This window comes from Heloderma suspectum, chromosome 4, assembly GCF_057233095.1.
Source record: "Heloderma suspectum isolate Gila_16-S chromosome 4, 16-S_ref, whole genome shotgun sequence".
NCBI classification, from domain to species: domain Eukaryota; kingdom Metazoa; phylum Chordata; class Lepidosauria; order Squamata; family Helodermatidae; genus Heloderma; species Heloderma suspectum.
This window is the reverse complement of record NC_139461.1, coordinates 107,741,032-108,894,464: the sequence shown is the minus strand read 5'-3', so window position 1 is coordinate 108,894,464 and position 1,153,433 is coordinate 107,741,032. Positions and strand designations below refer to the sequence as shown.

Sequence of the window (1,153,433 nt, the reverse complement as noted above, 5' to 3'; positions counted from 1 at the left end):
TCTGCAGTGCTTATTATTGATCCCAGATTGTAGAGTTAAATTTCTCAGATTATATTTCAGATTCAATCTTTTTTTTTTAAAGACGTATGGCAGAACATAGAATAAATTAACACGGAGAGACTATGCTATGAAGCATCGCAAGGGGCATGCAAAGACATAAACAATTAAGCTATCCATTATGCTGAAGAGATTACAGGAATCTAGTTGGCAGCCTTAGATCTTTTCTACACAAGGCATTTATCATGTGTTCATCATTCCCTACTCATGGTTCTTTACGGGTCCTTTATATGATGTTGTGACACTCCAGTTTCAGTCCTGTGTCTAACCAGCACTTTGGGTGAGTTTTTTAGAACAGGGGAAATGCAGCATTTAATGCAAAAGAAAGCGTGATTTCCCTTGTGTATTTGCACTATTCCGCTATACCACAGTGCTACCTAGAGGTTATGTAGCAGGAAAGAAAACGCTCCTCATGTAGTGCTCGGATCTCAATTCTGCAACACAACTGAGAGTAGATACAGCAGATTAACAGCCTCATGTAGAAAAGCTCTTAGACTGCATTTGTATTTCAGCAGTCTAAACAGTCTGTAGCAAAACCTCTGTGTACTTGAAAGGCTGCAAATTCACACATCATAGTAAGTTACTCCCCCACCCCTTAAATTTGGATGGCATTGGGTTCCCATCTTTCTATTCCCTCCCCATCCCTACCCCCCCGCAAATTGAAAGGAATTATCTAGTTATTTCCTGTAAAGTGGACTTTACATGGAGATTTGGTTGATAACCAAGTTGGCCTGAAAGGAGCATGATATCCCCATTGTGACAGCATACTCATAGTAACGAAGCAATGGGTCAGTTGCACCAGAGCTGAGGGAATAGCATCTGTTGCAGACTTGGCAAGCCTATCGGTACAAATCAGGACTAATCCACACCAGTCCTCACCAGGTCAGGCAAAGAGAACAGGGTGGGGCCAGGTACTCTAACGCTGTATATGTATTTTTCTCTCTCCTCTGTCTCCTTGAGTAATGGAAGTGTGTGCAGGCTACAGCCCTGCTGTGTGTGTGTGTGTGTGTGTGTGTATGCGTACTATTTATCACAAGGAAACACATTTTTTCTCAGTTTCTCTCCTCTCCTCCCTCTGCTCAGATAAACTCCAAACTACCTTCAGGTCCTATCACTTTCTTCCTTTCTCCCACATAAATGGTTAAATGAACTTAATAATAGTATGTGGGTTGGTTCCAAACATTGTGTGAGCAGAACACCTTTCCTACAACTGATCTTTTTCCTCCTCACCCCCCCCCCCCCGTAACCCCGAGAATGCTCTTCAGAGCAGCTCCTGAACAACCTGGGAGACAGTCATGGGAAGCTGCAGTAGGAGAGGGGATTTCCCCAAATTGTGCGGTCGAGACTTGCATGAGAGAGGTTCACTGATGCAACAAGCTTTGGATCCAAACGTCTCCTTCCTAACGTATAGTTTGTAGAATTCAACACACCTGAGAAACACTGTGTTGGTAATCCTTAAAACAACCCTATAAGGTAGACAGCGGTGTAGTGGTAGGCAAAGGTGTAGTGGTACATTTTGAAATGCAGGGATTCATCATGACAGTCCCCATAGCCTCACTCCTAAGGAGAGTCCAAAAATGCAGGCAGCTGTGTTGATCCATATCAACAAATCAGTTCCAGCAGCTTTCATCTCCACCAGGAGCAGGTCTTTTGTAAAGCTAATGGGGCTTATCGGCCCATTCAAGACCAAGCCACCCAAAATACTTTGCATTACAACACGGAACAATATATTGTTGCTGGGAAAATTAATTTCCCTCAGCTGCTGTGAGGATTGCAGCTGAACTCAATGGGAACGGGGAATTCCGAGGTGGGGCTGGCGGATGACACCAACATCCCTGCTAAATTTTAGGGATGGACAAAAGTCCCTTACCTGATCCCGAAGCTTGCTTCGCGGTGGGGGGGAGGCGCTCCGTCCCTCCCCCCAAAATTCTGGCCAGGGGAGGGAGGCGCCCCATCTCTCCCCCCTGAAATTCTGGCTGGGGGGGGAGGCGCCCCGTCCCTCCCCCCCGAAATTCTGGCCGGCGGGGAGGCGTCCCGTCCCTCCGGCTGCGAAACCTCCTCTCCTGCCGGGACACAAATGGCGGCGGCTGTAGCCGCCGCCGTCTGCGTCCCTGCAGTCAGCCGTGATAGGCTACGTAAATGTTTACGTAGCCTATCATGGCTGACTTAAAACAAAAACAAAAAAACATGTATACGCAAATGGCGGCGCCCATGGGCGCCGCCATTTGCATTCCTTATTTTGGCACGTGTAGTCTACATAAACATTTACGTAGACTACGGCGAAAATAAGGGGAACACTATTTGCGTTCCCCTTATTTTTGCTGTAGTCTACGTAAATGTTTACGTAGCCTACACGTGCCAAAATAAGGAACACAAATGGCGGCGCCCATGGGCGCTGCCATTTGTGTACGGCTTTTTTTTTTTTTTTTCAAAGTCAGCCGTGATAGGCTATGTAAACATTTACGTAGCCTATCACGGTGTTTTTTAAAAATCTAGCCATGATAGGCTACGTAAATCTTTACGTAGCCTATCACGTTTGTTTGTTTGTTTGTTTTACTTGGAAATGGCTGCGGCGGCAGCCGGTCAGAAGACCGGCCGCCGCCACCGCCGCCACCGAACCGCTGCTGAACCGCCGCCGGAGCCTCTGCCACCAGGGACATTTGAACAAGGTAAGTTCTGTCCCGGGGGGGCGGGGGGACAGACCATTTCTCCACCAATTTCGGGGGGCCGAATGCGCTGGCATTCGGCCTCCCCGAGATTCGTGGAGAAATTCTCTGACATCCCTACTGCTAATAAAGAAGTGCCGGTGCTGCGTCCCTGTGAGTCCAGGTTTCACTACAGCACTGAAGTACTAATAACCCCATTTTGCAGATGGGGGGACTGAGCTTGAGATAATAGTGGTTTGTTTAAGGCCGCCTAGTAAGCTCTGCCCTGTGCCCTCTAAACTAGCCTGAGGCCCACAGTGCAGCAGAAGACACATTCCTGTCCCCAGGGTTGACGTGAGATTCAACTGCCTGTCCAGTCGGCTCCTGTACCTCCACTGGAGGTGGGGTGCATCTTGTCTGCCTCGGGCAGCAAAGTGTCTTGGGCGGGCCCTCTAAACTGCATAATGGGAAATAAATGATGGCAGGCAGAAGGCAGGCAGAAGGCAGGCACAGGAGGAGCAGCAAAGGAGTAGGAGAACATATTTTGTTTCAAGTCATCAGTGATGATTTTGACTTCTTTTTGGTCCGTCAACAGTAGATTGTTTTGGACAGGCATGTTATTAAACATGTCTCCGGAAAGGGAAAGCAGCTGCCAGTCTTTTTCCTTGTTAGAGATGTTGCCACATCCTGCAGACAGCCAGAGTGCAGAGCATGACCTAAGAAATTCCACTCTTTGCCTCAGGAGTGCCGCTGCGCCCCACTATTGTTTATACATGGGAATGCAGTAATTGCGAGGCCTGCGGAAGGAGAAGCATTGAGGCAGGACAGGAGGACCCAGGGATGCTGAGCTCAGTAAGGTCCAACATAAGCCACACGTTTGTAAAACAGCCCCACACCCTCAAGACAAGGGGTGGGGGAGAAGTAGGGTGGCCGCTGATGAATCACCAAAAAAAGAGGAGACATAGCACAAAAGAGCACAGTGATTTGCATAACATTTGCATATGCTGATTTATATGCATAGATGCACATTTAGAAATAATGACAATAATTTAAACAGAAATACAATGCATCTCACTATAGCATGGAAGACTGTGCCCAGGTGACCTGCTTGTCTTGCTCCGTCTGCTGTCCAGGTGTTTCGATGTGCCCCTAACACACTGCCTTTTTTTTCTCTCTTTACAGTTAAATCATAGACTCATAGAACAGTACACTTGGAAGGGGCCTACAAGACCATTGAGTCCAACCCCCTGCTCAATGCAGGAATCCAAGTCACAGCATCCCCGATAGCTGGCTGTCCAGCTTCGTCTTGAATGCCTCCAGTGTGGGAGAGCCCACCACCTCCCTAGGTAACTGGTTCCATTGTCGTATTGCTCTAACAGTCAGGAAGTTTTTCCTGATGTTCAGCTGGAATCTGGCTTCCTGTCACTTGAGCCCATTATTCCGTGTCCTGCACCCTGGGATGATCGAGAAGAGATGCTGGCCTTCCTCTCTGTGACAACCTTTCAAGTACTCAAAGAGCGCTATCATATCTCTCCTCAGTCTTCTCTTCTCAACGCTAAACATGCCCAGTTCTTTCAGTCTCTCCTCAAACTAGATTTGCTTTTTTAAGGATCTGTAGAGGTTTGCCACCAAATTTCAGCAGTGAACGGTCAATGATTTTGCCAGCAGTGCAGCGGCAGCAGGAGTGTGGCCCATGGGAGGTTCAGGGGTGGAAAATGGCCCTTGCTTCCCCAGGGTTTCCCACCCCTGAATTACAGCATCCGTCCATTCCTGGATGGAATGGATGGATCCATTCCATCCATTCCCTAGTGGGCTCTCCCACACGGGAGGCATTCAAGACGAGACTGGACAGCCACTTGTCAGGGATGGTTTGACTTAGATTCCTGCATTGAGCAGGGGGTTGGACTAGATGGCCTTGCAGGCCCCTTCCAACCCTACTATTCTATGATTCTATGGTATGCATTCCCCTTATCTAGTTCGTCTTTCTGGAACTAGTTTTGGGATCGTTCTTCCTGCCACCAAACTATGCATTAAATCAGCTCGGGTAACAGAGAAGAGGTGAGATGATCGTGCATGAACAGTGCCAGTCCTAGTAGTATAACTTATATTTGGTTTAGCTTTCAGGACAAAAGTTTGCTATCTCATCATGCTAGATTCATAAACACTTGTGCATACATGGGACACTCACATACATTGCAGATATAACTGCCTATGTGCACTTATCTGTGTGCAAGCTCCGTGCACAACTGGGACTTACACCGGAGTAAACAAGCACTGTTCAACATGCATGGCACATACCAACTTTGTACATACAATGCACAGCAGCAATGCACACACACACACTCATGTGCACATTCCTGGCTACGAGTGGAACACACACACACACGGCCTCCGAGACTGAGTCATCAGTGTGAACAAGGAACAACAGAACTCCTGCAGTCTAGCTTTCTGTCCTATATATGGCTTAAAACAGCTGAGTATTTTTTTAGACTGTGGGCTTTATTATTATTACATTTATCTCCCACCTTTGTCCCTCTTGCAAGGAACCCAACATAGCTTACACGGCCCCCTTCCTCCTCCTCCTCCTCCCCATTTTATCGTCACAACAATCCTGCGAGGTAAGTTAGACTGAGAGTCGGTGAATGGCCTGAAGTCATTGAGTCAGCTTCATAGCTGAGTGGGGACTCAAAGCCAGATCTCCTGGCTCCCAGTCCAACACTCTAACCACTACACCACACTGGCTTTCTTAATGGTCTTACCTCTCTTTAGACTGTAATGTGTATTACTTCACTTACTTCAAAATGTGGTAAACCATCCTTGCTGTTTTGGGGGATCCTTCTGCTCATCCTGGTGAGCGGGGCCCCCGGACGTCTCCCCTGAAGTCCTGTCTGGCAGCACCACTGGCCTTCTTGCTCTGTGCTAAAATAGAAGAGATAATGATGAAGCAAGATTCATTTCCTGACTTTTGACTGGTAGATGATTTTAAAAAATCATGTTCAGATTTTCTCATCTTTAGGGTGCCTTGGACCACACGTATACCGGCTACTTAACCAGTAGGGAAGTACCCTGGTGGTTTACATATTCCCGCTGGTCAGTACGAAGTAACTGTCTCTATATAATGACATGGCATAAGCACCCATAAAGGTCTAGATGACATATACATGATGAGCGGGGCCTGCAACAAAATGTTGCAGTGTGGAGTTCTCCTGTTCAGGGTTTCAGCAGCTCAGTCAGGCCCCTTTCCAGGATTCTTCCTCCCCCCACCCCCACCGGTCAGCCAGCATTCCATGCAGCTCTGATTCCAGCATTCCATGCAGCTCTGATTCCCCCCTCTCAGTGAGTCTGCTTTCTCATCCTCATGGTCACCAGATGCTGTTCCTCTCATCATCGCTACCACTTGCTTGCTTAACAGGCAGAGAGCCAGGGAGCAAGGAGGCAGTGGCATCTCCTGCTCCTCCTTCTCATCACCACCGTTGCCTGAGCCAGAGCGAGACACAGGCGAACAAGCAGGTTGCAACGGTGAAGAAGAGGAGCAACTCCTCTTGTCGGTGGGCCCCTGCTGGGGTGTGGGATCTCAGCAGGGGCCTGACCATGCCTACCCTTGACGCTGGCCCTAATTCCATGCCCACTGAGCATGCTTAGTCCTCACTGTGCTGATCTGGATGTTCTCTACCCATCTCTCCCCACTCCCCCTTAGGTTTTTATTCCCACTAAACGCTTTTGTTATACTTCTGCAAACCTTGGAGTTCCCCCAAGCCTGCTGATACCTCCGTCTTCTGCATGGATGGTGCCTTTTTGGCTACAAATGGACCAGCACTCAGAAAACTGAGTCTGCTGTTAGTATATAGGCGGGTAGTAGTATGACAGGATATAATCTGCGCAGTCTGGGTCAATGGAATATAGTGTCATGTAGAACATTCCTTGCCTCTGTGCAAGAAGTCATGGTCCTTGAAGATATCTACAGCCATATGGCATACATCAACCTTCCTCAACATTGCGCCCTCCAGATGTATTGGATTACAACTCCCATCATCCCCAGCCAGCATGGCCAATACATGGAATTTTCCACAAGCATTAAAGTATTTCACATTTCCCAGTTATGCAATCCAAGCAACATTTTTCATTCCTCCTGTGTGGTCTCCCTGTGGTGCCTGCTGAAAGTCAGTCCCACCTTCTGTTTTCCTCACCCCGTGCTGGGGAGGAGAGTTTCCTTCGGGCTTATGAGGTCAGTTCGTACCAAAAAAAGGTCATCTGGTTTAGCTTATAGTTTTACTGTGTGAGAAAAAAGTGGTAATCGGGGCACACACATGCCTGCATTCAACTGTCCTTGGGGTGGAAAAATTCTCACTAGCTCTTCTGTCACATATTAATTTTATACTGCACAGGGAACAGTTGAAAGTTTATTTTCAATGAACAGAGATAAGTATTGACAAATATATAGCAGAACTATGAAGCTCTAACTACGAAGCTCTAATATTTTCTGACAGTAAGTGTGACTAGGAAAAGTCAATAAAACTGACTTTTTCATAAAGGAATCTTATGGGCCCTTAAAGACAAATAACATATCTATTTTCATGAAAATGAATATGACCTGAAAGTGTCATCATAATCATATATTATTTTCATGTTCTCTGTTTAAGCATCAGCCCTGTGGGGCAGGGCCAGCTGGCCTGAGACATTTTTGCTGCCTGAGACAAAGAACAAGATGGCACCCCCTCCTGTTCCAGTCCATGTACAAAAGCCAACTGGACCCACAGCTGAATTTTCCTTCAATGCTGAGGACAGGACAGCTAGCTTAAAGGGCTCAGAGCTGGCTACACGGCTCAGAGTTCTCTCCTCAAACACTTAGCTATTACCTTCCAGCATCTGGTACCTGAGGTGACTGCTTCACTTTGTCTAATGACAGGGCCAGCCAACGTAGAATGAATGCATATAAAGCTGCGAGGGTAGGGGGCATCACTGCAGTAGTAGGCCCTGCCCCATGACTTGCACACATTCATTCTACACATTTTTGCAGATGGTGCTCTCTGGATTTTCATAACACTGCAATGGATAGTTAAAGCGCCTTGTTCTTTATTTCAGCAGACTTAGAAAGCTGACTTTTCGATACACCCCGGCTTATCAGAGACACCTGAAAATGCAAAGCTTTGTGTCTAATGGTAGAAAATATCATGCAAAACAGGGCTGGCATAAGGAATGGGCATGGTTGGGCACCTGCCCGGAGAAGAGCGCCTGGACTTGTTCCTCCTCTTCACCATTGCAATCTACTTGTTCACCTGCCCCTCACTCCGATTCAGACAACAGTGGTGGTGAGAAGAAGGAGCAGAGATGCGACGGCCTACTTGCTCCCTGGCTCTCTGCCTGCCAAGCAAGCCAGTGGTAGCAACGATGAGGAAGCACATAAGGAGCAATAGCAGCCGGTGACCAGGATGGTGAAAAGGTAGGAGAGGAAGGGGCCCATTAAGGGTGACTTGCCCAAGGGCCCTCAAAAACCTGGAGCTGGCACTGATATGAAGCGTACCACTTAGAACAGCAGCATTCTTAACACAGAGAAGAAAGCCAAATTATACATGCAATGGAATGCCGCTATGAACAGTTTCCCCCTTCACACACTTGAACCTCTCTAACCTTGGGGTGAGGGAACTGGACCTGTGACTATCAGGAGAGAAGTTCCCCCTTCCACTCAAGGTAGCAATCCCAGGGGGGTGGGGGCAGGATTGGACTTCCAGCAGTACCCAGAAATGTATCTATGCTCACTGAATGCAAATGTGTGTGTGTGTGTGTGTGTGCGCATAGTTATATTTATACTTCTTTATGGCAATATAAGGAAGTAACTGATAGGGGCTTAGATGTTGAATGGTTAATATAATTTCAAAGGAAGATTAAAGTGTGAACATTTATTTGGTTGATGGGACAAGACGAAAGCTGTATTAGAGGCAGGACAGGGCACTTTCCGTCCATTTCTCTAATTAGTGTTTGACAGGCTGGCTTGTTTTATGTGGTAAGGATTTATCAGGGATGGAAATAGTACACAGAAGTATATGCCTGTTGACATAATGTCAGTTTTTCATCATGTCAGAACTAGAACAGGTGCTCTGTTGAGGTCATGGCAAAGTTTTCTTTGAAGGGAACAGTGATTGATGGAGCATGTTGTTCGCAGCAACGACATAATTCAGCGCATTTGATCCTGACGATTACATCGGTCTGCGGATGTTGTGCCTGCATCTGTTGGCTCTCTGCACTTGTTTACATGGAGCATTAAAGCCAGCATGTTTGAAGCTGCAAATTTTATACATTGTAGTCACTCCCATAAATAATTTCTCTTGACCTGATGAAGTGAACTTATGCCACACTAAGCAATGAGCATTGCATCAAAGCCTACGGCTGGGTTTGCTGTGATGCTACACCAGTGCAGAAAAAGTGCAGCATGTGGCACTGGGAGCAGGATTCAGATTCCTAAAACTCTTTGCTTTGTTTGTTTCTTAAAAACGCAGACCCATGCTTCTAGTCCCTATGCTCGTGGTAAAAAGTGTTTGAAAGTATGTGGACAATGCCTAGTGAAATTTCAGAAGCCAGAGAGCCTGAAAAATAACTACTGGCCTGAGGAAATGTACCCCATATCCACTCCATATGTTCCTCATCTGAACCTACCATTCACCCACCTTGTTCCATAAATGTTATGGTATGCTCGATTCAGCATAACATTTATGTAGGGAAGAAGAACTGCATAGCTGCAAGATACCTGCTAGTATAACTGAATGCAAACAGAAAGAAGAAAAGGCAGAATTAAGGCAAACAGAATGTACTGATTTCAGTTCTGAAAAAATACAGGAAAAGGCATCTGGATGAACGAGGCAAGGAACGTTGCCTGGTTCATAATTTCAAACCTATGTTAGAAACTATAAATAGCTGTCAGAGAAAGGGTCAGACTTACTTTGGTTGGTCATGACTAACTTAGGTAACAGTCATTTCAATGGGTCTACTCTAAGTAGGACTAAGTGGGTCTACTCTAAGTAGGACTGCTGCAGTCCCAATGTGAATCAACCCCCCCCCACACACACACACATCTGCTATTTGCATTGGAAGAAAAGCTTTCATGGACTCGAATGGAAGCTTTTCTTCTTATGGAAATAGCAGACATGGGCCCCACATCTGGATTGCACAAGAGGAAGCAAAGGCTTAAAACCTTCCCTCTCCCCACCAGAATCCCAATCCAGACCAGCCCCCTACACCTGATTTGAGGAGGGGGGAGCCACAAATACAATTGCTAATTGTGAAAATGGCATCAAATCTAGTTTGGCCCTTAGTTGATAAGTAGATGATGTTGAGGCACTTACATTCCAATGACTTGAGAAAGATCCCTAACTGTGTCTGTGATTCTAAGTGTATGTGTAAAGAAACAAATGTAAACATGCCAAAACACTGAAATATGATTGCCCTAGAATTCTTATCATGAGGTTTGTTTTCCAGTGCTCCTTTGGCAAACTAATGTGGAATTTGCAAAAGATGTCATATAGTTTACAGCATTCTTTGCCAACCTGGTGCCCTCCAGATGTGTTGGACTACAACTCCCAGCATCTCTAGCCAGCACTGCTTATGCTGAGTGGAACTGTAGTCCAACACATCTGGAGGTTGCCAGGTAGGAAAGGCTGGTTTATAGTCTCTTCTCTTTAGCCACACGTTGCAAACAAACATGAAATGTACTCAGATGCTTATAAAACCCATTTGTACTTTGAGTGACAGCCTAAAGGGTCAAACTACTATGATGAGGGATGTGTGATTGCCACCAAAAGCAGCAACCCAAGAAGGTCTACTTTAAAAAAAAAGATGTGTGAAATGACTTCCTTGCACTCAAATCATGTATCTTCTTCCCTTCAAGGTGGGACCATAGCTCTGTAGATCACCACAAGGTTCCATCCCGTCTCCCATGTATTTTAGTATCTATTCTACACAAAACTCATCTGGAGGGTTGGGCTGATTGTCACCAGTATGCTGATGAGAACACAGAGTTCTTCTCCTCATTCCCATCATCCAGTGCCAGGGAAGCAATGGAAATGATAAACCTGTATCTGCTAGATTGATTGATTGATTGATTGATTGATTTATATGCTGCTTTTCAGGTAGACCTCACAAAGTGGTTACATGTTTAAAAAACATTTTAAAAGAAACATCAGAAAGTATCATCAAACAGAAAAGTTGAACCACGGTTTGTCTTGAAGAAGCTCTTCCTGTTTTTTCTTTCTAACAGCCACATCTTTTCAATTTAGCTTTTCGAAATGTGTGGTTTTAATGTCTTTACTGTTTTTACTGCTTTGGGATTTTTTAAAAATCATTTTAAGGTTTTATTGTCTTAAATTGTTGTACACTGCCTTGATGGCTTTTTAGCAGGTACAGTGGTATATAAATGTTACTAATATGTAAATACCTCTCAGGGCAAGTTTTTTCTTCCTAAGCTCATGTGGTGGCAGCTGGGGGAGGAGGGACCACCACTGGAAGCAGCTTGGTAGCCAACCAAGCTGTTTCTGCTTCTTCGTTGCTACTAGAGGTACGATTTATCAGGAGCAGTGGCCATCTAAGTGAGTTGGTTCTACCTGTTCTGAATAGGGTTCCATTCCTTTATTTGTTTCTGCAGCCTAATTTTAGTGGGGTGGGGAAAGGTAGACGATGTTATTATTGTTAAACAATTGGGAACCAGTAATCCTTGTTTTTAACAGATGCTGCTGCATATGTCCCTGATTTCTATATGAAATAAAATCATGCAATACCATATACAAATCAGGTATTTTAACTTTGCCCTTAGCTAATTTTTCTGCCATGGTTATTTGCCACAGTTCCATGTACTAAGACTTCAGTGTTAAAAGTTCTGCAGTTTTCCAACTTCTAGCTATTACCCTGCGAGTTGCCATCAGCATGAACATAATTAATTCCTTAGATGTCACTTTTGCATTTTGTTCTTCCTATACTGTTAATAGAGCCAATGCTGAACTGATAGATTATGGAAAAGAGACTAAATATAATTTGCTATTATGAAGAACCACAAAGAAAATCTCCAAGCAGCCAATGGATTCTACCCATAGTTTTGCATGTACAGTACAGGGAGAAAAACCGGGGTTGGCAATTTGCGGCCTTCCAGATGTTTTGGCCTACAACTCCCATCAGCCAGCATAGCCAGTAGTGAAGGATTATGGGAGTTGTAGGCCAAAACATCTGGAGGGCCAAAAGTTGCCCACCTCTGCTCTAATAACTGAACTTAAACTTGATGTAATTTTGTTTTGTTTGTCTTTGTATTTGAAAAATTAATTAAAAATTAAAAAATCAAAATCAGAAATCCTTGGTGACCTACTGCAAGTCTCTGAGATCTACCAGTAGATTTGATCTACCTTCTGCCCTCCTCTGCTTTAACTCCATAGTGATACAGTATGCCACTGTATACTGGTTGCTGGGGAACACAAGCAGGATGGCACTGTTGCATACGTGTCCTACTTGTGGGTTACCTACAGGCAGGTGGTTGGCCACTATGTTAACAGAACACTGGGCTAGATAGATCCGTGGTCTGATCCAGCATGGCTTTTATGTTCTTTACATGTTACTGAATGGAGACAAGGAGGAGAACTCTTGCTGCCACTCTCAGTGGAAGCCATCCATCCCTCATATTGTTTATTTTGGCCCTCAACTTGTTAATTTTGAAATTATAGGCAAGATTCCCAATTACATCACTGAGAGCTGAATCAAACTTTGCATCTTTCACCATTATTGAAATCCAATATGCTACTGTATGCATGCACTATCTGCTGCAGCGAGACAAAGGCAGGACTTCAGGAAAAGAATCTGCAGGCCAAGGCTGTTCCATAAACACTTTTCTCTTTGATGGAGCTGGAACATAATCTGTCTGGTTACACCTGCCCAGTTCTTTGCTAGAAACCCAGGCTTTTTGCCAAGCTGCAGCTTTGTGATGTGTAATATGTAGCCTGGCTGTCTAGTTCAAGTCAGGGTGGCCAGAGGAAATGACTGCTCCTTGCTTAGTAGGACTTTACCATGTCTTTATCGAAGGGCCGATCCGATAACTCCTTTTTCAAGAGGCTGATGTGAATTATGGGGGCCAGTTGTTGGCATTAAAAAGCAAACCACTAACTTTATAAAATCCTGACAGTATACTTTGCAGCCTAAAAACCACCCTACCCCAGGCAGCTTTTCACATGGCCCATGAAGAGGACCAAAGCTGCTCAGCAAGCCATTCAGGTAAGGGAAGTGACTGAGAAGATGTGAAGTGTTTGACACAGGGTCAGTTTTCAGTATTCCAAAAACATGTCACGGGAGAAGAAAACAAAATTAAAAGGAAATCCCTGCTTGTTGAAAACAAGAGGATATTAATCCTCAGCCTCTGCATCTGGAATAAAACATGGTGATATTGATAAAGAGTGGGTTTTCAAAAACAAAGTGTCATCTTCAATTTTATTAATGCAAAGGTTTGGGTTTTGTTAACATGAAGTTGTGAATGTATAGACTCTCCTTCTATATAACCCTCAGACCCACACGGTATACAGAAAATTATTAAAACAATACAAGATAGTAACATTAGCCAGAGACATAACATCCTTAAGGCTAGCAAACAGAATCATCAGTCAATCTAAAATTGGTGTATTGGGGCACAAATCCAAACACTGGCATTCAAAGAGAACTGAAATAGGGCATGTGCCATCCCCACTTGGGATCATGAGACTTGTAGTCCAGCACATCTGGAGGGCACCAGAATGGGAAGAAGGCTGATGTGTGTGTATCAATGTTGGACACTGGTAAAAACCAGAATAAGGCATATTATCTCATTACCCTTCTTTTTATGTTAATTTTATGTGGCGCCTTTAGATATTACAGAAATACAAAACTTGGTATACCATTTACAGCTGGTGCCTTTTAATCAGACCCTCTCTTCTCCAGTCAGGTCAAGAAAATATCTGTTGGGAGATGTGAACAAAATCATTGTAGCTCAGTTAAAAAAAAAAAAAAAAGTTACAGCAGCTGCAGAGTATCATATGGATTGGTTGCTGAGTCTGACAGGATGAGGCACTGATGGTTTTCCACATCAAACAATCCCTCTCAAGAGAACACTGATGGGGAATAAACAGCCACCCATAGCAGACCAATCCATGTGTGCTACTTAAATTTGACTCCTAAAAAGCAGTGGCTACCTTTCATCTAACTTGTTACATTTTTCCAGCATCCTGCCTTTCCGCTAAATCTCACTGGGGGAAATCTATGGGCAAGCTTAAACACTGGGGTAGTTTCTTGGAACTGTAACATGCACTAGATGCCACTTGGACCACACCAGAAGCAATGCCAACTGTGGGAATTTTAGCTATAACTGAAGAGTGGTATTTTTTGTTTTGTTTTTAATGCATGTTCAGTTTTTTCTTCTTTTAATTTTTGTAAGTTTGTATTTATTATATTTTTTAAGTGCGTGAATATGTGCGTATGTATATGTAAATGTGTGGGGGACAGAGGGAGATGGGAAATGGGGATTTTTGTTCATATATAAAACAAAAAATAATTCAATAAAATGTTAACAACAGAAGTGGCTTCTTTTTCTGAGACTTGTTTTTCTCAAAGAAGAAAAATGGAAGTAAATGTATATGCAGTATTATTAGCATATTCTGAAAGAGAAATAAGAATTGCCAGATATTTGGCTTTAGTTTAGTTTTTCCTGCTATGGGGGACTCTCATATGCTGATGGTTGTGACGGTGACTGATAACCTGACATCTCCCCAACTGAGAGTGTAATCATTCTCTGCTCTTTCTGCTTAGGCAATAAAGATCACCCTTCATGAAGAGCGCAAGACCACCCTCTCTGTCTTAACACTTCACCCAATTAATGCCAATGCTCCTTTTCCAAAATAAATAGCAGCTTCTTTTGATCCGAGTTCATTGATGTCTGAACCATTATTCTGCTCTGTAATCAGGTTTTCAGGCCTTTTCACAAAGCTGAAAAGGAAACCGACTTAAAATTAAAAAATACCAATGCCACAGTCTTGTGATACCTTAAAGATTATTTGAGTCATCATAGCATGTAAGCTGTCATGGACCAGAACCTGAAGTAAGCTATTGCAGTCTTTAAGGTGTCCTAATAAGATGCTCATTTTTGTTTGCTGTAACAGACTGGACACGACTATCTCTCTATAACTTAAAAATGTAAATCTGATATTGTCAAGGTTTTGAACCAGTGATTTGCTTACTCCTCAGAATCTCTTTTTAATTCCAAGGCACAGCCCTGGGAGATATGGAAAAGAGGAGAGTTCTGCTTGGCCTATGTAGAGCCCATTCCCCCCACATGTTTAGGGCCAGTAAACAGAAGGTATTTTGCTCTGCCCATGAGCAGTCTCAACCATCCTTGAACACTCCTCTGGACAAAAAAAGACAGATACAGCTGGCATCCATTCCTGCAGTCACAATGGCACTTTATCCAAGCAACGTGATCACAGAAACTGATGTCCGTTGTACTTATGACTGCTCATTGCATGTAGTGTGTAAACAGAGACAGCCCACGCTACTTGGAACTGTGTTATATGAAGGACCACCTTCACCCATACAATCCTGCTGTCCACATACTAAGATCTACCTCAGGGGTCTTTCTCGAGTGCCCACTGTTAAGAAGAGTAAAGCTGGTGTGCACTAGAGACAGGGCCTTCTCAGGAGTGGCCCCTTTGGAATGCCCTTCCAACTGGCTTTCAGGCAGGCCTTGAAGACCTTCCTCTGCAAGGCTGCATTTGATTGATTCCATTTATCACTTGCTTAATCAGAAGTAATTTCCAGACATCTCTTCTGATGTGATCACCTTTAATTTGTACCTGATGTCTTGCTTCCTCTGTATGTTGCTTTGGGAGGGTGTAGCCCTAAAAAGCAGCTTTAAAAAATATTTCAAATGAAAAAACAAACAACATGAATATAAATGTGCTGGGCTAGGCAAGTGTATCCTGCTGACCTTATAAATGTTACTTGGGGTGCAAGCCTATGCATGTTTAGACAGAGAGAAGTCCTACAACTCCCAGCATGCCCCAGGCGTAGGACTGTGCCCTTATTATTATGCAGCCTTTGCTAACCCAGTGCCCTCCAGATGTGTCGGACTACAGGCAGCTCCTTATGATGGGAGTTGTAGTCTAACACATCTGGATGGCACCACGTTGTGAAAGGCTATAAAAATAGGGCTTGATCCACAAATATTTGTCCCAGCCATATTTGGTACAGTAGTGACACATGCTAATGTATTATGCTGAAAGACTGGGAAGCATAATAGGATCTCTGCATAAGCCTTTCCAAATAAGTTTCTAATATAGTATTGTAATGAGTGATTCTCATCATCCATAAAAACAAATCCCTATGAACACTGAGGAACCTCACAGCTTTTTAGAACTGGCCTCTGTCCAACAGTGAGGAGAATCGTTCCTTAAACTTTATTTAATGTTCACACACAGTGTTGGTTATGATGACAAACAGCTCCGTATTGGTATTCCGTCAACCAAGCTCAAAATATGCTTGAACCCGGACTTAAAAAGTCTGTTGCTTCTTGCAAAGATAATGTTCCTGTCACATAAAAAAAATCTAATCTCCTAAACCTGTCCAGCTGAGTCTGAAACTGACATCATGTCCGTGGGAATTTTAACAGATTCAGCTGGTGTAGCATGAGTAGTGCAATTGACAAGCGACTGCCCTGTTTGGAGAACAGCTTGTGAGAAAAGCTTCTGGAGAATGGCAATGCAGTCCTATACATGCCTACCCAGAAGTAGGTCTCATTAAGTTCAATGGGGTTTACTCCCAGTCTAAGAGAGTGAAGCACTGCACTGCTTTTCATGTTTACAAGCTCAGTAGAAGCAAACGCTGCACATGGAAATGTGTCATTTAAAGAAATACAATTGTTCTGGCTTCAACAAACTTGCCATGATAGGCAGTAAACTGAAGTCTTACAGGGTCCCTTTTCCTGGCAATTGCCCTGCTCCTTTTTCACCATCAGAATCTTGTGTGTGTGTGTGTGTGTGTGTGTGTGTGGAAAATTTTCTCAAAAATAATGAGGACACTGAACATGGAGACAGCATGAAGCAAGGAGTGAGCCTGATGGCAAACCCATCTCCATGGGACCCCCAGAAAGGTCCTAATCCCCTAATTGAAAATATAAGACACAGCCTTTTGAGTGGGCTCCAGGTGATCTTCTATGTGCATTTAATTTCCCCAAGCCCTCAGTCGAGCCTGTAACTTGTGTCAAGCCTATAAGTGACCTGGTTCACATGTAACGACCAACCATGGATTAATTAATTGACCCATGGTTGGCTGGGCCAGGAGCAAGTGAATGTGCTGCCTCCCAACCGCTCGCCACTTCCATTTCGCATCTGGTTTCCAAAACAACCCAGGAACAGCCCATTCCTGGATGGTTCACCATGACATATGGTGGCAAGAAAACAAGACGGAAGCAGCAGTGAGAAACCACGGGAGGCTTACAAATGGAAGATGAAGACATCTGGACTTCTGTAACCAGGCACTGTGCTTGCACAACAAAAGCCCATATGGAAGCGCCATTGGTGAGACTGAAGCATTTATTTTCAATGTGAATGGCAGAGTGAGGTTCAGTTCCCACACCCACCATATCTCCGTTTTGGAGGCAGTGAAATACTTCTGTGAAAAGAACAAATTTCATAATGTAAGAAAAACTTTCCACAAACACACTGCTTCCATGTGCTCCACCAATTTCCAAATTTTGCTCCTGTCCTTGGTAAAAATCACTGCCCATGTTTTGTCTCTTTTTTTGCCTTTGGGGGAAATGCCTTGTCAGAATTATGTGTGAGCTGCTAGCCTCATTTTTCAGGGTTCAGCTCCCCCCCACACATACAAGGTCTATAGAAGTAAAATCTCTGAGTAGGTCTGCATCTTGTTACAAATGCACATGTAGGCAAATGCATTCACATGGACCCTAAGGCACCATGCAGCGCACAGCCTGATATGTTCCACATTGCAGCTGCTAAGGTATATTCACAGAATCATAGACTAGCAGGGTTGGAAGGGGCCTACAAGACTCGAGTCCAACCTTGGGTCTGTGGGGGGGGGGGGAGGCGATTCCCCCCACCCCCCAGAATCCTCGCTGGCCCCGGCTGGCTCTGCTCTGCGGCAAGTCCGCGGAGCTGCCGACTGCCTCCAGCCGCTGGTGGACTTCCAGCCGCTGGGATGCAAATGGCATCTGCACAGCGGATGCCATTTGCGTCCCTGTTCTTCAAGTAATAGGCTACGTAAATCTTTATGTAGCCTATTACTGCAAAGAACAGGGACGCAAATGGCATCCGCTATGCGTCGCAGCGGCTGGAAGTCTGCCAGTGAAACCATCCCCCCCACCGGTCCGTGGAAAAATTGTCTTCCACGAGACTGGTCCCTGGTGCCAAAAAGGTTGGGGACCGCTGATCTAGCAGCTGTTCTAACAGTGTAACAATCCGAGTTTTTTTTGATACCTCATGTTTTCTGGATCTTTTTCAGATGGAATAACCGGGAAATACTTCTAGATGTGCCCTGGAGGTTGACGACATCATGAAAAGGACCTGCAAACTTCCGTGAGTGAGCAATCTCAATACCTGGATAAAAGCTCCATGTGAAGAAGCCCTTTATGTTCCAGATCTGTCAGGTTCTTTTTTTAGTCACTCGGCGAAAATAATAGTATTATACATCCCCCACAGACAGATAGGCTGATTGGTTATGTGACATCATTCCCAATTCCAGGCCTCCTCTGCCAAAGGTGAAGTATGGAGACATTTTTCCTTTGCAATCTGTTCAGGAAGTCCATGGTCATGTATGTGGGTCTGAAGGCCACGTGAAGAAAAGGCTGGGACAAGAGAGTCCCGTTATATAGTCACAAGGAAAGGGGTGACGGTTCTCTCATATTAGCGAGGTCTAGTATCAGACTTGAGTAAAGAAACTGCTTTTATTAGCAACTAATAGCAATAGATATATAACTGAAAATTTCCAGTGGGGTAGCTTTGGTAGTCTATTGTAGCAAAAACAACAAAGTGTCTTGTGGCACCTTTTAGACCAGGGATGTTGAACCTCAGGCCTATAGGCCAGATCCAGCCCACTTAAGAGTTCCCCAGATGGCCATGGCCCCTCCACCTGCCACCGCTTTCCCCAACCACCACTTTTGTGTGGGTTTTTCTCATTCTAAAAGGTAGAAATGCCTCTCTGTTATCTGTTATGTATCGGGGTGGGGGGGACTGACAGATGGATGGACTGTGGCCCACAAACCGTTAAGAGCACAGCTCGCTTTTGTTCAGCATTGGCTATCTTATTTGCTTCAAGATAGAATGAAAGCCGTTTTGCATAAGAATCCCAGGAAGCAGGTTGACTAACATCAAACTCTTTGCTATGTCCACGAACAGCAATTGCGATTTTAATTCACTTTTTAAAACACACACAGGAGTTGCTCAGGTTCTTAAGTGAGTCTAGCTGACTGCTTACCAGTTAGCTGTGTAAATGGATTCACAGTCCTTGCGGCCTGTATAGCTCTCAGGATCCCACCTTCGTCGCCACAAAATGTTGTACTGGTAGTAGGAATGGCTACAGGAATCAGCGGGCCTCAAACACTTCGGTTCGTTATTCAGCACGCACAGAAGTCACAACTTAGCAGAAGCTCCACCCACCGTTGCTGCTCCCAGCTCTCCAGGAGCAGCCAAGGTTCAAAACAGTAACTAAGCCACAGTAACACCCTCCCCCCCATATACATAACACTCTCATAAGACTTAGTTGCTGGTGGTAAGAGCCTTAAGCTAAAATATGCTGGTATCTTGGCCCACCTCATTTTGCCTTTAGCCCTGCCCATCACTGGAATGGGCCCCCACAAAGCTTTTCCCAAATTTTGTTCAGTCCTCAGGCTGAAAGAAGTTCAACACCCCTGGTCCACTTTGTCCTCAGTCGGCAGCAATACGTACACATGGGCTTTGGCTCTATCCTATGCACACTTACTTGGGAGTAAGCCCCATGAATATAATAGGGCTCACTTCTGAATAAGCATGCATAGGATTCTGTTGCACATCTGTCTTTGCAGAACAGCACATCAAGGGTGGGTGGTCAGTGCATGTGATGGACTGTTTTAATTATCAATAACTGTACAGAATTCAACATCATGCACTCTAAATCAAATAATTTTCTTATTACGTACTATCTGAATTATTAAGTTTTCCAACTTTATTTCCTGCTTCTTTAAATCAGAATATGTACAGGGTTTGGGATTTTTTTTTTCTGGTTAACTCAATGCTTCCATGTTATGTGGATGGAGGGGAAAACCCCCCAGCCACAGCTAAAAACATTTACCCTTGATCTATCGTTGCTAACTTTTCAATAGGCTGCTAATACTGTGGCTGTGCCTTTACCAGCAGCTTGGTCTGTCTGTAAATATCAGCACAAGAGTTGGCCTAGTTGAGTTTTTTTCTGATCGTTTGTCAATCTCGCCTTTATTAATTAGCTCAGCATTGAGTAATTTTATCAGTGTGAAGGCTGTTGCAGAATTAGAAAAATTTGGGTAGTCTTCATGTTTACCCTTAGTTAGCCAATTATACATAAAATTCACATTAATCAGGAATTTTATGATATTTTATATCATATAAATTCCCCAAGAGAGAAGGTAGATATCTCTACTGTGCTCCAAAGATGTGGAGAATGCCCAAAATAGAAGCAGTACATGACCAGCTGCTGGAACAACAGAGAAGAACAACAGAGTAAGTCTAGAAAGTAATTAAAAATGTCTAAATTGGAAAGGCTCTTGGAACAGATGGGCTCCCTGCTAAGTTCTATAAACATTGTAGTGATAAGTTTCTAGCACCTATGCTGGAAGTCTTCACTGGGATGCTTTCAACCAGGCAAATAGTGGATTCTTGGAGAATCACAAAAATTGTTATTATTCCAAAACAAGACAAGGGCTTAATTTTACCACAGTTATGCTGATCTATATCCCTGATTAACCAAGAAACATTTTTAAAAAACATGTATCAAAGTAAATTGGCTTGATTCTTTATTGGAAACTATAAAGAATCCAATAAAGGTGCAATCCTACAGGGCTGATGCCCACTAGATGGAGCATCAGCCATACATCTGACAAGATTCTTGATGGGACACCATATTTCAGATAATGTAAGGAGGCTAATGAATCTGGTAGTTGGCACTGTCTATGTATGCTGACAAAGCCTTTGACAGATTGGAATGGCTCTTTTTGAAACAGCTATTTAAAATTATGGAGTTTAGACCTAATTTCTGTTGAAACATGAATGCCTTGTACGTGAGCTATGTTAGCCTGCTTCCCACTAGGGATGTCAGAGAATTCCACCACGGATCTCGGTGAGGCCGAATGCCAGTGCATTCAGCCCCCCAAAATCTGTGGCGGAACAGCCTGCCCCCCCGCCCCCCCTGCGGATCCCCCCCGGGACGAGACTTACCTGGGGCAGATGTTCCGGGCGGCGGAGACGGCAGCGGCTGCGACGGCTGGTCTTCCGACCGGCTGCCACCGCCGCCATTTGCAGTCTTGTCGTTTTTTGTTTTTTGTTTTTTTTACAGAGACGTGATAGGCTACGAAAAGACTTACGTAGCCTATCACATCCCGGTTTTTTTTTAAAAAAAAAAACGCGTACGCAAATGGCGGCGGCTACGGCCACCGCCATTTGCGTTCCTTATTTTTCGCCATCTTAGTCTACTTAAATATTTACGTAGACTATTATGGCGAAAATAAAGGGGAACGCAAATAGCGTAGTGGGCGCTATTTGCATCCCTTTTTGATTCACCGTTTTAGCCTACGTAAATAAGGAACGCAAATTAGCCTACGTAAATAAGGAACGCAAATGGCGGTGGCCGTAGCTGCCACCATTTGCATACGCTTTTTTTTTTTACCCAGAGCCCTCCGCAGCTGGAAATCCGGCTGCGGACGGCTCTGGCCTGGGCCTGGCCGGCTGCTCCGTGGAGCCACCGCGGAGCACAGCCGGCCATCGAGGATTCCAGGGGGGAGGACCGGATCGCCTCCCCCCATTGAGGATTCGTCCATGGGAGTCTGCAGGGGGGGGAGGCGATCCGTTCCTCTCCCCCGGAATTTTTGCCGGCCCTGGCTGGCTCCGCTCCATGGTGAGTCTGTGGAGCTGCCGGCCAGCTCTGGCCACTGGGACGCAAATTTGCGCCCCTGCTCTTTGCCGTGATAGGCTACGTAAGTATTTATGTAGCCTATCATGGCTTAATGCAGGCACGCAAATGGCGGCCGCTACGATTGCTGCCATTTGTGGCTGCAGCAGCCTGGCAGCGGCCAGAAGACAAGCCGGAGCCGCCACCGCACCCAGCACCGTATCTGCTGCCGCCGCATCCACTGCCAGGTAAGTCCGTCCCGGGGAGGGATTTTGGGTGGGGGGGAGGCCGTTCTGCCACGGACTCCAGGGGGCCGGATTCCAAAGAATCCGGCCTCACTGTAGTCCATGGAGGATTTCTCCAACATCCCTAACGTTATCTGCAGATGACCTTCATGTTTTTGTGGCAGACCTACATGATTCATTCAATACCAGTGATTCGGTAGGTGTTTGACAAACCATGACAAGCCAGAAATTCTTAAGATGTATCTCTCTCAAGAGAATGTATCTGCAACAAAGCTTTTCCTTGAAATTGGTCATTTGGATGGATGATGACAGAAAGACTCTGTTTCCATCAGGGTGTGGCTGTTTCCATCTGCCAGCCCTAGGAGCCTTCAGAAAGGACCTGCTGCTACTTTTGGTGTGTGTGAAGGACAGTGTGAAGGGTTTGTGTTGTCTGTAGGACAGCTTCAGGGCATCTGTCTAGGGAAAGTTTTTTTTCATCTTGCTTCTCCCAGGCGCAATCTACATTTAGCATTTAATCGCAATGAAGCTGGTAGAATATTGCTGTTCATCTAATCGTATTAAAACGTGGTAATTCACACTCAGTCCATTTCCCTGTTTCAGAGCCAGTGTGGTGTAGTGGTTAGAGTGCTGGACTGGGAGTCGGGAGATCCGGGTTCTAGTCCCCACTTGGCCATGGAAGCTCACTGGGTGACTTTGGGCCAGTCACAGACTCAGCCCAACCTACCTCACAGGGTTGTTGTGAGGATAAAATGGAGGAAGGAGGAGTATTATGTATGCCGCCTTGAGTTCCTTGGAGGAAAAAAGGCAGGATATAAATGCAATAAATACTTCCTTGAAACCATAACCTTGATCCATACTGTTCAATAGGAGAGTCTTTAATGCGGTAGAAGTGGGCGGATAGTGGTAGAGGAGCAGTGTCTTCTTCCTGGTTCTCCCAATTTCCTGCCCTCTCTCCTTCCTTCCTTGTTCTAAGTACCTCAACATTAACTATTTCGGCACCTGGCCCCACTGATTTTTTTTCCTGTGAGCTTAACTTTTCGAAACTTCAATGCTTTGTAGAGACCGCTCCTTCCGAGTGCTGTATTTTTGGGCATGATACAAAGATCAGAATCTGTACATGGCTGTATTTTAAGCTGTCGTCTTCCGTTTTTCCAGTGTGTGTGTGTTTCTCTGTGTGTGCGTGTGCCTGTGCAAGTGGGACCAGTGCTGCCTGCCTAGAATGAAGTTGGATTGTCCTTGGACAGTCTCCGATTCTTTGAAGATCCAAAGAGAACTAGCTCGGAGAGGAGAGAGAACGATGAGTGAACACACAGGGAAGTGAGCCACCTATGCTAGAAGCTGCCCAAAGAGCAGGTTGAGAGCTGTGATTGGCCAGTAGGGAAATATGAGATCAACCATATAAGGACAGGTTTAGGAGCACACCACACCTATATACGGGACCTGAAGTGAAACATTGGACCACATGAATGGAAATCTACTTGTATATTACGGTATTTCAGGGAAATGAATACGATAACAGGTCAAAGAAAATTTGCAGCTCAGAAACGATACAGCGTGAACATCATGTGCGCCAAGGGGGGTGGAAACCCTTCGGAAGCATGACAAACCGTGAATGTAGATTGGGCCCCAGTGCTGTACTGCCAAGAGGCAGCCAGGGGGATGAGCCTTTCTTGGCTCAAGAGATGGACCATGGTGAGAGGAAGATCTCATTCTGTTGCTCGAGGGTGTCCAAAGTGCTTTCTGGGTTTGTTTTTTAATCTTTCACCTTTTTACTGTGAGTTTGATATAGGTGAGGTAACTTATTGTTAGGTCTCTTCATATGAACTGTTTTGTGAATTGTTTAATGTGAGTCTAATGTTGATATTATTGCTCTGGATATTAAGTAGAGCTGTGCGCAGATGGCCTCTCAAAATTCTCCACCTTATTTGTGGAAAGAGAAATGTGGGAGATAATTTCACTGAATTTCTCCAGGGGAAGGAGGAATTCTCAACAGTTTCTCACAGGTAGGGCTCCCCACTGGCAGGGCTTGTAGCACAGCTTCTTTAATTTTTTTAAGGTAAGGTTTTGGGGTTTTTCGTGCTGCAACAGCATCAACTGTGTTGGCTAGCTGGCCCCCATTCTGCATCCTCCACAATGGAGGGGTGTGTGTGTGGGAGGGGAGGGTTGTGTCAAGCTCCAGGGATGAGGTGGAGTTAGTGCTTTGCCAAAAACTGTCCTCCAATTTCTAGAAACTTTTATTCCCCCATGTAAGGGGCTTCCATTGTTCTGCCTCATTCTCAGGACACTCTATAATGTACGTTGAATTTCTTTTGGTGGTGTTTCTGAGCTTACCTAAATGCAGCTAGTTTCCCAGGCTGCCTGCACCTCCTGATCTGAAAAAGCCCTAAGGGAGGAATTACCTCATGATGCATTCCACTAGGCTTCAATTGAAGTGTAGGGAGCAGAGGAAGCTACAGGCTGCCAAAGAGATCATAACTGTATAATGAAAGACAGGACACTTGTGCTCACTCGCTGGCCACCTCCTAAGTAAGGTAAGCCCAAGAAACCCAAACCCAACCCTTGAGAATTTCTCTGACATTTCTTCACCACTGAATTTCTTCATGAAAGCAATTTCTATCCAACTGAATGAGAATGGTAAAAAAAAAATGTGGGATAAATTTTTGGCACAGCACTAATATTAAGTGACCTATTGGTAGTTCTTATGCTTATTTAATGTTTAGATGTTTTAAATGAATTGTAATTGAGTTGTTAATATTATAGCTTAATGTATTATAATTATGGCTAATTATTTGTTTGTTAACTGCTCTGAATTGTGGAAAATGCGGTATACAAATAAACTGCCTATGACCACCTCACTTAAATATTTAGGAGAAAATAATGCCTCTTCAATTGTTACAGTTGTATCAAACCTACTTTGCACTTTGTTGTTTATTCGGTCAGTCGCCTCCAACTCTTCGTGACTTCATGGACCAGCCCATGCCAGAGCTTCCTGTCGGCCGTCGCCACCCCCAGCTCCCCCAAGGTCAAGTCTGTCACCTCCAGAATATCATCCATCCATCTTGCCCTTGGTCGGCCCCTCTTCCTTTTGCCCTCCACTTTACTTAGCATCAGCTAGGAGTGCACGAAAGCCACTTACCTGGTCTCGCAGCTTGCTTCGCGGTGGGGGGGAGGCGCTTCGCTGCTCCCCCCGAAGTTCAGGCCGAGGGGGGAGGCTTCCCGCCTCGCCCGGCCGAAATTCAGGCCGGGGAGGAGGCGCCTCGCCTCGCCCAGCCGCGAAATAAAAAGTTAAAAAAAAAAACGCCCCCGTGATAGGCTACGTGACGATTAACGTAGCCTATCACGGCTAGATCTGCAAAGTCAGCCGTGATAGGCTACGTTAATCGTCATGTAGCCTATCACGGGTGACTTAAAAAAAAAAAAAGCGCGTACGCAAATGGCGGCCCCCATAGGGGGCCGCCATTCGCATTCCTTATTTGGTCGCTGTAGTCTATGTAAATCTTTATGTAGACTACGGCGAAAATAAGGGCAACGCAAATAGCGTTGCCCTTATTTTCGCCGTAGTCTATGTAATCTTTACGTAGACTACAGCGACCAAATAAGGAACGTGAATGGCAGCTCCCTATGGGGGCAGCCATTAGCTGTATGCGCTTTTTTTTTTAAAGTCACCCGTGATAGGCTACGTGACGATTTACGTAGCCTATCACGGCTGACTTTGCAAATCTAGCCGTGATAGGCTACGTTAATCATCATGTAGCCTATCATGGGGGCGTTTTGTTTTGTTTTTTACTTTTATTGGAATGGCGGCGGCGGCAGCCGGTCAAAAGACTGGCTGCCGCCTCTGCCCCTGTCGAAGACCTGACGAACCGCCGCCGGGACCCGCCGCCAGGAGGGACATTGGGAAATGTAAGTCTCATCCTGGGGGGGGGGGTGCGGGGGGCGGGGAGGTGCGGAGAATTTCTCCCCGAAACTACTTCGGGGGGCTGAACACGTTGGCACTCGGCCCCCCAAAGTTTCGGGGAGAAATTCTCCCCCATCCCTAGCATCAGCATCTTCTCCAGGGTATCCTGTCTTCTTATTATGTGGCCAAAGTACTTCAGTTTTGCCTTTAATATCCTTCCCTCAAGTGAGCAATCTGGCTTTATTTCCTGGAGTATGAACTGGTTTGATCTTCTTGCAGTCCAAGGCACTCTCAGCATTTTCCTCCAGCACCACAGTTCAAACTTTGCACTACTCTTGAAAAATGCTCTGATTTGGAACAATGGATAAAGAGGACCATCTCCTGTTGGGAGGATAGCATTTTTAAAAAAAAAAATTAGGGTTGCACCAAGTTTTGTATATTTGTTTCAAACACGCCCAGTATATATTCTAGAAAACAATTGGGAATATGGGAGAATTATTTTCTAGATGTTAACTGGAATGGCAACATGGAATGGAGATACCATCCTGGTATCCTGGTCCCCCAGATTTTGGAGGTTTGGTGCATCATGGCCTGGAAGAGGGCCTTTAGTGTTGTAGCATCTAGTCCCTACTACTACAAATCAGGCAGGTGTCAACCCTTCTAGCTTTTTGACATCTACTAAAAACATATCTTTCCCAAGCTCGTCCTCTGTCTGAAGACTTACATTTGTATATCGCTTATACATTTATTTAATATAAGTGATTCATAAATTCTGTTCAATAAAAACAAGCAAGCAAGCAAGCAAGCAAGCAAATAAATAAATAAATAAAATGGGACTAGCTACAAGCTCACACATAATACAGAAAACAAAAGCATGGAGGAACAGCAAAGCCAAAGTGTCCTTACCTTTATGTTTCCTCACAGCCGGCAAAAATTATAAAATGGGAATGGACCTCCCCTATCTGAAATTGAGCAACATTGGGCCTCCCTTCATTATCTGGAATTTATCTTATGAACTGCAAAGCAAGCAGACCTGTAGATCTGGTCTGGCTTTAGCCACTGCACTTACGGTATGGAATGCTGGTTGTAAGCACCTCGCCTCAGAAACATCACCACTAGCCTGGTCCTTATTGCACCCAATCTTTCAGCACAAACTTTCTTTCAAACATTCTACATCATGGATTAAGGTGGATCTTAATGTTTTATAAGCCTGTGCCATAACCTTAATTTGATACCAATGGACAGGCTAGAGCATTCATTACCACAATCCCTCTGCCATGACTAGAATTAGTGCCAGCTCCAGGTTTTGGAGGGGTCTTGGGCAAGACACCGTCAATGGGGCCCCTCCCGCAGTGAGTCTCCCTTCCCACCGCCATTGTCACTGGCTGCTATGGCTCCTCACCCTCTTTCTCATCATTGCTACCATTTGCTTGCTTGACAGGCAGAGGGCCAGGGAGCAAGTAGGCCGTCGCATCTACTGCTGCCTTTCTCACCACCACCATTGTCTGGGCCAGAGCGAGAGGGAGGTAAACAAGTAGGTTGCCATGACAGAGAGGAGGAGCAAGTGTAGAGGGCTTTGGCAATGGGCCCCTGCTGCGGTAGGGGCCCTTGGCAGGTGCCTGACCATGCCTACCCCTGATCCTACCCTGGCTAGAATACTTGTAATGCAACATATCATGAAGAAAGACTATTTATTACACGTTATTAACCTACTAATATCATTTGAATGCTTGTTTCAAGAGGCTATTTCAGTGAACAGAGGAGTGTTCTCACAGATATAGCAGATATTACTTCAGGAACAACAAAATAATACAACTTATATGACCAAATGCATGGAAGCAGGGGGGATTCTAGGAACAGAAATCGTAGAAGAGGGTTCAAGCATGGATGAGGAACCTCCCTCCTCTCCAGGGGCTGCATTCCCTCAAGAGTAACCTGGCTGGGGCCACATGCCAGTTGTGGTGGTGCTGTTGCCAAAAATGGGTGTGGTCAAACCTAAAAGTGGGCAGGGCCAACCAAAGCCACCCCACTCATCCATCCATAACCATGCATCCCATTCATCCATTCATTCTCACTCCCACTCTCTTTTTCACACATACACACTCACCCACCAGAAAATCATTTAATCTATCCCCCTTTCAGAAATTAACACCTTATCCAAAGATCACTCCAAATCTTTCTTCCCCTTCCCCTTCATTGCTACTCTTTTCCAGGTCATGTCCTTCTAAGAAATGTCCAAGGTGTTTCCTCCACCTTGGGAATCAGAGAAAGCAGCCCAAATGGGGTTGAAGGAGGAATGGTTGGAAGGTGGGAAAAGTTATCTGTAAGGACTGCTAGGACAAAGCAATAGGGGCAAAGGGCTTCTTCATATGGGGCTTTTATCCTGCGATCAAGATTGGTTACTTACAGAAATTTACGGATCCTTTACATGACAGCATCACCCTCCAGGGCCTCCCCGGTGCTTTGTGACCATTTCCAGGGCTTTATGTCCAACAGGGATAATGAGCTATTTAAAAATGAATCTAAGCATGTAATTACGGAGTTGTGCCATGACAGCAGCACCATCTAGTGGCTGCATAATGAAATACATAGAATTTGCAAATAAAGGCAATCCCTGGGGAAAAAACAGGAAGTGTGTGTGAAGGAGCCGATCTCAATCCCGCAAAGAATCCGGAAGCAGAAGCCCCAGTAATGTTGCAGAATAAAAAGCCTGGTGTGGAGAAGCCCAAAGGATCTCTGATGCAACTTCTCAACCAGCAGTACTTCCTGGAATGCAGGAAATCTAGCCAGCTTGGAGGCTGCATTGGGAGTCTTGTGCTGCCACTAGCAGATATTTGAGGCTTCTTAAAACAACCATAAGAAAGAAAAAGACAACCACCTCAGCCACCTCATAAGTAAAGAGGGGTGAGGAGGAGCCAGGGTGGATGAAAGAGATGCTACAGGTTGGACAAGGAAACTGTGGGCCTGATCTGGTCCATGGGATAAGAGTTCCCTACCCCTGGATTAGAAGTCAATATGATCTGGCACTCTTACCAGGTCACTTTGGGTAAATGTAAAGGAATGTTGTCAAGTGTTAAGTCTATGGTACTTGATTCCAAATAAGTTTAAAGGCACAATCTTATGCATGATTAGACAGAAAAAAGTCTTACAACTTCCAGCATTCTCCAGCCAGCCAGGAATGCTGGGAATTGTAAGACTTTTTTCTGTCTAAACGTGCATAGGATTGTGCCCTAAGTTAGATACCTGTCTCAATGTAGTGCAAATGTGGAAGACCACTGTATATCAAGGAGCTAGTGGCGCATCACAGTTGTTCTCTTCCACGCCCCAAATGCACATGAGACCCTGGCTTATGTCTGTGCCTGGATTTCTCATCCAGGCCTGGTAGGCTTGTCTACATTATTCTCCTTGTCAGTTGCATGCTATTAGCCCAGCTTCTAGCTTCAGCTGTCTGCCTGGGAAACAGCGTCATCTTCAATGTAAGAAACCCAAGGTCAGCTATAGCTAGGGATGTCAGAGAATTCCGTCACGGATCTCGGTGAGGCTGAATGCCAGTGCATTCGGCCCCCCGAAATCCGTGGCGTAACGAAGCCCCCCTGCTAGGAGTGAACGAAAGCCACTTACCTGGTCTCGCAGCTTTTCGCGGTGGGGGGGAGGCGCTTCGCTGCTCTCCCCCTGAAGTTCAGGCTGAAGTTCGGCTTCCCGCCTCGCCCAGCCGAAATTCAGGCTGGGGAGGAGGCGCCTCGCATCGCCCGGCCGCGAAATAAAAAGTTAAAAAAAAAAAACGCCCCCGTGATAGGCTACGTGACGATTAACGTAGCCTATCACGGCTAGATCTGCAAAGTCAGCCATGATAGGCTACGTGACGATTTACGTAGCCTATCATGGCTGACTTTGCAAATCTAGCTGTGATAGGCTACGTTAATCGTCACGTAGCCTATCATGGGGGCGTTTTTTGTTTTTGTTTTACTTTTATTGGAATGGCGGCAACGGCAGCCGGTCGAAAGACCGGCTGCTGCCCCTGCCTCTGACGAAGACCCAACGAACCGCCGCCGGGACCCGCCGCCGGGAGGGACATTCGGGAAAGGTAAGTCCCGTCCCGGGGCGGGGGCGGGGGGCGGGGGGGGCGGAGAATTTCTCCCCGAAACTTCTTCGGGGGGCCGAACACGTTGGCGCTCAGCCCCCTGAAGTTTCGGGGAGAAATTCTCCACCATCCCTACCCCCTGCCCCGCAAAAGGCGCGTGAAATGGGATACCTACCTGCTGCCATTCACACTGCGTTGTGAATGGTGGCCACATCCACGGCCGCCATTCGCTTCTTCACTATAGCCGTGATAGGCTACATAAATACTTACGTAGCCTATCACGGCTAACGCAGGGACGCCATTTGCGTCCCTGTGGAAGCCGTGATAGGCTGTGTAAGTATTTACGTAGCCTATCATGGCAAAAAAAAGGGAACGCAAGTGGCGGTGGCTACGGCGGCCGCCATTTGCGTTCCCTTTTTGGGGGGGCCATGATAGCCTACATAAATATTTACATAGGCTATTATAGCAAAAGAGCGGGGCGCAAATGGCGTAGTGGCTGCCATTTGCGCCCATCTCTTTTGCCGTAATAAGCCATGTAAATATTTACGTATCCTATCATAGCCACACACAAAAAGGGAACGCAAATGGCGGCCGCCGTAGCCGCTGCCATTTGCATTCGCTGTTGTTGTTTTTTGCCGTGATAGGCTACGTAAATATTTACGTAGCCTATCATGGCAAAATACAGGGACGCAAATGGCGGCAGCTACGGTAGCCGCCATTTGCGTCCCTGCAGGTTGCCCAGCGGCCAGATGTCCGGCTGCGGGCGGCCCCGGCCGGTGGCTCCGTGGAATCGCTGTGGAGTGGAACCGGCCAGAGAGAATTTTGGGGGGAGGGATGGAGCACTTCCCCCCCACCGCGAATGTCACCCTTCGAAAAGGTAAGTGACTTTCGTATATCCCTAGCTATAGCTCACTTCCGCCACCAGCCTTGGGTGCCTGACAATGATGGCTAATTCATTTTTCCCAATGGAAGGGGGGAAGGAAGAGCCCACTAAATGTATATAGAGGGAGATTTGAGACTCAGAACCACTCCATGGGCTGAGTCGACAGGTACCACGGGCCAGGCCTTTGGAGCCATTCATCACCGCTCTTATCTGATTTGCTGATCTTAAGATAAGAGTATGGAGTTCCTAGTGATTGAAGGAACATATGCTTTATGCTTTGAATATATCGTCTTGCTTTTTCTTGCTTTATTAGCCTATTTTAGCTAAATAAACTTCTTTCTTTCACCTATTGGTGTGTTCATTGCCTCCAAAAAGAACCATTGCCTATTGACCAAACAACTGGAAAAACGCTCTGGAAATGGGCTCCAGATGTGTTGGACTACAACTACCATACTGGCAGAAGCTGATGGGAATTGTAGTCTGACACATCTAGAAGGCATCAGATTGGGGACAGCTGGCTTAGAACAAGGGTCATATATACATCATTGATGGGCATGTATTAAGATACAGAAGTTTTGGGAATTGGTGGAAGTTAGTATTATGAAAATTATAAAATGAGAGTTAAATTGTAACCTCTTAGCTATGCTTTATTAATGATGTGGCTATTAAATTCTTCTATAAGAAATTAATTCATAATTTGTTGAAATGACTACAGAAGAAGACTGTGTAGAAAAGAAGATAGGAAGGAAGGATTTGGTAACTACTGACAAATTAATGCAGAAAATTAGAACTAAAAAAGGGAGACAGAAATCTGGTAATTAATGGAAGACTGGTGTTCAGGAATCACATATTTGGAAACTGAACCTGTGAACTGAGACAGATAATAAATACAAAACAATATGCTTAGACTAATTGCCTCAGAAGATACTTCTGTGTCTGTCTGCATTTGTTTCTAAGGCGAAATGGATCAAAATAAAAAGGAGCAACTGGAGGAAGGAAGGGTAATTGTAACTATTTCCCTGATTTGTAAGGCAGGTGTGTCTGTGGGCTCCTTCACACCGGGCTTTTATCCTGCGATTGAGATTGCTCCTTCACGGAACTTTGCGGGCTCTTTACATGATGCGGTGACCCTGCTGTGACCCTCCTGCACTAAATGCCCTTTGTTCTGTTTTTAAATAGATCGCAGATAATGAGCTATCAAATTACCCTGTGGTGTTCTGCTGCAGTTTCCTCCATGAAAAGAGTTAAAGCAGGAAGAAGAGGAGCGAGATCAATGAAAGATAATGGAAGACTCAGATATGGGGAGAAGATGGGGGAAGGGGAGGGGGGAAAGGGAGCGCATGTAAAGGGAGTCCGTTGTAATCCTGCATTTAAAACAGAAGCAGAAAGCCTCATTTTAAATGCAGGATTTTAGGCTGGTGTAGAAATGCCCTGTGTGTGTCTTTAAAAAGGTAAAGGTGTCCCCAACCAGTTGTGTCCGACTCTAGGGTGTGGTGCTCATCTCCATTTCTAAGCCGAAGAGCCAGCGCTGTCCGAAGATGCTTCCGTGGTCATGTGGCCGGCATGACTGAATACCAAGGTGCACGGAACGCTGTTACCTTCCCCAACAAAGCGGTACCTATTTATCTACTTGCAATTTCTTGCTTTTGAACTGCTAGGTTGGCAGGAGTGTGTGTCTTTACTTGTTAGGAAAATGCAATAAAGCAATACGTTGCAAAAAAAAAAGAAGAAGAAGAAGAAAGAAAAAGACTCTACAAGGGAATAAATTCCATCCAAGCAGCTTCAAACAAATGCCATTTGTCAGCATATTGTTCTGCTGGCATATCTGGAGCGACGTACTGGCGTATCTTTTGTATCTCAACTTCTGCTGGCCTAGCAGGGCTTCCACCAAATCCTATAAACCCTAAGCTGGCATATCTTGAGTAGAGGATTGTGTCCTAAATTACTTACTAAATGTAGATTTGCTGTGTAGCTACATAACTCTGTTGGTCATGCTATTTGACCCCCAGTGGGGGAATGATGATGGTGATGAAGATGATTTCAATTCATGAGTCACCCTATGACTGAAGCTCTCAGGATAACATATAATAGGGGACAAGTTAAAATCCTGTCCTCTGGTGGGGGTGGAGGCAATGAAAAGAGCCAGATAAGCACATTGGCTTCTCCTTCATTAGGGGAACTTGGGGAAATCAGTAATTTCCTCTTCAGCTTCTGGCAGAATTTGGTCCCAGGGCTTTGTCAATGGTTTAAATCAAGAACATAAACAAGACCTCTAACTAGGGCTTCCAAATAGTCATCTCCACAGTGTCCCCTTCAGTCATTTAGCAGGGAGAAAACAAAGGCTGAAAAGATTAGATCACACCTTCAAGAAGAAAAGAAATAAAAAGGAACGACTGGAATTCAAGAGCATGTTAAAGCTGCTTTAAAAATGCCAGGAATGCAAATTAAAACCATACAGCAGCCTGCAATCAATAAAATATGTTAAGTATAGCTCTGAAAGGTTTTGTCCTATCAGTAAATTAAAATCCAGGCATGAAAAACAGAGATTGTGTGGCATTTGGCAAAAAAAGAAAAAAAAGGGGGGGGGGAAAGGGGGGGGGAGATGGAGATGCAACAATGGCAGAGTTAGACTTAATACTTCCCAGATCAAGAAAAAGAAATAGCAGGAGAAAATGTTATCTGAAAAAGTGACAAACTACTGTTGAACTTTTTGTCCTCAGACTGAAAGCAATCAGAAAAGGGAGCTGCTATTCATCAAAAAGAAGTCTGCTAAATGGGCTATACGGTCGATCAATTTAAAATAAAAATAAAAGAAGAATGTTCCAGAGTCACTCTATGTCAGCCTTCCCCAACCTGGTGCCCTCCAGATATGTTGGAGCACATGCTGGCTGGGGATGGTGGCAGCTGTAGTCCAACACATCTGGAGGGCTGGGGAAGGCTGCTCTATGTGAATTCAATAGTAAGACATCAAGTGAGACCCAGTTGCTGGGTGCAATGCTATACATACTCACCTGGGAATAAGTCCCATTGAACTTCATAAGACTTATTTCTGAGTAACAAGCAAAGGTAGCTAGGTAAAAGCTGGATTTTAAACGTTTGAAACTGGAAGATTAACCATCGTTTGTTTGTCCATTTTTGCAGTCCAAGGACAGTCTTAGGGCCAATCTACACTACCGATTTAATGCAGTGAAGCAGTTTGGGGTTGTTTGTGACATGTGATGTAATCACCAATCCGCAGCAACCCTGCAGATTCACCACCACCCTGAAAAAACCAGCACCTAGCAGAGCCCAATTTGAATGGGCTTGTATGAGCAGAACTGCGACAGGACTTCCTTGACCTCTTCTCCCCACTACATCCCCCCACCCCCGATCTGTGCCTCTGATCTGCTACAGAGGGGGCTACAGGGAGGATGGGGCAAACAAGTTAATTTTGCAGTACTATTTGAAAACTATCCTTTTAGCATAATAATAGTCCTTATTAACATGTTTTTTTCTTCCAACATCTTTTAAACAATATTACATTAAAAAAAACCCACAAATAACTGAAAGCCTTAATACTGTCTACCTTGTACTATTTCACATTGATTCAAGGTTCTATTTGTTTGATGCTTGTTTTTGAAATATGCCAATGTGTTATTCCTTATTTTGATTTCCTGGGATATTTCACCACTGTCAAATAATAGACAGTTAACTAACAACATTTGACTTGTCAATTGATCATCATGCTAACCCTATAACTGGCAGCATGCAAAATATCACACTGTTTGGGCAAGGAAAGATGTTGACTTTTGACTAGCTAGCATATTGTGCTTCATATAATCATAGAATAGTAGGGTTGGAAGGAGCCTATAAGGCCATCGAGTCCAACCCCCTGCTCAATGCAGGAATCCAAGTCAGAGCATCCCTGACGGATGGCTGTCCAGCCTCATCTTGAATGCCTCCAGGGTGGGAGAGCCCACCACCTCCCTAGGGAATCGGTTCCATTGTCATATTGCTCTAACACTTAGGAAGTTTTTCCTGATGTTCAGCCAGAATCTGGCTTCCTGTAACTTGAGCCCATTATTCTGTGTCCTCCACTCTGGGATGATTGATAAGAGATCCTGGACTGGGTCTCTGTGACAACCTTTAAAGTACTTGAACAGAGCTAACATATCTCCCCTCAGTGTTCTCTTCTCAAGGCTAAACATGCCCAGTTGTTTCAGTCTCTCATCGGGCTTTGTTTCCAGTCCCCTGATCATCTTTGTTGCCCTCCTCTGAACCTTTTCCAGTTTGTTTGCATCCTTCTTGAAGTGTGGTGCCCAGAACTGGACACAGAGCTCCAGATGAGGCCTAACCAGTGCTGAGTAGGGGGGAACTAGTACTTCACATGATTTGGAAGCAATATTTCTATTAATGCAGTGCAAAATAGCATTTGCCTTTTTTGCAGCCACATCACATTGTTGGCTCATATTCAGCTCATGATCTATAATTCTAAGATCCTTCTCACTTGTAGTATTGTTGAGTCAAGTATCCCCAATCTTGTAACTGTGCATTTGGTTTCTTTTTCTTAGGTGCAGAACTTGGCATTTATCCCTATTAAATTCTATTCCTTGGCTAACAGCACAATCCTAAGTATGTTTACTCAGAATTGAGTTGCACTGAGTTCAGTGGGACTTACTCCCAGGTAAGTGTGCTTAGGATTGTAGTTTGAAGCAGTGGGGAACCTTCGGTCTGTGGGGATAATCCAACTCACCAAGATTCCCCATCAGGCCCATGAAGGCCTGGGCTGCCTCTGTGGGTCCCACCCACTCCTCTCCCCAAGCCCCTCCCCCTGGCCTGGAGGCTACTAGGGTCTTGGGGAAGAGGCAGGGAGAGGAATCCCCAATCTGTGATCAGAGGTAACAAGGGGATTCCTTTGCACCTCTCTCCTCCTTCCAACTGAGACTGAGGCCCCATCTACATGGCACCACTTTGGCCCACCCCACCCCGTCACAATTGCGCAGCAATGTGGCTTTGAGTCACCATGCCCTGCGATACACTCGCGATGTACTACACACTTCCCTAAGTAACTTGCTGTGGCCTCTTCTTTTTGCCATTATACTGAAAGGCGTAGCTGTGCCATCCCATGAGTGTGTGTGGGGGGTGACACTTCAGTGGCTGTTTTATATTTGAGGGGCTCTGCTGTGTCTTTCTGATCCTGTTTTAGGTAAAAATTGGGTATTTTGTGCTCCTTCATTTCCACAGCATCAGTTTGTCAGTTCCCCAGCCCAAGACTCTCACGATGGTTCTCACTCACAAGTGTGAGTGCTACGTGCCCAGTCATTGCTCCAAAATGGTGGCCAGAGTGATGTTGTTCCTCCCCCAAGGACCCCCCCAAGCCTTGGGTACTGAGTCCACAACCGTTGCGAAGATACGAAGCTACAAAAATGTGGGAAAGTGTGATTAAATAAATAATAATGTCCCTCTGTGCCTCTGCAACTGTGCAGCTGCAAAGGGATGCGGGAGCAAAGGGGCATCACAGAGTGACGCAGGCACTACGCACGCCTACAATATGCCCACTGTAAGATGCGAAGTCGGTTCGGGGAAAGAACAGTTGGCCCTCAACCATGGGGGAACCCACAGCAAACCCAAAAAATTGCAGTAAAACGACTCCTTGGAACTCCGCTTTTTCTGGGCGAAAACCACGGATGCTTGCGAAGTCACAAGGGACTTTGACTCACACCCGCCCCGGAGTAAAAGCCCGGTGTAGATGGGGCCTGAGTTGGAGACTGGAATCTTCACTGCCTGAATGGGAGAGTGGAGTATGTTTTCACAATTTGCAGATATTTGGATGCTCTGGTCTTCTGCAACCTTGAGGGGTGGGAAGATCACCTCACTTCACTATCCAGACTATACAGAACAGGACCTCCATAGCAGCAGAAATGGCAATGGAATTCCTTGGCAAACCGAGTAAAATTTGCTCCCCAACCCCCATGCTTTGACTCCTCACTCTGTCAAAACAGATTAGAAGTAGGCAAAGTCTGTTGTTGTTCTTCCAGTTCTTATGAGCTCAGTCTCATGATCCCTATTCTTGCTAAAGACAACAGAGTTCATAATGTACTCACACAGAGCTGGGGTTTACTATATTAATTTTAAAGTGATTAGCAAAATCATTACAAAAAATATCCTAATCTTTGGAACAAATCCTTGCCTGTGCTTTCTGTAAAGATGGAAAAAGTATTTAAAGCTGAGATTTTCCACATAATGCATTCCAGAAGAAGGATGCTATTTAAGGTTGAGAACGCGATGTGGATTATAAAAAGCAGCAGTGCAGCATAAACATTTAGTAATGGCTATAGAGTGTAAAACACTGCCATCTACCCACACAGTTTGTCAATGCTCATAAAACTATGCAACTGAAGCCCAATCCTACACGTGTTTACTCAGATGTCCCACTCATTCCTAAGTAAACATGCAGTTGGGCTTACTGGCAGCCTGACATAGACATTATATATAATTTGGGTACCAATTAATGTACAAACTGTGCTTCATAAACTCAGGCCAGTGATGCATGTGAAAGTTATTACTTGCTGGAGGGAGAAAGCTGTCCTTCAGAGCTAGACTTTGGGGTGGAAAGTTCTTAAAGAAGCTAGCCAATCAGCTGTTAAAATTCATCCAAACAACACTTAGAAAGCCAGGCAAACAAGCATAAATTATAAAGGAACTCTTTAGGTTATCCCACTGCTATCCACTAAGTTGTCAAGGAACACCCACATCTCTAAGGTGTCCCACCACAGTTTCTACCAAGTTGTGGAGGAATGTCAGGCTCCTGGATAACACAAACCCAGGGGAGGCCTCTTTGGAGGAGGTGGAGGATTGGGATTCCCACAGAAGACATGGGGAAATCTGAGCAGTCCTGTTGCAGGGATGCCTTGCCTCAGGTTCTAACAAACCCATTCAACCCAACCCCTGCCATGTTTCCTGACTGTCCTCCCTCATCCCATAACTCACCAGAGCAGCAATGGATCAGGTGGGATGTGAGTCATTACTGAAGTGACTGGCTGGCTACCAGAAGATCTTTTTTTGCCAAGGGTTTACTCAGGAGGAAGAGCCTTCTTGGGATTAAGGGTCTACTCATGAGGAGGAAGTCCCAGCTGCAGCTGGTTAATCAGGGCTAGCCAGTATATAAGCTCTCAGTCTTTCCCCAGATTTTTGCTGGGTTAACAGCTGTCCTTGAGCTCTTTGTGTGAGCTGTGTGCTCAGGACGTGGAAAAGTGATGAGGTTGCGAGTGTTCTCATCTCTAGACACCAGTTTGTGATGGTGAGCTCAGTGCTACTAACCAAACTGTGAATCACTCATAAACACTGAAGATATTACTGTGGCCTTAAGGAGCTGCTTATCTGTTAGGTCTAGTTCTTGTCCCACTGTAGGCCAATTTTCCTACTAGGCTCCACTTCAGTTAACTCACAGGCTGGACTGCAGCTTAGTTTGCTGTTTTGTTTTCTCTCTGGTAGAGGTTCTCTGCACTCAGATACCTTTAAGTCTTTCCCTGCAGTCTTCAATTTGGTCCAGCAGCCATAATTGCCTCTGATCCACCACAACCTGCTGTCACTTCAGCTCCTCAAGGATGTTCTTCAGTCTTCCTTCAGCACTTCTCCCGGCTGCTGCCACTCACTGGCCCTGTTCAGACATCATGCTAAGCCATGATGGTTAGGAGTTTTGTGCTAAACATGTTGGCTTAGCATGATGTCTGAACAGGCATCTGCCCAACCATGGTGGTTCATTAACCATGGACTAACCACGTGGACTAACCACGTTCACTAACCACTTGCTGCAAGATGGTTAGTGGGCTCTATTATAGCTTAGTATGATGTCCGAACAGCCTCTGTGGTTAATTGACAGCTGCCATAGAGCTCCATGGCAAGAGCAGCCAAACAAAGAGTAGTTGCTCATGCCTGAGTGGCAGATCTCTATGGTTGAGATCTGCCTGGCAGCAAATGACGTAGCTGCTGTGAGCCTGCCAATACACCGCCCCCAGCAACAGCGCACTGCACACCAGCAGAGAAGCAAGCATAGAACTGTGGCGCACAACCACTTGTGTCCCGGCCCGCTGCTGCTCTGGGCATGCTCTGGGCACTGCCAGGTGCCACCATGTGCAATGGCACCTGTTACAATGAGACTGCAGAGGCAGCATGGACTCTGGCACTGCACCTGCAGCAGTATAAATGGTCGGCGGAAGCGACAAAAGCTGATTCATGATGGCTGCCTGTGTCCATTTGTGCCGCAGGGGACACTTGAATGTGCTGTGCGTTAGGGTGGTGAATTACAGCAGTGAGCTGCAATTATAGGCCTCCGGAATGGGAAAGACAGATCTCAGACCATGTGCATCCGCATGGCTGCCCATCCGGAGGACTGTGGGTTCCTGTGGGAGGGAGGGTGGTTAGAGATTGGTTTGTCTAACCATGTTGTGGAACATGGTTACCTGCACTTGTAGCACTACCACTCGCAGTGGTTAGTGGTAACTTCCATGCAATGTAGCTAGCCTAACCACCCTTCCCCAGTGTGCATCTGAACAGGGCCGCTAAGTGACTCTGCCAGTGCTGGCCGTGTCCTTATATTCCGTCCAGCCAGGACCCTCTAGCCAATCAGTTCACTTTGGGGTAGAATTCTCCCCACCCCCACTGGACTCTAATAATGGACCAATTGATTTGAATAGAACGTCCACAAGTTAACCAGTTGTATCTGACCACAGTTTGATTCCACACTCCTGAATAGAAAGACAAGAACCTCACATAGCATAGCCATCACCTTGGTAACAGCAAGCAACAAATGGCAGCAGATTGCCAGCTTAATATTCAAACATTGTATCACTTCTCTGGCCTTAGCCAAAAAGTCACATTTTTTCTCTCTCTTTACAGTTAAATCATAGAATCATATCTCCCCTCAGTTTTCTCTTCTCAAGGCTAAACATGCCCAGTTCTTTCAGTCTCTTTTCATTAGGAGAGTCAGAGGGAGAACTGAGTTGGACAAAGCTCTCTGAGGACCTGATGCAAGATCAGTGGCTGTGGTGCCTGCTGCAGGCATACCTAGGTACTTCCAATATGCTTTGCTTGCCTATTTATAAACAAAACAAATAATTCAAAAAGATACCATGGGTCCTGAGTGCTCTCTCATCCAAAGGAAGCTTATTCACTGGGACCTCTCAATACCGGTGGTGTAGTGGTAAATGTTGATCACTCATCATGAGAGTCCTTATAGCCTCCCCCCCCCCCCCCGCTCCAATGCAGGCATCTGTGTTGTTCCATATCAACAAACCAGTTCTAGGACTTTTCAGTTCCACCTGAAATAAAGCTAATAGGTCTCAAATGCCCATTCAGGACCAAGTCACCCCCAAATACTTTGCATTACAGCAGGGATAGCTCACAACAATATATGAGCTATTGCAGCAGAGAACATCCATTCCGCCCCAGCTGCTGTGCAGACTGAAGCCAAGCTCAAAGACAGGAAGCCTGGGAGAGGTGACAGATGACGTCATTGTCCCTGCTAATCAAAATATCCCGGTGCTCTGGCCCTATGAGCCCTGGCTCCATGTACAACACTGCTCAGCACGCAGTGAAGGGGGGGTGTACTTAACATGCAAATCGGATGTCAAGATCAGTAGCACACCTGGTTAATTAATCCCCCTTGCTCCCTTATCCAACCATTCTTTGGCCCATGGTGGAGGGATGTCCTGTCACTGTGGCCCACCCAAACAAAGAGAGCCTGAAGCCTGGGCTGCTAGAGAGCATTCAGGAGACCTCTCCGGTTTGCAATCCGGAATGTGTATCAACAGGAACGTAGGCAAGTGTCTTACCCCAAGTCAGACCATTGGCCCATCTAGCTCAGTATTGTCTGTTCCGGCCTTCCCCACCAGGTGTGTTGGACTGCAACTCCCATCACCCCAATTGCTGAGGATGATAGGAATTATAGTCCACTACATCTGGTGGGCCCTAAATGGAGGGAATTGGTGACTGGCCACCCTGGAGAGCACCACATTGGGGAAGACTGACTTAGAAGGTGGGGGAGCCTTCACCATTCCCTCCTCCTAGAGAGCAGTCTCAGGATCAAACACCAGGCATGACAGCATGGGAGATTTAGGGCTGGATCTCCTTAAAAGCTCTTTCTTCCCTGAAAAGCAGCCACACACACAATCTAGATTGGGGCTATGGCAGTGGAAGGTGAGTGGCTTTAGCCCTTTCCCCTAAGTTGGTCCCCCAATTTAAATGGGAGTGTGGATTTGGATGAGGTCTATGGCACCTGCTATTAGGGTGGAGAGGGAAAATAGACTTATAATACAGGTACCCATTTATTTCTCCGTCATTGAACCAGTTTCCTTCCATGCCCATAGCAGCTGGGAGGGAGGGAGGGAGGGAGGGGAGGGGAGGGAGAAGATGCTAAGTTGGGGTAATGGCAGGGGGGAAAGGGTTCCATTCTCCCCCATCTCTCAGTGCCATAGGCCTGATCCAAATCCACTCTCCTCTGCTGCTTTTAGGTAAAGGAAGTGACATTAGGAGATGTGATTATGGATGTTACATCTCACATCTAGTTTTGCTGTTGTTGTTGTTCAGTCGTGTCCGACTCTTCGTGACCCCATGGACCATAGCACGCCAGGCCTTCCTGTCCTGCGCACTCTCCCGGAGTGTGCTCAGGTTCATATTCATTGCATCGGTGATGCTATCTAGCCATCTCATACTCTGCCGTCCCCTTCTCCTTTTGCCTTCAGTCTTTCCCAGCATCAGGGTCTTTTCCAGAGAGTTTTCTCTTCGCATTAGGTGGCCAAAATATTTGAGCTTCAGCTTCAGTATCTGTCCTTCCAATGAGCACTCAGGGTTGATTTCCTTTAGGATTGACTGATTTGACCTCCTTGCAGTCCAGGGGACTTGTAAGAGTCTTCTCCAGCACCACAGTTCGAAAGCATCGATTCTTCGGCGCTCAGCCTTCCTTATAGTCCAGCTCTCACAGCCATACATTACTACTGGGAAAACCATAGCTTTGATTAGACGGACCTTTGTTGGCAAGGTGATGTCTCTGCTTCTTACTATGCTGTCTAGGTTTGCCATAGCTTTCCTCCTAAGGAGCAAGCGTCTTTTAATTTCATGGCTACAGTCACCATCTGCGGTGATCTTGGAGCCCAAGAAAGTAAAATCTGTCACTGCTTCCATTTCTTCAGGAAGTGATAGGGCCAGATGCCATGATCTTAGTTTTTTTAATGTTGAGTGTCAAACCAGCTTTTGCACTCTGTAAATTCCTAAATTGCTCATTGGAAGGACAGATACTGAAGCTGAAGCTCAAATATTTTGGCCACCTAATGCGAAGAGAAAACTCACTGGAAAAGACCCTGATGCTGGGAAAGATTGAAGGCAAAAGGAGAAGGGGACGGCAGAGGATGAGATGGCTAGATAGCATCACCGATGCAATGAATATGTACTTGAGCACATTCCAGGAGAGAGCGGAGGACAGGAAGGCCTGGCGTGCTATGGTCCATGGGGTCATGAAGAGTCGGACACGACTTAACGACTGAACAACAACAACAACAAAATTCCTAATAAACACTGGATAATGACAGTAGATTACTTCTCTGAGATGGCCTATTGCATGGGGAGCTGGCAGCCTGACAGGGAGAGGATCTCAAACATCCTCTTATGAAGAAGGATGTTTTGTCACATACTTTGGTTCCAGACACTAGAAAGGAACGACCCTTCTCCATTGCTAATGCTTTGGAGGTGCCTGTTGGCTGCAGTCCTGGAAGGACCAAGGTTTCTGCAACTGCAACGAAATTATAAAACTGGGTCTTACCAAGCACTGGAAATGCTCACCATAAGGACTTTATAGAGCATCTGAATGCCTCTTTTCTCTTCCTCCCACACCCACCCACTGCACCCCAGTCATTGCAGAGGAGGCCTGTACTCTGTGGTGCTTGGAAGCTGTGATTTGACAGCTCAAGCGAGTGCATTTGTTCCATGTGGTGGCTGTGTGGGAAGTGGTTGCAGCAGTTCCAACTTTCCTTTGTATAAATATTTTCTAAACACATGTTCATGTTAGTCTTTTCAAATTCATATGATGTCACATCTGCAGTACACTGGAATAGTGAAAATACATAACATTAATCTCCCTCCTTACATTAGTGTAAGATTCTGCTCCTTGCAGCCATAGACAAAGCACTGGGTGAAACCCAGTATTCTGCTGATAAGAGTATACAGAATGTACATCATTGTGTGAATATTTTTAATATGTGCTCTTTCAGGAGAGAAAGCTTTTTTTTTTTAATGACTGTGCATGTGACATCTTTAAAGAGAACGAAACTGTCATCCAGTATAGTTTTCTTATAGCCAATATATTTTAAGAATCTATTCCCAGTTCAGATAATTAGTACAATTTACCTTCTCCCTGATTTTGTTTTGGGAGCTCTTTGTTTATTGTTTGTGTCTCAGTGGGGATCATTAACTGCATAATTCTGCCCTTCACAAACTTTTTCTGCATTTGCTTCTTTCAGATGTTTTCTTTTCTATCGAAAACATCCTAGATTAGAATATAGTGAAATGGACATAATTTCTTGTACTATTGCCTCCATCCTAGAACATTCTGGACATTGAACAGAAGAGGGCATTGCTGGAAAATCTTCATAGCCCTTGCAATGCTGGGAGTTCATGTTTCATGTTACATTTTAAAGACACAGAAAACATGTTCCTCTCTCTCCCTGTAGTTTCTAGTACAACCTAGTATCTTTTTTCATCAACCATGGCCTAACCTAATTGATCCCCCATGACATCTTCTCTATTCCATTTAAAAACTATAATGATCTGTAGACTTGAGGTTTTTCATTGGCCCTTTAATGTCCTTTTCTTTCCCCATTTTCCATTTTTATTTGTTTTTATGCTTAACATTCATCCTGATTAAGAATTTTGATCAACTCAAAGTTTGCTCACTTCTTTGTGACCTTTTAGTTAGTTCTAATAACAGCATTATGCTACTGTACCTTTTTGATTTTTTTAAAAAAATGTAAGCATCAAAATACACATAATACATCAAAAATACTAAACAAACACATTAACTGAAATACAAATGCATCAGTAATTAAAAACACTGTTATTCATCCAACAAATTCATCAGTCATCACATCAGATTACTCTGTCTACTAATTATCCTTTTAGGGAGCAATCCTATTGCCGTTTGACAGCGTCTGGTGGGGTGCAGGGGCAGAAGATATTTCAGATTCCCGGATCTTAGGTCAGAGTCAGTGCTCCAGCTTCAGAGTGCGGAATCTGTGCTCCAATCTCCCTCCCCACCCCCCACAGCTGACAAAGAAAGAACCATGCTGGCTGGCTCTCCGAGGTCGGGAATGTGACCTTGGAGAGGGGGTAAAAGGGGCGTTCCTGTGGGTGGAGAGGAGACTTGAGGGGCCGGGATATGAGTTATCCTGAGGCCTCTCCAGCCTCCTTCTCTCTCCCTCTGAAATGCCTCAACTAGATGGGTGAAAAAGCCCATCTAGCAAAAATGCAGAGTGAAAGAATGGGGAGGCGATCACCTCCGCTGCACCTCCCACTCTGCACTGGATGATCATAAGCCTCTGAGTCTGAAGTAATAGGATTGCACCCTAAATATCTCAAGGTTTCATTCTGTATTAATATCAGAACATTCTATCTCAATGAATCACTGAATCTACTTATTATCTAATTATTTAGTAAGTCAGTTTAATATTATGTTGAACAGACTAAAACTGAAAGCATTACAAATTCAGTTGCAGTTGCTGTAACAAAATACAGATACATTATAATATATGGTAATATCAGCAAGTCATGATAACCCACACAAGGGCGACATCCAGGACAGCAAAGGTCAACCCATCATTTCACCAGCTGCTTCCTGGTCTTCTCTGCAACTGCCAGGAATTTTTTGCCACCACCCAGGAAACTCTAGGAATGTTATCTACATTAAAACTCACTGATTGATGAGAAAAAGAGCCCCAAAGAGCTGTGTCTGTGTGTTCAGGGATTACTTGACTGTAAAGTCCAGAATTAAAATTACAGAAGTAGGTGGCATGGCCCACAGCATGGCCTCTACATAATTGTATAGTCAGACCAGTGGAACCAGTGGAGTGCCAGAATATCTCCCCACCAAAACCTGGGAAAGCAGAACATTAGGAGCTTTTCTACATGAGGCTGTTAAACTTTTGGTTTCATCACAGAACTGAGATCCAATTTGGAGGTAGGTGGGCACACTTCTGCCCCATCCCAGCTATATTCAATTATTTGATTTTTCTATTTATGTCTATGGGTCAGTCCCTAGGGTCATTTTAAAATAGCCTCTCAGTGTGAACCAGGAACTGACCTATCCAGACAATAAGTGGCTCTTCTAGACATTTTGGATATCTATGTAATTCTTCCTTTCTCCTCCCTTTCCAGCCATTTCATTCTATTGCTCCTCCCATTCTATTGTTGTCAGCCCCCCCCCCTCACTCATTCTGTCCCACTGAGTTATTACCCAGCTCTTTGGGGGATTCTCCCCTCCCTAAGTTTTTTCTCTAAAGATTTGTGTGTGTGTGTGTGTATCTGAAAACCTTAGGGTTACCCTAAGTCTGCTGATACCATTTGTGTATGTGGTGCAATTTTGGCTCCAGGTCCACAGTATATGGGAAGACTCAAATTAACATTGGAAGTAATGAATCCAAAGAAAGAAGGGCATGTGTTGTATTAGAATGAGCCAAAAGCTCTTGAAAGACTTAGGGCACAATCCTATGCATGCTGGGAGTTGTAGGACTTTTTCTGTCTTAACATGCATAGGATTGTGCCTTAAGTCTCTATTTGATTACATCTGTAGTACGATTGAACCAAGCTTGCAGGCGGAAAGACAGAGGAAGTCCAATGTTGCAGGCTTTCTGATAGTTTTTCATAAACTATTATAGTAGTTTATGGATGGAATTAGTTGACATTGGGAATTAGTTAATAGACCCGAGACATTGCTGTAAATATGGATTCATTATGATAATTACAGCCATTTCAGCAGTGGTGTCCTACTTGTGGAATGCACTCCTCAAACAGGTTCTCCTGACATCTACATTGTGGTCTTTTCAGCAACTTTTTATTTCCTCAAGTGTTTTCATTGTAGCACTTTTTGAAGTTCTTTGCACTATTGCTGTTTTTTTGTTGCTGGTCTTATTAACAGTTTAAGATTTTACGTCTAGGTTTTATTTTTATATCTCATGGTTTTAATTTTCATTTGTGAATCTGTCAGGTAACAGTGGGTGGTATAGAAATGTCATAAATAAATAAGCTGCAAAGTTTTGAAGCAGCTGGTTTCGCCCTAGCCTCTAGGGGGTATTTCCACACACCCCAAAATGAAGGAGGGGCAAAACCTAACCGACAAAAGTGGTTGAGCCAGTAAAGTTAGGGAGTAAGACTGTGCTGTAAAGGGCACAGGTGGGTTTGGACACATTTGTATTTGTACACAAAGATATGGAGGATTTTTAAATCTCACACCCTTCTGCCAGCAGTAGTGGAATAGAAAGTCTGTATTTTGTGGGGCCATGGTGCGGGCAGTGGCAAACACCTTATCATCTTGCCACAGCCCTATGAATTGCACCATATGCATTTGCTGAGATGACAAAAGCCATACATCAGCACTGGGTAAAACACTCATATGCTGTAGTAACTGGACTTATACAAGCCATCCTTCCCCTCTGCTGTCAAGTGACTACCTACCATCCCACTCCAAGCCACCTCTCATCTCGTAAGCTGTGGAACGTGCTATCCTGTATTTCTTTAGAACCTGCCTCCTTAAGGTTGCAGATGTCCTTTGTGCCGCTCTCTACCACATAAGAGGTGGCCTGGGTTGAGATGGCAGACAGTCACTTGACTGATAGGGGGAGGCGGCTCAGGCTTTGCCCTGCCCTGGCTCATCTGCATAGCACCTGGGAGACCAACGCACTCATCGGTAGGCTTGCCAAAGGCACCCTGCAAATGTTACTACTGCTGGCCACCTCTGGAAAGTTGCACGACGTTTGTGTGCACATTCGCAGCGCACATGTAGGTCCTGTACTACAAATGCTGAACCCATTTTGGGAACAGGGTTCAACACTTTGGATAGCTCCTTTAGAGTTCTGGCTGGTTCTGACCGAAGCCCAGAAGGGATTTACAACCCCACCGAAATCGGAGCCACCTGCCTCCACTGCCACACACGAGGGGAGACAAATACGAACCTGCCCGGGTCTCCCAACCCACTAACAAATTGCCCCGCCATGCTCCGCCCACCCTCAACGTCAGCTCGCCCTGGCAACCGCGCGCGCACGCGCGCCGCTCCCCCTCCCGGCGAGAGAGGGCGCTCGCGCGTGCGCCTTCCGCTAACGCGAGGCGGCCGCTGCCGGAGAGCGGCTTTCGTGCGCGCGCCCGCCCGCCCGCGTCTGGTCGGGAGAAGGCTGGTGGAGGTGGTGCCTCGCGCGCAAGCACGCGGAGGGAGTAACCGTTGGTCGGCCGGCCGGCCGGCCGGAAAAGGAGGCGGTTGCTTGCGGTCTGCGTCTCGCGCGCGCCTTGCTGCCCCCCCCCCCGAGGTTGGCGCTGAGGGGGCCATGGGAAGGCGGCTTCGGGAGGGGGCGGTGATGGCCGTTGCTGCCGCCGCCGCCTGGCGCCTACCCCCGTCTCCTTTCCCCTTCGCGGCCCCGGACCACGGGGCTCCCCGCGCCTGCCAGCCCTGAGGAGGGCCTCAGCACCCACCACCACAACCGGTGGGAGGTGGACAGCGAGCGCCGCCGCCGCCTCCTCGCTCGTCGCGCCGCCGTCCTCGATGTCTCCCCCGCCGCGGGGAGCCCACCCCATCCGCGCCGCTTCGGCCCACAGCAGCCCCCCGGGAGCCCGGCCTCGGCCTCGCCTTCCCAGAGACCGGCGGCAGAGCCAGCCGCGACTCCCCGGGCGGCGGCGCAGGACCGACAGCACTGGCCAGGCCGTCTCCGCCGCGGCGGCGATGAAGGCGGAGGCGGGAGACAGCAGCATGATCAACCTGTCGGTCCAGCAGGTGCTGAGTCTGTGGGCGCACGGCACCTCGCTCCGGCACCTCACCGGTAACGCTCGGGGAGGGGCGGCAGGCGCGGCGCGTGGGGCGGCTTTGGGGTGGGTGACCGCGGGGGGCGGCGCTGAAAGGCGAGCATTTCAGCGGGGCGCTCGCTGCCGTGATGGACAGCGCTGCCGATGTAGTAGCTCCTACTGATCCCAGTTCATCTCGGGTGGAATGGCTGGGAAACAGCCTGGATGGCCGCTGCCAGTCAGAGTAGACAGTATTAGGCTAGCTTGTTCAGTGGTCTGACGCTCTTACATTCATAGTTGTTGTATCCAGAAGCACGTGGTTGAGTAGGGGGAGGTTTACCGGTCGTAAGAACAGGCAAAGGTGTGCAACCATAAACGGAGAGTAGGATGTTGTAGGGTAATATTGGGTTGGAGGGTTCTAGGGTAAGAGTGCTGGTGGTTTCAGCACTCCTTCCTTGCAGCTTGCATCTGTGGGATGTTTTCAAGTGCCTTTTCTCTGTAGGGCCATGTAGGTGACAAGGGAGTTGACTGTGTACACCCTTGTGCTCTGTTGGCTTTTTCAGTTAACCAAAGATTTTGAAAATGTATTGAAACTGAGGAAGTATTGTATCCTAAATGTCCCATAAACTTAATGAAATTTATTTGGAAAGATCATATGGCTTAAAGAGTAGTGATTGTGAAAGGGTGAAATGGCAGCAACTTCTGTAAGCCAGCTCTGATTTACAGTGTCTGTTTATTACCTACCTATGTTAAAGAGAAACTAAGAATATTTTATATATAAAGATAGTTGTATTCAAGGACAATTAAAACTTTTCATGTAGATCTGTTCTAATGCTGTGTGGTTAAATCAAAACTAGTCTGTAAAAGTGTGAGGATCCAGCAAATGGCATCCTGCATCCAGGATTGTTTGCTGAGTCCACCTGGGTGATCTCATGCTCCTATTTTATGCTCTCCAACTACCTGAGCTCTGCAGTATGTTCAGTTTAAAAGTATGAATAGTTATGACTATAACAACATGGACATTTATCTCATGGAGAAGCATTATTTTCCCCAGTAACTACCAGCCCTTGCATCTTAAAGTTCAGGATACTTACAACTCAATCCTGTGTATTTTTACTCAGAAGTAAATTCCATTTTGTTGAGTGGATTTATTTCATAGTTGTAGGCTAAGACTGTAATCCTAACTGATTTTGCATAGTATGTTTGCATGTTTATAGAGAGAGGCAGACAGAATGTTGCTTTTTGTCCTGAAGTAGACATAGAATCATAGAATAGTAGGGTTGGAAGGGGCCTATTAAGACCATCGAGTCCAACCCCCTGCTTAATGCAGGAATCCAAGTCAGAGCATACCTGACAGATGGCTGTCCGGCCTCATCTTGAATGCCTCCAGCGTGGGAGAGCCCACCACCTCCCTAGGTAATTGGTTCCATTGTCGTATTGCTCGTCAGGAGGTTTTTCCTAGGGATGTACGAAAGTGACTTACCTTTTGTGGATTATGTTGATGGTGGGGGGGGAGGTGTTCCATCCCTCCCCCTTGAATCCTGTTCGGGGGGGGAGGCGCTCCATTCCTCCCCCCGGAATCCTCGAACGGCTGGCTGTGCTCTGCGGCAGCTCCGCGGAGCAGCCGGCCAGGCCAGGCCAGAGCCGTCCGCAGCCAGATTTCCGGCCACGGAGAGCTCTGGGTAAAAAAACAAACAAACAGCGTACGCAAATGGCGGCGGCTATGGCCGCCGCCATTTGCGTTCCTTCTTTTGGGCAGTCTTAATCTATGTAAATATTTACATAGACTATGACGGTGAAAATAAAGGGGAACGCAAATAGCGTAGCCGCCGCCATTTGCGTACGTGGTTTTTTTTTTTTTTTTAAACCCACCCAACCATGATAGGCTACGTAAAGATTTACGTAGCCTATCATGTCTTTTTTTTTTAACCTAGCCATGATAGGCTACGTAAATCTTTACGTAGCCTATCACGTCTTTTTTTTTTTCTTACACAAGCCTGGAAATGGCGGTGGCAGCCGGTCGGAAGACCGGCCGAAGCTGCCGCCGGAGCCGCTGCCGCCCGGAAGATCCGCCCCAGGTGAGTCTCGTCCCGGAGGGGGATCCGCGGGGGGACGGGGGGGTGGCAGGCCGTTCCGCCACGGATTTCGGGGGGCCGAATGCACTGGTATTCAGCCTCACCAAGATCCGTGGCAGAATTCTCTGACATCCCTAGTTTTTCCTGATGTTCATTCAGAATCTGGCTTCCTATAACTTGAGCCCATTATTCCATGTCCTTCATTCTTGGATGATCAAGAAGAGATCCTGGCCTTCCTCTCTGCAGCGCAGAAAGCACGTGGGCTGCATGGTAAAGGCTTTATTTGACTGTGTACAACAAAAGGAGAGATATGATAAAGATTTATAAAAGTATGAATGGTGCAGAGAAAGTGGGTAGAATGTTTTTCCCCTTAGGATCATCTAATGAAATATATTGATAGAGCATAATTAACTTATGAAATTGGCTGCCACAAGATGGCCACTGGTTGAGGGGATTGGACAGATTCATGGGAAGATAGGTCCATCAATGTCTGTTTTCAATGGTGTCTAAATGGAACCTCCAGGTTCTGGGTCAAGGTGTCACTGAATGCCAGATGGTACTATAACAAAAAAAAGGAGGAGAGCATGGAGCTTCTGTTCCTTGCTTCTGGACTTCTCAGAAGCATCTGGTTGACTACTATCAGCAACAGGGCACATGACTAGATAGACGTTTGCTCTGATCCAGCAGGGCTATTGTTATGTTCTTAGCCTGAGCTCCGCCTCTGTAATAATAGTACTGATAGCAGTTAGAACAACTGCTGATCTAATTTATGTGAAGCTCCTTGAGCATGAGCACTTAGTAAAAGTGCTGTATAAGTATTGTGCATCTAGCTATTCCAAAACTGACAGAGATAAAGATCTACTTGTATGATATCTGAAGATGTTCTAGGTTAGTATTAGGTAGAGAAGGTAGCATCAGTATTTTCTTACTTTAAAAAAGGAGGTTCAGGTTTTGGGCTAACCTAGGTTTAAAAAAATCAGTATAATATGCGGTCCCAATACTTTTTCACAGTATATAGTGACCCTAATCACTAACCAGTGCAGTATCTGATTTACTTTATTTTATTATTTATTGACAGTATTTGTATGCTGGCCCATAACATAAAGTTCTCTGGGAGGCAAACAAGAAATGGAATAAAAACAACTTAAAAATAAAATGGAGCATGGAACCATAAAATCAAAAGCCACACAAAATATGACAACAAAACAAAACTCACAGCACCCCAAAATTAAACACAACAGATTTCAAAACTGAGAGGCTGAGTCTATGTGAATTATCTAAAAGGCCTGGCTGAACAGGAAAGTCTTCACCTGGCACTGAAGAGACCACAGGGATCGTGCCAGGCAAAGGTTTTTGGGAAGACTGTTCCATAACTGGGGTGCCACTACCAAAAATGCTGTCTCCCTAGGGATGACGGAGAATTCCGCCACGGATTTCAGTGAGGCCGAATGCACTGGCATTCGGCACCCTGAAACCCGTGGCGGAACGGCCTCCCACCCCCCACCACCTCGCGGAATGCCCCCGGAACGAAACTTACCTGGGGCTCCGGTGGCGGAAGCCAGTCTTTTGGCCATGTGCTGCGGCCACCATTTGTGTCCGCAGCAGCCCGGCCACGGCCGGAACTCCGGCTGCGGATGGCCCTGGCCGGCCAGGGAGGATTCCGCCGCAGAGCGGAGCCGGCCAGGGAGGATTCTGGGGGGAGGGACGGAGCGCCTCCCCCCCCCCCCCCGAATCATATCTGCGAAAAGGTAAGTGACTTTCATACATCCCTATCTCTCCCTGGTAGTTACTCACCATTGAGATTGGTGTGGTGATGATCAGGTGAAAGTATATGTACAACCAGAATGGGTCATACTTTGCACAGGCTATATGGCACAACATTTTCTTACTGATCCATGAATGGTCCACCACAGATTTATAGTAATACATTGATATGTGCTGCTTTATTTTCAGTTTCTTTTCTAAGAATTTGTTGTTGAATTTTTCTTCTCTACTAGCTTAATACACTGACAATGAGCCAGTTTAGATCCTATCAACATATATGTAAAGTTAAGATGTGTTTTGTTCCAGTGCACACTGCTTTCCATGTACTTACCTGGGCTCGCATCTTCCATTCTGTCTGATGCAGTAGAATCTAAACTACAACGGCGTATGCCATAATCCATTAGCTAGCCTTTATGATGCATCTGTTGCAATAGGCCAACTTTCTACAACCTGGTGCCCTCCAGATATGTTGGACTGCATCTCCCATCATCTCCAGCCAGCAGGGCCAATGGTCATACTGTCTGGTCATGACGGGAGTTGTAATCCAACACATCTGGAGGGCACCAAGTTGGGGAAGGCTGCAATAGATTAACAGGGCTGCCCCTCTAGAAGTTGTCTTCAATTCTGATGCCTAGTCAACATGTTTGGAGATATAAAGGCTTCAGCAGGGCATGCTACAATCCAGGAAGTACCATCTGCAGCAGGATCAGGATTCTAAGGAATATAATGGGATTATATTTGTTGTAAGCTCTCTGAATGAAGGGATAGAAGGGATATATTTAAATTACTTATAAACAGACCAGGCAAAACTAAACAAGGCATAGCATGCTGTAAGGTGTAGTAATTAATACATGTAGCGTAACATAATACCAGAACTTAAAAGAATTGATGTCTACATGATATAAAATATGTTTTGTTAAAACAGTCTTTGTACTGATCTGAGTTTGTATGTAAGATGCAATTCATGGTTTTAAGGGTTGTTTCCTTTGGGGAAAGATGTTTGCCTCTGTGCAACTAATTCTGTCCCCCTTTGACCATTTGCTGCTTCAAAAACAGTCTCCCCTCATTAACTAGTTTTCACTTCTTTGGTTTCTCAGATGTAGTTGCATTTAGCACTTGAGAATGAAATATATTTTTTATCAAGCACATGTATAATATGTCCTAGAAACTTCATTTTGATTACTTAGGACAGCCTTCCCCAACCTGGCACTCTCCAGATGTTTTGGACTACAACTCCCAGCATTCCTGGCCATTGCCATGCTGGCTGGGTCTGAGGGGAGTTGAAATTTAAAATATCTGGAGGGCAACAGGTTGGGGAAGGCTGACTTAGGACTTTCACAAAGTGATGAAAAAAAGTTTTAATTTCCTGCATTTTAAATTGGTCGGCACCTATGTAACTCTCTTTCAGTCTTCAGATTTAAAAAATACTGTTGCTTTCACATTGACAATATTCAAAAGCAACACATCAATAACTAAAATGTTCTTAGGGGGCTGGTGGTGACTCACCTCAAAAAATGGCAGTTTAATCTGTGCCTCCATCCCCACCACAGACACTTTTAAGTCTACCAACATCAAAAGTGACTGAAATTGACAACACTGACTGAAATCTGACAGGGCATGCTCCAGAGCCCATAAACACAACAAAAGAGTAGAGTTAAAGTGCCATTAAAGACCAGAAAAAGCCATTCCATCAGCTCCTCTTCATGAAGATAGCGATCTCAGCATGGCACCTAATCAACCCAAGCTGGTGGGAAAAACCCTCAGACCTCTTAAGAGAAATCTCAGGACGACTGCAAGAGCTTAAGAGGGAACTCAAAGCTGACTGGTCTACTACTCTTAAACCATTAGAAGAAAAAATATTGGGCCTTACAGGCACAGTAATTGAAATCTCAAAAACAGCTAGTGAAGCACTTGACATGGGAATAAAGAACCAAATTGATATGGAGATTAAAAAAAAAACCCAAAACTTTCAATTGCAAGAACACCTCCAGGATCTAGAAAATCACAGCAGATGTTGTGGAGAAAACTGTGGGGAACCAGAAGGGAATGAGAACCACCCCCACCCAAAGGATGAGGCTGGTGGTCATTGTATCTGAAATCACACTTTATTACCGGAACGTGTATACATGGGTAGCTCACGAACTACAATTTGGGAACAGGTTACATGGGTTTTTAAAGGAAAACAAAGTACATAATAAAAATATGAAGAGAAAGCCAATTAAAAGCTTACATATGTTATCTATATCCAGTCACAAGGTTGGGGGTGCTCACATATGCATCAGAGCTCCCTAACCGTGAATATACCCCTAAACACAGCTGGGGCACAATGATCTGCAAATTCCTCCTGCCAGGCAGTACATTAACTCAGTAGGGAATGGGTTTTTGCCTACCCATTACCCATGAGATAGGAGTTGCAGCCTGCTTTATTCTGTGTGCAGGAGTATTTATTCTACCCCCTTACCCAGTTCTTTGTGTCTCGTTTTTCTCAGCTACTCCATTACAGTATTCTCTGTATTTTTCCCTCCTGGAGACTTTGGTTGAGGACTTATACAGGCTTTTTCTCCCACAACGTCAAAATCTGCATATTAGAGGACTGAAAGAATCTCTTGGTCAATGGGAACTAACAAGTACAATGATAAAGTTACTAAATACAATCTTCCCAGATATAGCAGTCACAGTATGTGATATTGAGGGGGCCCATAAAGTCCTCCGGCCTAAACCTCAAGAAGACAGCAGGCCAAGAGACATACTCATTAAGTTCATTAATGGAGCCATAAAAGATAAAATACTGAAAACACCTAGAATTCTGAAGAATGTGGAATATAAAGGCAATCTACAATGCTTTCAGGATTTATGCCCTGAAACCTTGCAAGGAGAACTCTGCAAAAAGCAGGCATAAACTACTGCTGGGGCTTCCCATTTAAGCTGATTTTTTTTTCTAAAGTTAACAACACCTTCATAATCACTTTGCACCAGGAGGCAAAAGCAACTTTAAACCAACTTAAGTTGATCCCCAAAGGCAGATAAAATATATCAATTGATGAAGAAGATGCAAATGGAGCAGACAATGGAAGCGGGAATTCTAAATGGTCAAGGCTGCCAAGGAGACTCCATCAGATTCATAAGAAGAATTTACCAGCAAACAAAAACTCATGAATACTTATCCAACATTAGAAGAAGGGACTTGACCCAGTGAGAGTGACTGCTGCAATATAAGATGTCCTAGAAAAGTATTGATATAGTTTACTATATATTCTGTGGTGGGGAAAAGGAGGAGGGGATGTCTTCACTGTCTAGCCTTCTTGCAGGGGCGAAGGAGTTAAGCTCCTTAGCATGGGTGTACTAAGAAAAGTACCCCATCCAACAAGACTAGCCCTGAGGTTAAGGGGAAGTTTGTGTTGTTTGTTGTTAATATGTTAAGGTTTATATTACAGGAGAGTCAATACTCAGAAAAAGGGGAAACTAATTTCTATGCAATAGATATTAAACGCACAGATAGCTTGAATAATCTGCAAGATAAGATGAATGATATAAAGATTATGTCATTTAATGTTAGAGGGCTGGGAACTCCTATAAAGCATAAGAGAATGCAGCATATCTGCAAAAGGGAAAAACCCAAGTGGTTTTATTACAGGAAGCTTACTTGCGGAAAAAAAATGAGAAATCTTTATTGTGTCCATGGCTTGGGGAATATTTTACAGAAGCAGGGACTTCCAAATCTAGAGGGGTGGCTATAATGTTTGCAAAAAACTTTAATATGAAAGTCAATGATGTTTTAAGAGATGAAAGGGATCACTTTATTTTTTTTTAATAAAAGGTACACTTGGAACAGAAAATATCAATAGGTTCAATCTATAGTCCAAACTCAGAACAACTACAATTTTTTAAATGTACTTTACAAAAGCTGAATGTGTTTAAGGAAGGGGAAGTAATTATAGGGGGATATTTAAATTTCATTGTGGATTATAAACTAGATAGAAAAGTCCAACACATCAAAAATGAAGAAAATAAGGAATCAGGTTTATTACAGACTCTTTTAGATTTTGAATTGGTGGGCTCATGGAGAGTACTTAACCCCAAGGAAAAAGACTATACAAGATATAGTCCACAATATAATACATATACAAGAATGGACTACATCTTGGGATCACATAGACTATCTCAATATTTGATACACTCTTCCATTGGTCCTATAACAATTTCAGATCCTGCTCCAATAACTACTACTCTCCAGCTTGGGGAGAAGGAAGATTACCCACCTTGCTGGAGGTTAAATCAGACATTACTATATAAACAATATGTCCTTAACCACTTTCAGGAAGCAGTGACACAATTTTTTGAAGAAAATGACATAGAAGGTATATCAATGGCTGTTGTTTGGACACCATGAAAGCAGTGGTAAGGGGAAAGGCTGTCAGTGAACTGTGCCATATTAAAAAAGAACACCGCCAAAGAAAGGAGACATTAATAGAAATAGACCAATTGGAAAAAATACACAGATAGGGGGGAAATGAATATATAGAAAACAAATGCAGAAAAGAGAGGAACTTGATACTTTAGATATTGATCAAATTACAGTAGCTATGCAGTATACCAAGCAAAGATATTATGAGTTTGACAACAAATCCAAAACTATTGGCAATTAAATTTAGGAATAGGAGAAGCCAAAATAGGAATTATAAAATTAAAGATGAAAAAAGAAATATAAAGTACAAAACAAAAGAAATTAGCAAAGAATTTGTACAGTTCTTTACAAAATTATACTCCGATTATCCAAACAAATCTAACAAGAGAGTATTTACATAAAGTGACTCTGCCCAAAATTAGTAATATACAATAAGAATTGCTTAGTAGGCAGATTACAAAGGAGGAAGTTCAAAATATCATTAAAAAACTAAAACTGCATAAGGCACCAGGGATGGATGGGCTACCTGGGGATTTTTATAAAAAAACTAAATTCAACACTCCCCACATCTAACAATCCTTTTCAATGACATATTACAAGGAGGGGAAATGCCACCATCCTGGAATATATCAAGAATAATAACTATACCCAAGCCAGGGAAAGAACTAGATAATGTGGATTCTTATAGACCCATAACACTAACAAATTAGAATGATAAAATATTCACAGGAATAATCTCAGATAAACTGGGTCAGTTGGCCCCACAATCTATCCTTACGGATCAAACAGGATTAATTAAAAATAGACGGATAGCAGACCCCATTCGAAAAATCCTTAATGCTATACAGTACAGTGGGGATAATTGCATGGAGTCTGCTATTATCTCACCTGATGCTACAAAAGCCTTTGACAAGGTAGAATGGCCCTTTCTAACTGAACTCATGATTCTGAGTTTACGATAATGAGATTATGAATTTTGGACGTAAATTTACTAAATCAGTTATACAAAGATAATCATGCAGTAATCAGAACTAATGAATTAGACTCCCAAAAGATTAAACTAAATAGAGGCACAAAACAGGGGTGCCCACTTTTGCCACTCCTATTTGCCTTTTTTATTGAGCCCCTGACATAATAAGAGAAAATGAGAATATTAAAGGCATTAGAATTAATGGAACTGAATACAAGGTTAACCTTTTTTTGCAGATGATATCACATTAATGCTAACTCACCCAGAGAAATCCATTATGGAAGCAAAGGATGAAATTAAGTATTTTGGTAAGGTGTCAGGTCTTCAAATTAAGTATAAAAAAATCTGAAATCCTATGTATTTACTTAAATAAAAATTCCAAAATGAATCTAAAACCAAATCAGGAAACATCAAACCTAAATTATCTAGGTATCCAAATAACAAAAAATCTCCCCAAACTAATAAAAATAAACTATCTTCCCCTAATTAACCAAATAAAGACATGAAAAACTGGACCAAAGTTAATCTGTCTTGGCTGGGTAAAGAGGAAGTGGTGAAAAAGACAGTTTTTCCCAAGCTCACACATCTTTTTCAAGTTTTGCAAATTGCAGTCCCAGGTAAATGATTAAAAACCTGGCAGAACATTATAAACAAATTTATTCATAATGATAATAAATACAGAATGAATTAAAAATCTTATATAGACAACCAAGAAATACTTCAAGGCATTCCAAATTAGGCAAGTGATAAATCTAATTCATATGAATGAAGAACACCAATGGAGTCTATAGGTATTAGAAAAAATAAAATCCAAGGTTTTCTCTTTACAATTTCTAAAGTAAAAGATTTAGAGGTGATTACTCGTCCCTTCTTACATTTAATATTTAAAATGTGGAGGAAATTGGTAACATACATTATCACCATATGTTTCCCTGCTATACCATTTTTACTGCACCAAGTTTTTATGATAAGGACAAATGGTCCCAATTTAGCACATGGAAGCAGGCTAGATTATTTAGGTTAAAGGATTTATTTGAGTGAGTTACCCCACAAACAGGCCTGCAACTAAAGGACCAACTAGAAGGCATTAAAGTAAACTTTAATGCCTTCTAGTACTGTGTCTAAGTACTAGATTAAATACTTTTAAATACTAGTATTTAAAAGTACTGTGTCCAGTTCTGGGCACCACACTTTAAGAAGGATGCAGACAAGCTGGAGAGGGTTCAAAGGAGGGCAACAAAGATGATCAGGGGACTGGAAACAAAGCCCTATGAAGAGAGACTGAAAGAACTGGGCATGTTTAGCCTTGAGAAGAGAAGACTGAGGGGAGATATGATAGCACTCTTCAAGTACTTGAAAGGTTGTCACAGAGAAGAAGGCCAGGATCTCTTCTTGATCATCCCAGAGTGCAGGACACGGAATAATGGGCTCAAGTTACAGGAAGCCAGATTCCGGCTGAACATCAGGAAAAACTTCCTGAGTGTCAGAGCAATACGGCAATGGAACCAATTACCTGGGGAGGTGGTGGGCTCTCCCACACTGGAGGCCTTTAAGACGAGGCTGGACAGCCATTTGTCAGGGATGCTCTGACTTGGATTCCTGCATTGAGCAGGGGGTTGGACTCGATGGCCTTGTAGGCCCCTTCCAACCCTACTATTCTATGATTCTATGATTCTAAACTGGTTTGAATTATACCAGGTACTCCATTTTAATACCAACCGTATAGTTTGGAAACAGGCCACAAGACCATAAACAGCATTTGAACAACTGATACTTATATCTGAATCCTCCATCAAAGGCCTCACATCCAACATATACAAGATATTAATTATGGAAACAATGGGAACAACCATAGGGCTGAAAGAGATATGGGAACGTGACATACAAGAAAAGATAGAGGGAAAGTAATGGAATGAAATATGGGTTAAAAAGCCTTCTCACACAGTGACAGCAAAAATATGGGAAAACTCCTTGAAGGTAGTACTGAGGTGGTTTTATTTATTTATTTAAAATATTTCTTGGCCGCCTTTCAGGGCAGAAGCCCTCCCAAGGCAGCTTACAACAATAAAATACATAAAAACAGTTAAAATATTAAAAGTGATAAAAAAATAAAAACAATAAAAATAACAATAAAAGCCAGCAATAAAACCAGCAACAGCGTTAACAGCAGTAACAGCAAAAATAGCAGCTGGGGTATTTAACCCCAATAACTTTAAGCCATATGTACAGAACAACGACGACCTGTTGGAGGGGATGTAATACATTAGGTACGTACCATCATATGTGGTGGGAATGTGGACAAATGCATAGCTTCTGGAGGGAAGTCTGTCAAGAATGCAGTAATATAACAGGAGTGGAGGTTCACATGGATCCTAAATTGGCGCTACTATCTATCTTTAGTGGCCCTAATGAACATTTACCAGACAAAGAAATGCTGACCTTTATGATGGTAATGTCTCATCAATTAATAGCAAAGAATTGGAAAGAGGCTACAGATCTATCAGTAACTGTGTGGTATAACTACTTTTGGAGTATTGTGTTGGCTGAAAAACTAACTAAACAGATAAGGGCACAAAGACAACAAAAAGAATCCAACACCTTCCATACAATTTGGTATAAATTCATAGACTTTATCAACAAACAAGGTTCCCAGAGAAAACCACCGTCATGTCATGATGGATAGATATGGAGAGATACATTTTGAGAATTACAACTGAATCTTAACCCCCTGAAGAACTACTGTGGATAAATAAAAGGTTATTAATACATTGAAACTCCTGTGATCCTGGTTGACTGTAATTGAACTTCGTATGTAATGTTTGTGTTTTGTTAGAATATTTTTATGTGCTCACTGATTACATTGAAAATATGTGATTAAAACTCAATAAAAACAAAACTAAAATGTTCTTAGCATTGGGGGTGGGGGGGAATTCCCTTAGTTTGGTATCTTGCTCATTTTAGAGAAGTTGAAGCTTCCACTTTTAAAACATGAATTACCAGTAAAACCTTGGAATTATTGGTCTAGTTCACATGCAACAGGAACCCAGGTTGTGGATGAGCCAGCATGCTGGTTCATGCGGGGTGATTACTCCCACTGCCAGCAGAGTGGCTCTACAAGCCAGACGTCTTGCCCGCTTCTGCAGGTAGGAGGTGCTGTGTGGGAGCAATTGAGCCACAGTGACTCTGCTGGCTTATTCATGACAACCCAAAGTTTAAAAAAAACCTGAATTATCTTTGAGTGCAAACTGGGTGAATATCTTGTATATTCCTCTACCTAAAATATTAGTTTTGGCTGTCTTTCAGAAATGGTTCATGAATAGTTGAATAAGTATAGCACAGATCAGAAAAGTGAAACATCTTTAATTCACACATGCAGTGTTTAAAATTGTTAATATTTACTTACTTACCTAATGTGTATACCATCTATTAACAAAGAGTCCTCTGGGTGGTTCACAATAAAAATTAGGAATATAAAATTGGTTGACACTGAAGTGTGCCTAGTATTTCAAGAAATGACCAGTGGATAGGAGAATAGAAAGTATAATAAAAATGATTGTTAAGTAAGAATTTTGTGCATGATTTTGTATATTTTTTTATAATTATTCATATGTTAGTATATTTTTCTTTGTTTTTACCAAGAAAAACTTCCTCAGAAATGTTAACCTGCTATTTGATTGCTTTTTTTCCAGAAATGTGGTACTGGGTTTTCCTATGGGCTCTCTTCTCCTCTCTCTTTGTCCACGGTGCTGCAGGAGTTTTAATGTTTGTGATGCTGCAAAGGCATAGGCAAGGGAGAGTAATCTCTGTCATTGTGGTCAGCGTTGGATTTCTGGGTTCTGTAACTGGAGCTATGATAACCAGTAAGTCTTAAAATGTTTAAGTACAGTTATGTCTCCTTTTGAAGACAATTATTAGCTATTTTGATAACTGTTCATATATTGTTTCATTGTTGGGAGGCTTACAGTTGCTTTGCTATTCAATGGTTGAGGGAAAAAACAATATAAAATTGACAGCCATGGTTTTTCTTACAGTGTCTCAACTTTAGAAAGAAGAGATTCTAGCACTGGAAAAGAGTTAATTCTTTTCTGTCTCCATCATTTGAAGGGCTTACACCCCAGTAACTATCACTAGAGATCTGTTGCAGAAATAGCCACTCATTTTGCTTACTATCTGTCTGTATAGAACCACTACAGTTGTATTTTCCAATAATTCCTTTGAAAAAGTAGGTTACCAGGCCCACTGCACAAGCAGTCATGTTTTCTAGGTATAAATAAGTAGACCAATTAAATATTTTTGTACTTCTCTGTATGGCTGCTCTGAAGACTAGATATGGTATTGCCACTTCAGTGAATTGGGGTAAAAGAACTACAAGGTAAATCTCAACCTCAAAAAGGAGGAATTGTGTGGCCAAAGAAGACTCCACATCACCACTGTATCTCTGATGCAAATATCAACAGCTATTAGTGTTGCTGCAGCAGTTCTTCTACCCTGCCTCTGGGCAGTATCCAACTGTATCATTCTGCAAATGATGTTTTGCTAGCAGAAACTAGGTTCCAAACTGCACAAGAGGAGCATCCAACTAAAGTTACATTTGTGCAAGTATGGTTGTGCACCCAGATTGCACAAGCACTTGTGCAGCAGAAGAATTCAGCAGAGCTCCGCTAGCACCATTTGAGTTCGTGGAATTACACTGTTGGATACTGCCCCTTGTGTAGGACAGCTTGTGCAACTCTGGCAACAGGTGGATAGAATTGACGTTCTGTGCAGCATGCTAACAGCCAGCACCTCTGTCTTAGATGTACAATGACAGCATAACCTTTAATCAGGATATTTCAATAGCAGGGCAGAGTGTTATGGTTTGGTGTCCTACACCAGTGTTAGATTCCAGTTGAACTTCAGGTAGTTCAAAGAAAGTTTACACTTCTACAGCTTAAAGCAGGTACCATAAGCCCGTTGAAATGTGAATAACTACCTTAAAATGCAGAGTAGTGTAACTGAAATATATTAAGACCACAATAGTAAGAGTCAATAAAGGCCCAGTCATTTTTATGTTTCATGCACATTTGTTATTAGTATTTAAGATAAAAACAACTTTTAAAGAAATTATTGTCAGTAGGAGACCTTGTTCAATAAAGACCTTTCTGTTTGGATTTTCCTTCTAAGAGAATTTATTTAAATCTGCTGCGCTTAGATCCTTTTTAGGATTGTGTTGGAGTCTAAGGTTTGTTGGCAGATAGTTGTTGAAACTAACAGTGCTTAGTCTTTTACAGCTAGTATAGCTTCTGAAAAAAATCATGTAATCTGCCTTTTTCCCAAGTAGATGAAATATTTTGTGATGGCAAACTAAGGGCAGCTTAGTGCATTTAACATACTAAATAGTACTAAGTGTGTGTATGTATAGTATATGCTGTATTCATCAACGTGCATGCAAGCATGTAGATAAAGTGTTTCTGGTTACTTATGGTAACACAGTTAATGAAATCATGCCACATATGGCTGCTTTTTATTGCTGTGGTCTTGTTAAGCATGAGCATCTTGCGTACAAAACCCAACAACATTTAGTGTGCTGAGAGAGCATATGGAAACCTTTGTTAACCTCTCTCATATTAAAAGGAAGGTCTGTCTCAATGACTGTTTATACAGAAATGGTCTCACTGAATTCAGTGATTCTATAGCACTTTGTCATTGAATTTCCTCCAAATATTGAATCTTATGAACCTTTTAAAAACTTCAGAGAATCTTTGTTTAACTTCAGGGTCATCTTTACACTGTGAAATATGATATAATAGGATAATATACAATAAATTATTCACAGCATCTGTGGTGGTGGACGAATATAAAGGAATGGAATTCTGCTCCTTTGAAAAACACAATTGTTGAATTGATGTAGAAAAGGATGCAGAGTGGCCCCTTCCCATGCAGAGCTGGGCAACACTAACATGGGAGCTAGCTGCATCATTGAATCCTTTCAAGTGACAACCAGTATGGCATGGGAAGGAACTACGTTGTAGTGGCTTTGACATCAAGAAGACACAGAACCAGCCCCCTCTGTACTTGTGTCATTTTATAAATTCATCAGTACCATGCCTATACATGCTTCCATTAACTTGTTAGTGTAACTGACTTTCTAGTGTTTCTGCTATTCTTCCCTACATCTTTATTTTGTAAAGTATTTTTGTAGTGTGGATATTAAGCATATTAAAGGCATTACAAGAATAAAAATTGATTTATTTGGTGGGCACATTTTCTTCAACTTTTTCAGATACTTTTCTGTGGTCTTTGGCTGATACATCCTTTGAGAGGGTCACATGGGCATGTAAAGAGGAATTCCTGACTTAAATTTAGACAAACCACTAGTATGCAGTGATTAAGTAATTGTCTAAACCTTTATAGTCTTCTACCTATTGGCTGTGTTTAGTCATATCTTGGCTTAATAAGCTGAGATAAGAACAAGCCTTGTGCCTGGGCATTCAGCTGCTTCCCTCCTCCCTTGGCAGTGCACCTGAGTGCAGTGCTGACATCTCCATTTTAACCACAGTTTCCCATTTTGTTTAAACTATGGTTACTAGCTTTGGAACAAGCCAGGAACTTAAAATAATTGTCTGAAGTTGGATTAAGGTTCAAGTTTGTTCCAAAGCTGGTTTGTTCCAAAGGTGTGTCACAAAGGGGGAGAGAAAGGGTTATGTGCATGGGCCAGGTCAAAGTCTTGTTTATGATCAAGCATATCTAGCAGCTTGAAAGTGTATGTACCATAGTATCTTAGTGGATGGTGTGTGGTAATGTTTGTTGCCTTGCCTATGTCTGCTTGGTAGAATACCTTCAGAAGAGTTAAATGTTATGAAGAACTGGAGGATGGAGGAAAAAGATCAGGGTTCAAGGGAATTTAGTTTAGTTAGATTGTGACCATGCAATCAAAGTAACATCATTATGTTTAGGGTATCACTAAATTTCTTGGTATCAGATTAGGAGTGATCATTGTAGAACTGAGTTCTCTTTTAGCAAAGTTCATGGAGAGCAAAATTAACATATCATCGAATAGCCTAAATGCTTTATTGTGTGTCAACCTTGAATAGGGCTTGTACATTACTAGTTTATTATATGGATTGGGAACAGTCTGGCCAGAGATAAGCATGTTAAGTCCTATTAACTTGAATGGGAGAATTAAGCAGGTGCTCATACATCTCCCATTCAAATAAATGGACTGAAGTACTTAACTTCAGGTGGATCATGTCCCAAAATTATGGAGATCACATACATCCAGAGAGTGTTCTCCTACATTTTAGAAAAGTGTAACTTCAAAATCATACTTTGTGCTTAATGTGATAGAAATGTAAAATTCAGTAGTGTTCAGTGTGGAATAATAGGACGTTAACATTTGGGAACTGGGACCCTGTAATGACTTCTGAATAAAAATATTTTGAACTACCTTGTGGTAATGTCACCCTTTTTCCCCTTGTACCTTTTAGGTGCAGCAGTAGCTGGAATTTACAGAGTAGCTGGGAAAAGCATGGCTCCTTTGGAAGCACTGGTGTTTGGAGTTGGGCAGACTGTACTGACAGTAATTATTTCATTTTCAAGGATTCTTGCTACACTTTGAATCTTCTGTGAAACTTTGTTTATAAAAGGAAACAGTCTGCAGTGGAGCTTTCCAGAAGCGGCTTCAGTAGCGGATGGATATGAATTGGCGAGGGAAATGTGTGGCATGTGGTCTGCAAAGCTAGAAGTCCCATCCATTCAGAAAGTACTTCCCTCTAGAGTCCAAAAATGACACACTACTGCACTGCACCTAACGTGCCTCTGTCACAGGCAAGGTGTGATCAGTTTAGGAGAACTGCAAGATAAAGCACCTTGTGAAGCTGCTAATCAGGCAAATGGTTGGTGATGTGATCATTGTTTGTAATAGTACTGAAGAAAATACAGGGGCATTTCTGAAGAATGGATAAATGTGCCAAATGTGAAGTTGATTTTTTTAATTGATAGTGTGACCATTTAAATGTGTAGTAACTCAGTGCTGCAAACATAGTTTAAAAATTCAGGTATGCCAACAAGGCACTTGCTTATTATTGCAATAGCAACTGAATTCCTCTCAATGCAGAATGTTACTGGGGGAGGTATTTAAGTATTGCATTTATATGTGAGCATTGCTGGGATTCAGTAGCTGAAGCAAAACTGGTAAGAACATGGATGTGATTGACTGTACATAGGAGCTCTTTATGAAGGGAGTGATTAAGATGTACCACCTTCACTGAAACCAGCTCTTCAGTAATTTTATTTCTGTGATTTTGGTACTTTATCAATTTATGGTATGTCCCAAAGTCATGTCACAGATTCAACAAAAGTTATGTGGGTCAGACGACTAAAAACCCCTTAAAAAATGAACCCTAAACTATTCTAAGCCCTATGTTTAAAAACTGTCAAATATGTACCATAATCTTCTAAATATAGCTGATGATTTTCTATAAGAAAACCAGTTGCATTATCTTCATTGTTACAATTAAACATCTAGTAATTTCATTTTAAGACTAGTAGAAGCCATGTCCTGAAAAGCACACATTTAACACATGGCCTATTCTAAACTGTGAAGAAGACACTCAGAAAACTAAAAAGGAGGCAGTTTTTGTATGTGATTCAGAAAGAAATGGTTATTTCAGAAAAATGTCAGTATCAAAAAGAGGTCAACTTAAAAACTTTGCATTTGCCAACAATTAGAAAATTCAGGGGCGATTGTATATGACTGTCATATGCTTAGCTTCCAGTAGACATATTATTCGTGTGTTATTTTAATGAGAGCAGTGGTGGTGTGATTGTAATGTCTTTACTGTAAAATATTATGAAGTGAATGGCAAGAAATGACAGGACACTGCCTAAATGGACAAATGTAAGTATAGGGAACGAGTGAATAAATCATACCTTTGGGCTGATTCACAAACTTTCATTTTAATGAGGGCACATGTGTAATCAAGCCCACCATTGCCTGTGTTAGCATCTGAAAGAAGGGAGCAGGCTTCCTACTTCTGGAAGCCAGTGCAGATGGCAGTGGCTGGAGAACCCACTTCAGCACTTCCCAGAGATCCATAGGTGCTGTCATTGCCCAACCCCTGCACCCCCTTCAGCAGCACCTCATCTCCTCTGGCTATAGTTATTCTTCCCTGGGTAAGGTGGCAGTCCTTTCTAGGAACTTGGAGGAAACTAGGCATATTCAGAAAGAGAGGAAGGCTCTAGCTGACACTGCCTTTACTATTACTTCAGCTCCATTGTTTCGGCTGTTAATACAGATGTTGGTAGGGCTTGATTTCATGATTCCTTTGCTAAGAGGGCAACATGTGAATTGGCCCTTAATGTTCTGTTTAAAATAGGAAGTCTGTCTATATATGCATCTGGAAGGAAGGTAGAAACATGGCTGTCATGATAGCTGGTTAATGCCTACAGAAATCATACCTGCAGCAATAATACTTTGACAGCACAGTGCTTTGTTCTACAGTCTTTCTAAATATTGTGGTAAAAATCACAATTTGTATTTGTATCAGCTAATAAATTAATGCTAGAGATTATTTTGCCTACTTTGGTCTAGAGATAACATTTTAAAAGGACATTCATTTTTATCCTTTCTTCATATATTTGTAGTGATAGGCTACTATCCTGCAAGGACCTGTATGTATAACTGGAGCTTTGTTGTTGTGTAACTGCAGAGCTGTGTCTGCCATAGCCACAAATGGAAACTTTGTGTTCACCCAAGGCTCTGAATCAAGGCAATAGGGGAATGGAAATAGCATTAATACTAGGTATTTAAAGAAACAACAGCATATTTCATTATTTTTGTTCCAGGTAACTTTAACTTAAATACCAAGGTACATTTTTAAACATAACAGTAGTATAAAATGCTTGAGTATATGTTAGTGCCTTGAGTATATGTTAGAAAGAATTTTCTAGCTCATCATCCACTTTACTGCTGTTCTGTCTCTGCCATTAGATTAACTGTTTGATAATGGAGCTTGATGTGGTAGTGGTGTTAACATTAAAAACAGAAAAAAAAAATGGAAATACTACCCCAATTCATGTCAATGCAGAATTTTTTTTGTTTAATTCTGAGTTTGCAGAGTATTAAACACTGTATATCTATCTTCAGGGCTTTGTAGTTAGAAAACTGTGTCTTGGTTTCCATATTTTATTGAGCATCAGAACATGCAGTATTTGATGTTGTTGTGAATGTTATGTGTGAAGTGGTTTGATGTCTAGTGTTATATGTAGTAATTTCATGATGCCACAAAACAAGCACTTCTCAGGCCCCAGTACTGAAGACAGTTAAGAAGAGTGTATATGTAAATTTCTAAGTCCATTGACTTTAGGGCTATATGCAGAAATGTATTTCCTGTGTTGTTTGTGGCTGCCTCATTCTGACAAAATTCCAATCATTTTCACTTGAAACAAATACCATCAGTATTAAGGCTAGGCTGGAATAATTTATAGGCTAGGTCAGCCTTCCCCAACCTGGTGGCCTCCAGATGTTTTGGAGGGCACCGGGTTGGGGGAAGCTGGGCTAGGTATTGACTTCATGTTAAAATATTGCAACATATTTATTTGGCACCAACAGTATAACTGGTTCAGAGTATGATCATCTAAAAATGGATCTGCTCAGAAGAACTAAGCAGAACTGTTTTGCAACAGGAAGTAATTCTTGATCATGCCTCGTAACACTCATATATGAGATGTTTTTAAGGATAAATCAATGTATATGATTAACTCTTTTTCTATAAAAGATGGTGACGAAAATCTTCTGTTATAGACACTGTTCAGTAATGGATATTAAAGCATTTATTAGAACAATGAGTTCCAGTAGTGAAAAAAATCTCTGGCCATGCCTTTGAACAGGCCACATCAAACTTGCATTTTGAAGTGACTGCAGAGTTGGTTATTCATTGCATTTTAAAACTGATTTCTATAATAAAACAGGAATGATGTAACCAAGGAAATGTGTTTGATAGCAATATTCTTCTATATTCAATTGAATGGAATGTATAAGGAAGGAGTAATGTTCCTAGGGCATTGTTTCATCTCCTAAAAAGGGTGAATTTCTCTGTACTAATTTTATTTCTTGCAAGTTTACAGTAGTGTGCTTTACTTCAGGGTGAAATGTCCTATGTATGAAAGGCATCACAATACCTTCAGCTGCTAAAAGAATTGAAGGAGATATCTACACTAATCTTGAAAAATTCATCTGAGGAAATGGTTGAACATGATACTTGAGAAGCATTCTTTTAAAAACCCAGTGTAAAGTTTATGCAGTACCAGTATTTGACTACTAACCGAATTACTAACAACTGTCTGAGAGCAGTTGAAAATTTCACATTATTCAAGATAAACTCTTCCAGATCTTCAGTTTTTTAAAAACAGCTTGTTTCTTGAAGTGATCTCTAAACCTAGCAATGACATTCTAGGCATCCTTTAGTTATTCAGAGCCACAGGAAACAATAACGGTGCAATCCTATGTATGTTTAGACAGAAAAATGTCCTACAACTCCCAGCATGCCCTAGCCAGCATGGCTGGCTAGCCATGCTGGGAGTTGTAGGATTTTTTCCTGTCTAAACATACATAGGATTGCACCCTAAGTTGGTTTAATTTATGAACACATGGACCAAAGAGATGGTTTAGTATTTATTGTATTTATCTGTAATATAGCATTTTAAATATATTTTTTCTTGATTAAATCTGAGGAAAGCAGTAGTATTTCCTCTTCAGTTTTGCACTTTGCTATATTTTGTTTCAGTATGATAAATTTATTTCTACCTGAAGCTTGCATATTTTTGTTGTATTGTAGTATAACAAAGCAATCAGCTTTTGGTATGATTAAACTGATTTTTAAAATTAGTTAGTTATGTTTCAAGTTTATTATCCATTTGCATGGATAACTCCATTTACATAGTCTCTGTCCCCCAAACATATTTAAGCTTAATATTTTAAGGCATTTGTTTTGTGCATGTCATCCACCTTCTTACATAATTGCACACAATGGTAAATAAGAAACGTGGGTCCTATCCAACAAACTTTTTTGTATGTGCACATTTTGGACTTTTTTACTTTAAAAAAAGGTCCTCCAAGCAACGTATTTTACTTTTGGGAGGTGTGGGGGGAGAGAAGGAATTGAAAAGCCTCACTACCACTTGATTCTTTCCTTTTGAGCTTGACCAGTTTGTAGCTTCAAATGCTTTTGTTCTGTAGGTTGCATTCTGGATTGAATGTGAGAACACAAATTGGTTCTGAAGAAACTGTTCTGTAGACAGATTTTCTAAACTAGCATTGTCATATAGAGTGGTGGTCTTCAGATGCAGCTGGAAGTACAGCCTCAGAGAATGATGGGCACAATTTTGAAAATTAGCTTTTTGTATGGCTCTTGGGACAAGTGTGCCTCTTCTTCCATTCAAGTTAATGGAGCTGAACAAGTGAAGATGTGAGAATAAAAATGTAAGAAGTTACTAGTTTGCCCATTAAAGCAAAGCCTGGAGGGTAACAGTATGGTTCAAGTTGGAAAAAGCCGTCAAACCTATTTCTACTTGAAATTACAGGCTTTCCTCCTTCTAAACAATTCAGATTAATACATTCACTTGAAGTGCCTCACTGGCAACATCAAAAGTCTCTCGCCCACCATTGAGACAGCCTGTGTGCATGAAATGGTCTTCTTGTGTGGAGGCTGCTTTAAATTCCTCCCTATAGTGTCTGCAGCAAGCTATTGTATGCAATTGCTCAACACAGATCTGGGGATTTTTTCTACACAAGTGCAATCACTTCAGAAAGTCTGTGATGGAAATATCACAATCTACATAAGCTGTTGAGTTAGTGATTCAGTCATGGAGGATTCACTGAATGAGCAAAGAATAGCGATGCACACTGACTTTTAAAACTCTGGAAGAGGTTTGAAAGCTTTCAATTCCAATAGTCTATATCATTTTCATTGCCCACTAGCTCTGAAATAAAAAAACAGAAAACAATTAGTACTACAGTATTACCTGCTTCCTCATGATAACGTTAAACCTATTCCTTTATGGATACATACTGTGGCTACTATTCTATAACAGGGTACAGGATTGCATCTTTATTTTGTTAAAAATTGATTTTACCCAATGGTATTCTGCCAGTGGAAGGGAGATTATTGGCAGAACTTCTCTCCCCTCCCCCCAATTTTTTCTCTGGAGGGTTGGAAGATCCTCCTGGGCAGATTTGCAGGGCTGTAGTGAGGGAAGGAGAGGATGGGAAGTCTTGTTACATGAGTGGAAAAATACATTCAGACATTGGCTCGAAGCCAATAAGTTGAAGTATCTCGTTTTTTAAATATCCACTGATTCTTGTTTATTTATTAGAGCCAGCGTGGTGTAGTGGCAAGAGTGTTGGACTGGGAGTCGGGAGATCCGGGTTCTAGTCTCCACTTGGCCATGGAAGCTCACTGGGTGACTTTGGGCCAGTCACAGACTCTCAGCCCAACTCACCTCACAGGGTTGTTGTTGTGAGGATAAAATGGAGAGGAGGAGGAGGATTATGTATGTCGCCTTGGGTTCCTTAAGGAGGAAAAATAGTGGGATATTAATGTAATAAGTACATTGTTCTGCTCCCAGAAATATATTTCATTTCCCACATCCTAACTTAAAATGGGCTACTTTGTGTATTTGGTTGGGGGCTGTTAGGCTGCAATCTAAGCACACTCACTGGAAATGAAGTCCCATTTGAGTTAAAATGGCATGTCCACAGTCCAAGATCTGAAGTGCACACCTGCAAGGGCCAGTCCCATTCAGAAGGAATGTGTACGTAGTTATGTTGCTTTCATTGGGGTATTTCCTTTTTGATATGGGAGCATCGTGTACATTGGATGTCCTGTGCCTGTTTACTCAATCGCTGAAGGGCATGTTCTAGATTATGGTCTAAACTCTTACACAAAAACATTCCATAATGTTAAAGCCTGAACTTACTCCTGCAGCTAAGCAGATCCATTCATTTCAGAAAACAGAATTTCCTAATTTATAATAGTCTAATACAGGGGTCCCCAACCCCTGGGCTGCGGACCAGTACCAGTCCGTGGCCTGTTAGGGACCGGGCCGCAGTAGGGGTGTGGGAACCCCCCTTACCTTGGGTCCACGGGGGGGAGGCGATCTGCTCCTCCTCCCCCCGCCCCGAAATCCTCGCCTGCCCTGGCCAGCTCTGTTCCACGGTGAGTCCGCAGAGCTGCCGGCTGGCTCCAGCCCTGTGCTTTGCAGTGATAGCCTATTACTGCAAAGAACAGGGACGTAAATGGCGTCCGCTATGCGGAAGCCATTTGCATCCCAGCGGCCGGAAGTCCACCCCCGGCTGGAGCCTGTCCTTTGCAGTAATAGCCTATTACTGCAAAGAACAGGGATGTAAATGGCGTCCGCTATGTGGACGCCATTTGTGTCCCAGCAGCCGGAAGTTCTCCCCCGGCTGGAGCTGGCTAGCAGCTCCATGGCGAGTCCAGGGCCGACGAGGATTCCAGGGGGAGAGGGAGGGACGGGTTGCCCCCCCGCTGACCCAAGTTAAGGGGGGTTCCCACACCCCTACTGCGGCCTGGTCCCTTTCCTCCCCCCCCTCCCGGTCCGTGGAAAAATTGTCTTCCATGGACCGGTCCCTGGTCCCAAAAAGGTTGGGGACCGCTGGTCTAATAGACAACACTTGCAGACACCTTGATTTATGATTGTACTCATCTTGTAAAGTGCATGTATTTAATTAAAATCTGTCCACTGTTGGTAAAAAAAAAAAAATCAACTGCGCCTTGTGACCCACACTGTGCCCTTAACAATGGAGACTTGGCCACCCAATGTCAAGGGTAGTGGACAGGTTTTTCCCTTAGTACAACATTGGTCTCAAGTACACCACTTTTATTTTTTCCGTATTGGAATGAATGGCAGCAATTCACTTGCACAGGAGAAACAAATTGAAGCATTCAGAGACACAACTGGAATGAGGCTTATAGCCATTCCATGCTCTTTGTGACTTCAAGCATAGTGAATTGAGCCTACGTTTTTCCCAGTTGAAGATTCCAAATTGTATTTAAAGGCAGCCCCATGTAGAACATATTACAGTTATCCAACCTGGATGTCACTAGAACAGCTTTGCCCAACCTGATGCCCTCCAGATTATTTGGACTACAACTCCCAGCATGCCCAACCATTGGCCATGCTGGCTGGGGCTGATGGGAGTTGAACCCCAAAACATCTGGAAGGCACCAAGGTCTGTTCCCTCCAGAGATACGGTCACAGTTGGCATACCAACCTAAGTTGGTAAAATCTTAGATTTGAAATCTGCACCCTAGTTTCATGCTGACTCTTGTTTATGAAGTTGTGCAATGTGTCTTCACAAAAAAACTGAGACCTGAGTTTGTTGTTCAGTCGTTCAGTCGTGTCCGACTCTTCGTGACCCCATGGACCATAGCACGCCAGGCCTTCCTGTCCTGCGCTCTCTCCCGGAGTGGAGACTTGAGTTACTATTATACAAATTGGGTTGAATCCAAATGTGCTCAGTAGAGGTCTGCTGATGCTGGAGGAAAGGGCAGGGATTTTCACTGATTCCCCCTGCAGCTCCCAGCCTTACCACCCCACGTGGTTCTGGAGGGTTGGGAGACTCTCTGGAAGAGCATGAAGGTGGTGCTGTAGGGGGAAGGGGGAATCTGAGAAAATCACTGCCCTGCTCCTTCCTCCAGTGGGAAGCGTCTGCTTGATCCCTGGAGGAGCTCTCCCATTCACAGAGGGGTAAGTCTGGATCAAACCCATTATCTCCTAAATAATGTATCTGAAGCTATTTAGAAGTTGTGTTGCTGGCTAAAATTGTCCATAAGTGTTCCTTCTGAAAGTGCTTAATTTCCAATGACCTCTAAAGTGGAATATTTTTGTGCTCAAAGAAAATCAATTGCAAGTATGTAGAACAATGTAAAAAGGATCTGTCACTTCAGTCCAAAAGAACTGACTAGATAAAATGTTTTTACATGACCTTGACAATTAGTATTTTTGGCAGAGGTGGATATTGTTTGGTACTGAGGACCATTAACAATATTTTATGTTAGGTACCAGGAATTCTTCAATTATGAAGTCTGGACATTTCTTTCTTTATGAAAGTTGGGGTTCTTTGCAGTGTTGTTGTACTGTTCAGGTAACTGTTTCCTACATATACATCACTTCAGTGTGGAAACACCTTGTATACAATGCCACGTATATGAGTGCATGTTTGCTTTGTTACATGTATATGTCACAGGATATTTGGGCATTTCTCACTTACGCCATACACATTTTCCTACAAATGATATTTCTGGAAGAAATCATTTGTAAAGCAGCCGTCTGTCCATTGGCTCTACAAAAAGCCTCAAAGGAGCATGGAAATTATGCTTTTTAATTTAAGGAGTTCCCAACAGCTAAATTAATTTGTGGTAATAAGCCTGCTTTTATACTATTGCTTCTATTAATCAACAAAGTGAATGCATAATAAAAAAGAAGCCTGTGACTTCTAAGCAATTTTTAAAAAGTCATTGTGGTTAGTAATAGTAAACTGAATGAGGATGTTACCTTTGTGTTTGCTCAATAGGCAGTTCATCAGATTGGAAAAATATACATGAATGGAACTTGCATTTGCAAAATGTAGATAAAACAATTTGGATTTGATCCAATGGAAAGAGTTGCTTTTTCCATTGAAAAGAATGGGGTCTGCCAGTGTATGCTCACAACTCTGTACAAGGACCAATCTACGTGTACAGAAGTGAATGCAGTGTGTGTTCTTATGCTGGCTTGATCCAATTGAGAATCTTACTGTCAGGCCTAAAGGTAAGAATGCTTTAAGGTGGGAAAGTAATATTGCTGTACATATTCATACTCCATAGAATAATATATTGTACAAAGATGATGTTTTCATTGACCTCTTAAGCTATATGTTACCTATTGATGTGCTGGTATATATTGCATGTTTTATATAATAGCTTAGATCTCAAGAAAGTAGGATAAAATGTTTTTGTGTATTTGTTGTTGTTCAGTCGTTCAGTCGTGTCCGACTCTTCGTGACCCCATGGACCGTAGCACGCCAGGCCTTCCTGTCCTGCGCACTCTCCCAGAGTGTGCTCAGGTTCATATTCATTGCATCGGTGATGCTATCTAGCCATCTCATCCTCTGCCGTCCCCTTCTTTTGCCTTCAGTCTTTCCCAGCATCAGGGTCTTTTCCAGAGAGTTTTCTCTTCGCATTAGGTGGCCAAAATATTTGAGCTTCAGCTTCAGTATCTGTCCTTCCAATGAGCACTCAGGGTTGATTTCCTTTAGGATTGACTGATTTGACCTCCTTGCAGTCCAGGGGACTCATAAGAGTCTTCTCCAGCACCACAGTTCGAAAGCATCAATTCTTCGGCGCTCAGCCTTCCTTATAGTCCAGCTCTCACAGCCATACATTACTACTGGGAAAACCATAGCTTTGATTAGACGGACCTTTGTTGGCAAGGTGATGTCTCTGCTTCTTACTATGCTGTCTAGGTTTGCCATAGCTTTCCTCCTAAGGAGCAAGCGTCTTTTAATTTCATGGCTACAGTCACCGTCTGCGGTGATCTTGGAGCCCAAGAAAGTAAAATCTGTCACTGCTTCCATTTCTTCCCCTTCTATATGCCACGAAGTGATAGGGCCAGATGCCATGATCTTAAGTTTTTTTAATGTTGAGTTTCAAACCAGCTTTTGCACTCTCCTCTTTCACCCTCAACAAGAGGCTCTTTAGATCCTCTTCACTTTCTGCCATTAGGGTGGTATCGTCTGCATATCGGAGGTTGTTGATAATTCTCCCGGCAATCTTAATTCCGACCTGTGATTCATCCAACCCGGCATTTCTCATGATGTACTCTGCATATAAGTTAAATAAGCAGGGTGACAATATGCAGCCTTGTCGTACTCCTTTCCCAATTTTGAACCACTCGGTTGTTCCATGTCCGGTTCTTACTGTTGCTTCTTGACCCTCATACAGGTTTCTCAGGAGACAGGTAAGGTGGTCTGGTACTCCCATCACTTTAAGAATTTGCCAGTTTGTTGTGATCCACACAATCAAAGGCTTTAGCGTAGTCAATGAAGCAGAAATAGACGTTTTTCTGGAATTCTCTCGCTTTCTCCATGGTGCAGCGAATGTTGGCGATTTGATCTCTAGTTCCTCTGCCTCTTCGAAACCCCACTTGTACTTCTCTTAGTTCTCTGTTCGCATACTGCTGAAGCCTAGCTTGTAGGATTTTGAGCATCACCTTGCTGGCATGTGAAATGAGCGCAATTGTGCGGTAGTTTGAACACTCTTTGGCGTTGCCCTTCTTTGGAATTGGAATGTAAACTGACCTTTTCCAGTCTTGCGGCCATTGCTGAGTGTTCCAAATTTGTTGGCATATTGAATGCAGCACTTTAACAGCATCATCTTTTAGGATTTTAAATAGCTCAGCTGGAATACTGTCATCTCCGCTAACTTTGTTTTTACTAATGCTTCCTAAGGCCCACTTGACTTCACTCTCGAGGATGTCCGGCTCAAGTTCAGTGACTGCACTATCATGGCTATCAAGGACATTACTATCATGGCTATCAAGGACATTAAGATCTTTCCTGTATAGTTCTTCTGTGTATTCTTTCCACCTCTTCTTAATCTCATCTGCTTCTGTGAGGTCCCTGCCTTCTTTGTCCTTTATCATGCCCGTCTTTGCAAAAACGTTCCCTTGAGATCTCCAATTTTCTTGAAGAGATCTCTAGTCTTTCCCATTCTGTTGTTTTCCTCGATTTCCTTGCATTGTTCATTTAAGAAGGCCTTCTTGTCTCTCCTTGCTATTCTCTGGAACTCTGCATTCAGTTGGATATATCTTCCCCTTTCTCCCTTGCTTTTTGCTTCCCTTCTTTCCTCAGCTACTTGTAAAGCCTCATCAGACAGCCACTTGGCTTTCTTGCATTTCTGTTTCTTTGGGATGGATTGAGTTGCTGCCTCCTGAACAATGTTACGGACCTCCGTCCATAGTTCCTCAGGCACTCTGTCTATCAGGTCAAATCCCTGAAATCTATTCCTCACCTCCACTGTATATTCATAAGGGATATGATTTAGGTCATACCTGAATGGTTTAGTGGTTTTCCCTACGTTCTTCAATTTCAGCCGAAATTTTGCAAGAAGCAGCTCATGATCTGAGCCACAGTCAGCTCCAGGTCTTGTTTTGACTGACTGTATGGAGCTTCTCCATCTTTGGCTGCAAAGTACATAATCAATCTGATTTCGATATTGACCATCTGGTGATGTCCATGTGTAGAGTCGTCTCTTGTGTTGTTGGAAAAGAGTGTTTGCTATGATCAGCGTGTTCTCTTGGCAAAACTCTATTAGCTTTTGTCCTGCTTCATTTTGTACACCAAGGCCATGCCTGCCTGTTATCCCAGTGATTTCTTGACTTCCTACTTTAGCATTCCAGTCCCCTATGATGAAGAGGAAATCTTTTTTTGGTGTTAGTTCTAGAAGGTGTTGGAGGTCTTCATAGAACCGATCAACCTCAGCTTCTTCGGCATCAGTGGTTGGGGCATAGACTTGAATTACTGTGATGTTGAATGGTTTGCCTTGGATTCGTACTGAGATCATTCTATCATTTTTAAGATTGTACCCCAGTACTGCTTTTCCCACCCTTTTGTTGACTATGAGTGCTACTCCATTTCTTCTAAGGGATCCTTGGCCACAATAGTAGATATGATGGTCACCTGAATTAAATTCGCCCATTCCTGTCCATTTTAGTTCGCTGATTCCCAAGATGTCGATGTTCAATCTTGCCATCTCCTGTTTGACCACCTGCAGCTTACCTTGATTCATTGATCTAACATTCCAGGTTCCTAAACAGTATTGTTCTTTACAGCATCGGATTTTCTTTTCACTACCAGACACATCCACAGCTGAGTGTCCTTTCGGCTTTGGCTCAGCCGCTTCAGTCTTTCTGGCGCTACTTGGAAATACCCTCTGCTCTTCCCCAGTAGTATATTGGACACCTTCCGACCTGAGGGGCTCATCTTCCGGCGTCATATCTTTTAGCCTTGTGATACGTTCCATGGGCTTTTCTTGGCAAGAATCCTGGAGTGGGTTGCCATTTCCTTCTCCAGTGGACCACATTTTGTCAGAACTCTCTGCCATGACCTGTCCGTCTTGGGTGGCCCTGCACGGCATAGCTTATGGCTTCACTAAGTTATGCAAGCCCCTTCGCCACAACAAGGCAGTGATCCATGAAGGGGATTTTGTGTATAATATGCTGTAAATATGTACACGATTTTAATTTTATAAAAGCTTTTTAAATTTCTCAAAATATGTATAAACCAGTGTAAATAACTTGAACAATAAAGGTTTTCCATTGAAATGCTTGACTTGGTTAATTTGGAAGAGTAGCCTTGGTATTTTCCATGATGATGTGTTTTAGGTTGGAATCCTATATACACTCACCTGGGACTTATTCTGAGTAGACGTGTAGGATTGCACTATTAAGCTGTTTTTGTTCGTTGTCTCTGTGCATCGCACATATGGGTTCTGCGCCTGCGTAGTCTCCATCGGAACTTTCTAGAGCTGAGATGTTTAGGCGGGGAGCCTGCCCTACCTCTATCCTATGCATGCCTAGAGGCACTCCTTCCTTTCCCCTCAGTTTTCTCTCCGATCACCACAACAGCAACATTGAGAGCTTTCCCTAACTAAATCACTGGTCTTTTCTGGTGATTCAGCTCAGCATTGTCTACTAAAGTATTGTTTTTCTTTACTTTTATCTTCTATCTTGTTCTGTTGTTGTTGGTTTTTTCTCTTTCTTTGAAACATTTAGTGTTTTTGTTTTCTGCTGTGTTTTCTTTAGCAGTCTATGGCTGTTTGGGCCTCATTCAGTAAATGTGAGGATTGTGGAAGCAAATTACTTCCAACTGACAGACACAATCTTTCTGCCTGGGTGAGGGCCATGTACATGGGCATTGTTAGAGAGGGGTCCACCTGGGCATGGGCCCTGGATCTTCTGATTTCCCCCCCCCCCAGATCTTTTGAGCTGTCCTAATCGCCATGTTTTTACATTTTCCCATTGAGTTGCATTGGAAAACAGAAACGGACATAACTTTTGTAGTTTGTATGATAAGAGAAAACTCCCTGGAAAAGACCCTGATGCTGGGAAAGATTGAAGGCAAAAGGAGAAGGGGACAGCAGAGGATGAGATGGCTAGATAGCATCACCGATGCAATGAATATGGACCTGAGCACACTCCGGGAGAAAGCACAGGACAGGAAGGCCTGACGTGCTATGGTCCATGGGGTCACAAAGAGTCGGACATGACTGAACGACTGAACAACAACAACAGTGATAAATGCATGAAAACTGGAGACCTGGTAGCACCCACTGAGGTGATTGAACCTTCCAAATTTCAGGCAGTTAGGTCCAGTGGCTTTTGTGCTACTCACAGGTAAAATTTGCTTTTTTCAAGAAAATCTGTCAAAGCAAAGAGCTCTAATTTTTTTGTGCTTCCTCATAAGTGCATAGAATTTGGGGACCAGGCAGCCCCTATAGAGCTGACTGAGACTGCCATAGTTCAGACAGATCCAGTGGCTTTTGTGCTAACCACGCATACAGTTTCCTTTTCTCAAAAACTATAACAAAAGGTAAAAACTGTCAAGCCACACGGGATTAGAGATCCTAATCAGCAGGTGTTTAAGGTGACCATTAGGAGGTCACTATCCCTAAACTCTGGTGTAAGTTTTTTTGAAGTCCAAATAGTACTTTCCTTTTGTCTGCCTGAATCTGCCGCTATTCCGCTTCACTGGATGACCTGAGGCTCCTCGTTAAGGGAAGAAAAAAGTTAAACATCTCTTTGGCTGCAATACACACAGCCTGGGGAAAAGTTATACTGAGCTCAGCTTCTGTATTGCACTGCTCTACTTTCACTACTACATATAATTTTATAACCCTCCCCCCTATTTGCCTTTCTTCTAAATTAAATAGCCCAAACATTGAAGACTTTTCTTATAGAGTCGTGGTTGCACCCCACTCTCAATCACCCCACTGTGATTGGAGACTGCTGGGTTAAAAGTTCAATCCTATTGGCAACTAGATGTCACTGGCCAAGGCTCAGTTCCCCCCTCCCAACTCCTCTCCCCCTCCCTAATCTGAAGAAAATTGTTACATTTCCCAAACAGGCTGTCTGGGCTTCAGAATCGTCCAAAGCGATCTGAAGAGATTCAGACCAATCCAACCTGCTTTGGACTGATCCAGACCTGCTTCAGATCCAGAACGATTTGGTCCGAATCACCTTGCTTCAGTTTGGAATTCAGAACCATATCCGAAGCAGTGCACAGCCCTACTTAATACAAGTTTGCTTCTTCCCTCTGAGTTCAGTAGCCTTTGCTGTTACTAGGAGGCCTTAGGAGTCACTCTGTTGGCAGACTAATAGGGACTTTAGTGTGAATGCACCAGCCTTTTAAACAGGAGGGGAGCCTGCCACCTTTCCTTGCACGGTCTGCTCATTGTTTTTTTCTCTCTCCCTCTACTTTTCTGCTCTTACATGCCCACTGTTGGGAGATTGCTTGCAATAAAATTTTGAAGCGGGAGAAGGAAAGGAAGAAAGAGCTCCATGTGAAATATTGCTATTTCACACATCATCTAATTTTACTGCCCCAAACTGGAAACTTTGGGTTCTGCAGAAATTTAGTAGCTTCAGTACAGCAAAGGATCCAGTCAGCCCCCACAAACCTCTTTCTCCCCCTCCACTTTAATTTCTCCTAAATAGCTGTAGGACTCAAATTATTCCAAAAGGAGAGTTAGGATTATAGGGCGTCATGATCGAGGAACTGCTGGGGCTTTTAAATAGGTTCTAAAGGGTTTTTTTTAAAAAAAAAAAACTAGAAAAAGCCCTCAACCACCTCACATCATAAAGTTAATTTACGTATGTGCAATCTTTCCAAACCCTCCACGCCCCTTAAATTCCTCTGAAGTACTGCCTCTCTGAAAGGAGCCACCTGGCTTAGAGAATCCTCCCTCCTGCGTTTCCGATCACCATTCTGCTTTTCTTCTTCCCTCCCCTATCTTGTTTTTTCTTTCTCTTATTCTACCCAAAGCATATCTTGGGGAATTCTTAAAGAGAGTTGTCTTCGGTGAGCAAGAGAAGTTCTGAACTGTATTTGACTTTATACAAACAGACGAGAGGATTGGTTTTTCTCCTCCTCCTCCTCCTCCTCCTCACTCAAGTCTTTGAGAAGAGTGGGTTCACATGGTTGCAGAGAAACAAATCTGGAGCTCTTTTGTTTGTCAGTTGCTGTTATCCAGCAATAGGAAGGGCTGTAGCTTAGTGGCAGAGTACCTGCTTTGCATGCAGATGGCCCTGGGTTCGATCCTCAGCATCTCCAGGTAGGGCTAGGAAATAATCCTGCCTGAAACCCTGGAGAGCCGCTGCTGCCAGTCAGTGTCGACCAAACTGGGCTAGATAGACCCATGGACTAACTCAGTATAGGGTAGCTGCCCATGTTCCTATAAACAACATTTTAATAAAAACAGGAGTTTTGGGTTTGTTTTTGAGGGGAGGGGAGATCAATACTGTTCATTTATGCAATCCTATGTATGCCTACTGAGAAGTCCCATTATGTTTAACGAGGCTTACCCTCAAGTAAGTGTGCATAGGATTCCAGCACAAGTTACTTTGCAGGGAAATTTGTACCCTGGTGTTCTGCATGTTTACTCAGAAATAAGTCCTGAGTTATGAGCATGGTACTGCAGGCTTAATACAGTGCCTACCCAATTCCAGTCTAATGAATTGACTACCCTTTCAGCTCAGTCCTATGCATGTTTTGTTGTGTGTGTGTGTGTGTGTGTGTGTGTGTGTGTGTGTGTGTTCATTTTGCATGAACCCTAGCTTCAGTGGTGAGGGAAAGGCACTTAGTACATGCTCAAAGTTTCTTCATAACTTAGCCCTAGTTTTGAAAACAGACTCATTGGCTGAATCCTGGTGAAGTCTTGGCACAAATGAAGTTATGGGGAGGAAGATACAATGAGAACTTGTGTCATGCCCTACCTGGAGGAAGATTCATCTGAGGAAGAAGAGGAGGGGAGAGCCAGCACAATGGGCTCCAGCCAGAGCTCAGCAAGGAACAGGAGGCCTTGGCTGACAGTCCTCTGGAAACATTACAGGAGCAACCGGGCCCCTCTCTAGTAGTTCCTGAACTTCTCAAATGCTGGCAGCAGACTCTGGGGGGATCCATCCCTCTGATGCAGACCTAATTAGCCAGCTGTGCTGATTAATGATCAGCTATAAATTCAGCCTCGCTGATGCCAGCTTTTTGCTGCAAACAACAGTGCCTTAACCTTGGCTTTGCTTTCAAGATACACGATCTAATAGGCTCCTAGACTTTGGCTACCCATCTGGAAAACACTTTCGGACACCCCCCTGACTGGCCTTGATGCTTGCTAAAACACGCTGGTGGACTGACCTCTGGACTGCCTTGACCTTGCGTCTGCCTGTGCCTGCAAACCCTCCTTGGAACTTCTGTGTATGATGTCGGACTGAACTGGTTGCTCTCTCACTGCTGCTCCTAGGACTATCCGCACCTTGCCCATGGCCCTTGCCACCATTGAAACAGGACAAGTTGTGCATAATGAGGAGGTAGAGGAGAGCTGACAAAACAAGACATCTGTTTTTATGAAGAGTTGCTGGAGGATGGTAGGATGAGGAAGGATGATTGCATGGAGGAGAATAGAATTGGTAGGGGGAGAATGTAAGTGCCCAGTAGTGAAAGGAAAGCATTCTGCATATGCTCAGAGGCACTCTATATTTAAGAACATAAGAAGACCAAGGTCCATCTGGTCCAGCATTCTGCTCACACAGTGACCAACCAGATGCCCACGGAAAACCCACAAGCAGGACATGAGTGCAATAACACCTCCTATCCATGTTCCCCTGCTGCTAACATTGGTGAAATGTAAATAAATTCTAGTAATTCTAAATATGCATGTATGTATATCCTTCAGAAACTTTGCAGGTTTCTTGACTGGGGACACCTCTAATGACCTGTGCATTTTCATACAAATTTATCCAAAAACTATTGGGGGGGGGGGTAAAGGGAAGGGAAAGCAAATGACTCCCTCCCCCAAATTGGACAACTCCCCTTCCACATACACCTATCTTTCTGAAATATTGCTGGTTTCTTACTTAGGGGCATCTCTAGGCTGTCCATAATTTTCAGAACAATGGTCCACGAGGAACATAGGGAGATATGTATATCCTCTTTTGGAGATCTCAAAATGTCAAGGCTACCCTTGCACAGAAACGCCTGTGGCTATCATTCTGAAATTTGGCAGACATGATCTCCTGAGGCAATTAATCCTGAAATTTTTATCCAATTCTTCTAAGGAATAAAAATGTTATTGGCAGTGCCCTTTAAAAGAAAATCAAAATATAAACCATGCACCTCTTTTTCTGACATTGGGCAGGTGTAATCCCCTTCTAGGGGGCTACTATGCCTGAAATTATCCAGTTCTGACCAAGAGAAAAAAGTTTTTCCCCCTAATTTCCCATGGTAGTCAACAGGAAGCATAAAGACTCATTTTTCCAAACCTTGACTCAGGTTTGGTGCTGAGCTGAAGTGGTCTGACTACATATTGCTCTGCGAAGAAGCGGGATGTTCTCCAAAATACTGAATTGGTGACTGAGTTCAAAGGGAGGGCAGTCAATGCACACTTCTTATGTATGTATGTATGTACGTATGTATGTAATCTATACACACACATACAAACATACCACGTGCACACCACACACACGTGTGTGTGTGTGTATTAGAGGTGTGCTTAGACTTGGATGGATGGACAGACACATGCGCGCGCGCGCACAGATGTGTGTTATGGGCCTGTGCCCTGGATCTTTTAAGAACCTAGCATAGCAATGTCCCTGGCCATGTGGTAGAATCATCTGCATGCTGCCAAGGTTTTCCCAAACAAGCACAGTGAAATCATTCCTCTCACCTTCATGCGGTACTTTGGAAATGTGCCCTGCAGGCAGCAGATTCAGTAAAGCAATCAGGGTGCGGCCCTCTCGATTTGCTCCAAGTCATCTCTTACAATAGCCTTGGCATAGCCGTCTTTTTCAGTACCATCTTCGTTGGGTTCATCTCAGCTGTCAGCACCAACAACACTTTTGAGTCCATTAGTGGTGCCTCCTCCAGTTCCTACTCATAAGGCATCAGACCCTCCATCGACACCAGGCCGTTCCATCATGAAGAAGACTAAGTTCAAGTGTTCTTCAGCTAACAATTTGGCTGACAAGCTGAAGAAGAAAAAAGAAGTCTAAGCAGTGGAGGGGGATTCGTATCTCACAACACCCATGCCATCTCCTGTTCCTCAGGATGATTCAGCTGTTCCTCAGCAGGTGCCACCACAGTTTCCACCACCTCTACCATTGTTACTCTCACTAATTCTGATGGTGCAGAACCCACCACGTGAATCCTCCATGGTTTCTGATGAAATCAGTATTATGGGCTCAGCATCAGAGGGTGAAATAAGAGACTCATCACCTCCATCCATTCCTCACCAGTAACACAGACTGTGCATTATTCCCTCAATATTGTTATTCCCTATACTTGAAAAGAGGCTCACCTGACCCATTCTATTCCAAGTATTTGATTCTGTTTGGACAAGAGAGGGTGGGGATCATCCTGGTGAGAGCCTCATACAAGTCAGTTCTCTTGCTCACCATCCCCACTCCTGGGACAGAGGGTCACCAAGGAGGGATCCCCTACAGAAGTGCTACCAGGAACAGTTCTGGTACTTCAAACCTTATCCCGCCTCGGGCCTGAAGAGTTTTGCCTGAGTGTTTTCCAGCAGTGGTGTAGCTCTCAAATCAGTCCCTTCACTGCCCGTGTGAACTCCCAGTGTGACCATTTCTGCAACAGAGCAGGGTTTGAATGCCACTCTTTGGGTGATGCTTTCCTGTGCTGTTGGAACACTACCCTTATATACTCATTCCCTCTGATTCTCCTCATTACAAGGGTGTTGGCAAAAATCAGATGGGATGGTGTGAACATTGTTCTTGTCACTCCATGGTGGCTCAGGCAACCATGATTTGCCACGCTGCTGCCCTGTCATTGGGAGTCAGCATAACACTACCCAATTCTCCTTCCCTCCTCACTTGGCAGAATGGCCATATACAGCATCAGCATCTCGCCTCCCTCTAACAGCTTGGCAGATTCATCCTCCTCGCCTATTCCTTTGGAAGTCAAAACAGTCTCACAGGTGGCACAGAAGTCCAGTACACACCAGGCCTATAAGGAAATTCCTAAAGGGACTAAAGAATTTATATCCACCAGTTTCCTGGCCAATTCCTACCTGGAGTCTTTCCGTGGTGTTTACTGCCTTAATGTCCAACCTTTCAAACCACTCGGTACAGATGATCTTTAACTACTTACCTTGAACTGCTATTCCTTGTCACCATAACTTCAGGATGTTGAGCAAGTGAATTAGTGGCTTTTCAGTCTAATTTGCTGTTTACAACCCTACATAGGGACAAGATGCAACTCAGATTGGATCTGACCCTTCTGCCCAAGGTCATGCCACCCTTTCATTTGAACCAGGATATCACTCTTCTTGTCTTCTTTCCAAACCCAGCCACACCTCTGGAATCTTCCCTTCACACTTCAGATGTACGAAGAGCTTTAGCCTTCTGTCTTCATAAAACCTCTTCATTCCAACAAGTTTTGAAACTTTTTTTTTCTGTTGTGGGGGCAAGCATAAAGGCATTTCTGTCTTGACCCAGCTACTCTCCATTTGAGTATTGGAAACAGTCAAATTCTGCTACACACTGGCTCAACTCCTGGTACCACAGTTGGTTCAAGCACATTCCATCCGGCGTATTGCCGCCTCATTTGCTTTTTCAAGAGGGATTCCTCTTTAAGACGTATGCAGGGTTGCGACCTGGTCACAGGCCACAATGTTTATTAAGCACTACTGCTTTGATGTTCATGCAAGAAAGGGTGCTTCCTTTGGACGGGCAGTGCTTTCGTCTATGCTGACTTGACCACCTGGTCCCTCTTTGGTAAGTCAACTTGGTTAATCACCCATATGTGTGATGCACAGAGGCCACGGAGAAGGAGGACAGGTTGCTTACCTGTATCTGTAGTTCTTTGGGTGGTCATCTGTGCAGTCACACAACCCAGCCCCTTATAGGTGTTCTAGAATGTTCTTCGCCGATCCTCTTGGTTCGGGGGTGCCCCTACAGGACTCTTAGAGGAACTGAGGGGAAAGGCAGGAGCACCATCCTCTGCATGCTTGGGAGAGGGTTAGGGCAGGCTTCTCACCTATGTGTTTCAGCTCTAGAAAGGTCTGACAGAGGCTCTGTGCAGGCACTTGAAGAACTACAGTTAAAGATAAGCAACCTGTCCTCCTTGAAACTTTATAGTGTTGTATACAGTAATACAAGTTGAATGCTTTCAAATTTAATTTCAAAACTTACTGCCTTTTCAAAGAACATAATACATTTAAGGGGGATACAAATTGACATCAACACTTTAAAATGCCTGGGCAAATAAGAACGTTTTACCCTGGCACTGAAATGATGGCATCTGTGCCCGTTGAGGTTCAGTGTGGTGCCACCTCATAGAAGGCCCTACTTCCTACACAATGAGCTTCTCCTGGCAAAGGAACTCAGAAATGAACCGCTTTAAGATATGGGCAGGTTAGTGTAGGGGGAGATGCTCCTTCAGGTACTTGGGCTCCAAGCTGTTTAGGGCTGTAAAAGTCAGCACCAGCACCTTGAATTGGGCTCAGAAGTGAATAGGCAGCCAATGTAACTTCAAGCTTCAGAGTAATATGCTCCCACCTGCCTGTACTAGTTAAAATTCTGACAGCTGCGCTGTGTGCTATTAGAAGCTTCTGCGTCATTTTTAAGGGCAGCCTTCCACACAACACGTTACAGTAATCCAGTTGGGAGGTTATGAGAGCACAGATCACTGGCCGGACTATCCCTGTTCAGCTGAGTCGTAGCTGGCAAATCAGTTGAAGTTGGCTAAAGGCACTCTGTGCCACCCGGGCCACCTGAGCCTCAAGTTGGAGGTGCTGGGTGCAGGAGTACCCCCAAGCCACACAACCTGCTCTTTCACAGGGAGTGCCACCCTGTCTAAAACAAGATATACACCTATTTCCTGGACATGAGAACCACATCGCCACAGAATTTCCACCTTGTCAGGATTCAGCATAAGTTTATTGGTCTTCATTCAATTCATTACCAACTCCAGGCACCAGTCCAGCACCTGCACAGCCCCATCTGATTCGGGAGTCATAGACAGAGCGTAGTTCAGAGTATCAAAAACTTGAAGACGTGTTTAGTGGCAGTGGGCCGATTAATGCGGTCTGTAGGGCAGGAGGCCTGTCACTAGATGGTGCACTTGACCTACTCATTTCACGCTGATAAATCACTCTGACCTCTTCAAGGATCATGTAGCTCAGTTTCTGAGTGTGCTTACAACCCAGTCTGTAGTGATAGCGCTCCCCCTGAAGTCAGACACAATTGAGGTCATCTTTTTTCATCAGGCTTTGCGTGTCGATGATGCACTGAATGCCATAGAGAAGCACTTGAGATGTTTGAGCCGGCAGGATTAGTTTTAAAATGTAGAACAGGGCTGGGCAACATGTAGCTGTCCAGATGTTTTGGCATACAACTCCCACGATCCCTCACCATTGACTATGCTGGCTAGGGCTGCTGGGGATTGTAGGCCAAAACATCTGGAGGGCCACAAGCTGCCCACCCCTGATGTAGAAGAACAAGAGTTATTCCACGTGCAGGGAATGTATGGCAGCCTTTGATCCTAGTATTTCTTAATAATTATTTCAATTATTGGCTTTTAATACAGTGAAAAAAGAGGGCTAAAGCCAGTTAGTGTGAGAAAATGATTTATTCATAGATTGGTTATAAAGTGTCCAAACTTCTGAACATGTTTTTAATGTTTGTGTTCTTCCTTAGGGCGCAGGGGTTGAACCTCTTTCAGCCCAAAGGTTGAATTCAATTTTGGAGACGTTCCTCAAGGGTCATGTTCCAGTGGTGGGTGGGGCTATGGATAAAATGGGGTGGGACCAAAGGCAAGGGAGTGGGGCCAAAAGTACCAGCGTATTTTAGCTTGAAGCTCTTACTTCCAGCAGCTAAACCTTTGGAGTGGCATTTCAACTTGACCTGTGCACAAAGGGCCTCTCAAAATTCTCCAGCTTTGTGGGTAGAGAAATGGGGGGGGGGAATTTCACCGGATTTCTCGTAGGGGAGGAGAAATTCTCCAGCAGTTTCTCACAGACAGAGCCCACTATTGGCAGGGGTTGTATCACAGGTCTTTTCTTTTTTCCTAACAGTTTTTGATTTATTGCAGTGCTCCTGCAGGGGGCAACAGCATCAACAGTGTTGAGGCTTCCAATTTTCTGAGGCAGAATTTTGAATTACTTTTGGTGGCATTTTCGAGCTTACCTAATCACTGCGAGGTAGGTGGCCGAGGGTGCTGAGTGTGTTTTCTCTCTCTATTAGAACCTTTCCATTGCTCTGCAGCCCCCCAGGCCACCTGCCGTTCCTGAACTGAAAAAGCCCCATAGGAGGAATTGCCTCATGATGTCTTCCTCATGATGGCTTTAACAGAAATGTGGGAAGCCAAGGAGGCTACAGGCTACCACAGAGATTACTGTACAATGAAATTCATGCACACCCCTCAGCCACCTTCACAAGAACCCCAAACCCAACCCATGAGAATTTCTCTGAAATTGTTCATCCTTTGATTTCTGTTTGAAAGCAATTTCTTTTCTATCAAATTGAATGAGAATGGTCGAAAAACATGGGAGAAATTTTCAGCATAGCACTAATTTCTGCCTTTTAAAGTGGGGGGGTGACACCATGCAGAAGCTGGAACATGATCAAATGATCAGCAGTTGAGGGAAATGGGTGGGGCCAGGGGAAGGGGACATGGTGACCTGAGGAACTCAAAAGGGCTGGATTGCTATCCCAAGAGAGCCAGACTTGGCCTACGGACCTGAGGTTCTGCACCCTGGCCTTAGGAGAAGCTCTTTCTCAATAGTACCAAACATATTTTGTAAGGATAGTCTGATGTGTAACTCATCTTCCTCACTTGTTGCAAAACAGGACTTAAATTCAAACCGCTGTTTGTTGACCCCAAGTATACAGTAGTCATAGGAAAGTATATTCTTTTCCACATCTGGTTGGCAAGTGTTATCTCATCCATCTTTACAACATCCCTGTGAGGTAGACTGCTGGACTGGATTGCACATGCTTGTACATCAGGCACCTTACAACACACTTGATCGGCAACTGAATGTAACTACCTTCATGCGTTATGTGTGTGAAGAGGCAAAGCTTCCCCTGGTCCCATCTGTGCATTAGTGTGGACGTCTGAGGTGGAGAAGCCTATGTGCATAGACCTCTTATGTGTGTTGGCATAACACACATAAGAGATGTGTGTTATGTGTGTTATGCCTGGGTTCTGGAGCCATGTGTGCTAAGGTTCCAGGAGCCAGGGAAGCCTATGCACATAGGCTTCCCTACCTCAGGTATCCTTGGAAATGTGTGGGTGGTGGGAGCAGAGCCAGGAGGAGTCACATGTTGGGGGGGGGCAGTGCTACAGGTACAGCCCCTCAGCTCCTTCCATTTCATTTCATGTATTACCTTTCTATACCAGCCCATAGCTGAAGCTCCCTGGGTGGTTCACAAATATTAAAAAGCATTAAAAATACATTATACGAAGTGCAAAACTATTTACATAAGAACATACGAACAAGCAGCACACACCCAGACAACATGTATCTAAAACCCAATTAAAAAAAAATCAACCAAAGCCAAGCCAAGCCCTGATTAAAAACTCCTTATATGCTGCCAAACGCCTGAGAGAAGAGGGCAGTTTTAACCTGGCACCAAAAAGATAACAATGTTGGCATCAACGTCAGGCGGGCCTCATCGGGGAGATCATTCCATAACTGGGAGGCCACCTCCAAGAAGGCCCTCTCCCTTGTTGCCGCCCTCCGAGCTTCCCTTAGAGGAGGCATGTGGAGGAGGGCCTTAGATGCTGAACATCGTGTTTTGCTCCTTCATGCTTTGTTCCTTCATGGGCAAACCAAAGATTTGAATTAACTTCTTATGATTTCATGTGTTTCTTCATACCAATACTAATATCTGGCAATGCCATTCTGTCTCCTCTTATCTAGTTTTGTCTAATTTCTCAGGAGGGGTGTAAAAGAAACAGTTCGATCTGTTTCCTCAAGGTTCTGTTAAGCACTTGTGTTAGCAAAGTCCCACTCTTAACTTTTTGAACAGGACAAGCTGTAAAATCTGTTAGGTAAACACCATTAATATTTCCTGTGGAAACTTCCAAGAGAAACCCAGAGTGAGATGGGGAGTTCTTGGTGCTGTAAAGTGACAAGAGAAGAGAATGGACCCCTCCCATCCAAATCAGAACAAAAAATTCTGGTGCTTGGGAAATGCAAGGTTTAGATGTACTTCACTGCCCATGTCTCTGAATGAGGCCTGGGGGTACACAGAGTGCAGCAAAAGGAAGCATGCAAAGGAGAGAGACTTCAAAACATCCGTGGGTTATTATTATTGTACTGATTATGGCAAGTGGAAGAAACATTGAAATGTAAGGAACATTTTGTATTCAAACAGGTAACTAGTTCCCCCAGCTTTGTCCTTCCATCAAAATATTAGTTTAGTACTGAGTGGCTTTATCCTGCAGCTCACCCAGTCTGCAGCCCATTTAAGCAGGTACATCTCCGCTGAAACCAGTTTCGGCCCATTTGAAGGCAATACTAACTTAGGATGCTTCCAGAGGGAAGTGCTTGTCAATAACAGACATGCTAAAATGCCACACTTTCCACCTGCAATCTCAATGGGCCATCCGGTCAGCCGGAATTCAGTTGAAGAGCCAGTGTACACAGTCAGAAATATCATGTACTACACAGTCCGACTGGGACTGTAACATTTCAGATGGCCCATGGGAATGTCAAGTTTGAAAGCTCCCCTGTGTAAAAAAAGAAAGAAAAATATTTCCCTGTGTGAAGAAAAACCATAACATCTAAGCACGTTCACTAAGCTAAAACCTTTTTCTCAATGTGCTAGTTTTCTAAGAGCAAGGATTTTTTTAAGAACATGAAAACTATGCTGGATCAGACCAAGGGTCCATCTAGTCCAGCATTCTGTTCACACAGTGGCCGACCAGCTGTCAACAGGAAATCCACAACAGGACATGAGTGCAACAGCACCGTCCTGCCTGTATTCCCCAGCAACTGGTGTACATAGGCATACTGCCTCTGATGCTGGAGGTAGCATATAGCCATCAGGACTAGTAGCTATTGATAGCCTTCTCCTCCAGGAATTTGTCTAGCCCCCTTTTAAAGCCATCCAAATTGGTGGCCATCACTACACTTTGTGGTAGCGAATTCCACAGTTTACCTCTGTGCTGTGTGAAGAAGTACTTCTTTATCTGTCCTGAATCTCCCACCAATCAGCTTCATAGGTTCTAGTATTATGAGAGGGAGAGAAATGTCTCCCTATCCACTTTCTCCACACTATGCATAATTTTGTGCACCTGTATCATGTCTCCCCTTCCCCTCCTGTTTTCCAAGCTAAATAATTCCAGCTGTTGTAACCTTCTCTCATAGGGGAGATGCTCCAGCCCCTTGATCATTTTAGTTGCCCTTTTCTGAACTTTTTCTAGCTCTGTATAGGTGCGGTGACCAGAAGTTCACACAGTATTCCAAGTGTGGTCGCACCATAGATTTGTATAAGGGCAGTATGATATTGGCGATTTTATTTTCAATTCCTTTCCTAATTATACCCAATACGGAATTTATCTTTTTTACAGCAGCCGCACGCTAGGTTGACATTGTGCACTACACAACCCCAAGGTCTCTCTCTTGGTCAGTCACTGCTAGCTCAGCTCCCATCAGGTTATACTTGAAGTTGGGATTTTTTGCCCCAACGTGCATCACTTTACACTTGCTTGCATTTCACCAAATTTGCCCTTTAAATGCCCATTCTCCCAGTTTGGAGATATCTTCAAATATAACCTGATGGGAGATTCTCTTCAAACTGATTTTTTAAAAAAACAAAACAAAATACAGAACAGAACAGCACTCAGACATGCAGTTCACCTCCCACAGTCTGAAATTATAGTAGGGGTACAGAACATAAAGCTGGTGGGGTGGGGGGCAAATTGCCCCCCACCAGGCCCAGATGATGTTAGTGGCCATGGCCACACCCACTGATATTAGCACTCCCACCCTTTTTGCCTTTCTCCATGCTGAGATGGGCACAGAGGCCAAGCCCCGCCCCCTGGCGGAACTGAAGAAAGCTCTGTAGGCCAGATATGGAAGCTTCATGGGCCAGACATTCTGCATCCCTGTTGTATCGCTTCACCAGCGTTGTACCATGTGAAGATCAGCTATTAGGACAATCCAGCTAAAGGTAGGTGCATTAAATTCCCACTGAAATCAGAGGAATTAATGTGCTTAGCTCAGACCTATGCGTGCGTGCATAGAAGTGAGTCCACAGAAGTAAATTCAATGGGGCACCATTTTTCACTGCATCTAGTGTACCTTAGGGGGTACTGATAAGGCCATGTGGCATGCACAGCTCTTAACACCTTGCCACTGCTAATCTTCACCTCCCACCATCATCCCACCCCACCCCTCATCACCTGCCACCTCACTCTGCCTAATGGTAGGGCTAGCCCAATAAATATGATGGTATATCAAAATGTTAAGTTCCCTACAGAACATGTTTTCTTTTTGGCTGTTTTCCCACTAAAAATGGCTCTCCTCCTCACTCCCATGAAGTTGCTTTTTACCCTATGGGGGAAAAGGTAGGGATATACCTGTATCTTTTCCCTGAAAAGAAAAAACAGCTGTGGGGATCATTTTGAGCAGAGCAACAGTTAAAGAGAAAGAGAAAGACAGGATATATAATACATCGTTGTGTGTACTGTGTAGTTTGTCCATGAAACTAATCCAAAGCTCTTGTCGCTGTCCTAGCTAGAAGGGAAAATATTATCCAGCTTTTTCTTATGCTTAACGACTTCTGTCTTGTGCCGAATAATTCCAGCTTCTATCGGCTGGCTCCTTGACAGATGGAGGGAACAGAAGCAGCTGGCTTAGCACCTGTGTGAAAGTTTTGCTGCCGGTAATACTATCTGCCCAATTACTTCCTGCAAACAGGAGATGGGTCATGACCGGGTTAAATCAATTGATCTTTTCCTGACAAGAGGAGCTGAAAACTAACCTTCCCTTCCCATCTTCAATCCTACAGATGTGTCACTTCATGGGCATGTGGTTGGATTTCACCATCTTGTTCCATCATGTGCCCAGGGATGGTTCAGAAGCATATCGGTCCCAAGAATGTGATGGCATGCAAAATTTTAGCAAAGCTCAATTGTTTACAGTCAGGTGGGAATAGGAAAAGAGCCTTGTCTAGGACAATCGGTCAGCCACCCACCCACACCAAACTGGAAGTACAAGAAATCCATCCCTATGCTAGGAAACTAGGAGCTGTAACAAATTCGCTTATTCCACTTCTATACCATGCAATAGACAAAGCTCTTTGCAATGATACAAGCAGTCATGCTGTATTGTCCCAATATAGAAAAACAACAACATGCAATGAATAATGCAAAAAAGAAAACATGGATCATGCAAATATCTCAGAATGTGCGTAGCCTATAATTAAATATGCCAAGGTTTCCAGGCCAACCTGGGTGTACAATCGCTCAAAAGTCTTTCAATCCAGATGTTCTGAACAAATCCCAGTGGAAGGCTGGCCCATTAATCTATTCTGAATAATCCTTTTGTCATGAAGGAACTGGCAGAAGAACTCTCAGAACCACTGTCTATTATCTGTGAGAAATCATGGAGGACAGGTAAAGTGCCAGATGACTGGAGGAGAGCTAATGTTGTCCCTATCTTTAAAAAGGGTAAAAAGGAGGAACCTGGGAACTACAGACCAGTCAGTCTGACATCAATCCCTGGGAAAATTCTGGAGCAGATTATAAAGCAATCCATCTGGAAGCACCTTGAAAACAATGCAGTGATTACTCGAAGCCAACATGGATTTGTCAAGAACAAATTCTGCCAGACGAATCTGATCTCATAAAGTAACCTCCCTTGTAGACCGTGGGAATGCTGTAGACATCATATACCTCGACTTCAGCAAAGCTTTCAACAAAGTGCCCCATATATCCTGATGAGCAAACTAGTTCAAAGTGGGCTAGATGAAACAATGATCTGGTGGATCCACAGTTGGCTACAGAATCGGACTCAAAGAGTGCTTATCTATGGGATATTCTCAAACTGGGGAGAGGTAATGAGCTGGATACCGCAGGGCTCAGTCCTGGGCCCAGTGCTCTTCAACATTTTTATTAATGACTTGGAGGAGGGGGTGCAGGGAATGCTGATCAGATTTGCAGATGACACAAAATTGGGTGGGATAGCTAATACTTTGGAAGACAGAAACAAAATTCAAAGTGATCTGGATAGACTGGAGTGCTGGGCTGAAAACAACAGAATGAAATTTAATAGAGATAAATGCCAAGTTCTGCACCTGGGAAAAAGAAACCAAATACACAGTTACAAGATGGGGGATACGTGGCTCAACAACACTACCAGCGAGAAGGATCTTGGAATTGTTGTAGATCACAAGCTGAATATGAGCCAACAATGTGATGTGGCTGCAAAAAAGGCAAATGCTATTTTGGGCTGCATTGTAGAAGCATAGCTTCCAAATCCCGGGAAGTACTAGTTCCCTTCTACTCAGCACTGGTTAGGCCTCATCTGGAGTACTGTGTCCAGTTCTGAGCACCACACTTTAAGAAGGATGCAGACAAACTGGACAGGATTCAGAGGAGGGCAACAAAGATGATCAGGGGACTGGAAACAAAGCCCTATGAAGAGAGACTGAAAGAACTGGGCATGTTTAGCCTTGAGAAGAGAAGACTGAGGGGAGATAGGATAGCGCTTTTCAAGTCCTTGAAAGGTTGTCACAAGAGAGGAAAGCCAGGATCTCTTCTTGATCATCCCAGAGTGCAGGACATGGAATAATGAGCTCAAGTTACAGGAAGCCAGATTCCAGCTGAACATCAGGAAAAACTTCCTGGCCGTTAGAGCAATACGACAATGGAACCAATTACCTAGGGAGGTAGTGGGCTCTCCCATGCTGGAGGCATTCAAGACGAGGCTGGACAGCCATCTGTCAGGGATGCTCTGACTTGGATTCCTGCATTGAGCAGGGGGTTGGACTCGATGGCCTTGTAGGCCCCTTCCAACCCTACTATTCTATGAATCTGTGAGAAATGTATCAACTGCACACACGCAGCACAGAATGACAGGAATTCGAATAGCTGTTAACATTGTTGCTGGTTTTATTGTTGGCTTTTATTGTTATTGTTATTGTTTTTATCACTTTTAACATTTTAACTGTTTTTATGTATTTTATTGCTGTGAGCTGCCTTGAGAGGGCTTCTGCCCTGAAAGGCAGCCAAGAACTAACTAGCTAGCTAGCTAGCTAGCTAGCTAACTAACTAAGCAAGCAAGCAAGCAAGCAAGCAAATAAATAAGCAAGCAAGCAAGCAAGCAAGCTTTCTTGGGGAATGCATGCCTAAATTTTAGATGTCATTTTCCTCATGATATTGCCATCCTAGACATAGTACATGTCCTGGATAATATTGGCATGGCTGTGTAACACCTTTACCTTTTGAACAGCCTTCCCCAACCTGGTGCCCTCCAGATGTTTGGACTGCAACTCTCAGCTTTCCTGATCATGGCCATGCTAGCTAGACATTTGGCGGGCACCAGGTTGGGAAAGGCTGCTTTAAAATGTAAGAGCCCTATTGGATCAGACCAAATGTCAGTCTAGCCAAGCATGTTGTTCCCTACAGTGCCCAACCAGATGTTTTGGGGAGGCCCACAATCAGGGCATGATAGCAACAGCCCTCACCTGCTGTTCCTCCCAGGCAAGTAGTATTCAGTGACTTACTGCCTCTGACTTAGTGGTTCCTTATAACCATCATGACTAAAACTAACCTATCCTCTATTAAATAGTCTGATCATAAGTCATTGGCCATCACTGAATCTTGTGTAGCAGTGAATTCCATACATTACTCCATGATGTAAAGCAGGGGTGGGCAGACATTAGGCTAGTGCGATTGGCTTTGTTTTTCATGAGAACCCTGATAGTCACCAGCTGGAGCCAGGTGCAAAATAGTGGCTCAGGAAGGTGGACCTAGAACCGTGGAACAAAGTGCCTCTGAGCACATGCTCAGGCCAGATTTATGTTCAGTACCAGAAATGGAGCTCACATACAAATCTTTTTGCGCACAAATTGATGCCTGCTTTCCTCTCAAGCTTTCTTTCCTAATTTAGTAGGAGAAAGGGGGCTTTAAAAAAAAAACATTGGGAGTTGGAAACCCTTGCTGATTTACTGCAAATCACCCAGTAGATCCCATTCTACCTTCTGCCCGCCCTTGATAAACACTGGAAAATATCTGAAGTGTCATGATAAAGCCATCAATGACCATGGTGTACACCATCATTCCTTTTGTCCCGCTATGATGTTACTCTGGTTAAACCATTTTAAGAAGATAGTGGGGTGGGTGTGCAGAGCGCAAGCCATCATGCATCTCATGTGGTCTCTTTCTAGGCTGAGGACTCTGATCTAACATCAAAGTGAGCTTCATCCTAGAAAAGCTTATTCCACAATATGCTTGCTACCCTTATAAGTTGCTAAAGGATACTTCATGCTGTTACAGACTAATGTGGCAACTCTTTTGCAATTCATGACTTAGTTCACATGTCACAACAATTCCTGGGTTATTTAACCCAGCAATTGTGTCAGGGCCGAATGGAAGCAAACAAGCTTGCTGCCTCCAGTGTGCTCGTCACATCCACTTTCAACCAACAACCCCAGGAACACTCCATTCCTGGGTTATTATTGTGACAGCCGAACCTGGAACTCTGGATTGTTTAGGGGTTAAACAACCCAGAGTTAACCCCAAAACAAACCATGGGTGATTGTTGAGTTAACTCTGGGTTCTTTAACTCCTAAACAACCCAGAGTTCTGAGTTCAAACATCACAATAGTGTTGATTGAAAGCAGAAGCAACGAATGCATGGGAGTCAGCGTGTTTAAACAACCCATGGGGTGTCGTTATGTGCAAACCAGGCCATTGAGAAAATGAAGCAGCCCTTGGCTCAGCAGGACATGGTGGTTGTCCTCTATCCCTGAGATTGCTGATGTCACATGCAAGAAGAAAGAAATGTAATTTTGTTTATTGGAAAAATTTGCCATTGACCTGCAGTTTGACTTTCATGTTCTGTTCTTCATTTCTACCTCTGACCACAATTGCTTCCTAGCATCTGGATGACCTATGCAATTGCAGCAGGAAATCACACTTGCTTTATCAGCTTCACATCTGCTTATAATGCTCAATGAATTTTTAAAACTCTTAAAGAAGGGTTGCTATGATTCCGAATGGATTTGATTATTCACAGAGTGCAGTAAATGGTGAACTTGGCCGCTTCAGCTTAGTAGAGGATTCTCATTGAATAAGAGTGATAGTACCCCCTTTGTGGAGGAAATGGCTAACAATAAAAATAAAGGGCAAAGTAGAGCTTATTCTTCTATTATTTTTCTTCTCCCAGTGGTGCAATAGAGGAATTCTTAATGCATGCTTTCTTCTGTGACCTGGAGAACAATAGAATTATGCTATTTGAATGCTTTTCAAGATGCCTTTGAATGTCTTATTATGAAGCTCTTTGTCAGATAGGATGGCCCAATAATTCTAACTCAAGATTGGTGTAATAATGAGAGTGATGCTGAACATTTCAGCATCTAAATATTTTAATCCATGTAGGTCCTCCAGAACAATCAAATTCTTCTGGATAGAGTGCATTTTAATGTTCAGAATGACCTCATAAATTACCTATTCTAGCCAAGTCCAGCCTTTCTGTCCCATAATATTCTTGGATAATGATTCAGCAACATGACATTGTAACCAAATCATGACGTGATCATCTTGGAGTAACTGGGTTGGGAAAGATCAGCACAACTACTTTATTTAGGTGCTGTCAATACAGTACATCCAACTATGCATATTCAAGGAAAACAGGGGCATTATACTCTCTTCATCCCAGTCATTTCCACAGGAATGAAAATGTGAAGAGTTTGGTTGGTCTTGGTCTTTTGTTTATGATAGGCAAATAAATAACTCCCGAAACGGAAACTGGCACCTGGATAAGGCTACATAAGTTATGGGTTAGTTCAGCCTTCCCCATCCTGGTGCCCTTCGGATGTGTTGGACTACATCATCGCCCATCAGCATGGGCAGTGCTGGCTGGAGATGATGGGAGCTGTAGTCCAACACATCTGGAGGGTACCAGGCTGTGTTAAAGGAAACACAGATGAGTACGTTAAAAAGGAAATATTACAGATTAGTTGTGTGGAATTTGTGAGGAATTTATTTGTGAGGAATTTGTTTACACTAATTAGCCTTAAGTGTTTGTGAGATCTTCCTTTCCTGGAAGATTGGCACTGACCCAAATGTCTTCTGTTTCCTTTTGGAGATTTATTACCAAATAGACATTACATACCAGATGGATTGCTATCTGTATAAAAGAAATACGAATGGTCCAAAGAATGGAAGATCCAAAAGGGGTGTAAAAAATGACAGGCACTGGTGGAAAATGACCAACCAAGCCTGTAGAACTTGTGCCTTCTCCCCAAACTGAACACAGTCTGCCAGTTACTTATTATGGCCTGCCAGGAAATTGATAGTCCCAGGCAGACAGCAAAGGCAGCTTGGCGTGTCAAAAGACATGCAGACCTATGGTGAGCTTTCCCCATCTTTGCAGTGCATGCTGGTGGGGAAAACTAGGAGGCTCTATTCCAATGCAGCTCTTGTGAGTTCAGAACAGGAGGGGTGCACACTAGGGATCTGTCTATTTCCACTCTGAGTCACTTTTGCATGTGTTCACCCATAAGTGCCACCATAACTGTGGTCACGGGCAGGGGGAGGTATGGCGTTGGGGGATTAACAGGCCAGCTGAGGAGAAGAGGGGCTAGACACCTTACAGTTATCCCCCCTTCTGGTTCTTCCCCCAACTTGTTGGTTCCTGGCAGCCTTACCAGTCTGCCCTCTGGTCTGGTGGTGCTGCTGCTGAATGCCAGGTCAGCCCAAAATAAAATCTCCCTCATCCATGATTTGATTGTGGATGAGGGGGCTGACCTGGCATGTAATACTGAGACCTGGGTGGAGGAACTGGGAGGGGTCACTCTCTCCCAGCTGTGCCCTCCTGGGTACTCGGTGCAGCACCAACACCGACTTGAGGGTCAGGGAGGGGGGGGGGTTGCCATGGTCTATAGGAATTCAATCTCCCTCTCCAGGCTTCCTGCTCATTCGAGTGCAGATCTTGAGTGTTTGTACCTTGTGTTGGGTACCTGGGACAGATTAGGGATTCTGTTGGTGTACCGCCCACCCCGCTGCCCATCAGACTCCCTGCCTGAGCTGACGGAGGTGGTCTCGGACTTGGTGTTGAGGACCCCTAGGATGATGGTCCTGGGGGATCTCAACTTCCATGCCGAGGCCGCTGTATCCGGGGCGGCTCAGGACTTCATGGCCGCCATGACAACCATGGGGCTGTCCCAACATGTTATCGGCCCAACGCATATAAAAGGACACACGCTTGATCTGGTTTTCTCGACTGGACAGGAGGATGGTGATCTGAAAGTGGAGGAATTAACATCTGTCCCTTTGTCATAGTCAGATCACTTCCTGCTGAGGTTTAGACTTCTGGCGGCCTTTCCCCTCTGCAAGGGTGGGGGACCTATTAAAATGGTCCGCCCCCGGAGATTAATGGATTCCGATGGATTCCAGAGGGCTCTGGGGGATTTTCCTGCTGGTATGGCTGGTGCTCCTGTCGAAGCCCAGGTCGCTTTGTGGAATGCAGAGATGACTCGGGCGGTTGACACGATCGCGCCCAAGCACCTTCTCCCTCTGAGCAGAGCCCGGCCAGCTCCTTGGTATACACCTGAGCTGAGGACAATGAAGCAAGAGGGGAGACGGCTAGAACGCAGGTGGAGGAAAACTCGTGCTGAGTCTGACCGAGCACAGGTAAGAGCCCACTATCGAGCCTACTCTGTGGCGGTGAGGGTGGCAAAGAGGCAGTTCTTTTCCACCAGCATTGCATCTTCTCAGTGTCATCCAGCGGAGCTTTTCCGAGTGGTTTGCAGCCTGCTACATTCTGGGCCAGGGAGAGAGACGGTGGAACCCTCGGTAGCACGCTGTGACGAGTTTGCATGGCACTTTGAGGATAAAGTCGCTCAGATTCGTCATGAATTGGACACCACCATTAATGCAGTTCCATTGGTAGAGGCGTTCAGAGCACCGTCTGGTCCAGTTCTATTGGATGAGTTTCAGTTACTGAGGCCTGAGGATGCGGACAAGGTGCTTGGCCAAGTCCGATCGACCACTTGTGTGCTTGACCCTTGCCCTTCATGGCTTATTAAATCAAACAAGGAGGGGTTGTCCGGCTGGGTCCAGGAGGTTGTAAATTCCTCCTTGAGAGAGGGAGTGGTGCCTGCCGCTTTAAAAGAGGCGGTAATTAGACCACTCCTGAAAAAGCCTAACCTGGACCCAGAGGATGTTAACAATTATAGGCCAGTGGCCAACATCCCCTTCCTGGGCAAGGTGCTTGAGCGGGTGGTTGTAGGACAGCTCCAGGCACTCTTGAATGAAACGGATTATCTAGATCCATTTCAATCGGGCTTCAGGCCTGGTTTTGGAACGGAAACTGCCTTGGTCGCCCTGTGGGATGACCTCTGCCGGGAGAGGGACAGGGGGAGTGTGACCCTGTTGATTCTCCTGGACCTCTCAGCGGCTTTCGATACCATCGACCATGGTATCCTTCTGGATAGGTTGTCTGGGTTGGGAGTTGGAGGCACTGCACTACAGTGGTTCTGCTCCTACCTGGATGGCCGATTCCAGAAGATGGTGCTGGGGAATTATTGCTCTGTGCCATGGCAATTGTGCCATGGGGTTCCACAGGGCTCTGTTTTATCCCTCATGCTGTTTAACATCTACATGAAACCGCTGGGGGAGGTTATCCAGAGGTGTGGGCTGAGGTGCCATCAATATGCAGATGACACCCAGCTCTACCTCTCTTTCTCATCAAAACCAGGAGAGGCAGTGGCTGTTCTGAATCAGTGCCTGGGCACGGTAATAGACTGGATGAGGGCCAATAAACTGAAACTCAATCCAGACAAGACGGAGGTACTGTTAGTGGGTGGTTCGTCTGCCCGGCTAGGTGATATTCAACCTGTTCTGGAGGGGGTTGCACTCCCCCTAAAGGATCAGGTTCGTAGTTTGGGGGTGCTCTTGGATCCAGAACTGTCACTTGAGGCACAGGTGAACTCAGTGGCACGGAGCACTTTTTATCAGGTTAGGCTGGTATACCAACTACGCCCTTATCTGGACAGAGATAGCCTAGCTACAGTTATCCATGCTCTGATAACTTCTCGTCTGGATTACTGCAATGCGTTATACGTGGGGCTGCCTTTGAAAATGGTCCGGAAACTTCAGCTGGTCCAAAATAGGGCAGCAAGATTGTTAACAGGGACTGGCCTGCGAGCTCATATTACGCCAGTAGGGGTGCACGAAAGTCACTTACCTGGTCTCGCAGCTTTTCGCAGTGGTGGGGAGGTGCTTCGCTGCTCTCCCCCCGAAGTTCAGGCCGGGGGGGGAGGCTTCCCGCCTCACCCGGCCGAAGTTCAGGCCGGGGGGGGAGGCTTCCCGCCTCGTCCGGCCAAAATTCAGGCCGGGGAGAAGGCTTCCCGCCTCGCCCGGCCATGAAATAAAAAGTAAAAAAAAAAAAAAATGTCCCCATGATAGGCTACGTGACGATTAACGTAGCCTATCACGGCTAGATCTGCAAGGTTAGCCGTGATAGGCTACGTAAATCATCACGTAGCCTATCACGGGTGACTTTAAAAAAAAAAGTGCGTACGCAAATGGCAGCCCCCATAGGGAGCCGCCATTCGCATTCCCTATTTGGTCGCTGTAGTCTACGTAAATCTTTACGTAGACTACGGCGAAAATAAGGGCAACGCAAATAGCGTTGCCCTTATTTTCGCCATAGTCTACGTAATCTTTACATAGACTACAGCGACCAAATAAGGAACGTGAATGGCGGTTCCCTATGGGGGCTGCCATTAGCCGTACGCGCTTTTTTTTTTTAAGTCACCCGTAATAGGCTACGTGACGATTTACGTAGCCTATCACGGCTGACTTTGCAAATCTAGCCGTGATAGGCTACGTTAATCGTCACGTATCCTATCACGGGGGCGTGGGGTTTTTTTTAGTTTTATTGGAATGGCGGCGGCGGCAGCCGGTCGAAAGATCGGCTGCCACTCCCGCCCCTGACGAAGACCCTACGAACCGCTGCCGGGACCCGCCGCTGGGAGGGACATTCGGGAAAGGTAAGTCCCGTCCCGGGGGGGGGTGCGGGGGGGTGCGGAGAATTTCTCCCCGAAACTTCTTCGGGGGGGCGAACACGTTGGCGCTCAGCCCCCCGAAATTTCGGGGAGAAATTCTCCGCCAACCCTATACGCCAGTACTTTTCCAGCTGCACTGGCTGCCAGTCCATTTCCGGGCCCGATTCAAAGTGCTGGTGTTAACATTCAAAGCCCTTAACAGCTTGGGGCCAGGTTACCTGAAGGATCACCTCCTCCCATATGTGCCTGCCCGGACCTTAAGATCATCATCAGCGGCCCTTCTCCGTGAGCCCCTGCCAAAGGAAATGAGGCGGGTGGCTACTAGGAGGAGGGCTTTTTCTGCTGTGGCACCCCGGCTCTAGAATGAGCTCCCTAGTGAGGTTCGCCTGGCGCCTACATTGTATTCCTTTCAGCGCCAGGTGAAGACCTTTTTATTTTCCCAGGCATTTTAGCTTTCTAAATTTTTATCTTTGCTGTTTTAAATCTGTATTTAAAACTCCTGCTGCTAGATTTTATTGTGGTTGTATTGTTATATTGTGGTTTTAATATTATATATATATTAAATTGTTTTATTGTGTGTTTGGTTTTAATTTTTGTGAACCGCCCAGAGAGCTTCGGCTATTGGGCGGTATAGAAATTAAATAAATAAATAAATAAGTCTGGTTCGTCCCATTTCCACATTAATCTGTGATTTTTAAAAAAACATCTGTATGAAATTTTACATTTAAATATGTATTTACATATGCATTAAAAAAATCTTTTTGATCAATGAACTCAGGTGTGAAAGCCGGTTGGTAACAAAAGTTCAGATCTGCACATTAGTCTGTGAGGTGCAGATCATGTCAGTTCACACAGAATACACAGAGATCCAATTCCTCAAGCATCCTTAGTGTGTGCTAGTTCTTCTGGGGGTGAGAGACAGTGTGGTGAAGTGGATAGAGTGTTGGACTGGGACTCGAGAGACCTGGGTTCTAGTCCCCACTCAGCTCTGAAACGGACTCAATGACTCTGGGCCAGTCATTGACTCTCAGACCCAGTTCGCACATCACAGCAGCAATTTGTGGGTTGTTTAACCCAGGAATTGCTGGGGACAAGCACCGAGCATGTGCTATTTCTGATTTGAATTAACATTGATTTCTGTTTTATGGGGTCTGTACATGGAAACTCTGGGCTTGTTAAATAAAATCAGAAACAGCTCTCATGCGACGCTTGTCCATGGCAATTCCTGGGTTAAGAAACCCAGGAATTGCTGCCATGACGGGCAAATCAGGTCTCAGCCTAGCCTACCTCACATGGTTGTATTGAGGATAAAATTACAAAAATAAATAAAGTAAGGTGTCATACATGCATATAGAGTCTGACATTGATCTGTCCACCATACCAACACAACTTAGTACCTCCCAAGCAAAATACAGCTCACCAGCCATATCTGACAGTCCACCAAGAGTTCAATAGAGATTCTGGTTTCTCTGCCTGCCTGGGATTGTGAAAATCGAGAGGTGTCAAATGCCTAGTAAGTCATAGGACAGCCTTCCCCAACCTGGTGCTCTCCAGATGTTTTGGACTACAACTTCCATTATCCTTGGCCATTGCAGACCTGGGGGGCACCAAGCTGGGAAAGCACGTGGCTGGATGTGGCTTGGTACATCACCAGGCGTGTTGGACTGATTTGATTTGTTTGTTTAGTTGTGCCAAGCACAGTCAGAGAAGAGAGGTCACAATCTGACTGTATACAGGAATTGAAATAGGTTATTGTTAACTGTTGTGTGTTTTTTATTTGCTTTTTGCTTGGCTTTCTGACCTACTTGATTAAAACAGCAAATAACAGTAATTTGCAGCACATACTTTCCACAGCCCATTTAGGGTGTTCAAAAGGCGGTAAACTGCCAACCTATTATTTTCATCTTGTGTACATCCGAAGAAGCACTGAACAGTTTAAAGGGTCTCTCTCTCTCTCTCTCTCTGCAGCATTTGTTTTTGGCTCTTCTGGAATGTGACCCATTGTTATTGCAGTTGCTTAAAGCAAAGCTTTGGTTTATCATATAGTCCAGCTTATGAATAATTTCCCTGGGGGATGGTGCTGCAGTCTTGATTTGTATGGCGTCTCTTGGCCAGCCAGCACCATTTCAGTTCTTGTCCTCTTGGCATCCTGTTGCAGAGAATGACCTTCTGTTCTCCCCTCTTAGATTCAGGCAGCTATTGAAGAAAAAAAAAATAAAGCCCTCTGCTCAGGAAAGCCCTGTGTGGCGCCTGGCACAAAAGAATAGCATTGGTTTCTTGGAAGTTTTAGTGACCCCCCCCCCCCACACACACACACACAGTCCAAATTGTGTAAGGAAAAGGAAAGCGGTTCCTGTTTTCTGGAGTGATTTGGGATGCAGAGAAGAATTTCACACACGTGCAGAACATGACAGGTGCAAGAAAAGAATCTGTGCTGTACTCACAGAGGGGAAGGGGTGGGGGAGAACGCTCCGTCTTCCAAACTCTGGCTGAAAGGGGCCAGTGCAGTCCCAAGGTTGAAATGGAAGAAAAACCAGAGTTGGTCTGCATTTAAATTGAGAGTATGACCATTCAGACTAAGAGTATATCCACACGGGTTAGTTATTGGGATTGGGAAGCAGTGATGATCATTGTATTTATATCCCACCTTTTTTCCTCTTGCAAGGAAACCAAGGAGGCTTACACGATTCTCGTCCTCTCCATTTTATCCTCACAACAGCCCTGTGAGGTAGGCTAGGCTGAGAGTCAGTGACTAGCCCAGAGTCACCCAGTCAGCTTCATGTCTGAGCGGGGACCAGAATCTGGATCTCCTGGGTCCCAATCCAACACTTTAATCACTACACCGTGCTGGCTCTCCAGTGTCGCTATATGGCTGCACAACAGGCAGAAGTTGCCAGGTGCAAAACTTTTCCCATTGCTGAATCTCCATCCTGGGAATATCTGTGTCTGTTGAATATCTTCCTGTGGCTGCCTGTTAACATTACAGACTCTCTGTCCATTAAAAAATAAAAGGCATCAACTCTACCTCCATGCCACCGGTCAACTGGGAAGGCCTTATACGCCTGGTCAGGGCTGTGAGCTTTCACAAGATGACTTCCAATGCAATTAAAATAGTATAAATAAATGCAGTGTTAAAACAATGTAAAAATCTTTGTTAAAACTATGGCATTTTAAAACAGGAGTCAAGGAAAAAACAGTCGGTTTTAAAAGCATTCTGAAACAGGAAGGTTTTCAGAGCACACCTAAAAACAGGAAGGGTGAGGGCTTTGCAAATCTCTCCGAACAGTGAGTTCCACAAATGTTGGGTCACCACTAAGAAAGCCCTTCCAATCAGGTACCATTTTGTATATGTACAGCGCAATCCAGAAAGGGAAGCTAGCATAAAGACCTGTTTCCGCGCATGATCATCCTTACTGGATTACAGCAAAACATTTGCCAGGTAGCTTCGCATTTATGTTGACATGAAAGTTATATTTATGATCAAATACAATCACCTCAGACATCAGCATGGAATATCTGTGGAAGATTCCATGTGTGCTTTTGGGCTTATTTTCTTTTAGTCCAGTAAGAGTAACATACACCCAAATCTGTAGAGTCACCAGCTCCATATGCCACTTCCCCTCCCAACTGGGAAGGTGACTGGCATGCTAAGCAGAATCCCTGCTGTTATCTCCAATCAGTGGTCGGAATATAACAACCAGGATTCCTCTGAGACCTGTTCAATGGCAGAGGGCAAGAGCTACACACTCTTTGTGAATTTAAGTTCTTCAAACTAAAAACCCTTGCCTTGATAGAATGGGCAAAAAGAAGCCACAATACAGTGTAATGTAGTGTGGTGTAGTGGTTAACGGACTGGGGAGACCTGAGTTCAAGTCCCCATTTGGCCATGAAGGTCACTGGGTGACTTTGGGACAGTCACTGACTCTTAGCCTAACCTACCTCACAGGGTCGTTGTGAGGATAAAATGGAGAGGAGGGGGATAATGTACACCGGCTTGGGCTCCTTCAACAGACACAGATAAGGAGAAGGTGGGATATAAATGTAACACACACACACACATACACACGTATATCCATTACTGAAATGGCCTTTTGCATACTGAGTCAAATTAATCTGTTGAAAAGGTAATTTCCACGCCAGTGGCAGTTGCAAGAAATTCTTCCAGTTTTACTGCAAGTGAGTGACAGCTTTTTGGTCTCACATTCTCACATTTGTGCTTCCAGGAAGAATGCCCGGTTGGTGTAGCCATCCTTGCTGAGTTCCCCTAAGGTAGCCTGTGCACTCTAACAAGGCGTGAAGGTGCCATAACCGTGTGTGAGAACACAGGTTGTACTGGACAGATATGAAGTGAAGGGGGAGGGGTGAACTGAGGAGGCGGCGGGAGGGAGTGGGTTCTGCTCAACCCTTCTCCCATGGATGCATCCCCTTTCTGAAATGGCCTCCTACAGCTGCTGCTGTAGGAGCAATGCTTACTTGTGGTCTTGGAGCTTGGTTGGGAAAAAGACTTGGGGTGGGGGGATCTTTGGGAGGAAAACATGGTTGGGCGTTCAGCTCTTCCTTCCTGTCTCCCCTCCTTTCCACGTGAATTCACCCAGCTAGGGTGGCCATATTTCCTCCTTTACAGAGGATAGTCCTGTATTTGAATGGCTGTCAGAGGACAGTATTTTATTTGAAGGCATCCCTTATTGGAAGGGCTGTCCAGTCCAAGTCTGGTATAAAGATATAGAACCCTCAGAAGGAAGAAATGAGCCTCGAAGTTGCCCATCGACAGCACCTGGACAGCAGACTGAGCAAGGCACGCAGGTGTGCTGGTCACCAACTTCCACACTATGGTGAGATGTACTGCATTTCTATTTAAATTATAATAATTATTTCTAAATTTGATCTATATATATATATCAGCAGGTGCACATTTTATGCAAATGTGTGCCTTCTTTTGTCTTCTTCTGCTTCTTTGATGCTGAACACTAAACCTGTTCAGCAGCAACCCAGATTAAACCATGTTGCCATCACATCAAGTTAGTCACATAATTGAATTCAATACTGGCTCTAATGCAAAGTAAAACTGCTTAGGTGAAGCGGGTGCTTTTTAAAGTTGGTATGTCAGGTTTAGGCTGCAATCCTATACATAGCTACCAGAGAGTAAATCTCACTGAAATCAGTGAGCCTTCCTTCTCAGTAAACATGTATAGGATTGTGCTGTTAGTGAGCTTTTACTCTTCTCTATTTAAGCAAGACATAAGATGATTAAGAACATAAGAAGGACCCTACTGGATCAGACCAAAAGCCTATCTAGATGTTTCCCACAGTGGCCAAATGTGAGTGCAATAGCACCCTCCCACTCATGTTCCCCAGTAAATTGTCAGTTGATTCATATTTATTGTATTGTATTTTATGTATGGCACTTGAAATGCTCCATAACGTAAAGTTCTCTAGGCAGCTTACAATAAACAAACACAAAAGCAATTTAGATATTTTTAAAAACAGAACATAAAACCATACAAACATAAGCAATATAAAATACAAAAAACAACCCCACAGCAACCCTCACAGCAACCCCAAAATTATTATAAACATTATTATATTTTTACCACTATGTTGGATTTTCTGCCTCAAGCCGCTAAATTTCTTGGGCCATTTTTGGCCTTTGCATTTCCTTATTAAGGATGCAATCCTATGCATGTTTAGACAGAAAAAAGTCCTGCCACTCCCAGCATTCCCCAGCCAAGATGGCTGTCTGGGGAATGCTGGGCCTTGTAGGACTTTTTTTCTGTCTAAACATGCATAGGATTGCACCCTAAGAGCGAAAGAGAGGCAGAGCTTCCCCCTTGGAGAGGATGGTCTCTGGGAATCATTCCATCTCTCCTGTCCTCCTGGAAGTTCTGGACAATCCCCCTCCCGACCCACCCCGCAATTTACAGTGCAACTTACTCTCTGTAGACAAAAATACACAGGTTTTGTGAACTTTGGCAAGAGCATTCAAAAGCAAAGTTGTATAGATACATGCACGTTGGTACAGGGTTTCCAACTGGCCCCTTGATTGGCACTTGCTCACCTTTACTCTTTCCCAGAATGCTTATCTTCATCATCACCAAATGGGCATAGACAAGCTTCGTGAGGAATCTGCCACTGTTGGCCTAGCAACCACAGGGATGGAGAAATGGCAGAGACCTGTGCCTGAGGCAAAAATTCAAATATAACCCCCACCGCACCCTCGGCCTCCATTTGAACATGGGCCTTTATCCATGAGGTTCTCTCACAATACAATCTGAAGTGGTACAGATGAGGAAAGACTGTACCATGTACCAGTTGGCATGTTTTTATAGAAGAAAGCAAACCCATCCTAGTTCAAGGGAAAACTTGCAGAAGATGAAACCACCTAATGAACATGTCATGAAACATAGCATTATCTCTTTCAGAAGAGTGTAGTGTTATCTCTTTCAGAAGTGTTGGTTCAAAAATCTACATAGCCAAAGTCCAATGGAATTTCTAAACAAAGGGACTGCTTTTCTTGATGCTCTTGTTGTATTTTGAGCCTCAGCCTAGCAACCAGAACCAGGAAGTTGAACTGAAGAAAGAAAGAGAAGGGGGAGAATCCTTTTGAGATCCAAGCCAAGCAAAATGAAAAGGGTCAACAGCCAGTCATCACACAGCACGAAATATACATTTTGAGATCAGTGAACAATTTCTCCATTTCCCAGGTTATTAGTAGCAGAGGGAACACATTTCAGAAAATGGGATGCTGCCATATGCTCTCTTGTTAGCCCCGCTGAAACCAATAAGGGAGCAGAGAGCAAAATCTGGCACTTAAAACAATGCCTCCATCTATATATAACATATTTTCTTGCCTGGTGGAAAGGATAATGAGGGTCAAGTCCTTTAGATTAACTCTCATTATTCCTTTGGTACAGGATGACTTCAATCAGATGTAAAATTCCCAAAGAATTTGAAGCACAACACAATGTATTTTAGTGAGAAACAATGCAGTTTGTCAGTCTCCAGGGTTCCTCCTCTCCATAACAGCCCTGACTCTGTTTGCCAGGACACACCCTTGTCAGAATGTCAGATTATATTGCTGCAGAAATAAAACTTTATTCAGCTGCCCAGATGGGACTGTCACAGCAGTTCAGCCATATGCACTGCCAAGCTAAATTGCCAATGGACTTTCTCTCTCTGTAGTATGTGGGATGAAGCTATTTCAATATGTTTGGTTCAACAATGAACTTTATGGTCAGAACTTTAATAACACAATGGATTCAGCCTGTGTATTTTGTAAACCGATAAAGGCAGGGCAAAGCCTGCTTGCCTATTTATGTCCAAGACTAATTAGTTCCGGGCAGAATATTCTCCATGTAGTTTTTCAGCTCTAAACTAGTGATTGCAATGGGGTGGACATTTCTCTCAAAACTCTTTTAGACTGTATGAATATTCACCTTTATTTCATCCTGCTTGGCCCGTTTTCTCTGGCAGCTGCTTATGCTTTGGCGACATTTGCCTCATCACCATCTTCTTTCCAGATTGGTCGCTTGGGTGATCCCACCCAATCAGGGCTTGTGCAGTGAATGAGATGACATCTCATTTCTTCCTGCTAATTAGATTTGGCTACATTGCATGAAGACAGTGTGGAGAGCAAGTGAAGCCAATTGCGAGTGATGGCTGGTTAAAGGAACAAGTGAGCATTTTGCTAAGGAATGCTGAAAAGATCATTGGAACAGGGAGACGTGTCTTGATGCTGCTGAAATGTTCATAAAAGACAATGAGTCGTTTCAGCTCACACCTATGCAGGAACTCATTTAAATTCAGTGCACAGGAAACAATCCCCTGTGGGCCTGCTGCTTCATATTTTCCATGCTGTCCTGGGGCATCTGTACCAGCAAGATCCCCATGTTTGCTATGGCCACGTTCAAGATGGAGCACCCCTTTGTTAGGATCTTTCTGCTGCTTCAGCCCATCTCCTCATTAGCATAGCATTCAGTATCCCCACCGGTTACACCGATGACAAGGTTTCAGTTCCCCAATGGGGAACCAACCTTTGGTTATTGGGGGGGGGGATCCCTCCTTTTTAGGCCTCATGGAGGTGTACAAAGGGCTTAGGGGCACAGTTTACAACAAGGGCCATGATCCAGTCACAGTTAGTCATAACATCCCATTGATTTTTATCAGAGAGTAGTTAAGCATGTGCTTAGCTTATCGCTATTGAAATTAGTGGGACTTGCAAGTGATTATCTTTGTCAGGATCGTGCTTGCAATGTTCCTAACTCCAAAGCTCACTGTATTTCCCACCAGGCACATCACAGCATGTGCATTGATTTGCACACTGAAATCAAGAACATGCCAGCTCCACTCTTTTCTTCTGGCCAGATGGCTGAGCTGTTGCTCTTCTGAAGAAAACCCTCCTCCCAGAAAAGCCCAACACAACTGCAGGTCTTGCTAAGAATATAGTGAGGTTTATTATTATTTATTATTATTTAATCCATTTATAGACTACTTCTTACCATATCCAAAAATATCACGAAGTGGCTTACGATACGAAACGAGAATCCAAGATACACAAATCCTCAACAATTAAAGTCTCAAAAATCCCAAAATTCCACAAGGGTATAGTCCTCCCTCCTCCGCACGCCCTGTGAGCCCATACGGTCACTATGGTCCTCCCTCCTCCACGTGCCCTGTGTGTCCATATGGTCACTATGGTCCTCCCTCCTCCGCACGCCCTGTGTGTCCCTGTGTGTCCACAGCAGGGAATATAGTGATCAGGGAAATATGTGTTAGCTGTTGAGCAAGAGGGTCAAATCCATTTAGATGGAATTCTAGTCTTGCTATAATAACAATAGCAGGAAACCTGGGAGAGAGGGGGAGCTCCTTGGGTTGGCTTCTGCCTGGAAGCCTCTTGCAAAGGATTGTTGAAAGAGTTGGCTGGCATTCGGCTGCCTTCTGTTTCTTTGCACTGGAATGCTGTGGTTCATCCAAACACAATGGAAGGCCTGGGCCCCCAAGGCAAGCAAAGCAAAATGACAGGAACCTCTGTTTTCATTATAAAAACGTCCGGCTAGATGCACTTTGCTTAGGCCCTGTGTTATTCACATTATCCTGAAAGGCTCACACAAACGTAGGCCTCTGGTTGCACATATGAGGAAATCTGTTCTCTCACCTGTGCAAATAAATGTCCAGGATCAATATCTCCTCATTGTGTCTCATCTAGACAGTGACTAGATAGTGAGTGTTCCAACTGACCTCCATGCTGCTTTCAGATGAAGCATTTATAATGCCACTGCCCTTCCAAATTCATAGAATGTGATGGAGGGCCAAATGACATCTAACGCAGGATGGAGTCTATAAGACAGGTCTGGCATGGGCAGATGTCAGGTTTGTGGTAGCTACTTTCTTTTTTACTAGAACCTCAAAGTTCATCAACCAGAGCCAGGTGCAAAATACTGACTTTTGGGGTGGAGGCGGAGGCAAAATGGTAGGCCAGGGATAGAGCTGCTTCTACGCCAGAGATGGGCAATTTGTGGTCCTCTGGATGTTTTAGCCTAGAGCACCCATGATCCCTCCCCATTGGCTATGCTGGCTAGGGCTGATAAGATCGGTAGGCCAAAACATCTGAAAAGCCACAAGTTGCCCACCCTGTCCACCCACTGGGATGACCTGCAAATGCAAATACAAATCTACTGTAGATCACAAAGTTCACCACGTCAAACAGAACACATTCTAACAGCTGTGTGCGTGTGTATGTGTGTGTGTGTGGAGAGAGAGAGAGAGAGAGAGGAAAGAAGCCTTTTTGTTGTTGCTATTGATTGGCATTTGGGGGTTGGAAACCTTTGTCAAACAACTGGTTGATCCTGATCTACTTTCTGGTTGGCTCTGCAGTATATAAGTAGGGCCAGTTGAATAATTATTGTATGTACTGCACTCTAAAATAAAAGTAAAAAGTGTAAATGGAGATTTCTCCACCTCCCATTCCAAGCACATGTTACACAGTCATTTTCAAGACCTTTTTTTAAAAAAATGCTTAAAATAAAAATAAAAATACTCTTAAAAAAAAAAAGGAAAGAAATTTGGGGTTCTCAAATTCCACAGGTTTCCTGCTTTCACACAGAACCGCAGCATACACATGGTATTGAATACTACCAACAGTAGCAACACGCTAATGAGAAGAAGCATTCCAATTAATCAGAAAAAAACTCCCAATTGATCCAAATGCCTTTTGGAATAAAAATGTCTTCACCTGACACCTAAAAACCAGTAAAGAAGGGGCAAAATAAGTCTCCATGGGGTTCTTAAGTGCCTTTTCTCTTAAAAGATGGCAGTAGGAGAGATTTTGTTTTGTTTTTAAGTGGGGAATACTCTTTAGATCTGTCACAGATGACAATGTGTTCGAGGAATGGTGTATGAAGTGTTTCCTCAAAAAGTATTTTCGTCTTTGCTGAGCTTTGCTGGCATCTAGTACTCTATGAACTCAGGTGGTCAGACTCGGAACAATGTGGAGGAAATGATTCTGAACAACAGCAGATGGCATTCGATTTAAACAGGAAGAAGCTGTTCAACATACACAATATATATATTTGTAGGACCATCCTCTGTGTCCCACTGGAAAAGAACCTTCAGGTTAAGATGAATGACTCAGGCAAGGCTTGTCTTCCAGCTCTGAAACGTCATTTGGGAAGCCACCTCTTCAATAATGTAGTAATATATTACTAAAGAGATCATGGCAATGTATTTATTTAATGAAAAAGTCTCAGACATGTTTTATTCCAGTCCACAACTAATTATAATGTATGTTAGAACGTGGGACTTACAGGTACACTCATATGGGGCCAGAATAAATAAAGTGATTTATTTTAATTATTTTTCCCCAGCATTTCTCATTAATTAAATGAATTTTTTGCATATACTTGAGCACAAGAGTGGAATGATTTGGGGCAGAAGAAGGCATTTCATTGCCCTTTATAAACATAATTTTCTCTGTTGGAATAATAGATTTATGTTTCACTTCCCACAGGTTTTTATTTTTTCATTCCTCCCTCTGCTTCCTTGAATATTTATAAGCAGGGTTTTTATTTTGTTTTGTTTTTAAACCGGCTTTGTATGTGGAATAAGATGCACAGTGGCCTTCATTAAAAGGACCACACAGCTCTAGAAGTCATTTGTTTTTGAGAGCTGTCACTGAGCCAGGAGTGGGAGCACACACAGTAGTACCAAATATTAGTTTTGGCAGTTGTCTGAAACATGCACAAGGGCCATTGTTTGCGTGCTGACAACAAAGAAGTGTTTAGAATATGTAGCTGTTCAGAATGTGGAGGATGTTGCTTATCAGGCCAGGACTGATTTTTGGTCTAAATTATGTAGCGGCCTCTCTTTACAAAAGACAAAAAAAGAAAAGAAAAAAGGAGAAGGCCCGGCCCACTTAAAACTAGGATGGCCACTTAAGTATTGCCAAAAGCACACACCACTGATTAGCATAATATTTGCACATGCTAATTTATATGTATAGAAGCGAATTTAGAAATAATTACTATGTTTTACATAGAAATACAATACTTCTCACCATCCTGGGGATTACTGGAGCTATCTGACCTGTGTCCAGGTGCTAAATGCGGATAGGCAACTTCAGGGTCTCCTGTGCTTTTCCTTCTTGTGGTTCTTTTTCTTTCTACCAATTTTGGACTGGACAGCCCTTCAAATGGATCAGGGATAGGCAACCTGGCGCCCTCCAGATGTTTTGGACTACCACAACCCCTAGCCAGCATGACCAATGGTCAGGGGTTACAGGAGCTGAAGTCCAAAACATGCCCTGAAATAGAGGATGCCTTCAACCGGAGGACTGTAACATAGGTCAGAAGGCCACCCTACGTAGAACCCTGGTCCTAAGCCAGCACTATGGCTCCTAAGGTATGCCCCCTGGGGTGTGAATAAACATGACAGCTGAGCCCTGTGGGATATTTTCAGCAAGAATATGCACTTAGTCTAAAATAAATGCCGCCACGTTTCTATAATGAGGCGTCTCTTTATTCTTTCTTCTTTTTTTAATGACCTGCAGGCTGGAAAATGTAGGGAGTGTGTCTCCCCTTATAAGCCTCTCTTAAGTCCAGAGGTGCATGGTTCCAGCAGCCTTGTCAGGAGATGCAAAGCAGCAAGGACAGCATGGTCTGGCATCTGGGAGAGGAAATGGGACCGAACCTTCCCTTCCTCCACTTCATAGTGGAGGAACAGCATTACAACTTCAGTGGCCATATCGCAGAGGTCTGAGTTGTCTGCAGATGGCACTGTCTCCATGCCACACTCCTCCCTGTTACCTCCTCCTCCCTTGGGGTTTGCAAAAAGGCTCCAGCAGCCTTCCCCAACCTGGTGCCCTCCAGGTGTATTGGGTCGGGACGACAACTCCCAGTATCCCCAGTCAGCTGGCTGGGGATGCTAGGAGCTGTAGTCCCCACACATCTGGAGGGCACCAGGTTTGGGAAGTCTGGGCTAGAAGAAGAAAGGGAGAGAAACCAGGAGGGAGAGAAAGAAGAAGAGAATAAGAGAGGAAGGAGAGATTAAGAATAAAACATAAACAGGGATCGGAGCAAAGGCTAGCACTATATGCTGGAGAATTATTAGAGGAGGCTGGCATGCATATGCTGCTGCTATAGTTTCTATATGGAATTTTTAAACTTAGAAGATGTTTTACTCTTTTTATTATGTGCACCCTCCCAGCGAACCTATGCAGTAGATCACTAATTCCAGTTGTTAGATGGAGGACCCCTGATTACACAAACTGACTCCCCGGCAACGGTAGAACTTGAACTCAGGTCTCTCAGATCCAAGCCACCACCACCCCCGCTCTTTCTGCTGTAACTTTTTGGTTTGGTTTGGTTTTAAATTGCAATGGCTTTGAAGGTGACTTATTTACTCTACATTTGTATACAGTTTTGAGCAGAAGGAACATCAACACTGGCTAAGGTTGCAATCCTATGTCCAGTTTTCTGGAAGTAAGCCATACTGAGTACAGTGGGACTTACTGTTGAGTAGACATTCTATGTATGTATGTAAATAAAATGGTAGTCCTACTTAGAGTAGACTCATTGAAATGAATGGCTAACTTACATCTCATTCATTTTAATGGGTCTGTAGGAATAACATTGGATACAGTCCTTAGAAGTATCACTTTTCTCAGCCAAGTTTGTCCAAGGCAGCAAACAAAATACACTAATATATTATAACAAACTTGCACAGGATTGCACTATAAAAGCATCTAGGCAAAAGTAGAATACAGCAAAGTACTTTAAGTATTTGGCTAGGCTAAAAATCAGTTTTCTGAACTGTTTTAAACTAGGAGACATGCAAGAAATTTAATTTTTTAGACTACCTCCCTGATTAAAATTTGCAGGGGATAGGGGGTGGGGTAGGAAGAGGCACAAAGGCCAGAGATAGGCAGAAAGTTGATCAGGAACTACTGGTAGAACTCCACATAATTTGCAGTAAATCAGTGAGGATTTATCCCCAGCAGCAACAACAAAATTACTCCCTTCCCTAAATAATACTGCTAAAATGAAGGAACCTTGGCAGGACAGAGGTGGGAGGCTACCTGAAGTAGATTTGTATGTAGAAGGACTGTGGCCTTGGCAGGGTCAGCCCACCCATGAAGCAGAGTGAGGTGCCCACATGAGGTGGCGGAGCAGGAGGACCAGCAAATTGCACCATGCCGCTCCCCTCGCCCCTGCCACCTCCAGCAGGTTCTCTGGAGAGCTCTGGCAGCCACACTCCCTCTGTGGCATTTGCAGCAGTGAGAAAGTGGCTGGTGGGGCTCTCTAGAGCAGCCACCTGTCTTCTCCTTCCCTCCTTGCGCATGGCTGGAAGAAATGGCTGGGCAGCTCTCACGAGTCCCATGCAAGCTTCCGAGAGGTGTCGTGAGACTTGAGTGAACTTCCAGCCACGTGGCTCTCCATACAGCTGACACGGCAGTGGCAAAGGTAAAGGTAACAGGGGTGCAGGTTGGGGGAAGGAGTGGGGGGTTTCCAGGGCGCAATGCTGTGGCAGCACATCTCTCTCACCTCTAGTGGCCTTGGTTCAGTTCTGGTAGTCAGAACAAATTCCTGGGCTCTGAATTATTTAATTAGAAGTGTATTCTTTTGCACTAGGCTCCAGGTGGTTGATCTCAGGGTTCTAGTAACAAAGTAGATCCCTCAAGCCTGAAGTCTGCCCACTCCACTTAAGCCATAACATCTGGTTAGAAATTAGATCCCAGTGCATCAGAAGCATCTCTGCAGTGGCACCAATGCCTCCTTTTTCTTAATATGGTGTAAGCAGTAACATTATACAGCTAGAGGAGGTGGAATTGCTGCTGGCTTTCAGTTGCTAAAGTGCAAGGAAATCTGGTATAACCTTATGCATTGTTCCCTCCTTCCTGCATTTGATAAACAATCATAGAGACATCTTAGGTCGCTTCCCCACCCCTCACACCCCTGCCAACCATCTACCTCAGGTGCAGAAAAACATGGCATGTCCACTCTCTAAGCTGAAATGATGGTGGGTCCAAAAGCGATATATTTTTACCACTGCCAGCTTTTTCACTGATCCCTGCAGCCTGATCTGCAGACATGTTTTAATTAGTGATGCCACCGAATTTCATAATTAGTCACCTCACTGGTCGAAACTCATCCATTCGTAATGCTCACCTTTGTATTATGAATTTGCTGTTAAATTATTTATTTATGATATTTCTAATCTGTCCAGTGACTAATGTTCCCTTCTATTACATTTGAAAGTGCTTGCAAGCTTCAGAGCATGCTCAGCCTGCATCTAATACCATTTCTGTGCATGTGCAGAGTTGGTTGGTTTAGGGCGCAATCCTATCCGGATGCCTATCCGCCTCCAAACTTGGAGGCGGACAGGCATCCAGTGCAGAGTGGGAAGGGTGGAGAGGCAGTCTTCGCCTCCGCGCTTCTCCTGCTCTGCATTTTTGCTGGTCGGGCGTTTTTGCCCATCTAGCTAAGGCTCTGCGGAGGGGGAGGGAAGGAGGCTGGGGAGGACTGGGGAGAGATGGTGCCCCCACTCCCCCAGTCTCCTCCCTCCCCCACCCACATAACTGCCCCCTTCCCTCCTCTCTGAGGTTGTTTTTGCAAACTTAGAGAGGCAGCCAGCACGGTTCTCTCCACACCGGCTGCAAGAGGGAGTAGGAGGGGACCTCAGGTTCCTGCGTCAGAGCACTGTCTCCGACCTCAGATCCAGAAATCTGAACTATCCTATGCTGTCCAGGGGCCATGGGATTGCTCTATTAACCCTTGAATGATCTTGTGCATTCACTGCTGCTTCCCTTGTCCTTGTTGCTGCTGCAGCTCTGGCCCTGCAGGATGCTGAGGGTCCATCTTCTGGCTTCCATATACCAGCAGTTGGCGACTAAACATCACATCGTGCAGGCAGGACACACGAAAACAGCCGCTCAGAAGGGGATACATAGCATGGTGATATACGATGTCAGGCGGCATTGTGCGATTCCAAACGACAGCTCCCAAGATGCACTTTGATATTGCATACATGCAAAAACTTGTATACACAGAACAAGATCGTGTATCGAGGAGACCTTGGAACACGGAAGAACTTGCATCCAACTCACATGGACTAATTTGTTGCTTTCTGAGTAAATAAGAAACTAACTCTGGGTATGTTCGCCTGTTCACTAGTTTTAATGTATAATTTTTCCTTCTATTTTGCCTCTGTTTATTATTTTGAGGTGTTAAATTGTTTTAAATTAGTATTAGCCACCCTGAGGGTATGTTACTAATAGGTGGTGTATAAAGTGTTGGGCAGACCAATTCTACTGGTACATGTGGGGATATCTGAAGGTGGAGGAACCACCTTATCGAAAGCCGGCCTGGACTCGCGCTGACGAGGCAGAAGAGAGGGAGGAATAGCTTGGGTTCTCCCCACCCTCCACTTCACGATTTTCTCCCATTAGTTGCAGTGGGAGGAAAAATAAGTATCCTCTCTCAGAAACCAAAGGAATGCAGCCTAAATAAATGCTAACATGTACTGTAGCCATCTGTATTTGAACAGACTTGAGAGGTGAATATATTTCTGCTTGAAAAGTAATGTGAACGTTTCACCAGAGGGTGGTGCTGAATGGTTTCATTTGAATCATTTTGCTTCCCAGAGTTCCTTCTATAATATTTTGCTTAAGACTCAGGACTATTGTGGTGACCTCAGGCAAAAGTGATGCAAATAAGATAAGAGGAGATTTTGATTTGACTAACGTCCATTGAAGGAAGTAAAGAGAAACTTTTCACTTAAACTGGATTCGTCACTGGTCTCTCTTGTTGCAGACGGTCACTGACTAAAAAGGCTATTGTTGAGCTGGAAAAGGTGCAGAAAAGGGCAACTATCAAAATGATCAGAGAGCTGGAGCAATGCCCTAAAGATAATAATGCTTAAGGCTTTGTAGTTTAGAAAATACGTGAGTATTGGGTAGAGATGTGAAGGCCTGGAAAAAAACAGGAACATTTGGGGGAAAAAACTGGTTGTTCCCCCAAGGACCGTTTTTTTTTTCTTTTAGAATTTAAGACAAAATATTTATATATTGTTACCCAGCCTTTACACAGTGATTTCTAAAAACTATGTAATAAGAACACTTTTATAGAAAGACTCAAGATGTAAAATGTCTGGAAATAATGAAGTCATGGGGGGATTTTTTTTTTTTTATCTTCTCTATAAGATTCCCAGCATAGTTATTTCTTTCATTCCTTATGAAAATTATTGATCTAAAATATATTTTACTGATAGACATTTATGCTCAATTTCCCAACATGTCAGTAGAGTCACCATGGTACATTCTTGACAGTAAATGTGCATTTTTGACAGTTTGGGTTTTGTTCTATAGAGTCCTGTGTTTCTGATGCTGTAGTAGTCATTTAATGTAAGTCTAATCTATTCAGACAATAATTACAAATTTACAACCTGAGTGTACTTTTAAAAGTTTTAAAATATAATGATAATTGTATAAGTGAACTAAATTATATGTCAAGGGCTCCTTGGCGGCCTCTCTCAGTCTAATCCATTAGCCAAGTCCAGACACAGACAAAGGGATTCTTTTCAAAGCTTTATTCCTCTTTTACAACTTAACAACTCTACTGTTAGCAACTAGATATGAGCAGCAGAGTACCTATGCCCTAAGTTGGAACAGTTGGTCCCCGTTTGAAGGAGAATCACTGGCAGACCCTGAACTTATGGGCTAGGGAGGGTCCCTCCCCTTTTCCCTTGGATCCTCTGGGCGCAACCGTTGTTTGCGCACCAACCGGGCACTACACCTCCTTTCCGCGCCCTCCATTTGGCGCCGCTCCCTGCGTCGGCGTCGCGCATCCAGCAAATCTGCTTCCCTCGCTCTCTCACTCCCTGGACTGCTATCTATGCCAGGAATGCTGGTGGGAAGAATCTCTGCCAGCTGTTGGCCCTGGGAAGGATGAGCGCGCTCCTCTCCCAGGAGCGGCTGCTCTTCCTCAGAATCAGAACTACTCTGGGATTCTATGGGCTCAGTGTCCACCCTGACATTATACATAAAATAACTTTAGGAACAGAAAGTCTGCTATGTGTCCTAAAGCAGGCCTCCCCGCCCTGGTGCCCCCCCCCCCGGATGTTTTGGAGTACAATGCCCAGAATTCCTGACCATTGGTCATGCTGCCTGAGGCTGATGCGAGCTGAGGTCCAAAATATCTGGAGGACACAGGCTGGGGAAGGCCGTTTTAAAGCAGCAAAGTGACTTTAGATCTGTAAAGAGCACTAAAAAAAGTAAGTATTGCTTATTTTTCCATTCCCCCCCCAATTGCCGTTTTTTTCCTGTGGGAAAATGGGGACCCCCCCCCCGTTTTTTCCCATAGTCTCAAAATTTCCAGAAATTCTACATCTCTAGAATTGGGGTAGGGGGATAGGATAGAGGTTTGCAAAATTATGCATGATGTGGGAAAAGTGAATAGAGAGACGATTTCCCTCCCTCATAGTACTAGAACCCAGGCTCATCCCATTAAGCTGATTGGTGGGAGATTAAGGCCAGACAACAAGAAGTACCTTCTCCTACAATGCATAGCTTAACTATGAAATTTGCTACCAGAAGATAGACAACTTAGAGATCAGAGCCCTGCATCTATCCAAAGTCCTGCTGGCAAGAGTCAGGCAGGGCAGGAGGTACAATGGGGGCAATTTTGTCTCCCATTCCTCCAAATAAAAATTAGCTAGACAGGCCTCAGAGCCCACTGTATAGCTGACTGGCCGATGGTGGGCTGGGGCAGCAACAGGGAGGCTGTAGGCTCCTGCAGGTCCTGTCCCTTCCCTGCCTACTGTCACACTGTTGTGACCAGGGCCCCATCTACACGAGCCATTTACTTCTGGGCTGCTATGATCCGAGGATCTTTGGGACATATAATGCAGTTACCACTTCGCAGCTTAACTGTGGTTTTCACAGGGAAAATGTGGATTTCCACAGAGGTGTTTTGCTGCATTTTTTTAGCTTGCTAGGGGTTTACCACAGTTGATGAGCTGTCTGTCCCTTCCTCAAACTGACTTCGCAGTTTGCGGTGTGTGTGTGTGGTAGGCATGGTTAGTGATAGCGTCACTGTGATGCCTTTCCACTCCTTCCCGTTCCGTTGAAGCTGCATAGTAACAGAGAGGTATCCATTTTGGAATGATGGCGAGGCACATACCTCTCACGTGGGCACATCCCTTCGCATGTGCAAACCATCACGAGAGTGTGGGGCTGGAGGACTGCTGCTGTGATTGCATACAAACAGTTGGCATGGTAATGAAGGAGCAGACTACCCACATCTTACCAAAGAGGAATGGACAGACACAAAAGAATCCACAAAATGCAAAAAAGCCACTAAAACCTGAAGTGTCGCGCTCCCACCCTCATGTAGCTGCGTAGCTGCGCATTTAAGAAGAATGGTAAAAAAAAAAAAAGAGCAGCATGAGTGCCGCAGTTTATTTCACTTTAACGGCCATGTGTCAGGGCACAGCAGATTTTTCCACTGGAGAAGTCTGCAGTAAATCGCGCGTGTACCGCAGCAGAAGCTAATTTGCAGCTGCAATGCTGCGCAGTTACAACGGAGTGAACGTTGAAAGCGGTGCCATGTAGATGGCCCCCTGAGAAGTGCATCCGCCATGGTTTTGTGGCAGCTGCAAGGGGGCAGATCCCACAGGAGTGCTCTCTTAGATGCTTTGAAAAAGGGGAATAGACAAATTGAAGGAGAATAGGTCTATCAATGGCAGCTATCAGGATGTCTTTATGCTACCTCCAGGATCAGAGGCTGCAATGCCTCTGAATACCAGTTGCTGGGAAATAACAGTAGGAGAGAGCCATTGCCCTCATGTCAAAAGAACCTAAGTAAGGAGAGCCATGCTGGATCAGACCAAAGGTCCATCTAGTCCATCATTCTGATCACTCAGTAGCCAACCAGCCACCTGTGGAAAACCCACAAGTAGGACAAGAGTGCAACAGCACCCTCTTGCTTGTGTTTCCCAGCGACTGATATACATAGACATATTGCCTCTGATACCCAAGATAGCATCTAGCCGTCATCCTTGTGGGCTTCCTATATAGTTGGCTATTGTGGAGATCAGGGTGCTAGACTAGGGAGGCTTTTGACCTGATCCAGCAACCCTCTTCGTTCTTCTTATGTTCTTAAACACTTGGCCCGTAGGGAAGCCAGCACAGCTCCCCACCTCCTCCAGTTCTTACTCGTAAACAGAATGGTTACCAGAAAATAAGCAAGATCTCTCCTTGGGAAGATATTTGCATGGCCCTTCACTTGGGCTGATGGTTTCAATTGATTTCGTCCCTTTATAGCTCTCTAAGCTTTACATGCAGCCCTAGCAACAGTTTCTTTTCTGTAGACTAGCTGAAAGTGATCCACCTCAGGATCTAAAGGCAAATAAATGTGAATGTAATATATAATCAGAAGTCGGTCCCAAGCTTTCTTTTTATTGATTTTTTTTGCACGTGCATCGATTTTACTTTGCTAAATAAAAGTGGTTTCAACTTTCTCCTGTTGATTTTCACCCCTACCCGATCTGAACGGTTCTATAAATTGTCAGGCTGTTTTGCAGGGTTTTGCTCCTGACAGGGCAAACACCAGTTCCTTAATGATTATTATATTTGCATACAGGCCTTCTTCGAAAGAGTCCAGGAAAGCAAGCGTGAGGCTCTCCCATTTATCCTTGCAACAACCCTGTGAGAGGGGTTAGGCTGAGAATGACAAGCCCAGCCTTGCCCAAACTTGTGCCCCCCAAATGTGTTGGACTGCATTTCCCATCATTCCCAGCCAGCCTGGCCAATAACATGTTCACCGTTAAATAATAAACATAAGGGCCAAAGCAGACATTACTTTAAAGACATAGCTAGCAACTACATCTTTTTCCCCCCTTCATTTTTCCTCTAGAGAAGATGCAGGGGACCCAATCTGGATTGGGACCCTACCATGGGGGGGGGGGTAAGGGGGCTTTAAGCCTCCCCTCCCAACATCTGCAATTTCTCATGCAAAATAGTGATCAAGCAAATGAATCAAAACACCCACACACTCACACAGCCTAGCTACGTCTTTAAAGTAATGTCTACTTTGGCTCTCAGATCTATCATTTAACGCTGAGCATTTTGTTGTTCTCAGATTTCATACTGTAGAAAGCCAAGTATCATAAAAGCATTCATGTACAGCTGGCTGTGTGAGCGTGTGGGTGTTTTTTACTCAGTAAATTCTTCTAATTTATACAGCACACACCAAAAAAAGAATACGACTATAAATACATCTAAATAAGTTTACAGCGACTGTTGATAAAAAAAAAAAATCAGAATCCTAATTTTAGTTCATTTTAAATGAGTTTGGATGGTAAGAGCACATTCGTTCTTTCAGTTTCTTTTGAGCAAGTATGTCCTAAATGGCAGTCTGAACTCCCAGAACAATGGTTAGAGCAGGGTTCCTAATCTGGTGCCTACCAGTGCCCATGGGACCTGTAACGGCACCCATGAAACTTTCCACTTGCTACCCCCTTCAAACAAAATGTAAAATAAAAATATTGGAAAATATTGGGCCAGTCTTTTTTTCCTCTCCCTTTCTAGCCTCTAGCCTTGCTTTCTCCCCCCTCTATCCCTTTGCCTTGCTATTTCCCCCTCCCTCCCAGCCTCTCGCCTCACTATGTCTCTCCCCACTCCAACTCACTTTTGACTAGCCAGGCCTCCATGGCAGCCATTATGTGACTAGCCACATCCTCCATGGAAGCCATTTTGTGGTGGTGCCCACAGCAGTTTCTCAAATTCCCAAATGTGTCCATGGGTCTAAAACATTTGGGGACCCCTGGGTTAGACTTTCTTGATACTTCTCCAAAGTGTGTTGTTGGTTTTGGGGGTGGGTGGGTTCTCCGTTGTTCTGGTTTGGCTGATGTTTTCCCTCTGGTGAAATCCCATGGAGGTGAAGAGAGATCTCTATATATATTGTTTAAAACATGACTGTCACAATTTTCATATCCATCTGCTTTTTGAAGCACTAAAGAAACTGAGTGCTTTTGGAATTGGGGAGCCTTCAGTGAATAGACGAGTCCCTATGCCAGTCTTCCCCAACCTGGTGCCCTTCAGATGTGTTGGACTACAACTACAATCATCCCCAACCAGCATGGCCAAGTTAGGGAAGGCTGCCCTATGCCCTTAGCAAATTGCTGGAATCAGCATGTGTGTGCATCTTGATATATTTGCAATGAGGCAGAAAATACACAACAAAGGAGTCGCAATCAGAATGGTTAAGCACTGTCCAATTACGTAAGAGGTCAGATGTCCTGAGCAGCACTACAGGGTTTTGTTTGGAAGAAAGACAATTGGATATTTGTGGTGTCTGTGTGAGGTGTGTTTTATTCCCAGTTATACAAGCAGCGCCTATTGAAAGCAAGCCGGTTCCTGAAAAGAGGCAGCAAGCCTCTTGACCCTCTGTCAGATTTTCCAGAGCAACAACGTGTTCCTCACAGTCTTCATCCCTCCAGCTAGAAACACTCTGCCGCCACAGCCTTTCAGTCCCTCTACCCCAAATTCTGATTGGTATCATAGGAACATAAGAAACTAGCTCAGAATGAGTCCGACTCTTGGTCCATCTAGCCCAGTACGGAGATGCCGGGGATCGAACCTGGACCTTCTGCATGCAAAGCGGGTGCTCAGCCACTGAACTCTACCACTGAGCTTGCCAATCATGGCAAGAGAGAAATTCCAGGCCTCTATGGACCCCCTTTTAACATCCCTAATCAGCGATGGAGTTTGTCAAGCACAACCACAGTGCCAGGCCTATTTGTGCTCATCAAGACAGCAAAAACCATGCCACCGTTAAAACAGTGACACCGCATTTAATGCTTGGGAATGCTGCCTTTTAAAGGACACATTGGGTCACGTCCATTTCTTTATTTACCTTTTCAAAATAATTGTGCCAGTACTCTAAGGCTTAATAAGACATTGAGGCTAATAACAGAACTAAAATAGTAAATGAGGTTAGTAAATGAATGTAAAATATGGCAGAGAGATTTACGTTAAACAGTGCAGTAAATTACATAGTTTGTCAGTTCATTCACGGAGCTAACGTAATTACATTATTTTGACTCAGGATTACCATATCTGAAACCTGAAAGAGGAAACCATGAGACTGTCAGGAATATCATTAACTCTTTAATTTTTTTAAATGTATATTAATATTTCAAGAGATTTCTTGCTGTAGCAACATTGATTGCAGCAAATACTTATCCCGTGGCATTGAGTTGGGAATGGGATACCGTGCATTACTTTCATTTATAACCATTACCTTTTTTCCTAATCATCTGAACTAATGCCATCATTCAGTTTTCTCCCACATTAGTCAACATGATCTAGTACACGGGACTCATTTAAAAATGGGCAAAGTACATCAGTCTGATTTAGAGAGTAGGTGTGAGCTTACCTATTGAACCAGGTGTCTGCTTTGTTACTCCAAAATTGATCTGGCTTAGGTCCTCTAGGCCCAGAGGCCTCTAGGATCTTGTTCACACCAAGGCAGTCATTTAATCTGAGCCAAACCCCCTCCAAGCCTGCAGAAATCCTCCTAGTGTAGGCCCTCCCTCATCTATCCATACCCCAGATTACTCTTCAAGAGAGGTGGGAAGGGCCTAACCTGCAGAAGGGCTGCAGTCGGCCCCTAGCTTTGCCAGGCATTGTGGGAACTTCAGTTTCCATAGCAATGTGACACTTGTGCATAAACATCCAAGGCCTCTGAGACTGCCGTGATTCTCCCAGTGCAAACTGGGGCCACTGACCTCCAAATCGCTGCACAGGGATGGCAGGGATGGTAGGGCAGGTGCAATCTATGCCAGAAGGTTTGCAGCAGCCTTGGAAGATACTATGCAGCAGTGATTGAACTGGCACACGTCAGGGACTAGAGGCATTTCAGAAGGTCTGGCATGTGGCTTGATGTACTTGGGGATCCATCCTAACTTTTGTGAAGTCCAGTGAATGCCTCCAGACTCCTGAAAAGGTTCTGCCCAGTCAGATCCCCAAATTCACTCCCCAAATCCAGGTTTGTTTGGATCTCTAGATTCATTGGAAGACACTAAATGTGGAACACAGATGAGAGAAGGTTTCGTATAGATGTTCCCCTGCTTCATTGTTTCATAATCCTTCTAGGTCTCACTGTGGCACCATTGAAATTTCAATTATTTTTCTTCTTGTAAACGTCAAGTATTACTATTGAGTCGCCTGTGCAAAGGCATACAAGAACATAATTGCTTACTCAAGGGATGTAAAAAAAAAAAAAAGAGTCAAACACAATGTGCATCTTATCTTCATCATACAAACAGGAACAGGTAGGGGGCAAGTTTGGTACTATGCACAAGGCTGCCCAGCCCCTGAAAATGACCATTACCAGAACCTACCCCTCATGTATGCACCTGTTTGGATGGTGACTACATGCAGGTTCACTAACCTCATTCACTAGTTCATATCTGGTTTTAGCCTCACTGTCCTATTAAGATTTGAGCACTGGAACAACAATTTTGAAAAAGTTAAAGACATGGACATCACCAACTAGGGGAAAAATGAAGACTTTGGCATAGTATATGAATGTACAAATTCAGAACCATCTGAAAAGGGGGTGGGGGGATGGACAAAATCAGGCATGCAAACAGCTACTTGCCTGATCCCTAGGAGGAGTAAGAACTGCCTCCAAGTGAACAGGGAGTAGGGATGTTGGAAGAATCCAGGTGGGGGTGGTGGAGCTCAACGAGCTTTTGCCAGCTCGGCCCTCCAGATGCTGTTCTGTCTTCTGCCAGCTGGCCTGACTCGGTGTGCAATGGGTCAGGCCAGCTGGTGGAATTTTCACCATTTTTTAATGTAAAAGAAAAACCACTTGTGCAGATTATGGCTGCAAATTGCATAAATGTGCATAACTTGTGCAAATTTCAGCTGTAAATTGTGCAAATTTGCATGCTTTGCACAAACTACAGCCACAATGTGTGTAAATTATGCAAACTTGCGCAATTTAAGAAACTTTGGTCCACAATTTGCACAAATGGCACCCATGGGCTCCATATTGGGGATCCTGGGGAAATGGCGATTTTAAAACAAACAAACAAACAAACAAACCTGATTAAGTTCCCAGATTTTGGGGGAAAGCCCATGGCTTGGCTCACCAATGCAAGTCGAGCTGGGGGCTCCAGCGAAATCCAAGAAGCCCCAAAAGGGCCAAATTCCCCTGTGATGGCCATCCCTACCCGGTAGGGTTGCTAAAAGGGTTTCATTTCTTTATCTGCTAATGTGCTACAAATAAGAACATGTAAGCTAATAAAAAATGCTTGTGGGCTAATAACGTTTGAGGATTTATTTGCAAGACTGCACTTACCCCAAATCATGTGGCAGAGAAATTCTCCTACGTTATAGATAAAGAGGAAGAAGCCAGAGCTCCCAAGGAAAAATGCTACTATACCAGGTGGACTTAGCGCCTCATAGACTGGGTAGGGCCACTTCCTGGTTACCATGTGAATGGAGCTGATAGACAGCAGGCACTGGGTATGGCTGCTGCTTAAGTGCCTTATTCATAGTGCACTTGTAATACCCACACAGTCTCATCTTCCCATTTGGCTTTAATACCGGCACAATGGGTGTAGCCCGCTGGGTCTGTGTAACTGATTCTAGCACACCTTGCTTGATGAGGTGCTCAAGCTCTTCTTCAATTTTTCCCGCAATGCAAAAGGCACATTCCTGGTTTTCATGAAATTGGTGCAATAGATGGATCCAGATGGAGTGACACTGGCTTCCCTTTGTATTCTCCCAAGTCTTCAGGAAATACCCTTAGAAATTTATTAACAATTGCTGCAAGCTGACCTATAGCAAGGGCATGAATTCCTTGAATGCTAATCCCTATTTATGAGAACCAGTTTCTCCCCAAGAGTTTTTTCCTCTGCCCCTCCACAATGATAAGTGAAAGCTTCCCTTGGAAGGAGCGACACTGTACATCTACAGTGCAGCATCCAACGATATATTGACCTTCTTTGCATTGTAATCACGCAGAACACATGACATGATGGACTTGACAACTTTGGGGCAAGGGTCCCAGAAAATATGTGTGTAAAGGCGTCTCTGTTAATTATGGATACCCCAGACCTGAATCCACTTCCATTTTGAACTTCCAGCCATGGATTAATACTGTTGCATACAACACAGAATCGTGAAATTCCTTGCCACAGACCTTCTGAATGTGATTGTCATTCCTCCCTCAGACTCCTCCAAGGACACAGGAGAATGGCAGGCTCCAGACCCGGGGCAAGGGACTAGCGCAGAAGTAGCCCAAGCCCCCTGTGGAGGAGCCACGCCCGCCTGCAGCTTCCCCAGAGGATTCAGAGGGCGAAGCTCCACTGGCCCCATCAGAGAGAAGGCGGCTTCATGTAAAACAGCAACGAAGGTGAGCCACTGTCCATTTGAGACAGAGAGGCTCCCAGAGGCCAGATTGCCAGCAGCTGCTCTAGGATGCCGCCATTAAAAGCGGGAAGCAGACCGAGACGAAGCTTCACCAGATCTCGTCTGCCTCACCTAGACCCCGAACCTCAACCTCAGCCTCGCTCATGAATCCCTGTATTTAGACTGAATTTAGACTGTATTTAGGACTGGAAAACAAACTTCTCTCTGCCACGCCATCTTGGATTTGTCAAACTGGTAAATCCCCCCGCTCTAGCCTCCTCCTCTCCTAGCCTTGGACAGGTTTACGACCCGGCTTATAGTCAGTGAGTGATTGCTGCTGCTTGCTGGGTAGCTGCAGTCAGCCAGCAAGAACTGACAGTGATAGAGTTGTTGAGTTTCATCACCCTGTGGATAATCAACCCCGTGAGACGCTAGGTGGAGTGACCTCTTATTACAGTTTCTTGACCTTGTGCTGACAGATTTTGAGCGGCAGACTCGCTCAAGGTGACCCTTCTTGCAAAACCTGCACTCAGCACCCTTGAATCTGCACGGAGAGCACCGATGTTGTCCCCCACAGCCTGAGCAGGAATAGGTAAGCCAGGGCCAGCTGCAGGTTTTATAGAGTACATTTCTTGTGTTTTGTTGACCTTGCTGCCCAGAATTCTTAGCCTGCTTGCTCTGGATGGCATTTACATCATCTGCATCTCTCCTGAGTTCTGTGATGTATAGTGATGCATTCTCACTGGCTAATGCCTTTTCGTGAGCCATTGCAAATGTCAAGTTTGGCTCCGACAGGAGCCGTTATTGTAGTGCTTCATCATAAACCCCACAGACAAGGTGATCCCGCAACATATCCTCTAGAAAATCCCCAAAGCTGCAGTGCTGAGAAAGACATCGCAGTTCTGCAATATAAGTGGCAGTGCCCTCTCCAGGTTGCTGCATTTGTTTGTGACATTTAAATCTCTGCACAACAACTGAAGGATATGGTGAGAAATGTATCTTCAATAATTCTAAAAGTTCATCAAATATCTTAGTTTTGAGTTCGACAGGAGCAGAGAGGTATCTTATTATGGCAAATGTCTGTGGCCCACAAACAGTTAAGAGCACAGCTCGCTTTTGTTCAGCATTAGCTATCTTACCTGCTTCAAGAGAGAATGAAAGCCATTCTGCAGAAGAATCCCAGGAAGCCGGATGACTAACATCAAACTCTTCGTTATGTCCATGAACAGCCATTTTGATTTTAATTCTCTTTAAAAAACAACAGGAGTTGCTCAGGTTCTTAATTGAGTCTAGCTGCCTGATTACCAGTTAGCTGTGTAAATGGATTCACAGTCTTTGCTGCCTGTATAGCTCTCAGGATCCCACCTTCACCACCAAAAAATGTTGTACTGGTAGTAGGAATGGCTACAGGAATCAGCGGGCCTCAAACACAATGGTTCTTTATTCAGCACACACAGAAGTCACAACTTAGCAGAAGCTCCACCCACCGTTGCTGCTCCCAATTCTACAGGAGCTGCCAAGGTTCAAAAACAATAACTGACTTACAGTCCCCCCTAGGATACACAACAGAAAGCCCCTAGAACAGGGGTCCCCAACCCCCGGTCCGCGGACCAGTACCGGTCCATGGCCTGCTAGCAACTGGGCCACAGGGATGTGCGAAACCCCCTCACCTTGGGGGTCTGCGGGGGGAGAGGTGATCTGTCCCCCCCCCCGGAATTCTCGCCGGCCCTGGCCGGCTCCGCTCCGTGGCGAGTCCGCGGAGCTGCCGGCCAACTCCAGCCGCTGGCGGACTTCCGGCTGCTGGGACGCAAATGGCTTCCCCAAGCAGACGCCATTTGCATCCCTGTTCTTCAAGTAATAGGCTACGTAAATCTCTACATAGCCGATTACTGCAAAGAACAGGGACGCCATTTGCGTCCCAGCCACCAGAAGTCCCCCCCTGCTGGTCTGTGGAAAAACTGGACTGGTCCCTGGCCTCAAAAAAGTTAGGGACCGCTGCCCTAGAGGACTTAGCCAGGACTTCGTCCCTTGGGGCTTCCCTGTGCTGCCGTCTGCTGAGCGCTGGAAAGCGGAGAGAGGCATTTTTGGTTTTGCGTTGTTGTTGTTAAAAGGACTTTTAACAACAACAAGAAGAAAAATAATAAGAAAAATAACAATAACTCCTCACTCAGCTTTGAGGCATTTACCAGGCAGCCGCACTGGAAAGCCCCAAAGGAGGAAGACCTGCCAAAGTTCTCTCGGAAGCTTTCAAAGAAGCTCCATGCAGGCTGCAGCTGGAATGGCTGCAAGGACAGAATGGGGGGAGATGGTAAAAGAAAAAAGCACATGCACACCCCCCTCAGCCACCTCCTTACAGTAAGGTAAGCGCTCAAGCCCTGCACCCTGAGAAATTTTTCCAAAATTCTCAGCAACCCAATGAAAGGGGCAGAAAAATGACTGCCTCTTTTGCAGGGAAACAAAGAGGCTGCAAAAGGACAGGTGGGGCACAGTACTAATAAATACTCCTGTCTGGGAACCACAAATATCTGCTAGTAGACTTCTCTTCCAAAACGGATACACTTTCCATTCAGATCAAAAGCCAGCATTCAACAATCTGCAATTCTCCCCTATCACACATCCTGCAATACTCCAGTGGGAGGAGCTACAGAAGCTCCTCCCCTTATTTTAAAATTTTATTTACAACATTTATATACTGCCCCACATCGAAATAGATTCCGGAGTGGTGAACAATAAAAGATAAAAATAATAAAACACCATATTCAAATTTTTGTTTTTTAAAAAAACAGAATATGGAATATGGAACCCTTTAGCCTTCCCCAACCTGGTGCCAACCAATGCTTTGGACTCCAACTCCCATCAGCCCCAGTCAGCATGGTCAATGGTCATAGGTTATGGGAAATGTAGTCCAGAGGGCACCAGACTGAATCTAACTGCTTTAAATGTTAAATGTTCAAAGCAAGAGTGCTGTGTGAAACTGAAAGAGGTCTGCTTGAAGGTCCCAACCGCAAAGCTTGTAGACAGCACAAATCACAGCACTTGAGTAATAAAGCAACCTGGTACATGCGAAAGGAATTTTGATAAGCAGCGTGCATAATCTCATTAAGTTTTGGATTTGATTAGGCTAAAAGGCCCCTCATACAGCCTAATGTATGGGTGGTATAATGCAGTTGTTCACGCAGTTCCAAAGCTTCTCGAGTCTAAAGTCAGATCAGGGAGGTGATTGTAGCTGAACAGTCAGGATTTCTTTCAGCGGGGTTCAGACGAGAAAGTCTTCTCAACTGGGGACGTCATGGCTGCATGTAATAACTAAGTGAGAAAAGGAATCCCCTCTTGGCTTTTTGCCAAAAGCAGCATGTGAAAGAGACTGTATTCATAAAAAAATATAGTAACAACAACTTACCAACAGATATAGGCAAAACCAGCAGCAGCTGCTAAGCTGAGCCCTTTACGCTTTGATGGATAACGGTGAGGTGTAATAAACATGTCAGACAGGGACAATGGAAATATAGTAGTGTGCTGGGAAGAAAATACACTGCGTCATATAACAATGTCCCATAGTGAATCTATGGAACTCATTACTTATTGACAGAGGGTAGCCATGTTAGTCTGTTGCAGCAAAAACAACAAAGGGTCTTGGCGTACCTTGAAGACGAATGAAGGTATTCTGGCATAAACTTTTGTGGACCATAGCCCACTTCAAAAGGCAATGCTCCATGCAAGTGGTCTGCGGTGCATGAAAGCTTACACCAGAATCAATTTGTTAGTCTTTAAGGTGACACAGGACTCTTTATCATTACTTATGAAAATGTGGGTGCTTCTCCGAGAAAAGGATATACTTCAACTATGGCCGCTTTGAACAAACACTAGAGACTAGGGAACTAGCTTATACAGATGATGCAACTTCTAATAACAACACTGTAGTTTCACAGCATGTCCTTTATATTTTTAGATTCACATTGATATGACAATTGTATTGTTTCTAGAACCTTCTATTTATTATTACATATATGTATGAGATTCAAAGGGGAGTGGAGTGGGCAGGAAAGGAGTCACAAAACAAAACACATACAGGTTTTTAAAAAAATATTAATGTTACCACAGGTCCTGGGATGATAAAAGATCATGGCCAGGCCAGTGGTGTCAGACATTTCATTTAAGCTTGCCTCCGTTTCTATTTTTTCCATTCTTAACAATTTACAGAGAAAGAATTATACATTTACAACTAGAGAAAGTGAGTTCATGGTGATTAATGTTGATAAAGCCAAATACCAAAGCACTGCATAATTGGCCACTTATTGTAAGGTTTTCTGTTTGCCAATGACTTTCAATTAGCTCTTTAAATGAATTCCTTTTGCTAGACAATGGGAAGCTGACTGTAGTGGTGACATTGGTAATGGACCATATACTGCAGCTTAAAACAAGTTGAAAACCCTTTACATGCATTTTGTTTTCTTCTCAGGAAAGTGGTCCCTTCTCATAGCAATTTTTAATATGGGTCTAGTCACACCGCGCACCATGAACCACTAAAGACAATTAAACTTTCTTTCCACTATAATGTATTGTTTAATCTAGCATTCATTCAAATAAATGCAAGCTTTGTTCTTTGAGCAAATTTAAAAAAAAAACTGTTTAAAAAGCAAATCTTAATAATTAGGCCTGGATTGACACTAGTCTCTGAGGGTTGGCAAAAATGGCTGGAAACAATGACGCATTCTTGGATTTTCAATTAACAGTTTTCTTTTCAGTTTCACGTGTAACAAGTAAAACTGACAAAGGAAAACAATTATCACAGAGCAGGGAGGAAATATTTTACTCTCAGCCCCCCACCACTAAAAAAACCCAACACTGATCTGAACAAGCGCAGTGATCTGGCTGTTAATGAATGGAATGCACGAAGACTTTTATTCTGACTGCCTATGAAAGCGTTGTTTCACGATGAGTTCTGTATTATTTTGTCTGGACTTATTTGCTGATACAGTTTAATTAATAGCTTTGTTTTCTAAGTAAAGCATAACAGTTTGCCACCTTTTGGGGCCACCACAATATGATACTTAGCATTTTCACATTCAGTGCGGTTAAAATACTGAAGGCTTAACTTTTTCTCCGGGAAGGGGGAATTCTATGTTTCTCCAACGCAGTTTTTTTCAGACTTTCCGTCCTTAGGAAACACGTTCCAGATGAGTTTGTCTGTACTGGTGATATCTCTGCATGTCTGTCATGGAACCCATGGATGCTGCTGAGGATTCTGGGAGAGGGGGTGCTTTAGGATGCACAGCCAGCCAACTGGGGCCGGCCCAAGGCATTTTGCCGGCTGAGGCAAAGGACAAGATGGTACCCACCCTCTGTTCCATGTACAGAAACCAACAGTTAAATCTTACTTCAATACTTGCAATACCATAGCGTCTTCCAGCACATCCAAGGGCAGCAGGCTTAACTTAGGAGGTGAAGGACAGGCCATGTGACCCGCACAGCTCTGTCCTCCAAGAAAGGGGAATGGCCAGGGGGCTGCTACTGCTGTTCCCCAGTTTCTGCTGCCTGAGGTGGTTGCTTCACTCTGCCTAATAGTAAGGCTAGCCCTGCAGCTGATGTGGGGTAGACCTGTTGGGCCTCACCATCACCCCCCACAAACAACGAGTGCATTCTACGGTACACTTAACACTCCCTAGCAGGACCAGCCCTACCATTAAGTAGAACAAGGTGGCCACCTCAGACCGCTGATTTTTTGTGCCATGACAGGGCAACAGATTGTTTTTATTTGTTATTTTATTATTCTTTATTATTCTTGCATCTTTATTATTATACTAATATATTATTATAAATAATACATTATACTAATTTATTATTCTTGTTTCTTTACTCCCAGGGAGGGTTAATGATGCTTGTAGGAATTTCTGCCTCAGGTGCTAAAATAAACTTAGCTGTCCTTGGATACTATGCAGCTTGGCTTGAGGGAGGGAGGGGAGCCATTTGCTACTCCAGCTCATGTAGCAAAATGCCTTGGGCTCTGCTGGGCTAGGCCTACCCTAGCTGCTCTGCACTCCAGAGGGAAACTGGTGGTGGCCATAGTCAAGCTCTCTTTCAGGAAACTTGTCCTCCATTGCTCTACATTCCCATCAAGGGACTGATGCAGCTCCATGGAGTTTCCTGTAATAGAGTTTGAAAATCATGGCTTTGTGACACACCGTGATATATGGACTCTGAGCAGTCTCACCACAGGTTAAAGTGAAGAACCTCTGAATTGTTTAACATACATTCTCCGTGGAAAACAGAAGCATTTATTATTTGCGGGGGAAGTAACGTGTAGTCAACATTATTACCTGAGAAAGATAAATAAGGCCTTGTATATCCTCTTCTCTGCCTCACAATTTATACTTTTATGAACAATTTATGAACATACTTTCATTATTTTTGAAAGCTTACTAGGAAGCTGGCGTCACGTTGCAACTAAGAGAATGTGAGTTGAGAAATCCCAGATTCCTTCAACCCTGAACTCACAAGGAGGCCTTAAGCAGCCCACTCTTGCTCAGTCTCTCCTGCCTGCCACCCCCTCCCATCACCTTTGAGGATAATGATGCTGACATACCGTACAGGATTGTTGAAATTATTACTGCAGAATCCCTGGGTCGGGGCTCCACAAAAGCAGGGGCTAAAGTGGCCAGCAGAGACCACAAATCTCCTTCGAGCAACCACTTGTCCCCCAGTTACCCAGCCCAAAGTGAGAGACCCCCGCTCCTTTGTCTTCCTTGCTCTCTGTGCATCACAGAGAACCTGGAATAACAGGGATCTGTCAGATCATGCTGGTTAGGAGAGACAGGCTCTGGCCCTCTCCCAAAAGAATTTGGAGGAAGGGAAGGGTCTGTCGGTCAGTTTACACCAGCGTCTAGAGACAATCAGAAGTGGGGAGAGACTAGCCCCTTCCTTTTCCCAAGCACTCCTCATGTGCTGTGAACTTGCTCAAAAGAGGGGTAGGGGGAGACAGAGGGAATCGCAAATAATGGCTGGCTACCAAGCTCTCCAAAAATTTAGAGGCCCCTGTCATGGACGATTTTTTTGAAATATTTGAAATATTTTTAGAGCAGAGTACATACAATCCTGTACACACCCTTCCATACACACTGGCTGCACACACTCGTTTATATATGCAATGTATCCTACATATACATACACTCACCCACACTCATCCCCCTTCAGGTGTACACTCTTAGCTACCTTCTGCCTGAACAGACTCTCCCAAAGATGTGATTCTCAGAACCAAACTAGGTGTGACAGCAGTAGATCCATGATCAGATCTCCTTTTGTTTAAGATAGAGCAGTAGCCCTAGGAGGTGTGGGGAGATAATCTGATCAGAACTGAAGGGCAGGGAAAGCAGGGGTTAACTGTTTCCCCTAGAGCAGGGGTCCCCAACCTTTTTGGACCTGTGGGCAGATTTCGGAATTTGACAAACTGCTATGGGCACCACCACAAAATGGATCCCATGGAGGATGTGGCTAGTCATTTAATGGCTGATGTGGCTAGTCAAGACATGGTGCAGAGAGAGAAATAGCGAGGCTAGAGGCTGGGAGGGAGGGGGAAATGGAAAGAGGTGCTTCTGGCCAGCTCAGTTTTCTTCTTGCTCTCTCCCTCTCTCTGCCCCCTCCCCACTCCCAGCCTTGCTATTTCTCTCCCCAAACTCTTTCTTCATTATTTCTCCCCCTTCCCCGTATCTAGCCGCCTTCTTTCCCTTTCTAGCCTTGCGTTTTCTCCCACTCACGCCTATATCTTTCTGTTTCTCCCCCCCTGCTAGCCCCAAGCCTCAGTAGCCACTAGCCTCACTAGCCTTTCTCCGCTCTCCCCCTTTGCCTTATTTTCTCTTCCTGCCCACTGAACAGTGGATCAATGCAGGTTCAGGAATAGGAAGGAGAACTCAGTGCCTTAACTTTTTTCAATTTTTCATGAACGATTGTTTTTGAAGGGGGCAGGGAGCGGAGAGCTTTGTGGGCACCATTAGAGGTGTCTGGGGATGCCATGATGCCTGCAGGCACCGCACTGGGGACCCCTGCCCTAGAACATTTCCCATGAAGTTGCTGTTTGCCTTATGGGGAGAACAGAAAACATACCATATGGATGTTTTTACCTCACAGGGCAAATAGCGGCCAGGGAGGAGATGATCACAACCACAGTGAGGGCAAAGGGTTAAAGCCCCCATAAACCCACCCCCACAAGGATCCGGATCTGGATTATTCCCCATACTACTTTTGCCCTAGTGAAGCACATGGAATATAAGTACCCTAACTGGGAATGGCCCCTTCATGGATCACTGCCTTGTTGTGGCGAAGGGGCTTGCGTAACTCAGTGAAGCCATAAGCTATGCCGTGCAGGGCCACCCAAGACGGACAGGTCATGGCAGAGAGTTCTGACAAAATGTGGTCCACTGGAGAAGGAAATGGCAACCCAATATTGTTTAGGAACCTGGACTGGGAAAGACTGAAGGCAAAAGGAGAAGGGGACGGCAGAGGATGAGATGGCTAGATAGCATCACCGATGCAATGAATATGAACTTGAGCACGCTCCGGGAGAGAGCGCAGGACAGGAAGGCCTGGCGTGCTATGGTCCATGGGGTCACGAAGAGTCGGACACGACTGAACGACTGAACAACAACAACAACTGGGAATGGCATCATAGCATTTGCCTTTCCACAGAAATGAGCCCCACTACACATTCTGGTAGGGTTTCACTCTGCCAATAACCCATAGCTTTGCGATTCTGCACACAGATTTCCTTCTTTAATTAAAAAAAAACAAAGGTTTTATGCCTCATGATTGTTGAAAAAGTGAGCCTGACCCCAAGCTCTGCATCCGCAAGACTCAGGACAAGGAACCTAAAAGGTTTACCATGGCAAAGTGTCCATTCCTGTATTGCACACTTCTGATACCCACCAAACACTTCTGAGTTGATTCCGTGCAGGTCCCTGCCTGTTTGCATGACAAAAGGAGGGCCACAGTTTGGCAAATGGCTGCCAAAATTTTAAATTGTACTTATTACATTTATATCTCACTTTTCCTCTGAGGAGCTCAAGGCAACATAGATGACCATCTCACAACAACCCTGTGAAGTAGTTTGGTTGAGAATAATTGGCCCAAAGTCAGCCAGTGAACTTCCTGACTTGGAGAGGATTAGAACTAGGGTCTCCCCAGTCCAACACTCTAGCCCAGTCTTCTCCAACCTGGTGCCCTCCAGATGTTTTGGACCACAACTCCCAGCATTCCTGCCCATTGGCCAAGCTGGCTGGAGCTGATGGCAGGTGAAGGGCACCAGGTTGGGGAAGGCAGCTGTAGCCACTATACCACACTGCCAGGTGAAACCTCTGATGCCACATGAGGTACCAGCAGGATTTCCAGAGGGAGAAGGGTGGATTTTCAGTATACTACATAACTCATTACCCCTCTTCCTCACAGATAGCATTCTAGAGGATTAAATGAAGCAAACTCATTTGTACAGGGCCAAAAATGCAGAAATTGGCCTGTCGCGGCACAGAATGCTGAACCTTTTGTTGCACTGCCCTGAGTTAGAGCCAGTAGCCTAACACGGCACAGAGCAGAGACAGTTCAGAGAATCAAGGCTGAGTCTTGGGTATGATTATTTCATTCATTTTGGCTCTTATGACTCAGTCTCATACGGAACCTTTCCTCCCACCTATCCCCGAGAGGACACGTCATGAATTTAGCACACACCCACAACTTCTATTTTACTGGCAGCATCTTTGCCCTTGACGAGCAAAGACTCTTTTAACACATCCTTCCCTTTTTGTTTTGCTTTAAGCTAAGGCAATTTAAAAATGAAATTTAAAACATAGAAGAAACCTGTTTGTGTCATTTAGCTCCTCCATTTGATGCTACCATTTGCTGCTTGGCCGGTGAGCTCCCACTATATACCTTTTGGGATCTTGCACTCCTTTCTAAAAATTACCAAGCATTCATTTGTATGCCCAGGCATCCTTCATTGTATAACACTCTTGTTTACGGCAACAGCAGTTTCATTATTTTGAATGCACTGAAGTAACCTCGGAAGTTTCTCTCCGCCCCCATTTAATGACTTCACATCTTCCATTGACTTAAACCTTGGCAAGCAATGATTCATTGACATTCCCTCCCACCCTGTTTTAAGGCTCCTTTTGGCAATTCACACACCCACCCATTGCATACAGTTCTATGAACGCTTAAAGAGACAGCATAGGATTCATAGGAAGCTGCCTTATACTGAGTCAGACCAGTCCATAGTATTGTTGATACCGACTGGCAGGGTTTTGGACAGGAGTTTTTCCAGCCTTACCTGGAGGCACTGGGGACTGAATCAGAGACCTTCAGCATGCAAAGCAGATGGCCCCAGCAAAGCTATGAGCTATGGCCCCAGCAAAGAAGCACCAAACAAAGATTTGCAAAATCTGGGCCTGATCCAGTCAGTGTTAAGCACCTCTCATTAATTGCAACAGGAGGTATTAAGAGTGTGTTTCACCCTCCCATTGAAATCAATGGAACTTAAAAGTGCATAATTGGCTGGATTGTGCCTGCGTTCTTTTGCAGAACATTCATAAGTCATGCAAGGGTGGAATGTTTATTGCAAGTTATCTTTGTTTCATTCAGGGTTTTTGGTTTGGTTTGTTACTCACAATAGCATGATTCATCCATTCAGAAACGTCCAAATCAAGGTGCTTGGGATAAACCAGTTCCCGATCATAACAGTATAATGTCCAGAAAGACGCAAGCACGAACTAAAATAAAGCATTTACATTTTTAGGTCATTTATTTATTTTAAAATGTGATGGCTTATCTAAGAATTGCACATAACAAGACAAAGTGCTAAAAAAGAGAGAGAGAAAGAGAGTGTGTGTCTGGGAACCGTCTTAAAATCACAGCATCTTGGAACAATGATTTTTGAAATGGGGGAGGACTTATGCAGGCGTTTCGGACGTTGTCATAACAGTATATACTTCATGATTTAAAAATCCATTATATGAAAACTAACTAGTGCAGCTATACAGAACATAGGTACCAGTCGTTAGTCCTGGAATGGGTAAAGCAGTAACTGGAGAGTCTATAGGGCAGGGATATGGAACCTTTTTTGTGCCAAGGGCCACATACCTTCAGAGGTAATCTGCTGGGGGCTGCATGCTTGCAGTAGGCATGGCCAAAGCCAGTGGTGGGCAGATCCAAAGCCTAAAGTGGGCGAGGTCACCCTTGTTCTCTCCCTGCCACCCCTCTGGAACCTTCTTTTCTCTCTCCCTCCCCAATCTCCCTCTTCTGCTGGGGGAAGGACAGATTGGTCTTGGCTGCCAGAGGTCTGAACTGATTGTTTGCTGAGGGCTTCTGAAATTAGGCTGAGGGCGAGGTGTTGCCCATCCTTGCTATATGGTAGGGGAGAACAGACCTCAGTCTTACAGGATCTATTTTTTGTTTTACTAGAATATTGAGATCCACCAACTGAAGCCAGGTGCAACAGAATTAAAGTAATGGCACCTCTGAACTACTGCTGAGCTTAGGAATTGGTTGGGAGCATCAAAAATGGGCTGAGCTCACAGTCCTCCCACACAAAAGGTTTCGGCATTTCATCAGCCAAAAATAGCAGGGGGTGGTGCCGGGCGGGGCGAGGGAGGAGTCATTGCATAGTTGTTGCTATGGCTAAAAAAAAATGGGATTCAGAACTCATTACTGATCTACTGTAAGTCACCCAGAGATCTACTAGAAGATACCAAACTACTTTCTGCACACCCCTGTTATAAGGGGACTTCATACCATCCTCCCCACACACGTTCAGTGAATGTGTGATGGTGGAGTGAGATCACACCTTCTGGCCCAGGTGTGGCCGCTGTAAAAAAGGCAAATTCCATGTTAGGCATAATTAGGAAAGGAATTGAGAATAAAACCTCCTATATCATACTGCCCTTGTACAAATCTATGGGGTGACCACACTTATAATTCTGGGTACAGTTCTGGTCACCGCACCTAAAAAAAGATATTGTAGAGTTTGAAAAAGGGCAGAAAAGGGCGACAAAAATGATCAAGGGGCTGCAGCATCTCCCCTATGAGGGAAAGTTACAACAGCTGGGACTGTTTAGCTTGGAAAAAAAGGAGGGTAAGGGGAGACATGATAGAGGCGTACAAAAGTATGCACTGTGTGAAGAAAGTGGACAGGGAGACATTTTTCTCCCTCTCTCATAATACTAGGTTCCATGAAGCTGATTGGTGGGAGATTCAGGACAGGTAAAAGGAAGTACTTCTTCACACAGTGCATAGTTAAACTATGGAATTCACTTCCAAAAGATGTAGTGTTGGCTGCCAGCTTGGATGGCTTTAAAAGGGGATTGGACAAATACATAGAGGATGAGGCTATCAAGGGCTACTAGTCCTGATGGCTACATGGCATGCTACCTCCAGTATCAGAAGCAATATGCCTATGTACAGCAGTTCCTGGGGAACATGGGAGGAAAGGTGCTGTTGCACTCATGGCCTGCTTGTGGGTTTCCCGTGGGCAGCTGATTGGTCACTATTTTAATAGAATGCTGGACTAGATGGACCTTGGCCTGATCCAGCATGGCTTTTCTTATGTTCAATGCCAACACACCCACTAGCCCCCCTCCCCCACCAGTGTACACATAGTTCATCCCTTGTTAATGCTGAAAGTTAATGTGGCCATTGGGGGCATGACGAGAGGATCTAATCCCACACTTGCCTCATGAACTTACTAAACATATGTGGGGAAGGGGGTGGAAAAGCTAATGCATTGGGGACTTTTTAATTTAGGGGCAGGGAGATGACAGCGGGGCATGACAGAGGCATACAAAATTATGGAAGGAGGGAATTTTTTTTCTCCCTCTCTTGTAACACAGCATGACATGGAGGGAGCAATCCTATGGATGCTAGTCAGCTGCTAGACAGCCATAGGATATGGTGGTTCTCTGGGAACTGACCCTCCCCCACTCCTGTGCTGCCTCATAGGCAGTTTGGAATGGCCCCATGCTCTGCGCTTGGAAGAGGCGCACGGAGCGGCGAAAACGGGGTGTTCCGGGGCGGGGAAGGTGGAAATGCCGATATGACACATCCTATGTGTCATCCGGCAGCCACCTCCCCCACTCCGCCTTCCCGTGGCTAGACAGCCAAAATAGGCTGTCTAGCCACAAATGCAGGGCAGCTGCAAATGTCCTGGGCACAGCAATAAAACGGCTGCCATGGGTGGGCACGGCTAGTCTCAAAGAATAAGTAACCTGCCCAGAGGCATTCATGGGAAATTAAGATGGCAGCAGCTAGAAGCTCCCACTTCACTTTGAAGAAATCCCAGCTGCCAGTAAGAAAATATAAAAATATTTTTAAAATAAAAATTGGGAGGAGCAGGATGTCTCACTGGGTACCGAGGAAAGTGTCTGGGGGGGGGGGGCGGTATTGGTTGCCTACTCCTGACTTAAAGCATCAGCATTATCTCAGAATAATCCTTTCATACTAAATATACTGTCTGCTAGGGCTATAAAAATGGTTTATTTGTAACTTACCACGGACAAAGGAAAATCCAGGCCACCAAAGATCAAGTCTCTGAAGGGAAATATGGACTTAGCAATTCGTTATTTCTTCATTAGTACAAATGCATCAGCCAGCAAGGAGACCCCATAGAAAACAGCCTGCAAAACCTACATTAATTACAGCCAGTGAGTGATCTTCACCCAGTTTTTATTGTACACACCTCAACAAACCCCATTCTTGCCCTTAAGGGAGCCATTTTCAGGGTGAACCATGAATCAGCATTGTGAAAGTTAGCGCTGGCTAATTCTATCTTATTTACTGAAAGTGTTTTAATAAATTAGTTTGGTGGTAAACTTTAACACTGTCTTGTTTAACGGACTCAAATAAGAAGATTTTATGTGACTAGGCAGCTTTGTTTAGCATGGATGTGCAAAGATCCATTAATGTAAGAGCTGGGGAAGGGGAGAATCACCTCAAGGGAGCAAAGAGGTTATATGCCATGTACTGGCTCAGCTCCCCTTCATGGATCACTGCCTTGTTGTGGCGAAGGGGCTTGTGTAACTCAGAGAAGCCATAAGCTATGCTGTGCAGGGCCACCCAAGACAGACAGGTCATGGTGGACAGTTCTGACAAAATGTGATCCACTGGAGAAAAAAATGGCAACCCACTCCAGTATTCCTGCCAAGAAAACCCCATAGAACGTATCACAAGGCTAAACGATATGATGCCAGAAGATGAGCCCCTAAGGTTGGAAGGTGTCCAATATACTACTGGGGAAGAGCAGAGGGAATTTCCAAGTAGCGCCAGAAAGAGTGAAGCGGCTGGGCCAAAGCCGAAAGGACACTCAGGTGTGGATGTGTCTGGTGGTGAAAAGAAAGTCCGATGCTGTAAAGAACAATATTGTTTAGGAACCTGGAATGTAAGATCAATGAATCAAGGTAAGCTGGAGGTGGTCAAACATGAGATGGCAAGATTGAACATCGACATCTTGGGAATCAGCAAACTAAAATGGACAGGCATGGGTGAATTTAATTCAGGTGACCATTATATCTACTATTGTGGGCAAGAATCCCATAGAAGAAATGGAGTAGCACTCATAGCCAACAAAAGGGTGGGAAAAGCAGTACTGGGGTACAATCTCAAAAATGATAGAATGATCTCAGTACGAATCCAAGGCAAACCATTCAACATCACAGTAATTCAAGTCTATGCCCCAACCACTGAGGCCGAAGAAGCTGAGGTTGATCGGTTCTATGAAGACCTACAACACCTTCTAGAACTAACACCAAAAAAAGATGTCCTTTTCATCATAGGGGATTGGAATGCTAAAGTAGGAAGTCAAGAAATAACCGGGTAACAGGCAAGCATGGCCTTGGTGTACAAAATGAAGCAGGACAAAGGCTAATAGAGTTTTGCCAAGAGAACACGCTGATCATAGCAAACACTCTTTTCCAACAGCACAAGAGGCGACTCTACACATGGACATCACCAGATGGTCAATATCGAAATCAGATTGATTATGTCCTTTGTAGCCAAAGATGGAGAAGCTCTATACAGTCAGTAAAAACAAGACCTGGAGCTGACTGTGGCTCAGATCATGACCTTCTTGTTGCAAAATTTCGGCTGAAATTGAAGAACGTAGGGAAAACCACTAAACCATTCAGGTATGACCTAAAACATATCCCTTATGAATATACAGTGGAGGTGAGGAATAGATTTAAGGGATTAGACCTGATAGACAGAGTGCCTGAGGAACTATGGACGGAGGTCCGTAACATTGTTCAGGAGGCAGCAACTCAATCCATCCCAAAGAAACAGAAATGCAAGAAAGCAAAGTGGCTGTCTGATGAGGCTTTACAAGTAGCTGAGGAAAGAAGGGAAGCGAAAAGCAAGGGAGAAAGGGGAAGATATACCCAACTGAATGCAGAGTTCCAGAGAATAGCAAGGAGAGACAAGAAGGCCTTCTTAAATGAACAATGCAAAGAAATCAAGGAAAACAACAGAATGGGAAAGACTAGAGATCTCTTCAAGAAAATCATAGATATCAAGGGAATGTTTTGTGCAAAGACGGGCATAATAAAGCACAAAGAAGGCAGGTATCTAACAGAAGCAGATGAGATTAAGAAGAGGTGGAAAGAATACCCAGAAGAACTATACAGGACAGATCTTAATGTCCCTGATAGCCATGAGAGTGCGGTCATTGAACTTGAGCCGGACATCCTCGAGAGTGAAGTCAAGTGGGCCTTAGGAAGCATTATTAACAACAAAGCTAGCGGAGATGACAGTATTCCAGCTGAGCTATTCAAAATCCTAAAAGATGATGCTGTTAAAGTGCTGCACTCAATATGCCAACAAATTTGGAACACTCAACAGTGGCCACAAGACTGGAAAAGGTCAGTTTACATTCCAATTCCAAAGAAGGGCAATGCCAAAGAGTGTTCAAACTACCGTACAACTGCGCCCATTTCACATGCCAGCAAGGTGATGCTCAAAATCCTACAAGCTAGGCTTCAGCAGTATGTGAACCGAGAACTACCGGAAGTACAAGCTGGGTTTCGAAGAGGTGGAGGAACTAGAAATCAGATCGCAAACATTCGCTGGATCATGGAGAAAGCAAGAGAATTCCAGAAAAACATCTATTTCTGCTTCATTGACTACGCTAAAGCCTTTGATTGTGTGGATCACAACAAACTCTGGCAAATTCTTAAAGAGATGGGAGTACCAGACCACCTTACCTGTCTCCTGAGAAACCTGTACGAGGGTCAATAAGCAACAGTAAGAACCAGACATGGAACAACCGATTGGTTCAAAATTGGGAAAGGAGTACAAGGCTGCATATTGTCGCCCTGCTTATTTAATTTATATGCAGAGTATATCATGAGAAACACTGGGTTGGATGAATCACAGGTCGGAATTAAGATTGCCGGGAGAATTATCAACAACCTCAGACGATACCACCCTAATGGCAGAAAGCGAAGAGGATCTCAAGAGCCTCTTGTTGAGGGTGAAAGTGGAGAGTGCAAAAGCTGGTTTGAAACTCAACATTAAAAAAACTAAGATCATGGCATCTGGCCCCATCACTTCCTGACATATAGGAGGGGAAGAAATGGCAGCAGTGACAGATTTTATTTTCTTGGGCTCCAAGATCACCGCAGACAGTGACTGTAGCCATGAAATTAAAAGACGCTTGCTCCTTGGGAGGAAAGCTATGGCAAACCTAGACAGCATAGTAACAAGCAGAGACATCACCTTGCCGACAATGTATGGCTGTGAGAGCTGGACTATAAGGAAGGCTGAGCGCCAAAGAATTGATGCTTTCGAACTGTGGTTCTGGAGAAGACTCTTACGAGTCCCCTGGACTGCAAGGAGGTCAAATCAGTCCATCCTAAAGGAAATCAACCCTGACTGCTCACTGGAAGGACAGATACTGAAGCTGAAGCTCAAATATTTTGGCCACCTAATATGAAGAGAAAAGTCACTGGAAAAGACCCTGATGCTGGGAAAGATTGAAGGCAAAAGGAGAAGAGGACGGCAGAGGATGAGATGGCTAGATAGCATCACCGATGCAATGAATATGAACTTGAGCACTCTCCGGGAGAGAGCGGAGGACAGGAAGGCAGGGCGTGCTATGGTCCATGGGGTCATGAAGAGTCAGACACGACTTAACGACTGAACAACAAGTGGCTCAGCTATAGACAGATCAGTATCATACTGTTAGCAGAGGACACAAAAGCCATGGAGTCCACTCTGTTGTCTTAAGGCAACATTGAAGAACAGTCAGAAAGGGGAAAACAGGTGATCTTGCAGCCAGAGAACCAAACCAAGAGAGTACATCACAAAAACACCGTAGCAAAGAAATCTTTATTAGCACACACAGAGTTTGTTGTAGAGAGAATACACCCTACATAAATAGATTAAGGGATACAACATATGTGAACCTCAGCCGACACTGGAGGAACAGAGGACAAGCCTTTACTGCAGTGGTGTTCCTGGGTGTATCCCCTTTACTTGTTTGACGTTGTCCCCATATAAAGGAAGTATTCCCAGTGGTGGGTATAAGGGCTCCACCAAGGACTCTGCTCTGCGACTGAAAACTTCTCTAAATCAATACAAGAATGGAGAGAGAAAGAGAGAATTATGTTTGGCTACTTTAAAGCAGGGGTGGGAAGAAAGGAGACATCCAGATGTTTGGGGATTCAACTCGGAGAAGCTCCTGCCAGCATGGCCAGTGCTTAGGAACGCTGGGAGTTGAAGTGCAAAACATCTGGAGATCTGCTTTCTGCCCACCCCTACTTTAAAGTAGCCAACATCTTTCTCTCTGTCTGTTTCTCTCCGTTCTTGTATCGATTCAGAGACGTGCCCAGCGAAGTCCCTCGTGGAGTTTGCCACACCAGCCGCCGAGATTTCAGCCGGCTAAGGATGGCTCCCGCGATTCTGTCGCCACCCCCGTGCTCTTTAGCCGCAGGAAGTAGAAGCCACCTGCTTCCTGAGGCACAGATGGCCGCGGATCGGCGTCTCCAGCTCCAGAGGAGCCTTTCGCTACAGGCGGCGGGAGCCCCGCTTACCAGATGGAGAAATGTCAGAAATGTCCACGGCCCGCCGTAGGCTGAGGCGCCGGGCGGCTTTGCTTCTTCTTGCCTCAGTGCCTGGGAGGTCGCACGGAGTAGAAACGCGTACCAGGCAAAAGCAAGGCAGTGGCCGAGGAAGAAGGAAGAGGGCTTCATGGTGCAGCCGGGAGCGACGGCGCAGCCTAAATCGGCAGCAGCTCCTTCTTCCTTCTGCCCGTGAAACGGCCAAGCGGCCGTGGAAGAGCGACAGGAAGCCTTGCGCGCACGGCGCGGGCGTTACTTTTGCAACAGCCTCGGGCGAACTTTGCCTCTGTTTCTCTTTCCTTCGCCCTCACAAAAGTAGGCGGACTCTTTGGATTTAAATGCCTTGCTCCCGATCACGGAAGATGAGTTGCCCGTTAACATAAGTTTCGGTGCTTTATGCAAAGTGTGTCGGAGGGAGGAGTTTGCATGATGAAATGACGGTCGTTACCCCTAAAGAAGAACCGGTTGTCCCTAGAAGTGGGCTGCTAACTTAGCCTGCCTCGACAGTGATACTGCAATCTCTGTTGCGCCATCATCTTCGTATAAAAGGGAGGATGAAGCAATGGCTTGCATCCAATCTTAGTCCCACTTACACTCACTGATGTAAGTGGGGTGTAAGTTCAACTGACATTGGATACAACCCATTATTCACTTCGTTTTTCTTTTAAGGAAATCATGTGTGTTCAGGGCTGAAGGAGAAGTAAAGTATGAACCTACACCTGTTGCAACTTTTGATTGTAACCAATACTGCAGGATTTGATATTTTGGGCTTGCAATACTATATGGACTTTCCTGGAAATAAGCTGCCGTAGCACTGTGCTGTTAATAATGTTTTTGGAAAGCATGGACAGCTAGTGCCTTGTTCTGCTTTCTCATATAACTCCATTCATGCTGACATGTTCTATTAACACTTTTTCTAGTGGGCTGAGCAGGTGTAAACATTAAAGGACAGACAGGTCGGACAAAGGCCACAGGTAATAAAGCTTAAGTTCTGTGTGCTTTTTCCTGTTGCTTGTTTGCAGTTGCAGGATTTGAGGGCAAATCCTGTGCATGCTGAGACAGCAAAAAGTCCCACAACTCTCTGCAATGTGAAATAACGATTTCAGGTTGTATTCAAAATAGGTAGAGTACATGTGAGAAATAGGTTAAGGGGCTTTCAGATGTGGGTCACAGTCAGTTGCAGGCCATGGCTTCCCCATTCAGGAGTGTTTTGCACTAGGGACAATTTTTCACTGCTTTTTGGCTTTGCCAAAGGACCTTACCATAAAATACAGTTCTTTTCACTGTTCTCCCTGTAAATCCATGTACACCCAATAGATGAAGGCTGCTGTTATGAAGGCAACTTCACAGTGTGAGATTTGACCTTTAAGTTATAAAAATGTCTTGCCCATGGGCCCTCCAAAACCTGGAGCTGGCACTGCCAAAGGGTATTTGCCTAGTGGGGGAAAAAGGAAATCTTTTCATTGCAGGGAGCTGGGACATCGAAATCGCAGTGTTCAAAAACTCTGAAAAACTAGCCAGCCAGTGAAAAACCAGTATATTGGGTTCTAGGGATGAATCTGAACCTGGTCCTCTTAAACCCTCTACTGTCTCTGTGGTATTGTTAATCCCATGTTGTTTGGCTGAGGCATTTCATGAAGTGGTGGGGCCTGAAGGATGAAATATTCTGGGGTGGAGGGATTCTGATAAAACATAACTTGTGTTCTACCCAGATTCTCCCCCCAAAGCAGTTTTTCATTAAAGGCCTGGGGGAACCTCTTCCTCCTTCTCCTCTAGGTAGGGTTCAGATGAGATACAAAGAATGGAAAGGTATTCAGGCAAGTAGGCATCTGTGATGAATTACCTGCTCCTATATTGCTTGGAAATGATTTGGAGGTGGAAGTGACCACGGTGGGAGTTCTAAGTAAGTGAAGAGTCTGGCTGAGACCTGCACTGTGCTCACTAGTGGGTAGAATGGGCAGGTGGATCAAAGCTGTTCAAAGGGTGCACCAGGGAATGTGGCTTGCAGTGATGGTGACCGGGAAGCAAGGGAAAATGGGCTGTTGCAGGAAGCCCATAATGTGTGGGTTTCAAGAAGGAGTTGGCTTGGTCAGGAGGAGTCAGTCCTAAGTAGGGTCCTGTATCCTCATTTTGCTGAGGCTTGTGCTAACCAAGTCTGGAATTCCCCTTCCACCATCGCTAACGGCAGCCCTGGACATAGGGAAGAGGGAAATTTTCATTGAGTATGGGTCTGTAACAGACTATGTTAGGAAAGATCCTGAGATGGAGGAAGTTGTGTTTGTTGCATTTTTACAAGAGTTTGCAGGGATCTTTGACCCTCATAATTCAGAGGCTGTGGAAAGTGATCTTGCTGTTTGGGAATAGAGGAAGGGTTTCCAAACTAAGAGTCTAACATTCCATCTGGCTGAGGGGGCTGCAAGCCCTGGAGAAGCAACTGTGGACTTGCAAATGACAAATTAATCCTATTGTGAGTCTGAATGACTGTGTGTAGAACAAAAATGCAAAATACTATGAAATTCCTGTCTATGGGTATGACAAAGAGACATGTTGTTATTTTGAAGTCAGCTACCCACCTGCCACAGTGCAGAGACAAATAGATGTGGATACTGAGGAACTATTTATATATGGAGACCCAATGATTATCAGTTGCAATGTGTCTTCTAAAGAGGAAAGTAGTTTCTGATGAAGACTGTGTTACCCTGAAGCTTGCTCGGCCAGACTTAATTGAACTTGCTGTTGGTGTGGAGAAATTTATAGACTGTGGGCTGTCCAGCAGTGCAGTATCCAGAATGTAAAATGTTCCTTTTGATCCGGGTGGAAGGTTGTGTAATGGAACCCTGCAACTTGAACTGTGTTCAGATTTGATGTAGTTATGTATATATTTTGCATTGGAACTGGCTTTAGCTTACCTCTCCTACTATTAAGACCTGTCTGAAGTTTCGGCTAGAAAAAGTATTACATATGAACAGGGGGACTAAAATTAGAAATTTCTCTTCACACATATTTAACAACACCTTAAACAACACCTATGAACAGCTTTGCTTGTGGACTTCTGCAGATCAAGCTGCCATTCAATGTACAGTAGCAGGATACTCTGACTTCACTAGAAAGGCTGAAAAGCCCACCTAGCAAAAATCACGAAAGATGGAGGATGGGGAGGTGAAGATGGCCTCTGCTGCTCGTCCCACCCTGCTGGTTTCTAGGAAACTCGGAAGACTCTGATAGGGTTGTGCCCTTAGTGTCTGGGAGCAGAGACAGCAATTCATTTAGAAGATAGGGAGTGGTGCTATTGAAAGCAGAGATGCTGTGTTAGCTTATTAGAACCACTAATATATTACTATTTATATTACTACTTAAGATGATTGCTTATTCCAGATGTTGATAGAGTTCGTAAATCACTATCTGTTTAATCCTTTAAGTACCTATGTTCTGGTCTGGGTGGATTCTAAAATTGCTTTATCTCAAACCTTCGTGCACAGCTACGGATCTAAAGAGGAGAGTCCTACTGCTCTTTGCAGATCAGTAGGTCATAGAATCATAGAATAGTAGGGTTGGAAGGAGCCTATAAGACCATCAAGTCCAACCCCCTGCTCAATGCAGGAATCCAAGTCAAAGCATCCCTGACAGATGACTGCTCAGCTTCATCTTGAATTCCTCTAGTGTGGGAGAGCCCACCACCTCCCTAGGTAATCGGTTCCATTGTTGTATTGTTCTAACAGTCAGGAAGTTTTTCCTGATGTTCAGCCAGCATCTGGCTTCCTGTAACTTGAGCCCGTTATTCCGTGTCCTGCATTCTGGGATGATCGAGAAGAGATCTTGGTCTTCCGCTCTGTGACAACCTTTCAAGTACTTGAAGAGCACTATCATATCTCCCCTGAGGCATATCTTCTCAAGGCTAAACATGCCCAGTTCTTTCAGTCTCCTCTCACAGGGATTTGTTTCCAGTCCCCTGATCACCTTTGTTGCCCTCCTCTGAACCCTCTCCAGTTTGTCTGCATCCTTCTTAAAGTGTCGTGACCAGAACTGGACACAGTGCTCCAGATGAGGCCTAACCAGTGCTGAGTAGAGGGGAACTAGTACTTTATGTGATTTGGAAGCTATGCTTCTATTAATGCAGCCCAAAATAGTGTTTGCCTTTTTTGCAGGCACATCACATTGTTGGCTCATAGCCAGCTTGTGATCGACAACAATTCCAAGATCTCTCCTCTGAACCCTCTCCAATTTGTCTGCATCCTTCTTAAGGTGTGGTGCCTAGAACTGGACACAGTACTCAAGATGAGTGATGGCAGCTGGGCCCCCTCTACACAGAGATGCTTTCTGACGCGATTCAGTTTGAAACCAGAATTTCATCATTTCAGATTTGCTTCCCCTGTGGCACACATTGCCAGCTAATGTGGCGTATACCTGGGGAAAATCCACTGTCACCAGGCAAACGTCAGCAGGAGAAACTGCATTATTTTGTGCATATGTAGGCCGAGTCCAGTGACAGGATGACATCATCATCTTCATCAAATATCCAGTAAAGGAGAGAATCAGGAAGGCAGGGGGAGGGGGAGTAGGTGAAATTGAAGACAATGTGATTTATGTCCGAGTAGATGTGTCTTATGGAGACTATCCACTCTGATTTTTTTTTTAAATCACCCCCAAAGCAATTTTCAATTCCACATCCTTCTCTCCCATGCATCTCCTCCTAGTGATATTGCAGCAGTCCCACGGTGAAAGCTGGAGACCTGCTCTGGTCCTGGCAGTGAATGACTGAGCAGCAGCAGCAGCAGTGCTAATAACAATAACAACAACAATAATAGTGAATGGTGCCACCACTCTTGCATCTCCGTTCTTCTCTTTGCTGTGGCCACGGCCCAGAGAGGCAAGGAGTCTGAGGGAGCGCAGCCCTGAGCATTCCTCTGGCTTGTGAGCAGGGAGATGTTTCTATATCTACCCCTCTCCTCCAAAGAGGCCTTTTCTTTTTCTTCCTCTGCTCCTCACATCAGCACCTACGTAGCTGCAAAGGGGTGGAACCTTTGCAATTACGGAAGTGTGTGTGTGGGGGGAATAAAAAGAAAAGGTTCATCTCCAGTGAAGCGTGGATCTTTCAGAAGAGAGAAGTCAACCCCTTTCTTGTTGAGTCTACCTTCTGCTGACCAGATAGTTTTCTCATCCATACTTCCAGTAGTTAGAAGAGGGATAGAAAGGGAAAGAAAAATACTCCGGGTGAATGACTGGCTACGAAGGTGGTGCCAACGAGAGAGATTTGGATTCTGGGAACACGGGCTATACTTCCTCGAAGTTGGACTGTTGGCAAGGGACGGGTTGCACCTCACAAAGGCTGGGAAGAATGTGTTTGGCCACAGCATGAAGAACTTCATCAGGAGGGCTTTAAACTGAATCCTACAGGGAAGAGAGACATAAAGTTGGGGGTAAGAATGGACGAATGCTCATGCACCGCAACGGAGAGAACAGCTGTAATAGCACCCAATAATAGTCTTCAGACACGTGTAGGAAGAAAGCCAGACTATGAAGCACATGGTTTTCGATGTCTATATGCTAATGCCCAGAGTATGGGAAACAAACAGAACGAACTTGAACTCTTAATACAGGAGGGAAATTATGACTTGATAGGTGTAACTGAGACTTGGTGGGAAGACTCTCATGACTGGAATACAGCAATTGGAGGATATAACTTGCTCAAAAAGAACAGGAGGAACAGAAAGGGAGGTGGGGTCTTACCATATGTGAAAAACACATATCTCTGCACAGAAATACAGGAGGATGAGCTTGGTAGCCCCATCGAGAGCATCAGGATCAAAATAAATGGAGCAAAGAATAAAAGGAACCTGGTGGTCGAAGTCTACTACCGGCCACCCAACCAAGGAGAAGACGAGGATGAAACTTTTGAAAAGCAAATAGCCAATGTTTCATGGAAGCATGATGTAGTGGGGACTTCAATTTCCCCGATATTTGTTAGGAGACAAATTCTGCAAAACATGGCCCCTCCAGGAAATTCCTGACTTGTGTGTTGGATAACTTCCTCCTACAGAAAGTAGAGGAAGGAACTAGAGGATCGGCTATCCTTGACTTGATCCTAACCAACAGAAATGACTTAGTGGATAAAGTAGCAGTTACAGGAACTCTGGGGGAAAGCGACCATGTTGTACTTGAGTTCTTGGTTCTAAGGGAAGCAAAAGCTGAGTGTAGTCAACCGCATACCCTGGATTTTTGGAAAGCTGATTTTAATAAACTCAGAACAATGAACAGTAAGGTCCCATGGCAAGCGACTCTAACGAGAAAAGGAGTCCAAGATGGGTGGGAGCTTTTAAAAAAGGAAATTCTCAAGGCACAATTACAAACAATTCCAACAAGAAAAAAGGTGGAAGACAACAGAAGAAGCCAAGGTGGCTTCACAAAAAGTTTAGAGATGACCTGAAAACAAAAAAGGACACATATAGGAAGTGGAAAGAAGGCCAAGTAACAAAGGAAGAGTACAGGCAGGTAGCACAGAATTGCAGGGATGGCGTCAGGAAGGCTAAAGCTGAGAATGAGCTGAGGTTAGCGAGGGATGCTAAAAACAACAAAAAGTCCTTCTTCAGCTATGTGCATAGTAAAAGACAGAGGAAAGAAATGGTTGTTCACCTATTAAATAAGGATGGCAAAACGATAACAGATGACAAAGAAAAGGCAGAAGTGCTCAATTCCTACTTTGGCTCAGTCTTCTCCCAAAAGAGGGTCTATGACCCCCCTGGCAAAGGCGAAGTACAGGCTGAAGGGGCAGGATTGCAGCTTGAGATCAATAGACATATGATCAAGGAACACCTAATGACTTTGAATGAGTTCAAATCTCCAGAGCCAGATGAACTGCATGCTAGAGTAATAAAGGAACTGGTAGAAGAACTCTCAGAACCACTGTCTGTTCTCTTTGAGAAATCATGGAGGACGGGGGAAGTGCCAGATGACTGGAGGAGGGCTAATGTTGTCCCTATCTTCAAAAAGGGTAAAAAGGAGAAACCTGGGAACAACAGACCAGTCAGTCTGACATCAATCCCAGGGAAAATTCTGGAGCAGATGATAAAGCAATCCATCTGGAAGCACCTTGAAAACAATGCCGTGATTCCTCGAAGCCAACATGGATTTGTCAGGAACAAATCCTGCCAGACGAATCTGATCTCATTTTTTGATCAAGTAACATCCCTTGTGGACCATGGGAATGCTGTAGGCATAATATACCTCGACTTCAGCAAAGCTTTGGACAAAGTGCCCCATGATATCCTGATGGGCAAACTAGCTCAAAGTGGGCTAGATGAAACAACAAACCGGTGGATCCACAGTTGGCTACAGAATCGGATTCAAAGAGTGCTTATCAATGGGACCTTCTCAAACTGGGGAGAGGTAACGAGTGGGGTACCGCAGGGCTCAGTCCTGGGGCCAGTGCTCTTCAACATTTTGATTAATGACTTGGAGGAGGAGGTGCAGGGAATGCTGATCAAATTTGCAGATGACACAAAATTGGGCGGGATAGCTAATACTTTGGAAGACAGAAACAAAATTCAAAGTGATCTGGATAGACTGGAGCGCTGTGCAGAAAACAACAGAATGACATTGAATAGGGATAAATGCCAAGTTCTGCACCTAGGAAAAAGAAACCAAATGCACAGTTACAAGATGGGGGATACGTGGCTCAACAACACTACAAGCGACATGGATCTTGGAATTGTTGTTGATCACAAGCTGAATATGAATCAACAATGCGATGTGGCTGCATTATAGAAATGCAAATGCTCTTTTGGGCTGCATTAATAGAAGCATAGCTTCCAAATTCCGGTAAGCACTAGTTCCCCTCTACTCAGCAGTAGAACATCAGGAAAAACTATGACAATGGAAACAATTACCTAGGGAGGTAGTGGGCTCTCCCACTCTGAGGCATTCAAGACAAGGCTGGACAGTCATCTGTCAGGGATGCTCTGGCTTGGATTCCTGCATTGAGCAAGGGGTTGGACTCAATGGCCTTGTAGGCCCCTTCCAACCCTACTATTCTATGATTGATTCTATGACCAGGATCAGGTTCTACGAAGCTTCTGTATCCACCCCTTTGCTGCTTCACTTAATGTGGCTGCAGATTCAGTGAGCAAGGGCTGTAGCATTTCTGGGAAAATACTTAATCTCAGTCTCCTTGACATGGGGGGCGGGGAGGTGTCACCTTAGATGGAGTCATAGGAACTCTTGGGAAATGATAAACTGCGGACCCAAGCTGCGAAGGGGTGGAGGAGCGGAGGTGCGCAGACTGAGACGGGGAAAAATCATTTTTAAAAAGGACAGCCCACGTATGGTGACACAACATTAAAACACCACAGTGGCAGGGCACAGACACACCCCTATCCATGCCCATTACTGCGAATTTGCTTCAGGGATACGGGGCACACTTGAACAGAACTGCAGAAGCTGCATTAAAGGGAAAATCCGTCACAAAACGTCTTTCTGAAAATGCGGCTTTTGTGGCAGGAGAACCTGGGGTTGCTGCGGAGACGGGGGAATGTCATGTGTCATGGTTGTGTGTGAGGTGCAGTAGCACCAGAGTAAATCCCCCATGTAGATCCAGCCCCGGTGTTGTGGGAGAATATTAGGAAGTCTGGACTCAATGTAAGTCTAGGGGCAAGGGCCCTATAGGGACCCCTAAATACATCACAAGTGTGTTTAGGACTACAACTTTACAGAGCAATCGTATGCATGCCTACTTAGAAGTAAGTCCCACTGAGTTTAATGAGAATTACTCCCAGGCAGGTATGTATAGGATTGCAGCCTTAGCCAGTCACTGAGGCCCAAGGACTTCTTTGGGCAAGTTCACAATTAAGTCACACAGCCAAAGATCCCCTTTATGAGGTGGGCGCATGTTCTCCTTTTCCTCAAGTTCAATGCAATGTGTGCCTGAGTGCTCTATATGTTAGGTTGTGTGAGGATAGGTCTGATTTTCACAGTTCTTCCTACTCACAAAAGTGGGGAATGATTGTGCAAGTAAAGGATGTGCATTTGTTCATACGCATGGAGTATTTCCATCTCATGTCATCTTATGTACATGATAGATGGTAGAAGGGCACCCACTCCTCTGTATGAAGAGGATCCTGAGTGATTTGAAGCAAAGTCAATGACTGCATTTGATTTATTCCATTGTTTAATTACTTAACACAGTGAATGAGAACTTTGACAGCATTCTGAACTTTTATAAATACTGATCAACACTGACTTTGCCTTCATTAATAAAAATTGAGCAAAACTGAACGTATGTCCCAAGAGTAAAGTGAATTCATAAGTAGTTTTTTTTTTAATGGATCTTGCAATTCAGTTTGTGAATAATAAACACAACCCTTTTTTCTATCAATTAAATGTTTTAGGTGTTGTTGTTTTAAATTTTGCACTGATAGTATCATGACCATTTCTATATCTTTCATATCAAGCTCAGCCTGAAAAGTTACGCCAGACCTAGCATTAGCTGGCTTCACTTGTGGTTGTACTCTTACACTAGTTAATTTTTTTTTCTTTGTGGACAACTGATGTACTTTGTGCAGTTGGGTCAGATTGCAGCAAACAAAGCTATTGCATGGATACTATTTCATTTAGCCTAGACCAGTAGCATTCACACTTTCCAATACCGGGACCCACTGTTAGCCCCATTGTGGAACATGTGACCCACTTCCAATTTAAGTTCACACTGCAGTTATCATGACTGCATCTATATAGTATATCCATCCATGTCGCATTTATCACTTAATAGAGGTATGACATTTGCATTACCAAACTGGATATCTTGGTTACAAGTTTCTAAAGGCAAGTATACAAAGCATGTGTGAAACTGTGGCAAACATTCACCACACCTTGATTTTTTTAAAAAAACGATTAAAACTTGAACACTGGTGAGACGGAACCCTGTGGATGAATGGTTTCCAAGTCCAGGAGACACACTCTTTGCCTGTTCTGGATGGGGTTGCACTCACTCTGAAAGATCAGGTATTAACAACAACAACAATGATAACATACTTGTGACATTTATATGCTGCCCCATAACATAATGCTTTAATTTCTCCCTTTAATCAAGGCTATAAAACCCCCCTCCCTATCCATTTGAAGTGCCTGTAAATAAAGGATTAAAAGATAATGCTTTAAACACTAATCATATGAGGCAATCTGCTTGACATGCATATTATGTTTTCCATTCTCAAATGAAATACAGTCGGGGCCTTCCAAATGAAGGGATCCTAGTGCTAACCATCAGAAGGCATTATGCAACTATTCGGGGGTGGGGGGTGTTTTGGTAAGAAAGACACTGGAGTGAATGGTGGGAAAGCACAGGAGGTCTACAAATTGAAGATGATGAAGACATCTGGACACCCTATAAAATTATGTGAATGGGGCAATGCAATTACGCAAGAAAAGCCTTGTTTGGAAGCACTCATTGTTTTCCAGCCTGTTCTCAAAATTATCTATCCAAAGTCTAATCTTGCCTGTGTGTTCCATTGTTAAGGGGATGCAGTCTATTCTGAAACTTATTAGTGCTATCACAATATGGTCCATGTCTGCGGCGAAGCCAAATATAGGGTTATTTTTACATGCGTCTTATATTGAAGCATCATGAGGTCTAAATGCGGCCAATTTCCATGATATGGAAAAATGCATTTCATGGTCTTCATTTCAGCAGGTGAGTCCATCAGGTTCCATATTGACTGAAGCACACGATTTTATTATTTTTCAGCACTTTGTTGTACTGCTGGTAAGGTTGCCAAACTCTTAGCAGCCTCTGATCCTGTTCCTTTAACAACACCTCCATGCTATGAACAACTTTGCCTGTGGATTTCCGCAGATCAAGCTGCCATTAAATGTACAGTAGTAGGACAGGCTGACTTTTCCTGGCTAGTTGGCAACCCTAGCAGATGGCCATGTAATCATTTGTAATTTGGGGATATTTGATGTGAACTGAGGCTGGTGGGGGGTTTTCAAAGAGTTTTTGCATTTTCTTTTCCTTTCCCATCAAAGCATTCCAAGTTCTGTGCAGCATTCGAGGATTCCTAGATTTTTTAGTCACATGCTTCAGATTCCTAGCAGCCAACAAACCCAAGCAGAGCTGTTCTTACAGATTTTTATTCACTGAATTAATCATCCAAAGAGAAAGCCTGTTCAAGGCCAGCAAATCAATACTTTGCTCAACCATTCTGAATTCTCCCATGTTCTTTCTGCTTAAAACAATCTGTCTCTTCATTGGTTCAAGCACTTCACTTAAGTGTCTTGCTGATCTCCATAAACAACCACTTGAGCTTAGCGGCAAACTTCCCATACAAACTTCTGTACTGGTGCTTCAGAGGGGAAAGGCTGTAGTTCAGTAGGAGAGCATATGGCTTTCATGCACAAGATTCCAGGTTCATAGAATCATAGACTAGTAGGGTTGGAAGGGGCCTATAAGACCATAGAGTCCAACCCCCTGCTCAGTGCAGGAATCCAAGTCAAAGCATCCATGTCACCCTTTTCCAAGGAGTATCCTCTACAGGTTCAACCTTTGGTATTTCCAATTAAACACAGGATCAGATAGCACAGGATTGGGAAAGACCCCTGGAGAGTACACAATACTGAGTACACAGAGCACACAATACTGGATTAAATGGACAAATACTTGATCTCATATAAGGTAGCTTCCTATCTTCCTCAGTGGTAGAGCATATGCCTTAGGTTACTTACTCCTCTTTCTTCATAGGGAATTGTTTGGAACTATTTAGCTTAAAAGAAGGGTGAGTGAGGAGAGATGTGATAGAGGTGTACAAAATGATGTATGGTATGGAGAAAGTGGGTAGGGAGACATTTCTCTCTCACAATGCTAGAACCTGAGATCACACCATGAAGTTGGTTGGTGGGAGATTCAGGACAGAGAAAAGGAAGTACTTCTTCACACAGCACACAGTTAAACTACGGAATTCGCTACCACAAGATGTAGTGATGGCCACCATCTTGGACCGTGTCTCCACAACAACAGGAGTGGTTTACCCACATTTTTCAAGAGGCCAGTTTTGGTCCAGACAGGGCTCTGCAAGCAAGTGCATCACTCCTTTCTAAATCACTTCACATAACATACATCCAGGGGTGGTGGAGGTGGGAGGGGCTGCTCAACCAATCAGAGAGGCTTCCCCCATCCAGGCTCCCCCCCCCACCGCTTTCTCCTTCGACAAAATCTTCCTCCTGTGTCAAAAATCACTCTACCCCCCTCCTCCCAAAACATACTTTCTTAAAACAGCGATCAGTGCAGGAACCCAGTCTTAGCTCTTTGAAGCTAGGAACAATCTATCTTTCTCTCCCCTGGCATTAGTTACTTTCTTAAAACAGCAGTAATAAGGGCAAAGCGTGCTCCCTGCTCTGTTGTGATTAATCGAAGCTTTGTAGTTTCACAGCTTTGACATTAAGGCTTCTAAGTAGGATATTTCAGTTCATGGGAATCTCAGTAATGCTGGGAGTGCATTTCGGAAACAAGCCTCATTGAGCACAATGGGAGTTACTTCTGAGTAGACACTAATTGGTTTGCACTGGGAAGGGACAGGAAACATAGGGGGATGGGGAAACCAGCTCCAATTTTAACCCAGTGGTGCGCAGGATCCCTGCAACGAAGGTGTGATTTAGTTACTTCCAAAGGCAATAAACCAAACACTGGAGAACTGCAGCTTCAGCAAAGCGCTTTACAGCCTTTAGGGAATTAGTGCTTTAAAATCTGCTATTTCCATTGAGGGGAAACTCTCCCCCTCAATCTCTATGAATTCTGATGTGTGCATTCAGGGGACAAGCCTCACTGAGCAAGATGGGAGTAGACACTAATTGGTTTGTGCTGGAAAACACAGAATAGGAAAAACCCCTTGATTGGGGTCATGGTGAAAGGCACACCCCTGAGCAGGGCTAGCATACAGGAGGTAAACGTGGGGGCTGGGGAGCACACAACTATATTGCGGAGAACCCAACTTAAGGAAAAGAGTCAGACTTTAAGCAGTCTCAGGAAATCCGGTTTTTCCCCGATAAGCTCTGGGGTGACTGCTGGATGGCCATGATGTTGTGTATCCCTAACCACTTCAATACTCAGCCAGCTTGGAGTAAATTGCTGGTGGAGATACCCCCCTGGATGGCTTTAACAGGGGATTAGGCAAATTCATGGAGAATAAGGCTATCAATGGCTACTAGTCCTGATGACTGTATGCTACCTCCAGTATTAAAGGCAGTGTGCCTATGTACACCAGTTTCTGGGGAGCATAAGGAGAAGGGTGCTGTTGAACTTACAGTATATCCTACTTGTGGTTTTCCAAAAGACAATGTTGGCCACTGTGTGAATGGAATGCTGGACTAGATGGACTTTGGGCTGATATTATGTTCCTATGCTCAAGCCCCCTTGCTCAGTTCCTCTCATCTACAGTTTAGAATCATAGGGCCTGAGTGGGGCTTGTAGGCCATCTAGGTGAACCCACTTGCTCAATGGAGGAATTCCACAGCTGTCCAGCCCCTGGTTGGATCTCCAGCCAGGAAAGTCTACCACCCATTTGTTCAATTGCCCTTACCATCAAGATGTTTCTCCTAACATTCAATCATAATATACCCTGCGGTACCCTGCTCGTTACCTCTCTCCAGTTTGAGAAGATCCCATTGATGAGCACTCTTTGAGTCTGATTCTGTGGCCAACTGTGGATCCACCGGATCGTTGTTTCATCTAGCTCACTTTGAGCTAATTTGCTCATCAGGATATCATGGGGCACTTTGTCCAAAGCTTTGCAGAAGCTGAAATATATTCTGTCCACAGCATTCCCACAGTCCATGAGGGAGGTTACCTGATCAAAAAATGAGATCAGATTAATCTGGCAGGAATTGTTCTTGACAAATCCATGTTGGCTTCGAGTAATCACGGCATTGTTTTCAAGGTGCTTACAGATCGATTGCTCCAGCATTTTCCCAGGGACTGATGTCAGACTGACTGGTCTGTAGTTCCCAATTTCCTCCTGTTTGCCCTTTTTGAAGATAGGGACAACATTAGCTCTCCTCCAGTCATCTGGCACTTCACATTTCCTCCATGATTTCTCAAAGAGAATAGACAGTGGTTCTGAGAGTTCTTCTGCCAGTTCCATTACTCTAGGATGCAGTTCATCTGGCCCTGGAGATTTGAACTCATTCAAAGTAAACTCCCATAAGGCCCAGTCAGCATGGCCAATGGTCAGGGGTTATGGGAGTTGCAGTCCAAAACATCTGGAAGGCAAAAGGTTACCTACCCCCTGCCTTATGGGAAGGGGCTATAATTCACCAGAGCTGTTTTTTTATTTGATTGTTATAACATTAACATCTAAAATCCCTTGTATGGCCAAAGATAGTTACACCTGTGGCAGATGACCATCACAAACAGGAAAAAGAAAGGGTAGTATGAACTAGGGATATACAGCTACCTTCATGTGTAGACCCTCCATGAGGTTTGTTTGGAACTTTAGGTTTGTTTGTTTGTTTGTTTAGTTTTAAATAGTTATTGTGATATTGCTGCTTTAAACTTGCATTTGATTGTATTGTTTGAATGGCTGTAGTTACATACGTTTGTGAGCTGCCTTGGGGTCCATTTTGGCTGAAAGATGGCCTAGACATAAACTATAACATGGCATAACATAATAAAATAAAATTCACATAGAAAACTAGATGTCAGGGAGAAGGCTAGGTTAGAACCCTTCCCTCTGGCATCTAGTTTTCTGTGTGGAGGGATTTATTTATTTATTTATTTACTTATTTATTGCCTTTGCTTGCTGTCGGAAGTGGTACAGTCCAGACACAGGCTGAATCTAGACATAGCAGTTATACCATTATCATAAGGGAACTGAGGGCCACTGGGGGGCTGCATCTCCTGCCTCCCAGGATGCACATCATCGCAGGGGGGAGAACAACCTGGTTCTATATATCAGTCATTGGTGTATTTGCTTTCTTTCCCCTCCTTCCTCCCAATCCCTTATCCTTTTGTGTCATGTCTTCTAGATTGTAAGCCCGAGGGCAGGGACTGTCTTAATATTCATCTTTGTAAACCACTCTGGGAGCCTTTTTCGGCTGAAGAGTGGGGTAAAAAACCCCTAAATAAATAAATAAATAAATATGGGTACATATGGCACCAATGGTGACCAACAGTTATGATAATGGTATGATAACAGTATAACTGCTATTTGTAGATTCAGACACAGATTTATCACCATTTTGAGAACTAAGCTGTTTTCTGCTTGCTTGCTTGCTTGCTTGCTCTGAACTAGGACACGCATACACACAGTGGAACCAGGGCCGACCCCAAAGGTTGGCATGGTAAGGTGCCTGCCAAAAGCTCACACCCCAGCAGGGGCCCACTGATCAGAACCCCATGGATTTGCTCCTCTTCTTCCCCACTGCAACCTGCTTCTTCACTTGCTCTGGCCCAGACAACGGTGGTGGTGGTGGTGAGGAGGAGGAGCAGATGCCACGCCCTACTTGCTCCCTGGCCCTCTGCCTGTCAAGCAAGCAAGTGGAAGCTGTGATGAGAAAGAGGGTGAGGAGCAATAGCAGCTGGTGGCAATGGTGGGGAGAAGGTGAGCTCACTGAGGGAGCGGGCCTACTGAGGGTGGCTTGCCCAAGGGCTCTCAAAAACATGGAGCCAGCACTGTGGGGACCCAATGTGGACCAGGACCACTATATGTGGATAAGAGAAGGTTTAAACCTTCCAGCTGCTTGTTTTTCCTAAATTTGACCCCTTGTGCAGGGTCTTTAAAAGCCCCCAAAGCCTCCATTGGAGCTGGTTGAGTCCCCACCCCCTTTAGTTCCTCTGTGTGTGTGGGGGGGGTGGTGGGTAGGAAAACAGGCAGCTGGGCGGAGAAGGTGTCCACCTTCCCTACCCATGCACAGTGGTCCCAATCTGGATTGTGGCCCCACATGCTTGCATGTAAGTAAACAAGCGAGGCTAAGCTGCATGATGTGTATTTCGCATATCATGTAGAATCAGTTTAAACGGACCATCCACAAGTCTATTTGCACACATAATGGCTCGTATGGGTGGTCTCTGTTAATCTAGGTTCAAATTTGGACCGTAGTCCCTGGGGGAATGGTACCAAATGGCCCCGCAATTTACTGTTGCCTTCCACTGTCAGGCAGGTCATGTAGAGACCTTCCATATCTGTATCTTTTCCAAATGACCCAAATATATTTTGGTTTCACCAAAAGCTGTGCTGCCTAACAATGGCCTCTTATGACTTATCAAGTGTGCTGTTCTCATCCTTATCAGTCCAGGTGCCAAGGTCTCCCACTGGTTGTCTCTTTGCTTCAGCCAAAGTTTCCAAGCAGCTTTCAGAAAGCTGGACATTCCTATTGTTGTCACTCAATCAGGCAGTCATGACTGCTCCACTATTTGCTGGATCTCCTTGGGCCTAGTGGGTCTGGACTACTAGTCTACCTCTGAGCAGTTATCTTCACGACAACGGAATGAGAAACACTTTGGAGTATTATCCAGATTTACATTAAATTGGTTTTGGTTCATTAGCAGCACACGAAGCAAGAAAACCAAGTATGCCCTACCTAAAGCCTGGCTTTTCTTGCTTCGTGTGCCGCTCATGGGTCAAAGCCAATTTCATCCCCCCACCGCCCCCTGGCCAGGTGAGCTTTGTGCCTGCATATTCAGCCTGCTGTTCAGGTGCTAACAGTTGAGGGGCAAAAGTCCTTATGGCTCTTTATCTTTAAAGTGGAATTGGACAGGACTGCCCTTCAAAGAGAGGACGCCTTCAAATATAGGACAGTCATCTGGCAGCCCTTCAAATAGAGGACGGTTCTCTGTAAAAGAGGACAACCGGCCACCCAGTCACTGGTATCAGATATACTTCATTTTACAATTCTTTAAAAAACCTTAATTTAAATCATCACCATCATCGTATTATATTAGTATTATTGTAATAATAATGATAATGACGACGACGACGATGATGATGATAATAATAATACTTTTCTTTAGAAGCTGAGCTGTCCCCACTTTACAGGTCAAGTACAGGAATATTCCTGTAGCTTTTAAAAGAGAAACGGGGTGGGGAGCGAATCAGCAATCACCAGCAAACTTACCTTTCCCCCTAACAGCAGTGTCATTCCATTTCATGAACTTTGCACCAAGCCCGATATCCCTTGAGGCAAGCAGCAGCATGAAATAGGGATGGAAGAGGAGGCTGCTTGTCCTGGATTAGATTTACGTGAACCTTGTCCTCAGGAGTGGAGGTGAATCCGGGCTCTTAATGGCCTAAGATTGTTCATAAAAGATCTTTGATCACCTCCGCACTTCTTGCAGCAAGAAAGAACTTCACTGCCACCTAATGAATCAGAAATGTTAGTTCTTTGGAATACCTATTCCGGGAGGAGAATGAAAGCACTTAAGCTAGATAGGGAAAGGCTTATGAGTGCTTTTTTTTAAAAAAAAACCTTCGTTATTATTGCACCTGTGCAAAACTACACAGAGCAGAATGCATTTCAGGCTTTGAATGAAGCCCAGTAAGATTACAAAAGGCCAAGCCAAAAGGTGCTCCCCAGCTTTGAATGCTCCATAAATCTGATTGTACTTTCATACCAGATGGTAAGATTTAAAACAAAAACCCCTTCAGTTTTAGGAGAAGAGTTTACATGTTGAACAACAAGCTGAAACTTAATCCAGACAAGACGGAGGTACTGTGGGTTGGGAAACCAACTACTTCAGATGGAGGATTACAACTGGTCTTAGGGGGGGTTGCACTCCCCTGAAAGACCAAGTGTGCAGTCTGGGAGTCCTCTAGACTCTGAGCTAAGTGGGGAAGCCTAGGTGGTTGCGGTGTCCAGGAATCCTTTTTACCAGCTTAGGCTGGTACGCCAGCTGCAGCCCTATCTGGAGAGGATGGGCCTTTCCTCAGTTCTCCACACACTAGTCACGTCCAGGCTGGACTACTATAATGTGCTATATGTGGGACTGCCTTTGAAGACGGTTCAGAAACTCCAGCTCGTGCAGAATGCGGCCGCCCAAGTATTGGTGGGGATGAGGCGATTCGATCACATAATGCCTATACTGTGCCAGCTGCACTGGTTACTGGTGCGTTTCTAAGCCCAATTCAAAGTGCTGGTTTTGCCCTTTAGAGCCTTAAATGGTTTGGGTTCAAGTTACTTGAAGGACCGCCTTCACCCATATCAGCCTGCCCGCACTTTAAGATCAGAAAGAGAGGCCCTTCTCATTTGCCCACCCATGAGAGCACATGCGGTCAAGTGGGTGACCAGATGTGAGAGGGCCTTCTCTGCAGTGGCATCTTTGGAACAAGCTGCCATTGGAGGTCCGCCATGCTCTGTCATTGCAGACTTTTAAGAAGGCCTTGAAAACATATTATTTTACCTTGGCCTTCTCATGATATGACTGCTACTGTTGCTGTTGCTGCTGTTAACATCATCGCTGTTTTTAATTGTTGTTTTTATTGTTTTTTTCACTTTTAATATTTTAACTGTCTTTATATATTTTATTGCTTTAAGCTGCCTTGGGAGGGCTTCTTCCCTGAAAGGTGGCCAAGAAATATCTAAATAAATAAATGAATGAATTAATGAATGGATGGATGTTTACAGATTCATGCCCCCCGAAGTATGGAAATTGTAAGCTGAAGTGCCCCTCTTAACTTCTGTGCCATGCAACAGTACTTACAGCCACCCACACACATGAACTCCCCTTCCATTGAAAGAACCTATATGGGAGGTTGTGAGACCCTGTGGGCTTACCCTCCCACTACCACCTGCCCTCCTCCTGTGTGCCACAGCCACATCCCAGCCACTGTCACGTGGAATGGAAAAGCTTGCTCTCGAGCGGCATGCCCAGAGATCCAGTCATCCCAACAAGTGCCTGCCCTGGGGGCTGGGCTGGGGGTGGGGAGTTCTGAGCGTGATGCCTCACCACATCCACCACTGCACAGTGATTGCAAAAGTCACTGGGCCGGTTTGCATGACCGCAGTGAGGGAAAGAAAACATGGTGGCTTATTTCCCCTGTTGTACGTGCTGGCTGGATTTCCCTGATTACCCTCGCCGACACAGCTTGCCATGTCATCCCAGCCCTGGGCGGCATGGCTCGTTTGGGGGAGTCAGCAACCCTCAAATAATCCAACAGCAGACACCTTATTAACCACGCTGTGATTGTGTGAACAGGTTCTGTGATGAGGAGGGAGAATTGGCCTATATTCCAAATAGCCCTGTCTATAAAGGACATGTCTGATTTTTCTCTGATAAAACACTGCCCATACTTCGTCCCTATTTTATTTTTTAGAGGGATGTGGAGGTGTCTTTAAAAAACAAGTTAAAATGCTAGTGCACTCATGTTCTTCAGGTGTCAGCCCCCTCTTTTGAGTCTCTAGAAATTAAATGTATCAGTGTGGAATAATTCTGCCCTCACTACAATCATAGCTAGGTGGCAGTATGTTCAGAACAGAAGGAGGGCTTACAGTGTTCTGGCAGGTTCCAGTCTTATCTGGAAATACAGAGAGGCCTCCAGTGCAAGAGGGCGGGAGGTGTTTTTGCTCCCTTCCTGCCTGCCTTTGGGCTTTTAGACGTGTTGAAGATTGTTATTGCTGTTCTTGATGATGATGATGATGATTCTCACAAGTCTACAGTAAAGTACCAATCCTCTGAGGAGAAAGCAAAAACCAGAAATACCATGCTTAATACTGATACTGTCAAACATATGTGGCAGGTCTCGCAGAGCCAGGGGATTGTACTGTCTTCTCCAAATTTGACAGTCTCAGATGTAGGGTGGGATGTTGGTTTTGCTTACCTTTTTACTTTCCCTTCATCAGAGTCCTTTTCTGCAGTTCTGCTCCAAAGAGGTGAAGTAACAAGAACAGCAAGAACAACAACCACACTCTGCCTGCGACTGAAATGATCAGGTGTGTATGTGTGGTGGGAGACGATGGATCACAGACAGTATGCTGGCAGCATTAGCCTCCTCCATCTTTGATGAGAGTTCTTTACCTCACTGGATCACTTCCAGTGCCAGCTCCAGGTTTTTGAGGGACCTTGGACAAGACATGCTCCATGGACTTCCTTCCTGCAGTGAGTCTCCCTTCTCACCAGCTGCTACGGCTCCTCCTCCTCTTTCTCATCATTGCTACCACTTGCTTGCTTGACAGGCAGAGAGCCAGGGAGCAAGTAGGCCGTGGCATCTCCTGCTCCTCCTCTTCACCACCACCGTTGCCTGGGCCAGAGCGAGAGGCAGGTGAACAAGCAGGTTGCAACGGTGAAGAGGAGCAGCAGCTCCAGGTGGCCCTTGTCAGTGGGCCCCTGTGGGGATGTGAGCCCTTAGCAGGTGCCCAAACATACCGACCACTGATGCTGGCCCTGATCCCCCCCCCTTGCTGCAGTCTAGATCTGAGACTGCCAGATGTGGGAAACAAACAATCTGACAATTTTAGAGTCAAAGTAGGTATGACTTTAAGCGCATGATTCAAATATATGCTTAGACTGGCCATGTCTCTTTGTTGACACAAGGTAGCTACCGGGGTGGGGGGAATCTGGATCAGGACTGTGTTGGAAAGGAGATGACGATGACGACGACTAGAGACGTCTGACCTGGCCACAATGACACATGCCTTAGTTACATCCCATTTGGACTACTGTAGCACACTCTACATGCGGCTGCCTTCAAAAACTCTTCAGAAACTTCAGCTGGTCCGGAATGCTGCAGTCAAACTGTTTATCAGGGCTGGTTAGAGGGAGCACGCGACTCCATAGAATCATAGAACAGTAGGGTTGGAAGGGGCCTATGAGGCCATCGAGTCCACCCCCCTACTCAATGCAAGAATCCAAGTCACAGCATCCCTGACAGATGGCTGTCCAGCCTCCCTTGCCACAGCAGCTTCACTGGCTACTGGTATGTTTCCAGGCGTAATTCAGAGTGCTGGTTATGACCTATAAAGCCCGATATGGCTTGGTACCAGGCTACCTGAAAGACTGCCTTCTCCCATATGAGCGTACCTGGTCCTTCAGCTCTTCTGGAGAGGCCCTTCTTTTGAGACCACTGCCTTTAGAGGCATGTTTGGTAGCAATGGGAAAAAGGGGCTTCTCGGTGGCCATTCCCTGGCTGTGGAACTCCCTGCCAAGGTTGGCAACCTCTCTGCTGTCCTTCCGCTGGCAGGCAAAGAACGCTGTATTCAAGTAGACCTGTGGTGTGTAAGCGGGTCTGTTGAATTTGATGCTGTTTTTACTCTGTTGTTGTGTTTTTAATTGTGTTTTAATATACTTGCTTATTGTTGTTTTATCTGTGATTGTAAGCTGCCTTGAGTGCCATTTTTGGTAGAAAGGTGGGATACAAGTCAAATAAATAAATAAATGAAAATTTCTGCCAGAGCCACAAAAGCAGTGCAGTGTACAACAGTTTAAAAAACCCATAAAAACAACATCATAAAAAGATTAAAAACAATAGGCTGTAATTAACCCCCCCCCCAAACACTACGAATGAAATGGTTTCAAAGGCCAAGTAAAAGAGCTGTGTCTTGACACCATATTTCAGAAGTTAAACCTTTCCCTCTGTGCCCTTTTCGTACTGAAAAATCACTTCCCCACAAGTGGCAATTTGCTCCCTATTGGAGCAAAGAATGGGGAAGTAGAATTTAAAATGGGAGAAAACAGGTGGGGAACGTGAAGTGGGGTGGTGGAAACTGATTCTTCTGCTGTATAGTCCCAATCTGAATTTGGGGAACTGCAGCTGATTTGTAAAGAGAGACATGGCCAGTCTAAGTTTCTTTCTTTTTTAACAGTGTGCTTAAAATCAAGCCTAGTGTGATCCTCAGGTACAGATCTGTTTATTTATTTAAGATATTTGTAACTGGCCTTTCAGGGCACATTGCCCTCACAAGGCAGCTCACAATATTACAAAAACATGAACATACAATTATGATCAAACATGTGTGCACAGACGCGTGCGCACACACACACACAGCAGCAGTAGCAGTAGCACCCCCTAATAATTTTTAAGCACCAAATGCAGATGGAATAACTGTGTCTTCCATTTTTTTAAAAAAAGATCCAGCAGTAATGAAGCCATACATATCTCTTTGGGGAGGGAGTTCCAAAGGTGTGGGGCCACCACTGAGAAACCCCTTGTCAGGGTGGAAACTGAGCCCATAGAGCCCCAAAGCAGTTCTGATTCTGAGGAGGAACAGCAATCCGTGGGAGAGGAGCTCGCTTATCTCTCACAAGCACAGCAGCAGGCAGAGATTCCTCCTGCCAGCATTCCTGGGATAGATAGTGACCCTGGCAGCAAGAAAGTGCGGGAGGGGGGCTTGCTGGATGCTCGACACCGACGCCGGGAGCAACGACAGCTGGAGGGCGCGGAAAGGAGGCATAGCGCTCGTTTGGCGTGCAAACAACAGTCGTGTCCCGAGGACCCAAGGGAAAAAGGGAGGATCTCTCCCTAGCCCATAAGTTCAGGGTCTTCCCGTGATTCTCCTTCAAACGGGGACCAACTGCCTTACCTGGAGCTTAGGCTATTCAGCTATCTTTCCCCAGTGCTGTTCCTTGCTTTGTCGCTAGCAACTAGTATTCTGAAAGAGTCATAAAGTAATAAAGGAATAAAGTCTCGGAAATAATTCCTCGTCATCTGTGTCCTGAGTTGGCTATTGGTGGGGACTGCAAGAGGCAGCTAGGGCGCTCCTGACACCCCTGTTCCTAGTACCCACCAGCCTAATGGCTTTTGCTGTTGGGCCAAAGAGAAGGGTCTCTGATGCTGATCTTAATGCTTGGACAGGCTCATAGAGCTGTAGGCAGCCCTTCAGATAACATGATCCCAACGCATTTAGGGCTTTAAAGGCCAAAACCAGTATCTTGAATTGGGTCCGGAAGTGATGAGGCAGCCAGTGCAAATGAAAAGAGTAATACTGTCATAGTGCTTAGCTCCCACAAGCGTACTACCTGCCACATTCTATACCAGTTGCAGTTTTGGAATCATCTTCAAGGGCAGCCCCATGTAGAACATATTACAGTAATCTAATCTGGAGGTAACCAAGCATGTGTCACTGTGGCTAAATCAGCTTTCTCTAGATAGGGTCACAGGTGCCAAACCAGCTTAAGATGGTAAAAAACACTGCTGGCAGCTGATGCCACCTGCGCCTCCCAGACTGCGTACCTGGTCCTTCAGGGGAAATGTGACCCCATCCAGAGTTACATCTGAACCATGATCCAGATTAGCAGATTTCCCATCCAACAGTGCTTCTGTCTTATCTGGATTAAGTTTCATCCGTTCCAATACTGCTCCCAGATGGTGGACAAGAGAGGTAGAGCTGATATGTCATCTACATATTGATGACACCTCAGCCCAAACCTGTGGATGACTTCTCATATGAAAAGCATGGGGGCAAGACAGAACCTGGAGGCACCCCAAATGTCAGTGGCCAAGGGGTGGAACAGAAGTCCCCCAGCACCACCTTCCAGGTCCGTCCTCCCAGGAAGGACTGGAGCTACTTCAACACCATGTCCCCATACTCCATCCAGAGAGATGGTCCAATAGGATACCGTGGTCAATGGCATCAAACACTGCTGAAAGGTCCAGCACACTCCCCCATCCATTCCCTGGCATAAGATGTGTGTGTGTGTGTGTGTGTGTGTGTGTGTGTAGCGGGGGGTGGGGATATTTTCCATTGATCAGAGTGCAACTGTAGCAGTGATCTGAAGGGAGGGACCCTCTTGCCTACATCTCAGACTGTCAGATGCAGGGGTGACGTCAAGATTAAGTGTGGCAGGGCACCTGCCAAGGTCCCTCACCCCTTCAGGGACCCACTGACAAGAGCCCCTAGGAATTGCTCTTGCTCTTTGAATTGCAGCCTACTTCTTCACCTGTCTCCAGCTCAGATAATGGTGGTGGTGGTGGTAGTAGTAAGGATGAAGAGTAGATGCAACTACCTACCTATTTTTCTAAATGGCACTATTGCAGGATCGTCCCTAATATTAGGTAGAGTGAGGCGGCTTTCTCAGGGGGCAGATGCTTGGTGGTGGGGAGCAGCAACAAGGTGTTGGAGGACAGAGCTGTGTGTGCCACATGGCCTCTCCTGCACCCGATAAGGTAGCTCACTGCCCTCCAGTGTTGAAGTAATAGTCAACGGCCAATCCAGTTAGCATCTGTGGAATGGGGAGGGGGCATCATCTCCTTTGCCTCAGGCAGCAAAATGTCTATATGGGTCAGCTCTGGTCCTATATAATGCTACAGCATAACTATGGGAGCCGTGTGAGGTTTTGTATAGGGCCAAAATTACTAAATTTGCGGCTTCCAAGAAATCCCTTTCTGCTGCAGTTGCTTCCTAAGAGACTAGTAAATCAGCTTCATAGCTATGTCACAATCACAATCTGTTCCCACCTCTCTTGACACTCTGAGTTCTTTTTTTCAAGGGGAAAACCACTGGGCATTTGCAACGCCTTCTTCTTCTTCTTCTTCTTCTTCTTCTTCTTCTTCTTCTTCTTCTTCTTCTTCTTTGTCTTCGTCTTCGTCTTCGTCTGATTTCACTTGAAAAAAATGGAATGTTGATCTCCATTGGCTGCTTATCTGCTGCTTCCAGAGAGCTGAATTCCTAAAAGTAGTTGCCCCAAGGAAGACACACAACTAGAATTGATTTTCCAGGAGCCAGAACCACAGTTGCATAGCACTTTCTTGGCTGCTGGGTTTAATCTTTTTTCTTCCTGACCATCTTAAACTGCCTCCTTTGTTTGTGTTGTGAAAGGGGCACTTTATTTCTGGGAAATATTTCAGAAGTTAATATAGAGGGGTAGAATATAGCAAAAGACAGCTGCTGTTCAACTAAATTACAAGTTTTTATAAGTACAGTTGGGAGAAAAGGTTTGTGCTTTTAATTGTCCCTTTATTAATTGCAAAGCAAAGTTGATGGAGCATTAGTGGAACTTGGATGGAAATTATTTTAAATTTAATTTCAGCTATGGGCTTACTGGATGGCGTTTGAAAAGTCATCCTTTCTCAGCAGGGCTGTGTTAATCATTACATTAGGTATGCTGTTGAGTAGGAATGCAAAAAGTGTGCCCCACAAGCCCTGTTTGGCAGCCCCCAGGCGCCAGCATAAGCCACTGCTGGGAAAGAAGGGGGGAGGGGGGAGAGAAAAGCTGCCGTATGATTCCGCTTTGATTCCTGCCATAGGATCATAGAATAGTAGGGTTGGAAGGGGCCTACAAGGCCATTGAGTGAGTCCAACCCCCTGCTCAGTGCAGGAATCCAAGTCAAAACATCCTCGACAGATGGCTGTCCAGCTTCGTCTTGAACGCCTCCAGTTGGGGGAGCCCACCACCTCCCCAGGTAATTGGTTCCATTGTCGTATTGCTCTAACAGTCAGGAAGTTTCTCCTGATATTCAGCTGGAATCTGGCTTCCTGTCACTTGAGCCCATTATTCCATGTCCTGCACCCTGGGATGAACGAGAAGAGATCCTGGCCTTCCTCTCTGTGACAAGCTTTCAAGTACTTGAAGAGCGCTATCATGTCTCCCCTCAGTCTTCTCTTCTCAAGGCTAAACATGCCCAGTTCTTTCAGTCTCTCTTCATAGGGCTTTGTTTCCAGTCCTCTGATCATCTTTGTTGCCCTCCTCTGAACCCTCTCCAGTTTGTCTGCATCCTTCTTAAAATGTATTGCCCAGAACTGGACACAGTACTCCAGATGAGGCCCAACCAGTGCTGAGTAGAGGGGAACTAGTACTTCCCAGGATTTGGAAGCTATGCTTCTATTAATGCAGCCCAAAAGAGCATTTGCCATTTTTGCAGCCACATCACATTGTTGGCTCATATTCAGCTTGTGATCGACAACAATTCCAAGATCCTTCTCACTGGTAGTGTTGTTGAGCCATGTATCCCCCATCTTGTAACTGTGCATTTGGATTCTTTTTCCTAGGTGCATTTTCCTTAATAGGCATTTATCCCTATTAAATGTCATTCTGTTGTTTTCTGCCCAGCGCTCCAGTCTATCAAGATCACTTTGAATTTTGTTTCTGTCTTCCAAAGTATTAGCTATCCCGCCCAATTTTGTGTCATCTGCAAATTTGATCAGCATTCCCTGCACCTCCTCCTCCAAGTCATTAATCAAAATGTTGAAGAGCACTGGGCCCAGGACTGAGCCCTGCAGTACCGCGCTCATTACCTCTCCCCAGTTTGAGAAGATCCCATTGATAAGCACTCTTTGAGTCCGATTCTGTAGCCAACTGTGGATCCACCGGATCGTTGCTTCATCTAACCCACTTTGAGCTAGTTCGCTCATCAGGAGATCATGGGGCACTTTGTCGAAAGCTTTGCTGAAGTCGAAGTATATGATGTCTACAGCATTTCCCACGGTCTACAAGGGAGGTTACTTGATCAAAAAATGAGATCAGATTTGTCTGGCAGGACTTGTTTTTGACAAATCCATGTTGGCTTTGAGTAATCACGGCATTGTTTTCAAGGTGCTTCCAGATGGATTGCTTTATCATCTGCTCCAGAATTTTCCCTGGGATTGATGTCAGACTGACTGGTCTGTAGTTCCCAGGTTCCTCCTTTTTACCCTTTTTGAAGATAGGGACAACATTAGCCCTCCTCCAGTCATCTGGCACTTCACCCGTCCTCCATGATTTCTCAAAGAGAATAGACAGTGGTTCTGAGAGTTCTTCTACCAGTTCCTTTATGACTCTAGGATGCAGTTTATCTGGCCCTGGAGATTTGAACTCATTCAAAGTAATTAGGTGTTCCTTAACCATATGCCTATCGATCTGAAGCTGCAATCCTGCCCCTTCAGCCTGTACTTCGCCTTTGCCAGGGGGGTCATAGACCCTCTTTTGGGAGAAGACTGAGCCAAAGTAGGAATTGAGTACTTCTGCCTTATCTTTGTCATCTGTTATCATTCTGAGATCCTTATTTAATAGCTGAACCACCATTTCTTTCCTCTGTCTTTTACTATGCACGTAGCTGAAGGAAGCCTTTTTGTTGCTTTTAGCATCCCTCGCTAACCTCAGCCCATTCTCACCTTTAGCCTTCCTGACGCCATCCCTGCAATTCTGTGCTAACTGCCTGTACTCTTCCGTTGTTGCTTGGCCTTCTTTCCACTTCCTATATGTGTCCTTTTTTGTTTTCAGGTCATCTCTAAGCTTTTTGTGAAGCCACCTTGGCTTCTTCTGTTGTCTTCCACCTTTTCTTCTTGTTGGAATTGTTTGTGATTGTGCCTTGAGAATTTCCTTTTTTAAAAGCTCCCACCCATCTTGGACTCCTTTTCTCGTTAGAGTCGCTTGCCATGGGACCTTACTGTTCATTGTTCTGAGTTTATTAAAATCAGCTTTCGTAAAATCCAGGGTACACATTTGACTACATTTGGCTTTTGCTTCCCTTAGAACCATGAACTCAAGTATAACATGGTTGCTTTCCCCCAGAGTTCCTGTAACTGCTACTTTATCCACTAAGTCATCTCTGTTGGTTAGGATCAAGTCAAGGATAGCCAATCCTCTAGTTCCTTCATCTACTTTCTGTAGGAGGAACTTATCCACCACACAAGTCAGGAATTTCCTGGAGGGGCCATGTTTTGCAGAATTTGTCTCCCAACAAATATTGGGGAAATTGAAGTCCCCCATTACTACTACATCATGCTTCCTTGACACATTGGCAGTTTGCTTTTCAAAAGTTTCATCCTTGTCTTCTCGTTGATTGGGTGGCTGGTAGTAGACTTCGACCACCAGATTCCTTTTATTCTTTGCTCCATTTATTTTGATCCAGATGCTCTCGATGGGGCTACCAAGCTCATCCTCCTGTATTTCTGTGCAGAGATATGTGTTTTTCACATATAGTGAGACCCCACCTCCCTTTCTGTTCCTCTTGTTCTTTTTGAGCAAGATATATCCTTCAATTGCTGTATTCCAGTCAGAAGAGTCTTCCCACCAAGTCTCAGTTACACCTATCAAGTCATAATTTCCCTCCTGTATTAAGAGTTCAAGTTCGTTCTGTTTGTTTCCCATACTCTGGGCATTAGCATATAGACATCGAAAACCATGTGCTTCATAGTCTGGCTTTCTTCCTACATGTTTCTGAAGACTATTATTGGGTGCTATTAGAGCTGTTCTCTCCGTTGCGGTGCATGAGCCTTCGTCCATTGTTACCCCCAATTTTACGTCTCTCTTCCCTGTAGGATTCAGTTTAAAACCCTCTTGATGAAGTTCTTCATGCTTGGCCAAACACATTCTTTCCAGCCTTTGTGAGGTGCAACCCGTCCCTTGCCAACAATCCATCTTCCAGGAAGTATAGCCTGTGGTCCCAGAATCCAAATCTCTCTCGTCGGCACCACCTTCGTAGCCAGTCATTCACCCGGAGTATTTTTCTTTCCCTTTCTAAATCCGTCTTCTAAATACTGGAAGGATGGATAGAAAACTATCTGGGCCTCAGAGTTCTTGAGTTTCCTTCCCAAAGCTTCAAAGTCTGACGTGATTTCTTCGTAGCTCTGCTTGGCGGTATCATTTGTTCCCACATGGATGAGAAGAAAGGAATACCTGTCAGTGGGCTTTATGAGTGCAGGCAACCTTTCAGTCACGTCTCTAATCCATCCTCCTGGGAGACAACATACCTGGCAAGTCCACGGGTCTTCGCAACTAGGGATGTAGGAAGCAGCCTTATCTTCAGTCTGCCGGGGGACCGCAGGTGGGGGAGGCGATCTGTCCCTCCCCGCCGGAATCCTCGCCGCCCAGCTCCACTCCACTGTGAGTCCGCAGAGCTGCCAGCCAGCTCCGGCCGCTGGTGGACGTCCGGCCACTGGGACGCAAATGGCATAAATGTTTACGTAACCTATTGCTGCAAAGAACAGGGACGCAAATGGCATAGCGGACGCCATTTGCATCCCTGCTCTTTGCCATGATAGGCTATGTAAATGTTTACGTAGCCTATTACTGTAAAGAACAGGGATGCAAATTGCGTCCGCTATGCTGGACACCATTTGCATCCCAGCGGCCGGAAGTCTGCCAGTGGCCGGAGTCAGCCAGCAGCTCTGCAGACTCGCCGCGGAGCGGATCCAGCCAGCAGGGATCCTGGGGGGAGGGACGGATCGCCTCCCCCCCCGTGGACCCCCAGCAGACTGAAGGCAGGTAGGTTCCGTCCTGGGGGGATTTTGGGGCAGTGGCGGGGGGATTAGTCTGTTCTGCCACGGACTCCGGGGGGTCGGATTCTAAAGAGTCTGGCCTCAATGGAGTCCGTGGCGGATTTCTCCGCCATCCCTATTTGCAACATACTTGGGTTTTGAATCGCAGCAAGGAGTCTCCCACTACTACTACTCTTCTTTTTGTTGTAGGCCTGAGTTTCATCGCCTCTGCTTGACTGACCCTCAGCCTCTTGCTCACTCTCATGCAGGTTCCCTGTAATTCTTCCTCTGAAGGCTGTCCTCCAGTCTCATCCTCAAGTGCCTGTAAATGGTTCCATAGCTCCAATGCTTCTACTGGTGCAGAGTGGCGTCTAGTTCTTCTTCCCCTGTCACCCTTTTCCAAAGGGTATCCTCTACGGCATTTTTCCTCACCTCAGCATTTCCCACTTCTGCCTGAGCTTGCTGTTGCTCTTCAAGCTTCTGGTCTTCCCTTTGCTGCTGTAGTTCCACCATTCTGTCCAAGAACTCTTCGTGTTCTCTTATTCCCCAGAGGGTTGATAGTCGCCACTCCAGTCCTCTTACTTTTTCTTCCAGCAGCGTGATCAACTTACACTTGTTGCAGGTGTAGGCCATGTTGTTCTCAGGCAAGAAAACAAACATCGCACACACTTTGCAGGTCACCACCACTGGAGAGTCTTGTCCTTCCATAGCCTCTTTTCCCTTTTTGTGTCTAGCTTTCTGATTGTTCTAGACTAGCCTGTCCTGGTCCTCTACTCACTGGAGGTTAGAAGCAGAGTCCCACTGGTAGGGAACTGTGTGTTACAAGAAAAATAATTTTTTAAAAAAATGTTAGGGGCCTCCCCCACACTGCTGCTGGGAGTACTTAGGCCACACACACCCAATTCAGTTGGAGCTGTCAGGAGCACCTGATGAGCTCACAGCCACTCAGAAGGATAAAGGACAGCCCATAGAAGCCTTATTCCTAGAGTGTCCCTGAAGCATCCTAGGAAGCAGTGAATCCTAACTGGGGATAGTCTAGGAATGAGGCCTCTGTGAAAGGACCAGTGGAGCCTGTTCCTAGAGCGCTCTTTCCTCTGTTTTTGCTATCCAGTTCGGGTGGCTGTGGAGGGGGCTTCAGCACCTTGGTGCTGTGACATGGAACAGATATTAGTCTTGCAAGACCAAAGCCTGCTGCTGTTGGTGTGAGGTGTGTGTGATGTGTGTATGTGTGAGTGGTGTGTGCATATGTGAGTTGAATATGAGTGTTTGTGCGTATGCACATGCAAACGTGTGCAGCACTTGACGCCTCAGCAGACACTAGATACAGCCCTTGGGGCCAAAAAGGTTGTGCACCCCTGCTGTAGAGTATGGTCCTCGCTTCTACACCAATGGTATTTCCCCCCCCCCAGTTTTATTACAGCCAGAATTACCCCCCCCCCACACACACACACACACATGCGTGTAGAATGCCTGATAATTAATTGCATTTGTGCCTCAGTCTTCCTCCAAGGAGCTTAGAGTAGCTAAGCATTCCAGCCTCACAATAATCCTGTGAGGTAGTTCACCCAATCAGTTTAATAGCTGAGCAGAGATTTTAACCTGGGTTTACTATATGCTTGCCAACTCACTCTTTCAGGTACCTTTTACCAATATGGATAGAATAAAATTGCTTTCAGACAGGTTGATTACCTCAGCCTCAGTGTCAAGTTTCACTGAAACTGACATAGCCAAACCTCCCCTGGCTCTTCCTTTCCGATGGCATTTCATCACTGGAAATAGAAAGGAACTAATCCCCTGCAGCGAAAGAGCTGACCAGAAACCATGTTTCCTAAAACAAAGAATGTCATGAGACAAAAATAACAACAACCCTAAACTCTTGGCCTACTAACTTATTCTGTCACCCAGTTTATTCCACAATAAAACAGAAAAGAGAAAATGAATCCATCCCATCTGGTCAGGGGAGCTGCTAAAAGCTGCTTACTATATGCAAACCAAAGATGTGAACCGCTGTACCAACCTGGCTCCAGAGAAGATGGGCAACATTGCAGTGAATGCATTTCTGTTGTCTGGGATATTCCATACAAACCAGGAAAGTAGAGTGTGAATCAGCAAGGGGACATGGGGTTCAATATGGACTCACAAATTATTGCAGGGTTTGTTTTTGCATAAATCAGGAAAATATTAGGTATTGGGAAGAAATTTGTTTAGTTGGTTTTTGAGCAGAATGTATCCAATTCGCACCTCTCAGAACTGAATGCAGATTCAAACGCAATTTGTGGTTGGAAGTCTGTACATTTCTGAGCTTGCAATGCGATTTGGGCAACAACAAAAATGTGTTTGAAAAATGCGTACTTTTGGAAAAGTACGCATGAATTTCCACATGGGGAAAAAAAACCCTCATAACTTGACACGGACCCAGGTCGGAACAAGCTTTGAGGTGGAAATCAGAGAACTTCAACAAGCACGAGCTTGCCAGATCCACACATCCCTAGCCAACATCAACTGGTGCAGACATACTTTATGTGCTACATTACAAACTTGTATCACTTTGTAACTATTAAGCTGTCATGGCTTCCCCCAAAGAATCATGGGAATTGTAGTTTGGTGAAGGGGCTAAATTTTCTATTAGAGGGTCCTAGCTACCTACACAGAACTACAATTCCCAGGGTTTCCTAGGAAGGGGGCATGACTATTATACCAGTTTAAGTCTAGTAGCATCAAAGGTGAGCTTCAAATCCCCAGCTCTTTATAGCCTATGCTCTACTCATACTCCAGCAAACATGAAATGCCTGTGCATGGGCCTCACCCACCCATCCCTGGCCAATTTTATTTTCATAGACAAAGGGAAACCTGAGAAGGCTGTACATTGGTGAGTTAAGCATGCGGGGCTGTTTGATTATTTTTCAGCATAAAGGTGCTATACAACAGTAAGAATGTTATTATTCCAGAGCACAAACTCCCATTTAAAGTCAGCAGGAGCAACATGATTTAAAGCTGTGAGAAACGATTTGATCATTTACTCCTAATTTGCAAATTTACAAAGCAAATCCCCCGTACCTGGTGATTAGTCCCTTCAGCAGCAAAATCCCATGCCACGAAAATAAAGGCCATAGCATACATATACTGTAGCTTTCTCTGTGTGAGTGGCTGAGGTCTCTGAGTCACGCAGGCCAAAAATAATGCACTGCATTTAAACAATGCTAGCTCTGTGATGCAAACTGACAAAAGCCAGTAAAATTTAAAGTGGTCCTGTCACAGACGCTCTAAAATTAAACTTGCTAGCCAGCTGTGTTTTGGCCAACGGGGGGCATGGTCATTTAATGCCTCAAGGCCTTCACACTTGTGTGCTTCTCTAGAAACCGGCAAGCTATCAGAAGTGTAAAAAGAAAAATTGTGATATTTTAACAGTCTCTGTGGCTACAGGAATGAAGCCAAAAGAGAAAAGCATTTGTGGGCCCGCAAACATCATTAATTTGTATCTTACCTGTGACCAAAACTGGCCACACCAATGAATCAATATGAGGTTGATTCAGGTACTGTTCCTTCTCCCTTGTAGTCCAAAGGTAGGGCTGTATGTATTCTGCAATACAGCTCAAATACAGAAAAAATCATAACATTGGGTAATGGTCACAGAATCCAGCATCTTGAGAATCTCAGCTTTCATTAAAAGAAACAAAGCAAGTTTCTAGACCTTGTGGCTGCAAATATTTCAGATGTGTGGACAACACTTGGTGAAATCTGTGAAACAAAAAAGGGAAATTCAGTAACATATACAGGGAGCAGGCTGTGGGTCTGCTAATCCTCTAATTTTGGCAAGTAGTATATTTGTACACATTGCTGAAAAATGCTCATTATTTCATCGATGCTCAGTGACTTTTGTTCCTCTGGCCACTGCTCCTTTTCCTTGTGGAGCCATTATCCTTCTTTCCCCTCACTTGTCCATACAAGTTCTTTCCACTTCTTTCCCTGCTGAAGGATACTGCCATTTCATCCAATTGTCTGTTATGACCCAAGTGATTTTTGTCCAGAGTATCTGTGGCCAGCGTGCCAGATGTTGTGGTATGACAATCCTCAACCTAATTGCATTTACAGCCAACAGAACTCAGCAACAGTCTGGGCAAATGAGGCTCTGGAAGCAAAGAAGAAGATGGGAAATGGCTCTGAGGAGAAGAGACCTGAAAGAACAGAGAGATGTTTGCAACAATGGCTGACAAATCATCAGAAGTGGGAGACGTGTTCCCATCTGGTCCCATCAGACAATCGACGAGCCACCATTGCCGCCCACCCAGGTGAGTTGCACTGCGCAAGCTATGGGGTGGCTTGGCAATTGCCTGGAAAGTGCTGCTGGGCTGTCCGTTGCCTTACCAAGTCACCACTGTGCGCAGAAATCCTGGCTTGGTTACTCCCACAAATCTAATGTTGCCTCTATGGCTGCCTTAAAGTGCAGTATGACTAACGATGACTAACATTACAGGGGTAAAGGGCCCTTTATGCTTGATGTTGAGTCATCACCTCTTTAAGGCAGTCATAGACACAACATTAGATTGGTGGAAGTAACCAAGCCATGTTTTCTGTGCACAATGGCAGCTTGACAGATGGCCTCGTGGTGCTTCCCACTGGTTGCTGAGTGGGCAAATGAGCCCCCTGCAGCCTGAAAAGGAGGGTCCGGGTTGTCAGGTGGGGGTGGGGGTTGTCCATCGGACTCCTCTCCGTCCTTGGCTCTTGCACCATCCCTAGCAGCAACCCATCTTGTCTCTTCATCCCTAGGATAGGAAACTTTCCCGGCCCTCTCCCCACTCCAATCGCTACCCCTTTTCGGAGCACTTACTTTATTTGCCACCTTGAAAAAAAAACTTTCCAGTGTTTCAGAAGTATGCAAATGGGGTCACCCCCCCCCCCATCTTTCATAAGTTCGCAAGAGCACCGATTCAGCTGTCTGCTATGTGTGGTCAAGCGTTGTCAATTTCCTTGTACATTACAGCTGTCACAGGAAGCACCAAAGTGGAGTAGGTAACAGACAAGGAAAGTGACAAGGTGACACTGCTCGTAGGCTAATCTGTGCACACTTGCAAAGGACTAGGGGGGAAAATAATACGAAGAGAAAGTATGAACCCATTTGAGCAATACAGAAGCACCAAAAAAAGGGGGGTGGGGAAATGTGAGCAGAGTTAGTATTCTGAAAAGGAACACTGGGGTGGGGGGGGGAATAACTCCCACTTGGCAATGTCATCCGCTCACTATTCAGCCCTGAACTGACCTTGTCTGTGTTCTCCCCCCTTTCAACACTTCCCTGAGTCCCAATGAATTTGACAAATGGGAGTTACTGACTCCCCCATCGTGGTTTCTTTTCGGAGCAATTACTGCTGCAGGTACTGGCCTTCAGCACATTTGCGCAAATCTCCCTCCCTGAAAGTTTTTTTTTTAACCCTTAGAAGGCAACTTTATGGAGCCCCCATTGGGGCAGGCAGGTGTAATAACCGCTGGTATGGGCACCCCATTCGCTTTGTCCTGATCAGCCACCTTCTAAGGTGTTTAATTTTTTTTAGCTGTTGGGAAGATTTGCACAAATTTAAAGGCTGGCCAGTAAAGGCAGGGGAGATTTGTGCAAATTCGCTGAAGTAACCCCAGCAGTAATTGCTCCAAAAAGCAATTACTTGTATGTTACCTATTCCACTTGGGTGCTTCCTTTGACATTTGTAACATAGAAGGAAATTGACAAGGTGAGACTATACACAGTGGACAGCCAAATCTGCTCTCTTGCACACTTGCGAAAGACAGGGAGAAAAATTATAAAAAAACAAATACAACCCTATTTGCATAGTTCCGAAGCAACAGATTTTTTTTTTTTTAAGGAGGCGACTGAGTTACGACCTTTCCAAAGTGCCATTTCATCACTGGTGAAAGGACAGTCACTGGCAAGGGAGACTGGAGGTGAGATCACGGGCTTTTGTTTGCCGTTCTTGCCAAATGGCTCAGTAGCTGCTTGGGACAAGACATGCTGCCAGGTTCAGATGCTAACAACAAGCCATCCTGACAGCCAGCTATCCTCAACAACCCTACTGCAAGCCCTGGGTTCTCAGGGTGGCTTGTTTGTGCAAAACTACCCACGCTGAATCATCCACGCTGGCTTTACATGTCACAGTAAGCCATGCTGACACTAACAAGGCTCACAACCCACTGTGGCTGATCGTGTCATGAGAACCCAGTCATAATATAATAACCATATGCTTAAACAATAAAACCAAAGTAGGAACCAAGATAAAAGCCATCAGCAGTGCAAAAATCTAAAAATAGACCAAGGGAGCAATCCTATGGCCACGAGACACTGTCTAAAGGGCCACAGGATTTTTTCAGTTTCTGGGAACAAGATTGGAGCCAGGGCTCCAAATGCAGTTCTCAGAAACTGTGCTCCCTGCTCCTCCCCCTGCCCCTTGTAGCCGGTGTGGTTCTCTTCGTGCTGACTACATCTCCATGCTCAGAAATGAAGCTTCCTATGCACTGTGTGGCCTCCTTCCCTCCCCCTTCCTGAAGCCACAGCTAGACAGCCAAAATCAGCCATCAAGCAAAAAATGCAGGGAGGCTGGAGCACAAAGGCAAGGATCACCTCAATAGGATTGCGCCCTAAGGCAATTTTTTAAACTGAAGGACTAAAAAGGCTGGGATTTTTTTTTTTTAAGTCTTCACTTGGTGCCAAAAAATCCACAATGAAGGCACCAGGCAAACGTCTCTGGGGAGGATATTCCACAACCAGGGTGCCACCACTGAAAAGCCCCTTTCCTTCGTAGCTATCTGTCTTACCTCATTAGGCAGGGGTACCCAGAGAAGCACCTCTGATGATGAGCTTATGGTCTGGGCAGGTATATATAGAGCAAGATGATCCTTCAGGTAACCTGGCCCCAAGCCATTTAGGGCTTTGTAGATTAATACCAGTAAGAAATTTTGGCTGAACCCTAGGTTTTCATGCCCTTCACAAATTAGTACAAACAGTGTTAAATAGTTTAAAGGTACTTCCACATGAATATGGTTTGTTTTATGTATATAAAATGCCCAATTTGGGTTTGGCATGAAATTGTCATGTTTTAAACAAACATTATACACCAGACTTCCCCAACCTGGTGTCCTCCAGATGGCTGGCTGGGGGATGCTGGGAGTTTAGCCTAACACATCTGGAGGGCACCAGGTTGGGGAAGGCAGCAATATACAGTCCAGGTTGTAAGGGAAGTTGGTTGGCAGTCAGAAAAAGATATATCTGGGGGTATCCATAAATACATCATCGTGGTCTCCCTGAACTTACTGTTGTGCTTTGCTTGCACTTCATTACTCTCCCAGGTATAGGAAGAGAAGGAGGATCCATTTTGTTTTGCCAATAACTTTCTGGATATGCTCACCATGAAAAAAAAAAAAAAAGGAATCTTCTGAATTTGATTGTTCACTCTTCATTTGCACATTGATGATGAAAATCCCCTATACCGGGTGCCAGGAATTGTCATGCCAGGAAAAAAGAGGAAATAACATACCCATGCTCCCCTCCCCCCTCCCCCACCATAAGAGTGTGTGAGTCCTGTGAGTCACAGCCCAAAATAATGCATATGATGAGAATGTATTCAAAGTGGTTAGAGAATGTGGCCAAAGTGCTTCCTTCCAGCTCCCCAGGAAATGATCACAGCCACACAAGTGAATGGCTGCGTGGGAGGAACATGAACAGCATGCTACCATTTAGCTCCTTGACTGGGAGAGATGCTGGACTTCTTCAGGTAGGGTGAAGGGGTGGGGTGCGGCAGCTCTAATCCAGGATACCAGACCGCAGTAGGAATGCCCAATTTAGAGTGCTGAACAGAATAATTAGATGCTTGTCTTGTGCAAATCAGCTGTATTTCCACCTGGCTGCATCAGAAGAAGAGGTGAGAAAGCAACACCTCCCTCCGTTGGCTCAGCTGCAATGAACTGTCAACTAGCTCCTCCCCTCCAAGGGTCACCTCCATCCTCAGCCATTCCACTTAGCAGCATCAGAGGAAGAGGTGAGATGGCATTGTCCCTTCTGTTGTCCCACCTGGAACCAATAGTCATTGGGCTCCTCCCCTACCAGGGGGGTTTCTCCACAACAACAGAAGTAGAAGCAAATGGAGGATTATCCGGATTTTTTCAAGGGATCGGCTTTGGTGCGCTTTGTTCTGTACAGGGCTCCAAGTGCGAGTGCACTGCACCAGTATAAGTCACTTCACAGAACATACTTCTGGGTGGGGGGGGTGAACATCATCTGACTGGCAGGGGCTGCTCAACCAATAACAGAGGCTTCCCTCCCATCCAGGCTCTCCCTCACTTTCTCCTTTGATAAAATCACTCTCCTTCTTTCTCCCTCCTCCTCCTCCGCGTTACTTACTCCCTTAAAACAACAATCATTACAGGAATACAGTGTTCTCTCTAACTTGAACCTGCTGAAGCTGCAAACAATCTCCTTCCCTCCCCCCCCCGCATTACTTACTCCCTTAAAGCAACAAAGAACACAAGAACACAGTGTTCTCCCTGCCGTGTTGATCAATCAAAGCTTTGAAGCTTTGTCATAAAGGCTCCTAAATGTGTTACTTAGATTCATTGGAATCTCAGTAACTTTGGGAGTGTGCATTTCAGGAACAAGCCTCATTGACCGCAATGGGAGTTACTTCTGAGTAAACACACATACATTTGTGCTGGGAAAGGCAGGGTCAGGAAGCACAGGGATAGCAAACCAGCCCCCTTTCTAACCCGATGCTGTGCAGGTTCGGATGATCTAAGGTGGAAGTTGTTACTATGGCAATAAACCAAACAATGGAGAATCGCAGCATCGAGATCACACTTCACAGTCTGTAGGGAATTAGTGCTTTAAAATGTGCTGTTCCAAGTGAGGGGGATCTCTATAAATTCTGATCTGGGTATTCAGGGGCAAGCCTCATTGACCACAATGGGAGTAACTTCTGAGTGGACACGAATTGGTTTGTGCTGGGAAACACAGGGACAGGAAAGGGGGGAAACACCCCTTGGCCCCTTGGTTATGGTGAAAGGCACACCCCTGGGCAGGGCTAGCATACCTGAGGTAAATGCGGGGGTTGGGGCACACAACAGCTATACCACAGAGAACCCAACTTAAGGAAAAGAATTGGACTTTAAGCTGTCTCAGGAAATTCGGTTTTCCTGTGATAAGCTCCGGGGTGGCTGCTGGATGGCCATGACGTCATGTATCCCTAACAACCTCCACACACTGCCAGCTTGGAGTAAGTTGCTTGTGGAAACACCCTCCCCCCCAGGACTATTTCCTGTAGTGACTATTCCACCTGGTCATTATGTAACTGTATGGAAGATCTGGTTCCTGAATTTGCTTATTTTCCACTTCCCTCCCCCCATTCTTTTTTTCTTTTGCATCATACAGTCATGGATTGTGAGCCCAGGGTGCAGAACCTCTTTTACCCAGACGGCCAAATTTTGTTTCAGAGGAGTTCTCGAGGGCCATATTCCAGTAGTGGGCAGGGCTGGGAGCAACAGGGTGGGGGCAAAGGCAAAAGGGGTGGGGCCCAACATACCATCGTATTTTAGCTTACAGCTCTTACTAATAGCCAATAAGCCTCTGGAGAGGCATTTCAACCTTCTGGTTGAAATGCCTCTCCTAAGATTGTTAATGGGGACTGGCCAACGAGATCCCATTATACCAGTACTTTCCCAGCTGCACTGGCTGTCAGTCCATGTCCGAACCCAGTTCAAAGTGCTGGTATTAACATTCAAAGCCCTAAACAGCTTGGGGGTAGGTTATCTGAAGGATCGCCTCCTCCCATATGTACCTGCACAGGCCCTAAGATCATAATAACATAGGAAGAGCCCTGCTGGATCGGACCAAGGGTCCACCTAGTCCAGCATTCTGTTCACACAGTGGTGAACCAGCTGTCGACTGGGAAACAACAATCAGGCCATGAGTGCAACAGCACGCTCCAAAACATGTTCCCCAGCAACTCACTGTACCAGAGGCTCACTACCTCTGGTACTGGAGGTAGCACATAGCCATCAAGACTAGTAGCCATTGATAGCTTTTCCTTCAGGAACGTGTCCAACCCCCTTTTAAAGCCATCCAAATTGGAGGCCATCATGACATCCTGTGGTAGTGAATCCATAGCTTAACATGCGTTTCAGGGGTCCTTCTCTGAGAGCCCCTGCCAAAGGATGTAAGGCGGGTGGTTACTAGGAAGAGGGCCTTCTCTGCTGTGGCACCCCGGCTGTGGAATGAGCTCCCTAGGAAGGTTTGCCTGGCACCTATGTTATACTCTCGCATGCACCAGGTAAAGACCTTTTTATTTTAACCAGCATTTTAACACTCTAGTCTTAGCTCTGCTGTTTTAAATCTGTATTTTACAACTCTGCATTGTTGCTAGGTTTTATTCTGGTTGTACTTTTATATTGTAGTTGTAAGCTTTCATATTTTATATTGTTTTGTGGTGTACTTTGTGGTTTTAATTTTTGTGAACTGCCTTTAGAGCATTGGCTATTGGGCAGTAGAGAGAGAGAGAGAGAGAGAGATAGTATGGGGCGGGGGAGAGGACTGCACAAAAGCCAGGAAACGACCAAACCATCAATGGTTGGGAAAAGAGTGTGTGGGACCACAGGAGGGCCAGATCGGGACCCCAGGCCTAAGGTTCTGCACTCCTGTGGTAAGCCATGGTTTTAAGCTGCATATTGCCCTGAGTGCTTTGGAAGAAAGATGGTCCATATAGAAATGTTCTAGATCAGGGAAAAAAACATGTAGGAAAGTCTCTCACAAGTGCAGTTGGTTTTGACTTGTTCCCAGCCCTGCCCCTCCTATTTTACCCATCTGAACCAGGAATGACCAGGGAACAGTCTGTGGGACAGTCCCAGCCCCTAAACAAATTTTAATCGTGGGGTGCTTCCAGATGAGGCTTTTATGGTGCCATCACCCTGCCTCATTCACAGAAGTGTAGAGGGGTGGGGTCCAGAAGTCATTGTCTTTTATTCGTAACATTTTCGTGTTTTCCCACCCTTTTCTCTGTCTTTTTCTTACCACAGAAATTCCGTTAAGAAAGAAAAGATGGAGTAGCTGCACCGTGCCTTCTAAACTTGTAGCGCCGAGACGTGTCCATCTGGAAAGCATCCTCAGTGTGGTAAAATATTTTCTCACAGATGCACTCTTGAGAAAAAGAAAAAAGAATATTCCATACTTCAGTGTTACACCTTTCTTTTGGATTGTGTATGCAACATATATGGCATTAGTATGAACATATATTTGTATTGGTGCTGTGCTGGACCCTGCAGAATTCTTCCCTCCCTGCAAAAGAGACAGAAAAAAACAATGCCTCATTTGCTGGGTGGGGGAGAATTTCCAAGAATGTTCTCACGGGGGCGGGGGGGCAGAAGTTCCATTTACCTGTAAGTGTAGGAGGTGACTGAGCGGTCGTCTTTCTGGGGGTATTGCTGCAAAAATGCCCCACACCCCATCACAGCGTCACAAGGCTCTTAGCACAGAGGCTTTCACCTGGCAATGCTTCCTGGCTTGCCCAGGAGACCATGTGACATTGCGCAAGCTCCTGCACGTTCAGGAACTGCTCTTGGGCTGAAATCCTCTTTGCTAAGAGCCCTGTGATGCTGTGAGCAAGAATGGGGCTTTTAGGTGTGGCGGGAAGCTTTTCTAACACGCACACACACAAAACAGAGAGAAGACCCTCTCGATCACCTGCTACACTCAAAAGGTAAATGGACCCCCTACCCCCGCCGGTGAGAAAATACTTCAAAATTCTCCCCCTCCCTGCCAGACTCTTTCACTGGGTGATTCATTCACCACCAATTGCCGAAAATCTGGCACAGCACCAATTTGCATGGAATGGAGATCGCTGAGCACCTGTGATTTATAATTGTGAAGTATTTACTTCTAAATGGCAGCGATTTTATTAGGAAATCAGTTTCTGCAGCAAAATACACCGCCAGACCCTGAGCCTCTCTTTGGAAATGAGAGTGGCCTATGAAAATACCAAAGTTGCCCATCCCTGATCTAAAGCATTGATCAAAGTTGCCTGGTTTGGGAGAAGTGGATGGAAAAAATGAAAAAGAAATATCAGGAGGCAATTAGTTTCCACCGGGGTGGGGAACCTCAGGCTCAGGGGCCAGTCTGGACCCCTGAGCTTCCTCAGATGGCCATCCTCCTTTTCCTGCCCTACCCGCATTTCCCCCAGCCACCGTTTGTTGGATGGTACCTCGGCTCTTGTACATTTCCCCCCATTCTAAAAGGGGGAAATGCCTCTCCCAAGCCTTCGTTACTGGCAGTAAGAGACCCAAGCTAAAACATTTTGGCATTTTCTTGCCCCATCCCTTTCCCCTTTGCCTTCAGCCCTGTCCTCTGCTGGAATGCAGCCCTCGAGAGCTCCTCTGAAATGGCATTCAGCCCTTAAGCTGAAAGAGGTTCCCCACCCCTGGTTTGCACTAACACATACTCACACACACACACACACACACACACACCATCCTGCTTCTTTCCAAAAAGCAAAATAGTTTTGCACCGGTTTGAATGGCATTGTGCTGAATTTTTCGACTTATTTATTTTTGACCATTTGTTGGGGGGTAGGGCCGACAACACTGCACCTGAAAATGGTGGGAAGGGGTGAGAATTTTTCTGGGATTTCTCAGGGCACAGGGCTAGAGTGCTTAACATACTGGAAGGAGGTGCTAGAGAGGTGTGGTGCACTTTCTTTTACTATTCCCCCCTCCCCGCGCACTGCTTTCATGGCCTCACCGGCTGCTGGAGCTTCTTGAAAGCCAAGGACAACTTAGCCAGGACTTGCTCCCTTGGGGTTTCCCTGTGCTGCTGCTTGCTGAGTGCCTAAAAGCTGAGAGGGGAGTTCTTGTTATTCCTCTTCTTGTTGTTGTTAAAATGACTTTTAACGACAATAAAGCCTGTTGGTTTTGACTTGTTCAGTCTGTTTCCCACCTCCCAGCTGAGCAGAGCAAAGCAGAGCAAGCTGCTCCCGCTGGTCCAGGGACTACAGAAGCAAGCAAGCTCCCAGAGAGCGAGTGACCAGAGCGAGCAAACAGGGGGAGCAAACAGGAGTCGGCCAGGGGAGTTGCAGTGGTTGAAGAGACAAAGGAGACAAAGGAGACAGAGGCTAAGAGGTAAGTGGGCTGCAGGAAGCCCAGGGAGTGCCCTTTATCCTTCTGATTGGCTGTGAGCTCACCAGGTGCTTCTGAGAGCTCCAACTGAATTGGAGTACTGAGTACTCCCAGCAGCTGAGTGGGCGGGAAGCTTCAGTCTGTCTCCCACCTCCCAGCTGAGCAGAGCAGAGCAGAGCAAGCTGCTCCAGCTGGTCCAGGGACTACAGAAGGAAGCAAGCAAGCTCCCAGAGAGCAAGCGACCAGAGCGGGTGAACAGGGGGAGTAAACAGGAGTTGGCCAGGGGAGTTCAGCAGGGGAGGTCAAGGGGGAGGCCCCTAACATTTTTTTTTCATTTTTAATTTAATTTAATTTTATTTTTTAACTAACTTTTTTCCATTTATTTGTCTTGTAACACACAATTCAACACCAGTGGGATTCTGCTTTTAACCTCTACTGAGTAGAGGAGCAGGCAGAGGCTAGTCTAGAACAATCACAAAGCTAGACACAAAAAGGGAAAAGAGGCAATGGAAGGACGGGACTCTCCAGTGGTGGTGACCTGCAAGGTGTGTGCAGTGTTTGTTTTCTTGCCTGAGAACAACATGGCCTACACCTGCAACAAGTGCAAGTTGATCACGCTGCTGGAAGAAAAAGTAAGTGGACTGGAGCGGCGACTGTCTAGGGATGTCAGAGAATTCTGCCACGGATCTCGGTGAGGCTGAATGCTAGTGCATTCGGCCCACCGAAATCTGTGGCGGAATGGCCTGCCACCCCCCCGCCACCCCACGGTTCCCCCCTGGGACGAGACTTACCTGGAGCGGATGTTCTTGGCGGCGGCGGCGGCGGCTGGTCTTCCGACTGGCTGCCGTCACCGCCATTTCAGTCTGGAGGTTGTTTTTTTTTTTTTTTTTTTTACAGAGACGTGATAGGCTACGTAGAGATTTACATAGCCTATCACAGCTGGGTTAAAAAAAAAAAAAACGTATGCAAATGGTGGCGGCTACGGCCGCCGCCATTTGTGTTCCTTATTTTTGGCCGTTTTAGTCTATGTAAATATTTACGTAGACTATTACAGCGAAAATAAAGGGGAACGCAAATAGCGTAGCGGGCGCTATTTGTGTTCCCCTTTATTTTCGCCGTAATAGTCTACGTAAATATTTACGTAGACTAAGACAGCCAAAAATAAGGAATGCAAATGGTGGTGGCCGTAGCCACTGCCATTTGCGTACGTGGGTGTGTGTTTTTTTCTTTTTTTACCCAGAGCCCTCCACGGCCGGAAATCCGGCTGCGGACGGCTGTGGCCTGGGCCTGGCCGGCTGCTCTGCGGAGCCGCCGCGGAGCACAGCCGGCCATCGAGGATTCCGGGGGGAGGAACGGATCGCCTCCCCTCCCGTCGAGGATTCCGGGGGGAGGGATGGAATGCCTCCCCCCCCATAAACATAATCCACAGAAAGGTAAGTACATTTTGTACACCCCTACGTTGACCCTCCGGGGAATAAGGGAACACGAAGAGTTCTTGGACAGAATGGGGGAACTACAGCAGCAAAGGGAAGACCAGAAGCTTGAAGAGCAACAGCAAGATGAGGCAGTGGGAAATGCTGAGGTGAAGAAAAATGGAATAGAGGATACTCCTTGGAAAACGGTGACAGTTAGGAGAAGAAGAACTAGACGCCACTTTGCACCAGTGGAAGCAGTGGAGCTGTGGAACCGATTCCAGGTACTTGTGGATGAGACTGGAGGACAGCCTGCAGAGGAAGAATCACAGGGGAACGTACATGAGAGTGAGCAAGAGGCTGAAGGTCAGCCAAACAGAGGCGATGAAACCCAGGCTTACAACAACAACAAGAGAAGAGTGGTAGTAGTGGGATACTCCTTGCTGCGCGGGATAGAGACCCAAGTATGTCGCGAAGACCCGTGGACTCGCCAGGTATGTTGTCTCCCGGGAGGACGAATTAGAGACGTGACTGAAAGGTTGCCTGCACTCATAAAGCCCACTGACAGATATCCCTTTCTTCTCATCCATGTGGGAACAAATGATACTGCTAAGCGGAGCTACGAAGAAATCACGTCAGACTTTGAAGCTTTGGGAAGGAAACTCAAGAACTTTGGGGCCTGGATAGTTTTCTCATCCATCCTTCCAGTAGTTAGAAGAGCGATAGAAAGGGAACGAAAAATACTCCGGGTGACTGACTGGCTACTAAGGTGGTGCCGACGAGAGAGATTTGGATTCTGGGACCATGGGCTATACTTCCTGGAAGATGGACTGTTGGCAAGGGATGGGTTGCACCTCACAAAGGATGGGAAGAATGTGTTTGGCCACAGCATGAAGAACTTCATTAGGAGGGCTTTAAACTGAATCCTACGGGGAAGGGAGATGTAATGTTGGGGGTAACAATGGACGTAGGCGCATGCACTGCAACGGAGAGCACAGCACTGATAGCGCCCAATAATAGTCTTCAGACACATGTAGGAAGAAAGCCAGACTATGAAGCACATGGTCTTCGATGTCTATATACTAATGCCCAGAGTATGGGAAACAAACAGAACGAACTTGAACTCTTAGCCCCATCGAGAGCATCTGGATCAAAATAAATGGAGCAAAGAATAAAAGGAACCTGGTGGTTGGAGTCTCCTACCGGCCACCCAACCAAGGAGAAGATGAGGATGAAACTTTTGAAAAGCAAATAGCCAATGTTTCAAGGAAGCATGATGTAGTAGTAATGGGGGACTTCAATCCCCGATATTTGTTGGGAGACAAATTCTGCAAAACATGGCATGGCCCCTCCAGGAAATTCCTGACTTGTGTGGAGGATAAGTTCCTCCTACAGAAAGTAGAGGAAGGAACTAGAGGATTGGCTATCCTTGACTTGATCCTAACCAATAGAGATGACTTAGTGGATAAAGTAGCAGTTACAGGAACTCTGGGGGAAAGCGACCATGTTGTACTTGAGTTCTTGGTTCTAAGGGAAGCAAAAGCTGAGTGTAGTCAAACGCGTACCCTGGATTTTAGGAAAGCTGATTTTAATAAACTCAGAACAATTATCAGAAAGGTCCCATGGCAAGCGACGCTAACGAGAAAAGGAGTCCAAGATGGGTGGGAGCTTTTAAAAAAGGAAATTCTCAAGGCACAATCACAAACAATTCCAACAAATGCTGTAGACATCATATACCTCGACTTCAGCAAAGCTTTGGACAAAGTGCCCCATGATATCCTGATGAGCAAACTAGCTCAAAGTGGGCTAAATGAAACAATGATCTGGTGGATCCACAGTTGGCTACAGAATTGGACTCAAAGAGTGCTTATCAATGGGACCTTCTCAAACTGAGGAAAGGAAAAGATGGTTGGACAGCCATCTGTCAGGGATGCTCTGACTTGGATTCCTGCATTGAGCAGGGGGTTGGGACTCGATGGCCTTGTAGGCCCCTTCCAACCCTACTATTCTATGATTCTATGATTCTATGATAAAGCAAAACCCCAAAATGCCTCTCTCAGCTTTCAGGCACTCAGCAGGCAGCAGCACAGGGAAGTCCCGAGGGAGGAAGTCCTGGCTAAGTGTTCCAGGGGGCTTTCCAAGACACTCCAGAGGCTGGAGAGGCTGCTAGGACAGAACAGGGGGAAATGGTAAAAGAAAGAGCACACAGGAGCCCCCCTGCCACCTCCTTCCCGGAAGGTAAGCACTCAAGCCCTGCGCCCTGAGATATTTCAGAGAAATGTTCAACATCCCAAAGAAAGAGGATAAAAAAAGACTGCCTCTTTTGCAGGGAAACGAATACATTGAGAAATGGCAGGTGGGGTTTTGACACAGCACTAGTTTTGAAGTTGCTGTGAATAGATGAGGCTGCCTTATAATGAGTTAGACAACTGATCCATCTCATCCAGTATTGTCTAGTCTGACTGACAGCAGTGTTCCTGAGTTTCGAGAGAGATCCTTTTAAATGGAGATCCTGGGTCATAAACCTGGGACCTCTGAATACCAGTCACTGGGGAACACAATGGGAGGTGGCTATTGTACTCATCAAGTCCTGCTTCTGGGCTTCCCATACACATCTAGTTGGCCACTGTGGGAATAGCCCAAGACCTGCCATAGAGCCCTGTAAAAAAAGATCACCATTGCGGCAATATGTACACCAGTTGCTGGGGAACATGGGCGGGAGGGTCCTGTTGCACTCATGTCTTGCTTGTGGCTTTCCCGTGGGCAGCTAGCTGGCCATTGTGTGAACAGAATGCTGGCCTAGATGGACCCTTGGTCTGATCCAGCACAGCTCTTCTTAGGTTCTTGTGCTCTTAAGATGTGCAGAGAATCTTAAAGCTTTTATGTGATTCAGACCTATATAGAAATGCATTTAACTTCCTTTGGGCCTTGTTTTGGAAGCACTTTAGGATGATGATGAAGATGATGATTTATTGTTGTTGTTCTTACATGCCATGCAAACAAACAAACAGGTTGCACACCATAAAACAATAGATTTTACACAGCTAAGTCAGCTATCCTGTGGTCCCTGAGAAGTCATCCCAGGGGCCATAGGACCTAACAGAACTCCTTCTCCACTTGCGGAGATGGAGGCCTATGGGTAGAGAAGGAGGTCTACCCTGGGAAGAATCCTCTGTGCATTGAAAGGAGGCAGAGCCGGCTCCAGGTACTTGAGGGCCCTTGGGCAAAGCCCCCTCCATGGGCCCCTCCCTCAGTGAGTCTCCTTTCTTACTGCCATTGTCACCGGCTGCTCTTGCTCCTTGTCTTCTGTCTCATCACAGGCAGCTACCACTTGCTTGCTTGACAGGCAGAGGGCCAGTGAGTAAGCAGGCAGTGGCATGGCATCTGCTCCTCCTCCTCCTCCTCCTTACCGCTGCCTGGACCAATGCAGGAGGCGGGTGAACAAACAGGTTGCCATGATGAAGAGGAGGAGCAAGTCCAGGGGGCCCTTCTCAGTGGGCTCCTGTGTGGGTGTGGCCATCAGCAGGTGCCCAACTATGCCTACCCTTGACTCCAGCCCGGACAGAAAGGTCTGCCACCATTGCTTCTCCACTGTCAGCAGAGAGAACAAAAAGGAGGTGTTCTAGGGCAGATCCAAAGCCCTCCCATTCCCATGACACACCTGGATCAGCTCAGGGGGAAGTGCAAAAACAGCCCCTGCCCAAAAAACCAGAAGGGACCCCCACACAGGCACCTTGCTGGCAAAAGCCTGGCAGGGCATAAAAAGTGACCATTCAGCCATCACAGATTCTTTCTGTCTCTCCCACCCATCTGATACTCTGTAAGAGACAGAGTTACTGTATAATTGCAGTGTGTGTGTGTGTGTGTGCTTTAATAAGCTTGATCTTGCTTTCAAGTAGGACTTCACAGAGCTTTCCCAATCATTCTGCTCTGTCTGAAATTATGTTCAGATGGTACGGGGATCTTGACAAGCACGCTTGCTCTTTCATTTTGGGACACCCCCCACCCTTGAAGATGTGATTAATTCTGCTAAAATACAACCATTTATATCTCTCCCCTCTGACTGTCTCTGTGGAGTTTGCTAAGCTGCGTGATCTGGATTTATGCACAGAATTCCCTCGCCTCCTCCAACTGGCAATGACGGGTTGAAATTCTCTTTGCACGGTGCAAGGCGGAGCTGATCTTCTCAGTTACATTGGGCATTCCTCTTTCTGACATGGCACTTCTAGAGTTTTCACGCCTCTTAGCATAGCGGGGATTTCTACTGGTGTAGTGTTTCCTCCTCATTAATGCACCTTGAGCAAAGTCCATGGTGACAACTTTCTGCAGGGCTGAGTTCAGCTCCTTGTCCTGTTGAAGCAGATATGGGCTTCACTTGTTTGTAATAAGAGATTTTTGCTGGCTCTCTGCCCCTACTCCACGTCCGCGTCTGTATCTGGTGCTTGGTTTTAGCAGCCGTATGACCTCAGTGCATGAATGATTCTCGGTCGTCAATATGATTACCTCCATGAGACGATACATGATAGCTCCATGTTACCTATGAGGTGTAGTCACTTAGCTACACAAAGGGGACTTAAGTCACCCAAATCCACATCAGAGCAGGGGGTTGAAATCTATTTGTTTATTTAAAGCATTTTGATTCTGCTTTTCAGCTGAAAAAGGCTCCAAGCACAGCTTATAAAGATCAATAATAAGACAGTTTCTGCCCTCAGGCTTACGATCTAAAAGACATGACACAAAAGGAAAAGGGAAGGTGCAGGGAGGAGGACGAAGCAAACTCAAGCACTAGTTCTTCGTTCTCCAGTTCTTATAATGAGCGGCTGGAATGGAAACAGTTCAGAGAGAGGTGCTGCCAGAAGTTGCTGGTGACTCAGCAGAGCTGATGGCGTGCCCCTGCTCCCCATCCCTCTCTGCTGCAGCCTGATGGAATGGCTACATCCAACTGAGGGAGGAGGCCCAATGGAGGTGGCTTCTCAGCAGAGCTGGCAGTGGCCCTGCTTCCCTTCTGTCCCTCTGCTGTAGCCTGGATTCCAACCAAAAAGTTCCTTAGAATTCCCTCCCCAGTTATCAACACCCTGGGTGTCGAAGGGAGGATGAGCCTTTCCACCCTCACCCCCCATAATGTGACTGTGGGGTGGAAGAAGAACACAAATGGCAAACATTTTCAAGAGGTCACACTTGCAACCTTCTACCATGAATCTCTGTACCACTGCAGGTGATTACTATGACCACAGGAAACATACTTATGTTACTCTATTTTAATCATCATCATCATCATCTGACACAGCACTCCAAAAACAAAACAAATGGCCAACAATGGCCCATCCAGTTTATACATTACAGATCTTAAAAAAAATTATAACCAGTTTTGAAAAATGTGAACCGTTGCGGCATAAAATGCCAGCCTCAGTCACAAGTAAGAGAATGCTCCAATACCACTGATAAGCCAAGCCAGAACCAATCAGAAGCAGGCCAAACCTCCGTGGGGAAGAAGAAAGACTAACATTCAGCACCTGTATTCAGCAGCCAATCAAGCTGCATTAGTAAACACCATGGCTTGTAATAATAATAATAATAATAATAATAATAATAATAATAATTAATAGCTGTAGTTTGCTGTCTACCAGAAATTAAATTTGCGGCTTATATGCATTTCGTAGTGCCATCTCATCCACTGGACAATCAGAATGCTTGCCTAGGCCAGCAGACTTGTTCCATGTATTATATTACAAACATCTGGCTAGCTCTGCTGCCTCCAGCATGTCTGTAGAACCACTGAGCAACATTTCCTTGGTGGAAAGATGGTATAAATCAAATAAATGAATCAAATACATAAATACATAAAATTTAAAAACTTATTTTTAATTTCACAACATATGACCTGCCACACAGCTCTGAGGAGCAGGAGGGGTTATCACGGCGTTGACAAGGGCCCGACATCACGGGTGTTGCTGCCTCCTCCCCACTGCTCTCTGTCTCCTTCCCGCGCTGCCTCTTTCCTGTGTTCCCTCCTCCATCCACGTCCCCTCTTCCAGCTACTCTTTTGGGGAAGGACCCATCCAGCCACCCAACCACCTAACTGGACTTTAATTGGACAGAGTATCTGCCCAGAGTACCGGTGGTGTTCTGTTGGCATATCTTGCATGCCAGCAGTGTACGCTGTGTTCTGTCGGTGTAGCGGGGCTTCCACCAAATGGAAGCTTCCACACCAAATGGGGCTGCCACCCTTCAGCCAGCCTAAGGAGTACAAGGTTGTTCTGTAAATCCAAGTCGGTTGTCTTAAAGCCCTAAACCTCTTGGACCTTTTTGCAGCCCCCAACTGCCGCTGCTGAATTTCATAGAATCATAGAATCATAGAATAGTAGGGCTGGAAGGGGCCTACAAGGCCATCGAGTCCAACCCCCTTCTCAATGCAGGAATCCAAGTCAGAGCATTCCTGACAGATGGCTGTCCAGCTTCGTCTTGAACGCCTCCAGTTGGGAGAGCCCACCACCTCCCTAGGGAATGGGTTCCATTGTCGTATTGCTCTAACAGTCAGGAAGTTTTTCCTGATGTTCAGCCGGAATCTGGCTTCCTGTCACTTGAGCCCATTATTCCGTGTCCTGCACTCTGGGATGATCAAGAAGAGATCCTGGCCTTCTTCCCTGTGACAACCTTTCAAGTACTTGAAGAGTGCTATCATATCTCCCCTCAATCTTCTCTTCTCAAGGCTAAACATGCCCAGTTCTTTCAGTCTTTCTTCATAGGGCTTTGTTTCCAGTCCTCTGATCATCTTTGTTGCCCTCCTCTGAACCCTCTCCAGTTTGTCTGCATCCTTCTTAAAATGTTGTGCCCAGAACTGGACACAGTACTCCAGATGAGGCCTAACCAGTGCTGAGTAGAGGGGAACTAGTACTTCCCAGGATTTGGAAGCTATGCTTCTATGAATGCAGCCCAAAAGAGCATTTGCCTTTTTTGCAGCCACATCACATTGTTGGCTCATATTCAGCTTGTGATCGACAACAATTCCAAGATCCTTCTTGCTGGTAGTGTGGTTCAGCCACATATCCCCCATCTTGTAACTGTGCATTTGGTTTCTTTTTCCTAGGTGCAGAACTTGGCATTTATCCCTATTCAATGTCATTCTATTGTTTTCTGCCCAGCGCTCCAGTCTATCCAGATCACTTTGAATTCTGTTTCTGTCTTCCAAAGTATTAGCTATCCCACCCAATTTTGTGTCATCTGCAAATTTGATCAGCATTCCCTGCACCTCCTCCTCCAAATCATTAATCAAAATGTTGAAGAGCACTGGGCCCAGGACTGAGCCCTGTGGTACCCCACTCATTACCTCTCCCCAGTTTGAGAAGGTCCCATTGATAAGCACTCTTTGAGTCCGATTCTGTAGCCAACTGTGGATCCACTGGATCATTGTTTCATCCAGCCCACTTTGAGCTAGTTTGCTCATCAGGATATCATGGGGCACTTTGTTGAAAGCTTTGCTGAAGTCGAGGTATATGATGTCTACAGCATTCCCACAGTCTACAAGGGAGGTTACTTGATCAAAAAATGAGATCAGATTTGTCTGGCAGGACTTGTTTTTGTCAAATCCATGTTGGCCTCGAGTAATCACGGCATTGTTTTCAAGGTGCTTCCAGATGGATTGCTTTATCATCTGCTCCAGAATTTTCCCTGGGATTGATGTCAGACTGACTGGTCTGTAGTTCCCAGGTTCCTCCTTTTTACCCTTTTTGAAGATAGGGACAACATTAGCCCTCCTCCAGTCATCTGGCACTTCACCTTTCCTCCATGATTTCTCAAAGAGAATAGACAGTGGTTCTGAGAGTTCTTCTGCCACTTCCTTTATTACTCTAGGATGCAGTTCATCTGGCCCTGGAGATTTGAACTCATTCAAAGTAATTAGGTGTTCCTTGACCATATGCCTATTGATCTCAAGCTGCAATCCTGCCCCTTCAGCCTGTACTTCGCCTTTGCCAGGGGGGTCATAGACCCTCTTTTGGGAGAAGACTGAGCCAAAGTAGGAATTGAGCACCTCTGCCTTTTCTTTGTCATCTGTTATTTCCTGCTGCTGCTGCAGCGGTAGCATAAAAGCAGCCATTTTTCTTTTAAGATGAGGCACTCAGGGAGTGCATGCCTTTTTTTGAAGCAGAATTGTGCTCCCGGAAACCTCCCAGGAGCACGATTTTTCTTCAAAACAGTCTTGCCCTCCCTGCACACCTTGTTTTAAAGAAAAATGGCTCTTTGTCACCTTCACCTTACCTCTGAATTTCAGTTGCAAATTCTGCAGCACAACAGGGGGCAGGGGTGTGGTCCCCTAGTGGGCTCCGTGGGTGGGGAGAATTGGTCGCTGGATCCCCAGAAGTTGTCCATCCCTGCTCTACGATTTGGGTCCAGGTTTTTGAAGAACTGCCTACACCCTTACAAACCTGCCAGTGCTTTAAGATCACCTTTGGAGGCCCTACTTACTAGCCTGCTGCTAAGATCAGTAAGGCCTCAGTCTTATTGATTGCACCCTCAGTGAGCATGCGCCCCCGAACCCAGAGGCTTATGGTCATCCTATGTAGGCCGGGAGAAGTGGCAGAGGCAATCTTCGCCTCTCGGTCCTCCCGCCCTGCATTTTTCGCTAGGCAGGCTTTTTTGCCCCTCTAGCTGGGGCACTTTGGAGGGGGAGGGAAGGAGGCCTCAGGATAGCTCATATCCTGGCCTCCCCAGTCTCCCCCCCCCCGCCCACTGAAACATCCCATTTCCCCCCTCTCCGAGGTTGCTTTTCCAACTTTGGAGAGCAGCTGGCATGGTTCTTTCTTTGCCAATGTGAGGAGGTGGGGGAGACGGGTCGGATCTCCGACTCCCGCTTCTGAGGTCAGAGCACTGTCTCCAACCTCAGAGGGGGACTCCAAACAATCTGACAGCCCTTCAGGTGCTGTCTAGGGACCATAGGATTGCACCGTAGGTTTCTCAGGCATTAGAGAGAGGGCCTTCTCAGTGGTGGCCCATACCCTATGGAATTCCCTCTCAAGAGAGATACAGCTGGCTCCATCAGTGGCTGCTTTTAAGAGTGCTTTAAAAACATAAAAATAAAAAGGAACAGCTGCACCAATTGAATTCCCAATGCCTTTTCAACACAGGTCTTTATCAAGGGAAAAACTCTTAGAGACTTTTATGGAGGATTCCCTCTCCCTTACTTCATCCAAAGAAGGTAAAGACCTGTGTTGACACGCATAGGGGATTCAATTGGTGCAGCTGTTCCCTTTTTGATTTTCGTTTCCATCCTTACAGCTGTTTTTTCTGATCCCTGTTGGTATTGTTGCTTTAAAAACATGCCTGTTCTCTCTGGGTTTTGATTTAAAGTGTTTTCTGGTATGTGCTGCTGTTAAATATTTGACATTGTATTTTATTTTGACTGCCTTATTTTAAAACTGTTTACATTTTAGGTGCTAAAAACAATTACATTGAATTTAACTGTTTTATAACATACACCATGGTCTTGACAGGAAGCTAAGAAACGTAATAAATAAAGCAAGCAAGCAAGCAAGCAAGCTATGAATCAGGCCACCCACCTTGCAAAATAACTGCTTTACACATACATATTCTGTTTTTTTCACACTGAGAGTAGAGTCAGCATATCAAAGGATGATGAATAAAAAATGCCAGATGGAAGGGCCTGCTGAGTCGTCATGACAAAACAATTTCTCTGCATTCTTGTTGCATAGGAGAATTCGTGAATTGACTGTAGTTGCTTTTCCTTTAGAACCAAGCACAACCGCGGTGACCGAACAATGGCTGCAGCAATACTAAAGAACTCAGGGCTGAAATTAACGAGCCATTCAAATTACATGTGGCTTGCACCCGAATATTATGGCCTGTGTTTGAAACATATACAACATTTATTATCTCAACAGTTCATTACATATTTGGAGTGAGCGGGGATTATTTGTTATGTTTCCTGCATAGCTCATTGTCATTTCAGCAACATATGCCAAATTTGAAGAAATCATGAACTTACACACAAGTGTAAGACAGAACACCTGATGTCAGATATACACCATCTTCTTAGGCTGCGATCCCGTAGTGCCTGGCCAGGGGGCTTATGATGCTGTGGACTTCCCTTTCTGTCGGTGGAGAGGGACGTCTTCAGGTGGAGGCCTCCTCTGCATGGCAGAATGCATTATGCTCCAAAGGCAATAGTGTGGAGGGAAGGAGTGCGCCACCACGAAGGCAGGCAGGGGCACAGAGGTGCGATAGAGCAAAGCAAGGGAGGCTGGATCCACCGGAGGGCTCCACGGTGGAGAAAGTGTCCTTGGGTGCTTCCTGTCAGGGGGCACCTAATGCTACTGATCAAAAGGCACTGTGCAGGTATTACGTCTTTTGTTCCTTAGGGTGAATGTTGGCTGGGGAATACTGGGCGCTGTAGATGGCTCTGATTTTGGTGGGGCTGTGAATCCATCCTGGGTTTCAGTCAGAACCAGCCAGAACTCTAAAGGAGCTATCCAAGGTGCTTGGATAGCTCCTTTAGAGTTCTGGCTGGTTCTGACTAAAACTCAGAATGGAGTCACAGCCCCACCAAACTTGGAGCCACCAGCCTCCACTGTGTAGGTCTCATTTCCATCTAAACTTGCATAGGATTGCAGCCTTAATGGATTCATCACTGGTAAGAAAAACAAAAGTGGTGAGAAAACACAGGAGGGCTATGAAGCAAAGATGACGATGTCTGGGCCACCCGTGACATTGCATGAAAGAAGCAGTAAGATTGCACAATAAAATGTGGACGCCCTCTTAGCCTTGCAATTTCAGTTAGGGTGCAATCCTGTGCATGTTTAGACAGGGGTTGTAGGACTCATTGCTGTCTAAACATGCATAGGATTGTGCCCTTAACGTGTACTATTTACCATACTCTGCTAATCTATTCCTTACATGTAGGCATTCTTAGTTTCCTCCCATGTTTTGCTATTACACTTGAATTTGTTCTTTTCTCCCCCTGTCTTTCTTTTTATTTGCAGACATTAGAAGGTTAGAGATTAAAGTCTAATGCAATTTTGCTACAGTTTGGTTCAAATGTTCAAAGTTGCACAACTTTAGGATTTAATAGTATATAATAATATGATTTCTTTATTTATGTCCAGAATGCTTATATATAAAGGGGGCAAGTCCATGAAATACATTTTTATAAAAATCCTTTTGTGGAGAAGCAAAGACGTTCCTTTTGGTAAAAAGGGCTGAGAGAGAAAGCAAGTCACAGCCAATACTAATATTACTGAACAGGAAGATGTGATGACAAATCAAGTGAAGTTTGACTCTGTTCGTGATTTGTCAAATATGCAATGGAATATTCCCATATTGTAACTCTGAGGGCAGAGACTTGTCTTGTTTTTATTAATCTGTAGGTTGCTCTGGGAACCTTTCTGGCCATAGAGCAGAGTATAAATGCTTTAAACAAATAAACAAATATCGTACTGTTCTCTGTAACTAGTTGTCATCCTGCCATATACATGAATGTAACCCAAAACATCTGTGACGCAGACAACAGTGTTTGCTCCGCATTGGGGAAAAAAATAGGGGGGGGGTGCACAGAAAGGCAAAGTTCATCTGGTGTGTGTTTATGTCAGTAGGTGGGGGAATTTTGTCCCACATCTTAGATTTCCAGAAGAGAAATAACGGTATAATTCGCACACCCATTCTAAACAAACACAACTGTGAAGGGTGCCCTATTGATTGGGAGTTAGCTTTCAACTAAACCATGCTCCAGATTGCAGTCTTATTTTAATTTCCAGTTTATGATTCAGTTATAATTTATATGTGAAAAGTGTCTTTTCTTCAAGTAACCATCAGGGCCCAGGCATGGCAGGGGTGGGTGGAGGGACAAGTATTTGTCTGGAGCGTGTGCTTGGCCCCCTCTCATCCACCCCTGGCATTGCCTGTGGTTCTGAATTCATTGGAGGGTAAGAAAGACCAACAGCAGTATTTGGGATCAAGTTGTTGGTTCTGGAGTTCGTGTGTGTGTGTATGTAGGGGAGAGAGGGGATTGCACAAGCAGCGCAGCAGAACCCAGTACAACTCTGGGAGAGGCCTGGTCTCTGATTCATTCCAGGATTCAATCCTCTTTCCCCAGTTTTAGTTGTGGGTTTGAGATCCCATGCCTACGGTCGCTCCACGTTGTGACGTTCTCAGTCTGTGTAATGCCAGTCAGCTGCTGGCTGAATAAAATTCAGTTCAGTGCTCCCTACGTTCAGTTCATACAACTGATCTGGCGTGTGAGCTTGCCTCCTCGCCAAAACGACTTCGTTCACTTCCATTGGGGGGCAGCTCAAAGTGTACAAGATGCTGTCCGCTCCACTGAAGTGAATGGAGTAGCTCAGTTGAGCATTAAAGCACACACTGGGTTTCAGTTGGAAGGCAAAGGGGGTGTCCAATTAACTCTTCCCGCTGATGGAATGGCATCTGTCAGCAGAGCGGGGAGGGGGGCAATTCCCCCCCCGCAGCTGCCTGGGTGCCCTCAAAATGTGTTCTAGAGGGTTAGAGACTCCCCCCCCCGAGCAGGTTGGGGGACTACATGGGGGAGGAGAAGAGAGGAAAAGACCCATTGCATGAGCACAAAGACACTCTTGCAATACTGGATTTTGCCAAAAGGCTGGATTATTGCATTCATGTTCAGCTTGCAGGTTTCCCACAGGCATCTGGCTGGCCACTGTGGGGACAGAATTCTGGACTAGATAGGCCAACTTTCCCGAAAAATGCATGCTCCAGATGTTTTGGACTACAACTTCCATCAGCCCAGCCAGCATGGCCAATTATCGGGGTGATGGGAGTTGTAGTCCAAAATGTTTGGTGGGCTCTAGGTTGGAGAAGGCTGTTTTAGGTCTTTGGTCTGATTCAGCTGGGCTCCTCTTATGTTATTGTTATTTATTTATTTCATTTCTATACCGCAATAACCGAAGCTCTCTGGGCAGTTCACAACAATGTTCTTATGAGTAGAGAAGACTCAGTTAATCCAAAGTAGAGCTGAGCAACCCTGGGGGCCTCCAAATCTTTTGGTCTATAACTCCCATTGGCTATGCTGGCTAGGGCTGGTGGGAGTTGTAGGTCAAAACATTTGAAAGGCCACAAGTTGCCTACCCTAGCCTGATCTAACAGCGAAAAAATGAAGTCTGCTAACTTGCTCCTAAAGACTGTCATTTTTGGCAGTGTCAAGATTCCCAGTAGTCTGACTTGAGAACATTTGGTTTGACCAATCAAATTAAACCCTTAGATTCCCCAACCACCCCCTCCCCAACATTTTTGCGTCTTGCCTGATACTTTTAAAACTACTTTTAATATATTTCCTGGCTATATATATATGCGCAGATGCCACTGCATTTTTGTAGTTTGATATCATAGTCTTCATTTTGTCACATTATTTGTGCGAAATGTGAGAGAATGAGATAGTTGTACATTTTGGAAAAATTAACTTTTTTCTCCCAAAATGTATCCTAAATAGACTTGTCCAGCCATGCAGAAAGGTTCATTTGCATATTTTTCCTTTGCTTCTCTGTGATTAGTTTGCTTTGTGTGAAGTGCTTGATATTTTACTCATTAAAAAGAAAGAAAAGCGGGGGGAGGGGGGAGCACTTTCTCATTTTTCCATAAATGGAAAGGCCATAATTTCCTCAGAGGTGTATGAAGGCAGATTGTTGGCACAGAGCCAACACTCGCATTTCAGATTACTGAAGGATTACTGATTTATAGTACTATTTTGTGGAAACTGTGGCAAGATTGTATTCCAATGTGGCTTCACAAAAAGCTTAGAGATGACCTGAAAACAAAAAAGGACACATATAGGAAGTGGAAAGAAGTCCAAGCAACAAAGGAAGAGTTCATAGAATCATAGAATCATAGAATAGTAGGGTTGGAAGGGGCCTACAAGGCCATTGAGTCCAACCCCCTGCTCAATGCAGGAATCCAAGTCAGAGCATCCCTGACAGATGGCTGTCCAGCCTCGTCTTGAACGCCTCCAGTGTGGGAGAGCCCACCACCTCCCTAGGGAATTGGTTCCATTGATGTATTGCTCTAACAGGACGTTTTTCCTGATGTTCAGCTGGAATCTGGCTTCCTGTAACTTGAGCCCATTATTCCGTGTCCTGCACTCTGGGATGATCAAGAAGAGATCCTGGCCTTTCTCTCTGTGACAACCTTTCAAGTACTTGAGGAGAACTATCGTATCTTCCCTCAGTCTTCTCTTCTCAAGGCTCAACATGCCCAGTTCTTTCAGTCTCTCTTCATAGGGCTTTGTTTCCAGAATCGGACTCAAAGAGTGCTTATCAATGGGGCCTTCTCAAACTGGGGAGAGGTAATGAATGCGGTACCACAGCACTCAGTCCTGGGCCCAGTGCTCTTCAACATTTTTATTAATGGCTTGGAGGAGAAGGTGCAGGGAATGCTGATCAAATTTGCAGATGACACAAAATTGGGCAGGATAGCTAATACTTTGGAAGACAGAAACAAAATTCAAAGTGATCTTGATAGACTGGAATGCTGGGCTGAAAACAACAGAATGAAATTTAATAGGGGTAAATGCCAAGTTCTGCACCTAGGAAAAAGAAACCAAATGCACAGTTACAAGATGGGGAATACATGGCTCAACAACACTACCAGCGAGAAGGATCTTGGAATTGTTGTAGATCACAAGCTGAATATGAGCCAACAATGTGATGTGGCTGCAAAAAAGGCAAATGCTCTTTTGGGCTGCATTCATAGAAGCATAGCTTCCAAATCCCGGGAAGTACCAGTTCCCCTCTACTCAGCACTGGTTAGGCCTCATCTGGAGTACTGTGTCCAGTTCTGGGCACCACATTTTAAGAGGGATGCAGACAAACTGGAGAGGGTTCAGAGGAGGGCAACAAAGATGATCAGGGGACTGGAAACAAAGCCCTATGAGGAGAGACTGAAAGAACTGGGCATGTTTAGCCTTGAGAAGAGAAGACTGAGAAGACAGCGCTCTTCAAGACCTTCAAAGGTTGTCACAGAGAGGAAGGCCAGGATCTCTTCTCGATCATCCCGGAGTGCGGGACATGGAATAATGGGCTCAAGTGACAGGAAGCCAGATTCTGGCTGAACATCAGGAAAAATGTCCTGACTGTTAGAGCAAAACAACAACGGAACCAATTACCTAGGGAGGTAGTGGGCTCTCCCACACTGGAGGCGTTCAAGACGAGGCTGGACAGCCATCTGTCAGGGATGCTCTGACTTGGATTCCTGCATTGAGCAGGGGGTTGGACTCAATGGCCTTGTAGGCCCCTTCTAACCCTACTATTCTATGATTCCCCATCATGACCCTCTTATAACTTTCATGGCAGCACTGCTTGCCACTTCTTTGTCTGGCAAGGCCCATGTTTCTTTAACGGCAGGAAGATACGGTGATGGAGAGACTTCACCTCTTGAATTTCCACCCATTTGATAGCTTCTCTTTGTAGGCCTTTTCTTGCCAGACCCAAAGTAGTAATCATAATCCTCACCTTTGGTGGACTTATTCCTTTGGAGAACTTGTGGGCAAGTGAAATAGCTGCAAGCTCATATATATAGCCCAGAAACCCTTTATAAACCTGGTGATGGAGCAGGAATGCTGAACATCAAAGAACAAGAAGGAGGTTGTAAGAACCTGAAGGATCAAAGCAAGTTGCAGTGTAACAATATGAAAGAGCTGCTGGATTTGGCCTGGATGTGGTGTGCTTTCTGGGAGGAGCCAGGAAGCTGTTGGGGGCAACATCCACTGCTTCTGGCCTGAGGAGAGAAGGCCACAGCCTGAGAGCTCTGTGAAAAAGGCTTTGTTTAAACAAAACAGGTTTGTTTGGACAGCAGAATCTGTGGAGTGCAGTTTGTCAACTTTTACTTCTCAAGTCACTCAACATTTTGTGCTACTGAGTTCTCATGGGGCTGCTTTGACTGTTTCCCCACCCCTGTATCGCCTTTTCCCATGAAGATTTCTTAGGTATCTGCAAACCTTGGGGTTACCTCAAAAGTCTGCTGATACCTGTCTCGTGCGTGTGTGTGTGCATGTGCGCGCGCAGAGGTGCCATTCTGGCTGCAGCTCCATCAACACGTAAAGACTGAATTGAAAGTAGAGGGATAGGTAGAAGATGATTTTGAGGTTTGATGCTTTAGATCAGCATTCCCCAACCTGATGCCCTCAGACGTGTTAGACTACAACTCCCAGCATCTCCAGCCAATGCATCTGGAGGACACTAGATTGGGGAGGGCTGCCTTAGATTCTCCTCATACTTCCATTAAACTTTCTGCAGGGTGACTCAAATACTTCCTTTTTGCAGACTGCATTCAATAGGAAAATGCACAGGGATCTGACTTGCTGATATTATAAATCTATAATTCCCTGATGGGAATAAATCTATATTATTCCCTGATTTTCCTAGGCATAGAAACTCCCACATTTGCAAACCCTCCCCCTGCTCTCCAAATTACATCTGAATAGACTTTCAGTTTATACCAGTGCAGTGTTGCCCCAGAAAGTCTTAGAAAAATGCTCTACCACAAGCAAACTATAATCAAATGGAACTTACGGATGTGGACTTAATAGCTATTATTTATACAGCACCATCCGTGTTCCCATTTTACTAATGAGTTTCTAAGAACATGAATGCCCAATCTAACTCCAGACACGAGTTTTACTCCATTATTTTTACTGTGACGCTCTGTCAAAAGTTGACCCTTGATACTAAACCATTGGATGTCAGATGCTGATGCTGAATAGCAGAGATCAATTCAATATTTAGAGAATATGTTGACATTCCCAGAAGATCCAGAGAATATTTGTCATCAGCATTTTTGGAGGAGAATCTGGGGTTGTATATCTGTATCAAATTCACTTTGGCTCCATTCCCAAGGTTCATAGGAAGGGAGAATGATTGTTACACCAGTTTGAGCAGTACTGTAGGTACACCTTTGGTGGTAACTAACCATGAGCTATAGAAAAAGTACGAGGGCCAGAATTGACAACTCTCAGTTCTAGAAATATTGGATGACATGTGCAGCAAAAATAAAATATGCAGCCAGATAAACTAATAATTTTCATTTTAAAAAACAACCTTTATTATTTTGGTTAGTTTGCATTAGGAATATAGTGGCGGATGGAGTCGCCAAGAACTCTCCCTTCACATTCTCACCACAGGGACTTCTGCAAGAGAAATATTCTGTCGACCATTCCCTCCGAGTTTATAGAATCATAGAAGAGTAGGGTTGGAAGGGGCCTACAAGACCGTCGAGCCCAACCCCCTGCTCAATGCAGGAATCCAAGTCAGAGCATCCCTGACAGATGGCTGTCCAGCCTCATCTTGAACACCTCCAGTGTGGGAGAGCCCACCACCTCCCTAGGTAATTGGTTCCATTGTCGTATTGTTCTAACAGTCAGGAAGTTTTTCCTGATGTTCAGCCGGAATCTGGCTTCCTGTAACTTGAGCCCATTACTCCATGTCCTGCATTTACTTAACATTAATAATCCATGGAATAACCTGGGACGTCCATGTCAGATAAAGCAATCCCTTTATCTCATATATCTAGTGAGCTTTTGATTTATTCCACAAGTTGATAAAAGTTCCTCATGTTGTATAAGAGCTGTAGGCATGAATATTTGATCACCAAACCTCCCGTAAGTGTAACAAATCTGATATGCTGCTGGAAGCCATTAGGCATTCTGTTTACTCCGTAAGCGTACATTTTTAGAAATCTATTGAGAGCCACTGCCTAAAGAGATTTGAGTCTGGATCTTTATTATGCAGCTACAGTTTTGAATGTAAATTATCTACTTCCCTGGGAGTTTAGAGAACTCTACTTGCATCCATTCTGTATATTTCTCAACTTAATTAATGCCTTTTGCATTGGCATAATTCTTGTAGATGGGTGTGTGTGTTTCTAATGGATTGCTACTGGGGGCCCTTCACGGGAGTGCATTTGTATGTTACGTGAATGCAGCTCTTCTGAGGGTGGAGTTACATAGCAGCAGCTCCTGCATCTTCTCCTCCCGCCCCCCAGTAAGATACAGCAACTGAAAACCTTTGATGTCGTCACACTCCAGGGTTTCCCAGCTTCACAAACAGCAGCCAATGAAGTTAAGTGGGGGCTGGGAAACTCTCAGTACAATGTTGTCACATCGTGAGCTTGGTTTTAGTAGACATTGCCAAGGGAAGAGGAGGAGGAGATACGGTGCTGTTGGTTTTGGTGGTCTCTGTGAACACCTCATTCTAGACTGAGATACCAATATTCAGTGAGGATGAAGACACTTTTTAACAGCTGTATTTTATGCAGAATTTGGTAGTGAAGCACATTAGTAGCTTAAAATGGAACTGCATTTGCTACTGCCTACTTGGTGATTTGCAACAACCTCCACCCCACCACCATTTTTTTGCCAGATTTCCAAATGAATCCAAATTATTTTTGAGGGGTTGGATCCAGGATCTGCCTTCTGTTGACATGGAAGGTGCCTCTGCCCAATTTTAGTGGATCCCCCCTTCCCCACTTGCAACACAGCTCACCCCATTCAGCCGGTCCTCCTGGCTTTCTGTGTAGCATTTTCAGGGGGCTGGAGGGATTGCTATGGGGAGGAGTATGTGTGTGTGGAGGTGGAGTCTGCTTCCACCAGCCCAGTTGCATGTACCTAAATCTGGATCCAGCCCCTGATCTGCCATGCTCTGGAAATCAGGCCTTTTTCATACCCAGGGGCTAAGAAGTATGATTAAACCATCCCAATGTAATTTCTCCAGCCAAATGTCTCATAACCAATTTAGAGCATCTCTACAACCGCCTAAAATCCCACATTTAAAATGGAGCTTTCTGGTTCTGTTTTAAATGCAGCATCATAACTAGGGATGTACGAAAGTCACTTACCTTTTCGCAGGGGTGATTCGCGGTGGAGGGGAAGCGCTCTGCACCTCCCCCCGAAATCCTAATCCAGCCAGCTCCGCTCTGCGGCAACTCCACGGAGCCACTGGCCAGATGCATTCGCAGGTGTCTGGAGCCTGTGGACGCAAATGGTGGCAGCTACGGTGGCCGCCATTTGCGTTCATGTTTTTGGCCGTGATAGGCTACGTAAATATTTACGTAGCCTATCACGGCGAAAGACAGGGGCGCAAATGGCAGCCGCTACGCCATATGGCAGCCACTATGCCATTTACGCCCCTGTTTTTTTTACCGTGATAGGCTACGTAAATATTTACGTAGCCTATCACGGCAAAAAAACAGGGGTGCAAATGGCAGCGGCTATGGTGGCCGCCATTTGCGTTCCCTTTTTTTGCCGTGATAGGCTATGTAAATATTTACGTAGCCTATCACGGCGAAAGACAGGGGTGCAAATGGTGGCCGCTACGCCATATGGCAGCCGCTACGCCATTTACGCCCCTGTTTTTTTACCGTGATAGGCTACGTCAATATTTACGTAGCCTATCACGGCAAAAAAACAGGGGTGTAAATGGTGGCGGCTACAGCGGCCGCCATTTGTGTTCCCTTTTTTTGCCGTGGTAGGCTACGTAAATATTTACGTAGCCTATCACGGCAAAAAAACAGGGGTGCAAATGGTGGCGGCTACAGCGGCCGCCATTTGCGTTCCCTTTTTTTGCCGTGATAGGCTACGTAAATACTTACGTAGCCTATCATGGCCTAAATGGGGAAGCAAATGGCAGCTGCAGACGCGGCCGCCATTCGCAAAGCAGCATGAACGGCACCAGGTAAGTGCTCCGTTTCGCGTGCCATTCGTGGGGTGGTGGGGCGGGGGGCTTCATTCCACCACAGATTTCGGGGGGCCGAATGCACTGGCATTTGGCTTCACTGAAATCCGTGGCAGAATTCTCTGACATCCCTAATCACAATGGTCTTCCTTTACACATCCTTTATTTCCCCCCTCCCCTTTCCCCCTCCTTCTCCCCCTTATCTGAGTCTACCATATGTTTCATTGATGTAGCTCCTCTTCTTGCGGCTTTTCCTTTTTCAAAAGTCTTTTCCTTTGAGGGGACTCAAGAAGAACACAAGCGGGGTAATTTGATACCTCATTATCTCTGAGTTATTTAAAAATGGAATAAAGGTCATATAGTGCGGGAGACACCTTGGAGGTTCATGATGTCATCTAAAGGGCTCACAAACTTCCATGAGTGAACAATCTCAATAGCAGGATAAAAGCTCCATGTGAAGGAGCCCATAAGCTGAGCAAAATGGAACAGAGCATCCTGTGAATAACATAATGGAATGTCAGCCTTCACTTTTCAGCTGTGTAGTTAAATCCCTTAATCAGCCTTGTAAATAAGCCCACAAAAGTTACTAGCCTGCAACCCCCCACTACAAATTACTAACCAGCTGAGAGACTAGTAGACCGTGGTGTTATGCTGGCTGTGCAGGATGGGAAGCCCTCTCCACCACCACCAGTATGGAAATGTAGGCTACTAGTCTCTTAACAAGTTAGTAAACAAAATTGCCTTCTTCCAAGCAGACTGGTGGAGGAGGGACAGAGTGATCTGCCCCCTCACTCTCTGTCAGCCTGCTATACTTCTGTATCGGTTGTGGAGGAAGAAATTTTCCTTCCTCAGCAGCAAGCACAAAAACCAGGTGGGCAGGCAGAGGAAGGGTAGAGTCATCCGTCTTTCCCCTGCCCACCTGCTCACTCATTTGCATGGAATTCCTGGTTGCCTTAGGCGATTTGTTAAATACAAGGGTGCCTTTAACTACTTGGCCACTTCTTAGAGTGACATAGTAATTGCTTAAAGTGAAAATATTTGACTACAATGTGCAATAAATAACATGTACCGCTGACCTTTAATCAGAGGTTTGGTATTTGTTTCAGATGTATGCTAATTTGCTGTCTGACTAGAACTCAATAGATATTAATTCTTATGCAATCCATTCATTATAACTTATTAGTGCAATCTACAAACCACTTGTACTAGAGTAGTCCCACAGATGTCAATAAGGGATCAGTGAGACATAATTAGAGCTTTATAAAAAACAACAACACAACTTTGCCTCCCCTACAAACTACACTCCTCCATTTTACACCTTCCCTGTTCAGCAATTGTTCTTGGGGGCCCTGGAATATCAGGCCCAAATGGTTGCCTATTCAGAGCAGTGGTAGAAAGCATTGCCCTCACTCTGATTTGGCTTCATAATGTCATTGTTTAGAGAAACCTGATTGGAAATGTAATATTGTCTGAAAGCCTATTCACTGAAGACAATGCTTCCTGCCCTTGTTCTGATGTGACTTTGTGACATCACACAGCCAAAATCAATTGGCTGTCTGATGACATGACATTACCATTCTGTCTGTATGATCCCTCATTGGGTTGAATCACCTCAGGAAGAAGCCCCACCTTTAAATGGCACCAATGCTGTTGATCAGGGAAAGCAACATCTGTTAACCGGTGGTAAACAGCTCATGAAACAAGCAAGCAAAAGGTGGGGTTCATTAAACATTTTCCCCTCCCAAAGCTTCCCTTTTACCCTGAAAATGTTCTTGGGCAAAAATTCAGCACAGCTCTAGAAATAACAAGTTCTGGGTGAACTTTCCCTAAGTGAATTTGTTATTTACTTGGAAAGTAACTAATGTGTCCATGTGAATATGGACAAGAGTTCTCCTTTAATACGTGATCTTGTTCTGTGTATGCGAGGTTTTGTTTTGCACATGCGCAATATCAAGGTGCATCTTGGGAACCATAGATTGGAATCACATAGTACAGCATGACATCATGTGTCACCGTATTATGTGCTCCCTTTATGATTGGTTATTTCAAATGGTCTGCCTGCGTGATTATGTCACGTGATGTTTACTCATCATTGCCAATCATCAGTATGAAAATCGACCTGCAGAGTCCCCCTCCTCACAGATCCAGAGATGTGGTGGTGATGGCAATGAGGGAAGTAGCTAAGGAGACTGCTTCAAGTAAGATGGAGGGGGAGAATGCTAGGTGGTAGGACAACTGAATATCTAGGGGGAGGGGGATTTGTGTACTACTTTACTAGGCATGCTCCAAAGCTCGAAATCAATTCTGAACTTAATGGCAAATTGGCAATACATCGATCCAGGCTTGCTACAAAGGAAAGTGTTTCTAATGGACGAGTTTCAACCAAGAAGCCAACTAATTATAACATCTGGTGGCATTACTAGAAGTAACTTGGCCTTTCACTGTCAAAGGCTGCATATTTTTAAGAGTTTACTGTGTAACTTCTATCCAGCAGTTCCCTCTGCTGCTCTTAATTAAGAGTTTGTTAATGTAAAACATTTTCACATGGTTATGAGCATAATCACACAGTTAAGGCAATCACATGAGGTCCAACATATTTAGTATTGTTATGGTATGAAACTAGCAGTTACTGGTGCACAATCAGGAAAATTGTGGTTACAAAATATGCAGCCGCTGCCTGAACCCGCCACACATGGCTTCGCCCACGGCTACTCCATTATGAATGTGGGCATTTTCAAGCATGGTAATAGTTGTTGTAACCTAATCCACATAACTGAACCAGGAAAAAGATGACAGTTTACATCAGTGGTGGGCAATCTTTTGGGGCTGTGCACACGTATGACAATTTGAGAAATTGTCCTGGGCACCATCACAAAAGGGAGGAATGGCAAAGGACAAGTAAACTGCCCCAAAGACTGAGTACAAGGCAGTGGTGCAGTCTCAGCCCCAACACACTAAACACATCCTTTGAACCCACAGTTTCCAACACCAACAAAAGCCTATTTAATAGCAATCCCAGCTGCTGGTAAGAAAATGTATTAATTACAAAAGCAAGAGGAGCACCTTGGTGGGTGCCACGAAAGGTGTCCAAAGGCACATTGGTGCCTGTGGGTATCCTGTTGCCTATCCCTTGTTTAGATCAGCCCTTACATCAACTCCTAAGATCTGCTCTACATGGGACAGTTCCTCCTATATCAGCCTTCCCCAACCTGGTGCCCTCCGCTCCAGATGTTTCAGATTGAAACTCCCAGAATTCCTGACCAGTGTCCATGCTGGCTGGGAGTTAAAGCCCAAAACATCTGGAGGGCACCAGGTTGGAGAAGGCTGTCCTATATGATTTGGCGGAAGGGAATAACGTATGTTGTGAAAATCGCATTAGTTCCTATTTTGTCACATCCACAGGCTGCAGGTTCTAAAAACGAATCTACATTCGACTAGGGATGGCAGAGAATTCTTGCACGGATCTCGATGAGGCAGTGCATTCGGCCCCCCGAAATCTGTGGCGGAACGGCCTGCCCCCCCGCCCCCCCACGGATCCCCCCTGGGACGAGACTTACCTGGGGTGGATCTTCCGGGCGGCAGCGGCTGCAGTGGCTGGTCTTCCGACCGGCTGCCGCCGCCGCCACTTGTCTTGTAAAACAAAAAACAAAAAAAACCCCGACGTGGTAGGCTATGTAAAGCTTTACGTACAAGGCGGTTTGTTCTGGTCACATAGTTTGCAGTAATCAATGAGAGTTTGGCAATGCAAAGTTTACTTAGAAGCAAGCTCCATGCATGGACTTTGACTTACTTCCAAGTAAATCCGTATAGGATTGCAGCATATGCTCAGTGAAAGTATGAGCTAAACATTAAGAGCACAATCCTATGCATGTTTAGACAGAAAAAATGTCCTACAACTCCCAGCATTCCCTCACCAGCTGAGGGAGCTGGAGCTGGATTGGGGTGCCACCAACTGCGTACCCCACTCCCCATGTTGGAGTCGACCGAGCATAGGCTGAAAGAGGTGTTGGATGATACTCTGCCTGCGTTCAAAGCTGGCATCGGCACACTAAGGCACATCAAAGGTTAAACAGTTACAAGAGAACGCCACACCCAGGTTTCACAAGGCCCGCCCAGTTCCATATGCCATACACAAAAAATGGAATCTGAGTTGTATTGCATGGAAGCTGAAGGAATTCTTTCAACAGTTGATTGGAGCCCATGGGCCACCCCTGTAGTTCCTGTAGCTAAGAAGACGGGAGCTATCAGAATTTGTGGTGATTTTAAAGTTACCATTAATTAGGGATGTACGAAAGTTCCACCACGGATCTCGGGGAGGCCAAATGCCAGTGCATTCGGCCCCCCGAAATCGGTGGCGGAATGGCCCGCCCCCCCCCTGGGATGGGACTTACCTTGGGCGGATCTTCCTGGCAGCGGCAGTTCAGTTCAGCGGCAGTTCAGTCCGACCGGCTGCCGCCGCCACCATTTCCAGGTTAAAAAAACACAACAAAAAAAGTGATAGGCTATGTAAAGATTTATGTAGCCTATCACGGCTGACTTAAACAAAAAACAAAAAACCGCACGTACGCAAATGGCGGCGGCCATGGCCGCCACCATTTGCGTTCCTTATTTTGGCACATCTTAGTCTACGTAAACATTTACGTAGACTAAGACGGCGAAAATAAGGGGAATGCAAATAGTGTAGACTTCTTTTTGGAGTGGCATCAGCACCAGCGCTTTGGCAAAGAGCCGTGGGTCAGGTGCTACAAGGCTGCCCAGGCACCCCGGGCTACTTAGATGACATCACTGTCACCGGAACGAATGATGAGATGCATCTACAAAATCTCAAGACAGTTCTGCAGAGATTGGCAGACTATAGACTCAGAACACGACGTGACAAATATGAGTTCTTTAAATATAGTATTACATACTGTGGTCACACTATTGATGCTCAAGATCTACACAAGTGTGCAGACAAAATCCAAGCAGTTGTAAACACTCCAAGGCCAAAAGATGTGTCACAGCTTCTTAGGATTCTTTAATTATTACAGCAGATTCCTGCCCAACGTAGCCTCCATGCTACATTCCTTGAATGCTTTGCTACAGTTGAGGAGGACATGGCAGTAGACAAAACAGTGTGAATTAGGGGTGTACAAAACCCCACTTACCTCGTTCTGCTGGGGTCTGTGGGGAGGGGAGGCGATCCAGTCGTGCCCCCAGAATCTTCCCAGGCTCGCTCCGCTCCGCGGCAGAGCCGCAGAGCTGCCAGCTGGGTCTGGCCACAGCCGGACTTCCGGCTGCTGCCGGGCTGCTGCGGCCGCCATTTGCGTCCTTGCATTAGTAAATACTTACGTAGCCTATCATGGCAAAAGGCCGGGACGCAAATGGCAGCCGCTACGCCATTTGCATCCCTGCCTTTTGCCATGATAGGGTACGTAAATACTTACGTAGCCTATCACGGCAAAAGAGCAGGGGTGCAAATGGCGTAGTGGCCGCCATTTGCATCCCTGCCCTTTGCCGTGATAGGCTACGTAGATACTTACGTGGCCTATCACGGCTTGGCAGGGATGCAAATGGCGGCCAGCGTGGTTGCTGGAGCCACCGCCGGAGCCAGGTAAGTCCGTTCCGGCAGGGATTCCGCGGGATGGCGGGGGGTAGTGCATTCCGCTATGGACTCCGGGAGCCGGATTCTAAAGAATCTGGCCTCACTGGAGTCCGTGGCGGAATTCTCCAACATCCCTAGAGTGAACACGCTTTTAAGGAAGCAAAGAAAATGGTATCATCAGACAATGTGTTCACACATTCTTACTTATATCTGCCAGTGAAACTAGCTTGTGATGCCTCGCCATATGGCATTGGTGCAGTTATGTCACACTTCATGAAAGATGGCAATGAATGCCCAAAAGCTTTTGCATCATGTTCCCTCACAGCTGCAGAGAAAAAATTATGCACAGATAGACAGGGAAGCCCTGAGTCTGGTTTAAATGCTTCAATCAGTACCTGCATGGGAGAGAGTTTATCTTAGTCTCTGACCATCAGCCGGTCCTGGCCATTTTCAATCCACAAAAGGTGTTTCTGCTTAGAGCAGCTGCCAGAGTGCAGCAATGGGCATTGTTTCTTGGAGGGCACCAATACAAAATAGAATTTAAGAGGACACACAGTCACACAAATGTGGATAGATTGTCCTGTTTACCCCTAGAAGGTAAAAAAATCTGAGACACACATATCAGATGGTGATTCCTTTGACATGTTTTCTCTCACAGAGATTGAGAGTCTTCCTGTCACAGTGGAGATGACACAAGAGAAAATAGGAGAGACCCAACACTGTCTCAGGTCTACGCAGCAACCCAAAATGGCTGGAATGCACAGCAGATATCTCAGTTCATGGAGTTCTATCAATGCCATGATGAACTTACACTTGACAGTGGTTGACTAATGTGGGGGCTATAAGAGTCATCATTCCATCCAAGCTGAGAGCTTGAGTGTTGGAGGAGCTACATGCTGGATATATAGGAATAGTAAAGATGAAGGCATTAGCTCATCGTTTTGCTTGGTGGCCAGGAATAGACCATCAAATCAAATAGTTTGTAATGAGTTGTTCAGGTTGTCAGCATATGCTGTAGACATCATATACCTCGACTTCAGCAAAGCTTTCGACAAAGTGCCCCATGATATCCTGATGAGCAAACTAGCTCGAAGTGGGCTAGATGAAACAACGATCCGGTGGATCCACAGTTGGCTACAGAATCGGACTCAAAGAGTGCTTATCAATGGGACCTTCTCAAGCTGGGGAGAGGTAACGAGTGGGGTACCGCAGGGCTCAGTCCTGGGCCCAGTGCTCTTCAATATTTTTATTAATGACTTGGAGGAGGAGGTGCAGGGAATGCTGATCAAATTTGCAGATGACACAAAATTGGGAGGGATAGCTAATACTTTGGAAGACAGAAACAAAATTCAAAGTGATCTGGATAGACTGGAGTGCTGGGCAGAAAACAACAGAATGGCATTTAATAGGGACAAATGCCAAGTTCTGCACCTAGGAAAAAGAAACCAAATGCACAGTTACAAGATGGGGGATACGTGGCTCAACCACACTACGAGCGAGAAGGATCTTGGAATTGTCGTCGATCACAAGCTGAATATGAGCCAACAATGTGATGTGGCTGCAAAAAAGGCAAATGCTATTTTGGGCTGCATTCATAGAAGCATCGCTTCCAAATCCCGGGAAGTACTAGTTCCCCTCTACTCAGCACTGGTTAGGCCTCATCTGGAGTACTGTGTCCAGTTCTGGGCACCACACTTTAAGAAGGATGCAGACAAACTGGAGAGGGTTCAAAGGAGGGCAACAAAGATGATCAGGGGACTGGAAACAAAGCCCTATGAAGAGAGACTGAAAGAACTGGGCATGTTTAGCCTTGAGAAGAGAAGACTGAGGGGAGATATGATAGCACTCTTCAAGTACTTGAAAGGTTGTCACAGAGAAGAAGGCCAGGATCTCTTCTCGATCATCCCAGAGTGCAGGACACGGAATAATGGGCTCAAGTTACAGGAAGCCAGATTCCGACTGAACATCAGGAAAAACTTCCTGAGTGTCAGAGCAATACGGCAATGGAACCAATTACCTGGGGAGGTGGTGGGCTCTCCCACACTGGAGGCCTTCAAGACGAGGCTGGACAGCCATTTGTCAGGGATGCTCTGACTTGGGTTCCTGCATTGAGCGGGGGGTTGGACTCGATGGCCTTGTAGGCCCCTTCCAACCCTACTATTCTATGATTCTATGATTCTATGATATCCAAAAGATGCCAAAAACAGCTCTATGTCACCCATGAAAATGGCCTGCTTTGCCCTGGCAAAGGATTCACATAGACTTTGCAGTACCATTTCTGGGCACAACCTTTTTAGTTGTGGTGGATACATGTTCCAAGTGGCCAGGGATGTTTCCAATGACTTCAACAACAGCCATGCATACCATAGATGTATTGAGGGAACTCTTTGCAAGAACTGGTGTTCCTGAACAATTAGTTAGTGACAAAGGACCACAATTTGTAGCTGAATAGTGTCACATATCCTGAGAAAGAATGGAATTAGGCATATAACATCAGCACCATATCATCCAGCCACAGATGCATTGGCTGAAAGGTTTGTTCGAAGCCCGAAGAATGCTTTGTGAACAATGTCTGGGGAAAACAACACCCTGAACCAAAACCTTGCACATTTTTAAACTGCATATCACAACGCAGTTCAAGAAACAACCAACTAAGCACCTGCAATGTTGTTCTTGGGTCGTACCTCATGTTCCAAGTTAGATCTTCTCAAGCCTAATTTGAGAAAAAATGTTCAGGACAAACAGCACAAACAAGCTGAGTAAACTTCTCATGAAGAAGCACAACACTTCTCCATTGGACAACCTGTACTAGCAAGAGACTACAGAGCAAAACAGAAGTGGGTAGCTAGAACAATCAAAGAAAGAACTGGGCCTCTCTCATACTGTAGAGATTGCTCCCAACAATATTTGGAGATGACACATTGACCAGCTGAAAAGATCAGAGGTACAGATCAAAGAAGTAGTACCAGATGTGGCTGAAGTTCCAACTGCAATTTCTGAGCTACCATCATCAACACCAGCCCCCAAAGTGGACACTCCACTGGTGATTGCTCCACAGTTGCCTGTATCGCCAGACACCGAGTGTTTCTGCCTGTGGTGACAGACGCTACCCCACTTGAATAAAAAAGCAATCAGAATGACTCAATTTGTAGATCTATTATGGCTTATATCTAAGGGAGAGGAGTGTAGCATATTGGGTCAGTGTTATTGTGACAGTGGTTGATTGAGTGTGCCTGTAATCTATTCTTCTTCTTTTGATTATTTGGGGCTGCCTACAAATCAATCCAGGCAAGCCCCATTTTGTGCTTCTCAGTTCTTCCAGAAGTTTCAATAAAGCAAGCAGCAGAAAAACCCCATTCCCATCCTGACTCTTTTGACTTTCTAGCCAAAGAAGGCAGAAAGGACACAACACTGGGAAACCCCCCAGAGCCAATTTTCAGGTGGCACAGAGGGCTGTAGGGGGGAGGAGGAAGCAAGAAAGTCCTATTGCACTAGTGGGTACAGCTTTAATTTCAAAAAAATCAATAAACAAGATGCAAGGAAACATAACATACTGCAAACAAAAATATGCGTAGAGATTATATAAAGACCACAGACAGCTTGTTCAGCCCTTTTTTTCTAACCTAGATGTTCCTACATTCATATTGGGAGAGTCATAAAGCCTCGACTATATAAGCAGTAGAATGAGGTGGTGGAATGGACTGCAGCGCTTCAGCCGCCAGGTAGGACTGCCACTTTTGAATGCTCTCCCATGTAATAAATGCTTGAAGACACAAGAATTCAAACTGAAACATTTAAGAGAAAATGAAGAAATGTGTGGATTTTGGTAAATTCTTACAAAAAATGAACTGAAATGAAATTCTTACCCCCCCACCCACCAGCATGGCCAATGGACATGTTGGCTGGCAGGGTGATGGGACTTGTAGTCTAACACATCTAGAAGGCACTAGGTTGGGAAAGGGTGGTTCCTTCTATCCCAATAGCTTCAGGACAGGAGTAATCTACCTGAGCAGTGAGAAGTTAAAATTTGGAAACTGTGTGACAATGATTCCAGGGTGGGGTGGCTGGGTTGTTGGTGTAGCATTATACAGTCAGGGCCAGAAATATTGGAACAAGGATAACTGTTTTGGCAGCTGGCCTCTGTACACCACCACATTGAAGATGAAAGGAAACACACCCAGATGGGAGCCAAGTCAGGACTTCCAGCTGTAATTCAAGGGGTTTGGCAAAAGTGGGGCACTAACCATTCAGGAAGGACAGCCAGTGGCATACACACACCCCCATTGTTGGTGGCTCAGAAGTAATGGAATGAATGGCTGACAAGCAGCTGCATAGCCAGGTGTGGCCTGTGTTCCATGGAAGCTCACTGGGTGACTTTGGGCCAGTCACAGACTCTCAGCCCAACCCACTTCACAGGGTTGTTGTTGTGAGGATAAAATGGAGAGGAGGAGGATAATGTAAGCCGCCTTGGGTTCCTTGCCAGAGGAAAAAAGGTGGGGTATAAATGCAATAAAAATAAATAAATAAATAAATAAATAAATACCCCATGACCAATCCATCAGATAAAAGGCCTGGTGGTGGTTCTGAGCATTACACTTGCATTTGGTAGCTGTTCACTGAAACTCCCAACATGAGGTCCAAAGAGGTGTCTCTGCAAGTGAAGGAGGCCATCATTAGGCTGAGGAAACAAAATAAACCCATCAGAGAGATAGCAGAAACATTGAGAGTGGCCAACACAACAGTCTGGAACATCCTGAAAAAGAAAGAATTAACTGGCAAGCTCAGCAACAGCAAAAGGCCTGGAAGACCACGGAAGACAACTAAAGTGGATGACCACAGAATTCTGCTCGTGGTGAAGAAGAACCCTTTCACAACATCTAGCCAGGTAAGAACACTCTTGCGGAGGTAGGCATGTCATTGTCAACATCTACAGTCAAGAGACGGCTTTATGGATGTAAATACAGAGGCTTCACGACAAGGTGCAAACCACTAGTAATGCTCAAGAACAGACAGGCCAGATTAGCCTTTGCCAGCAAACACCTTAAAAAGCCTGCCCAATTCTGGAATAAGATTATTTGGACTGATGAAACCAAGATTAACTTGTACCAGAATGATGGGAAGAGGAATGTATGGAGAAGGAAAGGAACAGCTCATGATCCAAAGCATACCACATCATCTGTCAAACATGATGGAGGTGGTGTTATGGCATGGGCATGTATGGCTGCCAATGGAGCCAGGTCACTGGTGTTTATTGATGACCCGACTGCTGATAAAAGCAGCAGGATGAATTCTGAAGTGTATAGGGCTATACTTTCTGCTCAGATTCAGCTGAATGCTGCCAAACTGATGGGATGCCGCTTATATTGCAGATGGATAATGACCCCAAACATACAGCAAAAGCTATCCAAGAGTTTCTCCAGGCAAAGAAGTGAGATGTTCTTCAAGGGCCAAGTCAGTCACCTGATCTCCACCCATTAGAGCATGCTTTTCACTTACTGAAGACAAGACTGAAGGCAGAAAGACCCACAAACAAGCAGCAGCTGAAGGCAGCTGCAGTGAAGGCCTTGCAAAGCATCTTGAGGGAGGAAACTCAGCATTTGGTCATGTCCATGGGTTCCAGACTTCAGGCAGTCATTGACTGCAAAGGATTTTCATCCAGGTATTAAAGGCGATCCTTAAGTTTGATATGATGTTGGTTTGTTCCATTACTTATGAGCCCCCAATGATGGGTGTGTGTATATGCCACTGGCTGTCCTTCCTGAATGGTTAGTGCCCCACTTTTGTCAAACCCCTTGAATTCAGGTGAAAGTCCTGACTTTGCTCCCATCTGGGTGTGTCTCCTTTCAACTTCAATATGGTGGTGTACAGAGGCCAACTGCCAAAACAGTTATCCTTGTTCCAATATTTCTGGCCCTGACTGTAGCTGATGGAGATTTGCTGTTCATCACAATATTCATTTCAAAATGGCCTGTATCCTTTTCTGCAGCATTAGGTACAGACATGCATTGGTGCAGTAACATTCCTTAGGCTAGTTTTATGCTATTAAAAGACTGCGAGTTGATTCCAAGTAGTCATTACCAGGCAGAGTTGAAAATGTCAGAAATTTTATTGGTCTGCTCATAAGACAATTTAAACATCATGGGCACCAGGAATTTCTCCCAAAGCCAAACCGGTCCCCTTTAAATGCTTGAACTTTGTAGGCATGCATACAAATATATACAAGAGAAGGCCAAACGCTGGCCTGAAGCCATAAATTAACAAGGAAATGTTTTTCTTCTTTGCAGAGGCTATACCGAATGAACAGTCACTCTCGGCCTCAAGTAAGTGTTGGACAAGGCTAATTTCTTGACAACATTTTTTAGAAAACGAAGTGTTGTCTGCTTTATTCCTATATTCCTTCCTCATATACGTCTGATCTCAGAATGCAGCTTTATTCCTGCCTTCATATTCCTCTCCGTTGGTAATTTTGATACCGGTGGAGTGGAATAGCTCTGTTTATGCTTAAAATGAGCTTCTTGATTCACGTCAGTGTGATTAGTTCAGATGTATGCCAGTAAAATTGCGTGGCAGGGTGGGAGGCAGGCAGATTTAACTCTCTTCTTAATTTAAGCATGTATATGTTGCTTTTCAGAGTTAAAAAATCTTCTGAAGGGTTTGATTTCATAAGCTTTCTACATGTTGTATTTCCATGATGAATTCTCAGGGTTTTTTTTACTGCCGCTGGTATGCCTGTTGCCGTTATAAAACGTGTTCTATTCGTTGATTTGTTTAGGAGCTGGGGGTAGGAATGCAGTTTCTCTTTTTCACTTCCCACACAGCTCCCAAACAAAACTTGTGAAGTAGGTTATCAGCCATTTTCTGTGATCTGACCTGATATCTTGGATTCAGTCTCCCATCACTCTCTAAAACAACCTTCCCCAACTGGTGCCACCTCACCCAGATGTGAGGCATTCTGGGTGAGGCGGCCCTGAAGATTGCCTGTGCCACAGCAGCACAGGCAGTCTTCATAGCCATTTCACCCAGAATGCCTTGCTTTAAGAAAGGATCCCCCAAAGTGTATCATTTAGGCCTGGTCAGTTCTGGCAAGCCACATTGGCTGCTTTGTGCAGCTGCCACAGCTCCCCAGAGGGCCCACCTGATCTCTTGCTCTGGAAGATTCCTCAGAATGAGAGACTGGTGGGCAGGCTTGTTCTCTGGGTGGCATGGATGGGTGGGTGGGTGATATAGAGGAGGAGCTGGCGTGCTGCCACCACCTTTGGGCACTTGTTTTGGCAACCCCAGAATTTGGTGTCCAAGGTGGCTGCCTTGTTCATCCTCCCTCCTGCCAAAGAAATGGCCCTGGTCAATGGGCCCCCACTGGGATGTGGGCCCTTGGCAGGTGTCCTACCATGCCTACCCTTGACACTGGCCCTACTTACGCTGTTTGGGGGAGTTTTTGGTCAGTTTAATATAGCATTGGCATTAGAAGGCTGTTCAGACAGTTCTTTGGATGTGGCAGAAAGCAACAGTGGTGCACAGTGAAGCACTGAATCAGGCGCATAAGCCCCAAAGGGCAGGGATTGTGGGGCTCTTCTGTGTCCAACATAACACTTAGTGTATTGTTGGTACTACATAAATGTTAGGTGTCATAAAACTGACTGGTGTTAGACCATTTGAATAAGTTACCAGTTGCACAGCAAGGGTTGCAAAGATGACCCGAAACAAAATCATATAGTTGTAAGGTAGTTTAATACTCCCTTCCTTCTGTTTAACTGAAGACCAACTAATGGGTTTACACTACAGTAAGAACTATGGGAAATAGCACAAACATTCAGTCCTTCTAAATGGCTTATTACCACTTTCTGACAGACCACAGCAAGACACCCATTTCATGACCTGCATTTCACTTCAGAGAGAGATATGCTGAAAACCTTTTCATTACTAACGTTTAATTTTGTAACAGGAAACTTGTATTTTCCCTGCATGTTTGACATTTTGTAAGGAGTGTTTTACTAAAATTGCCTTATGTTTCCCATTATCACAACTATGTTAAGTGCCCTGCTAATGAAAATTACAATTCTGGTAGAAAACCATAGCCATATCCCCACCCCTTGCCGCCCCTTTTAAACGATTGTCCCTGTTCATATACAGCAAAAATCATGGCAACAAAGGAACAGACTTTGATCCTTATGGTTTTGAGGGGCATAGTACCGAAGCCACTAAGTTTCCATAGAATTCACTGGGGTTCTTTTGTGAGTTGTTCAGTGATTTTATGTTCGAGCACTTAAAACAAGTTCTTCTGGCCCAGAGATGATTAAAACAGACTATATTATTAAAATACGATTTTAAGCTAATGCCACAGAATGAGTTGGTTTTGAAAAATAAATAAAAATACACATGGAAATACATCAGGCAGGGAAATCCTAACCCTTATCTCAGAGAGCTCTGACATCAGAGCCTCCGAGATATTGAGAAGTGTGGGAGCATTGGCATTTTTACTCCCAGGGATGGGTGAACAAGAGATGTTGATGTTAGCCCAGAATCTCTGAAAATCAGCTTGATGTTCTTCTTGTCTTGTTTACTTTGCGATCTCTGTTTGATTTGCACAAATGGGAACACTGTACAAATCAAATGTGATTGAACAGAAAATTGCACCAAAAAATATGTGTATTTTCCAAAGGTACGCAACTCCCCCCATAGACTAAAGTGTGAAATTGCGGATTTTAAAATTGTGAAATTGCAAAGTACTTGTTCAATCTTTTTGTTATTTTTGCATTTTTTAAATGTGATCGCATGCTTGACAGTTTGCAAGCATTTTTGGAGAACATGTTCTCCTGCTCATGTTCAGGATTGTGAATGGGTCTTGTTTTACTGTTTTATGAGCACAAACGAAATTCTTGTACATCCTGATTTACTCCTTTCCCCCCACTCCAGCTGGAAGTTTTCTGCCCTTTAACCAATTCCCTCCCACCGAAATCAATGGGAGGGAATTAATCTATGCCAGCTCTAGGGCTGGCCAGTTTGGGGGCATGGCTGGGACCAGGAAAGCTGTGGATCCAAATCTTTTGGATCCATAGCCTCTCCTGGATGTCTCCCCAGCATACCTCCTTTCTCCCCTCTCCAATGGCAAAGAGTGGTAAGGGGCACAGATTTTTCTGCAGGGACTAGGAGGAGGATCTGAAGGTTGTATTCAATGTTAGTTTAACTGAAGTTCCGTTCATTTCAATGGGTCTACTCTACATAGGACTGTCCTTGGAGTGGGAGGTCCGATATATCTCATGGACCATAGGATTGCACCCTAAATTGCATTATTAATCTGGTCTTTGACATTAAATTCACTAGTTTTAAGGTTGTTTTAATGTTTTAGTATGGTTTTATTTCTGATTTCTGTGTTTTTCTGTGTTTTTTACACTGCCTTGGTGACTTTGCTGGAAGGGCGGCATAGAAATATTATAAATAAATAAATCCTAGGTTTCTTCTGTCATAACAGTTCTTGGGTATGCCTGCTATGTTCTCGTGACATTTTCATCATCTTGACAGTATGGTTAACCTTTTACTCCAGTATGGACAGACAAGGACTGGACTGAATACTAGTTGGGAACATTGAAATGCTACAGGACCTGCTGCGGAACCTGCTAACTGAGAAACTTGAAAAGAAAAGGAAACACAAACAAACACCACTGCTATAAAGTACAGGGGGGAAAGAGAGAGAGAGAGAGAGGGCGTTAAATTCACAAATTGTCATACTTACTGAAATAGATATAAGGAAAGGGAGGGGTTTATTTTTATAGCTGGGAGAAGCTGAAGTTAAGAGAAATTGTAGCCTGGAGTACAGGCAATGGCAGTCTGAGATATAAAACATAAAACACTAAGAAATAAGAACCTGATTCCCGGACAACTGACTGAATATCTTCAAGGGAAAATGAGGCATTGTAAGATGCTGCTTAGGAATCCCAATGTTTATTTTGATGAAATCTTTTAGGACCGCTTTGTGAATGGGGGATCAGATTCTCCACATGCATACCCAGGGCACTGGGATCAAAGGTGGGCTGATGTGTTTTGTAAAGATCGCCACTTGCTCAGAGGCCTTCAGGCCCTTGTTATCTCTGAACTAGTTCACATGTGCATGTTTGTCACTTTCTGACTGCAGTACCAAATTGTGGCCTCCACATATGATGTGCTGTTGCAGATCTAACACTGCAGAGGAACGTTTCATTATCAGCAGATGCCACCTACAACGTGATGTCATCAGGAATCAAGTGATGATACACACATGTGTGAATCAGCCCTGAGATTCTACGGGCCTATGGCCCAACTTCATAATTAATTCAGAATCCAGCTTGACTTTCTGGATGGCTTGCAGACAGCAAGAAAATTAATGTGAGATGCCAAACTAATTATGAATCAACTCGCCCGTTGTACTCATCTCTATGTTGCTGGGGGGAAAGCGATGTTTCAGTGAGCTAGTGCACTCATTGCGATGGTGACTGTTGTATGGAATGTGGTTATGTGCTCTAGGACAGGAGTGGGCAGAAAGTAGATCTCCAGATGTTTTGGACTTCAACTCCCAGCATTCTTGACCCAGCATTGGCCATGCTGGAGAGGCTGCTGGGAGTTGAAATCCAAAGCATCTGGGAAGCTACCTTCTGCCCACCCTGCCATAGACCTCTCTTCAGTCATTCCTTTGACATCATTAATGATGGTAAGAAACTCAACTACTCTCCCTCCAAACTTTGTGTAAATTTTAACTTTTTTCCCCCCCAAAAGGTTCAGATGGTGAGTTGTTCTGATGCAGTACTACTTAAGGGCGGGAGCGCCTGTGAAGTGCCCTGCAGCAGTGCCTCGCTATTTTATTAACCTTTTTGCCTTCTTTTTATTTAGTTCTTTGGAGGGCTGGTCTCCGGCATTGGACTACACAGGGATTCTTTTTAATTCCTCTGCTTAAAAAAAAAAAAATCACAAAGAGCTACAGACGCAAGTATGTGTTATCACGGAACTGTTAATGATAGAACCAAATGAAGACCAAAGTACACATGGCATTTGTCATATAGTTTCCCCTTGAGTGCAAGATTTTCCTTCACAAGTAGCTGGTGAGTAGGGCAGGAAGCCCGACTGGGACCGTGATGTGGGGATAGGAGTGGCTTTACCAATTGCCATCTCTTTGTCCCAATTGAAATCCCTCCCTTTTATACCATACCTGCTGGCTGCTATTCACTATGGGAAGAAGGCTCCTACCAGCACCTACAGGAGCTTTCCTCCCACTGTGAATAGCAGCCATGGGGCAATTCTGATCAGAACTGCATCAGGGGCAAAGGCTTAAAGCCCCTTCCCCCATGGTCCTGCTCTAACTCACTCACCAGTTCATGGACAAACTACAAAACAAACATCAAGTCTAGTCTGGCTCTGAGAGAGAGGGCTAAACTATATGCTGTGTTACATACCTAGCGTGAAACTGATCTCACTCTGTTTATTAACTCTTCTATTGAGGTTTTTTCTTTTTTGCACCCAGGGGTGGGGTGGGGGGGCAGTATTTAGAGGGGGAAAAGTGGCTGGGTGAAAAGGTTTAAACCTCCCCTCCCTGCATGCAGTGGTCCCGATCTGGTTTGGTGGCCCACATACTTACACGGAAGTAAACGAAAGAAAGAGGATCAGTTGCATAATACGTATTTAACGTAGTGTGTCGTTTAGCCCTCATTTATTAAAATATCCAGCTACATAGTGCTACCGAAGTGAATTTATTGAGAATTCACTAAGATAGACCCTCTTCACACATCCTTCACACATCCAATCCCCTATGATGAAAAGGACATCTTTTTTTGGTGTTAGTTCTAGAAGGTGTTGTAGGTCTTCATAGAACCGATCAACCTCAGCTTCTTCGGCCTCAGTGGTTGGGGCATAGACTTGAATTACTGTGATGTTGAATGGTTTGCCTTGGATTCATATTGAGATCATTCTATCGTTTTTGAGATTGTACCCCAGTACTGCTTTTCCCACCCTTTTATTGACTATGAGTGCTACTCCATTTCTTCTAAGGGATTCTTGCCCACAGTAGTAGATATAAGGGTCACCTGAATTAAATTCGCCCATGCCTGTCCATTTTAGTTCGCTGATTCCCCAGATGTCGATGTTCAATTTTGCCATCTCATGTTTGACCACCTCCAGCTTACCTTGATTCATTGATCTTACATTCCAGGTTCCTAAACAATATTGTTCTTTACAGCATTGGACTTTCTTTTCACCACCAGACACATCCACAGCTGAGTGTCCTTTCGGCTTTGGCCCAGCCACTTCACTCTTTCTGGCACTACTTGGAAATTCCCTCTGCTCTTCCCCAGTAGTATATTGGAAACCTTCTGACCTGAGGGGCTCATCTTGTGGCATCATATCTTTTAGCCTTGTGATACGTTCCATGGGGTTTTCTTGGCAAGAATACTGGAGTGGGTTGCCATTTCCTTCTCCAGTGGACCACATTTTGTCAGAACTCTCTGCCATGACCTGTCCGTCTTGGGTGGCCCTGCACGGCATAGCTTATGGCTTCACTGAGTTATGCAAGCCCCTTGGCCACAACAAGGCAGTGATCCATGAAGGGGTAAATGCTTACTATTGTTGAATAAATATGATATACAGGGTCTTAAGCAGGAATGGAATAGGGGACTGGATTGTCTCATTTTGCCTAATCAATGGTTCACCACCTTGGTGTCTGTATCTGATGCGTCTATCGATCTCAGGTTGCATCTTATTCAGCAAAAGCTTTTGTTTCATGTCTATTGAACTTTGCAATGTCTCTTTAATAAGAATTTGTGTAAGTCACCCAGTTGTTGGAGGTGTAACACAGCTAATGCTTCTTTTAAGCAAATGTTTTGGCAATGCCCAGTAGTTACCCGTTTTGGGGAGGAGGTCATTATATGGATAAATTTTGTATTGGAACACTCCTTAGTATTTACTCATGAACATGTTCTTTTAAATTATCTACCTAAATTATCTACCTTCTTCCTGGAAGTTAATGCATGGTCAGTACAAATGGATTCTCCACGCCTTTCTGACAGCCAAAGACTGATATTACAGCAGTGGAAGGATAAACACTCACCTCCTATGCTGCACTGAAGACCTTATAACGCTTTCAACATTTGAATGGGAATTCTACCTGCGAATGGATGCTTATTTGTCTTTGGTCTGCTTTTGCTGAAGTTTATGTATACTTCTTAAAAACATGTATTTTCATACATATATACATTTCATATGTATTCATGGAAATCGATATATTCAAATTCATGGTAGCCACATTTTCTTTTTTTCCTTTTCTTTTGTTGAAAAAAATTGCCTCTCCCTCCCCTTCAGCATCAGCAATTCTCCATCAATCATAAGTCTGGATCCAACCCAGAATGCCCATGATTGTCCATGATGTGAGGAAATGTCTCTAGTAAGGTTCCAAAGTGGGTGCATATAGAGGAGGTACCTCCTGTGCATTGATAACATTATAACTGAAACTTACCTCAACGAGGAGACAGGTTATGAGAGCTTCTTGGCCTATAAGGACAAGAAAAAAGGTATAAAACATATTCTGCTGATTCTTTCTGTAACCATGTTTCAGTTGCACTGATTGAACATGGAAACAATGATTGAAGGCCAAGATTTAAGATATACTGCCCAATCCTTCTCCTGCTGGCCCTGTTACGGGTATCACACATCACATCATGGTGATGCTCGCCTTGAAAAGAAGAGTGGTAGAGTGAATAATTCCATATTTAAATATAGGATTGAAATAATAGGCACTAAATAAGGCAGCAGGAGTGGCCTGAAAACACTGAAAACAACACCCCCCGCCCATCACTTTATTCAGTATAAATAAAAAGCACGAAGGATGTAAACTCTTCCACATCATGGGCCACAAATTGAAAAATAATGGGGAATGGCTGGAGTTGGAGAGTGTGTATGAAGGATCACATCACTCAGAGAGCCACTGCAGTCCTTCTTGCAATTAGTCCTCTGAGTAAAAATGGAGTGTGTGCATGCGTGCGCACTTCCATAGAGATCTGTGAAGCTGTTCATCAAATTCCTCTTCATCGCACAAAAGCCTCTAAGCAGGGCAGGCTTTCAGGCAGTTTTAACCAGCGTTCCCCAAGCTGGTGCCCTCCAGATGTGTTGGACTACAACTCCCAGCATTCCCCCTGGGGGGTCCAATACATCTGGAGGGCACCAGCTTGGGGAAGGCTGGTTTAAAAGGCAGCAGGTAACAAAGACCAAATGATGAGTGGGATATGTTTAACGTGCAGGGACTTGGGGCTCTCCCCATACTCTTCAAGTTTCAAGCTACCATATTTCGCACCTGTGCTAATCTGGTATGGCCTCTGCTGCTCCTGGCTTCTGTTTACGAGCTATGCTTATCCCGTCCCTCTCTCAAAGTGTCTAGCACTAAAACGTTTACAGTGCTGTCATACTTTGAAAAATGTGAATGGGAGTATTTTAAATGAATATATCTAAATAAACCCGACTATTTTATTCATGCGAAGGCCTTGAGAATTTCCTCAAGCCTCTTGAATAAATGGAATCATATTGTAGGAATCCTCTGCATTTGAGATTATGACGATAATTATTAATGACGTGTTTTCAAGAAAAGGGAACAGAGTCTGACTAGGTCAAGAGGGAAAGAAAGCAGCAGCCCCCATATTAATAAAAACACTGAGCAGGTCTTGCAATAGGGTAAAAGTGCGGCTCTATCCAGTGGTGAAAAGTGTTTACAGGTGTGATTAGGCCCACTTAGTGATTGCAGCAGGGTGCCATCCTATACACACATATACTATACCCAGTAGATACTCATAGGATTGTACTATTAGTTGCACAATATTGGAAACAAAAAAGGGATGCTATCAAAATATCAGAGAATAAATGTTGGGGCATTTTAGGATGGTTGAAGCTGACATAATTTATCAGGTATAGAGAAGTTGGGATTAAGGGTATTAGAGATTTGAATATAAGAAGAGCCAAGCTGGGTCAGACCAAGGGTCCATCTCATCCAGCATTCTGTTCACACCGTGGCCAACCAGCCCCAAGTAGGACGTGAGTGCAACAGCACCGTCCTGCCCGTGTTTCCCAGCAACTGGTGTACATAGGCATACTGCCTCTGATACTGGAGGTAGCATATAGCCATCCGGATTAGTAGCCATTGATAGCCTTATCTTCCATGAACTTGTCTAATCCCCATTTATAGCCATCCAAATTGTTGGCCATCACTACATCTTGAGGTTGCAAATTCCATAGTTTAAATCTTCACTGTGTTTTATCTATCCTGACTCTCCCACCAATGAGCTTCATGGGATGACCCCAAGTTCCAGTTTTATAAGAGAGGGAGAAAAATGTCTCCCAATCCACTTTCTCCACACCATGCATAATTTTGTACACCTCTATCATGTCTCCCCTTACTCACCTTTCCTCTAAGATAAAGTCTCAGACATTATAACTTTTCCCCATAGAGGAGTTGCTCCAGCCCCTTGGTCATTTTAATTGCTCCAGCCCCTTGGTCATTTAACTGCACGTTTTTTTCCTCTGCAATATCCTTTTTTAGGTGCCATAACAAGAACTGTACATAGCATCCCAAGTGTGGTTGCACAATAGATTTGTATAAGGGCAGTATGATATTGGCAGTTTCATTTTATATTTCTTTCTTAAAGATGACTAACAGGGAATTAGTCTTTTTCATAGCAGTCACACACTGGGTTGACATTTTCATTGAGCCACAACCCTGAGATCTCTTTCCTGGTCAGTCACTGCTAGCTCAACCACTTCTCCTTAATGTTGGAGCCGATTTAGAAGGAATTTTGGCTATAGCTGGATTGATGAGCCTGTTACAACTGGTAATTAATATATTTTATGTTATTGGAGATGTATTTGTCACCTATGTAATATTGTATGTATTTCTCTGTATTCTAGTATTTTAATCACATCAACCTGTTTCTATGTATAATAATAATAATAATAATAATAATAATAATAATAATTCCTTTTAAAGAAAAAGAAAAAGGGAATAACCAACACACAGACAGACACAAAATTAAAAACATTAAAAATCTCTTGTGGTAGGCTGTGACTAAACATAGATCTCAGGTCTGAAAAGGTGAACGTCTGCTACCTTATGTTATTTATTTGATTTGTATACCACGGAACTGGCAAACGCCCTTGAGGTGATTTACAATCTTAAAACCAAACAACAGCATCAACAAAATAACCAAAAATAAATAAATAAAAATAATAATACAACAATACAAGCATCAAAATAATTATACATTTAAAATATTAACAAATATTTAAAGCATTGAGGAGCCTGCAGTAAAATTAATAAAGCAACAGATTAAAGATTAAATGCTTGCTTAAAGAGGAGGGTCTTAACCTGACTACACTACATACAGTGAACATGCCAGGTGGATCTCCCTGGGAAGGGCATTTCACAGAAAGGGGGCCACAACAGAGAAGGTTCTTCCCCTGGTAACCACCTGGCGCACCATCATGTGCCACAGAAGAACCCATGTTATGGGTTGCCTCGTTCCATGTATGTCCCATCATGATCAGCCGAAAATATCCTTTGTTAGTGCCTTTTGTGAAGACAAATTAGTGGTTATTGGGCATGTGGTGTCAGCACCTGAAATAGTTATGTGTGTAACTCCTGACCAATGGCCAAATGGTAGAGGAAGTTCAGCCATCACATATAGGAATAAGCTTTTTACATAGCACTGCAAATAAATTATCCGCCACCTTGAAAGCAGAAGGATGCAGGCTATAAACCGGCAAACAAATACTGTAAGTGTGCATTTGCTGAGGTGTATACAAAATAGTCCAGGTCTGCATATGGAGGATGTACATAATCAGTTGGCCATTGAATTGGATCCAGACTGAGTCATGCTTAGTGTAGATCCATTGAAATAAATGGGGCCAATTAGTCATGACTACAAGTCCCGTTGATTTCAGTGGATCTACCCTAAGCATGATTCAGTCTGGATCCAATCCATTGACAGAATACTGATGTATGCACCAATTTCAAGCTGCCACAATGCTGGACACAATAATCTAAAATATACTGAAGAAGTGATATTTCATGTTTTTTTTAACATGCAGAATGAAATAAACCAATTATATTCAGAATTCATGTGAAGTTCTACAATACTTTTACCAACCCAATTAATCTTTAATATACTGGAACAAGCTTTCAGATAACACATCACACTTAACCAACATTAAAGCAAATGTTGCAGATCTAAGTTGCGGGGATTGGTTTTCTGGCTAAGAGCTTCACGCAACCACTTTGCATACAGCCAGGAACTTTTGGCATTCATGCTACATAGTGAGTAAGTTGCTCACTGCAATGGCAAACTGCAGTTTTGCACAATTTGTAAAAAATTGCAATTTTACCCATTAAACCAGCCCAGATAAAAAAAAACAAAGGTTGCAATCATCATGAATAATTCAACTAATCCATTTGCTACAATATGCAAGATGGCCAAGAAAGAAAGAAAAAAGCACTTGGGACTATTGCAATTTTGCCCTGAGTCTATTGTTGCTTGGAACTAGGGCAGAAGTTAAATAATAAAAGCCTCAGGCACCTTACCTGGGAGTGATCCTCACTGAATGCAGTGGCATTTAAATTTGGGTAAATTTACATAGGATTGCACTGTTTTAAGATTTGCCAGAACCTGAACATACTTGGTCTCAGGAGGTAATACTTTATTTGTTACTTTAAAATATTTATTTATTTTATTTACTTGGTTCTCCCTGAGTCTAAAGGCAATGAGAGGCTTAAATGTAAGTGAAATCAACAACAACAACAACAGTTCATGGCCTGATCCTGAAAGCTTTCTGTGGCACAACTGAAGTGCTTTGAGAGCTGCATTGCTAATACCTATGCAAAGTATGTGTGTGTGTGTGTGTGTGTGGTGGGACAGAATCAATCTCGCAACGAGTTTACTTTTACAGTGCAATCCTACATATGTCTACTCAGCGGTAACCTCCCTTGAGTTTAATAGGGCTTACTCCCAGGTAAACAGCATAAGATAAAAGCCTCATTGGCTTTAGATGTTGTTAGATGTTGCCTTGGACATTTTATAGAAAGAGGCTTTTTTCGTGTAATTTTAAGATTTAATTTGGAAATCTACCTGCATTCATTTTTTGTACATTAAACAAATCCGATTATGATTTGCATTGCCTCTAAGAGTAGTCACAGCACACCATCGGCATCATGCAAACCCCAAGAAAGACTGCAGGTCCAGAAGAACCCGTTGTAGAAATACTGGGCTTGATCCAGGTTCAAATTTAAGAGTAGACCCATTGAAATCCATGGAGCGTAAGTTTGTCTAAAGTTTATTTCAGTGGGTCTACACCAAGTAGGGCTAAATCTGGATCCAACCCACTGTCGTCGTCATCAGCAGCAGCAATATTAATCTAACAACAACAACAACAACAACAACGCGTTCTGCTTAGCAAGGACTTCGTCCCTGCTCCCCTTCCTTTCCTACCCCGAAAGAACCCCGCAGCCCGCAACAACCCCCCGGAGGCCCTTCTACCCTCGCCCTATAGAGACAGCTGCTGGTGTAAACCAATCAAAGCCGCCCAGCCGAGCCCCCGGCAAGGGCCGAAGAAGGGGAGCCAGCGGGAGCCGGGGAGCGAGTGAGGGAGCGCGGCCGCCAGGCGCCTCCCCTTCGTATTTCCTCTCACGCCCACTTCCAGGAGCGAAGGGGGCTCCGCTCGTTTTCACGCTCAAACTTCGCCGGCAAAGCCCGGCGGCGCCGACTCGGGGTAAGTTTCCGCCCGGCTTTTCGGGGAGGGCCCGGCGGGGCCGAGGCGGGTAGCGCGCGGCGCAGCCACGAGGCGCCCGCTGGCCCGGTGGGGGGGGGCGTGTGCTTCTGGCCGCGGAGGCTTTCTCGGCATGTTGCAACCAGGAGGAGGAGGGGATTAAGCGTGGCTGCTGGCGGACGGGAAAACCCAGCGAGAGCGGGGCGGGGGGGGGGGGAGGCTGCCGCCGCCGCCGCCGCGACACAGCCTGCATGACCTGCCAGCGGCGGCAGCAGCAGCAAGGAGGAACCTCCGGGATCTCCGCGTCAGCAGCAGCCCCAGCGCTGTGCATGCATGGGAGGAGGAGGGCGCGCGTTCTGCCTGCGTTGGAGGGACGGGCCTCTGCAGGGGGGCGTGCGACAGGCATCTGGGCGGGCCGCCGCCGCGCTTGCCTCGGCAAGGGAACTTCTCCAACCAAGTTCAGCGTCTTTCTTTTCCCCTTCGCGGCTTCCAGGCGGCGACGCGGGTGGGGGAGGGAGACGCAGCCCGGAGAGCTTTAGGGGCGCTTTGTGGCGCCGTCGTCCCTCGCCTTTTAGCCCTTCTGTGACTCGATGGAAGTGGGCCACCCTCTCCCGGGGACCGTGCGGGGGTGGGGGGCGACACCGTCCCATTTCGGAAAGGCGGTCAGGGGGGCCCTTCTTGTGCAAGCCAGAGCGCGCGAGCCTGTGTCCACTTAGCTGAGAGTGAGACCCACTGCACGCTGTTGGGCTGACATAGGATTGTGCTGCGTGCGTCACCCGCCTGCGGCCTAAAAAGCCTTTAAAATAAAAATAAACAACAATTTTCAGAGGTTAGTGTTAGTCTATTGCGGCAAAAACAACAAAGTGTCTTGTGGCACCGATTTATTCTGGCATATGCTTTCGTGGACAATAGCCTACTTCATCAGATAACACTCCATGCATTTGATGCAGTGGGCTGTAGTCCACAAAAGCTCACTTGGAGTCAGTTAGTCTTTAAGGCGCCTAAGACTTTGTTGTTTTCACTGTGTGTGTGTGTGTGAGAGAGAGAGACAGACAAACAGTGACAGTCAGACAGACAATTACAATGGGTGCCACAAATTGCTACGATTACGAAGAGTACCCAATTGAACTTTTACTGTTTTGGCATTCTTTGAGGCAACAGAAAATGTCCTATTTGCAACAGAAAATGGCCTACGTGAAAGCAACCAGAAGGGGATGCAGTTGGTGTTAAATATTGAAAAATAATAATAGCAGAGCATCAAACTTCTGTGAAAGCCCCCCCCCCTTCCCCTTAACATAGTCTGAAAGGGAAGCCCTTTCTTTTACAGAATTGTTTCTTATTCATAACAGAATGTGCTGGGTGTCTCGTCTTTCAGAACATGACATTTCCTTAGAATAGATGCTACAGTTTTGACAGTACCTTTTATATCTGACCGGACCATTCCAGATCATAAGATAAAGGGGTTAACTCCATCATCATTCATCTAGTTTTTTTCTGACACTAGGTGCCCCTCTTTCTCTAGGTGGCCTGACACCTTTTACCTTGATTCCACATTTCTGTCTGCCATGGCCTTACACAACACAGTGTTGGCATCTGTCTCAGCTGGACTGATGCAATCTAGCTTCACAAATTTACCTTTTCCTGGTTTGTGTCTCTGGTACCAGCATTAATCCAGATACAAGCACCACACAGGATTGTGTGGTTGGCCTGCTATCTGTTCCTCTGTCCTTCTCTGTCTCTAGCAATGCCCTTTAACCTGATGGGTTGAATGACATAACACCTGAGATGCTTCCAGTGACATACACCTGAAGCTTTCACGGAATTTTACCGGAAATTCCATGAAATGTTGTAGTCTTCCATTTGTAACTGTCTTTTGTTTTCCCTCTGCTTCCATCTCTTTCTCTTTCCTCAAAAAATCCGTTAAGGAGGAAAAGATAGAATAGCTGCATAATGTCTTTTGATTAGTAGTGCTAGGAGCTGTCCATTTAGAGCAGGGGTAGGGAACATGTGGCCCTCCAGAGATTGTTGAACTGCAGCTCCCACCATCCCATACCATTGGCTATGTTGGCTAGGGCTGATGGGAGTTGCAGTCCAGACATCTGGAGGGTCCCATGTTCCCCACCCCTGGTTCAGAGCATCCCTGGTTTATTACTTACTTAGATTTCTATCCCACACTATCTTGGAGGTTCATGCTCAGTTACAATACTTTTAGGGCACAATCCTATGCATGTTTAGACAGAAAAACGTCCTACAGCTGGCTGGGGAATGCTGTTTTTGTTATAATCAAAATTAACAGTAGAAGCCACTCAACATTAGCCCTTTCCACCAGTGCTTCACCATTTCCTCATTTTCCAGTACCTTGCCGTTCCCCACAGTGCATCGTGGCACTGAAAAAAATCCAGCATATCTTATGCTTTTACCCAGAACTAGCAGAAGGAAGATTGGCTGGTAGGTTTCTTTTGAAGAACAGTGGACTTTGATCTGGTTTAGCAAGACACTACTTATGTTATTTTAAGCAGGACTGCTGCTTCAGACTAGTTATACCTCAATTGTCAAGAAATACCAAGTACAAACACTTCATAAACTTAAAAAGACACTGGCAGATGGGAATCCATGTGTGTGTGTATGTGTGTGTGTACACACACACACACACACAGGAGTAGACCATGCAAACTGGCCAGGCAAAAACTGGCTTAACCTGTACATGAAAAGAAACCAGTTATTAAGAACTTGTAGTAAAAATGGGACTGTAGCTTAACAACCGAAATGCACACCCCTGAACAGTTTTCTAAAGTGCAATTCTATACATGCCTACTCAGAAGTAAGCTCAGTCGCGTTCAGTGGGGCTTGCTCTCGGGTAAGTGATTATGGAATTGCAGCCTAAGGGAGCTCCAAAGTGATCAGTATTTACTGATCAGAGGATCCTGCAGCCTAAGAAAGGGCCCAGCAGCAACCCTTTTAACCTGCAATTCCCTGAAAGACTGGACGACGCTGGAAGCTGCTGGACTCTTTCTGTGGTGTGGAAATGGACAGATAGTGAGGGGATCCCCCCCCCCTTAAGTTTTTAGTTTCACTTCCCTTTCGCACCAGGCTGGTGAGGAAACAAGGAAACCCCCTCAGTGACCCCTCCCTCTGTCAAGCCCCTCCCCTTTTCTCCTAGGCAGACGGGGGAAGGGGGCGGGGCCCGGGAGACCCGATGACGTCACCCGGCCCGCTTCCTGCAATAGAAAGTGAGGGAAGGTAAAGCTACCCCCCGTTTCCAATTATCTGCTCGCCCTTCCTCCTGCCCTCTCCCCTAATGAGGCCTGGAGGGGCAGTCCGTCGCGCGCTCGGGTCCCCCCCCCGTCGCTACTGGGGAAGGGGCGCAGAGAGAGAGAGAGGAGGGTGGAGAGAGAGAAAGAAAAGGGGGAAGCAGCAGCAGCGGCTGCCTCAGGGAGACCTGCCCAGCCCCCCTTCGCCTTCTACCGCCCATTGACCCCTTCTTTGAACCACCTCACCCCATGGACCCCCTGCTTCCGATTCTTCCTCGCCTTTCTCCCCCCGTCCCATCTCTTAAACCAGACCCTACTCCTCTGTTCCTCGCACACTGTGTGCCTGTGGCACGCCCCACAGACGCAAACCCTCCTTCCCCCATCCAACTCAGTGGGTCCCTGCAGCCTGCGACTTTCTCTCTGTGTTCACCTGGTGCCCAGGTATCTTACGCTTACCTATACACACGCACAGCACACCTTCACCGGCCCTAAGTGCTTGGCTGGGTGGAGGGGTGTGTGTATCTGGATGGCTTGGTTGAATGCTGGACGGTGGTGGTGCTAATGCGGGCTTGTATCGAATTCGTTGAGTCTAACTTAAGGCCCAATCATTTCAGTGGGTCTTCTCTTAAGTAGGGCTGGCATTGTCTACAACCCACTGGGGTGTAAATGCGTATTGTCGGTGTGGTGCTAACATTGGCTTGTATCCAATGTGAGTCCAGCTTAACATTAATTTCAGTGGGTCTACTCTTCAGTAGGACTAGCATTGGCTACAACCCACTGGGGGTGTAAATGCGTGTTGTCGGAGCGGAGGGATGCGGGGCCATGTCTTGGTGCTAGCGCTGGGGGCCGAGGGGCGATAGGTTACCTGAGGGAGGTTGGAAGCAGGGAGGTGTACGTTGAAGGGTGACCCGTGAGAAACGTGTGGAATGGCGCGGTACTCTTCCGGGCGGGTGTGCGAAGGGGGGAAGCGGATGCTGGAATGCGGTGTGGGGTGCGCCGAGAGGGATGTGGCTGTGATGTGTCCGGGGTGGACTTCTCTCTTCTGACTTTCTTCAGAGGAAATGAGGTGCCTGCGTGCTGTTTGGGGGTGAGGGTGGGGAGGGAGGAAGTGTAGGCAGGAGCGGAGTGTTTATGTATCTGTGGGGGTGTTCCATCTTGAACGGGCTATGTGTATGAATGCTAAGGGAAGTTGAGCCACATGGCAGTAGTCATAGGACTGAAGGCGATGGGGGTGTGGTGCGCGGGCAGGGAATTCCTGGGTTGGGCCAAATGTGTGGGGATTGTTGACGATGGCCTTTGGCATGGAGGGGAGAGTGCTGAGCTTGGCATGCACTGGCCCCGGTGGGTCTTCTTGGCGTGATGCATGGGAGGGCCGAGTGCTTCTGTGGCGGTGTGGGGCGCCGGGGGGGGGGGCGGCGGCGGCGGCGAGGCTGGGGGAAAGAGTCGGAGTTGGCACCGTCGCTCTGCTGCAGCCACCGGAGACAGGATCAGAAATAGATACTGAGGATAAACAATGGACTGGAGGCTTGCTGGAGAGACGGGGACCGGGGTGGGGAGTGGGAAGACGTTCCTCCTTCCACCCCCACCCCCCATGCCCGGGATGGTCACCCCACGTGTTTTGGTAGCCTTTCTGGCACATCTTGACATGCCCAGGAAGTGACTGGGGTATGAGAGAGTTGCGCGGAGAGGCATCTAGAGTGTTCGCGTGCATGTGGGGGTGGGGGCGCTGCCGTGTTTGTGTGTCGGTGCAGAATCAGGTTGTGGTGGAGCGTGTATGTGGGGGAGGGGGAGGGGGAGGGGGAGGGGGAGGCCCTGCCGAGGAAGAGGATTCTGGGGAGGGGGGTTTAGCGCCGGGTCATGTTTGTGTTGGAGGTTGTCAAGTGGAGGAGGATCCCAGACGCCGCCGCGCAGGGGTCGCCGTGTTTCCCAGCTGCCGCCGCCGCCGCGACTGCTGCTGCTCCTTCACGCCAGCGCCGCCGCCGCCATCAGCAAGAGCAGCAGCTCCGGCTGCCTACTGAGCAGGTTTGCTGGGGGATCCGGGAAGGGTGGCGGAAGAGAGGAAGGGTGGGGAGGGAGAGCTAGGCGCGCACGCACGCTGTGCAAACCTCCCTGCTGGGCGGGAGAGCCGCCTCCTGGGCTTGGCTGCGCCCTTTCGGCGGCCAGCGGCGCGGGTAGACGCGAGCCACATCGCGAAGTCTCCTTGAATCAAGAATGCTGCTGGGCAGGAGAGAGTCGGGGGATGGGTGGCGAAGGCGAGGGCCGGGAAGAAGCCTGCCCAGCTCGGACTGCCTGCGCCGTAGGCTCTGGCTGGCGAGCAGTGCTGCGTTGGCTTGCATTGGCGCGCACGCTCCTGTTTACTCCGGTCCTTCCCGATTGTGTGCGTTTGTATTTCTCTGGCGCCTCCGGATCCGGCGAGGGAGGGGTGCAGGCTTTTGCGCCTGGGCTGGACCGTGGTTGTGGTGAGCAGGCATCCGGATGCCCCCTCCCTCGGGTCGGTCCCGGTTTGTACTCGTTCTCCTCCACCCCCTGGCATGTGTGCTGTGCTTTGTTCAGCTCTGCGTTGCAGAGGGGTTTTCCCAAGCTCCTCCCTCTTTATTCATTCATGTTTTTTCCCTGTGCAACAGCGCAGGGCTACCCGCCGTCATTGCGTCTCTCAGTTCATGTCCATCTTTCTGTTATTTTGTTAACCAGAACAGGATTTCCTCGCCACTCCTTCCGTCTGCCCTCCCCCAACTAAAGAAATAAAGGGAGAGAGTCCTTGATTGCTTCATATTTGAAAGGATTGTTTGTCTGGCGCCTCTTATGTGCTTTCCCGGAGTCTAAAAAGAAAGGGGAAATCCTACTGGTGGCCAGCGGAAGTACTACTTTAAAAGTGTAAATATTATGTAATGTGCTTTTTGTATGTTGTATCCAAACATCCCTAAATTATTAGAGTTAAGGAAGCATATGCCAGCTTTCACTCTTAACTGCTAACTACTTAGGCAGCCAGTATCTGGACTTGATCAGACAGTGGTGCTGCTAATCTGGAGACCATAATGTTTAGGTATTTATTTGCAGGAGTCCACCTAGTAACAAACCCTGTTGTTGGCCCTGTTTTAACCGGTAGAGCAATGAAACAGAGCACCCACAGACAAGGTAGGAGTTTCTGCATTCTTGGCGGATTTGTTAGGTGGGATAATGTGACTTTGAAAAAAGTGAGGGGGACAGAGATGAACCCTTACATCCCCGATGAGGGCTTTGTGTAGCTCTCTCCTAGGAAAAGGACATTGGAACAGTGATGAAAGCAACAAAGATAATGGGAGCAGGGCAGCAGTTGGACCCCCACTGGTATTTTCCATCCCTCCTTCAGTAAGAGGAGTAAAAAGGAGTTCTCTGACAGCATGTGGTGAAGGGGGGGAAGCCTCCCTGATTTACTGCTCAGACTGGGGGCTATGCAGCCAGCTGCAAAATCTCAGTGGCCCACAGCATTCTCTTTTCCAGTAGGTGTTTCAGGGGAGAAGGGTGGCTGAGTTCCTCCATGAGTTTTTGCAGGCCCCCAATTTATTCTTTCTGTGGGTTAGGGGGGTATAATCCAGTCTTTTAAAGAGAACACAAATATTTTGTCTTGTTATATGCCTTACATATTAATAAAAATGTCTCTTTAACTAAAAAGGAGAGCATTCAAGAAAAACTGGAGTCCGTTTTATATTATAGTCCTTTCCATATTTCTGAAGATGTGTTGCATAATGGGTAGAAGTTAGGTTCCAGGCATCAGTTATTCCTTTCCGGTTATTTTCAAAAAGTTGTTTATAGTTCCAGTGGAATGTTTATAGCACTGGTTCATAGTCTTTTAACCAAGGAAATCCCCTAGCAGTTGTCTTTCTGTCTCTGAAATCCTCCAGTTTCAATTTATTACCCATAAATAGAGCCCCCTTAACTTTTCGCTATGCATGGTCCCCAGAACCCAGTGAAGGCAGCAAATTTCCTGTGATCTACTGGTGGATCCTAATTACCTTTTTTGCATGTGGTATATGTAAGATATACTGATGTAGGAAAGGGAGTATGGTTGAGAATGTTTCTTTTTCTCTCTTTCAAACACTGAATACTTGGTTTAAGCATGAAAAGAGTGTGCTGGTAAGCAAGCCTTTGCCTATCCCAATGTGATAAAATGAATGAACTACACTTTGTTTCCGTAGTCTGCCTGCTCTTTCTGGAGCTCCTTCCTCTTTCTGATAGAAGCCTATCAGGCCATAGACAGAAGCTCTGCAGGTGCAACTTTCTCCATTATAAAGACGTGATGGGGAAAATTGCACCAGTTGGATTTCTGTCTCTTGTAGCAGCTGTTAAAGGTACAGGAACCCTGCCAGTGAAAAACAGCTAGAGCTGTCACCTATCTCATGTGCATTGTAATTAGTCATATTTATCAAGTTTTGAAGACCAAGACATGGTGAAAGGTAGAACAAAATGCTATTCAACTTACTGTGAAAATGGGCTGGCATATCCAGATAGTTTCCTTGGAAGTGGGCTGCAACATTACAACCACTTAAGTTATTACTAAAAGTGTTGACACAATTTGCAATTGTTCTAAATAATTGATTTCAGTAAGGCAGGACTAGTGTTCGTGTAATTGCTAAGTTGCAGTTGTGGTTTCTACATTGTGGTCTGTACTCAAGGAAGTGACTTCATAATGAATAAAGAAAGCATATTAAGTGGTAAGCCTGAAAGAATGCCATAGTTCCATTTTTTAATCTAGAGTGTGACTTTCTTAAGGACATTTATGCTACTAGGAGCAAATGGATTGATATTTGTCTCTATGTTTTTTTGTGTGGTGCTAATATTCTTTCTGAATGTTGGGAATATGGAGTAGTGACTACTTTGCATGTAAAAAGCCCAATCCAATTTGTGTGACTGAGTAATAGAGGCCTATATGGGCCACCACTGTGATAAACTTATTAAATTGACCTGATACTTATAGATCTGTTTCTTGTGATATTACTTCATCTAACTTTTTTTCTCCTTCCAGTATGTGGATTAACTGACTCCCTTGGCATGTTTATGGAGCTGCTTTTGGTCTGTTCTCCATTTTTGAGAAACTTCCTATGACTGGATGAGAATGCCTCGAACAAAACAAATAAATCCTAGAAATTTGAGAGGTAAGAAAGAAGCTCTGTTATGAGAGGATAAACATTCCTATAAATTGAGACAGCTTAAAACTAAGTCAAATGAACATAGACCTTAACCAATTTGATTACATCTCTTGTATTTAAACCAATGTCAAAGATTACTGTAACGGAAATAATTTAGAAGAAATACACATTATTTTGCAGTTGATGCTGGACTGGTTGCAGTGCCCATTTTCTTGCCAACACTCACATGTATACCCTCCTGCCTGTTGGGTTCCTCTGTTTTCACTTCCTGGTTAGTTTCAAACAGTTTACAGGTTTGAGGAAGGGGATAACTTTTACATGCAAGTTCATGAATATGTTCTTTTTAAGGAGTGACTGTATGGATGATATGGTCTAATTACTCACTACTGTGGTCTTGGTAATAAAAGATGTAACTTAAAAAAAGAACATGATTATTAGACTATAAAATTGTCACAGGTGTCTGCTAGAGATAAACTAGGTATGCTGTGTTATATATTGAACACAAACTTTCAAACAAATTTGAAATTGTCCTTGAAGCATCTGACATTTGAAGTAGCTTTTTATTATCTTTAAGAAACATCCAGTTTTAACTAAATTGTGTCATAAAGTGAACTAAAGAATAATCAGAGGCAGTATAACTAATGGCACCAAAATAATACTGGTTTTATAAGATTTCTAGGCTCAGCTATTATTCAGCAATAATAGCTACATGTCCTGTTCCTATTGCTGGCATTGTAACTGCATGCAGTTCTAGATAGTTGTCTGGTACTGTCAGCTTTGATAGTAGCTGTGTTCACATGCTATATTAAGTCATGAATTATGGCTTAATAAACCACAATGTGAAAAAGCTGCATGTTGGTGCATGCAGCCTATTCATTCCTGCTTCAAGTAAGCGGTTAAGCAAACCAGGAAAAGGAGAGCTTTGTGTGGAATACAAACCTGAGATTATGGTTTATTGTGCCCCAAAAGCCAGGAGAAGAAGACAGTTTCAAACCAAGGTTTGGTGCTGAATTGTGGCTTGGTTGGGTGCAGTAAACTACAATCATGGGTTCAGATATCAAACAAAACTCTCCCTTTTCTTGTCTGTTTACCCATACTTAAGAAGAGCCATGCTGGATCAGACCAAGCGTCTATCTAGTCCAGCATTCTGTTCACACAGTGGCCAACCAGCTGCCCATGGGAAACTCACAATGAATGCAACAGCACTCTCTTGCCCATGTTCCCCAGCAACTGATGTACATAGGCATACTGCCTCTGATACTGGAGATAGCATATAGTCATCAGGACTAGTAGCCATTGATCTTCCATGAATTACCCTACATGAATTTGTCTAATCCCCTTTTAAAGCTGCCCAAACTGGTAGCCATCACTACAACTTGTAGAAGTGAATTCCATAGTTTAACTATGGAACTAAACTTCTTCACTGTGCGAAGAAGTACCTCATTTTAACTGTCCTGAGTGTCCCACCAGTCAGCTTCATGGGATGACCCTGGGTTCTAGTATTATGAGAGAGGGAGAAAAGTGTTTCCCTATGCACTTTCTCCACACCGTGCATAATTTTGACACCTGTGGCATGTCTCCCCTCACTTGCCTTTTTTCTAAGCTAAGTTCATGCAAAGGGAGGGGCAAAGCAGGTATGAAGGGGCTGTGTGCACTAGTACACAGCTTGTTGATATTCTGGTTTATTAAGCCATGATTCAGTAGGGGAAGCGGCTGAGTCTTGCTTCCTTCTGAGCATTGTCCTGCAGAGGCTTGTCCTGCTTACTCCTGAGTAGTCATACAGACAAGCAGAGGCTTGCCCTGCTTCCTTGTAAGTAGACAAGATGCTCATGCTTGCTATATGTAGAAATGCTATTTTGAGATGCTGTTGAATGATGCTGCTTTCTTCTGAGCAGTGTTCTGTAAAAGCTTGTCTTGCTTACTCCTGAGTAGTCCTGCAGAGGCTTGCCCTGCTTCCTTGTAAGTAAATACAGTGCTTATGCTTACTTCTGAGTAAACATACTGCTATAAATTTGTAAGAACTGGGGGGAGGATATTTCAGCCCTATCCTCTTCTACCTGTGGCCCCATCCAATGTTGCTTGTGACAACTGGAATGCAGCCCCTGAGAGCTTCTACAAATGGAATTTGGCCCTCTGGCTGAAGAAGGTTCCCCTTTTATATTCTGATCCTAAACATTTTACCAGTTGTTTTCCGGGCCAAATTCAAGGTGTTGGTTTTGACCTTTAAAACCCTATATGGTTCTGGCCCAGCCTATCTTAAGGAGCGCCTCCAGCAGCACCAGACAGGCCGCTTAACAAGATCAGCCTCGGATGGCCTTCTCTCTATCCCATCAGCCAGGACAGCTAGACTGGTGGGGACGAGGGAGAGGGCCTTTTCTGTGGTGGCCCCCACTCTGTGGAACTCCCTCCCTAGGGAACTCCGCCATGCCCCCTCTTGAATGAGCTTCCGTCGTGCATTAAAAACGTGGTAATTCAGGCAGGCATTTGGGGTGGGTTAGGATATTTTAGAAAATGTTTTTATTGTAGAATTTTATTGTTTTAAATTGTTTTATTGTATGCTGTACATCGCCCAGAGTGGCTGGGTGACCAGCCAGATGGGCGATTAATAAATTTAATAATAATAATACTTGTGAATCTGTATGCCTATAATGCTACCATAACTATTTCAGCAAGGAGACCATACCAAAAGTTCATATTCAAGCTTTTCTGCCATTTTGGGGGTGAGCAAGACTTCTTTTTTTAAAAAATGAAGCTGGTATTCACAATACTCTGAGAAGATCCAGCATCTTGCATAAAACTCTAACAGCTGCAGGATTTCTAACCCTGGTTTACCAGCCTATGCTTTGAAATACAGGCTGGTACGTGCCTGGGTTTAAGCCTAAGCAACTTCTGGAAGCATTGCAATTGATCTATACAGAAATGGCATAATTTTAATTGGGTTTATGTAGCAACTAGGTATCTTATTTTTCTATTTTTACTGTGTTGTGCTTGTTCATATGCTGTAATTTGTTCCAAATCCCAAAGGATGGAGCAAATCAGAAAGATACTTACATTGTGAATTATGTCTTATGGGGTATACGTGGATATTACTTTCTGTTAGAGATTGAAGCAGTGCCTTGGTCTTTCAACCTGATTGTAGCTATGTGGCTATGAAGTTTTGATTTTCATACATATGTTAAAAGGAAATTGATCTTGGTGATCTGCATAAAACTGTTAACACTACAGTTTGCCTAGCCTTATCTTAGAAGCATTGTCAACCAGAGAGCAGGGATGTAGGGCATTGCCTGCTTTGTCAGTGGAACATCACAAACATGACTTTGTGTTTGGGGCTGGAAAAATACTTCCATTCCACAGGCAACAGGCATAAAGGTTTTCAGTGGAAGTTTTGCATAGGGAGGAATAAATATTTCTGAATTCCCAAGTGTCCAGCATATTGAGTATCTGGGATTTTTCAAGTCTTGATTATATTGGACTTGCTGGAATGTGACACTGGGGCAAATAATTGAGATTGGGGGACTTGCTAAGTAGCATCACCTTTTAGTATCTTGACTAACAGTTAAGGTTTTCTTTTGTTTTGGTTAATACGTATGTTTTACATTTAGGTTTCTCATGCAATAGTGCTTGTGTCTCAAATGCTTCACGATGCCAGTTGAAACATTAACCCGTTGTTTCTATGCATATTTACTTGGAAGCAAGTCCCTCTGTGTCCTGAGCCTTACTCTCTAATAGATGTGGTTATGATTGCAACCTTGGTCATTTAGTAGGTTCTCACTTAATGTGACTTCAGTGGAGCTATATGCTTGTATTGCTGTGTTTCTAAGTGGGAAGCCTTTTAATAAGATTTCTATAAAATAATTAAGTGTTAAGTTCATATCTTTCTGATCATGAGTTGTTAAATGAATCAAATGAGAATGGTAATATTTCATGATTTTTGATCCCTAGCAAGTGATTAGTTCTTAAACCCTCAGGTTAATTCAAATACCATCAATAAAAATTTTCAGGACTAGTATATAGGAAGTCGTCACAATTTTTAAAATTGTATCTATCCCACCTTTCCTTCAAGGAACTCAAGGCACCATACATGGTCCCCACCCCACATTTATCCTCACTACAGCCCTGTGAGGTAGGCTGGTTGACAGCTGGTGACTGGCCCAAGGTCACCCAATGAGCTTCACGGCTGAGTAGAGATTTGAACCTGGACCTCCCTAGTCCTAGTCTGATGCTAGTCTCACAATATTTTAAGGACATTATGTAAATGAACCAACTCACCTGTTACAACTATATTTGGGAAGGGAAAATCCAATCTACTGAGATTTCCAGAAAGAATTGAATCTTGTTTACTCAGTATTGGAACCAAGAGAGACAAAGAAAACCCATAATTCAACATGTGCTGTTTCATATGATTTAGCACAAGGGAATTTGAATGGACTGTGTATAAAAATTGGATTGTTTGGTCTTCAAGAAAATTTTACTTTTTTGCTTTTCCGTATATTACAATTGATAGGTTCATCACCTGAAGTCCATCAGTTAAAGTTTAGAATTTACTAAGTTGCTGGCAGAATAATTCTAACCCTCTTGGATGGTGGCAGTCTTGTATTCATTGGATCCAAAGCCCTTCTCTTTGCTGGAGAGACTCCAGGATTGGCAGGCACCCTCCTCTGCCATCCTGGGGCTGGTGAAACTAATTTACGTCACCATTGGAAGCAGTGGAGCAGGGAGGGGTGGAATTAAAAATTACAATTAACAACCATGCAGGATTTTAAAAAGTCAGTCCATTCCCCCCTCGCATGTCCTGCACTGGCTGGCATGAGCTGGCAGATGACCCCTCCCAACTCCACCTCGGATTGCACTGTAGCCTTCTACATCCCAGAGGCTTGCTTGCATGTGTGCCAGTTTTTCCCAGAGCAGTCATGTTTGCCAGGTAAAGTATGGAAGTGCCTATAATGTCTGGCTTATGAGTTATGTGCATAGCCCCAGGAAAATTGCTATCTCTCAACCTCCATTCCCCACTTACGAAATGAGAGTAAGAATGTCCTGTCTTTCACTAGTGTTGTGAAGGTTAACAAAGAGTAAAGCATACTACCTATTAAAGTTCTTGCATGAATTTCTCTTCTAGATTATATGCTGTGTGGCAGAGACCAAGTATGACCCTGATTATAACCCAAGCCTTTTCTCTTAAAAACACTTTATTTTTCTTCAATATGCTAAAGAAAATACATTTTGAAGAATAGCATTTGTAGTATGTAGCCAGTTGGACTGATGTATGTAAACATCCAATTACTCAAAGGATTAAACTGCCTTTTGAATGTTGTGTCAATATCAACTGGGGGAACTGTCTGTATAATTCTTATTTGAAAGAGGAGTTAAAGTTTTATGCTGTCGTTTTTTCCATTGAGTCTTTTTCCACTTAATTGGCAGTTTTTTCTTTTAATATGAAATACTGGCCCAGCTGAAAGAGAGAAAATTTACCACTAATATCTCTGATCCGTTCTCAGTTTTTCCATTTCTGCTTTGTAGGGTATTGCAAAGTGTTCTTGTTAGTTCTTGCCTAAGCCCAGTATTTGTTAGCTCTCTGATTATTGCAAATCTTGCACTATTTTTTGTTTTGATATTTCTCCGGTCTAAGGATAACCGCTGAGCTGAGGAAATGTAACTCCACAAATAGGTCTTAGTTCTTGAAGTTCAACACTTGTAAACCAGCCAAGCTCTTAGACTGAACAAATGACGACTTCATATTCGATAAATCACCACTTAATATACCATGAAACCAATAATATCCCTGTACAAGTAGTGGACTACCACTTTCATTGCATGATATATGCATCTGACAGTGAAGGTAGAAGTCAGATGTCTTGCTTCCCAGTCATATCAGGGACTTCTCTCATCAGTTAATACCACAACAGCCTGGGAGGCTAGATGCTCACAGGCCAAGCTGTTCAGGGTATCTGTGGGTGGGTTGCACCCTTGCTAGCCATGACAGCTCCTCTCCTCAGGGAAGGGGGCGGGAGGGTTGTCATGTTGGGTAGTATTCCTATCGGGTGACAAGTGGTGCATTGCATGCTCCGTTTGGCCTTGGTGGCCTCTGTTTGACATGGGCCCTGCACTAAGTGACAGTATGGCTTAGCAGACTCTGTGGAGGCTGAAAGGCATCTATCTGTGTTGTCCTTTCATTTCACCCAGTGGTACCTGGCAGACTAGCAGTGATGTGCAAAATTCTGCTGTGTGGGTTTTGCCTAAACAATGCTGCTTGCTTGGGTAGAGGTACTGCCCATGCTAAGAGCAGCATGAAGAAATGGCATGCCACTTTTAATTTGAGCAGTGCTGCTCTTTGGGCCAAATGAAAGGATACTTCTTGTGTGGGGAATCGCACTGCCTACTGAATACTACTTTTAGCCTGGGTTGTCTCTTGCTGTATGCTGTGGGGGCTATAGGATTGGCCACTGATGCTTTAAGTATTTAATCATTATTTGACCAGTATATTGACCACTTTTTCTGTGACTGATTACATGACCAAGCCTACCTTCTAGAAAATAACCCTTATTTAGCATAGCCAGCACTAAGCTAAAAAAAAAAAAAGCTTCCTCAATATTGCAAAGCAGAAAAAAAAGTCATGACATGGAGAAATTTATAAAGGCATCAGCCTTACTGTGTGTATTAGCAGCCTATGCATACAAGGTCTTAAAAATATTTTTAATCTAATATTAAAGCCAGAAAGGCTCTTCTGGCAATCTGATTCCAGTATAAGCATATTTCAGTTTTGGAGTGAACATAATGCAGAACATCTTGATGCAACCCCATCTGTGCCTGTAATGGATCAGGTCTAGGCTGTATTACAAAATCTGTGCCTCAGTCTGGAGAAAAATATTTAGCCCCATTAAGATCAATATTTTTCTTTCAGATATTGACATGTGCATACTGTTTATGGAGCTTTTTCAGGCCAGATCTCAGGACCCAGCGGAGCATGGATAGATAAGACAGTAGAAAGGCTAAAGAAAATAGGGTATCAGGATAATAGCATCCTGATAGGAAGGATAGAACTGAGTTCCAGGGCTGAAACACTATAATGCATAACATAATATGCAAATCCCTTGATGGGCTAGGTGTGGACACTCATGCGCATTGTATAACATATTTTCCAGAGCTCCCAAGTACTTCACATACATTACTGAGTTGTTTTACACATTCCTGAGTAGGTAGGCCAGTGTTGTCGTCTTCACGTTACTGGACAGGGGAGAAGGAAGAACAGCAGCAGAGAGGTAGTGGCTTTCCTAAAGTCAACAGTGCATGTTTGAATAGACTTTAAACTATGCATTTCAGATCCTTACTCATGCTCCTGAACCCTATTCTACATCAGCTTCTATGCAGGTGTCCTGGGGTAGGTACATTAAAAATAGGACTTCATGTGATTATTGTATGATGATTGAAGGCAGTTCCCAGACAAAGTTGCACTTCTTCATTCAGGTTCTTACAGTTGGAGGGCTTTGTTTCTCTCAAAAGGACAATGGCCAGTTGAACTGTGGCTCACTTAAGTGTACAAGTAAGTGGTCCAGATTTTAAGAGAGAGTGCTAGAATAATTGGTGTTTCTTAGATGGAAAATACTGTTACTTGAATCCAAACACTATCTTCAGATTGCTTGTAAAATGGCTGCAGCTCAAGGATAGCTGTATTAGTCTGTTGCAGCAAAAAAGTGTTGTGGCACCTGAAAGACTGATACCTATTTTGGCATAAGCTTTTGTGGCCTAGAGCAAGGATGGGCAGACTTCAGGATTGCAGGATCTGTGTTTTTTGTTTTTTTACTAGAACCCCGAGATCCACTAACTGGAGCCAGGTGCAAAGGGAACAAACTTTTAATTAAGGGATTCTAAGCCCAGGAGTTAGTTTTGAGTACCAGAACTGAACTGAGGTTACACTCCTTCCACACACAAATCCACTTCTGGTCACTCTCCAACTTCCTTCATTTTAGCAGTATAATTTTGGGGTGGGGTGGGGGTCACTTAGGGTGCAATCCTATGTGTGTTTAGACAGAAAGAAGCCCTACATCTCCCAGCATACCCCAGCAAGCCATGCTGGCTGGGGCATGCTAGTAGTTGTTGGACTTTTTTCTGTCTAAACATGCATAGGACAGTATCCTTAATAACTTTTTAAGCCATCTAAACCAGAAACTAGTGCCGTGTCTTACAGCACCATATTCAACAAGCTAACTCGATCTTGGGAAAAACGAAAAACTTTCCTGTGTCAGTTCAGCCCTCAGCCAATTTCATTGTGTAACTCCAAAAGTTGTATAACTTTGAGCATATCTCTCAGGGCTGCATATGATTTGGCTCAAAGACTTTTCCATTTTCCAGTGAAATTTTGTCATGAGACAAGGCATAATATTAAACAGTCAGTGGTTTTATTAATCAAGAACACCAGGAAAAGAGTTAAAATGCATTCACAAAACTTTAACAAGGTTGTTTCTCTTTGCGGTTCATGTCTCATGAGAATCATAAAGGCTTTGTTGGTAGTGAAGCAGGAGAAATAATGAGTAACACTTTCCCTCTGAATTGGAAAAGTACATTCTGAGAATAAATTTAAATTTCCTAAGTAACTTGCTGACCAATAAGTTTTAATGTTTTTTCTTTTTTTAAATACATGGAAAATTAGGAGTCCAAAAACTTCAGTGAGGTTCAGAGTCGTTCCTCATGTTCTTTTCTAGCAGTCACCTTGTTGGAATGAACCTGTAAACATATATATTTGAAGGAGAGTAGAGGAAGGCAGTAAAGAGAAGGCTCCAAAGCTGCATTTGGCAAATTAATTGCTTTTAACTTTAGTGAGAGAACTAGTATGGTGTAGTAGCTAACTTCTAATCTCCCATCCATGAAATCATTTAGTGGCCTTGGCCAAGCCACTTTTTTCATAATCCTCCATGTGTATTGTGTGGATAATACCTGCCATGTCTGTTTGTACAGATTGCTTATCAGGGATGGGCAGAAGGTAAATCTCTGGATGTTTTGGACTTCATCTCCCAGAAGCCCCGGCCAGCATAGCTACTGGTCAGGAATTAAATTATGTGTGTTGAGCACTTTGAACATTCAAGTAAAGCCCGGCATACATGCTAAGTGTTGATGGTATCTTTCTGTATCTTGTGGTTTGGAGAATTGTAACACAGTGTACCTGTTTGGGGAGAGAATATAAGAGAAGCAGGAAATTGATAGGGAGCTTGAACTAACTAGAATACCTTGCATTTCCATCCTTGACTTCATAGAGCGAAGGAACCCTGTGCTATCTAAAGCCATAATTCTAAATTTGCACTTCCCCCTAAGTGAAGGGAACAGAGTGGAAATTCTTGAAAGAACAGGGGAGCGAAGGGAACACAATGAAAATTCTTGAATGATCATGGCGGGGCAAGGGGGACCCGCAAGTTATTAGTAGCTGAGGGGAAGAATGTGTTTTTGCATTAAGGTCATGTTTGATCCAAAATGTAGAGTTGCAGTATCTTAACATATGTTATTCCAGCAGGTGTTAACTATGTGGAAAATTCTGAACAATGGTCTGGCAGTCTGCTCCAAAAGGTTGGCTTTAGTTGCAGCACCACAAACAGGTGTTGTCTCCACCACTGCTTAAGCAGCTTCTAACATATGGTAAGTGAGACAGGACTGTGGAGCCTAATTTGCCATTCAAGAAAAACTAAATAGCCTTTGCCACTCACCACTCACTAAGAGTGCAATCTCATGGACTGCACTCCTGATAGACGAGGCAGGATGGGCGGAGGTGATTTTGCCTCCCGTTCTCCCTAAACAAAAAAACAACAGCTGGACAGGCCTCTGAGCCCATCTAGCTTGCTTAAAGGCAGTGGGTGGGATAGGCACCAGGGAGGCTGCAGGATCATGGCAGCTCCCCACCCACTGGAATGCTCCTTTAGTGATCTCTTTGAGGTCATCCGAGGTTGCTCTTAGGAATCAGAAAGCTGCCGCCGTGGTTCTTTCCACAACTGCTGCAAGGGGCTGGGGGTGGGAAAGGCGGAAAGGATCTGCTGTCAGATATCCCCTCCTGAGGTCGTAGGAGTGCTTGTGGCCTCGGGAGAAGGAATCTGAAATCTACTGTGGTCCCTGGGATGCTGGGTTGGACACTAGATCTCATTGGTCTGGCCCTCCTGATCTATTTTTATTGGATCCAGGGAACCATCCATATTCTGGCTTTGGTCTGAAATGGTTCCAAATAAGTGTCTGGAATGCAAAATGGACATGTGTACAATGCTTGTATATGACTCTGTACTTGTCTTCTTCCAGTATACTCAGGTTAGGAAAATGGTGTTTGTGAAGTACTCCTTCATCCGTTAGTGCTTAGATCTTTGTTTGATCCTCTCCCTTTTTGTCAAATAGCTTACTCAAAAAGCTGTGTAGCATTGTACCTCTGATTATTGGCCAAGGAATGACACATGCTTCTCTCCCAACTCCTGGGCAAACCAAAGCAGTTCTTGGCCTCTAATTCAATGGGATTAGGGATTCAGGGTTGTTTTTCTGTCTTGTCTTACTTCAGCCGTTTTACTGTACACAGATCACAAACTGGTATTTGACTAGCGCTAAATTTGGGCTTAGGGGGCGGGCGGGGGAAAGAAAAATTCAGCTTGGCCTAGTTTAAATTATGCTGACAACTTCAATGTGAATTCCCTGTTACAGTGAGAATGGGGAAGGACTCACTGGGAAGGGACTAGAGCTCGAGGACATAGTTCACATGGAGAAAGTCCCGTGTTCACTCCCAGCATCTCCAGTTAAAAGGGTGTTGGTTAGCAGGTGGTGTGAAAGGCCTTTTCTTGAGACCCTGGACAGCTTCTGCCAATCAGAGTAGATGGTACTGGACAAGAAGAACAAATAATCTGACCTCATCTAAGGCAGCTTTCTATGCTCCTATTGGTCTTTAGCAGGGATTCTTTTCCTATCTTAATTTTTCAACTGTCCTTTAAAAAACAACACTCTGCTTCTTCCATTCTCTTCCTTTCTCTGCCTTATTCTCTGTCTTTGCTTAGCAACTACTTGTACCTCCTTGGGGAGGCTCTCCTCACACTTTTAAGAAACAGGCAGCTAGACACAGTCATGGACTTGTACCTGCATGTTAATTTGAATCCTTCGTTTCTAGTAAACACTGCTGTAAATGTGTCTCTTGAGTCAGTACTATAACGAATCAGTCTTCTTTCCCTCAGGCATTAGAAACACAGCTTTGGTAACAGTAATAAAGATAATTTGGGGCGGGGAGGAGGGACCCTTCTGAATGGAAAGCTCTCGGCATTTCTGAGAAATTATCTGAATTTTGTCTTTAAACATTTAATTCCTTTTGCATTGAACGGTTGATTTTGTTCCATTGTAAATGAAGTTTTAAAAAATGCTGATAAACAACAAGTACTAAACATCAAAGGATTATACAAAAGATCAGGGCATTTCCCCTCAACTGTCAAGGTTAAACAAAGTCAAAACACTGCACACAGGGCTGAAAGGGAGTGAGAGTGTATGCCTGTGTATCCTTGAGTTCTAGGCTTAGTTCACACCAACGTTGTAAACCTGTTTCTTTGCTGTATCATTGCAAACTGGAGGTGGGGGGGCTGGTCAGTTGATGAAATGCTCCTCCGTACAAAAAATTCTTCACAAAAAAATGTCAGGGAAAATAATTCTGTCCGAGCTTTCACCCTGACATTTGGTTTCTCTGTCTGTGTTTTGTATTGAAGAGCATTCAGTCCTGTGAGTCCCAACTTGCAGTCTGAAGTGATATGGCTCAGAAATGGGTTTACCACCTCAGTGAGAATTAGGTCCTTGTTTCATATTACCTTTGAGAATGTTACCTTTAATTGGAGGTGTCATTGAATTTGCTTTAAAGTCATGTGTTTAGAATTAAAGGATGTGTTGGGGAGATGAAAAGAGTTCTGAATCATGCTGATTTTCTCTGTACATATTTGTTTGATCCCACTTTTGCTTATTAAAAGTACTAATTGAAAAAATGGCAACATAAACATTTCTGTTTCACTTCACTGAAACTCTATAGAATAAAACCTAAAACACACTCCAAAACTAGTATGTTGGGATAGGTTCACATGGTAGACTTAGTAGTCATAATATATAATCCCTGAATCTCAATGAAAATGTAATTTATATATTGTTTTCCTGGTGCTCTGAATCTAAGCTGACTGGATGATAGGGAATTGAAAGCATATGTAGCACATCTTGCATGTCTGCACCCAAAATAAATTAAGCACGTGGAGAACGCAATCCAGTGGCGATAATCGGCCACCTCCGAACTTGGAGGCAACCGACTATCCAGTGCAGGGCGGGCAGAGCTAGGAGGGCTGCAGAGGGAAGTGGGAGGCAGGAAAGCTCTGTTGTATGCAGTGAACTCTGTCCACGGAAGGAAGGTAAGATCCAAGCCACTGTCTTTGCTTAAAACAAACACGTACGTTGGTAATATTGTTAGAGGTACAAGAACAATTTGGTTTGCTCCTTAATATGTTACTCATTTTTTTGTTTTGAGGCTGAAGGCATAGTTGTTTTTCTTAACCTCATTTAAGAGTTTCCTGTTAAATGTTGAGCTTGGCCTGCCATATAAGCATGGTCATTACAGTTTCTTTTTTAAATTTCTTTTAAGTATGCTTTGTGGCTCTAGTAGTGGAACTTACCTGACCTTTTCTTCAGAGGCTTATGCAACCCGAACTCTGTTGCAAGGCAAATTGGGGGATGGGAGAGAAGGAAATCTTATCTAACTTTCATAATTTATTTTGTTTAGTACTGAGGTCCTTTTCGTGTCAGTTCAAGGGTTTTCCAAATTGTCTTTTTTGCCCTGAGAACTGCTAGAAGATTGGATTTCAGTAGTTTGGCTCAGCACAGCAAGGTTTAGTTAGCATCTCTGCCTTCCATCAGTAGGACAGATCTGTGAAGAGAAAATCTTGAGATAGCTGGGGAATTTAGCCCTTTAGATGCTGGCTGTTACCTAGGGGAAAATATGACAGGTGTATTGAGTACATTATGGACAGATTACTTTCATGTTTGTTTGTTTTTATACTGTTGTATATGTGAACATTTTATTAGAAGCTACATTTATGATCTTTTTGAGATGCATTTTTGGTAGAATGGAACCACCAAAACACCACGTATCCACAATTCCCAACTGATATAGCTACTCTATACGATATAGAGTTAACACGGCCGATGGTATTGAAAGCTGCCAAAAGATCCAGGAGAACTGAGGGTTGCACTCCCTCTGCCCTTCTGACATAAGTGGCCCCAACATGGCAGTAGAGCGGGGATGAGCTTCTCACCTTTACTTTACTCTCCCTAAACTTTCAGTGGCAATGGAGATGGGGTATGTGTGCCAGAGCCAGTACTGTGCAAGCTTGTGGTTGCTGAGTAGATAGTCGTCCCGGTGTGGATAGAGTCTGCTGACGCAATCGGGGTGTCAAAATGCACTGTGGCCACTAATGGTTTCACCTAGCAAGCCACCTCATTCCCTGCCGTATGTATACCATGAGAGCAGCTATGGCAGTTTCTGTGCTGAAACTAGATTGAAATGGATGCAGATAATGCATGTGCTGCCTCCTATTTTATCTTTCCTTGCCACACTCAGATGGTGAAGACAGTATATTAAGCATTTGATGCCTTGAGCTTATAGGAGGGTTTGCACATTTTAATCAGCTTAATTTATCCTTTTGGTATATGCGTCTAATACTAGCCCACTGGGGACAGGGAAAGAGGGCCTACAGAGAGACAGAAGCCACCCTAAGAGGCCTTTCCGGTCTTGGTAATTGTTGCCTTTTTGTCTAGAGCAGGTGAATTGTTCAGTGGTGGTGTTAAATATGGAAGTAGTGTGAGAGAAGGGAAGGTTTTGGTCTACTCTACTGTCCACTGATGTGCTAAAGGCACTCACTCTTGCATACTTGGACTGCCATAAGATGTTTTCCCCCATTATAGCTTATTGGAAGATGGGACACTGCAGACTCTTTCCAGGTTATCCAGCCTCTGTTTATTATTTTCCCCATAATTTTCCAACAATGCCTCTCTGTCCCTTGGCAAAAAGGTGAAAATTGTATAGACACATACTTGATTTTGTTTAGAATGAATTATAGTGGCATTGTTATTCCTGGAAACCTCTGAAGTTTTTTTTAGGTAATCGTCATTGTTATGTTTTAAGTGTTGTTGTTGTTGCTGTTGTTGTAAATTGTTGCTGCTCCTCCATTTTGATGGCATGTCTGAAAATGCCCCCGTGTGGGCACCTTTTCATATGTGGGTGGCTTTAGACAAAATATGACTCCCCATATGAAAAATTGACACAGAATAAAACTGCAACTAAAGCACTTTCAGATGTGTGTGCATGTGCTCATGATATTGCAGAGCTGTTGCTTGTTTCTGTAGTTTTCTTTAATTGCTTAAAGGGTGAGAAGTGTGGAAGCTTGAAAAGATTCTGATTTCATTTGCATGCTTTCTTCATAACTGTCCTTGGAGTGCTATAGAAATTCTAACTTTGATGCTAACCTCATTCTTACTCTGGTTTTTCTTCTACTTAGGCAACTGGAAGGCCCAGCCAGTGCCCTTTTTAGTATAGCGGAGCTAAAATAGTCTTTTGTTTTAGTTCTTACTTTGTTGTTAAAGTTTGCTTTTAACTGTCCCCTCAAAATCTGGCCAAATGTTCAGAAGTTGGACAAATGAAGAAAGTGTGTAAAAGACCCCAGGAGGCTGTTAAAAAAAAAAGTTTCAGGGAACTCTGTAGGGTATTTTAGAAAATGTTTTTATTGTAGAATTTTATTGTTTTAAACTGTTTTATTGTATGTTGTATATTGCCCAGAGTGGCTGGGTGACCAGCTAGATGGGCGATTAATAAATTTAATAATAAATAAAATAAATAAAATAAATCTCTGAGCTAGGCCATGGGGAAACTACTGAGCCTTGGGAGCAAAGGAGTAGTGCAATTTGTGGACTTCTCTGACCAAGCTCTGACAAGTTCCTTGGCCTGAATGAACTAAAATTTAGGCAAAGACTACTTCCTTTATACATACTTTGCTTGTCCTTCCTCCAGTCCATGCAACTAAAAGCAGAACTGTTATAAGGCACGTGGTCTGGGAGGAAGAGTTACACGTGGTCTGGGAGGAAGAGTTACACAGAGGGACTCTGCCTAAGTTTTAGCTATGCCAGATCGAGAAGCTTCTCTGAACTTCCTGCTGCAGGAATGTTTAGTTCCCTGGAACCTTAAAATCACTTCTTGAGGGGAGGGGGAACTGTATCTTGCAGAACTCTCTTGAGTGCTGATTATTGTCCATGACTTCAGGATGTGGGGAAGCATAGTAACATGTTTAAAACATTATTTTGTGAGATTTGCTTAGCTGTTTTGACAAGTTTCTCTCACAAAAAAAGCATTTTTTTCAACATTTAAATCAAACTTCTCACCTCTGCTTCAGAACTTGAAGACCCTTCTGCCACTGTTTTCTTTTTCTTTCTAAGTAGCTTGGGAGCATCTGTAGTAAAAAAAAGATGGCCGCATTGAGCATGAATAAAGAGCATAATGATTCTTGGAATTTAAATCTAGGTTGCTTCTACATGTTTTCTTGATGGTACTCCTTTTCTCTTTCTCATTATATGTACAGGCTATGCTGCTATATTCTGAATTCGTACCTAACCTTGGGGATCACCTATCATCATTTTTATTTTGGGAAGCACAAAGACCGTCTTAGAATCTGGAGCCCTTTTTTCTCATATGTGCAGAAACGTGACATTCTGAAAATTGTAATAGTGTCAATTGAGATGTGCAGTTAAAATGTGCTAATGACATGAAATATTAAAATGTGTTTTCTTGGTGTAGGGAAACAGGTTTGGGGCTTAATTTGGGTCATCCCACAAGACTCCATTTTTGTTATCTGCCTTCCAAATTATGGTTTCTTGTTCACTTACAAAACACATGAGCCTATATTTTTTCTCTGTTGTAATATTGGAGGGCATGCTGATGACATGGCTTGTGTGTTCTTAATATGCCTTTATAGCCAGAGGACGTTATATGGAGTTCACTGAAAGTAGCAATACTTTCTACAGAATTGATGTATTAAAAAAAGATGTCTTAACAGTATAAACAAAGCTGTCTCTTGAAGCAGCTAAGCACCAACATTCTGGGAAGCTGTAGGCTAGGATCAGGATTTGTAGCAATCTAAAAAGAGTGGCAGTCTGTGGATGTAGTGAAGCTACCATCTTGTTTTTTTTAAGTGACCTTTAACTTAAATCCATTGTCACATCATAGCTGTATCAGAAGACTTCAGCTTGCCATCATCTGGTTCACCCCGCATATAACAGATATGAGTGGTGGTTTCAGCACATGAATGTAAACAGTCAGACTTGGAGCATGCATATGAATGGGGGCTATGTCACAAACATTCCAAGTGGCACCATATGACATAACATCAAGTGTTCAGTAAATTCACCCAAAGTGTCCTTGTTACTCTGTGTTGCATATAAGGTGCAGATAATGGGTTATATCCAATATTACGTTAGTGGAAAAATTAGAAGAGTTGGCATTGTTCCTCTAGTGGTTGTAGAACCACTAATAATTAGCTTAAGCAAAACCTACCTTAGTGAAGGCATAATGAGTTGTGTGATACTTTGCACAAATAGAATCAAAGAATTGCATTTGACATTTGCTCAAGGATGAAAACGGGGCTTTCACAAGAGGGAAAGGCTATGTGCTGTTGGAATGACAACATTGGATACAACCAAATTTTTGCAACATCTTAAGTGGATATGAAAGGAGGAATGTAAGTCCACCCCCAGTCGTTAATTCCTCACAAAGCATATCAAATTGGGTAGAGGGGAAAATGCATTGTTGAACTATTTTGATAAAAAGGAAGAATGTGGTTATCAACAGTAGTTATGAGTTGTGCAAACACAGCGCCAGCTTATGCAGTATATAGTCTGTGACTTTGGGGTAAGGGAACACATTCAGGAAGAGGAATCTAAATGGATTGGAAGTTGTAGACAGATGACAAAAGTCAGTCAACCAGTATGGGATATAGCCTGCAAACCGTCAAATAATCAACATTGCAATGCAACTGCAGAATGTGCTGGAGAATGAGAAACATAAGAAGCTGCCTTTTACCATGTCAAATAGCTCAGTGTTGTCTACTCTTCACTGATTGACATAGGCTCTCCAGGGTTTCAGACCAGATCTTTCTCAGGTCTACCTGGAGATATTGGGGACTGAACCTGAGACCTTTTGCATGCAGTTATAGCCTAAGTTATAGCCCTTCCTTATGTTTGGAGTCTGTATTTTAAGGATGAGCCTGTATTTTCCACCATCGTAGGAGTTTGGCATAGCAGAGTCTGTATTTCCATTTTCTGCTGCTTTTGTGAAACACTGCAGATAACTTTTCTCCTATACATCTGCCTGAGTATGGAAAGCATTTCCTTATTTTATTTATCACCTTGTGCAATTTGAGAGTGGTTTACTTTTATATTTCTTGTAACATAAATATATCCCAGGTCTTTCATAGCAGTGCTTGTTTTATTGAATTACCCTGTTCTGTCAGCCTGAGGGCATTTTATAGCGGCTACTCATACCAATTTCTGTTAGTGGGAACTCACTGAACTTTATTGGAATTTTAATTTAATAGACTTCTTGTCATAACTATTTCCCATTGCTTTGTTTCCAAGGAATCTGGGACAAAAACAATCTAGACTAGTGTTTACTACTAACCCAGATGAAGTGATGGGAGAACACTCATGAATACAGGACAGCACTTTCAGAGCATACTTGTCTGAACAAGTATGACAAGTCTGAACAAGTTCAGACAAGGAAAGGGAATGTTCCGAAGAGACTGGGTTGTCTGTTTAAGTGTCTCTTCAAACGCAAATGAGTTCATAGAAGATGGTAGGTGGTGTAAATGGAATGGAGCTCCACTAGCACTCCTTGAGTTTTTGGAATGACAATGTTGGATATTACCCTTGGAATATACTGGCATATGTGTAGTGATAGGGTGTCCATGCTGCTGTCCCTTCTTGTTCTCTCCTCTTCTCTGGATTTTCCAGAAAATATATGAACTGGTTTTCTGCTGCCCTAAATTGACTGAGATCTCATTTAGCATGTTTTTTGGCTTATATTCAGTAAACAAGACCTTCAAAGTATGTCATGGAAATTTTATGTCTTGTATACATATGTGAAAAGTTTTTCCAATAGTCAAAAGTAGTTGACCTGAAATGTTTGATTGGGAAAAATAATTCAGCAAAACATATTTAGCATTGTTTAAATGTTATATTCAAACACGTTTAATGTTTTACATGGAAATTATTTTTATTGGAGTATTTGTAAATATTTCAAGACAATAGCATACAATTTCCTTACATCCTTTTAGACGTTGAGAATTAAAATACACTGAAAACTGTTAAGATACTAATTTCAGCATGCCCGAAGGAAGAGCTGTACACATACGTGCATAATACCTGGACCTGATTGACTGGTATTTTATCCATTCATCATATTTAAAAATTTTATGAAACTGTGCATGGTTTCATAAAATTGAGAACCATTGAACTCTTCCCACAGAAAAATATAACAGCAGAAAATGTTCTACCCCACATCACTGGATATTGTCACTGTAATCCTTTCAGGGCTCCTGCACAGAAAGATGGCCTAGAAATATTTTTAATAGTAACCCATAATGATAAGAAGAAAGGAGTATCCTCCCTTTCTTCCTCTTTTCTCAGATATTGGCCTACTATGGGACCTACTATAAACCAGCATAGGTGCTGCCAGATAATATGCGGGAATGCTTTAAACCTTGTTTACATGTATTCATCTAGCAGAGTAAATCAGGTGAATCATAAACGTAATCTGAACACAGTAGTAAGATGGCTTGCAAAAAGTGGTCATATATTTGGGCCAGAGGTTTTTAGACTTCTCAGTTCTGAATTGACAGTTCTTTATAGCATAGGAACACAAAGGAAAACATAATGGGCCTGTTCGTGTGATTGAATAGCCCTCTGTGGCTTATTATTGAAAATGGCCACCCGCACATGCCAGCACACACCACAGCCCACGGTGGGCTGTGGTGCATGCTAGTGTGTGTGGGTGGCCATTTTGAATATTTATTGTCTGGCTGTGCCTTGTTGTGTTGTGCGAACGTGGGGACCATGGGTTGTTTAACCCTCACATAACCTTGCATAACCCATGTTGTTGGGTTATGTGAGGGGTCCCCCAGGTTCGCACAACACGGCAGCCCAGCATGGCTTAAATAAGGCATGGTAGGCTGTTCAGTCGTGTGAACTAGGTCAATATGTAATAGAAATAATAATTGCTAGGTCACATGTAGGAAATTTTCTTTCCGGTAGTCTCTTGGTTGCAGAAGCTGCAGCACTAGTTATAGCGGAAGGATACAAGTGTCTGTGATATAAATATTTCCCCCTTCTCTCTAGACACACGTGTCCTTTGTGACTTACAAAAGAACTATATGTTTGAATAGTTGTGTGAAACAAATGTGGTTTAAAAAAACAATTATTTTCCTCCATCAGTGAAAAGATTTTCCTAAATGTGTTAATCCCATCAAAATTAATCTAGGTCTTGGAATGGCATCTGGTTTGACATCAATAAAAACATATTCTTCCTGGTGTAACTTTTTATTTCAAAGAAACTGTGCTCTGTAATGCATTTTAATACTGACGTCACTGAATACTGAAAGCAAAGGCAAAATTGTAGACAATCTAGCTTTCCTGAGTACTGTGGGCATTGCTAAGGAAAACCGTTTTGTCACCAAATTTGCAAAGCAGCCTTAAACATTATGCCTCGAGAACTTAGTATTTTGCATCGCATATGGAAAACTTTGCTTTCTTAGTGTTCAGTGCTGTGTCAGTGTTAAAATTTATTACACAGAGCAGTCCTTTTTTTTCAAAGAAAAGGTTACACAAAAAGCTATGAAGAAAATAAACTATTGGCAAACCAGAGTTCCGAGAGCTAGGCTAGCTTTGATGAAATTAAAATACTTGGAAAATCTGTATATTGACTGAAGGAAAGATGGCAAGTATGTGCTTAAATATTTAAAATATTTAATCTTTAAAAGTCTCACTTTGTCCATAAAACATGCAGGTTCTGGTTATTCATTTTGGATTCACACTATGGGGACCAAATGTAAAAATCCAGATGCTTTCTCTTTGTTTATTTCTGATTGTGGATGTTTAATAGCTGAACATGTAGAATTTAAAAACACGAAGTATTTTGAGTCTGAATAAGCCAGATGTCTTACAGTTAGGTTGAAACTTTGATTTGGCTTCATGGTGGACACGTTTGTTTAATCACTGTTCTGCCCTGTTCAGATATATATAGCAGGGAGATGAGTGGGCAGGAGTCTGAATTTTAGCATCAAAATAGGGGTTTGTGGGTGTGGGAAACTGAATTCTCACCCACCTGAACTTCCTGTGGTTATTTCCCCTCAGCCAGGATGAATGAGAAGTGGCCAGGGTGATACACATGTAGGAAGTGAGGGGTGTGTGTGTGTGTGTGTGTGTGGTGGAATTCAACCTGCCCCCCACTCAAGTACCTCTTTTGATAAAACCAGACTCCTCATATTCCTTCCTTTGTCCACAAACAAGTTAGATGTGATTAAATGGGATGGCAGCAGCCACGCTTGCTTAATTTGGCCCCTTAAAGCTCAGCTCCTGATTTTACCTACACTAGTAGTTCTCAAACTGGAATACCTGGAGGGGAGAGGTGTGAAGTTCCAGGAAGAGTATGTTTTCTGGAGCAGGTGGTGCGTTATTCCTCTGTGGATTGAATGACCTTGGAAGAAAATCCTGAAGGATCCACATTGGAGGCGAGGGGTGCATGTGACTTCAACCTTACTTGCCCTATCATCCCAATGTTACTTGGGAAGATTAGAGCTTGGAGAGAGCTGCTGCTTGGTCCTGATGATATTTTGTTATGTGAGCAACTCAGTCCACAGATCCTTGCATGGAGCAGTGTGATGTATGCCCACAGTGGTCAAAGGTCTCTGCACACTCGCCTGTGAAACAACGTAGTTGGTGCTTTAATGAGGGAGGGGCCAAAATAAGAGTAGGCTGAGAGAAGTTGGCCCAGGTTCAGATAGTGTGGGAAATGCTGACCTGTGCAGAAAAGAATGGGTGTGCCATTCTTTTAGAGGCATTCCATTATTTCAGACACTAGTCATCCCTTCCTTTAAATCTGGCAATTTGTGCACGTGCCCTAACGTTGTTGGGGCTTCTGGCACAGAAGAAGGCCAGAGGCTGCCGAACAAGCTGTTGACTGACTCTGCAGATTAAACGGTTCTGTTTTCTGCCAGTTGTCGTTCTGTTTGTATTCGTGGATCCAGAGTCAGGCAGAGTTGGGTTCACTCAGTGCTGTGTGATTGTAAATCATTACACTAAACATCCCAATTGTTTGCAGTATTTAAGATGAGAATATTTGCCCCAAGTAAAAATAATGCTTCAGAATGCTTTCAGCTGTTAGTGTCATGCAAATCTCATGCTACATATGTCTCCTTTCTTTTTCTTTTTTACTTTTCCCATTTAGAAGGACTCAAGGAAGAGGCCTGTCTTGGATATTGACCCACAACTAGATCATGTCATGACGTAAGGTGGGCCAATGGAGCAGTGCTGGCTGTAGGTTTTTGAGGGCCCTTGGGCAAGATGTCCTAATTAGTCCCCCTCCTTCAGTGAGTCTGCCTTTCTCATCGCCATTGTCACTGGCTGCTATTGCTCCTCATCCTCTTTCTCATCACAGCTACCACTTGCTTGCTTGACAGGCAGAGAGCCAGGGAGCAAGTAGGCCGTGGCATCTCCTGCTCCTCCTCTTCACCACCACCGTTGCCTGGGCCAGAGCGAGAGGCAGGTGAACAAGTAGGTTGCAACGGTGAAGAGGAGCAGCAGCTCCAGGGGTCTCCTGGCTTTAAGGCTAAGAAGTTGCATTTTCTCTCCCAGCCTCTCTTTTCCAGTACTTTGCCACTTATATGACATATATTGGAGGTGTTGATCTAGGTGCCCCCAACCTTTTTTTGGGGTGCTGGGTGCATTTGGAATTTTGAGTATTATGGATGCTCTCACAAAATGTCTTATGGGGGCAGCATGCCCATCATAAAATGGCTGCCATAGCGGTTGTGCACCGTCACAAAACACTAATTGCCCAGAAGGCACACTGGTGAGACTGAAAGAACAGTAATTTGCCCAAGAACCTAGGTACAAGGCAGAGGTGGGTCTGAGCTCCAAAACACAAAGCCACTCTTTTGAACCCAAATAACAGTGGTGCTGGAGGGCAGCACTTTGTTTTGTAGCATGCCAGCCTCCAAGTTAAAGCCAAGTATAATTAATGTCTTAATTAAATAAAAATCAGGAGTGGAGAGCCTTTTTTTTTAATGAAGGGGCGTTGACCCACAGGAAAAGTCAATCGGGGCCATTGATGCGGGACTACCATTGATGGTAAGTGGAGCCAGAGCCAATGATGGACGAGGCGCCTCTCCCCTCCCCCTCTCTGCCAGTCCCTTTTCTTTCTCTCAGTCAGGGAAGGGGGTGTTGGTACAGAGACGCTGGACATGAGCAAGGATTTGGAGGATAGCGAAGGAATAGTGCATATTTCTGAGTTACCTGTTCATGCTCCAAATCAGGATGTTGGCAGCTTCTTGACTTTTTTTTTTTTTTAAGAATATTTCTGTACTGCTTAATATTTAAAAAGTCTCCAAGCAGTTCACATACAAATATTAAAAATCACATTTAAATACAATATGAAAGCGCTATGAAAACCAATTTCAACTACAACAAAACAAATACATTTAAAATACACTATTCAAAATAATTTAAACTACAATAACACAGAAACATACAAAAAGCAATAAAATGGAACGACATGTGATCAATTGCGATTATTTATAAGCCATAGAACGCCTGGGTGAACAATTGTGTCAGTCGGTGTTTGAAACATACCGCATTTTTTGCCTCCCAAACTTTGAACAGGGGAGGGTTTTCCAGAGGGTGGGTGTTGCCACCAAGAAGGCCCACCTTCGAGATATTACATGGTGACATTCTGTTGGTCGCAGCACAATCAGCAAGACCTCCTCCAACTATCTTACCTGTTAGCTGGGTATATATAGGGAAAGGCGGTCTGCTAGGTATCCTGGTCCCAAGTTGTTTAGGGCTTTGTATGTCTACAACATAACTGTGAAAATGGCTCAGTAGCTAATAGGCCACCAGTGCAGTTCTTTTAATACAGGTGTTATGTGAACAGTTTCTGTATCAGGTACAAGGGCAGCCCCATGTAGAGCACATTACAGTACTCTCATCATGTGTTGCTGTGGATGGAGCTGTGCTGGGTTGAAGCAGCCTCGTTGACATGTTCTTTTGGTTCCTGTGTGTACGGCTGATCCCCAGTGACTGGCTCACGTGCATGGCAGAAGGAAGCATTTAACCCCCTTCCGGTCTGTCCAGCCCTCCTTTTCCTGCTGCCACAGCACCATGACACCTGATCAAAGAGCAGGCCTGCAGTGTCAAGAGTGGGTTCAGAGGGACCTGTGGGCTGCATGGGATGGGATGGGACTGCACTGTATTCAATACTATCATTGTATTCTGTAGTATAGACCAGCATTATAGAATTTGCAAACTTATATGTCAAGTAGAAAATGCTTTTTTTCTTAATCCTTTTGACACTAATTTCTTTAGAAGTGTTCTGAGAATGTGTGTGGTTTTTTGGTAAAAGCCAAGAGGAACTGACCTCTTGTATCAAAATGAGTCCAGACATAGTGCATTAATACTTTCCAAATTAGTAAAGCATAAGATCTTGCATAGTTAAACACTGCACAGTGTATTACAGTTTCAGTAGCTCTTGCTTGCCCCAAGTGTGCATATATTAAATTGAAAAGCAGTCGCTGGATTTCCATACCAGGTTTTGGTAAGTTCCTACAACTGCTATGAATCTGGGCTAGCACTGGCAACAGGCAGCATTTAATTTGTTAAGGTTCCCAGAAAGTCCAGTCCTTCTGTTATGCCTTTCACTTCCCTGTTGTTTAAATGCTTCATGTTTGGTGTCAGTAGAGATGTAAAATTTCCGGAAATTTTGAGTCCATGGAAAAAGCTGTTTTTCCCCCAGGTTTTTTTTTTTTTTTTTTTGGGGGGGGGGAGACGACAGAAATTTGGAGAAAAAATTGAAAAATAAGCAATACTTATTTTTTGTGTGCTCTTTACAGATCTGAAGTCACTTTGTTGCTTTAAGACAGCCTTCCCCAACCTGCTGCCCTGCAGGTATTTTGGACTTCAGCTCCCATCAGCCTGAGGCAGCATGGGTAGTGGTCAGGAGTGCTGGGCACTGTAGTCCAAAACATCCAGAGGGTACCAGGTTGGTGAAGCCTGCTTTAGGAACACATAGCAGACTTTCTGTTCCGAAAGTTATTTTATGTATAACTTAATTCACTTATAAAATTATCATTATATTTTAAAACTTTTAAAAGTAAACTCAATTAGTACACTTATAATTGTCTGAATAGATTAGAACTACATTAAATGACTGCTACAGCATCAGAAACACAGGACTCCATAGAGCAAAACCCAAACTGTCAAGAATGCACAATGGTGACTCTACTCACATGTTGCGAAACTGAGAATGAATGTCTATCAGTAAAATATACTTTAGATTAATAATTTTCATAAGGAATGAAAGAAATAACTATGCTGGGAATCTTACAGAGAAGATGAAAAAAATTGTTCCCCATGACTTTGTTATTTCCAGACATTTTACATCTCTAGTTTTTCTATTAAAGTGTTCTTATTACGCACTGTTTAGAAACCTTTCTTGGGGGAGTACAGGCTGGGTAACAGTATATACATACTTTGTCTTACATTCTAAAATAAAATATTCCATAATGCAAAGCTGTTCAATTTTTCTGGTTTTTCAGAAAAAACAAAAATGGTCCTCAGAAAAAAAATGTGGAAAAATTGTTTTTTCCCCAAACTTTTTCCATTTTTTTTCCTGGGCCTACTCATCTCTAGGTGTCAGTGATAATACTTTTTTTTAATTGGCCAACCAGTGGTTTAAAGGGTTAAGACCTTTAGCAGTTGTAAGACCACTCTTGAAAAAAGGCTCCTTGGACCCAGATGATTATAATAACTACCAACCAGTCACAAATGCATGTTGAGCATGTTGCTGGAGCAAGTGGTTGCCAGCCAACCCCAAGCACTATTGGATGGAACTGATTATCTAGATCCATTTCAATCTGGATTCTGGCCCAGATTTGGAACTGAAACTGCCTTGGTCACCCTAATTAATGACCTGTACCAGAGAGAGACAGAGGGAATACCACCTTGCTGATTCGAGTGGATCTTTTGGTGGTGTTCAGTACCATCAACCATAATATCCTTCTAGACAGGCTCTTTTGGGAGGGAATGGGAGACACTGTTTTTGGTGGCTCCAGTTTGTATGGCCTATTCCAGAAGGTGGTATTGGGGGCTTTAACCTCATGGCATTTATGTAATAAGGTCAGCCAGATATCCATTCTGTCCCCTACGTTGATCAACATTTACATGAAACTGCTAAATAAGGTCATTAGAGAATATTGAGTTGGGTGTAACCAATCTGCTGGTGACATCCAGCTCGGTCTGTCTTTCTCAACTGAGTTGGGTGAAGCAGAATAAATGCTGTTCCAGTGTTTGGGAGCAGTCATGGACTGGAGAAAAGTTGGGTAGCCAGGGCAGGAGGGGAGTGAGTAGCCATTGCTGCATCTCTCCTGGGGGCCCCTCCAAACTGGCAGTGCCTAAAGGATCATGTGCATAGTTTGTGAGTGCTATTAGATTCATCATTATCACTTGAATCTCAGGTGGCATCCGTGGCACAAAGCACCATCTATTAGTTGACACTAGTATATACCGACTACTTTGGACAGAAGTAGTCTGGCCGCTGTTATCTATGCTGTGGGAACTTCTTAGTTGGGTTAGTGCAATGTATTTCACATGAGGCTGCCACTGAAAACAGTTTGGAAACTATAGCTAGCCCTGAACACTGCGGCTAGATCGCTAATATGGACTGGGCAAAGACATCACATCTCGCCTGTATTAAAGCAATTTCACTGGCTCCAGGGCCAAACTAAACATTCTCAGCTATATGTGATTGGTTTATTTGTTCTAGAGTAAGCATGTGCTTCCCTGATTGGGATTGGGACTATGGTGCACTGAGGGGGGTTATGCTTCCTCACCCACCCATTTTTGTCCTGTAATTCCACCCCTCTAGAGGGTGGGGGGAAGAGTTAAAAACAGAAAAAACTGAGTACATTGAGGGTTTTTTTAACCCGCCTCCATGGGGGGAGGGGTTGAATTACAGGATGGAAATAGGTGGGGAAGCTCTCCCTCCTAGAATGCCAGAGTCCTGATCCGAATCAGGGTAGCACATGCATAGTCTAGAGTAAATAAATCAGTCAACATATAGTTCACCTATATAAACATGAATGTTTAATTTGGTCTTTAGTATGCCTCTGAGCCGAATTCAAAGAGCTGCTCTTAAGCCTTGTAAAAGTTAGGACCCAAATACCTGTTGGACTATGTTCTCCTGCGTCAATCAGTCTGTCCACTGAGGTCTTTCTCCAGGTGTTCCTACCACCTGAAATGTGGGTGGTGGTTATCTGGAGAAGGGAACATTTTCAGTAATGGCTGCTTGCCTTTGGAATACCTTCCCCAGGGAGACCTGCCTGGCACCCTCATTGCTATCATTTAGAGGCTAGACAAAAACATTTCTGTACTGTTCTTCCCAGTTTTAATGAATTGTTAGTGTTTTTAACTTAGACTGTAAAATTTAAAATGTTCTATTTGAATGGACTGTTGCTGGTGTTCGTACGCTTAATTGTATTTACTATTTTTATTGTACTTTTATTGTTTTGTATTAGTTTGTTAGCTGCCCTGGAAACATAAACTTACAATGAAGGTGCAGGATATAAAATATGTAAATAAATAAAATAATGCATGAGCATGGCCTGGTGGTAGCTGCCTCTGCTGTGAAGGTTTTTCATGTGGTTCAGATCAGCAAAGCAGCACCTCTCATTTCACCCCCTGAATGATGCTCCTGTGGCCCCAGAAGTGTTTCCTGGAAGCCTCCTGACCACAGATATGCAGTTGGTGTAATGTGCATATCCATCCTGAAAAGTGGGCAAGAGAGAATACCTGTGGTCGGAATGAAGTAAAAGTAATAGGAAAGGAACTGAAGTAAGGGGGGAAAAAAGCTTGCAGCCCCTGTTGCTTTAACTTTTTTTTTTTTTTTGATACGTTGCCTATATTGGACCACCTTTGTACTCGGTCAGTTAATGGATCAAATGTGGATTTTCATTCTCCGTATTCCCTTGAGATAAATGAGGAAATAGGCATTTCTTTCAGTAGTCCAAGTACTTGATTGGATCCACACTTAGTCATGCTTAAGTCCCATTGATTTCAGTGAGCCTGCTCTAAGTATGACTAAGACTGGATCCAAGCTATTACGGTGCACGTGAGAACTTTCCAGAATTGGGGCCTTGGAAGTTTGCCAAGGGCTAGTGTCCCCTTAATGGTCGTTCTCTAATTTCTATTACAGCTCTTCATGCCTCTCTTATTTGTTTGGAAAAGTACAGAGCAGAAAAACTATTGGACTGATGATTGTACCTTGATGGTGGCTTAATAATATTTGAGGTTCCCATTCAAATGTGAATTGGGATTCCCCTCTTAAGCATGCCTCATCTTATTTGAGATAGATATTTTGAGATGATCTGACTTCTGAGCGTCTAGACTGTGTGTGTGTGTTCTAAACTTCATTTAGATAGGTCACAAAGGTATGTGAAAACAACCCAGTGGAATAATAATTGTTGGGTGTTCCATCAAGGAAAAATAGAAATGTAGTTTCTCCTTCTGTGAAATCTCTTAGACAGCCAGACATTATAGTCCTTTGGAATAAAATGATATCCACACACAAGGGCTGAAATATATTCTCCTTGAAATACTGATAGCCAAGAGGGAAAGGAGGTATGTTTCTGGAAGTGTTTTGAGGGGTAGGTTCTTCCTCTCTCTGTATGCGCTATATACTTTGAAAGAGTTTGCAGCTCTAATTTGCAAGTCTCTCTAGTATGCTGTCTCCTCCCATCTACTCAAATGCAGATTTTTGTCTGTGTTTCTGTATGTGCCCTTCCAATATGAAGAATTTGAAAAAAAATTGATTGCTGACTGTTCCTTTAAGGCAACAATTAAATAAGGAGGGGTGAGAGTGATGTTTTGACTGCTGGCATTTGTGGCCTCTTGGCAGCGTTTCATATTCCTTTCGCTTGCGTAAGAGGTGGACTGTCTTTACTGTAGCTACTGTTGCCATGGAGAGATAGCGGGGGAGGATTCCTAGGATCCCTAAGCCTGTGAGAGATTACGTCTTAGAATTGCTGTTTGAATATAGCATGATGTGGCAGGGCAATTCAGGTGTACTACGGCACTGATAATGGGGAATGACCTGTCAGCTGTAGGGTAATGTGACTGTTAAAATGTTCTCTAATTATGATAGTCTACAGGAAAAGAAATAAAGCTGTGCATATGAGTGAGCTGGAAGGAGGATTATGTATTATTCGTGTTGTGTCTTTTAGACAATGTTGCTTTCCCTTTTATATAGGGAAGAAGTTTGCAATATTATATGGCAGATATAATGAAAAAGGAGAATTCACATAGGATTCCTGTATCTAGCACCTGTTATAGGTTTGGCTGTTATGTGATCAAACTTCAAATATGCAGGTTTGATTATGGTAGTTTAAATGTTCTTGAACCTTGTAAGAGGCTACATTTGGCAGTTGCTTATAGCGAAAGTACTATGCTTGAATATAACTGCATGTAACCAGAAATACATCTGTATTTATGAGGCGACTGTTAGTAAATGGTTATCTCAGTGCAATAAGTGTTGTGCCAGCCCTAGAGCTTGTCACTGAGAGATTTTTAGCATGAATGGAAGAAATGACAGAAGAAGGCTTTGTCGGCTTTGGTAAGTTCTGGTCATTTTTTAAATTCTTCAGACATTTACTCCAGCCCTGACCCGGTATCAGACCAAGAATAGCTGTTGCTAATCAGGTCTTTTTAAAGCTCTGGGATCTGCAATTGTAAGTAATTTCCCTGACTTTGAAACGTTTTTCTGTCTTGAGGAATTAATTCTTTCCTTGTAATCTTTTTCCTCAGTACCTGTCTAAAACCACAAGATTTAAAACTAAAAACACTGTTATATGTCTAAAATTAGTTACAAGAATCTTAATTTTTGCTTTAATCAACATTCATAAGTTCTTCATATTTTGTAGCTGGTAAATATCATGTGGACAATACGGGAAAGTATACGTGAATGGAAACTATTAAAAATAAGTATGTAGCAGTTAGATGAGAAAAGATATGGGACTGGAGAAGGGGCATTAATGGGAAGCAAGCTTGAATTACACCTACAGAGCATTTTTACTGTACATTAGTTAGAACCCTGTTGTTCTTGTTGGCGGCTATTAATTGACTAATATTTTTCCTGTGTAGTTGAAACTGCAGGCTAAGCACAATGGCTTTGAAAGACAGAGTATTCTGAACGTAGGAAGTTATTGCTTTCCTTACTACAAATCCTGAGAGACAATGCATACACTGTGGGTATGAATTTGTGGCATGTATGGTGGAGATTAATTCACTATTATGTAAACAGTCACTAATAGGACTTGATTGTACTAAAATTGCTCTGTGAAATAGTTATTAGTTACCATGCTGCTTATTGAAGAAACCTTCCTATGCTACATATGAAAAGAAATATTTGAATTTCTATGGTGTGTGTTTAATACATAGGGTGAGAGTAACAAGTTGTGACATTTCCTCACTAAAATTGGTTGTACTTAAAACTAAAAATAAGAACTGATGAATAAAATCTAACAACTTCAGCATTTCAGATTTAAAAACAAAACAGTTTCAAAGTTTGTATTACTTTCTGTTCTGGTACTGTAGCCATGATGAAGACCTTATATATTGGCTTACAGGCTCTGATTCATTGCAGCCGTGTTATACAATACTTCATAATCTGGGTACTATAATAAAGAAGATAGGCTAAAATTATAGATTCCTGTGTCCTTAACAAGCACATTAGTAAGAGAATTGTGTATCCTTGCTGCAGAAAATTTTACCTTTGGAGGATTCATTTTCAAGTATCAACACTCACTATAAAATAGTTGCAGAGTTGGAGAAAGACATACCAGAGTGGTAACAAAAAGGTAGTCAATAAAAATAAAACAGCATTATGTTTAATGCATAATACTCCGTACCCTACCACACTGCTGAAGCAGAACCGCTGGATATGAACCAGTACCAAGCTAGAAAGAGTCATACAAATAAGCACCAAAACCCAACAGCATTTAAATAGTAATGCTTCTAAAGTGGTAGTAAAAGTACCTGCAAAAGCGATGTCCAGCATACACACACACACACACACACACACACACACTCTCACTCTAAATCTGATCAGGTATTATTTAAGAAAACTTGTAGAACAATTTTTATTACAAGCATTAGCATAAATTGGGCTATAAATACTATTATCTATTAATAGACTAAAGTTACCTTCCTATAGGATTCCATCATAGCTAAACTGTTTCTTTTCTTGGAATGCATTTCTCGTTAAGTGTTTTTAAAAACTGAATATTAGCTAGGGTAACGAGAGTTATTTGGCAAATGGATCAAAATCAAGATTGTGTTACTTGACCTTAAAATTATTTTTGGCTGCGTTAAGACTTATACAGCTGAAAGCGAAGAATGAATTGTTTCTTTGTCGGCAACCTTTGACAGTGTAAGGTTTCAGTAAATACTTCCTGTGGAAAGGAAGCGATGCATGACACATCTCCCGATTAAGTTCCAAAGTTTCTCTGAAGCTTAATGGATTTGTGAAAGGCCCTCGTCCATATTGTATTGTATATTTGAAGTGGGTAGTGCTACAGATCTGGTTGGGATTGCATAGTGAATTGTGAGAACATCTAGCAGAACATGTCAGAATCCCAGATTCTTTTAAATAATGCATCTACGGTACACTATTGACTATGAAAGGTAAAGACATAATTTCCTTGCTAAAGGCTTAAAAAAATAAAAAGCTGGATCATACTTCCATTGCTACAGGCTGTCTGCCACACCAATCTTATTCTTGCCCTCTGTGCCATTGTACTTGTCATTCTCTACTGATCCTTTGATCCCATGCATCTCAGCCCTCCAAAGAAGCCAGAAATTCAGATATTGTATCAGCTGCTTGTTCTTTCCCATGTGTTAAAACGTGAAGTCTATCTTCAGAATAAGTGATTTGTGGGTTTAGAGTATAAATGTAAGTAACAATATTCCTAATTTATGGACATGATGATATAATATTTCTGGGATGTTGGGATGGGATTCTGAAAAAATCAGAATCTTTTGCACAGTAGTCAGAATTTATACAAGGGTATGTGAAAATACAAGTGTGTTGGAGATCTTATGGCTTATTTGTAAGGTATTTGTAGGATGGAGCAAGTTGATGGAAAGGGTGTAGGGAGGTGATGACTCCTTTAACTTCCTTGACCTTCCACATAGTACAAAAATTTGCAAATTTGTTATGGTGAGCATCCCTAAATTAGACAGATAGGAGCGCACATATTTGCATTTGTGAGGGTACACACCCCTCTGTTCAAACTCTGTCTAAAACCTTATTAAGATTGATATTTTTATCTGTGTCAGCTGTTACGATGGCACAAAGTAAGCTAACTAAAATAAAAGGGGTTGGGAAGAAGCTACATGGATATATAGCATACTCTGACCTTTGAGGGGGCAAAAAAAGCCTGGAAAACGTGTTCCTGCTGCCTCCAACACTGGCAATCAAAATGATGAATGAGTGTCGCTGGCTGGATAATTAAGAAAACCCTCTATGTCCTAGTCCAATTACAGCACAGCCTATGCAGAGTTGAAGAGCATTTCACACTTTCCTTGGCATCTATTCATGTCCTCCTGCATCAGGTAATACATAAGGTCAAGGTGTTTCTCTAGAGAACCTTGTCACCTGGGGAAAACATTGACTTATTTGAAAAAACGTATACGAATAGATGAGTGATCAGTGTTATAAATGGGTTGCCTCTTCCAGGGATCTCATTTTCACCTATTATGAGAAAATTTTAATAACTTCCAAACTGTTAGCAAATGAATGATGTGGCGGATATTTCTTAGCTTGGTATTCAACTCAGCTCAATTTCATGACATCTCATATTCAACTCAGTTCAATTTCATGACATCTCGTGCCACTTCAGATTGTAGATAACCGGATAGCAGTTTTTTTCAGAACCTGCCCCCCACTACTTTTGGTAGTGCTATTCTTCCTCTTAGTGTATACTTGTATGCAATATCATTGGAAGCCAGAGACAGATGAATATGTCATTGACTTTGATTAGTTTTCTTTCTTTCCTGTTCTTAGCTTTAGGTTAGACAGTGTTGTAAAATGAGGGGGGGTCTCTTTAAAAAAAGTCAGACGTTTTCCTTTTTGTACTAAAATTATGAAGTGGTTGAACATCACTTCAAAGGTCACTTGGGCATAATAGATTATCAGACATTAATACAATGCATGGGCCTACTTTTTCATCTTTAGTAGAAGGCTTTGGCCTCCAGAGTGAATCTAGTCCACAGTGGTGTCTGAATTTTTTCTTGTGCAGATATGTTAATTGAGCAATATTGTCTTTAGGCTTCAGAATCAGACCCTGAGTATTGCTGGCTGGGAATTCTTAGATATTGCAATCAAATATAATGTACATACACTCTATTTTTTTCACACCTTACCTTCTGTTCTGTGACAAAGATCCCCAATATATTCCTTATACTGTTGTCATAGTTTGGTTTCCTGTTCTCTTCCTCCCATTTCTGACACCAGTCTAACTTCTTATACTCTTATGGGCACCAGGAATTAGGCTGTAAAGATGGGCAATTTAATTGTAAATTCAAGGGCATATTATCAACTGAAAGTTTACCCTTTTTCTGAAATAGACCAGTTTATAAAGTAAGGACTTCTTCACACAGAGCATTTATCCTGCTATTGAGATTGCTCACTCACGGAAGTTTGCGGGCCCTTTAGATGAACCTCCAGGGCATCTCCTGCACCTTTATTCCGTTTTTAAATAGATCAAAGATAATGCGGTATCAAATTGCCCCACTTGTGTTCCCTCTGTGAAAAAGGAAAAGCCACAAGAAGAGGTGTTAGATCAGTGAAACATATGGAAGGCTCAGATAAGGGGGAGAAGGGGAGGAGGGGGGAAAGGAAGGGCATGTTGTGATCTTGCATTTAAAAGGGAAGCACAAAGCCCTGTTTTAAATGCGGGATTTTAGGCTGGTGCAGAGATGCTCTTAATCAACCTTTAAGGCCTTTTTTCTTTTCTCCCTCCTTTCCCCCTTGTCACACTTTCCCCGATTTTACTGTGAAGTCCCTGTTTTGTCACAACTTTGCTACACCCTCCCTGTCCTTGATTTAGTGACATACTGTCTGGTTGATTTCAAATGAGCCAATTTATTGAACTAATCAGTTTTGAAGGAATTTAATGGGATATGGTCCATAGACTGGGGAAAACTAGGTTGACTTTGTGTGTGTATTCAAGTAATTGAATTAAGAGGCTGGAGGAGTATACATCAGGGTACTTCAGGGCACTGTTGTGCACAAAGGATATAACCCCCCCCCCCCCAATAGGCTGTCTTTATATTACATTTCCTTTATATTTCTTTCTTTCTTCAGATGCTTGGAGTTGTTGTAAACTGACATGATTTTTTTTTTTTTCAATAATGAGGACCTTTGGTGTACACAGTCAGTCTGAGATACTTTGTTAGTATGGGCATCTGTGTCTGTTTTTTTCATAGACTTTCTTTGCGGGGGCAGGGGGGAATTATGTATTCTCCTGCTTTAATACCATCATGATCGTTACAGAATAACAGATCTTCATTGTTTACCAGCAATTTACACACACTGTACCAGAGACAAGGAATTGTGAAGAATGGGAGATGGGTAGAAAAATGTGTTGTATGTTACAAAACCAGTGAAAATGTTTAAACAGCCACCTGTTGGAATGAACTGTTGTAGCTAAAGATGTACTATTGCAAATATATCGTCCTAAGATCAAGTTGGCATTCTCTGTGCTTGCAAGTTTGTTGATCATGTTTGTTGGCTTCTAATGAAATAACAGAGTACCCCACACTTAGCATATATTGTTGATTTAAAAACAAACATTCTATTATATTCGGCTTCACAATTTTGTTTGGGGCTTTGTGTCCTCCATATTTTTACTCCATTGCACTTTGTTTAGTTAAAGCAACCAGTATGTTGAACCTCTTTCAGCCTGAGGGCTGAATTCCATTTTAGAGACAGGCTACATTCCAGTAGTGGGTGGGGTTAAATGCAAAAGGGATGATGTCAAAGGCAAAAGGGGTGGGAGGCCCAAAATACCAAAAAAAATTCCTCAGATACCAGCATCTTTTAGCTTAAAGCCCCTATTGCCAGTAACTAAGCCTTAAAAGAAGCATTTCAGACTTTTAGAATGGGGAAAAAACTGCACAAAAGCCAGAAAACCACACAACAATCAGTGATTTGGGAAAAAGGGAGTGGGTCAGTGGAACGGGGCATGGCCATCTGGAGAACCCTAGAATGCCAGATTTCGCCTCTGGATCTGAGGTCTTGCACCCCTGAATTAAAGCTTAAATTTAAATTATAAAGGTAGTAAGTTACATAGAAATGTAATGTAATGAACTTCTTGAGTGATATGGAAATCAAACAAAATTACTTTCCATATGGTCTTCTGTTCTAGGTTTGGCCAGGCTCAAACTATGCGTTAAGAGATGGAAACCTATTGGCATCTAATTGGGTGGCCCCCCAATTTTGGAATGATCCCAATGAGGCCCGCCTGGTGCCAACATTGTTACCTTCTCGGTGCCAGGTTAAGATCTCTCTCTTCTCCCAGGCATTTGGCAGCATGTGATAAGTTTTAATTGATCCTGGATTGTCTTATGGTTATGGTTGTTACCTTGAGATTGCTTGTTTGAAGTTGTTTTAGATATATGTTCTCTTGTGTATTTGTGTACATGTGATTTTTTGTGCAAATGGCTTTTAATCTCTGTATATTTTATTTTTAATGTTTTTAATCTTTGTAAACTGCCCAGAGAGCTTTTGCTATTGGGTGGTATAGAAATCTAATAAATAAACAAATCTTTAGGCCATTCTCTTAGCTAGCTATTTACTACTTTATTGTCGCACTCCAACTACTAGGGTAGAGCAACCATTTATTTTTGACTCTTTTGTAGAATGAAATTGTTTGGTAATTTCTTTAGAATGACATTGTTTTTGACATTTCTTTAGAATGACATTGTTTGGTCATTCTGTTACATTTTTGTGTGTTTCAGCTCCCACCCTGATTAGTTACAGGACTCTGTCTGTCTGTCTGTCTCTCTCTTCCCTACACCCCCCAGCAAAAACAAAACAAAACAGAACACCCTTTAGGAGTTAGGATGCAGGAGTCAAGTTTGCCAACCTATTCCTGGGAAAGAGCTCCCAGTCACCGGATTATCAAAGTCCATAGGGCTGAGGCCACTACTTAACTTGGTCCTGAAGTTTGATGCTTTTTTCCTGTTTCTCCCAGGTACTGATGTTCATCTCATCCAGTGTTTGCCATTTGTTGTTTTATACAGATGAATCAAAGAGACTTAATGAATTTCCTTTGTAGAAATGAGACAGGATTTGTAGTCTTAATTTTATTTATTTATTTCATTTATATCCCCCCTTTTTTCCTCCTAAGGCACCCCAGGCGGTGTACATAATTCTCCTCCATTTTATCCTCACACCAACAACCCTGTGAGGTGGGTTGGCCTGAGAGTCTGTGACTGGCCCAAAGTCACCCAGTGAGCTTCCATGGCTCATTTTGTAGAGTATCTTCGTTCACCGGCCAGAGACAGATTTATTGGTTTTTGATCACAGTTAATAACTGTCTGTTCTAGATCAGTGATAATGCGAGCAGCGTGACCATCCTTTTAGTACTTCATATGATGAGAAAACTTACTTAGTGAAGGCCATCGACCAGGAGAAGCACAGGGTGGAAAAAGCTACTAACCAACATGGCAAAAAGAATTTCCAGAACCATATTGTCATTCTTCTATCACAACTGATTGCAATCTCACAGCTTTTACCTAAAAGCAGGTGAGCTGTCTTATCAGTGGTGTCAGTCCCATAGAAAACTCCATTTTGGGGGCTAGATAGCTGGTATTAGGGAGATGAGAACCTCCAGACAGCTAATAATGTGGGCAGAGTTGACTCTGAAAGCCTGTAATGTGCTTGCATAACCCTTGCTTCCCCAGTTCAGGTAGTGAGGTGTGAGTGCAGCCAGGACTACCCTCGGAAGCTTTAACAGAAGTGTTTGGTTGGGGTACAGAAAAGCCTGAGGATTCTGATAAAGTCATATGGCAGATTGGCAGTTTTAGCGAACAGCTCTTGCAGACTTGTACATTTTGAATTAAGGAAGGAAAAAAAGCATTCAGGATCATCAGTGATGTCACTGCTTGTGAGAACTTTGATTTTGTTTTTTGGTGCCAAGTGGTATAACATTACTGGCAGAACTTTTTATGCTTGCATCACTCAACTTTGTCCTCATGCTGTCTGTGATCAAGGGTAGAGGAGCTTAAGGAACTTTGGAAGGAAAACTCAGCATGCTCAGCCACCTGTATAAAAGTTTTCAGATTCCATTATAAAAACATGCCGATGCATTTGCTAATGCACATGAATTGTTGACTTTGTAACACAACTCATTGTGCAGTGAATCATACAGATCCAGAGGTGTACGAAGGCCAAACAGAACAATATCTGAGACTGTAGCAATATTAATGGAGATGTTTGGAACTACAGATGTAATGTGGTATATGGCAACACACTGTTCACCTGCAGATTTTCATCAACTGGTGGGGGATGCATGTTCCTGGATAATGTACTGGATCCATGGCTGTGCTAGAGCTGTTTAACTTTATAGCGTAGACATGCCTTGACGGTGTGCTTATGCAACTGTTCCTTCTCTTGCTGCTAAGCAACTTGTTGCTTCTTGCTGCTTCATTGAGATTCCCAAGGAACTGGGTCTTCCTAGAAATGAGGCATCATATTAAATCTCAGGTCCAATGTTTTGTTCAGCTTGCTGGCCATCGTGTCAATAGTAGCCACCAAAAACAAGACCTCCAACCTCTTTGACCACAGTGAGGGCCAAACTGCACATTGCACAGCAGCTGCATGTAACCATTAGTTTGACAGCCCTTTTTCTGTTGTATTGAGGGTACTTTGCTGCAGCAAAGGGTGCTAAAGCTTTTCCCTGCCACCCTTTCCCTCCTGAATGCCCTCAGCTGTTTTCTCCCTCTTCTCATGGCTCGGGGAAAGCCAAAGTAATCTTCGAACCAACCTCATTGATACTATTGAGTGTGCGTGTGCGTGCATGCTTGTTTTTAAAATTCTTTTGTAAACTGCTTTGGAATTTGTTAAAATGAGGAGAGATATATAATATTGCTAATAAAGATATATCCATGTTTGCGAGGTCAACACGGATCTGGAACACTGATACTTGGAATGGGGGAGCAGCTAGGGCGGGGCAGGGGGTAGAAATGTCAGTCAGTGGCAGAGCCTTCTCTGCAATAGAAGGGGCCAGTTTTGCCCCAAGCCTTAAAGTCAGAGGATAAGGTTCTTTTCCTAAGGGCAATTTTTGTGCATTCTCCCCACAAGACTCATGTGGCCTGCCCCTAAATTGACAAGTGAAGTCACCAACAAAGACTTCAAGAGGGATGGGTGGATATTCGGGAGTCTTTTGGCCAAGGGGAACTCACTCTGACTTGGGCTGAGAATCTCTTTACTAGGAAGAAAATTTTTATTTTTTTGCCATGCTTATACAGAAAGTGAGTGATACATTCTCAATACTGCTTGCTTCCCCCCCCCCCCCCCCAACAATCTATTGGACAATGTCTGGAGCTAGTCCTGACCTATACAAAGCTGACTCCTAGTGGTAAGACTAAGATGGTACAGGTGATTTTGTTTCTTTGGCCTGGGTCAGTTTTTTTAGTACAATCTTTAATCTTTATATTGTACAAAAATATAGCCTTTAAATCCTGGCTTTAAGTAAATGTGATTTATTGATTGCTTATATTTACTTATGTAAAACAATCACAAGTTCTTCAGATTGTTAAACAGTGGTGGAAGAAGTCTGATTTTGTATTTTTTTAAAAAAAATAATAGTTATAGTATTGTTGGATTTAGAACCAATGATGATACTCTGTTTAACATAAAAGCATCTCCTATTCTAGCCTGAGTGGAATAATTTTCATTGTGTTGTGTATGACTAGAGAAGACGTTAATATGTACACATTATTTTAAACAATAGCACAATGGAGTAGGTAATTCTAATTTGAGAAACAGAGTGAAAACAAACGTGAAGAATCTAAGCATTCAGATACAAATCTTAGTCATCATACTTTAAGTAGACAGTCAAGCTGGTATTTTTATTTCATTTCTATACTGCCCAGTAGCCGAAGAGCTCTGGGTGGTTCACAAAAATTCAAACCACAGAGTGCAGCATAAAGCAATATAAAATATGAAAGCTTAACACCACAATATAACATTACATTCAAAATAAAACCTAGCAGCGATGCAGAGATTTAAATACAGATTTAAAACACCAGAGCTAAAAGGTTAGGAATCTAAAATGCTAAAATACTGGGAGAATAAAATTTTCTTCACCTGGCTCCAGAAGGAGTACGTGTAGGTGCCAGGTGAACCTCTCTAGGTAACTCATTCCACAGCCAGGAAACTGGTACACTGAGTGCATTAATCTTAACAACTGGAGTACTGCAGTAGCTTATTAGCTTATTGTTAATTTGCTTAATCCTTTCAAGGTTCAAACATTTTGGATATTCAAAAATTTTGGATATGTTTGGAGTAAATTGCATGTGCCAGTTACGATGAAGGGGAGAATAGGAGAGGCTCACTGTGCAAGGATTGAGGAGAGGGGAAAGCATGTTGGTGGACTCTTGAATAGACAAGCTTTGAGGTTACACCTGGTCAGTCAGTCTGTTACTATGGTTATGTAGTCTCTTGGTCCTGAATGGGGGAAGCAGTTGCTGATAATAAGGAACCTGTGTGTCTTGACAGTCTGAGAGTTTCAAGATATTCTTAAAACACCATCTGCTTAGTCCCATCTGTTTGCTCACATCTTGTGACAAATCAAAAGAAATGCAATACTAAGTACACCATTTAGGTTGCACTGATCAAACAAGTTACACGTAAAAATATAAAATATGGCCAGTGAAGTGAAACACCTTCATGGTATTATAAATTTGGCCCAAGCATGTCCACACAGCTATTTTCCCTCCCACCCCCACCTCATGACCTATCAGTCTGTGCAGCTAACATTGATACCTGGCTGGGTCATTTCTGTAGTGCACATTGCTAGGAATAGAGAGAGAATCAGTGCAGTATCAACACCTGCATGTTTGCCTACTGCAAGATGAGGAAATGCATCCAGGGCACTTCCCCTCATTCAAAACTTAATTACTTAAAATGTGTATCCTGTCTTTCTACAGAAATGGTACTTGAGGTGGCTCACAATCTAACAACAACCTTATAAATACTTATGTGCTAATTTCTTCCATGTCCAGTGAGAACACTTTGAGATGGAAGATACCAATATAGAAGATGTCATTAACAGATCCCTCACCTTTGCTTCCTTGATCTACAGGCAACTGTTTGATTGAACTGATATACTTCACTGGAACCATATACAAATATTTACCGTTTTATACTTGAAAAAATGAATTGGAGGGGATAGCGCTTTCCTCTGAATAAGCTTCAAAGTGGCCAGTGCTCTTTGCAAGTAATGTAAATTTGTACAGAGTAGTGGGTAGATTTTTCACGGAATTCTTGCTTGGGAAATGTTGGGCCTTGGAATGGTTGGTGGATCATGGCTGCCAGACCTGGCCAGGTGGCCACTTTGATCATGATAGATAAGAAATTTCCATCTTAGAGATGGGTTCCCTCCTAAGAAATTTTATAAGTGAAAATTACAGAATTATAAGGTTAGAAGGGAACCATGTAGCCCATTCTAGGAGTAGCCAAAATAAATGCAACAACATTGGGGAATTAATTTATGAATCTCTTTATACCCCATGTCTCTGTAGTACTTTAAAGTGGCATACAAAACTTAAATTAATTTTTATATTGATGTAAATTAATAATACATCAGTATAATAAAACTCTGCTAAAACAACAAAAGCAACAGATGGACAGTAACAGCTGGGAGTCATAAGACCAGCCATTCATATATATTATTAAAAATTGAGCTGCAAATCAAGCCAAAACAAGGAGGCAAGATCTTATTCTCAATAGAACAGTCTTCATCCATCCATTAGAACAACAACCATGAATTGGGACGATGTGGCTACCTGGGTAGAGTTCCAAGGGTGAGAAGGTGCTGGGCTTGATTGTTCCCCGCCGTTCATGAAGTGGGGGGAATACATGCGTGAAGGCATTGATTCTGTTACCCCAGACCCAGGTCATTTAGTAGTAGTGAATTGTGCCCAGAACTGGTGACCAGAGCAGCTCCTTTGAGGACCAGTGTTCATATGCTACATCTAGCTAGTTTCTGTTAACAACCTATGTGCTGCATTGTGAAGCTGCTGAAGTGTTCAAACAGTCTTCAGAGGCAGTCCCATGTAGAACGCTTCGTAGCAATCTAATCTTGAAATTACCAGGACGTGTATGACAGAGGCAAGGTTATTTGTCATATAGAAGAAGGTTACAGTTGGCTCACCATCGTTATATCTGGACTGAGCTTCAGTGCTTATATAGCCTGATTTTATTTTAATTTTTGGAAAAAAGTTCAGTTCCACTGCCTCACTAGGATTTAAGGAGGAAGACAGAGAATTGGCTGTTGTCTGCATATTGATAATTATATATTTCAAAGCATCACATGGCTTCTCCCAGTAGCTTCATGTAAATACTGTTTGTCAAGAGACAAACTATAATAGCAGCAGGATCCAGTTCAGGTGTGAATGGTAAGGTCTGTTGTGCCCTATGGAGTAATGGAAAAGTAGCTGAGACATTTTCTTCAGGTAAATAGTTCCATAGTGTGCATTCCCCTTAGCAAACATAGTGCACACACTTGGAGAACTACAGTTACTGGTTTGGGAGCAAATGCCAGATCCTGGAGGCTAGAAAAGTGCCTCTGAGATTAAATAAAAAAAATACTATTAACCAGGAATGATGATGTGTGAATTAGATTATCATGTCTGCTCATGTGCTCAGGCACTACTGACACCTCTCATATAAGAAGTATCATTCTGAACAGGAAGATAGTCCTTCAACTTCGGGTATATTTGCTTAAGTCCCCGTCATCCTAGACTGGTTGGATTATCTTTGATCACTTTCCCAGCTGTAAAATAGACATTTAAGAGGTCGTTATTAGAATCAAAGCACAGTAAAGAAGTGTATAAATACTCAAGTGCAATATAACTAAGCGTAGCTCCTGTTAGCAAGAAAGTCCTTATGTAATCATTGTATCTACCGACAAGGATATCAGTTCCCTTCCCTTTTCTTCCCACAACTCTGGGTTCTTGGTGTCCTCAGTCCTGATTCTTGTCTGATTGGGAGTGCATGATTGAGTGGAGGCAGGGGCAGGATATGTGTTTTCTCTCTGGTTGAAGTCATAAGCACTTTGCTGGCAATGGCAGTGGGATCAGGGCTTAATTTTTAGAGAGGTGCTGGAACTCTAATTTTCTGTGGATATATGCCATCATGCTGTAAGCCCTCCTTCTTGACTCTAAAAGTAGGAATGGAGAGGCTGCAGTTTGCATCTTTGCATCTTCTCAGAGGCACTTTTAGTTTTTCCTCTTTTATTGATTGATTGATGGATTGCATTTGTAGCCCACCTTTTGTCCTCCTTAAGGAACCCGAGGCGGCGTACATAATCCTCCTCCTCTCCATTTTAGCCTCACAAGAGCAACATTGTGAGGTAGGTTAGGCTGAGAGTCTGCGACTGGCCCATAGTCACCCAGTGAGCTTTCATGGCTGAGTGGGGACTAGAACCCGGATCTCCCAACTCCTGGTTCAACACTCTAACCACTAAACCACACTGGCATGGACATCTTACAGTCACACCCGTGAAGTGGGACTAACATAATCTATATGAATGCATCATTGATGGCTGGTCATTATGGAGAGTGGTGGCAACCCAGTGTTGGAATACCCCCCCCCCCAAGAGGCTCACCTGGCACCTATGTCGGGAAGCCAGGTGAAGGCCTTCCTACACTCTCAGGCTTTTCAGTCCTTTTAAAAACTGTGTTTGTGTACTTTTAGATCTTTCCATTGCTACTGGCTTTTACTTTGGTTTTATTCTGTTTTAAAATTTTAGGGCTCTGCATTATTATTTTTTGTATCTTACGGGTTACATTTTATGAACGCCTAAAGAGCTTCAGCTATTGGGTGGCATAGAAATGTAATTAGTAATAAATTAGCATCATCATTAATATTTAATGATGTGAGGCTTTCCTCACTGCTTTTGTCATCTGGAGCTATCCACTTGTACAGTCAGGGCCAGAAATATTGGAACAAGGATAACTGTTTTGGCAATTGGCCTCTGTACACCACCACATTGAAGTTGAAAGGAAACACACCCAGATGGGAGCAAGTCAGAACTTTCACCTGAATTCACGGGGTTTGGCAAAAGTGGGGCACTAACCATTCAGGAAGGACAGCCAGTGGCATACACATACACCCATCGTTGGGGGCTCATAAGTAATGGAACAAACCAACATCATTTCAAACTGAAGGATCGCCTTTAATACCTGGATGAAAATCCTTTGCAGTCAATGACTGCCTGAAGTCTGGAACCCATGGACATGACCAAATGCTGAGTGTCCTCCCTCCAGATGCTTTGCCAGGCCTTTATTGCAGCTGCCTTCAGCTGCTGCTTGTTTGTGGGTCTTTCTGCCTTCAGTCTTGTTTTCAGTAAGTGAAAAGCATGCTCTCTTGGGTGGAGATCAGGTGACTGACTTGGCCATTGAGGAACATCCCACTTCTTTGCCTGGAGAAACTCTTGGGTAGCTTTTGCTGTATGTTTTGGGTCATTATCCATCTGCAATCTAAGTGGCGTTCTATCAGTTTGGCAGCATTTGGCTGAATCTGAGCAGAAAGTATAGCCCTGTAAACTTCAGAATTCATCCTGCTGCTTTTATCAGCAGTCAGGACATCAATAAACACCAGTGACCCGGCTCCATATATGCCCATGCCATGACACTGCCTCCACCGTGTTTGACAGATGATGTGGTATGCTTTGGATCATGAGCTGTTCCTTTCCTTCTCCATACGTTCCTCTTCCCATCATTCTGGTACAAGTTAATCTTGGTTTCATCAGTCCAAAGAATCTTATTCCAGAACTGGGCAGGCTTTTGTAGGTGTTTGCTGGCAAAGGCTAATCTGGCCTTTCGGTTCTTGAGCATTACCAGTGGTTTGCACCTTGTTGTGAAGCTTCTGTATTTACATTCATAAAGCCGTCTCTTGACTGTAGATGTTGACAATGACATGCCTAGCTCCACAAGAGTGTTCTTGACCTGGCTAGATGTTGTGAAAGGGTTCCTCTTCACACCAGCAGAATTCTGTTGTCATCCACTTTAGTTGTCTTCCGTGGTCTTCCAGGCCTTTTGCTGTTGCTGAGCTTGCCAGTTAATTCCTTCTTTTTCAGGATGTTCCAAACTGTTGTATTGGCCACTCCCACTGTTTTTGCGATCTCTCTGATGGGTTTATGTTGTTTCCTCAGCCTAATGATGGCCTCCTTCACTCGCATGGACACCTCTTTGGACCTCATCTTGGGAGACCCAGTGAACAGCTACCAAATGCAAATGTAACACTCAGAACCCCCTCCAGGCCTTTTATCTGCTTGATTGGTCATGGGGTACCCAAGAAACAGGCCACACCTGGCCATGCAGCTGCTTGTCAGCCATTCGTTCCATTACTTCTGAGCCACCAACAATGGGTGTGTGTGTATGCCACTGGCTGTGCTTCCTGAATGGTTAGTGCTCCACTTTTGTCAAACCCCTTGAATTACAGCTGAAAGTCCTGACTTCGCTCCCATCTGGGTGTGTTTCCTTTCAACTTCAATGTGGTGGTGTACAGAGGCCAACTGCCAAAACAGTTATCCTTGTTCCAATATTTCTGACCCTGACTGTATGCACTTTTTGTTCCCACTTTCTGCTTGTGACATGTTTGAGCCTTGATTGTGTATGGTATGCAGTTTTCCACCAGACTGCGCCACCTGGCTGCTGGACTCCACACCTAGTCCCACTCATTCATATATAGGAGTTCCCCTATTTTCATATGTGAAAGTTTGGAGGCTGCTTGGCTTTGTTTGCGGAACAGTATAAAATAGAGCTGGGTTAGGTTGAAGGCAATGTTTATATGCATTAATAGTAAGATATGCCCATGATTCCGTGTTAGATCCAGACTTAGTCATTTTTAGGGTAGACCCATTGAAATCAACGGGGCTTAAGTTCATTGCTTCTTCTGATGATGATGGTGATGATGTATATTATAATACAGTGGCGGCAAAAAGTTTGTGAACCCCTTAGGACTGTAACATATTTCCAGCCTAAAATGTTATTAAATCTTAATCTAACACCATAATCCTAGATAAAGAAAAATAGATAACCTAATTAAACAAATTACACTTATCCACAACTGATTCATCATCCATGTGTGAAAAAGTATGCAAACCTTTAGTTTCAGTACCTGGTAGCACCCCTTTTAATGATTGTGGCAATGATGGCAAGCTGTCCCAAGTCCTGAGGCAGCAAAGCAAGCCCAAACATCACATTCCCACCACTGTGCTTGATGTTTGGGATGAGGTTCTTCTGTTTGAACTCAGTGTTTGTTTTTCATCAAATAGAAATTTCTCACTGAGGCCAAAAAGTTCTATCTTTGACTCGTCTGTCCAGAGAACATTGTTCCAGAAGTCTTGGGGATCATCTTTGTGATCTTTAGTGAATTTCAGACAGGCAGCCATGTTCATTTTAGAGAGCAGTGGTTTCCTTCCAGCTATCCTCCCATGAACACCATTTTTGTTCAGTCTTTTTCTGATCGCTGAGTCATGAAAACTCACATTAGCCAAGGCGAGAGTGGCCTGCAAATCTTTGGATGCTGCTCTGGATTTCTTTTTGACTTCCTGAATAATGTGCCGGTTCGTTCTTGGAGAGACATGGGTAGTGTGACTGTGGTCTTGAACCTTCTCCATTTGTTGACTATCTGTTCGACAGAGGATTGGTGGAACCCCAAATCCTTAGAAATGGTTTTGTAACACTTTCTTGACTGATGAGCAGCAATAACTGCTTTTCTGAGGTCTTTAGAGATGTATTTTGAGATTTTTTTTTATCATGGCATGACATGTTTCCATACAACTGTACGGTGAAGACTAAACTCACAAAGTTTCAGATCTTTTTATAGGGTGAGGCCTCCCAAACTCTATCCTGAAGATCTACCTAATTACTTAAACACCTGATTGTAATTATTTCCTTTAATTGAGCTGATGCAACCATGGGTTCATCTCACTTTTGTACACACCCTGACTCTTAAGTACTCATTATTTTCCTAATTTATACATCATTTTATTTTACAAGACACAGAATTGGTTAATATAAACCCTATTGGATATTTAGAAAAGGACTGGTTTCAGTTCATGAAGGCTATCATGGTAAAACTTTGGAGCTTCCATAATTAACATTAGAATTCACAAACCTTTTCTCGCCACTATATATATATTCTTACTGTTTTCAGTGGGACTACTTTAAGCATAAATTATATCCGAAAGTCAGCCTAGTAGCTAAGGAGACTGACTTTGTATGTAAAACAAAGCAATAGGTCTAGGTATGTGATATTGCAAGTCCATGTAATTGTGGCCAGTTGTAACAGTTTCCCACAAGGTTGCATAGATACTAATTTATTTTCTTCCAGAGTCAAATAAGTAATTAAACCTGCAGATATGACATAAGAAGAACCTTGAATCCTCAAATTAGAAGTTAATGAGTTTACAAATCCACACTGGAGTTGATATAACCTGATACAAATAGGACAGAAAGTGAGTTTAAATCCAGAAATCAAGACTGCCTTCTGGTTAATCAAATACAAGGTCAAAATTAGTCTCTTAATTCTCATAAACATCTTAATCACAAAAGCTGCATACGTAGTCATACAATTCCTTAACAGAGTACATTAAAATGTCAGGATATATGTAGAAATAATTTTTTTGGTCAAAAATCTATATGGACATATGCCTGAATCTTGGTGCTGCATTTTGATATCTTCTCTGCAGGTGCTTTCTACCAAAAGACACACTCCTTGCTTTACAGGACACCTTTTACACTTTTACACATTTTACAGGTAGCTAACATGGCTATGGGAAGATACTAATGTCACCAGCAGTTGCATTACTGTGGTTTCACAAATAGGATTTAATTTAAAAAAAACTTGGCAGATGTTGCCAGATCTATGCAGCTGAGGCTGCATAGATCTTTAATTACTGTACATTATATTTACCTTTTCTGATCTCTCCTCTGTGGAAGATTCTATGCACTTATACATTCCTTTTCCCTTGAACTGTATCTTGAGGAGCAACTATGGGGAAGGCACAAACCAAGATGCTCAGTTAAATTTTTCAGTGCACTTTTACACACACAATGAAAATGTGTGCACAGACTGACATCTTCATACATCTCAGGTCCTAGGGCAAAATTGTTTTAAAGCAAACATGACCAAAGTTTTGTTCAGGCACATTGCACAAGTGCTTTGGATGGCACCAAATGATTAAGTCACTTAAGACAAAAAGGGGTTGTGAAGAGTTCCAAAAGGATCTATCCAAACTGGTAGAATGGGCATCAAAATGCAAATGCAGTTTGTTGTAAGCAAGTGTAAAGTGATGCATGTTGGGGCAAAAAATCCAAACTTCATGTATATGCTGGTGGGGTCTGAGCTAGCAGTGACTGACCAAGAAAGAGATCTTGGGGTTGTGGTGGACAGTTCACTGAAAATGTTGATCCAGTGTGCAGCTGCTGTGAAAAAGGCAAATTCCATGTTAGGCATAATAATTAGGAAAGGAATTGAAAATAATACTGCCAATATCATTCTGTCCTTATACAGATCTATGATGTGACCACAGTTGGAATACTGTGTACAGTTCTTGTAACTTCACCTTAAAAGGATATTGTTGAGCTGGTAAAGTACAGAAAAGGGCAACTAAAATGAGCAAGGGGCTGGAGCAACTCCTGAATAGGAAAGGTTACAACAACTGGGACTGTTAAGGGGAGACATGATAGAGGTGTACAAAATTACACATAGTGTAGAGAAACTAGATAGGTAAACATTTTTCTCCCTCTCCCATAATACTAGAACCTGGGCACATCAAATTAAGCTGATTGGTGGGAGATTCAGGACAATTAAAAGGAAATACTTTTTAACATAGTGCATAGTTAAACTATGGAATTTGCTACCACAAGATGTAGTGATGGCCACCAACTTGGATGGCTTTAAAAGGGGATTAGACAAATTTCTGGAGGATAAGGTTATCAATGGCTAGATGGTGCCTCCAGTATCAGAAGCAATATGCCTGTGTACACCAGTTGTACACCAGATTGTCTCCCTCATATACACCTGACCAGAGCCTAAGGTCGTTTTCAGTGACCCCCACCAAAGGAAATGAGGTGGGTGGCTACTAAGAAGAGGACCTTTTCTGTTGCAGCACCATGGTTGTAGAATGAGCTTTCTGGAGAGGCTTGCCTAATGGCTATCGTGTGCTGTCTCTGGAGCCATGTGAAGACCGTTCCCCCCCCCCCCAAGGCATTTTAGTTTGTCATTTTCCGTTTTAAATCTTTTACTGTACTGTTGCTAGGTTCTATTTGGTTATTTTTATATCATAGCTTTAAACTCATGTTGTATTTTATCGTGTTGTATTTTTTAATTGTTGTGAACTGCCGAGACTGCCTTGGCTATTGGGTGTTAAATAAATAAGAAATATAAATAAAATATGATCAGGAGGGTGCTACTGCACACATATCCTACTTGTGGGTTACCACAGGCAGCTGGATGGCTGCTGTGTGAATGGAATGCTAAACTAGATGGACCCTTGGTCTGATCCAGCATGGCTCTTCTTAGGGGTGAGTATCTTTGTGTTGAGAGTTCTAATAAAATAGGAACTGCCTTATGTCAGGTCAGAATATTTGTCCATCTGTCCCAGTATTGCCTACTCCAACTGGAGCATCTCAAGCAGGTCTTTTCCATCACCTCCTAACTGAGATCCTTTTAACTGCAGATGCTAGGGATTCAACCTGACGGTGTCTGCATGCAAAGTATATGACCCACCACTGAGCTACAACCCCTCTGCTTTAAAGTATGTAACTGCTTTTTGTTGCGTAGGATTTTAAATGTGGCAGAGAAAATCATGCTCAGTGTTGTTGGCATAAGACACCATTCACCGGAAGAGCACACTTCTTGATCTTCTTGTTTGTAGTGCTAAACATAATTGTAAATCATAATAGGGAGTGAATATGTATTGAATTGTACCAATGTTCACCTAGATGTTTTTATACATAAAAAGCATGTGTTCTGGCACTGAACTGTAGACCTTCCCAACTAATCCTAGTGGGGCTTGTACATTAAGTAGGATGAGGACTGAAGTACCAAGTGACTCCTTTTGAGAATGATTTAAGTGCGTAATAGGTGAATAGTATTTTCAGCAAGGCTTAAATTTCCTTAGTTATCTAAGTGCTGCTAAATTTGGTAGTGTCCTAAAAGAACATAAATAGGCTGTGTCTGAAAGTACCCTTGGTAACCAGATTCTTCTCCCACAATCTTGGCAATTTTGCCAACGCTTTATTTTCTCCCATACATCAATAACTTGGAGAACAAAGTAACAGGCCTGCAATTACAAAGGCCACTGAGGTTGGTGCAAAAACTGTTCTTCTCCTGACACTTAGGTTACCAGTTTCAGGGACATGGAGCTTGTCCTATCTGTACCACATCTGTATCCCCGAGTATTGCCTCTTTTATTTTCTCCCACAAAAGCCAATGGCTGCTCTTGACCTGTACTGCAAAAAATGCATGCTGCCATCCTGTCGGGTGATTCGTTAATAGGATGTATAGAATCTAGATATTGGAATGTAAAAGCACTCTCTCAGAGATCTTTGAATTTCTCTGGAATCCATATCTTCAATAAGTCTAGATTCTTTAAACACACCTACTTGTACAGAAATCAATGCCAGAATTCCCATTGACTCTAGTGGAATCGGGATTGTAGCCTGAGAATAGTACACATACTATAGTTCTTCGATGTTTTTCACTGGAAGATATATTAAAAAGTGATAGCCTTTCCTCATTTTTTTCCATTGAAGCTTTTGTGTGAACAGTCTTCAGTAGTTACATTATTGAAAGAAGCCATCAATAAATAACACTTCCTACAGAGAATATCTTATACAACTGAACATAATAACAGATCGTGTTCAAATGAGATAGTGTCTGTCAGTAACGAAAAGTAAAGCTGTTACGTAATGGTACTTGTGCACTGTAAATGGATGTCTTAATCTAATGATTCAGCTGGCAACCTTTCACCTGCTTTGCTGCTATGTGGCACACTTAATGGCAGATTGCCATTAGATTTTAACACACAGAGAGATTATTTGGGGAAGATGCCTTAGTCTGCATTTCTTAACCAATAAGAAGTAGCAGTGATCCTCCAAAGGCCTTTCTTCTTTATCCCAGAGCGTTTTAAACAACCTGATCATAAAAATCGAAAAACTTGCCAACTGCATCACTTTGCCATCCACAAACTGATGTAAACTTATTCACTGGGTTCGGACAAGCTGCAGCATCCACGGGTGCCAGGTTGCATATCCAACCCCTGTTCTGGGGTTGTTGTATCGTATGAACCCAGCAGGTGTGGGTTATGCAAGGTTAAACAACAAAGATATCCCTAAAACAGACCACAAGTTATGCGAGGGTTGCTTAACCCTCGCATAACTCATGCCCGCTGGGTTCGCACAATATGACAACCCCTGAGTGGGGGCTGCATATTCAAAATGGCGACCACATGCACTGCAGCCTCACTGTGGCTTAAATAACCCATGAGGGGCTGTCATGTCAGGTGAACAGCCCCATTGATTGTACTCCCACAAACCTTTGAGCAGCTGGGTAGCTCAAGGCCAGTTCGTTGCTCTTTCCAGTGGGTAAAGTATGTATGATGTAAAAATGACTGGGTGAGCATGTATTTGTCTGTGTTACTGATTTTATGAAGTTTGTATTTCGTAAGTTTATTATGTATTAATGATGTGTTTGTGGGTTTTGTGGGGGAGCTACCTTGATTGGGGGAGAATAAATCAAAAGGCATGCTATAAATGTGTTCAGTGAATAAACGTCCAGATACATTAATTAGAAAGGAGATAAATTTAGTTTTTGTTCATGGTATCTCAACAGTGAATGGATAAATTGATAATGAATTCATTTCCTCATTATGAGATCATGTCACCAATGGAATAACAGTAGTGGTAATTAAAACCTATTGGGTTGTGTATATGGGGTCATGGTCGTGCATCACTGTTATATTATTACTGCTGTTACTGACAGTGATTGACTATGCAAGTTTCGCCAGTCTTTAACAACGTTAGCACATGCATGCCCAATGTTTTAAGTACTATTGTTTTTGAATGTTGTATATATGAGACCAAGTTACTAGTTAAAGTTTTCTGCTTTTAAAGCTTTAGCAGAAATTCTAGTTTAATCTTCCATTGTTTAAATAAATAAGATTTTGCCAAAACATCTTACATTTCCAAATCAAAATTTTGTCAAATTATAGATCCATTTTTCTAATTTATTTTGCCCTGGGAATGATTTGCTTACTTATCAGCTGCAAATTGGCTGTGTGTAGACAGTCCACATGTTTCCTTGTACAGAATTCATTCAGGGGTCCAAAGGGATTCATTCAGGGTCACAAACAAATACCAAAATTGGAGGGACACATTTTCCCTTGGCTGCACCCTATATATGTCTCTGCTGGTTTTCTGTGTGCATGGAATTTGTATAGGGCACTATTCCAGCCTTCCCCATTGTGGTGCCCCCCAGATGTGTTGGACTACAACTCCCATCACCTGCAGCCAGCATACACAGTGTTCATGCTGGCTGCAAATGATGGAAGTTGTAGTCCAACATATTTGGAGGGCACCATGATGGGGAAGCCTGCACTATTTAATCATGTGATTTCCCCCCTCTTCCCTGCAATCTGAAGTGGGAGAGTCCAGAGACAGTTGTACCAGTTTTTAATGCATATAGGCTGAAAATTAACTGTGTTTGGGTAGGAGCAGGGGGTTGCATTGAGCAGGGGGTTGGTCTCAATGGTCTTGTAGGCCCCTTCCAACCCTACTATTCTATGATTCTATGATTCTATTCTACGAGCAGTACAAAACTTTAAAAGCTATGCTTCTATGGAATCAATTTCTGGTGTAGGTCCATGGCAGCTTATAAGTTACAACATACTCTTCAGTAGCCAGCATAATTAAAGGTTTTTTTAGTGCCAACTTTAATTTGTATGCTACTCTTCTACACATGTGTCCGAAGGGGTTCACAAAAGAAGAAATAGGAATACAGCTGCAACAAATGTTGTTGTTGTTGTTGTTCAGTCGTTCAGTCATGTCCGACTCTTCGTGACCCATTGGACCATAGCATGCCAGGCGTTCCTGTCCTGCGGTCTCTCCCGGAGCGTGCTCAAGTCCATATTCATTGCATCAGTGATGTTATCTTGCCATCTCATCCTCTGCCGTCCCCTTCTCCTTTTGCCGTGCAACAAATATCGACACATAATTACAGTAGGAAACCTATTGGCTGTTTATGTTACATCAATTCATAAAGACACTAATAAATATATATATCAATGCTGTAAGGAATATCTCTTTTCAATTAATTTCATAACAGCATTCTTTTTCTCTGGCCTTCCGCTCTCTAAAGAAAAATCCCCTATCCCACTGGCCATGTGTTACATAAGCACTAAAGTTAACCACAGATAACTGTAATGACGTTCTTTCTTAACTATGAAAACACTTTCATATCCTGGTTTGAGATCTTGGTTAAGAAGGAACCTGATTAAACCTGGTAGAAATCTGAGTTAGAGGAGGGAAGAGGCATGCAATCCCATGACTCCTAATCTTTTATTATGTGATCTGCTGCTTGTTTTTTAAGTGTTGTTGGTTTTGTTTGCTCATTTTGCTTTTAGGTTGGATTTTTTAAATCTTATTCATTGTAATTCAATTGACATTCAATCTTAATATAAATTTTAATATCAGTCTTTAGAGCTAGCAAAAAACAGTTGTCAATTCATTTTTCCTGCAGAATACCACAATACAGTTTTCCTGCAGAAACACAAAGAATAATAGTAATTGCATAACCAGCAAACACCAATCAATATCTAGAAGTACAGCCAGAAATTGATAGTATTAACCAACTGGGAGCTATGCAGATGTTCCCTTGTTGCTTATTTTATATGTGTGTGGGGTTTTGCTGAGACTGATAAAGTGAATACACAAGTGTAAGATGAGAAATTTGAAAGAAATACAGGGGCATAGAATGAAAAACCACAACATGCGTTGACAATGTGATGCTGAGATACAAATAGTCTATGCCATTGTAGAGCTACAATATAACAGGAGCATCGTTCTTAAGACTTGGGAAGTAACAGTACTGCTCTACATACTATTGCTAAGACCTTGCCTGGAATCTACAGGTTAAGGATGCTGACAAGTTGGAAATGATTCAGAAGTACAGTAGAAACTAGCCACGGGCTGATTCATATGTGTTGTGGTAATATCAAATTTCCTTCATGTGTGCACAAATGCAAGCAGCATCTGTCCACAGGTCCTGATCATATTGAGGAAGGATTACATGAACTAGTAGTACGTGTGATACAGATTCCAGCGATTATTTTGAGAATAGCATTTTTAAACATCAAAATGCCAGCATCAATGCAAATATGTCTGTTGATGTACACACAAGCTTAAGTACTTCTTCCATGGAACCACTAGCATGTGTAAAACTGATAGTATTGTCTGGAGAAAACTTGGCACCACATATATGAACAGACCATTGAAGACCAGCCACAGGAGAAAAACCTGAACGTGCACCTGGGAATGTTTAGCTGAATAATAGAAATGATGGGGACAAGAAATCTCACAAACTGCACTTTAGATTCTGGGACTTACTCAATCACTTTCCGTCATGCCGCTTGCTTTCACCAGTCTGTAAAACTATGAATGTTTTCCTTCTCATCTCTCTGGTTTTGAACATGTGGCAAATGCCAGCCTGTCTTAAGTCTTAACATGTCTGGGTAGTGAAAAGTATGAATATATGAGGGTGCGGCTTACACAGGGTTATATTGGCAAGGGTCTTTGCACCTACCTAAGATACTTGAGCTTGTTTGCTTTGGAGAGCTGGAGATAGATTAATAGAAGGTAATCTATTCAAACCACATGTACCTTGCTTATGAATTAAGCCACCAGCACATAGCAGCCCAGTAGGAAGAAGCTTATCAACCCTGGGATGCTTGCTAGCAAAGAAAAGTGGAGTATTGAAATCAGATGTGATATGTAAAATCCCCTAGGGTGTGCATGTTTTATTTTGGTTTGGTGTCTAAGTTTTTACTATTAACTGGCTAGGAACAAGCTATCATTCACCTTTTCACTGAGAACACTTGGGATGGGTTGTCCTCTCAACAGCCACTAAATGTCATTTATGATGTTTGGGGAACTTTGAACAGACATATAATGCTATCGTGTTGTGTCTGCTCTTCATGCCTGCAGTAATATTGAAACACGGTGGGCATCAATATTTGAGGCATTTCCCCCTTTGGTTAGAGACTTCAGATTGCAGCAGCTAGTGTGGGGGTGGATTTGATTATCCCATATTGCATTTTAAACATTTGGTCTGTAGGCAGCGTCTGTCTTCACTGTTCATAAAACTTTTTTGCAAATGCTCATTGTTAAAATCAAAACTTTCAGGAGTCTTCCCTTACCAAGCCATGATAATTAAATGCATAATCTAAATTAATACAAACTGCAGATTTTAACATAGGCAGGACATGAGAAGTATTGGGACACTACTCAGTGGTTATAGCATTCAAATATATAACACAAGTAATGATGCTGTGGAAAGAGCATTGGACCTTGGTCTTGAATCAAATCCCAGTTCAGACAGGGATTCGTTGGATGGCCTTGAGCAAGTCTCGGTAAGGTGATACGAAAATGATAGCAGCCTGTCTCCATGGTTGTCATGGGGACGAGATGAGTTAGAACAGGGACTGTAAAGCAACTGGTAAATCAAATGATAAGGAATAATGCAGTTCCAGTTTTCAAAAATGATTACTGAGCAATGTAAATACCTCAAACTTTATAAGATCAAATGAAGACACTTTGGGTAGCTTTAAGGTTTTCCGTAGGCTGCCGCTGTTGCTGTTAATCACAGAATATAGTGTAAATGTGCATGATGATCTACAGAGAGAGAGACTGAAACTTACCTCTAAGGCTTACACTCTAGAACTAAGATGCAAAGATGCAACATGTGCTTGCAGACGAAAACCATACATACAGATGAGTTTCACTTGCTCCTATGGGACTAACTGGAAGTCCTCACTATGTATTGGACAAACCACAGTTTATACTGACTTGCCTGCCTTATCAGCTGTGCATGTGCAAATCTCCCCTTTGGAGCCCAGCCTAAGAGCTAACAAAGGAAAAGAATTGTCAGATTTGCCTGATATTAATTGTGAACAAGAACATTTATATTCACTTTCATTCCAAGTTCAGACATGAGTTCCAGGCATTGGAGGTAGCAGAAAATGAGTAAGATCAGTGTGAAGAGCAGTGAAGAGGAGGCTGTTAAGTAGCTGAGGATTTTGGAGGCTTAAGAATTAAGGATTTAAGATAGTCATGTAGTGAGAAATTGACCGAACAGTAAAGCAGGACAAAACTAGGCCTGTGCAAGATATTTTCCACTTCTGCTCTGTAGGTCAAAATTAGCCATTCCTATGGGTAGGAACTTCTCTAAAAACAAAAAAGTTAGGTTTTTAAAAAAATATTCACCTTTTATTCCATTGTGTTTGGTGCCATTATTAGCCCCCACCCCGCCCCAGATCTCACCCAATTGGAGATTGTGTCATCAATGTTGTCCCTTTAGTACTACATTGCTGCTTTGGTTGTGTGGTCATGGCATCAAAAGAGCAATGGAGAGTGGGGGCAGTTTAAAGTTAAAACATTGTCACAAGGATTGCTGAAAAGTCATTGAGAAAGGAAGCCCCAGGAAGGGGGCGGGCACTGTAAAAGTACTTGCCAAAAATAATGGGCCAGTGTGAGACCTTAGATTGGTATGTCAGTTTAGCAAGGGTAGCCAGGGCACTGCCACACCAAAGGTAGTTGAGAATGGTAGTGGACAAAAATGATCAGATCAGGGCTTAGCTTAGAGATGGAGAGGCAAATAGTTATGGATTTATGAATCTCTCAAATTATATTACAATATTTTTCTGTGTTTTTTTTTAAATAATCTTAGTCACCAGATGCAGAATATATGTTGTTACACTGATACCTGAAAGAATAACTTACTATAATAAGTAGCTTAAGTAAGTGTACTACGTTGTGACTTACACTTGCAACTAGTCTTTTCCAAGTAAATTTGTAGGGATGTCCTAAGAGTTGTGTTTTCCTATTGTGTTTGGGAGGTGGGGGAAAGAGGCATTCATTTAAACCTTACGTTCATGTAGGTTTTCAAAGCTGTGCAAAGGAGAACTATTGAATTATGTTTCCCGCTGTTTATATCTTAGCAATTTTGACATTGGTGATATGTTTTCTGCAGGGGCCCAGATATGAGGACTCTAAATTCTGTCAGATCTTACCTTTAAGACAAAGACTTTGAAGATTTTTACTCCAGTAGTTTTAAGAATGTATAAGCCTAAGTGGCTTGAAATTTGCACATACTTTGAAACCAACTTCTTCCTTTTGTTACATCATGATCTTTGACATTATTTGAAAGTCATTAATCCCACTCATTTTAAATAGCATCAGTCTTGGTGGCTATCCCTTAACAAGGAACTCTTGCCTCCTGGAGTTTCATTATAGTCCAAGCATTTTTCTGGAGATATTGGCCCAGTTTGCACGTAATGAGAAGCCACTGTGGATGAATTTTCCTATGGGTTTTTTCGTTGCAGCCATCACCATTTTGAATATTCAGGGTGTGGCAGGGGTACACTGTAGTTTCTTGTTACATTGACAAGCCACCCAGAATCCATGGCCTGTTTTAGGGTTGTAGGTGGCTTGTTAACCACCCCAACAACCCACCCTCACCAGGTTTGCATGTAATGGGAAGCGACGGCATGCGCTCCTGCCGTGCCCTGAATATTGAAAATGGAGGCAGCCACCATGATAAGAAACCCCATGGAGAAATTCAACCACAGTGGCTTCTCGTTATGTGTGAAACAGGTCATTAAGTCCAATTGCTCTGGGCTGGCATTTCTAGTCAGAAGTAAAGTCAGTAATGGCTTTTGCTAACTTTGTTTCTATATCTTCTTAAACAGTACAATGTATACCTAGTTTGTATTGTATATGATGATGGGTAAACAATGTCAAAAGTATTTTATAAATTCAACAGTTGGTAGTGAAATAAAGGCAATAAAACACTTTATTTTTAAAGTAAATTTTGCTTTTTGGTTCTGATGTCTCTCTCTTTTTTCCTTAGACAAAATTGAAGAAGCACAAAAAGAACTTAAAGAAACTGAAAACCCACAGAAAGGTAAAACACACCGCTATTTATCTTCCTTCCTCTTCCCACCTCTGGGCAACACTATGAACTCAACATATTTAATCATCTATGCATGAGGTTGCCTGGTATTACAAGCCTATAAAAACAGTTCATTGCTTTTACTATAATGGTGTAGAGAACATTAATTTTAACTGGAAAGACCAAAGCTGTTCCACCACTCCACACTAATTAGGGCTGACTCTCACTTTACTTTTGTACTTGGGTGCTCAGATCGGAGTAGAAAATATATATGCATCCCATCAAATATAAAAGGTGCTTGCACATTGCTGTCATTCCTTATTTAGCCATAATAAGCCTCCTTTTTCACAAAGCTTTTATGTTCCTTTGAAATGCTATAGGTTAAGATAGTCTCCTATTGCAGAGTATCTTTCTCTGACTATCTGAATGATTTGGGGGAAATCAGCAGAGATAAATTTTTGTGGCAAGATCTTGCAGTTGTGAATAGGCAAAATAAACTAGAAGCTTAAGAATGGGCCATCAGAGGCAAACTGAGGAACTTACCAGGCACAGACGTAGATAAAAGGTGTATCAAGAACCAAATTGCAATAAATGTTGAGTTACTTGAATTTTTGCTGGGGCTCAAGTGTTGTTTAACAGAGTGGACTATAAAAGGCTTGTCCGAAAGGCAGATCAGCCTCTTTGTATCTTCGTATAAAGCTGGGGTAGGCAATTTGTGGTCCTCCACGTGTTTTGGCATACAACTCCATTAATCCCTCATCATTGACTATGCAGGCTGGGGCTGATGGGAGTTGTGGGTCAAAACATCTAGAGGGTCACAGGTTGTCTACCACTGTTCGAGTGAGTTAACATGCAATACATTTGGTAAGATTTTATTATAGCATCAGAGGCCTGCTGGATCAAACCAATGATCCATCTATTCCGAAAACCAGTTTCCTACAGTGGCTAACCAGATGCTTTTAGGAAGCCTTTAAGCTGGGTATGGGCAATAGCAGATGTTGTCCATAGGCATACTGCCTCTGAACATGGAAGTTCCATTTAGCTATAATGACTAATAGTTGTTGATAGGCAAATGCACAGAAGATAAACTTAATTGTCTTATTTCCAGTCTAGTCTAGGCAAATGAATTATAATAACAATCTACTTTCAGAATTAAGAAACTAACTTCTGTCTATATTAGGATTGTTTTAAAACATACTTGAAATGTTTTGATGTTGTGTTATCCATTATTTTATATTTCATACCATTTCTATGGACATCAAATACTCTTACAACGTTGGAATTTGATTCTGTATTTATTTTATCCTAAAGTCTGATCATTCTAAGTAGAAGTTTGTTAAAACCAGTTCCTGGTGTGTTTTGATAACTGGGGACACCTGGGAGAGCTTAGAAGGTGATCAGAGTAAAGGCCTCTATCCTAAAGTTTTTGTCAGGATCATAGCATGTCTATATATGCCTCTCTTAAAAATAACTTGAAGACAGAAGACAGGAAAAGGTCAAGCCTAGTGTTTCAGAGGTTTCTAAATTAAGCCACATACGTACATGTCTGATTTTAAACATCTGTATCTCTGCATCTGGTGGAGCCAACTTTTTGGGGAAATTGATAACATATACCAGAGCACAAAAAGTAAAGTGAGAATCAGCCCTGGAGGGAGCAATCCTATGGCCGCTAGACAGTGGCTAGATGGCCATAGGATATCCTGTGTTCTGGGAACCAACCTCGGAGCCCGCACTCGAAGGTCAATTCCTGGAAAACTGGCCTCCCCCCACTTCCGTACTGCCTCCGAGGCAGTGCAGAACAGCCCCGTCCTCCATGCTCACAAGAGGGGGTGCACAGCGGCCGAAAAGGGGCATGGCTGGGGGCATTCCAGGGCGGGGAGGGTGGAAATGCCTGTACGACACATCCAATGTGTCGTACAGCAGCCTCCTCCTCCACTCAGCCCTCCTGCGGCTAGACAGCCGCAATCGGTTGTCTAGCCGAAAATGCCAGGGAGGAGAAGCGCAGAGGAAACGATCCGTTCTGTGCTTCTCCTGCCCTTCTTTGGATAGGCGGTTGCCTCTGAGTTTGGAGGCAGCCGCCTGTCTGGATAGGATTGCACCCTTAGTCTCTTGTCTTTACTTTGCAAGTCATTACCAGGTTTAAAGACAAAACCTAACCTCTCTGACGCTGGGTTGCCCAGCCAACACTGACAGGTCTTGCACAGGAAGGTGCATTGTGTCTTGCACATGTACCCAGTGGTAATAGCAATATACAATCCCTGCTTCCACACACATGACTTGTAATGATGGACATTTTGTTAGTATTTTATAAAAAAAAAAAAAAACTGTTGCCACTTGCACTTTCTTTAGGGCACAATAAGGAATACAACATACATAAGCTCCCTCTAGCTTGATGCTTTAAGTACACTGATAACTTTTTATAATGTCACATTGACAGTGATAGGCCCAAAAAGATAACTAATCCTTTAATATGTATTTAAGTACTTAACTAAAGCCTTTCTTTTACACATTATTAGACTTAGCCAAGCATGAATAATAACCGTTGGCTGTCTCCACTAACCGGGATCATAGCCTAACTTTTACAGAAGAAATAAATGAAAGGCAGATAAGTCTCAGTTTTCCCACTGTAACTAGCCTGTGACAAGGTGGGTGCCATTTCAACCTCAGTCAGGCTTCATTCACCCCATGCCTTTTCCTGCTTGGTGGATCCTCATATTGTTCCCCCTACCCCACTTGTCCTTATTGCTCTGGCTGCTTGGCTTCTTTGTAAGGGTCTTGCACACATTGTCATGTGTTCTAGGCTGAAATATCTTGTATCTGAGGGCAGCTGGGACTCACATTTTTCCAGAAGTATCAGGTTGTCCACAGTTATATTCATTGTGGCCAAGCCCTCCTGCAATCTTACGGTTGTTTCTGCCTATAGGACACCCACACACACACACCTGCAGAGTTCCTGCAGCCTTTCCTTCATCTAGATCCTATGTCTTGATAAGTCCCCATGCCATGCAGCATAAGACCTTGGACTCTAATTCAAGATCTTGGCTCTTAACTTCTTATCTGCATGGAGATGCTCATTTCTGTTTGTGGTTCTTGAAGAAAATGTAGCATTTGTAAGTGCATATGCTTTAAATCTCTCATTGCCGAAATCTACTCAGTAAATCACTTTTGGGTGCCAGACCCAGCAGAGCTGGGATTGTTTTGACAATAGGAGAGAGAAAACACTGTGTGTGTTAATTTAGCACTTCCTGACAATTCTGTCTTAAATATGGAGAAGAAAACATGAGTGTACTAATTTTTGCTACATACAGCAAAGCCTTGACAAAAGAGACAATTTCTTTCATGAAGCACTGTAAAGATCTAGAGGCCAAAAAGATAAGCCCTGTTTCCCTCTTCCCAAATGAAAATCTGGTTGCAGTATAATGCTTTGTATCTTCTTAGTAGTTCTCATGGATGTGGATCTATTCCATTTGAACAGAACAGCATCCAGCTAGCTTAGAAAAAACCCTGTCAGCGGAAGATGGCTTCATAGAATCATACATCTGAGTGGGTCCAAACTCTGAACCATCACAGAACAACTTGTGTAATCATTATCCTGACCATAAGGAGTCCCAGACTCAAAAGTCCTTGTGGAGCTTGCAGCTCCAGCTGTGATATAGCCAAGTGAGCAAAGGATTAATCTGGTTCACAGTACCCTATATGAGCAACTTGCATAGGTCAGCCATTCCGGCAAAATGGTTTCATCACCCACTCAAAGTTCTCTAGTAGCCATTTCCTGGATGCAGATATTACAGAACTGAATTGACAACGGTATTTCATGCCTCCTGCTTCTAACTTTAAGAGGTGCTTTGCAGATAAATTGTGTAGGCAGCATTCCCCAACCTGGTGCCCTCCATCAGCCCCAGACTGCATGGTCAGTGATCAACAATGTTGGGAGTTGTAGTCCAAAATATCTGGAAGGCACCAGGTTTGGGAAGGCTGGTACAGCACTATTATTTCAGCTTCCTGTCAAATTTTGCCCTTGCAGAATAATAAAATATCCAAATTATTCACAGTTTAAGACTACATAAGGGAACATTGTTGGGCCAAACTGCATTTTAATTAATTGCTTTCATAATTAATTGTGTTAACCAGGCAAGTGGTTTATAGAGTAGTAGTGAATGAAAACATGGTGAAAATGAAATAATTGATATTGGTAAATTGCTTGTCCTTTGTTCAATGTCCATATGCTTAAAGGAAGCTTAAGTAATGTGCTCTAGAACTGAGACAAACTATGGGTAAGGGGGTGGATTCTGAAGCAAATTCTCCAAATTCAGCTGTATTTGGTTCCATAAAATGCTATGTCAGATTCAAATTCTGCTTAGCCTTGTTACTTCCTTCAGCTTCATTTCCTAAACTGCCAAAGTGAATTGTATTAAACTGTTACTGATCCCACAAAGTAGGGGTTAAAACTGTATAGTATTTTGTATGTTGAAAGTGCTATGTAAATGATACTGATGCACAATCACCATGTGACTTTATCTCTTTGCATTTGGGCAGACATCTCCGAGGCTGTTACAAGAGGGAGCACAGAGGCAGTTAAAGGTGTAAAGCGCAAAAAGATTGTAACAGAGAATCACCAGACTAAAATACCAAAATCGCCTTTGAGAACTCCAGCTCGGACAAAACCTAAAGAAAAAGTAGAAGACCTTTCTTCATCTTCTAACATCCTTCCTGACACTGCAGAGCTCCTAAAAGAAGTACACAGTTTGGCTACACAAAATGGGAGACAAAACAAACAAAACGAGGGGACCTTTGGCGGTGAGGTAGCTATTAAAGCATCCCAATCTGAGACTTCCATACACACCAGGTTGTCTCTGTTACCTCAGTCGTTGGACTTGAATAAATGGCCAGTAGAAGACTGTGGTTCAGCCCAACTGAATTTACCAGTGAAGAAGGGTTCCACTAGCTCTTCAAGTACAGCCAAGGTTGACAATAATGAATGTATTAATTTCGTTGATTGTAGTAATTCGTCCTCGTGTACAAATACTGCATTCGATGTCTTACTGAAAGCTATGGAACCTGAGCTGAACACCTTAGCACAAGAGTGCCCTTCTAGTGGGATGCAAATAGAAAAACTGAGACCAAATAGAACTGTAAGCGCCGCTTACCGTCTCGCATCCAATACACCAACTGTCCAAAATCATGCTGCTTTGCCACAGCAAGAATTCGTAGCTGGATCTCAACTTTATCCTTGCACTTCACAGACTGTGCATGTAGCAACATCAGGGAAGAGTGAACAAGCACAGATGCACTCAGTTGCTCACTCACAAGAACAAGTTCTTGCTAAAGCTGGGCAACAAAATCAGCAAACTACTGCGTGCCCCAGCTTCACGAATTCACTGGTACATCAACAGAATCAAGAAAAACTCAAACTCCAGCATATATACAGCATAGCAGTAACCTCTTCAATAATCAGCCCCCAATCTTCTGTTACTCAGGCTTTTTCTCAAAACCAGCTAGTAGCAAAATCATCTTCTCCTTTGTCAGTTCATCCGTCTAGCTCCACGACCCAGTTACCAATAGCCCCCTTGTACAATTCAGCTCAGATAGCATCAGTTGTCAGCCATGGTGTAGAACAAATATGTAACCTTCTGAAAGTCCAGAAGCCTAAAAAATTGGGAAAATATGTCTGTGAGTATTGTAACAGGGCTTGTGCCAAGCCCAGTGTTCTCCTAAAGCACATCCGCTCCCACACAGGAGAACGACCGTATCCTTGTGAGACATGTGGATTTTCATTTAAAACCAAAAGCAATCTGTACAAGCACAAAAAGTCCCATGCCCATGCTATCAAACTTGGACTTGTCCTCCAGCCAGATTCCAGTGGGCTGTTTCTCTCCCATGAATCAGACAAAGCACTTAGCATCCATTCAGATGTGGAAGAAAGTGGTGACAGTGACGATGAAGGCACTGCTGATGAAAGGCAAGATGACCAAGGATCATTAGAACTGGAACCTGCACACATAGTGAAAATCCCTTCTAATTCTGAATTATTGCACAAAGGTAGTCCCATCTCACTAAGCAATCCAGAACATATGTTGGGTGACTCCTCATTTCAGGAGTCCGCTGCACAAGCAAGGACAGCTTTACCTAAAGTGATAGTTTACCCTGCAAATGTTTCCCCTATAAGGTCCGACAGCCCCAAAGTAGCAGACCCCACCTCTACAACACAACAAGGGGAATTGAAAGTCACAAATGTGAAACCAAATTTAACACACGTAGACTTCATAAAGGAGTCTGATGCTAAGCAACACCAGAAACCGGAAACAAGCATTTCTGAGGAACAGCTTGGGACGTTTGTAGGGACAGCGATACATGCACAGCTACAAAGGCAGCAGGCAACAGACTGTTCTCAGGATCAACAAGGAAAATGTCTCCTGAGCCCTAGGAGTTTAGGGAGCACTGATTCAGGCTACTTTTCACGTTCAGAAAGTGCAGATCAGACCATGAGCTCTCCAGCTCCGTTTATGAAGGCACTGCCCACTTCTGAAAAAGACCCAAGTAAAAGTTGTGTGCCACGAATGAGCACCACTGTGGCATCTGTTGTGCAAACCATTTGTGCTGACAAGACTTTGCTTTCATCTGGCCAGATGAGACCACCCTTGGCCACAAAAACACTTGAAGAACGCATTTCAAAATTAATATCTGATAATGAGGCTGTAGTGGATGATAAGCAGTTGGATAGTGTCAAGCCACGGAGAACGTCCCTTTCAAGAAGAGGCAGCATTGACTCTCCGAAGTCCTATATTTTTAAAGACTCCTTTCAGTTTGATCTAAAACCAATGGGTAGAAGAACTAGCTCAAGCTCTGATATACCAAAGTCTCCTTTCACACCAACTGAAAAGTCAAAGCAAGTTTTTCTCCTGTCTGTACCAACCCTAGACTGTTTACCTATAACTAGAAGTAATTCTATGCCTACTACCAGTTACTCAGCTGTCCCTACAAATATAGTACCTCCCCCACACCCTCTACGCGGAAGTCAGTCTTTTGATGAAAAAATTGGATCCTTGTATGATGATGTCTTTGTGCCAGGACCTGCTACGCTACAGCTCCAAGGTGGTCACCCTCGCACCCTTGTTCGGCAAACAGCAATAGAAGATTCATCAGCCAGTGAAGGACACACTTTTGGACCAGCACGATCTGTAGATGAAAGCTATGGATGCAATGCATCAAATGAATTCCTAATGGCAAGAAGCAAGTCATTTGTACAAGGATCAAATGTGGATAAAATTAAAAAGCCACCTCAAGGCCGAGGGACAATGTTTGAGTGTGAGACGTGTAGAAACAGATACAGAAAACTGGAAAACTTTGAGAACCACAAAAAGTTTTATTGCTCAGAGTTGCATGGACCAAAAACCAAGGCAGCTATTCGAGACTCTGAACATAAGACAGTCTTGAACAGTACACAACCCCAAATCCTTCACTATCGAGTTGCCTCTTCAACTGGTGTGTGGGAACAGACATCTCAGATAAGAAAAAGGAGGAAAATGAAAAGTGTTGGTGATGATGACGATGAACCACAGACAAACGATGCTAGTTTGTCAAAGAGTGTAGCAGAGTCAGAGTGTCAAAATAAACTAGGAAGTATGGCTAGTGTCTCTAAACATTCTGCCACTATCCCAGGCGCTCACAGCATTTCACTTCAGAAACTGGCACAAGATGAGCTGGAGACTCATGGCAGCACAGAACAGACCATGGAGCCAAAGATGTTGCTGCATGGAGAGAAGCAGACTGTTACAGTTGCAAAAGAAAAAAATGAACTGAAAAGACAAGGGGCTGGGATTTCAGTCATACAACACACAAACTCCTTAAGCAGACCAAGTTCATTTGAAAAATCAGATTCTTTTGAAAATGTATCCCCAGTTTCCTTTCAGGATGTGAACAAGGCTGTGAAGCTCCATTCTTTGAATACCATTATAGTTCAGGAGGAGAAGCATTCCCTCCTGGGTGCCTCCCATGGTCTTCAAGTAGCAGAAGCAGCAAGAGTTCAGCTTCATGAATGTCAAGTCACTCCTAATGAAAGGAATGCCCCAGTGCAACCGCTAAGACTTGTTCGCCAACATAACATCCAGGTTCCTGAAATACTGGTCACGGAAGAGCCAGATCGAGACCAGGAATGCCAATGCAGCGATCAGGAGAAGACAGAAAAATTTAACTGGCCCCAGCGTAGCGAAACGCTATCAAAACTACCCACAGAAAAACTTCCACCCAAAAAGAAAAGAATTCGCTTGGCTGAAATTGAGCACTCATCTGCCGAGTCGAGCGTTGAATCGACACTTTCTAGAAGTCTCAGCCGGGAGAGTAGTTTATCACGCGCCTCTAGTTTCTCAGCTTCTTTTGATAAAGATGATGTCTCTAAGAATGAGAGTGCTTCCAAACCAGAACCTACTAATAAATCCCTGGAATTCCTTACAATTCCTACAAGTTCAAATACACTTAGCGTGCCTGGTCCTCATTACAGAGAAATGCGACGTGCAGCTTCTGAACAAACTAATTGCACCCAGCCATCCATGGAGGTTGCCGATTATAGAAGCAAGTCCTTTGATTATGGAAGTGTGGCTCCATCCAAGCCTGTCTCACTGGTAGAGATATCTACTTCCAAATTGGCTTCTGGTAGTGGTGGTGTTGGACATGTGCCTCTCTTAGAAAGGAGGAGGGGACCCCTTGTAAGGCAGATATCTTTAAATATTGCTCCTGAAAAGAACCAGCCTGACATGGCAAATACTTCCTTTCAGCCCACTCCTGTGACCAACATTTCTACAGTGTCCTTTCCAAGGTCGCAGAGTTCTGGGAAACCTTCTGAAGAATTTTCTTCAAGTTCTCAGCACCCACAAACTTACACCAGGCCTTTACGAGACTCAGTGAAAAGCAACAACCCTCTTAACCTGCCTTCCAGTGAACAGACTTTAGGCTCTAGTTTGAATCGTCATGGTCAGCAAGCTTCATTCATTCAGCATTCCCAAGCACCCCTTAAAGGACCAGCCCTTGGAACTCAGAAAAGCACGAGCATGGTTGCTGGTCAGTATAGTATGCAAGAGGATTGTTTTGCTCCCAAATATCAGCTTCATGTGAAAGCATTGCACATAGGACAGCAATACCCTCTAGGTCTTCCAGGCACAGCTGGCATAGAGCAGGCTGGGGCTTCGTTAGAAATACATCCTAAACTAAATGACAAAGTCTCCAAGCCATATGTGGCACAATCCTTGCAACAAACTGTTCCTGATAACTGCGGTAGTCAAATGTATCAGGTTGCACCCTTTATTGTCCCTGTGCGTATTCACAGTAATATCCCATCTTATGGCTTAGCTACTGTTGCACCCCTTCCTCAAATTGTAGTAACGCGGGATCAGGCAAACCAGTCCCTTTGTAAAACGCATCCTGCATCAGTGCCATCAGTCAAAGATCAAACTCAGCTGCCAAAATCCCACAAAGATCATCTGCGGAGTTTGCCAAGTTCACAGCCAGCATCTGTGTTTGAAAACTTGATTTATGAGACGGGTAGCAAAAATTCTCCTTCATTGGCATCCTTAAATATGATTCAGAAAGTGCCAGTTGGTGGACTCTTCCCTCAACAGGAAGCCACAGCCTCAAGTAAACGCATGCTCTCCCCAGCCAATAGTTTAGACATTGCCATGGAAAAACATCAGAAGCGTGTTAAGGATGAAAGTGGAGCTGCTTGCACAACAGGTGCTATATCACTGCATCCATTGAATGTAAACGCTAGTGAAGCTAATAAGCAAAAGAAACCACTCTTAGTGCGGCAGATCTGCACCACTGAGCCCCTTGAAAGTTTCCCATTGGATCAAGATGGCAAAAGCAGTGGACTCAGTCATTCACCAGACGTTCTGCTGCCTGGTTCAGCTGAATCTGCTCCATCTGGGGTTTCTTCTTTCATAAAGGAATCTTTAGAACATAACCAACCAGCTTCTGATACTGTAGGGTTTGCATCCAGAAAACCACTTGAACCTACTCTACTAAACATGCCAACTTCCTTTCTAAAGGTTCTAGATAACAGTCAAGAAAGGATGTCTCCAGAAGTTAATAATGACAATAAGCAATCCGGTATCCATAGCCAAGCAAAATCTGGAGCCATTTTGTCTGTCGTAAATGCTGGTGATATACAACGATTATCTTTTCCAAGCCTAAAGACAGCAACAAATTTTACATGGTGTTACCTGTTAAAAAGGAAGCCTGTACATCTGTTACAAAATGACCAAAAGTCTTCAGCTTATTCTTCTTGGTCTATTAGTTCCAACAATCCCAATCCACTTGGTTTGCCAACAAAGGTTGCTCTTTCCCTCCTGAATTCAAAACAGAAAGCTGGAAAACCATCTTATACTCAAGCAATAAGTACTAACTTTAGATCTGATATACTGGTCTACTCGAGCAAGTGGAAGAACAACTTAGTTAAGGTACTTGACATACGCATAAAATATATTGATTTTAAGGGGGCAAATTCTAGTGGTTTTATAGTCAAATACCTATATGTGCTTTTTAAAAAGAGGATAAAGTAGCTTTATAAACTTTTTTGTGCTCTATGTGTTGGTGTATTTCTAATATTGCTTGATTGTACTGCTGTATAAATGTTGGACAGTTGTACTAGGCAACACTGTAAAGGATTATCACATCTCATGAAGACAATATTCTAACTACTTGTACAGAAAACCAGGTGCTTCTGGAAAGAGCTTTTAGATATTCTTTGGACACTTGAGAGCAAATATTCCTTTGAATTCCCCTCTTGAATTTGCATCAAAAATTCAGTTGATGAGAAATGAAATGTTAAGGTGCCCTGTACTTTATGACTGCTCATTTTCTCTCAGGGTAAGGCCACCACATAATTCTACATAACTGACAACCTCTAAGTAGCAGAGAAGTCCAATTCAGTGGCAGACTTGGAATTGCAGCCCAAGTCTGCCATGTCAGAACTGCTGAGGAGCTTTTCACAATGTGTTTCTGTTTGAAGGCCTTGCCCTGTGTGAAAATGAGCTGCGAAGAAGTATGTGGCTTGATTAAATGAACGTCAGATGAGTAAAGGGAAGCTGACATTGTACTAATACGGAGTAGGCATTTAATGCATTTTCTGAACAAAAGTAGAACTCTGCTTTCCCGTGCATGTTTTCTTGTTGCACAGATGCCTCACCTGTTTTTCTTCAAGATATTTTTAAAAATATCATTAAAAAATTTATTCTAAGGGCTTACAGGAAGCTACATTTTATTATAATAGTCAAGTATGTTGTCTTGAAGGAGTCTCTCTCAGTTTTTTTTTAGAAGGCGGGAGATAATGTTTTTGGAGCACAAGTTGGCATTAAGTATATAATTTATTTTTTAAACGTAAAATGTAGACATAAAATTTGCAGTTAGTGGAATGGGTGAAGAAAAATCCCTTCTTAGTCCTAAACTACAGTTGATTTTCAAGCTTTGAAAGCTAGTGGGACAATGTGATCTCTCTCTGGATCCATCTGTTTGCAGTCATAGAGGGAATTCCTGTGCTCTAATATCTCACATTCTAATGACTGTGTTTTATATTAAAAAATACTTCCTATTAACATCATATCCTAAATGGATTCTAGAATAATAAAAAATACATGATAGATCAGATAAAAAACAAAGAGAGCAGAAATAGAAAAGTCCTTATATTCACAAAGCTGGAGATTTATTTTAGGTGGTGCATTAGGTAGAGAAGTCCATTGAAGCCAAATTCTATAGTATTATTGAGGTCTTGGAGGACTGTCAGAATATAAAGTCCCTCTTCAGGTGGTAAAATATCCTCTTCTGGTGGTAGATTCCACCCTGAATGGCTAAATATAGTATTTTCCAAGGCACATAAAAAGCAAAGATAGCTGCACTGGGCCATTATTTTGGTGCAGCTTCTAAAGATTTCTCCAGTATTATGCTCTTGTTTATCTGCTAGGAGTCTCCAGCAGTTTTAGGCTCATGGGCACATTTGTATTTTTGAGAATTGATGGGCACTGTCACAAATTAACTCCTGTGGGAAGGGTTGAGCAATTACAAAATTTACTACTGCAAAAAACTACTAACTACTCTAATATTGCAAACAACAACAACAACACACCAAACCCACCCTTCTTATCAATCTCCTCTAAACATAGAGGGGAGTCACAGGGTAGTACCCAATGTCTGTACTACTTAAAGTAGACCCACTGAAATGTATGGGACTTCAGTTTGTTGTGACTGAACCCCATTCATTTAAATGGGTCTATTTAACATTAGATACTACCCATAGAGTTGTAGGCCATCTAGTTGTCCTATTTAATACTGGAATGATTGTCCACCCTCTGCTTGAAGATCTCCAGTGAAGAAGAGACTACCCACTGGTAACTGGTTCCATGGTCAAAGTGCTCTTACACTATCTCCTCTGCTTGGTCAAGAAATCATCCCACTGCTCACATGTAGTGAGTGTGAAAGAAAGCCCAGCTGCCATGCTGAAGTTGAACCAGAAGAGGTTCTCCAAGAGGCAGTAGTTCCTCCCTTATTGAATTCTACCCATCATTCCTATCTCCCTGTAACTCTTACTGTACGAATGGAGCATTTCTTGATTTGGAAGAGAACTCTGTGCCCCCTGCATGCAGGGAGCTCTGGCAGCACAGCAGAGTTCCTTATCTGTATCAGAGCCAGTAAATCCTAGCAGTTCTATTAATATTTCATGAGATTAGTTCAGTTTGTAGTATGAGTTTGAAAATGGAAAAGATCATTTAAGCACTCATTCAAAGAAGTTGGTAAAGCAACCTTCTCCATCCTGGTACCTTCCAGATGTGTTGGACCACACCTTCCATCACCCCAGGTCAGCATGGCCATTGGCCATGCTGACTGGGGCGATGGAAGGTGTGGTCCAACACATCTGGAAGTTTTGGAATTACATGCCTGGAGGACACCAGGTTGGGGAAGGCTGGTATAAACACCACTTTCTCAGATTTAACTGGAGAGGACCTCCTTTCAAAAACTACTGGAAGTTTCTCTACTAGAGACATACATACATACATACATACATACATAGATATTTGAATGTGGGCCTTTGACACATTTCACTATTGGGTAAACAATATTTTCATGTTTGGGTGGAGCATGTCAAAGTTCTTATTAGCTGTATTTTCCAGATAGCTGAGCTAACTGTTCCGCTGATATTGCTAATCCCAATTGGTTGAAAGTATGAGCCATCAGTTACTGATGTGTGGGCTTAGAAATAAGGGCGTGTGAAACAATACACATAGGATCCTTTTGACTGCTCTTTCTGAATCTTCATATTTGCAAGATAGTTTTTTATCTACAACCATAAGGGCTAAAAAAAAACCCTTTCTCACTAAGGCCGTTATTCTTAAGATTCTGAAGAGAGAGAGATTTGTCAAGTGCATTTCCAGCTAGGCATGCTAGAGAAATTGGGAGTTAGATGAAAATGAGTTCAGATTTCTAAGAGTGACCTGTGGAATCCATGCAGGCTGGCCTCCTCAGGCTGCATGGAGTCCATGGACTTTTGGATCTTTTTTTTACTTTCCCAAAATGTATGTAAATTTATTTGTAGGAAAATATTCAAGTTTCTTCTGAGACATACATCGTCCTGGAAAATATACGGGGGGGGGAGTTAAATGGAATGGGGGACAATGTGCTAAATGTTATGTACTAATGTAAATTATGTAACTGGTTGTGAACCCTCTTACGGAATTATTTGTGTATTTTTCCGCATAATGGAAAAACAAAAATTTGAATCCGTCTGTGAATGGACGCGGGAAGGAATGACACCACACAATCCACGAAGCCCACACAGGATGGATTTCAAAGAATCTGGACATCCCTATTTCCAACATGTAATTTTTCCTACTAGTGTTGGGGATAAAAGTGTGTATTAAGCAGCAGGGAAGGCTTCCAGATCTTGCATTTGACCATTTGAAAAATTATAAAGACTGTACATTGTCTAGCTGCAACCCCTTAGGGTGCGGGGGGGCAACCTCCAGAGGTCGAAGGATCATTTTGCCCCTGGACCCTCACTGCAGGGTGCCATGCAGTCTGTAATTCACAGGGCGTCTTGCAGGACACCCTCCAAAAAAAGGAAAAAAGCTTGAAATCACTGGTTTGCCACTGAAATTTGGTGGCAACCCGCTTGTTTGCATGCTAAATGTCACCTTTTGGGTCTTCTGTAGCAGCTACAGAGAGCCCAAAGGGCCAAATTTAGCTTGTAAGTAGGCTAAATTTGGCTGTTTTGGTGCTCCATAGCCACTATGGATGCCATTTGGGGAGGTGGATTTTTTTTCCAAAAAATGGGGGGTTGCCACTAGGTGGCAGGGGCCACATGTTTCCCATCCCTGCTTTAGGATTTTTTTTCAGAATGTAAACAGGGAGTATTAACATTGGAAGCAGCCCTAAATAATCCATGCAGGTGGCTTAGGCAAGATCTTCATTTGGTAGATCGTCCTGCAAGACACAATAAGCCCCACGTAGGAGTGAGTGGATCACGACAAACATTTGAGTAACACTGATTTCTTCACATTCAGCAAATTATGTGCTAATAGAATCATAGAACAGTAGGGTTGGAAGGGGCCTACAAGGCCATCGAGTCCATGCTCAATGCAGGAATCCAAGTCAGAGCATCCCTGACAGATGGCTGTCCAGCCTTGTCTTGAATGCCTCCAGTGTGGGAGAGCCCACTACCTCCCTAGGTAATTGGTTCCATTGCCGTATTGCTCTAACAGTCAGGAAGTTTTTCCTGATGTTCAGCCGGAATCTGGCTTCCTGTAACTTCAGCCCATTATTCCGTGTCCTGCACTCTGGGATGATCAAGAAGAGATCCTGGCCTTCTTCTCTGTGACAACCTTTCAAGTACTTGAAGAGCGCTATCATATCTCCCCTAAGGCTTCTCTTCTCAAGGCTAAACATGCCCAGTTCTTTCAGTCTCTCTTCATAGGGCTTTGTTTCCAGTCCTCTGATCATATTTGTTGCCCTCCTCTGAACCCTCTCCAGTTTGTCTGCATCCTTAAAGCGTGGTGCCCAGAACTGGACACAGTACTCCAGATGAGGCCTAACCAGTGCAGAGTAGAGGGGAACTAGTACTTCCTGGGATTTGGAAGCTATGCTTCTATAATGCAGCCCAAAAGAGCATTTGCCTTTTTTGCAGCCACATCAAATTGTTGGCTCCTATTCAGTTTGTGATGGACAATTCCAAGATCTTTCTCGCTTGTAGTGTTGTTGAGCCACATATCCCCCATCTTGTAACTGTGCATTTGGTTTCTTTTTCCTAGGTGCAGAACTTGGCATTTATCCCTACTAAATGTCATTCTGTTGTTTTCTGCCCAGCACTCCAGATCACTTTGAATTTTGTTTCTGTCTTCCAAAGTATTAGCTATCCTGCCCAATTTTGTGTCATCTGCAAATTTGATCAGCATTCCCTGCACCCCCTCCTCCAAGTCATTAATAAAAATGTTGAAGAGCACTGGGCCCAGGACTGAGCCCTGCGGTACCCCACTCGTTACCTCTCCCCAGTTTGAGAAGGTCCCATTGATAAGCACTCTTTGAGTCCGATTCTGTAGCCAACTTTGGATCTGCCAGATCGTTGTTTCATCTAGCCCACTTTGAGCTAGTTTGCTCATCAGGATATCATGGGGCACTTTGTCGAAAGCTTTGCTGAAGTCGAGGTATATGATGTCTACAGGATTCCCACGGTCTACAAGGGAGGTTACTTGATCAAAAAATGAGTTCAGATTTGTCTGGCAGGACTTGTTTTTGACAAATCCATGTTGGCTTCGAGTAATCACGGCATTGTTTTCAAGGTGCTTCCAGATGGATTGCTTTATCATCTGCTCCAGAATTTTCCCTGGGATTGATGTCAGACTGACTGGTCTGTAGTTCCCAGGTTCCTCCTTTTTACCCTTTTTGAAGATAGGGACAACATTAGCCCTCCTCCAGTCATCTGGCACTTCCCCCGTCCTCCATGATTTCTCAAAGAGAACAGACAGCAGTTCTGAGAGTTCTTCTGCCAGTTCCTTTATTACTCTAGGATGCAGTTCATCTGGCCCTGGAGATTTGAACTCATTCAAAGTAATTAGGTGTTCCTTGACCATATGCCTATCGATCTCAAGCTGCAATCCTGCCCCTTCAGCCTGCACTTCGCCTTTGCCAGGGGGGTCATAGACCCTCTTTTGGGAGAAGACAGCCAAAGTAGGAATTGAGCACCTCTGCCTTTTCTTTGTCATCTGTTATCGTTTTGCCATCCTTATTTAATAGCTGAACCACCATTTCTTTCCTCTGCCTTTTACTATGCACATAGCTGAAGAAAGCCTTTTTGTTGTTTTTAGCATCCCTCGCTAACCTCAGCTCGTTCTCAGCTTTAGCCTTCCTGACGCCATCCCTGCAATTCTGTGCTACCTGCCTGTACTCTTCCTTTGTTACTTGGCCTTCTTTCCACTTCCTATATGTGTCCTTTTTTGTTTTCAGGTCATCTCTAAGCTTTTTGTGAAGCCACCTTGGCTTCTTCTGTTGTCTTCCACCTTTTCTCCTTGTTGGAATTGATTGTGATTGTGACTTGAGAATTTCCTTTTTTAAAAGCTCCCACCCATCTTGGACTCCTTTTCTCGTTAGCATTGCTTGCCATGGGACCTTTCTGATCATTGTTCTGAGTTTATTAAAATCAGCTTTCGTAAAATCCAGGGTGCGTGTTTGACTACACTCGGCTTTTGCTTCCCTTAGAACCAAGAACTCAAGTGCAACATGGTCGCTTTCCCCCAGAGTTCCTGTAACTGCTACTTTATCCACTAAGTCATGTCTGTTGGTTAGGATCAAGTCAAGGATAGCCGATCCTCTAGTTCCTTCCTCTACTTTCTGTAGGAGGAAGTTATCCACCACACAAGTCATGTGTGAATTTCCTGGAGGGGCCATGTTTTGCAGAATTTGTCTCCCAACAAATATCGGGGAAATTGAAGTCCCCCATTACTACTACATCATGCTTCCTTAAAACATTGGCTATTTGCTTTTCAAAAGTTTCATCCTCGTCTTCTCCTTGGTTGGGTGTCCGGTAGTAGACTCCGACCACCAGGTTCCTTTTATTGTTTGCGCCATTTATTTTGATCCAGATGCTCTCGATAGGGCTACCAAGCTCATCCTCCTGTATTTCTGTGCAGAGATATGTATTTTTCACATATAGTGCAACCCCACCTCCCTTTCTGTTCCTCCTGTTCTTTTTGAACAAGTTATATCCTCCAATTGCTGTATTCCAGTCAGGAGAGTCATCCCACCAAGTCTCAGTTATATCTATCAAGTCATAATTTCCCTCCTGTATTAAGAGTTCAAGTTCGTTCTGTTTGTTTCCCATACTCTGGGCATTAGTATATAGACATCGAAGACCATGTGCTTCATAGTCTGGCTTTCTTCCTACATGTGTCTGAAGACTATTATTGGGCGCTATCAGAGCTGTTCTCTCCGTTGCAGTGCTTGTGCCTACGTCCATTGTTAACCCCAACATTACATCTCCCTTCCCCGTAGGATTCAGTTGAAAGCCCTCCTGATGAAGTTCTTCATGCTGTGGCCAAACACATTCTTCCCATCCTTTGTGAGGTGCAACCCGTCCCTTGCCAACAGCCCATCTTCCAGGAAGTATAGCCCGTGGTCCCAGAAATCTCTCTCGTCGGCACCACCTTCGTAGCCAGTCATTCACCCAGAGTATTTTTCGTTCCCTTTCTATCGCTCTTCTAACTACTGGAAGGATGGATGAGAAAACTATCTGGGCCCCAAAGTTCTTGAGTTTCCTTCCCAGAGCTTCAAAGTCTGACGTGATTTCTTCGTAGCTCCGCTTGGCGGTATCATTTGTTCCCACATGGATGAGAAGAAAGGGATATCTGTCAGTGGGCTTTATGAGTGCAGGCAACCTTTCAGTCACATCTCTAATTCGTCCTCCCTGGAGACAACATACCTGGCGAGTCCACGGGTCTTCGCGACATACTTGGGTCTCTATCCCGCGCAGCAAGGAGTCTCCCACTACTACCACTCCTCTCCTCTTATTGTTGTAGTCCTGGGTTTCATCGCCTCTGTTTGACTGACCTTCAGCCTCTTGCTCACTCTCATGTAGGTTCCCCTGTGATTCTTCCTCTGCAGGCTGTCCTCCAGTCTCATCTGCAAGTCTCATCCTGGAAACGGTTCCACAGCTCCACTGCTTCCACTGGCGCAGAGTGGCATCTAGTTCTTCTTCTCCTAACTGTCACCCTTTTCCAAGGAGTATCCTCTACTCCATTTTTCTTCACCTCAGCATTTCCCACTGCCTCATCTTGCTGTTGCTCTTCAAGCTTCTGGTCTTCCCTTTGCTGCTGTAGTTCCCCCAGTCTGTCCAAGAACTCTTCGTGTTCTCTTATTCCCCGGAGGGTCGACAGTCGCCGCTCCAGTCCACTTACTTTTTCTTCCAGCAGCGTGATCAACTTGCACTTGTTGCAGGTGTAGGCCATGTTGTTCTCAGGCAAGAAAACAAACATTGCAGACACCTTGCAGGTCACCACCACTGGAGAGTCTTGTCCTTCCATTGCCTCTTTTCCCTTTTTGTGTCTAGCTTTGTGATTGTTCTAGACTAGCCTATGCCTGTTCCTCTACTCAGTAGAGGTTAAAAGCAGAGTCCCACTTGTGTGAAAGTGTGTGTTACAAGACAAATAAATGGAAAAAGTTAGTTAAAAATAAAATAAAATAAAAAATGAAAAAAATGTTAGGGGCCTCCCCCTTGACCTCCCCTGGCCAACTCCTGTTTGCTCCCCCTGTGCGCTCGCTCTGGTCGCTCGCTGTCTGGGAGCTTGCTTGCTTCCTTCTGTAGTCCCTGGACCAGCTGGAGCAGCTTGTTCTGCTCTGCTCTGCTCTGCTCTGCTCTGCTCAGCTCAGCTGGGAGGCAGGAAACAGACTGAAGCTTCCTGCGCACTCAGCTGCTGGGAGTATTCAGGCCACTCCAATTCAGTTGGAGCTCTCAGAAGCACCTGGTGAGCTCACAGCCAATCAGAAGGATAAAGGGCAGCCCCCTGGGCTTCCTGCAGCCCACTTACCTCTTAGCCTCTGTCTCCTTTGTCTCTTCTACCACTGCAACTCCCCTGGCCAACTCCTGTTTGCTCCCCCTGTGCACTCTCTCTGGTCACTCGCTGTCTGGGAGCTTGCTTGCTTCTGTAGTCCCTGGACCAGCTGGAACAGCTTGCTCTGCTCTGCTCAGCTGGGAGGCGGGAAACAGACTAAAGCTTCCTGCCCACTCAGCTGCTGGGAGTACTCAGCACTCAGTAATAGTCAATGATGGAGCTAATGCCACTTCTAGCTGCTGTAACCATGCCGTTGTTACATCCTTCTCTTAGTGGGAAGTTTATCAAATAAAATATCCAATTCTTAGTCTACTTTGAATGTTCCGGGTCTGCTTTTTTTAGCACATTCAAAACATTCATTTTGGGAAAGGCAGGTGTTTCATGGGGCTGGCAATATTTAGGGGATTTTTTTTGTAAGGAACAAAACATTATTTACTATTCTAAGTAGCTGTACTAAGGCAAGCTATGGGCTATATATGCAGAAGAGAATTTGGAAAATATTATTTTATACTCAAAGTTTGTGCAGACTTAACCAGGATTAAGAGAGGCCCTATGTTAAGAGATCAGGTGTAATGGGTGTGGGATCATGCAGTCACCTCCCTTGAACTACATAGTCCCTGCTTCTACCTTTACCACAGTTTTGGGATACATTGGAGCCAACATTAACTGAAGTAAAAACTAAGTTCCTCACTGAACCAGGATTCTTAACTAGCTTCAGTCCTTGTTAACTATCTAGATAATGAGGAAATACAGCTTGATTTGTTTGGTTAATATTGATCCCAATGTATCCTTAAACCAGAAATAATAGGAAGGGGGGATTCATTTCTGGGGAAAGAGTGGGTACACTTAACTTGGGGTTGAGATGGACACACTCACACACAGTATCATTGCTTCAGTACCAGCCTGCAAGTTCACTAAAAATGTCAGCATGCCATATTTAAATCCTGGGCATGTCATCTCATTTTTTTATATTTGCTCCGATTACCTGAATCTGAAGGAGGAGGTGTAAAAACATACTTTTGAGAGTAACAAAGGTGCATTGTTAATGATGTCGTAAATGAACACTTTTTTGTAAGCATGTGCTTCATCTTCTGCAATGATGTGTAGTCTCAGTAGTGTTCTTACACGTTTCTGTATTATTTCTTAAGTTTCCTGTATTATGTGGTATAAGCCAATCTAAACCATTAAAAGTGGTCCAAAATTTAGAAATATTCCACAAGTGTTTATAATTACGTTAAATCAGCCCTACTATAATATTTATAAAATATTATAGAACTTTTATGTCTTTATATTCAATTACATTTTAAAGCTTAACATTCAGTGAATGCAACCAATCATTGCTAATTTGCAGTCTCCATTCATTTTTACTTGGAGCTGACATGTGACATCCCACTTAATAGGACTTGAACACAGCTCGTGCATGGCAATACATTATATTCCTCGTCTTCCATTTGTCTTGTTAATCAGATTGCAGTATATCTTCAGTGGCTGTTAGTAAATGCCATAATTTATACTGTGAAAATATACAAGATCTATAGTATTACACCTCCTGGATATGTTTTACATGACAGGCAGTATAGATATTAAGAAATATTAATGCTTCATGCCTAATTTACTGCAAGACATTAAAAGTGTGTGCACTGGCAGGCACTATGAATCCTCTGGATTAGCTGTGCCTGCTTGAAAAACCAGTAGCCTGGCCTGGTCTGGTCAATACTAGCAGGCTATACTTCAGGCTTCAGTCATAGCCCCCAGATCCAGTTTCACCAGCTGACAGTGGGGGCCACTTATCAAAAAAGAGGAAATGCATCATCCAAAAGAACAGATTTGTATGTACCAATTTATATGCACGCATAGAAATACTTGTTATATTTTAACTAGAAATACAATGCATTTTACCATAATGGAGAAGACTGTGACCAAGAAACCTGTGTGCCTTGCTTAGTCTGCTGCTGTTGATGAGGAACTTCAGGCCCCCTGTTCTTCTGATGATTTTTTAATCTTTAAACTGGAGTCGGACTGGACGACCAGGAGGACTGTCCTCTGTAAAGGAGAGCACATGGCCACCCTACATGGGTTCTACCCTGGATTAAGATGTGACTGCACACCTCTCCTGCCTGGCTCTGCCGCTCAGTTTCCTGTTTCTAAAATGGAAATAAAGAGACAGAATTCAATGGTGCAAAGAGGAACAAATTACTGTATTTACAAAAGAGCAAAGGGCTAGTTGTATTTTGCCTTTTCTTGTATTTTATAGAATAGGTAAAATCAGAACTGTAAGTTACTGCTGTCTCTTGCTTTGAAAATATCAACACATTTTTATAGTCTATACACTTGCAGATTATAGTGGGCAGTTATTTCATTATCTGCTAGTTATATAACTAGGTAGCTATTTCCTCCTATCTTTATCCCCATCTCCTGACTGATTTCATAGGCATTCAGGCCATAGTTCTGTCTCCTGTTGTTTCCGCTAAGGAACACACTGACTGTTCATATTAGCATGCATGGGAGTTGCACAAGGGTGCTACTGCATGCTTGTACTGCTACCATTCGTTTCCATAGACTTGCGCAACACATGTTCTTGTGGATTGTGCTTGTCATAATTCACATAGTGTCAGGAGAGCCCCTTGACTATGGATATTAAGACCTGCACTGAATGTTGTAGTCACTAAGAACTTCAAAGTTTAGTGTTATGTAATCTCATGTTTGTTTTAATTGGAACGAGAAAGTTTGCTAAGTATGCTAGCCAAACAATTTATATGTATGGCTATAATACCCATCAATTAATTTGGAACATGGCCTATATTTTTTGCCCATTTTATAATCTTGGAAAGATTACAAGGATTAGCTTTCAGTTGGTAAATGAAGAGTTCAGCTTACACACAGGGAAATGATGGGAGAAAAAAAAATAAGCAAGGGGAAAGCGAAAACATATTTTGCCCTTTTAGACAACTGGTATGCTACTTTTCTCTCCAGTAGAGATACATTTGGAAAACAAACAGAAAAACTGCTTTGGGGATCTCTTTTCAGCTACTAAATCAGGTACCAACAGATAATTCTGGACAAAAATGCAATGCTATTAGGTTCTTTCAAGTATATAACCATTTGTAAATGTTTTGTAGTTGACATCTTTTTGTGCTGCCTCTCTCTTTCTCCCCCCAAAAGCTTTACTTGGCTGTTGTTGTCTTCTGATACATTGGCAGCAAACAAAGTACTTTAGGATGTGGGATATAAAAGCAAGGCATTTTGAAATAACATGCTTAACCTATAAGAGCAAAACATGCCAGGATGCTCCAGCGTTTAGTGATTCAAGCCTCTCATTGCAAAAGACAGTGATTGTTATTATTTTTAAACTGCCAACAACTGGGCCTGCTTGAAGTTGCAACTCTCTTCATTCCCCTAGCGTAAGATCTTCCATTCCTCCCTCACCCAGTGGCATCAAAGATAGCACAACTGCATATGGAATGTTTAGACTAGGTGGATGTTGACTAGAGGAAAAAGCAAACGCTCTGTTAAAGTTAGGCTGTGTGGATGGGGTTTGCCTCATGGATTCCAAATAACGGGGCAGGAAAGGGTTTTCACTGAAGTCACACTGGCCAGTAGACAGGGAGCTGGGCTTGTCTTGTAGCTGTACTCAGAAAGTAGGGGCAGTCTGTTCTAGGGGTAGGCAACCTGTGCCATCCAGATGTTTAGGACTATAACTCGCATAACCCTGACCATTGGCCATCCTGGGATTTGTAGTCCAAAACATCGGGAGGGTACCAGGTTACCTACCCCTAATCTGTGGCACTGGAGGCTGGTGGCTCTGCTGTCAGTGGGGTGGTAAATCCGCTACTTCACACCTTGGATATCTCCTTTAGAGTTCTGACTGACACCCGGAGCTGATTTACCACCCTACTGACAGCAGAGCCACCTGCCACCACTGGTCGATGGGATTGTTTATTTTGGTTAAAAAGAGAGACTTCCTATCCCATTCCTGCCTCTTACACAGTCAGAGCCACGTGTTTCCAGAAATCTTAGCAACCAAGGAGAATTCCTCACGAAAAACTGAATTCTTCTGTCTGTATGAATTTTGCAACTTGGTCAATTGCACAGATATTTATCACAGTTTATTCCACCTCCAATAGTTGTGGGAAGGGGCAAATTGTTTTTGGAATCTACCCTGTGATCTTTGGGAATCATGCTTCGTCTTCCCACCCCCTCCGCAGCATCTGAGCTTTCACTGGTCATTGTCCACACAAATGTTTGAGCCTATCTTCATGGCCATGAAGACTAGAAACATGCTTTTTATTTTCAATGGAAAGGAAAATTTCCAGTATGCTGAATTCTGTACCCAGTGCCTATTCCTGTCTTTGCGCAGTATGATTACAGAATATACACAGCCCCAGTTATTTTGACCAGCATATTGATATTGAGTGTCCATGTGTCTGTCCTTGTCTAGTGTTGGGGAGGTTAGGCCTCTTGGATGGCACGTTCCTCTGTGGTAACATTGACATTTGGCAACTAATATCTGGCATCTCTGAGACTTACAGAAACCACATAATGCAAATCCACCAGATCATTTTATCTTACTAGAGGCGTTTCTAACAGCACAGTCCTATAACTGATTATTTAGAAGTATTCCCAATGTGTTCAGTGGGGCTTACTCCCAGGAAAATGTGCATAGTCTTAGGTTGTAGTCCTATCGTTTTAATTTTAAAAAATAGTTTCCCGTATCTCATACATGTTGCTCATATCCATTTGAAGTTTTTTATAATTTGAGAAAAAAGTGCTGCGTTGCCTGTGGGAGCAGCCTGCCGCCTACTCCAAACAAGCATTTAAAGGGCTGGATGTGCCTGATGTCATCTGATCTCGGAAGATAAGCAGGGTCAGCCCTGGTTACTGCTTGGATGGGAGGCCGCCTGGGAATCAGGCTTCCTGCACTGAGCAGGGGGTTGGACGCGGTGGTCTTATAGGCCCCTTCCAACCCTATGATTCTGTGAAATAAAAGAGGCAGCAGCTTGATTGTGTGAGCAACTGTATTGGCATGCTTGCATTTTGAATCTGGTACAACATGTGCTGCACAAACGAAGCGTAGTGTTGCCCTACGCACAAGTAATTATGCGTGTAAACTGTAGGCTTTGACACTTACATTGCCAGATATTCTCTAGGAATAGTAGACTGGTAGATAAATACATATGTGTTTCTAATAAGAAAATTAAGAATTTACATTTCTTTCAGCGGGCATTAGTTAAACAAAAGGCAGCAAGGGAATTCAGCAATAAAGAAAACTCTGAAATAAGCACTGATCAAGATAATGAGAACTCGGCCAAAAGTGAGCCAAGAAGGGTTAAAATATTTGATGGAGGGTAAGTATTTTTTTTTCTAAACATACTATAATATTTTATTGATTGCTTTGTATCAAAGCCTGTTTATTCCCTCCACCCTCCACCTTTTAAAGCAGATCTACAAAGGAGTTAGTGTGAAATGTGAGAAACGTAATTAGATTGAAAGCCCATCAATAGTTGCACATTCAAAGAGCCAAAATTATTTGGCACATCCAGCACCCTGATGGTCCAAATTACGTGCCAACAGACTTTTTGCCCCTCCTGCATAGCTCAGTACCTGTGATCTCAAATCTCTTATCCTTCTAGCTATTTTCAGTCCTGGTATTTAACACTTAATTCTTCCAACTGAACTCAAGGTGAAACGTCCAAAGTTCCAGAAGCCTTAACTCCAAACAACCGTCTTCCTATAAATATTTATGATATGATATCAAATTATTCTATTTAGGAGAAGCTCTCAGGGGTCGTATTCTAGTGGTGAGCAGGGCAAAAGAGGCAGGCCCAAAAATACCCGCATATTTTAACTTAAGGAATTCAATCTTTTAGAATGGGGGGAAAACTGTGCAAAAGTTGGGAAACCACAAAACCAATAGCTTAGGCTATTGGGTAGTATAGAAGTGTAATTAATTAACTAACTAACTAACTAACCAAACCAGTGCAGCAGTAAAGGCAATGGGGATGGGGCATGGCCATTGGGAACCCCTGAGTGCTGGATTTGGCCCTCAGGTGGTCCATATTTCACCCCAGGCCAGAGGTTCTACATCCTTTATTTATTGCATGATAGAAACTTAACTTGTGGCTCAAACCACATGGATAACTGGTCATCTATAGTCTGAGCATTACCTGTATGCCACACTAAACAGAGCCCTAATCCTGCTTCCATGGATATTTGAGCAATTGTGAAAGGGTGATGTGACTTGAGGGACTCAAGAGTCCGTCGCAGAGCTAAGCAGGAAAAGTTAGGAGCAGGGCTGAGACACTCTGCCAGGTTGGCCACTCTTGATAGCCAACGTAGGAGGGAGCCACCCTAAGGGAAGGGCATCCCTACAAAGCTAGTTTGGCCATGAAGTTCTTGCCCAGACTGCTGGCAACTTTCCTAACTTCCACTTCGTCTCCTCCATTGATATTCTTAGATGTGTGGATTTGCTGATTCATTGCAGTCTGAGAGTTTCCTAGAATTTGCATTTTTAAAGAAGTTAGTCATTAACCAATAAAGTAGTGCTAGCCTAAAGCTTTGTTTCCTGGAGTGTGCTGATTGTGAAGGAAGAGGACGGAGGAATGTGACACTCAGGCCCACAGGCCAAATCAAGCCCTCCTGGGATCCCCAGAGGCCACATCCGCTTCCTCTGGCTCTACTCCCTTTCCAATGACCACCAATTGTTTGGTGGTTTCTCAGCTGAAAGAGGTTCCACATGCCTGCTTTAGAGAAAAGGGATACCTGTAGGGAAAAGAGATGTACCTACATTTAAAAAACCTTATTGAAGAATGTTTCATGGTTCTCTTTTTGTCTGTGAATTCCCTGTGAGGTCTACTGCAGATGTAATAGGGCTCTGGATAGGGTTGAATGCTCCTTCCTTGTTCTCCTCGACCTCTCAGCGGCTTTTGATACCATTGACCACGGTATCCTCCTGGACCGTCTGGAGGGGTTGGGCATTGGAGACACCGTATTGCGGTGGTTCCGGTCCTTCCTCTCCGGCAGGTACCAGAGGGTAGCACTGGGAGAGGAGGTTTCGGACCCGTGGACACTTACTTGTGGGGTGCCACAGGGTTCCATCCTCTCCCCGATGCTATTTAACATCTATGTGAAGCCGCTGGGGGCTATCATCAGGAGGTTTGGGGTGCAGTGTCATCAATATGCGGATGACACGCAGCTCTGCCTCTCATTCAAATCTTCACCAAGATTGGCTGTAGAATCCCTGTCCAAATGTCTGGAGACGGTGAGTGGCTGGATGGGAGGAATAAGCTGAAGCTGAACCCTGACAAGACCGAGGTACTTTTGGTGGGAGACAAGAGGAGGCTAGGGGATGTTGACCTGGTGTTGAATGGGGTACGGCTACCCTTGAAAGACCAGGTCCGCAGCCTGGGGGTCATTTTGGACTCCCAGCTGTCCATGGAGGCTCAGGTGTCAGCTGTGAGCCGGACAGCGCTGTATCAACTCCATCTGATACGGCGGCTGCGCCCCTTCCTTCCCGACCATCTGCTCCCATCGGTAGTACATGCCCTGGTCTCCTCTCGTTTAGACTACTGTAATGCACTCTACGTGGGGTTACCCTTGAAGATGGTTCGGAAGCTGCAGCTGGTACAGAATGCGGCGGCTCGCCTGATTAAAGGCAGCCGCCGGCGAGATCACATCACTCCAGTGCTGAGGGAGTTGCACTGGTTACCAGTTGTTTTCCAGGCCAAATTCAAGGTGTTGGTTTTGACCTTTAAAACCCTATATGGTTCCGGCCCAGCCTATCTTAAGGAGCGCCTCCAGCAGCACCAGACAGGCCGCTTAACAAGATCAGCCTCGGATGGCCTTCTCTCTGTCCCATCAGCCAGGACAGCTGGACTGGTGGGGACGAGGGAGAGGGCCTTTTCTGTGGTGGCCCCCACTCTGTGGAACTCCCTCCCTAGGGAACTCCATCATGCCCCCTCTTTAATGAGCTTCCGTTGTGCATTAAAAATGTGGTTGTTCAGGCAGGCATTTGGGGTGGGTTAGGGTATTTTAGAAAATGTTTTTATTGTAGAATTTTATTGTTTTAAACTGTTTTATTGTATGTTGTACATCGCCCAGAGTGGCTGGGTGACCAGCCAGATGGGCGATTAATAAATTTAATAATAAATAATAAATATAAATAAATAAATGTAATATTATCTTGATTACTGTTTTGTAGTTCCAAAAGGTGGTTTCAGAGCACCCTCAGGTTTTTTAACCATGGCTAACATTGGTCAGACATGTCATGCCTGGCTATGATAAAGAAGGGTGGGAAAATGTACATGAAAAGGGGCTTGGTGTGTGTGCGTGTGTGTGTGTGTGCGCGCACGCGGGGGGGTGTGTGTTACAGTAGCATGCAATCCTGCTGTCAGCTCCTGTTCCCATAGTCCTAGTTAACATCCATCTAACAGTACATCTGACCCAGCCCTAAGATACCTCAGTCTTAGAACAATCTCTGGCGAGTATGTTACACAGTTTTAAAGTACAGGTCTTATAAGATGTGCCGATGTGTTAATTTAGCATTGTGTAAAATAACTGAAAACTAACATATGAATTAACAATCTGTACTGATGTCCGTTTTCAACTGCTGCTTGAAGATCTAGCATAACATCTATTTCAGGAATTCTGTTGTTCACAATAGATTGTTTTGCTGTGTTTTGTTTAAATTAGGTACAAGTCAAATGAAGAATATGTCTATGTTCGTGGGAGAGGAAGGGGAAAATATATATGTGAAGAGTGCGGAATACGCTGTAAAAAGCCTAGTATGTTGAAGAAACATATTCGCACGCACACAGATGTCCGTCCTTATCACTGCACCTATTGCAATTTTTCCTTCAAGACTAAAGGTAAGTGAGCTGGTCATGATTCATTGCTTTTGTTTTCCCCAACCTGTTAGCAGCTGCTTTTCTGATAAGCATGTTGGAAAGAAGATGTAAAGCTATGGGAAACAGAAATGAATTGGTAATGTGCCTCTATGAGAATGACTAATAATGATCATTATCTATTCACCTAATAGCCTGCTTACCTGCCAGCTAGATAATTTTAAAATGGGTACAGAACATCATGCCAAGGGGTCAAATCCAGCCCTCCTGGACTCTCAGTCTGGCCCTCTGGGGTTGCCCGGACAGCCCCGGGCCTGGCTCCACCCCTGCCTCCACCCCCTTTCCCCCCAACTACTGATCATTTCATGGTTTCCTAGCTTTAAATGTAAAATGTAAAGAGGAGTGAAATGTAAAATGTCACATTGCATGAATTTTCATGTATTTATTGCAGGGTGAATGGGATCTATACCACATTTCAAAAATGTTTTCACAGCAGTGTATGACATAACTGTGTGTGTGTGTGTGTGTGTGTGTGAGAGAGAGAGGGGGGGGGAGGGAGAGAGAGAGAGAGAGAGAGAGAGAGAGAAAGAAATCAGTTAAGCAATGAAAATGGAAAGTTCCATAAACAACAGCAGGAGAAGAATCTGTAGTCAGAAACCCTTCTAAAAAGAAGAGAGATCGGGGTGGGGCATATGTTGGGTTGTATACAGTGTTATTCCTACTCAGAGATGGGGGTGAATTCCATCGACCCATCTCCCAGTGCTTGAGCCCATAATGGCTCCTTGTTCAAACACCCAGACAGCTATGATGCCAGCAGAGGCTATGCAGTTTGCATGGCCATTTGTAGGGACAAGACAAAGGTGTGTCCAAGCAGAAAAGAGACCTGCCTTTTTAAAAGATGCATTGTATTTACAGTTGGTGGTATAAGAAGCTGTCAGGCAGGCATACCATACGAAGGAGTTTTTGTATATTCTTCCTTTGCAGGTAGGCTAGGTCTGGATCAAATCTCAGATTTGTCATGTGTTTGTTTTGGCAGTCTTGGGCAAACCATTAAGTAGCTTCTGTTTCTAAGTTTTTATTCTAATAGGAAGCTACTTTACTAACTTGGTTGTAAGAAAAATGACAGGAAGGTTGTATTACACGTTGCATACTGGAAGAATTATATTAGAATATTCTCTCTCTCTCTCTCTGTTCAGGAATTGTTTGTTGATTAATATGTGAGCAGATTTAACAAGTACTGAAGTTAATAGCAGGCTAGAGTGTATATGTTCGATCACAAGCCCTAATATTAAAAAGACATTAAAATTATATAACTTTGTATAAAAGTTAGCGGAGGTGTCATTTATATCAACACCTCAGCCTAATTATGTTTTCCTCACAGCAACAGTAATATTTACGCATTGATTGCTTCTTTCAACATAAACACAACATAAATCTAATATATACATTTTATTTTGCTATAGATGAATATACATTATATATGACTATAAGATTTATTCTTGTATCTATGATACTGTTGGTTTTGAGACTCAGAACAATCCAATGAAACTATTTCATAGGTGATGAAATACCTAAAAAATGGATTGTGTGAGGTAGCAAATTTAAAAAATGAAGCAGCTTTGGCTGTTTTTCTTTACTAGCTTGTTAACTAAATCCAGGTCATGCAACGTCACTTTGCTTATGTCTGTAACAAAAAGGATGTTGGAACCCTTGGGAACAAAAGTCATTTATTGACTTCCTGGACAATACTTTAATAACTTAAATGTTAAGCCACCAGACAAGATATCAAATACATAAAGTCTTTTCGAGCAGCTGTTTGTTTCCATAACAGAATCAAGGAGCCCCTAGTACATCAGTTCTTTCCATAACCATCCCCTACCATCCTACTATGTGTTAATTAAAAAGCAGTATGTTGGAGAATGGGCATCTTAACTGCTCAGGCACAAAATTAAGTCCTGCTTATAATTGCCTGTGGTGACTGACATGCTTACTGTTATGGTCCTGTGCTGCTACACATGTATGTTTAATCATACAGCAGTGTATTTTTCGTTTGTTTTCTCAAGGAAACTTGACAAAACATATGAAGTCCAAGGCGCATAGCAAGAAATGCATGGATCTAGGAGTCTCAGTGGGATTAATAGATGATCAGGATGTAGAAGAATACGGTAAGTCTTTTCAAAATGCTGTTTTGTTTTGTACTTCTTTTATCTCTATTTTTCTATCCTAAATATTTCCCATCGTTTGCTCAAACCTTTCATGGAGCAGGCCTGTTCAGATACAATCTCATTAATTCACTAAATTGCTGTGTGCGATAAGACTGGAAAAGGGAATTGTGATCATGCTGTCCTCACTTCCCCTTACGTGCATAGTTCATAGCATCTAAACCAGGAGGTAGTATGTTCATTTGAATATGAGATCCATACACAAATCATAAGATAGGGGAGATCCCATGTTCAGTCTCTCTTACTTTAGGCATTATATTCTTCACCCAGTGAGGGGCATGGGATAGAGGAACACACAAGTGCAAGATTCACCCTGATCTCACCACTCATAGAGATTCCAAGAGGGGGTATGGAATTTCCATCTAAACAGACCATATAAGCAGGGACCCCCATTTACTGGCCGGTGGGTACATTTTGAATTTTGAGAGAGTGTCATGGGCAGTCTCATAAAATGGCTGCCATGGGGGGGGGGGGCTTGCTCATTCTTAAAATGGCTGCTATGGGGTGTGTGGCCAGTCACAGAGCACTCATTTCCCAGAAGCCAGACTAGTGAGACTAAAAGAAAAGTAACTTGCCCGAGAACCTAAGTACAAGGCAAAGGTTGGGTCTGAGCTCCAAAACACAAAACCACTCTTTTGAACCCAAATAAAGATGACACTGGAGGACAGCACTTTGCTTTGTAGGCCCCAGTTAAAAAAAGTTTAAATTTTAAAAAAACTTAGGAAATAAAATTAATATCACTAGAGGTATGGAGCCTGGTGGTCACGAAGAGAGGCGTCCGTGGGCATATTGTTGGCCATGGGGCACCATACTAGAGAGAGTGTGCTTCAATTTTCCCATTATGTTGGGCCCCAGCCCTTATAGCTAGTAGGTCTGATTACATTCATCTAAGATGCCTAAAGGAATAAGTAAGCCAAATCTGCAAATCATTTACCTGTTGTCCACAATCTACCAGAGAAGCAGGCTTGGTCTGGACATGCAGCAGAATGACATGGGAATAAAGTGATAGAATGCAGTGGGCTGTACTGCTTCAGGTTGCAGGTGGTCGGTGGGGTGGGAGTATCAATTTTGGATCCTCCCTTATATAAAAAACAAAAAACCCTTCCTACCAGTAGAGAACTAACATAGCAAGGAGAAGGCTAGCCAAAAACATGCCCTCTGAGATGCTAGATTTTTTTCCTCCTTGGTGGGGGAAGTGTTCAAAGCTTGCATTCTCCAGCTGCAGTCTGAAGTTGTACCACTCTGCCACTTCATGCTGTTTCATGTGTAGACCAGGCGCTTCAGATTTCCAGTTATTTCAATGGGATTTATGTGTACGCTTACTTGTAGCCATCATCAATGCCAGAGACAGATAAAGTATGTAAGATGGGAACATAATTGATTAAATTGCCTGTTTTTCACTGTATGCTGCATAGCATTTATTTTGGTAGTCAGATAAGCTACACAGCTCCCATCTGCGAAATACGCATTGTCAAATTTCCTACTCATAGAAAAACATTAATGAACATTTTCTGATTTTGTTTCAAACTTTTTAAATGAAAGAAGCAGATGTCAGAAAGAAATGACACTCAGCGTTTTGCTATATATAATTAAAGTCATCCTACTATAACGGGTTACTACTGTAAGGTTAGGATTAGGGGTTGGATCCAGAGCTATGCATGCATCATGAAGCTCGCAAAAGCAGACTTCCCTTCCCCATGGTAGTCCCCTGAAAATGCTGCATAGAGGAGATCCTGCTGCATGGGGTGGGCTGGGGCACAGGGGAATGAAGGAAGAGGGCCCCAAAATTCAAGCAGAGACATCTCCCCCAAGTGGAAGCTTTGCTTCCGGAAGGTGCATCACCCGACTTTCAGGGATCACCTCTGTGCCACAGTCCCCCCACCCCAGATCCCATTACTCTCTGTGTAGCCGTGGGGAAGAAGGAGTGGGGACGTCCACTTTTGCTAGCCCCATTATGCACACGTAACTCTTGATCCAACCCATTGTTCCTTGATAAGCACATTCGTTAGTATCTGTAGGGCCATGGCCAATTTGCGTCTGTATTTGAGGAGCGAATTTCCAGTCCATAAAAATTCACATAAACCATATTTTTCTTGTCATAATAGTGGGATGTGAACACCAAAACACCCATGACAGTAATGAAAGGTGCCCAGAACTACATTTCCTGTTGATCCTAACATCACATAAAGGCATTTTGGACATTGAAGTATTTGGAACAAAGACACAAGGATGATGCAGAACTTTAATAAATAAAATATGATAAAATTAGACTTACATTTTAGCCCAATAGTGATTTAAGAGATAGCCAGCGTGATGTATTTATTTTGTTAACTTTTGCTCTAGGGTGCCATTTTTTCTTACTTTTTAAAGTATTTTTCTGATTTATGTTAAATAGTTTATTGGATTGTGAAGGGGTTGGAAAGACAAAGTGGTGAATTTTATTGAAAGAGGCAGAAAGGGTAAAAGATTAATGTACTTTCTCCAACTTGGCAGCCAATAACAGAGTAAATGAATCAACCTGAATTCAATTCTTAAAGATGTGAGAGAAGTGACTTGGTTATCTCAGTTGGTATGAGTCCATAGCACACTCAGCTTTTTCTTTTTTCTTTTCTTTTCTTACCTTTTTACAGTGCAGATTGAATTATACTTTATTGATAGAAAGAACTGGGAACAGTAATGTTTTGTTACTTGACAACAGCACTCTTAATTTATGGGTCCTTCATTCATGATGTCCAACACAAATAAAGCAGCAGCAATAGCAGAACCAGGCAACTGGGGGGGGGGGGTGCAGAAGAAAGAAAAGAGAGGGTGCAGAGCTGTATTGGGCAGTGCAAGAACAGATACCCCATGTTAGACGCTCCTATTCCCAAGATCAGCACTAATATCATGTCATTCTCACTGCTCAATATATAGGTGTGTGTGTGTTTCCAATTCCCAATATGAATACAAAGTAATGAAGGATCATAAAATAATACATCCCAAATATTTTAAAGCCTTTGCTAGGCCAGTTGGATTTTTGCAGTATTGACTCAGTCTGCTCTTTAAGCTCACCCAAGTTCAGAAAACAGATTGGGGACTTAGCACCAAAACATTACTTTAAATCTGTATCTAGCAGTTATGTCTTTTTCCTGCCATTTTTACAGAGTAGGCACAGAGGCCCCAATCTGGATGGGGACCATAGCATGCAGGGGAGACAGGTAAGGGTTTTTTTTAAAGATCCATATTGGAGTCCCTGCACCTGCTCTAGATTAAAAAAAAAAAGATGTAGCTGCTAGATACGGATTTAAAGTATGTCTGTTTTGGCCCATGGTGTGAGATCTTTGGGGAAATGATTCAAGTATGTGCACACTGCTGTCTCCCAAGGTGTCAGAGGTAGGCAGTTGTTCCTCCTTGGCTGCACTGTTGCTGTGATACCTGAGGTTTAAAATAGCTGAACAAACTTTACTTTGGAAACAACAGAACCCAGAGATTCTTAATGGGATCCAAACAGCCATTTGTATAACATCTAAGGCGACCTCTAGTTTATGTAGATGTAAAGGAAAAAAAAATACAGGCTAACCTCTCATGTTTGCTCTCTCAGATATTGGAGATACCCTAAGTATGTCCAGCAATCTCTTATTATTATTTTAAATCTGTTCAGTTTAATGAGCTAAAATGTAGCATGTTTTGAGCAGGCTGTTAGCTTTCTGTTTAATTTAGTCTGACAAAGCTGCTAGACGTAGCATAGCTGAACACAACGGTCATGATCTGGCAAGAGGGAGTCTCAGCCATAGCTAGAGCTTTCCCATTGTGAGCCGTCGAATGGCGTTTTGCGCTCTTAGTTCTTTGTTCACAGCCAGCAGTCTGATGGTGCTGCACATGCAGTTCACTGGACTGCAGCCAGAATCTTTACTGAATACAATTGTTCTGGAAGCTTTGAGAATTCCTGCAATCCTTCAATGTCATAGATGTTGAATTTGTTAATAGTATTGCTCCATTAAAACATACTGATTCTTTTCCTAGTCCTAATCCACTATCAACATAACAGTGGGCAGGAAAATGCTGCAGTTACTGCCCGGATAGAAATTGAAGCAGCCATATTGACTCCTCTCCAGTGCATTCAGAAGTCTGTTGTCTGATTTTCATACATCTTAAAGCAGTGTAATAACTTTAATTCTAAACCTGATGGGTTACACAGTGCTTGAGTGTCAGTCTGGGAGGGAAATTTGTGGGAGGGGGCAAGCCGAGAGCGCTGTGCATTCATGGGAAGAGCGAAGTAATAATTTGTGGAGCTTCAACACTGCTACTGCACAGCCTCCATTTGTTTCTGCAGAGCTTGGGTTGGGTGGATTGTGGCACTGTTCTTTGTTTATGGATTTGCCATCATTTGGGTATTAGTAAATACCACTTAGTTTCACCTTTTATGTTCCAAATCACCCTTGCATCTGTCACCTCCTGATCCAAAGAATGCCACTCCCACCCCAAACACAGGACTACTATGTTTGGAATGCTGGCTTCTGAACTAAGCTGTCAGATCAGGTGAAGCGTTCAGTGTGACGCAGTACAGCTTGGGGATATCATTTTTCTCAGTGTGGCCCAGGTTTTCATTGCACATTCCTCTTAATTAGCTAACCAATGGCCCAATCCTGAGTACGTTTATTTCACAGAAAATCCTGTTGATTTCGAAGGAACTTATTTACAGAGAAGTACATTTAGCAGCATCGCTTCAGGCCACTCACCAGTGAAGCATATTTCCTAATAACTGTTCAGAGCAGCAAATTGGTGCCCTTCAGCTGTGCTGGACTGCACCTTCCACCATTCCCAGCCAACATGCATGGCTGGGGGTGATGGAAGTTGTAGTCCAATATATCTGGAGGACATCAGGTTGGGGAAGGCTAGTTTAGCCCAGAGCTGTTAATCATAAGGTGCAGCAGCCTTTTTCACATAGGTGCACAGCACTTTTACAGATTAAGGGCACAGTGCATGTTTAGACAGAGAAAGTCCTACAACTCCCAACATGCATGTTTAGACAGAGAAAAGTCCTACAACTCCCAGCATTCCCCAGCCGGCATGGCTGGCTGGGGAATGCTGGGAGTTGTGAGATTTTTTTTTCTGTCTAGACATGAATAGGATTCTACCCTCATGGATTTGTTTTTAGGACTAAGAAGCAATGGCCTTGGTAAGGGCTTGCCATTTCAAGAGCTGTTGCTGCATCATTCCTCAACATTAGCTTCTCTAGCATAAGTGACAAGGCATGAGGAACATGGGGAATTTGCAGCTTTTCAGCAGTTTGGCCAAGGGAAAGGGTGTGGGAACAACTGGTGGTGACCCGTGGCCAATGGAGAAGAGGACTTGAACAATAAGGGCATTTTGGCTGGCAAGATGCGAGATATCTGTCTTTGGCACATAGGGGTATTTGGGAAGGCAAGCTTTGGGATGTGAGACAGGAGTTCACCTTATGAGACCTGCCAATGGGTGCACAGTCTGAGAGAGAGCTACCGGCAAAAAGAGGCAAAACGGATTTTGGCTATTGCTTGTTTTTTAAAAGAAATTCTGACCAAGAGTACATTTTGATGAAAATGTACTCTTAAATCAGCTGTTCTGATCCTGAAATAATCTTATAACTCTGACTATTTTTCAAGGACGTTGTTTTACACAAATATACTCACGAACACCAATACTAGCTGTATTTCACCCTAAATATTTGTAACTTTGGCAGTAGTCTGTGATGCGGTGCATGCTGCAGCCCCCCACCAAGGTGGTTATATGGGAAGATCTGCATTTGCCAGCTGCTGCTCCCAATCAGGGGATGGGGGTTGGGGCGGGGGTTGGGCTGTTCAGTGCTGGACTTCACAGAGGCAGCTTGAGTAAGGAGGCAGTTGAACAGCTCATGAAACTCCTTTTATGAAAAGGAGTTTGACAGCTAGCAAGCCCTGTTATTTCAGGGCAAACATGAAAGCGTGTTTGTTTGTTTTTTGTCTCTGGGGCTTTTACATTCTTCTAGGCTGAGCTTTCCCAGTAGATGTCAGTATTAGGCTGTGATGCAATAAAGACTAAATTTATTTCCATTTTATTTCTGATCTAGTCAGTTGGCTCTGAAAGCAAGTGTATTCAGTTAAAATTGGTGTTACACCACCTCTAGTATTAAGTCCCATAAGAAATACTATTAGTGGTGGCAAGGTAGTAATCTTGTTGTTACCCCAATTAATTTCCCTGACTTGCTGTTGTGGATGTGTATCATCATTACCACCTATAAGTACATTTTGGTATCCTGTACATAAATAAAAATAAAATGCCCGCATTCTTACCCATAAGTTCATGATCGCTCTAAATCAGCCTTCCCCAGCCTGGTGCCCCGGATGTGTTGGACTGCAGCCATTGGCCATGCTGGCTGGGAATTATGGGAGTTGCAGTCCAACACATCTGGACAACGCCAAGTTAGGGAAGCCTGCTCTAAATAATATACATATGCCTAATAAAGAGAGGGGGCCGCGGTGGCTTAGTGCTTAAGACGCTGAACTGCAGACCGGAAGGTCGGCGGGACAGCAGTTCGAGACCCGAGTGCCGTGTGACGGAGTGAGCTCCTGTCTTCAGTCCCAGCTCCTGCCAACCTAGCAGTTCAAAAGCAAGAAATTGCAAGTAGATAAATTGGTACCGCATCGGCGGGAAAGGTAACAGCATTCCGTGCACCTCGGTGTTTAGTCATGCCGGCCACATGACCACGGAAGCGTCTTTGGACAGCGCTGGCTCTTCGGCTTAGAAACGGGGATGAGCACCACACCCTAGAGTTGGACATGACTGGTTGGGGACACCTTTACCTTTAATAAAGAGGGAGGCAGGGAGAATACCATCAACGATGTTGTATTTGGCTGGGTATATGGGGTAAAATCCAACACAAGTCCTATTTAGAGTAGACCCATTAAAGTGAATGGGACTTAAATTAGTCATGACTTAAGTCCCATTTTTTCTAATGGGTCTACTCTAAGTAGGAATTATGTTGGATTTTACCCATGGTGTCTATGTGGGATTGTTAATTTCTACAATTCCATTGTCCAGTCCTTTTTATCTTTTTCCTTCAAATGTTTTTTGAAGGAAATGTCCTGTTCTAAATCCCTTTAATATGGTGGCTACATTTTTTTTACCAAAACAGACTGAAATAGTCCTTGTAGTTGCAAATTTCCTTACTTCTTTTTCTGTTCAATATTCCATAAGCAATTTTAGATTTGAATGACTATATAAAATGAAGATAAATGCATCGTAAAGGTTTTGTTTCCACAATAGCATGGCACAATTACTTGGTGTATATGAAGAGCTTTATAAAGAACTTGGTAGAACAAACCTCATCAAACTCCATGAGAATAGTTGAAAAACATTTATACTATACTGAAATACCAGTTGCTTTATCCAATTGTTTCCCATTTCTTGAACACAAACACATTTGTCACTTTCTACCAACTCTAGCAGAAGCAGTTAATGTTTTGTTGATGGTGTTCGAGTGCTTTTAGTTCTGCTCCGAGGGATATTTTGGCAGCGAGAAAGGAAGAAAAGGCTTAGAATTCTTCCAGCACCATTATTAACAGCTTATTATAGACATTAGTGGAAATACCTGTAGGAAGATGAGAGCTTCACATCTTATTGCTGCCCCAATACTGGTGCATTTAGAGGATTACCTTATTTTCAGAATCAACTGTTTCTCAACAACTGATGCAAATACTTAGCAATATATGTAAAGGTCATTTCAAATCATTCACAGTTTAGTTTTGAGCGCAATAAATAGCAGTTTCTCAGTTGTGTAGAATCTGTACATCTTTCCCCCAACTTGATCGTGTAATTGCTATAAATAAATTTTCCTAGAACATTCAAATCTTACCATTGCTACGTGTTTGCCCCAAGACAGCATGTTTATTGTGATATATGTAGTAAAAGAGCCTGTGTCAAAAGACTTAATGTCATAAGGCACAAAAGGTTTGACAATCTGAAGTTCTTACAAAAGTTGTGGCACCTCCAAAACTGCCAGTCATAGTCATAGCTGCTGGGTCGTTTAGGGGGTGGCAGCTCCTGAAAACCCCTTTTGGGGCCAACAATTATTTCATAAGTTACATGGATGAAACAAGCAGCATCTGTTGGAGAATAGTGCATATAATTCCAGACTGTCCAATCTGACTGATTTGTTGGGGCATACTCTCTTTCTGACCCCTCCAAAAGGGGGGGGGGGCGTTAATTCCATCATAATAAACATGGCTGAAACTGCTACCATTCGGTAGAAATCACATTCCTATATCTTAAAATTTATTTAATTATTTGTTTCATTTCGTTTCATTTCTATACTGCCCAATAGCCAGAGCTCACTGGGCGGTTCACAGATATCCAATCTGACTGCTTTACATGGAGCCAATCCCCAATCATACATTTTAATATGATCCTGAGTTAAGTAAGGAATTTATATTGCAGCTCCAGAAAGCTATTGGTACTTCTGTTTTGGGGGCTTTCTGATGAAAGGAGCCTGCATAATCACCAGCAGCCACCAGACAGGGAGCCATGGAACCCCCTATCACCAAGATTGCTAGGAGTGTTATCATTAACAGTGTTATCATACTGAGGCTGGCGGCAGGCGCTGGCGGAGCGCTAGGGGCAGGCCATGCCAGGTAAAGGGAACAAGGGGGAGATGTGTAATACCTGTCCACTGTTCCGGGCGTGTCCAGAGCCAAAGGATGGCTGGGGGAGGCGTGACTCCATCTTCGGGCCTTCATTTGCTGCTCTGCAATGCCAGGTCTGTTACCCAGAAAACATCCCTCATCCACGACATGATCCTGGATGAGGATGCAGACCTGGCATGTATTACGGAGATCTGGCTGGCTGAGGCCGCTGCTCCAACTCTGGTTGCCATGTGTCCAGCTGGATTTTAGTATGCACAGCAGCTGAGGGCTGGGGATCGGGGAGGGAGAGTGGCTGTTATCTACCGAGAGTCCTTGGTCTCCACCAGACCCCCTCTCCAGGAGACCAAGGTTGCTGAGTGAATGTACTGGAGGTTGGGCCTGAAGGGCAGTCTGGGGATTCTGCTCGTGTACCATCTCCCCCGCTGCACAACTGACTCCCTGGCCGAGGTGCTTGAGGTGGTCTCTGATGTGCGTGTGCAGTCCCCTAACTTATTGGTGTTGGGGGACTTCAACGTACATTCAGAGGCCATCCTCACAGGAGCACCTCGGGACCTCATACAGACCATGGCTTCCTGGGAGCTGCACCATATTCTAACTGGGCCCACCCACGTAGCCGGTCATGCAGTAGAACCTTGTGTTTGTTTCTGGAGAAGCAGGGAATGATCTGGAAGTCGGGGGTACATCCACCACCCCCTTGTCATGGTCAGATCATTATCTGGTGACGTTAGACTTCTCGGTTTCACAACCCCTCCGCTGGGGTGGAGGACCCATTAAAATGGTCCGCCCCAGGCATCTTATGGATCCGAATGGATTCCTGAACGCTCTTGGGGATTCTCTGGAGCATGCCAACGGCCACTCGGTCGAGACCCTGGTGGGTGGCTGGAATGCCGCAATCACTGGGGCATTAGATCAGGTGGCTCCGAAACGCCCTCTCCCCCTGAACAGGGCTCGGACTGCACCATGGTTCAGTCCGCAGTTACGAGCTCTGAAACAGGAGGTGAGATGGCTAGAGCACCGGTGGCGGAAGTCTCACTCCAAAGACGATCAGACACGGGCTAGAGCTGTATCTTCAGCCTATCATGTGGCGGTGAAGGCAGCAAAAAAGGAATATTATGCAGCCTCTATCACGTCTGCAGAGTGCTGTCCCGGGAGGCTGTTCCAAGTGGTCCGGAGCATGGTTGGTCTAGTGGCTCCGGAACCACTGGAGCATTCTAAGGATGCTCCAATATGCGGATGACACGCAGCTCTACCTCTCGTTCAAATCTTCACCAAGGTTGGCTGTAGAATCACTGTCCAAATGTCTGGAGACGGTGAGTGGCTGGATGGGGAGGAAAAAGCTGAAGCTGAACCCTGACAAGACTGAGGTACTTTTGGTGGGAGACAAGAGGAGGTTGGGGGATGTTGACCTGGTGTTGAATGGGGTACAGCTACCCTTGAAAGACCAGGTCCGCAGCCTGGGGGTCATTTTGGACTCTCAGCTGTCCATGGAGGCTCAGGTGTCAGCTGTGAGCCGGACAGCGCTGTATCAACTCCATCTGATACGGCGGCAGCACCCCGTCCTTCTCAACCATCTGCTCCCATCGGTAGTACATGCCCTGGCCTCCTCTCATTTAGACAACTGTAATGCGCTCTACATGGGGTTACCCTTGAAGACGGTTCGGAAGCTGCAGCTGGTACAGAATGTGGCGGCTCGCCTGATTAAAGGCAGCTGCTGGCGAGATCACATCACTCCAGTGCTGAAGGAGTTGCACTGGTTACCAGTTGTTTTCCGGGCCAAATTCAAGGTGTTGGTTTTGACCTTTAAAACCCTATATGGTTCTGGCCCAGCCTATCTTAAGGAGCGCCTCCAGCAACACCAGACAGGCCGCTTAACAAGATCAGCCTCGGATGGCCTTCTCTCTGTCCCATCAGCCAGGACAGCTAGACTGGTGGGGACGAGGGAGAGGGCCTTTTCTGTGGTGGCCCCCACTCTGTGGAACTCCCTCCCTAGGGAACTCCGCCATGCCCCCTCTTCAATGAGCTTCCACTTTGCATTAAAAACGTGGTAATTCAGGCAGGCATTTGGGGTGGGTTAGGGTATTTTAGAAAATGTTTTTATTGTAGAATTTTATTGTTTTAAACTGTTTTATTATATGCTTTGTACATCGCCCAGAATGGCTGGGTGACCAGCCAGACAGGCGATTAATAAATTTAATCAATCAATCAATCAATCAAATCACACAACATGGTTTTACCATGATGTTGTGTATGTTGTAGCAAATGGGCATGGGAAGCCCTTAAAAAAGTTCCAGTTGGTGTTTCAATGAAAAGTAAAGTTGGCAATAGGAAGATCCTTAATAATCTTAAAATGTCCTGGGCACAGTGTCAGCTGTTTAAAAAAAAAATAGGGACTGAATTAACATTTATTTATTTTTTTATATGCTGCCTTATAACAAAATGCTCTGGATCAACATTGGTATACAGTTTAGGGTATTATTGTGTGCCATTTCTTTGAGTCCCATTAATGTCCTAGGGAAGGCAGGTAGCAAACTGAGACAGGGTCTTGTTGGTGGTGTGGCCCCATCCTGGGAATTTTCTACCCAGAGATCCTCACTTGGCACCAACTTTGGTAACTTTTAGGTGCTAGGTGAAGACCTTTTAATTTGCCCAGGTCTTCTAGATGTGTTGATATTTGCTTTATCTTACTAGCATGAGGTTTTTAAGTGGATTTAGTATTAGCAACTGTTGCCTATGCTCTATTTTATGTGTTAATATGATTGTTGTTTTAAATTGTATGATTGTTAGCCATTCTAGAAACCCCCTGACCAGAGAGTTCATACCTGATCTCGGCAATTGTGATCCACATTTAGTTCGCCACTGCATGTTTTATAAACCACTAGCCCAGCTGCATTGCAAAGGGGAATGCTTCTGTTTGCAGAACGGTGGCCAAGAAAAAATCGCTTGATGTTAGCAATTTTCAGACCGTAACATCACAAAGGTCAACTTTACCTTACAGCCTTAAGTCAGATGGACAGGACTGGAGAAGAGGTCAGAGATCAACAATTAGTAGTGGGGGAGGGGAAAGAAGAATCAGGGGTATTAGACGGAGCCTACAGTGGTTCAGAAAAAAACATTAAAGAAGTGAATCTTGAGGAGCATGGGAGAAAAGCAGCTTGACTACTAGAGAGGAAAGCTCTTCAGACCCAGGAGGTAGTATGCTAAAATGCACAAGATGGGAAGAGGAGAAGCAGCAGCGGGGTTCGATAATAGGTGAGCTTCTACAGAATGACGTGGCAAAGTCTGTAAGCGGAAACAAGGAAATCCACTCCGAGGTAGAGCAGTAAAGTGCTTCAAACCTTAAGGACGAAAAGTTCCTAAACCTTTTGTAGTAACTATTTTGATTTATTACCAGTACATTTTGCCCATGTATCATTAAAAGGCTAATCATCTGTGTATCCCTGTTTCTCCGTATGACATTACTAGAATCTTGGTGAACCTATAAATTATTGGTTGATAAACACCTCTAGAAATAGCGTGTGTCGCAGTCATTCAAGGAATGTACCATTTCGAACTTGGTTGGAAGGAGAATGTTCCATGTTTGAATGCTCTCCCCATGTTAAAAAACCAAAACCGAACACTACCTACACGTAGCTGCCATGTCACAAAGAAGGCTAGGCTAACGCGCTTCTTTTGTACATGCTAGCTTTCCACATGTGTGTGTGGGGTGGGGAGTTTGTTTGGAAGCACTATAATGTTCAGTCCCTGAGCAAGCACCTGCATGAAGTAAAGATTCTGAAGGGAAAGTGAAGTGTGATGCAGCGGGATCCCTTGTGGTCCCTGTGTACTGTGAAATGAAAAATTACTGCTCCCTCTCTTTTTAATTGCAACAACAGAGTTATAATAAAGAATCCTCTCTGAATTGCAATGTAGTTAGATATGCATTTACTTTTGCTCTCTCTCATAGGTGAAAAGCAGCGGCTGGGTTGCGATCGGTCTGGATTTGATGCAGAAGATTCCGATGGGCCGGATGATGATGAGAATGACAATGAAGATGACGACGACGACAGCCAAGCCGAGTCAGTTTTATCTGCCACTCCGTCCGTTTCAGCCAGTCCGCAACATCACCCTTCTAGAAACATTTCTCAGGAGATCTCAAGTGCCGACGAAGAAATCAAAATTGCAGATTGTTTTGCTGGGGTTCATACAGACTCTATGGATGGCCTGCCGAAAGCACTTCTGACAAAGATGACAGTACTTAGTACGCTGCAGTCAGACTGCAGAAGCTCAGGGCCACCAGTAGCAGTTATACCCAGAGAAGTAAATGAAGGAAACTTGCAAGACAGAGCAACAACCATAGAGCCTCCCGTCTCCTCTGAGACTGTTCCCAGGTCTCCATGCCATCAGATGTATGTGGACTACCCAGATACAGAAGAAGTATTGCAAGGTTCTGCTCCTACTATTACTACTACAGTAACTTCCAAGGTGAACAGATACGTCTTCTTTTTCTTCAGGATTCATTGCTGGGAGGCAAATAATGCTTAGTGTGTTCTTGGCAAAATGGTGCTTAGGTGTCCCTGGCTGTGATTCCTAAGCACACTGACCTCAAAGGATTTTAGTGAAACTTTCAGTACTTGAAAATGAGTCACACTAAAATGTAATGATTAGATTAGATTAGATTTCTTCATTGCATTAACCATGGGCCATTGACACAGTGAAGTTAATGGGATTTATTTTTCAAATAAATACATTTATGTGATTGGCATGTAATTTTTTGTAGGAGTGTGTGTGTGTGTATGTTACTTGTATATATACACTAACATACAGAGGCCACAATCCAGCCAGGCTGTCCCATGCATACAAACAGGGCTTCCCCATTGCCAGTAATTGGTGGAAAAGAGTCTCTGACAAACATTTGTCACTGCTGGCAATGGAAAGTACCATAAGAGTATAGAAATTTATACCATATGGAAATATTGTTAACACTACTACACATGATCTATGTGACTCTCTGGAGATCAGGTGTACTGAAATAGCACATATTGGTTGATTGGTTGTAACTTTTTCTACAAGAAGGTAAGATACTAACAACCTCCATTACTGAAGAGGCTCTTGAACTATGTTGGGGGTGCAGAAACAGAGAGGGTATTTTTGGCTTCTCGGGTTTAATTTGAAACAAAACTAAAGGTCAGAAGTTGAACCGGTGGCTCTTTTTCCACCCAGTAGAAGGAGCATTCTGAGCTGGTCATGGAATGCTTCTAAGGGCACAATGCTATGCATGCTTAGACAGGAGAAAAAGGCCAACAACTCCCAGCATGCCCCAGTCAGCCATGCTGGGAGTTGTAGGCGTTTTTTTCTGTCTAAGCATGCATAGGATTGCACCTTAAATGTTCAAAGCAGAAGTGCCACAGTAAAACTAAAACGCAGGACTCAGTTAAAAAGAAAAAGAAAAAAGGGAAAGCCTACAGGCCTGGGAGGGAAGTGCTCTTCTAGCAAGTGCTGCTTTGGTAGGCTTCTCACACATTTTAAGAAACATAACTTAAGAGAATGTTGAACTGGCCACCTTATTGCTGCTTTTTGTCTTTTCCTTTCTTATGCTAGAGCACAACTTCTACAAGACTTCCCTCTCCTCCCATAGACCGGAGTACCCAGACCACAAGAGCTGTTCCTTCAGGGGCCTCACCTTTCCCCGAGATCCAAGAACAGAAGCAAGAGGAGCATCAGCCACAGACCATGAAATTGGCCCCTCCCCAGACTCACCTCTTTAGCCACCTCCCTTTGCACTCGCAGCAACAAACCAAGACTCCTTACGGGATGATTCCAGTGGGGGGCATCCATGTGGTACCTGCTGGCTTGGCCACGTACTCTACTTTTCTACCCATTCAGGCTCGGCCAGTACAACTCACTATTCCTGCTGTTAGCGTGATCCACAGGACTACAGGTGCTCTTGGCGATCCTGCCTGTGCCGTCTCTGGCGCTGCAAATCACCTTGGTGTCGCTGAAGTGAACAGTGTTGTTCCTTGTATCCCCATAGGCCAGATTAATGTTCCAGGCATCCAGAGCCTGAGTGCACCAACCTTGCAGCCTCTTCCATCTCTCAACGTGGAGACGGTGAACATCTTAGGCCTGACCAACACCAACATCACTCCGCAGATCCACTCTTCAGGCTTAACTCTAAATGCCGTAGGGCTGCAAGTGTTGACTGCAAACCCTTCCCCTCAGAGCAATTCCAGCCCTCAGACGCACATTCCAGGCCTGCAAATATTGAACATAGCACTGCCGACATTAATCCCCTCAGCCAGCCCTGTGACTGTAGATGGGCAGGGCGCTCCAGAAACAGCAGCTTCCAGTAACAAGGCCTGCGAAACTCGCCCAGATCAGGGTTCTGTGAGTTTGGCTGATGGTGATCCCACTCAGATCACCAGTGGTCTGTCTCCTCAGGTGGCACTTGCTGGCCAGCGGTACAGCATTGAAAACCTGTCGGAACCTGCTCCTTCAAGCGAGTACCGACGGCATGATAGACCGGGTAAGCTGGACACTGAAAAGCCTGACTCCGAGAGTCATACGAAACCAAAGTGCAATATCAGTTCTGTTCAAGTCGAACAGGCTTGTGCATCAGAGCCTCCCATGAAGGTGAATTCTGACGTTTTATCCAATTCCCCTGGACATCGGACTGTCTCTTTAGATAGGCACATACACAGGCAAAAAGAGTTGCCCGAGAGGCAGAATACTGTGGAGTTTAGTGACGGTAGCAGTGACGATGAGGACAGACTTATAATAGCAACCTAGGGTTTTTGGTTTTACGTTGGGTTGTGTGTGCGTGTGTGTGTTTTGTTTTGTGTGTGTGTGTATTTTTTTAAGTATCACTTACCAGGTTTCTTTGTGAACCTTCCTTTTACTTAAAGCACATTTTTTTCTGACACAAACTCATTACTAATCCTTGTGCAATCATGAATTCTTGACCAATAATTGTTGTTTCTTGTCAGCTCCGGCCATTTTTTGTACATGTTGTATAGACAATTGTGCCTTTTGGGGGGGAGTTTTATGTTTAGAAAACTGTACAGATTGTCAAAATTATATATTATATGTATATTAAAACCAAGTAGTTACTTGTGTTTCGTAAGTAAAACGAAATTTAAAAAATCTTGCGTTAAATGAAATAAATGATTAAATTATATGTTGCACTGTTAAATGTAAATTTTTATGGCTGTGGGGCGAAGTTTGTGTGTACAGATTATGTACAACTCCATATTTATTGTATCCATATTAGTCTTGGGGGAAAGGGTCTGTCCATCTTTCTTGTGTATGACATTAGCTTTACACTTAAAAATGAAATCCCGTATCTGTGTTATTGAATTATTTCAGTAAAATTTTTGTTTACTGACTTTACCAGTACTCAGGTTGTGCCTTCTTTATGTAAAGTGAGCCAACAGGAAATAATAGCTTCCCCTTTAGTTGTCTCCTCCACCACCACCACCACCACCCAATCCCAATTTGTTTCTTAAGAAGCTTTAGAAAACCGATTGTCTGCCAATGGTGGTGTAAAGAAGACTTATAGTAATAGGATTTCCCCCCCTTCCTTCAATAGAAGACTTTTTAGAAATACTCACAAGGAACAAACTATCATTTTCTTGTAAGGGACACAAGTCTCTTAATTTACTTTATAGACGCTATCTGTTCTTTCTTATTTTAAGTAAAATTAAAACTATTTTTATTGAAGCCTGCCTGTCACAAGAAAGCACCTTTTACATTTGTGACAATGACAGAAAAAACATGCAATGTTTTATTGCATTATAATATGCTTAAGAAAGAAAAGAATAATGTTTGTGTCCCCATTTAAAAAAAAAAAAGATTGGTCTATAAGAGTAAATGAAAGCCATGTTGCAGGAGCTGTGTTTTCACTTGCTAGTTATCCCATGCTCACAATGTAGCTTCCAAAGAGCATTTCACATCGGGGGAATGATGTAGACTAGAAGAATATCTTTTCCTTTTAAATTGATTTTATTTCATTCGTTAGGGAACACGTGTGTCTCCCACCCACTTTTGTCCTAGAATGACCAGACAGTGTTGAATCACCACATAGCAGATATGCAGGCTGGGGAAAAGGCCTTGGCGTACTATACACTACAGAGCACTAGTAAGTTGGTAGAGATGGGAGGTAGGATAGATCAGTATTTAAGGACTATACTCTTGCTACTGGGTATGATATCCCAGACTAGGAGAGGCAGAGTAGATCCACTGAAATATGCCGGCCCTGCCTCATCTCTGCTTACCTTAGAAGGTGTAATCACAGCTCCATATCCTGGGAAAATAAAGTTCCAATTTCATGCAGTTAAAAAAAAATACTTTTTGGCAAAAATGCACCACAGTTAAGGCTACAAGATATGGGTCAACTGCATACACAAGCCATGAGAGTTGTGCAAGCATTGTTCAATGCTGTAAATTCTGGATTTTGTATAGCAGAATAAATTTGACTAGAGAAAAAGCAACAATATGGAAATGCTATAAAAGGAGTATTTTATTAAAGTGATATTGAATTTATAAGCAGTTAACTTTTTTCTAGCTGAAAACTCAAAGCCCAGTCCACAACTTAAGACTAGACTGGTGTCAACAGGAGTCAAGGGGGAAAGTAGGTTACCCATGCATTGCAAAGGCAGAATCCAACAGGGCACTTAACGCCTCCACAGATTCTCTTGCACCCAACTGATTCTGTTGCGCAAGCGGTGGGTCCCACTGATTCCGTTGCATGAGTTGGACCGACTGCTTGTGCAACAGTGATTTGGCTGTTAGAGGAAGCCCTGAAATGAGTAGAAACACTCATTTCTTGATTGGGGCAGGTTGGCAGAGCTCCCTTATACAAGCTCCCCCAACCTTCCTGTTCCAGAAACTAGCATTTTCGGTCATTTCTGGTTGCCCTGAAAGCACTAAATCTTCCTTCTACAAGCAGTGAGTCCCGCTTGCCGACAGGAATTGGCAGGGCATAAGGGAATCAGAGGCATAAGTGCCCCGTTGGATTCTGCCCCATGAGTAGTCTGCCTCCAAGGTAGTGTTGAATAGACCTATACATCTCATGCAAGGGGCTGTACAAAGGCATTTGAATTGCTTGCCACTGATCTTGTAGCACTGATGCAGGGCCGCTTGGCAGTGGGGTGGAGACCTGGAGTGGGTGGGGGTGTAGGAAAATAACCCTGGAGAGAGGAACATCCCAACCCTTGAGTGAAGCCTACAATTAACAGCATGAAATGAAGTTTGGATAGCAAGGAGTGGTAGATGACTGGTTCAGTTGGGTGTACAAATATTCTAACCCAGGGGTGGGCAACCTGTGGCCCCCCAGATGCTTTGGCCTACAATTCCCATCAGACCTAACCAGTATAGCCAATGGTGAGGGATCATGGGAGTTGTAGGCCAAAACATTGGAGGGTCACAAGTTGCTCACCCCTGTTCTAACTCACAGCAAGATACTTCTGAAAATCAAAAACGAGGAGACACTACATTCCTAACCTTCACTCGGAAGGAAAACATGGCCTTCAGATGAGTTTATTAGCCAGGCATGCTTAGCTTTATTTTGTAATACAACATTTGCTTTACCCAAGAAGGTAAATTGTTAAGGCTTGTTTGTCTGATTTATCACCACCATCACCAAGCTGTTAAGTAACATTAGTTTATGTGAAATCACCAGCATCACAGGAAGATGCTGGTTTTGTCGTCATGTTAAGGCTGACGTGCTATATATGAAGTACAAGGGTGCAGAACATCCAGCCCAGGAGCCAAATCCACCCCTCTGGGGGTCTGCAAAGGGCCACATCCCCCTTTCCCCAACCACCAATAATTTGATGAGTTCCTGGCATTTGTGCTCCCCCCCCCCAAATTTTAAAAGATTGAAATGGTTTTTCTAAGGCTTAGCTACTCGCAGTAAGAGCTTTAAGAAATATGCTAGTATTTGGGGGGTTGGCCCCGCCCCTTTTGCCCCACCCACCACTAGAATGCGGTCCCTGAGAGCTTCTCTGTAATGGAATCTGGCCCTCACACCGGAAGAAGTTCTGCAGCCCTGATGTAGTGGCTAGTGGGTTTTGAAAAATGGTAGTCAAGGTTGTACAAGGAAGTTTAGATATACAATTCCCACTGGAACCATTGCTATCCCTCCTGAATCCTGTAATGATCATTAGATTTAGTTTTAATAGCTGCAAGGTTATTTGTGCCATATGTTAGAAAATTCAAAATTCATTTTTTAGCATTACGTGGATGAGTCTCAGGCCTCCTGTGCGCTATTCTCTCCTCCCTCAGCACAGCCACAAGGATGAGATTGGAAAGTTCCGCTTCCTTTTCAACGAATTGTAGTCTAAGGCTGGAAGCAAGATGATTTAAAGTTCTCACTCGTGTGGTGTCATTAACCTTTTTTCTCTCTACCAGATTAGGAACGAACCATTCCCTAGCTGTACAAATGTGTGATATTTGAAAGCCATGGTGCAGCAAAATCCTATGTATGCTTACTCAGAAGTATGCCCCATTGTGTTCAGTGGCACAATGAGGTAAGTATACGTAGAATTGTAGGCTTAGGGTTCAATCCTAGGCATGTTTAGACAGAAAGAAGTCCTACAACTCCCAGCATTCCCCAGCCAGCATGGAGTTGTAAGCCTTTTTTCTGTCTAAACATGCACAGGATTGAGCCCTTATGTTGCTTAATCTGGCCTCCTAACACAAATCTGATTCTCTGAGACCACAACAGTGGAACAGAGGCATGAAGATACATTGCAAATAACATACACTTGCAATAGTCCTCTTTTCGACATTATTAGCTCCCTCCTTCTTCTCCATGAGCAGAGAACAGGCAATGCTATTTCTACCTCCCTGAACTTTAAGATTTCTGAAAAGTATACACTGATAAGAGAACAACAGAAATCCCCTGCCACTCATTCTTTTAGAGTGTTCTAATACTGTCTGATTTTTGTACTGTACCCTAAAGTACAAACTTTTATCCTAAGGTACAACTTTGACCTGTATGCTAAGATACAAGACTTAGGGCACTATCCAGTGCATGTTTAAACAGAAAAAAAAGTCCTACAAAGGACTTCCTTTCTGTCTAAACATGCATAGGATTGTACCCTTAAAGTTGTTAAAAAGTATTTGAAAATATTTGTGTTTTATTATTTTAGTCCCTGAAAATCTGGTTTGACCTTATACTTGATATTGTATTCTATGCTGTGCTGGCACGTTTATTAGTTTTATATTGTTGATTTTTTACTGTAATTTGATTCGTATTACTATGTTTTTGTAAGATGCCTAGAGAATATTTCTCCCATTAAAATTTAATAAATAAACAAACAAACAATAACGTGCTGCTCTGTAGCGTAGCACCTATGCCAGAACAACAAAAGTATTCATCCTCAATATCTAGCCTCCAAAACCACTGTTTCTATCTTTGGTAGGGCAAACCCGTTTTGCTTGTGTAGAAGGAGAATAAACAAACAGCAGCAAAACAAAAGCTGGACTACTTGGTAGGACTTAAAAAAAAGGATAATCCAAACTCTGGTGAGAGACATTTTTCTCCACATGGAATTTCAATACAAACATTCAATAAGTTTCCAGCAGCAGCAGCATGGAATACAGAAAAAAGAAACCAATCCAAGTGGAGTTCAGTGTGCTTTTAAAAATTATTTATTATTATTATTAGCAATATTTATATTCTGCTCCATATCTAGAACAGATTTCGGAGTGGTGAACACAAGAAATAAAACAGTAAGAGCATAAAAAAAATCAAAACACAACATTAAAATTACACTTGTTTAAAAAACATGATGTCAATAAAACCCATAACTGGTCAATTAAGGAATGCCTCCTGGAAGAGTGCTGTTTTCAGGAGGCGCCGGAAACAACACAGTGTTGGTGCCTGCCTGACATCCAGGTGCAGAGAATTGCAAATAAAGGGGGCCACCACGCTGAAGGCTCTTCTCCTGGTGGACTCCAATCAGGCCATAGGTCCATGTGGAACCACCAGGAGCAAGCCCGCCAATGACCTCAGTGAACAGGCGGATTGGTAAGGGCTTTCTTCTGAGTGTGCATAGATTTGCAGTCTACAGCAAGCACTGACATGTGGTGCCTAGTGCAGGAGAGGAATTTCAGGCCCAGGTTCCAATCTGGCCTGCTGGGGTTCCCCAGATAGCCCCACCCCCTTTTCCCCAATCACCACTCGTTTCATGGTTTCTTGGCTTTTGTGCAATCCCCCCCCCCCGCTTCTAAAAGGTTGAAATGCTTCTCCTAAGGCTTAGTTACTGGCAGTAGGGGCTTCAAGCCAAAAAATGCTGATTTTTTTTGTATTGTTGGCCCCACCCCCTTTCCCTCTGTGCCACCAACCACTGGAATGTGGCCACCGAGAGTTTCTCCAAAATTGAATTCTGCTCTCGGGCTGAGATTCCCCTCCTGTGCACTAGCATGTGACTTCATATATCTGCTGTACTATCCAAAAGGGATGGTGGGCACAGAAGACACAGCTCAGGACTGATGTAGAGAGCTTGCACGTATCCCCTGTGCAACTCTCCCCTGGGATGTTGCAGTGAAAATTCAAGTCTGGCGCATCTGCTTGTCAGCCCCTGCTCCTATATCCAAAGCCCCCTTTTCTGTCTTCTGACCTTGTTTCTCCTGGTGCTTCAGTGGAGTAGGACAAAGGCAATGCGTAGGCAGCCTTGGGGAAAACTGAGAGAACAACCCCTTCAAAATCTCCTTTGCCACTAGAAAAAACACTGAGTGTCATGGGGAGAAAAAGCAAAACATATGAATATGCATCGAACGATAAATAAATAATAGCCAGTTAATTTGAAGAGGAGAGAGAAAAAATCAACTGCTGTGCCACGTTGCATGAATCTCTCATTTGTCATTAAGGGTGCAATCCAATGCATGTTTAGATCGAAAAATGGCCTACAGCTCCCAGCATGCCCCAGCCAGCCACGCTGTGTAGGAATACTCGTAGTTGTAGGACATTTTTTGGTCTAAACACACACAGGATTGTGCTTTAAGTCTTTGAAATCAGTTCTTCAGGCCAGATCAGCTTTGGGAACAAGTAAACTTTGGGTTACTGTGCATAATTCTGAAGGCCAAACATAATTGACAGCCAATGGCGGGGCGGGGGGCATGGGAAAATGGGCAACAGTGAGATGTCATAACACGAGATAAGCTCATCTACAAGGCATGATGGTGGTAGGGAGAGATTCAGGGCAACCATATGTTTACCTGAAGGTCTAGTTCAGTGCATCAGCCTTGCATACCTGTCAAATATAAAAATGAAATAAGGATGTCTGGTACATTATGTTCATTTCTTGCCTGATTTAATTAAACCTCTTTATACTGTGGTCTTGACAGTTGCACTCCCAGTCCTAAATTTTTATGCAGGTATATCCATCTGTATGTTGCTATACAGATGTTTTGGGTCAGCCATCAATATACCCAGTTCTAAGTGCTTATTTGTGAGCTTGCTTATTATATATTCTTAATCTTTTGATTTGATTTCAGGAATTTAATTCCAGGAATTAAAATTCCAGATAAAATGCTCCTTGGGTTCTTGGCCAGAGATGGATCTAAGCACAACCAAGGGCTACCTGGCTGCTGTCTCTCCCTCTGATGAGCTTTGAATGGGTCATTTGACGATACTAAAAAGGGAAGAAAACAGATAAGAAAAAAACAGCCTGCAGTACTTAATGCTTAAGCACCCAAATATGGATTTCGTTACACTTCCAAATATGTATACTAGCCTTCTCCAACCTGGTTCCCCCCAGATGTTTTGGACTTCAACTTGCATCAGCCCCAGCCAGCATGGCCAATGGTTAGGAATGCTGGAAGTTGTAGTCCAAAACATTTGGAGGGCAGCAGGTTGGTGAAGGTTTATATATACTATAAAACATGTGGATGTTCATGTGGGTATGATATAATATTTTTTATACAGATACTGATCTGAGCTCTAGTCATGAACAAGTGATACCTAACAGCTAGTGGCCCAATAGATGGGTATGCTCACTCCCATCCATATCAAAAGATGCACCAGCTACTTTAATGAGGTACACACACAGGTGAGTTTCACAATCGAGAGGCCCGTCTGCATCTACAGGAGCCAGATGAGTGCAATCCTGCCTTTGCATGCATATCTCCCTTGCAGGATTGGGAAGGAGAGCCTTCTCCTGTAGCATGCACTGGTTGCTTCCCATCTGGAACCACCTGATCTGCAAGCAATTGACTTCCCCTTGGGTTGCTTCCACAGTAGGGCTGTTGAACATCACTCAGGCATTGCTTTTTGGTAAATAGCTGGAAGTGGCATTAAAACAGAGATTCCCCACAGCACCTAATTGTCCAACAATGCCCTCTTCATGGCCAAAATCCTCCTGTAATGTTCACTCAGAAGTAAGTCCAATTCAGAAAATAACCTTTCTGATGTTAATAATGTGATCCTGGGGTTGGTGCTTGCAGATTTTGCCACTTTTACTGTCTTTGGTATGTTTTTAATTTGTCTAGTTGAGTTTTAAAATTTTGTAAGTGTTCCTAGGAATTTTGATTGAAGGGTGGGGGATAGATAGATAGATGTATGTATGGATGGATGGATGGATGGATGGATGGAACATTTCCTGTGTGCAGGTCCTGGCCATTTTATTGCTTCCTGTGAAGTGCAGCTGGGGGATTAGTGATAAATTGTCTCTTAAATACTAGAATTGCCCTTCACTGCCAATTTCTGTTCCTTGTTTCAATTAAAAGTCTCCTGTTTGCAGTTTCTTTCCATCTGACTGCTTCTTGGGGCTGGGAGATTAATAATAAATTGCCCCTTATTGTCAGCTTATGTTTCATGGGTGGGGGTGGGGATTTTATTACTGATTTCTTCCCATTTTTTTTCCTTTTAGTTTTTATAGTGTAAGGAAGGGGTAGGTAACCTGGTGCCCTCCAGATGTTTTGAATAACTCCCATAAATCCCAGCATGGCCAACAGGGTATTATGGGAGTTGTAGTCCAAAACATCTGGAGGGCATGAAGTTGCCTACTCCTGGTGTGAGGCTATTTTATGTGAGGTATTTATGAGTAATTAAAGCCCTCCCACTCCACTCATGGAACAGAGACAGACAATAGAGGCCATTTAGGGCCCAATCCTATCCAGATAGGCGGCCGCCTCCGAACTTGGAGGTGACTGCCTATCTAAAGCAGGGTAGGAGAAGCATGGAGGGGATTGTTCCCTCCACACTTCTCCTGCCCTGCATTTTCAGCTAGGCAGGTGATTGCGGCTGTCTAGCCGCAGAAGGGCTGAGTGGGGGAGGAGGCTGCTGTATGATACACTGGATGTGTCGTACAGGCGTTTCCGCCCTCCCCACCCCAGAACGCTCCCCGGAACGTCCCTTTTCAGCCGCTTTGCGCTCCTCTTGCGAGCGTGGAGGACAGGATTGTTCCACGCTGCCTCCAAGGCAGTGCGGAAGGGTGGGGGAGGTCAGTTCTCCGGGAACCAAGGAGTGCAGGCTCCAAGGTTTGTTCCTGGAAAACAGGATATCCTATGGCCATCTAGCCGCTGTCTAGTGGCCATAGGATTGCTCCCTCCAACGTGTTATTCAAGGGGCAATTTATCACTAACCAAATCCACAGACAGAGGACTCTCAGGGTCAAATGAGATGTTGTTTCAAACTTGCATATCTTTATAGATGTAGACAGTGAAATACTATGGTGGTGTGTGGTGGCCACGTGTCCTCTTTTACAGAGGACAGTCCTCTATTTGAAGGGCTGTCTAGTCCAAGTCCAGTTTAAAGTTAAAGAACCATCAGAAGGAAGAGCTGGATCTTCAAGTTGTTCATCAACAGCAACAGAAAACAGACTAAGCAAGGCACACAGGTCACCTGGTCACAGTCTCCCATGCTATGGTGAGATGTACTGTATTTCTGTTTACATTATAATGATCATTTCTAAATTTGGATCTATACATAAAATTAGCATATACAAATTTTATGCATAAGTATCCCCTTTTGTCCTCTTTTTGGAGGATTCACACGTGGCCTTCCTCGCAGTGTGCGATTTAGGCGCCATACTCCTCACTTCTTCGTGGGAAGCTTATGGACATCTTATCCATTAATATATTGTCAACACCATTACATGTTGCTATGCCAATATGGCATTGCTGATTTGAGAAACACATAACCTGACCTAACCAGTGCGTGTGGGACAAAAACTCACTTTTCGCCTGCGTTTCCTACATTATCTGCTATCCCTGATCCCGTTAGATCACAAATATCAATAAGAAGAGAGATAAAGAGAGTTTCTAATATAAGGCATCGAACTTGTTGGAAATGATTGCTTTAAAATTCCCAGGTCTCCGAACTGTCTTAGTGTATCTGTCTTCCAAGTGGCTCAACATAACCTCCTCCCCAGCAAATATTCTCGAAAGTGATGCTGCAGCAGCAGCAATTACAAAAATTTATTATTTTTAATAAGATCCTCTTCAGCCCTCACAATCAAGCTAACAGCTGCTCTGAGATGAGGCGTTCCCTCTAAGTTTATTGAATTGCAGGGTGGTACGTGTGAATGTTTGGGATATAGTTATGACAAAAACTTCCCAAAACACACCACTTCAGAAGACCCTACAGCCAGAAACAATGGTGTGGTTTAGAGCTGGAAATTTAGTTTGGAAGGATCGTAGGTGCCAGTCTTCCCCCCGCCTAGAGACTGTAAAACTAATTGATATGAGGACATTACTGCTTCTGTCTCTGTTTCTTGTGGCACAGTTTAGAAATTAATCTTTTTTGTTGTTTATTGGGTCAGTCGCTTCCGACTCTCCGTGACTTCATGGACCAGCCCGCACCAGAGCTTCCTGTCGGCCGACGCCACCCCCAGCTCCCCCAAGGTTGAGTCCATCACCTCCAGAATATCCTCCATCCATCTTGCCCTTGGTCGGCCCCTCTTCCTTTTGCCTTCCACTTTCCCTAGCATCAGCATATTCTCCAGGGTATCCTGTCCTCTCATTATATGGCCAAAGTACTTCAGTTTTGCCTTTAATATCATTCCCTCAAGTGAGCAGTCTGGCTTTATTTCCTGGAGTATGGACTAATTTGATCTTCTTGCAGTCCAAGGTACTCTCAGAATTTTCCTCTAACACCACAGTTCAAAAGCATCTATCTTCCTTCGCTCAGCCTTCCTTATGGTCCAGCTCTCACAGTTATAGGTTACTATGGGGAATACCATTGCTTTAACTAGTAATAGGAGAAATCCCCTACATTACATTGGCCAAGGGCTAACACCTATGTTACTATTTCCAGGCAATACATTGTTCCTACAGACCAATGATGGGGACACTTCTGTCCCCTTTGTTTCCCTTCCTTAGTTACACCTCTGTCCTCCTTTCCAAATGCTATGTGAAACCTGCTAAATTGTATTTACAATTGTACAGATTATACCACTGTTCTGGAATTCATGAGCTGGTAGAAAGGTGATTCTGGGGCATAGCACATTCATATTTTACATCTCCATGAGAATTCAATCTGGGGATCCCTTTTCTGTGTGCGGTTCTGGTCACTGCACCTCAAAATGGATATTGTAGAGCAGGGATGGGGAACCTCTGGTCTACAGGCCAAATTTGGCTTGCCAGCCCTCTCCATCTGGCCTACAAGGTCATCTTGTGAGGTCCCTCCACCTCCCATCCCTGCTGAGAATGGAGAGTGGGTGGGAGAGAGGCTCCCGACCGAGGCACTTGATGAGCACTTGAGCATAGAATGGTGTGTGTGTGTGTGTGTGTGTGTGAGTGAGAGAGAGAGAAAGAGAGAGAGAGAGAGAGAGAGAGAGAGAATGTGCAGGACATCTTGGCCTGGGGCCAGTTCATCCCTCCAGCTGGAAAAGGAGCAGAATAAGCTCCAAAATGGCTAGGGGGCTGGAGCAACTCCACTATGAGGAAAGGTGACAATTTTTGGAGTTCCTTATGTTGGAAAAAAGACAAGCAAAGGGCGACATGATGAAGGTGTATACAATTATGCATGGTGTGAAGAATGTGGATAGGGGGCCCTTTGTTTCCCTTTCTCATTATACTAGAACTCACCGGGGTCATCCCATGAAGCTGGTCAGCTGGAGATTCAGGACAGCTAAAAGGAAGGATTTCTTCACACAGCACATCGTTAAACTATGGAATTCACTACCACAGGATGTAGTGATGGCCACCAATTTGGACTGCATCAGATCCATGCGCAGGGTTCCTAGATTGTTTGCCTGAGCAGTGATAGTGCTAATAATTAATCCCTTTAAAACCACATGCCGAACTTCAACTACATGCTGACTTTGTAACAGACAGTAGTGAACTTCTTCGCTTAATTTTATCAGACTCCATACAACCACCTGCGAATTGTCACTCCTTAGTGGGAGCCCAAACGAGTGCTGAAACACCGAGGGCTATTTTAGAAGCGGCTGCAAACGTCTTAAAATGCACCGAGGGAGAAAAACAAACAGACAGACATGGGGAAGGGCAGGGGTTATTTCAAAGGGATTAAAAGGTCAAAGGCCTTGTGCAGCAAAGCAAACCAAGATCCATGCAAAGCCCTTACCACAAGATCAACCGCAAACCCCCAGATCTGAGGGCTCATTCCAGACCCGCTTGAAAGGGAATGCGGAAGGTGTTTAGCTCCAGTACAGAACGTTCCTTGCCTGGTGAATACATATTTGAGGTCATTGCTACTCTCCCTGATATGTCTCTCCAGGACACAGTATCCCCTGGATGTTCTTGCAGGCTTGAACAACTTGTGACCCACCTAGCCACATGCAGGCTAACAACCACATAATGTGGCCAACCTTCCCCTCCTCCATTTTAGAATTTCTGGGCAAGAAGCAAAGACGGGAGACTTATCAGGCATGCCCATGGCTAACATCAAGGGTAGGCATGGTTAGACACCAACCAAGGGCCCACACCCTTGTGCAGTCCCCTGTGTGCAGGGGACCACGGACAAAAGCCACCTGGAGTTGCTCCTCCTATTCACCATTGCAACCTGTTTGTTCACCTGCCTCTCCTTCTGGCCCAGACAATGGTGGGGGTGAGAAGGAGGAGCAGGAGATGTCATTGCCTGTTTATTCACTGGCCCTCTGCCTGTCAAGCAAGCAAGTGGTAGCAGTGATGAGAAAGAAGATGAGGAATGAAGCTTGCTCCCAGGGAAGTGGGTGTAGGATTGCAACATTTAAAATAATGGAAATGCAACTTTCCCATCTTTGCAAATATAGATTCAAGGGAGCAATCTTATGGCCACTAGACACTGCCTAGGGGGCCACAGGATATGCTCATTTCCGGGAACCAAGCCCACGCTCCCGGAAAACCGACCTTGGAGCTCATTTCCCGGAAAACCGACTTCCCCCCTTGTCCGTGCTGCCTCGGAGGCAGCGCAGAGAAGCCCCATCCTCCACGCTCGCAAGAGGAGCACGGAGCGACTGAAAAGGGGCAGGGCTGGGGGCTTTCCAGGGTGGGGATTGCGGAGCTGCCTGTATGACACATCCTATGTATCGTATGGTAGCTTCCTCTCCCAGTTGCGCCCCCCCCCCCCGCCGCTAGACAGCCGAAAACAGCTGCCTAGCGAGAAATAGCAAGGCTGGAGAAGCGTGGAGGGAACGATCCCCCCCCATGCCTGTCCTGCCTTGTTTTGGATAGGCGGCCACCTCCGAGTTCGGAGGCAGCTGCCTAATCAGTTAGGATTGCACCCTAAAAGCAATAACAAGGGACTTCAGCCAAACACTTGAATTTGAATTTGATTGGGTTGACAGTGTGTATGTGACTGATTTGGGGGTTTCCATGCAGGAAAGTTGTTTGTTTCTAAGCAACAGATCATGTCCTTTTTAGCAAGGGATGTTCAGAAAGCACTTCCTTCCTTTTAAAGCACTCTCCAGAAGGACTTGTCCTGGTGCAGGACCCATTGAAATGAATGGTACAGTAGTGTTCTTGCACAGCACCCATTCATTCCAATGGGGCTTGCACGGAAAACCTTCCACTGGAATGTGCCCTTTGGGCAACATATAATGACCACTTTTCTGTGCTTTATATAACTGTGTTTGTATATTTACTGCCTAGTTACTTTTTAAATGTGAAAACTTTTAGCATTCTCTATGTAAAAGCCTCTACTTCTCTGTCCTTAACATTGGGAACTGTCCTTCCACAAAAACAAAGAAGGTACTGCAAGAAAGTATACCACAGAATAGAGTTGGGTGGCCAGTACAATTAGCTATGAGAGTAATAATAGTGCAATCCTATGCATGTCTATTCCGAAATAAGCCCTACTGGGTCTTGAAGCCTATTCCCAGGTAAGTGGGTATAGGATTGCAGGCTAAGGGTGCAATCCTATGCATGTTTCGACAGAAACAAGGCTTATAACTCCATGCTGGCTGGGGAATGCCGGGAGTTGTAGGATTTTTTTCTGTCTAAACATGCATAGGATTGCGCCCTAAATGGATTTTAAACTAGGGCAGTGAATGGACCCCTCGCTTTGCTTCATATGCCGCTTTGGATCCTCCTAATTAGCCCCACTTTGACTCAGACCAATTCGGACCCCCTTCGCTTCAACTTGGTTCCAGATCCAAAGTGAGATTCAGATAACCGGACCACTCGGTTTGGGCATTTTCCCATTGACTTGCATGGGAAAACATGAACAGCCACGACTTTTTCAGTTGTCATGATAAATACATGAAACTTGGGGGCCTCTCTGCCAACATGGAGGGACTCCCACCTGCCACATTTCAGACAGTTTGGCCCAGTAGTCTCTGTGCTAGGTGCAGCTGAACTTTTGAGTTTTCCCACAAAAACTCTCAAAGCAAAAAGCTATACCTCTCAGTGCCGTGCCGCCGCCGCCTCCTGCCTGCTCGGCTGTCTATGGCAGTGTTTCCACGACAACAGAAGGAGAAGCGAATGGAGGAGTACCAGATTTTTTTAAAGGAACCAGCTTTGCTGCACTTTGGTCCATGCAGGGCTCCACGAGCAGGTTCTCTGTACCAGTAAAGATTGCTTAACAGAACATACTTCCTGGGGGGGATGGGGGTTGGAGTGAACGTCATCTGACTGGCAGGGGCTGCTCAACCAATAAGAGAGGCTTCCCCCCCTCCTTCCCCTTTCTCCTTTCCCCTGAAAGTCCAGGTGCACCTGCATTTCAGGAGCAAGCCTCACTGAGCACAATGGGAGTTACTTCTGAGTAGACAGACATATGCTTGTGCTGGGAAAGAGAGCTGTAAACACAAAGGGGACTGGGTAAAATGAGGATCCAAAAAATCAAAAAGGGATCCTCCTGATTTCATATGATTTTTAAAGGGGAGACCCACAAGCGCACCATCCAGTCACAAAGCACATCTGCCTCCATGGAGTGAAGGAGAAAAATCATGGATGTGCCACTTGTGGGTGCAGCCATGGTGGGGGAAAAATTGGATTTTGAGGCATTTTTGCAAGAAAGATATCCCCAACACCATCATATCACAGAACACATCTATGCCCATGGATTGAGTGACAAAAAACATGGATTTGGGGGCTTCATAGCACCGTCATGTTATAAAGCCATGGAAAAGATACCTAATTCAATACGGATTCTCTGAATTTTTACATTGGGTCCCCTGCCCCCCTCCCCATCAAAGCACAGAACTCATCTTTGTCCAAGCATGCACACTAAGAATCCCAGATCTGCTGCTTCCCTGACTTGGATTCCTGCATTGAGTAGGGGATTGGACTCGATGGCCTTGTAGGCCCCTTCCAACCCTACTATTCTATGATTCTATGATCCCAGATCTTCCGCTTCACCTCAAATGGTGTGAAAAATCATATAAAATCAAGGCGATCCCTGCCTTGGATCCCTGTTTTTGCGCCATGGCTGTGCCCATGAATGTCGGATCCATGATTTTTCTGCTTCAGTCCGTTGAGGCAGATGTGCTCTGTGACTGGATGGTAGTTTTGGGAGTCTCCCCTTTAAAAATCATATGAAATCATGAGGATCCCTTTTTGATTTCATGGATCCTTGTTTTACTTTCCTTCAACAAAAAGATGGAAACCAGCCCCCATCTTAACCCTCAGGATCTCTATAACAAAGGGGTGCTGTGCTTTGTCAATTGAGGGGGTAAATCGCTGGTGGAAGCACCTCCCAAGGACTGCTAGCTGTCTCCTGCTCATGAGGAGGGGACAGCTAGTAAGCAGCAGGGGCGTGCACTTCACCTCCTCCTCCTCCTGCCTGGGTCATTCACAGTGCTTTTTACGTATAAGATTATGTGCACATAGACTTCCAATCACCATGTTTTTTAAGAACATGGCAATTGCAGTGGAGGGACCGGTGAGTGGACCAAGGGCTGGGGGGGGGAGCTTTCTCACTTCTCATATCCCTAAGTAACACCACCAGAATTATCTCTGTCTCTGAAATGCAGCCATTTTTCTCCAGTTATTCAATCTTCCCCCCTCCTCCACCACTGCCTCTGATTGGAGATTGCTGGGTTATGGTCAGCCCTGATTTGGCAAACTAGAGTTTCCATTCTCCTAAGCTCCCTCCCTCTTCCTCCTCCTACTCCACCATCCTTTGCGGAACTTTCTGAAGTTGATACTTTTGGCGCCACGCTGTCTGGGTTGATCAGAATGAATCACTGAGTCGGATGAGGGGCTTTGAATACAAGCAGCTTCACTCCGGGGTGCTTCGTTGCAATTCTGCTCTGCCTCGTACCACATGGAGGCACCTCTGAAACAACCTGTTTTGACTCATCCTTCAGGCTTTGGACCGAAGCGGTGCAGAGCACTATTTTAAACTAGATGTATTTCTGGAAAATGCATTTGGGGTTATAAGTTGGGTATCAACATTTTTAACACAGTTTGGGTATCCCGAAGCCAAAAATGTCAGGTCCCAAACTGAATTGGAGTTGTTGACCTCCAATTTCTACCACCAACTGCCCTGTCAGAAGGATCCTAATGACTTAGATTTTGACATTTTAACTGAGATTTCATTCAAGTATTTTCATTGTTGGTACTTGTAAGCCACTTTGGAAGGATTTATATCCCGAAAGGCAGAATCATCACAAATTATTATTTATCATTATTATTTTATAATCATAATAATTATTTCATGTTAAGGGAGAATAAAGCTGATAAAACTTACGGTTTTGTATTTCATATTTTTCCATCTGCAAATATTTGCTTCAAAATTGCTAAATTACTGGTGACTTGGTTACCTATATGGAAGTGTAAATAATATTTGATTACATAGTTCAAAGTTCAAGGTGATGACATTCATTTTGTAATTAATTGTCCCTTGGAAATTCTCTTTTATCTATGGACTACATTTCTATACTGTCCAATGGCCAGCATTTTCTGTGTGGTTTACAAAATAGGGATAAAAACCATCAAATACAAGAATAAGGAAACATAACATAAAATCTAAAACAGAGTAGCTTTAGAATATTGGGCTATATCTACCTCACATTCTCAAAACACTACTGTGGCACAAAATGTGCCAGGCACAATATTTAGACAAAATTAAAATCCAGCGAACGCAGAAGTCTATGGAGAAACAATTCACAGATGAGGTAGTAGTAGCAGAAGCACTGATCCGAGCAGAGCATCCTGTGCACTGAGAAAAGGTGCTGAGCCAGTTAACTGGAGAATGTGCATCTTCCACCAAAGTGTCAATCCCAAAGGGTACTTATTGTCATATGGAGAAGTCAGTGTCACACATCCCATTGATAAAAGCATTGCAAAGAAATCCTGCTAGGGGTGTACATTTATTCCATTTCCTCCGTTTTCTAATATGACATTTTAGAGTAAAGCGCCACCTTGTGGCCTGATGGTCCATCAGCCTGCAGCTGAGTCACTGGAACAACTTCTGTTTCTTCTTCTTTTAGGCAACTACTGGCCTAAAAGGGGCTCATATCGTGGAGCAGCCTTAGACAATGTAGTGCTTTGGTGGAATAGCCAAATGATTTGCATCCTCAGCTCCAAAATCCTGGAGCCCTTCCATTAGATTCCTGCATTGAGCAGGGGGTTGGACTCGATGGTCTTAAAGGCCTCTTCCAACCCTACTATGCTGTGATTCTATGTCATCTGCAAGCTGCTTTTAGGTTTGTACTAAGACAGTGTAGTGGATGGCAGTAGCTCCCAACCTTGGGTCCCCAGATGTCGTCGGACTACAACCTCCTTCACCACTTGTCCATGATGGCTATGGATGATGGGATTTGTGGTCCAACAACATCTGGGGACCTGGGGTTGTGACTCTTCAGCCTTTGGGCCCAATTTGGCCTGCCAGGCCATCCCACCTGCCAGGCCATCCCACCTTGGGAGAGGCCATGCCCCTTGAAGAATAGTGAGAAGAGGATCAGTGACTGGAGATAGCAGTGGGGGTGCCCAGCATGCTACTCACCCTCCCAAAGCTGGCACTTTAGCCAGGGACCAGGTGTTGACTTACCACCCAACATCATCCAGCCTGCAGAAGGCACTAAGACCAACAGTTTGACACCCCTGATAAATAGGGTTACCAGGGCTTACTTGGAGTGGGTGCTTCTCTCTTTGAAAGCTCCAGAGCATTGGGAAAAGATGCGGCAGCGTTACCTCCAGCCCTGCTGCTCTTCCACCAGTCTACAACTGTCATGGTTGCATTCCACACTGTACTTTCCTGGCTGTCGTGGGACAGAATGAGATCTTTGCTTCCCAAAGCAGGCAAGAGAGGAGGGTGGACAATGCAACTGTCGCATCTGCACTTGATATAGTAGAGACTGTGAAGGGCCTAGCAAAAGCATGGCAACTGGACAGGTTCTGAAGCACTTAATGCAACAATGATGCTGAAGCTAAGCAGGTCTGGGTTTGGTCAGTGTTTGGATACCACCTACGTATCCCCCTTTTGGCTCCATTATGGAAAAAAGGCAGGATATTAATGTAATAAATCAATAACATCTCCATCTCCATATGAAGACCCAGAAGTCCTACATGGCATTGCCACGTGGGTTTATAACCTGATCGCTGATCTGGAAGAATCGTGAGAGGAGTGCTGGCTGTGTCAGGTACAATCATGGAAATGTGGGGGGGGGCATCAGGCCTGGCACTGAACCTCGCACTAAACATTGTACATCATGAGATGCTCCAAGGGGTTGGCACCTTTGGTATCTCTGTGCCTTCCACAGGCAAACCTTCCCCAGGAGCAGCGGCTTTCTCTAGCATAGGGGGGAGACATGAAGGGGAAAGCTACACCAGTTGAGTTTCTACCTATCATGCACTTCTTAAAATGCCTAGAAAAAGTACTGGAGGGGGAGAGAAAAAAAAGAGGTTGTGACCTTTTATATATCCACAGGAAATGCCAGTAGTTTTTGCTTTGTACTTTCAAAAACAGGTGGGAATTATTCCTAATGCACATCACATTTTTCATCCTCCGCATTATGTTTGGGGGCAGGACAGAAGTACCAAGTGCGAGATCGAGATCTCTCTCTCTCTCTCTCTCTCTCTCTCTCTCTCTCTCATCTGTGGTCCTAAGGAATGCAGCATCACATATTTGGAGATATCATCCAGGAATGTATGTGTGGGAAGAAACATCCTCACTGGCAATCAAAAGCATGACTATATCTGGATTTTATTTGTTTTTGTTTTTTTAAAAGGCTGAGCAGCTATCACCACCACATGGTGCTTTCCTCAGCACATTTACAGGGAATAAACATGGGCGTCTGAAGGAAAGACAGCCCTGGAGAGTGACCCACTTAAAAAAACAAAAACAAAAACCCTTTCCCTAAACACATGAAGTGCCAGGAGGGCCACTGACACTTGGCCAAATGAAAGGAAATGAATGGCCAAACAAGAGGATGCCCATTTGCATAAAATCTGCTATTTTATATGCATAGATGCAAATGTAGAAATACTTACTATGATTTAAAAAGAAATGCAATACATCTCACCATAGACCAGGTGACGGTCATTCTGCCTGTCCAGGTATTCATTGTGGATGGGCAACTTCAAGGCCCCTTCTGCTCTCCCTTCTTGAGGTTCTCTTTCAACATCAAAAACAAATGCACAGCATTTGTTTATTTGCATTTTTATATCTCGCCTGCTTTAGCGTTAGGGTGACCAGATGTCAAAGGAGACAGGTCTTCTGCACCTTTAATAGTGGTAGAAAAGAAGCCATTTCAGCAGGAGTCATGCAGGCAACATGATGAAATGCCCTCTTCTGCACCACTATTAAAGGTACAGAAGCCTTGTCCTCTTTTTCTTCTGGCCACAAGACTTCAGGGTGAGCTGTTTTGACAATCAGTTACTGCAATGTACCCACTTAGGTTGTTTGTGTATTTGGGAAACAAATTACAGTGAAATGGGCCGTAAAATGGGCCAATGTGTTGTAATAGTTGGATTAGGACTGGGAAGATCCAGGTTCAATTCTCCACCTAGCTGTGAAGCTCAGTGGGTGGGTGACTGTGAAGATTTGAGGCCTACAGTAGCAAGGAAAAGAAAAAGGTCAGGCCTGGAGTTTTTTGTTGGGAGGAGGTATCCCTGAGAGGAGTAGTTCCATTTCCCCGCTTGAGTTTTCAGTTTCATTTCCCCAATTAAGTTTAATTTCTTCAGGACTGAAGCAGTACTGTTGGTTTTGAGGGAGAAGGATATATAAAGCAAGCAAGAGAGACAGTAAGAGCAGAGTCAGGAGAACAGAGCCTGAAGAGGGAATAGGAAGAAGCAGCCTGGAGAAGTTTACGTACAGCTAGGGTAAAGGAACTTGTGTTTTGCAACATTTATTTTCTCTCACTGCTTTTTCTAGTACTCAGCTTGGTTGTGTAAACGCCTTTAGTTGTGATTTGCTTGCTTTAATTTACTGGTAAACTGCTGTGGTTAAACCCAGTGTCTGAAGGGGATTAATAGAAGTATAGCTTCATTAATAGAAGTACAGCTTCCAAATCATGTGCTGAACACTGATCAGAAGCTGAATATGAGCCAACAATGTGATGTGGCTGCAAAAAAGGCAAATGCTCTTTTGGGCTGCATTAATAGAAGCATAGCTTCCAAATCCCGGGAAGTACTAGTTCCCCTCTACTCAGCACTGGTTAGGCCTCATCTTAAGCACTGTGTCCAGTTCTGAGCACCACACTTTAAGAAGGATGCAGACAAACTGGACAGGATTCAGAGGAAGGCAACAAAGATGATCAGGGGACTGGAAACAAAGCCCTATGAGGAGAGACTGAAAGAACTGGGCATGTTTAGCCTTGAGAAGAGAAGACTGCGGGGAGGTATGATAGCGCTCTTCAAGTACTTGAAAGGTTGTCACAGAGAGGAAGGCCAGGATCTCTTCTCGATTATCCTAGAGTGCAGGACACAGAATAATGGGCTCAAGTGACAGGAAGCCAGTTTCCAGCTGATCATCAGGAAAAACTTTGTGACTGTTAGAGCAATACAACAATGGAACCAATTACCCAGGGAGGTAGTGGGCTCTCCCACACTGGAGGCATTCAAGATGAGGCTGGACAGCCATCTGCCATGGATACTTTGACTTGGATTCCTGCATTGAGCAGGAGGTTGGACTCAATGGTCTTATAGGCCCCTTCCAAACCCTACTATTATATGATTCTACGTGCCAATCACCCATGTCTACAGCCTAAACCCCATGTTCAGGGAAGGGGACATTTAAAAGAAGGAAGGTGGGACTTTTAAGGAGGCAAGAGATCCTTAAGGATTTCCTCAGGGGATCCACATCATAAGGGAACCTTGACAGTGACCTTGGACCAGTCACCATCCCTTAGCCTAAGCTACCTCACAGGATTGTTGTGAAGATAAAATGGTAGAACCATGCACACCATCCTGAGCTCCTTGGAGCAAGAGCAGGAGGTAAGTGTAATAAATAAATGGGTACCGAGGTTGCAATGCTTTCATCATGTACTTTGAAGTAGAGCAGAAGTAAGAGTGGAGTAAGGTATTTCAACATCAGTTGTTAAATTATGTAATTAACATTGCATAGGATGCATGTGGAAAATGAAGATCTAAAATCTAAGCTCTCTGGTGTGGGCAAATGCCCAGATTTGGTGAACTGGACCCTCCCCCTTTTCAGCAGGAGTCCCCCAGGTCCCCAAATCCTTCAGTAATGTTGTCATTCCAAAGTGCCACAGTCTTCAGGTTGTCAGTTTAAATAACCTTTGAAAAGATGCCCACCTTTTGAAAGCTAGGCCAAAACAACCCCCACCCCCAAATGCAGGCTGTAGTGGTGCTTACCACTTAAAAAAGCTCATGCCCTTAAAAGCAACCTGCTGTAATTAGCTGTCAAACCCTGCAGATGTTTGATGTTTTAAGAATACCCATTTTGCAGCCTCCAACAAAGGAAGAACCGGGAGCCAGGGAGCCTACTTCAAAGCTCCGCTAATCCTCACGGAGGTGGCGCACAGGGACAATAGGTGTGTGAGGAGCTTCAGTGGAGGACTGAGTGATGTAGAGGCCTTTCCTCTTGACACCCTCTCTGAACAACGAGACTCCTAATTACGTGCGTATAAATGCCCACTGAGTCGAGGGGAAGGAAGAATGAGAGAGATTAAAAATTCATATGTACTATTTCAAGTCGTTTGAGACAAGATCACAAAAAGAGGCGGAGAGATGCGATAATTCAAATGAAGCTAAGACACGGAACCTCAAAAGCACGCTGTAGAAGAAGGCAGTTTGGACAGAGCCAGGCTATGTACCATGTTATATAAAGCTAACAAAATTCCCAATGTTTTGACAGGGATGAGGGGATGCGTGGAGGGAGATGCAATGACCCCGTGCATGTGTGTGCACGCCCAACATGGATCCCTATCATTTCTGTACTGGGGGGTGGCATGTTTTTCTTCACAACAGCATCCCCAAGTTAATTATGTTGTTTTTCCTTATGGGCTGAATGGCAGCCGCTGACTTATACTGGACAAAGCAAAAGCTTTTACATGCAAAAGGCCTGGGTTGCAGAGGAGGAGGAGATTCCAGTGGACCTGCTTTCTGCCTGTGGTGAAACCAGCCATTGGACGGGATCCTTGCTTCTATACACATACCACACCACACACCATTTATTATTATTATTATTATTATCATCATCATCATTTCTATGCCGCCCCATAGCTGAAGCTCTCTGGGCAGTTTACAGAAGTTAAAGAAAACCAATATGGTGCAGAATGTCAGAGAAAGACACATTTTCAAATGTCCACTAAGGTGGCCAGACACTCTGGTGGATGGGGCTCTTGCATGGTTATGCAGAAGGGGGCATTTCATCAGGTCTAGCTTGCTGCTCATCTTGCAAGCTACATCTGGCGAAATGCCCTCTTCTGCATAACTATTAAAGTTGCAGAAGCCCCCCTGTCCTCTTTTGTATCTGGCCACCCCAATCTTTACTTAGCCATGAAGCTCACTAGGTGGCCGAAAGCAATCTTTCTGCCTAACCTACCTCGTAGGACTGTTCTGAGGATAAAAAGGAGGGTAGCCCTGAACTCCTTGGAGGAAAGGTAGGATATGAATGAAATAAAAGAACAGAGTGTACTGGAACTTGAGAACTGGCATTCCTATAAGAGCAGGGATGTGGAACCTCTTTCAGTCTGAGGGCTGAATTTCATTTCAGAGAAGCTCTTGGGGGCCACATTCCAGTGATGGGTGTGGCTGAAGGCAAAAGGGGTGGGGTCAAACTTGGCATATTTTAGCTTAAAGCTCTTACTGCTGAGAATTTAAGTGTTGGGAGAGGCATTTCAACATTTTAGAATGGTGAAAAACCTGCTCAAAAGCCAGGGGAAAGGGGGAGGGGCAAGCCAGGGGAAAAGGGTGTGGCCCTCTGGGCAGGGGAAGCTGGTGGATCTGATTTCAGTGGGGCAGAGCTTCCATTTTGGGTTTTAGTTACAACCAGCCAGAACTCTAAAAGAGCTGACCAAGGTGCTGGACCCTATCCCCCAAATGGGTCCAGCTCCTTGGATAGCTCCTTTAGACTTTTGGCTGGATGTAACTCAAACCCAGACTGGAATCTATGCCCCACCAAAATTGGATCCACCCGTCTCCCCTGCCTCTGGGGTACCGCTGGTGGGCCAGAGTACATATTTCTGCTTCATTTCTACCAATCAGTCACGCTGCTGTTCAGAGCACAGGAGTGGGGCCAAGAAAAGAATGTGGCAACCCTAACCAATTAGCTTCAGACAGGTAGCCATATCTGGGTGGCCAGATAACTATTCTAAAATAAGGAACACATGGGGGAAATAAGGATTGTAACTGTTTATCAGCCTCTGTAGCTGTGCCTTTAACAGAAGCTTGCTGTGCAAGAATGAGCATGTGAGACCTTTCACAACATGGAGGTAAATGCTATCACCAGCTAAATGCCATATATCAGATTGTTAAGATCATAAGAAGAGCCATGTTGAATGGAATCAGACAGTGCCGGCCTACCATCAGGCAGAGTGAAGCAATCACCTCAGGCGGCAGATGCTGGGCCCTGCGACCCCCTAACCTAGCCTGCTGCCTTCAGGTGTGGTGTTGGATGCTGTGCCATTGCCACAGTTGAAGAAAGATTCAACCGCCAGTCCGGCTAGCTTTTGTACATGGAATGGGAGGGAAGCCATCTTGTTCTTCACCTCATGTCTTAGTCTGGTGCTGGAACTGGAGCAAAACTCCATTTGGTCTACTATGTGGCCAGTCAGATACCTCTGGACAGCCCACAAGTGAGGCAATCACCTTGTTAAGGTACAGGCTAAGGGCAACACAGAAAGTTGGCAACTCTAGTGGTAATATGGCCCCTGGGAAATAGTCGTATCATGAAGATTATCCTCTACTAGCAAATGGACCCGTCTTCGCACTGGTTGGGAGAGCCCTTAGTTTGATACAATAAAGCCTTACACACCTGACAGAGTTGGATATAGAAATGCCTTCAAGCAAAGTTACGCAGCTGCCAGAGCTGGACACATTATCCCTGCCCTGGCCCCTAGGCAGACCCCTGCCGTGGTGACCCCCAAGGCCCTTTGAGGGAGGGGCCTGTTTTGTTCTTCATCTCCTGAGGACTGTCCTGAGCTTCCCGCTCTGTCAGCCATGACTCCCTCCTCCTCTGATCTTCCTGCTCTCCCCCTCCCGCCATAACTACTTCCAACATTCTTCTTCCATTACTTGGGCAACTCACTCCCTTTCCCCCGGCCCCTGGGAATCTATGTGATATAATACAGGTTGAGTATCTGATGGTGGACAAAAATTTCACTATGCCTAAAACAATCCCAGACAGAGTTACAACAAATCCTGAAAGTTTCCTAATAATTGGATGGATTGTTTTCGAGTCCATCAAGCACATATTGACAAACACTTCTGTTTATATAGAGATTAAGTTATATGGTGCTGTAGTTTTCTGGAATAAAGGAACAACTCTGGAATAAAGGCTATTTGTCAAGCATAGCATATTCTCCAAGTGAATCTTATGTAACCAATACAAGAATTTTACTTTGTGCAGTGACTGTAATAGATGCTAATCATTACAGCATCCAGTTATTAGTGCTATGCCGAAAATTTCTCCCACCTTTTTTTTTTTTACCATTCTCATTCAGTTTGATAGAAGAGAAATTGCTTTAGAAAAAAAAAATCAATAACGAAGAAATTTCGGAGAAATTCTCAAAGGTTGGGTTTGGGCTTCTTGGGCTTACCTTACTTAGGAGGTGGCTGAGGAATGAGCACAAGTGGCCTGTTCTTCATTGTATAGTCATCTCTCTGACAGCCTGTAGCCGCCTCAGCTCCCTGTATTTCAACTGAAGCCTAGCAGAAGGCATCATGAGCTAATTCCTCCCACAGGGCCTTTTCAGATCAGGAAGTGCAGGCAGCCTGGGAGGCTAGCTGTGATTCGGAAAGCTCAAAAACACCACCAAAAGAAATTCAACTGAAATTATAGACTGTCCCGAGAATGAGGCAGAACAATGGAAGCCCTTTCATGGGGGAAGCAAACTTTCTGGAAATTGGAGGCCAGATTTTGGCAAAGCACTAACTCCACCTCATCCCTGGAGTTAGACACAACACTGCCCCTCCCTCACCTCACACCTCCACTGTAGTGGATGCAAAATGGGGGCCAGCCTGTGATGCTGTTTCAGCACCACCACCACCACCACCCAAACCCTTACCAAAAATGAAAGAAGCTGTGCTACAAGCCCTGCCACTGGGGAGCCCTACCTGTGAGAAACTGTTGAGAATTTCTCCTCCCCCTGGAGAAATTCGGTGAAATTATCTCCCAAATTTCCCTGCCCACAAATAAAGTGGAGAATTTTGAGAGGCCATCTGCAAACAGCTCTACCAATTATATCTACTTGACTAGCAGAATGCCTTCTTTTTTTATTTGGCCCTTTATCTGAAAGCTTCACTGCTGTGAACATTACTACGGTCTAGTTTTCTCACTCATCTACTAATGTGCATGCAAGGAGATCTTAATCTGGGAAAAGTACTTCCATGTGTGCACTTCAGTTAGACACATCTATTTAAGCAAGCCTTCTCTGGTAAGTTTGACCTACCATCTGATGGATACGTAGATATGACATATTCTGTGTATTGATTTTTTTTACATTTTTTTATTATTTGTGAGCACCACTTTGAAATCTGTAGATGTAAGTGGTTTATAAATACTAGTAAATAAATGAATAAATGCCCCTCGTACATCTGGATTAATGTTTGAATTGAAGATAAGGGACACATTATTTGTAAAGTGATTTGTAAAATATCTTCCAATGGATCACCTTCTCTTGTTACACTGGTGTATTTAAATAATTTGCCCATATAGCAGTTATTATCTGCCTTATATATAATTTATAAACAGGCCATTTTATGCCCCTAATCCACCCCCTTTTAGCCTGACTTTATTTATTTATTTATTTATTTCTATACCGCCCAATAGCCAAAGCGCTCTCTTCACATTGAACCTGAAATGCGGCATATATACTAGGGAAACCCTAGGGGTGTGTGCCACAGGGTTATTTTGCCTTTAAAATTGATTAATCAGTTTTAGGGAGCAATCCTATGGCTGCTAGACAGTGGCTAGATGGCCATAAGATATCTGGTTTTCCAGGAACTGACCTCGGAGCCGTGCTCTGAGGTCGGTTCCCGGAGAACTGACCTCTCCCCACTTCCACGCTGCCTTGGAGGCAGCGCGGGCGGAACAGCCCCGTCCTCTGTGCTTGCTGGGGGTGTTCCAGGGTGGGGAGGGCAGAAATGCCTGTACAACACATCCAATGTGTCGTACAGCAGCCTCCTCCCCCGCTCAGCCCTCCCACAGCTAGACAGCCGCAATCGGCTGTCTAGCCGAAAATGCAGGGCAGGAGGAGCGCAGAGGGAACAATCCCCTCCGTGCTTCTCCTGCCCTGCATTGGATAGGCGGTCCCCTCCGAGTTCGGAGGTGGCCACCTATCTGAATAGGATTGCGCCCTTAATTAATTGTAATGTGTCCATGTGGGTGAAGCTTGCAGCAACATCTTCAGTCACTAGAGGCAGACTTCTCGAACCAGTGCATAGCTTTGCAGTACATATAGTTTAAAGCAGGGATGGGCAACTTGCGGCCCTCCGGATATTTTGGCCTACAACTCCCATCAGCCCTAGCTAGCATTAGCCAGTGGTGAGGAATCATGGGAGAGCCACAAATTGCCCACCTTAGTTTAAAGCCAGGAGAGATTAGTAGGCCAAGAGACAGAGTCATATGTCTCCCTGCCTGGTGTTGAGTAGACCCTCCCTCAGGAAAATGGAGTGGACAGATGTCAGGGGGCTATGGGGGTTCACCATGACAGGGGCTGTGCCGAGGGGCTTCACTCACATGGGGTGGGCCAATATGTCCAACTCTGGCAGCTGTCTGCTTGAAGGCTTCAGTATATCAAAGTAAAGGCTATTCCAACATGTACAAAGTCAGCTCTGTTTGCTAGTCAAACATAAAGGCATTTTATCCCCCACTGCCTGATATTTGTGTGTTGCTGTGCAGGAGAGAGATGTTTGCATGTGCAGTCTTTCCTCTAGCAAGCTCAGTATAATCTAGCACAGAGTTTTTGATAGGCAAGAAGAAATGCATTGATACATCTACAATCCAAGTGACTCATTTCTTGAAAGGAGAAACCTTAGAAGCAATCCCCGCTTAAAAAGAAACACACACCCAACGATTGGCACAGATAACCATCATTAAACAACAGACTTGGCAAGTTCAAGCATGCTTATAACACAGAAAACTGATCATGCTAAGAGACACTGGTCACTTCATGCAGTAGCTGGTCCCATTTTGAAACAAAGTTGCCCCTTTTCCTGAACTCTTAAAAGTACGGACTGGTCTGCACAGCAGTAGCAAAATGAAGAAGCAGAGTGCTGCGACAGATTGACCTACTGTGGAAAGCATGGTGAGCATCACACTGTGGAATGCCCCCTACCGTACAATTCCCTGCAGTTAGAAAGCTAGCATAGCAGGGAGGGGGTGAAGCTAAAACCTTTCTCCCTGATGTACTAGGTGTATGTGTTTAATTGCAGGAGAGTTGTGTGTGTTTAATGTGTAGGGTGTATTGACAATGACAACAACAACAGCAACAAAATGGCAGCCCTCACTTGAGGTGGTACCATTCACATCATCACTGTGTATAATACTTAAGAGATTGCCTGATCCCCTCTTGGCCTGCTCGCTTGCTGAGCTCATCAGGAGATACTCTCCTGGTGGTACCCAAGATTTTGGAGGTTTGATCCATCATGGCTCAGAATGGGGCATTTAGTGCCTTAGCAGGACTCTCTGGAACTCCTTTCCACTATAAGTTAGGTAGGCTTCAGAAAACAGTCTGTGTTTTCAGCACCTACTAAAAAATACCTCTTCCAGCAGACATTCCCAGAATTGTGTCATCTGTACATCGCTTAGAACTGTCTTTAATAAAAGCAATCCATAAATATTGTTAAATAAGGGCACCATCCTATGCATGTTTAGACAGAAAAAAGTCCTACAACTCCCAGTATTTTCCAACTAGCCATGCTGGCTGGGGCATGTTGGGAGTTGTAGGATTTTTTCCTGTCTAAACATGCATAGGATTGTGCCCTAAAGATGTAGAACAGGCCTAATGGTTATGATTCAGGGAACTTTTGCACCCAGTTAATTTCTTTCTTCTTTCTTTTTCTTCATTACATTTCTATCCCACCTTTCTTCCATTGTGGAACTCAAAGTGGCTACATGCGGTTCCCAGGTGGTCTCCCCTCCAAGCACTGACCAGACCCAGACCTGCTTAGCTTCAGGAAGGTGGCTGCCTCAGGTGCCTTCAGACCGCGCCCTAGTTAATTTCAACAGGAGGTACTTAAGCATGTGCTTAATTCTCTCCCCCATTGAAATCACTCTACTTTGGCTGGATCACAGAATCAGATCCAGAGAAGTGCTTGACGCAATGCCACTAGTCCTGAAGGAAAGGAATGGGGAGGTGACATTTGTGATTCTGCCTTCCCCCTGCAGCTCGCTGTGCTTCCTGACAGTCTGCTCTGCAGGGCTGGAGGGCCCTCTGGAGCAGCCTGAGAGGCGATGAGGGGGCTGCGGACAGAAGGGGGAATCAGTAAAGATCGCCTCCCTGCTCCCTTCCTCCAGCAAGGAGCCTCCACTAGATCCCAGTGCCTTCCGTGAATGGAAGGAGCGCTTCTGCTGATGGAATGGCCAATCTGGATCTAGCTGAGAGAATTTTAGAGTTGGAAGGCTCCTTGGGGGCCTTCCCCAACTGGGGGCCTTCCAGAAGTTTGGTACTTCAACTCCCATCAGCCCCAGCCAATGGTTGGGGATGCTAGGAGTTGCTGTCCAAATCACCTGGAGGGCACTAGCTTGGGGAAGACTGATCTAGTCCAACCTGTTGTTCACTGCAGGAATCTTGGTGGGTTCTCTTTCATTGGGGGTATCCCTGAGAGACATCCAGCCTCTGCTTAAATACCTCCAGGGAAGGAGAGCCCACCGTCTTATGAGGCTGTACGTTCCATGGTCAAACAGCTCTTACTGTTAGAAAGTTTCTCCTAACACAGTTCCTCAAACCAATTACACCACACCTTACACAGATTGGGATCACGATACCTGATGACCTTTCCCACTCCGAACCTACCCAGACACTATGGTCAACATCAGAGGTCTTCCTCCGAGTGCCTCCTCCAAGGGAGGCTTGGAAGGTGGCAACAAGGGATGAGGGCCTTCTCAGTGGTGTTATAATAGTTGGAATAATATAATTCCAATTATTGGAAAAATCTCCCCACTGAGGCCCACCTGGCACCAACACTGTCATCTTTTGGTGCCAGGTTAAGACTGTCCTCTACTCCCAGGCATTTGATGGGGCATTTATGTCAGTTCTTTCTATCAGGTCCAGTATCTTATTGTAAATGTTTTAGCTGTTTAAGGGCGCAATCCTATGCATGTTTAGACAGAGAAAAGTCCTACAACTCCCAGCAACTACATGGAAGTTGTAGGACTTTTTTCTGTCTAAACATGCATAGGATTGCACCCTAAATTGTTTTAAATTTTGTATGTAACATCAATCCCTGGGAAAATTCTGAAGCAGATGATAAAGCAATCCATCTGTAAGCACCTTGAAAACAATGCAGTGATTACTTGAAGCCAACATGGATTTGTCAAAAACAAGTCCTGCCAGACAAATCTGATCTCATTTTTTGATCAAGTAACATCCCTTGTGGACCGTGGGAATGCTGTGGACATCATATACCTCGACTTCAGCAAAGCTTTCGACAAAGTGCCCCATGATATCCTGATGAGCAAACTAGCTCAAAGTGGGCTAGATGAAACAACGATCCGGTGGATCCAGAGTTGGCGACAGAATCGGACTCAAAGAGTGCTTATCAGTGGGACCTTCTCAAACTGGGGAGAGGTAACAAGCGGGGTACCGCAGGGCTCAGTCCTGGGCCCAGTGCTCTTCAACATTTTGATTAATGACTTGGAGGAGGAGGTGCAGGGAATGCTGATAAAATTTGCAGATGACACAATATTGGGCAGGATAGCTAATACTTTGGAAGACAGAAACAAAATTCAAAGTGATCTGGATAGACTGAAGCACTGGGTTGAAAACAACAGAATGACATTTAATAGGGATAAATGCCAAGTTCTGCACCTAGGAAAAAGAAACCAAATGCACAGTTACAAAATGGGGGATACGTGGCTCAACAACACTACAAGCGAGAAGGATCTTGGAATTGTCGATCAGAAGCTGAATATGAGCCAACAATGTGATTTGGCTGCAAAAAAGGCAAATGCTCTTTTGGGCTGCATTAATAGAAGCATAGCTTCCAAATCCCGGGAAGTACTAGTTCCCCTCTACTCAGCACTGGTTAGGCCTCATCTGGAGTACTGTGTCCAGTTCTGGGCACCACACTTTAAGAAGGATGCAGACAAACTGGAGAGGGTTCAGAGGAGGGCAACAAAGATGATCAGAGGACTGGAAACAAAGCCCTATGAAGACAGAACGAAAGAACTGGGCATGTTTAGCCTTGAGAAGAGAAGATGGAGGAGAGATATGATAGCACTCTTCAAGTACTTGAAAGGTTGTCACAGAGAAGAAAGCCAGGATTTCTTCTTGATCATCCCAGAGTGCAGGACACGGAATAATGGGCTCAAGTTACAGGAAGCCAGATTCCGGCTGAACATCAGGAAAAACTTCCTGACTGGAAGAGCAATACGACAATGGAACCAATAACCTGGGGAGGTGGTGGGCTCTCCCACACTGGAGGCATTCAAGACGAGGCTGGACAGCCATCTGTCAGGGATGCTCTGACTTGGATTCCTGCACTGAGCAGGGGTTTGGACTCGATGGCCTTGTAGGCCCCTTCCAATCCTACTATTCTATGATTCTATGTTAGAGATTTTATATTACTTTTTATTATCTTGTATTGTAATGTGCCTTTTGTGTGAGCTTTGGCTATTGGGTGGTATAGAAATGAAATAAATAATAATAATCTGTAAATCCACAGAACTGCAATGTGCATTATGCATCAAGCTGCTCACTTGCAGATGCAGCCCTTAATTTCTGCCCCACTGCAGCTGTCAATGAGAGCTGCCACATGCCCCATTGTTCTGCGATAACTAGAAAACAATGAACTAGCATTTAATGAAAGTGGAAGATGAACCAATTGTGATAGTAAAGATGTGACATTTTTCTTCTTTATTTATTATGAACACGTATATACCACCTTTTTTTTGCTCAAAAGCCATCAAGAGAGGGCAGTTCTGCCCAACAACCACGAAAAAACACAGGGACATATCCTTGCAGCCTGGGCGTGCCCACTGAGGAGTTGTTGTTCAGTCGTTAAGTCGTGTCCTACTCTTCGTGACCCCATGGACCACAGCACGCCAGGCCTTCCCCTCCTCCACTCTCTCCCGCAGTGTGCTCAAGTTCTACTGAGGAGTAAGACCCACTATATAAAGTGGGACTTATCCCCCCCCCTCCCCGCCAGGTGTTTTGTTTTGTTTTTGTGATGCATGGGACTGCAACCTTCAATTTGCTAAAATCAGTGCCGTGAATCAAATGGGTTATTGCACAGATCCACGACAAGGGTGTTCTTTTTAAACCTCCGTGTGCTGTCTGTGAATGTATGTGGGGGTGGTGTCCAATTAATGAGTGGTTTATGAGTCTGACAATGGAGAACTCTCTGTTCCTTTTGCCAGCACGGTTCAGTTGCAGCACAGACTGAGGCAATACATTATTTGTTTGTTACATTTATATCCCCCCTTTTCCTCCAAGGAGCCCAAGGCGACCCTTTCCCTCTCTGTTTCAGCCACGTAACAACCCCGTGAGTTAAGTTAGGCCGAGAGTCAGGGACTGGCTTCATGGCCGTGTAGGGCCTTGAACCTGAATCTTCCCAGTCCAGCGCTCTAACCACTGCACCACACTGGCTCTCACTGGTATTGACCACGGATGCCCCCCCCCCCGCTGTATTTCGCATAGCCTGGGGAAGTTCCCCATTGTCCGCCTAACCTCCGCGCAGAATTCTGCACGCCAAGGAATTCACCACACAGGGGACGCCGCTCTCGCCCCGCAAAGCACGCCGCCAAAGGCGGGCGCGGGGCAGCGGCGCGCCCCCTGCCGGCCGAGCGTGGAGGCGCCCTGCGCCCTCGCGACTCTTTCCTCCCCGAAGGTCCGCGCCGGGTATTTATTTTCCTGCGCAACCCTGCCCCTGCCTTGCCAGACGGCGTCTGCCTCTCCGAAGCTCGCAGCGATTTCCTTTCCAGCCTGCCCTTATCTCACTCTGCACGTTGCCTCTCGGTGACTAATATAACACAATAACATTGTCTCCGGATAAAATAAAGTCGGGGCTGTTTACGCCGCTCTCCGGGGGTGCGTATAAAAGGAGCCGCGGAGAGCCAAGCGAGCCAGAAGCGCTCAGGGAGCCTTGCTGGAGCAAGCAGCGCCGGCCCGCTCGCGCATCCGCCCAGCCCTCCGCGGCCATTCTGTCCTCAGCGGGCCTCACTGCTGCCTAGCGGATTGCGGAGTTCTCGCGCCCTTAGATCTCTGGTGTCCATCGCTCGCTCGCTCCGTGACTACCTGCAACCTGCCGAGGAGGGAGCGAAGGCTTTTTCAAAGGGATAATTGCACACAGCCTTGGGTTTTGCCGGAGGAATCGTCGGGATGGATTACACGCGACTGATCCTTCCCTTGCTCTTTGTGATCAGCCAGGGACCTCAGCACGCAGGTAAGTTGAGGAAGGCACTAACCTTCTTTTCTAGGAGATACCCGTGCGATTCCCTCCCCCCCCCTCCCTCCCACACACACACACACACACACACACCCCTCCACCTTCCCAACTTCTTATGGTAGACTGCGTCCAGCCCAAGAAGAGCGGTAAGACTCTGATGCCATTGACCTGAAACTGTCCCCAGGTAACCGCCCACGGGCCTCTCCACTTGGGCGCTTACTTAGGGTAGTATCCAGTGTTAGTCTTACTTAGAGTAGACCCACTGAAATGAATGGGACTTGTTAATCATAATTAACTTGTCCCATTCATTTCAGTGGGTTTGCTTTAAGCAGGACCAACATTGGAGACTACCCAAAGCCTTGCGTGCTAAGATGTTAGGGAGGTCCACGGCTGCGATCCACAAGGCAGTTAACCCGGAATGCTTGGTTTTTGGTTTAAATCAGATTCGCTTCAGTGAGCGCAGCGCGCCTTTAGACTAGAGGCACTAGATGTTCAGTTATTGCAGTAGTTACATATTTTGGCTCAACTCGTTTGTGGATCGGCCAGTCTTAATCAGTAGGATTTATTTTTTAATTGCCCAACCGTCTTAAAGCCCTCCGAGCAAAGATCTAGGAGGAGGAGTTCTGCCTAGTTCAATCTCTAGGAATAGTTCTGTGTGGACTCGGAGACGGTTACCTGGATTCGTCTTCGAACCAAATTGCGTCAGAATTTTAGTGCACTGGAGCGGCCTGCGAACCGCCCAAACCTATGCAAGGTTAAGTGCGCCTGTACCCATTGCTTTTAATGAGGCTTACTTCTGGGTCAGTGGGTATAGGGTAGACCTGCAATGCTACACATGTCTCCTCAGAAGTAAGCCCCTCCCAGGCAAGTGGGTATAGAGGACTGCAGCTTAAGCTGACGCCGGTACGCCTAACCTGCCCATTGCCTTCATATCCCAAGCGGCCCTCTTTCCCTCCCACGATCAGAGAGGAGTATGCAATGTTACTCCTACAGAGAGCAGACCCATTGAAATGAATGGGGCTTAAGTGAGTTGTGACTAATTTAAGTCTCATTCATTTCAATGAGGCTACTCTATATAGGACTAACGCTGGATAGCACCAAGGGGGATTTGGCCCATGTAAGGTTCGGGGGCGTAACGCCTACATCTAAAAGGCTGCCCTGCTACGGCGCACTTCATTCGAACGATGCCTCGGGAGGCCTTTTTCTGTGAGCGTGTTCAGGGCAATCGGAGCGATTCTTCGGTTCTCCTGTTTCAACAGCGCCGGGTTCGCTTGCTCGATGGTGCCCTTTATATAAGTCCATCTGCCAGTGCCATCCTAGGCATATCCGAGAATCAGCCCCAGCGAATAGAGGATTGCCGACTACAGGGCCCATCATCCCCTCCCCGGGAAGATGGGGAGTTGTGGGGAATGACAAGTACTGGGGCGGGGGGCGATGAACGCGGAGCCGCACAGGGCTGAGGCGCGCTGCTTCCGCGGATCGGAGGCGCTCCGCAGCGCGGGGGCAAGCGAGGCTCGCGGGGCCGCTCTCGGCTCTCCCCCTCGGGGCTCCTCGGCCCGTCCGTCCAACGCAGCAGCGGCTGCTCGAACGGCGCCCGTCCTCACCGCGGCGGCCCTTCCGGCCGAAGTCCCGGCTGGAGGCAGCTTGGATTTCCCGGCGCTTCTCTTTGCCCCGCTGGGAGCGAGGTTTGCAGCGCAAAGCTCTCGCCAGGCGCTTCGCACTGCCGTTCTCAGCTCTCCTGCCCATTGGCTATGCTGGCTGGGGCTGCTGGGAGTTGAAGTCCGACGCATCTGCAGGGCTCCGGACTGTAGCAGCCCGTTAAACACGTGCTGGAGAAAGTTGGTTCCGAGCGCGAGCGCTGTTCCGGGCCTGCGCCGCCGCGCCAGGCGAGGCTGCGCCGCGGAGTCTTTCCGAATAGCGCGCCTTCCCGCCGGGCTCGTCCCACGCGCGCTCCCCCTCGCCCTCGCGCCACTCAGCGCTCTCGCCTCTCCTCCCCCCGCAGATGCCGAGCCCCGCGCCGCCGAGGGCGCCGAGCAGCAGCCCGCCAGCGCCCCCTCGCCGCTGCGCCGCTCCAAGCGCTGCTCCTGCTCTTCTCTGATGGACAAGGAGTGCGTCTATTTCTGCCACCTGGACATCATCTGGATTAACACTCCAGAGTGAGTACTGCCTCCTCCTTGGAGCTAAGCCATTAATGTAGTTTTTATCGCCCTGCAGCTGCGGTTGTGGGCTTGAGTAGCTGCTCTGCCTCCTCCCTTGAGGCAACAGCAGGCCATCACTCTGTCTGGTGCTATCCGCCCTTGTAACCAGCACCAGCCAGCCCTAGAGGAATAGCAATCAGGGGTCTTATTGCACCTTAGATTTAGCATAACCTTAGGATGACTCTCCCCCCATCCCACGTTCTAGTAGCTTCATGCACGTAGAAGACAGCTAAAGCTTCCCATGACAGTGCTCTGAATGTACAAACCAAGGCGTTGTTATCTCAAAGTATCATTACTAAGAGCACAATCCTGTGGGGCTCCGGTGTAAATCGTATGGGGGTTATATCCAATATTATAGATAATATAATATAATATAACATATAGAGAGTAGACCCATTGAAATTAATGGGACTTAAGTTAGACTAACTTTGGATACAACTCATAGAGTCCAATAGGGCTAACTCCTAAGTAAGTGTCTGTAGGACTGCAGCCTTGATCATTGTGGCTATAACCCCTGAAAGCAATGGGATTTATGCAAGGTTGCAGCCTGGGAGAAAAGACTTCTTAACAAAAGCAAAAGACTAAAAGCTCTTCCCCAAACATATTTGGATATGGGTATTGCTTAGAACTTCAGTCTACTTCCAAACAAGTCTCACCAAATGTAATGAGGCTTACTGCTGAGTAAACATGGTTAGAATGTGTGTGTGTGTGTGTGTGTAAAAATACTTACTACAGCCTTATGCGAAGTGGACCTAAACAAATTTTAAATTCCTCTGGAAATCAGTGGGTCTTCAAAAATCAATCAACCTAGTGTTTTCTGTTAGGAATATTGCTGAACACAGCAATATTCAAGCTGGTCCATCTATTTGTTTTGGGCTGCATGGGTAACCTGATTTTAATTAATCCATAAATGAAAAATGTTGCAGTGTTCGATTGAAATTTGCTTGTGAATTGTAGCTATAGTACATTCTGTTATGACCAAATCTGGCCGCAGAAGCTTTTGCTGGCTCAGCATAATGTGAGCGAGGACTGTGGTTCATCATAATACTTTACAAATTAGCAAAGAAAACACAAGAATGTTTCCATCAAACAAACAGTGTTGTGCAATTGAAAACATCCTTGGTAAGTGCGCTGAAATGTGATTTGACAACCACCATCTGGCACTTGCATACACCAATGGTGTTCATTAGTTGGTTTCATAGTGTTCAATGCAAAGCTGGGAGCGGGGCTACTCTGCTAAGTAGATCCGATGCAAATGTACTTGCATTTTGAAGTGGGGCAGACCTCAGTTGGGTGTTGATGAACATGAGCATTGTGTTCTGCATATTGAGACATCTCCCACACTAGGTAGAAGCAGACCTGAACCAGCAAGTATACACTCCTGACAAGTGATAGCTATTTTTGCAAATTACAGATTGGATCCAGACTTAGTCATGCTTAGAGTCTCATTGATTTCAGTGGGTTTACTCTAAACATGACTAAGTCAGGATTCAACACCATGACCTGGTTCGCGTGACACAGCAGCCCACCATGGCTTAATTCACCCGTGGTGGCTGTCGCATCAAGCCAGATGCCTGTGAGTGCCATTTTTGCATGGTGCCCATGGGCACCTGGTTCGCCATGGCTGGCTGTGTCATGCAAACCCAGGTGACAGGGGTTTGAGGGTTAGACAACTCTCAAATAACCGTAAAACAAACCATGGGTTATTTGAGGGTTGTCTAACCATCAAGCAACCCTTGCTGCCTTGGTTCACATGACATGACAAGCAATGGCAATCTAGGCACTCATGGGCACCATATAAAAATGGCGCCCATGGGTGGCTGGCACAATGCAACAGCCCCCATTGGTAAATTAACCCATGCTGAGCTGTTGTGTTGTGTGAACCAGGTCCATGTGTTTGTCATATTTACCCGTGTGTGTGTGTGTATAGTAGGTGTACAGGTCTCTCATTTTTTAGTTGGAGTAGTTAGCATTTACAAAACTGCACTTCCTGCTGTTTTTTTTTTTTTTGCCTTTTCTAGCAGCCTATGAAAATATGTGTTTAAAATTATTGATCAAGAAAAGTAGTAGATGTGTGATCAGCTTGAGAAAGATGCAATCTTTGTTCTGGCAGGAAGTCTTTTTAACTTAGAACCCCTAAGTTCAATATCTGCGAGTGAAATTAACGGTTCTTCTTTTTTTCTCTTCCCATGATAGGCGAACGGTGCCATATGGGCTTGGGGGCCCTTCTCGAACCAGGCGGTCACTGAAAGACTTACCAATTGGAAACCTTCGAGGGTCTTCCAACAGATGCCAGTGTGCTAACCTCAAAGACAAGAAATGTATGGACTTCTGCCAGACTGGAAAAGAACACTGGTATGCTCTGTTCTATGCTCTTCCATCTGCTATGATGAATGGAGGGCTGGATTCTAGTATACTCACTCAGTGTCTTAAAATAGGGATGGGGGAGAATTTCTCCCCAAAACTTCGGGGGGCCGAGTGCCAACGCATTCGGTCCTCCAAAGGTTGTTCGGGGAGAAATTCTCCGTGCCCCCCCCCGCCCCCCCCCCGGGATGGGACTTACCTTTCACGAATGTCGCTCCCGGCGGCAGGTCCCGGAGTCGGTTCGGCAGGTCTTCGTTAGGGGCGGGGGCGGCAGCCGGTCTTTCGACCGGCTGCCGCCGCCGCCATTACAAGAAAAGTAAAAAAACAAACAAACGCCCCTGTGATAGGCTACGTAACGATTTACGTTATGCAAATAGTGTTGCCCTTGTTTTCGCCGTAGTCTACGTAAATCTTTACGTAGACTACAGGGACCAAATAAGGAACGCGAATGGCGGCTCCCTATGGGGGCCGCCATTTGCGTACGAGCTTTTTTTTTTTTTTAAAGTCACTCGTGATAGGCTACGTGACGATTAACGTAGCCTATCACGGCTGACTGCAGATCTAGCCGTGATAGGCTACGTAAATCGTTACGTAGCCTATCACGGGGCTTTTTTTTTTTTTAACTTTTGAAGTTCGCGGCCGGGGAGACGGGGCGCTTCTCCCCGGCCTGAATTTTGGCCAGGCAAGGCGGGAAGCCTCCCCCCCCGGCCTGAACTTCGGGGGGAGAAGCGAAGCGCCTCCCTCCCACCGCGAAGCAAGCTGAGAGACCAGGTAAGTGACTTTCGTACATCCCTATTAAAATATTATTGAAGGGATTTGAGCTACCATGGCCTGAACGTGTGAGGTGTAGGGGTGGACGAAAGTCACTTACCTGATCCCGAAGCTTGCTTCGCGGTGGGGGGGAGGCGCCCCGTCCCTTCCCGCCGAAATTCTGGCTGGGGGGGGAGGCGCCCTGTCCCTCCCCGCCGAAATTCTGGCTGGGGGGGAGGCGCCCCGTCCCTCTGGCCGTGAATCCTCTAGTCCTGCCGGGACGCAAACGGTGGCGGCCATAGCCGCCGCCGTTTGCGTTCCTGCAGTCAGCCGTGATAGGCTACGTAAATGTTTACGTAGCCTATCACGGCTGACTTTAAAAAAGAAAAGCGCGTACGCAAATGGCGGCGCCCATGGGCGCCGCCATTTGTGTTCCTTATTTTGGCACGTGTAGTCTACGTAAACATTTACGTAGACTACGGCGAAAATAAGGGCAACGCTATTTGCGTTCCCCTTATTTTCGCCGTAGTCTACGTAAATGTTTACGTAGACTACACGTGCCAAAATAAGGAACGCAAATGGCATCGCCCATGGGCGCCGCCATTTGCGTACGCGCTTTTCTTTTCTTTTTTTCAAAGTCAGCTGTGATAGGCTACATAAATGTTTACATAGCCTATCACGGTGTTTTTTGAAAATCTAGCCGTGATAGGCTACGTAAATCTTTACGTAGCCTATCACATTTTTTTTGTTTTTTTGTTTTTACTTGGAAATGGCGGCGGTGGCGGCAGCAGCCGGTCGGAAGACTGGTCGCCGCTGAACCACTGTCAGAGCCGCTGCCGCCAGGGACATTCGACCAAGGTAAGTCCCGTCCCGGGGGAGGCGGGGGGGCAGACTGTTTCTCCACCAATTTCGGGGGGCTGAATGCGCTGGCATTCGGCCTCCCCGAGAATCGTGGAGAAATTCTCTGACATCCCTAGGGTGAGGTGATGTTGGTGTTGAAGTCAAGGAATCGCCTGTGTGTTCAAAAAACCCTCCTGACGTTTTGGACCTCAGCTCCCATCAGCCCCAGTGAGCATCATCAGTGGTCAAGAATGCTTGGAGTTGTAGTCCAAAACATCTGGAGGGCACCAGGTTGGGAAAGGCTTGAGCCAAAGAATCAGAGTGCTGTAGTGCAAGGGTGGGCAAAAGGTAGATGTCCAGATGTTTTAGACTTCAACTCCCAGAAGTTCCTGCTAGCGTGACCAATGGTCAGGAATGCGAGGAGTTGGTCTGAAACATCTTGAGATCTTTCTCCCGCTCCTAGTCTGGGGGACAGAATGCTGGACTTACACCAGGGTTTGAATCTCTATTCAGCCATGAAACTCTCTAAGTGATCTTGAGTCTTTCTCTCAGCCTAATCTGTCTACTAGATTGTTTTGTGAAGATAAAATGAGGAGGGGGGCATGTATGGAGGAAGGGTAGGGTGCAAATAGAACAACATGTTAAGGAATTCAGGTGATCTCATAGCTGTACCTTGTTTTACTTTCTTGATATAAACAGGGCTCAGTCCACCACAGAGAAGGGATGGAGGCATCTTCATAAAGACAGAGACTGCAAAGGACTTGGACTGAAATGTGCATACAGGCAACTGGCTAACAGCAAGAAAATGAGAAGGTGAGTTGGTCCTTTGTGCCCTATGGGTATGGGTAAGTTGATTGGAAGAACTGTGTGTGCAACAGAGTATAAGATGTGTTCCAAGCTGGTGGAAATTTAGGTTTCAGTGATCACTTTGTGTAACTTCATTCTATTTCTGGAGACTGCAGGAGGCATCTGGAATTGCCACAACCTCTGGTGGTAGGCATGCAGTTGCGTGGCCTTTAGGCTGACTTGGCAGATGGCTTTTGCTCATGCACAGGATCCAATTAAGCACCAAATATGATGCTTAGCATGCATTTTCTTACAGAGCAGAATGGCAGTGACCCCAGAGGTGTTTTTTTTTTTTAACATTATCTTTCTCTGCACATTGATAGCTTAGTTGCATGCACCCTGTTGAGCATCATATGAGGGGTATAATTCATTTTATGATAGGTGATGCCCATTGTAGTACACTTATATAAATACTCTGCACTGAATGGCATTCTAGTGGGTTTGGCTCTACAAAGATGCTTAAGTTGCAATCATATGCATGTTTAGACGGTTTTAATATTGTAACGCTGCCTTGAGTCCCAGTATTGGGGAAAAAGGCGGGATACAAATATAATAATAATAATAATAATAATAATAATAATAATAGACAGGGGGGAAATCCTGCAACCCCAGCATTCTCCAGCTAGCATGACAGGCTGAGAGAAGTTGTAGGACTTTTTTCTGCCTAAACATGCACCCTAAGTCTTTTCAGGAGAGAAAGCAATCCTGACTGTGGGTGATACCGATGGAGTTTTGCTTCTGGACATAAAAATACACAGCACTAGTAGTAGCATAACTGTACTGCACTATTTAATATTCTTGGATGCAGACTGGCTTACTCACAAGGGAGATACAAAGTAGGCTGGTGAAAGGATTGCTGTCTTCTTTCTTTCTAGCTGCCCTTAAGGTACTGTTGTGCCTTTAACAGCAGCCTGGCACTCAGGAAGTTAGCAAGTGAAGCTTTCACCATGCCTGATCTACATGCCAGGAAAAGATGGCAATCCAGTAAGATCACATTGGACCAACTTGGATTGGTGTAGGTTCACATTGGTGAAGTTCACATGCTCCTGTATATGAACTTCTGTGTCTTGCATAATTACTCAAAACATAGAATAGAAAAGTAATCAAATTATAGGTGTCTATACATAACAGTCTGGATTATACTGAGTTAGTGTAGCCTTCCCACACCTGGTGCCCTCCAGACATTTTGGACTACAACTCCCATTATCCGTGACCATCTTGCTGGCTGGAGCTGATGGGAATTCTGGCCCAAAACATCTGGAGGGCATCACACTGGGGGAAGGCTGACTTTTAATGTTCTGCATTAATAAAAACTTAGATTAATTAAATAAACATATGACTAAGCAGACTAGAATGTATGGTGTCTCTCTCTCTAAAACATACACACACACACAAAATATCCGAACTTATTTGATGATTTTTTGTTTCTGCAGGTTAGATTCCATTGGTAACAGTATCAAAGCTTCTTTCAATATTGCCAAACTGAAGATCAGGCTGCACAAACCAAAACAGCTGAAGCATAACCGAACATATAAAAAGCAAAACATTTGGGAAAGCCTGAAGACGACATCTTAGTGGAAAGATCACCAAACCTAATCCTCAAGTCATCAAGAATTACTGACAAAGCGTTGCTGAAGCTCTGTTTTGACTTCTTAACATTCCGCTCCAGGAAAACATCAAGGAGTGTCGTTCTAAATATTAACTCTCTAAAGGTAGAGGAGGGCCCAAATAAATCTTCCATTCGGACAGATGACAAAGCAGTTTAGTGCTGCCATCCTCTCGGAATTTAGTTAGCTGGGCTGGGTCAAAGAACAGCCCTTCAGCTGACTTTTTTTGGTAGGCTGTCAGATGAAGATGTGACAAATTTGGGGCCCGGATCTGAAGAGAGGGTAAAATAGAAACAGTGAGCTCATTTGGCTTGGCAGGCTTCAGATAGAGTGGTCTCAAAATATAACATAAGCTGCACCCTGACCAAGAAGGTCAGAAATGGAGAAGTCAAGATTTGAAAGAGAAGACGTCTGTAGTCGGGACTCTAGTTAAATGCAAAATGACTGTGCTACTTAAATCAGGACACATCTCCTGTATAACAGGTCTACCTCTCACATGCTCTATGTTGCACTCTTGCCATAGTATTGTTATAATGTTTTTGTGACCTTCAAGTGTCGGCAGCAACCTCTTATTTTTAATAGTTCATAAACACATGTAGTTCACCATTTAGTTCCTTCTGATCCACAGCCCTGAAAATTCAGAATTGTCTACTCTCTAAATACTCACCAGTGGACGAAACTAATAGCCCCCATCCTAAATGCAGCACACACTTTTTGGAAAGTAGATATCACTGTTTTTCAGTGGATTATATTTTCAAGTAAATGTGTGCTTAGGATAGAAGTGTAATGGATTTTCAATAAAGGGAGTTTATCATATCTCAAGAAACTGCATTAACACCTAATGCAAGAGAAGATCTAATAGTGTTTAGTGTAATTGTGGACACTTGGATAACTGATGTTTTAATAAGAGGTTGTGTTGCCTGGGCCTGATCTTTATAAATGAAAATCTGGAAAGCAACACGTGGTTTAAAATTAAGACCAAAGGCTAATACTGAGTGAATGTTAACAGCAGTGAATTTATCCCTATGATTGAATTTGCTGAATAAGGTCTGGATTGTATTTTGTATGCTGTGCTTATTTTTTATCTCTCTATATACTGTATTTATATACATGAAACGTGTCATTATATTTACCATGTTGAATATACATTGAAACAGGCCATATTGGTCTATGCATGTCTTATGTATTTCTGTATGAAATTGGGGAAAATGCCTTATGCCTGTTAAGGTAAACATACTAGAAATAAATATTTTAAACTACTGCACTGGTCTCTTTCATGGTGTTGATTCTAGGAGGTTAGACTCACTTTGTGTGTGAGTGTGTGGGGGGAGCATTTTGTATATTGATCAATAGACTTCCCACCTTTAATAACAAAGCCCACTGAGTTCTGTGTCAGGAGAGTAAACAACTGACCAGAAAAAATTACCTGGACTGCTCTTATGCCTTTAACAGCTGCTTCTTGTACAGAAGGCAGAAGGTGAAACTTTTCGCAACATGGAGAAAAGCTGTGGAGTTTTCCCCATCACTTTGTCTGCATGTCAGTCTGCCATTAAAGGCACAGGGCACTGAAAAGGTGCCCATTGTATTATCCTACTGATCACAGTGTATTGTGTTTGCTGCTGTCCATGCCACTGTTAATCAGCTCTCTTCCAAATAAGTCTATAAGACCTGTATCCAAGCAAATACATTAACCATTTTGTCCAGTTAACGTTCACGAGCCTAAAATGTGAGACTGAACAAGAATGCATCTTTCACATTTAAACCTGATTGGCAAGATCAGCTGATAAAATGGATTCTACTAATATCTGACCCAACTGCAAACCAGTATAATGTCCACTAGTGATCATCTTTATTGGTTTACAGGGTGGAGGGGAGAGGGAACCCCAAGACAGACAGTCTCTCATTGTGTTTTCCTGACCTCAGACAAGCCAGGGTTGCTAACTTCTTTCCCCTGCTTTTAACATAAAACAGTGTTGCATGAAAAGAAGAAATTCAACAGCTGACACTTTCCCCAGGATGTATAAGAGCTCAGAAAACGGGTTGGAGCCTCTGCTTGAGTGGAAGGAAAGTGGCTCTTGAAGTGAGAGCTGATCTAAATTCCGGAAAAGGATTGAGCACTATAATGACAATGGCTAATTTTTCAGTTCCCTTGTCAACAATCAGCTGCCTAGGATATTGGATAAATGGAACAATAGCTGTCTCACACATCAACTACAAGTCACTCACTTGCAAGCTTACTTTCTCAGATGGCATTCAGAGTAACCTGAGTGGGTAATGGGAGTCCACCCCAAATGGGCTACAAAATGGTCATCAAAGGTCAGAAGATATATATGATGAATACATACACCTATATACATATTTATTCAGGCCTCACTGATACACAGTGATGTTATAATTGCTTGGGTACTTCCTAATGAGGTAGAGCCCTACAGTTTGATACTCATACAGTCCAACATGCCCCATTTTCTAGGAAAATCTGAAAATCAAACATCTGTACAGCTCTCCCTCAAAGTATACTCCCTAATAATTAACTCCCAGTCTATCCAGAAAACTGAAATGTGATACTTCATAGATCCTAATATGTTGGTTGCCAGGGAAAAATTGGAAGGAGACACTTGTAAGTCTCTCGCTAGATATGGGGCAGGGGGGGGACAAGAGCTGTATGCCCAAATGGTTACATCTAGGCTTATTTCCTATGTTGTCCAAGACTCCATCACTAGAAAACCTTCACAAATTCAACACTTTTGCACTTAACAGTCAATGTTTGCAGCATGACGTTTACTTCATAATAATTCCCAACACAAATAAAGCCAAGCTATGCTCTCAGGTCAGAATTTTGAGTGGTGGGAGCCCCATGGCCTCTTCAGGTTCTAGGAGGCATTCAGTAACTTAGATCTATACTTTCAGAATGCAAGCTTCATTTTCTAGTATAATATATAAACAGTTAAGCCTGAGCAATTGACTCATCTGTCATCACTGATGAAAGAGTTTTCATATCACCCCATACCCTTTGCTTATAAATGGAGTCAGTTTATGCATTCAGATGCAAATCATGTTCATACAGCCAGCTGCCTGTACATAGGGCCATTGGTGGGTTCGTGACCCATTTGAGATCATGTGGAGGAGAAGATTGCATGAACCAGTGACTTGGGGGAGGGGATTCCATGAAATGCCACAATAAAAAGTCCATGAAATGAAAGTCCAGGACATGCCACAATAAATTTGTTAGGCCTTTAAGGTGTCACAAGACTCTTGGCTGTTTTTCTTTTTTGCTAGTAACTGGCCTCAGTTGTAAAACATTTAAAAATACTTTGGTCCTCTTGTAATTCTTCAAGGCTAATGTGTAAAAATTGTCAGTATGTTTGCCATGCCTTGGTTGGCTAACCCTAGCATATTCATCATTTCATGACTTCAGGGGCAACTTGAATAAGCCACCACCATGGATAAAAATAACTCTCCCTGCACTTCAAAAACAATGGGTAGTATCCAAAGTTAGTCCTACATAGAGTAGACCCACTGAGAAGACTAACTTAGGGTGCAGTCCGATGCATGTTTACACAGAAAAAAAGTCCTACAACTCCAAGCAGGCCTCAGCCAGCCATACTGGCGGAGGCATGCTGGGAGTTGCAGGACGTTTTTCCTGTCTAAACATGCACAGGATTGTGCGCTTAAAGTTTTATTCATTTTAATGGGTCTACTAACTTAGCTAAGTTATAATGACTAACTTAAATCTCATTCATTTTAATGGGTCTACTCTAAGTAGGACTAACATTGGATAGTACCCAATGCTTTTTAATGGAACAAGTTTACACACATTCAGCGGCCTTCATCTATTCCTGAGCAATCAGTTGATTCAGAATCAAGAGAGAGGTGTGTGTGAACCCAGGTTTAGTCTTCAGTGGACTCATCAAAATGATTGTGTTCCAAACCTGGAGAAGAAGGAGTGGCCACTTCACAGGTTTCTGCCTACGCTGGAGCTGAGAGTAGCAATGCTGTGATCATCACTACTGTTTTAGAATAGTATTGCCTCTGTCCCTTTCTGGTAAGGCTTCTGTGTGTTTCAGAGGAATCAATTTGCCACAGAACATATGAAGAATAAAGAGTCAGATCTGTTCAGGCAATTGCCTGAATGCTGAGAGGACTTAACGTGGGTAGATGGGAAGGGCATGCACGACACCCTGCCCCCTGCATCTCTGAGCACACCAGCTCTCCCCACCTCCGTTCAGACCTTGCCAGCCAGGTTAAACCTGCAAGGTCTGAAAGAGAATTCTACTTGGGTTCCTGATCACATGGAGAGGTCTACTCACGTTCAAACTCCATTTCAGACATTGCCGATTCAACCTGGCTCCAACCCTCTACCCACCTTAAGCCTTGGCTTGGCTCCAACTTCTACCCACTTTAAGCTGTCAGGCATTCAGGCAAATGCCTGAACAGGGCTAGTTTTGCTCTATTTTATCACTGCCCCAACCAAGAATGTGTTTGAAACACGTTGGGCTGAATAAATTATATTTTAGTGCAGCCTTCCCCAACCTGGCACCCTCCAGATGTGCTGGCTGGCTGGTATATCCTGGGAATTGTAGTCCCACACATCTGGAAGAACCCAGTTTGGGGGAGGCTGCTGTTAATTTGGTCCTGTTTAACTTCCAAATGTATAACAATTGGTGTAGCTGCCTTAAAAGTTCTCTCTCCTCTCCCTTCTCCATTCTGGGTTTCCCTCCTTTTCTGCTTAAACAGCTGCTTGAGGTTCAGGATTTCAGCAGGTGAACTTTTTTGCATCATTGTGTCTGCTGGTTGGAAAAAGATTCACTTTAGCATAGCAGGGCATCCTTTTGAAGTACATTGCAGGAGTTGATTAGGAGCTCATTGTGGCCAGGGGCTTGTTTAGATGCCAAGCAGAGGAGGTATGGGTGGAATTGCCTGAGGGAATGGGAAAGTTTGAGAGGAAAACAGGTGAAGAATAGGTGTACTAAGGCCAGACCTTAAGAGAGCTTCTGTACCATTCTGCATTGTATAGAATGGCCCATTTCACTAGGTGTGGTTTTCCCACCATAGTGCTGCAGTAATGGGAGAAGCTGCACGTGACAGAATTTTCCTCACCATGTCTTCTCTTCTTCCATTTCCCTGAAGAATACAGAGGTGCTTTCCCATGGTATGGACCTGGCACCGCTCCTGAGAGCAATGCTTGAAATTCAGGTGAGGTTTTGGAAGTATTTTTCTGGCTGTGTTTAATTCACAATGTGATTGGAATTATTTATGTTGTTTTGACAGGATTCTGGCTTAATTTTCTCAAACACTGCTGGAATCTAAACTATGCTGCCTTATCATGAGCCACATGATAACACGAGGCATATTATGTTCTCCCAACACCCCTAATTTACAGTTGGTTCAGTCCAGCAAAGCCTTTGGTATTCCTTGTTTCCTCACAATGGGTAAGGAAAATATCTTACCGGTATGTTTATTTATTTACAAGTGTGGTGAATAACTGCCTCCTGAGCAAGCTCTTGTGTCATGTTTGGTAGCTACTGTGCATATATATCTACAACCATACTGGGCTCCTGATCTGACATCAATTAACGCTAGCAATGGTTTTCTCATAAAGTTAACCTGCTGTTTCTCCTTGTAGCTGATACCTTTGCTTAATTTAGCATCTTCCTCCTCCATGAACACATGGCTAGCATGAGACTGATAACACACAAAAATAATACAAGCAGGAGTTTCCTCAGATGAAAATGTGAAACAATTTCTGGTGTGGAAAAAACAAGATTAACATCAAGGATGGTTTTTATCTCCATCCTTGTTATTTTCAAAGACCACTTTAGTGTTACTCATGCAGCCATTGCTTTTGGAATGCTACTAGTGGGATTCTACAATTAGCTTCTTTCTTTGGCAAATTCTAGGGCTGTGAGGGGTAGGCAACCTGGTGCCCTCCAGATGTTTTGGACAACTCCCATCAGCCCCAGCCAGCATGATTAATGGTCAGGGATGATTGGTGTTGTAGTTCAACAACATCTGGAGAGGGCACCAGGTTGCCTGCTCTGAAGTTGTTCAGTTAGAAGTTCATTTGTTGATGGTATTTTGGTTGTGGTGTGTTGTTATAATTGAGAACTAAGAAAGAAAAGAGTCCAGTGGTAGCTATTGTTTATTAAATTGTAAATGATCTTTGTTGTTGTTGTTGTTGTTGTTCAGTCGTGTCCGACTCTTCGTGACCCCATGGACCATAGCACGCCAGGCCTTCCTGTCCTGCGCTCTCTCCCGGAGCATGCTCAAGTTCATATTCATTGCATCCGTGATGCTATCTAGCCATCTCATCCTCTGCTGTCCCCTTCTCCTTTTGCCTTCAGTCTTTCCCAGCATCAGGGTCTTTTCCAGGGAGTTTTCTCTTCGCATTAGGTGGCCAAAATATTGGAGCTTCAGCTTCATTATCTGTCCTTCCAATGAGCACTCAGGGTTGATTTCCTTTAGGATGGACTGATTTGACCTCCTTGAAGTCCAGGGGACTCGTAACAGTCTTCTCCAGCACCACAGTTCGAAAGCATCAATTCTTCGGCGCTCAGCCTTCCTTATAGTCCAGCTCTCACAGCCATACATTACTACTGGGAAAACCATAGCTTTGATTAGACGGACCGTCTTTTAATTTCATGGCTACAGTCACCGTCTGCGGTGATCTTGGAGCCCAAGAAAGTAAAATCTGTCACTGCTTCCATTTCTTCCCCTTCTATATGCCAGGAAGTGATAGGGCCAGATGACATGATCTTAGTTTTTTTAATGTTGAGTTTCAAACCAGCTTTTGCACTCTCCTCTTTCACCCTCAACAAGAGGCTCTTGAGATCCTCTTCGCTTTCTGCCATTAGGGTGGTATCGTCTGCATATCGGAGGTTGTTGATAATTCTCCCGGCAATCTTAATTCCGACCTCTGATTCATCCAACCCGGCATTTCTCATGATGTACTCTGCATATAAGTTAAATAAGCAGGGTGACAATATGCAGCCTTGTCGTACTCCTTTCCCAATTTTGAACCAATCGGTTGTTCCATGTCTGGTTCTTACTGTTGCTTCTTGACCCTCGTACAGGTTTCTCAGGAGACAGGTAAGGTGGTCTGGTACTCCCATCACTTTAAGAATTTGCCACAGTTTGTTGTGATCCACACAATCAAAGGCTTTAGCGTAGTCAATGAAGCAGAAATAGACGTTTTTCTGGAATTCTCTTGCTTTCTCCATGATGCAGCGAATGTTGGCGATTTGATCTCTAGTTCCTCTGCCTCTTTGAAACCCAGCTTGTACTTCCGGTAGTTCTCGGTTCGTATACTGCTGAAGCCTAGCTTGTAGGATTTTGAGCATCACCTTGCTGGCATGTGAAATGAGCGCAATTGTGCGGTAGTTTGAACACTCTTTGGCGTTGCCCTTCTTTGGAATTGGAATGTAAACTGACCTTTTCCAGTCTTGTGGCCACTGTTGAGTGTTCCAGATTTGTTGGCATATTGAATGCAGCACTATAACAGCATCATCTTTTAGGATTTTAAATAGCTCAGCTGGAATACTGTCATCTCCGCTAGCTTTGTTGTTACTAATGCTTCCTAAGGCCCAGTTGACTTCACTCTCGAGGATGTCCGGCTCAAGTTCAGTGACCGCACTATCATGGCTATCAGGGACATTCAGATCTTTCCTGTATAGTTCTTCTGTGTATTCTTGCCACCTCTTCTTAATCTCATCTGCTTCTGTTAGGTCCCTGCCTTCTTTGTCCTTTATCATGCCCGTCTTTGCACAAAACGTTCCCTTGAGATCTCCAATTTTCTTGAAGAGATCTCTAGTCTTTCCCATTCTGTTGTTTTCCTCGATTTCTTTGCACTGTTCATTTAAGAAGGCCTTCTTGTCTCTCCTTGCTATTCTCTGGAACTCTGCATTCAGTTGGGTATATCTTCCCCTTTCTCCCTTGCTTTTCGCTTCCCTTCTTTCCGCAGCTACTTGTAAAGCCTCATCAGACAGCCACTTGGCTTTCTTGCATTTCTTTTTCTTTGGGACGGATTTCGTTGCTGCCTCCTGAACAATGTTACGGACCTCCGTCCATAGTTCCTCAGGCACTCTGTCTATCAGGTCTAATCCCTGAAATCTATTCCTCACCTCCACTGTATATTCATCAGGGATATGATTTAGGTTATACCTGAACGGTTTAGTGGTTTTCCCGACGTTCTTCAATTTAAGCCGAAATTTTGCAAGAAGCAGCTCATGATCTGAGCCACAGTCAGCTCCAGGTCTTGTTTTTACTGACTGTATGGAGCTTCTCCATCTTTGGCTGCAAAGGACATAATCAATCTGATTTCGATATTGACCATCTGGTGACGTCCATGTGTAGAGTCGCCTCTTGTGCTGTTGGAAAAGAGTGTTTGCTATGATCAGCGTGTTCTCTTGGCAAAACTCTATTAGCTTTTGACCTGCTTCATTTTGTACACCAAGGCCATGCCTGCCTGTTATCCCGGTGATTTCTTGACTTCCTACTTTAGCATTCCAATCCCCTATGATGAAGAGGACATCTTTTTTTGGTGTTAGTTCTAGAAGGTGTTGTAGGTCTTCATAGAACCGATCAACCTCAGCTTCTTCGGCCTCAGTGGTTGGGGCATAGACTTGAATTACTGTGATGTTGAATGGTTTGCCTTGGATTCGTACTGAGATCATTCTATCATTTTTAAGATTGTACCCCAGTACTGCTTTTCCCACCCTTTTGTTGACTATGAGTGCTACTCCATTTCTTCTAAGGGATTCTTGCCCACAATAGTAGATATGATGGTCACCTGAATTAAATTCGCCCATGCCTGTCCATTTTAGTTCGCTGATTCCCAAGATGTCGATGTTCAATCTTGCCATCTCATGTTTGACCACCTCCAGCTTACCTTGATTCATTGATCTGACATTCCAGGTTCCTAAACAATATTGTTCTTTACAGCATCGGATTTTCTTTTCACCGCCAGACACATCCACAGCTGAGTGTCCTTTTGGGTTTGGCCCAGCCGCTTCACTCTTTCTGGCGCTACTTGGAAATACCCTCTGCTCTTCCCCAGTAGCATATTGGACACCTTCCGACCTGAGGGGCTCATCTTCCGGCGTCATATCTTTTAGCCTTGTGATACGTTCCATGGGGTTTTCTTGGCAAGAATACTGGAGTGGGTTGCCATTTCCTTCTCCAGTGGACCACATTTTGTCAGAACTCTCTGCCATGACCTGTCCGTCTTGGGTGGCCCTGCACGGCATAGCTTATGGCTTCACTGAGTTACGCAAGCCCCTTCGCCACAACAAGGCAGTGATCCATGAAGGGGAAATGATCTTACTCTTCTTTCAATATCTCAAAAGGAAGTTACATTGGGCTTGGGTAATATGTAAATACATTTAAATGTAATTAAATAAGGGCACAATTCTATGCATGGTTAGACAGAAAAAAAGCCCTACAAGTCCCAGCATGCCCCAGTCTAATCGTGCATAGGATTGCACCATAATTGGATTAAATTAGGCCAGATGATTAATCAACTAAAAAAGCCCCCTCCTCAGCCAAATAGTTTGCTCTCCCTGCTCTGATCAGTTGAAGGAAAAACATGTTTCACATACAAATTATAACTGAATCATAAATTGCAAGCCTATGCTTACTTGAAAGTTAACTCCATGAAAATCAACAGGACTGAATTCAGAGAAAATGGGCCATTCATGTGAAATATGCAGTTCTTTTTCAGAAATGTAAAGTGGCATAAAGTTCCCCTCCTACAAACACACGTTGTCGCTTTTTTGCGCTCACCCACACTTACACTTGCAGTATGTGAGTGTAACAACAAATATAGCATAATTGTATCAAAGACATTAGTACACCTTTGGGTTTCAATATTGTGGGAGCTTAAGGCCATAGACAGTGAAAAATATTTCACTTCTGGCTACCAGTTGCATATTATGGGCAGAAGGTGTATACTTATGAAAGCTTGGAAGTCATCTGGAAGATGCCCCCAATGTGGATTTCTCAAACTTGACTTACTACATATGTAGTATTTTCAGGGGCATTTATATGCAGAGAAAACGTTTTGATGTTGCCTAACACACTATAGAGCAAACTGTCTCTCTAACTCTGCCCCCGCCCCCAAATAACCATCAAATATCACTTTCTTATGTTTATCAGGCACATGGATCATATAGTTTTACAGAACATGGTGGAGGGATCAGTGAGGTTATTTATTGATTTGTAATAATTTTATGCCACTTAGGATGCAATCCTATGCACACGTAAACAGAAAGAAGTCCTACAACTCCCAGTGTTTGCTGGGAGTTGTGTAACTCTTTTCTGTCCAAACACGCATTGGATTGTGCCCTTAATATATTAAGAGCGCAATCCTATCCATTGCACCCCTGATGATTGGAAGCCCCTAAACTTGGAGGCATCTGATCATCCAATGGAGGACAGGAGGAGCAGCGGAGGTGATCATTGCCTCCTTGTCTCCTGCCCTGCATATTTTGCTGAACTGGCTTTTTACCCTGTCTAGCGACAGTGCTCCAGAGGGGAGGCTGGCAGAAGCTCAGGATAACTCACATCCTGGCCTCTCAGGCCTCCCCCTGTCCCCACCCACTGGAACACCCCTTCTCCCTCTATCCGAGATCGCTTTTCCAGTCTCGGAGGGCAGCTGGGACAATTCTCCCCATGCCAGTTTGCTCTGACCCCCTTCCCAACTCCCTCCTTCCAAGGTCTCCGACTCCCCCTTCCATGGTTGGAATGCTGTGTCCAACCTCAGAGAGGGGAATCCCCAGTATCCTATGGTCCCTCTGACAATGTCTAGGGGCCATAGGATTGCTCCCTAAGTGGTTCACATTGAAATGCAATGTAAAATAGAAACAAGATAAAAATAATAATTAAGATATTTAAAAAGATTACAATACTATAACAATAACAGGGTAGTAACAGTGTCCCTCACAGGTCAGGGAAAGCTTGTGTGAGCAGGTGAATTGTGAAGAGGCATTTAAAACTTGCTACCATTTCTGCCTCTTGAATGGCATGTGGGTGAATATTCCAAAGGGTGGGTTCCACCACTTAAAAAGCCCAGTTATGTACTACTACCTGGCGACATTCCATTGGCCCTGGAACAATTAGAAAGATTATATGAGCAATCATTTGTTATCTCTAATGCAATCATTTGTTATTTTTAATGCAATCATTTATTTCAGATGTACATTCAAATGAAATGCATGCCTTTTTAAGTGAGCAATGCTCCCCTTTTTGCCTTTTAAGTTATTACTTGTGGTTATACACTAAAAAAGAAAAGAATACATGTGTGTTGCCCGAGACAACAACAACAAAAGAAGTAAGCAAAGGGGTATAAAAAGAATAGATCTCATGGTACAACACAGATCATTATTTGAAGATCAGTACCTTTCGCAGGTGCAGACTGTCTGCAGAGCAGAGTAGTTAAAAGTAGGGTTGTGCACTGCTTCGGCCCGAGGCCCGAACCCCGAGTTGAAGCAGGCTGCTTCAGGTCACTCACTTTGTGCCCCTTCTGAGGCAAAGCGGAGGGAGCATGAAGCGACCCGGAGCGGGTCGTGGGCTCCATGGCACTCAGTGTGCTTCAGGGCTTTGGCACCCCTGGCCTGGCAGCACCAGGTCCTTACTTGAGCTGCACTGCCTCCTCCACTGCTGCTGCCATCACCGCTTCTGTCGCCGCCACCGCCCTTGCCGCCACCACTGTCACCGCTGCCGCCAACTGCTGAGGCCTGGACGCTGCAGCGACTCTTACTGCAGGGAGTTGCCATTTTTAAAATGGCAACCTCCTGGAACTTCCTGGAGGTTGCCATTTTGAAAATGGCGACTCCCTGCAGTAAGAATCACCGTGCGCGTCCAGGCCTCAGCAGTTGGTGGCGGTGGCGGCGAGGGCGGCGGCGGCAGCAGAGGCAGTGAGGACGGAGGAGGAGGAGGTGGTGGTGGCAGCAAGGTAAGAGGGTTTGCGCAGGAGAGTCAGGGCCCCCCAAAGCGGGGTTCAACATCCGAATCCCGGTTTGGGGCCGAGTCTGGTCGGCCCCCCCGAATCTGCCCAAGCTGAATTGTGCCTGCCTTGGAAGCCACGAAGCAGCTTCTGAGTTGGATCGGGGGGGGAGGGGGTCCCTGCACAGCCCTAGTTAAAAGTGTACTGCTTGCACATCAGTATTTTGCAGGGCCAGCCCAAGATATTTTGTAGACTGAGGTGAAGGATGAGATGCCCCCCGCCCAACCACCCCATTCCATGTACAGAAGCTGACTTGGGTTGGCAATAAGGCAGCACCCTCCACTGAACCCAAGAGAAGCAGAGTAGCTTGTGGTGTGCAGCCCACATGGCAACACACTGCTCTGTGCTGCAACACCTGGCCCATGTCCTCCCCCCAGGTTCTGCCACCTGAAGCCACTACCTTACTCTGCCTAACGGTAGAGGCAGCCCTAACATTTTGTGAATCCTTCTGTACATAGACCACTACTCCTTGACAGCATGTACTGTGACAGTGCCTCAAAGCCATACGTGGCCATCGAAGAAAGTAAAACCTATTGGAGAAAAGGCAAGAAATAAAACAAATTTAAGGTGTTTCAACATTTTAAACATTTTTGTTTGGGTTTTTTTTTGCCATATAAATGGCATTGGGAAAAAGTCTGTGTGGCAAGCCAAATTAGAAAAATCCATATCGGGATTGCAAATAAACAGGAGATCCCCAAACGTATTTATTTATGAATCATGTTTTGGCCAAATAGCCCCCGCCCCCCAGACTTACAATTAACATTTCAAAAACAATATAAACACATTAAGGGCGCAATCCTATGGCTGCTAGTCAGCAGCTAGAGGGCCATAGGATAGGTCGGTTCCTGAGAACCGACCTCAGAGCCCATGCTCTGAGGTCGATTCCCTGGAAACGGACCTTCACCCCCTCCCACGCTGCCTTGTAGGCAGCGCGGAATGGCCCTCCACTCCGCACTCGGAAAAGGAGCGTGGGGCGGTGAAAACAGGGTGTTCCTAGGGGTGGGCGGGGGGGGGGGGGGATGGACTCAGAAATGCCAGTACGACACATCCAATGTGTCATCTGGCCACCACTTTTCCCCCACTTGGACTTCCTGTGGCTAGACAGCCGAAATCAGCTGTCTAGCCACAAATGCGGGGCGGCTGAAGCACGGAGGGGACGATCCCTTCTGCGCTTCTCCTGCCCTGCGTTGGATAGGCGTCTGCCTCTGAGTTCGGAGGCGGCCACCTATCCTGGTAGGATTGCTCCCTCTGAAACAATTTTAAAACATCACCAACAGCAGAATTAAGAGCAGAAGAAAATCTTTAAAAGCAGAGTACAAAGCTGATATATTTAAAATACTAACAGGCCATGTAGAACAATTTTTTTTTAGCAGCCTGCCTAAAAATGGACAAAGAAGGGGCCAGTCTAACTGCCTTAGGGGAAAGAGTTCGACGGGGGTGGGGCCTCTCCTCCCACAGGGGAGGGCCTATCCTGTGTTCTCACCAATCTGGCCTCTCTCAGTGGTGGGACATACAGAAAGGCCTCTGAAAGAGATCTTAAACTATGGGCAGGTTCATTATGGAAGGAGGCAGCCTTTCAGATATCCTGGCCCCAAGCTGTTTAAGGCTTTATACATAAGCACAAGCGCCTCAAATTGGGCCAGAAACAAACTGGCAGCGAGTGTAATTGATACAAGACCGGTGTAATGTGGTCAACAAAGCGCACGCTGGAAAGCAATCTGGCCACTGCATTTTGCATTCATCGCAGTTTCCAAACAACCTTCAAGGGCAGCCCCATGTAGAGCATGTTGCAGTAATCTACGCTTCTGTTTACATACAACTTCTCCCTGCAGTCCAAAGACAGGGGAGAGAAATATTTTTCTACCAGTTACATTGCAGAGTAATTTGGCCTACACTTGTAGCCCTGTTTGGATGTTCGCAAAACCACTTACCTCTGCATGGGAACAGGAATTGGGGCCATGCTGGATAGCCACGCCTCTGATGTCACACACAGCATTTCGACCCCCATCCCTAGGTGTCCACGCATACAGTGCAAATGTCTGGAGTGGGGAAGCCTACTACGTGTGTACAGCTGTGCATAGGTAGAGCTGCACACGTGTAGAGCTCCCCTTTGCAGACGTCCACGTTCCATGTGTAGATACCAGTGGGGAGAGCCTGAGGTGTGAGACATCAGGGGGTTGTGCTATGTAGTAGTCAGGGAGTGGAACTGTACGTGTGGAGATAACACCTGAATAGGTCTAATGTGTCACTATGTGTTAGTATACACATAGCAAAAGATGGTGTTGCGTGCGAGTTTTTCATGACATTTTCTAGTTATTTGCAGAACTGGTTTCAGTTTGCAGGCTACGTTTCTTGTAATCTGAAGCTCTGAAGGAGGTGACCCAGTCTAATACAACAAACATGGTTTTTCTAGCTAAAATCTGTATTCTGTGAAAAGAAAAGAAAAAGAAAGCTAGACCCTTGGTTGACATATTTGGGAGGAACATAACAAATGTGTAAGCTTATCTGCCCCCCGCCCCCCGCTTTTGTCTTAGGGACTTCAATTCAGGCAGGTACTCAGGGCTTGTTCCTTGACTGCTAAACAGTAAAAGAACCGACTGGGCTAAAGACAGTTTGGGGATATCATCACACCAAATGTGTGATGTCGGGGCTGATGCATGCAACCCACTTTGCTTATTGTCAGTCACTTCTTTTCATTTTCTTGCCTTGTCTCCCCCGAACCATGCAATAGCTCTAGCACCTTCTCTTATAGTCTGAGCTCGTCAGAAGGCACGTATTAAGATAGCTAGTCAAGGATACATTTTGCCTTCATTGACATTTTTATACATTTGACCTGGATCATTCCAGAAAGTTTCTGTAGCTAAAATAATGAATTCCTGTTGAATTACAGGAGTGTCTAGATTGTTTGCTGTTTTATTGACACAACATGGAGCACAAAATCTTTTTCTCTTAACCTTGGGGTTTTTAGAGTTCCATGTGCAACATAAAATAAAGGTCTTGTGGTTTATTGTTTGTATTGATTGGTACATTTCGGGAACTAAACCTTTAATAAAAGTGAAGCATTCATTTTCACAACTGATACTCTGGCCATGAGGAAATGTTGGATTTGTTTCAGAAATTCAAATCCCTTTGAATCAATTATAAAGGACAAAATTTATGTTACATAAATCATGCTGGTTTATCTTGTAGTGAACAGAAGAGGCAGGATAAGTGAGGCGTGACCATCAGTCCATAAAAAAGGAGATGGGGTGGGGGAGGGACTGTCATATTTCAGTATTTCTTGGCACCAAAACATTAAAAGGTCAACAAAATAGCTAAGGGCAACTCTAAAGGCCAGAGAGCTCACACGTTGGCAGACTGAGCACCCCTTAAGGATCAAAGCTCTTCTTTTTTCCCCAGCCTGCCCTGAACTTGCTCACCTGCTGCTGCCCAAGGAAGGGCAGTGAAATAACATATTGCAGGGCTTCTCAACAAGAACTTTGACCCTGTCTGCAAAGACTCACCTTGGTGATGCCCTCTGGGAGTCTTCCCTGATAGCTGTGCCTCTCCACTGACAGCAAATGACATTTTTACCATCTAACAGCCTATTTTGAGCAGCGGTAGGCAGGGATAAAAGTTTGTGTACATTTATTATTGCTCCTGTATCATCATCATCATCATCAATAATATTTATTTATTTATTTATTTCTATACTGCCCAATAGCCAAAGCTTTCTGGGCAGTTCACAAAAATTAAAACCAAAAAGCACACAGTAAAACAATATAAAATATAAAAGCATTTAAAACAGCAAAACTAAAAGACTAGAAAGCTAAAATGCCTGGGAAAATAAAAAGATCTTCACCTGGCACTGGAAGGAATACAATAATAAATAAGTATTAATGTAATACATAAAAAGTGTTAAAAGTGCTTCACATACATTATCTCAGTAATTCACACAGCAGATGGAGCTGAGACTGAAAAAAAATGGCTTGTCTAAGGACACTTATTGGCTGTGTTCAGACAATGGTATCTCCGCTTAATAAGCCAAATTATACACAAGCCTTTTGCTATGCAAGTAGATAGACCCTTATTTATTTAATTAAGTTTGTGGATCACTTACGTTAATTATTTTTCTAAGCAATATATATAATGCATAATGAAACCATAATGAAATACCATACAAAAAAAGAGACAAATAGTGTAACAACAGGGCAAAAATAAAACGGTCTTTCTGGGAAAGGTTATTGAAACAAATAAGGATTCAATAGATGCCGAAACCCTGAAAGGGTTGACAGCTGTCTAATTTGTACTGGGAGGGGCTTCCAGAGAGTGGGTGTTATAGTGCTAAAAGCCCTGTGCTAAAAGCCCTGTACTATAGTGCTAAAAGCCCTGTTATAGTGCTTAAAGCCCTGTTATAGCCTTGCTTTAGTGCTATAGTGCTAAAAGCCCTGTTCTGAACTATCGTGGATCAGGCTTCCAATATCCTAAGCACCCCCAGGGAAATATCTCCTGATGAGTGCAGTGTCTGCACAAGCAGCTAGAGGGCCAGGTGGTCTCTTAGATATCCTGGTCTTCTTGAGAGACCCTTCTCTTCTCCCTTTACAGCATGCCTCAGTGAAATGTGGAAGTCTCCAATTAACCATGGTTTTCTATTTTGACTGAATGGGAAACTATGGTTAGCAACTTTGGGACAAGCCAAGATCTTAAGTGACGGTGGGTTGTTGTTGTTGTTGTTGTTGTATTTATTTATTTATTTGAAGTTGGTTTAAGATCTTGAGTTGTTTTGAAGCTGGTAACCATAGTTTTCCAGTTTGGACAGAATGGAAAACTATGGTTAATTTTTTATAGGCATCCACCACGAAGAGGAGAGAGGAGGGGTTGCACATATGGGAGAAATGCTTGTGCGTATCCTGGCTTATTAAGCTGAGATATGATTGTCTGAACACAGCAGTTCATGCTGTGTAAAATGGCTGCAGGTTTCCTAGCTCACAATCAAAAGGAAGCCCTTCTTCACACAGCACAAAGTTAAACTATGGAATTTGCTACCACAGGATGTAATGGCCACCAATTTGGATGGCTTTAAAAGGGGGGTTGGACAACTCCCTAGAGGAGAAGGCTATCAATGGCTACTAGTCCTGGTGGCTATGTGCTACTTCCAGTACCACAGGCAGTGAGCCTATGTACACCAGGTGCTGGGGAACATGGGCGGGACGGTGTTGATGCACTCATGCCCTGCTTGAGCATTTCCAGCTGTCAGCTCATTGGCCACTGTGTGAACAGAATGCTGGACTAGATGGACCCTTGGTCTGTTGTGCATATCTTACTGCCTTTTAAGGTGCTCTGGCACTAACTCTAGAAGGAGGAGAGAGAAAGAGAGAGAGAGAGAATGAGAGAGAGAGAGAGAGAGAGAGGCAACTAGAGAAAGACACAGCAAAATAACTTCCCTTTGAATGGGTGCATGAACATATAATGGTGGTAAAGGATCATGATTTTGACATAATGAGTTAAGAATCTGAACACACTGGATATGTCCAGATGCAAAGGAAGTCGCATCCCCTGTATGTTTAATACTTCGTGTAGAACAGGAAGTTTCAGCAGTTGCATCTTTGCTCACACTTGTATGAAAATCTATTTCTGCCAAAATTTCTTCTCCTTCACAGCTATTAAAAATATAGGAGCTCTGTCCACTGAAACTGAGCAAAACTCCCAATCTTGCTTTCTGCAACTGGCTGGACAGCATGATTAGCCAGAGGTGATTTAACCACATTCCCCAACATGCCGGGAATAGTTTCTTGAAAGTGAAATGACAAGAGTTAAATATGGGGGGAACTGTGAAGAAAAAAAAAAGTTTGTTTAGCAACAGCAAGAATTTCCTCTGTTATAATTCTACCAGATTTTGAATGGGTTAAAATACAAAACACTTGGTGAAAGGTGCTCATAAAAGCCCTCTCTTTTTGGCACCCTCACATGTTGTGAACGAATATTTCATTGCCAGGCTTTAGAGATGATTGATTAAGGTTGCTGACTGTTGATCCTTCCCCACCCCCAAAGATGCTAAGGGCATCTTTCCAGTTCTTCTAACCTGGAGGTGGCAGGAAAGCTGGTTGGGATGAAAAAGGATTGCCTAAGATAAGACACATGGAACACCCATCTTGAATTAGAATGGGAGTTCCAAGAAACCAGTTTCAGGCAGCTCCTTCCCAATGATCGGCAGGCAGTTAACAAGGCATGGTGGCTTGTTAACCATATTGCACGTGCTGGTGACATCCTGGGAGGAGGGGTTGCATAATTACCCTTACCAGCATTGCTTATCATGCGAACCTGGCCAGGATGGCTTGTTGCCAGGATAACAAGCCACCCAGAACCCATGGGCTGTTGTTACCTGCCTGCCGGTCATGCAAACCAGGCCAGTGTGAACCTGGTTCAGCATATTTAAGTACAAAAACCCTAGTAAAGATATATGTGCATTTATTTATACTGGGCTGTTTTTTTAAAGCTCTTAAGTTGGCAGCTGTGAGCTAAGGTTCCAGTACCAGTGCAAGCATGCATGCAGTAAAGCAGGTTCACTCCATGCCTGCCTTGGCAGATGGGATGTCAGTGTTGCACAAGTGCCTTCGCTTTGTACAAAGTGTAGCGGACGGGTGAGTCTGGTTCATTGGCGGCTCATGGCTGGCTTGTTGCGGATTGGGCAGCTGCTCCCCGCCCCCCAGTTGCAGGGACTTCGTTCTCCTGCTTCTCTAAGCTGGAGACAGGGAGTTAAGGGAACTGGTAGTTTTAATGCAGGACTGGGCTAAGTGGCCTGCATTGTTTCATTGACATGAGTGAGGAAAACAGGATTCCCCACCCCCCACACACACACTCCATGGTGGGAAAACAGAGGAGAACATTAATTGGAGAAAATGAGGTTCAAGGGAACAAACTGATGGGTAAATTATTTTGGACGTCTGGTGTCTGAGGTTCACCTTAAACCAACTTCTGCCTTGTATTCCAGGTACTTGCACTCTCATCCTCATTAGTTTGCCTTCTGTAAAATGGATGTTGCAGCACAAATGTGGGGAGTGGACAAATGAGTGATTCTGTGTTTGGGGCTCCGACCCCACCTCTGCCTTGTACTCAGTTTGTGGCCATGAGGAAGTCATTTATCTCCATGTCCAGCATCCTGTTTCTAAATAAAATGCCTTTGGGAAGCTTACTGGCCACATATGCATCACCAAAAAAGAGGACAAAAAACACAGATTTGTATAACGTTTGATATGCATAGATATGTGTGTACGCACATACTATGATTTAAATAGAAATGCAATCCATCTCACAGTATTAGGGAAGACTATTACCAGGTGACCTGAATGCCTGCTCAGTCTGTTGTCCAGGGGCGTGTTTCCATGATAATGGAGAGAGAAGTGAATGGAGGAGTACCAGATTTTTTTAAAAAGGAATCCGCTTTGCTGTGCTTTGGTCCATGCAGGGCTCCGTGAGTGAGTGCTCTGCACCAATAAAGATTGCTTCACAAAACATACTTCCTGGTGGGGGTTGGAGTGAACGTCATCTGACTGGCAGGGGCTGCTCAACCAATAAGAGAGGCTTCCCCCTCCCCTTCTCCTTTCCCCTGAAGCTCCAGATACACCTGCATTTCAGGAGCAAGCCTCACTGACCATAATGGGAGTTAATTCCAAGTAGAAACACATATGCTTGTACTGGGAAAGATGGGAGGGGGGACCACAGGGATAGGAAACCAGCCCCCTTTCTAACCTGATGCAGAGCAGGATCTCTATAACGAAGGTGTGAAGTAGTTACTTCTGAAGGCAATAAACCAAACAACAGAGAATTGGAACCTCGAGATCACACTTTAGAGCACTTAGGGAATTTGGGCTTTAAACTGTGCCATGTCAATTGAGGGGGATCTCTGTAAATTCTGATGTGGGCATTCAGGGACAAGGCTCATTGAGCACAATGGGTGTTACTTCTGAGTAGGCACTAATTGGTTTGTGCTGGGAAACACAGGGACAGGAAACACCCCTTGGCCCGGGTCACGGTGAAGGGCACACCCCTGGGCAGGGCTAGCATACCCGAGGTAAATGCAGGGGCTGGGGCACACACAACTACACCATGGAGAACCTGACTTAAGGAAAAGAATCGGACTTTAAGCAGTCTCAGGAAATCCAGTTTTTCCTGATAAGTTCCAGGGTGGCCGCTGGATGGCCACAATGTCATGTATCCCTTACGACCTCAGCACACAGCCAGCTGAGAATAAATCGCTGGTGGAGACACCCTCCAGGTGTTAACTGTTGATGGGCAAATTCAAGGCCCCTGATCCCCCTTCTTAGAGTTATCTTTCAGCCAAAAGGTGTTTTGTGATTAATAAGTTCCATTATATCTGTTGAGAGGCATCATCTCCTGCCTTGTAGCCTTTGTAAGACAAGGTTATTGCATTTCTTTTAAAAAATAAAACAGGATCTTTACCTATTGAAATTTGCCTTGATTTTATTTGCCTTAGTATAGCAACTCCAGTGACAACTCAGAGCATGGGTAAACCCAAACTTTACCCATTATTTGTCTGTCAGACAATTGCACAAAGTCCAGGTTGTTTTTTTAATTCCTGGGTTGTTTGATTCCCACATCCTTTGCCCACTCCCTCTAGATATCCCAAATTCTGTTGCAATGCTGTAGTACTGGCATGCAGAACCCCCCTCCTTTTTAACCACTCTTGTCTGCCACATCTGCAACCTGAAGAAACAACCCATGAACATCCCATGGTTCTGGGTTTGCATGTAATGACAACCCAGAGTTAAAACAACCCAGAGTTCACAATCCAAGAACAAACTAAGGGTCCTGGGTCCTGGGTCGGTCATGGCTAGCAACCCATAGTTAACCGATAGTCCCAGGTTTGCACATAACAACAACCCAGGATTCGACAATCCATACGCAACCCATACTCTGGGTTGTTGTTTTATGCAAACCAGGTCCAACTGTGCTAGCTGGAAGAAGTGAGTTAGGTATGGATTGCATTATTTATATAATTAAGAATGGTAAGAGCACTTATCAAACAGTGGAATCCTGTACATGTCTACTCAGATGAATTACGCCCTCACAAAGTCTAACTTAAGCATGCACAACTTGTGACCCTCCCCCTTCCTGCTGAACACAGACGCCACTGCCAGGCCCTGATAAACTTCCTGTTTTAGCTGCCTTCCTGGGGCTGCAAAAACAGGAGAGTAGCTGAGCACCTGGTAGACTCATCACCATGCATGGCTTCTGTCCTGTGTTTATCTTAGTGATTCACAGGTAGTTACAATGAAATGGCTTTCCCAGTTCAATGCCACCTTTTGGCTTCAGTGATTCCTGGGATCACTTCTGTATTTTGCCATTTTATTTGGTTGAACATGACGTATTTTGTCAGTTATATTATTTCAGTCATTCACTGTTTGCCTATATGATTCTGAAATGCACAAAGCAAATATAGTGACACTTCATGATTTTCATAGGGATGTACGAAACTCCCCTTACCTGGCTCCTCCGGGTTCCGCGGGGGTGGGGGGAGGCGCTCCGTCCCTCCCCCCGGAATCCTCGCCGGCCGGCTCCGCTCCGCAGGGATTCTGCGGAGCTGCCGGCCACCTCCGCCAGCAGCCGGACATCCAGCCGCTGGCTAGCAGGGACACAAATGGCAGCGGCCATAGCCGCTGCCGTTTGCATCCCTGTAGTCAGCCATGATAGGCTACATAAAGACTTACGTAGCCTATCACATCTGGCTTAAAACAAAAAACAAAAAAACGCTCATACGCAAATGGCGGCGGCTATGGCCGCCACCATTTGCGTTCCTTATTTTTGGCCGTCTTAGTCTACGTAAATATTTACGTAGACTAAGAGGGCCAAAAAGAACGCAAAGGTGGCAGCTGTAGCCGCCGCCATTTGCATACGTGTTTTTTTTTTTAAGCCAGACGTGATAGGCTACGTAAGCCTTTACGTAGCCTATCACGTCTTGTAAAAAAAAAAAACCTGACAAGATTGCAAATGGCGGCAGCAGCAGCTGGTTGGAAGACCAGGCGCCAGATCCACCGCTGCCTGGAAGATCCGCCCCAGGTAAGTCTCGTCCCGGGGGGGAACCGCGGGGGGGGGGGTGGCAGGCCGTTCCACCACAGATTTTGGGGGGCCGAATGCCCTGGCATTTGGCCTCACCGAGATCTGTGGCAGAATTCTCTGCCATCCCTAGATTTTCAAGCCTTCAGACAGTAGTAGTTAGACATTCAAGACTCTGGTATGCACATGGAAGTATTCCTAATAAATCAAGAGAAATCACCTACCAAAGTTCTTGCAACTTGCTGCAAATATCATTCAGGCTGTAGAATTCTAACTGCAAATGTCCTATCAGTTTTTTTTTTACTTAACAAAAGATGTCCTGTGTTTGCTCCTACTTTTCTTGGAATATCTTCTTGCAATTCCCATTTCCCACCCCACAATCTTAAGCTGTTGAAATTTTGTCTTGATATCATTAACTTCAACAGAGTTATCAGTTATGCAGCTTGAGTAATGAAAGCAGGAAGAAATGGTAAATTCTCCCAATGAAGAGATATTAACAGTGGGGTCCTACAGGAATCTGTATTGGACCAATGCTTTTCAACTTGTTCATAAATTATCTGGAATTAGGAGTGAGCAACAAGGTGGCCAAGTTTGTGGATGACACCAAATTATTTAGGGTACTTAAAACAAAAAGGAGAAGCAAAGAGCTCCAAAAGGATCTCTTCAAACTGGTGGGTGAATGGGCATCAAAATGGCAAATGTAGTTCAATGTAAGCAAGTGTAAAGTGATGCACACTGAGGCAAAAAATCCCAACTTCACATATAAGATGATGGGATCTGAGCTAGCAGTGACTGACCAGAGATCTTGGGGTTGTGGTGGACAGCTCTATGAAAATATTGATCCAGTGTATGGCTGCTGTGGGGGAAAAGGCAAATTCCATGTTAGGCATAATTAGGAAAGGAATCAAAAATAAAACTGCCAATATCGTACTGTCCTTATACAAATCTCTGATGCAACCATGTTTGGAATACTGTGTTCAGTTCTGGTCAGCGCACCTAAAGAAGGATATTTTGGAGTTGGAAAAAGAGCAGAAAAGGGCAGCTAAAATGATTAAGGGGCTGGAGCATCTCCCCTATTAGGTAAGATTACAACATCTGCAACTGTTTAGCTTAGAGAAGGTGAATGAGGGGAGACATGCTAGAGGTGTACAAAATTATGCATGGTGTGGAGAAAGTGGATAGGGAGATGTTTTCTTTCATAATACTAGAACCTGGGATCATCCCATGAAGCAGAATGATGGGAGATTCAGGGCAGATAAAAGCAAATATTTCTTCACACAGCACATAGTTAAACTGTGGAATTGGCTGCCGCAAGATGTAGTGATGGCCACCAATTTGGCTGGCTTTAAAAGGGGGTTGGACAAATTCTTGGAGGAAAAGCCTATCAAATGGTTATTAATCCTAATGGCTTTATGCTACCTCCAGTACCAGAGGCAGTATTTCTATGTACACCAGTTGCTGGGTTTCCTGTGGGCAGCTGATTGGCCACTGTGTGAACAGAATGCTAGACTAGATAGACCTTGGTCTGACCCAGCAGGGCTCTTCTCCTGTTCTTCTGTAATCAGCATGTGTGTTGCTTTTCTTAATGTCTTTCATCTTTTGCTCTCCTGTTATCTTATTATTAATTTGGTTAACCCTCCCTATATCTCTGAAATCAGGTGTGCACATACATTTATTCCCCCTTTTCATCCCACTTCAAACACTTGATAGAGTTTGCGATTGCCTAGAAAAATTCATGCCACAATAGAACTTCAATCCTGAAAACACTGCACCATTTTCTGCTGCAAACTACCAAATGCAATTAGGGCATTTTTGCTTTGTCATTTTCCAAGGTGGACCAATTTGAGGAGGTGAAGAGTACTGTGATTGCCCTAGATTTAAGTAACTTCTGGTTTTCTTATTCCCAGAGAATAAGAGAATGGTTATTTTGCTTATTTGTATATTTTAAAAATGCAAATCTATAACGAGATGCAACTGAGAATTACAGCTATGCCTGAGAATTGGGAACTTTGCAGAGCACTAGCAACACTGCATATAGGTTCCCACATTCTGCAGATGTGATGATGCATAGCATTGGTTGGATGTACATCAATGGTCATGGATGTATATAATGTCCATCTCTTTTGGCAAAATGTAAGCTTGAAAATTTAAAACAATTAGTTATTGGAATGCTATATTAACACATTTTACATTCTGATGTAGACATAGGTGGAAAGAAACTCATCAGGCTGAAATGCCATTCACATCTGTTGACAATACTGGATTTTCTATTTACACTGAATCTTGGCTTTGTGATAACAACAATTCCATATCTTACTCTGGTGAGATGCCATCCTTGGTTTTAGTGCAACCAGCAGAAATTGCGTGTTTGTGAAGGCAGAACAATAAGTTGATGCATAGCAGTTGAGGCTTCACTTTATAAGAACTATGCAAAGCAGAATAGTCACAGGGCAAAAATAATAAGCCAAACTTCCATTTAAAAAATGTGTTGGGTCTTGGTATTAAGTTGGCCATTCCATCGATTGGTGACAACCTACACGCATACCTACAAAATCTTTAGTTTAATTATTTTCAAAGTCCCATTTCTATGAGTCATGCTTGTACAGACTTTCCAAACTTTTTCCGAGGTTAATTACCAGCATCCATCTAAAATCAGAGGTTCTACATTATCTTTAGGATGGCCATATATCCTGATTTACAGTTCTCTGTTTGAATGGCTGCCCAGTCCAAGTCTGGTTTCACCCTAAAGAGGGAAAGCAGGGGCCTTGAAGTTGCCCATCAACAGGAAGCACTCGGACAGCAGACTGAGCAGGCACACAGCTCATCTGGCCACACAGTCTTCCCCGCTATGGTGAGATTGACTGTATTTCTATTTAAATTTTAGTGATAATTTGAAAAATTGTATCTGTGCATATAAATTTAAACATCCAAATTTTATGCAATTCCATGTTCTTTTTTTGTCCTAGAATAGTAGAATCATAGAATAGTAGGGTTGGAAGGGGCCTACAAGGCCATCGAGTCCAACTCCTTGTTCTTTATAATGCATTTCCTATTGAAAACAATGGATTTAAGGGTGCCTAACTAGCCCATGATTGGACTGTTAGAGTGAGTTGGGATATGCATGTTCATCACTTTTTGTGAAAAGCAACCATAACATACCAAACATCACAGCATACCTCAGGGCTTTCACATTGCTACATAAACACAACACTTTTCAATGGAAGTAGGCCATTCCCTCAGTTGTGGCACATCAAGTGGTGGGATATCAAGTGATGTATATGCATGTGTGAATTGGGCTTTATACAAGTCCTTGTGGAGGACATGAAGCTGTCCATAACACAGGATAAACATTAGGAACATTTCCTATAACCCCTGAATGTGACCTGAAACAGCCTTTAGTTCCCTTTGCCAAGGCAGGAAACTAGAGGTGGAGGGCCAATTTCAAGAACCTAAGCACAGTTTTATCTTTGGGGACTCTTGTTTAAAGCAGAAAAATTGGGTTCTTAATATACTATTTCAGAGAAGATTAGTGTTCATTTAATATATATGCTAGGATCCAAATTGCTGCTTAGCCTCATGTAAGAGGATTACCCAAGGGGATTTTTTGTTTACTTTTTTTCTTTGAATACCAGACTCTCGGTGTCTGCCATGTCACAAGCTGCTGTAGAAACTTCCTTCAATTTCAACATCAATAGGTCATGCGGTGTTGGTGGGACTTTTATTTGAGTAAAACTTGTCTGAAGCCTGCTTGTGCTCATAGAACTAGTTTTATGGTTCTCTGGATCTTGGACATTGTAGTAATAATAAAAATATACACCAATATGTTTTAAGAATGTTAATATAACATTCATACAAAAACTAGACCAAGGTTTAAGTGCAATGAGGCTGCAATCCTATTCATACTTACCTGGAAGTAAGTCCCATTGAAAATTAAAGGTTTTAGATTGGGTTTTGTAATGCCTAACAATTATTTTAAAGTTTTAATTGTAAGTCACCTTGGGTGCTTTATTTGGGCCCAAAGGTGACTAATATATTTATTAATAAATAAAATAAGCATGGGACTTCTGAGCTGAAATGTATAGGATTGTACTATATAAGTATTTGGTCACAACTGGATAATATACAAAAGGTTTAAGTAACAAGAAATGGGAAATGGATAATCTGTTTAATACACTATGAAAATGTCTTTCACCATAATGAGTATCATTTTTTCTTTTCTTTTTTGAGACCACAAAAGCAGTGAACTAAAATTCATAAGATTTTTTTTAGCTTCTTTATATTAAGATGTTACACCATTTTTGGAAATGTGTACCCTTGAAAACATGTGTCAGAAAAATGTTTTGTCACCATTACCTGGGACTGCTTCAGGACAAGATTAGCACAGCCTGACAAACCTGAAATTGACAGAATGTTTTGTTATAGGGATGAACGTCAGAATGTTTATAGAAGAACGTTTTGCGGTATGAAAATGTTCTTTAAAAAAAAGGGATAATTGCTTCACTGACTGAGAAAACATATTTTTGATAGATGAGCAGTCATACTGCCAGCAGATGTCTATGCCTGCAATTCTGCACAGGTAGATTGTTTAAATCCCACTGAAGTCAATGGGATTTAAGCAGCTGCTGAGTGCTGAAAATCATTTCATGTTATTATATTTTAGCTATACCTTCAGGGAAATTATTGAAAAGATGAGGTGTGGGTGTTTTTAAAAATGACAGCCATCTAAAAAGGAAGTTCAAAAATGAAGGAAGTTATGAAATCATAATTGAAGGCTAGGCTGAATATTATCACCCTCCAAGTCCTGTCGATGTGAATGATCCTTCACATGGATTAAGGCTGGGGAACTTCAGGGGTCCCAATCTAGACCTCTCGGGGACCCAGTCCAGCCCTCAGGGTTTCTCAGATGGCCACGGCCCCTTCCCACCTCCTTTCCCCTGACCACCAATTGTTTGGTGGATTCCTGGCTTTCGTGCAGTTTTTTCCCTATTCAAAAATGTTGAAATGCCTCTCCTAAAGTTTAGTTACTGGCAGTGAGAGCTTTGAGCTAAAATGTGCTGGTGTTTTTTGTGTTTTTGGCCCCACCCCTTTTGCCTTCAGCTCCACCCACCACCGGAATGCCGCCACCAAGAGCTTCTCTGAAATGGCATTTGGCCCCAGGGCTGAAAGAGGTTCCCAACCCCTGTCACAGATGGACAGTGCAAGAATCAGAGCCTAAAACCAGTGTAATATGTCAAGATGTCTGCCTTAAAAGTGGACAACGATTACTGGTAGCTCATTTTCCTTTCTCCAAAGATACAAGTAATAGGTTACATCCAGTGATGGTTGCTATGCTGACAGGAGACAACCGAATGGAGAAGGAGGTGATTTCCCCCCTCCCCAGTGCAGCCTGGCACACACATTCCAAATTGGCTCTGGAGGGTCTCCCAACCCTCCAGAGATTTAAGGGGTGTACAGTGGGATGCAAGCAGAAGTGGAAATAGCCAAAAATCACCTTTCTCCCTGTTCTCCTGCTAGATGTCAGTGGAGTAAACACCACTGAGTACAGCCCATTGATTGAACTTCAGTTTGGAAAGTGCATAGACCATGGGATGTCTCTAACAGTGGGAGCTCTTGCATGTTTGTGTCGAAATAACTGAGGGCCAAACTAGACATGATATTATTAATCACGTGATGGGTCTTTTTCTTTATGAAATAGCAGCTGCAGCAGACCCAATCTAGAGCTCATTTGCCCTTCATACCATGGTCCTGATTCAGATCACACACATCCCACCACCATTTAGTAAGGAAAAAGCAAGCACATGATGGGGAATCACAACGACTGTAGTCCAAGACATCTGGAGGGCACCAGCTTGGGGAAGTGTGCAGTAGGGGATGAGAGCACAGAAGAGCTTGAAGGGGGGGGGGGAGAAGTAGAGATTGAGCGCACCATATAGGTGTTCCAAGACAGAATTCTGGGCATATATGTGTGAAGGCCACATAATCTACGCCGCTGGTACAAAAATTCTACCGTGTAATGCATGATCAGTATATTCTTTGATGCTTAGTGTATGGCTAAATAGGCAGTATCCGATGGTGTCATTCCATTAATGCAAATTATGTTGTGCTAGCGTAAGGGACCTCCAGCGCGATGCCAATACCGTTAAGCTTGTGTGATGAGTTTTCAGGGAATCCTGTTGCACAAGCTAACACTACTACTGTTGCACTAGCGGTCCTTTACACTAGTGCAATGTAATTTGTGTTAGTGAAATGACACCACAATCTGCAAAAGTCAGTTTGTTTGATTAGAATCTCTGGTATACAGCATGTTAAAGAAATTCTGTATCATTGGGGAAAAAAAATAACTGAATTTTATTGCAGGAGAATAACACATATTTAAGGAGTATGTTGGAGAACTGAAATGAAGTGCGAGTACATTTAGTTTCTCTCACCGCAGCTTCACTCTTTCCCCGCAACTCCTTTCCTCAAACCCCAAATGTTATCAGCTAAAAATCCTGCCAGACAGGTGCAGATCCCTCCCAGAAGGGCTTGGACTTGGTGTGAAACTGTTGTGTGGCAGTATCACATTCTTGACTGCTGACTGAACCTTACATCAAAACACAGACAAGCCCATGCAGCGAAACAATTACTTTTTTATGAGTTTCACATCTAAATTGCCCATGGATGCATCATCATTATGATCACTTGACATTGGTGATGTTGTCCATCCAATTCAGATAAATTTCCATTGGGTCCTGGGACTGGTCAATCCATTAAAGAATTTGGAATCCCACACGCTCTCCCACCCCCAATGAAACACACATACAATCCCACTTTAATAGATTAATGTGGACTCACATGGCAGGGGAAGGAGCATAGCTCAGTGGTAGAGCATATGTCTTGCATGTAGAAGATCCCAAGTTCAATCACAGGCAAGATGGGCCAATGTAGTGCTTAAGAGTATTGGTCTATGACTGGGGAGACTCAGATTCAAATCTCTACTTGGTCATGAAGCTCACTGGGTAATCCTGGGCTTGTCTCTGTCTCTATCTCTCTGCCTAATCTACCTCACTTGTATGCTGCCCGGAGCCCCTTGGAAGAAGGGCAGTATTAAAATAAAATAAATAAGAAGTCAGATTTTATATAGGGCAGCCTAACATGTACCTATGTGACCTTGATATTTTAAAGATTTAGAGTTTTAACTCTACTTACAAATCGATCAGATAGAGCCAGGTGGATGTAGTAATAGATACACTACACACCTGGATAGATGAAGGACATGTAGGCTTAATTTTCTGCTCAGCTTTGGTACACATCTTGGAGTGGGCATTACTTGTCAGCCTAGCCAACCTCACAGGATTGTTGTAAGCCTAAGATCTGATTATCCAAACGGAGTGGGCAAGAACAAATGTAGTGAATAAAACCAATTATTCTTTGTATAGAGGAAATTAAAATTCATTGACAAAATATAACTGGTTCCATCCATTTCATTGATAGAATAAAGTGTGGGTGGGGGGAGGTGCTTCACATAAAAGAGCTCAGGGAAGAATTTTGCATGTTATTGTTGGCAATAAAACAGTTAACATTGGGCAGTGTTAACATTGTATAGAATGTCCACTCTCTTGTTAACTATAATGTCTCACTGTGGTGAGGACTTGGTATGAATCAAATTCAGACACCAAGAAACAAAAAATTCACATAAGAATTTCAGTGGTATTGAGTCTTTCAAAAGGAGTGATCAGTTTAATTAGGATCACATTATTTCCCCCCAACATGGTGTCTTTATAAATGGGTGTTTCAAATATGCATAGACTCTTCATGACGTTGTTGATAAAGACCTCTAGAGGAATTTATTTAGCTATAAAATGTTCATAAAAATTTATAAACCCTAGTGGAAACTTTCTTCCAGATACTTTGTGTGTGGGGATGTGTGTGGGGGAAAGGGAATTTGTGAAGCTGAACTCTTCCCCCCCCCCGAAATCTTTTTGCATTTGACTGCTCAACTAGTATATTTTCATCTGTATCGTGCTATGATTTCAGCATGTTTAGATGTTTCTGCACTGAATAGCAAGCTTATTAAATTCCAACTGTCAATGTTTTAAAGTATCAGCAGCACTTTAGAATAAATGAGGTTATCCTAAAGTGAGAACATCTTGTGCTGATACCTTGACTTGAAATGTACAATTAAGGTAGTAATAAAGCATTAATCTGTTTAGGCTGCAAATCCTAAATGCATTTACTTAGGTGGAGTAAGCCCCTTTGAGCACAGTTGGGCTTCTAAATAGACATTGGATTGGCCTGGCCTGTAAAGGTGCAATCGTATGAACTCTAATCCGGGAGTAAACCCCATTGAACTCAGAGTCAACATGCTTAGGATTGCACTGCACATTGTTTAGAAATGAACGTGCTCCTAATTCTCTCCTCCTCCTTTTAAGGGCCTGATGCAACAGCTCACTTCAGGAAGAATGTCAAAGCAGGGGTTGACAATCCTCCTGGGAGCTTTCTTTCTCCCACTCATCCTCCCTTCTCACACATGTTGCATCCTCTATTTCCTGGGTTTTGCTAACCATAGTTTGCTGTGATGTCCAAATGGTCAAATAGCAATTAGTGCCTTGCCTCCAAATCATGGTGTGAAGGAGGTTTGCCCACCATGGTTAGTGGTAATTATGAGTTGACAATATCACAGCAAAGTATGGTTAGGAAAAAGGAGAAGAGAACCCACGTGTGAGAGGGGGAGGAGAGCATGTGGACCTACAGAGGCATTCCAGTCACCCAACTGTGATTTGGCATCACATCTGAATTAAGCTACTCCCACTGAAATCAATAGCAATCTGGAAACTCACCTGATTTGGATTCTGGATAAAGTTCTGCATACAAAATAATGGGCTTAAATTCTGGGAAAATGATAATTTCAGCTTTCTTCTTGAAACCACTCCTGAGGTGATGGTGGTGGGGAAACAAGGGAACGCATTAGGGTGTCAGAGCCAGAGAAAGCGCACCGAGTGCATATCCAGATGATGATATGGGGGTGAAACCTCAAACCTCAAGACAGAGGTGACTTTACTCAGGCACTCCATACTTTGAATGAGAAGACACAGTCAGAAATGTTTAATAATAATTCATTTATAATAAATGAACCTTCCTGTACACTACGGTCAACATCTAAAGTCCTCCTCCAGCTGCCTATGCCGAGGTAAGCGTGACAGCAACAAGGGAAAGCAACAATTGGTGGTGCCCCCCCCCATTATATTGATCTCCCCAGTGAGGCCTGCCTGGCACCAACATTGTTATCTTTTTGGTGCCAGGTTAAGACCTTTCTCTTCTCCCAGGTATCTGGCAGCATACGATAAGTTTTAGTCTATCCTGGATTGTCTTATGGTTATGGTTGTTTGCTTGAGATTGCTTGTCTGAAGTTGTTTTAGATATATGTTCTCTTGTGTATATTGTCTGTTCATGGGTTTTTCTGTAATGGCTTTTAATCCCTGTATACTCTGTATACACAGAGAACTTTGTCTATTGGGGGGTACAGAAATGTAATGAATATTATAATATATATTATCTGCTGAGTTGCAGCTCTCCAAAAGGAAAAAAAAAAAAGGCTACATGGAAAAAAGGTGTCTCACTCCCATGAACACACCAAGCCATTCACAATGAATTCAGCCCCAGCTTCTATTATGCTCAAGGATGAAACTGGCCCAGGTTTCGATGGTTTGTGTCCCATGAATAGACAATGAGAAAACTGTGGATGACAGAGAGCGAGAGGAAGAGTTTGCTTTGTGTTCTCAGACTGATTCAGGTCTTTGGATTGAGTTAGTCACAGCTTGAAGGGGGATATATTCTAAATTAGGTGAAATGTGAGGGCAATATTGGGTTGGGTGCACACATATAAGAAAGGGAGTGAAGTAAAACATATTTCCATTGGGTGTGCTACGCTTAGGGAGATTAAGCTAGGTGAAAAAGGCCTGGAGTTATTCTCGCTGAGCGGAGAAGTATTTCATTTTGCATGTGGCTTACATCTGCCTTCCCCAGTGTGGTACCCTCCAGATGGTTTTGACTAGGACTCCCATCAGCCCCAGCCAGCATAGCTAATGGTCAGGGATGATGGGAGTTGTAGACAAAACAACAAGAGGGCACCAGTTTGGGCAAAGCTGGACTACACAATGGTACAATGTCCCTAAAAGCCTCCCTGGTCTTTTGACCTCTGTGTAAGAATCTGTTTCCCAACAGCCTTGATATCCATCCTTAAGTAGGGATGTATGAACCCACCCCAGCTCGGGTTCTCCGGGCTCCTGCTGAAGCACCTCCCACGAGCTCGGTGAGTCACCTGCACTTACCCCAGGCCTGTCTGGTAAGTGCCTGCCATTTTGCCGCCCCCCCCCCTTTTTAAAGGAAAATAGGAAGCTTTAAAAAATGCACATATTTAAATATGCACAGTTTGGGGCTGGGAAAATATGCCTCTAATGCAGCGCATATTAAGCTTTCCCACCCCAAACTGCACATATTTAAATATGCACATTTGTAAGCTCCCTTTTCTTCTGTTTTTTTTTTTTTTTTAAGTGGCAAAATGATGGGAGCTCGCCAGATGGGTTGGGGTGAGTCTGGGAGGGCGCAAGTGGGCATGAGCGAGGGCAGGATCTCAGCAGGAACAGTCCAGGGGTTGTGGGCACTGGGGGGCCTGATGGACTTCCTGACCCAGTCATGCATCCACAACATCCATACCCTTACGTCTCCTGTGCCACCCTAACGCTGGGTTCCAAACTCATCTAAAATTTTAGAAGACTAATTTTAGAAGTATAAGTACTAATTTTAGCAGTACTAATTTTATATTCACTACGAGATGATTGACAAAAAAGTCTTTTTTAAGTAGATTGTGGTACCAAAAGCTAAATTATATATACATTAAATTGTTCTCCTAGCACTTTAATGGAAATCAAAAATATACTTGAGAAATCAGCAGCCAAAGATTTGGCTGTTATTTTTTGAAATTAACACCATAGATTCATACACCATAGATTTCCATCAGTGACAGTAGGGACCAGAAAAACAGCTGTAAGCCTGGAAACCAAAGTCAAAAAGGAAAGAGCTGCACCCTCTGAATTCCCAACGCGTTTCGACACTTGGTCTTTATCAAGGGAAAAACTCTTGGAGATTCTTTTGGAGGATTCCCTCTCCCTTGCAAGTTTTTTTTTCTCAACAGTGAGCATTATATGAATAACTGTTACATGTACATTTTATAACACTGCTGTAATGGCATAAGATGGTGGTAAGCCTCCAGTTGGAGCCAAAATATACACCATCTCTAGAAAAATATACACCATCTCTAGATGCTTCCAGGTCTTCTTCTTCTTTTGTAATTTCATCTACTGCTATGAACACTCTCTTTTTCTTCACGACCAATTAAAATATCATGCTCAATGAGCCGTGCTCTGTTGTACTTACTCCATAAAGTCTCACCTCTAACAACCTTATTCTAACAATGTTTACATGGAAGTAAGACTGAGGCTGCAGCACTTTACACACTTAGAGTGCAATCCTATGCATGTTTAGACAGAGAAAAGGCTTACAACTCCCAGCATGCTCTTCGAGTGCGATCATATGCAAGTTTAGACAGAAAAAGGTTCTACAACTCCCAGCATGGCTGGCTAGGGAATGCTGGCAGTTGTGGGACCTTTTCTGTCTAAACCTGCATAGGATGCATGTTACCATTACTTGGTAATAAGTAGGGATGTACGAAAGTGACTTACCTTTCGCGGATTATGTTGATGGTGGGGGGGCAGGCGTTCTGTCCCTCCCCCCGGAATCCTGGCCGGGGGGGAGGCGCTCCGTACCTCCCCCGGAATCCTCGAATGGCCGGCTGTGCTCCGCGGCAGCTCCGCGGAGCAGCTGGCCAGGCCCAGCCCAGCCAGGCCAGAGCTGTCCGCAGCTGGATTTCCGGCTGCGGAGGGCTCTGGGTAAAACAAACAAACAAACAAAAACAACCAACCGTGTACGCAAATCTTTTTGGCCATCTTAATCTACGTAAATATTTACGTAGACTATGATGGCGAAAATAAAGGGGAACACAAATAGCGTAGCAGGCACTATTTGCGTCCCTTTTTCATTTACCGTTTTAGCCTACGTAAATCTTTATGTAGGCTAAAACGGCAAATCAAAAGGGGACGCAAATAGCGCCCGCTACGCTATTTGCGTTCCCCTTTATTTTCGCCATCATAGGCTACGTAAATATTTATGTAGATTAAGACGGTAAAAAGAAGGAACGCAAATGGCGGCGGCTGCAGCCGCCGCCATTTGCGTACGTGGTTTTGTTTTTTAAACCCACCCAACCATGATAGGCTACGTAAAGATTTATGTAGCCTATCACATCTTTTTTTTCTTTTTTTTTAAAACCTAGCCATGATAGGCTATGTAAATCTTTACGTAGCCTATCATGTCTTTTTTTTTTTTTTTACACACAAGCCTGGAAATGGCGGCGGTGGCAGCTGGTCGGAAGACCGGCCGCCACCGAAGCTGCCGGCAGAACCGCCAGCGGAGCTGCCGCTGCCCGGAAGATCCGCCCCCGGTGAGTCTCGTCCTGGGGGGGATCCACGGGGGGGCGGGGGGGTGGCAGGCCATTCCGCCACGGAGTTTGGGGGGCCGAATGCACTGGCATTTGGCCTCACTGAGATCCGTGGCGGAATTCTCTGACAACCCTAGTAATAAGTCCTATTGAACTCAGTAGGGGCCTATTTAACTTGATGTAGCTGTCCATTATATTAAACTCAGTGGGAAGAAAGCCCAGTTATATAGAGGTTTACGTGTGCATACATGGGTACCTGGAACTTGGAATTGGAATCTATGACATTTTTTCCCCAAAGGATCTGATAATTCCTTTCTGTTATGTCCTACTTTAAAAACTGACATGTGACCTGAATTGGAAGACTTCGGCCAGCAAATAAGTCTTTGGGATGAGAAGTGGGATTGGTGCCATGTTTAAACATTGTGATCCCAAGCCTGTTTGCTCAGAAGGAAGTCCCATTGAGATTAATGGGGTTATTCCCAGTTAAGTGTGCTTTGTATTGAAGTAATGTTTCCCAATATATGCATTTTTGTATGCAACCTTCCCTAATATACACATTTTTGTGCCAGTTTTTTTTAGCTGAGAACTGCATTGCAAAATTGGGAGAAGTGTGCACTCCGAAGGATAATTGTATTCCTAACCCATTTATTAATCCAGGAAGTACAAATTAGGTCACCTCACTTAACAATGCAGACCAAACAAAATTCTTCCCCGTCCCTAGTCGCAGGTAAGTTATGTCAATGTTGCAGGTAGATATGCTGGTTCCAATGGTTAAGACAGAGCCATAAAGTTGGATGTAAACCAGTTAAATCAGTCTAGATCCTTGCTTGAAGTCAATGAGACTATAGGTATGAATGCACCACCGCTTTCTGCCAATGTGGTTATTTGTCAACTTTATACTGATTTGCAAGGCCTGACATACTAAGATCTGGCTTCCTAAGCCTGAGTTTAGGGAGGTGATCACACAGCAGGCTGAGACAACTGCTATATCAGAGGTGTCCATCTGTCGCTTAGATACTCTTCAGTAACTAATGCAATTGAGCTACAACCATTTATGCAGGGGCTGGCGCAGGAGACAGCTTGCAGTTCCTTCTCACCTTTGCTTCATCATCCATGTGGCAGCAGGGAGAAGTGGGAATATAGCCAATTGCACCATTTGAGGGCTACTACACAGTGGTGTAGTGGAGCCAGGACTCACGGGAACGCAGCGCTGGCACTTTTTGATTAGCAGGGATGCTGATGTCATCTGCCACCCCAGAATTTTCCTGTTCCCTCTGAGCATAGCTGCAATCTTCACAGTAGCTTGGGGTAGGTGGGTGGGTGGGATGAATGGCAACAATATACTATTCCCTGTTGTAATACAAAGTATTTTGGGGTAGCTTGGCCTTGAATGGCCAATTAAGACCCGCTAGCTTTATGAAACACCTGATCCTGGGGGAAATGAAAACTGCTAGAACTGTTTTTTTAAAAAAAATGGATCCCCACCGCTGCCTGCATTGTTGGACTCTCCTTGGGGATGTGGCTATAGGGAATGTCCTGATGAGCACCTACACTGCAGTTAATATATAGACTAGCATTCCTTTCTAGCGACCCAGTAGTATAAATGGGCTTTGCACTAGTCTCTAACGGCAGAGAAGAGAAAGCATAATATTATAAGTTACACAGTGCAGGCCATGTTACTGTTGACACAGGCTACTTTTGTGTGACTCACCCTTTTAAGTTTTTTCCAGGTTACAAGTGTTTATTCAGTTTGATATCTGAGGGAGCTTTCACATGCCCTGTGTATCATCGCAACACTAATTTGGCATGTAAAGTAATATGCAGAGATTCAGCTAACCTGGGCTGTAAGTGAATAGGCCGAAGCAAATAATATTTCAAACCTTTAAATTAGAATTTAGTTGAATATTATCTAAGCCTATGAATGTTCACGCCATACTTTCTTGTCTTTCATTGATACTGTGGAACCCTGCACTCATGGTTATTTCTCATGATCATTTCAACTGGTGACAGCCATGATGATTAGCAGCCTATGCTGACTTCAGCTGCCTCAGTCTGTGCCAAGCTGGCCCTGGGATTGTCAGTCCAGCATTAATTTTTGTCATATTGCAGCTGGCATGTCAATAGACCAGTGCTTGAATTATGGGGAGGGGGCAGAAGGGGCTAACCCCCCCCCCAGTTGCCTTTTGTGATGGCCCTCTTAAGTATTGTTTTGAGAAGTCTACAGTGAGGAATGATTTGGCTGAAACTGGGTGGGGAGATCACAGGTTGGAACTCATGGATTTCATTATGGCCGATGTCCCATCACTTCTCCCATAATTCAAGACTCAAGCTCACCTGATGGTTATATTACATTACAAACTCGTCATGAGGTGCTGTGGCTGACATCGAGTAATTAAATTAATGCAAACACACACAGGCTGTATCCAGCTTGCACTTATGTAACCCTAATTGACACCTGTAACACACCAGGAGTATGGGAAGGGCTCTGGGGAAAGATGCCACATGTGCTTAGAGATGGGGGAGAAATTCGTTCACTTTCATGAAATTTTATCTACTTTCATACTGTTGAAGCACCGCGCAAACCAAATGTCAGTTGTTCTTAAAAATTCGCACTTATCCGAATTTTGCGGTTAAATTGGTTTTCCAATTTAAGAAATGCACAAAAATATATATATATTAGGCAAAAGAACATTTAAAATGCATTTTATCAGTAAAATTGCTTGCAAAAATCTGTATATTAGATGAACTTACATACCAAAAATGTCCACAAAAATGCTTACGAATTTTCATGTGAATGTTTACAAACAAAATTATCAAAGTTTGGCAGGAACCATACTTAAGACTAGAGAAATTCTCAAAACCTGAGATGAACCAAACTGAAAACTGGAAAAAAGAGAAACGAAGACAGCAATCCTATGGCCACAAAACACTGTCTTTCAGTTCCCGGAAACTGAGGTCGTCCTACCTCAGTTTCCAGAAACCACGCTCCTCTCCCCCTCCCCTCCCCTCCCCTGCCCCACCCTCTTGTAGCTGTGAGGTTCTTTTCACACCACCACTGTCTTCACACTTGTAAATGGAGCTCAGAGAGGGTGAAAAGGGGGCAGTCCCAGCGGCAGGGAGGGGAGCAGACCACAGAAGCCACTTTGGACAGCTTCGTACTGGGTCTCCAGGCCCCTCCATTGCCCCTCCCCGAAGCCACGGCTAAACTTGTGAAAACATGCATCTAGCCACCAATGCAGTGCGGCTGGAGAACTCTCCATGCTCCATCCAGCCTGCACAGGTAGTCAGTAGCTTCCAAGTTTGGAGGCTGCTGACTATTTCAATAGGATTGTGCCCTAAGAGAAAGCAAAATTGGCAGATTCATCCATCCCTATCTGTGCACTAGCACAGGAAGTCAAAGAGGTTCTTGAGCAGATCATTTTCAACCATGAAGATTGCCAGGAGAACTGCTTGGACTAAAGCATCCTAACTGAGGATTCAAAGTGCTCAAACAGTGTACCCATTTCCCCAAATTAGGGTTAATTCTGAATGCCATCAGGCACATAACCTTCATTCATTTCTGTTTACCCTTCTTTAATCCTGGCTTTTCTTATTTGGGTCTAAAACACAGAGATGATGAACCCTACTTTGGACCCTGCTAGCCATTAAAAAAAAGCACAACTATGCATAGCACTTCCGATAAGTGGTGCAGTCCAAGCATGGAATTTTTCTTTTTCTTTTTCTATTTCTATTTTAAAATGTGTTTTTTTTCTCAGAGTACTTGGAAAAACCTACCCTTATCAGTCAGAGATATAAAAATAGGGTTTTCTTTAGGGCTGTGCACCTCTTTGGCCTGAAGCCCAAGCTCCAAGTCAAAGCGGGCCACTTCGGGCTGCCTCTGAGGTGAAGCAGAGAGGGCCTGAAGCAAAGCAGGTCGCTCCAAAGGGCTTTGGTGCACTTTGGAGCAATTCTGAAGCCCAGCTGCCAGGTGGCTGCCACTGCCGCTGGCCAGCCCCCAGCTTCTTACCTGGGTCCTCTGGACGCACGCCAGCAGCTGTCTTGTTGTTCTGGAGGGGGGGAGCCATCTTTAAAATGGCTCCCCCTCCAGAAGAACAAGATGGCTGCTGGCACGTGTCAAGAAGGCCTAGGAGCTGGCGGCGGCAGTGGTGGCTTCCCCAGCACCCGGGCTGTCTTCCCCAGCAGTGGCGGCAGAGGCTTGCCTGATGGTGGGCCCCCCCCATAACAATAATATAAGATATTATTATATCTAAGATAAGGAGCTGGGGGCTGGGCAATGTTTGAGGGGGTTGAAACAGGATTCAGATGTCCGAATCCCACTTCACCTTCATAGGCTGAAGCAAGTTGCCCCCCCCCCCCCCGAATCAGCCCGAGCTGAATCCGCCCTGAAGCTTCCTCCTAGTTGGATCAGGGCTCCATGCACAGCCCTAGTTTTCTTCTTCCTTGGAGTCAGTAATACTTTTCAAATAGCTGACCGTTATTCTGAATGGGGAGATATAATCCCCCCCCCCCCGCACACACATTTTTACTTGCAAATGAGTTTCCTGTAAAAATGCATTACCACTTGAGATCTTTATAGTCAAGGACCTAGGAATTGGCAGTGTGGAGATGGTAAGGCAACATACCCCCTGTTCCTTCTCATAAGTTATTTTATTTGCTTCCTTTTTTGAAGAACAGTGTTATCTTTCTGTCCTCCCCTCCCCTCCTTGAATTTCCTCTGACCTTTTGTTTGGATAAATAAATGTTTTTGAATGACTATGACTTTAATTAGCAAACATGGTGTTCAGATAACAGCTGGAGAACAAATATGTGTGTTTGGTAACCAGCTTAAGTAGCTGCGGCAACAATTAACACCTACCCTTGCAACCAGACACCTCTTATTTGTTTATGTATTTAAAACATTTGTATCCCGCCCTATGTCATTAAGATCTCAGGGTGGCATACAGATAAAATCAATTTCAGCAGTATAAAACAATAAATAATAGTTTTGCATTGTTTCAGAACCATTTTGTGAAATACAGCAATCAGTTCAGACCTGTCTTTGTTATTGTGATGTTTGGCTGAGTGAATGAATCAATTGCTATCTGGTCTGGTTTATGTCATAAAACAACACCTTAAATCTATAAATATGCTTTTGATTTTACAGGTGTCTTAGGGCACAACCCTTTGTGCGTTTAGACAGAAAAAATGCCTACAACTCCCAGCATTCCACAGCCAGCATAGCTGACTGGGGTATGCTGGGAGTTGTAGGCATTTTTTTCTGTCTAAACATGCATACGATTGCACCCTTAATTTGCAAGCTCATATCTGTTATTTAGGGATCACCTACTACACCAGGTTTCCCCATCCTGGTTCCTTCCAATGTCTTGGCCTTCGACTACCATCAGCCCCAGCCAACATGGCCAATGGTCAGGGATTATGACACTCATAGTCCAAAACAACAGGAGGGCACCAGTTTGGGCAAGGCTGACCTACATGATGGTACCATCTCCCTGAAAACGTACCCATTCCTTTATGTTTTATGATCTGTTTCCTGACAGCCTCGATATCCACCCTTGAGTTGGCGAAGGCTGGTCTACTCTTAGTTGTAAAACAATTTTTAAAAGAAGATGAGGGAGATGGGTCTCTTTTATGCATTATTAATGCAGGGGTTTCTCAAAGGAAAGCCAGTGTGGGATGTGCACCAGGAAGACCTGGTTCTCTCCATGTAGCCAGGACATTCTCTGGATCTTGGTCTAGACAGTCCCTACAGCTCTGTTCAAATGTTGTACAAATGGGGGCATGGAGGAGGGAAGAAGGACTGTGTGCCCTTCCTCCTCAGAGTGTGGCATCCTATGCATTGCCACAAAAGAGGACAGAGATTTGCATAAAATCTGCATATGTTTAGGTGCAAATTTAGAAATGATTGCTATAATTTAAATAGAAATAAAAACTCACCATAGTGGGTGGAAAGTCTGCTTCCAGGTGAACTGTGTCAGTCTGCCATCTAGGTGCTAACTGTTGGAGAGCAAGTTGCTCTTCCTCTTTATCTTTAAACTGGATTTGGACTGGATGAACCCTTCAAATAGAGGACTGTCTTCTAACAGCTTTCATAGACAGGATCATCCCTTGTAAAGGAGGGCACATGCTCACCCTACCTCCACACATTCATGAAACGAGTCCCCTCACATAACTTGTTGCAGGGGTCTTGATGTGGGGGAATTTCCCAGAACTTATTATATGCACATGTAGAGGTTGAATGCATGCATCCCCCTCTCCAGTGCATTCATACAGGGATGTACAAATCCCCTACCTGCCAGTCTGGGGGTGGGGGGTCCTCAGCGGGGGGGGAGGCGATCCGTTCCTCCCCCCGGAATCCTCTTCAGCCGCCTCCCCTCCACGGTGATTCTGTGGAGCCACCAGCCAGCTCCGAAGTGCCAGCGATACGGCCACCATGCCATATCACTGGCTGAAGGGGACTGACTGCGGATGCAAATGGCATCCGGGACACCATCTGAGGCCATAAAGGCCTTAGTTTAAGGTAAATGCAGCCATTTACAGCTGTATTTACCTTAACCTAAGGCCTTTATGGCCGCAAAAGGCATCCCGGATGCCATTTGTGTCCACAGTCAGTCCCCTTCAGCCAGCGATACGGCATGGGGGTCGTATCACTGGCAATCCAGAGCTGGAGGATCTGGCCGAAGAGGATTCCGCGCAGAGGCAGGGGTAAGTCTTCCGTTCTGCCACGGACTCCGGACTCATTGGAGTCTGTGGTGGAATTCTCTGCCATCCCTACATTCATATAATGCCTGAAAGGGGCAGAACTTTCATCCTAACCTGCTTCATAGGATTGTTCTGAGGACAACAGTGCAATAATACTCCAATATACCATCCCAAGTTCCTAGGAGTAAGAGCAGGATACAAATATGAATAATGACTGGCTCAGCTTGTAGTGCAGTGCATAAGCATATGGATGCCTTGGGAACCTGATTGGGAGAGGGTAAGATAGGAGGGAGTCTCTACTGATGTTAGACGCCCTGTATATGTGCAGGAAAACGTTGGAGATCGGAATGACGCCATGACGCTTGCCTGGATTCTCAAAACTGGCAGAGGTTGTGCACACAGCTCTTCATTGTCTGGACTTGGAAGTTCAATATATAGAAAAGAAGCAAGTAGCTTGCCACTTCCTTCCTTTGAACTGGGGGGCTAAAGGTGGTAGGCAACTGGTATGCATCCTGCAAGCAAACTTTCTTCTCTCCCCACCCATGAGATTCTATCACCAGAGAGAGGACGAGGAGGTGGGAATTGGCACTCTCCAAGTCCAGTTCCCTCCTTGATCCCCTGGTGGCAAATGAGCAGGATGGGGGGGCTGCTTCCTCTCCTGCAAATTATTTGGGGATAGTTACTATAATAATAATAATAATAATAATGATGATGATGATGATAATAATAATGGAGGAGGAGTACCTGCTGTGTCTGTATAGATATACATGCACATTGCTATTTTATTGATGACAGCTATCAATGGAACTGTCATGTTCAGAAGCAGTATAATTTTGATTGCTAGTAGGTCTAGGTGCTGGGGAGAAGGAATAGTAGATGGCTCTCTGTATCACATGCTGCTTATGAGCTTCCTAGAAGGATCTGTCTGGCCAATGCTGGAAAGAGAAGCATGTGGGACGAGATGGACCAGTGTCTTGATCTAGCAAGGTAATTCGTCTGTTTATACAAGCTGTTTGCAAACCTGCCCCTTGTTTCCCATGTTTGACATTTCTCTCTCTGTCTAAAAAAAAGGGGAAGAAATAATTATAGCACACAAAGAAAACCGAAAACTGCCCAGCCTTGAATGGGCCTCCTTTGGCTAATCCATCTCTCTTTCATCTGTCAGTCTCTCGGTTTTACTGAGCCAAGCAATGACATTGTATGTAAGGAGCACGAGAAGACTTCAGTGGCGGATTTCTTTCCACAGAACTAATGCCACCACCTTTGCAGGTTTACTGAACCAGAACTACACTGTAAATAGCTAAAAGGTTTTAAAAACCCAAACAAACAAACAGGTGAGACAATTGGAAGACTGAAAGGGAGACTTGGTGGTTGGGAATCCTTCATGATGAATTGCAGAAAAATTTGGATCAAGCCTCAGCGACCTGAAGCTTCTCATTGACTTCGTCTCTGAAACAAACAAAAGGACTGAGGTCCCACCAACTGACCGCCAATAAGTGCAGAGCAGAAGCTCTGCTCCTGTGTAAATCTGAATTGGCTTCTGTGCCACTGTGCTGATTTATATCAGATAAGAAATCCATCCTCTATCCATGCAAAAGGAATCAGTATATTTTCTTTTTGTTTCATGAGCCATATAGCAAATCACTTGTATTCTGAGCATGTGAATGAACATAAAATGAACATGAAAAGCAGAACCAGCCATAACATTATTTTATATATCCGTGGTCAGCGACCAACAGGCAGGTCACTTGGATGAGAAGATAAACGTTGGCCTGTCAGGCCAGGCCCTGCCCCACAAGTTTCATAGATGTGTATACACTCCTCTTGCCTCCTGGTTGGCAACTGGGAGGAGTAGCTGGTGATATTCTGGGAACCAGATCAAGCTCTAGGGCCTCCTCCAATTGCTTGGTTTTATATGCAGCAGGCTTCCCCCCCCTCCATTGGGGTGCACACCCGCACATACACAGGTGTAGTGTTTGTGATAGATCCATTCCTTGGTCCCAGACAGGATCTCAGAAGGTCCTGATGGTAAGCTAACCCACTTCAGATCTTCTACAGCAGCCTTCCCCAACCTGGGGTCTTCCAGATGTATTGGACTCCAACTCCCACCATTCTCAGCTAGCATGGCACTGACTGGGACTCATGGGAGTTGCAGTCTAACACATCTGGAGTGTGCCAGATTGGGGAAGGCTATTCTACAGGATGAACAGTTTACAGGCCATTTGGGGAGGCTGGTGGCTCTGATTTCAGTGGGGCTGTGAATCCAGTCTGAGTTTTAGCCAGAGACAGCCAGAACTCTTAAAGGAGCTCTCCAAGCTGCTGAACCCCATCCCCAAAATAGGAGCCACCAACCTCCACTGCTTCAATTGTGTTAGCTCTTGAAAGCTTCAGGCCTAATATCTGTAGGGTCCCAGTGCACCAACAGAGTGTGCATGTGTAGTTTTCCTTTCATTCCAGACATTACTGTCAAGTAGGGCCTGCTTTGTAACTGGGAGGCACTAATAGCCCCAGGCCAATATAAAGATAAGAATTTCAAAACACTTTGTATCCAGAGGGGTTCTTAAATCAGTGAACATTAGAAATAACAGATTCACACATGAACTTTCATCACTTGATGACTGCACATTAACGGAGCAATCCAGTGGCCCCTAGACAGTGTCTGAGGGGGCATAGGCTACTGGGGATTGCTCCCTCCTAGGAATGTCACGGGCATTTGGCTGGGACTCGAGGCCCAGCTAGAAATCGCTGGCTTGGCCTCCCGGACCCTAGTCTGCAGATCCCCCCACTTGCCCAACTCAGGGACATTTCAGGGGGAGGGGAGGAGCCTGGAGAGGCCAAGAGATGAGGTATCCCGAAGCCTCTCCAACCTCCTTCCCTCCCCCTCCAAAGCACCATCACCATCGCCATCGCTGGAAAGCCGGACTAGCAAAACATGCAGGGCAGGAAGACCGCCTCTGCTGCTCGTCCCACCCTGCATTGGATGATCAGAAGCCTCCGAGTTTGGGGGCTTCCATTCATCGAGGGCCCATCAACAGTATTGTGCCCTAAGTGATTCATGTGTGTAAGACCTGTGTGCAAATCACAGACAGAATTTTCAAATCAAACTTTTAATTTGACTTGGTTCACACTTTCAGCTGACAAACATTAAATGCTGAGTAATCAAGTGATATAGATGCATGTATCAACCAGCCCAAAGAGCACTATACAAACACTTCTTCGTCTTCTTTGTCTTACTACTACTACTACTAAGCAACAAACCATGTGTTGCTGTCCCCACAGTTTCCAGGTACATTTAGAAGCTGCAGATGAAAATGCTGGTGATTGCTAGGCAACATTTTATGTGATTTCCCTCCCCCAAAAAGGTTTAAACCTCCCTGCCCAATACACCATGATGGGGATGAAAATGCCCCCTCCCCAGCTGATGTTTGCAGATCAGCTGAGGAGGGAAGATCTGGGAAGGGGGGGGGGTGTCTGTGAGACAGTGTGTGTGTGTGTGAGAGAGAGAGAGAGAGAGAGAGTGTATGGGAGTGAAAATGGTGGGGGGCTCATGCCAGCAGGAGCTCCACGCACTTTGGGTAGTAGCTCCGCCCACTGCTGGCATGTGGTCTCCGACATCATGGACCAGGGCCAGTGCAGTCCTTGGGCTAGAAATGGTTCTCCACCCCTGCCTTAGTTAGACAAGGTGGCCCAAGGGCGGTTAAATCCCCCCCTCCACACACACACCCATAAATTTTTTGTGACTGCACGCAGCTGCAGCCTGTAAGGCAATTTCCACACTGTGTTTCCTGGGGGCTGGGACAGAATTAGTATTGTTTCATGTTCCAACAGAGGTTAACCTGTGTTTTATGTGCTTAGAACAAACAGGAGATTGTGTTAATTGGATTACAAAAAGTCTGGCTTTGTTGGAGGAGCAATCAAGTAACACAAAACCTCAGATATAAAGGACTGGGGTGGGGGTGCGGGAAACAGCAACAAATTAAAATAGACTGCAATATATATTTCCATTTCTAGCATGTAGGTCTTGCATGACCTTTGTAAGGCAGAGAATAGAGGTAAGGCCAAACAAACTCTCATTGTCTCTGTGGTGACTGCCCCAGATACTGGGCCATTCACACAATCGCAGGGTGATTAATAAGCCAGAGTGGCTTGTTAACCACCCTACGTGTGCTGGTTGTGTGCCAGCCAGATTAACAGAATTACCCATAGCAGTGCAACTTGTTCTGGCGTCCCAGCGAGGGTGGTCGGTTGGGGTGGTTAACAAACCACCAGCAACCCTAAAACAGGTCATGGGTTCTGGGTAGTCTGTTACCCCCACACACACACTCTCGCCAGGTTCAGGCATCACAGCAAGCTGTGCAGGGGAGGGTAATTATGCAAGACTGGCTGGCACGCAACTGGCACGCGCAGGGTGGTTAACAAGCTGCTATGGTTTATCAGCCACCCTGCTATCATGCAAAACAGGTAACAACAGTAAAAGGTATAAGTGCAAATCATTCTACAAATCCCTGAGGACAATTTTGTGGTATCTACTTGAATCTAAATATAATTTATTTCCTTTCAACCTGCGTAAGTTGGCCCTCCTTAGATCAGCCTTCCCCAACCTGGTGCCCCCCAGATGTTTTGTATCCAGCAACCAGAATTCCTGACTATTGGCCATGCTGGTTGGGGCTGATGGGAGTTGATGTCCAAAACATCTGGAGGACACCAGGCTGGGGAAGGCTGCCTTAAATTATTTCTGTTCTTATAAGCAAAAATAGGAAGGTAAAATGTAACAACATTGTTCTTACCTGTCTTTGTGCTCAGCAGACAGATGCTAACCTAGGATCTTTCCTCTTTATACTACTAATTCTGTTTCTGCTCCCTCTCTACCTGAACTGTGCAGTTGTGGAACATTGTGAAGAATAGGTCCACCATTTACGTGGCAGGACTATTGATGCAGGGAGGGGGAATCACTCTGTCCCTGCATCTCTATGGGGCAATTTTTTATTGGTTACCAGCCAAATGACCACATTCAGTTAGAAACAAGAAGTGTTGATCAAAGTTCATTGGGACTGTGACCCTTTGAGCAAGTGAGACCAGATGGACTAAACCAGCAGTGAGCAATTTGTGGCCTTCCAGTTGTTTTGGCCTACAACTCCCATGATCCCTCACCACGGGCTATGTTCACTAGTTGTAGGCCAAAAATATCTAAGAACATAAGAAGAGCTATGCTGGATCAGACCAAGGGTCCATCTACTCCAACATTCTGTTCACTCAGTGGCCAGCCAGCTAGCTACCTGTGGGAAACCCACAAGCAGGACATGAGTGCAACAGCACCCTCCCACCCATGTTCTCCAGCAACTGGTGTACATAGGCACACTGCCTCTGATACTGGAGGTAGCATAGAGCCATCAGGACTAGTAGCCACTGATAGCCCTCTCCTCCAGGAATTTGTCCAATCCCCTTTTAAATCCATCCAAATTGGTGGCCATCACTACATCCTGTGGCCGCAAATTCCACAGTTTAACTATGCACTGTGTGAAGAAGGACTTCCTTTTGTCTGTCATGAATCTCCATTCATTCAGCTTCATGGGATAACCCCAGGCTCTAGTATTATGAGAGAGGGAGAAAAATATTTCCCTACCCACTTTCTCCACACCATGCATAATCTAGAAGGCCACACATTGCCCACCCCTGGACTAAACATTGCCATGGCTACTGAGCATATGTTGACTAACTACATGTCAGTCTTCAACCCTAAGCGCACTTGTAAGAGGCAAGCCCACATCAAGTCAGTGTGAACCATTTCCACGTAAAGAAGCACTGGGCCGGCTGTTGGAATGCCTTCAGATTGCTTAGAAAATTCTGAATGCTTTGCTTCATATAGACCCACGCCACCAGTGGGAATAGCACCAACCAATCAGGTGCTAGAGCTGTCACTTGGAGGGTTGGCCCTGCATATTCTAAAATCATGGTCTGGCTACAGAAGAACATCCAGCTGCTGCTTTTTGCTCCCTCGGGGTACTTAACTTGTGTTCCCTGTGACCTGCCTTCTGGCCAGAAGCACTTCCAAAATACATACTGGAGCTAAAATGTGACGTCAAGAACTGTTTGTGTTGCAGGGATAATAACAAGGTACATAAACCTGCAAGATACTTGAAATGCTGCTTCTATTAGGGCTGGATTTTTCCACTTTTTCCTTAAAACATACCCAAAGAAGCTAAAATAAAATGTTCTCCTGTAGCCATTTAGGCTATTATTAATAAATGCAGCTTCGTTGACCACTTCCATACGCTGGTATGGGAGCCAACTAAAATGGAATCAAATGTTGCTCTCTATGTGTTGATCATGGATTTGAGCTGAATTTCTAGAGTTGATTGAAAGCCAAAATAATTTAAAAGGTGGTAGGCATATGTCTGTATCTGGGCATATGAATGTGCAAATGACAGTTTGTAATAAAAAACCAAGAATGAGTTATGCGCATTGGTTATTTTAGGAATAACCTTTAGGGGCCCTAAGATATGGGGGCGAGGGGACTGAGGAAGCATCTCCTAAAGTGGTCTCAAGAGGAGTGCAGATTCTGGAAATTAAGAAAAAAGTAATTAGCTGACAGTTTAGCTAAAAACTGTCTTGCTTTCAACAGAGTTAATTTAGTAATGGCTCAGTTGTGCATGTTACTTGGAAGTAAATCCCACAGGAAAATCCATGAGCTGGCCAATCGATGCAGTTTGACTGCGGCCAGCTTGTGGGGAATCAAGCCAAAGTCTGGAAGGCCGAGCTGAGGAAAGTTGCCCTGGCAGCCAAGACATGCTTCTATATTACTGAAAGGCTTGTGAGTCTTCCCTCAGCATCTCTTCCCTGTCCCTGTCTCATTCCTGATGGAGTGTTCATGGGGATGTTGCATCAGTCCTGCAACATATTACTTCCACATCCTTCCCCCAAAGCACTGGGATTGGAGAGCCTTGGTGAAACCATTCACTGTGATTAGAAGCTAAAGCTGCCAGTTGCACAACTATGCTTCCTCTTCAACTTTTGGAGAATGCACTGTGTCCCTCTGAATCCGAAATCTTCAGGAATGTTCAGGTTTGGATTTCTCTGCTTCAAAAGAGTCCCACATGAATTTGGACATCTCCCAAATCTGTCCGAAGCAGCCCAATTCAGTTCGGGATTTGGCCAAACCTGAAGCACGCCCCCAGTATAGTGGTATGATGATAACATGACAAAGTAATTGTCATGCTAGAACACAAAAGCTGCATTAGATGAGAGAAAATACAAGCACTCCCTTCTGGAACAGTTTGAGAAATACAATCACAAAGACAGAGATTTAAAATACTTTGCAAATTAGAACAAACCAACACAATGTTGAGAACTTTTATTTTTAAGTAGAGTCAAGTCGTTGTGGAGCACAGTACCAAAAGAAAGAATTTCTTAACTATTTTGGTACACCATTCCCAAACTTGCCCACAATGCCACGCTTACACAGTCTGCAGCTAGTGCATAAAACAATTTCTAAAATTGACATTTATAAATATTCTACTTGTTGTAAGCAGAGGTTCTATCCCTACATGGCCTACTGACGGGAAAGCTTCAGAGTTAAAAGGCTCAGAGGTGAAATGGTCATTCTCCTAATAAAATATCCAATGTGTCACTAGCATCAGCATTCTTACTTGAAGAACTAGAAGGGAGACAATGTAACTCCAACTATTAAAAAGGGATGTAGAGGTGGTGAACCAGGAAATTACAAGCCTAACTTCTGTTCTGGGTAAACTGGTGGAAAACAGTAGTAAAATGAGACAGACAGAAGAACAGCCTTTCTGAGGATGAATCAGCATGGCTTCTGTGAAGAGTATTCAGTACTATGATCTAACTCAATATAAGGCAGCTTTATATGTTCTGTGTTCAGAAAATATGATTAAGTGGGTGCAGGAGGATCAAAAATTTTGGCTCTTTAATAAAAATTAAAGGGAAAACAGTTCCTTGCTGAAGATGGACAGTGAGGGTCTGGAAATGCATAACACAACTTACAAAAGGACACTACCTAGAGAGACAATAGGCAGGGAATAGGCTGTGTGTATGCTGCTCTAAAAAAAAAAAATGGGGCTAGAGCAATCCAAGTTTCCTGACAAGAATAGCTGAATTCTGTAACTTGTACAAAGTATGCAAATGTGAAAAACTGCATAACTTCTCTTATTTTGCATGATTTTTTTGTGTCTGCTAACCATGGGGATGTTGTTAGTATACTATACCTCTGGCTGTAGGATCAATCACAACCTAATGAATCAATGTTTTATCATTTTGGCTCTGCATAAATACTGTGATAGGTTTTTGCTATCAGATTTCTGTTAACACTGTGAGTTGCTTGTTTAAGGCAATATCTGGTCAAAGTCTTGGACTTGACAAAGGAGTGCCAATAGCCCAGGGTACTCAGGTGATGTGTCTTCTTGGGAGCTAATTGATACGTTAGCTGACGGCTCTTGAAGGCTGGATCTTTCTTAAATCTTCTGGATTAGGCAAGATCAGACCTCCCCCCACCCCCAAGCTAAGGATGATGCAATCTAGGTGTCTGTGAAAGGGAACAGACTGCAGTTTTTGAGCGGGACGCATAGGAAAAGAGAGCGAGAGCGCGCGCGTCTGTTTTACCACGCTGAGGCTCCTCCTGTCTCTCGCTCTCCCTTCTTAGGGTTCTTTACCTTTAAACTTGAGTTGGACAGGACGGGCCTTCAAACGGAGGACACCTTCAAATAGAGAACAGTCCTCTGGCAGCGCTTCAAACAGAGGGCTGCCCTCTGTGAAAGAGGACACATGGCCAGCCTCTGAAGATCTCTGGGCTGCTTATTAAGATTAAAACAAAGAAAATTACAGCAAAAGACAACCAATAAAACCAGAGATTACTTTAAACAGAGAACAGGGGAAAAGATAGAGAGAGAGAGATGGGTTTGAGGGAGTTGTAAATTAGTGTTTTGGGGTGCTGTATGCCCCTCTTTGTAGATCTGGGGTGCTTCCAGACAAGACATCTTTCGTGCAATCAGCCTGCCTCAAACACATAATTTTACAAGGGGTCCAAGGCATTGCTCTCTTCCATTTGTAACCCTCCCATTTTTTCCTGCTGGTGCTTCCATCTTTTTTTCTTACCACAAAACAGATACAAACAAACAAAAAACCGTTAAGGAGGCCCAGTGCCTTTTGACTGTTAGTGGTAGGAACTGTGCATCTGGAAGCATCCCTGATGTGGGACAGTGGATCTGGCTGTCTGTTGGAGTATTTAAACTGTGCCTGCGCTTCTACTCAACCTGTACATTTGTAAAGAAACTCAGATATTACAGAACACCCATACACTTTCAGTACTCCCTTCCAAGGGAAATCAAACCTTGGGAGGCGTCGCACACCTGGAACGTCTCACTGAGCAGGTGAGTACAATAGTGTGATAAAACCTGGCCAGTCACAGAAAACGACAAACCTAATATGTGCACAGATTAGAATGGGTGATGATAAGAAATGGATGTCTTTTCAGTGAGATGCACTGGTCTAATGCCCTTCCTACCCCCTACCCCATCTCTTTTAGCTGCTTTTAGTCAGCATTTAATGTTCAGTTTTGCAGTTCTTGCTGAACAGTCACTTTCTTTGTGAAAGAAAGAGCCGAGATCCCTATACTTTGCCAGAAATCAGTATTTCTTAGGTTTCAGTATGCTTTAAACTAACGGCTTGGGTTCATCGTTCATAGAATTTCTCTTGTTCTGTGCCTACTTCCAGTTGCATCAGTGGTTATGTATGAAGCTTTGGGAAAGACCTGGGTAATCCTCAACTAGGCTGATTCAGGTCCCTCCTCTTTCCTAGCAAATCCCCCACTGTTTCTTCCTCTGTGGTCATTGCCCCACACATTGCCCCACACAGACTGTGGGATCCCCTGAAAAGAGGTAGAGTGCAAATGGGCACCAGCAAATGATTGGCTATGCACAAGGGTTTGTTTGCTTGTTTGTTTAATCAGTTCATATACCATTTACCATATCTACAAAAGATATCTCTAATATTTTAGAAAGTCAGAATTCTAAATACATCATGATAAATACAAAAACTTACCTGTGGAAATGTTTAAAATATTTAAAACTCAAACTACAATATGAGTACTAAACAAACTAAATGGGCAACACAATAATTCGGGGAAGGCTTGAGTAAAGAGATGGGTCTTTAACAGGTGCCTAAAAAGTTGGAGCCTCCCGAATACCGGGGGAGAGGGCATTCCACCAGCAAGGCCTCCTCTTATGAACTTAGCGATTGCACAGGTCTATAGGGCTTGGCCATGGGACAGCCAGCCCTTCCCCTATTCAAGCCTGAATTTTAGGAGTTAGCAGGAACACAGTCACTTCTCTCTCTAATCTCCTTCTTGTCCTTGTCGCCCTCCTTTCCAGTGTACATCATCCTATTCTTAAAATGCCTCTTCAGTAAGAACTTGAAGGAATGCAACTAACTGGGGAGATCTCCCCACTCCAGAGAGCTATTATACTAAACCTTTCCCCATTTCCATTTCCTGGATAGTGCAAAAAAAGGAGTCAAATGGAGAGTGAGAATTTGTTCCCACATCCCTGCTGACCTGATGTTCATTCCGCTTCTGATGTCACAACTTCGCTGTCCTACCATATTTATGTACTGAGTTCTGCAATTTGCTTCACTCCCATTTGGTGTGGATGGCCACATGGTTTTGTCCAAAAGGACAGTAATCTTAGGTTTGGTTTAGCTGGAAATATTTGTGTTGGTTATGTATCACCTTGGGAACGAGCCTCAGGGTACAGAGGGAGGGAAGGAAACCACATAAGATGATCTTGCTGAGGCTTGTACCACAGAAGGGGTAAAGACCTGTTCAAAAAATAATCTGAAGTGTTTCATTTGAGACAGCAGTGGTGCAATTGCCTTGAAAAAGGGCTTACAAATTCTGTTCAAGAGAAAGGGCTTCCCCATTGACAGGCAGACCTCTTATTTCTAATCACATTTCTGTTTTCTAATGCTGAAATCAACTTGAGTTTATTCTCATTTCAATTAGATTAGTTGCCCACCCCCAACTTTTCTTTCATTGTAGATAGGGAGGGATAGCTATACCCATTTGCACTGTTTATGGGGATCTCTCCTTCCTCATGGATGAAAATGATGCTCTGATCAGCCTTAGGATGCAATCCTATGGCCACTAGACAACGGCTAGACAGCTATAGGATTGGTCGGTTCCTGGAGAACTGCCTCCCCGCCCCTGCCGCCTCATAGGCAGCGTGGATCATCCCCACACTCATAAGAGCAGCGCAGAGTGGGAGGAAAGTGGACGTTCCCGGGGGCGGGGTGGGGAGTTCGTAAGAGCCGGTATGACACTTCCTATGTGTCGTCTGGCCTCCCCACCCTGCACTCCGATGTCCCATGGCTAGACAGCGGAAATCAGCCATCTAGCCAGGAATGCAAGGTGGCTGGAGCACAGAGGAGACGATCCCCTCCGCCCTCCTCCTGCTGTGCATTGGATAGGTGGTCACCTCTGAGTTCGGAGGCAGCTGCCTATCCCGGTAGGATTTCTCCCTAGGAATATCAAAGTGATTTTATTCTCTCAGCGCAGTTCTTGTAAATTAAAGTCAGTCAAAAGCTTGTTGGCCTCTAGCCGTGCATTTTTTTTAATGAGGGGTCATCTAAGGGAACTATGGGAGCTCAACCTACGTAACTGTTTGGATTATGTCACAGACTGTTACTTAACAGATTGTTATGTCAGACAGACTGTGTGAAATAATGTGTTTGTTCGTTTGTTTCATGTATGAGCCGCCCTACAGCCAAAGTTGTCAGGACAGCACACATAATTTGTTGTCAGGACAATTGGCCTTAAACTTTATGGAACCTGAGACAAACATTTATTGTTTGTTTGTATTATGGTATAACATATATGCATGAGCCTACCGGTTCTTTGTTCTCATCCTCCCTGGCTCTGTGGAGAGGCTACCCTCTCCCTTTCCCATTGGCCAATGGCCATGCCAGCCAGCCACAGCCAATCATTTCCCTCCTTTTCCTGATCGTGCTACTTGTCAAGTATTGAAAGGCAGTGATTGCTTATGTATTCATGCTTCACACCTAACTCCAAAGTCATTTGTCATCTTGTCCACATGCTGTTGCTATATGTATTATTTAACCCTTGCTTGTTCCTGTAGCATCATGCCCTGTATCCTTTCATCATCTCATGAAGTTCTTGAGCTGCTGAAACAGATTAAATAAAGCAACACTGGGAAGAACCTTCTGTCTGTAGCTGCAACTAGAAAGTGCTGAAATGATTGGTGGTGGGGTAGGGGGTCTTAATGAAATCCCCAAAGCCTTACCATCTGATTTCCACCAGTTGTAGCCAAATTATGTCCCCTCACCAGTAGTTTTCTAAAGAAGTAGCTAAGGGGGACATCATAAATAATAAGAGGGCTGATCCCACTGTCCTTGCTATCATTCAAAAACAGCTTAGAAGAGCTTTCTCCTACATAATTCTATGGATGCCTCTGCTAGTAATGTCATAATAATATGGAAGCCCCAAAGGGAAATATGAATGAACCTGTTAATCACAATCTCCCCTAACATGGTGCCATCCAGTTTTTTTGGACTGCCGTTCCCATCATCCCTGACTACATGACTGCTAGGGCTGGTGGGAAATGTAGCCCAAAACATATTGGGGGACCACACTGCAGGAGGCTGCTAATTATATCGTTACTAGACTGTCATAAGAACCACATCAGGTATTGTAATAAACTTTAGTAATAAACTTTTCTAAAGGATCTGCAAATTTAACCAGCAGCATAGGACTCTAGCTAGATATAAATCCCCCCCCCCCAGATGTATCAACAAGAAGTCAAGACAAAACTTAGCTAAGCACTAAGAAAACAGCACCACCTATTGGTTGGAAGTGTTGCTTCTATAATCACTACAGCAGCAAACATGTGAACCTGGTCAGAATCTTGGAATTCTAATTTTTAAACTAGTCTGCAAATAAAGGCTTCACCAGAACTGATGGTAGCCATCCTGTGGTTTTAACTGAAACCGGCCCAGTTTAGTAGCCCATTGAGGAGGTCTTTTCCTTTTTATGGCTCCAGTCAGACTATGAATTCTTCTCTCCCTATTCCTTGATGACCTCAATAAAGGGCTGTAACCAGTAGTATCAGTGGCTGTCCCATTGTTAAGTGCTGGTAATTGAGAAAGAGTTGGGAAGGAGAACCTGCCAAAAAGTCTAGGACAGTGGGGAATTTCTACAATGGAGTCAATAGAAACATAGGAGACAATGACATCGATAAAAGACTTGCCATGAGGAATGCTGATTCAGATATTGTACATATTTGCTTTGCAAACAGCTGATGCTTTTCTGCGGATGAGTTTGATAAGGCGGCAACCAGAGTGGCTGATTTACGTCCTATTGCTAGCCTAACTGCCTAGACATGTGTCTTTATTATTGTTCTGCCTGTGCTTCAGTTGTCTCAATATGAATAAAAGAATGCTGGCACTTCTGTTGGTTTTCAGTCTCAGGGGATGCGTGAGGACGGAGCTTACGCTGAATAACCTTCCTACCGATGTTATCAGGGTATTCTATAGTGAAGTCTTTGGAGGAGCTTCCTGTTAAGAGCACAGCGCAGCTGACGGTTTCACAAGTGACGCTAAGAACATCCTTTTGATACTGTTGGGCCACTTTGGAATGTCACTAAATTGATATAGAAATTAGAAGAAAGACATTGGAGACTAATGGGGTTTGTTCATCGGAATCCCAAATGAGGCACACTAACATACTATTCTTAATGCCACTTGATGATAAATGACTGCTGCGCCGAAATTACTTAAGCAAAAAATATTTCACAGCACATGCTAGTAGGTTGCCAGTTAAACTGTATGGGAAGTACAGCATTTAATGTAAATGAATAATTAACTGGACTTAATAAATTAGGTAGTCTACTGTGAGCAAGTTACAATATGTTAATTATCTATCCCTAGAGGTGTAAAATTTCCATATATTTTGAAGCCATGAAAAAAAACACCCTATTTTCTCCCTGTTAGGGTGGGGGAGTGGGGATTTTGGGAAAAATGGAGAAATATGCTGTGTGTGTGTGTGTAGTACTCTTCTATAAAGAGTCTAAGTGACAATCTAAAGTCACTTTGTTACTTTAGAAATGTAAAATGTATTATTTATAACCTGGTTTGCTCATTAAATTATCATTAAATTCAAAACATTTAAAGTAAACTCAGTCAATTTGTTATTATTGTTTGAATAAACTATAATTTAATATGCCAAATTTTATGAGCAAACACTTTCCATGTTAGATTCTTATTTTATGTCTGACCAGAGGTAACTTAATAGTCCCTGAAATATCTGAATCATTCTAGAAATCAGAAGCAGCAGGAAGAGATGGAAGCAGAGAAAGACTGGTACGCAGCATCTATTTGTGTTTGTGAGGAATTGGTTGGGGTGGAGTTTAGGGAAATGTGGTCTCAAGGAAAAGCTATTGAGAGCTAATTTAGCTGGGGAAGACTGTTTTATCCACTAGGAATGGCAAACAAGCATATTTAATTTAAGAACCTTTACATGCCAAAGGAAGTGAGGTGAGTGGCTGCTAAGAAGAGGGCCTTTTCAGCTGTGACACCCAGGTTTTGGAATGAGCTTCCCAGAGAGGCTCGCCTGGTGCATACATTGTGCTCTTTCCAGCACCAGCTGAAGACCTTTTTGTTTTCCCAGGCATTTTAGTCTTGCAGTTTCTGTTTTAAATCTGTTACTGTATTTTAAATCTTTGTATTGCTGCTAGGTTTCATTTGGGTTTTTACTTTTATTTTCTACTGTTGTTTTAAACTTTTACATTTTATACTGTATCTTATGTTGTATTTTATGGTTTTAATTGTTGTGAACTGCCCAGAGAACTTCAGCTGTTGGGTGGTATAGAAATATAATAAATAAATAAATAAATAAATAAGCAAGCAAGCAATCTCAACCTATTATTTGAAGGGTGAAATTTTATTCTCTTTGGTAAATAATTCCACTTAATAAACATCTAAATTTTTATTTATTTAAATAGTTGCCTCTGTGGGTAGTGTCAATCCCATCACCATACCACAGAAGCTAGGCTACTGAGTTTCTTTTAGATATAGATGGTTAATTTTACTGGCAGCAGTTAAATCTTTTATAGCTGAGCAAGCATTCCATAGCAGAAAGGTCTAATTGAGCACTTTATTAAAACTGTGGGGGTGAGTTCCATAGGCCCAAGGCTCAAAGGCTTTTTTTAAAGAAACATAGATGGGATAACCCACATCACATGTGGTGGCACTGACAGGATAATCTAACAATGTTTCTCTCACATGTGCATTTTAGAAATACATTCATTGACTGCTACAGCATCTAACCCAAACAAGCACATCAACACAGGACTCTACAGAATATAACTCGGAACTGTCAAGAATGCACATTTTCTTCACATATTATGATATGGTGACTCTAGTCCAGCGGAGGGTAATGTGTTACCCATGGGTCACATATGGCCTCCACTGCTCCCTGCTGTGGCCCCTGCTCCCCCTCCCATTGTAATTAAAAAAAACAAAATAAAATGGTGTCTGGAGTGGCCATGTTGAAGCCTTTTTGACCCTCTGAGAGCTCCATCCTCCGGATTGCTCCAGATGCAATTTTTTTTTTTTTTAATTGAATGTAGAAGGCCATAGGAAACCAGAGCAGCCCAAAATTTTTAAACTGAGATGTTAAGCCTGCTTGGATGCCAGGCTCTTTGACCTGTGATGCCCAATCTACAATATCATTGAGTGCGAGCGAGCTGGTTTTAATTTTTTACTTACTAATGACTGAAAGCAACCAATATGTGCTCAGGGGATGCTCCCATGTTCAAGAGCTGAGCCCCGGAATTCAAAATCGGCTCCAAGGCTGAGCGCAGGTGACCTTTACATTAAGCCCTGGTTATGTTTTACTAGCTGGTGGAAATACAAAGAACAACAAGGATGCCTTGGAGCTGCAGACGGGTGCTTTTCAGAGTAACAAGATCAGAGCAAACAAAACATTCTATTGGACATACTTCAGTTATTTGTTGTTGTTTTGTTGTTTTTAAAGGAAACAGTGACCATGAATATTGCTCCAGAAGCAGGTGAAGGACAGGTTACTGCAAAGTAAATGATACTGCATGTTGTAGGCAGACAAGAGTCTTCAGCAGCATGCAACAGTTGTCATGGAAACTCTGGCAGCAATCCCTGGTGTGTCTGGAAGCCCAGAATCTTAATCAGGAACCACGGGCCTGGGAGCTAGCCTAGTAAGTGACTGCGGCCGCATCTGGATGTCACCCACGGTGACATAACCCACGGTGGCTTAATAAACTAGCTACTCACAGCAGCTTATTTTTGAAATAGTCCACGATGCCCCTCCACATGACCAGGCTAATAAGCTACACTGAGTAGCTTATTAAACTATTGTGTGTAATTTCACTCACCCCATCCACCTCTGTCCCACTGCAGTCCTCCCGCTTGAGCAGTGGTGCTGTTTCACCTCTAAAGCGCTGGACGTTTGCAGGATCCTGACAAAACTTCGTATACAGCCTCCCCCAGTCAGGAGGCACCTGATCCACCATCAAAATCTGGTGCAATCACTCACCAAGCAGCAAAAATCCTCACTGCAGTGAAAAGGGGGATGTGGTTATAAACCCTTGGGGTCTGCAGGATCCGGACCAAACTCCACACACAGCATCCCCTAGTTGGGAGGCAGGCGATCTATCATCAAAACCCTGCACAACTACCCTAGAGGAGTGAAAATCCCAAGTGCAGCAAAAAAAAGGGTGGTGGCTAGAAAACCTGGGGGAGGGGTTGCAGGATCGGGACCAAACGCCACACACAGCCTCTCCTAGTTGGGAGGCACCCGATGCATCCTCAAAACCCAGGACCCTGACAGCAGCAAAAAATCTAAGGTGGCTATAAATATTGCAACTGCAGCACTGGGAAGATATTAAAGCCTCTTTGCCAGCAATGGCTATGGGGAGAATTCCACTTTAGCACTTCAGTAAATGAGCGTTACATCTCTATGAAGCCTGGCCCTGATCCTACAAACCTCCAAGGTTTTATAGCCACCTTGGATTTTTGCTGCTGTCGGTATCAGGGTGCTGGGTTTTGATGATACATTGGGTGCCTCCTGAGTAGGGGAGGCTGGCTGTGAGGTTTGGTCTCAATCCTGCTTATTCCCCACATACACACCCATTTACACTGCTGGCTTGGTCACTTTAACATGTGCCTAAACACTAAGGCAGTGAAGAGCAGAGCAGCAGCGGTTTTGATCTCTCTTCCCACACAGCTCTGTAGCCAGCCAAAATAACCCATGGTGACCACCAGAGGACATGATAACCCACAATGGGTTAAATAACCCACTCTGCAGATGGTAGGTTTTGGTCAAATAAGCCATAATGGTTTTAAAAAGGTTCCACCAGACGACACAATAACCCACGATGGATTAAGTAAGCCAGTGTGGGTTATCCTGACATCTGAACCCAGTCCCAATCCTCAGAGCCTTCTGCAGGCCCACAAGGGAATAGTGCTATGCAACATCAGCCTCAAGTAAGGTGGCCAGGTGTCCTCTTTTACAGTTTTGATGATGCATTGGGTGCCTCCTGAGTAGGGGAGGCTGGCTGTGAGGTTTTGTCCTCTATTGGACAGCCCTCTATTTGAAATACCTCTTTTTGAATGGCTGTCCAGTCCAAGTCTGGTTGGAAGATGAAGAACCATCTGAGGAGAGAAGAATGAGTCTTGAGGTTGCCCATCAATAGTTGGCACTCGGACAGTGGTCTGAGCAGGCACACCTGGGCACAGTCTTCCCTATCGTGCTGATATGTCTTGTATTTCTATTTAAATTATAGTAATTGTTAGTAATTTGCATCGATACATATACATTAGCCAATTTTATGAAAATCTGTATCTCCATTTTGTCTCTCTTTTGGTGATGCATTCCCTCTTTTTTTGGAGATGTGCAAGAAGTCATCCTAGATAGCACTGCCAGTTCTAATTTTAGATGGAGCACCCAGGCAGATCAGTGGAGACGTTTACTTTCACTGGTGGAGTCCATTGAAATATAGAATGTGGGCAGGCGGGCTTTTACCTTAACAGTAAAAGGATCCTGCAGGGAAGGGTCACTCGACTTCACTTTATCTGCCCTCAATGAATTGTACCAATATAAATTAGCATACACACATTTTATGCAATTTTTTTTGTCTTCATTTTTGGTGATATGTGAGCAGCCACCCTATTGATTGGTATGCAACTTTTATGAAGTGTTTTGATTGGCCATGCCTGGTATAAATACAATTCTGCTTCTGCCTGATTGACATAGAGCGGTGCATTCTGTTAGTTGTTCTAGAGCAAGCTGTTGACCCTGGGATATCAAGGCCTGGAATCAGATGGGGCTGCCCACAGCCACTGCCTGGCCTTGGCACGGTGAGAGATTTGGAGGTGGTGGTATTATTATTATTATTATGCCTTTTCCCCCAATACTGGTACTCAAGGCGGCTTTACAACATTAAAAACTTGTACAGTTAAAACATATAAATAGAAATATACAAAAGTTAAAAATATAACTATATAATATATAATAAATATAATATATCAATAATATTAAAATGGTATAAAATAGCAAAATTTTAAAAGACAACAAACAATATAAACCATGGTATCAATTCATCATATTCTTACACGTCCAGACTAACTATCCCCAAAGGCCTGCTGGAACAAAAAAGTTTTTGCCTGCCTACGGAAACATGCCAATTAGGGTGCCACTCTCGCCTCCCTGGGAAGGGAGTTCTAGAGCCTTGGGGCAGCCACTGAGAAGGCCCTCTCCCGCATTCCCACCAGGACAGCCTGTGATGGTGGCGGGACCGTGAGAAGGGCCTCCCCTGAAGATCTCAGGGCACGAGCAGGCTCATAGGGAGAATACAGTCTTTCAGGCAACCTGGACCCAAGCCGTATAGGGCTTTATAGGTCATGACCAGCACTTTGAATTGTGCCCGGAAACAGAATGGGAGCCAGTGAAGCTGTTCTAGCAGGGGAGTTGTATGCTTCCTGTAGCCAGCCTCAGTCAACAGTCTGGCAGCAGCTCTTTGAGCTAGCTGAAGTTTCCGAGCACACTTCAGAGGCAGCATCACATACAGCATGTTACAGTAATCCAAACGGGATGTAACTAAGGCATGTGTCACTGTAGCCAAGTCAGACATCTCAAGGAATGGGCACAGCTGGTGCATTAGCTTTAACTGTGCAAATGCACTTCTAGCCACTGCTGAAACCTGGGCATCCAGGCTGAGGGCTGAATCCAGAAGTACACCCAAGCTGTGAACCTGTGTCTTCAGGTGAAGATTTATGTAGCCCATCACGGCAAAAGGGAAGGACGCAAATGGCATCCGCTACGCCATTTGCGTGCCTCCCTTTGGCCGTGATAGGCTACATAAAGATGTATGTAGCCTATCACGGCAAAAAGGGAGGCACGCAAATGGTGTAGTGGATGCCATTGTATCCTTCCCTTTGGCCGTGATAGACTACGTAAATCTTTGCCGGGCTATGCTGGATGCCATTTGCATCCGTAGGCCAGCCGCGGCTGGAAGTCCGGCAATGGCCGGCCCTGGCTGGCGGCTCCGCAGACTTGCCACGGAGCAGAGCCAGCCGGGGAGGATTCCGGGGAGGAGGACCGGATCGCCTCCCCCCCTGCAGACCCCCCCAATGGACCCAGGTAGGTGGGGTCCGTACCCCCCTAGGTTGCAATGGTGAAGAGGAGAGCAACTCCAGGGGGCTCATTTCCAGTGGGCCCTCAGAAAAGTGGCCAGTCATGCCTACCCTTGATGCCAGCCCTGCTAAAGACAGATATTTCTTGAAACAGAGATGGGCAGACTTCAGGCATCTGGGATCAACTTTGTTTTTTTTCCAGAACCTCAAGGTCCACCAACAGGAGACAGGGGCAAAATAATGGCTCAGGGCAGACATACACCTAGTAGAATTAAGTATTAATTTAGGGTGCCTGAGCATACGCCTCAGACCAAAAATTGTTTTCAGTATTGGAACCAAACGCACAGTCTCCCCCACCCCAAATCCACTCCCGGTGCTCTCTTCCCCCTCCCCACCCCCACTGGGTTTTCTTTATCTCAGCAGGTTAATTTAGAACAGAGGTGGGGGAACCTTTTTGTTGCTTCTGTTGTTCAATCATTGGGAGTCAGAAAACCTTGCAAATCACCCAGAAATGTACCAGTCGATCCTGATCTACCTTCTGTCCACACCGTGTTAAAAATGAGCCCATGGGCACATTTGGCAATTTGAATAACTGTTGTGGGCAACACCACAGAATGGCTGCCAGGAATCCCTCTTTCGTTTTTCCTTTCTTTTCTTGGTACTACAGAGGGAAGCATTGACCTCCAGCTGCCTACCATTTTCATTTCCTGAGAATGTCTCTGAGCTCCACATGTAGCCCAGAGGCATTCATGGGAAATAAAGATGGAAGCGGCTGCAGGCCCTCACTTTGCTCTGAAGCGATCTGAGCTGCTGGTAAGAAAATGTGTCCAAAAAAATTTAAGTGGGAAGAGTAGGGCATCTTGGTGGGCACCAGGAATCAAGGGTAGGCCCTTGATGTAGATCATGATGACGATAATGCTGACATTTCAGAAAAACTGTTCTAGATTGCAGTCACATCCTTCGATATTCTTATTGATTTAAATTAGCCAATGGTCTTCTATTACAGAGGACAATGCTGTTTGTCTTATGTTATGCCAAAGGAGAATCTGTTCTGTGTGATAAAATAAACCAGTAGCAGTTATTTTGCTTCACAGCAGCTGCAATTAGCTTTGGCTAGAAGGATTTATTAGACTTGTAAATGACTTTATTTGTGTACTTGAATGATTTAATTAACTTTGCATTTAAAAGCAGATTTTGTGCATATATCCAATTATAAGAGACCGCATGCTTCCTGAAGACAACACAGTGATGGCATTTTTATTTTAAGCTGGTTTTGATGTGTGTGTTTCAATTGGAATAATTTTTGTAATAAAATACAGTATTAGCCGTCCTTGGAGGAATATATATTTATGACTGACAACATCATTTGAAATATTTGGCAAATATTCTCAGAGTCTTTCTGTAAAATTAATTATACTCTTTTGAGGCTGCTTTTTAAAGAACAAATGGTCCTGATCCCTCCCCAGTTTGTATTTACATAGCTGATTTCTCTCCTTGAGGAGCTGTCTGTGTTCTTATTGCTACTTCTAAGATTCAAAGGGCTAATGTTCTCAAATATATTTTGGTTTCTGAAGCAGAAAATCCATCTGGTGGTAAAAGTTGTCATAGTAAACCACATAGCGGACAATTGTTGCCTTTTCATGGTACCTCAGAAACCACTTCCTAGGGTGGACCACCTCACCTTGTCTTATTTACCTTTAAGGACGCTTCCCTTTTTCAGGAAGGGAAATTTCAGATTTTAGATTTCAGGAAGCCAGGCTGAGGAACAGAGGACTAGAAGCCACATGCAGTAAGTCAGAGGACTAGGGAGAGAATAACTGTTGTTCCAAGCCCTGAATAAAGACCATAAAGTCCTTCATAAAGGCCATTTTGTTTAAAGCAGGGGTGGGCAGAAAAACAGATTAAAACACCGTATTACAATTTTTAATTTTAAAAACAGAATACTAATAAAAACCATGGCTGGTAACTCAGGGAAGGCTTCTTGAAATAACAATGTTTTTAGAGGGCACTGAAAACAACATAATGTGGGTGGCTGCCTGACCTCCAGAATCAGGGAGTTCCATAGAAAGGGGGCCACCACACTGAAGGCTGTTCTCCAGGTGGACTCCAACCAGGCTATAGGTCCATGCAGCAGAACCACCAGGAGCATGCCCTCTGATAACATCAATGACTGGGCAGGTTGGTAAGGGAGAAGGTGCTCTCTCAGGCACCCTGCTCCCAAGTTGTTTAGCGCTTTATACACTACTACCAAAACCTTAAACCTGGCCCAGTAGCGAATAGGCAGCCAGTGCAGTTCCCTCAGCAAACAGGTTGCATGCTGAAAAGCAGCAGCTCCTGACAACACCTGAGCTGCTGCGTTCTGCACCAGCTCCAGCTTCCAAAGCAGTCTTAAGGGCAACCCTAGATAGAGTGCATTGCAGTAATCCAGTCTTGAGATTATTAGCTCCTGTACCACTGTGGCCAACCTATCCCTGTCCAGGAGAGCCTGTAGCTGGTGAACCAGTCAAAGCTGGTAAAAGACAGTCTGAGCCACCATGGCCACTTAGGTCTCCAGCAGCAGTGATAGATCTAGGAGTACCCCCAGACTACAAACCTGATCTTTCCAAGAGGGTGCAACCCCATCCAGAACAGGCAATGAGCCTGTCTCCCAGACTCAGGAACCATTCACCCGTAGGGGTCTCCGTCTTGCCAGGATTCAGCCTCAGTTTATTAGCTATCATCCAATAGGACTTGCACAGCCTCTCCTGATGTAGGACTTGCACAGCTTCACCTGATTCAGATGTCACAGGGAGGCAAAGCTGTGTGTCATCAGCATACTTATGGCACTTGGCTCTAATTCCCCTGATGATTGCTCCCAGCAGCTTCATATAGATGTTGAACAACACTGGGGACAAGATGGTACCTTGCAGAACACATAGCTGAATTGCCAAGGTCCTGAGGAATAGTTACCCAATGTTACTCTCTGAAATCAACCATGTGGGTAAGACTAGAACCACTGTAACAGAGTGCCTCCAATGCCCAGCCCACAGAATTGATCCAGGAGGATACCATGGTTGATGGTATCAAAAGCCAATGAGATAAAGCAGAATTAACAGAGTCACACTCCCTCTGTTCCTCTCCTGATAAAGGTCATCCATCAGGGCAACCGAGGCTGATTCAGTCCCGTTACCAGGTCAAACCCCAGAATGGAATGGGTCTAGATAATCAATATCCCCCAAGAGTGCCTGCAGTTGCTCTGCCATGACTCTTTAAAGTACCTTCCCTAAGAAAGGGGTATTTGCGACCTATCGGTAGATGTCAAATTCCATTGGGCCCAGACTGGGTTTCTTCAGGAGTGGTTGCACTGCTACCTCCTTAAGGACAGCAGGAACCACCCCGTCACACAAAGATGCATTTACCACTCCCTCCCTGGGCCCACTCAGTCACACCCTCTCAGCTAGCTTTTAGGATCAAGACGTCAGTTGCATTGCTGCAAGCACCTTGTCCACATCATCAGGCCATATCAACTGAAACAGATCCCACAAAATTGGGCAGATGGTGGCGTCAGAGGCCTCGATTGGAGCTCTCCTGACCACTGCATCAAGCTTACTGCAGAGATAAGAAATTTTGTCCTCAAAATGTGATGCAAAAAGGTCACAGCAGGTCCTTGAGAGGATCAGGGCCCCTTGAGGGGATCAGGGCCGGGAAGAAGGTTAACAGCCCCTGGACCACAATCCGTGATCGAGAAATCAGATTGAGGATTGTGAAATTATGTTCCCTTTTAAGAAAGGTCTGGAGATTTTTTTTTTTTTTTAATTGAGTGATTGTATATTAGGAGAACATAATCTCGTTGCTGATAGGATAGTAGGTGAATTCATTCAAGGCACTGTTTATTTTCATAAATATAGTTGCTATATACAGCCTTTTTGCCATCTTCCTTGCTATAAGGGGGCACAGGGCTCATGTGTGTGTGCGCACGTGTGCGTTTGCTGTAACAGGCTAACACAACTGTTGCCCTCAGATTTCTAAATGGCTGATCATTTTTACAAAATGCCAATGATTCATTTCATGCTACCTCACTGACCTCATATCCACTCATTTATGGCTCTAGGTTTCCTCTCTCTTCCCTAAGGCTTGGTGGCAGCTGGGGAATCTCATTCTCCTCATGATGGGGGTTCCCTCATAGCTCATTCCTCTGTCCCTTTTCAAGATTCTGAATCATTTCCTCTCACCTTAAGATCTTCATTAGCATCTGCTTGACTCATGCAAGACTCAAATGAAGAGCGAGGCTTCCTCCTGGCTTTGTGATTAACTGGGCATGACCCTGCATTTCTCTGGGAATATGCAAGGAATGCTGTTCTATGGCTAGTTCCAGGGTTCATCTCTTCTGAATAACAGGAATAGGATATTTTATTCTACCACCTCCTCTTTGACATATGCAATGATTTGTAATAAATTATTGATACATGCTAAATATTTAGTATCTTAGATTTATTTATTTATTTATTACAGTTCTATACTGCCCAATAGGAGAGGCTCTCTGGGCCGTTCACCACAATTAAAACTATCAAATGCTACATGACAAAACAAAATATAAAATGTTGAAAGTTTAAAAGTACCATGTAAAACTGAACTAGAACCCAGCAGAAGTTGCAGCTCAGGGAAAGCCTGGGTGAAAAGGTGCACTATCAGGAGGAGTTTAAAAGATGTCACATTTCCCACCTCCCGAACTGCATGGAGAGGGTTTCCCAGAGGGTGGGGGTTGCTACAGAGAAGGCTCACCCTCGAGGTTCTTCATGGCAACATTCCATTCATTTTGGAATGACCAGCAGGACCTCCTCTGAAGATCTTAAATATTGTCTGGGTATATATAAGGGAAGGCAGGTATCTTGGTCCCATATAATAATGGGGGTTTTGTTGTTTTTTTTAAACCATGTATAAAGATGTTGATTTTTTTTTTTTTAAGGCACATATCACCATATGACGAGACCTATTTACCAGTATTTCCTTAATACTGGATAGTTTTGTTTTCATTGATCTATGAAAGGTATAGGCCCCATTTAGAGCTAAAGGAAACTTTTATGCAAATTTGAAATCTGAGAATTCAAATCCAGGTTTGTATAAACATTTTCAAGTTCACTGCTTTTGAAATTCATATTTCAGGGATACGTTAAAAATAATTCTAACTCCTACTGTTGAATGTTAAGGCAATAATAAGTTTACTAACTTACGAAATCCCGTACGCTTACACTTTTAAAAAAGTATTAAGTATTATCCATAATTAGGAATCTTGAGGTGTGTGTGTGTGTGTGTGGGGGGGGGTTGAATTAGGTGAATATAAGTGAATTTAAAGATATATCTTGTGTCCCAGTCATTTTAATGGGAGTAATTAAAGCATGTGCATAATTCTCCCACTGATGTCAATGGGACTTATGAATACTTAAATTTGGTTGGATCATGCTCCTACTTGTTTCTTGCAAGCAAATATGCGCTAGGAGATTTTCATGAGAAAAGACACACACATACACACTATTGCAATTCTTTCTTTTTTTAATTGCCAAGTTATACCTATATTATTTCATATCTATTTACAACAAAGCCAATATTTAACAATTATTTCAATATATTTGTATTATAATATTCTTTAACTATTAACCTTTTATAGATGTAAGCCTTATGTATCTTAATAACATTCCTAATAAGGCAAATGGCTGAGCTGTAATTTGTATGTTATTATTCGAATATATAGTAAATAAATTCCATCTTTCAATAAAATGATTTTTTATTTGATTTGATTTGTACTCCCACCTTTCTACCAAAAAAAAAATGGCACTCAAGGTGTCTATCTCATGACCTTCCTTCTCAGGACCTTTCTACTTTGCTGTCTGTGGGTCCTTCCTTCTCAGGACCTTCCTAATGATATTAGTTAATTTACAATTAATTTCCATTCTAGCTGAATTTTCTGTGATTCTCTTGTACAGTTCAGGTAGAAGTCCCCACAGACAGCAAAGTAGAAAGAGGGCAAGGAATAGAATGCAAAAAGATTTTTAAATGATGTGACTTCCTTGCCATTCTTGTTTGTTTGTTTTTGCTGCTTTGATTTTCTGTAATGGCAGATCTAGATACAGAGAGAGCGAGAGCGAGCGAGCGAGAGAGAGAGAGAGAGAGGTATATAATTTTCCCCATGTCTAGTGTTGTGATGGCAAAACAAATACAAATCATATGTGTGTGTTTTCTTTCAAAGTTATTGGGTTGGGGGAAGTATACTGTGTTCCATCACCAAGAGTTTATTTTACAAGGGATTCCTTGCAACCCCACTGCTAAAACCCAACAAATGAACCCCTTGTTAAATAATGTGCAGATCCTTGTTTAGAATTTTTATGCTCCTGCCTGCTGAAGCTCTGACCCAAGGTAGGAAATGTCAAAAGCAGCTTGTGTGCTGCAGGCTACTGCAAGATATACAGAGGGGATGATAACAGAAAGCCTAGATGATTATCTTTGCAGAGAAGATCAACTTGCCTTTTGTTTGTGATCAGGGCATCAGGCACAGTCTATGCAGAAAAACAATCAGTGGGTTTCACAACTGGGACAAAACAGAATTAATATTCTGTTAATATTTCATTTTCTTTTACATTTGTTCCTGAAGAATGGAGTTTATTTTTTCTTTCATTTTCCAGAGATACATATCACTTAAAATTCTAGGTGCTGAGATGAAAAACCCAGTATTTTTGCTTTGAACTGTAGGATTGTTTTAGAATAGTACCTTAATCTTTGCATTTTCTATGCACCTAGAGTGGCTCCTCAAACTCTTCTTGATCACAGGCTATCACATCCATATGATACCCACTGAGAGGTTAGAAATGTCTTGTTGTTGTTGTTTATTTGGTTAGTCGCTTCCGACTCTTCATGACTTCATGGACCAGCCCACGCCAGAGCTTCCTGTCGGCTATCGCCACCCCCAGCTCCCCCAAGGTCGAGTCCGTCACCTCCAGAATATCATCCATCCACCTTGCCCTTGGTCGGCCCCTCTTCCTTTTGCTTTCCACTTTCCCTAGCATCAGCATCTTCTCCAGGGTATCCTGTCCTCTCATTATGTGGCCAAAGTACTTCAGTTTTGCCTTTAGTATCATTCCCTCAAGTGAGCAGTCTGGCTTTATTTCCTGGAGTATGGACTGGTTTGATCTTCTTGCAGTCCAAGGCACTCTCGGAATTTTCCTCCAGCACCACAGTTCAAAAGCATCTATCTTCCTTCGCTCAGCCTTCCTTATGGTCCAGCTCTCGCAGCCATAGGTTACTATGGGGAATACCATTGCTTGAACTATGCGGACCTTGGTTGTCAGTGTGATGTCTCTGCTCTTAACTATTTTATCAAGATTTGTCATTGCTGTCCTCCCAAGAAGTAAACGTCTTCTGATTTCATGGCTGCAGTCAGCGTCTGCAGTAATCTTTGCGCCTAGAAAGACAAAGTCTGTCACTGCCTCCACGTTTTCTCCCTCTATTTGCTAGTTATCAATCAAGCTGGTTGCCATAATCTTGGTTTCTTTGAGGTTTAACTGCAACCCAGCTTTTGCACTTTCTTCTTTCACCTTCGTCATGAGGTTCCTCAGCCCCTCCTCGCTTTCAGCCGTCAAAGTGGTATCATCTGCATATCTGAGATTGGTAATGTTTCTTTCAGTGATTTTAACTCCAGCCTTGGCTTCATCAAGCCCAGCACGTCGCATGATGTGTTCTGCGTACAGGTTGAATAGGTAGGGTGAGAGTATACAACTCTGCCGTACTCCTTTCCCAATCTTAAACCAGTCCGTTGTTCCGTGGTCTGTTCTTACCGTTGCTACTTCATCATTATACAGATTCCTCAGGAGGCAGACAACATGCCATTCTCATGTTGCACTATCTTGAAGCCAACATTGTTGTAAGGCAATATTGTGCCTAAAGGTACTTGGGTGGGAGTCTTGGATCCCCACCTCCTCACACTTGGGTCTCCAACCCTGACAATAAATAATATCTCCTATTTAAACCTCCTGTCTGTAACTCTGCAACAAAGTATCAATGGACCCAGATAGGTTTATATGGTCTAAGGATGTGGTTGTTCCTTCTCTGATATCTTCTTTATACCTCTGTGCTTAAGAGCTCAGCTGAAGCAGTAATCTTGTTCTTTCGTGCTCAGTATAAAAGATCATCAACACAACCATTTTATATGCAACTTAGATGTTACAAATGTGACTTTATGCATTTATTTTAAAACTTTCTAAGCCACACATTCATCCAGAGAGGATGTATGTTAGAGGCAGCATTGCCCATAAGGGGCACATGCATTTCTCTATCATCTCTGCTCGCAGGTTCTGGAGGTTTTGTAGTACATTAAAAAGTAGCAAAGCCTGTTTGACCTGAAGTGACTGTGAGACAAAAGAAGTGAGTGAACCCCACAGGAATCTTTGTCTTGACCACCCTCACTTCTCATAAAAACGATTGAATGATGTCAACCTAACAGTAACTCTCTTGTCTGTATTGCATGTATTGCATAACCAGAGTCACTAAAAGAGGACTGGAGACTTTTTTTCCCTTAGGAATTTTAATACCTGAACAAGGCGATTATAGCTTAGAAAACTTTGGCCCTAATATTCAGCTTCATATGGTTCTGCTTGTCTTGTTGACCAATGAAATGATGCAGCAACATCAAGGTGTTTTCAAAGATCCAGAGGTGATCCTGAGTCCATCCAACACATGACTCCCCAAGGGCTAGTTTTTGTTGCCTATGTATTAATCAATTATATGGCATAAAAGAGAGCCAGTATGGTGTAGTGGTGAGAGAGTTGGACAGAGACTCGGGAGACCCGGCTTCTAGTCCCCACTCGGCCATAGAAGCTTACTGGGTGACTCTGGGCCAGTCACAGACCCTCAGCCCAGCCTACCTTACAGGGATTATGTATGCCACCTTGGGTTCCTTAAGGACAAAAAAAAGGCAGGATATAGATGTAATAAATAAAATAAAATAAAATAAAAAAAGTGGCAAGGTGGTAGCTGAGTGATGAATATGGACACTGGCTCAACTTGGGCTTAGCAGTCATCCCCACATGTCTATACAAAGCTGAATTGACCATGGAGCAGTGAGTACACCTGACCAATGTAGGTTGGTGGCTCTGATTTCGGTGGGGCTGTGAATCCATTCTGGGTTTCAGTCAGAACCAGCCAGAACTCTAAAGGAGCTATCCAAGATGCTGGACCATATCCCCAAAATAAGTTCAGCACCATATAGAGTTTGTATGCTACAGCCTGTACCTCCCTTATTCACCATGTTCCTCATACCATAATGCACCTCTCCCCACCCACCACCCACCCCCAAATACATTGTGGTGTTACACCACAAGAAGTCTGCTGCTACTTTGTGCAAGAGTTCAGATAACAGCAGGAATACATTTTCTCCTTCTGCTCATATTCCCTTTCAATTATATATGGGATTGGTATTGCTCGGTTGTCTGCCTCTAGACTTAGAAAAGTAAGGCTGAAATATGCGTCATATTTGGATCAACCCTTATTATAGGTAGCAGAAATTCTGCTCTCAAAACTACCTCTACTGACAACTGTTTGAATAAAATGGAGAATAAGGCTATCAATGGTGACTAGTCATGATGGCTATTATCTCCAATATCAGAGGTAGTGTGCTTCTGCACACCAGTTGCTGGGGGACCTGAGTGGAAGGGTGCTGTTGCACTCATGTCCTACTTGTGGGCTTCTCACAGGCAGCTGGTTGGCTACTGTGGGAACAGAGTGCTGGACTAGATGGACCTTTGGTCTAATTCAGCATGGGTCAACTTATGTTCTTAAAATACAGCCAGCTCCAAATACAGAGCTAAACTCTGCTCCTTGAGCAGACTGGACACTCTACTGTTTCCACCTTCCTCCTTTTGGCCATCATTTGACTCATGTGTTTCTTGTCACTATAGAATTCCTTTAACCCATGCCTCTGTAATCTAAATTGTTGGTTTAGCCAAATTCCTTTTGTATTTCCCATGTATCTTCAAAATTACATATTCCACATGCCAGAAATGCACCATTGTTTGCTGGGATGTAATCCATCAATTGATCACAGGAGCATCATTGGTTGGTTGACAAGCTGCTGCTGGCAGAAATAGATCGTCCTTCCCCCGTCGCAGTCAACGCCACAAGGAGACAAAGTTTCAGGCTAATACTACTATATTTTGCTAGAGACTAACCTCATTACAAATGCAGATTCCAGGAAACTCTCAGACTGCCCCAGGGCTCTAACATCTAATCAGTCATCCCTAATCAGAGGAGATGAAGGGGGGGGGGATAGTGAAATTGCTGACAGTTTGGGTGTGAACCTCACGGTTAGACTGACTTCGCAGTGACTCCCCTCCCTTAGGGTGGCTCCCTCCTATGTTGGCTTCCAAGAGTGTCTATCCTGGTAGTGCATCTCAGCCCTGCCCCTAACTTTTCCCTCTTTGCTTTGCGACATGCCCTAGTGTGTCTCCAGTCACGCCCCTCTTCCTCCTCCACCTCCTCCTCCTCCTCCTCCTCCTTGGAAACTTGAGTTCTAATGGTGGAGGAAGGGGGCAGGGGACTCAGCCTGGGCCATCTGTTTGTCAAAGTCTTTGGAGGAGGAATTTCTCCCAGAGTCTTGGCTTACTAGGGACGGCCCCTCTCCTGGCCTCTGATCTAGCTGCTCCAACTCTGATTCAGAATCGGAGCTGTCAGACATCTCTCATCCCTGATATCTGCTAACACTGGGTGTCTTGCAGAGTGCAACATGATAATAAGGAAAAAAGATAAGGATTTGTCATTGAATTTCCTTATTAAAATTGGCAAGAAGCACTCCTAGTCTAGATATGCGATCTAACCAGAACAGTTCATGCAGTGGCAGTATAATCCAGTGGAGGGCAAAATGAATAGGTCTGACTGAGCTGGCATTCAGTGTTTTCCTCATGAATCTACTGCATGTCCCCAAACTTGCTCAGGGTTGCATGCCTTCAGCCTCAATTTGCCATCTGTAAAAGCACTGCAAGTTTTGGGACTTTTTAAATATACAAAAATGATGATCAGCTGGAGAGCCAGTGTGGTGTAGTGGTTAGAGCACTGGATTAGGACAACCCTGATTAAAATTCTCACTCAGCCATAGAGGTCACCAGTTGTCCTTGGACCAATTGCTACCTCACAAGTTTGTTGTGAGACCGCCTTTTAGGGAGACCCATGTATGCTGCCCTGAGATCCTTGAAGGAATGTAAATAAATGCGCCCGGCCTTCATTGACACCTTTTAATGTGGAGCTTGCTTGTTCTAGCACATATTGGATGTAATTGTAGAACACACATGAAATTGAGCAAAACCGAAGTATCCTGGTCAATCCAGATTGCATAGTGGGTGTGATGAACAACATGAGTTTAATACATTAGTCTTGTTCATACCTCCTGCCATGCTAATTCATGCATAAACATTCCTATTGTTGTCAAATACAAAGCTCACCCATGCAGGTATGTTACACACAGTAACTGTGAGTTGGAGATTATCTTAGATAAATATCTGACCATTTTGTTTTATGTCATTATGCTGAAGCCCTTTTTATTTCAAGTGAAGCATACTTCTCTACTTAGGTATTTTTTCACTGCCATTTCCTATTGTGAGATCTCCCCAACTTGATATACCTTGATTCTTTTTCACATATACGTATATCATGTGCTTTAGTCAGCGATGACAGCTAAAGTTACCTGAAATAATTACTGATATTCCAGATGGCTGATATTCACCTAATGTAGAAGAAATATCAAACATTTCATGATTCTAATTGTGTGGGCTTAGGTTAAAGTCAGCAAAAGCAGAGATGGAAGTGGTGGAAAGTTGCATTCATATCGAGATTAGTAAATTCTAGATATTTTATTTCCTCAGTTATTTTGAAAAATAACAACGACAACCAGGAGGGAATAGGCTAAAAGAACCACAGCAAAACAAAACAAACACTGGCTCTGCTTCACCTGGAGATTTCTTCATGAACTGAAACCTTACTTCCAGCATTTTTGTACAATAATATCATTTTGACCAATGTCCAGGAGTCTGGGGAGTGTTCAGGTGCACTGATTCAGTGCAACTGTGATAATCCCCTAGTCTAAATAACAAACTGGGGGATTAGCAATGTCAGTGTGGGTGGTACAATCCAAATAAGAGATCATCCAGAATTGTTGTGCACACCCTCCATAACTTTGTATCCCCCCCCCCCCCGCCCCAGCTCCTGCTATTCTGGTCTAATACCAAGCTGTATAACCAGCTATGCAGGAAAGCTGTTCTCAGGGTGCAGCTTACATTTATTGTGGCCTATCAAAGAGAAATTGTGTATAGGAGAGACTTAATTTACTTTGCAGGACCACACACTCCAAAGCCTTCCCTACCTGGTGGTAGGCCATGCTGGCTGGGGATAATGGGAACTGTAAACCAACACATCAGGAGGGCAACGGGTTGGGGAACGCTGTTCTACCTCATGAATATGTTCATCACTGTTCATCATTGTTTAGGGTGAACCATAAACAATCTCTGTGGTATTAGCAACTTAATACTGAGCACAAAACCTTTCTTTGTTTTCTGGTCCTGTACACGTCAGGAAACTAGAAAGGCAGATCTGTCCAGAGAGAGGCACTATCTGCCAAATGGGAAGCAATGTTGGTGAGGACTGAGAGGTGCAAGAGACAAATAGCAGAAAAATCCCAAGTGCCCCTGTAGGAAATGGCTGGCTAACATTTAAAGGGTATTAACATTGGCCTCAGTGAAGGCCAACATAATACACGTGGCTTCTTCTGCATTACTGGAAACCTGTGAAATAAAATTTTGGTGTGCATTGTGTATTCCGATGCTAATTGTTTAGAAAGAAAACTTGCCCCCAAAAGAAACTGAGAACATTTCACCATCCTTAACATTGCTGCAAAAACAGGAAGCAAATTCCCATCTATGGACCTCACAAGATAAGAGCTGGATTCCAACTTGCTTTTGAGAGCAAATGACAGACACTACAAGAGCATGTTTTAATTGCTGGTCTTTCTAACCCTCTGTTCCTAACAACATTTGTTTGGAGGTACATCCGGTTGAACTAATGGGGATTCCAATTAATGCAAGCTAAATCTTTAACGTAAGTTTCTTGATGCACTTAGAGTTGTGGAGTGCATACCATAGAAGTGAGATATGCACTGTTTTGTTACTGTTGTCACAAACTAATAATTGACAGAGAATAATCATACAAAGATTACTAGTCCTCATTTATACTGGTTTGCTTGCCCACCTAAATTTATGTTAGGTCATTTTATGTATTCCAAGTTTTTTAGCCTGCTTTTCCAATGGAGCACTCAAGGCAGCTATTATCATTCAGGAATTAAAAAAATACATGACATAATAAAGCAAATCAAAATATCATAAACACAGAACAGATTTAAAGGTCAGACAAAGACAAAGGGGAAAAAAAATCAAACCAAGGCTAGGCCAGGCCAAACCAGCGAAAAAGGCTTCAGATGATAGGATGGCCACTTATACATCACCAAAAGAGGGAATGCATTACCAAAAGAAAACAAAAGAGGACACAGATTTGTATAAAATGTGCATATGCTAATTTATATATAAAGATGCACATTTAGAAATAATTGCTATGAGTTAAATACATTAACATATGCCAGTTTTATGCAATCCCGACCACTTTTGTTCTCTTCTTTTTGGTGATGCGTTTTCTCTTTTTTGGAATTGCATAACTGGCCACACTGCTCTGTTGCATTTTACAGAATTATACGTGAATCCTATCTGTAACAGTAGTCCACACATATCTTAAATATTTTAGCACATTTTCATTGTTTCCCTCTTTCTCTCCTAAGTGCAAACTCTTGCAATTCTTTAAACATGAAGTACATACTAGTCTGCTTCACACATAATGACAACCCAGAGTATGGGTTGAGTATGGGATGTTGTTGGATCGCGGGTTGTTGTTGAATCTCATGGAAGAGGACAGCATGGGTTGTTGTTGGGTTGTGAACTCTGAGTTTTCTGTGGTTAATAATCCATAGTTAAATCATAGTGCAGGGCTTGCATGTAACGACAACCTATGATTCAATGACAACCCACCCTCAACCCATACTCTGGGTTGTAATTTTGTGAACACCGGGTTATTGCCTTACATGAGATGGTGATTTTTAGAAACCTCATCTTGGGCATGCTACTGAAACAGATGCTCTATCACCCCTCCTATTAGTATAGTAGGTGTTCTGTGGACACCTGAATATGGAGAAGAAGACTGGAAGGGAATAGTTGGGGGATTCCCAAGGTTTGCAAAAAAAGCTTGATTTTTTACATTCAGACTGACAGCAAAATCTGGGGTGGAGTTGGAGGAATATTAAGAACAAATTCACACTTGCAAAAACAAAAGCAATTTAAGGCAGAGCACAGAAGTAAAATTAGAGACGTCAAATATAAGGAATGAGGTGGCTTGCTTTCTGCTTAGTCCCAAGACACTGAAGGCAGGGCAAAGGCATACCACAAGGGTTCTGCTCAGCCAACCCCCAGAAACCATATTCCACATGAGTCAGTGTGTCATTTAAGAACACTTTTTAAAGTGTTTTGCTGGGGGTGAGAGGTTTAAGGCTTATGATAAGAAACCCCCATTGGTGCCAGTAGAGGCTTCCTTCCAGATTCAAATAGCAGTGTGTGTGTTTGTGTGTGGGGAGGGTGATTTTTGTCAAGACCACAGTGAGGGAGGAAGGATTAAACTCTTCCTCCCCACCACTGGTAATCCCACTGCTGCTTGGGGAGGGGGGGTGGCTATTGTTAACATTTATTTTAAAAGCATGCACTTTAATTGTATTCATGCATACTTACATCAAGCTTGCTTCATTTTAGAAAGGAATTTAAATTAAAAAGAAAATATTTTTCACAGAGCAAATCCCATGGATGTTGGAAAAGGGAAATATATAAAAAGAGGCAAAAAAGAAGGGCAAGAATAAAGCTATCTATATAAGCCAACTATCTCAACATAAGAATAAATAGTAAAACAATTTAAAAGTAATATGTATTATTAAATATAGGCCATGTTGAACAAAGATGGCCAGAAATAAAGCAGGGAAAAATCAGGGGTGGGGAAAAACCCATTTCACAAAGACCAGGAAATTTAATCTATCATTTCGGGAGTATACAAAAATATCATTGGTAAGATTCCAAAACGAAATCTAACTATTTAATTACACTATTTTCCACTATTGTGGAAACATCCATATGGAAAAAAGGCTATACATTTGACTGGTAAGTAAATATGTGAATCTATATTTTTTCATTTCTATTGCCGTAGCAAAGGCTATCTTTTTGTTGCTTCAGTGTTTTTTTGAATACATTGTTACAGGGGTCCCCCGATGGAACATCTTTTTTCTTTGTTCAATAGGTACTAGGTGGAAATCATGAGCATCATGTCCTCTAGCGTATAAACTCTAACTACTTCAAAACTTAACTACTTCAAAACTTAACTACTTCAAAACTTTATTGTGGGTGTATCTTGTCCTGTATGGCCTTGTCCTGCCTAAAAAGGGATTGTTTTTAATCAAGCATATGATGGCATTTTTCTGGGCCTTCCTTACAAAATGGAACTCTTGGTACTACTATAATACTGTTGCTAATACTGTAATTAATGATACTGGACTGAGGTATTTGAGCTGGGCAAGATTTGTCAAGGTGTTCCATATCTTTAAATTTTAAGCAGAATCTTCCAAGGCCCACATCTAGCTATATACCTAAAAGATATATACCTAAAAGTGGAGCCTCATATTGCAGTCTATTCCCACCAATCATAATATTAAATCATATTTTATTAGTGAGTTTTTATCTGTCCTTTAGGGAATCTTTGTAGACACCAAAAGCGATATATTCAAAGGACAGCATTAATTTCCAGTGATGACAATCTAGGAGAAAGATTGTGTGTGTATTTAAAGCCTTTGAATTCATACACAGAGAAAAAATATTAAAGTTCCTCAAGAAATTGCATAATCCATTAGCCCTTGGGTGCTAAATCATTAGCTTAGCATCTGGTGTGCCATTAACGTAATCTTTGTTTTCTGCTAATTAAACAGGAAAAAAATCACTCTTGGGCCATAATGTATAACTCTATGAAATACTGTTCATTCTCTCTCAGTAATACATGAACAACATGTATCCTTGCCAGAAAAGACTCTGGAAAACTCTGAATAGCATTTTGTTTCAGGATATCAGCTTGAAATTACTGTATCAAAAGAGATTCCTCCTACAAAATTCTTTTAAATTACATGACTGTCAAGGGAGTGCCAAAACAAACAAACAGCACATTTTTTTCACTGCCAAAAGAAAGTGTTGTTGTAACAATGATGTAGTAGCTATGCAGAAAATCCTGGTGGGACGGAAGTGTACAGTGCTGGCCCATTAGCCTCAGACAACAACAAGTCCATGGGGATGTGAAAAATGAGTGCAAATGAGTTGTTTTGAAGGGAAGTATTTAAATTCCCTTCCTGCCTTTAAACACTGTGGAATGGTCTTACACATTTGCGTTAGATGAAAGGATATCAGAGGACAGAACATTCACACTGCAAGTACAGTTTTGATCAGTAAGATTTATGGGCCTCATACAGTAAGGGTTGCTTCCAATCAGCGATCAAGATGGCCAAACAGGAAGTGTCTCATGGAAGACATACTTCCTGTTGCAGGTGTTCAGAACTGCCGGAACTGTTTAGCATGACAGTAGTCTTGCCTCCATTAGCAGCAGATGGATCAGAGACTCCTTTAACCCCCAAATTATGGATCCTTGTTAGTGACTGAAGTATCATCCAGAGTACCAGCGCGCGCGCACACACCCCCCCCCGCCTCCAACCTGTTTGTTTGTATAGAAGTGCCATAAACACTGGAGTAAGCAATTTGGAAGCCAGGAGGAACAATTTTCTGTAAATTCCATCATTCCTAATTCCCAAGAGATGATGGAGTAAAGGCACCGATGAGTTCACAACAGTTGCTGTCTGAACTGTGTGGTCCTGATCTGTTCATACAGTCCTTCTTAATCTCCACCTTTCTTGGTGATTTTCCTCTATTGCTCTCATTGACTTTGCTGGCTGCATAGAAGGGAAAATAAGGGGTTGTGGAGTACATCTGACACTCGCAGAGTACCCACGAAGTACTACTTCTCTCACCTTGGAAGCAGTATTACAGCCTTGAGGACTTTGATGTCAGAGGAAACACCTGGAGGGATGTTGTGAGCTGCATCCATTTTGACTCACAGCATGAGCATCTGTGTCTAGCCTCTGGCTCATGGTTGGTTGGTTCCATATGCCTGTATTCTGAATATCAAAGTGTACAATGTCTAGGCTAGTAGTAGATGGATTCCACATGTGGTATATACTATACAAACATGAGCACAAATGATCAAATTTACTGTCCACACTTTTAATATGCAAATTTCTCATGAGTATTCACCATCCAAATCCTCTGCCCATGCCTTCATGTTGGCATTCCCTGCATAAGAATCAGATCAGCATGGAACATATAATGTATGTTCAAGTCCAAGTTCCACCAGCATAGAGGATGGCTGCGGGAACAGCTTACAGACAGTTAGCTCCATTGGGTTAGGAAGCTTCCCCAACCTTGTTCAGACAAACTCAGGGTTTACACAACTCCATTACTCCTGAGAGTTTCCTTGAGCTGTGCCCTGTGGACTAGCTCAGGGGCTCCATAGTTTCCCGGAAACACTATGCACATACAACTGTACATATGATCAGGGTTTCCAATTGCGTGTACGGATGTATGCACATGAAACCAATTTCCACCTTCAGACTAATGTTTAGTGGGTGAGGCCAGGCCAGCCTCCATCCTAGGTCTGTCAATTTTGGAAAATAAGGTGAAAATAAGACTAATGTAGAACAACCAGATAACAGCATTCAAACTAAAGGCTCAATTTTCAGAAGCCCTAAATAGCCAGGAGCATTCCTTTGATCATTATCAGGGAAGCTCCTTACTGTGGGCAAATGGGGCTTTCTACAGCATTGGGCTATGTTTATTTTCCCTCTTCATTCCTGTGAGCCCATGTGCAGGTTGCACGGTTGCCACCTGTAATTTCATTGAGAGTTAATAGCTACTTAATTGCAGCATGGTTTTCTATTGTTTTATTACCACATTTGCGATTATCTTGTCAGTAAAAAGTGCTGGCATAACTGATTTATGTAAGGTGAGCGTGCTTGTCTGTTTTATTGCAAATGGGGCACGGGAGGCTGAGAGAACTGCGGCTTGCCTGAGTTCATGGCAGAGGTGACAACTGCGCCAGGAATTTCCTGCTCAGTCTCTTAGCCATGACATTACACTGACTCAGCTCTCAATATACTCCCTGCTAAAATATACTTGGTCTCAGCAGATCAGTAGACATATTTCTCCCTTTCCTTCTGGCAGCAGGGTAGGTTAACAGCTGATGGGATGCTAGGCTGAGAGAAGTGTTTAGACCTGGCAAGCTGCTGAAAGATTTTTGATCCCATATTCCGCTCAACAATCTCAACGCATGTTGAGAACCATAATGAACTGACTGAGTCACTGTCACCCTGTCAAAGGCTGGGTCGGTCCAGAGTCCAAACTTCGGCTGGGAGGCAAACAATGACTTTTAATAAATGTTTTGTGAGAAGTTTCCAAGTAAGTGTGTGGGCCTCCCATCCAGATCAGGACAACCACACAAGGGGTAGGGGATGTTTAAAAATTCCACCTATCCATTTTCTCCCATTAAATTCTTTTCTCTGCACGCATGGGCTAAAAAAGAAAAGGGGGGGACTACCTATTGGCACCAATAGTGTTCCCCCCTTTTATCTCTCACATGGGGGGGGGGATTTAGGGAGGGCAAGCAGCGGGGTGGGAAAGGTTATACCACCCCTAACTACATGTGGTGGTCTGGATTCGGGTCAGTCAGAGGCCTGCACACTTACTTGCAGGTAAAAAAGAAAGAAAGTGAGACTCAGTTGCATGCTACCTATTTAAAGTAGAATGTACCTTAGCTCTTAGGGTGCTCCCAAATGGATGTCTCCTAGCATTACCAATTAACAGACATTCCATCTTTCCCTCCTTAATGGATTATTTTGTGGTTTTAAAAAAAGATGGAAGACGCTGTACTACAGGGATGAGAAACCTGTTTTAGCCCAAGGGCCAAATTCAGTTTTGGAGAAGCTCTCAGGGCCCAGAGGTAAAGGAGGTGGGGCCCGAAATACAAAAAAAAAGCCAGCATGTTGTTGCATCAGGCTCTCACTGCCAGTAACTCAGCCTTTGGAGAGGCATTTCAACCTTTTAGAATGGAGAAGAATGGCACAAAAGCCAGGAAACCAGCACACAGTTGATGGTTGGGGAAAAGCAGGTGGGGCCAGGGTAAGGGAGTGGGGCTACCTGGGAAGCCTCGGAAGGCTAGATTGGGACCTGAGGAAGGCAGGATTTCACCCCCAGGCCTGAGCTTTCCTACCCCCGCTGTATAAAATCAGAGTGGACTACAAATGGAAGACAATAACCTCTGTACCCCTGTAAAATTCTGTGAACGGAGGCAGTGCAATTTCATAATAAAATCCTTGTCTGGAAGCATCTTTAGACTGAAGATGCAAAGCTTGTTTAGATAAGCACAGATAAAACAAAGCCATTTCTTTGTTGTTTATTTTATTTTATTTATTTATTTCTATACCACTCAATAGCTGAAGCTGTCTGGGCAGTTCACAAAAATTAAAACCACAAAGCACAGCATAAAGCAATATAAAACATGAAAGCTTAAAACCACAATATAACAGTACAACCAGAATCAAACCTAGCAGCAAATGCAGAGATTTAAACTACAGATTTAAAACACCAAAGCTAAAAGACTAGGAAGCTAAAATGCTAAAATACTGGGAGAATAAAAAGGTCTTCACCTGGCACCAAAAGGAGTACAATGTATGTGCCTTGGTCAGTGCTTGTGCGGGCAGATTATCCCAGGACATGTTAATCAAGCCTGCATGCTTGGGGTGGGGTGGGGGTGTCATTTTTAGGCATCTTTGTTCTTACTCTGAATTCTGAACTTCATGGCAATGGCCATGGACTCAATTTATTATTTATTTTATTTTATTTATATGCCATCCTATAACAAAAAGTTCTCAGGACAGCTCACACAATAAAACAGGTTAAAAACAGATACAAGAATAAGAATCCAAAATGCCTGGGAGAAGAGGAATGTCTGCCTGGCGCCGAAAAGATAGCCGCTTGGGCGCCAGGCAAGCCTCCTTGGGTTATATGTATCAAACATATAACCCAAGGGTTATGCAACCTTGGGTTAGGTTATATGTATCAAGCAAAGCTAGGCACATTTAAGTCACAGTTATTTCAGTGAGAGATTTTGGAATGTACTTAACCCTAGCCCATTGAAAAGAAGCGTTTTTACTCAAAAGTAAGAGCCACTGACCTGGTTCTCACATAATACTAGCCCATGATTTATTTAACCCATGGTTTGTTGCCCTACTCAGGGTTTGTCTGGCAGATGATCAAACAAACCCTGGGTTTCCCTCCTCATTTGCCTGCTCCCTCCCTGTATCCCAAGTGCCTTTGTGGAGCTGTAGTACTGGAATTTAGAATAGCTGGGGGTGGGGGGGTTACCACTCTTGCCCGCCATGTCTGTAGCCTGGCAAAACAACCCATGGTTCTGCGTTCATACGTAATGCCAACCCATGGTTTAAACAACCCAGAGTTCACAACCCAATAACAAACTATGGGTTCTCTTTCTGGGTTGTTTATGATTAACCAACCATGGTTTGTTAGCATGGCTGGCTTTGCACAACATGATAACCCAGAATTCAACAACCCATATCATGGGGTAGCATTACATGTGAACCCAGCCACTGAGTTCAATGAGAATTATTTCCTAGCAATGCGCTTAGGATTTTCTGAAAAGTGCTTAATTTTTGCAAACTGGATTGAGTTGAGATGCTCTGATTGACTAGGGACAGTTTTGTTCATTATTCAGAAAATCTAGCAAATTAAGTTATCAGTCTGACAGACTGTGTAAAAAAAGAAAAAGTCTTTGGGCATTTTAAAATTTTGAACACACTGTCCTGTCTTTGAATCAAGGGCAGCATTTGCACAGGAGTAACAGACTATTACGTATTTGTTCTCAAAAGGCTCCTGTCCCATTTGTGAAGTTTGTGGCCAAATGCTACAGTGCCTCTCAGTGGAGCCAGGATGTCACCTTTATTACCAGGGACTATGTTTGTCTTTACAGTGTTTATTGTACAGCAGCCACCATCATGTTAACAAGAACTCCCTCCCTCAAACATTTACCAGAACCCCATTGTTCCTTTGTGTTGATCCTTTGTTGTTTATGATATTTTTAAAGTAGCCACATAATAGTTTTCCTGGTGTTTGGTATTTGGAATTAATTTGGTTTATATTAACAGCAGGAGCTGAATAAGGAATTTTAAGCATTTGTTATAAAAATAATGAAGTTCTAGTAGGTGAGTGTGTTTGGTGTTTTTAACGAACAGTCACACATGAGATAGGCAGATGCATGCTGTGCATATTCTAAAATGGCTCTTTAAACTCTGACATCATAGGATATTCCAGACTGGACCCATGACCTCACACCACAGTTGGTTCTAGAAAATGACCAAAATGATCAAGGGGCTGGAACAACTCCCCCATGAGGAAACGTTATAACATCTTGGGCTGTTTAGCCTAGAAGAAAGGCAAGTACAGAGAGAGATGATAGAGGTGCAAAAAACTGCATGGTATGGAGAAAAGGATAGGGAGATGTTTTTCTCCCTCTCCCTTAATACTAGAACCCAAAGGTATCCCATGAAGCTGAATCATGGGAGATGTATGGTAGATAAAAGGAAGTATTTCTTTACATGGCACATAGTTAGACTATGTAAGTTACTACCACAGGATGTGGTGATGGGCATTAACATGCATGGCTCTAAAAGGGGTTAGACGATGGCTCCAGTCATGATGGCTGCATATTGCCTCCGGCATACTGCCTCTGAATATCGGTCACTAGGGAACATGAGTAGGAGGGTGCTATTTCACTCATGTCCTACTTGTGGGCTTCCCATACGCAGGTGGTTGGCCAATGGGTGAACAGAATGCTGAGCTACATAGGCCTTTGGTCTGATTCAGCATGGCTCTTATGTTCTTAAACACTGGTAACTAGGCATGAGAAGAGGGTATAGTGCAAGTGCTGAGGTTTGGAACTAGAACCTCCATTTTCAAATCTTGGCTTAGCCACTGAGCTTAGGGACAAAGTAGTTGTGATGTTATTTGTGTCTATAAGCAATTAATGTTCACAGTTTTAAAAATTCAGATCAGTGCTGCAGGCCATCCCCCCCCCCCGCCCCCCAAAGCAGGATCTGGAGTTTAACACATGGGAAGGGGGGTGTTTACCCTTCCTCCCACTACAATCCCGACATCTCCAAAGCTGTTGTTAGTCCTTGGAGCAAAGTTCCTATCACTAATCAGTAATCTTCAGCAGGTGGCCAAGAGCATTTCTACACCAGGCTAAAATCCCACAACTTTACTGGGGCTTTCTGCTTCCATTTGCTTTGCAGAATTATGATGGGCTCCCTTAGACAGTGAGCACATGATGTGGAATTGAAAAGTTCCTTTCTCAGCAATGCTCTATATGTTCAATGAAACAACGCCATCTAGTGGCTGAATTACACTGCCAAAATGCCATGTTAATTTTTATTTCAGTGTATCTCTGATCTTTTTGAAAGCGGGATAACCAGGGAAAAGCACTGCAGATGTCTTGGAGGTTGACAATGTTGTGTAAAGGACACGCAAACTTCCGTGAGTGGTCAATCTCAAGCATGCAATAAATTGCTTGTGTACAGAAGCCCCAACCTATATCATCAGGTTGTAATGAGTATAAATGAAGTTCTACGTATCAACCAAGTAACACTGTACAGAACTCAAAAGTTAGTTGTGGAATCATTACCAGTGGATTATCAGATTGCTAGTAGGACCTGTCTCTTTTAACCTTTACACAGCTCCCTGTACTTAAAGTAAAGAAAATGTTAGCATTTATTTATGTATAAGGCTGCTACAATTGCCGTGCAAAGGTTAAAAGAGACGGGTCCTGTCTGCAGGCTTACCATCTGAAAGTCTCAGCACATGAGGAATGGGTATGGAGAGGGAATAAGGAGGATCCCATTGGAGAATGCTAGAGCAAACATAAATTTTTTAATAGGTGAGGACAGGGATGTAAGGACGTAACCATTATCAGAAACCAGGGTACACTAAGAACATGAAATAATGAGTGAGGGAAGGTGCAGTTGGGAACACTTCTAGGTTTTTGGAGGAAAAGGCAAAGAAGAGAGCTTGAAAGAGTATGAAGCAAGGGAAAGAGACGATAGATTTGGCAGGTGGGCAAGATAATTGATATGTTTGGATGTTATTACATTGTTGAAGATGACAAGACTGAAAAAGTGAGTAATATGTTTTTCTGCCTGAGGCAAAGGACAAAATGGTGCCCTTGAATCTTACTTCAGTGCTGGCTGCCTCTACCACATCTGAGAGATGCAGGCCAGCTACTTCAGCGGGCACAGGTCAGACTGTGTGGTGCACATACTGCTCTCTCCTCCAACACCTCACCTCCACTCCCCAACCCCCAATCTGCCATTTGAGGTGGCTGCCTCATTCTGAGAAGGGCTGGCCTTCTTGAATGATTATGATGGGTTGAATATGTGGCACTGGAGACAGCACAGCAGGATGCAAAAGATGCACTGCAAGCTAATTTTCAGAAGTGCCCACCTCTAGCTCCGGAATACTCTCCCAAGGGAAGCTTGCCTGCCACCCTTGCTGTTGTTGTTCAGTCGTTCAGTCGTGTCTGACTCTTTGTGACCCCATGGGCCATAGCATGCCAGGCCTTCCTGTCCTGCGCTCTCTCCCGGAGCGTGCTCAAGTCCATATTCATTGCATCAGTGATGCTATCTAGCCATCTCATCCTCTGCCGTCCTCTTCTCCTTTTGCCTTCAGTCTTTCCCAGCATCAGGGTCTTTTCCAGAGAGTTTTCTCTTCGCATTAGGTGGCCAAAATATTGGAGCTTCAGCTTCAGTATCTGTCCTTCCAATGAGCAGTCAGGGTTGATTTCCTTTAGGATTGACTGATTTGACCTCCTTGCAGTCCAGGGGACTCATAAGAGTCTTCTCCAGCACCACAGTTCGAAAGCATGGATTCTTCGGCGCTCAGCCTTCCTTATAGTCCAGCTCTCACAACCATACGTTACTACTGGGAAAACCATAGCTTTGATTAGACGGGCCTTTGTTGGCAAGGTGATGTCTCTGCTTCTTATTATGCTGTCTAGGTTTGCCATAGCTTTCCTCCCACGGAACAAGGGTCTTTTAATTTCATGGCTACAGTATGGCGCAGGTGAAGATTTTCTTCTCCCAGTTTTTAAAAACAAAATTCAGCCTTTTAAAATACTGTAGTGTTTTTGTGTTTTATTATATTAGCCCCTGTAATCTTGTCTATTATCCTAGTCCCTGCAATGTGACCTTGTATTTTATGCTGTATTGGCCCGACTATTAGTTTTACATTGCTGATTTTATTGTGATTTTATTTGTATTTTATCATCATTGTAAAACATCCAAAGAAATGTATTTTTGAGGCATTTAATAACTAAATAAATAGTTAAATAAATAAATTCTAGGTCAAGGTGGAATAGACTGAACCAAGGATCCCAAACAAAGATAAAATTCTATTGGTGGATCCTCTTCATAGAGAGTTTGAGAGCATTCTTTGCATTACTGCAGGCTCATGTATATTAAATGTGTGGTTTATCAGAGCAGTTACTGCTACCAGTGATGTGTATTGTGGTGCATCATCATATAAATCCTTCCTGTGTGTGCGTGTGCATATATGCATGTGTGTGTTTCTTTGTAGTTCACCCCATTTTCTTTATATTAGGGATCCCCTATGGGAAGTTGCATGGAAGGCTTCCAAACAAAAACTCAACTTCTTCTGCCCTCCAGAGAAGCTGTACTGATACAGGGCAGGAAGGGAAAACATTGCAGGTAACTGTCTGCATTGCTAAACATGTGCATATCACTAAAACATTTGTTGATCAGGACATACCGTAATGCTAGGCATGTCTCAGCCTGGTCATGCTTGCATGGGACTGCTGGGAAGCATCATGTAACCTGTTCTGAGTGCACTGGAGGAAGACTGGGAGGTAAGTGTAGTAAATGAATAATGTCCTGATTCACGGCTGCATCAAGGTGCCATTTGGGGAAGGCCCATGGCTCAGTAGTAATTAAAGCCCATATTTTGCATGCAGAAGGCCACAGGTTCAATCCATAGCATCAAGGTAAGGCTGAGAGTGTCTCCTTCCTGAAATGCTTGAGAGCTGCTGCCAGTCAGTGTCAACAATACTGAGCTAGATGGATGGATGGCCTGACTTAGTATAAGGCAGCTTCCTGGGCAATGTTGTTTTGCTTCAGTATGCACACAACTTCACACTCAGAAAACATCCTTCACCATTTCCCTCTGTAATTATCATTATTGTAGCCCACCCTAAGTTCACCATGGACCTCAAGAGATCTCTGGTTTTAAGGATCACAGAATTATGCTGTGATCTGTCAGAAATGTTGTTCATATTTTGTTGCCATACGGGGCCAGTGTCAAGGGTAAGCATGGCTGGGCACCTGCCAAGAGCCCACATCCCAGCAGGGCCCACTAACAAGAGCCCCCTGGTGTTGCTCCTCCTCTTCACCATTATAACCTGCTTCTTCACCTGCCTCTTGTTCTAGTCCAGACAACGATGGTGGTGGTGAGGAGGAGGAGGACAAGAAGGAGCAGATGCGAAGGCCTGCTTGCTCCCTGGCCCTCTGCCTGTCGAGCATGCAAGCAGTAGCAATGGTGAGAAAGAGGAGGAGGAGCCGTAGCAGCTAGTGACAAAGGCAGTGAGAAGGGAGACTCACTGCGGGAGGGGCCCCGTTGAGGGTGACTTGCCCAAGGGCCCTCAAAACCCTGGAGCCAGCCCTGAGGGAGAGACCACTTGGGCCAACATCATATAACCACAACACATTTATTACAACCGTTGATTCTGAGAACAGGGTTAAAAGTGCTTTGCTCAAACCTACACAGGATATCTCTAGCACAAAAAGGAAGAGAGTGTTCCTTGAATGACATTGGACCTTAACCACTGATCTACTCCATAGTTACATGTTCAGATACAAATTTATCCATACTTTACCATGCAGGTGCTATTGCTTGTGAGTTCCTGAAGGTCACTTGTCATGTGACAGTGAAGGACACAGAATTACGTGTGTGTGTGTGTGTGTGCGCGCGTGCGTGCGTGCGCGTGTGAAGAGATATGAAGTTATTTTGCCAGAACTGTAAAATATATCTAGTCTCTATCCAGACCATTGAACTGCTGAATGGTTTTTGAAGTTCAGAGGTCTCGCTAGGAGTTAGATTAATTGATTATGGTAGGGGAAAAAAACACCTCTGCACATCTCAACAGATAGAAAAATGACTCCCCTGAGTCTTTAAAATAGGACACAGAAAGCAGTCATAAGACATAATATGGACTTTTTAAACGTGATATAAACGTGTATTCTTCAAAAACAGAGATGAGGAACTTCCAGCCTCTGAACCTAATCCAGCCCTGAGGTTCCTTATCTGGCCTGCAGAGGCTTGGGCCCCCTCTATGGACCCCATCCAATCCCCTCCCCAAGCCCTGCCTCCTGGCCTGGGGGCAACTGCCAGTGGGGTAGGAGGCAGGGAGGGGAATACCCTTGTTATCTCTGATTTGTGATCAGAGATAACAAAGGCATTCCCCTGCATGAGGTTTCCTCCTCCCAATGGGAGGGGGGAGATAGGAGATAACAAGGGGATTCCACTTGGATGCACTAGGCCAGCACTTACAGGAACTCTTGCAAGAGTCATCCAAGTGCACTTTCTTCGTCCTTTGCCTTCCCCACATGGGGAACAAGAAGCAGGAGTGAAGCCAGCTACGCACTTCTCCTGCACTTGCAGGAGCTCCAGCTGAGTCTCTCCTCTTCTCACTTTGCTCACCACTCCAGTCGAGTTGGCAAGTGGCGCACGAAGGAAGTTCCTGGCCAGCTTGGCTTCACCTGCCCCACATCCTCGACCAATGGGAGAAGGTGTGGGGCAAATGAGGCCACCTTGGCTGGTGTGTCTTGGGTGGATGATCTACCTAGTGCATGGGCTGAGACTACTTTGCTGTGCACAGGTGTTCCCCCTTTGGGTAAACACATGCACAGTTAAGTCAAGTCCCTGCTGATGTGCGGGGTGGATCATCCACCTGGCACTTTGCCTGGGGCAGCTTCACTACATGCAAGCCTCCTCCCAATGGGGGAAGCCCTGACAACAGAGAAACCAGATCTCCCACGGATACACCAGGTAGATCATCCACCCAGGCTGAGGGTCAAATTAGATTATGATGATGATGATGAGAGTTTGTTGCTTTTAACTGAAATTATAATTATTTAGATGGTTTTATATGTTTATTGTGAGCAGTTTGATACATTCCTGAGAAAAATGAGTTTAAAAATGTAATATGAGAGGACAGTCCAAAGATACAGGCCCCCTGATTATTTTTCAGAGACGTGATAAGCTTTCGCAGAGGTAGCAGACTTAACATTATCTTCCCTATGCAATAAACAAAACAATATAGAAAGTTTACCTTTTTAAAAATCTTCTCAGAGCTGTGTGTAATTTTAAAACAACTTTATAGAAGGCTGTGTTGCTTTTCCCATCATGAATGTTATTTATTCCAGATAATTGGCTTAATTTGAGGTAACTGTTGTGAATAAAATATGCACCACCATGATAAGATAACATTGTCATTTTTTATGCTGTTTGCTGTGCATGTACAGAATGCTGATTCAGTTCCTGCACATGGCTTTCATGCGCCAGTCGGCTGTCTGTAAAAATGCGCTATCAAAACTTGTGGAATTTAAGTATGAAACTGTGTTATCTACACCAAGCAAAAGGTAACATTTTTATTCACATTTCTTATCTGCTCAAGGTCAAACTGGTCTAAATTAAAGACAGTGTGCCAGAAGCTATTTATATAAAAGGAAAAAATAATCAGAGGGTTTAAATAAAGTACTGCATTTGTTTCATAGACTTCAGTGAGAACACTGCCAAAAAAAATGTGAACTGGGCATTGCTAGTGAAACATTTTTAAAAAATCAGTTCCTGTACTAAAAATGCTACTACATTTACTGAGAAAAGGGGCAGAGAAAGAAAGAAGAGGGACAAGTGATAAAATGCCTAATTTTGCTACCCTTACTAGTACAACTGGAAAATCTACTATGAGTATGCTATTGGGAGAAGCAGGCCAGCTCTATGGTCTTTAAGGTTATTAATAAATAACGAAACATATGAGAAGATTCTCAATTTTGTATAAGAGCATGATAGCATACATGGGAACTTTTGAGGGCATTAAAATAAAGACCCATGGAATTCAACCAAGAGGAAAACATCCCAGCTAAATACTTCTTTCTCGAACACCAACATAGCCCCGACTAGTTCTAATTCAATCTATAGTGGGAGACTTATAGCACTTCAGAATTTGCTTGGACTTTGGAGATCACATTCCAATTTTCAGCCTGAAGTGAGAAGACCTGATCTGTAGAAAAATTACGAGGTACCACCCTTTGGGCACAGTACATCTTCAGAAATTAAATGAGGGGCTGCATGCTTGAATCCCCTTCATGGATCACTGCCTTGTTGTGGCGAAGGGGCTTGTGTAACTCAGTGAAGCCATAAGCTATGCCGTGCAGGGCCACCCAAGACGGACAGGTCATGGCAGAGAGTTCTGACAAAATGTGGTCCACTGGAGAAGGAAATGGCAACCCACTCCAGGATTCTTGCCAAGAAAACCCCATGGAACGTATCACAAAGCTAAAAGAGATGACGCCGGAAGATGAGCCCCTCAGGTCGGAAGGTGTCCAGTATGCTACTGGGGAAGAGCAGAGGGTATTTCCAAGTAGCGCCAGAAAGAGTGAAGCGGCTGGGCCAAACCCAAAAGGACACTCAGCTGTGGATGTGTCTGGTGGTGAAAAGAAAATCCGATGCTGTAAAGAACAATATTGTTTAGGAACCTGGAATGTCAGATCAATGAATCAAGGTAAGCTGGAGGTGGTCAAACAGGAGATGGCAAGATTGAACATCGACATCTTGGGAATCAGCGAACTCAAATGGACAGGCATGGGCGAATTTAATTCAGGTGACCATCATATCTACTATTGTGGGCAAGAATCCCTTAGAAGAAATGGAGTAGCAATCATAGTCAACAAAAGGGTGGGAAAAACAGTACTGGGGTACAATCTTAAAAATGATAGAATGATCTCAGTATGAATCCAAGGCAAACCATTCAACATCACAGTAATTCAAGTCTATGCCCCAACCACTGAGGCCGAAGAAGCTGAGGTTGATCGGTTCTATGAAGACCTACAACACCTTCTAGAACTAACACCAAAAAAAGATGTCCTCTTCATCATAGGGGATTGGAATGCTAAAGTAGGAAGTCAAGAAATCACCGGGATAACAGGCAGGCATGGCCTTGGTGTACAAAATGAAGCAGGACAAAAGCTAATAGAGTTTTGCCAAGAGAACATGCTGATCATAGCAAACACTCTTTTCCAACAGCACAAGAGGCGACTCTACACATGGACGTCACCAGATGGTCAATATCGAAATCAGATTGATTATGTCCTTTGCAACCAAAGATGGAGAAGCTCCATACAGTCAGTAAAAACAAGACTTGGAGCTGACTGTGGCTCAGATCATGAGCTGCTTCTTGCAAAATTTCGGCTTAAATTGAAGAACGTCGGGAAAACCACTAAACCGTTCAGGTATGACCTAAATCATATCCCTGATGAATATACAGTGGAGGTGAGGAATAGATTTCAGGGATTAGACCTGATAGACAGAGTGCCTGAGGAACTATGGACGGAGGTCCGTAACATTGTTCAGAAGGCAGCAACGAAATCCATCCCAAAGAAAAAGAAATGCAAGAAAGCCAAGTGGCTGTCTGATGAGGCTTTACAAGTAGCTGACGAAAGAAGGGAAGCGAAAAGCAAGGGAGAAAGGGGAAGATACACCCAACTGAATGCAGAGTTCCAGAGAATAGCAAGGAGAGACAAGAAGGCCTTCTTAAATGAACAATGCAAAGAAATCGAGGAAAACAACAGAATGGGAAAGACTAGAGATCTCTTCAAGAAAGTTGGAGATCTCAAGGGAACGTTTTGTGCAAAGACGGGCATGATAAAGGACAAAGAAGGCAGGGACCTAACAGAAGCAGATGAGATTAAGAAGAGGTGGCAAGAATACACAGAAGAACTATACAGGAAAGATCTGAATGTCCCTGATAGCCATGATAGTGCGGTCACTGAACTTGAGCCGGACATCCTCGAGAGTGAAGTCAAGTGGGCCTTAGGAAGCATTAGTAACAACAAAGCTAGCGGAGATGACAGTATTCCAGCCGAGCTATTTAAAATCCTAAAAGATGATGCTGTTAAAGTGCTGCATTCAATATGCCAACAAATCTGGAACACTCAACAGTGGCCACAAGACTGGAAAAGGTCAGTTTACATTCCAATTCCAAAGAAGGGCAACGCCAAAGAGTGTTCAAACTACCGCACCATTGCGCTCATTTCACATGCCAGCAAGGTGATGCTCAAAATCCTACAAGCTAGGCTTCAGCAGTATGCGAACCAAGAACTACCGGAAGTACAAGCTGGGTTTAGAAGAGGCAGAGGAACTAGAGATCAAATCGCCAACATTCGCTGCATCATGGAGAAAGCAAGAGAATTCCAGAAAAACGTCTATTTCTGCTTCATTGACTACGCTAAAGCCTTTGATTGCGTGGATCACAACAAACTGTGGCAAATTCTGAAAGTGATGGGAGTACCAGACCACCTTACCTGTCTCCTGAGAAACCTGTACGAGGGTCAAGAAGCAACAGTAAGAACCAGAGATGGAACAACCGATTGGTTCCAAATTGGGAAAGGAGTACGACAAGGCTGCATATTGTCACCCTGCTTATTTAACTTATATGCAGAGTACATCATGAGAAATGCCGGGTTGGATGAATCAGAGGTCGGAATTAAGATTGCTGGGAGAATTATCAACAACCTCCGATATGCAGACGATACCACCCTAATGGCAGAAAGCGAAGAGGATCTAAAGAGCCTCTTGTTGAGGGTGAAAGAGGAGAGTGCAAAAGCTGGTTTGAAACTCAACATTAAAAAAACTAAGATCATGGCATCTGGCCCCATCACTTCCTGGCATATAGAAGGGGAAGAAATGGAAGCAGTGACAGATTTTACTTTCTTGGGCTCCAAGATCACCGCAGACGGTGACTGTAGCCATGAAATTAAAAGACGCTTGCTCCTTGGGAGGAAAGCTATGGCCAACCTAGACAGCATAGTAAGAAGCAGAGACATCACCTTGCCGACAAAGGTCCGTCTAATCAAAGCTATGGTTTTCCCAGTAGTAATGTATGGCTGTGAGAGCTGGACTATAAGGAAGGCTGAGCGCCGAAGAATTGATGCTTTCGAACTGTGGTGCTGGAGAAGACTCTTACGAGTCCCCTGGACTGCAAGGAGGTCAAATCAGTCCATCCTAAAGGAAATCAACCCTGAGTGCTCATTGGAAGGACACATACTGAAGCTGAAGCTCCAATATTTTGGCCACCTAATGCGAAGAGAAAACTCCCTGGAAAAGACCCTGATGCTGGGAAAGACTGAAGGCAAAAGGAGAAGGGGACGGCAGAGGATGAGATGGCTAGATAGCATCACGGATGCAATGAATATGAACTTGAGCACGCTCCGGGAGAGAGCGCAGGACAGGAAGGCCTGGCGTGCTATGGTCCATGGGGTCACGAAGAGTCGGACACGACTGAACGACTGAACAACAAAATGCTTGAATGCGTAAAAAGAACATTTGAAGGCAGCCTCTGTTTCAGCTGTCCAGGGCCAGGGTTGGCCAAACTCACCGCCATCCGCACTGCATACTGCTCGCCAGACCCTTGCCGGCTGCCTGACTCTGTTCTCCACGCACGGCGGACCACCAGGCAGTCCGCAGGTGCCTGGCGAGCAGTGTGCAGCTGCCCGATCCCTCGCTGAGCTGCCATGTTGCATAAAAACGATGGCTTGGCCTTCTTTGTAAATCCCCACTTACATAAATGGTGGCCATAAAGAGGCCATTTACACAAAATTACAGGCGTAAATGGTCCCTTTATGGCTGTGATCTTGCATATATAGCCCCTTTATGGCAGCCATTTATGTAAATGGGGATTTACGAAAAAGGTCGAGCTGTTATTTTTACACAAAATGGTGGCTTGGCGGACCAGCGGGGACTGCCACACTTGCCTGGCTTGGCATGCACTGAGTCAGGCAAGTGCAGCAGTCCTGGAGGCCGAGTGGTGGGACTGGAACCCTGGAGGCCGAGCAGGGGGAGGTCCGCCAGACTCCAACCCCTTCCCGGACTCCCGCGACATCCCTATCCACAACCTTGTGCCCTCTGGAGGACGGCAGCTCTATTTGAAGGGCTGTCCAGTTCAAGACTGGTTTAAAGATAAAGGCCATAAGAAGGGAGAGCCAGCAGGGTCCTTACAGGCACATCGTACACCTCATCACAGCCCCTCCCCTGCCCCCCAGGTAAGATGTGCTGTATTGTTCTTATATTAAATTAATATTTTTAATCTGCCCAATAACTAATGTTCTCTGGGTGGATTACAAACAGTTAAAAGACTAAAATGCCATACAAAGAGTTAAAAATATGAAATATAACGCAAACATTTAAAAGAATATAATACAATATGATACAACAAACAGCACAGGAATAGATAAAATAGCCATGCAAATTTAGAACAACATCTCTAAAAAGCCTGGGAGAAAAGAAAGGTCTTTGCCTGGTGCTGAAAGATAACAATGTAGATGCTGCAAACCTCTTTGCGGAGGGTATTCCATAAGTGGGTGCTACGACTGAGGAGGTCCACTCTCTTGTAGCCACCCACCTAGCTTCCTTTGACAGGGGCACCCAGAGGATGGCCTCCAAAGATGACCTAAGGGTCCCAGCAAGTACATATGGGAGGAGATGTTCCTTTAGATACATTGGTCCCAAGCCGTGTTTCTATTAAAATGATAGTAATTATCTCTACATTTTCATCTCTATGTATCAATTAGCCCATGCAGATTTTATGCACTCATGGGTCCTCTTTTTTTTTGTGATGCCTTTCCTCTTTTTTGGCAGTGTGTAAGTGGCCACCCTACTGAACAACCCAAGGCACTCGGCCTTGAGTGCCATTTTTGGGTAGAAAGGCAGAGTACAAATCAAATAAATGAATAAATAGCGGCAGCATCAATCCAAGGTTACTGAGAAGGAATGAAAGAGATGTAGAGCATGTTCTGGAGCAGTTGTTGGGAGAGCCACCAAAAGCAGAGACAGTGTGGCTGGCTCTGTCCCTAGCAAACTGAGAATCAAACAAGGCATGAGGTTAACTGCATAAATGCAATTAATGTGCAAATTTGCGTTGCTGTTGTGGAAACAGCTGCTGCAAGGAGCTCAGGGGGTGATGGTGAGGGGACTTTTGTTAGGACCACTGCAGGGAGGAAGGGTTAAACTCCCTCCCCCTATGGTCACAATGCTGCTCAGACTCCCTCCACGGCTGCTGTTTTCATAACAACAAATGTGTACATTAATTGCATTTGTGCATGTAACCTCACGTCAAGTTTGGCCCTGAAGATTGCCATCATTGTAGTGGCTGAATGGAAGGGAGGAATAGAATTCTGTCTCTCCAGCCTTGCCGGCTCCCATCTTTTGATGAGCTTTTGACTAGCAGACACCTAAACATGTCTTGTGTCTAAAACAAGCAGCAACCGTATCCATTCACTCCTAAATTACCCCCCCTCCCGCCGCCCAATAAATCCATATGGTTGCTTCACTTGTATAAGGAAACACCGAAGGCAACAATTCCCCAGATCTCTTCCTCTGAGCTTGCATTATCAATAAATTCCTGCAGTATCAGCAAAACTTGAGACCACACATCCGGCTACTATCTTAATTGCAATAACTTCATGGGCAAAATAGTGAATGCAGTGATGTAGTCAAATCGGATTCCAGTAGTCCCCCTGCCCACCCCACTGCCTGCTTCCCTCACCTTCCAAACCTCCAAGAGTCCGGAAAGTCTTTCAGCATTCCTGGAGAATTACATAAGACACCAGAAGTAGATAACATTGTATGGTCAGAGCTGAAAGTGCTGAATATGTTGTGTTTCCATGTAGAAAGGCATGCAGGAATGTTCTCAGCGTATCAGAGGTAACAAGCGGGGACCCTCAGAAATAAAATGTCATGCAGGCCCATGACTATATATCGCAAGGAGATTTGGCTTTATTGTGTCTGTTCTCCTTTCAAAACACAAGACAAGACCGGGCCTATAATAGACAGATAAAAATGTATATGTGCAACCTTTGACAAAGCTATGCCTGCTTTGTTCATTTTGGATGATGTTTATTTCCTATCAATCCCTTTATGACAGTAATGACTGGGTCATTTGCTAGCGTCTTTCCTCTGCAGGCACGTAACTCTGTCATTTTGAAAGAAAGGTGAGTGCAATCTGTCCAGATGTCTAATTGTTCTTTTTCCTGACCTCAGCTCACCCAAGGGAGGTCTCCTATGTTAAAATGTGTGAGGTCTCTGAGTAGCTATGGGAGAAGGGGGTCCTTGTGTTTCTAGACCAGAGTTAGGCAGCTGGGTGTCTTCTAGATGGATTGGACTACAGCTCTCATAATCCCTGACTATTGGCCATGCCGGTTGAGGCTGATGGGAGTTGCAGTCCAAAACATCTGGTTGTCTTCTCCCTGTTCTAGATAATCTACCTCCAAAGCATAATATATAAATAAGGCCAAAGTGAGATAGTTTTGCCTATCAATGTCAAATGAAACAGAAATATCAAAAGGCTTATTTTTATAAAGGAGAGTTTAGAAACCCTTGCGGGGGGTTTTGTTTTTTGTTTTTTTTAACATTCACTTGAATATGCAAATAATAATATGGATGGAGCATTTCAAGGCAATTTATAGGGTTTGGATGTACCTTGATTCCAGTAATAGTATACGGTTTGGATGTACCTTGATTCCAGATTTCTCTTACATATATTCCCCAGATGCAATGAGATGGTGTTGAGAATAGAGAATTTTGCAAAACATTTGGGATACAAGGTGCATCTACCCTATGCAGGTGTTTGGCACCCATGATACAGAACTCATGAAGAGGCCAGCAGGAGCACATAGGTTCCTGCCTTGCACATGCGGCCCCAGCTCTGCAGCTACTAAAGTACTTGTGTGCAGCTAGAGCTCAGTCAAAACCAGGTGTTCACTGTATTCAAATATCCCTGGACAAAACTGAGCAATGTAGTGAAATGGAATAAATGAATTACCTATGTTGACAAGGCAAAAATTCTGTCGGCTTGTGTAATATCAGTTCATGCAACGTCAGAGAAACATGGTTCAAAGATATTGAGATTAAAGTGAATGAAGAGTATCTCAAAGGAGCCAAGTGCAAGCCCAAAGACTGGTCAAAGGAGTAAGCAATGCGACTTTTATTAGCTATTCTATTATTTTGCTCATGCTTTCAACTCTAGAGGTATACTAAACACCTTACTTTCTAGACATGCAAATCTCTGTGGCAGCAATCCTCAATGAACTGTGTCGATGCAAACCTCATTCATCTCAGTGGGGCATTCCTTAGCACATTGGGTTATTCTTGAAACATGTTTCCTACTAGCCCTCTCTTGCAGTGTACCAGATGTGTGTGGTCAATTGCTCTGACAACTTGAATTTGGCAGAACAATACAGCCGGGCAGTCATAGTCCATAAAGCCATGCTCATTATCTCTACACTGCCACTCTTCTCACTGACCCTTAACACTTTTCTGGCTATCAGCTTTAAGAAGTTCCATCTTAATCTATCATCAAAGAACCTAAAGCTGCTGTAGAATGTGGCCTTTCCCCCCCTCCTTTCTCTGGATGTTCAAAAGCTGTCTTTGCAAATGAACAACTACATTTTACTCTTTAGTAGGATGTTTAGATGGTTCTAGCTGGGTTAGAAAAACTACACCATAGACTAGCCTTCCCCAACCTGGTGCCCCCCAGATATGCTGGACTGCAACTCTCATTCTGTCTGTGGATAATGGGAGCTGTAGTCCAGCACATCTGGAAGGCACCAGGCTAGAGAAGGCTGATCTAAGGTATAAGCTGCCTTATACTGAGTAAAGGCACAATCCTATGCATGTTTAGATAGAGAAAACTCCTATAACTCCCAGTATTTGCCTGCCAGCATGGCTGGCTGGGGAATGCAAGGAACTGTAGGAATTTTTCCTGCATGCATAGGATTGCGCCTTATTGTATTGCAGCTTGGTCAGTCAGGGGGGAGCCATTCTTGGTTTCCTTCCAGAAATAACCAGTTGGTGAACTAACTGGCTAATCGGTGGCTTAGGGTTCTTCAAAGACTGGTGCCTAGTGATTTAGTATTGTTAACTGTCAACGGTAAGTCAGTTGATTGACTCATGTATGGCAATTCTGCCTTTTAGAACATGCACCATAGATGAGTGCATCTTTGGAGAATATAATTCCATAGCTTGAAAATAGCTATTTCCTCTAATACCTCTTTAATAAGCTTCTGCTGCGCATTAAAAACGTGGTTGTTCAGGCAGGCATTTGGGGTGGGTTAGGGTTTTTTTTTAGAAATATGATGTTTTTACTGTAGAATTTTATTGTTTTAAACTGTTCTATTATACACTCCTACATCGCCCAGAGAGGCTGGGTGACCAGCCAGATGGGCGATTAATAAAATAAATAGATAGATAGATAGATAGATAGATAGATAGATAGATAGATAGAAAGAAAGAAAGAAAATACTATAAGAATCATAGTCATTCAATAACTGCTTTTCAGGCAATCTAATTTTTAAAAAACGAAAAGAAAAAAGATAGCAAATAGCAAGTCACAGAAAAACATTTAACTCCAAGAAACTGGAATCCAGTTCTCATTTATTACCTACAGTTTCCTTCAAAGCTTTCTGTGAAAAATGAGAATCCCAAAGTGACAAACTTTCATACCATTCCAAATTAACAACATTGGTGGAATTAAAACTTGAATGTGATTCTTTAGGAGTCTTATCTCCCCCACTTCCCTTGCAACAAGGCAAGGATTTCAAATCAACATTTGTAATTGACCCTTCAGTTCTTACCCATTTCTTTAGCAGGGGACTCCTGCTGAACTGAAAGGAATATTTAAAGTAAAATTGCAGCTTGATAATAAATACAGAAGAGTAAGACTTACTTTCAATCTAGTTACCTGTAGAATCTTGAAACCAACCCTAGCTTTCAATTTTGTGTGTTTTTGTCCATTTGGGCTTAATAAATTCTACCATACTCTTAAAGCCTTTTAAGAGATCAAAACAGGGGAGAGAACTGGAGTATATAAATGTATGAATGCGTGCGTGTGTTAGAAAACAACATCATTTTAATTAAGGCAATTTTTCCTAATGAGGATATATATGTCGTTTCAGTCACCTCAAGTTCTCCTTTGATTTTATGAATTAGCAGTCTGTTATTTAATTGAACAGCAAACCCTATACATGTCTACTCAGCAATAAGTCCCATTGAGTTCAATGAAACTTATATGGGATTGCAGCCTAAAACTATTGTAAATCTTCAAACCAATAAATGCTCTCAAATTAACTAGACAAAAAAGGCACGTCATCTTAAGCACATTACCAACAGTCACTTTCTGTTCATTCACAAGAATACCAGTAAATTCCATGTTAACCTAATTCTTACCCTGGAGTCAGATTGATCTCCATAGTATTCCCAATGACATCTGGAGTGTGGTGAGGTCCATCCGTTCCCCAACTTCCCATGATCCTCAAAAGCCAGTGGTGGCTGGTGGCTCTGATTGCTATGGGGCTGTAAATCCATTTTGGGTTTCAGTCAGAACCAGCCAGAACTCTAGAGGAGCTAGAACTCCAAGTTGCAGAACCTATTTTGGAGATGGGGTCACCACCTTGGAGTTCTGGCTGGTTCAGACTGAAACTCAGAATGGATTCACAGCCCCACCAAAATTGCAGCTACCAGCCTCCGCTGTCAAAACCCCTCCCCCCACTTTCTCTGGCAGTAGGTGAGAGAGAAGGGAGGCCTCTCCTCCCCCACTTCCCCTTCTAATGCCTAGGCCTCTCCTACGGACATTGATAGCCATAGGTAACCTGCTGTCAAGGGCTCCTTGGAGGCCTCTCTCAGTCTAATCCAGTAGCCAAGTCCAGACACAGACAAAGGGATTCCTTTCAAAGCTTTATTCTTCTTTTACAACTGAACAACTATACCGTTTGCAACTAGATCTGAGCAGCACAGTACCTATGCCCTAAGTTGGAACAGTTGGTCCCCATTTGAAAGGGAATTACTGGCAGACCCCTGAACTTAAGGACTAGGAAGAGCCCCTCCCCTTTTCCCTTGGATCCTCTGGGCGCAGCCGTTGTTTGCGTGCCAGCCGGGCGCTACACCTCCTTTCCGCGCCCTCCATCTGGCGCCGCTCTCTGCATCTGCGTCACGCGTCCACCAAGTCTGCTACCCGCGCTCCGTTACTCCCTGGACTGCTATCTAAGCTAGGAATGCTGGTGGGAGGAATCTCCGTCAGCTGTTGGCCCTGGGAAAGAGGAGCGTGCTCCCCTCCCAGGAGCGACTGCTCTTCCTCAGAATCAGAACTACTCTGGGATTCTATGGGCTCAGTGTCCACCCTGACACCTGCATTTCCCAGGGCTACCAGTGCCTGGGTCACTGCCATAGCAATGCTCCATGTGCTGAAGGGGAATGAAACCAATCTCTTTCCTTCCTGTCCACCCACCGCTACTGCCGCAGCGGAAGTCAGGTAAGCAGGAGGGGAGGTTGAAAGCTAATGGGAGAAGGCAAGTTGAGTTCTTCTCTGGCTCAGAATAAAATCTGAGCCAGAGGAGAACTCAGGAGATCCTAACTGTACTGTATTTTTTAATGGTTTTTAATCTTTGTAAATCACACAGGGAGCTTTGGCTATGGGGTGGTATAGAAATGTAATTAATAACAAGAATAACAATGCTCATCCTCACATTGATGTTGAGTGTTATGAGCCACCAGAGTTCATAAGCTGAGCCTGGAAATCACAGCATTTGGTGATGTCTTTACTTGTCCATTTGTCTGGATTTACTGGTCGGTTAAAGTAGGGAAATATATCAACAGCTGGTTATGAAAATGTCTTTTGAGAATGCTGTTATAAATAATAGGTCACTGTATGTGAGAGTCCTAGGGTTTGAAAATGGTGTTGTGTGGACCACAGCAGTGTTACCACTGGTTAGTGCTCTAAGGTTTGATTGCATTTGATCCCTGGTAGTAGCTAATAGTATCTAATACCTTTCCCTCTCTCTTCCTTGCAGCTGTTGGAATAAAAAACAGCTGTTAGTTAAAACCCACTTCATGGAGGGAAAAATATGCACTACTGACAAAATTTAGATTATAAGGCTGAAATTCCATGTAGCATGCAGTTATATGCATGCTCCCTCCAAATATATATCTATTTTTAACCAAAAGCTGCCTTAAGTGGCTGTGGTTGAAAGTGCAGGAGAGGTGGGGAAGGGAATGCATAACTAACTGGCAAGTTTTATGCTCAGAATTGCCCCTTTCCCCCAGCTGCTTGCAAGGAAAAGATATGGGCACCTGTATCTCAAAGGGAGGTGGGGTCGGGATACAGGGATGCATATATTTTCCCCTCCAAGGTGGAAAACAGCTTGTGGTGATTCTGAGTAGGCAAGTGGCAGGAAGTACGGATTTCATTAAATCCTTTCTGACTGTGTTTTGTGGCCTCTTTCATTCCGTCTTCTGCTCATTGATGGAATTGGATTTTTTAGATGAGAATTTTGTTCCTTTGCAAATGCACACTTGTGCAAGTGTACATTCATGCTAATGTGCCAGTGTGCGTTAGTGGTAACGTGCACTTGTGCAAATCCACCCAAAATGTTTTTTAAAAAACACTTCCAGAAGTCTATGCAGCTTGGAAAAAGCTGGTCTGCTGGGGGATCCACAGGTAGAATTCATAGAAATCTGAACTCATTTGACTCTGTTGCAGATTTCTTCATCATCCCTAGCTGGAGGAGACAAGGATTAACCCAGCCTTCCCCAAGATGATGCTCTCCAGATGTTTTGGATGACAACTCCCAACATTCCTGAACATTGGCCATGCTGGCTGGGGTTGATGGGAGTTGAAGTCCAAATCATCTGGAGGCTGCCATGTTGAGGAAGGCTGCATTAAGGAGTTCCTCCATTTAACTCATAGGGCCAGTTCACATGTCATGATAAGCCACACTAAAAAGAAGCCACAGTGGGTGGGTTGTCCGCTCACAAATCCACGTTACTTTGGACATATGATAAGGCACTCTGCTTTGGCCTGCTTCTCCCATAGTCCTCCCCCCCACTCCCAGCACTTATCCCATGGGCCTTTGTGGCACAACCTCAGCAGCCTACTCCACTACTCTGCTAATGAGCACATTGATGGAGTATAGGGGGGGTTTGCAGATTTCCCCCCAATCTTCGGGAAGATTCACTAAAACACAGTCGTTACTGCGAATAAGCAGTGTATTTACTGCAAATTTGTGCAAATCTCCCCAAAAGTTATTTCTAAAAAATAACATGTTAAATTTGCACAAATGGTGGAAAAAAATAACATTAAATTTATGCAAATCTCCCTGAAAATAATTTTAAAAGCCGCTGTCTAGGGAGGCAACGAAGTCAAGGAGTAAATTGACAATGCCATTTCTCATCAATGTATCAGAGGAGGGAAGGATGGTGAAGGACGATGGAGGCAGGAGGCAGCACTAGTGAGATTATGAGGAGCGGCTGGTTTTTTTGCCACACTTGCCAGGCGGCTCTGTAGCCCTTTCTGACAAGCCATGCATAAGCCACTCTGCTGGATTTGCATGTCATGACAAGCCACTCTGAAAACAACTCAGCAACCCAGGGTGGCTTGTGCATGGTTAACTGTGCCGGGTTCAGATGTCATGACAAGCTGCCCTGAAACAAACAAGGGTGACAACACACCGTGGGTTGTTGTGCCACGCGAACCAGGTCATAGCCTTCTCCAGCTGCTTTTGGTTAAAAAAAAAAAGTTGTGGGAAAGAGAAATGCAAGTGTATGCCATGCTAGTTTCAATCTAAGCTCTTAGGGGCAATTAGTTGTCTTTTACTGCATACGCAACTTTGCTAAGTGCCATGTGCACTGATGGCATTATATGACTAACATACCCACCTTGAGAGGGTTCTACACTTAAAGATGGCCTAAAAATAATTTTAAATAAATAAATAATGCAGAAATAATAATACAGTGGTGTTACATACAGCCGACACTCAAAAGAAGTGTGCAACTGGTGCTGGAACAAGGCATTCAAGTGGTTCAGTGCCATTTGGGGAAAAATGTAGAACAGTGGCGACATGCTAATTGCTGTATCAGTGCATTAAAGGAAGCCTTGCCAAGGAAAGGAAAGGGATTATTTTGGTTATCAAAGTAGAATGTGACCAAACAAAGACTAAAGGGCTAAAATTAAGAATGGAAAGAATCTTGACTAGACATTGAGGTGGGGGGAGGGAAATTCCTTGACCTTAGAGTGATTAGGCATAAGCCATCAAAGTGGGTCGATGAGACAATGTCTTTCATGTACAGCACAGGAAAAGATAGAAGAAATAATGGAGGGAAATAGTCACCATGATGCAGAAGCCTGGAATAGGTGGCTTCAGTTCCATTTTTTCCAGCCCTTCCTATCTGTCAGTCTAGGACAAAACGTCTGTGCACATGAGTGGATAAGTACAAAGTCCGAACACAAAACTTACCATGTCACCTTTAGAGACTATGTCACACTGAAGAGGATAGCACCCCAAATCCAGTGGGAATGATTCAGTGGATGGAGGGAGCAGTTTTATTAAGCACAACACCATGACTAGTTGCCATGTAGTGAACTGAAGTTACTGCAGAAGCCAGTGGATTAGTAGTTGCTTCTGGACTGCTTCCTGCACCCATTGAATAAATCTCTTTATCTTTGGGGACTAGCATCTTTATTTCATGTGGGTTTTTATGAGTGGCAGTTACTTCTGGGAAGTTAACAGCAAAATGGCTGTGGAAATGTGGCCATGTGGCCTGTGGAAAATTATTTTCCAGGAAAATTCTTACATATGGGAGTACTCTTGACTTCGGAAAACTCTCAAGTTTTTCTGAATGACTTCCCAGTCTCAACACATATTTTATTAGTACTAAAGATAGCCTGGTATGCACTTCTACCACAATGTCATGGCCCCACAAAATAGATTGGGGAAGAGGTAACCTTGCTGGGGAGCAAACCATGCTGGGAGGATTGACTTTCTCCCATTTTTGAAAGGCTCACAGAATGATTGAGGAAAGGTTCAAGGGAGGGGATAGCCTCATGGCTGCTCTCCAGGTTTTTTGTTTCACATTTCAAAAGCTACAATAAGTGCTTTCAGTGGAGTGGTACAGTTTGGATGGCTCAGGCTCTGAAATAGAAACCATTAAAAATGTAAAAAAGAAAAAAGAAAAAATGCCCCCCAAAAAACTTTTACAGTTTTCAAAAGGATGGGGGGGGGGCGGTGGAGTGTGACGGCACTGGCATTAGCCAAAATGTGCTCATGATGCCACTCATGCAACGTACTACACATGGCAGTTTTTGGATTTTTGTTTTCTTTGATTTGTTTTATTATCTTCAGCCACTGTCCAATAGAGAGTTAAGCATGCTTAAACTTACCTACATCAATGAACTTAGGGCAGAAATACATTGAATTGTAATTGTTTTTATTATTGATATTGCCCTGAGAGTTTCAGCTATAAAGCAACTCATAAATTGAAATAATAATAATAATTATTATTATTATTTCACATACTTTTTTGTTTTATAAAATTGATATTATAATTTAAAGGGTGAGACAGTGTAAGGAAAGGGGGGGGCTTTTAAATGTTTCCCATCTGAGAATTGCTCCCTGCCCCAATCTGTTTTACTGTTGATGGGGGGAAAGATACAGGTATCTATATTTTCCCTTTGGAGATAAAAACACACACACACATACACACACAGAGAGCCAGGAGTGGGGGAAGGATTTGGTGGGGAAATGTTGGGTGGAGAAAGAATTAAGAAGACCCTCACACTCCCCCTTCACATTACAGCTTCAGTGGCTGCACTTTGTAAAAACAAAAGAAGTCTGTAAAGGGAGTCCTGGAACTACATGGAATGTGCCATTCAGCCCAAGTCGGGGTGGACAACTTACGGCTTCCACCTGTTGTAGTTTACAACACTCATGATCACCCACCATTGGCTATGCTGGTTTGGGCTGATAGGAATTGTAGGCCAAAACATCTGGAGCGCCACCAGTTGCCCACCCCTGCCTTCAACTCATGACAACATTGAATCATGGCCTTTCTTTTTAACTTGGGCAATTTCAAGAGCTGTAGATGTATCAGCAGGCTGGAAGGCCCTGGAAAGGTGTGTGTGGAGGAGTCCCCCAGCAACAAAATATTGTGGTTTATTGTAAGTAAGACGTCATTTTCTTACAATGTATATGATAGCAAGGAAGTGGGATCCCACCACACTTGATTAAGTATTTTGCAGTACTTTCACATTAGAGAGAATTTATTAGTGGAATGAAAACTCTTAGAAAAACACCTTCCACAGATCTTGAGAAATGGTCTTATATATTTGCTTTCACTTGTAGCATTCTAAAATTTTCATGAGTTTCTTAGTTTGCATTGGGTTGCTAATGACTCACTTAAGTCCCATTGATTTCAGTGGATCTACTCTAAGTATGACCTAAGTCTGGATCCAAACCATTGTGTTTCTTTATATTTTAAATTGGCATGTTTTTAAAAATTGAATCTACTTATATCTGGGCATTCCGGGGTCGCGTCTCAGCTATGATTAATTCCCTTAGGGTGCAATCCTATGCAAGTTTAGACAGAAAAAAGCCTACAACTCCCAGCATGCAGCAGCTAGCTGTAGGCTATTTTCCTTAGTGTCCTTAGACAAACCACGACTAGTTCTCACTATCAATCCCTATCCTCATTTGTAATATGGGATAATAATTATGGATGTCACCAAAACATTGCAGGAGTGTGAATATGGAGGCACTTCTTCAGGCTAAACACCAGAAGAATTTTGAAGGAACCCAAAAGAATGTCATGAGGGCCAGTGAAATTACTCTCGGTAGTTTTACATGTCCCTAAGTAATAATATTGGCCTGTCTTCCATAGTTGTTGGAAGGATTACTGGATAATGTATGTAAAGTGCTTTAGACTGCAGCCCTATGCCCACTTACCTGGAAGTATGTCCCATTGAACTCAATGAGACTTATCTCTGAGTAGAGATGTATAGGATTGTGCTGTTAGGTTGCAGTCCTATTACCCACTTTCCTTGGAGTAAGTCCCATTGAAGTTAATGATGTTTACTTTTGAATAGATTGCACTGTAAAGCACGAGTCAAAACGCAATGCACAAAAGATTGTATTATTATGTGTTTTTAAAATGTGGATCCTTTTTAAAATTAAGCCCCTACTTATTTTTGTTTTGTTTTTAATTAAAATTTCAATACAGGGGGTATCTTTGCTCTTGTCCCTAAACAGGCACACCTGACAAGCTAGCTTGTCAGTTGCAAGGGCAATGAGTCCTGTGTTCTGGACTCTTATGTAAAAGTGATGAAATAAACCCTGGACATTTAACCCAGAATGATAACCATTTGCCAGAACACTAAAGTCTTCCTGACTACCAAAAAAAGGAAATAGAAATGAATAGGCATAAAATTTATACAATGAACTTATTCCTCACTCTTTGTCTTTACAGAATGGCTCATCAGATAAATATGCATGGAATTCCTGGATTTTCCAGATCCCTTGTTTAGGTGCATGACAAACATAGCTGAATCTGATCGGTTTCTTGGGTATTTGAATCCCCAGTCATTGTCTTTCTATGGAAAGAGTGCTGGTTCACTGTGCAAATAAATGTTAGCCAGGAGGTTTCGGTCTCGGGCTTCAGACGGCAAAGAATGTGGGCATGACTTACAGTGTAAATTCCACGAGGGCCCCACGGGTATAATAAATGTTTCACCTGGTATCTGAAAGCAACATATCCTCATACGAGTGGGGGGGCGACACCCTCCCTTGACAAAAGGACTTTCAGCAGATTCTCAGAAATTAGACCTCTCTTTTCTGTAGGTATATACTTCCAATATCATGTTTCACATTGGTTAATTTGTCCATAAAAGAAAATCAGTAAGAAGGAGACCAGACAGTAAACCAGAGGAAAAATGAGAATTTTTGTGACGTATTTTTCATTCGAAGTTGTAATTCCTCACTTGGTCACTAAGTGGCACCAAGCTGAATTTTGAAGAAGTCAGATGCTTTCAGTATAAGCATTGAAGGGAAGTTTGCAGAGACCAAAGTGCAGCAATGGTTAGTATTGATTAGTTTGGCCAACCATTCTTCTTTACTTCTTAAGTTAAACATCATCATATATCATATTATGGTTCATTTGTTTTTGTTAGGATAGGTCTGAAACCTGTCCTTTTGTGAATGGATGCATATTACATTTTTTGGAAGCATTTTACACACTTTTTGATTCCATTTCTGAAGGAGAGGATATGGTGTATATGGCAGAAATGTTTCTTTATCTCTGTTGACCTCTGTGAACAGGGAAGGGGACTCTCCCCCACCCCGCCCTGTCTGAAGTGATGCACACTGGGGCAAAAAATCCTAACTTTACATATATGCTGATGGGAACTGAGCTAATGGCGACTAATCAAGAAAGAGATGCTGCGGTTTAGTGTAGCTGCTGTGAAAAGCAATTTTCATGTTAGGCATAATTAGAAAAGGAATAAAAATAAAATTGCCAATTCATTGGCAAACTACCAAAAACAGGACAACAAATAAAGAGTTGCAAGAAATATCTTCAAATTGGCTGCAAATTCACCAAACTATTTTTTAAAATATCAGATCCCTTAATAAAAGAACAGGCAATACGACCTTTAACAACCTTTCAGAAATCAACAGAGTATTTGAAATCAGAAACAAAACATTAAATTTCACAGTGATATTGTATTAAATGATCTGGAAACGGGTAGAACAGAGGGATGCAGACTGTCATGGGGAACGGATCTTAAAGTAACAATTCAGCAAGAAAAATGGGATACCTTCACCCCTAATGAAATCAATCCCTGCAAGAATAAGGGAAACGTTATTAACATTGTTAACAGATGGTATCTCACCGCTTCCCCCCCCCACCCCCAAAAGGGTGAATTACATATATAAAGAACTCAGATCCTCACTGTTGGAGGAAATGCATTAAAAAAAAAAAGAAAGTAACATTGATATACATGTTATGACATTTGGCACCTCTCTGTGGATGATATTGTCAAGGGCTCCTTGGAGGGCTCCCTCAGTCTAATCCAGTAGCCAAGTCCAGACACAGACAAAGGGATTCTTTTCAAAGCTTTATTCTTCTTTTACAACTTAACAGCTCTACAGGTAGCAACTAGATCTGAGCAGCAGCATCCCTATGCCCTAAGTTAGAACAGTTGGTCCCCGTTTGAAAGGCAGTTACTGGCAGACCCCTGAATATAAAGACTAGGGAGAATCCCTCCCCTTTTCCCTTGGCTCCTCTGGGCGCAACCGTTCTTTGAGCGCCAACCGGGCGCTACGCCTCCTTTCCACGCTCTCCATTTGGTGCTGCTCTCTGCGTCTGCGCTGCGCATCCACTAAGTCTGCTATCTCTGCTCGGTCACGACCTGGACTGCTTTCAAGTCTAGGAATGCTGGTGGGAGGAATCTCCGCCAGCTGTGGGCCCTGGGAAAGCGGAGCGCGCTCTTCCTCAGAATCAGAACTACTCTGGGATTCTATGGGCTCAGTGTCCACCCTGACAGATATAAGTGGAACTACAACTTAGGGTCAATCTACATTGCGCCCACCATCACAATGAATTCAGTGTCCTGTCGGGTTAAACGCTCTCGCATTAAAACGTGATTATTCACACTCACCCATTTTCCCCGTTGCAGTGCTTCATCGAACGTGCAAGCTCGGTTCACACTCGAGCACTGTGCTGTTTTCCTGCGCGCGCTTGTCTGATCTCTTGTGAAGCTTCACAACTTCGAATCTTCGAAGATCATGCCTGACTTAGAAAAAAAAACATCGCGGAGAAGCCCCAATTCTGCAAGGATAACACCTTAATTAAAAAAACAACAACATCCAGAGTGGGGGATAGGAGGGGGTAAAACTTAATCTCATTTGAAGGGATAGAATAACCCCCTGCTCAGTGCAGGAAGCCTGATTCCCAGGCGGTCTCCCATCCAAGCACTGACTGGGACCAGCCCTGCTTAGCTTCCAAGATCAGACAAGCCCGCACACATCCAGCCCTTTGCTTGATGCTGAGGAAACGGGCTGCTGAGGAAGCTATGCGATCAGTAGCCGGAAGAAGACATGGGGCCATCGAGAGCTGTGATTGGACAGGAGGAAAATACAAACACCGCCGTATATGGACAGGCGGGGGAGGGGACTACGACCGGATATGGTAGCGAAGGCAGAAAATCAGAGCACATTAAGGGGAAATACCGGGATATTAGGGTATTGAAAGCGGGAGCACGGAAGTAGGAAATTCCGGTTCCAGTTCAAGGCGGGTACTGCGTAGTGTGAAAGGCAGGCGGTGAAACCTCATTGGAAGCGGAAAAAGGCGGTAAGTGTAGATCCAGCCTTATAAAGGTCTCCCAACTTCACATAAGTCCTATGGAATGACCTATTGGGATAAATTAGTCTTTTTTCTTTCTTTTTTGATTATTTCCCTTTTGATATAACTGCAGTGTGTGTGTGTGTGTGTGTGTGTGTGTGTGTGTGTGTGTATTAGAGAGAGAAAGAGAGGAAGAGAGTGAGAGAGAGGTTGATGTAAAGTGGCACAACAGCAAAGCAGCAAGGAGGCTCTGGATCCACTATGGATGCAGGCAGTTTTAAAGTAAAATACATAAGGAAGATAGAAAGACTAACAACAGAGTATTTTAAAAAATATATTTTGAGCTAAACGTTTTGGCTTCCACCCTCATCAGTAGCTGTGCTGTTAAAGGACACACACACACACACACACACACATGTACAGTGTGTGTGTGTGTGTGTGTGTATGTGTGTGTGTGTATATATATATATATATATATATATATATATATATAATTAATATTTTATATAACCTCTACTGTTTTAGACCTTTATTGGTATTTAGTCTATGCAGAAAAGCCATATACCCATGTGTTTTTCTGTTTTTCTGTTTGTTGATTGTTATTGGAAAAATTTTACATTTTAAATAAATGGTTTTTAAGAGAATTGCCGGTATCATGCTATCCTTATATACATCCATGGTGTGAACATACGAGGAATACTGTGTATTTTGAGGTGCTCACCATACCTCAAAAAGGATATTGTAGAGCTGGAAAAGGTGCGGAAAAGGGCAACCAAAACGATAAATAACCCATTTATTTTGGCACAAGCTTTTGTGGACTGTAATCCACTTCATCAGATGCATGTTTTATTCATTTCAGGGTTTGATACGGTATATACGGTGGTGCAGGGGAGAGAACTGTAAACAGTGAGGTGACAATCACATTATTAACAGTGGTCATTTGCAGTGCAGCTGTAGCTGATAACAAACAGGATGGGAATTGTAGTCCAGAATATTTGGAGGGCCCCATATTGGAGAAGGCCACTCTCTTTAGTTGTCAACGTTTATATATCTCTGTAGTACAAATGTTCAATGTTTAGCGGCTCATGTTTTCTGGGGAAAGCACTTCTCTGTCTCGAAGTCCCCCCCTCTCTCCCTCTCTTCCCCTGAAACTGTTTTTTTTTTTGAAGCCTACAAACTGGCAAAGCAAAACATGGTCACAGACACAAACAGAGGGAGAGAGAGAGCTTCTGTTTTACCATTTTTCTTCTCCTCACTGCCTGAGGATATGCATATGTCTTGATTGCTGACTTTCTGAGGCATATCTCTGAATGCGTTTCTTGAGTGTTGCCCTCCTGGAATGAAGGGGACACCTTGCTGCAGGGAACACCCGCAGCTCTTGAATGACAGGTCTCCGTGCTATGATTAATCGGCCAGACGTCATTGGCAAGCCGAAGGAATGTGGAGCAAAAACATCAACATGCTTGTCTTCTCTGTGCCGGTGCTGGGTAAAGCCTCACCACTGGCCAAATTCCTTTTCAACTCCGCTGCAGTGCTAAGACTGGGGTTGCAGAGTTGATCCTTATCTGAAAAGGTAGGGGAGGGTTGCACGACAAGTCAGCCGAGGCAAGTTTAAGTTCCTACATACAGGCCAGGGGAGCCTCATTCTGAAAACCTTTCCAAAGGATCCTCATTTTGTTTATTCAGGTATTGTGCAAGCCAGAGGTGGGGGCAACGTTCAACTGACAGACTCTTATCTGATTCATGACAGTAATGGGTTTTGGTTTTTTTTAAGTAAGTTAAATTAGTTTAGTTAAAGTGGTGATCACGTTAAAGGCAGCTCAGGATCCCACCATACATTATGTATGCCTTCTTTGAGGTAGTAAATGGGGATAAGGAGTGGTGATATCTCTGCTATTTGCTATTTAGCATTCACTGAACACCAGCCATATGGTAGTTACTGATCGATCTATCTATCTATCTATCTATCTATCTATCTATCTATCTATCTATCTATCTATTTATTATATTTCTATACCACCCCATAGCCAAAGCTCTCTAGGTGGTTCACAAAAATTTTAAAAAAAACATTAAAGTGCATTATACAAAGTACAAAAACCATTTACATAAAATATTTTGCACATACAAACAGACAACGTATATCTAAAAACTATTTTAAAATCATCAGCCAAATACAATCCAGGACCTGATTAAAAGAGAGCTTCGGCTATTGGGCGGTATAGAAATGAAATAAATAAACAAACAAACAAACTCATTTATATGCTGCCAATTGCCTAAGAGAAGAGGGCAGTTTTAGCCTGGCGCCAAATAGTTTATTTATTTATTTAAAATATTTGTATATTGCTCCATATCTAAAACAGATTTTAGAGCGGTGAACACAAAAGATAAAAGAAAAGAAAAAGAATGCCAATAGAAACCGTGACTGGTCAATTAAGGAATGCCTCCTGGAACAGTGCTGTGAGACGCTGGAAACAACACAATGATGGTGCCTGCCTGACCTCCAGGGGCAGGGAGTTCCAAAGAAAGGGAGCCACCACACCGAAGACTCTTCTCCTGGTGAAATCCAGTCAGGCCATAGGCCTATGTGGAACCACCAGGAGCAGGCCCTCTGATGACTTCAGTGACCAGGCAGGTTGGTGAGGGAGAAGGTGCTCTCTCAGGTAGCCTGGTCCCAAGTTGTTAAAGGATTTGTACACTAGCACGAAAACCTTAAACCTGGCCCGGTAGCAGATAGGCAGCCAGTGCAGTTCCCTCAGCAAAGGAGTTACATGCTGAAAAGGGGCAGCTCCTGACAACAGGCAAGCTGATGCATTCTGCACTAGCTCCAGCTTCCGGAGCAGCCTTAAGGGCAGCCCCACATAGAGCACATTGTAGCAATCCAGTCTTGAGGTTACTAGCGCCTGTAGCACTGTGGCCAAGCTATCCCTGTCTAGCAGAGGTCATAGTTGGTGATCCAGCCGAAGCTGGTAAAAAGCACTTTGAGCTGCCATGGCCACTTGGGCCTCCAGCGACAGTGATGGATCTAGGAGTACCCCCAAACTACGGACCTGATCTTTCAGAGGGAGTGCAACCCCATCCAGAACAGGCAATGAGCCTATCTCCTGGACTCGCAAACCACTCACCCACAGGGCTTCCATCTTGCCAGGATTCAGCTTCAGTTTATCCAGCACATTACTGAGTTCAGGCACTGCTCCAGGACTTGCACAGCCTCTCCTGATTCAGATGTCAGAGGGAGATTGAGCTGTCTGTCATCTACACACTGATGGCACTTGGCTCCAAGGCCCCTAATGACGACTCCCAGCAGCTTCATATAGATGTTAAATGACATTGGGGACAAGATAGTACCCTGCGGAACCCCATAGCTCAATTGCCAAGGGGCCAAGGAATGGTAACCCAATGTTAATCTCTGAAATCGGCCCCACAGGTAGGACCAGAACCACTATAACACAGTGCCTCCAATACCCATCCCATGGAGTCGATCCAGGAGGATACCATGGTCAATGGTATTAAAAGCCGATGAGAGATAGAGCAGAATTAACAGGGTTGCCCTTCCCCTGTCCCTCTCTCAAAAAAGGTCATCCATCAGGGTGACCAAGGCTGATTCAGTCCCATAACCAGGATGAAAACCAGATTGAAATAGGTCTAGACAATCAGTATCCTCCAAGAGTGCCTGCAGTTGTTCCGCCAAGAAATCCATCAGATTCCATCAGTCTCCTGGGGTGGACCACCCGAATGGGTCCCCCACCCCTGCAGGAGGAAAGTAACGCCATGAGTTCAAATCTCACCAGGAAATGATCTGACTATGACAATGTCATACTTGGACCCCCACCCCACCCCCATTTTCAGACCACCCAACTCACAACTTGGAGCAAAAACCATATCAAGGGTATGCCCTGCTTCATGTGTAGGGTCAATGACAAGCTGAGATAGCCCCATGGTTGTCGTGGAGGCCATGAATTCCGGTGGTGGAGCTCCAGAGGCAGCCTCAGTGTGGAAGTTGAAGTCACCCAGAACTACCATCCTGGGTTCCTCCAACACCACACTTGAGTCCATCTCCACCAGCTTGGTCAGGGAGGCTGCTGGGCAGCAGGGTGGGTGGTACACCAGCAGCATCCCCAATCTGTCTCTATGGCCCAGCACCAGGTGCAGCTCCTCAAGCCCTGCTCCAAGGTGGAGTGGTTTCCTGGTGATAGAGATGGGGGTTCTATGAACCACGGCAACTCCCCCGCCCAGCCCTCCAACCTATATTTGTGCTGCACCAAGTACCCAGGTGGGCAGACCTGAGTCAGGTCAACCAACACAGCTCACCCACCCAGGTCTCAGTAATACACACCAGACTGGCCTTCTCATCCACAATTAGGTTATGGATGAGTGTGGTCTTGTTGCAAACCAACCTAGCATTAAATAGCAGCAGTGCAAGACAGGAGGGCATGGTGGATAAGCTACCAGGTACATGAGAGCTAGAGGAAGGGGTTAGAAGGGGAACAGTGTATAAACATCTGTGACTCATTCTACTCAGATGTCCCAACCCCCTCTTCCTCCTACCCTATCTCCTTCTGCCCCAAGTCACTGGGATAGAGCCATAATGTTGGCGCCAGGTGGGTATTTATTTATACAATGTATAGGCATCCTTAGAATAGGGTGGCCACTTATAAATCACCAAAAAAGAGGATGTGCATCATCCCAAAAGAAGACAGTGATTTGCGTAACATTTTCATATGCTGATTTATATGTATAGATGCAAATTTAGAAAGAATCATTATAATTTAAAGAGAGTAAATCTCACTATATTGTGGAAAACTGTGACTAGGTGACCTGTTCAATCTGTTGTCCAGGTGCTTACTGTGGATGGGCCACAGTTTTAATGGTTCTTATTTTTCTGATATCTACAAACTAGCAAAGCTACACACATTCACAGACACAAACACACAGAGACTGGGTTTGCACGACACGCTAACCCACACAGTGGTTGAGTGTGGATTGTTGTTGAATCATGGGCTAGCATGATGTCTGAACACAGTGCATTTTCCGCAGGGTGGCTTGTTAACCATGTAGTGTGGCTTATTTTTCTTCAACAAGCCACCTTGAGAACCCATAGTTAGTTGTTGGGTTGTTCAGCGTGGTTTACAAGCCACACTGCATAGTTAACAAATAACCCTGCGGAAAATGTCCTGGGTTGAGTCAACATGCTAATCCATGGTTCAACAGAAACCCACAGTTCAACAATAACCCACACTCATCTACTGAGTATGGGTTAGCATGTGGTGTGAACAGCCCCAGAGAGAGAAAGCACATCTGTTTTACCATGCCAAGGCTCCTCCTGGCTCTCCCTTCTTAGAGTTCTTTATCTTTAAACTTGAGTTGGACAGGACAGGCCTTCAAATAGAGGATACCTTCAAAATTTTCAAATAGAAGACAGTCCTCTGGCAGCGCTTCAAACAGAGGGCTGCCCTCTGTGAAAGAGGACACATGGCCAGCCTCTGAAGATCTCCGGGCTGCTTATTAAGATTAAAACAAAGAAAATTACAGCAAAAGACAACCAATAAAATCAGAGATTACTTTAAAACAGAGAACAGGGGGAAATAAATTTTGCTGCAAAAAGGATTAATTTAAAATTAAGGGCAGAGGAATACAACGCACAGAGCTAAAACTCCAAAAAGAAAAAAAAAGAAAAAGAAAAAAAGAACCCATAAGATAATTTAAACAGCTTGGGAAAACACACAGGCCTTTTTCTGGTGTTGGAAAGGTATTAAAGTAGGTGCCAGACACACCTGTCCAGGGAGAGCATTCTGCAGTCAAGGGGCCACTACTGAAAAGGCCTTATGGGAAAATAAAGCACACAGAGGAATTTGCCTGGAGGAATTACACAGCTTGTGTTTGATGGAAAGGGCAGGGCAATTAATATAGACTGTAAGTACTCTGGGCAAACCCCTATGCCCTTTATTTTCCTATAAAGACTTTTTCATTAGCGGCCCCTTGGCTGCAGAATGCTCTCCCCAGAGAGGTCTGCCTGACCAGAAGGACAGAAATGTGTAAGGAGTTGATGACAAGCAGTGAGTAGTGGAGAGTGGGTGGTAGTGAAGGAATAGGTAAGATGCAGCTAAGGAAAGGCTTTGCTTAGGAGAGTCATTTGGCACTGGCAGTGGAAGAAAAGGGGGAAAACACAGTAGCAGCAGCTGAGCATGGATGATAACTCCGCCATAAAGTAGCATAGTTAACCTCAGCCTCCCATGTGTATAACAATTTATGTCTCTTCACTCTACTTATATTTTGATCAGTGGTGGAATGGTATGGGGAGGAGGCAGATCAGAGCTGCATGATGGCTGCGCCTAGGTAGCAGTGCTTGGCAGTAGTGCAGGCCAGTGACATCATCAGCCCAGGTGGCTGCTGCTAGACACTTTAGGCATGTTGCCGGCACCATCCAGTCCTGGCTTTTCTCCTGCCTCTGCTAGCACCAACTGAAGTGACATACCCTCTTTAACGGAAGAGGCCTTCTCTGACTCCTACTATTTTAATGGAAGAGGGCTTCTCCCACTCCCACTATTTAATGGAAGAGGCCTTCTCCCACTCCTTAGTCACTCTTTAATGGAAGAGGCCTTTTCCCACTCCTCAGTCACTCTTAATGGAAGAGGCCTTTTCCCACTCCCACTATTTAATGGAAGAGGCCTTCTCCCACTCCTCAGTCACTCTTTAATGGAAGAGGCCTTTTCCCACTCCTCAGTCACTCTTTAATGGAAGAGGCCTTCTCCCACTCCCACTGTTTAACGGAAGAGGCCTCTCCCACTCCTCAGTCACTCTTTAATGGAAGAGGCCTTTTCCCACTCCTCAGTCACTATTCAGTGGCAATGGCTGAGTGGCCCATTCATTCCATGTGTGTGCACATTCACACTGCACACACCACAACTGATTTTGATCAAATTATGTTGCTGCCTTTCCCTTAATTAAGTTACCTATGCAAAAAAAGGTTCCAGCCAGGTAATGCTTAATGCCTCTGGTTGTGAATGGAGCTTTTCAGAATGTTATAGTAACACTGTGTATAAAGTATTATACACCAGCGTTCCCTAACCTGATGCTCTCTGGAGATTTTAGAGTATAACTCCCAGAACTCCCCACCATTGGCCATGCTGGCTGGGGATGATGGGAATTGAAGTCCAAAACAACTGGAGGGCACCAGGTTAGGGGAAGGCTTTTATACAGAGGCAGGAGAGTTGTGGATTTTTGCAGTGTGTATCAGTATTCTGTCAGTCTAAGAATGTTCACAAATAGTTTAAGGTACAACTCAAAACCATTTGCAGAGGGTTTACATGAGTCCATAACCGCCTTCTGGGATTGGTAGGAGTTGGGGTCCAACACATCTGGAGGACATCAGGTTCCCTACTTTAACTGACTACGTATAATGCATACATATAAATAATACATATCGTCCTTTCAAGTGTTCAAAGCACTTCACCTGAATTACCTAGCTGTAATCTTGTAATGTCCATATGTTATTGTCCCCCATTTTGAAGAAGGGGGGACTGAGGCTGAAAGACAGTGGCTTTCCTAAGGCCACCTAATGAGTTCATGGCAGAGCCAAAGTTCAAAAGAGATTCAAGTCATAACTCACAGTGCAATCCTAAGCATGAGTACTTGGAAGTTAGCCCCATTGAGTTAAGTTGGGTTTTCTCTCATGTAAGTGTGTACAGGATTCGAGATGAAGTCTCTTAAGCACTGTCCTACACCCGCACTCACAGGTGCAACTATAAATAACAAGAACTTGTTACAAAAATTTGTTCTATCAGCACCCATGCTCCTACTGTACGTTGCTGTAGACAAAGTCAGCACTGATACAGTTAGGATGTGAAATGAAATAATTAAACAGCTCGATCCACAGCTCTGCCCAGCCAAAGGCTGGGATTTTGGCTAGTTCAGTTCAACTGATGTCAATACCAAGAGCAACGATGTCAGTGAAATGTAATTGGCTTAAAAAAATTGTGTGTGCCAGCTTAGCTTCGTTTCCCTTTTTTTAAAATGGTACTACTACATGTGCCTGAGAGATCTAAGTGGGGGAAAGGAAATGTTTTAGGTTGTTTGTTTCTAACTGTCTTTCTTTTATGGGCCTTTTGTCCCTTTTCTGAAGAAATCTATGTACAATGGAGCACCAAGAGACAGAAACTTCAAAGATACAGACTAACAGATAAAAAAACAACACTGTCCACCCAGTCTCACTTACACCAGTGATGGAATTAATTTAGGTTCGGGGGGGGGGGGGGCTTCGCTCAGGATTTAGTATGCATGGTTTGCAATGATTTGGAGAGGAGTTGGAGATTCTCCGGATGTGCAGAATCATTGTCCCAACTCTCTTCTCTCCCTATCAACACCAGATGGTTGTAAGCCATTCATCCCAAATCTAAACTAATTGCCAATGTCATCCTAGAAAGGACAAACCTCAAGAAGGCTTCTCTGCACATTCCATCTGTCCATACCTCTCACTTCTGCCCATCATCTTTCCCTTCTTTTTTCCATCCTACAATATGTAGCGTTATCAACAATAGTAGGTGGGCTGCTGGTTGTCTTTTCCCTATACCAGCCTTCCCCAACTTGATGCCCTTCAAATGATGTGGGCTAACTCCCATCAGACACAGCCAGGATGACCATGCATTAGGAATGCTGGGCATTGTAGTCCAAAACATCAGGAGGGCACCGGGTTGGGGAAGGTTGCCCTATATACCCTTCCTACTTTTAAGAACATAAGAAGAGCCATGCTGGAGCAGACTAAGGGTCCATCTAGTCCAGCATTCTGTTCTCACAATGGCCAACCAGCTGCCCCCAGGAAACCCACAAGCAGGAAATGAGTGCAACATGTCCTGCTTTTGGAGCTATGTACCTCTATGTCCTCCTCCTGCTTCCTGCCATGTGGTCCTGAAGTTCTCAGTAGTGGAGACACAATCTAGGACTTACCAAGCTTCTATCACTCATACCCCCTCCATTGCTGATCCTTTTACAATCCTTGAATTTTATTAGGAAGCTGTTTTATAGCAGGTTGGACTATTTGTCCACATAACTCAATATTTACTCTAACAGGCAGTAACTCCCCAGAGCCTCAGACAGAGGCTGCTACTCATCACCTGCTACCTGATCCATGCACTAACCTGCTCACATGGAAAAATTGTCCCTGCTGTGTTGGGAGAAGAGGATATAAGGCAGCAGTGGGAAACTTGGTGCCCTCCAGAGGTTTTGGACTACAGTTCCCTGACCATTGCACATGCTAGCTGGGGCTTATGGGAGTTGTAGTCCAGAGCATCTGGAAGGCACTAAGTTGTCAATCCCTGATACAAAGTGTCTCATACAAAACTCCTGTAGGGATGGGGAATGGGGAGAACTTGTGCAGCGGAGATTCCTAGGGGAAAAGCCAGAGCTCCTGTGAGCTCCTGCAAACAAAACAAGATGCTTACTAGATGAGTGTACTCTGAGAAGAGTACAACATGCTATAAAGGGAAGTCTGGATTTCCCCAACCTGTATTTTTGTTGTTGTTGAAATGCTAACAAAGGGGCTAAGGGCATTCACATGGGAGAATTAGCAAGCAGGAATGAGTGCTTGAACCACTTCCTTGCTTGCTGATTTCTTGCTGAAAGTGCCCCTCCAAGTTATTTAAGGTGCAATCCTATGCATGTTTAGACAGAGAAAAGGCCTAGAACTCCCATGCTGGCTGGGGCATGCTGGGAGTTCTAGGCCTTTTCTCTGTCTAAACATGCATAGGATTGCACTTTTAATATGTTTTTTTTCCCCCCTCCTGCCCAGATCTGACATTGGAAGCAGGTTTTGCTGAAGGAATAAATGGTCAGGAGTGAGGAAGCCATAAGAAGGGAGAGCTGGGCCTTGAAGTTGCCCATCAGTGGTTAGCAGCTGGACAGCACACTGAGCAGGCACACAGATCACCTCATCACAGTCTTCCCCACTATGGCGAGATGAATTGTATTTCTGTTTAATTATAGTAACTGTTTCTAAGGGTAATATCCAGTGCGGCCACTCCACTTACGCAATTGACATAGCGCTAGCATAAGCGACCTCCAGTACTGGTGTGACAGGTTTCCCTGGACAAGCGACTAGAAGTCACTTATGCCAGCACTACATCAACTGCATAAGAGGAGCAGCAGTGTTGGATACTGCCCCAAATGTGCATCTATACTTATTAATTAGCGTATGCAAATCTGGTTTTTAATGCAAATCTGTGTCCTCTCTGGGAGTGATGCATTTCTTCTTTTTCGCTGATGCAGATCCTACCTCTGCTGTATACTTAGCTGGGCCTGGGGCAAATCACCTGCCTCCCGTCTAGCTAGTTTCCACTAGCCAGCCAAATGCCCAGGGAAAACTTAGGAGCACTGCAGGAAGGTAGCAGTCCTCCCCTGCCATTCATCCCTGCTGCCATCTGATATGCACAGCCAACCTCCAGCCTTGGGAGTTCGTGAAGCTTATACATAACTATAATCATTAATAGGAGTGACTTCCTTGGGCGGTGGTTGGAGTGAAACAGGTAGAGGAAGTTCTGGGTGTCTGGAGCCAAGGGCAAGGTGCAATGGGAAAGGGTGGGAGGCGCCTCTATCACCCCCATATTTTGGAAGCACCAGTCACTGCTGCTCAGAGCTATCTTCATAAAAAATGCCGTTCATCATAGATTCTTCCCTACCTATTTCCTGAGCTTGCTTCACTCCCAGTGAATGAAATTCAGCCAGTCATCCATTCTGCTGCTTAACATACTTGGGTAGCTGTAATCATAGCATAGGAAGATGCATTATTGGTCCAACTAGTCCAGTACTGTCGACACAGACTGGAAATGGCTCTCCAGGCTTTTAAGCAGGGTTCTTTCGTAGCCCTACCTGGAAATGCTGGGGATTGAACCTCAGACTGTCAGTTTTCCCCAATCCAGCATGTTCCAGATGTGCTGGACTGCAACTCCCATAATCCCCAGTTAGCATGGTGGCCATGACAGTTGGAGACAATGGGAGTTGTAGTCCAAACACATCTGGAGGGTGTCAGGTTTGGGGGATGCTGCCTTAGTTTATTGGCAGTGGTAGCTGGTGGCTCTGATGTCAGTGGGGCAGTGAATCCGCTCCAGGTTTCAGTCAGAACTCTAAAGGAGCTATCCAAGGTGCTCCATGTAGCACCTTGGATAGCTCCTTTAGATTTCCATTTGAAACTTGGAGTGGATTTACCGCCCCACTGACATCGGAGCCACCAGCTACTACTGGTTATTGGTCATTTAAAGTTAAGAAGCCAATTTTGTAATCAATGTATGTAGTATAAGTAGTTTGTAGCCTAATCCTCTCCTGGACACTGACCCATTGGATGGCAGATTCGCTACAGGGATTTCTAGGCATCTGGGTTTTTTCTTATTGTCATTCCTGTAATAGAAATAAGGAACTCATGTTGAAAACACCTTGTCCAAGGGCATCTAGTGAATCCACAACTGAGGGCCAAATTGCACATTATGGGGAGAGATCCAGGATCAGATCTCCCAATGTCTTTTTCTTTACTTCTATACTATCTTCTCCCCCATCCCCAAAAAGCTATTAAACCCATTGGGAGAAAAAGACAGGTACAATCTGACTATCTGTCTTTTTCACTTTTGAGACTAATAATTTTGGGAGTTCAGGGAGTAATGTTGATTATAGAAATGGTGTGGCCCACATGCCTGCTTTACATTTGAAAACAAAAAAACTTTGGGAGATCAGATGGCAGATAACACACAGTCTGAGTAAATCCCAAGTAAGAAGTCAAACACAGCTTCTTTGTGGCCCATATTGGTTATTTTGGAAGATGGTTATCCTAGGACCACCAGTCGTCCTGTGCGCAGGCGTGTACCATGTACCGGGATGGTTGGCAGAGGCAGGTTGTTGCCATCCATAAAATCCTTGAAAGCTTCTCACAGGATGGCTTTTATCAGAACTCTCTCTGCACTTGTTTAACAAGTGCCATGGTTACAAGCCTCACGAAATGGATGATATTCACATGCAGGAAACAACGCAAAGAAAACAGGATTTGCTTGGCTCCGGCTATGCTGCCCCAAGAATTCCAGGAAGTGATTATACTTTATGAAACCGTCTGTGCTCCGCTAGATTGTCTATTGCTTTTTAAGGTCAAAACGTATCACGCTGGGCTTGAAATGCCCTTTGTGTAACGAAGAATGTTTATGAACCCAAGTACACACTGTATTGTTTTCCCCCTCCGTTCAGTTTGGAAGGTGCTGTGCTGAAGTCTCCTTTACAGGATGGCATGAAGAATCTATCATGGGCCTCCTTGGCATGACCTTGGGCTGCTTTCAAAGGGGGGATGTCCATCATGTCACTTGAAGCGTGCCAGTGCATGGTGAAAGTCACGAAGTCCATGCCGCTGGAGGGGAGGCACTGAGGGGAAGGCAGCGGCAACGGCAGTTGGAACATGCCCTGTTTGTATTAGGAGCTTCCTGCGGCAGTCCAGAGGAGTATTCGGGGCATGCATGGAGAGGTTCTGCCCTAGTTAGCCCAGCTTTCACCTTTTGAGAAAGAGAGAAAAAAGGATGAACAGGGAAAACATTTTGAAGACATCAGCAGTTGGTCCTTGTTAGCAAGAAAAAGCCGGGAGGTAGCCACACGGTCAGGGTTTTCCCTGGACGGAAACTGGGAAACTTTGAAGAACAAGAAGAGAAATAGCTGGTGGCTGCCAACATGTGCTATGAAACTGGAGGCTGACAATGGGTTTCCAAACCTCTTGGGCTTCTATGGTAATGCACACGCAACTATTTCTAATGCCTGGCACAGTTTTCGCAATCTGTGGGCCAATTATTGTTTTCTTCATTCCGTGCAGCAGCTTACATCCAGTCCCACTTTGGGGTGTAGCCAAGATATAGCAGCACCTTGAGAATATTCCAATAGTGTTTGGTGAGGAGCACACATACATGTCACTAAATGGTCCCACTAATGTGAGGGGCCGTGGCTCAGTGGCAGAGCACCTGCTTGGCATGCAGAAGGTCCTGGGTTTGATCCGCAGCATCTCCAGGTAGGGCTGGAAAAATTCCTACCTGAAACCCTGGGTAGCCACTGCCAGTCAGTGTCAACAATACTGGGCTAGACGGACCAGTGGTCTGATGTAGTATCAGGCAGCATCCTATGTTCCTGTGGTCTCACTCCCTCTGCTGATGGACTTTGTCTAGTGATGTATGAGCCTCCTTCCTCGTGCCATGCCAGTGCCATTCCATTTACTGTTTAAATCACTGCTTTAACGCTTTGAGAGCTCTGTGCTTCTTCACTGTAGATCTCCAGAAGGGGAACAAATACCTTTTTAAAATGTACCTGTTTAAAAATCCAATGGTGATGATCAACATTATGGTTACACTCCCTGTCTGCTCCCCCAGCAGCAATGCCTGGCAGTTTTGTCAAATTCATTTTGATGCTCTCCATTGGAAGAGCAAATTGACAACACTTTTTTCCAGAAAGAATCTTTAATAACAAGTGGGAAGGAACTGAATGGAAGGATCTCTCTTAGCCATGTTTATCACATTTTTCATCAAAAGGAGTGGCTTACATCAGCACAGCCAGCCTCTGAAACAAAGTTGCTTGCAGTCTATGCAAAGCGAGCGGTGTTGCAGTTTATGCACTCTAGAGGTCTGAATTTGATCTCTTCTATATCATTCCCAGACTGAATTCTCAAGTGCTGAATCTAATGCTTATGTAACCAAGAAGGGGACCACCCGTGTACAAGACGGAGGTGTCTGCATATAGAGGGTAAACTCCGACATGCATGTTTCTATTCTCACTCCTCCAAGTGGGTGAGAATAAAAACACACGGTGTATGCTCTGTAATGGTTGTTCTGGGCTCATGGGGTAGGGGTGGGGGGGTGGAGAAATGCATGCCATTTCCTTTAAGTGCTTGGTTTGCCTATTGAAAAAGAGCCCTGCTGCCTCTTTCCCCAAAGGGGACAGCTTCTCCCCCATTCCAGGACTCAAAAAAAGGAAGAGGGGTCTCAGCTGCACCCAAGGTCCTTTCCTCCTTTCTGACTGCCTCAAAGACACAGTACAAGATCATGAGATGCCCCCTCCCCTCACCACTGGAGGGAAACCCAGAAAAAGTGCCCTCACTGATGCCCAAGGTCCAAACTTTTGACACATCAGATCCAGTCTCAGATTACATGTGCATGGAACATAAGAGATTGAGGGCCCCTCATGCTTTCTGCTTGCTTGTCTACTATAGTCTGAAATAAGCATGCCCATAGTCAGATCCTTTGCTGAGGGAGGGTGATGGGCAAAGAGTGGGGAGCATCATAAATCAATGCTAAAAAGGGGGGGGGGAGATCCAGTGGAGGGTGGTGGCTCCAGTTCCAGAGGGGTGGTGATTCCATTCTGGTCTTTAGTTAGAACCAATCAGAACTCTAAAGGTGCTTCCAAGGTGCTGCACCCTATCCCCAAAATGGTTTCGGTACCTTCGATAGCACCTTTAAAGTTCTGGCTGGTTCTAACTAAAACCTAGAATGGAACTAGCACCTCTCCGAAACTGAAGCCACCAGCCTCCCCTGAAAAGATACACACATACAGGGCTCAGTGCAGTCCACTCAGTGACCAGACCTCACAGAACAGCCTTCCCCACCTTGTTGCCCTCCAGTTGGGTTGGACCATAACACCAACAGTTGAACACATCTTGAGGGCACCAGATTGGGGAAGGGCATCCTAGGGCATGACAGACCCTTGATTTATTTTATTTATTTATTTAAAACATTTAACCCGCAAATGGATGGAGGTCTGCCAGTGTGTGCGGGGGCCGGGTGCACAGCCACAGTGGAGGGTGGTGGCTCCCATTTTGGTGGGGCTATACATCCATTCTGGGTTTCAGTCAGAACCAGCCAGAACGCTAAATAAGCTATCCAAGGTGCTGAACCCCATCTCCAAAATCGGGTCCAGCACCTTGGATAGCTCCTTTGGAGTTCTGGCTACTTATGACTGAAACCCTAAATGGATTCACAGCCCCACGGGACAGCCGGCTTAGCTCCTGCTTCTTGTTCCCCAGCAGGGAATGAGCTCCTACATGCACGTTGTTCCCCCAGGGGAACCCCTTTGTTATCTCCAATCACAGATCAGTGATACAAAGCAGATTCCGCCCCCTGTCTCTTCCCCAAGCACCCACTAGCCTCCAGGCCAGGGGGAGAGGCTTGGGGAGAGGAGTGGGCAGGACCTGGGAACCCAAGACTCTGAAGGCCAGATGGGAAACCTCCGTGGGTCAGGTCTCAGGTTCCCCTTCCCTTCTCTAAGATGCCACAAGACTCTTCAGGTGCTTCCAGAATAGGCCTTTACCACACAGTTGCCCTACCTCATTCATGACATTTTATGGGGGTGTCCAGATGATGATGTCCTCATAACCTCCTGTGTTTTCCCACCCCAATCCATTAAGGAGGAAAAGATGAAATAGTTGTGCAGTGTCTTTTGACTGGCAGAACAAGGAGCCATCCATCTGGAAGCATCCTATGCTGTGTGTGTGTGTGTGTGTGTGTGAGAGAGAGAGAGAGAGAGAGAGAGATCCTGTTATTTTGCACATTCAATACTTTGTTTTTTCATTCACATGTTTAGTACTATATAAGATTCCAGTTTATCTTGGGTAAGTAGTATTAGTTTATAAACCGCTTCACAGCTGTTTACTGTCTGTCTGTCACTGAGGGTGAGTGTTTATGTTGCTGTCTCTTGTGAACAGATTTCTGTAACATTGTGCACAATATTGACAAATGTTATTTCTTCATACGAGAAACTCCTGAGTCACAAACGTTGTCAGCAACAGTGTCATGGTACAAGTATTTGTGAACAGTGAGGACTGTGACCACATTAGCAGTAATGCCAAATAAAACGTGTACTCTGTGAGGAAAGTCTGAAATCGAGGCTTCCTGTCTTAAGTCATGGTATTGTACAAATTACAGGGTCTCTCGGGATGTTTTGTCCCTTATTAGGAAGGTTCAGGGAATCCAAAAATTTCAGACAGGCAACCTGTTAATCAAAGGAGTCCTCAGTATTGTGTAAGGACATTCTGACTATGCAGATTAAAATAGCCTGCTCAAAATTCAGCCTCAAAATCTGTGACCAGTTTGACACAGTATGACATTAATCATACTGTGTCAATGGTGGCTGCATCATATTGCAAGCCAGGGTACATCTGTATAAGGATTTCATTCAGGGTCAGATGCCCTTAAGGAATGCATGCCATAAGCCTGTCAGTCTTCAGTCGGTCCACACCACCAGTGCCCTCGCCCATCTGCATGCCTCTTGTGGATAGGGATGTATGGATTCTGTTAAATCCATTCCGGCTGTGTTTCAGGGAATGTCAGGTGTCTTTTGTTCCACTGTCTTCTCATTGATAAAATCAATTTTTTTTTAGGGAGGTACGAGTTTTTTGTTCCACTTGCACAAGTGTGAATTAGCACAAGTGCACATTATGTGAATGTGCATAATCACCCCCAAAATCCAGTCTACAAGTCCACGGAATCCTTGTGACTTGGAAAAAGCTGTTCTCTGTGGAATCCACAGGTGAGATTCACAAAAATCCAAACACATTTCAATCCATTGTGGATTTCTCCAACATCCCTGTTTGTGGACAATATTGTACTATTCACATAATCCAAGCACCCTTGGTGACACAAGACCATATTCTACACCACTTCACAACTTCCTTCTCCATGGATTTCTCTGCATTTCCGGTTTGGCACAAAACTATTGTGGCTGTGAGTTCCACAGATCAGTTTTGTGTTATGTGAAGAAATGACCCTTGTGTGTTTTTCTTTCAAACCATCTTCTTGTTTAAAATTGTACATAACAATTCCCAGCCTGGATTTTCCCCCATTCTTAATTTAACATTCTATATTCCCCCTGCCTCCTCCACACCACCCCATAATTTACCTTTTTGGTCCACTTCTCTGCAGAATATAAATTCTGAGGAGTGCAATTTCATCTTGATCTGCCCCTTCAACGGGTTGCCACAGAACCCCTCTCTTTATGAAAACGTTCTGTCAAATTTCTCAGTCAACAAATAAAGCATGAAGTATATAGTTGATATATCGGCTGTGCTATGGAGTGCATGCAAATAGACCACCATAGCAATGGCCTGAATGGGAAAATAACCCAACATGTTTCCAACCTAGCAGGAGAGAACTTCCTTGTCTTTACATGAAAAGTTTACACAGTGGCTAAGAAAAGTGTGTGTGTGTGTGTGTGTGTGTGTGTGTGTTTTTGGGGAGAACAACTCAACACAAATTGCTCCTGAAATAGGCATTTAGATAACATTCTTTCAACATGGGAAGAAGGCTTTGTTTGTACATTTTTACTCCTCAAAGTGCACAGTTAGTTTAAAATGGAACCGGAGATTAATATCCTACCGCCCTCCCCAGTATTCACTGGATTAAAGAGAAAATCCCCAAAGTGTGCAGTGTTGACGGACTGCAAACAACTGTGATTTAATACTCTCTTAGCACTCTTTGCTTCCTGTTCCAACAAACTCTACCTACAGACCTCCTAATTACAGACCGATTCACTTTGACTCTTCTCTTATAATCAAGACTAACAAAAGATGATTGCATCCAAAATCTCTCTTGCAGATGCTGTTTATTTGGAAGGGAGGAAAGAATATCTTCACATTAGGATGGCAGATCCTTATCATTGCACATCACACAGCCGTGGGCCCCTTAATTCCTGTTATTTCTCCATGTGCAGCCTCAGAGTTTTGACAGCAATATAATTTGTGGCAGAGTTCCCCCTCGCCATTCTCTACTTGCCCTTATCTGCTCCTTTGAAGGGTTTTTTTTTCCTTAATGAAAAGGAAAATATGGGAAATACTTATTGGATTGGCAGCATTTTAAAGTGAAAATGTAAGCTTCAGGATATATCACACTATCAGCCAATGGAAGCTGGTGGCTCTGATGTCGGTGGGGTGGTAAATCCGCTCCAGGTTTCAGTCCGAACCAGTCCGAACTCTAAAGGAGTTATCCAAGGTATGAAGCACCTTGGACAGCTCTTTTAGAGTTCTGACTGGTTATGACTGAAACCCGGAGCGGATTCACTGCCCCACCAGCATGGGAGACACTAGCCGCCACTGCTGTCAGCAGAATCACATGATTTATCTGCTGCTGAACAACATCGTGGTGCAGCCCTAATGCCTCTCAAGTTCAAAACCATGTCTAGGGGGATTGGGAGCATTCCCTGGTCTTGCATGCTCTTTCTCCCTTGGATCTTATGTGCAAATTCCCCCTTTCCTTTCCTTCTTGAAGTTAAGCATGGTAAGGCGTTATATTTGCACCAGACTTTTCATTAGACAGTGAGTTCAATCCATCATTGCAAACATACTTTTAACCATGAAGGCAAACTGTGGCTAGGAGCTAACTGGTTAGCACATATACTGCTGCTGGTGTAATGTGCAGTGCTGTGCCAAAAATGTCTCCCACTTTTTTTCAACCGTTCTCATTCAACTCGATCAAAAAGAAATTGCTTTCCAAAAGAAATTCAAAGGAAGAGAAGATTTCAGAGCAATTCCCACGGGTTGGGTCTGGGGTTCTTGCCCTTACCTTACTCACCAGCTGGCTGAGGGGTGTGCGTGAGTGTCCTGTCTTTCATTGTACAATAATCCCTTCGGTGGCCTGATTTCCCAGCATTCTGGCTTGTGTGGAGAGTCACCACGGATACAAGAGGCTCTCCTCTTCAGACAGTCACCTGCCATGAGTTGAGGCTGATGGCAATGAGCAAAGTGGGGGTGATCTAGAGCTTCTCACATGTTCAGTAAAACCAGGAAAAGAATGCCTGAATAGGTCTAATGTGAGAGGGGGAAATGGTGCTATCTTTTACCGGACCAGCTTAAATTGATTTAAGACATGCCTCTGACGTGCAGAACTCTTTATCCCATACTCTGGGAAAAATTATTTGCAGCGCTATAGGGAGAGAGCATGGTTACTTTCTAATTTGACTACTTTGGGCTCATTTTGTGAAAACCATGGCTCAACCACAGAACTCCAGCCAATGAAAACAAAATGTAATGCAATCGTTTGGCCACTGGGGGACAACCACAGTCTTCTTTTCAGTGAACACACTTGACTTGCTGCTGCTTTCCCATTTTCTCTGAGAAAGAAATTTTGTGCAACAGAAGTTGTAAGTTGTTCCTCCGATAGAAGAGGAGGAGGAGGAGGAGGAGGAGGAGGGGGAGAAGAAGAAGCAGCAGCAGCAGCAGCAGCAGCAGCGGATGCCACCTTTCTGAGCGTTATCTTTAAACTGGCCTTGGACAGAAAGACAGCTTCAAAAAACACAGTCATCTGGCAGTACTTCAAATAGTGCAGTGTCCTCTGTAAAAGAGGACACATGGCCACCCTAGCCCACCCCTTGAGTGCCACTGTTTGGTAGAAAAGTGGGTACAAATCAAATTAATACATTTCCTGGCCTCTACTTACTCCCTCATCTGTTGTGACAAGGAGGTCTCCAGGTGTACAGGCTGCAACACCACAGTTGAAAGCGGGAACAGACAACAGGACTAAAGAGAAAATAAATGGAATCTGCCACTTTGGCCTGGCTTCCTGTTCCTGCTGCATCTGGGAATTAAAGGACTCTATGCAGGGACAGGGTAAGAAGTGGCAAGGAAACCCTAGCTGGAACCTTTGGGAGTTGTCCACAAACCCAAAGACTCTTTGCAATCATGGAATGTGATCTATCCACAGTTATGTATTTTTAAAGTCCAATTGATTTCAGCAAGAGAGTGAACCACATGCTTAAATCACAGCCATTGAAATTACTGGGAGATTTTTAAACAATTTTACAGAATTTGACCTCATTTGTTTTATTTTATAATAGACGTTATACAAATGAGTGATTCCAGAGGGGTAACTACTTTAGAGTAGTCCAGTTCAGTAAAAATGACAAAGAGCTTTATGGCACAATAAAGACTAACAGATTTATTGTGGTATAAGCTTTCTTGGACTGTAGCCCACTTCATCAGATGCAGGACAAGGTGATACATCAGGTGCATTGGTCTCTGGTCCACAAAGTTTATGCCACAATAAATCTGTTAGTCTTTACAGTCCTACTACAAATCATTCCACTGCTTCATTACTTAGGGCTTGAGTGATATGTTGCAATAGAAATTGTATGATTTGTACTTGGTGTGTGTGATTTTCTGATTTTGTTCTGTATGGTCTGTATGGTTTCTGTGCTTACGTTTAACTGGAGCATACCTACTAGCAGCAACATAAACAACTGCTTAGGGAATTTTCACAAACCTGGCATTAAAAGTGCATTTGAGTCTCTCTCACTCTATGTTTATGTATGCACATTGTGAGTACACAACAGAAAGTGGAAGATAGCCACCTTTAAACTGGATCCACACTCTATAACATGTAGATTTTACACTGCAGGAAACAAAACAATGCCAAAGGCACATCTTCAAGGAGAAGCATGTGCTCTTGCAACCTTCCGTTTGTGGGGGGAAATGTGCAAGTTCCTTTTGCGGGCAGACACAGGAATCATCTGCACATCCTTTGTGACGCTTCCACATCATAAGTGAAGCCCCCCACCGCCTCACTTACTCCAGAATGTGCAACACATGGGGGCCATGGGCCACCTGTTGCCTACCCCTGTTCTAAAGTAATTGTGGGTTGTTTTTTTCATCCTGATCCAATATTTTAACTAGGACCCTTCCAATCTTTTAATTATGGCTCCATGTGTTTAAATCAATAGTGATTGTTACAATTATTATTCCCAGAGAGGTGGCCATGTCAGTCTGTTACAGGTAAAGCAACAGTCTTGTGGCACCTTAGGGCACAATCCTATGCATGTTTAGAAAGAAAAAAGGCCATGCTGGCTGGAGAATGCTGGGAATTTTAGGACATTTTTCTGTCTAAACATACGTAGGATGCACCCTTAAAGACTTAACAGTACAAGCATATGTCTACTCAGGCATAAGTCCCACTAAGTTCAATGGGGCTTACTTTCTGGTAAGTGTGTATAGGACTGCAGCCTAACAAATTATTATGGTGGATGTTTTCATGGTCTAGAGTCCACTTCAACAGATGTATGAACTATTATCCTAAAGTGGCAGGTGGGAGTGGGGGGTGGGATTGTAAGCAGTGATGTGAGAGGAAAATAAAACACAAAATGTATAGGCTGTGACAATTACTTTAAAGCTTAATAAATGTACCTCTTATGAGATATTTGCATCGTTCAAGCCCTGCAGCAAAGATCTTTTCATACTTAAAGCTTTCCGCTGCAGATTAATGCACCTATAGAGCAACTTTTCCCAACTGGGTGTCATCCAGCTATTTTGGACTACAAATCTCATTTGCCACAGCCAACATGGTCAATTGTCAGAGTTGATGGGAGATGTGATCCACAACAGGTGGAGGGAGCCATAGGGTTCCACAGGGCTCTATTTTATCCCCCATGCTGTTTAACATCTACATGAAACTGCTGGGGGAGGTTATCCGGAGGTGTGGGCTGAGGTGTTATCACTATGCAGATGACACCCAGCTCTACCTCTCTTTTTCATCAAACCCAGGTGAGGCAATGGCTGTTCTGAATGTGCCTGGGCACGGTAATGGACTGGATGAGGGCCAATAAACTGAGACTCAATCCAGACAAGACGGAGGTACTGTTAGTGGGTGGTTCGCCTGCCCGGCTAGGTGATATTCAGCCTGTTCTGGAGGGGGTTGCACTCCCCCTAAAGGATCAGGTTCGTAGTTTGGGGGTGCTCTTGGATCCAGAACTGTCACTTGAGGCACAGGTGAACTCAGTGGCACGGAGCACTTTATATCAGCTTAGGCTGGTATACCAACTACGCCCTTATCTGGACAGAGATAGCCTAGCTACAGTGATCCATGCTCTGATAACTGCTCTTCTGGATTACTGCAATGTGTTATATGTGGGGCTGCCTTGGAAAACGGTCTGGAAACTTCAGCTGGTCCAAAATAGGGCAGCAAGATTGTTAACAGGGACTGGCCTGCAAGATCATATTATGCCAGTACTTTCCCAGCTGCACTGTCTGCCGGTTCCTTTCCGGGCACGATTCAAAGTGCTGGTATTAACATTCAAAGCCCTAAATGGCTTGGGGCCAGGTTATCTGAAGGATCGCCTTCTCCCATATGTAGCTACCCAGGCCCTAAGATCATCTTCAGGGCTCCTTCTCCAGGAGCCCCTGCTAAAAGAGGTAAGGCAGGTGGCTACCAGGAAAAAGGCATTTTCTGCTGTGGCACTCTGGTTGCGGCACGAACTCCCTAGAGAAGTTTTCCTGGCACCTAAGTTGTATTCTTTTGGCACCAGGTAAAGCCCTTTTTTATTTCCCCATGCATTTTTAGCATTTTAGCATTCCAGTTTCTTTTAGCTCTACTGTCTTAAATCTGCTATTGCATTTTAAATATCTGCACTGCTGGTAGGTTTTACTCTGTTTGTATTTTTATTCTGTAGTTTTAGAGCACAATGCTATTGAGATAGGTGGCCGCCTCTGACGTTGGAGGTGACCGCCTACCCAAAGCAGGGCAGGAGAAGCACGGAGGGGATCATTCCCTCCGCATGTCTCCTGCCCTGCTTTTTCTGCTAGACAGTCGATTGAGGCTGTCTAACTGCAGGAGGACCAAGCAGGGAAGGAGGCTGCTGTACGACAGATACATTTCCACCCTCCCCACCCCGGAACGCCCCCAGCCATGCCCCTTTTCAGCTGCTCTGCACTCATCTTACAAGCGTGGAGAATGGGGCTGTTCCACGCTGCCTCCAAGGCAGCACAGAAGTGGGGGGAGGATGGTTCTCTGGGAACGAACCTCGGAGCATGTGCTCCGAGGTCAGTTCCCAGATAACATGATATCCTATGGCCATCTAACCGCTGTCTAGCAGCCTTAGGATTGCTCCCTTAATCTCTTATATTTTATATTGTATTTTCTGTTGTATTTCTGTGGTTTTAATTTTGTGAATCACCCAGAGGGCTTTGGCTCCTGGGTGGTATAAAAATGAAACATGCAAACAAACAAACAAATAATAAGTGGAGGAAAGCTGCTGTAGAGCTTGACTCTCTTCTGAGCATCTGCAGAATAAATGTAGAGAAAATGAAATTCCACTAACTTAATGAGGGCCAGTTTAGTTGCACCATATACAATTAAAATGAACTACATTCAACTGAGAATTACTCTCCAGCCCTTTTTGGTGGTTTTTCTTCTTAACATTCAGCATGAAGAAGAGTTATAACTCAAAAGCTTAATTGGCACTTTGTGGCATTTTAGTTGGTCCTAATAAAGGTATTGTGCTACTGGTTTTTTTTGTGGGGAATAATTTAGTAATGGGCCAACATGGCTACCTCCAAGTTGTTGTTTTTTACTATCTTCTTCTTGACATTCCTAAATTGAAGTGTTAGTGCCCTCTAGTGACCATAGAGTAACTCCACCTCAGTATATAAACCACATACATACATAGTGTGTGTGTGTGTGTGTGCGCGCGCGCGTGCGTGTGTGAGTATATATATATATATATATATGAATACCATGTACAAGAATTTCATTTCTGTTCTTAAATCATGTGAACATGTCCCATTCACAATCCCAGACACAACCACAAGCAGGAACACAAGCAGAAGAAATGTTCACAAATTCCCGAATTTGCAATTGTGTTGGAAAAATATGTGTGTGTTTTTTTAAATGCCCACTTTGGAATGGACTTAAAAAAAAAAAAAACTACACACATGCACAAGTTTTCACATTTTAGCCACTGGGTGGGAGGAAGTGTGCAATTTTGAAAAATACACACAGGAATGTGCATTTTTCCCATTTGAAATGTTCCCTTTACCTGTTTGAATGAACTGCAAAACAGGTCAAAAATGGAAATGGGTGGCATGTCAAAACAAGTTTGGATGTGATTTTGGGAGCATTTAGGTGAGCTCAACAATCACTGGTTCTCTCATCTCTAATAGCACTTCCTAGTTTTCTTTTACAGATTTTTAAAACATGATATATAAAAAGGGATGCCTCATTTCTACCCATATCAAATTGCTTGAGTTGCCTGCTGCAAAAACTATCAATGACACAGAGGAAAGTGTCGCATGGCACTGTTGGGGACATGTGTCTGGACCCTAAAAGAAAGTATAGTGTGGCCTTCCTGGTAGTAAGTGATGACCGTGCTAGTAGCATGGCTGTGAGGAGCTTACACAGATCAGCCTTAGCCCCTTTCCAACTGAGGCTGTTCCATGGTGTGTGAGAGAGTAAAGCCCCACTTGGGTGCTATCCCCCATGCAAGCGTAATCATCTGGAAGAAGAGAGTGGGGCCATCCCACCATAAAACTGTCATCCCCACATTGGGGAGGGGGGCACATCTGTCAAAAGAAGCTTACTCAAGGTTATATTATGGGGGGGGAGACTACAAATATAGAGCAGACTCCCCTCTATAGATGTGCCCCCTAATACATGGATGGCAGGGAGCAGAACGGATGGGTAGGCAGAGTGCAATCTTCCACAGTAATCAGATTATGCACGTTCTGTTGCTTGTCCAAGACTGCTGTGTGTCTTTTGAAACATCAGAAAAGATGTCATTTGTCTCATGCTTCTGCTGGAGGAATCCTCCTCTGAGGAGGAGCTAGAGGTCCCAGAGACAGACAATGCCAAGGAGCTCCCCAGGTCAGGAGATCTGGGGGAGCCTGGGCCCTCCGAGAACATTACTGCTACTCCATCCCTGCCGGAGGAGGGGAGCTCCACTTCTGAGGCAGAGGCTGGGCAACCATTTAGCCCCCAAGAAGCATCACTGCCTCAAGAGGCAGGCCAATAGGGCTCCTCTGAGAATGAGTGCTTGCCAACAGAGAAGGACTCCTCAGGAGCAAGGCTCTCCTCCCTCAAAGGACTTTTGCCAGAGGGCCTGTAATGCACTGCAGCTGACCCCTGAGTGGGGCTCAGAAAGCTCTGGCCACATAAGCCTTCAGTTTTAGCCTAGCCAGTGCTAAAGTGACATTGTTCATCAGTGTCTGGACCTTGCCTTGTGCTTGACTTTCTACGCTACTGACCCTTGGATACCTGTTTGACTCTGCTTCTGGACTGTGTATGGTAACTTACTGCTTAACTGTGCTTTGACCTTTGTTTGTATCTGGACCAGTCCTGCCTTTGCTTGATCCCATGCTGGACTGAAACCATTTGCCTGCTTTGCTGCCTTGCCTTTTGGGTTTGCTCTAATGCTGACACTGACTCAGCCATAGCAGGATGTTATTTGGTAAAAGGGGGTGTCTTATTTCTACAGTGTCAGAGTATCTAGATTAAGTAACTATTAGTGCAGGCCTATACAGGTCTGCTCAGAAGTAAGTCCCCTTTAGTTCAATGGAGTGTACTCTTATGTGCGATTGTACAAAATTACAGCCTAACAGCGCAGTCCAATGCATGTTTGCTCTGAAATAAGTCCCAGGATGTTAAGAATAGAGGAAGCTGCCTTATACTGAGACAGGGTATTGGCCTATTTAGGCCGGTATGGTCAACACTGACTGGCAGTGGCTTTGGGGCAGGATTTTTTCCAGCCTTACCTGGAGATGCTGGGGGTTGAGCCTGGAACCTTCTACATGCAAAGCATATGCTCTACCACTGAGCTATGTCCCTTCCTCTCAATGGAGCTTAGTCCTAGGTAAGTGCGTTTAGGATTGCAAGTTAATTGTTAATTCCTGAAGCAATAGGAGCTTCAGCTGGAGACATTTTCTTCTTTTATATAACCCATATGCAAGGTGTTATAACATTCTCTTTTGAATGGCAAGTTCATCTCACTGGTTTATTTATCCGTGTGAATTCTCTTAATGGCACTCTAAAGCTAGCTAGTTCTGCAGGAAAGAAAAGATCATCTATCATCTTCAACCATTGTAATGACCAAGTTGATCTGGTACCAGAACTCGAAGTGGCATAGTGCCCAGCCGCCTGTGGAAAGTGGTGCTGAACCTCCATACTTAACTCCATGCAGTGGGCTTAGGGAAAGGATCTGGTGTGCTTGGGATGCTAGAGCCTTCTGCTCTGCATTCTGTAGTCAGTAATAATGCCAGCTAGCCCGCCCACCCTTCAGGCAATAGAAAATGCAGTGGCATTATATTCAGGCACAGTAAATTATTCTGTGCGCTGTCCCTTAAGTACAGTCCAGCCTCCTCTCCCCTCCCTCTCTCCTCTCATAGTAAAAGAAGCCCTGCTAGAGGCCTGTGTTGAGAGCCCTGCCAGGGAGTTGCATATAGACTCCTGAGTTACTAACACCTGTGTGGAGGTCGAATCCCATCAGCAACGAACACCACAAGGACAATTGCTCTTGTAACACTGGATATGTAATTTAATGCATAATGTCTCTAATCTCAGGGTTGTTGAAATAAAAATATTTATGGTTGCCATGTGATGAGGGTCATAGGTCCTCCACTGAAGGATTCCCCACCCCCTGTCAAAATAAGCATTGTTTATGAGCATTATAGGAAATAGTTTGGAGCTTTTGCTGAAGCTTAATTGTGGGTCACTGTTGGAGGTTAGGGAACTGTCTCTGTAAAAACTGAAGATCATTGCTAGCATTTCAGAGCTGATAATTATATCTGAGCTCCTTGATGGAATTTTGTTATAGAAATATATAGAGATTTCAAGAGATACTATGTCCAGAATCATACTCATGTCAGGATGAGCCAGGATTTAAAGTAGGAGATTGCTTGTCTGTACAGTGCTGACCCCTTGTGAGCCAGTCCAGGCTACAAAATGGAGGACAAAGGGGCATTATGATTCTTCCAGGTCCCTGCTGGGCTCAGTGGACTTCCGCTGCCTGCCCAACTCAGCTGGCATTTGTGAGCTGAGCCATGGGTTTCTCCCAAACTCTGGGGACTATTTCCATAACTTTTTTGGTGTCAGATGTAATTCGTGTACATCTGCACACATTATGACCAAAATTTGTGTGATTTGCACTGATTGCAGTTGTACTTCATGTAATTTGCACAAATTATGTAAATTTGCACAAGATTCAAATTGTGCAAATCTAAAAACATGGAAAATCTACTAATTGGCCCCACTTGCTACAAACAGAGTCAGGCCAGTTAGTGGAAAACAGGGGGCCTGAACTGATGAAAACCTGTCTAGCTCCAGCCCCCAAATGGATTCCTCCGACATCCCTAGCTGGGACTGCCGTAGGAAGGGAACAGAATACTCTGGCCCCCTTCACTAGCCTAAGGAACAAGAGCCTCATTCAAGCGAGAACACCAGCAAGGGAAGATCAGCCTGGCCTAGGATGCATTTAAATGTCTGCTTATAGCTCAACACCCTGCTCTGGCCTTGAAAAAACTGATCTCCGTTCTCTTCCTTCCACTCCCTTCTCCTTGTGCAATATTTTAGTTTGTAAGCCCAATAGCAGGGCCTATCTCACTTTTTGATTGATGTCAGCCACTTTGGGAGACAATAATTGTCTGATAAGTGGGATAAAAATGCAGTAAATAAAATAATAGTTAAATTCTTCCAGGTCAGATTCTGGCCTTCGTTGGGTGTTTCTTGTTGCCTTCTAAATGAGCCTCTTGTCCCAGTCCTAGCTTGCATCTAATTTGGCCTGAGCTTTGCATAAATCTACTCCAGTCTTTTATTCAAACCTAATTCCAGTCCTGCCTGGATCTGTACTTCAGCTCCCTAAGGACCACTGCTGACAATTGGTGATATAAGTAGCAGCCAACTTGGCAGTTCTTTAAACTGGGATCTTGGGGCTGCCAGTACTTCCTGGTACACTTTCAGATTCTCTTTCAGACTGAAATGAGAATAATGTAGGGAAAATGCTGTGGAGATGGAGACTTCTTGTATGTTTCCACCACATGTTGGACAGGCAACTCACTTTTTGGTTTAATTTTTAAAATTTAAACTGAAAATCATCTTGCCACCCAATGCTGGCTCAGGTTTTTGAGGGCACTTGGACAAGACACCCTCCATGGGCCCCTCCCTCAGTGAACCTCCCTTCTCACCGCCACTATCACCAGCTGCTCTCGCTTCTCCTCTTCTTTCTCCTCACAGATACCACTTGCTTGCTTGACAGGCAGAGGGCCAGGGAGGAATCGGGCAGTGTCGTCTGCTGCTACTCACCACCTCTGTTTGTGGCAGAGCAAGAGGCAGGTGAGCAAGCAGGCTGCCAGGAGGGGGAGGGGCAAGTCCCAGGGCCCTTGGCAGTGGGTCCCTGCTCATGTGTGGGCCCTCAGCAGGTGCCCAACTATGCCTACCCTTGATGCCAGCCCTATTGCCACCTAAGCATGTAAGCAGCTGCAGAAGAAGCTTCAAAGAAACAGCCAACTGTATCTGTTTTCCCACTTGTGTATACATATAGCTTGTTTGGGGCACTGTAATGGAGGACAAATGGAGCAGCTGAGTTTTAATTTAGAAACCTTTCAACTGTCCTCCCATGTGGCAGCTATTACGTTGGCCCAAAATAAAAATTATTAGAGACTTTAGAAATGACTTGAGACTTCTGTTTATCTCAGTGGCCTTTGTAGTCAGCGAAGTTTGACTTTTACCGTCCTTATACACCTCTTCACAGAGCTGTACAGGCTCTGTTTAGGATAAGGTCCCAGAGATCAGAGAAAGAATAGTTTAGCTGAATGATATGCTCCCTCCATCTTCTCCTGCAGAAGACTGCCCAGAAAATCATGCATCTATTTATTGTTCCAGGTAATGGGCTGAGAGCACACAATGTAGCTAGAGCTAGCAGTTTTTAGGCTGGTCAGTTCCTAGATGAGAGACTACCTGGAAACTCCATGTAAGCTGTTTTTGAGTTCCATGATGAAAGAAAGGTGGGATATAAATTGTTAATGCATGTCCCTCTCTCATAATATTAGAACCTGGGGTCATTCCATGAGGCTGATTGGTGGGAGTTTCAGGACAGATAAGAGGAAGTTCTTCCCACAGTGCATAGTTAAACTATGGACTTTGATACCAGAAGATGTGGTGATGGCCACCAATTTGGATGGCTTTAAAAGTGGGTTTGACAAATTCCTGGAGGAGAAGGTTGTCAGTGGCTACTAGTCCTGATGACTATGTGCTACCTCCAGCTTCAGAGGCAATATGCCTATTTACACCAGTTGCTGGAGAACATGGGTGGGAGGGTGCTGTTGCACTCATGTCCTGCTTGTGGGTTTCCCACAGGTAACTAGCTGGCTGGCCACTGTGTGAACAGACTGCTGGACTAGATGGACCCTTGATCTGATCCAGCATGCCACTTACATCGTAACAACGCACGGGGGCTTGAATGATGCACATCAGGGATTTTTAACCCAAAGTCACAGTGCACAGCTGCATGGATTGATTGATTGATTGTTGGCCAAAGGAAAACTCTTGAAATCCATATGAAGGTAATACCTTTATTAGGCCAAATCAAAAGCCACAAAATCCTGTGCAAGCTTTCAGGTTTTCCAGAACTCTTCATCAGGCAAGGTGGCAAACAAAGCAAAGGAGGGTGGGTAAGATTAAGTCTATGAAAGGTTCTGGGGCCAGAGGACGGGGGAGCGGGGAGAGAGAAAATGACTTGCAAGCCTTTTTTCTATAAGAGTCTGTGAAACCACTAATTTGATGTTTAGTTCTACATTACACAACTGCAAAGTAAGTTTAGGGCGCAAACCTATGCATGTGTAGACAGAAAAAAGTCCTACAACTCCCATGGTGGCTGGGGAATGCTGGGAGTTGTAGGATGTTTTTCTGCCTGAGCATGCATAGGATTGCACCTTTAATGTCCTATTACTTGACATGATGTGGAGAGAATACCAGGGCTGCTTCTGCAGAAATAGCCTTTAAGAACCGCATTGAAGAAGGCAATTCACCAAGGAAAGAAGTTTGGCAAAGCAAATTAACCTGCAATATCATATTAAATATCCGGCTACATTTTGTATTCTTTTTGAAGGTCAGAAGAAAAGATTTTTGGATCCTGATGCTGCAGAAGCATTTTTAATTGGTATTAAAACTAAACTAAGGGAACTAACTCTCTCAGCCTCCGGAGTTGGAACTTAGCCATTTTTACTGTTCTTTTGAAGTGTTGTTTGGGCTTTAGCTGATAACATGTCTGGGTAGTATGCCAAAATAAATGTTTGAATTTTTTTTCTTTCTCCTCTTTTTTATGTTATATTGTAATAAAGTGCATATTTGTGAGTGTATGTGTGCATACACAAATAAATATATTTTTAGATATATTACTTAAAATATACAAATGATTTGTTCCTGTCTTTATCCTTTTCTTAAACTTCACTTTCCCCCCCCCTTTTTATTAGTATTATTAATATCATTATGGGATTATTATTATTATTACTATTCCTTGTTGGCTAAACCTTTAATGTTTATTAATACATGTTAACTGAATGGTAATTTATGTCCAATGGAAATGGAGTGTTTGCTTCTATTTCTGTGCTGTAAGACTGTTTGGATATTTGGTTTGTTCTTATTGAAGTTTAATATAATTCTGTTTTTTCTTTTCTCTTTTTTTTCCTCTTTCTTTTGCTATCCTTTTTCTTTTTCTTAGAATACTGTAATGTTGGAAACTGAAGATTCTGATTATATTGTTGGTAGTGTTTATTTCATTTATAAAAATAAAATAAAAATAGATTAAAAAAAAAAGAACCACATCCCCACCAAATAATGACCACTCTACACAATCTTTCCACTAAGCACCCAGGCAACCAAATGAACTGTTCTTCTGGTTTCCAATCCTTCCCAGATTACTAAATGTTCACTAAAAACTGACAATTGCAAAGACATCGGAAAGAATATCTGATTCAGTCTTGCTGCTGCTAATAACTTCTGAAGAACAGGTCTCATTTCTGGAAATGAAGACTTGTTACATAAAAGCCTGATTGACGTGAGCTTAAGGTAGGCAGGAAAGAAAAAATGTTTGTCAAAAATTTGACATCAGCGGTGTGAAAGAAAAGTATTTTTGTTTAAATCAGTGGGAGGTCATAAATGCCAGCAGTGAAGATGGGGAAAAGATTAAACTCATGCTTCAAGATAACTGAGAAGGATTGATTGCTGGAACTCTTTCTTTTCCTCACATGGTTATCATCCTAACTCTGCAACTTCAACAATCAAGCAAACTGAAACCATTGGCTTAAATACAACACTACAAAGGTCCAATCAGAACTTAGGATTTGATTCAGGCTGACCGGAACAATAAACAGTTTGGGCGGAGGCCTGGGATGAAGAAAAGTGATTCCAAACCCAGATTTCTGTGTACGCCTGGATCCACCTATGGTCTTAAATGCCAGGTGCCGTTAGCACCCAGCAGAGTGCTTTTGCGCAGCTGAGGCTGGTGCATCAGTTATGATCATTCTTTGAGAAGTCTGATCTGGCCATGGTGATACATATCTTAGAGCAGGGGTGGGCAGAAGATAGTTCTCCAGATGTTTTGGACTTCAACTCTCAGAAGCCCCTGCCAGCATGGCTAATGGTTAGGGATGCTAGGAGTTGAAATCCAAAACATCTGGAGACATATTTTCTGCAGCCTCTGCTGTAGAGTGCATTGCAATTGTTGTTGTTGTTGTTAAGTCGTGTCCGACTCTTCGTGACCCCATGGACCATAGCACGCCAGGCCTTCCTGTCCTCTGCTCTCTCCCGGTGCGTTAGATGCAATTATGTGGGCCTCTGAAAAGTGATTGGAAATTTCAGCTGGTCCAAAATGCTGATGGGGGCGGGGAGTCAGTTATTGTGAGCATGTGATCTCACTGTAAAAACAAGCTCACTGACTGCTGCTACATTTCTGGGCAGAATTCAAAGTGCTGGTTATGACTTCTGAATGGCTTGCAGCTATGTTATTTGAAGGGTTGCTCTCTCCTGTACAAGACTGCAGGATTTTAAGATCTTCAGGGGAGGCCTGTCTCTATATTAGGTGGGTTTCACAGAAACATGGAAAGGGCCTTCTTAGTGGCTGCTCCTAGGCTTTGGAACTCACTTCCTGGGGCAGCGGCAGGGGGAATCTAGCCCCCTCTGTTAGCCTTTTATCATCAGGTCAAGACCAACTTATTTAGATACGAAAGTAATCTATTTTCTGTTGATGGTTTTAAATTGGCTGCTGTTTCTGCTCATTTTTAAAAAAGTTTTAATTGAGTGGGGGGGGGAGTTTTGTGGTCTGTCTTTATTGTATTTGTTATGCCTGTCACTCAGTTCACAGGTGCTATGCTGGGGGGTGGGGTGGGGTGGGGTGGGGGGCATTTTGCTGGAGGTCAAAACAAGCAGGAGAGGATGAAGCACTTTTAAAACTGCTGCCTACTGTAGCAGTGGAAGCGTCTCTTTTTAAAGAAAATCTTTCAAGCTTTGGCTGGTGGTGCTGGCAGCAGCAGAGGGAGCAAAGCTTCTGCTTTCGTGTCTCTCTCGCGCACACACACACACACATCTCTCCCTCCAAGAAGGACACTAGTGCTGTTTTGGGGGGTGTAAACATGGCAGCTGCCTCTCTACTACCGCCACCAGCCCCACCAACCAGGTTTTTAAACAGTGAAAAGAAAAGCTTCCACCGCCACAACAGGCAGCAGTATTGAAAGAGACAAAGGGGTAAAGCCAAGTGACTTCTCCCAACCCCCTGAAACCAGCCAAATTATTTTGCCGCATTGATGCCCCTCCTGGAATTGCAGCCCCCATTTCAAGGGAATCAGAATGCTCCCCCTTCCCCCAAATCATGCAAAACCAAGATTTGGGAGTAGCTTGCCAGACATCTCTCACACCAGTGATCCAGTCTGAATGATAGCAAAGGAGGTTATTAAGAGGCTGCTATCCTTCTAAGCATAGGGGCCACAGTGGCTTAGTGGTTAAGACGCTGAACTGCAGACTGGAAGGTCAGCAGGTCAGCAGTTCGAGACCCGAGTGCTGTGTGACGGAGTGTCAGGGTGGACACTGAGCCCATAGAATCCCAGAGTAGTTCTGATTCTGAGGAAGAGCAGTCGCTCCTGGGAGAGGAGCGCACTCCTCTTTCCCAGGGCCCACAGCTGACAGAGATTCCTCCCACCAGCATTCCTAGATTAGAAAGCAGTCCAGGGAGTGACCGAGCACAGATAGCAGACTTGGTGGATGCGCGACGCAGACGCAGAGAGCGGCGCCAGATGGAGGGCGGGGAAAGGAGGCGTAGTGCCCGGTTGGCGCACAAACAAAGGCTGCCCCCAGAGGATCCAAGGGAAAAGGGGAGGGACTCTCCCTAGTCCTTAAGTTCAGGGGTCTGCCAGTAATTCCCTTTCAAACGGGGACCAACTGTTTCAACTTAGGGCATAGGTACTGTGCTGCTCAGATCTAGTTGCAAATGGTATAGTTGTTCAGTTGTAAAAGAAGAATAAAGCTTTGAAAGGAATCCCTTTGTCTGTGTCTGGACTTGGCTACTGGATTAGACTGAGAGCAGCCTCCAAGGAGCCCTTGACAGCTTGGTCCCTGTTTGAAAGGCATCCCTTTGTCTGTGTCTGAACTTGGCTACTAGATTAGACTGAAAGAGGCCTCCAAAGAGCCCTTGACACGGAGTGAGCTCCTGTCTTCAGTCCCAGCTTCTGCCAACCTAGCAGTTCGAAAGCAAGAAATTGCAAGTAGATAAATAGGTACTGCCTCAGTGGGAAAGGTAACAGCATTCCGTGTACCTCGGTGTTCAGTCACGCCGGCCACATGACCACGGAAGCGTCTTCGGACAGCGCTGGCTCTTCGGCTTAGAAATGGGGATGAGCACCGCACCCTGGAGTCGGACACGCCTGCTTGGGGACACCTTTACCTTTTTTTTTTATCCTTCTAAGCAGCCGCAGGAACCTGGGCTGCAGCTTCTGGAATGTGTGCAGCAACTGCTGCCTTTTTCAGCATGGCCATCTGCATTGCCTAAAGTGACTGTATAATGTATCGGTTCTGCCAGTAAGCACCTCTGAATTGTCTCGTTGTTGACATCACAGGCCAGCCTATCCCTTGGCAAGCCATTCTAACCATGTCCAAAACCAAGTGCAGTGATCGGTTATGCGGTTCTGCTGTGAAAGCTGCTTCTGACATTCCAAGTGGGCCTGAGAAACAGTATTTCACAATCACTGTGGCCTGGGGTCCCGGTGATTTGAGACAATTTCAATTAGTTCTCAAAAGATTTGGCACAGAGTTTTCCAGTTGTTACCACGCATCTAATCGAGCCATAAATGTGCCTTCTACTTCACAAACACTCGGCAAAATTGCACACTTCTTGCTGTCATCACCGCTATTGTTAGCGGCGAAGGACTCTGTTTCATGTACCTGTTCCTTCTGATGTGTATCAAACTTCACTGTTCTGTAGATTGCCATTCCCGAGCCACATCCCTACTTACACAGTGTGGAAAAAACTAGGAGAGTATGCTGTGTCCAGTTTATCCTCATCGCCAGTATAACTGCAGCAGGCGTGTCAAACCTCTTTGAGAGTGAGGGCTGTATTCCATTTCAAAAAGCTCTCAGAGGCCACATTCCAGTGTGAGCTGAGTCAAAGGCAAAACGGGTGGTGCCAAAATACATGCTGGGAGTTGTGGGACATTAAAAAGTCCTACAAACCTCAGCATTCCCAAGGATGCTGTGTAGGGCCTTTCTCTGTCTAAACAGGCATAGGATTGCTCCCTTAATCTGCCTTTTGGCCACTAGGTGGCAACAGCAGGAACAGCTCTTTCACATGGGACCTAGGGATGGGGGAGAATTTCTCCCCGAAACTTCGGGGGGCCAGCGCCAACGCATTCGGTCCTCCGAAGGTTGTTCGGGGAGAACTTCTCCGCCCCCCCCCCGGGATGGGACTTACCTTTCACGAATGTCCCTCCCGGCGGTGGGTCCCGGCGGCGGTTCAGCAGGTCTTCGGCGGGGGCGGGGGCGGCAGCCGGTCTTTCGACCGGCTGCCGCCACCGCCATTACAAGCAAAGTAAAAAAAAAAAAAAAAAAACGCCCCTGTGATAGGCTACGTAACGATTAACGTAGCCTATCACGGCTAGATTTGCAAAGTCAGCCGTGATAGGCTACGTTAATTGTCACGTAGCCAATCATGGGTGACTTAAAAAAAAAAAGAAAAAGCGCGTACGGCTAATGGCGGCCCCCATAGGGAGCCGCCATTCACGTTCCTTATTTGGTCCCTGTAGTCTACGTAAAGATTTACGTAGACTACGGCGAAAATAAGGACAACGCAAATAGCGTTGCCCTTATTTTCGCCGTAGTCTACGTAAATCTTTACGTAGACTACAGGGACCAAATAAGGAGTGCGAATGGCAGCTCCCTATGGGGGCCGCCATTTGCGTATGCGCTTTTTTTTTTTTCAAAGTCACCCGTGATAGGCTACGTGACGATTAACATAGCCTATCACGGCTGACTTTGCAGATCTAGCCTTGATAGGCTACGTTAATCATTACGTAGCCTATCACAGGGGCGTTTGTTTTTTTTTCTTTTGAAGTTCGCGGCCGGGGAGACGGGGCGCTTCTCCCCGGCCTGAATTTCGGCCGGGCGAGGCAGGAAGCCTCCCCCCCGGCCTGAATTTCGGCCGGGCGAGGAGGGAAGCCTCCCCCCCCGGCCTGAACTTTGGGGGGAGCAGTGAAGCGCCTCCCCCCCACCGCGAAGCAAGCTGCGAGACCAGGTAAGTGGCTTTCGTGCACCCCTAGGACCAATGGTGTAAGGAATGTTCGATCTAAGCAATGTCTTTCACCTTGTCTAGAAAGTGCAGGGGAGAGGGGGGGACACATTGTGGCTCTTCGTGGACTCTCAAAGCACTGCACTGTACATCCTTCTCTGGTTGCTTCCTTTCTCTGCTGACTTGTTCTCCTGGCTGGAGCACAAATGGGCTCTGTGCTTTATTATTAGTCCCCTTGCTCCAGCGCATCATTGGTCAGCCCGTTAGGGAGCAATCCTATGGCCACTAGATATTGTCATAGGATTTTTCAGTTCCTGGGATCTGAAGACAGAGCTTGGGCTCTGAATGCAGTTCCCAGAAACCGCGCTCCCCTCCCCCTTGTAGCCAGTGTGGTTCTCTCCTTGCTGGCTATATCTCCAGGCTCGGAAATGGAGCGCAGAGATGGGGAAAAGGGGGCAGTCCCAGCGGTGGGAGGGGAAGAGATGGTGGAAGTTGCTTTACACATCTTCCTTTGCACCACACAGCCTCCTTCCCTCCCCCTCCCTGAAGCTAGATAGCCAAGATCAGCCTTCTAGCCAAAAATACAGGGCAGCTGGAGGATGGAGGAGAGGATCCCCTCCATGTTCCAGCTGCCCTGCACAGGATAGCTGGCAACTATCCGGATAGGGTTGTGCTCTTAATCACATGGCTTTGGGACTCCTCCCTCTGTGCCTCCCCTTGTCCTTGTACACCTGGGTATCCTGTACCGGCCTCTTTCCCCTCCTGTGATTCCAAAGGAGAGACGTTAGAGGGAGACAGATGGAACTCTTACTCCACCAGAGCAGGGGTAGTTGCTCTACCACGGTGTAGGCACTTATTTTTGTCTCCTACTTGAAAGTTATCACTTAACTTGGAAAGAAGTTGCAAAGTGTGTGTGTGTGTGTGTGTGTGTGTCGGGGGGGGGGGTTACACACTTGTACCAGCCAGCTGCTTTAGGTTTTAGTCCAAGGTGCAAAGCTCATGAGGCAAACTGGAGTTGTCTAATGTAATCTAAAAAGCCAAAAAATCAGCATCAGCATTTTGCTCTGGTTTTGTTTTGCTTTTGTTTTTTTGGCAAGTGGTGTGGTGCCCAGTGATCTGATCTAAGCTGATGGGTGAGTTAATCTCAAGTGTGCTGCTGAACAATCTGTTCCAAAGATTGTTTACACTGCAAGTGGAATGAACCTGTAATTTTCTTTGGAAATTGGGTACAGGATTGGGAGGAGCTAGCTACAAAATGGGGAGAGGCAGGGCCAGTTTCAAGCTTGAAGGAGCCCTCAGCAAAGCTCGCAATGGTGGGCCCACTCTTACACCCCTGGCAGAAGTACTCCAACCGAGTGCCAGGTAAGCTCCCCCAGTGGGCATCTGGGAGCTGCCCTTTTAATTTTCCACAATGACCCCAATATAGCATCACATCACTCTGGGGCATTGTGTAGGGTGAACACTTATGAATCACTAAAAAAAGGACAGTGATCTGCATAACATTTGCATATGCTGATTTGTATGTATAGACACAAATTTAGAAAGAATTATTATAGTTTACATAGAAATACAGTACTTCTCACCATAATGAAGAAGACTGGAACCAGGGCCAGGTCTACACCTTGGGTCATATCGATACGATCCCATCCTGGTGACACTGTATCCCTCTTGTGCATTTATACCTCGTAGCATACACAATGACATCTGTGGCGGCATTTCGGATAATATGGAATAAAAAGCAGGAAATAACACTAGAAAAGCAGTATACGGAATACATGATGTGCCCTGATGGTTATCAGTGCACTTCAATAGCGATAAGAAGCACTAGTGTAGATCTAGCCCAGGTAACCTGTGTGCCTGCCTGTTCAGTCTGCTGTCCAGGTGCTACCTTTTGATGGACAATAGTTCTTAGGGTTCATTATCTTTAAACTGGAATTGGACAGGGCAGCCTATCAAAGAGAGGAGGCCTTCAAATACAGGACACTCCTCTGGCAGCCCTTCAAATAGATGATGGGCCTCTGTAACCAGTGATGCAGCTAGGTAATTTCAGACCCTGGACTTAATAGTCTTATGGGGGGGGGGGGAGCTTTAGATGCCCATGGGTATTACTTAGTTGTGAAGCACACAGCTAGCATTCCTCTCCCACCACCCCCAACTGCCATTCCATGTAAAACTGCGTTGGCATTCCTGATATGTTAGAACAACAACAACAAAACGGTTTGCCAATGTCGAGCTTGATTTTTAAAAAATACTCTCAGCACATCCAGTTTAGCATTTTAAACTCAAGAAATAATAGCGCCACACTGATTACAGGAATAAAATGGACGTTGCTTCTGACCCTGCTGCTTTCTGGGTGCTCATTTTGGAGCCCTGGACTTTGGCCCCAGACCTAACTGTGCCAGTGTCTGTAAAAGAGGGCACGTAGCATCCTAGCATGGTAGGAAATTAAAATGGTGGTTCCCAGGCCACTGTGGAGACACAGGCCTGGGCTCAGGGGTTGGATCTGCCAGCATCCTAGGGCCCAACGGCTTCCTGAGGATATTATATGTGGACGCTGGGCCTGAGGAGAAAATAGTGCTGGGGAGGAAATACTGGTGAGGAGGAGCAATAGAAGATTGCTGAAGACCATGGGCAGTATCTGACTGTGTCATTCCATTAGCACAAATGACGTTGCACCAGCGGAAACCTGATTCTGAACTATGCACAACAGTAGAATCCAACTAAAGTTATGTTTGCGCAAGAGTCGCTGTGCAAGCCGTTTTGTGCAACTCTTGTGTAACCCATTGCACACCCCGCTTGTGCAACATGTCACGCAACTGCTTGCACAACCGGTTGTGCAACATGTCACACAACTGCTTGTACAACCGGTTGTGCAAGCGTAATAATGAGCAACTGCTTGCACGACAGAAAGGTTCAGCGGAGCTCCACTAACACCATTTGAGTTTGTGGAATGTCACCATTGGATACCGCCCCATATAATTAGGAAATGCTCCTTATTTGATAGCGACCACTGTAATTGTCTAAATTATCATACTTTTCATAGCTAACCTAGCAGCAATCTGACATTGTATTCCAGCACCGCCTCCCACTGTTCCCCCCCCACACACACACTTTTTGTTTTTAAACAGGCATATATATGAATGCTAGTCACTCCTGACAGCCCTACTAAATTTTGCCTGTATTGATCGCTTTGGGCTCTGGAGTCCAAAGCTGGCAGGATTTTCACATCTAGGCATGCCACAAGAATAATAATATTGGCAGAGCTTTTTATTTGATGGGTACGTCGATTTGGCTGGCTACCCTGTGCTGGGAGGGAGCCACTGATATGACAAAAACCAAGCACTACAGTATTTGTTCAGGAATGGGATTGACACAGTCAGGCACCTGAGAAGCTTGAATAATGTTCCCCCTAATTTGATGATGCTCCCACTACTTCAGTCTAGAAGATGATCAGCTACTTGTCCTGGTGCCTGTATAGATAAGTTGCCCCCAGGCAAACCCAACCTGAGAATACATCCAATTTCTTTCCAAAGAAGGTGGTGGACATTCTAGGCTACTTAGCCAATGAATGGGCCTCTTTTGCTGGTCTCATGAACCTGCACTAGGAAGCACCAGCCTGGCTGCTGTTGCAGTTTTTAAGGCTGCAATCCTATGCATGTTTAGACAGAAAAAAGTCCTGCAACTCCCATCATTCCCCAGCTGGCTATCCAACAACCCATAACATGAGTTAGTGTTATGTACGAACCAGGCTACTGTTAAAAATGTTGTTGTTTCAGTATTCCTGAAATGGTGGAGCATTATTGTGAATGACCAGGTAAACAAGTACTATTCTCTTTCTTTTTAAGAGCTTTTCTACACGTGGCTGTTACTTCACTGTAGCTATTTTCGGTTTCATCACAGAACGGAGATTCGAGCACAATGTGAAGAGGGTTTCGTTTCCTACTTTTCTGCTACATAACCTCTGGGTGGCACTATGGTATAGTGGAATGGCACAAATTACACAAGTGGAAAAAGTGTTTTCTTTCTCTTTCACAAATAATACCACATTTTCTTTGGTCTAAAAAAACACCCCGGACGTGCTGTTTAAAAACAGAAGCAAAACCCATAAACAACTGTGAGTTTTCTACATGAGGCTCAGTAAATGCCTCATGTAGAAAAGGGCTGGGTATTTAAAGGTGCAAGCCTATACACACTTACCTGGGTTTGAAGTCCCATTGAAGTCAACGGGCCTTACTTCTAAGTAGACATGAGACTGTGCTGTATGTGAATTTGCGGGTGAGCATAATGCGAGTTAGCGGAGCTGCTGCCAGGCTTGGTTATGTTCACACAGACACACCGATTTGCACCATCCTGGCAGCTTGAAAAAGTCCCACTATTGCTATGGCATTCACAACAGCCTCCTATGCAGCCTCTGTATGAAACTGCCAGTTCACACAAAGATGGGGACCTCTGTCAGGTGCAGTCTATCCATCTGTCTAAATGTCCTTGCTGTTCAGATTTGGTGCATGAATAGTATACTCAAGAAGACAACAATGGCCTGGTTCCCACAACATAACAGCCCACTGTGGCTTAATTTACCCAAAGGGGCTGTTGTGTTGTACTGGGCACCCACGGGACATCAGCTTGCTGTGGCTTGCCCTGTCATGCGAACCCAGGTGGCAGGGGTCATTTGAAGGTTAGACAACACTCAAATAACTCACGGCTTGTTTGGGGGTTGTTTTAGGGTTGCCTAACCCTCAAACAACTCCCACCACCTCAGTTTGCACGACACGGCATGCCAGGCACCCACGAGCACCATGAAAAAATGGTGCCGGCAGGCGCCCGGCATGACGTGACAGCCACGGCAGGTAAATTAAGCCGTAGTGGGCTGTCGTGTCATGCAAACCAGATCACTGTCACGGATCATAATGTGATTCAGGAGAGGAAGTAGCCTTTTAGGGTGAGTATAGGCCAACATTTGTTTCCTTGATGTAGGATCCTGAAGTAGTGTCTTACCTTCTGAGAAGAAATATAATGAATGAAAGCACAGGTTCAATGGCAGAAATCCAGCATTTTTCTTATTTTTTGTTTTTGGTAAAAGTTAGGCTTGTGTAATGGAGCATGAACAAGAAAATAGCTGGGCAGGGGATGGGAGGAGACTGCATAAGATGCCTATGCTGAACAATTGCTTTCAGTACCTTTGCAACTTTGTGGCTACTTGGGAACATGCTTTTTTGGTAGCCCCAAGTTATGGAATATGGAAGACCCCAGAGTCTCCTAGTGCCTACTTAGCTATCTTTTTGGCACCAGGCAAGGGCCTTGTTATTCTCTCAAGCCTTTTCATCCCCTGTATCTTTGCTTTGGTGCTGTGTGTGTGTGTGTGTGTTTAAGTAGCTTTATCTTTATACTTTCAGTTCTTCTGATGCCTGTTTTTAGCCTTTGCTTTTAACTGATTGTTTATTGTGTTGTTTCTGTTTCTTAACATGGATTTTGGATTTAATCTTCATTTTTATTGTATGTTGCCTTGAGAGCTTTTAGCTAAGGGGTGACTAATACATTTTAGAAAATAATTAAATAAAGATAAATCTATATTTTAGGGTGCAATCCTATGGCCACTAGACAGCATCTAGACAGCTATGTGATTTTTTGGTTCCTAGAAACCCGACTCCCCACCCCCTCCCCCACCACCTTGTAGGTGGCATGTTTCGGCTGCTCTGCACTCATAAGAAAAGCGTGGAGTGGCTGAAAAGGGGGCATGGATGGAGGAAGCGCTGTTACAATGCTTCCTATGTGCCCTCTGGCCTCCCCCACCCCCACCCCGCTCCAAGGCACCCAGGTTAGACAGCCGAAATGGGCCATCTAGCCACAAATGCAGGGCAGCCAGAACATGGAGGAGAGGATCCCTTCCGTGTTCCAGCCCCCTGCATTGGATAGTTGGCTGCCTCCAAGTTTGGAGGCGGATGACTATCCCCATAGGATTGCACCCTCCATCATTCTTTGTCTCCATGTCACTCAAACTCACACACACACACACACACACACACACAGAGTGAGAGAGAAACAGTAGTTTCATTTCCCTGGTTAAGTTTCGTTTTCCTGAGTTAGGTTTCATTTCTCCAGGTTTGAAACAGTACTTTCAGTTTTAGGGAAGGGGGGGACCAGAGAGAGGAAGACCAGAGCATCAAGAGAGACCAGGAAGAAGCAGCCTGGAGACATCTAAGTGTAGCTAGGGTAGGGGAACTTGCATTTTTGCAACTTTTATTTTCTCTTAATGCCTTTTGTATCACTCAGCTCTATTCTGTAAATACCTTTAGTTGTGATTTGCTTGCTTTAATTGGCCAGTAAACTGTTATGGTTAACACCCAAGTGTCTGAAGTGCCGATCACCCCATGTCTACAGCCTAAACCCCACATTATTGGGAAGGGGAAGTTTAAAAGATGGAAGGCAGAACTCTTAAGGAGGCAAGAGACCCTTAAGTAGTTGCTCAGGGGGTCCAGGTCATAAGGGGAACCCTGGCAGCCCCAAAGCTACACATGTGTGAACCTGACTAGGCATGACATTTTCCATGTGGCCCAAGCAAGAGGCACATAAATTGGGAAGGGGAGATCACGAGAGAGCACTACAGTGATACCTACTTTACATGATAATAAATGTGGTTTTATGACAATGTTGTATTTATACTTAAAGAAACAAGCAAATGCCTTCTTTTAAAGAAAAATACAACAAATGTACAGTGGAGATCAGAGTGTTTTCTGGATAACTTCCTCTCATATCTTAAAAAAAAATGTGAATGTGTAACCAACTACAAGGATTAAGCATTCCCACATCTGAAAAACCAGGGGATAGAAAACCTTGCCACATGATATTGGAGCCTAACCGGTATTGTTCTGAACAAATCCTAAGGACCTGCTCCAACAAGCCTGCCAGCTCAGTATACCAACAAGCTTTCATTGTGAACTGAGCCACTGAGGTTTTTAGTACTAGCTGCAAATACTTTCTAAGCATTCTAACTCTGCTTATAATTAAATATGTGTTTTAACAATAACGAACCTCAAGACAAGCAATTGCAGTGTGGGAGGATACTGAAAACAATTATTTGTATTTCCTTCTCTCTCTTTTTTTTTTACAGAACTCCTTCGTCTTGTGGGATATGCAAAACTGAAGACTCTAATAAGAGCTCACCATTTACACCTAATAACTGTGTGGGCATATGTTGCATAGGGTTGCATGGAAAACACAAAGGGGAAATTGAATACTTCAAGGGCCTGAGCATATAGTACCATCTCAGTTCAATCAGTTACAATAAAAGTAAAGATGTTTTCATTTTACTTAAATGGAGTTGGTGGAATGGGACACATTAGGGATGTGCCTTTCTCTTTGTGAGCAATTCCATCCATGAGGATAAGAGGTCATACTTTCAGCACTGATTCCCTGTGAAGAACATCAAAAGCCACCACAATTAAGGCCATGCTCTTTCTGATCTGTGGAACCCTTCCTAGGTTAAGCTCAGCATTGCTCTTCTTTTAGAGATAAGCTTGGTAATAAGTTATCTTGCATATTTTCCCCCTTTGGACATTGCACTTGTTTTAATGTTTGTGTTCTGATGCTTTCATTTATGACACAAAACCTATGCCCTGAAGGGTTCAAAACTACACTCCCTGATCTAAATTACCAAATCTTAAAGATCTGGACTTGAATCCTTTTCCCACTCCCTCTTTATAATGGCAGGCTTCCTTAGTTCTTTCCTGCCCTGTTTTCCTCCTAGCTACTTCCAGCCTGGAGATCTACCTTTTTCCTCCCCCTGACCCACCCCATGTCTGTCCCAACAGCCAGCAGATGGAAGGGAAGCACTGAGCTGGTTCACACGGGCTCGTCATGGGTTAGTAGTAGGATTATGTAAGGGTTGAATAACGATGACCAGGTTTGCATGACATGCCACAACCCCCAATCAGGGTTGCATATTCAAAATGGCTCCTGCATGCTCATTATGGGTTAAATAACCCATTGTGTCATGTGAACCAGCCCATTGCTAACATAAAGGAAGGATTTCTGTGCATTTCCCCCACCGCAGTAGGTTTTTGAGGGCCGTTGGCAAAGACACCCTCAATGGGCCCCCTTCCTCAATGAGTCTACCTTCTTATCACCATTGTCGCCAGCTGCTATTGCTCTTCATCCTCTTTCTCATCACTTGCTTGCTTAACAGGCAGAGAGGCAGTGAGCAAGTAGGCAGTGACATCTACTGCTCCTCCTCATCACCACTGTTGTTTGGCCCAGAGCAAGCGGCAGATGAACAAGCAGGTTGCAGTGGTGAAGAGGAGCAAGTCCAAGGGGCTGTTGTCAGTGAGCCTCTGCTGGGGCAGGTGCTCAACCATGCCTACCCTTGATGCCAGCCCTGCTCTCTGGACATGGAACAACATGGATTGCTTACCCTGTTTTAGCCACTGAACAGCCCAAAATTTGCTGTTGGATAATACAGTCATTCTCCAACTGTGTCCTGGGACTTTCTGGGTTCCTTTGAGAAGATCACCAATGGCAGACAAGTGTCCCTAAATGGAAGTTTGTCCACCACTGTCACCTAAAATGTTCAACAAGAGAGTCTCCTGGAGTGTCGGGAGCAATGCTAAGGCAGCCAGCACCCCATGTGAATTGAGTGGGCATCCTTAAATATTCCCAGAATCATCTGTAATTTATATGGGGCTGAAATGTGGGGAGAAGGAGCTAAATTAGAATGGGAGGTCCACCATCTACAGCAGAGCTCAGGCTGCCATCAGTTGCTGCCAGGATTACCCTATTATATCTTAGATACTGGAGTATATTAAATGGTTTGGAAGATAATTGTCTCATCAAGTTATGTTGGATACATCAAATAAGGAATGGGGGTTGGGCACAGCAAGGTCAAGGTAACTTGAGGACCTGTAATTTCTCTATGGAGAAATATCTGTCCTTTGATCACCATGACCTTAGGAAGTGGACTTTTGATCATGACACTTGTGAGGACACGGCGGTCATAACTGATACATATTTCGCAGCCTAGTACACTCAGTTTAAGGTCAACCATTCAAGTATTTTGAGACTCTGACCTTCCCACAAATTTGCAGGGTTTTCACAGAACTTGGATTCCAAATTATGCCTTCTTGATATCTTGGGAATTCCACTAGTGGAGCAGAAATGTACTTTAGGTTGTAATCAGATCAAATACCAGGTACATTATTTGTTGTTCTGCTCCTCGTGTCTGGACCCTAGGGGAAAAGTCATATATTCTTCAGCAATAAACTGATCAAGTTCCCCATGATTTGGTGGAATTATTGGCAGACCATCAACCATATATTACCTATATGATAACCCTTTTGCTGTGGCAGCAGAGAAGATACATTCCAACTTCATCAAAAATGTCAATAGCTCCCATTTATACATTTAGTATTGCCTTTTCTTCCTTCTTAGCAAGCATGCACTATGGCAGTACTGAAGGTAATCCTGTACTCTATTTAATGATATTAACTTTTGTTTTATTATTAAATCTTGGTATATTGGCTATATACAATTGCATTTTATAGAATCATGTTTCACTGTAACGGTCCTTGGTTATATACAATAAAAATTACTGTGTACTGTGGCCAAGATAGGGTTGTCAGAAGGTAGAAAGTTTCTAAAACCACTAGTATACTAAAACAAAGCCATTTGAGAAGACCATAGGAGTATCATAGCTGGCTAATAATAGCACCCCAGACTGTATATACCCAGACCCAACACTTAATACGTTGTGCGTATTAAAAACTAACTTTAGAGGTTATTACACCACTTCAGAAATTTTGCAGTGCTTTCATCATGAGTCATTTATAGCAACTTCGCAGATGCACGCTGAAGAAATGTTGTTCAATACCAGTCCCTTGATGGGGCTCAAAAGGGCACCGTCTTTCTAGTAGCACTACAAAAAAGCCATCCATAGAATCCCAAATTACAGACCGGCAGAGGGTTATGTCAGCCTTCTGTCTGGTTCCATGGGTGACGCCATCCCTGCCAGACCAGTTTATGATTTTATAGTGAACCTTCATCTTTCAGAAATCCTTTATTGGGGAGAGTAGGAAGCAGGGGCTTTGTTGTTCAGGGGGCAGTACAACCTTATTCAATAGCATAAATGGTTTCTCTGGCAACCGGCATCAAATTGCCTTCCATTTCACACATGGCAACTAAAGTGTAAAAGCAGCTATATTTAGATTGTAGCTTGCCATAGCTTGTGTGTTTCATTGCAGTACATTTACATACATGGTCTCAGCTAAATTTACATACAGGGTGAGACATTGAGATGCTCGAGAAAGGACCCTAGATCTTCCATACCTCTCCTCATTCGGCAGGTGAAAAGTGGGGAGGGGAGCCAAAGGCTACATCAACACAGGATTAAGCATGATTACACGTTGATTTCAATGGGTGTAAGTGCATACAACTCTGTGCTGCTTGTGGCCACTGGCTGGACAAATCCCCCAGTTGTTCAATGAGTGAGCAATGGTAAACGCTCCACACAGTTCTATTCATTTTGCTTTAGCATTTCCTTGATTGTAAGGATTTCCTCACATTTGGAAAATACATTGGCCAAGTTAATCATGGACCTTCTATCATGATTTGCTCTGCCCTGACCCCTGCTTGCAACATGCTTCATGCAGCATGCTTCAAGATATTAAGCACAGTAGGAAACATTTCAAGGCGGGCACTTGGGGGACATTTGGGTTCTATGTATGCTACTATTACAGATTTTGGCACATTGCAAAATTTAAGCAGATCTCAGGATGGTCAGTGCTTGGACGGGAGACTGCTAGAGAACCTCAAGAAAACTCTCCGCTTCTGGAAGGAAGATCAAGATGTAAGTGTAATGAATAGCGATAGCACTGTATGAATGGCAGCCAGATTTAAGCTGGATCAACTGCACTAGTGGAAGGGGACTTTCCTACATCCTCCTTCCCACAGCAGCCCCTCTGGCCCCCTGAAAATGCTACACAGAGAGTGAGGAGACCTTGCTGAATGGGGTAAGTTGTGGTGTGGGGGATGGCAGGGGTCTCCCCCCAAAGTTGGGCAGAGGTACAGTCCTCAAGCAGAGTTCTTCCTCTTGTGAAAGGCCCCTTCCTTTTGGGGAAGGCAGATCCTGGATCTAGCCCCCATATATTTTCATAATACTAATATTGTGTTTGTCTATTTTGCTTTCATAGTCTTATTATAGAAACTGTATAGCCCAAAGGCAAAGGAATTGGATGCAACATCTAAATCAAACCCAGATTCGCACCTTGCACATAGAGCTCATCTCAAAGCTCCTGCCACAACTGCTGGCATGTCTCTATCCATGTTTTGTAGATGTGCCATGCTGGGAGTTGTAGTCCACTGTTGAACCCATTATAGCATTCCAAGATCCAGCTTTAGATGACAGATGGTGTAATTGTGGCTCCCGAGGTGCTCACGTCCACGCTGTCCAGGTCTGGAATTCACCGTCTACACAAACTGTTCAGTTCAGAACAAGGTAGGGTAGGCAATTACAAGTCCCATAAACCCTGGCCAGCTTGGGCAATGGTCAGGGATTATGGGAGTTGTAGTTCAAAACATCTGGATGGCACCCCGGGTGTATAAAAGGAATCTTTGGCTACTGGTGTATGAAAGGAATCTTCTCAAGAGTTTGCAGCAAATGTGCTCCTCTTTCAAGCAACTAAGGGGCTACAGTGGCCCCTTAGCACCAGTGTGGCCTATTAAACAGCAACCAACATTCATTAGAGAGCTGAAGCTACTGATTTCATTGGTCTTAAAGCACACTTAGCTCTGGTTTGTGGCTAGAATGTTTTATTTTTATTTATTATTACATTTATATCCTACCTTTTTCTTCTTGCAAGGAGCCCAAGGCAGCTTACATGTGCCTCCTTCCCTCTAGTTTATCCTCACAACAACCCTGTGAGGTAGCTTAGGCTGAAAGTCAGTGAACGGCCCAAGTCACCCAGTGAGCTTCATGGGTCCCCCAAGTCCCAGTCCGGGATTCTAACCATTTACACCACAAGTGTTAGACTTGAACCAGAACTCTTGGGTTCCAGTATGGTAACTTTGCTACAAAGTTCAAAGAGTGCCCTAACTACCTTACCAAATAAGCTGTGATAGCCCCCTGTACATTGCCTGGAGCTCCTGGGAATCCTATGTGCATTAATCACAACCTTCAGCCATGGTGCCCATTGGGATCTCTGATAGTGCCCGCAAAGCGCCCCATTCCCTGCCCCTTTTGAAAATGTGTTTTCTTAATTAAAAAAATGAAAATGTCAGGGCACCAGGTTCTCCTTCCTGTATCTCAACCTGCCACGGATCTGCTGTTGAGCAGGTAGGTGGAGAAGGAAAGAGTTGCTTCCTAGCTCCACCCAATCTTCTTCCATCCACACAGACCTTTCCCCTTTGCTCTCTCTCTGTCTCTCCGCCCCCGACCTCTAGCCTTGCTCTTTCTCTCCACCCAGCCCCTTTCCTCACTATTTCTCTCCCTTCCCCATTCCTAGCCTTCTTTTCTTCTCCCTTCCTAGTCCCTAGCCTTGCTCTTTCTCTCCCACTTTCCCTTTTATCTTCCTGCTTCTCTCCACCCGCAGTCTCTAGTCTTGCTCCCCCAACATCTTTACCTTGCTGTTTCTTCCCCCTCCTAGCCTCTAGCCTTGCTCTTTCTCTCTCCTCTCCCCCTTTGCCTTGCTATCCCCCCCAGCCTTTAGCCTCAGTATTCCCCCCCTTTTAACTAGCCAAGCCCCCATGACAGCCATTATGGGACTAGCCACATCCTCCATGAGAGCCATCTCTCATGATGCCCACAGCAGTTTCTCAAATTCCCAAATGTGCCCATGGATCCAAAAAGATTGGAGAGCCCTGATCTACAGCTGGATAACAATTCTTCCTGACAACACTGTAGCCGACCACTGCACTTTCATGCCTACTGCTAGATGGGAGGTGGGACTGAAGAGAACAAGCTCTACCCTCACCCCATCTCTGTGATTCAAAAATGCTTTAAAGGCTGCTGTAGCAATTATTATTCCTCCTCCTCTGAAAACAAAAAAGCCTTTCTTCTTCCATTTGCTTGGTATTAATTAGTCTAATTACTGCAATTCTGAACACCACTTACATGAATTGCCTTTTGTAGTGAACTTGAGAGAAAAGATGATCACACAAATGAAATGCTACTGAAGAACAGCATCAGCAGCAGAACAGGACGACTGAGTGCAGAGAGTGGCTGGTCTTGCAGCCAGGTGTTTGGGAGGAGGTGCTGATGTGCTCTTTCTTAGGGCAGGGACCAAAGGACCAAGGGCTGCCTCTCTCCCTCTGTCTCGGGGATCCAAAACTCTTATGCTAGCTCAGGATATATTTACAGAAAACATTAAGTCAGCAGGGTGGAAATGTGGGCAAGATGCAAGTGCAGTATTCTGTGCAGTAGTCTAGGGTGGCTATATGTCCTACAGCTGCCCCACCATTGCCCATACTGGGCATGATCATGGGGGGAGGGTGGGTAGGGGAACCACACTGTGGGGAGAGGTAAGAGAACCGCAATGTGCGCACCCCACACGTGACTGTGGAACCATGTAGGGCAGCGTGATTCCCTTACCCTTCCCAGCGTATCCCAGTGGCCACTGGGGTGGGAATCAGGTCACACTGGCTGCTGTAGCCATCACTAGGCGATCTCTACCATAGACATCACCCAGACTGGCTAGAACATCACCAGAGGTTCCAGATGGTCCAGGTGGCCGTCTCTATGGACAGCCGCATTTATCTACAGGGAGGCCAGATTTAACAACAGAGTGCCTGACAGATGAAGGTGGGTACCTGGGGTGGGTAATTCACCAGTTGTTGTGGTGGGGAAATACCACCCCACGCGACACACTAACCCACTGTGGTTTGCTCATGAACGTGACCCTCAGTGGGTTAGCGTTACATGTAAACCCAGCCACTGTCAGATGCTGAGCCTGCCTTATTGCCAGTACAGAGCTCCAGGGTGCTACCAGATGAGGCGTCTGTAACGCCACCACCCTCCCTGTTTCACAGAATTTCTAGGGTGGCCATGTGTCCTCTTTTACAAAGGACAGTCCTCTATTTGAAGGGCTGTCCTGTCCAATTCGGGCCGCGGTGGCTTAGTGGTTAAGACGCTGAACTGCAGACTGGAAGGTCGGCAGGTCAGCAGTTCGAGACCCGAGTGCTGCGTGTTGGAGTGAGCTCCCGTCTTCAGTCCCAGCTTCTGCCAACCTAGCAGTTCGAAGGCAAGAAATTGCAAGTAGATAAATAGGTACCGCCTCAGCGGGAAAGGTAACAGTGTTCCGTGCACCTCGGTGTTCAGTCATGCCGGCCACATGACCACGGAAGCGTCTTCGGACAGCGCTGGCTCTTCGGCTTAGAAATGGGGATGAGTACCGCACCCTAGAGTCGGACACGACTGGTTGGGGACACCTTTACCTTTTTTACCTGTCCAATTCAAGTTTAAAGATAAAGAACTATAAGAACTGCTGCCCATCAACAGTTAGCACCTGGCAGCAGACTGAACAGGCAGGCCCACAGGTCACCTGGTCACAGTCTTCTGCACTGTGATGAGATGTACTGTATTTCTGTTTAAATTATAATAATCATTTCTACATTTGCATCTATACATATAAATTAGCATATACAAATGTAATGCAAATCAATGTCCTCTCTTGTACTCTTTTTGGGTGATGCATGTCTTCTTTTGGCCTCCCTAGCCCGGACCATGTTATTTTCCACTCTTAACCCTCCCATGTATTCTCACCCATCCGTCGGACTTTTTTCTTACTGCGGAAAATCCATCAAGAAAAAAAAAGATGGAATAGCTCTGCACAATGCCTTTGGGAGCCCTCTGTCTGGAAGCAGCCCCCCAAGCACTTTACACAGGCACTGCTACATCAGCCCTTCTTCTAAGTCCTCAAACAGCTCTACCAGGCTGCAGAAGGAATACTAGGACCATGAGAGAAAGAGAGGGCAGGAGGAGAAATGGAGACTGAACTGTCAGTAGCTCTTGTCTGGCCACCAAATATGGCTGCCTGCCAGCTTTTGTCAAGGGCCTGTAGGTTCTTGTGTCCTTAACAGCAGCCTGGCATTCATGCTGCAAGGGAAGCGTTTGCCATCACTTTACCTACACGCCAGGAAATGTTTCACCATGGGAAAAGTAGGGCCAATAAAAAGTTGGCAACCTTAGTTTTGTAACCACGGCATTGAGCCAGGGTTCTCAAAGTTAAGGGCCCTTTCAGTGGAAAGTTGAGAAGAGCTCCATCCCACTGGGCCAGTTCCATAGCCCAGAGTACCTTTCAGCTCCAGCAGCACTGCATTTCTATATGCACTTGAGCAGCAGACGTGGCTACAGGCCTATTGTCCCTCGAAGGATTTATCTCCACTGAGTACTTAAAGTGCAGGAGGAGAATTCTTCTCTCTCTCTCTCTCTCTCTCTCTCTCTCTCTCTCTCCCCCTGTTTTCAAACTCTATTTACTAAAATAAAAGTTAGAGAAGCTATACATCCAACTCTTCATTCCTCTTTTGTATTATCATCACTTAGAAAGAATAATACATTTTGTCACCTTGCCATGACTCTTCTTCTCCCCCCACCCCCGCCTCACAAACAGACCTTGTCATTGCTGGCGGGCATATGTTCACAACAGAAATAAACAGATGCTGTGCTGTTACAATGCAGGTTGAAAACACACTTGGAAAGCCACTGAACACATCTTTAACAAACTTGCTGCTAAAAATAAAAATGAATTCACAATTCCAAATTGAAGTTGGTTGAGTTCTCCCCCCGCCCCTCCGTGTGCCTGCCTGTTCACTCACCTGCTTTCACACAACCTTAATGCGAGGGACATAATAAGAAATGGACAGCAGTAGAGCAGATGGTTGGGAAACTAATTGTCAATTAACAGCACAAGAATTGCCATGATTTATCAAATATAATGGTCCATCTAATTTGTGGTTGTGGCTATCAGCAGCTGCTTTAGAGGGAAGTACAAGATTAAGGTAAGGAATCTGACTCACAAAGAGACTGTGTTAATATCTAGCTGTATGTCCGCTTATATATGTGCATTAATGCACTCAAGAGTTGAATTTTGTGGGAACAAAATTTTAGAAGTAAAGAGGGGGGCTGGAGGAGAAAATGCCCTGAGGCCCCACAAGGCCAAGGTTTCCCAGTGTTCATATTGCCTTTGGTTAGTGGACAAACAAATTTGCACCCATCCAACATTTACTTTTGACCTTCAGGGAAGTGGATTACAGAGTCAAATAGGGTAACCCAGAATTCCCTGCTGGTGAGCTGGACTGCTACAGTGTTTCCTTGGCTAGTTACTATAATTTGGGGAAAGCAACAGCCCTGACTGAGAGAGAAGAGAACTAGGTCCCAATGTCCACTGCAATATAACACACTAAACGAATACAATTATTGTGTCAATATTTCATGTCCTTAAATATGCTTCTTTATCTTCTGACAGCATTTGAAGGGATGCAGGAAACAGACCTCAATACTATGGGTTACATCTCTGCAGCCCTGGAAGTAAAGTACTGTGGGTGCTCAGGGCTTGGAACCCCCTTCAGGCACAGAAAGGAATAGGCATGAAGCCTCCGGACTGGCTAGGCCAAGTATAAATACCAGGAACCTGGCCTTCACATAGTCAACAGAAGAGGGTCTCCTGTCATCTCCACATCCAACTCTGGCTCAAGTCCCCAATTCTAGCACTGAACAGCAGCGGCCCTGTGTTGTAACCTCTCCATCCCTAAGCTGGGTCTGGGTCCTGAGGTATCCAAAATACATTATTTATTTTTTCAATGGCCTCGTTTTAATTGCTAATATGAGAATTGCATGTTTTGAGGGCCAGCCATCTATGGGAACCTATTGGGAGCCAGGAGTGCCAAATATTGTTAAGAGCCATCATGTATTCTAGGACATAATGTGTGGTACTGCCACTGGTAAGGCTGCCAGTGGGGCTGGGCGAGTTGTTCGATCACACATGCAGCTTAAATGAATATGTGATCCAACAACTTTGAACTCTATCAAATATAACTCCGTATATATTCCCCTGACAGCACAATCCTATGCATGTTCACGCTGAACTGAATAATGGTCTATATGCAATACCAATCAGACATTGCCTGCATCCCTGCTGGCATCTCCAGTCTGAACTCAGAGATAACAGTGGGGATTTCTCCAAGAGGGATTATTCTGGGGGCAAGTCTTGGAGGCCATGCCCACCCCATGGAGGAATCCCAAGGAGGCTCTGCAAGCCAGAAGCAGAACCTCTATGGGCTGGATCAGGCCGGCAGGCCAGAGGTTCTGCACCTCTGGTCTATAGGATTGCAGTGTAGGCCATAATTAGTTGGGTTGCCAGGTCTCAGGTTTCGGCCATAAGACCAAGGTTTTGGGGTCCATTACCAGGTCCTCAACGGAGCAAGTTTAAATCTTGGGATCATCAGTTATTCATTTCATTTCATTTCATTTCATTTATTTAAGGCATTTTTACCCTGCAGTTCAGCCACAAAGGCTCACAGAGCAACTAACGTACCATCAGTAACAAAACATCTGGAGGGCACTAGAGCCCTGTTTCTACAGCAATGGAAGGAGAAGGGAGGAGATGAGGAGTGGCTCACCAGCATTTTTGTAGAAGCCGCTTTTGGTCCAGGCAGGGCTCCATGAGAATGTAAATTGCACCATTCTAAGTGGCTTCACATAACCTACTTCCGGTTAGAGGAGGGGGTTGGAGTGAACGTCATCTGAGTGGAAGGGGCTGCTCAACCAATAAGAGAGGCTCCCCCCCATCCAGGCTCTGTAAGGAAGGTGCAAAGTAGTTACTTCCCCTTGCGCACATTTACTTCCCCTTGTGAGACAAGCCTCCCAACAAGCCCCAAGCCCCATTGAACACAATGCGTGTTACTTCTGAATACATATGCTTGTGCTGGGAAAGGGTGGGGGGAGAACACAGGGATGGGAAACCAGCCCCCTTTCTAACCAAACTGATACCATGCAGGATCTATTTAATGAAGTGTGAATTAGTTACTTCCTAAGGCAATAAAGCAAACAACAGAGAATCAGAGCCTCGAGATCACGCTTAACCACACTTTGGGAACTGGGCTTTAAACTGTGCCATTTCAATTGAGGGGGATCTCTGTAAGTACTGATGTGGGCATTCAGAGGGCAAGCTTCATTGACCACAATGGGAGTTGGTTTGTGCAGGGACGGGAAACACACAGGAAACACCCCTTGGCCTGGGTCACAGTGAAAGGCACACCCCTGGGCAGGGCTAGCATACCCGAGGTAAATGCAGGGGTTGGGGCACACAGCAACTGTGCCAGGGAGAACCTGACTTGAGGAAAAGAATTGGACTTTAAGCAGTCTCAGGAAAACCGGTTTTTCCCTGATAAGCTCCAGGGTGGCTGCTGGATGGCCACGATGTCATGTATCCCTAGCGACCTCCACATGCAGCCAGTTCGGAGTAAATCACTCATGGAAACAGGTCCTAGGTTGGTATGGGAAACAGACCCATAGACTGGTATCATGGGCATGCCCATCTGGGTTTTGTCTATGAAATGCACATTCAGTGAACCCAAGCCTCTTAACCTGCACAGCATGCATGCTGCAATCCTACAGTAATCCTTGAACATTTCCATGGCAGACTGGAGAGGCTTTGTGGTCAGTACAGAGCCCACCTACACTGCATGTGAAGCAGCAAGTGGAATGCAGACCACCAGCCACGTGTGGCGGCTTGATAAACTTCCTGCTTTAGCTGCCTATAAAAACAAGAAGGATGTTGTCGAAGCTGGCAGGCAATACCACACATGGTTTGTGAGTTGCATGCAGTTTGATGGATCACACACCAGGTACAGAGGATGAAGTTCATGCAGTGGCACATAGCATGTTAACTGTTGGCTACATTCTCCATTGTAAGGCACCAGATCAGAAGCTTTGGAGGCTCCTGTTTGGGCCATGCCGTCAAGGTGGTCCTATTACTTCTACCTAAAAAAGCAAACTGAACACTGGAGAAGGTTATTGTAGAGACACAGCCTAAGCTACCCTTCCCCAACCTGCCCCCCTCCAGAGGTGTCAGAATTCAAATTCCATCATCCTCAGCAAATATGCCCATGCTGGCTGGAGATTATGGGAGTTATAGTCCAACACATCTGGAGTGCACCAGATTAGGGAAGGCTGCCCTAACATATGTACCTTAAAGCATCCCTATCTCTGCCAAAGGGCTCCTTCACACGGAGCTTTTATCCTGCGATTGAGATTGCTCACTCATGGAAGTTTGCGGGCCCTTTAGATGACATTGTTAACCTCCAGGGCGTCTCCCGCACTAAATGACCTTTGTTCTATTTTTAAATAGATTGGGGATAATGAGGTATCAAATTACAGCACTTGTGTTCCATTTGAGTTCCCTCCATGAAAAAGGAAAAGCCGCAAGAAGAGAAGCTAGATCAATGAAACATATGGAAGACTCAGTTAAAGGGGAGAAGGGGGAGAAGGAGGGAAGAGGAGTGGGGAAAGGAAGCACGTGTAAAGGAAATCCATTGTGATCCTGCATTTAAAATGGAAGCAGAAAGCCCCCTTTTAAATGCGGGATTTTAAGCTGGTATGGAGATGCTCAAAGACTCCATCCTCCATCAGCAAAATGCAGGCAATGCACGTATTTCCTATTCCTCTCCCTGAATCAACTAGGTGAGGCTTGTAGGTGAGAAGCAAAGTAGCACCCTGTTTCTCACCTTCCATTCCTGGTCCGTAATAAGCACCCTTAATTGCCCATCTTCCAGGCAGCCCCAGCCTGTGTTATCTTTCCAGCAAGTACCCTTTGCCTACTCCTGATGCCACTCATTCCTCCTTCCCATTCCTAGCTACATGGCATAAAGCCAGAATGATCTTAGTATGTGGTTGTCTCCAGCTTCCTTCACCTGATCATCTGTGAGCTGTATAGCAATCCAGGCTGTCTTGCACATATATAACCTAGCTTAATGGTGGTTCAGTGTAGGTTAGGTAGACATCCATTTTAGTCCTTGATTTTATTGTATCTTACTGGCATTGTCTCCCCAGTCCCTTCTTTCTCTGAATGTAATCTGCCTCCTTTACAAGGGAGACTCTCTTCCCATGTGCTGAACTGCTTGGTCAATTCAGCAACACCCTGGTTTTAAGGGACAGAAGGAGGAAGTGGGGCAGAACTTCACAGCTGCATCTGTGGGGCTGTAGCTGACTCTTCATCCAGTTTAAACTCACAGCTTCTGAAAATCCTCTCTGCTCAGAAGTACATGTGGAGGGAGCAGGAGTGACAAAAACGTGGAAAGGATGATGCAGAAGGCAATGGTCTGGAGGGTGGGTGCATGCCATCTTGACAATTCTTGGTACTTAATTGCTATATTACTAAAATATTCCTTTAGAATGTGGTCAGAACAAAATGAATGTGAACAAAGTTGATGTTGGGCCATGCCGTATGTCTCCTGAGAAGCCGCTCTTGTGACCTCCTTGTCAGCCAATGCTGTTTCCTTTAAAACAACAACAACAAACAAACAAACAAACAGAAAGCAACCCTATTGTCGCTATGGCTGCTACTGATGGTGCTAGGCAGCAACTGTAGCACAATAAATACCTGTAGGGGGGAAAAGTGTGCCAGGCAAAGAGCAGAACATAGTGCCTTTCCATGCTGAATTGAACTTTATTACCAACAAACATTAAATATTATTAGTGAGTGACTTGTGAATTTATTTGCTTGTCACCACCCACCATACAGCTGACATTTTGCTTCATTAGCTATTCTGTGACAACATTTCAGGAGAAAACTTCAGCTTGTGAAGGCACCAAAGCTTCCTTGTCAGAATTCTAGCTATTCTGTCTCTGTGCAACTGAAGTTACGGGAGGGCTTTGCCCATTTTTGCTCCTCTCTGATTGGAAAGACACTTCTATTGGGGATTCTCAGTTCTCATATAATTAATCTTTCTACAGAGGGTTCCACACAGGACTGGCCAGAAGTGCACCTGTGAAGGACAGTAATATGCTGAAAAGTTTCAACATTTGTAATTCTGCCCCATGCATTAATTGTTTGTGTACATATTATTGCACAAGACTGACTTAAGAGTGGTTTTCTATTTTATTTATAAATTAAAAAGTGTTCTGAGTCACATTTCTACAATGAAAGTACTCAGTGTGACATATAAAGCCAATACAATGCGCTCGCTCTCTCTCTCTCTCTCTCTCTCTCTCTCCATCCATCCATCCATCCATCCATCCAAGCACCCACACACTGCTTCCTGATCCCATAGAGGCCCCAAAGATGCACAAATATAATAAAGCCAAGGTCTGAAGGCACATAAGGCAGCCACCTTGCTAAAGCCAAGCAGGTCTGGGTCTGGTCAGTGCTTGGAGGGGAGACCACCTAGGAACCACATGTAGCCGCCTTGAGTTCCACAGTTTGTTTGTTTATTTATTTATTTCATTTCTATACCGCCCAATAGCCGAAGCTCTCTGGGCGGTTCACAAAAATTAAAACCAAACAACACACAATAAAACAATTTAAAATATATAGAACATTAAAACCACAATATAACAATACAACCACAATAAAACCTAGCAGCAGTACAGGAGTTTAAAATACAGATTTAAAACAGCAAAGATAAAAATTTAGAAAGCTAAAATGCCTGGGAAAATAAAAAGGTCTTCACCTGGCGCCAAAAGGAGTACAATGTAGGCGCCAGGCGAACCTCACTAGGGAGCTCATTCCAGAGCCGGGGTGCCACAACAGAAAAAGCCCTCCTCCTAGTAGCCACCCGCCTCACTTCCTTTGGCAGGGGCTCACAGAGAAGGGCCGCTGATGATGATCTTAAGGTCCGGGCAGGCACATATGGGAGGAGGCGATCCTTCAGGTAACCTGGCCCCAAGCCGTTAAGGGCTTTGAATGTTAACACCAGCACTTTGAATCGGGCCCGGAAATGGACTGGCAGCCAGTGCAGCTGGAAAAGTATTGGCGTAATATGAGCTCGCAGGCCAGTCCCTGTTAACAATCTTGCTGCCCTATTTTGGACCAGCTGAAGTTTCCGGACCGTTTTCAAAGGCAGCCCCATGTATAACGCATTGCAGTAATCCAGACGAGAAGGTATCAGAGCATGGATAACTGTAGCTAGGCTATCTCTGTCCAGATAAGGGCGTAGTTGGTATACCAGCCTAAGCTGATAAAAAAGTGCTCCGTGCCACTGAGTTCACCTGTGCCTCAAGTGACAGTTCTGGATCCAAGAGCACCCCCAAACTACGAACCTGATCCTTTAGGGGGAGTGCAACCCCCTCCAGAACAGGTTGAATATCACCTAGCCGGGCAGACGAACCACCCACTAACAGTACCTCCGTCTTGTCTGGATTGAGTTTCAGTTTATTAGCCCTCATCCAGTCCATTACCGTGCCCAGGCACTGGTTCAGAACAGCCACTGCCTCACCTGGGTTTGATGAGAAAGAGAGGTAGAGCTGGGTGTCATCCGCATATTGATGGCACCTCAGCCCACACCTCCGGATAACCTCCCCCAGCGGTTTCATGTAGATGTTAAACAGCATGGGGGATAAAATAGAGCCCTGTGGAACCCCATGGCACAATTGCCATGGCACAGAGCAATAATCTCCCAGCACCACCTTCTGGAATCGGCCATCCAAGTAGGAGCAGAACCACTGTAGTGCAGTGCCTCTAACTCCCAACCCAGACAACCTATCCAGAAGGATACCATAGTTAGATAAAAAGTCCTTGCTTTCGGTTTAGAAGAAAAGAATGCCAGGCAGGCAGCAGTGGATCCAACACTATTTTATTGAACGTTTTGCAAAACGGGTGCAGAGCAGTCTGGACCCCGAGACACGTGTGCAAAAGCCCTTTATATCATATTGCTTCTATTGTTCTTACCAGTAACCAATGAAACAGTTAGTACATCGGCTCACTAAGTTAATATCCAATAAACAGTCACTATCAGCTTACCAAGCCGTTAGTCATGAGCGCGTCAGTATGATTCCCTTTTTGCTCCGCCTATATTTTCCCGCTACTCGGGCTCTTACGTAACTTGAGACGCCAACGGTTATGGAGTCTCCTTTTTTTCTAACAATTCCCTCCTTTAAGTCTTTATTCACGTCTTAAAGCATTTAAAACGGAGTTTCTTTATCAGCACAATAAAGCAAGAGCATCTGTTTTGACAGAGCGGTTTCAATTAACCGCTGGGATAAGCCTCTAGCGCAGGGGATAATGCAACAACCAAATAACACTAAAACTCCTATCATCACTACAAGCGAAATAAGGATTGAGGCTGCTAGGTGTTTCCATTTTCCAAACCATCTCTCCAACCAGTCAGTCACGGGGTTGTTAATCCCTGAATTCTCGGCTAATTCTTCAGACAAGGCGGTGAGACCCTGCAAAGCCCTTGTTACTGTGCCATCTGGGGCAGTGTTGTTAGGGATGAAGGTGCAACACCGTCCACCTAGCATGACACAAACCCCTCCTTTTTCTGCTAACATCATATCAAGAACACGCCGATTTTCCCAAGCCATTTGGCTGGTGGCATCTAGCTGCTCAGCCAATCCTTTTACAGCATCTCGAGTATAGTTTATAAACCTCTGTTGATTATAATAAATGTAATTGATCCAATCTACATTTTGGTTAATGGTCACCCACCAAAACAGGGTAGATTCAAATCCCGCAGAAATTTGATTTCTTCCTTTGAACTCATCTGGCACTCCCCTTGGTACTCCTATGGAGTCAATATATATTTGATCATCAAAAGGGGTTACTGATCGTTTCTGCCGGGGTTGGCCAGTCTTCTCTGCTGGATGGTATGCAATTGAAAAGGGGACTGCCAACTGAACTAACCCACAAGCTCCGGACCAATTGGAGGGCAATACCTCATACAACTCTAGGCCACCACAATAGCACCAGAGATCAGCTCGTGGGATTGAAAGGGAATTATTCCTAAAGCAGGTGGAATTAACACATCTTACTTTACTCGTCAGGTTCCCTATATGCCCCTCTGTGTCTGCAAGGTTTCGGTGTATGCATCCGGTATGGTTTCTTCTTTGCAGGAAGACTGTGGAAGGTCTGACACGATCCTTTGATTTGAGTGGGGGGTATAATTTATTGAGGGTTTGGCATTCCTCCTCTCCCCATGCATCAGGGTGTTGGAACAAACGGATCATGCAGGTGAGGAGGGAAGGAGTGTCCCATCCCAGTGGAAAGGGCAGCACCTTTGCTACAGATCTCCCTGTGGCACAAACAAAACAGTCAGACTTATTTAAAGACTTGGCTGTATACTTTATCCACTCTAACCACACATTATCAGTTTCCTCTGTTATTGGGATCCCTAACCTGGTTCTCCAGGGATGCCTCTCTTTCTCAGGGATCTGTACCAGAAGTGGTCTGAGGGGTGTTGGTGTGACATTTCGGGGTTTTATCTTAAAGCTGTCAAGCCCAAGTCCTTGAGGTATCACCATCCACGTTAATATTTCTTTAACTAACATTACCAACACCACCCACAATACTTGCTTCATATTACAAGTTTTTTGTAATTCGAACCCGAGCTTTTCCCAGATGTTGTGACTTGTATATTACAGGCGATTGTGGCTCCTGGATGGCTTCTTTGCCTGTGTCCTTGGCAGCTTCCGGAGGGGTGCCAGGGAGCAAAGGACCGTTGCCTGTGTCCTCCTGTTCTTTCCAGGTGACAGAAGGAAGCGAGGGTCGCTTAAATGGCTTTATCCGGCTGCAATGTGTCCATTTACTAGAACCCACAAGCTTTACACACGAGTGGCTGGTTGGTCCCACCAAATAAGGCCCCTCCCACCCTTCCTTTAAAGCTTCTTTATTCCACTTTTTCAGCAACACCTCGTCTCCCGTCTGGAAGAGATGGATAGGTGCATCTAACGGCAGTCTCTGAAACGGAACGGAATAAGCTCGTAGCTGTGAAAGAACAGACTGTAGAGAAGTCAACTGATCCCTTAGCATCTGATCACCCACCTCCCACTTGACTTCCTCCCTCCTTCCACAGTGTACCCGAGGCGGGAACCCAAACATCAGTTCAAAGGGGGACAATTTTATGTCCTTTCTTGGCATCCTTCGAAGCTTCGTTAAAGCTATTGGCAGAGCCTCAACCCAAGTGAGCTTCACCCCTCGTTGGAGTTTGGTTAAAGTCTCCTTGAGGCTCCGATTGATTCTTTCAACCTGTCCACTTGCCTGGGGCCTCCAGGGGCAATGTAATTGCCACTCTACTCCCAGAGCTTGTGCCATCCCCCGTGTAATAACTGAGGTGAAATGTGAGCCCTGATCGGACTCTATAACTTCGGGCAGGGAGAACCGGGGCACCACCTCCTGTAACAATTTAGCAACAACAGTTTTAGCTTGGCAGTTCCTACATGGAAATGCCTCTACCCACCCTGTCATTTGACATACTATTACAAGCAAATACCTGTAACCCCTACATGGTGGCATCTCAGCAAAATCAATCTGCGCCCTCTGGAAAGGATAGTAGGCCCATGGTCGCCCTCCTTTTGGAGGAGGGGGTGCCCTGGGAGGGTTGGTTTTCTGGCAGACTTCACAGGTTGCGGCTAGTCGGTGGGCGCATACAGTTAAGCCAGGGGAGACAAACAGCCTCTTGCAATAGTCGATCATGGCTGATGCTCCAGGGTGTCCAAGAGAATGGTGAACTTGCTCTAGAACAACCCTCTGCAGGGTCTGTGGAAGAAGCAGTCTTCCATCTGTCATCTGGATCCATCCGTCATCGCAGGGACTTATTCCGTGTTCTTGTGCCATCCGTAACTCAGCAGGGGAGTATGTGGGGCGCTCTTTTCTTTTGGGTAGAATGAGGAATGTTCCTTGGATTCCCTCTCTGGCTGCTCTTTTTGCGGCCTCATCTGCCTTCTGGTTTCCCTGTCTCCATTTTTCCTCTTTTTCTTTCCCATGGGCTCGGACGTGGACAACAGCTACTTGTGAGGGTAGCTGGAGGGCATCCAGAAGATCCACTATTAGGCCGCCATTAGCCACTGGAGATCCGTTTGCTGTAAGGAATCCCCTCTCTTTCCACAGTTGCCCATGAGCATGCACAACGGCGAAGGCATTTTTGCTATCGGTATAAATATTTACTCGCTTTCCCTTGCTGGCTTGCAGGGCTCTTGTCAGGGCTACCAGTTCAGCGGATTGGGCGGAGAAATGAGGAGGCAGCCTTTCCTCACGCACACTCTCCTCTAGAGTAACGACAGCCGCGCCTGTGTAGCGCCTTCCATCCAGCATATAGCTAGATCCATCTACAAACAGATCTCTGGCTCCCTCTATTGGTTCATCCTCAAGGTCCGGTCGGCCTTTGGTGTCTAGGTCTAATACTTCAAGGCAGTCATGATCTGGGAGTCCTGATCCGTTTGTGCCCAGTAATGTTGGCAGCAGTGTGGCGATATTAAAGCTGGAGCAAGCCTTAAAAGTGAGGTTTTCATTTGTTAGTAAACCTATTTCATATCGGGAATGCCGGGCTGGGTTGAGAAATTTGCTTCCTCCTCCTGATCCCAAAATTTGTGGCACTCCATGCGGCACCCAAACTTCAATGGGTCCTCCCATTGTCATTTTCTTGGCTTCAGCACAAACCAGAGCTGTTGCCGCTACTGCCCTCAGGCAACTTGGCCATCCTCATGCTACGACATCTAGGACCTTGGAGTAATATCCCACTGGTCTCCAAGAGGGCCCTTTTCGCTGGCAAAGCACTCCCGAAGCTATGCCCTTATTATCATGCACATAAAGTCTAAATGGCCGGCTGGGATTTGGTATGGCTAGAGCAGGTGGTGACACAAGAGCAGCTTTAAGACTGAGAAAAGACTTATTCATTTCCTTAGTCCATTTCCATTTATCCAGTCTATCTTTCTGCAGCGCCTTATACAGCGGCCGCGCTGTCTCCCCATAGTTTGCTATCCATAGTCGGCAGAATCCGGTTAACCCCAGGTAGGCCCTCAATTCGCGGGGGGACTTAGGGACAGGAGTGTCACGGATGACTTCAACTCTTTCTTGCCCTAGGCTCCGAGTCCCTTTAGTTATGTGGTAGCCTAGGAATTTTACAGTTGGTTGGGCCAACTGTACTTTTTCTTTTGACACTTTATACCCCCCCCCCCTGCTAGATAGTTGAGGAGGGAAACCGTCCCACTCAGGCACGCATTCTTGGCCTTGGCTGAAATCAGGAGGTCGTCACAGTACTGGAGGAGATGCACCTCTGAGTGCTGCTGGACCCAGGGTTCGAGATCCTTTTGGAGCTGCTGGCCAAAGACCACCGGTGAGAGATTCAGCCCCTGAGGGATGACTGTCCATGCTAATTGAACTTTTGACCCCCCCCCCGGGCTTTCCCATTCAAAGGCGAACAAAGGCCTTGAATCAGGGTGCAGGGGGATGCTGAAAAAGGCGTCTTTTAGGTCTATGACAGTGAACCAGGCGTGCTCTTCCGGAATTCCTACAAGGAGGGTGTGTGGGTTGGGGACCACAGGATGGGGGGCCTCGATCTGCTGATTAATGAGCCGGAGGTCTTGCACTAAGCGAAAGCCCTTGCCCCCCCTCCCCTTTTTGGCACAGCGATGATGGGCGTGTTATAGGGGGACATTATCTCAATGAGCCGGCCTTCTTCTCGGAGCTTTGTTATTACTGGTTGTAGGCCCTCCTTTCCTTGGCGGGGAAGGGGATACTGTTTCACATGAACAGGCCTTGCTCCCTCCTTGAGGGGAATTTTGTATGGTGCTGCCGACTTGGCACGAGAGGCCCCTCCAATCCCGGCCCAAGCTAGAGGGTTGACTCTATTTTCTATTAAGCTCCAGTCCTCGGTGGCCTCTGGGGTGGATTCTTCTGCAACCTTCAAAAGGGCCATTTGGTAGTTACTACTCTGCTGTTTAGGGAGCCGTATCTCCATCCTTCCGTCAGGAGTAAAAGCAATCTCAATTTGGAGTTTAGTCAATAAGTCCCTCCCTAGCAATGCCAACGGACAGGAGGGGGTACAGACAAATGCATGTTCTAGGTGTGTTTTCCCAACCTTGGTGAACAGGGGACGAGAGAGGGGCACTTGGGTTGCCCTTCCCTCGACCCCCATTATGGTGGTGAACCCCCCACCTCCCGTTGGGGGCTCACTGAGGGGGAGGACGGACAGGGCGGCCCCTGTGTCCACAAGGGCTTTGTAGGAGCGGCCCCCAACCTTTATTTTGACCATGGGGTCCCATCTTGCCTCAGAGACGGCTAAGAGGGGGCCGGGCCCCGGTCTGTCCTAATCTCTTTCCTGTTCATACAGAACTCTCTGCGCTCCTCCCGTATTTTCCCCTCTCTCTTTCTGCTTCAAAGCCTCACAGTCACGCTTCCAGTGCCCCATTTTCTTACAAAAGGCACATTGATCTTTCCCCAGGGGAGATCCTTTCCTTCCCCCTTTTCTCCCCTTCCTAGCTCCCTCCTTGTCAGGTTTAAGAACCGCAGCAAGGAGCTTGGCCTGCCTCTTATCTTTTTCTTTTCCTTCTTCTTCTTCTCGCCTCTCATAAACCTTTTGAGCTACTTCAACTAAAACTCCTAGGTCAGCTGCCAACCCTCCTTCAACTTTTTGCAACTTCTTTCTGATGTCCTGGCAGCTATTTCCCACGAACTGAGTCGTGAGGATCCTTAAATTATTTGGATCATTCAAGTCAATGTCAGTATATTTAGCGAAGGCTTCCCTCAGCCTTTGGAGGAACACAGCAGGAGGTTCGTTTTTGTCTTGCTTTAGAGTCAGGACTTTTTGCAAATTGGGGGCCCTTCTCGCGGCTTGCTTCATGCCTGCTAAAATGAGTCGAAAATAGTCAGCATGTAAGCGTCTATGTGCCGCTGTGGCCACCCCCCAATTGGGTCGCCCTGTGGGCAGAACCTCCGCCGTCTCCTCCTCAGTTGCCTGGGGATTTTCCTCCCTATACTTGGCTCGTGCCCCCGCAAGGATGGTTGGCTTTTGGCTGAGAAAACAGGTGTTCAATAGCATTTGTGTATCGTCCCATGTGGGGTTGTGAGTAAGCCTCACATTCTCCATCAGAGACAGGAGTGGCCCGGGATCCTCTTCAAAGGAGGGGTTAAATTGTTTCCAATTATACAAATCAGATGTTGTGAATGGGACATAAACAAACATCGTCCCTTGAGGATGTTGGGCGGTAGGGTCGGGGACTTCTCTGATGGGGAAGGTGAACTTCACCGGTGGTTGGGGGTCCTTTCGCAGGTTGTAGTTAGGTCCCCCTTTTGCCTCTCTCTGTAGGACCTCCAATCTTTCCTCTAGGGAATATAGACGATCTTGGAGAGTGTCCTGGCGTTCAACTAGAAGGGTGGGGTCCTCTGGTACTATTTCATGAGAGGGGTCCTTCTTGGGGGCATCTAACCACTGGGCGGGCCCCTCAGGAGAGGGTGGTGGTTGCAACGAGCGCCCTGCGACGGCTGTCCCGTAGGGAGGAGGAAGCAGTAGGTCCTCCGGTGCCGTGGCCACGACCCTGGGTGGTCCTTCTTTTGGTGGTTTCCTTTTGACCACCATGGGAAGGGCAAGGGACATGCATTTAACAACCCACGGAGCAGGCCTGCCGCCAAGGGGCACACAAGTTGCCCACGAATCAATATAAGGGAACTGGTCCCAACTTCCCCTCTGTGCTACTATTGTTCGCACATCAGATACCAAGGTTGGGTCAAAAGACCCCTCAGGTGGCCATTTGAGTTCTAATATTGGCCATTCCCGGGTGCAAAAAAAGTCAAGACGATCCTTTGTCATCTTAGTTCCATAATCCTGCTTAAAATGTGACCAATTGCGCAAACAACACTCCAAGGGTGTATGGGACTTCTTCGCAGACTTAGATTGGGACCCGCCCATGACGGTGGGAATTTCAGTCAGCAATTCTTGCGCTTCGCCCTTCTCTGACCTAGCCCGTCTCCGGGGTAAGGAAATGCAGATCGGGGCTCCCCACTCACTTCGCCCATAGGCGTCTCACACAGTCACAAACACACCACCGTCCCACGTTTATCCCCTAATGTAAGCTGTTTCACTTACCCCAAAAGCCTCTTCTGTCACGCCCGCAGCTGCGTCCAGCTGCTTATTGATCCACTGCCAGTGCCTAAAAGGAGTGATCACGTCTCCCTCTTCCTCTGGCGTTGGTCCCCAGGCGCTTCTGCCGCCACCGTCGTGAGGAGAAGGCAGTATAAAACAACCGCCTGTGGCCACTTCTCCTCCGCGGCCCCTCGGCTCAGCGCGAAGGGGACGCGCCCCGAAGCAGGATCCGAGTCACGGCACCAAATTGTTAGATAAAAAGTCCTTGCTTTCGGTTTAGCAGGCAGCAGAGGATCCAACACTATTTTATTGAACGTTTTGCAAAACGGGTGCAGAGCAGTCTGGACCCCGAGACACGTGTGCAAAAGCCCTTTATATCATATTGCTTCTATTGTTCTTACCAGTAACCAATGAAACAGTTAGTACATCGGCTCACTAAGTTAATATCCAATAAACAGTCACTATCAGCTTACCAAGCCGTTAGTCATGAGCGCGTCAGTATGATTCCCTTTTTGCTCCGCCTATATTTTCCCGCCACTCGGGCTCTTACGTAACTTGAGACGCCAACGGTTATGGAGTCTCCTTTTTTTCTAACACCATGGTCGATGGTATCGAAAGCCGCTGAGAGGTCCAGGAGAATCAACAGGGTCGCACTCCCCCTGTCCCTCTCCCGGCAGAGGTCATCCCACAGGGCGACCAAGGCAGTTTCCGTTCCAAAACCAGGCCTGAAGCCCGATTGAAATGGATCTAGATAATCCGTTTCATTCAAGAGTACCTGGAGCTGTCCTACAACCACCCGCTCAAGCACCTTGCCCAGGAAGGGGATGTTGGCCACTGGCCTATAATTGTTAACATCCTCTGGGTCCAGGTTAGGCTTTTTCAGGAGTGGTATAATTACTGCCTCTTTTAAAGCGGCAGGCACCACTCCCTCTCTCAAGGAGGAATTTACAACCTCCTGGACCCAGCCAGACAACCCCTCCTTGTTTGATTTAATAAGCCATGAAGGGCAAGGGTCAAGCATACAAGTGGTCGATCGGACTTGGCCAAGCACCTTGTCCGCATCCTCAGGCCTCAGTAACTGAAACTCATCCAATAAAACCGGACCAGACGGTGCTCTGAACGCCTCTACCAATGGAACTGCATTAATGGTGGTGTCCAATTCATGACGAATCTGAGCGACTTTATCCTCAAAGTGCCGCGCAAACTCGTCACAGCGTGCTACCGAGGGTTCCACCGTCTCGGTAGCACGGTGGAACCCTCGTGGGCGCTTGGGCGTGATCGTGTCAACCGCCTGAGTCATCTCTGCATTCCACAGAGCGACCTGGGCTTCGACAGGAGCACCAGCCATACCAGCAGGAAAATCCCCCAGAGCCTTCTGGAATCCATCGGAATCCATTAATCTCCGGGGGCGGACCATTTTAATAGGTCCCCCACCCTTGCAGGGGGGAAAGGCCGCCAGAAGTCTAAACCTCAGCAGGAAGTGATCTGACCATGACAAAGGGACAGATGTTAATTCCTCCACTTTCAGATCACCATCCACCTGCCCAGTCGAGAAAACCAGATCAAGCGTGTGTCCTTTTATATGCGTTGGGCCGATGACATGTTGGGACAGCCCCATGGTTGTCATGGCGGCCATGAAGTCCTGAGCTGCCCCGGATACAGCGGCCTCGGCATGGAAGTTGAGATCCCCCAGGACCATCATCCTGGGGGTCCTCAACACCAAGTCCGAGACCACCTCCGTCAGCTCAGGCAGGGAGTCTGATGGGCAGCGGGGTGGGCGGTACACCAACAGAATCCCTGATCTGTCCCGGGTACCCAACACAAGGTACAAACACTCAAGATCTGCACTCGAATGAGCAAGAAGCCTGGAGAGGGAGATTGAATTCCTATAGACCACGGCAACCCCCCCTCCCCGACCCTCAAGTCGGTGTTGGTGCTGCACCGAGTACCCAGGAGGGCACAGCTGGGAGAGAGTGACCCTTCCCAGTTCCCCCACCCAGGTGTCAGTAATACATGCCAGGTCAGCCCCCTCATCCACAATCAAATCATGGATGAGGGAGGTCTTATTTTGGGCCGACCTGGCATTCAGCAGCAGCACCACCAGACCCGAGGGCAGACTGGTAAGGCTGCCAGGAACCATCAGGTTGGGGGAAGAACCAGAAGAGGGGACAGCTGTAAGATGTCTAGCCCCTCTTCTCCTCAGCTGGCCTGTTAATCCCCCAACGCCATACCTCCCCCTGCCCGTGACCACAGTTATGGTGGCACCTCCCCCACCCCTTGAGTTGCCCAATAGTCCTCCCAGGCACATATTAAAATATTAAGATATAAAATACACAACAGTTTAAAAGAAGATAAAAGAGATAAAAGAGAACAGCAGCTAAGAAGGAGCAGATAGTCCACGTTTGCCCCTTCCCCTTGTCTTTAAAGCTGCTGCCCTCTGCTGCTGCTGCTATTTGCTGCTGGTGTTGTGGCTGCTGGTGTCTCTGGAGAGGCTGGTGGGTATGTCTTCAGATCCTATGCAACTCCAAGTGCGATGCTAAGTGCTCCTTCCCGAGAAGGCTCTGGCAGCCCCGCCTTAAGTACCTGTGGGCGGGGGCAGAAGCAGGCTCAGGGTCACCCGGTGCAGCTGCTGGCTGGTCCTCCTTCCCCAGGCTCCTTCTTCCACAGTGGAAGAAAGGTGGGATGTAAACGTAATAAAATAATACTAATAATAAAGCAATTGCATTGATCGAAAGTAAACAACAAACTTCCTAATCACAGCAGCACTGTTTATTATTTATTTATTGTTACATTTTTATTACATTTATATCTCAGCTTCTTTCCTATTCCCAGGAGCCCAAGGTGGTGTGCATGGTCTTCCTCTCTGTTTTAACCCCACAACAACCCTGTGAGTTAGGTTAGGCTGAGAGTCAGTGATTGGCCCAAAGTCACTTCATGGCTGAGACTAGAACCCAAATCTCCTGAGTCCCAGTCCAACCCTCTAACCACTACACCAAACTGGCTGGGGATTACATAGCAAGAAAAGTACATCTAAATAAGCACCCTGCTACCTAGCAGCCTCCCTGAATGAACTGGCAGAGATGGTCTCAAGTGTGGTGTTGGAGGAACCCAGGATGGTGGTTCTGGGTGACTCAACTTCCATGCTGAGGCTCTCTCTGGAGCTCCAGCTCGGGACTTCATGGCCTCCAATGATAACCATGGGGCTATCTGAGTTTGTCATCGGACCAACACATGAAGCAGGGCATACCCTTGATTTGGTTTTTGCGCCAAGCTGTGAGATGAGTAATCTGAAAACTGGGGGTGGGGTGAGGTCCAATTGTCATTGTCAGATCATTTCCTGGTGAGATTTGATCTCATGGCTTTACTTCCCTTCTGCAGGGGTGGAGGACCCATTCATATGGCCCACCCAAAGAGACTGATGGAATCCGATGGATTTCTGAATGCTTTTTGGGATTTCCCAGTGGAGAAAGCTGGAAATGCAGTTGAGGCCCTAGCCTCACTATGGAACAGTGAGATGCAGAAAGCCATTGACCTGATTGAACCTGAGTGCCCTCTCTGGTGGTGTGGAGCCTGTTTTGTTCCCTGGCATACTGGGGAGCTACAGGCAATAAAACAAGCTGGACATTGGCTAGAGCACAAGTGGTGCAAGTCTTGAAGCGAAGATGACTGAGCACTCTCTGGAGCACATAATAGTGCCTGTTGTGTGGCGGTGTGTGCAGCAAAGAAGGCTTACTTGCTGCCTCCATTGCATCCTCAAGTAGCTGTCCCGTGTGGAACTCTTTCGGGTGGTCTGGGGGCTGTTAACACTCTCCCCAGCAAATGGGGCCCTGGTCCCCTCAAGGACCTGCTGTGACCTTTTTGAATCACATTTTGAGGACAAAATCACTTGTCTCCACAGCAAACTTGATGCTGTTGTTAGCACAGTTCCAGTCGAGGTGTCCAATGCCACCATCTTCCTGATTTTGTGGGATCAATTTCAATTGTTGTGGCCTGATGACACAGACAAGGGGCTTGCAGCAATGCAACCAACTACTTGCCCTCTTGATCCTTGCCCCTCCTGGCTAATAAAATCTAGCCGAAGGGGTATGACTGGATAGGTCCAGGGTGTGGTAAATGCTTCTCTTCAGTAAGGGGTGGTCCTTGCTGTCCTTAAGGAGGCAGTAGTGTGACCACTCCTGAAGAAGCCCACTCTGGACCCAATGGTATTAGACAACTACAGCCCAGTTGCCCCTTTTTTAGGGAAGGTTCTGGAGAGGGTAGTGGCGGAACAACTGCAGGCACTCTTGAATCCTGGCATCCCTGTGGAACCCCATAACTCAATTGCCAAGGGGCCAAGGAATAGTCACCCAATGTTAGTATACAAATCCTTAAACAACTTGGGACCAGGCTACCTGAGAGAGCACCCTTGCCAACCTGCCTGGTCACTGAGGTCATCAGAGGGCATGCTGCTGGTGGTTCTGTATGGACCTGTGGCTTGGTTGGAGTCCACCTGGAGAAGAGCGTTCAGTGTGGTGGCCCCCTTTCTATGGAACTCCCTGACTCTGGAGGTCAGGCAGCCACCCACATTATGTTGTTTTCGGTGCCCTCTAAAAACATTATTATTTCAAGAAGCCTTCCCTGAGTGACCAGCCATGGTTTTTATTAGTACTCTGTTTTTAAAAATAAAAATTGTAATACGGTGTTTTAATCTGTTTTTCTGCCCACCCCTGCTTTAAACAAAATGGCCTTTATGAAGGACTTTATGGTCTTTATTAAGAGCTTGGAACAACAATTATTCTCCAGTGCCTCCTGAAGACAGCACTGTTCCAGGAGGCGTTCCTTAATTGACCATTAAGGTTTCTATTGGCATTCCATTTTTTTAAAAAGGAATGATTTTAATATGGTGTTTTAATCTTTTTATTCTTTTACTTTTTTATCTTTCGTGTTCACTACTCCGAAATCTGTTTTAGATATGGAGCTGTATACAGATATTTGTAAATAAATAAATACATACATACATACATAGAATAAGCAAAACAGTATTAACAATATTTCTTAAGGCTGGGTAAGATGGGGTTAAATGAGTCTCCTGAAGGAGAGAGTTCTAAGAGCTAGTCTTCACCACCAAGAAGGCCCTGTCCTGTGCCATCGCCAAGCATGCCTCAGATGGTGATGGTGCGCAGAGCAGATCCTCCCCAGAAGATCTTAAGAGGTGGGTAGAATTGTGCAGGAGGAGCCAACAGTCCTTTAGATATCCCAGGCCCAAATTGTATAGTATTATTATCTAAATAATAAGGTAAAAAACACCACTTGGAAGTGGGCTTGGAAATGCATAGGGAACCATTGCAATGTTATGCATGTTTACTGTGTTCAATGGGGCTTATTTAGCCTTGTGTTTAAGCACTAGCATGGTAGCCATAAGTGGCCGGAAACTGCATGCAGGCAAGTGGGTAGGCTGGTGAAGGAGGGGTGGAACACTCCATCTCTCCTCTGCATGTAGCATAGAAACCAAGTGGGCTGCTAGGGAAGGGAAACCTCTTTCTCTGCACACAGCATAGAACAAATCTTTTTCTCTGCATATAGGAAACCTGCACACAGTAAATCTCTTTCTCTTCTACATTCTCCCAACAGACTGGTGTAATCTAGTCTTTCTCTCTCTTTTTTTCTCCCTAAAATATTGTAATATTTGAAACTGAGGATTTTAGAATATGTTGTCATATTTTTAATTTTTGGGTTTTGTTATTTTTTGTTTGTTTTGTTAAAATTCATAATAAAATTGATTTTAAAAAGGCTGGTAAAAGTTTTTGCAGTCTAGTAACTTTTGTGGACTCATTTACAAGGGTGGGCTTATTCCCAGGCAGCCAGAAGAGCATCCTAAATAGCACCAGAGTTTCATTCTCCTAAGACTGCATTAAAATATATTAAAAAGAATCTGTAGCAAGGAAGCATGGAAAAAGGGTGCATGAACTACATAGCCTCTTTCTGTGCCTCTTATATAAAGGGAGCACTCATTCATCTTTCCTATAAGAATGTGCAAACTGAATTTGTCTTGGCAACATGTACATCTCCACATAGAGAAGATGTATAAGATTCTGGAAGTGTGAAAACAGGAAGTACAACTCCATGATCACTTTTGAATCTGGTATAAAGTGACTCTCAGGACCACAGAACAAAGTCATAAAATGGCATCTTTTCCTGTATTCAATTGTGATCTCCCACAGTAACCAGCACTATGCACTTAACAGTGTTCTTTGTGCACCAAACTTGAATGGTATTAACATGCTTAGCACGGGTGAAGAAGCTGTGGTCATCCAGATGTTGTTGGGCTCCAACTCCCATCAGCCCCACCAACATGCCCAATGGCCAGAGACAATGGGAGTTTAGTTCAACAACATCTGGAGGGCCACCGGCTCCCTACTGCTGAGACAGAGAGACATTTGTTGTGGCTGCTGTCTCTATATGGAGCTCATCTGCATAAAAACAACTCAGGTAAAGTATATTGTATGTGCTACCATTTGGTGAATGTGACTAATCAAGTAAAGAGCATGAAGAGAGATTTTAATGCTTTGTTATAAAAGGGTGGTGGTGTTAGTTTTAATAAACATTCTTCCTGAGCGTGATAGGCCAAATTTAAATAGGCAGATCTCTACATTCAAAATTAACACTGTGTACTATAATCCTGTCAGAGAAATGAGAATGGCAAAAGAATCCATCTGGTATTGCATGTTCCATCATTAGCCCTCAGCGGAAGAGATTTCCACTTTACTGTCAGCATTTGTCATAACTGGTTAGTGCTCTGTTAATTATCTTTCTGCACAATGCAGATTTGGCTCCCAACTGAGGTGTGAATGTATCCGTGATGATTTGTCATTTTAATCTGCTTTCCTTGGTGACGTCTTCATGGTGAGAGGGCAAGTTTTTGTACACTCTTTAGAATGAGGCATCTCATGGAGCTGATGTCCATGTTTATTTATTTACTGATTTGGAGGCTTTACAGGCCCCAAACTTGCAGGCAGTCTTGAAGACCTTGTTTTCCTGGATAATCCTGTCAGACAGTGGCCTCTGACCTCTACTCACAGGGCACTTCTGTTTCTGTTTATGCATACATTTAGGACGTATGGTATGCGCTTGTGTTAACAGTGGACCCTAAAGGCTTCAACAGGGGTCAGTGCCCCAGAGGGCAAAACAAAGATGTATCGGGGACGGTTCATTTTCTGAGGAGCTAAGAGTGAATACATACAACACTGCCCAAAGCGGCATGGTAGATTTCCACTGCCATGAAGCCAGCAGCAAGATCTGGCCTTGATTCATATTTCAAGATAGTCAGAACTGTTGCTGTTACAGAAAATGAACAAACAAACAAACAAACAAATGATACAATCATTTGAAATGGAGAAATGCCCTAATTTCAAGCTTGGCACCAGGATGGTACTGTAAGGCTCCAAGCAAGGGAACTGTGGAGCTTACCACATTTCTTCTCACACAGATGTCCACAAACATGCTAATAATCAGTCCTGTGGATGGGAACAGGCAACATTATCATAACCCCAGTCCATTAAGGTCGGAGGATACTGTAAATAAAAAGAGCTGTCTGCTTTTTCCCCTCAGGTATTCCCAGGCCAGGGAACTCTGGGATTTCACCTTATCCTTGGAGCCACTCTCCACACATGCTGGTATTCCTTGTGTTGGGGAGCAGGTGGAACCAAGAATTACTGTATCAGGTATTCCACAGCCCCGGGCAAAGGAAATTCCAGCCTTCAGTTCTCTTTGAGGCCTGACACATGTAGAAATTAAAAGGGGCATTTTTAAAAATTTATAAACTCACTATATTTTAATACAACCCAATAATGAAGCTCCTGTGCATGTAGAGTGCCCATATGTCCTCCTTTACAGAGGACTGTCCTTTATTTGAATGTGACCTTTATTTGAGGAGCTGATCAAGTCCAAATCCAGTTTAAAGATTTAAAAAACCTAAGCAGGGGGCTTGGATTTGACCATCTATAGTTAGCATATGGAAAGCAGACTGAGCAGGCACACAGGTCACCTGGTCGCACTCTTCTTCACTATATTGAGATGTATTGTGTTTCTATTTAAATTTTAGTAACTTTTTTAATGCATGTATAAATATAAATTTGTATATACAAATTTTATGCCAATCTCTGTCCTCTTTTGTCATTCTTGGTGATGCGTTTCCTTTTTCTTTTTCCCTTTTTTTTTTTTTTTGGCAATGCATAAGTGGCCAACCTATATGCATGTAACAAAACCCCAATGGCAACTTCTATTGGGGAAAAGCAGCTTTCATATGGTGTGATTTGGAGGCAATAAGCTGTGTGTATGTCTTAAGTCATGGAGGATAAGGCTATCAATGGCCACTAGGGAGTTAGTGTGTACTGGTACATGGGAGATCTGGGTTCTAGTCCCCACTCTGCCATGAAGCTCACTGGGTGACTTTTGGCCAGTCACTGACTCTCAGTCTAACCTACCTCACAGGGTCGATGTGAGGATAAAATGGAGAGGAGGAAGACCATGTAAGCTGCCTTGGGTTCCTCGCAAGAGGGGAAAAGGGTGGGCTATAAATGTAACTTTTTAAAAATAGTCATTATGGCTATATATTACCTTCATTATCGGGGCAGCATGCCTCTGTGGGATACTATTGTACCCATGCCCTGCTTGTCGGCTTCCCACAGGCATTTAGTTGGCCACACTGGGAATGGAATGCTAGACTAAGTAGACTTTGGTCTGATCCAGCAGGGCTCACCTCATGTTCTGAAATCTTCCCTCACCTGCTGCTTTTCTGCTACTTCTCTCTCTCTCTCTCTCTCTCTCTCTCCCCTCCCCCTCTCTTTCTGAACTCACTTTTCTCTCAATGGGGTTCCCAAGGGATGTCTATACAGGCGAACATGTCTGCAAATCCATGATGAAAAGGTTGTGGAACAGGAAGGAAGGAAAGTTTAAGTAAACACACATGTGCTGTCCTAAAAGACCCCCCACCCCGCAAATTGGTTTTTTCCTAATGCAACCAGCCAAGGGGCTTTGTGACCCCAGTTTCCATGTATTGTGCAGTTCCACCCTTAGATGCCCAATCACTTGGGTGTCTTCATATACTAGGCTAAATAAACATGTTTCATAGAAGTCTGGGTTAAAATAGAGCATCTGGGTTAACATAAATGGAGCAAAGGATAAAAGGAACATGGTGGTCGAAATCTACTACCACAACCACCCAATCAAGGAGAAGATGAGGATGAAACTTTTGAAAAGCAAATTGCCAGTGTTTCAAGGAAGCATGATGTAGTAGTCATGGGGGACTTCAATTTCCCCAATATCTGATGGGAGACAAACTGCAAAACATGGCCACTCCAAGGAATTCCTGACTTGTGTGGCTGATAACTTCCTTCTACAAAAAGTGGATTGGCTCTCCTTGACTCTTCTTGGCTCTCCCTAACCAACAGAGATGACTTAGTGGTTAAAGTAGCTGTTACGGGGACTCTGGGGGAAACATGTTATACTTGAGTTCTTGGTTCTAAAGGAAGCAAAAGCTGAGTATAGCCAAACACGTACCCTGGATTTTAGGAAAGCTGATTTTAATAAACTCAGAACAGTGGTCTGAGGTCCCATGGCAAGCGACTCTAATGAAGAAAGGAGTCCAAGATGGGCGGGAGTTTTTTAAAAAGGAAATTCTCAAGGCACAATTACAAACAATTCCAACAAGAAGAAAAGGTGGAAGACAACAGAAGAAGCCAATGTGGCTTCACAAAAAGCTTGGAGATGACCTGAAAACAAAAAAGGACACATATAGGAAGTGGAAGGAAGGCCAAGCTACAAAGGAAGAGTACAGGCAGGTAGTACAGAATTGCAGGGATGGCATCAGAAAGGCTAAAGCTGAGAATGAGCTGAGGTTAGTGAGAGATGCTAAAAGCAACAAAAAGGTTTTCTTCAGCTACGTGCAAAGTAAAAGACAGAGGAAAGAAATGGTGGTTCAACTATTAAATAAGGATGACAAAATGATAACAGCTGACAAAGGCAGAGGTGCTCGATTCCTACTTCAGCTCAGTCTTTTCCCGAAAGAGGGTCTGTGACCCCACTGGCCAGATGAACTGTATCTTAGAGTAATAAAGGAACTGGCAGAAGAACACTCAGAACCACTGTCTATTATCTCTGAGAAATCATGGAGGACGGGGGAAGTGCCAGATGACTGGAGGAGGGCTAACATTGTCCCTATCTTCAAAATGGGCCAAACGGAGGAACCTTGGAACTACAGACCAGTCAGTCTGACATCAATCCCTGGGGAAATTCTGGAGCAGATTATAAAGCAATCCATCTGTGAGCACCTTGAAAACAATGCAGTGATTACTGATTACTCGAAGCCAAATGGATTTGTCAAGAACAAATCCTGCCAGACTAATCTGATCTCATTTTTTGATCAGGTAACCTCCCTTGTGGACTGTGGGAATGCTGTGGACGTAATGTATCTCAGCTTCAGCAAAGCTTTTGAGAAAGTGCCCCATGATATCCTGATGAGCAAACTAGTTGAAAGTGGGATAGATGAAACAACGATCAGGTGGATCCACAGTTGGCTACAGAATCAGACTCAAAGAGTGCTTCTCAATGGGATTGTCAAGGGCTCCTTGGAGGCCTCTCTCAGTCTAATCCAGTAGCCAAGTCCAGACACAGACAAAGGGATTCCTTTCAAAGCTTTATTCTTCTTTTACAACTGAACAACTATACCGTTTGCAACTAGATCTGAGCAGCACAGTACCTACGCCCTAAGTTGGAACAGTTGGTCCCCGTTTGAAAGGGAATTACTGGCAGACCCCTGAACTTAAGGACTAGGGAGAGTCCCTCCTCTTTTCCCTTGGATCCTCTGGGACGCAGCCGTTGTTTGCGCGCCAACCAGGCACTGCGCCTCCTTTCCGCGCCCTCCATCTGGCGCCGCTCTCTGCGTCTGCGTCGCGCATCCACCAAGTCTGCTATCTCTGCTCGGTCACTCCCTGGACTGCTTTCTAATCTAGGAATGCTGGTGGGAGGAATCTCCGTCAGCTGTGGGCCCTGGGAAAGAGGAGCGCGCTCCTCTCCCAGGAGCGACTGCTCTTCCTCAGAATCAGAACTACTCTGGGATTCTATGGGCTCAGTGTCCACCCTGACATAATCCCTGCTCCCATGAGGCCCTCCCTCCTGCTCCTCCCCTGGGGCCCCGGGCTTGTGGAGGTACAGCTGGTGGAAGCGCCTCAGCAGCAACGGAGCATGCACATTTTCTGCGGGTTCCCAGGATCGCTCATCAGGCCCGTACCCCTTCCAGTCCACCAGATATTGCAAGCAGCCACGAGAAAGCCGGGAGTCCAGAATCTCCGCGATCTCAAACTCCTCCTCCCCCTCCACCAGCACTGGCGGTGGGGGGGAGCCGACTGAGCGATGAGGGTCACCAGAAACCAGGGGGGACAGCAAGGACCGATGAAAAACAGGATGGATCTTCATGGAGGGGGGGAGAGCCAGGCGAAAAGCAACAGGGTTAATCTGGGCCGTAACCTGGAAAGGCCCCGTGCGGCGAGGCGCGAGCTTCCTTGCGGGCGAGTGAGAGGGAAGGTATTGGGTGGACAACCAAACCCAGTCCCCCGGTTGCAGAGACGGACCCAGCTGGCGCCGCCGGTCTGCAGAGGCCTTGTAGGCTGTCTTGGCTTGCTCGAGGGAGTCTCGTAAGAGGTGGTTCACCGCTCGCAACTCCTCTAAAAAGTCCTGGGCCACTGGCACCGAAGAGGGAGCTAGGCTGGATGGGAAGGCCTTGGGGTGGTAGCCAAAATTGGCAAAAAATGGAGTTTGGCGGGTGGAAGCATGGCAGGCATTGTTATAAGCAAATTCTGCGAGAGGCAGCAAGGAAAACCAGTCATCTTGCTGGTAATTGACATAACAGCGCAGATATTGCTCCAGAGTCGCATTGGTGCGCTCGGTCTGACCGTCTGTCTGTGGATGGTGGGCGGAGGAAAGACGGAGCGTCACATGGAGCAACGCCAGTAGCTCCCTCCAGAAATGGGCAGTGAATTGGGCCCCCCTATCAGAAATGAGACCCTCGGGCCATCCGTGGAGGCGGAAAACATGCGCCACGAACAGCTTTGCCATCTCCCTGGCTGTGGGCAACCCAGAGCAGGGGATGAAATGGGCCATCTTAGAAAAAAAATCCACCACCACCAGAATAGTGGTCTTACCGTGTGAGGGAGGCAAGTCAGTGATGAAGTCAAGGGAGAGCAGTTTCCAAGGTCCTGAGGGGGTAGGCAGGGGGTGAAGCAAGCCTGTGGGCTTGCCTGAGGGGGCCTTCGCCCGCTGGCAGGTTGGGCAGGAGGCGACATAGGACTTGACGTCCTGACACACATGAGGCCACCAAAAATCCCTCGTCACTCCATGCAGGGTCTTGGCGACGCCAAAATGCCCAGCGGTGGGGGAGTCGCACTGATGGAGGACCCTCTCACGGAGGGGTCTAGAAGGCACATAGACCCGGCAGGAATGGTAAAGCAGGCCACCTCGCAAAGAGAAGGGGGTAGAGTGGGGGGGGGGCAGAGGCTAGCCCCAATTCCTCCACCTTTGTGCGAACAAAAGCATCCTGAGCCTGTGCAGAGAGAAGGAGCTCCTCCCAAGAATGAGGGACCGCAGCTGCCGCCAGGCCTTGAGGGGGAAGCCGGTCAGCCTCCTTCTTGTCAAACACATGTCGAAAAGCTGCATACTTCTCTGGAGGGATGATGGTAGCTGAGGGACTGCCAGAAGCAGAGAAGGAGGGGGGGAAAGGGTTAATGCCTGGGCCGGGACTGGCACCTCCTCCGTGAGGCAATGCTCCCGGCAGTAGGGAGATGCAAACTCCACTTGCTGAAGCCCTCAAGAAATCTGAGGGTTGTGCTTAGAGAGCCAGGAAAAACCCAGCATGACTGGGTATAAGGGAACCTTAGCTAAGTGAAATTGAATCTGCTCAACGTGGGACTGGGTGCGCAGAGTGAGCAGAACTGTAATACGGGTCACCTCGCCCGAAGAGAGAGGACGCCCATCAATGGTCTGCACTGCGAAGGGGGCAGGACGGGGCAGGGTAGGAATCCTGTGGAAGAGGGCGAAGGTCTCATCCATGAAACTAGTCGTAGCCCCCAAGTCCACTAAAGCTAGGGCCTCCACCCCACCCCGCTGTGAGGAGCGGAGGTGAACATGCAACAGCAGATGGGAGGGTGGGGGGGTTGGGGAAGGCACCCACCCGGTGGGGAGCTGACCCCCACACTGGAGGCCCCCAACAAGCTTGGGGGGCAGTCTAGTCAAGCCTGGGGACGAGGAGGAGGAGGAGGGGGAAGGAGAGGAGGAGGAGGCAGTGGAGGCGTGGATTTAACTCGGCAGGTCTTGGCGAAATGCCCCAGGTTTCCACATCGAAAACATCGGCGCTCAGTTCGCCGGCGCTCAAGTTCCTCTGGCGGCAGTGAGGCTCGGGTAGCCCCCAGCTGCATCGGGGTCTCCTCCACCCCCAGCGCCGGAGCGGGGGGTGGGGGAGGAGGCAGGAAATGTGGGGGAATGGGAGGAAGGAAATCCCGGCCGCCGGCACCCCGCCGTGTCTGCCGGCGCCCCTCCAGCCAACTATCTATCTGAAGGCAGGTCTGGATGAGCTCCTCCAAAGTAGGCAGGTTGGGCGTGCGCGCCAACTCATCTAAGATCTCGTCGTTCAAACCATCCAAAAACTGAGCCAGTAGCGCGGCATCATTCCATTGTAAATCCTGCATCAGCAAGCGAAAAGTTGTCGCGTAGCTGGAAACTGAGTCCTTGCCCTGCCGGAGGCGGCGAATCTCCCGAGAAGCCGTCTGCATGCGCAGGGGGTCACCGAAAAAACGTGCCATGGCTGTCATGAAACCTTGATAGTCCCCGAGCAGGGGGTCATTAGTGAGCAGGAGTCCCGAAGCCCATTTAGCTGCCATGCCTGACAGTAGGTTAATGATGAAACCCACACGAACCTGTTCCGTTTGGAAATCCTCAGGTCTATGATGCATGTACAGCTCTGATTGGGCCCTGAAAATCTGAAAAAGACCTTTCTCACCAGAAAACTTCTCTGGCAATGCCACCGGGCACTTGCGGCGTGGGGGAATCGGAGGTGGGGGGGGGTTGATACGCTGCCTGTAGATTCTGCACGGCAGCCGTCAGTTGAGCCATCTGATCACGGAGCATCTGGTTCTCTTGCACCAGAGCTTGCACCGCTGGGTTTTCGGCACCCTCCATAAGGCAATAGGAGAAGAGAGAGAGAGAGAGAGAGAGGAGAGGAAAAAAAAGAGGAACGGGGACCAAGCTGTCAAGGGCTCCTTGGAGGCCTCTCTCAGTCTAATCCAGTAGCCAAGTCCAGACACAGACAAAGGGATTCCTTTCAAAGCTTTATTCTTTTTTTACAACTGAACAACTCTACAGGTACAACTAGATCTGAGCAGCAGAGTACCTATGCCCTAAGTTGAAACAGTTGGTCCCCGTTTGAAAGGGAATTACTGGCAGACCCCTGAACTTAAGGACTAGGGAGAGTCCCTCCCCTTTTCCCTTGGATCCTCGGGGCGCAGCCGTTGTTTGCGCGCCAACCAGGCACTGCGCCTCCTTTCTGCGCCCTCCATCTGGCGCCGCTCTCTGCGTCTGTGTCGCGCATCCACCAAGTCTGCTATCTCTGCTCGGTCACTCCCTGGACTGCAATCTAATCTAGGAATGCTGGTGGGAGGAATCTCCGTCAGCTGTGGGCCCTGGGAAAGAGGAGCGCGCTCCTCTCCCAGGAGCGACTGCTCTTCCTCAGAATCAGAACTACTCTGGGATTCTATGGGCTCAGTGTCCACCCTGACGGGGATCTTCTCAAACTGGGGAGAGGTAACGAGTGGGGTACCGCAGGGCTCAGTCCTGGGCCCGGTGCTTTTCAACATTTTTATTAATGACTAGGATGAGGAGGTGTAGGGAATGCTTATCAAATCTGCAGATGACACAAAATTGGGTGGGATAGCTAGTACCCTGGAAGACAGAAACAAAATTCAAAGTGATCTTGATAGGCTGGAGTGCTGGGCTGAAAACAACAGAAAGAAATTTAAGAGGGATAAATGCCAAGTTCTGCACCTAGGACAAAGCAACCAAATACACAGTTACAAGATACTTGGCTCAACAATACTACAAGTGAGAAGGATCTTGGAATTGTTGTAGATCTCAAGCTGAATATGAGCCAACAATGTGATGTGGCTGCAAAAAAGGCAAATGCTATTTTGGGCTGCATTAATAGAAGTACAGCTTCCAAATCACGTGAAGTACTAGATCCCTGAGAACTAGTACTTCACAAACTAGTACTGAGAAGACAGGACACGCTGGAGAAGATGCTGATGCTAGGGAAAGTGGAAGGCAAAAGGAAGAGGGGCTGACCAAGGGCAAGATGGATGGATGATATTCTGGAGGTGACGGACTCAGCCTTGGGGGAGCTGGGGGTGGCAACAGCCGACAGGAAGCTCTGGCGTGGGCTGGTCCATGAAGTCACGAAGAGTTGGAAGCGACTGACCGAATAAACAACAAACTAGTTCCCCTCTACTCAGCACTGGTTAGGCCTCATCTTGAGTATCCAGTTTCCCTCTACTCAACACTGGGCACCACACTTTAAGAAGGATGCAGACAAACTGGAAAAGGTTCAGAGGAGGGCAACGAAGATAATCAGGGGACTGGAAACAAAGCCCTACAAGGACAGACTGAAAGAACTGGCCATGTTTAGCATTGAGAAGACTGAGGGAAGATAGCGCTGTTCAAGTACTTGAAAGGTTGTCACAGAGAGGAAGGCCAGGATCCCTTCTCAATCATCCCAGAGTGCAGGACATGAAATACTGGGCTCAAGTGACAGGAAGCCAGATTCTGGCTGAACATCAGGAAAAACCTCCTGACTGTTAGAGCAATACGACAATGAAACCAATTACCTAGGGTGGTAGTGGGCTCTCCCACACTGGAGGCATTCAAGATGAAGTTGGACAGCCATCTGTCAGAGATGCTTTGACCTGGATTCCTGCATTGAGCAGGGGGTTGGACTTGATGGTCTTATGGGCACCTTCCAACCCTACCATTCCATGATTCTATGATTCTATGAAGTCTGTCATAGTTAAATCACAGCAGACATAAATATGCTCAATTGAGTGCCAGATAAATACAATGAATCCAATGAAGGGGCAAAAAAAAAAAGTGTTAAAGAAGGTGAAAGACATACAGTATATATGTTTTAACTTTTGTTGGTTTGGGATAGAATTTTGATTACCATTCCTACAGATGCTCAACTAAACCTTCAGGAGCCAAATGGGGCTGAATGCCTTACGCGTGTGAATAAATATTAAATATTCATTTAGCTGACTGGAAAGAGTTGAACTCCCTGGTGAGTTTATTCCAATAGTCTATGTAGCATACGTAATACTCTTCTGCAGTTTCAAAACTGATAATATAGGCTTAGTTTCAAGCAACCTTGTTTTCATAAATTTTACTGAAATCCAGGAGATTTAGGAGAAAGTGAGTTTAGGTTCTCAATAGTTAATATTTTGCTGAAGCTATTTATCTCCATCCTCCGGCTGTTCAAGCATATCAGCATAGTACAAATATTGCTAAAATAACTACCCACACAAATGCAGAAATGAATTTCTCTCCTCCAATATTTCTAAATATCACAGCACAGCAGGAGAAGATGGGATTATCCTGGAAACCAGGTTTTTTCTTCTTCCTTCATTGCCCAAGGCAGGGTGAAAGTTTCAGAACCATTTCCAACTTTTGACTTCGTAACATTTTGACATGGCAGCTTCTCAAGTACTTTCACAAATAGAAGCTGTCTTCTGCCAAGTCCCATGAATGCTCTGGCTGGCTTGTCCCCACTAGTCATTAACTTCTCACTCTTGTAAGACACTGTGAGTGAAGGCTGGGACTGAATGTATTTCCTCTTGGCAAGGTGCCCTCAGATTCTGGCTATATGTTCGAGGAAAACAAACCCATTGCAGTTTGGTCAAGGGGCTGAGGTGGCTGATAGGGAAGCAAGCCCTAAGGAAGGCATGCAGAACCTCTTGCAGTTTGAGAGCCAAATTCCATTTCAGAGCAGCTCCTGAGGTTCCCACTGCAGCAGTAGGCAGGGCTAAACACCTGCAAGAAGACTTTCTCTCCATCCTTCACTTGTAGAAAGCAGGTCAATGTTTGCTGTCTTCCAAAATAAGATAAATCATCCAGGGGCATTTATTTTGATGCTCCGCTGCAAATTTGAGCAAGATTTCTCATAATCATTTTCTGTAAAGTTACAGAATTTATAGATCTCCATGAATGAAGATTTTATTGATATCATAGCTTCACTGGGGAATCATTCTTTGCTTTTAAATGTTTTACCAGTCAATCAATTTTATACCAGTCTTAAAACATTTGAAAGCTCCATTTACGAAGTGGTGAATTTTGACACAATGTGGTTAACAGTAGGGGGAAAGAATACAACATCAAACTCTTAATTAGAAGGGGTTTGAAAGCCATTCTACCATAAAATGTCACTCCATAAGGAAACTTACAGTATATAATGAAATCACTTTAAATGAATAGGATTTAGTGTACTGTACAGGCCAATAATCAAGTCAATAATTTACCAACTAGGGTGGATTTAATTGATAGGCTGCAGTGATATAAATCTGCTTTTGAAAAAAGAGCTTTCCATAGTAATAATAATAATGCAGAAGAAACTCTGACTTTGTGGCTTATTGATTAAATAACAAATTAGTATTTGCATTTAAATGCTTAACCTGTGAGTTGCTTCTGACTGGGGAAAACCTGCTGAAAGTACCCCTACCTTCTGAAGTGAGGTAGGCGGCTACAATAAATAAGGCCTTCTGAGTGGCTGCCCCTCACCCGCCCATGTTGATTTTTTTCCAAACCTCCTCATTACACCATCAGCAGGTTTCCACTAAAACGTTAAAAAGCCTCAGTAGTTCCTTGCTTGCCACTACCTTAAGTATTCAGGCCACTAAGGATGCCTCAGGTTTTCTTAATAACCCTCTCCCCCGCCCCCCATATCTCTTTATAAATTATCAGGGTGGGTAGGTAGAGTATAAAACCTCAGCTAGGTTTGTATCCAGTGTTACGTAAGTGGAAAAAGCAGGTGGAGTTGCACTAGGAGAGTGACAAGCATAACTAACACAAGCAACACCTAGCCTAATGAAGTTGCAGAGCATTGTGGAACAGCTTGTGGAACACCTGTGCAATGACTTGTGGAACACCTGGTACAATAGCTTGTACAAGCAGAATCAAAGTGTTGGGTTTGGTGCTTGCACAAGGATTAAATGGAGTTTCACTAAGTGGCAGATGTTTTGCATTAGTGGAATGACACCACTGGGTACAAGCCTTAGTCTCCTGCTTCCTCAAATTACTCTGACCTTTCCCCCTTACTGCCCCTTATGCCTGGAACCGTCTCCCCAAATGTGGGCAGACTTCTGGCTTGTGGGATCTACTTGTTTCTTTACTAGGATCCTGAGGTCCATCAGCAGAAACCAGATGCAAAATGATGGCTCAATTATCTACTGTGCCTCATGAGTTAAGGTCACCTGTGTATAAAAATATGCATCTCAGTTTCTAACACAAAGCTCCAAAATGAGCCAGCAGAGATGCACAAAGATTTTGGTCAAAGGCAACTGTGGTACATATGCATTATACACATTCAATTCCAGACAGGTTGAAATCTAAAGTTACTAGATCTCAAAACGGAAGATTATATTTGTTCTTTGTCACAGTCGCTCAGTATTGACTAAACAGTGGAACTAATTCTACTTAGAGAGCCAGTGTAGTGTAGTGGTGAGAGTGACGGACTGGGAGCCGGGAGATCCGGGTTCTAGTCCCCACTTGGCCATGGAAGCTCACTGGGTGACTTTGGGCCAGTCACAGACTCTCAGCCCAACCTACCTCACAGGGTTGTTGTTGTGAGGATACAACGGTGAGGAGGAGGATAATGTAAGCCGCCTTGAGTTCCTTGCGAGAGGGAGAAAGGCGGGGTATAAATGCAATAAATAAATAAATACTTCCACCAGTAGAATGTCTGGACTCCTGGAAGTCTTGCTGGGCTAAAACAAAATGAATGACAACAAAATGATTCCTTTCCCTCCTCTTTACTCCTTTTAGCATAAAATATAGCATAAAAGCCCCTTCATGGATCATTGCCTTGTTGTGGCAAAGGGGCTTGCGTAACTCAGTGAAGCCATAAGCTATGCCATGCAGGGCCACCCAAGACGGACAGGTCATGGCAGAGAGTTCTGACAAAATGTGGTCCACTGGAGAAGGAAATGGCAACCCACTCCAGTATTCTTGCCAAGAAAACCCCATGGAACGTATCACAAGGCTAAAAGATATGACGCCGGAAGATGAACCCCTCAGGTCGGAAGGTGTCCAATATACTACTGGGGAAGAGCAGAGGGTATTTCCAAGTAGCGCCAGAAAGAGTGAAGCAGCTGGGCCAAAGCCGAAAGGACACTCAGCTGTGGATGTGTCTGGTGGTGAAAAGAAAATCCGATGCTATAAAGAACAATATTGTTTAGGAACCTGGAATGTAAGATCAATGAATCAAGGTAAGCTGGAGGTGGTCAAACATGAGATGGCAAGATTGAACATTGACATCTTGGGAATCAGCGAACTAAAATGGACAAGCATGGGCGAATTTAATTCAGGTGACCATTATATCTACTACTGTGGGCAAGAATCCCTGAGAAGAAATGGAGTAGCACTCATAGTCAATAAAAGGGTGGGAAAAGCAGTACTGGGGTACAATCTCAAAAACGATAGAATGATCTCAGTACAAATCCAAGGCAAACCATTCAACATCACAGTAATTCAAGCCTATGCCCCAACCACTGATGCCGAAGAAGCTGAGGTTGATGGGTTCTATGAAGACCTACAACACCTTCTAGAACTAACACCAAAAAAAGATGTCCTCTTCATCATAGGGGATTGGAATGCTAAAGTAGGAAGTCAAGAAATCACCGGGATAATAGGCAAGCATGGCCTTGGTGTACAAAATGAAGCAGGACAAAGGCTCATAGAGTTTTGCCAAGAGAACACACTGATCATAGCAAACACTCTTTTCCAACAGCACAAGAGACGACTCTACACATGGACATCACCAGATGGTCAATATCGAAATCAGATTGATTATGTCCTTTGCAGCCAAAGATGGAGAAGCTCTATACAGTCAGTAAAAACAAGACCTGGAGCTGACTGTGGCTCAGATCATGAGCTTCTTATTGCAAAAATTCGGCTTAAATTGAAGAACGTAGGGAAAACCACTAAACCATTCAGGTATGACCGAAATCATATCCCTTATATACAGTGGAGGTGAGGAATAGATTTAAAGGATTAGACCTGATAGAGTGCCTGAGGAACTATGGACGGAGGTCCGTAACATTGTTCAGGAGGCAGCAACGAAATCCATCCCAAAGAAAAAGAAATGCAAGAAAGCCAAGTGGCTGTCTGATGAGGCTTTACAAGTAGCTCACGAAAGAAGGGAAGCGAAAAGCAAGGGAGAAAGGGGAAGATATATCCAACTGAATGCAGAGTTCCAGAGAATAGCAAGGAGAGACAAGAAGGCCTTCTTAAATGAACAATGCAAAGAAATGGAGGAAAACAATGGAATGGGAAAGACTAGAGATCTTTTAAAGAAAATCAGAGATATCAAGGGAACGTTTTGTGCAAAGACGGGCTTGATAAAGGACAAAGAAGGCAGGGACCTAACAGAAGCAGATGAGATTAAGAAGAGGTGGAAAGAATACACAGAAGAACTATACAGGGAAGATCTTAATGTCCCTGATAGCCATGATAGTGCGGTCACTGAACTTGAGCCAGACATCCTCGAGAGTGAAGTCAAGTGGGCCTTAGGAAGCATTACTAACAACTAAGCTGGTAGAGATGACAGTCTTACAGCTGAGCTATTTAAAATCCTAAAAGATGATGCTGTTAAAGTGCTGCATTCAATATGCCAATAAATTTGGAACACCCAACAGTGGCCGCAAGACTGGAAAAGGTCAGTTTACATTCCAATTCCAAAGAAGGGCAGTGCCAAAGAGTGTTCAAACTACCGTACAATTGCGCTCATTTCACATGCCAGCAAGGTGATGCTCAAAATCCTACAAGCTAGGCTTCAGCAGCATGTGAACCGAGAACTACCAGAAGTACAAGCTGGGTTTAGAAGAGGCAGAGGAACTAGAGATCAAATCTCCAACATTCGCTGGATCATGGAGAAAGCAAGAGAATTCCAGAAAAACGTCTATTTCTGCTTCATTGACTACGCTAAAGCCTTTGATTGGGTGGATCACAAGAAACTGTGGTAAATTCGTAAAGAGATGGCAGTACCAGACCACCTTACCTGTCTCCTGAGAAACCTGTACGAGGGTCAAGAAGCAACAGTGAGAACTGGACATGGAACAACCGATTGGTTCAAAACTGGGAAAGGAGTACGACAAGGCGGCATATTGTCGCCCTGCTTATTTAATTTATATGCAGAGTACATCATGAGAAATGCCAGGTTGGATGAATCACAGGTTGGAATTGAGATTGCCGGGAGAATTATCAACAACCTCAGATATGCAGACGATACCACCCTAATGGCAGAAAGCGAAGAGGATCTCAAGAGCCTCTTGTTGAGGGTGAAAGAGGAGAGTGCAAAAGCTGGTTTGAAACTCAACATTAAAAAAACGAAGATCATGGCATCTGGCCCCATCACTTCCTGGCATATAGAAGGGGAAGAATGGAAGCAGTGACAGATTTTACTTTCTTGGGCTCCAAGATCACCACAGACCGTGACTATAGCCATGAAATTAAAAGACGCTTGCTCCTTGGGAGGAAAGCTATGGCAAACCTAGACAGCATAGTAAGAAGCAGAGACATCACCTTGCCGACAACGGTCTGTATAATCAAAGCTATGGTTTTCCCAGTAGTAATGTATGGCTGTGAGAGCTGGACTATAAGGAAGGCTGAGCGCCGAAGGATCGATGCTTTTGAACTGTGGTGCTGGAGAAGACTCTTACGAGTCCCCTGGACTTCAAGGAAGTCAAATCAGTCAATCCTAAAGGAAATCAACCCTGACTGCTTATTGGAAGGACAGATACTGAAACTGAAGCTCCAATATTTTGGCCACCTAATGCGAAGAGAAAACTCCCTGGAAAAGACCCTGATGCTGGGAAAGATTGAAGGCAAAAGGAGAAGGGGACGGCAGAAGATGGGATGGCTAGATAGCATCACTGATGCAATGAATATGAACTTGAGCACGCTCCGGGAGAGAGCGGAGGACAGGAAGGCCTGGCGTGCTATGGTCCATGGGGTCCCGAAGAGTCGGACACAATTTAACGACTGAACAACAACATAGCATAAAAGGCTTGTTCAGGTTGAAGAATCTAAAACAAAAATCCACACACAGCTTCATTTTTTCTTTTCAAAGGATTTAAAAAACCAACAAGTACATCATTTCATTAAAAGCCATAAATATAATTGAGAAAATGAGTTTCACGAACTCCAAGTACAAATTGAAATCACTCCTCTGTTCCTAATTTACATGCTCCCTCAATGTTAACATTAAGAGCAGGCCCTTTTACCTTGTGTTTAAAGGGCTTTTCCCCTTATATATCATGCTCATGAATTGTGGTTTTGGGGGTCTAGCCATCCACCAGCATCTCTCTTCTCTGGGTGTCTGTGTCCAAGGGTGTCCAAAGAAAACACGTCCTTTCCAGAGTCCCCGTCGCTCATGCGCGCTCTCTCAAAAGAAAAAAATAATTCTCCCTGCTATTGAACTCTTGTCTTAACTCCACCTATGTTTCTCTGGAAGCTTCTAACAGATTCTTTTCTAGGATTCTCTGCACTGCGGTCTGCCATTGCTGACCTGTTCACTATCAGGCGACTGGCCTTCTCGATTGTGCCATGTTGCCTGGGGTAACCAAGTACCCTAGTCCTCTATGTGAAGGTGTCCCCAATTTGAAGGGCTTTCTGCTCCAAGACTTGGATCCCACGCTATTGTACTGCCTGTGATTTCCATTCCACTGCCTGTGGAATGGAAACGATTGGCAAGATGGATTTCTCCTCCCCACTGCAGCCTCCCACAAACATGCCCATATCTGCTCCTGAGGGTTGGGGGACCCTCCAGAGCAGATTTGGGAGGCACTTTGGGGGCTGCAGGAGGAGAGGAGAGTGTGGTGGAGCCCCATTGGTGGAGGAGTGCTCACAGGATATTGGATTTAAATCCAAGTCCATTTTAAAGATAAAGAACCATCAGAAGGAAGAGCTGGTCCTTTGCCTATTAACACCACTTGGAGAGCAGACTGAGCAGAAGGGATATTGGAGAAATCCGCAACGGAACTGAATGAGTTTGGATTTTTATGAATCTGACCTGCAGATTCCACAGCGAGCTGGCTTTTCCTCTTTGGGGCAGATTCCATGGACTTGCAGACCATTTTTTCTAACCTTTGGGAATTTTGCACAAATTTCATCCTAGAAAAATATGCAAAAATTTAAAAAAACTTGGCCAAAAATGTGCATTGCCCCATAGGCTAAAGCGTGAAAATGTGCATTTGGGGGGAGTTTGTCCATTTTTGCAGGTGTGAATTTGCACACATTCGGAAACTAAAAAAATTGATTCCGTTGCTGGGCGGACGATGGAATGAAAGGCACCCGACAATCCATGAAACAGATGGAACAGATTTTACACAACCCATGTGTCCCTACTGAGCAGGCATACAGGTCACCTGGTCAGTCTTCCACACCGTGGTGAAATGCATTAGATTTCTAAATTATAGTAATGTTTTTTCTAAATTTGCATCCATGTGTATAAATTAGGATATGCATTTTCTTATGCAAACCCATGACCTCTTTCTGGTGATGCATTTCTTCTTTTTTGGTGACGTGTAAGTAGCTGCTGTAGTCTTGCCAATGAAATGCTTTTCCCAGGGAGGCTTGCCTTGCTCCTGCTTTGATGTCTAGGTAAAGATCTTTTTATTTTCCCAGGTTTTTAAATCACTAATATGACTGGCTTAATGCTGTTATTTTACCTGTTTTATTTCTGTATTGTTTGATGTTTTATGATACTGTTGTTTTCTTTCATTATTTTAATCCTGTAAGCCACCCTGAAAAGATTGATATGGAAGGATGGGATATAAAATAAATCACATAAATAAATATACTTCACTAAATGTGTGAAGATGACCCAGAAAATGCATGCAAAACACTTGGAGAACTTGAGAAAAATGCTGTAATTTATGTATTTTATTGATTTATAACTAGTTATATAGTGCTTGATATCATGATATCTAAGCAGTTTGCATAAAAAATACACAAATGACAATATAAAAACCAGTGTTAGAAATAATAAATACATTAAAAATGTTACAAAGACAGTAAAACAGAGCAGTGCAATTATACATCAGGGAACATCTGAGTGAACAGATAAGTCTGTATACATTTTAAGGCTGCATGCCTAAAGCTATGATCTTGTGAATCTCCATTAAAATCAGCTTCCCAGTAAGCATAGTTGGGATCAGGGTGTTATTAACTTCTTTGGCTTATTACAAGGACCAATGATTATAAAAAGCAAGTGTACACTCATTTGTCCTTCTTTATGTAGCTTATTAATCATCATTGTTTGTTGCCTCAAATTTGAGCCTTCTCTTGTTGGCTGAGTCATTCCTATCACCACATAAAACATTCATTCATCACCTTCTGACTCTCCATCCCTGTTTATAATTTATTTTCTGCTTTCCCCTAATTAGTATTTCTCCCCCTTCTCTGCAAAAGTATTTTATTAAACTACAAGATTCAACCGAAGGAGCGGCTGCATTCACACATAATGTTAAGCCAGGATTGCTGTCTTATCCAGGTGGAGATGACCCAGGCTATCGATATGATCGCTCCCAAATGTCCTTGACCTAGTCATAGCACCATGTCAGCTCCTTGGTATTCCGAGGAGCTGAGGGCAATGAAATGACTGTGTCAATGATTAGAGCACAAATGGCAGAAGACTTGGAACGAATACGATTGAACACAGGTAAGGATCCACTTGTGATCTTATTCTGTGGTGGTGATGGTGGCGAAGAAATCCTACTTCTCCACCACCATTGCATCTGCTCAGTGTTGTCCAGCAGAGCTCTTTCATGTGGTTAAAGGCCTCTTGGGTGTAGGCCTTGGAACACAAGAACTTGAACCCTTAAAGGCCCGCTGTGAACAATTTGCCAGACACTTTGCAGATAAAATCACTCGTATTCGTACTGACTTGGATGCTGTTGTTTTGACAGAGTCTGATATGGATGGGGCTAGTGCACCATCTAGTCATGTTATGGATACCTTTCAGCTGGTGCAACCTGAGGATGTGGACAAACTGCTTGGAGGACTGAGGCCTACTACTTGCCCTTTAGATCCTTGCCCATCCTGGCTTGTGAAATCTGCCAGAGCTGGGCTGGATATCTGGACCTCGGAGGTGGTAAATGCCATCTTGAGGGACGGTGAGGTCCCCGCAGCTTTAAAAGAAGCTGTGGTGAGTCCCTTGCTGAAGAAACCAAATTTAGATCCTATGGTTTCAGATAACTACTACCCTGTGTCAAATTTGCCATTCTTGGGCAAAGTGCTGGAACGTGTGGTGGCCTCACAACTCCAAGCTGTTTTGGATTAAACTGATTACTTAGATCCATTCCAATCTGGTTTCAGGCCTCGTTATGGGACAGATACAGCCCTGGTTGCCCTGGTTCTGGTTGATGACTTACACTGGAGAATGGATGGGGGGAGTACAGCCCTGTTGTTCTTCTGGACCTCTCAGTGGCTTTCAATACTGTCAACCATGGTATCCTTCTGGATTGTTTATCTGGACTGGGCTTGGGAGGCACAGTTTTAAAGTGATTCCAGTCCTTTCTGGAGGAGGAGTCTCAGAAGGTGGTGCTGGGGCACTTCTGTTCCATCCCATGGCCATTAGCCTATGGGGTGCTGCAAGGTTCTATTTTGTCCCCCATGCTTTTTAACATCTATTTAACATGAAACCGCTGGGGGACGTCATCAGGAGGTCTGGGCTGAAATGTAATCAGCATGCAGATGATACTCAGCTCTACCTCTTGTGTCCATCTGCGCATCCCAGGGAGGCTGTGAAACTCTTGAACTAGTGTCTGGAGGTTGTTTAGGGATGGATGAGGGTGAACAAGCTGAAACTTAATCCACGCAAGACGGAGGTACTGTGGGCTGGGAAACCAACTACTTCAGATAGAGGTTTACAACTGGTCTTAGATGGGGTTGCACTCCCCTAAAAGACCAAGTGTGCAGTCTTGGAGTCCTCCTGAACTCTGAGCTAAGTGGGGAAGCCCAGGTGGCTGCAGTGTCCAGGAGTGCTTTTTCCCAGCTTAGGCGGGTACACCAGCTGCAGCCCTATCTGGAGAGGATGGGCCTTGCCTCAGTTCTCCACGCACTAGTGCATCCAGGCTGGACTACTGTAATGTGCTATACGTGGGGCTGCCTTTGAAGATGGTTCAGAAACTCCAGCTCATGCAGAATACAGCTGCCCAGGTATTGATGGGGGCGAGGTGATTTGATCACATAATGCCTATACTGCGCCAGCTGCACTGGTTACCAGTGTCTCTCTGAGCCCAGTTCAAAGTGCTGGTTTTTACCTTTAAAGCCTTAAACAAGTTACTTGAAGAGTGCCTTCACCCATATCAGCCTGCCTGCACTTTAAGATCAGAAAAATAGGCCCTTCTCACTTGCCCACTTGTGAGAGCATTCAGGTGGGTGACCACATGCGAGAGGTCCTTCCCTGCAGTGGCCCCACACCTTTGGAACAAGTTGCCATTGGAGGTCCACCATGCTCTGTAATTGCAGGCTTTTAAGAACGCCTTGAAAACATATTACTTTACCGTGGCCTTCTCTTGAAATGACTGCTGTTGTTGCTGTTACTACCATTATCGCTGTTGCTGGTTTTATTGTTGGCTTTTATTGTTTTTATGTTTTTAGCACTTTTAATATTTTAACTGTTTTATGTATTTATTGCTGTAAGCCACCTTGGGAGGACTTCTGCCCTGAAAGATGGCCAAGAAATGTTTTAAATAAATAGATAAAAATAAATTATCCTGGCTTACTGTAAATGAGCAGCATGCTGGTGCACACTGTGGGTAGTATCCAGCTGTGCCCCAGCGCTGGCACTACAACATTGCACTAGTGTAAACCAATGCATGCACAATTAAACTAGCACTTGTTAGGGTAATCAGAGAAAGTGTTGACTTGCCACTGAATTTCAGCACTGGAAAATCGTTGTTTTTTTCCCATATTCGAAATAGTGGCCAGTGCACATCACAGCACCCCGCAGGTGAATTAAACCATGATGGCTTACCGTGATGCGCAAACCAACTCTCTCTCTCTCTCTCTCTCTCTCTCTCACACACACACACACAAGTTTTTCTTGATTGCATATTCAATCCTATTAGGAACTGAGCATCATTTTAAAATTAACACCCACGAGCTGTAACAATGTGTGGGAACTGAACAGGCATTGAAACTAAAGAGCAGTCTAAAAACTGCTAAGTAATGACTCACTTTGTGCCCTCTCCACCAAAAAAATCTCAGGTTTCAACATTATGTCAAAGAAAAGATTGCCTAATTTGGGGGAGGGGGGATAAATGAAGCCCTTCGGTCTCAAACTAGTTGAACTTCAAATAACAATGCCATGGTGCATCTCCAAGGCTCCTATTCTTTGCATGTGTATAATTAATTAAAGAGTTAAACAAAGTGTGGGATAGAGAGAGGATCCCCACCTGGGCTAGATAACAACCCAACAACAAACTATGGGTTAAAAGTCTGGGTTGTTTCTCTCTCAACAACCCAGACTTCTGGGTTCAGACATCATGGAGAACAACCGAGGAACAGGCATTCCTGGGTTGTTTAGCACACCTCTAGCGGGTCAGCGGGCAGGATCCAGCATTGTTGCTTGCTCCTGTGTGCTCACAAGCAATCCATGCTTAACAAACCATAGGTTGTTTAATCATCCAGAGAATGCCTTTCATCAGTACACACTGGCCCACCAATGCCTGCACAATTTGTGACCCACAAAGCTGAATGCATCTTGCCTACCAAGCGTTATGGCTTACCATACATAGGGTGTGTGTGGGGGGGGCATATTTGGCTTATTAGAGTGTGTTGGAGAGATTTATCCCTTTGAAGGTTGGAGATGTTTATCCCTTTCTGTTCTCCTTATGAGAGCAGCTGGAAGTGGTGGTGGGGAGATGAGAATACAATGGCATATGTAACTAGGTTAGGTCCAATCTACATGGAAATGGAATGAGAAGGGCTTTCTGGTTATATCTGTATTTTCATGAAATTGCTTTGATCCGAAGCAAGAAAAGCAAAGTAAACACTACCTAAAACCCCGCATTTATGGGTCACAAATAGCAGCCGCTACGCTGAAACCCCCGTACTTCAGGGTTGGGTGGGTGGAGTAGAACTGAACATCATCAACCCTGTAAGTGCTGCTCAGCGAATGAGAGAGGCTTGTTCCCAGTTCCCACCCCTGTCTATGCTCCCCTGCTCAGGGAAGCTTATTGGAAGCACTGAATTAAGCCACTGTAGTTTACTCCACACCTCTCCACTCTCATCCACCATTGGGATATTGTGAAAGATTAAAAGATACTCCGCTATTGTGAATGTGAAAAACGGGCTACTTACCGTGAATGGGTAAAGCAGCTACCATGCTGTTCCAAATGATTGAAATTGTGCTATTACGAATGGGAAAAACAGGCAGCATAGTCTGAATAGATAACGCAGCGATTGTGCTATTCTGAATTATTGTAACAGTGCTACTGCGCTATTATGAATGGGAAAAACAGACTGCACACTCTGGATGCGTAAAGCAGCTACTGCGCTAGGCTACATATTGTGAATGGGAAAACAGCACTACTGCGATATAGTGAAAGGATGAAACAGCATGCAAAGTAGTGCTAAGTGGGAAAGAAAGCCTGTGTCTAAAAGCACCCTACTGCAAATGGGGGAAAAGAGAGAAGCGGGGAAAGGGGGCAGCCCCAGCCCTTGACCATGTCACTGCCGTGTCACACAGCCAGGTCACAGAGGCACGCCCAGAATCTAATACAGGGGAATGGGGCACACTGGGGCGGAACCATGCAGGAGCCACGTTTAAGGAAAAAAGATGCACTAAAAGGATTTTCCGAAAATGCACCTTTTCCAGAGGGAAACTGTGGGATTGCCTCAGATTAGCGACAGTGTCATCTGTCACAAATGACCCTGATATGCTCTCACTGCACATTAAATCGGCCGTGTAGAGTGGGCCTAGGTGTGGAGTAGAAATGGCGTTGGTGAAAGGAGTGCCTAAGTTATAATCTCTGCTTGATATACTCTCTAGCCTCATTGACTGTTAATTATGCATTTTTAGGCTTATGAATTTGTTAATGTGTTCTTGGATCTTATTGGGATGAACTGGGTATTTCCTGGCCTATTTGAAGATATTATTGTTTAATTGGTTTTATTGATTGTTCTTAGATTCAGTTCTATTTTGAGAAATTACTTATTGGATTGTTATTATTCAGAGTCTTTGTCTACGTATGCAGCTCCCCCTTTATCAGCCCCCAATTCATATTATGAATTATTTATTACTGTTCTATATGTAGATATTGTGGCTTTGTTGCTGATTTGATACTCTCACTTCTTTGCTTGAAATGCAACATTAGTCCTCCGCATTTGACCAAATCTTGTGAATAATAAATGTGTGGAGGGTGGGATTGAGACCATTTTATGCATTCTGTCACCCTGACTCTCTGCTGTGGAATTTGTCTGTTTCCTTTTCTATCAGACATGGCAATACTGCTGGGCTGAAGACAGCTGTGAAGGGTTGCCCAGTGATGATTTATTGCCCACTGCAAGACAGTGTTTTAAGGCCAGTGTCCCAATAAAATCTACTGAACAGACAAAACAACCTCTGAACATAGCCTATGAAAGAGGCTGAGCTGTAAGCAGCTATATGGAGAAGTCGTATGTGACATGGGTGCTGGGTCTATAGACCTAATTTGTGAAGTCCATTGCTCTATAAAAGGGATGGGGACATGCATGAATCAGCCCTATACGTATATGGCTGTACGTTCATCACATCTTAGTCTCATGTAATTTCCTACATGCTGTGGAGACTTCGCATGCTTGCTCTTCTACTACACGTACTGGAGCCTTGGCAAGATGAGTTATGTGAACCAGCCCTGAGTGGAAGATAGGGATGGACAAATCTGTCAGTCTCAGTTTCTCTCAGTTTCTCATTTTTCCAGTCTTAAATTCAGAGTATCCTGAACACTGGGATTTTTTAAAAAGTTGGCATGAAATTCATATGCATTTTTGCGTTTATTTCTCCCAATGCATGCATTTTGTGTGCAATTTTGCCTAATATACACATTTGTGCAAGCAATTTTCCTAATATAATGCATTTTTTAACAATATTATTTACTGATTTACCCATTTTTGTGTGCATATCTCCCTAATATACACTTTTTTGTATGCATTTTTTGAAGGGAGAACTGAACTCCATTGCAAAATTTGGAGAAATGCAGCTCCTAGCTTAACTATAAGGTTGGTTATAAAACTTTCAGTTCTAAGTCACAATTTTGCAGGCATGGAAGGCATTGGGCTGGCTCCATTAGTAAGGGGAATGGGATTGGGCACTCCATTTTTCCCTTCAAGAGGGAGTCTCCTTAAGGGACCATTGGGAGGGCGGCATTAAGACCCAGTTCAGTATGGGACTGCAATCCAGGCCACACCCCAGGGAGGCAGAAAGGGGCTCAATTCAACGTTCAGCACTGTGGGGTGTGCCTCTGATTCCTGCCTCCCCCCCGCAATGAGTCATGTGGAAGGTGGGCCAGGTTGACAGGATCGGACTGCAGGCAGATAGTCCGATTAACAGATCCATGCCCCATGTTCCCACCAACTCTATTCCAAGCTGAACCAATAAAGTTGTGGCCAATTATTTAACCCAGCCAAGTCTATGTCTGAATTTGTTAGGGATGGTGTAGAAATCTGCCACGGACTCCAGTGAGGCCGGATTCTTTAGAGTCTGGCCCCCCAGAGTCCGTGGTGGAACGGACTACCCCCCCCGCCACCACGTGGAATCTCCCCCCCCCCCCGCAAGACAGACCCTACCTAGTTGTCAGCCGTCTAGTCCGTCCTCAGCTGCCTCATCCCTATCTGCGGATGCAAATGGCAGCTGGCGTAGCGGCCGCCTTTTGCGTCCCTGCCTTAGGCCGTGATAGGCTATGTAAGTATTTACATAGCCTATCACGGCAAAGGGCAGGGACACAAATGGCATAGTGGGTGCCATTTGCGTCCCTGCCCTTTGCTGTGATGGGCTACGTAAATACTTACGTAGCCTATCACGGCCAAAAACACTAGCTATGCGCTGCCACAGACAAGTGCAACATTTGAAGGATAGCCAAGTTTCGGTTCATGTACTGGTTCTAAAGTGCAAAATTAGATCACATTAAAATGCCAACCAAACTAATTTCTCCCCCATCTCTAGTAGAGGATTCTGTTCCTTCTTGCTATTCACTATATTGAAGCAGCTTCTTTTTTATTGAGATATGGAGAAAGATGGTGTGCGTGTTTAAACGGCAGAGATAATAATGCATTACCACCATTGATTTTATTTTAAGAAGCTACACCAAGATTAAAGCCACCCAAGCGATATGATTGGATTTACTGGAGCTTGTATATGTTTGCTATGACTTGTTCTCCTAGCAGCAACAGGCAAAATGCCTCCTTAAATGTTACAATACCCGTCTGGGCTGTTGCAGCGATTGCCTCCAGTCAGGAAATTGCTGATGTTGAATGCCACAGTTGAGACATACGATGCCACTATTCCACTATACAGTATCACCCTGGGTAAATACTTAAGTAGAGACATTCACCAGGTCGCCAGCTCCATAATGAAAGCAAAATAATAATTTGGATTAAAAGCCAGATGTCCTTCTGGTTCATACAGAGGATTCTGGGCTGCAGTGAGAGCTGAATGTTATAGGCAGGCAAAACTGGATCTAGGAGGATTAAATCAGTTATAAGTAGCAATAGCAGATTAATCAAATGATGATAATGCGCTTTCCCAAGAGAGAGCCATGGGGGCAATCCAGTTAAGAGGCTGCAGCATAAGGGAGAGACTTGTCAATTTGATTTTTTACATGTAAGCTCCATGAATACAAAATAGCTTGTCTTTCAAAAGATAAGAGCTCCATCTTTTTTTTAACCCCCACCAACCCCACCCCTACTTATATCCTTTCATAGGAGAGGGAACCATGGATTGGAAAGGGTGTGGTATATGTATAACATTTTACCTAGATAGAGAGGGTCAGTTCCAAGTAACACCTGGGCTTTATATTTTCAAAAATCAGCCACTGTTTGTTCGTTTGTCTATCTGTCCCAGCAGTCCAAGGACAGTCTGAAGTGCAACCATCACTTCAGCCAGTAGAGCCTAATTTGAACACCTGCAATCCACTCCTCCTGCATCTCAAGACTCTGACCATGCAGATTTCATGATTTCAGCATCAAGTCTGTCCCCTGCTTTTTGTAACATCTTGCCTGATGTTACAAGAGATCTGAAGATCTTGACAGCTTGCACATTTTTGTGACCTGAAGTTGGCCTAATACAGAGTTAAACTACACATTACATTAATTTTATTTATTTGATTGATTTTACTCCAGAGTAAGTGTGCATGGCCCCAGTATAGATCGGGGGCACCATGAGGGAAGATTTAAACCTTCACACACACACACACACACACACACACACTGTTTGCTTCCTGAAATTCCTGGAAAAAGCCTGTATTGACACTGGCCCCTCCATACACACTGGAGGGGAATGGTTAAGTACTAAGACCCAGGGATCTAGGCTAATGAAGAATCTCACAGAAAGAATAGTGGGGTGGCATCCCAACACAAGGGCAGTTCAGAAAAGATGACATCAGACAACTGCCAGTTATCAGTGTGTCTCTAGCATCTCAGGTCTAGTCTTTCTATTCGCCATAGCAATTGGCACCCCCTACCAAGGACGGAACAATAATATTCTAGTCAGAGATCCTTGAGAGACAAAAAGACTACAGTGAGAATGAGACTGCAGTGTTCCTAATAATTGCTGGGTTTTTTAGCATCAATTATCCAGCCCTGTTCAGCTTTTAATCATTGATTATGGCCCTGTTCTGTCAGCCAAATTATATAGGGAATGAATGTGTGGAGGTAGAGGAGGGGATCCTCCCAGTGGGCCCTGCCTCCAACCTCCATGTTCATCCGTATCTCCTCAGAGCCTATATGCATTTATTTTTATTTATTTCATTTCATTCAGATTTTATGCATGTAGGCTCAGGCAAGAGATTCAGAGGCTGAGAGCAACACATGAAGGTGAGGTCCAGGGCCAGCAGGCATGGCTCAGTCCCTCCCACCACACATTTCTTATCCACAGAATTTGGTTGAATGGAGAGGGCTAGTGTTGCCTTTCAAATAAACGAGTTAGAGTATCAACTCAACATGGGGGTACAACAGGTGGTGAATTACTACTGGTAGTATTTCAGAATGTTGGTTGCTTTTCTGTTTAATGCAGCATTTCCTTTACTTTGGGCTTTACAGCTTAGAATATTTATTTATTTATTTATTTATTTATTACATTTATATCCTGCCTTTTTTCCTCCAAGGAACTCAAGGCAGCATACGTGATCCTTCTCCTTCCTCCATTTTATCCTCACAACAACAACCCTGTGAGGTAGGTTGGGCTGAGAGTCTGTGACTAGCCCAAAGTCACCCAGTGAGCTTCCATGGCCGAGTGGGGACTAGAACCTGGATCTCATGGGTTTCTCACAGAATGAAAAATTGCTTTTGGTCATGGTTTGAATGGGTCTCTTTTGCTGCTGGTATATTTCTTTGAAATCAGATAATATCTATCAGTTGCATGTAAATGTTTACACCAACCTTCCCCAACCTGGTGTCCTCTAGATGTGTTGGAATACACCACACACACGCACGCACACACACACACACACACTGAACATATGCTTGAAATACTATTATTGTTGGGGCAACAACAGCTTAAGTCCCTTTGGACTAGGGGTGCTTCCAGATGGAAGGCTGCTAGAGCTACTAGTCCAAAGGCATTGTGCAGCTATACTATCTTTTCTGCTGGAAGAAACATTGAGAAAACGTGCAAGGGTTACAAGTTGAGGATATTGCCATCTGGGCCTCCCGTAAAATTCCATGAATGAGGCACAGCTATAGCGCAATAAAAACCTTGTCTGGAAGTATCCTAGGAGTATACAAAAGGCTGGTGGATCCGATTTTGGTGGGGCATAGAGATCCCATTCTGGGTTTTAGTTACAACCAGCCAGAAGGCTAAAGGATCTATCCAAGGTGCTGGACCCTATCCCCAAAATGGGTCCAACATGTTGGATAGCTCCTTTAGACTTCTGGGTGGGTGTAACTAAAACCCAGAATGGAATGTCCACCCCACCAAAATCGGATCCACCAGCCTCCTCTGAAGTATACTCCATATCATGCCAGAGATCATAGAATCATAGAATAGTAGGGTTGGAAGGGGCCTATAAGACCATTGAGTCCAACCCCCTGCTCAATGCAGGAATCTAAGTCAAAGATGTGATAGGATTCTTTCCAGACTGTTACATATTTAGTTACCAAAGTGCTGACTGCTGAATAAACCAAGCTGTGAGAGTCCAGAAAAGTCATATGGCATCAAAAGAAAAGCAAAGACGGAAAATAAAAACAGTTGAGCCAGAGTATTTGAATTTAAAATTATTTACACCCATTGATTTCAGCTAAAACACTTTAGGCCACAACTGCTTGTCTTAACTGGATTGTAGACTGGGCTGTTGATAAGACATGTCCTAATGCCACAGGGAATGACAACAGTGACCACCTACTTTCAGCAAGAATCCTGTTCAGGCATTCTAAATCTGAGGACAATCAACACCTGATGAGAGAGAGCGCACTAGCCCCACCCTCTGCTGTCATTGCATTCACCAGCTTCTACATGTGGAGGGTGACTTTGTGAAGAGGAGAGCCTCCTGTATCCATGGGGGCTCTCCACACAATCCAGCATCCTGGAAAATCAGAGTTCTGGATCACATGGAGAGCCCCACAGATACAGGAGGCTCTCCTCTTAAATTCACCACATGTAGAAGGTGATGATGGGGGGGGGGCTAGCGCACTCCCCCTCCTTATGCGTTTACTGCTGCTGGTTATAGAATGCTTGATTAGGGCTAAGGTAAAGGATACTTGCATCCTTTCCTGATCTTTAATACAGTAATCAGTTGGCTGTGGTCCATTTAAGCAAAGACCCATCTCTTCACTAGACAACTTTCTTTGCACCTTATCATACGTTAGCATGGTGCTGGATAAAAGCTAAACGAAGGCATCTTCTCTCTATGCATCTGCTGACTTGCACTCCTAAGAATTCTGCTCTATGATGTATTACAGAAGATATCCCCAAATTTCAAAAGGTCACTTTCTTGTCACTGTTTTGCCAAAGGCAGAGAGGTTCTTTTTTGGATCCAAAGCAACGACTACACAAGGGAGTAAGAGTCGAAAAGCTTTATTAACTGCAGCAGGCAGAGTGCTACAGTTAAGCATGAGATGTTATAAAGCAAAACTAAGCAAGATATCTTACTCCTCCATTCTGCTGTCAGGGGGCCCAGATAACAACAGTGGAGAGGCTCCAGTCGGCCGACGCTCAGCACCTCCATTGTCCCGGTCTGCACCAAAACTCCACTGAGTGATGCTCTGGAGGGACTTATATACCCAAAGTCTCCCATGGCTACATGCTGTCTTTCACAGCTCCCTAATCCATCACACCTGTGGTGATGGTCTCATGATGTCTAAGCATTTTTTCATCTTCAGTTAAATTAGCAGATGGACCGCAGCGAAAGAGATTCTCCCTGCCTTCCAGGGCCATACCATCCTAACTTGTTTGAAGAACAAGGAGTCAGGCCAAGAAGGTAGAAGGCTCTTAAAGAGGCCTAAGAGTCGTGGTTTTTAAGGTCTCACAGGAGTTTCTGGCATAAAAGAAGCAGTTGTAGTATGTCACCCTCTCTCTTTGATATACAAAGGTCTTCCAGGGAATTTCCTTTACAGTCACCATTGAACCCAAACCAGTCTGTAGCTATTGCACACACTCTACTATCGTGACGTTCAAACTTGCGTGAATATGCAACAGTCCTCAGAATAAGCATGAAGAAATACACAAAACATTCTTTGGCTTTGAAGAATATCATGAAAAGTGCAAAACAAAGTATTTATTTAGCTGTATTTATCTACTAACATAATTAGAAGATGTATAAGATGCCTTTCAAAATACAATTTTTCCCGAAGTGGCATATACAAAATAATAAAAACTATTTAAACCCATATCTACAGTAATATAACAGGCAAGATAAGCATTAAGAACAATAATAAACAAAAAGAGCCCGTGTGGTGTAGTGGTTAGGGTGCTGGACTGGGACTCAGGAGATCCAGGTTCTAGTCCCTACTTGGCCATGAAACTCCCTGCGTGACTTTGGATCAGTCACTGACTCTCATCCTAAACTACCTCAGACGGTTGTTGTGAGGATGAACTAGAGAGGAGGGCCATATACGCCTCCTTGGGGTTCCTGCAAGAGGGGAAAAGGTGGAATATAAATGAAATAAATAAATAAAAAGAACAATAACAAACAATGCAATAATCTCATTTTAGCCACCCATTGAACCATGAGATCTAAAAACAGAGCTATACGAACAACATAACAAACCCCAAACCAAGGGTTGTCCAGATGCTACAAGAACCAGCATAAACCCTAAACTTGTGGTTGTCCAAATGTTTTGGCCTACAACTCCCATCAGGCCCAGCCAGCATAGCTAATGGTGAGGGCTTGTAGGCCAAAGCATCTGGAGGATGATGGGACTTGTAGGCCAAAACATCTGGAGTGCCACAAGTTGCCCACCCCTGTCTTAAATGTACACTCTTAATCAAAAACAGACTGAAACAAAAGCCTCCCTAAAGGAGAATAAGGAGGGGCCTAAATGTATCCCCTGTGGGAAGGTGTTACATAACCTTGGGCCCACCAATGCAGGCACCACTGTCTCTTGTGTCCACCAATGTAATCATCCCTCCTGGCACTCAAGTATGGCCTCTGTAGCTAGAGTGGCCATGTGTCTGCTTTTACTGAGAACTGTCCTGTCTTTGAAGGGCTGTCCAGTCCAAGTCTGGTTTAAAGATGAAGAACTGTAAGAAGGGAGGCCTGGGCCTTGACAATGCTCAGCAACAGCATCTGGCCAACAGATTGAACAAGGCACACAGGCCCCCTGGTTGCGGTCTTCAACACAATGGCGAGATGTATTTCTATTCAAATTGTAATAATTATTTCTAAATGTGCATCACATAGATCAGCATACGGAAATGTTATATAAATCAATGTCCTCTTTTGTCCTCTTTTTTGGTGATTCACAAGTGGCCGCCCCATCCGTAGCTGACCTTCAGGCAGCTTCATATGCACCTAGGGAATCCTTCAGGTAACTTGGTCCCAAACCGTTTAGGGAAAGGGTGGGCAACACGCAGCCCGTGGACTACCTGTGGTCCTCAAAGGCAACTTGTGAAGCCTGCTGTGGGTGATCTCCCCAGTCCCCCTCCCCATGCTGCTGCTGTTGCTGCCCCTGCCACATAGGGCACACACAAGGAGAGTCATCTCCGATTCTGCTGGGAAACCAAGGCATGCAGGGATGTCTCCTGCTGCATACTCTGTTTTCCAATGGAACTGAGGGTGCTGGGAAAGAGTGCATGCAAGAACATCCCTGCACAGAGGTGCACAGGAAAGAGGGCATCCCTGCAAAGCTTCTTTCCCAGCAAGATCACTGGGAGGAGGAGGAGGAGGAAAAAGCCACTCCCCCATTCCCAACAATCCTGAACAGAAGCACTGGGACGGGATGGAGGAGGCTTTACCTTTGCATCCATCCTAGTGATCCAACTCCACATCACTGGGATGGGGCTGAGGTTAAAGCCTCCCCTACCCCAGCAATCATTAGCAGGAGTGCTGGGAGCAGGGAGCGGCTTCAACCGCTCCCCGATCCTGGCAACCTGGGTCAAGATTGCTGCAAGGAGGGTGAGGTTAAAACTGCGAGGAGGGTTAAAGCCCCTCCCTTCTCCCAGTGATCTGGACCAGGATGTGCATTGGGGGGGGGTCCAATTGGGATCTGTACTTGACACTGTTCTTTTCCCAGCGCACTGTGCCACAATGTATTCCATTCAACAACAGAATACGTTTTGTTTATACAACGTTGAATAATTGATCATCACTCCATCAAAACAATGTTAGTCTTTCATCTACATTTGCAAGGGAAAGAATAGAAGACTGAATTAAGATGTTCTTTGCTCAGGAAGCCTCATTAAACACAGCTAATGATGTGTTTAGAACTTCCTGCATTGTTAAGACACAATACTTGAAGGTGTCTTTGTATTTATTTATGTGTTTACTTTTAGATTTATATCGATTAATAATACATTTATTACTTAATAATAGATATCCTGTGCTTCAATAAATTGCGTTGGGAGTCTTACAAAACTCCAAATCAAAGTAACATCATATCATACAAACCCATAACAATAGAAACCCATACCAAGGCAGATAAAAGTATACTCTAGGTCAATCCTAGTTCTCCTAACTTTTCATGTTACGCTTCTCCTCTTGAATTTTAGAAATGTGCATAGGAAACATGTGTGCATCCATGTTCTGCATGTTGAAACAGTCAAGAGAGGGTGTGAAAGACATGGGTTGCAAAGACACCATGCAGCTTGAACTCCTAAAGGAGTGTCTCTGCTGTCAAGTAGACCATCAAAATGAATGGAACTTCAGTTGATCATGACTAACTTGTCCCCACTGATATGAAAGCTCTAAGTATGACTAAGTTTGGATTCAACCCCCTTCACTTGAGCAAATGGATGCAGAGCAATGGGTGAAGAATCTCTGGAAACTGTGTCTTGCAGTCTAGGGGTTGAGGCACACATGCATATGCATCACTTGATGGCGGCAGTGCTGAGTGATGACGTGCGCATGTGACTGTGCCATCGTATCACAGACAGAACTTTTAATTTTGCCTTACACCATCTCAAACACAGTGCTTCTCAGTGGTATCAGTCCCCACATTCAGCTGCTACTCAGCATCAAGCGTACGGTCAATAAGTACAAAGATATCAAGTGATGTGTATGCATGTGTGACCCAGCCCTTCAGCAATGGCAGCTGGTGCAAAATGACCTCATTGAAAAGCATTGGATTGAGATGACATATTGTCTGTGTTGCAGTCCTCAAGTGATGAACGGAATATAATAGGTTGGATCCAGGTTTAGTCATAGTCAGCGCAGACCTATTGAATCCTATGAGACATGAGCTAGTCATGACTAACCTAAGTCCCATGGATTCCAGTATGACTGAGGGCTTCTCTACATGAGGCTAAAATCCTGCACCCTTAATGGGGTTCAGCTTCTTACAATCGGCTCCATTATATTTGCTTCCCCCCTTTTTTCCAGGGGTTTCCTTTCTCTGCAAGTTCTATATGTTTCATTATACAACCACTAGATGATGTGGTGATATAGTGGGATTTGGGAAATACCCCAGCCATTGGATCATGATTTAAATTTATTACCACATTTTCCTCATCCTTAAAAAAGCCAGGATAAAAGTTTTAAAAGACAGGAGAGGCTCTGGAGGTTGATGACATCATGTAAAGGACTCACAAACTTCCATGAGTAACCAATCGCAAATGCATGATAAAAGCCTTGTGCAGAGAAGCAGTATGTCTAGATCCAGCACTACATGCACGCATAAACCAGACCTTTGGGAAGAGGGGGTGCCTTGCATAATGTTAAACCTTTTGCCCCAAACTTGGGATTTTTGAAGAGTTTACCTGAGTTCCAAAAGACAAAGACATATGAGTATCAAGAGCAGTAAGACCTTTATACCATTGAATGATAGGTGGTGGGTGTTTATCTTACCAAGCTTAAAGTATGAATCTCTTTGCAACTGTAAGGGCTCTCAAAGTCCACTTTTGCTGTCCGTCTGTTAATCTCCACATCACAGGAATATAATTTAAAAGTGCACGAACCTCTGCAGTTATCACAAATTTTTCAAGATCAAAATTTATGCAGGCAATGACTACCAACAAGAAAGAAGCCACCACAGAGCATGGCCACATCATATGCCTCAGCGAGGCATTGTCCACATAGGATATATGTGCACTTGTGATAGTCATCAATTTCATCTGGATGCTTCTTTAGATATATGGACTATATATATTTGAAATAGAAGTGTTAAATCTTCTTTTCTTTTTCTTACCTTTTTGTTAATGGTGTTGTGAATTATTATTGTGAATGGATATGCTTTTTTGCTATGTTATTTGTTTTGTTTGTGTTTTCTTCTTTCTTTCTTTCTTTCTTCCTTCCTTCCTTCCTTTCTTTCTTTTTCTTATAATTGAAAATAAAAAATAGGGGGGGAAAGACAAATCAGTATGACATCTCATTCTGATTTCTCCTCCGCCTCCCTACTTTCCAGGATCTCTCTCAAGCATATGAAATCTAAATCTAAACAGAAATATATTGTTTTATTTTACTTCTTGATTTGGTTCCCCTCCCCTCCCCTGTACAGTTCCGGGATTTCTAGAACCCTGTACAGTTCTGGAACAGAACTGAATCTGTTTTATGTTATGCTAGAACTTAAGCATTGTCTTTACAGATTAGTACAGATTGAATTTATCTTCAGTTACACCTGTAACAAGTCCTGTTTTTTTTCTGCACAACAAAATTGTTCAGAAAAAATTAGCACAACAAAAAGTGATTTTGAAATTGTTAAATAATAATAATAATAATAATAATGTGTCCAGTTTGTTTTGTGTCTTGTTTGTTTGCTGTTAAAGATGAATTACTATGTGTTATTGGCCTTCCTTCTGATTTATTGTCCATGGTATTCTTCTAGAAACTGCTCTTGTGTAATAGATTTGGGATTACTCCAAGGGTATGAGAATTTGAGGATTGCCACCTGTGGTATTTCATGTATTGATTGTATTCCAGCATGATGCCACTAATGCTGCAACCGCCTTCAAAATCCTAGTTGCCTTTAGAGATTACTTCCACTAATCATGTGTGGGAGGCTGCTAGAACTGTCTTCTTTTCAAAACATAGGCCAGATTGTGCTGATTTGGTACCTTTGCCTAAATCACACTAACTTTAACTCAGTGGCGCAAACGTATGGACACATACTTGGTAATAAGTGGGCATCATTTGCAAGTAAACATGCACAGGATGTGATGCCTACTGCAAAGGCTTAGTCCCTGAAATAGTGTGTTGTCCAATTCAAAATCCCATTAGCTATAAATGGTGTTTTTCAGCCACCTATCACTTCTTCTGATGTAACCACTGAGAAAGAGTTGATGTACTTTAGACTTATCAAGTCCGATCTTTAAGATTTGGGATAGGTTACATGACCATATAAAGAGGTTAACCACAGTTAACAAGGTACTGTGATAAAGGTTGATGGAGTCACTCCCAACTGATTAGCATACGGTTGGCTTGAAAAGTGCCAGTTCCAGGTTTATGAGGACCCTTGGGCAAGACACCCTCAATGACCCCCTTCCTCAGTGAGTCTCCCTTCTCACTGCTGGGAATATTGCAACCTTGTCTGCAAGTTACTGGAAGGGGGCCGTGTTGCAGTTAGTTCATGGGAATTTTGACCACAGCTAGCCTTAGGATCTCTATACCCTACAATGTGGTTTAAGTGATTTCTTCCTTTTGCTCCTCCCCTTCCTCCTCCCTCCGTCCCTCCCTCTCTGACTTTCACCACTGCATTACTTCTGTTTTGCTCCTCCCCTTCCTTCCACCTCTCTCTGGCTTCCACTTGTGTTTGCTCTGTCACTCCTGCCTATATAATAGAACACAAAAAGGACTAAGCAAACTCTTTTTGAAACTCTACACTGTGACTGCATTGTATATGCAAGAATACTTGTGAGTAATACTGTTTTCTTTGCTTCACTGAAGAAAGGTGTAGTCTCCTTTATTGTGCTAAGATAGGCAGTGTGGATGTGGGACTGGTAAACGCTCATTCTGTTTTGCCTTTTGTTTTTCTCTGCTAATTGCCTTTCTAACTTGAGGCATCATTACTAAATAAACCCATTGCTCAATGCCATTGTCGCCAGCTGCCATGGCTCCTCCTCCTCTTTCTCATGCATTGCTCCCACATGGTTGTTTGATAGGCAGAGAGCCAGTGAGTATGCAGGCAGAGACATCAACTGCTCCTTCTTCTCACCACTACTGTTGTCTGGGCCAGAGCGAGAGGCAGGTGAACAAGCAGGTTGCAATGGTGAAGAGGAGGAGCAAGTCCAGGGTTTCTTGTCAGTGGCCCCCTGCTGGAGTGAGTGCCCTTGGCAGGTGCCCAACCATGCCCACCCTTGACACCAGCTCTGACACCTGGCATTCACCATAGCTTGCAAGTCCTCCAGCCAAGGCTCTACCTGAAGCTTCCAACTTACACACTCACCAATTTATGTAGGTCTCTGGTGGCCTCTTGCCTATAAAAACCTCTGACCCACCCTGTGTGGCAAGAGACCCTCTCTGGGGAGTTTGTCTTGAGCATGAAGGGGCTAGGAAAGAGACACCATGGACACTTAATCAAACAGGGGGCTCAGCTGCGATGCTTGCCACTGGATCACTAGGAAAGGCTACACAAAAGTGGCCAGGCTCCAACCAAATGCAAGTTAAAATTAAAACCAAATTGCCTTAAATGCACACTGGAAACTGGGGACCGTTGAAACTCTAGGCTGGAGGCGGCACAGAGAACAAGTTTCCTTTTAAAAATGGGGCTTGTGTCCTCCCACAAGGGACCTGGACCTATCCAGCCAAACCGCTGTCAGCCTGGTGGGTAAAAGTCGCTAGGAAGAGATAGATAGCACCTCAGTATCCAGTACCCTTGCAGTGGCTCTCTATCTGGGCTTGTCCAAGACTAGATGGATGCTGGGCTTGCTTTCCTCCCCTAGGAGATCAGCCTAAAACCTCTCCTGCTTGAACGGAACAGAGGGAAGAGCCAACAGCCCAGGAGAGGGAGTCCGACCCTGTTGATTCTCCTGGACCTCTCAGTGGCTTTCGATACCATCGACCATGGTATCCTTCTGGATCAGTTGTTGTCTGGGTTGGGAGTTGGAGGCACTGCACTGCAGTGGTTCTGCTCCTACTTGGATGGCTGATTCCAGAAGGTGGTGCTGGGGGATTATTGCTCTGTGCCATGGCAATTGTGCCATGGGGTTCCACAGGGCTCTATTTTATCCCCCATGCTGTTTAACATCTACATGAAATCACTGGGGGAGGTTATCAGGAGGTGTGGGCTGAGGTGCCATCAATATGTGGATGACACCCAGCTCTACCTCTCTTTCTCATCAAACCCAGGTGAGGCAGTGGCTGTTCTGAATCAGGGCCTGGGCACAGTAATGGACTCGATGAGGGCCAATAAACTGAAGCTCAATCTAGACAAGACAGAGGTACTGCTAGTGGGTGGTTCATCTATTCAACCTGTTCTGGAGGGGGTTGCACTCCCCCTAAAGGATCAGGTTCGTAGTTTGGGGGTGCTCTTGGACCCAGAACTGTCACTTGAGGCACAGGTGAACTCAGTGGCACAGAGCACTTTTTATCAGCTTAGGCTGGTATACCAACTACGCCTTTATCTGTACAGAGATAGCCTAGCTACAGTTATCTTGTCTGGGTTACTGCAATGTGTTATATATGGGGCTGTCTTTGAAAATGGTCCGGAAACTTCAGCTAGTCCAAAATAGGGCAGCAAGACTGTTAACAGGGACTGGCCTGCGAGCTCATATTACGCCAGTACTTTTCCAGCTGCACTGGCTGCCAGTCCCTTTCCGGACCTGATTTAGAGTGCTGGTATTAATATTCAAAGCCCTTAACGGCTTGGGGCCAGGTTATCTGAAGGATCGCCTCCTCCCATATGTGGCTGCCCGGACCTTAAGATCATCCTCAGCAGTCTTTCTCCATGAGCCCCTGCCAAAGGAAGTGAGGCGGGTGGCTACTAGGAGGAGGGCCTTTTCTGCTGTGGCACCCCGGCTGTGGAATGAGCTCCCTAGTGAGGTTCGCCTGGCACCTACATTGTATTCCTTCCTACACCAGGTGAAGACCTTTTTATTTTCCTAGGCATATAAGCATTTTAGCTTTCTAGTCTTTTAGCTCTGCTTTAAATCTGTTTTAAATCTGTATTTTACATCACTGCATTGCTGCTAGGTTTTATTCTGGTTTTATTCTGGTTGTATTGTTATATTGTGGTTTTAATGCTTTTATATTTTATATTGTTTTACTGTGTGCTTTTTGGTTTTAATTTTTGTGAACTGCCCAGAGAGCTTCGGCTATTGGGTGGTATAGAAATGAAATAATAATAATAATAATAATACATAATACTAATAGAATCTGATAATGCCTGATCTAGCCTTGCTTACATGGCATACCTGCTCAGGATTATTCCCTTTGTCAGTGTATTCCTGCATCATCTGAGGTCAGAGGTAAAAGACACCAAGCTTACTGTTCTCTTGGCAACATGGGTCTGTTTGGTTCACTCTAATACCAAGTGATTCAATAACCAGACAATGTTTTTCATGTGTTGATTGTGCGGAACAGCTTGAGCTGACTGAGGCAAGGAAGGTCCCAAGCCAAATACACAGTCACTTCTAGGTACAGCTTTGTCATATCCTATGGAGAACTTGGATGGAGACAAGCACAGGATGGCTGGAAATCTATGGTCTGTACACATCTGCCCTTTGGATGTTACAGAGTAGCCACATCTAATGGCTGATGTGGGGGGAAATGGGATGGGACCCTGAAGGACCCTGCAGTACAAGTGCCACGAGGCCAAGCGGTAATCTGCCCCATGCTACTTTTTGGAAACTCTCCTGGAAGAAGAAGCAGAACCATCATATCATCATGCCACATGTTCAATGGTATTGATGGTTGCAGAGAGGTCCAGGAGAACGAACCGGATCGCATTCACCCTGTCCCTCTTCTGGCATAGGTCAGTCATCATGATGGCTGAGGCAGCTTCTCTGCCACTACCCAGGTCTGAACCCTGCCTGAAAAGCTCCAGATAATGAGTCCTATCCAACAGATCCTTGGTTTATCACTCTGCCTTCAGTAGAAGAGAGTGGGCCAATTCACACGACATATTGCGGCTCACCATGGGTGCCAATTTCCATATTCAACCCCCAACTGGGGGTTGTCGTGTTATGCAAACCCTGCCACCATGGGTTATGTGATGGTTAAACAACCCTCGCATAACCCTACAACAGGCCATGGGTTATGCGAGGGTGGAGAGCAGGCAGACAGCCTCACTTGAGGTGACAAGATACGTTGGGCTGGGCCTGTCTATTGCTGTGTATCCACTGGCAGCCATAGCTAGTTCTAAAATGAATTGAACACATCTGGCATCAATCAGCTGCTGGTTTTGGAATTTCCTTTGATTACATTTTCTGGATTCTGTATCCCAAGACTCCACAGCACAACTAGTGACCCACCAAATGGAGGGCAGTCCACCAGCTAGCTGTGGTGGACCACCATAGGGTTGACTGTGGTCCTGGTTTTGCTGTCTGACTCTGGCTGTAAAAGCAAAGGGCCGGAGGGTGGGGGGAAGCATCCGGCAGATGGGAGTTGTTATTCAAAACATCTGGAGGGTCACAAGTTGGCCACCCCTGCTCTACATGGCCAGTGCTCTGTGTTCAGCTTTGTGGTGGATCTCACGCCATGCGGGCCTGCTGTGTATGCTATTGTATTGGCCCCAGGAGCATAGCCAAGTCATTTGTAGTGTTAGAGGGGTCTAGAGATCCATAATGCTTGTTTAAGTTCATTATTGTTGCAATTCCCTTGCTAGTGAGCCTCTGAGCATGTGAAGATGATTCAAAGGGCTGATAGCGCTGCCTAGCACATTCCATACTGAGTGAGAGTGATATCAAGATCTGCCTGGGAAGCGAAGTTTGTTTATCTTAGGTGGCTGTGCTTGAGAACCAAACACTTCTAGCCTATGCTGGGAATGAACGCGAGGGGGGCTTGCTAGCGTTGTGCTGCCTCATTGCTGACATGTGTGGTATAAAACCCATTGGACCCAATGGCTCATGGTTCAGAGAAGCTGCCTGATCCAACCATTGGGTACGCCTCTTTGCTGTAAGGTACCCAATAAAGTATCCTTGTGAGTAAACCTTTGAATCTGCTTCATCACTATATTGGCACCTCTAACCTAAGAGTTCAGCGCCCACGGCCGAGGCAACACAGCTATATTCCACGTCTCTTTGAGACATGGTTTTATGATGCTGATACACCTCTGATGCATGTTCGGTTTAGCTGCAATCTCACAATAGCGTAGGTGGCATTGAGTGATTTTAGCATAAAAAGAAAAGCGTGGCGGGGGAGCACAGTAAATTTCTGTGTCTATAGAGAGAGCATTAAATGTTTCCATTAGTTGCCATAGGGATGGGCAGAAGTTCAGTTTAAATGACAGCTTCTTGATGCTTTAGGATATGTTAAAAATAAAGCACTGTGGCAGTTGTTGTTGTTGTTGTTGCTTTTGAAGACATTTTAAATGAAGGAAGGGGTAGCCACTGAAGGAATGTTCCTCTTACCAAGAACAAATTTACAGGCAGCAGTCTAAATCTAATGCACATGTGGAAGGATCTGTTTGTAGGAAATATGTATTTAATGAGGATTCTAAAACAATGTTGCAAATTGATGCAGAAGCAAAACAAAAGGAAGTAAAGGATGGAAAAATGAGAACTAGAGTAGAACCAAAACTGGCAGATTTATCCCTCCTTCTCAGGGGAAGGTAGTGGCTCCATTTTCAGTGGGATGGAGATTCCATTCTGGGTTTTAGTTACAATGAGTCAGAAGTCTAAAGGATCTATCCAAGGTGCTGAACCCTATCCCCAACTGGGTCCAGCACCTTGGATAGCCGCTTTAGACTTGTGGCTGGTTGTACCTAAAACCCAGAATGGAACCTCTGCCTCACTGAAATTGGAGCCATCAGCCTTCCCTGCTCCTTATCCACATCTATAGATCTGTCAATCCCTTATGCTGGAATCTGCTTTACTTCAGTTTATTGACCCATGTATAGTATCCTGACTTCAGTTTGTTTGTTTGTTTAATATTACCTTATGGAAATATAGTTTTCCTCCTGCTAAACTTGTGTGTGTGTGTGTGTGTGTGTGTGTGTGTGAGGGGGGGGAGGGAGGGAGACACAGAGAGAGAGAGAGACAGACAGACAGACAGACAGACAGACAGAGACAGAGAGACAGAGAGAGAGTACCTGTAATCATCACTTTATTCAGGTGATGATGTAACCTCTGGCAGAACTTCCTTCAGCCTGAGAGCCAGATTATATTTCGAAGAAGCTCTCAGGGGCTCTCTTCCAGTGGTTGGCGGGGCTGAATTGAAAAGTGGGTGGGGCCAAATGCAAAAGGGGTGGGGCCAAAACAACAGAAATGCCAGCCTATTGTAGCCTAAAGCTCTTACTGCCAGTCACTAAGACAGCAATCCCATGGCCCCTAGACTGAGTCTGGGGGGCCATAGGATACTTCAGATTCCTGGATCCAAGGTTGGAGAGAGCGCTCAGACCCATGAGACCAAGCTCCCTGCCCCCTCCCCCTCCCCCTCCCCTTGCAGCTGGCTCGGAGAGAACTGTGCCGGCTGCCTCTCCAAGCTCACAAAGGTGACCTTGGAAAAGACAGAAAGGGGGTGTTCCTGTGGGTGGGGAGGGACTGGAAAAGTGGGGATATGAACTATTCCCAGCCTCCCCCAGCCTTCTTCCCTCCTGCTCCCCAATGCCTCAGTTAGATGGGCAAATATAGGTAAAATGCAGAGCAGGGGGAAGCGTGGAGGCGAAGCTCGGTTCTGCCGCTCATCCTGTTCTGCATTGGATGGCTGTAAGCCTCCGAGTTCGGAGGCTTATGGCTATCCACATAGCCCTAAGACTTAGGAGAGGCATTTCAACTTTTTGGAATTGCGGGGAGGGGAAACCTGCACAAAAGCCAGGAAATCACCAAACAATTGATGGTTCGGGAAAATGGATCATGGGCTTTCGGGGAACCCCAGCAGACTGGATTAGGACCCCTGCTGGGCCGGATTTGGCCCCAAGGCTCAGCTTTATTGGTTTTGCTGCAGAAGACCAATATAGCTACTCTTCCAGAGGGGCACTCCAGATGTTGTAGGACTCCAACTGCCATAAGCTCAAGGTAGTATGGCCAATGGACAGGAATGATGGGAGCTATAGTCCAATAACATCTGGAGGGCTACAGGTTCTCCATCCCTGCACTATTCAGTTTCTACCACCGCCATCCCTACCCACACTCACAAACACTCTTTCATCACGACAGCTTTTGAAAACCAGACATGATACCGACCAACATTGACTTGGTCAAAAAAAAAAAAAAAGACTAGTTCCCTGCAGTTCTCTCACTGAACACGTGTGTCACATAAGCATTGCACTCACACACAGCCCAAATAACAACGTGTGAGCATGGCATTTTCAAGATGCAGCTTGTGATTTATTTTCTATCCTCTTAGCAGCAGAAATGTTGAAATGATGTAGAGGAAGCTGCAGCCTCACCATCCCTTCCCCTCCCACCAGGAATTCATAACAGGATCGTTTCAAAAGCTCAAGAAACAAATGACATCTCTCAGCACACAATCCAGGCCTAGGGCTATTGGATGCTGATGCTCTTGTTCATGTCAGTCACGAGGGCGGAAAGGAAGCTGACTGTACCATTTGTCAGTACCTTGCCCTTTGATGACTGGTGTTTTGACTTTTGAGCATCTCACAAAGGGCCACTCAATCGTTTTGTTTAGGGTGCAATCCTATGCATGTATAGACAGAAATAAGTCCTACAACTCCCAGCATGCCCCAGCCAGCCATGCTGGCTGGGGCATACTGGGTGTTGTAGGACTTATTTGTGGCTGGGGCATGCTGGGAATTGTAGGACTTATTTGTGACTGAGCCATGCTGGGAGTTGTAAGACTTATTTCTGTCTAAACATGCATAGGATTACACCCTTAGACGTTTAACCAGTTCAATATTGAATACTGTACAATGTGCAAATGAGAGAAATAAAAGAAGGTTGGGTCTTGGACCATAACTCTCGTTTCCCCATTAATTTTTAAAAGACTTGATTTCACAGGAAGAAAGCTATGGGGGTGGGGAAGAAATGTCCTGCACAATCTGATTTCAAAAACTTCAGATCAGCAAGAGAATCTCCATTCCCTGGAATGGGATCATGGCCTTCCTTAAAAAAAAAAATGCAGATAAAACTTAATTATAAAAGACAGAGTGCTGTGAGACTTCAAAGGCTAACTGATCTATGATCGCTTCTGCTTTTGCTGCCTGCTTCAAATGCATTGAATGGATGGAGATAGATCTACCATAGAAGGTGGTAGATGTGCACATTTGACAGGATTCCTCCCTTCTCCCCCCACCCTGCCCCATTTCTAGTTACTAGGCCCAAAGTTTCAAGCTGATTTATTTAGTAAATGTGTCAAAAGGTAAAGCAGTCTGTTAATCCTGAGTGGGTGTCATATTACTGACCATGTGTGTTTAGAATGGTCTCTGACAAACTAGTCTTCAAAACCCAACCGTTACCTTATTACTGACCTTATAGCCACCTCTGGGCTCAGAGGCAGCCTTCCTCTGAATACCATTTGATGGGGAACAATAACCGAAGAGGGCTAATGCCCTCATGTCCTGCTTGTGGGGAAACAGGATGATGAACTAGATAGGACTTTGGCCCAGATCAGCACAGCTCTACTCACATTATGTCCACAGTTTCCTTCCCCAATGGAAAGGATAATGTTCAGTGAAGTTGCGTAAAGCTCATCCGGAATTATGCTGCAGCTCAGAGGTCATTTGCTAGAGACAGGAACATAGCAGGCAAAAACTGCTGCTCTGTTGATCAGGTGAGAGCAGAAGGCCAAACTCCTAGTATTTATATCAGGCCAGGCCAATACAGCCACTCCATACCATCTGCCAGTCACAGGGGCTGATGCTGTACACACCTCTTCTGTGACATAGGGTGGCCATGTGTCCTGTTTTTCAGAGGACAGTTGTCTCTTTGAAGGGCTGCCAGAGGACCGTCCTCTATTTAAAGATATTTTCTCTTTGAAAGGGAGATGAATGCATGGTTCAATTCCAGTTTAAAGATAAAGAACCACAAGAACTGTTGTCCGCCCACAGTTAAGCAGCACCTTGGCAGCAGACTGAAAAGGCAGGCACACAGGTCACCTGGTTACCATTTTCTGCACTACAGTAAGATTTTCTTTATTTCTATTTAAATTATAAAATGGAATTTGTAATTTAAATAGAAATAAGACTATAAAATTTCTATTTAAATTTGCATCTATAGATATAAATTAGCATATTATATTTTATGCAAATTGGTGCCCTGTTTTATCAGCTTTTTTGGTGATGCATTTCCACTTTTTGGTGATTCATAAGTGGCTCTCCTAGATGGAAGAGGGTTCTGAGGCTGAGCACATACAGACCATAGTATGACCACCATGCAGACCACTTGGTTAGACTTCATCTTAGTTCAAGCCCTGGAGCCCCCGACAGTCTTATCCTTTGGTCATCCCTTGAATCGAGGTTTTGAGCTGCAGGGGGCCTCCTACAATTTTTTATTCAAGCTATCACCTGGATATGTCTGTGTGTTTTTAATGTATACTTTCTGAAATGTCTTACATGTGAAGGCATCAAACAGACACAGAACAAAGCTTTTGGCATTAGCCCTTTAAGCACAAGGTTAATAATTATGGCAGTCTATAGGCTATTTTTGACAGCTAAGTGGCTTAAAATTTGACTTTTCCCTCATTTCTTTTGAAACCATTCACTGTAATAATCACCTTGTCTACACGTTTCTTCAGCTACCCGTTAAGTTCTCCCTCCTCCTTTCTTTTGAGCTAATATTAGTGTTTGTCAGCAGCAAGATTTTCTTTTCTTTTCTTTCCAGGCTCTGAGTCATTTCAGCAACAGTTACATTCACAATGAAGAATCCAGCACTAGAAAGAGAGGTGGGAATAACCTGTTGCCAACATGTAAGTACATACTTTAAAGCCATAGAGCCACTCTCTTGTAAATGCCAGGCGTCCAATTATGACCTTTTTTTAAAGCCAAACAGCAGATGATTAAATTTAGCATTTGGGAGCTTGGATCTTTGTGTGTGTACACATCTTAATAAGAGAATTTCCCCGACGGAGACTTTTGCATGATGTGCAAGAAAATGAAATTAGTTAGATGGGCTTGATTTAAATATTAGTGGGATGGGCAGAGACTTGGGGTCAGCAAATGTTCCTCATTATACAGAACATCTCTTTATTTAGCTTTGATGCTCCCTACTTCCAGAATCTCCCTCCTCATAAAACAGAATAGGTATTTCTGATTTCAGGACTTCATTGCATGGAAATCTATAGAATACTTGCAAGTTCTCTGTAGAATTTAATAGCTAAGTGGCAGACAAGTACAACATGAGTCTCTCCATGCTGGGAATAACTGTACCTATTTAATTTGGCTGGTGCAGATGGGTGAGAATTTCATTTCAGTTCATTTTTCATATGAATTTACCAAAATTCACAAGTTTCTTCATATACAGAATGGGAAGAACTTGAGATTTTACCATTTTGAAAGTGGGAGAAAGTAAAACTGACAGATGCGTCCATCCCTACCGTGGGGTAGGCAACCTTGGCTTAATTTCAAAAGCCATCTACAAGCAATCAGTTCAGACCTCTGGCAGAGTAATCTGTGCCTCCCTGGGAAGCCTGCTAGGTGGGGCCAAAGAGGAAGGGTGAGCAGGAGAGAGAGAGAGAGAGAGAGAGAGAGAGAGAAGGGGTGGCAGGAAGAGAGAGAAATAGGGGTGGCAGAAAGAGAGAGAGAAAGCGGTGGTTCTGCCCACCACCAATATGCAGCCCCCAACAGATTGCCTCTGAGACCATGCTGCCTATGACAGAGAAAAAGGTTCTCTACCCTTGCTCTAACCACTGCACTATGTTAGTTCTCCCAGTCTCTCCACCCTTGTTCCGGCAAACCTGGGCCTCTTTGCTCACTTTTTTTGATGGGGAAAGAGCTCATGAAAGATATGCTATTTAAAAAGCAGGTGTTTTGTAGTGGACTGTGTTTCCAATATAGTGCTTTATCCTTCAAGTAGCAGCATATGCCCCCCTGCATGATTTCTGCCACTGGCTGATGCTGTCATTCTATGCTAGGTCAACTCATCTCTACATGCAGGTCTATTATTTCAAAGGGCAAAAGTACCAAAAAATCACCAACTTCTGGGGCACATTTATTGTGATGTCATATTTTGTGGAATGTTCACTAACATTCTAACTGCTTGGGACGGCGGGGGGAAGGAGGGGAGCTGTCAGAAATACAACGTTGACAAAAGCAGAAATCCTCTGCCAATGGAATTTCAGCAATCTAACTGTGTGCAACACTGCAGCCAAACAGAGCAGCATCCATGAAGGAAGGGACAAATCAGTTTGGCTGGGGCATCACTTAGGATCCAGAAAAAAGACAGTAATCCACAGAAAAAAAAATTAAAAGGTGAGGAGTTTGGTGCCTGGGAAACCAAATGGTGAAAAAGCCAACTAGGTAGGACAGCCCAGAGGCTGAAGAAAAGCAAAAGTAGGAGAGTAGGTAGCAGACTGAGAAGCGGAAATGTAATGTAATGTTGGCTGTAGGAAAAAGCGGCCTGAGAGAAAGTGAAACAGAGGAAGCAGGGAATTGCAAGAAGTGGCCGAGGAGAAAAGACTCTCACAGGACCTAACAAGAGGAAAGGCTGGGTGAAAAGCAAGGAAACGTTGGGTGCTGAGGGCTGGTAGCTAGGGGGCCAGTGAAGCCGTTAGGGTTAGAGTATGTTCTGACCTTTGCATACTGAGTTGAGGTTCCCTGCCCAAATGGGGCCTTGCATGTGTACATTGCCACCTCCAGGTTTTTAAGGGCCCTTGGGAAAGACACCCCCAATGGAACCCCTCCCTCAGTGAGTCTCCCTTCACACTGCCATCATCACCAGCTGCTGTTCCTCTCATCATCACTGCTATCGCTTGCTTGTCAGACAGAGAGCCAGGGAGCAAACAGGCAGTGGCATCTCTGCTCCTCCTTTGCACCACCACCATTGTCTAGGCTAGAGTGAGGGTCAGGTGAACAAGCCAGTTGCAATGATGAAGAGGAGAAGCAACTCCAGGGGCCTCTTGTCAGTGTGCCCCTACTGGGGTGCAGGCCCTCAGCGGGTGCCCAACCATGCCTGCCCTTGCTGCCCGCCCTGCATGTGTAGATTCTGATAGTAGAAGATCAGCAGAACAGTTCGACTTGGTTTGGATTCCCCCCACCCTCCTAATTTATGCTTTGCTGGAGCAATTGTGTTGCCATGCACTTCCAAAGGAAGGGGAAGAAAAATCAGAAACTGCATGAGAGAGAGAAAGAGAGAGAGCGCGCGCACACCACTCTGCATTTCATTCTAGAAAATAACTACCAATTATAATTACTCACCATGTTTTCTGGCTCAGAAGGGAAATGGGGTTGTTTCAAATCCACCCAGCACATTTTGTCATGATTAGAAAACACTCCACACCTTTTACAGAGCAGTGGTGGAGTCATATGAATAATTTTTAATGCAACTGAAATTGAGGAGGTAGCAGGAAGGGAGCAGATAAGCCAGTAAAAGAAAGCTTCTCTCCCCACCACACACAATTTTCTTAAATTAGCAGACAAATGTGTTTTGAAAAAGGGGCTCCTCTCATACCTGTGCAAAAAGGTTCCAAATTCACCATTATATAGAGCAAGCTTGTTACTTTTCTCTCTCCAACTCTTTATTTTAAGATCGAAGTGAGAATTAGAAGTGACTGGCTAGCATTTAGAGGCTTAAAACAAAGCAAAACACTGCTTCGCTTTATTTCATGGTATACAATAGGATACAAAGAGGGCTGTGATCTTGGTAAGTACCTTTCTCCTTTAAACAGAGGTGTTTGTGTGTGTGTTTTAAAATCTGTATATATTGCTCCTAATCTTTATCCAAATGCATCTATTAGAAAAGCTTTATGATCTGCATTTTACCTTGCAGAGATTATTTGTAAATATACTGTGCCTGTTCTTAATATCCATCTTTCCCAATTCAAGATGAATATTTTGCATTGTGAGAGGCTTAACCTTTGTGCTTACTGGGCATTGCTGGAACATTTAGTGCATAGTTTTCTGTATGGTATTACCAGAGAGAGAGAGAGAGAGAGAGAATTCCTAAACCAACCAACACTAGATCTTGATAAGAACAGAGTTGGTCACCGAAGCATTTCATTGCATTATTCATCGCTTTGCATTTTACTGTAAGATAACTTTATAGCCTCATTACCCTTGTGCTATATAGTCAAGGGATGGAGGGTAAAAGTAAATGAATAGGCAAGATAAAGTGGTATAGGTTAATAATTGAAGCATGATTTTTTTTTAGCAATTCTGAACTTGGGCAAAGGCAAAAAAGATCAGGAATAGAAGTGGGGGGAACCACATTCATAGAACAATTTAATATCTTTTTTTCCCACTTGGGAAAGTTTGATTATGACAGTGAGCTGGTGGTCTGCTCATCTTGAAGAGAGGGTGAGTGGGTGTAGAGAAGAGGGTAGTGTCACCTTCTGTTGCTTAGTAACATTTCCTGGCTGTTCTGGTATCAGATAAAAGAAGTCCAGTCAATGTTATACATTATTCATCCGAGTTCCAATAAAACAATCCAAATAATTTGCTTACACTGAGGGACATTTAGCCAGATCCAAAGAAGCCTTGCTGGAAACAACGGGACTTTTCACCGCTGGCAGGCAACTTTCAATATATATATTTGCAGTAAGTATTTATTCAGTGTTCTGTGGATGCTGCAGAGAACCACCCTGAAGAATTGTAGAAGTTTACTCGTTGTGACAAGCTTGTCAGTATCGAAATGGCTGTCTCATGCTAAGTGACCAAATGGAATTAGGTATATAATGCTATGGGAAAAGGGGACACTTTCAAAGAATCCTGAAAGAAATGCTAAGAAAGGGGAACTATTCTTTTAAAATCATGCATAATAGTAGTGTTGAAGTGTTCTGAATCATCCAGTAGAATCCAGGTTCGTTTTTCATGTTTGGTGAATGCAGGATTCTAAATATATAGCGTAAGTGTTTGCAAAGGGAAGGAAACTTGAGAATCTGTGAAAGGTAAGTCAGATCCGAGATCACTGATAACGAACATGTCAAATGTATACTGTAGCCTTCCCCAACCTGGTCCCCTCTAGATCTTTTGGACTACAGCACTCAGAATTCCTGACCACTGGCAATGCTCGCTGGGGCTAATGGGAGTTGAAGTCCAAAATATCTGAAGGGCATCAGGTCAGGTTAGGCTGGTATACTGCATGAGCAGCATTGCATGCCGACATCTGCTTTTACCACTCCTGCACTGTATAGGAGTTCAGAAGAAAGCTAGAATCAAAAGCTTACATGAAGAAATGTTGACAATATGTGAATGATATAACCACATTCTCCAATGTTTTAAAAGCTAGCAATGCGAAGTCATGGTAACCCTCACTGCTGCCATAATTTTTTTTTACTTGAAAAATTATGGACTGACTCATCCCTAGCACAAAATAAATCTAATACTACCAGAACCAGGAGTAAAGAATGCTTCATACAACTGTAATTTAATAGCATTTGTATTGGCGTATAGCCTAGGGACTGCCAGGTTGTTTAGAATTCAACCATGAAAAGCATAATATAAACACAAGAGAAAGGTAGGATGCAACAGGTGATTACAAAGGTGTGTGCTGTCAGATAAACAAAATGGCAGAAATCAAAATGTTTGTGCTAGATAAATAGATAATATGACAGTTAATATTGGAAAAATGCTGTAATGAAAAAAGAACTGGGAATTACTAAACGAATTAGGTACAAGATCCTCACCCCCAATTCAGATGGCTTAAATATTGCACATGCACTTTTAACCTATTTAATATATAATTTTCCCCCCACCCCTCTTTTTCTCAGGAAGTTGACTACATTACCTTGGGAAACAAAAAGAAATTGGCAACAAAAGTGCTCCAGGATGGATAGCCCTTTCAAGATGGACTACCTGTTAGATGTTGATTCTGCTTACCGGCTGTTTTACAGTCAAGGAGCGCAAGGTAATGTAATTTAAGATCGTGATTGATTGATTGATTGATTGATTGATTTAAAGAGTGTTATGTACAGAAGGTAAAGGCACTGTTGCCCCCTGGTGGAAGAGGCATGAGGGAAAATAAAAGTGCTTTTATTCAGTATGAGCTGAGACCTGCAGAAGTAAATAGTATGGCTGTTTGGTGTCCCTTAGTTATAAAAAGCAATGTTTTCCACCTGTTGCAATGGCTTATGTAGGTAAAGGAAAATTCTAGAAGCTGGATGCTCAGCCAGCTATAGGTCAGCAGGCTAGGTAATGGCTTTCCAAAATAGAATGGCAGCCCTCAATCGGGCAGAAGCAGGAGAAGGATGCAAAATGGCGGAATCCAAGTGGAAGGCAACCAATGGACGGAAATTTACAGCCACATTGGCTCCTGGCATCGCTGCTCATGTACGGCACATCCCTTTCCCTTCAACCCACCACTAACCATAAAAAATAATAATAATGGTAATAGACCTCAGGGCAAACGCATCCGGGGATACAATAACATAAGGACTTGAATGAGATAACAAATGGGCTGTGTATAACAAAGTGGTATCATTTTATTGATTTTTGTTGCCTTAATGAACATTTATATTGAAAAGGAGATACTTGGCCCAAGAACCAACAAATATTATATGACCGTGGCTTCAGTCTTCAACACACTTGTTGGGGACTAAAAGCTAAACTATACATGATGTTATTTAGTCATTAGTTTTATAACCTGCCTGCCCTTCAAAGAGTTTGAGTTAGCATATATTCTCACACACTCAGACACCATTTTAGCCTTACAACACAACTGTGTGAGGTAGGTTAGGCTGCAAGATGAGGAGTGGCCAAAGGTCATCCAGTGAGCTTTATGGTTGGATGGCTATGCTCCCTGGGAATGATGGGAGTTGCAGTGCAACACATCTGGAGGGCACCAGGTTGGGAAAGGCTGCTTTAACTGCTGTCTCACATTTAGTCTCTCTGGGATCAGAAGCAGCCATGGGGAAGAGGAGAATTCAATCAGAGCCGCAGCGCTGGTGGAACAGAATGTTGTGTGTGTGACCCTTTTTTCCCTCCTGCACCATTTCCCTGCCTTTAATTGCCCCTGGAACTGCTGTTTGCCTTATCAGGGAAAACATACAGCCACCCATAGGTTTATGCTCCTCATCCTCTAGCACTGTGGCTGCAATCTGTTCCACATACAGAGAGACTGAGAGACAAAGCTGCTTTTAACCTTTCTTTTTTAAAATGGGAGGTCTGATCATACGTAGCTCTCCCAGTGTCACCTGATGTCAGCCCTAAATCCCATTGCTTCAAAGGAACTAGGGAAAAGATTTTGGCAGGGAAACCTGAAAATGTCTTTGGTGTGTATTCAGAAACCTGCTGTCAGGGTCTCTTTGTAGAAAGGGAAGGGGTCTCTTTGGGAGACATGAGCCTTTCAAGAATTGGAGGACTCCCAGGCTTCCAGGGAAAAGACATTGTTGTAGGTGGGGCCTTGTACATAAATCAGCCTTCCCCAAGCTGGCACCCTTCAGATGTGCTGGACTACAGCTCCCATCATCCACAGACAGTATGACTGGGGATGATGGAAGTTATAGTCCAACACATCTGGAAAGCCCCAGATTGGGGAAGCCTGGCATCGATCTTCCAGTTACTGCTGTGCTCCCACAGATAGGCACATTGGCTCCTGGCGTCACTGCTCATGTACGGCACATCCCTTTCCCTTCAACCCACCACTAACCATAAAAAATAATAATAATGGTAATGGACCTCAGGGCAAATGCATCCGGGGATACAATAACATCAGGACTTGAATGAGATAACAAATGGACTGTGTATAACAAAGTGGTATTATTTTATTGATGGTTTTTTGCCTTAATGAACGTTTATATTGAAAAGGAGATCAGATTACACAGGAAAAAAACATCCTATTGTATGTTGACGTCTTCTCAGCACAATTGCTGGAAATGAAGTGGTTGCAACGTAAGATGCGAGGGGTGGAGAGGAAAGGCTTTGCTTCAAGAATTCATGGCTCCAGCTCCACAGTGTTGCCAAAACCACTGGGCCCTTCAACAAATGCTTACAGCCCAATCCCATGCGTGGATATTGGAATTAAAGGCCAAACTACAAATTACACCAGATACATACTGTAGGACTGGGACCATGGTGAGGGGGGCAGAGTTTTAGAAAACCTTTTCGCTGCGCTGTAATCCTGACAAAAATTGTGCCATGATCCTTACAAATAGAACTCCCTATTGAACTCAGCAGAACTTACTTCTGAGAAAACACACTTAGGATTCTACTGTCCATCCTTACTTCGTGCTGGCTTCCCTATTCCCCACCCCACACACACACACACAATATAGCCACACTATCCACTATAATTGCCATAATTGGTAAGAACTTCTATAAGCCTGTGCAAGAGACGAAAGCGGTGGGACTGGCAATAACAGAATAGTGTCCAGCTTTGAATTGGTCAGATTATTGCCCTCTGTTCTTTGTGCATGCTTCCATGTGCTCCAGAGGAAGTTGCACATAGATTAATTCAAAATCTTATATGTTCCTCTTCCATCTGTGGCTATTGGAAGCAGCGAGATGAATATCCCCTATCACCTGCTCAGAGTTTGGGTGGAGATCAAGGGAACATTTTACGGAGGTGTTATTTATTTTGCTAACTTAATTCTATGTGAATATAATGTTTTATATTAGTATGTTGTTACCGATTTTGTAATAAAGCCAAATTTCACAGAAATAATGGTAATGTGGGGCTATCTTTTTCAGCTTGAATAATCTGCAGATCTTACACTTACTGATTCTATATAGACTCCCCTGCATGGTTAAAAAGAAGTTGTGTGGCAAGTAAAAGTTCCCACGCAAACAGATTGATTCTGAGCGTGTTGCATGAACTATTGCCGTATTTACTCCACACCATACAAATCATGACAAGGTGACTTTTCTCCGGAGCATCTACTGCTCTTATCCAGCTGAAAGAAAAGGCATGAGCTGACCAATACTTCCTCAACTCTTTGCTGACTATCTCAGTCACAACGTTCTAGAATTATCTCTTCTGTATATGATCACATCACACCTTGAATGTCCAATGGTTCCAACAGAGTCCCCTGGCATAAGCCATTTATGTTATGATTATGCCAGCTAATGAATAGTATGGAGTAGATACAAAATTGCTCTAATGCAAGGCTAGGCAATCTGGTACCCTCCAGATGTTTTGAACTAAAACTCCCATAACACCTTCCCATTGGCCATGCTACATGGAGGTGATAGGAGTCCAAAACATCTGCAGTGCACCAAGCTGCCTAGCCCTGCTCTCATATGGCTCCAGCTTTCAGGAGTGATTGCACAACACCTAATAATATCCAAAGGGCTGGAAAAATGAGAAGATAATGATTGCATTAGTACTGTATTGGGTATCGTCTGGATCTATACTATGTCAAATGGTAGAGTCCTCTGCTGGAAGAGTAGACTGTACCACTGCAGGTGGAGGGATCAAACTTCTGGATGTTCCTCCTATGTGTAACAACAAACAAGCCCATTGTTGCAAGTATAAAATTAACATAGTGAGGAGATAGCTGGACTAGAAACATTCTCCCTGCTATGCTAATTATCGACTTGAGGGGAGTTTTTGTCATTGTTGTTTTACATGCAGGCATATTTTAAAATGGCAACCGTCACCTGTAGTCTGAAGAGGTACAATCTACTTTACCACCTCATCCTGTTGCATGTGTAAATCCACCATAATCTCTCTCTCTCTCTCTCTCTCTCAAATCATCGATATTTATAGACTGCTTCTTATTGAACAAATCCCAAAGCAGTTTACAAAGGAATACAAAAAATTAAAAAAAAAACTAATTAGAGGTTGGCTCAAAGATAGCACATGGGGGAAAGCCAAAGTAAGCAGATACATTTTTAGTCAATATTAATATTACAAATGCCCATTTTTGTTGGCAAAATGCTGAACCAAAATCTGAGTTTAATTTATCATTGCCATGTTTGAAATTCATAGTCAGTCCTGAAGTTGGTAGAGGGCCAGGCTATCTTAACGGAAAAATATTTCAGTGGAACTTGATTCAAATTAAGTAGATGCAAGTCTGATTTCACTGACTTTCCCCTGGTGTAGTTCTTCCGTTCCACCTCTCTTTGCACCAGCAGGTGGCATTGTGAATGAAACTGATTACATCTTCAGCTTCTTGACATGTTTGAATTTTCACAATGCCCGCTGATGATTCATTAACTGATTTTTTTTTTAAGAAGACATTGCATTCTCTCAGTATTAAAACAGTTTGAGGATGCTGACAAATGCCTAAATCAGAACAAGGGTCACTCCCACATCCTGTCAGGGATCTATGTGAATCCCTCTGTGCAGAACTACCTTTAGGTTTTGAGAGGCCATTAGGCAATGGACAATCAGTGGGTCCCTAATGAATATTGATAGGTGAAAGAGGGGATCTAATGATTAGAGGGACTTATATATTGTTTTACATTCACACAAGTTTTATACATGGCTCAGGTTGACAGCTTCTGTCAGGTGCTACACTAATCCTTGAAAGGAAAAATGGCAATCTAAAGCCACCTGCCAGCACACAGAAGACCCAGCAGCACTTGAAGGCTAAACTTAGTGTCAGCAGAATTAAAGTCCAATTTGAGGCTTTGAAATACTCCTGTCCAGTGGTGTCATGGAGCAGGGGTGCCATTGTCATCTGCCACCCACTTCAGAATTCCCTGTTCCATCTGAGCTTAGCTATAACCATCACAGTAGCATTTTTAGGGGACTGGAGGGGCTGCTGTGGGAAGGAGGAAGTCCACTTCTCTCAGCACAGTTGATCCAGTGTAAATCTGGATGCAACCCATCAACTCAGAAGAAAGGCCTGTTGAGTTCAGTGGGACTTCATCTATGGTGGCCATGTACCCTACTTCACAAATCCTCTACTGGAAGGTGTCCTCTGTTTGTAGGGCTGTGCAGTCCAAGTCTGGTTTAAAGATAAAGAACCTGAATAAGGGAGAGCAGGAGGCTTGAAGCTGCCCATCCACAGATAATACCTGGACAGCAGACTGAACAGGCAGCCACGCAGGTCACCTGGTCACAGTCTACCACCACTATGGAGAGAAGTATTTATTTCTTTTTAAATTATAGTAATTACTTCTAAATTTGCAGCTATCCATATAAATCAGCATATGCAATTTTTATGCAAATGCACATCTTCTTGTGTCCTCTGTTTTGGTGATGTGGAAGTGGCCGACCTCTTACTCCTATGTTAAGTGGGTATAGGATTGCAGCCTTCAACACCACCCATTGAACTCAGTGGGGCTTACATGCATAGTATTGCACTGTCATTCACCCTTATGTAGAAAACATAAATAAGAGAAGGAAGAGCTCTGAGAAGAAAATGATAGCAAATCACAGCGCAAATGCAGATAATTACTTAATGAACTTAGAGGACTGGGGGTGGGGGGAATCCTCTCAATTTTTGTGAACCGCCCAGAGCGCGTCGGATATTAGGTGGTATAGAAATAAATAAATAAATAAATAAATAAATATCATTGATATTTCAATTAAAATTAGTTCATAGGTGTTTTCCAGAGAATAGCTTGTTCAAAATACACTTCAAGAAATCTGCTTCCTCCATCCCCCCCCCCACCCCAAAACTCTGAAAGATTTTGAAACACAAAGATCTACACTTTCTTTTTGGGTGTTGCCAGGTGGCTGGAGTTTCTTTCAAGTACAAACATCAAATATAGATTCTTCTCAATACTCTCAAAGCCAAAGAGCTCAAAGTTGGGGGTTTATTTGTTTGTAGACACACAAGTCAACATAAAGTAAGCAAAAGCACCTTAGGCCAGAACTCCTACCAAGAAGTCACAGAGAGGTGCTGTGACCTATGTTCTTGAAGGACATATTTTCTTGGGCCTGAAATCACAAGGGCAGATGCTTTATCATTCTAGTGATGAATGATTGCCATTACCCATGCTTGAAAAAAAAAAAATGAAAACAGACTTTTGCAAAAACGCAGAGTTTCCTGGTGGTACAGCTAAGTATGGGACTTCGTCAAAGAGCAGGACATAAATTCTTCAGATAAATTATATTTTGGAGAAATGTACTTACGTGAGCCATATTTTGGGGAATATACTTAGGATACAATCCCGTGGCTGCTAGACAGCGTCTAGTGCCCATAGGATTTTTCAGTTTCTGGGAACCATGCTCAGAGCAAGAGTTCCAAGCTCGGTTCCCAGGAACCCGACTCCCCGCTCCCTCCCCCACCGCTTCATAGGTGGCGCGGTTCATCCCCAGTTCTGCACTTGTAAGAGCAGTGCGGAGCGGGTGGAAAGGGGGCGTTTCCAGGGGCGGGGAGGGGAGGAGAGTGCGGAAGCTCCGTTACGATGCTTCCTATGCACTGTCCAGCCTCCCCCCACCCCTGCACCGACACGGCCTGGCTAGATAGCCCAAAATCAGCCACCTAGTCGCAAAGGCAGGGCAGCTGGAGCGGGGAGGAGAGGACCCCCTCTGTGCTTCACCCACCCTGCATTGGATAGTCTATCCCCATAGGATTGTGCCCTTAGGGATTTTGTAGTGATGAAGTCTCTGGCAAACTGCCAGATTATCATCGGGGATGAAGAAGGGTCTATGGCTTCCACTGGTTTGGCAGCTCTGAGAGGTAGGATACCACAAAGGTCAAGGGAAGGAGGAGCTGAGGCCAGAGAAAGCAGCAAGCCAAAGCAAGCATAGCGAGAGACTAGGAAACCAGAAGAGGAAGAACAAAGGGGAAGAATTTAGGGGAGGAGCTGTAGTTCAGTGGTAGAGCACATGCTTTGCATGCAGAAGGTCACAAGTTCAGTCCTGGGCATCTCCAGGTAGGAACTTGAAACCCTGGAGAGCCGCTGCCAGTCAGTGTCAACAATACTGGGCTAGATGGACTCTGACTCAGTATAAGGCAGCTTCCTATGTTCCTGTGAAGGGAAGATGAGAGATCCAGGAGAAGGAGAGAGGAGAAGGAATGAGATCAGGCAGAGCGGAGGGATGCACAAGACCAGGAGCTGCAGAGGAAAGGAAGCACACAAGTTTATTTTAAATAATAACCAACTGAATACTTTGCAATAGGTCTTTAGCTTAGAACAGGGGTAGGCAACTTGGTGCTCTCCAGATGTTTTGCACTACAACTCCCATAATCCCTGATCATTGGCTATATTGTCTGGGCTTATGGGAGTTGTAGTCCAACACATCTGGAGGGGGCACCAGGTTGCCTACCTCTGGTCTAGAAGTGTTGCTCTGTCAGCACCTTTTCCAGGGTGCTCGCGCTCTCTTCATGGCACGTTGTTGTCACAATTTCTAGCTGTATACATGGAGGAAGAGGGTGGATGGTGCTGCCTTTTGAACAAAAGGTCAAAGTAGCTGGTCTTTTGTTCTAGTCCAGCCTTCCCTCAACCTGGTGCCCTCCAAGTGATTTGGACTACCACTCTCAGAATTTCTGGCCATTGGCCATGCTGGTTAGGACAGATGGGAGTTGAAGGCCAGCACATCTGTAGGGGACACCACACTGAGGATGACTGTTTTACTCTAATATCTTTGGTTTTTTAGCCTATCCTATTTTTTAAAAAATTAGGTGTAAGTATAGCACCTACACATATACATGTATAAGCATTACATCCTTAATGCATCAAATTGCTTGTGGCTGTTTGACTAACTAAAACAGCCTTCCATATCCTGGTGGCCCAAGATGTTTAGGCCCATAACTCCCATCATCCCCAACCACCCTGACCAATGGCCATGCTGACTGGGGGTGATGGTAGTTGTAGTCCAACCCATCTGGAGGGTTGGAAAGGCTGGACTGAAATCTCTGTTTATGATTTTAACATGTGAAGTTTCATGATAGCTGCAGTAAATGTTGCCCCAGTGTATTTCTGCATCCAGTAAATGCCCATGTTATATTAATTCTGAAGTGTTTTGTTCTTGCAGATTGGTTTAGAAGTCTGCAAGCTTGTACATTCATTATGTTTCCCTTCTCCATTGCTGCACCAAGATGTAATCGCTATACTTAACTTCTCTGTGTAGCTGAAAGCTTATGGCATATGAAATGAGCGCAATTGTACGGTATATCTCTAAGCCAGGGGTGGGCAACTTATGTGGCCCTCCAGATGTTTTTGGCCTACAACTCCCGTCAGTCTTAGTCAGCATAGCCAATGGTGAGGGATCATGCGAGTTGTCGGCCTAAACATCTGGAGGGCTACAAGTTGCCCAGCCCTGCTCTATACAGTGGCTTGCAGTGGCCATTCACTAATGGCTATGCAAGAATTTATTGGGGGTAATAGTGACCTACTTCTGGCATTATCTGGAAACTATCCAAATTATGGCTTCCCAAGGGAGATAGCCCCCTTCATGGATCACTGCCTTGTTGTGGCGAAGGGGCTTGCGTAACTCAGTGAAGCCATAAGCTATGCCGTGCAGGGCCACCCAAGACGGACAGGTCATGGCAGAGAGTTCTGACAAAATGTGGTCCACTGGAGAAGGAAATGGCAAGCCACTCCAGTATTCCTGCCAAGAAAACCCCATGGAACGTATCACAAGGATAAAAGATATGATGCCGGAAGATGAGCCCCTCAGGTCGGAAGGTGTCCAATATACTACTGGGGAAGAGCAGAGGGTATTTCCAAGTAGCGCCAGAAAGAGTGAAGCGGCTGGGCCAAAGCCGAAAGGACACTCAGCTGTGGATGTGTCTGGTGGTGAAAAGAAAGTCCGATGCTGTAAAGAACGATATTGTTTAGGAACCTGGAATGTCAGATCAATGAATCAAGGTAAGCTGGAGGTGGTCAAACATGAGATGGCAAGATTGAACATCGACATCTTGGGAATCAGTGAACTAAAATGGACAAGCATGGGCGAATTTAATTCAGGTGACCATCATATCTACTACTGTGGGCAAGAATCCCTGAGAAGAAATGGAGTAGCACTCATAGTCAACAAAAGGGTGGGAAAAGCAGTACTGGGGTACAATCTTAAAAATGATAGAATGATCTCAGTACGAATCCAAGGCAAACTATTCAACATCACAGTAATTCAAGCCTATGCCCCAACCACTTATGCCGAAGAAGCTGAGGTTGATGGGTTCTATGAAGACCTACAACACCTTCTAGAACTAACACCAAAAAAAGATGTCCTCTTCATCATAGGGGATTGGAATGCCAAAGTAGGAAGTCAAGAAATCACCAGGATAATAGGCAAGCATGGCCTTGGTGTACAAAATGAAGCAGGACAAAGGCTCATAGAGTTTTGCCAAGAGAACACACTGATCATAGCAAACACTCTTTTCCAACAGCACAAGAGACGACTCTACACATGGACATCACCAGATGGTCAATATCGAAATCAGATTGATTATGTCCTTTGCAGCCAAAGATGGAGAAGCTCTATACAGTCAGTAAAAACAAGACCTGGAGCTGACTGTGGCTCAGATCATGAGCTGCTTCTTGCAAAATTTCAGCTGAAATTGAAGAACATAGGGAAAACCACTAAACCATTCCGGTATGACCGAAATCATATCCCTTATGAATATACAGTGGAGGTGAGGAATAGATTTCAGGGATTAGACCTGATAGACAGAGTGCCTGAGGAACTATGGTCGGAGGTCCGTAACATTGTTCAGGAGGCAGCAACTAAATTCATCCCAAAGAAAAAGAAATGCAAGAAAGCCAAGTGGCTGTCTGATGAGGCTTTACAAGTAGCTGACGAAAGAAGGGAAGTGAAAAGCAAGGGAGAAAGGGGAAGATATATCCAACTGAATGCAGAGTTCCAGAGAATAGCAAGGAGAGACAAGAAGGCCTTGTTAAATGAACAATGCAAAGAAATCGAGGAAAACAACAGAATGGGAAAGACTAGAGATCTCTTCAAGAAAATTGGAGATATCAAACGAACGTTTTGTGCAAAGACGGGCATGATAAAGGACAAAGAAGGCAGGGACTGAACAGAAGCAGATGAGATTAAGAAGAGGTGGCAAGAATACACAGAAGAACTATACAGGAAAGAGCTGAATGTCCCTGATAGCCATGATAGTGCGGTCACTGAACTTGAGCCGGACATCCTCGAGAGTGAAGTCAAGTGGGCCTTAGGAAGCATTACTAACAACAAAGGTAGCGGAGATGACAGTCTTCCAGCTGAGCTATTTAAAATCCTAAAAGATGATGCTGTTAAAGTGCTGCACTCAATATGCCAACAAATTTGGAACACTCAACAGTGGCCACAAGGCTGGAAAAGGTCAGTTTACATTCCAATTCCAAAGGAGGGCAATGCCAAAGAGTGTTCAAACTACCATACAAGGTGATGCTCAAAATCCTACAAGCTAGGCTTCAGCAGTATGCAAACCGAGAACTGCTGGAAGTACAAGCTGGGTTTCGAAGAGGCAGAGGAACTAGAGATCAAATTGCCAACGTTCGCTGGATCATGGAGAAAGCAAGAGAATTCCAGAAAAAACATCTATTTCTGCTTCATTGACTACGCTAAAGCCTTTGATTGTGTGGATCACAACAAACTCTGGCAAATTCTGAAAGAGATGGGGGTACCAGACCACCTTACCTGTCTCCTGAGAAACCTGTACGAGGGTCAAGAAGCAACAGTAAGAACCAGACATGGAACAACCGAGTGGTTCAAAATTGGGAAAGGAGTATGAAAAGGCTGTATATTGTCACCCTGCTTATTTAATTTATATGCAGAGTACATCATGAGAAACGCCGGGTTGGATGAATCACAGGTCGGAATTAAGATTGCCGGGAGAATTATCAACAACCTCAGATATGCAGACGATACCACCCTAATGGCAGAAAGCGAAGAGGATCTAAAGAGCCTGTTGTTGAGGGTGAAAGAGGAGAATGCAAAAGCTGGTTTGAAACTAACATTAAAAAAAACGAAGATCATGGCATCTGGCCCCATCACTTCCTGTCATATGGAAGGGGAAGAAATGGAAGCAGTGACAGATTTTATTTTCTTGGGCTCCAAGATCACCGCAGATGGTGACTGTAGCCATGAAATTAAAAAACGCTTGCTCCTTTGGAGGAAAGCTATGGCAAACCTAGACAGCATAGTAAGAAGCAGAGACATCACCTTACCGACAAAGGTCCATCTAATCAAAGCTATGGTTTTCCCAGTAGTAATGTATGGCTGTGAGAGCTGGACTATAAGGAAGGCTGAGCACCGAAGAATCGATGCTTTCGAACTGTGGTGCTGGAGAAGACTCTTACGAGTCCCCTGGACTGCAAGGAGGTCAAACCAGTCCATACTAAAGGAAATCAACCCCGAGTGCTCATTGGAAGGACAGATACTGAAGCTGAAGCTGAAATATTTTGGCCACCTAATGCAAAGAGAAAACTCTCTGGAAAAGACCCTGATGCTGGGAAAGACTGAAGGCAAAAGGAGAAGGGGATGGCAGAGGATGAGATGGCTAGATAGCATCACTGATGCAATGAATATGGACTTGAGCACACTCCGGGAGAGCGCAGGACAGGAAGGCCTGGCGTGCTATGGTCCATGGGGTCACGAAGAGTCGGACATGACTGAACGACTGAAAAACAACAAAGGGAGATAGCAGCTATTCAGGTAAACACTGCGAGAGCATGGCCTCAGCCTAGCTCTAGTTGCGGACATCAAAGCAATGTTCCCAAGAGGGATGCAAATTCCCATCCACATCAAAAGACATATCTAGACAATGGGCTATGGATAAGCTCTGTAATGTGGGTAAGGCAATATATTCAGAGTGATGTGCATCTGCATTTGCATCAGCTGCATCTGCATCTGCAGAAGCCTTGTTACTGTTCAGTCGTTCAGTCGTGTCTGACTCTTCGTGACCCCATGGACCTACACAATGACCTTTTTCTACACAAAGAAACTTCTTTTGTATTGGGACATTTGGATGCGCATTGTGCAAATAATGGTGGAATAGGACAAGAAGCATAGTCAGAATTAAATCTGATTTACTACTTGAGTGATCGCAAGGACTTTACTTGGGGCATTGTTCATGGAGGAAGTTTCTTCCTAACAGAATGTAACATGTTAAAATACATATTTCTCAACCGGACAAATTCTTCCAATTACATATTAGCGCAGTCACTGAAACTGTTGACCGAATATTCTCCAAGACGCACACATCAGTTAAGCTGGAGCAGTTGGATTCTCTCAGGCTAAAGATCTTTGCAATTTAGGGTGCAACTCTGTCTGGTTGTCACCCATTAGAAGGAAGCCTCTGATTTTGGAGGCTTCCAAGTATTCAATGCCCAGTTTAGCTGCTGCCAGCAGGACAAGAGGAGTGACAGAGGCAATTTTGGCCTCTCCAAACTTCTTTTTGTAAGTTTTCCTCTAGACGAGTCTCTGAGCCCATCTAGCACAGGTGTGTTGCTGGGGGCAAGACTGGGATTGGAGATGCCATAGGATTTTTCATATCCTGGACTCTCCTCTCCCCTCCCCACCCACCAGGACACCCCCTTTTTGACCTCTAGGAGATCATCCAAGGCCAGTTTTACGACCGCAGAAAGCAGGTGCTGTGGTTCTTTCTGTGGCAGTTGCAAAGGATTGGATCTTTACAGTCTTGCTCTTCGTTTATGTTTGAAACACAATTCCAAATGCACACCATCTCCCTCCCACCCTCAATATGATAGCTGCAGAACACACCTTTTTGAGTTCAGTGCCATCCATACACAAGTTACCATTAAGCAGAGGCATTGCAAGGCACTTAAAAGAGTCAGGGCCCAGTCTTTGAATTGGCAGCATTGGAAAGTTGTTTTCTTAGCTTAATTGCCACGTTGCAGTGGTGGTGAGAGGATTGCAGCATGTAGGGAGGCTAGGGTTAACCTTCCCTTTCCAGATGCAACCCCCCTTGAAAATTGTCCTCTGCATGGCAATTAAGCTGAGGGGAAAAAACCTTCCATTGACACCAATGAACACTCAGGGCTCTGTGCAATAGAGCCCATGCCCCAGGAAACAGATTGGGGGCCCAGGACCAATAAGCTGTAGGTTAAGCAATGCCCCTCCCATTAGGCACTCTCCATTTCCAGTTCTGGAAGATGCAAAACACCTGGCAGTTCTGTTCAAGGCCATTTAGCACCTTGTCTGAATGGGACTAATAATACAGATGTTGCTTCAAAGTTTGGCTTCAGCCATGATGCATTAACCATTGTGTCACATATTATTTCATGTCCTGCTGGTTGCTCGGTCCTCACAATGAGGGAGCAGTGGTCATATTTTGAGATAGAGAGAAGCATGGGGAACACAGGCAGTTGCCTTATAAGCGAGCCCCATCATTGGTCCATCTAGCTTAGTTTTGACTACTGGCAATGGGTCGCCAGGATTTCAGACAGGAGCCTGTTCCAGCCATACTTGGAGATGCCAGGGATTGAACCAGGGAAGAATAATATTAGTACTGAAATAATATTAGTACCACATACAGGGTTGTGGTAAGGAGTACTGATGTAAGGAGTACAGAGTACTGAAAATGGGTATGAAGTGCAGCGCTCGCTCAAGAGATTTCGCTGCCTGAGGCCAAGCAAGAAATACCCCTCCCCTGCCCCCCAGTCAAAGTTCACAACCATAGCACTCAAGGCGGGTCAAGTTATTTGGACATGATGAAGAAAATCCTGCAGTTGTCTCCCTCCCTGGCAATAAAGACACAACAACAACAACAACAACAACACATTGAGTAGCCAACACCCCAAATCAGCTGCCTGGGGTGGCTGTCTCACTCTGCCTAATGGTGGGGCTGGCCCTGGTTAAGTGTTTTAAACAGTCTAAATTTCAATTAATATTACAATGCCATGTTAGCTGTCCTGAGCTCATTGAGTGGGATAAAAATGTGACCAATATACAATAAGAACGTGAGAACACCCAACCTTACCTACTACTATTGCCAGATGTACTTTATTTTTAAGGGATGCCCTAATCTGTCCATTTATTTACTTTTTTAAAGGGGCATGGACTGCCAGGATGTCGTACAATGTACAGTGGAAGTGGCTATATGCCTGGGCTCGAGGCTGTTCACAATTCCTGAACACCCCCCACCTCCCTAGCATTTTCAATGCTGTATCTCCAAAGTGTTCAGCATTTAAAAAAAAAATAGTTTGGCACACATGCTTCATATCAGCATTTTTTAAAGAGTTTGGCACAAGCCACCTCAGACATTCTTACATGCTTCCTCAGCTGAGATACTTACCTAGGAAACAAGAGAGCGCTCTCTCTCTCGCTCTCTCTCCCACACCCATGCATCTGTAGTGTCACATACAGATGCATGGACATAAAGTCCTAAGCCTTGATCTGCAAGCCTGAGGTCATCTACTAGCCATGGTCCAGCCCTCTAGTAGCCATTATGAAACGTTTTATCCACGTCTTTGAACACGAGAATCACCCTTGGGGCTTTGTTCGGCTCTGCAGCAGGAACCCACGTGGGGACTCTCTCGCTCCTCTGCCCCTGGGGCTGCAAGGAGTGGGGCGGCAGCAGGGCAGGATTGCCAGATCAACTCCAGTCCTGAGATCCTTAACGGGTTTTCCTTTTCTCTTTTCTCCCCTCTCTTTCCTCCTTCCCTCCCTCTGTCTCTGTGTGTGTGTGTGTGTCTGTCTGTCTGTGTCTGTCTGTCTGTATCCCTGATTTTTTCTCTCTCTCTTTCCCCTTCCCTCTTCTTCCCCCTCCCCCTTCCTATGCGTGTGCGCCCCCCCTCCTCCTCGCCCTCCTCCTCTTTTCTACCCCCCCTCTCTCCTTTTCCTCCCTCATCATCAGCTCGCCGGGCGACCCTGCTCACTGTACCCACATTAATGGCGGCATCTTCCGAGGAGGACATAGACCGGAGACCCATCAGGAGAGTAAGGTCCAAGAGTGACACCCCTTACCTAGCAGAAGCCAGGATCTCCTTCAACCTCGAGGCAGGTGAGTGGCACCGACCCCGCCTCAGCCTGCAAGGCAAGCCCCCCCCCCCCGGCTCTCTCTCTCTCTCTCTTAATCCGGAGGCTGCTGCTGTTTCTGCTACACTCCCCTCTCCCCCCCTTTGTGTCTGCCGGGTGCGGGGGGCTGGTGCTGCAGGAATGTGGATCCCTGACATGTCCTGGCCATCACCCCAGCCATCACTCCTCCCCCACCCGCTCGGAGACTCTGGTGCAATACAAAGCCCAACATGGGGGCGAAGAGGTGGGCGAAGGGCTTCCTCCACACCGAGACCTGTTTGGGTGAGGTCGCGCTGAATGCCCTGTCTGGGGCTGGAGGCGAGTGTGCAAGTAATTGTGTGACCTCAAAGTTGGGGATGTGGAAAGAGAGCGCGCGCGACGTTTACGCAGCAGGACCTGCCAGCTCTGGCACTGTGGCACCCTGGGAGCATACTAGGCTCCTGTTCCACCAGGCTCCTTCTGACATCCCCCCCCCCCCGCAAACATTGCTGCCTTCTGGCTTCTCTTCTGCTTGTCAGCCTCTCCTCTTCTTCCTTCTCACCAGCTCTCCCCTGCCCCTCGCCCACCACCCCTTCCCCGCATTTTCTTCTCATCTTGTCTTCAAAGCTCTGCATTCCCCTAACAACCCACCACCTGCCAGCTTCCACATTGACTTGCTTTCTCTCTCCCTAAACCAGCCTTTCCTGACCTGGCGCTCTCCAGATGTGTTGGACTACAACTCCCAGCAGCCCTCAAGTCAGCATGGCTGGAGGGCTGCTGGGAGTTGTAGTCCAGCACATCTGGAGGGCGCCAGATCAGGGAAGGCTGTCCTAAACCCTGGTTGCCATGTCTGTCCACTCTTCCTCTTCCATGCTCCCTCATCTTGTCTCCATTCCGATCTCTTACCTTCCCCTTTCTGTTCTTAACCTGTCATTTCTCCAGCCTCTGTTCTCCCCACTGTGATCCTTTTGTGATGCCACTTTTATTTTTCAAAACTGACCCAACTCGAGGCTTTAACAGAAGCCTGGCATCCTGAAGTTATGCCTGTGAAGCTTTTCCCAACATGAAGATAAAGTAGTGATGGGGGGAAAGTTTCACCTGCTGCTATTGAAGGTGCAGAATCAGAGTCAGTAAAATGGCAGGCATTTCTTTTGCCCAGTGATCGTGCTTCTCACCCCTGTCAGATAACACACATTCTCCAACTGTTCATTTCTCCACTTTCTCCTTTCTCCCCCAGTAATCCTTCTGTCCACTGATTTCATTAGTGCCTTCCATGGTTACCTAAACCTCACATCAAGTTCTACTGCCTCATCAACAGCCTATCCCATATTTCTGCCTTAAATGTGATCCTATCTCTGGGTTTCTCCAGCCCTTTCCAATGCAGAATCACCTCTCCAGTTCTTGGGTTTACTCTTCATCATAATTGCTGCATCCCAAACTTCTTCCCATACTCTCCCACATTTGTCCTTTAATGCTGTACTTTTCACCTCAAAGTTTGCTGTCCTGGAACCCACTCTTTACCTGCTTCAGAAGGATGGGAGGAGGAAGGGAAGGCTGATGTTTGCAATCTGGGGTGCCTTTTTGGCATACCCAGAAAAGTCAGCTACACATCTTTCTTGCTATTGAGGCCACCAGTAAGCCTCCCCAAACCCTAACTTCTCCATAGGATTGTGTAGCAAAGCTTTCTCCTCCAACAGTTCCCATTAGCTGAATTTCTGGAGGCTGGAGTCTAAGCTAATGTACTTGCTGGAACTCCCTGTCCCTTAACACACTATTTGGATGGGATAGTGGTCTTGTGGTGTTTTCTCTCTATTCCTGAAACTTGGGTGTGTGTCTCCATCAACACCCGCAGTTGTGACCTTCCTGACACTTTGCACCTAAAAAGATGTAAAATGCAAACTGTGTATATACATCAATCAGTTGATTACTTTGGGTGACATGTCATTAATTCCTTTCTGGTCATTACATATACACTGTTCTCCCCTGTTTGATTATGGGGTTTTTTGTCAATGTTGTGTTATTTTAGTGTGGTTTTTTGTTGTTGCTTGTATCCCACTTTGGGATTATTTCATAATGAAAAGTGGGCAAGAAATTTCATATGTGTGGTAGGTATAATTGTGTAGCACAGGAATCAGAAGGTGATGCCAAATGGTGTTGGATTTTAAAATGTGTTACTGAAGACAGAATGATCAGAGGGAGAAATATGATGAAAGGGTATGAAGTCTGTCAATGAGAGGAGATTATGCATGGTTCCTGAATGAGCAACTCCATGGTGGACAATATTGCCATGAATAATGCTATGTCATGCCATCATAAACACATCACCAGTGGAGAGGAAGAAACCTGCAGGTCACTTAATGCCTTCATCTCTTAACCTTTCAGTTCCTTCTCTAACAAGGCTGAGGAGTTTGTGTAGGAGGCTTTCAGCCTTTAATCCCAAAGCAAACATGGCAAAAATGCTTAGCTCTTACCTCCCCACCCAGCCCAATAGGAAAGGCATGGCTTTTTTCTGCTAGATACTGTACCTTCTGCCATTGGACTCATTCAAAGAAAGAGATGTGTCTTCACAGAAGTGTAAAAACTCAACAGAGTGCTGGAGGATGTTTTCATTAATCCATCTTCCACTTGATGCTTTGAATGTAAAAAATATGATACAAATTGGTTGCTAGGCAATGTTTATGCTAATGAGCAAAAAGCCTCTAAAAATGTGCCTGTTGTCAGCATTTAACTCTTTTTTTGTATTAAAACCCCCATATAATATAAAAGAAGGACCCTTAAACTGAATAAGGACTGATATTAGGTTTAGCAAACCAGCCAGATGGGTTGTATAGCGAAGGTTTGATCTGGAAAACTTTATGATATACCATTTGTAGTTTAGATGTTTTGTTTCTTTTTACTCACAGTTCTTATTGGTAATATTGATACCATTGTTAAAAGCTGTACAAGTTATTTACACTCTTCTTTTAAAAGGACTACTGAAATATTAGCTGATCTGAAATACAGGACATCTTATACACCTATTGCTTTTCTTAAGTTGTAATATTTGCAGAATGCAAATGCTATGTGTTTATGTATTGTTCTTCAACAGACCAAGTCCTTTTGGGTTTCCTCTTTGGTCAGTTTATTGCTGTGGTCAGTATTCTGATAAATACAAGTGAGACCAGCAATGAAATGTTGCATTGTGGGGTGCCCTTTTGTGTTTCAGCCAGCCATGTCCCCTTCTGAGATACTCTATTCCATTCCCCTCCCCCCAGCACCCCCCCCCCTGCAGAGCTGACTCCAGGTTTTTGAGGCCCCCTGGGCAAGATACCCTCAATGGGGCCTCTCTGTCAGTGAGCCTACTTTCTCACCACCGTGGTCACCAGCTGTTATTGCGCCTCATCCTCTTTTTCATCATTGCTACCTCTTGTTTGGTTGATAGTCAGAGAGCCAGTGAACAAGTAGGCAAGGGCATCAACTGCTCCTCCTCACCACCCCCGTTGTCTGGGCCAGAGGGAGAGGCAGGGGAACAGCAAGTTGCAATGGTGAAGAAGAGGAGCAACTCCAAGTGGCTCTTGTCCGTGCCCCCGCTGCTGGAGTGTGGGCCCTTGGCAGGTGCCCAACTATGCCTACCCTTGATGCCAGCCCTGCCCTCCCCCACCACAGTAAGTCAGCATTCCATGACCACTGATCACACTCGGCCCTCATTGCTGGAGTTTCCCCCTTAGAGTTTTTCCTTTTTTCTAAAGTTGTTCTGCACTTCTGCAAACCTCAGGGTTGCCCCACGTCTGCTGATACGTCCCTTGAGTGCGTGGCTTGTCCCGTTGTACCTGCACAACCAATGGTGCTCACCTTTGAACCTCCAAAACAGAGGGAATCATGACGGAAGAAAATGCCAATGAGCACGAGGAGCTGTTCATTCCCGTTTGGTGCTGAATAGGGTGTCTATAAACCCAGTCAGTAGATATCTAGCAGGGAGGTATGGTTTTAAGGAGCTGCGTGCATGTGCTGCAGATTCATCGAGGCCTGCCTAGAAATGTGTACAAATGAATCTGGAAGGGGGAAGCGATGCTGCTTGTTTTTCAGTCCAGCAGCGCACCAGAGCTAAAATAATTCTAGGGGCACTGGAAACAGCCTCCACCTCGCTTCTCACTTAATGCATTTATGATTAAAATTCCTGCTGCTCCACTGCTGCTTGCATTGCTGTTTTCCCTGCCAGCTGCTACTTCTAGGCTTCTTTGATCTGGTCATCGTTTTGTCCAAAGATAGCATCTGGGATAAGCTGTATCAAGGTAGAGCTTTGGCTTACATTTGTACTCGATAGGCTCTCCTACGATAAGGCCCATGTGCAGATGGATGTACGCTGCCATTCTGTGTAAAATAAATGGCTGAGAGCCAACCGTTTTGTTTACCTCTTTGAGCTGTAAGTTATAATTATACTATTACTGCTGTTATCTGTGTTGCCGAACAGTCAAGACACTGCACATGCAGAGCCAATTATGCAGTTTGGGAATCGCAAGGATTTGCTTGGTTTCTCCAAAGCAATTAAATGGGGCAACCCTTAGCTGCCCTTCTAATCAGATGAAATTGATAATTTGCTTCTCTGTTTGTATTTCACTATTTCATTAGATTTCAAGCAAATATGTATTTTATTATATCGGCTGGTCTGTGCTGCTTGCATACATTATGTGCCATTGGCATTCTGGCATCACGTGAGCTTTGCATTCTTGTAAGTTCCACAAACGCTTATGCTGGCCTTTTTGAATTTCAAGGGGAAAATGAAGTGGGACTATCTTTCTGTAAAGCATATCCATTATTACGTACAGTTCCGTTTATTTCAGCAATATGCTATAAGGTCTTTGTGTATTTCAGAAACAACATGACTCCCTTTGTTAAAACATTTTGGTGAACAATATAGAGCTGAACACATATTTCTAATTATGCATTTTACTGTTTCATGATTTGCTATTTACAGTAGTCAGAGCAATGTTTAAAACATTCAGCCTGGGGTGGACACTACATGAGTGGAAGTCTGCTTGTACAATGGGACTTTCTTCTTCTGTCCTCTTCACTTCCCCCAAACTCTGCTCTAAAGAGTCCTCCAACCCTCAGAGCAAATGGTGAGATTGCACAGGGGACTACAGGAGGAGAAGGAATCGGATTCCACCAGGGATCGGGTTCCAACCCTTCCCGGTTCCAGTGACGGAAACAATTCTCTCAGTGGAAAAACTTAATTGGATTTCACCCAAAATTAGTTCAATTCAGCTTCATAGGTAGTGGTGGTACCAATCAAAGTCCCCGCAGAGGACTCCCCTCACCCGCCAACAAAAACCTGTCACAAACATCATTGTTACTTTAGTTGCAAGGCTGCTTCCCTATTCTGTAGCATCAGGGTGTCTCTGGACATTCGCTTCCTGCCAAAGCCAGGCAGCGGCTTCAATTTGCAAACTGAGAGTGTGTGTCAATTGTGCATGCTCACATTGTTCCCCTGCACTGGAGAAGGCACTGGGGGAGTGTCTATGTAGACACTTTCAGGAAACGATCCCCTACAACTTTAAATAAATAATTAAAAAAGTCTCTTTCTGCCTATGCAGAAGGAGGAGGAACCACTAAGCCAGGCTATTGGGTGTTGCTGTGGGGCGCTCTGAGCAGCTGGACAGCAATCAGCTGAGCAGACAACAATGATGTGACCATCTTCCAAAAATAAACTCATTCCGGGGCTGCACAGTGGTAATAGGGAATCTGGTCTATTAGCTGCTAACTGCAGAGCAAGAACGTGGCTGGCGGAGGCAGAGGGAGGGGAATGGAGCATCATGAGACTGAGTATCTTGGGCTTTTGAAGTATTTTTGAGAGGAGGATAGTAAGTGAGTGAGTGTGACTGAGAAAGCGCGTGTGTGTGTGTGTGTGTGTGTGAGTGTATTAGCGAGAGAGAGAGAGAGAGAGAGCAAACGGAAGTGTGTGTGTGCGTGTGTGTGTGTGCGTGTGCATGCATGCGCATGTGTTTATGGCCTTATTTCTTTCTGCATTGTGTCTGCAGACCACACTTCAAAGGTTTTCTTCTGTTGACCACCAGTAGTATTTGTGCATTGTGCTGCTTCTCACCTCTGTTACTTCTGAGTAGGCATGCAGGATTGGGGGATGTTTGTGGTGAGTATGCAAAGGGTTGGATTTGGGGGTGTTCTGAGAACTTGCTGCTGTGTTCCAAGGGCTGCTTTTCTGTGTGAGATTATTGTTATTGTTATTCATGATGATGTGTGGCTCTGTTGATTCCACCTTCCTGTTCAAGATCTTAAAGTCACTTGATTCTTTGTGCAATGGGAACTGCTGCTAATGTGGGTCCAAAGAAGGGCTTTTGTGTGGGCTGTGTTGTGTCACTCTTCCCTAGTCCCCACCCACTTGGCACTCATGTTTTTAATGTCACTTGACTCCATTTCCTCCTCTGCAATGTGAGTTGTTGCTGGGAAAAAAAAAAGAAGTGGCCTCACAAAGGAGTGCTTTTGTGTGGATTATTATTACTGTTGTTACAACATGCAAAAGGATGGATTATGGGTGTCCTGAGAACTTGCTGCTGTGACTATGGTTACAGACACACTGCAAATAGCCCATGGTTGTTATACCCATATTGTTGGGAGGAAGAGTAGTGGATGACATCACTGCAGTGTAGTCCAGAGTTGTTATCTAGTCTGCTAGTCAGTTGGTTTTAAAAACAATTATTTCATTTGACTTCTACCAAGAGAAATGGCACTCAAGGCAATTTACAATCACAAATAAAACTTGATAAAAACAATAATAAAACAAATACACTAAAACACAATTAAAAACACAACAATAACAGAGCAAAACCAGCATCCAACCCGACAGACCATTTACACACCAAAGGCCCGCTGCCTGCTGGCAGAAGAACAACAGTGAGGAAGCCAACCCAGCCTTCCTCGGGAGGGTTTTTTTCGCTGGGCCGGGGGGCCAATGCAGTCATGGAGAGGACTGTGAAATATTTAATGAAAAGAAGGGCATTTTCCTTCATTAAATACTTTCTGCATTTAATTTCCTTTTGATTTCACTGTTTACAGTTCACCACCACCACCACCATATGTACTGTATATAATCCTGAAAAATCCCATAATGTTCCACGAATCTGATGGGTGGGCTATAGTCCATGCAAGCTAATGCCAGAATACATGTTTAGTCTTTAAGCTGCCACAAGACACTTTATTGTTCTTGTGTTAATAAAATTTCTTTGAGTTTCTGTTCATGCAGAAGATGGAGGTGCATTGTTGGGCCACATGAGAATTAAGAAGGTTTTTTTTAATTTTTAATGTTTAATACGAGTTATAACAACTGGTGTCATTCTTCAGGTTCCCTCCCCAGGGTCTCTATAAGATAAATGTCCGAGCGGAATACTTGATGCATCTTGTCTCCACTGCATATGCGTGTAAATGAGTTTACATACTAATGCAATGCACAGGTGGCCTTTTTACAAGCAAGGAAGGCCATTATGAAGGTAGGGTAAGACCATAATGTTTTTCTACGATAGAATTATGTGTCTAATTTATTGAATTTATTATTATTATTACATTTATACCCCACCTTTTTTCCTCTTGCAAGGAACCCAGGACGGCTTACATGGTCCTCTTCCTCCTGATTTTACCCTCACAACAACCCTGTGAGGTAGGTTAGGCTGAGAGTCAGCAGCTGGCCCAAAGCCATCCAGCGAGCTACATGGTCAGGTGGGGAATAGAACCAGTCCCAGTCCAACACTCCAACCACTATACTACACTGGCTGTGACATTTATGCTTTGCCTTTCCTTCAGGAACTAAAGATCTCCCCCATTTTTACTCTCACAACAATCCTGTGAGTTAGGTTAGGTTGAGAGGTAGTGACTGGCCTGGATCATCCAGTGAGAAATGAGAGGCATTTGCTAGTCCTCCTCAGGCACCAAAATGTCCTGGGCCAGGACTGGCTGTGTGGTATATGCATGTGTGTCCTGTTTGGCTCTTGTGTCTGAATGGGGCAGTGGGTCAATCTGTGTTTCTTTTGTGTGTGTGTGTGTGTGAGAGAGAGAGAGAGAGAGAGAGAGAGAGAGCGCTTCAATGTCTGTTATGTTTGCTGTGTCTGTAGGCTGTAAAATGGGAAGACTGTGTTTGTATTTGAGTTCTCTACCATAGAAGAGATATTAGTCTTTTGCTGATGGGAAAGCATGGAAGACGATTTCCACTAACATATGTAGAGAAAAATGTTTTTGCAATATTATTGTATATTGTTGACTGTGTGTGTGTGTGTGTGTATGCACAAATGTCATATGTGAGATCAGTATTGGGGCAGAGTAGGGGGTCCACTGCAGCTGGCTGGCCCCAGAGCCCATTGTGGCCTTGACCCAGCCCTCAGGATATCTCCATAGGTCATTATCCTCAGCAGCGGCAGCATCATGATTTTGTATGGTTGTGTGAATTCTCCACATCCACCCCCCATTGGGCATCAATGATCTTAAAGTGAATTGATTCTCTGTGGAATGGGAGTTGTTGCTGGAACAGGAGAATGTGGGTCTAAAGGAGTGCTTTTTTTTGTGGCTCTGTGATTTCCCCACTCTCTCCTTTGCATGGACAATCTTAAAGTTCATGCTCTTCAGTTTTCCCTTTCTGTGGTATGGGTTGCTATCTGTTGACAATTCAAAAGACTGTTCCATCTCTGGTGACCTGCCTTGGCTTCACCTCTGGTGACACACCCTCTGCTGCACCAGTCAGAATGGCTTCCAGCATCTGTGGCCCATACATATCGTTCCAGTGACATAATGCCTGTATCTAGATGTCATGGAGAACATCAGATCTGGTCCAGACTTTCAGAGCCACAGTACACCTAGATATACAGTAGTAGGGATGCAGAGCATACCCAAAATGCAGAGAACTCAATGGTGTTTACTCACTGATGCATTTGTTTAGGATTGCAGACTTAGTGGCTTACATTTAGTTATTTGAGATAATTTCCTTCTCCTCTTTTGTAAAGAGAGATTATGGGTAGCTCTGTGTTAGCAGAAATGCTGTTGTCCAGCCAAAGGACAGCTCTTTATAGCTGGCCGATAGACATCAAGGAATTCCATATGTAAAATTACTTTGCATATCATGCCTATCGCAGCTGGAGCAAATATACCGCAATAAACTTGGGATTTCAACCATTATGAATGTTGTCTGCCATCCAATGAACTCTGACAAGTTGAAGTTCAAACATTCTGTGAGTCAGGATGATTCTGGGATTTTCTGAACTTAAAGAGTTTGTACAGTGTCCTTTTGAGCTTGGGTGTTTTGTCTCTGAGTGATGCAAAATGCCTACAATTTGGAAATGGTGGTAAAATCAAGTATCTAGTTAAATGTATGTGAGGACCCCTGGCCTTCTTAATTGTCATAAGGATGGGGGAAATGTAGCTACACAGTTATCCCTTAAAAGAGAAGTGTTAGGAATTATCTGATATTAATCAGCTATATCCCCTTCATGGATCACTGCCTTGTTGTGGCGAAGGGGCTTGCGTAACTCAGTGAAGCCATAAGCTATGCCGTGCAGGGCCACCCAAGACGGACAGGTCACGGTGGAGAGTTCTGACAAAATGTGGTCCACTGGAGAAGGAAATGGCAACCCACTCCAGGATTCCTGCCAAGAAAACCCCATGGAACATATCACAAGGCTAAAAGATATGACACCAGAAGATGAGCCCCTCAGGTCGGAAGGTGTCCAATATACTACTGGGGAAGAGCAGAGGGTATTTCCAAGTAGCACCAGAAAGAGTGAAGCGGCTGGGCCAAAGCCGAAAGGACACTCAGCTGTGGATGTGTCTGGTGGTGAAAAGAAAGTCCGATGCTGTAAAGAACGATATTGTTTAGGAACCTGGAATGTCAGATCAATGAATCAAGGTAAGCTGGAGGTGGTCAAACATGAGATGGCAAGATTGAACATCGACATCTTGGGAATCAGTGAACTAAAATGGACAAGCATGGGCGAATTTAATTCAGGTGACCATCATATCTACTACTGTGGGCAAGAATCCCTGAGAAGAAATGGAGTAGCACTCATAGTCAACAAAAGGGTGGGAAAAGCAGTACTGGGGTACAATCTCAAAAATGATAGAATGATCTCAGTACGAATCCAAGGCAAACCATTCAACATCACAGTAATTCAAGCCTATGCCCCAACCACTGATGCCAAAGAAGCTGAGGTTGATGGGATCTATGAAGACCTACAACACCTTCTAGAACTAACACCAAAAAAAGATGTCCTCTTCATCATAGGGGATTGGAATGCCAAAGTAGGAAGTCAAGAAATAACCGGGATAACAGGCAAGCACGGCCTTGGTGTACAAAATGAAGCAGGACAAAGGCTCATAGAGTTTTGCCAAGAGAACACACTGATAATAGCAAACACTCTTTTCCAACAGCACAAAAGGCGACTCTACACATGGACATCACCAGATGGTCAATATCGAAATCAGATTGATTATGTCCTTTGCAGCCAAAGATGGAGAAGCTCTATACAGTCAGTAAAAACAAGACCTGGAGCTGACTGTGGCTCAGATCATGAGCTGCTTCTTGTTGCAAAATTTCAACTTAAATTGAAGAACATAGGGAAAACCACTAAACCGTTCAGGTATGACCTCAATCATATCCCTTATGAATATACAGTGGAGGTGAGGAATAGATTTCAGGGATTAGACCTGATAGACAGAGTGCCTGAGCAACTATGGACAGAGGTCTATAACATTGTTCAGGAGGCAGCAACTCAATCCATCCCAAAGAAAAAGAAATGCAAGAAAGCCAAGTGGCTGTCTGATGAGGCTTTACAAGTAGCTGAGGAAAGAAGGGAAGCAAAAAGCAAGGGAGAAAGGGGAAGATATACCCAACTGAATGCAGAGTTCCAGAGAATAGCAAGGAGAGACAAGAAGGCCTTCTTAAATGAACAATGCAAAGAAATCTAAGAAAACAATAGAATGGGAAAGACTAGAGATCTCTTCAAGAAAATCGGAGATCTCAAGGGAACGTTTTATGCAAAGACGGGCATGATAAAGGACAAAGAAGGCAGGGACCTAACAGAAGCAGATGAGATTAAGAAGAGGTGGAAAGAATACACAGGAAAGATCTTAATGTCCCTGATAGCCATGATAGTGCGGTCACTGAACTTGAGCCGGACATCCTTGAGAGTGAAGTCAAGTGGGCCTTAGGAAGCATTACTAACAACAAAGCTAGCGGAGATAACAGTATTCCAGCTGAGCTATTTAAGATCCTAAAAGATGATGCTGTTAAAGTGCTGCACTCAATATGCCAACAAATTTGGAACACTCAACAGTGGCCACAAGGCTGGAAAAGGTCAGTTTATATTCCAATTCCAAAGAAGGGCAATGCCAAAGACTGTTCAAACTACCATACAATTGCGCTCATTTCACATGCCAGCAATGTTATGCTCAAAATCCTACAAGCTAGGCTTCAGCAGTATGTGAACCGAAGTATAAGCTGGGTTTCGAAGAGGCAAAGGAACTAGAGATCAAATCGCCAACGTTCGCTGGATCATGGAGAAAGCAAGAGAATTCCAGAAAAACGTCTATTTCTGCTTCATTGACTACGCTAAAGCCTTTGATTGTGTGGATCACAACAAACTGTGACAAATTCTTCAAGAGATGGGAATACCAGACCACCTTACCTCTCTCCTGAGAAACCTGTACGAGGGTCAAGAAGCAACAGTAAGAACCGGACATGGAACAACCGATTGGTTCAAAATTGGGAAAGGAGTACGACAAGGCTGTATATTGTCGCTCTGTTTATTTAATTTATATGCAGAGTACATCATGAGAAACGCTGGGTTGGATGAATCACAGGTCGGAATTAAGATTGCCAGGAGAATAATCAACAACCTCAGATATGCAGACAATACCACCCTAATGGCAGAAAGCGAAGAGGATCTCAAGAGCCTCTTGTTGAGGGTGAAAGTGGAGAGTGCAAAAGCTGGTTTGAAACTCAACATGAAAAAAACGAAGATCATGGCATCTTGCCCCATCACTTCCTGACATATAGGAGGGGAAGAAATGGCAGCAGTGACAGATTTTATTTTCTTGGGCTCCAAGATCACCGCAGATGGTGACTGTAGCCATGAAATTAAAAGACGCTTGCTCCTTGGGAGGAAAGCTATGACAAACCTAGACAGCATAGTAAGAAGCAGAGACATCACCTTGCTGACAAAGGTTCATATAATCAAAGCTATGGTTTTCCCAGTAGCAACGTATGGCTGTGAGAGCTGGACTATAAGGAAGGCTGGGCGCCGAAGAATCCATGCTTTCGAACTGTGGTGCTGGAGAAGACTCTTACGAGTCCCCTGGACTGCAAGGAGGTCAAATCAATCAATCCTAAAGGAAATCAACCCTGAGTGCTCATTGGAAGGACAGATACTGAAGCTGAAGCTCAAATATTTTGGCCACCTAATGTGAAGAGAAAAGTCACTGGAAAAGACCCTGATGCTGGGAAAGATTTGAAGGCAAAAGGAGAAGGGGACGGCCGAGGATGAGATGGCTAGATAGCATCACCGATGCAATGCATATGGACTTGAGCACACTCCGGGAGAGAGCACAGGATAGGAAGGCCTGGCGTGCTATGGTCCATGGGGCCACGAAGAGTCGGACACAACTTAACGACTGAACAACAACAAATCAGCTATATGGAGAGCAAAGATCCAGGTATACAGCTTTATTATGCTTTTAAATGAACATAATACACATTTCTTCTAAGTTCCTACTCGCTGATAAATTTGAGCTGGATTGGCCTCATTATAAATGATTCATATTTTATTAATTCATTTATATATCATTATGAAAATAAACTGTGTTTTTCGAAGGCATTGTGGAATGGTTCTTTTTCTAAATATACAACTGTAGGAAATATATGTTCTTCATAATCTCTTCAAGTAGATTTATAAATTCATTTTTTTCTCACTAAATGACAATAAGTCAGTGATTATTTCCCAAAGACACTTAACTCTGAGTGAGCCTCAAATCAGCTACTTTAGTGTAATGTCATGACTCCTTCGGGAGAGGCAGAGAGGAATGTCCTAGGAGAATGACTGAAACCTGCAAATATAATTTGGAATAAATAGTTTAAAGGTAACAGCTATGATTACTTAAGTGGGGTTTCCCAGTTTCCAGTGGCTCTGTAGATGGCAATGACTAAAAATGTGGTTTGGGGTAGGGCTTGGCTGGAGCTGAAGGGATTTTGTTCTCCCAAAAATGTCAAGAGGAAGTCCACATGCACTTCCTCTAGCACATGTTTTAGACCAGGGGTGGACAACTTGTGGCGCTCCAGATGTTTTGTCCCATTATCCCTCAGCATTGGCTATGTTGGCTAGGTCTGATGGGAGTTTGTTTGTTTGTTTATTTATTTATTTCATTTCTATACCACCCAATAGCTGAAGCTCTCTGGGCGGTTCACAAAAATTAGGTCTGTTCAATTGTCTGCATAGCATCTCTTGTCATTTCATTTTTAGTTTCTTGGCTTCAGCCAAGATGCAAAACTTAACTTCTAAAATATGAGTTGTTGTTGAAATGTTAATTGCAACCATAAAACTAAAATGAATACCCCACATTGTAGGCCAAAATATCTGGAGGGCCACAGGTTGCCCACCCCTGTTCTAGACTGTGTTGTAGGCTGTGGTACACTGTCAGAGAGCAAGTCAAAGGGGGGGGGGATTTTATAATACTTGGAAATACTTGACTAAGGGCACAATCTTGTGCATGTTTAGACAGAAAAAAGTCCTACATTCCCAGCATTCCCCAGCCTCCCAGCATTCCCCAGCCAGGCTGGCTGGGGAATGCTGGGAGTTGTAGGACTTTTTTCTGTCTAAACGTGCACAAGATTGTGCCCTCAGTCACTGAACAAAATTTCTCTTTAAAATTAGGCCGTAAGCATTTGAGAAAGTCTGCCTTTATGATAAAGTTTCTTTTTAAAAACAACAAAAAAACCTCAGTTTCCCCAGTTTTCCCATTTTCCAACGGTTGGTTCTTCTTTTTCTTTGAGCCACAAACGACTGCTGTAGCAGATATTGTGTGCACAGGTGGGCTAGCTAACTTTATTAGACTTATTCTCAAGCCATGGTTAATCATTTATAACATTATTTAAAATCGGACCAAGTGTGGTTGATGCAAAGACGGCACTTGGGCAAAGCCTCGTTGCATTTCGCAGCAGAGGACTGCCCATTTATTTTATAACAATAAATGTGACACTCAAAGCACCGATACATCTTAGCAGGGCTAAAAATAAAGGCAACGTTTGTCTTAATAGAGCCAGGGAGATATTGATTCACTTGGAAATAAATAGTATTCATCATCTGCAGCCCAATCCTTTAAGGTGCTGTCTGCAATCTGGGATCCCTGGCATCCCTGTCCCCACTCCACCATCATTCCCACCAGGCCCATGCTGGAAAACATTTCCAGTAAATAGGTGGGTTAAAATGGGAATGGGGATCTGTGTTTAAATGCGGTTAGTTTTGTTAATTAAAAATCCATTTCCCACATTGCAGTTCTCTTTCTGCATGCATTCAGTGTCTTGGCTCTGATTGCTTGTAAATTAAATAGGAGCAAATCTAATTTATTCTTCTACTTAAATACAGAAGCACTTGTTCTGATTCATCTAGGAGTTATACTGTATGTGCATAGAAGCAGGCCTAGCTGGATGGGAAATCACAAACACAAACCGTTGCTGCGTCCTCCATTTGATCCAGCAGCCAGGGCTACGTGTACATGGCCTTTTAAAAAGAAAAACTGGAATATACCCATCAGTTGGCTAGGAGGAGAGTGCAGATTCAATTGCTCCTGCCCCATTCCAATCCCTCCTGCCCCAATTCCCGTCTACCTTGGGGGCCCCTAAAAAAGGAGAAGAAGAAAGATGGGCCAGAAGAAGATTCTGGCCCAATATTCTAATCTGTGCCAGACAGCTTAGACTACCCGCAATTTTGATTTCCCACAATGCCCCAATGTAGCTTCAGATGTGGGAATTGTGGGAAATTTCAATGGCCACTGGATTCAGCCACCCAGTGCTGCTCTGACTGCAGCTGCTGCCTGCTGCAGCCTACCATGACCACCAGTTAAGCCCTCCAGGTCTCACATGAAGGCACTTTGCCCAGAGCCCCCTCAAACCTGAAACTGGCCTGGTGGTCAAACCGGTGCTGTCAGCTGGGGGGCAGAAGGCTGGGGGCAGGAGTCAGTTTTAAGTCCAAAGCAGAGTAAAGCCAGAAATGCTTGCAAGAGGCAACGGATGAAGCACAGACCACTTCTGATGTGACTAAAATGTACATCCATACACAGGGAAAACAAGGGGGTGTTGTGTTGAATTAGTTCACATCCCTATCAAATGCCATGACTCAAAGGTTGCTGTTGGGCTTTGGTATAGAGAAGGCTTACATTACAATATTCTTTGCACTGTGCTGAATGTCTCCCTCATGGCACTACTAGCAGGGTTTTCCCCCCGTAGCTGGCATTATTATTAGTGTATTAGTTCTACTAGCACAGTCTAGTAACAGTGACAGACTTAATATTAGATTTTAATATTTCTATATTTTTAAGTATGGATGCTGGAGAAATTCGAGACGGACTAAAAGGAGCTTGGATTTCTAAGAATCCAACCTGTGGAACCCTCTGCGGAGTGACCCCCTCAGGCCGTGTGGAGTCCACAGACCTTTGGATCTTTTTTTTTTTTTCTTTCCTGAAATTTATGCAAATTTATTTGTAGGAAAATATGCAATTTTCGGCTGAGACTGGTAAATATACATGGGGAAAAGTCGAATGGGATGGGGGACAATATGCTAAATGTTACATACTAATTTAAATTATGTAAATTGTCATGAACCCTTGTGCGGTATTATTTGCGTATTTTTCCAAATAATGGGGGGGGGGGGTTAATCCGTCTGTGAACAGATGCCAGAACGAATGACACCGCACAATCCACAAAACGTATGTGGGATGGATTTCACAAAAACCAGACATCGCTATTTTTAAAGCAGACTGGACACAATCCAGCCAAAGGTTAAGCACTTTCAATTCCCATTGAATTCATTGGGAGAACGATTTAAGTATCTACTTAACTTTCCCATTGATATCAGTAGGACTTGTAGTGGAAACTTATACATGTCTACTCAGAAGTAAGGCCCATTGACACAATGGGAGTTAATTCTGAGTAGACATGTATAGGACTGGATTGTTAGAAGCCTTGGCTGAATCATGTCTTATGTGTTTTAAAAATAAAATAAAAGAACAACAACACCATAATGTATAAAATACTATAAGTCAAATTGGTGGTGGGGACATCAGACATGATCTTACATTCTTGCCTGAAAGTCAGTAAAACAAGATTCTCACAAGCCAGGCCATGGTGGCCCCAATCAAAGTCGATCATGGAACAAGTTGCTCACTTAAGTCTCATTCTGGTCAGTCGAATGATGACTACCTTTAACTGGACTGGAGCCATTAACTGTTAGTATATATATACGGAGTACTCTCAAGAGATATGGTGCTTTAGAAAATCAGCACTTTGTTTTTGAAGGCCCTTGAAACTGGGGGTCTTGAACTGGGGCCTTTAACAGCCAGGCCTAGCCTCTTTTCTCTCTTCACCACCTAGGGTGGCCAGGTGTCCTCTTTTACAAAGGAGAGTCCTCTTTTTGAAGGGCTGCCAGAGGACTGCCCTCTATTTGAAGCCATCCTCTATTTGTAGGGCTATCCAGTCTAAGTCCAGTTTAAAGATAAAGAACCATAATAACTGTTGCTTATCAACAGTTGGGACCAGGAGAGCAGACTAAACATGCACTGGATGCCTATTCACTACTGGGCCAGGTTTAAGGTATTAGTACTAGTGTACAAAGCCCTAAACAACTTGGGACCAAGATACCTGAGAGAGTGCCTCCTTCTTTACCAACCTGCCTGGTCACTGAGGTAATCAGTGGGCATGTTCCTGGTGGTTCCACATGGACCCATGGCCTGGTTGGAGTCCACCAGGAAAAGAGCCTTCAGTGTGGTGGCCCCCTTCCTGTGGAATTCCCTGCCTTTAGAGGTCAGGCAGGCGCCAACATTGTGTTCCTTCCGGCGCCTCCTGAAGATGTTGTTATTTCAAGAGGCCTTCCTTGCGTGACCAGCCGTGGTTTGTTAAATTCCACTTTATTGGGGTTTCTCTTTTTAAAAAATGTTTTAACTATTTTAACCTGTTGTTTTATTCTTTTACGTTGTTGTTCACTGCTCCACAATATTCTGATGTGGAGCAGTAAGTAAGTAAGTAAGTAAATAAAGGCAGGCAGGCGGGCGGGCGGGCGATCTGGTCAAAATGTTCCACACTATGGTGAGATTTACTGTATTTCTATTTCAGTTTTAATAATTCTTTCTAAATTTGCATCTATACCTATCAATTAGAATAAGCACTGTTTATGCACATCACTGTCCTCTTTTGTCCTCTCTTTTGGTGATGCATTTCTTTTTTTGGCCATTCATAAGTGGACACTATAGCACCACCAGGAGGCATTCCAGAGACAATCCCTTGCCTACAGTTTTCAAGTGACATTAAATGCTTAATAAATTATCTTATGTGTACGTTTGTGGGAGTAAATGGCCATTTAGGCCATTGAGTCTACCGCCTGCTCAGTGCAGGAATCCAGTTTAAAGCATCCCTGACAAATGGCTGTCCAGCCTTTGCTTGAATACCTCCAGCAATGAAGAGTCCACAACCTCCTAGGCAGTTGGTTCCATTGTCTGACTGCTCTGTCCATTGGGAAGTTTTTCCTGATGTTCAAATGAAATCTGCCGTCCTGTAATTTAAGTTAATTATTCCGTATCCTACAGTCTTGGATGATAGAGAAGAGGTTGCGGCCCTCTTCTGTGTGACAGCTCTTTAGGTACTTGAAAAGTGCCATCATATCCCCACCCCTCATACTTTTATTCTCAAGGCTAAACATTCCTTCAGTCTTTCTTTGTAGGCCTTCATTTCTAGTCCCCTGATCATCTTTGTTGCCTTTCTCTGAACTCGTTCCAGTTTATCTGAACCCTTCTTAAAGTGTGAAGTCCAGAACTGGACACAGTATTCAAGGTGCGGTCTGATCAATACAAAATAGAGTGGAACTATTATTTCCCATAATTTAGAAGCTATACTTCTGTTGATACCAAGTCCTGCTTACTTCTGAGGCTTGCCCTGAAGGGACTTGCCTTGCATACTTCTGAGTAGATATGCAACGGCATGGCATTTGGGGAGCTGTTTGAAAGCGCTGCTGACTGATTTAGTCCTGTTTGCTTCTGTGTAGGCATAAAAGCGGTAATAATCACATTTTGGCCTTGCCCACTTTGCCTTTGGCCGTGCCCACAGATGGAATGCAGGACCCCCACCCACCCCTGCACCTTCCCAAGACCTTTAGCAGATTGGGATTTAGCCCTTGGACTGAAAAAGGTTCCCCAACCCTGGCACAGAAGATGCTGGTGCTTTATGCCTTTACTTTGAGTACTAGTGAAGCAAACTTACAGGCCTGAATGATCATTTAGATTAAAAAAAAAACACAACACCATATAATCTATAAGGTCCATTCCTGAAATCAATTAAGGCTGCAATATTGCCTGCAGTGAGCAGTGTTCCATTGACTGCAGGACAATTTAAGGAGCCTTACTGTGTGCAGAGATTGCCTGGGTGAATGATAGCATCTACTCTGATTTCTGCCTCTTCTGCATTCGTGAAAATGGTACAGTGAAAATGCTAAGGAAGGAAGGGATGGTAACAAGACTGTATTTAATGGGAGCAGTGTATAATTTCTTTTTAATGCAATTTGGCATGTTCATCCAATCATGATTGACTTTTATTTTGTCACATCACCTTAGTTATTCACGAGTATATTCCATTAGAGGTGAGCATCTACCATTTCCATGTGTGGGGCAGATATCTCCTAAACACTTGTAAGTTTCCAACTCTGCCCAAATTTGCATATTATTACTCTGATCCGCAACCAGGTCATTTTAAAGGAAGATGCCCAGCACAGGTGTTACAAATATTGTAATTTCTCTAAGTCCTGCTTTGGTTGTCTTGTACTGTAGTAAATTCCTTGTGCCATTCTGCAGATGGAACCCACTTTTTTTTTCATTTATGATAACAAAATAATATATGTTGCTTTGGGAGAAGACCAAAGGGTCACTTGATATGTTTCCTTTTTAAAGCATACACCAAAAAATATACAGTGTGAGTGAGACAAACTAGTTTTTGGAAGTTTGTGTCATCATAACATTACATCTGTTAACTTCCTGTTGAGTATAGACTGGTGATAAACTGAAGCTTATTGCTATGTAATGTGTGAGAAAGCCCTAACAACATAAGATTAGGGGGGAAAGGATTTATTTAAAGACTGAGCCATCAGTTAAAGCTGCTTTTGCCAGTGGAATTACAACACACCTAGGATGTGCTTTAAAGGTAGGAAGATGTGTCAGCAGCTTTTACTATATTAATTATATTATATTATATTAATTTACCGGCCGGTAGCTGAAGCTCTCTGGGAGTTCACAAAAATTCACACCACAATACAAGATAATAAAAAACGTAATATAAAATCTCTAACATACAAAATGTAAAATAATTTAGGGTGCAGTCCTATAGGGATAGGCAGCCATCTCCAAACTCTGAGGCAGCCAACTATCCAATGCAGGGCAGGCGGACCACAGAGGGGATCTTCTCCATGCTCTGGCCACCCTGCATTTGTGGCTAGATGGCCAATTTTGGCTGTCTCACCGGGGCGCCTTGGAGCGGGTGAAGTGGGAGACCAGACAGCACATAGGAAGCATTGTAATGGCGCTTCCACGGTACCCTCCCTCCCTACCCCCAGGAACACCCCCTTTTTGGCGGCTCCACATTGGTCTTCCGAGCGTGGAACCAGGGACGAACTGCACCTCCTATGGGCGGGGGGGGGATTTCTGGGAACAGAGCTTGAAGCGCTGGTTCCGAGCTTGGTTCCCAGAAACTGAAAAATCCTATGGCTGTCTAGACACTGTCTAGCAGCCATAGGACTGCACCCTTAAACAGTTAAAACAGTTACAACAAGATGCTGGACTTTATAGAAGCAACTGACATAAATGCCATATGATACATATCATATGCCATTAAATGCCTGAGTGCAGAGGACAGACTTAGCCAGACAGACCTTAGAGCTAAGCCAACCTTTGAGCCCTGTTGGCTTGAAATGGTCATCTTGGTTTGCCACAGCTGAAGTCATATTTGAAAGCACTGTGATTAACTAAGCTAATAGCAGGCGTACATGTTAGATTTGGCGATGGGCTGTAGCTCAATGGTGGACCGTAGGTTTTGCATTCAGAAGGTTCCAGCTTCAGTCCCAGGCATCCAGTGGGGGCTGGTGGCTCCAATTTTGTGGGGCTGTGAAGCCATTCTGGGTTTCACTCAGAACCAGCCAGAACTCTAAAGGAGCTCTCCAAGGTGCTGGACCTACAGAATGGATTGACAGCCCCACCAAAATTGGAGTCACCAGCCTCCACTGCTGACATATCCAATTAAAAGGGGTTGGGTAACAGGTGACGGGAAAGAATTCTGACTGAGTCCCTTGACAGCTGCCACTGATCAGAATAGACAACACCGGGGTATATGGAAAATTAGCTGACCTGGTAGTAAAGGGCGGCCTCCTATGTTCCTATTGCCCCATCATATTTTGACTGCAGCTGTATAATTTCTGTGGGTTTTGGTTCTGTATATTGGTTGCAAACTTGCTTTGTAAGGGTGGGTGGGGTATCTTACCACAAGCGAAGGGATTTTCAAGATGTGTTTTCTTAGCTTTTCATGTATATATCATTCTAGTCTCCCACCCTCTCTCCCCAATCCTACTTGGAAAAGGTGTTCATCCTGTGTGTTACAGGATGACTAAATGAGGGTGCTTGGTAAGGCAGTATTAAAAGCAGAAGGACTGCTTAAGGGAAAAAAGAGGGAAATACAGTTAAGTGGCGGATTCAGCAAAAGCTGGAAAGGTCGGATAATCTAAACTCCTGTTAGTGAAGGGGTTGTGTCTACCACACTGTGAATGACTCTGAAATATAACATTGCTTCAATAAATTGCATAGGAACATGTTTGCTTCTCCTTCCCTCCACACAGAGGCCTTAGATTTTAGGGACTATATGTATAGTGCCGGCTCCAGGTTTTTGAGGGCCCTTGGGCAAGCCACCCTCAGTAGACCCGCTCCCCCTGTGAGTCTCCCTTCTCACCACCATGGTCACCAGCTGCTATGGCCCCTCTTCCTCTTCTTCATCTTCATCATTGCTACCACTTGCTTGCTTGACAGGCAGAGAGACGATGAGTAATCAGAGAGTGTCATCTGCTGTTCCTCCTCCTCACTGCCATCATTGTCTGGGCCAGAAGGAGAAGCAGGTGAACAAACAGATTGCAGTGGTGAAAAGGAAGAGCAACTCCAGGGGGCTCTTGTCAGTGCCCCCCCCCCAGAGTGAGGGCCCTTGGCAGGTGCCCAACTATGCCTACCCTTGACACCAGGGCAGTATACGTGTGTGTGTGTGTGTGTGTGTGTGTATGCACGCACGCACGCACGCAAACTTACACACACACACACACTTCAGTCTGCCTATGCTAATTGCAGACTGATTCTGGGTTGTTGCAAAGGATCACCAGACACCTTTATCACCTTCACGGCTTTGTGTGGGATTTCAGCCAAGGCCTTAAAGTGGATTAGGTGCAGAAGTCTGGCACTAGGACTCAACTGCGTCAGGATTAGCTAGTACTGCAGTCATGACTAAGCGTAGCTGATGTTAGTTCTTCAGCAGAGGCTTGAGGTAGAACTACTCAGCAAAACTGTCCTTTGTTTTCAGTTTAATTTAAAACTCTTAGCCATAGAAAGAACAGTGTGTTCTGAAATAGGGATCCTGGTATTATTACTATGGGGATGTGATATTCTGGAATACCAGATCACCTTTCAAAAATAAAAGAAAAGACGCGATGCTTCTTTATAAAAGTGAAAAGACTTTAGTGGCGTCCCCCCCCCCCCGAAGGAACAGCTGGAAAAAGAATTCTGTATGGGAAATATTGCAAATACTTTGTTTTATCCATCTGCTGGATATTTTGTCTATTTATTCCTTTTCCTGATACAACTGTTGAAGTTAGGGTAGGCATTAAAGCCTGTAGGTTTGAACTATTATCTGGAAATGCCGTGGCTGTGATTATGAGTCTTCTCTGCACATTTCATTTCTTGTGCAAAAAAGGGGGGGGGGTGTCAGCATGGCTCTCCTCCCTTCCCTTCCCTTCCCTTCCCCTGCCCTGCTCTGCCTTCCCCTCCCCTCCTGATCTGTTGCACCTGGATGGGATATTGGACTGTTTGCATTGAAAAGGGACTTGATACAGCTGGGTCGCATTTTGACCGAGAGCGTGGAAAGCCCTGTCCACTCCCTGGGCATCTAGTAAGCCTCTTTGTAAGATCTCATTTGCTGTATAGTTAAGAACTGTTCCCTCCTACTGACCGAGGAAAGACAGCATGTTGAATGGATTGTTCACTTCTGATTGTACCATGGTTTCAGGAGGGCTTGATTTTTTTGCTTCATGCCTCTTTAAGCCCCCCTCACTGAGCATTAGTGGGAAAAAATGCTGCTCTGAATCTGCACACCCCAGAGTTTTATCAAGGCTGTTATTTTTATTTTTATGTTTTGCCCCTTCTTTTACTGCAGCTGTCCCTGGATGTATTTATTTGTATCCATAAAGGCAGTTATTTCAGTCTATAAACTTAAACTACGCTGAACTAGAGAATCAGGTATTTTTTTCAAGCTACCTTCTCATTGCTTCTTTAAAATCTCACTGGAACCTGTCTTTCCCAGTTTCGAATGTCTGCTGTTTTTTTATTTCCTTCAGTTAGATGTCTTCATAGCCTGATCCTATAACATTTCACTGCAGTGATGCAGAAAAGTATAGGCTTACAGTAGCTTCACATGTGCAGGAAGGTACTGCGAGTTTCTTCACTGGCCACTTTAGTCTCAATATAACAGCTTCCTACAGTATTTGGTGCATTTCAAGTTGTGCCAGCATAGCCATCCAAACCATGTATGCCAAACTCTCAGAAAGATAGCACATCAGTCATCTCCTTTCCCAGTTTCCTGCCTCCCCCATATTTCCTTGATCCACTAATTTATCTCCTACATAATGACTTTGCAGGCAATTGCTACATGGTCTCAGATTTTGCTGAGTTTTTTTTAACTAGTGCAATAACCACGGAAGCGGTGAGCATTATTCACTAACTTTCATACGCTGCATCCTTGGATGGAAAAACTGGAACTGAGCAGAACAGAGCATTAGCCAGAAATATGTCGAGACTCTTACTTTAAAAAATGAGTCCTGAAGAGTATGGCCAAATATCTGCATTCTGCTGTTGAAGCTTTAGCCTTGGGATTTATGCCAGTGACCTCTTTCATCTCGGCCACAAGCATAGCACTGCCCCAGCGGTCAGTCAGTTGCCGTGATCAGAGCTGCCTTTGAGCATGTATGCATCAGAACAGGGTTGCTCTCTGTCCAAGAGAAAACTGCATATATATTTTTCAGCTGTATATGTACATATGTATATTGCATGTTTCCATTTGCTCATAGATTTGACGGGTTTAAAATCATGCAATGAGTGGCACTGAGGTTAAATTGTAGCGCATTTCTACACCAGGCTAAAATCATGCAACTTTACTGCGGCTTTCTGCTTCCATTTCAAATGCAGGATCACAATGGACTCCCTTTACACATGCTTCCCACTCTCCCCCTTTCGCCCCCTTATCTGTGTGTTGTATATACAGCCACTAGATGGCTCTGTGGTCTAGAGCCTCTACTTGAGGGTTTCCTCTTTTCATGAGGGAACTCAACAGGCGGTAATTTGATAGCTCATTATCACTTTTATATCTTTTAAAAAATGGGATAAAGGCCAATTAGCACGGGAGATGCCCTGGAGGTTGACGACGTCATGTAAAGGACCTGCAAACTTGCATGAGTAACCAATCTCAATAGCAGGATAAAAGCCCGGTGTGGAGAAACCCACAGTATTAGAAATATGGCAGGAGACTGAGTGGGAGGCACATAAAGCTGTCCAAGTAGTAACACTAGCCCCTTGAATGCAGCAATTTCCAGACAGTTAGAGGTGGAATATGATGCTTTTGTTTTGATCCATAATAATCCATACGCGCTCCACATAATTATTGCTCTCATGTGATCCCACAGCTATGCCAGAAGAAGAAGAAAAAATAGAGGCAAACAGAATTAACTGTTCCCTTTGAGCTATTGAAATCTCTGTTAATACCAAACAATATTAGGTTTCACCCCCAGATTAGAGGCCTTGCAGCTAAGGATAAGTCAATGTTTGTTGCCTAAATCCCTTAATTCACCTACTTTGCCAATGCATTGTTAAAATTATGCTGATGGCAGTGTAAGACTTTGCTCTTGTAATTTGCCAAGTTGAAGTTATGATGTACGTATAATTTTTAGCTGAACTTCTTGGATTTAAGCTAATTAACAGCCTAATCCTGTGAGCCAGCAAATAAGCATTCAGGAAAAGGTGCAAAGAGTGCAGTTCCAATGTATGCTGGTGTATAAAAGGTACTACCTGTACACTGCACTCAACATCTAAGGTCCTCCTCTGGGTACCTACTCCAAGGGAGTCTCGGAAGACAGCAACTATGGAGAGGGCCTTCTCGGTGGTGGCCTCCCCGTATGATCTCCCCAGTGAGGCTTGGCTGCCGCCAACACATTTATCTTTTCAATGCCAGGTCAAGACTTTTCTCTTTTCTCAGGAATGTGATGAGTTTTAATCGATCCTGGATTTGTTTTATGGTTTGGCTGATAGTTCAAAATTGTTTTTAGATATATATTGTCTCTGTGTATACTGCGTATACTGTCTGTTGTATGTTTTTTATGTTTTTAAATGTTGCATTTTGTATTTTTAATTTTTTAATCTTTGTAAACTGCCCAGAGAGCTTCAGCTATAGGGTGGTATAGAAATGTAATAAATAATAGTAAATAATACTAGATCCAGGGTGTTGCCTCAGTCAAACAACTTTGGTGAGTCTTGCTGTAAAGATTACAGCTCTAGCACCAGATGTAGTATGGCAGAATCGTGAAAAACAATGGTGTGGTATAAATCTGGGCTGGGAGATGGACATGGCAAGGGAAGGGCAGAGTTATTTTTATTTATTATTACTATTACATTTATATCCAACCTTTTTCCTCTTGCAAGGAACCCAAAGAAGCTTACATGGTCTTCTTCTCCTCATTTTATCCTCACAATAACCCTGTGAGGTAGGCTAAGCTGAGAGTCAGTGACTGGCCCAAAATCACCCAGTGAGTGGGGACTATAGCCTGGATCTCCCAAGTCCCAGTCCAGCACTCTAACCACTGTGCTATACTGGCTGCTGTGATGGGTAGGCCTCATCTACACAGTACCCTAAAATACGGATGTTGGAGGAATCTGTTTTAGGGGTGGAGCTTGGCAAGCTTTCGCTGGATCCCCAACCCCCTGACTCTGGCCTGAAATCAGCCAGCTGGCCTGACTCAGGCCTCGCCCTCGCTCCCCTCTCACCCTCCTGCCGCTGCTGCCACTCAACCATCATCCCTCTCTGTCTGCCGGGGTTGGCCCTGGCAGAGAGAGAGGGGTCCCTGCCGGGGACGGAGGGAACATTGTGCCGCGCCGCCACCGAAGAGCAGGAGGACAGCATTCCCCTCCCACTCATCCGCCACCACACCACCGATGCCGCAACATTCCCTCCATACATGCCAGAGACGGAGGGAACATTGTGCTTGCCCCTGTCACAGTGGAAGAGCAGGAGGGGAGCGTTCCCGTCCTGCTCTTCTGCCATGTTGTGACCGCCACTGTGAACAAGTGTCTCTTTCTCCCTCCTGGGGTCCGGGAGGGAGAAGGAGACATTTGTGCACAATGACCAGCAGCAAGCAATTGCAGCACTGGTCATTGTGCACAAGTGTCTCTTTCTCCCTGGTGGGGCTCCGTCAGGAAGAAGGAGACAGTTACGCACAACAACCGCGCCGCAGTTGAAATCTGCAAAAGTTCCCGGATTTAGGGAAATGGCCTGCTGCTCAGGTCACAAGTGCAAGCTGAGCCGGGCACTCCGGCGAGACCAAAGAGGGCTGAATTTCCCCATGACGGCCATTCCCTAAAAGCATTTTGGCTGCCATGGAGCCAGCTGCGTTGGTAATGCCAAGTGCAGGTGGTGACCATAGGCAGTGATGCATGAACAAGGTTCTCCACCCCCAGGGTCACTGCTGACAATCGCTGAAGGACGGAGCAGGCAGGAGGATCTGCTCTCTTAAGTAGGCAAGTACAGAAAGTATTTATACTTGTCTGTGCTATCCAGAGGCCTCATAGTCCCTGCCTAGTAGTCACTAGGGCTGATGCATCCCTATCTAATTTGGTGCTTGTAGAGGGATCTTGACCTGAGCATGTATAGGCCCAGGTAACACATTAGACCAAAAGATCGCTGATTCAAGCCCCAAATCTTTGTTCTCACCAGTTCTCTATGGAGCTATGTCCAATTCCACATGTAATGATGATCTCTCTTATCACATGGACCCATGCTTTATGGGCCAGCATATCTCCTTCCTTCCTTCCTTCCTTCCTTCCTTCCTTCCTTCTCTTTCTTTCTTTCTTTCTTTCTTTCTTTCTTTCTTTCTTATAATCAGGCCTGGTTTTTGGTATCCCAGCCATGGAACAGAGTTTTTACTTTGGAAATCTTTACATTGTGATCAGGGAGCACCCAACACCTACATCTTTCTTTACTATATGAACATCAATTAAAAGCAACACGTTTAAAACCAACATCACTATACCTGTCTCACCATCTGCTGGGAATTCAGCAAACACAACACAGTATTAATGAAAATGCATCCCACAATTCTGTTAACTAATTAATGCATTTTGATGGATACAATGTTAATATGCACTAAATACCATGTCATACATAATCGGAACTGATTTTTGAATCCTGAAATGACAGTTCCAATAAATGTCATTAACTACTTTAGATATCAGTATCAAAAAAGTTAAGGGCATGATCCAGCCATCGTTAAGTTCTTTAAGGCCCTTTGATTTTAGTGGAAGATATTTGAGCACATGCTTAACTTTCCTATTGAAATCAGGAGGACTAAGGATGCACTTTTTCTGTTGAAATCTGTAGGACCTAAAGATGCTGAACTATGGCTGGGTCATGCCATTAAAATATCTGTAGAAATTGTTGGTAGGGTTGCAGTCCTACAGATCTTAATGGGCAATCCTATGCATGTTTAGACGGAAAAAGGACCTACAGCTTCCAGCATTCTGCAGCCAGCCATGCTGGGGAATGCTGGGAGTTGTAGGACCTTTTTCCGTCTAAACATGCATAGGATTGTGCCTTTACTTGGTATTAAATCCCATTGATAAGGTGGCTACTTACACATCACCCCCTCACACACACACACACACGAGAAAATGCATCACCCAAAAAAGAGGACAAAAGAGAACACAGATTTTCATAAAACTTGCATATGCTAATATAATATATGCACACTTAGAAATAATTACTAAAACTTAAATAGACCTGTGTACTTGCTCAGTCTGCTGTCTGGCTACGAATGTTTCTTTATATTTAAATCAGACTTGGATTGGAAAGCCCTTCAAACTGAGGATGCCTTGTTTTTAAACCAGTATAATTCTAATGTGGTGTTTTAATCTTTGTATTCTTTTACTGTTTTTTCTTTTGTGTTCACCACTCCAAAATCTGTTCTAGATATGGAGCGGGTTATAAATACTGCAAACAAACAAACAAACAAATAAATGAAGGACCTCTGGTTGCATTTCAAATAGAGGACTGCTCTCGGTAAAGTAGGACACATGGCCACCCTGCCAGTTGAGCATGGTGACTCTTGCTTCCAAGTAAAGAATGCATAGGACTGGGCTGTACTGCCACGGCTGTTGACTTGCAGGCAGGCCTCTGTGCGACAGGTTGCTTAGTGTTAGGCCTTGGACCGAATCTCTGCTTCTCATGTATTGGGGAAATGGTGGGATATAAATATAATAATAATAATAATACATAATGGTTTCTTGTGTCAGCTGACTCCTGTTGAGGTGGTAGCTGCCGTGCCATCCTCTGCCCGTTGGCAGCGGTGGTGCTGCAGCGCAGCCGAACTTGGAACAGTAATTCCCTTCGCCAAGTTTCTGCAAACATCAGACGTTCATGTATGTGTAGCTTTGTACACAAACACTGTTATTATGGCATGTTAGAGTAGCAGTGCTAGTAAGTGCCAGCAAAATGAAGTTTTAAAAAAAAAATATTTTCACTCTGCTCGCTCAGTCTGACTACCGTTTGGAATATGTTTTAATGAATGTACGTAATGTCTCAATCTAGCTGTATGTATTTTATGGTGTTTTATGGATTTGTAAGCCTTCTCAAGCACAGGATATGGTGAGATATCAATAAAATAAATTATAAGATGTTCAAAGCAAGAATGGTCTCTTATACTATCATTGAGTTTGCTGACCATTTTTGTTCCATTTTGAAAATCCACAGGCAGACAGACTTGAATTTGTTTGAGTTCCCCGTCCAGCTCGCAAACTAGGGGTTTGAGAAAGCCTCTCTTAAACCCTTATCTCATGCTAAGTTTTGATCATCATAACATAACTACACATCACATTTGTGTGGTAAGCATTTAATCTGAAAGTACCCTCTCATGGTGGAATCTGGTATTTATCACTCAAGAGAAATTTATTAAAAAATAAGGCTAAATCCCCCTTCATGGATCACTGCCTTGTTGTGGCGAAGGGGCTTGCGTAACTCAGTGAAGCCATAAGCTATGCCGTGCAAGGCCACCCAAGATGGACAGGTCATGGCAGAGAGTTCTGACAAAATGTAGTCCACTGGAGAAGGAAATGGCAACCCACTCCAGTATCCTTGCCAAGAAAACCCCATGGAACGTATCACAAGGCTAAAAGAGATGACGCCGGAAGATGAGCCCCTCAGGTCAGAAGGTGTCCAATATACTACTGGGGAAGAGCAGAGGGTATTTCCAAGTAGCGCCAGAAAGAGTGAAGCGGCTGGGCCAAAGCCGAAAGGACACTCAGCTGTGGATGTGTCTGGTGGTGAAAAGAAAATCCGATGCTGTAAAGAACAATATTGTTTAGGAACCTGGAATGTCAGATCAATGAATCAAGGTAAGCTAGAGGTGGTCAAACATGAGATGGCAAGATTGAACATCGACATCTTGGGAATCAGCGAACTAAAATGGACAAGCATGGGCGAATTTAATTCAGGTGACCATCATATCTACTACTGTGGGCAAGAATCCCTGAGAAGAAATGGAGTAGCACTCATAGTCAACAAAAGGGTGGGAAAAGCAGTACTGGGGTACAATCTTAAAAATGATAGAATGATCTCAGTACGAATCCAAGGCAAACTATTCAACATCACAGTAATTCAAGCCTATGCCCCAACCACTGATGCCGAAGAAGCTGAGGTTGATGGGTTCTATGAAGACCTACAACACCTTCTAGAACTAACACAAAAAAAAGATGTCCTCTTCATCATAGGGGATTGGAATGCTAAAGTAGGAAGTCAAGAAATCACTGGGATAACAGGCAGGCATGGCCTTGGTGCACAAAATGAAGCAGGACAAAAGCTAATAGATTTTTGCCAGGAGAACATGCTGATCATAGCAAACACTCTTTTCCAACAGCACAAGAGACGACTCTACACAGGGACATCACCAGATGGTCAATATCGAAATCAGATTGATTATGTCCTTTGCAGCCAAAGATGGAGAAGCTCTATACAGTCAGTAAAAACAAGACCTGGAGCTGACTGTGGCTCAGATCATGAGCTGCTTCTTGCAAAATTTCAGCTGAACCACTAAACCATTCATGTATGACCTAAATCATATCCCTTATGAATATACAGTGGAGGTGACGAATAGATTTCAGGGATTAGACCTGATAGACAGAGTGCCTGAGGAACTATGGACGGAGGTCCATAACATTGTTCAGGAGGCAGCAACGAAATCCATGCCAAAGAAAAAGAAATGCAAGAAAGCCAAGTGGCTGTCTGATGAGGCTTTACAAGTAGCTGAGGAAAGAAGGGAAGCGAAAAGCAAGGGAGAAAGGGGAAGATATATCCAACTGAATGCAGAGTTCCAGAGAATAGCAAGGAGAGACAAGAAGGCCTTCTTAAATGAACAATGCAAAGAAATCGAGGAAAACAACAGAATGGGAAAGACTAGAGATCTCTTCAAGAAAATCGGAGATCTCAAGGGAACGTTTTGTGCAAAGACGGGCATGATAAAGGACAAAGAAGGCAGGGACCTAACAGAAGCAGATGAGATTAAGAAGAGGTGGAAAGAATACACAGAAGAACTATACAGGAAAGATCTGAATGTCCCTGATAGCCATGATAGTGCGGCCACTGAACTTGAGCCGGACATCCTCGAGAGTGAAGTCAAGTGGGCCTTAGGAAGAATTAGTAACAACAAAGCTAGCGGAGATGACAGTCTTCCAGCTGAGCTATTTAAAATCCTAAAAGATGATGCTGTTAAAGTGCTGCACTCAATATGCCAACAAATTTGGAACACTCAACAATGGCCGCAAGACTGGAAAAGGTCAGTTTACATTCCAATTCCAAAGAAGGGCAACGCCAAAGAGTGTTCAAACTACCGCACAATTGCGCTCATTTCACATGCCAGCAAGGTGATGCTCAAAATCCTACAAGCTAGGCTTCAGCAGTATGTGAATCGAGAGCTACCGGAAGTACAAGCTGGGTTTCGAAGAGGCAGAGGAACTAGAGATCAAATTGCCAACATTCGCTGGATCATGGAGAAAGCAAGAGAATTCCAGAAAAACGTCTATTTCTGCTTCATTGACTACGCTAAAGCCTTTGATTGTGTGGATCACAACAAACTCTGGCAAATTCTTAAAGTGAAGGGAGTACCAGACCACCTTACCTGTCTCCTGAGAAACCTGTACGAGGGTCAAGAAGCAACAGTAAGAACCAGACATGGAACAACCGAGTGGTTCAAAATTGGGAAAGGAGTACGACAAGGCTGCATATTGTCACCCTGCTTATTTAACTTATATGCAGAGTACATCATGAGAAACGCCAGGTTGGATGAATCACAGGTCGGAATTAAGATTGCCGGGAGAATTATCAACAACCTCCGATATGCAGACGATTACCACCCTAATGGCAGAAAGCGAAGAGGATCTCAAGAGCCTCTTGTTGAGGGTGAAAGAGGAGAGTGCAAAAGCTAGTTTGAAACTCAACATGAAAAAAACGAAGATCATGGCATCTGGCCCCATCACTTCCTGGCATATAGAAGGGGAAGAAATGGCAGCAGTGACAGATTTTACTTTCTTGGGCTCCAAGATCACCGCAGACGGTGACTGTAGCCATGAAATTAAAAGACACTTGCTCCTTGGGAGGAAAGCTATGGCAAACCTAGATGGCATAGTAAGAAGCAGAGACATCACCTTGCCAACAAAGGTCCGTCTAATCAAAGCTATGGTTTTCCCAGTAGTAATGTATGGCTGTGAGAACTGGACTATAAGGAAGGCTGAGCGCCGAAGAATTGATGCTTTCGAACTGTGGCGCTGGAGAAGACTCTTACGAGTCCCCTGGACTGCAAGGAGGTCAAATCAGTCAATCCTAAAGGAAATCAACCCTGAGTGCTCATTGGAAGGACAGATACTGAAGCTGAAGCTGAAATATTTTGGCCACCTAATGCGAAGAGAAAACTCTCTGGAAAAGACCCTGATGCTGGGAAAGATTGAAGGCAAAAGGAGAAGGGGACGACAGAGGATGAGATGGCTAGATAGCATCACCGATGCAATGAATATGAACTTGAGCACACTCCGGGAGAGAGCGCAGGACAGGAAGACCTGGCATGCTATGGTCCATGGGGTCACGAAGAGTCGGACACGACTGAATGACTGAACAACAACAACAAAGGCGAAATCTACACATAGCAGTCATACTGTTATCATACCGTTATCATAACTATTGGTACACATGACACCAATGGACACCAGTAGTTATGATAATGGTATAACAGTATAACTGCTATGTGTAGATTCAGCCTAACAATCCTTTCTGGAGTCGTATATATACGTTTTCACCACTTCGGGGGCCAATTCTAATTGAATGTTCCCCATGCAAAACTGATAGGGTAAAATCCATTTGTGGTGATTTTCAGCCACATCAGGTTGTGCGAATGAGGTTCATGTTAAGGTACAGCTGGAGCCAGGTGTATTCTCTAGGAGCAACAGCAGTAAAATCTGAATTCTGCACTGAGAAAGCCCAAGTCTAGTAGCAGAATGAATTATGCAGAACAGAGTTATGTACATTCAGTTAAATATTTTGTATGCTTCTGATTCTAGGAGACAGGTGTTCAATCTATCTGTATAAAAAAGATAGAAAGACTAACAACAGCGTACCTTTCTTATATATTTTACCTTAAGACTGACTGCAAACATGGTGGATCCAGAGCCTCATTGTTGCTTTGCTCTTGTGCAAAGCAACAACACTTTACACCTACCTCTATCTATCCATCCATCCATCTATATTGCAAGCAGTTGGTTGACAAAGGGCAATGGAGGCAGAGTGGAAGGGGAATGGAGATTGACTAGTATGCCAGGGTGCACAACCTCAGGCCTGGAGGCCAAATCTGGCCCTACAAAGTTGCCCAGAAGGCCATGCCCCTTTCCCCTGTCTCCACCCCCTTTTCCCCAACCACCAATTGGTGCTTTCCCAGCTTTTGTGCAGTTTTTTCCTCATTCTAAAAGGTTGAGATGCCTCTCCTAAGGCTTAGTTTCTGGCAGTGACAGCTTTAAGCTAAAATATTAAGCATTTTTTGTATATTTGGCCTCTGTACCAGGTGGTCGCCGCAGCTTATCATGACATGTGAACCCAGGCAGGTTGGCTTGTTGTCATGGGTAACAAGCCACAGAGAACCCATGGGCTGCAGTAGGATTCTGGGCTGACTTGAATATTCCCAATGGTGGCTGGCCTTCGAGTCATTGAGGCCTTCACCCCTCTGCTCTCTATCTAGATGGGGTGGCGGGGGGTGTTCAGAAACATTTCCACTGTGGATATTGTATGTCATCGGTGTTGTTTCATACGTGACTTAAATTCTGTGTTCATTTTTGTTTGTTTGTTTAAAAATATTGAGATAGCATTCCTTTGAGGATCTTGTCTCATAGTTTCCTTCTGTTTTTCTTCCTTGGACCCAAGGTGTTAAAACACCAAATAGTGCAGATGTGCATTTCGTATCTATTCCACAGAGCAGCTAACAAGCAAATGCTCATCAACATTCCCAGGTTTTCCATTATTTCGTCACTGAAAATGGCAGAGTCTGCTTTTTATCCTGCCTTGTGTGTATATTCAGATCATGAGCACACAGACAATTTTAGATATGGCTTGTTTGATTCAGATTTGTGTGATATAGCTGACATGCCTGTTACACAGTGCATGTCTACTCAGAAGCTGTTGTTGTTCAGTCGTTAAGTCGTGTCCGAATCTTCGTGACCCCATGGACCATAGCACGCCAGGCCTTCCTGCCCTCCGCTTTCTCCCGGAGCGTGCTCAAGCTACTCAGAAGTAAGTCCCCTTAAATTCAATGAAACTTACTCCCAGAGAAGTGTGTACAGGATTGCAGCCGTGCTACACAGTCTGGTGAAGGTTTCTCAAACCCCCATCATGTTTGTTGAGGCTTACTCCCAGATAAGTGTAGGACTGTCTGTAGGGTGGCTCTGTGTCCTGCTTCACAGAGGACAGTCCTCTATTTGAAGAGTTGTTCAGTCCAAGTCCCGTTAAACAGAAAAGTCCATAAAAGTAGTGGCTTTGAAGTTGCCCACTGGCAGTGTGTCACCTGGGCAGCAGACTCGAACTCCCATCAGCCCTAGCTCACATGGGCAACGGTTGATGCCAGCTGTAGTCCAGCAACATGTGGAGCAGATAGCCCACCTCTGCGCTATGATAGAAGCTGATAGCCCACCTCTGCGCTATGATAGAAGCTGATAGCCCACCTCTGCGCTATGATAGAAGCTGATAGCCCACCTCTGCGCTATGATAGAAGCTGATAGCCCACCTCTGCGCTATGATAGAAGCTGATAGCCCACTTCTGCGCTATGATAGAAGCTGATAGCCCACCTCTGCGCTATGATAGAAGCTGATAGCCCACCTCTGCGCTATGATAGAAGCTGATAGCCCACCTCTGCGCTATGATAGAAGCTGATAGCCCACCTCTGCGCTATGATAGAAGCAGATAGCCCACCTCTGCGCTATGATAGAAACTGATAGCCCACCTCTGCGCTATGATAGAAGCTGTGATAGCCCACCTCTGCGATATGATAGAAGCTGCCTGTTATGAAACTGGTGGAGCCCTGGCCTCTTCTGCATTTGGCTGCTCTACCCGCCGTATATTGATGGTTTGGGGTTTTATTTTTGTTTTTTTTGCCACACTGTGTGTGTCATTTAAAAAAAGAAAAGAAAGGAGAATATTTTATTGCATGGTTTTAGTTGTGATTATTGGTCTTGGCCTTGGAAAACTGTTAGGATTTTTTTTTTTTTTAATAGCAAATAGAAATATTTTTAAAATAAATTAAGTGATGACTTGCATGTGTGAATAGACATAAGACTTTTAGTATCCCCCGACATACAGTGATTTTCAGTGGAGTCCATTCTCATATTCATGCTGCAATGCTGTGCCCACACGTACCTTGGAACAAGTCTAATTGAACTCAGTGGGGTTTACTTCTGAGCAGACATGTACAGGATTGTGCTGTCAGCTGCCATATACAGCAATGAAAGAACTCCCATTCATTCATTTATTACATTTCTATACCGCCCAATAGCCGAAGCTCTCTGGACAGTTTACAAAGATTAAAGGTGTAAAAAGGTAAAGGTGTCTCCAACCAGTCGTGTCCGACACTAGGGTGCGGTGCTCATCCCCGTTTCTAAGCTGAAGAGCCAGCGCTGTCCGAAGACGCTTCCGTGGTCATGTGGCCGGCATGACTGAACACCGAGGTGCACGGAACGCTGTTACCTTTCCCGCCGAGGCGGTACCTATTTATCTACTTGCAATTTCTTGCTTTCGAACTGCTAGGTTGGCAGGAGCTGGGACTGAAGACGGGAGCTCACTCCGTCACGCAGCACTCGGGTCTCGAACTGCTGACCTGCCGACCTTCCAGTCTGCAGTTCAGCGTCTTAACCACTAAGCCATTAAAACTACATTATACAAAGTGTAAAAACCATTTACATACTAACATATAGACAGACAGCAAAGATACACATATATCTAAAAATAATAACAATTAACCAATCAACAATAAGAAAAGGCCAGGATCTGATTAAAACATGAGCGATGCAGCTGTGAACCAGCCTGCAAATAAATTGGTAGATGTTCACTGCACATAATTTCCAGAACACCGAGGTGCACGGAACGCTGTTACCTTTCCCGCCGAGGCGGTACCTATTTATCTACTTGCAATTTCTTGCTTTCGAACTGCTAGGTTGGCAGGAGCTGGGACTGAAGACGGGAGCTCACTCCGTCACGCAGCACTCGGGTCTCGAACTGCTGACCTGCCGACCTTCCAGTCTGCAGTTCAGCATCTTAACCACTAAGCCATTAAAACTACATTATACAAAGTGTAAAAACCATTTACATACTAACATATAGACAGACAGCAAAGATACACATATATCTAAAAATAATAACAATTAACCAATCAACAATAAGAAAAGGCCAGGATCTGATTAAAACATGAGCGATGCAGCTGTGAACCAGCCTGCAAATAAATTGGTAGATGTTCACTGCACATAATTTCCATACATGGCAGGCAGTTCTAATTAGAAGAATGAAAGGAACAGAGCAGTCTCCACCAATGGAAAGTTTTCAAGACTGCCTCGAACAGAAATAATCCAAGGTGATGAAGCGGAAGCTTCTGCCACAGTACCGGTCCCACTTACCTCCCCCACCCCCTGCCCAAAAGCATACCATGATGAGAAACAACTTAGTTGCCACACTCTGAGTTTCTTTCTTAACCTTGGATATCTAAATTTAAAACTCTTGAAGCTGCAATTCTTTGTATGTTTCCACGAAAGTAAACCCTATGGAATCCAGTGGGACTTGCTTCCTAATAAACATGAATAGGTTTGGGATACAAATATCTAGGTTCCAGCTTCAATCAATTCTATTTCCAAGGCATGCATACACATATGTGCGCCGCACACAAAAGTGCACCATCAACAAACAGGAGGATTCAGATTTCGCTCTGCGTGAAGCTGGACTCTGGGAAGAAGTCCAATAAAGCCTTTGGGAAATCATGACCCGTGTACACATCTTATTTATAGTCTCCATAGTGTCATTAGACATGCTTAATGGACACTTTGCGTGGACGTTGGAATCCCCCATTCCTTTTTTCACACCTACTGATTATGTCCTTCCTCCCCTATTCCCCTCCCCTTTTTTCATTTTTTAATATCACGACTATCATTTGAATCTGATTAGTAAGCCTCCTTTCCAGAAATAAAATCAGAATCTTCCTGTTGGTGTTGTTAAAATTAGATGACTGGAATTTGGAGGGTGTAATAGAGCATTTAGAGTTTGTTTGTTTGTTTGTTTTTAGATTTCATGGCTGTCTTTATATTTTGATATTCATTCCTAATTTCTAATGCATAGGCCAGAAGATGGACATACCTCTCCAGGGGGTTTGTCCTTTTCTAAGTGTTTTAGTACATAGGACTGAGAGGCAGGCATGGGTTCTCTTTCTGTCCCTAGTTAACAAACCATGGGTTGTTAGCACAACTAACCCAGAATTCACGTTATGTGCGAACCAGGTCATTGGGTCTGTGGGCTGAGGCAGCCTGCTTCCTTCCTCTTATTTTATTTTTCTTGTATTTTTGGCAGGCTTTTTATCTGGTGGGCTAATTTTTGGTTGTTTTTTACCGATCCCCTGAATGTATGTTTTACCAGCTGATTCCTCTCTTAAGCTACAATTTGTTTTACTCCCCCTGCCCCACTCTACCCCTGCGATTGTTGCAATGTGGATGTTGTCATTTTAAATATGTTGCAAGCTGCCTTGAGTTTTGATTTGTTTGTTGTTTAATGGAAAGGCAGGATACAAAAGTTTTAAATAAATAATAAACAGTACATGATAAGAGTGTGCTGTGACAGATAAAAACTCTCTGCATTAATTTTGTGTTTGACATCATTGTGGATGATCATAAAGGTCTTCCCCCCACCCACCATAATCTCGGGAGCCCCATAGGGCAAAATATGAGAACTCTTATATCACAAATGGTGGAGTAAGGTGGGGCTCATATCCTACTGGGAGATTGTTTTGTTATCAATACCACGGGGAGAACCATATCTTAGGCTGCATACATACGGACCTTGAAATCAGTGGTGGGGGTGGGAGGGAGTGGTCCTTTCACATCTCTAAGCCCAGCTTCTCCCGGCCTTCACAAGCCATTGGACAGACATACTAATTAGCAAATCACATACTGATTCAGCACTCTATCTTGCTCCCTCCTCTCTATTTCAGAAGGGCTGTCTACGTTTTGAGTGGGTTTGTTTTACATTTTCAAGCAAAGCATAAACATTTCCTTCCTTCCTTTATTTATTTATTGCATTTCTATACCTCCCCATAGCTGAAGCTCTCTGGGCAGTTTACAGAAGTTAAAACATTAAATACAATATAAAAAGTTTAAAAGCCATTTACAAAAAGCGCATAAAAGCACACAGACAATATATACCAACAACATGTAACTAAAAATAACATTGAACTATCAGTCATAACTAAAGACACGATCCAGGACTGATGAAAACTCATCATGTGCTGCCAAATGCCTGGGAAAAGAGATAGGTCTTAACCTGACGCCTAAAAGATAATAACGTTGGCACCAGGCGGACCTCATCAGGGAGCTTGTTCCACAGATGGGGGGCTACCACTGAGAAGGCCCTCTCCTTCATTGCTGCCTTCCGAGCTTCCCTTGGAGGAGGGCCTTAGATGATGAACGTAGTGTACGGGTAGGTTGGTTCATTATATAGTCGCTTGAACATTATAGTCACTTAAACATTCATTCAGTGCCTTATTTGTAAAAAAATTTAAAAAGTTAAAATTGAAACAAATTATGCTCTGCGAAGGGGGCAATGACCTAGTGACATCACAGGCATCAGCCCTTCATGGCGCGCTTCTAAAGAAGTAGGAAGAGGCTGTTTCCCTTATGGCCCAATCCTGAAGGGAAGGTGTACTTAAGTACAAAATCTAAGGAATGTGCTTCTCCAGTAGACTCACTGCTCAGATTATGGAGATCTGTACATAGCATTAAGCTGCCCTGTGGGATTTGGAAGGAAGCAAACAGGGATGTACCTCAGACACCCTGAGCTAGAGCAATAGCAATAGTTGTTGGACTACAACTCCCATCAGCCCACCCAGCTGGGGATAATGGGATCTTTAGTACAACACCTCTGGAGGATGCCAGATGAGAGCAGCTGATATTAAGTGCTTAGAAGTTCTTAGTGTTTAATTTATATCATGTCAGCTTTTAGGGGGTGGGGTGGGAATGATATGTTTGTCTCTATTAGGTGGGACAGCTTGGAAATCCTCTCTATCTTTCATTTCAGTTGAAGCCGAGATGCTAGCATGGAAGAGATGCTCTTGGATTTTGTTCATGTCTCTTTTTCTGAATTTCTTTGTCACCTTGGCAACTCACCTTCCACTGGATGTAATTTCAATGCAAGTCTGCCTATTTTGGAGACGTTGCTGCTTCTTTAGACAGACAGCGACGAGAACAGCTGGAATAAGTTTGGCTTTTTACCTCTGTGGCTCTAGAGCAGTGGTCTCCAAAGTGGGCTACATGCACCGCAGGGGCTGGGCGAGCCACCTGATAATTGAGCAGCCTCCCGCTGCCCCGGTGACCTGCCATTGTGTGCAAGATGGGACAGGAGCCCAGAGGGAAGCTCCATGGCATTTCTCTCTCCATTCCAGTCCGATCCTGCCTCTGCTGCGGCCACCAAGAGCAACTGCGCCAGTCTCTGCCAGGCATGGCAGAGGAAGCCGTGGCACTGGAGCAGCTGCTATCCTGCTGAAGGAGAGCGGGAAGGAGATTAACCCTTCCTGCTCTCCTTTGGCAGAAGGAAGCCCAGAAGGAAGCGCGTGCTGCGACAGCTATGACACCCATTAAAACCAAGTATCAGAATAAACCGAACTTAGAGCCAGGCCTTCCAATCGCTGTATCAGAAAGTGTTAAACCAAGATTTTCAAAAACAGCAAAGCATATTCAATCACATTGCTGTCACTAAAATCCACTTGAGCTGAGCATAGGTATAAATTCAGTTGCTTATCTGAACATCCACTATAGCTTGTGAATTCCCTGGGAGTAAGCCCCCTGAATGCAGTGGCACTTACTTCTGAGTAACCATGCATAGGATTGTGCTACAAATCTCTTTTTTATCTCACTACTGGTGCAGTGGCCAAGAAAATTGAGCTATCAATCAGGAAGTCCCCAATTCAAATCTCTCCTCTGCCATGAGCTCTCTAGCAAGCCTTAGGGAAGCCACTTCCTTTCAGCCTCAGTCTCCTCCCAACCCCAGGGCCAATCTGCAAGATGAGGGAATAATAATACCAGTTTACTCTTACGGGTTTGTGGTAAGGATTATGACTAGATAATGCGTGTGAAGCACTTAGAAAACTTGAAAATGCTATAGAAATTGAAGTAGTTACAGTAATATGATATATCTGGATAGAGGAATTCCTCGATAATTAGCCATGCTGTCTGGGACTTATGGGAGTTGTAGTCCAAGACATCTGGAGGGCACTAGGTTGCCTAGCCTAGGGGTCATCCAGGTTTCAGGTTACATCTTGGACTGCTGGGACACACCTGCACATAATGGCTGATATCCCCATTTTTAAAAATAAAAAATCCAGGTGTTACTCAGATTTGTCTACAACCTTGGGTAAAACATAGAAGTTCCTTAGTAGAGAAACGTAGCACTGTTTATATTAGCAGAATGATTTTGGATGGAGCACTAAGTGAAAAAAGTCAATAGAAGCTGATTTGGGTGATGTTACCTACCGGTTGGGGGAAAGGGGACCCTTAAAAATTGCAGTCCCATCTTCAGGTGGTCTTTCTCCAGCTGTAGAATCTTTTCTCATACATTCTAAACCTTCCGTCTTTGTGGAGCTTTTCTGGATCCTCTGCAATATGCTGAAATCTTTCATAAAATTTGGTGACACAGGTGGTCAAGGGATCTGACTGTGGTTGGGGGAAACGTCCATGGCATGCAGCTTTGGAACTCAGAGTGGATGCGTGCACAGGCTGTGGTTGTTTTCTTAAGAACACAAGAAGTGTCATGCTAGATCAGACCAAGGGTCCATCTTATCCAGCATTCTTTTCATACAGTGGCCAATCTACCGCCTGTGGGAAACCCACAAGTAGGACATGAGTGCAATAGCACCCTCCCAGTTGTGGTCTCCAGAATCTAGTATGCATATTGCCTTTGATACAGGAAGTAGCATCTAGCCATCAGGACTAGTAGCCATTGATAGCCTTATCCTCCATGAATTTGTCTAACCCCGTTTTAAAGCTGTCCAAGTTGGTGGCGAACACTGCATCTTGTGGAAGTGAATTCCATAGTTTAACTATGCACTGTACGGAGAAGTACTTTCTTTTATCTACTCTGGATCTCCCACTAATCAGCTTCACGGGATAACCCCGGGCTCTAATATTATGTGAGAGGGGAAAAAAATTATCTCTTTCCATTTTCTGCATACCATGATAATTTTGTGCATCTCTTCATTCTTTATTGCCATGCATGTGTGTGTGTGTGTTTGACTATATTTGCCAGGCAGAGAGAATATACCAAGCATGGTGGTTTGAGGAGAAGTATGATCCCAGAAGTGAAGAAGTAGCTGCCAGCTGTCAGTCAAGTGGCTTTCTATATGATTATTCTACTGAATTTAAAATGGGAAAGAGCATGTACCAAGTGGCCTCTGTGAGTCACCGGGATGCAGATGACAACTCTGATCTTTTCCAGTTCTGCATGAGGTGTAAGTGACAGGCCCCCACAGCTACCGTTTCTGCAGATTTCAAGGTGGCAAGAAGGGAAATAACAGCATTATGAAGTTACATTTAAAATGGCGTTGGAACAATAAGCAAAGCCTTCGCCAGTTGTCCAGCTCTGCACAGAGCACTTAAATGGAGCATTAGGTGTCCCCCCCACACACAATGGTGTGTGTTGGGCCCAGTTAAGGAGGACAGCAGCCTACATGGTAATTTTCTAAAAATCACCATCCATATTTAAACACAGGACTGAGTGCTGAAAAGTGAGCCTTAAATACCTTGAAGGGTAACTAGCTGGTACAAGTGAACTAGCTAGATTTAATTCATTTGCTGCCCACTCCAGTATGGCTTCAGATCTGCACCCTTCCCCCGAACCCTGCTTAAAAATCACTTAGCTGCTCATGAATGTAGTTGATGTTTTCTTGAAAATGGGACTAAAGTGTTTGTGATTCTTTGCTTAACACCCTCTCCCTATTCTGTGACTAATACTACAATCTGATGCATGTTTCCTCAGAAGTTCCATTGTACTCAATGGGGCTTATTCCCAACATTGCCATTATCCCTGGATCTCAGGGCAGAACTCCATCATCCCACACACAGCTGAGGGGGCCCCTAAGCACTGCCAGAGACAGCACCCTTTCTCCTTCTTTTTTGTGGCAACAGGATCCTTGGTAATGGGTGACCTTCACCTCGCTTTCAGCCAAGTTTCGGTAGGGGAGCTTTTCCTTTTCCTATTCAAGCCAATGGACCAATCTGTCAATTAACTTAAACAGGGAGGAGAAAAGGTCCTCCCTTCTAAAAACATCCCCCCACACACACACCAAGGGTATTTGGGGCAACATGGTCCTTGGTGGTGAGTGATCTTTGCCCTCCCTTCAGGTAATTTTCAGCAGGGGGGCTTTTTATTGCATTATTCACTTGCAAGGGGATGTGAAAACAGGGAGGGAGAGAGGGGGGGGGAGGGGGGAGGGAGAAGTAGCCAGAGAGAGAAAGGGAGAGAAAAGAACCAAGGGCAGGGGGATCCAGAGAGAGAGAGAAAGAAAAGAAGAGCCAGAGAGAGAGAGAGAAGAAACCAGAGTGAGTAACGCATGATTAGGGGTGCACAATCATGCACAAACACAGATGGGGGGGTGCTTCCACCATTTTTTATTATTGCCCCCCTCCAATAGTATCCAATTTGTGGTGGTGCCCAGGGCACTTTTTCAAAATGCCAAATGTACACACAGATCCAAAAAGGTTGGAGACCTTTGGTTTAAAACAATAAGAAGAGAACAGAATCCCTTTCCAATGCCACCTGGTAATTTCTGGAGTGGGGGGTGGGAAGTCGAGCAGAGCAACCAGAGTAGCATGGGAGGGAGAGAACACAGGGTGGCAGTAGCAGGGGGCCGAGGGTGGCACAATGCACAAGGGCCTTAGAGGGCATCTTGCCCAGCCAGAGCCCTCTCCATCCTGACAGCACCATGGCTTCTTCCCAGGTCAGCATGCATGGGATGGCAGCCTAGATGTGCTCTTTTGTTATGACTTCCGTAGCAGCTAAGAAGAGCAGTTGGCCTCTGAGCCCAGAGAGCACCAGTCCAGTGGAGGGTGGTGGCTCTGATTTTCATAGGGCTTTCAATCCATTCTGGCCTTCAGTCAGAATGAGGCAGAACTCTAAAGGAGCTATCCAAGGTACTGAACCCCTGCCCCAAAATAAGTTCAGCACCTCGGGTAGCTCCTTTAGAGTTCTGGCTGGTTCTGACTGAAACCCAGAATGGCTTCACAGCCCCACTGAAATCAGAGCCACCAGCCTCCACTGCAGTTCAAATATCAAACCCTGCCACGAAGAGGGAAGCCCCTGTCTCTCAGCCTCACATGGAGAAAATAATAATGTGGGGGTTGTTGAAAGGATTACAGAGATGATGTCTGACTGCTAAGTATTTCTTATTATTACCTCATTACCAACACATATGTCACAACTCTTCATTCAGCTTTGAGTTCACATCACAGTTGAACGGGTCCATAGAGAAGGGCCATCTGGTGCTCTTCCTATGTCATCCTCTACCCACTGTATCAACACTGGTGGGTGGAGAGCCACCATTTAAAATTTCCCACAATGCATTGGAGCAACACTGTGTCAAGGGTTCTGAGGCAACAGCAGCTTCCCAGAACCAGCCACTTGGCTCAGAGGCTCAAGGAAGACATCAACATTAGTGGGCCCTCCTCAGTTGCTGAATTGCCAGGTTACCTGGGTGGTTTTGCCCCCACAAGAGTCATCCATCATTTGGAGAGACTTAGAGCTCATCTACACATAACAACATCCACCTCACAGGGTGCCTTTGCCACGCAGAGATATACAATCAAGCATAGAGGTTTCTGCAGTTATCTACCCTTGGCAAGCTCCATGAGATGTTACAACTGGGTGTGGAGAGTCACTGCACGGGGGCCACCTCTGGCAATGTTTAGGGACCAACCCTTCATTCACATGCACTCTTAGTAAAACTCCAGCTCAAAGGCCCCTGGAAGTGTGATTATGAATTAGGATTTTTAAAAAATCTCTGCTGTCTGCAGGAAGCTCCAGGTATCTGTAGAGTTCAAATTTAATAGAACTCCAGATACTTTACAGTACTTTTGCCAGCAGGCAAAGGTGACAAATTAGAATGCGTGGGAACAAAAAGGTAAAAATGGAAGGAAGGCAACAGTATTCAGAATAAAATCCTCAGAGGGCAATCTGGATGTGCTCAGAAGTGTGTGGCTGTTGGAAGCTGCAAACCACTGACCCCGGCAGAATGAAAAATAAGTCACCGTGACCATGCCAGCCAGCCAGCCAGGTGCTGCTTTTTGTTTGGTTTTTGTGCTGAAATGTAAGCCAATTCTCTTTCCCTCTTTTAATATATATTGAAAACATGAGCAGCCTTCCCTAACCTGGTGTCCTCTAGATGTTTTGGGCCATAACTCCGATCATTCCCAATGATTTGCCACACCATCTGGAGTTCATGGGAGTTGTAATTCAAAACATCTGGAGGGCACCAACTTGGGGAAGGCTGAACTAGAGCCTCCTCCTAGTCAAAGGGAACCATCCTAGGCTTTGCTTCTCCTTTTGGCCTCACTAGTTAAACAAGATATGGAATGTAACTAGAGAAGGGTATGAAAATCGGTGGGTTTGCATTTTGATACTAACTTACCAAATTCACACTTCCGGGACCTATGCACAAACCTGAACTCAGTTATACACACTTTTCAGAATTTTGCAATGCAGTTCACAAATCAAAAGATGTGCACAAAAATGCATATAACAGGAGGAAGTGGACACAAAATGTGTATATTAGGGTACAGAGAGTACATCAGTGTAGTACATAATAGAAAACCGCTTGGGGGAAAAGCATACATTTGGGAAAATGCATACAAACATACATATATTTGGAGGGATGCACATGAAAATGCATATCAGTTTTCATGCAGGTTTTTAAAGGCGGGGGGAACGCAAACATGTGAAAACAGGATGGAACAAATGCAATGTTGGGAAAACGAGAAAGTGAACAGAATCAACGTTGACAGATTCATCCATCCCTGGTTGTAACAAATGGTCTCAGCATCTTATCAATTGCCCATGTTGGTACTTTTGTGAATGGAGGTCTTTCATGGAGAGTCACAGCACATTGGTTTTGTTTTTAAAAAATACGAGTCAAAAGAGAACTATAGTCAAGGTGGGGCCAATGGGCATATTGCCCCACCTGGAGCACAGGTTTGCCCTATTTAGGATTTTAAAATGACGACAACGATAACCGGCCTTTACATTTATGATGATAGTGTCCAGTTGAAGACTGAGAGCTTGTTTTTAGAACAGACATATTTCTGGCAGGGAAACAATCTATAGCAACTGATGCTTTCTCCCCAAACAGAAATGTATTTCAATAAAATTACCATGATAGAATAGTCTTTGCAGATACATATAAACTTCTCCCGAAGGGTAAGTGGGAATAGTATAGATCAGGTTTCCTCCATTCTTTAATGAGACGGGTTCTTGACAGACTCAACTCCAGAACATCAAAACAACCTTGGACTATTCTGATTTGTTTTCTTAACTCCAGGGGAGGGAGGTTGGTGGTCCCAGTACTGGAAATGTTCCTTGGAAAAGCTGTTGCTCAAATGGAATTAAGATTTAGGGGTCAAGGCATAACAACTGGAAGGAGTTGGAGGTTTCTCAGAACAAGTTCCTAAGACTTATATGGGCAGTACCCACAGGCACCCCAGCTCACTTCCTCATGCTAGAGACAGGCTTGTTGTCAGTAGAAGCTAGTTCTTAGAAGGAAGCCCTTTTGTATCATAACAGAATCTTTGATATGCCTGAGGATCACCTCCCCAAACTTTGCTTGAGATAACAAATGAAGAAAGGAAGCTGGGCCAAGTCATGTCAAGAACTGTTAGTCTCCAAAAATCTGCCAACTGATCTTGCCATTATTCCTGGAGGCAAAACTAAGTTGAGAGATTGGATATATGGGTGGATAAAAATCAAGACTTAAACCTTATCAAACTTTCAAATGTTTGAAAGTTTGATAAGAGCCAGTGTGGTGTAGTGGCAAGAGTGTTGGACCAGGAGCTGGGAGATCTGGGTTCTAGTCCCCACTCGGCCATGGAAGCTCACTGGGTGACTTTGGGCCAGTCACAGACTCTCAGCCCAACCCACCTCACAGGGTTGTTGTTGTGAGGATAAAATGGAGAGGAGGAGGATAATGTAAGCCGCCTTGGGTTCCTTGCAAGAGGAAAAAAGGCGGGGTATAAATGCAATCAATCAATCAATCAATCAATCAATTCTCAATGGTCCTGGTTATTTAAAAAGGACCATGAAAGAGCCCAATATCTACAAACTCTAACTTTTGCTTCATTGAGAATTTCATTCACAGAATTACATTTTCAAACCATGCCTACAGCAATCTTGGATGGAAGAGATTCTAATCTTCTATCCAAGATTGCTGTAGGCATGGTTTAAAAATGTAATTTTGTGACTTAAATTCTCAATGAAGCAAAAGTTCTAAGGTTCCAAGAAATCTACGGTCCTGTCTGTAGTCTGGTAGAGGATATTTCACATGAACTATTCTGCTGCCCTTTATCTCAAATCCTTTGGGACAGATTTTGGTTCTTGGGGCAGATTTTGGCATCTTTTGCAGGGTAAATGGATCTATGTGAAGATTTATTGGTTACTGTCAGATTATGATCCTTACAATACATATAAAACAGTGTTGTTTACCAAGGCTGCAAAACATATTCATGCGGCCACTCTGAATTCTATTGCAGTTGGCTATGCAGGTGATATGTTAACCTGATTAATATTTGATGTTCTGTTATTACATGTTTCAAGTCATGTTGTTCACCATGACTATGCGTCACATAGAATAAAATATTTGACCATATAAAGTTCTGGTTGGTGGGACAAGGAGGAGAGAGGAGAGGTCCTGTCTCTGCTAGGGATGTATGAGACTTTAGTTCCTGTTCACAAATCATGTGAAGGTGTCCTGTTCCCAACCACAGATGCGGGCAGGAACAAAATTCTCGGGAAATGTTCGCAATTTCCTGAACTTGTGTTCATGTTTGAAAGTGTGCATTTGTGCAAATGCACAGTTATGAAAATGTGTATATGAGCACTTGTGCAACTGTGTACTTGCACGTGTGCTTGTTGTTGTTCAGTCGTTCAGTCGTGTCCGACTCTTCGTGACCCCATGGACCATAGCACACCAGGCCTTCCTGTCCTGCGCTCTCTCCCAGAGAGTGCTCAAGTTCATATTCATTGCATCAGTGATGCTATCTAGCCATCTCATCCTCTGCCGTCCCCTTCTCCTTTTGCCTTCAGTCTTTCCCAGCATCAGGGTCTTTTCCAGAGAGTTTTCTCTTCACATTAGGTGGCCAAAATATTTGAGCTCCACCTTCAGGGGTTGTCCGGCTGGGTCCAGGAGGTTGTAAATTCCTCCTTGAGAGAGGGAGTGGTGCCTGCTGCTTTAAAAGAGGCAGTAATTAGACCACTCCTGAAAAAGCCTAACCTGGACCCAGAGGATGTTAACAATTATAGGCCAGTGGCCAACATCCCCTTCCTGGGCAAGGTGCTTGAGCGGGTGGTTGTAGAACAGCTCCAGGCACTCTTGAATGAAACGGATTATCTAGATCCATTTCAGTCGGGCTTCAGGCCTGGTTTTGGAACGGAAACTGCCTTGGTCGCCCTGTGGGATGACCTCTGCCGGGAGAGGGACAGGGGGAGTGCGACCCTGTTGATTCTCCTGGACCTCTCAGCGGCTTTCGATACCATCGACCATGGTATCCTTTTGGATAGGTTGTCTGGGTTGGGAGTTGGAGGCACTGCACTACAGTGGTTCCTCTCCTACTTGGATGGCCGATTCCAGAAGGTGGTGCTGGGGGATTATTGCTCTGTGCCATGGCAATTGTGCCATGGGGTTCCACAGGGCTCTATTTTATCCCCCATGCTGTTTAACATCTACATGAAACCGCTGGGGGAGGTTATCCGGAGGTGTGGGCTGAGGTGCCATCAATATGCGGATGACACCCAGCTCTACCTCTCTTTCTCATCAAAACCAGGTGAGGCAGTGGCTGTTCTGAACCAGTGCCTGGGCACGGTAATGGACTGGATGAGGGCTAATAAACTGAAACTCAATCCAGACAAGACGGAGGTACTGTTAGTGGGTGGTTCGTCTGCCCGGCTAGGTGATATTCAACCTGTTCTGGAGGGGGTTGCACTCCCCCTAAAGGATCAGGTTCGTAGTTTGGGGGTGCTCTTGGATCCAGAACTGTCACTTGAGGCACAGGTGAACTCAGTGGCACGGAGCACTTTTTATCAGCTTAGGCTGGTATACCAACTACGCCCTTATCTGGACAGAGATAGCCTAGCTACAGTTATCCATGCTCTGATAACTTCTCGTCTGGATTACTGCAATACGTTATACGTGGGGCTGCCTTTGAAAACGGTCCGGAAACTTCAGCTGGTCCAAAATAGGGCAGCAAGATTGTTAACAGGGACTGGCCTGCGAGCTCATATTACGCCAGTACTTTTCCAGCTGCACTGGCTGCCAGTCCATTTCCGGCCCCGATTCAAAGTGCTGGTATTAACATTCAAAGCCCTTAACGGCTTGGGGCCAGGTTACCTGAAGGATCGCCTCCTCCCATATGTGCCTGCCCGGACCTTAAGATCATTATCAGCGGCCCTTCTCCGTGAGCCCCTGCCAAAGGAAGTGAGGCGGGTGGCTACTAGGAGGAGGGCTTTTTCTGTTGTGGCACCCCGGCTCTGGAATGAGCTCCCTAGTGAGGTTCGCCTGGCGCCTACATTGTACTCCTTTCGGCGCCAGGTGAAGACCTTTTTATTTTCCCAGGCATTTTAGCTTTCTAAATTTTTATCTTTGCTGTTTTAAATCTGTATTTTAAACTCCTGTACTGCTGCTAGGTTTTATTGTGGTTGTATTGTTATATTGTGGTTTTAATGTTCTATATATTTTAAATTGTTTTATTGTGTGTTGTTTGGTTTTAGTTTTTGTGAACCGCCCAGAGAGCTTCGGCTATTGGGCAGTATAGAAATGAAATGAATAAATAAATAAATAAATAAATTCAGTATCTGTCCTTCCAATGAGCACTCAGGGTTGATTTCCTTTAGGATTGACTGATTTGACCTCCTTGCAGTCCAGGGGACTCGTAAGAGTCTTCTCCAGCACCACAGTTCGAAAGCATCCATTCTTTGGCGCTCAGCCTTCCTTATAGTCCAGCTCTCACAGCCATACATTACTACTGGGAAAACCATAGCTTTGATTAGACGGACCTTTGTCGGCAAGGTGATGTCTCTGCTTCTTACTATGCTGCCTAGGTTTGCCATAGCTTTCCTCCCAAGGAGCAAGTGTCTTTTAATTTAATGGCTACAGTCACCGTCTGCGGTGATCTTGGAGCCCAAGAAAGTAAAATCTGTCACTGCTTCTATTTCTTCCCCTTCTATATGCCAGGAAGTGATGGGGCCAGATGCCACGATCTTCGTTTTTTTCATGTTGAGTTTCAAACCAGCTTTTGCACTCTCTTCTTTCACCCTCAACAAGAGGCTCTTTAGATCCTCTTCGCTTTCTGCCATTAGGGTGGTATCGTCTGCATATCTGAGGTTGTTGATAATTCTCCCGGCAATCTTAATTCCGACCTGTGATTCATCCAACCTGGCATTTCTCATGATGTACTCTGCATATAAGTTAAATAAGCAGGGTGACAATTTGCAGCCTTGTCGTACTCCTTTCCCAATTTTGAACCACTCGGTTGTTCCATGTCTGGTTCTTACTGTTGCTTCTTGACCCTCGTACAGGTTTCTCAGGAAACAGGTAAGGTGGTCTGGTACTCCCTTCACTTTAAGAATTTGCCAGAGTTTGTTGTGATCCACACAATCAAAGGCTTTAGCGTAGTCAATGAAGCAGAAATAGACGTTTTTCTGGAATTCTCTTGCTTTCTCCATGATCCAGCGAATGTTGGCAATTTGATCTCTAGTTCCTCTGCCTCTTCGAAACCCAGCTTGTACTTCCGGTAGCTCTCGATTCACATACTGCTGAAGCCTAGCTTGTGCACATTTGTGCAAATCCCCCCCCCCCCTGAATTCGCATTTTCACACTTTCACCTTTGGGGGGAAATGTGCATTTTTGCTTGGGGAAAATGTGCGTTTTTTAAAATGTGTACTTTTCTAATTGGGAAACGTTGCACACTTTAAAAAAATCCAGACTTGTGACACCTGTATTTCAATTTTTTAATAATAAAAAATTGTAGGAAATCTTATTTACCGTAATGGGAAGCCTTGTGAAAAAGCAGTCAGATTATTGTCAGCCAGCAAGATTTCTAGTGGAAAAAATCATTGATGTGAAACTAAACTGTTGGAATTCTTTGAAGTTTTCCCTATCTTGAGACAAGGGATGTTGGTATACTTAATAATATTCTCCTGGTTACAGAAATGTTACTGACTCAAAGAACTGACTCCTACTATGGAGGCATATATACTATGAGCTTTAATGATTGCATAGTATGAGAACTGACACAACATTGTTCAATTCTTCCCTCACTGTAGAATCTCATCCCATATAAAAGCCTCGAGGACATCTTCCTCTGATTATTCTAATTAGGGGATACAGAAGGGTGGGTGGGCTGCTTTACTAAGCTGACAGTGCATTTTGTCATCTTGTGACTCAGAAACCCATAATTCCAGGCCTCTTTAGGAACATTCAGATTGTCTTTCCTATCTCTTCTGACATCTGTGATAGACAGTGTAAGGCAGCCTTTCCCAACCGGGTGCCCTCCAGATTACCATGCTGGCTGGCGATGATGGGGAAAGGTAGTATATAGAATAGATGCTTCGTAGCTTTACTACTGTGAAGTCTAATGGAGCATACCATGTAGATACAGGAGATATATAATTACATTGTCCTTTGGGTAAGTTGAGTAGTGTTTTAAAAGGCACCAACCAAAGCAAGCAAAATTACCATCCATATTTATCTGTAATGCAGGTACATCATTCCAAACATCAAAATAACTCTTTTGCCCATACACTTTAGATGTGATTGTCTGATCTTCTAGATGTGAGCAACTGGCTAGGACATGGTTTCTTCAGTTTTCTTCATCAGGAAGATCTCTTTGCTAGAGTCCAGGAATGTTGACATTTATCCTCTTCCCTCCATTTTATACTCTTAACACCTTCGGCTATGATTAACAGAAGTGGGGTTTCTCTACAACAGGCATCAGAAGACTCCTGCAGATAGATTGAGACCACCAGCTGATTTCACATAAATAATTGAATGGCTGTGATACTGAGTTGATTTCACTGGGCTGAATTCAAACCAGTGACCGCAGCATGAACCATACTGTATATCCACGCTTGATCGTGTGTTGAAGTGACAAACTTGCTCAGCGTTTCCAACTCATATGTGTGTGACTTCATTACCTCTGTTGTAGGAAAGTATGTGTTATGGGCCATTCAGTGATGGACTGGTTTGATCTTATTGCAGTCCAAGGCACTCTCAGAATTTTCCTCCAGCACCACAGTTCAAAAGCATCTATCTTCCTTCGCTCAGCGTTCTTTATGGTCCAGCTCTCGCAGCCATAGGTTACTACGAGGAATACCATTGCTTTAACTATGCGGACCTTTGTTGTCAGTGTGATCTCTCTGCTCTTCACTATTTTATCAAGATTTATCATTGCTGTCCTCCCAAGAAGTAAACATCTTCTGATTTCCTGGCTGCAGTCAGCGTCTGCAGTAATCTTTACACCTAGAAAGACAAAGTCTATCACTGCCTCCACGTTTTCTCCCTCTATTTGCCAGTTATCAATCAAGCTGGTTGCCATAATCTTGGTTTTTTTGAGGTTTAACTGCAACCCAGCTTTTGCACTTTCTTCTTTCACCTTCGTCATGGGGTTCCTCAGCTACTGTATTGCAAACGTGGTGGAGCCGGAGTGCTGTCCCGCAGGGAATCCTCCAGACTCGGAGGTAAGGGGGGCCGTTCCGCCACCGATTCCGAGGCCGGATTCCAAAGAATCCAGCCTCTTTGGCATCCACAGCAGATTTCTCCAACATCCCTACTCATTGAAAAGGAAAGGCATAAGATGAAATTCTATGGAATTCCACACAGGAAGTACCAAAAAGATAAGGAACAATCAACCATAACGCTACCTGGGACTTCCCAAACTGGTCTTCATGAGTGCAAGTGTAACACTTCGTTCAGTTTCTCTAAAGGGACTCACAGCAAAGGGACAATTAACATATATCATTTTAATGTCTTAATTAAAAACAATAATTTTACTCATGGAGAAAGCAAGAGAATTCCAGAAAAGCATCTATTTCTGCTTCATTGACTACGCTAAAGCCTTTGATTGTGTGGATCACAACAAACTCTGGCAAATTCTTAAAGAGATGGGACTACCAGACTACCTTACCTGTCTCCTGAGAAACCTGTACGTGGGTCAAGAAGCAACAGTAAGAACCAGACATGGAACAACCGAGTGGTTCAAAAGTGGGAAAGGAGTACGACAAGGCTGCATATTGTCGCCCTGCTTATTTAACTTATATGCAGAGTACATCATGAGAAACGCCGGGTTGGATGAATCACAGGTCGGAATTAAGATTGCCAGGAGAATTATCAACAACCTCAGATACGCAGATGATACCTAATGGCAGAAAGCGAAGAGGATCTCAAGAGCCTCTTGTTGAGGGTGAAAGTGGAGAGTGCGAAAGCTGGTTTGAAGCTCAACATTAAAAAAACTAAGATCATGGCATCTGCCCCATCACTTCCTGGCATATAGAAGGGGAAGAAATGGAAGCAATGACAGATTTTATTTTCTTGGGCTCCAAGATCACCGCAGACGGTGACTGTAGCCATGAAATTAAAAGACGCTTGCTCCTTGGGAGGAAAGCTATGGCAAACCTAAACAGCATAGTAAGAAGCAGAGACATCACCTTGCTGACAAAGGTTCGTATAATCAAAGCTATGGTTTTCCCAGTAGTAACATATGGCTGTGAGAGCTGGACTATAAGGAAGGCTGAGTGCCGAAGAATGGATGCTTTCGAACTGTGGTGCTGGAGAAGACTCTTACGAGTCCTCTGGACTGCAAGGAGGTCAAATCAGTCAATCCTAAAGGAAATCAACCCTGAGTGCTCATTGGAAGGACAGATACTGAAGCTGAAGCGCAAATATTTTGGCCACCTAATGCGAAGAGAAAATTCCCTGGAAAAGACCCTGATGCTGGGAAAGATTGAAGGCAAAAGGAGAAGGGGACAGCAGAGGATGAGATGGCTAGATAGCATCATCCATGCAATCAATATGAACCTGAGCACACTCCGGGAGACAGCACAGGACAGGAAGGCCTGGCGTGCTATGGTCCATGGGGTCACGAAGAGTTGGACACGACTTAACGACTGAACAACAACAACAAATATTTTTACATGCATAACAATTCTCTTATCACTAAAACTATAAAACAGAGCACAGCCCTCCCAAAGGTCTTTCTTTAGCTTGAGTCCACAACAACAAAAATAGAAATAAAACTTCTCTCTGAAGCTTTATTTTTCTGCTGGCCAAAGAAAGAAAACAATCTCTACCCTGTTCACTCCAGCTCCACAGCAATCTTCTCAAAATGGACCAGGTTCCAGCAAAACAGGAACAACTTTGTAAACAGCCCATTATATAATATCAAAGAACATAAACAAACAAGGAACCCATTGTGTTTGTAAAAAAAATCATGACTCTTAAAAAAAATGCAAAAGGAAGCCTCCCTACTAACCTGTCTCAAAGGTTCAGGGTCTTACAGAGAGGATAATGCAAGTTTCTTCCACACCACATTTTGGTAACTGCCTAAATGGCGGCCACTCCCTATCTTACGCCTTTACTGAGTATGTGCAAGAATATTCCCACTCAGGGTTCTTAAAGAAAAATATACCAGTGGGCTACACAAGGCCACGATTACTTATCAATCGACGCATGAGGTCTTACGCCCAATTTGCTATGATCAGTCATGCCAAAACGTAATTTTGCTTTGTTTGCTCAATGCCCCAAATAAAAAGACTCAGAGGGCCCCTGGACCTGATATGGTCCACATGAGTCTTAAATGGTCAGGCAACTTCCCAAAGCAACAGTCTTGTAAGAAATAATAATTCTATCAAGATGTATTCTTAACTGGCTGGAGAATAATTGTCAAGATAATTGTTTTATGAGCTGGCTCTGAGTGACTGCAAATTTAACACTAGACCCTGTTGGTATTCTCAGTGCAATTGCTCCAAGCCCTACTGTTCTAAGTTCTTATTAGTTCTTTGAAAGCCTCAGTGATTTCCTCACACAAAATTACTCCTCGCACTAATCCAGGAATGGCAGAACCAATCTAGGTAGTGGTAAGAAATGAAATTCCCGTTCAAGTCCGCAGAATCAAATTGGATGGAGTTTGTTGATAGCTGCTCATTCTCAACAGCCAGTATTTGTCAGATGACTAAGAGCGGAAATATACATTAACTTGGCAAACACCTGTAACATTTGCTGAGGTAACCTGAATGTTGCGGGGCGGGGGGAGCATCAGCAAGCGACAAAAGGGTTAAGCAATTCTTCAAGCCTGTTACCCCCTGCAAATGCTCTCTTAACCCAGTATTCAAGTCAAACACAGGTGTCGGGAACCCTGGCTTGGATCCAGAGGAACCCTTCTGTGAATGGAGAAGAGAGTTCTTCCATTTACAGGAAGGGCCCAGTGGAGGCTGGTGGCTCCAATGTCAGTGGGGCAGTGAATCCACTCCAGGTTTCAGTCCGAAGCAGTCAGAACTCTAAAGGAGCTATCCAAGGTGCAGAGCACCCTTTAAAGTTCTGACTGGTTCTGACTGGAACTCGGAGCAGATTCACCGCCCTAGTGACATCGGAGCCACCAGCCTCCACTAGAAGGGCCCTTCCGTGAATGGGACAGGTTCTGATCAAGTGGACGCTTCTGCAGATAGAAGGGGAGTGGTGCGTTTTGCTGATTCCCCCTTCCTCCTGCAGCTTCCATGCCACCACCCATGCTGTTCCAGAGGGTCCTCCAATCCTCCAGAGCAGTTTTCAGGGGGCACAAGGAGGAAGAGAGAATTGCCCCCCCCAAAAAAAAGTTTAGTTACTAGTTATTTATTTTTTATTTATATCCCTCCTTTCTGCCAAAAATGGTGCTCAAACAATAACATCCAGATTAAAAACAAAACTTTAATTAAAACATAACATAAAAACAAATACATTACAAACACAACAATAAAAGAAATAAATACCACCAGCCAATTAAAACCTTCCTGCTGCAACAGACAAGCTTACATGTCAAAGGCCTGCCTGAATAAAAATGTCTTTGCCTGCTGGCAGAAGAACAACAGAGACAAGGGCAACCTAGCCTTCCTTGGCAGGGAATTCCAGAGCTTGGGAGCAGCTACCGAGAAGACCCTGTTCCACGGGTGAGACTCTTCTTATGGATCTTTGGATCCACCCCCACCTCTACCCCTGTGTTTGTCTTGTCATAGGAACATAAGAAGCTGCCTTATACCGAGTCAGATCCTCAGTCCATCTAGTCAAGTATTGTCAACACTGACTGACAGTGGCTCTCCAGGGTTTCAGGCAGGATTTTTTCTTAGCCCTACCTGGAGATACCAGAGATTGAACCTGGGACTTTCCGCATGCAAAGCACTTTGCTATGGCCCTTCCCTTATTCCCAACAAATTGTCCTTTATTCCCAGTATGATCCTGCTGAGGAGTCTTGCCAAAGCACTTTGTGACCTAATCCAAGTAAGACTGTTACAGCAACTGGAGTGTGGGATTTAACTGTTCAGGAAAAGTTGGCTTAGTTCTGTTTCGATGATAGATTCCATCTTTTTTCTCTCTCTGAGAACTTGGAAGGCAATAAGCACGCCTACCTTAACTAATATTGGCAAGCATTTAATGTCTGTGTGGCCAATTTATTTCTTAGATGCGTCTCTTTGGCACATTCCAAAATACAGAATATTTTATGTAAATTGAATGACGCTTTGATGAGAAATGATGGATAGGGAGTGAATGAAATCTTAGGTTAAACTGAGTGCACATCAACTCTAGGGAGACATCCTCTAACAGACTTCAGCAGAGAGTTAGGAAAGCAAAAGCAATTAATCAGGTGACATTAGAAGGCCTTGTACTTTATCTGTGGCTGGTTATAGACCCAGATTTGATTAGGCACAATTGAATGCCTGGAGTAACTTTAGACATTGTACGTTATGGGAAAACAATGGCTACTGAAAGAAAGAGGGGACCAGCTGTCACAGCCAATGATGGTTTGGCCATTCTCAAGGGTTCCTCAGTCTTTTCTGTATACACATAGACCTCGTTCACATGACATGACAGCCCATGGGTTAAACAAACCATGGGTTGTGAGGGACAAGTGGGAGAGAGCGGACACACTGCCTCCTGCATGCCAGCCATGTCTGCTTTTGCTCAGCAACCCACAAGCGGCTGCTTCATGGATTGCTGAGTGTGATGTCCATACCTGGACTACTGGGTTGTTTAGAGACTAAACAACCCAGTGGTTAAACACAGTTTGTTGTTCAGTCAATTGTCCATAGTCTCTGCATACCCATCTCTCCAGTGCTCTTTATACATGCCTTGGAGCATGTAAAACCTCTTAAAAGCAAAAGGAATTGTTGCAGGACAAACTTCCAAAAGTATTGTTTTGCGTGGCTTCATACAACAATGCTGAGTAGATGTAGTGAAGGTGACTCTTAGACGTAGTTTAAGATTTCCTACAGATTTGGCAGTGCCATGGAGACAGCCCTTCTCTGCAGTGGCACCTGCCCTGTGGAACGATCTCCCCTCTAAGGTTAGTCAGGCCTCAACAGTACCATGTTTTAGGCATTTGTTGACAGAGTATCTGTGGATGATACTATTGTGTGTTTATGTACATGTGTGTGTAGTTCATTTTTATTCTTTTATAAACTACTTTGGGATTTGTTCAAATGAGAAAAAGAAGAAGAAGAAGAAGAAGAAGAAGAAGAAGAGTAATATGCAAATTGCGACTTACATAAATAGCAGAGCTGCCATTTTTATACAAAATGGTGGCTCACTGACAAGCATGGGATCCATGGACTGGCATCTGGGGGGACGAGCCAGTGAGAAATCACCGAACCTTGAGCCCCAGCCAGACCCTCACAACTTCCCTACAGTGCAGACGTAGGTTGACCAGCTCAGTGAAAACTGGGCGTATGTTTTCCAGTGTTTCATGGAATACAGTGATTAATTTTATATGAACTGGATAAATTACAATTCAGATCACCCTGGATACAACGGAGAGAGAGGGAGAGAGAGAGAGAGAGAGAGAGAGAGAGAAGGGAGTCCTTGAGTACAGCAACTTGAGTCTCTCCTCTCTTTTTTTCATTCTGTGAGAGAGGGGCCTCCATCCCTCCAGCAGGGCAAGGCAGATGCCCCACTACCTGACAGTCCAGTAAGACAGGGCCCCGAAGAACATCACCTTCACACAAAAAATGCAGGTGCTCACCTCTTGACTCCTCCTCAAGAACTGTTCAGAATTGTAGCTGCCAGGCTAAAATTGGGATGTTTGGGCCAGGGTAGTTAGAGCAGTGCTTTTGAAAGGCACATATGAAAAACATAATATTGGAACGGAAAATCCACATGGGTTTCAGAGGAAAGATCTGTGTACAAGGACTTTCCTATTATTATTTTTCCCTAGGAAAACTACTAGAATTTTAATATACCGTGGGTATTCCTGTACTGGAATCAGTTAGAGAGTGCGTGTGCACAGAGGGCAAAATATTACAATGAAACTGACCCTATTGGAGTTGTCCCCTGTCTCCCAAACAAAATTAAAATACCCTATTGGAAACACAGAATGGCATTTCTCAACATTAATGTTGCCAGCTCTTTTTCCATTATCAGGGCCATTTGAAGATCAAAAGGAACATACTGCTACTTTTTTGTTTTATTTTAATTATGTTTTAGATCAAGGTAACGCTGCTAAGCCCACTGTACACTGTGTCCCACTATAAACCTGCTTTCAGGTCTCATCTCCTTTCTTGTTTAACCTTGCATTTTAAAAGCAAGCTCATCTCATAAATCTCTGTACAGCTCCTCACTTTTAAGTCTAAATGTATGCATGTGGGATGAAGAACTGGGAGGGATATTTACCTTTTGTTACATTGCCAATATGAGCACAAGCCCAGTAAATTAGAATAAAGAGGCTTCAATAATTAGGCTTTCTTGGTATAAGATTCCTTTGTAACTATTGCAATCTGACAGCAAGCTGGTTTCAGCCTCAGTATTTCCTTTCTCCTCTTTCTTCATTTGGCCAGAGGTACCATTGAAGGAGGGGTGGGGTGGGGCATTACACCGCATGTGACTATTCATAGCTATTCCAGCTATGCTGGCTGGGGAATGATGAGAGTTGTAGTTCTAGCACATCTGGAGGGCACCAGGTTGGGGAAGGCAGCTTTAGATTTTCTTGCTCTTAGCTAGAATTGTCCTGCATTCTTCTTCCATGAATTTTTCATCTCAGTACCGGAACAGGAAGTTAATACTACAGTGGTGTGCAAATGGCCTCTCAAAATTCTATACCCTATTTGTGAGCTGTGAAATTGCGGGGGGGGGGGGGAGCAGCTTTCACCAAATTTCTCCAGCAGGAGGAGAAATTCTCAACAGTTTGTCACAGGTAGGGCTCATCGTCAGCAGGGGTTGTAAACAGCTTCTTTCTTTTCTTTTCATAAGTGTTGCGGGGGGGCTGTGCTGAAACAGCATCAACCGTGTTGGCAGGCTGTCCCCATTTTGCATCCTCCATAATGCAGGTGTGAGGGGGGACAGTGTTATGTCTAGTTCCAGGGAAGAGGTGAAAGTTTTCTTCCCCCATGAAAGAGGCCTTCATTGTTCCTTCACTAGTTAATTTCTTTTTGAAAACAATTTATTTTCTTTTAAACTGAATGAGAACAGCCAAAAAAAAAAGAGAGAGACATTTTCGGCAAATCACTGGCTAATATGCTTGGGGCCGATCTACATTGCGCCCGCCATTGCAATAAATTCGTTTTCCTGTCGGGCTAAACGCTCTCACATTAAAACATGATTATCCACACTCACCCATTTTCCCCGTTGCGGTGCTTCATCAAATGCGCAAGCTCAATTCACACTCGAGCGCTGTGCTATTTTCCTGCTCTTAAAGATGGAAGCTGTCATTGGAGGATCAGAAACTCTTCCTGTTTCCATGCCCACCATGCTCACAGCTCTCGACGGCCCCATGTCATCTTCCGGCTAGTGATTGCTAGGCTTCCTCAGCACTCAATGTTTCCTCAGCAACAAGCAAAGGGCAGGATGTGCCCATGCTTGTCTTATCTCAGAAGCTAAGCAGAGTCGGCCCCGGTCAGTAGTTGGATGGGTGACCACCTGGGAATCAGGCTTCCTGCACTGAGCAGGGGGTTGTTCTATCCCTTCAAATGAGACTAAGTTTTACCCCCTTCTATCCTCCACTTTGTTTTTTTTTTTAATTAAGGCGTTATCTTCGAAGCATCGTGGCTTCTCCGTGATGGGTTTTTTTTTCTAATTCAGGCATGATCTTCGAAGATTTGAAAAGCTTCACATCTTCGAATTTTGTGCTGAGTTGAGTGCTGAGGAAGCTATGCGATCAGTAGCTGGAAGATGACATGGAGCCGTCGAGAGCTGTGATTGGACAGGAGGGAAATACAAATACTGCCGTATATGGACAGGCAGGGAGGGGACTACGACCAGATATGGTAGCGAAGGCGGAAAATCAGAGCACATTAAGGGGAAATACCGGGATATCAGAGTATTGAAAGCAGGAGCATAGAAGCGGATCCGATTCCAATTTGAGGCGGATACTGCGTAGTGTGAAAGACAGATGGTGAAACCTCATTGGAAGCGGGAAAAAAAGTAAGTGTAGATCGGGCCTTGGTGTCTGATTATGAATAAAAACAAAGAGAGAGCCATAAATACCTGGCTACTCTGAGGGCAGAACCAACACCTCCTTATCTGATCAACAGTTGAATGACCCGTGCCTTTTCATCCTGTGAATGCATTCCTGCTTGCTTGAACCATGACATCTGGTGATTAATTAAAAGAATGTCACTAAGGGTTCAGCACTGAGTCAGATGTGTGGATGCAAAGGCTAGATCATCAGGGTCAAGCAGATAGAAGAGTGATGGGTGAGAAAGAGAGAAAAAACATCTGTGCATCCATCAGACCTGTATATAACACTGGCTTGGTTCAGTTTCTGTTTTTTATAGTATCAGCCATCTTAGTGTCTATTTTGATCTTGTACACCACGGATGGGGAATGTATGACTCTCCAGATGATGTTGGGCTGCAATTCCCATCATCCCTTACCACTGGCAATGCTGGCTAGGGCTCATGGGAGTTGTAATCTGCCAACGTCTGGAAACCACATGTTTCCCAGCCCTGAAAGATGGGAATTCAGGGACCCAAGCTGCAAAATTCATTCCTGATCTTTGTGAAGCAAACATCACCTCCAAATCAGCCCCAGGCCATCCTCATGTTAAGCTGAGCTCCAACTGATTTGCAACTATATGAGCATGAGCAGATACAACCATCTGGCCCTTTCCTGCTCACCATTTTACCCCACACCTACTAATCTGACACATCACATATACATTGACGGACAACATAGCAGGCAATTGTTCCTCCCCTCAGTGCCTTCCTCTGTCAATCACATTTGTTTCTTCTCCTGATGCTTAGTAATTTTCTGCATCCACAAAAAAGTGATGAATGTTGTCTTACAGTAATAGGGAATGTGGGCATATTCAACACCACAAACATTCATAGGGATTTATTCTGTTAATCCAAATAAGAAAGCACCATATTCTGTTACTTGGCATAAGAGCTGTATTTCACCCAGCACACATTATGAAATCCATTGGGTGCAGTGGATCAACTCTATGCTTGAATGGACCCATCTTGAGGAGTCTCTCAAACTGCAGCAAGGGACCTTTGTGTGCTACTACAGGAGAATGAGGCAGGTCTCTGCAAGCAATTCTGTTGCTGATCTGGGATACCATTCATTTTTGTCACTGAAAACCTTGTCTGGTTCTTGTTTTGTTTGTTAAAACCTCACTGGTTTCAGGAACTCATTTGTTTGCTTTCATTTTGTTTTGGTGCTCATGTTTGTCTTTTTTGTACGATGTTTTGCTGCCATCATCAGCAGGAGGAGCGAGCTTCTGTGGCTGTGCCTGTCGGCCACCATTTTATTTTTCCCAGAATGCCCTGTGGATTCTGGAAGAAAATGGCAGCAAGCATATTTTTATTTATTTAAAGCATTTTTACCCCACTTTTTCAATAAAATGCTCAAGACAGCTTATGGGAGGCATCATTTACCTGCCTCAACTCTGTATTTGTGTGCAATTGAAGATGAGCTCCAATCTGGAGCAGTGGTGCATCATCTTCACTTTTCAAAGTAGTGCTTTTCAAGACTGTGGTGGGAGTAAGTGTCATAGAATCATAGAGTTGGAAGGGACCTCAGAGATTATCTAGTCTAATCCCCAGCTCAATGCAGGCTCTGCACTGCAGGTTGCAGCTACAGCATCCCTGACAGATAGCCACCCAGCTTCTGCTTAAACACCTCCAGCGAAGGAGAACCCATCACCTCCCGAGGCAATCTGTTCCTTTCTAGTCTCAAACATTTGTGAGGGAATATTCGCCAATGTTAGCACCTTTGAGTGGTCTTACTGACGTCAGTTAGAGTCTTGCAAAGTATATGGTTGGGAGGTAGGAGCCTTACACCTCATTTTGAAAAACGGTTCACAGATGCAAGTCCAGTGGATTACCGTAGAACTTAACTTCAGTGTATCAGCTGCAAACCCAACTTTTGAGAACTACATTAATAGCTTTGGCTTTATTTTTGCATAGAATGGTTTGTACTCATAGATCCTTGCCTTCCGTAGCTGATGGTTGGACTGTAAGTTTTATAGATTGAGCACAATAGAGTTCGGATAAAAGTATTAGGACTCCGTTCTTCAAAATATATCTTGCTCAAAAATGTCATTCAGAGAATCAAACTTCATAATATAAGTGGACCATTTCCAATATCAGGAATGGCCAGCTTTTTTATTTATAAGAGCCGCTCTGTTCTCCAGACACTTTATTGCTAGGTGTGTGTTTTTTGTTTTTTATGCATTGTTGATAGACTACATAGTAAAGTTGGCCTCACCTAGAAATAGGAGCTTACACATCACCAAAAAAGCAGAAAATGCCTCACCAAAAAAGAAGGGCAAAAGAGAACACGCTTTGCATAAAATTTGCATATAGAAACGTATATCTATAGATGCAAATTTAAAAATAATTATTCTAATTTAAATAGAAAAACAATACATGGGGATGATGGTGACCTTTGCCTGCTGCTTTCCCTTCATAGGATTCTTTATCTTTATACCAGACTTAGACTGGACAGCCCTTCAAACTGAGCAGGGATGGGCAACTGGTGCCCTCCAGATGTTTTGGCCTACAACTTCCATTATCCCTCACCATTGGCGATGCTGGCTAGGACTGGTGGGAGTTGTAGGTAAAAAAATCTGGAGAACCACAAATTGCCCACCCCGAAATAGTGGACTCTGTAAAGTAAGGCACATGGCTAACCTATACAAAACACCAAGTTTGGAATTTCTCACACACATGCAAGGTTTTAAAATCATTTTCTTTTCCTAATGAGTGAAGCTATGGGCATTTTACCACTAATTGAGACAAGAATTAAATTTTTGGTGGGATACTTGAGCCTGTTAAAATTGTTTTATTATGTTGTTCCTCCAAGAAGCTAAAGGCAGCATGTATGCTTGGTTGCCTTCCATTTTATCCTCACAACAACCTTGTAAGGTAGGTAGAGTGACTGGCCCAAGGTTACCCAATAAACTTCATGGCACCAAAGTTATATTAATTAAGCCCAGGTGTTGCATGGGAAAGACAAGTATCTTTAGAGAAAAAGAAATTAAACTTATTTGGTAGTTCCACAAGCCAAAATGAAAGTATTGCATTTGATAAGATGCAATCCAATTAATCTGAAAGAAGATATGGATAACAAAAAGTGGGTATTGAAAATGTGTGTATTGGATGTGAATCATACAACATTCACCTCCTTACAATATCACTTTTTGAATAGGTAATTTCTGATGTTTAAAGTGGAATTAACAGGGAACTTTTAGACCAGGATTTCATCAACTGGGCAATTAACTTTATGGCAAGCACGTTTTGACACAGCTTATCTCCTTAGTAATTAAAACTGATGGAACTCTTAGCATGGCTCATCCACAATAATTTAAAAGCCATATATCATAGGAATTTATAAAATGGCACAGTTAATGAAAGTAGCATTTCTCTTTGATATTCCAAACACCTTTCAAGTTGGAAGAAACATTGTTTGAACTTTTTTCAACCCGAGGAAATGACAATTCTTAGGCAATTAAAAGGATGAGTATGTTGAAAATGTTCACTGATGCAAGTTTAATTTTTGTTTATTGAAAATATTTGAGTTACTTCAAAAATGGTTGGATGAGATTATAGGAAGCTTGTACTGTAATTTAAGAAAGTTGCAGAAATCTTGAGTGATCATCGCTTCTGAAAATATGATGGTCTTCCATTGTTTACATGGAAGTATCTACACGTCGTAGTTTACACGTTTGCTCAGCTGAAGTTCTGTCAGACATTCCTCCCAAAGGGTGCAGAAAATCTTTTCCTGGGACCAGTGTACAATTCACAGAAGAATATATGATGAACAATATCATCTATTTGTCGGGCCTGGCATATACAAAGTTACTGAAGTATGAGAACATTTGCATACCTCCCATCCAAACATGAATAAGGCATAGTCTGGAAGTGTAATTCCATAAATTCCTTCCTTAGCTCAAAGTGAGTCAAGGAATTAAAAGAATGAGAAAGCAATCGCTCAACCTTATAATGATGGTACCACCTACTAAATCCTGTTTGTTGGATGGTTTCCACATCTTTCTTAGCATCCTGTGAGTATAACCAATCTCTAATTTTAACCTTAGATTCACTTAAATTAAAGAATGCCAGTGCAAGAGAGAACAATGGGCCAATCTTTCACAGGAAAAAAACCAACCACCCCTGTTCTTCCATTCCAGATGCCAAGTTTAGCCAAATGGTGGTCAGGCATATCAATCTTTTCAAATAAAAGAAAATTCCCTTGATGACTCTAATTAAAATTATCAAGGAGAAAATTAGACTAGAATTCCTCTATGTGATTGCTAGTTTTGCATATGAAGGTCTGCTGCTGCTGCTGCCATGGGAGGACCCTATCCTGTTCTTGACAAGGAGCCCATAATGGACCAATATGGCTTGGTAATTGCGACACCCAGGAGATCCCCTTGAAAGCAACTTGTTTATACAAAATCTCAGAGTGGACCTTTATGCTCCCATGGCCATGTTACCCCTCCCAAGCTCCGTCACTTCCTAGAGGGACAGAAGGCCTTAAAGGGGCAGGCCTCTGGCTTGGAGCCTGGATCTCCCCCTCATTTCTGACCATTCCCTTCAGGTGTGTTGCTGGTGTTGATGGGTTCCTGGTGTGATGGCAGTCAGTTCCTAGGGGTGCAGACTCTGGAGGTCCTACTGCAGGGGTTCCTGGATTGAAGGCCCCGATCTAACATGCTCTGGCTCTGGCTCAGGCCCAGGCTCTGGCTCAGGCCCAGGGCTCAGGTTGGTTTCCAGCACCTCTGCCTCAGGTGCCACTGGTCCGATGGACCTGGCTGGCCCTCCTTGTCTAAGTCAGGGTCTGAGCCCAGGCTGCTGCTCTGGATGGGGGTCCTGGGAGCCCCACATATGAATTTGAAATAGCTCAGTCTGAAAGCAGGTTTCCCACCTCATCTGGTGTTTGTGAGAACTATATCTGAGGCTGAAATTTCATCCACACCTACTCATGGGTAAGTCTCATTGATACCAGTGGGACCTTCTTTCTGAGTCTACCTCTGTCTTTATTGTAAACCTGTGGGCAATCTGTTCTTTCTAATTGTGTGGTGCCTAGTCTCCGAGATACTTTTAAAATAATAAATATTAATATATTAACATTAGTTTTAGGCTGTACCGTTCTTCAGATTTTAGTCTATTCATGAAGCTCCCATTATCTTGGGTGCCTTGGGCAAGCCATTGTCTTTCACCAGGGCTTGCTTTGATGATAAAAATGAGATCAAGATACTTTGAGTTCATGGGAGAGCAGAAAAGAAATCTAAATTAGTGAATCAGATACTTCAGACATTATTATTCAATGTTTATTAGTTCCAGCACAGAAATCCATGAGAGTTAGCGCTATGATAGGCCTGTCAAACTCCTGACCTCTGGGCTGTATTCTCACACCAACTCTCTGCAGGAATGTGGTTTGCCCTGTGGTTTATGATCTGCCTAAAGCCACAAAGGCAGCGTATTTATTCAAGCCATTATACATGGTTCACATGCAATATGGAGCCTGAGGAGAGGGGTCAGAGGTTTGACAAGCTTGCAAGAGATGCTTGTTGGTCTGGTAGTGTTTTTGTCATGTGGGTCCCAGAGAAGGCAGAGAAGGATCTCTTCATACAAGGCAGTGACTGAGGTTATTAAATCCTGGAGCTTATAAATTTGGTTTCAGGTTTGTTGTTGAACATTGTGATTTCAGGCTGCAGTTCTATACACAATTAGCTGGGAGTAAGTCTCCTTGAATTCAGTGGAACTTACTTCTGAGTTACTTACTTCTTTTGCCAAGGACAAGAAGACAGCCCTTCTTTTTGAAGGGCTGTCAGTTCCAAGTCCAGTTTAAAGACAAAGGACCATCAGAAGGCAGAGCTGGACCTTGAAGGTGCCCATGAACAGCACCTGGACAGCAGACTGAGCAAGGCACACAAGCTACCATGTCACAGTCTTCCACACTATGGTGAGCAAAACTGAAGTACTTTGGCCACATAATGAGAGGACAGGATACCCTGGAGAAGATGCTGATGCTAGGGAAAGTGGAAGGCAAAAGGAAGAGGGGCCAACCAAGGGCAAGATGGATGGAGGATATTCTGGAGGTGACAGACTCGACCTTGGGGGAGCTGGAGGTGGCGACGGCCAACAGGAAGCTCTGGCGTGAGCTGGTCCATGAAGTCATGAAGAGTCGGAAGCGACTGAGCGAATAAACAACAAAATTGTATATCTATTTAAATTATAATAATTATTTCTAAATTTGTGCACATGCGTGCGCACACACACGCATATGCAAATATTATGCAAACTAGTGTCCTCTTCCCTCCTTTTTGGGGGATGCATTTTCTCTGGCCACCCTATTCTGAGTAGACATGCCTAGGATCGCACTGTCAGAGTCTTACAGGTACACACTTCTGCTGACTACCACAGGTCACTGTCATTGTTCTTGTGAAGTGCCTGCAACTATATTGTACCTATTTTTGGTGCAGGACAATTTCCTGAGATGAGTAAAAGGTGGTGAACAAGTCCCCAATTATTCAGTTGCAATTATCTTCTTTCTTTCTTTCTTTCTTTCTTTCTTAACCCTCATGTTGAATTTACCCCCTCACCAAGTCAGTTCAGGGACTGTTTTCCAAAAGTTGACTCAGGAGCAAAAAAAGTTAAAGTTATGGGAGGAGATGTTACTTATCCAGCTTTTGGTGAGAGCATGGAAGCATTTGATGACCCATCTTCTAGAACCAGAAGTCTTCTGAAAACATGTGCAGTGCAGTAAAAAACAAACAAACCCACACCCCACTTGTTAATTAAATAAAAATGCTACAGATGTAGTTGCTGTTCCGTACATAAAAGGCACTTGAAAAATTACAGGAGTATCCATAGTACTGACAAGTTTAGGCAATGTTACTGTAGTTGAGATTCTGTTAATCTTTCTCTCTACAGAGTCGTGACGGTATGATTCAGAACAGTCATTTTTTCTGCTGAATACTCCTGGGAGTGTTGAAATAAGTAACACCTACACAACTTGAAGATTGACATTCTGTGATTACCTTAGATAATAATTTAATGAGCTACAATAGGAACAACTTTAACAGGCTAGTGTTCAAAGTGCAGAGAACTTAACAATTTGTATCCTTTCTTTGGTTCCCCCACCCACCCAAAGTACACAGGAACAAATCTAGGTATGAAGGCAGGGCTCTGTGATCTGCATTTTAAGTAACCCTTAATGCTTGTGCCGATGTAGCTTCTGTAACGTAAAGCTATCCATCCCTAACCTTTTACTCCTCAGGCAACTTTACACTTTCCCACAGCCTTACCTTTTTGCAACTGCCACCTCTTTCTTTGCTTCCCCTTTTTACCCAGTGTAGCTGACATTTTAGGATGAACTATTAACAAATATCTTGCATGGCATTTTACTACAATCATATTATTGAATAATGGCTATTGGTTTTCTCAGTGCAATATCTGAAATAAGAATCAGTCATAGTTCCAATGCAATTCTATAGGCAGGGGTTTCAAATGGAGGGTGTCTGTGCAGTGGCTGTGTATACCATCCTCTGTTTCAGACCTCTTGTGCTTCATTACATAAAGATGACTACTTGTACTCCATATTCCACATATCAGGAAGTGAATACCTGGATATTTTTGTAGGTTTACTCAAGTAACATATAGGGACAGTTGAAGCATAGCAATTGTGGTCTAATAAACCATGGTTTCATTAAAGTATACACTTCCCTGAGAAAGATGCAAGTAGGTAGGTGTGTGAGTGTGTGCGTGTGTGTGTGTGTTTGTGTATATATATATATATATATAAAAATTGTGTGTGTGTGTGTGTATCTGTATGTGTATACACCTCACATTGAATCCTTCAGATATAACAATGTATACTTCTAAATTATAGAAGTATAATTTCTTCTATATTATAAGAATATAATTTGTATTATTTTCAGAAAGTCTTCTACTCCATGCAATACTTTATCTGTTTATTGTTTTTATTGTAACTTTATAAACTGAAAAATGGTTTTATTGTAACTTTATAAACTTACAAAAATTAATTTCTTTGTTTCAAGTATTTTTATCCAGCCATTCACTTTTTAAAAAAAATACTCAAAATAGGTTAGGGCGCAATCCTATGTTTGTCTAGACAGAAAACAAACAAATATAGGATTGCACCCTAAATTAATGATGCTGATGGGGTAACAACTTGGCTGGCTGGGGCATGCTGGGAGTTGTAGGATTTTTTTCTGTCTAAACATGCATGGGATTGCGCCCTTAAAGTTTTATTTCTGTGTTCCATCAAACCATCAGTAAAATATAAAATAAACAAGAATAAATTTGAGAAAAGACAGGAGATAAAACACTTAAATTAACAAATAAAGATGATTAAAATCAACAGTTTGACAGGCCAGTAAATAAATGAGGGCTGTCTGAGGTGAGAGACATGGACCTCCCTTGGCAGGGAGTTCCAGGGCGTCTCTACACAAGCAATTTATTGCACGCTCTTGATTGGCCACTCCAGACATTTGTGGGTCCTTTACATGGTGTTGTTAACGTCCAGGACATCTCCTGCACTTTCCCCCATTTATCCTGTTTTCAAAAACATCAGAGACAAGCTGAAATTTTTAAAAACCTGCAAGATATCACCAGTGTGTAAAGCGGCATAGCACTATAATTCAGCTACTCAATGGTGGTGTTTCATTGAAAATACAGAAAGCCCCATTAAACCCAGGATTATCCTGTGAAGCTGAACGGTGGAAGATTCAGTACAGACAAAAGGGCGAACTTCTTCACGCAGTGTATAGTTAAACCACTGCAAGATGTAGTGATGGCTGCCAACCTGGAAAGCCTTAAAACGGAATTAGACAGATTCATGGGAATTAGACAAATTCATGGAGGATAATGCTATCAATGGCTACTAGTCATGACGGCTATGTACTGCCTCTAGTATACCTGTTGCTTTGGAGCACGAGCAGGACCACACTGTGGCATTTGTGCCCTGCTCATTAGCTTCTTGTGGGCAACTGGTTGGCTTCTTGTGGGCAGCTGGTCTTAGTGGGACTTTGGTCTGATCCAGCAGGAATCTTCTTATAAGTATCCACTATAAGCCTTTCCCAACCTGATGTCCTCCAAATGTGTTGCACAACTCCCATCATCCCCAGCCAGCATATAGTCCAACACAACTGGAATATACCAGGTTGGGAAAGGCTGGTGTACACACTATAAGTTCATAAGAAGATTCCTGCTGGATCAGACCAAAGTCCTATCTAAGTTCAGCTGTTTCCCGCAATGACCAACCAGATGCCTACAGGAAGCCACAATCAAGACATGAACTGTGGTAGATGGGGTTTCTGTTAAGGTCCATAGGCCTTAGGCAACTGCTGCAAACATTGGCTGGCCACTCTGAATAGTTCAGTTGAAATAAGTTGCCATGCCATACCTCATATGTGATAATGTACACATTTTCATTGATCCAGAGATTATTTTTGGTCTGGGACAAATTAAGTAGGTCTCTATCTCATTAATCTTATTGGGGGTGTTGAGCTCATTGCCTTTCCAAGGATTATTTCCCCCTCCCCGTTACTGCTCAACAAAGGTGGGACACACTTCCTGTGGGTTCATCTTGTGACCCAGGCCTGCACACAGTGTGAATCTCTGTTAGTGCAACTATGCTGCGGAGAGAGTCTAGGATGCTGAATTCTTTCAGGACAGGAGCACATCAAACTGGACAGCAAGTGAGGAAATGGGATGGAGAGAATGGGGAATAAGCCAAGTAAGCCCATTTACTTCTGTACACCCCTCCTTGCTAGTCAGCTGCCCTTTGTTCAATAGCTTTCATGACCTAGGTTCCATGTCTGTGTTGGAATAGTGATGGCAGAGGATCACACCAAATAAAGGCGCAGATTAAGCATTAATTTGTTTTTGTTTTGTTTTTAAAGCAGTTAGGTGCAGTGGCAGGAATCAATCTGGATGCTGTGCCAATTAACAGCTCTGGATGCATCAGAGAGACTTGGGTGCAAACAGTGGTCACAAGGACTGAATTTAGTCCTTTAGTGGTCACCTTGACTAACAGTCAGGTGGAGCCAAATAGATTTCCTTTAACCCTGGGTTTCCCAAGTATATATAAAAAAAACCTAGCATGTTCAGTATGTTTGGTAGTAGCAGTTGTTTCATTCTGTTGACCTGGTTTGCTCTGCTGTTTTATGCTTTCGGCTGCTTAGCCAGGGAACAATGTTTTATCAGTACAATTTGTCAAGCCCTTCACTTTCTGGATTTAGTCTGCTTTATTTGGCCATTTCTGCTAACATTCTGGGCATGGAGCAACTGGATTATGACTTATTTTTGTTAGCACCATCTGCTACCTACAGTGAATATATTGTAGTCCAATTACAATGAATGGTTTGCTTTACATGATATTGACAACAATAATAACTCTAGATTGATCTTGACCTGATAACACCAACAGTTATATCCCCCAAAATGTAAACTTTAAAGCTGTATATAACTCACTTGGCACTAAAATTATCCACATAGCAACATCAGTAAGTGGATTCTTTTGACAGAATTTTAAAATGTGCCTTTAGCATATTGATACTCAGATCATAATACATATAACATTAAAAGAGGGAAAGTATAATTGAGAAAAAATTAAGTGTCCGATGACCACTCTGTCGATCATTTCATTTTAGCTTGCTTTAACTACTCAGCTGGAAAATTGGGGTAATTACTAAAACAAGATTGTCATAATAGCATAGCCTGGGAGGAAAATGAGATTCACATCCATATAATGCATTTTCTTTAAGGATGTTTAAAAGGAGATAGAGCTTGGGCATTTACTCAGGTTCTGCCATGTGCAATTCAAAACAGAATTGTACAATTCAGCTAATCCCTGAAATGGAAGCTTGAGCCAAAATTTAACTCTGGATTTAGGAATGTTAAAGTGAGAATTAACAACAGGAAAGAAACACTGAAAGAGGACTTTTCTCGGATAAGAGATCGTCCCCTCCGTGCTTCAGCTGCCCTGCATTTGTGGCTAGACAGCCTATTTCGGCTGTCTAGCCATGGGAAGTCAGAGCAGGGGAAGGGGCGGCTGGACGACACGCTGGATGTGTCATACTGGCATTTCCAAGTTCCCCACCCCAGCACGCCCCCAGGAATGCCTGTTTTCACCACTCCGCACTCCTGTTCTGCATGCGGAGCCATTCCGCACTGCCTACAAGGCAGCGTGGGAGGGGGTGAAGGTCGGTTCTTAGGAAACCGACCTATCCTATGGCCGTCTAGCCACTGACTAGTGGCCACAGGATTGCGCCCTCAGTGGCTGATCTACTGAACATCCACACATTCTGCTTAGACCAAGCTTCCCCAACCTTGGGCCTTCCAGACGTGTTGGACTACAACTCATAGCATGCCTGCATGCTGGGAGTTGTAATCCAACATATCAGGAGGGGACCAGTTGGGGAAGGCTGATTTAGATCATCTCCAAAATAATTCATAATTTTACACTGGACATACACACACAAGGGGCTTCCATTCTGACAACATCTAAAATGCTTTTGCCGTTGGGTGGGCTACTCAGAGCAAAGAGTTTGACTAAATGACCCATGAGATCACTTTCAGCACAAAAGACAGCTTTCACAAGGGATGCTTAAGCCAATCTTTCCACATCTCTGCAGTGATGCCACCCATCTGCATTAGCAACAGTCACTTATGCTCTTAGAAATACCCATATTGTTTTCCTTAGGGAGAAAGATATGTTTCTCCCGTCCATTGCGCAATGTCCCACCCAGGCTCTGTGACAGAATTACGGGAGGAAAGATATGGGGGTCCTTAGTGAAACCCATATGCCCAACTCACTCCCTCCATTCAGTTTTAGCCAAGTTATTCCCCCCCTCCCCCGCCTCTCCCGGAAGTCTTCTAAAAACAGTGCCGGCTCCAGGTTTCGGGGAGTCCTTGAGCAAGACGCTCTTGGTGGGCCCCCTCCTTGAGAGCACTCACTTTCTTCTCTTCATCACTGCTGCTGTTGCCCATTTGTTGCCTCCGCCACTGGACCCAAGCCGCACACGCACACACATTCAGAGGATAAAGGGTGAGGAGATGACTGCTCCTTTTCCTCATTCCTCTCCCCAAGCGCACGCGCAGAAAGGGTAAGCGAACAGGCAACAACAGCGAGGAGGAGCAGCGGGCCGTGGGCTCCTTACCGGGCTGTGGACCTCAGCAGCTGCCCAGTGGTGTTGACCCCTTGCACCAGCCCTGGCCAAGGCCGAGGAAGCTGTGGCACTGCCGCCTCTCTGACCTGCTTCTGCCTGCAGCAAGTTTTCAACCAGACTGAAGTGTGTCCTTTTGAAAAACAGCATCCAAAACCCCAAGTGTCCGAGAACCTGTCACCCGAGTTGTTGGAGAGGGCAGGAAGGAGGTCTCTGCTTTCCTCCTCTGCGCATGCGTCGAGGGCTCTTCCCTTGCCACTGAGCCGTCGCAAACAGCGGCTGCTGATCAGAGGGCTCCGAAGTCAGAGGGGAGGCTTGAGTCCTCACACCTCCCAGTCACGCGCTGCCTGAAAGGAAGGTGGCCAGGGGCTAGGGTGGGGCCTAGGGTGGCCACTTACACACTGCCCAAAAGAGGACACACATCACCAAAGAAGAGGAAAAAAGAGGACATCGATTTGGCTAAAAGTTGCACACGCTAATTTATATGTATAGATGCAAATTAAGAAAGAATTATTATAATTTAAATGGAAGTGCGGTTCAACACACCAGAGTGCAGAAGACTGTGGCCAGGTGACCTGTGTGCCTGCCTGCTCAAGCTGCTGTCCAGGTGCTAACTCTGGATGGGCAACTTCAAGGCCCAGCTTTCTCTTCTTAGGATTCTTTATCTTTAAAGCAGACTGAGACTGGACAGCCCTTCAAAAGAGGATGCCTTCAAATAGAGGACTATCCACTGTGATATAGGACACACGGCCCTTGTAATAAGAAGACAGACAAGAACACAGCAATGTGAACAAATCTGGTGTCTTACCAGGGTGTTCAAGTCTCCATCTCTTGTTCCAGCGTTACTCCTAGAAATTCTCACTGGCTCTTAAGATTTGGAGTCACGTTTCCACACCCATGCATTCAGGGTTTGAACCAAGTAACAGGCACTTGATTTTCTGATTGGCAGCTGGAATTATTTTATATTATACCTAGTGCAGCATTTAATAAAAGCAAAAACCCTCCCTTGTAAAGAGAATTCAACTCTGATTCGAGGGGATGCAATTGCAATCAGCACATTGTACAATTCTATGCTTTAGACACGATTGTTATTATTTTTTGGTACTATACTACCAAGTACTGCTCTTATGCAGTGAGGAAAGAGGATGATTCTTTCTTTGGAAATGTTAACAAGCATCAGAGGTCTAAATCATGTGTGTCTGTGTCTGGCTGTTATGCAAAGTGTTTGTTTTTCTGTGTTTGTATAAAAATTGACAATTCTGTGAGATATCAAAAGCTCCCTTTCTTGCAGTTAGGATTAGACTGTCATCTTTGTACTAGAGGCATCTGTCATTTTGAAGGAGCAGCACCATATTGCAAAAGGACAACAATCGTCCAGTTAAGTTTGCCTGCTAGCAATCCTGCTAGCAATTCTCTCAGGGCAAAGGATTTTCTACCATATCCCCAAAACTCTAATTATCAGTAGATTGATTAATCCTTTAAGCACTTAAATCCAACTAGTATAACACTGAGAAGATTAGGTTTTCTACCAGGGCCATAGCTTAGTGGTAGAGGCTGCATTTTGCATGCAGAAGGTTCCAGATTCAGTTTCTGATATCTCCAGGTTGGGCTGGGTAAGACTCCTTCCTAAAATGCTGGAGAGCCCCTGCTGGTGTTTGTTCGCACAACCGCATTCACACGTCGTTCAACAACCCTTACCGGGGGTTAGTATTATGTGTGAACCAGGCCAATGTTTGGAGAAGTTCTAGTTCATTTTAAAGCCATTTTTTGGTCTTCTGTGGTAGAGAAGTTGTTGTTGTCCAGAGAAAACAACTGAGAAGACCAGGGAGGTGTCTCCATGAGCGATTTACTCTGAGCTGGCTGCGTTTGGAGGTCGTTAGGGATACAAGATGTCGTGGCCATCCAGCAGCCACCCCAGAGCTTATCAGGGAAAAACTGGATTTGCTGAGACTGCTTAAAGTCCAATCCTTTCCTTAACTCGGGTTCTCCCCAGTATAGTTGCTGTGTGCCCCAACCCCTGCATTTACCTCAGGTATACTAGCCCTGCCCAGGGGTGTGCCTTTCACCATGACCCCGGTCAAGGGGTGTTTCCTGTATGTTTGCCATCCCTTACAAACTACTTAATATCTATTCAGAAGTAACGCCCACTGTGGTCAATGAGGCTTGTCCCTTGAATGTGCACATCAAAATTTACAGAGACCCCCACACACACACCATTGAAATAGCATATTTTAAGGCACTAATTTCCTAAAGGCTGTAAAGCGCTTTCTCGAAGCTGCAATTCCTATTGTTTGGTTTATTGCCATTCGGAAGTAACTACCACCTTTGATCATCCCGATCCTGTGCAGCATCAGGTTAGAAAGGGGGCTGGTTTCCCATCCGTTTCCTCTCCCTGTCTTTCTCAGCACAAACATATGTGTGTCTACTCGAGAGTAACTCCCATTGTAGTCAATGGGGCTTGTCCCTGAACTGCGCACTCCCGAGATGCCCATGAACTGAAATAACGCATTCAGAGAGCCTTACCGTCAAAGCTTCGAAGCTTCCATTGATTGCGGCAGGTCTTTCATGATTGTTGGGGGGACAGAGAAAGAACATGATTTCTGTGGATACAGGGGAGGAAACCTCCCAGGATTTTATCAAAGGGGAGAGGTGGGAGAGCCTACAGGGGGGAAAGCCTCTCTTATTGGTTGAGCAGCCCCTGCCAATCAGATGCCATTCACCCCCACCCCACCCGGAAGTATATTCTATGAGGCAACTACAATGCACTCACTCGTGGAGCCCTGCGCAGACCTAAGCCGGCTCCTTGAAAAATCTGGGTAAGCCATGATTTGCTTCACCTTCCACCTCTTTCCATTGTCATGGAGAACACACACACACACACCAAATTTGAGTGCAGCTCTGACCAGGCAGTAGTGCGGATACCCAAAAGCAAATGTTAGCAGCAAAATCAAGAGTTTGTACTGTTTCTAAGGCAGGTTTTATTTCATGCAGAAAAAACCAAAAATACATTTGTAAACACGAAAAAAATACCTGCCGATGCCAGTGCAAATGAAGCCCATCCTTACTATACACATATTGCGCTGAGAGCACTGTGATTGAGACAGCATGACTTAGGTCAGCCTACAAATTCACCTAATGTTAATATACCCATACTGCTGGACCAGGGGTTGCGGGAGAGTAGTGTACAATAATCCTGCAGTGTAGTCCAATATTGTTATCCAGTCTCTGGATGTGTCTGTTTTTTAGGGAAATGCAATGGGGGCAAGGGTTAATTAATTGCTCTCCCGTGCAAGGGGGGGGGGAATAGGAAGACTTTTGTGGGTGGGCTGTTGCTGCTGGTATAAACACTTAAATAGGTATATTCATGTCAAAGGCTTTTTTTTTTTTTGGTTCAGAAAAGAAAAAGAACAGATGACTGTTTAACCTGTGCTGATAACATTGCTATAGCTGTAATCTTGAATTTATCCAAGCATGAGCATTTGAAACTTGGTTCTGTAAATCTTCAATCTCTTTTGACATGCCCGCACCCCAATCTGAAATACCATGCCTGGTCTTGCATTGAAGGTATTATTGCCAGCCTAAGATCAGTCAATGAAAGACCTGCAGTAGCACAACTGGTTTACAGCTCATGAAACTTGAGTTATTTGCATGGTTTAGGGTTTGCGCTGGGGGAGAGCTGCGCTCTTGGGCCTTTAACAGCTGTGTGGCAGGCAGAAATTCAACATGTTAAACCTTTTCTGATACAGAAATACAATAATGGAAAAAGCTTGTTTGTCAGACATCTTATTATTTAGGTGTTTGGCCCCCGACTGATTTTTTTTCCTGTGGGTCAATGACCCTTTATACCAAAAGGGTTTCCCACCCCTGCCTTATACTTATCAAAACAAAGAGATCCAAGCTGGCATAAGAGGTCAACTGATCTGGTCACAGTCTTCCTGCTATGGTGAGATGATTGTATTTCTACTTCAGTTACAGTAATTTGCATATATACATACAAATCACCATGTGCACATTTGAGGTAAATTTGTGTCCTCTTTTGTGGATGGGGCAGAGGGCTCAATCCACATACGGAAAATCTTGTTTGCGCCTGTGGGGAAATGTGCTTAAGAATGCAGAAATAGTGGATCATTATGCATGCATCATTTATTTGTTCCACATGTGAATTTGATGGAGCATGGTAATTGTAATGGTTATGGTATGTTTATGACTGTAGACACAAGTTTGGCAGGAAAGATAATATTGAGAAATGTTATGATATTATAATGCTTGATGATCCTTTGCGTTTATACAGTGCTTCACGGTGATAGTTTCAACAGCCCTGTAAGGTAGGCCAATGTCATATTATTATCCCCATTTTGCAGACGGTGGAGCTGAGGGAATAGTAGCTTGCATAAAGCCACCTTGTTGTGAGTTTGTGGCTGAGGTGAGATTTGAACCAGGGTCTTTCCAGTTCCCATAGATTCTCCTGAGAAGCTTGGAAAGTTCAGTCCTGGCAGGAAAATGTCCAAAACTGTTCTACTTGCTTGGGCAAGATTTGCAATTTAGCAAAAAGCCCATAAAGTTATTTTTCCACAGTCTCCTCACAATCGGAATGCTTGTTCTGGAGGGTGACACCTTTTGAGTAGCTCGGTACTGGTTATGAAGTCCTGCTAAGTAAACCATTGCATCTGGGAAAGGCCTTTAGTCCTAACACAGTGCTTTTCATCCATACAGTGTCCTCTGTGACAAATTGAGGACAAATCATTCGGTTTGTCTCCAATTATTATTTTATTGCCAGCTACTGAACATCTCATTAATATTTGGAGCCTCTTGCTGTGAAGAACTGCAATAATTTTAGAAAATGTCAAATGAATTAAATTTTGGCAGTTCTTACGTAGCAATTGGTTCTCAACTGCGGCAGTTGACAAATGGTACCTTGGTTCACTTTTTTGCCTACATATAATTCAACCCATTCTTTCACTAATATAACTTGAACACTGTCATGGTATAATAGCTACTATTTCTGTAGGAAAGTGCTCATTTCAGAATTCTGTCAAGGCTGAACATGTGTGTGTGTGTGTGTGTGTGTGTTCAGCCTTCACAGAATTCTGAAATGAGCACCATATACATATACATATACATACATATATCACATACACATACACACACTGTGTGTGTGTCTTATATTTCAGCAGAAGGCAGACCAGGATCAACTGGACTGATAGATCTCCAGTGATTTGCAGTAGATCAGTAAGAGTTTCCAATTCCCATTTGTTCAACAATAGTGACAAAAAGCCCGTTTCCCGCTCCTAAATTAGGCTGCTGAAATCAAAAAGCTTGGGGGAAAATAGGAGTAGATTTGTGTGTGAAAGGATGTGTGTGCAAGCTCCAGTACTGGTACTGAAAACAAATTCCTGGGTTGTACATGTGCTCAGAGGCACCTTGTTCTGCAATTCTAGGTCCACCTTATTTTGCACCTGTCTCTGCTTGGTGGACCTCGAGGTTGTAGTGAGAAGCAAAGTACAGCCTAAAGTCTGCCCACCCCTGTATCCAGTGATGAACACAAGGATATTAAAACCTTAAAGCAAAAGCATTCCTGAAGAGAATCAATGGGTACTGTAGCCAATGTGGTAGCCATACAACAGTGAAGATGGAATATCCCCAAGTGTGGCATTTGCTGTAGATTCCAATGCCCAGAATGTCATATTCAGTACATAGGTAAAACAACAACTAACCTATGTACATGCGATCTTGAATAAAAAAAAGGAACAAAGTACTTTGACTCAGATAATCACAGCCTCTCTGATTTGTCCATTATTGCAACAGGGATGTGTTCTGATCCAAGAACATTGGAACCAAGAGAGAATGTCTGTATATATAGACTTGACACCTTAATGCCATATGGCCTCAACTTGAAGGATAATATCTGACATTTACAGCAAATGCTACACTTCAGAATATACCATCTTCACTGATTTACTTGGCTACAGTACTCTTTGATTCACATCAGAACAGCTAAAGCATGCAAAAGCCAAAACATTTTGCTTTAAGACTTCAATATTTTTGTTTTGTTAATCACTGTAGTAAATGTATTATTATGTTTTTAATATGCCCAGTAACTTATGTTCTCTGGGCAGAGTACAAAAACTAAAAGAATAAAATACAATATAAAACCATAAACATATGGTTTAGGTGATCAACTGCACCCTTCTGGGATCCAGAACAAACTTGCCTGAAATGCTGTTTGACAGCAATCCTATGGCCGCTAGATAGTGTCTAGACAGCCATAGGATTTTTCGGTTCCTAGAAACTGCGCTCCCCCTCCCCCCCCACCTCATAGGCAGCGTGGGTCTTCCCTGTCTCCGTGCTCATAATAGCAGTGTGGAGAAGGGTGAAAAGGGGGCATTCCTGGGGGAGAGGAGGAGACCGCGGAAGTGTCATTACAATGTGTCCTATGCACTGTCCAGTCTCCCTGCCCCCCACTTCACATCCCCAGCTAGACAGCCAAAATCGGCTGTCTAGCCCCAAATGCAGGGCGGCCAGAGTGCGGAGGAGAGGATTCCCCCCTGCTCCACCCACCTTGCGTTGGATAATTGGCCACCTCTGAGTTTGGGGGCAGCTGACTATCCCAACAGGATTGAGCCCTTTGTTGCTTTGAAAGTAATTTCTCTCTCTCTCTCTCTCTCTCTCTCTCTTCAGTGCCTTGCATAAGTATTCACACCCCTTTGACTTTTCCACATTTTTTTGTGTTACAATCTGGAATTAAAATGGATTTAATTAGGATTTCTTGTGACTGATCTACACAAAATAGTCTATCATGTTCAATGGGGGGAAAATCTACATATTTTACAAAGTGATTTACAAATAAAAAACTGAAAAGTCTGGATTGCAGTATTCACTCCCTTTGCTGTGATACCACTGAAAAAGCTCTGGTGCAACCAACCGCCTTCAGAAGTCACATAATTAGTTTAATGGAGTCCTCCTGTGTGCAATTCAAGTGTCACATAATCTCAAATTAAATACTCCTGTTTCTGGAAGGCCCCAGAGTTTGTTGGAGAGCATATCTAAACAAACAGCATCATGAAGACCAAGCAGCTATCAAAACAAGTCTGGGATAAAGTTCTGGAGAAGCACCATTCAGGGTTGGGTTATAAGCAATATCCCAAACCATGAATCTGCTTTTGCCACAGTAAGAAAGCATTGTGCAACAACACATGGAAAACAAAGTCCTACACTACTATTAGCGAAAACTGTGTTAATATAAATGAATTGATATGCACCAGAGACGAGGAATCAAATGCAGGTTCACTCATGTGTTAACAAAGTAGCAGTTTCACTTATTAATTAATGCATTCACTCCTGATAAACTGTGTGGGAAACTGCTTACATCTCAAGCAGGTATTTTCAAATGATGAGAGACAATGTTCTATGATGGCTGATGCCAATGAATAGTTCAAATGTGTGAATTTTACACACAAGATATTTCCAAAGTGACCCTTAAGGAGGCTTTCTAGTTTGGAATGTGTCCCTTCCAAATGTCGATGCAGGATAGGAAGTGAGGCAATTTAAAAGCACATGTATGTTCTAACTGACGTTGTTTTTACATTCAACATGCAATGTTGTGGGGAATGCTGAAATTGATTTAATTATCATTTTTGAAAACTGGCCAAGAGCTGATTCCGGCAGCAGGGATTAGCGTGGTACAGTCCTTTTGTGGAAGCCTTCTCCCTGTAGCATTTGCTATGTGGAGGCAGATTTTCACATCTGAGAACTTTTCAGTAGGCAATTCCTCTGTGTTCACATTCCTGGTAGGGCTGGAAAAATGCCTCCCTTTGGGGCCGTTTTTTTCAGCACTGCTTGCAAAAATTATCACTTATCTATTTATATTGTCATCACTTGCCAACTCTGGCTTGTCAGGGGAAACACAAGCTGGAGCGTCCCTAGGTTGCTTAGCTGCTTCCACTCGCAGCAGGGGTGGTCGGGCAGTGTGCACCAGCATTGTTCGCTCATTCACAATAACCCACTTATTGTGAGAAAAAATTGTGATGTGCAAACCGGGCCTGCTTGTCCTGTGTAGAATGCCAAAGAGCATCGCTGGTAGATGGTATCACGCTGGAAGATAAGTAGGTGAGTGAACCTTTGTTGCTGTGGCTGATGTTATTAGGTCCCGTAATAGTATTGACTGGGTAGATATGGGAGGGGACAGAGTTGCCATCTAGGTTTGTTGCAGGGTCTGTGTTTGTCTCTTGTTTATATGGCCTGTTGGTGGTGGTGAGTAGCCGTTTGGGTTCAGGAGGTATCTGTAAGTGAGGATAGGCCTACCACCCAAGTTCTGTGAGAGGGAAGTATTATTATCCAGAATGGGTTGCAGATTATTGATATGTTTGAGTGGTTTTTAGCTGGGAGCTATAGTTGACAACACCTGTTGTTCTGTCACTTTATCTTCCAGATCTAAATTGTAGTGGGTTCTTCCTGGGTACGACTCTGGCCTTCTTGTTCTGCTTTTTCAGGTGGCTGTTACTGACCTTGCTTGCTTCAAAATAGCTTTCTTTGTTGCAGTTACTGTCGGGCAGCCTTCTCCAACCCGCTGCCCTCCAGATGTGTTGGACTGCAATTCCAATGATTCCCAAGTCAGCATGGTCAATGGCTTACGTTCTACTGAACATTACTCTATCCTTAAAAATGAGAAATTCCTGTCATAGTATAGGACACAAAATCATAATCACTCCAGTCATATTCTGAAAAGTGTAACATTTCAGAATACAAAATGTGTAGCCCTTTTGTATAAAAAAAAAAATTAGACAAATAGAAGCAATCCAGTTAGTTTCCTTTTACATATGCTTAAAATGATCAGGTGGGTCTATTTCATGTTTTTTGATCACACTCTGGCTTTGCAATAAGAACTGTTGTATGGAATCTTGTATCTGACACTTTACAGGTTGCCTTTTATTGTAGCCTGCTTTGATACAGATGCTGCTGCATAAGAACAGTCATACAAACACTAAGGATGTTGGAGAAATCCGAAATGGATTCAAATGACCTTGGATTTCTATGAATCCAACCTGCGGATTCCACAGCAGACTGCCACCTTCTCAGCTGAATGGATTCTGTGGACTTGCGGACCATATTTTTTTTACTTTCTGGAATTGTATGTAAATCTAGACATACAAAAGTATTAAAGTTACTGGAAAATATATATGCCATTTAAAACACACACACACACAACATTTTATACATCTCTGATCTCTCTTCAGCTTCTGTTACGTAGCACTCTTTTAGTGTGCTCTGCTCAATGATTGTATGCTGAGCTAAGAAAAATACACAAAATGTTCCAAGCCAGTGCAAGTTATGTAAATCGCGGCAGACTTTTTTGTGGACTTTTCCAAAGGGGGGGGGGAATCTCATTCCATCAATGAGTGGACGAAGGAAAGAAAAATGCCTGACAACCTGTGAATCACAGATGGAACAGATTAAACAAAATCCATACATCCCTAACCAATGCTTCAGAATTAAAGTTTTAATTAAGAAAAAATTAAAATTAAAAAAAGAAGTGAAATAGTTGGGAATTGAATTACTACCAGGCACTCATTTAATTGGGACTCAGCTTGTTTTGTGATCAGGAGTGATGTGCTTCGTGTGGAGTTTGGGTCTTACCCATCAGTTCACAAACTGTCCTGGCTTTGAGCTCACCTGTTTATATTATGTACTTCTACTGTTGCTTTGTGTTTCTAACACAACTGGGGTATGTCACAATCCTATGTGCACTCATCACTGGAAACCAAATCTCATTGAAATCAGTGGCACTTACTTCTGAGTAAACAACATGGAGAGGATCAGGCTGAATAAGTAATTCATCATGGATAAATGCACTCTCCTTCTGGTCACCAGCCTATCCCTTCAACCCTTTCCAGTCTTCAGTTACCTGGTTCAAAATCTGACATTTTCTACTATTGGTTCAAATGTGTTTAAAAGATAAGCTCACAGTAGACTTAAGACTGCAATCCTTTTTTTTATAATTATTTTTTTATTTTTTAAAAACAAAACAAAACAACAACATAAACACACAATAGACATACAGTAAAATATCTCTTACAATTATAAGGTATCTACCTTTGGCTCCACCTACACAACAAATGCTCATTATTATTCTCTAATTCTTATTAAGACTGCAGTCCTATACACACCTGGGACTATCTCCCATTGAACTCAGTGGGACTTACTTCTGATTGGACATATATAGGATTGTGTTCTTAATTAACAAAAAATGTTTTACCGATTAAAAGAAAGTTTAAAATACCAACGGAACTCAGGACCTATTGTTCTGAGCCCCATTTGTGATGGTGGACAGATTCTTCAGATCAGATTTTGAAAGAACTTTTCCTGGTTGCCTTTGGAACACTGCTCCTGTGTTTGAATGCCATGAGTCTTTAAATTAGACTTGACAGAGAGACCAGTACCCAATATCTGCTGGCTCTGATAGTTTGACGTTAGAGATCAGAGAATCAGCTGGTATACTTCCAGGAACTTTACATTTCCAAACAGCAAATATAGGAAGCTGGCATTATGATTTGGCTGAGAGACAATAATTACATCAACACTATGTCAAAAGCAATAACAATAACAGATTTCTTGGCCCTAATTTTTATACTAGAGCTTTCATTTTCATCAGAATTTCTTTGTGGAATCTACAATAAAGGAAATAATTGCTTGATGCCCAGATCTAATGGAAGCAAAATTATACATTAATAGGAGATGGAGTTTCAAGCTGTTGAAACAATATTGACAGCTCTGGATATGGAATGCCATACCTCCAGAACAGCTTTAACAACACAGGTTTGGCAATGAATGGATACCTGCAGTGACATCCAAATAAGCTGGCCTTGAGGGACCAACTCTTAGAGTGAGGGAACAATTTAGCAACTTGGCACAGAAGCCTTGTACTTGTTTAGTTTTATTTTGAATTTAATGGCTTGTCATTGTGGTGACTACCCACTCAGGTAGGGAGGAGAACAATTATACATGACGTGGTGGGCAGATGGTGGTGGTTTAATTACTGTGTTGTGAAGAAATTGGAGCAGGCCATGTTAGAAGTTATTATTGACTTTAGGCAAGCCTTTGGACTTTGGCATCTGGCCTAAATGCTAACATGATGAGTGTCAATTAATGCATGTTACACAGCGTGTTTGGTTTTCCCAAGTAGGCAGCCAAAGCTTCCTTCCCAACATTAGTCCAATCTTCTATTTCTTTTTTTACCAGGAACAGTCCCTGAATGAAAGGAGAGGCTTTTGGACTGGGAGATTAAAATGAAAATGCAGCTATTATTTCCGGACCCTCACCCCCTTTTAAATACTTTGAAATAGCCTTGACTGGGGGAGGGGGCAGAATTGGTTATTGTGTTAGCATATATCAACCACATGGGGTCCGTTCATAAAAAATGCCAAGCGTTAAGAGCAGGGAGGGACGGGATGTAAAACAGTGACAAAGGAAGTTGGTTCAAATGTGAGGACAGAACGCGAGTGTGTGTTTTTATTAAAGACCTTTAAATGTGTTTTCTACTTTATGGACAGTCCCATTGGCATTCTGCGGCACTGAGATCTTCATAAGAAAGCTATGCGACTGGTAGTTGCTAGGCAACCACTAACTTTTTTTACTGCCCATGTAAGTGGTAATAGTAGAAGGTGGGTTTTGAATGGAGGAGGCAATTTAAATCTGTATCCCCTACGCCAGTGTTTCTGTGGGTAAGCAAGGTGCAACACCTTAATACTGATTGTATTGATGGGTATTTATAGGTAGGGGAAAGGCCATAGCTCAGTGGTGGAGCACCTGCTTTGTACGCAGAAGGTCCCAGGTTCAATCCCCGGCATTTCCAAGGAGGTCTGGGAAAGGCTCCTCTCTGAAACCTTGAGGAGCTACTGGCAGTCAGTGTGCCAGTAGCCTTCAGCCTTTTCAGACCTGGGATCCACCTTTAGATCAAATATGCATTTGGGGAACCCGTTTCTAAATGCTTCAGCATACTTTTGTATAGTGGTTGTGCTACTGTTGAGTGACCTATTAGTGGGTCCTGACCCACCAGTTGAAGACCAGTGGTAGAGACAATACCGAGCTGGATGCCATTGATCGACCTTCCTTCTGTGAACATTCTTCTTCCAGAACCCACAGCGTTCTACTCAAATGAGGAAGTAACCATACTTTGGTTGGCCGACTAAGCAAAAAGAAAAATGAATGTGTAGAAAAATACTACAATGCAAGATTGACAGGAAGGTTGCTTGGAAGTTAAAAAAAAATGTGTTCCATTATGAAATCACATTGGACAAAACAGCAATGTCAGCACTTTTTTCTAAGGGGTTGGGAAAGGAAAGAGCCATATTTGATTTCCTTTTAGTTTAGACTAAAGCTGAAAGAATTAAATCTCAACAAATCCATTTTATTATTGGGAGGAAGGAAGGAGGAAGCAAATCTGAACTCTGACTTCATTATACTTCTACACTGCTGGCAAAATTCAGAGATCGTACTGCAAAATTAATCATACAGTATTTCCAACTGGCTTATCAAATCTGTAATGTATAAAATAATTAACTACCCCTTTCCAGGCATTATATGAAGCATTAAATTTTATTCCATATTTTACTTGGGTTAACTCAAGAAAGTCTTCTGGGAAATACACCTAGAGCTTCAATACATCTTTTTGTAATTTTTTTTGAAGCGAATATGTTTTGGACACAGATGTGAATTGCTGTCAGAACAGGCATGGTTGGCTGGGGGATGCTGGGAGTTGTAGTCCAACAGATCTGGAGGGTGCCAGTTGAGGATGACTGAATTAGATGCTGTGGCCCATTTAAAAAAGACTTCATGTCGGCATTTATTTATTTATTTCATTTATACCCCACCATTCTTCCATCATGGAACTCAAGGTGGCTACATGCAGTTGCCAGGTGGTCTCCCTTCCAAGCACTGACCAGGCTCAGACCTGCTTAGCTTCAGCAAGGTAGCTGTCTCATGTGCCCTCAGACCATACCTGGGACATCTTGTTGGCCAGTACAGAATGGTGAAGTAGAGAGGCCATTAGTCCAGCACGTCTCTCCTTATGTTCTTAAAACATACATGTCGGGGAGAGTGCTAGGCTCAAACTCTTCTCCGGACATTTCCTTTTTTATGTATGGAGGAACGTTTGAACAAGTCAGCCCCTATTTTCAGTCTGAACTAGTTTACTACCTCATCTCCCATGTGTAAGAACTATGCCATGGTCAGAAAATTAGGGTCATATTCTGGTGGCCTAAGGGATGTCAGGCAGGGATTCTGTGAGCCAACACCCAGCTCTGGCCAGGGGAAGGAACTGAAGGAGAAGCAGCCCTGCAAGCCAAGGAAGCCCCCTTGCAATCAATATTGCCAGATACTGGGACATTTAGGCTTCATGCTGGAAGCTCATATGACAAGAGGGGATCAAGGGTGGCCATGTGTCCAACTTTACAGAGGACAGTCCTTTATTTCAAGGGCAATCAGAGAACAGTCCTCTGTTTGAACACATCCTCTCTTTGAAGGGCTGTTCACTCCAAGGTAAAGAACCATAAGATGGGTGATAACTGTCGATGGTCTACGTCAAGGCCCTTTCTCTCTCTTCTTATGGCTCTTTAGCTTTAAACCAGACTTTGGACAGCCCTTCAAATAGGGGACTGTCTTCTGTAAAGTAGGACACATGGCTATGTTTTCTTTTTTTAACTTTTCCCACTTTATCTGTGGTTGTTTCTACAAAATCTAAATACAGATCGACATATATTTATAAAGAACAGTCATAATCCATGATTGATTCTTCCCTTCCTATTTTTCACCAGTTCTTGGAGAGGGGAACTTTATTTTACTAGCCTGCAGAATCTGACATTTCATGGCCACAAAAATGGAGGAGTTCCAAGACTGTTTTGCATTGATGGATCATGAAGTGGGGCTAAAGGATATAAAAGGCATTTGCTTCTCCTTTTACATTCCCATATGTAAACAGTCAGTGACCTTTTAACTTTTAGCCTTTTATTAGGCACTGCTATTAATCTTGCACCTTCTCATGAAGAGATCGGTTTGTATGGGCATGTTCATGCCAATCACATCTTCCAAAACCGAGCAGTTCTCAGTAGAAATGTGCAAGAATAATTCCCTACACAGTGCGTTACCCTGTGTTAATATCATTCTCACCTGAATTATTCATTATTGGTTTGTGTAAATGAGAGGAATGAAGAACGGAGCCTGGGTTCTGGAAAGGCCGAATGTGTTCATCTGTGGGAGACTCTGGATTCTCTCTAGCTTTACCAGTTTCATCTGCAGAATGGCCTGCCAGTTAATACCAAAGTAATATGAGATGATTTAATCCCCAAACCCAGATTCCTTGTGGTAGACCAGCCTTCCCCAACCTGGTGCCCTTCAACAGTGGTGGGCTATAACTCCCATCACCCTCAGCCAGCTGGTGAGATGATGGGAGTTGTAGGAGGGCACTAGGTTGGGTAAGGCTATTGTAGACAATGTATACATTGTCTTCTATAGCAATCACATTGTATTCATGCACTGGTTACGTGTCTTCCTAAATTACTCCTTACACTTTTAGCTTTGCACTTTAAGCACACTGCGCACTACCTGTGACAGAGGAAATAAATGGTCGCCCAACCGAGCTTGTGTGTTTGCATTGCAAAAAAAAACCCTTGGGAGTAAAACGGTGCTTCCCTCATTTACAATTTTATTGCTTGTTCCCATGAAAAGCACTTCAGTAATTTCAGCCCTGTGTTTTCAATTGGCCTGGAGAAAAATAGATTGTTAGGAAAGAGAATAAGGATATTTGTTTAATGGAACAAATTTTTGTCAGAGGAGACGGTAATATTAGTTATGCAAGCATCAATTTCCTCATCTGTACTAGAATATTCAGCAGGAACGTTAGCATCCACTGAACATCTGGAGTCAATTTCTGATACTACTGCAGACTGTTGGCTATTGGGGCAGGGGGGTTAGAGCCTCTTGGGCCATGGTTCATTTGCTTTTCAGTGAATTCACTTATGCATACATTATCCCATTTTAAGCATAGATTAAATACTAACCCTGGCCCTAAAATGGAATATTAAAGGTTTTGCTATGTTGGATCTTGGATCTTTAAAGTTAAATGGTTACACAATTCCAGCACACATCTATCTAAAGAAAACGGAACTTCTTTTCTGCAATAATTAACTTTTTCACAACTCATTTGCATTTTCCCCCACTATGCTTTCCTCAGTAGTGTACAGTGAATCATAACTGCACCTGTAGACTGCTAAGAGACAGTGGGAAGAGTAATTAAGTTCACTCTCCTGGAGCTCCCATAGGACAATCACAATTTTCCAAAGTATATTTTGTGACTTGAGCTCACAGAAGTTTCCATGGCTGAGAACAGCAAGCTCCCAGAGATCACAAAACGTTGGCTAATGTGAATGTAGACACCCTAGGAGAATGTTCATGAGTGCAAACAGCAGCCCAGTTTAATGTCTGAACTGACCTTTTGATAGATAAAATAAAATAGAAGGCGAAGGGACACAAGCAGTACTTTTTGATGGCCCAAAATAAAATAGCAACCTAAATGCAATTAGTAGCACCAGTACAGTATGGTCAGCAGTTATATACTTGGTGTGTGGTTAATTAAAAAGACAAGCCATTCTGAAACAATATATGCATGTCTATGGTTAACATCCTAATTTTCTCCAAATGAAAGATGGCTGGTCCCCAACCCTCGGCAAATACACATAACAGGAAAAGTGAATGAACTGAAGGCTTTTCTGTGTGGGCCATCAAAGCATATCTCAACTGCATATTATTGTTTGTGCCATACTGCTGCAAGTTCCTTTTGAGTTACCATAGCTCACATGCAATTGATGGGGGGGAGCGGGGGGAGATAGCAAGTTGAAGAGTAGCTGTGCTAACATTAATCCCCCTTTTAAAAATCAGATTAGATGTTAGCTTGAGAGCAGGCAGGCATGGGATGGTGCACATTCTTAAAGATTCTACACAAAAGGGACTCTGGGCTGATCTAGGAGTTCCCCACTAGGAGAAAATACAGCCAAGAGAGCCACAGTTGGTACAGGAGGTGTCTGGAGAAGTTATTTGTTTCACTTCATCATCATCCACATTACAAGCACTAGCCAATAGGTGCTTATGACTCTCATGTAACCACATTTACATAGCGATCAAACCATTATAATAGCTGGAGGGGTGTGGGGGACTGTGATGAAATGGTAAGTAGGTAGGAAGGGGGAATTGGAATGTTCAGAATTTAAATACTGTTTCCTGATTGGCTGTGGGGTGTTACTGTTGGGAGAGAGGGAGAATAAGAGGAGGTTGGTTGGTCTTGTGTGTGTGGTTAGATAGAGTTTGGTGGCTTGAGGGTTAGGAAGGACTCTGGGCTCTAGCTTTGGGAGGTGGAGGGAGGTTTAGTTATTATTTTAAAGACTATTAATAGATAGGGTAGAGTAGGCAAGGATTTAATAAAAACATGAAACAATTCTTTACCACATGTTACACCAACTAACTTGAAATATCTTATCCTTTGTAAATAAAGTTTACATTTTATTTTGTTAATACAAACCACGTCATTCTCGGTCTTGTTATTAATAGGGAAAAGATTTGATGATAATAAGAATGTAATAAGCTAGAGTCAAATATCTTCACGCACACAGAGAGAGATGGAAGGTTCTTTCCTAGCTAAGAAGAGAGTGGTGGCAGTGACAGTTTTAAAGGTTTGTAAAGGAAAAGAGGTTTTCTCAGCAGTAGGAGAAAAACACCTCTGTAGTAGACTTTGAAGGTTGTTATGGCCCAATACTGGGCAAGAAGAACAAATCATCAGGGCTCATATACAGAATAGCTTCCTCTGTTCCTAATATTGCTATTGTTCTGAAATTTTAGGAACACAATGTTTGTGTGTGATGAAAATAGGGAAAATGCATTTAAAACTGGATTGCATCATATCCTTCAGCAATTAAAATACATGTGACTGTTTCTGAAAACCTAAAATTCTTCCTTTTTTATAATTAAGAGAATGCTGTTGTATGTCATCAGATTTGTGGATGGAACAGGCCCTATACAAACCTGTAAATGCATAAAGCATTTTTTTTTCAGAAATAGACTGCAACAGGTAGACAAGGTGCGTGCATGACTGAATAAGAGAGATCTTGTTAAGTCAGTTTTGTCAATACAAAATTTGCACACTCATTTTGCAGTAGCAATTTATTTTCCTCCTATGTTCATTGGCCATATGTAGATAGGTACTGATTTTTATAAAGCAAAAATTATGTCTGATTGTATTCTGCATAGGATAAGTAAATGCTAATGTTTAAAGATATATTAACGTTATTGCTGGTTATACTCTGTACTCATGCCAGTCACGCAGGCATAACTAAAAGAGCATTGTGAAGTTCAATCACTAATCACAGTGACTGACAGACCATTTGTGTAGTGAATGACAGGGAAGTCACTACATGAGTTATACGCTTGGCAAGGGTTGAGTTGGTTTGGTTGTATGGTGCTGTTTTTACATGGTATCTGTCTGTTGTGATCCTAGCGGGTATTGTTTAAATGTTATTTCTTTTTCTAGATTGCATGTGCTTCACCGAGGATTTTTTAAATATACTATTGACATGTACAGTGCCAGCTCCGGGTTTCTGAAGACCCTTGGGCAAGACAACGTCAATGGGGCCCCTCCCTCAGGGAGTTCTGCCTTCTCACTGCCATTGCCACCAGCCGCTATTGCTCCTCACCCTCTTTCCCATCATTGCTACCACTTGTTTGCTTGACAGGCAGAGAGCCAGGGAGTAAGCAGGCAGTGACGTCTTGTGCTTCTCCTTTTCACCACCACCATTGTCTGGGCCAGAGCAAGAGGCAGGTAAACAAGTAGGTTGCCATGACAGAGAGGAAGAGCAAATTCAGCGGGGCCCTGCTGGGGTGTGGGGGCCTTGGCAAGTGCCTAACCATGCTTAGTCTTGATGCCAGCCCTGGACATGTGTATGTCCTCTAGGTGTATATAAGATTTCTTTCCACACTGTGGCCATTTTGCATATGCTGAGAGGCTCAAGTGTCAGAACTCTGCAAAACACAGAGGTTCCAATGGTAGACAAATGGTGGATTATTTGTTTATTACTTTTATAGCCTATCTTTCTTCCAACATGGAACGTAAGGCAGTGTACTTAGCATTCCCAAGTAGTTTTGCATTCATGCACCAACTAGATACAGTAATCTAAATTCATTTCAATGGGTGTACTCTAAGTAGGGCTAATATTGGATAGAACCTTATGCATATATCAATAAACAACAACAAAAAACCGTTTAGTTTAATGTGTTGTGTTGAGGGCTTTCCATGTTCACTCAAGCTCCAAAATGCTGGGAAATTACAGCTGTTAAGGCCATGCCCTTAACAGATGTGTTATTTATGCAATATGCATATTTTGCATATGGTATGGCATCCTATGCTGTGGTTAGTTCTAGCTTCACCAATACCTGACAAACTACTGGTGGACACTCATCAAACTTTAAACTCCTATAAATAAGCCATTCCTTGCCCTTTCTACTTCAAAAATGACATGGTTCATCCTCAAACCCACCTCCCCTACACTGCCAAGTTTCATATCAGTCTGTTCAGTCATTTTCTCAGTATAAGCCATAGAACACACTCCCCACCACCCATTTCTGGTTATAATGGTGAAATGCGCTTCAGCCATCTCGCCCTTATTAACACAGATAATATAGTTAATTTACACATTATGTGGCTCATATAAGATTTTTTTAAATGTATTGCTCTAAGATAGACTACATTAGAGAGGCAGGGCCATTTGTCATTTATTTTTACTAAGCTCTGTCAGGGCACTTATTCAGAATGCTAATTGCTCAAATTTCATTTGCATAATTGCAAATCCCCAAGCAGAATGCTGATAGGAGAAGCATCATTACCACCTTGAAAGCCTTTCTTTTGGCTTTCATAAATACCTCTATCAGGTCATTAATGCTTCCTGAAGGAAGAGTTCCCTGTAACTGCTCTGCTTGTTCAGCATACTCTTATCATGCTCAATGTGCTCTTAACACAAATCGGATGAGATTTGCTTCTTTTATTCTTATTGTGGGAGCCACTTGATATATGGCCAAAGCCAAGAGTTCCTGTATAATTCCTCTATGTGCCAGTTGCTGTGGTTTCTGTGAAATAATGGACAAAGAATAAAATTAAGGCAAAAAGCATCCTATATGATGTTCTCAGTGGAATCTCTGAGATCTTTTAAAGGCCATGTGTACAGCTTGGTTCTGAAGCCACTTGAGGTGTCACAATATTTTTTGTATAGGAAAACCTGTCATTTAGCCATAGGTAAGCCTTCTTGTGCCTGCACATGATCAGATTTGATATTGCACCGTGCAGCTGTTTCAGAACACAAGGTAGTTGTTTTGTTAAATCACTTTAACAAACAGTTGTCTGGTACCTTTTTCTTTCTTTCAAAAATTATTGTGCCATAATTCTATTCAAAGCCACTCAAGTATGTGTACCTGAAATAACCACATATTCTTTCACTAATTCCGAAGGGGCATCCTGTTGCAACAAAAACAACAGCGTCTTGTGGCACCCTAACAAATTGTATTCTGTATGAAAAAAATGAAATATTGTAAGTGGTATATAAATCTAATAAATAAATAAGCAAGCAAGCTTTTGTGGACTAGAGCCCACTTCATCAAATGGATATAGATATATCAGATATAGATACACATGGATGTAAAGGGGCGGGAGGGAATGGTAAAGGTTGGAGTGAAATGGTAATGGAATGCCAAAACTATAATCTGTGACAATTGTTAGATCTTAAGGGCACAATCCTATGCTTGTCTAGGCAGAAAAAAAGTCCTACAACTCCCAGTATGTCCCAGCCAACTGAGGCATGCTGGGAGTTGTAGGGCTTTTCCTGTCTAAACTTGCATAGGATTGTGCCCTAAATATATGCAAAATGATCCTTCACAGTAGTAACCACTAGTGATTACAGAATCATCTTAGCATTGCTGAGTAAATTAACACCTGTAGCAGAACAGGAAACCATTCTCTCTATTCAGAACTGAATGAATGGTGTTAAACTTTTTTTGACTGCTGGAATTTCCCTTTGAAATTTCTTTGGAACAAAGTTACCCCTGCCTCTTTCACTAGTTACCTCTGCCTCTGTTTCCCTTTACTTTCTCTGTTGTCTGCTTTGTGTTGGTTTTTAGGCTGCAAGCCCCTTGAGGTAGGAATTTGTGTTCATGTTCTTTGTAAAATGCCATGTACATAGATGATGGTTTAAATACATAGATAGATAGATAGATAGATAGATGCTCTTTTGAAGGGAAAAATAATAATGTGTATTTAAGCCATTTGTATACCACTTTTTCTGCATCATAGCAGTTCCCATAAGAACTGAACTTTTAAGCTGCAATCCTGTTCACAGTTACCTGGGAATAAGCCCCAGTGAATACAGTGAGGCTTCCTTCTGAGTAAGCATGGATGTGCTTAAGTCATATAAAATATATTAAAAAAACCAATAATTAATAATTCAGATTGAACAAATGCCATTAAAAATTCACAACCTACTGATAAAAGACACATTGCAATTCTGTAGAATATGCATTATTAATGAGAAATATTGGTTAATAATTAATTTTCATATTAATTTGAACAAGTGTACATTTAAAGCTTCCATTGACTACCATTGCAGCTTTAAAAAAAGTGTAAGATGCTGGAAGGGCGGGGGGGGGGGGATACAAGCCAGCTACTTCACAAGTGACCAGGTCTCAATGTCCAGCCTCCCCCAATCTGGTGCCCTCTAAATGTGTTGTTCTCCAACACGTCTGGAAAATGCCAGGTTGGGGAATGTTGCTGTAGCCCATTGCAAAAACTGAAAAATGTTATGTTGGCACAGTCACTCTGTCTTGTATGAGTTTGGTTTGTAGTGCCATGAGAGATTTGAGGGTAATTTCTGTGAGCCTGATACTCCTTCAGATATTGGGGTTGTTCATGCAACACGTTAACGCACACTGAGTGGTTGAGTGTAGGTTGTTGTTGATCCATGGGTTAGTGTGTTGTCTGAACTCAGAACATTTTCTGCAGGGTGGCTTGTTAACCACCCTCAACAACCCAACAATAAACCATGGGCTCTCAAGGTGGCTTATTCTAGAAAAATAAGCCATACTGCATGGTTAACAAGCCATCCTGTGAAAAATGTCCTGGGCTCAGACAATACACTAACCCATGGTTCAACAAACAACCCATGGTTCAACAAACAACCCATGGTTCAACAACAACCCACACTCAACCATTGAGTGTTGGTTAGCATGTTGTGCGAACTCAGTCATTATGTCTCAGTTATCAAGTGTCAATCCATGGTCACTTGTAGGTTCATCTTGAGAAGTGGTTGAAAAGCTTTTTATGTATGGCTAATGGATGGAAATTATATGAAAAAATTCTTTTGTTAGCCAAAGTTTTGATTGCATAATGAACTTCCACAAAATGTAATGTAGAATCTTTGAATTTTATGCCCTTTAATTATCTTACCTTATGACAATAATCCCAGTGGATTGTCTCCAGACTGAGAGAGTTTAAAAAAAAAACTGTGGGAATTCAGTAAGGTGAGCAAGTAGAAAATTTAGGCTAATATTTATGGTCCATGAGCACTCTGTAAGCAAGAGTTTAGAATGTAGTGAATTTTGGCAGTAACTCTAATTAGTTGGATGACTTCCTTGTAATAGGATATCTGTGGGTAGCATAGTCCTTTTCTTGATGGAGAAATTGTGTAGGATGGTATGTTCACCATCCCTACAGTAGGGTTTCAGCTGGGAGCCTAACAGTACAAAAGCACCAAGGGTGTCTTTATTGCAGCAGATGATACTGATGGCTGAATTAGTAAGAGATTGGGGGGAGGGAGGGCTTGTCATAAAATCTTGTATTTATTAAAAAATAAAAACTAAACTAAAATGTTTCCTTAATGTACTTAAGGTATTGCATTGGCTGCTATTCAGAAACTTGACTGCTGCACTAGCTAGATTAGAAAAAGATCAGAATAAGGCTTGAAATGACAAGTATTTGGGGATGTAACAAGCTAAAATGAACTTTCACTGAAAAATAGGAAAAGAAGCACCTCATCTTAGACAAGAGCGGCCGCTAGGGATGTACGAAAGGCACTTACCTTTCGCGGATTATGTTTATGGTTGGGGGGGAGGCGTTCCGTCCCTCCCCCCAGAATCCTCGCTGGGGGGGGGAGGCGCTCCGTTCCTCCCCCCCGGAATCCTGGCCGGCCGGCTGTGCTCCTCAGGGATTCTGCGGAGCCTCCAGCCGGCTCCACCAGCAGCCGGACATCCAGCCGCTGGCTAGCAGGGACGCAAATGGTGGCGGCCGTAGCCGCCGCCGTTTGCGTCCCTGCAGTCAGCCGTGATAGGCTACGTAAATGTTTACATAGCCTATCACGGCTGACTTTAAAAAAAACATGTGCGTATGCAAATGGCGGCGGCCTCAGCCGCCGCCATTTGCGTTCCTTATTTTGGCATGTCTTAGTCTACGTAAATGTTTACGTAGACTAAGACGTACCAAAATAAGGAACGTAAATGGCGGTGGCCATGGCCGCCGCCATTTGCGTACGTGCGTTGTTGTTGTTTTTAAAAGTCAGCCGTGATAGGCTACGTAAACATTTATGTAGCCTATCATGGTTTTTTTTTTTAAACCTAGCCATGATAGGGTATGTAAATCTTTATGTAGCCTATCACGTGTTTTTGTTTTTAAACTGGAAATAGTGGCGGCGGCAGCCAGTCAGAAGACCGGCCGCCGCAGCCACTGCCACCGAACCGCAGCCACCGCCGCCAGGAAGATCCGCCCAAGGTAAGTCTCGTCCCAGGGGGGGCAGGGGGGTGGCAGGCTGTTCCACCACCAATTTCGGGGGGCCGAATGCGCTGGCATTCAGCCTCTCCAAGATCCGTGGCGGAATTTTTGTACATCCCTAGCGGCCACTGAGAAGAATCAAAGGCAATCCCCTTTATTGCTAGAATATGCACATGTATTTCAGTGTAATTGAAAATGAAGTTTATTAAGGGAAGCAATGTTGTTGTTCCGCACCACTCCTATTGATGATTTTCCAAAAGAAAAGCAAATAAAATAATATCATATGGAAAGATGTGAATGATATTAGTGTTTACGTAAGAAGAAAATGGAGGAATCCACGGGTTGGTTCTCTGCCCAATTTCTTCGTCACCAGTTAACATCAATGATGCAACATCATTTTGCATGAGCTGTACGACACTGGGCTAAGGCTGGCAAGCACAGTCAGACTGCCCCTTCCAAGCACTGCCTATACGTGTAGAAGTTGCTCTTGTGAAAAACTCTATCGACACTTCTACCTTTGTGTTGGAGTCACAAAGTCTGTATTTGGTAAGACCAGTGGTGGCTGGTGCCGACTGATGCTGGTGGGGCTAAGGATGTGTCACCAGAGGTGGAACAGTCTTTTGAATCCCCAGAAAGGGATCCCCAGATTCATATACAGGCCGCTTAACAAGATCAGCCTCGGATGGCCTTCTCTCTGTCCCATCAGCCAGGACAGCTAGACCGGTGGGGACGAGGGAGAGGGCCTTCTCTGTGGTGGCCCCCACTCTGTGGAACTCCCTCCCTAGGGAACTCCGCCATGCCCCCTCTTTAATGAGCTTCTGCTGTGCATTAAAAACATGGTTGTTCAGGCAGGCATTTGGGGTGGGTTAGGGTATTTTAGAAAATATTTTTATTGTAGAATTTTATTGTTTTAAACTGTTTTATTATATGCTTGTACATCACCCAGAGTGGCTGGGTGACCAGCCAGATGGGCGATTAATAAATTAAATAAATAAAATAAAAATAAATATACCACAGAAAGGAGAAACTGAAGCATATGAACTTTAAGATCATGAATGCAAAGCAGGGTGGGGATCCACACAGCCACACAAAACCACTCCTTTGGACCCACCTTCTCCTGTTTCAGCAACAACTCCCACTGCACAGATAATCAAATGACTTTAAGATCATGAGTACAGAACAGCAGGGAGTGGACCCACACAGCAACACAAAACAACAGCAACAACAGCACGACCCAATGCAGATTTTGTCCCTGCAACACCAAGCCAGCTTTTTCCCACTCACACCCCTTTACGTAACATCTAGCCTGATGAAGAGTTCTGGAGAATTCAAAAGCTTGCTCACTATTTTGTGACATTTTTGTTGGTCCTAATAAAGATATTGCCTGACTTTGACTTTTGGATATATTTGTGGATATAAAAAAGAGCTTACTTTGCTTTTGATGTCATATGTTTCCATTTCTTCCCTATGTAAATAAAAGGCTGAGAGAGATATTATCCAGCTTCAGAAAATAGGTTCATTATTGCACGTTCAATGTCAGAGAGTTTCAGCTAATGGGCAGTATAGACATTTAATTAATTAATTAATTATTGCATATCCATCTGGCAAACATCCTAGTCATGCCTGCACACATCTGTTCCATTAATGTTTTCCATCCAGATTATGTCCTGACCTTTCCATAGGGCAGCTGTCTGTGTGGGTGCAGTAGCCTTAAGAAACAGATCATGTAATAATCTAGCATGAGTCCCACTGATGTATTAAGACTCAAGGCAGCAGTCTGCTCCATCCTCAGTCTAGATAGATCCCATGAATCTTGAAGGTGCTGATCAATTCACTTTCCAAATAGTTACAGCATTATAGCAAAGTGGGTAGGAGGGCTGTGATACATGCAATTAATGCTATGCTAAAGAAATTCCATGAACCACAACCCTGTGCGCACATGAGAAACGCAGGATTAGCAATACTATGTTGCATACCAATGCGGTATGGCAGCAGTGGGAACCTTCTGCAGCCCCAGAGCAAATTTCAGAGGCTGCATTCTAGTGGTGGGTGGAGCCAAAACGGGATTCTTACCTGTTTTAGGAACATCTACTCAGAAGTATGTAGACGTTAAATTTACTCCCAGGTGGGTCACAGGAACAGCATTCCAGGACAAAAATATTTCTGGCGCACAACTCCATCACACCACCACAACTCAAGGACACGTGCCAGCCCACAAAAAGATGCACCTTGTTTTCATGCAGCACAAATCCCCCTACATACACACAAAATCTGCCAAACTCATCCTTGCCACCTAGACAAAGTTGCAGCACATATTTCCTCCCTGACCCCTACCAGAAAGAGCCTCCAAAAATCTCAGCAGTAACTCCCCTTTACTACTTCATAATCCTGCCTAGGGTGCCCATTTACACAACACCAAAAAACAGGAACTGCATCACCAAAAAGAGGACAGAAGACAATACAGATTTGCATAAAACGTGTATATGCTAATGTATATGTCGACATGCAAATTTAGAAATAATTGCTACGATTTCGACAGAGATAATACATCTCAACATAGCAAGGAAGACTGTGACCAGGGGAGTGTCTCCACCAGCGATTTACTCCGAGCTGGCTGCGTGTTGAGGTTGTTAGGGATACATGACGTTGTGGCCATCCAGCAGCCACCCTGGAGATTATCAGGGAAAAACTGGATTTCCTGAGACTGATTAAAGTCCGATTCTTTTCCTTAAGTTGCGTTTTCCTTAGTATAGCTCTTGTGTGCCCCAGTCCCCGCATTGACCTTGGTTATGCTAGCCCTGCCCAGGGGTGTACCCAGTCGAGGAGTGTTTCCTTTCTGTTTCCCAGCACAGACCAATTAGTGTCTACTCAGAAGTAACACCCATTGTTCTCAATGAAGCTTGTCTGCCAAATGTGCACATAGGAAGTAAGTACTTCCCCTCTCTGTTATGGAGAAACGGAGGGAGGCTGGAGGGGAGGGGAGGGGAAACCTCTCTCATTGGTAGGGATGGCGGAGAATTTCTCCCCAAAACTTCGGGAGGCCGAGCGCCAACGTGTTCGGCCCCCCGAACAAGTTTCGGGGAGAAATTCTCCGCACCCCCCCGCACCCCCCCCGGGACGGGACTTACCTTTCCCGAATGTCCCTCCCGGCGGCGGGTCCGGCCGGCGGTTCGGTGGGTGTTCGTGCAGGGCGGGAGCGGCAGCCGGTCTTTCGACCGGCTGCCGCCGCCGCCATTGCAATTAAAGAAAAAAAAAAAACGCCCCCGTGATAGGCTACGTGACGATTAACGTAGCCTATCACAGCTAGATCTGCAAAGTCAGCCGTGATAGGCTACGTAAATCGTCACGTAGCCTATCACGGGTGACTTTAAAAAAAAAAAACGCGTATGCAAATGGCGGCCCCCATAGGGAGCCGCCATTCGCGTTCCTTATTTGGTCGCTGTAGTCTACATAAATCTTTACGTAGACTACAGCGACCAAATAAGGAATGGGAATGGCGGCTCCCTATGGGGGCCACCATTATCCGTACGCGCTTTTTTTTTTTTAAAGTCACCCGTGATAGGCTACGTGACGATTAACGTAGCCTATCACGGCTGACTTTGCAGATCTAGCCGTGATAGGCTACGTTAATCGTCACGTAGCCTATCACGGGGGCGTTTTTTTTTAAAAAAAAAACTTTGGAGTTTGCGGCCGGGCGAGGCGGGAAGCCTCCTCCCCTGCCTGAATTTCGGCCGGGTGAGGTGGGAAGCCTCCCCCCCGGCCTGAGTTTCGGCCGGGCGAGGCAGGAAGCCTCCCCCCCCGGCCTGAACTCCGCAGGGGGATTAGCGAAGCGCCTCCTCCCCACCGCGAACAAGCTTCGAGGACAGGTAAGTGACTTTTGTCCACCCCTACTCATTGGTAGAGCAGCCCCTGGCACTCAGATGACATTCACTTCAACCCCCCCCAACCAGGAAGTATGTTGTGTGAAGCAACTTAAAAGGGGTGATGCACACCCTCATGGAGCCCTGCCCAGACCAAAAACGGCTCCTAGAAAAATGCGGGTAAGCCACTCCTCCCTTCTCCTTCTGTTGTCATGGAGACATGGCCCAGATAACTTGTGTGCTTGCTCGGGGTAGTATCCAATGTTGGCCCTACTTACAGTAGAAACATTGAAATGAATGGGATTTAAGTGGGTCATGACTAACGTAAGTCCCATTCATTTCAATGGGTCACTCTAGGTAGGACTAACATTGGATACTACCCTTAGTCTACTGCCCAGGTGTTGCCTGTTGATGAGAAACTTTGAGGGTCCTCCTGGCAATTCCTTCTTAGGGTTCTTTGACCTTAAAACTGGGCTTACTGGACAGCCCTTCAAATAAGAGGACACCTTCAGATAGAGGACTGCCCACTTACCGCTCTTCAAATAGAGGACACCAGGACAGCCAAATCCTGCTTCCTGGTACAAGATAATGAGCAAATAATGATAACTAAATTTTGGCTAGGGCCAAAGGAAAGCTCTAACAGACATTTTGGAGTCTTTTGCTAGAATATGAATGGGAGGGCAGCAGTCCGACAGGTCGGGCTCTGGCATTTCAGGGTGGAATCTACTGCTGGTTGAGGACAATATAGCTGAAGCTTGGCTGGGCTCTTATTAGATACATATAATATGTTCTTCATCATTATGCTGTGCTCTTGGAGCAGTGCTTCCCAAGTTACTCCCTCTGCATTTTTGGATTATATATCCGCCCACCAAAAGCATTGGATGAGCTTGTTTTTATTCCCCAGAATGAATCTGGCACGGTAATTATGTGTCCCTATTCCTGTATGCTTTATAGTACAGCTGTGTCATATGTCACTATGTACATTTACAGAAACACCCAGCATGGTCCAATCCATTATTCTAATTAACAGGTTGCTTATTCCATCTCTCAGGCCCGCAAAAAAGGTGATAAATATGTTTCACACAAGGGAAGATTTGAAAAAGGGCACTCCATCATCTGATCTATCTCCGTCAATATGCACAAGCTTTTCCCTCTGGGATATTAATTATCCTCTTAAGCAGAAGACTGTTAATTCAATTCCAAAAAACTATACTGTGTGGCTTGCTCAGCCAATCAAATTGAAATTCTGGAGGACTGTAACTCATGAGGACTCAGGGTGCTGAAAAGAGGCACATGTTTCCATTACATTGATTAAGCAGCGAAATTCATATCTGAAATAATATCTCTTGTTCTGCAAGGGAGGGGGAAAGTGGGTGTGGACGACAGAGAAGCTTTCTCTCACTATGCATTAGAACTAGAGCCCTATTAAGGCCTTTAAAATCTGGGAGAGGAGAACATGTGAGGAGGGAGAGTGAGGACATGTTTGTTAGCCCCGCCCCCTTCATCACATCACCGTGCTCCGCAGCCCTCCACATGTTGTCAGGCAGACTTCTGAAGTGGGAAGCCTGCTGTACTCAGGAAGGGTTCCAGTGTGATTTAGAACCTTGCATAACCCTAACCCTGATTTTAAACACCTGAATAGGGCATAGGGCTGAGCTGAAAGTTCTCAAAGTTCTCAAATGAAAGGTCTCAAGCTGGGGGAGGGGAAATTATTCTAAATGTGTGGAGTGACCATAGAGTTCTGGTCCTTTTCAATTCCTAGTCTGTTGTTAAGGGGTGATTTCCACTCCAAAAACAGAGTGATTTCCAGGTCAGAGGTCACTCTATCAGGGATAGGCAACCTGGTGCTCTCAAGTTGGTTTAGACTCCAACTCCCATAATTTCTGACCATGAGCTAGGGTTGATGGAAGTTGTATGCCAAAAAATCTGGAAGGCACCAAGTTGCCCACTCCTTCTCAAAATCATTGTGGTATGTGCCTTTTCTTTAACACTACACAGTGGAAGAAGCCCTTTAAATAGAGGACTGTCCTCTGTAAAAAAAAGAAAAAAGGACACATAGTCAATGGGGAGGGATCATGGGAGTGGTAGGTCAAAACATCTGTTGCCCATCCCTGACCTACCATATTCAACTACAATTAAAAAAAAACACTAATGATTACATTGTCTCTCTTATCCACATACACAAAGGAAACTTGGATTTACTTGACTGTCGGACCAGTTCCTTCACCAAAACAAAAACTGCCATCTTATATACACTTTCCTGAATTCAATGGTGCTCACTTCTGAGTAGAGGTATAGGATTTCACAGTTAGACATTGACCTGGTTCACACAACTCAGCAGCCTACCATGGCTTAATTTACCCACGGGGCCTGTCACATTGTGCCGGACACTCGCATGCACCCTTGGTCACCTGGTTTGCCATGTCCTGTCATGTCATGTGAGCCCAGGTGGCAGGGGTTGTTTGAGAGTTAGACAATCCTCAAATAACCCACCGCTTATTTTTGTCTAACCCTCAAATAATCCCTGATGCCTGGGTTTGCACGACATGGCAAGCCAGGCGCCCATGGGCACCATGCAAAAATGACTCCTGCAGGTGCCTGGCACAACACAACAGCCCCAGTCAGTAAATTAAGGCACAGTTGGATGCTGGAGAAATTCGAGACGAAGTAAAATGAGCTCGGATCTTTAAGAATCAGACCTGCGGAATCCGTTGTGGAGTGACCCCCTCAAGCTGCGCGGAGTCCATGGACTTCCGGATGATTTTTTTCACTTTCCCAAAACTTACGCATATAAATTCATAGGAAAATAGGTATGTTTCTGCTGAGGAAATGTTGAATGGAATAGGGACAATACGCTAAATATTACGTGCTAAGGAAAATTATGTAAATACTTATGTAAATACTTACGTGATCATTTGCATATTTTTCTGCACAACAAAAAATAAGTATTCACATCCATCTGTGGGCAGACAACAGAACAAAAGGCACCTGACAATCCATGAAACACAGACGGAGCGGATTTTACACAGTCCATACATCCCTAGTCGTGATGTGTGAACAGGCCCATTGTTGTAATCCCCTTTGAAAAGTGCCCCCAACATAGCAGTTAAGAAAAAAACTGGGAACTCTGGGTTCTGGGGAATAGATCCTGGCCCCTAAGAAATGGATTCAGGGCTAGTGCCTGTGGGCCTAGGCCTAGCGCCTGTGGGCCTAGGCCTAGCAATGGCCCTGATTTGAGGTCTCTCTGGTAGATTGTACCTAACAATACATGGTATGTTTATAGATGTTCTTATAGGCCAATCGTTCATCAAGACCATTGCTTGTTAATTGCCCAGAATTGTTGATAGATATTTCCTGAAAGGAAGCTAAAGTTTGGGAGATACCCAGAGATTCTCTCGAGTGTCCGGCATGGAAAAGCCAACCGGGGGGCGGGGGGTTCCGCATGGTTCTGGAGACCTTGCAAATGCCAGTCACAAGCCACCTAATTAGCCTCACCGGGCTCAGGTTTTTGTGATATCCGAATCCAGAAAGGGTGGTTGGTTGAGGTGGTTTACAAACCACCCTGAAACCCTAGAACAAGCCATGGGTTTCAGGGTCGTTTGTCATGACAACCTGCGCATGACAAGGGTAGTTATGCTAATTAGGCAACTTGCAACTGGCATAGGCAGAATGGAAAAATAAGCCACAGTGGCTTATTTTCTTTCCGTGATCATGCCACAACCCAGTCATAGAGAGAGAGATGAGCTGTCTGAAGGAACCAGGGGGTGCAGGGAATATCGTTCTCTCTCTGGGCCAAAACACACATTCCGTTAAATCCATATCTAGCAGCTATGGCTTTCTTTTCATTTTTACCATAGAGCAGATACAGAGCCCCTGATCTGGACTGCGACCCTTGCATAGGGGGACCTCTAAGATCCAGATCAGAGGCCCTGGGCCTACTCTACACTAAAAATAATAATAAAAAAGAGATGTAGCTTCTAGATAAGGATTTAAAATAATGTCTGTTTTGGCCCACTCTGTCTTTCTCTTTTTGTGGGGTTCTGATATGGAGTAGCAGATCTGCTGCCTGGTACTTGTACGAGCACTTGCTGCTTGCCTCCATTTAAGCTCTACATATCTGTCTGTCTGTCTATCTGTCTGTCTGTCTGTCTATCTATTGCAAATATTAAGAGGCACACTATAAGTCTCTACTGCAAAGCCTACATAGGTGACAGCTCACTGCTCAGAGACAGCTCACTGCTCACACAACAAAATCAAGTATATGTTTCGGGACTTTCTCGGAGCCATTTCACAAATTACTTGTGATAAGTGAACCTGTCACCTGTTTGTTGCATTCATACCTTTTTTTTAACAGTACACTTTAAATGTACATAGGATGAGTGAAGCAGCGTACTTCAGCCCATCCATTTTTTTCTCCTCCTCCTCCTCCTCCTCCTCCACAAGCAGTCTTAATTGCTATGTAGCTTAGCACCTTTAGCAGCAATCTCTCCAAATGCCCTTTTTTTCTTTGCCAGCCCGCCTACTCATCATCATTCGTATTGCTGGAATTATTCTGCACCTGAGAGGTTTTCCATATATGATGCCGAACATAAGGATATCTGATGAAACTAAAATAGCAGCTTCGGTGGGATTGCTATCTTGAGTAGAAAACTCATGATTCCCCCCCCTCCTACCAACAACACCTTCAAACTGCTTCTTTGGAAATGTTAAAAGCTCATTTGTTAGCTCAGAGTTTTTCTGACACATTAATCATGGAGATTATTTTTAGTGGAAGGATTTCAATATTTGGAGGGCTGCCAGGAGGACTGCAAAAGCTACTGCGTACATTTGGAAAAGGAGGCTTCCTATCCATCAGAGAGCATGGGTGGGCTAGCAGTTGCATAGCTTTGGTCCCCAGAGCTCTTAGCCTGCCTGATATATGGTGTAGTGCTTAGAGGGTCGGACTAAGAGCGGGACAGCCAGGTTCAGACCCACATTGATTCAGCCCTGAAGTGCACCGGGAGACCTTAGTGCACTAGACCTTAAAAAAACACACACCCCAAACACACACACACCCCCAGACAAACAACACCCTGGTCAGTAGACTAGAAGCTTCTCCTTGCCATTGTGCTTGGTCCCATCACTCTTGCTCCCATCTCCGCTGGCCATCTTTTATCATCTCTAAGGAAGCAAGGGTGCAAGCCTATGGGGAAAGACGGCCAGCTCCAAACTCGGAGGCAGCCACCTATCCAATGCAGGGCAGGAGAAGCGCGGAGGGGATCCTTCCCTCCGCACTTCTCCTGCCCTGCATTTGTGGCCGTGTCGTACCGGCATTTCTGTACCGTTCCTTCCCTGCCCAGGAACACCCCATTATGGCTGCTCTGCACTCCTCTTCTAAGGCAGCGCGGAAGGGGGGGAGGGAGATCTGTTATCTGAGAACCAACCTCAGAGTGCAGACTCTGAGGTCACTTCCCAGAAAACCACATATCCTATGGCCAACTAGCCACTGATTAGTGCCCATAGGATTGCTCCGTCCAGCTGCAATCTTCTGCATGTTTAGAAGAAGAAAAAGTCCTACAACCCCCAGCATTCCCCAGCCAGCAGTGCTGGCTGGGGAATGCTGGGAGTTATAGGACTTCTTTTCTGTCTAAACAAGCATAGGATTGCACCCTAAATTAATGATGCTGAAGGGGTAACAAATCTACTATGTGAATCTAAACAATGACAGGTTGTGTAGTTAATTAATTAGCATGGAGGTAACAAGAATGTTTTACCCAAAAATACGTTGTTACTCATTTAATCACATTTCCAGCCCACCTTTCGTCCACTGCAGAACTGCAGGGTTCTCAGCTGTTCTTCCATCCAGATACTGACCAAATCCCAACCTGCTTAACATCAGCCAGGTTGCTCCACAGTGTGTCTCAAAACACGTCCTGGGGCCTAGTTTCTGGCGTGGCATACAGGCAGCCCTCTAACAGCACAATTCTATGCATGTTTACTCAGAAGTAAGTCCCACTGAGTTCATTGGGACTTACTCCCAGGTAAATACGTACAGGGTTGCAGCCTTAATCACCCTTTTCAAAGATGAAGCTATTCAGCACAACACACCTATAATGGGATCTCAGTGGCTAACTGGTTTCCAGTCACTTATCAGACAATGACGTCAGCAGCCTCAAGCAGGTTTTCACGGCAGCATCACAAGGCAGCATCACAAAAAAGAGAATTTGATGGGTGCCATGCACATACCTAATTTTAGTGTAGCTTTTATTTTAAGAAGAAGCCAGAGAGTATTTTAGCACATTGTCAGGCAATTAGAGGGAACAAAGAGATAGCGTTTTCTATTAAGGCTGTAAAAACTCTTTCCATTAAAAAGAGTCATAAGGGAACTGCAGTCTTCTCCTACAGGGATATGGTAGGATTTTAATTATATGTTGCCTTGTCTATAGCACAAGTATGGTAGTGCAACCAATAAATAGTCCACATTAGGCTTTGGTAGCTTTCCCTCCGTTGAGTCAAAGCAGAACTGCATTCAGAAGTATTATCACTGTACCAACAAAACATAAGACAGTTGTGAAGAGTATAAGCCGTATAGGTCAAGCTGTTGATAGGATTTTGATTTTTTTTATGTCTTACTGGTATTCCATACGATCCATAACAAACTTATCCCACACCTGAGGTGCTTTCATATTGTTCTGCCACCATACAGAGCTAGGGATGGACGAAAGTCACTTACCTGTTCTCGAAGCTTGCTTCGCGGTGGGGGGGAGGCACTTTGGTTCTCCCCCCGAAGTTCAGGCGAGGGGGGGGAGGCGCCCCGCCTCGCCCGGCCGAAATTCAGGCCGGGGGGGAGGCGCCCCATCCCTCGCCGGCGAAATTCAGGCCGGGTAGGAGCGCCCCGTCTACCCGGCCGCGAAAAAAAAAGTAAAACACACACACACACACACACACCCGTGATAGGCTGCGTGACAATTCACGTAGCCTATCATGGCTGACTTTGGAAATCTAGCTGTGATAGGCTATGTAAATTGTTACATAGCCTATCACGGGTGTGTGGGGTTTTTTTACTTTACTTTTTTTTTTTGGCAATGGCGCCGGCGGCATCCGCCCCCGACGAACCGCCGCCGAACCGCCGCCGGGACCTGCCGCCAAGAGGGACATTTGGCCACGGTAAGTCCCATCCCGGGGGGGGGGGGCGGGGGGCTGGTGGAGAATTTCCCCACCAATTTCGGGGGGGCGAATGCGTTGGCATTTGGCCTCCCGAAGATTCGTGAGAAATTCTCCGCCATCCCTATTAAACAGAGCAAGCAAGGTCGGGTACAGAGTGAAGATCAGCTGGATTTTGGTTTCAGCGGAGCAATGTTAAAGCACCACATGCTGTAGCATTGGGGTCTCCAACATGGTGCCCGCAAACCTCTCTTGGTGCCCACCAGGCTCCCTGCTCCTCCTGTTTTGTTTTTTTCCCCTTAAGATAGTTTTGATTCGACTTTTAACTGGGAGGCTGTTACAATGCAAAGTGAAGTGCTTCCCTTGAGTGCTATCGTTATTTGGGTTCACAAAGGTGGCTTTGTGTTTTGGAATCCAGCCCCCACTTCTGCCTTGTGCTGAGGACTGTGTGCATGGGACTTTGAGTTGTATCCAATGCTGGTCCTACTTAGAGTAGGCCTATTGGAATGAATGGGATTTAAGTTAGATTATCATACATTCAAATTGCACATACATTCTAATCATAAGTTCTTTGCGTATGTGATCTCAGCATTTCTTCGAGAGCCCTGTAAGGTCGGTCAATATTATTATTCCCATACTGCGGATGGGATACTGAAATGGAGAGGCAATAGCCAATATCTGCATCTGAAGCTAGCTCAGTCGAGATAGAAATGCTGCAGGCTGGGAAGTCTGCCAGTCAGGATGGAGGTGGCTGCTTTTGGACGGAGTTGCACTCACCCCAAGATACCAAGCCTGCCCTTTGCGGTTTCTCCTGCCGTAGAAGCCATCCACGTAGATGCAGGTGGCAGTAATGGCGAGCAGCGCCTTCCCGGAGCTTAGGGTAGTTCGCCAGCTGCAACCCTTCCTAGAGAAAGAGGGCTTTGCCTCTGTTCCACATGCCCTAGAGACATTCAGACTCCATTACTGGAATGCATTCCACATGGGCTGGCTTTGAAGGCAGCTTGGCTGGTACAGAATGCAGCTGCTTGGCTGCTTACTGGGGCCAGGCGCTTGGAGCATGTAACACCTCTACAGTACCAGTGGCATTAGCTGCTTATTCATTTCTGAGACCACTTTAAAGTGTTGGCGTTGACATTTAAAGCCCTAAATGGTTTGGGACCAGGTTATTTTGAAGGACCTCCTGCACCTACGTATATGAACCTCCCTGGGTCTTAAGATTGACTTAAGAGGCTCTGGCTGCATGTCCACCATCAAGATGCATCAGATTAATGGGCACTAGAAACAGCGGCTGGGTTCAGACAACACGCTAACCCATTGTGGGTCATGTTCGGGAGCAAACCATGGTGGGTTAGTGTGTTGGGGGGGTGTTTGCCCCTCCATGATTGGTAAATTACTCACCCCCATTGCCCACCCTCTGCAGTGGGGGTAAGGGCCCCCAGGGGGGCTTACCGTGTCTTCTGTCAGGCGATGCATGGATAAACCTGGCCGCTCTGTGGATAAATCCCGGCGACCATCGAGACGTCCACCTAGAACGTCTGGAACTTCTGGCGATGCTCTAGCTGGTGCGGGCAATCTCTGTGGTCACCATCACATAGCGATGGCTGGAACGGCCAGCGCGACACTATTCCCGCCGTGGCAGCTGCTGGAATATATGGCCACAGCGGCAGGATGATAATGAGGGGACCATGGAGCAGGGATGAGTAAGGGAACCACCCTGACCTGAGTGGGGCACACATTCTGTGGTACCCTTCCCCTTCCCAACATCCTGGTTTTGCTACCCACCCTCCCCCCATGATCCTGTGAATGCACCCAGCATCTTTTCAGTGGTAGCCCCATAACTCCCTCTTAGAAGAGGTCTGCATGGCCCCATCTTCATTAGGTTTTAAACACAGGCCTGTAAAACATTTAAAATTTTAATGTGTTCTATCCAGAGTGTTGTGAACTGGGCTTTGTTTACAGCTGCTGCTGTTTTTAATTTTGTAATTGGAGTGTATCTATTTTAATTTTAAGGGACTGTATTGTGTTTTAATAGTTTTATATAAACCACCTTGGGAGGGCTTTGCCTTGAAAGGCAGTATATGAATATTGGAACAAAATAAATCAATATTATTATCCCACTCCAGTCCTGTAGCAGACATGTTCTCTGATTTTTTTTTTTAAGCATCAGTTTCACTTCCCTGCTTTTGACAAGTACAACTGACATGACCAAAATTGTATAGCAAGACATTCTCCTCCCATCTGTCCCTTATTATTCTGTCCAACCCTTGTGTGAATTGGATATAACATTAATGAGGGGATTGCACAAAGGAGGTGTGAGGAGCCCTTACAGCAAGCTTATTTTGGAAGGGAGTAAGGAAATGACTAACGTCCTGGAGTCTCTAAGATGGTGCCTGCTGAGACCTCTTTTTGAGGCCCCTCACCCCTCCCAGGCCCACTGATCCTCCTGATTTTAATTTTATTTCTTAAGATTATTTGGGAGGTTGCCATGCTGCAGGGTGAAGTGCTGCCCTCCAGGGCCATCTTTGTTTGGGTTCAAAGCAGTGTTTTTGTGTTTTGGAGCTCAGACCCCACCTCTGCCTTGTACTGAGGTTCTTGGACAAGTTTCTTTTCTTTTAGTCGGTTTGCCTTCTGGGAAATGAGTATTTTGTGACCAGCCACATCTGCCAAGGCAGCCATTTTATGAATGAGCAGGCCCCCAATAACATCCTCTTTGTGAGAGCAACCATGGCACTCTCTCAAAATCCCAAGGGTGTTCGCCAAGCCAAAAAGGTCAGGGACCCTAAGTGATGGATTATATATGTAAATTAAAGAAAGCCATTGCTTAGAGTTTTTGTTTTCATTTATCTTTATGCTGTATCTAGAAGACTGCCCATTCCATTAGTCTCTCTTGCTCAGATAGCTACTTGAAGATCTCAGATGATGCCAGGTGTAATGTAGCGGTAACAGTTTCAAGAAAACCCTGTGATCATGCGTCCTGCAGCCGACTGCTTTTCACATACAAATAGGATGCATAATGTAGTCCTCTCATCCTTCTGTGTCACCGTTTTTAAGATTTGTGTGATAGGATTTTATGAACTTTGTATGACAATTGCGCTTGATCATTTGCATTGCATAAAAATTCTTCCATATGCCCAAACTTCAATTAATGTATTTGCTATGTCTCTTAATTTATTTTTTTAAAAAATCATTTTTAAATAACGAGCCTGCTCTTTTGTTTAGAATATTTGATTTCTTTTGATTTTTTTAAGCCATATCTGAAAATAGAATATGACTACAGTTGTTATCTTTGAACTTTTAAATTACACATTCTGTTCTGCACTCCTCAGATTTCTCTCTCCAGTACACATGCCCTTGGAGCATACTATTAAGAAAAGTATTTGAATAATTTCGTAGCATTTAGGTATTCTTTAGACTTATACAGATCCATCTTGTGCAAGTTTACTCAAAAGTGAATCCCACTCCATTCGATGGGGCCCAGTCCTAAGAGACGGGTTCATCACATGGCGCTTTTATTGTGCTATTGAGATGGCTCTCTCTCAGAAGTTTGCGGGCTCTTTAGATGATGCCATTACCCTCCAGGGTGTCTCCCGCCATTTTCCCCAGCCTATCTCATGTTTTTCCCCCAAACAGAAAAAATGTGGTATTTTTTCCAGCCCACGGAACAGGAGCGCTATGACCTCCCTGTGAAATTCTCCAATAGCAGAAGAAACCTCTGTGTCTGCCTGTTGAGGGCTTTTGTTTTCAGTTGTTGGGGGCACAGTGAGGATGAGATTTGACAGGCACGAGGGCAAGAATCGCCTGCCCATTGCATCTCCTGCCTTTCCATTCTCAGTTGGAGGAAGAAGAGGGTAAAATGCCTCTCTGCCACGAAGGGAGACACATCTGATCCCCCACCCCACCAAGCTCAGAAGCCACGTCCTCTGTTGTTTCAGAGCGCCCTATTAAGTTCAGTGGGGCTTACTCCCGAGTAAGTGTGCCGAGGGTTGCAGACTTATGGCACAATCTTGCATTTTATGTCTACTCAGAAGTAAGTCAGAGGTTTCCTGGGGGCTGTGAGAACTGCAGAAGTTAAGCTACGAAAACAAGACTCCCCCCCCCTCCTTTGCACACATGCCAGGGAGAGAGGAAGGCACTCCCTCAGTTCAAACCATGTGGCTGCCGTTTAAAGAAGCCCTTCCTAATCCCGCAGAGAAACCAAAAGCAGGAAGTTCTGGAAATGATGTGGCATTTTGTGGGGGGGTTGCTTAACGTAGAAACACCCTAAGTGTGCACAGGATTACAGCTTTACTCTTAGTTCATAATATTCAAACACTCCAGACTTAAAACCCCGGAATATTCATTCTTTTCATACTACTCATTGCTGGTATTGTTACTCCTTTCAAATCAGCAAAAACCACAATGATAAATTGCAACCTGTAGTTCATGCAATCCACCATTCCATTATAGGCTTGAATTACCCTAACCATGCATTCGATTAACATGGCTGGCTGGCTGGCTGGCTGGCTGGCTGGCTGACTTTTACCTTCTAAAAAGGGGTCCACACAAATCAAAGGATATTGATGTCAAACATTTTCCCCTTGGGGAAAATTGAGTGACAGGTAGTGCTCTCATATCTAGGAATTACTGAGATCATTATTTTGGAAACTGGGAAGAAACTTTTCCCTAATCAAAAATTGGCTGGTGACCCAGGCTGACTGTAAAATATAAACAGGTGGCTTGCTTGAAGTATCAAGGTATGCATATGTGTTACTTGTTCTTCAGTCACCTGTATCATGGTGCGTTTTGCGCCTAGTTCACACAACAAATGAGGTGGTAAACTGTTCCTGGACTGTACTACTTCAGGCTGCAGCTGGGGATGAGCTTGTATGATAGAAACATGCGTGTGTGTGTATAAGTGTATGTATGTGCATCCCTGCACATAAAGAGCTTGATATCAAGGAGAGGAGGCCTAGCTTAGCCTTTTCACTGATTTACTTTCTGTAGGTGCATGGAATTATATTTCACAAGGAAGCATTAAATCCTGTAACTCTCTCTCTCTTACACACACAGACATTCCCACCTCCCATCTAGGAATGCCTTTACCACCTCAGCTGGTATATGTGTGAGCTGGTCCTGACTTCTTCCTGCATGCTGTGGTATCTTATATTCTGGAAAGTATGGGTATCCTATACCATTGTGTATCCTATATGATGGATTTGCCTCTACCTAAATAGCTAGCCAAGCTGTGTGTGAGGGGAAAGATCTAATGGCTTCAATAACAGGGTATTGTTACAACTTGCTCATTTACTTGACTACCAACTGCCTCTTACACTTGGAAGAGCACAGCGTATTTAGGGTGCAATCCTATGGGTTGCGAGACAGAAGCCTCCAAATTCTGAGGCATTCATGTATTCAGTGCCATGCTAGGCTAAAGCTGGCAAGGCAGAAGGAGTGGTGGAGGCAATCTTCGCCTCCCCAATCCAATCATTGCATTTTTTGCTAGACAGGCTTTTTTACCTTCTAGTGAGGATGCTTCGGAGGGGGAGGGAAGGAAGCTGGAAGAGGCTCAGGATAGCTCGTATCCCAGCCTCTCCATTCTCCTCCCCTCCCCACCCACCGGAATGTCCCCTTTCCCCCATCTATGAGGTTTTTTCTCCGACCTTGGAGGGCAGTTGGTGTAGTTCTTTCTACGCTGGCTGCGAGGGGCAGGGGGGACAGATCTCTTACTCCCCCTTCTGAGGTCGGAGTGCTGTCTCTGACCTAAGTGGGAGGGAATCCCCACCATCCTGTGGACCCTCAGACAGTGTCAATGCTTCCTTAATCATATTTTCTGCCTGTTTTCCCTCCAGTTAATTTGGATTTCTTTACTGTCATTCATGTCTAAATCCCCCTTCAACTAAAATCTTCCATAGGAATAGATCTGTAATTAGATCTCCTGGTTTTATTTCTTTAGCTGAAATGCAGCCATGGGGAGCTACACATTTTGGGAACCAAGAGAACCAGGGGTGGGCTGGGGGATAATTTTCCCATACTGCTGTTTACACTGCAGTGTGTGTGTGTGTGTGTGTGTGTGTGAAATATAAGTACCTGTGTTTTTCCACTAAGGGGCAATAACAGCTGTGGGGAGGATTTGGATCAGGAGAATGGCATGAGGGGAAGGGATCAACACTCCATCTCCAACCTCTGCTGCAAGGAAATTTGCCATGCCCCCACAACCACCACTCCCTGGGTTGCTTTTCAGATTTAAAAAGTATCAGGATATGCAACCCTTGATCTGTTGTGGAACGTGTTGTTAAGCCCCGAATGCTTGGCAGGACACCAGAAAGGTCAAAGTCTCATGCAAAATCTGAGTCAGAAATGGGATCATGAATACAACCGTAAACCGATTCTGAGGCCCTTGGTTCACCCTAAACATGCTGAAGAAATAAAGAAGACTTGTCACAGTGGAACAACCTGCACTCTCACTGCAGGTAGGAAAGAAGACTCGTTTCCCCCATTTCGTTGTACACCACCCCTTCTGGTCATCTTATTTTTCCTCCTCCTCAGTATGATGCATGCAGACCGAGCCTATGCGTGCTTATTCAGAAGTTAAGTTTCACTGAGTTTAATGAGGCCTTCGCCCAAGTATGGATCGAACTAGACACGATGTGGGGAGTTCCATGTTCGGTGCTCCCAACACCTGTTTTCTTTCTGAAAAAGCAGCCCCAGTGGAGTAGGTGCAGGGGGTGGGGTGGATCAGGGCCATAATACAGGGGGAGGGGAATCTAGTCCTTTGCCCCCATGCCACTGCCCTGTCCAAATCACACCCAAAGCTGTTATTAGCCGCAGAGGGGGAAAGCTAGGACCAAAGCAAACCTTAAAGGTAGAGCTAGCAGCTATGTTACTTTTTTCATCTTTACCCTAGAATAGGTGCAGATTGGGACCCAAGTATGTGTGTGGGAGAGTAGGGGAGCTTTAACCCCTCTCCTCTACTATGGGAATGATCCAGATTGGGCCGAACACCTGCAATTTCTATTGCAAAACAGTGATCCATAAAGGAAATTGATCACTATATTGTAATAGAAATGGCAGGCACAAGCACCCCGATCTGAATCAGGCCCACTTCCAGGTGGTGGCCAGCTAGTCAGTCACCTCACTGGGGAGACAGAGTTGCAGTGGGTGGTGATGAGAGATGTGCACATGGGCAGCCCAGCAGTCACATGACTCCAGAGGCGGGCTGGCAGTGGAGGCTGGTGGCTCCGATGTCAGTGGGGCAGTGAATACGCTCCGGGTTTCAGTCAGAACCAGTCAAAACTCTAAAGGACCTATCCAAGGTGCTGGATAGCTCCTTTAGAGTTCTGGCTGAAACCCAGAGAGGATTCACTGCCCCACTGACATCGGAGCCACCAGCCTCCACAGCAGGCAGGAGTTCGTGACGGCCCGGTGGACGGGCGGGGAGTCCGGCCTGATCCATTGCCTTCCTCAATCTGTTGCCTGAGGCAAGGGTCTCACCCTGCCTCATTGGAGACCTGACCCTGTCTCCCCTTGGAAATGGATGCTGAGTCTTCTTTGTGGAAAGGCTTATGACTCATGTATGAAGCATGTATGCTTGTATGCAACTGATGAAGAGGTGAGCCTAATCTTGAGTCTCAGGAAAACTGAATGGATCAGGATACCTTTTGGAAATTGTTCCTATATAGACCACAGTCACCACTGTATAGAATGATACCTGCATTACTGATAATTTATTTAATGTAAATTACATAATTTATTCTACCTTCATAGATTTCTAGAATTTACACACATTTTGTGATTATGTGGATCATTAGCCCTTTGCCCACTGTTATTATGGATACAGTTGTTGTAAACACTTTATCTAGATGTATTTGCAATTTAAGGTCTCTGTTCTTGTTCATTGGTCTAGGTGCACCTGCTTCTCTTTTTTGTCCATGCTTGGTTAGGATTTAGTGACCTCTGGAAGCTCTCTTATTGTGTTGTTGCTGCTGTTCAACGTTTGTTCAAATTCAGAACTGGACATAGCGATGTCATATTCCAGGGTCTGGTTCCATGCAGGTTAACTTAGTGAAAAGTTCTGCTTTGGTAGTTTTAAACCATGTTAGATTAGGAATTAGACTTTTTTCCCCTTTCTCATCTTCCAATTAATTATGCCAGTGCTAATCATCCCCCTGAGCCAGAGAGGGAGAAACATTACTGAGCACAGCTTGTTATTCCTTTATTGGCCTGGAATCTAAGGTGAGAATCAAAAACCATGGCTCCTGACACAGAGTATCAATCCTTGATTCCACCAAAGAGGAAATTCCCCTGGTGGCAAGGAAGACAATATTTACTTTGTGCTGATTGCATCCTGGATTGCTGATCAGAGATTGGAGAACGAAGAAATCCCCATCCTGTGGATAACATTTCTATCAATTAGCCTGTACCAACAGTAACTACAAATTCTGCAATTCTGTCTGGCTGTTGCCATTTAAATTTGAGCTCCATCTTGTGGATATATTAAACATTGCAGTTTGAATAATAGAATGCTGAGGATGCAGGAAGCGAGCTTTAGACTTGCACAGAAACCTACATTCACCCTTTCTATTCCACACCTAAACACATGGGGGATTGTACCAACTGGTCCCACCCACTGCCAACCTCTGCGTGTCTGCCAGCCCCACCCATGAATGTGAGAAGGCAAGAATTGGGCTTCTACTAGGGAGGATAGTGGATTTCATTCAGTCCACAGTCTTAAGTGAACTGACCCAATTCGTAGTTCCCAGACCAATATTCAGATCAGAATGCAATTATCCTTCCATTTTTGCAATTCCCCAAATGTTGCAATACACTTCTGAGATCAAAATGTACCAAAACATGTATTAAAAAGTGTATTAAAATGCATATTTTTTCAACAAAGCAACACATTTATGGACATACTTTAGGATAAAATGCATACAAAAATGTGTATTGTGTGTGTGGGGGGGGGTTGTGAATACATTCAAAAATATGCAAATTTGTGTGTGTGTTTTAAACTGTGGAAACAAGATGGAATGGACTTATGAAAGTTAAATGTGAAACTAACCTGGCTCAGAAATAGACTGATCTGTCCATCCCTGGCTTCTATACTCGTACAGCTGTGTGCATAGCGCCTTCCACATGGTTGGAAACCCTGCACGATCAGGGTGCCCAATTGCCTGGAAGGGTCTGTGGGCATATGGCTCTATTCAATATTTTCCAATATTGGATATCCAATATTAGTCTATCTGTTAACACGAACTCGGAGGCGACCGCCTATCCAAAGCAAGGCAGGAGGGGCATGGGGGGGGATCGTGCCCTCCACGCCTTTCCTGCCTTGCTATTTTTCGCTAGACAGCCGTTCTCGGCTCTCTAGCGGTGGGGGGCCGACCGGGAGAGGAAGCTGCCGTACAACACATAGGATGTGTCATATGCGCAGCTCCGCTCTCCCTGCCTTGGAACACCCCCCCAGCCCTGCCCTTTTTCAGTCACTCCACACTCCTCTTACGAGCACAGAGGACAGGGCTTCAGGCAGTGTGGACGAGGGGGGGCGGTTTTCCAGGAACCAACCTCAGAGCGCAGGCTCCGAGGTTGGTTCCCGGAAAATAGCATATCCTATGGCCCTCTGGACAGTGTCTAGTGGCTATAGGATTGCTCCCTTAAGCTTGTTGAAGTTCTCAGAGTTCCCCCTCAAAGTTCAGTCCATCTTGTTCCTGATTGCCAGCTTCCCCCATGAAAAGTACACATTTTGATGCCCATTTTTTTAAAGGTGCATACCCAAATGCGTACTTTCCCCCTGTTAACTAAAGTCTGAAAATGCACATTTTTTCCAAAATGTATATTTTTCAAGTGTGCATTTTTCTAGAGTACACATTTTGCAAAACAGAATCACAAGCATGGGAATAGGTGCAAAATGTGCTTGCATTCACATTTGGGGCGGAAGTAGGACAAGTTCTGGAATGAACAGAAACACAATTCTTGTGCATGCCTGACTCTTATGCCTACATTGGATGCAAGCCTTTGGGCATAGAACCTCGCTGTCACCTTCCTGGGAACATGCAGAGTGCCAGGCCTGGGCTAAGAATGTGATTCCCCTTCGCCCTCCATGCATTCACAAAGGCTCTTTGTGCATTTAAAGATTTTACATTAAAAATAAAAGATTAGATGTTTGCATTAAAAGGCTTAACTAGGTTGAGTCAAGTGTACTTTAAAACAAAGGAGCAAAAAGATTTAAGCAGAGACTTGTGTTGACTGTAATTGGCCTCTCTCTCTCCCCCCCCCCACACACACACCACACACACACACACACATTCCACCCCATCCCATCCAGCAATAGTGGTAAACAAAGTTTGTTTTCAAAAACACAAATGGAAAGCTGGGTACAGATATACATAAGTTCAGTGATGCTACTTATCACATAAGCATTGCAACGCATGTTCAGCCTTCTGGCCAGGCTCAAGGGAGATCTTGATTTGCAAAGTGCTGATTGGCCAGCTGTTATCTCAATTATAAAGCATCTTCCCACCCTCCTCAGAGCAGGGTTCTGCACAGGTTGTGTTGTGTGTCTTTAAGAAAAAAAAAAAGAAGAAAGAAAGAAAGAAAGAAATTCAAAGGGAACTGCCAATTTTAAAAAAAAAAATCTTTGCTGAATTGGATAAAATTTGTAGGGATAGTTGCCCCTTCTGAAGGGATCAAGCCCTCTACGTTTCAGATGAACAGGTGCTGAGAGCTTTCTGCAAGAGCAACCTTTACAGTTTGGAGGCTTACAAAAACAAGAAAAAACAAAGGATGTGCTTATTGCCCAATGTTTTTTTTTGTGGGCAATTGTTATGAAAATAACATACAGCATAGAAGTGGTCGTACCGGCAAACTTTCAGAAGGGCAGGTGCAGCATTTTCTATGGAAGGCGAGTGCTGAAATTGGGAGCGGGGGGTTAAAACTTGTTTGTTTCCTTCTCGGTTGGCACCAAAGTCACAGAATGTCACAGTGAACAGGGGTAGGTGATGGACGTGGAATATATAGACTTGAACATAGCCGAAGGACTTGAACATAGGGACGTCAGAGAAATCCGCAACAGGACCAAATGAGTTTGGGTTTCTATGAACCTGACCCACGCATGCTGCAGTGGAGTGGCTTTTCCCAAGTCACACAGATTTCACAGACTTGCAGACTGTTTTTTGTTTTGTTTCTTTTTGTTTCTTTTTTTTCTTTTTTGTTTGTTTTTTACTTTCCAGAATTTTACACAAATTTAGTCATGGAAATTACATAAAATAAAAAACCCACAGGCTGAAAATGTGCGTTTCCCGCATAGGCTAAAGCAGTAAAATGGGGGGGGGGATTTGTGCATTTTTACAAGTGCGAATTTGTGCCAATGCGAATTTGCACAAATTCTGGAAACTGGAAAAAAAATCCGATTCTGTCAATGAGCAGACGATGGAGCGAAGGGCACCTGCAATCCATAAAATGCAGATAGAACAGATTTTACAAACATCCCTACTTGAATATACAGCATTTTTCAAGCAAGCACCTAATGCAACACCCTCTCAGGTCCCAAAATGGCACAAAAGCTGGGATACTACCCAATAATCAGTGTTTGGGGGGAAAGAGGTGAGACCTGGAGATGGAGGTCTGGCCTTGTGGGGAACACTGAAGGGCTGAACTTGGCACCCCTGCATTACATCGCACTTCCAGTCCATAACAGAGATGGGATTGAGAAAGACTTTCAGGTGTTGTGGAGTGGGGCTTTATGTTTCTGGTGATGCTAGGTGACTAGCTGAGCCAAATTATGGAAGCAGATGTGATGTAATTCTCAATATACCAAGGTTATTGGAGTAAATATCAAACTGTGTACAAATAAAATAGGCAGCTTAAATGTGCAGTACTTGCTATTTTTCTACCGTGTGATTTATTTATTTATTACCCTAGTAGTATATACAATATGCAATGTAGTGAAAATGTCATATTTTATCCTCTGTCTTCACTTAAACCTTGAAGTTGCAATGCATTCATAAAGCACAAGAGGGCAATGGAACTTTTAAAAAGTACATATCTAATGTAGTAAGATATTACTCCCTGGAGCTTTCTTTACCTGGATTAGAGCGGTAGCATATCCAGGTTAGAGAAAATTATTGCCATTTGTTAAAAGGAAACCTGGCCATTTTGGAAACCTGATCATTTGTGAGAAGCCACCACATGCTCCAGCACCTTGCCCAAGAATGGAATACTGGAGACCAGCTGGAAATTATCCAGTAGAGTGGGTTTCAGGAAGGTGTGTTTTTTTTTTTTTAAGGTCTTACCACTACTTCCTTTAGGCAAAATGGAATCCCACCTTGCTGTAAAGAGGCGTTCACCACTGCCCCTACCCATTATAAGGATAGGGTCCAGCACACAAGTGGTAGGCCTCACTTCTCCAAGGATCCTGCCCACATCCTCAGGCTGTACAAACTGAAAAGTATCCATTATAACTGGACAAGGAGGAGCCAAAGTTGCATCCACCAGACCTGTATCAGCGATGGCATCCAAGTCAGCATGGTTATGATTGATTTTATCCACAAAGTGTTGGGCAAATTGGTCACAGCAGGCTGTTGAGTGGTCCACCTCTTCTTCTTGTGGGCCAGAGCATAACAGGACTCTGACCACCCAAAAAATCTCCACTGGGCAACACTGAGCAGACACAATGGAGATAGAGAAGTACTCATTCCCACAGAGTAGGTTTTCAAATGAGCTCTAGCCTGTGTTCAATTGGCCTCATTCCGTTTTCCACCAACGTCATTCTAGTTGACATCCCACTTCTTTCATTGCCTGCAGTGCCCTGGAAAACCAGGGGGCTCGTTTGGTTCCACTCCATGGGAGGAATCGTATCAACTGCCAAGGCCGTTTCTCTGTTCCAGAGATCAACCAGGGCTTTGACAGAATCATCTGCTGAGGTGACAGGAAAATCCCCAAGAGCCTTCTGAAACCCATCCATATCCATCAGTCTTCTGAGGCAGACCACCTTAACTGGCCCCCTGCCAATTTCTATAGCTGATTTGATCAACTGCTACTATTGCAACTGTGAAGGCTGGTGTTTCCTGATTTCCATGGCACATTTATTTATCAGGTGGTTAGGGATGAAATATTGACCAATCCTCTTAGCTATCCCTAAGCCCACCTATTCTTCTATAAAATTATTAGAATCAGCCCATTTTTTCCAATCTATTCAACAAAGTACAGGTACATAAATGAAGGAGATAACCAACAAATTTACTGGACAATCATTGTCAGGATTTGTTTATTACCATTTAGATAATCCATTCATTTGTTTGTTTGTATGTATGTTGGGACTGTTATTTTTAGTTCCCATCCTTTGGAAACCTTGTCATGTGTGTTTATGTAAGTAAACAGTTTTTCAAGAATGGGAGCCCATTGGTGAAACATGTTCAAGAAGATTTCAGGGAGGAAACATATCTATACTTTTATTTTGTTGGAGACCCTTCATTTAGGGTTATTATTTTCCCTTGTGGTAGCCTTGAGCCAAGGGCTAGCTACTCCCAATTCAGGGAACAGAATTTGAAGGTGGAATCCCAAGGCATTGCAAGCCTGCTCAAAATGTTTTCCCAGCTTCTAAGACAAAATTTAGGAGAAGGAGGCAAGGCAGTTAATTTCCAGAACTATCAGTGGAGCAACGAGAGCAGGACCTTAGGGCCCTGCAGCCCAGGAGCCCCCCAAATGACCAACCAGAGAATGCCAAGTAATGAGGGCATCAGAAGCAATGAGGGGGCAGGGAGCTGGGTTTCTGGGAACCGAGCTCAGAGCGCTGGCTCCAAGTTCAGTTTCCAGAAACCAAAAAATCCTATATCTGTCTAGATGCTGTCTAGCAGCCATAGGATTGTGCCGTTAACGAATGATGACATGAAGTTTATAAAATTGTCCTTGGCTCCTGTGTGTGTACACATGGTATTTAATCAAAATGTTCAAGTTAGAAGTTAGATGACTTGTGCACATAGAGCTGAATGTTCATGGCATTACCTACATTTAATTTGCATCTTAAACAGAATGTACAGCAAAGTAAAAAAAAAAAAAGCGCCATTATTATTATCATTATCAATTATTATTACATTTCTATACTGCCCCATAGCTGAAGCTCCCTCAGTGGTTTACAGAAGTTAAAACATTAAAATACAATATACAGTGTTTAAAAGCCATTTACATAAAAGCACACAGACAATATACACACAACATATAACTAAAAACAAATTTGAACAGTCAGTCATAACTAAAGACACATCCAGGACTGGTTAAAACTCATCATGTGCCGCTAAATGCCTGGAAGATAACAATATATATCCTTTTAAATCCTGTAGACAATATTTTAGATGAGCTCATACTAAATTTCCTCTAGTTATGAATTTCCCCTCTCCCTTTCATGAGGTAGGATACCATAATTAGTAATGCTGGAAGCAAATTAAGAAGGTAAAAGCAAGTAACTCCTCTCTCCCATCAGCAAGTATGAGAAGGTATCAGTTAATTCTCCATTGCTTTAATGAACCAGAATATTTGACTCAAATAGTTGCATCAACAGTATTATTCCTCTAGCACAAAAAACGCAGTCCCGGAAACCAGGTTCCAAGCTACGCACAAGGGTTTCCACATGTGCATCTTCTTGCAGATCTTAGGTTTCTAAAGTTGTCCGATAGTGTTTGTGCCATCACTCGTGTAACAGGAAAAGGCTGAGGAGCTCTGCTAGTGCAGTAATTTCTTACACTGGGTACATTGGGGTTAAGCCAAAGTTAATTCATGGTCTAGATACTGCACCACTGCAGGCAATGGGCACTTTGCCATTGAAACCAGTGAGTACTGAATTGAGCCATGCCCTGTAAAAGCCAGTCATGGTTAGTAAGTGATTTTAATATTACACATAGCTTGCTATGTTATAATAGTGTGGATGTCAACCACACTAGAGCTTCGGCTATTGGGCGGGATAGAAATATAGGAAAGAAAGAACAAACGAAATGCCAAGTCAAGATAATGTTTTAAACTTTCATTCTAATATTCTAAAAGTTGATAGATGGCAGGCTACCATCCGAGCTAAGCAAAGACAAATAGCATTTCTGGCTTACGGCCATGCCTTGGCCTAATTCCACTGTGGTGGTCAGTGGAGGCTGGTGGCTCCAATGTCAGCGGGGCGGTGAATCTGCTCTGGGTTTCAGTCAGAAGCTGTCAGAATTCTAAAGGAACTATCCAAGGTGCTTCCATACCTTGGATAACTCCTTTAGAGTTCTGATTGGTTCTGACTGAAACCCGGAGCGGATTCACCACCCCACTGACATCGGAGCCACCAGCCTCCACTGGTGGTGCTTAAAGTGTGTCTGGGTTGTACTACTTCAAATGATAGGGTTCTCATACAACAGTGCTCTTCCATCTATGTAGAAAACTAGATATCAGAGAGAAGGGTTCTAGCCTAGCCAGGAGGGTTTTTTCTTCTCTTTGAACTGTTTCTTCCAGGCCAATGGCAACAGAAGCAAAGCACTTATTCCAGTGACTTCCTGCCACCATGTTGGTTTTCCCACAATGCAGGAGAGTCCCAGTGCTTCATGGCAGCTGGAAGCTGCTGAAATGAAAACTTTGCTTCTGCTGTTGTTGTTTACAGTGGAAGCAGAAAAAAGGGTTGTTGGTGGTGGTGGTTGTTTTAAAGTTGTTTTAAAGTGAAAGAAAGTTTCCCAGGGGTCACTACACAAGAAGAGAAGAGCTGTGCTGAATCAGACCAAAGGCCTATCTAGTTCAGCATTCTGTTCCAGGTCAATTAGATGCCTGTTAGAAGCTCACAAGAAGGACATGGTGCAATAGAATCTCCCACTCATGTTCCACAGCAACGGGTGTGTTTGCAAACTTCATTTATCCTGTTGAATTCTTATCCTCCGCAAGAGTGAAATACAAGTGAACAAAGGTTGCAAGGTTGGAGATTTTTAAAATCATTGGAGATCTAAGATGACTCTTTCCATCCATCTCTCAATCCATTATTTCCTTGTCTTCATCTTTGTATTCTTCATATTCTTTGTCTTCTTCTTCGTATTCTTTGTCTTCTTCTGTTCCCATAAGATCAGTTGCTTTGGGTCACATTCACACCTGCCTTGGATAACACAGAAATGCAAACATTACTTTTTCTGACTTTAAGGTCAATTAGTTTGTCATTCGGGACACAACTTTTTTCCGCCAACTGTCAAAACTCATGAATTGCTTTAAAGGTCACATTTACATGCTGCATGCCCTTGGGGCATACCTGACTTTTTTGAATTTGGAAAATTCCTGGCCAAGTAGTTAGCTTTGGGGCAATGTATTCTATATGTTACACTCCCATTTCAAAAACTGTTTGTCAGTTTCAGCAATCAATCAATCAACCCACTCTAGTGTAAGAACCTACAGTAATGAGTTCCTGAGCATTTGCCAACTGTGGCTACTAGCTTTGAGCACCTAGTCTGATCAACGCGTTGCAGGCCATCCAGATACAATATCCACACATAAACTTGTATCAATGTCAATTTACTTTCCACTCAAGAAGAAGAATTTCAGGATACCCTTCTTTCAGGGTAAGGAAGCTTTCCTCAGAATACATCCAGGGATTACCAGCTATGAAAACATTTATTTCAAGTCTATTAATTTAAAAATTTGGTGGCATCACTATTTATTTCTAGTGTCGTATTTTCAAAAATTAACAAGACAGATCCTGCAGAAGTAGAAATCCCACTGAGAGTTTAGGGCAAATTGTGGTCCTCCAGATGTTGTTGGACTGCAACTTCCATCAGTCCTAGCCAGCATAGCCAGTGGTGAGGGATGATGGGAGTTATGGCCTTCCAGATGTTGTTGGACTGCATTTTGCTCATCCCTGATTTAGGGCATGAATGATCCCCCAAGTTAAAGAGCCAGATACTCTGTGCCTGGAGTAAGGAGACTTTCCCCAGTAGAGTGGCAACATCTAAATTGGTTTGGTAATCTGCATATAGTTCACTTTTCCCAATTTAGCTACATTTCATATTGGTGCTCCTTAGAATATGCTGCTAGCAGTGCTCTAAGACATGTCTTTATTCTGTTTATATGAGCATGAGCATTAAAGGATTCTTTGAGTGTGATAAATCTTGCCATGCAAGAAGTTCTAGAGATCACTTCCAGACCTACAATTGTACCAAAACTGTGGATTAAAACCACAAAATACTTGTTAACATTCCTGGAATGCTTTTAGCCTCATTTGCCAAAAAGCATGTTCTCCTAGGGATCTCCCAGGCCTAAGTAATGGTTTAATTATCTGGAAATAACCATTTTTGTGCTAATTACGGAATTGTAACATCCACCCTTATCTGCAATTAAGTTTGCAGCTCTTGACTATTAGAATACATGTTGTCATAATAAGTATGGTTTGCTTTCTTTTATTTGCATATGCTGAGCTGTAGAATCTATAATTATAATAGGTAGGGATCATCAATCTGGGGCTTGTTTCTATGATTAACATTAATTGAACAACATACTGATTTAGTAATATAAAGCATTATACTTATTAGAATAATTATTAGACAAGAGACACAAGTGTGCTTGTTACAAAAGGCCTTACCATTTTATGGCAATTAAATATAAACAGGGCCAGCTATTCTATGACTCTCGATTGCAAGGCATGTGTTTTCAAGGCATATCAAGGCCAATTAATATTTTACTTTTTTAACACATGTATAAAAAAGAGTCATCAAATTTTTAATGGCAAAATGCACAGGTGGTGCAATCAATTAAATGGTGCGCTTCCATTTAATGAGTTAGGTTCCCCTCACCCGTAATACACGGTTGGTTTTCTCCAATAGCAGTCACCTCTGCCGTGAGGAAACTCAGCCATTTCATTGAGTTTGCACCATCAAAAATTTACTTCATGTATGAATATTACCATTTAAACTCAAGGGGCACAATCCAGCGAACGTTAGCCGTGACTCTCCCCCACTGAAACCAATGGGGCAGGTTTATCATGACGAAGTAAGATGGCAGTAAGAGCTTCAAGCTAAAATTAGTGCTGTGCGGAAAATTTCTCCCACATTTTTTTTGACCATTCTCATTCAGTTTGATAGAAAATAAATTGCCTTCGAAAAGAAATTCAAAGGAGGAGAAATTTCTGAGAAATTCTGATGGGTTAGGTTTGCAGTTCTTGTGCTTACTTTACATAGGAGGTGGCTGAGGAGTGTGTGTGATTGTCCTGTCTTTCATTGTACAGTAATCTCTGTGGCAGCCTGTAGCCTCCTCAGTTTCCCACACTTCAGTTAAAGCTATCACGAAGAAGACATCATGAGATAATTCCTCCCATGGGTAGGGATGTACGAATGTCACTTACCTTTCCGCGGATTCTGTTCATGGGGGGGGAAGGCGTTCCGTCCCTCCCCCTGGAATCCTTGACGGAGGGGAGGCGATCCGGTCCTCCCCCCTGGAATCCTCGACGGCCGGCTGTGCTCCGCAGCGGCTCTGCGGAGCAGCCAGCCAGGCCCAGGCCAGGGCCGTCCGCAGCCAGATTTCCGGCCGCAGAGGGCTCTGGGTAAAGAAACTCAAAAACAACGCATACACAAATGGTGGCGGCTACGGCCGCCGCCATTTGCGTTCCTTATTTTTCGCCGTCTCAGTCTACGTAAATATTTACGTAGGCTAAAATGGCGAATCAAAAAGGGACGCAAATAGCACCCACTACGCTATTTGCATTCCCCTTTATTTTCGCCGTAATAGTCTACGTAAATATTTACGTAGACTGAGACGGCGAAAAATAAGGAACGCAAATGGCGGCGGCCCTAGCCGCCACCATTTGCGTATGCGGTTGTGTTTTTTTTACCGGGATGTGATAGGCTACGTAAGTCTTTACGTAGCCTATCACATCTCTGTAAAAAAAAAAATACGCCAGACTGCAAATGGTGGTGGCGGCGGCAGCCGGTCGGAAGGCCAGCTGCTGGAGCCGCCGCCGCCGGAGCCGCCGCCGGAGGTGCCGCTGCCCGGAACATCGGCCCCAGGTAAGTCTCATCCCAGGGGGGATCCGCGGGGGGGCGCGGGGGGGTGGCAGGCCGTTCCGCCACAGATTTCAGGGGGCCGAATGCACTGGCATTTGGCCTCACCGAGATCCGTGGCGGAATTCTCTGACATCCCTACCCATGGGGGTTTTTCAGGTCAAGCATGGCAGGTGGCCTGGGCATCTGTAGGGCAATGGGAAGATATGTAATAGAGAGAGAAAACACACAGAGCACCCTCAGCCACCTTACAATAATTAGCTAAGCTCGAAAATACCACCAAAAGAAATTCAAAACTCTGCCTCAGAAAAGTGGAAGCTTCAACACAGTTGATGCTGTTGCCACTTACAGAAGCAGTACAATAAACCAAAAACCCGTAAGGAAAAAGAAAGAACCTGTGCTACAACCCCTGCCAATAGCGAGCCCCATCTGTGAAAAACTGTTGGAGAATTTCTCCTAGCCTGGAAGAAATTTGGTGAAATTGTCCCCCCAATTTCTCTGCCTACAAATAGGCTGGAGAATTTTGAGAGGCCCTTTGTGCACAGCTCTAGCTAAAATATGCTGATATTTTTGGTATGTTGGGCTCTGCCCCATTTGCTTTCAGGATCACCCACCATTGGAACGTGGGCCCCGAGAGCTTCTGTACAATGAAATTTGACCCTTGGGCTGGAAGTGGTTCAACATTCCTGTCCTACTCCATTGTTTTCAGTGTACAAAGGCTGCTGTTCTGTATACACTTAACATGAAAATAGGCCCCACTGGACATAAAAGGACTTATACTTCTGAGAATTCAGGTACTGTGATGGCTGCCTTTTGGTGGATTATGCCTAAGTAGAGCTGTGCACAGTTTGCCTCTCAAAATTCTCCACCTTATTTGTGGGCAGAGAAATTTGGGAGATAATTTCACCGAATTTCTCCAGGGGAGGGAGAAATTCTCTCCAGTTTCTCAAAGCTAGAGCTCTCCGTTGGCAGGGCTTGTAGCACAGCTTCTTTCATTTCTGGTAAGGGTTGGGGGGGGGGTTCTGTTTCATGCTGCAACAGCATTAACTGTGTTGGCAAGGCTGGCCACCATTTTGCATCCACTACAATGCAGGCGTGAGGGGGCGGGCAGTGTTGTGTCAAGCCTCAGGGATGAGGTAGAGTTAGTGCTTTGCCAAAATCTGGCCTCCAATTTCCAGAAAGTTTGCTTCCCCCATGAAAGGGACTTCCATTGTTCTGCCTCATTCTCAGGAGAGTCTATAATTTCTGTTGAATTTCTTTTGGTGGTGTTTTTGAGCTTACTTACTCACAGCTAGCCTCCCAGGCTGCCTGCACTTCCTGATCTGAAAAAGCCCTGTGGGAGGAATTACCTTATGGTGCCTTAAACTGGGATTTAATTGAAGTGTAGGAAGCTGAGGAGGCTAGAGGCTGCCAAAGAGATGATTGTGCAATAAAAACCAGGACTGCTCAGCCAGCTCCTAAGTAAGGTAAGCCCAAGAAACCCAAACCCAACCCTTGAGAATTTCTTCAGTATTGAATTTCTTTTTGAAAAACATTTCTCTTCTATCAAATTGAATGAGAATGGTCAAAAAAAATGTGGGAGAATTTTTTGGCACAGCACTATGCCTATGTGCTTTTAAATGTGTAAAGCCTGCGCTGGCATTCAGTTAGTTCTGAGAATGGACTGAATGCAGTGATCGCAAAATGTATCAGACAGCACTGATAGCTAAATATAAAAGTCAATAAGGTATTTTATTGCCAGCTTTTCAGTATCATTGCTGCATGAGAGGACTTAGTCCATAGGCTGAACACAGCCCCTCATGCAACCTTATCTGGCCCCTCTGAGTTCTATCAAACATGTTTTCAAACTGTAAAAAAACATGATTTAAAACCCGCACAAAAACCAGATTCCTTAAAATGTCCATCTTTGTATGTAGTGCTGTTCCTGAGCAAATGGATTATACAACTAGGATGGCCAGGTTTCCTACTTTACAGAGGATAGTCCTCTATTTGAAGGGGTCCTCAATTTCATGGGCTGCCCAGCTCAAGTCTGGTTTAAAGTCAAAGAACTCAAAGGAGCCTTGAAGGTGACCATCAACAGCACCTGGACAGCAGTCTGAGCAGGTCTGCAGGTCACCCTCGTCAGTCTTCTCCATTACAGTGAGATCATAAGGTTGACTTACCGTATTTCTATTTAAATTATACTTATTACTTCTAAATTTGCACATATTAACACGCATATGCAAATATTATGCAAATGAGAGCCCTCCTTTTTGGACAATATGTAAGTAGCCACCCTGCTAAGCCCTAAGTGGTAGATAGTGTCAACTTTTTACCAACCAATTACTTTAAAAGGGGAATAGACAAATTCATGGAGGACTATCAATGACTACTAGTCTTGATAGATATACATTACCTCCAATATCAGAGGCAGCAAATAAATAAAATAGGGAGCTCTTTCCCAACTTCCTGAGAGGTGATTCCATGTGAGGCATTACAAGACAAAATACCTGCAGTTGCAGTGATAGATCAGAGATATCTGCTATAGCCATTAACATTTTTATCTCCTTAGAAAATTAGAATGTAGGTTTAAAATTCCCTAATGGCCTAGCGAGCACTATAAATAATATTAATGCATCTTTTGGACTTTGTACTATATCACAATAAATCTCCCCTGACTCATTTCGCTAATTTAACTAATTAAATACTTTCACTCATGGCTGGGACCCAAAAACAACTACAGAAGTCTGTGCGTAGCCAGCAATTACCTCTCTTCTCTCGATCTCTGCCGTTTGATTGTATTGGTGTCTACGTGGCCTTTTGCTAGGCTAGGAAAGGAAAGGTTCCTCCTGTGCAAGCACCGAGTCATTGCTGACTCCTAGAGGTATGCCACTTTCGCTGGCGTTTCCATGGCAGACTATAGCGGGGTGGCTTGCCATTGCCTTCCCCAGTCATGACTACCTTTCCCCCAGCAAGCTGGGTGCTCATTTTACCAACCTTGGAAGGATGGAAGGCTGAGTCGACCTGAGCCGGCTACCCGAGACCCGGCTTCCGCTGGGATCGAACTCAGGTCGTGGGGCGAGTTTCGGTTGCAATACTGCCGCCTACCACTCTGCGAGCAAGGCAAACGGAGTGTGTTTTCCTCAGGCATTTTAATATTTAACTTACTATTGTTGCATATATAATTAATCATGCTGGAGATTAGAACAAGGCCGCTATTTAGAATGGATAACCATTATTCCAGCACATGACAGCCCTGTGGAATATAGCAGACGTTCCTAATTCCAGAACGTTCTATCTCTTTGGCTTTCCACAGCATAAACATCAGGACTGTTCAGAAAGTGTTCTACTTTGATTAGTTCTCTACCACTTTTATTTATTTTAGCATTAAGGCTGTGCATTTCCATGGTGGTAAACCCAATTAACATAGTGAGATTTATTTCGGAGTAAAAATGCATAGGATTGTGCTCTTAGATGCTCAAACCCAAATGTAAACACAGAGGCATCCCCCATGCATTGCTGCCCCTTGCCCTCTACATATTTAAATTTATTTGTTTCTTTAGTACACTTACATTCCACCCTCCTTCTGTCATGGAGCTCAAGGCAGCACGGTGGTCTTCCACCCAGGCACTGAACAGGCCCGGACTTGCGCAGCAAGACAGTAATTTTGTGTGCTTTTAGAACAGCATTCTTCAACCTGGCATCCAACTGAGGTCAATGGGACTGACTTCCAGCTACAGACCAAAAGAAACTTTATTTTAATCTGTCTAGCAGCTATGTCTTTTTCATTTTTACTCTAGAGTGGGATCTATATCAAGACCCTAGTGTGGGGGACCGGGGGGGGGAGGAGTTAAGATCTAGATCAAGCCCCTTGCACCTACTCTAGAGTAATAATGAAAAATGACTTACCTGCTAGACACAGAGTTAAAGTGCTGTCTGTTTTGGCCCTTGCAGTTTAAGGATATCTTAAATCATGCTGATTTAAAGTGAAATGCCCTGAATCTAGTTGGTTTCAGTATAAAGACAAAAGTATATGCTGTTAATATGTTAATGGCAGATAGGATCCTCAGGCTGCAAGCCTGTGCTGTACACTTACTTGGCTGTAGGGATATACAAATTTTGTTTAATCTGTTCCGTCTGTTTCACAGATTGTGAGACATCTTTCATTCTGTCATCTGCTCATTGACGGAATCTGATTGTTTTTAGGGATGTATGAGAATTTTGTTCCACTTGCTGTAATGCGCATTTGAGCTACTGCGCATGAGTGCAAGTGCAAATTTTTGCAAATCCCCCCAAAAGTTTTTAAAAAAACTGGTCTGCAACTCCACAGAATCTGTGCGATTTGAAAAATGCCAGTCATCTGCAGAATATGCAGGCAGGATTAATAGGAATTTGAACTCATTTGAATCCATTGCGGATTTCTCTGACATCCCTACCTGGGAGTAGGCCTAACTCAATGGGACTTACTTCTAAGTAGCCAGATGTAGTATTGCACTGTAAGGCTGAAATTCTGTGTGCACTTATCTAGGGACTTATTTTGCACAGGGGGGTTTACCTTTAAAAAAAATGTATATGATTGTGAATTCAGTTGTTCTGCTCCTGTGTCATTTGATCTATGGTTACTACAGATTCCTGGTATACTCAGGGGGAATGTATATTTTATGTGTAGAAATATTGTGTGTTTTATTTGCCAAGGGAAGGGGAGGGGAAAATCAACATAAAAGCCTTGGAGAGAGATAAATAATGGGAATGATTCTGTTTCCCTTATTAAAAAGCATTTGTCACTGCACTCTGTTTAAAAAAACACATATCTTTATTGAAACCAGGAGACAAGGAATACAGTAGACAATTCTAGGCAGTTTAAATGGCCTGGGGCTGTGGTCTAAGGCCCAACAGCCCCCAAAGAGGGTCCTAATTATTTGAATTATATCCAATATGTGAGTAGTGACCAACTGACCATATATTCTTTTAATAGAAGAAATGAAAGTAAGCTGTCTCGAACATAGTCAAAATGATATAGCTTTCCTCCCTTCAACAAACATCATGCTATTTTCCAGTGTGGAATTACCTTCCTGAGGAAAATGCAGGCCAGAGATCAAGTTGTTCAGTTACACCAGTCTTCTCGGGGAGCATGTCTCCTTTTACAGAGGACAGTCCTCTATTTGAAGGTGTCCTCTATTTGAAGTACTGGCCTGTCCAATTCAGGTTTAAAGATAAAGGACCATAGGAAGAGAGAGGAACAGGTTTTTAATAGTGATGCTGGCAAAATCCAGGTGGCTGGTAAGCTGAATCTGCTATGTTCGTAATGCTTGCATGTGTACTAAGCTTGGATGGCTATCCAGCTAGGATGGCTATCCAACTAAGGGGCCACTTACTGCAGCAACAACAACAACAAAAAGGAATTGCATCACCAAAAAAGAGGACAAAAGAGGATAACAATTTGCATAACATTTGCATATGCAGATGTATATGCTTAGGCACAAATTTGGAAATAATAATTATACTTTAAATGGAAATACAATAGGTCAACCATACAATCTCACCTTAGTGCTGAAGGCTGACCAGGTGACTTGTGGATCTGCTCCAGGTGACCTGCTCCAGTCTGCTGGCCAGGTGCCCCGTTGATAGGCAACTTCAACCGCTAATCTCTCTCTTTATGGTTCTTTGACTTGAAACCAGACTTGACCTGGACAGCCCATGAAGTAGAGAACACCTTCAAGCAGAGGATTGTCCTCTGTAAAGTAGGCCACTCGGCCTCCCTATATTCAGTGAACTTCATTATTTGTGCTATGCCTACCCCATTGTGACATGACTGGCCCTGGATGAAATGCCCGCTGGAGCTCCAGCCAATGCTTTGGCCAGTGCCTGGATGCCATTGGCAGAGCGACACCTCCTGACACCAGGAATGTGGTCATGCTCCTTGATGTCATCCAGCCTGTGAAGAGCATTGAGGGGACAATCATTCAGTCCCGCACCCAAAAGTATTTCCCACCCCTGGCTTAAGGTAACCTGGAAGCATAGACATACTATGATAACGTTACATTCACCTGCCTTCAATTATGTCACACTGCCTGTTGTCCACTATTGTCACTGAGAACAAGTGTTATGACTTTACCCTTTCCTGATTTCTTATGTATTATATTTTTATTCTCTCCTACTCCAAGGAACTTCGGAGTGGGATGGGGGTGATGTACATGGTTCTAATATCCCCTGCCCTTTTATCTTGAGTCTCCCCTGCCCTTTGGACCGAGAGATAGTAACTGGCCCAAGATTACCTAGTGAGCTTCATGGCTGAGTGAGGATTTGAACCCAGTTCTGCCATATTCTATCAAACACTCTAACCCCTATGCCACATTAGATCTCTGTCAATGCTTCCCCAGGTAAATGCAGTCAGCTTGTCACACAGTAGGCTGGGAACAGAACCTGCATCTCTTCCTGTAGCCTTCCCCTGCCGCCATTCCCCTTGAATAAGGACAGCTTAACCTTCAATATACGACAACTCTTCTCATCTGAAATCCGTATTCCCTCATCTGCAGCACAGTTTACAATGTTTGCTTCTGAATCCAGGCAGGTCTTGCAATATCAGATAATATTTCCGTTTAAGGAGAAAGCAATGTAGGTCAGTTTTGAGGGCTTCTAAAGGTGCATTAGTCATCATGTTTTCCTTCCCTGGAGGAAAGTAGTTTAAAAATACAAAACAAGAACAGAGCTGTCCAGATCAATGTCTTATCCAGTGGGTTGGTTTGGACATAACCATAAGCCATGGTTTAGCATTATGAGAATGAGCCTAGGCCAGCTTTGGGCTCACCCTCCTCTGGTGTGACTGTGTGGAGCAGTTCGGAAGCTTTTGCTTCCATTTTAGATTAATCACAGCTTGCTGTATTGTTTGAACCTGGGAAAACTGTGGTTAATCTTAACTACTGTTAGTGGAAACAAGTCAACTTCAAACTATAGTTTATCAAGCTGGCTTGTTTTCACTAACCTTAGTGAAGATTATCCCCAAGTTTAGGATTTGGATGACACAAAATTGTGGTTCATATAAAATGGAAGTGGAAGCTTCAGATTTTCTCCTAACGGCTGAGCTGGGGGAGAGGTGGAAGGGAGTATGGGAGCTCAAGACTCGCCTAGGCTCATTCTCATATGTCTGAATGCAGCCAGTCTATTGAAAATTGTTTGTTTGTGATGCTCTGTTCAAATGTTCAACCCTGTCCTGTTTGAAAAACACTTCTGATCCATTTGTGTTAAACCAGGGATGGGCAGAGAGTAGATCTCCAGATGTTTTGGACTTCAACTCCCAGCATTCCTGACCGTTGGACATGCTGGCAGGGACTTCTGGGAGTTGAAGTCCAAAACATCTGCAAATCTACCTTCTGTCCACCCCTGGGTTAAACTAATGGCAAAATTCCTTTTGATACAACTGACACAGCAGTTCACAGTTCATGTGACGTAATGTAATCCATAATCTTAGGAGAGACTCAGTATGTTAATTGCTACTTACATCAGAGGGGAAATCTTTAGCAGATAATATGTATAAATTATTACCTTTTGGGATGAGAAATGGTATCTATCTGGAAAAAAGAAATCATAGTTTGAGTAAAAATACATACCCCCATGAGAGTGCCAATTATTTTTAGCAGGTATGAGTATATAAAACTTTACTTCAGTTTGTATAGAAAGAGAGAGAATAAATGTTGTAACATTAGATTTCAGTGTCAAATTATGTAAATTTTATTGTATTCTGTATTTTATTTATTTGAAACTTGTAAGAACCTTCCAGTTTTTATTAGCAACAAACGATCTTCTTATGGGCATAATATGGATTGGGAAACATATATGTCATAACCGATATAGGGAAATGGTCAAAACTCAGAATTGAGGCATTTAAAAGAGAACATGAAAGCCCTTTGCATGTGAAAGAGGCATCCTTTGACTTTAATTAGAGCAAAGCATTATCTTGTTAAACTTTGCAAGGCAAGAAGAAGGGATATTCCAGAGACGAAGACTGATTTATGAATGAAAACGTGAGCATTCTACACTGAGCTACAAGAAAGCAAGTAGACCATGTTTTTGAAAAGGAGCTCAGTTCAGGGGGTGCTGCTTGATCCGTTGAGTAAAGGCTTCCTGGAGAAGAACCAGTGAAAGCTTGCTCTTCTTTTTCTTGTTCTTTTTCTGGCTATGGTTCTTGAGCAGAATCACAGCAGAAGGGTGACTGTGTGTTCTAAAAGGCACATACAGGTGTTTTTATTGCTTTGGATAATATTTACCATATTGCCGACATAGACATAATGCTTCCCATCCCTTAGCTGTAATTGGAAGAATTAGCCATGGGAGAATGGTGCACTCCCTTACCATCTCAGAGCCATTTCAACATTCTTGGGAAGGTAACGGGATTTCAGGCTAAGGGAGACAAGATTCACACCAGGTGTTCAAACGCCTGGTCTGATGTTCAGTTGGCAGCAATGTGTGACAGGGCCTTCTCTGTTGCCGTGTCTACATAATGGAACACCATTATGTCCTCAGAGGTGTCCTCCCTGGTGTCTTTCCTCTTGAAGCTGAAGCCCTCCTTGTTCCGGCAGGCCTTTGGCCTGCCAAATCATTGATGGGTAAGCCTGGCAGAAAGGAAATCTGCTATGGGGTCAGCATGTGTGTCTAGAGCAGGCTCACAGTGGCCAGGGCAAGAAGTGGTGATGGCTTTTCTGCCCTTCCTGTTCTGGTTGTTCTTCTTTCTTTTCTTTTCTTTTTTACACATTCCCTTCCCACTGAAGCCAGTGGGGAGGAAAACACCTACACCAGAACAAGGATGGTATTTGTTGGGCCTGATGGGGGCATGCTGGATGACTGAAGGGGCTTTGGATCAAGCAGATCCACAGCTACACATGACACCACCCTGAACACTCCTGGAATGTCCTGTATTGCAGCCTACTGGTGGTGCATCTACTCCTGTTGTGCAGCCATGTTCTCTGGCCTCAATCCCTCCCCCCTCCCCCCTAGCTCAGAGAAAGACTCCAAGGAGGAGGAAGCATCATCCAGGGATTCGTTGTCCAGTACTGCAGGCCATTCCAGACCAAAGGATATATCTTTATCACACTCAGAGGGCAGCCCTGGATGCAGTTCTCACCATCCCCATTCCATAGGAGCCAGTGGCTGCAGAATTGGGCAGTGGCCCTTTAAGGATAGAATACTCCTCGGAGGAGGCAGGATTAACAGGAGATCCAGACCCCCTAGCCTACAAAAGGCCTCAGAAATCCTCAGAAATGCATGCTGCTGAGACAGTGATTGGGTTTGTGTGATCACCACAGCCCACCGTGGCTTATTTATTTAAGCCATGGTGGGTTATGGTGTGGGCCAGGCACCCTTCTGAATATTCAAGCCCTGGTGGGCAGTCACCATGGCTTATTGCGATGTCTGAACCTGTTGAGGGTGAGTTGTTGGTGTGGTTAAAACACCACCCAGGACCCTGAAACTGCTCAGGGGTTGACAAAATAAAAAAATAATCCTCTAAAGATTATAGTCTGAACTTGAGTTTAAAACTGGTACCCTGCTATAGTGTTAGTAAAAGACAGAAGGCAGAAAAAAGTTGAATAGATTGTTAATGTGTGAGTTATATACATTTAACATAACGAAGTCTGCGTCTTGGGCACAGAGCCCTACAACAAGCAAACTGGCCAACATGCTTAGTGATACCACACCACTGAAAAGCAGTTTTGTGCCCTCTTTTGCACAGGCATCTGTTTGCCGTCATGTGGGGGAGCACCACACATACAAAGCCTACACATGTGAAGAAAAAAGACAATGTAGTTGTCCCTAAATCTCATGAAAAGGGGATATTCAGGGGAGTTATTTATACTGCAATCCTAAGCATGTCTATTCAGAAGTAAGACGCATTGTGTTCAAGTCGAATTATTCCCAGGCAAATGAGGATAGAATTTCAGCCTTAATTTTCAAACTGGATCACAGGTACAATAATAAGAATAAGAAAGGTGTCAACATATTTTTTGTAACTTAAGACTGTGGACTTCATTTATAAAAAGACACATTTGTATGTGTTCACAGGTGGCTTGGAATTCCTGCATTGAGCAGGGGGTTGGACTCGATGGCCTTGTAGGCCCCTTCCAACCCTACTATTCTATGATTCTATGGAATCGACTTAGAAACGTTTAAAAAAACCATTGATGAGGCTTCACTGGTGGAAAAACAAGCTTATTTGGTGAGGTTCCTTGCTACTAAATGCAAGACCAGATGAACAAAATGGAACAGGAACATTCCGGCTTGTATCAAAACTCCACCCACGTATCCTCGGCATACTGTCTGACAGCTAGAAATGGACCTGAGCCCTGAAATGAGATCATGCTATGAGTCCAACCTTTCACAAGGCAGATTCTGCTCTAGCTCTATTTCACCAGTTCAGGGTCTGAAGATGAGGGCAGATGTTCACTGGGTAAAAATACTCCAGTAGGAATCTTTTAGAGCAGGGGTGGGGTACCTTGTTCAGATCAAGGCCCAGATTCCATTTTGGAAAAGCTGTTGGGGGCTGCATTTCAGTGGTGGGTGGGGCCAGAGCTGAATAACCCAAATCCCATTGTTACCGAGTTATATAGTAGGAAGCAAGTCTACTCAGTGCAGGCTGGTGGCTCTAATTTTGGTGGGGCTATGAATCTGCCCTGTAAGGCAGAAGGGCCCAGGAGGAAGCTGCTGAGTGATTCAGTTCTGCTTCCTTCTGAGTCAAGATGCAGAGGCTTGTCCTGCTTATTTGTGAGTATACTCAGTGGAGGCTGATGGCTTGGATTTTGGTGGGGCTGTGAATCCATTCTGGGTTTCAGTCAGAACCTGCCAGAACTCTAAAGGCACTATCAAGCTGCTGAACCTATTTTGGGGATAGGATTTAGGACTTTGGATAGCGCCTTTAGAATTCTGACTGAAACCCAGAATGGATGCAAAACCCCACCAAAATCCAAGCCACCAGCCTCCACTGAGTACTCACAAATAAGCAGGAGAAGCTCTGCATCTTGACTCAGAAGAGAGCAGAACTGAATCACTCAGCAGCTTCCTCCCCAGTCCTTCTGCCTTACAGGGAAAAGCTCTGGTCTAACCAGCAGCTAATCGGAGATAAGTGCTTTCCCCTGCTAAGCACTGAGAAAGAGAGTGGTTTTTCAGTACTAAGCAGGGGAAGGCATTTATCTTTTCTCTTTGGGGCAGAGGGGCCGGGGAGGAGGTTGCCAGGCTGGATAGGGAAACAGAGGTTCCTCATCCCTGTTCTAAAAGTTGTTAATTTATTTGTTATTTACTTCTTATGTTCTAAAACCAGCCAGCAACCACAGTTCTCTGTGTAGTTAACTAGCATACTTTGCGTGGGAAAGGGCAGGTGGGCACTTTAACCCCTGAAAAGCATTTATTGTAGGAATCCATGAATCAGTTCACATGTAACCCCTGTTGGAATAGTGATGGTGAGGGATCACACACACAAAAGGTGCAAACTTGGAGTTTAATTTGTTCTTGGAATCTTTTAAAGCAATTATTAGGTGCAATAGCAAGGGTCACTCAGGGTGCAGAGCTAATTAATGGCTCTGGGTGGGTCAGAAGCTTGGGTGCAAGCCAGAGTAACAAACTAGGAGGGAACGTCGCCTAGCAGCATTTGGAGCAGCCAGATACATTTCCTTTTTAGCCTAGGTTTCTTGTGTATAAAAAGACTAGTATATTCAGCATGTTTAATAGTAGTACTGGTTTCAATCTGTTAGAAACCACGCCTGATTTGCTTTGCTGTTTTATATCTGTTTGTGACTCAGTAAAGTTTGCCAAGCCCTTTACTTTATGGATTTGGTCTCCCTTATTCAGCCACTTCTGCTAACAACACTGAACCTAAGCTTGGGATTGCGTGCTCCCTAGTTCCTTCTCTTTTTTTCCTCCTCTCATGTATTCTGCTTGATTCGTTATTTACTGTACCCCTTATTGTGCATGTCACTATCTGCCTATGTATACCATTTCTCTTTCATAGTTTGCTGTTATATATATAAAAAACAAGTTATGGTTTGCACTTGTCCTCCAAACCAGGATTGTAGAGTTTGCCCATTCAGAGGTAAGAGCAAGCTGTGGTTTGTCACAAACTAGGAAGTAACTAATTAAGTAGCGCTCATGAGGGGCGGGGGAGCAAGTTTGTACAGGGCTTGTTTTCCTAGCACCAAACCATAATTTGGCATTAAATGTGAACTGACCTAGTGGGACTGCATCAGAGTAAATGGTTCAAGAAGTACATTCCAAGTGGCTTTTTGCTAATGGAATGAGTTGTTATATTCATAGTCCAGTGAAATTTGGGATGTAATGCAAGTTCCAGCCTTCATCTTTTTGATGCTTAAAAGGAATCTGTATTTTCAGATATATAAACATCATCATCATTATTATTAACATTTCTATACGACCACATAGCCAAAGCTCTCTGGGTGGTGGTAGAAGTTAAAACATTAAAATACAATATACTAAGTTTAAAATCCATTTACATAAAAGCACACAGACAATATACACAAACAACATATATGTAAAAACCACTTTGAACAGTCAGTCATAACTAAAGTCACATCCAAGACTGATTAAAACCCATCACGTGCTGCTAAATGCCTGGGAAAAGAGATGGGTCTTAACGTGGCACTGAAAAAGATAACAATGTTGGTGCCAGGCAGACCTCATCTGGGAGCTCTTTCCACAGATGGGGGGCCACCACTGAGAAGGCCCTCTTCTTCATTGCTGCCTTCCGAGCTTCCCTCAGAGGAGGCACCCGGAGGAGGACCTTAGATGCTGAAGTAGAATACAGGTTGGTTCATTTGGGGAGAGGCATGCCATCAGATATTGTGGTCCCAAGCTGTGTAGGGCTTTATAGGTTAAAACCAGCACCTTGAATTGAGGCCAGAAGCATACAGGCAGCCAGTGCAAGTGGGCCAAAGTCGGTCTTATATGTGTAGACCTTCTAGTCCCAGTTATCAATCTGGCTGCTGCGTTTTGCACGGGCTGCAGCTTCCGAACTGTCTTCAAAGGCAGCCCCACGTATGACACATTGCGGTAATCTAATGTGGAGGTTACCAGAGCATAGACAACTGAAGCCAGGTTATCCATCCGGTCAGCAGAACCACCCACCAACAGCATCTCAGTCTTGTCTGTATTGAGCTGCAGTTTATTAGCCCTCATCCAGTCCATTGTCGCAGCCAGGCACTGATTCAGCACATCCACAGCCTCACCTGAAAATGATGAAAAGGAGAAATAGAGCTGCATGTCATCACCATACTGATGACAGCGCACTCCAAAACTCTGGATGACTGCACTCAACAGTTTCATGTAGATGTTTAACAGCATGGGGGACAAAACTGACCCCTGTGGAACCCCACATTGGAGAATCCATGGGGCCAAGCAGTGTTTCCCAAGCACCACCTTCTGGAGCTAACCCTCCAAGTAGGAGTGAAACCACTACAATACAGTGCCTCCCACTCCCAACTCAGAGAGCCATCCCAGAAGGATACCATGGTCGATGGTATTGAAAGCTGCTGAGAGATCAAGGAGAATCAACAGGGTCACACTCTCCCTGTCTTTCTCCCAACATAGGTAATCATACAGGGCGATCAAGGCTGTTTCCATGCCAAAATCCAGTCTGAACCCTGACTGAAATAGATCCAGATAATCGATCTCATCCAAGAGTGTCTGGAGCTGGCTTGCAACAACCCACTCAAGGACCTTACCCAGGAATAGAACATTTGCAACTGGCCTATAAGTACTAAGGTTTTCTGGATCTAGGGAGGATTTCTTCAGGAGTGGTCTCACCATTGCTTCTTTCAGGTGGCCAGGGACCACTCCCTCTCACAAGGAGGTATTAATCAACATACACGGAAGTGTACATTTGGTTATCATTGACTTTTTCTAAGACAGAATTTAGCAATGGTTTTGATGGCCAAAATGTTTGGTTAGTGGGGATTGCTTGTAAATCTCAGTCTTGTTCTGATGGTAATGAGGAGGTGGAGGAAGTTTGCTTGCATAATGTTATCATGTTAGATGTGGACAGAGAAACACAAGGTGCTTGTTTCTTTCATGTGTTCTAACTAAGGATGAAGGGAAAGTTAATTTATGAAACCATGACCACTCATGCATTTGATTGTATCGGGAATACATCATGCATTTTTCTATTGCAGTCTTATGGATTGTAACATGTTACAATGGTATTTTATATCTTAATATGTTGTGAGCTGCCTTGGGAGGGTTAAACCTGAAAGGCAGCCTATAAATACCAAAATAAAAATAGAATATATGAAATGTATTCTGTGTGGATGTATGTATGTGTGAGTGGAGAGACCTGAGCCGACCTGGTTGACCTGAGCCTAAAGTTGAAATTAAGACAACATATCTGGCTATACCGAATGTAGTCCTGTGTTAATAACAGAAAAAAACAATAAGCCCCAGCCAGCATGTCTAGTGGTCAGGGATTATGGGAGTTGTGGTCCAAACATCTGGAGGGCACCAGTTTGCCTATCCATGATCTTTGGCCCATAACCCATCCTCTCATGAAAGCCTAGAAGTCTTATGGGTTTTAAATAAGATATTTAGCTTGCCAGCTTCCAATGGGGAGACTGAGGAGGAGAGGCCGTAGTTCAGAAGAAGGTAACATGCATTGCATTCAGAAGGCTCAGATGTAACGTCTAGTATCTCCAGCTTAAAGATCTTTGATAGTGGAAAGATTCCTGCCATAGACCTTGGAGATCTACTGCCAGTAAGAATAGGCAATACTGGACTGGCTGGATAAACCAGTGGCTTAACACACTATAAGGCAGCTTAACAAGGTGATAGAAATTCATGAGAAACACACATAAAATAGCTAATTAAAGTCAACAACACAGATTTTTTAAGAAATACCTTACTTTACCAGTGGCTGGTCCAAAAAATAAATAAAACTCCCAATGCTTTACAAAGTTGCAAGGCTTGGATTTTGACAAGTCTCCCAAGACAGGGAATTGCAGTATTATGGGCTGTTCTCTGTGTGTGTACTTGCTGTTCAGACTTGGTGAATGGATGGTCCCATCAAGTGGGCACTTCTGATGCGGCATTGGGGATGGGGGGACCTCTAAGGTATTTGGCTGGCTGCTGGCTGCTCTGCAATCTAGAACCAGAGTGGCAGCATTAGACACCACCTGTTTTAAACCAGATGTATGTTACTGACTGCCAAAGGAACAAAGAGCACTCTCTACTGTGTATATAGCATTTGGTTTAAGCACACTGGATATAAGAGGTGGAAAAGGCCTCCCAAAGCAAGCAGTATGGTTGGTGCAACTAAGCATATCTTTTATTGCTTGCAAATTCATTATTTTGTGTGTTCCTTCTCTGGTTCGTTGCCTTTTGTGATGATGTTCTTTAATCAGCACGCAGTTAGCACCTTAGCAAGGGCCAGGGATGTGCTGCAGTTTTATGGAGCTCTTAGAATGAGTACAGTTTAAGGAGGAGAAAAGGCATTCCAGACCCAGGTATCTTCATGTTAACATAATGCAGAATCAATTTCACTTTTTAAAATGTGTCTGTCTTCGAGCTTTTGAACATTAAGACATACGTTCAACCTTATTGAGCCTCGTGTGGCGCAGAGTGGTAGGTGGCAGTATAGCAACCGAAACTCTCCCCATGACCTGAGTTCAGTCCCAGCAGAAGCCGGGTCCCGGGTAGCCGGCTCAGGTTGACTCAGCCCTCTATCCTTGCGAGGTGGGTAAAATTAGTACCCAGTTTGCTGGGGGAAAGGTAGTCACGACTGGGGAAGGCAATGACAAACCACCCCGCTATAGTCTGCCATGAAAACGCCAGCACAAGCAGCGTCCCTCTAGAAGTCGGCAATGACTTGGTGCTTGCACAGGAGGAACCTTTCCTTTCCTTTCAACCTTATTAGAAAGATGGAAACTTTGAGATTTGGTGACTTTAAACAATAAAATCAAAGTACTCCTCTCATTATTTGGAGGGGGGGGCTTCCAGATGGGTGGCTCCTAGAGTTACCCAATGTTTGTTCTTCCACTGTTACCTACAAACAGAATTGCAATTATATTTCCACACTTTAGGGAGTATTACACTCTTTTTCTATGAACATCCCACTACTTTCTGTCCACACACTATGGGGTGTGACAGAGCTATGTGGGTGGGGCAGGGGATGGTACAACTCTCCTGAGCAGCCATTTTCAAATAGCCCCCGCCCTGCATGGTCCTTTTTTGTTATATTATAGCGCTTATTACTTGAAGAGTGACTGCCCAATAATTTTGTTAAGAAGGTTTGAAAATACAGGGTTTGTTTTAGATGCCCTCTCAAGGACGTTTAAAAACAAACTTCTCTCATCCTTTCTGTTTGCATTGGCTCTTTTCTTCCTGTCCTTGAGAACCCTTGCAAAGTAGAGAGAAGTAAGCATTGGCAGTCACGATCTTCCTTCACTCAGAAGTAAATCCAGTTGAGTTCAGTGGGGTTTATTCCCCTGGTAGCAATTTGGGGATTTAACAGGCTAGAAAAAGGGTGTTGTTGGGCATGGCGGGGTGAAGTTCGAGTCCTTGCAAATCCCTGAGAGTATAAGACAAGTGAATGGCAAATGACCTTGCTTAATTCAGCATGCTCCCATCCCCATGTCACTTCCACGTCACAGAAATAAGTGGAAGCAGCACTGCTGAACCTGATAAGCTGTGTGTCAGTTTAGCCTCCTGCCCCCGCCCAACTTCCTGGGGTGCAAATTCGCTTTAATAGGTGACGTCTTCCTCCCCGCCTTCTCTGGTAGCAGGAAGTGGTTTCCTTTCCCCGTTGTCCCTTAAATGCTTGGCATCTCCTTTCCTTGGAGTTTAATTTTTATTTTTAGTTGATGCAATTTCACTATAGCACAGTAAGTCAATTAAATTGGTTTTTTAAAAAATGGGTGCTGAAATGGCAATTGCCAGGTAGGGTGGCCATGTGTCTACTTTTACAGAGGACAGTCCTCTATTTTGAAGGCATATTTTATTTGGAAGGGCTGTCCAATTGCCATTCCTGTTTGCTTCTGTATGTAGAATGGTGTGGGCACCATCTTCTCCTTTGCCTTAGGAAGCAAAACATATCGGGCTGGCCCTGGTTGCAAACAACTGAAATGCCTTGCAAAAGGCTGTTTAGACTTTTTGTTGCGATTGTTGACGTGTGCATTCTTGAATAAGTCTGATGCTATTGGCTATCCTGTCTTTGTCTGAGGAACATTGGTGGGAACCAGGACAGAGTCTTCACTGGGGCCACACCAACGTCGTGGAACTCCCATGTGGAAGATCCATCTGGCAGCCTCTTTAGTGATCTTTCATCACTTCTTAAGGGTGCCTCTGTTTTGGCGGGCATTTATTAATCTGTCTGATTGATGCTGTGGGCTTTTAATCCGCTGCTCTATCTGCTTTTAGATGTTTTTACTGATTTATTTTGTATTGTTTTTCTTGTTTGTTTCAGTTTTTAAATGTTATATTGTTAGCAACCTTGGGTATCCTCAGATGGAAAGGCAGAGTATAAATACTCTTGGGAAATAACTCTCATTTATTTGTTCAGCACACATGGCATCTGGGCTACTTCCCTTCTTAAAACCAGGGATGGGGAACATGTGGCCCTCCAGATGTTGGGCTGCAACTCTCATCAGCTGACACCATTAGCTATGCTGACTACAGCTGGTTCCCTACCACTGCTTTAACCTATAATAATGTCAGACCTTTTCAGTGGTGGCACCCTGTCTGTGGCATGCCTTCCCTGAGAGGTTTGCCTGGGGCCTACGTTATGGCCTTTTGGACACTAGGTGAAGAGCGCTTTATTAATTTTAAGATATGTTTTAGTGCTCTTAGATCTTTGCACACTTTTATTTCTGCTGCTGGTTTTACTTTGGCTTTATATTGTGCTGCGTTGGTTTTGCCTCTTGTTGCTGGTTTTATGCTAGTTTTATTACATGGTGTTTTATTATTGTCATTTTTTTATGTTACACTTTATGTTTTTAATTTACCTGCCAGAGAACTTCTGCTATTGGGCGGTCTAAAATTGTAATAAATAAATAAACTGCAGGTAATATTTGTCTTAATGTAGCATGTCATTCCAGTCATTCTGCTTTCAAAGGTGGCAAGGTTCCCCTAAGCTATGTTCAGGTGATACAACAATGGGATTTGTAGTGATGTGATCCAGGATTGATGACAGGTGATTTTTCAGTAATTTCTGTATGTCTGGGAAAGAAAGAAAAGGAGGCTTGCTGATGGCTTTTGCAAGATGGTGTGAATCGGCTTCTGAGAGGTAGCCCTCCTTAATGATGGGCAGGGTTAGCTCCAGGTTTGTGTATATCAACCCTTGGCGTAGCTGCCGCCACCACCCTGCCATGCCCATGCCCCCCATCACAGTGGGTGTTGGGTGGCCCCAGCACCTCTTCTCCTTCCACCAGTCCATTTTTCTTCCATTCCTCCATCCAATAAAAGTCTGCTTTCAATGGACAAGGAAGTAGGCAGGACCTCCCTGCACACAGTTGGGAAGGAGAGGAGGAGGACAAGACAGTGGACGAAGCAGCACAGCCAGGAGGTAGCCATAGTGTCGAGGAGGTACTGCCAGGTTGTTGGCAGCTGCCCGGCTAGTGCCACCTGTTGCCACCAGTCCTGAACACAAGGAGAGACTTTCACCCAGCATCTCCTATCACAAAAGGGATCGTATTCCATGTTAGCCTCTTCCCCAGTTTTGTGGAGAGAGGATTCTTGGAACAGGATTGACTCCCACTGGATTTCGCAGTCACTGACATGAAAAGGGTGTCCTTTGTGGCCATAGTTCTCTTTTTTTAATTTGATGGGTTCTTGTGAAGTAGTTTGTATTATTGCAGGTATTTAATTTCGATAGCAACATGTTAGACCCCACCCCACCCACCTTGCTATTTCTCTCCTCCCCCCCCCCCGCCCTTCTTGATATGCTTTGGATGGCAGGAATTCCAGTTACCGTAAACGTCAGCATCAATGGATTTACAGTAGGGATGTCTGAGAAATTTGTTTCAGTTCGTTTTGGACCAGGATCTACCCAGTTCGCACCTTCCAGACCAAACGCTGACTCAGATGCAGTCTGTGGCTGAAGTATATTTCCAAGCTTGTGATGTAATTCGCAGAAGAAAAAATATGCGTTCGACAGCATGCCTCCATTTGAAAAATGCATGTAAAAAAAAAAGTATGCTTTCTAAAAATGCTCACAGTTACCCTTTAATCAATGGGCGAAGAATATATATATCTCAAATGTGTGCACAATTGATGCATATTTTGATGCACGTTTGATGCACAATTGATGCACATTAAATATGCATGAAAATGTGCATGGATTTTCATGCAAAAAGAAAAAATGAAGCTCGCAATCTGATATGGGCTTAAATCAGAATGAGCTTCAAGGTGGAATTCTGAGAACCTTGGTGAGCTTGAGTTTTGCTGATTCGCATGTTCTCTAATTTAAAGATCTATGACCATCTTGTTTCTATGCTGAGAACATTAAGGAAAGAGATGCATGAATATGCGATGGTGCTATTGCATGCATATTTGATTGTTGGCTGGATAGAGCTGATACAATTCTTGAATTGTTCCAGACTGCCTTTGCCCCAGATTACACAGAGGTCAGCAATGAATCACCACCAGCGGAGTGGTTTGTAGGTGAGCCCTTCATGGAGAATGATGTTCTTGGGAAAGGATACGAAGAGCAAAAGTAATCAATTAATTTAAGTGGAGAAGCCATTAAACCAACTGAAGAGAGAAATCCATTAGCCAGATCAAATGGATAAAAAGGTGCTAATTAATAAGACAAGGATAGTATAAATAAAATCATGCTGACAGTTAGGTAAAGGCTTTAAAAGTATGTGAGCTGCAGAAATCAGTCGATGGAAATGGAGCACCGCACAGTGAAATGAAAGTATCCTGGGCACATATAAATATGTTCTCTGGAAGAGCCGCAGGAGCAAAAGAATTGCACTGGTCCTCAGTCAACTGTGCCACCCTGAAGTCAGCAAAAGTTCTCTTTCTCCCTGAGTATAGACTCTTGGTTGCTGTTTTGAACATCATCCTCTGAGTATGACAGAGTAGGACAAAAAATTAATGTAAAGAGCCAACATGATATACCAGAGGAGTGTAGAACCCAAGGCCTAGCGGCCAAATCCAGACCACTTGGGATTTCTCAGATGGCCACTCTCCCTTTCCCTGCTCCCCTTCCCAATCATTTGGTGGTTTCCCAGCTTTATGCATCTCTCCTGCCTGCCATAAAAGGTTGAAATACCTCTCCAAAGGCTTAGTTAGCGGCAGAGGAGCTTTAGTGGACAATCTGATGGACATGCTGGCTGGCGAATGCTAGGAGTTGTAGGACTTTTTTCTGTCTAAACCTTTTTCCTGTCTGAACCTGCATAGGATTGTGCCCTTAAACGGAAATATGCTGGTACTTTGGGCCCACCCCTTTTCCCTTTGGCCCTGCCCACCACTGGAATGTGGTTTCCTGAGAGCTTCTCCAAAACTGAATTCAGCCCTTGCACTGAAAAGTTCCCCATCCCGTTTGCAGCTGACCAAGACTTAGGGCACAATCCTATGCATGGTTAGACAGAAAGAAAGCCCTTCAACTCCCAGCATTCCCCTGGCTGGGGAATGCTGGGAGTTGTAGCATTTTTTTTTTTTTCTGTTGAAACATGCATAGGATTGCATCCTTAGGTCACTATTGCAGAGAGCTGGGTTCAAGTCCCTTCTGAGCCATGAAATGTAATGAGTAGCCTTGAACAAATCAGTCTTTCTTTCAAGCAAACCTACCTCACATGGCTGTTATGAGGATAAATGGAAAAGAATGTATGCAGCCCTAAATGCTGTAGAAGAAGGGTAGGATACCAAATGTGGTGAATGATAAGGTACTGGGTGGTGCAAAGTTTTGCCCATCATGAAATTTCTTTTGGGATGACTCCATAGATGCCTTTTGGTTAGAGTCCATATTTCTTGTCAGGAAGCAATTTTCCCACTAGGTCAAGTTGCAGTTGTGCACAGGATGGCTACTTACACATGACCAAAAAATAAGAAATGCACTCGGGGGGAAAGGACAAATTTGCATAAAATGTGCATATCCTAATTTATGTGTATAGGTTGCACATTTTAGAAGTCATTATTATAATTTACATAGCAGTGGCCTGTTAGCTGTCCAGGTGCTAACTGCAGGTAGGCACCTGTAAGCCCCCTGCCCCACTCTCCTTTCTTGTGGTTCTGTATTTTTAAACCAGACTTGGAGTGGACAGCCCTTCAAATGGAGAGGACACCTTCAAATAAAGAACTGTCCTCCAGCAGCCCTTCAAACAGAGGACTGTCCTCTGTAAAGTTGCACTCATGGCCATGCTGTTTGTGCAGAATCTCAAAGTACACACAGCCCTGGTAAGAAATACACAAGGCCTGCATCCAGTGGAAGAGCGCATGTTTTGCATGCAGAAGCTCCAATATTTAACCTCTAGCATCTCCAGGTAGGGCTAGAAAAACAACTCATGTCTGAAACCCCAAAGAGCCAGTCATTCTAGGCAATACTGAACTAGATGGACCAAGAGTCCAACTCCATAAGGCAACTTCCTGTGTTCTCAAAGTTGGCAGTGCTAGCCAATTTGGTATTCTTCCGGACTTCCAGTATACTTTGAGGCATTGGTGCTGAATACTGCAAGCCCTGAATTCCTCTTACAGATGACTGGACGGGGGGGGGGGGGGTTAAAGCCAGCATCTGGCTTCATCAGAACATACTTTTCCACGGTGCTGAGATTTTCTTTGGGTTCCCTCTCCTCCACATTGTGGCTTCCAGACTACATCCCCTTCTTCCCCCACCCCCAAGAGCCATAGCATTGTTCAAATTATATAATTGTGCTGCTTTGAGTCATGTGACTGGCTGAGTAATTCCCTGCAGAAGGAGAATATTAAAAAGCAGAACAAATTGTGTTTAAAACAACTACCGCTCCCCCCCCCCCTGCAAAAATGTAGCATGCCGTTTCCATGCAAATGTCTCTGAAGGAGCTGAGTGCTGCAGCCGCCGCATGGCAATTTGATTTATAGTAGAAAGCCTTGGAATTGGACGGGGGAAAGGGTGAGCGGGTAAGGGGAATAGGCTGGACTTGTGGTTTGTCCTCCCTTCCCTTCCTGAGCATGCCCTGCTTGGCTGCTTCTGAAACTGGTTGCATCTCATCTTGTGCAAAATGAATTGCTCCTCAGAGACCTCGGCCAGGAGCTAGGAATTGTTGCCTTGTGGAGGTAAGCGCAATATTCTCATTCCTTGGAGCTTCTTCACTTTCAAGGCATTATTACTTTTTCAGAGACTGTGTGAGGAAAGAGAGAGAGAGAAAGAAAGGGGGAAGGGGCAGCAGCTGAAACATCTGGAAACCACAAGTGTTCTTTCTGTGAAAAGACGTATTTATTTATAGGTAATATTGAAAACGGAGAGGCAGAAATTAAACATCAGACATCATCACCACCTTTTATATTGTGTCACAGTGCCTTAATGCTGCTAAGTCAATTTATAGCTTAGCTTAGGCTTTCTCTGTGTCCCTTTCTTGTGAGTAAATCAGTAAAGTAATATAACTCGGGGTTCCTCCCCCCCTCCCCTGACCAGCTGAATCCAAAAAAAGAAGGGGCTGTCTGGCACTGCGAGTGTGTTATGGTTGTGGGGCGGGGGAGAGAGGGTGTATTTTCAGAGCGCGACACTTCAGGGACTGTTGCTCAGTTTTGGAAGGCACAGCTGTTGCCAAGAGAGCGAGAGAATGCAAAAGAGGTTTTGTGGTCTCTCAAATCAGGTAGGCAAGGCAAGATCAGAAAACCCAAATTTATCTGGCTGTGTAGCCGTTCCTCCCTTTGCCCTCAAAGCACTTGGGGACGTATCCATTTTGCTTGACTTTGCAAAATTGTCATGTCTGATTGTGGGGGTCAGGCTCTGACATGGTGACTGACGATAGCAGTTGCCAGTGCCTGCCCCAAACCCAACATGTATGAATGAGTGGAGATCATTGGTCACTATTCTGAGGGATACTGCCAGGGAGATTCTCTTGCAATTCTGACTGCAATTGAGGCATGTGGTAATTGATGGACTCGAGCATATATGAACCTCTGGAGAACTTTTGAGAGTTATTTAGAAGATACATTACAAAAAAAAAAAACTATCCAGAGGGAATGTCATGTACAGCCTCCATTGCAATCAAGGGTGACTGAAATCGAAAAGGGAAAGAATTCAGCATTCTGTTATAGGTACCTTTCATGCTGATGCTGGTATATGAAAGAGGGCTTTGCTGAAACATGATTGACTTAATAACGGGATTATTAAGAGTGCAGCAGTGGCTGGCTGGTGTGTGGAACTTAAACTGAGGAGACCTGGGGTCATATCCCCACTCAGCCATACATCTCACTGGGCGACCTTGAGTGAGACTTTCTTTCTCAGCCTAACCGACCTCACAGGGTTGTGAAGATAAAATGGAGGGGGCAACCACATATGCTACCCTAAACTCCTTAGAGGAAGGGTGATAAATGTAATAAATAAATATTATTATAGGAATATCTACATACAAGAAACCTCTGTAGGCCATGTACTGTACTAATGATGGAAGAGCACCCCCAAAGTAGGGGAGCTTTCTCCCAAAACAAATGAATAGGTTTCTCTTTAGAAAGGAGTTTGCTTCCAAGTTTTAGCTTCTATACTTTTCAGTCAGGATGAGTACAATGTAAAATAAACAATAGCAGCAGCTCATGAAGTGGTTTGCTGATGGGCTGCAAGTTTCTGCCGCCGAATGGGGAAAGGGGACGCCATGCATACCGCAAGGCAGCAACAAAGAGACAGTGGCTACTATGTCAACACTGAGTCGCTGCATGATGGCTGCTGACTGCACAGCTGCACATGGCATGAGTGATGATGCCAGGGATGCTGCGATGTACTCAGCAGCCACGCACTGGCACAGTGGTGAAGTAGCACACACACCTACCTCCATCACACGCCTCTGCCGCCACCGAGACTGCAGTGCTTTTATGTCGGTTGAATAAATTTAGCCAACCATATGAATTGTATTTATTTCATTTAAAATATTTTATGCCGCTCCTCGGCCACAAAGGTTCCCAGAGTGGCTTGCGTATAATCAGTACAATGAGACAGTCCTTGTCCACAGGCTTACAATCGAAAAAGGACACAACACACAACGAAACAGGAATGGGGAGGGAAGAGGAAAATCATTAAGTCCTTCAGCAGGGATGCTGGAATGCCCCACTTCCCCCTATAGGAATGAATTTAGTCTGACGGTAATTCTTCTTAAAAGTAGGCATCCATGTAGGCCAGGCTGAGAAATGGAGACATAGAATGGTTTGATTCAGTGTATGATTTGCAGGGGAAGGGTAGGAGGGCCATTTAATGAAATCAACAAGCCCCACTCGCTGGCTCCACCCAAATTTAGTTGAAACATGCGTCTCTCTCCCCCTTCCCCCAGCCTTCTAAAGTAGCACAGTGCCAAATCTTTTGATCTATTTATTTTCAACCATTTGTTGGGGGGGGGGGGGGCAAAGAGAAATTGCACCCAAGAATTGTGGGAAGGGGTGAGAATTTCGGAGACATTTCTCAGTGTGCGTAACTTTACTGTAAGAAGCTGGCTGGGGCGGGGGGGTGCACTCTTTATTTTACCATTTATATCCTTTTCTGTTCTTGCAGCATCACCAGCTGCTTGAGCGTTCTGAACAGCCCCCTAGAGGACTTAATACGAACAAAAGCAAACCAAAATGCCTCACTAGGCTTTCAGGCCTTTTGTGGGTAGCAGCCGCAAGGGAGGAAGCCCTAGTTAAGTCCTCTAGAAGGCTTTTCGGAAAGCTCAAGCAGCCAAAGGGGCTACCAGGACAGAACAGGGTAACATGGTAAAATAAAGAGCGCACACAAACCCCGCAGCCACCTCCTTACAGTAAGGTAATCACGGAAGTCCTGCATCCTCAGAGATTTCTCTGATATTTTCAGCATCCCCACGGAATGCTGTCAGAAAGATGACAGCCTCTTTCGCAGCGAAAAGAAGAGGTTGCGAAAGGGCAGCTGGGGTTTCGGCACAGCACTATTCTAAAGCCAGTAGCTAGGGAGCCGCTGCCATTCTGTAGTTTGAGCACTGGTTTAGTTTCATCAGCACACTGTCCCTGTGCCCATGGTGGTGGAGAATTTGTTCACTAGTGATGCAGGCATATCGGAAACATACGATGAGTGGAAGGCTGCCTGCACCTAATTGATCCTGCTGTAGGTGCATGTAAATTACCATAACTTGGGGATCATTTTCACAAACATGTTAAAGTTGGTGATACTGGCTGTTCTCAGATTCTTAATATGAAATCTGATAAGCATGAGCCAGCTGTTTAAAAAAATCATGGTATATGGGGAGAGAGAGAGAGAGAGAAAGAGAGAGAGAGATTTTAAAATCATGAAAAATAACATGGATTTAGGCTGCTTTTCCCCTGCTTTCTTGTTTCCAGTACTTCAGTCCGTTATTACCATTACATATATCAAATGATCTCAGAAAACCAGAGGGCTGTCAACATAATTTTATTAAAGCTGAAATTCTCCTAAACAAGATTCCCTTTTTTCTAATCTAGTACTTGATTGTTTATCCTGTACACAGCAGAACTAACAGTAGACTGCCAGATTCATTGAGAGGATGAGTCCTACGCCTCTAACAGGATAGTCTGCATTTCCTATCAAGGGACAGCTATAGCGTATTCTTGCAGAGTTACTGCAGTAAAGTGTTTTGCAACAGCATGGATCACTCCACTGGAGCGAAACTCGGGTTGCATGGGAAGGACGGGGCATGAGCCTCTGCTCCCATCACTGCCTGTCCTAGCTGTGGGAAGAGAAGATAGCCCTTGTGCTGTCTGCCAACCCCATTTATTGGATTGTCATGTTCATTTGCCTAATTCTATCATATGTGTAACGGGTGGGCAACTACAGAGGGGCCAGGGGCCACACCTGGTCCTCTTGGTAGCAAAACAGTTCGTGGTTTGCTGCATTCTGGCAGTGTGACACCACGGAAGCAGAAACGGGCGAGAGCCAGTGTGGGTTAACGGTTAGAGTGTTGGACTGGGGCTCAGGAGATTTGGGTTCTATTCCCCACTTGGTCATGGAGCTCACTGGGTGACTTTGGGGCAGTCTCTGACTCTCAGCCTAACCTACCTCACAGGGTTGTTGTAAGAATAATATGGAGAAGAGGAGGAGCATGTAAACTCCCTGGATTCCTTGCAAGAGGAAAAAAAGTCAGGCTATAAATGTAATAATAAATAAATAATAAATGCATTTAGCGTGTTTTACTGCTGAATTTGTCCCTTCTCAGCCCCCGTCACACTGCCGAAATTTGGCAATAAACCACCAACTGCTCTGCTGCTGCCAAATTTTGACAGTGTGATGGGGTTAATGGGGTTGCACTAAATGGTTGAGGGCTACACAGAGCCCATCCTAAGAGATGTCATGTAACAAATAGCCCAGTCTTCACAATGCTTTCAAAGTGGAAGTTCCTTGTTTATGCCAGATTAGCTTTGACAGTTGCTATTAGATACTGTTTTACTGTTGTATTCTGCTTCTTTTGTTGTGATTTTTCTCTCTCATAGAATCATAGAATAGTAGGGTTGGAAGGGGCCTACAAGACCATCGAGTCCAACCCCCTGCTCAATGCAGGAATCCAAGTCAGAGCATCCCTGACAGATGGCTGTCCAGCCTCGTCTTGAAGGCCTCCAGTGTGGGAGAGCCCACCACCTCCCCAGGTAATTGGTTCCATTGTCGTATTGCTCTAACAGTCAGGAAGCTTTTCCTGATGTTCAGCCAGAATCTGGCTTCCTGTAACTTGAGCCCATTATTCCGTGTCCTGCACTCTGGGATGATCGAGAAGAGATGCTGGCCTTCCTCTCTGTGACAACCTTTCAAGTACTTGAAGAGCACTATCATATACAGTCTTCTCTTGTCAAGGCTCAACATGCCCAGTTCTTTCAGTCTCTCTTCATAGGGCTTTGTTTCCAGTCCCCTAATCATCTTTGTTGCCCTCCTCTGAACCCTCTCCAGTTTGTCTGCATCCTTCTTAAAATGTGGAGCCCAGAACTGGACACAGTACTCCAGATGAGGCCTAACCAATGCTGAGTAGAGGGGAACTAGTACTTCCCGGGATTTGGAAGCTATGCTTCTATTAATGCAGCCCAAAAGAGCATTTGCCTGTTTTGCAGCCACATCACATTGTTGGCTCATATTTAGCTTGTGATCAACAACAATTCCAAGATCCTTCTCGTTTGTAGTGTTGTTGAGCCACGTATCCCCCATCTTGTAACTGTGCATTTGGTTTCTTTTTCCTAGGTGCGGAACTTGGCATTTATCCCTATTAAATGTCATTCTGTTGTTTTCTGCCCAGCGCTCCAGTCTATCCAGATCACTTTGAATTTTGTTTCTGTCTTCCAAAGTATTAGCTGTCCCACCCAATTTTGTGTCCCCTGCAGATCTGATCAGCATTCCCTGCACCCCCTCCTCCAAGTCATTAATAAAAATGTTGAAGAGCACTGGGCCCAGGACTGAGCCCTGTGGTACCCCGCTCGTTACCTCTCCCCAGTTTGAGAAGATCCCATTGATAAGCACTCTTCTGTAGCCGACTGTGGATCCACCTGATAGTTGTTTCACCATTCACTTTTAGCTGGTTTGCTGATTCAGGATATCATGGGGCACTTCGTCGAAAGCTTTGCTGAAGTCGAGGTATATTATGTCTACAGAATTCCCACAGTCCACAAGGGAGGTTACTTGATCAGAAAATGAGATCAGATTAGTCTGGCAGGATTTGTTCTTGACAAATCCATGTTGGCTTCGAGTAATCACTGCATTGTTTTCTACGTGCTTCCATATGGATTGCTTTAGAATCTGCTCCAGAATTTTCCCAGGGATTGATGTCAGACTGGTCTGTAGTTCCCAGGTTCCTCCTTTTTACCCGTTTTGAAGATAGGGACAACATTAGCCCCCCTCCAGTCATCTGGCACTTCACCCATCCTCCATGATTTCTCAAAGAGAATAGACAGTGGTTCGGAGAGTTCTTCTGCCAGTTCCTTTATTACTCAAGGATGCAGTTCATCTGGCCCTGGAAATTTGAACTCATTCAAAGTAATTAGGTGTTATTTGACCATATGCCTATCGATCTCAAGCTGCAATCCTGCTCCTTCCGTCTGTACTTTGCCTTTGCCAGGGGGATCATAGACCCTCTTTTGGGCCTTCAAAGAACCTTTTGAGGGTTCTTTTTTTTTTTTTTGACTGAGCCAAAGTAGGAATTGAGCACCTCTGCCTTTCCTTTGTCATCTGTTATCATTTTGCCATCTTTATTGAATAGCTGAACCACCATTTCTTTCCTCTGTCTTTTACTATGCACATAGCTGAAGAAAGCCTTTTTGTTGCTTTTAGCATCCCTCGCTAACCTTAGCTCGTTCTCAGCTTTAGCCTTCCTGACGCCATCCCTGCAATTCTGTGCTACCTGCCTGAACTCTTCCTTTGTTGCTTGGCCTTCTTTCCACTTCCTACATGTGTCCTTTTGTGTTTTCAGGTCATCTCTAAGCTTTTTGTGAAGCCACATTGGCTTCTTCTGTTGTCTTCCACCTTTTCTTCTTGTTGGAATTGTTCGTAATTGTGCCTGGAGAATTTCCTTTTTTAAAAGCTCCCACCCATCTTAGACTCCTTTTCTCGTTAGAGTCTCTTGCCATGGGACCTTACTGATCATTGTTCTGAGTTTATTAAAATCAGCTTTCCTAAAATCCAGGGTACGCGTTTGACTACACTCGGCTTTTGCTTCCCTTAGAACCAAGAACTCAAGTACAACATGGTTGCTTTCCCCCGGAGTTCCGGAAAACTGCTCTTTTATCCACTAAGTCATCTCTTTTGGTTAGGATCAAGTCAAGGAGAGCCAATCCTCTAGTTCCTTCCTCTACTTTCTGTAGGAGGAAGTTATCCACCACACAAGTCAGGAATTTCTGGAGGGGCCATGTTTTGCAGAATTTGTCTCCCAACAAATATCGGGGAAATTGAAGTCCCCCATTACTACTACATCATGCTTCCTTAAAACATTGGCTATTTGCTTTTCAAAAGTTTCATCCTCGTCTTCTCCTTGGTTGGGTGGCCAGTAGTATTTATTCTTATTTATTTATTTATTTATTTCTATACCGCCCAATAGCCGAAGCTCTCTGGGCGGTTCACAAAAATTAAAACCAAACAACACACAATAAAACAATTTAAAATATATAGAACATTAAAACCACAATATAACAATACAACCACAATAAAACCTAGCAGCAGTACAGGAGTTTAAAATACAGATTTAAAACAGCAGAGATAAAAATTTAGAAAGCTAAAATGCTAAAATGCCTGGGAAAATAAAAAGGTCTTCACCTGGCGCCGAAAGGAGTACAATGTAGGCGCCAGGCGAACCTCACTAGGGAGCTCATTCCAGAGCCGGGGTGCCACAGCAGAAAAAGCCCTCCTCCTAGTAGCCACCCGCCTCACTTCCTTTGGCAGGGGCTCACGGAGAAGGGCTGATGACGATGATCTTAAGGTCCGGGCAGGCACATATGGGAGGAGGCGATCCTTCTGGTAACCTGGCCCCAAGCTGTTAAGGGCTTTAAATGTTAACACCAGCACTTTGAAATGGACTGGCAGCCAGTGCAGCTGGAAAAGTACTGGCGTAATATGAGCTCGCAGGCCAGTCCCTGTTAACAATCTTGCTGCCTTATTTTGGGCCAGCTGAAGTTTCCGGACCGTTTTCAAAGGCAGCCCCACGTATAACGCATTGCAGTAATCCAGATGAGAAGTTATCGGAGCATGGATAACTGTAGCTAGGCTATCTCTGTCCAGATAAGGGCGTAGTTGGTATACCAGCCTAAGCTGATAAAAAGTGCTCCATGCCACTGAGTTCACCTGTGCCTCAAGTGACAGTTCTGGATCCAAGAGCACCCCCAAACTACGAACCTGATCCTTTAGGGGGAGTGCAACCCCCTCCAGAACAGGTTGAATATCACCTAGCCGGGCAGACGAACCACCCACTAACAGTATCTCCGTCTTGTCTGGATTGAGTTTCAGTTTATTGGCCCTCATCCAGTCCATTACCGTGCCCAGGCACTGGTTCACCTGGTTTTGATGAGAAAGAGAGGTAGAGCTGGGTGTCATCTGCATATTGATGGCACCTCAGCCCACACCTCCAGATAACTCCGGATAACCTCCCCCAGCGGTTTCATGTAGATGTTAAACAGCATGGGGGATAAAATAGAGCCCTGTGGAACCCCATGGCACAATTGCCATGGCACAGAGCAATAATCCCCCAGCACCACCTTCTGGAATCGGCCATCCAAGTAGGAGCAGAACCACTGTAGTGCAGTGCCTCCAACTCCCAACCCAGACAACCTATCCAGAAGGATACCATGGTCGATGGTATTGAAAGCCGCTGAGAGGTCCAGGAGAATCAACAGGGTCGCACTCCCCCTGTCCCTCTCCCGGCAGAGGTCATCCCACAGGGCGAAAGTTTCCATTCCAAAACCAGGCCTGAAGCCCAATTGAAATGGATCTAGATAATCCATTTCATTCAAGAGTGCCTGGAGCTGTCCTACAACCACCCGCTCAAGCACCTTGCCCAGGAAGGGGATGTTAGCCACTGGCCTATAATTTTTAACATCCTCTGGGTCCAGGTTAGGCTTTTTCAGGAGTGGTATAATTACTGCCTCTTTTAAAGCGGCAGGCACCACTCCCTCTCTCAAGGAGGAATTTACAACCTCCTGGACCCAGCCAGACAACCCCTCCTTGTTTGATTTAATAAGCCATGAAGGGCAAGGGTCAAGCACACAAGTGGTCGATTGGACTTGGCCAAGCACCTTGTCCGCATCCTCAGGCCTCAGTAACTGAAACTCATCCAATAAAACCGGACCAGACGGTGCTCTGAACGCCTCTACCAATGGAACTGCATTAACGGTGGTGTCCAATTCATGACGAATCTGAGCAACTTTATCCTCAAAGTGCCGCGCAAACTTGTCACAGCGTGCTACCGAGGGTTCCACCATCACTCTCCCTGGCCCAGAATGTAACAGGCCGTGAACCACTCAGAAAAGCTCTGCTGGACGACACTGAGAAGATGCAATGCTGGTGGAAAAGAACTGCCTCTTTGCCACCCTCACCGCCACAGAGTAGGCTCAATAGTGGGCTCTTACCTGTGTTCTGTCAGACTCAGCACGAGTTTTCCTCCACCTGCGTTCTAGCCGTCTCCCCTCTTGCTTCATTGCCCTCAGCTCAGGTGTATACCAAGGAGCTGGCCGGGCTCTGCTCAGAGGGAGAGGGTGCTTGGGCGCGATCGTGTCAACCACCCGAGTCATCTCTGCATTCCACAGAGCGACCTGGGCTTCGACAGGAGCACCAGCCATACCAGCAGGAAAATCCCCCAGAGCCCTCTGGAATCCATCGGAATCCATTAATCTCCGGGGGCGGACCATTTTAATAGGTCCCCCACCCTTGCAGAGGGGAAAGGCCGCCAGGAGTCTAAACCTCAGCAGGAAGTGATCTGACCATGACAAAGGGACAGATGTTAATTCCTCCACTTTCAGATCACCATCCACCTGCCCAGTCGAGAAAACCAGATCAAGCGTGTGTCCTTTTATATGCGTTGGGCCGATGACATGTTGGGACAGCCCTATGGTTGTCATGGCGGCCATGAAGTCCTGAGCCACCCCGGATACAGCGGCCTCGGCATGGAAGTTGAGATCCCCCAGGACCATCATCCTGGGGGTCCTCAACACCAAGTCCGAGACCACCTCTGTCAGCTCAGGCAGGGAGTCTGATGGGCAGTGGGATGGGCGGTACACCAACAGAATCCCTAATCTGTCCCGGGTACCCAACACAATGTACAAACTCCGACCACCAGGTTCCTTTTATTGTTTGCTCCATTTATTTTGATCCAGATGCTCTCAATGGGGCTACCAAGCTCATCCTCCTGTATTTCTGTGCAGAGATATGTATTTTTCACATACAGTGCCACCCCACCTCCCTTTCTGTTCCTCCTGTTCTTTTTGAACAAGTTATATCCTTCAATTGCTGTATTCCAGTCATGAGAGTCACCCCGCCAAGTCTCAGTTACACCTATCAAGTCATAATTTCCCTCCTGTATGGAGAGTTCAAGTTCATTCTGCTTGTTTCCCATACTCTGAGCATTAGTATATAGACATCGAAGATCATGCACTTCATAGTCTGGCTTTCTTCCTAAGCTTTAGTTCTGTGCAGCTTTCTTCATTCTTTCTTCATCTGAGCTTTAGTTCTGTGCAGCTAACAATAATTAAAAATTAAGAATATAAACTATTCTAAAAGTAGATGTATAGGACACATGCAACTAAAAACACCCAAGGTATACATTTAAAGTATGGGCATATTGGTGCAGCATATCTTCTTTGCTCCTCCTCTTGGTTGGGGCACACTTGCAGTCTCAGCTGTGTGGGTTAAACTAGGCCTGGGACATCTGAATGGTCCCTAGGGTCCTGTTATACTTGATTGTCAAGTTTCTGATTTATTTGTTTTTAATGTCTTGAATATGAGTATGTTGCTCATGTTGAGCAGATTTGGTTTGTATTGGTTTGTATTTTATCAAAGTCTAATAAATACTGGGGGGGGGGAGTCTTGCAGCACTTCTGGAAGGTAGCCATGATTGGCCTTAAAGAACTTTTTGAGAGAAGGATGTTTCTGAGGTGGGCAATTGCTATCAAAAGGCTTGTTCTATCACAGAGATCAAGATTGGACATAAGGCAAGAGAATACTGTGATGGCTCCTGCTCATCCCCACTTAAGGAACTGCATCCCCACTGCATAAGCATCTTCAGGAAAGGGCAAGGGGGTGCAGTTACACACACAAACACACACACAGATCAGCTATTATCTCCAGATTCCCAGCTTTCATTAAACCCCCCCACACACACACACAAGTTTCCAGCCCTTGTAGAACCCAAGATATGAGGCAAAATGTGCAGCCAGTATTCTGCCCATTTGTTTTGTGAGAAACTAGCCTGCTCCCACTTTTCAGTATTTTCAGCCAATGAATGAAGCCATAGCAAAAGTTAACACACCCGCTGTCTGGGTGTGTTAACCCTTCCAGATGTGTTAAAGCTTTGGAGGGTCTTCCCTGCTAAGGAGAAATTGCAGCCTTATCAAAAACAATTTAGAACTTCAGGAGTTTAATGCAGCTGAGTTTGGGCAGTAGTCTACCAAAAAAACCCAAAAGGTAACAGCAACTACAGGAGTTCATGAACTTTCTGACTCAGGTCTTATTAATATTTTTTTCTGAGCTTATAAACACAAAAAAAGATAATTCTGCCAATGTGTGCAGATAAGGTTCATCATTATTATACCCATATTACAGGAGGCAGGGCTGTGGCTGAGAGAGTGTGGGTTACACCCGTCTGGCAAAGTAGCCCAGTGTTGTTGTTCCCATTTTGCGGGCAGCAGGGGTTAGAGTAGCGTAAGACAATTCTGTAGTGTAGTCCAGTGTTGCTATCCAGTTTCGTGGTGTGTTGGTGTTTTAGGGAAACGCAGATGGGACTGTGAAGTGGATTGCAGCAGCAGTGCAGTCTATTAAGGCAGGGGTGCAGAACCTGTGGCCTGTAGGCCTAATCTGGCCCACACAGACTTGTGGGTTTCCTCCAGGGGGTGGGGCTTAGGCTCCAAGCCCTGCCCCCTGGAGCAGCCCCTCAAAGGGCATCTCCTTGCTGCTATAACTAGCACATGCCAGCAGCTGACCCCACCCCCCACTGTTATCTCTGATTGGACATAGAGGGGCAGCAGACACTGGGACTTGCCCACGCCAGGGGAAGCAGCCACTTGCTCTGTGTTCAGACAAGTCCCCTTGTGCATTGGAAGAATGAGGCAGGACACATGAAGGAGACCGTCTGACTCCCCTCTGCTCTTCCATCAGAGAAGCAAAAGGGACTCAGCCACTTCTCCTTTACATGCTCTTTGTGTGTGAAAACAGGGAAGAGCTGAGCTAGTCTCCACTGGAACGATGGGGACTTGTCCAGCTCAGCTTCACGGTGCTGAGAAATCTACATGAAGCGAAGCTTAGGCCAGGGAGCAAATGACATCAGCTGAGCGTGGCCACACCCACCTGACACCATATGGCCTGCAGAGTTCTGCATCCCCGTATTAAGGGCTAGAGGGAGTTGTTTGTGTGTGTATAGCTTCAAGAGGACCTGGCCTTTTTAGCTCTTGCAGGAGGCCCAAGTGGAGCCTCTCCCCATCTCTCTGTTAGTGCAGGCCTTGGAGGTGAGACTGTGTATCGTGCAAGTCCTCAGAAGTTAGTGTTTTCTACTGTAGCATTGTATTGTAATAAGAAATTGTGTTGCAGGCATAAATAACTGCATTGTAGAGATTATTGTGTGAATCTGAGTTTGTTGTGTGTTGACTACAGAGCAAAGCCTAGGAGTGGTTTTGCAAGCTGAGCAGTCATATTATTATTAACCACATGCTGCACCCTGTAATAACCATTGGCCTAAGGGGTGAAAGGAGTCAAGGAAATAATTGAGGGTTTCAGCTGAGGGTGAAAAGACATTGTTAAGACACCATTCTTCCCACTGAGAAACAACAGAGGCTAGGTCTACGTAACTTGGTAGACATGTTGCCCTGGCCTTGTCACTGCTCAGTTACCAGATCTACCAGAAATTGTGGACCTGTCCTCCGATGGTATCAGGGCTTTTAAAAAATGTGCAGCCATACACAAAATGTGCAGTTCCAGGAAAAAATATGTGATTCCAAAAGAAAATTGCTGTAGTACAAAATTCAAGTCATGCAAAAGTTGTATTGTTAGCTGGTGAAATATGAAAAGTTAAGTAAGTAGTCCTGGCTCCTCTAGAACCATAAACCCTGATCATGCATACCCATTTCTCCTCCCACTACTAAAGGCACTCCCCAGTCTTAACTGATACTATCTAGAGCTGCTTTCCCAGCCTGGTGCCCTTCAGATGTTTTGGACTTCAACTCCCATCAGCCGTAGCTAGCATGGCCAATCAAGAATGCTGGCAGTTTTAGTCCAAAACATCTGGAGGGCACCAGGATGGGGAAGAGTACTCTAGCGAGCATTCACCACTGTTTCCAAGATGAAAGAAAACACTGCATGACAAGTCATGTGAAGTTGTCAATGTTATGATAAGGGCAATGATGCCATAAAATATCCAATATGATATTCTTAAGACAGCTGTACTGTGTTTGTGCATTCAGGTTTTTTCGCTTGTTTATAAGCGTGTGTGTTTTTTATCCCTCACTTCAAATAAAAATTTTTTGGAGTTCATGATCCTTCTCTTCTGCATTAGTGCTGTTCGGTTCCCAGGCTCTTCTACTACTCTGTGTAGGCTTCTAAATGTCATGGAATATGATGCTAAGCAGCAAAGCGCTCACACAAGGAAAATGTATGGGTGTGTTGTAGCGGCACGAATTACAACCACAAACTGCTGTGCACTGCAGCTTTGCCGCCCCCACCCCACCCCACCCCCAGCCTGGAAAAAAAAAATCCTTCCCCTTGTGCCCCACTGCTAGACTCACCGAGGTCTAACCATGAGCTCCTTTCAAAAGCATGCATGATCCTTTGGGGGCTTAACCTAAGGCCAGCCCAAGCAGGTAGCTCTTCAAAAGGGCAAAGCAAGGGAAATGTAAATGAATCAGAGGAAATCTTATGCTGTTTTGCTGGGATTTACTTTGATTATTCACCTTAACCTTCAGGATGGGACAGGCTATATATAAGATGGTTCATTATACACTAATCCATCGTTCATTACACACTAATCACGGTCAGAACTATTGATCAGACCATTTTCTAACAAATATTTTCTCTGCTAGCTCAGCTGTTCCCCAACAGATAGAGTAAAAGGACAAACTGAGATATGATATTCTTGATATTGGCTATTCCTGTATTTTGCTCTCTATCATCTATTGATGATAAAGAATAAGAAACTAGAGACTGATTAGGTGTGTGTGTGTGGGGGGGGTTTAATAAGCCACTGCAAAAGTTATTTCTAATATCCAAGATTCATGGTGTATTATTAGGTAAATGCTCTGAAAACTAGGTTTTCTTCAGGAAGACATAATGGGCTAGACTATGGTGGCTCTGCAGTATTAAATCCTTTAAGGGCACAATCCTATGCATCTTTAGACAGAAAAAAGGCTTACAACTCCCAGCATGCCCCAGCCAGCAATTGCACCTTAAGGGTGCAATCCTATGCCTGCTGCGCTAAGGCTGGACAGCTTTCTTAGATGTGCCTTTCCTGGTTCACTTGGAAGATTACACAGTCAAGTGAGAACGAAATTGAAAAATAAGGGATGCAGTAAAAATACATGGAAATAGGGTGCTTTTGTGGAGGGTTTATTTTGTTTGTTTTTTGCATAAGTGAGAATGAAATCAACAGAGCAATCTCAGCTCAGCCTTAATCAAGACACTACTTGACCTATTCTTAGTAACAACAAAGCTAGCGGAGATGACAGTATTCCAGCCGAGCTATTTAAAATCCTAAAAGATGATGCTGTTAAAGTGCTGCATTCAATATGCCAACAAATCTGGAACACTCAACAGTGGCCACAAGACTGGAAAAGGTCAGTTTACATTCCAATTCCAAAGAAGGGCAACGCCAAAGACTGTTCAAACTACCGCACAATTGCGCTCATTTCACATGCCAGCAAGGTGATGCTCAAAATCCTACAAGCTAGGCTTCAGCAGTATGCGAACCGAGAACTACCGGAAGTACAAGCTGGGTTTCGAAGAGGCAGAGGAACTAGAGATCAAATTGCCAACATTCGCTGCATCATGGAGAAAGCAAGAGAATTCCAGAAAAACGTCTATTTCTGCTTCATTGACTACGCTAAAGCCTTTGATTGTGTGGATCACAACAAACTGTGGCAAATTCTGAAAGTGATGGGAGTACCAGACCACCTTACCTGTCTCCTGAGAAACCTGTACGAGGGTCAAGAAGCAACAGTAAGAACCAGAGATGGAACAACCGATTGGTTCAAAATTGGGAAAGGAGTACGACAAGGCTGCATATTGTCACCCTGCTTATTTAACTTATATGCAGAGTACATCATGAGAAATGCCGGGTTGGATGAATCAGAGGTCGGAATTAAGATTGCCGGGAGAATGATCAACAACCTCCGATATGCAGACGATACCACCCTAATGGCAGAAAGCGAAGAGGATCTCAACAGCCTCTTGTTGAGGGTGAAAGAGGAGAGTGCAAAAGCTGGTTTGAAACTCAACATTAAAAAAAACTAAGATCATGGCATCTGGCCCTATCACTTCCTGGCTTATAGAAGGGGAAGAAATGGAAGCAGTGACAGATTTTACTTTCTTGGGCTCCAAGATCACCGCAGACAGTGACTGTAGCCATGAAATTAAAAGACGCTTGCTCCTTGGGAGGAAAGCTATGGCAAACCTAGACAGCATAGTAAGAAGCAGAGACATCACCTTGCCGACAAAGGTCCGTCTAATCAAAGCTATGGTTTTCCCAGTAGTAATGTATGGCTGTGAGAGCTGGACTATAAGGAAGGCTGAGCGCCGAAGAATTGATGCTTTCGAACTGTGGTGCTGGAGAAGACTCTTACGAGTCCCCTGGACTGCAAGGAGGTCAAATCAGTCCATCCTAAAGGAAATCAACCCTGACTGTTCATTGGAAGGACAGATAATGAAGCTGAAGCTCCAATATTTTGGCCAACTAATGCGAAGAGAAAACTCCCTGGAAAAGACCCTGATGCTGGGAAAGACTGAAGGCAAAAGGAGAAGGGGACGGCAGAGGATGAGATGGCTAGATAGCATCACGGATGCAATGAATATGAACTTGAGCACGCTCCGGGAGAGAGCGGAGGACAGGAAGGCCTGGCGTGCTATGGTCCATGGGGTCACGAAGAGTCGGACACGACTGAACAACAACAACAACAAAGACATGACCTGAAAAACTACAATAGAAATTTTGAATAAATTGAGAGTGACATAACTTTTAAAATCCTGAAATATTTGTAAACTTGGCAATTGCATACCTCTACACGAAGTCTGACCGGATTCCCTTATTGGATTCCCTTCCAACCTGTGGCCCTCCAGATTTGCTGGATTACAATTCCCATCATCCATAAATATTGGCCATGCTGGAATGGGCTGGTCACAGTTGGAATCTAACGGCATCTGGAGTGTCACAGGTTTCCCCACAGAAGGATCTGTTCAGGAAATTCCTCTCATAGTTTCACTCAGGGCTGCTTCACACATTACAAAGTCCTTACAGATTATAATTTACTATGGTGAATGATTGCTGTTTTTTGATGTCAGAATAAGGGTAGACATTCGAGGACACAATTTGAATGAATGGGAGGATTTCATGATGCATGGCTGTGGTTGCTATCCTATTAAGTTGTGGGTATTGTAGCTATGTATAGTATAATGTAAGAAGTAGACCTCAATATATATATGAAGGCTTGTGGTGGGGGGGACCCAGAAAAACTGGGGGGAAGCCCCCCCTTCCCAGTTAAAAAAAAAAACCTGGAAAAATGTAATTTTGCTTGGTTTCCCCCATTTTTTCTCTGGTTTTTTTTCCCCACAGGCCTTCACATCTCTACGCCTCACTCATGGTCAATTTGTATTTTCCCATGAGTAGTGCTTCCTCATGTCATGGCACAGTTTCATATCCCTCTTACAACATGTGTATGATCTATGAAGAAAAAACATAGGCAGGCTGAAGGATGTGGTTCTGTCCCACACCTTCTGTTTTGGCTTGGCAATATTATTATGGGAAGGAAACATATCATTCAACCTACCTGTCTTGTTCCTATATGAATATGTGACCAGAGTGGCATGGGACTAACTGTGAGGAAGTGGGTTTGGATGTGTGAATTGGCTGTGATCTAGTAACACCGTACAGGGTGTAAGGGAGAGTGAGTTTGTTCGAGTCACCTCCTGGCTTGGAGTTTCATTACCTCTGAAGTTCTGTTTGTTTTCAAGCTGTGTCTGCATGTTCAGTTTTGAAAAAGTGCAGGCCAGCATCAGGTTTTCCCATCAAAACACAACTTCATTTCAACATGAAAGCAGGTGAATATGGACTGCCTCAAAGCATTAGAAGCAGAAGCCTTGCAAACGTTGTGGGATTCTTTCCCTTTGTTATATAAACCTACATGGGATAGAACCATAGGAGGTGTTTGCATAAAACTGTGTGAAGCAGAACTACTGGACTTTCCTCGGATCTTCATGGTGCTCTGTTCTCTCAAAGGTTCTCTCAACATCAAAGGTACCATTTGAATTTGGCACATCAGTGTGTTAGCTTGTATTTGCCTACTGTCGCAGCAGTGAAGACTACGGTTCCAAAGAAGATTGTTCCAAAGAATAACGTATGCATACTTCTGAGATGCCAAAGTAATGATTGTTAATGGTCAGTTTGCTTCTGACTGATATCCGGATGACCAGCATTTGAGAATCGGATTGTTACACAACTGAAGTCAAAACAGTTCCTTTGTTGTTGTTGTTGTTGTTCAGTCGTTCAGTCGTGTCCGACTCTTCGTGACCCCATGGACCATAGCACGCCAGGCCTTCCTGTCCTGCGCTCTCTCCCGGAGCGTGCTCAAGTTCATATTCATAAAACAGTTCCTACTGTCACTCTAAGAGAATTCAGATGGCATCAGTGAGTAATTAATGAAATGTAATTCCAACTTTTCACCGTTTAGTGAACACAGTGTCTGGGTTCAGGCTATCGTGGCTTCTCCCCCTGCAAGCTGTGTGCGCCCTATTTGCAGTAGGGGTTGTTGGGTGGGTATGAAGCTACCCCTGCTGCACTGCATGCCATGTTCAGACGTCACACCAGCCCACGCTGCAGCACAGGTAAATGATGGGGGGGAGGCGGGGGAGAAGTCACAATGGCTTCTTCTTCCTCCATGATGGTCTCAACACCTCCTATGTGGTGAAATCAAACTTTACAAACTTGTAGGACTGAGTCTTGGCTAACAGAAAAAAACTTGTGGCTTAACGAAATTGCAACAGTTAGCTTTAAAAATCTTGCTTATTATAAATGATTGTTAAGTTATAGTTATAATGATTGCCTTCAACCAGTGGAAGTGCTCAGCTTTCACTTACAGTGCAGCCAAGTTTTTAGGTGGCATTTTAAGTTCATAAACTCTTTAATGCTGCCAAATCTCCATTTCTCAGTTATTTGGGCAAATTAATTTTGGGATTTTATTGACTTTGAGTAACTGTCTTACAGTACAATCCTATATATGTCCACTCATAAATAAGTTCCATTGAGCTCAATGGGCCCAGCTCCCTAGTAGGTGGGTATAGGATTGCAACCTTCCAGAGTGGGGAGTAAAAGAACAAGTTGTCCCAATGCAAACTGAGCATGCAGGTATTATTTAAAGAAAATCAGTCTATTATAGTGGGTGTCATACTATACAGACAGTTGATGTTCACTATATGACATCTGACATTTTATAACTTAGCCCATTCTTCCTGATGCTCAAAAGATTTTGGGGCCAATACAGATGGGCATTTTAAGGAATTGACAACAGGTAGGATGCCATCTTGCCATTTTTGCCCTCTAGGTATATGATGAAGTGACAAGTACCGGCTCCAGGTTTCTGAGGGCCCTTGGGCAAGATACCCTCAATGGTCCCCCTCCCTCAATGAGTCTACCTTCTCACTACCGTTTTCACTAGCTCTGTTGCTGCTGCTCCTCTTCCTCATTATTGCTATCATTGCTACCACTTGCTTGCTTGACAAGCAGAAAGCCAGTGAGCAAGTAGGCAGTGGCATTTTCTGCTCTTCCTCCACACCACCACCGTTGTCTGGGCCAGAGTGAGGGGCAAGTAAAGAGGAGGAGCAACTCCAGGGGCTCTTGTCAGTGGGCCCCTTCTTGAGTGTGAGCCCTCGGCAGGTGCCTGACCATGCCTGCCCTTGACGTCAGCCCTGTGAAGTGATATGATTGCTTCAGCACACTACCAGATTGCTCTTTCGCTGCCATCAATATTGTGCTATGTCGTATTATCCAACCCCCTTCCAGAAGTTTTGCAGTGCGTCATAAGACAGGATCTGGACTGTAGCAAAACAACCACAAATGCTTTACCACAATACTTGTTTGGGGGGGGGGGGGGAAATTAGCCTGTATCTCTACTCAATCCCCTCTTGTGTTCATCGGCTTTCAGGATGATTCCAGTATGGAAATGATACACTCCCATCATCTTCCTCCTAGTCTTGGGGGGTCAGGGAGAGGGAATAATGGTTTTCATTGCACTCCTTTCTAATGCTACAGCAGCAGTAGGTAACCTGGCGCCTTTCAGATGTTTTGGATTACAAATCCCATAATACCTGACTATTGATCATGCTAGCTGGAGCTTTTCAGAGTTCTGGTCCAAAACATTTGGAGGGCATCAGGTTGTACCTCTGTGCTATGGTGTTACAGCTGTGCTTCGTATCAGCAGGGAGGGAGATGCACCCACCTTTTCTTTATAGCTGGACCAGTCAAGCTTCCAGTATTTCAAAGAAGGAATGGGATACTATGAATGACAGCTAGATTTAAAGGCAAATGGCTGGGGTCTATAAAGTGGGGAAATAGATAATTTTCTTCACTACTCATATAAGCCTAGGTACTGCATAAGTGGTATACACTGTAAGTGTAAGTGCTGTTTCTGTGATGCTCATTCATGCAAATAGACAGGATTTGTTCATAGCTGAGGCTCAAATATTGAAAGTGCACTAATATTTTTGAAATATGATGTGGTTAATCGCTTTATAAAAGGAAGGCAATTCTGAATAGTAAATTGTAAAATAGAGTGCAGAAGTGGGACCTGCAACAGAATGTTGCAGTATGGAGCAAATTCCATTCCCTTTCTACCTAGTTTTCCAATTTTTTTCCTCTCCTCCAGCAGCCAGCATTTCATGGCCTCTGAGCACATGCACTTCTCATTGAACTGTTTTTGGAGTTCTCTCTATTAGTCCTTTTACTAATTACTTTTTGTACTTTTCCAAACTTTGAGGTTCTCCTGAGTCTGCTGAGACTGCCCTGCATGGCTGGTACAATTTTGGCTACATACGTAAATAATGACACTCTGCCACTGAAAACTGGAATTAGTGTGTGTGTGTGTGTGTGTGTGTGTGTGTTCTCTCTCTCTCTCTCTCTCTCTCTCTCTCTCTCACACACACACACACACACACACACACAGAAAGAGAGGGAGAGGGGGAGAGAGACAGAGAGAGAGAGAGACATAGACAGAGAGTTCTTGGCACATATATACAGAATACCTGTAAGCCAGAGGCATTTTATGTTGGCAGAAGTCTCATCATACAGCAACCAAACTCTGAAGTCAATAAAAGCAAATTGGTGATGTAATATCTTTAATATCACTCTGTCATTTTGGACTGGTTGTGGCAAAGATTTGTAGCTGCTCTGGAGCTTTGCTTTGCATTCCACAAGGCAGGAGTGTTATTTAAACGTGTCCCTGTGCCTCTTCCCCTGCTGTTGAATTTTATGTTATTGCATGTGTTCAGAATCTGTCTCACACAAAGGTCAGCATGGAAACCAATTAGAATGAATTAGACTATAGAGTTCTGGTTTTAATATCTCTTCCAGTAGATATTCTGTGTATTCCTTTGGCTTCCTGTTGGAGAAAACTGTAAGACCAGAGCCATAGTTGTGTGGGAACCTGGCCCTCCTTACAGTTAATCCAGGCCCATTTTCTGAAGTTTAAGATTCATTATAATAAAAACAACTACAAAGGAAGCAGCTACCGATTAACTTACTGAGATATAAAGAAAGGCGGAGGCAGTTCCTCAGTGAGAAATCAATCTGCTGTCTTCCAGTATTCTGGCAAATCTCTGCAAAGGCACTGAGATGCCTGACAAGAGTTTGGAACTTTTTACAAAATGAAATAACTAAGCATTTTAGGCAGCAATCCTATGCACACTTACTTGAGAGTAAGCCCTTTTGAACCTATTTCTGAAGAAACAGGCATAGGACCAGACTACAAGACTGAGGGCAGAATCTAACGGGCACGTCCACCCCCACCATTTCTCTTCCACCCTGCCAATTGCTTCGTGCAAGCAGCCCCCACCATAAGGGAGCTCCACTGATCTGCCTCCTTCCAGAAATGAGGGTTTCCGCTTGTTTTGGGGCTTCCCCTAGGAAGCACTAAATCTCCCTTGCATAAGCAGTGAGTCCTGCTTTCATATTTTTAAAAAGTATGCTTGCTTATTAGATCCTGCCTTTCCTGTCAGTACATTGCAAGTGTACATTGTGCCCCCCCGCCACACAATTTTATCCTCACAACAACCCTGTGAGGTAGGTTAAGTTAAAGCAGCCTTCCCCAACTTGGTGCCATGCAGTTGTATTGAACTACAGTTTCCAGAATCTCCGAGCTATCTTTATGCTGGCTGGGAGATTCTGGGAGTTGTAGTCCAATACATCTGGAAGGTACCACGTTGGGGAAGGCTGAGCTACGTGGTAGTGATTGGGCCAAGGACACCCAGTAAGATGAGTGGAGTAAACTGGAGGTCTCCCCAATCTTAGTCCAACACTCTAACAGTTAACCAGTATACCATACTGGTTCTTACTGATTTTATTTCTCAAATGTGTAATGACTCACAGGGTGCTTAATAGTATAATACAACAAAAACCATAATATAAAACTCATTTAGGATGGGCCTACTAGAGTAACTTTAGACCTCAATCCCGCCCCCCAGCCCCACCCCACAAAACCCTTTTAGGTTGCAGGCCTGCTAAAGGATCTAATATTCAGAAATTATAAATAACTATGAAAGTTGTGATCTTTAAAGTTTCTCTAATGAGACACATAGATATAGGGAGCTTACAAGTGAGACCTGCAACAAAATGTTGCACTGTGGAGTGTCCCTGTTCAGGATTTCTGTCAGCCAGACATACTTTCTCTAGGATTCTCCATTCCATCCCCATCCATACAATAGACACTTGGCATCATCAGTACTTTGTTTGGCTGTTTGGGTTGGGTGGGGTCCCCTTGAAGTGGCCACTTGTGCAACGCCAAAAAATAGGAGAAAAGAGGGCACTGATTTGCACAAAATTTGCATATGCTAATTTATATGTATAGATGCAAATTTAGAAATATTTGTTATAATGTAAATAAAAATACAGTTATCTCAACATCGCATGGAAGACTGACCAGGTGACCTGTGTGTGCCTTGCTCAGTCTGCTGTCCACGTGGTGTTAATTAGTTCTGTGCCGAAAATTTCTCCCACATTTTTTTCCACCATTCTCATTCAATTTTACAGAGGATATTTTTTTTTTTTTTGGAAAAGAAACTCAATGGTGAAGAAATTTCAGAGAAATTCTCATGGGCTGGGTTTGGGGTTCTTGTGCTTACCTTACTTATGAGGTGGCTGAGGAGTGTGTGTGATTGTCCTGTTTGTGATTTGTCCTGTAACCTCCTCAGCTTCCTACACTTCAGTTAAAGTTCAGTTTAAGGCACCATGAGATAATTCCTCCCATACAGCTTTTTCCAGTTCAGGACATGCAGGCAGCCTGGGAGGCTAGCCATGATTAGGTAAGCTCAGATACACCACAAAAGTACATGATAAAACATCCTGAATGAAGCAGAACAAGGAAAGCCTCTTTCATGGGGGGAGAAAACTTTCAGGAAATTGGAGAACAGATTTTGGCACAGCACTAACTCCACTGCATCCCTGGAGCTAAACACAAGGCTGCCTCTACCTGCATTGCAGTGGATGCAAACTGGGGACCAGCCTGCCAAGACAGCTAATGCTGTTGCAGCATGAAACCCCCACCCCTCACCCCAAATCCTTACCAAAAAAGATGTGCTACAAGCCCTGCCAATGGGGAGCCCTACCTGGGAGAAACTGTTGAGAATTTCTCCTCCTCCTGGAGAAATTTGGTGAAATTGTCTCTCAAATTTCTCTGCCCACAAGTAAGGTGGAGAATTTTGAGAGGCCATTTGCCCACAGCTTCTAGTGTTAATAGGCAAATTTCAAGGCCCAACTCTTCCTTCTGATGGTGATTTATCCTTAAAATGGACTTCGACTAAACAGCCCTTCAGACAGAAGATGCCCTCCACATAGGGGACAGTCCTCTGGCAGCCCTTCAAATAAAGGACTGAACTCTGTAAAAAAGGACACATGCCCACCCTAGGTTTCCCTAAAAAAAAAAAAAAAAGTACTTTTGCAAACCTTGGGATACCCCCAAGCCTGCTGCTACCTCCCTCTTGTGCAGAGATGGTTCCATTGTGACTACATAAGGATCAGTGCTCAGAGCATGAGTTAGCACTTAGTATATAGGATCTGAATATATAGGGACCACTCCACCAAACATTACTACTGCTGCTTTGCCTCGATACACTTCAAAGAAGCATATTGTGAGCTCATTAGGATACAGAGAGGTTGTGTCCAACAGCAACACTTTGTAGTTTGTCTCACTTAGTCCTTAGGTTCTCTTTATTTGTTTTGAACAATGTTAGTTTGGATGGGGAAAGAGAAAGAGAGAGCAAGCAGGGCTGAAAGAGGGAATTAATCACAGCCCATTGACAACCATTAGAAAGCAAGTTCTTTTGAAATTTCTATTCAATTACATGTTCTAAAAAGGGTAACTTTCGGTCTGACAAAACCCCAGAGGTTAGATATGATGAGGCATGTAGGGAAGGGAAGGGGAATGAGTAAACTTGGTCCAACTCAGTCCACAAGCTTGTACAACACAATGTTATTAGGTAACATATGACAATACATTTCTTTGCCTTCCTTTTTTTTAAGTCTTATTTATAATGCTCTACTTTTACATCTGTATCCAAGAAGAACTTGCCTTTTGTTTCTCTCGGTTATGCGTTGTGTGGGTGGTCCTGCTTACTTAAAATACACAGGCAGAGTCTCTACCCTCTGTGCTGACAGCAACTGTATACTTTGCAATTGCCAAATCACTTGAGAAATGCAGGCAGCTAATTACAGCTGATGTGGGAGGATGGAGAAGTACCTCCTGTGAATTGGTATGTACTGTAGGATCTATACTGAGTTTTGTCCTGATGTATCTTCAGAAAATCACTGCCTGATCCCCCCATGTGGATACCAGTGGAATACAATAGAACCTTGGTTTGAGTATGGTAGATCCAGGTTCAAATCACTGCTCTGTCACACAAGATCATGGGATGTCTTTGGGATGTCACTCTGCCTAAATGATAGTGGTGGTGCCACTGGTGTGAGCCACCATATATCACTGCATTACTCAGTAGTGGCTCATAATTCACCAGTGGATGACCAGTGATCAGGAGATTGGGAGAATTATGGGATCGACATAGGTAGACCAAATATCTACATTGAAGAAAATGGACAATATTTAGGGTGCCTCTACATTAAGCAAAAACCCCCACATCTTTCCCAAGGCTTTCTGCTTTCACTTTCTTTGTGGGATTAGGATGGGCTTCATTATACGGCAGACATGTGGTTTGCTTAGAGGAAGCGCCTCCCTCCCTCCCTGGCATGTGTGTAAAGGAGCGGGAGGGGGGAGAGTCTTTTGTTGCTAACCTTGTGCTGTACAGTTTCCTCACAGCCCTAGGCACACTTACTTGGGAGTAAGCACCATTGAAGTCAATGGGACTTACTTTTGAGTAGACATAAGTTCATGCTGTAAGTCTGCAACCCTCAGCACACTTACTTGGGAGTAAGCCCCACTGAACTTAATGGGGTGCTCTGAATCAACAGAGAACGTTGATTCTGAGCTTGGTGGGGTGGGGGATCAGATCTGTCTCCCTTCATTGCAGGGAGGCATTTTACTCTCTTCTTCCTCTGATCGGTAATCGAGAGACATGTGGTTTGAATCGAGGAAAGTCCTTCCTTAGCAAGTTCATGGCGCTAAGCCGGCATTACACATTGCCGATATGGCGCCATTAACTTTTATTACTAGTTTGTCTCCGATCTTTTTGAAAGCATGATAAAGGGGAAAATGTGCACGAGGTGGCCTGGAGGTTGACGATGTCATGTAAAGGACCCACAAATTCAATGATAGACCAATCATGAGTGTGAAATAAATCACTTGTATAGAGACACCCTTAGTCTAGTGGATCCCATTGAAATTGACCATGTTATTCTGTGGGCAGCCACCCCATAGTGTGCAAACCAATTCCATTCTCATAGAAGTCAGTGGCATTCAAAGGATTCCCCTAGAGCTAGTGTGGGGAATCTGTAGCCAAGGCCTGCATGTGGTGCTTGGCCTAATTTCATGCATGTGGGGGGAGCCTGGAGGGTGAGAAGGAAAGCAGGAGAGGGGGGGAAATGGGGGAAACCCCCACAACAGGTGGAGTCATTGAACTAGGGCAAGTTCTCCGGAAGCAATCAGTTCAAGAGGGAAGGAGAGGGTGGGGTACAGAAAGTAAAGATTGTGATAGGAAGGAGGTGGCGGGGGGAGGGAGAGATAGAGAACAGGTTGTCAGGGTGGAAACTGAGCCGATAGAACCCCAGAGCAGTTCTGATTCTGAGGAGGATCAGCAATCCGTGGGAGAGGAGCCAGCTCATCCCTCACAGGTACAGCAGCTGGCAGAGATTCCTCCTGCCAGCATTCCTGAGATAGATAGTGATCCTAGCAGTGAGAAAGTGCGGGAATGGGGCTTGCTAGACGCGCGACGCAGACGCAGGGAGTGACAAGCGATGGAGGGCACGGACAGGAGGCGTAGCGCCTGTTTGGCGCGCAAGCAACGGCCGCCTCCCGTAGACCCAAGGGAAAGAGGGAGGATCTCTCCCTAGCCCATAAGTTCAGGGTCTTCAAGTGACTCTCCTTCAAACAGGGATCAACTGCCTACTCGGAGCATAGGCTACTCTGCTGTTCCTTGCTTAGTCGCTGGTGATTAGCATCCGAAAGAGTCATTAAGTTGTAAAAGGATTAAAGCCTTGAAAAGAATCCTTTTGTCTGAGTCTTGAGTTGGCTATTGGGGTCTACTGAAAGAGGCCGCTAGGGCGCCCCTGACAGTTTGGTCCCCGTTCCTCTTTTTTTCTCTCTCTCTTTCTCTTCTCCTACTGCTGAATGGAGGGTGCCAGGGACCCGGCGGTGCAAGCTCTGGAGCAAGAGAACCAGATTCTCCGTGATCAAGTGGCTCAACTGACGACTGCCATACAGAATCTACAAGCTACAGTTCAACCCCCGCCGCCCATTTGACTGTGCCATTAACCTCATTCTGGGGGTGACCATCCCCGCTGGCCGACTGTATTCGATGTTGGAGCTGGAACTTGGAGCTCTGCAGGAGTTTTTGGACACAAATCTCAGACATGGCTTCATTCGCCCTTCCTCCTCCTCTGCCTGCGCCCCTACCATCTTTGTGATCAAAAAAATCTGGAGAACTCCACCCGGTGCACGACTACAGAGCCCTCAATTCAGTCTCGATCCCTGACAAGTACCCCCTCCCCCTGATCCCTGAGATGCTGGAGCGCCTGGGGCGAGCCAAGGTTTTCACAAAGTTGGACCTGCGTGGCGTCTACAATCTGATTTGCATCCGGGAGGGGGATGAGTGGAAGACCTGTTTCAGCACCCAGTATGGAGCGTATGAATACCTAGTGATGCCGTTTGGGCTCGCCTGCGGGGGGGCCCCCCCACGTTTTCTCGTTTTATGAATGCCATCTTCCAGGACTATTTGGACACTTTCCTCATTGTGTATCTCAATGATTTACTTATATTTTCTGAGGACCCCCACGCCCATCAGCACCATGTCTCCACCGTCCTCCAGCGCCTCTGCGAGCACCATCTTTATTTCAAGCTGGAAAAATGTGTGTTCGACCTAACCTCTTTGGACTATCTTGGCTACATTATCTCAGCTGATGGTATCAGGATGGATCCTGCAAAGGTCCAGGCTGACCTCTCCTGGCAGGCTCCATCCACCAAGAAGGACTTGCAACGTTTTCTGGGGTTTGCTAATTTTTACAGGAAGTTCCTGCCCAGCATTGCTCGGCTGACATCTCCTCTCACGGACCTCCTTAAGGGCAGGAAATCTCCTTTTCATTGGACGGCATCTGCCCAACAGGCTTTCGAGGAACTTAAGAAGCTTTTTAGTTCTGAGCCGATCCTGTTACATCCCGACCCGAGGAAGCTTTTTGTAGTGGAAACTGATGCCTCTGACTTTGCAGTGGGGGCGGTGCTTTTTCAGCCAGATCAGGCGGGCGGCGGGTTACAACCCTGCACCTACCACTCCAGAAAGCTGAACATGTCTGAGAGGAATTATACCATCTGGGAGAAGGAACTGTTGGCCATCAAGTCTGGAGTCCTGGCGTCATCTTAGGGATGGACAAAAGTCACTTACCTGGCCTCGCAGCTTGCTTCACGGTGGGGGGGAGGCGCTCCGTTCCTCCCCGACGAAATTCTGCCCGGGGGGGAGGCGCCCTGTCCCTCCGGCCGCGAATCCTCCTGGCCGGCCGGGACGCAAATGGCGGCGGCCGTAGCTGCCGCCGTTTGCGTCCCTGCAGTCAGCCACGTGATAGGCTACGTAAATCCATATGTAGCCTATCACGGCTGACTTTGGGGGGGGAAGCGTGTACGCAAATGGCGGCACCCATGGGCGCCGCCATTTGCGTTCCTTATTTGGGTACGTGTAGTCTACGTAAACATTTACGTAGACTACGGCGAAAATAAGGGCAACGCAAATAGGGCAACGCCCTTATTTTCACCGTAGTCTACGTAAACGTTTACGTAGACTACACGTGCCCAAATAAGGAACGCAAATGGCGGCGCCCATGGGCGCCGCCATTTGCGTACGCGCTTCCCCCCCCCAAAGTCAGTCGTGATAGGCTACGTAAGGATTTGCGTAGCCTATCACAGTGTTTTTTGAAAATTTAGCTGTGATAGGCTACGTAAATCTTTACGTAGCCTATCACATTTGTTGTTTTGTGTTTTTTTTACTGGGAAATGGCGGCGGCGGCAGCCGGTCAGACGTCCGGCCACCGCCACCAAACCGCCGCCGAACCGCCACCGGGAGCCGCCAGCGCTAGGGACATTCAGGAAAGGTAAGTCCCATTCCGGGGGGTGGCGGACCATTTCTCCACCAATTTCGGGGGGCCGAATGCGTTGGCATTCGGCCTCCCAGAGGTTCGTGGAGAAATTCTCCGCCATCCCTACGTCATCTGCTGGAGGGGGCACAGCAACCAGTTGAAGTTAGAACACACCATCGCAACCTGGAACATCTTCAGACAGCCCATGCCTTAAACCAGAGACAGATTAGGTGGTTGCTTTTTTCCCCCCAGTTCCACCTTAAGATTTGCCATGTGAAGGCCTCCGACAACCTACAAGCAGATGCTCTTTCTCATAAGCCAGACCTCCAGCCAGGGGGGTGAGGGAAATCCCCCCCCTCTGATTCTTCCCCCCAGAGCTTGGCAGCAGCTGTGGTACCTCACTCTTGGGAAGAGCTCCTTCACTCTGCACAGGCTCAGGATGCTTTTGTTTGCACAAAAGTGGAGGAATTGGGGCTAGCCTCTGCCCCCCCTTCTCTTTGCGAGGTGGCCTGCTTTACCATTCGGGTCGGGTCTGTGTGCCTTCTAGACCCCTCCACGAGAAGGTCCTCCATCAGTGCCATGACTCCCCCACCACTGGGCATTTTGGCTTCGCCAAGACCCTGCACGAAGTGACGCGGGATTTTTGGTGGCCTCGTGTGTGTCAGGACGCCAAGACCTATGTCGCCTCCTGCCCAACCTGCCAGCGGGCGAAGGCCCCTCAGGCAAGCCCACAGGCTTGCTTCACCCCTTGCCTACCCCCTCAGGACCTTGGAAACTGCTCTCCCTTGACTTCATCACTGACTTGCCTCCCTCACATGGTAAGACCACCATTCTGGTGGTGGTGGATTTGTTTTCTAAGATGGCCCATTTCATCCCCTGCTCTGGGTAGCCCACAGCCAGGGAGACGGCAGAGCTGTTTTTGGCACATGTTTTCTGGCTCCACGGATGGCCCGAGGGTCTCATTTCGGATAGGGGGCCCCAATTCACTGCCCATTTCTGGAGGGAGCTACTTGGGCTTCTACATGTGATGCTCCGTCTTTCCTCCGCCCACCATCCACAGACGGACAGTCAGACCGAGCGCACTGATGTGACTCTGGAGCAATATTTGCAATATTTGTGCTGTTACGTCAATTACCAGCAAGATTACTGGTTTTCCTTGCTGCCTCTCGCAGAATTTGCTTATAACAATGCCTGCCATGCTTCCACCCACCAAACTCCATTTTTTGCCAGTTTGGGTTACCACCCCAAGGCTTTCCCGTCCACCTTAGCTCCCTCTTCGGTGCCAGCAGCCTATGACTTTTTAGAGGAGTTGCGAGTGGTACACCACCTCTTACGGGACTCCCTCAAGCAAGCCAAGACAGCCTACAAGGCCTCTGCAGACCGGCGGCACCAGCCGGGTCCGTCTCTGCAACTGGGGGACTGGGTTTGCTTGTCCACCCAATACCTCCCCTCTCACTCGCCCGCAAGGAAGCTCGCGCCTCGCCGCATGGGGCCTTTCCAGATTACAGCCCAGATTAATCCTGTTGCTTTTCGCCTGGCTCTCCCTGCCTCTATGAAGATCCATCCTGTTTTTCATCAGTCCTTGCTGTCCCCCCTGGTTTCTGGCGACTCTCATCGCTCGGTCGGTTCCCCCCCACCACCAGTGCTGGTGGAGGGGGAGGAGGAGTTTGAGGTCGCGGAGATTCTGGATTCCCACCTTTCTCGCGGCCACCTGCAATATATAGTGGACTGGAAGGGGTACGGGCCAGAGATCGAACCTGGGAACCCGCTGAAAATGTGCATGGTCCGTTGCTGCTGAGGCGTTTCCACCAGCTGTACCCCCACAAACCCAGGGCCCCAGGGGAAGAGCACGTGGGGGGGCCTCATGGGAGCAGGGTTGATGTCAGGGTGGAAACTGAGCCGATAGAACCTCAGAGCAGTTCTGATTCTGAGGAGGATCAGCAATCCGTGGGAGAGGAGCCAGCTCACCCCTCACAGACACAGCAGCTGGCAGAGATTCCTCCTGCCGGCATTCCTGAGATAGATAGTGATCCTAGCAGTGAGAAAGTGCAGGAATGGGGCTTGCTAGTCGCTTGACGCAGACGCAGGGAGCGACGAGCGATGGAGGGCGCGGAAAGGAGGCGTAGCACCCATTTGGCGCTCAAGCAACGGCCGCCTCCCGTGGACCCAAGGGAAAGAGGGAGGATCTTTCCAAAGCCCATAAGTTCAGGGTCTTCAAGTGACTCTCCTTCAAACGGGGATCAACTGCCTACTCAGAGCATAGGCTACTCTGCTGTTCCTTGCTTAGTCGCTGGTGATTAGCATCCGAAAGAGTCATTAAGTTGTAAAAGGATTAAAGCCTTGAAAAGAATCCTTTTGTCTGTGTCTTGAGTTGGCTATTGGAGTCTACTGAAAGAGGCCACTAGGGCGCTCCTGACACAGGTGACCCTACCCACCACTGTCCTTGGCTCTGCCCACCATCGACTTTGGCCTTGCCCAACACCAGCTCCAGTCACACCCACTGCTCTCGACAGATTATCCGCAAGGGAACGTGGCCCTGAACAGGAAAAAAAAGCTTCCAGGGTAGGGTGGCCTTTTACAGAGGACAGTCCTCTATTTTGAAGTGCTTCCAGAGCACCATCCTTTATTTGAAGAGCTGTCCTGGTTTAAAGATAAACAACCATAAGTTTCCCCTCCACAGTTAGCACCTGGGCAGCAGATTGAACAGGCAGGCACTCCGGTCACCTGGTCACAGTCTTCTGCTCTGTGAAGAGATGTACTGTATTTCTGCTTAAATTATAATAATTATTTCTAAATGTCATCTCTACATATAAATTAGCATACGCAAATGTTGTGCCTTTCATGTCCTCTTTTCTCCTGTTTTTTGATGATTAATTTTTTCTTTTTTTGGTGATTCATAAATGGCCGCCCTAACCCTTGCCCTCTGCAGTCTCTGGCCCTGGCTTGGGCCAGACATATTTAGCTTTACAGAAGGAGCAACAACAGCATTACAAATTGATGCATATCACACTCCTCTCAATTTGTCCAGTTTGTTTCATCTGGGAAGATATTAGGCTTCCCTTTCAGCAAGCATCAGGATAATCTTTACAGCTCAAAGAGCTACCAGTGGCTTTCCTATGCTATTAGACCATGATGGAATCTGACGTTTCTTAATTGAGGTTTGTAGACATATGATTAGTTGGATTTTAAGAGCGCTGTGGCACTGACATTCCCCTTTGAAGCACAGAGCCATATGTGAGCTCCGTTTGCTGTGTCGTGCACACATCTCTTCTTTTCAATGATGCAGAATCAATTGTGTGCTGACATGCCCATGGATTTGTATCCAGCTGATCACATCATAAGTGCTTAACTCTTTCTATAATCACGTGTTTGCAGACTTCTGTATGAAGTTCTTAGCTGTATGAGGTCAAAGGGGATGTGATCTGAATAAGAATCTTATTCAAATTACTTTGATGAACTAGAGAAGTTGCCAGGATGTTGTTGTTGTTGTTAATTTTAATATGGTGAGTGCTTGGCATGAGTGCTTGGCATGAGTCATGATGGTTTCACCATATCCTAAACAATTATTGAGCTATGATGTGATGGGCTATGATTTTAATATGCCTTGGAAAAATACAGCAGCATTCATATGACTGGATTCTATCCTCCCCCACCACAAATAGTCAGCTTCACTAGATCTTACAACTGTAAATGTGTGTGTGTACTTATTTTCTATTTCCAAAGGCTTGGCTAAGGAAGGTAACAACTGAAAACCTTTGCAAATGTTAATAATTCAGCCCATGTACCAATCTGTCCTTGGCCAGCAAAAGCCAACCAAATTAAACAAAAGAGTCTTTTAGGAGGTGCTTCGTCTTGTAGTTGACCTAACCTGTATTGACTTGGTCCCATTATACTTGGAAGGCCAATTCTTCCTCATATCTCATTACAATCTCTAAGACCAACATCTTAGATTCAGTGCCCATGCCAAAAAAAAGTAGTACATATTGAAAAGTGTTCATAAGGCTTTCTGCAGATAATGTAAGTTAAACGATTTCATGAGAATGATTTTACCTGGTAACACACTGCTCCAGTCCAGTTTTGAATGTTAAATTCCTCACAGTACCTGCAGCTTCTAGTTTTTCTTCAATATGCTGCAGTACCTAGGGGGTGTGGACAGTGGAAATTCATAAATGCCTGAGCATACTTAGGGAAGGGGTGAAATAATGATGGTGGCAGGTAGGGAAATGTCAACATATTTTCATTTAGCCTGGATTTCAGGAGCTAAACTAATGTGAAAGACAAACATATCTATAATGATGTATTTTAGTTAGATTTAGATATATGTACTGAATCATGAGATGAGTTTTAGAAGTTCTAAAGCCCACCAACACTTTGCACTTACCTGTTTTTATAAACCTATTGGTTCTATTGGTGAATAATAATGTTTTAAAAATGCAATTGCCTTCTTTAATGTGAACACTTAAATGCTCTGGACCTTATTTCTTAACTTTTGTCATCCCATCGTCAATGCCTTCAAGACCACATTTTACAACCCCATCAGAATTATAATGCAATGTCCACTCAGAAGTAAGTCCCACTGAGGACAATGGTGTTTACTCCCAGGTAAGTATGTGTAGGACTCCCTAGTTGAAGTGTGAGCAGCATTTTACAGCATGGCCATGTATCCTACTTTTTAGGGGACCATCCTCTTTTGATAGCACGTGATCCTGGATAGCAGACTGAGGAGGCACACGGGTCACCAAGGCAATCTTCCTCAGTATGGTGAAATACATTGCATTTCTGTTTAAATTATAGCCATTATTTCTGAATGTGCACTTATACATAATTAGCATATGCGCATTTTGTGCAAATCTCTTTCCTCTCTTGACCTCTTTTTTTGATGATGCATAAGTGACCAACCATACGCTTATGGCATCTGGCCTAGAGAGAGAGGCAAGAAAAAAATCTAGTCCAGGAACAACAAAGCAGACAGGAAGGCAAACAAGACAAGAAGCAGGAATGTAGGGCAGGCCCCAGGCTCAAGACAAATAAGGTACAACGAGGCTAGGAGGAACGAAGGCTCCAAAACAGGCAGGGTTGAGAGGGACATAATTTTTTCTGTGAGGCACAGTGTAGTTGCTGTGGACAAAAGCAGTTGGCCAGCCCTTTGCATGGTCTGTTGTGAAGCTGGGGTCAGTGGGGCCAGGGCAGCCAGATCTGTTCTAGCTGTGCCTTAGGTCAGCAGGGTTGCCTCAGGGTTGAGGTTCAGTTTCTCCAGAAAGAAGGGGAAAGACTGCAGGGATCTACGAACTTACAGATGAATGGTTTATCTAGATTTAGGCAGACTCATTGAAATCAATGGGACTTGTCATGACTAATTTAAGTCCTGTTGATTTCAGTGGGTCTACTTTAGAAATGAATAAATCTGTATTCAGCCCAATCCATCCCCCATGCACGCACGCACGCGCATGCGCGCGCACACACACACACACACACTCAAATACAGATATTGTATTTATTATTACATTTATATCCAGTCTTTTTTCTTCTTGAAAGGAGCCCAAGGTAGCTTATATGGTCCTCCTTCTTTCCATTTTTATCCTTACAACAACCCTGTGAGGTAGGTTAGGCTGAGTGTCAGTGACTGGCCCAAAGTCACCCAGTGAGATTCATGGCTAAATGGAGAAAAGAACCCAGATCTCGCAAATGGCTGTCCAACACTCCAGCCACTATACCACACTGGTTCCTATTTGGAAATAACACCAATAAAAGTAATAGGAATGAGGGTAAAAGGAGAAACAAGAAAGGCATGCTTGTCTGTGTATTACATATTTATCCTGCCCTTCCTCCCAATGACACAGGTAGTTTCGGCTAAGAAAAGGTGACTGATACAAGGTCATCCAGAAAGCTCTGTGGCTAAGCAGAGATTTGAACCCCAGTCTCTCAGGTCTGCACTATACTAAGAGTTATTTTGAAGGTATTACTAAGTTGTTTGGGTAAAATTTGCTCACCCTCTACATTTAAAAGGAACTCCAATGCAACGAAGTGGAAATGTCAGCCAAAATATTGCAAGGGGGGGGGGACTTGCTTTACAGTGCTCCAGATGTTGAAATAAATAAATATTTCAGAAATGAAATGAAATAAATAAATAAACAATGAAATTTTGCTTTGAATAAGCTTCACTGACCTGGAATACTGAAGTGCACCAACATTGTCACTGAAGCATGATTAATACTTTTGATAGATTTCGTTTCAGGATGTTGGGTTTGAATTTCAATGTCTTTTACATTGCTAGAAGAGTCATGTGGAGAGAGCATTTTAAAATATAAACTAATGTTAAGCATATTCTTTATATGTCTACAGCATGTATGGCCGTTTCCCCACCCATGAGATTGATATTCTTAGAACCATTGTTTGGTGAACCTAATTTTGTCTGTTTTGTGTGACTTCAGTTCAATAAAAACCTGAGCGTATTCATTTTCGACAACAATAACAACAACATATATGTGTAAATCATCCCAAAGGGAAACAGAGATGGGTCAATTTATTCACAACAGCTAGAGCGCCTGATGGCTGGAGATGATGGAAGTTGTAGTCCAAAATATCTGTAGGACACGAGGTTGGGGAAGACTGGCCTAGAGAAATAGGAGACCTTGTGTCGGTTAGATTTCATGGCATTTCTGTGATGTGATTTATGAATTATGATACAAAATAAGCTATCCCTCTCCAACCCATTTATTTTATTTCTTTATTTGATTTGTATCCCACCTCTCTAGCAAAAAATGGCACTTGGCCTATGATACTTGGAGGATGGTGTTATTGTAGTGTTGCAGATAAATTAATAGTGTCTAGGTACTGGTATGCTTTGTTGAGCAGATATGTTTTTGCCCTGATTTGAAAGCTTATTGCCAGGCTTCATCCACTGAAACCAGTCTGCTGCGCACTCTGCATGTAGTTCCTTGCAGGATCAGACCCTTCACAGCTGAAAGAGGTTTCCCTGAACAGAACATGGGAGCAAATGTGAAGCCCATGGAAGAGACATGGGGTCCAAAACTGATGAAGCCGTGCACCGTGTCAAAAGCATGGGGGGGGGTAGATCCGAGCTAGTGTAATAGCAGAAAGGCAGGTAAAGAAAGGCAAGCAATTAGAGAAGTAGTTCTGCAAGTGCAGAGAACCAGCTTCTAGCCTTGTCAACAAGCGACTCAGACTAGGGAATTGCAGCAAGTTCTGGGGGCTTTGTAGCCCGACGTGGAGTGTGATTGGCTGTCCCATTGGCTCCAGTAGGTCACGCCCAGTGGACTTTGTTCAGTGGCTTCCCAAGCCCTCAGTTCCCTCTTCTGATGAGCTGTCCATTGAGAACCAAACAGGTGCCTACCTCATTCCCAAGGTTTGAGCCCCAACAACAAAAAATCAAGCTGGGCTTCCCTTATTATGGGCCAGATGTACAATAAGGATCCATAGAATAGTATCATTACATTGTAATTACAAGCATGAACAATATAGGAATAAAGCTTGTTTAGAAGGAAAAGAGATAATAACTAATATGACATTCTGCGCCATCCAAGGACTCTCCATCCACACTGAGCTCCCACCTGATTTCTGCTTTTTCAGTGATAATTTCTGCATCTCCAGTTGAGCAGTAAAGTGCCAGAGCAAGATAGGCTCCCATGCAAATATTTCTGTACAGAGCTAGTATGTACCAAAAGACAATCCACAACCCCTTGGGTTGAGTCAATATACATAACACCAATGCTACCATAACATAGCCAAATATGATTGGCTATATATTTCTGTGACATCATCCTCTTCACTGTGTGATCACTGATGAGCTAGGATCATGCGTGTGACTAATCCGGGAAAGAGAAAATAGCAGTAACCAGATGGGAAAATAACAGCTGAAACAGTGGCAACTAAGGAAAACATTTGCACTAAACATGAAGTTACAGGATTTTTTTTTAAAAAAAAATACTGAATATCAAGTGTTCTTGGAGAAATATCTCTACATCATCTATCTATCTATCTATCTATCTATCTATCTATCTATCTATCTATCTATTTATTTCTATACCGCCCAATAGCCGAAGCTGTCTACAGTCCCAACATTGTTATTTTGTGGCTGAAAATTGAAATGGGTGGCTATGCAGTATAACCTTAAGCAGTGTTGGTCCAAGACATTTTGCTCCCTGAGATGAAGACTAAGATGCCCCCTCTTTCCCATTCCATGTTCAAAAGCTGACTTAGCTTTCTTCAACACTGGTGATGGGACAGCATCCTCCACCACACCTGAAGGCAGCAGGCTAGCTTAGGAAGCACAGAGCAAGTCGCTTGGCACACAGCTCTCTCCTCCAACATCTTGCTGCTGCACCCAGCATCTACCACCTGAGGCAGCTGCCTCACTCTGCTGAATGGTAAGGCCTGCCCTGGCCCTAAATCACTTTCTTCAGGTGGAGAGGAGAGTCGGGAAGGTTTCCAAGGTCCAGCCTTTCTCTGTCTCAGGAACTGTGCTCAGTCTAGGATCACAGGGAGGACTGGCCAAACATCACTTCCAGTGTGGGAAGGCTACATGACATGAGAGATGAGCTTATGGCTGCAGTCTTCCTATACCCATGTACCTGGGAGTAAGTTCCATTGGACTTCATGGGGCTTACTTATGAGTACACACACATAGGATTGCACTGTAAATCAAGGGAAAAGAGGAAATGGCAGATTATCGGCATTGTTTTTCCCAGGGTCTTAAATTTACTCTGTTGGGGTGGGGTCCATCCGTCCGTGTCCCTGGACTCTATCCCCCAATCCATCTTGTCCCATCCCCCCCGCCTTTGGCACAAAAGTCTCCGCATGTACATTTTCATGCTGTACAGGGGAGTGTGTATTTGTATGGAAGGGGAATGAGATCCAGAGAATGCATTCATTATATTGTCAAAAAATGTCTCACTTCATTTCAGTGCTTTGCGTTGCTAGTCATCCAGAGGTTACAGATATAAACAGCATTCTATTCATGCAATAGATAGAAACTGGTTTGTCCTTCTCTTCTCCCACCCGCTCACCTCAGTTGCTTTTTTTTTTTTTTTTTTTAGTACTTACTAATTTGAGGGAGGTTTTTAGCACTCTGAACATAAGATTGATAGTTGGTGCTAAGTCAAGAACTATGTGGGGCAGCCTGGGTTATTTGGCATGACATGTGAACCTAGAATTCTGGATTATTGAGGGGGAAACAACACAGAGTTTTAACCCAACAGCAAACCATGGGTTAAAGCTCTAGGCTGTTCCCCTTCAACAACCCAAAGTTCTGGCTTTGCACGTCACGCCAAACAACCCAGGAACACAGCATTCCTGGGTAGTTTTCTAAACCAGATGCAAAGTGGAAGTGGCAAGTGGGTAGGAGGCGGTGTGCTCGCTCATGGCCCCAACAACACAAGGGTTAAACAACCCACAGGTTGTTGTTACATGTGAACTGGGTCTACATCTTATGGTAGTGAATTTCATAATTTAACTATGAGCTGGGTGAAGAAAAACTTCCTTCAATCTGTCCTGAATCCCTGCTATTCAGCTTCATGTGATGACCTCAGGTTCTAGTATTATGGGAAAGGGAGGAAAACTTCTTGTTATCCACTTTCTCTACACCATGCATAATTTTGTACTTCTCTATCATGTCTCCCTTTACACACCTTTTTTCTAAGCTAAGCAGTCCCAGGCGTTGTAACCTTTCCTATAGGGGAGTTAGGGGTGGACGAAAGTCACTTACCTTTTCTCGCAGCTTGTTCGCGGTGGGGGGGAGCGCTTCGCTGCTCCCCCCGCGAAGTTCAGGCCGGGGGGGGAGGCTTCCCGCCTCGCCCGGCTGAAATTCAGGCTGGGGGGGGAGGCTTCCCGCCTCGCCCAGCCGAAATTCAGGCCGGGGAGGAGGCTTCCCGCCTCGCCCGGCCGCGAACACGAAAGTAAAAAAAAAAAAAACACAACGTCCCCTGATAGGCTACGTGACGATTCACGTAGCCTATCACGGCTGACTTTGCAAATCTTGCCGTGATAGGCTACGTGAATCGTCACGTAGCCTATCAGGGGACATGTTGTTTTTTTTTTCTTTCATTGCAATGGCGGGGGCGGCAGCCGGTCGAAAGACCGGCTGCCGCTCCCGCCCCGCTCGAACACCGGACGAACCGCCAGCCGGACCCGCCGCCGGGAGGGACATTCAGGGAAGGTAAGTCCCATCCCGGGGGGGGGGGTGCGGGGGGCGGGGGGTGCGGAGGATTTCTCCCCGAAACTTGTTCGGGGGGCCGAACACGTTGGCGCTCGGCCCCCCGAAGTTTCGGGGAGAAATTCTCCGCCATCCCTAAGGGGAGTTGCTCCAGCCCCTTGGTCATTTTAATTGCCGTTTTTCAGGAGTGCTGCATCAAGAATTGTTAAGGAGGCGCTGGCGCTACTTGGAAATACCCTCTGCTCTTCCCCAGTAGCATACTGGACACCTTCCGACCTGAGGGGCTCATCTTCCGGCGTCATATCTTTTAGCCTTGTGATACGTTCCATGGGGTTTTCTTGGCAAGAATACTGGAGTGGGTTGCCATTTCCTTCTCCAGTGGACCACATTTTGTCAGAACTCTCTGCCATGACCTGTCTGTCTTGGGTGGCCCTGCACGGCATAGCTTATGGCTTCACTGAGTTACGCAAGCCCCTTCGCCACAACAAGGCAGTGATCCATGAAGGGGGTTAAGGAGGCACTCAACTAGTATTGGCACATATGGCTCAGAAGTGGAGGCTGGGACAGAATCGGGTCATAGAATCATAAAATCATAAAATATTATTGGTGTGTAAAATTAAAAGAAAAATGTATTTCTTTTTGTTTTTAAATTAGCTTTATCATCTATCCTGAGATGAAGGATGAACAATTAAAAAAACCTAAACTTCTATTCACACAGAATAAAATGTAATCAAATTAAAATGCAGTTAAGGTCCCCCCAAAAGTATTACAACAGGGGTCCCAACCTTTTTGGACCTGTGGGCACATTTGGGAATTTGAGAAAATACTGTGGGCACCACCACAAAATGGCTCTCACAGATGATGTGGCTAGACACATAATGGCTGTCGTGGGGCCTTGGATAGTCAAAAGCGAGCTAATGAAGTTGGGGGGAGAAATACGGAGGCTAGGAGGGAGGGGGAAATAGCGAGGCAAAGGGATAGAGGGAGACAAAGACCAAGGTTAGAGGCTGGGAGCAGGGAGAAACAGCAAGGTAAATAGGTGGGAAGAGGAATAGCAAAGCTAGAAGATGGGAGGGAGAGGAAAACAGCAAGGCAAAGGGGTAGAGGGGAGAGAAATAAGGCTAGAGGGTAGAAAGGCAGATAATAAAGAAGATTGCCCTAACATTTTCCAAGGTTTTGCTTTAAACTATTTTTTTAAAGGGGGCAGGGAGGGGAGAGCTTTGTGGGTGCCATTGGAGGACCCCACAGGCGCTGCATTGGGGACCACTTTATTAACAACACTGCTGAAAGCTCCTTTAGACTCAAGCAAGTCTCCAGAGGGAGGGGGTCACAATCCTTCATCCTTCCTCTTCCGCAATCAACACACTCCAGGATATCAGGCTTCAGACTCACTACTTTGTTAGTTAACGACTAGCTTCCTTACAAATGCAAATTCTAGGAAACAGACTGCAGTGAAAACAGCTAATCTACACAATTACGAATACCATAGAGGAGCCGAAGTGGAAGTTAGAGAAGTTGCCAGCAGTCTGAGCAAGAACTTCTCAGCTAGATTGGGTGGCTCTGAAACACCCTCTCCCCCCGAACAGGGCTCGGACTGCACCATGGTTCAATCCTTAGTTACGAGCTCTGAAACAGGAGGTGAGACGGCTAGAGCGCTGGTGGCAGAAGTCTCACTCCAAAGACGATCAGACACGGGCTAGAGCTGTATCTTCAGCCTATCACATGGCGGTGAAGGCAGCAAAAAAGGAATATTATGCTGCCTCTATCACGTCTGCAGAGTGCTGTCCCAGGAGGCTGTTCCAAGTGGTCCAGAGCCTGGTCGGTCCAGTTGCTCCAGAACTGCTGGAGCATTCTAAGGCCTCCTGTGAGGCTTTGGCAAGGCACTTGCGGATAAAATTGATTGGATTAGGAGTGTTATTCCGTGTGCCATGGATACAGTTAGTGAACAAGAGGCAGCCTGTGGCAAACTGGTTTTGTGGGATCGGTTCCAGCTTCTTCCTTCTGACGAAGTGGACAAGGTGCTTTCATCTGTAAGGCCAACCACCTGCTTACTTGATCCTTGCCCATCTTGGCTCATTATGAGCTGCACAGAGAGCCTGAGTGAGGGAATCAGGGTGGTGGTGAACGCCTCCCTTGAGAAGGGAGTGATGCCATCAGCTCTCAAGGAGGCAGTGGTAAGACTGCTTTTTAAAAAGCCCTCCTTGGATCCCCAAGTCCTGAACAACTTTCGCCCAGTTTCGAATCTGCCATTTTGGGGCAAGGTGATTGAGCGGGTGGTGGCGATGCAATTGAAGGCACACTTGGAAGAAGCCGATTATCTAGATCCATTTCAGTCAGGCTTCAGGCTTGGGCATGGGGCAGAAACAGCCTTGGTTGCCTTGGTGGATGATATGAGGAGGCCTTTGGGTAGGGGTGAATGCTCCTTCCTTGTTCTCCTCGACCTCTCAGCAGCTTTTGATACCATTGACCACGGTATCCTCCTGGACCACCTGGAGGGCTTGGGCATTGAAGACACCTTATTATGGTGGTTCTGCCCTTCCTCTCCAGTAGGTACCAGGGGGTAGCACTGGGAGAGGAGGTTTTGGACCCGTGGCTGCTCACTTGTGGTGTGCCACAGGGTTCCATCCTCTCCCCGATGTTATTTAACATCTATGTGAAGCCGCTGGGGGCTATCATCAGGAGGTTTGGGGTGTGGTGTCATCAATATGCAGATGACACGTAGCTCTACCTCTCGTTCAGATCTTCACCAAGGTTGGCCATAGAATCCCTGTCCAAATGTCTGGAGATGGTGAGTGGCTGGATGGGGAGGAATAAGCTGAAGCTGAACTGTGACAAGACCAAGGTACTTTTGATGGGAGACAAGAGGAGGTTGGGCGATGTTGACCTGGTGTTGAATGGGGTGCAGCTACCCTTGAAAGACCAGGCCCGCAGCCTGGGGGTCATTTTAGACTCCCAGCTGTCCATGGAGGCTCAGGTGTCAGCTGTGAGCCAGACAGCGCTGTACCAACTCCATCTGATACGGCGGCTGCGCCACTTCCTTCCCGACCATCTGCTCCCATCAGTAGTACATGCCTTGGTCTCCTCTCGTCTAGACTACTGTAATGCGCTCTACATGGGGTTACCCTTGAAGACGGTTTGGAAGCTGCAGCTGGTACAGAACGCGGCGGCTTGCCTGATTAAGGCAGCCGCTGGCATGATCACATCACTCCAGTGCTGAAGGAGTTGCACTGGTTACCAGTTGTTTTCTGAGCTAAATTCAAGGTGTTGGTTTTGACCTTTAAAATCCTATATGGTTCCGGCCCAGCCTATCTTAAGGAGTGCCTCCAACAACACCAGACAGGCCGCTCAACAAGATCAGCCTCGGATGTCCTTCTCTCTGTCCCATCAGCCAGGACAGCTAGGCTGGTGAGGACAAGGGAGAGGGCCTTCTCTGTGGTGGCCCCCACTCTGGGTGGCACTCCCTCCCTAGAGAACTCCACCATGCCCCCTCTTTAATGAGCTTTCGCCACACATTAAAAATGTGGTTGTACAGGCAGGCATTTGGGGTGGGTTAGGGTATTTTTAGAAATATGTTTTAATTAGAATTTTATTGTTTTAAAACTGTTGCATTGTTGTACATAGCCCAAAGTGGCCAGGTGACCGGCCAGATGGGCAATTAAGAAATTTAATAAATAAGCAAGCAAGCAAGCTAGTCTGGCTTCCCAGGGATGCCCCTCCCTTAAGGTCACGCCCCGCCATGTAGGCTTTCTTGCATAGCCAACCTGGTGGAGCGTCTGAGCTCTGCCTCTAACTTTTCCTGCTTCACTCTGCGACAGACCCTAGCATCCCTCAAGTCATGCCCCTCATTCTCCTCCTCCCCTGAAATCTGGGTTCTCATGGAGGAGGAAAGGGGGGGGGACGGTCATGCCGCGCCGTCTTGATGTGAAGGTCTGGAGAAGAAGGCCTTGCCATCTCTGAGTTCACTAGGGGGGGAGCCTCCCCGTGCTGTGGCTGTTCCCATTCTGAATCTGAGCTGCTAAACATCTCCACATGCTGAGATTCATTCCTGACAGAGGGAAATCCATAAATGGGGGGCAGCCACTGTGGTCATCTCTGTATTCATCCTTGGTTCAAAACTGGTGCAAACACATTTCCAATAAAGTGCTCTCAGCTGACGATACTGGGGATTGTAAAGGGCCACAGGGGAGAAAATGATCTTGGTTGGTTGGTTGGTTTATTATTACATTTATATCCTGCCTTTTTTCCTCTTACAAGGAACCCAAGGTGGCCTACATGGTCCTCCTCCTCTCCATATTATTCTCACAACAACCCTGTGAGGTAGGTTACGCTCAAAGTCAGTGACTGGCCCAAAGTCACCCAGTGAGCTTCATGGGCAAGTGGGGACTAGAACCCAGGTCCCCCAAATCCCAGTCCAACACTCTAGCCACTATACTACAGTGGTTCTTCATTGGGCCTAAACTGTTTAGGGTTCTAACTTGTCTTCATGCTCCATATGAAGGGTGGCGAATTATGAATTGCCAAAAAAAGAGGACACTGGTTTGCATGAAATTTGAATATGCTAATTTATACATACAGATGCACATTTAGAAATTATGATAATTTAAACAGAAATACAGACTATCTCACCATTGTGTGGAAGAGCGCGACCACATGACATGTGACTGCCTATTTAAACTGGACTTGGACAGGACAGCCCTTCAGATAGAGAACACCTTCAAAACAGAAGACAGACCTCTGGCAGCTCTTCAAACAAAGGACAGTTCTCTGTAAAACACATGGCCACCCATCCCATGTGCCAGTGTGCCACCAGCACAGAACAGTGAATGGGAAGTCCCCTGCCCCCCCCAGACACGCCATAGGGGAGAATATCTGCCTACAACTTTTTCAGGTTTCCTCCTGCAATGGCTTTTTTTTAAAAAAAAGTGTCCACATTTTCCTAACAGGCACCTTGGATAATGTTGCACCTTGTCCTGCTTCTCTGTACCAGTTCTACTTTATGAACTGGCTTGATCATGTGCTGCGTTCTTCTACAGTATGGGGTGTGTGTGCACGCACGCACATGCATGCATGCGTGCGTGTTGAATTCCTGCCTCAGTGCACCATGGATAGAATGAGCCTTGACAATTTGCTGCATCTCGATTAACAGGCATGATTTTCCTCGTATCTTCCCACCCGCACCCCTGTGCTGCCACTGTGTTGTATTCTCCAGTTCCTTCAGTGGCTGGTGGGGCTCCCATGTCCTTTTTGTTTCATTTTCCTGTCTCATCCCTTCTTAAGCATAGCTTCAGCAGAGAGTTCCACCTCCATCTTAAGTAGCGTGAGAGGGCAACACTTCTCCCTGGGCCACCTGCCCAGCAAAGAGGCGGACAAAAGATTTGACTTGGGATAAAGGTTTTGTTTAGACGTTATCGGCTTTTGTGATGGCCTTTAGTGGGGGGGGGGGGAATCCTGCCTGGGCTCTAAGTATCCAAGGGTGATACTGGAGTTCTTCAGGTCAGCTGCACTTTGCAAAAAGGAGTGGCGGGTAACAACGAGAGTGCATTCATCCTGAGATTAGCAGTCTGAACAGCCTTGGTGTGCCTGCTCTTCTTCTGGGTGACCCTTGGGAAGCATTAGTCTGGGGAAGGAGGATTGCACTTTGGGAAAGCATGCCCTGATGTCGCCAGCCCCTGGCAGCCAGTATCAATGGTGTCATTGTGAAATGCAGGACAGATACAGCCTCTTTTTAAAAATAAGCCAGCAGAGAATACAAGAAGAGGAGTGACAAGCGTGTTTTAAAGGCAGAGGGGAAACTGGCTTCACTGAATACAAACAGCAGAGGCAGCTTTTATTCTCTTATGGGAGGGATAGACAATGGGCTTGGAGGTCGATTTGGCCCCCAGAATATTCCCATCCAACCCTCACCTTGCCAGAGCCCCAAATTCTGAGAGTCACAATAGAGTCTTTGAATCCTATCCTTGGGATTCCCCGTGGCTTTTAAACAAAATTTTACCAAAATCGGCCATGCTTGGGGTGCAGGGGATCTAGATCAGGGCTGCAGTACAGGAGAGAGGGTTTACCTTTTCTCCTGAAAATCACCCCATTCTGCATGATTAGCAGAATGTTTAGTTTGACCTTACATCCCATTAAACGCAGTGGCACCTGCATAGGATTGCTCAGTTACTTACTTCAAACATTTTTTCTATACATCCCTTCAGCATCAGCTTTCAGGGCAGTTTGCAAAACTGCAAATAAAATTAAAAAACAACCATAAAGAAAAAAGCATAACCATAAGCAACAATTAAAAGCAGTGTAAGGGCTTTTTCAGCCATTTTAAAAGCCTGGGGGAATCAAAAGGTCTTTGCCTGGTGCCTGGCAACCCTCCTTGGGGGAGATGGTTCCAACAACGGGGCATGTCACCCACCCAACACCTTCTCCCTAGTTGCCACCCATCTCACACCTGGCAGCCGAGGCACCAAGAGGAGAACACTGGCAGCTGACCTCAGCGCATGGACAAGTTGATGTGGGAGCAGGCAAACCATTGGGTGCCTGGGTCATAAGCTGTAAAGCAGGGGTGATTTGACCTCCGTCAAAAAAGGAAAAGCTGCACCAGTTGAATTCCCAACGCGTTTCAATACTGGTCTTTATCAAGGGAGGTACTCTTAGAGATTCTTCTGGAGGGTTCCTTCTCCCTTGCAAGGTCTTGATAAAGTCTTGGTCTTGATAAAGACCGGTGTTGAAACGCGTTGGGAATTCAATTGGTGCAGCTGTTCCTTTTTTAATTTTTAATGTTGGTTTCCGGCCTTAAAGCTGTTTTTCCTTATCCCTATTGGTACTGGTGTTGCACCACCAGCCTGCAAGCCAAGTCTGCCTCTCCAGGGTTCCTCATCCAGCTCTCTAGAGTTCCCCAATGACCACACCCCCTTTCCCCTGACAGCTTGGTGGCTTCCTGGCTTTTGCGCATTTTCCCCCTATTCTAAAAGGTTGGAATACCTCTCCTAAGGCCTGGTTGCTGGCAGTAAGGACTTTTATGCTAAAATATTGCAGCCATTGCAACACAGCCCCCAAGAAGTGCTCTAAAACTGAATTCTGCCCTTGGGCTGACAGAGGTTTGACATCCCTGCTAAATAGGGCTTTGTAAGGAAGCATCAGCACCTTGAATTGAGCTCGGACATGTACCTGGAGCCAGTGGAGCTCTCAGTGCCTGTGGGAGGTCTTTCCATGTGTTGGATGCTTTTCCTTTTCCATGTTTAATGGTACTTAGCATGAAGCAGGGCCTCGGGTGCCGCCTAAGCGCGATGACACTCTTGTTAAGTGGGATGAAGAGTGGCAGCGTCTCCTGCCAAAAGAGCTGCAATCCGATGTGCCTGTGTACCACAAAGGGCATTGAAAAGAAGGGCTCTCTGGCTTGCCAGTGACTATATGTAGTATCTGTGTCTGCAAGGTGAGATGAGGCCACACAGGTATGGCCAGAGAGAGGAGCGACAGACCAAGAGCATCCTGCTGTGCCTGTCGTTCCGTTTGGTTAAGGCAGCAGGGGCCACAGAGGTCACCCAAGGCTCAGTCTGTGCTGCTCTCTGCGCGCTCTCTCCCTTTCACTCTGTCTCTCTTCTTCCCCATCCCATCCTCCCTCCTCTTTGAATCCTTGTGTGTGAGGGGGTGAGAGAGAGAGGGAGAGAGAGAGAGAGGGAGAGTGGCAGATAGATGCTAAAGCGAGAGTGAGCGGATGGCGGATTCCACACACGCCAGGCAGCCCGGGATGCTTTCTTTTTCATCCTCTTTTGGCCGTAGGGATGACTGTGCTCCAGACAAGAGTGAGGAGAAGCCTAAAAAAAGGGCTTTCTATCTTGTGAGGATGAAGCCGCTGAAGGAGCCGATTACCACCACCAACAACGTTTCTTTTGTGATACACTGTCACATAGGCAAGGAAATCAAGCACATATGCAGCAACTGCAGTCGCGGGGAAGAAACCCGTGACGGTGAGTGCTCTGATCTTAGTTCTCTGTGTTACGAGAGGGAGGGAGAGAGAAAATGTTTCCTTGTGATGTTTGTGTGTACATGCGTGTGCCTTACTTCCAATTACTGGATACTAAGCCTGCTTCTTAAGGGACTGAGGGAGAAGAGAAAGGGGAAGCAGGGAATAAATGGGTTTGGCAGGCTATCTGGCATGCCAAGGAGAGGGAAAAAGCAAAACAAGCATTTTTACCTTCATTTGCTTGTGCCCAGCATCCACAGTTAATGAGTCCCGTCTCTGAGATCTACTACAGAAAGTGCTCTGTGTATTGGTTGCTTTCATCATCCTTGTAATGGCTTCATTAGACTTGCCCATTTTTTGCCTGTGGTACATCAACTTTTTTTCCTTCTCCTCTGCCAATGTGCTGCAGTAAGAGTTTGCCTGACTTAATTAATGGTATTTAGGAGGTTGCTTTCTGTGGAATTGATCTCATGTGATATTTCACTGTGCCGTCACTTCCAAACACACGCTGGGATGTGTGCGGAGTTATTGGCTGAAATCTTATTGGAATTTGTGTGGCACTTTTTGTCAGACAGTTGCCAACTGACCTCCCTGCTCTGCTTTCGACACCAAGTGTAAAATTCAAAGGGGGGGCATTGAGATAGAGTCCAATAGAATCTCAGGGGTTTAATTCAGGTAAGCAGATCTGTTCTATGTGTTTGTAAAAGAGCAAATGAAATGTTTTGAATGAGCAATGAGAGTGACTTAGGGTTTTGCCAGTGTCAGCAGCCAAGAGAGGCAGAAAGCGACAAGAGGCATAAAAACAAGCCAAGCAAAAACATCTTTGGCGATGGTGCCAGCGGTACCTTTTTGCCAGTGCTACGGGATTCGGGGGGTGGGGATCATGATGTTTCCTGTTTTACATAAGATTAAAAGGCACTTGAGTTAGGACCAGCTCAAATAGATATGCTAGGCAGGGCTCATTTTCTGAAGGTCAGTGAAAGGTTTTTGATTGCAAATCCGAGTAGGAAAATATAACTCTCAGAGCTGACTGTTATTTGCAGTTGCCATTGCTTTGTTTCACCATTTTTGATGCTTGGGATGAATTTTGAGTGGTTAAAAAGTCAGTGTATTCATTCTGTTCATTCTCCTTGGAAGAGCCAAATACTGTCTTGATCCTGGCAGCTCCTTGTAGTCCAAAGTAGTGCAGCTGCAATGGAATAGTTATGGTGGGGTTTCCCCCACCCCCTGAATGTCTTTCATAAGTAGAGACTTGCTAGGATAATTATAGTTTCTCTGTATTGTGTTGCAAGCGAAAGCAGGCTAAATTGTTGTGCTTTGTGTGCGGTGACAGGCTAGGGTTGTTGTTTTTTAAATACACAGTGATCTAACATTTCCTTTCAGTTATACCACTGTAGCCAAGAAGAGTATTGGCCCACACGTTATGTATATTTTTGCTATGATTTCCCCCTACTTTCTTCTGCTTATTATTGGTGACAACAAAGTCCACTGGAAATTAAACCTAGAGATCTGCAAAGCAGGAGCAGCAACTGCCTTGCAATCTTTGCATGATTCATTTATCCCCAAAAGCAGGCTAAGCCACTTATTTAAAATATGCACTGACTGTTTTAATTTAATTCATCTCTAAATGCATTGCATCAGCCCCATTTATCAGAGTCCCTGGTCTTGAATTTCTAAATGATAGTGTAAGAGGGAAAGCATAAATATTCTTAATATCTGTAAACATGCATATCTTTAAACCTAGTCTCTGGTTCCAAATACATGTCAACAATATTTACAAAGGTACAATAATCTGACCTCTTGATGTCAGTCAGTAGAGTTTTAATTGACAATGGGATGTAGACTGCTAGTGGTTTTATTTTTAAAAAAATATATTAAATTATTTTTAGGCTGCCTTTAAGGGCACCCCATCCGAGGATAGAAAAGTGGTAACCCTAGAAATGTTGAAGCACGTGAGAGAAACAGAGCTTCCAAGCAGATAAATCTTTGAGGAGACTTGTAATTTTGATTTCACCAAACTGAAGCTGTGCATGTTTGCTCCCATGCAAGTTCCATTCACTTCAATGGGACTTGTCCTAAATAAATTTATAGTAGATTATGCCCATTCCTGGTAACCACAAGGGACTGAGTTCTTACCACAGCATTGCAGAATTGTAAAGTGTTGTAGATCAGAAGGATCTTATTTCACATCTTTTCCAAACCCCATGCCATTCCATACACCATATCACAGAGTAGCACACATTTTCTGGACTGTCACAAACACAGAACATAAACAAGTTCTTTGAACATCCTCTTCATTAGGAGAAGGAGACCAGAGATTGAAGATGACCATGTCTGAAGGGAAGGCTCCCATTCTGCTGTCCCTGGGCTAGGAAACAAACATTTGGTCAGTGTTTTGGCTGTCAGACACTGGCCTTATTCCTTCCTTTGACCTACCCTCTTTCTTCTTGCCTGCCTTTTCTCTTCTACCCCCTCAAAAAAAGTGGGGGAGACCCTTCCCAAAGCACTGAGTGGGGGCCTCGTGCCACTGCAGGGTGTGCATTGCTTGTGAGAACTTGCCAAGGTACAGCTCGAACTCTCCATGAGAAAGGAACATTAAGCAGTGGACACATTGCCTAGCCCTACTACATGCAGGCCTAAATAGACACATCATCCTCACTGAGCAGTGACCTGGAGGAGATGGAATAATGCACAAGAGCCTTTCTATGTTTTTTCTCCCAGTGCAGGGTGGGGACTTGTGAAAGTCTACTCCATGACCCCAAGCCCATTGTCTTATGCTGAGTCAGACCAATGGCCCATGTAACCAAGTACTGCCTACTCTCCAGTGACTCAGGCAGAGTTCTCTCCCAAGCCTGTAATCCAAGATCATTTTTCAAGCACATCCTGCTTGCAAAGGATGTGCATTACTACAATATCTGCCTATGAACCCTTCCCCGTTTCCTTCGCTCCTACCAAAATGGTCACAGGTTTTGGTAGCGAACTCTCCCATTTGGAATGACCTTGGCTCCCATGGTCTTGACCAAGATTCCGGTATACCGCTCAAGACTAACTTGAATGTCCAGTGTCTTTGAAGGGAAAATATATAAATGAAATCCAGTTTGAAATATTCCAGTAGGAAATGCTTTAAGGCACCTGTTATTGCTGTAGTTACAGAGCAAACATGCAAGACAAAGAGGGACTGTTGGGAAAGCTCAATGTATCCAAATTACAATTCATCCGTGTTCCTATATACACTAGAAAGACATACAGGGGAATGGTGCATATCTTACATATCACAAAATGGGGATACAAGGGATATTATAGCCCTATTCAGGTGTCCTATTCATCTGGCTCATGGGCTGCCAGTTCCCTACTCACACTAGTGCCACACACCCCAAACTTATATTTTCCTAAGCCCCATTCAGGCATTCTGAACCTCATGGAGGGCGACAATCTGAAGAAAAGAGCCTTCTCTATCTGTGGAGGGTTTCCATGCAAGCCAGCAGGTGGGTTTTCCAGCATTCTGGCTTGTGTGGAGAGCCTCCATGAATAGTATGGAGAGCCTTCTCTGTCACCCTCCATGAATTGAGGGCAACAAATTTGATGATGGGGAGGGGGAGGTCTGGAGTGCTCTTTCTCCTCACATGTTTGCCCTATTCAAGTTCAGAACGCCTGAAAGGGGCTTATAAAAATATAAGTATTGGGGTAAGTGTGGCACTAGTGTGGGTAGGGAACTTGCAGCCTGTGGGCCAGATCTGGCTTGTAGGGCCTCCCTGGTCTGCCCACAATCCCACTCCTCTCCTCCCATGCCCCAGCGGTTAGGCTTTTAAAAAACATCCATTTGGTGCCAATGCAAACTCTTTTAAAAGCCTAATTGCAGAGCAGGAGGCAATTTGAGGGAGGAGGGTGGCAGCTGAGGAGGGAACGATTAATCCTCCAGCATACTGCAACCCCACCAAAACCACCTCCCCCAATGTGGCAGCTAGAAATGAAAAAAAAATCTCATGGGCTCCAGTAGAAAGCCTAATTGCTGAGGGATATCTTTTGAATGTGTGTGTGTGTATGTATGAGAGAGAGAGAGAGAGAGAGGTGTGACCCTACCTACTTTTTGGCTTTGACCTTGCCCACTGCTGGCATCCACCTCCCGGAAGGTTAGCCATGAGTGAATGTGGCCCTTTGGCTGAAAAGGTGCCCCACCTATGCATTAACTTAAGCTGCTACAGGCTTCAATGCTCAGTTAAGCACTCATCTCCTAGCCATCCGTTCCCCTTACAAAATCATCTTTAGCTGTTAACCAAATAAGCCTAGAGAAAAAACAATATCCACACTGATGGCCACAACACTGCTATTAATGCTTGTCTGCTTTGAGCTCAATAAGCAGGCATTCCAGCTTTGAGCTCTTCCGCAAGTTCTCTTTGTGGTGATATAAGCAAACTTGTTCTAGGTGACATGTTGACCACCTTGGAGCTCCATTTATTCAGACACCCCAATCAGTTAACCCAATGGGATGGCCGTTTCTATAGGGTTGCACTGAAAGTAAGTTTCAAAAGAATGGGTGAAAAATTGGGGTAACTGGGAGTTCTGTTGTAATAGTGTTTTTACTCCTCTGTCTTGTAGTTCTCTTGTACATTAAAGTGTGATCTCTAAGGACTGCTTCATATATTAAATGTTTTTTAAAAAATAAATTTCCCAACATGCAGAGCGGCCTCCCCAACTTTGTGCCCACCAAATGTGTTGGCCTATAATTCCCATCATCCAGAGCCATACTGGCTGGGGATTATGGGAGTTGTAGGTCAACATATCTGGAGAGCACAAGGTCGGGGGAAGCTGATTTCGACGATCAGATGCGATAATCCTACATGTGTGCCATTTCAGCAAATGGCAAGCTTGTGGGTTTGTCATTTGCTAGGAATCTACATGTCATGTTGATACCTTTCCCTGCACCATACGTGCTTTCTATGTAGGGAATGCATAACTTGTGAAGCAGCCAAGAGGCTGGGTCTGTTGCTCACTTTGTGTTTGTAAGCGATAGAGGGCAGTGAGAAGTGTCTGGGCTTTTCAGGTGCAGCTTTCACTATTGTTCAAGGATTTCACTGAGGGCTCACACATTATTTGCTTGTCTTATCGTTGCTGGTTGACTTGCTACCAATGCATAAGGAAGCATAAAGTTTGAACTTCGGTAGTTACAAAGGAGATTACTTTTCTTCCCAACAAGAGAAACATATAATTGCAATTCCCACCTGGACTTTTAAGACTTTGGGTTCAGCTGTTCAAACGGGGAAAAACCTGCTTTGCAGTTAAATGAAAACTGTACTATTAAATAAAGTAAGGTGATTATTTTGCTACCTTCAAAATGTAATTATTGCATCAAATTCCTCCCTTCCAGGCGGATTGTAAAATCTTGCCATTTCTCTTCATTTTCATTACTAATTCACGTATGGTTCGGGGGCTTTCACAGTTTTGCCTGACCAGCTCTAAAATGAAGGTAATGCAGGCAACCGCTCACTGTGTGAAGCCATTTATGATCACACCTATTCCAAATAGCCTTAATCCACCCTAAGTGTGTCCTGTACAATAGAAGGAAGAATCACAGTGGTAAAGTGCAAACCAGGAAAGCTGTAACTGCCCTTCAGTTTCATGGTGATATTTAGGAGAAAGTAGGGGCGGGGGGGTGGGAACAGAGAGAGAGGAGAGAATGAAAATAAAATTGGATGGTGTGCAGCTCTCCTTTCGTAAGGCAACTGCACCCACTGCAAGGTCTGGTTCTCACTGGGGTGGTAGATTCATGTCTGAACTATTCAGACTACAGGTGGACATATAGAGTTCATTTATTCTAATCTTCCACATTACATAAAATCCGCTCTACAGACAGATTGTTAGAGTGAAAAGTAGCCTATACACTTCTCCCTAACATGTCTTTTTCTATGTGGAAGGAATGTTTTTTATGTAAGACTGTTCAGTCCCACAAGTGCCCACCTACAGTCTGAAATGGTGCAGCCCAGATATAGGTGTACATTACACATGCATTTGGCATAGGTTGGCATTACTGGGATGGGCTAGGGAATGAAATCTGCTGCACAGCAAGAAAACGTTTCCTTTAACAGCTTATTTATTAAACAAAATGTGGGTATGTTATTACTCTCCTTTCGTGTGTGTGTGTGGGGGGGGGAAGTGCACAAGTATGACAAATGAGGATATTTCAGCTGATCTTGTAAAGCAGCAACACTGCCAAGCCCCACTGGAGTTTCATTTATTTTCAAAGAACCGGAAGGTCTCCCAAGACCAAGCGAGTAATGCTGATGGGCTGGATTGTTTGCTCAAGCACCGTTCTGTGCTTGGGGCATTGCAAAGTAGCGCTTTCCCTAGGAGAGTTTGGGAAGCCCCCAGTGTACTGCTTAACTGCAGGGTTGCTAAGGCCCAGGAGTTTTGCCATTTTGATGTTTTCTCCTACTGTAGATCCATCTGGTTAATTTGTGCAAATCAAAGATTTATATCTGCTTAATCCAATCTGAGATACTTTGTATCAGCCGTCCTCAACCTGGTACCCACAAGCTGTCTGGGACTTCAACTCCCATCAGCCCTAGCCAACATGGCTAATAGCCAGGAATGCTGGGAGTAGTGGTCCAAAACATTTGAAGGGCTCCAGGTTGGGGAAGGCTGCTCTATGGAAAGCCAAAATCATCACCAAAGTTAATCTAAATTCTTCACACTCAACAAATCCATTGTCCAGTCATGTTGCTTCTCCTGTACAGTGTAAAAACATGGCTCTTCCTCTCCACCCTCTTAGTGAAAACCCTTGTTTACACTCTGGTCAGCTTCCTGCAACCTTCTCCTCTATCACCACATTGTGCATCTTGCCCTTGACACAGAACTGTGCTGTCAAAATCTTTCACCTTTCTTACTGTTTAGACCACATTACTCCCCACTTTAATCTCTACAGTGGCTCCCTGTCTAATGATGCACACTGTGCTTTCTGTGGCGGAGTATGAGACCTTCTGCTTTAAAAACATTTCCCAACAACAGATGATCTATATTATTTATTTTAACTGGCATAGACAGCGTAGTGTGGTGGTTAGCATGTCAGACTAGGACTGGAGAGACCCAGGTACAAATTTCCACTATTCCATGAAGCTCACTGGGTGATCTTGGGCAAGTCACTTATATTTCAATTCACGGCATAATCCTATGGGTTGCACCCTTGTGAGATGGAAGCCTCTGAGCCCGGAGGCTTCAATGTATCCAGTGCTCTGCCTATTAACTGCCGACAGGGCAAGAGGAGTGGTGGAGGCGATTTTCACCTCTCTGGCCTCCACGTTTTGTTTTGTTTTCTCTAGACAAGTCTCTGAGCCCATCTAGAGAGGGTGTATGGGCAGGGGGTGGGACTGGGGCTGGAGAGGCCATAGGATTCCCCATATCCTCCCCTCTCCTCACACCTCCCTGCTCACTGGCATGCCCCCTTTCTGACCTCTCTGAGGCCGCTTTTAACAACTTCTAGAAGCAGCTGACGTTCTTTCTGCATCAGCTGCAAAAGGGCTTGGGGAGGGATCGGATACCGTAGTCCCCCTTCCAAGGTCACAGCAGTGTCTACAGCCTCGGAGGGGGAACTCCGAAGAATCTCTCGGGACCATAGGATTGCTCCACCCGTGTACCTTACAGGGTGGTTGTGAGAATAAAATACAGGAGAGGGAAACTATCTAACTATCTATCTATCCTTGAGCTCTTTGGAGGAAGGGTGAGATATAAAGGTAGTAAATAAATGAAATGTAATTATTCAAAAAAGGACTATTAATTTTAAAAAGTTGTTTACATTTATATTCCAGCTTTCTACTAAAAATAGTGCTCACGGTGGCTAACAATAAAATTCAGATAATAAAGAATTATAATGAAAACATAAAAACATATCCATTAAAATATGTTAACCATTTTTCCATGCCTACAAGTATTTTTTTCTACTCTTTTGCCTCTTAAAACCATGACTACAATGTGCTCTTAATTCCAAAATCCATGTTAGTGTAATCCTTTTGTTAGGCCAACCAAAAGATCACAAAAAATGTACAAGCTTTCAATATCTCCAGATCTCTTCATCAGGCAAGATGTTACAAAAAGCTGGTTTGGCTGCAGCCATTTCCCCTGCCTGCCACCAAACCAGCTTTTTATAACATCTTGCTGGATGAAGAGATTTCATTCTTTTTCATCTGGAGATCTCGAAAGCTTCCACATTTTTTATGATCTTTTGGTTGACCTAACAATGGATTTTACACTAATATGGATTTTGGAATTTTTCTTACAATCAACATGGCTACCTTTGGGGGAGGGGGTTAATAATTAAAAAAAAAAACACCAAAGGCCATTTTCCCCTTGTTTGCAACTGTATACCTTGTAAGCCAAATTTTCCTTGCGCCAATTTGCTCATGAGATTCATTTCAGTTCATTCATTACATTTCTATACCACCCAATAGCAAAAGCTCTCTAGGCCATTTACAGAGATTAAAAACCTTAAAAATACAATTCAGTAGTAAAACGCCTGAGATTTTCAGTCCCATTCTGGGCTATATTGAATCTTAGGGGGATTGTCTGTGAACACACCATGCTCTCTCAAAGTGGAGGCAATAAGGATGCAGTTTCCCTTCCTGCTTTCTGTACATGTTTGGAATTGCATGATGTGGAGGGTGGGGATATAAACCCCCCCCAAGAGGGCTTAGGTTTTAGGGCTTAGAGTAGTTGCCTGCTTTGCCCTTGTATAAAAAGCTTGAGTTAAAAAAAAAAATCAAGAGGTCTCATGCAGTGTGATGTAGCGATAATCAACTGAGAGTTGCATCATACTTACTGATTACAAACAGAGGAACGCAGAGAGCAAGGAGGACTGAGCTGATTATATGTGTACAACTGATATCTCAAAATAGATTCAACTGGCAAACTTCTCGAACAAGGGAATACATACAGTCACATCTTCCACCATGAAATTCTTTTCAGAAAGGTACAATAAAATAAACCTCTTTCTCAAGTCTTAATTTATCTGCCTGGGGCAAGCAATTAACAACATTTGTATAGTCTTTCTATGAATAATTCATAGCCCAATTAACTGCCAGTGGCAGAAATTGGAGAGTCCCTAAATCAAATGGTCATACATGATCAAAACGATGACCATGCTGTGACTGATCTGGGGAAATGGAACTGAACTATCATTTGGCCAATCATATGATGGAATAGCTGTGGGCTTTCTGGTAGTATTGGAAAGCTCTTGGCCATGAAGAATGCAGAGATTACATTATTGGCAAGGAGTCCTGTTGGGAAATTGGCTGTTGCGGAAGGATATGGAGTTTTTCCAACACTAGTCCCAAGTGCAATGTTTCCAGTTCGGACCCACCATTTGTGACATAATTTTCTTTGTTTTCTATTGAAGGAGTTCATGGCAAGAAGGGGAAAATATTGTTCTCACAAAATTCACTGTGACCTTTATTGGTGAGGTCCATCAGAGCTTAATAGCCTTATATTTTAGTCCTTAACCCTGTGAACACATTAAAAATATCAACTTTAAGATTACGGGTTAATGGTGTTTCACTGGATAAGGGCAATTTGTCATGTTTTGCAAATGATTGGTGCTCTGAATAGAGCATCAGTGACCTGTGATCCACCTGCAGGATCTCTCATGACAATAGACTCCAGATTCACCAGCTGTCGCAAAAATAATTGGTTGTTCAGTCTGTTGAAGTATATCAGTTGTGTATGTGATTGCACTGGATCATCTGGAGATACTACATTTTAGTTTTCCATCTCTCTCTCTTATATCACCAGAGAATATTTTTCTGTGGCAGGTCCATTTCTTATCAAATTCTAGAAAAATGTGTCATTGTGGGTGCTTTCAGATGGAGGGCTCTTAGCACTACCTCTGAGAATGCATTGTGCAGCCATTCGTCATTTCTTTCTTAACAAAGTTTCTGCGGTAAGGGAAAAGATGAAAGTGGTTGGAAGACACATGCAGGTTACGAGTGGAAGACGATGACACCATGAATAAGGCAGGGTGATGGTACTGTAAAAGCTTCATCTGGAAGCACCCTGTGGTGGACTGGCAGGAGGAAAGGTGGCTAGAGGAATATACAGTACAGGGACCACTGGGGAAACCTATGGAAGATGAATGGCATCTCTCTTGGGGCTGGAGCCAAAGCTACCTTCTGCACTTGGTGGGTTGTATCCAATGTCAGCCCTATTTAGAGTAGACCCACTGAAATGAATGGGATTTAAGTTAGTTATGACTAGTTTCAGTCCCAGACATTTCAATGGGTTTAGTCTAAGCAGGACTAACATTGGATACAACCCTATGAGCCCAATGTTTGCTTTGGGAGGTAGATTCCATAGTGACCATCACCACCTCCACCTCTAAAGCTTGGAGGCAATGTGCTTTGTCCCCTAAAACAGAACGGAAGCCATTGAGAATGAGCCAACTCCTACCTGCATAGCCCTTCCTCTTATAGGGAAGGACCATAGCTCATTGAAAGAGCAAAAGCTCCCAGATTCAATCCCTGGCATCTCTAGACAGAGCTGGGAAAAGCCCTTGTCTGAAACTCCAGGGAACTGCTGTTGCCAGTCAGTGTAGACAGTACTGAGCAAGATGGTGCAGTGGTCTGACTTGGTATGAGGCAGCTCCCTAGATACTCTGCATCTTTATAGCCCTGCCCAGGGTTTTTGCTTTTTATGTATACTAACAGTGACAAAGGGCCAGAATTGGGCCACATGGTGATGAAGCTCAGAAAAAAAATCCCATTGGCATCAATGGAAATATCTTTTCTAAGTTTAATTTCCATGCAGGGGGTTGGGTGTGTGTGGGGGGGGGGGAAGAGGGTTGACCACAGCTGCTATCCCCCTTGAAAATTGCCCTCTTTGTGTCAATTAAATGGGGGGGGGACTTCCTTTGGCACCAGTTGACACTTAGGTCTCTGTGGAATAAATCCAGGGTGCTGGGAAATAGACGCAGGTCCTGGGCCCCATGGGCCCATACCTGGCAACACCCTTGACCCAGGAGCTGGAGAGAGCATCTTTTTTTGTTAGTGTCCTTCTGCAAAGGAAATTCAAGTCTGCAGATCTTAACTGAAGCATGATACAACAGTTAATTACTCCATTTCTGCATCTAGAAAGACATAAGGACTGCCATATGGCTCAAACTAGTAGTCCATGTAGCCTGTTGTGGATAATGGCCACAGCCAAGTTAAGAAAAAGAACAGATGCAACCAACCATTTTTACAGTCTCTGCAGCCAGGCTCTCTGATCCCTCCCCTGTGTCAGAATGATGATTCCCGCGCCAAGGGGGTCATTGGTTGCCACTCCATTTCTTGCCTGCCTTTTCACCTTCATTCAGAGCCTTTTCATCTTAGTTCGGAGGAAAATAACTTAAGGCGACAGTGCCCTTTGTCTCCTTCAGACTGACATTTTGCGCTCAAATGGATTCCATTGGGAATACAGATTAAAACTGATCTGTTTATTTAATGAATGTATCCCAACATGTCTTCCGCCTGTGAACAAATTGTCTTCATATAGAGCTGTAAGGGAGCGTAAAGCTCTGGCTCTCAAAGCAAGAGGCAAGGCTTGTGCATGAGATGCAAATGATGTGCTTGTGTCCCCTGTGTCCAGGCATTAAGGGTTGGCATGATTGGGCACCTACCAAGGGCCCACGCCTTATCAGGGGACCCACTGACGAGAGCCCTATGGACCTGCACTTCCTTGTCAGCACTGCAACCTGCTTGCTTACCCAACTCTCGCTCCAGCCCAGGGGAAGTGAGAAAGCAAGCAGGCAGGCAGGCAAACAAAAGGAGTAATGGTAGCTGCCACTGCTTGCTTTCTCATTGGCTCATTGGCTCTCTGCTTGGCAAGCAACCAGAAAAAATGAGAAGAGGATCAGCAGCAGCTGGCAACGGTGGCAGTAAGGGAGTAGGTTGAATGAGTGAGAGGGGCCCATGGAGGGTGCCTTGCCTGAGGGCCCCCCAAAATCTGAAGGTGGCACGGCTCTTATCTTCTCCCCATCCCATTGTTGAAGGATAGGTCAGAGAAACAAGGGAGCTAAACCTCTGTTTATTTCCATCTGATGTTAACATTCTCGAGCTTAACTACAGATGGAAACTTGCATGCCCCAAGTTCATGTGGCTCCTCTTTGTGCCTTTGTTTTCACTGTCTGATTTGCCTGCCCACCCCTGGCCTTGCAGAACAACAAACAATACCAGCTGAACACTGTGTCTTGCTTTGCCTGAGTAATGACACATTGACCCTGTTCACTGAAACTGATTTGAAACTATCATGGCTTCCCCCAAAGAATTGTGGAAACTCTTCAGGCTTTTCCCTATAATGTTACGACTATTTCTTGTCTCCTCAGAGCTAGTGACCTTTCTTCTTTCATGTTCAGGCAGCCAGATAAGAAAATGAAGGAATTATCTCCCCCTGAGCTTAAGTTGCCAAATTTGTGAGAATTCCTATATGTGTACATGTGAGGATGCATGTACAATTTCTTTTATTATTATTGTATATATCAGTTGTCAAATAGCGGTTGTTCTCTGGATGCTGCTGGAGAAATGGAATGGATAAGATTGATGGTTGTGGGTTATTTGGGAAGAGAGTGGAGAAAGGAGTGAAACTTAATCCTCTGTTGAACTAGATAAGCTGTGAGAGGCAGTAGATATCCCTGGCCATGGGAAAAGGAGAATTGCTGCCTGATCGAAAAGGGGACATTTTTGAGGAATATGGTAGCCATGTTTCTCCAAGGCACTCTTCTGAGGTGGAGTGGCTTACTGTACTACTGTGAGAAAAATCTGAGGGTTTGTGGGAGGCTATGGTTGGAGTTCCCCACTCTGGTTTTATGAGAGTTAAGAGCAAACCCCAAGAATGTTGAAGGATTCCAAATCGATGTGGCCAGATTCTATGATGGCTTGTATGCTGGCTTCTTTAATTAAAGGTCACAGTCACATCCTATATGTTCAAAGTCCATCAGTGCTGTTATGCATGGGTCCAAAATTCAACACCAGTGTAGGATACTTGATGGGTGCAAGCAGGTTTTATTGAAGTGGGCCAAATACAACCTTGAAATATAGCATTAGGCCTATCAGGGGTTTTCACAGCTGCCTGGCAGGTCCAGTGCAATGAAAGACTCAGCGGCAAGGAAAACCCTTTTAAGCTGCAATTGCTCCAGTTTCTAGCACATTAGGGCTACCACTCAAAAATGGAACCAGGACTCTTGGAGCATATTTCTAAACTTTGCATGCATCTTTAGAGAGTTCCTTGATCGGAAGCCAAGATGATATAGCAAGTTTGAAGCATCTTTACATTTTAATGTAGACATATCTCTAAGGAGGCTCGATTTAATTAAGAATTAATGTTCCTTTAAAGGTGTTGTGTCCCGGTGATGATGGTCTGTAGTCAGACTCAGCCCAATAAGCCAGCCTGGCCTAGAAGCATTTATGCGGGAAGAGTAGATAGGGAGAATCACCTGACCCTCTCTGGTCTGCTGTGGCTTACTGGCTGGTTTGGCTGGTCTCCCAATAGTTTGGCCAAGTGACACTGCACAGGCTGATCCCACCTGACATCTTCCAGCCGACAACTGCTGCAGCCTTGAGTCCTGACCGATTCTTACATTTTGATTCTTTGACACGTCTAGTGATTCTGAGCTGGATATAATGCATTGTTTGGTGTAAAAAACATGTTTTGCATGCAAAAAGGGCCAAGTTCAATCCCCAGGACTCTCCCATTAACAGTTTCTTGGGCAGCAGGGCTAGAAAAAGACTTTGCCTGAGTCCTTGGAGAGTGGTCTGAATGTAGGAGGCAGCGTCATATGTGATTCACCTATTTCCAGTATGCATCTGTTCCAGTCAATATCCCCAGACAACAAGTCAACGTGTTCAGAGCTATATGGGTAGCTACAGAGAGAGGTTTTGCGGTCTGATGTGTTATTAGTTCTTCTGCTAACTAAAGGGTCAGGCATTCATGGATTAAACTGTCGCTAAGCAGATCTTGATGATATTATAGTCAATAATTTGATGGTGATGGAGCACCCAAGTGCACATTATCAAGATAAATGGGTTGTAGAAATGCCATTGTGGTCTATTGTGTCCATAATCCATAGCTAGAAACCATTCTTCAAGTCATTTATGGGCCATGATGAGATTGCTAGTCCACGAGGAGTCTCTGATAACACATTGATGAACCACAGTGTATATCACCTGAAGCCATAACGATTCTGAAAGAGACTGTATTGAGTACAACTACGTAGCGCAAGCCTAATACAAAAATAAATGCCCAGCACATTGGCCAGTGTTTAATTTTGAACAAAGGGATCTCATGTTATCATGTGATTTATTCTTACTTGGGTGAATTATTAGCTAACACCAATATACCTTATGCCATGCTTCCAAAATAACTGTATATTATAACCTGCTTAAAACAAGTTGAAGTTACACAAAAACGCAACAGAGAGCTCTGTAGCGAGAGAAGTCATCATGGTTATCAAGTCTGGAAAGGAATATGACGCAAAAGAACAACATTTGGATGTATGATGCTCATTCCATTAGTACATCTCCAAAATTGCAAAGTTACCCAGAAAGGCTTCAATCCTACATAATTTTTGACCAGCTTTCCCTAACTTGGTGCCCTCCATTTATGCTGGAGCACAACAGGCATCATTGCCAGCATGGCCAGTTATGGGAGTTGCAGTCTAATGCATCTGGAGGGCACCAGGTTAGGGAAAGCTGATTTAGACTTACACATGTATGTTTACATGCAAGATTGCAACCTAAACGAGTGGCTTGGCCCTCTTCCCTTCTGAACCCAAAACCAAAGAAGGAAAATTATCCCAGGACCAGCTCCTGCAAAGAGAGTTAAAGAAATAAATCTACAGCGTACAGATTTCTAATATGACCTAGCAGTTCAGAAAGCAACCACACGCCTACATCACTAACGATAGTGTCAAAAGAAGCCCTTATGTGGCCATAAATACATCTTTCCATCCTCATCCTTGAAATCTCTAAACAGGAGTAGACTGAATAAGATCTGGAAGTGTTTACTTTATTTTATTTTATTTATTTTATTTTATTTTATTTATTTTATTTTATATTATTTATTTCATTTCTATACCACCCAATAGCCGAAGCTCTCTGGGCAGTTCACAAAAATTAAAACCAAACAGCACACAATAAAACAATTTAAAATATATAGAACATTAAAACCACAATATAACAATACAGCCACAATAAAACCTAGCAGCAGTGCAGGAGTTTAAAATACAGATTTAAAACAGCAAAGCTAAAAGTCTAGAAAGCTAAAATGCTAAAATGCCTGGGAAAATAAAAAGGTCTTCTTCACCTGGCGCCGAAAGGAATACAATGTAGGTGCCAGGCAAACCTCACTAGGGAGCTCATTCCTCAGCTGGGGTGCCACAGCAGAAAAAGCCCTCCTCCTAGTAGCCACCCGCCTCACTTCCTTTGGCAGGGGCTCACGGAGAAGGGCTGATGACGATGATCTTAAGGTCCAGGCAGGCATATATGGGAGGAGGCGATCCTTCAAATAACCTGGCCCCAAGCCGTTAAGGGCTTTAAATGTTAATACCAGCACTTTGAAGCGGGCCCGGAAATGGACTGGCAGCCAGTGCAGCTGGAAAAGTACCAGCGTAATATGAGCTCGCAGGCCGGTCCCTGTTAACAATCTTGCTGCCCTATTTTGGACCAGCTGAAGTTTCCGGACTGTTTTCAAAGGCAGCCCCATGTATAACGCATTGCAGTAACCCAGACAAGGAGGTATCAGAGCATGGATAAGTGTAGTTAGGCTATCTCTGTCCAGATAAGGGCGTAGTTGGTATACCAGCTTAAGCTGATAAAAAGTGCTCCGTGCCACTGAGTTCACCTCTGCCTCAAGTGACAGTTCTGGGTCCAAGAGCACCCCCAAACTATGAAACTGATCCTTTAGGGGGAGTGCAACCCCCTCCAGAACAAGTTGAATATCACCTAGCCAGGCAGACGAACCACCCACTAACAGTACCTCCGTCTTGTCTGGATTGAGTTTCAGTTTATTAGCCCTCATCCAGTCCATTACCGTGACCAGGCACTGATTCAGAACAGCCACTGCCTCACCTGGTTTTGATGAGGAAGAGAGGTACAGCTGGGTGTCATCCGCATATTGATGGCACCTCAGCCCACACCTCTGGATAACCTCCCCCAGCAGTTTCAAGTAGATGTTAAACAGCTTGTTGTTGTTCAGTCGTTCAGTCGTGTCTGACTCTTCATGACCCCATGGACCATAGCACGCCAGGCCTTCCTGTCCTGCTCTCTCTCCCGGAGTGTGCTCAAGTTCATATTCATTGCATCGGTGATGCTATCTAGCCATGTCATCCTCTGCCGTCCCCTTCTCCTTTTGCCTTCAGTCTTTCCCAGCATCAGGGTCTTTTCTAGGGGTGCACGAAAGTCACTTACCTGGTCTCGCAGCTTTTCGCGGTGGGGGGAGGCGCTTCGCTGCTCTCCCCACGAAGTTCAGGGCGGGGGGGGAGGCTTCCCGCCTCACCCGGCCAAAATTCAGGCCGGGGGGGAGGCTTCCCACCTCACCCGGCCGAAATTCAGGCCGGGGAGGAGGCGCCTCGCCTCGCCCGGCCGCGAAATTAAAAGTAAAAAAAAAAAAACGCCCCCGTGATAGGCTACGTGACGATTAACGTAGCCTATCACGGCTAGATCTGCAAAGTCAGCCATGATAGGCTACGTAAATCGTCATGTAGCCTATCACGGGTGACTTTAAAAAAAAAAAAGCGCGTACGCAAATGGCGGCCCCCATAGGGAGCCGCCATTCGCGTTCCTTATTTGGTCGTTGTAGTCTACGTAAATCTTTACGTAGACTACGGCGACCAAATAAGGAACGGGAATGGCGGCTCCCTATGGGGGCCGCCATTAGCCATACGCACTTTTTTTTTTTTTAAGTCACCCGTGATAGGCTACGTGACGATTTACGTAGCCTATCACGGCTGACTTTGCAAATCTAGCCGTGATAGGCTACGTTAATCGTCACGTAGCCTATCACGGGTTGCTTTTTTTTTTCTTTTATTGGAATGGCGGCAGCGGCAGCCGGTCGAAAGACTGGCTGCCGCTCCCGCCCCTGACGAAGACCCGACGAACCGCCGGCCGGACCCGCCGCCGGGAGGGACATTCGGGAAAGGTAAGTCCCATCCCGGGGGGGGTGCGGGGGGTGGGGGGGTGCGGAGAATTTCTCCCCGAAACTTGTTCGGGGGGCCGAACACGTTGCCGCTCGGCCCCCCGAAGTTTCGGGGAGAAATTCTCCGCCATCCCTAGTCTTTTCCAGAGAGTTTTCTCTTTGCATTAGGTGGCCAAAATATTTGAGCTTCAGCTTCAGTATCTGTCCTTCCAATGAGCACTCAGGGTTGATTTCCTTTAGGATGGACTGATTTGACCTCCTTGCAGTCCAGGGAACTCGTAAGAGTCTTCTCCAGCACCACAGTTTGAAAGCATCAATTCTTCGGCGCTCAGCCTTCCTTATAGTCCAGCCCTCACAGCCATACATTACTACTGGGAAAACCATAGCTTTGATTAGACGGACCTTTGTCAGCAAGGTGATGTCTCTGCTTCTTACTATGCTGTCTAGGTTTGCCATAGCTTTCCTCCCAAGGAGCAAGCATCTTTTAATTTCATGGCTACAGTCACCATCTGCGGTGATTTTGGAGCCCAAGAAAGTAAAATCTGTCACTGCTGCCATTTCTTCCCCTTCTATATGCCAGGAAGTGATGGGGCCAGATGCCATGATCCTCGTTTTTTTAATGTTGAGTTTCAAACCAGCTTTTGCACTCTCCTCTTTCACCCTTATCAAGAGGCTCTTGAGATCCTCTTCGCTTTCTGCCATTAGGGTGGTATCGTCTGCATATCGGAGGTTGTTGATAATTCTCCCGGCAATCTTAATTCCGACCTGTGATTCATCCAACCCGGCATTTCTCATGATGTACTCTGCATATAAGTTAAATAAGCAGGGTGACAATATGCAGCCTTGTCGTACTCCTTTCCCACTTTTGAACCACTCGGTTGTTCCATGTCTGGTTCTTACTGTTGCTTCTTGACCCTCGTACAGGTTTCTCAGGAGACAGGTAAGGTGGTCTGGTACTCCCATCACTTTAAGAATTTGCCACAGTTTGTTGTGATCCACACAATCAAAGGCTTTAGCGTAGTCAATGAAGCAGAAATAGACATTTTTCTGGAATTCTCTCGCTTTCTCCATGATCCAGCGAAAGTTGGCGATTTGATCTCTAGTTCCTCTGCCTCTTCAAAACCCAGCTTGTACTTCCGGTAGTTCTCGGTTCGCATACTGCTGAAGCCTAGCTTGTAGGATTTTGAGCATCACCTTGCTGGCATGTGAAATGAGCGCAATTGTGCGGTAGTTTGAACACGCTTTGGCGTTGCCCTTCTTTGGAACTGGAATGTAAACTGACCTTTTCCAGTCTTGCGGCCATTGTTGAGTGTTCCAAATTTGTTGGCATATTGAATGCAGCACTTTAACAGCATCATCTTTTAGGATTTTAAATAGCTCAGCTGGAATACTGTCATCTCCGCTAGCTTTGTTGTTACTAATGCTTCCTAAGGCCCACTTGACTTCTCTCTCGAGGATGTCCGGCTCAAGTTCAGTGACCGCACTATCATGGCTATCAGGGACATTCAGATCTTTCCTGTATAGTTCTTCTGTGTATTCTTGCCACCTCTTCTTAATCTCATCTGCTTCTGTTAGGTCCCTGCCTTCTTTGTCCTTTATCATGCCCGTCTTTGCACAAAACGTTCCCTTGAGATCTCCAGTTTTCTTGAAGAGATCTCTAGTCTTTCCCATTCTGTTGTTTTCCTCGATTTCTTTGCATTGTTCATTTAAGAAGGCCTTCTTGTCTCTCCTTGCTATTCTCTGGAACTCTGCATTCAGTTGGCTATATCTTCCCCTTTCTCCCTTGCTTTTCGCTTCCCTTCTTTCCTCAGCTACTTGTAAAGCCTCATCAGACAGCCACTTGGCTTTCTTGCACTTCTTTTTCTTTGGCATGGATTTCGTTGCTGCCTCCTGAACAATGTTACGGACCTCCGTCCATAGTTCCTCAGGCACTCTGTCTATCAGGTCTAATCCCTGAAATCTATTCCTCACCTCCACTGTATATTCATAAGGGATATGATTTAGGTCATACCTGAACGGTTTAGTGGTTTTCCCTACGTTCTTCAATTTAAGCCGAAATTTTGCAACAAGAAGCTCATGATCTGAGCCACAGTCAGCTCCAGGTCTTGTTTTTACTGACTGTATAGAGCTTCTCCATCTTTGGCTGCAAAGGACATAATCAATCTGATTTCGATATTGACCATCTGGTGATGTCCATGTGTAGAGTCGTCTCTTGTGCTGTTGGAAAAGAGTGTTTGCTATGATCAGCGTGTTCTCTTGGCAAAACACTATTAGCTTTTGTCCTGCTTCATTTTGTACACCAAGGCCATGTCTGCCTGTTATCCCGGTGATTTCTTGACTTCCTACTTTAGCATTCCAATCCCCTATGATGAAGAGGACATCTTTTTTTGGTGTTAGTTCTAGAAGGTGTTGTAGGTCTTCATAGAACCGATCAACCTCAGCTTCTTCAGCATCAGCGGTTGGGGCATAGACTTAAATTACTGTGATGTTGAATGGTTTGCCTTGGATTCGTACTGAGATCATTCTATCATTTTTGAGATTGTACCCCAGTACTCTTTTCCCACCCTTTTGTTGACTATGAGTGCTACTCCATTTCTTCTCAGGGATTCTTGCCCACAGTAGTAGATATGATGGTCACCTGAATTAAATTTGCCCATGCCTGTCCATTTTAGTTCGCTGATTCCCAAGATGTCGATGTTCAATCTTGCCATCTCATGTTTGACCACCTCCAGCTTACCTTGATTCATTGATCTTACATTCTAGGTTCCTAAACAATATTGTTCTTTACAGCATCGGATTTTCTTTTCACCACCAGACACATCCACAGCTGAGTGTCCTTTCGGCTTTGGCCCAGCCGCTTCACTCTTTCTGGCGCTACTTGGAAATACCCTCTGCTCTTCCCCAGTAGTATATTGGACACCTTCTGACCTGAGGGTCTCATCTTCCGGCGTCATCTCTTTTAGCCTTGTGATACATTCCATGGGTTTTTCTTGGCAAGAATCCTGGAGTGGGTTGCCATTTCCTTCTCCAGTGGACCACATTTTGTCAGAACTCTCTGCCATGACCTGTCTGTCTTGGGTGGCCCTGCACAGCATAGCTTATGGCTTCACTAAGTTACGCAAGCCCCTTTGCCACAACAAGGCAGTGATCCATGAAGGGGTATTAAACAGCATAGGGGATAAAATAGCTTTTTACGTTCCCATGATTATAAATATAAGATTATAAATAATAATCTTTATTACCTGCAGGCTCTTACTAGAATACCAACAATTTCAAGCTTTCACTTTAAGCCAAAATAAGTTTCCAGTCCCCATGGTAATGAGGGAAAATGTGTAATTCAAGGGGGATGGGGTGGATGCTCCCACCCCATCTAAAATCTAAAAATGTATATATATTTTTTAAAAATCTTAATTTCTAAACCCATTCACCCATATACAGTAGTGCAGGAGCAGGCAACCTGATGCCCTCCAGATGTTTTGATCTACAGTTCCCATAATCCTTGACTCTTGGCCATGCTGGCTGGGGCTGGTAGGAATTGTAGTCCAAAACATCTGGAGGGCACCAGGTTGCCTCCTACTGTGATAGATTCGAAATAGTTAGATGTAGCTATATGAGGTATTTTGGAGACTACCATTCTGTCTAGAAGTTGTCATCTAGCAAGAGGAAATTTGTCACATTTCCTCCAAAACCTGGGAATTTGTTTCCTGAACATGAAAGTTCACCCAAGTCATAGAACCATGAGACTACTTCATACATTATACTGAAGCAGGAGAAAAAAAAGGCACAAGATCATCTGGGGTGGATGGATGTTGCTGTGTGTGATGATATCCATAAGTCCCATGTTACACATTACAGGAAAAAAGAAGTGTGAGTCACTCATGCTTTTTTCCACTGCTTGTCTGTAATGTGTGGGGTCATGTGGATATGCTGAAACTGGATTTCCAAGAACAATATTGAACCTTCTGAGATCTCAGTTAGTGGAGAAATTCTAAAACACAGAATTTCTTCCCCTGTGGCCTGACAGTATTGGTTGGATCTTCTAAGTTGGCTGAACCTAGGTTCCATTGAAATCAATGGGACAAGGTAGTCATGGAATAACTTAGTTCCCATTGAAAGCAATAGGGCTTAAGTGCAACTAATTTAAGATTGTATCCAGTTGATGCCTTTCTTCTGATGGAAGACTCTGGGGACTGTTAGAGGACGGGAGAGGGAGGCATTTTTGGGCAATTCCCTCTTCCTTTGCAGCCCCCTGTACTTCCTCCCATGCTGTTCTGAAGGGCCCCCCAATGCCCCAGAGCAGATTGGGGGGGAGGTGCTTGGGACTGCATGGGAGAGGGAGAATAGCAGAAAAGTAACTCCCTCCCTGTTTTGCTGATGGAAGCCTCTGCTAGATCAAAGAGCATTCTTCTATCAGTGGAGGGATCCCAGTTTGATCTAGCCCTTAGTTTGGATCCAACCCTATAACTATATTTAGCAACAGCAGCATATAAAAAGTGTGCTCTGTTTCTGGCTACCAATAAAAAGTATCCACAGCGGGGAGCTTTTTCATTGAAAACTCCGTAAATGTAAACTTGTCGTCACTTCCATTAAACTTGAGCAATGAATCTGCTGCCGCATCACTACCACTTTGATCAAAATGTCAACATCACTTGGTAGGAATAGCTCAGGGGGCGGAGGCGGGGCTGGCCCTGCTCTAAAATGGAAATTGGCTTTTTGACACTGCACTTGAATTCATCCTGCACACCACTGTGCCACACAAATGCCATCCACGCATGTTGTTCTTTTCTCCCGTAAGACGTCTATAGGTCCATATGTTCTGGAAACGATCAAGGAATTGGGTCCATATTGTTGGTGGGTGGCTATTTTGTTAGGAATAATTTTACTTGAACTGCTATAGCCTTTTGGAATCAAACTGACAAACTAGGGCTCCATCCTTTTGATATCAAGAAGAGAAAATCAACATGCAAGGCACAGCTCCAAGTGCACAATAATTCAGTGAGTAAAAACATAAGACATCTTTGAAAATAAATATTGTATTGCAATAAAATTCATTTAAAATACTTGCGCTGTCATTCTGATATATATGAATGAAATTATATACGTAAAAACATTTCAAGGAGTGATTTGTCATTGCACTTAGTACTGAAACAATTATTTGTTTACAGTTGCTTTCAGATTACTTTGATCTTATCCTCATTTACCATTGCTATTAATAGAAATTACTTCAGAGCAGGCATGCATAGGATTGCACTATTAGAATATCATTTGATCTTACTATTCTTTTGCTCTGGGGCAGCTCCCTGTTTTATTTTATTTTTTACTTATATAAAAAAAAATAACTGTGTCTGATGTACTTTCACATCTTCTTGTTACCAGGAGCTAGAAAGTTAATGCTGCTTTATAATAGTTATGAAGTGATTGAGACATGCCCCCATGGTAACCATTTTGTGAGAGTGCTCACAACACTCTCAGAATTCCAAGTTGCCCACTGACCCCGAAAGATTTGGGACACTTGGGCTATGCTATTATATTTCTACAAAGACACTCACCAGAACCAATATTCTGTATTGGTGATCCATCTTTCAGAGTTTCAGATCAAGGGTTTAGGAGCCAAAACAGAAAATGAGGTTTTGTTTTGGTGAATTATGCATTTTCAGGCAAAGAAAATAGGTCTCAGGGCATGGGCTGAAGGGACGTAATGCAACGACCTATGTCTGGTCAGAACCTGCATAGGAGACTGCCTGGGAGCCTCATGTACTCTGCCTTGAGCTCCAGCATGGAAGGAAGGCACAGGCTATACATGTAATAGCTTTTGCCCCAAATGAAGAGGTAGCCATAGGCTGTTGCATGCAAAAGGTGCCAGGTTCAGTCCCTGGCATTGCAAGGTAAGACTAGGAAAACTCAACTCTGAAACCCTGAAGAGCGACACCCCCTGGTGTCATCCATCCTTGGCTTTGCTCTCTGCGGGCTTTGGGGAGGATGTGGGGTGGGCGAAGCACTTAGTATGTTACTCACCTTCCCAAATGGGGGGGGTGAGCAGCAAGCAGGGGAATCCCCCGATCTCACTGCTCTGAAATAACAGACGGGTTCCTCTTCCCGCTAGCCTCCAAGGGGCAGACACTTGAGGAGGGGAGTGGGTGGGTCTTGGGAAGGGAACCCAAGCCTCTGCAGGCTGATTGGGGAACCTCTGCATGATGGAGGTTCCCTGTCCCTGGTGAAGATAATGCTGAGCGGCATGGACTAATGGTCTGGCTCAGTATTAGGCAGTTTACTATATTCCATTGGCCATCTATCAGTTAATTTAACTGCTATAGGTACTTGAGGAGAAGCCTATTAATGGCTACTAGTCCTGATGGCTATATGCTAATTCCAGGATCAGGGGCACTATGCCTATGTACACCAGTTGCTGAGGAACATGGGCAGAAGGATGCTGTTGCACCCATGTCCTGCTTGTGGGTTCCTGTGGGCAGCTGGTTGGTCACTGTGTGAACAGAATGCTGGAGGAGATGGACTTGGTCTGATCCAGCAGGGCTCTTCTTAGGTTCTTATGCTCTAAAGGTAACACCCGGCATACTATCAATGTAAAGTTATGGTTTAGATAGCTAGAGCACACAAGATGAAAAGGGAAATGTTTATTTTGTAAACCACCCTGAAATCAAATTTGATGAAAGGTGGTATAAAATATTTTAAATTTACAAAACAAAGCCATCTGCAAACTCCTGTCCCATGTCACAGAACCGCACTTTCACCCAACTTACAAACACAGGTCTTCTGATGTGATTCCACATGCTTACAAATGTGTGCATATTAGGTGCTAGAACACAGTAGCAAAAATATAGGAAATACAGCAAAGTACTGGTAAGCTGACATGGGTGAGTGAGGGTCACAAATAATGGTGACTTATAGATAATAATAAATGTTTAGTGAAGTTAGTGGCCTGCTCAAAAAGAAATGTCTGATGAATGTCAAAAACACTTTTTTCCAAGCTGAAAATGCTATAATTGCAGCTTTAGTAGTAGACGTACAAATCTAAACTTTTTTTAATATATGAATGAAAGCAGTTTTATGATTTCAGAAAACCTCAGCAATGGCTGTACGGATTTTGCCTTCATTGAGACCACACAGTCTAGCACATGAATTAAACTCAAAACAGGGATTAGCAAACACCTTACTCTAATAAAATGTGGAGAGTGAGAATAAAATAGAGGTCCTTCCAGCAACAGTCTTTAAAACATTTATTTTGTCTCTAGTTGCACTATTGCCCTGACTGCTTAATCCATCAAGAATTATACACTTCACCCTAGCTTTGCAGTTCACATCAAAACTCAGATAATAATTGTATGTTGTAGAAGATCTAGGATATGATGCCTTGTTCTGCCATAATGATGATCTTTTTTCATGTAAAAATTCCTATGACTGAATTCATCTCCACAAACATTTCCATGGGCATATCCCACAGATTCCACCTCCAATGCATTTAGAAGCAAATTCATAGAATCTGTCTTTTGTACAATGGTCTATTCCATCATTGTGATGGCTTCTGCAGGGCAATGGAGATGGACATGTAGCCAAAGGTTGCTAATATCATCACAGGGGTGGCAAAAACAGATGTTATGTAACTACTCAGTTGGGAATACTATAGAAGTCCATTGGATATCATAGGAAGCAGTGGCATGAATGCTGGCAACTTCCCTCTATCATGAAGCCTTGAAACTAGCCCCCAAAGGAATCTCATGAAACAAACAACTATACAGGAGATCAAATTCTTTTCAGAGAGATATAAGTTAAGACGTTTGGAAAATCATCTTTTCATAAGTTTTAAACCTCTATCATGTCTCTCTGTGTTAATCTATTTTTTCTAAACTAAAATAGTTTTCCAGCTCCATTATATATTTTTTGCAGCAGAGGCAATCGGAATGCAGCACAGCATTAGAAATGTAGCCACATCACAGATGGATATTATGGCATTATGATACCTGCTGTTTTAATATCACCCTCCTTACTAATCATTCCTAACATTTAATTTTCTTTCTTTTTTATTGCCATAGCATACTGAACTCTTTTTTCCCCAGTAAATTTTCCATTCTACATCCACAATACTTTCATTGGGTAGTCACAACCAAGACTGTCCATAATAAGAAAGGATTTGGCTTTGTTCACAGGGTATGGCCTTTTGTCTTTACAGTGAATTTCATCTGCCATTTTGTTCACCTCTGACACAATTTGGAAACATCTATTTGGAAGCTCTTAATTGGTTGGGATTCCACCATCTTGAATAATTTGGTGCAAACTGCTGCTTTACTCCTCACCGCTGATTTCAGAGCATTTATGAATGTTAAATAGTACCACTTATCCGATGACAATTCACTTTTCTTTTCTGAGCAACTTTGTCAAAAAGCCTTTTGCAAGTTCACATATACAGTCAGGGGCAGAAATTGGAACAAGGATAACTGTTTTGGCAGTTGGCCTCTGTACACCACCACATTGAAGTTGAAAGGAAACACACCCAGATGGGAATGAAGTCAGGATTTTCAGCTGTAATTCAAGGGGTTTGACAAAAGTGGGGCACTAACCATTCAGGAAGGACAGCCAGTGGCATACACACACACCCATCATTGGTGGCTCATAAGTAATGGAACAAACCAACATCATTTCAAACTTAAGAATTGCCTTTAATACCTGGATGAAAATCCTTTGCAGTCAATGACTGCCTAAAGTCTGGAACCCATGGAGATGACCAAATGCTGAGTTTCCTCCCTCAAGATGTTTTGCCAGGCCTTTACTGCAGCTGCCTTCAGCTGCTGCTTGTTTGTGGGTCTTTCTGCCTTCAGTCTTGTCTTCAGTAAGTGAAAAGCATGCTCTATTGGGTTGAGATCAGGTGACTGACTTGGCCATCGAAGAACATCCCACTTCTTTGCCTGGAGAAACTCTTGGGTAGCTTTTGCTGTATGTTTTGGGGCATTATCCATCTGTAATATGAAGCGGTGTCCTATCAGTTTGGCAGCATTCAGCTGAATCTGAGCAGAAAATATAGCCCTATACACTTCAGAATTCATCCTGCTGCTTTCATCAGCAGTCAGGTCATCAATAAACAACAGTGACCCAGTTCCATTGGCAGCCATACATGCCCATGCCATAACACTGCCTCCACCATGTTTGACAGATGATGTGGTATGCTTTGGATCATGAGCTTTTCCTTTCCTTCTCTACTTTTCTCTTCCCATCATTCTGGTACAAGTTAATCTTGGTTTCATCAGTCCAAAGAATCTTATTCCAGAACTGGGCAGGCTTTTTTAGGTGTTTGCTGGCAAAGGCTAATCTGGCCTGTCTGTTCTTGAACGTTACCAGTAGTTTGCACCTTGTTGTAAAGCCTCTGTATTTACATTCATAAAGCCGTCTCTTGACTGTAGATGTTGACAATGACATGCCTACCTCCTCAAGAGCATTCTTGACCTAGCTGGATGTTGTGAAAGGGTTCCTCTTCACCATGAGCAGAATTCTGCGGTCATCCACTTTAGTTGTGTTCTGTGGTCTTCCAGGCCTTTTGCTGTTGCTGAGCTTGCCAGTTAATTCCTTCTTTTTCAGGATGTTCTGAACTGTTGTGTGGGCCACTCCCAATGTTTTTGCCATTTCTCTGATGGGTTTATGTTGTTTCCTCAGCCTAAGGATGGCCTCCTTCACTCTCATGGACACCTCTTTGGACCTCATCTTGGGAGACCCAGTGAACAGCTACCAAATGTAAATGTAACACTCAGAACCACCTCCAGGCCTTTTATCTTCTTGATTGATCATGGGGTACCCAGGAAACACCCCTTCATGGATCACTGCCTTGTTGTGGCGAAGGGGCTTGCGTAACTCAATGAAGCCATAAGCTATGCCGTGAAGGGCCACCCAAGACGGACAGGTCATGGCAGAGAGTTCTGACAAAATGTGGTCCACTGGAGAAGGAAATGGCAACCCACTCCAGTATTCTTGCCAAGAAAACCCCATGGAATGTATCACAAGGCTAAACGAGATGACGCCGGAAGATGAGCCCCTCAGGTCGGAAGGTGTCCAATATGCTACTGGGGAAGAGCAGAGGGTATTTCCAAGTAGCGCCAGAAAGAGTGAAGCGGCTGGGCCAAACCCGAAAGGACACTCAGCTGTGGATGTGTCTGGTGGTGAAAAGAAAATCCGATGCTGTAAAGAACAATATTGTTTAGGAACCTGGAATGTCAGATCAATGAATCAAGGTAAGCTGGAGGTGGTCAAACATGAGATGGCAAGATTGAACATCGACATCTTGGGAATCAGCGAACTCAAATGGACAGGCATGGGCGAATTTAATTCAGGTGACTATCATATCTACTATTGTGGGCAAGAATCCCTTAGAAGAAATGGAGTAGCACTCATAGTCAACAAAAGGGTGGGAAAAGCAGTACTGGGGTACAATCTTAAAAATGATAGAATGATCTCAGTACGAATCCAAGGCAAACCATTCAACATCACAGTAATTCAAGTCTATGCCCCAACCACTGAGGCCGAAGAAGCTGAGGTTGATCGGTTCTATGAAGACCTACAACACCTTCTAGAACTAACACCAAAAAAAGATGTCCTCTTCATCATAGGGGATTGGAATGCTAAAGTAGGAAGTCAAGAAATCACCGGGATAACAGGCAAGCATGGCCTTGGTGTACAAAATGAAGCAGGACAAAAGCTAATAGAGTTTTGCCAAGAGAACATGCTGATCATAGCAAACACTCTTTTCCAACAGCACAAGAGGCGACTCTACACATGGACATCACCAGATGGTCAATATCGAAATCAGATTGATTATGTCCTTTGCAGCCAAAGATGGAGAAGCTCCATACAGTCAGTAAAAACAAGACCTGGAGCTGACTGTGGCTCAGATCATGAGCTGCTTCTTGCAAAATTTCGGCTTAAATTGAAGAACGTCGGGAAAACCACTAAACCGTTCAGGTATGACCTAAATCATATCCCTGATGAATATACAGTGGAGGTGAGGAATAGATTTCAGGGATTAGACCTGATAGACAGAGTGCCTGAGGAACTATGGACGGAGGTCCGTAACATTGTTCAGGAGGCAGCAACGAAATCCATCCCCAAGAAAAAGAAATGCAAGAAAGCAAAGTGGCTGTCTGATGAGGCTTTACAAGTAGCTCACGAAAGAAGGGAAGCGAAAAGCAAGGGAGAAAGGGGAAGATATACCCAACTGAATGCAGAGTTCCAGAGAATAGCAAGGAGAGACAAGAAGGCCTTCTTAAATGAACAATGCAAAGAAATCGAGGAAAACAACAGAATGGGAAAGACTAGAGATCTCTTCAAGAAAATTGGAGATCTCAAGGGAACGTTTTGTGCAAAGATGGGCATGATAAAGGACAAAGAAGGCAGGGACCTAACAGAAGCAGATGAGATTAAGAAGAGGTGGCAAGAATACACAGAAGAACTATACAGGAAAGATCTGAATGTCCCTGATAGCCATGATAGTGCGGTCACTGAACTTGAGCCGGACATCCTAGAGAGTGAAGTCAAGTGGGCCTTAGGAAGCATTAGTAACAACAAAGCTAGCGGAGATGACAGTATTCCAGCCGAGCTATTTAAAATCCTAAAAGATGATGCTGTTAAAGTGCTGCATTCAATATGCCAACAAATCTGGAACACTCAACAGTGGCCACAAGACTGGAAAAGGTCAGTTTATATTCCAATTCCAAAGAAGGGCAACGCCAAAGAGTGTTCAAACTACCGCACAATTGCGCTCATTTCACATGCCAGCAAGGTGATGCTCAAAATCCTACAAGCTAGGCTTCAGCAGTATGCGAACCGAGAATTACCGGAAGTACAAGCTGGGTTTAGAAGAGGCAGAGGAACTAGAGATCAAATCGCCAACATTCGCTGCATCATGGAGAAAGCAAGAGAATTCCAGAAAAATGTCTATTTCTGCTTCATTGACTACGCTAAAGCCTTTGATTGTGTGGATCACAACAAACTGTGGCAAATTCTTAAAGTGATGGGAGTACCAGACCACCTTACCTGTCTCCTGAGAAACCTGTACGAGGGTCAAGAAGCAACAGTAAGAACCAGACATGGAACAACCGATTGGTTCAAAATTGGGAAAGGAGTACGACAAGGCTGCATATTGTCACCCTGCTTATTTAACTTATATGCAGAGTACATCATGAGAAAGGCCGGGTTGGATGAATCAGAGGTCGGAATTAAGATTGCTGGGAGAATTATCAACAACCTCCGATATGCAGACGATACCACCCTAATGGCAGAAAGCGAAGAGGATCTAAAGAGCCTCTTGTTGAGGGTGAAAGAGGAGAGTGCAAAAGCTGGTTTGAAACTCAACATTAAAAAAACGAAGATCATGGCATCTGGCCCCATCACTTCCTGGCATATGGAAGGGGAAGAAATGGAAGCAGTGACAGATTTTACTTTCTTGGGTTCCAAGATCACCGCAGACGGTGACTGTAGCCATGAAATTAAAAGACGCTTGCTCCTTGGGAGGAAAGCTATGGCCAACCTAGACAGCATAGTAAGAAGCAGAGACATCACCTTGCCGACAAAGGTCCGTCTAATCAAAGCTATGGTTTTCCCAGTAGTAATGTATGGCTGTGAGAGCTGGACTATAAGGAAGGCTGAGCGCCGAAGAATTGATGCTTTCGAACTGTGGTGCTGGAGAAGACTCTTACGAGTTCCCTGGACTGCAAGGAGGTCAAATCAGTCCATCCTAAAGGAAATCAACCCTGAGTGCTCATTGGAAGGACAGATAATGAAGCTGAAGCTCCAATATTTTGGCCACCTAATGCGAAGAGAAAACTCCCTGGAAAAGACCCTGATGCTGGGAAAGACTGAAGGCAAAAGGAGAAGGGGACGGCAGAGGATGAGATGGCTAGATAGCATCACGGATGCAATGAATATGAACTTGAGCACGCTCCGGGAGAGAGCGCAGGACAGGAAGGCCTGGCGTGCTATGGTCCATGGGGTCACGAAGAGTCGGACACGACTGAACGACTGAACAACAACAACAACCCAGGAAACAGGCCACACCTGGCCATGCAGCTGCTTGTCAGCCATTTGTTCCATTACTTATGAGCCACCAACAATGGGTGTGTGTGTGTATGCCACTGGCTGTCCTTCCTGAATGGTTAGCGCCCCACTTTTGTCAAACCCCTTGAATTAACCCAGCTGTCCATGGAGGCTCAGGTGTCAGCTGTGAGCCGGACAGCGCTGTATCAACTCCATCTGATACGGCGGCTGCGCCCCTTCCTTCCCGACCATCTGCTCCCATCGGTAGTACATGCCCTGGTCTCCTCTCGTTTAGACTACTGTAATGCGCTCTACGTGGGGTTACCCTTGAAGACGGTTCGGAAGCTGCAGCTGGTACAGAACGCGGCGGCTTGCCTGATTAAAGGCAGCCGCCGGCAAGATCACATCACTCCAGTGCTGAAGGAGTTGCACTGGTTACCAGTTGTTTTCCGGGCCAAATTCAAGGTGTTGGTTTTGACCTTTAAAACCCTATATGGTTCCGGCCCAGCCTATCTTAAGGAGCGCCTCCAGCAACACCAGACAGGCCGCTTAACAAGATCAGCCTCAGATGGCCTTCTCTCTGTCCCATCAGCCAGGACAGCTAGACTGGTGGGGACGAGGGAGAGGGCCTTCTCTGTGGTGGCCCCCACTCTGTGGAACTCCCTCCCTAGGGAACTCCGTCATGCCCCCACTTTAATGAGCTTCCGTCGTGCATTAAAAACGTGGTTGTTCAGGCAGGCATTTGGGGTGGGTTAGGGTATTTAAAAAAAAAAAATTATGGTAAAATTTTATTGTTTTAAATTGTTTTATGGGGGTTGTACATCGCCCAGAGTGGCTGGGTGACCAGTCAGATGGGCGATTAATAAATTTAATAAATAAATAAATAATAAAATTACAGCTGAAAGTCCTGACTTCGCTCCCATCTGGGTGTGTTTCCTTTCAACTTCAATGTGGTGGTGTACAGAGGCCAACTGCCAAAACAGTTATCCTTGTTCCAATATTTCCAGCCCTGACTGTATAATGACTACCAGGTCATGTCTAACTACAGTTTTCATAATCTCAAAGAATGCTAAAAGGTTGATGCAGTAGTACATTATTTTGCAGAGGCCATGCTGATTCTTTCTCATCAAGGTCTGTTCTTCAATATTTAAACTGTAGACTCTGAGGGCGTAACCCTATGTGGAGAGGCACCTGCCTCCAGCCTCAGAGGTGACTGCCTAGCCAGTGCACAGCAGGAGGAGCACAGAGGTGATAATCTCCTCCATGCTCCAGACACCCTGCATTCGTGGCTAGAAAGCCAATTTCAGCTGTCTAGCCGCAGGACATCAGAGTGCAGAGTTGGGAGGCTGGACAACACATAGGAAGCGTCGTACCAACACTTATGCACTCCTCACCTCTCCCTGCCCCTGGGACAGCCCGTTTTTGCCCCACTTCACGCTTCTCTTACAAGCACAGAGCCCAGGGATGATCCCCACCGCCTATGAGGTGGCAGGGAAGGGGGCAGGGAGGCAGTTCTCCAGGAACTGACTAATCATATGGCCGTCCAGTCACTGACTAGCAGCCATAGGATTGCGCCCTTAATCATGCTTTTTACCAGTTTACCTGGGATAAAAGTTATGTTGAGAGATATAATTTCCTGGATGCCCCTTTGATGCTTTTTCTAAAAAATCTGGGTTATGTTGGCTATTTTTAATTTTTAGTTAAAGGATTAAATATGCACATCTGACCTTTTAGGTAAATTCCATCCAGCTCCAATTACTTCATTTCATTGATTTAATTTCATTTCATTTATTATATTTCTATAATAATATAAATATTATATATTTATATAATATAGAATTATATTATTCTGTATCGGCCCCATAACCGAAGCTCTTGTTTCTTTTTAGTATGTCTTTTCTGATTGGCAAGGTGATTCTGTTATAGTGTGCTAGCCATTGATGCAGATTTAATTCCTTCTTAAAGGGATTTTAAAATGGAAGTTTGCATGTTTTATTGTAAAAGATTGATATCAAGTCTTGAAGCCCACTCAAGTATCCCTTCCAAGCATCCCTTCTCTGCAAATGTCATTGACAGTGTCTGTTTTGCCACATCTAGAAAGAAGGTCAATGTGACACAACACGGGTTTTAGTTTTTCACATAAAGTCTACGCTATTAAAGAGGAAGGGCCCTGAGAAGAGCACGCATTTATATTATCGCAGTCATTTGCATCTACTGCATCCAATGTAATTTTCTGAAAGTGGATGATCTACAAACAACTCTGTGTCCTTGATTTAATCCTAGTAAGCTTAGAACAGCCTATGGAGACTTGCATTATCATGGAAAACTGCCTGACAACACAGTTTCATTAGTTTCACGATTTTAATCCAACTCCAAGAGTGCTAAAAGCTTTGGGCAACATTTCTCTTCGAGTTACTATGCACAATCTAACTAAAGTTAAGGACATTTAAATCCCATTGATTTCAGTGGGTGAGTAAAATATGTCCTTATCTGTCCCACTGAAATAAGTGTTTAACTTTGGATCATGTCTGCAACAATTTCTATAGCACTTTTATGCAGTAGACCTAAAAATAAATTCCACTGAAGCACCACAGACAATTAGCTCATTACTATTGTGGTCTTATAGTTAGGAGGCCTGTGATAATCTAAAGTAGCAAAGGCAGTTTAAAAATGTCAATCTTTTTTGTAGCATGGTTTCACCTGCTTGAAGAGTTGTTTTTTTTTCTTTTTTACAGTTTTATGTATGGTGTATATTTTATTGACACAGTATTCTACATGCAAACATTTAAGTTTTCCTACTCACTTATTGCCATCTAGCAATTAACTGAGAAGTAGGAAGTAAATTTTAAATTCAGAAAAAATGCTGTTATTTATAAACTTTGTTATTTGTATTGGCATAACTTGTAGTTAGGATTATATTTAACTTGGAAAGATGAAGCATGACCCTTCCTCTTAGGATAGCATGATTTCTGAGAAATGGGTATGTATCAGGCATTACCATAGTTTTCAGTGAAAGGGAAGCTGTAGAAATGATAGAATTGGTGTGATGTAAGTGGCCACCCTAGATTGCAGTAAAGAATTATGAAGTCCTCTGGTGGGAAGCGCTGTAGAAATGATATAATGCAACCTTTTGCATGCTTACTCTCCTGTGAGAGCAGGTGGGTGATCATGCATGAGGGCGGTGTCTGCAGTGGCCCCTCACCCCTGGAATAAGTTGTCATTGGATCATTGTAGGCTTTTAAGAAGGCTTTGAAAATATATTATTTTACTTTGACCTTTTCCCGATATGATTGCTGTTGTTGCTGTTTTTGTTGCTGTTTTTATTATGTTTTTATTGTTCTTAATATTGTCTCAGTTTTATGTGTTTTATTGTTGTATGCCACCTTGGGAGGGCTTCTGCCCTGAAAGGCAACCAAAAAATATTTGAAGTGAATAAATAAAATAATTCTCAGAAGTAAGTTCTACTTTGTTCAATATGACTCACTCCCTAGTACCTGAGGTTAGTATTTCAACCTTAATAATGTGAAGATTCTGTGACCTGTTACCACAAGAAAATCTTTAATATTTCTCTGAATATGTTATTCGGCATATTTCTGCTTAAGTGAACAATCAGCTTTTTTCTTGAATAAAAACATCTAAAGTGTTACTTTTGGGGGGTGACATCATGTCTATGGTATGGATCATTCAGAGGGATTTTATAAAACACATCCACTCTACTAGAGCTCACTATTGCCTCAGAAGTATCCAAACAATTAGTGTAACCTTCTTGAAAACTGGTGGGAGAGGAATACGCTTAGCAACTGTGACACAACGTATGTTTTTGCAGCTGTAATTGCAACTCATTGAGGAATTGAGCACAAGCAAGTGGTAGCAGGTGGTGGTGTGGACATGATGCACTTGCTGCTTTAATGTTTGTCAGTGATGGGTTTTATTAGAGAAGTCAGGTTGAATAGCAACCTCACAGTACTATTCCCAGCTGGCTAAGAAAGATGTTTTTTATTCTCTGCACAGTTCCTAGCCCAGTAAAGCAGTTCAATCCACACATTAGCCCATATTTTCCCAATAGTTGTTTTTCTTCAATACAACAGTGGAAAAACACCAACTATGGGGCATGGTTTGTTTAATGTATAATGACACAGGGTGCTTGTTCTTTCAATAAAATTGGACTTCCCTTAATTACATAGGGTTGTTTCCAGATTTAGTTAGAGCAAATCTATTGAAATCAAAGGAGCTTCAGTTAGTCATGACTAAGTCCCATTGATTTCAGTGGATCTACTCTAAGTATACTAAATATGGAACCAACCCATGTTCCTGTAGAGCAGCCTTCCCCAACCTGGTGCCCTCCAGATGTCTTAGAACTCCCATCAGACCTAGCCAGTATGGCCAATGGTCGGGAATGCTGTGAGTCATAGTCCAAAACATTAGGTAGGCACCAGGTTGGGGAAAGCAGCTGTAGAGAGAGCAAAGTGGTCTAAAATATTGTTGAGGACAGAAAAATTGAATGGAAAATATACCAAGGAGTTTGGGATGAGTTTCCCCCCTCACTGTATCCTCAGCACAACCCAGCCATTTTGAGAGTGTTGATTCAGCAAGCCTAAATTCATGCTTATGACATCACATCCCAGAATGCTCTCTGCTTGAACAAACTTGTCTCTAGGCAAGTCAGCTGTGCTTTGTGCTTTCATGTAAAAAGCTACATCAGCTGAAGTGGCCCTATCATTTAACTTTTACATCACAAAAATCTTCACACCCAAACATTTCCTAATACCCCAAATAATAGAATAGATCTTTGTTTCTCCTCTTTTTGTTTGTCTTCAGCCAAGTGCAGTTGAACAAAATCCCATCTACAACTTTTCTTCCTATTTAGCCTTTAGTTATAACAGCCAGACACTGTAATGAAAAACAGATGTACCATGCTTTGTTCCAAATGAGGAGGAATTATATAAAAATGGAGACCTTAAGATTTCAAGGCAAGCTAAAGAAAATTTAAGTAGGGGAAAAATAAGTTTTACGCATGGAAGAACAGAAGAAAGAAGATGATTATGGCTTTCGTGGATTCTATAACCCTTGCAAGTTAGCTTGAAGAACTTGCAACCTATTTTAAGTATATGAGCCATATTTTCCTGCAATTTACATGGTTGAGGTTTTATGCTTCAGTGTTGGTTCAATTAAATTCAACAATTTACTTGTGGCACTTTAATTTTGGAGGGAAAAGAAGGGAAGAAGAAGAGGGTGGCCAGATATAAAAGAGGACAGAACTCCTGCACTTTTAATGGTGTGCAGAACAGCTATTCTGCACAGCTATTAAAGGTGCTGGAACCCTGTCCTCTTTTGCATCTGGCTACTCTAAGTAGAAGGGGATTCAAATAAATTCAAGTACCAAGAAATAAAACAGTACATGTATTTTCCCCTTTGTTTTCCTTCTACAATGAGAGTGACAGAAGTAAATTTACTTACACCAGAACATATGCCTACAAAGTAGTAATAATAATTCCTGACATTTATATTATGCTTTTAAATAGTGTAATGTTCAAAGTGCTTCCTATTGGAAAAACCTCACAACAACTCTAAGGTAGTTCAAGGTTATTATTCACATAATACTATTGTGATTTATGGTGAGGAGAAAAACTTTTGGCTCCCTAGATGTTTGGCCTATAATTCCCATCAGTCCTAGCTATCATAGCCAATGGTGAGGGGTGAGGGGAGCTGTAGGCCAAAACATCTGGAGGACCACCCCGGCTTTAAATGAAGGGATTATCATGTATCAGACATACCACATTCCACACATACACGCGCGCACAGTATTAGCCTTCCCTAACCCGGCACCCTCCAGATTGTTTGAACTTCAGTTCCCATCAGCCCCAGCCAGCATGGCCAGTAGTCAGGAATCCTCAGAGTTGTAGTCCAAAACATCTGGAGGGCCCCAGGTTGGGAAAGTAGATTTTATATGTTTTGAAGTAACCCCATGCAGCTCAATCCTATGAATATTTACTGAGAAGTAAACTGCAATCTTAGCCACACTTTCTTGGGAGCAACCCCATTGAACTTGGTTGGGGAAAATGTGGAAAGGATTGTGAGGTGGAAGTCTCTTTTCCAGTGTGGTGGCTTCAGTGGGTTAAAGTTCCGAAATGAGAGGTGATGACTGATGAAGCCTGCCTGGGAGTTATACTTTCGGGCCTGCAAGCCTGCCTTAATCATAGGGGATTTGTGGGGCCTGTTAGTGGGTACTTAGAGGTGAGAAAAGGGTTGTTCTGCTGTTGAGTAGCTTAGCCCTGAGGAAGGTAAATTACAGAGCTCGTAGCTTTCTCTTCCCCTCCCCGCTTCATAAGTGCTACACACATTTTATCTCTGCCCCCATCCTCCCCATGGTTGCTTAAAATATTTGTAAAGGGTGGGAGGTGTCATTTATCATCTTTTTCAGCAGTTGCTTAAATGTTTAAAGCTGGGACGTGCTTCTGCAACGCTCCCTTTTTCTTTCCTCTTTTATTCTTCTGTTATTGTTTTTAACCCAGGACAGTTGTCTTTCTTTTAGTTCTCCTCATTTTATTTAAAGGCAACCTGTAAATGAAGCGCTTATATAATCCTGAGGATAAAATATATTTTGGAAGTGTAGGATCACCTTCCCAGATTATCAGTGAACTTGACTGCAAGGTGTTATACAAAAGGGCAAGTGTTACTATTAATACTAAACCTTTGTCAGCATAATGTGAACTTGGCTTTAAAATAAAACTTTTCTCTCTGGCAAAGGAAAATGTCGTCCATTTAATTTACTGACATTCCTCCCCTCACCCCCTTTCTTCCTCCTCTTTCATTGCGGAAAACACAGCTGAAGAAGTGGAAAGACTGGCTGCAATGCGCTCGGACTCGCTGGTTCCAGGCACGCACACCCCTCCAATCAGGAGGAGAAGCAAGTTTGCCACCCTAGGAAGACTTTTCAAGCCATGGAAGTGGAGGAAGAAGAAGAGTGAGAAGTTCAAGCACACATCAGCAGGTATGATAGCTTTCTCTTGATGCGGGATGATACTTCACTTTTACAAGCAGAACAGGGGCTGGATCTACACTTACCGCCTTTTTCCACTTCCAATGAGGTTTCACCGCCCACCTTTCACACTACACAGTAGCCGCCTCGAATTGGAACCGGAATTTCCCACTTCCGTGCTCCCGCTTTCAATACCCTAATATCCCGGTATTTCCCCTTAATGTGCTCTGATTTTCTGCCTTCACTACCATATCCGGTCGTAGTCCTCTCCCCCGCCTGTCCATATATGGCAGTGTTTGTATTTCCCTCCTGTCCAGTCACAGTTCTTGATGGCCCCATGTCTTCTTCCGGCTACCGATCGCATAGCTTCCTCAGCAGCCCCCATTTCCTCAGCAACAAGCAAAGGGGTGGATGTGCGTGCGCTTGTCTGATCTCAGAAGCTAAGCGGGGTTGGCCCCGGTCAGTGCTTGGATGGGAGACCGCCTGGGAATCAGGCTTCCTCAACTGAGCAGGGGGTTGTTGTATCCCTTCAAATGAGATTAAGTTTTCCCCCTCCTATCCCTCGCTCTGGATGTTGTTGTTTTTTAATTACAGCGTTTTCCTCGCAGAATCAGGGCTTCTCCGTGATGTTTTTTTTTTCTAATTGAGGCATGATCTTCGAAGCTTCGAAGATCATGCTTCAATTAGGGGAAAAAACATTGTGGGGAATTCCCGATTCTGCGAGAAAAACACCTTAATTTAAAAAAAAACATATCCGGAGCAGGGGATAGGTGAGGGTAAAACTTAGTCTCATTTGAAGGGATACAACAACCCCCTGCTCAATGCAGGAAGCCTGATTCCCAGGCGGTCGCCCATCCAACTACTGACCGGGGCCGACCCCGCGTAGCATCCGAGATCAGACAAGCGCGCGCAGGAAAACAGCACAACGCTCGAGTGTGAACCGAGTGTGAGCATTCGATGAAGCACTGCAATGGGGAAAATGGGTGTGAATAATCACGTTTTAATGTGAGAGCGTTTAACCTGATGGGACACCGAATTTGACTGCTAGGATACAGTTATTATAAGGCAATCAACAACTGTAAGGACATGTCCACACACAGTGGGTTTTTTTGTGGATCTTTGGTGCTCACCAGTCCCCACAAATCGCTTGATCCCTGTGCCACACTGATGCTGCACTTGACCACATAGCAGATGGACTCTGCACAGGTGCCTCAGAGCCAATCATTCCCTGTAATACCACACTTTGGTGACTGAGTGCAGATTGGTTTGGAAGCAAAACAGTGTCCCCCACCCAAATAAAGTCATAACTTCTTCATGTTCTGGGGATGCCCTAGGGAGACAGAAGTACATAAGCTTGTGAATTTTTTTTTAAAAAAGACATTTTAACAAACCCCAAACTGCCTGCTAGGAGCCTGTGAGCTCAAAGAATGTTGATGGCAGTTTGGCCTACTGAAAGGGAGGGGTACTCTAAAACAGGGATGGGCAACCTTTTTTTTCAGCAAGAGCCGCATTCCCTCATGGGTAATATGTCAGAGGCCACACTTTGGTGGTAGGTAGGGGCAAAGCCAGCAATGGGCAGAGCCAGAGACAAAAGTGGGGGGTCACTTCTTTGTCACCCCCTTTTCTCCCTCTCCCTCTTCTTTCCGTTCTGCTCAGCAGGCTGTAAGAGAAGGGACAGACCGCTCTCACCAGAGTTCTGAACTGATCTCATGTAGAGGGCTGTTGAAATTAGGCTAAGGGCCACCCTGGTCTAAAGAAACAACAAGTCAGGCAGTCAGTGTACCTATTCTTCTCCAGTTTACTTTTGCTTCAGTCTTCTTCCCCTCCTTCTGCTTTCTCCCTGGGATGGAATAGGCCTGCATTGGCCTGATTTCTAAAGTGGAATGAGCCTGGTGTGGCTAACATCCATTTTTAAAGGGGGCTTAAAACGGTCCCCAGACAGAGCAAACCTGCCATGTCCTGCTTGAGGCTTCCCAAAGACAGCTTGTTGGCTTGTGTGGTAACAGAATGCTGGACTGAATAGGCCTTAGGTCTAATCCAGCAGGACTCTTCTTATGTTAGTTAAGGTAACACAGCCTTAAGTGTCCCAGAAATTGCTCCAAAGGAATTTTCTACGTCCTAGAGAGACTAGCCAAGGTATTAATTGGATCTTCTCCTGCGATGTTCATTTGCATGAGAGATGGAGAACTCATTCACATACAGAAATTCCGGATAGCTATGTTGATTAATTAGGGGAGGAAATCCAAAAGTAACAGTAGAGTAGTACCTTTTTGAGGTCCAACTAAAATGTCCTAAGAAGAGCCCTGTTGAATCAGACCAAAGATCCATCTATCTTTGCAACCAACCAGATGCCTTCAGGAAGCCCACAAGCTGGGCACGAAGGCAACATAATAGTGCTCTCCAGCCCTTGCTTCCCAGCAGCCAGGCTTCAGTGATATACTGCCAACATCTCAAAATAGCGAGCAACCTTTTGAGTTCCTCAGTTCTCTTCTTCAGACTGGCTAAAGAGGTGGTAGAGAAGAGAAAAGATGTTCCTGGGCATGAAGGGAAAGTCTGCAGTTTGTAAGATGAAATCTTCAAATTGCCTTTACCACTTTGCATGCACCAAACTGCAAAGGAGGCCCTAACACCTGAGAACAGATGGAGTCATGGCAGTAGCTCTACTGAAGCTTTTGGGACTGTTTGTGTACTTTTTAGGGAATCAGGTGAGCGGGCAAGGAGGTTAATAAAAACTCCTGCTTGTTCTGCATTTCCATCTCCCTCTGTCAAAATGTAGATTGTAACTCCTCGGTGTAAAACCTCTTTTGTTGACTTATACTCTGGAAAGTGATATGTACATTGATCATGCTAAATAAAAATAATGATGACCATATGCTAGTTTACTATATACTGGGAGGTTTTTTGTTTTGTTTTTCTTAATGTAGGAGAGCATTCTAAAGTATGGAAATGTAAACTGGACTGGTATACTTCCAGGATTCTACCACCTCATTCTGCTTATGTGTAGCCAATAGGGATGAAGAAGTGTCTGCTTGCAAAATTCCTGTGCCACATTGTAACTGGGCTTTTGTTGTTGATGTTCAGGCATGGCTTCCTGCAGTTTCCAGTTCAATGCTAAAGTGTCAGACTCAGAGCACAGTAAGCTCCCATGTGGCCATGGCCTAAAGTACTGAAAATAGCAACAAACCCCTATGGGTATACAGGAATTTATTGTAACAATTCCAGTTCCCAACATCTTTAGGGTGGAATGCTCTCCTTCATCAGAAACTGCACACACGCATGACTTAACAGGCATATATGTAGCTAGATTTTACTGCGCTATTTGGGGCCAGCCCTACCAGTAGACAGTCTGAAGCAGTTGCCTCAGGCAGCACCTACTGGGAGGCAGAAACAAAGTGTTGGAGGAGAGACCTGTTTGCCATGCAGCCTGCCCTGCACCTCCTGTGTTAGCCTGCTGCCTTCAGGTGCCGTGGAGGATGCTGTCCCATCATCAGTGTTGAAGACAGATTCATCTGCCAGTCCACTTGGCTTTTGTACATGGAACAGGATGGGTGCTGTCTTGTTCTTTGCCTTAGGCCGCAAAATGTTTTGGGCTATCCCTGATGCTATTTTCTCTGAAGAATGCCTTAAAACAGGGGTGGGCAACTTGTGGCCTTCCAGATGTTTTGGCCTACAACTCCCCTCACCCCTCACTACTGGCTATGCTAGCTGGGGTTGATGGGAGTTGTAGGCCAAAACATCTGGAGGGCCACAAGTTGCCCACTCCTGCCATACAGAATCAAACACTTCGTAATTATAGCGACACTTACATCCAATGTGATGTCCATGCCAGAGGTGGCTCCAGAAAGAAATATGGGGAGGGTGGGGTGGGGGTGGCACAGTAGGGGCAGCACAGTAGGGGCAAGGTGTCTTTACTGTCCAGGGGAGTGGGGAGCTTTGTGCCCAATGTTAGATTTCTGAAAGAGAAATAATGGTATATCAGTGCTCCTGTCCATTGATCCTGTCTATGTTTTCTGAAGTCAATCCTATTGAATGGGATAGAGTTAACTTTCAAGTAAGCATGCTTAGGATGCTTCAGATGTATTGACTGATCGTGGTGATGAAGGAAAGCACACTGGCTATTTGAAATTGCCTTTTCTTCAAGTAACCACAGGGGTCCAACAATGAGGGGCCCAAGCCACTTGTTGGGAGGGTGTCCTTGCCCCCTTCACCCTGCTCTGGCACTGCCTATACCCCCCCCCCTTCTCTAGTATAATCAGTTACTCTACCTTTGCTCTGCCCTTACTTGAGCAAATAAATAGCTATATAGATCATAAAACAGTTGCTAACATAATTGAAAGTGCTGGTATATCATGACTTTCGGTTCCACTGAAGGATCTGGTAATAAACATTTGCTACTGGATCTGCTTACAGCCAGTTGAGAGTATTTCTGTAGAATGATATAAACGATTCCTCATCCTAAATATGAACTTCAGAGTTCCTGTGTTTCCTATGACGCTGTTACAGTGTGGGCAAGAAGTGGCTCTGCTTCATTTATAGCAGCCTTCCCCAACCTGGTGCCCTCCAGATATGTTGGGCAGCAACTCCCAATGGCTGGGAATCATGGGAGTTCCAGTCCAACACATCTTTAGGGCACCAAGTTGGGGAAGGCTGACTTATAGGTCCTATTGAAATTGTTTTAATAGTTAAAATAGCCTTCCCCAGTCTGGTGCCCACCGGGACGTTTGGATACAGATGTTGGAGAAATCCACACTGGAACCAAATGAGTGTAGATGTTTATGAATCCAACTGTGGATTCTGCAGAGGACTGGCTTTTCCCCTGTTGGGCGGGTTCTACAGAGTTGTGGACAATTTTTCTAACCTTTGGGAATTTTGCGCAAATTTCATCGTAGAAAAATACACAAACAAATTTTAAAATGGCCAAAAGTACACATTTCCCCCAAGACTAAAGTGTGAAAATGTGCATTTTGGGCGGATTTGCACATTTTTGCAGTGTGGATTTGCGCAAATTCAAATTTGCGCAAATTCAGAAACTAAAAAATCAAATTCCATCAATGGGCAGATGATGGAACGAAAGGCACATGACCACCTGTAAAACACAGACAGGACAGATTTTACACAATCCATACATCCCTACATTTGGACTACATTTCCCAGCATTCCTAACCATTTGGCCATGCTATCTGGGTCTGATGGAGGATAAAGTACAGAACATCTGTAGGGCACCAGGTTGGGGAAGGCTGAGTTAAAACAAATGCAATTTAACTTTAAATTATGATAAGAGTAAGACAATATATGTGCGCACTCCTACTTTTTTATATACAATTGCAATTGACTACAGAGGCCTATCTTTTGTTTGCCACCTTTCGAAAAGCTCTTTACCATGTGGTCCTTCTCCTCCCACAGTGGCTTCCATACAAAGTTCTGACAAGTCTTAAGTCATTACACAGAGCTTTGCATAAGCAGGTGCTGTTCCATTCTCTTCAATGCAATTGGGATACACAGATGCATCCTCCCCTCCCAGAACTGGCCCCATCAGCAGCCATTCCACCTGACTCAGAGGGAGACATGAGACAGCAAGACCCTCTCCTTTGGCTTGGCTGGGACCAGCTGCCATTTGGCTCCTCCTCTCCCGGAACCCTTGCTGTGGCCATTCTACCTGCTTGTTACTTAAGAGTTGGTACCTGAATTTGCTTCCTTTTCTCTTTCTTCCCCGTTCCTTTTTTCCATGTGTATTGTGTTTTATTAGGCTGTAAGCCAGGGGTGGCAACCTGGTGTCTTCCAGTTGTTCTAGAGTACAGTTCTCATAATCCCTGACTATTGACTGTGCTGGCTGGGGCTGGTGGGAATTAAAGTCCAAAACATCTGGAGGACAGCAGGTTGCCTACTCTTGCTGTAAGTCATTATTTTAAATTATAAACCACGATGAAGGCCAAAACAGAGGATTTTGCAGAATTCTAGAGGAAGGCCAAAACAGAGGATTTTGCAGAATTCTAGAGTAGGCACAGGGCCCCCAGTCTGAATTGGGGTTAGGGAGGGGTTAGGGACCTGCAACCCTTTCTGTAACACCACCACCACCCCAGCTATGGGCCGTAAAGGAAATGGATCACTATTTTGCAATAGAAATTGCAAAATAGGACCCCACCCCCCAATCCAAATGTGGCCCATAGTGCTAAAGGGCTAAAGTCCCACTACACACACACACACATGTCCCAATCTGGATTGGGAGCCCTGCATCTACTCCAGAGTAAAAATGAAAGTAATAATGTAATGTCTGTTTTAACCTCAGAACAGAGATATATCAATGAAGTTAATACAGACAAAAGCATCTAAGTGAATAGGAACTCTCTGTTCACACAGTGTGTCAGATGCTACTTGGAGGTCCCATGTGAACACTGAAGACTCTGCATTTGGTCAAGCATCTGCTGAGGTTGTAACAGTGTTCTTCAATGAATATATAAGTTCATTGCTTAGAACAGGGCCATTTCACTCTTCCGTTTGGGCTTTGTTGCTCTCCCCCCACCCTTATTTTGGCTTCACTGTTGAGAAGCTATTGTTCTCAAAGTGATGTTACTGCACACAAAAAACCCGGATTGTCTCTCGTTCATGTTCTCTATCAGTCATCCCTATAAGTATCCGGTGGGACTCAAGCAGCTAGCTCTTTAGAAAGTCAGTTCCTACAGCACTTCTACAAACACACACAGAACAAAAGAACTAAGAATAATCTACATGGTTTTCTTATTGAACATAGAAGAAAGGGTGGAATGCTGTTCCTTGCTCTGTATGATAACAAGAGATCAGGACAGAGTTAGCATCTGATATCTTGAATCTCAACATGGTTAGCACTGTAATTTCCAAAGTAAATCAAAAGCAACCCCAGGAGATGCTATAATGAGAGCTAGCCTATATTTATGGCTAATCCTTTGGTGTGCTGATAAAGGTCTTTAGAAAAATATAATTTCCATCACCCTCCTGAGGAAACACAGTCAGCTTTTCCCACTTTGAAATTTGGGGGGTGGGGGTGGGGCAGGGTGGGAATAAACACTGGCTATATGTTCACGCAAAAGGTTCAAGTATATTTGATGCTCATGCTGGTACAATGTACTCTACTTTTGTATCTCATCCATCATGGGCAGAGAGATATATTGGACAAAACCCAGAAATCCTAACTGATTTGTTCATACTGAACAATATATTGTTCTTTTAAAACACACTCTGATTACTAAGTCCGCATATTAAAGAACTTTCAGTGGCTGATTCCAATTTTGTACGTTTGTTAGTAATTTTGCAGAATAAGTTCAATATGACTTCAAAGGGAAGTTTCATGAGAAATATGTGAAAGTTAATTATATTAAAACTAAAATATGCAGATGGGATGCCATTGACAGAAATTGTGCAGAAGGATGATGTGCAGCTGCTGTGTGTTTCTCAGCTGAACAGGAGAAGGGCTGTGAAGAATTAACCTGTATGACACTTTTGGGGACATTTCACCCACCACAATCCTACCTGCCCTATAGTGGGTAGTAACCTTGTCTAAGGGCCAAACAAAATGTTTTGTCTAGCTTGCATGATGGAGCTATTTATGCAAGGTTTCTTTAACTCCATGTAAGCACACATGGCCCTGATTTAGTTTGGGAGAGTGGTGCTCGGGGGGGGGGGGGCAGGGGTTAAACCTTTCCACCCCATCCATTTTTGTGTGAAATTCTATACAACCTAAACTCCAATGTAGGTCTTTTTTCTTTTCTGTTATTAACATCTCCCCCATGGGGAGGGGAATTCTGTGAAAAATACAGGTGGGGTGGAAAGGTTTAACCTGCCCTCGCCCTGAGTGCCATGGTTTCGATCCAATTTGGAGCTGCACATGCCTACACGGAAGTAAAGAAAACTAGCCTGCATGGCTCCACCATGCATACTAGAGAGAATGTTTAGTTTAGCCGTAATGCACTAACCTCATTTTTGAAGGGACTTTTCTACTTGGTAAGCATTTTTTTCTCTTTTTATTTTTTCCAGTAATTTTAATATACATACATAGTTTTGTATATATGCACAGCAATGAATACATATGACATGCAAATATATGAAAATACAACTTTCTAGCAAATATACATAAGCTTCAACAAAAGCAGATCAGATATCCAAATAAGTATCCATTTGAAGGTGGCCACCCGTTCAGAAATTTTAATTGTTTTAATTGTGAACTGCCTAGAGAGCCTCAGCTATTGGGCAGTATAAAAATGTAATAAATAAATAAATATTGAAAGTGTTGTAAGGTCTTCAATCCATCGCATTATAGAGGTGAGCATTTATCCTTCCAGTGTTGTAGGTCTTTTAGCTGACAAAAGGACACAGAGAATTCATTTGTGCTGTTGTTGTTGTTCAGTCGTTCAGTCGTGTCCGACTCTTCATGACCCCATGGACCATAGCACTCCAGGCCTTCCTGTCCTGCGCTCTCTCCTGGAGTGTGCTCAAGTCCATATTCATTGCATCGGTGATGCTATCTAGCCATCTCATCCTCTGCCGTCCCCTTCTCCTTTTGCGTTCAATCTTTCCCAGCATCAGGGTCTTTTCCAGGGAGTTTTCTCTTCGCATTAGGTGGCCAAAATATTGGAGCTTCAGTTTCAGTATCTGCCCTTCCAATGAGCACTCAGGGTTGATTTCCTTTAGGATTGACTGATTTGACCTCCTTGCAGCCAGGGGACTCGTAAGAGTCTTCTCCAGCACCACAGTTCGAAAGCATCAATTCTTCGGCGCTCAGCCTTCCTTATAGTCCAGCTCTCACAGCCATACATTACTACTGGGAAAACCATAGCTTTGATTAGACAGACCTTTGTCGGCAAGGTGATGTCTCTGCTTCTTACTATGCTGTCTAGGTTTGCCATAGCTTTCCTCCCAAGGAGCAAGCATCTTTTAATTTCATGGCTACAGTCACCGTCTGCGGTGATCTTGGAGCCCAAGAAAATAAAATCTGTTACTGCTTCCATTTCTTCCCCTTCTATATGCCAGGAAGTGATGGGGCCAGATGCCATGATCTTCGTTTTTTTCATGTTGGGTTTCAAACCAGCTTTTGCACTCTCCTCTTTCACCCTCAACAAGAGGCTCTTGAGATCCTCTTCGCTTTCTGCCATTAGGGTGGTATTGTCTGCGTATCTGAGGTTATTGATAATTCTCCCAGCAATCTTAATTCCGACCTGTGATTCATCCAACCCGGAGTTTCTCATGATGTGACCGTTTGTTAATTTCCAAGAAGCAGGTAAATAATTTAAAAGAGCATGTACATCAGCAAATATTAAAGACTGTTTCTGTACAAAATGTATCTGTATAATAACCTGCTCCCAAAAAGAAGCAACTATTGGACATTGCCAAAACATATGTTTAAAAGAAGCATTAGCTGCATTGCACTGCCAAGAATTGGCCAAATTAGACAAACTCTTATTAAAGGGAAGTTGTGGAGTTTAACAGACATGAAACAAACGTTTTTGGTGAATGAAACCCAGCCTAAGGTCCACAGACATGACAGGTATAGTTGCCAAAGATCCATTGATAAGGCAAAATGGGACAATCAGTTCCTATTTCATTCTTGCTTAAAACCCTGTATATTGTCTTTATTTACCAATAACAGGTATTTATAGACATGGATTGTAGGTCGCTTTGCCTGACCAGCCTCAATAAGTGCTTCCAATAATGACAGAAATTCTGGTGCTGTAAAAGCAGCCAGGCCAAACCTGGATACTAACAAATGCTGCAATTGCAAGTATTGCCATTCAGCTTTAGCTGGCAAGCCATAGTTGGCATGCAAGGTAGAAAACAAGAACTCATCATTAGTACCCACCGTTGATCCAAAGTTAAAATCACCTTATTTATCCACTTGATATGCATAGACGACACAGTAGCAATTAGGCCAACACACTCCGTTTGCCATCCCAGTCAAGTAAATCTATAGGACTGGAGTGTCATTGAATAATCCCTGAGTGATGAGCTGTTACAAGTCACAAATGAATCCAAATCCATTATTGCATAGAAATCAGATCAGAGATCTAAGGCTGGGTTTTAATAACTTTAGCGCTGTTAACTAGCTTGCAAGTGAATTAGCAGCATTTTACCTGAAATTATATGTAGCCAGCAACATAGTTCAAATATGTCATGAGGAAAGGTTTGCGAGATACACTAAAGTTAATCCATTTCTCATCTAGAACATCATCTTTTCCAGAAATCATTAAAACTATAATTAATGTGATGCACCGAAAGCCCTTGGCAACCCATGCTCAGACAGAAGGCTAGGTGCTGGATGCGCCTGATCTCGTCTGATCTCGTAAGCTAAGCAGGGTCACCCCTGGTTAGTACTTAGATGGGAGACTGCCTGGGAATCAGGCTTCCTGCACTGAGCAGGGGTTGGACCCGATGATCTTGTAGGCCCCTTCCAACCCTATGATTCTATGAGATAATGCTGACAGCAATTATTATTATTATAAAAACATCTAAATGACCAGATCATATCACTTCATGGGCATGGTCTACTTGCCTGATAAGGAGAGCTTGTAACTTATGGCAAAGGAAGTCAGCATGATGCCATGCATATTCTAGAGCGACTGTCAAAATTATTTTCTGCCAGGTTATGTACAGACTTTTCAGAAGAGGTGCTGGCCTTCCCTTCAACAACTGGATAATGACCAAAGAAATACCCCCTGAACCAGTTTGCACCTAGTAGAGATGGGTGACCAACTAGGTCCTTGCCCTGAAAATCAGTCAGGCCCGTCAAGCATTCTGTTCGAACACTCAGAAATCTCAAAGGGGTTCACAAAGAAAGTGAGCCTCCCTGACTATGTGAGCCCCTGTGCTCGGATTCTTGCAAGCAAGGTGGGCACAGCCTTGATTTTGCTTACACCTTGAGCCTTTTGCTGCTTGCTGCTCCCTCCCCTAAGGAAAAAACTTGCCTTGGGGAATACCAGTTGGGTTCTGAAGAACGTCGGAGAGGCCAGGTAAGCCTCTCCTGAGGGGAAACAATGTTTGTAATGTCTTTTCCTGCCACGGATGATGAGGTCTGGTAGGCCTCTACATAAGAACTTAAGAGCCAAGCTGGATCGACCAACAGTCCATCTAGTCCAACATTCTGTTCACATAGTGGCCAACCAGCTGCCTGTGGGAAACGCACAAGCAGGACGTGCATGCAACAACACCCTCCCACCCACGTTCCACAGCATCTGGTATACTGAGGCCTAGTGCCTTTGATACTGCAGATAATATATAAGCAACATGACTAGTAGCCACTGATAGCCTTATCCTCCATGAATTTGTCTAATCCCTTTTTAAAGCCATCCAAGTTGATAGCCTTCGCTATATCTTGTGGTAGCAAATTCCATAGTCTCACAATGCCCTGTGTGAGGAATTACTTCCTTTTACTTGTCCTGAGTCTCCCACCATTCAGCTTCATGGGATTGTTTATTGAAAGTGGAAATGGCGAGTGTGTGGGAGGCAGCACGCTTGTTGCTTCGCTGATTGCTGGCAACTCCTGGGTTAAACAACTCAGGAACTGCAGCATGATGTGGGAACCATGTCTATGTCTGAGTGGAGAAGAGATCCTGACAGTGACTTCCAGTTTCTGGGTTTAAGGGCTGACTGGTGTTGGTGAGGCCTTAGCTACTCATCCCCTTTTACACAGCCGATTCTTGTAGCAGTTGTCTATTTTTGTATGTTGGTTGACAAATGCGGGCTTCTGTTGAAAAGGGATGTTTATGCTTTTCTTTGGCTCCATCTTTTGTGCCCTCTTGAAAATCTGCTGCATAGCATATTTCGAGCCATTAAGAAGCAGACTTTGCCTTGCTGTATTGAAAAGGCTTTTTAAGAATGTACTAACCCTCATGCTATTGCTTTAATGGGACATTTGTGAAAAAGGATTCTTAAATGCATCCGAGCTTACAGGAACGGAATGTTTAATGAGGCCATTTGCATTTTATGCTAATTACACTTCCAGCTGCTATAAAGATTATATGCAACAGCCCCAAACTGAAATTCTGTAATGTCGCTTTGCAATAGTGTATTCCTACAGAAGAAGAAAAAGAAGAAAGGTAACAGAATGTAGTTAATCTGCAAGGGAGAGAATGTATAAAAAGGGCTTAAAGCATGAATAGGTGAAATTTAAAAAATGCATCTGGGGGTTCTTATCTCTTTCTTTTGCATCATATGTCAACAAGAGGATTTACCAACAAATTGAGTAATGATGAAATCCCTGGATCTGCAGGTACAGTTTCTTGAAAAACTGATTCTCATGTATAAGTTGGGATCTCTGCAGCTGCAGCTGTCACGCTGACAAAATGTGCCGCTTTAAACAAAAGTCATGTTCCAGATAGTTAGTCCTTTTGTAAGGTAATCTTAGCTACAAGCAAAAATTGTGCTCCGAGTTGTTGTTTTTCTATTCCGCATATTCTGCAGAGGAGGTCAACAAAGGTGATCAGGGGACTGGAAACAAAGCCCTATGAGGACAGACTGAAAGAACTGGGCATGTTTAGCCTTGAGAAGAGGAGGGGAGATATGATAGTGCTCTTCAAATACTTGAAAGGTTGTCACAGAGAGGAAGGACAGGATCTCCTCTTGATCATGCCAGAGCGCAGGACACGGAAGAATGGGCTCAGGTTACAGGAAGCCAGATTCTGGCTGAACATCAGGAAAAACATCCTGACTGTTAGAGCAATACGACAATAGAACCAATTACCTAGGGAGATAGTGGGTTCTCCCACACTGGAGGCATTCAAGATGAAGCTGGTCAGCCATCTGTCAGGGATGCTTTGACTTCAATTCCTGCATTGAGCAGGGGGTTGGACTCGATGGTCTTATAGGCCCCTTCCAACTCTACTATTCTATGAATCTATGATATGCAACTGAAATGTGAAATAAGCATGTAACAGTGGAAAGCTGTACATATCTACTCAGAAGTAAGTCCTTTTGAGTTCAGTAGGGCTTACGCCCAGGAAAGTGGGTATAGGATTGCAGCCTGAGAGGGCTTTATAAGACCATTTAGTTTGAAATGATGGGAGTTGTAATACAATACATATGGAGGGCACCAGGCTGGGGAAGGCTGGCATATGCTTTGCATGCAAAGGTGCCACGTTCAATCCCTGGCACCTCCTGCAAGGGCTGGGGAAGTCTCCTGACTGAAACTCTGAAGAATTGCTTCCAGTAGATGTAGCCAAGGGGTGGGTAAAATGCAGCCCTAAGGTCGGATGTGGCCTTGGCCTAATTTCATGCTGCCCTAAGGTCTGACTTCATTAAGGTCTAATTTCATGCACCCCTAAGGTCGGATGTGGCCTCTGCCTAATTTCATGTGGTCTTCCAAAAGTGATCAGTTCACACCTCTGGCAAGAATGAACTGCCTCTTCCCCATCAGCCCACTGGGCAGGAAAGAAGAGGGGTAGAGAGGAGGCAGTAGTAGAAAGAGAAATAGGGGTGGCCTCAGTCTTTTGGCCCCTTGCAGCACCCAACAGGTTATCCCTGAGGGAATGTGGCCCTCAAGAGAAAAGGGGTTTCCAAACCCTGGTGTAGGCCATACTTGGTACTTGGTATAGTGCATTCTCTGTAATCTATTACTTTGTCATGATATTAACCTATATTTCAATTTGGGATTGTGTGGACATTTCCACAGGCATACATGGAAAAGGCTGGAGGGGGGAAATCTTATTTTTCCCAGGTCTGCCTTGCTTGTGTTGAAAAAAGAGTAGTTAAACATGTTAAGGGTTTGCTAATCTCTATTCATTCATCTCTAGAACATGATACTAAGGAGACCATTCTGGTCTCTGCTAATACTTGTGAAAATGCAACCAGGAAAACCCTTGTGGTATCCTCACTAATTCCATATAAACTAATTTATATTATTTTGCCTCCATCAGATATTTAACATCAGTTTATGCCATGAGTGTTTTTTCTGCCCATTTAAAGAACCAGAAAATGCTGCTGCTGTTAAAAAAAAAGAACAAATATCCTTCAAATGTTCTTCACTGTTCTTATTTTGTAAAGCTGTTCTTTACATAATACCTTTGCAAAGTTTCTCTTCCTCATATCATCCAATCCCCATACATGGAAAGCAGGGAGGACTTGGCCAGATGTGGGACCCAACCGTATGGCCATAGGCCAAACTATCATAGTTAAAAAATATACTAATAGCCATGGTTTATACAATGTCCAAAGAATAGTCATTTTAAAACTTATGACTTGTGCACAGGGTCAGCAGGGCTGAGCCAGAATCAGGAGAGGCATGTGGCACCTGAATTGCAACTCCATTCAGTATCAGGACTGGGACTTCATGGTTACTATTCATGATTAGTATGCAGAATCCATCCTCAAGCTCAGGAGAGTTACAAAAGCAGGGCCAGGTTCCAAATCAAGGCAAATATGCAGGGAATCAGTTTTCACCTCCGTTGACTGTTAGCTAGATGGCAATGAAAAGGCTGAGCAGCAGAAGGTTGTTGGTTTTGCTTTGTTTCTTGACTCTTGATGCTTTTTCGAGGGAAAATGTGTATGTGCCTAACTTGATACTGCTGTTCTTATTTCCCAGATACATGCTTCTATTATTAATCATAATAAATATACAGGGACAACAGCTTGCAATACTGCAAAAATATGCATGCATAAATGCATATTGAATTGCAGCTAAGAAAAATAGATGTGTCCTGTGATATTTCAGCGAATTTCTCCTGTGATGCTGCAGACCTGTTGATGCGATGATTTGTCCTTGAAAATTAAAGCACTAAAGTCTAAATATTGTGGTTTTGCTGTAAATCAAAACGAAGGGAATTTTATTCTTCTTTTGATCGGCATTGCCAGCAGTGGAATAAATGAAGCAGGCATCCCTCAGGCAAGAGTAGGGTAGCGCATTGATTGAGCTACACTGTTCCACTGACCTCCTGCTTGCCTGACCCATATTCGATTCATCTGTTTGTTGTCTTGGCAATAAGAGTCTGTCATGCAGTGACTTAAATTGCCAGGGTGTTGATGATTCTGGTAGCCATCAATAAGTCATGAGCACAAAAGAGCAGCAGTGACCATCTTGGTGTTCTTGACTCCCAGGTATCACACCCACCCATGCAGAATGCTGTAGAGTCCTATTGAAAATCATTAGCTCATCTCCTTCAACTTCTCCGTTCAAGGCAAGGGTGCAGAACCTCTGGCCCAGTGGCCATATCCGATTCAAAGTCAAAAAAGAAACAGCTGCACCAATTGAATTCCCAACACGTTTCGATACTTGGTCTTCATCAAGGGAAAAATTCTTGGAGATTCTTTTGGAGGATTCCCTCTCCCTTGCTTCTTCCCAGGGGCCAAATCCAACTCACCTAGGGTCCCAAATTGGCACTCTGGGGTTTCCCAGATGGCCACAGCCCTTCTCCTGGTCACATGACCTTTCTGCTGGCCACCGATTGGTTGGAGGTTTCCCAGCTTGTGCCCACATTTTTCTCCATTCTAAAAGGTTGAAATGCCTCTCCTAAGGCATCATTACTGGCATTAAGAGTTTAAGCTAAAATATGGTGGTGTTTTGGCCCCACCCCCTTTTCCTTCAGCCCCGCCCACCACTGGAATGCGGTTCCCGAGAGCTTCTCCAAAATTGAATTTGGCCCTCAGGCTGAAAGATTTTCAAACCCCCCTAATTTAAGAAGAATGGTTCATGATGGAGCATGTACTCTCACCTGTAGTCATACAACCATGGTAGAACTTCTGTTAGAAGGGCTGTTGCACTTCTGCATTATGTGTCAGAAATGGATCATTCTTTCCCTTCGCAATCAACCCCACAATAGACACAGCTTCAGGCTAATACGACTTTATTTTGCTGGAGACCAGCCTCTCTACAAATGCAGATGCCAGGAAACTCTCAGACTGCCCCAGGCCCTAAACAACTAATCAACAATCTCTAAGCAGAGGAGATGAACCAGGGCGTAAAGAAGTCACCGGCAGTTTGGGTATGAACCTCACGGCCCAGTTAGCTTCACAGTGATGCCCCTCCCTTAGAGTGGCTCCCTCCTAGTTGGCTCCCAAGACTGGCTATCCGGGTGGAGTGTCTGAGTCCTTCTAACTTTTCCCACTTAGCTTTGCAACACACCTTAGTGTCTCTCAAGTCACGCCCCTCCTCCTCCTCCTCCTTCATTGAGTTCCCATGGTGGAGGGGGCCGGGACTGAGCCTGGGCCATCTGTTTGTCAGGGCTTCAGAGGAATCTTTCCCAGTATCTAGGCAGTCTAGGGAGGGTCCCTCCCCCAGGCTTTGATCTAGCAGTTCTAACTGTGACTCTGAATTGGAGCTGTCAGACATCTGAAAGGACTAGGACTCATCCCTGACATCATGTACAGTTCCTAGAACAATGCTGGTACCACATAAAGCTTATAGTAGTAGTAATTATGTAGTCCTTTGCATGTATCCACATGCTATACTTGTATTTGCCCCTGCTCCCAGCCATAGTTCATCGCTTAGATGGGGAGTGTGGTAGCAGAACTAACATTTTGCAGTGTTGAGTTGTTAGAGGCAGAGTACTTGGATCTTATCGAGTGTAGTCTTTTCCACATAACAATAAAAACCATTCAGTACTTTATCATGTGTGGTAACTCGATCAATCATCATCACTGAGATTCTGTTTTATATTTGGAATTCCACATGACTGATTTAATTAGCTTGCGATGAGCTGTGCTAGAAGAGATAAAGACACACATATATGGGGGAGGAATCAATAAATGGGTTGCTTTTCAGAGTCATATCTGCCTTACCACTTATGGGAAAAAGAAGTCACAGATGGTTTTAATTGCTGCTGGCCTGATAATTAAAAGATTTGGAAAATGAAATGATTTTTTTTAACAAGAGGATAAATCAAATGTTGTGCTTATTTAATCTCACCAAACTTTTCCTACAGCTGTTTGTCAGCTTTAGCTGAAGGTAATCAGGGTGCAGACCCTTTTCTAGTAGAAAGTGAATCTGGGATCAGTTGCTGTTTCTGGCGTCTTCCTCATTTCAGTTTTAATACACGGGATGGAGAAATCTTAGACATTCTTCCTAGATTTAAAAGGTTTTGTCAGAATGCTTTTTTTTCTCAACTAGATTTATCTTATTTCCAACTGAAATCACTGTGTGCGGAGGAGGGGAGACCAACTTGCTCTGAACCCCCATGTGGGGAGGTCATGTATATGCGCTTGCTATATAAAAATTGTGAGAACGCTTATTAATGGTTATGTCACATAGTATATCCAAGCACTGATGTATATTTTGATGAACAGGTACAGGACAAATCCATTTGCAGAGTCACTATGCACTATGCTCTGGCTCAAAACAGGTTGGCAAAAAACAAAACACAAAGTCAAGCTAGCTTGGAAAGGGCAACAAATTGTCTGAATCAATCAGCCCAAAATTAGACCTTGTTTGTTATATATACAAAATGTTCCTATAAGTTATTATTAGAATCAGGATTGACTTCTATAGGAACAGTGAAAAAGTGTCTTACAGTGCAATCCTGTACCTGTCTTCTCAGAAGCAACTTCCATTGAGTTCATTGCGGCTTACTCCCAGGCAAGTGAGTATAGGATTGCAGCTTTAGGGTGCAATTATATGGCTGCTAGACAGTGGTAGACAGCCATAGGGTTATTTGGTTTTTGGAAACTAACCTCAGAGCCAGTGCGCTGAGATTGGTTCCCAGAAAACCACCTCCCCGCCCTGCTGCCTTGTAAGAGGCATGGTTTGTCCCCGGCTCCGTGCTCAGAAGAGCAAGATAGAGTGGGGGAAAAGGGGGTGTTCCTGGAGGTGGGGAGCGGAGGGGACGGCGGAAGCATCATTATAATGCTTCCTATGTGCTGTCAGGCCTCCCCCCGCCACTCCGACCCACCTTGACTAGACAGCTGAAATTGGCCATCTAGTTGCTAATGCAGGGCAGCTGGAGTGCAGAGGAGATGATCCCCTATGTGCTCCACCTGCCCTGCATTGGACAGTCACCTCTGAGTTCAGAGGCGGCCGACTACCCCCATTGGATTGCGCCCGTAATGTTGGAACGCTAGAAGTGGTCTTCTGTTCACATGGGCAAATGGGTGGCCATGGATATGGCTGGCAATAATTTACACTGCACTAGCTGGAACAAAGTGCCATCACAGTCACAAGAATTGTTGCTGACCATATTTGTGGTCATCCAGTTCACACAGCTCTGCGCTGGGAGTAGTCAGAATTATTGCATGCACTGTGTGAACCATCCTTTTCTTACAAGAAATTACTGATTTATGCTGTCTTCAGCAAAAGTGAAGACAGGTGTGGGGAACTGTCCTAGTTCCATAGACTAGTGGAAGATCCTTGTTGGGATAGATGTTTTTTGTAACTGTGGGTGTAACAGTACTATTGTACTGTCATACAAAGTGCTATACTAATTTAAACCCTGTGGGTTTTGTTTCAAATAATGAACAGTTGGAATCTTTAAAAAAGCAAGATCCGAAAAGATATTAACATCAAGTTGCAAGAGAAACTACAGAAACATAAAGACAATATCTTTGTGGCATCAGTAAGCCAAAGTCCTTGCAAGTGTACATCCATCCATGTACAGATGTAAGTTATTGTGATTAATATGTCAAATCAATCTCTGTTGCACTGCATCAATTAGCTTAACTTGTTCATCAACCTTTTTATGTCCATGGGTATAAATCCGATTAATTTTGCTATGTATTCCACTGAGAATATTCTAAGATGCATCTACACATTTGTCTATATTTAACGTTTACTGTGGACCAGTGCTGAATTGAAGTTAAGTAATTGTTGCTGACATGAAGTCGTTATGCCAAAAACATGTGAGAATCCGGATGATAATGCAATGTTCTGTGTATTACAAGAAATAGGAGTTAATCAGTGTTTAAACATGGGGAAAAGCTTATGTGGGGCAGTGGGTTTCCTAGGTGAAGTATTTTAAAAAATGTGCTGGAACAGACAGCTCAGTAGAGTGACCGCTTATGCATCAGGAAAAAAGAGGAAATGCATCCCCAAAGTGAGGGTAAAAGTGGGCATGTATATGCTAATTTGTAGGTATAGATGCAAGTTTAGAAATTATTACTATAATTTAAATAGAAATACAGTACATCTAGGGGAATGCTGTGACCATGTGACCTATTAGCTGTCCAGGTGTTAATTGCTGGTGGCAAATTTCAAGGCTCCTCCTCTTCCCTCATATGGTTCTTTTAAAGCAGACTTGGATTGGACAGCCCTTCAAACAGAGGACTGTCCTCTGTCAGCCCTTTAAATAGTAGGACACATGGCTACCCTGCAGCATAATGAGGGATGGAGAGAGAAGAATCAATAGCTTTAAAGAAACCAGCATGCTGTAAGTAGTGATGGACACAACTGTGTCTTTGCTAGAACCTGTACAGTGCAAAGGGAATAGTCTACATTAGGGATGGGGAATTTCCTGCCCATAGGCCAAATTCGGCCTGCTAGGACAACCCATCGGACCCCCAGGGCTTCATGTGAGGTCCCTTGCTGATCAGAGATAACAGCTGATGAGAGATAACAGTGTGGATTCCATTTAGTGTGCTGTGCGTCTTCCCAGTAGGAACATAGGAGGCTGCCTTATACTGGGTCAGACCCTTGGTCCATCTAGCCCAGTATTGTTGACAGTAAGTGGCAGTAGCACTCCAGGGCTTCAGGCAAGAATCCTTCCTAGCCCTACCTGGAGATGCCAGGGATCGAATCTGGGACCTTCTGCATGTAAAGCAGATGCTGTCTAGCCACTGAACTACGGTCCCTCCCATATTGTCCCAGTTGAGAAGCTGAGCAGCATGCTAAGTGCAAGCTGTCCTGACCGTGGCACCAGCTGGAGAAACGTACCACCAGCTGGCACCTTGGCTGGGGACCTGGCTTCACTGCACGTCAATTTTGCCTGGCTAGGGAAAATACAGATAGCACTATTTAGCCATAAGAGCTTCACAGTTGTGGAGCACATGCATGCAGAAATAACCAGCGCAGTATGTAAGTACATAAGAAAAGCCCTGATTTCCGTGGGTACGACCAACCAGCCACGCTGTGAAAAAGCTTTGAATACTGCACCTATGTTTTACAAGTCACATTTCTAAATATTATTTGGCTGGGACGAAAAATCTGTAATAAACAATAAACTCAAGCCCGGCATCAGCACCTAGCACTTCCAGGCAGTTTCTGGCAGGGCCCACTAATGCTGATGCCTGCCCCAGGTTCTAATCAAGACCAGCTTCAGGTGCAGGGGTGGGGTCGGCAAAGTACCCTCCATGGGCGCCCTTCTGTATCACTGGGCCCTCCCACTCATGGGCTTACTTGGCAGCAGCAGGCAGCTACAAGCTACAGGGTGGCCACTTCAGCATCGCAAATAAAAGAAAATGCATCGCCTAAGGAGTAACTTCAAGTCCTCTGTAAAGTAGAATACATGGCCGCCCTAGCTGCCGCTTTAAATTTTGCACAGTTCCTCGGTGTCCCTGGTGTAACATCGTTCTGGGGCATTGTGCAAAACTAAAATGGCCCATTGAAATAGGAGGGAGCCCACGGAAGGAAATTTGCCAGGACCCCCCTGAAACCTGGAGCCAGTCTTGATTAGTCTGAACAAGCGGTGGAGGCTGGTGGCTCTGATGCCAGTAGGGCAGTGAATCCGCTCCAGGTTTCAGTCAGAACTCTAAAGGAGCGATCCAAGGCACCTCTGCATCTTGGATAGCTCCTTTAGAGTTCTGTCAGTTCTGATTGAAACCTGGAGCAGATTCACTGCCCCACTGACATCGGAGCCACCAGCCTCCACTGGTCTGAAGCACGACTAAATTCTCCCACATAAATTCTCCTACATATATTCAAGATGTTGTGCAGCATTTCTTGTGAAAAGCAATCTTGTCTTTCTAATCCAGATTAAGCCAGCCGGTGTGCCTACTACACATGGGCAGGATGTGGATTATGGAAACAAATGTGCAGCCAAGCTAATTGACTTAAGGTCCAAAGTACATATGATGCTCTGTGGCATTCATTTTTCTTCAATGTTTTCTTCTTTTTTTACCGAGTGCAACTATAGCTGCTGCAATACAGAGCAGAGGGAGGTGGACCAGTGGCCGGGGAGGGGAAAAGGAGCCTCTTTTCTCCTATGGGAAAAACCAACTGGAAGGAGGGACTTTTTAGAGGGAAAAGCACAGGAGGGGAAGAACCCCCTGTACTAGTCTTCAGTGGCTGGGTTTGGTTAAAAAAAAAAGCAGAGAAAAACTACTCATGACTGTGTGCCACTTGTATTTGGGGCCTTCAAGTAATACTGTGCCAGCTAAGCTAAGAGAGCTTAGTCAGCACCACCACTATTAATTTAGCTGATTTCTTTTACCATCAGCAGTATTTCACTGGGCAGTGGCTGAAATGCTATTTGAGAAAAGTTATTCATGCAATATTGCAGTTTTCTTTTTGAAGCTCCTGGACACTCCCCTAGACAAGCAAAAGTATTTAGAAGCCTACCGCTCTTTGAGAAGGCTCTAGCGATGCTGAGACACAGGCAGCAGAGGTACTTAGTGCCTGCAGGCTCAGGGAGGGGCATTGCATGAATCAGCTATAAAAACTCAAAAGGCCTGCTGAAACATTTATTGGTTGATTGGTTACATTTATATCCAGACTTTCCTCCAAGAAGTCCAAGGAGGCATACATGATCCTCCTCTTCCTCCTCCTCTCTCTATTTGATCTTCACAACAACCCTGTGAGGTAAGTTAGGCAGTGATTGACCCAAATTCACCCAGTGAATTTCATGGCCAAGTGGGGACTAGAACCCAGATCTCCCGAGTCCCAGTCCAACACTGTAACCACTGCACCACACTGGGTCTTAAGTGCCTGCCTAAGTCCCAGATGTCAGGGATGAGTCCAAGCCCCATGAGTTGTCTGACAACTCTGATTCTGAATCAGAGTTGGAACAGCTAGATCAGAGCCTGGGGGAGGGACCTTCCCTAGAGCCTCAAGACGCTGGGAGAGATTCCTCCAAAGGCCTTGACAAACAGAAGGCCCAGGCTGAGTCACTACCCCCTCCCTCCACCATGAGAACTCAAGTTTCGGAGGAGGAGGAGGAGGAACAGAGACATGACTTGAGAGACGCTAGGGCGCGTCACAAAGCAAAGTGGGAAAAGTTAGCGACAAGGCTTAGATGCTCCTCCAGGATAGACACTCTTGGGAGCCAATGTGGGAGAGAGCCACCTAAGGGAGGGGCACCACTGCAAAGCAAGTTTGGCTGTGAGGTTCTCAGCAAACTGCTAGCAACTTCACTACCCTCTGGTTCATCTTCCCTGATTAGAGATCGCAGGTTAGTTGTTTAGGGCCTGAGGCAGTCTGAGAGCTTCCCTGAATCAGTTTAAGGATGAAGAACCATAAGAGGGGAGAGTAGCAGGGGTCTTGAAGTTGCCCATCAACATTTAGCACCTAAACAGCAGACTGAGCAGGCACACAGGTCTCCTCATCACAGTCTTCCCCATTACGGTGAGATGTATATCTATTTAAAATATAGAAATTATTTCTACATTTGTATCCATGCATATAAATTAGCAAATGCATATGCTATACAAATTCCTCTTTTGTCCTCCTTTTTGTCCTCTATTTTGAGGTTGCAATGTTGCAATGCATAAGTGGCTGTCCTAGTTCCACAATAGAACCAACCAGCCTTCAACAAAACCGCTTGCCAACTGGCTGAAGGCATGAAAAGTCTTCAAACTTGGCAAGTAAGAATGCTTAGGCAGGTTGGGTGCATTGCAGCAACTAAATTAGGCTGCCAGAAAAATCTGGAGAAGATTTTTGGGAGAGAGTCTGTTCTCTAGTTATGAATGGCATTGGCAAGGCTTTCTTCACTTTCTTGGAATACTACAGTTCTGATTGATGGGCTGATGGAAGTCTGGCGACATTATTTTCAATTTCTCTCCAGTGCTGCTCAGTTTGTTTCTCTCTCAATCCTATCTATATTAACATGTTCCTGTGCCACTTCACTACAACTGTAAGTAGAATTTTTTTTTAAGATCAAGGAAGATTTGCTTTGTAAATTGATTGGCAGAGTGGATAGGAGAAGGCAGAGGGCAATATCAAATCTCCCTTTACTTCCCTCAGTTGCTCTCTCTGCATCTCTGCCTGTGCAGCTTTTCTCCATTCTCCAGCCCCCCTAGCAAATGGCTTCTCTCACACATACTCCCTCTTCCCATGCCAGAAAGAAAAGAAGAAGGAAAAAGACAAATTCCCTTTTGTTTTGTCCTCTGGGGGTTGATGAACAACCAACAACAAAATGATTGGGTTGTGAAAGGGAGCTGCTGCAGGGAAGGAAGAGACATTTGGAGCGGATTTCTTTTGGGGAGAGGGAAGGACTGTGTTTCCTAACCTTTTCAGTCATGCTTTTGAAAACAGATGCTTGCTATGCTATGCTATGCTGGGGCTTGCCAGGGAAGCAGGGCCAAGGTTTAATTTTCAGAAATAGACTTGCAGCGGACTCAGGCTTATAGAGAACAATGCCATCTGTGCATTCTCCTTAATTCTGTGGGAGGGGCAGGCTGCCACTTGGTGGGTTGAAAGAGAAAGGTGTTCTGCACGTGATCAGAGGCATTTTTATCTTCTTGCCAACTAGTAGAAATCATGTTTGGCTACTAAACGCAGTTATAATTTGTGGACTGCTGGAAGCAACAATGTGGGACCACCACAGGAAAAGCCTTGTCTATCATGCCCATCCAGCATAACTCTAATGGTGACAGGACACAGATCAGCAGCTTTGTATAGGTGCTTAAGGAAGGTGGTCCTTAAAAGTGTTACTCAGAAAAGATAGCCCCAAAATAAGGTTTCTCTCTAGCTGGGATCATAGCTGAAATAACCATACAAGGAGCCCAGGAGCAGGAAAGAGGGGAGGGAATAGGCCGCGCTGGAAACACATAAGCTGAGGACAAAAGCAACAAGAGCAAATGGAGTGTCAGGGTTGGATTGGAGCCCATAGAGCCCCAAAGCAGTTCTAATTCGGAGGAAGAGATAGAAGCCGTGGGAGAGGAACCTGCGTGCTGTTCAGAGGCACTGCTGGAGGGACAGCCCCTCCCTAATCACATTCCTGAGAGTGGTAGTGACCCTGGCAGGCAGGGGGAGGGACAACTGGAGCTTCGGGACGCTAGGTGCTGGCGTAGGGACAAGCGGGAGATGGAGGGCACCGAGAGGAGGCATTCAGCCAGCTTGGCACAACGTCAACAGCTGCGCCCCGATGCCCCAAGGGAAAGGGGTGGACTTTCGCCTCCTAGCCCTTAAGTTCAGAGGCTTCCCACCTTTATCTTCAAATGGAGATCAACAGATTCACTAAGGCTAGAAACCCCAAGTAGGCAGCTCTCTTACGTTTCCCTCAATAGGCTCATGCAGTTAGCATCTGTAAGCATTATTAGGTTGAATGGGAATAAAGCCTTGGAAAAGAGCCCTATTGTCTGCATGTTGATTCTGGCTACCTGAGGATTTCAGAAGGCAGCAGGGGCACTCCTGACATGGAGTCAGACAGGCAAGGCCGAAACTAAGTGTTGCTCAGGCAAAGACCTACGCCTCATGTGTAAGTGTTCATAGGCAGACCAGACCAGGCTTGGATCCAATGGTGTTGTTCGGCCGGCAGAATGTAAACCGCTGGCGAAATGGATTTCCCCTCCTCCCTGCAGCCCCCTTCCCCTGTGGGCCCCCAAACTCTGCTCTGGAGGGCTGGGGGACCTTCTGGAGTAGATGGTGTGAGCACGGGGAGCTGCAGATGGAAAGAGAGGGTGGGGAAATCCTATTGCACGATGTTGGGTTTAAGCCATAGGCTCCCTGATTATGGAGCTATGTTGGAGCCTTTTGACCTTTCCAGCGGTTTACTGTTAGAGGTGCTAGCAAGCACACCAGTATTTTCTGTGCCTCTGAACGTGATTTCCATGGATGTCTTAAGGCTTATTCATGGACTTTTGCATCAGCATCTTGTGCCAACTAGTGTAGCATGGGAACCCTTCGCCAACTCAAGAGAGTTTCTATTCTTAGGATGCTGGGGGAATGAATCCTGTGCCTGTTCCGTTCTCACAAAATACATTTGCCCAATAATCTTTCCCACCACAGTTCCTGTGAAGGAATCAAACTGTATTGCAAATATAGACTCTTAGATTATGCATGCTCTGTTTGGTCTTCACCAACGTCATTGCTGCCAGAACCACAATGACGCTGACTGCTGAATTCATGCGATTATATAAGCAAAATCTCTCTCTTTTTCACAGCAAAACATATTTTCTGCAGTATATTTAAAGCATGGGATTCATAGCAAAGTATTCCCATTCTAAGGATCACTGCCTGAGCTGCACCCCCATTGCACACTGCTGAAGGCTCTACGCATATTCATTTCTGCCACAGCCTGTCCTGTGCCAGCTTAAAAGCCAATAGGCTGTTTACTCTTTTGGCTAGAAATATCCTAGGCAAACGTAAGTGTCCTGCAGTATGTTATCAATGGTTCGAAATGAACCTCAGTATGGTTCGAAATCAACCATTCATCTGAAATGGCAGCTTAGTGTTCATTTACATGCATATGACTATATAGATCACGAGTAGGAAAGCTTTTTCAGCCCAAAGGCCAAGCTGATTCTAGGCAAGCACATCAGGGGCCAAATGCCAGCAGTGGGTCAGGCCACATACCATAGTGAGCGGGGCCACCCATGGCTGGTTCGACGACATTTGCCCAGACGCCATACACACACTCGTAGACATGTATTGCCCCTCCCCCGGTGCAATTTATTTATTTCATTTCATTTCATTTCTGTACTGGCCAATAGCCAAAGCTCTCTGGGTGGTTCACAAAAATTAAAACCAAAAAGTACAGGATAAAACAATATAAAATATAAAAGCGATAAAACAACAATATAACAATATGACCAGAATAAAACCAGAATAAAACCTAGCAGCAATGCAGAGATTTAAAATACAGATTTAAAACAGCAAAGCTAGGAAGCTAAAATGCCTGGAAGCATAAAAAGGTCTGTACCTGGCGCTGGAAGGAATACAATGTAGGTGCCAGGTGAACCTCTCTAGGGAGCTCATTCCACAGCCAGGGTGCCACAGCAGAAAAAGCCCTGTTCCTGGTAGCCTGTTACCAATGAAGTCTTTTTAAATGCCTGATTTCAGCACTGGAGGGGAGACTTTTTGAGCGGGGTCACAGTTTTGGGGAAGAGAGGCTTAGCTTTCTCTCTCCTGCAGTCACCCCCCACCAAAAATGCCTCCCCTTGCCCATGTTGCAATTAGGCTTTTTAAAATCTCCATTTGCACCAATGGATGCTTTTGAAAAACCTTGATACAACGTGCTCGGGGGGAGCAGGGAGACTGCCTTGTCTCCGAGATCTTCAGTTTTTCTGAAGACATGAAACTGTGGTCCATGCCCTGACCATCTCTCACCTAGACTGCAGTCTCCGCATCTCGGTTCCCTCATATCTATCCAGTATTCCACTGCCAAAATAATTTGCCTGTCTCATCACTCTTATCGTACGACACCCCTCCTAAAACCCCTCCATCAGCTTTGTGTCCACTCCAGGAACCACCACAACCTCACCCTTACTTTCAAAGCCCTCCATGGCCTCACCCTGCTGATCCCTCTGCTCTTGTAGCCCAGTGGATCGCTGCCCAGGGTTCTAGTTCCTCCAGCTCCACCATCTGAAGGGCTCCTGCTCACTCAAAAGACTCCACCTTTCTCCCTTCCTGCCCCTTGGAAATGGCTCCTCGAAAACCTGCCTGATGCATCTCTCTTGTCTTGCTTCCATCAGATCCTTCCTTCTCCATGAAGCCTTTGGCATCCCCCCCCCCCAGTTCCCATGCTCTGCTGTAGCTCAGCTTGGAACTGAGCCTGTAAGGAAGCCTAAGGCCATGTAACTGAAACCATCCTGGCCCAGCGCCAGCACCCAACATACTGGGGCATTTGTCAGGTTCCAGACGTACCATCAGGGCTCTCAAGAGTAGTTGCCTTGCCTGCCACCCCAGTGTCCGCCGCCACTTGATCCCCCAGCAGTGCCAGCCTTTCTCTCCCGCATGGGCTTACCCGCTGCTGCCGGATAAGCCCGTTCACGGGAGATCTGCAGATGCCCTGTCCCCTTCCCTTTGAGCTTGTTTGCAAGCTTGCGTGGTGGTGGTGGTGGTTGCACAGCTGTAGTGACCGGGGAGCTGAGCAGCTGGTTGGCCCATTACAGGGCCACTGCTGCTTGGTAAGCCCACCCATGAGCACAAGGGGGAGGGGGAGGCCAATGGCTCTCCTTCCTGCCCTCATGCATGCAGGCTTACCCGGTGGTGGCCTGCAGTGGGCTGTGGGTTGAGTTCATCTCTAAGCCCATTAGAGGGTCGCCACTGGGAAAGCTTGTGAGTGAGTGTGCAAGGGGAAAGGAGAGGCTGCTGGCTGCAGCAGTGCCACTGGGGTGAGGGGGGTGGTTGCTGGTGCTGGGGAGGGGGCCTTACTGAGGGCAACCTGCCCAGAGCCCCCAGAATCTGGAGCCAGGCCGGTGTATATTGCTTCTCCGTTCACTCCTGCCTCCACTTCTCTCCATTTCCTCTGTTTCCCCATGTCCACGACAGTTTAGCTTGTAATCTCCAGGCTGGGACCTGTCTTCCTGACCTCTGTAAAGCATAGGGGACACTGATGCTGCTGAATGAATGAATGAATGAATGAATGAATGATAAAGTCTAGAAATAACTTTCCTGATGGGTTAGCTGCTAATATTTTTGTGTATTTAGGGGAGACGAATGCCACGTTGACGACTGAATAGCACAGAATATGGAAAGAAGATGCTTTAGGTAGGCTAGTGTGTTCTTTCTGACGACACAATGAAAATTCCTTGTATTCTTGCCCTAATCATGTCAGTCAAGCCCTTTCATCTTAGAGAGTTGGGTAAGTGTGGGAAGTGGAGGGGCTCTCTGGGCTAAGTGTTTCTGAGAAATAAGCTGGAAGTGTGAAAATTTGTTCTCTTTATGTAAATACTGCTTTTTTATCTTGCTAATGTTGACAGTCTGACTGTGGATATTTACTTATTTATTTTTATCTAGAGGGAAAAACATCCAGTGCTGATGGGGAAATATCTTTGTAATATGCTAATAGCTGATCATGTATTTTGTTTGTTTTTAATCTGGTTGACTTGTCCAAATGTCTTTACCTTGGGAAACTTGCAGCCACAAGCCACTTGAGCTGTTTTGGCATGTTTGTTGGTTTGTGGCAGGAAGTCTTTCTGTATTAGTGGAACCCTCCACAAACACACACACACACACACACACACACACCTTTGTAAGAATTCCCCAGACAAGAATTACAATAGGCTGCCATCTATCAGGCAGAACCTCCTGGCTGGCACACCCTTGGCTGTTCAACTTCTTGAGTCATTTCTATGCCTTACAGATAAGGACCTTTCCAGCCCAGCTCTATGGAGAGAAAAAAGAAAGGATTTTTAGTTTTACTTTCCCAAAGCCCAGAAGTTATCAAATCTTACAGAACCTTGTGAACTATCTTTGGAACATAAGGATAACCAAATGGATAACCAGTCTTAGCACATGGGCAGGATGTTATTGAAGAATTCCAGAGAAACATATTTTTAGAAGCCAAATGTCAAAATACATAAAGTAAATCTATTTGGAGGAAGGGTGGGGAGAGAAGGAAGGGAAAAAAGGAAAACAAATCACACACAGCCACTTTCAAGTGAAATCTAAAAAGTCAGTCTAACTTACCTATGTAGTTACATTTTACCTGCGGGAAAGAGTTTCTGAGAAAGTATAAATCTTCACAGAGCACCTTTGGTCATCTGCTTGGATGGTTCCAAGGAGACAAGGGAACTGAGAGGATGCTTCACATATTTATGGGGAGTTAAGGCCAGTAAAAGTTAGACATTAACACAGATTGTACTGTAGTTTGGACCACTGGCAAAAGAAGCTCAATCTCTGATGCAAGTGGTCTAGGAGCTAATCAGAAATTTATAGGTAGCTAATCAGAATTTTTTTAGGGGCTGGTCCCACTTTCTTAATGGTTCTGTACTTCCATTTAAAAATAACAAAGATAGCCAGTTTAGGCTAGTTGGCTTATTGTTAAAAGGGGGTGGGGGCTTAACTGTGAAAGTGTAAACTGGAAATAAAACCCAGGATATTGTTTCCTCAGCAGGAGTCCCAAATCCCATATGCTCCATATGGCATAATTGGTCTACATCAGAATATGGGGGTTCATCTCAGCACGCTAGTTGAGTTTTTCTGAGGGGGGATAGTGAAGTGAGTTTGGCCTTCAGATTATGTGACTGGGTCTATCACTATGGTTTTCCCTAAATGAGAAATTCACATGTAGAGATTTCTGCAGGGTGTGTGTGTGTATGTGTGTGTGCGTAGAGAGAGCACAGTACTACAGTTTTTAATTTAGTGGGGCAGGGAGATTGCTGAGTAGTTCTAGTTGGAGTAAGCTGAAACTAGGTGTACATCTTTGGAGTGGGAATGCACAAGTTGCTCTGTGGGGATTTATGGTAGAAAGGTGTATTTATTGTTCTGCTTTTGTATTTGTAATTAATGGTAATATTACAAAGACACCGTAAGTCTCTAATGCTCTGTAATATAATGGATATAAAGTCCTGTAGCCCTGCCCCTGGAACCTCTCACCACTTGGTGAAGTGGAGGGGGGCACACAATATATTAATGATTACACACACACACTTCCCCACAAAGCAGTGTATTTTTATGAGGATTTGCTGTGGTTATTTTTTATACCTCGTGATAACTATAGCAATGTTGTAAACACAAGTCAAAATGTCACTTAGAAAGCTACAGAGAGGAAACCTATACCGGTGCTGTCTTTCTTATATTGGCTTCGGTGCCCTTGTGACATCAGTATTCATTACAACTGTCCCTTTTTCTTTTCTCACAACTATTTGCATGATCACAAACATCAAAACTGTCTGACAAGCAATTTCTGTGTATTCCATGTATTATAAATCAAAAAGTTGCCTAGCAATCAAATGGCAGCCATCTCTAAGGAAGTAACGCACAGGCATTGTGGCCAATTTTGCAGCACTGTTGGGAATCATGTGTCCTACACACAACATTCACAGGTCAGGTTTAGCTACTGCATCAAAGATAAATGTATAATAATAGAAGATGATTGCTAATCAATATGGGGAGAAGGAAGTAGAGACTCAAATGAACATGCTGAAGGTATGGCCAGGGTCATGGCCAAAGAGTATGCCTGCTAGACATAGCAAACATGGAAGCGAATTGTCAGGGTTTAATATGGCCAGTATTAATGCAGTTACTTCCACAGGTGAGTAGAGATGCATGACTTCAGGAAGGGGGGACACATTTTCCAGGGTTTGGGCCATATACTGTTCATAATGCAAAGATTTAGCCCAACCAAACCTTTATTTCCATATACTTTCCACTATTTGGTGGACAACTTGTTAGTAAAATATATTGTTCAGTTAAAGTAGGCATAGAAAATCCTTATATTATTTAGACAACCAGAGAGTCTAGCATCACATATTATAAATGTTATTGAGCAAGATGCTTGAGAAACAAAAAAGGCTTCTGATGGCTGAGCAGTTGATGCTCTGACACTGTCCTCTCTTCTCTAATACAGCACTGGAGACAAAACTATAATTTGCTGCTTCCTGATGCTTGCTTGCTACTTGTACTGATTAAAATAGAAGTAAGAACTACTAATGATGAGATGAAAAAAGTACAAATCTCATCTACTATAATATTGTCATATTCTTTATTTAATCTAATGAATCCAAACAAGAAGAAAAATGGAAGTTCAGGGCTAAATCATACGTATGTGGGGGTTTGGGGGTGGGGTGGGGTGTGCAGATCTTCCATAATGGAGCCCATGTTTCAGGCAAAATATTCCCATACAACAGATCCTTTTGTGCTATTTATTTGGAGCCAAGGGGGCATGTTGTTTGCTCTCAGATGTAATTTTAACAGCATGTTAAGATAGTTATCTGCCACCCACTCCAGCTTCTTATAAGCCTTCTAAGGGCGCAATCCTATGCATGTTTAGACTGGGAGTTGTAGGCCTTTTCTCTGTCTAAACATGCATAGGATTGCGCCCTAAGTCTATTATACAGGTTCCTAGACTTCCCACAATTCTACATCACATGAATAAACTGTTTTGTGAAAGAATGTTTGAAAGCGGATGGGTGGAATGAATGCATGTTTTAAGTCCTATATGTGCAAAAAGGAAGGAAGGAAGGAAGGAAGGAAGGAAGGAAGGAAGGCTGACATTTCTTCCCCCTGTAGATTAGTATCTAACTACAGTGTTTTAAATGAATTTAGATATGAATCCATCATGTGGGCCCTTGAGATAAGCTGCAAGAATTTTCTATCAATAGGAAAATGGTTGGATTAAAGATTTGCATTGCATTGGAGGGCTTGTATAAACTGTGCCACATCAAAGCAGTAGTTAGGCAAGAACATTCTATGTAGCCTGATACAGGTACTTTCTGAAGAAGTATGGAAATACGCTGATGGATGCCTGCCATGCCATGAAAGTGTTATGAGAATTACATTGTTAAAAACCCTGCAAGATAATTTCTTCTGGGAGGTGTCATGAAAGATTCTCTGACCAAAATAGCAAACGTTTACCTAGATGTCCTTAACAAAGACATGGGGATGCATTTATACCAGCTCGTTATCTGGGAGACATCCCAGGAACAGCTGATGCTGCTCACACCAGATCCCAAGTGGAGTCATTGATCAGTTCTCCACTTCTGGCTTGCTTGTGAGGAAAGTATGTACCTCTTTAAACTGGGACAAATGTATCTTGCAATGTTATGATCAAATCCTCTGGCTTAGCATACCTAGTCCCAGACTTGAAATGGTACTCTGCTCAGTTGGCAGATCTTCAGGAGCCCTTGCAAGTCTGCCAGCCGAGGAGAGTTCCATTTCAAGCAGTAGAAGAAGAGTCTTCCCCTTGAAAAAGTGTGCCCACTCCAATTGCCAAGGGAGGGCTCAGTTTAAAGCAAGTGGCTACTGGAGCCCTCTCAGTAAGCACGTCAACTCATGAGTAAGCAGCACAAGCTGAGTATGAATTCTGTCATGCCCCTGCTGGAAGACTCTTCTTCAGGGAGTTCCAGGAACCACCCACCAACAGCAATGCCCAGGAACTGCCAGTAGACAAGGAGGAGCCTGGGCCCTCCTCAGGGGTGACTACCATGGGAGTATCACATGGAGGACAAGGAGGCTGAGGCAGAGAAACCCCCAAGCCCTCAGGAGAGACATTACCTGAAAAGACAGGAACTCAGAAAGAGTGCTAGACTGAGCCAGTGGCCTCCTTGTGAGAAAAAGTCTACTTGCATGTTGGAGGCTTGCTCACAAGGACCTTTCCAGCTGCAGTCACTAACAGCTCATAGCTAAAGCTTATATGTGGCTCTGACAGCCTCTGTAGAAAAACAGCAGTGTAAGGCTGAGAGCGCTGCTAGAAACAACATTGATCAGACTTTCCTGAATCCAGCTTTCCTTTGGCTGATTCCTGATGTGAGTACTTCTAGACTGAGCTCTGATTATCCTTCTGCCTCTTCCTTGTCTGTTGTGTTACCTTGGTTCCGTTTTCCTGTGACCTGGGCTGTTGAGACTTTGCCTCTTGCCTGATCCATGTTTATACTGACCATCTTGGAACTCTTGGACCCTTGAACCTGCAACTGCTAGGCTCAGACTCTGGAAATATGACAATTAGTATGCACAAAGAGCAGCAGCAGTACATTATGGTAGGGGTGAGGTAGATATTTTGAACTTCAGCTCCCAGAAGCCCTTGCCAGCATGGTCAATGGTCAGGAATGCTGAAAATTGAAGTCCAGGACATCTGGAGATCTACTAAATGGATGCTGCCATCAACTAAACCCACTGGGGGCACACTGAAATAGGGGGGCCACCAGAGGGTACTTGCTGAGGGACCCCTCAAACTTGGAGTGGGCCCTGACTTGCCTCTTCCCAGAAGATATCAAAGCAATGTGTGTATTGCTTTGATACAATACAAATGTTTTTTTCCACTCCCCTGCTTTCTAGCTAACAATGATGTAATCTAGGACTGTGTGTCTGGGAACAGAAACAAAAGGGGACAGGCTGAGGGTTTGGGAGAGGCTACCTTCCAAAGGGTAAACGCTGCTCCCCTGGAACTTCTCACCTCTCGGAAAAGTGGAGAGAGCCTGACACTACACCCTGGACTTAAAATCAGCGAACAGGCTACCGGAGTGGGGGGAGGTAGAGGGCAGACACAGAATGTAATTGGGAAGGGAAGACTTAATCAGTAGGGCTTAGTAAGATAATACAGTTGTTACAACTGTACCTATATTTTCATATTAGAAATGTTGGAACCACATGGGGGCCTTTTTCCAGGCAGTTATTCGGTTGAATTCAGGATCTGCCTTCTGCAAGAAGAAGGTACCTCCACACGATTTTGGGGACACACCGCAACTTATCTCATTGAGCAGGGTCTCCTGACTCTGTGAGTGTCATTTCCAGGGGGCTGGAGGGGTTGCTCTGGGGAGGAGGGGCAGGGAAATCCTCTTCTGCCAGTGCAGTTGATTCAGCATAAATCTGGATCCCCTTGTGCTTAGTTATGATCCTTAGCTATACCAACCACAATGGAATGTTAGCTAGATTCACCATTGTGTCTTTCACTGCTGGCTTTGGAAGGACTGGATTTACTTATTTGTTTTAATATGTGATGCAATGAATTTACAACAGATTGTGTGTGTTTTTTAATTTACATCACTTTTCAAGGTGGATGTGGTTTACAAGATAAAATTTTAAAACAGTCAAGTATGAAATACAATTAACTAAAACAGCAGCACAAAACATTTTAAAATAACAGCAACAGGAAAAATGCCTATTTATAAAATAAAGATGGGCATCCATTCGTTTAAAACCAGACTGGAATATCCAAAGCCCAATTAAAAGTAACCAGGGAGGGAGTCACACACGTATCAGTAAGAGCATTTGTAAGAATGGGGCCACTGCCAAAAGGCCATATCTCATGTCACCGCCAACCTAATAGATCTTACTGGGAGGTATGTGAGCAGGGCCTCTGTGGCTGATCTTAGGGTCCAGATAGGTTCATACAGGTCCAGGTGTTCTTTCAAATAACCTGGTTCCAAGCCATTTAGGGTTTTAAACGTGATCACTTGCAATTTAAATTGATCCTGGAATCACACTGACAACCAGCACGGCTGATATTAGTGTTGCATGCCCTGGTTGCCTAGCCCTCTCAAGCCATTGGGTTGCTGCATTCTGCACCAGCTGAAGCTTCCAAACAATCTTTAAAGGCAGCTTCACATAGAGTGCATTGCAGTAGTCCAGCCTGGATGTAACCAGGGCATGGATAACTGTAGCAAGGTTCACCTTCTCCAGAGCGGGATGCAGCTAGTGAATTAGCCAAAGCTAATAAAAGGCTCTCTTGGTCACTGATACCACCTGTACTTCCATAGATACTGCTGAGTCCAGGAGAAACCCAACCTGTGCGCTTGGTCTTTCTGGGGGGCTGCAATCCCATCCAATAACTCCATTCAGAGAGTGGGTTTCCAAACCCATAGTAATTATTCCTTATCAGGATTAAGCTTCAGATTACAGATGATGACTATGGCTGTGTTTCCACCAGCAATTTACTCCAACCTGGCTGTGCGGTGAGGTCTCTGTGATTCCATGACATTGTGGCCATTGAGCACCAGCCCCACATTTTATTGTGGGAAAACCACTTCTGTTGAGACTGGTTATAGTCCCATTTTTCCTGCTTACTTCGGCTCCATTACTGACCTGGGGTCCATCCACAACCTCACTGGGGTCAGTATCATAGTCCTGCCCATGGGGTGTGTAGCCCAGCCCTTGTGGGTGTATTGCTCATCTGCCCGTGACCTCACCGGAAGCAGTGTGTGAAGAGATGGGGAGATGATACCAGAGGGAGCAGTCAGGCAGAGATGAAGAGATGCACACATAAGCACCCCTGACATACAAGTGCAGTGTCTGCCCACCCTGGGTATCCATATGAAGTTCCCAGTCAAGGTGGTGGCAGGGAAATCAGGAGAGCTGCAAAGACGGCTTCACGGAGAGTCATTGGGGTGCGTCCCTGGTTTAGGGAAAGGAAGGGTTTAAAAGGTGGACGGATGCTGCACACACGACTTTGCTTTTACACTCCTCTTTGTTAAGGCAAAATTGTGCTTTAAAACTCACTTTAAAGGAAAAAAACAAAAGGGCTCAGGGAGGAGACTGGCCAGAGCGGGAACCAGAGCGGAGCAGAAGGGGGCAAGGGAGGGGGAAATCGGCAAGAGGAGGAGGTGGGAACACTGATGGGGTAATCAGACCCAACCCAGACTCCACTCAGATTCTATCCAGCCATCAAGAAAATAGTTTGATTAGACCTCAGTGGAAACAGCACAGAGCCCCAGGCTACAGTGATGATAAGCCAGGTCTTTAAGGACTGTGGAAACAGGAAAAGGAGAAGATGCAATTGGGAAAACATCACAGCAAAGTTGTAAACAAAGTGAAGCTGATAGCGTGGAAACGCACCCTATGTTGGTGCTGCTAAATAGAAAGAGTTGATGGTATTACTTAATAATTAGGCTGATAAGGCCTTGTTGCGCCCCCCATCCCCCATTAGTTTCTGTACAATCTGAAGAACTCCCCCCGCCACACACATGCACACACATCCCTGCTGCCACTGCAAAAACACCCTACAGAAGGATAGTAGTCAATAAAAACCCCTAACAGCAAGTGTGGTCATTTTGATTTCCTTACAGCTGGAAACTGGGCCATGATTCCCTCTTTGGCTTTTGATGCAGCTTGTTTTTTTTTTCACTCCTATTTCCTCTCTTTTTCACTGCTTTTCCTATTCCTTGATATTTCACCACAGCTCTCTTTCTGGTCCTTGGTTTTGTAGGACAGCTACATTTTAGTCAGCTCAGACCAAACCTTTTTCCAGTCTGTTCCCCCGCCGCCCACCCTGCTCGCTCCTGCCCCAAAGTAAACATTAGCTGATTATTGGAGTGCAAGACTGGAGACAATGAGTGCAAGACTTCACTCCACTGTTTTTCCTTTTGAGGCTAGTTCCCAAATCAATGAGTCTTGCAAACCAAATGAATTAAATGCACTTAGTACACAATATGTTGTCACTCTCTCGGTTGCACAGGGAAGAATACAATGACAAGGAAGATCCCAGAAGTCCTCCATCACGTGTCACCCAACTACATTTGCTGGGTGGTGGCAGGTGTTCCCCTGGGAGGGCTTTTATGTTCATTAAAGCTGAGTAATAAACAGAAATCTGCATGTTGCACCCGAATGCCTGTATAAGTACAGTTTGTTAAGGATGCAATCCTATGTATGTTTAGACAGAAAAAAGTCCTATAACTCCCAGCATACCCCAGCCACCCATGCTGGCTGGAGCATGCTATGAGTTGTAGGGCCTTTTCTATCTAAATATGCACAGGATTGTGCCATAAATGCCTTTTGTCAAACAGCAGTTAAAGATACGGGACCCTTAGCAGCTTTACACCCACCCAGCTTTACCCACATCTCAGATTATAATGAGCCATAGATAGGCAAAGAATAGAAGTGCCTATTTTTAAGCTTTACACAGAATTGTTATAAACTTGCACCTCTTGGCCTTTTGGCCTTAATGGAGCCAAACAGAGCCAAAGGGAAACAAGAAGGGGAAACCCCAAGGTTTGTGGAAGCACAAAAAAATATTTTTAAATATAAACCTAGGGAGGCAAGCCCTACCCACTCAAGAAAACAGCCTGGTGAGGTACTAAGCGTGTCCAACAGCCACTGAATGTTGAGTGTTTAATTGAAAAGAAAACCATGGGAGGCAGGGAGGAAAGTCATAAGATAACCAAATTTTAAAATATTTTGGTAAGAAATGGCTGAAATACAGCAGTTTAAATGTTTTCAGTGAAGTGTAGTTTTCACTCGTTTGGGTCCATTTTTTGAACATCCGTAATACACTTCCTTTTTTCTTTTCTTTTTTTGGTCAGTTTAGATTCCATCAAAAGTTCAGGGAAATAAACCAGTGTTTCACCTCTGTAAAATGGTAATGGAATCTTATTTTCCTCTATTATATTTTCAGTTGAATTATGCAACATGTGAGTATAAAAGCAGATATAGAAATAACTGGTGGCCATAAAGAATTGACCTAAAGCAACCTTTTTAAATTTCCATTTTTAAGTATCACAGTGTCACAGAAGCCTTGTTGCCACATCAAACTGTGCTTCATGTAATGCTCTATGACTAACAAACTTGGTTTCATAACATATTTTGTCCAGATTTTGCATTGTTGTCCAGCTTCAAGTGAAGTTCATTTTGTAATTTTTCAACTGAGGCTACTGAAAACCTTTAGTATAAATGTTAGGTCTAATATTAGCTTGCCCTCAACATTTCATCAACACTGTGTGGCTGCAGGGGATGTTTATGCTGCTGTGTTTCCGGTATCATCCAGCTTGGCAGCCACCTTTGGTTTTGGGGTCAACCCTAAAATATATTGTTTAGGTACAGCTTGATTTGTATTTGGCAGGTTAAAAAACATGAAAACATTTCAAACAAATCCCTTCAACTAGTCTCAAAACTTGCTCCCTGACTACTAGAGATATAGCACATTTTGTTATGGGAGTGTGTGTGCGCATGTGCATATAGAGAGATAGAGATTCACATACATACGCACACCGACTGAGGATAATGCTTCATGCATTTGATGAAGTGGGCTATAGCCCGTGACAGCTTATGCCATAATCAGTCTGTTAGTCTTTAAGGCAGCCTTATGCTGGCTTGGAATGATAGGATATGTCCAACACATCTGGAAATCACCAGTTTGGGAAAGTCTACTTTAAGGTGCCACAAGTCAGATGTTTTTGCTGTAGCAAACTAACCCGACTACTTCACTGCATTTTTTCCCCCTCTAAGAGGGAATTGTCACAATTGCATTGTGACTGGATCCTCAAATCATGGGGTGTTTTAAATAGCTCATCATATTTTAAAAGATGTCCATTTTTATCAATGGACAGTAGTAGTCATCCTCGTTATCAGCAATTGATTTAATCCTGTTATTACAGCAGTATGCATTTAAATGAGAGTATTTATGCCAAAGGCATATGTATGTAATGCAGTTTTCTAAACAAAAACACTGTCTAAAGATATAGGAGAGACTGCATATGTTTTTCCCCAAACAGTTTTTTTCTCTGTTGTCTAAAGTTATCTTTAATTAGGATTGTATAACCTTGCAAGAAAACTGCTGACAATTAGAATTGGCAGACGCATCCAGCTCCTGGCTTTAATTAGAGTGAGCCCTTCATTTCCAGAAGTAAGAGATGGTGCATTAAGGCTTTAAAGGTTTAATCAGAAGTATGTTATGTAATTGTCTTGAATATTGGGCTGGCAAAAAATTGAGGGGGTGGGTGGGAGAAAGCAATTCTCCTCTTATGTTGCTTTTTGTCACATTTTAAAGACTTTAGAAAGCCAAATTAGCAAAGGAGGACCACAAAACTATTCTTCTGCATTTCTCATAGTTATCAGTCATCTCTTTAGTGCCAGAAACAACAACAGACAGATGTCCTCCCAAGCTGTTCCTACTTCTTTCCTTGCCTTCCAACCTTCACCAACCCAATTTCTCTCTCTCGGGAAAATTCGCAAGGCCTTCAAAAACAAAACGAACATTGCACTATGACCTTCAGACTTCAGTGCGCTGCCGGAACAAGTTCTTGGATGAGGGCCAACTAAGATGTTACAAGAACAGAGTATAGATGCAGGAATCAGTCACACTTCTGAATGCCTGCTAATAAAGCACCATCTGAAGCAGGGCCATGCGGGTTTTCACCCCGTGCAAGATCTGTGTGATAAAATGATCTCTGGGGTGTCCAAATGATACAGAAGCCCCAATTAGTAGCAACAAGCCCAATATCAACAGTTGGCATGGTCAGGCTTCTGCTACAATGCATGATCCCGCAGGGGCCTCTCTGCAGACCAGATTCTCTTGGGGGAGGATGAGCCCAAGCCCGCTGGAGCTCCCTATGGAGCGTCTTCCATTGTTAAATGGAAGATTGCCCCAGAGGGCTCTGTGATGACCTAATGGCTATTGGAATGATTTCCCATTTTCCAAGGGGTTTGTGGAATGACGACTTATGAATTGCCCAAAAAGAGGATAAAAGTGGGTGCTGATTTGCATAAAAAATTGCGTATGCAAATCTGTAAGTATAGATGCGAATTTAGAAATGATTATCATTTAAATAGAGATAACGGTACATCTCACCATAGTGTGGAAGACTGTAACCAGGTTACCTGAGTGCTTTGCTCACTCCGCTGTCCAGGTGCTCTTCATATGCAACTTCAAGGCCCAGGTCTTACTTCTGATGGTTCTTTATCTTTAAACCAGACTTGGACAGGGCAGCCTTTCAAACAGAGGACAGTCCTCTGTAAAAAGAAAAACGGGACTAGGAGTGCACAACTTGCATTCTCCCACTTGGCACCCCTTCCATCAGGAAACAAGGTTAGTGTTGTTGGGAGCCAAAGGAACGCGCTTTATTTCCTGTGCCGCTGCCAGGCGCCCCACTTATGCGTGAATGGGTACACATTTCCTCAGTGGCCTATACATCATTCTAGGGGTAGCTGATAAAATATCTCATTTCCGTTTGGGAGGTGTGTGCAGGTTCTGTGCCTGTATTTGCAGAAGGGAGGTAGCAACTGAAGCTTGCTGTAGGAGCAGTTGCAGAAGTGGGAAGTGGAAGACAGGCCTTGCCCAGAGCCCCCCAAAATCTGGAGCCAATGCCTGGGCAAAATGCCTGTTCTTATGATTAGGGGTGTGTGTGTGTGTGTGTGTGTGTGTGTGTGAGCGTGTGAAGGAAAGGCCTGTATGTTGCAATTTGCCTACTGGGGTAAGGCACAATTCATTTTCCTCTAATTTCACCCCTAGAATGGAAGAGTGATCCATCTTGGTATTATTATTTGGGGAGGGGGGCTGTGGGTTACATGTGATTTTTTGTTTGTTTTTCTAACGCAAGTGTACTGTGAGAAATAGTGTCACAGCTGAAGGGGAAAATGTTCCTAATTGTGTATTTCAGTTGATGCCAAAAAGGTGAGGAAAAGCTGTGATTTGTGAAATCATTGACATCCCATAGCAATTTCACAAGACCAAGGTGCTGCTAACACAGGAACCTGGTCCACATTTCCAGAGTGCGCAATTATATCTCATCTCATGAACTGCTTTCCCTTGCCATCTCCGACAGACATGTTATTCCTTGCAACCTTCCACAAGAGCACTTGCATTGTCTTGCCAGCACAGCATGATTGCTGCTTTCCACTGGAATTGCAACTCCATTTCACTGCTGGGTGATTAATTTGTTTAGAGAACCTGCAAAGTGTTTTATTATTCTTCAGGAAGAAACATGTTAAAGAGTGTATATTGTTATTAGTTTTCTTTCACATCCCAGCTGTTTCATCTGAGAAATACCAAAAGCAATTTTTACATGACAACAGACAGGAGGTGTGTGTGTGTGTGTGGGGGGGTGTCTGTGTGTGTCTTTGCTATCAAAGCCTACACCTACTATTATTTTTTGTGTAAATGTTGTGTGTGATTACATGTCAAGTTTAACAGAGGGAGTAGTATGTGATGCTTAATCTGTCTCTGAAAGCGATGTTGCACATCCTATAGAGAAAATTAAGAACACCGTGCACCAAGGTAGGCTTCAATTTGATTGGAATGCCTGTTTTTAATTTAAATTGTACAGTAAAACTAAGCCAGCCTTCCCTAACCTGGGCTCCTCCAGATGTTTTGGACAACACCTCCCAGCATTCGTGATCATTGGCCATGTTAGCTGGGGCTGATGGGAATTGAAGTTCAAAACATCTAGAGGGCACCAGGTTGGGGAAGACTGAACTAGGCAAGATCAACTAGAACAACAACCCACAACAACCACACACACCCTTTAAAGCCTGCAGTATGAAGTAGCTGTCAAACTCTAATGGAAAGTGTGGCCTTCAAGCAAGGAAAGCTATTTCCCATTTCTTTCACTGTTACTTTCATGTTGTTGGTGGCCAGAGGAATGGAAGAGAAGAAATTCAGGAAATGATTTCACAATTTAAAACGTTGTCTTCTATACGTTTGGGGAGAAATTACAGGAGGCAGTTTGTCAAAAAGGGATGAAAATGTGACAATACTACAATTGCTGTGCTGCTGAAAGTATGACACTTTTACAGCAGACTTAACATAAGCATTGTGGATGTCAGTAACACTGCCTACAACGATGTTCCAGGACTGCATATTGCGAACTGAATTCCACTACTGACAGAATCTGGGAGCACCCATAGGGTTCACTTCATAGAAAAAGAGTTATTTACCACTTTAGAATCACTTTTAGGTCACCTTTTATCTTTAATTGGCAGTATTCAAAATGTTGTAGCAATACATAAATAGGAATTTACCTAATTCATTCCTTTATTCCATTCTTTTTTTAATATTCAGTAACTCTATTAATTCTTGTGCATTTTGTGTACTGTGTAAATCAGAATAGCAGATGGCTCTGAGATCATACAAATTAGTTACCTAAAAATATCATACTGCTTTTATGGGGGTGGAAAGGGGGTTGTACATGAAATGCTAAGAGTTCGACATAACTTACTGGAGAAAAAGACATCTGCCTTCTATATTGCCACTGCATAAATAAATGCATAATAAATGTTGTGATTTCATTGAACGGTGATTTAAAGTTGATGTGTGCAGTTTACCAAATTCTGCTTTTTATGGGCTTCTGAGCGATCGTTGTACATGTCTATTTTACCAAATGCTGCACTGCATTGTGGGATTAGAAGTCTTAAAATACACAACAGGATCCTATTTTGCTTGATCTCTATTTTCATTAAATGACCTCAGAATATAGAGCCAATGGCTTCCCTATTACCTTGGATTAGCTTCTTATGACATTAGAGCTCGAGGGGCAATGGCAGGGGAGGCTGTGACACTTTGGCTGCCAACATGTGCAAAAATAATCAAGATCCATTGTGATATCAGAGGGCTTGCTGTAGGCCCCAAGTGAGTTGATTGGGTTTTACTGGGACCAAAGGCAAGAAAGGAAGGGCAAGCAATCAGAAGAGAGAGGAGGCTGACGAGTGGGGCTTTATGCACACTTCTTATTTAATACTGTATGTTGATCTCTTGGAATATTGTTATGCCTGTGTGGATCAGTCATCTTATTCCCAAGCAATTTGTTTTAACTTGTTATTTTTTCTTCCTTCAGATTGTTGTTGTTGATGATGGGATTCGCACAACTCCATCTTATCTAATGGCTTTGTGAGCAGCTACACATGCCTTTGTTTTATGGCCATTCACATAATTTGGTAGAAAATTATGATAGATGGTGTATTGGCCCCAGGAGCGTAACCAAGTCACCTGTAGCGTTAGAGGGGCCTAGAGATCCATAATGCTTGGTTAAGTTCATTATTGATGCAATTCTCTTGCTAGTAGGCCTCTGAGGATGTTGAGATGAGTCAAAGCCCAATATCAAGATGTGCCTGGGAAGTGAAGTTTGTTTGTCTTAAAGCTGCAGGTGGCTGTACTGAGAACCAAACACTTCTAGTCTATGCTGGGAATGAACGCTAGGTGGCGCTTGCTGCTATCATGCTGCCTCATTGCTAACATGTATGGTATAAAACCCATTGTAACCCATGGCTCTGGGTTCAGAGAAGCTGTCTGATCCAACCATTGGGTACGCTTGTGTGCTGTAAGTTACTCAATAAAGTACTCCTTGTAAGTAAACCTGGATCTGATTTATCAATATCTTGGCACCTCTAAATTAAGAGTTCAAAGCCTACAGCTGGGACAATATAGATGGCACAAAATGCTCTCGAACATCCAGATTATTGATGGTAGCACCACTGTTTGGCCAAATTAAAATATATTTGAAAACTAAAAGAAAATGGTATGAAACCCTGACACACTCAGATTTTGTGATCAGTTTAGCCTGGAATTATATAGTACAGCAAGAAAGAAATGTATACTTTCTCTGTGGCCATAGCAACCACTGATAAAGATCTAAGGATTTATTTTTAAAGGAGTCTGTGCGGCATCCCTTCAAATCGTGAATGCCTTCAAATAGAGGACTGTCCTCTGTAACCTTGTACATATGGCCACCCTAAGTAGCCACCATCTTAAATCAGGCACTCTCATTCTCTCACATACAGGATTGATTACCTCTTCTAAGATGCAACATCTTTTTTAAAAGGGAGTATGCTTCCCCCCGAACAATTATTTATATTGATATGCAAATTTATGCAGATTTAATGGATTTCAAAGTCATGTGATCAGGTGACAGTTCTAATTAAAATTAATGTGAGCTCTTTCTAAGGATCTTCCACAATTTTTTTATTCAACCAAAGGCATTTTTCTTTTGTCCATTAAAGTAATCTCTACCAACATGGAACTGCCCAATTTCAATTTAGTCTGAAAGCAATAAGGTCGAGGGCCCATGAGTAGAAGGGGAATGATGAAGTGGAAGTGAAGGCCTATAGGTTTCCTGAATGTTGCTCTCTGGAGGCTGCTCTGTGTGTGTGTTTTAAAAACATATAAACTAAGGAGTTTATACTCAAGCGTAAACCTGCTAGAGACAGGTAGGAATGTACTGAAAATCTGAGACAGAAAGGGCATAAGTTCAGATCACTTTAAGTTGTTGTTTTTTAAAAAAAATCCCAGGACATTACACTGAATTGTATTTCAGTGTAAAGCATTACTCCATAAAGCCTTAACAGTACCATGTTTATTCCTATGAATAACCTAGTAGATACTAATGAGATTTCATATAAATAAATACAATTTACATAAGCAAAAACTAATCTTAAATGCACCCTTAGAAATAAGGGCCACTTTAACCTTTCCGTTGTGTGTTGCTCCTTCACACAAGTAGGATGCAGGAGTGAGCCTCATGTTAGCAGGAGTGAATTGTGAGCTCATGTGTCCCTGTTGTGTAATGTCACCTGTGACTAAGGCATATGCTAGCGTTCCCCAACCTGGCTGGGAATTATCAGAGTTGCGATCCAACATGTCTGGAGGGTAGCAGGCTGGGGAAGGCTTACATCCACACATCCATGGCAAGCCAACTAACCCAAGAGCCCATTTTGTCTATCCCTACAGCCTTGGGAATCATGATCACATAGAGCACCATTTCCAGGGACAATTCTGGCCCTGTTCTGGAAGCACGCATCAGGAGCCATGCTTCCTAAACTCTAAGAGAGGCCTTCATAATTAAAGAAATTTTTAAAAAAATAAAGATGGAAATGATTAAAAAAAACCTGGACCATCTCATTTTACTGTAGTTTTATTAATAAGCCAGAGTATCTAAAGGCACATCTCCTCCTTCATGTACCTGCTTGGACCCTTTGGTCAACTTCAGAGGCCCTCCTCTGGGTGCCCCTGCCAAAGGAACTTAAGAACCTAAGAAGAGCCCTTCTGGATCAGATCAAGGGTCCATCTAGTCCAGCATTCTGTTCGCACTGTGGCCAACCAGCTGTCGACCAGGAACCCACAAGCAGAACACAAGTGCAACAGCACCCTCCCACCCATGTTCCCCAGCAACTGGTGTACATAGGCACATCGCCTCAGGTACTGGAGGGAGCACATAGCCATCAGGACTAGTAGCCATTGATAGCTTTTTCCTCCAGGAATTTATCTAACCCTCTTTTAAAGCCATCCAAGTTGGTAGCCATCACTACATCTTTGCGAATTCCATAGTTTAATTATGCGCAGTGTGAAGAAGTACTTCCTTTTATCTGTCCTGAATCTCCCACCAGCTTTATGGGATGACCTTGGGTTCTAGTATTATGTGAGAGGGAGAAAAAAGTCTCCCTGTCCACTTTCTCCACACCGTGCATAATTTTGTACACCTCTATCATGTCTCCCCTTACCCTCTTTTTTTCCAAGCTAAATAATCCCAGCTGTTGTAACCTTCCCTCAGAGAGGAGATGCCCCATCCCCTTGATGATATTAGTTGCCCTTTTCTGTACTTTTTCCAGCAATACAATATCCATTTTTAGGTGTGGTGACCAAAACTGTACACAGTATGCTAAGCATGTGGCTACAGGAGGAAGGAAGCTAGGCAGGTGGCTACAAGAGAGAGGGCCAGTGGCGGCACCCCACTTGTGGAATAAACTCCCCAAAGAGGTTCACCTGACAACTATGTTATATTTTCAGCACCAGGCAAAGACCTTTCCTTTCTTGCAGGCATTTTAGAGACCTAGTTCTAGGTTATTATGGCTGTTTTATCGATTCCTGTGCTGTAAATCATTTTGCGTTATATTGTATTTTATTCCTTTAAATATTTGTATTGTATTTTATATTTTTAACTATTCTAAGACGTTGTAGCTTAACTGTCCATAATCCACCCAGAGAACATTATTGGGTGGATTATAAATGTAATAAATAAAATAAATAAAATCCCCCCCCCCCGCCACCGCCTGCCCCTGCATACTGCACAAGGTAGTTGCACAAAATGTAAACTAACTCTGTTTGTATTACAAAAATGTTAGTTCATTGGCTCTAAGGTGGAGTTCATGAATTCAAGAATTGCAAACATGCCAGATTCAACTTACAAATTCACTAATATTGAGTTTTGGTGCAATCACTAATTAGGACTAGCCAAAATACTAAAAAATAGCCAGCAAGCTTTGAAGGATTTGTTTTCAGGCTAGATGTTATGTTATACAAATATAGGAAAGGGGGTGGGGTTGTTTGGGGGCCTAGTGAGCCCCACTGTAGGCTGTGGTGTAATGTCCAAGGTGTAAAAAATTACAATAGAAACTGTTCATTCATTACATGTATGGGATGGGGTTGTGGAGTGTGTATGCGATAAGGCCCATGTCACAAGTTTGTACTAGGCCCAAAGAAATGATGCTTGGGCCCTGCACTGCAGTCAGTCCATCCCACCTTTGTAGCGCATGATCACATATGGCAAGAGTGGGCAGCATGCAGCCTATGGACTGCATGTGGTACTCACTGCCCCCCAGTGCAGCATCTGCCACCATCCCACTGCCCCTACAGACCCTGAAAAAAAGTTTTAAAAATGTTTTTTACAGAAAAAATTACAGCCATGATGGAGCACCAAAAAAGTCAAATCCAGCTTGTTTGCAAGCTAGATTTTTATTTTTTTGGCACTTTGTAGTGCTTCAGATAACTTTTTTTCATTAAAACCCACTTTAAAACATTTTCATGGCTCCCAGCAGACTCTGGCCCGCAGGGGAGGTCAGGGGCAAAAATGGCCCCAGGATTTCCCAAAGTTGCCCACCCCTGACATATGGCATTCTACATATGAGAGCACTGTTGCCCAATGCTGATTCACATGCAGACTGTATCTCTAAGTCTTGCTTGCAAGGAAGGATCTTACACCGTATGTGGAAGTAAATTCCACTGATTGCACTAACATTACTTATATGCACATCTTATGTTTAACATCACAATCACATGCATGTTTACTCAAAAGTAAGATACAATGTGTTCAGTGGGGCTTATTCCCAGGTATGTGTGTATAGGACTGCAGCCTTAGACTCCTATCTGCCACTAACTAATTAACAGCAGATACTTTGTCTTCATAAAGAAGCAACTAAATTTAGGGCATTTTACTTTAAGTCAGCATTATTTAATGCCCGCCCTCCCTTACTTTAATAGAGTAGAACCCCCAGTCATAGTCATTTTCTGTTTCAATAATCACTTCCTTTTCAATTATGGATGATAATTTTTGAAGAAACTGTCAATATATCTTAGCTCTCTTCCTTTCTACTTGCACCCAGCAGGATTAAACACTGGCCTAATTACTTCATACATTTGTGAACACTTATCTTGGGATCTTGAACTGATGGCTTCATAATAACCCCATTAAAGAGTTTGCTCCATTGCATGGTTTCCCTTCCCACTGAAATATTATGTTGCTTCTCCTGCATGTTAGATACAGGCCAAGATTCAGAATCCAATGCTGCCCTTGCATGCAGGCCCAGCCCAACCAGACTGCCCTTTCCAGAAATGAGCATTTTTGCTCATTTGGGGGCTTGCCCCTGGAAGTGCTTCATCGTAGACCAGAAACGGCAGGGCTGGCCGCATGTGCAAGGGCAGCATTGAATTTTGTCCTCAGTCCAGAAGATTAAGATAGTGAATGAAAGGAGATTACAGGTGTTACTTCAATGAGTATCAGAATGTGAATTCTGGATCACTCCTGTGCTGGAGTGCCAACTGCCATTATACAAGACTACTAGAATCCTGCACTCCAGGAATTGGCTAGTTTGTTCCAAAAGTGCTGCCACTTGCACAACATTTTGGTCCTCGTGGCTCTCTTTAGGTTGTCTGAAAATGGATTTCCTTTCCATAGATTGTGTGCAATATAGTCCCTTCAAGTTTGTCATATGACGTTGGCTCACCTGTGTATTAGCATTAGCCAGCGTTTCTGTTTTAAACAGTGACCCTTAATTAAGGATGGATACGTCAGTCTATTTTCGGGCCATTGCAGTTTTGCATGTGTTCATTCATGAGTCCCATTTCTTGATTAATCTGCATTTTTTAAAAAAATAACAACAAACATTTTATTTAAAATACATATTTTAAAACTTATTTTCTCACAAAGTACTCATGTCTAAATGCATTTTATTATAAAATATGCATTTTGGTACATTTTTTGAGCCAAGAACTGCATTGCAAAATTTGGGAAAGTGCAAAATCTGAAGGATAATTCCATTCCAAGCTGCGCATTATTCAGAAAGGTGTTGATCAGGTCAGTTCACTTTGAAATGTGGACCAAACAAAATCCTTTAGTATCACTACCCTTGTCCCTGTTGAGGGCTCCCTAATGAACAGATTATTAGGATTGTGACTGAATCATAGAATCATATCATAGAATAGTAGGGTTGGAAGGGGCCTACAAGACCATCGAGTCACATCACATTGTTGGCTCATAACAACTGAGGTCAGACTCCACAGCCTAGGGGCAGCATTACAATGGAAACAGGGACAACTGTTAGTAAAGTTGTGCAATAGTGCCTAACTGATCATTCCCCTTTGACCTTCAGGACAGTAGCTTTGCAGAGCCAGACAGGAAGCCTCTTCCCAGAATTCCCTGCAATGTATGTTTCCTTGTCTGAGGACTGGAAATTGGGACAAGGAACAGCCCTGAGTGGGAGGGAGGGTGACTAGGCCCCAGCCCTGCTTTGACCACTTTGAAGAAGAAAAAAGCAGGATATAAATAGCGTAAATAAAATAGGAATGTTCAGTTGCGTCAGGTGAGCATACCTTTAATATACTGAAATTTGTAAAGGACAGTCTCGGGGGGGGGGGGGGGAAGGCTGAACAACCTTATTATGATCTCAGCAGAAAGTAAGCCTGCTAGGCAAATCTCTTTTGATAACTTTATTGATAAGTTCACTAAAATGAAAGCAAGGAAGAAGTTATTCCAGTAGGCTACCTGCTTTAAATATTAGAAGATTCATTAATTTTTGTAATAAAGGATTTTTGTATGAATTATGCAGTCCACAATCATTTCTGCTCCTAATTTTAGTCATTGTAAATAATGTTTACAGATACTATGATAATTAGTCATTTCCTGAGATTGCAAGATATTTCTTTTGCATGTCTATCAAGTAGATTTGACTGTCTAATAAATTGGCATGCATGGTTTATTAATGAATTTATCATCATTAAATTGGACATGTTAAATTATATATTATGTTGCTCTTCCCTGTATTTAAGTATGCTATGTTATCTTTTTTATAAAAAAAATACTTTTTATTCTGTTTGTATCTTTATAAATGAAATAAACAGTACCAACAGCCTAATCAGTATCTACAGTTTCCCAACAATACGGTATTCTTATGAGGACACAGCAATAACGAAAAAGAGGGGAAAAAATGAAAAAAGAAAACAGAAGAAGGAAGAAGAAAGCAAGAAAAAAAATGAAAAAATATTAAAAAGTTACTTAAAAGGATTAAATTTAAACTCCATTACACACAAACGTCAAATACCATTCTACCTAAAAGTTATACCTATAACATTGGCAATAGTACAATTCAGTACAGCATAGATAATCAACCTTACATTTCAATATCATATCATCAGTCTTAAAGCAAGGAAGCAGGCCTACAATTCATTTCCAATAACCATATATTGCCCTTCAGTTAACATATAATAGTAGAGCTTAACAATTTAACCAGCCTGAAATATTACTAACCAGTCTCATAATAATGATGGTAATAATAATAAAAAAGAAAGGAAATTAGAAAGTATAAATAATAAGTCACTAATAAATTTTATATTGTTGTATAATAATAAAGCTTAAAATCAACCTTACAGCAATCACTAATATATTTTGTACTGGATATATAAATGAGTGTGCACATTTCTATACACCCTCAAACTGTAAATTTAAGTACAGTATAACATATCCATTTAAAAAGAAAGGATTTAAAGGAAAAGGGGAAAAAATGAGAAAGACGAATATATATGAGCAATTATCTCTGGCCTAGCCTGGATCTTACAGACTAAACATAGCCAGTTAACAAAACATGTTTATAGATTTCAGTTCATGGGGCTGAAACAGAAGTCTCACGTGATTTTCCAATTAGCCACACCTCCACCATTTTGTGATTTAGAAACTTCTTCATCTGACTTTCAGAAACAATGCAAAATGTAGCAGGATATTTTAAATTATATTGTAAGTTCATTTGTTTTGCCAGATTTTTCGCCTTGGTAAATTGCCTTCTTTTATCAGCAGTTTCTTTGGTGTAATCCGGAAATAACATGACTTTTTCTCATTTTGATCCCCAAACAAGATTTCTGCCCCCTCTTGCCAGACGCAAGATATAATTTTTTGTGGCAATTCTTGCAAATTGGACTATAAACGTATAACCAGTCCCTTTGGCATTTGGAACACGGAATGCCTGCTCAGTATCAAGTAAATAATTAGATGACACCGGGAGTGTCTCATGCAGAAGCTTTTCTACAAAAGTAGACACATTTACATCAGTAGGTAGATCTTTAATACCAATAATACTTACATTTGCCTTGCACGTGAGAGCCATAGATAACATAGTATGCTATGTTATCTATTGACAGCATGACGGGGGTGCAGGAGGAGGGGCCAAGACTGTTTTGCCCTGGGTTACCTCTCTGTGGCCCTGGGTTTGCCTCAGCTGCCCTGCCCCGCCCCGGGAATTGAAAAGTGTGCACCCCTGGAACAGTTAAGCATAATCACAAACTTGCTATTCTGTCTAAAACAGTAATCAGACATTAATCATTCAAGGGATAGTATCCAATGTGGGCCTTCCACGAGCAGCCCAGGGTGGCTGGTGGCAGCGTGCACACAGGTGGCCTTGCTGGTGGTGCATGTCCAGCCCCTACTACTGGCAGCCACCATGTAGTGCTTCTAAGGGAAAGCGCCACAGCGAGCGGAAATGCTCATTTCTGGAAGGGGCAGGTCCTCCCCTTCAGAAATGAGCATTTCTGCTCATTATGGCACTTCCCTCTGGAAGCACTACATCTCGGCTGCCACCAGCAGGAGCCTCATGTGCACCCACCCGCGGAAGGCCCACATTGGATATTACCTAGGAAGTGCACAAGCGTGGGGCTTTCCATATCTATGCTTGTAATTTGTGTTTAAAGTAGATGCTCAGACCTCTTTGTCGAGAGGAGATGCATGAGCTGTCCCTGCATCAGAAAACATAGGTACCTGCCCTTGGGGGAGATAGGCAAACCTTCACTTTGAATGTGAATGACATGCACAGACCCAGGGATTGCAACTCCCCAGTACTTCCTCGCTCATATAATTAAGCGGCAGTTTTAAGCATGCTTACAAGGAATCATGTCCCATTGAGTTCTGTGGGGCCTACTTCAGAGTACACATATTTAGGATTGTGATGTATGTGATTGTTGGGTGCCTATTTATATAGCACAGTATGTTTTGGTATGCAGATGTGGCCAACTGCCTCAGCCCAGCTTCCCATACATGCTGCTATCCAGTTAGCCATGTATTTTGCAGTTGCCCGAGTGTCTTCTATTTGTGAATCTCTCCGCAGAATATGGTGCAGAGCCCTCTCCATGCATGTGAATCTATTTCGAAGGGCAGCTTGTTAAGATATGGCAATCCTTCACCACTTACCGCATTTTTATTTTTGCTGGCTTTGACCTTCCTCTGTCAAATAAGATACATTACTCTTAAGTTCAACACAGTTTGATACTTGTCTTTCAAAGATAAATGCCAAGTTCTGCACCTAGGAAAAAGAAACCAAATGCATAGTTACAAGATGGGGAATACTTGGTTCAAAAATACTACAAGCGAGAAGGCTCTTGGAATTGTTGTAGATCACAAGCTGAATATGAGCCAACAATGTGATGTGGCTGCAAACAAGGCAAATGCTCTTTTGGGCTGCATTAATAGAAGCATAGCTTCCAAATCCTGGGAAGTACTAGTTCCCCTCTACTCAGCACTGGTTAGGCCTCATCTGGAGTACTGTATCCAGTTCTGGGCACCGCACTTTAAGTGTTACATTTGCATTTGGTAGCTGTTCACTGGAACTCCCAACATGAGGTCCAAAGAGATGTCCATGCGAGTGAAGGAGGCCATCATTAGGTTAAGGAAACAAAATAAACCCATCAGAGAGATAGCAAAAACAGTGGGAGTGGCCCACACAACAGTTCGGAACATCCTGAAAAAGAAGGAATTAACTGGCAAGCTCAGCAACAGCAAAAGGCCTGGAAGACCACGGAAGACAACTAAAGTGGATGACCGCAGAATTCTGCTCATGGTGAAGAGGAACCCTTTCACAACATCTAGCCAGGTCAAGAACGCTCTTGTGGAGGTAGGCATTTCATTGTCAACATCTACAGTCAAGAGACAGCTTTATGAATGTAAATACAGAGGCTTCACAACAAGGTGCAAACCACTGGTAACGCTCAAGAACAGAAAGGCCAGATTAGCCTTTGCCAGCAAACACCTAAAAATGCCTGCGCAGTTCTGGAATAAGGTTCTTTGGACTGATGAAACCAAGATTAACTTGAATGATGGGAAGAGAAATGTATGGAGAAGGAAAGGAACAGCTCATGATCCAAAGCACACCACATCATCTGTCAAACATGGTGGAGGCAGTGTTATGGCATGGGCATGTATGGCTGCCAATGGAACCGGGTCACTGTTGTTTATTGATGACCTGACTGCTGATAAAAGCAGCAGGATGAATTCTGAAGTGTATAGGGCTATACTTCTGCTCAGATTCAGCTGAATGCTACCAAACTGATAGGACACCGCTTCATATTGCAGATGGATAATGCCCCAAAACATACAGCAAAAACTACCCAAGAGTTTCTGAAGGCAAAGAAGTGGGATGTTCTTCAATGGCCAAGTCAGTCACCTGATCTCCACCCAATACAGCATGCTTTTCACTTGCTGAAGACAAGACTGAAGGCAGAAAGACCCATAAGTAGGGATGTCAGAGAATTCCGCCACGGATCTCGGTGAGGCCGAATGCCAGTGCATTCGCCCCCCCGAAATCCGTGGCGGAACGAAGCCCCCCACCCCCCCACCCCATGAAAGGTGCAAGAAACGGAGCACTTACCTGCTGCCGCCCGTGCTGACTTGCGAATGGCAGCCACGTCTGCGGCCACCATTCGCTTCCTCATTATAGCTGTGATAGGCTACATAATTATTTACATAGCCTATCACGGCTAATGCAGGGACGCCATTTGCGCACCTGCGGAGGCCGTGATAGGCTATGTAAATACTTACGTAGCCTATCACAGCAAAAACACAAAACAGCGGACACAAATGGCGGCGGTTACGGTGGCTGCCATTTGCTTTCCCTTTTTTTTTGCCGTTTTAGCCTACGTAAATATTTATGCAGGCTATTACGGTGGGGGGGAAAAGGGAACGCAAATGGCGGCCGCCGTAGCCGCCATTTGCATCCTCTGTTTTGTGGGGGGGGGTTGCCGTGATAGGCTACGTAAATATTTACGTAGCCTGTCACAGCAAAATGCAGAGACGCAAATGGCGGCGGCTATGGCCGCCGCCATTTGCGTCCCTGCAGGCTGCCTAGCGGCCAGATGTCCGGCTCGGGCGGCCCCGGCTGGCGGCTCCGCAGAATCTCCGCGGAGCAGAGCTGGCCGGAGAGAATTTCAGGGGGAGGGATGGAGTACCCCCCCCACACGAATGTCACCCTTCAAAAAGGTAAGTGACTTTCGTACATCCCTACCCACAAACAAGTAGCAGCCGAAGGCAGCTGCAGTAAAGGCCTGGCAAAGCATCTTGAGGGAGGAAATTCAGCATTTGGTCATCTCCATGGGTTCCAGACTTCAGGCAGTCATTGACTGCAAAATATTTTCATCCAGGTATTAAAGGCAGTCCTTAAGTTTGAAATGATGTTGGTTTGTTCCATTACCTATGAGCCACCAAGGATGGGGGGTGGGTATGCCACTGGCTGTACTTCCTGAATGGTTAGTGCCCCACTTTTGTCAAACACCTTGAATTACAGCTGAAAGTCCTGACTTTGCTCCCATCTGGGTGTGTTTCCTTTCAACTTCAGTGTGGTGGTGTACAGAGGCCAACTGTCAAAACAGTTATCCTTGTTCCAATATTTCTGGCCCTGACTGTATAAGTTGCATGAAAATTGTATGCATTTTTTGTATGCATTTCTCTTAATATACACATTTTTGTGTACAATTTTTCCTAACATATATATTTTTGCAAGCACTTTTCCCTAACATGATGTGTAGATCCTTCAGTTCAGTCAAGTAGGCTCAGTTGCACTGTATTTAGCTTAGAGGCATTTTTTCTAGCTGAGGGGCCAGTTGCTCATTTTACTTATTATGTTATTTATAACCTAGCTTTCTTCTGTGGAGCTCATGGCAACATGCATAAAGTTCCCAGACAGAACATGGTTTCCCATCCAGGCCCTGAGCAGGTGCAGACCCATTCATGCCCTGCTTAGCTTCAGCAAGATTGCTGTATCATGCTTTCAGACCATGCGCCATGTCCTAAGAAAATACCATCTAACATCATGCTTTGCATAGAAATATGAAATTGCGTACTCATATTTGTGAACTGATTTGATGTTTGGGTAATCTTAAGCTCCTTTAATGTAAAAGTTCCACCTATAATAGCAGTATTACATTAGTAAATGGGCTGAGCATCTGTGAAGCTCTATTAAGAAACATTAGTCAAAGTCTACAGAACAGCTGTTCCTTCCTTCTGCATCCTTGGAAAACTAGGCAAGATTTCATCTTCCAGTTTCTTACTATTTTGGCACTTCAAGTATTACACTTCTATCATTAATCAATCAATCAATAATAATTAGGAATTGCCTGAAGTAAAATACAGTATACCTTCTTCAAATAAGTGAACAGCCCAATTGTGAAGACTACATGGCTAGGGTGGCCATGTGTCATACTTCACAGGGGACAGTCCTCTATTTGAAGGGCTGTCCAGTCCAAGTCTGGTTTAAAAGATAAAGAGACATAAGAATTTGCCCATAAACATTTAGCACCTGGACAGCAGACTGAGCAGGTACTTGGGTTACCTGGTCACAGTTTTCCCCACAATGATGAGATGTATTGTATTTCTATCTGAATTATAGTAATTATTTCTACACTTGCAGCCATACATCTAAATTCACATATACAATTTTTATGCCAGTCCGTGACCTCTTATTGGTAGTATGTGAGTGGCCTGCCTATACATGGCCACCAAACAACATGGCAGAATTCCTCTGATGTGCAGCATTGTTAGCCAGCCAGTGGCAAGATGAGTGTCCCTTTCTTAATTAAAGGCACCAAGCCTAAGCACATGCACCTGAAACAACCACATATTGTTTGCTCTTTAACCCTTCCTCCACTTTCCTCCCCCACCCCGCCTTCCTTTGTTGTTTCCATCTCATATTTTAGATTGTAAACTCCTCAAGGCAGAGACCTCTGTCAAGTGCCATTCACATTGACAGTCTCACACACACACACACACACACACACACACAAAATAAGGTGCTCCATCATCTCCTGAAAAATGTGAAACAAGTACCCAAAGGTCACTTTGGTAGGTATTCATTGAACTTGTACCATTTCACATGCAGCTTTTCTGTGAAAGCAATTAATTTCCTTTTCAGTAGAGTGGTAGGTCAATGTTGGTGATCTGCTCTTCCCTGGTTGATATACTCGAGTACTCCTACTTGCTGCAATCCACTATTTTTCTTCTCTGTTATACCTGTTTGTAGTAAGGAATTAAATAGCTGATGCGTTACAGTATTGCCTGGGTGGGGCTCACAGGCTTATATTTTGTTTTGCACCTTAAATGGTGCTGAAGAAATGTGTCACAGTACTTCCACCATGCCGAGCAGTTGCGTTAGCATAACCAGCAACCATTCTGTGCAAGGGCAGTGAAGAAGGTCTAGTTCACGATATAAATCAAACACTAATGCCATTCTGTTTACTCTGGTTTATAGGGTGCATACAGTGCAATCCTATGCACGTATACTCAGAAGTGAGTCCCATTTGTATTCAGTGAGACTTACTTCCAAGTAAGTGCATACAGGATTGCAGCCTTAGGTTTGTAGTGATGAAAGGCCATGCAGTGGTTGCAACTGTTTTACACAGCATCATTCCTGAGTCCCCATTGTCCCTTTATTTTCTGGGCAGTTATTTGTGCTTAATCAAGCCAGAACACAGGACAGTGGTGGCCATTTTTTAAGTTGGTACACAGGGACATCTGGCTGGCTTCCAGATAAGACAGAAATGCTGATTCATCATATCGTTTTGTTGTTATGATTATCTCCACCTTGTTACTTTTGTCAATTTCTAGTTCACCTCAAACCCATCCAAACACTTGATCCAGTCTGAAATGGAGGTTGTAGGCTTAGTTAGGTTTCCTTTTTAAAAAATGTGATCTGACCTTTTTGTGTTCTTTTTACTTTGTTTTTAAGTAGTACCAGTGATGGGAACTGTTTCCAACAATGGAACCAAGAGAGGAGCAATTCTCTCCCTCCGCCCCGGATCCTCAAAATCTGCTCCGAAAGAGCTGGGATCCTGCAGAGGATCCTTTTGTGCAAAAGTAAAAGAGAGCTTCAAATGTTCTGTAAGACTAAAACCTGAAAAAATGTGAAACTACACTAAAACCAAACTATTGGATTTCACCCATAGTTTTATCTAAGGATGTTGTACATATATACTATCTGCTTTCATATTTTACTTTTTTTTTAACTAGAAAAGATGGTGGGATAAACTCAACAAAAGTCTAGCGATAGAGACTATGGGTAGTGTGCTGTTCACCACAGAAGTACCTTTGATGGCACTGCATGGCTGAAAAATTGTACTGTACCAAGCCCACAGTCCTAGCAAGGCTATATAGCTAGTGTAGAATAGAGATGGAAGAGAAATTTGTTCAGTTTGCATTTTAATGTGAACTTACCTAATTTCACACTTTTGAGCCACTATCAGAACCAAAACTCAGGTACCCTTTGTAATTTGAACTTTGAATTTTGCAATGGAGTTCTCCAATAAAAATGTGTATCAAATGTTTATATAAGGAAATATAGTGTCCAAAAATGCATTACGTTAGGAAAATTGCTTGCAAAAATGTGTAAATTAGACAAACATGCATAAAATACATGTATAAGGAGAAATGTGCACAAAAATGCATATGAATTTTCATGTGAACTTTTAAACCAAAATTCTCAAAAGTTCGGGACAAACCAAACGTAAGACTGGGAAAATTGTTAAAGTTCAAGATGAACTGAACTTAAGACTGAAAAAATGAGAAACTGAAGGAAACCACAATTGACAGATTCCTCCATCCCTAGTGTAGAGGAGGGGCTAAAGAGGCTGAGCTATGAATCAGAAAGTCCCCAGTTTGAATTTCACATCTCCCATAAATTCACTAGGTGAGCCACTCTCTCTCAGCCTCTGACTCCCATTCCCATCTGCAGTAGGGTGGGGGTGGGGATAATAATACTGACTTACTTACAGGGTTCTTGTAAGGATTGCAGCTAGATAATGCATATGAAATGCTTTGAAACCTGAAAGTGCTCTACAGCTATTATTTTAGCATGCAGGGGAAACCACCTAATAAAGGAAATCATTACTTCATCTCCTTTTTTATTACTTATTCTGTCGATTTGCATCTTAAAATAACACTTCAGCATAGCAGAGTTACACATGATAAAGGATCCCAGGAAGTCATATGAGGAAAGGGTGAAGGAACTTACCGTAGGGAGAAAGAAGATTAAAGGCAATAGCATAAACAGGGCTGGACAGCATGAAGTCTTTGTTCATGGCATAGCCACCTAGAGGGCACAGATAAGATGGAACCAACATGTTCACTCCCACAAAAGGAAAAGTATTAAATGCCTTTTCCATTCCACATTTACCAACTTTTTTTTAGCTAAAATGTGTGGCTCTAGCTGTTTTGTTATTTCCTTTCCCAAAACTAGTTCAGCTCATGCATGTGCAGTTTAATACAATAGATATGTTTTTGAAAAGATTTATGATATTGAAATTATAATACTCATTATAATTATTGTAATGCATTTTGCAAAAAAAAAGAAGTTTGCAATAACTTTTGTTGGGTGTATTTGTTTTTGTATTTTGACCTAATTCATTTCAATACATTCTAGGTTGGATCCAGATTACGTTACTTGCATTTGGGTCCTACTGAAATGTCATGGCTAAATGAAGTCCCATAGATTTAAACGGGAACAGAGCTCAACTCGCTTACTCTGGATCCAACACTATGTGCCTAACAAGGGAGATCCTATAAGAGCAGTCTAGCAATGGAATGAACATCCAGTGGAGGTTGTGAAAGTACCTTATATTTGTTTTGTAAGGAATTCATTACATATCTTGTGTTGGTGATTATGTTCTCTTGTTCCCATTTTCTTTCGTTATACCATTGTTGACTGGTTTTATTGTTAGGCTCCCCTCATCTGTTCAGAGTGCCAGGGGATAGCCTTTTCTTCCTAACCTCTGTGTGACTGGGAGATTTGGTTTGCCATGCACCCAGATTTGCTGATAGGCAACTGTGTGCCAAAGCTTACACAGACACTGATGAATGTGTTTGAAATCTGGATGCACAGAGAACCTATTCATCACCAGTGTGGTGTAGTAGTTGGGGTGTAGGACTAGGCTTGGGGAGACCTGGGTTCTAGTCCCCACTTGGCCATGAAGCTCACTGGGTGACTTTGGGCCAGGCACTGACTCTCAACCTAACCCACCTCACAGGGTTGTTGTGAGGATAAAATGGGGAGGAGGAGGATCATGTTTGCCACCGTGGGCTCCTTGGATGTGATAAATGTAACCAATAAATAAATAAACATGTTAATTCAAGCTGGACTGACACAAGGAAGTTCACCAATTTGAAACGGCTTATGAGAGTTAGCAGAGTGACATTTAGGGATGTACGGAACGACTTACCTGTTTAATTTCGTGACATCCGCGGTGGGGGGGAGGCGCTCTGTCCCTCCCCCCGAAATCCTTGCCGGCCGACTCCACTCTGCGGCAACTCAGCGGAGCCACCGGCTGGGCCCAACCACAGCGACATCCAGCCGCTGCTGGGCTGCGCAGGGACGCAAATGGTGGCCACCGTAGCCACCACCATTTAAGTCCCTTTTTTCCGCCATGATAGGCTACGTAAATATTTACGTAGCCTATCACGGCCTCTGCAGGGATGCAAATGGTATATTTACGTAGCCTATCACGGTGAAAAATCATGAAGCGAATGGTGGCCACCATTCGCAAAGCAGCGCGAACGGCACCAGGTAGGTGCTCTGTTTCGCGTGCCTTTCGCAGGGTGGTGGGGCGGGGTGGCTTCGTTCCGCCACGGATTTCGGGGGGCCAAATGCACTGGCATTCGTCCTCACTGAGATCTGTGGCAGAATCCTCCGCCATCCCTAGTCACATTGTCTTTTTGCTGACATGGGCTCGACACAGGACAGGACAAGCAGTAGCAACACTTTGTCATCACAAACAGTGACCTGATGTTGTACTGCCCTCTACTCTGTCCTGCTCATTACATAGAGTTATGGCAAACCATGATACCTTGTGTGGCACCTCCCACCCCTCCACGTCCAATAGCCCCATATGGAAGGGGCAACAAAATGTATGGTATGGTACAATCATGTCGCATATTTACATAATGTTAGAGGCAGGCTGCCATTTTCAGGTACAATGCCAAATCTGTCATCATGTCCACTTCTACCTGCAGAAGGACAGTTACCGTGGCTACTACAGAGACTGTAACAGCTACTTTTAGGTCTGGAGCTAAAAAAGTCATAATGCCCAGTTTTTGTGACCATGCTTGAGGTACAAGGGGAAGTCAGCGCAGAGCCTGAAAATGCATTTGCTGTCTCTTGCTGAGAATTTTGATTGACTGTGCAAGCATGTTTAGCATGGCTGGCATATTACCCCTTTGTTATATACGTTCACCTTTAACTCCACAAAGATTTTTTGGAAGTGCTTTTATTTTTATCTGCTCACAGTTAACTGCGTTTCTGTTTATTAAGAGAAGATATTGCTAGAGTGAGTGACACCATTTCATGATCATATGTATTACTTCGCTTTGCATTTACTTAGCATCACATTCTCTTCATATTGTTGTTGTTTTTTCTTATGTTATTTAACTCAAGATCTTCTCTCTTACATTTTGCCTATTCTTGTTCTATCAAGCCAGCTCTGATTGGTCTGTGAAATCCATTAAGAAAGTCTGCTTTCAATCTGGCTGGAAATGTCCTTTCCTGGGGTCAGCTGCATCTTAGATTGATTTTCAGTTCCCTCATATGAGAAATGTGCATCCATCCCATTTGGATTTCTCATCTAGCACAATAAGGAATATATGAGAATTTTGTTTCAGTTTGCAAGTCTCTCAAAAAGACCCCCATTTTCAAATGCAAACAGAAGCACATGTTATCAGAAAATGTTTGCAAATTCCCAACTCACATTCATATGTGAAAAAATGTGTACTTTTAAAAATGCATACAGAAATGCGCATTCTATCCATTGGAACAAACAAACAAAATAGGTCGCAAACAAGAATGGGAGCAAGCCAAACCCAGCTTTGAAGTGAAGTTTGGAGAATTTTAGCAAGCTCAAGCATCCCTGATTCTCCCAGTGCAATTCCTTCTATTAACTACGGCTTCTAAAGTGGTTTAAGTTTTATGTATCTGGATTTCCTTGGGTTTACTGGACTTTGGGATCGAAACCATTCTTCTGTATCCTGCTTCAACATTAAAAGTTTTGTTTTCAGCTCTTTCTTTCTTTCTTTCTTTCTCTAGATCTCTATTCATCTACAAGTTTTTTCTACTTTGTCAATTGCTGGTCTGGAGGTTTCTGTAAATTCCGTGGCCTCGGTTCTTAAAGAATAACAAAATCTCAATAAAGAGAGAGGCAAACAGACCAACAGTAAAGGCAGAGAGGGGGGAAGTAGAAGGAAAAAATATAGCCAGAAAAGGAGCCAACAAGAAGAGAGATTTATTTCCGAGGACAGAGATATGTTTTAAAATTCCCAGTAAGGGTGTCAGCATTGAGACCTAACATAAATGGTTTGCAGAATCCAGTTGAAATGGGGGGGGATGGGACGGACGGACAGGGAAGACAAGCAGCTCCTTAAAACAACTCTAAGTGTGAGACTGTGTAGCCCAGTGGATTATCTTCCCCACTCAGGGCATAACTACATGTTAAACATCAAGCCTTAAAAAAAATTAAGTACGGCAGAGGGATCTAGATTGGCACTACACCACAAGGGGAGTTCAACCCTCTCCTGCTGTGAATGTTAAAAAAGTTGCCCCTGTGCCGCGATAGAAAATTGTATTGCTATTTACAGCACAGAAGGTGATTTTTTCAGGATTGTTGGGGGGAGGGGGTTTAAACAGAAAAACAGAGTTGAATCTTTTTTCTTTCTGTTTTAATTAATAGTGTTGTGAATAGTTGTTGTGAATGGTTATGCTTTGTCGTTAGGTTTTTGTTATTTGTTTGCTTGTTCCCCCTTTTTGTTTGCTTGTTCCCCCTTTTTGTTTTGTATTGTTATAATTGCAAGTGATTTTTTAAAGCACAAAATCAAGAGAAAGGTGATTCTCGAAGTGATTGAAATATTTATTCTGCCCAACACATTTTGGAAATAGAATTGCTTCTTTACCATGACTATATATTCTTAATACTGCATCTACCCACTTCTTTGAAAGGAGAGGGTCAACTTTTTAATCAGCTGACTTCATATTAGTGAACCTACTTGCATATAGCTCAGAGTCAAACCTGATATGACTATGAATTCATATTAGGTTTGACTGTGTCCCATCGTCAGACCTATGGCCCAAGTGGAGTCCACCAGGAGAAGAGCCTTCAGTGTGGTGGCCCCCTTTCTTTGGAATTCCCTTCCCCCTGGAGGTCAGGCAAGCACCAACACCACGTTATTTCCGGCGCTTCCTGAAAACTGCACTGTTCCAGGAGGCACTCCTTAATTGACCAGTTACAGTTTTTATTGGCATTGTGTTTTTAAACAAGTATAATCTTACTGTGGTGTTTTTAATCTTTTTATTCTTTTACTGTTTTATCCCTTGTGTTCACCGCTCTGAAATCTGTTCCAGATATGGAGCGGTATATAAATATTGTAAATAAATAAATAAACTGGGAAATCTGGGGGCCATTTTTGCTCCCCAGCTCCTGCCACCCCAATAGGCTGCAGTCTGTGGGGCACCTCTACAGTTCATGGTGGTCCCCACAAAAATAAATATATATTTTTTTTAATTGACAGTATGTCAAAATTTGCCAGCAAACCACTATAGAGCACAAGGGTTAAATTTATCTTGCAAACAAGCTAAATATGAAATTTGTAGGCACTACAGCCGCCATATGTTGTGTTTTTTTTGGAGGGGGGATTTTCCACCACCACCAAATATGGTGGCATAGCAAGGGCCACACTGGGGAGTGGCGGGAACTGCAGGCAGGCTGAAGGCCACATGTGGCCATCCCTGCCATACATTGTCAGCATATAAATGTGCAAGCCTTGTTTAGAGAACATATCAGTTATTACCTGTAGTGTTGGCTACTTCAGTCATTCCACATTGCCCTTATACAGCCACACACACACACACACACACACACAGCAACTAAAGTCTGGTTTGGTAGAGGAAGTGATTTGTTATCTCCTAATTCTGTCTAAGTGCACACAAAGGACTTACTTTTAAAGAGCAAAGTGTTGGTTTGTGGCCAACATTGAAAGAGAACCATTTGTGACATCTTCTGCGGCCTAACTAACAAAACACAGCTATGCCACATAGGATCTCAAGAAACTTGTCTTGTGAGCAGGCAATCACCAAAGCCAAGTTATCTGCCATTTATATTCTTCACAATTTAGCCTCAATAATAGTCTGTGTATGCAACTCCCAAGAAGATTTCAGTCTTTAAATTGCTGTCTTGCTCTCCCATTATCTTTAAGAGGAGAGTGTGTCTTGTTGGAACTTCAGTACATCTTGTCTTCCCAGTTAGGGTCGTGTGTGTCTAAAAGCTAATGGCAAACATACAGCTCGGGGGGGGGGGGGGGGCTCAGTTCTTAAAGTGCCAGCCACTCTTCCTTGCTGGCCTTTCCCTTGGAAAATGCCAGGGGGTCTGCCAGAGAGGAGTGGGGCTGGTGGGCAACTACAGGGTTTGGCTTGGCCAGCCAAAAGTTGTATACCACCAATTCAGGCCATAAGCCCCCCCAACACTTGCAGTCTAAAATGGTGCAGTCCAGAATTCTCCCTCACTCCAGTCTATCATACTTATTTCAATTCTTAGCCATGTGGGGAGCTGTTTCAGACAAAACATCTTGCCACAGGGACCTGCTTAGCAAGTTGTTGTATTTTCAAGTCTGCCGTTGGATTGCTTATATGAATCAGGCCATATTCAAAGCCTTTTCTAGCGTGCAGTAGCTTTTTGTATCCCACATTGTGTGGCTGCAAGTTAACCACCTCGTCCTCAAAACTTGGGCTGGTATCACAGGCCTTTAAGTCAGGGGTGCAGAACTTCAGGCCCAGGGGCCAAATCCAGCCCTCTGGGATCCCCAAAAGGCCACACCCCATATCCCCCGACCTCCAATCATTTGCTGGTTTCTTGGCTTTTGTGCAGCTTTCCCCCCATTCTAACAGGTTGAAATGCTTCTCCTAAAGCTTAGTTACAGGCAGCAAGACCTTTAAGCTAAATATGCTGGTATTTTGGCCTCACTGCCTTTTCCTACCACTGGAATGTGGCCTGCAAGGCCTTCTCCAAAATAGAATTCAGCCCTCAGACTGAAAGAATTTCGACAGCCCTGCTTTAGCCCTGATCTGGGGCAGCTTTTTTTCCACTTCTGCAGCAGAGGATGGAATAGTGCCTTACTGTCCCATTCTTACCATCCCTGCCATGCAGCTTAACATTCTGCCTTACCAGAGAGGCCAAGCAGATGTCCAGTGAGTCAGGAATCAAGGTGTTCAGAGTTACAGAGAGAGGAGCTGCTCCACAAGGAGGCACAGGGGGAGCCCAGCAAGAAAAGGTGCTGCTGCAGCTCAGGCTAGACCCCAACTGATCAGATTTATAGCAGGCTCTTCTGCCCCACCTCTTCTTGATCTGTCAGCCTGGCCTTGATCTGGTGCACATGAAGAATCTGGCTTCTTTGTCATCAGTAGGGCTCAGGGATGGTTGACCTTGTGCTGCAGGTAGGCACTGAATGTCTGGATTTTGTCTCCTGCTCAAACACACCATCACCTCTGCTCCTGGGGTCCTGGGGGTGATACTGGTGGACCTGGAGTGTGGGGTGGGAGACCAGTGAGGATGTATTGATTCCTCTTAACTGGTAGCTTCTTCAAGTGGCCTATTTCCCAGGGGGTGGTCTTGGTATCCACCATCTTCCCTTGAACCCTGTAAATACTAGAGCCAGCAATAGAGTATTCCTGTGAGGTCTCATCCAGTTCTGGAGTAGTCCTACCAGGAATATGGTGGCACATGACGCTTCCCTTACAAGCTTTGCCTTCGTGCATATAGTTCTGCTACTCTAGAGCAGGAGAGACAAATTGAGGATAGAGGAGCATGATGACATGGGAAGTTTAAAAATGGTCATGCGATACATAAGGAAAAGGAACAACTGAGGATCCAGTAGCCCTATACCCAGGCATAGAACATGGGGGGGGGGGGATGAGCAAGCAATGGTGGAAAAGCAGATGGGTGTGCTGGCAAGCCAGTACGGGATACTCTTGGCACTAGATTACATACAGTCATAAGAGTAATATCTACCTCATACCCTATGTAGATAAATGTGTGGGGCTGAGTTTTCTTTATGCAAAAAGAGAGAGTGAATGTTCAGAATAGTTATCCATACCTGACAAAATTGCAGTAACACTGCACCTGCCTCTCAGTGGGAGATGGTATTTTGGTGCCAAATTCAGCAGACCTGACATCCTAAGGGACACGCTTGGCACAGCATATGCAATTATCTGTTGCAGTGAACAGGAAATAAGAGATTTGCAAAGTTCCTGAAAGGTCACCTGTACAGAAATGAATAATTTCTTGATGGGATCTGGCACCACTGAAATAAGTCAGGCAGCCTCTTGTCATGTATTACAATGGCAACTGGATCAAGAGCTTATTGTGCATTTAAGACCATTTCTGGGAAAAGCCAGCAAATGAAAAAATGAACAGCAGTTGAAATATATACTCCTCTCCATCTCTAGCATCCTTCAAGTGTCACAGAAGCATTGTAAAGCAGAAAACACCCACACACAAAGTGTAACCAAGAAGTCACAACATTTAAAGTTATGTGACCATGGGAGCTGGGGGGTTTTAAGCCATCTACATCAGTGACCATCACCACACCTCACAGCAGTGAATTCTGTGCGATAATTATGCATTGTGTGAAGAAGTACTGGGGGGGGGGGGGGGAGATCTGGCCTGAATCAACTGCTGCTGAATTTCAAATAAAAACCTGTCTTTCTATATCCCAGGCTGATGGCTTTCTGCCTGTAAAGGAGGCTGCTACAGGTTATTGTTGACAGCCTGGTGAATGGGCTTCAACTCAGCTAACTTGCATAGAATTGGGCTGCTATTTGATCAATTTGAAATCACATTTATAAATAAATAAATAAATGGAAGAACAAATTTTGTACCTATTGCTTATTAAAGTTGTGATTATCAGCAAACATGGACTAGGACATGATGTACAAGTATGTCAAGAATAAAGAATGGTTTAATAAGCAGGGATTTTAATTATTATTTTTTAAGTTTCCTGACCTTTTGGAATAATCTTGTTGTCGTAACTATGATTTTGTTTCCTCTTTTTGGTAGCACTTGAAAGAAAAATATCAATGAGGCAAAGCAGAGAGGAGCTTATCAAGAGAGGAGTGTTGAAGGAAATTTTCGATAAAGGTAAGAAACATTGTCTACTCACAGAACTGTGATGTGTGGCATAGATAAAGGTTGTTCAGTCGTTCAGTCGTGTCCGACTCTTCGTGACCCCATGGACCATAGCACGCCAGGACTTCCTGTCCTGCGCTCTCTCCCGGAGCGTGCTCAGGCATAGATAATACAACTTGATATTAGCAGAGAATTTGTTATAGCAGATGCCACAGGACTGTGCTATGGATTTTTGCTATGTTTGTTTACAAAGGTTGGACCCCAAACTGAAGGACTAATAAAGCAGCAATTCCAAATCCATTAAGAAGCAACATTTTTAGTAAAGTCAAAATGTTGGTTGGGTGGCATCAAAACATTTTTTATGGAAAATATTGTTTTCCAGTTCAGCGGTGCATGTGAAAAACGGCCTTGTAATGGAAACTGTATCGATCATCTTTCCACAGCACAAAAGAAAGGGAAATAAAAGTCCCAAACTTCTTACGAAGGACCAGAATAACACTGCTGTGGGAACAAAAGCAATTTCACTGAATTTAATTCCACATTTTACTTGCCTGTGTGAGATCCAAGTCAGGCTTTAAAAAATTATTAACGTTCACTTGATTTATTTGAGCCACCATGTAGGGCACAGTTCAGCCAAAGTTAAGCAGTTTGGTTTCAGTGGGAGGGATGTGAAGCTTGCTGAAATCTGAATTGTAAAAATCCATGAGATTTAAGTGTTAACTTTGGCTGGATCATAAAAACATAGGAAACTGCTTTATACAGAGTCAGAGCATTGGTCCATCTAGCCCAGTATTGCCTACTGACTGGCGGCAGTTCTCCAGGGCTTCAGACAGGATTTTTTCTTAGTCCTACCTGGAGACACAGACTGAATCTGGGGCCTTCTGCATGCAAGCATATGTTCTAGCACTGAGCTGAGGTCCCTTCCGTAATTAATTAGGAGAACTTTTGCCTGTTCTTTTCAGGCACCAAATTTCAGAAGGGACCAAGCAGCCAACAACTGAATCCTTCCCACACGTACCAGATGCCTGTTTTTACCCTCCATTGCACACGCCTCAATTACTGCCATCAGGGAGAGGTACCACAATGTCCTAAGACCTGCTGACCGGTGGGCATAGAGTCCAACACATCTGGAGGGCAATAGGTTAGAGAAAGCTGCTATACGCATTTACCTGAGAGTAAAATCCCATTCACATGCATTGGATTGCATTGTTAATCATCATTCTATTTTAGCCATTTTTAGAACTATTTATCCTTCTACAATGAGATGTATTAGCTTTGAGAGAAGACATGTCAAGTCAAGGTGTTGTTACACTTGAAACTCCTGTTGGCTTCAACAAGACCATTCTTTTCCATTTAAATGATTTTACAGACTCTCCGTTTGCAGCTTCAGATGATTCTTGTGATGGAATATGTAATCCCGATATGTTCCACCAAGAAACATTAATATTTCTGTTCCATACTAAAAACAAGACTAACACATTAAATGAATGACCAAATAGATACTCCTTTCTTTGAAATGCCAGAGGGCAACTGTGAATTCTTTTCATACAATACAACAGGTAAAATGGCGCCCATGGTCCAATTTAGATTTTTGTGAGTGTTAGATATTCAGTGGGTTCCCCCCCATTATCTCTGCTACAGCTTCTTCCTCATGCCTTCTATATACATCTCATTCTCTTCATCTTATATCATAGGGCATCTCTACACCAGCCTAAAATCCTGCATTTAAAACAGGGCTTTCTGCTTCCGTTTTAAATGCAGGGTCACGACGACTCCCTTTTTCACCCGCTTCTTTTCTCCCCTCCCCTTCCCCCCTCCTTCTCCCTGTATCTGAGTCTTCCATTATCTTTCATTGATCTCACTCCTCTTCTTGTTGCTTTTACTCTTTTGATGGAGGGAATTCAAGCAGAACACAACAGGGTAATTTGATAGCTCATTACCTGCAATCTATTTAAAAACGGAACAAAGGGCATTTAGTGCTGGAGGCACCTTAGAGGTTCATGGCATCATGTAAAAAGCCCGCAAACTTCTTTGAAGGAGCAATCCCAATCCCAGGATAAAAGCTCCATGCGAAGAAAGACATGAAGTTGCTCAAATTTTCCATTTCCCCAGGCAGGTAGCTCTGGAAGTGCTTGCCTGGAGTTATCTGATTTACTTCCTTCCATGTTTGTTTGTTCGTTCATTACATTTATATCCCACTTCTCTTCCTCTTGCAAGGAACCCAAGGGAGCTTATCTGATCCTTCTCCTCTCTATTTTATCCTCACAGCTACGAGGTAGGTTAGTCTGAGAGTCAGTAACTGGCCCAGAGTCACCCAGTGAGCTTGGCTGAGTGGGGTCTAGAACCTGGATCTCGAAGTCCCAGTCCAGCACTCTAACCACTATACCACACTGGCTCTCAATATTGCATTGGTGGCATACCACACTTGGAGAGGGTGGAATTGGTCAAATGAGCATTTGGAGACATGCATACAAATATAATGTATTATGAACATACATTCAGGATAGTTTCCCAACATTCCATATTATGATAAATGGAATAAATCACATCAACTAAAGAGGCTGGTTCACGTAGGCAGTTTATCCTACATGCAGCTAGCTATGGCCCTGTCCTTGGATGCCTGTTTGGCTGTGTTTGTGTTAATGAGGATTTGTTGGAATTGGACAGTTTCACAGATAAAACTAGCAGCGACTTCTATGTTGCAGTTTTGGCACCACATTTTCCAGCTGCATTTCTACATGTATTTTATCCTAAAATATGCATTTCTCTTTGGTATGCTTTTTGAGCTAAGAACTGTATCACAGAATTCAGAGAAATCCGAAAAGATAATTACGAAGGGAAATTTGAAAGATAATTACATTCTAATCTGTACATAAGTTTGGGAGGGTGCAGATCATGTCAATCCGCATTGGAATTCACTGAGACAGGATTCCTCATGCATCTGTATAAGCTGTCATGGCAACTTTGTTCTAGGGCAGCCTATAAATAAATATATCTCACAAGCAGGATATAAGGCAGTGGCCCTCTGCTGTGGTCTGTCCCCAGCCCCTGATATTCAATTATAGTCAAGCTCTGAACATGGAGGTTCTATTTAGCTATAGTTATTTGTTTGTGTGTGTTTATAGGTTGCTTTAGCTCCAACAAGGAAGCTTGCAAAACAATAAAATATAACTGGTATATTAAATGCAAGAGGATCCAAACACTTATAAAATATTAACATAAAAACTTAAACCTAAGCTAGATAATTCAAACATTAGTAAAACAGAAGCTAAACAATAAACAGGCTATAACACCAAACCATCTTAAAGACATCTCAATAGTTTCAACCAGCAGCATTAAGAGAAAGCAGCCTGAAACAAAGAAGTTTTCAAAGCCCATTTAAAAGCTTGTAATGTCGATAGGGAAGCAGTTCCACAACCAGATGGTCACCACAGAAAAACTCTGTGTGTCGTGCCCAGATTGCTCTTACCAGTAGGCATTCAAGCAGGACCTCCAAGGTAGATCATAATGCATGGATAGGTTTATATATGGGTGTAGGTAGTCCTTCAGATAACTTGCTTCTAAACTGTTTAGGGCTTTCAAGGTAAAAAAAAACAACATCACCACTTTGAAATGGGCACAGAAGCATACCAGGAACTAATAATCTGTGAATTCCTCTCTAACCCTTTTTAAACGCCATCTAAACAATTTGGTGTAGTTTATGCTATATAGTTTTACTGTTACCATATGAATATAAAAATACTATTTACATCCCTGTGTTGATCACCTTTTGCAGAGTTTCTAGCGCATATAATTCAGGAGCTCAACAGAGATAGCTGACAGTCTGGTCTTAAGTACTTCTGTTCAGTGCTATGAAACATAGGAATTGGTAATGAAAAGCACTATGCAATTTTGACATTTATAGATGCAGTTCAAACATCTTCCTGGCCAATATTCTGTATATACCATCATATTTTCTTTGCAATATTCATTCAAAACATTTTACAGTTGAGATATAATTTTCTGGAAATTGGGGTTTCTAATTTAGTTATCACTGACTGTACAAATGTTTTTATAAAGTTTGTTGTACAGAACAATCATATATGCATGTTTACTTCTATGAAAGTCCCATTGATTTCAATGGGGATTCTCCCAAATAAATGTGCATAGAATTGAAGCTATGCAGTGTGATCCTAAGTGTGTTTACTCAGAAGTAAGTCACCCTAAGTCCGGTGGGCTTACTTTCTAGTACAGGAGTCCCCAACCTTTTTGGACCCATGTGCACATTTGGGAATTTGAGAAACTGCTGTGGGCATCACCACAAAATGCCAAATGTGTGGATCACTGCTTTGGCATCTACTTGTTGTGTCTGTGGCTCCATCTTATTCAGCAAAAACATTTGTTTCACGTCCATTGGATACCACAATGTCTCTTTAATAAGGAATTGTCTAATTCAGCTAATTGCTGGCAGGGCGATACTGCTAATGCCTGTTTTAAACATATGTTTTGGCAATGTGCAGTAGTTGCTTCTTTTGGGGAGGAGGTTATTACACAGATAAAGTTTATACTGGAACAGTCTGTTCACTGATGTACACACCCTTTTAAATTATTTACCTGTTTCATGGAAATTAAGAAATGGTCAGCGTAAATGGATTCTTCGCACCTTTTTGACAGCTAAAAGACTGATATTACAACACTGGGAGGATAAATACTTGCCTCCTATAATGCAATGGATTGAGGACCTTAGAACACTTTCAGTATTCGAATGGGTGGCACATAGCTGCCACCTTCAAATGGATACTTGCTTGGATATTTGGTCTGCTTTTGTTGAAGCCTATGTATAATTGCTAGAAAGTTGTGTGCATTTCATATGTATTCATTGCTATGGATATATACAAATCCATGTACGTATATTTTTAAAAGAAACAGAAAAAAGTAACAAAACACTGAAAAGTTTTGCAGATGCCCAGAGACACCTCACTGGGGACCCTGGTTCTAGTGTGTTTAGGAATGCCACTTTGCTTACCTGCAGTATATCATAGCTTTAGATGTCTGTTTCATATAAAACAGATTGTTAAAAGCCAGGAGTTGGAAACAAACTGCATATCCTTCTTTGTGTGCATCCCCAATATATACAAGTCATATCTATGGGTGTACCTCTGGTCACGTGTGCTGTCAACTAGCTCCCATCCACCAATGGACATAGCATGACCAGTCCTAGAATTACCATAAAGTGATGCAGTTTTTTCAGACTTGACCATGAAACTGTCTTGAGGTTGTCTTAGAGAAAACTGGCAATGCTAAAATCACTGAGAACCTTTCAGTGATCAATTGGCATAAAAACAAAGCTCCAACAGCCAAAGAATGGATCATGTAGTTGCCTAGCATCATCACTCAGCATCCTCCAGCGACTGCTGGGGCCCCAGTACCAAGGCAGGGCCCATCGCTGATGACTGCCCTGACCCCACCCCGTGCCTGTGGCTGGGTCTGAGGACTGACTGATATAAAGGGCACCAGTTGTAACAAAACAAGACCCAATAATGCTAAACTGCACACAACTGGAACACACAAGTATACATTATATAATATTATAAGGGGACAAAAACACTGTGTATACAAAAAAGACCACGAGAGTAACAGCACAATACAAGGAAAAGAATTACAAAAAATGTAGCTGAAACTGGCTAAATGCTACAAAGTCAAACAGTAATTAATTTCAGCTGGAAGAACTGTGCTGTGGAGATTGTGGTCTTCTGTTTTTACAGGAATCCAGATGTACTCCTGTTTTGCAGCAGGCTTCCTCAGAAGTAAAAAAATCATACAAGCTGAAAATGAAGACATCACATATTCATATCAGTACCTTGTGCACTGTAAATAATATAATTATCCCCATTTGAGGTTGCACATCAATACATAACGGTGTTGTAATCTGGATGGACCTAACAGACGTAATAAACTCACCGCCACAGCCGATATAAAGATGTGGGAGTGAGATAATCTCTATAACCAACTGAAACGTTGTTTATCCAATGGAAGACTTCACATCCAATTATCTCCCAGTTCTTCCAAAGAATGCTGACTAAAAAAAAACAAAAATAACTTAAGTCTATATGAAATTAGACAAAAATGTTTAGCAGTTAGGAAAATACAAACAAATATGAATATATGCGTCAAATATGCGTCAAATATGCATCACTTCCCCGACGCAACCAAGATAAAGAGGCTTCTATGGTGGTAAGTTTAGGTAGGTGTGGTAGCCCAGCCCTTACAGTATATACAGTTGTCTTAAAAACATATATATTAGGACATATCTAGCTAATTATTCAATGACAAAAAAGATTGCCAGCACATAACGTCACAACTGAGAGATACAGTGATAAAAAAAATGCAGTGATAAAATGTCTGAGGGTTGCCTGCCATTTGTAATACCCGCAGGGCCCTGTCAGGATCTGCTCAACCTGGCAAGCTCTGCAGCAGCACCTGGTGCCTAGGTATAGAAGGCAGCCTGGTCCATACTGCAGTACTTTCAAGATCAAGCGCCGGGCCTGCAGTTGCTCACAGGTCCTCTAACGCAGAGTCTCGCAGACTGTCTGAGAGCCTCAGGAAGCCCTATAGAGGGCTTCCTCTTCGCTCAAAGGCTTGCCACGGCAACACAAGTCTTCATGGTGGCAGCATCGTACTTTGCCTCTTGTTCCTGCTCTTTCTACGCCTTGCTGATACTTGACCCTTGCCTGTTCCCGACCACACCTTCGCCTCTGGCCCTGCAGCACCTCGCCAGTAATCGACCTTAGCCTGTTCTGGACTCTGCTCTTGCCTCTTGCCCTCCCACGCTTTGTTTGTACCTGAGTGTTGCCTGCTGTGGACCCTGTACTCACCTCTGGCCCTCCCACACCTCACCAGTGTCTGATCCTTGCCCGAGTAATCTTGGCTCTCTGCCCACCTCCATCACCCCATGCCCCAGTGTTCTAGTCAAGGACACCTGTCACCCACGTCCCAGACCTGATAGTCCCCCAACTTAGTGCCTCTGATAAATTTGAATAGTGCTGCTAATTAAGTTTCCCAGAATGCCTTGGGGTAATGTCAGGGACATTGGTGGGAATAAGTGTGGCAGGAAGGTCACAGCTGCCTGCCACAGATAATAGCACTGTTGCTTTCACCTCTTGCCGCCCCTTCCACCAGCAGCAGGTAAACTCACTGGAGATGACCCATCAGTGTTGTAAGGGGGCAACCGAAGAACAGTTTCCTGGGGAGAAGCTCAAGCCCGGAGCATGAGAGTTGGCTCTCATGTTGCCCAAGTGTCAAGATTAACTCAGTTTTTTAGACTTAGGGGAAAGAGGCAAAGAAAGACAGAGAACTGTTTAAAAACCTCGCATCTATTTATTGAATTCTGGTGGTCAAAACATAATGTCATAAATGTTTATGGCCATTTTTCAGTGTTTGTAATAATATTGCTTTCCTCTCTGTATCTTGTTCTCTCAGTGTATGTGAACTCACTGATAAAAGTAGTGTTTAAGATTAACAAAGCTATGTTTTAATAAATTTTTAAGATTAACAAAGCATTCCCTTTAGTAACAATAAAAAAGCTTTGTATTAAAAAAAAAACCATTTAAAAAGAGAAATGTTCAATTATCGGCCAAAATTAGCCACTCTTTCTCCTGTACACTGTCCTGGTCTTGGGCTACTCAAGGCACTATTTAATTGTGTTTTTCAAAGAACAACCTATCCCCATCAGTTCAGTGCCATGTGGTAAGAGAGAGATAAAGACATTTTTAGATATAATTTTAACACTTAGGGGTGCAATCCTATGGCCGTTAGTCAGTGGCTAGATGGCCATAGGATAGGTCGGTTCTCAGAGAACTATCTCACTGCCTTGTAGGCAGTGTGGATCAGCCCCACACTTCACGCTCAGAAGAGCAGCGCAGAGCAGGGGAAATGGGGTGTTCCCAGGGGCAGGCCAGGGCGGGGAGGTTGGAAGTGCCAGCATGGCACATCCTATGTGTTGTCCGGCCTCCGCTTCCTGCACTCTGAGGTACCGCTGCTAGAAAGCCGAAAACGGCTGTCTAGCTACGGAAGCAGGGCAGCAGAAGCAGGGAGGAGATGCGCTCCTCACCACTCCTCCTGCCCTGCCCTGGAGAGGAGGTTGCCCCTGGGGTTGGAGGCAACCTTTGATCCACATAGGATTGCTCCCTCTGTTGATGCTTTCTCTGGTGGCAATGAAATTCCCAGTAGAAAAATGGGCTGGATGGATGGATGGATGGATAGATAGATAGATAGATAGATAGATAGATAGATTAATGTGTTGTTGTTGTTGTTGTTTTAGAAACAAGTATTTTATTTAAGAAAAGCAAGGTAACAATGATATAACAACAAAACCATCAACGCACGCAGCATGTTTTACAGTATTCATCACAGGTTCTATACATATTTTAGGATGGTTTTCCCTGTACATACATTTGTTGTATACATTTTGAGCTTTGTTAGAGCCACAAAATGATCACTTTTCAGTTATTAACCTTGCTAGTTATTACACCCTTCCAAAATAGGACTGTACATTCAGTGGATGCTGGTCTGTAGACCCTGCGTTAATGTATGTAATGAAGGGGAACCACATTTCTAAGAACAAGTCCTTGTTTATTATCCTGTTGATCAATCTGTTGCATTGTGTTATTTTTTCAGCAAGAGCCACCTCCCAGATTTTCAGAAACCATCCATTCACAGTGTATCCCACTTTTGTTTTTCGGTATCCTACTATAACTATTCTTGCCACTGCTCATAATAGTATAAAACTAGGTCTTTATGTAACAGATGCTTTTGTGTGTCATTAAAAATAGAGAGGAGAGCTAATAACGGGGTGTCATGAACTGTTTGTTTTGTTATTTGGGAAATAAAATTGAAAATGGCTGTCCAAAATGCTTGCACATGTTCACAAGCCCACCATATATGGAATAAAGTGCCTTTGATGTAACAATGTCTCCAGCAATTTGGGGAAAGATTTCTGTTAATAGGATTTATTTTCACAGACGTCAGATGCCACCTATGTATTCATGTCCTTACAAGAGGGAAAAAGGCGGGGTATAAATGCAATAAATAAATAAATAAATAATTTTAACTGTGTTTCTCTAACTGCTGCTGTGGGATAAAACTATTTTAAATGAATGAATGAATGAATGCCTGTAGAATTTTGTTTGTACATATAAAAAGTTTCACAACTGGCAGTGTAACAAGGTCGAAGAAGGAACAGTGATATATACCAAGGGTGACCAGTAGGTAGATCTGGATCTACTAGTAGATCTCTGGGTGATTTGCAGTAGATCAGCAGGGATTTCTGGCTCCCAATTGTCTAACAATGGCAGCAACCAACTGTCTCACACACACCACTACCCCCCCCCCCAAATGATACTGCTGAAATTTAAATAAGCATGCGGTAACCAGGAATGGATGTGTGTGTGTGGAAGGACTGTGAGTTCCTCACAACACATTCCTAGGTTCAAAATTCTTTAATTCTGAGTGTATGTCTTTTGCACCAGACTCCGGTTGGTGCACATTGGTTTCTAATAAAAAACAAAGTAGATCTGGCAAGCCTGAAGTCTACCCACACCTGCTGTGTGCTTGCAGTCATACTGGATCAGTCTTTCGCCAATTCAGAAAGCTCCACCATTTAACTACCATTCCTACACTCAGCTAAGTGCTATTGCTACGTAGCCCTATTAAGCAGGTAAATTGCTAATTGCACCACTGTCTAACCATAATAGATTTGTTTTAGTTTACACAAAAAGGAGTTTTAAGTGTTAAATTAAGAACAACATTGTTATGTCGTAAAATCCATATTACAGTAATAACTTTTATTAGGCCAACTCAAAGGTCACAAAATACTTAAAAAAAATAAGTCAGTTACGGTATAAAGAATAGGGTATATGATGTTAAATTTGAGTTGCAAGGTTAACAGCAAGCTAAATCCTATGGTTCTCATATATATGACCTTCCTGTTTTTATTCTACTGAGAACCAGAAAAACTACAGTGCAGGTTTCTGCTGATTATAATCTTACTATCCCTTTCCATCTTTATAATCCTCTCCAAATCCTTCACTAATAACCAGAAAAACTAAGAGCTTATATTCTGAATAGTTCTAGGGAAAAAAGAGGGAGGAGATTCTAACTTCTCAAGGATCCTTAAAGGGCAAAACCATAACTTCGATTGCTTTGTTTTCAGGGATCTTCAAAAATATTTGCCACCATTGTTCACAGACAAAGAAAAACATATTGGTTTCCAAGGATTATTGAAATGGATGCATTATTTTTTGTTCATATTCTCCTTTTGGGGAAGTTCATTTTTGTTCAGTGTATTCAGTTGTCACCTACCCTCTGTCCTGTTTGGCAGTTATTTAATATGCCTTAAACAGTATTTGATAAGTGGGAGAATAAATCTTGCAACAAAAATTGGTTCAGTCAAATAAAAGATTTTAAGGATACCATGGACAGTCTTTTATTTAGAAGTCTCATTGTAAAGACTTGTGCCTGTTGGCCACCGTACTGCAGTCAATATATTCAGTAAATGCAATGGGACTTACTCCCAGATAAGTCTGTACAGAATTGCTGCCTTAAAGTCACGTTCCAGATCTGCTAACCCAGGGCTGCCCAGAGGGTTTATGGAACTGGGGCAGATGTGATATTGGGGGGCATGTGTCTGCCACCTACAACAGGGGTGGCCAAAAGGTGGAGGGATCTGGATCTTCTGGTAGATCTCTAGGTGATTTCTGGTAGACTGGCAAGGAATTCTGACTTCCAATTGTTTAATAATAGCAAGATTACTCCTCCCACAACCCTAAATTGTACTGCTGAAATAAGAAAGCTTGGAGAAAACAGGAGTGGGTTTTGTATGTGAAAGGGCTGTGAGCTTCACTCAGTTCTGTTATTCAAAATAAATTCCTGGGCTCAAAACTATTTAATTCTATGTCTTTTGCACTTGACTCTGGGTGGTGGATCTCAGGGTTCTAGGAAAAAGCAAAGTAGATCCTGCAAATATGGAAGTTGCTCAATCCTGCCCTGCAAGAAGGAGTGATGTATGTGTGGGGGCCTCTGATGAGCAGTGTACCAGGGCTGGGGCAGGAGCAGTGGTATATAAACAGGAGCTGAGTCAAGGAGACTTCCTTTGCAGAGCCCTGGGGCAAATTGCTCTCTCCTGTAGTGATTCTTAAAACTCTATTTAATAAAACCACCATGTTACCTTCTTAAGATATGGACCCAAACTTATTACACCTCCCTCTGTCACTCTGGGTAGCTCTGTGCCAACTGCATTTTGAGCCAAGAAATCCCATCCTGTTACAGATCCATTTCACTGTGTTACTGTATGAAGAAAACACAGCAACCTGATACTGTTCACATCTGTCCTTCTACGCTGAAGCTATTTGGGACTGTCAGCATATGGCTGGACAACTGTATAGATGTTCTGCATTGGGGCTTTGTCTCTAAGGTGCATGACAGCAGTTAAGGTGATTGAGCCATCAGAGAGAGTGGGGGAGTTGTATTTTCCAGGTAGCCTCCTTATGAAAGGGTTTGATTTTAAAATATTGTGATGATCTTATTTATCTCACATTGGGCTTTCTTCCAGATGGGGAGCTTCCCATACAAAATGAAGAAGGATCATTGGAGAATGGGCAGGCTTTGAGTTCCAGCCAGGCTTCACTCCCAGCCCTCTCTGAATTGGAGCCATGTTCTGCATCTGGGGATTCCTGTTCATATGATGTACTCCCAACTCAAGAGATCATGGATGGAACAGGTAGCCTTTTAGTTCCATACTAAGCTACAGCAGACATAATGCGATAGTGATTCCTTTAGTACTTTACTTCTAACATACCCAGAGTGATGTTCTATATTTTGGGGCTAGGAAGCATCCAGAACTAGCCTATGGGATCCAAATACCATACAACCTAGGAGTCAGATCTACATTAATAAATTACTTGGGAAAATTAATGCAAGGAGCAAATCTCCATTGAAGATAAAGCATATGGAAAACTAAAGTTTGCTAACGTTTTGTGATAATAATGGTTTGGTGTGTACAGTATGTCACATTGTTCTTTACTCTGTTGAACTGACTTGTTCAAAACACTATGCATTACTCTTGTTTCTACTGATTGTATATATTTATACCTTTGACTAAATTAAATATAACTGTTTGCACATTGCAAGCTTTGATTTATGCCAATAAAAGTTGAGGTCCTAGCGGGAGCTCAATGAAAACATCATGTCAGGGAGCAGCAGCTGTGAAAAAGGGGGAAATCCATGCTGGGGTTCATTAGGAAAGGGATTGAAAATAAAACTGTCGCTATTGTAATGCCATTACACAAATCTAGGGTTGCAGATGTGTTTGGGATACTGAGTACTGAGTCACCCCATCTTAAAAAGGATACTGTAGAACTGGAAAAGGCCAGAAAAGAACAATGAAAATGATCAGGAGATTGAAGTACCTTTCCAACTAGGAAAGACTAAAATAGTTGGAGCTTTTTAGTTCAGAAGAAAGGTGACTATGCTGGGGCAAGATTGTAGGGCAACCTTCCTCAACTTGGTGCACTCCAGATGTGTTGGATTGCAACTCCCATCATTCCCAGGCAGCATGGCCATGCTAGCTATGGATGATGGTGGTTGTAGTCTAACACATCTAGTGGGTACTAGGTGGGGAAGGCTGATGCTGATGGAAAGCCTTATACAATGATGCTTCGTGTGGAGAAAAAAAGTGGATAGAGAGAAGTTTTCCTTCCTTTCTATAATAACAGATAACGCGGGGTCATCCAATGAAATTGAATGGCAGTAAATTCAGGACAGACCGACAAAAGCAAGTACTTCTTCACACAACACATACTCGATTTGTGGAATTTACTGCTTCCATATGTAGCAGTGGCTGCTAGCTCAGTTAGATTTAAAAGGGAATTAGACACATTCATGGGAGTTCTATTTATGACAATTATTTATGATGACTGTATGGGTCCTCCCTGTCCAGAGGCAGTATACCATTGGCTATCAGCTATTGGGGGGCAATTGTGGGAAAGGACTGTTGCCTTCAGGTCATACTTGTGGGCTTCCCAGAGGCAACTAAGTTAGATAGTCCTTTGGTCTGATCCAGTATATTTTACTTATGTACTTGCATTAGCATCGTTTTTCCATTGGTAGCGAACTAGTACGGTGCCTGGATGAATTACTGAAAAAACATTTTTTATGTAAGTATTATTCTACATGGGCCTATGGCATTAGCCATTGACCTGGTTGTTGTTGTTGTTGTTTATTCGTTCAGTCGCTTCCGACTCTTTGTGACTTCATGGACCAGCCCATGCCAGAGTTTCCTGTCGGCAGTCGCCACCCCCAGCTCCCCCAAGGTTGAGTCCATCACCTCCAGAATATCATCCATCCATCTTGCCCTTGGTCGGCCCCTCTTCCTTTTGCATTCCACTTTCCCTAGCATCAGCATCTTCTCCAGGGTGTCCTGTCTTCTCATTAGGTGGCCAAAGTACTTCAGTTTTGCCTTTAGTATCATTCCCTCAAGTGAGCTGTCTGGCTTTATTTCCTGGAGTATGGACTGATCTTCTTGAAGTCCAAGGCACTCTCAGAATTTTCCTCCAGCACCACAGTTCAAAAGCATCTATCTTCCTTCGCTCAGCCTTCCTTATGGTCCAGTTCTCGCAGCCATAGGTTACTACGGGGAATACCATTGCTTTAACTATGCGGACCTTTGTCTCTGCTCTTCACTATTTTATCAAGTTGTCATTGCTCTCCTCCTCTACTCTCCTCCCTTTGTTGTCATTGCTCTCCTCCCAAGAAGTTAACGTCTTCTGATTTCCTGGCTGCAGTCAGCGTCTGCAGTAATCTTTGCGCCTAGAAAGACAAAGTCTGTCACTGCCTCCACGTTTTCTCCCTCTATTTGCCAGTTATTAATCAAGCTGGTTGCCATAATCTTGGTTTTTTTGAGGTTGAACTGCAACCCAGCTTTTGCACTTTCTTCTTTCACCTTCATCATAAGGTCCTCAGCTACTCCTCACTTTCAGCCATCAAAGTGGTATCATCTGCATATCTGAGATTGTTAATGTTTCTTCTGGTGATTTTAATTCCAGCCTTGGATTCATCAAGCCCAGCACATCGCATGATGTGTTCTGCATACAGGTTGAATAGGCAGGGTGAGAATATACAACCCTGCCGTACTCCTTTCCCAATCTTAAACCATTCTGTTGTTCCGTGGTCTGTTCTTATTGTTGCTACTTGGTCGTTATACAGAGTCCTCAGGAGGCAGACAAGATGACTTGGTATCCCCATACCACCAAGAACTTGCCACAGTTTGTGATGATCCACACAGTCAAAGGCTTTAGAATAGTCAATAAAACAGAAATAGATGTTTCTCTGAAACTCCCTGGCTTTCTCCATTATCCAGCCGATACTGGCAATTTGGTCTCTAGTTCCTCTGCCTTTTCTAAACCCAGCTTGTACATCTGGCAATTCTCGTTCCATGAATTGCTGGAGTCTACCTTGCAAGATCTTGAGCATTACGTTACTGGCATGTGAAATAAGTGCCACTGTTCGATAGTTTAAACATTTTTTGGTGCTTCCTTTTTTTGGTATGGGGATATAAGTTGATCTTTTCCAATCTGTTGGCCATTCTTGTGTTTTCCAAATTTGCTGGCATATGGCATGCATCACCTTGACAGCATCATCTTGCAAGATTTTAAACAGTTCAGCTGGGATACCGTCATCTCCTGCTGCCTTGTTATTAGCAATGCTTCTTAAAGCACGTTCAACCTCACTCTTCAGGATGTCTCGCTCTAGCTCACTGACCACACCGTCAAATCTATCCCCGATATTATTATCCTTCCTATACAGGTCTTCCATATATTCTTGCCATCTTTTCTTGATCTCTTCTGCTTCTGTTAGGTCCTTGCTATCTTTGTTTTTGATCATACCCATTTTTGCCTGGAATTTACCTCCAATGTTTCTAATTTTCTGGAAGAGGTCTCTTGTCCTTCCTATTCTATTATCTTCTTCCACTTCCGTGCATTGCTTGTTTAAAAATAATTCCTTATATCTTCTGGCTAACCTCTGGAATTTTGCATTTAATTGGGCATATCTCCCCCTTTCACTGTCGCCTTTTGCTTTCCTTCTTTCTTGGGCTGCTTCCAGCGTCTCAGCAGACAGCTATCTTGCCTTCTTGGTTTTCTTTTTCTTTGGGACGTTTTTTGTTGCTGCCTCCTGAACAATGTTGCGAACTTCTGTCCATAGTTCTCCTGGGACCCTGTCTACTAAATCTAGTCCCTTAAATCTATTCTTCACCTCCACTGCATATTCATTAGGAATATTAGTGAGCTCATATCTAACTGATCTGTGGGTCTTCCCTATTCTCTTTAGTCTGATTCTAAATTGTACGATAAGAAGTATGTGATCTGAACTACAGTCTGCTCCAGGTCTTGTTTTTACCGACTGCATAGATGTATGTCACCTTTGGCTACAAAGGATGTAGTCAATCTGATTTTGATGTTGACCATCTGGTGAAGTCCATGTATAAAGTTGTCTCTTAGGTTGTTGGAAGAGAGTGTTTGCTATGCACAGTGAGTTGTCTTGGCAAAATTCTATCAGCCTACATCCCACTTCATTTTGTTCTCCCAGACCATGCTTGCCTGTAATTCCAGGTGTCGTTTGACTACCCACCTTAGCATTCCAGTCTCCTGTAATGAAAATAACATATCTTCTTGGCATATTATCCAGTAGGTGCTGCAGATCCTCATAGAACTGATCTACTTCTGCTTCTTCAGCATCTGTAGTTGGGGCGTATATTTGGATCACTGTGATGTTAAATGGCTTACCCTGAATTCGAATTGAGATCATTCTATCACTTTTTGGATTGTATCCAAGCACTGCTTTAGCCACTTTATTGTTAATTATGAAGGCTACTCCATTTCTTCTGTGGTCCTCTTGTCCACAGTAGTAAATCTGGTGGTCATCTGATGTGAAGTGGCCCATTCCAGTCCGTTTCAGTTCACTGACACCCAAAATGTCTATATTTAATCTTGCCATCTCCCCAATAATCACATCCAATTTGCCCTGGCTCATGGATCTTACATTCCAGGTTCCTATGGTGTGTTGATCTTTAGAACATTGGATTCGTCGTTCACCACCAGCACCATCGGCCGCTAGCCGTCCTTTCAGCTTTGAGCTAGCTGTGTCATCACATCTGGGCTAGTTGAACTTATCCTCTGTTCCTCCCCAGTAGCATTTTGACCATCTTCCGACCTGGGAGTCCCATCTTCTGATGGTATACCGACATATCTCTGGTTGTACTGATCCATTTAGTTTGCATGGCAAGAATACTGGGGTGGGTTTCCGTTTCCTTCCCCAGGGATCGTATTTAGTCTGACCTCTCTGCCATGACCTTCCCGTCTTGGGTGTCCCTTCACGGTTTAGCTCATGGCAGCATTGAGGTGCTCCAGCACCATGACAAGGTAACGATCTCCTTTGCTGGAGGACCTGGTTCTTACATAATAGCAATTCATGGGTTGTTTAACCCATGAATTGTCAGGGCCACATAGGAGTGAGTAAACACATTGCCTCGCACCTGCTTGCCACTCCTGCTTTGCATCTGGTTTCTCAAACAACCCAGAAATGCCCCATTCCCAGGTCATTTGAGGTGATGTCTGAACCCAGAACTCTGGGTTGTTGAGGGGCAAACAACCCAGAGTTTTAACCCAACAACAAACTATGGGTTCAAACTCTGGGGGTTTTGTCCCTCAGCAACCCAGAGTTCCCGGTTTGGACACTGTCTCAAACAACCAAAGAACAGGGCATTCCTGGGTTGTTTGAGAAACCAGATGCAAAGCGAAAGCAGCCAGCGGATGGGAGGCAATGTACTTGCTCCTGTGAGGCCACAACAACCCATGGTTTAAACAACCCATGGATTGTTCTTATGTATAAACCAGGCCATTGTCATCTATAACAAATGGTCAAATTTTGTCCTGTATAAGGTAATGAATTACCTGGTTCTCATGTCATGTTAAACCATCATGGGTTAATGCACCCTAGAATAACCCATGTTCTAGGGTTATCCAAGGGTTGTTTAACCCTCAACTCACACTGCGGGGGTTCACACATCATGACAAGCCATGGTGCGACCCTGCCATGCCATATTCAAAATGGTGGCCAGTGCACATCTTGGAGCCCCGCAGGTGAATTAATTCACGGTGGCTTATCGTGCTGTGTGAAACAGCCCAATGTAATATAAGTGAAAGGCCCTGTAGTTAAAAGGGGAGTTCATTTGCTCATGAAACAAAATGCAAATGGGTGGCACTTGTTTTCAGATTCACTGACTGAGGTTTATTCTGATTAAAGTAATCTACATAATAACTTCACACAGAATGCCAATTCTATATAAAATGCATCGGGCTAAGACATAAGCAGGTCTTCTTATCTCACTGCTTGAGTTATATGGCTGAGGCAATGAGTTTCTCATGGTTTTTATGTTGAGCAGAAATAGCATTCTCTGATTGTGCAGACAGAGAAGAAAAATAAATGTACCAACTGCAGATAAGAGATAACCAAATACAAGACCCTTTGATTGCCAGGATAAAATGATATATCTGTAAATGATTTTGTAGTACAGTTAGACTAATGACGGTTAACTATTGAAGGATCTGAAAATTTGGTGTAGAGAAGCACCAGCATCTTTTTTTTTTTTTTACAAAATTCCCGCCGCTTTATCCAGATTCTTCGAGAGGGAGTTCAGTGTGAGATGAATGGTAATGGCAGATAGGAAAGGTAGGAAAGATTCCTCCTGTGCAAGCACCGGGTCATTACTGACCCCTAGAGGGACTCCTGGTTACACTGGCATTTTCATGGCAGACTATAGCGGGGTGGTTTGCCATTGCCTTCCCCAGTCGTGACTAGCCTTCCCCCAGCAAGCTGGGTACTCATTTTACTGACCTCAGAAGGATGGAAGGCTGAGTCAGATATGGAATGGCAGATAACACTTCCATAAAAGAAAACTTAACCACTTCCACTGGTCTTTCCTTCAGATGTGTTCCCATGAGACCTGGTGAGTGTGCCTGAGAATTTGCCCTAGAACCCTTTGCCACTTATGCGGTTCCTTGGCAGATAAGGGAATGTGGGAATGGTTCCCTCAGTGCAAAAACCTTGAAAACAATTGCACTAAAGGGATCCTGTCAGAACTGCCGATTACATCCATGTTTCTGAACGACAATGGATCCAAAGAGAGATTAATATTTATGCATATCAGTCTGAAGAGTTATGATACTGATGATTTGTAGGTGATTCATTTGTGCTGTTGCAGTCCAGTTGTCTTCAGTAGAACAAGATGAGCAAAAGTGGCCTATAAATTTGTCTTTAGATTCTTGAAAATGTGTTCAAAATGAGGCAATATCTACAGCTTTGATGCCAGTGGTTCTTCTGTCTATCATAAAAGCACCAGTTGTTTTCAGTCTCTTTGTGGAGAGTTTCTCCCTTTTTCCCTTCTGCTGTCTCACTCTTTTCTTCATATATATTGATGTCTGAGTAAGCTCTGCTGTTGGTTATGTTTTAAAATCTGCACTGCTCTGCTGCCTTTCTTGTCTATCTGCTACCGCTTTGCTTGTAACATTGTTGCGTCTATGCTGTGGTTGTGTCCTCCAGTGTCTGAAGAGAGCCCCACGTCCAGTGGATCTGGAGTCCACCTATCTCAAGACCCTTCATCTAAACCAGTCTTGCTACTTCCCCCTAAAAAACCTGCTGCTTTCTCTGGAGACCATGAGGAGACCCCAGTGAAACAGCTCTCCCTTCTCAAACAGCCCCCTGCCCTGCCTCCTAAACCCATTGCCAGGATTGCCAACCACTTAGTGGGTAAGTAAATGTTCCAGAATGTTCCACTCCCTTCAAAGTGCACTTCTTCCTGTGTCGCTAAATGAAACGTCTTTTCTCCATAAAGCTACCGTACTTTGTAGTTAGCTACTAAAATATGTGTGTCACTGATGTACAAATGCAATAGAATAAGGGGCTCTCAGCCGTTACCATAATATGGGATAGAATTAATCAGGATCATTCCATGGACACCTTGGGTCTATCTGTACTTCAGGCCTATTGGCATATTGCTTTTATGCCAGTTTCACTGTCCATTGCTTCTCCCAAGTAAAGTTGGAAGTGTGGTGAGGGCGCTGAGAATTCTCTGAGAAATCCCAAACTGCCTTCTTATGGAACTGCAGTTCTCAATATTGCCCGTGGAAAGGAAAGGGCTATTAAAACAGCTTAAGGATGCAGTCCTATGCATATTTGCACAGAAAAAAATTATACAATTCCCAGCATGCTGGATAGGACGTTTTTCTGTCTAAATATGCATAGGATTGCACCCTTAATCTCTTATGTAAAATATGCCCCTTGCCTCATTTAGGCCCACATGTTTCCAAGTAGCTTTTGCAAACCATAACAGTTAGTCATGTAGAGAATTAATATTAGTAGCATTCTGTTTGGACTTGACTGCTCTGTGTGTGGATGGGGGCGGGGGGAGCTCATCACTGCTCTTTATTCTTTATTTTATCTCCTCCAACATTCATCTCATCTGTTCCTCAACCCATTTCATTGTAGAGATTTCTTCAATATTGTTGCCCTTCTTTCACAGTTTTCTCTACCTCTTATCCCGGTTCATAGTTCTTATGTCCTAGATAACTCACTCACTCATTTCTGCTCCAAGGCTGCTGAAAGAATGTACAGGTCCCAGACCTCCTTGAGTTGGGAAGGTTCCACAGTAGTGCCTGTTTAAATGAGTTTTAGGCCCCTTTATGGTTTGCTTCAATTGTCACAGTTGACCCTCTATGCCTCCGCTTCTCAACAGTCTTATTTGTCTTTACTACATCCATAGATGGTGATCTTCTATTACTGTTTTTTTCTGGTGACTTGCAGCTCCAAATCTTGGCTTGCATAATTCAATAAGGAACATTCCTTTATTGCATATTTGATGAAAGGGAAGGCTCTGATTATTCATTCTTCCTACCCAGCCATTTTGTGTGTCTTGAGTCTCTTTGCAGAGAAGACTGTAGAAGCAACTAAAACATTATTTTTAGATGATGATGATGAGCAATGTAACACCATCTTCTGTCATAAAGTCTGTCTTCTTTTTAAGGACATAAGCATTTGTGAAATGCAGTGGATTCATAGGCTGCTAGGGGTATTGCATTTGGTTGCTGCTCTGTAGTTCCACTGCTGCAGATGGCCGGAGAGTGTACTACAGTTTCCAAGCTAGCAGGATTAGGTGAGCTGAGAAGCCAGGAAGGGTCTCTCTGGCCTTATATATCTCTGCTTGTCCCCTCCGTTAGAGAAGCTTGTGGCTCAGTGGAGGCTGAGCTGCTACAGACTGAGAGCTCCTGGCTGAGCCTTCTGCACAGCCGGCTCCTGCCTCTCCTCTTGTCTCCAACTGCAAAGCAATTACTGGAATGTTTACAGTTCATATCCCTGGCCCTCTCCTTGTTTGTAGAAGAAATCAAGCAAGGAGAATTCATTTCTTGAAATGACAGACCCTCAGAATGTGTTTATGCAAAAAGCAGTAAACATGAGAAATGTAGTCGAGGAGGAAAGGGGACTTATTGGCAGAGCATACAAGATGCACATCCTCCCCTTCCTCCCACAGCCCAGACTTCTGCAATATATTGACCCTTCATGCAATATTGTCCCACCCATTATAACCAAGGAGATGACGCTGGTAAATGAATGAGACTCAACATGCTGGCATGTGACTCCATTTCCTTCCTTGGATCACTGAGCCAGGTTGGGGGTACAGCGCAGCGATCATCCAGAGAACCCTCTCCATGAATTTGAGAAAGACTCTTCATGTTTCTCCATGGAACATTTAGGTTGTGAAGGGGAGGGGTTTTATTATGTTCATTAAGTATCCCCCTTATGTCAGGGTTGCCTCTGAGCACAGGGAGTGGCTCAGTGGCTCAAATTCTGAAGAGAATTGCAGGAAGTAGAGGAGAAAATTTCCCAGGCTTGTCGAGAGATAGAGACACAGACTCCTCAGGCTTCAAAGGCCCAGATGGATGGAGAGGGCTTCTCTTCACACACCCCTGTGAGAGATAGCGAACAGGGAGAGGTGGGGCTTGGAGATCCTGGATTCCTAGATGCCAGGCACAGACACAGAGCCAAGAGAGAGATGGCAGGGGCGGAACTTAGACGGTCTGCCCGATTGGCCCAACATGAACAGTGGCGATTAGAGGCCTCACAAGAGAGAGGGAGATCCCCCACCCCTTAAGTTAGGACAGTAGCCCACCTTTTCCTCAAACGGTGGGCAACTTTCGTAGCTTTCCTTTGAACTCCCTGAGGGCATTTCTTTTGTAGACTGTGAGTCACTGACCATTTGCATCTGTATGACCCACGGAAGTAGTGGAGTAAAAGCTGAAAATTGAAGCTTCTTGTCTGTGTTTTGATTTGGGTTCTGAAGTTTACAGTAGGGGCAAAAGGGAATCCTGACACCTTATGTGAAGAACAAAATTGGGGAGTGGGGAGAAGCTTTCGTTTTTAGCAGGAGACCTTTTAGCTGGTATTTTCTTTTCTTTCATCTGGAAATGGGGAGAAGAGAGGGCTGAACCAGCTAGTATTTTAAAGAGACTCCTGGGGGGGGGGGGAGACCTTGAGTTAATTAACATCTATCATGGGACAGGAAACCATTGTCTCTACTGGGGAGAGGTAACGAGCAGGATACCACACAGCTCAGTCCTGGGCCCAGTGCTCTTCAACATTTTTATTCATGACTTGGAGGAGGAGGTGCAGGGAATGCTGCTCAGATCTGCAGATGACACAGAACTGGGCGGGATAGCTAATACCTTGGAAGACAGAAACAAAATTCAAAGTGATATTGATAGACTGGAGCGCTGGGCTGAAAAAAACGGAGTGAAATTTAATAGGGATAAATGCCAAGTTCTGCATCAAGGAAGAAGAAACCAAATGCACAGTTACAAGATGGGGGATACTTGGCTCAACAACACTACAAGCGAGAAGGATCTTGGAATTGTTGTAAATCACAAGTAGGAATGGCGGAGAATTTCTCCACGAATCTTCGGGAGGCCGAGTGCCGATGCATTCGGCCCCCCGAAAGTGTTGGGGAAATTATCCGCCGCCCCCCCCCCCCCGGGATGGGACTTACCTTCGGTGAATGTCCCTCTTGGCGGCGGGTCCCGGCGGCGGTTCGGCGGGGGCGGGGGCGGCGGCCGGTCTCCCGACCGGCTGCTGCCGCCGCCATTACAAAATAAAAAAGTACAGTAAAAAAACACACACACACACCCGTGATAGGCTACGTGACGATTTACGTAGCCTATCACGGCTAGATTTCCAAAGTCAGCTGTGATAGGCTACATAAATCGTCACGTAGCCTATCACAGGTGACTTTGGGGGGGGGGAAGCGTGTACGCAAATGGCGGCGCCCCATGGGCGCCGCCATTTGCGTTCCTTATTTTGGCACGTCTAGTCTACATAAACATTTACGTAGACTACGGCGAAAATAAGGGCAATGCAAATAGCGTTCCCTTATTTTCGCCGTAGTCTACGTAAATCTTTACGTAGACTAGACGTGCCAAAATAAGGAACGCAAATGGCGGCGCCCATGGGGCGCCGCCATTTGCGTACGCACTTCCCCCCCCCCAAAGTGCTTTTTTTTTTTTTTTTCCAAAGTCACCCGTGATAGGCTACGTGACGATTTATGTAGCCTATCACGGCTGACTTTGGAAATCTAGCCGTGATAGGCTACGTAACGTTTTGCGTAGCCTATCACGGGTGTGTGTTTTTGTTTTTGTTTTACTTTTTTTTTCTCGGCCAGGGAGACGGGGTGCTCTTCCCCGGCCTGAATTTCGCCGGCGAGGGATGGGGCGCCTCCCCCCCGGCCTGAATTTCGGCCAGGCGAGGCGGGGCGCCTCCCCCCCTCGCCTGAACTTCAGGGGGAGAACCGAAGCGCCTCCCCCCCACCGCGTAGCAAGCTGCGGGACAAGCTAAGTCCCTTTCGTCCATCCCTAACAAGCTGAATATGAGCCAACAATATGATGTGGGTGCAAAAAAGGCAAATGCTCTTTTGGGCTGCATTAATAGAAGCATAGCTTCCAAATCCCAGGAAGTACTAGTTCCCCTCTACTCAGCACTGGTTAGGCCTCATCTGGAGTACTGTGTCCAGTTCTGGGCACCATACTTTAAGAAGGATGCAGACAAACTGGAGAGGGTTCAGAGGAGAGCAACAAAGATGATCAGGGGACTGGAAACAAAGCCGTATGAGGAGAGACTGAAAGCACTGGGCACGTTTAACCTTGAGAAGAGAAGACTGAGGGGAGATATGATAGCGCTCTTCAAGTCCTTGAAAGGTTGTCACAGAGAGGAAGGCCAGGATCTCTTCTTGATCATCCCAGAGTGCGGGACATGGAATAATGGGCTTAAGTGACAGGAAGCCAGATTCCGGCTGAACATCTGGAAAAACTTCCTGACTGTTAAAGCAATACCACAATGGAACCAATGACCTAGGGAAGTGGTGGGGTCTCCCACACTGGAGGCATTCAAGATGAGGCTGGACGAGCATCTGCCAGGGATGCTCTGACTTGGATTCCTGCACTGAGCAGGGGGTTGGACTCGACGGTCTTATAAGCCCCTTCCAACCCTACTATTCTATGATTCTATGATTCTGTTCAGATCTAAATAAATAGAACTGAATGCATTGCAATTCAGCAATTTCATGTGGGAGCCAACCTTTGGAATTCTTTTGTTCAAGGAAGGCCACCTTAAGATCAGTAGCAGAGAGGTGTGTGTCACTAGAGGACAAAGTAAGGGTTATAAAAGTAGTCGCAGCCGGGCAAGTACTTATACCAGTTGGTTGCCCTTAATGGTGTGGAAGCTTCACTCACAGAAATCCAGTGCAATCTGGAAATAAGGAGCATATCGTGCAATGCACCTGTGTGAATGAATGTTATCTGTTTCTCTAGCACAAAGCGCCCTCTGGAGGGGATGGCTTTGCAGTGGAGAAACGGGAGTGGGTGCTTAACCTTCCCCTGCTCATTGCTTTTCTCTTGAAATTCCCTGCAGGAAGGAGGGAAGCAGCAAGCTGGGTAGGGTTTAAACTAGGAATAGGCACCCTGATGCCCTCACGATGTTTTGGACTAGGGATGTATGGCCAGTGATTATGGGAGATGTAGTCCAAAATACCTGAAGGGCACGACATTGCCTACCCCTGGGTTAAAAACTCCCTTTCTTGCTCTCTGCCTCTCCTGTGTTGTGGCTCCCCCACCCACCCACCCAAGGATGCTTTGCAGTGGAGAGGAGGCTATTAGGCTAACGTTACATGTGACTCAAGTCTTGGCCTCAGGTCCTGCTGAAATCAAAAAGACTTGTTTCCAAATAAGTCTGCCTAAAATCAGTGTGCAAGGGTCAAAAGACATACCTTTCCAAGATTTCTTTCTGGTGTCTTCTGGGGATTTTATTTGATTTGCATTGGCTCTGGAAATGAGCAATCAGCTCTAATGAATCATCATTTCCAAGCTGAAAGTAAATTAACCCTATTCTGTTACTAATTTCTCCAGAGGCAGACTTGGATCTTGTTCCAAGGAATTCATATAATGAGAAATCTCACAATCGAAATGAAGACATTCTGATTTTCAATATAGTTCCAGCATCTCATCTGGGTGTTTGTGCTTTTTCTGCTGAGGATTTTGTGAGAAGAAATTTTTTGACACACTAAGCATGACTAATATAGAGTGATGGAAGATAATGATTTGCTAGTGCACTGCAGAAGCTATCGTGGGACAAATACGATGGCCAAAAGAGTTTCACTGAGGAATAGGTTATAGAAATTATTCTGAGGTTTCATCATATTTTTTAAAGTGTGTGTGTGTATAATACAAAAAACAAAGGTGGCCATGTTGACCATAAGAAAAATTCCAAAATTCATATTAGGATAGCTAAGATTAAAATCCATATTAGGGTAATACATTTATTAGGCCAACCAAAAGATCACAAAAAATGTGCAAGCTTTCAAGATCTCCAGCTCTCTTCATCAGGCAAGATGTTACAAAAAGCACGCTGGGCAGGGGCTGGGAAATGGGAAGGGGAGAGTAACCTGACGTGATGGTGAAGTCACAGGGTCTGCATGTTCAGAGTCCCAAGATGAAATGGGGGAGGAGGGGTCTCCAGACATTGAAATTCAGCTCTGCAGGTCGTATGATGGCCAAAAGGTGGGACCTGGAGCTGTCCCTCAGGTTGCTGGGAACCAGAAAGGGAAGAATATTGGAAATATAAAATCCTGCTGTTGCTGAGACATGTTTCCATCCTGGGTGAAGCATTCTGGCCTATTTCACCAGTGAAGCACATAGAAAGCATCCCTTCCTAATCATCCTTTCCACTGGTAGTCTTCTAAAAACACTAACTGAGGGAGCTGTCACAATGGTAAGGGGGGGCAGGTCTCTTCATCCCATCCCATCCCATCCCATAATTCAAGCACTGAGTCTGTTCCAGTACCTAGTACTTTGCATCCATGTCCCTTCAGATGACTGGTATAGACATATTGCATACATATTCCATTGAACAGCCATGCAATTTGCCCAAAGATAGTTCTGTGAAGTGAATTAGTCAGGAATCTGAGATCAGTCTTTCAGGATAATATGTGAGCCATCTCTATGGATATCGCGTTACGGGTAAATGTTTTCAGGTGCAGGCATCTATTTGTACTCATTGCAAGGATAAACTGTGGGTGCATATTACACCAAGCAACCCTTTGTTTTGTGACCTTGGACAAATCTTTGCTCTCAATTTCCCTTCCTATCCTCCAGTCTTAATTGCGGATTTGATTTTCCATGGAGTCTTGCTCACATTAATAGCCTGATACACTTTACTGGGCTGTGCTAGTATCATGGAGAATTGTTGTGTATATCAGCACATCCTCCTTTACTAGCATAGCAGCAGTGATGAGAACAGATATGCCTATGGCTCCCCAGTGAGCTTCATGGTCAAGTGCGGATTTGAACCCAGGTCTTCCCAGTCACTATCCATCCAACACTCTACCTGCCATACCACACTGGCCCATCAAACCTAGCTTGCAGAGGTATTGACATCATTTATTGGCTTGCTCACAGACTGGTTTGAAGAGGAGAAGCTCAAAAGAAAGGTGGTTTTTGCCAAACATGGCTTTGCCGAACACCCCTTACCATTTTCTAGCATTTCCATTTTATAGCCTTTCAGTCCAAAAACATTTGGACACGGTTGTAATATTGTGAGTTCCAACACTTCCAATGTTGGTCCTTGTTTATGAGTTTACACTGTACAATAATGGCTGAAGAGGATAGAAAGAGAGAGAGGGTGGTACTGAGCCGAGCTGAGTTGCCTGTAGCATGACCTTGATGTGCTTTTTCAGTTGTCATTTGTGATATTCCTCCTTCAGGCAGAGCTGGATTATGTGTGAGAATATCGCAGCAGCAGAGGTGGTGAGTGGTGAGTGGACTGGTGAGTGCTGGTGGAGTGGGAGAGATGAATGGATCCTACGGTATTCTCTCACAAATACTCCAGCTGCACGAACAAGAGCACCACAAGGAAGGGGCCCCCATGTGGCTTGGGGTGGTGGGTGTGAACAGGACCTGAGTGTCTTTGTTATTCCCCCCAGCACCCATGTCTGAGCATCTCCTACTTTTGTGTTTTAGATCCTGGTGCTTCTGTGAAACTGCCTTGTATGCCAGTCAAACTGTCGCCTCCGCTACCTCCAAAGAAAGTCATGATTTGCATGCCTTTAGGGGGACCAGACCTCTCCCTCACCTCCTATTCCACGCAGAAGAGCTCCCAGCAACCGTTGGTTTCACATCACCACACAGTCCTACCGTCCCAGTTAGCAGCGCACCAGCATCAGTACGGCAGCCACAGCCCACACTTGCCTTCTGGATCCAGCACGTTACCCATCCACCCTTCGGGGTGTCGCATGATTGAGGAGTTGAATAAGACACTGGCCATGACTATGCAGAGGCTAGAAAGGTAACAGGGCATCTTGACTTACTGCATTCTCCTCCTCCTCCTTGTCCTCCTCCTTTTTCTCCTCCTCGTCCTTGTCCTCCTCCTCCTTCTCCTTGTCATCGTCCTCCTTCTCCTTTGATCATCCCAAAACTGTGTGCTGTAAAAGAATTTATCTGCAGGAAATACATTTAAAAAACAAAAAATTTCTCAGTATCGGGGCTCTTGCGACCATACCCTGTTTTTGTGGGCTTTCCAGAGGCATCTGGTTGGCCCCAGTGAGAAATGAGATGCTGGACCAAATGGAAGTTCAGTTTGATCCACCAAGGCTCTTATTCTTATGAGTCCAAAAGATCCTCCCACAGAGGAGGCTACAAATTTCATAGCTTTGGCCTCCTTCCAGTCAGCCTCCACTAAAGGGCAGGTAATTCTGCCATTTCTCTGTATTTGGGTTGTTCGCAAGGCAGAGATGCAGCAAAATCACAGTGGTAGAGCACATGCCTTGCATGGAGAAGGCCTCAGGTTCAAACTCTGGTATCTCCAGGTAGGACTGGGAAAGACCCCTGTATGAGACCCTGAAGAGCTATTGCCAGTCAGTTTAGGCAATGCTGAGCTAGATGGACCAATGGTCTGAATCGGTATAAGTCAGCTTCCTGTCAGCTGCCCTCAGAGGAAACACACCAGAACAGTGACTTGTGGAGAAATACGGGTAAAGCCCCTCTGAGGGCAAGTAGCCATTATTGTTAACATACTTTAAAAGTAAACCATCTGGACTGTCTGGGTGAACTATGCTTCCCATTTTAATACAGACAGAAATACAATATACATATACACATACATACATACATATTAATACAGGCATTTTAATACAGGCAAAAATGTACCTCGGCTATCGGATGTTTTGGAAACACCGATCTATTCTGTTATGGAACATGGCTCATAATGGTGGTGATGTAAATATGATTATTATCCTCATTCCTTTTTCTAGTGAGGGTTTTATTTTTAAAAAACAATGCTATGAACACTGTAGACTGTGTACAAATCAAACAGTTTTCATTGTCTTTGAGATAACAGCTTTTGAAAGGCTTTGGTAATTGGAGAACTAATTTATCTTAACGCATCTTTGAAAGCCATTTGATATTAATCCATTTACCTACATTGCTATGAACTGGAATTATTTCAGCATCATGTATTTTGTACTTCTTTCTATTTCATTTACCAGCCTCACATATTTTTTAAATATTCTACTTATCGTGCTAATGGATTAGGCATGATGATGATGATACTCTTGTGATTTTGTTTCTCTATATTTATTTGTTGATGTTTGGGGTGATTATGATAATTAGAATAGATTTTAAATGAGATTGGATAGGGCTCAGAATACTTTTAATCTGGGCAGTTTACTGAAGCTTTTAAAAATGAAGCAACATGATTAAGAAAATAGATGAACAGAGTTGATGCAATATGTCCATGGCAAAGGGTCCCTGGCTTCCAAAGACAATTGGTAGTGGGAAAAGATCAGACTCCTGTTGTTAACTGCAGCCCATGTCGTCTCTGCAGAGTACTGGTAGACCAGGGGTAGGACCTCAGGCCCGCGGGCCAAATTTGGCCTTCCTTGGGTCCTAATCTGGCCCTCTGGAGTTTCCCAGATGGCCATGCCACCTTTCTCCTGGCCACCAATCCTTTGGTGGTTTTTCAGCTTTTGCACTCCCCACCCAAAACACACACACACACAATTCTAAAAGCTTGAAATGCTTCTCCTAAGGCTTAGTTGCTGGCAGTATCAGCTTTAGGGGCCCACCCTTTTGGCCTTTGGCCATGCCCACCACTGGAATGCAGCCCGAGAGCTTTTCCAAAATGGAATTTGGCCCTTGGGCTGAAAAAGATTCAGAGGAGTTGAACCCCTTTCAGTGTGAGGCCAAATTCCATTTCAGAGAAGCTCTTGGGGGCCCCATTCCAGTGGTGGGTGGGGTGAAAGGCAAAAGGGGGGCAATGGTCAAAATACTAAGAATACCAGCATATTTTAGCTTAAAAGCTCTTACTGTCAGTAACTAAGCTTTAGGAGAAGTGATTTGTGCTTCAGAATGCTGTTGGTTTTTTTCACAAGGTTTCTGAAGTACACTCTCTTATTTAAGAAAACTAAATGTTAAATGCTGAACACAGAGTTCTCCAAATCAGCCCAGAGTTGAGGCCAATGGAGTCAATATTGCAAACTTTTATGAGACGCTGAAGAACTGTTTATGGCAAACCTCAAGCCTGCATAATTGCTCTGCAGGGATAGGGGGTTTAAACACCGCGACTTTAAAACATCCAGTTCTGGCTATTGCTATGACTGCTCATCTTAATAAGCATAACTGATTATGGATTGGGATGGTATTTGATTATTCTTGATCACCTCAAGCTTAGAAAATGCATTAATCAGACTGAGATTCAATCAGATGACAATTCTTCGAAAGGGGAGGAAGCAGAGCATTCACGAGAGGAGTGACAGTTTCCCCTATGAAAGAAACGTGGCTTGAGGACACTGATAAATATTTGGGGACACTATTACTCCTGCAGTGAACTAACAGCCAGAGTAGACATGACATGAATTGTGTGAATGCAATTGATGTGCATATTTTTTTGTTATTTATTTATTATTTCTTTACAGCATTTTTACCCCACTCTTCAGCCAAAAAAGGCTCCCAGAATGGCTTACATAAATTAATAATTACTTTCCCTTCCCTCAGGCTTACAGTCGAAAAGACACAACACAAAAGGATAAGGGACTTAGTACTTAGTTTCTTATACACTGCATTCAGGCAACACGTTAACCCACCCTGGGTTAGCATATTGCCTGGACGCAGTCCATTTTCCACAGGGTGGCAGTGTGGTTTATTTTTCTCAAACGAGCCACCTTGAGAACCATGGCTTGTTGTTGGGTTGGTCAGGGTGGTTAACAAGCCACACTGCATGGTTAATGAACATGGAAAACGTGCTGCGTTCAGACAACATGATAACCCACCCTGCGGAAAAAGTACTGCGTTCAGAGAGCACGATAACCCGCCCTGCGGAAAACATGCCTCATTCAGACAACACAATAACCCACGCTTCAACCACAGCCCACACTGGGTGGGTGAGCATGTTGTGTGAACCCGGCCACTGTGTTCTTCCTAGCAGGGAGGGGTGAAGTGAGCTCCCTGTAGCTGTCCCTTCTCTGGCCGATGTTTACCCTTGGAAGCAGGGGGCGCAGCCTCCCAGTGATCCTTGGTTCCCTGGCTCATGGATGAGGCCTGAGTTTGCAGCCTGTTCCTTCTGGCAGGAAGGAGTGAAACGAATTCCCTGCAGCTGCTCCCTCTCTGGCTGTGTGCATGGGGCAGGTGGTTCTTCCCCTTGCCATGCTGTTCTGCCAAGAAGGCAGGGGGTGCAGCTTACCAGTGACCTTTGGTTCTCCGTTGGGCGGATGAGGCCAGAGTCTGCCATCCCAGGGAACTGACAGTTGCATCTGTTATGGAGATAGCAGCAGTGGGGAAGCCGGAGTGCCTTGGGACTGTGGGAGATGGGGAGAGGAAGTTTAACTCCTTTTCTTCCTGTCATGTCCCTGACACAAATAGCCTCTCTGCAACTAGGAGAGCCTCTCCCAAACAGCCTCTCCACATTTCGAGGGAAGCTCTCACTAGCGCCAATGGAAGCATCCCTCGGAGTGCAAGTAACAGCTTCAGCAAGGTGGTGTTTTTTTGTCAGGACTGAGGCAGGGAAAGAGAGAGAGAGTGTGTGTGTGTGTGTGTGTGTGTATGTGTGTGTGTGTGTGTGTGTGTGAAACTTCCCTCCCCACATCCCAGAGGCCCAAGGCTGCTCAGGCTTCCCCAGGACTGCTTTTTAAGTAACAAAAGAGCATGCACGTCCATTGCATTCACACAATTAGCTTCACTTCTAGTTCACATCTAGGTCCCAGCCTTGCCATTTTAAAGGGAAAGAAGGCTGAGCAGGCTAGGAAATAATCCCATGGTTCTGAGCAAACCCACATTCAAATATATTTAATATGATGATATCAGGATAATCATACTTCTCATCTATGCCATGCTTTACAATAGTTCTTGATACACATCAGCCTTACCCAACTCAGTGCCCTCCAGAGGTGTTGGAGTAGAGGTCCCATCATTCCCAGCCAGCATGGCCATTGGTTTTATTGTACAAATTGGCCATACTGGCTGGGGATTATAGGAGCTGTAGTCCAACACATTTGGAGGGCACCAGATTAGGGAACGCTAAAGTATATCATCTCAGTAATCCTGATAACAATGCTGTAACAGTATTATTGTCCCCATTTTGCAGAGAGGGGACTGACCATGCAGCTCTATCCATGCCTACTCAGAAGTAAGCCCCACTGAGTTTAGTGGGACTTACTCCCAGGTAAGTGTGTATAGGATTGCAGCCCGAGGCCAAGAATAGTGGCTTGCCTAAGGCCCTCTAGTACATCCATAACAGTGGAGGTGAGTATGGATGTTCCAGTTAACAGCTCAGTCTTTCAGCAGCTACACTGTGCTGCCTCTCAAAGCACAGGTAGCAGAGAAGCTTCAATACATTTTAAATATTAATTTAGTAGACACTGATGAATTGTTGTGGAATTTTTACAGTCTTGGTTTTATTGTGCAGCCTACTTTTTTGGGTTAGCAAGACTCTCCATGTCCTTTACTGGATGCCTCTTTTTTATCCTGCTACGTACCAAGCTCCCATAGATGCAGCAGGAAACCTTTGAACAGAGGCCTCTACAGAGCCCCTTGCTGTGAGCTTCCCATGGGCATCTTTCTAGAAAGCTGGGCCCCCAGAAGCTGGAAGACTCATGATGCCTTTCCATAGCAAATTCATTGCCCTGAATCATTAACTTGGGAGCTTCTTCACAATCCTCTTAGACCTGTCCCTGTAATGCAGTGCAGTCCCGTAAAAATTTGTGGTCTGATTTGTGTAACCAACAAAGCAATAAACCACCTAGTATATGTATAAGAGAACCAGAAAAATGGGGTAAACATCACCATAGTCTGGAACAGATTTTCTAGATGCCATCTTTCAAAATGGCTGCCACCAAATTTTAACTGCACCTATTTCGGCTCCTAGAACACCAAGGCTGAGGGTCCAGGAAAGGCTGTAACTATGTGAGCAGTGTCTGACAGAACACTCAGAAATAGGGATGTGAGAACCCCGCGCTGCTCGTCTCTCCTCCCCTTCGTCGAACCACGCAAGCAATCGATGGTCACTGTCGATCGTCCCACAAACCGTTTGCGGCTTCACTGGGGTGGGTTTTTTGCCTCTGGAACCCTGTTGCACAAAAAAGGGCAGGTTCATACACAAAGCCTCGAATTTGCGCACTTTTAAATCTCTGAAATGCGAACATTCAGCTCCATCTGTGCAACATTTGTATACAGTATTGAGATCCTGCCCTGCTGCTGACAGAGACACCCCATCCTCCAAGCAAAAAGAATAAGCTGATGATGTGTGTTGGGCAGGCCTCCCATGTTTCCCAACTGAGCAATGATCTTTCCATGTAGTGAATGAATCGACCATTTTTCATTCTGTAAGCCATTAACATGATGACTCATTCATTGATTCTGCCTGCTGCTACTCTCCTCTCCTTTGTTTTACTAATGCTGGGCACTTGAGTCTTTTGTTGTCTGAGAACGTGCACAATTATATGCTGGGGTCTGGTCACTTCAGTGCTGCTACCTCAGAGTAGAAGACATAGGAATTTTTTTCGCCGAGATCCTGTCCTGTCTGCAGAAGAGGGCTTATTGCTTTATGCTTTTGTTTGGAGGATGCTGCTCTTACAAATTGTAGGTTCCTCTCCACCCCTACTTTTCCTTCTCTCTCTCTCTGTGTGTGTGTGTGTGTGTGTGTGTGTAGGCTTCAGGCTACATTTGCTAATTCCCCCAGAAGGCAACTTATCTGAGTCTTTGTAAACCTTAGAAAATGTGCCACTGTGATGTGGCAACCTCTCTCCAACAGTCTTTGAGGAGGGGGATGGGGCTTCACTGGGACAGGCACTGGACTAGGCTATATGGGGCAAACCTCTGGTAAATCAGGGATATTTGGAGGGAGCTCAGAGAGGAAAAAGCAGCAGTAGCTCCATCCATCATCAGAATGAGTTTTGTGGAAAGAAGGCTGCTAGCTAGGATAAGGCTTTCTGAAATTAAAAGCTGATCTCTGGAAGAAATTACGTTTATGCAGAGAGAGAGATGACCATGTTGGACTAGGAGTCAGGGGAGCCGGGTTCTAGAACTTCTAGTCCCCACTCGGCCATGGAAGCTCATTGGGTGACTTTGGGCCAGTCACAGACACTCAGCCCAACCGACCTCACAGGGTTGTTGTTGTGAGGATAAAATAGAGAGGAGGAGGATCGTATATGCTGCCTTGGGTTCGTTAAGGAGGGGAAAAGGCAGCATATAACTGTAATAAATAACAAAAGAAGAAGGATTTGAAAGAGCCAAAGTCCCCTTGCAAGAGTGAGGCTTCTGTGGAAGCAGGTGGAGGGTGGCTTTGACCACTTCTCTCAATCAGCACAGTTTTTTTTTTGGTTCATTAGAACATGAGAAGACCCACTCAACTCTCCCTTGTTTACCTCATTCATTCTCTTTAGCTGACTGCCTGGGGGCTGGGGATATAACTGAATGTCTACCGACTACAGTCAGTCAGAGATTCATTCATATCCCTGGCTGTGGAAAGGGCAGGGGGGAGAGGGACTTACTTAGGCATGCTGCAGTGTCTGAATGGAAGATGTGCCTTTCTCTCTTCTATTCCTACCAAGCAATATCTCTTCTTGAGGTACACAACTGTACACAACTGCAGTCCCTTTTGGTTTCTCCATTCTTCAATTAATATATGTGCAGGCTGCGTTATGGCTGCGTTATGGCTATGGTATTGCTTGTCATCTCATGTGTTCAAGTAGCATGCCCCCCCACATGCACACTCTCCATTGTGTAGTGTATTCTTCATGCAAACGTGGATGAATTGCCCATTGTAAAAATACAGCTAGTTGGAAGCTCTGCTTCTCAGAGCATGTTGACTTGAGAGAAAATGCCATGCAAAGAGTTACATGCTGCCTCCCAACCCAGGATCAAAGCTTCTAGCTGCAGTAGGATAATGTTCTCAGCTCTCTCTATTGTACTACCAACCAAATACAGGAGTGTCTTATCTTAACAGTGGGTAGCCTCTGTTTCGTGGGAACACTGGGAACTTCTTCCCATTCCTTAATTAACAGCACTCATTTCCCCTTGTCCTACTTACCTTGAACAGTCCAGGTACATTCTATGTGTGATTGCTTGCCCAATAGTTACAGATACAACCACGTCTTGTCCTGGCCCTGATGCAAAGTACACATTTTCCCAGCATATGCAACCTGAACTGGACCACTGCTATAGGTCCCCTGTACAATTCCTTCTTTCAGGGATGTATTGTACACAGTCCTGATTTTGCACGTATCTTTTCAGGCAGAGAGGGCAAAATGCTGGTTTCATGATTGTATTTATACATCCTGAGCTAAAAGGCTGTTCTGAGGTGCCCGTCTTCTCACTACACTCTAAAAAGGCTATAGAAACTGACTGAGTGTTAGATAGAGAGCTAGGTTAAAACTCTAGCTAAGCCAAATTATTAATTCGGTCATAATTGAATGCAATTATGACTCCTTGCATATCTCCATAAGTAAAAGAGCTAGAGGCTTACATTTTAAAACAAAAGCTGAAGATTCAGGGAGCGGCCTGGAATACCCCTGAAAGGGGCAGGCCCCTGGGGCTACAGCTCAGCTGGGCTTCCTTGAGAAAATACCTCTTAAGTGCTGTCATCCATCCTACCTATGCAAGTGGCAGTATGGAAGGCTCCCTGTTCAGGATTGTAGCCACTCCATTCTACCCCCCCCCCCATTTTCTGCTCCCCACACACAGTCAGTCAGCATGCCATGGCCACTGAGCATGCACAGCCTCATTGAGCTGTTGGGGTGGGGGTGCCCCCCAGTTAAGTTTCCTTCTTCCTGAATATTTTCTGGACTTCTGCAAACCCCAGACGGGCCCCTCCTGTGGGGTTCCTCCAGATAAGCCTGCTTGTGCCACCCTTTCGTGCCTGGGTGATGCAATTTTGGCTACATTGCTCACAGCCTGAACAAATCATTGAAGGAGTTGCAGGTGGGAACCAAAACCTATTTAGCTTTGCAGACAGTGCAATATATCTTCCCTACAGAGACAATGAGCAAGATATTTTGGTCATTCAAACATTTTGGCTACATTTGTGAACTGCCCAGAGAGCTTTGGCTATGGGGCGGTATGGAAATATAATAAATGAAATGAAATAAGCAACAATACTCATAGCCTGAACACTGGAAATAGAGGAATGATAAGCAGAGGAGAGAAACCTATTTAACCATGCAAAACGATCTATGTTCCTTACAAAGAGAATGTAGGGATGCTTCCACATGGAAGTCTCCTAGCACAACCAGTCAAAAGAAATTGTGCAGCTGTTCTACCTTTTCTTCCTTAATTAACATTTTGTGGAAAGAAAAAAAGATGGAAAATGCAGTGGGAAAACATGGGAGGGTCCATGCTGAAGATGATGTTGTCTGTACCCATTGAAATTCCCTAAATAAGGTGATTGCATGAGAAAAGCATTGTCTCAAAGCGCTATAAGGTACTTTGGTAATTACAATGTTTTTAGCAAATCTGTAGTGGATTAATATAAAAGTACCAAAGTTTTGACAAGTATGTTGAATGTTAAGGTTGGTGAAGATGCCCTACTGGATAACGTGGCCAGATGCAAAACAAAGCAAGCTGCATTTTTAATAGTTGGGTGGAAGAGGGAATTTCAGCAGTGTTACTTGCATGATCACCTATACCTGCTGAAAGTCGCCTTCTACTCAGCCATCGAAAGTTCAGGTGCTCTGTCCCCTTTGGCATCATCTGGATTCCTTGCTGCTAGGATAGTGCCTATCCTGTGCCAGAAAGTGTATCAACCGCTTTATTTAGTGGGTTCTTCTGAATGAGAGACAGGCATGGCTAGAGCAGAGGGACTTGCTTGTTTCTCTGAGGGAAAAGGGGAAGGGAATGGTCTCTCTCACCTGCAGGGAATGACAGATTCTGGTTTCCTTTCAGGGAAGTTTCCCATTTTCTGCCTCCTAAGCCTGGATAGGCAGACATTCCAGGCCCCCTATGATTTCCCTGGCTGAGGGGGGACAGTGGTGGGAATGGGAGTGAGAGCAGCCTGCAGTGAGAGTATGTGTATGTTTGTGAGATGCCATGGAACCCAAAGACCCATTCCAGCAGCAATCTGACTATTTGTTATTGGTGAGGAGAATAGTTTGCAGAACATATAGGTAGGAGGGTTGGAGTAATTCTTGCTGTGCAGAAAGGGCACATTTCTGTCTTCTGTTGTCAACATTGGGATGTGTTGCTGGTTAAATTCCTCACACAATGGTGCTCCGATATGTACAGCTCCAGTTAAATCATATCAAGAAAATGAGGGGGAAAAGGAGAGCTTTTTAAAAATGCACTGCACATTCAGTGGGCCACAAGGAACTCCAGCCCTGCCCAGCAATTCTTCCTACTCATGAAGGTCTTCCAGCTGTTTCCTATGAGACCTTTGGGTTTTTTTGGGGGGGGGTTCTGATGGCTTCCACACTGTGACAGTCACACAGAAATGCAAGAAGCAGAAATATGTACAATCAGGTATGTGCGCATTTCGCCAGCACTGATACCAGAAGCATAATTGCTGAAAATGAGGTTTGTGCGCATTTCCAGTCTGCATGACTGGCAAGGAGGAAGTGGAAATAATTAGGTAGGTATAGCACCATGCCTGCAGCAGCTGGAAAAGGAACTTCCCATTTCTCCAGATATATATATAGTATATAATTCCCGCTAGTGTGACAGTGGTATCACCATCATGGCCATATTTCCTGCGCTGTCCTTTTGGTTATCTCACAGCCCAGTGGTCACCCCAGCCAAGCTGAAACACAGACATACAAAATAACACCACACAACCAAGAGACCAAGACCACACTGCCCCTTTGATTATTTATGTATTTATTTATCTATTTATTTGGGCATCACATTTCTATTCCGCCCAATAGCCGAAGCTCTCTGGGCCGCTGTTCACAGAAATTACAACCAAAAAGCACACAGTAAAACAATTATTTATTTCCCTCTTGGGCTAGCTTGCTCTCATCTGATTTATGAATGAAGGAACTATCTTTTTCTTTCTGTTTGTTCCTCTTGGGAAGATATTCTCTCAAACTTTGGAGTTACATTCTAAGTTTTAGGAGAGATTTGCAAGATAATAGCACATCTTCTTGCAGTGGCTATCTCAACTTGCCACTGTGAAGGAATAGTACTTTCTAATTGTTACTCAGAAATTGAGGGCAATGGCCCATTTCAATCTGAATGAAACGACCGTCATTCAGGTAGGAAGGGGGTTGCTTGCTCCCATCTTTTTCTGGATCTCTCTGTGGCTGTGTCATTTCTCAATTTATTGAATGCGCAAAATCAAAAGGTCCTTGGCAGCTGCGCTTTTTTTTTCCACTCCAAAAATGCACATATATGCAGATGTGCACATCGGGGGCAAATGCGAAAAAAAGAACAGCAAATGCACAAAACTGAAGGGATAGCTGCTGAAGCCGTTCGCCGAACAGACGATCGGTGAAAGCTGGGGAGAGCTGGCGAACAGGATCGCCATAGCGCCCGAGACTTCGAATCTCTCGAATGGAGCGGAGCAGGTGCGGGCGAGGAGGGGTTCACAAACTTCAGTTCAGGGAGCCAAACAGAGAGATCATCACAAAGTAGGAAACAAACGTTCGCGACATCCCTACTCAGAAATCAAATTGAGAACTGAGAGCAAGACTACTAGTGGTCAGGAGATGGGTCTGTATTTCTCTGTTCAAGTACCTATAGATTTCTATGGCTAACAGGCCATCTAAACCTCATTCCTCTTCACTCTTCACTCTTCATTCCCTTTTGCAGCATTCTTTTCTTGTAAACAAAAATTCCTTTTTTCCTTTCAGATATACTGAATACTGGAAGCAAAACAAAAAATGTGCAAAATTAGAAACTGTATACAAATTCACTTGGAACGTGACCCTAAGGGATTGACGCTCTGTAGGCAGAAGGCTTCAAGACCCCAGGACCTTCTGTCTGTCCTATGCTCTGCCAGCCAGCACCAGGCAGAGCAGGAGGAACAGCAGAGGCTTTTACAGCCTCCTGTTCCTCCGGCTTGTTTCTTAGAGCTAGATGGGCCCTTGAGCCCCTCCAGCTCGCTCCCACATCTGGGGATGGAGGCAGAAGGACACAGAGGTTTGTGGATGTGGCATCCTGGCATCCTCTCCATTCCTTCCCCTCCTTCTCCACTGGTACGCCCTCTTTTTAATCCTTCCCAACCTCTTCTGCTGACTCAGACTTCCCCTCCCAAGGTCATAGCTGTGACTACAGCCTTGAAAGGGCAAATCCACTATATCCTATGGTTTTACTCTCCCAGGGACCATAGGGTTGCTCTGCCCCTGTTGCAAAATGTGGACTTCATTCGTGCAATGCTGAAGCAGAATGGAGTGGCACAAAAGCCACACAGCCGCTGACTGTTTTCCCAAATCCTGAAGCAGTAAGCTTAGTACTGGAATAATATAGTTATTCAATTATTTCAGTTGCACTCGCTGTCAAAACAATGTCTGTTAACTTCTGCAGCCCTCTGGAGATTAAAAAGTTGGTGACTGTTTCCTCCTGTAAAAGCAGACACTCTTTTCATAATGCATGTGGACAAAGCATCTTCAAAGTCGACTCGTCTTGATGCATTTTAAAGTTATTTTGTCAAGAAACTTCTCTGTTTTGGCAAATGTACTAATGTCTCTAAGGAGGCGGGTGTAGATTTTCAGAAGATATGTGCTTTATTTTAAAGACGTTGGTTGAGCCAAGCAGTGTGTCTTACAGATGTCTTTGACAGCATTGCCATTTATAGATCTGCTTGTCTCCAAAGAAAAATGAAACCCAAAGGAGGTATATTGCAACGTTAGTTGACATGAGCTTTAGCTGAGGTGCCTTGAAACTGCACATGCCTATAATCACACACACGCACACACACACACGCACACACACACGCACACCCTACATGAAATTATATGGCTTTAACACACTCACCTAATACAGTGTTGTCACGCACTACTAGTGTTGTCATGCACTACTTTACTTACCAGAAAGTAAGCCCCATTGAAGATGATAGAACTTACTTCTGACTAAACAAGCAAGGATTCCACTGCACATTAATATGATATAATATGATCTGATATATATAATATATATTAGTAAAGTTGCTCAGGTCTTAATCACAAGAGATAAAAATAAGGATCAAAAGTCTGAGTCCAGTAGCATCTTTAATAGGGCACAAGCTTTTACATGCTCTAGCCTGCTTCTTCAAAAATCATACTGACAAGATTAAAAAAAAATACTTAACACAAGAGATAGAAGGCTGACATTTAGCAAGGATGTGGTCCAAGGCCACCTGGTTCCCCGAGAATTCTGTAAACAGAATTCTGCCTCTCACTTGAAAATAGAGCTATGAAATGTAACTCATAACAGCACTTTTACAAAGAGCAGCAAATGAAGCTACGCAGTTAATGGAATGGAAGGCTGTGGGAAATTCTCCTTTACAGAGTTGAATCAGCTCTGGATGGAGTAAGAGAAATCTTTTGTGACAGCCAGGAATGAATATATGCTTGCCTCATCACTAAAGTATCAAAATTGTTAAAATATGGATAGAAAGTTGAAGTTTGGTGTGCCTGTAAATCGCAAACGCCCTGAATGGATTTCCCCTTCCTGCTTGCAGCCCCCACCCCATGTGCCCCCCCCAAAAAAATCTGCTCCAGAGGGTTGGAGGACCTTTGGAGCAGATTTGGGACATCCTTGGAGTACTGCAGGGGGGAGGAGAGGATGGGGATGTCCTGTTGCACAAGTTCCATTGAATGAGCAGACTTCTGTTCATGCAAGAGTTGGATCCAACCCCAAGTGTGGAAATGAGACATTTCCTCTCACATTACAGTTCTCATTTGTAACTTGATGTCTGTCTCATAATTACAGCCATCCAAATGGAATTTATGCCAGTTATGTGATGTCAGGGACGTGTGTGAAATCCACATTCCCATTCTTCAAATAGACTTTGATTTGGTGAGGGCGCATTTCTAGTGGTAGCCCAGAACATGCCTGCTCTTTTAGAATGCAAGCTATAGGTGTATATATCTTATTCTTTGGGGTGTTGGTTCCAAAGTAGGCTTGATTTAGCATTTATCTAATCATACATATATAACTTCCAGAACGATTATGATCTTGCATTTGCTGAGATATTTTTTTAAATAGAGTTGTTCTATGTGTTAATATTTCTGAGACATTCTATTTGGTTTACTATATTATCCATTAAAATTGCAAAAATTTGTAGGGAGGTACAGTTTGTTTAAAAGAAATAAAGAATGAAAGAAATTTACTTTCATTTAAATTATTGGAGTATGCCCATAAATTAAAAGTTAGTTGAAAGTTTTAAGGGAATTTCACACGCTTATATATCATTAGGAAGATTTTGGTTGACATGTTCCAAAACGGATTTTGTGTGTGTGGATAACATCAGTTTAATGTATAAAGTGGATTAAAATCAAAACCAGACGTTACCAGTCCAATTCTTCATCCATCTTTTATACTTCATAGGACAAAATTTGAATATCTTTGGTTTAGGCATCCATTCCCTCTCTTCAGTATACCCAGCAATGATAAATATTCAGTTATTTTTTATCACTCTATGCTTACAGTATCAGCAAAAGTGTATCTTTGAAGCGTAATGTAATCATGATAATATAGCTAATGGAAAATGATTTATTCCCAAAGAACACAATCCTATGGGAAGTTACCCTACATAAACTCTGTAGAAATTAATAGGAACTGTGCAGCGTTTTCATGTAATTTACTCTGTTAGCTGACAAAAGTGGGTGGGGCTGGACAACTGATGTACCTGGTTGCAATGATTGATGTAATTATAGTGTGATCATGGCCCACCCATCCTGTAGAAACCCTATGTGCCTCCCACGGCAACTGCGGGGGTTATTCTGCATGTGTTGAGGGTCTATAATAGATTTTTCTAAGCCTGCTCTGTCAATTCACTTAAAACCTTGAACTATCAGTAGATGTTAAGATGGGGGGATGTTATAATAAGCCATAGAGCTGTTTTCCATTAGCATACTGAGTTTATTACTGTTCCACTCTGCGTATATCAGCCTTCTTCAATGTGGTGCCCTCCAGTTGGATTACAGACCTCAACATTTCTGACTATTGGCTATGCTGGCTGGGGCTGATGGGAGTTGAAGTCCAGAACATATGGAGGACACCAAGTTGGGGAAGGCTGGCATATATTCTTCTCTGCATCAGTCAGAAACTCCTTGCAGAAGGAATAAAGCGGTACATGGAAATCCACCATGAGTTGTGCATTTGGTTGTATGTCTCTTTCCACTCTCAAGCATTTATAATCCCCCTTGTCTCTTGTGATCAGGCCCTCCTTAGGATTCCCTCCATTATGGAGGTAAAATCTGTGAGGACATGACAGGGCCTTCTTGGTGGTAGCTTCTACTCTTTGGAATTCTTTGTTCAAGGAGGCTTGCTTACCTCAGCCTAGCCTCTGTGGTTTTTATAAAAAGCTGCAAGGCAGCTCATCGGCTTGTATAGTTATAGTTTCTTGTGTTTGTTTTCTGTTTTGTTCGTTCTTCCCTTTTTTGTTTAGCTAGTTTGTATTTAATGATGAGCTGTGTGTGTTTTTGCTTATTTTGCTGGATATTTTAAATGGTTGCATGGAAACTACCATGAGTTGTATGGAAACTACCATGAGTTGTATGGAAATATGCAAGATATCGAAGAAATAAATATATTTAGATTTGTGCAGAGTGGAGACAAAGTCATACGTAGAACTTAAAGAGCAGTTACAGTGGTTTCTTTGACCATGATGTGAACCCAGTTTTGCAGTTTGTAGAAGAGTTTTATGCAGAAGCAGGTCAAACCTTAGCAGAGTAATTAGTCTTGCACTCCCCTCAGAGTTCCGCTGGTCTGTCCACTTTATTTTTTTTTTAGTGGCCCATGTACGCTTAGTCATTTAAATGCTTTGCCTGCATCTGCATGGGCAATAGTATGGGCATTAACCATTTGGTACTCTTCACAGTCACCATTTACCCAGCTTGAATTGAATCACGCTGCAAACCTGTAGACCTGTTTTTTCATAGCTCATCCCAGGAGAGGAAAGAGGACTTGCGCTGTGAGGATGCTTCTAAACCAGCACCGCTGCTCCAAAAATGTTACTTCTGTTTTCATCCTGTAAGATGCTCACAGCCTTTGATTTTTAGGAAGTGAATGATTCCAGTACTCTCTTCTCTCTCTCTCTCTCTCTCCCCCCCCCCCTCATTTTGCCCGATTTTCCCAAAGCTCTGGTTTACATGGGGGTGACAGTGTCACAAAAACCGGACCTGGGGGCCTTTCGGACATGAGACAAGTGCCAACTGTTGTGATCGAATGTGATGACAATAAAGAAAATGTGCCTCATGAATCTGACTATGAAGATTCTTCATGCCTCTACACACGAGAAGAAGAGGATGACGATGAAGAGGAAGACGAGGACAGCTCGTTATTTACAAGTAAGGGTCTTCTGCTCCCAACTGGCATTTGTGCTTTTCATGCAGCACTAAAGATGGAATGGTGCTGCTATAGTAAGGCATTCATGGTACACATTCCTATAACTGCTGTTAATAGTTCATAAATTGGTCTTGTGAAAGCACTCTCTAGTGGTCAGATGGGTAATTACCATGCCTCAGCATGGGAAAATAAAAAACATCCGAACATTTCTCCTAAGAAATGCCTGTGAGAATTCACCCATAGGATTTCACCCACAGAAACTGCTGGAGCACTGAAATACACACTCTCTCACTGGCCTATCCATAGACACCCATGCGTATTTGGGGCTTGCTCCAGATTCAAGGGGCTCTTGGGAAAGTGCTCTCTGGTGAGCCATCTCCTACATTGGTGCTCCTCAGCTTGAGTCCTGGTGGACAGAGCGTGGTGGCAGGCAGCTCCAATGAGTGCCACAGGGTAGCTTATGCCACGATTTCCATCCCACAATGCCTCCAGGGCAACAGTACAACAGTGTCACCACAGAGCCAGTGTGGTGTAGTGGCTAGAGTGTTGGACTGGAAGCCAGGAGATCTGGGTTCTAGTCCCCATTAGGCCATGAAGCTCATTGGGTGATTTTGAGCCAGTCACAGTCTCTCAGCCCAACCTAGCTCACAGGGTTGTTGTTTTGAGGCTAAAATGGAGAGGAGGAGGATTATGTATGTTGTCTTGGGTTCCTTAAGGAGGAAAAATGGTGGGATATAAATGTAATAAATAATAAATAAATAAATAAAAAGTACACAACAGTACTCTTGGAGGCATGGTACACTGGTGCACAGTACATTGGAGACTTGCTGAGACATTGTAGGGTATAAATGGGAGTTCTGAGAGGAGAAGGTGACCTAGGGCAGGTATCTGTGGTGGACCCTGCAGGGGTGCTGGGGCTTCAGGCATTGCCCATGGATGCTGGGTACTGATGCCAGCACTATGTATACTTATCCTACATACTTACTTGTGCACAAGTCACACAGCATATGCAGCATATTCTCCTTCCTATGCTGCTATTGTTAGCAACGTTCCAGACAGATTTTATGGGATTGGCATCAGGCATCAAAAAACTGATGGGGAGAAATATGACTCCCTCATTAAAGTCCTTAGATTCAGGCCCAGCCATCACTCCCCTCATAGAGATGTTGATAGCAGTCACTTGAATGAAGGTCTGCGGGGCAGGGAGATGAATGCAAGGCTCATTTCCAAATATGCTGCATTTGGAGTGCTCTGTCCAGTTCTGGGCGCCCCATTTTAAGAAGGACATTGACAAGTTGCTCTTCTTTGGAGGTGCTCCAGTCTTGATGGTGAGAGATCTGGAAATCAAGTCCTATGAGGAATGGTTGAAAGAGTTGGGTATGTTTCGCCTGGAGAGAGAAGATTAAGGGGAGACATGATAGCGGTGTTCAAATATCTGAAGGGCTGTCATGCAGAAGATGGAGCAGACTTGTTCTCTGTTGGTCCAGAGGGCAGGACTAGAACCAACCAGTGGGAAATTGCAGGGAAGAAGTGGCTAAACATTAGGAGAAACTTCCTAACCATGAGAGCCGTTCAGCAGTGGAACAGATTGCATTGGAATGTGGTGGGTTCTCCTTCACTGGAGATATTTAAGCAGATACTGTATTGCCATCTGTCAGAGATGCTGTATCTGTACCCTGCAGTACAGAGCCTGCATTGACCGGGGGTTGGACTAGATGATCTCCGAGATCCCTTCCAACTCTATGGAATTCCCTGCCCCACAGTCATGCATCTAGAGTGCTGTTGCTTTGATGCACTGGAGTGCCTGTCAGGCTTGCTGACCTCTTGTATCATTGATGATGGCAGCAATAGGCCTTGGGTGAGAAAAAGAGACTCTTCTCTTGGCTGAGACCAGAACCACCATGCCACTAATGCATCTGCACCGCTTGTCTAGAGCTGATGCACAAAATAATAATCTTGCATGACACAGCCATCATTGAGCACATAAGAAAACATCAGGCTTGCTTTAATAAGGAGCACAATAAGTGAATGGAAAGTCTTTTGAAATTGGCATCTAGTTCAATGTTCAGAGTAATGCCTGTCTTCCAGTGTAGGCAGGTTTTTTGTTAAAACTCTGTCGCTCTGACTTGGGTGACGCAGAAGGCATAGTTTGAGATAAAGTGCTGCTCTCCAAAGCTGCTTCTTTCTACCCAAGGTTCCCTGGCAATGAAGGTCTGCAGGAAAGATTCTCTAGCCATCAAACTTAGCAACAGGCCATCCAAACGTGAACTGGAGGAAAAGAACATTCTCCCCATGCAGACTGATGAGGAGAGGCTTGAGCTGAGGCAGCAAATTGGGACAAAGCTGACAAGGTAAGAACATCCATGGGATTGCCTACTCTTCACTGACAGTAAGCGGGGAGCTTACATCAGCAAGTCAGTTTTTTATTCTGCTACTGACCTTGAAGGCGCTGGGAGGGCTCTCTGCCTCTCATTCATCTCTCAGTCCCTGGGACTTGGGTTGAACAGGCAAGAGGGACACCACCCTGTCCTCACCTACAAACAAGCCGCTGCTGCGTGCATGCCACAGATAAGCACTTTTAATGCCGTTGCTTTCAATACACTTGGTTTGGTTTGTTCCATTTATTTCTCACACTTCCTCTAAGGAATTGTACGTGGTTTCTCCCATCCCCAACCTCTTTCACAATACCCTTAACTCTTTCCCCTTGAAATCGACTGAACTATAACGTGCTCAGGTTTGGTTGGATTGTGCGCTATGGGAGTAGTGATGAGCATAGTCGTTCTGTTCAAGAATGCATCTTTAAGGCTAAAGAGAGAGAACGAGGCCCTGTTCATTGACTTCTATTCCAGTTGCACTTCCCAGCCTCTCATTTGTCATATCACCACTTTAGGCTACTTTATCTTCCTGTGTGTGTTATGTACCCGAGCCAGCATTGCATGAGGCCTGTGGGGATGTAAAGGTTGTGTACACCTGCTGTAAAGGGGTATGGGTTGTGGGGACCTGGGTTGTTGGGCTCCGACCCTGCTTAGTCCCAGCTAACATGAATGCCAGGAGTGTCAGAAGCTGTAGTCCAAAAGCATCTGTAGGGCCACAGGGTTCCTATGCCTGCTTCCAGATTTCACACAGCGATCGTAGTCTTTCTCAGTACCTCTTATCATTCAAAAACTGGCATAAAGTGCGAAATGTAGGCCTGCTACCCACCTGACATAATTCTGGTACAGAAGGCATTTCTGTTTGGAAATTGTAAGAAAATGCACATGTTGCTGTCTTCAGCCCTTTGGAAACATATAATGCCCCAGAGAGAATTGCAGTTAATTTCCACCTTCTAGTTATATGCCGTAATAGTCATTGACATCAGCTGTACATTGCTTGCACATATACAGTGGACACTGAATCACAGCTGGTAGACATGTTTATTTTCCCATATCCTGGATATTATTCTTGATAAGAATATCCACAAAATGAATAAGAATATTCAAAATATGTTAATCCTAAATATGCAAAACTTTGCATCAGCCCTTCTGCCTTTACCCCTTCCCAAATTCCAAAACAGCCTTATGTCATGGAATTTGGGAAGGGATAATCTATTTGGGTATTTTCTTCTTCTTTTCTTTGCCTCTAATTCTTACACCTTTAGAACGGGGGTGAGAAACCCTTTTTCTGCTGAGGGCCAGATTCCCTCGGGAGTCATCTTTTGCGAGCCATATGCTAGCAGTGGGTGGGGCTAAAGTCAGTAGTGGGTGGCGCCAGAGCAAAAAGTGGGAAAGGCCACCCCTTCTCTGTTTCTCACACCCCTTCTCTCTCACACACACACATACACACACACACACACAACTCCTTCAGTCTGTCTCTCTCTTCCGCTGCCCGGTGGGCTGCTGGGGAAGGAACAGATAGCTCTTGCCAAAAGTCTGAACTGATCACTTGTAGAGGGCTTCTGAAATTGGGCCAAGCACCATATGTCTCCTTAGGGCTTCAGATGCCCACCTCTGTAGTTTAGAACACATTACCATCATACTATTAAAGCTTCCTCTACTAGAATGAGAGTTAGAGATGACTGAATTGCATTTGAACTTCTAATAGCATGCCATGCTATCTCAGCTGGGTAAGGAGATCCAGAACTGTGGATAATATTGACCTGATTTTGTTAGCTTAGCCAAGGGAAACGTAGGATGATACATTATTGTGCTGCTTCATTTTGACAATACTGATATTGAGGGAGAAAACCCTTAATTACAGAGAATCAGGAGAGAATTGTATAAATCTGGGCCCAAGACATTTTGAGTATCACATTACTTCTTTCGGAATGCAGGTGTTAAAAGTGTGTGTGGGGGGGCGGGGGAGAAATAGCCCATTCTTTAACTATTTGTTTCTATAGCAACCAGTAGATACTACAACATTGAGAGCTCAGTACAGAGACAGCCAGATGTGAAAGGGCACCGCTCATTAATAGTATCATGCATGGTAATTTGATAGAGGTGTATATTCACATCTAAATTGAGGGGAAGCAGAGGTGGTTAGTGATCCACCCTCCTCCCATCCATGCTGCTTCTCCTGCAAAATCCTGTAGCACAGCCTTCCCCAACCTGGTACCCTCCAGATTTCTATTTATTTTATTTATTACATTTGCACCCCACCTTTCTTCCATGGTGGATTCAAGGTGGCTGATGTTCCCAGGTGGTCTCCCCTCCAAGCACAGCCAGGTGCAGACCTGCTTAGCTTCAGCTGGCTGGGGAATGCTGGAAGTTGTAGGCCAACACATCTGGGAGGCACCAGGTTGAGGAAGAGTGATGTAGCATTTTAAGAAAATACACTGGGTGGTTCTCTGGACTTCTTCTTGCATTGGAGTTTTCAGCTGTGGAACAATTGGTCTATGAAAGCAATGGCCCTACCATTTACAGAAGCCCCATCGCTGAACCAAGACATCAGTTCTTAACCATCAAAAGCCCAGGATGCTGCAACCTATGCAAAATATATAGTTTGAGCCACCTGGAGCCATTTTCTCTTCAAGTGCCTTATGGTGCCACACCTGCTTTTTTCTTATGGCACGCTAGAGCCGGAATGGTGTGCATCTATCTTTCTGAGGCTGGTTTGTGGATGGATTCGTCATAAAATAGCAGGCTTAACTTTCCAGTTTTTTGGTTCTCTGAGGATCCTATGAATTGCTCTTTTTAAGGATATAAATGCATGGCATTCCCCTAAGAAGTATCCTGCTCTATGAGGGACATACGAGAATTTCGTTTGCACTCACAAAATAGTCGAGAATGCCCCATTCGCAACCTTGCATGCAAGCATGAACAGGAGAACATATTCTCTGAAAATATTTTGGGGATAGGGTTCACCACCTTGGATAGCTCCTTTAGAGTTCTGACTGAAACCTGGAGTGGATCTACAGCCCCTCCAAAATCAGAGCCACCAGCCTCCACTGCATGTGATTTGCTGTTGATATATCTGCCCTCCCTGTGTGTCTCATCTTTTTTACAAGCCATCTAATCCAGTGGCCATTGCCACATTTTGTGGCAGTGAATTCTCTAAGTGTATGTATATTAGATTTTTAGGCTGCTTTTCCACCAGAACAGCTATTAAAGGGGCTGATGACTTTTTAAAAATAAAAATATCCAAATATAAAACAATAAACATAGAATATCAAGCAAAGCAGCAAAAACATAAAAGTCTAGAATTGCAGCAACAGAATTTCAACTGCAAAATAAAGAATCAGTCTAAAATCTGGTGGAATGGAATTGCTATAATGTGTAGGCCATACAGTTGTCCCAGGAAATGGAGCTCCATAATGTAGGTGCCACGACAGAACAGGCCCTGTCTTGAGTCACTGCTACTAGTATCTCCTGTCCTGGTGGCAGGACAAAGAGCTGGGTTTCAGTTGATTATCTCAGTGACCAGGTAGACTTCTGTGGCAGATAGCCTGATACCATTTAGTTTCACTGGGTGACACCCCCTCCCCTAAATTCTAGAGGGAGAAAAAATTCCCCCATTGCTCAGAAAGTAGTAGTCACCCTGATCCTGAACACAGATGGATATCCCTCTGAGTGCCTTCAAAACATCCCTGCCAAGTCATCATTTGATGCTAAGCATTAATTTGCTGGCAGAGCCACTCTTCGATATATACCATTAGAATGCTTCGTCAGTTTCTTCATCCGCTAATAATATTTCCAATGCTTCATTATTACAACTGTCTTTCCTGATCACTAAGGAATTGCCATATAATGACACTCTTCTCAAGCTAAATTAAAGGACTAAAGCCCTTCTGGTCATTTGGGGAAAGTTTTGAGGCCCAAAATACAATTGCTGCTGACAAACTTTTCTGGCAGACTTGCACCATTCAAAAGACAGTCCCCAAAGACTGGGAACAGCCAGCTGATTACATTACCCACATTATTTGCAGAAGGAACATAAAACATAGAACAAAATGGCAGCATTTTGAATACAAGACTCCTTTGGAAGTAATTGTCACTGTCAGCAGTGAACTAGATCTCTGCAGCCTCATAAGGAGGCTGACTTAGATATTTAAATGTTCTATAAGAATTCTTCCTGGTGGTTTAGTTCAGGAGCAAGCAGAAGCACTGGCATATCAAAATTATACCCAGTGATTGTCATTACAAAAAAAATAAGCTCATTGGATGATATATCAAAATCCCTATGTCCGACATATTTCAAGGCCCAGGGACTAATTTGTTAGAATTATTAAAGTGACTAAGAAGTGAATCTGAAATAATTCTCAGAAGAAAATGTTTAGGGTTTTTTTTAATTAAAAAACCTGCTGGCCAGCTGACAGCTGATGGAGAAGGGGAAGTGATCACCTCACAGAGGAAAGGATGTGATAGCAAAGACACATTTAAGGTCACATCCAGTCTGGCCCTCAGACTCTGCAGTGGAACTCTGGGAGAGGCAAAGCTGCATGTTTCCATGTGGAGAAAATGGTCCCTTTCACTGTGAGTCATTGTCATCGCGTTATGCAGTGGCATGGTCATCGCAGTTGCATTGTACTCCAGTGCTTTCCCCAACTGTGCTGGGAATTAGTCAGTGTTTTTCATTGCACAAAATGGTTCTACAAATAGCACTGGAGCCAGGAAACATAAACCGCCAAATGAAAACAGTTTTATTTTCTAAGGTGGAAAGATGGAAAGAGCCATGCTGGATTTCATCAAAGACTTATCTAGTCCACCATTCTGTTCCCACAGTTGCCAACCAGTTGTCCCAATGGGAAGCCCACAAGCAGGACAGGAGTGCAACAGCACCCTCCGGTTCATGTTCCCCAACTGGTATTATATTGCCTCTGATACTGGAGGTAGCCATCTTGACTAGTAGTCATTGATAGCCATTTTCAGCTATGAGGGGCTGTTGCATTTTTGGTAGTGTTTTTTGTTAAATGAGTATGAAAAGTCACATTGAATGTGCAGCCTGGATTTAGTGCTACAAGATTACCATTGTTGTTGTGACGGGGAGCTTTCTATTTTTCTTTTGTTTGTTTCCTTAAGGTATTTATACTCCACTTTTTCCAGACCAAAGTGCTCCTTGAGGGGCTTACAAAATAGCTTTGAACAATAAAACATGAAAATCATTATAAAATTAAAGAAGCACTGAGTTTTGCTATGCCTGGCGGTAACTTGATCTGCCAGGTACAGCCCCTCCCAGCCTCTCCCCTCATTCCATCCAGGCTGGTTCTGGAGTGGAAGAGGCTGCTGGGGGGTGGGGCGGGGGGGAACTTCTTGGAATTCTCTGGTCCATGGGGACACAGTGGGACGTCTTTATTGCACATCTGTGGAAAGGCAGGATAAAAATAATGTAAGATCTACACAGGGAGAGTGTTTCACAGCCTAGGTGCCACCAAAGAGAGTGCCCCGTCTTTCTTGCCCTTTTTGTGGAATCTCTCATCCAAATACTACTTGAAAGAGAGCTCTGATTGAACGATGCACCAGAATCCCTGGTCATAAAAGATGCTGAAAATAATGGAACCAACAAGCACAAATGGAATCCACAAGCACAATTCCACCCAGAGAAATCCCTTTCAATTCACATTGAAAGGCATTATGGCAGGGGTGGGGAAACAAGTGGCCCTCCAGATGTTGGTGGACTACAACTCCCATCATCCCTAGCCATAGGTGAGGGATGATGGGAGTTACAGTCCAACAACATCTGGAGGGCTACATGTTCCCCGTCCCTGCTCTGTGAATATGCATATAGCCAAAATTCAGCCCCCAAATTTATAGAGCAAAGTTTCTATCATCTATTATTTGTTTATTTGTTTGTTTGTTTGTTTGTTTTGTTGCTGTACCACCCAATAGTCAAAGCTCTGCAGGCGGTTCACAAAAATTAAAACCACAAGGTACAACATAGAACAATGTAAAATATGAAAGCTTAAACCTCCCCCAAAATAATACAACCAGAATAAAACTTAGCAGCAATGCAGAGACTTAAAGTACAGATTTAAAACAGCAGAGCTAAAAGACTAGAGTGCTAAAATGCTGGTTAAAATAAAAAGGTCTTCACCTGGAGCCCAAAGAAGTACAACATAGGTGCCAGGTGAACCTCTCTAAGGAGCTCATTCCACAGCCGGGGTGCCACAGCAGAGAAGGCCCTCTTCCTGGTAGCCACCCACCTCACTTCTTTTGGCAGGGGCTCCCAGAGAAGGACCCTTGAAGATGATCTTAAGACCCAGGCAGGCACATACGGGAGGAGGCGATCCTTCAGATAACCTGGCCCCAAACTGTTTAGGGCTTTGAATGTTAATACCAGCACTTTGAACTGGGCCTGGACAATTCTACATCTTAACTTACCTACCCATTTTAGATAAACTGTACCAACCGAGAGATGTAATTATATAGATATAACAAAGCAAAACAGAACTGTTGGCTTTATTATAGCCACGTGTAAAAATTGTATTGTGGTAAAGCAATGCCATTACTAGCTGTGCCAGAATGCAAAGAGAGAGACACGTGTGAAGGTGCGTGCATCCTATTGAAAACTATGCCGTCCAGAGAGACGAGTATGTGCAGCTGGATGCACATTCTGTTTCACACTGGGGTGTACATCAAAATGACACCCAAGGTTCCATGCACAGAAGCCTGTTCCTGTGCACTGATCTCCTTACCTCAATCAGGGTGCAAGTAATCATTGTAATCATTTCAATGTCCAGATTGTTTTGTTATTTCTTTAATGAGTACTACACCTGCTGCTGTTAGTAGTGGTAATTACTATTAGTAGCAGCAATGCTAAATCACTTGATTTCGTATAGGAGGACATGTACTGTTCATAAATTGTCGTAACTGTAAGTCATGGCAACCTGGAGAAAATTCAAGGCTTTTGCAAAACGTAACATGGCTGTCAGTGTTGAACACATGTCCTCTCACACACGTATGCAGGCATGCACACACACACACACACACACACACTTTCTGGCATTTGCCTACAAACCATTCTGTAATAATTACTCAATTCAGACTTATTCTTTGTACCTCAGCCAAATAAGTTATTCATTCAAGCATGAATCTCAAAAGACATTTATTTACTGGAAGTGTCATGCTTTTAAAGAGCAAACAAACAGTGCCTTGTAATTTTTAGTAGTATTCTCCTTTGACATTTCCCTGCCAGGAATTTAATTTACAACCAGGTTCCAGTGGGAGTTAGGGAAAAGCATATTTTAACATGTATTAGAATTACAACTCTTTAGAACTATGGGGCAAAGGCAGTGTCATGTAGAGAAGGAGAAAATGTTTTGCCTCTACGTGGATCCAGATGCAAATATCTATTCTCCAGTGTAGTACTAGCTATGCACAATGCCTATTTATGTCTCTGAATTGAGCCTTTTATTTCTTATTTTGGAAAAACTCTAAATTTTCTGCCTTTTGAGAGGTCATTTAAGTAAATGCCCCAGGATCAGCAAGAGTGAGTATTTGGATCTCCCTGTTTCACAAAGGAGCCAGTTCAATTTATTTATGCCTTCATTAGAATATGAATGTATTTGTCTAGAGTTAATTATGGTTTGTCCACAGTGTTTGGTTTCTGGAGTCTTTGTTTTTTTAAATCCAACACACAAGAGATATTTTTCAGCATGAACTAATATAATGCTATTATATAGGTTCTCAGACTGTCATAGAGATTTTTACTTCGCTTACAAAGGAGCCCCTGACCAAGCCTAACTGATTGGGGAAATATATGGATCAGCTTTAATAATAGTAACAATAACAATAATATTTACTGTTATTTACAGCTTGCTTGGGTTATTGTTGCTCTGGATTTTCCACCTTTTAAAAAAAAGATATTTTCTAGGCCTAGTGAATTAAGCAAGTCAACAATCACATAACTCGGGATTGCTTAATGCAGATTAGGTACTGCCTGATACATTTTAATCAGCCTGACATACACTTGGATGGTTATAGAGAGGTGTATTTTTCCCACTCTGTCAATATATGCTTATGGGAAAAAATGGCAATTCAGACCTACATTAGAGATTAGCCCTATGCCACATCGGAGGCGGGTGACTTCATTTTCAGTGGGGCTGTGATTCCATTCTAGGTTTAGACAGAACCAGCCAGAAACCTGGCTGTTTTAGATATGGAGCGGTATAGAAATATTGTAAATTAATAAATACATAAATCTCCAAAGGAGCTATCCAGGGTGCTGACCCCTATCCCCAAAATGGATCCTGCACCTTGGATAGCTCCTTTAGAGCTCTGGCTGGTTCTGACTGAAACCCAGAATGGAATCACAGCACCACTGAAAATCAGAGCCACCAGACTCCACTACTAGAGAGCTTCGGCTATTGGGCGGTATAGAAATGAAATAAATAAATAAATAAATTACTACTCAGGCATTCCTGGAAGCATGTTGTTTAAACACTCGAGGAGGGGCCCGCCCCTCTTTGTTGTCACTCTTGTCACCCTGTACACATGGAGGGTGTCTGGCTAAAGAGGAGGGCGTCCTGTATCTCACCTGGGTCCTGCACCCCTGGTGTAACCTATACTTTTCCTAAGTAAAACAATATAATAAATCACTCCCTAACTGAGCTAGATTACACCCATGTATTCCAAGGAAAAAGCAATTCCCGTCTTCTCCTTGTGTGTGAGTTGCCGCTGGCACTTACCAGCCTAGAAGGACTCCTCTGGTGGCTGAAGGAATCCAGCTGGGTCAGCCACAAGCCATGGTGCCAAGGAATGATGTTGTTTGTTTGTTTGTTTATTAAATTTATTCATCACCCATCTGGCTGGTCACCCAGCCACTCTGGCCGATGTACAACAATAAAAACAGTTCATACAATAAAATTCAACATTAAAAACATCACATTTCTAAAATTACCCTAGCCCACCCCAAATGCCTGCCTGAACAACCACATTTTTAATGTGTGGCGGAAGCTCATTAAAGAGGGGACATGGTGGAGTTCCCTAGGGAGGGAGTTCCCTAGGGAGGGAGTTCCACAGTTTCAGAGTGCCAGTGGCTCGCAGGCCAGGACAGCTTGGCAGAGGGACTGCAGTTGCAGCTAATAAGGCAGAGTGAGGCAGGAAAGGGAATCAAAGCATAAGAGAAGGAACCGGTGTGGGGGAGAAGGAACAGAGAGAATGGAGTGGGAGAGAAGACTGGGAGGAAATCCAGAGTAGAGCTCTGAAGAAGCAAGGCAGAGACAGAAGCAGCAGGCAGGTGGGAAAGTACAAGGCTGACAAGCAAGGTGTGAAGAGAGTGCCCTACAAGGAAAGAAGGGCCTTAAGCTGGGTCTTGCGAGGAACATCCATACTGGTCAGTAGTTGTGGAAGCAAAAGAAGAGGGTTTGGCTTTAACCGCTGCTGACTGTTATCTTCCTGGACAATGGGGCTATTATATGGGTCTGGACCTACCTGACCTGGAGTGGAGCAGGTGGAGATCAGGCAGTGACCATTTTTGGACCTTGCAGTGGTAAAGAGTCAAGTCCTTAGAATTGTTATTGTCTAGTGAAGTAACTGGCTGGTGGAAATAAAGGGACATATTGCATTCTAAACTTACCTGTGCCTAGCCTCTTTCATGGAGATGATTTCAACGTACTCCTCCTGGGTGGAAGGGCAGACACAGAGGCTAGACAAAGAAGTAATTGGAGCCATCTAGATTCAGAATATTACACAGAGGGTGACTTCTCAGCCCCTCCACCTTACTGTTGTTGTTCTTGTTGCTATGCACACAGATGTTTGGGTAAAGTAATAAAGCATAAAATGGTTGATCGTATTGGTTTCGAAACCATCCTCTGACTACTTTCATGGGAGCTGCATTTCAGGCTGGTCTAGCTGGCTGCAAATCTAACTGTGTTTCACTCCCTCCCTAGAGAGGCTCTGCTGACATCCTCTCTTCTGATGTTCAGACATATTGTAGCCATTTTATTTCACCAGGCATTTGGTCTGTTCTGAATTATTTCCTTTTTATATTTCCCTTCTGCTACATTGTTTTTGATTTAATGTTCTGTCTCCTGTTTTAATGGTTTTATTGGGCTTTTTAATGCTCTCAGATTTTTATTGTATCCTTGTTTAATTTTTAATTGTAAGTGTATGCCGCTTTAGAGGACCTTGTTAAGGCCAAAAGGCAAAGTATAAACCTTTTAAATAAAATAAATAAATAAATATGTGGTGATCCACATATTTTGCAACCTCAAAGGTATTTTAATAATTGAGGGGCAGGGGGCAGGATTTGTGAACTATGGGTTGTCTCCAATGCTAGGTAAATCAACCAAATACTTTGGACGTATTAGAAAAGGAGTTAGATAAACATGCAACCTATTAGATACACAGCTTGCGATCTCAGCCATTTGAGACTGAATCATAATATCCCTGAGCCATTGTAACAAGACATACTTAGGTGTATCAATACCTAGGGAAAATAAAACTGGAAAACAGGGCCGGTTTTGCATGCATTGGTTTGATACAGCGAAACCTTCAAGCAAGCCTATGCAGCTATCAGAGCTGGACGCATTGTGCCTACCTTGTCTGAGTGAAGGCATGCCTGCTGGTACCCCTAGGCCCAGCCCCTGCAATGGGCCTATAGCCCAAGGGGAGGGAGGGGACTGTTCACTCCATTCCCATGCGGGGGGCTGTCCTTCATCAGGGGGAAGGGCAGGTGTATAACACTGTCCCTCTGCCCATTAATCACTAGGAATGTCCCTCATGGGTAAATCCAGCCCTTTTGGGGCCTGACGGTTTCCCGCAGTGCCCCAGACTCAGCTTGCCTTTGAGAGCTGAGCTGGGGGGTTGTTCCCGAAATCCAGGAACTTTTCCTTTTCTTTTTTTTTTTTGGGGGGGGAGCAATTTCCATAAATTACAGCTGTAATTTGTGCAAATTACAGCTGTAATTTGCAGAAATTGTTTTTTACAAACAGATTTTAAAGAAACTGTGCAACATTGCAGCTCCCCCCAGACCCAGCCACCTGTCACTCATCCAAACCTGGGAAAATATATATATGAAGAGAGGTGGCAGCAGGGTAGGTATCAACAAGTGGCCCTGCCAGGCTACTGGAGCCCCAACAGCTGTTTTAGGGTGCCACATGCTGAAGCCAGGCCTGCTGTTCTGAAATAATATTAACACCGTGATGAGCTACTGAAATCTCAAGTGTAGTCAATGGTGTCTTATCTCTGTTGCAGCTCTCGCCCTTTGGAAAGGTACGCTGAAGTGTTGCCTTTGCTGCTTCTGCTATGCTAAAAGCTAAACTGTAAGAAATGTGGGGACTTTCCCCCTTCTGAGTGGAAGCAGACAGTGTTAACTTGCTTTTGCAGCTGAGACAGGAAAGATCTTAATTTATTTTTCTTTCCAGCAGGGTTCAAAACCTTTAAACTTTTCTGTGAAAATGGTTCCTCCATAGCCAGGATGTGTAATCCGCATTCTTCCCCCTCCTCCTCCTCCCCTTCTTCCATCCCATTTTAATAAGGCTCCTGAAAAGCCATTATGTAACATATTGTTACACGTTGCAAGGCTGCAAGAGAGCTACACAATACAATGCGAAGCTGTGCCGCTTTATGTATTATTATTTTTATTCCCAAGCACAGCTTGATAAAGCCGCACATCTAATTACTTTACGGTCCTAAGGTCAAGTCTGTAAACATCCACTTTGTAACATTGGCCACGCTGTAAGGATAATAACTGTGATCATCAGTACTTATATAGAGCTCTCTGCCTTCAAAGTGTGCACTGAAGTACCGGTTTGTTCTAAATGCATGTGGGGTGCTCCTGACCATTTTAGCACTTTCCCAGTAGTTCATGTTGTCATAGATGTGGTTCCTAGATTAGGAGAAGTAATGGCTCTAATTTTCTTTTACATTAGGCATAGGGCCAAATTGCATGTTACAATCACATTTAATGTACCTGTGTTTGTGTTGTCTTTTATTTGCAGCCCTTGGGCCCCCTATAAGGACCATAGCATGCAGTGGTTTAACCCTTTCCTCCATGGTCCTGATGAAAATCTCCCCCAGAGGAGCTATTTACTATTGCAGGAACCCCCAGCCCCTGGTAGAGCATGTTTTCCAAATGGGGATGCAACCAGGTCCCAGTATTCCCAGTGGGAAAGTGATAAGAACATAAGAAGTGCCATGCTGGATCAGACCAAGGGTCCATCTAGTCCAGCTTTCTGTTCACACAGTGGCCAGCCAGCAGCCTGTGGGGAACCCACAAGTAGGCCATGAGTGCAACAGCAGCCTCCCACTCATGTTCCCCAGCAACTGGTGTACATAGGCATACTGCCTCTGATAACAGAGCTAGCATATACTCATCAGGACTAGTAGCCACTGATAGCCTTCTCCTCCATGAATTTGTCTAATCGCCTTTTAAAGCTATCCAGATTGGCGGCCGTTGCCACCGATAGTAGCAGATTCCATAGTTTTAACTATGTGCTGTGTGAAGAAGTACTTCCTTTTATCATCTTGAATCTTCCACCAGTGATGCTGCACATACCGCTTCCACCAAAGGACAAGGCCCCCTGGGCACCTTCTCTCTCAGTGGGAATGGTGCACGCAGTGTCACTTTCCCACTGGGGATTAAACTGGGAATCCAGGTCCCAACAGCCCCAGTGGAAAAAGTGAAAACGGTGCCTGCAGCGTAGCTCTGCTGTCAGTAATGTTGGGAGCTGGACCTTTGCATTTGCCTCTGACAGCCTGAAGGTATGTTTCTTTGCCTTCGGGCAGTGGAAGGGGGAGGTTGCTGTGTTTGTCCCAATCCAACTCTCATACATTTGATCAGGTGCTCACATTTCTGAGCGGCCTTTGATCAAGCACTCAGGACCTCCCTAGTTCATGGTGTATTCACCCAATGTGACTTCCCCTGCAGTGCTACGTCTTTCTCGAACCCTTAGAATACAGAGGGATGCTAAAGTGCCAGCAAATGCAAAGATAATATGGCCAAATCAACAAATTAGGAATGTAATTGACTGAGAAGTTCTCCCTTATATGTCCCATTGAAGTCAATAGGGAGACGGATCAGGACTACCCTGTTCTTGTTATCGTTCCTTTTGGTTTTCATAGGAGAACATCCTGATGGTTTGTGCTCTAGGAGAGTAAACATAACAGCTTCATTCTAAACAATCATGCATGGCCTGATGAAGGAGTTAATGCTCTAGTAGAACCCAGAGGAAAAAACTCCTGCTGAATGTGGCAGGAACAGGTTGGGACCAGCTGTGTTCACCGCCATCTTTGTTTTCCTAACACCACTCTTTCCTGCTCCTTCGTGGCTTTCATGTTCTAGGGTGCACTTTATTTACACTGCACACTTCATTTGTTGTAGTGAAAGGATATGCTGGCAGGAAAGCACATTTTATCGTTATGAAATGGAATTGAGGTTTTCTGGGGGAAAGCAAGGACTGAGGGGGCAAAGAAAAAGAACTACTATTGTTCTAGGCTGGCTGATCATGCCTAGTTGTTTTTCTGGGCTGTTAGCTGCCTTTGTTTTCACGGCCTCATTGGACAAGTACGGTACAGTTTGGAGGCTCATACAAGCATAGGGCAGGAGGAACACAGAGCTAAGCTTGCCATACTTGTAAGAGTAAGGAAGCTGGCATGGAAGGAAGGAAATTAAGTAAAAGCATCTGCATCGTCTAACTCTCAGCCGATTAGCCTGAGGTGGAGATAGAAGAGGCATGCCTAATATGACCCAACGTGTTTGTTTTCCCCTCCGTTGGCAATAGAGGAAACTACCAGTCCGTGTTACGAGCAGTAATATCTGTACAAGCCATCGATGTCAGAACAATGTTATTTCCTCAGCTTTTTGAATTATGAGGTGAAGAGCCACTCTTATATACACTGAATGTTGGAGGACATGATATGGTCCAAAAATTGATCCTGGGCTTTTTCTGCAGGCGATTGAGCCAGAGGCCGACTGCTGAAGAATTGGAGCAGAGGAACATCCTCAAACGTGAGTAGCTACTGGGTTGAATTCAAAGACCGTGAGAGGGGCAGGGGGAAGGTAGGGAATAGACTTACAATGCAGTATGTCCATGGAGGCCTGTCTGGGCCAGGGGCCCCATTCAGCTGTCCTTCTCTTTCTGCTGGAGGCTGCAGTATTTTATGCCCTTTTAATGCTGTTATTATCTAAAACAAATTTCCTGTAAAGTCATTTTTATAATATGTGTATCTATCAGCATTTTTAGTTTGATGCTTAGGTGAGAACATATTTGGGTTACAAGTAGTCAGCCAAGAAAATCAAAGTTAAAACCCACCACTTGCTCTTGTTCTTTTGTAGTCCAATCCTGTGCATGTTTACTCAGAAGTAAGTCTCACTGACTTCAGTGAGGTTTACTTTCAGATAAGCATGCATAGGATTGCATCCGTACAGCACAATCCTGTGCATGTCTACTCAGAGGTAAGCCCCATAATGTGTAATGAGACTTAATCCTAGGTGAGTGTATATAGGATTGCAGCCTTGGCCAAATTAAGTTTTATAGCTTTCCAAACAAGCCAGTAATTCCCTAGCAATTCTGTGTTCCTGAAGAGTATCGTTAGATTTTGACGCCACAAACACTGTTGTTGTTGTTGTTCAGTCGTTCAGTCGTGTCCGACTCTTCGTGACCCCATGGACCATAGCACGCCAGGCCTTCCTGTCCTGCGCTCTCTCCCGGAGCGTGCTCAAGTTCATATTCATTGCATCGGTGATGCTATCTAGCCATCTCATCCTCTGCTGTCCCCTTCTCCTTTTGCCTTCAGTCTTTCCCAGCATCAGCGTCTTTTCCAGAGAGTTTTCTCTTCGCATTAGGTGGCCAAAATATTGGAGCTTCAGCTTCAGTATCTGTCCTTCCAATGAGCACTCAGGGTTGATTTCCTTTAGGATGGACTGATTTGACCTCCTTGCAGTCCAGGGAACTCGTAAGAGTCTTCTCCAGCACCACAGTTCGAAAGCATCAATTCTTCGGTGCTCAGCCTTCCTTATAGTCCAGCTCTCACAGCCATACATTACTACTGGGAAAACATTAGCTTTGATTAGACAGACCTTTGTCAGCAAGGTGATGTCTCTGCTTCTTACTATGCTGTTTAGGTTTGCCATAGCTTTCCTCCCAAGGAGCAAGCGTCTTTTAATTTCATGGCTACAGTCACCATCTGCGGTGATCTTGGAGCCCAAGAAAGTAAAATCTGTCACTGCTTCCATTTCTTCCCCTTCTATATGCCAGGAAGTGATAGGGCCAGATGCCATGATCTTAGTTTTCTTAATGTTGAGTTTCAAACCAGCTTTTGCACTCTCCTCTTTCACCCTCAACAAGAGGCTCTTGAGATCCTCTTCGCTTTCTGCCATTAGGGTGGTATCATCTGCATATCGGAGGTTGTTGATAATTCTCCCAGCAATCTTAATTCTGACCTGTGATTCATCCAACCCGGCATTTCTCATGATGTACTCTGCATATAAGTTAAATAAGCAGGGTGACAATATGCAGCCGTGTCGTACTCCTTTCCCAATTTTGAACCACTCAGTTGTTCCATGTCTGGTCCTTACTGTTGCTTCTTGACCCTCGTACAGGTTTCTCAGGAGACAGGTAAGGTGGTCTGGTACTCCCATCACTTTCAGAATTTGCCACAGTTTGTTGTGATCCACACAATCAAAGGCTTTAGCGTAGTCAATGAAGCAGAAATAGACATTTTTCTGGAAATCGCTTGCTTTCTCCATTATGCAGCAAGTGTTGGCGATTTGTTCTCTAGTTCCTCTGCCTCTTCGAAACCCAGCTTGTACTTCCGGTAGTTCTCGGTTCGCATACTGCTGAAGCCTAGCTTGTAGGATTTTGAGCATCACCTTGCTGGCATGTGAAATGAGCGCAATTGTGCGGTAGTTTAAACACTCTTTGGCATTGCCCTCCTTTGGAATTGGAATGTAAACTGACCTTTTCCAGTCTTGCGGCCATTGTTGAGTGTTCCAAATTTGTTGGCATATTGAATGCAGCACTTTAACAGCATCATCTTTTAGGATTTTAAATAGCTCAGCTGGAATACTGTCATCTCCGCTAGCTTTGTTGTTACTAATGCTTCCTAAGGCCCACTTGACTTCACTCTCGAGGATGTCCGGCTCAAGTTCAGTGACCGCACTATCATGGCTATCAGGGACATTCCGATCTTTCCTGTATAGTTCTTCTGTGTATTCTTGCCACCTCTTCTTAATCTCATCTGCTTCTGTTAGGTCCCTGCCTTCTTTGTCCTTTATCATGCCCGTCTTTGCACAAAACGTTCCCTTGAGATCTCCGATTTTCTTGAAGAGATCTCTAGTCTTTCCCATTCTGTTGTTTTCCTCGATTTCTTTGCATTGTTCATTTAAGAAGGCCTTCTTGTCTCTCCTTGCTATTCTCTGGAACTCTGCATTCAGTTGGATATATCTTCCCCTTTCTCCCTTGCTTTTTGCTTCCCTTCTTTCCTCAGCTACTTGTAAAGCCTCATCAGACAGCCACTTGGCTTTCTTGCATTTTTCTTTGGGATGGATTGAGTTGCTGCCTCTTGAACAATGTTATGGACCTCCATCCATAGTTCCTCAGGCACTCTGTCTATCAGGTCTAATCCCTGAAATCTATTCCTCACCTCCACTGTATATTCATAAGGGATATGATTTAGGTCATACCTGAATGGTTTAGTGGTTTTCCCGACGTTCTTCAATTTAAGCCGAAATTTTGCAAGAAGCAGCTCATGATCTGAGCCACAGTCAGCTCCAGGTCTTGTTTTGACTGACTGTATAGAGCTTCTCCATCTTTGGCTGCAAAGGACATAATCAATCTGATTTCGATATTGACCATGTGGTGATGTCCATGTGTAGAGTCATCTCTTGTGCTGTTGGAAAAGAGTGTTTGCTATGATCAGCGTGAAGGACAAAGCTGGTTTACATCACAGTGAATCATCTGCTGTGCAAGCTGAGCTAATTATATCGGAGCCTGATCAAAAAAAATTAATATACAAATCACTTGTATACACAACTATTGTATATTAGTGGGGGGGGGTTGCAAATAATGACTGTTTAAAGTGATATAGTAATTAATAAGGCACAGAACAAAAGTTTAACCGGATGAACTTGCAAGGCAAGCACTTAAGATAAAGCACTTAAAAGCAAAAGACACATGGTTGCAAAGATATGTATCACATGGGGGTATATTTTCCAGGTAGCTGCAACCGGCTGTAGCTCCTTGTAGAGCCCTGATTATTATCCGCTTTCCCTTTTGTGGTGTGTTTTTTTAATTTTTAATTAATTATAAAATACTTATTTTAAGCAAAATAAGTCAGTTTATGTCCTTTCACTGGCCACTTTGGCTGTAACAGTTTGCAACCATGGGATGACTCCCTGAATTGTAACTGCATATATATGAAAGAGTGCCATGATGGGTCTGTAGGCACCATAGATGATGCTGGGAGTTGATTCATTTCCTGGAAAGCTGCCGCCATTCATTGGATCAAATGCAGTCAACTTGCATGAATGGCCCCTTGCCACAACATATTTTCTTTTGCATTCAACATCTCTGGGACTCGTTCCAAAAGCACTTCCATAAAAGCGGAATGTTACATCAGACTGAACCCTGAGCTGTGATTGCCCTGTTGTTATGCTCTCAACAGAGACTAGTGGGGGTATCGTTCCTCCCTTTCCCTACAGCAGATAGATCCTGAGGCACAGAGGTAATGGTTGAAGAAGCTCTGGCTCCCGGCCTAATAACTGGTACAAACTGAGTCATGTTAAGGAATAAAATTAATGCTCACACATAGCCAGAGTGAAAAGGATTTGGATGTTTTGTGAGGTGTGCAAAGAAATCTGTTGGCAAAGAGGTCGCAAACATTCACTCTTCCCAGGGGACCCTCAGATGGAAGGTCTGAGACATTAATAACCCCATCCAATTGCTTGCTGGCTTTTGTGTACTCCACATGTCCAACCAGTCTGGAACTTTGTGAATCTTTTTCTAGCACGGAATGAGCAAGAGGAGCAGGAAGAAAAACGGGAGATAAAGAGAAGATTAACACGCAAGGTGAGAAGCTCCTTTTATTCGTGGGGGACCATCTATGTTTTTAACTGGATGTTTAATTCCTTGCCATTTTCATCCCTGGATTGTTTGGGGAAGGGTATGGAGGGAGGGCTGTTGCAGAGCATACTTTGTAAAAACTGGACTCAGTTCCTTAGAAGAAATCCTTGGAAGGTCTTCTGTTGATACATCTTTCAAGCGCCGAAGAGGTGACATAAATACCGAAGAGGGCGACGCAAACATCTGTACAGTTAGAGCAAGCCTGCATGTGTAAAAGCAGCCTATTAGGGACTTGGTAATCTGCTTGGGACTGCAAAACAGGAGGAAGGAGGTGTCCAGCACTTGGCAGGAGTGATGTGGGGCAGAGAATTCTCCAGTGCTTTATTTTTCCACAGACAATTTTCCATTTCGTAAGTTCATTAGAACAATTGAACATGTGTCAATTGCAAAGTGGTTGTCAGCATATCATGCGCATTTCTTTGAGTTGCTAAAATTAATTAGGGTGTCAACAGTTTTCAATACCTTCTTGTTTTCTTAAATTTAAATGATATAAGGGAAGTACATGCTATTGAGCAGTATCCAGTGCTGCCGCTCCACGTACGCCATTGAAGCGACCTCTAGCACAATGCCAGTCAGGTGTGCTGGCACGATGAGCTCCTTCAAAACCCCCATCACACTAACATACACTATTGGCATTGCGCGAGAGGTTGCTTCTGGTAGCACTATGTCAATGGAATAAGCGGAGCAGCACTGCTGGATACTGCCCAATGTCTTTAATTTTTTACAAGTATTCCAATTAAAAATCTATATAATACTATATTTAAATCACATATAGTGTCCTTTAATGTTCCTCCTCAAATACTTCTGGTCCAAGACTTGAGGTGTATTGGGACAAAATATTAACATACGGTACTTTTTTTGTGTGCATTGTTGTTTACTAAATACAAGTAAAGTAAACACACTAAATTAGATCTCTTAGTCTCTAGGACACATGTGGGCACCTTGTAGCCTTGCAAATGTGTCAGCCTACAGCTCCCATCAGCTCTAGCTGGCAGAACCAATGGTGAGAGATGATGAGAGCTGTAAGGCAGAACATCTGGAGGGCCACAAGTTGCCAACCCTGGGTCCAGGGCATCAGAACATTTTCCGATGCAAACTGACTGCTTGGCAGGATACAGTGTATGTCCTTGGTTTCATGGGTCACAAACTGTACAGGTCTCAGAGCTACTTCCAATGATACGCTTTCCAACTCAAGTTTAATAAATTGATGTAGGGAAATGGCCAGAAGAGACATATTTCTGTAACCTCATGAAAGTGAGGCTACCATCTCAAAAATCTTCCAGAGCTTTCCCATGAAAGCATTTCAGGGCAGAGGTAGACTTTACGGCACATACAGGGCTGAGACTTGGGTCCAGTCCCGCACCTCTCCCTTGCAAAATGGTGAACTCACTGCTTGGCTTGATGTCGCCGTGCTGCAAGTTTCCCTTCCCAGCACAGTGGCAGTGAATGAGGTGGAGCCAGGGTAGAGGAAACCCCATCAATTAAAAACACATTTAAATAGAAATGATAAATTAACAGCATCCACAAGTTAACACATAGTTCAGCAAACAAAACTGTAATAGCCTTAATAAGGAAGAGCGTTGATTATAAGAGACAAACTGAACTTTGGGAAGAAGGCAAAAGATAGTTAAAAATAATCTCTAACTTATTTTGATTCTGGGCAAGTTACTTCTTGCTTGATTAATTGAATTACCACATCAACAGTTCATAGGTTTGGAACCTGGCATGGATGCTAACACGCAGACCTACCATTTCCAAATCTTCTCCTGGCTACACAGTCTTCAGCTAGCCATTCATAATTCAATAACAATGACAAAAGAAGCAGGAAAGTTTAAGAGTCTTATAACAGGGATGGAGAACGTGTGGCCCTCCAGATGTTGTTGGACTGCAACTCTCATCATCCCTCACTACTGGCTTTACTGACTAGGGCTGATGGGAGTTGCAGTCCAACAACATCTGGAGTGCCCCATGTTCCCTACTACTGGCTTATAATAGTATGCACATTAAACTCCATCCTATGAAATTCCAATTATTTCAGAGTTTAAAGTTTATATTCCTAACTTAGCGTAGCTATATAATGGCAGTGTCTTTTTCTCTCTGTCATTTACAAAGCAAAACAGGGATACTATGACTTGCAGGCCAGTCTTTTTCTTTGTTGAATCTCTCTTGGCTCAGATCAGTAGAGAGTAGGAGAATTAATGGGATTTTGAGAGAGGTGTGACTAACCAGAGGGTAAGAAGATTAGGTGAGAAAACAGAAGCAGCTGTTAATCTGGATAAATTACATTTCTTATCAAGAAGGAGGAGAGTTTGGGTGACAAAATTCCCTGAATTACTCCTGGCCTTCTTCTTAGGCATACCCATGGCTCTCGGCCCCTGCCACCATGTCTCAACCCAAATAGGCAGGAGGCTTTTATGCTGCACATTACATACTTTGCTTCTGGACACTGATTTCTGCAGTGAACAGATGTGCTGAAGCAACAAAGCAATGGGACACATACACACCTCAGTCACTGTTCTAGTAATACGAAGGAACTTCTCAGCATGACGGACTATGGTTCATCCCACAAACAGTGTGACAGAATGTTATTTTATACTTCTAAACTGTAGCTTCACAAGGAAGCACTGTATTTCTCTGCCATATTTTGGGCACTGTCAAATATTGGCTTGTAGACTGGCTTAGTATCAACACTTGAAATGAACAGCTTTAAAAAAAAAAAAAGCAGTGTTGAGGCTATGTGCAGGGTGACCTTCCTTGCTGTTCACATCAGTATGCATAGCCAACCTGTGGCGCAGCCTATGTGTTATGCCTGGATGGGCCATGAGGGAAACAGATCTCCCTCAGCAAACCCAGCTTTACAGTCCTGTCTGCCTCTTCAGCACTGCACTGCAGCCCTGCTCCCTGAGCTGAGGAGACCAGAAGCAAATGTAGATCAGAGACATCCCAAGGCACAACAGGGGCGGGTTGCACAGCGTGAGCGTGCAGTAGTGTGACACACTCTTCTATTTAGGACTTGACTTTGTGGCACCAAGAGGTTTGCTACCACTGGCACAGCAGTGGCTGGAGGCTCTGATGTCGGGGAGGGGGCATATCCGCTGCGGGTTTCAGTCAGAACTTGAAGGAGCTATCCAAGGTGCAAGGACTTGATTGATGCAAGAATGCATTTAATTCACCTTTTCACTTGTATAAAGATGGTACCAAACAAGGGAAATAGGGGTATATGCATGCTGCTTTGGCTGTAGTGCAGGTGGCCTTCGGTTTATGCCCTGGACTGTTGATATTTACAGCCAGCTAATGTACAAGCGACTGCTGTGATTCAGTTCTTACCCATATTCTTTCCAACCATTTACTCCAGGTATCTTGACCCCAGGCAGAGCTCTCTGCCACACTCTAAATGTGTAGTGGAATCCAAAGCCTGAAATATGCAGAGGGCCAAGGGGCAGACTGATGCTCAGTGAATATGTTCAAGTTGAAACCACAGTGATAACTTTGCCCTTCTCCCAGCTAGAAATTCTGGAGAAACCCACTGTGGACCCAAATAAGAAGGAATTCCCAGGAATCTGACCTTACCAATTTTTTTTACAAGACATAGGAAGTGATAAGATTTTCTGGGAACCAATTTAGAGGGAGGGAGGGAGGGAGGGAGGGAGGGAGGAATCTGAGCACAACCCAAAATATATTGCTAGGTATAATCTACATTTTGAAACTGGGGCCAGATCTACACTAGTGTTTTATTTACTTATTTATTTACTTACTTATTTATTTATTTATTTATTACATTTCTCTACTGCCCAATAGCCGGAGCTCTCTGTGCGGTTTACAAATATTAAAAACATTAAAAATACAATATACAGAGATTAAAAACCATTTACATAAAAAACACATGAACAGACAATATTCACAAAAGAAACATATATCTGAAACAACTTAAAACAAACAATCTCAAAAGCAAACAACCATAAACATAAGACATTCCAGGATCGATTAAAAACGTATCATATGCTGCCGAAAGCCTTGGAGAACTGGTGCCGAAAAGATAACAATGTTGGTGCCAGGTGGACCTCATCGGGGAGATCATTCCAAGAATTGGGGGGCCACCACCAAAAAGTCCCTCTCCCTTGTTGCTGTCCTCTGAATTTCCCTTGGTGTAGGCAGCTGGAGGAGGGCCTTAGATGTTGAGTGTAGTATATGGGTAGATTCGCTTCGGGAGAGGCACTCCATCAGGTATTGTGGACCCAAGCCATGTAAGATTTTATAGGTTAAAACCAGCACCTTGAATTGGGTTTGGAAACATACAGGCAGCCAGTGCAAGCAGGGCAGAGTTGGTCTTATATGTTCAGACCTTCTGGTCCCTATTATCAATCTGGCCACTGTATTTTGCATGAGCTGCAGTTTCTCAACCATCTTCAAAGGCAGCCCCACATAGAGTGCATTGCAGTAATCTAACTTGGAGATTACCAGAGCATAGACAACTGAAGCCAGGTTATCCCTGTCCAGATAGGGGCGTAGCTGGGCCACCAACTATAGTTGGTAGAAGGCACTCCATGCCACTGAGGCCACCTGAGCCTCAAGTGACAAAGATGGCTCAAGGAGAACCCCCAAGCTATGAATCTGCTCCTTCAGGGGGAGTGCAACCCCATCCAGAACAGGTTGAGCACCCTCCATCCGGTCAGCAGAACCACCCACCAACAGCATCTCAGTCTTGTCTGGATTGAGTTTCAGTTTATTAGCCCTCATCCAGTCCATTGTCACAGCCAGGCACCAATTTAGCACATCTACAGCCTCACCTGAAGAAGATGAAAAGGAGAAATAGAGCTGTGTGTCATCAGCGTACTGATGACAGCGTGCCCCAAAACTCTGGATGACCACACTTAACGGTTTCATGTAGATGTTAAATAGCATGGGGGACAGAACTGACCCCCATGGAACCCCATACTGGAGAATCCATGGGGCTGAGCAATATTCCCCAAGCACCACCTTCTGGAGCCAACCATCCACGTAGGGGCAAAACCGCTGCAATGCAGTGCCTCCCACTCCCAGCTCAGACCATTGTCCCAGAAAGATACCATGGTCGATGGTATCGAAAGCCAACGAGAGATCAAGGAGAATCAACAAGGTCACACTCCCTCTATCTCTCCCAATATAGGTCATCATACAGGGCAACCAAGGCTGTTTTCGTGCCAAAACCTGGCCTGAACCCCGACTGAAATGGAGCTAGATTATCAATCTCATCCGAGAGTGTCTGGAGCTGGTTGGCAACCACCCACTCAAGACCCTTGCCCAGGAAAGTAACATATGCCACTGGCCTAAAATTACTAGGATTTTCTGGGTCCAGGGAGGGTTTCTTTAGGAGTGGTCTCACTATCGCCTCTTTGAGGCAGCCTGGGACCACTCCCTCTCGCAAGGAGGCATTAATCACCTCCCTGGCCCAGACAGCTGTTCCTTCCCTGCCAGTTTTTATCAGCTAAGAGGGGCAAGGTTCCAGTACGGAAGTGGTTGCACGAACCTGTCCAAGCACCTTGTCAACATCCTCAACCTGTACCAGCTGAAACTCATCCATAAGAACAGGACAAGCCTCTGCTCCTGATACCTCACCAGATTCACCTGCTATAACACTGGAGTCTAAGTCCCGGCGGATGCAAGAGATCTTATCCTGGAAGTGCCTCGCAAATGCATTACAGTGGGCCTCAGAGGGGGATCTACAGTGTCCTTAAGGCCGGCATGTAATAGCCCCCAGACAACTCTGAAAAGCTCTGCTGGGCAGCAGATAGAAGATTCAATAGAGGCAGCAAGATTATTGTTTTTTGCCACTCTCACTGCCCCTGAATATACTTTACCATAGGCACATACCAGCATTCGATTGCATCCACTAGGAGTTCTTCTCCATCTGTACTCAAGCCGCCTCCTATTTTGTTTCATTGCTCTCGGCTCTGGGGTATACCATGGAGCAGTTCGAGCTCTACTCAAGAGAGGGTGCTCAGAAGCAATCATGTCAACTGCCCAGGTCATTTCTGCATTCCACAGATTAACCAGGGTTTTGACAGGAGAGCACGCCATATCAGCCAGAAACCTCCACAGAGTTCTCTGGAAACCATCCGGATCCATTAGCCTCCGGGGGCGGACCATCTTAATAGGTCCTCCACCCTTGCAGAGGGGAAGAACAGCTGTAAGTCTAAACCTCGGCAGGTAATGATCTGACCACGACAAGGGGACAGATGCAAAGTCCTCCACCTTCAGACCACCATCTCCATGTCCAATTGAGAAAACCAAGGCTAGAGTATGCCCTGCTACATGCATCAGGCTGATGACATGTTGGGACAGTCCCATGGTCGTTATGGAGGCCATGAAATCGTGAGCCGCCCCAGACAAAGTGCCCTCAGCACGAATGTTGACATCCCCCAGAACCAACAGTCTGGGGGTCGCAACAGTGCACCAGAGACCACCTCCGTCAGCTCAGATAGGGAGTCTGTTGAGCAGCGAGGTGGGTGGTACACCAACAGAGTCCCCAATCTGTCCTGCTGGCCCAACATAAGGTGCAAACACTCCAGACCAGCAGTCACATAGACAGGGAGGCTGCAGAGGGAGATGGAATTCCTATAGACCACAGCAACCCCCTCTCCCCAGCTCTCAGGTCTTTCCTGATGCTGAACCAAGTACCCCGATGGGCAAAGCTGGGAGAAACTAACTCCTCCCTGCTCACTCACCCAGGTCTCAGTTATACATGCCAGATCAGCCGCCTTATCTGCTATTAAGCCATAGATGAGGGAGGTCTTACTTTGAACTCATCTGGCATTTAAAAGCAGCATCCGGAGACCTGAGGGCAGGCTGATAGGGCAACTACCATGCCTGCGGTTGGGGAGAGGGCCGAAACATGGCACAGCCATTAACTGTCTGGGCCGTGTTCCCCTAACCTGGCTAGCCCTCCTCCCACACCATATCTCCCTTGACCTGTAACCACACTAATTGAGACCCCCTCAAGTGCCCCGACTTGGCCATATATCCTCTGACACAGGACATAACAGGATCCTAAGCAAAACAGACACAAAACAAACAAACAAAACCAACACCCAGTATTGAAGTGCATTGATAACTGTTGGGGAACATCACATATTCCATATACTGCTTTTCCAGCATTATTTCCTGTTTTTTATTCCGTATTATCCAAAATCTGCAACAGATGTCATTGTGTGTGCTATGAGGCATAAATGTGCAAGAGGGCTATACCACCACCATGATGGGATCATGTTGACCTGAGACAAGGTGTAGATCTGGCCTTGGTCTATCTAAAGTGCAGACCTCATAGCAACAACATCTGGCCAAATTTTGGGATGTTTGTTTCTTCTTCTATCTCCTCCTTTTTGTACTGCCTAGCCCGATGAATAATTCTGGGGAACTTGAAAGCTCACACATGTTTATGGAGTTTTAGTTGGCCCTCATAAAGGTATTGCCCAACTTTGGATTTTAGATTGTTTTTCCCCTCAAGAACCAGCACAGCCATCTTTGGTTATTTGTATGTTGTAACTATGACATTCTGATCTGCCCACAGCTCCATGCTTTCCTTCCAGGCAGTCCATAATTGAGTAGTACTCAAGCCCTGCTAGAAATAATACTTTCCTACTTGAGTGCTCTTCCTATGTAATAAGTGGCTGTGGGTTGTGATTTCCCAGAGGTGATGGAGAGGCAGGCTGAACAGGCTCACAACCACTGTTTTGTATTCCTATACCCCAGTAGCTGAGCACTAGTATTACAAGGACATCTGGAATTGTTCATTGTGAAGGCCTGGCTGAAATTAAGTCCTCATTCCAGGGAAGGCTCTCGGAGAAACAGGAGGAAAGGGTGAATAAAAAGAGGAAAATAAACTAGAAAAGGCCAACAACTCGACAAAGGGGACAAGAAATGGGGAGAACAGAGCTGAGCAGAAGAGAGGAGAATAAAGGAATAGAGGGGAGAAGAGGGGCTTGGGATTAAGAAGGATGTGTAAACGAACCAAAACAAACAAACAAAACCCATTGAGGAGAAATGATAAAGTTTAAGAGAAGAAGATGAAAAGGGGCAGAATTATGTAGGAAAGGGAATAGGCCAGGATTTGGAAGATTTGGAATTGCTGAGAGGAGAATTGTATGCAAAAGAAGTGTGAGATGAAGAAAAGTTAAACAATGGAAGGAACAATGGAACAGGGGAAATGAGAGAACTACAGAGAAGAATTAATGTTGGAGAATTTTTATACAAACATAACTGTTGTAGATTGTCTGGTTGTTTCTTCTTTAAATAGAAAAATGAAATGCAAGAAAAGCTGCTGTTGAAACCACCTCTTTTGTTATCTCCTTAAAAAGATAATGGGCTTTGACTAAGAGTCTAACACACTAAATGCTTTTCCCAGCAGGGCAAATAGCTTAGCAGGGAGCAACTGATGTTTTACTGCAATATGTCTCTAATGAATTATGGAATGATGAAATACAAAATCAGTTAGTAGATACAGCAAGAAAGATAGATACGTCTGTCAGCCTTTGCAGGGCCATTGATAGGGTTAGGTACTCTGGGTATAGCCAGAGGCCCATGCAAGTAGAGTTTCCAGGCAAGATGCTCACAAACCTTGATACACTATTCCTGAGAATGAGAACTGTAGCAAGGATGCAGAGCCTCAGGCCCAGGGGCTGGATCTGGCCCTCCAGGAGTCCCAGTCCAGCTCTCCAAGGTTCCCCAGAAGGCCAGGCCCTCTTTCCCTGGCCCCGCACCCTTTCCCCAAATACCAATCGTTTGGTGGTTTCCATGCTTTGTCCAATTCCGCCCTCCCCCGCAGTCTAAAAGACTGAAACGCCTCTCCTAAGGCTTAGTTACTGGCACGAAGAGCTTTAAGCTACAAAATGCTGGTATGTTGGCCACACCCCTTTTGCCTTTGGTCCCACCCACCTCTGGAATGCAGCTTCTGAGAGCATCTCTGAATTGGGAATTGGCCCTCGGACTGAAAGACATTCTGCACTTCTGGTCTAGAGGGTGACATTTGCAAGCTATAGCTCCAAATAGATTGCATTTATACCCTACTACTGAAATTCAGCAGCAAATTTCTCCTTTTCCTTTGCACTAGCAAGCACCAACCACCTCCTAGTGGGTTCCTGGTCGACAGCTGGTTGGCCACTGTGTGAATGGAATGCTGGACTGGATGGACCCTTGGTCTGATCTAGCAGGGCTCTTCTTAGGTTCTTATTGCACTAGCGTAAGTTTACGCCAGCACAATGTCATTAGCACTACCGCTGTGCCACCAGTGGATACTACCCTATATGTGTAACCTGAGTCACACGACTTGCAAACAAGGCAGTTAGCCCTACTCACACATCTGGCCAAGGACAAATCAATTAACAAACCACATTAGACAAAACTAACCCAATCCAGCAGATTGTTATAGAAGGGCACCACCACCACCACCATCAATAAGCCCTTCACAGAGAAACCAAGCACAACTGATTGGCTTAGCAAAGTTCCTCAGATGTCAATGGATGGATTGCCCACAAATATCCCCAACTAAAGTCTAGTAGCTGGTTACAAAAGATAGTCACTCTCAGCATTGGTTCACGGGCCACCAGCCACCCACTCTGTAGCAGCCACTCCAAATCCTGATCTGTCGAATGGGATCTGGCTTCTTCAGATCAGCTCTCTCCACTCCTCAACAAGCAAAGCGGCTTCTGGTCAAGCAGGACCTGCAGTCTCTTTCCTCCAGAAAGCAAACAATAAATCCAAGCTCTCAAGGGAAGCTAGAGCAATCTCCTCGTTTCTATTTCTTTATTTGTGATACACTGCTGAATATAATAAGTTCCCTCAGTGGTTCACAATAAATATTAAAACCACATTGAAAATACAATATGAAAAACACAACATTAAAAACATTTCCAACTACAATTAAAAATTCTTCCAACTACAATTTAAAAAATTCAAGGAGCAGTAAAATGGAGCGGCATGATTAGTTTAACTACAGCCCAGGGAAAGCCTGGATGAACAAGCACATTTTCAGAAGACGTTTAAAAACTGCCACATTTTCTGCCTCCTGAACAGCATGAGGGAGAGTTTTCCAGAGGGTGGGTGCCACTACAGAGAAGGCCCGCCATTGAGGTACTCCGTGGCGACATTCCATTAGTTTTGGAATGACACACAAGGCCTCCTCTGATGATCTTAAAGGTTACCTGGGTATGTATATGGGAAGGCAGTCTGCTAGGAATCCTGGCCCCAAGTTGTTTTGGGCTTTGTATGACAATGACATAACCTTGTATGTGTGTTGGTAGCTAGGCAGCCAGTGCAGGTCTTTTAACACAGGTGTTATGTGAGCATAGCTAGGTGCCCCAGTGAGCACTCTAGCTAATGCATCCTGCACTGGCTGCAGCTTCTGAACCGCGCACAAGTGCAGCCCCATATAGAACATGTTGCAGTAGTCTAATCATGAGGTTACCAGTGCATGGATTACCGTGGCTTGGCTATCCCTACCTAGTGTTAAGGAAATATCCAAGGCAGGTTAGGCTGAACAGTCAGGAATTTATTAAAGCACATCACAACTGTGTGAGAGCCAGTCAAAACTGAGTCTCTCCAAATACAAAAAAAGGAGGCATTTATACAGACTTAGTTGGAGAACAAAGAAAACACACTATGCATGCTCAAGAGCGAATTTAGCTCAGTAACAATCGTATCAGCACAGCTGCATTCTTATCTTTAGGGATGAGCTACTTTGGTGGATAGGAATTTCCTGCTTATAATGAGCAACTTACAATTACCTTGTCATGGTCAGACACATACACATTCTCTCAGTCCCATCAGGCACCTTGCCTGAACCAAACGCCTACCTTCACACTAGCAACGGGCGTAGTTGGCGTACCAACCGAAGTTGGTAATAGCTGCTGCAGCCCACTGAGGCCACCTGGGCCTCCAGTAACAAAGATCGATCAGGAGCACCCCCAGACTACGGACCTGCTCCTTCGGAGGGAGTGCAACCCCATCCAGAATAGGCAAACACCCCAATTTCTGGACCTGGGAACTGCCAACCCATAGGCTCTCTCTGTCTTATTGGAATTCAACTTCAGTTTATTGGCCCTCATCCATGCCATTATTGCAATCGGCCTGCTTTCTCGATTCAAAACACCCTTGAGCAAGAACTAGCAGCCAAATGTCCCCTTTCTCTAACAAGTTTTGGGTTGAATGTCCACCTCGGTCAGGATGAGCACACCCATGTTAACTCCATATACTAACCCCCTCCAAACCATGGCACAGTATAATACAGCACTTTCTCACATTATACATTCACCTTTATGCCTTCATAAACCAAAAAATGTAAAGCTTAAAATATGCAGATTAATTCTCCTCAAACTTTCTGGGCATTCTTTCCTGCTGTGCGTATTATGCTCCACAACATGGCAAATGCCTGAGGACCAATCTGTTACATATGCAACTCCAATAATTTATATTTTATTTATTTAAATACAACAAACATAGCTCAAATGTTTATCTGCATATTTTCAAAGATATGTGTGTGTTTTTTTAATCGTTTATTGCACTGCATTATGCTGGATTATCGTACTAGTTTTCTGTAAAGCCGGTCTTGGCAGTTGTAAGAGAAAACGAGTAGGCTCAACAGAGCCTTAAAACCCAAGACTCCAAATCCAGGGTGGTGGCATCCCTTAGAATTAGAATTAAAATTAGAATTATGGTAGGTCCTGACAAATGCAGTGCTGACTGTTCTCTTCATTTAAGGGAAATAAATATTTTGCAGCCATTTTTTTGCTCTTGGGTAAATGCATATAGCCAACTATAACTTATATGGACTTCAGTCAGACTGTTTCAGATTTGTGAGTGCCTTTCTCAGCACACTTGGCCTACTTTTTTGGACAACATTGCTTTAGAAAGAATTGTTTTGGAACAATGAAGATTGTTGCATGACAAATAATATTTTGGCCACCAACAGCGGATCTGAATAGTTTGATGTAACATGAACCTAAGTCCTATGCACTCTTCCTTAAGAATTCATCCCTTTGAACTTAATCAGAGGGCCTCTTATTTCTGAGTAAACAGGCATAGGATGGGGCTGCAAGGAAAAAATGGAAAAACTAAATAAGCAAACCTAATCAAGGCTTTCTTTTAAGAACAAATCTCACGCCCACTAAGGATATTGTTATGTTTCAGAATGAGCAAATATGTCTGTTGGGCTTTGCTTTTGTGTGTGCCATTGTCCCCCAAATTCTCTTTGAATGACACCTCTGAATTCTCCCCGGCAAAACTGATTCAGTATATATTGTGTTCTCCTAGGATGCTTTTAACACCTACCCATAAAAGCATGATAGCAACCATGTCCAGCTTTGGTCAGCTGGAGACCATTTGATCTGATGTGCTACAAGAATGCAATATTTACACACATCCTGCCCACACATTTCTTGTTAGTTTGCTGGATCCAAGTTTTGTTTGCTGGATGGTTTTGTGTAGACTTCTAAAAACACATGATGCTCCTATAGTTGCTCATATCAGTTTACAATATTTGGGGGTGATGCTGTACCTCTGACTAGACCACATATAATTTTGCTTACATACATTCTCTTGCCCAACCCAGGTCAGAAATGGAACATAAGTAATTGGTGAGCTACAATATTTAATGAGTTGAGATATATGTTCCAATTGCTTCAAAGTAAACTGAGGAATTTGGCACCAGTGTGAGATGGTTCTGTCCATATTTGCACATTTCTTGCTCAGATATATATTGCATCTTTTCACCAATTCACTGCTACCATGCAGTCTCATTTCACTGGATAGCCCATTCACTGTGTGTGGTACTGATGGTATCACACACAGTGATATACCATCAGTATCAGTACATCTGATACTGATGGTATAGACTGGTAGCAGCTCGAGCTCTGAGCCAACTGTTTAGAGTCATGTGGCAGTGTGCTATGCATTTATTTTAATATTTGTGAATAGCCTTCTCTGCCAATGGCACTTAGGGAAATGCACAAAATACAGAAAAAGAGCGTACAGACTCAAACAGCAAGGAAGAAAGGCAGCAGTAATTGCCTCCAAGTGCTCCAAAAGTCTTGCAGAGCAGGTACATTTTCTCTGCATTTAAAAAATTGAGCACATATGTTTCTTTGGGGGGCTCTCTAAGGAGGGCATTGCACATCTGTGATGCCATCACCAAGAAGGCACTACAACAACGTGCCCTTAAGGAACTCCCACACCATTTGATGGATCAAATCAGTGGCAAATCAGTGGCAAATGTGAAATTAAAAAAAGCCACTACACATTTTGTTCTGTGATGCCCTGGGCAGCCTTTGAATTTAGGGAATGTCTATTGGTGGCCACACATCACATGATATAAGCTTCCCATCTAGTATTAAGATGGCAGAAACCATGGTTCATCTTCCAGCTTTTGGACACCTAAAAGTAGGGATGTCAGAGAATTCTGCCACAGATTTCAGTGAAGCCGAATGCCAATGCATTCGGCCCCCCGAAATCCGTGGCGGAATGGAGCCCCCCTCCCCACCACCCCACGAAAGGCATGTGAAACGGAGCACTTACCTGGTGTCGTTCACGCTGCTTTGAGAATTGTGTCTGCGGCTGCCATTCGCTTCCCCATTTAGGCCGTGATAGGCTACATAAATACATAGCCTATCACAGCTAACGCAGGGACACCATTTGCGTCACTACGGAGGCCGTGATAGGCTATGTAAGTATTTACATAGCCTATCACGGCAAAAAAAGAAAATGCAAATGGCAGCCACCGTAGCCGCCATTTGCATTCTTGTTTTTTTGCCGTGATAGGCTACATAAATATTTACATAGCCTATTATGGCCAAAAACATGAACACAAATGGCGGCCGCCGTAGCCGCCGCCATTTGCATCTGCAGGCTCCAGACGCCTGCAAATGCACCTGGCTGGTGGCTCTGCAGAGTTGCCGCAGAGCGGAGCCGGCCAGATTAGGATTTTGGGGGGAGGTGCGGAGCGCCTCCCCCCCACCGCGAATCACCCCTGCGAAAAGGTAAGTGACTTTCGTACATCCCTACCTAAAAGTGGAAAATAAAGCAGCATTCTTTTTACCTTATGTTGTTGGTGTTGTTCGTGTAAAAAAATCGGCAACATTAGTAATTGGATGGATTACAAATGTAATAAACAAACAAACAAATAAAATACATAGCTTTGGGGAGGAACGACATCTTGGTACATTTTTGCTCTCTGCTCCTATAGCTAAGTCAAAGGCCTACAGTGGAAGAGCTGCGTGAAAGGAAAATTCTCATCCGCTTTAGCGATTACGTGGAAGTGGCAGATGCTCAGGACTATGACAGACGGGCAGATAAACCATGGACGCGGCTCACAGCGGCTGACAAAGTAAGTCAGAGGTGTTTCAAGACTCTTTCAGTCTTGCGGTTGAGCACTGGCTTTTTAGGTGATTTGCAGCAGATCAGCAAGTATTTCTGACTTCCAGTTACTTAGCAATAGCAGCAACAAAATGACTCCCCATTTCTAATGTATACAACTTAAATGAAGAAAGCTTTGGGTAACCAGGAGTGGGTTTTTGTGTGGAAAGACTGTGAGCGCCATTCATTCCTGGTACAAATTTCTAGGATCAGCATTTTTTTACAAATTCCTAAGATTGACACTTTTTAAATTCTAAGAGTATGTCTTTGGACTTGCAGGCTCTGGTTGGTGGATTCTAGTAAAAAAAACAAAGTAGATCCTGCAAGCCTGAAGTCTACCCACCCCTGGCCTAGGAACAACTTAAGAAATGCCAGAAGAACTCATCAGCTCGTTAGCAAATCTACTCACCCTGTGCATATCTTCAAGACAGGGCCACATTCATGCCACTGTTCCACTTCTCTTTCTAGAGAGATACCCCAACCACATCATGCACAAATGTGTAGGCACCTAAGAAATGTAGATAAATTTGAGGCATCTATTCATTTTATTTAGAAATGTATATACCTTAGTTCTGGAGTTAGCAGCAAGTATTTTAAAAATACTTCTAAAAATGCTAAAATACTGACAAGAATATACAAGTAAAAATGTCCTGTTTTCTATTCCCAGCCACTAAATACTAGAGTAATTTTAAGAGGAAACAGCAACTTAGATCACTTCTTGACATTTCCCAGGCTTGAACTGTGGTATGTGTAAGCATAAAAAGTAGGGAAGCAGGCAATGTGACACAACTCTCTCTGTGCCATGTCTGTTATATCTGATGTATGGTGGCCACAACAGAAAAGTGCTTTTGACAGACTACAGGCAATAGTAATAGAACAGAGGGAAGGATTAGGTAGAAAGGGCACAAGCCATCTTCTTTATTTTATTATTCAGCATAAAATACATGCTGAGGATGCTGTTGCAATTCATGTCCTGCTTGTGGGTTCCTGGTCGACAGCTGGTTGGCCACTGTGTGAACAGAATGCTGGACTGACTAGATGGACCCTTGGTCTGATCCAGCATGTCTCTTCTTATGTTCTTATGTCATAAGAACATAAGATATAATCTTGCAATCATACATAATCATATATAATCATATATAATCATTACATGCTGAGACATGGCAATGGTATGTTCAATATTTACATATGCGTAGGTTTTGGTCTTCTAGAGCACAAGCCATTTAACAGATCAAAAATAGCAGCTTGGATTGTGTCCAGAGGGCAATAGATAACCAGTGCAGATGCAAACAGAAATTCATGCAGCTGTTATAAGCATAGAAGCCCTACCAGAAACAAAAGATGGCACCCCTGCTTTTCTAGATAGAAAGCTCAAGAGTGACACATTCTGTGACAAAGTTAAAAAAAAAAAAAAGAATATCAACAAGACTGGATGAGACACAGCAGGGGTCATAAACATTCCTTAAGAGATCACATCTTTTGGCTAATATTTTGATTGTTTCTCATCAGCTACCACTTCCAGTAAAAAAAAAAAAATCAAAAAGGAAAAATGCAGAAGCATCTCTGAGTACGGACTGTAACAATAATTTATTTATTATGCTGATCTCTAAAATACTTGTGGACTATAAAAATGTTTATCATGCAGATCTCTAAAATGCTCATCGCATTTCAAGACTAGGCCTCTTCCTCAGGAGCAACTGATCTCTTAGGCGCGCCTGCTGACAGCTGATGGGACAGACGAATTCCAACAGAAATGGAAGCAGGCTCGACTAAGAGATCAGTTGCTCCTGAGGAAGAGGAGCAGTCGTGAAACGTGTTGAGCATTTTAGAGATCTGCATAATAAACATACATATTTATTGTATGTCCACAAGTATTTTAGAGATCTGCATAATAAGTTATTGTTACAGTCCATACTCAGAGGTGCTTTTGGTTTTTTCCTTTTTGATGTCTTGTGGTACAGCACTTTCCCTCTCTGTTTTTTCTAGTAAAAAAACAAAAACATAAAGGACATTAAACAGTTTTGAATTCCCACATAAATGACTCTTCCTTCCAAAATTCACCCCCAACCAGCACATTCTGATTTCATCAGCCATTACCGAGATGATTTATGGAAGATGTTTTGTTTTCTGCATTTGAGTTAATCTTATGCAGTGACACAAGAAACTGTGTTTTGTCTGACCTCATCTTTGCTGGCTGATGCTGCTTGTTAAATTTTAGATCTGGGACATGCGGGGGTAATAACTTTTCAAACCTTGTGGGAGTCAATAGCCTGTGTGTTCCCTTTCATAGTTCCTTAAGCAGCAAATCAGCTGACTTGGAGGCAAACCTTGGAATGGCTGCAAAAATATTTTGCTTCTTTCCAGGCTGCCATATCCAAAATAAATAAAACAGAACCAAGCTTGAAAGACAGTGCAAAGTGTATGAGATTATGTTACTCTGGAGGATAGAAGTCAAACCAACTAGTTTGTATTACAAGAAAAGGGGATTCCAACTAAACATTAGGAGGAATTTCCTGATGGTATGAGGTGTTCAACAGTGGAACAGAAGGTGATGAACTCTACTTCATTAGAGGTTTTTAAGCAGAGGCTGGATGGCCACCTATCAGGGATGTTGTAGCAGTGGGTTTCTTGCATCAGCAGGGGGTTGGACAAGATGACCTTTCAAAGTTCCTTCCAACCCTAGGATCTTCTTCCAAAACAGTTGCCCAAATATGCACACAAGAGAGGGCTATGCAGTGCCAAGATGGCTGTCTCCAAGTTTTATTACTGTGGCTATCTTTCCAAGTCACAAAGGTGCCTTTGTGTATTGCTTTCCTGCAAACATTATAGAGGACCGTATTTTCTTATGTCCAACTTGTTCTTAATATTATCCAAGATTCACAGAGAAATTGTCCAGATAGCACAACATCAACAACAAAGCCAGTAAACCAGAAGGAAAATGGTCTTTAGTCATTGGTTCTGCCAAGTAAAATGGATAAAAGTCAGACAGAGAAACATCAGGGAAAGCAACATGTCACACTAGCTTAGCCAGTACAGGACAACCTTGTTTGGGGTTAAATGCATTAAAAGAAGGTTCACTGCAACCTACAACAATTCCCAAATGTTGATAACGGTTGTATGAATCATGCCAACGAACAGAGTGAACTAGATGTGGATGAGTTTAGACATATCAGGCTCTGTGATTTCTCCCCATTATAAGCCCTGTTGAATTAATGAAGGAAGGCTATAGGGCATTTATAATAAGATGCTTTAGTGTTCTCCCCAGGTGTTTTCTGGCAGCTTTTCAAGCACTGTTTAAAAGTTGCCTCTTCCATCTGTTCATTTTTCTTGTTCTGGGTGTGTTCCAAATGAGAATACATATTTGTTCTCATTTGAGGTCATTTACAAACAGAACCACAACAAGCCATATCTCTACATTGTTTACAAGGCAGTCATCTTCAAGGTGACATGCCTCATTGCAATATATGCTTTCTTTCATCTGATTTTCCCTTTTAATACAAAGACAACAGTCCTATGCATGCATACTTGTGGGGGGTGGGGAATCCAGTTGAATTGTGGGACTTACTTATAAGTAAACATACATGGAATCCAGGTGCACAATACACTTGCAGATAAGTACACCACATTTTTCAAATCTGGTAGATTGTATCACAAGGTTTCTTGAATGGTGGCTCTAGCAAACTGCTTACCTGGAAGGCATTGTTACTCTGAGTGAATGGCTGATCACATTCCACTATCTCACTACCAGCATCACTTGGGCCTTTTCAACTGATAATTTAGAAGAGTGAATGCTTTTGCCTTTCTTTTCAGCAGCATAATTTGCACGTTTCTTTGTCATTTGCAGGCAGCAATTCGCAAGGAGCTCAATGAATTTAAAAGCACTGAAATGGAAGTTCATGAATTAAGCAGGCATTTAACAAGGTAAGATGGGATTAGAATAAGAATGACAAGTAGTGCTGATTTCCAATATAAGCACTGGCAGCATAAACCTCATACGTAGCCCTGACCAGCCCTGACCGTTTGGTTTTGGATTTGGTCTTGAGTCCGTTCAGTGCTTCACACCATTTCCTTAGAAACCAAACATGAAAGGGAATAGTGACGTGGGGGAGGGGCTCCAATATCACCACCCACTTTTCTGTTTTCCACCATTACCCAAAAGGATGCCCTGGAGCAATGCAATTATGGTCCCTAGTACCTTGGTAGAAAGTCATCTAATACCCATACCCTACCCACCCCCGCACACACGTTTTCCATTAGGAATGATTTAGCAACCACCTAGTGAATTCCGCAAAAACCCATAATCTCTTTCTCTGATTATATGTGAAAAGTCTATTTTTGTCGACACTAATCAAATTTACTCCCCCCACCCCCGCCACCCCTTTTCCCTCTCCTTTTCTTTTTAGGTTTCACAGACCATAGAAACTGAGTACTCCACTATCTTCAAAACGTAACTGAAAAGAACCATAAGTGCTGGTGTCATTCACTTCTCTGTTACGTGCAATGTAAATCTTCTGAACTGCCTTTTAAAAATAAATAAAAACATGAAGGAAAACAATGTTTTCCTACACTGAGTAGAACTACATCGTAAGACCTGTTGGCACAACATTCAGCAACTGAAACCACCCGTGACAAGAATCATGCCAAGAGTTGGCACTTATATTTAAAACTCTTCTGTGTGGATTCCCCGATACTCATCCAAGACCAGCCATTCATGCATACTGTCTTTCTTCAGTCACCTGCTAATCCCTTCAAGCATCTCTTGTCTGACTCAAAAGAAAGCTGAGGCCCTTGGTGTTGACTTGGGCATAAACATGCTGGGCAAAAGCTCAAACGAGGTCTACCATCCTTCTGGCTCAACACTTCTACCAAACACTTCTTTCTGTTTGAGAGCACCTTAGAAAGATGAGGGGGACCCACTCTGAGGATCTACCTATCTTTGACACTTTCCAAGAATCATCCATGAAGGATCTTTCGGCTGGCTGTCTCCTTTGGTTTTTGTGAGGGAAACACAAAGAGGATTCCTCATCATCCATCTTGTTCATTTGATTGACTCCTTTGCTGCAAAAAGCAATTTTTGAAATGATTACAGATACAGGGATATTCAGTAACAAGCTTACCTTTTGCAAACAGAACAAGTCAAGCTGCCTTCTGCCTTGCTTGGTACTTCATGTTTTCATTTGCACCTGCATAGAAGTTGGATGGCATAGCAGCTCTGCTGGTATGGCATGCCAACTTTATACAGATGCCACCGATTTTGTACAGTGCAAGGCAGAGAGCTCAAGATAATTGTAGGGCCGATTTTTCCTCTGTATGCAAGGTATGTGTTTGGAGTTTTTTTAAAAGCAGGGATTTCTGTTATGTAGAACACTACCTGGTGTAAATAGCAAAATATGCTGTTATGAAAGGCTCACATTGATCCTGAGAACCAAAGCATTTGGCAAAACGCTAGAGGTGGGATGGTTTTTTCATTTTGTTTTTAAGGTAACAGGATAACCCTTGCACATTGGAAAGCATTGGAACCAGTCTGTCAAAGCACTTTGGTAGGCCTATTAGCATCAGTATGGTTACTTGATTCAAATTAAGTGTATTTGATTTTCCTTCTTGGCCAGAAACGTCATCCTCTTTCAGCAGTTGAGCAGTTCGCTATGCCCATCCCAAGCAAACAGTTATAGAGTGGTGATTTCAGTTTTTAAGCTTCTCGTATGGGTGTAAGAACATTGGGTTGGATCCAAACTTAGTCATATTTAGAACAGAAGCATTGAAATTAATGGGAATAGAGGGTTGTGCCAATGGTGTGATTCTGCCACCAGGAGACTGCTGGCAGAACCAATTTCCCCTCCTCTATTAGTCCCTCACATACTCCCACATCTGCACTGGAAGTTTGGGGGAACCTCCAGAGCAGAGTTAGGGGGCACGTTGGGGTTGTAGGGAGGAGGAGAGAATGGGGAAGACCTATTGTACAAGATTTCTGCCTACATGAGTAACTTCAGTCACATTCATTTCAGTAGGTCTACTCTAAGTATGACTAAGTTTGGATCTAACCCACAAAGTGATAATGGCTATTCATTTGCTTTGGAAAGTTTGTACAGGAAAGCATCACTTTTCCTTTATAGCAGAACAACTGTGAACTTGTATTCCCTCCTCATGAAAATTCTCACTATTCAAAGATTATCAAACTCTGTCAGATAGAGACTGCCTAGGTTAAGAATAACCTCTCTGTTCCTCACCCAGAGTAAAATAAAATGGCCTCTTCTAGTGATGTGTGTGTTTATCCTGAGCACAAGAGCAGGAAGGTGAGATGAAATATTAGGTATTGGGTCCAAGCAAGCCTAGTGTGCTTTGTTTCTACATTAAGGGGCACAGACTCTGAAAACATCTGGTAAAAATAATGGGATTGTCTCCTCTACTGGTTAGTCCATCAAGTGGGTGGAGACATAGCTAGGCACGCTGCACTTACTGCAGGAGGGAGGAGGGCAGGATAGATTGAAACTCTTGTTCTTTTGTCCAGTTGGCAATGCCGATCTACTCACACTCTATGGTGTTAAAATAGCTAGTTCTGCTCAGATCTTCAGGATCCTGTATTTGTCAACAGTTGTGGGGTAGCATGCCAAAGCCTTTTATCCAGGTGAGTTTAGGTCTTTTGTCTTCAGTGAAACAAAGGACAAAGCTAAGCATCTTTTTTTTGAGGCATTTCCCCTGCATGTTCCAGGGACCCAAAACTCTTGATTTATCTCATGTGTGCCTCCCAAATAAAATGTAAATGATGGCTACAGCTACAAATTGTGCTGGTGGAACATTTCCTTCTACCAATAGCAGATTGCCAAATATTGCAGCAACCTGGTGCCCTAGATATGTGTTGGACTACAGCTCCCAGAATCCCCCAGCCAGCCAGTTCTGGGATTTGTAGTCCAACACATTTCTAAGGCACCAAGTTGGGGAAGGCTGCAGAGAAATACAAACCTTGTACAAGAAAGTGTGTAATTAACCGCTGACTGCATCTTAAGTGTGATCATTGCTAATATAGGGAAACCTGCAGTTCCCTGCCCTGAACTTCAGATAAATCATCATGAGAGAAGATTATTTAATGGGAAGGAATGTTTTAAATGTGTCACCAGTTATTCTGCTTTACTGGAGATAGCGATGCACTTAGCTGGAGGAAAAGACAGGCTTCTTTCTGCCAAGATTACTTTCCAAGTGGGAAGGGCTATGAGCTGAGGGTTTAGCTCTATTTTTTGTTCTCTTTTAGATTTTGGAATCCATCTATTTGGGAGTGTTTTCACAATATAATTTTCATATCATTTCAAGACATGGGGCTCAATCCAGAGCTATCCACATGCAAATGGGCACTACTCACAACTACTACTAATGGTGTACTTCATTGCAGATGTCCACTTTTGCCCTACAAGATGCCAAGTGGCTGGGAGTGGCTGTCCACACTATATTGCCATTGTACCCATTGGTACATTTGGAAGTAGATCTGTGGGTCTACTCTGCCAACCCATATAGGCTTCCTTTACCCATGCAACAGGACGGCGTGGATTTTCTTGCACAAAGGAGCGATGGATTTGCCCGTTTTCTACACACAGATCAGGGGTGCAAAACAACTGTTCCAAATGCTCCACATCTCTACCATACACAGAAGCAAATCACTGGATTAGAGCAAAACACTGACCCTGCTTCCAAAAGGAATACATACATCGTAATTTATTTTTCTTCTAATGTAAAATGACCACCTAGCAAAGCCCTTGCATCAAAAATGGTTTACTTTTCAAGGCTGCATGGTGCTTGTTCTTCGCAGAGCACAACCAGTCAGCTAAATGCTATGCTATTCCTCCTGCACAATGATCAGATTGCTGGTAACTGCGAGGGCATTGCACTCTGAATGCTTAACACAACCTATTTCCCACTGAAATCTACGGTGATGGGCATAAGCATGGATTTACAATTGCCCTGCTGCCATTAATTTCAACCAGCTTTTGCAGGAGACCTTTCGTTTATTTGACAGAAGGAGAAAACCCCTCCTTTCCAGTATGGGCAGTGAACTTTTGCATTTACTCAAATATGCCTCTATTATTCACATATAATTGAAGGTTATCACACCCACACACACCCCTGCAGTTTCCCTTATTGTGCAGACAAAATACTTTCTCCCCCCACCCCCCTCAATATCAGTGAAAGGGTAGTGATTAAAAAGGGCAAACAGGGTTGCAAATTATTCCCTTCTCTAACCTGTTTATCCAGCTTCATTGTTGTGTGAACAGAAAAGCAAGGGCAGGGTGGGTGTGGGCTGCTCATCTGTGCATTTCAGTTATTCCGGAACCAGTACATTTTCCAGTTACTCTCCAAGTCAAGTGTATGTACATAGTTTTGTCTTTGTATAGGAGTGAATGTGGTGACAGTCAAGCCCGTGATCTTCCAGTATTGTAATTTAACAGATTATGGCTGTATGGAAAAACATCAACAAAATGTAAATACCTAGAGGAAACACTAAAACAGAATCTCTACATCCTAGGGTTTTGTACATATTGAAACTGCATGGTATTTAAATTGTCTCAGATGTATGCAGTTTCTTTAAAAAAAAAACATTTTAAAAGAAAAATTGTTCTGGTCTTATTCTTTCCTGTCTCCTATCAGTCAGACAGTGCTGCAATCAAATGACAGGCTGCAGGCAGGTGATGTCTTGATCTAGAAAGCAAAAGGATGCTGGCAAAAAGCTCTGAGGGACCATCCCAGCATCCTGCAGAATTGCCTCCTATCAAGCATAGTAAACATAACCATGACGACAGATAATCTGGAAGTGTAACTCAGAACCACCACATGACTTCTTTGGGACTTTTTGACTGTTGAAATACAATGGTGAGCTGACTCTGCACATGTTGAGGCTACACAGGAGTTGGGAGGGTCAAAGCAGCTTCACTCCTCAAGATGTAGAAGTACATGTTTATCTACCATCAAACCATCATTTCTGAATAAAAAATCATTTGCTGGGCCAGGGCTCCTTGGAAAACATACCATTGAATCTGGACGTGTTTTCTCCTCGTACCAGAATGCAGTTTTCTACGCTGCAGCAATTCATACACTGCTAACTGATTATGCATAAAGCTAAAGATACAGCTTCAGCTATAGTGTGTGTGTGTGTGTGTGTGTGTGAGACAGAGAAAGAGAGACAGAGACGGGGTGGGGGGCTATTTTCTGGATGTGTGCATGGGTATATTCTTAGACAAACTCCCAGTCCAGACCACAGCTGTCACTTGTCCACTCCTATGACATAACCCCAAGCAAATGCTTCCATTGTTTGTAGTGTAATCATCCCCAACTATCAATGGTTCCATTACATCAGTTCCTGATGGGCTACAAGTCTTCATTCACCTGCCTATATGTTTTGGGCAGCTCACCAATTTTTAATTGCCTTTCCACCATCTGTTTGTTCTTTTTTTTCACATGCTCAGCTGCACACCTGTGTGTGTAAGAGAGAGAGAGAGAGCGCGCGCACAAGCACACATCTGTTTCTTGGGAGCGGGGGTAGGCAACCTGGTTCTCTCTAGATGCTTTCCCACTACAGTTACCACCAGCTCCAGCCAGCATGGCTAATGGTCTAAAGGTCAGGGATTATGGGAGTTGTAGTCCAAAATATCTGGAAGACACCAGGCTGCCTACCCCTGCTTTGAAGAAAAAGAATGAAAATACAAAATGGCAACTTAAGTTCAAAATGGCAACTTAAGTGTAAGGCGATGCATCTCAAGGCAAGAAATCCTAGCTTTACAGCTATATAGACAGGATCCAAAGGAGCAGTGACTAACTAGCAAAGGGATCTTAAGTTTTGGTGGAGCGCACAGTCAATATAGGCAAAAGCCATGCTAGAGATTATTGGGAAAGTGACTGAAAATAAAACATCCTGTATGTCATAAAGTCTTGATATAAATTGATTTTGCTGCCATGGTTGGAATACCATGTACAGGTTTTGGTAACCCCATCTCAAAAAAGATATCCCAGAATTACAAAAGATGCAGAAAGGGGCAACCCAAAATTATCAAGGGGTTAGAGCATCTTGGCTGAAGCAAAATGTGACTGAGCAGGGTACACAATAAAGGTTTTTCAATTATGCATGGTGAATGGAGGAAAACTCTACTTTCTCCTCTTCTAACACTAGAACAATTTAACACAGTGAAATTGATTGAGCGTAGATTTAGGAGAGACAAAAGAACGTACTACTTCACGCTATGCAAAATTATAGAATTTGCTGCCACAAGATGTAGCAGTGGGCACTAGCTTAAGTGATTTGAAAGAGGGGTTAGATCAGTTCATGGAGGGGAGCAGTACTGCTTGTTCAGATTAGGGATGCTAGAGAAATCTGCAAATAAATTCAGATTTTCATGAATCTGACCCCCAGATTCTGTAGCAGACTGTTTTTTCCCATCAGGTGGATTCCGTGGACTTTCTGACTTCCCCAAATTTTATACAAATGTCTTCGTAGAAACATACACAAAATAAAAAACGTGGCTAAATTTGCACCAATTCAGAAATAAAACAAAAAAACCAATTCCAACAATGGTCGGGTGATGGAATGAAAGGCACCTGACAATCCACAAAACAGACAGAATGGATTTTACATAATCCATATATCCCTAGTTTGAATCTTCCTATTCAAAGGCTGTATGGCAACAGTTGCTGGACCCTTGTTCTGATGCAGCAGAGCTCATAGATTTATATCCTTTAATCAGATGGAGATGGGGATGGCACTTCATTTTGCCAATGCTAAGAGATCAGTTGTTCCCAACCCAGCAAATGGAGAGAGAGCCAGAGAGAGTAAAGGATCTGTGCGTTCATTGCAGGCTTATGGAACCTTCAGGACCATAGGTCACCTTTGGCAAGCAGTGTATTTCCCTTTTCTGTCAGTATAATGGATGGAAGAATCTCTTCGTGTTCTTAGGTGGTGCCAAATCTATGTTCTTACACGATGACAACTCTATCCAGTCTTTTATGGGGGAGAGGAGAGAAGAAGAGTTAATATCTGTCACTAATTTGGAGGACTAGGCTGAACCTTTTTACAAACATCTTCCTATCGCAGTTTTTTTATTCCGTCCCATCCTTGGGATATCTCACTTGTGATTTCAGTACATGGCACCATTTAAAAAACACCGAAACTACATTTTATACACTGATTTTGCACTCGCCACCAAAAACCTCCTTCAGCACCTCTCTTTCTGTCTCTCTCACCACCTCAGCACATAACAGTTATTGATTAAAGAACATGCCACAGAATTAATAACACATACTGCACAAAAGGAAATGCTCCTTGCAACCTCATTCTTTGCATGTACAACTGGGCAATTAGAAGTGAGCTCCCACTGACATTTAAATGGCAGAGTTTGATAGAACCCTTCAGCATTGCCCAGAAGTCAAATCAGCAGTTAATACACTGATCTGAAATTGCTATTCTTCATGTGAGAAGTTCAGCGTAGCTAGTTTATCTCATCGCAGCAAGTAGCAACAGCATGCCACGGACGGAAGATTTTGTTATTTTAATAGTTTGGCACCTTAGCTTGAAATAGTGATTCATGCCTGTGACACTGAGCTCTCATGCACTTATTGGCACTGCTGATGAAAGACGATGAAGTCCCACACAGTAAAAACAACAAAATACGGATTCTTTCCCAGAAAAGCATTCACTGACCACATACCCAATGCCACCTTAAATCATAAAATAATCAGTAATTTAAGTACTTTGGATGGAAAGAGCTGTGCACCCCAGAACTAGACTCTCTGACAGTTTCCCAAATTAAAATAAATAAATCATCTGCTTCCTGATGCTGAAATGTTGGAGGGGACAATATTCTGCTAGCATTGTCTAAAACAGGTATCATCGCCACCTTCAGCACACAACTCCCATAGAATAGATTACGCAACAAAACATAAGGAAGAAGGAAGGATTGCGGAGTATTTAACATAGTATTATACTATATGGAAGTAGTAAAGTTCTGACAGGTACCAAAGTGCAGGAGAAGAGAGTGGATCAGGGCTTGATCAAGGAGACGGGTGGATGGCATGGAGAAGCGAATTTTTCAAACACAGACAGACGGTTGTATCCAATGTTAGTCTAACTTAAGTCCCAGTCATTTCAGTGAGTCTGCTCTAAATAAGACTTAATATTTCATGCAACCCAGAGGCATGGGAAAGGTGAGGATGATCCTGCACATGTTTCACAGAGGTGGAATAAAAGAGAGGACAGAGCTGGGTTTGGTAAGATCACACAGGACAAGACCTTTTCAGACATAGATGGAAAACCTCAACTTGTGAAGTCTGAGAAGGAAATGGAGTGGGCACAGGAGGCAAGATGAAGAATAAAAGGGGTGTTGACAGAATGTTTTTCAGCCAGACTCATATCATTATTTAAATCCCACCTTTCCACATCACTAGACACTCCCAAGGCAGCCAGCAATGATTTAGAAGCAATAAAGACGCAAGGAAGAGCAGCAAAAAAGGCATTTCAGAAAGTAAGGGAACCAGGCAAATTAGATGAGACATCACATAGTATTCTAGCCAAAGGCCTGCCAGAACAAACAAGTTATTTGTCAAAGCCAGACTGCCATCAAGGTCAACACCAGAGGGATCTCTCAAGAAGGGGATTTTCCCAGCCCAGGCCAAGCAGCAGAGAATAACGTCGAGCTGGAAAAAGTGCAGAAAAAGGGTGACCTAAATGACCAGACTGGGGCAACTTCCCTTTGAAGAAAGGTTACAATGCCTGGGGTTTTTTAGTTTAGAAAAAAGAGGTGTATAAAAGAGGTGTAGAGAATGTGGACAGAGAGAAGTCCCCTCCCCCCTACCCACATAACAAGAGAAGCCAGGATCAGCCAATGAAACTTTCTATCTCCTTATGCACCTTGGCTGTTCGCTCCCATTTGTCTTGTCTTGCTACGAACACAGGATAGAACAGCTGAGATGGGGGAAACTTTGCCAGAGTTGGTTCATACCAACATCGGTGGGGAAGAGGAGCTTTATTCTAGAGGACAGAAAGCCCCTGGAGGCTGGGCTGCCAGTTTCCTATCCCTAACGTAGGCCCTTCCTGATACAAAAATAGGTTGCTTGACGGGAAAGACACAGCTTGACCAGATGGACACCTCAGTTAAACCAGAGTTCTTGGATTTAAGCCAATTTAGTGCCAACAGGAGTGGGCGGGGGAAGAGTATGAAACAGAATAAGTGTATTTTGCTTAGGACTGAGCCAAAATTTAATTTCAGTGAGCAAAACTTAACATTCCATCAAGTACTTCACTTCGGTGCCTTCCATTTTCCAGTTGGCTTCGCCCTGAACCACTTCTGGAAATAAACTTGGAATCAAGTCCAACTGATGTAAAAGGGACTTCGCTACAGGTAAGGGATCACAGACATTCAACTGATTTAAAACCATCATGTCTACATATATTTATGCACTTCAAACTCTTCAGATGGGGAAGCAACAAATCACAGTAATTTTCTACTAGCATGTCCCCAGTCTTTAAATAATTTTAATTAGATACATTGGGGAGGGAGAAGATGTCCCTCCCCCCCCGCCAATTCTGAAATGCTGTGTGGGAAGCGCTGTCTCAGACTGAGTGAGCAGGGGTCCCGCAATGTTTGTGCCACAGCTCAATAGCTTTGCTCACAATTGCGTCAGTGTTATCTTGAGGTATCTGCAAGAGATAAAAAAGATATTTAGTTTGAGATATTTAGTTGCTGTAGAGCAAAATCCTACCAGATTGACGCTGCATAGATGGAGCTTTCCATCTGTCCTAAGGCGTGTCAGGAACAACAGAGGTGCTTTCACCTCCCTTTTCTGTTTTTCACCATATTTAGCTAGATGGGCTTCTGAGCCCACCTAGCTGGCCTACCTCTTGAAGGGCAAGAGGAGAATGGAGAGGCTTGTGGGTCCAACAGATCCACATATCTCCTTCCTCCTCCCCTCCTCCTCACCATCACATACCCTTCTCTCTCACCAACCTTCTTCCAAGATTGCAGGAACTGCTCAGATTCCCCACCCCCCCAAGGTCATAACTATGTCTACGGCCTCAGGAAGGGGGAGAATTTGCCATATCCCATGGTCCTGGTGTATCTTCCCAGAGACCATAAGTTTGCTCTGACCACGTATCAGTCTCTTGCTCTCTTACCCTAGCTCTTGCCCAGGAACAGGGGCTCCAGTGTGCACACAGAGCTCTTCCGCTCATTCATTCCCAGTGAAAGAGCAGCTACTCGTATGCAGGCAGTCCTCCAGCTAAGTGAAGGAGGGAGCTTCCCCACATGGGAGGGTCACACGCCCGTTGGACTGAGCCTGAAAATCCACATTGGGTCATAACGTATTCAACCATTTTGCTCTTTATTTCTTCAGTGCAATAGCGAAAAATATCCTCTTTTCCCCCAGAATCAGAGGCGCAGGTGAAAAATGGGGGTGGCAGAGGGGGCGAATGGCCACTAGTGCACATACAAAGAGGTCAAACTGGTTTAATACAGTACTGTCATCTGAACTTATTTAACCACACGTGATCTAGATACGTAAACATTATGCACATCCCAGTCAGCCCTGAGAGCTGTTTAAAACTCATTGGCTGCATTTATTTATTTAAAACATCTATGCCGTGGCCTGTCCTCAACAAGCCCAGAGGGGCTAACACTGTAAGTCGACAGTAACATTTGATAATAACTATTAAGTTTGACAACAATAAATACAATAAAGTAGCTATGAAAAACTAAGACAGCAAAGAAAGTGTGTGTGTGTGTGTGTGTGAGAGAGAGAGAGAGAGAGAGAGAAAGAGAGAGAGAGAGAGAGAGAAAGAGAGAGAGAGAGAGAGAAAGAGAGAGAGAGAGAAAGAGAGAGAGAGAGAGAGAGAAAGAGAGAGAGAGAGAAAGAGAGAGAGAGAGAAAGAGAGAGAGAGAGAGAGAAAATACATAAAAACATAGGAAGCTGCCTTCTGAGACAGGCCATTGATACTGCATCAGACCGTTGGTCCATCTAGCCCAGTATTGTTGATACTGACTGGCAGAGGCTCCTTAGGGTTTTGGACAGGAGTTTTTCAAGAAACTGTCATGTCCTTTCTGAGCAGGACATTAGGTGTGTCTTTATTCTTTTGAGGCCAAGACTGTGTCACAAATATTTCCCTTGTTAAAGGGGATCAAACAGTACCTGTCCAAGTGTTTCTCCAGTTTAGCTCCCTAGGCTATGGACAAATGCCTGAGGAGGTGCAATTTAACCAGCTCCTTCAACCAAGGGAGCTCCCCTGCTTGCAAATACATTTTTGGTAGGGGTATAAATCAAATAAATAAATATGATTTCACTACTTTCCTCTTTTTTTTTAATCTGCATAGCAACAGATTTTGCTATGCAGATTCAAAATCTGTCTTCGAAAATCTGTCGTCGAAAATCTGTCTTCAAAAGCATCTATGAGAGGGTACATTCTTTGGGACTGTTCGTACATAACCGCAGCAAATCATGGGTTAATTTTATTCAAAATGGTCATAGAATGTGCCCAGCACCTGCAGCAGCAAATCATGGGTTAATTAATTAATTAACCCACAATTTGCCGCTGTTACATGCAAACCAGGTCTTTATTTATTTAGCAAAGTTATCCCACCACAATTACAACCACTTCAAAAAGTGTATGGCCCAAAAGCATTCCTGGAAAGGAAGGTTTTGAGCAAACTATAGAAGGCCATTTGAGAGGAGGTTTTTTTTAATGTCTGAACCTATGTCAGTTCACAAACTATGGTTTCCAAGAATTTATGTCTAAATTCACAAACCGGTGTGAAACTGTTGTACGTCTGAAAACTCAAACAATTGGATTCTAAACTATGATCATAGTTTAGTGTGATGTCAGAACTGAACCACTGTACATTTAAACACTTGCAAACTTTTACTTGCAATACCCTAAAATTGGGCAAAACCACAGTCTCCCTCTTGCTCTCTAAAAACTGTTGAACATAACTAACCCACTGGGCCTTTTTTAGAATCCACCAAAGCATGTAAAAAGAGTACTTACATTTTGCAAAAACTGTTCAACCTTTTCTGCACTATTCAAGGCCATCAACTTCATTTTAAAGGTTAATAGGATCTCAACAGCAACGAAGACAAGAATTTTGCAAGAACCGCTAATAACCTTGTCCCAAACCCTAGAAAAATTAGTCACAAAGTCATACCACCACATGTCCTTAATTTCATATCTATAATTCATATTCAGTAAAGCATTTTTCTTTTCTGACTAAAACTGTTATCGCAAAACCTATGTAACTCTCTATATCATCTGAATAACGCGCATGTTTTTAATATGCTAGAAGTTGCTGATATGTCAAAACACTCTCATATATCATCCCTGAGTTTAGAGGACAGTAAAGATGTCTCATAGGTAATATACTTTTAGGTGGACTCTCCCTAGAGTAGTACACTGCATTTGGGGGGGCCATGGTGTGTGTGGAGAATTTATGGCCTTTGGGATTGTAATCTAAAGCCAGCTGTGATCCATGGACATTTTACTCCACCTTCGCTGTTTTTCAATAACACCAAGGGACCTTGAGGGAGGAGCAGATGGCCTTGCCTTTGTAAGCTGGATTCAGGTAGACAGCCGGCAAAACACCTTCTGAACCAAAGATCATAAGGAAGACGGCCCACTGCTGAACATGATTTCAGGTGGGTTAGGAGTCTGCTGTCTTCAAGGCTCAGGTACTGTTCCAGAAGTTTGGGCTGCAGGATAAATGTGAAGAGAAATGATAAAATATACCAAAATAAATAAATAACTCTTACAGCCGTTGGTATTTATTGCAAAAAACGACGACAAAAAGTGCATCTTCAAAAATAAATTCAGTATGATGCATGAAGATCATGTCCTGAAAAGGTCAGATTGAACTGTAAGGGTTGCTATAAATTTCATTATTAACTGGCTGGACTGCCAAAACAAGTCTGTGTGTATTTTACGTATTTTTTAATTTGATTTGATTTGTACCTTGCCGTTCCACCGAGAAAATGGCACTTGAAGAGGCTAATATTTATAAGTAAAAACATACAAACCACCATTTAGTTAAGACAGTAATAAAACAATTACATTAAAAACACAGTTAAAAACACAAAAATAACAGAATAAAACACCGCCCAACCTAACAGACCAACTTACGGGCCAAAGGCCCGTTTGAATAAAAACATCTTTGCCTGCTGGCATGGGACAACAGAGCGGGAGCTAACCTAGCCTCCCTCAGCAGAGAGTTCCACAGCCTAGGAAAAGCCACCAAGAAGGCCCTCTCCTGCACTGCCACCATATATACGTGTGTGTGTGTATATATGTGCCCCCGGACACCTGCCTCAGTGCCCACCGTCTGTGTGTGTGTGTGTGTGTGTGTGTGTACAAAATAGATGTAGATACATATTCTTACCAGCTGTGGCAATGAATCCTTGTACTTATTCAACTGGTTCACAAAACTACTGACAAGCCAATAGCAGTCAATATTATCTTCTACCATTTCCTCCATAGCTTTAGCAACAGCAAGGAATATCTCATCTTCAGCTTCCTAGAAAGCAAAGCAGGCATAACATGAAACCATTCCAAAATATCACACACACCTTTTCCCTTCAATCCTGTGATTTGACAACCGATAGTAACTTGGCTCCATTGTAATAACATTTGTAATCAAGCTCACAGCAATAATCGCACTCCTCTCTTTTGTGCTAGGAGTGCCAATTACACCTTTTGTAGTGAGTTTCCCTGAAAGGGGCCTGCCTTATGCTCAAGATCACCATACTGAAGGATTCAGCAAGAGGGGCAGACCTGGACTGGAAAGAGTCTTTTGCAGTATCCCAGCAGCCTTTCCTACCTTTTTAAGGCAGGAGTAGGCAACGTGGTGCCTATGGGCACCAATGTGCCCCGGGACACCTGCCTTGGTGCCCACCATGACACCCTACCCCTCCCAATTTTTATTTAAGAAATATTTTTAAATACTTTCTTACTAGCTGCAAGGATTGCTTCAAAGTAAAATGGGAGCCTTTAGCCACTGCCATCTTAATGAATGCCTCTGCACAGGTTGTTTGTTCTTTGCGACTAGCCAGGCCCACCCATGGGAGCCATGTTGTGCCCAGGACAGTTTCTCGAATTTCCAGATGTGCCCATGGGCCCCAAAGGTTGCCTGCCCCTACTTTAAGGCAACTGCTGCTGCTCTGGGGGGGCCCTGAGTACAAGAGTTGCTGCATATGGCAGAATGGACAAAGCACACTGAACAGACAAGGAAGGAAGGCTTTTAGGGCCTCCCTACAGGTGAAACCACATTTCTGAAAGTGCTTCATTCATACCTAGAACCTTGGTTCCCAGAAACTGAAAAATCCTGTGGCCCTCTATGCAGTGTCTAGTGGACATAGGATTGCTCCCTTAATCACTCCATTAATAGTAAGTATTATTATTATATGACAAAAATAAAGCCGTATGTGTTGCAGCAGACTGTTGTGCTTCTTTCATTCCTTTTAATGGGGTTCACACTGGTGTTCAGCACTAGCCCCAATGAAATGAATGGAGGAATCATGAAAGCAATGAGGGGAGTAACAGCCAAAATATGCAACTTTAACATTATTCTGTACCCAGAAAGCATCAAATTTGATCCTCACTATCACCAATGCTCTCTGCAATTGCAGTTTAAAGTTGCAGAAGGTCTTTTCTGCCTATGACAACATTGTGACTTGGGGACTGGATGAGAAGTGCAACTTCTTTTTAGTACCTAGGAATAAGTGATGCTCTGCTTTTTCCCATTGCTGGGTTATTATCTTCCATTTTCTTGAAGAACGAAGACTAGATTGGCAGCAATCTACAGCCCTATTCAGTCATTCAAACCTTGGAAGAGCGGAGGGGAGAGGGTTGTGCGCTCTGGCCCTGCCCCCTCCACTCGTGACACCGCCGCCGCCCCGTCTGCAGCGGAAATGTAGCCGTGTTCAAGTTCCTCATTGCACAGAGCTTTGTAACCGCGTTCACTTGAATGCGTTATGTTTCCACGGAAGGTCTTCCACGGGGAAGGGGAGGTGACAAGCGGAGGAAGACTGTGTATCCCTGCTCCCTTCCATGCTTGCAGAATTCGAATGACAGAAGAGGACTTCTGTCTTTGTATTTTCTGGGCAGCACAACTGCATTCTCTTCTGCAGCTGCCAAGCTTCTATTTACAGCATTAGTGACAGTCCATGTAAGGCAACTGGACGGCTCTGCCACACTGGCCACTAACTGCAAGTCCAGACGGAACGCAAGGTGGACTGCATTTCCTGCGGCCACTTCACCATTACACATTTCCTTCACAACTTAGCACGCTCACTGGGAACGAAAATAAACATGACTGACCAAAGGGAAAGATGGATTTCGAGGCAGCTGTCCTGACTCCAACTGATATATCCGGAGGAAGATTTCCACCTGCGGAGTAGAATCCTTGATAAAGCGCATTACTTGAAGAGCCTGGCACACATCCCTATACTGCTCCTTTCGGTATTTCATCACAAATGCGTGAGATTCATGGTGAGGAGGAAGAATTCCTTTGGCAGGAAAGGAAAAAGAGAGAGAGAGAGAGCGCTAGATTTAAGTTCACTTGCTGTGCTGGTGAAAACCGTCCTACTGTGACTCTTCTTTTTGGATCAGCCAAACAGCACAGCCGTAAGAAACACTGAGTGCTGAAACAATGCACTGCAGGGCAGCACCAAATTGCCCTGCCCTCTGATGTGGCGCATGCCGGCGTGCCACGCCCCTGACATCTGCACGTACAATGTGAACGTCTGTAGTGAGAAAGAGGCGTGCACGGTTTCCTCACTGCTGTACATGCAGACCTCAGGCGGGCAGGGCAAGCTGGCATGTGCAATCCTGCGGGTGGGGTTAGTTGGGGTGGCCCCACTCATGCACTGATTCAGCCTGTGAGCGTCCTTACAAATACGACGTATGTCTATATGTATACGTAAGGAGAGTTGGGTCTGAGGGTCTCAAGGGATTATAAGAACTGTACTTCTACAATAGATAGATATTGCCCAGGACTCCCTGATTACTAATGGAGCCTGAAGGCTGAATGTTTTAAACACATAATTAACATATAAATAACGTATGTAATTACATGGTTTTAATGAACCAGACCATCAGTCCATCTAGCCCACTACTGTCTATCCTGACTGGCAGTGGCTCTCTCAAAAGTCTCAGGCAGATGTCTTGCCCAGTCCTGCCTCCCAAGATCCCTTGAACTAGAGATATCAGGGATTGAAACTAGGATGTGCAGCATGCAAAGCATGTGTTTGACCCCAGAAGCATGGCTCATCCCCTAAAATACTGATACTCCAGGACAATCCAAGATAACCAAAGATAAGAACATAAGAACAGCTATGCTGGATCACACCAAGGTCTATCTAGTCCAGCATTCTGTTCACACAGTGACCAACCAGCTGCCCTTTTCATTTGAAATGCAGTGCATTTTTTTTCCAAATGTACACATCAGTTGTGCACATCTTTGAAAGGTACATATTCTTCTCCCATGCATGAAAGTGTATTAGTGCTCATTTTTCATAAGGACATAAGAAGAGCCCTGCTGGATAAGACCAAGGTCCATCTAGTCCAGCATTCTGTTCACACAGTAGCCAAGCAGCTGTCGACCAGCAACCCACAAGTAGTTGCTGTTGACCAGCAACCCACAAGCAACTGGTGAGACAGAGTGCAGGCCATTGGAAGCTCCCCCTTGACAGGCTGGATAGTACTCAGTTATATGACTGTTACCATCAGCTCCTGGTGTGTTCATTGTCTTGGTCAGTCTTCCCCAACCAGGTCTCCTCCAGATGTGCTGGACTGCAACTCTATAATTCCCAGGAATTGCAGCCCAAGGCATCTGGAGGACACCTGGTTGGGGAAGGCTGGTCTGGGTACACATGGACAGGAAGGCAGCTGAGGCTCTGTTCAAAGATGCTATGAAGGTCCTACATTGATAAGCACATGTCCCAAACCACCCTTATCATGTATAATCAAGACCTTGGTCTTCATAGTTCATCATACCTAGAAGCACCTTCCACACCAGGGTCCGATACATGGATGGCAAAGGAAACCGTCGACTAAATGTGCAAAGCTTCTCAATATCTGTGAATAAAGATTTAAAAACAAACACTACTTTAAAACATGAAAATGTTATGAAGCATCTCTACTCTCAAAGACGCTGGGGCTCCAGCAACCAGGACACATCTTTTAAGTTAGGGCACAATACTGACAAAACCCCTAGAAGGTGAGAATTTCAATTTTTCATGGTTAACAAACCCCATTTAAAATGGCTGTTTTTCCCCCCACTGCAGTCCTTTTGTAAAATGTAAATCCAGAGATTATATTCAAAAACTTTACAGTATACAGAAGCCAAGCAATTAAAGAATTTTACATTTCTGCCATTGATTATATTTACATAAATTAAAACCTTAGTATGGGTGCTTTTCTGAGATACTGAAGGAAGGGTAAAATTAAACTTTAATTTAATAAACACAACATATTTCATGTTGTGGCCATCTTTAGCACCTTTTGTTCATTCTATAGTACAGGAACTCACCAGAGCCAAAACAGATTTTTAAAAATAGCCCTCAGTATCATATAAAAACTGCTCTCAATATAATCAACTATGGGTGCAATCCTATGCATGTTTAGACAGAAAAAAAATCTTACAACTCTCAGCATTCCCCAACCAGAGCAATCCAGTGGCCTCTAGATCGTACCTCCAGGGCCATAGGATGCTGAAGATCTCCTTCTCCACAGCCAGACACAGAGCTCTGAGAGATCATGGATATCCCCCCCCCCGCCCCCTCAACCCAGCCACCATGGAAAGCTCCCCAAGGTCAGTGTCACAACCTTAGAAGAGGACAGGGATGGAAGAAAGTGGGCAGGCCAGGGGGCAGGGAGGGGCCATGGATCCACAAGCCCCTCAGCTCCTGTCCCTGCCCCCAGCCAGGCTCAGAGGCCCATCTCGCTCAAGCTGCTTTACTGGAGGAAAAGACACCTCTGTTGTTCCTCCCGTCTTGCCTGGCTCTTGCCAGCAGGGCTTTGGATGGGCGGAGGGCTCCAAAACTGGAGACCTCCATTTAACTAGCGCCAGTCCTGTAGGATTGCACTCTAAAGCTTTAGTTCATTAATCTACTGATTAAAGATGACAAAGAAGATGTTACTGGGCTGGATGCACTCACCCACTGCATTCCATCCCCCAGTCGAAAAGCACGGAAACTTCCACTCACAAGGATTCCTGACAGTGATGAATATGCAATGAGTGTGAACCAAAGAAGCTGCACGGCCAGTCTCCCACTCCAAGATCCACTTTGCATGTTATACAAAAGTGGTGAAATGTGGATAGTGCAAGTAGGAATGCATGAGAAATTTGTTTCAGTTCGTTTTTGATCAGGATTTACCCAGTTTACAACTTCCAATTGAACATAGACTGAGATACAATCTGCAGTCAAACTCCATATATTTCAAGCTTGCAATATGATTCGTGGACCAAAAAAAAGTGTTCAACAGTATGCGTACATTTGAAAAATGTGCATGAAAAAATGTGTACTCCAGGCACTAACAATCACACAGTGCATAAACTATGGAATTCACTACCACAAGGTGTAGTGATGGCCACCAATTTGGATTAAAAGCGGGTTAGACAAATTCCTAGAGGAGAATGCTATCAATGGCTACTAGTCCTGATGGCTATGTGCTACCTCCAGTATCAGAGACAGTATGCCTATGTACACCTGTTGCTGGAGACATGTGTGGGAGGGTGCTGTTGCGCTCATGTCCTGCTTGTGAGTTTCCCATGGGCAGCTGGTTGGCCACTGAGTGAACAGAACGCTGGACTAGATGGACCCTTCTTATTTTCTTATGAACAATGAGCACAAATGCACTTTAATCCATGGGAAAAGAGCATGTACCTTTCAAAGATGTGTACAACTTATGCATACATTTGGAAAAATATGCACAGCTTTACAAACAAAAAGAAATAGCGCTCGCAATCTGAACAGACTAAGGTGGGAATGAGCTTCAAGATGGAATTTGGAAAACTTCAGCGAGCTCCGGTTTTGCTGATTCGCAGATCCACAAGTGCAAGACAACTGCATTCCCAGATCACTTGCCGTCATCCACACTGTGACATGTGCATGGTCCATGGTCAGAACACATACATCTGAGCAGGGATGACTCACAATTTCCCTTATTTGGACATTACGCTGGAAGTGGGGAAGGATGCCTGCCTTCCCAGGGCCAATTCCTGCCCCCTCCAGTTATGCACTGCACAGTTGGAAACAAGGGGAAAGAATTACATTCCCTATTCCTTCAAGAATAAGTAAAATCCCAAACAAAGGAGCAGATACCATATTAAATTAAAAAACACAAATACCACCACCGCAACATACTGGTTAAAGCGCTAAGAGGCAAATAAAGGAGCTGAGCAACCACAGCATAGGATCTCTTTTCATACAGTTATTTCCAGGTTTTTGGGAACAGAGGATAGAGAGAGTTCGTACTATGCCTTCGGTGCATGCTTGCATCTGGCAAACTGTTGGAGCACAGAAGCTTTTGTGTGACCCAGCACACACACATGTATTCATTCATGTGCCACCATATTCACCCCCACATTCAACCACCCCAAAGCAGTGAAGAGATCACACAGGTGAGACGTAAGCTTCAGTTCACATAAAACATCCCACCTGGGAAGGAGAGAAGGCAGTGCTGGCTCCAGATCTTTGAGGGCCCTTGGGCAAGACACCCTCAATGGGGCCCCTCCCGCAGTGAGTCTCCCTTCTCACTGCCATTGTCACCAGCTGCTATGGCTCCTCCTCCTCTTTCTCACCATTGCTACCACTTGCTTGCTTGACAGGCAGAGGGCCAGGGAGCAAGCAGGCGGTGCCATCTCCTGCTCCTCCTCCTCACCACCACCGTTGCCTGGGCCAGAGTGAGAGGCAGGTGAACAAGCAGGTTGCAACGGTGAAGAGGAGCAGCAGCTCCAGGGGCTCTTCTCAGTGAGCCCCTGCTGGGGCGTGGGCACTCAGCAAGTGCCCAACTATACCAATCCTTGGTGCTGGCCCTGAAAGGAGGAACGTTTGCCCACGGCTTGCTTCCACCCATTGTCAGTAGATGACACATGCTGAGGCACAGTGTAAACCAGCCAGGAAAGAAAGCAAAAGTCACTTAAATGTCCTCAGAAGGGTAGTAAGCATTCAATGGGATTTTCTCCCAAGTAAGTGTGCACATGACTGCAGATTCAAGAGTGAGCCAAAAGAGATGACCATTTTACCACACATCCTGCCAAACATACCCAACCGATCATCTTTCAGAAGGATTTCCAGTGACTTTTTCTCTTCAACACCACGAAATCCTACTTTTTCATAATAAACTGATCGGAAATTTCTCTGAGGGTCCTCAGCCATGATTCATTCTGGAAGGAAAATGGAATTTTAAAAATAATCAACCATGGTTATTTACAAAAGAATTTCATGTCTACAAGTGGGGCCTCCAACAAAATGTTGTGTGGATTCAGTTCAGGATTCCAGCCAGCCATACCCTCTTCCACAATACTTCACTCCATTCCCCACTTACTCCTAGTTTTCCAGTTTTTTCCCCCCACCAGCATTCGAGAGCCACTGAGCACATTCAGTCTTCATTGAGCTGTTCTGGGTGCTTCCCCATCTCTTAGGAGGTTTTTCCACTTAGAAGTTGTTTATACTTCTGCAAACTTTGGGGTTGCCTCAAGCCTGCTGAGATCTCTCCCTCGTATGTAGAGAGTGCCATTCCGGCTACGTGAGGACTGAGAACTGAGTTCATTATTAGTATATATAAATAGGATCTGCAACAAAATGTTGCAGTGCAGAGTGGTCACAGTCATTGCTCCAGTCAGCCATGCCCTTCTCTACAATACTCCATTCTATCCCACCCCCACAAAAGTCAGTCAACATTCTATGACTACTCAGCATACTCAGTCCTTGTTGTTTTTCCCTTAATATGTTTTGCACATAGCTGCAAAGTTATGTATAGCATGTAACTGGAAGTCTCCAAAGCAACCAACTAAAGAGCAGTGGATTACTAAAATCTGGGAGACTATGAGTATATATAAACTTACTCAGCAAGTGCAGCAAGCAAAGAACTTGAAGAATGATATTACAGCACCACAGTTTGCATTCGTTTCCTATACTGAGGCATTTCAAACTTTTGATAAAATTCTAACAAAGTACAGTTGCCTGTATTTTTTCTGATTAATATGCACAAACAGAAAAAGACATACACTTGCACACACTCCTTTTATATGTTGTATTTTAACTTTCATTAGGTACTGAGCTCCTACTTAGGCTGTTTTATTGTAGATGTTCCATAAGCATATCAGTTATAGACGAAGATTTATAATTAGTGAATTTCTTTGTTCCTTCAGTGATTTTGATTTATTATTATGTACACTCTTCTTCTTTTTGTTGCCTTTATTTTGTTAACCATATTTTGAAATAAAATAAAATTTCATGGTATATATATATATATATATAGATAGATATATAGATGTGTGTGTGTGTGTGTATATGTATGTATATATAAATATATATATATATATATATATATATTAAAGGTAAAGGTGTCCCCAACCAGTCGTGTCCGACTCTAGGGTGTGGTGCTCATCTCCATTTCTAAGCCGAAGAGCCAGCGCTGTCCGAAGACGCTTCCGTGGTCATGTGGCCGGCATGACTGAACACCGAGGTGCACGGAACGCTGTTACCTTTCCCGCCAAAGCGGTACCTATTTACCTACTTGCAATTTCTTGCTTTCAAACTGCTAGGTTGGCAGAAGCTGGGACTGAAGACGGGAGCTCACTCCGTTACACAGCACTCGGGTCTCGAACTGCTGACCTGCAGACCTTCCGGTCTGCAGTTCAGCGTCTTAACCACAAAGCCACCGCGGCCCTCATATATATATAGTACTTGTATGTATAGTACTGCATACCATACTATATGTATGTATAGTACTGCATACCTCGGGTTCCTCATCAGCTGACACCTCCCCTCTTGTGTGTGTGTGGGGGGGGGGGTTGTGGTGCTGTTTTAGCTACATAAGCAATGGCACTCAACCTGAACAATGGAAATAGAAGGAATGATGATATGGCATCCATTATAAAAATGTCAACATAGTTCAAATGCTTCAAAGCACCTTACTCTGTATTCCTTCATTGCTTGATCAAGAGGTAACTGCTGCATTTTATCGCTAGCTGACTGCAAACCAACCTCTATGCAGCAGCTAGAAATAATTAGAGGAACAGGCTATCTATGAAGACAGTGAGTTTTAAAACATTTTCAAACCTATCACTTATGACAGATGTGTTTCACTGATTATTTGAGGTCTATTAATCATCGCTATTAGGTTGCTACCTACATGGAAGCACTGAGGTTGTGTAATTTTCTCCCAAAGGCTGAGAGAAGGCTAATATAGAACTCGACTGAAAAATGGTGGATGCACAGCATGACAATTTTCACTGTAAATCAGCCTTCCTCAAGTGGGCATGCTGGCTGGGGATGATGGGACTTGTAGTCCAACACATCTGGCAGGCGCCAAGTTGGGGGTGGCTGCTGTAAATCATTTGACAGCACAAGGCTTCTTTCATTTGAAGCTAAAGCCAACAGAGTGGTAATCTGTTGCAGCAAAAACAACACAGATATGTGGCTCCTTAAAAGATGAATATATTTATTGTGGCATAAGCTTTCATGAACTAGAGTCCAATTTACTCTAGTCCATGAAAACTTATGCCATAATATGTTTGTCTTTTGGGTGCCACAAGGCTCCTTGTTGTTTTTGAACCTAAAAGTTATTTTATTTTCATGTTCATTCATATGCAACTGTTCTAACCCATATCTTGGTGGAAAGTGCCTTATCCCAAAGCCTTTCTTCCATATTTAAATTCTAGAATGTTTGGCTGTTTAAGGAAAAATAATACAGAGTCCTGTGGCACCTTTAGGCTGAAAACTTATAGATACATATCCTAGAGTAAGTCCCGTTGAGTTCAGCGGAGCTTATTTCTGAATAGTTATGTATAGGTTTGCACTGTAAATCTGATAAAATGTATAGCGGCATAAGCACGCATAGACAAGAGCTTACTTCTTCAGATGCATGAAACTTAGCATTTGAATTTGTCTATGTGGTTAACACCACAATTAAATATGCATTTTCAACAAGTTTTAGGCAAAATGCAATAAAGTCTAACATAAACGGTTATTCCTACACACTGCATAAGGCTAGCTAGCATCTTAAAACCCAGCTTACCTCATAAGAGATTTTAAGGCTACAATCCTAAACACACTACCTAGGGAGAGTAAGCCCCATTGAACAGCGTGGGATTTTCTTTTAAGAAAACATACAGAGGCTCTCTCTGAAAGACACACTTTAGCTAGTACCCATCAACAATACTGCTTTCAGCTTATGTCAACCTGGAATCTAGCTAATTTTAGAATATCACAAATAAAGATAGATCAATGAGATATCAGACCCTTTCAGATCTCTTGTTACAGAATGGAGGAGGAGGAGTGAAAATAGGATGCTGTTCAAAGGACAAGGGGATGGGTGGATGGGTGTGAAAGGATGGGTGGATGGGTGTGAAAGGACAACCTCGTAACCAATGGAAATTCTGGTTGGAGCATATTAGATGAGCATAACATAATGCCAAGTGTGGCTGAGAAGAAACAGATGTTTTGAAAATGCAGTTGTCTAACAATACAGTTAGTGAGGAGGAGGGGTGGTGGATCAGGGTCAAGACACAAGAGTGCTGGAAAAATCTGAATGACAAGAGAGTTGATGGTGAGAAGGGGTTAATCAACAGGCCACAGCAGGAGGGGGCGGGAACCTATAGCAGCCTTTCCCAACCTGTGCCTTCCAGATGTGTTGAACTCCCAACTTCCAGCTGGCTGGGGGATGCTGGGAGTTGGCTGGGGGATGTGGGGAGTTAGAATCCAACACATCTGTAGTCCAACACGTGCTGGCTGGGGGGTGCGGGGAGTTAGAATCCAACACATCTGTAGTCCAACACGTGCTGGCTGGGGGATGCGGGGAGTTGGAGCCCAACACATCTGTAGTCCAACACGTGCTGGCTGGGGGGTGCAGGGAGTTAGAATCCAACACATCTGTAGTCCAACACGTGCTGGCTGGGGGGTGCGGGGAGTTAGAATCCAACACATCTGTAGTCCAACACGTGCTGGCTGGGGGATGCGGGGAGTTGGAGCCCAACACATCTGTAGTCCAACACATGCTGGCTGGGGGGTGCGGGGAGTTAGAATCCAACACATCTGTAGTCCAACACATGCTGGCTGGGGGATGCGGGGAGTTAGAATCCAACACATCTGTAGTCCAACACATGCTGGCTGGGGGATGTGGGGAGTTGGAGCCCAACACATCTGTAGTCCAACACGTGCTGGCTGGGGGATGCGGGGAGTTGGAGCCCAACACATCTGTAGTCCAACACGTGCTGGCTGGGGGGTGCGGGGAGTTAGAATCCAACACATCTGTAGTCCAACACGTGCTGGCTGGGGGATGCGGGGAGTTGGAGCCCAACACATCTGTAGTCCAACACATGCTGGCTGGGGGATTCGGGGAGTTAGAATCCAACACATCTGTAGTCCAACACATGCTGGCTGGGGGATGCGGGGAGTTAGAATCCAACACATCTGTAGTCCAACACATGCTGGCTGGGGGATGCGGGGAGTTGGAGCTCAACACATCTGTAGTCCAACACATGCTGGTTACTTTATAAAGCAGGTCGATGGAAGGCAAACGGAAAACAAAAAAGGCGAGGAGAATAGCTAAAGGGGCGGGCAAGCTTGCTTACAGCAGGGAGAGCAACTAGGCGCAGGGGAATGGCGGATGGTGACGCCAGATCAGAGATTGACTGGAGCTGGGGAGGTGGAGACGCCGGCGCCAGAAGGTCGTCAGAGAAGCAGCAGCGACGAAGGAAACGGCCAGCGGTGGGTGCAGAGGGAGCCGCAAGAGCCCATCCCTCCCGTCCCTTCCTCCTGCCCACCTGCTTGCGCAGGAAAGGGCGGCTCAGCCGGGGCTCGGGTGGGCCGCTGCGATCAGGCAAGCAGCGCGAGCAAGCTCCGCCCGGCTTGGGCAGCGCAGACGCGGCCCGCCCAGCTAGGGGGAGGCGAAGGCAGGCAGGCAGGCAGGGAGGGGGCGCCGCGGCTGCCTGGAAGGCCCTAGGCCTGCCTTCCCCAGCCCGGTGCCCTCCAGTATGGCTGGTGGGTGCTGGGAGCTGTAGTCCAATAGGTCTGGAAGGCGCCGGGCTGGGGAAGGCAGGCCTCGCCTCTCCCCCGCGCTGCCCAGCCCTCCTGGCACGTAAGCGCCCTTGCTTGGTGTGGCGCGAGGTGTTGGGCGTGTGGACTCAGCCGGGGAACGTCCGTATGGCGCGATAACAGTGTTGCGGGGGGGCAGGGGGAGAAAGAGAGAGTCTCACCATTAGCTCTTTTCCTTTTAAACTATATTTTTCTGTGGAAGAGAAGAACACTTTCATAACATGTTTATAGAAAAGAAAAAGAATAACGGACCAAAATGCAACTCAAACGGCCTAGGAAAGCTGCAGGGTCACTTTATCATTATTATGGGGCTTAGGCTGTAATCCCAAACGTATTTACATGGGAGTAAGTTCCACTGGAAACAAAAAGCCTTACATCTGAGTAAGCATACTTAGGATCGCACTTACATTTTCTTACACTGGGGGTGTATCTGACCAGAATGGCACATGACTGTCAGGAAAATATTAAACCAAGAGCTCATTACTTACAAATGACATGAACTGATGTCAATCATTCATAATAGAGTCCGAGTCATCTCACCTGCTAAAGGCAATAATTTGTTTTGTTAGTTTGTCCGTTAATGCCAAGATCCAAGGTATTTGTCTTTATATTGAACTGATGGATTGGGACTGCACTAGTAGGCTGCAAACCACCTAAGGTAGGTTGCAACAGCAGTACTACCACTATACACATATATGGGAAAGAAACAAAGAAAAAAGAAATAGGCCTTCAAATGCATGTCTGGGCTAAAGATAGGTCCCAGATCTAAAAAGACTGAAGCCTGGTATATGCCATTGTTCCATTACATGGGAATCCTGATCCTTCTTTCCACTGGCCTGCTATTTCTATAGTACAAGCCATAGCATGTTTACTTGGAAGTAAGTCCCATTTAGTGTAATGAGGCCTTCTCCGAAGCGACAGTGTAGACCAGCCTTCCCCAACCTGGCGCCCTCCAGATCTTTTGGACAACTCCTAGCATTGCTGACTGTTGCCTATGCTGGGGCTGATACGGGTTGAAGACCAAAACATCTGGATGGCACCAGGCTGGTGTAGAGGAGCGCAGCCTTAGCCTTGCTTCTAGCAAGGAAAAGACAACAAAGGTCTTGTACACAGTATCCTAATTTAAAGCTCCTACCCAAGAATACTTAATAGGTTTAGGTTCAAAACTGCTGTGTGTAATTTTATTAATTTAGGGCGCAATCCTATGGCCACTAGTCAGTGGCTAGATGGCAATAGGATGGGTCAGTTCCCTGAGAACTGAATCCACCCCCCAGATTGGCCCCGCGCTCTGCGTTTGTAAGAGCAGCAAAAATGGGGCATTCCTGGGGGTGGGGTGGGGAGGGCGGAAGTGCCTTTCCGACACTTCCTATTCGTCGTCCGGCCTCCCCCCCCGACTTCCCACGCCTAGACAGCTGAAATCGGCTGTCTAGCCACAAATGCAGGGTGGCTGAAGTGCGGAGGAGAAGGTCCCCCCCCCCCCGCGCGCTGTTCCTGCCCTGCATTGGATGAGCAGTTGCCTCCAAATTTGGAGGCGGCCGCCTATCCCGATAGGATTGCGCCTTTAATCAAAAGATTTGGCTCCAAACAAACACGTGGTCTCATTTTTACCCTAGGAAATAGAAGGAATTACTTCAGGTAGTAAATTAGGACATTAACAATTCAGACAGCTATCTTATCCAAAACAGTATCCACTTGATTTCTCTACTACTCTTGGCCTAGGGATAGTGAAAAAAGTGGTAACCTGAATTATAAAGAGGCTACTCACACTGTTTACTGCAGGGATCCCCAACCTTTTGGGGTCAGTGGGCATATCTGGAATTTCAAGAGGTTGCCGTTGCCATTCTTAAAATGCTGTTGCCATTCTTAAAATGGCTGCCATGGTTGGGGCATGGCCAGTCACAAACTACTCATTTCCTAGAAGGAAAACTAGTGAGACTATAGGAAAAGTAACATTGCGAAGAACCTTAGTACAAGGCAGAGGTAAGATCTGAGCTCCAAAACCCAAAACAACTCTTTTGAACCCAAATAAATTAGATGGTGCTAGAGAGCTGCACTTTGCTTTGCAGCATGCCAGCTTCCCAGTAATTAAAAAATAAATAAATCTTAAGAAATAAAGTAAAAATCAGGAAGGGCAGGGAACCTAGTGGGCGCTAAGAAAGGTGGCCACGGGCACACTGGTGCCCAATGGCACCACTTAGGAGACCCCTGTACTAGTGAGTATGTCCCATTGAACATTACTTCTGCAGTAGCGTATAGGACTGCACTGTAAGAATGCAAAGTTATGCACAATTACTTGTGAATAAGGCTCACCGAATAGGATGAGACTGGCTTCTGAGTAAACATGCATAAGCCCAGGATGCACGTCTCTACCTAAAGAAAGGACCCAGTGAATGGATACCTAGCCTTAAAATGATTGTTGCCTTTAAAAATACAACCAATCCTGCCACATTTTTGTTATGTATGTACAAAAGAAAAAATACTATGTTCCGTTGCGTAGCAGCCATATTTAAGTCTGCATTTGTGGCCTTCCCTGCGTTATGTTGCAGCAGCTTTACTCAGAGACAGTAGGTGGCAGACTTAGATCAACTTTTCTTCTTTTTAAGTGCACGTGTTTAGGAACCATCCTGTCAGTAGGTGGCAGTTGTTTCTATCTATGCATGTTATGGCCTCCTAGGAAATATGTTTTATTGGTGTTACAAAATTCATACGTCAGGATCCAATGAACTGCTTAGACATTCATAAGAGCTTGCACATATCCAATAGAAACGGGGCGGGCAGATAACTCAAGCGCCAAATCACAATCTGTTTTTGAAACTATCCTCATTTCCAGAATTGGTTTGGGAGAGGTATAATCAATAAGTAGAACTCCCCTTGGACACATAGAACTGGGTGCACAGTTGTTTGGATCTTGGTTGTAGCATTACCCAATACAACTTGCCATATGTTTACTTTAGGAGTTTCTGTCAGAGAAGCATCATTCTAGATATAAATGTTCTAAAAAGTTTCAATTCCTAGGTATCTTGTTCCAGACAATGTGATGGATCCAGGATCTGCCTTCTGTGGATGGAATGGCTACTCACAATTTTTGGGGATCCCCCCTTCCACCTGCACCATAGCTCAGCCCATTCAACAGGGTCCCCTAACCCTCTGTGGCATTTGTAGGTGCCTGCCGTGAGGAGGAGGTGGCAAGGAAGTCTGTTTCCACCAGCCCAGGTGCACTTGCCTAAATCTGGATTCAACCCACTGTAATATGAAGATAAAACCCAATCTGAACCATGTTAGTCAGAGTTACATCCCACTGAAATCAATGGGACTCACTTCTCATTAAACATGGTTAGGGCTGTGCTGTAAAAAATATTGCCGCTTCTTTTTTTCCTGGCAGAAACCTTGGACTTTTAACAGGCACAGTTTTCTCCGGCAATGTATCTGTCTATGTAAAGGCTGTGCATCTTGAATTTATGACCATCATGCAGTTCTTAAAAGCTCAGAACCTCTTTCAAGGGGGGGTGGGGGGTGGCAGCCCTATGTCTTAGCTTCCATTATCTTCCATACACATAAATAAATAACCTGTTATTATAATAATTTTATAGCCATATATTTTATTGTATGTTTCAGTTCTAGTCAGGTCTTTATAAAAATCCTGTACTAAGAGCAAGTACATATGTACGTATGTGTGCCTGCATGAATAGATATATATAGTAAAAGAAAGTGTGAGGCATGGCCTACTTTTTCATGCCCAATCCCTTTTGAAAAGGCACCATTTTCTGGCCAGTGTTCTCCTGCTTGTTAGCTCTTAATTAGTTAGCTGAGTCTAATTCCACAAAGTCCCTTGGAAGCTTTGTCCAAGATGAAATGCCCTTTCCTGTGTAGACTCAGGAAATTTGTGCTGTCCCACAGTCTAACTGAATTTTGTTATTGTTCGCTAAGGTCAGTTCACACTAAAACTCCTTTTTGCATTTCCTGGATCTACAATTCAGGTTTTTTTTAAAACCTTTATTTGATGAAATGTAACTAAAACATTAAGGGAGCAATCCTATGGCCACTAGACAGCAGCTAGACGGCCATAAGATATGCTGTTTTCTAGGAAGTTCCCAGTTCCCAGAAAACCTACCTCCCCTCACATCCACACTGCCTCAGAGGCAACATGGAGGAGCCCCATCCTCCGTCCTCACAAGAGGAGTGCAGAGCAGCTGAAAAGGGGCGGGGCTGGGGGCGTTCCGGGGCGAGTGCATCTGCCTGTACGACACAGCCTCCTCTCCCGCTCGGCCCTCCCGCAGCTAGACAGCTGAAAATGGCTGTCTAGCAGAAAAAGCAGGGCTGGATTGGCATGGAGGGAACAATCCCCCCCCCCCCGTTCTTCTCCTGCCTTGCTTTGGATAGGCGGTCACCTCCGAGTTCAGAGGCGGCTGCCTATCTAGATAGGATTGCACCCTAACTTGTATACAAGTAGCATGAAACCTGCTTTTAGTGTTGTGTGTAAAAACAAAACAAAAAACCCTAATATTAAATCGAATCATCTTAAAACACAAGACTTTAAGGCAGTACGTTTGGCAGGCCAAAGATTTAAAAAGTAACGGATATCATGGAAGAACGTGTTCTACAGAGTTCTCAAAACAGCATATATACTGTACTCTATGGGCTAAAATGGGGGGGGTATGGAAAATGGTTTTAATAATCATTCCCTCTTCCCAGAGAACTCTGGAAATTAGAGAGAGGATCCCTAACAAAGTTCTCAGCACTTCACCAAAATATAGTTCCCAGGCTTGGGATCAATGGAAGCTATGACAAGTTAAAGGCTAGAAAACCAATGTAAAGTTGGCACGTATAGTTTTATCACATGGGGAAATTGATAGGGGAAAACAATAGATACCATTTATTGAGTTCAACTATAGCAATCACTGCACCAGTCCCATATTTAAGATGTCTTTGCAATTCTGGATGTTTAAAGTCCGTTTTTTATTTACATTGTGTACACATCTTACAGCGAATTGTGTTTGCCTTTATTATGAACCTGAAAATTATATCAGGGCAGGGAAAAGCCCTGATCAAAACATACAGCTTCTACATTTACTCCCATTTACTCCCAGATTCTTTGTAAGGGCAATTGCAATCCTGAGCACAATTACTCAGGAAAGCCAATATTAGGAATGGGGAGACCCAGGTTTAAACCTCCACTCAGCCATAAGCTTCACTGTGTCCTTGGTCCAGTCACTCTCAACCTAACCTACATCACAGGGTTGTTGTGATAAGAGGGCAGGGAAACCATCTACACTGTTTTGCATTCCTTGGAAGGAAGACAGACTATACATTCTAATTAATTAAAACTCCACTGACATTTGAAAAAATGTAGGCATGCCATCTGGTTGCCACCATTTCACACATACACACACACACACACACACACACACACAGCCCTGGTAGTGCCCTCAGCCTTACCTTGTTTTCCATGGCTCAGCCTTCCTCAACTTGGTGCCTTCTGGATGTGTCAGGCTACAACTCCCATAATCTCACAGTGGTGGGAATTATGTGACTTGTAGTCCAACACATCTGAAGGGCACCAAGTTGAGGAAGGCTGCTATGACTGAGCAGGAAGGCTAGAAACACACCAACAGGAACAGGATCCCTTCTCTTACTGGGCACACTCAGGTCTCCCTCCCTGCAAGCTGGCTCCTAGAAAATGTCATTGGCTTCTAAGCTTTGCGAGTGTTTTTTAATTCCCAACACACATCCCATGCAGTTCATCTAAATGAGGGATACAGATTTGGGCCTCCAGGGTTCCCCAGAAGGCCATGCCCTCTTCCCCTGGCTTCACCCCCTTAGCCCCCAAAATAGTGCCATTCTTTTGGGGGATGGTTTCTAGGCTTTTACTCACTTTTCCCCCATTCTAAAAGGCCGAGTTGCTGGCAGTAAGAGCTGTAAACTAAAATATGCTGGTATTTTTGGTATGTTGGACCCTGCCCACCACTGGAATGGAGCTCCCAAGAGTTTCTCCGAAATGTAATTTGGTTCCCCACCCGACTTGACAGAGCCTCACCCCTTCACCATTTGCCAAACCAGCTGTGTTGCACCTACTGGGATTGTAAATAGCACACTCACTCTTGCAGGTATGTTTCTTCTTCCCTTCCCATTCTCGAACATCCTCCACATGTGTATGGCAGGCAGCAGGTCATGGAGCTAGAGCAGCCTTCCCAAGTTGGTGCCTTCCAGATGTGGAGGACACCAACTTGAGGAAGTCTGACCCAGATCTAGGCACAATGGAATGACTGCTGCCTCTCTTGCTGACAGCCCCAGTAATTGCAGCTGGTAGCAGGAGGAATCTCCACTATCTCAGCTACAGCTGGATACAGGCACTTGTAGAAGCATTTGGCAGCAGCGGCTTCCTCTTCCCCATATGAACAGCTTGATCTGCAGACATTAGCAGCTGGTGTTTATCTCCACACTGTGAGAAGATTCACCTGGCTTCTGCATATTATGCTGGTGTTAAAGGCCAGGATTTGTTTTCCTGCCTAGCTGGCAATCTTGTCAGCAACTGCTCAAATGTCTTTAGTAAAAATGTTAAAAAAAAGGAACCCCCCCCCATATTTTGATGCCTCTTATTTTAGGTCACTTGACATTCTTTCCCCCATTTTTCTATTGTGTCAATATTTACCTGCGTTATTACTTAATCTATATGATCATTGTATTATAACAGGCCTGATGCATCACCAGCACTTCTTTTCATGAAGTTTCCCCCAGGGCTCTATTGAGAGTTAATGAGCTCTTACCTCCAATATAAAGGCCGGCCTTGAATTAACGCAGAGGGGGATTAGATAGAAACATCTATCCTGCCTGTTGCAGAAAAAGCTGTAGTCGCCTTCTCCCCATCTGTCACAGCTGTTGGGAAAGGCCCTGGACTGAGCAAGCAGACAGAGCGGGAGCCAGTCCTGGGCCACACTGTCCAGCAGACATTGCGCGTGTGCTGCTGTGCTCACATAACGCATGTGCTGCTGCTGCATTGCAGCATTTGAGTGGGTCACAAGCAAGTGGCAGGCAGAGCTGTGAGGAAGTCGCATCCAGGCACTGGAGGACAGAGCTGTGTGCCACGCAGTCTGCCCATGTCCCCTAAGCCTGCTGCCTCCCAGGTGAGGTGGACGAGGACGCCCCATTGCCTGAGCCTGGCTTGTCTATAGAAGCAGGGAGGGGCTCTTTGGTCCTCAGGAAGCAAAATGGCTTGGGCCAGTCCTGCTTTCTGCTAAGCAGAGTAGGAAGCCATCATGTTTTACATGTGCTGGTTATTTAAAACGCAATAGTGCCCGAACATGCCAAAAAAGATCTGCAACCGGGGAATTGAACCAGTTGTCATACAGTGTGGCAGGTCCGTATAATCAAAGCTATGGTTTTCCCAGTAGTAATGTATGGCTGTGAGAGCTGGACTATAAGGAAGGCCGAGTGCCGAAGAATTGATGCTTTTGAACTGTGGTGCTGGAGAAGACTCTTACGAGTCCCGTGGACTGCAAGGAGGTCAAATCAGTCCATACTAAAGGAAATCAACCCTGACTGCTCATTGGAAGGACAGATCCGGAAGCTGAAGCTCAAATATTTTGTCCACCTAATGCGAAGAGAAAAGTCACTGGAAAAGACCCTGATGCTGGGAAAGATTGAAGGCAAAGGAGAAGGGGACGGCAGAGAATGAGATGGCTAGATAGCATCACCGATGCAAGGAATATGGACTTGAGCACACTCCAGGAGAGAGCGGAAGACAGGAGGGCCTGGCGTGCTGTGGTCCATGGGGTCACGAAGAGTCGGACATGACTTAACAACTGAACAGCAACAGTGGCAGGGATCAAATTCCAAAGGTGAAAGGAAAAGCTTACCTACTAATGAGATTTGGCAAACTACTCAGGTAGTAGTTTATGATCTTGGTAAAGGAGAAACAGTAAGGTTAGACTAAAGTATAATACAGCAAGGGGACCTCAGCATTTTTAAAATGTTGACTGGAGAATAGGAGGGAACCAAGTTGAGACCTGCAAAGAAATATCCAGTGTGCTCGTTTTAAAAAATAACACAAATTTGAAGGAAGGTGGTACCAGCAATCTGTTGATCATGTGGTTCCTGTTAAAGTGGCTGCCTATCCACTTGGGGGGGGGGGGCTTCCTAGAACTCCACAGAATTGATGGCAAACACAGTGCCAGACAGCTCTTAGACAGATTCCTAAGCGATCTCCTCCCTTTTCAAAAGTCAATGAAAGATCAGGCATTTCTAGTACTGATAAGGAACATTTAAGTGGATTGCCAGTTGTAGATGTACGGAGGATTGCAGATTGAAGGTTATTAAAAAAACCCTCTTCCAATTTGGTTGCCAGATCTCCAAAATAAGGGAAGTGGGGTCTGAAATAAGGGAATCTGAAAAAAAGGGAATTTGCACTCTATGGCAGTGTAAAATTAAGGGGCATCTGTTCTCTGATGTCCTGGAATAAATGGCAACTATTCGAAATAAAGCATACCTGGCAAAGCTAACTCCTAAATCAAGCAGTGGAAACCCTAGTTGGGTTCTGGATAAAAAAATATAACCAACAATGTCTTATATGCATTCTCAAGCTTGGCTTTAGTAAGCCTCCTGGATGGCACAAGCACAAGATCATGCCTTTGTACTCAGTTTTCAAGAGGTAATTAATGTGGTGAAGCCTCTCATGTATGTGAGTGTCCATGATGACGATGTGTATGATGGCCACTGTATCAGAATGGTAGGTCACAGACAACTTGCACTGGAACCAGTAATACTTTAAAAAGTCATGTGATAATGTTGCAGCATCAGTCACCACCTCAAAATGGTCATCTCTAGGATTCATCCATGATTCAATATCAGATCCTTATAGGGTTCTGTACCATAAAAGCAGATGAAGACTATTTGGAAAACAATGTCATATTTACAGCAGCAGCTCAGGCTGGGAAGGGGCGGGAAACCTTTTGTTCTTACCTCTGTATTCCCCCATTTCAAAAAGCCCCAACCATGAGAAGCAGGAATATTGGAATTCAGGTATGTCAAATCAGTCATGACAGATGTCAGGGGAAAAAAAGATATTTCACTGTAGGAAAACACACACACACACACACACACACACACTTGAAGGATGGCTGACAGCTGGAGTCCTATCTCCTTTTATGTTTTTATTGACCATTTAGGTTCTTTTTATTCCAACAATGCAAATATGTAAGAACAGCAGGAAACCATGTTTTAAGCAGCACATAGATGCTCATGGCCGACTATAACTACATTCCCCAAGCAATGGAAGAGTAATACATGAACATCATCCTTTCAGGAAACAGAAACAGAAGGACAGATGCATTTTGCTTCGGCCGAGAACTACAGAAGGCAGATTTCCATTAAAAGTAGCCAGGCTGTCAAAACACTAAAGACAATCACAGCGCTTGCTCTTTTCCTCTTGCTATAATTTAAACGCCGTTTCATTTTTCTATCTACAATACAGATATATAAAATATAGACTCTGTTTTTATCACACCTTTTTGTTTGATAAATAACTTTTTAAAATATCTACTGTACATAAAATGCCCATGCACTGACATTTTATATATATAGTTTGCTTTTTGTATCTCTGTCTCTCTCTCTCTATATATATATATATAAATGTTTGTAAAACGCAATAAATTTATATATATTAAATACAGCAATAAATGTACACTTGGATTTTTTAAGGTTAAAAAAAGAAAGACAAAGAAAAACAAGGCATCACTCAAGAACCAGATAAAGTAGGGAGTTGCAGTCAATCAAAGGTAGATGATGGTATAGTAATAATACACATAAGAGGATTTACAGAGCTAGGTACCATTTATATTCCTTTCGTTTTTTAATCATCTTTACTGCACCAGCCTTGCTGACGAACGTAACAGAACGGCAGGAAAACAAAGAGATGCCTAACTTGACTAGACCTGCCCAGAATGAAATTAAATGATAGGATGACACCAGTAGGCTTGACTGGGATGTTGTTGTTTTTAATGTGAAAACCCTATAAATGACACAGTAAATATATTAGTCATTCTTCAAGTGCTTTTCAGGCAGTGGCAGCTGGCATCGCAGCAACACAACATTACAGTCAAATCGTACAGAACAAATTCAAACTCCCCAGCAGTGTTTCAGTTCTCAGACTTCTTGAACTTGCTCCCACTCCTTCTGAATGTATTCTTTCCCCCATGATCTGCTACACCCAGTGCCATCCATATCTCTGGCTGTGACACGTGAGCACACAGAGATTTTGTGTACTGCTGTGTGCATCTTGCTGCTGGGCATGAAAATCTGTACATTGTAATGAAGGGATAGTAAAGGTAATTTTAATGGCAGTGCTGCCATCCTATCCCACTCTTTCCTCATTCTGTCCTACACTTACCTGCCCACTACTCAGGAAGTGGGCAGGCCCTGTGGGCCTAGGGGCAGAAGAGGTAACAGAGCTACATTGCTAATCAAGGTATTAATCCAAAGGAGATCTATTAATGATCCAGTGTTGCTCTAGTGGGACCCACCATTAGCACAAAAGGAAGATAGTTGTTCTTAAAGCAACTGGAAATTAGCCAAAATGCATATTTCCAGGACCGGGCAGGTTAGCAGAGCTCACAGAACTTTGCTCGGCTGATCTGTCCCACTCTGGGAACAAGTGTCTTGACTTGTTTCTGGGGTTCCTTTAGGAAGCATTAGCTTCCTTTTGAGTTGCTGCAACAGAATGAGCAGATGTGCAGCAGCACTATTCGATACTGCCCCAAGGATGCAAGGAAGTAATCAGGTAATATATTAACTAGCTGCACAGAAGACAAAGTGGGCTGGATACTTTTAAACTCTGGCACAAATCAAAAGAAAAGTTAAACAGATCCCACTGGAGTACATGCTCCATTAGATTTTTCTTTGGAAGCATCAGTGTAAGTTCAGTGATGGTATACACATCTTGGGCAGTATATTTTGTAGGTGTTTGGGCTGTAATTTGCCCAGGCTTTCTAGTATATCATCTAGCTACTTTTAACTGGTGGCTGTGATGGATTTTTCTGTTTCTACTACTTTGACTGGTTTTATTGTTTGTTGAATTTAATGTTTATGTATTATGGTTTTCACCTTGTGCCTATTACTATTTGTTTGTTGACTGCCCAAGGAGCTTTTTTTTAACTGAAAGGTAGCATATAAGACTAAAAGGACGCAATCCTACAGGGATAGTAATAGAATCATATCATAGAATAGTAGGGTTGGAAGGGGCCTATAAGACCATCGAGTCCAACCCCTCCCCCCGAACTCGATCAATTATCCAATGCAGGGTGGGCGGAGTGTGGAGGGGATCTTCTCCTCCATGCTCCAGCCACCCTGCATTTGTGGCTAGATGGCCAATTTTGGCTGTCTAGCCAGGGTGCCTCAGAGCAGGGTGGGGAGGCCAGATGGCACCTAGGAAGAGTCGTAACAGCACTTCCACCATCCCCTCCCTGCTCCCAGGAATGCCCCGTTTTCGGCCACTCTGCACTGCTCTTACGAGCATGGAGTGGCCAAAACGTGCCACCTACAAAGCGGCAGGGGAGGGGCTGGGGAGTCGGGTTTCTGGGAACGGACCTTGGAACACTAGCTCTGAGATTGGTTCCCAGAAAATGAAAAATCCTATGGCCATCTAGACACTGTCTGGCGGCCACAGGATCGCACCTTAAGTGAATAAATAAATAATTTAAAATATTGCATAATTTGAAAATAAAATCAATTGATTCTAAATGCTGTTTCTTTTTGAATTAACGGAGTTATTTTTTATTCAAGGGATTCTTGCTACACATGTAATGGTCATAAAACGAACAACATAAAAACACCACCAACCAACTTGGATGTTGTTAACTACTGAGTTATCTGTGTAGAAAGAGGCTTTCTTGTATCACACAGTTACTGCCACTAAAGGCCTTCTCATTCTGTTGAAAGGGAAGAGCACCTCTGATTGTTCAACTTCTGCTTAGCTGTAAGCTTTTTGTCTTATTGTTAAACAGGGGACAGGGATGAGAGCTGCACAATGCTATATAGTCTCTATACTTGTGCAGGCCCCTCTTTTGAAAGGCACTGTAGCTATGCAGAGGCATGGTCTCTACCTACGCAGGTGGAATGCTGCCAATGAAATACAGCCACAAGGGAGATACCTAAGCTGTAGAGTTATAACACTACTTAGCACTGTGCCTTTAAAGCTCCATCCTGCAGGAGAGGTAATTCATGATGTCCTGGGACACCTTGAGGATAGCAGATTGTTTCTTGAATTCCCTAACATCGAGCTAAATAAGCCAAAGTTCAAGCACATATCACCCAAATAACCTTGCGTTGGTCTACCCAGAGGCAGAGCCATCCTCTCTTCACTTTGTTTTATATCTCAGCAGATGCATGAATTGACTGCAGTTAACTTGAGCATTGCTGAATAGGGTGCAACAGGATTTTAGCAGTTTTCAATGTTCCCCATCTAATTCTATCCAAACAGGGCTCAATCCAATTCTTGAAATTGGTCTAGCTCTTTCTGTTCTGTATTCAGGGTGCTGAATTAAGCCCCTTCATCAAAGTATTTGTTTGGCCCTTAATAAACCTTCCATAGTTCTCTATGCATTTGGCCTTAGACCAGATTTTGTTAATATCCAGTGAAGATCAATGATGACTGACACAACACAGGGTTTAAAGGCAGGTCTACATTATAAAGCCAGTTTAACTCTCATGGTTATTACTCCCAAGGAATCCTGGGAACAGTGGTTTTGTGAGGATGCTAGGAATCTCTTGTGAGAATTGTCAGCAACCTTACAAAATGGCAGCTCCTAGTAGAGTTGCCAAGTGGCAACCCAGAGAACCCTCCTGTCTCTTTAAGAGCCCCCTGCTTAACAGAGGCCTATTTGTTCTAGTAGGTAGGTGTGGCAATGGGACAGTGTGTGTGTGTGTGTGTGTCCGTGTCCAGGAGTGGGTGGCAGTGGAGGCTGGTGGCTCCAGTGTCAGTGGGATGGTGCTCCGGATTTCAGGCAGAACCAGACTGAACTCCAAAGGAGCTATCCGAGGTGCTGACTGAAACCCGGCATGGATTCGCCGCCCCGCTAACATCGGTGCCACCAACCTCTACTGGTGGGTGGGGATGGCAGGAAAGCTTCCTCCTTCTCAGCCACAGGGCTGTCAAAAAGACAAGAAAGTTCTCTGGGTTGTGACCTGGCAATACTATTTCTAAGGGCAAAACTATGGCAATGAATATGGCTTAACCACAGCCTAGGGCATCCTCTCCCAACCTGGTCCCATCTAGATGTATTGGATTACACCTCTCATCATCTCCATGTGGCCATGCTGGCTGGGGATGATAAAAAGTTGTAGTCCAACCCATCCGGAGAGTGCCAGGTTAGGGAAGGCTGATTTAGGCTGCAGGCTGCCATGCCCCATCTTCAACAGCTACTTGGCTGTGTTTTCCTTCTAGCAAACTCCCTCAACTTTTGCTTTAAGCAAATATACATCAACTGTTGCAGTATAAATCTCAATCCTCTTGCACCAGAGGAAAATTTGCAGTTCCACGTAACATCCCTTGTACTGTCACAAGCTTCTTTTGACAAGAGAGAGGAAACCTTTCTTTTAAGTGCTCAGTGAACTTTTCAATTTGATGTGACCTCTCACATAGGAGGATGCATGAGAATAATCTCAGAAGGGTCAGCAGCAGAACTCCTAAGCCCTCCTCTTGCCATTAGGAAACACAGAGGGATACTACAATGGTATTACAAAACTGCCGCATGAGACTCTTGTGATGAAATAACCACAAAGGTCTCCTCCATTACAAGAGGGGGCTGTTAATCTCAGACACACAAAAAGTATCATTCACCACATTTAGCCTTTGACTAAACCAGACTTTGTTTTGTACAATTTCTGCCTAAAACATGTTCAGTTTGCTTGAAACCTATGCTTTGTTGAATCTTGTTCTAATTGGGACTCTAAAAACAAACCCCTAAATCAGAAACAACAAAGAGTCGCGTGGCACCTTAAAAACTAACAAATGTAAAGTAGCATACGTTTTTATAGACTAGATCCACTTTCTCAGATGGACTACTTCATGCTCCTAACAAAGTAAGCTCCGGTCCATGAAAACTGATGCCACATTAAACTTGTTAATCTTTAAAGGCATCACAAGATTCATCGTTGGTGTTGCTATGGCAGATTAACATGGCTAGGCCTCTGGAATTTACCAACCATCTTAGAACATCAGAAGACTGGGTGGTCACACTGCAGACAGTTTTTGCACATTCCTGATCTCTCCACAGCTCTTTGTGCTTAGTATTGAAGCCAAGCATGAATGTCTGGAATCCTAACTAAAACATACTGCTATTTTGGAGCATCTTGTATTTTAAATACCTGTTTCTATTTATGATACCTTGAAAGAAAGAAAAAGTCCAAAGACAACATATGCCATTCATATTGACTATGAAAACCAAGCTGCCCATTTTTTTCCTGGTCACATGACATATCCATGCCAAGTGTTCTTATTTTGCCTATTAAGTGATGCAGGTGCAATGGGTTACTGAATATAACAGGAATAGAATAGCATGCTTTTCTCAGCAGGCCTACTAGGAAGTGTTCATGTCAGAAGCCACCAGCAATTTGGTTTGCAACAAGGGCCTTCCTGACACGTCATCTTTGCAGCCTGCTGGTTGGTGAGTAATGTCCAAATGGACCTTCCTGAATCCTTTTTTCACAGTAAATGTAGCTGAATCACCTATGCACCTGCAGGTTGTAAATGGATTCTGTTTTACCTTCCTATAATTTTTTTGTAAACAGTTAATGCAAGGGTCTTGAACAGCAATCTGTCACATGCATTTCAAATACATCTAATATTTCAAGCACCAACTAGGCAACGTGGTTTAAACAGCAGGGATTTATTCCCTATATTGTCTTCCTTGTCCAAGGCCTGACATGCATGCCATCTATTCTGTTAGGAAATAATTGCCTTGATTCATGTTTTTTTTCCCCAAGTTGTGACAAAAAACCTAGCAGTACAGAGACATTCTACTCCTGCGCATGGCTTCACTGATCAAGTATGCAGGGCTTAGTTCTGGTTCCTCGGTCATAATCACAACGTTCTGCCATTCACCCAGCTGGTTTGATTTTTTAATGGTGTCCACCACACACAAAGCATAGAGGCAGTCGTCAAAAGTTGCAGCCATTGTGAGCGGCCGTCCATCCCAGGTTCGTCTGTCATCCTGGTCTTCAAATGCCTCCCTGACGGCCTGTACCATCTTTATTGTTCCCCTTAGGTATGGGGCTGGAATGTCACTGAAGGCCTTCTCAGGTAACAAGGCATTGCTGACCAGTGTGGAATCCTTCAAAAGGAGGTCCTTTTGTGGCGAGTTATTACTCTGTCCATACAAATCAGTGCCTACTACAAGCAGCCGCCCACTGGAACCTATGACAACAATATCTTGTTTAAATTCCCCGGGGACATTGAAGTTGAGAGTAACAGTGCAACACACCCCACCTTCCAAGACCATCTGAAATGTACAAAAGTCGTCACTTGTGATTTGGCGTATGCCCTTGATGTGGTCTGTCTGTTTCACAAAGGTCTTCAGCAGTCCGTGTACTTTCACAGCCTTCTGGCTGGTAAGAAAGGTCAAAAGGTCAATGATGTAGGTTCCAACAGAGTGCAAACCTCCACCTCCCATCAAGTCATCGCAGCTCCAGTTGTACTTCTTCCCCAGCAGGCTCCCACTGTGAACCTGTACCTCACACACAAGCAGTTCTCCGACGTAGCCCTCTTGGATCAACTGCTTCATCTTCACAAAGGCGGGCAAGAAACGTAGAACATTACCCATGATGCTCATGAGCTTGGGATAATAGTGGGCGGCAGTCATCATCCTAAAGGCATCCAGTGGAGTGGCGGTCCTGTCGCAAATGACATTCTTCCCAATCCCTGCCAGATATCAAAAAGAAAGAGAAAGAGTGTATCAGACAAAGATATCTCATGGGCCAAGGTACCAGTCTAGTAATTCAAAAAGGCTGCTAAAAGAAGGACCCATTCGAAAAATAATTTACAGAGGGTACCATACACCCACAATCCTTGTTTTTGCCAGGCATGCCTTCTTTTGGAAAATGCAATTGAGATATTCCCTTCTTATCCCATTGACACAGAAGGTGACATGAGCTGAATTCAACAGTTTCTGATCATCACCAAATGAGAATAGCTGAACTTCTTGGTGCACAGGAAAATATAATCTCACTCTGAAAAAGGGAGACTGTGAAACTCATGTCACTGTAAGGCCAGAACCCATTCCTCTGTCCCAAACTTTCATTTGGAATAGAGACAAGAGAAACATCTTTTATTAGTGCTTGCAACTCTTACTGATTTTGTATCCTCTTCTAATATAAGCATATTTATTCCATAGTCATTCATCTGTACCATTTATAAAGGGACTCTGGTTCCATCTGAACTCAGAAGAGTTCTGTCCACATATGTACCTATTGGGCCCAGATGTTTATTATCCCCTGCAACAGCACTAAAAGATAGATTATAGCCTTTAAAAGATGAAGAGACTGTTCTGGACCTTGGGCTTCCTGTGGACAGTGATGTCATCTCAGGCAAAATAAGCTGGTTATTATCTCAGGAGTAATAATTTAGCTCCTTATATGTACACTGCATATCCAGTGAATTCTCCATACTTCCAGGGCTTCATTACTGCAGTAGCCCATGTTCCTCAAAGAGGTTCCTGAACATATACTTACTACATCTTTGAGACACAGAAAAATATTAACTCCTACTATTTACATATACTTTCTAAACACCTTTTGTAATATTCCATATAGCCACAGGGCTATCATCTCCCAAAGCAGGCATAATTAAAGCAAGCGAGTCAGTTCAGGAGGTGTATAGCCTCTTGAAGCCTCAACAGAGCAATTCAGTACTTATAGTTCAGCATGTGCTTTGCTATCTCAATAAGGTTTACCGCATGTCTTATTTTCAGGTAGGGGTGGGGAACCTGTGGTCCCCCAGATATTGCTGGACTACAACTCCCATCATCCCTGACCACTGGCCTGGATGCATGCAAGCTGGAGAGGGTTCAGAGGAGGGCACGAAAGGTGATCAGGGGACTGGAAACAAAGCCCTATGAAGAGAGAGTGAAAGAACTGGGCATGTTGAGCCTTGAGAAGAGAAGACTAAGGGAAGATATGATAGTGCTCTTCAAGTACTTGAAAGGCTGTCACAGAGAGGAAGGCCAGGATCTCTTCTTGATCATCCCAGAGTGCAGGACACAGAATAATGGGCCCAAGTTACAGGAAGCCAGATTCTGGCTGAACATCAGGAAAAACTTCCTGACTGTTAGAGCAATACAACAATGGAACCAATTGCTTAGGGAGGTAGTGGGCTCTCCCACACTGGAGGCATTCAAGACGAGGCTGGACAGCCATCTGTCAGGGATGCTCTGACTTGGATTCCTGCACTGAGCAGGCAGTTGGACTCGATGCTCTTGTAGGCCCCTTCCAACCCTACTATTCTATGATTCCCTGAAGTGCAGTCAGAGCACAGTGTTAGTTATGTGTATTCAGTTGTGATTCAGTAGAAGGAAGCAGAAGAAACGTAACAAGCCTGCTCAGCCCCCTGCATGATCTGACCATGAATCCTAGAACTTGCCCCCAGGATCTTCTCCAATAAGGTGGGGTTCTGGGGCAGACGTGAGAGGATTCCTCAGCGGAAAAGACTGCTGGGGGAAAAGATTCCCTGATGGTAGGATGGCTGAAAACTGAGCTACAGATCATAAGAGACATTGCATATTTTAGAATACTTCCTGCTCTACAGAACAAGCCTCCCTGATTCTTAATATTTTGATCTGACAACCATAGGCATGTTTATCTTCTATTGAACTTCTTCCTCAAATGTTCAGATTGCCTGTGAAGTAGTGCCTCTGAACCTTTGTCACTGAAAACCAACCATCTCCTACTGTGTCTATTTGATTAACCTAAAATTAGGGTTGTTTGACTTCACAGAGTGAATTCATGGAGCTGACCTACATTCCTTTAATAGGTAACGCTGCAGCTGTACCTTCAGCTGCAGAACTATTCAGTGTAAATCTGTGATTTATTTAACAAGCCTTTGCCAATGGAATACATCTTTTCTCTCTAAAGTTGGCAAACAGCTAGAAATGCAGAAATGCATCTTTTATATAACAGGCAACACATTTCCCTAAGCCCAAAAGGCACATACCAAAATATTGATATGGTTGAGGAGTAGAAGACACAACAGTCATGGGCACCACTTTCCCCTCTCAAAATCTCCTCCTGTGGCCTCTGCCACTTTTCCCTCTGTATTCATTTATTTATTACATTTATATCCCGCCTTTTTTCCTCTTTGAGGAACCAAGGTGGTGTACATAATCCTCATCCTCTCCATTTTAGCCTCACAAGAGCCCTGTGAGGTAGGTTGGGCTGAGAGTCTGTGACTGGCCCAGAGTCACCCAGTGAGCTTCCATGGCCGAGTGGGGAGTAGAACCCAGATCTCCTGGCTCCCAGTCCAACACTCTAGCCACTACACCACACTGGCTCTCCACAGAAGCCTGAACGCTCCTAGTTAATCTCTACCAGTCTCTGCCATACTAACTCTTAAGCCTAATTTGCATATAATGAGACACCACTGTGGGTGAATGTCCCTGGGGGCTTTTCACTGCAGTGGAGGCCGCCACTTTGAATATTCATGCCATGGCAGGTGAGCGCCATAGTTTATTGTTAAGTGTGAACCCAGAGAGGGTGGATTGTTAGGGTGGTTGACAAGCCACCCAGAACCCATGGGTGTTTGGGGGTTGCAAGGGCTTATTAACCACCCCAACCACCCACGTTCACTGGGTTCACACGGCAAGCTATAACGTGCCCACGCCACAGCTCAAATATTCAATATGTGAATATTGATCTGTGAGGGTTGAGTGCACTCGCTACAGAGATAAATTATCTCTGCATGTGCTCAGAACACTTATTTATTATCAGAGCTGACTCCAGCCATTACATAGGAAGCTGCCTTATACCTAGGGTGGCCATTTCCACATCACCAAAACAAAGAATAAATGCATCACCCCCTGCCCAAAAAAGAGAGGGCGTAGATTTGCATAAAATTTGCATATGCTAATTTATATGTATAGATGCAATTTTAGACATAATTACTACGATTTAAGTAGAAATAAAATACACCTCACCATAGTGGGAAAGACTGTGAGCTGTGTGCCTGCTTAGTCCGCTGTCCAGGTGCTAATGGTTGGTGGGCAACTTCAAGGCCTTTTATGGTTCTTTAATGTGGACTTGGCCAGGAGGGGCCTTCAAAAAGATCCTGCCTTCAAACAGAGGACAGTCAGTGCAGGCTGGTTGCTCTGATTTCGGTGGGGCTGTGGATCCATTCTGGGTTTCAGTCAGAAGCAGCCAGAATGCTAAAGGAGCTACCCAAGGTGCTGGACCTGATCCCCAGAATAGGTTCAGCACCTTGGGTAGCTCCTTTAGCACTCTGGCTGGTTCTGACTGAACCCCAGAATGGATTCACAGCCCCACTGAAATTAGAACCACCAGCCTCCGCTGAGGACAGTTCTCTCACGGCCTTTCAAATAGTGTATTGTCCTCTGTAAAGGTGGACACATGGCCTCCCTATGTATGCCAGATCCATCTATGCCCAACGACTGTCCTCTGTGACTGACTGCAGCTCTCCAGGGTCTTAGGCAGAGGTCCTTCCCATTACCTGATCTGTTTTTTAACTGGAGATGCCAGGGACTGAACCTGGGAATTTCTGCTAAGCATGTACCGCAACTGAGCCATGGTCCCTCAAAAAGGTTCTACATCTAACACTTAGCTCTGCAGGCTCTGGCTCCTTTTCTTCCAAGAACTCTGTTGTCCTGTACTGTGGCTGGGAGAAAGAATAGAGGGGATGAGAGATCAAGTCTATATTGTGCCTCTGCAGCACCCGCATATGGACTCACATATGCAGCAGATGCTGCTTTTAATTCTATTCCTTTTACTTCCACGAATTGCTCAAGAATCTCCACTGGGTTGGCCCAAGAGCCTCATTTGGGCCACTTATCATGTGCTGTGAGAATTTAAGTAGGTAAGATCCTACAAAATAAGGTTTTAACTATTGCAAAGGCATATAAGCCATTGCTGGTGGAAGAATAGAAGTGACCGAATGAAATCTTCATTTATTTGACAATGAGAAGTCCCCATCAGGCATACATTATTTTGCAGTTGCAACTCACATTCAGTTCTAATGAGCTGCTAGAGGGCTGTTGCCAACCACTCCTGCTGGAGTTCTCTAAACTGGAACCCCAGAATTTCAGTCCTGTATACCAGAACCAGCAAAATCTCATCAATTTCTCTTAAAAGCCACTGACTCTTGGGTTTAAAGGCGCCAGGTTCTTTGTTACAAGGCTTAAAATACACTGCAAGTGTAGTTTCAAAGTGATGGTGCAGAGACCAGCAGTTGAAAGGAACTGGAGGAATAAGCAAGAGACTCATGCCATTAGATGTACCGCCTCAACTTGTAAGCATAGGGAGTGACTCTCTGGACTGCATTTTTAGGGAACCTATTCCAGCATTTCAAGGGAGCTGAGCTGCACCACCCATTAGCGTGTGCCTACGCAGAGCGAGTCACAGCAGAAGCTCCAGCCCCACTCATTATGTTTGTGCAATGTACATATATTTAGGAAGTTTGACTGTAATTCTGACAGTACTTGCATAGTTTCATGTGCTTCAGCTTGCAGATGGCAGTGGACTGAAATGTGCATAACTGAATGCCACGTGTACACACACACACACACACACACACACAAGTTCCAGCCTTCAGGGTTGTTGCTTATGTAGCCCAAACAGGGAAAACCCCAAGGTGTTCAGACATACCTGGCCCCCATCTTTTGGAGAACCCCCCCCCCCGAGAGGGAAAAACACCCACCCAACTTCTGAAAGAGGACTGAGCATGCTCAGTGGGTATGTTTGCAGGGTGTGGGGAGAGACAGAAAACGAGGTGTGGGAAAATGGAATGGCAGAAACTGAACAGCAGTGCTCCACACTGCAATATTTTGTCACAGGTCCCACTTGCGTGAAACTGTTCTATACTGAGGGCCAAACTAGATGTGACCTTAAATGAGCTTTTGCATTTAACAAGCAAGTTTTGAAAATGCTAGGGAAAATGCTATGGTAGTTGTGGAGAAGGAAGTTAACTCTGTCCTCCTCTGCTGTAGTCTTTAGGAAAATTCCCTATCTGAAGCTGGTATTTACATTGGGAGGAAATTCCCCATTGGCGCCTAGTTTTTCACTGCTATTTTAGACTGTGTCTCAACTATTGAAAATCAGCACTGGCTTTTATGCACTGTCTGTGAGTCTTGTGGCTGTCAAGTACACTGAATCAGAGAACGTGACATGGGGAAAACCCATCTAGAGAAAAAACCAATATGCTGTCTCCTATAAATCTCCTAACTCCTGTATCCTCCAGACAAGCAGGCTGTAATCTGGTGGTAAATGGGGATCATAATCTTTACATGGGAGGAACATTAGATTAGTGTGCCACGTAATCAATAAACACATTTCGCTGGATACATTTGTATTGCATCTGCATGTTTCCAGAAATGCTAGGCAATTAGATCTCTCCATTAGAGAGGCAAAAAAAGTGACACAACAGCTGGATCATTATTCAGAAACAATACCAAGCTACAACTTGGCCGTTCACAATATGATACAATGATAAGCAAACAACCCAGCAAATCCTGCACCCGCTATATTTTCTTTTTAGTTTTCTCTTTTATAAACAGTCTTTGCAGCCATCTGTTCAGGCTTGCACAGGCCTGTAGCCATCTTAAAAATTCAGGGGGGGGGGAGTAGGGGGGCAGTTCATCTGGTTTGCAGGCCTTTTACAGACAAATTTGTAAACTGTTTTTTAATTACTTGTTTGTAAAAAATTTTTAGGGAGGGAGAAAATTTAGGGGGGCATCCCCCCTAACCGCCCCCCCCCCCAGCCATGGGCCCGGCACTGCAGCTTTGTCATGCCTCAGTTACGTGATAATCTGCCAAGTGGCTAGCTTGCTTTTCTGGCAAAAGGACCATAGTTCGGGCACTCTGATTTCATAAACATTTGGGATTATGTAATTGGGAACAATGATGGCTTTATTTTTATAGGGAAGACATGGTGGTGACTTGCTCTTTTTCCCTAACTGAACAAGCTATTGTTGATGACCTGAGTGTAAAGGCACTGATACACCCAGGGAGCTGGCCAAAGTGCACAAGCAACCCCATCAGTCACATGGTGCACCACTGAAGTGCCACATAATCCCAGTGCAGATTACATCCACTCTGGTGTCCACTCTGGCTCAGTGTCCACTCTGGCTCTTCAAGGGAATCTCGGTTATACCTCTTGGATTACACAGCTCAGCCACTTGGGCAGTATGTCCTGGGGCTGCATTGTATACATGAGACTAAAAAGTGCCTTGTTGCACTCCGGATTATCAACAATGCTACATCTGAATAATTCCCAAACACTGGCTGGGTTCACACAGCATGACAGCCCACACTCAAGGTTGAGTATAGGTTGAGTTTGGGTTGTCATTGAACTGTAGGTTGCTGTTGAAACGTGAGTTGTGTTGTGTGAACCCAGACATGCTACCAAACATGGTTTGTTAACCATGGGCAGCCCACAAAAAGAACCCATGGCCTGTTGGTTTGTGAACTGTGGGTTGTTCATGGTTAACAAACCATGGTTTGTTAGCAGGGCTGGGTTCACACAACAACCCACATTTTAGTTATTTTCAGTCATTTGTGGCCAAAGGGGGGGGGGGAATTATAGGGCTTCTCTTCCTGGACACCTGGAGGCTATTGCTACTCATCACAAGTGACCAGGCAACTGGCTATACTTATACACATGCTTTATAATTGTTTTTTTAAGCTCACACCTTACTGGCCTAACATCAGTGTAAGATGTTCATAAGCCTCAAGAACAGGGGTGGGGAACCTCTTTCAGCCTCAAGAACTGGGGAGGGCCTGTAGCTTAGTGGTAGAGCACCTGCTTTGCATGCAGAAAGCCTCAGGTTCAATCCCTGGTGCCTCCAGGTAGGGTCTGAAACCCTGGAGAGCCACAGCCAGTCAGTGCTGACACTACTAGACTAGATGGACCAATGGTCTGAGTCAGTATAAGGCAGCTTCCTACGTTCCTATGAATTCAATTTTGGAGAAGCTCTCAGGGGTCACATTCCACTAGTGGGTCAAAATTCCAAAAATGCCAGCATATTTCAACTTAAAGTTCTTCCTGCCAGTAATGAAGCCTTAGGATCATTTTAGAATGGGTAAAATACTTGCAAAAGCTGGAAAGCCACCAAATGATAGGTGGTCAGGTGAAAGGAAGCACTGCCAGGGAAAAGGGGCATGGACTTCTGGGGAATCCTACAGGGCCAGACTGGGACCCCAAGAGGGCCAGATTTGGCCCATGGGCCTGAGGTTCCCCCCTCTGCTCAAGAAGGTTCCAAAGATGAGCTCTGAACAAACATAACCAGAATTGTTTTGTAAACCACTTGGGTTTATGAATAGGATACTATGGGAGGCGGCACCTTGTACTGCCACCTGGAATGTTAAAGATTTGAGACCAAAACACCCAGGCAGGACTCTGGCCTGGCATCACATGGCAACCAATACAGGTATGGTGTAGCACACTTTTATGAGAGAGAAGGATGCAGCGGGACAAGGTGTCCTACTTTAGTACAGCATGTCACAAAAACATACATGTAAGAGACATTGGTGAACACAACGTGTTGAATCCAGATTTACACTGGATCAAGTGTGCTCGCAGAAGTGAACTTCCCCACCAGTTCCTTCCCACAGTAGCCCCACCAGACCCCTGAAAACGCTAGACAGAGAGGCAGGAGACCCTGCTGAGCGCGGTGAGCTATGGTGTGGTGGAGAGGGGGAGATATCCAAAATTTGGGCAGAGGGACTTTCTGCTAGCAGAGCCCTTCCTCTTGCAGAAGGCCATATTCTAATCCAACCTTCTTGCGGAAGGCCATATTCTAATCAGGAGGACTGTCATACTTGTTTATTCCACCAGTTCACAGGGCTCCTTGGCGGCCTCTTTCAGTCTAATCCAGTAGCCAAGTCCAGACACAGACAAAGGGATTCTTTTCAAAGCTTTATTCCTCTTTTACAACTTAACAACTTTACTGTTAGCAACTAGCTATGCGCAGCAGAGTACCTATGCCCTAAGTTGGAACAGTTGGTCCCCGTTTGAAGGAGAATCACTGGCAGACCCTGAACTTATGGGCTAGGGAGAGTCCCTCCCCTTTTCCCTTGGATCCTCTGGGCGCAACCACTGTTTGCGTGCCAACCGGGCACTATGCCTCCTTTCCACGCCCTCCATTTGGCGCCGCTCCCTGCGTCGGCGTTGCACGTCCAGCAAGTCTTCTTCCAGCGCTCTCTCACTCCCGGGACTGCTATCTATGCCAGGAATGCCGGTGGGAGGAATCTCTGCCAGCTGTTGGCCCTGGGAAGGATGAGCGCGTTCCTCTCCCAGGAGTGGCTGCTCTTCCTCAAAATCAGAACTACTCTGGGATTCTATGGGCTCAGTCTCCACCCTGACAGTTTGATCCCCTCTTTTCTCCATGTTATACTTAATATAATGGCACACCTGAGCCCCAATATTTTCCAAGATAAGGAACACAATTCAATAAGCAAGAAGTTGGTGCAATTACTGCCCATTATGTAACGATATATAAATTTAGGTATAGATATATGAGCAAGTGTGAGGGCTGTTACTCATGTTACAATTCCATACATGGGGACCATGTATGGAATACTTGTGTATGATGATGCATTATTTTGTGTATAATGATGCATTATTTTGTAATATGAGAATTTCTGAGCAAATGACTCTTTGGGCCCAATATATATATTTGTCAACAGAAGCAGGTCAGCTTCCAGTCACATGTAGCAAGTCTAAAAGAAAGACAGGCAGAAACTTGTGTGGCCATTCTTCAATTACAAAATACGTGGTGCTTCATATAAGAGTTTGTATCTCTATGTAGCAACTTATAACGCAAGAGGCCATCCTTAGAAGAGACTTTTAAATGGGGAGGGGAGACTACAGACATTCAGATCAGCTGCCCTAGATTAACCCACAAGTGTGTGTACACAATATGCAATTCTCAGTTCTCTCCAGTGATTCTAGGTCAGCATACCAGATCCCCCAAATCCAGACACCGATTCCCAGTACCGATTCCTGTGCTGACTGTTGCTAGTCCATGCATGCTATCAGTTTCAGCGCAATGGAACAGCAATCATCATCACATGCTTTTAACTTTTGGGAAGGGACAGGCAACCAGATACAAATGCCATACCAAACAAAAACAAACTGTGGTGACCATCAAGAATTGCATGAAGAAAGAGGTGCAGGATCCCCGCCTGCTGGGCTTCCAAATCTGGCCTGTGGAGCTTCTACGGTTCCTCCAGAGGGCAAGGCCTGGCCTCAAACCCAGCTCCCTGGAGGATTTCCCCCACCCTGGAGGGAATTCCTGCTGTTATCACCAATCTGACATCAGACATAACCAGCGGAGGCTGGTGGCTCTGATTTTGGTGGGGCTGTGATTCCATTCTGGGTTTCAGTCAGAGCCAGCCAGGAGCTATCCAAGGTGCTGAACCCTATCCCCAAAGCAGGTTCAGTACCTTGGATAGCTCCTTTAGAATTCTGGCTGGTTCTGACTGAAACCCAGAGTGGATTCACAGCCTCACCAAAGTTGGAGCTACCAGCCTCCACTGGAGATAACAGCAGGGATTCCCAGGCATGCCACCCTCCCCCTGTGTTAGTGACTAACAGAAGTGAATTAGCCTGCAGTGAACATATGAAGCAGACTGGAACAAGGTCAGGCCATTAGTCTATCATAGTACTGCCTCTCCAAGGCCTCAGGTGGATGTCCTTCCCAGCTGTGCTACCCAAGATCCCTATAACTGGAGACACCAGAGGTTGAATCTGGGACTTCTTCCACACAAAGCATGTGCTCTGCTACTTAGGTATGGCCCCTCCCCAGTAAAGCTAAGGCCTTCTGCAGGTTTGTTATGATAAAGGTGGAGAATACCCAAGTTACAGCAGATACCCCCAAAGTATGTATGTACTATATCAATGATACGAGGTTATACTTGTGTGTGTCTCTTTGGGCTTTCCCTAAATATTTATGTGGACATTAGTTCAGTGAAAGCAAAGACATAACTGTAAGACCAGGCTTAAAGATTACGCCACTGCCATGTCACCATCATGAAAAAGATTTCCAGGAAACATACTGAAGCAGCAAAGCCATCATCCAAATCTCTAAGACTGCTTACTGCCGGTGAATAGACTGCATGTTTGTTCCCCAAAGATCAGGCTTTCCAACCCAAGGTGTCAGGAGATTACTCTCTATATCTGCTTGTGGCTTAAAATTGTTTTTCCCTTCTGGATTGTCCACAAATGTCCTCTGTGGAGCAAGAACCAGCAAAACACAGACATCTGGTCACAATATTCAGCTGACTCCAGCAACGGCAACTAATTGCTTTCTCTTTTGCCTCCATCTCAGAAAGGAATCAAATCCCTCCCTTCACTAATGGAAAGCAAACAAACATTCTCAGTATGTGCTCATTACATTATTAAAATTTTTACTCACTATCCAAATAACCCTTCAAAGCACAAGTGTTCAGCATGCAGCAGGAGGTAGCAACGATGAACAACATGTGTTCTAGTTTGGAGTCTTGGGACTCCACAGACTCAGGACTTATGGATGCCCACCAATGTCATCCCAGCGAACAATTCAAGAGAGGATATCACAGGAGACAAGCAAGAATATTAGGCCTAGATCCAGGATCTTCAATATGGTGCCCGTGGACACCTCTCTTAGCGCCTGCCAGGCTCCCTGCCTCTCCTGATTTTTATTTTATTTCTTAGATTTAAAAAAAAATTATAACTGGAAGGCTGCCATGCTACAAGTGAAGGGCTGATCTCTAGCACCACTTTTATTTGGGTTCAAAAGAATGCTTTGTGTTGTGGATCTCAGACCTTACCTCTGCTTTGTACTTAAGTTCTTAGGCAAATTACATTTCTTTTAGTCTCACCACTTTGCCTTCTGGGAAGTGAGTGTTTTGTGACATGGTAGCCTTTTCATTAATGGGCAAGCCCCTCCCAAGAAGCCATTTTCTGAGAGCACCCACAACACTCTCAAAATTCCAAATGTTCCCACTGACCCAAAAAGCTTGGAGACCTCTGACCTAGATAAAACTCCGTTGAAATTATGTCCTCTTGATTTAGTACAAGCTCCTGACAGCATGAATAAGTGTTTTCCAGAAACTAGCAGCTTCAGTTGGACATAAGTATAATGTTCACTTACTCTGCCACAAATTCATACCACAAACCCATGTCCATTATTAGGTAGAAGTGCTTTATCATTCTCATATTTAAGCTGGGAAAAGACTGAAAGACCATGGGTTGGATCCAGTGGCTTCACTTTGTAAAAGGGAGAGTTCATGGAAGGAGAGTTCTTCTCAGGGATGGACTCCTTCCATGTGGAGAACTATCTTCCTGTGGATGGATGCTCCTTCCATGAATAGAATGAAGGCTTTGGATCCAATGTATAGCAGTTTGTCAAAGCTATTTACTGAGTTGGTGGCTTGGTGAAATAAACTTTACAGTCTAATATCTTGGCATGTTCATTTCAATTCAAGCCCAATGATTTCAATGGGCGTTATATCCAAGTAAGTATGCTTAAGCCTCCAGGTCCAAATTCTGTACTTCTTTATGGAAAATATAACCTGTTCCCTATAGTGGTTTACTGAGCCATTTGTATCAAATAGTTTTCCACCCAGTATCACACTGTCCTATTAAATGCTATAATAAAGCAAAACTGGGGATCTCTCCTTCACTCGTACACCCCGATGGAATCCAAAAGTCATAAAATTTCACAGGGTGGGGGAGGGGAGTCCTCTTTGACATTAACACAAGTTATGGCTGCAGGTGATTTTCACTGTAACACACACTTACCACGATGGAAAGGCATTCCATCATGCATTCAACATTTGCGTGTTGTGTGATTACAGATTTAGAAAGCTACCTGTAAAAACACAGTAAACACAAAACAGTATGCATGACCAAAGGGGAGGGGGAGGAATCCTGCAGGCATATCTCTTTCTACTGTAATCTAATCTGAAGGGCAAAAGAGAGGCTAGAGACACAGATTCAGGTCCAAGAGACAAATGAATGTTGCAGAAGGTGGTTAAGCAAGTAACACCACCCTCCTTGCTCCTGTGTCATCAGCCATATCCATTTTCATGCACATGTACACATGGAACTATGTATACTCTGCACCAGAAGCGTCCAAATTTCTATCTCCAAAAGGGGGCAATTCTGAGGCCTGAATAATTTATTCAAAATATATGCACACCTGATTATTTGCTGATGGATTGATTGATTGCATGTCTATTCTGCCTTTCTAGAACCATGCGTATATATGCATGATCTGATTGTCTTCTGATAACTAGCCACAAGGAAAAGGAGCTATCACTCTCTGGGTTTGCTCTCTCTCTTTCTCTCTCCAATACGAGACAACTGTTTTTGATTTTAAAGAGGACAACATGTGTTATTAAACATTTTAGAAGGTTTTTTTTTTTTTTAAAGCGGCTCCAAAGTGTGTTAAACAGAAACAATGGCAATGACATTTTCCTGTAATTCACTCCAGTTTTCCTTTAAATACTATCCAAAAAGCTTGTTTTTAGTTTTGTAGATTACAGGCCAGGTTTTAGGCTTATCCGAGAATATGGACATGCAGAAGGAGCCTGGCTATTCACAGCACCACAGGCTGACTCTCCTTTGCAGCTTCAGAGACCTCAGGCAGGCTGATTTTTTATTGAACAGTTGGGCAGAATTGTGTCTGTGCATTTCCCACTATAGTTTTCAGAGATATAAAAGGCTAGGGAGCTGTCAGGGGTTTTCATGAAAGCCAGGGCCAGCCCGAGACATGATGGCGCTCCATTCCACATACAGAAGCTAATTGGACTGGCAGTTCTATCTTACTTCAACAATGGCAACAAAACTGTGTCCTCCACTACACCTGAGGGCAGCAGGCTAGTTTAGGGGGGTGCTGGACAGGCTGGGTGGCAACAGAGCAGTTATCCTTAAAGAGAGGGAAACACGCCAGGGAGCAGGGAAGGAATGTCTTGGCATGCTGTCACTGCTGCCCCTCGATATCTGCCATCTGAGGTGATTGTCTCAGTTGTCTCAGTCTGTCTAATGACAGGGCCAGCCCTGATGAAAGCTACAAATTGGGGCCAGCTAATACACTAAATGGAGATCAAGTGGAATACAAAGAATCTATTCCAGGCAATATTGCAACCCCATGAGAGTGAACCTAAAGGTAAAATAAATAAATAAATAAATAATATCCTATATCAGATTCAAGGATTTTTTTGCTTTCCTTGAAATTTCTGCTGCAAGGTTGAAGAGTATGTGCCCATCAGTTTCCTTGGAGATATTTGTCCTCATAGCACAATTCCACCTTCTATTGCCCTACATGGATCGTACATTAGTGATATACTTCCTGTGAGAAGTTAACGTGCCCAGAATCCAAATTCATTGTACGGTACGGCTCTTGTCGGTACATAGTTACAGTCATATTAAAGACATCGGCAGGGGGAAAACAAGTGGAAAGCAATTTCCATTGGCTGATCTATAACAGGTAAGCATCTAGCTAGAACAAATAAAAGGAAGAACAGCATAGTAAATGACACACACACACACCCGCCCCAGTAGACTGGTGAGTTAGTTCCAACCCTGATATGTGTGCAGGGTTCTCACATAGAAATGCAAGCCTCGTCCATGTTTAGTCACATCTCCAACCTCATACAAATACTCCTTTGCATTCATAATAGAGTCACAGTATCCTATTCATGCTATGTCTCTTTTAACTCCTTTTGGGTCATGGTATTCTTACACTGCAACTATATGGGTGTTTAGTATATAGCTGCCTTCCCCAACCTGGTGCCCTCCAGATGTGGTGGACTGCAACTCCCATCATTCCCAGCCAGCGTGGTCTGGGAATGATGGGAGTTGCTGTCCGACACATTTGGAGGGCACTAGGTTGAGGAAGATGAACTTGAGCACACTCTGGGAGAGAGCGGAGGACAGGAAGGCCTGGCGTGCTATGGTCCATGGGGTCACAAAGAGTCAGACACGACTTAATGACTGAACAACAACAAGGTTGAGGAAGGCTGGCATATAGTATGTGACACAATTCTAAATCCCAAGGTTATCTTTATGCAAGGAAGACAAAACACCACATTCTGGCCAGTGAAATAAGATGGCTGACTGGAAAGAAAAAATGTTTAGCAATGGCTAAAAAGAAAAATAAATTTTGTTAATTTGGGGAATTACGGAGCAAATATTTTGGGAGTTAAGGAGCAAAGGCAAAGAAGCACTTATTATTGCTTGTAATGTGCTGTTTGGTCACTTGAGTCAGGTGTTCATGATCACCACACAATTCTAACCATTGCCTTAAAAGAATTGCATGAAATGCTTAGATAAGAATCAGGTCAAAATGACAAAAGTGAATGAAACTCTGAAGCTGCAATGTCCTAAAATTTAGATGTCCTATATAAACAATTTTGCAAACCACTTCCAGAGTTGTTTAGTTGGAGATGCAGATGTGAAACTGGAAATAAATGAATGAATAAATAGCAAAATAAACAAGTGACAGTCATTGTATGGGGCTATTCCTGAATAAGCAATGACTCATTAGAAGTAAAGTCCTGGCACTGGACCTCAACTCCTATCATGGAGTTGGCCATTTTGGCTGAGGATGATGGGAGTTGCAGTCCAACACATCTGGAGGGCACCAGGTTAGGGAAGACTGCATCTCTGGTACCCATACTTGAGGCAAAGAAAAGTTGTTGACATATGTGTCTGTCAATAATGTTAGAATATTTGGTTCCTATGTCTGCAGCACAATCCATTCAAGGATGCCATAAATTAGATGCATCACTTCTGGAAGACAACTAAGGCCCTGCCCCGTTAAATGTGGGCTACGCATTATAATTTCAGCATCTTTTTGCTTGGGTTCTATCAGCATAATGAAATGGGGAATGACAGAAAATTGAAATGGAGGTGGCAACAGGGATGGGAAGTTCTATCCTTTCAAAACACACTCCAGGATCATTATCCAATCTTTGAAAGGACTGGAAACTCTATACAAGAGGGAGGCTGTATTGACAAAGTGCCAGATAAAATGAGTTCTCATATGGCTTGGATGCAAAATTTGAAACTGAAGCTGACTATTGATTAAAACACAGCCATTTTACCATGCAAAGATAAAAATACACTTGTCTGCTCCAAGGAATCACTAGCCCTTTGCTTTCAAAAGCTGCAGACCTGCACACAGGCTGATCAAATCCAGTCACCTTCAAGGAGATTTAAGAAGTCTACCAGTATGCGGGACTGCAGCCTATGTTCTCTCCACAATCAGGTGAGCTTGAATATTTGGATTTTAACTTCTTGGAATTCAGTTTCAATGTAATGTTGGCCAGTGGTGCTTTTAAGACTTGCATCTACAACCGAGGTACAAATAATTCATTCTTAACTATAAATCCAATTTAACTCACTCTTCATATAAGAATTCTGTACCTTGGGATAAATGATAATAAATATAAGCTTCAATTCTGTATCCTATTGAATTAGGGTTTTTTCTTATGCCAAGCTATTTGGTGAAATGAACCACAGCTAACTTTCCAGATATACAATATTTCATTACAGAAATACTTAACTTTAAGCATCTGACTTTTAAAAACAGGAAGAAGCCTTCCATTAATCTGCAACCACTATGTGTACAACAAGAATCCCTGAGCAGATCTGTTAGTCCTGAACCTTAGGGTCAAGGGGAGGAAGAAAGGGGGGCAAAGCAGCAGATATTAAAAAATCAAACCACCAGATTTCCCTGGTAAAATACCCTAAGGGCACAATCCTATGCATGTTTACACAGAAAAAAAGTCCTACAATTACCAGCATTCTCCAGCCAGAATGCTGGGAGTTGTTGGACTTTTTTCTGTCTAAACATGCATAGGGTTGTGCCCTAAATCCACGAAACTAGTCATCCTGGGCAATCTGTTGTCTTGGGCATTACTAGCACTCTCACAGCCATGTGGACACCACAGATGTCCTGAGGAAACTCCACTGATAATCTCTCTCCCAAAACACCATTCTGGCAAGAGTAAGTGTAGATAATGGTGCAGCTATACCCTGGATTTAATCGTCAGAGTTTATGAAGGATTTAGGGCGCAATCCTATGCTTATTTAGACAGAAAAAATCCATGGCTGGCTGGGGAATGTTGGGAGTTGTAGGACTTTTTTCTGTCTAAACATGCATAGGCTTGTGCCTTTAATGGTCTTACCAAGGGTGGGGGGAGGGGGTTTTAGATGGCCATGTGTATTACTTCAGTTGTGAAGCACACAATTAAGATTTCTCTTCTCCCCCCTCACCATTCCATGCTTTACAACTGCTTCTACATTTCTGATACATTAGAATGACAAACTGGGAACTGGATATACCCTCTGGACCTGTTCAGGGTTAATGGAATTGTGCATTTTCTGTTCCTGTTCTGTTTACTTCTGTTCATATGAATGAAAAATGGAACCAATTTGGTCATACTGAAGTACTTCACTGTAAAAAAAAAAACCATTGAATTAATAAACTAAGCTCTAATTCCATTGCAATCAATGTGACCTACTTAACAAGAAAACATGAATTCTTCTGATGTTGGACTTCAGAAGCCTTCATTCATTTCCTGTCTTTCTATTGCTTTCATGTGTCCCATTTGGAAAACAGAATAAGGAGTTGTACAAGGAGGCATACAAAACTGGATACAAGGAGTCGTACAATGTTGATGAGGTGTGCTTTTTTGGTAACACTGACATTTGCTTTTCAATTTTTGTCACAATATTATAACCTAGGGTCTGTAGCAAGCAAATTATATTGAAGTCCCACTATCACCAAAGTCATGCTACGCAGAATTTCCATTGTGAATCTCTAAGGATAAAAACGTGGCATGCCGGTGGTCAAAAGGAAGTGGTAGCAGAGAGCAGATGGAGAAACTAGTTCTTTCTCCTTGATGTTTTTAACATCCTTTTTTTTTTACCACATAATGTTTTTCACTTTCCATTTCTATTCAAACATACAGAACAAAAATGATTTCTGATGAGAAATGGCGCTTAAATGTAATTGTGTTGAACCACAGTAATGTTAAGGACCCAAGGAGTAGCCTCTAGGGAAGAACTGGGGGAAAAGAACTTGGAGAGAGGATTAATGTATATCAGAGGCCAAATTCTATTTCGGGAAGTTCTCAGGGGCTGTATTCCAGGGGTGGGGCCAAAGACAAAAGGGGTGAGGTAAAAAAAATGCCACCATATTGTAGCTTAAGCTCTTACTGCCAGTAACGTAGCCTCAGGAGAGGCACTTCAACTTTTCAGAATGGGGAAATAATTGCACAAAAGCCAGGAAAACACTAAATAATCAGTTGTTGGGGGAAAGGGGGTGGGGCCAGGAGAAGGGGGTGTGGTCATCTGAGGAACCATGGAGGACTATATTGGGACTACAGGCAGGCTGGATTACGCCCCTCCAGCCTGAGGTTCTGCACCCCTGAAGTAGATTGTGTCACTTCAATAATAACAGAAGCAATGATTTCCTCCTTCACAGTTCATCCTTCCTATGTAAGGACAGGAACCATCATCCACTCAGAGCAAGTTAGAATTATTTCCTAATTTACATTCCCACAAGTGACTGGCTACCATTCCCAGAACATGTTGCCCAGACAGAATCACAAGAGTAGCTCTTTGGAGTGCTATAATTTACATCCCAACAGGAAGCATTATGTCCTTTCAGACACTAATGATTGGGCTCCTTTGTTTCTACCCAAGGGTTTCCTCTGAAAGCTACATGGAGAGAAAGAAAGGGTCTCTTTAATGGCCGCCTTCGATTCCTCCTTTATTAAATTCTAGGCCGCTTGAAGCGTGCTGTGTTTTTGCGCAGTCTGCAGCTGCTGTGAAATTCAGTTTGGGTACCTCTTTTGATCATTAACCTTAGCACATATTGGTAAACTTGGGATTCTTGGCAGTGACAGGCCATTTTGCTTACCTTGTTTTATAGGCTGCTTCTAACATAGTGGCTGAGATTATTCATCCTAATGATGATACATCAGTTATGGATGAGAATTTTGTTACCTCATGAAATTGCATTTGTTTCAATAACAGCATGTCTATATGGGAACTTCCTATGTTATAGGTTAAGAGTTTTAGCACTATTCCAACAATGCAAGAAATAGTACCTACAGGCATATAATAATAGGCAGAGGGTCACACAACACTCATTCATGTGGGCTGTGCAGTGACCTTCACAATTTCCACCCCCCCCCCCCACCACCTGATGCTTTGGGCTAATGTGGACTGGAACAGGGCTCAACCCAGTGTCTATGGGTTCTGCAGCATTCGAATTAATTGAATCAGCACATCCTAACCCTAACAAAAAATCTCATGTATACTTGACCTCTATACCTTGACTGCTATAACAACTCACTTTGCTACTGTGATTACAGTGCAAAAAAAAAAAAATCCACAATGAACTTCACCTACTTTAGCACCCAATCTTACGATGTATAGCTGCTGATGGACTAACCTTTTGTTCAGCTAATAATCTGGAGTGGTCAGATGTCTCTTTGTTGGAGCCAACTGTTAAGAGATGGTCTCCTGAGTGATTCATGGAAATCTCATGTATGTGTTTTGAAGGAGACATCCACCAGAGGTTGGAGAAGAGGACATCCCTCACTGCCTGCGGGGAAGGGGCAGAAACAGTAGTTCTGCAGTTTGAAAGAGGCAGAGTTAGACAGTGTACTTACTATAAGTTGGCTGAAGGCAGCTCAAGGGAATAGGACAGCCTTCCCCAACCTGGTGCCCTCCAGATGTGTTGGACTGCAACTCCCATCTTTCCCAACCAGCCAATGGCCATGCTGGCTAGGAATGATGGGAGCTGCAGTCCAACACATCTGGAGGGCACCGGGTTGGGGAAGGCTCGAATAGGATAGGATCTCTTTGAGGTAGCAGATATGCTGCCTTGTGGGAATTCTGCTGTTTTGCTCTACTTATGTTCTACTTGTATATTTATAAATAAAACAAAAATTATGCCCCCCCCCAAATACCATAAGTCTCTACTTCTCTCACACACAAAAGAAAACAAATCCAGAAGCAAGGACCCTTGGAACTTCTCACTATTCAGAAAAGTGGGGGGCACGCAACAATATTTTTTGGAAACTGGTCCCCAGAAAGCCCCATCTTGGGACAGCCAGTATCAATTTACATCTATCAGGCAATAGTGTGTCTGTTTGCTTGCACAACACAGCCCTGCAATTTAAGAGTCATATAATTTCCCTGACATAGGTTTTATTAATCTATTTATTAATAAATCCTTAGATTGTCTTCAGTCCTTAGACTGCCAAACTGGTTTTCAAAGTGATTTTTTTAAAAGTACAATTTAAGCCAATTAAGAACCCCAAACAACAACATTACAGAAAGAGCAAATAAAGGCAAAATTAAAATACAGAAAGCGGCAAATGCAAATTCAAAAAAATCAAAAGCATTTATTACCCATCTAGCGAAAATCCTTATGGATTAAAAAGTTGGGCCAGCATTCTAACTGTAAGAAGCAAACAGGTTTGGCGAACCTCCCTAAGGAGGGAGCAGCAATTGCAGCCAGTAGCAAGGGTGAAAGGTAGCAATTGCACCCATATGGCAGAATACTCTGCACTGCAGAAGGCAAGATGCACATGTCAGTTTCCTGCCTTGGCTCCACCTACCAGCTGCCCTGCCCTCCACCCTACCAGTCCCAATGGGCACCAACTGCTACTGGTAGTGAGTTGAGAGCTTCAGCTGGCTTTGTGCATGACTTGAGAGGAAGAGCTGGGAATTGCCATCCTGGTAAGCCCCATGTGGGTTCCTCATCAATTCTCTGCCTTAAAAAGTAAGTCACATGAAAACCAGAGAGCTGTGCAGCAATGTAGAAACTTAGTGGGAGGATGCATTGCCATTGCTGCTGCTGGGTTTCTGAGTCCAGGGAGGTGGTCAAAGGGAATTGGCCATTTCCTCTTTGGTGCTAGTCTTCCTACTGCCGCTGGGAGACCAAGCACAGGGATTACTCTCTGCCCCTGCAGCTTATGGACTCTGGGAGCGGATGGGAGATGGCCCCTTTAGGAATTATTTGGAATGATGGCGTATCTCCTTCCGCTGTCGAAGCCATGTGAAATGGTTCAGGCAACGCTACCAAAGACGTTTTCAGTACTGACAGTGAAATCGACAGAGCTTTCCGTATGGGAGAGTCCAAAAGCAGCGGATGCGGCAGGATCGGCATTTGACGATGATTAGGAGGCTGAGAAAGAGAAAGGACCAAACTGTGGCCCTTCTTTTTCTTCTTCTTAGGCGCCTCAGATACTGCTTTAGATGCCCATGGCATCTTCACCTTCGACAGCCTTTTTGCTGTAGAGAACATCAAAGACCTGCCCGGGGTGGGTGGATCCACACGACCTCTGGTTAGGGCCGGAGTCTTGGCTCAATCCCCAGATGGCAGTTGAGCCTTATCTGCCATTTGAGAAGTAGAAGGCTTTGAATGCATTGGATCGATGGCTTCCAAGGCTTTCTTCCACAAGGTCACCTTTAAGCGGTCCAATTGGTGGTGCTTAGTCTGTTTAGTAAAGTTCATACAGTGCCTGCTGGTCTCCACCACATGAGGTTCCCCCAAGTAAAATAAACAAAGCGAATGCCTGTCAGTGGGGGTAGCTTACTGCCACACTGGATACATTTACGAAAGGCGGCCTTCACAGCCATGTATCACCAAACGGTAATCAAAGATCGAGAAAAAACACAAGTTATCTGCCTAACTACCTTGTTTTGTTTGTTTGTTTGTAGAAAGAAGGAAAAACAGGAAGAAAAAAGGAAGGAAAAGATCCTAACTACCTCAGTGAATAGCCAAAAAAGAAGTCCTAAGGAGGCATCCTTACAGCAAGCCGGTTGAAAGAGAACTGAGGGAACAGAACGAGCAGGAACCTGCTGGTACATGTGCAGTGAACGGTGGGGGAGAGTTCCCACCAAAAACGTTTTTCCTCAGCTAGAGAATGTTCCCAAACGAGGCTCCATGCCGGCACAGAGCCCATATGTGTGATGCACAGAGACTACAAAGAAGAACTCAAGTATCTTATTGTAACAGGACCTTAAAGATGTTATCAAACTATAAACAGTACAGTCAGGCAACAGATCCAGAACAGAGAACAGCTACCACAAGCCATGGCAACTCGCACCATAGGTTATCGCCTCCTGTCAATTGCTGCGATGCTAAAGACTGCAAAATGCAAAAATATATCAGACAAAGCAAGGAGGAGAAAAAAAGTATGAGGCTGCAATTCTACACCTGGGAGTAAGTCCTGTTGAACTCAATGGGGCTTACTTCTGAGTAGACATGTATAGGATTCCACTGCATGACTGCAATCCTATGCCCACCTACCTGGGAGTAAGCCCCACTGAATTCAATGGGGCTTATTTCTGAGTAAACATGTATAGGAGTGTCCCTGTAAGACATTTGCATTCCTTGATTTTCACACTAGCTGCAGCTAACTCCTCTGAGCGATGTCTTGGTAACGGAGAAGCTCTGCACCAAAGATAAATACTCTGTGTTCAGTGGCATGAGAAAGCCTCACACGTGTCAATTATCTTAACAAGACAGAAGAAACAAGCACCAGGAAACCACAGAAGCATCTTGGAGCTCGGATCAGAACTGCCGACCATCAAACAATAAAGCTGTGCACTTCTCCCTGCTTATCACTTATTAAACTATTTGGGTCAGAAGCCAGGTGATACGAAATGAAATGGCCTTAAAAACAGAACAAAACGTTGTCCATAATAACATAAGACAGCAGGAATTCCTGCTAACCACAGAAAGGGTCACTTAATTCAAAGTCAAATTGATTTTTACATATTAGTTGCTGTAGCAAAGCATTCCTTTGCAGCTCTCACAGAAGGTACTTAGGCTTACTGCTCCTACTGACCTTCGGTTAAAAACAAAAAGATTATTTCATGTGTTTTACATAGTTCTGCTTGGTGCAGAAAACAATCCTAAATTCCAGAATAATCCATTCAAGAGGATGTGAAGCCCCGTACCCATGTCTTTTTTCACACACACAGCTTGATCTCCAGTATACTGACTCAGAACAGAAGTTAGCCTCGCTAAATTCAATGAGACTTACTCCCAAGTAACAATGCATAGCACTTTGAGCATAATCCAGCCAAAATATATTTCTGCCAATGAGGATAACACTTCATGCATCTGATGAAGTAGACTCTGGTCCAAAAAAGCTTAGGGCATTATAAATATGTTAGTCTTTAAGGTGTCACAACAGACTCTTTGTGTCTTTAATCCAGAAAAAGTAAACCCTGAGCAAAAGGGTCTTGGGGAAGACAGATGGGCACTCTGACAACCTCTCTGAGCATCCTATCAGGTCTGTTGCCAGGGCTGCTCTGGTGAGTCATGGGATGAGGGATGAGAGTCAGGAACCCCAGCGGGCTTGGGATCGGGTTCATTTGGACCTCAATTGAGGCATCCCTAGATGGGACTGCTCAGGTTGCTGTGGGAGTAGGGTTTGCTGAGGAATCCCAACCTTTTCCTCTTCCAAAGAGGTCTCCCGTGGACTTGGGTCAGCCAAGGCTTAGTTGCAACCAACCAACTTTTACAGGATTGTGCCCTTTGTCTATGCTTTTCTAGAGTTGGCTGGTTTGTGTTTGGAAATTATTTCAGCCCAGTATAGTTCACAAAAACATGTTCATGTATCTCTTCAATGTTCCATGAAATTATCATAAAACTGCCTAGAGGGATTTAGTATATGCCACTCCTAGGGAAGCGGCTGTTTTCAATAATTAACCTTTGTACACTATAAATTACTTGCATATCCTTCCTATACCTCAAACAGCCTGCAGATACTAATTGCTTCTTATAATTACTTCATCTCTAAAATATTAAATACTGAAACAGAGCCAGGAACATAATGATGCTGTTAAGAGATCTCTATTGCTCAGAATAGACCCGATTCTTCCTGTTCTACCATTCTTCCCTTCTACATTCTTCAGGGGCATTTCTAATTGATTTGAATTGAACTCTCCCAGAACACAACTGGAAATGGAATCCAAATCTGGGATATAAAGGCACCAACTGCTTATCATATTTATTTAGAAATGGGGGAATGCAAACTTATGATTTTATTTATTTATTTATTATTAAATTTATTAATTGCCCATCTGGCTGGTCACCCAGCCACTCTGGGCGATGTACAGCGTATAATGAAACAGTTTAAAACAATAAAATTCTACAATAAAAACATTTTCTAAAATACCCTAACCCACCCCAAATGCCTGCCTGAACAACCACGTTTTTAATGCACGGCAGAAGCTCATTAAAGAGGGGGCATGGCGGAGTTCCCTAGGGAGGGAATTCCACAAAGTGGGGGCCACCACAGAAAAGGCCCGCTCCCTCGTCCCCACCAGTCTAGCTGTCCTGGCTGATGGGACAGAGAGAAGGCCATCCGAGGCTGATCTTGTTAAGCAGCCTGTCTGGTGTTGCTGGAGGCGCTCCTTAAGATAGGCTGGGCCAGAACCATATAGGGTTTTAAAGGTCAAAACCAACACCTTGAATTTGGCCCGGAAAACAACTGGTAACCAGTGCAACTCCTTCAGCACTGGAGTGATGTGATCTCGCCGGCGGCTGCCTTTAATCAGGTGAGCCTCCGCATTCTGTACCAGCTGCAGCTTCCGAACCGTCTTCAAGAGTAACCCCACGTAGAGCGCATTACAGTAGTCTAAACGAGAGGAGACCAGGGCATGTACTACCAATCGGAGCAGATGGTTGGGAAGGACGGGGCGCAGCCGCCATTTCAGATGGAGTTGATACAGCACTGTCCAGCTCACAGCTGACACCTGAGCCTCCATGGACAGCTGGGAGTCCAAAATGACCCCCAGGCTGTGGACCTGGTCTTTCAAGGGTAGCCGTACCCCATTCAACACCAGGTCAACATCCCCCAGCCTCCTCTTGTCTCCCACCAAAAGTACCTCAGTCTTGTCAGGGTTCAGCTTCAGCTTATTCCTCCCCATCCAGCCACTCACCGTCTCCAGATATTTGGACAGGGATTCTACGGCCAACCTTGGTGAAGATTTGAACGAGAGGTAGAGCTGCGTGTCATCCGCATATTGATGACACCGCACCCCAGACCTCCTGATGATAGCCCCCAGCAGCTTCACATAGATGTTAAATAGCATCGGGGAGAGGATCGAACCCTGTGGCATCCCACGAGTGGCCACGGGTCCGAAACCTCTTCTCCCAGTGCTACCCTCTGGTACCTGACGGAGAGGAAGGACCAGAACCACTGCAATATGGTGTCTCCAATGCCCAACCCCTCCAGGCGGTCCAGGAGGATAACTGTGGTCAACGGTATCAAAAGCCACTGAGAGGTCGAGGAGAACAAGGAAGGAGCATTCACCCCTATCCACAGCCCTCCTCATATCATCCACCAAGGCGACCAAGGCCGTTTCTGTCCCATGCCCAAGCCTGAAGCCCGACTGAAATGGGTCTAGATAATCAGTTTCTTCCAAGTGTGCCTTCAACTGCATCGCCACCACCCGCTCAATCACCTTGCCCAAAAATGGCAGATTTGAGACTGGGCGAAAATTGTTCAGAACTTGAGGATCCAAGGAGGGCTTCTTTAAGAGCGGTCTTATCACTGCCTCCTTGAGGGCTGATGGCATCACTCCCTCCTCAAGGGAGGTGTTCACCACTGCCCTGATCCCCTCACCCAGTCTCTCTCTGCAGCCCATATGAGCCAAGATGGGCAAGGATCAAGTAAGCAGGTGGTCGGCCTTACAGATGAAAGCACCTTGTCCACTTCATCAGGAGGAAGAAGCTGGAACCGATCCCACCAAACTGTTTGCCACAGGCCGCCTCTTGCTCACTAACTGTATCCACAACATGCGGAGTAACACTCCTAATCAGATCAATTTTATCTGCAAAGTGCCTTGCCAAGGCCTCACAGGAGGCCTTAGAATGCTCCAGTGGTTAAGGAGCCATAGGACCGACCAGGCTCCGGACCACTTGGAACAGCCTCCTGGGACAGCACTCTGCAGACACGATAGAGGCAGCATAATATTCCTTTTTTGCTGCCTTCACTGCCATGTGATAGGCTGAAGATACAGCTTTAGCCCATGTCTGATCGTCTTTGGAGCGAGACTTCCGCCACCGGCGCTCTAGCCGTCTCACCTCCTGTTTCAGAGCTCGTAACCACAGATTAAACCATGGTGCAGACCGAGCCCTGTTCAGGGGGAGAGAGTGTTTCGGAGCCACCTGATCTAATGCCCCAGTGATTGCGGCATTCCAGCCATCCACCAGGGTCTCGACCGAGTGGCCATTGGCGTGCTCCAGAGAATCCCCAAGTGCGTTCAAGAATCCATTCGGATCCATAAGACGCCTGGAGCAGACCATTTTAATGGGTCCACCACCCCTTCAGAGGGGTTGTGGAACCGAGAAGTCTAATGTCACCAGATAGTGATCTGACCATGACAAGGGGGTGGTGGATGTACCCCCGACTTCCAGATCACTCCCCACTTCTCCAGAAACAAACACAAGGTCTAGTGCATGACCGACTATATGGGTGGGCCCAATTGGAATATGGTGCAGCTCCCAGGAAACCATGGTCTCCATGAAGTCCTGAGATGCCCCCGTGAGGATGGCCTCTGAATGTACGTTGAAGTCCCCCAACACCAATAAGTTAGGGGACTGTACACGCACATCAGAGACCACCTCAAGCACCTCGGCCAGGGAGTCAGTCATGCAGCGGGGTGGACGGTACATGAGCAGAATCCCCAGACTGCCCTTCAGGCCCAACCTCCAATACATGCACTCAGCCACCTTGGTCTCCCGGAGAGGGGGTCTGGTGAAGACCAAGGACTCTCAGTAGATAACAGCTACTCCCCCTCCCCGATCCCCAGCCCTCGGCTGCTGTGCATACGAAAATCCAGCTGGACACATGGCCGCCAGAGTTGGAGCAGCGGCCTCGGCCAGCCAGGTCTCCGTAATACATGCCAGGTCTGCACCCTCATCCAGGATCATGTCATGGATGAGGGATGTTTTCTGGGTAACAGACCTGGCATTGCAGAGCAGCAGACGAAGGCCAGAAGATGGAGTCACGCCTCCCCCAGCCATCCTTTGGCTCTGGACAGGCCCGGAGCAGGGGACAGATACTACACATCTCTCCCTTGTTCCCCTTACCTGGCATGGCCTGCCCCCAGCACTCCGCGAGCGCCTGCTGCCCAGCCTCGGTATGTTCTGGCCCCCAACAGTCCCCCCACTACCTCCATCAGGTGGACACATGCCCCCTCGCTCCCGCCTATCAGGCAGGCTACCCACCCCTAAAAACACAACAAAATCCCCCAGAAATTAAAAAAAACAAAAACAAAACAAAAAAACAATTAAAAATCCCCTTAAAAATAATGTCAGTCAGGAGTCCACAGTAGTGACAGTGGTGGTGGCAGCAGAGCAGCAGGCACACCTCTTCCCCAATGGTGGCAGCTTTTCCTGCAGGCCCTGGCTCTCCCAGGCCACCTCAGCCAGCCAGCTTATGTAGCCCCTCCAGGAAGGGGCAGGTGGAAGCAGCACAGCTGGCTCAGTACCTGGGAGCCTGGTCCTGCAGGGACTGGCGGTCTGCCAGGCAGAAGTCCTCAGGGAGGCCTGGTGTTGGTGGTGGCCGCAGCAGCGGAAGCAGGCCCAGCAGCAGGCCCAGCAGCAGCAGGCCCGCCTCTTCCCCAATGGTGGCAGCTTCTCCTGCAGGCCCTGGCTCCTGATGCAAAATACTTTCAGGTTGCAATCCTACACACACTTACCTGAGCATATGTTCCACTGAATTCAATGGTATTTACTTCAGAGTGGACAAACAATTCTAATAAGCAGAACTTGGGACTTGAGTAATTCAATATTTATTCACAATGTCCACTTCTCACAACTTCGGATATGCTGTTCTGCGGCCTTGTACAACCCAGATGGCCTCTTTTTGGCCACCCTAGGTTATCCAGGGCAGCAACAGGAGGTGACAGAGGAAGCCAACTGTTACCTGGGCTGCTAGTAACAGCCACATCTTCCTTAGGATTGGAGATCCCAGGCTTTCAAATGAAGTTATTTGCCTTTAATGTGTATGCAGCAGGAAGGAGGTGCATATCATTCCGGAACTTTAGTGCACTGATGCATTCATTACATGTGCAAGGCCCCTTGTCCATTCCATTCCATCTCCAGTTAGAAGATTTCTTATTGTGACAAATAACCAAGTAGCAGTGAAGAATCTGAAACAGCTGACATTTCAACTATACAAGCCACTCAAGCCATTGATCTGACTTACTATAAGGCAGGTCTCTACATCCAATTATCAGCTGTTAAAAGCATAGGAATACTCTTTGGGTCAAAAACACTGACAAGCACTTGTTCATACACTTGCTCATACTGCCTCAACTCATGCTCATTTCGTGACCATTTTTCTAGGTTCTTCTAGGTTTGAGCTTGGATTCATCTGATTTAACAATGATGTGAATAAACTGAGAATTTACAGCAAGCTTTTAAAAAATTATTCTTGCAGAGATGCAGTGAAAACACAACTCAGGAATGCAGCAAACTATCTTGGCTATAGACATGAAATTATGGATCAGTGTACACTGTGTGTGAACACATCAACAGTGGAGCTTCTTTCTCCCCCTAACAATCGCTTTCCCCACTGCACTATGATTTTATAAGACACTTTTGACATTCCAAGAAGTTTGGGAGGTGGGAACTGGAAATACTCAGGAGCTCCACTGTGCTTGGGCAGTGAATACATCTAGGGCGGCTTTTGAGGTGGCAGCCATGTGCATTTTGAAGGCAGGACATATAGCTCTGGTAGCTTTAATTTCAAGTGTAGAAATATACTATGTGACAGGCTCAAGGTCACATGGACATCTGTTGCAGAGATAAATACTCAAGCAAGCCGTTCTATTATTCTATTCTACAATAGCATGCTACTCTAACAGGGCCTCCTCTCTTGGTAAGAGAACAAAATACGTATTTACCAGCTACACAAAACATACGATATAACCTGTTTTCAGCTTTTGCTTCCAGCAATAGCCCTGTTCAGATGTTCTAGTCATCACATGATTAGAATTGTCGAAAGAGGGGAGAACGTCACTGAGTTGTTTCTGCTTTGTCCCCTCCCTCCCCCCGCTGCCTTAGGTAGGTCCAATCCTGTTGGCACATACCACCTGAGTTTGCTATTAGAAGGAGTGATAGTATCCTATAGTGACATACTATGCATTTAGTGATTCCTCAGGAAAAAATGAGCAGGACAAGCTTCTGCTGCTCAACACTATGTCTATCTTCTTAAAGCAGCAGTTCCTTTCCTCCAGTAGCGGCTAATCTCCCCCTTACTGGGCAAAGGAGGCCATTTTAAAAAAATAAAATTTGCTGTAGAAAGGATGAAACCTGTGTGGCAATGTACATTTCAATTTTAGACCTACAAATTAATTAGGGTGCGTATGAAAGTGAACTTTATTCTGTTGTTACAATTTTAGTTTAATAAACAGTCAATTAAATCAAGTCAAATTTGCAGCCTAAAGAACAGCCAGCCTTAACTGTGGTATGTCTAAGTAGGCTTGCCTTGATTTCTATTTTCACCCAGACCTAAAATCAGTCACAGAAATGAAAATCCAATATACATTCTAACAGTTATAATAAGACCAGAACTAGAGATGACAACCAGTATGGCATTGCCAACAATGTGGCAGGCAATAATGCAGAATAGGACATGACGTGATAAAAGGAGGGGCACACTAAATATAGGGTGCTTTTTCTTCGCTTTTACAATAATGCCATGTTTATCATATCGAGCTCCAGCCCCAAATGTAACAAATTCACCTTCCACATAGCTTAATTTACACATGAAACATGCCCAAGTCTTGAAACAGATCCACAAATATTTCTAAGTACAATGGTGACTATTAAAATGGCCAAACAAGAAGCACAATCAATGATCAGGAACATTTAACACAGAGCAATATTCTATTTTACTGAAGAGAACAGGCTGTTTCACGTATTGGCAGTGGTTCTCCCAGAGGCACTTTCCATTATCTGCTTATCAATCAACAGACTATCTGGGCAAAAGAAAGGTATTTATTTGAGACTTACAAATGTGAGGCAAGTCCAGCACTAGAACAGAAGTAAAAAATTATTGCATGTCTTTCCAAGCACCAGCTATCTGCGCACGCGCACACACACACACACACACACACAGAATGCATGAGCGTGCCATTTTGAGCTAGCAATTATTTGACTTTCTATTAAATGTATAACATATTCTGCCCTTGCTATTTTGCAGATGAGCTGCAGGAAGTTTATTGCTGAAGAAGCTATTTTAAATGCAGAATCCTGGCTTGCATTCTCCTCTCTGAACATATCTAATAACAAGAACGATTTTGAATGGTGCCTGTACAAAGTAGGATATGTCTACATTATTTGGACATCTGGAGGACTTGAGAGACTTCAGAAACAGAGAGATTATAAATACCGATTATGTAGAGAGAAACCAAACTTTTGGCACTCAGAATATGTAAAAAATTGGCCAGGAGAAATGGACGTAGCTGGAAGTACAAAAGTATCTACAGAAATTATTCTCCAAACACTACAGCCTTTTACAGACCCTCTATTTTCGCTCACAATTTCCCATGCTACCCCTGCCTGCATTGTTTCTCCCTTCTCTTCATTTGTTACGCTTGATTCCTCTCCTCCCCCTTTTGTTGACTCCCACACTGTCCAGTGTAAGCTCCTTGGGGCAGGAAAACCTAATACTGTTAAAAACATAATACTACCTTCCCCAATCTGGTGCCCTCCAAATACTTTATACTATAATTCCCCAAATTCCTTGACATTAGGCATGCCGGCTGGGGCTGATGGATCTTGAAGTCCAAAACATCTGGAGGGCGCCAAGACTGCATACATGAAGGAATTCTGAATGTGAACTTGAATCCAATGTCAGTTTCAGGGCTTGACAGGAGCCATGGACAGCACCACCTGAATCCTGGAAAGTTTTCCAGTTTTCCAGCCCAGGGGCCCCTCTGTCAGTTGTTGAAACAAAACTGGGGAGCTGGAGCCAAAGACAAGCTAACATGCAGCAGACTGACTGTTCTGTTGATCAGAACAGACAACAGGTTCCGGGTATAAATATCAGGCCTGGCCTAGCCACAGGCTTCATACTTCTTGCCAACTGCAGGGGTCAACATTGCATACTCCTATAAATTTCTGTACCTGAGAAGGACTTTGACACCTAAGAATCTACAATCCTGGGAAGCTTATGACAGTAGGCCTCTGTCTGATGAGGTTCCTGGTTCAAGACATGGAGTCCTTACAACACAATTAATCAGACTGCTTGGTTGTTTTATGACTGACTTGCCGAAACATGCATTGACAGGAAACAACTGGCTCCCAGTTTTGTTTGATGAATTCTGCTGGCACAGGTTACCGTCTATTCAGATTTATAACAGCAGGGTGGATTTGTTTGTTTTTGAGCCACTTGGCCGTTTTGTTTCTAGCCCAGCTTCAAGGGTAACAAGTGCAGAGAGACTGGGGGCACTTTAAAAACCAACAGTTTTACTGTAGCACGAATGTTCACCAACTAGAGTCCACTTCATGAGATGCACAAAGTATTATCCTGAGTTAGCAAATACATACAGGTATTGTTGTTTATTTGGTCAGTCGCTTCCGACTCTTTGTGACTTCATGGACCAGCCCACGCCAGAGCTTCCTGTCGACCATTGCCACCCCCAGCTCCCCCAAGGTCGAGTCCGTCACCTCCAGAATATCATCCATCCACCTTGCCCTTGATCGGCCCCTCTTCCTTTTGCCTTCCACTTTCCCTATCATCAGCAGCTTCTCTAGGGTATCCTGTCTTCTCATTATGTGGCCAAAGTACTTCAGTTTTGCCTTTAATATCATTCCCTCAAGTGAACAGTCTGGCTTTATTTCCTGGAGTATGGACTGGTTTGATCTTCTTGCAGTCCAAGGCACTCTCAGGATTTTCCTCCAGCACCACAGTTCAAATGCATCTACCTTCCTTCACTCAGCCTTCCTTATGGTCCAGCTCTCGCAGCCATAGGTTACTACGGGAAATACCATTGCTTGAACTATGCAGACCTTTGTTGTCAGTGTGATGTCTCTGCTCTTAACTATTTTATCAAGATTTGTCATTGCTGTCCTCCCAAGAAGTAAACGTCTTCTGATTTCCTGGCTGTAGTCAGCGTCTGCAGTAATCTTTGCGCCTAGAAAGACAAAGTCTGTCACTGCCTCCATGTTTTCTCCCTCTATTTGCCAGTTATCAATTAAGCTGGTTGCCATAATCTTGGTTTTTTTGAAGTTTAACTGCAACCCAGCTTTGCACTTTCTTCTTTCACCTTCGTCATGAGGTTCCTCAGCTCCTCCTCGCTTTCAGCCATCAAAGTGATATCATCTGCATATCTGAGATCGTTAATGTTTCTTCCAGAGATTTTAACTCCAGCCTTGGCTTCATCAAGCCCAGCACGTCGCATGATGTGTTCTGCGTACGGGTTGAATAGGTAGGGTGAGAGTATACAGCCCTGCCGTACTCCTTTCCCAATCTTAAACCAGTCCGTTGTTCCGTGATCTGTTCTTACCGTTGCTACTTGGTTGTTATACAGATTCCTCCGGAGACTGACAAGATGACTTGGTATCCCCATACCACCAAGAACTTGCCACAATTTGTTATGATCCACACAAAGGCTTTAGAATAGTCAATAAAACAGAAATAGATGTTTCTCTGAAACTCCCTGGCTTTCTCCATTATCCAGCAGATATTGGCAATTTGGTCTCTAGTTCCTCTGCCTTTTCTAAACCCAGCTTGTACATCTGGCAATTCTCATTTATTATTTTATTTATTTATTTATTTATTTATTTATTTCATTTCTATACCGCCCAATAGCCGAAGCTCTCTGGGCGGTTCACAAAAATTAAAACCAAACAACACACAATAAAACAATTTAAAATATATAGAACATTAAAACCACAATATAACAATACAACCACAATAAAACCTAGCAGCAGTGCAGGAGTTTAAAATACAGATTTAAAACAGCAAAGATAAAAATTTAGAAAGCTAAAATGCTAAAATGCCTGGGAAAATAAAAAGGTCTTCACCTGGCGCCGAAAGGAATACAATGTAGGCGCCAGGCGAACCTCACTAGGGAGCTCATTCCAGAGCCGGGGTACCACAACAGAAAAAGCCCTCCTCCTAGTAGCCACCCGCCTCACTTCCTTTGGCAGGGGCTCACGGAGAAGGGCCGCTGATGATGATCTTAAGGTCCGGGCAGGCACATATGGGAGGAGGTGATCCTTCAGGTAACCTGGCCCCAAGCCGTTAAGGGCTTTGAATGTTAACACCAGCACTTTGAATTGGGCCCAGAAATGGACTGGCAGCCAGTGCAGCTGGAAAAGTACTGGCGTAATATGAGCTCGCAGGCCAGTCCCTGTTAACAATCTTGCTGCCCTATTTTGGACCAGCTGAAGTTTCTGGACCGTTTTCAAAGGCAGCCCCACGTATAACGCATTGCAGTAATCCAGACGAGAAGTTATCAGAGCATGGATAACCGTAGCTAGGCTATCTCTGTCCAGATAAGGACGTAGTTGGTATACCAGCCTAAACTGATAAAAAGTGCTCCGTGCCACTGAGTTCACCTGTGCCTCAAGTGACAGTTCTGGATCCAAGAGCACCCCCAAACTACGAACCTGATCCTTTAGGGGGAGTGCAACCCTCTCCAGAACAGGTTGAATATCACCTAGCCGGGCAGACGAACCACCCACTAACAGTACCTCCGTCTTGTCTGGATTGAGTTTCAGTTTATTGGCCCTCATCCAGTCCATTACCATGCCCAGGCACTGATTCAGAACAGCCACTGCCTCACCTGGTTTTGATGAGAAAGAGAGGTAGAGCTGGGTGTCATCCGCATATTGATGGCACCTCAGCCCACACCTCCGGATAACCTCCCCCAGCGGTTTCATGTAGATGTTAAACAGCATGGGGGATAAAATAGAGCCCTGTGGAACCCTGTGGCACAATTGCCATGGCACAGAGCAATAATCCCCCATTCTGGTTGCAGTTAACTCATTCCATGAATTGCTGGAGTCTACCTTGCAAGATCTTGGGCATTACCTTACTGGCATGTGAAATAAGTGCCACTGTTCGATAGTTTGAACATCCTTTGGTGCTTCCTTTTTTTGGTATGGGGATATAGGTTGATTTTTTCCAATCTGTTGGCCATTCTTGTGTTTTCCAAATTGGCTGGCATATGGCATGCATCACCTTGACAGCATCATCTTGCAAGAATTTAAACAGTTCAGCTGGGATACCGTCATCTCCTGCTGCCTTGTTATGAGCAATGCTTCTTAAGGCCCATTCAACCTCACTCTTCAGGATGTCTGGCTCTAGTTCACTGACCACACTGTCAAATCTATCCCCGATATTATTATCCTTCCCATACAGATCTTCCGTATCTTCTTGCCACCTTTTCCTGATCTCTTCTGCTTCTGTTAGGTCCTTGCCATCTTTGTTTTTGATCATACCCATTTTTGCCTGGAATTTACCTCCGATGTTTCTAATTTTCTGGAAGAGGTCTCTTGTCCTTCCTATTCTATTATCTTCTTCCGCTTCCGCCAACTGCTTGTTTAAAAATAATTCCTTATCTCTTCTGGCTAACCTCTGGAATTTTGCATTTAATTGGGCATATCTCCCCCTATCACTGTTGCCTTTTGCTTTCCTTCTTTCTTGGGCTGCTTCCACTGTCTCAGCAGACAGCCATCTTGCCTTCTTGGTTTTCTTTTTCTTTGGGACGTTGTTTGTTGCCGCCTCCTGAACAATGTTGCGAACTTCTGTCCATAGTTCTTCTGGGATCCTATCTACTAAATCTAGTCCCTTAAATCTATTCTTCACCTCCACTGCATATTCATTAGGAATATTAGTGAGCTCATAGCTAACTGATCTGTGGGTCTTCCCTATTATCTTTAGTCTGATTCTAAATTGTGCAATAAGAAGTTCGTGATCTGAACTACAATCAGCTCCAGCTCTTGTTTTTACCGACTGCATAGATGTCCGCCACCTTTGGCTACAAAGGATGTAGTCAATCTGATTTCGGTGTCGACTGGTGAAGTCCATGCATAAAGTTGTCTCTTAGGTTGTTGGAAGAGAGTGTTTGTTATGCACAGTGAGTTGTCCTGGCAAAATTCTATCAGCCTATGTCCCGCTTCATTTTGTTCTCCCACACCATGCTTGCCTGTAATTCCAGGTGTCGTTTGACTACCTACCTTAGCATTCCAGTCTCCTGTAATGAAAATAACATCTTTTTTTGGCATACTATCCAGTAGGTGCTGCAGATCCTCATAGAACTGATCTACTTCTGCTTCTTCAGCATCTGTGGTTGGGGCGTATATTTGGATCACTGTGATGTTAAGTGGCTTACCCTGAATTCGAATTGAGATCATTCTGTCATTTTTTGGATTGTATCCAAGCACTGCTTTAGCCACTTTATTGTTAATTATGAAGGCTACTCCATTTCTTCTGTGGTCCTCTTGTCCACAGTAGTAGATCTGGTGGTCATTTGATGTGAAGTGGCCCATTCCAGTCCATTTCAGTTCACCGACACCCAAAATGTCTATATTTAATCTTGCCATCTCCCCAGTAACCACATCCAATTTGCCCTGGCTCATAGATCTTACATTCCAGGTTCCTATGGTGTGTTGATCTTTAGAACATCGGATTCGTCGTTCACCACCAGCACCGTCTGCCGCTAGCCGTCCTTTTGGCTTTGAGTTAGCTGCGTCATCACATCTGGGGCTAGTTGAACTTATCCTCTGTTCCTCCCCAGTAGCATTTTGACCATCTTCTGACCTGGGAGTCCCATCTTCCGATGGTATACCGACATATCTCTGGTTGTACTGATCCATTTAGTTTTCATGGCAAGAATACTGGGGTGGGTTGCCGTTTCCTTCCCCAGGGATCGTATTTAGCCTGACCTCTCTGCCATGACCTTCTCGTGTTGGGTGTCCCTTCACGGTTTAGCTCATGACATCACTGAGGTGCTCAAGCTCCAGCACCACGACAAGGTAACAATCTCCTTTGCTGAAGACATACAGGTATACAGGGAGGAAATGTAAACACTGGGACCTAGAAGCTGTAAAAGGACAGTTCTGTGACATTTCTATGTAAAAATCAAGATTATACAAGGTAACCACAGTGACCATACATAACAGTAGCAGTGGGTGATTATAATTAAAGATTGTGTTATCGCCAGTTACTGCTGTTGTGAACGGTCACTGTGCCTCTCTTGTATACATTTGAGCTTTGCGTAGAGTTGAAACAGACTGTACCTCTTTCATGGCCTTTTGTCCCCAATGTTTAGTTTTTCTCTCTGTACCTATGTACATGTATGCACACACATGGCTATCAAGAAAAAAACCCTGTATATATTTACCAGGGCTGGCCCAGACATTTTGCTGCTTGAAGCAAAAGTCACAGTGTTCATCCCTGCCCTGCCCCCACATTTCCCATACAGAAGACAACTGGATTTGCAGCTGAATTTTACTTCAGCACTGGTGACGGGGCAGCATCCTCTACCACACCTGACCTGAGGGCAACAGGCTAGTTTAGGAAGTTCAGGACGGGTTGTGTGGCACACACAGCTCTACCCTCCATGGGAGGAGAATACCCTAGGGGGCTTAGGAGGAATGGCTTAGGGATCTGCCACTGCTGCCCCCCTTTCCAACATCTGCTGTCTGAGGCAGTTACCTCACTCTGCCTTATAGTAGGGCCAGCCCTGATATTTACTGAGGATAACAATCCATACACCTGATGAAATAGGCTTGATTCCACAAAAGCTTTAGCCACAATAGAACTGTTCATCTGTAAGGCAGGGCTGGGGTACTTTTTTCTGTTAAGGGCCTGCTTTCTCTTGGAGGAAATCTGAGGGGGTTCGACAGCGAATTCCACAGGTCAGATTCTTTGAAATCCAAGTTCATTTTAGTACATCTCAAATTTCTCCAGCATCCCTACTTCCACATCCAATGGGCTGCTGCAGGCAGGACACATCATTCTTGCAAGAGGTCAGAACTGATACCTTCTAGAGGGCTTTTGAAATTAGGCCAGAGTACATGAAGCCCAATAGCTGTAAGTTGCCCACCCCTGTTTTAAGGTGTCACAGGCATGTGTGTGTGTGTGTGTGTGTGTGTTTACTGTAACAGACTAACTAGGCTACTCCTCTGAAAATGGAACAAAACAGTAGCCTTATCATTGCATTTATTTACATTAATATGTTTATGCAAATAAGCAGAGAACAGGTTTTCTTTTTTCATCTACAAAGAGTGGCAACCCAATGCAAGAAGGACAACCCATAATTAGACACTGGGATGAAAGCCAAAAGATTAACTGAAATCCCTTCATACACACGCACACGCACACACGCATCATGGTTTAAGCAAATCTGACTTTGAGAAACCCGGGACTTTTACAATCTAGGGAGCCAATCTAAGCAAAGTTAAATACTCTTGATGGGTAAGTTAGCTAAATGCTGTGCAGTGCAATCTTCAACACATTTACTCAGAAGAAAGTTCCTCTAATCCCAATGGGACCTCATCCCTGGTAAGGGTGCAGAGGATTGTAGTCTAACCCTCTCTCCAATTAAAATCAATGGGACTTTACAGCATGTCTAATCAGAAGTAATTTCCACTGAGTTCAATGGGGATTACTCCCAGCTAAATGGGAACAGGATTGCAGGGTAAAATGCTTAACGCCGGCTGGGTTGTGCTTAAATGTTTCTAGATAACTCAGTAGAGCTGAGAAAATGTTCTATATATTTTAAAACTGTTTTATTGTGTGACGTTTGGTTTTAATTTTTGTGAACCGCCCAGAGAGCTTCGGCTATTGGGCGGTATAGAAATGAAATAAATAAATAAATAACAGCCTGTGTGACAGGAAGTGTCATAAATTAATTTTACTTCAGCATGCACGTAAAACTCATGGCCTGCTCTCAGGATGATTGTTTTCGCCATGTGTACCAGCTTAGTGCAAAAAGCTCCTCCACAGTTCAATGAGCACAAAGTAAAACAAAGCTAACAGCACAGAAAATGTTCTGGAGTTGACAAGAGTACAGTATGTCTCTCTGGCTCATCAAGGCTTGTACTAAAGTGTATTCCAATAAAACAAAGGGGTTTCTTTAAAAGCGTTCTGTAATGGCAAAGCAGGTTGTGTTTATTTTTTAATATAGTAATAAGGAGTTAGGAACTCAGAATTACACACACACACACACACACACATATAAATATAAATATAAAGGTAAAGGTGTCCCCAACCACTCGTGTCTGACTCTAGGGTGTGGTGCTCATCTCCATTTCTAAGCCGAAGAGCCAGAGCTGTCCGAAGACGCTTCCGTGGTCATGTGGCCGGCATGACTGAACACCAAGGTGCACGGAACGCTGTTACCTTTCCCGCCAAAGCGGTACCTATTTATCTACTTGCAATTTCTTGCTTTTGAACTGCTAGGTTGGCAGAAGCTGGGACTGAAGACGGGAGCTCACTCCGTCACGCAGCACTTGGGTCTCGAACTGCTGTCCTGCCCACCTTCCAGTCTGCAGTTCAGCGTCTTAACCACTAGTTTGTACCACAGTAAAAGCTAAAGCAAATTGTGAAAAGCGACTGCAAATGTACATTTGCACTGCCATATGAAGTCACCCATAAAATGGTAAATATATTAGTACCAATCCTGTCCTCTCTGTCAGGCTTTAAAACAGATATTAACCTATCCAAGACACCTTGCAGTAGGAGTTCCTATTCCTCATCCCCTCCCCCCTTTTTTTCTTTGTTTTGCACCACCATCCGTCTAATCACTCTGTTTAATGAGAAAAGGAGAACACACATATCTCATTAGCATACTGAAGAGGTCAGAGCTAAAAATTCACACACTGCTGTTTGTTAATCACATGGTTCAATTGCTAAAGGGAGGGTGGAGCTGTGCTAATCTAAAAATGGACTTCAAAGGAGGAGAGTGGCTAGACTTTTCACATTATTATTCCTAGAGGCAGGGCTAGCCCAAGACCATTTGGCCATCTCAAGGAGCTGAACCATAAGATCTGAGAGGTGTATACTCCAGCACCTTCAGTCACATATAAAAGGCACTTGGAGCACACTTCTTGGATTGTGGCCTGCTTGGTTGGCACCCCTACAAACATTACTGCCTCAAGCAACCAGACTCACTGGCTCAATTCCTACTTGTCATGGAACTGTAAAACTTTAATTACAGTGTGTGGGAGGGAGGGGGGATTTGGGGTTCCAATGGGAGGCTTTTTAAAAGCCTAACTGCTGTGTGAGGGGGTGGTTTGGGGGGGTCACAGTGCAAGAAGAGGGGAAGGTTAACTCTTCCCTCCCCCACTGCAACCTCCTCAAATCCCCCCTCCCCACTGCAACTGGTTCCAATGGGAGTCTTTTTTCAAGCAAAGATGAGGGGGGTCACAGACTGACCTGCAAGCTGCCAAATCACCACCCGTTTTAAAGGCACAGAAGCCCTGAAAGGTGAAAGTTGGCAGCCTTTGTAATGCATTGCAAAAGGTCCTCCCCTTCAGAATTGCTAACATAATGCCAGTGAGGAACAAAACCATAGGCTGGGACATAAGCTTAACAAGTATCACTTCACACTATTCTCCACCTCAAGCCAAGACAGCTTCCTAAGAGGCAAGTGCATTGCCCAAAATTAGGTCATCTTTTGCAGACTGCCAAGCCTATTGTTTCCTAAAGTAAATGCATATTATCCTTAACAGGCAATTCTTCATCCTGAAATCAATGGCTCTAAAGCTGTGAGAGGAAAGACAGTCTCTCAAGGCCTCTGAAGAAAAAGGGTAGACACCTTTTCTATTCTTCTGTTTCCAGCAAGACTTCCCCCATCTGCAGCGATCCTCAGCCACTTTAATCAGTAACTGCTCAATTAAGTCCACAGAAATAATATATATTTTTATTATAAGGAATATTACAAAAATTCAAGACATACTATGGTGAAAATGCCCTCAACACCCTGAGGGCATGTTCATCATAGTATGTCTTGATTTTTTGTAATATTCCTTATAATAAAAATATTATTAGTTGAATGGTTTTGATTTTCTGTTTTTGACTACAATATATAAGTGCCCACTATAACCAAGGGCAGTTTAAGGAAGCTCCACTGTACCACTGAATAATAAATTAAATACCTAAAATGTTCCTTAGTCCAGACATATGATCTGTTAGTCATATCTCAACAGATCATAATGCATATTCCTTATTAAGTAACCTTCAATGTACAAGGAATCCAAAAAATATGCCTACAGCCTAGCCTCAATGAACCATTTGGTTATCCGGTGCTAGGGTATTGCGGAGGTACCAAAGCTCAGTGGGTAGAGCACATGCTTTGCATGCAGAAAGTCCCAGGTTTGATTCCCAGTAGGGCAGAAAAAAACCCTTACCTGCAACCTTGGAGAGCTGCTGCCAGTCAGGGTCAACAATACTGGGCTAGATAACCTGATGGCCTGACTCAGTATAAGGCAGCTTCCTATGTAGGATAGAGGGAGGATGTGGGTGCCAAACATTTATTGATTTTATTTTTACATTTATATCCTACCTTTCTTCCATCATGGCACTCAAGGTGGCTACATGGAATTCCCAGGTGGTCTCCCCTCCAAGCAGTGACCAGACCCAGACCTGCTTAGCTTCAGCAAGGTGGCTGCCTCATGTGCCTTGGACCCATACCATTTTCATGGGTCAGCATTTGAATCTATATTTTAAAGACTGCCACACACATCTATCTCACAAATATTAGGATTTTCAGAACCAAAGCCCACAATATCTACTCAGTTGCTTTCACTGGTGCACATCTAATATATACGGTTGGAAGGGATGTTCCAGCATTAAATGCAAATGTGATATATGCAAAGCATGGGCACTGGCATCCTACCAGTTGGAAGGCAAGTCTCATCATCAAAGGCAAATGAAGTAGATGTGTTGAGCAAACAGGTACACTTCAGAGAATATGGCATTCTTAGCACAACAGGGCAGATCTCTATTCTGAGCAAACAGCATTGTATGTTACCTTGGGCTGGATCCAGAGCAGCATTTAGCAGAGTTCCACTCATTTTGGAGGAAGAGGTGCAGAGAAGTGATTTTTGTGATTCCTCCTTCCACCTGCAGCCCGCTGTGCCTCCTGACAAGGGGACCCTCCAGAGCAGCCTGAGAGGTGACTGGGGGGCTGCAGGCAGAAGGGGGAATTGCAAAGATCACCTTCCCCACCACCTTCCTCCATGCTGATTATCTTCCTAAATAGAAGGAGCCCTGTTGTTCATGGAATGAACATAAGAAGAGCAAGAACATAAGAAGAACTGTGCTGGATCAGAGCAAGGGGCCCATCTCATCCAGCATTCTGTTCACACAGTGGTCAACCAGCTCTCTGTGGAAAACCCAGAAGTAGGACATGCGTGCAAGAACACCCTCCTTAACGACTGATCTGGATCCAATCCATTGTACCTAGCACATTTTCAGCACATGCTGCCAAACATTCTATAATACAAACGGCTTGCTAATGAGACAGCTGTATGTGAGGGCCAATCCATATCTGTCCCTCGGCATTTCTTGATGTGACAAACTGCACGGGCTCTCTAAAAAGGAGCCTCAAAGGCCATGTGTATGTGACTAATATCTGAACAAGGTTTTGCGCAACCACTCCCCCACCATGAGGCTGCCATGTCTTTACGCTGCCATTCAGAAGGAAGAACAAATGTTTTAGCTTAAAAATATATGCTAATGTTAAACCAGCTACATCTGAGCAGCCGCTTATTTCCCTGGCCCCCAGAGGCTGAGAGAAATATCGCTCTCTTCAAAGACAAGAGCTAGTGCCAGGCTGAAAGCAACAGAATGCATCATTCAACAAAGCAATGTTCAGTCATGGCTATTGTCTACCTTCCAAACATGGCTACAATCAACGGACATAGCTCAAACCAGCTGCATCCTGTAGGCTCAACGAGAAAATGGCACCAAGTATACCTTCATCATTTAGGAACAAAGCAGATTGATTTGTCTGAAAACACTCCTTTATTCTTTCTTACATATTGCAGCAGCATGAATATGGAGTGTAATGGATGCAGAAATCGTATTAGACTGCAAACATGGTCTAAGCAAGGACAGGTGAGAACAGCATACCAATTAGGACAGAAGTATTCTCAAGGAAACATTTCAGAATTAATTAATTTATACTTTTAATGTGTACCTCGCAGAAGTGTTTCAGATAAAAGACTGTGAAAACACACACACGCACAGAAATCAGCCTGTTAAAAAAAGTCAAGTGGAATAGAACTGCATGGGCTTGTTTGCCTGGGTTTTAAAATTCATAACCTCATGGAAGACAACAGCCAATGTAGCCCTTGAATTACAGATTTATTGTTTTTCTTGATACCAGCTTTTAATATTTGTTATTATAGGTATGGCATAGAGATGAAAGAGGTTTGTATAACAAGTTTCAATATTCAACCCCACCCATGTAAGCTCATAGGAATACTACAAATAGTACTTGATTACGGATTTCTTGCTGGCTACAGTATTTATTATATATCACGGACACTTGAAGTTAGAAATTGTGTGATTAGGCCACTAACTAACTGAAGTGACTATATATATTTGCATTAGCAACTAATGTTTCTTTATAGACAATGGAGAATGAGTTATCATTATTATGCCTGGTGAACTTTATGTTTTCCTCAGATTACTTACGTTAGGAGGTTTTTTTGGGGGGGTGTATACAAATTATTTGATTAGTGAATTTGAACAGTGTTGTGTACCAAAGACATGAACAGTGTTATGTACCAATCAAGCAAAGCAGGTATCTCTAATAGTCCCCTGGAGAATATTTCAGTTCAAACATATTATCATCCAATATACGAATAGCAAACTCATTCTCTGAATGGCTGTCCTTATGTAGCCAAAACAACCACATCCACACACAAGAAAGAGATAATCAACAAGTTTGGGAGAAACCCAAGGTTTGCAGAGGTATAAAAAATCTTTTTAAAAAAGGAGCCCTACCCAAAATAGTCCATGAAGACTGAACATGCTTAGAGCTTTTCTACATGAGACTGTTAATCAGCTTTTAATCCGTTGTATCTCAGTTTTGTCGCAGAATTGATTCTGAGCACTACACAAGGAGTGTTTCCTTTCCTGCTTTCTATTACATAACCTCTAGGTGGCACTGTCATATAGTGGAGTAGCACAAATACACAAGAGGAAATCATACTTTGTTTCACTTTCCTAATTAAATGCCGCATTTTTCCTGCTCTAAAAAATTTGCCAAAAGTGCTGGTTAGAGACAGAAGCAAAACTGGAGGGTCCAACATCATCTAAAGAACCCATAAACAACAGTGAGTAGGGACTAACAAGCACAAAATAAATGCTTCTTATAGAAAAGCCCACTGTTGGGTGGCGGGGAGCCAGGTTGGGAAACGGAATTGAGTATCTTGGAAGATAACATGGCTGGTACCTTTAACAGGAGCACTCCAATCTGCAACATTTTGTAGCAGGTCTCACTTATTTCCTCTAATAGTAAATTCAGATGGCTGATTAGCTATCAGTTTGGAAGTGTAACACAGCCACTCAAAAATAAGGTAGTGGGACTCTCATGGGGCTCTCTAGATATGCAGAAGATGTTGTATTTTTCTGCCCAAACCCAGCCTGATAGGTGAGCTTCTGGGATATATGGAAAGTTGAGGTTTCAGTTGAGGGGGGGGGGAGAAAATCGGAGGGGGGGGAAGCAGAGAATGGGTTTACCCAAGCTCCTAACACCTTGTAATAAGAATCTTAGAGGAGGAGAGATTAGGATAGGGTTGGATGAATGCCATGAGATAAAAATCACAATCCTATTCTCCCTGCACTATACAGGGATGTTTTAGGTGGAAGGAAAGGGAAAAGGGCACCTTTTCCCCTTCCACTCTTCAGAATCCCTCCCTGCCACATTATATAAAAACTCAGCCAGCCCCAAATCTGAGCCCTCTGGCACTAGCACAGCAGGGAAGGCCTATATAGAGGATGTGGGAAAGAAAAAATGTGTGTTTGGGCTTCATCCTGTGAAGCCTGAATGGGACTACAAGCTTCTTGTTCAGGTTGGCTGGAGACCTGAACAGGAGCACTCCTCTTAGGGGTGGCCAGGTGGGAATGCAATGCAACATTTTGTTATAGGTCCCATGTGTCGAACTTACTAACAAAGGGCACAAGATTACTGGACTATTTCAGTCACACTTTTCAACACACAATTGTTAGCAATAGAACATTTGGTTCTAGGATTGCCTATCTGAAAAATGTTTTGTATCAGAAATAACAAAAACACTGAAACAGGAAAAGAAGGGGTGTTAAAATATTATTAAAAACCGTCTGCCATCCAGTATACTGTAACATGGCACTGAGCCCAGAAGCACTGACCTTTACAGATACTGTGTCTGTTAGCCAAGCCAGTAGTTGTGGCAGTTCTTGGAACATACCTCCTTCTCCTTGTTAATCTTATCAAATCCAAAATACTTCATATGAGCAGGAGGGGATGAAAGACTGAAACCCACAGTTACAAAGCATACCCCTGGATGAAAAATGCATGAGTTGAAGAAGAAATTTTCTTGATAACATATGATCAATTGTTGACAAAGGAACATATTAGAGACATTAGGAAAAGCAACGCTATTTGCGTTGCCCTTATTTTCGCCATAGTCTACGTAAATCTTTACGTAGACTACAGCGACCAAATAAGGAATGCGAATGGTAGCTCCCTATGGGGGCCGCCATTATCCGTACGCGCTTTTTTTTTTTTTAAGTCACCCGTGATAGGCTACATGACGATTGACGTAGCCTATCACGGCTGACTTTGCAAATCTAGCCGTGATAGGCTACGTTAATCGTCACGTAGCCTATCAGGGGGCGTTTTTTTTTTCTTCTTTTATTGCAATGGCGGCGGCGGCAGCCGGTCGAAAGATCGGCTGCCGCTCCCGCCCCGCTCGAACACCCGCCGAACCGCCGGCCGGACCCGCCGCCGGGAGGGACATTCGGCGAAGGTAAGTCCCGTCCGGGGGGGGGGGCGGGGGGGTTTGGAGGATTTCTCCCCGAAACTTGTTCGGGGGGCCGAACACGTTGGCGCTTGGCCCCCCGAAGTTTCGGGGAGAAATTCTCCGCCATCCCTAGTTACAATATATCCCAATCTTAGTCCAGCTTTACAACAACCCCGGAAAGTGCATTAGGTCACTTCCCTGTTTCAAGTAGCTATAGAAGCAATACTGAACAGCAGTGCGGCAGAGAACACAGTCCAAGGGAATGAGGAAACAAAGATTTGGAAGAACATGATTTAGACATGTGATGTACAACTACAGAGATGAAGAGCAGGTACTCCAAAGAGGAAAAACATCTTTCTTTCATATTGGTTTATTTATTACATTTAAATCCAGCCTTTTTTTCCTCCTTAGGGAACCCAAGGCAGTGTGCATAATCCTCCTCCTCTCTATTTTATCCTCACAACAACCCTGTGAGGTAGGTTGGACTGAGAGTCTGTGACTGGCCCAAAGTCACCCAGTGAGCTTCCATGGCCGAGTGGGGACTAGAACCCAGATCTCCTGACTCCCAGTCCAACACTCTAGCCACCACGCCACACTGACTCACTGGTTCAGCTCATAATAAATCTAAATGTCTTTGCCATTTGCTCTCTTTGCTGATTCCAACTGGTTTGGGGATAGGTGCCCTATATGTGTAGGGTGCAGGTATCTGAGCTATGATTCAGAATATTGATCGCTTGCAATGTGCTACATCTGGAAGCATGTTTTTATAAAAATTCTGAGTCTGACAGCCTCTGTCTTGCCTTGTTAGCATCCTGTCCCAATAGTAGAAAATATGTATAGTTTTACCACTACCTACAGAATTATTTGCTTAAAAACCAGCACACAGTGACAATCTTCTTGTTTCCCATATTTCATTCCATAAGCTTTAGAAGAAATGATATTATCATCTCACAGTGCGGTTTTCCTGAGCAGAGTTATTTTAGTCTCAACCTTCTCTGCTTGTTATCAAGTGAGAAAAACACACAGGAAAAAATGATCAAAGGTGAGTTTATTTCACACACTTGTTATTAAAGTCGCAGGATATTTTTTGAGTGTGCATTAAAAAATAAAAAAGCACTGCATTTGTACCCTTCCAATGCTCTGTGATAGCTTTGACTGTTCTCTGCCATCTGGCTTTCCTGAAAATGGGAGAGAATGTAATGAAATAAATCAAAAGTTTTGTAGACCTGAACCATGCCCTGAGCCAGTTCTGATCACATTGTTTTAAACATGTGAGCCATGTTAACAGTAGTTGCAAACCTGAACGTGCTCCTCTGGGAAGAACGTTCTGAGGAAGATTGCTTTGCAACCCATTTCAAATCACATGTGTTCATCCTATATTTCAATCCAGGTTTCTCAATTAATGAGCTCAGCCTCCAAAAGGAGATACAGCTAATTGTTAAGGCGGGAAATGTATTCATGCTAGACAAAAAAACAACAACAAAAAACACCACCACAGCTCACCTAATTGTGGGATTGCCTAGTTTTTGTGTATGTCTCAGCTGAGGCAGAAGGAGAACCTCATAAACTGTTGCTTCTTCTTTATTTCCTTATGATGTTTATATGCTGCTCTATAACAAAAACGTTCTCAAGGCAGCCCACACAATAAAGCAGGTCAAAAAATAGATTAAAAATGACAATAAATACAATAAAGATTTAAAAGGTCTCACAATAATAGGCCGCGGTGGCTTAGTGGTTAAGACGCTGAACTGCAGACTGGAAGGTCGGCAGGTCAGCAGTTCAAGACCCGAGTGCTGCGTGACGGAGTGAGCTCCCGTCTTCAGTCCCAGCTTCTGCCAACCTAGCAGTTTGAAAGCAAGAAATTGCAAGTAGATAAATAGGTACCGCCTCGGCGGGGAAGGTAACAGCGTTCCGTGCACCTCGGTGTTCAGTCATGCCGGCCACATGACCACGGAAGTGTCTTCGGACAGCGCTGGCTCTTCGGCTTAGAAACGGGGATGAGTACCGCACCCTAGAGTCGGACACGACTTTACCTTTTAAACTTGTGGTGTCCCGTTTATGGCATGCTCTCACCAAGAAAAATCGCCTGCTGCCTACACTGCTTTCATTTCAGCACCAGGCAAAGACCTTTCTTTTCCCCCCAAGTAATTTAGGTTGTATGGCTGTTATTAAATATTTTATATTGTTTTCCTGTGGTGTCTGTTGCTTTTGTATTGTATTTTATTCTATTAGATTTATCTAATATGCCCAGCAAACTGTTGCTATTGGGTGGATTTGAAATATAATTAATTGATTGATTGACTGATTGATTGATTAATTGATTAAATGCCCAGAAGAGACTTCGTGCCAAAAAGATAACAGTGAGGTTGCCAGGTAAGCTTTCTTGGGGAGGGCATTATATCAGCAGGGTGCCACAACTGAGAAGGCCCTCTCTCTTGTAGCTACCTGCCTAACTTTATTCACACAATGCACCCGGAAGAGGGCGTCCAAAGATGACCTAAGGTTTTGAGCAGGTACATATGGGAAGAAACATTTGTTTAGATACTCTGGCCCCAAGCTGCTAGGGGTTTTAAGGTCAACACCTTAAATTAAGCCTGGAAATGGACTAGAACTCAGTGCAGCTGATGATGCACTGGTGTCATATGATCGCATCAACCAGTCCATTGGTAGCCTAATAGCTCTATTTTGGACTAAGTGAAGTTTCCAAATTGTTTTCAAAGATAGCCAGCCCCACATACAATGCACTGCAGTAATACAACTGAGAGGATACCGAAGCATTGATAACTGTCACCAGGCTATCCCTGTCTAGATAGGGTCGCAGCTGGTAAAGCTGTTAAAAGGCGCTCCTAACTGCCAAGGTCACCTGTGCTTCAAGAGATAGTAAGGAATACCCCTTAGAGATTTTATTATGTTTAGCTGGATATAAGTATCACAAATAAAATAAATAAAAAATAGTAATGGATCCAGGGATGTCCCTAAACTACACACCTGATCCTTCAGGGGAAATATAATCCTCTCCAGAACAGGGTCAACACTGCTCAACTGCACAGACAAACCACCCGCTAAAAGTACCTCTGACTTGTCTGGAATGAGCTTGTTTATTGGCTCTCATCCAGTTCAGAAACCTGCTCAGGCACTGATTCAGAATATCCACTGCCTCACCTGGGTTATATGAAAAAGAGAGGTAGATAGGTTCATCTCCATATTGTTAACACCTCAGCGTACATGACCAGATAACCTCCCTCAGCAGTCGCTCATGTATGCGTGCAATAACATGGGGCACAGAATTGAGCTCTATGGAGCTCAACTGAGTCACCACACAAGCAGTAGTACAAATCCAGTGCCAGGGACCTTCCAACTTCATAGGGCTCCATCTTTGATAAAAAATAGACCTCTAAACCCATTGAGGCCACCATCATATCCTTCTCTTAAATCAATTGAGGCAAAAGGCCCAGGCAGTCATGAACCTTTCCTGGGAGAATAAAGACCAGATTGGGGGGACAGCCTACATCTACAGTCACCTCTACTATTTCTGTGTCATTCCAGGAACAACTAGAAAAAGGACTCAGGCAGCTGTGAAGAATTACTCAACAGGTTTCATGGAGAAGAAGGGGGGGGTGAAAAGGAAAAAGGCAACAGTGATGCTAGGGAAAGAACAGAAAAATATGATGAGGGCAGTCCCCAGTCCACCTGCATTCTGCCCCTCTCTCCTCACATATTTCTTGCTAGGCCAGCAGTTGTATTGGTTTATTTTTTAATTTGTTTAAAAAGGAACAATTCCCCCACCCACATTTTTTCTTTGCCTAGTTTTTCTCTCCCCTGGGTCTTTCCCTTGAAGGGCCTTAAAGCAAGGGTGCGGAACCTTAGGCCCAGGGGCCAAATCCAGCCTTCCAGGGTTCCCAATCAGGCCTTCTGGAATTATTCAGAAGGCCAGGCCTCCTTCCTTTGGCCCCACTCCTTTCCCCTACCAACTAATTGTTTCATGGTTTCACAGCTTTTGTTCAGTTTCCCCCCATTCTAAAAGGCTGAAATGCCTCTCCTAAGTCTTGCTTATTGGCAGGAAGAACTTCAAGCTAAAGTATATTGGTATTTTTTGGCCTTGCCCTTTTTGCCCCACCCACTGGAATGCGGCCCCCAAGAGCTTCTCCAAAATGGAATTCAGCCCTCAGGCTGAAAAGGGTTTGCGCTCCTGCCTTAAAGAATGCGGCAAGTCATCACTTGCCTGAGCTTCCTGCTACCTTTGTCTAAGCCCAAGGGGTAAACTGTGAGAGATACCAGTCAAGATGTTGTCACATTTACACTTGTAGGGGCTGTGGGGAGAGAGAGAGAGAGACTAACAACAGAGTATTAAAATATATATTTTAAGCTAAATGTTTCAGCTTCCACCCTCATCAATAGCTGTGCTGTTAATTGGGTATCAGGAGTGGCAGTGTGGAATGCCTGGAGATGAAATTTCCTTAGGAGAAAAAACAGAGGTATGATTGGTGCAATGCTTACAAATTGTCCTCCAGATTTAGGCCATTTGGACTAAGAGTTCTGAGTCTAAAGATCCAGAAATTTTCCCTTCTGTCAAGCATATCAGGGTCTTTTGTTTTTTCTGTTGGAACCAACTGTAAATCCCACAGACTACGTGCTGGAGAGTTGAAATTTCTTACAACAGACTGCTCCATTTTTTTTTTTTGGTAAGAATCACAGATTTGTGATTAAGGAATCTTGTTCTCAGGTCCATTGTAGTTTTCCCTACATATTGATTACGACATCCCTTTTTTTTATATTCAATTAAATAAATCACATAAATAGAAGTGCATGTTAACAATTGTCTAATACAATACGTTTTGTTAGTAATTGTTCTCCTGAAAGAAGTAGTTTCTTGTAGGTAACTGCAGGTAATGCAATGCGTGGATTTACAATGGTATGATCCTGGGTTGCAAATATCTTGTTTTAGTGCAACTTTAACTAACAATTTATGCAGATTGGGTGGCTTTCATTAAAGAAGCACAATAGGATATAATAAGGTAACATCTTTAATTATCTTGTGGTAATTAGGGGCAGCAGGATGGTAGTCCACAACAAATGGAATGTGATTTTCTTTCAAAGAGTTAGCCTTTGTTTCATAAAGAAGGGTATCCCTGGATATTACTGATGCTCCATTGATGTTATAGTCAATAACGTGACTAGGGTATCTGCGTTGTTGGAGATGTTCTTTAAGTTCATTACATCTTCTTGAGAACTGTTATTTGTTATTACAAATGTGTTGTAATCCTAAGAGCCAAACTATATATAATGTTCTTCTTTAGATGGTTCGGATAACATAACCTGAAGTTAAGGTAAAGGATAATGGATTTTTACTAAGTTTATCAACACTATCCACCCAACGATAACATTTACCAATAACCCACAACTGAAAACCCAAAATTACCCTTCCTGGGTATCCTCTTAACTATTGAAAACCATCAAATTGTCACAGACTTATATTGTAAACCTACACCTTCCCACCTGAAAAAATGATTTCCCAGCTTTGGTGTTCAGTTCAACCATAATTCACAAACCACCATAGGTTTTGCCAACCTATCGGCATAACGTTCAAGGCAGGCAAGAGTAGGAGGGGAGGGCTATTACAAAAGGAGTGCAGGGCTTATTTTTCACTTTTGAGGGGCCAGTTCACCACTGAACCAAAGTGTGGACCTCCCCCACAAATAACGAAAACTAAATAAATTGATTTAGTAGCCAGTGACAACATGTGAGGAGGGAAATTGGGCGGGAAGCAGCATGTCCTAATCATACCCTTGAGCTCATGCACAAATGGTATGCACAGAACTTGCTACTCATAGCTCCCAATCAGATGTATCACACAATGATCTATACACACCATCCACTTTCCACTTACTAACACCATCTGCCAAGCACCTATCCACAACCTCCCACTCATAAATGGCTCTTTGTCGGTGACTACAATAAACAGCCGGAAATTGCTAATTCTGCTGATGCATTGCTTGTCCGCAGAGAAAGGAAAAAAGGGTTTTCTGTGGTTAAAATACAAATGTGGCAATGTTAGATGACCTGGACTCCATTTCTCCTAGCAGCTCTGCCTACATCACCATCTTTCTGTATGATGCTGAACAAAAGACTATGCTCCACCTGCACTTCTAGGAGCAGTTGCAGCATCTTCAATCATTTTGAATCATATGGGACCAAGAGGAAGGGCAAAGAAGTGATTTCCGGATGGTAATGAGAGACAATGCAGCTGTGTGCTTGGAGTACACAGAACTACATTGAGTCCACTGTTGCTAGAGCATGGTGGTGGAGGAAGAACCCTTTGCTTACCTTTCCACACCACAATCCTTCGTCAAGGCTGCTACTGCAGCAAGACAAATAAAGGTAGACTGGTTCTCCTCTCTTGCCCAATGTATTTATTTCTTTGTTTTATTAAATTGTTTTACATGAATTAATTGGTTTATTAATTTGTTTTAAATAACTATTTTATTAACTTGAATGACAGCATGTAAAACAGAGAGGAAGTAGACTTTTTTTACCTGCTCCCTCCCGCCCATCAAAAAGCAGGGGAAGGAAGAGCCATGGCCACAAAAGACAGCTATGAAAGGATGGCCTGGTGCACACATACATGCAAGGGCTGAAGTACATACACACAAACACACATACACACACACATTGTCGCAAACCTAATACAAATCTACCAGTGAGGAAAGAACTGATATGAGGATTGCTGGGGGAGGGAGTTTGGCAGCAGCTGGGGGTTCAGGGCACTCTTGGAGGAAACAATTACGGCTTTGGGAGTCTTTGGGAATCTGAATGCAGCCCCTGAGCTATAGGTTGTATACCACTGTGTTAGGGAAGGAGGGTACAATCCAAATAGGATATGAAGGGACAGTCTGAGCCCACTAAGAGGAAAAGAGTTCCTCTTCCACTTAGGGAGGCCCATTCTTCACTGATACGTGGGGAGGGAATATGCATTGACTCTACCCTGCAGTGTACTGCCAAGGAATGAGTAGAGCTGAGCTAGCCTGGCTGCTCCCTTGTATGCCAGTAACAAAGGCATCAGCATCTGTCCAGAAGCACAGAGCCAGAAGCTCAGTGTCTATCTGGAAGCCCATCAAATGTCCTTGAGCCATATCCATGAGGTGGAAGTATGCTCTGGATCAGGGCCCTAATGTCAATCCAGGAAAGGGTGGGGCAACAACCTCTCTTATAAACCTCCTCAGTTGGAGTCTAGCCCTTGCTGAAGCAACATCTCTCTTATTGTGCTCCCTGCTTGACAGTGCCCCTGCTAACTGGGCCTTCCTGATCCTTGAACCACAGGAATGCTCCTAGTAAGGCAGGAATTGACCTTCATGGCAGGAATAGGAAAAGAATAAGATCACTTTATTAATGTGAAAATGAGACTAAGAGAGATAAAGTGCATACTGATATACCTGGAAAAAGGGAAGTGCACCCAGCACTGCAGTCAGAAATACACATTTCTCTCCAGGACTGAGCTCAAGGAAAACTGGCCTGGACTATACACAGTGCTAATTAGTTAGTGCCTGAGATGTACCATAATATACCTCCCCTCCCTACTGCTACTTTTAAACAACTTAACTCATTTTTACACATACACACACACTCTAAGCCATATGAACTTCTGGATGCATAAACACAGGAGCAGCACTTGATAAAAAAAAGGCAAGACAGCCCACTAGAAGCATAGAAGGAAGGGCAAATCTGAAGCATAGAAGGAAGGGCAAATCTGAAGAGTAAATCAGCTTTGTAATTGGAAACATAGAATCACATAATAGTAGGGTTGGAAGGAGCCTACAAGGCCATCGAGTCCAACTCCCTGCTCAATGCAGGAATCCAAGTCAGAGCATCCCTGACAGATGGCTGTCCAGCCTCATCTTGAATGCCTCCAGTGTGGGAGAGCCCACCACCTCCCTAGGTAACTGGTTCCATTGTCGTATTGCTCTAACAGTCAGGAAGCTTTTCCTGATGTTCAGCCGGAATCTGGCTTCCTGTAACTGGAGCCCATTATTCCGTGTCCTGCACTCTGGGATGAGCGAGAAGATATCCTGGCCTTCCTCTCTGTGACAACCTTTCAAGTACTTAATGACATGTATATCTGTCATTTGCAGTGCAAAAATGAAGGAGTGCTATTGTGCTCATGTCCTCTTCTGGATTTCGCATAAGCATCTGGTTGGCCACTGTAGGAACAGACTGCTGGATTAGATGGCCTTTGGTCCAATCCAGCTGGGCTCTTCTTACATTCTTAAGCCAAGCTCAGCCCGTAGGAGGAAAAAAAAAACACTTCCTGTTTTGAAATACATCTATAAGCATCCTAAAATGTCCAAGCAGTCATGGCTGTGGTGGAATTCAAAACCTAATTCTGCCAAATCCAACACTCTATCCACTGAGCCACAATCTGTGTCTCAACATCTCAGTATCTTTTCAGTATCTATTAAATCTTTTCAGAACTTGAAACAGAAGGCGCTACAGAATTGAGGCTCAGTTCTTGTTATTTTAGATTAGATGCTGATTACAGATCTATACATAAAATGTATTGCCAGTGTTCTATTTCAAGAAGCATAGAGCATACAGCTCTATGTCAAAGCCTTTGTTTTTCATTCACACTGCATTCATGGAGTCAGAGGATTGTTTGGTACATCAAGGGTATTTGCAATTTATGTTACTTAGATCTTTCCCTAGAATTCCCAGGTGAAAGGAAATGAATGAAACAGACAACATTTCCCAAAGTAGCTGGGGGAGGCTATAATCACAGAATCAATTTAAATCTGTAGCATCAATGAAGACTACATTACAGGAAGCTGGATTTAAGCTAGACCACAAGGGAAAATCTTCTAACCATGGCCACACAGTAGAGTTCTCTGATGCAAAGGAGAACTTGGATGCAAAGGAGACATGCTACACCTGTTCATGCTTCCTTTCCTTCATAACTACTGAAGGTACAGAAACCACATGCCACTTTGCATCAGGACAGCGCAATGTACAGAATCATACAACTTGTTCCATACACTTAATAGGGCCTTGCGTTTCTTAGGTAGCAGCACTGCCATGCTGTATAACAAACCACTTCTGAAACTCAAGACATTTCAAAAGAAGCTTTTGCTAGAGCAAAGGTAAAAAGCCAAATGTTTGGCCGTGCACAGGCCACCCCTTGGGCATATCAAACAGAGCAATCTCTGGATTGTGACCTCAGATGCAATGGCAACTGAGCAGGAGAACTCATTATCTGTGGATATTGTACAACCGTTGTTTTTGCACATATGGTTCCAATTTCATCTATATAAAAGTGGTATGCATAGGAAGTAGTATGGCATGTATGTGCGAATTTGCATAATACATTTTCCTTAACAGTGTTAGGGATTTCTCCTGGGAAATAAATTATGCTTTCTTGTTGTGAAATCTGGAAATCGTCATTTCAAAATTCAAGTTGCCATTATATAAGAAAAACGTCTACAGTACATCATGGGAATGATTTAAAAACATTACATGGGATAAAATGCAGACAAGGTGCTTGGCCAAGTCCAACTGACCACTTGTGTGCTTGACCCTTGCCCTTCATGGCTTATTAAATCAAATAAGGAGGGAATGTTCACCTGGGTCCAGGAGGTTGTAAATTCCTCCTTGAGAGAGAGAGTGGTACCGGCCTCTTTAAAAGAGGCGATAATCAGACCACTCCTGGAAAAGCCTAACCTGGACCCGGAAGATGTTAACAATTATAGGCCAACGGTCAACATCCCCTTCTTAGGCAAGGTGCTTGAACAAGTGGTTGCAGGACAGCTTCAGGCACTCTTGAATGAAACGGATTATCTAGATCCATTTCAATCAGGCTTCAGGCCTGGTTTTGGAATGGAAACTGCCTTGGTCGGCCTGTGAGATGACCTCTGCCAGGAGGGCGTCGGGGGAGTGCAACCCTGTTGATTCTCCTGCACCTCTCAGCGGCTTTCGATACCATCGACCATGGTATCCTTCTGGATAGGTTGTCTGGGTTGGGAGTTGGAGGCACTGCATTGCAGTGGTTCCACTCCTACTTGGATGGCTGACTCCAGAAGTTGGTGCTGGGGGATTATTGCTCTGTGCCATGGCAATTGTGCCACAGGGTTCCACAGGGCTCTATTTTATCCCCCATGCTGTTTAACATCTACATGAAACCGCTGGGGGAGGTTATCCGGAGGTGTGGGCTGAGGTGCCATCAATATGCGGATGACACCCAGCTCTACCTCTCTTTCTCATCAAAACTAGGTGAGGCAGTGGCTGTTCTGAATCAGGGCCTGGGCATGGTAATGGACTGGATGAGGGCCAATAAACTGAAACTCAATCCAGACGAGATGGAGGTAGTGTTAGTGGGTGGTTCGTCTGCCCAGCTAGGTGATGTTCAACCTGTTCTGGAGAGGGTTGCACTCCCCCTAAAGGATCAGGTTTGTAGTTTGGGGGTACTCTTGGACCCAAAACTGTCACTTGAGGCACAGGTGAACTCAGTGGCACGGAGCACTTTTTATCAGTTTAGGCTGGTATACCAACTACGTCCTTATCTGGACAGAGATAGCCTAGCTACAGTTATCCATGCTCTGATAACTTCTTGTCTGGATTACTGCAATCCATTATACGTGGGGCTGCCTTTGAAAACGGTCCGGAAACTTCAGCTGGTCCAAAATAGGGCAGCAAGACTGTTAACAGGGAACTGGCCAGCAAACTCATATTACGCCAGTACTTTTTCAGCTGCACTGGCTGCCAGTCCATTTCCGGGCCCCATTCAAAGTGCTGGTATTAACATTTAAAGCCCTTAACGGCTTGGGGCCAGGTTATCTGAAGGATCACCTCCTCCCATATGTGCCTGCCCAGACCTTAAGATCATCGTCAGCAGCCCTTTTCCGTGAGCCCCTGCCAAAGGAAGTGAGGCGGGTGGCTACTAAGAGGAGGGCTTTTTCTGCTGTGGCACCCCGACTCTGGAATGAGCTCCCTAGTGAGGTTCGCCTGGCACCTACATTGTATTCCTTTCGGTGCCAGGTGAAGACCTTTTTATTTTCCCAGGCATTTTAGCTTTCTACGCTTTTAGCTTTGCTGTTTTAAATCTGTATTTTAAATCCCTGCACTGCTGCTAGGTTTTATTCTGGTTTTAATGTTTTATATATTTTGTATTGTTTTATTGTGTGCTCTTTGGTTTTAATTTTTGTGAACCGCCCAGAGAGCTTCGGCTACTGGGCAGTATACAAATGAAATAAATAAATAAATAAAGATATATCATGCCATTGATTAATAATGTAAAATATATCTCCTTCAAACACATATCTAGTAACTGACCATCAGGTTTTGTTTAAAAAACCCTCTTTCAGATATCAACTGAGTATTTTCTAGAAGTTCCTTAAGTGATTTTCCAGCCTACCATAAGGAACCTGAAAACTGCCTTGTTTTTATCACATGAGGAAGTGAAGGCTCAAGCGGAACTTCCAAGCACTGTTAAAATGTGTGTATTTTTTCACCTTACCCCTCTGATACAGTAGTTTAGTTTTATATTAGTTTTATATTAAATGCAGCATATTTGAACAGCTCATTTAGGTAGTTTTATAGATTGACGTGTTTGAGCACAGTCACAAAGATTTTTATTCAGTGTTCACTTTTAATACTTGGTTAAATGGATGCATTAGAACATCTGCTTGTCTTCATTTGATTAACCCCAAAAAGGTTTTCTTGTCTGAGTTTGTGATAGTCAACAGCTGCCTTCCCCAGCCTGGGTGGACTTTAACCCTCATCAGCCCAGCCAGCATGGTCAATGATCAAGAAAGCTGGGAGTTGTAGTCCAAAACATCTGGAGGGCACCAGGTTGGGAAATGGGAATATGTGAATATTTGGCTCAGGCATACATAACTTGCAACCACCCATATATAACTCATCATCAAAATGGACCCAGGCATATACTGTGGCCTTCCTGGTGCTTTAGAACCCCTTGTTTTTGCAGTCACAGGCAGCAAAGCCCCAGTGTTTACTGACGCCCTGGAAGACCACGATATATGACTGGAGGCCTGTGTTTGGCTTTGTGCATTACACGTTCTGCATCTGATTTCTTTCCATGTAATTAACTGGGCGGCAGGCACTGGCGGAGCACTAGGGGCAGGCCATGCCACGTAAGGGGAACAAGGGAGAGATATCTAGTATCTGTCCCCTGTTCCGGACCTGTCCAGAGCCAAAGGATGGCTGGGGGAGGCGTGACTCCATCTTCTGGCCTTCGTCTGCTGCTCTGCAATGCCAGGTCTGTTATCCAGAAAACATCCCTCATCCATGACATGATCCTGGATGAGGGTGCAAACCTGGCATGTATTACGGAGACCTGGCTGGCCGAGGCCGCTGCTCCAACTCTGGCGGCCATGTGTCCAGCTGGATTTTCGTATGCACAGCAGCTGAGGGCTAGGGATCGGGGAGGGGGAGTGGCTATTATTTACCAAGAGTCCTTGGTCTTCACCAGACCCCCTCTCCGGGAGACCAAGGTTGCTGAGTGCATGTGCTGGAGGCTGGGCCCAAAGGGCAATCTGGGGATTCTGCTCATGTACCATCCACCCCACTGCACGACTGATTCCCTGACTGAGGTGCTTGAGGTGGTCTCTGATGTGCATGTGCAGTCTCCTAACTTACTGGTGTTGGGGGACTTCAAAGTACATTCAGAGGCCGTCCTCACGGGGGCACCTCAGGACTTCATGGAGACCATGGCTTCCTGGGAGCTGCAACCTATTCCAACTGGGCCCACCCATATAGCCGGTCATGCGCTAGACCTGGTGTTTGTTTCTGGAGAAGCGGGGAGTGATCTGGAAATCCGGGGTATATCCACCCCCCCTTGTCATGGTCAGATCACTATCTGGTAGCGTTGGACTTCTCAGTTCCGCAACCCCTCTGAAGGGGTGGTGGACCCATTAAAATGGTCCACCTCAGGCGTCTTATGGATCCGAATGGATTCCTGAACGTGCTTGGGGATTCTCTGGAGCACGCCAATGGCCACTCGGTTGAGACCCTGGTGGATGGCTGGAATGCCGCAATCATTGGGGCATTAGATCAGGTGACCCCAAAACGCCCTCTCCCCCTGAACAGGGCTCGGACTGCACCATGGTTCAATCCGCAGTTATGAGCTCTGAAACAGGAGGTGAGACAGCTAGAGCGCCAGTGGCGGAAGTCTTGCTCCAAAGACGATCAGACATGGGCTAGAGCTGTATCTTCAGCCTATCACGTGGCAGTGAAGGCAGCAAAAAAGGAATATTATGCTGCCTCTATCGCATCTGCGAGGCTGTTCCAAGTGGTCCGGAACCTGGTCAGTCGGGCTTCAGGCCTGGGCATGGGACAGAAACAGCCTTGGTCGCCTTGGTGGATGATATGAGGAGGGCTCTGGATAGGGGCGAATTCTCCTTCCTTGTTCTCCTCAAACTCTCAGCAGCTTTTGATACCATTGAGCACAGTATCCTCCTGGACCACCTCGAGGTGTTGGGCATCGGAGACACCGTATTGCAGTGGTTCTGGTCCTTCCTCTGAGTCAGGTACCAGAGGGTTGAACTGGGAGAGGAGGTTTCGGACCCGTGGCCACTCACTTGTGGGGTGCCACAGGGTTCCATCCTCTCCCCGATGCTATTTAACATCTATGTGAAGCTGCTGGGGGCTATCATCAGGAGGTTTGGGGTGCGGTGTCATCAATATGCGGATGACACATATTTCTACCTCTCGTTCAAATCTTCACCAAGGTTGGCCGTAGAATCCTTGTCCAAATGTCTGGAGACAGTGAGTGGCTGGATGAGGAGGAATAAGCTGAAGCTGAACCCTGAGGAGGTTGGGGGATGTTGACCTGGTATTGAATGGGGTACAGCTATCCTTGAAAGACTGCGGAAAGGTCCGCAGTCTGGGGGTCTTTTAGACTCCCAGCTGTCCACGGAGGCTCAGGTGTCAGCTGTGAGCCGGACAGCACTGTTCCAACTCCATCTGATACGGCGGCTGCGCCCCTTCCTTCCCAACCATCTGCTCCCATCGGTAGTACACGCCCTGATCTCCTCTCGTTTAAACTACTGTAATGTGCTCTACGTGGGGTTACCCTTGAAGACAGTTCGGAAGCTGCAGCTGGTACAGAACACGGCAGCTCGCCTGATTAAAGGCAGCCGCCGGCGAGATCACATCACTCCAATGCTGAAGGGGTTGCGTTGGTTACCAGTTGTTTTCCGGGCCAAATTCAAGGTGTTGGTTTTGACCTTTAAAACCCTATATGGTTCCGGCCCAGCCTATCTTAAGGAGCGCCTCCAGCAACACCAGACAGGCCGCTCAACAAAATCAGCCTTGGATGGCCTTCTCTCTGTCCCATCAGCCAGGACAGCTAGACTGGTGAGGACAAGGGAGAGGGCCTTCTCTGTGGTGGCCCCCACTCTGTGGAACTCCCTCCCTAGGGAACTTCGCCATGCCCCCTCTTTAATGAGGTTCCGCCACGCATTAAAAACATCGTTGTTCAGGCAGGCATTTGGGGTGGGTTAGGGTATTTTTAGAAATATGATGTTTTTAATGTAGAATTTTATTGTTTTAAACTGTTTCTATTATTGTACATCGGCCAGAATGGCTGGGTGACCAGCCAGATGGGCGATTATTAAATTTAATAAGTAAATAAATAAATAAATCTTGATCTGCCTAGAGTTTGCTTGGGCATTCTGGTTCATATAGACATGCTCCATTTTATTCTTCAGCATTCCTGTTTTACAGCTGTTACACCCAAATTTGAAAAATGCAAGGTTGAGTCGTGTGGTATCTGTGTTAGCATTAGATGATAGCTTGCTTCCATTAATCAGAATCAGCATAGATAAGAACTGGGGTCTCCAACGTGGAGCCTGTGGGTGACAATATGCCCACAGACACCTCTCTTGGTGCCCACCAGATTCCCTGACCCTCCTGATTTTTACTGTATTTCTTAAGATTTAAAAAATTACTTATTCTTATTAACTGGGAGGCTGACTTGCTGCAAAGTGCTGCCCTTCGGAGGCATCTTTATTTGGGTTCAAAAGAGGGGGTTTGTGTTTTGGCGCGCAGACCCCACTTCTGGTTTGTACTTAGGTTCCTTTGGGGGCATGGCAGCTATTTTGTGAGACTGCCCATTACACCCTCTCAAAATTCCACATGTGCCAATGATCCCTAAAGGCTGGGGAACATTGGTAACAGCATTAACGCATCAACACAGTGCCTATCAATGAAGGCAAGCTTATCCATTGATTGGTATAACTGCAATCCTGTTCCCGTAAAATGAATGAGTTTTGCTGTTAACTTTATTAGCTGCAGGATTGCACTCTTTTTAAACACCATTTCAGCCACAATGGTTTGTGGAGTCAATTTTCAATCACAAAATGACCTTCAAGATTATGAGATCTGAGGAAGAAGAAAAAAATTATTCCAGACATTTTTTCATGCCCTCTGAGTGTTTAATACATATCATTTTCAAACACATTTTATGTCCAAAAGATCTGAAAATGGGGGAGCAGGGCACCATTAAAAAAAACCCTGGGATTACTCAGGTTAGTTAGAAGGCCACAGATAATGCCTCAGTACTTGAAATCAGCCACACCTGAGCTCAAAAGGCTTGCTTCATGAGCCAATTTCCACAAAGAATACGCTCACTGCCCATAAACATTGCATAATCAACACTTTCTGCCTTTATTTTTAACTGAGCCCTGTATCAGTTTAGGTTTTCAGCACGAAGCCAACTGAATCCACTAGTGGTAATTCATCCATTCTGGCAATGTAGCAATTACAGAATTGTGCCTGAATAGCTTCCTGGGGTTGCAGACCTCAACCGTGGAGAAGACAGATCAGCAACATGCATTACTGGTACGTCTGTTGTTGCTGCCACAAGACAGCGAACAATCATTTCTAGTAAGACAACTAGCCACTGCTGCCTTGCATTCTTGGCAAGAGACACAAAAGAAAAACAGTGGTAGTTAAATCAGTACATGTGAATGGCACAGAGGTGATTTAATTAACATGAGAGTAGCCGGAGTGCAGTTATACATTAAAACATTAGCCATCAAATGCAACCTGTTTAAAACTATTTAAGCCTTTGCAGTACATTCAATAGGGCTTTTACCTTAAGAGCATGACTCTATGCCATCCTTGTGAATGGTGTACAGTGTTTTACAATAGGTAACATAGATTGTGTGAACACTGACTGGTGTTAGGAGAGATTTAAGACATGTAATGTGCTTTAACTGCCTTAGTGTAGACAAACAACTAATTCCGTTTATATAAAAAGGAAGAATAAATGAGAGTAAGGTAGCAGAACTGTGTGATTATTATTTACTTAATTTTATCCAAGTGAGTTCAGAACTGATAAAAGTATGCCTTGCTGACAGCTCTAGAACTGAGGTCAATTGGCTAATTTAATGCATCAGAATCTCTATTGATGTTCATGCAATCCCTTTTAATACCACACTTGGTTAGTGAAATCAATATACGGCGCTCTTAGATCCATTTAAAAACATGCCCTCGAAAGAGCATTGTATAGTTTTAATCATATTTCTAAACAGTTTGGGCTGAATCAGCACAATTTTAATAAGTATCACTGCCTTGTTGTGGCGAAGGGGCTTGTGTAACTCAGTGAGGCCATAAGCTATGCCGTGCAGGGCCACCCAAGACAGACAGGTCATGGCAGAGAGTTCTGACAAAATGTGGTCCACTGGAAAAGGAAATGGCAACCCACTCCAGTATTCTTGCCAAGAAAACCCCATGGAACGTATCACAAGGCTAAAAGAGATGACGCCGAAAGATGAGCCCCTCAGGTCAGAAGGTGTCCAATATACTACGGGGGAAAAGCAGAGGGTATTTCCAAGTAGCGCCAGAAAGAGTGAAGCAGCTGGGCCAAAGCCAAAAGGACACTCAGCTGTGGATGTGTCTGGTGGTGAAAAGAAAATCCGATGCTGTAAAGAACAATATTGTTTAGGAACGTGGAATGTCAGATCAATGAATCAAGGTAAGCTGGAGGTGGTCAAACATGAGATGGCAAGATTGAACATCGACATCTTGGGAATCAGTGAACTAAAATGGACAAGCATGGGCGAATTTAATTCAGGTGACCATTATGGCCATGTGGGCAAGAATCCCTTAGAAGAAATGGAGTAGCACTCATAGTCAACAAAAGGGTGGGAAAAGCAGTACTGGGGTACAATCTCAAAAACAATAGAATGATCTCAGTATGAATCCAAGGCAAACCATTCAACATCACAGTAATTCAAGTCTATGCCCCAACCACTGAGGCCAAAGAAGCTGAGGTTGATCGGTTCTATGAAGACCTACAACACCTTCTAGAACTAACACCAAAAAAAGATGTCCTCTTCATCATAGGGGATTGGAATGCTAAAGTAGGAAGTCAAGAAATCACTGGGATAACAGGCAGGCATGGCCTTGGTGTACAAAATGAAGCAGAACAAAGGCTCATAGAGTTTTGCCAAGAGAACATGCTGATCATAGCAAACACTCTTTTCCAACAGCACAAGAGGCGACTCTACACATGGACATCACCAGATGGTCAATATTGAAATCAGATTGATTATGTCCTTTGCAGCCAAAGATGGAGAAGCTCTATAAAGTCAGTAAAAACAAGACCTGCAGCTGATTGTGGCTCAGATCATGAGCTGCTTCTTGCAAAATTTCGGCTTAAATTGAAGAATGCAGGGAAAACCACTAAACCATTCAGGTATGACCTCAATCATATCCCTTATGAATATACAGTGGAGGTGAGGAATAGATTTCAGGGATTAGACCTGATAGACAGAGTGCCTGAGGAACTATGGACGGAGGTCCGTAACATTGTTCAGGAGGCAGCAACTCAATCCATCCCAAAGAAACAGAAATGCAAGAAAGCCAAGTGGCTGTCTGATGAGGCTTTACAAGTAGCTGAGGAAAGAAGGGAAGTGAAAAGCAAGGGAGAAAGGGGAAGATATAGCCAACTGAATGTAGAGTTCCAGAGAATAGCAAGGAGAGAAGAAGGCCTTCTTAAATGAACAATGCAAAGAAATCGAGGAAAACAACAGAATGGGAAAGACTAGAGATCTCTTCAAGAAAATCGGAGATCTCAAGGGAACGTTTTGTGCAAAGACGGGCATGATAAAGGACAAAGAAGGCAGGGACCTAACAGAAGCAGATGAGATTAAGAAGAGGTGGCAAGAATACACAGGAAAGATCTTAATGTCCCTGATAGCCATGATAGTGCGGTCATTGAACTTGAACCGGACATCCTCGAGAGTGAAGTCAAGTGGGCCTTAGGAAGCATTACTAACAACAAAGCTAGCAGAGATGACAGTCTTCCACCTGAGCTATTTAAAATCCTAAAAGATGATGCTGTTAAAGTGCTGCACTCAATATGCCAATAAATTTGGAACACTCAACAGTGGCCACAAGACTGGAAAAGGTCAGTTTACATTCCAATTCCAAAGAAGGGCAACGCCAAAGAGTGTTCAAACTACCGCACAATTGCGCTCATTTCACATGCCAGCAAGGTTATGCTCAAAATCCTACAAGCTAGGCTTCAGCAGTATGTGAACCGAGAACTACCGGAAGTACAAGCTGGGTTTCAAAGAGACAGAGGAACTAGAGAGCAAATCGCCAACTTTCACTGGATCATGGAGAAAGCAAGAGAGTTCCAGAAAAATGTCTATTTCTGCTTCATTGACTACGCTAAAGCCTTTGATTGTGTGAATCACAACAAACTGTGGCAAATTCTGAAAGAGATGGGGGTACCAGACCACCTTACCTGTCTCCTGAGAAACCTGTACGAGGGTCAAGAAGCAACAGTAAGAACCAGACATGGAACAACCGATTGGTTCAAAATTGGGAAAGGAGTACGACAAGGCTGCATATTGTCGCCCTGCTTATTTAACTTATATGCAGAGTACATCATGAGAAACGCCGAGTTGGATGAATCACAGGTTGGAATTAAGATTGCCGGGAGAATTATCAATAACCTCAGATACGCAGATGATACCACCCTAATGGCAGAAAGCGAAGAGGATCTAAAGAGCCTGTTGTTGAGGGTGAAAGAGGAGAGTGCAAAAGCTGGTTTGAAACTCAACATTAAAAAAACGAGGATCATGGCATCTGGCCCCATCACTTCCTGTCATATGGAAGGGGAAGAAATGGAAGCAGTGACAGATTTTATTTTCTTGGGCTCCAAGATCACCGCAGACGGTGACCGTAGCCATGAAATTAAAAGACGCTTGCTCCTTGGGAGGAAAGCTACGGCAAACCTAGGCAGCATAGTAAGAAGCAGAGACATCACCTTGCCAACAAAGGTCCGTCTAATCAAAGCTATGGTTTTCCCAGTAGCAACGTATGGCTGTGAGAGCTGGAAGGCTGAGCGCCAAAGAATTGATGCTTTCGAACTGTGGTGCTGGAGAAGACTCTTACGAGTCCCCTGGACTGCAAGGAGGTCAAATCAGTCCATCCTCAAGGAAATCAACCCTGACTGCTCATTGGAAGGACAGATACTGAAGCTGAAGCTCAAATATTTTGGCCACCTAATGCGAAGAGAAAACTCTCTGGAAAAGACCCTGATGCTGGGAAAGACTGAAGGCAAAAGGAGAAGGGGATGGCAGAGGATGAGATGGCTAGATAGCATCACTGATGCAATGAATATGGACTTCAGCACGCTCCGGGAGAGAGCGCAGGACAGAAAGGCCTGGCGTGCTGTGGTCCATGGGGTCACGAAGAGTCAGACACGACTGAACGACTGAACAAAAAAATACAATATCCAGGAATACAAACTTTCACAATACAATTCAACTTGTAGGCAGTTCCCAGCAAGAAAAAGGAGGCTACACCTTAAACTAGATAAAAAATAAGGAGGACAGGAACTCCACTGTCTTTGCAAATTTTAAGAATGATTTCATTATGGAGGAGATCCAGGGCAAGCTGGCATGTTCTATTACCTCTTTTTGATGTAGTTGTTACTGACAAATTCTCCACACTTTGCAAGGAAGTATACAGGGTTGGATCCAATGTGGAATGAGTGGAGGTCTGCTTGTGCAATGGGACCTCTGTTCATACAGTGGGACTTCCCCATTCTCCCCTCCCCCCTGCAGCCCCCTAAATCTGCTCCAGAGCAGATTTGGGGGGGCACACAGGGGACTGCAGGGGAGAGAGGAAATCCATTCTGCCAGCTGTATCTTTTCTGCTGGTAGAACAGCACCGTTGGATCCAACCCGCTGGGTGCAGTATGAACTATAGCTGACCCATGCCCACAGGTAAGGAGACCTCCTACCCAATGCTAGAGTTTTTCTCCACTTTGGGATTCAGAAGTTCCCAAATATTCCTTGGAATGGAAATGCACAATCTTAATTATTTCAGAAACTACAGCTACAGTCCCACAAACCATGCAAGAACACAGACCAAGGATGCACACATACTACAGAAGAGCACCTTGTACATGTTTTGTACATGGTTTGCACATGGAATTATACAAGTGATACCAGGTTTCTGGATTTTGTCTTCCCCCTGCCACATGGGAAAAAAATTGCTCCGCTTTTGGTGCACACATAGCAGCTGACTGGTAACCAGGACTGTGTTTCTGCACATGGATTACGTTATCTGGATCGTGGCATATGTGTCACACCAACCAAAACTCATGTTGTTTTATAATGCATTTGCTTCACATAACTATTTTCTCTCTATGAAAAAAGGCCTCTGACAAGGTTAAACCTTGTATTCCTTCTACCATACTATCCAAATATCAAGATAAATGATTCTCTGTTTGTCTACTAATTGATTAAGAGCACTGAAGCTGATGGTGCTCATAGAACAGCACTGTGCAGCACAAAACATCTTCACTCTGAAGTAAGTCCCATAGAGCCTGCCAGATGTATTCTCTAGTAAGGGCGCTTTGGATTGCAATGTTAGGCCTTGTTCGTGGCTGGATTTCATCTACACTTGTCCAGCTTGTTCATGTTAATCAACAAACAGAGGCCAGTAGCAGAAACAATACTACATTCTCTAATAAGATACCAGATTGGGATTTAACCCTACTCTGCTTGTAGTTAATTGAGCAATTAGATCTGAATTCAAGCCACAAGAAGTCTATTTAAACAAGACACTATATGGATTGATACCGATCAGCATCACATTAACACAGTCTACTAGAGAGCTTCACAGAAATCATTAGAGGGCTTCTTAAGGTACTACATTAAGCCTATGAGTATCACAGAATATATCTTACTATTCTTCTGTTCATTAAATGATTTAGGCTGGAAGTAAACTCCACTGAACTCAATGGGACTAACTTCTGAGTAGACATGTATGGGATTGTACTGTAAATACATTTGTGCAAAACGACAGATAAAACAGATTAGACTCACAACTCGCACTTGTAATATGTAAAGGTGAGCTACAGTTTGTTTAACTTTTACACTTGAAATAAAGTGTTCATACTTTTGGGCTACACTCTGTGCAAGTGTCCACTTATGAATGGGAATAGGAGATGGAGCTAGATTAATAACCACATAATTCAAATAGATTTTAGAGATACAGATAGCAATAACAGAACCAAAACTAAACAGTACATAGCTTGTATTTACTAATATCTGAATTTAATCCCAAATTGGAATCAGGCTTCTGATATAATATTTCCGAAAGTACAAAATATTCTGCTCTAAACTCTTGATGCTAGGCCTGATTTCAGTTCAGTAACACAGCCAGAATATTCTACAGCTATTAATGATAATCTAATTTACCTAAGCAGAACACTGCTCCACAAGAATCCCAAGCGATTTTACAAACTATGAAATACATTTTTTTACCACCACCCATCACTTCATGGAGTCACCCACCTAGCTGTAGCCAAAAGCACACTTCACAAATACATTAAAATGGATGAATGAATAACAGATATTCTACACCAGGAGTGAGCAGACGTTTGGCTTCCAGGATCTACTTTGTATATTACTAGAACCCTCAGGTCCACCATCTGAAGCCAGGTGCAAAATAGTGGCTGTAGCAAGTGGACATAGCCTAAGAATTAAAGAACAGGATGTCATGCTCAGCCCAGGATTTTGCAATCAAAACCGAAGCTCATAAGTCCATTCACATAAAAATCCACTCCTCATTTCCCCCACAAGTGTTCTTTTTCAGCAACCTAATTTAGGATAGGAAAGCTTCTTAAGGCCCAATCTTATGCATGTTTAGACAGAAAAAGAGTCCTACAACTCCCAGCATTCCCCAACCAGCCATTTTGGCTGGGTAATGCTGAGAGTCATAGGACTGGGTGTTGCAAGACTTTTTTCTGTCTAAACATGCACAGGATTGCACCTTAATTGTTATTATTAGACAACTGGAAGCCAGAATTCCTTGCTGAACTTCTAGAAATCACCCAGAGTTCCACCAGTAGATAATAATCTACTAATCCACCTTCTGCCCACTCCTATTCTATACCAACATCAAACCATTGATGTTTCTAAAATTACAATCATGTAATTGTTGTAGGAGGTCCTCAACAAAATGCAGTGGAGGCTGGTGGCTCCAATGTCAGTGGGAAGGTGTATCCGCTCCGGGTTTCAGTCAGAACCAGTCAAAGCTCTAAAGGAGCTATCGAGGGTGCTTTACAGCTTAGATAGCTCCTTTAGAGTTCTGACTGAAACCCAGTGCAGATTCACTACCCCACTGATGTCGGAGCCACCAGCCTCCACTGACAAACTGTCTAAGCAATGTCTGAACAGTTATCAGATTTGGCCTTATTTTTTCCACATTTACCACAGGCCAGAACAACAAGTGGTTTGTAGTTACACTGCCTTATGGCTTGGTTTTGACTGTTGGAGACAAAAAGGGGAGAACTAAGAAATGTATGTTTTACTTCTTCTTTGACTTATGGCCATTAAAAGGGAAGAGGCAGTACAAACTGGCAAGTAAGAGGCAGTACAAAACGACAAGTAAGAAGACATGCAACCTGATGGAAATATCAAATATTTGTTCTTGTAAGATAGCTTCAGAATACTGAGACACCTAAGCCGTATTCAGGCGTTCAAAATTATGGAACAGTAAATGTGCAAGGAGAGAGAGGGCATTAGCATTCTAGGCTGAATCTAAACATACCAGTTTTACTGTTATCCTACTGTAATGATAACTCTTGGTGCACATAACACCAATGGGCACCAATAGCTATCACTACAGTATGATGACAGTATAACTGCTATGTGTAGATACACTTACCTGGAACGTACTCCCACGTAAGTGTATATAGTACTGCGGCCCTAATGGTAGATACCTAACTTGTCAATGGTACAACACATGTTGAGATCTCAGGCAAAAATGGAAGTTAAGCACACTTTATTTTCTGTGGATAGCACCCCATGGTCTACTCTACTGAATCTACCATTTTGGACAGCTGACTATTATTATAATCATCCTTCAAATGCAAGCAGTCAACTTATCAAGTATTGGAAACAATACATCACTGAGATGAACACTGTTAAAGAAAAAGATCATAAATCAATTATCATAATTCACAAAACTAAGATGCAGTTGAGTATACATTCTGACAAAAATACATACGCATGGGAAAACATAGAAATTTAGATATTTTGGATGTCTCTGACACTTGACACATTCCTAAAGCAAAATATTTGGACTTTGCAAGTTTTAATTTGAATCTCAAAGATAAGTAATTTCTGGCAAGGATGATCTGGCAGTATCCTGAGGGTAGGGATTAACTTCAGACACACAAATTATTCTAACTCTGCCTTGATCTTGCTGCTGTGTGTAGGCCAAGCACTAATCAACGGCTGCACTACAGCAGCTGTTGAGAAGCACTTAGCACTATTAGATATGAGGTTTTTAAAAGGGCTGAGGAAAACAGGTCTGTATTCAAGTGAGATACAAAAGGGCTCTATTTTTATTCCAGAATGTATGTCCTAAAAGTTTTACCTTAGTAAAATATAACAATTACTTTCAGTGCGCACAATAATAATAATATAAAAATAATACCTAAGCATAAAACAAGAACTTTATTTATTTATTAACTGTATTTCTATATCACCCAATTGCAGAAGCCCTCTGGGCAGTTCACAAAACAAGTCTTAAAACTATAAGATACAATAGCATAATAAAGCATAACATAAAAACATTTAAAAGTTTTAAAAAAAATAAAACTACAGTAAAAACAAAAAACAAATAAAAGCCAGCAGCCGTGCAAGGATCTTAAAACACATCAACATCTTAAAAAAAAAAAACCTGAAAAACTAAGCGCATAATCCTATGCAGTTTTAGATAGTAATAGGATTTATTTCTGTCTAAACATGCATAGGATTGTGCCCTAAAAAAAGCTTGTAATCTTTAGAGAACTTTACAATGGCATATGAATTCTGCACACTAACAGGAAACCTGGCAGTGGTTTGAGAGCTAGTGTAAGGGAGTAAATAGTGATTTGGGTTTAAATCGGGCCTACAGCGAACCATTTTTAGACTGGTGAAACTGAGAGTATAGAGAATAAGGGGCAGCGGATCATAAGGTGATGAAAAATAGCAAAATATAAATATAACGTTTTTAACATATTTAAAGTTGTTTAATTTTAAAATGCTAAAGATATGTATTTGCTTCACATAGTTAATCATCATCTACATATAGCTGATAAGAGCCAGTGTTGTGTAGTGATTAGAGTGTTGGACTGGGATTTGGAAGATTTGGGTTCTAGTTCCCACTCAGCCATAAAGCTCACTGGGTGACTTTGGGCCAGTCATTAATTCTCAGCCTAACCTACCTCACATATTTGTTGTGAGGATAAAACGGAAAGGTGGAGGATCATGTATGATGCCTTGAGTTCCTTGCGAGAAGGAAAAAGGCAGGATATAAATAATAAGTAAAATAAATTGGAACCAATGGGTTAACCATCCCCCTATTTGCTCCAATGGGACACCTTTTTCAAGGCTAATTGCTGTATGGGAGCTCATCTGTGTCTGTGCGTGACGGGGAAAGTGTGTATACGGGGACAATGTGTGAACAGATGTGTGTATGTGGCTTTGGCCTCGCCCACCACTGGCATGAAGCCCATGGCAGGTCCCCATGAGGGAAAGCGGCCCTCAGGATGAAAAAAATCTCCCCACCCCAGCTTTAGAACATGATAAAACTCATTCTGATATATCACCTGAGAAAAGTAGCAATTAATTTTGAGGGGTAAATTAGGTGACTTTCTAGCATTCAATGTGACACATAGTGAGAAATAAAATGACATAAAACCAACTCAACAGCCAACAAAAAAAAAACTGAAAAAAGAGCATCAAAAGAAATAAACCCAGCCAGCTGAACCAGAGACCAAATGGAAGGGACGAGTTTTACAACACCTCCAGAAAGCCAGTAAAGAAATAGAATTACAGATTACAGATTCAGGGGGTGAAGTACGTTCACATCTCCTCATTGCAACAGCCCTCACTTCACACAGAGTTGGAACTCACAGCAGGGCCCAATAGTGAGGGACCATGGGATTTGTATGCAAAAACATCTGGAGGGCCACATGTTGCCCACTCTGGTATAAAGAGAGGCATTCTCCAAGATATGTGGAACCCAAGCCATGAAGGCAAACTGTTCCTCTACTCATGCTATTGAGCTTTACTTTTACTAGTAGTATGACAAAATATTGAGAACTGGCTGTTGTTGTTCAGTCGTTCAGTCGTGTCCGACTCTTCGTGACCCCATGGACCATAGCACGCCAGGCCTTCCTGTCCTCCGCTCTCTCCCGGAGTGTGCTCAAGTTCATATTCATTGCATCGGTGTGAGAACTGGTAGAAGAGGTATTAATAGCCACTAAAAAGCCATTAAAAAGTACTTGCCAGGAACTGGGGGAGAAAAGCAATCCTGTCTATTGTCTGCATTAAAAGGGGGGGGGGGAGATGATGTGCAATGCTTATGAAAAAAATTTTTAAGGCTATTATGGGAAAAGTAAACTATCTACAGATACTTCCATAAGGACCTGGCTCAGTTTATCATTTACTGGATAAAATTAAAATTAAACACAGCTATAATATTGGAGTTGGATCCAGATTTACGCTAGAACAACTGTGCTGGTGGAAGTGCACTGGCAGATGAAAGTTCCTTCAACACTGGTGACAGTGTCGTCCACTGCACCTAGAGGCATTCAGCTATTTTAGGGAACACACAACAGCTCTCCTCCAGCATCTTGCTGCCATCTACCAGCAACTGCTGCCTGAGGTGACTACCTCACTCTACCTAATGGTAGGGCTTGTCCTGCCTAATAAGCTGCACAGAGCCTACAAGTCCTTACTTAGAACTGAGCCCATTGAAATCAATGGCTTATACTTCCAAGTAAATGTATTTAGGAACAGGCTATACAATTCTTTTATGCCAAGATTGGCTTACTAATTATCCGTGACATTGCTAATGAACTTTTACCATTACTGGTTTGTCAGGTAATAATGCAGCACTCCTGTATACTGCAAACAATAATGATGCAATAACTACAACTTGCAAGCTGCCAATACCACTCCATAAAACTAAATAGTCTGGATTTGATTTTAGTATCTATTTTTTTTCATAGATGACAGGTTCTTTCCCCAAAGTTGCTTCTACTCAAAGGGTCATTTTTTGACCTCAATCACATATAGAAAGCTCAGAGTAAAACTACAGAAATTGATCTTGACAGGAAAAAAAACTCCTAAAAGGTCAGCAGAGCCATTCCACATTTATGTTTTGCTTTTAAACAGAAAGCATATTTTAATACATATTTGAAAACAGCCCAAGGACATATTTTAATGGTATGTGCCCAATCATCAACCAGGGCTGCACTGGTGTCTGCAGGTGCCATGTTTCCTAGCCCTGATGTACTTGTTAGAGGCACAGAAAACTGGCAGGCCAAAACTGACAATCCCAGAAGTCATGTGACAGTATCCCACAGTTCTCCACTCTAGTTTCCCATACTTTCCCAGAACACCTCACTGATTGTGGCTATTAATACAATGGAAGTAATGGTTGCTTCCTAGAAAGGAAATAGGCATTTCTCTATGGACAGTGGCAGCTCAGGAGAGGGCCTAATAAATGGGGTTACCTCCTTATTCTGGTCCTGCCCCTATGCCTTTAGCAGAAAAATGGCACAAAGAAATTAAGCAGTGGAGGCTTTTCCTAAAAGGGAGATAAAATCTTTGAAGGTTTTTAAGCAGGCATTAAAGACTCTATTATTCCAGCAGGCCTGCCCTTTTTAGAATTCTTGTTCCTTTTGCTGACTTTTGTATACTGTTTTTAAGCTGTGTTGTTTTAAGCTGTGTTGCTTTATTGTTGGATTTTAAAAAAATTGTTTTTAGTTCAAAGTTGTTTTAGTTATATGTTGTTTGTATATATTGTCTATATGCTTTTATGTAAATGGTTTTAAAACTTTGCATATTGTATTTTAATGTTTTAACTTTTGTAAACCGCCCAGAGAGCTTCGGCTGTGGGGCAGTATAGAAATGTAATAAATAATAATAATAATAATAAATACTACAATGGGAAAATTTCCTTTGCTTAATTTCTTGGTATCAGGCTGCTATTAAAAAGATCGGAGCAGGACCAGAAGGCAGCAGTTGGAGGATATACTCCTGTTCCTGCCTAAATAGTCTTCCTTTTTTGGTGAAACCTGAAACAGCTGTTGCAACGAGTCACGGGTTCAAAAAACAGAAGCAAGTAAAGACACTTCTTTAGAAAAGGTTATGCAACTATATTAGGTGTGCGGTTCAGGAAAACCAAATAACTCTGGCAATTTGAAACAAAAGAACAAAACGTCTGAAAAACTCATGAGGTTAATGTCTTATTTACAGAAATAAAATAACTGCTCTCACACTCACACACATTCAGCCTAATTTTAAGATGTTTTATATATATATATATCAGCCTTCCCCAACCTGGTGCCCTCCAGATGTTTTGGACTTCAACTCCCATGAGCCTCAGCCAGCATGGCCAATGGTCAAGAATGCTGGGAGCTGTAATCCAAAACATCTGGAGGGTACCAGGTTGGGGAAGACTGACTAACCTGACAGTTGCAACACAAGATGGAGGGGTCGGTCTGTTCATTATATCTTAGGATCTTTGGGGGCCTGGTACAGTTGATTTTTTTATTATTGTTTTCTATTTTATTTTACTAAAGTAGAATAGTCAGACTTAAACCCTTAAAAAATTAAGTTATTATTTAAAAGGAAGAAAGTGTAAGAGAAAATAGTAAATTATTAAAATACATTTTCTCTCAAATGGGTCAATGAACAATTTAAAGGAAGTATTAAAACTCACCGGTAGAGCACCTGCTTTGTATGCAAAAGATCCCAGGTTCAGTCACTGGGATCTCCAGGTAGGGCTGGGAAAGATCCTGAAATCCTGGAGAGTTGCTGCCATTCACTGTTGACACTAGAGAGCTAGTTCAGAGGTGGGCAACACATGGCCTGAGCCTCCCCCTGCCCCAGTGCTGTCCCTTCCATCCTGCTATTATGCCACTGAAATTCACACTGGCAAAAAAAAAAATGGATTTGCTGCCAAATTTCGACAGCAAACAACTACAGAGCAGTGAAAAGGTCCAGTTTTACTGGAGAACAAGCGAAATTTGACTTTTTTACCATTCCATAGTGGTTTGTCCATGAAATTCCAGAGCAAACCACAGATGACCCAAAGGCCACCCATGAGCTAGATGAAGCAGCGGTCTGACACAGTATAAAGCAGTATCCTATTATTCTATTTGCACGTTCTGAGTTCAGTGGAATTGATAAACAGCCATTTTCTGTTGACTACAAGAGTGACAGTGATTTTCACGGGGGCTTTTGTGTGGCAGTGAATCTGGGTAAGCTTAAATACCCATCTCTTCAATTAGTCCTACTTCTATTGTAATTATATACTTAATCAAAAAGATTATTCCAGTATTCCTTCTTTTTTAAAACAGTCTCTGGAAAGAACACAGAAGCAATTGGAATGAACAGTCATCACCCAAGGCACATGTCTATATATCCTTTCTCTCCAAGCTAGTGCATGCAACCAGGGGAAACTTGCATTTCCCCCACACTTAAATTGCTGTGTTTGGATTACTTGTAATGCATTCTACATAGGACTGCCCTTGAAGACTGTCCAGAAATTTCAACGCTTCAGAATGCTACAGCCAAATGGTTATCTGGGGCCATTCGTACAGATCATATTATGCCTGTTTTATATCAGCTTCACTGGGAACCAATTTGTTTCCAGGTGTTTTTTTAAGATGCTGGCTTTGGACTTTAAATATCCTGGTACCAAGGTATCTAAGGAGACACCTCCCATATGAAGCCTCTTGAGAACTCTGTTCAGCTTCTGAGGCCCTTCTTGATGTTCCCTCACTGACTGAAGCTCAGTTGATGAGGAAGAGAGAAAGGGCCTTTTTGGTGGTGGTGCCCATAATCAGAGGTGCATCTGTCCCCATCATTGCCTGCTTTTAAGTACGCTCTTAAAACGTTTTCAGCTAGCATTTTTAGTTGGGCCTGCTAAAGGCTTGTGCATCTACTGCTTCTGTGGTTTTATTGGGTTCCCCACCCCTGGTCTAACCCGTCTTTGATTTGGAATGCCATGTGGAATATAGGTGCATGAGTATCACTGACACATACAGGCTGGTTGACGTTCATGGGCCTGCATCGTTTTCTCTGTATTTCCATACCATTCTGAGAAGGGTGTTGATGTTTTTAAGCTAACAATTTGTAATGCGTTCTCTGAGTTTTCCATAGACTGAGCACTCCCCATGGTACCAGTCTAGTGGAAAAGGTCGTTGCCTTAAAGGGCCAGTGTGGTCTAGTGGTTAGAGCAGTTTTCTCCAACCTGGTGTCCTGAAGATGTGTTAGACTACAATTCCCACTATCCCTAGCCAACACGCTGAAGCTGGCTGGGAATGATGGGAACTATAGCCTGACACATCTGGAGGGCACCAGGTTAGGGAAAGCTGAGTTAGAGTGTTGACCCAGCGCTGGGGAAACCAAGGTTCAAATCCCCACTCACCTATGAAGCCCATTATATGACCTTTGGCCAGTCACTACCTCTCAGCCTAACCTATCTCACAGGGTTGTTGTAATGATAAAAGAGGAATGGAAGAACCATATACCTGAACTCACGACAAAAGGTGGCATATAAATGAAATATATACATGTGGTGAGGAAGTAATCTGGCAGTACCAGCAAGGTTAAGCCCTTCTTTCCTGCAGCAAAAGGGACTAGAGGCCTGCGGAACCAATGCATTCAAATACACAAACATCAAAAGCTGCCTTATACAGAGTCAGACCATTGACCTATCTAGCTCAGTTATTGTGTACACTGACAGGCAGCTGCTCTTAGCTATAGGGTGTTAGCCAGGAGATTTCCCCAGCCCTGGAGATGCTAGGGATTGAAACAGGGACCTTTTGTATGCAAAGGATGTGCACTTCCACTGAGCTACAGCCCTTCCCCACAGAGCAATAGCTTCCATAACCTCAAATATTAATGTAAAATTGGTTCTCTTCATACCGCACAATACACTTACTACAGACAGCTTTTTAGACTGGAAAAAATGATTACTTATTAGAAATAATAGTAATGAAAGAAGGAAGGAATGGGTAATAATTATACCATGCACATTTTTTATCACATCCTTTTACCCCTTATATCCGACAAAATAAAATTGTACAAATGCATTCAGGTACGAAAGGTCCATGGCATATTTCAGAAACACTAAATTAATTATTCAGTAACCCAGATTCGTTGCATTACTCCTAGAACACACTTCTCAAGGGATATTGGGGAGAAATATATAAACTCATCATAGTCAATACAAACAAAAATGCTCTCCCCACCCCAAATAAAGAAAACAATAAAGCACATAAAATGGCATATTTACAATGAGTGAAAGTTCGAACTTACATTTATTTGGAACTGGATATAACCAGTGATATATTTCAAAATTATCCCAGCATTTGCAATTCCTACACCCACTGTTGCTAGTTTGTATACAAGAGACCAATATCTCGCACCTCCTATTCAAAAAGCATGTCCCTTCTCCCACAAAACACGCATGACGGAACACAAGAAAGAGACAGGGCAGTACATTCTAAAAGTGTGTCATGATGGATACGATCTGAGTGACCTTGGGCTATTCGTTTTCTCTCAGCCTAAACTAGGGATGGACAACGGGTAGTCTCCAAATGTTTTCGCCCACAACTCCCATCTGACCTAGCCAGCATAGCTAATGGTGAGAGATCATGGCAGTTGTAGTCCAAAACATCTGGAAGGCCAGAAGTCACCCATCCCTGACCTAAACTCTCTTATAGAGTTGCTGTGACATATGCTGGCCTGAGCTTCTTGACGGTGGCGTACAAATAAGATAGCTAAGTAAACGTAGGCATGAAATCAGAAGGGCTTCAAAGAACCACGTGGCAAGAAGGAATCCAGTCCTGCCCATGGAAGAACACTTGGGGTGTGTGAAGCTAGTTCTTCCTGAGCTACAAATAAATACCTTGTCAAGAGCTTTGTTCCCCTACATAGAATACTTCACCTGAAAGTTCTCCAGGACCAGGTGTGGACTCTGTTTTCAATCCCAAGAGCACCTCTGAGTATGTGCAGAGGGCCTTGAGGGCCTCCCCCCCCCAACATCACTTAAATGACCCCATTCAGAAGCTACATTCCTAGGATTAGGGACAAGAGCTTTTAGAGTAGAGGTGATGCTTGAGTTCCTGATGCCTCTCTCCTTAGAAATTGGCCCTAGCCTAATACCAAAGGGGGAAAACGGAGGAGGGGGTGACTTTTGAGATGATCTTCCATACCCCGGTGGGCTTAAAACAATCTCAGGGCTTTAATCTGGGGCAGAAGCTGTTTTCATGGGAAACAGAGCTAGGTCCTGGAGCATAAACAGGAATAATTAATAAGCCCGCATGCCTTGCCTTTCCCCCAATGAGTAACTGGACTCCGCCCGTAGTGATAAATACGACACAAGGAAGGCGCTTGGCTTCCAGTCAGGCTTGAAACCCGGGCACTTTCCTTTTCAAGAAATCCCCTCGTCTCCTTTCCCCCCCGCGCCGCAACCCCGCGCCCCCTTTCGAGGCAGCGCCACCTCTGTCCCAAAGCCCAGCCAGGACGGACTCACCCAGAGTCTTGACCGCGATCTGCCTGGTCAGAGGCGGCGGCAGGTTGATGCAGACCAGATCCACATCCTGGTGCAGCAAGACCTCGTCGATGCGGCTGGTGTAGAAAGCGACGCTCATCTCCTTGGCCAGCTCCTCCGCCTCCTCCTGCGTGCGGCCCCAAAGCGCCTTGACCGCGAACCCTTCGTCCTTCAGCAGCGGGATGATGACCCGAGCGGTCAGGCTGGTGCCGAACACACCCACCCCGGGCAGCATGGCTGCTGCGGCGGCGGCTGCCTGTCGTCCTTCCCCCTCCTCCTCACCTTTCCTCCTCCTCCGCCAATCCGCCGTGCTGCGATCTGCCCTTCCCCGCCCTCAATGCCCCTTCCCCTCCCTGCCTCCTGGCTGGCCCGCCTCCCTTTCACGCCGAGCCGCAGTAACAAGAGCAATGCGGAGTTGCAAAGCAAAGGGCGGCCAGTCCCAGCTGGGAACTGCTGCGGCGAAGGCTGCGCGCAGCCCGCGGCACCCGATCCCGCCGGCGGCGCCGGCTGGCTCTGCTCCCGGCACCGGGCCCCTGCTGCCGTGTCCCTCGCCTCATCAGCAAGCGGGTAGCCTCCTCGGCTCCCCGCCGCTGGCCCTCCATAGCCGGTTCATCCCGCGCGCGCGCGCGCACACACATGCGGCCCCGGATTCTTAAGCCTCTTCCTGGCGCGGCCCCCGCCTCACACACACACTACCAGAATGATTTCATTGTTGCCCAAAGACCCGCTCGCTTGCCTCCCTTCGCGACTGTCCTACCCCGTCCTCATCGCCCTCGCAACGCCGCCCGCGAAAGGAACCGCAGGGCAGCCAACAAGTGGCGCGGCGCTCGCGAGCAGCGGCGGCCGCCGGCCGGCCGGGTCTTAATCCTCCTCCGCTGCGTTCACCACAATACACCCCTGAGCAGCGCGAGAAAGGAGGAGTTCGGGCTGTCACCTCCTGTGTCTGTGCGTGCAGATATTCCTGCAACGCCCTCTCTTTCGCTCTCTACATGTCATTGGCCACCAATCCGGCCGGAGGGTGGCTCTGGCTGCTTCGCAGCCGCTCTTCCTCTCCCCTGTTCCGGAGCTTGCCGTGGAGAGAAACAGAAGAAGAAGAACCCGCGCTCAGAGCTGCGAAGAAAAACCGAGCAGCGGCTTCTCCTCTGCGTCGCTCTTGGCGGGCGGGCTACGGCAGCGGCCGACCCCGGGGCCCGCCCAGCAGAAAGGACGCGGAAAGGTCAGGCGGCTATCCGCGCACACCGCGGGGAACCGCCGGCCTGCTTTCCGCAAGCACCCGAGGCGGCGGCGGCGGCGGCGGCTGCCGCCTTCTGCAACCCTGTCGCTTGGGGAAACGAGGCCAAGTGAGCCGTGCGTTGAAGCCTCTTTCCTCTCCGCACACACTTACAATTCTTTCTGCTCACAAGCAACGCGTGAAAGCGTGTCATTATTTATGTATGTATGATTTCTTTTCTTTTAATAAGTCTTAAGGATAGTCTGGGAGAGAGCGCAAGACAGGAAGGCCTGGCGTGCTATGGTCCATGGGGTCACGAAGAGTCGGACACGACTGAACAACAACAAATAACGATAGATGTTCATGAATGCCACTAACTTTTGTGGGAATGTATGTCCCAACAGTAATTGAAATAATTACAGAATTGTTTCCATATGAACTCGTTGGCTATAGATCCAATCCGTATCCTCTTTGCGTGAAACTTAACAAACAGTGACCCGTTCTCATGGGAAAATTCTGTCACTTTTTTCCTATCTCTTATTTATGTATTATTTCTACATTATTGTCAGCCCGTGCTGCTGGGGCTTAAGTGACCATTTCCTGTTTTAACAACAATTTCATATTACTTGTTTTTGTTTTAAAAAGAAAGATCAATGCCCAGGAGCGGCCAGACGTTGGTCAAATAGGTACATCCTTGTAATGGTGAAAGAGTTAGTGACACCCCCACACAAAAATTTAAAAATATTAATTGATTTGATTTGTATGCCTCCTTTCTACAAAGAAAATGGGATTGTTCGCACATAACAGCAGCAAATTGTGGGTTAATTAACCCGCAATCTGCCATGGCATATGCTGGGTGTGTTCCACAGCCTTTTTGAATATTCATCCCCCAATCAGGCCAATCGGGTTGCTACGTGACATCCAAACGCAGACACTATAGGTTAATCCACAGTTACCCTAACTACTAATTGGGACAGTTCTCACGTAATGACAGCCCATAGACTTTTGGGGACGAGCAGGGGAGAACAGGCACTCCTGTCATTTCCACTTTTACTCAGCAACCCATGATCAGCTCTTTCATATGTTGCTAAGGGTGACGTGCAAACTCGGACTGCTGGGTTGTTTAGGGGCTAAATAACTCAACAGTTAACCCAACAAGAAACCATGGCCCTCTCTCTCCCACTCATGCACAACAGCCCATGGGTCGCTTAACCAATAGGCCGTCGTTACATGAGAATCAGGTCACTGTAGGTTAATTGTGGATTGTTTAATCCATGATTAACCTATAGTGTTTGGGTTCAGACATCACATAGCAACCTCCCAATTGGCCTGATCGGGGGTTGTATATTCAAGATGGCTGTGGAATGCATCCAGCACATGCCACGGCAAATTAACTCACGATTTGCCACTATTACGTGTGAAACAGGTGAACAGCACTCAAGGCAGCTCACAATCATAAATACAAACTTGATTAAAACAATAATAAAACAAATATATTAAAAACACAACTATAACAATAAAAACAGCACCCAACCCAACCAACCTATTTACACACCAAAGCCCTGCTTGAATAAAAATGTCTTTGCCTGCCAGTGGAAAGGCAACAGAGAGGGAGTCAACATAGACAGGGAGTTCCACAGCCTGGGAGCAGCCACCAAGAAGGCCCTCTCCTACACTGCCACAAACACTACTCTGAAAGCGGTGGTACTGAAAGAAGGACCTCTCCCAAAGACCTTAAAACCTGGGCAGGCTTGTATGGGAGAAGGCGGAGTTAAATCTTACAGGACCTTCTCAAGAGTTCATGCAGCAGTCTGGTTTCTAGCCGTTCTGACATGGGATGCTTCCAGACAGAGAGCTCCTAGTGCTAACCTTCAGAAGGCATTGTGCTGGTGTTCTGTCTTCCTTAACAGATTTTTCAAGGTAAGAAAATATATGGAAGAAATGGTGGGAAAACACAGAAGGTTTACAAGTTGAAGACATCTGGATCCCCAGTAAAATTCTGTGAACGAGGCATGGTGACAGTATGGTAAAAGCCTTGTCTGAAAGCACCCATTATAAAAATAGGTGTTTTCAGACACATATTCTCTTTGCTTCCCTATATGCATTTTTCAAATGCAAGGGGAGAAACATCATATTAGAAGCAACCTTTATAAACATCATGAGAAAGCCCTTTTCTAAATCTTCCATATACTGTTAATGCAGAAACAATCCTCAGAGGACGACTGGTTTGTAGTAATCACGATTTTTATATTTCCCTACTCACCTCCCTAAATCTAGATACAATTCTGGGAGAAAAAACCCTCTCTATATCAGGGCTACATTTGTTGGGGTATCTTTTAACACCCCCGTGAACTTCCACAGAATATTGATTGGTCCTGTTCCCAGTATTACTTGGGTGAGAGATAGTATTATCTAGATTCTGTTATAACATTAACAACATGCAGGTATCTGGCTGACAGGTTCAAATTGATGAGTTTCAGACTTAATTATGGATAGACTAGACCCATTGAAATCAATGGGACAAATTAGTAATGACTTAAGCCCCATTGATTTCAATGGGTTTACTCCAAGCATGTTTAACTCTGGATCCAACTGAATTGTGGACTGTGACAATGCTGTGGACATAATATACCTCGACTTCAACAAAAGCTTTCGACAAAGCGCCCCATGATATCCTGATGTGCAAACTAGCTCAAAGTGGGCTAGATGAAACAACAATCTGGTGGATCCACAGTTGGCTACAGATTCAGACTCAAAGAGTGCTTATCAATGGGATCTTCTCAAACTCGGGAGAGGTAACGAGTGGGGTACCGCAGGGCTCAGTCCTGGGCCCAGTGCTCTTCAACATTTTTATTAATGACTTGGAGGAGGAGGTGCAGGGACGGCTGATCAGATTTGCAGATGACACAAAATTGGGCAGGATAGCTAATACTTTGGAAGACAGAAACAAAATTCAAAGTGATCTTGATATTCTGGAGCACTGGGCAGAAAACAACAGAATGAAATTTAATAGAGATAAATGCCAAGTTATGCACCTAGGAAAAAGAAACCAAATGCACAGTTGCAAGATGGGGGATACATGGCTCAACAACACTACAAGCGAGAAGGATCTTGGAATTGTTGTCGATCACAAGCTGAATATGAGACAACAATGTAATGAGGCTGCAAAAAGGGCAAATGCTCTTTTGGGCTGCATTAATAGAAGCATAGCTTCCAAATCCCGAGAAGTACTTGTTCCCCTCTACTCAGCATCGGTTAGGCCTAATCTTGAGTACTGTGTCCAGTTCTGGGCACCACACTTTTAAGAAGGATGCAGACAAGCTGGAGAGGGTTCAGAGGAGGGCAACAAAAGATGATCAGGGGACTGGAAACAAAGCCCTATGAGGAGAAACTGAAAGAACTGGGCATGTTGAGCCTTGAGAAGACTGAGGGGAGATATGATAGCACTCTTCAAGTACTTGAAAGGTTGTCACAGAGAGGAAGGCCAGGATCTCTTCTCGATCATTCCAGAGTGCAGGACACGGAATAATGGGCTCAAGTGACAGGAAGCCAGATTCCGGCTGAACATCAGGAAAAACTTCCTGACTGTTACAGCAATACGACAATGGAACCGATTACCTAGGGAGGTGGTGGGCTCTCCCACACCGTTGGCAGCCATCTGTCAGGGATGCTCTGACTTGGATTCCTGCATTGAGCAGAGGGTTGGACCCGATGGTCTTGTAGGCCCCTTCCAACCCTACAGTTCTATGATTCAATTATTCTAATTCAGCTCTCTACCTTATCATGGGTTCCATCCCCGAGTTCCTTTACCTGTCCTATGTCTTCCTGCCAATAACACACTTCTCCCCCTGTGTCCCAGTCATGTAAAGCTTTTTCTCAGCCCCTCACTTCATTTTAACCCCTCAACCCTCATTGTGTGCCTTTTTAACTCTGGGCTCTTCATCCTCCACCCCTGCTTATCTACAAACTATGTCCTTCCTTCAGTCACTCTGCTTCAGGGCCTTTCTACTATTCATTCAAAGCTCTATAATTGTTTGCCCACACACACACAGCATGCAGTTCCTCCTGCCTCTGCATCCTGAGAGAGGTTTGTTTTTTTTTCACAGCCAAGATAACCTTTAAGTTCTGTGATGTAAACGGAACCATTCCTCAAAATTCTGTTACTGATCATTTTCTTCTCAGAGGTTAGAATATTTCTGAACATTCCATGACACCTCTGCTCAGCCACTGGCTAATTGGAGGATGAGGAGACAGGCAAGGGGCAGTGTTGCAGTTTTCAGTCATACACACACACACACACACATCTGTTAAAGACAATTATCAATTGCAGATTGTTAAGCAGGTATCATAATTGTTATACTTATCATCCCCCCTACCATAATTATAATGGTAGCCATTGTATAGGATTTTCAAATGTCCAAAGCACTTCATTTGCATTTTCAAGCTGTAATCCGTACAACAACCCAGTGAGGTACACCAGTATTATTATCTCATGTATTGCAGATAGGGGGACTGAGGCTGAATGAGAGCAGCCTCAGGCCATTTGGTGAGTTCAAGGCAAAGATGAGATTCAAACCAGAGATTTCCTGATATGTAACGCAATCCCGTAGCCTCCACTGCTGCCTTCTTCTCACCGCCACCCTCTCCGACGCTGCCTTTTCCACCTTCGCTGCCACCTTCTCCTTGCTGCTGCCATCTCCGCCATCGTCACCACCGCTGCCAGGTCCTGAGGCCTGGATGCGCACCCACTCTTATTACAGGGAGTCGCCATTTTTAAAATGGCAACCTCCTGGAAGTTGCCCTTTTCAAAATGGCGACTCCCTGCAATAAGAGTCGGTGCGCGTCCAGGCCTCAGGACCTGGCGGTGGAAGCAGTGATAGCAGTGGCGGAAGAGGAGAAGGTGGCAGCGATGACGGCAGTGGAGGCGGAGAACAAGAAGGCAGCGGTGGAGGTGGAGGTGGGAGGCTCAGGTAAGGACCTGGAAGCGCCAGTGCGGCTAGTCCAGGGGTGTTGAAGCTCCGAAGCGCACCGAGCACTTCGGAAAGCCCCTGACCCACTCCAGCTCACCTCATTCTCCCTCAGCTTTGCCTTGGAAGGTGCTCAAAGTGACCCAAAGCAGCCCACCTCAACTGGGGGTTCGGGCCGAAGCAGTGCACAGCCCCATCAGTAACCATATATTTATATGCCAGAAATAGATACGTATTCATCACAAAGTCATATTGGAAGGATCAGTAGTAGATGTAATGGTAACAAATAATCAAAGACAATATGTTGCAAGGCAGATTTCTGGAAGAAGTTGAGACTTCATAATTGAGATATTATTATTATTCCCTCTAATAATGAACTCAGGTAATGAGTACTGACAGAACTGGAGCCAAAATGAGACCACTGAGAAACAAGAAGGTATCCTCCCTAATGCTCCGTGAAACTCTGAGGTTTGCAGAAATATGAAAAAATATATTTAAAAAAAACCTAAAGGGGCAAAAACAAAAAAAACCAAGAACCCCAAAATAATTAAATGAAGACTGAGCATGCTCAGTAGCCACAGTAAATTGGAAAGGAAAAACAGAAAAGTGGAGGTGGGGGTGCGGGGATGGAATGCCTTACTTGAACTCTTTACAGCTAATGCCTAGCTTACAGAAACCCTGAACAGAAACACTCCTGCTAAGAGGTGAGGATACACTGCAACATTTTGTTGCAGGTCCCACGTTGTTGTTGTATGTATAGGTGGTTTACAAAGAATGAGAGGACATTGCATTTACTAATTTTAGAGGCAATTCAAAGTTGTTTACAAAAATGTTGTTCCATTTACTTCAACAAGAATACAACCACTTAAGATTATTGGTTGGATCCAGACTTAGTCATACTTATAGCCAGCCAGGGCTGGTCTTAGGGGTGGGCGAGCTGGGTGGTCACCCGGGGCACTGAGCTGAGGGGTGCCGCTGAGCTGAGCTGAAGGGGGCACCAAGCTAAGCTGAGAGGAGCACCAAGCTGGGCTGAGGGGGCCGCCAAGCTGAGCTCAGTGGCTTTGTTTTTTGAATGTACTGCCTCCATTGAACTAGGATGGCAAGAAACAAGTGTCTAAACTTTTTTTCAAGGTTCTACTGGTTGGTGGGTACTAACTACAAAAATGTCCTTCCTTCAATTAGCTTTAAAGCGTATTTCTTTTTCAATTTCCACTTTGATGTCATTTGCACTAGGTAAAAATCAATGGAACAAGATAACATTCCTGAGCACAGCACTTAAAATACTGTAAACACTATAAGCTGTATATAAATAATAATAAAATAAAGCTGTAAGCTTTAAGAGGTCAGTTGGATACCGTTTCTATTTGTAATTATTTGTAATTATTTTTAAAGTTAAAAATAATGGATATTCTAAAATAAATAATGCTTACCAAAAGATAGGAACTACTACAAGACAAAAATATTATAAGTATAAACTGTGATAGTTCTGCTGTGTTGCATAGTGCGCTGCTGCTGCACAGGATGTGGCTGTTCGAATTTTGGCTAGTGCAGACTAGGGATGGGGGAGAATTTCTCCCCGAAACTTCGGGGGGCCGAGTGCCAATGCATTCAGTCCTCCGAAGGTTGTTCAGGGAGAAATTCTCCGCTCCCGCCCACCGCCCCCCCCCCCGGGATGGGACTTACCTTTCACGAATGTCCCTCCCAGTGGCGGGTCCCGGCGGCGGTTCGGCAGGTCTTCGTCAGGGGCGGGGGCGGCAGCCGGTCTTTCGACCGGCTGCCGCCACCGCCATTACAAGAAAAGTTAAAAAAAACAACCGCCCCTGTGATAGGCTATGTAACGATTAACGTAGCCTATCACGGCTAGATTTGCAAAGTCAGCCGTGATAGGCTACGTTAATCGTCACGTAGCCTATCACGGGTGACTTTGAAAAAAAAAAAAAGCGCGTACGGCTAATGGCGGCCCCCATAGGGAGCCGCGGTTCGCGTTCCTTATTTGGTCCCTCTAGTCTACGTAAAGATTTACATAGACTACGGCGAAAATAAGGGCAACGCTATTTGTGTTGCCCTTATTTTCGCCGTAGTCTACGTAAATCTTTACGTAGACTACAGGGACCAAATAAGGAACGCGAATGGCAGCTCCCTATGGGGGCCGCCATTTGCGTACGCGCTTTTTTTTTTTTTCAAAGTCACCCGTGATAGGCTACGTGACGATTAACGTAACCTATCACGGCTGACTTTGCAGATCTAGCCGTGATAGGCTACGTTAATCGTTACGTAGCCTATCACAGGGGCGTTTTTTTTTCTTTTGAAGTTCGCGGCCGTGGAGACAGGGCGCTTCTCCCCGGCCTGAATTTTGGCCGGGCGAGGTGGGAAGCCTCCCCCCCGGCCTGAATTTCGGCCGGGCGAGGAGGGAAGCCTCCCCCCCTGGCCTGAACTTCAGGGGGAGCAGCGAAGCGCCTCCCCCCCACCGCCAAGCAAGCTGCGAGACCAGGTAAGTGACTTTCGTGCATCCCTAGTGCAGACTGAAGCACAGTGGCTGAAAGATCAAGGTTTTGAGCAATGTTGTTCAAGATGGACAACACACCTGTACCAGGCCCCATAAATCCTCTGGGTGGCCCTGCAAAACTGACCGGGGGGGCACCAAAGGCACTCCTTGCCCAGGGACCCATTTGTCCAAGGGCTGGCCATGCAACCAGCACCAGCTCCAGGTTTTTGAGAGCCCTTGGGCAAGGGCCCCTCCATGGGCCCCCTGCCACTGTGAGTCCCCCGTCTCACCACCATTGTTGACAGCTGCTACTGCTCCTCCTCTTTCTCACCATTGCTACTGCTTGCTTGCCTAACAGGCAGAGGGCCAGGGAGCAAGCAGGCGGTGGCATCTCCTGCTCCTGCTCCTCACCCCCACCGTTGTCTGGGCCAGAGGGCGAGGCAGGAGAACAAGCACGTTGCCGTGGTGAAGAGGAGGAGCAGCTCCAGGGGGCTCCTGCCAGTGGGCCCCTGCTGATGTGTGGGCCCTTGGCAGGTGCCTATCCTTGACACCGGCCCTGCTTACAGCAGCAGACCGTCTGAAAACAATGGCCCTTAAGTCAGTTATGACTAACATAAGTCCCACTGATTTAGAAGTGTTATTCTAAGTGGGACTGAATCTGGATCCAACCCAATGTTAACTGTGGCCATTCTAAAGCTTGTAAAGTATGCCCAGATAAATTTTTCCGCAATAATTTTAAATAAATAACATGAAATAAAACTATTTGCCCTAAGACAATAAAACAAAAACAGCTACTTCAAAATATCTTCCCTTTCTATCAACTGTGCTTACAATAACGTTATATAATACAACAGAATTAAAAACAAGGAATTTAATATCTTTAATTTTCATTCCATTTTGTCGACATTAGAGTAAGTACATTTGATCTCAGTGGAGACATTATAGAGTAACTAGTTTTTGTTTCATTTTCTTATAGCAAATAATTTTATTTCATATTTAAAGGGCAACTGATTGCATATATTAATATGATGTCATTTTCACATAGGAGATGGTAGCAAAGATGAAGGGCGATAAGTCTTTTCCCAATTCGACTTTCTCTCTGCCAGTGGTCATGCCCAGTGGAAGAAATCATTTTATTATTTTTACAACTTCACTTCATTTTCTTTTGCCTCTATGCACTGCGTGGCAAACACAAACATACTTTCCTGTATTACTGTATTAGTGTATTGGAAATGTGCCATGGAAACATTCACAACTCCAAAACTCTCCAATATATGGAAATAAAACTCAAGGCAATTCAAACAAGTATGTCCTATGAATAGCATAATCTAGTTTTTCTTGTCCTCATTTTTGGACACTTTAACAAGTCAAATGAGTGTTACTCACTGGATGTTTTCCACACTAAGCTAAACATGGGTAGTATTCTAGCCCATTGCACTGATGTGATTCCACTGAATCCTGAAGATCTAAGGGCCAAGCTAGTTTCTAAAAAATAAGGACCAGGGATGTGGCCGCCAATCCAGAATGGGGGTTCGATGTGGAGATTTGGGGGGCTTTAATCCTCCTACTCCCCATGCCAGGGTCCGGATTGCCCCCTCCTTGTGCCTGCTATTTACTTTAAAACACACATACACACACACACATTCACACAACTGTGAATTCCATGAATGCTAATTGTGATTAATTTGACTGATAGCCTTTTAATAGTTAAAATATGATCCAGGTTTGCTTGTCAAGTAATTGTAGCAGTATTTTCTTTCTTCATAGTTATTTATAGTTGGGCATTCATCCAGCACTGGGCCTGTGTCCTCAGATGTCCTAGACAGGGACTTACATTGATCGCTTCTCTCTGTCCATGCTTTGAGGCAGCTCGATGTACAGTAGAATAAGGTGGTAAGAATCCCAAGGTGCTGGAATGGACCATACTGTTACAGACTACAGGTAGGGTGCAAGCTTTGAATGCGGCTGCATGTGAAAACATGGGCATAAGAACTGCATACCAGGGAGAGCAGAACATTCTACAGAGAGGACAGTACTGGGCTAGATCCAATTTGGTATATGAGGGATTCCTATGTTCCTGTAGCACTAAAGAGCTCAAACCTGAGTATTTTAGAGCTATGTAGCAGTCTGGAGAGTGGAAAGGAAGAAAAATGTTCTTTCTCCTTTACTTCCTCCTAAAACATCCTTATATAGTGCAGGGAAGGAACTTGTTTAACCTCATGGCATTCCTACCCACAACCCTAACAGCTCCCTCCAGGATACTTACTATAAGCTGTCAGGGCAGGGATGCAAAACCTCTGGCCCACGAGCCAAATTTGGTCCACCAGACTGGCCCATCCAGCCCACAGAACCTCAGGTGAGAGGCCCCTCCACAAAGACCCACCCCCTTACAAATTGATATGCAGTCAGCCACCTGAGTTTGCTAATAGAAGGAACAAGTGAGACCTACAACAAAATGTTGCAGTGTATCCTCATCTAACCGAAGTGCGTCTATTGAGAGTTCCAGCCAGCCAGCCTCCTCCAGGATACTCTATTCTATTCCCCCCTCCTAATTTTCCATTTTTTTTCCAACTGACATTCAGTGTTCTGTAGCTATTGAGTATACTCAGTCCTTATTTTACTGGGTCTTTTTTATCCCTTTAGATTTTTTTTTATTGTTGTATTTCTGCAAACCTTGGGGTTCCCCAGAGTATGCTGACAATTCACTCTTGTTTCTCAGTGGCCCCATTTTGGTTCCAATCCTTTCGGCACTTGCCAGCTGAGTTCACTATTAGAGGGAGTGATGATAGAGACATATGTAGGAAGCTTAAGATGCAGTAAATGGCATCACATTCTTTTTCCAACCCATTCGCTCCCATCCAGCCATTTCAAGCCAAGTTAGGAGAAAGAACAAGAGCTGGTTACTTAGCTACTCTTTATCTGTATCCTCAACCACATCCAGGTTCTCTCTAGATTTTCAAGGCTAAAAAATTTAAAATATTGGTTCTTCAGTTTATTTTCCTTGTCCTTGAGCTGCAAATTAAAACAAACAAATGTGTTGTGAAACTACAGGGACCGAGTACACATTGGAAGACCAAGTGGCACTATGACTGAATTACTGTTTGGCATAATTTGGTTACTGTCGTCAAAAAAGTGAGCTAGCTGTTTTATAAGCAAACATGCAGAAGGAGTTTCTATTCTAATCAATTCTGAAATTCAGCCCACAGAGTGAGGGAAATGGAGGATGCAGCAACTATTAAGTAAATGGATGGTGACACTGGAGACAGAGAGGAAATTTAAAAATTACCTTTCATATTTTCCAGCAGGGTAGCCATGTTAGTCTCCTGCAGAAAAAAACACGAATTTTAAATATGAAGTGTTAGTTTGATGAGAGTGAGGATTTTTTTTTTTAATGTTGCTATGAACTGCAGCTAGATACTTTCCATTTGCTACAGGACAAAATTCTGTTGTGTTAGGCATTTTTACATTTTTATCACTCCCCTTTCTGTATTTCTATTCATTAATGCATTTGTTCACCTGTAATCTTTTTCAGCAACACTTGCACAGTATTACATCATTATATTCTGCATCTCCTGTACTCCAGCTTGTTAAAGATAGCAGTTACTGTGAAAAACCCACAAAGATAGATACAGAGCTTTTGTGAAATTAGACCTCACTTGCTAAACACATGGAAAATGTTTGGAATTAAATGTGTTAAATTTCCTGTCTACACAGTCTGACATCTTTCAGTAAAAAGGGATGGTGAATTTTGTGCAAACCAGTTTGTTTTGCATGTTTTCTCATCGTGTCTGGGCTTATGCAACTCTGAGAACTGTGGTTGTTTTACATGACGGTAATTGTGATTCAGAGATAAAGAAACTGGTGGTTCAGACCTGTCTGGTTCTCCCACACACATACTTTATTGACTCATCCCTTGCTATAATGTTTGCTGCATCTACAAGGAATGTACAGACCAAGATCTTGAAATGCTGGATTCAGTAGAGTTTGCCATTTCAGGCTAGTAGGAATTGATTCCTTTCTGGAACCTCACACCATTCATTTCAGGATCTCTTTGACTACATTTCCGTAGGGTCACCCCGCAACGTTCTTGTTCAGATAAGAGCTGTTTTAATCAGGCATTATACTAAACATTCCAGTGTGCAAAAGAGATTGCAAAGGATTATGCATTTCATATGTACCTGCAGAGAACTCACCGTGTTTATATTAAGGACGTTATTAGGCATGGCATGTCTAAAGACACATGCTTATCAAGTGGTGAATAATATGTATTAATTTTCCCATTAGTGACTTCAATTTTCTCACTATAAACTTGCATTAATAGTGGCTAAAGCCTTGACTGTGAACCAGGTGGCAGCTACAGGAGAACACCATGGTCCAGTTCAGACATCAAAAGCTCAGTCTTGTGATGTCTGAGCTAGTTTATTGGACTGGGAATGAGTCCTGTGATGGCCACATGCTCCCTCCTTAACTCTCCCTTCATATGCCCATCTTTGACAAAGATACTCTGTTTTCTTTCCTTTTTTAAACTATATTTTATTAAGCATTTCAATATTACAAATTCAATTGAAAAACTGGCCTTCAAACAAACTGAACCACAACAATAATAAAGCAGTACACTTTGTGGAAAAAAAAGTATAAAAAGAGGGCCATATATAAAAAGATAATCATTAGATGATGTTCTTGAATAGCGTGAAGAGATCACATATTTCCAGAATGTAATGTGGGACTGAACAAAATGGTGTATAAATGGCTGGGTTCCTGTAAGTATATGATATGAATGAAAACCAGAACTTAAGGAAGTGGTCATCCTGTATCACACCATAAAGTACATTAACAGTGCAGGTCTATACAGATCGACTCAGAAGTAAGACCCACTAAGTTCAATGGGACTTAAGGTGCAATTCTACACACGTTTAGACAGAAAAAAGCCCTACAACTCCCAGTATTCCCCAGCCAACCATGCTGGCTGTGGAATGGTGGGAATCGTAAGACTTTTTTTTGTCTAAACATGCATAGGATTGCACCCTTAATCCCAGGTAAATCAGTATAGGATTGCAACTTAATTCTGCAATCCTGTACACCAGAAGCACAGAACCTAGGACTCACAGGCTAAATCTGTACCTCCTGGGCTCCTAATCTGGCCCTCTGGAGTTCCTCAAATGCCCCTCCTTTTCCTAACCACCACTCATTTGGTGGTTTCCCAGCTTTTGAGCAGGTTTCCTCCCATTCTAAAAGGTTGAAATGTCTCTCCTAAGGCAAAGGGTGTATCTACACGAATGATTTATTGCACACTTGTGATTAGCCACTCATGGAAGTTTGCAGGCCCTTTACATGACGTTGTCAACCTCCAAGATGTCTCCCTCGCTTTTCCCCGTTTATCCTGCTTTCCAAAAGGAGATAAACTGGAATTTAAAAAAAAACATGGGATATCGCCAGTGTGTAATGCTGGTGTAGCACTATAATCTGGCCACTAGATGGTGATGTTTCATTGACAAGATAGAAAGCCCCCCCCCCACCCCCCACCCAAGGCTGCTGAGAAAGGGCATTTTCAATTCCACTTCACATGTTCGTTGTCTAAAGCAGCCCATCCTAATCACACCACAGTAGCAGAATCAGAAAGCCCTGGTAAGGCTGCAGGATTTTTCCATAATGTAGAGAAGCCCAAAGTGACTGGCAGTAAGAGCTTTAAGCTGCAAAGTACAGGTATTTGGGGTGGTTTGGGCCCTGCCTCTTTTGTCCTCGCCCTGATCACTACTGGAATACCGCCCCTCAGATTTTGAGCTGAAAGAGATTCAACACTCCTACTATACATTAATTAATTAATGTTTATTTGTATGCTACATTTCCATAGAAATGTGCCCAAAGCAACTCACAACACAAGGTATATCATTATGATAACCCTGTGCAGGTGTTACTTGCATAAAGGTCCCTGAGTACAAAGGCGCTGTGCTGTTGCTTGCTTAACCCCACCCCAAGGCCCTTCCAGCCCCTCACATATTGGGGGATAACTTCTGTAGCTGGAAGCCTTTCCTATTCATGTAGGCTCCCCATGTGATTGAGAGCCAGGGTTCTCAATTGCATGGGAAGCTTCCACAGACAGAAAAGGATCCCCACTGTGGGTGATATTGCTCAACACCTGAGGGTCCAGGAGGGCTGCATGATCTTGAAGTTGGGTCCCAATGTGCAGCCCTATTGCTCCTTTGTATCCATATTGCCCCTTGGCATAAGTAACACCTGCACAGGGCTAGTAAACTGTCTAATATTCATTTCGAAACATAATACAACAATAAAAAGAAGCAATTCATTTCAAGAAGAATTGTTAGCTTGTGGGGTACCACAAGGTTCTATCTTGTACCCCATGCTTTTTATCATACTGTGAAACCGCTGGGGGAAGTCATGAGGAGGTTTGGGCTGAAATGTCATCAGTATGCAGATGATACTCAGCTCTACCTCTCATTTCCATCTGCACATCCCAGGGGGGTTGTGGAACTCTTGAACCAGTGTCTGGAGGCTGTTTTGGGATGGATGGGGTGAACAAGCTGAAACTTAATCCAGACAAGATAGAGGTACTATGGGTTGGGAAACCAACTACTTCGGATGGAGGTTTACAACTGGTCTTAGAGGGGGTTGCACTCCTCCTACAAGACCAAGTATGCAGTCTGGGAGTCCTCCTGGACTCTGAGCTAACTGGGGAAGCCCAGGTGGCTGTGGTGTCCAGGAATGCTTTTTCCCAGCTTAAGCTGGTATGCCTGCTGTGGCCCAATCTGGAGAGGATGGACCTTGTCTCAGTTATCCCTGCACTAGTCACATCCAGGGTGGACTACTGTAATGCGCTATACATGAGGCTGCCTTTGAAGATGGTTCAGAACCTCCACAACGTGCAGAATGCAGCCACCTGAGTATTGGTGGGAGTGAGGCAATTTGATCACATAATGCCTATACTGTGTCAGCTGCACTGGTTACCGGTGTGTTTCCAAGCCCAACTTATAGTGCTGGTTTTGACCATTAAAGCCTTAACGATTTGGGACAAAGTTACTTGAAGGACTGCCTTCACCCGTATCAGCCAGCCTGCACTTTAGGATCAGAAAGAGAGGCCCTTCTCACTTGCCCACCTGTGACAGCAGTCAGGTGGGTGACCACACACGAGAGGTCCTTCTCTGCAGTGGCCCCACACCTTTGGAACAAATTACCATCGGAGGTCCACCATGCTCTGTCATTGCAGGCTTTTAAGAAAGCCTTGAAAACATATTACTTTACTGTGGCCTGCTCTTGAAATGACTGCTGTTGTTGCTGTTACTACTGTTATCACTGTTGCTGGTTTTATTGTTGGTTTTATTGTTTGTGTGTTTATTGCTTTTAATATTTTAATTGTTTTTATCTTTTTTATTGCTGTAAGCCACCTTGGGAGGCCTTCTGCCCTGAAAGGCGGCAAAGAAATGTTTTAAGTAAATAAATAAGAATATTAATATTATAACTATGTTATACTAACATTATAAAACTTTAAATCCATTACAAAATGGGCAATATCAATCTATAAAGCACTATATCAATAGATACAATTTTTCAATTGCTATAATACATAAATAATCAACAACTGGCTCCTCAAAAGTGCCAAGTGCAAAAAATAGCAACCAGATTTCTTACAGCCTTCAGCAAATGATCTCTCGCGTGCCTCATTTTCCGTCATTCTGGGACATTTCTTAAAGTGCCCACCACCAACAGATTTCCTGCTCCTTCACACGAACATATTCACAGAGTGCTATACCCAGTAGTTCCTTAAGCATGGCTGCAGCCCTAAACATACTTACTAGGAAGTAGGCCCACTGACTATAATGGGAATTACTTCTGAGTGAACGTGTGTAGGATTGCACTGCAAGTGTCCAGTTGTAGCTTACTCTTCAGTAGCCTTCCCCAACCTGGTGCCTTCCAGTTGTTTTGGACTTCAGGATCCATCAGTCTCAGCCAGCATGGCCAATGGTCAGGAATGGAGGGAGTTGTAGTCCAAAATGCCTGGAGGGCACCAGGTGGGGGAAGGCTGCTAGGTAGGTTTATTTATTGCAAAGCAAATACCTGTCGCAGCAAAGGCATTCAGTGCCAAATCTGCCTAGTTTATCAGATATATCTCTACCAAAGAAACCCCTCCAAGAAAACACTGAAAACAAAATAGCAGAGTAGCTTATTGACACACTACCAAATACTTCAGTGGGCTCCTTTGCTGAATGGAAAATGTTAATAGAAATCAGAGGACAAAAGAAGGCTGATCTCAAGAGAGACCGTGGTATTACATTATGATGTGCTGTATATCAATCCCTCTTACCTTACTGCTGCTTTGACACCAGTCCCACAGACCTCTGCTTCCAGGCAAATGCCATTGGGTGTCTCTGCAGCATCACTGCAGACAGAGTTCCTTTGTGTGCATGGTTTTGGTAGCACATCTCCCCCCCCCCCCCGGTCTTCCTTTAACATCGTCTAGGGAAGCCTTTCCCGATATGTGGTGCCTTCCAGATGTGTTATATGACAATTCACAGCATCCACTGGCTGACTGGGGATGCTGGGAGTTGTAATCCAGCTCATTTGGAGGGGGCCACATAGGGAGAAGTCTGATCTAGGGCTGCACAGTCAAGACTCAGAAATTCAAGTGTTCTGATACTCAACTAGTACTAAGGCCTGGGAGAGTTTCACTTTCCCTTTTAAAAAGCAGATGACTCAGAAAACTGTTTTATTCCCCTACCTCTAAATATGTCATTCTTGTGAATGTGTGATTCCCCACTCCCCTTTTTGTCATTCATCTGATTTGCAGAGCAGAAGGCAGACATGGCCACAAATATTTGCTGCTTACTAGTTCAGCCCACACAGACTCTGATTCATCTGGAGTTCAACTGTGTAATCCAGCCTCCCCCGATCTGGTGGCCCCCAGATGTTATGAACTTCAGTTCCCATCAGCTCTAACTAACATGGCTAATGGTCAGGAATGCTGGGAACTATAGTCTAAAACTTCTGGAGACCACCAGGCTGGGAAAGGCTGGCATAATCGTTCTATCTCAGGTGATTCATGTGATCACTTGGGAATTACCTTATGCAGGGGTGGCCAATCTCAGGAGGTCTGGGAGACATTTTCACCCCCTGGACCCCCTACCCCACTGCAGGCTGCAGTCCATGGGGCACTGCACAGGCCTGAAGCCAAATGCACCACTGGGGAAAAAGAGCAAAATTACCAGTTTGCTGCTGAAGTTCAGCAGAAAACAACAAGCGCTACAGAGCACTGTGGTTAAATGTAGCTTGCTTACAAGCTAAATGTAATCCTTCGGGTACTTTGTAGCTGCTACAGATGCATTTTGTTGTTGTTAAAACAGAGTGGGATGCGTAACGGGCACACCAAGGGGTGGATGGGTGGGTGGCATATCCAGCCCATCGTCGGAGAATGCTGGGAGCTATAGGACTTTTTCCTGTCTAAACATGTATAGGTTTCCCCCCTGCAATGTGTCCACCCCTGATCTAATGGCTGCTAGCAAAAAAGGGCAATCATAGGCATATTTAGACAGACAAAGGTCTTATAGCTCCCAGCATTAATCCCCAGCCAGCAGTGCTGTTGGGGAATGCTGGGAGCTGTAGGAGTTTTTCCTGTCTAAACATGCTTAGGATTGCACCGTAGATGGCTGTATAAAAAGACACAGTGACTATATGGAAGACTGATCTATTTGTGCCTACTGGCCACAGCTGTGATAGTCCAAAATGCAACTTCTCTCTATTTTCAGAGACCATGTGGCTCTGTGACTATTAAGACTGGCAGTCTGGTTTGGTCTCTGGAAAAGAAGTTGTTGATTCACAACTGTGGTGGAAGTCAAGAGGATTAGGCCTGGCTTGGGAATCTTCCTGAGGCATCTGTCAACAGACAAGGAGCTGAGCTTGGCCAGAGGGTGACTGGATACAAAGGCAAGATGACAAGGCTGCAGTACATTTAATGGTTTTGTAGAAAAGAAAGAATATTGAAAGGTAAAGCTTCTCATGCAAGGGAGACATTGAGTTGTACCCAATGATGTCATTCTGGTGATGCAAATGCTTCCATCAGTGGAACAAGGAGGGGGCAATGTAGCCTCCCCTGCACCCTCCAAATCTGTTCCGGAGGGTTGAAAATACTCCAGAGCAGATTTTCTGGCAGCATGGAAGGAGGAGAGTGGGAGGAAAGTGGGAGAGAGTCCAGTTGCACTCACAGACTTCCACTAGCACGATGTTGGATTTAACCCAAAAGCTGCATCTACTGAAATGCCCTTTTCTACACTACCATTACAGGTGGAGACACCATATGTGTCTTGGCATCTGGTTATTTGCTGAGTGTACAGATGCAGCATGTTGGCAATAGGGTTGGTGTTCTATATACCAGAATTTTCATATATTTGTACAATCATATTAAATGGAGCAGTGAAGCCAAGATGGACCTGTAATGCCAGTAGTTTTTCAGCATCACAATACTGAATTTTCAATCAAGATGGCTATCAATGGTTTGAATGAGGTCAAGTACATTGGCCCAATTTAAATGAGGCTATTAAGATAGGTTGACCTCTCTTAGCCCCTTTGTTCAAACTGCCCTTGACTGAGACTGAGTTAAGCCAAGAGTAGAAAAGAAATGGAGAGATTAACATAATTAGCTCTTATTTAATATGGTTGGTTTATTGGCTGACCCCTTTTCCTTTCCCAGCTTCCTTCACACCACCCATTGATACGCAGCTGGCTGTGCTTTACGAATGGGAGAGGGCTGGTATATTTCTAGTTATTGTGATCATAATATAATGTAATGTCAAACTTGGAATAAACTGAAAATTAAGTAACTGGCGTTCTGAGCTTTAAAGGCCACCCCACTAACTTCACCAAAAATACTACAATAATAAATCCAGGTTTTTTCAGTTGGTATAAATAATGGAAACAATCTATACTTGTGAGAACAAGCAAAATTTTGACTGCCAGTAACTTTACACAGTTAAATGTTCTCCTGATCTAAAAAAAATATTAAGAATCCAAAGGTATAAGCCACAATTTATTTATTTATTTATTACATTTCTATCCCGCCAATTTTCCTCTTTAAGAAACCCAAGGCGGCGTACATAATCCTCCTCCTCTCCATTTTATCCTCACAACAACAACCCTGTTAGGTAGGTTGGGCTGAGAGTCTGTGACTGGCCCAAAATCACCCAGTGAGCTTCCATGGCCGAGTGGGGACTAGAACCCGGATCTCCCAGCTCCCAGTCCAACGCTTTTAGGCTCTCAGGTGGCTAGAATTTTGCCAGCTTTCGTGTTATCAAAATAATCTATTGTATAATATTTGTATAGTGATTTTTCATATTTTTAAATTTTTGCTTACATTTTATATAAAAACATAACAATACTTTACGAAGTCAATCAAGAGCTGCGCACAGTGGTGAAGTGGAGGCAGGGCTCGCAGGGACGCAGCCCAGGCACTTTTTCATTAGCAGGGACTCTGATGTCATCTGCCACGCCCCTCAGAATTCCCTGCTCCCTCTGAGCTTAGCTGCGATCCTCACTGTAGCTGGGGGGGGGGGGAATGACTTTTCCAAGCAACAATATATTGTTCCATGTTGGAATGCAAAGTATTTGGGATGACTTGGTCTGGAATGGGCAACTAAGACCTATTCGCTTTACCAAAGACGTGCTCCTGGTGGAGATGAAAACTCCTAGACCTGGTTTGTTGACTTGGATCGACACTGCCATTGGAGACTGTCACAATGAGCTCCTGCATTTCCAAATTTACCACTACACCACTGTGTGTGTGTGTGTGTGTGCGTGTGCGCGCGCACTTGTGTGTACTTCAGTCCAGCTGGGTGTATGGATGTTTCTGTTGGAGGGGGAGGGGGAGATTATGAAAGAGCTTAGGGAAGGTTAATGGGTAATGTTGAGGTGCTAAGGGAGTGCGCAAGGGGGTTGTTTAAATGAGAAGGGATCTGTCCATGGGGGCTGAGTTGAAAGGGTGAAGCTTCCATAGAGTATCATATGTTGAAAACCTAAAATGTTTGTGTTTTAGTGAAAAAGATTTTAACACCACTGCATTTTTTTCTCAGACGTCCAATTGAAATGCCACTGCCTTACTCTCAGCTGCACTGTTTTGGGATCCCAGTTGAAGGCGGTATATCTTAGAAGGTTGTATAATCTTAGAAGGGGGCGTGGCTGTGAGGGGACATGGCTGTGACAGTGGCAAATCCACGTCTGGATTTGCCACTGCACTACTGGGTGCGCACTCTGATAACCATGAGAGTCCAATTAGAGACTCATATAACTAACAGCTGTGAGGATAAGCTAATAATGAAATCTCTGAAGACAGGTCTTTTAATCTCTCTTTTTCTTTTTTTAAAGAGATGGTATTTTTCCAGAAAGAGTGGTGTGCCTGTGGTGGTTGATGATCAGAAGAGCCGCTGTGCGTGCATGTGTGTGTGTCTATCTCTATCTATATAAAAGGGAATTAACTTTCTAAAAATAAATATTGTTTAATTGCACACGTAATCAGGGTGCTTCGGATGGGCTCCTAACACTACCAAAGGGCATTGTGCAGCCCTTCCTTCCTCATGGGATTTTTTGCAGCAAGAAAAAAGAATAAGCAGTAGGAAAGAAGCAGTAGGAAAACCCAGGAAGGCTACATGTAGAAGATGCTGACATCTGGACCTCTCATAAAATTCTGAGTTTGAGGCAGGGTGACTGCACAAGAAAAGCCTTGTCTGGAAGCACTCCCAGACTCTTTGCTAGTGTGTTAATGTCTCAGCGAGTGCAGTCCCCTAGATTTTTGCAAACCATCCATCCGCTGCGTATCCCCCAGCTGTTTCCCAGTGTTTCACATTCTCTAACCTGGCTGCTGCCAACATCAAATGAAAAGAGTTTTATGCAAGATCTGTCCTTGGTCTGTGTTAAAGATGGATAGGAGCACTATCTTTGGACTATGCTAAATGTGCTTGTTTGCTGTTATATAGTACTTTTTTTTTTAAGTGTTCAACGTGCATCACATGCATTATCTCAATGATCCTTACAGCTATTAGCCCTGTATTGCAGATATGGTTGCTAACCTTAAAAAATGCTGGTACCTGGATGGAGGCCAGGGTGGAATATTGGGAGAGGCAAAGTTTGCAGCTTGGCAGACGCCAGTGGTCAGAGAGTGGTGCAGAGAGCAACACCTTTCTTGTTGCTCCTGGCATGTGTGGTGTTCTAAGCCTGCACTTTGATTCTAGCACAGGGAAGCAAGTAGAGAGGAATCTCCAGAGCTGCTGATGTCACACCATTGCCACATTGTTTTGCCACCACAGCTTCATCATTTTTCTCAGTGCCAGGCCCAGACATTTTGCTACCTGTGGATAAGAACAAGATGGCGCCCCTTCCCATTCCATGTAGAAAAGCTGAATGTACTGATAGTTGATTCTTTCTTTGACACTGCCAATGGGACAGCATCCTTCACCATGCTCAAACACAGAGGGCTAGCTTAGGGGGGCACAAGGCAGGCTGTGTGGCACACAGCGTTCTCTTTCAACATCTTGCTACCACCTCCCAGCATCTACTGCCTGAGGCGACCACCTCATTCTGCCTGATGATATTGCTGGCCCTGATTTTTCTTCTGGTCTTCTGCTCCTCTGCCTCTTCTAGAGCCTGTAAGAGGTAGTTATGGAAGAGCCACACACATGCTGCAGCCTCACATGCAGAAGAGTGTGAAATTATGCTTGAAGGCTCAGCCCAAACAACCTGGCACCTTAGTGAACATGAAAATGATGTTTTTATCAAAAACTCTAGCAACAGCCTTCAGTGCCATTTTTCTGGGTAGAAAGGTGGGGCACAAATCAAATAAATAAATACATTTCCAGGTTTTACACAAAATGTTCTGGCAACCAAGCCAAAGGTTTTAAAAACAAAGCAACACAGTTGTTACTCTTCTTGTGATCAGTTGGCAAGCCTAACACTGGCTCACCTAGGGAATTAACAGTCGAGTTGAGATTAAATATTAAACTTCCTGGCTCACAGCTCACACCCTTAGCAACATGAAGCTAGTGTAGTGTAGTGGTTAGAGTGCTGGCCTAGGACTAGGGCGACTCAGATTCAACCCCCCTCAGGCCACAAATCTCACCAGGTGACCTCGGGCCAGTCACACTCCCTCAGCCTAATTTACCTCACAGAGTTGTTGTGAGGATAAAATGGTGGGTGCAGGGAGAGAATCATGTGTTGCCGCCTTGAGCTCCTTGGAGAAAAGGCAGGATATAAATGTAGTAATAAACAAACAAAGAATTCTCAAACTCATGGCTCTCACAATCCTGAGAATGGAATTCTGGGTTTCTAAACAGTGCTTAATCCTAGATATCACTGAGCCTGTTTTTTACAGAAATACTTTATGCATTTTGCTCCCTTCCTTTCTTTAGCAGGATCTTTGTTTATGCTCCTCTTGATGTGGTGCTGAATGCTAATAAAACAGAATGTAGAATAAGCCCCTGAGGATGTCATGTTTATGAGAGGAAGGGACTAGTAAATGTGGCAGGCCCAGCAATCTTGCTAATAGATAGGATTAATTCCTTTTTCTGCAGTGCACTTGGTAAATCATATTCCTCTTCCACTGAAGAAATATTCCAACCTCTTTTCCTGACCATATATCAAAGCCGCAATATGGCTCTGCTGCTGTTACTCCCCACCCGCAATTTGCATTAAGATCCCTTGCTTGTAGTTACACGGTGAATTTGCATTCTCTGCCCTCTTCTGGTACTAGCTATGAAATCAATCTGATAGGGTTTGAATATCAATATACTCCACATGTAAATATTCCTTGGGAGAGCAAAGCAGGAGGGAGGGTAATGTATTGTCCAAAAGAAACCGCTGCTTTTGCTGGCAAGTTATGTAAGATTCCTGCAAATGCCCCATGCCAGGGTTTTGCACAGCAGTTGCTCAAGTACACTCTCAGTATACACAGCGGTAATGACAGCCCTGGGTTCAGATGACACGGCAACCTGCCAGCAGTGTGGGTAATTATGTAAACGACCGGCACATGTGTGTGGGGAGAAGCCAAGATGGCTTCTTTCACTCCCCAGGAATGTGCACACCTGGCCATTGTCTCTGGAGAGCGCTGATTGGGACTCCATCTCGGCTCCACCCCTCCCTTCTTCCACCTCTTTGTTCCCTATCACTTTTGAATTCCCACTTGCTACTCATTCTCACACTCTGTCTAAAATGCAGTAGGGGCAGATTTATTTTATTATGTGTAATATATACTGTGACATCTAGGCATTTCATAACTTGGTGCCCTCCAGATATTTTGAGCTACAACTCCCATAATTCATGGCCATTAGCTATGGTGTCTGGGGCTAATGGGAGTTGAGGTACAAAATATCTGAAGGGCACCAGGTTGGGGAAGGCTGATCTGGACAATGTGTGCTATACATGTACATTGATCTAATGTGGGCCTATCATACTTGTCCATTCCTTTCCCCAACCATACATAGCACACTAGCCAAATGCTGTGGCCTGTAGCCACATGATAAATCCTTCAGTTTTTGAACCCACGCCAAGGTATGAAACTAAGGCATTTAATCAAGCTTCTTTTGGGCCACAGTACAGAGTTGGCATTTTGCATACAGATTGAGGGTTATGAGTGAAACAGGCCTGTTAAGGGAGTTAACTGAACGGCTGGCGGCAAGGAACTGCTGCCTCATCTATGCCCTACTTGTAGGTCGTAGCTTTTTGCTGCCAGAGCTCCACAGAGCTCTTCTCACCATAGGGAAATTGATAGGATAGCATCACCTGTTGAATTTCTGCCCATCACACAACATAAGCCCACTGTTCACCCACGGTGACTATATAACAAATCATAATTTGAGTAGCCCATTATTTTATTTATTTTTTATTAAATTTATTAATCGCCCATCTGGCTGGTCACCCAGCCACTCTGGGCGACGTACAGCGTACAATAAAACAGTTTAAAACAATAAAATTCTACAGTAAAAACATTTCCTAAAATACCCTAACCCACCCCAAATTCCTGCTCGAACAACCACGTTTTTAATGCACAACGGAAGCTCATTAAAGAGGGGGCATGGCGGAGGTCCCTAGGGAGGGAGTTCCACAGAATGGGGGTCACCACAGAAAAGGCCCTCTCCCTCATCCCCACCAGTCTAGCTGTCCTGGCTGATGGGACAAAGAGAAGGCCATCCGAGGCTTATCTTGTTAAGCTCAGTCTGTTCTTATCTAAGATGTGAAAACTGAATGTAATCAAACAGAAATTGCAAAACACTGATTACTTAATACCTCAAAGGTAAACTTCCGTAGCAGGTGTTGCCACTCATCTGAAGATAAGGAGCTATCAGCTCACAATATTGTGAATGACAGGACACAGTACCCATGGATGACAGACTGCAAGAGAATTTATGGTGCAGAGAAGGAATTTCCTTCCTATACATTCAACAATGAGACTGTGATTGCTTTTACATATGTTCTCGGTTTGCCAGGTTTGGGGGTGATTTCGTTTCATAGGCCAAGATTCTACACCTGTTAACTGTGTGAAGCAGTATTCTGTGTTTGTTTGTTTGTCAACATGAAATATGCATTGGACCAATTTTGCTAGTGCTTTAGCCTTCAAAACAGATATGACAGAATTGCATGTTAGTAACAAAACTGAATGGCTCTGTAACAGTGGTATCTTGTAAACAGAAGGCAACACTTTTCCTCCTTCGGGTTAATGCCTGACATGGCAGTGCTTCCATGTGAAGGAAAATATGCGGTTGTGGCCTTGGAGGGGAAACATGCTACAACTCAGGAACAGTATTGTTAAATTGTGTTGGGAAGAGAGCAAAGGCCTTTGTGTTCCCAACTGCAACTGAGAAGGGCCCAGTTTCAAATGTAGCCAAATGTAGACACTGTGAGCCTTCACTGAGACTTACAATGAAGTACCTAGCAGAAGGGGCAGATAAAACTTATAGGTCACCTCAAGCCTCTGAGTCAGCTTTCCCCAACCTGGTGCCCTCTAGATGTGTTGGCCTACAACTTCTAGCATCCTCCAGTCTGCCATGTTGGCTGGGGGATAGGGGTTGTAGTCCAACACATCTAGAGGGCACCAGGTTGCACAAGGCTGCTGTGAGTAATTGTACCATCTGCACTGCACACCTACACAAACCCTCTTTTTCCTTGGTTTTTGCTACCAGGCAAGCATCGTGGACAGGAACAGCAGTACGAACCTCTACAAAGGACAGTGTTGAAATAAGACACATAGGTGCACGTTTGCATCATCTCCCAAAGCAAGCTTTGAGCTGTAAGTTGCAGGCATTTTTTTAATGTTTACTTTCCCACAGCACACTCTGTCAGTTTCTAGACCTGGTTATAGGCTCTCTTTAAAGAAATCACAACAGAAACTTCAAGGAGTCTCGGCAGGCTTTAATGATGTAAGAAACAGCATTATATATCCACTGAACTCAATATTTTCTCAGTTCTGTTTATATTGGGGGGGGGAGGGAGGAGGAAGGCACAGATGTATAATCAAAGACTGCATTTCAACGCTTTCCATTAATTAAAAAGAAACAGCTTGAGAAAGAAGAGCACAAGAGTACCCCAATCCAGTACAAAGTAGTTTTGAGGATAACTGTATCTGCATACAGGGTCAGCCCAAGACACTGCCAGATGAGCTTCTCTTCAACATTGATAATGAGATCCCATCCTTCATTGCACCTGAAGGCAGCAGGCTAACTTAGGGGGCCCAAAGCAAGATACATGGCACACAGGTCTCTCCTCCAACACCTTGCTGCTGCCTCCCAGCATCTGCTTCCTGAGGCAACTGTAAAGGATCATTTGCACAGCTCTTACAATAAGGCAATAGCTGCCACGGATGGAGGGAAGCTCAGCTGATCCTATTTTCTGCTGCCTCCCTGAAGGAGAATAGATAAAACCCGGCATGTACTGCATTCATCCAGATCTTCCCTGCTGGCTCACAATTTATAATCTTTCTCAGCTGAGCCAACTGCTTGCCTCTGCCTTTCCAAGCACTTATTACTGTCAGTACCTCGAGAGAAAAAGAGTATTACAACCATGTTACCACTCCAAATGTCATATCATAAGCAGCAGTTACTTCTGGAATGTGGAAAGAAATTTTTGTATACAAAGAGAATCTTGTCTGTTATTCCTACTATATGTTTTTTTTTTTTTTAATAGGCCATTTAAATGTTTAGGGCATGATCTTTCTCTCATTCCGTTGAGCATATTGCCTTTAGCGTGGTGCATTTTCAGTCTTCTTACCCACATCTCAAACCATATGGAATGCCCTGTTATCCCTCGTGGGGCTTTTCATCCATCATCTTCAGTCCGAGTCTCCCAACCATCAGCAGACTTTAAAGAAAACTGTAGTCAGTTCACGGACATCATGGAAAAGTGGAAAGACACCTCCCACACAATCTCTTTGCTTTGGATTCATATCCCCCACCCACATTTAGTTTCTGTGTCCAACTGAGACACAGATGGGAGAAAACATCATCTAGTGCAACATAGCTGGCTGGGAGATTCTGAGAGTTGTAGTGCAGCACATCTGGAGGGTGCCATTTTGGGGAAGGCTGGTCTAGTGGTTATCTATTAAGCCAATAGCCCCAATTCTCAGCCTTGCTAAACTGGTTCTAGGCAGTGTCTAAAAAACAGTTAAGGGCAATGCTTGCCTCAGCTTTTGGAAGTGCTAAAACTCCCTGCCTCCATCTCTTCCCCAAGCATGGTCCACACTACAAGTGAGAAATATTTCCTTCTTGGAGGAATTTGGACACAGCCACCATGTTCACTTGGCTCTACAGAACAACAATTGCTTGGATGAAGGAAGGACTCATAGTAAAAGATAGTCTTTGGTTATCACTGAGTGGAATCTAGATGATGGGGGAAGGATGGGTTGGCAAGGGGAGAACAGAATAACCCACCGTCTTCAAAGCCACATGACTGGTCATCATCACCCTGATCTCATTTAACAAAATGATCTTATTTAACAAAAATATTAAAATGTACAACAAAAAGCGCTTATACCCCCCACCAAAAAAGGCATTATTCATTCAAATAGATGGAATTCAGTTTTTAAAAACAAAATTACAGCCTGACCCTGTCTGCCTACTTAGAAGCAAGTTGCACTGGTTTTAACAAGGCTTACTCCCAAGCAGGTGTGCATAGGATTGCATCCTTATTGGCGAAAGCAAGAAAAACACAAGCGTGCAGCACAATACCTTGCTCCAGCAACCAATCCAGCAGGCATGAATTTCCCTGAGCTGTAGAATCTCGCGCCCATAATACCAGCTAAGGTTCCAGAAGCAACTAATTGGAAGATAAAAACCAAAGCAACATTATCTCCTGGGTGTTATCTCCTGTGAGGGACTGCCAACTTGCAGAGAATGATAAAGAAAAACCAACTGTATCCAGTAAGCTAGTGTTTCACATACACAAGCTAAAAAGGGAAACCCCTGGGTCAGAAATGTTTGCCATTGTGAACGTTTTACATCACTCCATACATTCTCAACTGAATATTTAAAACCCTTTCCCCTCTCCCCTCACCTTTTAAAAAAAACATGTATGAACAAGGGCCTCTAAATGGGAAAGAGTGATTCTCAGAAAAAGCATCCTAATTATAGCTTCAGTGCCAAATTACTTCTGGTTAACATCTAACCTGGGGGAAAACGGATATTCCCAAGTGAGAAGTCATATTGGGCAGAATCACGTATTTGGGCTACGCTGCTGAGAACAATGACTCTCGGGAATGTCTAACAGCACCTTCGTATTTGCAGGTTGTGTCACAACTGAGAGAATGAGAAATTACCACAAAATGTAGTGATGGCCACCAATCTGGATGGCTTTAAAAGGGGGTTAGACAAATTAATGGAGGAGAAGGCTATCAATGGCTACTAGTCCTTATGCTTCTATGCTACCTCCAGTAATCAGAGGAAGTTTGCCTATGTGTACCAGTTTCTGTGGTACCTGGGTGGGAGGGTGCTTTTGCACTCATGCCCAGCTTGTGATTTCCTGGGTGACACCTGGCTGGCCACTGTATGAACAGAATGCTG

At 44.1% G+C, this 1,153,433-nt stretch overlaps 8 protein-coding genes and 2 long non-coding RNA genes across 35 annotated transcripts in view; 4 read left to right on the top strand and 6 right to left on the bottom strand.

The window, feature by feature from the left end:
- Positions 1-47,256: 47,256 nt before the first annotated feature.
- Positions 47,257-69,008, top strand: TMEM170B (transmembrane protein 170B). Its single transcript, XM_084850331.1, has 3 exons — positions 47,257-47,973; positions 60,839-61,009; positions 64,616-69,008. The coding sequence occupies exons 1-3, from the start codon at positions 47,700-47,702 to the stop codon at positions 64,744-64,746; spliced, it is 576 nt and encodes a 191-aa protein (XP_084706457.1). The 5' UTR covers positions 47,257-47,699; the 3' UTR covers positions 64,747-69,008.
- A 59,992-nt stretch (positions 69,009-129,000) lies between these two features.
- Positions 129,001-146,366, bottom strand: ADTRP (androgen dependent TFPI regulating protein). Its single transcript, XM_084850332.1, is given in 5 exon segments — positions 129,001-130,881; positions 130,976-131,091; positions 138,222-138,323; positions 141,096-141,230; positions 145,629-146,366. Coding segments are annotated over 5 exon segments (531 nt in total). The 5' UTR covers positions 145,788-146,366; the 3' UTR covers positions 129,001-130,862.
- An 8,442-nt stretch (positions 146,367-154,808) lies between these two features.
- Positions 154,809-162,991, bottom strand: LOC146347266 (uncharacterized). Its single transcript, XR_014790234.1, has 3 exons — positions 162,750-162,991; positions 159,278-159,484; positions 154,809-155,636 (listed from the first exon to the last, which is right to left on the bottom strand). It is a non-coding gene; the product is annotated as an uncharacterized LOC146347266 (long non-coding RNA).
- A 70,072-nt stretch (positions 162,992-233,063) lies between these two features.
- HIVEP1 (HIVEP zinc finger 1) lies at positions 233,064-347,082 on the top strand. 15 transcript variants are annotated; one of them, XM_084850322.1, is made up of 10 exons: positions 238,615-238,951; positions 239,266-239,448; positions 241,577-241,706; positions 298,462-298,515; positions 303,040-308,951; positions 322,797-322,924; positions 326,268-326,443; positions 328,483-328,584; positions 341,221-341,738; positions 342,855-347,081. In XM_084850322.1, the coding sequence occupies exons 3-10, from the start codon at positions 241,661-241,663 to the stop codon at positions 344,040-344,042; spliced, it is 8,124 nt and encodes a 2,707-aa protein (XP_084706448.1). In that variant the 5' UTR covers positions 238,615-238,951; positions 239,266-239,448; positions 241,577-241,660; the 3' UTR covers positions 344,043-347,081. The 15 variants fall into 15 exon arrangements, with proteins under 15 accessions (XP_084706445.1, XP_084706451.1, XP_084706444.1 ...); XM_084850329.1 differs by lacking the exon at positions 238,615-238,951 and adding exons at positions 251,200-251,321; positions 263,212-263,275 and having other exon boundaries at positions 238,961-239,448; positions 298,462-308,951; positions 342,855-347,082; XM_084850330.1 differs by lacking the exon at positions 238,615-238,951 and adding an exon at positions 263,212-263,275 and having other exon boundaries at positions 238,961-239,448; positions 241,577-251,321; positions 342,855-347,082.
- A 29,146-nt stretch (positions 347,083-376,228) lies between these two features.
- Positions 376,229-386,688, top strand: EDN1 (endothelin 1). The gene is made up of 5 exons (XM_084848120.1): positions 376,229-376,817; positions 378,823-378,976; positions 381,215-381,373; positions 383,672-383,785; positions 385,252-386,688. Exons 1-5 carry the CDS (start codon positions 376,754-376,756, stop codon positions 385,391-385,393), a joined length of 633 nt encoding a protein of 210 aa, XP_084704246.1. The 5' UTR covers positions 376,229-376,753; the 3' UTR covers positions 385,394-386,688.
- Positions 386,689-615,745: 229,057 nt separating this feature from the next.
- PHACTR1 (phosphatase and actin regulator 1) lies at positions 615,746-1,012,131 on the top strand. Its single transcript, XM_084850304.1, has 15 exons — positions 615,746-615,824; positions 630,580-630,726; positions 860,264-860,428; positions 925,630-925,710; positions 937,286-937,453; positions 944,329-944,535; positions 952,341-952,665; positions 968,082-968,290; positions 970,483-970,639; positions 984,595-984,650; positions 988,649-988,710; positions 1,002,974-1,003,114; positions 1,006,988-1,007,064; positions 1,007,547-1,008,460; positions 1,011,778-1,012,131. The coding sequence occupies exons 1-14, from the start codon at positions 615,746-615,748 to the stop codon at positions 1,007,560-1,007,562; spliced, it is 1,890 nt and encodes a 629-aa protein (XP_084706430.1). The 3' UTR covers positions 1,007,563-1,008,460; positions 1,011,778-1,012,131.
- TBC1D7 (TBC1 domain family member 7) lies at positions 997,543-1,032,234 on the bottom strand. 11 transcript variants are annotated; one of them, XR_014790231.1, is made up of 11 exons: positions 1,031,952-1,032,234; positions 1,027,419-1,027,538; positions 1,024,145-1,024,225; positions 1,022,468-1,022,655; positions 1,020,531-1,020,665; positions 1,019,702-1,019,847; positions 1,019,150-1,019,279; positions 1,011,373-1,016,812; positions 1,008,074-1,008,201; positions 1,006,833-1,007,024; positions 997,543-1,006,101 (listed from the first exon to the last, which is right to left on the bottom strand). XR_014790231.1 is itself a non-coding variant. In XM_084850307.1 (8 exons), exons 2-8 carry the CDS (start codon positions 1,027,528-1,027,530, stop codon positions 1,016,726-1,016,728), a joined length of 879 nt encoding a protein of 292 aa, XP_084706433.1. In that variant the 5' UTR covers positions 1,027,531-1,027,538; positions 1,031,952-1,032,234; the 3' UTR covers positions 997,543-1,016,725. The 11 variants fall into 11 exon arrangements, 5 of the variants coding, with proteins under 5 accessions (XP_084706433.1, XP_084706435.1, XP_084706437.1 ...); XR_014790229.1 differs by having other exon boundaries at positions 1,008,074-1,016,812; XR_014790227.1 differs by having other exon boundaries at positions 1,006,833-1,016,812.
- A 9,313-nt stretch (positions 1,032,235-1,041,547) lies between these two features.
- On the bottom strand, positions 1,041,548-1,136,718 carry GFOD1 (Gfo/Idh/MocA-like oxidoreductase domain containing 1). 2 transcript variants are annotated; one of them, XM_084850306.1, is made up of 2 exons: positions 1,136,684-1,136,718; positions 1,041,548-1,048,321 (listed from the first exon to the last, which is right to left on the bottom strand). In XM_084850306.1, the coding sequence occupies exons 1-2, from the start codon at positions 1,136,709-1,136,711 to the stop codon at positions 1,047,402-1,047,404; spliced, it is 948 nt and encodes a 315-aa protein (XP_084706432.1). In that variant the 5' UTR covers positions 1,136,712-1,136,718; the 3' UTR covers positions 1,041,548-1,047,401. The 2 variants fall into 2 exon arrangements, with proteins under 2 accessions (XP_084706432.1, XP_084706431.1); XM_084850305.1 differs by lacking the exon at positions 1,136,684-1,136,718 and adding an exon at positions 1,124,718-1,132,761.
- On the bottom strand, positions 1,097,277-1,124,698 carry LOC146347261 (uncharacterized). Its single transcript, XR_014790233.1, has 2 exons — positions 1,120,639-1,124,698; positions 1,097,277-1,120,510 (listed from the first exon to the last, which is right to left on the bottom strand). It is a non-coding gene; the product is annotated as an uncharacterized LOC146347261 (long non-coding RNA).
- Positions 1,136,719-1,150,775: 14,057 nt separating the features above from the next.
- The window catches only part of LOC146347259 (transmembrane protein 14C-like), a 12,978-nt gene continuing 10,320 nt past the window's right edge, over positions 1,150,776-1,153,433 (bottom strand). Inside the window, exons 4-5 of the mRNA XM_084850313.1 lie at positions 1,152,603-1,152,690; positions 1,150,776-1,151,736 (exon numbers count right to left, since the gene is read on the bottom strand). Of these exons, the coding sequence (XP_084706439.1) occupies positions 1,151,676-1,151,736; positions 1,152,603-1,152,690 (149 nt within the window). The 3' untranslated portion in view covers positions 1,150,776-1,151,675. The remainder of the gene's footprint in view (positions 1,151,737-1,152,602; positions 1,152,691-1,153,433) is intronic.

Bases quoted from the DNA above. Each gene is read 5' to 3' on its own strand.
- TMEM170B (XM_084850331.1), top strand. From the start codon at position 47,700: ATGTCTCCCCCGCCGCGGGGAGCCCACCCCATCCGCGCCGCTTCGGCC. The intron at 47,974-60,838 runs GTAACGCTCGGG...CTTTTTTTCCAG, and splicing joins CTCGCTCCGGCACCTCACCG to AAATGTGGTACTGGGTTTTC. The intron at 61,010-64,615 runs GTAAGTCTTAAA...TGTACCTTTTAG, and splicing joins AACTGGAGCTATGATAACCA to GTGCAGCAGTAGCTGGAATT.
- HIVEP1 (XM_084850319.1), top strand. From the start codon at position 241,661: ATGAGAATGCCTCGAACAAAACAAATAAATCCTAGAAATTTGAGAG. The intron at 298,516-303,039 runs GTAAAACACACC...GCATTTGGGCAG, and splicing joins AACTGAAAACCCACAGAAAG to ACATCTCCGAGGCTGTTACA. The intron at 328,585-341,220 runs GTAAGTCTTTTC...TCTCTCTCATAG, and splicing joins TCAGGATGTAGAAGAATACG to GTGAAAAGCAGCGGCTGGGT.
- EDN1 (XM_084848120.1), top strand. From the start codon at position 376,754: ATGGATTACACGCGACTGATCCTTCCCTTGCTCTTTGTGATCAGCCAG. The intron at 378,977-381,214 runs GTGAGTACTGCC...TTCCCATGATAG, and splicing joins ATCTGGATTAACACTCCAGA to GCGAACGGTGCCATATGGGC. The intron at 383,786-385,251 runs GTGAGTTGGTCC...TTGTTTCTGCAG, and splicing joins AACAGCAAGAAAATGAGAAG to GTTAGATTCCATTGGTAACA.
- PHACTR1 (XM_084850304.1), top strand. From the start codon at position 615,746: ATGGATAGCCCTTTCAAGATGGACTACCTGTTAGATGTTGATTCTGCT. The intron at 615,825-630,579 runs GTAATGTAATTT...CCTCATCATCAG, and splicing joins TTACAGTCAAGGAGCGCAAG to CTCGCCGGGCGACCCTGCTC. The intron at 937,454-944,328 runs GTAGCCTTTTAG...TGTGTCCTCCAG, and splicing joins AGAGATCATGGATGGAACAG to TGTCTGAAGAGAGCCCCACG.
- TBC1D7 (XM_084850307.1), bottom strand. From the start codon at position 1,027,530: ATGGCTGAGGACCCTCAGAGAAATTTCCGATCAGTTTATTATGAAAAA. The intron at 1,024,226-1,027,418 runs GTATGTTTGGCA...CTTTATTCACAG, and splicing joins TCTGAAAGATGATCGGTTGG to ATATTGAGAAGCTTTGCACA. The intron at 1,019,848-1,020,530 runs GTAAGAATATGT...TTTATCCTGCAG, and splicing joins AGGATTCATTGCCACAGCTG to CCCAAACTTCTGGAACAGTA.
- GFOD1 (XM_084850305.1), bottom strand. From the start codon at position 1,124,970: ATGCTGCCCGGGGTGGGTGTGTTCGGCACCAGCCTGACCGCTCGGGTC. The intron at 1,048,322-1,124,717 runs GTGAGTCCGTCC...GATATCTGGCAG, and splicing joins GATCGCGGTCAAGACTCTGG to GGATTGGGAAGAATGTCATT.